At 29.2% G+C, this 821,885-nt stretch overlaps 49 protein-coding genes, 5 long non-coding RNA genes and 16 pseudogenes across 69 annotated transcripts; 28 read left to right on the forward strand and 42 right to left on the reverse strand.

The window, feature by feature from the left end:
• Window positions 1–6,444: 6,444 nt before the first annotated feature.
• On the reverse strand, window positions 6,445–7,970 carry LOC149062592 (uncharacterized). Its single transcript, XM_089216166.1, has 2 exons — window positions 6,920–7,970; window positions 6,445–6,813 (listed from the first exon to the last, which is right to left on the reverse strand). Exons 1-2 carry the CDS (start codon window positions 7,802–7,804, stop codon window positions 6,544–6,546), a joined length of 1,155 nt encoding a protein of 384 aa, XP_089072292.1. The 5' UTR covers window positions 7,805–7,970; the 3' UTR covers window positions 6,445–6,543.
• A 4,431-nt stretch (window positions 7,971–12,401) lies between these two features.
• LOC107169457 (cullin-3-like) lies at window positions 12,402–25,667 on the forward strand. 2 transcript variants are annotated; one of them, XM_089216045.1, is made up of 15 exons: window positions 12,402–13,387; window positions 13,457–13,674; window positions 17,007–17,204; window positions 17,302–17,487; window positions 17,867–18,070; window positions 18,132–18,311; window positions 18,392–18,586; window positions 19,252–19,428; window positions 20,181–20,351; window positions 20,413–20,523; window positions 21,178–21,299; window positions 22,596–22,830; window positions 22,927–23,096; window positions 23,155–23,293; window positions 23,370–25,667. In XM_089216045.1, exons 2-15 carry the CDS (start codon window positions 13,621–13,623, stop codon window positions 23,520–23,522), a joined length of 2,295 nt encoding a protein of 764 aa, XP_089072171.1. In that variant the 5' UTR covers window positions 12,402–13,387; window positions 13,457–13,620; the 3' UTR covers window positions 23,523–25,667. The 2 variants fall into 2 exon arrangements, with proteins under 2 accessions (XP_089072171.1, XP_089072172.1); XM_089216046.1 differs by lacking the exon at window positions 13,457–13,674 and having other exon boundaries at window positions 12,402–13,065.
• A 5,460-nt stretch (window positions 25,668–31,127) lies between these two features.
• On the forward strand, window positions 31,128–38,612 carry LOC107169458 (protein argonaute-2-like). Its single transcript, XM_089215332.1, has 17 exons — window positions 31,128–31,251; window positions 31,365–31,645; window positions 31,705–31,836; window positions 31,906–32,080; window positions 32,136–32,358; window positions 32,419–32,566; window positions 33,036–33,293; window positions 33,415–33,569; window positions 33,705–33,775; window positions 33,836–33,949; window positions 34,039–34,205; window positions 34,264–34,448; window positions 34,512–34,608; window positions 35,389–35,495; window positions 35,557–35,686; window positions 35,756–35,955; window positions 38,381–38,612. The coding sequence occupies exons 1-17, from the start codon at window positions 31,194–31,196 to the stop codon at window positions 38,487–38,489; spliced, it is 2,610 nt and encodes an 869-aa protein (XP_089071458.1). The 5' UTR covers window positions 31,128–31,193; the 3' UTR covers window positions 38,490–38,612.
• A 1,740-nt stretch (window positions 38,613–40,352) lies between these two features.
• On the reverse strand, window positions 40,353–42,838 carry LOC149062593 (uncharacterized). Its single transcript, XM_089215366.1, has 5 exons — window positions 42,143–42,838; window positions 41,918–42,046; window positions 40,873–40,957; window positions 40,584–40,809; window positions 40,353–40,518 (listed from the first exon to the last, which is right to left on the reverse strand). Exons 3-5 carry the CDS (start codon window positions 40,937–40,939, stop codon window positions 40,353–40,355), a joined length of 459 nt encoding a protein of 152 aa, XP_089071492.1. The 5' UTR covers window positions 40,940–40,957; window positions 41,918–42,046; window positions 42,143–42,838.
• Window positions 42,839–44,975: 2,137 nt separating this feature from the next.
• Window positions 44,976–47,703, reverse strand: LOC149062594 (immunomodulatory peroxidase-like). The gene is made up of 5 exons (XM_089217655.1): window positions 47,141–47,703; window positions 45,862–46,015; window positions 45,535–45,711; window positions 45,274–45,463; window positions 44,976–45,204 (listed from the first exon to the last, which is right to left on the reverse strand). Exons 1-5 carry the CDS (start codon window positions 47,701–47,703, stop codon window positions 45,020–45,022), a joined length of 1,269 nt encoding a protein of 422 aa, XP_089073781.1. The 3' UTR covers window positions 44,976–45,019.
• A 320-nt stretch (window positions 47,704–48,023) lies between these two features.
• LOC149062595 (chorion peroxidase-like) lies at window positions 48,024–50,888 on the reverse strand. The gene is made up of 7 exons (XM_089215367.1): window positions 50,379–50,888; window positions 50,154–50,282; window positions 49,109–49,193; window positions 48,820–49,045; window positions 48,516–48,754; window positions 48,266–48,430; window positions 48,024–48,193 (listed from the first exon to the last, which is right to left on the reverse strand). Exons 3-7 carry the CDS (start codon window positions 49,173–49,175, stop codon window positions 48,024–48,026), a joined length of 867 nt encoding a protein of 288 aa, XP_089071493.1. The 5' UTR covers window positions 49,176–49,193; window positions 50,154–50,282; window positions 50,379–50,888.
• Window positions 50,889–53,213: 2,325 nt separating this feature from the next.
• On the reverse strand, window positions 53,214–59,448 carry LOC149062596 (immunomodulatory peroxidase-like). Of its 2 annotated transcripts, XM_089215725.1 has the most exons (12): window positions 58,617–59,448; window positions 58,392–58,520; window positions 57,347–57,431; window positions 57,058–57,283; window positions 56,754–56,992; window positions 56,504–56,668; window positions 56,217–56,431; window positions 55,379–55,941; window positions 54,100–54,253; window positions 53,773–53,949; window positions 53,512–53,701; window positions 53,214–53,442 (listed from the first exon to the last, which is right to left on the reverse strand). In XM_089215725.1, exons 3-12 carry the CDS (start codon window positions 57,411–57,413, stop codon window positions 53,258–53,260), a joined length of 2,181 nt encoding a protein of 726 aa, XP_089071851.1. In that variant the 5' UTR covers window positions 57,414–57,431; window positions 58,392–58,520; window positions 58,617–59,448; the 3' UTR covers window positions 53,214–53,257. The 2 variants fall into 2 exon arrangements, with proteins under 2 accessions (XP_089071851.1, XP_089071850.1); XM_089215724.1 differs by having other exon boundaries at window positions 58,392–59,448.
• A 1,986-nt stretch (window positions 59,449–61,434) lies between these two features.
• On the reverse strand, window positions 61,435–67,669 carry LOC149062597 (immunomodulatory peroxidase-like). Of its 2 annotated transcripts, XM_089215727.1 has the most exons (12): window positions 66,838–67,669; window positions 66,613–66,741; window positions 65,568–65,652; window positions 65,279–65,504; window positions 64,975–65,213; window positions 64,725–64,889; window positions 64,438–64,652; window positions 63,600–64,162; window positions 62,321–62,474; window positions 61,994–62,170; window positions 61,733–61,922; window positions 61,435–61,663 (listed from the first exon to the last, which is right to left on the reverse strand). In XM_089215727.1, exons 3-12 carry the CDS (start codon window positions 65,632–65,634, stop codon window positions 61,479–61,481), a joined length of 2,181 nt encoding a protein of 726 aa, XP_089071853.1. In that variant the 5' UTR covers window positions 65,635–65,652; window positions 66,613–66,741; window positions 66,838–67,669; the 3' UTR covers window positions 61,435–61,478. The 2 variants fall into 2 exon arrangements, with proteins under 2 accessions (XP_089071853.1, XP_089071852.1); XM_089215726.1 differs by having other exon boundaries at window positions 66,613–67,669.
• A 1,988-nt stretch (window positions 67,670–69,657) lies between these two features.
• On the reverse strand, window positions 69,658–75,504 carry LOC149062598 (immunomodulatory peroxidase-like). 2 transcript variants are annotated; one of them, XM_089215737.1, is made up of 12 exons: window positions 75,061–75,504; window positions 74,836–74,964; window positions 73,791–73,875; window positions 73,502–73,727; window positions 73,198–73,436; window positions 72,948–73,112; window positions 72,661–72,875; window positions 71,823–72,385; window positions 70,544–70,697; window positions 70,217–70,393; window positions 69,956–70,145; window positions 69,658–69,886 (listed from the first exon to the last, which is right to left on the reverse strand). In XM_089215737.1, the coding sequence occupies exons 3-12, from the start codon at window positions 73,855–73,857 to the stop codon at window positions 69,702–69,704; spliced, it is 2,181 nt and encodes a 726-aa protein (XP_089071863.1). In that variant the 5' UTR covers window positions 73,858–73,875; window positions 74,836–74,964; window positions 75,061–75,504; the 3' UTR covers window positions 69,658–69,701. The 2 variants fall into 2 exon arrangements, with proteins under 2 accessions (XP_089071863.1, XP_089071862.1); XM_089215736.1 differs by having other exon boundaries at window positions 74,836–75,504.
• Window positions 75,505–77,896: 2,392 nt separating this feature from the next.
• On the reverse strand, window positions 77,897–83,602 carry LOC149062599 (immunomodulatory peroxidase-like). Its single transcript, XM_089215743.1, has 12 exons — window positions 83,300–83,602; window positions 83,075–83,203; window positions 82,030–82,114; window positions 81,741–81,966; window positions 81,437–81,675; window positions 81,187–81,351; window positions 80,900–81,114; window positions 80,062–80,624; window positions 78,783–78,936; window positions 78,456–78,632; window positions 78,195–78,384; window positions 77,897–78,125 (listed from the first exon to the last, which is right to left on the reverse strand). The coding sequence occupies exons 3-12, from the start codon at window positions 82,094–82,096 to the stop codon at window positions 77,941–77,943; spliced, it is 2,181 nt and encodes a 726-aa protein (XP_089071869.1). The 5' UTR covers window positions 82,097–82,114; window positions 83,075–83,203; window positions 83,300–83,602; the 3' UTR covers window positions 77,897–77,940.
• Window positions 83,603–86,135: 2,533 nt separating this feature from the next.
• On the reverse strand, window positions 86,136–91,960 carry LOC149062600 (immunomodulatory peroxidase-like). 2 transcript variants are annotated; one of them, XM_089215753.1, is made up of 12 exons: window positions 91,539–91,960; window positions 91,314–91,442; window positions 90,269–90,353; window positions 89,980–90,205; window positions 89,676–89,914; window positions 89,426–89,590; window positions 89,139–89,353; window positions 88,301–88,863; window positions 87,022–87,175; window positions 86,695–86,871; window positions 86,434–86,623; window positions 86,136–86,364 (listed from the first exon to the last, which is right to left on the reverse strand). In XM_089215753.1, the coding sequence occupies exons 3-12, from the start codon at window positions 90,333–90,335 to the stop codon at window positions 86,180–86,182; spliced, it is 2,181 nt and encodes a 726-aa protein (XP_089071879.1). In that variant the 5' UTR covers window positions 90,336–90,353; window positions 91,314–91,442; window positions 91,539–91,960; the 3' UTR covers window positions 86,136–86,179. The 2 variants fall into 2 exon arrangements, with proteins under 2 accessions (XP_089071879.1, XP_089071878.1); XM_089215752.1 differs by having other exon boundaries at window positions 91,314–91,960.
• Window positions 91,961–94,372: 2,412 nt separating this feature from the next.
• On the reverse strand, window positions 94,373–99,794 carry LOC149062601 (immunomodulatory peroxidase-like). Its single transcript, XM_089215780.1, has 11 exons — window positions 99,552–99,794; window positions 98,507–98,591; window positions 98,218–98,443; window positions 97,914–98,152; window positions 97,664–97,828; window positions 97,377–97,591; window positions 96,539–97,101; window positions 95,259–95,412; window positions 94,932–95,108; window positions 94,671–94,860; window positions 94,373–94,601 (listed from the first exon to the last, which is right to left on the reverse strand). Exons 2-11 carry the CDS (start codon window positions 98,571–98,573, stop codon window positions 94,417–94,419), a joined length of 2,181 nt encoding a protein of 726 aa, XP_089071906.1. The 5' UTR covers window positions 98,574–98,591; window positions 99,552–99,794; the 3' UTR covers window positions 94,373–94,416.
• A 2,817-nt stretch (window positions 99,795–102,611) lies between these two features.
• Window positions 102,612–108,476, reverse strand: LOC149062602 (immunomodulatory peroxidase-like). 2 transcript variants are annotated; one of them, XM_089215756.1, is made up of 12 exons: window positions 108,014–108,476; window positions 107,789–107,917; window positions 106,744–106,828; window positions 106,455–106,680; window positions 106,151–106,389; window positions 105,901–106,065; window positions 105,614–105,828; window positions 104,776–105,338; window positions 103,498–103,651; window positions 103,171–103,347; window positions 102,910–103,099; window positions 102,612–102,840 (listed from the first exon to the last, which is right to left on the reverse strand). In XM_089215756.1, the coding sequence occupies exons 3-12, from the start codon at window positions 106,808–106,810 to the stop codon at window positions 102,656–102,658; spliced, it is 2,181 nt and encodes a 726-aa protein (XP_089071882.1). In that variant the 5' UTR covers window positions 106,811–106,828; window positions 107,789–107,917; window positions 108,014–108,476; the 3' UTR covers window positions 102,612–102,655. The 2 variants fall into 2 exon arrangements, with proteins under 2 accessions (XP_089071882.1, XP_089071881.1); XM_089215755.1 differs by having other exon boundaries at window positions 107,789–108,476.
• Window positions 108,477–124,765: 16,289 nt separating this feature from the next.
• On the reverse strand, window positions 124,766–127,075 carry LOC149062603 (uncharacterized). The gene is made up of 8 exons (XM_089215368.1): window positions 126,991–127,075; window positions 126,489–126,707; window positions 126,366–126,422; window positions 126,185–126,286; window positions 125,868–126,089; window positions 125,516–125,665; window positions 125,204–125,451; window positions 124,766–125,118 (listed from the first exon to the last, which is right to left on the reverse strand). The coding sequence occupies exons 1-8, from the start codon at window positions 127,073–127,075 to the stop codon at window positions 124,936–124,938; spliced, it is 1,266 nt and encodes a 421-aa protein (XP_089071494.1). The 3' UTR covers window positions 124,766–124,935.
• LOC149062604 (uncharacterized) lies at window positions 126,989–127,821 on the forward strand. The gene is made up of 2 exons (XM_089216123.1): window positions 126,989–127,491; window positions 127,561–127,821. The coding sequence occupies exons 1-2, from the start codon at window positions 127,374–127,376 to the stop codon at window positions 127,755–127,757; spliced, it is 315 nt and encodes a 104-aa protein (XP_089072249.1). The 5' UTR covers window positions 126,989–127,373; the 3' UTR covers window positions 127,758–127,821.
• A 188-nt stretch (window positions 127,822–128,009) lies between these two features.
• Window positions 128,010–130,100, forward strand: LOC149062605 (zinc finger MYM-type protein 1-like). Its single transcript, XM_089215369.1, has 3 exons — window positions 128,010–128,059; window positions 128,850–130,035; window positions 130,083–130,100. Exons 1-3 carry the CDS (start codon window positions 128,010–128,012, stop codon window positions 130,098–130,100), a joined length of 1,254 nt encoding a protein of 417 aa, XP_089071495.1.
• An 8-nt stretch (window positions 130,101–130,108) lies between these two features.
• On the forward strand, window positions 130,109–131,219 carry LOC149062606 (52 kDa repressor of the inhibitor of the protein kinase-like). Its single transcript, XM_089216124.1, has 2 exons — window positions 130,109–130,883; window positions 130,958–131,219. Exons 1-2 carry the CDS (start codon window positions 130,156–130,158, stop codon window positions 131,142–131,144), a joined length of 915 nt encoding a protein of 304 aa, XP_089072250.1. The 5' UTR covers window positions 130,109–130,155; the 3' UTR covers window positions 131,145–131,219.
• Window positions 131,220–136,600: 5,381 nt separating this feature from the next.
• Window positions 136,601–139,583, forward strand: LOC149062607 (uncharacterized). The gene is made up of 4 exons (XM_089215370.1): window positions 136,601–136,636; window positions 138,510–138,642; window positions 138,731–138,903; window positions 139,569–139,583. The coding sequence occupies exons 1-4, from the start codon at window positions 136,601–136,603 to the stop codon at window positions 139,581–139,583; spliced, it is 357 nt and encodes a 118-aa protein (XP_089071496.1).
• A 6,623-nt stretch (window positions 139,584–146,206) lies between these two features.
• LOC149062608 (uncharacterized) lies at window positions 146,207–149,322 on the forward strand (annotated as a pseudogene). The gene is made up of 4 exons (XR_016189891.1): window positions 146,207–146,321; window positions 148,360–148,791; window positions 148,869–148,952; window positions 149,051–149,322. The product of XR_016189891.1 is annotated as an uncharacterized LOC149062608 (transcript).
• An 11,068-nt stretch (window positions 149,323–160,390) lies between these two features.
• LOC149062609 (uncharacterized) lies at window positions 160,391–160,987 on the forward strand. The gene is made up of 2 exons (XM_089219656.1): window positions 160,391–160,673; window positions 160,761–160,987. Exons 1-2 carry the CDS (start codon window positions 160,391–160,393, stop codon window positions 160,985–160,987), a joined length of 510 nt encoding a protein of 169 aa, XP_089075782.1.
• A 588-nt stretch (window positions 160,988–161,575) lies between these two features.
• LOC149062610 (uncharacterized) lies at window positions 161,576–163,977 on the forward strand. Its single transcript, XM_089215371.1, has 2 exons — window positions 161,576–162,755; window positions 163,685–163,977. Exons 1-2 carry the CDS (start codon window positions 161,576–161,578, stop codon window positions 163,975–163,977), a joined length of 1,473 nt encoding a protein of 490 aa, XP_089071497.1.
• A 4,458-nt stretch (window positions 163,978–168,435) lies between these two features.
• Window positions 168,436–171,317, forward strand: LOC149062611 (uncharacterized). Its single transcript, XM_089215372.1, has 6 exons — window positions 168,436–168,664; window positions 168,743–168,892; window positions 169,147–169,269; window positions 169,727–169,977; window positions 170,097–170,259; window positions 171,190–171,317. The coding sequence occupies exons 1-6, from the start codon at window positions 168,436–168,438 to the stop codon at window positions 171,315–171,317; spliced, it is 1,044 nt and encodes a 347-aa protein (XP_089071498.1).
• A 199-nt stretch (window positions 171,318–171,516) lies between these two features.
• On the reverse strand, window positions 171,517–172,711 carry LOC149062612 (uncharacterized; annotated as a pseudogene).
• A 1,072-nt stretch (window positions 172,712–173,783) lies between these two features.
• LOC149062613 (uncharacterized) lies at window positions 173,784–178,438 on the reverse strand. Of its 2 annotated transcripts, none has more exons than XM_089217873.1 (9): window positions 178,270–178,438; window positions 176,893–177,235; window positions 176,631–176,822; window positions 175,985–176,187; window positions 175,760–175,905; window positions 174,804–175,040; window positions 174,525–174,707; window positions 174,355–174,423; window positions 173,784–174,290 (listed from the first exon to the last, which is right to left on the reverse strand). In XM_089217873.1, exons 1-9 carry the CDS (start codon window positions 178,428–178,430, stop codon window positions 173,986–173,988), a joined length of 1,839 nt encoding a protein of 612 aa, XP_089073999.1. In that variant the 5' UTR covers window positions 178,431–178,438; the 3' UTR covers window positions 173,784–173,985. The 2 variants fall into 2 exon arrangements, with proteins under 2 accessions (XP_089073999.1, XP_089073998.1); XM_089217872.1 differs by having other exon boundaries at window positions 173,786–174,290; window positions 176,625–176,822.
• Window positions 178,439–183,605: 5,167 nt separating this feature from the next.
• LOC149062614 (uncharacterized) lies at window positions 183,606–186,978 on the forward strand. The gene is made up of 7 exons (XM_089217583.1): window positions 183,606–183,738; window positions 184,049–184,129; window positions 184,217–184,375; window positions 184,926–184,997; window positions 185,105–185,373; window positions 186,206–186,374; window positions 186,448–186,978. Exons 3-7 carry the CDS (start codon window positions 184,303–184,305, stop codon window positions 186,552–186,554), a joined length of 690 nt encoding a protein of 229 aa, XP_089073709.1. The 5' UTR covers window positions 183,606–183,738; window positions 184,049–184,129; window positions 184,217–184,302; the 3' UTR covers window positions 186,555–186,978.
• Window positions 186,979–203,779: 16,801 nt separating this feature from the next.
• LOC149062615 (uncharacterized) lies at window positions 203,780–206,837 on the reverse strand. Its single transcript, XM_089216349.1, has 3 exons — window positions 206,069–206,837; window positions 205,291–205,531; window positions 203,780–205,215 (listed from the first exon to the last, which is right to left on the reverse strand). Exons 1-3 carry the CDS (start codon window positions 206,243–206,245, stop codon window positions 203,786–203,788), a joined length of 1,848 nt encoding a protein of 615 aa, XP_089072475.1. The 5' UTR covers window positions 206,246–206,837; the 3' UTR covers window positions 203,780–203,785.
• A 1,873-nt stretch (window positions 206,838–208,710) lies between these two features.
• Window positions 208,711–214,557, forward strand: LOC149062616 (uncharacterized). The gene is made up of 4 exons (XM_089215373.1): window positions 208,711–209,565; window positions 210,373–210,468; window positions 212,664–213,222; window positions 213,962–214,557. The coding sequence occupies exons 1-4, from the start codon at window positions 208,711–208,713 to the stop codon at window positions 214,555–214,557; spliced, it is 2,106 nt and encodes a 701-aa protein (XP_089071499.1).
• Window positions 214,558–216,500: 1,943 nt separating this feature from the next.
• On the forward strand, window positions 216,501–217,451 carry LOC149062617 (uncharacterized). The gene has a single exon (XM_089215374.1). It carries the CDS (start codon window positions 216,501–216,503, stop codon window positions 217,449–217,451), a length of 951 nt encoding a protein of 316 aa, XP_089071500.1.
• A 10,453-nt stretch (window positions 217,452–227,904) lies between these two features.
• Window positions 227,905–229,243, forward strand: LOC107171302 (zinc finger MYM-type protein 1-like). The gene is made up of 2 exons (XM_015521539.2): window positions 227,905–227,908; window positions 228,360–229,243. Exons 1-2 carry the CDS (start codon window positions 227,905–227,907, stop codon window positions 229,241–229,243), a joined length of 888 nt encoding a protein of 295 aa, XP_015377025.1.
• Window positions 229,244–239,549: 10,306 nt separating this feature from the next.
• On the forward strand, window positions 239,550–242,111 carry LOC149062618 (uncharacterized). Its single transcript, XM_089215375.1, has one exon. It carries the CDS (start codon window positions 239,550–239,552, stop codon window positions 242,109–242,111), a length of 2,562 nt encoding a protein of 853 aa, XP_089071501.1.
• A 4,784-nt stretch (window positions 242,112–246,895) lies between these two features.
• On the forward strand, window positions 246,896–248,722 carry LOC149062619 (uncharacterized). Its single transcript, XM_089215376.1, has one exon. The coding sequence runs from the start codon at window positions 246,896–246,898 to the stop codon at window positions 248,720–248,722; it is 1,827 nt and encodes a 608-aa protein (XP_089071502.1).
• Window positions 248,723–248,842: 120 nt separating this feature from the next.
• Window positions 248,843–252,088, forward strand: LOC149062620 (uncharacterized). Its single transcript, XM_089215377.1, has one exon. It carries the CDS (start codon window positions 248,843–248,845, stop codon window positions 252,086–252,088), a length of 3,246 nt encoding a protein of 1,081 aa, XP_089071503.1.
• Window positions 252,089–269,429: 17,341 nt separating this feature from the next.
• Window positions 269,430–275,127, reverse strand: LOC149062621 (uncharacterized). The gene is made up of 12 exons (XM_089217300.1): window positions 274,227–275,127; window positions 273,877–274,087; window positions 273,172–273,315; window positions 272,664–272,711; window positions 272,443–272,583; window positions 272,244–272,351; window positions 272,069–272,143; window positions 271,875–271,979; window positions 271,741–271,800; window positions 271,304–271,554; window positions 270,856–271,018; window positions 269,430–270,263 (listed from the first exon to the last, which is right to left on the reverse strand). Exons 2-12 carry the CDS (start codon window positions 274,073–274,075, stop codon window positions 270,103–270,105), a joined length of 1,455 nt encoding a protein of 484 aa, XP_089073426.1. The 5' UTR covers window positions 274,076–274,087; window positions 274,227–275,127; the 3' UTR covers window positions 269,430–270,102.
• Window positions 275,128–275,153: 26 nt separating this feature from the next.
• LOC149062622 (uncharacterized) lies at window positions 275,154–278,639 on the forward strand. The gene is made up of 2 exons (XM_089215378.1): window positions 275,154–275,370; window positions 276,736–278,639. The coding sequence occupies exons 1-2, from the start codon at window positions 275,154–275,156 to the stop codon at window positions 278,637–278,639; spliced, it is 2,121 nt and encodes a 706-aa protein (XP_089071504.1).
• Window positions 278,640–295,832: 17,193 nt separating this feature from the next.
• LOC149062623 (uncharacterized) lies at window positions 295,833–808,091 on the reverse strand (annotated as a pseudogene).
• LOC149062624 (uncharacterized) lies at window positions 303,489–305,146 on the forward strand (annotated as a pseudogene).
• Window positions 310,589–311,545, reverse strand: LOC149062625 (uncharacterized). Its single transcript, XM_089221947.1, has 2 exons — window positions 311,016–311,545; window positions 310,589–310,622 (listed from the first exon to the last, which is right to left on the reverse strand). The coding sequence occupies exons 1-2, from the start codon at window positions 311,543–311,545 to the stop codon at window positions 310,589–310,591; spliced, it is 564 nt and encodes a 187-aa protein (XP_089078073.1).
• On the forward strand, window positions 313,786–315,943 carry LOC107171394 (uncharacterized). Of its 2 annotated transcripts, XR_016189430.1 has the most exons (4): window positions 313,786–313,859; window positions 315,227–315,304; window positions 315,370–315,581; window positions 315,645–315,943. It is a non-coding gene; the product is annotated as an uncharacterized LOC107171394 (long non-coding RNA). The 2 variants fall into 2 exon arrangements; XR_001506320.2 differs by lacking the exon at window positions 315,227–315,304.
• LOC149062626 (uncharacterized) lies at window positions 365,451–389,523 on the reverse strand. Its single transcript, XM_089221956.1, has 5 exons — window positions 389,358–389,523; window positions 389,224–389,280; window positions 367,582–367,785; window positions 367,024–367,178; window positions 365,451–365,705 (listed from the first exon to the last, which is right to left on the reverse strand). Exons 1-5 carry the CDS (start codon window positions 389,521–389,523, stop codon window positions 365,451–365,453), a joined length of 837 nt encoding a protein of 278 aa, XP_089078082.1.
• On the reverse strand, window positions 394,892–397,896 carry LOC149062627 (uncharacterized). The gene is made up of 4 exons (XM_089221961.1): window positions 397,776–397,896; window positions 397,026–397,229; window positions 396,468–396,622; window positions 394,892–395,146 (listed from the first exon to the last, which is right to left on the reverse strand). The coding sequence occupies exons 1-4, from the start codon at window positions 397,894–397,896 to the stop codon at window positions 394,892–394,894; spliced, it is 735 nt and encodes a 244-aa protein (XP_089078087.1).
• On the forward strand, window positions 426,667–430,609 carry LOC149062628 (uncharacterized). Its single transcript, XR_016189431.1, has 4 exons — window positions 426,667–426,878; window positions 428,561–428,679; window positions 430,177–430,304; window positions 430,372–430,609. It is a non-coding gene; the product is annotated as an uncharacterized LOC149062628 (long non-coding RNA).
• Window positions 490,992–520,121, reverse strand: LOC149062629 (uncharacterized). Its single transcript, XM_089221967.1, has 5 exons — window positions 519,956–520,121; window positions 519,822–519,878; window positions 511,487–511,690; window positions 510,929–511,083; window positions 490,992–491,246 (listed from the first exon to the last, which is right to left on the reverse strand). Exons 1-5 carry the CDS (start codon window positions 520,119–520,121, stop codon window positions 490,992–490,994), a joined length of 837 nt encoding a protein of 278 aa, XP_089078093.1.
• On the reverse strand, window positions 541,852–544,859 carry LOC149062630 (uncharacterized). Its single transcript, XM_089221977.1, has 4 exons — window positions 544,739–544,859; window positions 543,989–544,192; window positions 543,431–543,585; window positions 541,852–542,106 (listed from the first exon to the last, which is right to left on the reverse strand). The coding sequence occupies exons 1-4, from the start codon at window positions 544,857–544,859 to the stop codon at window positions 541,852–541,854; spliced, it is 735 nt and encodes a 244-aa protein (XP_089078103.1).
• LOC149062631 (uncharacterized) lies at window positions 631,897–633,833 on the reverse strand. The gene is made up of 3 exons (XM_089216086.1): window positions 632,899–633,833; window positions 632,616–632,836; window positions 631,897–632,532 (listed from the first exon to the last, which is right to left on the reverse strand). The coding sequence occupies exons 1-3, from the start codon at window positions 633,452–633,454 to the stop codon at window positions 632,200–632,202; spliced, it is 1,110 nt and encodes a 369-aa protein (XP_089072212.1). The 5' UTR covers window positions 633,455–633,833; the 3' UTR covers window positions 631,897–632,199.
• On the reverse strand, window positions 634,206–637,218 carry LOC149062632 (uncharacterized). Its single transcript, XM_089221981.1, has 4 exons — window positions 637,098–637,218; window positions 636,349–636,552; window positions 635,791–635,945; window positions 634,206–634,460 (listed from the first exon to the last, which is right to left on the reverse strand). The coding sequence occupies exons 1-4, from the start codon at window positions 637,216–637,218 to the stop codon at window positions 634,206–634,208; spliced, it is 735 nt and encodes a 244-aa protein (XP_089078107.1).
• LOC149062633 (uncharacterized) lies at window positions 641,403–644,154 on the forward strand. The gene is made up of 3 exons (XR_016189432.1): window positions 641,403–642,216; window positions 643,722–643,849; window positions 643,917–644,154. It is a non-coding gene; the product is annotated as an uncharacterized LOC149062633 (long non-coding RNA).
• On the forward strand, window positions 646,487–653,099 carry LOC149062634 (uncharacterized). Of its 3 annotated transcripts, none has more exons than XR_016189428.1 (6): window positions 646,487–646,729; window positions 646,793–646,872; window positions 648,619–648,696; window positions 648,774–648,814; window positions 651,747–651,843; window positions 652,740–653,099. It is a non-coding gene; the product is annotated as an uncharacterized LOC149062634 (long non-coding RNA). The 3 variants fall into 3 exon arrangements; XR_016189426.1 differs by having other exon boundaries at window positions 646,793–646,924; window positions 652,740–653,098; XR_016189427.1 differs by lacking the exon at window positions 646,793–646,872 and having other exon boundaries at window positions 652,740–653,097.
• LOC149062635 (uncharacterized) lies at window positions 647,441–648,370 on the reverse strand (annotated as a pseudogene).
• Window positions 653,248–655,391, reverse strand: LOC149062636 (uncharacterized; annotated as a pseudogene). The gene is made up of 8 exons (XR_016189425.1): window positions 655,194–655,391; window positions 654,884–655,017; window positions 654,705–654,806; window positions 654,454–654,591; window positions 654,139–654,255; window positions 653,958–654,066; window positions 653,465–653,744; window positions 653,248–653,345 (listed from the first exon to the last, which is right to left on the reverse strand). The product of XR_016189425.1 is annotated as an uncharacterized LOC149062636 (transcript).
• Window positions 660,275–662,247, reverse strand: LOC149062637 (uncharacterized; annotated as a pseudogene).
• LOC149062638 (uncharacterized) lies at window positions 669,589–674,776 on the reverse strand (annotated as a pseudogene).
• Window positions 687,959–690,218, reverse strand: LOC149062639 (uncharacterized). Its single transcript, XM_089216087.1, has 8 exons — window positions 690,010–690,218; window positions 689,752–689,940; window positions 689,549–689,689; window positions 689,339–689,476; window positions 689,198–689,245; window positions 688,918–689,141; window positions 688,186–688,345; window positions 687,959–688,081 (listed from the first exon to the last, which is right to left on the reverse strand). Exons 3-6 carry the CDS (start codon window positions 689,655–689,657, stop codon window positions 689,119–689,121), a joined length of 318 nt encoding a protein of 105 aa, XP_089072213.1. The 5' UTR covers window positions 689,658–689,689; window positions 689,752–689,940; window positions 690,010–690,218; the 3' UTR covers window positions 687,959–688,081; window positions 688,186–688,345; window positions 688,918–689,118.
• Window positions 690,844–693,220, reverse strand: LOC149062640 (uncharacterized; annotated as a pseudogene).
• On the forward strand, window positions 700,516–703,225 carry LOC149062641 (uncharacterized). The gene is made up of 3 exons (XR_016189429.1): window positions 700,516–700,736; window positions 701,570–701,721; window positions 701,807–703,225. It is a non-coding gene; the product is annotated as an uncharacterized LOC149062641 (long non-coding RNA).
• On the forward strand, window positions 713,366–721,063 carry LOC149062642 (uncharacterized). The gene is made up of 7 exons (XM_089216085.1): window positions 713,366–714,031; window positions 718,988–719,169; window positions 719,260–719,430; window positions 719,699–719,977; window positions 720,092–720,339; window positions 720,418–720,577; window positions 720,663–721,063. Exons 2-7 carry the CDS (start codon window positions 718,992–718,994, stop codon window positions 720,797–720,799), a joined length of 1,173 nt encoding a protein of 390 aa, XP_089072211.1. The 5' UTR covers window positions 713,366–714,031; window positions 718,988–718,991; the 3' UTR covers window positions 720,800–721,063.
• LOC149062643 (uncharacterized) lies at window positions 735,115–735,696 on the reverse strand (annotated as a pseudogene).
• Window positions 735,471–736,617, reverse strand: LOC149062644 (uncharacterized). The gene is made up of 3 exons (XM_089217152.1): window positions 736,066–736,617; window positions 735,877–735,985; window positions 735,471–735,807 (listed from the first exon to the last, which is right to left on the reverse strand). The coding sequence occupies exons 1-3, from the start codon at window positions 736,198–736,200 to the stop codon at window positions 735,719–735,721; spliced, it is 333 nt and encodes a 110-aa protein (XP_089073278.1). The 5' UTR covers window positions 736,201–736,617; the 3' UTR covers window positions 735,471–735,718.
• On the reverse strand, window positions 748,272–755,667 carry LOC149062645 (uncharacterized). 2 transcript variants are annotated; one of them, XM_089215200.1, is made up of 9 exons: window positions 755,299–755,667; window positions 751,359–751,563; window positions 751,085–751,270; window positions 750,878–751,006; window positions 750,061–750,315; window positions 749,934–749,981; window positions 749,154–749,389; window positions 748,906–749,068; window positions 748,272–748,656 (listed from the first exon to the last, which is right to left on the reverse strand). In XM_089215200.1, exons 2-9 carry the CDS (start codon window positions 751,561–751,563, stop codon window positions 748,508–748,510), a joined length of 1,371 nt encoding a protein of 456 aa, XP_089071326.1. In that variant the 5' UTR covers window positions 755,299–755,667; the 3' UTR covers window positions 748,272–748,507. The 2 variants fall into 2 exon arrangements, with proteins under 2 accessions (XP_089071326.1, XP_089071329.1); XM_089215203.1 differs by lacking the exon at window positions 749,934–749,981 and having other exon boundaries at window positions 755,299–755,655.
• On the reverse strand, window positions 758,323–759,181 carry LOC149062646 (uncharacterized; annotated as a pseudogene).
• Window positions 762,511–764,276, forward strand: LOC149062647 (uncharacterized; annotated as a pseudogene).
• LOC149062648 (uncharacterized) lies at window positions 767,942–776,476 on the forward strand (annotated as a pseudogene). Its single transcript, XR_016190710.1, has 4 exons — window positions 767,942–767,953; window positions 768,528–768,733; window positions 775,821–776,114; window positions 776,200–776,476. The product of XR_016190710.1 is annotated as an uncharacterized LOC149062648 (transcript).
• On the reverse strand, window positions 770,781–771,757 carry LOC149062649 (uncharacterized; annotated as a pseudogene).
• On the reverse strand, window positions 780,724–781,446 carry LOC149062650 (uncharacterized). Its single transcript, XM_089216818.1, has 3 exons — window positions 781,230–781,446; window positions 781,038–781,170; window positions 780,724–780,979 (listed from the first exon to the last, which is right to left on the reverse strand). The coding sequence occupies exons 1-3, from the start codon at window positions 781,314–781,316 to the stop codon at window positions 780,780–780,782; spliced, it is 420 nt and encodes a 139-aa protein (XP_089072944.1). The 5' UTR covers window positions 781,317–781,446; the 3' UTR covers window positions 780,724–780,779.
• On the reverse strand, window positions 781,952–782,645 carry LOC149062651 (uncharacterized). The gene is made up of 2 exons (XM_089216816.1): window positions 782,128–782,645; window positions 781,952–782,058 (listed from the first exon to the last, which is right to left on the reverse strand). Exon 1 carries the CDS (start codon window positions 782,615–782,617, stop codon window positions 782,165–782,167), a length of 453 nt encoding a protein of 150 aa, XP_089072942.1. The 5' UTR covers window positions 782,618–782,645; the 3' UTR covers window positions 781,952–782,058; window positions 782,128–782,164.
• LOC149062652 (uncharacterized) lies at window positions 782,695–784,031 on the reverse strand. Its single transcript, XM_089216815.1, has 3 exons — window positions 783,886–784,031; window positions 783,328–783,823; window positions 782,695–783,265 (listed from the first exon to the last, which is right to left on the reverse strand). The coding sequence occupies exons 1-3, from the start codon at window positions 783,950–783,952 to the stop codon at window positions 783,151–783,153; spliced, it is 678 nt and encodes a 225-aa protein (XP_089072941.1). The 5' UTR covers window positions 783,953–784,031; the 3' UTR covers window positions 782,695–783,150.
• On the reverse strand, window positions 784,170–784,593 carry LOC149062653 (uncharacterized; annotated as a pseudogene).
• LOC149062654 (uncharacterized) lies at window positions 796,068–798,259 on the reverse strand (annotated as a pseudogene). The gene is made up of 4 exons (XR_016189605.1): window positions 798,126–798,259; window positions 796,926–798,063; window positions 796,746–796,856; window positions 796,068–796,324 (listed from the first exon to the last, which is right to left on the reverse strand). The product of XR_016189605.1 is annotated as an uncharacterized LOC149062654 (transcript).
• LOC149062655 (uncharacterized) lies at window positions 798,122–798,569 on the reverse strand. Its single transcript, XM_089216817.1, has one exon. It carries the CDS (start codon window positions 798,545–798,547, stop codon window positions 798,122–798,124), a length of 426 nt encoding a protein of 141 aa, XP_089072943.1. The 5' UTR covers window positions 798,548–798,569.
• LOC149062656 (uncharacterized) lies at window positions 802,874–803,466 on the forward strand. Its single transcript, XM_089217177.1, has 4 exons — window positions 802,874–803,013; window positions 803,073–803,144; window positions 803,202–803,259; window positions 803,324–803,466. The coding sequence occupies exons 1-4, from the start codon at window positions 802,921–802,923 to the stop codon at window positions 803,464–803,466; spliced, it is 366 nt and encodes a 121-aa protein (XP_089073303.1). The 5' UTR covers window positions 802,874–802,920.
• On the reverse strand, window positions 803,775–805,126 carry LOC149062657 (uncharacterized). The gene has a single exon (XM_089222042.1). It carries the CDS (start codon window positions 804,870–804,872, stop codon window positions 803,775–803,777), a length of 1,098 nt encoding a protein of 365 aa, XP_089078168.1. The 5' UTR covers window positions 804,873–805,126.
• Window positions 808,092–821,885: the final 13,794 nt, after the last annotated feature.

Here is an 821,885-nt window from a genome sequence, read left to right on the forward strand (position 1 = left end):
TTAACAATCATTTGATGATGAAACAAATTACTCAAAACACATTTTTACTGTACAGCTATACAATATTTTTACATCAACCAAAGTCTATATTACCTATGCCACATCTTTTTTTTTTCCCCCGTTTAAACCGACAGCAGAGGAGGATCTGTATGAACACTACTACTCCTCTGTTGCCAACTTAACACATAACTAATTATGGTTGCTTCACCTTACAAATCAAAATATTAATACAATACTACACATCTATGTGTAATTATAATATAGACATGATGTGGAAAAATGTATAGCGTATTAAATAAAAAAGAAAAAATATCAGAACGGTAATCCACTTGATTCACGATCATTTTAAACTATAATATAATAATAATTAGAACTATTTCAATACATACTATATGGTACCGTTTTAACAGCAAAAAATTCCATTATTATTATTATTATTATTGTTATATAATAATATAATACTGGAGTATTCCAGTGGCTTCCTCGTATTGAAAATAAATTAAATTCTTCTCAATGCAGCCTGAGAGTGTTAAAATCAATTAGACATTGCGACGTAACTAATGGAACATTTCGTTTTTATATTCCGACAAGATAAACACCAATCCAACATAATATAAAACTAGGTGCCAATCTATAGGTATTATATTATTCTTTCACCAAAAAGTATAAATTTTTAGTCAAGTCATTATGTAACCATTATATATTTAAATATATTATCTATGTCACTATAATTATTAATTTACGATAGTAAAAATTCGCCGAAATCGATGTATATTATTGTATGATAATTTATTATTTTATACGTGTGATGACCACGCATGTTTCTAAGTGTCCATTATTTATCTTTAAAAATTTGGAAAAGAAACTTTTCTCTCCTGAAAATTACCAAAGTCGTGTGTATTTATTTTAAGCTCGATCCGTAAACGTAGGAATTAAGGAATTTAGGAAAGTTAATTTATCATTAGTTCGCCCCCCAACTACAACACTGTTACACATTTCAATGCTTCCCAATTACAAACACAATTCTAGTTTTTTGCTACCTACCTACCATATAAAACTAAAAACGGTTCAAATTGTTTGTTGATTTTGTTTGAAAAAAAATCTATGATAATTTATTGAATTGTTCTCGAGAACCTCGAGTACCATGACTTATCATTACCTCACCTTATCTTTACCTTATACCTTTATAACATATACTTATAAATGTATATTTAGTTTTAAAATATAAATATGTATAAAAATCTACACCCCACCCCCTTACACACACACACACATAAACGAAACATGCATATTATAATATATTGACATAAATATATTTATATTAATCATTTTTTATAGCCTATTATATTATGTAAAGTAGTCTTACTAAACATATACGAATATAATCCAAGTAACACTCGAAATATTTTAAGTACCTATTTTAAGTCATTATCATTATCCTAATATTTTAAGTACATTATACTCATTGTAAGAGTATTTTATTTGGCATCATTACAAAATATTATATCTAATACCAATCTATATGTTTATTCAGGCTCATCACCGAAATTCATCGAAACCCTTGAACATCGAAATATAAAGATAGGTACCTACATAAAATATATTTCCATAAACATTTGTTACAAATACATACTTAAACTCAACGTTTGAATATAGGCTTATGAATTCGCTATAAGTTACTCGATATTGTTATTGAACGTTTTCATTGCGATGGCGCAACATCTTTTCAGACATTAACAACTTTTAATAAAAAAAATTCGACAAACGATATTTTTATAAGATTTCCATAGAAGCTGTGTTAGAATTTTCAAACAATTGGAGTTCATAATAAATAATATTGTCGGTTGTTCTATAATTCTCATAACACGTCATAACACATAGGTATATTGTGTAAAAATAAAAATAAAAATAAATTATACATTTCTCGGGAAGTCATACGATTTGAAAATTTGCGACTTTTTAGCCATCCTGTAGAAATTTAAATTTTAAACTTTTAGCACCAAACTAAGTTGCATATTATATACATTTTTACCAGTATGTAATTGTATAGTTACTTTTAATTAGTTAACCTTTTTAACATACATAATAGGATTTATTTTATTTAAAAATGTTTTAAGTTTCTATTTTTGTTCCTCTTTTTATTTATTTGTGTTTTTTTTTTTTTGTTAATGTTTTATTATTATTATTATTATTATTATTATTATATCTAATATTACGAATGCAAGTCTATCATGAGTACAGTGAGACGTGATGTTTGTCCTCATTTGGATATAGTTAACAAAATAACAAGTTGTGCCAAAATAATTATTTTTTCACTCTATATTTTCAATGTTACATATTAACCGAACTTCATTATTTGTAAAATCAATTATAGTTCACATGATAATTTATCATAAAATAAATAAATACAATTTAAAATGTCAAACAAGAAGATTTATAATTGATTATATTTTTATTTTCTCCACATTTACATATACTTAACTTTTACGTTTTCGCTATTGCCGCAATACACATATAATATTATTTTATAACACATTACTATTTTCGTCACCTATCTCTAATGACGGACAGGCATTTCTAATAACGTCTTAATTTTTATTATTATTATTATTATTATTATATAAACTCCCTGTATACATAATAATATTGTTATTTTTAACTACCAATATTTAACTTATAATTATTACAATATATTTTTTGTAACATAAAATAAAAATGTGAGAAAATGTTGTATTAAGCTTCTACGTCAACTCTTTGGATATTATTATGAATTATATATAATTATTTTTCATTTTAAACATATAAGCAACAACATAAAAACAGACAATCAGAATTATATTGACATTTTAATTTGATCTTGACTCACACACGATTATTTAATAATTCTTTTTTTTTTTTTAATTAAGGCATTCCTAGCTAAAATATAGCTATCTAAGCCTACTGATATATACAAAATTTTACAGTTATTTTTTTTTTTATTCAAAATGGACTTAATAATTATTATTTCGTATTACGTTGATTTGTTTCTTTTTTTTCATTTAGTTCATAATTTAATTATATTATCATATTATAGAACAGCTAATTAATTCATCATAAAATATTAACTTAGTATAATATGTTATATATTAGTTTAACCTTTACCTTACTTAAAATTATAAAATTAAATATTTATCAGTAACATATTTGTAACATAATATGCACAACACTTCACACATACACACACACATATTTATAATGTATGTATAATATAGGTACATACATTATTTATATGAATAAAATAAACATATATATTTGTATATGTATAATATTGTAAGCTTATATTTATACGTATATTTTTAAGGATAGTTTTTATTTTAAACTTCATTATGATTTTCGTGATATTTTTTTACTATAGTTAGATAAGAAATGTTTGTTATTGATGTGCCTATTTATTTTTAGTGATGATTATTATTATATTATACGTTTTTTTTTTTGATTTTCAAAAATTCTCAAGTTCAATGATAATTTTTAAAAGATCATAACATTTATTATTGGTGTATATTTAAGACAAAATAAAAACATATTTACATTCTAAAAAAAAAATACAATTAATATGCTTTTTATTTCGATAGGTTCCTATAATACCTTTGTGCACAATTTTATTGAAGTCCTTTATATGAATAAAATATAATATATAATCTGTAGGCCATAGTAGGATGAGGTATAACCTACTCGCCCGCGTATTATATGTGCAGACCACTTGTTCATACGTAGTTAAGTGAAAATACAAAATATACAGTTAAAATTGTGGAAAATAATTAAATAATTATACATACTATCCCATATTGGATTTTAAATGCACTTGTTAAGTACTGCATTACTTTATATTAGATATATCATATTTTGGCTTTATATGTGAATAACACCTAATTGTTTTTGATTTTTATATTATATACCTATAGGCACTGGTATTATTAGTTGCTATTCGTGACTTCAAAGAAATATAACTATGTAAGTACGATTTAATACTCAACTATAAACTATGATCTAAGCGATATGATAACTAAATAATAAATTTAGACCAAACAGTAAAACGGCATATTCACATAGGTATGTACCAAGTGTATTATGTGCTAAGTAATTTAAAACTATAAACATGTTTATCATCTACCTATTTAAAAATGATGTTTTTTTTGGTGTGTGTGACACATGACAATGCAGAAGACGTACGTATGAGAAAATAGAGAATTTTACTATAACTTTACTACTATACTATCATTTATAATTATTAGGGCTCGGATTTTAAAGCATAATAAATAACAAAAAAGCACAAATTTGTTTTAAAATATAAAAAATTAAAGATGATCAAAAATTAACATGAATTAGTTGTAAAACTGAATAAAAAAAATTGAAAAAGAATTCACTACCGTGTATTTGTCATGATTTTCAGTAGTGAAATTGACTCTATTATCTGACAGAATGTTTACATACATTTATAGAGAAAACCATGCAATATATAAGATATAACTATTACGTCAACTATATACTGCTATTATTAAAAAAAAATGTAGGTAGGTAAGGTAGGTAACAATAAAATAAATTCCAACTTAATCAAATCAGATTCATTATATGTATTCGACTCACTCAGTCATTTATAGTATATACAATATATATTATTAAATATTAGTATTATTACACATCATTAACGACATTAACTATTACAATTAGAATATAAATTATACTCTAGCAATTTCAACTAGGTACATGGTACTCACGAATAATTTTTAAATTTTTACAATATAACTTAAGCCGTTATTCTTGGTTATTTAATTTCGTAAAGAAATTTATAAAATAAACGTTTGGTGTAAATTCGATATTCAATCGTTCATAAAAATTTAATATGACTTTCTGGTAGGTATACTTACATTTTATTTGATAAGAGTATAGCGAGAAACTTATGAAGAATCTTGTATAGAATTTTATTTATTTATTTTGTTAATTGTGACTATCTATTTTTAATATTTTTAACTAACTGCCATTGTCACAATTGTATTAGGATCCTTCTACTAAATGTTAAATCTTTTTTTACCTATTTTAAGATTGTATTGATTTTACAATGATATGTGTGTTTTTTTTGTGTCTGTGTACACGATAAGTTGTCGAAATAATACTTCGATTTTCAACTTCAGTAGCGTTTCTGGTTGGAAAGTAATTCTAGTTGGTGTATTGAGGAGGTAAAATTTTGATATTCATAATAATTTTCAAAAACACTGGAAAAAACAAAAAAAAAAAAATAAGGAAAAATGGGAATAATTACGTAAAATCAATTTTAGATATTGGTGTACCTCTAAAACAAATTACCGTAGTGAAACACACCTCCTTCGTTTATTAAAATTAAGTGGTTGTCGATATGTATACCAAATCCTATCCAGTAACCAGTTAAGGGAGTAGTAGTCGGTTAGCTATTCCTACTACACCAACCGGTCTTGAGAACCGGGTTGTTGGATCGATACAAATAAAGTTTCCTAAGTTATATTTTACAGGTCCTAGGAACAGTAGGAACTTATGACCTGCGTTTATAGACTAACACAATCGAACACGATATAGTAACGTAATAAAAGATTAATTAAATGATTGAATAATATTTATATTATATATAGTACACTATCACCTGAGTAACCCTGTTCTTGAGGGTAGTATATTGAAGATTACAGGAGTAGCGTAGTACGAGCTGAACAATTTAAAAGTGATTTTTAAAGGCTGAAACACGATTGAGCATAAAACACCTTTTTTGCGACACGATTGAGCAAAATTGTCGGCGTATCAAAGGAAATTAAAATACAAAAGAAAACTTACACGATTGAGCATAAAAAACTCTGCAACGTTGCCATTTTCAATTTAAAAAAAGTAAAAATAAATAATTTAAATTTAAAAATATTTATTCAAATAATTATAATAATTTAAAATATAATATGCCAAAAAAATAACACAATTTTATAGTCAAAATTTAATATACCTAGTCACATTAAAATAGTATTTAGATCCAATTGATAATAACAATAATAATAGATATGGCATGAAAAAAATAAAATCAAAATATTTATAATAATAATAGTTATGACGTGAAAATAATAAAATTAAAATGTTTATAAATCAATAATAAATAATAGTCGCATTTTATAATAATATATAGATTTGTTTGAAAATAATAAAATTGTAATAAATTAAATTGAAATACCTTGGTATCTATTTCCAAGTTGGCTTAAATATATTAATAAATTTTCTGTATTCTTACAATTTAAATATTGGCGGAAAGCTTTCATATTAAATTCTATTTTCTGAATTTCGTTTGCGGGATGTAATTTTATGGATTTATTTTTAATAGATATGATCTTAGTCAACGTTTCGGCTTGTGTTTCGATTAATACCCTAACGACTGCATGAGGATGAGGATGAGGTGAATAAAACTGTGCATTATATGTGCGATGAAAGCTTTCGGCTGCATTGGTTGTTCTAAAAAATTTAATAAAATAGAAATTAGTAAAAAAGTTTTTATATTAATTTTTAAAAATATTGTAAAGACCTTGGGTTTGGCGAAGGAATTTCAGCCCAAATATTTGGCGGAAATTGGCAGTGATTTTCAATATAATTGTGTAGAACGTAGTCAGAAAATATAAAACCGTCATCATTTGGACATATTGATATTAATTCATGAAATGCATCAACTACTTCTTCTGGGGAAATAAATGGCAAACCAAAAAACATTTTCAACCATTTCCCTAGTTCATTACTGTGGTCCATGTATGCTATTCTAAGAGAAGGTTCGCTAAGAATCTACAAACAAATTATTATATTTTATTAAAAAAGTACTATATTATAATATACAATACAGATAATTTATAAATACTATAAAAATATAGTAATAATTATTATGTCTTACTTTTCTCCACCATGATTGTCCCAAATGAAATCTACATCCAATTATTTTAATATTTCCAAACACGTCTATGATTGCTTGATGAGCTCCAATTTCAAAATCAACATGAAATGTGTTGATTTGCAATTTTTTTCCGCATAACAGCAAACATAAATTATTTAAAAATTGCCACATTTTAACATAAGTAGACCTAGTTTTATTTTGTAAAAAAAAGTAAACAAGTGGTAAGTAGTATCCATTTTTATATCCATGTATTGTATACAATTGAATAAAATATTTTGGAGCATAATTAAATGTGCCATCGCCAAAATACTCAGTACAATAATTTGTCATAAATTGTATATTTTCTTCCGTAGTTAAACATACAAAATTATCATCGTCCGGCATGTAAATGAGTTGTTGACCCTTATATTTAAAACAATCTTCATTTTGCAAGTTTTTTAATTGATAAATTGCTTCATCCATAGAAGTTGGTAATTTAGGATAGGTCTGCTTCCGTTTATCATACATTGCTTTCCGTACATTTCTTACATTTTGACTATTTAAATTTGATGTTGAAGATGAATTTAAAAGTTCGGTACGAATAATTTTAATTGGCCGTGTGGAAATTGATTCTTCAGCTTTTCTTTTGCAATTTTCTCTTAATATTTGTTGTTCAATTTTTTCAATTGAATTTTGCTCGTGATTATGTTGTCCAGAAGTTTCAATTATTTTACGTTTATCTAAACCGGAAAAAATTGTTGCTGAACATTTATTATTTGTACACCTCCATCTTAAGAGATGATCTTTTTTTCTTTCTCCAATGAATTTATACTTGTATAAATTTACAAGGGCCAATTCTTTGCCTCTTTCTGATAAAATTAAAGTTATATTGTTGTTTAAATCCATATTTAAAAAAATAGAAACTATACGCACTTATATGAAATTTACTTTATGTGACGCGACTATAGATGATCGAACACTGATATTATTTCTATAATAATTTTGGAATCGTATCTTAATTATCTTATATTTTCCCCAATACTATAAATGTTTAAAACGCCGTAGAAATTTATTGCTCCGGACCTAATTTATTAATCGATAATATTGTTGATAAAGTTGGACTCGGCTCATTGCTCGCATCTGATATCATAATAATCGTGTTTAATAATAATACGTCAAAATAATAAATTACAAAATTTTGGCAACATGAATGTGGCAACATCGCATAAAATATTCTATGCTCAATCGTGTTGCTAAAAAGGTATATGCTCAATCGTTTTATGCTCAATCGTGCTTTACCGTTTTTAAAGTTAAGCTTTTTTGTATCTGTCATCACGTTTTGGGGCATTCAATAACCAGCTACGTATGTGACGGAGAAAGGACCTATATTGAGGTTTTGGTTCCGGGCAGTAAAAGTGCTTCGATTTTTTACTTCAGTACCTCGTTTGATCAGAAAGTGAACCTAGTTGGTACTTTGGGTCAAAAGTAAAATATTCTTAACATTTTTCTAAATAATCGGGATAAACAAACTAAAAATTAAGGAAAAAACAGGAATTTTTACGCACAATCAGTTTTCGATAAAATCAATTTTGGTTTTTAATGTAAATTTAAAACAAATGACCATCGATACATGAAATTTTCACCGAATGTTTATATAAGTATATTCTATACACCATGCAATTTTCAAAAAATGATGACTTGAGTTGAACTATTTATAGGCATATGAAATTTTCGATCATTATTAGTTTTGGATTCTGAACGAAGTGATGAATGTAATTGATTTTACAATGATGTGTGTTTTTTTTTTTTTTGTGTATGTGTACAGCATAACTAGTCGAAATAATGCTTCAATTTCAAACTTTGGGGGTGGTTTCCGATGTAAAAGTCAATATCCTTGGTGCATTATAAAGATCAAAAGTTAACATTTTCCAACAGTTTTCAAAAAAATCGATTTTTTTATATGGTTGTAATTCAAAAACTAATCACTGTAAATACTTGAAATTTTCACCAAATGTTTATGTTAGTGTTATCTATATACAGTTTAATTTTCAAAATGTGTTGACTTTTTTTGAAATATTAATAGACCACTGAAATTTTCGATTTTTATGAGAATTTTTTTTTTAAGTGTCGGTAAAAAAATTTTGGATGACCAAAAAAACTTGAAAATTAAATACAAGGTTTTTTATGAGTTGTTCTTATTGTAGCTAAAAAAATTCAAAATCGTTAGTCACAATTTTTTTTATAAGCGTTTATAGTTCAAATTTTTACGAAATCTGTCAAAAACGCGAAAATTTGCAAGTAAATTTAAAGATGTAAAATCATAAAAATGTTTGTGTTTATAACTTAGGATTAAAAATACAACACTAAGTTTTCCATAAGTATTCCTTCAAGTAGCTATAGAGAAAACTCGAAGCATCATTATACGAAAAATGTTAGGTGCAATATATGACAATATTTAAGTATAATATATCCTAGACTGACAAATCATCTCCGTTCAGAATAGTTTTTCGTATACAATGATACCTATCATTCAGTGCCGGTGGGAGATTTTGCGGGGCCCAGGGCATATTTTTTTCATGGGCCCTATACAAATTAAAGAAGAAAAATACATTTTTTTTCTATTTTACATAACCCCTAAAAAATATTTTATTTTTTATGTACACAATTAAACAAAGTATATTAAACGTACAATTTTCAATTTGGATTTATTTTTTAAAACTCTAAAATGAAAAAAAAAATGAAATGACAACAGAAAGTGCACTCCGATTGTGTCTTCGTGGTCATGCGGACACCCATCACATACAAGATAAGGAGTACACAATCATTCTTCAACTATAAATGAATAATAATACGATAAACTATACGTATTTTCGGAAAGAAAAACACGCAACTCGGGTTATAATTGAATTATTGGAATTGATGTACACATAATAAATTACATTGTTTTCAGCGAATATTATTTTAGACGTTCCCGTTGCCGTTGTTAGTCAGTCTTATCATTTATTTTTACTCTCACGCGTATTATTATATAAGCTGATAATATTCATCAATCATCATCGTAAATTTAAAACAACAATCGCATTTCTGATTTCTATCGAAATTATAATTAAATATTCATAAAATTATTCGTAATATAATATATTGGTTACATTTTTTTTTTTGATATGCACTTCATTAAAAACCCACGAGGCACCACTACAGATGGGACTTGTATTTTTAATATTAAAAACAAATGTATAGTATTACAAATTATTACATGCCATTTTAGGTGCGGGGCCCCTAAAATGGCGGGGCCCTGTGCAGCTGCCCCTTCTGCCCTGCCCTTCCGCCGGCGCTGCAGTATCATTGCATTCAAATCTAACCTACCCTAGTCAGAGGTCCACACCACCACCTAATGTACAGCAGAGCGACATCCACTTACCTGCTTTTTTTTTAAAATTAATATCTATAAAAATTTATTTGTTGGGGAGAAAAAGCTTCTAACATCTAACACATTGTTACATTAGCAGTTGAAAAATATTAAAATTACATAAGCATGATTTTTTTTATAAGCATTTAAAGTTCAAATTTTGACTTAATACGTAAATGTTACGGCAATGTTCAAATTATCTGAGATAGAAATTCATAAAAGTACTCGGACTCGAGTATATTTTTTACATCTGTTGTACCTTTGCAATTAGTCAGTGGAGATATAGATGGCCCCAATAAGATAATACTATGGCAAAATCCCCGTCCTTCATCACCCAGATATTGTCGACCAATTAAAATTCAATTTATACACGAGACCGTGGTGTGTATAGAAAATCAAATTTAAAAACTTCAACCATCTATTGTTCATTTTAACGATACTGAAATCATGGTGAAACATATTTTGATGTTTACTATGATTGATGGTAAAGTGTGTAACTCAGTCACTTCAACTAAGTCTGCAACGAGGTGTTATATATATATATATATATATATATGTGTGTGTGTGTGGAAGTACATCTAAAGATTTTAATAAAATTGAAAAAATTATAGATATAAAAACAAATGATTTAAATTTAAAGTTTGGGCTTTCAATTTTGCATGCGTGGATACGATTTTTTGAGTGTTTGTTATATTTGTCATACAAAATCGGCATCAAAAAGTGGCAAGGGCATGGAGATGAGGAGATAAGAAAAGTTTTGGAAAATAAGAAAAGGATTCAAGAAGATATCAAATCTAAATTAGGACTACTGGTTGATATTCCTAAATGTGGTTATGGAACTTCAAATAACGGAAACACAGCGAGGCGATCTTTCGAAAATACAGAATTGTCATCTATTACTGGAGTAGATATTGAAATAATTAATCGTTTTAAAATAGTATTACTAACAATATCTAGTGGATACAAAATAGATTTGAAAAAGTTTAATAATTACTGTATATTAACTGCACAAAAATTTGTCGACAAGTATCTTTGGTATAACATGCCAACATCTGTTCACAAAATATTAATTCATGGAACTCAAATAATTGAGGCACTGTCAATATTACCAATTGGTCAATTTTCTGAAGAGTCACAAGAAGCTAGAAATAAATATATAAAAAAATATAGAGAAGGATTTTCAAGAAAATGTTCTAGAATTAAAAATTTAGAGGATGTTTTTAATAGACTTTTAGTAAGTTCTGATCCATTTATTTCCAGTTTAAGGCAACTACCTCAAAAAAATATTAAACATATTCACCCAGAAGTATTGGAAATGATTTTGCCTCCAGACATCAACATAAAAACCATAAAAACAATAGAAACAGAGTCAGATATTAGTAGTGAAAATGAAGTTTCCACGTCGTCGAGTGAATAAATTCAACAGAAATGTGACTTATAATTTAATTTTTATGATATCTGTAAAATAATATTATTCTACTAAAATAACATGATATAAATAATTAAATGAAGTTAAGTAAATTGATTTTTAATTAGGTAGTATTTATATTTTGACCAGGTTTTTATGAAAATATCCCACTGTGCGCCGGTAGTATTAATTTTACTTGGATTTGGATTTAAATAGTATTTGGGTGGTACCTGATCTTTATTTTAAAATCATATGAGTAATAATTATAACTTGATACTTTTTTTAAAAACGTTTTTCATATTATCGAGTCTATATAACCAGCCGCCGGCACGAAGACAGTATTTGAGTCACTGCGGGACACCAGTCAGTGGGTGTATGAGGCTGGTTATTGGGGGGTATCGATTTTAAGAAATTTAGATTTACAGCAGCTGAATACGTGATTTTTTTAAACTTAAACCGTTCAATTTGTTGGGCAGTCGTCAGAGACGTCCAGTTATTATTATTATATTTTTGGCTGCGCGTAAGCCCGACCGGGCTGCAGCAGCCGGTGCGCAACGTTGCGTCATCTCATCATCTCGCGGACCACCCGATAGGCGATAACAGCTGATAACGCGCACACAAATGTGAAATTTCGCGCATACCAGCCGAGGTCTAGGTAAGTCCGCACGCGCACCGCGTACCGCTAACGCTCGGAGACGCACAGTAGCGCTGTAGCGGTTCGTCGTCGTAGTCGACGCGTAGACAATAATAATAATAATAATAACATTTTATTATACTCGAATAAAATACATCATTAAAACGGGTCCGCCGCCTCCGACGACGGTGAGAAGAACTATTGTGTGACTGGGTCTTTCCCTACTCGTTTACGCAACTGGCGACGGCGACTACCAACCAACTCGACTCGGATTTACAATTGTTTTTTTTCTTTCTTTATTACCAAGCTTATTTTTTATAATATTGATAAGCTACTCGTCTGCAGTAAGTTGTAGTTACCCACAATCTAGTATCTATATTCTACGTGCTATAGGTACCGTTGTCGTTCGTTTATACCCGAATGTAATTAATAATAATAATAATAATAATAATCATTATTATTATTATTATTAATCAGTGGTACTAGTGGTAGTCTACACTGGACGCTTGTGAATAAATTGTTGATAGTGTCGCCAACGCCGCACAAGCGCCAACGACCAGCGTTTTCGCCGGCATAGACGGCCGATTCGTGGCAAACGAGCTTTGCGCAAAACCCGACCACCACCGCCACTGCGAGACGGGCAGAATGACGATTACCTCTACTCGCTAATCACCGCGATTCTCGGCAATACTACGATAACGTTTAACTGTAATTTGGTAATAATAATAAATATTTACTCTACACTGTCTAGTAGAGCTTATAAGTTATAATACGTAGCCACTGTCTAGCCGCGAGTGTCAGTTTTTCAGTTTTCCACCTCCACCTACACCGTCGCTGGTGAGCGTGTGTGTGTGTGCGATTGTGATTGTGATTTGCGAGAAACAGTGTTTGTGTGCGTGCGTGCACTTTAGCGAGCCTCGACGTCCTAGTTCCGATATCGTTTCGTATTGTTTTTCGTTTGTGCCTCAAACCGGACTTCCGCCTTCACATTGCCGCAGTTAAAGTATAGCATCGCCAACTCTGAGAGTTCAGTGCGAGGTGCGAACTGATATTTTTACTTCGCTTTTGCCCGCCACCACTTCTCTATTGTGCTTAATTCAATCTTAGGGTTTAACATCTATCTGTCCGTTGATATGACCACCACTGCTGTGATCGCGTGGAAGTGAGCGTGAGCTCGATCAGCTCTCTATCAGCCGCCTGACAAACCATATCAACAGTCTTATTGCAGACTCTCACTGCTCCACTTCAATGCCCACCACGTCAAACACAGAATGATGAACGGTGTACCAAAGAAACGCACCAACTTGCGCATCAAAGCTTTCCCGGTGAGTCCATCAACTCATCAAAATTCCTCTGTTACTATGATAGTATTGTTGTCATACCACACATAGGCATGTCAGTTGTCACATTTTTAATCTTTTTACTATCCACCCATCGACCTAATAGTTATATCCTCGTAGTTGAATTTATTTTGAATATTCTCATCTCGATTCTCACTTTGATTCTCACTATTCATTTTTATGTTAGTTGGTATACATATTTACATAGGTATAGCTGTACAGGATCTCCTTTTCTGCTTTGAAATACTCGAAAAAAATACCTCTAGTTTATTAGATGCATAGTATTTTATGTCTGAAAAACCGAATGTTATTTTAATGCATTGGGATAGTCACAGTTAGGTAAATTTTCATAAAAATAGTAATAATCTACCTTATTATTTATAATTTGTAACGCTTGGAAGATAATGACCTTAAAACAATTTAAAAAATGCGAATATGACATAACAATAACAATGATAAAAAATGACCTTAAAAACTAGCAAATAATGGTTTAAAATTAATAAAAATTAAAATTAAATAAATGCTTAAAAATTAATTTAAAATTATTGCATTAAATTATTAGAGTATATTTTATGTTGTAAAAATCAAATGAATAACAGCTAGTTATTGTATAAGAAATAATAATTATTATCCATTTAAGTGATTAGGACAAATTTGACATGAGCCAAATCTTGAGCAATGATGATATCAGCAAAATACTTGGTTACTATTGAAGTTAAGCTTCTTTAAACTAGTGGAAATAAGTATAAATGACCACAAAAATATGGTAAATTACCTAGGTACATAGTAAAAAAAGCTAGATAATCCAAAAAAAAATTGTTAGGTATCTAGCCTTGCATGCTATTAAAACACATTTACACATTTACAGCTATGAAAACATTGTCTAAGAAGTTCCAGAAAAAAAACTATATGTAAGATACATAAACTTAAGAGCCTTAATAATAGATAGACTTTCTATAATAGAATTATTAAATCAAAAATATTGCCAACTTTTTCTAAAAAAAAAACAGTCTATATTAAATTATTGGTCAAATAAAAATATTTTGAATATTATATTAATTGTGCTGTTTCTTATGTGGAAAACTAGAAAGATATCAATTAATGATTATTTTATTTTATTTTCATCCCTATTTTCATTTTGGGCATTAAAAATAGAGATACAATTTAAGCTCAAATTTAAGTAATGTAGTCTTATACATTTACTCAACCTTCACTTCTAAACTGCCTAAAGCAGCTCTTATGCTACATATATTTAGATAAACTTTACAATAACTATATGAATACTTAAATAGCCGCCCTCAATATAGTAACAGATATATAAACAACAAACCTCAACATAAACTTAGCAATTAAACAAATTATATGGATAATGTATCACCATTTATACTATTTTGATTAATGTTTCAAAATGGTGCATAACAAGCATACTTATATTCAATAGATTTGTTTAAAAAATGTACCTGTAGATATTAGTTGTCATCAAATCATAAGTGATTCCAATTACAAATTACTTTATTAACAGCACCCATGTAAAAATATTTTTATTTATATTATGTACTACCCCCAGTACTACCTAATTAGAACACGAGTTAGAACATGAATAGAAACATAACAACTGAATTTTTTTTCTTTTTGTTAGGTAATTGAAACCATAATACAATTAATATTGTAATTTATAAATAAAATACCAACCACGAATTTTATTTAAATTAAGGTAAATAATAAAATACAAATGTACAGTTTTTTCTTCAAAAATAAAATCTTTAATTGTCTTATAATAATTATGTAGGTAAATACCTTTTTACAGATATAATTATTTGACTTTTTCTCGGAATTTTAAGTATAAGCAATTTAGATGTACCTATATTGGCAATATCACCCTCCCAATTGCCTAATACAAGTAAAATTAAATAGACCAACAAACCAAGTCTTGAATTAAATCAACATGATATACTAAAGTTGAGTTCTTTGTTGACTTAAGAATTTATTTAGAAGGGTTACATATTTTATTTTATTTGTTTTTAAAAATCACGCTAAACTGGTTTTTTATGGAATACAGTTGATTAGTGCCTGTTACTTGTTAGGATAGTCTTGATGGCCATACAGATTATCACAACATTTTTATTTGTTACTTGTGTTAAGTTATAATTGTATATTATAATTAGGTACCAACTACTAGTCTATAATTTTTAATTTATGGTTTAACTTTTAAAAATAAGTAAATACTATTGAATTTTAATTTTGGATACAACTTAGTGTTGAATGTCAACACATAATATTCTGCATAACAGGGGCATATTTAGATTTTTTTTGGGGAGGGGGGGCTGTGGTATTTTCTCCAACTGAAATTCTCAATTCAGCCTATTAAAAACGTGAGTTAGAAAATTAGTACACAATTTTTAATTTTTGTTATGATTAATTAATAATAAAATAATAATAATAATAATATAACAAATCATTTAAATTTCTTTCTTTGCCGCTGTTGGCAAATTTGTCTAATAAAATGTCATCTGGTATGTCAATAGCTAAAAGTGCAAGTCCCACTACTCTGGATTCTGAAATTGTATTTCTTAAATATGTAAAGTCTTCTCAATGTCGAAAAGCAGCGTTCAGCTGAAGCGGTGGATACTGGTGTTATAGCTAGTATTTTTAGTAATTCCTACATGTTTGGGTACATTAAGTTATCACAGATACTCAAAGTTTCTATAACAGTTTTGGGCCTTAAGTTGTCTTCAATATTTTTCCACTTAGCTTGCCAAATTTCGTACTCTGCTTTTATAACGTAATTTAGCCCCGGTAAATAATTTTCATAAAATTTAACAGCTTTTATATAAATTATACCTGATTATACCGTATAATCGTTACAAACAAAATCGTCAGACACATTACATGAATAACTTGTTCGTTGTTATCTACTAATAATTCTTTATACAATTTTATAAAACTTTTACGATTTATATCTGATAGGACATAATAAGCAGACTTCATAAATAGTTCCTGGATTTCGGGGGGGGGGGGGGGTTGGAGCCCCCTCAGCTCCCCCCATAAATACACCCCTGCTGCATAATATACATGGTGTAACAGTACTATTTGACAAATATAGTAATTTTTGTAATGGAAATTTGTATTTTTTGTATTTTGTGTAAGACAGAAATAACATATTATGCATGTGTGGTGTCGTTTTAATTACTTTTTAAAAGTATAATACTTGATTCTGAAATAAATTGTATGTTGTAAAATTTTAATAATTGTATACTTATTAATTGTGAAGGTTTTCATTTATTTATGGCATAATATTTAATATTAATATATTTCAGATGTCAATGGATGATAAATTGATTGATAATATTTGGGTGTTATTGAAAAATGCTATTCAAGAAATTCAAAAGAAAAACAATTCTGGTCTAAGTTTTGAAGAACTGTACCGAAATGCTTATACCATGGTATTGTTGAAACATGGTGAGAAATTGTATACTGGCATGAAAGAAGCTGTAATAAGCCATTTAGAAAATAAGGTATAGTCATTAATAATTATTTAAAAAATAGCATAATATTACATAATAATTATAAGAAGGTAATATTATCAAATTTAAAATACATAAATATTTTTAGGTTAGAGAAGATGTTCTAAAGGCATTAAATAACAATTTTTTACAAGTTTTAAATGTTGCTTGGAATGACCATCAAACTTCTATGGTGATGATACGTGATATTTTGATGTACATGGACCGAGTTTATGTTAAACATAATGAAGTTGATAATGTTTATAATTTGGGTCTTGTTTTGTTTCGCGATCTAGTAAGTTGTACAAATTTAAATTAGTATTGATATCAACTAACTAATAATTTTTGAAAAAAATGTACAATACATTATTTATAATTTGAATAGTTTTCTTTTCTATATTCACGTTAAGAAGGTACCTCAGCGATGACCAGTTTTAATCTAACTGTCAACATTATGACACCTAACCATTTTCCTTTTTCTTCTCCACTGTTGTTGTGCATAAAAAATTACAAGCTAAGATTCCTTCTTAACTTGAATGGAATTTAGTATCTAAATATTCTTCTTATTTTTCTTACTATAGACTATTAAATTATGTATTCAAAGATTTATGAAAATATCTTTTAATGCATAATGTATATTTTTATATTTCTAACTATATTATTTGTTCTTATAGATTGTTCGCTATGGGTATATCCGTGATCATCTTCGAATGACTCTGTTGAATTTGATAAAACTTGAAAGAAAAGGTGAAGTAATTGATAGAATAGCCATTAAAAATGCATGTCAAATGTTAATGATTCTTGGAATTACTGGACGTATGGTTTATGAAGAAGATTTTGAAAAACCGTTTTTGGAACAATCTGCTGAATTTTATAAAGTATTTATGCACTTAAGTGATAATAAATTTATAATTAATCTGAAACTTTGCATATTTCTAGATGGAAAGTCAAAAGTTTTTAGATGAGAACAGTGCGTGTATTTATATTAGAAAAGTTGAATCTAGAATTATAGAAGAATCAGAACGAGCAAAACATTACCTAGATGATTCAACTGAGAGTCGAATTGTTGAAGTTATTGAAATAGAACTAATTAAAAGGAATATGAAAACCATTGTTGAAGTAGTTATTCAATTATTTTAATCTGGAATTTAATTAGTTGATATTTTAAGTTGTTTTAATAATTGTATATTATTTTTAAGATGGAAAATTCTGGTGTTGTATACATGTTAAAGAACAACAAAATTGATGATTTAGCATGCATGTACAAGTTATTATCACGGGTTTCTGAAGGTTTAAAAACTATGTCTGATTGTGTTAGTCAGTATTTACGGGAATTAGGAAAATCACTCGTACAAGAACAAGATATTAATACTAATGCAGTCAACTATATTCAGGTCATTAAAATTTAAATGCATTAATATATCTCAAATTGTAATAATATAAATAGTTCTTTAATTTTAATGTATGGAATATTTTGGAAATCGATTGTTGTGACTTTATAAACCAAAAAAAATTGTCATGAAAGAAACTAGCTTTGAAAAAATATTATAGACTAACATTTTAGATATATCAATATTTATTTTATTTGAAATTATACGTTTACGTATCATATGAATATTAAGATGTAATAAAAAAAGTTTGAAATTTAGACATTTTTTTCACATTATTTAAATTAAATAAGTACTATGTTTTTTCTTCAGAACTAAATGCTTTCCCTGGGACTTTCCCTTACTTAATTTAACTTTCACAAATTGATTAACTTAAACTTAGAAAAAAAAGGAAGTATTACTTCAATTGTATTGTTTTAATTAAAACAATACAAATACAGATGTTATTCAATATGTGCTATAAGTAAACAATAAAAGTTGAATTATTGTTCCATTATACTATAGCGTAATTCCTATAATAATATGTTTTCACATTAAAATATTAAGATAACATTAAGGGCTGACATGTTTTTGTTGCTTTATCAGTGCTTACATAATAGCCAATGTTGTTATATATGAATTCCACTTTATTTAATAGTATAATTAATATTACTACAATTTTTTTTTTTCAGAGTTTGCTGGATCTGAAAGATAGATTTAATTTCTTTTTGGTTCATTCTTTTAACAATGATAAGATGTTTAAACAAATGATTGCTGCTGATTTTGAATATTTTTTTAACATCAATTCCAAGTCACCAGAATATCTATCATTGTTTGTTGATGAAAAATTGAAAAAGGGTGTGCGTGGGGTAATAATAATAACAAATTATATTTATTTACTTATTAACAGTTTTTTTTTTTTTTTTTTAGAAATAAATGTATTACAATTTTTATTAGCTATAGGAATACTTAAAAAAAAAAAATCAAATTGTTTTGATTTAGGCGAGTTTTCCCATAGTTTTAAGTTGTTGTACAATGTAATTGTACTGTACAACAATGGAAAAAAAATATTTTTTCTATTCCTTATAAATTATTATTATAGATTTTAAGTTTTTACATTTTATAATGCCAGTATATATTTTTAATATATGTAAAACTTACAAAACAACAACTTGAAATAATATAAAAAACATTACAATTACATTTTAATTTTGTTTATCTTAAATGAATCACTTGGCTAGACTAAGTATTAAAGATTTTCTAAAAAAATGATAACATATTTTTATTTTTTAAAATTAGGAAGTATTACAATTATTTTTCTTATAAACAAAGAACATATATTATAAATATTATGTATTAATAGATATCATAGTAATTAATAGTTCTATATAATCATTCAAATTTAATAAAAAACGTTTGTGAATCTTGAAAGTTATTCGCTCATTTTATGAATTGAGACATTTCATGTCTATGAAGTTATTTATATTTTTGTTACTCATTTTATAGTTCATCCATATGTTGTTATTAATTATAAATTGATGACATTAAATTGTCTGAACATTTATAATTACATTTTTAATTCATAAATTAAAAATTGTTAATATGTTATTACAATTTACAGTTAACTGAAAATGATGTAGAATTAGTCTTGGACAAAGCTATGGTTATTTTTCGCTTTCTTCAAGAAAAAGATGTATTTGAAAGGTATTATAAACAGCATTTAGCAAAGAGATTACTTTTAAATAAGTCTGTCAGCAATGACAATGAAAAAAATATGATCTCAAAACTCAAGGTAATTTTTATTTTATTTAGTGGAGATATTTAAATCAAATGATTTTATAATTTCTATATAGACTGAGTGTGGCTGTCAATTCACATCAAAACTGGAAGGTATGTTTAAAGATATGTCCATATCTAATACTATCATGGAAGAATTTAAAGAATATGCTGCTAAGTCTAATAATGTAAGTATTATAAGTATAAAAATATCATATAATACTGTACAAGTTGAAGGGCATTTTTAAATAATTTTCATTTGTCCTTTTAAACGCCCAATTAAAAAAATAAAGACCCAATTCATTTCAAACCTTCAGTTTGTTGATAGGAAATAACAAAAAAATATTTAAATTATGTATCAGAAAGAAATTGTACTAACGGTTTCGGACTGAAAAGTTGATTATCCATTTAACATTTCGATAATCATTGCCCATCGCTATAAAAATAGTATATAAATCATCCCAAATTGCTTATAATTTTTTTTATGAAATATAATATTTATAAACAATAAAATGAAAAACTAAGTAGATTAATAGAGTAAATTAAATAATAAACATGTGGTTAGTTAAATACCGTAATACACAATTTTCAACTATTTTATTCAAATTATTAATTTTTTATCACCAAAAAACAAACTTGCTAAATTGAAGACCTCCAAAAATTACATTTTTAGCTCTGTTCACCGAATTTCAAATTATTGAGTTTCTACTGTATAATATTTAGATATTATATATTATAAATATAACTTTGATTATATTAGTTTATATCAATTATTTAATTATTTAATTAAATGTAATATTGTATACAACTAACCAACTTTTTGTTTTAAAATCTTATTTTAGCGGTACTTACATGCTGTGGATCTTACTGTGAGAGTATTAACTACAGGGTTCTGGCCTACCCATGCATTATCGAAGTGTAATGTACCATTAGTTCCTAGGAGTGCTTTTGCAGAATACCGACTGTGAGTTTACTATAAGAATAACAATAGTTATGATATGAGTACCTAATTTATCTGAGTAACATTTGAAGAATTAAACAAATTAGTTGTACTTGTGGGTTGTTGTTGAGTGACACAAACGCAACGTGTGGTCATGTGGTGTATAAAGTTTATTAATGTTATAAATGGATAAATGGGTTATTACTTATATTCCAATGTTTTATGTTCTCGCACATTTCGTTATCATAATATTAAGTTTATATTATGATTAAATATAATATATTGTACTATTGTAGTGTTTACAATAATAATAATACAATTTTTATTAAAAAAATGATGCATAGTGCATATTGCATTTTTACATTAGCTACTCACTGTTAAAAACTCAAAATGTATGGCATTCTAATTAATATATTTTATCGCTTTATTTTTATATAATGATTTACATAATAGAACAAATTATATTATAAGGAAAACAGAAAACAGTTATATAAATTTAGTTAGTTTTATCCAAGTATTAAATAAAATTTGACGGTGTTACACAAAATAAAATTAGGTGTAATAATGTAATCAATATATAGTATAACCTTGATTATTTGGTTAGGTTGGGGATGAAAAAATGTATGAGTTATTGAAAATTCCACTTAGAGAGGTTCTAGTTTCCTAGGTTCCACTGTACATTATTTTGTATGTTAGGTTTATATTACATTGTAAAATAATTTCTATGTGGTACAGTAATATATTTATATTGTTTGCAAAATGGTTTTATCTTATATTTGATTTTTAATTTTTGGGCTAAAATATTTTCCCTTTAGAACTATTTAGTTTCTTCTTGATTAACTATTGATACAAATGATACAATAGAACTTTAAATTTGATAATTTATTAACTGAGAAATATTAAAAAACATTTAAATTAGCTTTTCTAAAATAATACAAATTTGTAAATTGTACCTTTTGAATCTAAACATTTGCAATATACAATAGCTTAGAATATAAAAATTGTCAAATATAATAGACAACATAAATTATTGATGTAAAAAAAAACTTCTATCTGTAAATACATTTCAATTCTATAGTCCTATGCTATCAGGAGTTTTTACTAAATAACATTATTAATAAAGTTTGACTAAAAATTTTTAAATACAATTAAGAGCAATAAGTAAATGAGTGGAATATAATATAAGGCGGTGAAAATAACAAATATTAAGTTGGAGTTTCACATTAGAAATGCCAGGACATGAGTAGAACCTTAAACATTAAAGGTTTATTATTTAATAATTTATTTACTTTTAGTATTTTAAAATATATTTCATAACAGATTTTATTTGGGGAAACATAACGGACGACAACTAACATTGCAACCACAACTTGGATCAGCTGATTTGAATGCTGTATTCTATGGTCCAAAACGATCAGATAATGAATTATCGACAAGTATATCTTCAGCTAATTCCCTCAACCCAACTACTGTGCGAAAACACATAATTCAAGTGTCGACATATCAGATGTGTATTCTTTTAATGTTCAATACTCATGAAAAATTATCTTTTGAAGTAAATTATTATCATTATTTAACATTTATTCAAATTATATTTTATTTGTATAAAATTATTTTGTATGTTAACATGATAAAAATATTAAAATTTTAGGATATACAAAGTGAAACTGATATTCCTGACAAAGATTTAATAAGAGCATTACAATCATTAGCATTAGGGAAACCTTCACAGCGTATACTTTTGAAAACTCCTAAATGTAAAGAAATAGAATTAAATCATGAATTCTGTGTTAATGAATCATTTACTTCAAAATTGCATAGGTAAACAATATATATTTTTATTTGAATTTGTGTTACTAAATTATTCTGTTCATCGTAGAGTGAAAATTCAAACAGTTGCAGCTAAAGGTGAAACTGAACCAGAAAGAAAAGAAACTAGAAGCAAGGTAGATGAAGACCGTAAGCATGAAATTGAAGCTGCTATTGTACGCGTTATGAAATCTCGGAAAAAAATGATTGTAATTATTAGAATACAATTTTTATCATTGATTTGATGTGAAATATTTATTTTAACAATTTTGTCTAAATTTTTAGCATAATGCCCTTGTGTTAGAAGTTGTAGAACAACTCAAAGTCAGATTCTTACCTTCTCCTGTTATTATCAAAAAAAGAATCGAAGGACTGATTGAAAGAGAATACCTTGCAAGATCAGCTGAAGATAGACGAACTTATCTTTATGTTGCATAAAATGTGTATTTTAAATTGTATATTAAGTCTTCCTATGTAAAAATTGACAACTAAATATTTGTACAGTATCTTCTAGCTAAAATGTACCGCTAATTATTTCAGATGGATGACCTTTGATTAAAATGTGGTTATGGTAAGTGAAATTAGGTACCTGTAATACACATTTTGAGAAAATTTCAATAGTTTCAAGCGGATTTAGGTAAACCATTTTTGTTTAAAGTTTTTTTTTAAATTGAATAATGGACCAAGTTGATATGTAATTTGAATAATCCATTCATCTTTTGTTAACAAATCTTTGTTTTTCTTTGCTAATTTTATTTGATTCCTTTCAATTGACATAAATTTACATACTTTTTGTATAAAAAATGTAATAATTAGTAACATAATTTTGTTATCAACAGGAATTATTTTTAGATTCCAATTCTAATATTGTCAGCTTAGTAATTATAACAATATAATCAACCAATTTTTTGAATAAAAATCAGTCCAACTTATCTGTTTAAATAAATTGATTTTGTTAAAGAAAATGGTTAGGTTATGTAAGAAATTGTCTCAAAATGTATATTTAATGCTCCTGAAAATCTAATTTCTGTCTAATTTTATCCATTTGTAATAGTGGTACCTCTATCCATGATAACACATTTACATATTAAATTAGGGACTCGTTCCTATTAAAAAAAAAAATCATTGGAGTAAATGAACAAAATATACTCTATAGATTCCTTAATATTTTTCATACATATGAAATATATATTGAGCAATGTTATAATTATGGAACAAATTTACAGGTGCTACATGGTATCTTAAATTGATCCAGTGATAATTTCCAATCACTATTTACAAAAACCAAAAAAAAAAAAAAAATATATTAATCATAAGTTTAATGTGATAATGATCATTTTCATCCATGGTCTTCTTGTATTATAAACATTATATGTGTTTATTTCATTTTAAATATATTATCAAATGAACTCGAATTGTTGTTTATTTCAGGACAATCTTTATTGCACATTAATAATAACATAATACAATTTTTTTTTCATACTGAAATATAACAAATAATAATATACTAGATAATTATTATTATCGACACAGTTAAAATTTATATATTATTTATATAAAATAATTCTTTTATACATTTTTTTTGATTATGTCTAAATTAATTTTTATGTTTGTGTGTTTCTAATAAGCTATTTTGGTATTTATATGCAAAAAATTTTCTACATTCCATTTTTGGAGTATTTTAGTTTAGTAAAACATGCACTTTGTGTTTTACTAAACCATGACATTTTTGTTTTCCATGAATATTAATTGTGTGCTTTCATTTTAATCAGTATATCATGTCTTAGAGAAATTTTTACCTTTTTGTTTGTTTTCTATTAACTAGTTTATATTATTTAAACACCGGATTGTATACAAAATTGCTAAATAGTGAGCTAATAGTCATTAACATAGTTCAGTAGACCATGATTGGTCATTAAATTTTAATAAATACATTTTCTATGCAATCCAGTTTAAATGTTTCAAATTATTAAATTATTTTTCAACATAAACAGTATCATAATATCTTTAATAACCTAATATACCTTTCAATGCTTACAATATTTAAATATTTTATTTTTATTTTTAGTGTTATATTTGTTTCATGATAGTAATTGATATAAAATACATACCTACAGTATTGTTATAATAATATTAAGTAATCCTAAGTTTAGTGTTGTTTTTTTTTTTATTATTATTATTATTTAAAATGCAATTGTACAAAATTTAAAAATTGAATGTATAATGACCCAATCATTATATATAAAAAAAAAATACTCATTCTGTTCTATGATCTGTAAAATGATATTTGATACCTCAACATATTTCTGGACATGTTCATTCTAATAACATGTAATACCATTGCTGTATTATAATATCATACAATATTTATTTAGTATTAATTGTTTAAAAATTGGTTTATGTCATTAATAATTATGAAGTTCTGGAAATAAAACTGTACATCCAAAACAAAAAGTAAATTATGCTAAAATAGACATGCTAATGACTTAACTTCTTATGGTTTTAAGTGCTTATGACCAGAGTCCTGATATATTATAACTCAATTAAATAAATACTAAATATAAAATTACAAGTACATAATAATCTGTATTTTTATTTATTGAGCTCCCAATACAACTTCTAATTAGCATCTCATATCTGTGTAATTTCTCTGCTAGTATTAATGGTATAGAAATGTTATAACATCTGAAGGGTTATGGGGAAACTAATCAATAATCAAAAGGTACTATAATTATTTAGATTTTTTTTTTTTACTGATCGTTTTTCCCCGTAACCTTTCATCTGTATTCGTATTTGTAGCTAGGGGGAGGTCTGTGTTTAACCCATCATCCTCAATTGACATTTGTTCCCCTTATAAATGTTGTAAATTTAGCTTAGTTTATACTCACCCTCCTCCCTAATTCATAATCCTCGGCCATATCTACACCATTGTTAATATCTTGATACCAGTATACTGTAATATCAGTATATTGTTATATACTACATAGCTATAACAGCTGGATGATGTTCATATTTTCTTTTTAATTTATTAACAATTCATGCATTATACTAATTAAAACTGTATAACAATTATTTTTATAAATGCATCTTAATTAATCTCACAATACATAAGCAGCAATTGCATTCAACTATTCTTAATAGTTAATTTTATATAGATAGTTAACTAAACTTTAAGCCAAATTTAGATTTGAAGTCTTACATACTGATTTATTTGATGACTTAACTTTCTATAATTTTACCTCAACTTAAAAATCATTAATTATTTAATGAGAACAATGAAAGTATAACCATTTGAAATAAGACTATTTTATTATAAATGATAATGTTGTGTATACAACTAATAACAAAATTCACAACCACAAAGTTTACATCAAGTTATAGCCTATAGGAAATTTAAAATTTAGTACAATATATTTTCAAAACTTTTTGAACATTGTATATTTTATTATAATTTGAAATTTAATATTATTGGTATTAATTATATTAACAATTTTTTTGTGTCGTCATATTTTTTTTTTTAAATTAAACTAATTATTATTATGCTATATTTGTTGCAAGCGGTATTTGATCTGTATATTATAATACAAACATATTATACTATCATATTGTTTTATTATTTTATAAATTTAACTGACGTCTGATTATGTCTGATCTAAAGTTAATTTTTTAAGTTTTGTTCTTGTTTTAATAAATAGATTTCAACAATTAGGTTTTATCATAAGTTTAGTAATATATCATTTATGGTTAGGATAGGTTTGTTATGTTAAATGTGAAAACATCCAACTATTATTTGTTAAAAGTTTATATCTATATTTTACCACTCTCATTGAAATCTGGCAATAACATTAGTTAAAAAAAAGTTAGGTATACTGTATACACATTCGAATACTTAAATATAGTATATGAATATGAATCATATAATATATTATAAGATCTTTAATACTTATTTTATAGTTGCTCACTCCACACAATGTGTTCATCTGGTAGTCTTGTAAAAGATATTTTTTATAACTATAAACTACAAATAAAGTACACAAAGGTTCTTATTTTATTTGAAAACACATTCCAATCTTAAATATACTACAGCTATTATATTGCTATGTAAGCTTCTGAACGTAAAATCGAGTACCTACGATATTAGTATGATCAATAAAAAATTATGAACACTACGGGACCTAGGTAATGTGATTATATGAAAAAAAAAATATTAATTTAATTAAATATTTTCTAAATGTGTCTTAATAGTTTATAGAACAAGACTTCACATCTTAATAAAATAAAAGTGATTTAAAGTTTAAAACTAAGATGTTTTAAAGAATTCTTTACCTATGCAGTTGAAGCTAAAAATAAATAAATACTTGCTAGTTCCTAACATGCTTTACTACATGACTTTTTCAAATAAATATTATGAAATGCTCTCTTAAACCCTAAAAGTTAAGGTTGTGGTCTTCTACAATTTTTTAAGTAAAGACAAAACTGTCATACTTTAAGATGTAGCTGTATTGCATAAAAATTGATTTAAACTGTAACCAAAGTTATAACCATTATTTTGTATAATTTATATGCATTTAAGTAACAAAAATCAAAGTTTTGTCGATAATGATTAGTTATAATAATATAAATAAAGGTTAAAATTATTGTAATTTTCAGACAAATTTTGTACATCCATTCCTACACCTGCCAATAGCAATAATAGCATATTAAAACCATGACATGTACCTATATCTTAATTCTCTATTTGTAGTTTCTGGTGGACAAGTGTTTCTTACCATTTCTAATTATATTGAACATATAACACATACAGTTAAATCAAGATACTAAACAACATGTTTAATATAAGTCAAATATAGGTATTTAAAAAAATTATTTTATTTTACTTTACTTTTTCTGCCAGTTTAAGATTATTTACCAAGAATTATACTATAAGTTTTATAATTTTATCCTTGCCAACACGGCACACTAAAATATCGTTTTATCCTATTGGGCATTAGCACATACACTGTGCCATATCGCCCATATGGCATATGCCCATTGTACAAGGTAGGTACCTACTTATAAGTTGTACTAGTACCTGCCAATTATTTTAATATTTTATTACAACTTTTTTTTATGATATAATAAGAATACCTTAAAGAATATATTATTCATAATATAATATCACTAAATTATGATTATCTAGTTTTTTATATCTCTATAGATATATTTTTTGATTTTTAATATTTTGCATTTTTCCTAATAAAATAAGATTATCAATCGTGTAAATTAATATACAGTGCCCACTATAATTTAAAATATGTTTCTTGGTTTAAATAACCAAACCATATGTTTACCCAAATAAAATAAATGAAAATAATTTGAATAACTATGTTTGAAATTTAGTCAAATAACTTTTTATTCAAATAATCATATAGTTTAAAATTATTCGAATACATATATTTTTATTCGAATGATTGTTAAAAAATCACCCGAATAAAATATTACCTAATAAAAACACCACCATTTATATCTCATCATTAGGTGATTCGTGGACATTACTGACATAGTCTGCAATAACCAGAAGTTGCAAAAAAAAAAAACATGCTCTTGCATACAAATCCTAGCCCTGGTTATCACAATTTCGCCTGCAGTAGATAAACATAGTTATAGGTGTACTATTGCCAATATTATGTAGTATATTTATTTATTGTTAGAAGTAACTATAAATAATGTTGTACCTTGTGCACTGTTAGTAATTTTATTTTAAATTGATTCTATTCAAAATGAATTCCTGCTTGACAGTATTAAACAATACAACAAATATGGGTTGGTATTTAAAATAAATATGTTATCCAATATAAATAAATAAATACATTTATATACATATATACATATTAATAGGTAGGTATAAATATTTTATAGTTTACAAAATTATTTTTAAATTAAGTTCACTGCATTTTAATAAAATACGTTTAGAAACCAGGAATTTATTACGGTTGTAGGTACAATATGATTTAAATACACAATATGTTGCATAATATGTATGTTTCCGCTGGACTATTCGAAAAAATAAATAACCCATTAATTATAATACCATAAATATACCTATAATAAAATGACATGTAATAACTAATAAAATGTAAAAATATTACCACACTTAGATACAAAACAATAAATCACATAACTGAAATAATAATGCTAAATAATACACAACGGGTATATTAGAATAATTCCCTTGGAGAAATTAGTGATCGCTACTTTTTCCTCCAAGTACAGTAGGTAACTGGTTTTCTGTGTTTATGTTGGCTATATTATACTAATCTTAGAGGGGAAGGGTAGAAGGTACCAAAACAATATTGTGGCCCGGCTCCCCGTCACTTTCCCACCAAATCGTTATCAATCCACTCTTTCTCAGTCTGTAATCATGAGTAAGCAGTTTTCTTTCTACCGTGACGCAGTAGTCGCCCCCAAGGATTGAGGTTATAGTTTCCACCGCGCCCACATACTGCGTTAGTGGTGACAACCCACACGCCAGCCATTATGTTTCATTTCCACTGAGTTGACGATGGCCGAGCCGACGCAGCAAAACGAATACCAATTGGGAAACACTGGTCGTCATGCTTGGATCATCTACGTGCGTGTCATAACACGGTCAGTCATGGTTTTTTTAATTTAATTATTCTCCGCCATTATCTTTTTAGCGTCAATTTTTTTTTAAAAAACATAATGTATTCAGTATCAGATTGTTACGATTTTCCGTATTTCAAATTTTTATTACATAATAAATACATATAAATATACTGTTCAGTTTATACTCGTCACTAATGATGTCTGACGCGAACGATAAGCGTTCAAGATTGCTGCCGTTGTAATAACCAGAACAAACCATGTATCCTGTCGGCCAACGTGAGTACAAACGCTATATGCTTACAAACACTGACACACAAACATACGCTCATTTCACATATGTGACGGACGATCCAAGTTTCGATATCAGTTTCCTCGGGGACGTGAGTTCGAATCCCGCCACTGCCACAAAAAATGTTATGGACCATCCAAAGATGTCCACGCACAAATATAATAACTTACACTTTCGAACTAATTACTTTATATATTTGAAATTAAATAAATAACTTACAACTCAATTAATGAAAAAGGCTTTATAGGTTCTAAACAATTTGAATACTCTGTGTCTAGCACTAGACTGTCGCGCTTACCCGTTATGTGCGTGAGATATCTAGGCCGGTGTTCTGATCTCGAAGGCTTACAGCAAATTTTTAGAGACCGGTGACTGCTTACACGTATAAATATAAACAATATTACTTAACTGTCTATTACAGTAATATTTAAAACAGTGGTTCTTATTTCTTAACACATACCTTTATGTGAGGATTGATCAACAAAGCAATAAAGATAATGAGTTTTATTCCTAGAATAATATCGCGTTAACGAGATTACTGTGGTGTCTTAAGCTGTTTGTAATTTTAGGGGTAAAAAAAAATGTGGCATAAATCAATCATTTTTAAAATTCACTAGCTGAAAGTTAGAAAAGCTTCCGTCGACGCTTACGATCTTCGACCCTTTGATGTCGTTTTGTTTCACTCAATTTCGTTATTTAAATAGGTTTGTAGTTTGCATTAAAGGATTGAAAAAATTCGCTGAAAAATAAAAATTTTATAAGATTTTTTCTTGGGTGGTAATTACTCTAATCAGAGTAGTGGTTCTATCAAAAAAAAATTTTATTGAACAATTTTATTTTAGAATGGATATTAATAATTTCCCGAATTCTGAGAAATATTACTTGTCACTTAACCCCTTATTTCATCTTGATAAAATTATGTATTTAATGTATTGCATTATTATTAACAATGATATACAATTAATATTTTAACTATCTATAATGGATATTAAGATAGGGTAAACACACGAGAATTTGTCACGGGAAGTTTTGATTATGACTAGCCGGGTAGGTATAAACGATGAATTAACCAAACATTTTTAATCATATAGAGTGGGTATTTTTAACAGGCAACGGGAATCTGCTATAGTTATCTATAAAACCATAATTGTCTGAATGTTCTAGTTCCTGAGCCACCTGTTGTAGCCCCAGTGTCAATTAATACACCTGAAGCAATGAGCGTTCTTCAACCTCAGGATTCTGCACTGGAAACACAACCAGTTGATGTACCAGGTAAAATTGAATTATAATAATCTAAATTTTTTAATGTTTATTTTTAATAACATAGGGTTTTTGCTTATTTATGAACTATTTACCATTACAAATTATTTGTTATTAATTCACAGTATTCAACTGTCCTTGCCGACCAAATTTAGGACGAGAAGGCCGATCAATTGTACTTCGTTCTAATCATTTTAAAATATCAATGCGACGTGGTTTTTTACATCATTATGACATCAATATTCAACCAAATAATTGTCCTCGAAAAATCAACCGTGAAATTATTGAAATTATGGTTCATACGTACAGTGAACTATTTGGTAATCTTCGTCCTGTATTTGATGGTCGTAAAAACTTATACACAAAAGATCCATTACCTATTGGAAACGATCAAGTTGAATTAGAAGTATATATATTTTTAAATTGTATTGTGATAACATTTAATTTTATTAATTTGGATTTTAGGTTACATTGCCCGGTGACGCTAGAGATAAAGCATTCCATGTTAATATCAAATGGTTAGCTCAAGTATCATTATTTGCTTTGGATGAAGCATTAAAATGCCGCACTAAACAAATACCATATGATGCTGTTATGGTTAGTTCATCTTATTCTAATAACTTTTATTTGATAATTAATGATTTATCATTTATTTGTTTTGTGTAGGCCTTAGACGTAGTCATGCGACAATTTCCATCAATGACCTATACACCTATAGGCCGGTCATTTTTTTCTCCACCAAAAGAATATTATCACCCATTAGGTGATGGTAGAGAAGTCTGGTTTGGTTTTCACCAGTCATTCCAGCCATCTAAATGGAAAATGATGCTTAATGTTGACGGTAATTATTTAAATAAAATGAACTTATCTTCATTTACGTATTTTTTTTTTTTTAGTGTCAGCAACAGCTTTTTATAAAAGTCAGCTTGTGATAGAATTCATGTGTGAAGTGTTGGATATTAAAGATATCGATCAACAAAAAAAGCCATTATTAGATTCACAAAGAGTTAAATTTGCAAAAGAAATTAAAGGTCTTAAAGTAGAAGTTACACATTGCGGAGAAAAGCGAAGGAAATATAGAGTTTGTAATGTTACAAAAAGACCAGCTCAAATACAATCGTAAGTAAATAGTCTTGAAACTACTTTACATTGCAATACATTCTTCGAATCCATTTTTAGTTTTCCAATGCTATTGGAAAATGGTTGTAAAGTAGAATGCACAGTAGCTAAATATTTCTTAGACAAATACAAGTTGAAACTACGTTATTCACATTTACCATGTCTTCAAGTTGGAGAGGAACATCTACAAGTATATCTTCCTTTAGAGGTTTGTTTATTATGTTTATTTGGCGGATAAATATATTTTGAATAAACCGTAAAAGTATAGTATTTAATTACTTTTGAATTATAATTCAGCTACTAATCAATATATACTAATATGCTTTATAATATATTATGATCTATCTAACTTTAATAAAATTATAGGGTTTCGCATGCACCTGTTATTTTAATTGTTCTACATAAAAATTAATCAGAAACAAGTATACAAATGCACAATTAATTAAGATTATTACTTAATTCTACATAAAACGATACATTTTATTTAAATCTTATTTAATTTGTTCTATGTGTATCGGGTAAAACAGTTGTTGTAACTTAAATAACATATTTATTATAAAGTTTACATATAAGATCACACTAATCACAGTATATGATATGTGATGTTAAACAAGAATATAATGTTGATCTGTGTTTGGCAGTAGCATGTAGTAACCACTGTAAACTTCTTTTTAAAGGTTTGTAATATTGTAGCGGGTCAACGGTGTGTTAAAAAATTAACCGACTTGCAAACATCAACTATGATTAAGGAAACTGCAAGAAATGCTCCTAATCGTGAACAAGATATTAATTCCTTAGTTCATAGAGCTGATTTTAATAATGACTCATATTTACAAGAATTTGGTCTTGGCATATCAAATAGCATGACAAAAGTGCATGGTCGTGTTTTACCACCACCAAAATTACAATATGGAGGACCAACTCTGCCTATTCTGGTAAATATATCCAGATTTTTGTACAATGAGTACACTTTATTAAATTTTAATAAGAATCCATTACTAAAAAAATATTTTTTAAATAGTGCTTGTTTAATTATATAAATTATATCGGTTTTAGGGAGAATTAAATGTCCAAGAGACTAAACAACAAGCAACACCAAATAATGGTGTTTGGGATATGAGAGGCAAACAATTCTTTGCAGGTGTTGAAATTCATAATTGGGCAATATCTTGTTTTGTACCACAAAGAATTGTGCGTGAAGAATCGTTAAGGTAACTATAAATAATTTTATAATTATTATAATTAATGAAAGAACTAAATAATTTAACAATGTATTGTGTCTAGAAGTCTAAAAATTCATAGTAATTTTTCTTATTAGTATGTACTGTATATTATTTATTGCATAGATTTTTTATAACAAAACTACAAAGTATAAGCAGCGATGCTGGCATGCCAATAATTGGTCATCCATGTTTTTGTGAGTATAAAATATGTAACAAATATAATTTTATTTGACTAAGTATTTTTTTTCTAATAGGTAAATATGCCTCAGGGATTGACCAAGTAGAACCTATGTTCCGTTTTTTAAAATCAACATTCACTAAATTACAACTTGTAATCGTTGTTTTACCAGGGAAAACTCCAGTATATGGTACTGTAGTTTTATTTTTTAAGAATTTGTTTCCTGCTTAATTTATTCAAATATAAAAATATAAAATGTTTATTAATTATTATAATTAGGTGAAGTCAAAAGAGTTGGAGACACTGTTTTAGGAATGGCTACACAATGTGTTCAAGCAAAAAATGTTAATAAACCGTCACCTCAAACACTGTCCAATTTATGTTTGAAGATCAATGTGAAATTAGGTGGTATCAATAACATTCTTGTACCAAGCATCAGACCTAAAGTACATAAGCTTATAAAAATCACTGGTTTCCTATTAATAGTTAATTTATATCATTTAGGTATTTAGTGAACCATTGATATTTTTGGGTGCAAATGTAATTTATCAACCTTTAGGTGATCATAAAAAACCATCCATTGCAGCAGTAGTAGGATCTATGGATGCACATCCCAGTCGTTATGCCGCCACTGTACGTCTTCAAGAACACAGACTAGAATTCATTCAAGACCTTAGTTCTATGGTCTGGTATGTAGCACATAAAATTTTCTTTGTTATGATTGTAATATTGATTATAATATTTAATTTTAGGGAACTCCTGATCATGTTTTACAAGAGTACAGGAGGTTATAAACCTCATAGAATTATATTATACCGGGATGGAGTATCAGAAAGACAGTATTCTCATGTATGTTTAGATATATTAGATACTAGGGTAGCATTTTTATTTATCTTTTTAATAAGGACTTGTCTCTAGTATTGTACTGTAGTTTTATGTTTTAAAGCTAACAGTATCTTGAGTAATGAAGTATATTCAAGTACTCAATATGTTTAGTATACATAATTACATATACATATCAAAGTAAAAGCAACCTTATTTATAGCTATATTATAGGTAAATTAAATATAAAAGGATGTCATCGCAATTTAATGTTTTTATCAGACCTACGGTCATCATAAATAAAATACATACGTAAAATAGCTTTTATGATTTTGAGCGAACTTGGAGTAGATCACCCATTACAAAAATTATAGAAGATATTTTTGAGGGCTTGTCATGCCAGTTTTATATTTTAAAATGATTTGATTTTGTATACAACTTTCAAAATAAAATAAAAAAATTGTAAATTAAAATGAATTTTTAAATTTCGTTAATATATTTTATACAAATCGATAAGTCGTACCCTAAAATGATTATTTTCTATAGTTTTTTTGAAAGACAAGTTTACTCTTAGAATAACTCAAAAACTGAAAAACCTAAAAAAAAACAATTATGCGTGAATGCGTATTTCTATGTTGCGCAAGGGCCTGAGAGAGAAAGCTAACAGTGTCTTAACGTTGATGTTTCATCATCACATTTTTTTAAATATAATTAATTTTTGTATTATTATTGATTTTCAAATATCACATAAATTATCATTTATTTTTTGATGTGTTTTCTTAAAGTGATTATTTTCTATTGACATAGGTCTTACAACATGAATTGACAGCTATTCGAGAGGCATGCATAAAGTTAGCAGGTGATTATAAACCAGGAATAACTTTTATAATGGTTCAAAAACGTCATCACACCAGGTTTGATTTTTTTAGTATTTCAAGTCTTATATATTTAATATATTATTGTATTTTATTTTAGATTGTTCTGTGCTGATAGAAAGGAACAATTGGGAAAATCTGGAAATGTTCCAGCTGGTACAATAGTTGATGTTGGAATAACACATCCAACAGAATTTGATTTTTACTTATGTAGTCATCAGGGAATTCAGGTAATAATATTTTGTAATAATAGTTTTTTACTTGCATATATTTTGTTTAAATATAAAAAATGTTAACAGGGAACCAGTCGGCCCAGTCATTACCATGTTCTATGGGATGACAACCATTTTAAATCCGATGAATTGCAATGCTTAACATACCAATTATGTCACACTTATGTCAGATGTACACGTTCTGTATCTATTCCTGCACCAACTTATTATGCTCACTTAGTTGCATTTAGAGCTAGATATCACATAGTCGAAAAAGAACATGACAGGTAACATTATTGAATTTACCTATTTGAATATTATTTTTGTAGAGTTCATTAGGGTTATTATTATTATTATTATAATTTTTTTTTGAGAGAGAGAGTTTACTTGACCCAAAATTATTTTAATTCAAATTGGAATTAATAGGATTAAGGATGTTATTGAAAAATTGTTATTTATTAGTTTTTGATTCCAAGAATGTATTCTGATTAATTATTTTAAAACAAAATAGGCTATCAGTGTAGCTTTTCGTGGTATAAATAAAAATCCAAAAATATTTAAAACTTTAATTTTGGACCTTACACAAAATTATTTAATGAGTTTGCACCTATGATGCATATTATCATTTTTTGGTAGAGAAAACTAAAATGTTAGGGATCACTCAACACCTACTGTACCTATAGTGCCGCAACTACCGCTTGATGGGCCTTCAAAATTAATGCATCGGGACCTAAGATTTATTTGAACTTTTTTTTCGTATATTATAATAAATATGAGCAAAATTTTAAAATATAATATTAAAAAAAAAAAAATTATTAATCCTTATCAGCCTGAAATGTATATGTATATGTCAATTTCGTCTGAATTAAAAGGCTATTTTTATACATACTGGAAACACCATGCGAGCCAACTCACCAATCCCAACAAATTATATGATTATATAATGTAGTAATATTAATAAGTATACTTATTATAGCGTTTATTTATAGTGTTTATAAACATTCATCAGGCAATTATTATCAGAACCGTCAACCGTAACTTTCTCACATTCATCACTCGTCAGTAGATTAATTATAATTATAGGAGGCTTGATGTAAATGAAGAAAATCTCCGTGTTACAGTATTATTACCACTCATAGATACAGCGATCATCCAACTTATAGAAAGACTTACAGGTTTATACGAAGTCACTAACAAATTTAATTTTCTGGTGCCTCGAAATATTTTGAAGTCTAGTGAACATGATATTGTAAAAGCAACTTACGACTTTCAACTATTTTATAAAAATGACATCAGTTCAGATATAACTAGGCAAATGTTATGTATTAAAAATGTATATAAAGATTCTCTTAAAACAATCCACAGCATAAAAAATCTTTTGCAGTATCTATTGGAGAATGATGTGGCCTCTATTTACAAAGATATTTTCAGTGCATATATTATTTTCTTAACATTGCCGGTCACTGTAGCAAATGCAGACCGTTCATTTTCCAAAATAAAAATTATTAAAAATTACTTAAGAAACTCCTTGCTACAAGTTCGCCTTACAAATATAAGTATTTTGAACATTGAGCGAAACTGTACAAATGAATTGGATAAAAATAAAATAATGTATGATTTTGTTAACAACAAAGCAAGAAAAAAAATGTTCTTAAATAATTTGTTGTTTAAATATATTTTATCTAATATATTATTAATTATTACTTATAAGTATTTGTAATTTTTTTATTCAATAAATCAATAAATAAATGTATTACTCACATATTATTATTATAAAAACAGCAGCAATTTTTTAATTTAAAAAATAATCTTATATACATTATACACACAAACACAGACATATATTATATACTTAATATACCTTTTTAAATATAATAACCAAAATGAGAAATTATTGTTACATAGTTAGCATATTAAAACATAAAAATATATTATTTTCAATTATTGTATGTACTATGTAGGTATATAAAAACATTATAAATTAAAAAAATTGGAAAACAAAGTATTTAAGTTGCTTAGTTATAACTTATAAGGTAGGTACAAAATGCCTATATTGATTTATTTTTGATAATTGTGCTGGTTAGTCTTGACAAAATTTATTATAGGTACTGTAAAGATGCACTGTTTCCAACTAAGTTGTTCTATGGGTTTCAAAACTTTTGAAGTAGAGTAGATGTTGAAATTATAAGAGAAAGTAGCAAAAACATTTTTTTGTGATGTATGATATTTGAATACTTTGTATACCCTCCTCCCATCAAATCATAGCTCATTAATTCATCAATGACTCAAAATTTAGACACCACTGTCAACTGACAATAAGGGGCCACTAAAATTAGCTTGCACCTGGGTCTTTAAAATTATAGTTGCGGCACTGCTACTGTATAGTAGTTGTTCTCCCTGTATTATTTGTTATTCATGTGAATTTTATGTATATGAATTAACTTACTAATTAACACAACAGTTAAAAAAAAAATTCTGATACTGAGAGAGGATTACAGCGTGTTATCCTCCCTGCGAATGCCACTGGTCTTAGTTAAAAACTGATTCTGAGTATTAATATTGGACTTTTTGGAAGTATTAAGTGCAATCGAAATAATACGATTATTTTTCTATATAAAATCCTAATTATTTAATTTAAAAATTCATACTGACATTGCTTATAATTACGTTTATTTATGAATTATTTATACTAGCAAACTTATTGTTTTTTAGTGGTGAAGAATCACATATATCTGGCTGTAATGAAGATAAAAAACTGGTCGCAATGATGCCAGCTATCACAGTACATGCCGATACAAAGAAAGTTATGTATTTTGCTTGAAATACCGAAATTGAAAAAAAAAATATTATTGCACAATACATAAACTTATTGTGATAAAAATTTTGTAAAAAACTTTAATTTTAATTAATGATTAATACCTATTATATTATATTTTTATATTATACATATTCAGTGGTAAATAAATTTATGGGTACACGTACCTAAAAGTAGTTTGAATATACTTATATATTTATATACCTACCTTAAAAAATTTTCTCAATCCAATCGAAAAATTATTACACTTAGAGTTTAATAATCTTTTATGACTTAATTACAAACGCTTACCCTTCATGTGTAATGTATAAAATGCCGTTGCGTATATAGGGGAGTCACCCTTTATTTACCCTCCCCCCAAAAATTAATTCCTATAAACGCCACTGTGTGTATTATGTATCAAATATCAGTATCTAATAATGTATTATTTTTTTTTTAATTAATAAAGTTCATAAATAATACAACTTTTTACTATCAAATTTAAAAAAAAAATGTATAATAAAATAATAGACTACATTAAAAAAATAATAAACAACTTTAGATAATATACAGTATTTATATTAGTCTATATTATCTATTTATACATGTTAATAACGTATCAAAATTAAAATATTATTATGAATCATTTTTAAGAATTAAAAAACTGTCCATAAACTTTTATAGGCTTCTGTATCTTCTTTTTTTTTTTGATTGCGACTGCTCAAAAGTTCGATCTTGTGACCAATGAGTTACCTGAAATTATTTCGAAGTCTTATAAAGTTATAAGAAAAAAATAATATATATTGTTAAATATTTTACCAAATTTTCATTAATGGTTTTAAAAGCATAATCTAATATATAGACATCATTATTGACCATAACTTCCTGTAAATATAATAAAATGGTTTCTTACTATAAACTTGAATTTTTTTTTAAATAAAACTAGTTAAGTTAGCTAAATTAATATATAAATGATAATAGGATAAATAAACAATTTAATAACTTATTTTTTTACTATCTGACAAATTATTAGTAATTGCTACTTCATAATCTGTTGGTTTATGTTTTTTGGTCTAGAAAAAAAAGGTACATAAAAATAATTAGTTATTTTTTGTTAAGTAGCAGTACGTTTATTACTATCTATTATCGATCATATATTAATATAGGTATTTAAATATAAAATATTAATTTATATTACCTATATAAAAATAATAATTAATAAAAATATAATAAGAAACTAATAGTTTGATTTGATAATTTGGTGGATAATAAGTAATAACACGATGAATCAACAATTATTATCATGTATTAATTTTACAATGGCGTGTATGAGTTTTTTTTTGTGTCTGTCATCACGTTTTAGGGCATTCAATAACCAGCTATGTGACGGAGAGAGGACCTATATTGGGGTTTTGGTTTTGGGCAGTAAAAATGCTTCGATTTTTAACTTCAGTACCTCATTCGATCAGAAAGTGAACCTAGTTGGTGCTTTGGAAGGTCAAAAGTATAAAATTCTTAAAATTTTTCTAAATAATCGGGATAAACAAACTAAAAATTAAGGAAAAAACTGGAATTTTTACGCACAATCAGTTTTCGACAAAATCGATTTTGTTTTTGATGTAACTTTAAAACAAATTACCATAGATACATGAAATTTACCCTGAACGTTTATATAAGTATATTCTATCGACCATGCAATTAAAAAAAATTTCGACTGAAGTTTAACTATTTATAGGCATATGCAATTTTCGATCATTATTAGTTTTTTTTAAATTAATATCGATAAAAATTTATTTAATAGGTAAAAAGCTTGAAAATTTAATACAAGGTTCCTAATATATTGCTACAATAGCAGTGGAAAAATTAAAGAAATTCAGTCACAATTTTTTTTCATAAGCATTCAAAGTTTGAATTTCGACAAAATACGAAAAAATCACGCAGTATACACGCAGTTTCATTGTAATACATGGCCAAACACTTGTGACCCAAGGAAGTCTTGTCTAGTTTCACTTTCGATATGTCTTTGGCACATTGTTCTTGACTACCAACATAGTAACTGAAATGATATTTTAATTTATTCATATAAAAATTATTATTTATATATGTATTGTGTGATTATACTTAGGGCAGTAGCTTCTAATTATGTAGTCCGAAGCTTTAGCAATAATTTCGGCATTCCAATAAACTGAATATCCGTTTTCGGAAAGCTGAGAATTGATCAGTTGTCCATGAGGCGGGCTTCCTATATCCATACCAATATATTGACCAAGATCATGATTTCCGAAACTGTTGGCATGATCAATATATTTTTCTAATTCACCGATTTTGATATTTTGGTACCAGTTTCCTAAGGTTATCAAATTCAAATTACGTACATGTACAAAACAACAAATAAAATTATTATTCATACCTTTACAAAATGATGATGAGAATGCCAACAAACAGATTAACAGATTTATAGATGTCAAGGAATTCATTCTGCTAATAATTATCAGCTGTAATCATCAAAGCAATATGTATTATTATTATTGATCATTACTATAATTTTGAATATTTAACATAAATTATTGTATTATTACGTTAAATAAATAATATTGATTGCGTTAAAATACATTTACTAATTATCATATACTTCTCATAAACTAATCACTAACATATCAGCTTGTTAAATTTGTTAGAAGTTTTTTTTTTTAAATAATCTTAATATAATAGACACTACTCACTATTATTTATGTGTCGTATTCAGAATTAATTACTTTCGTGTATTTAATTAAATTAAATTTAGTGAATATTTTCATCTGATAAAATGTATTAATAGATTAATCGATACTATTAACTATTATAATATGATTCTATGTTTTGAATAATGAGATTGCTATGAATATTTTAATACACAATATAACTAAAATACTGATATAAATTAGCATAAATATACTATAGTAAAAAATTAAAATTGAAAGTTAATAAAAATAATATTATTTTCTGTTTTTATATACTTTATTCATCGATTTTAGTTGCAGACTGCAGTTAAACAACGTAAATATCCTTCGCGTATACCTACAATTAGCTTTTTACCATTTCAGCTGTTTACAAAAATTAAATTAAAAATTGTTTTGTTTTAATTATGTAATAACATGACATGATATTCATAACAATTTACATGTTTAATTAATAATGTTGGGTATGTTTAATTTTTGGGTTTTGTAAAAAATTTCAAATCTATCAACTGCTTTATTGTTCGCTATTATTTTATATACTATACTATAAACGACTTATGTCTGGCATAAATCTGAAAACTATTAACAAATTATTTATTTTAATGTGGGATATTTGATTTTAAATTTAATAGATATATTTAAGGCCTCATCAGCTGTTTGTCCTACCATACCTGATATTATAAAATTCTCGATAGCCGATATTACTTATTATTCTATAAATTAACGTTTGGTACTTACCGTGAATAAAATTGTTTTCTTTAATATATTATGAATTTTATTCTGCTCTATTCTTTCCGTTGACTGCTGTCGTGTGATTGAATTTGTATTGATTGTATCGTTAAGGCACTAAAAGTCCTCGGCTAATAACTGAAATATTTTTAATACCTCGGGTTTTCGATTCGTTATCGAGGTGGTATGACGGAGAGTTCTGAGTGCGTTTTAATAACTGGCCGTGTTTCTTACCGACTATGGCCCAGTGGTAGGGGCGGCGCGACGATCCGACGTCGATAATCTGATGCTTGTGGTCATACGAGTGGTTCCCCATGCCTGGGCGCGTATTTGCGAATCATCAGTGAAATATTGTAGTGTACAGACACGCTACATATGCCAACCAGTTTCGGACACTATCAGTTAGTATCCTGAAATACGCTGCCGGGCCATCGGCGAACAATGAGCATATTGTGTTGAAACCTACCCTACTACAAATAACCGATCCTACCTCTACATTTCCCATACAAACATAATATAAATGAATCACATATTTTATATTTTAAATAAGAATTTCGTTCGTTCGGTTCACGAATCTGACACGGTACGCATAGGGTTGCCAACCGTCCAGGTTTCGACTGGACAGTTTAGATTTTCTGGTTCCTGTTCAGTGTATAACCACTGTATCGTAACAAAGATTATCGCTTAATTAATATACAATAACTTTATTTATTATATTAATTATTCAAATAATTTACAAGTTTTATATACTTTAACTTATATATCGTATTATCAGAAATATAGTAAAATCCAATAAAAAAAATATATTTATAAGGTTATGTTTTCAGTAGGTGTCCAGTTTTTGAAATTACAAAGGTTGGCAACCCTAGGTACCGCAGCGACCTGTCTACTATAAACCACCACCACGAATGACAACGATGCGACACCGCCAACCCTTCCCCCCATCCCCAAGTCCAAGTGCCTAGGCGGGACGGGAAGAAAAGTCGCGACGGACGAGTACCGGTCGCCGGCGATCTGGCATCTTTTGTACGGCTCGTGTATATGTATATGTGTACAAGTGCACTTGTACTACCTACCCGAACTCAAGAAACATTGAAAAACGAAATCATAATAATACAATTAAGTGCCTGTAGTGTTATTAAGATTATTTTTCAAAATATGAAAATATAAATTCAGAATATTATGAAAATAATATAATATTTGGATTGGGGTTTTTTTTTTGAAGGCCAAACAATTGGGCAGTTGTCCGCGACGGGACGGTATCGCCGTGTATTATGGTGGTTGCAGTAGTGCACACAATCGCTGTGCACATTTGTACAGTATAAAAATTAAAATAAGTCGAAACACGCATCCCAAGTTATAATCGAATTGATTTGCACATTCGTTTTATGAATATAACCAAATAATTTGTTTTCGGCGAATTACATTAGTCGTCAACGCGCCCGTTGGCCGTTATGCGTCGGCATCGAAATTATTATTTATTTTTACTCTCGTTCGTTTAATATTTCCGATCATCAACTGATGATATATAACTCGATCATTATCAGAAATTTAAAACAACAATCGTGTTAAACAAAATAAAAAGTACTTAATTGGTAAATAATCGAAATTTGTAAACAATTATTTAATACAATTTATAAATATATATATATATATAATATTGATTATAGTTCAGAATTCAAAAAGCTCTAATGTGAGTAAACGGGACATACAAAAGACATAACCGAAGAATTCACTCTGCTGTATAGTGTATCGAGTACCAGAACTTTAGAATGTGAATTCAATAATAAAACATCGTCTATAGTCTGTATTATAGGCTCTATAAACTGCAAAATATTACATCTTGATCCATATCCCTTAAGAAACACGCAAAACACATGTAAAATTAATATATACGAGAATCAACGACAATATAACCTATATAGAATGAAAATGAGTTTTCAGATGCAGTGGCGCGTATAAAAAAAATATAGTCTGCAGACTACGATGCACCTCACGTAAAAACAAGAATACAGCCAATCAATTAAACCACTTGATCATTTTAATAACCGTATCTAATATACTAACACAGCAGTAGGTAATATGTAATAATAATATAAATTTGTTGTAATAATATATAGCAATACTATAAATGTGTGTATCTAATAATATATTATACTAGGTAGTCTTTGATGTAGTAGGTACTTAATATACTTCAACAATAATAATTATTAATAAAAAATGCCGTACTTTTACTAACAATGATCGATTATCTTAAGATTTACCAAATTACATTTGTAAAAATCAAAACTATACAAATTATTTGTGGTTGGACCAAATAATTTTGTGTTTCCTAGGTTTTACCGAAATCAATGGATTTCGGACATTAATTAACAGTAGTCGGTGAAACCTGGGATTTACCGTTAAATCATAGGTTAACCGATATTCGTACGTTTAACGTAGGTACACATATATATTTAGTTAATAATTTGTAACTTAAGGTATATGTGTTGAAATCACATCAAAATCTATTTAAACAAAAATCATTATCTTCTGTTTAATGAATTCATAAATGAAATCAATAAATATGAAATTTAGGTAGCAGTTATAACTACACCACAGGCGACAATAAATATAAAATTTCAATAAATTGGTAACTACACATTATCATACAATCGACTATTGATGATTCGAAGTTGACGGGACTGTTGAAAAACTTCATATTACCGTACCGAGAGTTCGAATTAATGAGTAGTTCAAAGTAACGAGAGAAGTAAAAAAAAAAAAATCCTAATTAATGAGAGTTTTGTAAATAATAATTATTAACTATTTCTGCAAATCAGGCGGTACATATTATATATATATATATTGTTTTTAAATTGTAAATTAAATTATATACCTAATATAATTAATATATTGTGTAAATTAAATTATTATCGCTCAGTGTCTAAAAAATTGATTTGTAAACATTGTACCTATAGATCTGTATAGGTAAAATGCAAAAAGGTTCAACTAATTTTGAAATTATGCTGATTGATTATTAAATTAAAGAAACTTTTAATTATTATAAACTATTACTGTTGTTTTATTGACATTAAACACTTAAAATAAATATTTTGTTTGATATAATTTTCAAAATGTATCGACTGTTTCTGACCAGTGATTGATGTTGATCTTCGGAATTAATTGGGAATCACAATGTATAAAATCATCCATTGTGGGTACTAAAAATACCTGTTTCTGCATTGTTGTGACATTATTGCTGTTATCGCAAAAGACTCTGGCAAGCGTCACTTTTCTGATTTCTGTCAGTTGATCTTGAATTAAAAAAAAAAAATTGTTTAGATAAAAATCATTCATTCAAAATGTTTCAAATGTGTACTAACATTCGTTGAATACTTTTGGTAAATCGTAAAAATGTCTATCTGCAGTTCTAGTCCGTACGAACTGTTCTCTGATGATACACCTCATCGTTGGACCAACCATTGCGTCGTCTTCGTGTTTCTCGAATAATGCACCGACCAATAGCTCTATTTTTGTCCAATGTTTGTATTGTTTCAATAACTTTTCAGATGCCTATACATAATATACAGGAATAAAGTAAGAGGTATATGACGATTACATATTTCAAATACGGTTGAACTTACACCGTCCACCATGATCTTGGCTAAATCTTGTGCATCTCTTATTGCTTTTAGTCCACAATATTCTCTATAGTTCGTATAACTTGGAATACCGTGATCGCGGTTTCGTTGCAAATCTAAGCTGACAATATCCATCCCAAACAAATTTTCTGGATGAACAGTGTATAAGTAATTCGTAAGCTAAAAAAAATATTTAAACATAATATTATACATAAGGTAGGTAAATATTTTGAATACAATCTATTATAATATGTACATCTCCATCATTTGTGTGTAAAAACAAAAACAAAAACGAAATTACATTATTTTGATCGTATTTTAAATACCGACCGTTTTTGTAAATAGCATATCGACTTTTTGTGTCTTCTGTGTAGATAGCCCTCTGACAAGTTGATCTATATAATTCAATACTAAATCAGTCGGTCGGTTGTAATGTTCCTTTAGCGAAATACTTCCGTTGAACTCTCGATCTTCCGTATACAAACTAAACAACAATATCAATCAAAATTAATAAATTTGATGATTATTTTTTCGCACAAATGTCAAATACACATCAATCGAAATCTCAGTATATTGTTATATTATTTATAATCAAATTTCAGGTTTGTGCAATCTTAGTGTCATAGGCATTTGCCAATAAAATTTAAATCAATATTGTTTATGAAGTACCTATGATTGGGAATATATTTAAACAACTTCTTAAATGGTAAGAGAAATGGTTTGAGTTTACCTATCTCAAATATATCTAATTCACCTATATGGCATCTTGAGTCATTTTATAATATTTAGAAAGAACGAACTGATAAATTTTCAAGCATTTGCAAATCGTACCTCTGCATACATTACAACGATAAGTTAATATATTGTATAACGGCCTAGTTTTCAAGATAATAATCTATTGTTATAAAATTATTTTAAAAACACGCATTGAAATATGATTACACTGTATGGAGTTCATATGAATTCATTATGTAGATTAATAAATATTTACGCGAAACTAACACTACGAATATGCATTGGTAAAAAAAAAAAATTATAGTTCAGAATCTATAACATTTTATATATTATATTAGATTTGTATTTAATGACTAGGGTATTCAAAATTTCTAGTTTGCTACCAATTTTTAATAACAGCGTTAACCGTATATGAATTATATATGTAACAACGTATAATACAAAAGCTATAGGTAGGTTTGAATGTATAATTCTTTTTTTTATACGATTAAAATAGGTATACAAATTGAAATGATCACAATTCACGACAGCATAAATACAATCTTTGGATACTATACATTTTAAAAATTAATTTATCAACAAAATGGGAATATTCCAAATAGTATAAGTCGATTTTTTGTTAACAATGAACTACAAATTTAAGTTAAAATGACTAAACTTTGAACATATTAACTCGTTAATCCCCTGCCTTTCAAAAATGAACAAATTATATGGTTCTTTATAATGGCTTTATAAGTGAGCCGATAAAGTGCAAAAAAACTCAGTATGGCACATTTGTCCAATCCAGCATTAACTAAATTTGTTCATATTTATTTTTTAAATCATGACCACGAAAACATTGATAATAATATTATAAAATACTGTTTACACAAACCTAATGGATTCGCTAATCATGGAATTAGCGAACGGTAATATAGCGGTCGCGAAGCTGTTGCTAACGCTTGGGTCAGTGCTCTCGTTGTACGCTTTACTGTACCCATTCGTTGACAGTTCAAGTCCGGATCGCCTGATAAAGTTTTGACCTAGCAGCGCTGGCAACCATTCGGCGTACGTGATGTGCTGTATGGACGCTATCACAATTTTCCTAGCCTCTTGAAAAATACGTTCGTCGTCCCAATGCGGGTTGACATGGGACAGAAGTTTGGCCATCCGGTTATGTTCCCTCATCCACAAAGTGTACATCACCGCCATTTGGGGCAGCTCGTTTGCCCGAGTATCGCCAGTCTTATAGCACGTGCCACTGCCAAACTGGCACGCGTTCGAATCGACGACCTCCAGTGGCAAATACTGCGGCTGTAACGTGTCACATTGGTTTTTGTTATAGCACCCCATGTTCGTCAACAATTGCCCATCCGATTTGGTCCTCAGCGACCACGTCCGTTTCGCCGACGAACCGTATACCATCGACCCATCTAAATAATGAGTAGCTTGATTCATCTGCGAAAAATTGGTTACAAATATAATTTGTATGATTTATTTTAAATCCAGAAAGTCTGTTGTGAATATTTAATAATGTTATAAAATTGTGCACCACTCCATATACCTACCGCACATTTATTTTTGTAGATTTTTAAATTTATTATTTTAATTAAAAATGTAAAAACAAGTAATGTATTAATCAAACGAGTTATTATTTGCCTAATTTTAGTTATTGAAATAAACATAATATAATATACATTCATCGTTATAGGATTATCTTATACGATTCTTACTTGTTCCCTGGGACCAAAAGTACAATCGGACCGCACTGCAGGCACCTAGCGCACGTAGTTCATACACCGAATTATAGTGTTTGGCGTAAGATTCATCATGTTATAAAATGGATCACCATCCTCTACCACTACTTGCATGCACAATTCGTTAGTGTCTCGAGGAGATAGATTCAGTCCGTTACGATCACAACAGTTCACTGATTTGTTCCTTTTCACTATACATTTAATATACGTAAGCATGCATTAATTACAACTAATCAATATATATGGTTATATAGTAATCTTACTCATTCCAGAAATTGCTGTGTGTGACAGATCGTGGCCTATAAAAATCGTCCAGTACGCCATCGTTATCGTTTTTAAGTCGTCTGGTGAGTTCTCGTCGTTGACCAGTGCTACACTAAGCTTTCTTGCATTGGGTGGAGAATGAATAGAATAATGATCCAAAACACCTGTGTAGACGATTAATAAAATCTTAGAATTAAATCATCATAATATGTAAATCTTAATAAGTAAAACAATATTAATGAATATTACTATATAAGCTATTAGCATAGGCGGGAAACAGCAAACGTTTATAAGGCGTAGTTGCCTTTCCTAAAGAGGAATGTTTTAAATTGTTACAAGAACCGTCAGGACTACGGTAGTTCATGTTCATTCGTATACACGCAGTTTCATTGTAATACATGGCCAAACACTTGTGACCCAAGGAAGTCTTGTCTAGTTTCACTTTCGATATGTCTTTGGCACATTGTTCTTGACTACCAACATAGTAACTGAAATGATATTTTAATTTATTCATATAAAAATTATTATTTATATATGTATTGTGTGATTATACTTAGGGCAGTAGCTTCTAATTATGTAGTCCGAAGCTTTAGCAATAATTTCGGCATTCCAATAAACTGAATATCCGTTTTCGGAAAGCTGAGAATTGATCAGTTGTCCATGAGGCGGGCTTCCTATATCCATACCAATATATTGACCAAGATCATGATTTCCGAAACTGTTGGCATGATCAATATATTTTTCTAATTCACCGATTTTGATATTTTGGTACCAGTTTCCTAAGGTTATCAAATTCAAATTACGTACATGTACAAAACAACAAATAAAATTATTATTCATACCTTTACAAAATGATGATGAGAATGCCAACAAACAGATTAACAGATTTATAGATGTCAAGGAATTCATTCTGCTAATAATTATCAGCTGTAATCATCAAAGCAATATGTATTATTATTATTGATCATTACTATAATTTTGAATATTTAACATAAATTATTGTATTATTACGTTAAATAAATAATATTGATTGCGTTAAAATACATTTACTAATTATCATATACTTCTCATAAACTAATCACTAACATATCAGCTTGTTAAATTTGTTAGAAGTTTTTTTTTTTAAATAATCTTAATATAATAGACACTACTCACTATTATTTATGTGTCGTATTCAGAATTAATTACTTTCGTGTATTTAATTAAATTAAATTTAGTGAATATTTTCATCTGATAAAATGTATTAATAGATTAATCGATACTATTAACTATTATAATATGATTCTATGTTTTGAATAATGAGATTGCTATGAATATTTTAATACACAATATAACTAAAATACTGATATAAATTAGCATAAATATACTATAGTAAAAAATTAAAATTGAAAGTTAATAAAAATAATATTATTTTCTGTTTTTATATAGTTTATTCATCGATTTTAGTTGCAGACTGCAGTTAAACAACGTAAATATCCTTCGCGTATACCTACAATTAGCTTTTTACCATTTCAGCTGTTTACAAAAATTAAATTAAAAATTGTTTTGTTTTAATTATGTAATAACATGACATGATATTCATAACAATTTACATGTTTAATTAATAATGTTGGGTATGTTTAATTTTTGGGTTTTGTAAAAAATTTCAAATCTATCAACTGCTTTATTGTTCGCTATTATTTTATATACTATACTATAAACGACTTATGTCTGGCATAAATCTGAAAACTATTAACAAATTATTTATTTTAATGTGGGATATTTGATTTTAAATTTAATAGATATATTTAAGGCCTCATCAGCTGTTTGTCCTACCATACCTGATATTATAAAATTCTCGATAGCCGATATTACTTATTATTCTATAAATTAACGTTTGGTACTTACCGTGAATAAAATTGTTTTCTTTAATATATTATGAATTTTATTCTGCTCTATTCTTTCCGTTGACTGCTGTCGTGTGATTGAATTTGTATTGATTGTATCGTTAAGGCACTAAAAGTCCTCGGCTAATAACTGAAATATTTTTAATACCTCGGGTTTTCGATTCGTTATCGAGGTGGTATGACGGAGAGTTCTGAGTGCGTTTTAATAACTGGCCGTGTTTCTTACCGACTATGGCCCAGTGGTAGGGGCGGCGCGACGATCCGACGTCGATAATCTGATGCTTGTGGTCATACGAGTGGTTCCCCATGCCTGGGCGCGTATTTGCGAATCATCAGTGAAATATTGTAGTGTACAGACACGCTACATATGCCAACCAGTTTCGGACACTATCAGTTAGTATCCTGAAATACGCTGCCGGGCCATCGGCGAACAATGAGCATATTGTGTTGAAACCTACCCTACTACAAATAACCGATCCTACCTCTACATTTCCCATACAAACATAATATAAATGAATCACATATTTTATATTTTAAATAAGAATTTCGTTCGTTCGGTTCACGAATCTGACACGGTACGCATAGGGTTGCCAACCGTCCAGGTTTCGACTGGACAGTTTAGATTTTCTGGTTCCTGTTCAGTGTATAACCACTGTATCGTAACAAAGATTATCGCTTAATTAATATACAATAACTTTATTTATTATATTAATTATTCAAATAATTTACAAGTTTTATATACTTTAACTTATATATCGTATTATCAGAAATATAGTAAAATCCAATAAAAAAAATATATTTATAAGGTTATGTTTTCAGTAGGTGTCCAGTTTTTGAAATTACAAAGGTTGGCAACCCTAGGTACCGCAGCGACCTGTCTACTATAAACCACCACCACGAATGACAACGATGCGACACCGCCAACCCTTCCCCCCATCCCCAAGACCAAGTGCCTAGGCGGGACGGGAAGAAAAGTCGCGACGGACGAGTACCGGTCGCCGGCGATCTGGCATCTTTTGTACGGCTCGTGTATATGTATATGTGTACAAGTGCACTTGCACTACCTACCCGAACTCAAGAAACATTGAAAAACGAAATCATAATAATACAATTAAGTGCCTGTAGTGTTATTAAGATTATTTTTCAAAATATGAAAATATAAATTCAGAATATTATGAAAATAATATAATATTTGGATTGGGTTTTTTTTTTCGAAGGCCAAACAATTGGGCAGTTGTCCGCGACGGGACGGTATCGCCGTGTATTATGGTGGTTGCAGTAGTGCACACAATCGCTGTGCACATTTGTACAGTATAAAAATTAAAATAAGTCGAAACACGCATCCCAAGTTATAATCGAATTGATTTGCACATTCGTTTTATGAATATAACCAAATAATTTGTTTTCGGCGAATTACATTAGTCGTCAACGCGCCCGTTGGCCGTTATGCGTCGGCATCGAAATTATTATTTATTTTTACTCTCGTTCGTTTAATATTTCCGATCATCAACTGATGATATATAACTCGATCATTATCAGAAATTTAAAACAACAATCGTGTTAAACAAAATAAAAAGTACTTAATTGGTAAATAATCGAAATTTGTAAACAATTATTTAATACAATTTATAAATATATATATATATATAATATTGATTATAGTTCAGAATTCAAAAAGCTCTAATGTGAGTAAACGGGACATACAAAAGACATAACCGAAGAATTCACTCTGCTGTATAGTGTATCGAGTACCAGAACTTTAGAATGTGAATTCAATAATAAAACATCGTCTATAGTCTGTATTATAGGCTCTATAAACTGCAAAATATTACATCTTGATCCATATCCCTTAAGAAACACGCAAAACACATGTAAAATTAATATATACGAGAATCAACGACAATATAACCTATATAGAATGAAAATGAGTTTTCAGATGCAGTGGCGCGTATAAAAAAAAATATAGTCTGCAGACTACGATGCACCTCACGTAAAAACAAGAATACAGCCAATCAATTAAACCACTTGATCATTTTAATAACCGTATCTAATATACTAACACAGCAGTAGGTAATATGTAATAATAATATAAATTTGTTGTAATAATATATAGCAATACTATAAATGTGTGTATCTAATAATATATTATACTAGGTAGTCTTTGATGTAGTAGGTACTTAATATACTTCAACAATAATAATTATTAATAAAAAATGCCGTACTTTTACTAACAATGATCGATTATCTTAAGATTTACCAAATTACATTTGTAAAAATCAAAACTATACAAATTATTTGTGGTTGGACCAAATAATTTTGTGTTTCCTAGGTTTTACCGAAATCAATGGATTTCGGACATTAATTAACAGTAGTCGGTGAAACCTGGGATTTACCGTTAAATCATAGGTTAACCGATATTCGTACGTTTAACGTAGGTAACACATATATATTTAGTTAATAATTTGTAACTTGTGGTATATGTGTTGAAATCACATCAAAATCTATTTAAACAAAAATCATTATCTTCTGTTTAATGAATTCATAAATGAAATCAATAAATATGAAATTTAGGTAGCAGTTATAACTACACCACAGGCGACAATAAATATAAAATTTCAATAAATTGGTAACTACACATTATCATACAATCGACTATTGATGATTCGAAGTTGACGGGACTGTTGAAAAACTTCATATTACCGTACCGAGAGTTCGAATTAATGAGTAGTTCAAAGTAACGAGAGAAGTAAAAAAAAAAAAATCCTAATTAATGAGAGTTTTGTAAATAATAATTATTAACTATTTCTGCAAATCAGGCGGTACATATTATATATATATATATTGTTTTTAAATTGTAAATTAAATTATATACCTAATATAATTAATATATTGTGTAAATTAAATTATTATCGCTCAGTGTCTAAAAAATTGATTTGTAAACATTGTACCTATAGATCTGTATAGGTAAAATGCAAAAAGGTTCAACTAATTTTGAAATTATGCTGATTGATTATTAAATTAAAGAAACTTTTAATTATTATAAACTATTACTGTTGTTTTATTGACATTAAACACTTAAAATAAATATTTTGTTTGATATAATTTTCAAAATGTATCGACTGTTTCTGACCAGTGATTGATGTTGATCTTCGGAATTAATTGGGAATCACAATGTATAAAATCATCCATTGTGGGTACTAAAAATACCTGTTTCTGCATTGTTGTGACATTATTGCTGTTATCGCAAAAGACTCTGGCAAGCGTCACTTTTCTGATTTCTGTCAGTTGATCTTGAATTAAAAAAAAAAAATTGTTTAGATAAAAATCATTCATTCAAAATGTTTCAAATGTGTACTAACATTCGTTGAATACTTTTGGTAAATCGTAAAAATGTCTATCTGCAGTTCTAGTCCGTACGAACTGTTCTCTGATGATACACCTCATCGTTGGACCAACCATTGCGTCGTCTTCGTGTTTCTCGAATAATGCACCGACCAATAGCTCTATTTTTGTCCAATGTTTGTATTGTTTCAATAACTTTTCAGATGCCTATACATAATATACAGGAATAAAGTAAGAGGTATATGACGATTACATATTTCAAATACGGTTGAACTTACACCGTCCACCATGATCTTGGCTAAATCTTGTGCATCTCTTATTGCTTTTAGTCCACAATATTCTCTATAGTTCGTATAACTTGGAATACCGTGATCGCGGTTTCGTTGCAAATCTAAGCTGACAATATCCATCCCAAACAAATTTTCTGGATGAACAGTGTATAAGTAATTCGTAAGCTAAAAAAAATATTTAAACATAATATTATACATAAGGTAGGTAAATATTTTGAATACAATCTATTATAATATGTACATCTCCATCATTTGTGTGTAAAAACAAAAACAAAAACGAAATTACATTATTTTGATCGTATTTTAAATACCGACCGTTTTTGTAAATAGCATATCGACTTTTTGTGTCTTCTGTGTAGATAGCCCTCTGACAAGTTGATCTATATAATTCAATACTAAATCAGTCGGTCGGTTGTAATGTTCCTTTAGCGAAATACTTCCGTTGAACTCTCGATCTTCCGTATACAAACTAAACAACAATATCAATCAAAATTAATAAATTTGATGATTATTTTTTCGCACAAATGTCAAATACACATCAATCGAAATCTCAGTATATTGTTATATTATTTATAATCAAATTTCAGGTTTGTGCAATCTTAGTGTCATAGGCATTTGCCAATAAAATTTAAATCAATATTGTTTATGAAGTACCTATGATTGGGAATATATTTAAACAACTTCTTAAATGGTAAGAGAAATGGTTTGAGTTTACCTATCTCAAATATATCTAATTCACCTATATGGCATCTTGAGTCATTTTATAATATTTAGAAAGAACGAACTGATAAATTTTCAAGCATTTGCAAATCGTACCTCTGCATACATTACAACGATAAGTTAATATATTGTATAACGGCCTAGTTTTCAAGATAATAATCTATTGTTATAAAATTATTTTAAAAACACGCATTGAAATATGATTACACTGTATGGAGTTCATATGAATTCATTATGTAGATTAATAAATATTTACGCGAAACTAACACTACGAATATGCATTGGTAAAAAAAAAAAATTATAGTTCAGAATCTATAACATTTTATATATTATATTAGATTTGTATTTAATGACTAGGGTATTCAAAATTTCTAGTTTGCTACCAATTTTTAATAACAGCGTTAACCGTATATGAATTATATATGTAACAACGTATAATACAAAAGCTATAGGTAGGTTTGAATGTATAATTCTTTTTTTTATACGATTAAAATAGGTATACAAATTGAAATGATCACAATTCACGACAGCATAAATACAATCTTTGGATACTATACATTTTAAAAATTAATTTATCAACAAAATGGGAATATTCCAAATAGTATAAGTCGATTTTTTGTTAACAATGAACTACAAATTTAAGTTAAAATGACTAAACTTTGAACATATTAACTCGTTAATCCCCTGCCTTTCAAAAATGAACAAATTATATGGTTCTTTATAATGGCTTTATAAGTGAGCCGATAAAGTGCAAAAAAACTCAGTATGGCACATTTGTCCAATCCAGCATTAACTAAATTTGTTCATATTTATTTTTTAAATCATGACCACGAAAACATTGATAATAATATTATAAAATACTGTTTACACAAACCTAATGGATTCGCTAATCATGGAATTAGCGAACGGTAATATAGCGGTCGCGAAGCTGTTGCTAACGCTTGGGTCAGTGCTCTCGTTGTACGCTTTACTGTACCCATTCGTTGACAGTTCAAGTCCGGATCGCCTGATAAAGTTTTGACCTAGCAGCGCTGGCAACCATTCGGCGTACGTGATGTGCTGTATGGACGCTATCACAATTTTCCTAGCCTCTTGAAAAATACGTTCGTCGTCCCAATGCGGGTTGACATGGGACAGAAGTTTGGCCATCCGGTTATGTTCCCTCATCCACAAAGTGTACATCACCGCCATTTGGGGCAGCTCGTTTGCCCGAGTATCGCCAGTCTTATAGCACGTGCCACTGCCAAACTGGCACGCGTTCGAATCGACGACCTCCAGTGGCAAATACTGCGGCTGTAACGTGTCACATTGGTTTTTGTTATAGCACCCCATGTTCGTCAACAATTGCCCATCCGATTTGGTCCTCAGCGACCACGTCCGTTTCGCCGACGAACCGTATACCATCGACCCATCTAAATAATGAGTAGCTTGATTCATCTGCGAAAAATTGGTTACAAATATAATTTGTATGATTTATTTTAAATCCGGAAAGTCTGTTGTGAATATTTAATAATGTTATAAAATTGTGCACCACTCCATATACCTACCGCACATTTATTTTTGTAGATTTTTAAATTTATTATTTTAATTAAAAATGTAAAAACAAGTAATGTATTAATCAAACGAGTTATTATTTGCCTAATTTTAGTTATTGAAATAAACATAATATAATATACATTCATCGTTATAGGATTATCTTATACGATTCTTACTTGTTCCCTGGGACCAAAAGTACAATCGGACCGCACTGCAGGCACCGAGCGCACGTAGTTCATACACCGAATTATAGTGTTTGGCGTAAGATTCATCATGTTATAAAATGGATCACCATCCTCTACCACTACTTGCATGCACAATTCGTTAGTGTCTCGAGGAGATAGATTCAGTCCGTTACGATCACAACAGTTCACTGATTTGTTCCTTTTCACTATACATTTAATATACGTAAGCATGCATTAATTACAACTAATCAATATATATGGTTATATAGTAATCTTACTCATTCCAGAAATTGCTGTGTGTGACAGATCGTGGCCTATAAAAATCGTCCAGTACGCCATCGTTATCGTTTTTAAGTCGTCTGGTGAGTTCTCGTCGTTGACCAGTGCTACACTAAGCTTTCTTGCATTGGGTGGAGAATGAATAGAATAATGATCCAAAACACCTGTGTAGACGATTAATAAAATCTTAGAATTAAATCATCATAATATGTAAATCTTAATAAGTAAAACAATATTAATGAATATTACTATATAAGCTATTAGCATAGGCGGGAAACAGCAAACGTTTATAAGGCGTAGTTGCCTTTCCTAAAGAGGAATGTTTTAAATTGTTACAAGAACCGTCAGGACTACGGTAGTTCATGTTCATTCGTATACACGCAGTTTCATTGTAATACATGGCCAAACACTTGTGACCCAAGGAAGTCTTGTCTAGTTTCACTTTCGATATGTCTTTGGCACATTGTTCTTGACTACCAACATAGTAACTGAAATGATATTTTAATTTATTCATATAAAAATTATTATTTATATATGTATTGTGTGATTATACTTAGGGCAGTAGCTTCTAATTATGTAGTCCGAAGCTTTAGCAATAATTTCGGCATTCCAATAAACTGAATATCCGTTTTCGGAAAGCTGAGAATTGATCAGTTGTCCATGAGGCGGGCTTCCTATATCCATACCAATATATTGACCAAGATCATGATTTCCGAAACTGTTGGCATGATCAATATATTTTTCTAATTCACCGATTTTGATATTTTGGTACCAGTTTCCTAAGGTTATCAAATTCAAATTACGTACATGTACAAAACAACAAATAAAATTATTATTCATACCTTTACAAAATGATGATGAGAATGCCAACAAACAGATTAACAGATTTATAGATGTCAAGGAATTCATTCTGCTAATAATTATCAGCTGTAATCATCAAAGCAATATGTATTATTATTATTGATCATTACTATAATTTTGAATATTTAACATAAATTATTGTATTATTACGTTAAATAAATAATATTGATTGCGTTAAAATACATTTACTAATTATCATATACTTCTCATAAACTAATCACTAACATATCAGCTTGTTAAATTTGTTAGAAGTTTTTTTTTTTAAATAATCTTAATATAATAGACACTACTCACTATTATTTATGTGTCGTATTCAGAATTAATTACTTTCGTGTATTTAATTAAATTAAATTTAGTGAATATTTTCATCTGATAAAATGTATTAATAGATTAATCGATACTATTAACTATTATAATATGATTCTATGTTTTGAATAATGAGATTGCTATGAATATTTTAATACACAATATAACTAAAATACTGATATAAATTAGCATAAATATACTATAGTAAAAAATTAAAATTGAAAGTTAATAAAAATAATATTATTTTCTGTTTTTATATACTTTATTCATCGATTTTAGTTGCAGACTGCAGTTAAACAACGTAAATATCCTTCGCGTATACCTACAATTAGCTTTTTACCATTTCAGCTGTTTACAAAAATTAAATTAAAAATTGTTTTGTTTTAATTATGTAATAACATGACATGATATTCATAACAATTTACATGTTTAATTAATAATGTTGGGTATGTTTAATTTTTGGGTTTTGTAAAAAATTTCAAATCTATCAACTGCTTTATTGTTCGCTATTATTTTATATACTATACTATAAACGACTTATGTCTGGCATAAATCTGAAAACTATTAACAAATTATTTATTTTAATGTGGGATATTTGATTTTAAATTTAATAGATATATTTAAGGCCTCATCAGCTGTTTGTCCTACCATACCTGATATTATAAAATTCTCGATAGCCGATATTACTTATTATTCTATAAATTAACGTTTGGTACTTACCGTGAATAAAATTGTTTTCTTTAATATATTATGAATTTTATTCTGCTCTATTCTTTCCGTTGACTGCTGTCGTGTGATTGAATTTGTATTGATTGTATCGTTAAGGCACTAAAAGTCCTCGGCTAATAACTGAAATATTTTTAATACCTCGGGTTTTCGATTCGTTATCGAGGTGGTATGACGGAGAGTTCTGAGTGCGTTTTAATAACTGGCCGTGTTTCTTACCGACTATGGCCCAGTGGTAGGGGCGGCGCGACGATCCGACGTCGATAATCTGATGCTTGTGGTCATACGAGTGGTTCCCCATGCCTGGGCGCGTATTTGCGAATCATCAGTGAAATATTGTAGTGTACAGACACGCTACATATGCCAACCAGTTTCGGACACTATCAGTTAGTATCCTGAAATACGCTGCCGGGCCATCGGCGAACAATGAGCATATTGTGTTGAAACCTACCCTACTACAAATAACCGATCCTACCTCTACATTTCCCATACAAACATAATATAAATGAATCACATATTTTATATTTTAAATAAGAATTTCGTTCGTTCGGTTCACGAATCTGACACGGTACGCATAGGGTTGCCAACCGTCCAGGTTTCGACTGGACAGTTTAGATTTTCTGGTTCCTGTTCAGTGTATAACCACTGTATCGTAACAAAGATTATCGCTTAATTAATATACAATAACTTTATTTATTATATTAATTATTCAAATAATTTACAAGTTTTATATACTTTAACTTATATATCGTATTATCAGAAATATAGTAAAATCCAATAAAAAAAATATATTTATAAGGTTATGTTTTCAGTAGGTGTCCAGTTTTTGAAATTACAAAGGTTGGCAACCCTAGGTACCGCAGCGACCTGTCTACTATAAACCACCACCACGAATGACAACGATGCGACACCGCCAACCCTTCCCCCCATCCCCAAGTCCAAGTGCCTAGGCGGGACGGGAAGAAAAGTCGCGACGGACGAGTACCGGTCGCCGGCGATCTGGCATCTTTTGTACGGCTCGTGTATATGTATATGTGTACAAGTGCACTTGCACTACCTACCCGAACTCAAGAAACATTGAAAAACGAAATCATAATAATACAATTAAGTGCCTGTAGTGTTATTAAGATTATTTTTCAAAATATGAAAATATAAATTCAGAATATTATGAAAATAATATAATATTTGGATTGGGTTTTTTTTTTCGAAGGCCAAACAATTGGGCAGTTGTCCGCGACGGGACGGTATCGCCGTGTATTATGGTGGTTGCAGTAGTGCACACAATCGCTGTGCACATTTGTACAGTATAAAAATTAAAATAAGTCGAAACACGCATCCCAAGTTATAATCGAATTGATTTGCACATTCGTTTTATGAATATAACCAAATAATTTGTTTTCGGCGAATTACATTAGTCGTCAACGCGCCCGTTGGCCGTTATGCGTCGGCATCGAAATTATTATTTATTTTTACTCTCGTTCGTTTAATATTTCCGATCATCAACTGATGATATATAACTCGATCATTATCAGAAATTTAAAACAACAATCGTGTTAAACAAAATAAAAAGTACTTAATTGGTAAATAATTATTTAATACAATTTATAAATATATATATATATATAATATTGATTATAGTTCAGAATTCAAAAAGCTCTAATGTGAGTAAACGGGACATACAAAAGACATAACCGAAGAATTCACTCTGCTGTATAGTGTATCGAGTACCAGAACTTTAGAATGTGAATTCAATAATAAAACATCGTCTATAGTCTGTATTATAGGCTCTATAAACTGCAAAATATTACATCTTGATCCATATCCCTTAAGAAACACGCAAAACACATGTAAAATTAATATATACGAGAATCAACGACAATATAACCTATATAGAATGAAAATGAGTTTTCAGATGCAGTGGCGCGTATAAAAAAAAATATAGTCTGCAGACTACGATGCACCTCACGTAAAAACAAGAATACAGCCAATCAATTAAACCACTTGATCATTTTAATAACCGTATCTAATATACTAACACAGCAGTAGGTAATATGTAATAATAATATAAATTTGTTGTAATAATATATAGCAATACTATAAATGTGTGTATCTAATAATATATTATACTAGGTAGTCTTTGATGTAGTAGGTACTTAATATACTTCAACAATAATAATTATTAATAAAAAATGCCGTACTTTTACTAACAATGATCGATTATCTTAAGATTTACCAAATTACATTTGTAAAAATCAAAACTATACAAATTATTTGTGGTTGGACCAAATAATTTTGTGTTTCCTAGGTTTTACCGAAATCAATGGATTTCGGACATTAATTAACAGTAGTCGGTGAAACCTGGGATTTACCGTTAAATCATAGGTTAACCGATATTCGTACGTTTAACGTAGGTAACACATATATATTTAGTTAATAATTTGTAACTTGTGGTATATGTGTTGAAATCACATCAAAATCTATTTAAACAAAAATCATTATCTTCTGTTTAATGAATTCATAAATGAAATCAATAAATATGAAATTTAGGTAGCAGTTATAACTACACCACAGGCGACAATAAATATAAAATTTCAATAAATTGGTAACTACACATTATCATACAATCGACTATTGATGATTCGAAGTTGACGGGACTGTTGAAAAACTTCATATTACCGTACCGAGAGTTCGAATTAATGAGTAGTTCAAAGTAACGAGAGAAGTAAAAAAAAAAAAATCCTAATTAATGAGAGTTTTGTAAATAATAATTATTAACTATTTCTGCAAATCAGGCGGTACATATTATATATATATATATTGTTTTTAAATTGTAAATTAAATTATATACCTAATATAATTAATATATTGTGTAAATTAAATTATTATCGCTCAGTGTCTAAAAAATTGATTTGTAAACATTGTACCTATAGATCTGTATAGGTAAAATGCAAAAAGGTTCAACTAATTTTGAAATTATGCTGATTGATTATTAAATTAAAGAAACTTTTAATTATTATTAACTATTACTGTTGTTTTATTGACATTAAACACTTAAAATAAATATTTTGTTTGATATAATTTTCAAAATGTATCGACTGTTTCTGACCAGTGATTGATGTTGATCTTCGGAATTAATTGGGAATCACAATGTATAAAATCATCCATTGTGGGTACTAAAAATACCTGTTTCTGCATTGTTGTGACATTATTGCTGTTATCGCAAAAGACTCTGGCAAGCGTCACTTTTCTGATTTCTGTCAGTTGATCTTGAATTAAAAAAAAAAAATTGTTTAGATAAAAATCATTCATTCAAAATGTTTCAAATGTGTACTAACATTCGTTGAATACTTTTGGTAAATCGTAAAAATGTCTATCTGCAGTTCTAGTCCGTACGAACTGTTCTCTGATGATACACCTCATCGTTGGACCAACCATTGCGTCGTCTTCGTGTTTCTCGAATAATGCACCGACCAATAGCTCTATTTTTGTCCAATGTTTGTATTGTTTCAATAACTTTTCAGATGCCTATACATAATATACAGGAATAAAGTAAGAGGTATATGACGATTACATATTTCAAATACGGTTGAACTTACACCGTCCACCATGATCTTGGCTAAATCTTGTGCATCTCTTATTGCTTTTAGTCCACAATATTCTCTATAGTTCGTATAACTTGGAATACCGTGATCGCGGTTTCGTTGCAAATCTAAGCTGACAATATCCATCCCAAACAAATTTTCTGGATGAACAGTGTATAAGTAATTCGTAAGCTAAAAAAAATATTTAAACATAATATTATACATAAGGTAGGTAAATATTTTGAATACAATCTATTATAATATGTACATCTCCATCATTTGTGTGTAAAAACAAAAACAAAAACGAAATTACATTATTTTGATCGTATTTTAAATACCGACCGTTTTTGTAAATAGCATATCGACTTTTTGTGTCTTCTGTGTAGATAGCCCTCTGACAAGTTGATCTATATAATTCAATACTAAATCAGTCGGTCGGTTGTAATGTTCCTTTAGCGAAATACTTCCGTTGAACTCTCGATCTTCCGTATACAAACTAAACAACAATATCAATCAAAATTAATAAATTTGATGATTATTTTTTCGCACAAATGTCAAATACACATCAATCGAAATCTCAGTATATTGTTATATTATTTATAATCAAATTTCAGGTTTGTGCAATCTTAGTGTCATAGGCATTTGCCAATAAAATTTAAATCAATATTGTTTATGAAGTACCTATGATTGGGAATATATTTAAACAACTTCTTAAATGGTAAGAGAAATGGTTTGAGTTTACCTATCTCAAATATATCTAATTCACCTATATGGCATCTTGAGTCATTTTATAATATTTAGAAAGAACGAACTGATAAATTTTCAAGCATTTGCAAATCGTACCTCTGCATACATTACAACGATAAGTTAATATATTGTATAACGGCCTAGTTTTCAAGATAATAATCTATTGTTATAAAATTATTTTAAAAACACGCATTGAAATATGATTACACTGTATGGAGTTCATATGAATTCATTATGTAGATTAATAAATATTTACGCGAAACTAACACTACGAATATGCATTGGTAAAAAAAAAAAATTATAGTTCAGAATCTATAACATTTTATATATTATATTAGATTTGTATTTAATGACTAGGGTATTCAAAATTTCTAGTTTGCTACCAATTTTTAATAACAGCGTTAACCGTATATGAATTATATATGTAACAACGTATAATACAAAAGCTATAGGTAGGTTTGAATGTATAATTCTTTTTTTTATACGATTAAAATAGGTATACAAATTGAAATGATCACAATTCACGACAGCATAAATACAATCTTTGGATACTATACATTTTAAAAATTAATTTATCAACAAAATGGGAATATTCCAAATAGTATAAGTCGATTTTTTGTTAACAATGAACTACAAATTTAAGTTAAAATGACTAAACTTTGAACATATTAACTCGTTAATCCCCTGCCTTTCAAAAATGAACAAATTATATGGTTCTTTATAATGGCTTTATAAGTGAGCCGATAAAGTGCAAAAAAACTCAGTATGGCACATTTGTCCAATCCAGCATTAACTAAATTTGTTCATATTTATTTTTTAAATCATGACCACGAAAACATTGATAATAATATTATAAAATACTGTTTACACAAACCTAATGGATTCGCTAATCATGGAATTAGCGAACGGTAATATAGCGGTCGCGAAGCTGTTGCTAACGCTTGGGTCAGTGCTCTCGTTGTACGCTTTACTGTACCCATTCGTTGACAGTTCAAGTCCGGATCGCCTGATAAAGTTTTGACCTAGCAGCGCTGGCAACCATTCGGCGTACGTGATGTGCTGTATGGACGCTATCACAATTTTCCTAGCCTCTTGAAAAATACGTTCGTCGTCCCAATGCGGGTTGACATGGGACAGAAGTTTGGCCATCCGGTTATGTTCCCTCATCCACAAAGTGTACATCACCGCCATTTGGGGCAGCTCGTTTGCCCGAGTATCGCCAGTCTTATAGCACGTGCCACTGCCAAACTGGCACGCGTTCGAATCGACGACCTCCAGTGGCAAATACTGCGGCTGTAACGTGTCACATTGGTTTTTGTTATAGCACCCCATGTTCGTCAACAATTGCCCATCCGATTTGGTCCTCAGCGACCACGTCCGTTTCGCCGACGAACCGTATACCATCGACCCATCTAAATAATGAGTAGCTTGATTCATCTGCGAAAAATTGGTTACAAATATAATTTGTATGATTTATTTTAAATCCGGAAAGTCTGTTGTGAATATTTAATAATGTTATAAAATTGTGCACCACTCCATATACCTACCGCACATTTATTTTTGTAGATTTTTAAATTTATTATTTTAATTAAAAATGTAAAAACAAGTAATGTATTAATCAAACGAGTTATTATTTGCCTAATTTTAGTTATTGAAATAAACATAATATAATATACATTCATCGTTATAGGATTATCTTATACGATTCTTACTTGTTCCCTGGGACCAAAAGTACAATCGGACCGCACTGCAGGCACCGAGCGCACGTAGTTCATACACCGAATTATAGTGTTTGGCGTAAGATTCATCATGTTATAAAATGGATCACCATCCTCTACCACTACTTGCATGCACAATTCGTTAGTGTCTCGAGGAGATAGATTCAGTCCGTTACGATCACAACAGTTCACTGATTTGTTCCTTTTCACTATACATTTAATATACGTAAGCATGCATTAATTACAACTAATCAATATATATGATTATATAGTAATCTTACTCATTCCAGAAATTGCTGTGTGTGACAGATCGTGGCCTATAAAAATCGTCCAGTACGCCATCGTTATCGTTTTTAAGTCGTCTGGTGAGTTCTCGTCGTTGACCAGTGCTACACTAAGCTTTCTTGCATTGGGTGGAGAATGAATAGAATAATGATCCAAAACACCTGTGTAGACGATTAATAAAATCTTAGAATTAAATCATCATAATATGTAAATCTTAATAAGTAAAACAATATTAATGAATATTACTATATAAGCTATTAGCATAGGCGGGAAACAGCAAACGTTTATAAGGCGTAGTTGCCTTTCCTAAAGAGGAATGTTTTAAATTGTTACAAGAACCGTCAGGACTACGGTAGTTCATGTTCATTCGTATACACGCAGTTTCATTGTAATACATGGCCAAACACTTGTGACCCAAGGAAGTCTTGTCTAGTTTCACTTTCGATATGTCTTTGGCACATTGTTCTTGACTACCAACATAGTAACTGAAATGATATTTTAATTTATTCATATAAAAATTATTATTTATATATGTATTGTGTGATTATACTTAGGGCAGTAGCTTCTAATTATGTAGTCCGAAGCTTTAGCAATAATTTCGGCATTCCAATAAACTGAATATCCGTTTTCGGAAAGCTGAGAATTGATCAGTTGTCCATGAGGCGGGCTTCCTATATCCATACCAATATATTGACCAAGATCATGATTTCCGAAACTGTTGGCATGATCAATATATTTTTCTAATTCACCGATTTTGATATTTTGGTACCAGTTTCCTAAGGTTATCAAATTCAAATTACGTACATGTACAAAACAACAAATAAAATTATTATTCATACCTTTACAAAATGATGATGAGAATGCCAACAAACAGATTAACAGATTTATAGATGTCAAGGAATTCATTCTGCTAATAATTATCAGCTGTAATCATCAAAGCAATATGTATTATTATTATTGATCATTACTATAATTTTGAATATTTAACATAAATTATTGTATTATTACGTTAAATAAATAATATTGATTGCGTTAAAATACATTTACTAATTATCATATACTTCTCATAAACTAATCACTAACATATCAGCTTGTTAAATTTGTTAGAAGTTTTTTTTTTTAAATAATCTTAATATAATAGACACTACTCACTATTATTTATGTGTCGTATTCAGAATTAATTACTTTCGTGTATTTAATTAAATTAAATTTAGTGAATATTTTCATCTGATAAAATGTATTAATAGATTAATCGATACTATTAACTATTATAATATGATTCTATGTTTTGAATAATGAGATTGCTATGAATATTTTAATACACAATATAACTAAAATACTGATATAAATTAGCATAAATATACTATAGTAAAAAATTAAAATTGAAAGTTAATAAAAATAATATTATTTTCTGTTTTTATATAGTTTATTCATCGATTTTAGTTGCAGACTGCAGTTAAACAACGTAAATATCCTTCGCGTATACCTACAATTAGCTTTTTACCATTTCAGCTGTTTACAAAAATTAAATTAAAAATTGTTTTGTTTTAATTATGTAATAACATGACATGATATTCATAACAATTTACATGTTTAATTAATAATGTTGGGTATGTTTAATTTTTGGGTTTTGTAAAAAATTTCAAATCTATCAACTGCTTTATTGTTCGCTATTATTTTATATACTATACTATAAACGACTTATGTCTGGCATAAATCTGAAAACTATTAACAAATTATTTATTTTAATGTGGGATATTTGATTTTAAATTTAATAGATATATTTAAGGCCTCATCAGCTGTTTGTCCTACCATACCTGATATTATAAAATTCTCGATAGCCGATATTACTTATTATTCTATAAATTAACGTTTGGTACTTACCGTGAATAAAATTGTTTTCTTTAATATATTATGAATTTTATTCTGCTCTATTCTTTCCGTTGACTGCTGTCGTGTGATTGAATTTGTATTGATTGTATCGTTAAGGCACTAAAAGTCCTCGGCTAATAACTGAAATATTTTTAATACCTCGGGTTTTCGATTCGTTATCGAGGTGGTATGACGGAGAGTTCTGAGTGCGTTTTAATAACTGGCCGTGTTTCTTACCGACTATGGCCCAGTGGTAGGGGCGGCGCGACGATCCGACGTCGATAATCTGATGCTTGTGGTCATACGAGTGGTTCCCCATGCCTGGGCGCGTATTTGCGAATCATCAGTGAAATATTGTAGTGTACAGACACGCTACATATGCCAACCAGTTTCGGACACTATCAGTTAGTATCCTGAAATACGCTGCCGGGCCATCGGCGAACAATGAGCATATTGTGTTGAAACCTACCCTACTACAAATAACCGATCCTACCTCTACATTTCCCATACAAACATAATATAAATGAATCACATATTTTATATTTTAAATAAGAATTTCGTTCGTTCGGTTCACGAATCTGACACGGTACGCATAGGGTTGCCAACCGTCCAGGTTTCGACTGGACAGTTTAGATTTTCTGGTTCCTGTTCAGTGTATAACCACTGTATCGTAACAAAGATTATCGCTTAATTAATATACAATAACTTTATTTATTATATTAATTATTCAAATAATTTACAAGTTTTATATACTTTAACTTATATATCGTATTATCAGAAATATAGTAAAATCCAATAAAAAAAATATATTTATAAGGTTATGTTTTCAGTAGGTGTCCAGTTTTTGAAATTACAAAGGTTGGCAACCCTAGGTACCGCAGCGACCTGTCTACTATAAACCACCACCACGAATGACAACGATGCGACACCGCCAACCCTTCCCCCCATCCCCAAGTCCAAGTGCCTAGGCGGGACGGGAAGAAAAGTCGCGACGGACGAGTACCGGTCGCCGGCGATCTGGCATCTTTTGTACGGCTCGTGTATATGTATATGTGTACAAGTGCACTTGCACTACCTACCCGAACTCAAGAAACATTGAAAAACGAAATCATAATAATACAATTAAGTGCCTGTAGTGTTATTAAGATTATTTTTCAAAATATGAAAATATAAATTCAGAATATTATGAAAATAATATAATATTTGGATTGGGTTTTTTTTTTCGAAGGCCAAACAATTGGGCAGTTGTCCGCGACGGGACGGTATCGCCGTGTATTATGGTGGTTGCAGTAGTGCACACAATCGCTGTGCACATTTGTACAGTATAAAAATTAAAATAAGTCGAAACACGCATCCCAAGTTATAATCGAATTGATTTGCACATTCGTTTTATGAATATAACCAAATAATTTGTTTTCGGCGAATTACATTAGTCGTCAACGCGCCCGTTGGCCGTTATGCGTCGGCATCGAAATTATTATTTATTTTTACTCTCGTTCGTTTAATATTTCCGATCATCAACTGATGATATATAACTCGATCATTATCAGAAATTTAAAACAACAATCGTGTTAAACAAAATAAAAAGTACTTAATTGGTAAATAATTATTTAATACAATTTATAAATATATATATATATATATAATATTGATTATAGTTCAGAATTCAAAAAGCTCTAATGTGAGTAAACGGGACATACAAAAGACATAACCGAAGAATTCACTCTGCTGTATAGTGTATCGAGTACCAGAACTTTAGAATGTGAATTCAATAATAAAACATCGTCTATAGTCTGTATTATAGGCTCTATAAACTGCAAAATATTACATCTTGATCCATATCCCTTAAGAAACACGCAAAACACATGTAAAATTAATATATACGAGAATCAACGACAATATAACCTATATAGAATGAAAATGAGTTTTCAGATGCAGTGGCGCGTATAAAAAAAAATATAGTCTGCAGACTACGATGCACCTCACGTAAAAACAAGAATACAGCCAATCAATTAAACCACTTGATCATTTTAATAACCGTATCTAATATACTAACACAGCAGTAGGTAATATGTAATAATAATATAAATTTGTTGTAATAATATATAGCAATACTATAAATGTGTGTATCTAATAATATATTATACTAGGTAGTCTTTGATGTAGTAGGTACTTAATATACTTCAACAATAATAATTATTAATAAAAAATGCCGTACTTTTACTAACAATGATCGATTATCTTAAGATTTACCAAATTACATTTGTAAAAATCAAAACTATACAAATTATTTGTGGTTGGACCAAATAATTTTGTGTTTCCTAGGTTTTACCGAAATCAATGGATTTCGGACATTAATTAACAGTAGTCGGTGAAACCTGGGATTTACCGTTAAATCATAGGTTAACCGATATTCGTACGTTTAACGTAGGTAACACATATATATTTAGTTAATAATTTGTAACTTGTGGTATATGTGTTGAAATCACATCAAAATCTATTTAAACAAAAATCATTATCTTCTGTTTAATGAATTCATAAATGAAATCAATAAATATGAAATTTAGGTAGCAGTTATAACTACACCACAGGCGACAATAAATATAAAATTTCAATAAATTGGTAACTACACATTATCATACAATCGACTATTGATGATTCGAAGTTGACGGGACTGTTGAAAAACTTCATATTACCGTACCGAGAGTTCGAATTAATGAGTAGTTCAAAGTAACGAGAGAAGTAAAAAAAAAAAAATCCTAATTAATGAGAGTTTTGTAAATAATAATTATTAACTATTTCTGCAAATCAGGCGGTACATATTATATATATATATATTGTTTTTAAATTGTAAATTAAATTATATACCTAATATAATTAATATATTGTGTAAATTAAATTATTATCGCTCAGTGTCTAAAAAATTGATTTGTAAACATTGTACCTATAGATCTGTATAGGTAAAATGCAAAAAGGTTCAACTAATTTTGAAATTATGCTGATTGATTATTAAATTAAAGAAACTTTTAATTATTATAAACTATTACTGTTGTTTTATTGACATTAAACACTTAAAATAAATATTTTGTTTGATATAATTTTCAAAATGTATCGACTGTTTCTGACCAGTGATTGATGTTGATCTTCGGAATTAATTGGGAATCACAATGTATAAAATCATCCATTGTGGGTACTAAAAATACCTGTTTCTGCATTGTTGTGACATTATTGCTGTTATCGCAAAAGACTCTGGCAAGCGTCACTTTTCTGATTTCTGTCAGTTGATCTTGAATTAAAAAAAAAAAATTGTTTAGATAAAAATCATTCATTCAAAATGTTTCAAATGTGTACTAACATTCGTTGAATACTTTTGGTAAATCGTAAAAATGTCTATCTGCAGTTCTAGTCCGTACGAACTGTTCTCTGATGATACACCTCATCGTTGGACCAACCATTGCGTCGTCTTCGTGTTTCTCGAATAATGCACCGACCAATAGCTCTATTTTTGTCCAATGTTTGTATTGTTTCAATAACTTTTCAGATGCCTATACATAATATACAGGAATAAAGTAAGAGGTATATGACGATTACATATTTCAAATACGGTTGAACTTACACCGTCCACCATGATCTTGGCTAAATCTTGTGCATCTCTTATTGCTTTTAGTCCACAATATTCTCTATAGTTCGTATAACTTGGAATACCGTGATCGCGGTTTCGTTGCAAATCTAAGCTGACAATATCCATCCCAAACAAATTTTCTGGATGAACAGTGTATAAGTAATTCGTAAGCTAAAAAAAATATTTAAACATAATATTATACATAAGGTAGGTAAATATTTTGAATACAATCTATTATAATATGTACATCTCCATCATTTGTGTGTAAAAACAAAAACAAAAACGAAATTACATTATTTTGATCGTATTTTAAATACCGACCGTTTTTGTAAATAGCATATCGACTTTTTGTGTCTTCTGTGTAGATAGCCCTCTGACAAGTTGATCTATATAATTCAATACTAAATCAGTCGGTCGGTTGTAATGTTCCTTTAGCGAAATACTTCCGTTGAACTCTCGATCTTCCGTATACAAACTAAACAACAATATCAATCAAAATTAATAAATTTGATGACTATTTTTTCGCACAAATGTCAAATACACATCAATCGAAATCTCAGTATATTGTTATATTATTTATAATCAAATTTCAGGTTTGTGCAATCTTAGTGTCACAGGCATTTGCCAATAAAATTTAAATCAATATTGTTTATGAAGTACCTATGATTGGGAATATATTTAAACAACTTCTTAAATGGTAAGAGAAATGGTTTGAGTTTACCTATCTCAAATATATCTAATTCACCTATATGGCATCTTGAGTCATTTTATAATATTTAGAAAGAACGAACTGATAAATTTTCAAGCATTTGCAAATCGTACCTCTGCATACATTACAACGATAAGTTAATATATTGTATAACGGCCTAGTTTTCAAGATAATAATCTATTGTTATAAAATTATTTTAAAAACACGCATTGAAATATGATTACACTGTATGGAGTTCATATGAATTCATTATGTAGATTAATAAATATTTACGCGAAACTAACACTACGAATATGCATTGGTAAAAAAAAAAAATTATAGTTCAGAATCTATAACATTTTATATATTATATTAGATTTGTATTTAATGACTAGGGTATTCAAAATTTCTAGTTTGCTACCAATTTTTAATAACAGCGTTAACCGTATATGAATTATATATGTAACAACGTATAATACAAAAGCTATAGGTAGGTTTGAATGTATAATTCTTTTTTTTATACGATTAAAATAGGTATACAAATTGAAATGATCACAATTCACGACAGCATAAATACAATCTTTGGATACTATACATTTTAAAAATTAATTTATCAACAAAATGGGAATATTCCAAATAGTATAAGTCGATTTTTTGTTAACAATGAACTACAAATTTAAGTTAAAATGACTAAACTTTGAACATATTAACTCGTTAATCCCCTGCCTTTCAAAAATGAACAAATTATATGGTTCTTTATAATGGCTTTATAAGTGAGCCGATAAAGTGCAAAAAAACTCAGTATGGCACATTTGTCCAATCCAGCATTAACTAAATTTGTTCATATTTATTTTTTAAATCATGACCACGAAAACATTGATAATAATATTATAAAATACTGTTTACACAAACCTAATGGATTCGCTAATCATGGAATTAGCGAACGGTAATATAGCGGTCGCGAAGCTGTTGCTAACGCTTGGGTCAGTGCTCTCGTTGTACGCTTTACTGTACCCATTCGTTGACAGTTCAAGTCCGGATCGCCTGATAAAGTTTTGACCTAGCAGCGCTGGCAACCATTCGGCGTACGTGATGTGCTGTATGGACGCTATCACAATTTTCCTAGCCTCTTGAAAAATACGTTCGTCGTCCCAATGCGGGTTGACATGGGACAGAAGTTTGGCCATCCGGTTATGTTCCCTCATCCACAAAGTGTACATCACCGCCATTTGGGGCAGCTCGTTTGCCCGAGTATCGCCAGTCTTATAGCACGTGCCACTGCCAAACTGGCACGCGTTCGAATCGACGACCTCCAGTGGCAAATACTGCGGCTGTAACGTGTCACATTGGTTTTTGTTATAGCACCCCATGTTCGTCAACAATTGCCCATCCGATTTGGTCCTCAGCGACCACGTCCGTTTCGCCGACGAACCGTATACCATCGACCCATCTAAATAATGAGTAGCTTGATTCATCTGCGAAAAATTGGTTACAAATATAATTTGTATGATTTATTTTAAATCCGGAAAGTCTGTTGTGAATATTTAATAATGTTATAAAATTGTGCACCACTCCATATACCTACCGCACATTTATTTTTGTAGATTTTTAAATTTATTATTTTAATTAAAAATGTAAAAACAAGTAATGTATTAATCAAACGAGTTATTATTTGCCTAATTTTAGTTATTGAAATAAACATAATATAATATACATTCATCGTTATAGGATTATCTTATACGATTCTTACTTGTTCCCTGGGACCAAAAGTACAATCGGACCGCACTGCAGGCACCGAGCGCACGTAGTTCATACACCGAATTATAGTGTTTGGCGTAAGATTCATCATGTTATAAAATGGATCACCATCCTCTACCACTACTTGCATGCACAATTCGTTAGTGTCTCGAGGAGATAGATTCAGTCCGTTACGATCACAACAGTTCACTGATTTGTTCCTTTTCACTATACATTTAATATACGTAAGCATGCATTAATTACAACTAATCAATATATATGGTTATATAGTAATCTTACTCATTCCAGAAATTGCTGTGTGTGACAGATCGTGGCCTATAAAAATCGTCCAGTACGCCATCGTTATCGTTTTTAAGTCGTCTGGTGAGTTCTCGTCGTTGACCAGTGCTACACTAAGCTTTCTTGCATTGGGTGGAGAATGAATAGAATAATGATCCAAAACACCTGTGTAGACGATTAATAAAATCTTAGAATTAAATCATCATAATATGTAAATCTTAATAAGTAAAACAATATTAATGAATATTACTATATAAGCTATTAGCATAGGCGGGAAACAGCAAACGTTTATAAGGCGTAGTTGCCTTTCCTAAAGAGGAATGTTTTAAATTGTTACAAGAACCGTCAGGACTACGGTAGTTCATGTTCATTCGTATACACGCAGTTTCATTGTAATACATGGCCAAACACTTGTGACCCAAGGAAGTCTTGTCTAGTTTCACTTTCGATATGTCTTTGGCACATTGTTCTTGACTACCAACATAGTAACTGAAATGATATTTTAATTTATTCATATAAAAATTATTATTTATATATGTATTGTGTGATTATACTTAGGGCAGTAGCTTCTAATTATGTAGTCCGAAGCTTTAGCAATAATTTCGGCATTCCAATAAACTGAATATCCGTTTTCGGAAAGCTGAGAATTGATCAGTTGTCCATGAGGCGGGCTTCCTATATCCATACCAATATATTGACCAAGATCATGATTTCCGAAACTGTTGGCATGATCAATATATTTTTCTAATTCACCGATTTTGATATTTTGGTACCAGTTTCCTAAGGTTATCAAATTCAAATTACGTACATGTACAAAACAACAAATAAAATTATTATTCATACCTTTACAAAATGATGATGAGAATGCCAACAAACAGATTAACAGATTTATAGATGTCAAGGAATTCATTCTGCTAATAATTATCAGCTGTAATCATCAAAGCAATATGTATTATTATTATTGATCATTACTATAATTTTGAATATTTAACATAAATTATTGTATTATTACGTTAAATAAATAATATTGATTGCGTTAAAATACATTTACTAATTATCATATACTTCTCATAAACTAATCACTAACATATCAGCTTGTTAAATTTGTTAGAAGTTTTTTTTTTTAAATAATCTTAATATAATAGACACTACTCACTATTATTTATGTGTCGTATTCAGAATTAATTACTTTCGTGTATTTAATTAAATTAAATTTAGTGAATATTTTCATCTGATAAAATGTATTAATAGATTAATCGATACTATTAACTATTATAATATGATTCTATGTTTTGAATAATGAGATTGCTATGAATATTTTAATACACAATATAACTAAAATACTGATATAAATTAGCATAAATATACTATAGTAAAAAATTAAAATTGAAAGTTAATAAAAATAATATTATTTTCTGTTTTTATATACTTTATTCATCGATTTTAGTTGCAGACTGCAGTTAAACAACGTAAATATCCTTCGCGTATACCTACAATTAGCTTTTTACCATTTCAGCTGTTTACAAAAATTAAATTAAAAATTGTTTTGTTTTAATTATGTAATAACATGACATGATATTCATAACAATTTACATGTTTAATTAATAATGTTGGGTATGTTTAATTTTTGGGTTTTGTAAAAAATTTCAAATCTATCAACTGCTTTATTGTTCGCTATTATTTTATATACTATACTATAAACGACTTATGTCTGGCATAAATCTGAAAACTATTAACAAATTATTTATTTTAATGTGGGATATTTGATTTTAAATTTAATAGATATATTTAAGGCCTCATCAGCTGTTTGTCCTACCATACCTGATATTATAAAATTCTCGATAGCCGATATTACTTATTATTCTATAAATTAACGTTTGGTACTTACCGTGAATAAAATTGTTTTCTTTAATATATTATGAATTTTATTCTGCTCTATTCTTTCCGTTGACTGCTGTCGTGTGATTGAATTTGTATTGATTGTATCGTTAAGGCACTAAAAGTCCTCGGCTAATAACTGAAATATTTTTAATACCTCGGGTTTTCGATTCGTTATCGAGGTGGTATGACGGAGAGTTCTGAGTGCGTTTTAATAACTGGCCGTGTTTCTTACCGACTATGGCCCAGTGGTAGGGGCGGCGCGACGATCCGACGTCGATAATCTGATGCTTGTGGTCATACGAGTGGTTCCCCATGCCTGGGCGCGTATTTGCGAATCATCAGTGAAATATTGTAGTGTACAGACACGCTACATATGCCAACCAGTTTCGGACACTATCAGTTAGTATCCTGAAATACGCTGCCGGGCCATCGGCGAACAATGAGCATATTGTGTTGAAACCTACCCTACTACAAATAACCGATCCTACCTCTACATTTCCCATACAAACATAATATAAATGAATCACATATTTTATATTTTAAATAAGAATTTCGTTCGTTCGGTTCACGAATCTGACACGGTACGCATAGGGTTGCCAACCGTCCAGGTTTCGACTGGACAGTTTAGATTTTCTGGTTCCTGTTCAGTGTATAACCACTGTATCGTAACAAAGATTATCGCTTAATTAATATACAATAACTTTATTTATTATATTAATTATTCAAATAATTTACAAGTTTTATATACTTTAACTCATATATCGTATTATCAGAAATAAAGTAAAATCCAATAAAAAAAATATATTTATAAGGTTATGTTTTCAGTAGGTGTCCAGTTTTTGAAATTACAAAGGTTGGCAACCCTAGGTACCGCAGCGACCTGTCTACTATAAACCACCACCACGAATGACAACGATGCGACACCGCCAACCCTTCCCCCCATCCCCAAGTCCAAGTGCCTAGGCGGGACGGGAAGAAAAGTCGCGACGGACGAGTACCGGTCGCCGGCGATCTGGCATCTTTTGTACGGCTCGTGTATATGTATATGTGTACAAGTGCACTTGCACTACCTACCCGAACACAAGAAACATTGAAAAACGAAATCATAATAATACAATTAAGTGCCTGTAGTGTTATTAAGATTATTTTTCAAAATATGAAAATATAAATTCAGAATATTATGAAAATAATATAATATTTGGATTGGGTTTTTTTTTTCGAAGGCCAAACAATTGGGCAGTTGTCCGCGACGGGACGGTATCGCCGTGTATTATGGTGGTTGCAGTAGTGCACACAATCGCTGTGCACATTTGTACAGTATAAAAATTAAAATAAGTCGAAACACGCATCCCAAGTTATAATCGAATTGATTTGCACATTCGTTTTATGAATATAACCAAATAATTTGTTTTCGGCGAATTACATTAGTCGTCAACGCGCCCGTTGGCCGTTATGCGTCGGCATCGAAATTATTATTTATTTTTACTCTCGTTCGTTTAATATTTCCGATCATCAACTGATGATATATAACTCGATCATTATCAGAAATTTAAAACAACAATCGTGTTAAACAAAATAAAAAGTACTTAATTGGTAAATAATCGAAATTTGTAAACAATTATTTAATACAATTTATAAATATATATATATATATATAATATTGATTATAGTTCAGAATTCAGAAAGCTCTAATGTGAGTAAACGGGACATACAAAAGACATAACCGAAGAATTCACTCTGCTGTATAGTGTATCGAGTACCAGAACTTTAGAATGTGAATTCAATAATAAAACATCGTCTATAGTCTGTATTATAGGCTCTATAAACTGCAAAATATTACATATTGATCCATATCCCTTAAGAAACACGCAAAACACATGTAAAATTAATATATACGAGAATCAACGACAATATAACCTATATAGAATGAAAATGAGTTTTCAGATGCAGTGGCGCGTATAAAAAAAAATATAGTCTGCAGACTACGATGCACCTCACGTAAAAACAAGAATACAGCCAATCAATTAAACCACTTGATCATTTTAATAACCGTATCTAATATACTAACACAGCAGTAGGTAATATGTAATAATAATATAAATTTGTTGTAATAATATATAGCAATACTATAAATGTGTGTATCTAATAATATATTATACTAGGTAGTCTTTGATGTAGTAGGTACTTAATATACTTCAACAATAATAATTATTAATAAAAAATGCCGTACTTTTACTAACAATGATCGATTATCTTAAGATTTACCAAATTACATTTGTAAAAATCAAAACTATACAAATTATTTGTGGTTGGACCAAATAATTTTGTGTTTCCTAGGTTTTACCGAAATCAATGGATTTCGGACATTAATTAACAGTAGTCGGTGAAACCTGGGATTTACCGTTAAATCATAGGTTAACCGATATTCGTACGTTTAACGTAGGTACACATATATATTTAGTTAATAATTTGTAACTTAAGGTATATGTGTTGAAATCACATCAAAATCTATTTAAACAAAAATCATTATCTTCTGTTTAATGAATTCATAAATGAAATCAATAAATATGAAATTTAGGTAGCAGTTATAACTACACCACAGGCGACAATAAATATAAAATTTCAATAAATTGGTAACTACACATTATCATACAATCGACTATTGATGATTCGAAGTTGACGGGACTGTTGAAAAACTTCATATTACCGTACCGAGAGTTCGAATTAATGAGTAGTTCAAAGTAACGAGAGAAGTAAAAAAAAAAAAATCCTAATTAATGAGAGTTTTGTAAATAATAATTATTAACTATTTCTGCAAATCAGGCGGTACATATTATATATATATATATTGTTTTTAAATTGTAAATTAAATTATATACCTAATATAATTAATATATTGTGTAAATTAAATTATTATCGCTCAGTGTCTAAAAAATTGATTTGTAAACATTGTACCTATAGATCTGTATAGGTAAAATGCAAAAAGGTTCAACTAATTTTGAAATTATGCTGATTGATTATTAAATTAAAGAAACTTTTAATTATTATAAACTATTACTGTTGTTTTATTGACATTAAACACTTAAAATAAATATTTTGTTTGATATAATTTTCAAAATGTATCGACTGTTTCTGACCAGTGATTGATGTTGATCTTCGGAATTAATTGGGAATCACAATGTATAAAATCATCCATTGTGGGTACTAAAAATACCTGTTTCTGCATTGTTGTGACATTATTGCTGTTATCGCAAAAGACTCTGGCAAGCGTCACTTTTCTGATTTCTGTCAGTTGATCTTGAATTAAAAAAAAAAAATTGTTTAGATAAAAATCATTCATTCAAAATGTTTCAAATGTGTACTAACATTCGTTGAATACTTTTGGTAAATCGTAAAAATGTCTATCTGCAGTTCTAGTCCGTACGAACTGTTCTCTGATGATACACCTCATCGTTGGACCAACCATTGCGTCGTCTTCGTGTTTCTCGAATAATGCACCGACCAATAGCTCTATTTTTGTCCAATGTTTGTATTGTTTCAATAACTTTTCAGATGCCTATACATAATATACAGGAATAAAGTAAGAGGTATATGACGATTACATATTTCAAATACGGTTGAACTTACACCGTCCACCATGATCTTGGCTAAATCTTGTGCATCTCTTATTGCTTTTAGTCCACAATATTCTCTATAGTTCGTATAACTTGGAATACCGTGATCGCGGTTTCGTTGCAAATCTAAGCTGACAATATCCATCCCAAACAAATTTTCTGGATGAACAGTGTATAAGTAATTCGTAAGCTAAAAAAAATATTTAAACATAATATTATACATAAGGTAGGTAAATATTTTGAATACAATCTATTATAATATGTACATCTCCATCATTTGTGTGTAAAAACAAAAACAAAAACGAAATTACATTATTTTGATCGTATTTTAAATACCGACCGTTTTTGTAAATAGCATATCGACTTTTTGTGTCTTCTGTGTAGATAGCCCTCTGACAAGTTGATCTATATAATTCAATACTAAATCAGTCGGTCGGTTGTAATGTTCCTTTAGCGAAATACTTCCGTTGAACTCTCGATCTTCCGTATACAAACTAAACAACAATATCAATCAAAATTAATAAATTTGATGATTATTTTTTCGCACAAATGTCAAATACACATCAATCGAAATCTCAGTATATTGTTATATTATTTATAATCAAATTTCAGGTTTGTGCAATCTTAGTGTCACAGGCATTTGCCAATAAAATTTAAATCAATATTGTTTATGAAGTACCTATGATTGGGAATATATTTAAACAACTTCTTAAATGGTAAGAGAAATGGTTTGAGTTTACCTATCTCAAATATATCTAATTCACCTATATGGCATCTTGAGTCATTTTATAATATTTAGAAAGAACGAACTGATAAATTTTCAAGCATTTGCAAATCGTACCTCTGCATACATTACAACGATAAGTTAATATATTGTATAACGGCCTAGTTTTCAAGATAATAATCTATTGTTATAAAATTATTTTAAAAACACGCATTGAAATATGATTACACTGTATGGAGTTCATATGAATTCATTATGTAGATTAATAAATATTTACGCGAAACTAACACTACGAATATGCATTGGTAAAAAAAAAAAATTATAGTTCAGAATCTATAACATTTTATATATTATATTAGATTTGTATTTAATGACTAGGGTATTCAAAATTTCTAGTTTGCTACCAATTTTTAATAACAGCGTTAACCGTATATGAATTATATATGTAACAACGTATAATACAAAAGCTATAGGTAGGTTTGAATGTATAATTCTTTTTTTTATACGATTAAAATAGGTATACAAATTGAAATGATCACAATTCACGACAGCATAAATACAATCTTTGGATACTATACATTTTAAAAATTAATTTATCAACAAAATGGGAATATTCCAAATAGTATAAGTCGATTTTTTGTTAACAATGAACTACAAATTTAAGTTAAAATGACTAAACTTTGAACATATTAACTCGTTAATCCCCTGCCTTTCAAAAATGAACAAATTATATGGTTCTTTATAATGGCTTTATAAGTGAGCCGATAAAGTGCAAAAAAACTCAGTATGGCACATTTGTCCAATCCAGCATTAACTAAATTTGTTCATATTTATTTTTTAAATCATGACCACGAAAACATTGATAATAATATTATAAAATACTGTTTACACAAACCTAATGGATTCGCTAATCATGGAATTAGCGAACGGTAATATAGCGGTCGCGAAGCTGTTGCTAACGCTTGGGTCAGTGCTCTCGTTGTACGCTTTACTGTACCCATTCGTTGACAGTTCAAGTCCGGATCGCCTGATAAAGTTTTGACCTAGCAGCGCTGGCAACCATTCGGCGTACGTGATGTGCTGTATGGACGCTATCACAATTTTCCTAGCCTCTTGAAAAATACGTTCGTCGTCCCAATGCGGGTTGACATGGGACAGAAGTTTGGCCATCCGGTTATGTTCCCTCATCCACAAAGTGTACATCACCGCCATTTGGGGCAGCTCGTTTGCCCGAGTATCGCCAGTCTTATAGCACGTGCCACTGCCAAACTGGCACGCGTTCGAATCGACGACCTCCAGTGGCAAATACTGCGGCTGTAACGTGTCACATTGGTTTTTGTTATAGCACCCCATGTTCGTCAACAATTGCCCATCCGATTTGGTCCTCAGCGACCACGTCCGTTTCGCCGACGAACCGTATACCATCGACCCATCTAAATAATGAGTAGCTTGATTCATCTGCGAAAAATTGGTTACAAATATAATTTGTATGATTTATTTTAAATCCGGAAAGTCTGTTGTGAATATTTAATAATGTTATAAAATTGTGCACCACTCCATATACCTACCGCACATTTATTTTTGTAGATTTTTAAATTTATTATTTTAATTAAAAATGTAAAAACAAGTAATGTATTAATCAAACGAGTTATTATTTGCCTAATTTTAGTTATTGAAATAAACATAATATAATATACATTCATCGTTATAGGATTATCTTATACGATTCTTACTTGTTCCCTGGGACCAAAAGTACAATCGGACCGCACTGCAGGCACCGAGCGCACGTAGTTCATACACCGAATTATAGTGTTTGGCGTAAGATTCATCATGTTATAAAATGGATCACCATCCTCTACCACTACTTGCATGCACAATTCGTTAGTGTCTCGAGGAGATAGATTCAGTCCGTTACGATCACAACAGTTCACTGATTTGTTCCTTTTCACTATACATTTAATATACGTAAGCATGCATTAATTACAACTAATCAATATATATGATTATATAGTAATCTTACTCATTCCAGAAATTGCTGTGTGTGACAGATCGTGGCCTATAAAAATCGTCCAGTACGCCATCGTTATCGTTTTTAAGTCGTCTGGTGAGTTCTCGTCGTTGACCAGTGCTACACTAAGCTTTCTTGCATTGGGTGGAGAATGAATAGAATAATGATCCAAAACACCTGTGTAGACGATTAATAAAATCTTAGAATTAAATCATCATAATATGTAAATCTTAATAAGTAAAACAATATTAATGAATATTACTATATAAGCTATTAGCATAGGCGGGAAACAGCAAACGTTTATAAGGCGTAGTTGCCTTTCCTAAAGAGGAATGTTTTAAATTGTTACAAGAACCGTCAGGACTACGGTAGTTCATGTTCATTCGTATACACGCAGTTTCATTGTAATACATGGCCAAACACTTGTGACCCAAGGAAGTCTTGTCTAGTTTCACTTTCGATATGTCTTTGGCACATTGTTCTTGACTACCAACATAGTAACTGAAATGATATTTTAATTTATTCATATAAAAATTATTATTTATATATGTATTGTGTGATTATACTTAGGGCAGTAGCTTCTAATTATGTAGTCCGAAGCTTTAGCAATAATTTCGGCATTCCAATAAACTGAATATCCGTTTTCGGAAAGCTGAGAATTGATCAGTTGTCCATGAGGCGGGCTTCCTATATCCATACCAATATATTGACCAAGATCATGATTTCCGAAACTGTTGGCATGATCAATATATTTTTCTAATTCACCGATTTTGATATTTTGGTACCAGTTTCCTAAGGTTATCAAATTCAAATTACGTACATGTACAAAACAACAAATAAAATTATTATTCATACCTTTACAAAATGATGATGAGAATGCCAACAAACAGATTAACAGATTTATAGATGTCAAGGAATTCATTCTGCTAATAATTATCAGCTGTAATCATCAAAGCAATATGTATTATTATTATTGATCATTACTATAATTTTGAATATTTAACATAAATTATTGTATTATTACGTTAAATAAATAATATTGATTGCGTTAAAATACATTTACTAATTATCATATACTTCTCATAAACTAATCACTAACATATCAGCTTGTTAAATTTGTTAGAAGTTTTTTTTTTTAAATAATCTTAATATAATAGACACTACTCACTATTATTTATGTGTCGTATTCAGAATTAATTACTTTCGTGTATTTAATTAAATTAAATTTAGTGAATATTTTCATCTGATAAAATGTATTAATAGATTAATCGATACTATTAACTATTATAATATGATTCTATGTTTTGAATAATGAGATTGCTATGAATATTTTAATACACAATATAACTAAAATACTGATATAAATTAGCATAAATATACTATAGTAAAAAATTAAAATTGAAAGTTAATAAAAATAATATTATTTTCTGTTTTTATATACTTTATTCATCGATTTTAGTTGCAGACTGCAGTTAAACAACGTAAATATCCTTCGCGTATACCTACAATTAGCTTTTTACCATTTCAGCTGTTTACAAAAATTAAATTAAAAATTGTTTTGTTTTAATTATGTAATAACATGACATGATATTCATAACAATTTACATGTTTAATTAATAATGTTGGGTATGTTTAATTTTTGGGTTTTGTAAAAAATTTCAAATCTATCAACTGCTTTATTGTTCGCTATTATTTTATATACTATACTATAAACGACTTATGTCTGGCATAAATCTGAAAACTATTAACAAATTATTTATTTTAATGTGGGATATTTGATTTTAAATTTAATAGATATATTTAAGGCCTCATCAGCTGTTTGTCCTACCATACCTGATATTATAAAATTCTCGATAGCCGATATTACTTATTATTCTATAAATTAACGTTTGGTACTTACCGTGAATAAAATTGTTTTCTTTAATATATTATGAATTTTATTCTGCTCTATTCTTTCCGTTGACTGCTGTCGTGTGATTGAATTTGTATTGATTGTATCGTTAAGGCACTAAAAGTCCTCGGCTAATAACTGAAATATTTTTAATACCTCGGGTTTTCGATTCGTTATCGAGGTGGTATGACGGAGAGTTCTGAGTGCGTTTTAATAACTGGCCGTGTTTCTTACCGACTATGGCCCAGTGGTAGGGGCGGCGCGACGATCCGACGTCGATAATCTGATGCTTGTGGTCATACGAGTGGTTCCCCATGCCTGGGCGCGTATTTGCGAATCATCAGTGAAATATTGTAGTGTACAGACACGCTACATATGCCAACCAGTTTCGGACACTATCAGTTAGTATCCTGAAATACGCTGCCGGGCCATCGGCGAACAATGAGCATATTGTGTTGAAACCTACCCTACTACAAATAACCGATCCTACCTCTACATTTCCCATACAAACATAATATAAATGAATCACATATTTTATATTTTAAATAAGAATTTCGTTCGTTCGGTTCACGAATCTGACACGGTACGCATAGGGTTGCCAACCGTCCAGGTTTCGACTGGACAGTTTATATTTTCTGGTTCCTGTTCAGTGTATAACCACTGTATCGTAACAAAGATTATCGCTTAATTAATATACAATAACTTTATTTATTATATTAATTATTCAAATAATTTACAAGTTTTATATACTTTAACTTATATATCGTATTATCAGAAATATAGTAAAATCCAATAAAAAAAATATATTTATAAGGTTATGTTTTCAGTAGGTGTCCAGTTTTTGAAATTACAAAGGTTGGCAACCCTAGGTACCGCAGCGACCTGTCTACTATAAACCACCACCACGAAAGACAACGATGCGACACCGCCAACCCTTCCCCCCATCCCCAAGTCCAAGTGCTTAGGCGGGAGGGGAAGAAAAGTCGCGACGGACGAGTACCGGTCGCCGGCGATCTGGCATCTTTTGTACGGCTCGTGTATATGTATATGTGTACAAGTGCACTTGCACTACCTACCCGAACTCAAGAAACATTGAAAAACGAAATCATAATAATACAATTAAGTGCCTGTAGTGTTATTAAGATTATTTTTCAAAATATGAAAATATAAATTCAGAATATTATGAAAATAATATAATATTTGGATTGGGTTTTTTTTTTCGAAGGCCAAACAATTGGGCAGTTGTCCGCGACGGGACGGTATCGCCGTGTATTATGGTGGTTGCAGTAGTGCACACAATCGCTGTGCACATTTGTACAGTATAAAAATTAAAATAAGTCGAAACACGCATCCCAAGTTATAATCGAATTGATTTGCACATTCGTTTTATGAATATAACCAAATAATTTGTTTTCGGCGAATTACATTAGTCGTCAACGCGCCCGTTGGCCGTTATGCGTCGGCATAGAAATTATTATTTATTTTTACTCTCGTTCGTTTAATATTTCCGATCATCAACTGATGATATATAACTCGATCATTATCAGAAATTTAAAACAACAATCGTGTTAAACAAAATAAAAAGTACTTAATTGGTAAATAATCGAAATTTGTAAACAATTATTTAATACAATTTATAAATATATATATATATATAATATTGATTATAGTTCAGAATTCAAAAAGCTCTAATGTGAGTAAACGGGACATACAAAAGACATAACCGAAGAATTCACTCTGCTGTATAGTGTATCGAGTACCAGAATTTTAGAATGTGAATTCAATAATAAAACATCGTCTATAGTCTGTATTATAGGCTCTATAAACTGCAAAATATTACATCTTGATCCATATCCCTTAAGAAACACGCAAAACACATGTAAAATTAATATATACGAGAATCAACGACAATATAACCTATATAGAATGAAAATGAGTTTTCAGATGCAGTGGCGCGTATAAAAAAAAATATAGTCTGCAGACTACGATGCACCTCACGTAAAAACAAGAATACAGCCAATCAATTAAACCACTTGATCATTTTAATAACCGTATCTAATATACTAACACAGCAGTAGGTAATATGTAATAATAATATAAATTTGTTGTAATAATATATAGCAATACTATAAATGTGTGTATCTAATAATATATTATACTAGGTAGTCTTTGATGTAGTAGGTACTTAATATACTTCAACAATAATAATTATTAATAAAAAATGCCGTACTTTTACTAACAATGATCGATTATCTTAAGATTTACCAAATTACATTTGTAAAAATCAAAACTATACAAATTATTTGTGGTTGGACCAAATAATTTTGTGTTTCCTAGGTTTTACCGAAATCAATGGATTTCGGACATTAATTAACAGTAGTCGGTGAAACCTGGGATTTACCGTTAAATCATAGGTTAACCGATATTCGTACGTTTAACGTAGGTAACACATATATATTTAGTTAATAATTTGTAACTTGTGGTATATGTGTTGAAATCACATCAAAATCTATTTAAACAAAAATCATTATCTTCTGTTTAATGAATTCATAAATGAAATCAATAAATATGAAATTTAGGTAGCAGTTATAACTACACCACAGGCGACAATAAATATAAAATTTCAATAAATTGGTAACTACACATTATCATACAATCGACTATTGATGATTCGAAGTTGACGGGACTGTTGAAAAACTTCATATTACCGTACCGAGAGTTCGAATTAATGAGTAGTTCAAAGTAACGAGAGAAGTAAAAAAAAAAAATTCTAATTAATGAGAGTTTTGTAAATAATAATTATTAACTATTTCTGCAAATCAGGCGGTACATATTATATATATATATATATTGTTTTTAAATTGTAAATTAAATTATATACCTAATATAATTAATATATTGTGTAAATTAAATTATTATCGCTCAGTGTCTAAAAAATTGATTTGTAAACATTGTACCTATAGATCTGTATAGGTAAAATGCAAAAAGGTTCAACTAATTTTGAAATTATGCTGATTGATTATTAAATTAAAGAAACTTTTAATTATTATAAACTATTACTGTTGTTTTATTGACATTAAACACTTAAAATAAATATTTTGTTTGATATAATTTTCAAAATGTATCGACTGTTTCTGACCAGTGATTGATGTTGATCTTCGGAATTAATTGGGAATCACAATGTATAAAATCATCCATTGTGGGTACTAAAAATACCTGTTTCTGCATTGTTGTGACATTATTGCTGTTATCGCAAAAGACTCTGGCAAGCGTCACTTTTCTGATTTCTGTCAGTTGATCTTGAATTAAAAAAAAAAAATTGTTTAGATAAAAATCATTCATTCAAAATGTTTCAAATGTGTACTAACATTCGTTGAATACTTTTGGTAAATCGTAAAAATGTCTATCTGCAGTTCTAGTCCGTACGAACTGTTCTCTGATGATACACCTCATCGTTGGACCAACCATTGCGTCGTCTTCGTGTTTCTCGAATAATGCACCGACCAATAGCTCTATTTTTGTCCAATGTTTGTATTGTTTCAATAACTTTTCAGATGCCTATACATAATATACAGGAATAAAGTAAGAGGTATATGACGATTACATATTTCAAATACGGTTGAACTTACACCGTCCACCATGATCTTGGCTAAATCTTGTGCATCTCTTATTGCTTTTAGTCCACAATATTCTCTATAGTTCGTATAACTTGGAATACCGTGATCGCGGTTTCGTTGCAAATCTAAGCTGACAATATCCATCCCAAACAAATTTTCTGGATGAACAGTGTATAAGTAATTCGTAAGCTAAAAAAAATATTTAAACATAATATTATACATAAGGTAGGTAAATATTTTGAATACAATCTATTATAATATGTACATCTCCATCATTTGTGTGTAAAAACAAAAACAAAAACGAAATTACATTATTTTGATCGTATTTTAAATACCGACCGTTTTTGTAAATAGCATATCGACTTTTTGTGTCTTCTGTGTAGATAGCCCTCTGACAAGTTGATCTATATAATTCAATACTAAATCAGTCGGTCGGTTGTAATGTTCCTTTAGCGAAATACTTCCGTTGAACTCTCGATCTTCCGTATACAAACTAAACAACAATATCAATCAAAATTAATAAATTTGATGATTATTTTTTCGCACAAATGTCAAATACACATCAATCGAAATCTCAGTATATTGTTATATTATTTATAATCAAATTTCAGGTTTGTGCAATCTTAGTGTCACAGGCATTTGCCAATAAAATTTAAATCAATATTGTTTATGAAGTACCTATGATTGGGAATATATTTAAACAACTTCTTAAATGGTAAGAGAAATGGTTTGAGTTTACCTATCTCAAATATATCTAATTCACCTATATGGCATCTTGAGTCATTTTATAATATTTAGAAAGAACGAACTGATAAATTTTCAAGCATTTGCAAATCGTACCTCTGCATACATTACAACGATAAGTTAATATATTGTATAACGGCCTAGTTTTCAAGATAATAATCTATTGTTATAAAATTATTTTAAAAACACGCATTGAAATATGATTACACTGTATGGAGTTCATATGAATTCATTATGTAGATTAATAAATATTTACGCGAAACTAACACTACGAATATGCATTGGTAAAAAAAAAAAATTATAGTTCAGAATCTATAACATTTTATATATTATATTAGATTTGTATTTAATGACTAGGGTATTCAAAATTTCTAGTTTGCTACCAATTTTTAATAACAGCGTTAACCGTATATGAATTATATATGTAACAACGTATAATACAAAAGCTATAGGTAGGTTTGAATGTATAATTCTTTTTTTTATACGATTAAAATAGGTATACAAATTGAAATGATCACAATTCACGACAGCATAAATACAATCTTTGGATACTATACATTTTAAAAATTAATTTATCAACAAAATGGGAATATTCCAAATAGTATAAGTCGATTTTTTGTTAACAATGAACTACAAATTTAAGTTAAAATGACTAAACTTTGAACATATTAACTCGTTAATCCCCTGCCTTTCAAAAATGAACAAATTATATGGTTCTTTATAATGGCTTTATAAGTGAGCCGATAAAGTGCAAAAAAACTCAGTATGGCACATTTGTCCAATCCAGCATTAACTAAATTTGTTCATATTTATTTTTTAAATCATGACCACGAAAACATTGATAATAATATTATAAAATACTGTTTACACAAACCTAATGGATTCGCTAATCATGGAATTAGCGAACGGTAATATAGCGGTCGCGAAGCTGTTGCTAACGCTTGGGTCAGTGCTCTCGTTGTACGCTTTACTGTACCCATTCGTTGACAGTTCAAGTCCGGATCGCCTGATAAAGTTTTGACCTAGCAGCGCTGGCAACCATTCGGCGTACGTGATGTGCTGTATGGACGCTATCACAATTTTCCTAGCCTCTTGAAAAATACGTTCGTCGTCCCAATGCGGGTTGACATGGGACAGAAGTTTGGCCATCCGGTTATGTTCCCTCATCCACAAAGTGTACATCACCGCCATTTGGGGCAGCTCGTTTGCCCGAGTATCGCCAGTCTTATAGCACGTGCCACTGCCAAACTGGCACGCGTTCGAATCGACGACCTCCAGTGGCAAATACTGCGGCTGTAACGTGTCACATTGGTTTTTGTTATAGCACCCCATGTTCGTCAACAATTGCCCATCCGATTTGGTCCTCAGCGACCACGTCCGTTTCGCCGACGAACCGTATACCATCGACCCATCTAAATAATGAGTAGCTTGATTCATCTGCGAAAAATTGGTTACAAATATAATTTGTATGATTTATTTTAAATCCGGAAAGTCTGTTGTGAATATTTAATAATGTTATAAAATTGTGCACCACTCCATATACCTACCGCACATTTATTTTTGTAGATTTTTAAATTTATTATTTTAATTAAAAATGTAAAAACAAGTAATGTATTAATCAAACGAGTTATTATTTGCCTAATTTTAGTTATTGAAATAAACATAATATAATATACATTCATCGTTATAGGATTATCTTATACGATTCTTACTTGTTCCCTGGGACCAAAAGTACAATCGGACCGCACTGCAGGCACCGAGCGCACGTAGTTCATACACCGAATTATAGTGTTTGGCGTAAGATTCATCATGTTATAAAATGGATCACCATCCTCTACCACTACTTGCATGCACAATTCGTTAGTGTCTCGAGGAGATAGATTCAGTCCGTTACGATCACAACAGTTCACTGATTTGTTCCTTTTCACTATACATTTAATATACGTAAGCATGCATTAATTACAACTAATCAATATATATGATTATATAGTAATCTTACTCATTCCAGAAATTGCTGTGTGTGACAGATCGTGGCCTATAAAAATCGTCCAGTACGCCATCGTTATCGTTTTTAAGTCGTCTGGTGAGTTCTCGTCGTTGACCAGTGCTACACTAAGCTTTCTTGCATTGGGTGGAGAATGAATAGAATAATGATCCAAAACACCTGTGTAGACGATTAATAAAATCTTAGAATTAAATCATCATAATATGTAAATCTTAATAAGTAAAACAATATTAATGAATATTACTATATAAGCTATTAGCATAGGCGGGAAACAGCAAACGTTTATAAGGCGTAGTTGCCTTTCCTAAAGAGGAATGTTTTAAATTGTTACAAGAACCGTCAGGACTACGGTAGTTCATGTTCATTCGTATACACGCAGTTTCATTGTAATACATGGCCAAACACTTGTGACCCAAGGAAGTCTTGTCTAGTTTCACTTTCGATATGTCTTTGGCACATTGTTCTTGACTACCAACATAGTAACTGAAATGATATTTTAATTTATTCATATAAAAATTATTATTTATATATGTATTGTGTGATTATACTTAGGGCAGTAGCTTCTAATTATGTAGTCCGAAGCTTTAGCAATAATTTCGGCATTCCAATAAACTGAATATCCGTTTTCGGAAAGCTGAGAATTGATCAGTTGTCCATGAGGCGGGCTTCCTATATCCATACCAATATATTGACCAAGATCATGATTTCCGAAACTGTTGGCATGATCAATATATTTTTCTAATTCACCGATTTTGATATTTTGGTACCAGTTTCCTAAGGTTATCAAATTCAAATTACGTACATGTACAAAACAACAAATAAAATTATTATTCATACCTTTACAAAATGATGATGAGAATGCCAACAAACAGATTAACAGATTTATAGATGTCAAGGAATTCATTCTGCTAATAATTATCAGCTGTAATCATCAAAGCAATATGTATTATTATTATTGATCATTACTATAATTTTGAATATTTAACATAAATTATTGTATTATTACGTTAAATAAATAATATTGATTGCGTTAAAATACATTTACTAATTATCATATACTTCTCATAAACTAATCACTAACATATCAGCTTGTTAAATTTGTTAGAAGTTTTTTTTTTTAAATAATCTTAATATAATAGACACTACTCACTATTATTTATGTGTCGTATTCAGAATTAATTACTTTCGTGTATTTAATTAAATTAAATTTAGTGAATATTTTCATCTGATAAAATGTATTAATAGATTAATCGATACTATTAACTATTATAATATGATTCTATGTTTTGAATAATGAGATTGCTATGAATATTTTAATACACAATATAACTAAAATACTGATATAAATTAGCATAAATATACTATAGTAAAAAATTAAAATTGAAAGTTAATAAAAATAATATTATTTTCTGTTTTTATATACTTTATTCATCGATTTTAGTTGCAGACTGCAGTTAAACAACGTAAATATCCTTCGCGTATACCTACAATTAGCTTTTTACCATTTCAGCTGTTTACAAAAATTAAATTAAAAATTGTTTTGTTTTAATTATGTAATAACATGACATGATATTCATAACAATTTACATGTTTAATTAATAATGTTGGGTATGTTTAATTTTTGGGTTTTGTAAAAAATTTCAAATCTATCAACTGCTTTATTGTTCGCTATTATTTTATATACTATACTATAAACGACTTATGTCTGGCATAAATCTGAAAACTATTAACAAATTATTTATTTTAATGTGGGATATTTGATTTTAAATTTAATAGATATATTTAAGGCCTCATCAGCTGTTTGTCCTACCATACCTGATATTATAAAATTCTCGATAGCCGATATTACTTATTATTCTATAAATTAACGTTTGGTACTTACCGTGAATAAAATTGTTTTCTTTAATATATTATGAATTTTATTCTGCTCTATTCTTTCCGTTGACTGCTGTCGTGTGATTGAATTTGTATTGATTGTATCGTTAAGGCACTAAAAGTCCTCGGCTAATAACTGAAATATTTTTAATACCTCGGGTTTTCGATTCGTTATCGAGGTGGTATGACGGAGAGTTCTGAGTGCGTTTTAATAACTGGCCGTGTTTCTTACCGACTATGGCCCAGTGGTAGGGGCGGCGCGACGATCCGACGTCGATAATCTGATGCTTGTGGTCATACGAGTGGTTCCCCATGCCTGGGCGCGTATTTGCGAATCATCAGTGAAATATTGTAGTGTACAGACACGCTACATATGCCAACCAGTTTCGGACACTATCAGTTAGTATCCTGAAATACGCTGCCGGGCCATCGGCGAACAATGAGCATATTGTGTTGAAACCTACCCTACTACAAATAACCGATCCTACCTCTACATTTCCCATACAAACATAATATAAATGAATCACATATTTTATATTTTAAATAAGAATTTCGTTCGTTCGGTTCACGAATCTGACACGGTACGCATAGGGTTGCCAACCGTCCAGGTTTCGACTGGACAGTTTAGATTTTCTGGTTCCTGTTCAGTGTATAACCACTGTATCGTAACAAAGATTATCGCTTAATTAATATACAATAACTTTATTTATTATATTAATTATTCAAGTAATTTACAAGTTTTATATACTTTAACTTATATATCGTATTATCAGAAATATAGTAAAATCCAATAAAAAAAATATATTTATAAGGTTATGTTTTCAGTAGGTGTCCAGTTTTTGAAATTACAAAGGTTGGCAACCCTAGGTACCGCAGCGACCTGTCTACTATAAACCACCACCACGAATGACAACGATGCGACACCGCCAACCCTTCCCCCCATCCCCAAGTCCAAGTGCCTAGGCGGGACGGGAAGAAAAGTCGCGACGGACGAGTACCGGTCGCCGGCGATCTGGCATCTTTTGTACGGCTCGTGTATATGTATATGTGTACAAGTGCACTTGCACTACCTACCCGAACACAAGAAACATTGAAAAACGAAATCATAATAATACAATTAAGTGCCTGTAGTGTTATTAAGATTATTTTTCAAAATATGAAAATATAAATTCAGAATATTATGAAAATAATATAATATTTGGATTGGGTTTTTTTTTTCGAAGGCCAAACAATTGGGCAGTTGTCCGCGACGGGACGGTATCGCCGTGTATTATGGTGGTTGCAGTAGTGCACACAATCGCTGTGCACATTTGTACAGTATAAAAATTAAAATAAGTCGAAACACGCATCCCAAGTTATAATCGAATTGATTTGCACATTCGTTTTATGAATATAACCAAATAATTTGTTTTCGGCGAATTACATTAGTCGTCAACGCGCCCGTTGGCCGTTATGCGTCGGCATCGAAATTATTATTTATTTTTACTCTCGTTCGTTTAATATTTCCGATCATCAACTGATGATATATAACTCGATCATTATCAGAAATTTAAAACAACAATCGTGTTAAACAAAATAAAAAGTACTTAATTGGTAAATAATCGAAATTTGTAAACAATTATTTAATACAATTTATAAATATATATATATATATAATATTGATTATAGTTCAGAATTCAGAAAGCTCTAATGTGAGTAAACGGGACATACAAAAGACATAACCGAAGAATTCACTCTGCTGTATAGTGTATCGAGTACCAGAACTTTAGAATGTGAATTCAATAATAAAACATCGTCTATAGTCTGTATTATAGGCTCTATAAACTGCAAAATATTACATATTGATCCATATCCCTTAAGAAACACGCAAAACACATGTAAAATTAATATATACGAGAATCAACGACAATATAACCTATATAGAATGAAAATGAGTTTTCAGATGCAGTGGCGCGTATAAAAAAAAATATAGTCTGCAGACTACGATGCACCTCACGTAAAAACAAGAATACAGCCAATCAATTAAACCACTTGATCATTTTAATAACCGTATCTAATATACTAACACAGCAGTAGGTAATATGTAATAATAATATAAATTTGTTGTAATAATATATAGCAATACTATAAATGTGTGTATCTAATAATATATTATACTAGGTAGTCTTTGATGTAGTAGGTACTTAATATACTTCAACAATAATAATTATTAATAAAAAATGCCGTACTTTTACTAACAATGATCGATTATCTTAAGATTTACCAAATTACATTTGTAAAAATCAAAACTATACAAATTATTTGTGGTTGGACCAAATAATTTTGTGTTTCCTAGGTTTTACCGAAATCAATGGATTTCGGACATTAATTAACAGTAGTCGGTGAAACCTGGGATTTACCGTTAAATCATAGGTTAACCGATATTCGTACGTTTAACGTAGGTAACACATATATATTTAGTTAATAATTTGTAACTTGTGGTATATGTGTTGAAATCACATCAAAATCTATTTAAACAAAAATCATTATCTTCTGTTTAATGAATTCATATATGAAATCAATAAATATGAAATTTAGGTAGCAGTTATAACTACACCACAGGCGACAATAAATATAAAATTTCAATAAATTGGTAACTACACATTATCATACAATCGACTATTGATGATTCGAAGTTGACGGGACTGTTGAAAAACTTCATATTACCGTACCGAGAGTTCGAATTAATGAGTAGTTCAAAGTAACGAGAGAAGTAAAAAAAAAAAATCCTAATTAATGAGAGTTTTGTAAATAATAATTATTAACTATTTCTGCAAATCAGGCGGTACATATTATATATATATATATTGTTTTTAAATTGTAAATTAAATTATATACCTAATATAATTAATATATTGTGTAAATTAAATTATTATCGCTCAGTGTCTAAAAAATTGATTTGTAAACATTGTACCTATAGATCTGTATAGGTAAAATGCAAAAAGGTTCAACTAATTTTGAAATTATGCTGATTGATTATTAAATTAAAGAAACTTTTAATTATTATAAACTATTACTGTTGTTTTATTGACATTAAACACTTAAAATAAATATTTTGTTTGATATAATTTTCAAAATGTATCGACTGTTTCTGACCAGTGATTGATGTTGATCTTCGGAATTAATTGGGAATCACAATGTATAAAATCATCCATTGTGGGTACTAAAAATACCTGTTTCTGCATTGTTGTGACATTATTGCTGTTATCGCAAAAGACTCTGGCAAGCGTCACTTTTCTGATTTCTGTCAGTTGATCTTGAATTAAAAAAAAAAAATTGTTTAGATAAAAATCATTCATTCAAAATGTTTCAAATGTGTACTAACATTCGTTGAATACTTTTGGTAAATCGTAAAAATGTCTATCTGCAGTTCTAGTCCGTACGAACTGTTCTCTGATGATACACCTCATCGTTGGACCAACCATTGCGTCGTCTTCGTGTTTCTCGAATAATGCACCGACCAATAGCTCTATTTTTGTCCAATGTTTGTATTGTTTCAATAACTTTTCAGATGCCTATACATAATATACAGGAATAAAGTAAGAGGTATATGACGATTACATATTTCAAATACGGTTGAACTTACACCGTCCACCATGATCTTGGCTAAATCTTGTGCATCTCTTATTGCTTTTAGTCCACAATATTCTCTATAGTTCGTATAACTTGGAATACCGTGATCGCGGTTTCGTTGCAAATCTAAGCTGACAATATCCATCCCAAACAAATTTTCTGGATGAACAGTGTATAAGTAATTCGTAAGCTAAAAAAAATATTTAAACATAATATTATACATAAGGTAGGTAAATATTTTGAATACAATCTATTATAATATGTACATCTCCATCATTTGTGTGTAAAAACAAAAACAAAAACGAAATTACATTATTTTGATCGTATTTTAAATACCGACCGTTTTTGTAAATAGCATATCGACTTTTTGTGTCTTCTGTGTAGATAGCCCTCTGACAAGTTGATCTATATAATTCAATACTAAATCAGTCGGTCGGTTGTAATGTTCCTTTAGCGAAATACTTCCGTTGAACTCTCGATCTTCCGTATACAAACTAAACAACAATATCAATCAAAATTAATAAATTTGATGATTATTTTTTCGCACAAATGTCAAATACACATCAATCGAAATCTCAGTATATTGTTATATTATTTATAATCAAATTTCAGGTTTGTGCAATCTTAGTGTCACAGGCATTTGCCAATAAAATTTAAATCAATATTGTTTATGAAGTACCTATGATTGGGAATATATTTAAACAACTTCTTAAATGGTAAGAGAAATGGTTTGAGTTTACCTATCTCAAATATATCTAATTCACCTATATGGCATCTTGAGTCATTTTATAATATTTAGAAAGAACGAACTGATAAATTTTCAAGCATTTGCAAATCGTACCTCTGCATACATTACAACGATAAGTTAATATATTGTATAACGGCCTAGTTTTCAAGATAATAATCTATTGTTATAAAATTATTTTAAAAACACGCATTGAAATATGATTACACTGTATGGAGTTCATATGAATTCATTATGTAGATTAATAAATATTTACGCGAAACTAACACTACGAATATGCATTGGTAAAAAAAAAAAAATTATAGTTCAGAATCTATAACATTTTATATATTATATTAGATTTGTATTTAATGACTAGGGTATTCAAAATTTCAAGTTTGCTACCAATTTTTAATAACAGCGTTAACCGTATATGAATTATATATGTAACAACGTATAATACAAAAGCTATAGGTAGGTTTGAATGTATAATTCTTTTTTTTATACGATTAAAATAGGTATACAAATTGAAATGATCACAATTCACGACAGCATAAATACAATCTTTGGATACTATACATTTTAAAAATTAATTTATCAACAAAATGGGAATATTCCAAATAGTATAAGTCGATTTTTTGTTAACAATGAACTACAAATTTAAGTTAAAATGACTAAACTTTGAACATATTAACTCGTTAATCCCCTGCCTTTCAAAAATGAACAAATTATATGGTTCTTTATAATGGCTTTATAAGTGAGCCGATAAAGTGCAAAAAAACTCAGTATGGCACATTTGTCCAATCCAGCATTAACTAAATTTGTTCATATTTATTTTTTAAATCATGACCACGAAAACATTGATAATAATATTATAAAATACTGTTTACACAAACCTAATGGATTCGCTAATCATGGAATTAGCGAACGGTAATATAGCGGTCGCGAAGCTGTTGCTAACGCTTGGGTCAGTGCTCTCGTTGTACGCTTTACTGTACCCATTCGTTGACAGTTCAAGTCCGGATCGCCTGATAAAGTTTTGACCTAGCAGCGCTGGCAACCATTCGGCGTACGTGATGTGCTGTATGGACGCTATCACAATTTTCCTAGCCTCTTGAAAAATACGTTCGTCGTCCCAATGCGGGTTGACATGGGACAGAAGTTTGGCCATCCGGTTATGTTCCCTCATCCACAAAGTGTACATCACCGCCATTTGGGGCAGCTCGTTTGCCCGAGTATCGCCAGTCTTATAGCACGTGCCACTGCCAAACTGGCACGCGTTCGAATCGACGACCTCCAGTGGCAAATACTGCGGCTGTAACGTGTCACATTGGTTTTTGTTATAGCACCCCATGTTCGTCAACAATTGCCCATCCGATTTGGTCCTCAGCGACCACGTCCGTTTCGCCGACGAACCGTATACCATCGACCCATCTAAATAATGAGTAGCTTGATTCATCTGCGAAAAATTGGTTACAAATATAATTTGTATGATTTATTTTAAATCCGGAAAGTCTGTTGTGAATATTTAATAATGTTATAAAATTGTGCACCACTCCATATACCTACCGCACATTTATTTTTGTAGATTGTTAAATTTATTATTTTAATTAAAAATGTAAAAACAAGTAATGTATTAATCAAACGAGTTATTATTTGCCTAATTTTAGTTATTGAAATAAACATAATATAATATACATTCATCGTTATAGGATTATCTTATACGATTCTTACTTGTTCCCTGGGACCAAAAGTACAATCGGACCGCACTGCAGGCACCGAGCGCACGTAGTTCATACACCGAATTATAGTGTTTGGCGTAAGATTCATCATGTTATAAAATGGATCACCATCCTCTACCACTACTTGCATGCACAATTCGTTAGTGTCTCGAGGAGATAGATTCAGTCCGTTACGATCACAACAGTTCACTGATTTGTTCCTTTTCACTATACATTTAATATACGTAAGCATGCATTAATTACAACTAATCAATATATATGGTTATATAGTAATCTTACTCATTCCAGAAATTGCTGTGTGTGACAGATCGTGGCCTATAAAAATCGTCCAGTACGCCATCGTTATCGTTTTTAAGTCGTCTGGTGAGTTCTCGTCGTTGACCAGTGCTACACTAAGCTTTCTTGCATTGGGTGGAGAATGAATAGAATAATGATCCAAAACACCTGTGTAGACGATTAATAAAATCTTAGAATTAAATCATCATAATATGTAAATCTTAATAAGTAAAACAATATTAATGAATATTACTATATAAGCTATTAGCATAGGCGGGAAACAGCAAACGTTTATAAGGCGTAGTTGCCTTTCCTAAAGAGGAATGTTTTAAATTGTTACAAGAACCGTCAGGACTACGGTAGTTCATGTTCATTCGTATACACGCAGTTTCATTGTAATACATGGCCAAACACTTGTGACCCAAGGAAGTCTTGTCTAGTTTCACTTTCGATATGTCTTTGGCACATTGTTCTTGACTACCAACATAGTAACTGAAATGATATTTTAATTTATTCATATAAAAATTATTATTTATATATGTATTGTGTGATTATACTTAGGGCAGTAGCTTCTAATTATGTAGTCCGAAGCTTTAGCAATAATTTCGGCATTCCAATAAACTGAATATCCGTTTTCGGAAAGCTGAGAATTGATCAGTTGTCCATGAGGCGGGCTTCCTATATCCATACCAATATATTGACCAAGATCATGATTTCCGAAACTGTTGGCATGATCAATATATTTTTCTAATTCACCGATTTTGATATTTTGGTACCAGTTTCCTAAGGTTATCAAATTCAAATTACGTACATGTACAAAACAACAAATAAAATTATTATTCATACCTTTACAAAATGATGATGAGAATGCCAACAAACAGATTAACAGATTTATAGATGTCAAGGAATTCATTCTGCTAATAATTATCAGCTGTAATCATCAAAGCAATATGTATTATTATTATTGATCATTACTATAATTTTGAATATTTAACATAAATTATTGTATTATTACGTTAAATAAATAATATTGATTGCGTTAAAATACATTTACTAATTATCATATACTTCTCATAAACTAATCACTAACATATCAGCTTGTTAAATTTGTTAGAAGTTTTTTTTTTTAAATAATCTTAATATAATAGACACTACTCACTATTATTTATGTGTCGTATTCAGAATTAATTACTTTCGTGTATTTAATTAAATTAAATTTAGTGAATATTTTCATCTGATAAAATGTATTAATAGATTAATCGATACTATTAACTATTATAATATGATTCTATGTTTTGAATAATGAGATTGCTATGAATATTTTAATACACAATATAACTAAAATACTGATATAAATTAGCATAAATATACTATAGTAAAAAATTAAAATTGAAAGTTAATAAAAATAATATTATTTTCTGTTTTTATATACTTTATTCATCGATTTTAGTTGCAGACTGCAGTTAAACAACGTAAATATCCTTCGCGTATACCTACAATTAGCTTTTTACCATTTCAGCTGTTTACAAAAATTAAATTAAAAATTGTTTTGTTTTAATTATGTAATAACATGACATGATATTCATAACAATTTACATGTTTAATTAATAATGTTGGGTATGTTTAATTTTTGGGTTTTGTAAAAAATTTCAAATCTATCAACTGCTTTATTGTTCGCTATTATTTTATATACTATACTATAAACGACTTATGTCTGGCATAAATCTGAAAACTATTAACAAATTATTTATTTTAATGTGGGATATTTGATTTTAAATTTAATAGATATATTTAAGGCCTCATCAGCTGTTTGTCCTACCATACCTGATATTATAAAATTCTCGATAGCCGATATTACTTATTATTCTATAAATTAACGTTTGGTACTTACCGTGAATAAAATTGTTTTCTTTAATATATTATGAATTTTATTCTGCTCTATTCTTTCCGTTGACTGCTGTCGTGTGATTGAATTTGTATTGATTGTATCGTTAAGGCACTAAAAGTCCTCGGCTAATAACTGAAATATTTTTAATACCTCGGGTTTTCGATTCGTTATCGAGGTGGTATGACGGAGAGTTCTGAGTGCGTTTTAATAACTGGCCGTGTTTCTTACCGACTATGGCCCAGTGGTAGGGGCGGCGCGACGATCCGACGTCGATAATCTGATTCTTGTGGTCATACGAGTGGTTCCCCATGCCTGGGCGCGTATTTGCGAATCATCAGTGAAATATTGTAGTGTACAGACACGCTACATATGCCAACCAGTTTCGGACACTATCAGTTAGTATCCTGAAATACGCTGCCGGGCCATCGGCGAACAATGAGCATATTGTGTTGAAACCTACCCTACTACAAATAACCGATCCTACCTCTACATTTCCCATACAAACATAATATAAATGAATCACATATTTTATATTTTAAATAAGAATTTCGTTCGTTCGGTTCACGAATCTGACACGGTACGCATAGGGTTGCCAACCGTCCAGGTTTCGACTGGACAGTTTAGATTTTCTGGTTCCTGTTCAGTGTATAACCACTGTATCGTAACAAAGATTATCGCTTAATTAATATACAATAACTTTATTTATTATATTAATTATTCAAGTAATTTACAAGTTTTATATACTTTAACTTATATATCGTATTATCAGAAATATAGTAAAATCCAATAAAAAAAATATATTTATAAGGTTATGTTTTCAGTAGGTGTCCAGTTTTTGAAATTACAAAGGTTGGCAACCCTAGGTACCGCAGCGACCTGTCTACTATAAACCACCACCACGAATGACAACGATGCGACACCGCCAACCCTTCCCCCCATCCCCAAGTCCAAGTGCCTAGGCGGGACGGGAAGAAAAGTCGCGACGGACGAGTACCGGTCGCCGGCGATCTGGCATCTTTTGTACGGCTCGTGTATATGTATATGTGTACAAGTGCACTTGCACTACCTACCCGAACACAAGAAACATTGAAAAACGAAATCATAATAATACAATTAAGTGCCTGTAGTGTTATTAAGATTATTTTTCAAAATATGAAAATATAAATTCAGAATATTATGAAAATAATATAATATTTGGATTGGGTTTTTTTTTTCGAAGGCCAAACAATTGGGCAGTTGTCCGCGACGGGACGGTATCGCCGTGTATTATGGTGGTTGCAGTAGTGCACACAATCGCTGTGCACATTTGTACAGTATAAAAATTAAAATAAGTCGAAACACGCATCCCAAGTTATAATCGAATTGATTTGCACATTCGTTTTATGAATATAACCAAATAATTTGTTTTCGGCGAATTACATTAGTCGTCAACGCGCCCGTTGGCCGTTATGCGTCGGCATCGAAATTATTATTTATTTTTACTCTCGTTCGTTTAATATTTCCGATCATCAACTGATGATATATAACTCGATCATTATCAGAAATTTAAAACAACAATCGTGTTAAACAAAATAAAAAGTACTTAATTGGTAAATAATCGAAATTTGTAAACAATTATTTAATACAATTTATAAATATATATATATATATAATATTGATTATAGTTCAGAATTCAGAAAGCTCTAATGTGAGTAAACGGGACATACAAAAGACATAACCGAAGAATTCACTCTGCTGTATAGTGTATCGAGTACCAGAACTTTAGAATGTGAATTCAATAATAAAACATCGTCTATAGTCTGTATTATAGGCTCTATAAACTGCAAAATATTACATATTGATCCATATCCCTTAAGAAACACGCAAAACACATGTAAAATTAATATATACGAGAATCAACGACAATATAACCTATATAGAATGAAAATGAGTTTTCAGATGCAGTGGCGCGTATAAAAAAAAATATAGTCTGCAGACTACGATGCACCTCACGTAAAAACAAGAATACAGCCAATCAATTAAACCACTTGATCATTTTAATAACCGTATCTAATATACTAACACAGCAGTAGGTAATATGTAATAATAATATAAATTTGTTGTAATAATATATAGCAATACTATAAATGTGTGTATCTAATAATATATTATACTAGGTAGTCTTTGATGTAGTAGGTACTTAATATACTTCAACAATAATAATTATTAATAAAAAATGCCGTACTTTTACTAACAATGATCGATTATCTTAAGATTTACCAAATTACATTTGTAAAAATCAAAACTATACAAATTATTTGTGGTTGGACCAAATAATTTTGTGTTTCCTAGGTTTTACCGAAATCAATGGATTTCGGACATTAATTAACAGTAGTCGGTGAAACCTGGGATTTACCGTTAAATCATAGGTTAACCGATATTCGTACGTTTAACGTAGGTAACACATATATATTTAGTTAATAATTTGTAACTTGTGGTATATGTGTTGAAATCACATCAAAATCTATTTAAACAAAAATCATTATCTTCTGTTTAATGAATTCATATATGAAATCAATAAATATGAAATTTAGGTAGCAGTTATAACTACACCACAGGCGACAATAAATATAAAATTTCAATAAATTGGTAACTACACATTATCATACAATCGACTATTGATGATTCGAAGTTGACGGGACTGTTGAAAAACTTCATATTACCGTACCGAGAGTTCGAATTAATGAGTAGTTCAAAGTAACGAGAGAAGTAAAAAAAAAAAAATCCTAATTAATGAGAGTTTTGTAAATAATAATTATTAACTATTTCTGCAAATCAGGCGGTACATATTATATATATATATATTGTTTTTAAATTGTAAATTAAATTATATACCTAATATAATTAATATATTGTGTAAATTAAATTATTATCGCTCAGTGTCTAAAAAATTGATTTGTAAACATTGTACCTATAGATCTGTATAGGTAAAATGCAAAAAGGTTCAACTAATTTTGAAATTATGCTGATTGATTATTAAATTAAAGAAACTTTTAATTATTATAAACTATTACTGTTGTTTTATTGACATTAAACACTTAAAATAAATATTTTGTTTGATATAATTTTCAAAATGTATCGACTGTTTCTGACCAGTGATTGATGTTGATCTTCGGAATTAATTGGGAATCACAATGTATAAAATCATCCATTGTGGGTACTAAAAATACCTGTTTCTGCATTGTTGTGACATTATTGCTGTTATCGCAAAAGACTCTGGCAAGCGTCACTTTTCTGATTTCTGTCAGTTGATCTTGAATTAAAAAAAAAAAATTGTTTAGATAAAAATCATTCATTCAAAATGTTTCAAATGTGTACTAACATTCGTTGAATACTTTTGGTAAATCGTAAAAATGTCTATCTGCAGTTCTAGTCCGTACGAACTGTTCTCTGATGATACACCTCATCGTTGGACCAACCATTGCGTCGTCTTCGTGTTTCTCGAATAATGCACCGACCAATAGCTCTATTTTTGTCCAATGTTTGTATTGTTTCAATAACTTTTCAGATGCCTATACATAATATACAGGAATAAAGTAAGAGGTATATGACGATTACATATTTCAAATACGGTTGAACTTACACCGTCCACCATGATCTTGGCTAAATCTTGTGCATCTCTTATTGCTTTTAGTCCACAATATTCTCTATAGTTCGTATAACTTGGAATACCGTGATCGCGGTTTCGTTGCAAATCTAAGCTGACAATATCCATCCCAAACAAATTTTCTGGATGAACAGTGTATAAGTAATTCGTAAGCTAAAAAAAATATTTAAACATAATATTATACATAAGGTAGGTAAATATTTTGAATACAATCTATTATAATATGTACATCTCCATCATTTGTGTGTAAAAACAAAAACAAAAACGAAATTACATTATTTTGATCGTATTTTAAATACCGACCGTTTTTGTAAATAGCATATCGACTTTTTGTGTCTTCTGTGTAGATAGCCCTCTGACAAGTTGATCTATATAATTCAATACTAAATCAGTCGGTCGGTTGTAATGTTCCTTTAGCGAAATACTTCCGTTGAACTCTCGATCTTCCGTATACAAACTAAACAACAATATCAATCAAAATTAATAAATTTGATGATTATTTTTTCGCACAAATGTCAAATACACATCAATCGAAATCTCAGTATATTGTTATATTATTTATAATCAAATTTCAGGTTTGTGCAATCTTAGTGTCATAGGCATTTGCCAATAAAATTTAAATCAATATTGTTTATGAAGTACCTATGATTGGGAATATATTTAAACAACTTCTTAAATGGTAAGAGAAATGGTTTGAGTTTACCTATCTCAAATATATCTAATTCACCTATATGGCATCTTGAGTCATTTTATAATATTTAGAAAGAACGAACTGATAATTTTTCAAGCATTTGCAAATCGTACCTCTGCATACATTACAACGATAAGTTAATATATTGTATAACGGCCTAGTTTTCAAGATAATAATCTATTGTTATAAAATTATTTTAAAAACACGCATTGAAATATGATTACACTGTATGGAGTTCATATGAATTCATTATGTAGATTAATAAATATTTACGCGAAACTAACACTACGAATATGCATTGGTAAAAAAAAAAATTATAGTTCAGAATCTATAACATTTTATATATTATATTAGATTTGTATTTAATGACTAGGGTATTCAAAATTTCTAGTTTGCTACCAATTTTTAATAACAGCGTTAACCGTATATGAATTATATATGTAACAACGTATAATACAAAAGCTATAGGTAGGTTTGAATGTATAATTCTTTTTTTTATACGATTAAAATAGGTATACAAATTGAAATGATCACAATTCACGACAGCATAAATACAATCTTTGGATACTATACATTTTAAAAATTAATTTATCAACAAAATGGGAATATTCCAAATAGTATAAGTCGATTTTTTGTTAACAATGAACTACAAATTTAAGTTAAAATGACTAAACTTTGAACATATTAACTCGTTAATCCCCTGCCTTTCAAAAATGAACAAATTATATGGTTCTTTATAATGGCTTTATAAGTGAGCCGATAAAGTGCAAAAAAACTCAGTATGGCACATTTGTCCAATCCAGCATTAACTAAATTTGTTCATATTTATTTTTTAAATCATGACCACGAAAACATTGATAATAATATTATAAAATACTGTTTACACAAACCTAATGGATTCGCTAATCATGGAATTAGCGAACGGTAATATAGCGGTCGCGAAGCTGTTGCTAACGCTTGGGTCAGTGCTCTCGTTGTACGCTTTACTGTACCCATTCGTTGACAGTTCAAGTCCGGATCGCCTGATAAAGTTTTGACCTAGCAGCGCTGGCAACCATTCGGCGTACGTGATGTGCTGTATGGACGCTATCACAATTTTCCTAGCCTCTTGAAAAATACGTTCGTCGTCCCAATGCGGGTTGACATGGGACAGAAGTTTGGCCATCCGGTTATGTTCCCTCATCCACAAAGTGTACATCACCGCCATTTGGGGCAGCTCGTTTGCCCGAGTATCGCCAGTCTTATAGCACGTGCCACTGCCAAACTGGCACGCGTTCGAATCGACGACCTCCAGTGGCAAATACTGCGGCTGTAACGTGTCACATTGGTTTTTGTTATAGCACCCCATGTTCGTCAACAATTGCCCATCCGATTTGGTCCTCAGCGACCACGTCCGTTTCGCCGACGAACCGTATACCATCGACCCATCTAAATAATGAGTAGCTTGATTCATCTGCGAAAAATTGGTTACAAATATAATTTGTATGATTTATTTTAAATCCGGAAAGTCTGTTGTGAATATTTAATAATGTTATAAAATTGTGCACCACTCCATATACCTACCGCACATTTATTTTTGTAGATTGTTAAATTTATTATTTTAATTAAAAATGTAAAAACAAGTAATGTATTAATCAAACGAGTTATTATTTGCCTAATTTTAGTTATTGAAATAAACATAATATAATATACATTCATCGTTATAGGATTATCTTATACGATTCTTACTTGTTCCCTGGGACCAAAAGTACAATCGGACCGCACTGCAGGCACCGAGCGCACGTAGTTCATACACCGAATTATAGTGTTTGGCGTAAGATTCATCATGTTATAAAATGGATCACCATCCTCTACCACTACTTGCATGCACAATTCGTTAGTGTCTCGAGGAGATAGATTCAGTCCGTTACGATCACAACAGTTCACTGATTTGTTCCTTTTCACTATACATTTAATATACGTAAGCATGCATTAATTACAACTAATCAATATATATGGTTATATAGTAATCTTACTCATTCCAGAAATTGCTGTGTGTGACAGATCGTGGCCTATAAAAATCGTCCAGTACGCCATCGTTATCGTTTTTAAGTCGTCTGGTGAGTTCTCGTCGTTGACCAGTGCTACACTAAGCTTTCTTGCATTGGGTGGAGAATGAATAGAATAATGATCCAAAACACCTGTGTAGACGATTAATAAAATCTTAGAATTAAATCATCATAATATGTAAATCTTAATAAGTAAAACAATATTAATGAATATTACTATATAAGCTATTAGCATAGGCGGGAAACAGCAAACGTTTATAAGGCGTAGTTGCCTTTCCTAAAGAGGAATGTTTTAAATTGTTACAAGAACCGTCAGGACTACGGTAGTTCATGTTCATTCGTATACACGCAGTTTCATTGTAATACATGGCCAAACACTTGTGACCCAAGGAAGTCTTGTCTAGTTTCACTTTCGATATGTCTTTGGCACATTGTTCTTGACTACCAACATAGTAACTGAAATGATATTTTAATTTATTCATATAAAAATTATTATTTATATATGTATTGTGTGATTATACTTAGGGCAGTAGCTTCTAATTATGTAGTCCGAAGCTTTAGCAATAATTTCGGCATTCCAATAAACTGAATATCCGTTTTCGGAAAGCTGAGAATTGATCAGTTGTCCATGAGGCGGGCTTCCTATATCCATACCAATATATTGACCAAGATCATGATTTCCGAAACTGTTGGCATGATCAATATATTTTTCTAATTCACCGATTTTGATATTTTGGTACCAGTTTCCTAAGGTTATCAAATTCAAATTACGTACATGTACAAAACAACAAATAAAATTATTATTCATACCTTTACAAAATGATGATGAGAATGCCAACAAACAGATTAACAGATTTATAGATGTCAAGGAATTCATTCTGCTAATAATTATCAGCTGTAATCATCAAAGCAATATGTATTATTATTATTGATCATTACTATAATTTTGAATATTTAACATAAATTATTGTATTATTACGTTAAATAAATAATATTGATTGCGTTAAAATACATTTACTAATTATCATATACTTCTCATAAACTAATCATTAACATATCAGCTTGTTAAATTTGTTAGAAGTTTTTTTTTTTAAATAATCTTAATATAATAGACACTACTCACTATTATTTATGTGTCGTATTCAGAATTAATTACTTTCGTGTATTTAATTAAATTAAATTTAGTGAATATTTTCATCTGATAAAATGTATTAATAGATTAATCGATACTATTAACTATTATAATATGATTCTATGTTTTGAATAATGAGATTGCTATGAATATTTTAATACACAATATAACTAAAATACTGATATAAATTAGCATAAATATACTATAGTAAAAAATTAAAATTGAAAGTTAATAAAAATAATATTATTTTCTGTTTTTATATACTTTATTCATCGATTTTAGTTGCAGACTGCAGTTAAACAACGTAAATATCCTTCGCGTATACCTACAATTAGCTTTTTACCATTTCAGCTGTTTACAAAAATTAAATTAAAAATTGTTTTGTTTTAATTATGTAATAACATGACATGATATTCATAACAATTTACATGTTTAATTAATAATGTTGGGTATGTTTAATTTTTGGGTTTTGTAAAAAATTTCAAATCTATCAACTGCTTTATTGTTCGCTATTATTTTATATACTATACTATAAACGACTTATGTCTGGCATAAATCTGAAAACTATTAACAAATTATTTATTTTAATGTGGGATATTTGATTTTAAATTTAATAGATATATTTAAGGCCTCATCAGCTGTTTGTCCTACCATACCTGATATTATAAAATTCTCGATAGCCGATATTACTTATTATTCTATAAATTAACGTTTGGTACTTACCGTGAATAAAATTGTTTTCTTTAATATATTATGAATTTTATTCTGCTCTATTCTTTCCGTTGACTGCTGTCGTGTGATTGAATTTGTATTGATTGTATCGTTAAGGCACTAAAAGTCCTCGGCTAATAACTGAAATATTTTTAATACCTCGGGTTTTCGATTCGTTATCGAGGTGGTATGACGGAGAGTTCTGAGTGCGTTTTAATAACTGGCCGTGTTTCTTACCGACTATGGCCCAGTGGTAGGGGCGGCGCGACGATCCGACGTCGATAATCTGATGCTTGTGGTCATACGAGTGGTTCCCCATGCCTGGGCGCGTATTTGCGAATCATCAGTGAAATATTGTAGTGTACAGACACGCTACATATGCCAACCAGTTTCGGACACTATCAGTTAGTATCCTGAAATACGCTGCCGGGCCATCGGCGAACAATGAGCATATTGTGTTGAAACCTACCCTACTACAAATAACCGATCCTACCTCTACATTTCCCATACAAACATAATATAAATGAATCACATATTTTATATTTTAAATAAGAATTTCGTTCGTTCGGTTCACGAATCTGACACGGTACGCATAGGGTTGCCAACCGTCCAGGTTTCGACTGGACAGTTTAGATTTTCTGGTTCCTGTTCAGTGTATAACCACTGTATCGTAACAAAGATTATCGCTTAATTAATATACAATAACTTTATTTATTATATTAATTATTCAAATAATTTACAAGTTTTATATACTTTAACTCATATATCGTATTATCAGAAATATAGTAAAATCCAATAAAAAAAATATATTTATAAGGTTATGTTTTCAGTAGGTGTCCAGTTTTTGAAATTACAAAGGTTGGCAACCCTAGGTACCGCAGCGACCTGTCTACTATAAACCACCACCACGAATGACAACGATGCGACACCGCCAACCCTTCCCCCCATCCCCAAGTCCAAGTGCCTAGGCGGGACGGGAAGAAAAGTCGCGACGGACGAGTACCGGTCGCCGGCGATCTGGCATCTTTTGTACGGCTCGTGTATATGTATATGTGTACAAGTGCACTTGCACTACCTACCCGAACTCAAGAAACATTGAAAAACGAAATCATAATAATACAATTAAGTGCCTGTAGTGGGTACTTGTTTGTTATCGCCCCGCCAGTACACCGTATAAAATTTATCGCCCCGCCACTCTTGTTTGTTATCGCCCCTCCATAAATAAAAAAAAATATTTCAATGTATAATATTATGTTATTTTATTTTAATAGTGTTAAATATATAAATGTATAGTATAAAATTTAAATTCAAAAATGTATAAAATATAAAATATGTAGAAAAATGTAGAAAATATATTATGAATATATAGTTATAATGGAGGCCAGAATTCGGAAATATCTTTGAGGATAATTTCAAATGCGTATTGTTTTCCGAGACGTGTTCTCCACATAAACTCTGCCAAATATGATTCTAGAAAATTTCTGTTAGTCCCACGACGATTTTTATTGCCCCATTTAGCAAAACCCCTCAACCTCTCAATATGTTGGGTGTGAGCCCCTGTGTCCGGATCGACAAAATTATACGTGTGGTTTACAGTATTATGTTTGAATCCCACTTGTTGCAAATTATTGTAACGAACTAATCGAAAATTATCATAAAAATGATAAAATTTAGTTTTCTCATTTTCTAAAATATATCACAAACGATTAGCAATAGCGATAAATTGTATGCGATGTACTGGAGGGGCGATAACAAACAAGAGTGGCGGGGCTATAAATTTTATTCGGTGTATTGGCGGGGCGATAACAAACAAGTACCCTGTAGTGTTATTAAGATTATTTTTCAAAATATGAAAATATAAATTCAGAATATTATGAAAATAATATAATATTTGGATTGGGTTTTTTTTTTCGAAGGCCAAACAATTGGGCAGTTGTCCGCGACGGGACGGTATCGCCGTGTATTATGGTGGTTGCAGTAGTGCACACAATCGCTGTGCACATTTGTACAGTATAAAAATTAAAATAAGTCGAAACACGCATCCCAAGTTATAATAGAATTGATTTGCACATTCGTTTTATGAATATAACCAAATAATTTGTTTTCGGCGAATTACATTAGTCGTCAACGCGCCCGTTGGCCGTTATGCGTCGGCATCGAAATTATTATTTATTTTTACTCTCGTTCGTTTAATATTTCCGATCATTAACTGATGATATATAACTCGATCATTATCAGAAATTTAAAACAACAATCGTGTTAAACAAAATAAAAAGTACCTAATTGGTAAATAATCGAAATTTGTAAACAATTATTTAATACAATTTATAAATATATATACATACGTATTTATTATATATATATATAAATACAGGGTGATTCAAAATTTTTGTTACAGCCATTTATCATATAAATATTCAAAATAGTGAATAATGTATGATACAAAAGTTTTTTTATTTAAAAACATCTATTATGATTTCACAATTTAATAAATGTTCAAAAAATTTTAGTGGGGTTTTGAGAGGTCAAATTTAAAAATTCAAACGGAAGCCTATATTTTTTTTTGCAATCATAATGTAAAGGATTTTTTTAAATACATTTTAGTGAATGAACAACACTAATTAATGCAAAACTCTATGCTTGAGAGCTATTCAAAATTTTTAGAAATTTAATTTTTAATTTTTAACCACACGACGCTTGCCTACAGGACGTAACTAAGCTAAAGCTAATGGTTCGCTTATCAGTTATCACGTCATACAGTGGCTAACTCACTTTTTGAAGGCTTGCGCCGCTGGCGGCCTATATCAGGACTAAAAGCGGCTCGCTAATTGTAAGGGGGGGGGCAAATGCCCACCCTGCCCCCCCACAAATGACGCCACTGACGTCATAATGTTTCCGTCATAATGCTTCCACATACCAGTTGTAGGTACAAGAGATTATAATATACCTGTTGTATGTTATCCCCAATTCTAATAATACATTTTTATGTTGGTAGTGTGTTTACCGTTTTACCTTCATAAAGATACTAATACTATCATAGTCTTATACCTTTTTCCATATCACTATCATATTCAAACCCATAGATAATAGCATTGAGTTATTGAGTATAGTATATATAGTATATTATAGTATTATAGTATAGTATATTCTATACTCAATGATAATAGGTATATTAATTAATCTATTTACTAATAAGTAATAATAATAATAATATCATCATGCACAAATGCTGAAATGCACAACTGTCGAATTATTCAAGCTCAAGAGACAAGACAAATTTGTCAGAAATTCAATTTTGGAAGTTTGGAGTTAGATGTTGCATGATTTGAATGTATGTAATGCGTGTTAAACTGTTTTTATTGTGCTAAAATTATTACTGTGCGTCTGAATTTATGTCATATATTATTTAGGTTAAAACTAGGGCTCTGATTTGTATGTAAGTAGAGAATAAGAAATTATCTGAATGACAGGTGTTGAACACGTTTCAAAAGGTTCTAAAATATATGCAATTACTAATTATTTGCCAAGGTTTATACTACATTTTTGCAAAAATGTTCTTTATACTAATTTATAAATATTTACCCGATTGATTTTCATGTGTATACATTAATATAAACATGGCTGTTTAATTTTTAGTGAATATATGTTATAGGTAGATACTTCACTTCAACCTAAAGATGTACATTATATTATACATATAGCCCATTGCATTATTATAATAAATATAGTACCATAATTGTTATCATTGTACCTATTATTGATAGTATTATTGTTCTATAAACTTTACAATTTTGTATTTTTGAATTCAGAAACTATTGTAATACTTTTACATATATTTTACTATTTAAATTTTATATACATATGTATAGTTATATAATTTAGGAATATTAAATAGGTACCTACATAAAATCAATTATCCGAGTCATAGTTACGATAATTTATTGATAACATATGGAAATATATTTGATTATTTTTTGTTTCTTATTATTTTATAACATAGGTATTATATTTTAATTTAATATTAGGTATATCCATAGTCAATCAGTTATTTAAACATAATTTTCATGTTTTTGTGCATTTTATTTGCAATTCATTAAGATACACATTTGTATTATCATTCCAAAAATACTTGTATTTTATTCATATTTTTCAATAATTTATCAATGGATGAAGTACCTATTGTTAATCTCAAGTAAAAATATTTTAAAGGTAATCTAAAATTTATAACTTTGCGTAAAAAACCACTATGTACTGAAAATTGTAGTCATTTTAAATATAATTATTACTTTTTAATTTAATGAAATCACTTAAAAATCATCTTTTAATTGTGTTACTTAATGCACTTTCAATTCATTTAATTTTTAATTGATGTAAAAAAGAGTCATACTTCTCTGTGATTCTAATTTCTATGAGTACTATTATATTTCTTTCTATATAGTATACACACATGAATGTATTGTATACAATTTGTTAATACATCATTCATTACATATTCATACAATTTTTAAACTTGGTTAATTTGATGTGGTAGGTAAATGGTAATAATGTGATTCATTTTATGATATATTATTATAAATTAATTAACATTGAACCTCTACCATGGCATAGTGTTCTGCAAATTCAAAATAATTAATTATAATATAATAATGAATAAATTTAATGTTGAACAAATTAGCATTAACAACCTTCAAGTTAATAAGTCCAAGTAGGTACTTTAATTGGCTGCTGGAAAAATTGAGACTTAAAATTAACATTAGTGTTTGTTTAAGTATACAATACATAATGTTGTGTAGAAAAATGTATAGTAATTTATTTAAAAAATGCAATGACTTTAAGTTGTGAAGAAATTTATATTTTAAGATTATTTAATTATAATTATATTATAATTTTGGGTACTGATCAAGAATTTTTCAATTTTATTTTGTAGTGCCATCAATAATTGAAACAATTTAATGCATGTAGTTACTTAAAATGTCTTTATATACCTACATTTAAAGTTAGAATACCCACTGATATAAATACTAATTACTAAGCCTATCTAGTGAATTTCACTTTGCATTGAAAAAACTTTCAAAATTTAATATTATTCTTAAATTTCAATTTGAACTACTTAACTAATTCCTTTTAGAAAATACAAAACTATGTGTAATCTTATTGTCTAACTAATATTTAAGTATTTTCAGTAATATTAGCAAGCATACATTTTTAATTTTTAACTGTCAAAACTACATATACTATTATAAATTAAAATATATCCTAGTTTTCACAATAGTTATCAACTTAGCAATATTAGATGTAAAATATCAGGTGTATAAATTAATTTTTATTGAAATATTGTAGCTTATATACATACTTATTTAAATCTTATAATTATAAAGGTTTCTGAATATTTTTAAGTACATGCTATTATATTATATTTTTAGTCAGTGGTATAAATTTAATTATGATAAAATAATATTTGACTGTAGTCCAAATCACAATTCAGTAAAGTTCATTAGGGGATAAAATAAAATAAAGTGTATGAAATGTTTAAAATCGAATGTAGATGTACCAGATTATTTATATTGTTTCATTTTTATTTCTTGGGGCTTGGATTATACAAAATTTTACTAAGTATACTTTTTATTCATATTATAATTTGTTACAGTATCTGATAAGATTATGTATATACATACTAATAGTAAGTGCAGCACTTGTGAACACTTTTATTTTTTTATCAACATTTAGAATAACCAAAAACATAAACATTAAAAAAAAACCGACCTTATATTTTTATGTTAAAAATTACAAAAAATCTAGACATCTGTTAAAATTACAAAAAATATAAACTATTTTTAAATGAATCTAAATTTATATTTTACCTATTAAACAATACAAAAAACATTATACATACAGTTATAATAATGATAACAGTAATTCTTCTTCATAAAATGTACCTTCTATATCATAAATTTTATAATAACCAATATTTGATATAAAAACTTTTTCAATTGTAAATATTTCCTTTGACCAATTTGTTTTTAATTTATTTCTATATACATCAATCATTGATGATAATCTAACTCTATCATTTATCTCAAATTTAGGTATAGAATTACAAATATCATAGCTATAAACACTATTAAGTAAATCATACTCATTATTCTTATTAACTTCAACAGGTTTCATTTTTATTGTTCTATGGTATGTATTGTTATATGTCTTAATAATCTTCGGCAATTCAGAGATCCATACATTATTTAAATAAAGTACCTACTTTCTTTAATTTATCACCTAATGTACGGTTAAAACGTTCGATCATAGAACTCTTTTTATCAGTACCAGTGCTATACATTGTTATGTTATATTTGTTTAGTAATTGTTTTAAATCTTTATTATAAAATTCTTTTCCTTTATCAACATGTAATTTTTTGGTACAATATGTTTAAATATTTGTGAAAATGCTTCAGATACTTCCAATCCAGACTTTGTCTTCAAAGGTATTGAATAAACATATTTAGAAAATGTATCAATAACATTAGGAATATATTTAAAACCATTATTAGCCTTATACAATGTCTTATGATCATCATTAACTTTAATTTCATTATATTTATTTCTTAAATTATAATTGGGATCAATGTTTTTTGATTTTGGTCTATAAAAACAGTATAAATCAGCTTGCCAAGTATCATTTATACCTCTTTGTATAAAATGTCTTGTATCAAAATGTTTTCTAGCTGTTTTAAATAACTCATAAACTTCTATAAGTTCGGGTGGTTTTGATATATTGTTCTTTTTTGTATTACATTTTCTACATACTGATAATCTCCTATATTTTTTATTTTTTTCAATAAATTCTGGAATTCCATTGTTTTTTATTTTTATTTTACATTTTTTACAATAATCCATTTAATTAAGATATTATCATATATATATTTTCTCTAATTGTATTATTTGGAAGATCATAAAAAAATTCTGAACCAGATACTAAACAAATATAACAAATGGTATTAACAGTCACATATTCATTAAAGTCTGCATGTAAGACAATAATTGTTTTAGATCCAGAAATCTGTGATGGCTGCCTACTCATATTAATTACAAAAAATGGTCTGGCATCTTTAAATTGTTGTGGAGTTGTATACATTAAAGACAAATCTCGGTGTAATCTATTATAAACGTGTTTATAATCCATTGTTACGTACCCTATCAATATTCAAAACATAGTTTAAGTTTCCACTATGAGTAGTGATATAACTAAATAGGCAATTAATATAAAATAACATGCTGGGGTCATCGTAAAAAAGGCATAGATAATTAAACTACAAAAGCATTGTCACACGTCTCTTCTCGGAAAGTCACTGTTATTAAGAAAGGATGTGAATCGACTAGAATAACCAATTACACCAGGAGACTCAAATTCTGCCTTGTGCCAGATTTCACCACCTACTCCTACGGATACGAGCATATATAAGAGAGACCACGACAAGAGCTCGTCAGACGGTTTTTAAAATGTGAGCCAGACGGGTTTTTCTAAAATGTGAGCCAAACGGTTCTTAAATTTGAATCAGACGGTTAGGGACATTTAAGACACTTAGAGGCAGGTCGTAAAACCACTCATTGTCATTTTAAACAATATTTCAGAGTAAGGTCGTAACACCGCTCACCAACACATTTATAGCATATAAACTGTATTTTTGTATCAATACCCACCTTCTTTATCTTTATTTCCAAATTGAGATTTTGTAATTTTTAATGTAATTTTGTTTGAATGGGTTTGTGTTAAAAAACATGGTAAAGAAATAGATAGAATTGATAATGTTGGAAGATGTAATTTAATTAAAGGTACAGTTAGTTATTCTGCAGATCTTAGTGGTCCCACAATAAATAGTGGATTTCAATCAAAATTTAATAAAGGTGGTTATTTTAGTGCTGTTGGCAAATTGTCTAATTTATGTTTAGGATTTTTTAAAGATATAGAATATCCAGTATATAAAGGGGGTTTTGAAATAAGTTTTTTGAGACGTTCTGATATTGATGCTTTATTTAGAGATAAAAATGAAAAAGGTGATCTAGCTGGTGTTGGAAAAATTGTTATTGATGAATTTAATATTAGGATTCCAATTGTGACTTATGATGATTTGAATTAAACTAAGTTGATAAATGAATTAACTTTATTGTCTAAAAGAAACGAATATATGTTTAGATTCAAATCATGGCAATGTATTGAAGAATGAAATATTAGTGGTAAAACACTAACCAAAGACATAACAAATATGTATAAAAATATTAATAATCCTTTGTTTGCTATCATAGCTTTCCAAACAGATAAGCTAGATAATCAATTAAGAGATCCAATACAGTTTAATAATTGTAATTTAAAAAATATTTGGCTTGATATTGATAATTATAGATATCCGGAAGAACTATTGAATTTAGATTTTAATAAAGAAAAATGTAATATTACTTATGATATGTTGATGGTGTTACGTCCCGACTGAACGTCGATTCATACATCAACGTAGAGATGAAATACTGATGTTTACAATGTAATAATGTCTTTATTTTCACAAGTTATTAACAATTGATACAAAAATACAGTTTATATGCTATAAATGTGTTGGTGAGCGGTGTTACGACCTTACTCTGAAATATTGTTTAAAATGACAATGGGTGGTTTTACGACCTGCCTCTAAGTGTCTTAAATGTCCCTAACCGTCTGATTCAAATTTAAGAACCGTTTGGCTCACATTTTAGAAAAACCCGTCTGGCTCACATTTTAAAAACCGTCTGACGAGCTCTTGTCGTGGTCTCTCTTATATATGCTCGTATCCGTAGGAGTAGGTGGTGAAATCTGGCACAAGGCAGAAAAAGACGTTCTGATATTGATGCTTTATTTAGAGATAAAAATGAAAAAGGTGATCTAGCTGGTGTTGGAAAAATTGTTATTGATGAATTTAATATTAGGATTCCAATTGTGACTTATGATGATTTGAATTAAACTAAGTTGATAAATGAATTAACTTTACTGTCTAAAAGAAACAAATATATGTTTAGATTCAAATCATGGCTATGTATTGAAGAAAGAAATATTAGTGGTAAAACACTAACCAAAGACATAACAAATATGTATAGAAATATTAATAATCCTTTGTTTGCTATCATAGCTTTCCAAACAGATAAGCTAGATAATCAATTAAGAGATCCAAATGATCCAATACAGTTTGATAATTGTAATTTAAAAAATATTTGGCTTGATATTAGTAGTATTAGATATCCGGAAGAATTATTGAATTTAGATTTTAAAAAAGAAAAATTGAATATTGCTTATGATATGTTGATGGATTATAAAATTGGTCTAAGGAAATATTTACAATTGAAAAAGTTTTTATGTCAAATATTGGTTATTATAAAATTTATGATATAGAAGGTACATTTTATGAAGAAGAATTACTGTTATCATTATTATAACTGTATGTATAATGTTTTTTGTATTGTTTAATAGGTAAAATATAAATTTAGATTCATTTAAAAATAGTTTATATTTTTTGTAATTTTAACAGATGTCTAGATTTTTTGTAATTTTTAACATAAAAATATAAGGTCGGTTTTTTTTAATGTTTATGTTTTTTATGGTTATTTTTAATGTTGATAAAAAAATAACCGCACTTACTATACTCATACTTTTATTGTATAAAAACAATTTTAAGTTTAAAATGTATGTATCAAATAAAATTAACAATGGGTAATTAAATCAATTTTTCCAATTTCCCTTCAAAATTATACATACATTTTAAGTTGAAAAACAAAACTATTTATATTGAGTAAATTTGAAAAGTAAAAATAATGTCATATAAATACAACCTAACAACTTCAGTTATTATACAACTAAAATATTTATGGAATAAGTACAATGTAAATATTGTTAACTGACAATAAATAAAAGTAAATTTTACAGGATCCAAGCGCTATCTATTATTATTATTGTGATTTTAAAATTTGGTAATATCAAATCTTTATGCTGTGAAATGGTTATGTTTTTAAAAACAAAGTCTGATTTTATAGCATCATTTAACGTTAGCTTTTACGCAAAGTTTAATCATTCAATTTTTTGTAAAAATGTGATCTTCCGCAGTCTTTAGAAATGAATTACCATTTTTTTATTTTGTTGATACCACAGAAGTAAAGGAATGAAATTATGCAAGTACAAAAACAAATTTTACAGGAGAGATAAAACAAATAGTATATGATTTTTATTTTTTGGCCAAATATTTCTGTTTATTTTGAAAATTGTTTTGTAAACAAAATTGGGTTAGCGAATTAATTTATAGTAACTACCAAATAATAAATAATATGACAAATAAAGTTAATTTGATAGGTGTTTTTTTTTAATAGTCATTAGTCTATCATGAGTTCATTGTCATATGGAAAAACACATACTGTTGATAGTGTTTTTAGTAAAGATATAATACATCGACTTACAATTAAATACTTCAATAATATTATTTTGTATGATTATATCCTGATCCAGAAGAAAGCAGGAAATGTTATACATTTGTCTTGTGTTACTTTACTACTGTGGTATAATAATAATAGTAATACAATTCTTACATGAATTATTAACAGTTTAATCAGTTAAAAAAGGACTTCTAAATTTTTTATGAAATATACATTTTTTGTAAATGACTATAATCACATTCATTTTAGATTGAAAGCAGATTTCTGTAAATAATAATAAACTTTTGGTGTTTACATAATTAAAGGTAAAAGTACTTAAGAATTTTTTCTATTAGAGAAAATAAATTATAAATATAAGCTATTAATATTTGTTGTACACTATATTATTACGTATATAAGTTACTATGTATTTATAATATATTTACATTAAGTGTTAAAATTGTCTTCCACTTTGATTAAAACATATATTTAATCTTTTTTGTAAGTTATTTATACTAGCTTCTTTTATTACTTCTGGTGGAATATTCTTGCATTCAGTTATTTCAATCAATTATTAACAGCAACATAAAATATTGATTAAAATATTTTTTATTTTATACATTTGGATCCATTGGGATTTTCAATTTTCAAATGATGAGGAAAACTATTATTAGTTTATTTATTACTGTCATTTAATTCTAAAGAAGACGTATTAAAGACTAGAGGTTTTTTTTTAAGGAAAACATAATTTGCAATACATAATATGGATTTAAGATTTTTTTTTTTAAACAGAGATCCGAAACATTATTATGGCTGGGTTTACTGAGTACCCCACGTCAACCCTGCGACTTCTGCATAAATATTTAATATTTGGGGATAAACAGCGACAAACAAGTTATAATTAATTTTATTCTGATACGGGTTCGAGGAAGACACGATGCGAATCGTATAATAACGATAAGTGATAACACCATTATATGCTACCAGCTGTCGGCGCGCGTCTTCCAAAATTGAATTTCTGACAAATTTGTCTTGTCTCTTGAGCTTGAATAATTCGGCAGTTGTGCATTTCAGCATTTGTGCATGATGATATTATTATTATTATTATTACTTATTAGTAAATAGATTAATTAATATACCTATTATCATTGAGTATAGAATATACTATACTATAATACTATAATATACTATATATACTATACTCAATAACTCAATGCTATTATCTATGGGTTTGAATATGATAGTGATATGGAAAAAGGTATAAGACTATGATAGTATTAGTATCATTATGAAGGTAAAACGGTAAACACACTACCAACATACAAATGTATTATTAGAATTGGGGATAACATACAACAGGTATATTATAATCTCTTGTACCTACAACTGGTATGTGGAAGCATTATGACGGAAACATTATGACGTCAGTGGCGTCATTTGTGGGGGGGGCAGGGTGGGCATTTGCCCCCCCCTTACAATTAGCGAGCCGCTTTTAGTCCTGATATAGGCCGCCAGCGGCGCAAGCCTTCAAAAAGTGAGTTATTTATTATTTATACTTTATCTCAGGTAACCGTGATAGTAACTAATATTTATAAAATTATGTAAGAAGGCTATTTGTATTGAGACAAAAATGTTTTTGTAATGTAAGTGTTAGCGAGTGTTTTTTTTTTTTTATATATTATGGGCTGGTAAAAAATTTTGCCCCCCCTCTCAAAAACTGAAATGACGCCACTGTATGACGTGATAACTGATAAGCGAACCATTAGCTTTAGCTTAGTTACGTCCTGTATGTAGGCGAGCGTCGTGTGGTTAAAAATTAAAAATGCAATTTCTAAAAATTTTGAATAGCTCTCAAGCATAAAGTTTTGCATTAATTAGTGTTGTTCATTCACTAAAATGTATTAAAAAAAATCCTTTACATTATAATTGCAAAAAAAATATAGGCTTCCGTTTGAATTTTTAAATTTGACCTCTCAAAACCCCACTCAAACTTTGAATGCTTCTAAAAAAAAATCGTGCTTACGAATTTTTAATATTTTTTAACTTCTATTGTTACAATGTGTTAGAAGCCTTGTATTAAATTTTCAAGCTTTTCTACCGATTAAATAAATTTTTATCGATATTTATAGAAAAAAAAACTAAAAAAGTTGAAAAATTAAAATGTCAGTAAACAGCTCAAAACAAATCTAAATATTTTGAAAATTTTATCAAATATATAAAACGCCTATATAAACATTCAGTCAAAATTTCAAGTAACTGCGGTAATTTGTTTTAGAGTTACACCAAAATAAGGAAATCGCTAAAAGTGAAAATCCAATGTTGTAAAAATTTCAATTTCAAATGCTCATAAAAATTTAATTTGAATTTCAGGTAGAATTTTTATTTGTGATAAAGATTGAAAAACTTGTAAGGAATCTTGTATTAAATTTTTAAATCTTAGATTTAAAAAGAAAATTTTTTATGAATTTCTAGCTTAAAATAATTTGTGAATTTTTGTGATTTTTACGTATTTTGTCAAAATTCAAACTTTGAATTCTTATAAAAAAAAATTGTGACTATGAATTTATTTTATTTTTCAACTGCTATTGTAACAATATGTTAAGAGCCTTGTATTAAATTTTCAAGCTTTTCTGCCTAACAAATAAATTTTTATCGATATTAATTTAAAAAAAACTAATAATGATCGAAAATTTGAAATGCCTATGAATAGTTCAACTTAAGTCGAAATTTTTTGAAAATTGCATGGTGGATAGAATATACTTTTATAAACATTAGGTGAAAATTTCATGTATCTATACATATTATATATTATGTATATATATATATTATATATATATATAATATTAGATATAAATAATGTATAGGCATCCTTAAAAAATTTAGATTATTTTGTTAGTCATGAACTTTGTCAAAAGTGTGATTTTGTTAGAAAACAGGAGAATTAAACATTTTATTCATTAAAATACACCAAATCGATTTTGTCAAATAAAAATATACTGTTTTCTTTTTATATTGTATAATCATATTATTTAAACGGGTATTATACGTATGTATTATGCGCTAAGCGCCTAGGTAAATATATTGTTCATTATTATGAAATTATATACATAAAGGTCACCCTTCCCGATGTCGACACGAGTTTGAGTAATCAACTGCTAATAAATTTGTAAGAACTATTCCGGCGCAAACACCATTGGTCCACCCAAAGAATATCTGCAATGGGTACTCGCCACCACTTTCGCCATTTTCTCTAATCATATCCACTTTATACTGTTAAAACACGCAAAACACATGTAAAATTAATATATACGAGAATCAACGACAATATAACCCATTTAGAATGAAAATGAGTTTTCAGATGCAGTGGTGCGTATAAAAAAAAATATAGTCTGCAGACTACGATGCACCTCACGTAAAAACAAGAATACAGCCAATCAATTAAACCACTTGATCATTTTAATAACCGTATCTAATATACTAACACAGCAGTAGGTAATATGTAATAATAATATAAATTTGTTGTAATAATATATAGCAATACTATAAATGTGTGTATCTAATAATATATTATACTAGGTAGTCTTTGATGTAGTAGGTACCTACTTAATATACCTACTTCAACAATAATAATTATTAATAAAAAATGCCGTACTTTTACTAACAATGATCGATTATCTTAAGATTTACCAAATTCCATTTGTAAAAATCAAAACTATACAAATCATTTGTGGTTGGACCAAATAATTTTGTGTTTCCTAGGTTTTACCGAAATCAAAGGATTTCGGACATTAATTAACTGCAGTATACCTATATGTATTGGTATGTTTTTTTTGCAACTTCTGATTACTTATTTTGTAAGTAATGTCCACGAATTAGCCCATGCTGAGGTAAATGGTGATATTTTTATTTGTCATATTTTAGATAAAATGCATATTTTTGCATATTTGAATAAAATGATCCACAAAAAATTTAAAAATGTGTTAGAAAAAAATACCGGACTAAAAGCTATGTCTACGATACGTAATATTTTAAATGGAAACGATGTAGATGAAGATTTTCCAAATCTAACTCCTGGGAAAGTTACAAAATTTAAATAAGCAAAAATTATGTCATATGATGTCGAACGGAGTTTTAGCAAATATAAAAACATATCTACTAAGGTCAAACAGAAGATCGATCATTTTTGAAAATTTAAAACATTGCTATGGACTAGCGTCCCGCCGTGATCACTACAACATCATGTGATTGTTTCATGTAATTCATTTGAGTAGCTTTATCAATTTTATATCAATTAATATTTTAGAGATTTTAAGATCTTAGAATTTTTTAAATGTTTTATGTTTTAAGTGTTTAACATATTTATTTTTATTAATTGGTATTTAAAAAAATGTATAGAAAATATTTTTTTTAAATAATATTTGTTTGGTTTATTTAAGCATATTTTTGCATATTTTTAATAAACCAAATGCATATTTAATCATTTTTTATTGCATATAAATCCTAGCCCTACTAATTATCTAACAATTTATTTAATTTGTTTTAATTATTGAAATAATATGTACCTACCTCTTATTTAGAATCAACATTATCTTTTTGAACAGTAGAGTCCAATTTATCTTTAGATAGTTTTTCATCATTATTATTAATGACTGATGGGTAGGGTGCGGATTTGTAGGTATGTATTTACATATTTGTCGTGAATGATACCTAATATTCGAATGATTCCTTTACAGAAATATGTCACAGGACTATCTAATTATTTTAAGCTATGGTTGATATTACCTACATATTTTTACATATTTAATCTAAATTATATATTTTTACATATTTTACTGATATTACATATTATAGTTAAATATTGAGCTATTTACTGAATTAGTAATGTATCGCCGTTTTATATTAAGGGCGGGCCAGTTGTACCGTCTACGGTTAAATTTCGATTACGCTTAATCAGAGACTGTACAACTGGCCCTTAGAGTTGTTATCTTCTCCAGTCCGTGCATGGTGCATGTGCAAATTATAATCACGAGTTGCGACTATTAGTCCATAATCACACATTATCGACTCAGTTATCGCTATTATACACGTTTCGATAAATTAAGTAAATTTCATTTCGTTATTTCTTATTTGTTGTTTAGTCGTTGGTGAAGTGTCCGCGTGTCCTCGTGTTTTTCGTATTTGTTGAGTCTTATATTATTGGTCTTATTTTAAATCATTGTTGTGTTTAATTGAAAATGCCGAAAGTTGCTCTTAAAAAAATAGATCTCATAATGAGGTACGTGCGAGATTTTCGTTGGTTGTTTGGTTGATTTTCGTTCGTTGGTTTCGAAGTTGGTGTTGTGTACAAGGATGAAGATGGTTATACATACTGGAAGAAACGAGAATGTAAATTGCACTTTACTGTTTGGTGTGCATCATAGAAATCTGGGTATAAGTTAATTTGTATATATTTATTTCAGCACAATTCAATAACATAAAGTAAATTATAGTAATAGGATCTTATACTTAAAGCAATATTTATAGTTCAATGCTTAAGAATAAGACGTATTGCTTAAGCCAATTTCGATAATTTAAAAAATAAAAATTTGCGATGATAATTAAAAGCAACGCTTAAGGTAAGTCTCGACCAACCTTAATTTAAGAAATAATTTATATTTTTTGAAGCCAAAGTCTCGTTTATGAATGTTATTTGAATTATAAAATATAGCTTAAGCAATACTTATTTTGCCCTAATACTAATTACTAATTACTAATTAGTTAAATTATTTGCTTTACAATGAAATTCTTATACAACTGAAATGATGTAATATTCTATAGGTTTCATTAGAATTTGTTTAACATAATTAATTAAGTATATTATGTTTGCTAAAATAATACATCTGTTTGGTATGTTATTATGAGAGCCCACATAACAAAAATTGATTTTAAAATCATTTTAGAAATATTTTTCAGAAAACAATGAATATTTATAAAACATCGTTTAATGATCAACATATATTTTAAAAATAATTAGAAAATATTTTTTGGCCGAAAAAAATAGTCTTCAAAATATTTTTGTTTCGTTTTCAAAATATCTTTTGAAATATTTGCATAATTAAATTTTTAAAATATATTGTTAACGATATTTTCAAAATATATGATAATATTTTGTATTCATTTTAAAGATGACTTCTAAAAATGCAATTATTAATTTCACCTTTATTTTACCAATTTTACCTAAAAAAAGGATTTGGGCTGTTTTTGAAACCTTGAAGGCGTCAGGGGCAGATTTAGGGGGGGGGCAAACCGGGGTACTTGCCCCAAAGTTTTGGATGGGGAGCACCAAATTGTGGGCATAACTAAGGGAGAGGGCTCTATAATTTATTACTTTGTCCCGGGTAAAAAATATACAAGATCCGGCACTAGAAGGCGTCAATGTAAAACCATAACAGGAGTTAATTTTTTGCTGTAATTTACATAACAATAACAATTTTGAATACAAATAAGTTAGGAATAATAATTAACAGTTAGAACTATAATAAAAACTTTAAATTTTATTATAGCAAGTAATTTGCAATTTTACTTTTATAATTTATATACTATAGTACCTATATAGTTTATATCAGCTTAGCTGATGACAATATCCTCTTATTAAATAAACCAAAACTTAAATATATAATATAATAAAATATTAATAATAATAATAATATAATAATAACATAGTATAGGCAGTTTATATAACCTAATATTATAAACAGTATTTAGTATACTAAAAATATCTTACCAAATATGATGGAACAGGAATGTAGAGTAGCAAACACCATTTTATGCTTCTGTCCTGCATAAGAAAACTTTGATAGCAAATTATTGTGAAACATCTTTGACATTATTTGGGGTGTCATATCTGAGACACTATCACGTGATAGTCTACTTAAGTAATGTACCTGCAAAATAAATTATTAAATTTATGTAATAAATATTGAAGATATAATATATTGATAGGTTTATTTTTAACTGAATTATAATTACTATTTTTTGTCGAAAATCATTGTCCACTATTTTTTCTTCAAAAATGTTTAGTTCTTCAAGATTTATTAAAGGAAATTTGTAAATACTTTCATCAACAGGACAATAATTATTTTTTGTAGATGAACTATTTTGGTTTTTTTGCAGGTCACCTAAAACATTATCTAGCCGGTCAATTTTAGTTGTAATATTTTTTACATCATATTTAATATTTACAGAACGAGTCAAACTTTTTAAAATATTAAGCATTTCTGAAAAAAAGAAAATGCTTTTATTACAAATTTAATAGATATGGTTTATTCAATATATTATTACCAGCTTGGACTTTTGAGCTATTTGAAATTGATACAGATGATGACGGTGTACTAAAATGAGTTGGTGTATTGTCCAAATGTTTATCTTCAACATTAAACTTTTCTAGGCAATCACTTTTAAAATCAACATTTATATTATCCATGCCATCTGCTATTAAAATAATATATATATATATATTAAAAAATATATATATTAAAATTGTAACTATAACACTAAGCAAATACCTACAATACGTATTGATGTTATAGTTAATCAATTTAAATTAAATCATGTATACTGATTATTTAGATAGTAAATATTAATAAATAATAAAATCTACCTAGTTATCATAATAATAAAAATAATATTTTACTGTAATGGATTGAATTATTATCAATATTAATGTTGTCATGATAAATGTCTGTATTGATTTGTGTAGATTTGGAAGGAATTAAAGTTGACCCAAAATCCAACTTTCTTTTTATAATTTTATTGGAATTTGGTATGTCAATATCGTCCACATCCCATTTTCCAGATGGCGAGATTAAGATAGCACTTGTAGATACTAAAGGCTTATTTTTTGAAATTGATGAACCTATTAAAATAAAATATATACATAATAAGAAATAGGTATATTTTAAAAATTTAAATAGCTACGTTATCTTTATTATTAGTTTATACAATATTTACTTCTAAGTGGTAAATAAGATTCAGTAGATAATCTTTTGTTATCTTCAGATATATTTATACTGGTTTTGTTTTGGAAATATTTTAATGGAGACTTTTTTTTGCCTGTTAACAAAATATTAGAATGATTGTATATTTTAAAATATAATTATATTAAATTAACAAAATCTAATTTATTGCTTACTTTTAATGTTTGAAATTAACATAGTATCAGAATCTGAACCAGTATCTTCATCAATATCTGAAATGATTATTAATATAATATCATTAAAAAAAAAAAATGCAGCCATTTTATTTACTATGTTACCTGTTTCAATAAACTTGGGTGGGCTTAGAATTTTATCTTGAATTGTTTTAAAATGTTTTTTAGGTTTTTTTTTTAAAGAAAAAGAATCACCATCGTTTATATAATCATCATCAATTTTTTTACATCGAATATTCCTTGTTTCTTTATCTTCTTCAATTGAAGATAAGTCTGATGTAAAAGTTGCTACTTCAGCTTTAGCTTTGGCTTCTTTTAAACTCGCTAAAAGTTTTTTTAATAAAACAAAAAATATTTTTTATGTTACAATTTTTGGTAATACTTATTATAGTAGATATTAAAATAACTAACAATAATATGAATAGTTTATTAGTAATAATTGTATAGGTAATAATTGTTATTAATGAAATATGTGTACTTACAAATAGATTTAGCTAAGATACGAATTTGAAACCAGGTGTATTCAAGAGTATTAGCATTGAGTATAGATTAAAAAAATAAAGATATATTAAAAAATATAGATTAAAATATAGATTAAAAAAAAAACCATTGAGTATAGATAGTATAGAGAAACCATCTATAGCTGAAATATGTGATACGCGCAAAGGGATAGCAGCCGATAGATGTCGCATTCCTTAATTTGTCGCGGATAGCAAATGCAGTATGACCATATTAATGATACATATTTATTGTATATATTTAAAATACCATAAAATAAATTTTACATAGAGCGCCAAAAATGTTATTTGAAAAGGACACGGATATTATATGTTACAAGAAAAGACGAATTAAATACCTATCTATGTAGGTATTTAAAAAATAATTTAACGAACTTTACTACCTTCTAAGTTATTAGTTTTAATTTTTTAATTTGTGCTGTAATTGTGAAATTTTTAAATTGTTGGTTTTTTGTAATTACAAATTCTAAATATGCCTGGCGGAAGCTGTAATTATTCTAACTGTAAGAATAATAGATCTAATTGTAAAAAAAAAATGTACAGATTTCCTACAGATACAGAGACATGTAGAAAATGGATTCTTAATTCTGGTAAGTTAAATACATTTTAATTGAAATGACTAAGATTAATGCAGAGTAAATAAGATATTATTTTTATAGGAAACATGGCATTAGATGAATTGTCACCGAAAAAAATTAAAAATAGGTATCTGTGTGAAGATCATTTTAATGCACATGATTTCACCAGACCAGATCATAACAGGCTTATGTCTGGAGCCATTCCTAAAAAGTTTAATGCGCATAGTAAGCAGGGGCGCCCGCAGAGAGGGGCCAGTGGGTGCCATTGCACCCACTGACATTTTTTAATAAACAAAACAATTATTATATTATATTATAATATATTCAATTTTTTTTTCTGATTTTTTTTCTATAATCCAATAATTATCTAAGGTAAACTTTCACAGAATAATATTATGACCTTATGTCTCATGACGATATTTAGTATATTCTTATACACTGTGTCACTGTGTATGGTATAATAATTATTATTATATCTACTATCTAGACTATCTATTTATATTTAGATGTCTGAACAAAATATACGGGAAATGGGAATTACCACGCTCGATAATCGAGAATATTCGATAACAACTAACAAGTATCACTCTCCTCAGTCCTACTTCTCCCAGTGCATTACGATTAACGATACGTCGATACGTATTTATAGCTACTAGCTAGCGTCCAGTTCATTACTCATTGTTCATTACTAGTTATTGCGATTCACCTTGAATGTTAACTTATGACAATTTGACAATAAAGTAGGTTTTCAAGTTTAAATTACCGAGTTAAAGAGGTATTATAGTTGTTATAGTTATTAGTTCGTTATTCGGCTACAAAAATTATTATCATTATGAGTAATAAAAGAAAAGACTCAATATTGAGTTTTTTTCAAAAAAAAATTAAACCATTACCTGAGTCAGATGTTCCTTTGCTACAAAGAGATACAGACGAGATAGTAGAGTCACAAAACCTAATTTTGGTAAGTACTTACTCGAATACATATTTTATCATACCTATTATTATTAATTTTTAATTAAAAATATGCAAAAAATATATTATAATATGTAATTTTTTCTATAAATAAAAAACATATTTACAATAAATTAATATAAATAATATTTCATTAAATTTTATTCTATTAAAATATAAATAATTTTTAACTGAGTGATAAAAAATTAATACTAGCTATAAATATAAGATGATAAATGATTGGTAGGTGTCTGGTGTATTGATTATATATTGATAGTCAGGTGATTTAATTAAAAAAAAATTAAAATACAATTTTATAAGTTTTGTTACTAATCCTAATTCCTACATTTACTTTTGTATACTATTAAATATGTTTTTTTTTTTTATTGTCAAATAAAGCAATCTAATGCATTAACCAGTGAAACAAAAGAAGTAGTTGATGAAGTTTTGACAAATGATTTTGCTGTTGAAAATGATTGTGATCAGTATGATATTGGACATTATATAAAACATGATTTAAATATTACTGAAGATTTTAAGTATAAACTGTTGAAGAATCCTTGGGTTCCAAGTATCCATTATAATTTTAAGAAAGATATTGTTGTTGGAAATCGGGCATTTGTATTTAAGTGGTTTTCAATTTATCCTTGGCTGGCTTATTCAAAAATATTTAAGGGCACATTTTGTCTATACTGTGTTTTATTTCAAACTCATGTATCTCATGGAGGTTTTCAAGGACAGTTTATAAATAAGCCTTTCCAACGTTATCAAAAGTTTTTAGAAAAAGCAAACAACCATTCAAAAACTCAATGGCATATTGAATCTTCTATACGTTTCAATGATTTTATAAATATGACGAGTAAAAATTCTAGTGTACATCAGATGATTAATACAAACTACAAAAATAAAATTGATGCAAATAGAAAGAAATTAATACCTATATTATCATCACTATATTTTTGTGCATTACATAATTTACCAATAAGGGGAAAGACGGATGATTCAGCTGTTTTTAATAAGTTATTACAATTCAGAATTGATGCTGGGGATAATATTTTAAAAGATCATTTGGAAAATGCCCCTAAAAATTTAACTTATATTTCTCACCGTACACAAAATGAGATGTTAGAATCAATGTCTGCAACATTAAAATCTGTTATATCACAAGAAATTAATGAAGCTTCTTGTTTTTCTATTATTGCTGATGAAACAGCAGATATAAGTGGTATTGAACAGTTATCCATTTGTATACGATTTTTAAAAGATAACAATTTGCATGAAGAATTTATTGGGTTTTATCCTTTAAAAGAATTTGATGCCGAGTTCATTTCTAAAACAATATTAGAAGCATGTAATCATATGAAATTAGATTTAAACAAATGTGTGGGTCAAGGCTATGATGGGTGTGCCACTATGGCTGGATGTATATCTGGAGTACAAAAGAGAATCAAGGATATGTATCCTAGAGCCCATTTTTTTCATTGCGCTAGTCATCGCCTTAATTTAGTCATCAATGATTTAAATGTCTTGCCTGAAGTTAGAAATTGTATTACCAAAATAAAGGACACTATAACATTTTTTAAAGAAAGTGCAGTTCGCATGAATGTAATTAATTCTAGTAATTGTAAATTAACCAAACTGTGTGAAACTAGATTTGTAGAGAAGCATAAGAGTGTAAGACAATTCAATGAAAAGTATATTGTTATTGTAGAAGGTTTAGAAGAAATGTCAACATCAAAACATTTTAACAGTAAAACTAAGCAACGAAGCCTTGAAATTCTAAATGCAATTACTACTCCAAGTTTTGTTATTTTACTATCAATTATAGCAAAGTATTCCGCCAAATTTGAATTTATATCTACTATTCTTCAGGGTGTGAATATTGATTTACAAGAAGCCACAAAACGCATTCAAGAGCTTTTACAGATTGTAAAAAATGACAGATGTAACAGTGAGTGTCAATTTAACTTAATATTCAAAAAAGCAGAAGAAACTGCAATTAAAATTGGTCTAGAGTTAAAAATACCACGAAGAGCTATCAGACAAACACAACGAGATAATTATCCAAGTAATAATATTAATGACTTTTTTAGACAATCTTTATTTATTCCCTACTTAGATTCCATAATAATGTCAATTAGTGATAGATTCTCTGATGAAAATTTAAAATCATTTTCATTATTTAATTTACACCCAAAAAAAATGATAAAAATGAATATTGAAGAGTTCAGTGAAGTAGTTAAATCTATCAATAACTTATATGGACCTCTTCTTGATAATTTTGAAGAAGAAGCAATAACTTGGTATGAAATATGGCTAAAAAAACCATGCGATCCAAATACACAAATAATTGATTTACTAGAAGAATCTAAATACTATCCTGCTGTAAATACAGCTTTACAAATAGCTATTACATTACCAGCAACTTCCTGTTCAGTTGAAAGAACCTTTAGGTACCTAACATATTATTATAAACCATATTTTGTATTGATTATTTAATATTGATTATAATTATTATCTATTTTAGTGCTTTGCGTCGTATCAAGACATGGGTAAGATCTACAATGTCCAATATGAGATTAAGCAGTTTGGCACTAATTCACATTCACAAAAATAGATTTGACGATACATTATTTTTTGAAAATCACAAAACCGATGTTATGAATCATTTTGGACTAAATGTCAGACGTTTATCATTATTATTTGATTCATAATTCATATAATATTATTAATAATTTTATAATTTTTTTCTATGTATTGTATTAGTTATGATTTATATTATTATACATTTGGAGTTATGTTTAGATAATAATATAAATATATGTAAAATATAGAACATGCATTTCAATTTGCACCCACTGAGCTGATTTCCTGTGGGCGCCCCTGCCATTTTCCAATAATTCTTTTGCTTCTATAACAAATTGTTCTAAGTATAAATTAGAATTTGTAGGCTTTTCATTGCCCCAGTAAATTCCAATTGGGAAAACAGAGTTCTTAAATGGCCGTATATAGGCTAAAATTGGCCATAGCTGACTAGAACTGCTCTTAGAGATTGGCAAGCCATCAATTCCGATTACTATTTTTATCACCTCAATATTATTAGTTGAATAAAATTTAAAATGATCTTGAATGGATGAACTTAAACCAAAATGATAGTATAAACCAGGACTTATTATTGATAAAGCATGTGTCACATTAGTTTTTTTAGTTTTTAATATAGTACGAGAATCTTTAGGGAGTTTTGATAATGTTGGAACTTTTTTCAAAATTATCAATAATCCATCAAATGCATTATGAGGTATATTAAATTGTGTTGCCCAAATAACTAAATCATTTTGAAACTCATCACATATACTAATTGGTTCATGAGTAGGTAGATCATATTCATTGCTCTCAGAAAACTAAAAAAAAATTTGTAAGAAAATTAAAAACGAAGAATTATTAATATAATTAAGAATGTAGTAGAACTATTACTTTTGGAAATATAAATTCAGAATTGAAACAATTATCATCAGTCAAGTAATTTGCAGAAGTCAACTCTGGACTATAAAAATATTCTTTTTTGGGTTTATTACTACAAATATTATCAGATACTTCTTTTAATTTACACTGGTTATTCTTTTGCAAATTAAAATCATTAACCTCAATGTTGAATACAGAGTCTAATTCTTCTCTAACTCTCCTCCTCTTTGTTCTTTCACTCGTCATTGTAATAATTTCAATATTATTATCAATTTTCTAGAAAAATCAGAATAAAACAACTATGTACCTAATAAACTAATATATAAATATATTTTAATCATATTAAATACCTATATGTAGTATTTATTATATACATTTTAATTTGATGGTATTAAAAATATATCTAAATAGGTAGATATAAGTACCAAATACTAATTCTATATTATAATATAATACCTACCTATATAGGTAATGAATATATATATATGTGGATTATATATTAAAATAAAACATCATCTATAGTAAATAGTAAAAGCTATTGTTATTAATGTTATTAATGTTATTTACCAATTTATATTTTTATACCAAGACTAATACAGATAGGTACCTTCAAAATGGTTGAATTTCATATTCAAATATATTATTTTAAGATTGTATAAAATAGCAAATATTTATAGTAGGTATAATTATTAAAAAAAAAAAAAAAAAAATTATAAAAGTATCAGAAAATAATGTATCAAAAATATTTTGTTGAATAATATAATATCATTATAGGTACAGGTGATTCTTTTACCAAACAACACTCATTAGGTACTTCAGAAAGTATTGCATTTTTTCAAAATATTTCTATTACATAGTTTTCATAATTTTCAGTTGATATAGAACAACCTTTTTCTAAAAAAAAAAATATATATTTTATATTTTTGGAGTTCATCATAGCATGAAAATCATTTTTTGAATAAGTAGTTTTTGAGTTGTAGGCATTTAAAGTTTCAATAAGCGGTGTGGTGGTACGGGATACCCTGCAAAATGTTAGTCCACTACAACCCTGCTATAATATTTACTATTTTAATCGTGTAAACAATTTAGAAAATAATCTATTATATATTCGTTAATATATTTATTCTATGTACCTAGTAGATTTAAAACTAATTGGTCGTTATAATTTTATTGTGTAAAATATTATACCTATACCTACCTAATGTAACACTATACAATATAATATGTAATAACAGTGTAAATAGTATTTTTATTTTTATTTTATCACAATTATGAATTATTTACAAAAAATAAAATTTTATTTAGTTACAGTAGATCAAAGCAGACTAGTTAAAACAGACCTGACGTTTGGTAATTACTAATTATTACTTAGTAAAACATCAGGAGGTTCTCATGCACACGCCTATATTGAATGATAATAATAATAGCAAAAATACTAAACTAAAAAAGAACGTTTACATACCTTTTATAGTGCAGTTGCGTATTCCGATTCGCAATTAACTCAACTGATTTGCAACTTAGGCAGCTGGTGACACACCAGAGTACCAGACGGCAGACACACGGACGTATAAAACTATGTACAAAATGAATCGATACTTTATATTGTTTATATAGTCGAAGGTATAGGAATTATGAGCGTACTTTTTTACTCATGTGGTGCGTTATAGACGACGTATGACATCGGAGTCATCGGACTATCGGAGTCATCGGACTATCGGAGTCATCGGACTATCGGAGTATCGGACAGTGAAATGACTATTATAAATTATAATATATATTATAGTATTATATCACAATATTGTCAATTTTGTCCAAAAAGTCCGCCGTCCAGATTAGATTACTGGTGATTGAGATAGGCGGCGGGTGCCGGGCAGCATATAAGCATTCTGGGGTCTGTTTCAGCACCCGTGTTCATCCACGCACTCCCATTGGTCGATTTCAAATTCCCGCCAAGTTTAGTTACATACAAAATATGTATAAAGATAGTTTATTAGATATGAGTGATAAGACAAATTATTACACATGATAATAGTACCTAATTTAGATACCCACACATTGACATTGTATTGTATTTGTTTTATATAATAATGTATAAGATAGTAAAATGTTTGTAATTAGTAGGTATTAATTGCATAGATAGATTTGAACATAACTAATTTTATAATTTTTTTGTTTGGTATATGTTCTTTGTTATTAAGTAATACATTAATATCTACTATTTATTTATTCTACAACGCAAGATTTTATGAATAATTGTATTATTCTTATTTTATATTGCTTCAACTCCTAGTGGTGTGGAATTACTATTTTATTTGGTACCTACCTATCTGCAATAAATTATGTAGTATGATCATTTTATAGACTATAGGCACCTTTTAAATGAATTGATCATTGAATAAATTAGTTTTATTATAAACAAGTAACAACTACCTATAATATATTGTATTTTCTATCGTTTTGTTTCCCTTGTTTTTTTTTTTTTTTTTTACATATGTTTGATCTATTTTGTGAGTAAGTTATTTACATAATTGGAATAAACACATATTATGCTGTTTGATCCACAGATAAGCTAACAACAGTTAGTTACCTATCAAAATAAAATAAATGACGATAAATAAAATAAATAATAAATTAATGCCTATGTCAATTTTTAATAATAATTTATAGTATACATATAATAATATTTTAATAATTAATAATACAGCTTAATGACCTACCCCGTGTGATTTAGCATTTGGTATATTTTTTTCTACATTTTCTGCTAAATTTCTTCTTCTTTTTTTCTTGGGGGGATCATTATTTTTTGGACGTCCCAAAGTTGTTGGCTGTACATGAATTGTAGCACGAGATAGATGTCTCAGAAATATTTTGCTTTGTGTTATATAAGAAAGTCGAAAGTACAATATAAAACATTAAAATTATTTAAATGTTTATGATATAAGGAAAATATTCCTATAGAAATGTATGCATAATATAATATAAATATGCCTTTCTTTGTTCAGAGTATATGTGGTCAGTGTTGAGTAACTTTTAAAAAGTAATTATTCGCTACTTCAAATATTTTTATTTAAATTACATTTGAGTTACCTAAAATTATTTTTATCACGTTACATTCCTTTTTTAGGTATAAACAAAGAAACAAAGTAGTAGGTTACTTAAATAACATATTTTTTTTATCTTTGTTAGTTTACTCATAAGTCGTAAATCATAATTAATTTTAATTAAGTTTCATTTTTAAGCCAAACTCTTTTCCCTCTGATAATGAAGTAATAATATTTATCCCTGAAATGTTTAATAATATTGTTAACTATTATCGGAATCAAAAATAATTAATAATTTAAATCTTAACGGCTTGTTTTAGTAATATACATTCAAAACTATTATTTTAATAAATAACGTTGAAAATAACGCGATCGTGCGTTACTTCATAGAAATTAATTTTAAAAAGTAATTGCGTTACTTTAAGTAAAATGTAATGAAATTACTACTGCATTACTGAAAAAGTTAATGCTTTGTAGTAATTTCTAATTTGCACTTTTAGTTACTGTAAGTACTGCAACACTGTAAGTGATGTTATGAATAATTTGAAAATCCCACCAAGTTTAGTAACGCACGCATCAACTTAAATTAAAAATACTCATATGGTTTGTGTAATTGTAATATACTATATTTATGTATTAAGTAATAAAATTGGTAGTTTTAATTGACCAACAATTATTAATTTAATTTACACCATGCAGGCTAATATGATTATTAGGTGCAAACCTAAAATTAATTTATGCATGTACCTATAGCATGCATATTTATTATCAAATGGGTTTCTTGTCTAGGTTTACATGAAGTATAATATATGGTAATATTTTTCTATAAATAACATGATTTTTATAGTATTGATAATGATGATTATAAAATTTAAATAATCATTAAGTACAGTGAAAATATAATATAACACCTTATATGGATTATTATTTTAAATAACTTATTATAAAATATATCAGTCCATTGTTAAAATGTTCAAATCGATTGAATGTGAAAATAATATTTATCGCTCAAATTTGTTCTCTGAGCAAGACATTTTAAAATGGATTAGTGAGTACAGCAATAACACTAATACAAGTTGGTGTATGGATAATAAATCAACATTTAATCAATGTTCAAAATTTGTGTGTAGGTAAGTAAACTTCATATCTACTAATAAATAGTAAATTAAAAGTTTTACCAATGATCTGCTCTATTATTATGTAGGTACATGTACATCTAAGCTAGTATTTATGTAACTATAACCTAATGTTTAAAACAAAAATAAATATTTATAACAACTGTTGTTGAATAATTTTTGTAGATTATTTTTAAAACTTAACTCAAATGGTTTACTTAAATATCGGTGTACCTTTATATCAAATATATTATTCTATTATACGGCATAACATGTTGGGATTGCACCAACAGAAATGATATCAATACATTGTACATTACACAAAAAATGATTATAAAAGTAGCATACACCCTACCATTAAAATACCCATCAGATGAACTATTCAACCATGCTAATATATTATCTGTTAATAAATTATACATTAGGCAAATTTTAGTTAAATCCATATAGAGTCATACACTCAATGCTACAGAAATAATAGACAAAAGAACAGGAAAATACAATAAACCGTCATATACTTTATTAACTAGTTCTAGAAATTCTCCCAATTACATGGGGAAAACTATTTTCAACAATTTAAGCAACAAAGTAAAGAGTCTAATAAAAAGTTTATGTGAAAGTCAATCCAATAATACCAATGTTATAATTAATAAAAATCAAATAAAAAATGCAATAAATAAAATAGTTAATGACCTTGATGATAATGTGTGTATCAATAAAATTATAAAAAGTTTATATGTATAAACATAATATTGTATAATCTATATGTAATGCTGATGTTAATTTTTGTTTCTTAAGTTTACATTTATTTTATTTAATTATATCATATTTTTATTTGTATAAGTATCTTACGAATTATGATATCGTTGAACTCCGTATACCAGATACGAGCTTTTAGCTCAGTTGGTATTGGTATCAGCTATTATTAATGTATTTTATTTTTTCTGTAATTATTTAATTGTAATTGTTTTGGCTGAATAAATAAATAAATAAATTATTAGGTTTATTATATAAATTATTTTTATGGAACTTTTTTTTAAATACAATAATATATAGGTACTTGTCAGTTGTTATTATCACACATTCTATAAAATATTATATTTCATATATATCCTATATAGTTAGTTTTTTAATTAATTAGGTACTATGTTATATTTTAACTGGTTCAAATACTATTGAAAAAGTGCAATAAATTCTTATAATCTATTATTATTATTTTATCATTTTAAATTCTAAGCAAAACGATGAATTAATTATACAAGCATGTGTTTTTTGTTCTAATTAATATATATATATATATATTATATTCATGGGGGATTTAACATTTACATATTATACTATAAATTGTACCTCAATTACATTTTCAAAATATTACAATAATTTTAAGTTTTACCTAACTTATTTATATCATGAACCTATTTACACATTTAATTAAGACAATAATTTAGGTAATATATTTTATTTTACACTATTATAATAAGTAATCAAAAACTAAATATCAACCTTTAATAGGTAATACTTGTAAAATAAATTACTTATTATTATTGCAATTATTATCTTATATAAATTTATATGTGTTTTTTATATTCATTGTTTAAATTGTAAATTAAATTGTTTTAAATTGTTGTACAGTGCTTTGCCGTTTTTAAAGATAAATAAATAAATAAATATCAAAAAATATTTCATGAAATATACTTGATATAGGCTGATACCTAACAGATCGTTCCAGCTTAGACTTGTTTTTGTTTAAGTACAATGATAAATCATTGAATTCAAATTTAATGCATCCGTTACAGTGACCCACTCCATATCTATAGTACAATAGAAAAGTACCCAGTTGCCACCATTTTGATTTTATTATGTACACAATATTAAATACTAGTTACCCGTTGATAACCATAATAGTACAATACCTTGAGTATATTGTAAAATTTTATTTTATTATTTAAATCATTGGCTCCGAACCTATAATATATAAGATGTGGTGGTTGCCACACCTCATTTAAGGGGTGAGTACCCCCTAGCATAGGTAGTTTCCATGGTAGCTTAATTTTCATATCCTTTAGAGGTAGGTGGGTGTATATAAAGGAAAAATTAATTTCGGCACCACTGATAGAAATAATCTATTTTCAAAATAGATTTCTAATAATTGTTGTTTAATATTTACTAGAAAAGTCTATGTATGCCATCATAGTGGTTTCAATAAAATAAGCAAAACGGACAATAAAAGAGGAAGATCAAAAAATACCCAGTGTAATGCTAAAATTGATATTAAAATAAAATTAACAACTAAGGATACAAAAAAAAAAGATAAGTTTGTAAAAGTAAGTAAGATAATGATTTATAATTAATAATTAGGTACTTAGGTTAGGTTTAAAATTTTGGAAGTATAAAGTTGATTTAATTTAGAAAGTACCTATAATATTTAAGAGTTATTAAAATTAAAAACTTTCTATTTTAGGATGGATTGCCAGCTATAATAAAGATCAATAATGATCATAATCACAATATTAGATCTGCAGAAGCTCTATCATTTTTAAAGCCTTCTAAAGAATGTAGATTACAGTTTGAAAATTATTTTGATGATGGTTTAGGTAAGATAAAATGATCCATTGAATTATTAATTTTAATATTTTATCTACTGTTTATTAATTTATTTACTCACAATAATATTATGTTCAGGTATATCAGAATCTATTAAAATGCACGAATCAAAAATTGAGTTAGAGCATGGTATTAACTTTGATGAATTGGCTAATTCCACTATCAATCCAAAATACAGGACAGTTCGCCATTGGTATGATGTTTGGAAAGAAAACAATCTGGGATCTTCTAATGATATAAGTGTTTTACAGGTAATTACACAAAATTCAAAAGTGTTTTTGCTGTGAACTCTAATATTTCCTTTTTATATAAAAATTATGATTATAAAAGAAAAAAAGATCAGTATATCATAAACTATTATAATTAGGTATTTAATTATCAAATGTGTCCTTACCTAAGTGTCTATATACAAGTTAGTATTAAATAGTTATTATAGAAAATAAAATAAATAAATAAATATTATATCATTGGTAAGTACCTACCTAGAGAAATAAATAAAACATAGAATCTATTTTCATAAATTTGAATATTTTAAAATATAAGAAGATGAAAAGTGAACACATTAAGTAACAGACATATATTTATATAAGTATTATATTTAAAAATTATAATATATATAGTATGTGTAGTTTTTGTTTTTACCTATGATTAAAAATAAACATTTACTTTATTCAAAATTTGACTGCATAGATATTTGTGCAATAATTATATTAAATAAATAAATAAACTATTTGCTCATCATCTTATACAATGTATATGAATATGATAGTTTTATGTTATTAATTTATACGCACCTCTGAAGTTTTCAAATTTTAAAATAAGTAATTTTTATTTTAGAAACTTGAAGAGAAGAAAAAATATTATGAAGGTAACGGAATTATTGTTAAGTACTCTGAAAATCCATTTGCTGTTTTAGTCATCACCTCTATAATGAAAAGAGCTCACCAACTACCATTTGCAAAAGATATCGCTTTTGTAGATAGCACTTCATCCTGTGACATTCAAAGTCATTCAGTAACATTCATGTTAGCACCATGTGGTGTTGGAGCAGTTCCTTTAGGCATATTTATAACAAAAGGACAGTCAACTGAAGACTATAAAGCAGCTTTTGCTCTTTTAAAGCAGTCAATGCCTAATGGTTTTAAAGATCAAGGGTTTCCCAAACAATTTGTTATTGATGATAGTGAAGCAGAGAAGCAAGCACTTCAATCAATTTGGCCTGAATCTAAAATTAATTTATGTAGATTTCACATACTACAATCTGTCTGGAGATGGTTGTGGGATACAAATCATGATGTACTTAAAGATGATAGGAAGATTTTGTTTAAACTATTTCATAGGATTTTGATTGCTACAAGCTTACATAGTGCTGAAGAAGCTTATATGACAGCAATCGGTCAAATTTCTACAGAATACAGTTGTATTAATAACACTGTAATACCTTTAAAATATGAAAAATGGATTAAATATGTTAATAATTATTGGAAAAGAAAAGAATTGTGGTGTTTGGTATTTCGAGATGCTTCTGTTCATGGGCATCAAACTAATAATTTTTCAGAAGTAAATGTTCGTATCTTTAAGGATATTGTACTTTCTAGGAACAAAGCATACAATGCAGTTGCACTGGTAGATTTTATTTGTACTGCATTAGAAGAATATTATCTGAGGCGTTTAAGGACTTTTGTCAATGGGAGAAACGATACAGCTCGACATATATTTGAAGATCAACTTAAACGAGCAACAAATATTCAAAAAGAATCTATACACAAATTATCTGAACATATGTATAGAGTGCAGTCTGAAACAGAAAATACTTTTTATGAAGTTGATGTAACAAATGGATTTTGCTCTTGCCCTAAAGGGAAACTAGGAGCATTCTGCAAACATCAAGCTGCTATTTACCATCACCATGAAATGAATATGCCAAGTTTACCAGCTATTAATACAGAATCACGTTACTTATTAGCAAAATTAGCATTCGGTGAAAATGTGCGTGACAAATCATTTTACATGCCACTTACATCAGAATCAAACATTAAAAATAATGATACAACATTGGAAGAAGGAAAAGATTTACATCATCATAATAATGATCAACCTCATTGCTCAATAAGTCAAACTGATACAAATAACTGTAACAATGATCTTGAAAATACCTCTGCTCATGATTATAGTAAAGAAATTCAAAGTTTATTGACAACAAATTTAAATAAATATAAAAATACAGTTTCAACTTCAGTACTCAGCAAATGTTTGGATAGATTAAAAAAAGTTAAGTCTCCTGCAATGTGGGAATCATTTTTAAGTACTGCTGGAAGCAAAATATCTCTGAGACATCGATCTCGTGCAACAATTCATGTACAGCCAACAACTTTGGCACGAAGAAGATCTGGAGTTACGAGAGGTAGTAAACGACTGTCTGTGGGACGTCCAAAAAATAATGATCCCCCCAAGAAAAAAAGAAGAAGAAATTTAGCAGAAAATGTAGAAAAAAATATACCAAATGCTAAATCACACGGGGTAGGTCATTAAGCTGTATTATTAATTATTAAAATATTATTATATGTATACTATAAATTATTATTAAAAATTGACATAGGCATTAATTTATTATTTATTTTATTTGTCGTCATTTATTTTATTTTGATAGGTAACTAACTGTTGTTAGCTTATCTGTGGATCAAACAGCATAATATGTGTTTATTCCAATTATGTAAATAACTTACTCACAAAATAGATCAAACATATGTAAAAAAAAAAAAAAAAAACAAGGGAAACAAAACGATAGAAAATACAATATATTATAGGTAGTTGTTACTTGTTTATAATAAAACTAATTTATTCAATGATCAATTCATTTAAAAGGTGCCTATAGTCTATAAAATGATCATACTACATAATTTATTGCAGATAGGTAGGTACCAAATAAAATAGTAATACCACACCACTAGGAGTTGAAGCAATATAAAATAAGAATAATACAATTATTCATAAAATCTTGCGTTGTAGAATAAATAAATAGTAGATATTAATGTATTACTTAATAACAAAGAACATATACCAAACAAAAAAATTATAAAATTAGTTATGTTCAAATCTATCTATGCAATTAATACCTACTAATTACAAACATTTTACTTTCTTATACATTATTATATAAAACAAATACAATACAATGTCAATGTGTGGGTATCTAAATTAGGTACTATTATCATGTGTAATAATTTGTCTTATCACTCATATCTAATAAACTATCTTTATACATATTTTGTATGTAACTAAACTTGGCGGGAATTTGAAATCGACCAATGGGAGTGCGTGGATGAACACGGGTGCTGAAACAGACCCCAGAATGCTTATATGCTGCCGGGCAGCCGTCAGTCGGCAGCCCGCAGCCCGCAATACCGGGATTCCCATCTATATTGGCGTTGCCGGCTAGGTTATTATTATCACAGAACGATATAACAACAATAATAATATATCTTAAATCATATTAATATATTATACAATCAAACATGAACTCTATATAGTTGATGTAAATAACTATAAAATATTATTTCATAATGAAAATAATAATTTTTAGTTTTTACTATTTAATATTATTATTTTTTTTTGTTAACAATTAAATAATCATATATTATATTTATACTGATCTCTCATATATTATTACGCGATTCATATACACTATATGTTTTCATAAATCCCAGCAGGCCAGCACCTTGTCGGCGGGCGGCGCGCGGCGACTGTTTTATATACAATATAATAAAATAATAAAATATTATTATTTATATTGATGATTGATTAATTATATATAATTACTGTAGATTATAGAATATTATACTTATTTATTATGTATAATTATTATTTATTATCATGTCGTTGCCAATCGGCCGTGGCGGTAAATATGATGTTAATAATATTATCCTATAAGAACTATATTAACCAGCTAATATTGTTTAATATCGCATCTATATTTCGTGTCTGAATTGTCTGATAGGTACCTACGTTTCGTAAAATAGATAGAAATTAATTCCATTAATTCAAAAAAACAATACATTTTTCAAAATTACGCAGCTGATTATAGAGGCTTATTATAATATATAAATATTATATTTGGAGTATTATATAATATTATATATATACCGAAAAGTACCATAATATATACATATTATGTATTGTTAAATTAATTTATTAATTATTATCACATAACTCAGTTATTTTTAAAATATTTTAAAAATAAACGGTAGCAAATATTTTCAAAAAATATTAAAAGGTTATGTTTAAAATATATATTGTATGATAATCATAAAATATTTCAAAGAAAATGTTTTTAAAACCTTTAAGAAATAATCGTCCTGAAATATTATACGATATATATTTTTATAATATTTTTAAAATATTTACTGAGAAATATTATTGTCATGACCTTTAAAAAATATTTTGTAGACATTATCATCACCCAAAATGCTATGTGGGAGAGTATCTCAATCCGAGGGAGAAGGTGGTTTGGGGTTATACCGCTAAATATTTTTGATTTTTTATAAACTTTACTTAATGCGTAGTTATATAGGTATAAACTGGTTTAATTAGTATAGATATTTCACTATATTTTAAACATACTTGTTACATATTATTAAGTGCCTATATTTAATATTCTTAACCCCCATTACCAAATATTGATCCTGGTTTTGACATGGACAGTAAGAAACTATTATAAAAGTAGTAATGAAAATATACACTGCACAAAATCAATGTCGGTTCAATTAGTGTCTTCTCAGCATGTTGTACCATATTATAGTATATAATATACAACATATATACTATACAATTTAATTTACATGTTACATGATCTATACATCAAGTTTCTAAAATTATATTAGCATTTCTATGAGTAGATAATGTTATGTGACTTATGAGTTATGGATAGGTTAATGAATAGGTAAAAACCTTAACCTTCAACCTAACTTCAAACCAATTTTAAAATAATTAATAAATTTTACGAGTTTAATGTTCAATTTTAAATTTTTTATTCTGTATTTAAAAAAAATAAATTATATACTGTTTCCCTTGTTATTTTGTTTCCCAGACAGCCACAAAGAAGTAATAGAACAGCTAAAAAAAAAAAAATTATTATATTTCAGATGCAGCATTTTTTTTTTGTTTACTCCTAATCAACCTCAAATCTACATACATACTATTGAGTTTTTTTAATAAGTTAAAAAAAAAAAAAATAAGAAAATTGTAAAACAAGTACAAAATTCTCGAGAAAATTCTTGTGATAATATACTATTTAATTATTCATTAGTTTATTACAATTTTATTGAATGTTAAATTTTTAGATGTAAGTCCAAGGGAAAAATAATGAACAATGACCACTCAAAAGCTATTATTTTAGTCGGCCATGAAACACATCCAGCTAATGAGTTGATGATTCATAATTTTAAAAATATATGTCATCACTGATGACTCATCAGCATTCACAGAATGAACGAACTTCACTTCGCGTTAAATATAATGAAGTAACTATATCTAAATATATAATTATTGTTATAAATTATATAAATTGTTTTCGCCACAACCGCTCCTGCCATGAGGTTGGCGTCTGCGACTTGCACCTAAATTGGAAAGCTGCTAAGGGATAGTGAACATAATATATGGTATACGATTGAAAAATAGAACAATATCTTTTATAAGACCTCTGAATATATATATATATATTAATTATGCTAATATGAAACATTTACCCACCAGTGATGGCCAATCTACTGGGAGATAATACATAAAAATATAGCAAATGCTGAGTTAATACAAATAATATAATAAAAAGGGGAAGACAACTGATCGTACAATAAATAATACATAAAAGGGGAAGGATAATCTCCGGACCGAACTGGACTGGATGCCGAGCTGCCACACACGCTGCGAGCTGCACTTGATGTAGTAACAGGAAGATTACCACGTACCGAACTGGATTAAATAACGAACTGCCAAACAAGAAGCGAGCGGCCTTTGTCGTAATAAGAATAGAATCTTCTGATGTATAACAATATCACACGATATAAAAGGTGAATATAATATAATATTATATAATAAAAATGCTGAACTGCCATGCGCTTTTTACGAACGGTAAAACAAGAAGAATAATACAAAAACTCGACGCGCCATGTGTCCACACACACACACACACACCAATACAGCGGGACCCGGCCGCTGTCCGAACTGGAACGGGGGAGAGTGGAAGTAGCGTTCTCACCCAGTATGACCAACTTCACATATGCTGAGCTAGCAGGGCGGTCTTACTTCGTGCACAAACAAAATAATATATCTTTTAAAAACTTATATTATAATTTCACTTTTAATCCAATTTAGACTTGTGCCATGGCAAAGTTTATTATAGTGTTCATTTTGGATCATTTGTATCACATAAAAGAACAATGCAAAGGTATAGAAGGCGAAACCAGCCTACCAACCCTATTACCATGTTAGAATTTCACGAGCAATTAATTGGTGAATACTCACATCTGGTAACAATTGATGATGAACCATTATATTCAGGCTTGGTTAATAATACTGAAGAAGAAGGAGTTACTCTTCTCTTTGTTTTTTCAGGAGTAAAAGAGTAAATATACCTAAAAAAAATATACAATGTTATACTTTTTTTATACTAGTACATAAGACAAAGTTTAATACAAATTTATTTTTAGTATACTAAAAAATAGTAAAATATTTTTAAAGGACGGCACTTTTTCTGCAGCCCCATCTCTCAATAATGAATGTAGACTGTTATATGTCATAATGGGAGTTACATTCAATACTGTGAGTTATATACATTTTTCTTTAAATATGTATATGCATTTTTTAACTGTTGTTTTTGTATAATATTTTTTCATAAATCAATATTAATTTAATAACATTTAATTTATTACCTGTTTCCGGTTGCTCTTGCCCTTATGTCAAGAAAGACAACCAGGGCATATGCAGCTGTATTTGAAAAACTTTAAAGTATTGAACCACAGTGGCAGCCCGAAACAGTTATCATAGATTTTGAACTAGCCGCTATGGCAGGAATTGAATTTATATTCCCAGGCATAAGCGTCCGAGGTTGTTAGTTTCACAGCAGCCAAGCTATTTGGAGGAAAATTGGGAAAATTGGGAATCTTGGTAATTTTATATTGTGTATAACACATATTAAAACAATATTTTCAAATGTTTCTATAAAATAACTATTTCATTAATTTTACAGGAATTACTGAGTTGTGCACTAGAGACCGTGGAGCATATGATACTGACCATATGATAATGGCATTACCATTAATACTAGGAAATAAAATAATTGAAGGGTTTACGTCCATACAAATACATTATAATGCAAATAACAAATAAACATTATCAATTGAGAATCAAGAACGATTTGAAAGATTTTTTCAGTATTATAAAATGACATGGATAACAGGTGAGTAAAATATGTTTTGTATTTCCTAATTTTTATATTATTTTTTATTGAATTATTAAAATTTAAGAATTATTAATTCTTTATTAGGTGTTTATGCAAATATGTTATCTGTGAGTGGCGCAGTCTGGAGAACAAATAATGTTCTAGAAGTAAGTCATTAACACTTAAAGATGCACATTTGAAGCAATCATAAACCCGAGCCATGGGTATTTCTAAGTAATATACTAAATTCACTAATATTAAAATTATAAAAAAATAAATTAAAGGAGCACACAATACAAAAAAAATGTCTACATTTTTTTTAAATGTTAAATTATAGTAGCTATCGCTGAATGGAATGATTTGGTGAAAATCCGATGTAAAAAATTATTACTTTATGAGATACAATATTAAGAAATGTAGAATAACCGCATGGCGTCATTGACCTCGGCTCATTGTATTATTGTATTAACCGCCTGATTCGGACATCTTTGTTTGACAGCATTTTTAGGGGATGTTACAGTGACATTTGTTGTCTCCGTCTCACAAGTGCGTAATATAGGTACCAAATTGTACGCTCAGCAGAACACGTGTATCTCTGTTAGTTTAAAAATTTGAGTGAATTGACCTCTAATAAAATTTAAAAGTTAGATTATTATCTTGACAATGACATAATATGCTTTTTTAATTTAATTTTTAATTTTTAATAGCATATAATGTCATGCATTGTCTAAATAATAATCTTACCTTTAAATTTTATTAAAAGTTAGGTTAATTAATTGACTCAAATTTTTAAACTGTCTGAGATAAACGTGTTCTGCTGAATGTACAATTTGTTATGTTACACACTTGTAAGACGGAGACAACAAATGTCACTGTAACGTCTCCTTAAGTTCTAGCCACCTTAGTACCTTTCATTAATAACTAACCAAACCTATTTGAGCGGAACAATGAACATATTGGTTTTATAATTTTATATTTGTGTCTATTATCATCTTGTTGGGCAGTAAAGATCTACCACAAGATAGGGCATCTATACTGATAGGACAATGAATCTAGTCGGTACATTCCTCAAAAGTAAAAATTTCTAGTAGTTTTCAAAAACATTAGAAAAAACCAAAATAATTAAGGTTTTTGAACAGGAATTTGTACGCAATGCCTATTTTCAACAAAATCAATTTTAGTTTTTGGTTTAACTCAAGGATTAATGTGAATAACTAAAATAATATACTATATATAATATAATATTTATTTTAAGCAAACAAAGAAAAACAATATAAAAGTTATAAATAAAACATTAAATCAAGTTTGCAAGTTGAATAAGCATAGATATGCATGTAAACGGATGAGCTGGGTTCATGTTATGATTAGGTGTTATAAAGTATACAAGAAAAGTTAAACATTAAGAGTACGTAAATTATCTTTAAAAGTGGACATTATGACCAGGATAAAAATGCTAAAATAGTGTTAATATGTTTCTTATACTTATTAAAATTATTCAAGTTTAACTTATATTTACGAAGTAACATTCCTTTAATCATTAGACTCTGTGTACCAAAATTAGTATGATTAAGTGGCACAATTATATTACAGTTGTTTTTTATTCTAGTATTATAACAATGCAAAGGTTGAAATGGACCTATTATTTACTTTATATATGTACATACAATAAAATCGCTCGTTCATAAACTTGAATAATAGTTCTGACTCTTAATTCTGAGTAAATTAATTAAGTTGGATACAATTTGGGTTTTCCAAGTATAGTTTTAATCATTAAATTGATAGTAGTAGATAAAACATTAATATGTGCGGAGGTATTATACTTACATTGTACATCCCCATATTGAAATACCGTAATAAAAAAAAGTAACTAAAAAAAAATTAAAAAACAAAAAAACTAAAAGCTGTAGGTACTTTAATTATTCTGATATTCAATAATTCACTTCTAATTAACTGCTTGAATAGAAACTGTCTTCCAGGTTTTCAGGTCACTCATGAGATATGTCATGGCCTGTTTGCAACTAAAATATGTCCATTTGCCTCTTATGTTCCAACTTCTACTTTTTGGCCACTCCACAATTATCTCAAACCGTTTCACAATTTCCCATGGTGCGCGGCCTATTCCAGGACTTGCTAATCTAATCTACCTACCTACATTAAACAATTTATTAATGGGAATAATCCAATTATATATTGTTAAAAATAGGTTGACTTTTGAATAACTACTATTATTAAATAAGTTTAGTATTGTTAACAAATATAACATATATTTCAGATGCTTTAAAAGCCTATTGCACTGGTGCAAGGAATGACTATAATGTGGCAATAGATGGTGGTTTTATTAGAGAACCACAACGTCGAATTTGGATTGAAAACCAGAGAAAGTTGGATTTGGCCATGAGGTTGTTTAATGAAAGTTGGTACACCATATTGGAGTTTCTGACTTGTACTCGTCATGTAACACCAACATTTGGTGTGATCCGACCACAGGTGTCTCATAATTCGACAGCCAACGCTGAGCCACCATCATTAGCATCAATATCGTATACAGAACTTCAACCACAACAATCCATCAATTTACCACCACGTCAAACGAACCACTCACCTCAGCCTGTTGACGACCATCAAAACAATAATCTTGTTCTTCAAGCAAGAGCTAGGGAATTATTGATGATTCAGAGAAGAGTTAATGAAGCAGAAATAACCAGTTAATAATAATTCGTTCATTAACTTATAAATTATAACCAATTTTTCTTTGTATTCTGAAGTATTGCTTGTTTTTAGTCTTGGATTTGATACACAGAATGGATGATGATGAAGTGGCGACACCATCAGAACGGTTTTATGTAACCTGACAAGACCTAAACTGTAATTACCAATAAAAAAAAACAAATATTTAAATATCAAGATAATAATATGATAATACAAATTGTAAAATTTAAATATTATATTTTCTTACATTTCAGTTTTACCATTGATAGAGCCAAAATGTTGCATTTGTTTGTACTCGCCATCGACAGTTATCGCCTCTCCATGTAACCACCAAGGATTGTGCCAGCCATGTTTCGAGAGTTATATAGCAATGCCACCACACTCAAATATTCCATATTACCGTTGTGCTTTATGTAGAGCTGGAGTAGAGTTGTACATGATTCTGGACTAAATACAATATAATTATTAGTGATTATGATACTTATACATTACATATAATATGTATATTAATATATTATGAATACCTAAAATTCACTTACCACAAAATAAATTACATGTGTTTATTATTGAAACAGATACCTAATAATCAAACCTATCACCTAACCAAATAAAAAATTGTTATACATTTTTGTCTCCATTTTTATATATATAGAGATTTGTATGTCATAATCAATACACCGGATTGCATGAACAATCACTCAACAATTAATGAATCAATAGTGAGTTAATGATTTAGTGGCCAATGATTGGTCGATTAAATTGTAGATATTAAACCATTAATCAATTTTTTATATAACCTGACAAATAATATGAATATTAGAAAATGTTACCCTAATTTAATAAATGGCCCATGATTTCACTACCTTCTACCTAGCAAAGATAATAAAATATGGATAGAAAATAATATAAGGATAGGACTTATAATATAATATTAAAAATGATTAAAACAAAAACTTAATTATTTACATTTATAATTTAAAGTACCTACATAGGTTTTGTTCAAGATTTCCTTTACCAAAAAAATAAAATAAAAATATATTTGTTGTTGCAACATTTGTTACAAAAATAGATTCAAAATATTTACATAAATTATTTACAATGTATAGGCACACGTTCTAGAATAAAATAGTTTAAATAAGTTCATATAATCTGCAGGATTATTGTATAAAAACTAAGTAGGTATATAATAATGAGTATGTAAGTATGTAATATGTATATTAGATATAACAAGGTATATAGATTTTAGGTACAAATAGTTCTATTAAATACGAATAAAATAAATTTTTCTATAAACAATAATAATTAATAAAGTATACAAACGCCATATTATTAGCTTAGATACATACAACCATGTGGTCATGTGGATGGTAGATCCAACATCCAACTATAATACCAAATGGCAAATACTAATCTAAGATTCTAAGTTTTTAACGTCTTATGTAGTTATGTCGATTAATATAACTAATATGGACTTATAGTAAGCAGTGGCGTATATAGGAATTTATTTCGGGGGGGGGGGGGGTATAAAAAAATGTATTTAAGTATTATTATAAATTAACTTTAATTTAATAAAGAATTATAGAAACTAGAATATTACCTATATAAATCAAATCAAATCAAAAAATCCAATTTTCGAGGTTGGTTTGCAAAATTATTAATAATTTCTTCAGTGTCTATTGAAATACTGCGATGAATTGACATGAGGGCTAATCCTGTTAGTCGATTTTCACTTGTACTATTTTTTAAGTACGACTTCAATCTTTTTAGCGTTGAAAATGGTCTTTCCAATGATGCTGTTGATACCGGTAAAGTAACTAATATTGACATCAAGCACCACATATTTGGAAAAAAATCAGGGGATATCTTACTGAATTTGATATACGAGTATAAATGTAAAATTATGAATAATAAATCCTTTACTAATTACTAGGGCTAGGATTTATATGTATTGGTATGTTTTTTTTGCAACTTCTGATTACTTATTTTGTAAGTAATGTCCACGAATTAGCCCTTGCTGAGGTAAATGGTGATATTTTTATTTGTCATATTTTAGATAAAATGCATATTTTTGCATATTTGAATAAAATGATCCACAAAAAATTTAAAAATGTGTTAGAAAAAAATACCGGACTAAAAGCTATGTCTACGATACGTAATATTTTAAATGGAAACGATGTAGATGAAGATTTTCCAAATCTAACTCCTGGGAAAGTTACAAAATTTAAATAAGCAAAAATTATGTCATATGATGTCGAACGGAGTTTTAGCAAATATAAAAACATTAAAAATTTAAAACATCATGTGATTGTTTCATGTAATTCATTTGAGTAGCTTTATCAATTTTATATCAATTAATATTTTACATTAAATATATAATAATGAGTAATATGTTAATCCAGGCCTGCCCATTGCAATGTTAAGTATGTTCTCATTGAAAATTTCTTTAAAGTTTTTAAAACTGATACTAATAGATGAAAATGACTCAATTTCATATTAGGTATATTAGAATAATAAAATATTTATGTTTTTTATATTATATTTAGGTAATAGTGATTTGGCAGATCTCACCCAAGATGAATTATACAAAACGGCACATTTGTGATCATCATTTTCTTGACGAAAGCTTTACTAGCTATAACAAATGCAGATTAAAAAAAAGTTCATTTCCTCAACCATTTGTAGAAATAGATAGCAGTGACATACGTGTTAATATACCTATAAAAACATATTCTGCAGCATCAAAATTTCCATCAAGTCCTCATCAAGTTTTTGAAATTGAAAGAATACAGTCTACATCAACAACCTCATTTTGTGAGTCAACTAAAAGAATTCGATTCATAACACCAGTAAAATCTACAAAGTATAGTACATCACAATCTAATGTTTCTACTCCAGAAATATCACCAAACACTACTTCTTTTTTTAAAAGTGTTAGTAATTTGCCATTAACTACTGTTCTAAAACCAAAACAACTTTTTTAAAAATCAACTTCAGACGCAGATCTAATACTAAAATTGAAACAAACAGTAGCTCCCTAGAAAAAAAAAAACAATAGCCCTTAAAAGAGTAACAATTTCAAAATTGAAAAAAAAATTAATAATTTCAAGATTACAACACCGTCAAAATAAATCTGTACATTTTATGAACTTAATAACATTTCCATCAGAAAACTCTGGTTAATATGCAAGTATTACACAGTAAATTTAAACTATGGTCTCTGAAAGAAAAGCAATTTGCCTTAAGTTTGTTTTATAAGTCTTCCTCTGCTTATAAATTTGTACATGTCGGAAGTTTCAGTTAAGAACAAACTTTCTGAAATCAAATTTCAAGTGGTACCGTCATCGTTCCCTATTGATGGAGATGGAATTTTGGGCAAACCTTTTCTGAAGGAGAACAAAATTATCATCGACGTAGAGCGCGAGGTAATCACTTACCCGGAGGATACTACAACAACCATACCGTCACGAAGCGAAGTGATAATTCCAATACGAGTATCAGCCGAACTTGAAGCCAAATCGTGTAATATTTTAATACACGCTCAAAACATTAACGAACATATAATTTGTGGAAATATTTTAAACACAATAAAACAAGGACAATTATTAATAACAATAATAAATCCAACAGAAACTACACAAATAATTAATGTACCGAAATTAAATAAACTATCGCATGATATTTTTGAAACAGTTGACATTAGATATATACAGAGTCATGGGACTCCAAATAATGCGAACAATCGTATTCAATTATTAAAATAAAATCTGAGATGCGACCATATGAATCAAGAGGAAAAAGAATCCATCGTAAGATTATGTACTGAATTTTCGGAAATTTTCTTTTTGGAAGGTGATAAATTATCATGCACAGAATCAATTCAACATGAAATAAAAACACCAAAATCAAACCGACCAATATTTCAGAAATCGCATTGTCTCCCTTGTTCACAAAAAAAAAGAAATCGATAAACAAATTGAACAACTTGAGCAAGATAAAATAATTAGTCCAAATGAAAGTAAAGTCCATGGAATGCACAACTTTTAATAGTTCCAAAAAAGTCGGATGCATCAGGAATACAGAAATATAGAGTTGTGGTTGACTTAGGAAAACTCAATAAGATAACCATTGGAGACGCTTTCCCGATGCCAGATGTATCAACAATACTAGAACAATTAGGAAAAGCTAAATATTTTACATGTTTAGATATGGCCAGTGGATATCATCAAATTCCTTTAAAACCAGAAGATAAGCAAAAAACAGATTTTAGCACCGAGAAAAGATATTTCGAATTTAATAGAATGTGCTTTCGTTTGAAAGGCGCGCCGGCAACTTTCCGGCGTCTTATGAACAGAGTGTTGGCGGGTTTAAATAAAGTGAAATCGTTTGTATACCTAGATGATATAATTGTAATATGAACAACATTAATGGACCACGAACAAAATTTTCGTCAAATATTTGAAAGATTCAAAAAACAAGGACTTCAACTTCAACCAGCAAAATGTGAATTTCTTCGACGATAAATAACCTATTTGAGACATGTTATTACATAAGATGGCGTGAAACATGACCCGAAGGAAATACAATGCATAGTAGATTATCCTACACCAAAAAACGTAAAAGAGCTAAAGTCATTCTTAGGACTTGTAGGATATTACCGAAAATTTATTCAAGATTTTAGTAAAAAAGCAAAACCACTTACTACATTACTAAAACAAAACCAAGAATTTAATTGGTCAGACATCTGTCAAGATTCATTCAATTATTTGAAAAACATATTAACCAATGAACCATTACTGCAGTATCCCAATTTTAATAAACCATTTAACATCACTACAGATGCCAGTAATGTCGCAATAGGAGCCATAATTTCACAAGGCAAAATCAGTGCAGATCTACCAATTGCATATGCGCCCCGCACACTTAATAAAGAGGAAACTAACTATAGCACAACTTAAAAAGAACTGTTAGCTATAATATGGGCAGTGAAACAATTTAGACATTACATATACGGCTCTAAATTCAATATAATAACAGATCACAAGCCACTATCATGGTTGTTCGGAGTCAAAGACCCAGGTCCCGACTAACAAAAGGTGGAGATTGCAATTGGAAGAATATGAGTACAGCATAATTTATAAACCAGGAATTCAAAATACAAATTCAGATGCTCTTAGTAGGATTAACATCACCAAAACAGCACAAGAAAATGAATCTCCTAATGAATACCAAATTTATACCAAAGAAAAAAAAGGGCGCCCGGTACTTAACTTATTATTCATTGCAAAATATACGTGTTTCCGACCCAAAACTGTGATCGTATTATACACGTTGCGTAACCTGTTCCCGCTCCAGCTTTCAACACTTAACGCGAGTCGTTGCCGACAACCGCACAATTCGTAGGATCGGTATCGGCGCATACAGTGGGACCAGTAGTTCAAAAATTTTGCAAAGTTGAACCACATAAAATACTGAGACCATCTCAAACAAGATGGCTATCGTTGGAAATGGTAGTAAACAGATTAATAGAACAGTGGGAGCCACTTAAATTGTTTTTCACTCTCTACAAGTTAGTAAATAATAATCTTGTTTATTAAAATATTCAGAAATTAAATTTTAAATTTTAAATAATTATTTTAAAATGTAAGAAATGAACAACGTTTAATAATGGCCGAGAAAATATTCGACTCATTGCATGACCCTTTGGTTTTACTCAATTTTAAATTTTTGGAATGGGTCCTACCCAAATTCACAACGGTGAATAAATTATTCCAATCAGAAAAATCTGAAATAGCCATACTTCATTCAAAAATGGAAGAAATTTACACAAGTTTTGTTTTATAATTATTTATTGAATGATTGTGTATACAATCATATCTATGAAATATTAATATTAATTAATAATTGTATATAATTTATTATTTTAGAATTATTATACTCGTACATGAAAAGAGTTGATGGCCCGTTTCAAATCTATCCAAATAATCAAAAGTTTTTTTTGTTACCACATTCTCAATACTTGGGATTGGGAGTCTTAAAAATTATAAGCAATCCTTCTTTCAACCTTAGTAAAGAGACTCTTGATTACTTTTATGTAACTTGTAGACAGTTTTTGATTATTTCTTGTCAGCAGATAAAAAAAAAGGTTAAACTATTTAAGTAGAATGTAGATACATTTATGTAATTTTGTATATATTTGTAGGTGATTATATTTAATAAATTATATTTCAGGTATGATTTTAATAATTCTATTTAAAAAAACTTAACATATGTACAACCACATAAAACATTACATTCAGAAAGATTGGTATCTCTAATATCAATATTTAATGATGTCCCTAGAATTATATCTTTTTATAATTCAGAAGAATTGCAAAATATCGATAATCAGTGGAGAAAGTTAGAAAACTTTGAACTTAGTGATACTGTGAAAGCATTAGATGACACAGAAGACTTTTGGGTTTCTTTGTATCAATTACAGTTTGATGGTGAATATCCTTTCAAATGTGTTTCTGAATTTGTTCTAAGAACTCTTAGTTTACCACATTCATCTGCGGACTGTGAACGAGTTATTTCAAAGGTGAATTTAATAAAAACTAAAATGAGAAATAAACTTGGAGTGGAGTCCATGAATGGTCTTCTGCTGTCCAGTCAGTGTATGAAAGAAACATCATGCATTGATTTTAAACCAAGTAAAAAGATGATTGATTCCATGAATATATCCATGTATGAAAAGGAGGATGTTGTTGGCGTTTAGCCTTCTATAATTTTAATAGGGAAGACTATCACGGCTCAGGAGATAGGCAATTTAATATGGCCTATTGATGCTGTTGAGTTACTTAAATGTTATTACTAATAAAAAACTTGTGTTGATTAACTATGAAATTTTATTGTACAATATAATTAAAGAACATAGATTTATAACATAATATAAAAAATGTATCACCTATGTGGCAGAAAAATACAAATAATAATATACACAATATGCCTAGCGGTTAATGCAAAATATATGCCAACTGGCAGAATACTTATAACAATACAATGCAGCCTATATGGCTGAATAATACAAATAATAAATATACAGTATGCCAATTACAATTATAAAGAATAATAATACTAATAATAATATAGTTAATAAATTAACCTTTTAAGGCCCGTCGGCCATTATAATAAATATACAAACTCACTGGTGATAGGTCAAGTAGCTGATTTCATCCACGCGACCGTGCCAGGGACGTAAAATAATAAATATAAGGTAATACAAGAGCGCCGCAATTAGCGGGGGTGCTAGGGGTGCATGGCACCCCCAAAAGAGCCCTATCATCGTATTTAGGGGCCCTTTTCAGACATAAAAGTTTTTAGATTAAAAACTCATATTAACTTTTATTCCAATTTATAACACATGATGAAAATTGAAATTTTTCGATATCATTGTGTAGTTACGTCCAGCATCTAATATTATGTTTTTATAGTATTGATTATACTTATGAAGATAATATTTTATACTATGAATTTTTAACTACCTATGACTTGTACTTAATATTTTAATATTAATATTTAATATTTTTGTATCGTTAGTTTCAATATTGTGTTAAATAATAGTTTTCGACTCCATGCTATTATCAATGATGTTATCTGATAAACAATTGGGGAAAATAATTGGATTAGTGCTATTTTTAGACTAGTTCAGTGTGTGATGACTAATAACTGATAAATGACAATATTTTAGTTAGTGAATACATATTTTGTCTTTCATTTTTGATTTCACTTAAACAATAAACATATAAAATGTCTCTAAAATATGTTCGTCCTAGTGGTGCTCCATTTCTAAAATGATAATTTGTATTTGTATAAATATATATTTTAGATTCTGAGCGGAGCGATGAATGTATTAATTTTACCAATTGTTTTTTTTTTGTGTGTCTGTCATTACGTTTTGGGGCAGTAAAAGTGCTTCAATTTTTGACTTCAGTACCTCGTTCGATCAGAAAGTGAATCTAATTGGTACTTGGGGGGGGGGGGGGGGGTCAAAAGTAAAAATTCAAATTCTGTTTTGGTTTTGATGTAACTCTAAAAAAAATTACCATAGACAATGAAATTTTCACCGAATGTTTATATAAGTATATTCTATCCACCATGGAATTTTAAAAAATGTTCGACTTAAGTTGAACTATTCATAGGCACATGCAATTTTCGATCATTATTAGATTTTTTTCAAATTAATACTGATAAAAATGTATTTTTTGGGTAGAAGATCTTGAAAATTTAAAACAAGGTTTTAAATATATTGTTACAATAGCAGTTGAAAAATAAAAGAAATTCGTATCACAATTTCTTTTTATAAGCATTCAAAGTTTGAATTTTGACAAAATACGTAAAAATCACGAAAATTCGCAAATTATTTTAAGATAGAAATTCATAAAAAAAATTCTTTTTAAATCTAAGATTTAAAAATTTAACAAGATTCTTTACAAGTTTTCAATCTTTATCACCAAAAAATTTTCCACCGGAACTTCAAATTAAATTTTTATGAGCATTTAAAATTCAAATTTTTACAACATTTGATTTTCACTGAATTTAGCCATTTTCTTATTTTGGTATAACTCTAAAGCAAATGACTAGATACTTGAAATTTTCACTGAATGTTTATATAGGCATTTTATATATTTTATATAATTTTCAAAATATTTAGATTTGTTTTGAGCTGTTTACTGACATTTTAATTTTTCAACTTTTTTGGTTTTTTTTTTCTATAAATATCGATAAAAATGTATTTGTTGGATAGAAAAGCTTGAAAATTTAATACAAGGCGCCTTTCATATTTTTACAATAGCAAGTGAAAAATAAAAGAAATATATATTGGCACCATTTTTTTTTACAAGGATTCAAAGTTTGAATTTTGTCAGCATACGTAAAAATCACGAAAATTCGCAAATTATTTTAAGCTAGAAATTCATGAAAAATTTTCTTTTTAAATCTAAGATTTGAAAATTTTTAATAATCTATAATACATATATCCTAGACAGATAAAGCGTCTTCGCTCAGAATCGTTTTTCGTATACAATGTTATAATATCATTAGATTCAAATTTAATTCCATTCATTACAGTAACCCACTCGGCACTCGTAACCCCTACTATACAGCAGAGCGACATCCACGACTTACCGGCTTTTTTTATATTTAATTTAATTAATTTATTATAATATATTTGTACCCATTTCTATTTCCTATTGCAGTTAGTGAATAATATAATTAACATTTTATTCATTCAAATTTGTAGTAGAATACTATAATAGGAATGCTATTTTAATAAACAGTATTAAGGTACATACCTAATGTAATGTTTTATTTGTACTTACAAATTAAAAAATATCAATCGAGATGAAAACACATATGATTTTAGGTTTACATTTCGACTGGAGGCCTATGCATAAATTATTTGATCTGTTTTTGTAAGCAAAATTATTTAAAATCAAGTGATAAAAATTGTTTTGCTTTTTTGTACTTGGTAGTTGGTATGCACTATGAATAGGCATTATCAGGAAAGCCAAAATAAAAATGTTTAGCCCCCTAAGATGGGAAACGAAGTGTCTTTATTATTTTTGGGTTTTTTTTGTTACCAGAGGGTTTAAACCTACCCTTAATTGCGCTTTTGGTGCTGTTACTGCTATTCAATTTTTTAAGACAAAAGTTTGAAATAGGGGGCCCCAAAATTTGATTCGCACCTGGGCCCTTTTATCTCTAGTTGCAGCACTGAATACAACCCGCACACGTGCGACTACTTGATCCTATCACAACGCAGACAACTTAGAACCAAACATACACATGACGCCTGCAGTAGCATAAAATGTGACAACGGGAAAATTGAGAAGATGCCAATAACAAATACGAATGAGCGATACAACCTATTAAGAGGAAATAATTAAATACGAGAAACTAAATTGTCTTTTGAACGATACTCACTAGAGATATGATGATGGGTAAAACAAAAACGTGGTTCATAGCAGGAACAAGACAAGAAGATGACCATTTGACACCTTGGACTTTATATAATACGACAAATACGAGAACGGAGAACATGACAATGCAAAGTCAGAAAAGGAAAAAAACGACAAAAAACGGCGATTTATACGAATGAGACTTAAAATACGAAGAATGCCAGTGTCGTCAACACTGGGAACACAACAATATTAGGTGACAAAACCATTGAATGATAAAATTTATCACACATACACTGGGTGGTCAGCACACGACACCAGACACCATCGTCGACCGCGCTGCAGCGATGTGTGATAAGAACAAATATAATAATATAAACGATAAAATTATAGAATTGCCATTTCGGCGCTAACAGATGTTAATATAGAGAATGGACCGGACAGAGATGAAAATAATGAAGAAAATAATATGAGTTTGTTTTTAGTGTAAGTCATATACAATTTAAAAAATAAATAAGCTAATGATATTGTAAAAAAGGTAAAAGTATATCCTATTGTTTTATTTTTATAACAATGTTCACATAATATAAGTGTTTTTAAGTTGTTAAGTGTTTTTATAATTAAATAACATATTTAGTTTATTAGTTATAGGTCTTAACTATTGAATATTTCGTTAATAAAAATAATAATGTATTTTAAAGAAATTACCAAAGATGAGAATCATCAAAGATTTAGATGAGGAGTTTCCTACATTAAAAAAAAATGATTTTGCATTAGGGTATATGGACCATAATCAACAACATAGTTTGAAGCGTTACGGGTACAAAACAATCTGTTTTGATGGTACACATGGTACAAATCCTAATGACTTCATTTTACACACAATTCTGGTAACAGATGTTGACTGTGAAGGCTATCCAGTTGCTTTCTTGTTGTCTAATAGAAATGATGAAGTAGTTGTTAGTGTTTTACTTGAAAAAATAAAAGTTCGAATTGGTATTGTGTCGCCCAAAACCATAATGTCGGATATGCAGATGACATATTTTAATAGCTGGGTAAAAATTATGGGTCCTGTGAAACAAAAGCTCTTTTGTACATGGCACGTACATGAAGCATGGCGGAAAAATTTTTCGAAAATAAATAATAAAGAAAAACGTGTAACTGTTCGTAAAATACTTTATGACTTATCAACAGAATTGGATGAAGAGGAATTTAAGAACAAACTATATACTTTCCTTTCAAATAATGATGAAGACTTACAAAATTTCTTGGACTATTTTCTTAAATATTATGGCCAAAATCCTCAATATTGGGCTTACTGTTACAGGCAATATGCTGGATGTAATACCAACATGAATTTAGAAAGTTTTCATTGAGTATTGAAAGAAAAGATTATTTGCAGATTGAAAGTTAAAAAGTGTCTACAACTGTTTGTGTTATTTGGAAAAATATTTAACCATGAAGGATAATGATATACAAAAGAAACAAATATGAACTAAACGTACAAATAAATTGAAAGTTCTTCGAATAAACCATAAAAAGATCGAAATTGAACCAAAATGTTCTATTAAACCTCTCAGCTTCAATTCCTGGCATATAAAATCATTTACAGATGAAAAAATATACACTGTACTTAAAACTGAACTTAAAGAGTGTTCTATGTATGCAGATGAGTTTACTTGTTCACTTCCTTGTACAATATGTAAAACATGTTTTCATAATTACATTTGTAGCTGCCCTGATCACAGTATAAGAAATAACATGTGTAAACATATTCATGCGGTTTATATGTACAATCTCAATAATGAACAAAACATACATATAGATGAGGATAAAGGTAAAAATAATACTGAGATCGCAGAAGACCAACAGCCAATAGAAAATATGTACCAAAATCAAGTAGAACACTTGGAGAGTGCTCGCCAAACACACCAGGATGATGGTAAGAGTAAATGTGTAAAAAAATAATATTAAACATGCTTAAAGTTCCATATAAAAAATATCCATAAACATTTATTTTTATTTGCAGATATTTTATTGGACCATTTGAGGAACAAGATATTAAAAGAAATTGAACAGTCTTTGCAAAATGTAAAAACAAAAGACCAACCCCAGCAGATCAATAGAAAATTAATTGCACCAATACACGCATTTGTTTCTGCTTCCAATGTTGAAACTGTTCCTCTTACAAAAAACAGATCGGAAAGAGGAAAAATGGCATTACAAAAAAGGATTTTTGATAAAAACAATTTTTGACTTACTACCTATTACATTTAGATTTTTTTATTTTAATATTGAATATGATGCAGTACAGTAAATTTATTTTACTTACTTTTAATTTCATTTGATTAATTTTTACAATTTTACATTTACATTTTTTAAATATGGGGTGTAATGATAGATCGCTTCCACGTAGTACACCCTGGGCAACGTCAATGACCTATGACTAGTTAATTTGACGGCAAAAGATCTATCAAACGACAAACTGTGTATTAATATAATATGTTATATTATGTATTAATAATTTACAACTATATTGTGTTTAAATAAAATATATTATGTTATATGTATTCATAATTTAGAACTAGAATATTGTGTTTCTATAAAATCCAAAATACCTATCTTATCAAATAATCTTATCAAAATATACTGATAATAAATAGTACGTGATAACTCAGATGGATAAAATAATTTGGCTCCACACAAATTTTCCGCCACCGGAATTGAGGCATTAGTTGGCACGTAGATAGTACCGGCTCCGTGCAAACAATTCGTGCGTTAGTAGACAGCGTGTCGCAGATCAGCGCAGTTACCGCCGCGTGCGTAAAACGCTTGGGTCTAAAAATGTCGCGGTGGACTGCACCGATAAACGGGTTGTCGGGGACAACAGTCGCTGAAGTTCAAGGTCAGGTTGAGAGCATAGTGCAGCCGCGTTTTGCGTCGGATCCAATTCTGCCGGTGAAGGCATGGGTGTTGCCAACCATTACAACCGATTTACCTCAAAAGTCATTATCAGTAGATATCAAAAATCGATATTCTAATCTCGCGCTTGCGGATCCGTCTTTTCATTTGACGTCGCCGATCGACCTGCTGTTAGGAGGGGACGTGTACGGTTCTATCATGGACGGGCGGAAAGTGTCAATCGACAGCACATTACCTACTGCTTTTAGTTCGGTGTTCGACTGGATCCTTATCGGCCCGGTCCCCGATCGCGCAAATTGTAACTATCAGTCGTTGCTGGTGTCAATGACTGCGTCGATAGAGGGAATAATGGAGCGCTTTTGGCATGTCGAAGAGCCCGAGGACGCGCCCGTTACGTTTACCGAGGAGGGGTGTTGCGAACAGATATTTCGCGATGAAGCTATGCGTTTGACATCAGGTCGTTTCGCGGTTCCGTTACCGTTCCGCTCGCCAACAGAGACATTTGTTGGGTCTCGAGAAGTAGCTACGCGGCGTTTTGACGCTATCGAGCGTAAACTGTCCGCAAATCCAGTAGTAAGATCGTTATATGTTAAATTTATGTCTGAATATATCGCATTAGGACACATGTCAGTGGCGACCTCTCCCGGACGATATATAATCCATATAATCCCTCACCATGCTGTTTACCGTCCGGAAGTCGACCCGAATAAAATTCGAGTAGTATTCGATGCGTCCGCGCGGTGCTCTCGCGGACCGTCATTGAATGAGTGTTTGTGGCCCGGGCCAAAATTACAACTAGATATTGTGGATGTCCTAACTCGTTTCCGCGTTCACAAATATACATTTACGACGGACATCTGTAAGATATACCGTCAAATTTTAGTTTTGCCGGAATATCGGAAGTTCCAACATATGTTGTGGCGCGCGTCGCCGCATGACGAATTACGTGAATATGAATTGCACACCGTAACGTACGGTGTGAATTGTGCCCCGTATCTCGCCTTACGCGTTCTGCATGCCATCGCGTCGACGGATTGCGAAGGTTTCGATTCTGTACGTCACGCGCTCGAGTATCAGGCATATGTCGACGATGTTTGTGACGGTAGTCAGAAAAAAAAGCCACGCGAAAAATAATCCACAGAATAAAAAGCCATGGGAAAAATAAACCACGGAAAAAAAAGTCAAATTAAAATAATTAAATAATATATTAAAATTAAAGTACTAAATTAGGTATTATTTAAAACTTTTTTACACATTATTGGTCATATTGTATACATAATATATATATATATGTATAAAATTATTAATACACAGGTTATAATATGTTAATTTATTTAAAAATTTTAACACAGTTGGTCATACTGTGATGAAAGAAAATGCTATATATTGAATAAAAATAACTTGATATTTTGTGGATATTATCTTGAAATCAATTGATTTATGTCTTTTACCCTAGATAATGTATGTACTTGGTACAGGGTGATTCTTTTTTAAATGTACATTGCAGTATGATTGTATGAACTTCATTCATTGCTGTTTAGACTCTAATTGTGAATGTAACAGCTCCTTTTGCCATTCAACAGATGTTAGATGAACTAAAATCCGTTAAATTTTTAACAATTATGGTGGACACATCAAACCATAAAAATTTAAAACTGGTTCCAATTCTGATTCGGTATTTTAACCCCCAAGAAGGGGTAAAAATTAAAGTGTTAGAATTTATGAATTTAAAAGGAGAAACATCAAATATTTTATCAGATTACATACTGAATGTTTAAAAAAAATATAATTTATTAAATAATGTTGTTGCATTTTCGGGTGACAACTGCAATACAAATTTTGGTGGCGTCTCGAGAAAAGGCACAAATAACGTTTTTGCAATTCTAAATGAAAAATTAAAAAGAAATATTTCCGGTATTGGCTGTGCTGCTCATATTCTGCACAATGCTATGCATAGTAGTGCTGATATTTTGCCAACTGACATTGAACTCATAATTAATAAAATATTTCAGTATTTTCATATTTATACAGTTCGTATAGAAAAATTGAAGGATTTTTGCAATTTTGTTAGTATTGAGTACAAAAATATTTTAGGATCTGTAAAAACGCGTTGGTTATCTCTACAGCCAGCTGTTTCTAGAATAATAGATTTATATCCTGCATTGAAATCATATTTTATGTCACAAGAAAAGTGTCCTACTACAGTTTTAAGAACTTTTTTTAATGATCCTATATCCATGGCATGGTTATATTTTGTACAAAGTCAGTTGAAGGCGGTATGTGATACAATAAAAAGGATAGAAGGTGATCAGGCTGTCATATAGTATCCCAAGTAACACCGAATATTCATCTAATAGTAGATCATCCTTATTTTTCGTATATTATTGTAATATTACATTTTAACTGGATATAATTATTCATTGAATAATCTATATAAGCATCTTTCTATTCATAATAATTTATTCATAATAAATGAATATTTTATAAAGAATATTGATTCTATAATATTATATACATAATTATGTTTTCATAATTTAATTTAGAACATTCAATGAATAACCTCGAATGAACATTTATAAGAAATGTCCTGTCATGAATGTTCTAAGCATAAAGAGATACGGTGGATATTATGAATATTCATTCTATAATATTATATACATAATTATATTTTCATAATTTTATTTAGAACATTCAATGAATAACCTAAAATGAACATTTCTAAGGAATGATATGTCCTGTTATATGAATGTTATGCAGAAAATATATTATATATAATATATATAAATATAAAGATATAAAGTTGATATCATGAATATTCATTTTATAAGACGATAATATTATATACGTTTAAGTTATAATGATTTTTTCAAAATTTGATTATGAACATCCTATGAATAATCTGAAATGAAGATAGAAACAACTTACTGATAAAATAAACGTCCTGGAATTCCCCATGCGTTAATATCTATAATAATATGTATAATTATATGTGCACTATTGCGTAATGCGTATACATGGTGGTGTGTGTGTGTATCAATGTCATAACCACTCATCACTTTTAACTTTTTAAGTTTTATTAGCACTATTTATTATTATATATGCATGGTGCGCGACGTTTAGCGATTTTGTTATTTTCAAGTTGTATACAACATTTTGTATTAAATATACTTGTCATGTGTTAATTTCAATTGGCATTCGAAAGTTGTTTAATTTGTTGTTTATTTGAATCTATTGGTATCATAACCACTCATCACTTAACTTTTTAAATTTTATTTGCACAATTTATAATTATTATATGATGGTGCGCGACGTTTAGCGATTTTGTTATTTCCATATTTTCAAGTTGTATACAATATTTTGTATTTTAATATATAGTAAGTCATGCTCGAAGTCATGTGTTAATTTCAATTGGCATTCAAAAGTCGTTTAATTAATTGTTTATTTGAATCTATTGATATTCGTCAACGTGAAATACCTAGGTATAGGTATTCCTAATACTGGTAAGTTTTTATTTTTAATATTTTAGATCTATGCGACTATACCTATTTATTATACTGCAGTAATCATAAAAATATAAAATAGTATTTTGCTTTGGTTTACAACTATATTTATTAATTGACTTACTAAAAAAAAAATATCATGTTATGTTTTGTATAATCTCTACTAGGTATGTTATTGTTTTAGTCAAAATTACATAGTGAACATTAATAACAATATATTAACTTTATATTTTAATATGTTGTCTGTAAAAATTAATTATAAGTATATAATAGGTATAGTCCCATTATAAGTTACATTTAATAGTAGATACGGTTTGCACCTTATACACTTAACATATTTTATCTGACTCATAATCCATGGTTTTAATAAGTTTTTATTAAAATACTAAATAGTTATATACTCGTATCAATAAGTGACTTCAAATTATATTTATATTTAAATTTTGGTTAGTAACTACTTTATAAGATCAGAAACATGCACATGTGATATAAAATTAGATGTCTAACACAAATTGTGTAATTTTATAATTTATCATAGATTTGTATTTCTAACTTCTTTTTATCTCATTATATAGATATACAGTATAAAGTCTTTCTATCTTATCTACATAGACTTTATCCTCGTAGACTGGCCCTAAGAATTCAAATTCAGTAACATAGGTAGGTATTTTATTAGCATTTTTTTGGTAGCATTAAAATGGATTACAATAAAAAGATACGTTTGACATCAAAATCTCAATTTAATAAAAATGTGAGGCATGAACTTCAAAATTTGGATAATTTGAGAAAGAATAATGCAACATCAACAGTTACTTTCAAGAATCCTAGTTCAGTTGTCCAGTGTGAGCCTAATTCTGCTACTGAAATATCAAATGCGTTATGCAATAATAATGTCACAAGTATACCTTGTCCACAATTATATGAAACAGAAAATGATTCTTTAATATTACCAACAATTTCATCTGTTCAAACCTCCAGTTTACTCTCAAGTTTACCTGACAATGTTGTAAATAAGGACAGCAGTGAGTTAGAGAACTCAACAATTATTTCTATTCCTGATCAATTACGAGCATGGGCAATTAAGAATAAAATTACTCATGTTGCTTTGGGTGAACTTCTATTAATTCAAAGACAAATACCTAGCTTACAAAATTTACCCAAATGCCCAAGGTCATTTTTAAATACACAAAGAAAAACTGTTTTGAGAGACATAAATCCAGGAAAATACTACCATTTTGGTTTAGAAAATGGTATTATCAGTATGCTTGAAAAAATTGATTTGTCCAATATGAGTGTTATTAACGTTGGAATTAATATTGATGGTTTACCCCTAAGTGACTCATCATTAAGTCAAGTTTATCCAATTTTATGTTTGATAACTAATACCAATAACTTATTATTTTCTTCAAATATTTTTTGTGTAGGCATCTACCATGGCTACGATAAACCATCTGATTTTAATAACTTTTTAGAAGAGTTTGTTAATGAAGCTGTTAATTTAACATTAAATGGTATACATATAGGCACTAGACATTTTAATTTTAAAATTGTCATGTTATTGTTTGATGCTGTTGCTAAAGCAAGTGTTTTAAAAATCAAAGGACATAGTGGGTACTCGTCATGTTCCAAATGTACTCAAGAAGGAGAATACCTGGATCATGTTATTTTCCCTGATATTGATTTTATTAAAAGAACTGATGAAGATTTTTTAAATCAATCAGATCCAGAACACCATACTGGTCATACTATCCTTCAGCGAATTCCTAATTTAGGTTTAGTTACTGAAGTCCCACTAGATTATATGCACTTAATATGTCTAGGAGTGGTTAAGAAATTGCTAGTTAACACTTGGTGTTTTGGGCGCCCCCCTCATAAATTACCATCAAGGATTGTGGGGATCATATCTGATTCGTTGTTACAATTAGTTAAATATATTCCTCTCGAATTCGCAAGAAAACCAAGACCAATTAAAGAGGCTAAACGGTATAAAGCCACAGAATTTAGACAATTCCTGTTGTATACTGGTATAATTGTTTTAAAAAACAATTTAAATGAACAGAAATATGATCATTTCTTAACATTACATGCTGCAATCCGTATATTGTTGTCTGATACCTTATTGCCAACTATGACTGACTATGCTGAAGAGTTACTAAGGCATTTTGTTGTTTCTTCTAAATTAATTTATGGTCCTCAAATTTTATCTCACAATTTTCATAATTTACTACATTTGACTGACGATGCCAGAAAGTACGGAAATTTAAACTTATTTAGTAATTTTTCTTCTGAAAATTACCTACAGAAAATAAAAAAACTTTTAAGAGCACACAACAATGTTTTATCACAAATAGTACGACGGTTTTCAGAAGAAAGATCTTTACTACAGATATCACCTACAGTTAAAATTCAGCCTAATAGTTTTAAATTAGAAAAAATATATAATAATGGCATTTTAATTAATGATACTACTGACCCTCAGTACAAACAAGTAACTTTTTCTAACTTTAAACTTTGTTTAAAATTGCAAGATTCGTGTTGCAAACTAAAATGTGGCACTATTATTGAAATTAAAAACTTTGCCTATTGCCGGACATCGAATGAAGTGGTTATTATTGGTTTGAAATATAATAATATATCTGACTTTTACACAAAACCTTGTTCTTCATCAATATTTGGAATTCATGTTGTTAATGAGTTAAGCAAAAGTTATTCACAATGGCCATTATCAGATGTCTATCAAAAATTAATACGTTTGCCCTATGACAGAAGTTTTGTAGTTATACCATTACTACATATTGAAAATTGATATTATTTAAAATCTTATTTAATTTTCTCTTTCACATTTTTAGTTTTTACTTAACAATTTTATTTGTAAATATACCTATTGAACTGTTCAATATCTGTTCGATAATTATCATACTATATTTTATTTATTTTCATTACTATATTATTATGCAAGCTGTCTACAAATATGTGTTTAGTTATTTAATACATTATAAAAGCATTCACTTTATATATATATATATATATATATATATATATTATATAATATAAATTTTATATTGATTATAGATCATGTCTGCAGTTTGTGGGTGGTATGTCGTTAAATTTATTCATGAAAAAAATACTATCGAAGTTATTCCAAATAATTGGATGATAAATTTTGATACATGTCTATGGCCTTCACATATTGGCTTAATAAAGACGCAAGCAGCAATTAAAAATAGATTAACTCCAAATAATGATTGGTCTTCATATGCCATTAAAGTGATTTGTACAAGAATGTTTTCAAATTATAATGAAGTCTCTAAATTTGCTAACAAAACTCTTGCAGAAACTTCTTCAGAATCTGACACACCAAAATTCTCAACTATTTTCAAAAATCGTAAACGTACAAATGCAAACAATAACAATGTATTGAATAAAAAACATACACTGCAGGGTAATGATGAAAGTAGTGATGAAGAACAGCCTACATCTTATGATGTACCACCATATCCAAAATGTCCAAGTATGTTTTATATTGATATCTGAATGTAATGTTCTCCTAAACAATGTTTTTATTCTATTATCTGTTTATTTCATTTAGGTTTAGAAACAATCGTAGAAGAAAAAAACAACACAGATGAAATTAATTATTGTGATGAAGATGAAATTACTAATAATATATTACTAATTGATGATGACTATAATGTTTTTGAAGAAGGATTAAATAAGTCTGATTTACAACAATCCTTAGGTAAGTTTTGTGCTTTATATAATAATTTATACATTAAAATTCATTTTAAAATACACCTATTAATTATTATACATATTATATACCTATAATGGTTTGAAAGTAAATTAATTATTACATATTTTGGTTAAATCATATCAAAGGACACTGAATATTTTAAACTTTAAATTAACTACCTATGTATAAATTATTATACTTTTATTTAATTCATAACTAATTAAATAATTAAATGATATTCATTTATTTATGGTTTACAGAAAACAACTCTGCAGATTTGGAAAAATCTTCTAACTTACTTCTCGAATTACCGGCTGAAGTAAACAAAGAAGCTGCTCTAATCAATTCATCATTATCAACTACAAATAACTGTAGTGATTCAGGTACAAACAAAACATATAATTTATTTAAAAAAATTTAATACAAAGTTTTTGGACTTACGTATGAGAAATGTATATTTAGTTTAATTTCAATATAGGTAAAATACCTTTATTATCATATTATCAAGCTGATTAATAGTTTACTATTAATAAATAATGCTCATTTTATACAATTCTAGTTTTTAACAATCACTTGGATTTTTAATATTTTTCATTGTTCTATAGAATATTTATACATGTCTTACTTTTTCATTTCAAAATATGTTTATATTTCATAGTTTATTTTCCTAAGAAAATAACCACTATAATTGTCCTAATAATAAATTGTTCAGGAGACATTTGTTGATATTAATATATATTTATTATATAATTTATTAAATAGGTATAATAATACCTAACTTATATTTAACTATATATTATTGATATTAAAAAATTTTTTAATAATATTAAATCCTAACAGAATTCCAAAGGCAAGTCATGAGACAGCTTGTTACTCTGAATGCCAGATCTGAGGAACATACAAAGTATCTCAATGTCATAATGGTTATGGTTAACGACCTCAAAGATAAGTTGAAACCTCTAGATGAAACATCAATAAATGGCCGCCCTGAAGTAGAAAATGTTTTTTCTAAATTTCCTGTATCTGATGAGAATTCACTAAATGAAATAACTAACGACTTGAATAATAATTCTTCACTCTATGATCAAATTGTAAGTTATGTTAATACATGACATATATATATATTTGTTATACTTGTAAATCTTAATATTACAATATATTAAGTATCATATCAAATATGTCTTTAAAATATGATTCATTAAATGTTTAGGTTAAAACTTTAGCATTGATTGGAGGATCATCTTTCAAAGAGTCGGTCAGGCGCATCTTAAGAAAATTGATAACTGATAATTATGCTAAATCATTTAGTTATACTGGGCATAAGAACAATAAACTACCATTTAACAAAACTATTTTGGCATCATTACTCACAAGTAAATATGATCTTTTTAAATATAAATAACAAATTTATTATTTATTTACTTATTTTCAAAATACATAATTCAATTTAATCTGTCATTTTATTGATTGCTACTCAGCCCTTAAAATATCCAAATGTTCATTCCACACAAATAGTCTTATTAAAATCAAATTAATCTAAATAAGAAATCAATGCTATAAAAACTAGCACCAATTATATTTCTTCAGCCAATAACACATAATATAAATTAAATAATAATATGTATAAATATATTATTTCATTACTGTGAACAAAATTAAATTATTATTAATTAATTTATATATTAATTTACTCAAATTAATAGTACAACATTAATAACTACAATTTCAATAATATGTTTATAAGAATTAGTTGAAGTTACTATAAAAAACCATATATAGCATGAATTATTAATTAAAATATAAATTTACAGTCAATTTCTTTAATGTTAATACCATACATCAATAAATGATTTTTAGATTGAATCCAAATTGCATTTTTTTTTAAATTAAAAAAAAATAGAACCTATTTAACAAACTTGAAGGTTCAATAAAATAAAATTGTGATATAGTAATTTAAACACACTAATAAAAAAAATATAAAAATATATGTATATATATTATATATCTCTATATAATCTAAAATCAATTAATATATTCACAACCAATGGATATGAGTTTTATTATTAATAGAATATGATATTCATCATCAAGTAGTATTTTGGTAATCATGTATAGGAATAATTATGAGTTATTCATATATTATTTAATTTTAAATACCCAAAGAATATTCTATAAATAATTCAAATTACTATATGAATATTCCTATAAGACTATTTATAGTTGATTCAATGAGACCGAATATTCATGGACTATCTATAGTAGACTCATTTTGCAATTTTTTCCTAATATATGCATATTCATAGAAGATCTTTATGTGAATGAAGAATATTCTTTACATATTGCATATATTCTTAGTGAATATTCTATTAATATTTTATTAACATCCACGTGTTACTTGGGATGCGGTCTACCGGTGAATTTACGAGTATAGTATGCGGTCTACCGGCGATTTACGAGTATAGTATGCGGTCTACCGCGAATAAATAAATTAAAAATATCATAATATTATAGTATAATTATTGTAGTAGTAATGTCTAGTAAAAAATTAATAATTAAAAATTTGTTGGTCAAAAAAATTGTTGTCAATGAATAAATATATTATAATATATAAATAAATATAATATAATACGTTATACAAAAACTTCCGCCATATCTCTTAAAAATGCATTAAATAAATCTGATTTATTTATTCCTCGCCACCATGTTTCCATGAGATACCTGCAATAATATGTATAATATAATATTGCATTAAATTTATTAAACATAACTTATAATAATTTTACCTTGGAAAGAGATCAGGACTTGTACCACACATATTTTTAACTACTTTTAAGCGTAATGGTCTCCATAAACTTTCGATCCTCTGAGTGTGAACTTGTGTTAGTGGATCAACAAAATTTTCGCTGTGGTTAACTGTATTATGCGTAAAACCATATTGGGCGATCCCATTATACGCTGGCCATCCATCAGAGTGTATAATAGAACCCAATACACCTCTCTTTTAATAATATCCTGCAGAGTTTGCTTGTCTCGCTTTTCGACAACAAAATATCGTGCCTCACTATCGTCGCATAATCCAAACACCCAAGGACCATCCATTCGTCTACCATAATTTCTTTTTCCATTTTCAAGAGGGTCGTCATTTTCGTCTTCGATGTTTTCACTCGGCAAATCTGCAAGTCGATATCGACCTGTAACAACATAATGATGATTTATAATATTTTATAATATTAATATTCAATCTAAAATTGTATTTTATTATGTATTCAATTATATAATTATAAAATACCTTTATGATTTTTTCTGGATCCTCTTAACAAACATTCGTCGACTTGTATGATGACATCAGGTCCTCCAAATTTATTACGTTTTTCGAACATTTTTAGTGGTATATCCCGACACAAATTCATCCAATCACATACGGTGTTGGACGATCTTCCAGTTAAGGACATGATTGTTTTATTGGATAAACCTTGAGTCCAGTAGAACACTAGTTCTAACTGTTGACTGAGGCTTAGTCCACTATTTAGACGACCATTGTTGTCAATATAAGTCCAAAAAGCATTATCTTTCCTATATAATAGTATAATTATTATTAATAAAATAATTTTCTCACCTTAAGCTTTGTGTTGTTTGACATCCCTTTCTCTTACAACGTAAAACTCTCCTTTCCTTACCTCTCTCCTTACGTAGGTATAAATTCATAGCACTTCCACACTTAATACATTCGGCATTTTCATTATTTGCCACAAGTTTTTTGCTAATTAAAATATTTGTGGTTGATTCGTCACTACTAATTATTGAATAAAAATCTTTTGCCAACATATTGGGTGTATAAAATATAATATGGTGTCGCGCAATAATTGACATACTGAGCTATTGAGCCAATACTTTTACAAAATATTGAAGTATTGTTATCTGTGTATAATGTAATTAAGATAAAGTATATCTAAAAGATAGAAAAAGATTAAAGTGTATCTATTAAAAATAAAACCGGTAAAAACCGCAGGTAGACCGCATCCTACAGCGGCTGGTAGAACGCATTTGCCGGTAGACCGCATACTATATGACAGCCAGGTGATCATATATCAGCAGGCGAGGTGTATGAAGAAATTGATGTGTTATGTGGTAAATTTAAAAATCGGAAAAATCAACATTTTTTTACATCAGAGCTAGCTCAACTTATTTCAGATCTTGAAAAAAAGTTTATTGAGATAACTGATGAGTTTTATGACACGTTTTTATTGTACGTGGAAAAATGGAGATATCACTTTGAACCACTAAAAGTTTTTCGTTGGATTCAAGTACTAGATTTTCCAATTTGGAGTGACATTCAAGAAAGTTTTAAATATATTATTAAGAAGGACGCATGTAAAAGCCCGGAAAATAATTGTACGTACCGTAGGATTCCGGAATGTAAATATTCGGACCGTAATATCACGGACCGTAAGAATCCGGAAAGTGGTAAACCGTATATTTCCGGACCGTAAAAATCCGGAAAATAAAAATGTACGGACTGTTTTATCACGGACCGTAAAAATCCGGAAAGTATAAATGTACGAACCGTTATATCACGGACCGTAAAGATCCGGAAAATATAAATACGCGGGGGCCCGCGTAAAAATCAGGATAATAATTACTGGGACCCGTACTATTCTGGACAGAATTTATATAGGAATAACTTTGATGAATGAATGATAAGTCGTGGGAAGTATCATTTAAATGAATTATATAAATTGGGATACAAAATTGTTGGGATTAATATTGGGAAGGAACTGTACTTTCCAGGACAGATTTTCTCAGGAAATTACTATTACAGAATGGTATTAATCGGGAAAATATAATCAAAAAACAGCTGCTGTACATTATCAGTATATTAAATACTGATAGCACATAATATAAATCATATTTACTAAAAACTAATAAACAATAATAGTTATTAATTGTTAAATAATAATTATTAACTAAGTGGCAAATATGCAACAAATATAAATATGTTTACCACTTTACATTGAAAATCTCATCATAATACAAATTGTACTATAATTTGTCACTGTAATACAAAAAAAAATCCTACCAACTTAATTTAATTAACTTAATTAATCATATACTTTCATAATTAGAGTGAGAGGAACTGCACAAATTGGACAGTTATTTTGGATTCCAGCCAAACATTCTTCACTTCCACATACAACTTTATGTCCGCAAGGCACTATAACATGTGTACTTGCTTGGTTACAAATTATGCAAGTTTGGTGGTTTGGTTGCAATGGTTCATTATGATTGTATTGTGCATAATATGATAAATGCTGTCTGTCTTCCTCCCTTTCTGCAGCTATTATTTCCACATATTCTGTTTCAATTGGGTCCATATCTTCTGGAATCGCATAGTCATTTTCATTGTCTATAATACAATACATTTCTTGAATATAAGTTTTATGTTTTAAAATAGTATATTAAAACTATACCTAACAAAACAAGTGGTTCTTGTTTCTGCTGGCCTGATACGTGACTCAACCTTTCTGAACCATCTGAATCTAAAAAAATTAAAGTTTAATAAAATTATGTTATGTAATATTACATATTTACTAAATTCAGTTATATAAATAAAATAAGACTATTTAATTTTGTATTGTACCATTGCTATAAATTGAAATATTATTAAAATCAACTACAAAAATCTCATCTCCCGTTGCATCACTGTCCACCATGTTATTAGGGATATGTTCATTTGTCACATTATTATCCATGCTTGTTGAATTATTCAATTGATGAATGGGTATAGCATCATGGTCATTGTCATCATTTTCCGATGTAACTTCTATACATATTTTATAATATATTATTTACAATACCAATAAGTAATAAACAAGGTTAGTTTCCTTCATTGTTCTCAAATTTGTTGAATTAAATATACCTCCTAACACATTTATCTGCCAATTAAGCTCTTCTCTTAAGTATCTTTCAGTTGTGTGACAGCACTGGAAAAGGAACTCATTCACTTTTAAAATACCTAGGTATAATTGAGATGAAGCAATTCTAATACGTTGTGAATTCGCTATGTATTTAACTTTTATTGGCCGAGTTACTGAACGCCCTTGTTCCAATTGATCAATTATAATGTGTGATTTTTTACTTAATTCATTTAAATGTGCTATAAACAAAACAGAAATTACTTAATAAATATTAGGTAACATATTTCATAAAAGTATGCAAACTTAGATTCTTATTAGTAAAGTAGTAAATATTTTAATGTTAAAATCAGGGGCGTCGTTTCAGTTTTTTTTCTGGGTGTGCAAACTTTTAGGCAGGCCAATTTTGACATTTCACCAGGCCATCAAAAAAAAATAAACTTATTTATATAAATGTAGGAAACCTATGCAAACCTATGTAAATATTCTTTCCTTCCCTTTTATAATTCTAATTGAAACTCATAACGACTAATGCAACTTTTAAATAGCTATCAATTCAAAGAATTAAAAGCTTATAAGCAATTAAAGCAACCAGCTAATTTCACTATTATTTGGGAAAAAAAGGCAAATAAGGTACCTATAATGAATATAAAAACTTAAAAAATATATATATTTTATTTATATTACCTATATATGAAAACATAATGTATCAGTTAATTATGACGGCGCTTGGAGTATTAATGGTGGGCAAATTGTTAAAATTTTTTAAGTTAGTGGTGCCATTGCACACCTTGGCCCCCTCAAATGATGCCCCTGGTTAAAATAGACGAATAAAACAATTAATAGAGGTATTATTAATATAATTCAGGTTGCACTAATTAAATTCTAAACATTTCATGGAGTAAATTATATTATTTTACAAAAACTTCATAATTAAAAATTGGAATTTAGTCATGCTTACTCAAAAATGTCCAAAGGTTTGGATGCATCACTTGAAATTTATCTTTTAGACGTCCATGAAACGATTCAATATTATTATTGGTACGCCTTGCTATTCCGTGTACTGAAAACAAATACTCACCTCCATTTTGATTATTTAACCAATACCTAAAACAAAACAACATCAATTTAATTTAAGATATAAAATTTATCTATTAACATATTATTATACACATAGGTGGCACACCTTGAAAAATAACTAAAAAATGGTGCCATATCCATGAATATGTTCTTATCCCTGGCATATTGGCGAATTACTGTATACCCTTCATCAATTTTATTTGTAGGCAATAATGCCAATGCACAAAACATCTGCACACAAAATTGTGCATTCAAATTAGATTTAACAAAGTGCGTTAATCCTCTTGTTCTGATATTTTTGACTAGTGCCTGAAATAACAAGTGAAAATAAACAATATTGTTTAAGATATACCATACAAACAAAATAAAAATAATCTAATTAAGAAGTTTAACATTTGGCAATGAATTATTTATAGATTATTTATTCAATTTTTTTTTTCCATTTATCCATTAAATGCCAGTAATAAATATGGAAAAAAAAATTGTAATTATGAATATACAAGGTGATTTTTTTATCATTGTCACTTATTGTTTCAAAAAGTATTAATGTTTAAGAAATTATTTTTTTACATAGTTTCAAGTTGTTAAAAAACAACATTTTTATTAAAAAATTATATTTTTAAGTTTTTTACTTTTTTGAATGACAACATGTAATTTTAATTTAATTTTCAAAAACAAAATATTTTTCTGAGCATTTCAATAAATAAATAAATTATGACTACATGTTTAAATTATCATTAAAATACCTGTACATAATGGAAAAAACAAGAATGCTGATCTGCATCTGGATAAACAGATTTAAAAGCATTCAGCAACCCAGATTCAAAATCAGTCATTATATTTGCTGGCATTATAAACGGAAATAACTCTTTGCATTTGCTTAATAATATAGTATATGCCTCTTCAGTTTTTGATTCCATCAAAGCATAAACAATCGGTATGGACTAATAAAATATTAGAAATTATTAATGTATACTTACTAAAAAATGGTTAGCTTTAATTAACAAAACTCACGTGGTTTTGGTATATTAAATGCATAATAAAAAGTTGACGGCTTGGTGGAGTTGAAGGCACAACTTTAAAAGTTGCATCAGCATGCAACTCATTACTACCAAGAATAACAATTTTTCTAATGAGTGTACTACATGCAAAAATGATTGAACATTTCCCTTGTGTATCTGTAACCTTATCTTGAAAGAAGGGCTGTTGACAGCACATATAACGTTGCACATTGAAATCTAGGAAGTTTGCTAATTCACTCAATGATGACGGTAAAACTGGCATAGTTGTTCTCCTAGCTTTTCTCATCGAGATCTCAGCCACTGGCCAGGGGTATAGGGTTGCAGCAGCTGCATTTCTAATAAAATTTATTTTAAATATGTATTATTATTTAAAAGTTTAATCTTAATTTATATAATTTTACAATTTTAGATCAATATTTTAATTTGTTTATTTTATGTCTTTTCTTTATATAAGGGGTGCAAATAAATATAAATAGTATGAGAACAAATGCAATTTAGCTCCCAATCAAAAAAAGCCGGTCAAACTTTTATTTTGGAAGTTATAGTAAAAAAAATCGCGTTTTTGAATTTAAAATACCAAAAATTTAAGTTTTTAGAATTTTTTTTTTTTAGAAATGTTTGTACCTATTTATATGTTCGACATTTTAGTGAAATCAGAATTTGCCTATCGTACTTACTTTTTATGTTATTGTTAATAAACCACATAAAACTGAATTATAAAGTTATTTCAAACATTTGCATATTCGTCGCCGCGCCAAAATTACGTATGGTTGACAAGGGCGACCCGAGGTACGTTACAAAGTAATATAAAAAAAACCCTGATGTGGGGGCATGGGTAAATTAATAGAACGATTACAATGTCTCCATACATATCCGTTCAAACAATATGCTCTCAAACATAATTTAAGAATTTAAGATAATGCCCGTGATCACATTTTAATATATTGTTTTTGGCAATTAATGTCCAAGACTGCAATTTTTCAATCACTACTATAGAAACATCCCCTTGACGTTTTGACGTTTTCGCCCAAAAAGCTCGTAAATTTCAATAAAATCGAGAGGCATGTTATTATAGGCATAGTACACAAGACACAAGTTCGCAACTATTAGGAAAATTCTGATTCCACAAAAATTTTGAACATGTAAATACAAACATTTAATTTTAAATTCAAAAACACGATTTTTGAATAAGTTTTTTTACCATAACTCCAAAAATAAGTTTGACCGGCTTTTTTTGAAAGTACCATCAAATTAGGCATGAAATAACACACACTTTGAAAAAAAAAAATTCCAAAAAACGCTTGCAGGGAGCTTAATTGCATTTATGCCAAAAATATAACTAATAAATAATATTTAAATTCATGTTTACCTAATCATTTCTTCATCATATATGGTCCGGAGTCTTGTTGTCTCGTTTTTAGAACGGTCTTTCAGTATTTGCCTGAATGCTTTTTTCAAAATTTCGTGATTGTGGTCATCAGGGTCATGCGTATGTTTCTCCAACTCAACAATTGTCCCATTCGCTAACATTTTAGCAGAGCCTTTGTTATATTTGGTTTTGCAGATCAAATATCTGATTAATATTAAAATATAAAATCATAAAAATTGAATACAATAATAAGATGATTTTATTTAAACTTACCGAACACTCTTGTTTTTATGGATGCCTCCATTATTTTTATATACAAAACCGTTTTTATTCATATTTTATTAATTTCAAACAAAATTAATCGAAAAGCTTGATCTAAAAGTCTTCATACGTTGAATAAAATATAAATACTAAACTCATATAATATATTAGCAGTTACAGTTACGGTTAGGTTAGTACTTATTTAGACATATTAGGACTGAATAATATTCTTTATTGAATAGTTTATTGATCCATTATCGATATCGTCTATTCAGCAGCAATTATTGGAAAACACAATTTAAAAATATAACCTATAGTTGATTTTTCGCGATCAGGCACACGGTCTTTTGGACCGTATATTAAGAGAACGCTATACCCGCATGTGTTGTCTCCGTCTTACAAATGTAAAACATTGCAAAAACTTATTTGCGCGAGAGAAAAATAATAATTTCTGGTAATGAACTTTGAACACTTAAATATTACTATTTACTGACATCAGATCGTATGACTTCCAATATAAAATTCCCAAAAATTGAGCGTATTGTTCGGTGTTCTCAACTTTATTAACAATACCTACATTAAAACACAATATTAATAATATTTTGTCTGTGGCTTTGACTCCCTAATTGCACCTATGTTCAAACTAAAATTAGAACACAAATTAATTTAAACCGGTAAATTTAACACTAATTGATAAGTGATAACAGTATAATGGTTATAACCTATTTACTACGACCATGGTTTGTTGGTATATTGTTTTTAATATCATCCCGATTCGTACGATTCTGTAAAATACTTTATTTTTTAATTAATAAATTGTAATTACAAATCGTTGAAAATAATTTTTTGTTTTTACCGTACTATAAAAAACTGTCCCGATTCGTACGATTCTGTGTAGTATAATACTATTATATACCATTCCTTTGTAAACGGTTTTCGAGAAAATAATTTCCTGATAAATATATTCCATGGTATTATTGTTCCAAAAAAATAACATTCTGATAAAAAATAATTCCATTAAATAAAAGTCTTGTTGAATAGTGTTCATGAAAAATATCGTTCATACAAAATAGCGTTCTGATATTAATTTTCCTGAAAAATAATTTCCTGTTTTTACGGCCCTCCATACGCGGAGTGTAATGCCCCGGACCGTAAGAATCCGGAAAATAAAAAAACGTTACTAGCGCTCTCAAGTGGAGTATAATAAATTGCCTTAACAATAAATAGTAAATATTTAAACTGTTAAAAGCGCGATTATTATTGATCTGTGATTATATTGTTCCGTGCTATAGACGCCGTGCAGGAGTACAGCTAGCGCTCCGGGTTGACTATTTATGAAGTACTTACAGGATATTACTACGCACGTTTCAATGGTATTAAGAAAAAATATTTGTTATTTGATATTCGTATTTGAAATTGTAACACAATTAATGTAATAAGTTCAATCAATATTTTGAAAACAATGCTTAAACCCAAGTAACACCAATTGTTCTAGTATTAATCCTTAAATGTTCCATTCCTTCTTTAATTATTCTGGATACTCAAAAGGTAATATATTCTGAAGAGTTTTTATTATTTCATGAATATTCTTAATAATTTATTATAATCACAATCAATTAAAAAATAATATCAATCCATTCTTATTCTATTCTTACGAAATATCATATTAATACATTATATTATATTAAGAATATACAATTCATAATATCAACGATTATTCCATATGAATAATCTTTTATTAACACATTCACACATTATTATGATTATTTATATTTACTAGTTTTTATTATTTTATGAATATTCATAATAATTTACTATATTCACAATCAATTAAAAAATAATATCAATCCATTCGTATTCTATTCTCACGAATTATCATATTAATACATTATATTATATTAAGAATATTCAATTCATAATATCAACGATTATTCCATATGAATAATCTTTTATTGACATATTATTGTGATTACCTACTTAATATTATCAACAACTATTTATAAACTAATAATAATTTATATGCCACCGCGCGCGCCTATTATAGATGACCACGGTAATTCCATTTTCCAGTCATAACCAAACGGCTATTGAGTATTGACTTTAACCTTAAAATTAAGTGATTTGCAATTTACAATTATTTTGAAATCAAAGTATCAAACTATCAAACGTGTTTCAATAATTAGTGAATGAATATAATAATATATATAATACTGCAGTGAACCGATTTTGAACTTCGATACCATAATATAGTAAGTACCTATTTAATATGTTAAATGTATACACATGAATATACCTATATAAGTGAATAAAATGAGTACCTATGTAAAAATTATATAAGTATATAATAGGTATATGTAACCTGTAACAACAATTAATACAATATGAATAAGAAACTAGGAACTAAATGGAAACTCAATAGGGCCATTCAAAATGAATTGAATAATTTAACAATATCAAGAACTAGTAATAATAATGCTACTAATTCTAATTCTAATTTAGCAAATAATAATAATAATATAGTTGTTAATAACATTACACAGCCAGTTAATCTTGAACTAGAAAACTTAAACCATACTGTAGAACTTCCATGTGAACCGACTGAATTAAACACTATATATTATGATAATTTTATTAATACAACTACAATAGAGCATCAAAATACATATACTAACTTTATTAATACAGAAAATAATGATGAGCCTAGAAATAAATTATTTGACAATTTGTCATTAACTGAACAAGTTATACAGCACCTTAAACTTTGGGCTGTAAAAAACAGAATCACCCATTTAGCACTTAAAGAATTGCTACAAATTATATCTTTGGTGCCTGAATTAAAAAATATTCCCAAGGATCCTAGAACATTTTTAAACACACCGCGAACAACGATTACACGTCATGTTAGTCCTGGGTCATATTTCCATTTGGGGATAATGAATGGTTTGAATAGTATGTTTAAACATATTGATTTAATAAATATTCCTAATATTATTGAAGTAAGTATAAACATTGATGGTTTACCACTTTTCAAATCTTCCTCTAGCCAGTTTTACCCTATTTTGTGTATAGTTAATAATGTGAAAATTCAACCCAACATTTTTCCAATTGGTATTTATCATGGTTCAGAAAAACCTAACGATTTCAATGATATGTTAAGTGATTTTGTCAATGAATCTTTAAAATTAACCACTGATGGTTTAATTATTAAAAATAAACATACAAAGTTTAAAATTACTATGTTTTTATTTGATGCTGTGGCAAAGGCTAGTATTCTTTTTATCAAAGGACATTCTGGATACTCCTCATGTACTAAATGTTCCCAAGAAGGGGAATATTTTTGTGGCAGAGTATGTTTTCCTGATCTAAATTTTACTAAAAGAACTGACCTTGATTTTCTAGCAAAAACTGACTCTGATCATCACACAGGTACATCCATTTTAGAAAAAATTCCTGGTTTTCGTCCAGTTACTGATGTACCTTTGGACTACATGCATTTAATATGTCTTGGAGTAGTAAAGAAATTTGTAGTTAACACTTGGTGTTTTGGTCGGCCCCCTCATAAGCTTGCTGCAAGAGAAATTAACATAATGAGTGATACATTAATTTCATTTACTAAGTTTGTACCTGTAGAATTTGCAAGGGTTCCAAGATCGTTAAAAGAAAGCAAACGCTGGAAAGCAACTGAATTTCGACAATTCCTTCTCTATACCGGGCCAATTGTGCTAAAAAGAGTTCTGCATAACACTAAATATGATCACTTTATAAGTTTGCATATAGCTTCTATTATATTACTATCTGAAAAATACCAACTTTACACTGATTATGCAGAAGAATTATTAACCCACTTTGTATTATCTACCAAGCATTTATATGGTCCAGAATTTCTAACACATAATATTCATAACTTGTTGCATATAGCTTCGGATGTAAAAGAATTTGGAAATATGAATTTGTTTAGTAATTTCCCTGCAGAAAACTACCTACAAAAGTTAAAAAAGTTGGTTAGAAATTCACATCATGTTTTACCGCAAGTCGTAAGGAGGTTATCAGAAGAAAACGCTCAACAAACATATTTAATTAATGATAATGAGCAGACATTAAATAGTTATAAGTTAGAAAGAGAAAATATAAACAATGATGGTATACTAATCTCTGGTACAAATAACCCTCAATTTAAGAGGGTAATATTTTCAAATTTTAAGTTAACACTAAACAAAAAAAATTCTTGTTGCAAGTTATTTTGTAATTCAATCGTAGAAATTTACAATTTTGCATTCAGTCCTTCTCTAAATAAAAATGTAATAATTGGAAAAAAATATAATACTGCAGTTGACTTTTATGAAAAGCCATGTAAATCATCATTGTTTGATATTTATTATGTAGATAATTTAAATAATGAATTTACTTATTGGCCTATTACTGATATTTGTTGCAAGTTGGCTAGATTTCCTTATAAATCTGGATTTGTAGTTTTTCCACTTTTACATACAATATAATATAGTGTGTATTTAAATCAGTAATAATAATTTATGTAAATAAATGTATATTTCATTATATTTAAATATAAGATTTTGACTTTTAATAATATACATTAATAATTTTTTAGTACCTCTTTCATTTTAAAGTTGAAGATCATAATAACATAGGTGTTTTTTTAATATTTAAGAAAATATAAATAATAATAATAGTATATATATTTTACAAACAAACAATTAATCTAATATTTTTGTTTAATTTAACATATTACAATATGTTAAAATTTTATATTATAGTAATATTATCATGTCTGGATGGTATGTGGCACAATTTGTCGAGGAGAACACTGTAGAAGTAATACCCAGCAATTGGATAATTAATTTTAGTGAATGTTTTTGGCCTAACAAATGTGGCCCATTAAAAATATCTGGAGCAATTCGAAACCACTTAAAACCTTCAGAAGATTGGATAAAATGTCCTATTAAAATCCTCAGCAAATCTCTAATTACCAATTTCCACAATGCTACAACAATTGCTAATAAAGCACAGTTTACGTCAGACTGCGAAACTCTAAAAACAAAAGAGTCAACCGATGATATATTGAAGAGAAAAAGAAAAAAAAAAGAAATGTATCATCATCATCGTCGGATGAAGAACTCCAAACAACAAACAAAGCTAGTAAAATAAGCACTGTAATTCTTCCAGATTTTCCACAAATAAAAAAAAACAATGGTAAATAAATATTCTATACCTACATAAATATTATAAAATATAATTATACATGCATATTTTCATTTACTCATACAATATTAATAGTTAATACTGTATTTGTCACATTAATATTAACTTAGGTTTTTTAATAATATTTTAAAGTCTTCCAAGTACAATTATTGTAATTGTCCGCTTGCAGGTTTAATTGTGACATTACAAATAAGCTAATAAAATTGTATAATTTAACATAATGATGTTAATCAAATAAACTCTTAAAATTATTTAAATCTGTATAAATGGGTAATTGTTTTAATTTTAAAATTCAATTTAGTTTTGCCAAAAGAACATAATTATGAATTAACTGGTAATATAATATCATATGCAACTGAAAACAATGAGAATACTAATAATGGTATGTTTATATTTATTATCAAGCTTATTAAGTATAAATTACTGTAATAAATATCATGTTAACTAATACAATTAACATACATTTTAGTTATATCTATTGAAAATTGTAGTGAGGTCATAACTACTGCTGCAGGTCATACAAGTAATCATAATTCTATAGAGGTGGAATGGGACATGAATAATGTACTATTTAATTCTCTAGATAAAAGTATGGATGTAAATGAAGAAGCATTATCTATGCTTAATGGTAATTTTTATGTTCATAACTCATAAATATAATATACAGTTATAATTGTTAATTTTTTTTAATATATATATATATATATATAGGTAATAGGTAATTATATATATAAAAAGATTAAACAAAAAACAATTACATATTTCTATGCTATTATATATATAGGCATATAACAAATATAAATATACATTTTACTAGCTAGTATAATAATAATAGCAAAATTAGTTTTGGACAAATAAAATATATCAATTTTTAATATTATTAATATTAATTTAATTATAATATAGGCTGCAGTATTACGATTCATATAACACAGCTTATTAATTATATAGATATATTAAGAAATTTGAATGATAATATTATAAATTAATTTATATTTTGTCAGAAACTAATTTTTGCTAGTATTATTATTATACTAGTAAAACATCATAACTATTATGATCATTAAAAATTAATAATTGTATGTGCACTAATGTATGGTGTGCATTTAATTATTCTTTAATATAATAAATTATTTATAATTTTTCTCCTATATTTTAATAATTAATATTTTTTATAGAAGAAACTCTAGAAGAAAGAAACACTTCAATAATTTCTATGCAAAAAGTAAATCCAAATGAAAATTTGAAGGGTAATATTCAGTCTCTTCTTTATTCCTTTTAATATATGAATAAATTATATAATAAAATATAAACTACAATATAAATCAACTAATATTATTATATTGCCAAAATCTAGAGTTTCAAAATCAAGTATTAAGACAACTTGTGACATTGAATGCTCGATGTAAAGAAAATGCTGAGTACTTGCACGTCTTAATGTTGAATATAAATGATATTAAAGAAAAAATGGATGGAATTATTGATAAATCTTCAACACCAGCTGATTTTAATAGCACTAATAAGGCAGTATCTGATATTTTTTCAACATTTCCAATTTCTAATAATGACGGATTAGAAATAATTACTAATGCAATTAAGGAGAAAGAAGATAGTCAAAATAAATTGGTAGGTATATATTTTACTTTAATTGGTATAACTGTATATATTTTTATAATATATATAATTACATGTATATATAACTCTTATTATCTAAATTTACTTATTATTTAAGTACATTTATTTTTTTTTTGCCTTCTTCAGACTAGCTAACATATATAATTTGAATTTTAAGTCAAATATATAGTTTTCAAAATTAAATGGAAAAATTGAAATTAACCAGACATATTTCCGTCCAGAATTGGTGATTACTCCTTGGTATCAAGTTGCATAAGAAATAAAATATGCTTACCAATTTTTAGTGAAAACCCTAATTTATTTTAGAATAAAACTGGATATTATGTTTATAACTAAAATCACTTATTAATAAATTACCTTACTAAAACATTTCTGTGAATGACAATCACAATCAACTTGCTGCTGACATATTATAATAATTAATAACACTTAGTAAGATCTTAAAACCCAATAAATTTGAAATTAATCATTGATGATAGTAATCAATAGTAACTAAGGTAAAATTAAATTAAATAATATGTGAACTGTTATCTTTTCCATACAAAAAAATTAATTTATAATATAAAATTAACCAACATTTGTTCTTTAAATTAAAATTAGTTAAAAAATAATTTAATTTAGTTTATGAATGTCTTTTATATATTCATTTATTATATAAAATAATATGTTATAATGATTGAAAATTGAAATATAATTATATTTATTCTTCTTTAACATTATATCTGTTGTGATATATGCATTTTATTTTGACAATGTATATATATTGTACACATATTTATATATTATAAGTAAATAGAATTTTATAATTTTTGATAATATATAGGTGAATATGTTGGCTTTAATGGGTGGATCTGACTACAAAGAACTGACCAGGAGGATTCTAAGGAAAATGATTTCTGATCAAATGGCCACTAACTACAGTTTCACTGGACATAAAGGCAAAGGATTAAAGTCAGCATTCAATCAAACAATATTGTCAACATTACTATGCAGTAAGCAAAATGTATATTTTGTATGGATATTTTATCAATAACTTATACACAGTTATATTTTTGTTTAATATAGAAGCTGTTCAAAGTAAATTTACAACAGCTACAGTCAAGGAAGTGGAAAATGCTGCCAGCATATGGTTGACAAAAGCATCTGATCGATTAAAAAATAAATTATCCTAGTATTTTTTATATCCGTGTAATATCTAACTTAAATTAATTACACTAATAACTGTATATACTCACATATTATAAAGAAAATAATGTGTGTTACTTTTTAAACTTAAATTAAAAGTTTTTCATAAACTATATTATTTTAATTGTTTTAATTTATATAATTATAAGGTACCTAGGATACATAATATTATTATAATATGACTACCTATTAATTATAGGTATAAATAAATTATCTATTGTGGTATGAAAGTATTATTATTATTACTTAAAGTATGAATTAGTGGTTTAAAAATTAAAAATTTGATATGGAGATCAAATTATTTTCATGTATTCCAATGTAGTAAAAATCTTCAGCTTTTTTAAAGGGGAGATGAGCATAGTCCCTCAGTTCCACCGATAATAGATAAAAAAATTCCTTAGGTTTTATGTCAGTGGACTTATATATATATATATATATAAAACATGCTCTGCAGACATATTTATTAAAATGTCTTCAATGAATGTAAAACAATTATTGATACCTTTATATTAATTATCAGTAGGTATGTTAAAACTGATTTAAATATTGATCACATATATAGAATAGTTTTATCTATTGATCTAGGTTTGTATTCTTTGATTATTCATAGAACAATAATAAAATCCAAACAATAATTCATTTGTTCTCTTAAAATAGTCTATGATTCTGAATGGAATAATTTTAAAACATGCATTGATTATTCATATAACATTACTGGAAGGTAATATTCTATGGTTCTGAATGGAATACATTTCAAGCATATTCATAGATTATTAAGTTAATATTATAGATTAATAATAAGTTATTCTCAAGATTATTCACATCTTATTTAAAATGGGTGCACGGGAATGATTATTTCATGAGTTATGGAGGAAATCGGATGATTATCAATTGAATAATGAATATTACAAATATTCTTAAGTATTATTCTATCAATATTCTATTATCCATTTTGTGTTACTTGGGAAGTTGTTATCAGCTATATTGCCTATACAGTATAGGTACTGACGTACTGCATGTCTGCACTCTGCTTCTGCATAATATACTAACTGAAAGTATCAAACAACTAATATTTTTAAATAGTTATTATTTGGTACTTATTAGTGAAAACTGAAATAAACAATGAGTGATTTAATATTACATTATGGTTTTCAAACTATTTTCTCTAATAAAAAATATAATAAAGATAAGTCATTAAATTTATTAAAAGTGGACATGTCATAAATGTCCAAGAACTCAAAACTGTTATGGGTCCATGTTTTATAAGTGGTCAAGTTATAAGACAAGCTTCTGTTACTTCTCCACCTTACAGAGTAAAGATTGAAGTAAGTTCAACAATAATTGTTTTTTTATTAATAATGTTCTGCGTGTTACTTATGAAATAAGTACCTAATACTATATATTTAAAAAATGTTAGTATATAAATATATTATTAATTTTAATTTTTTTTTACTTTATAATAAACTCATAATATGAAAGATAAACAAAATAAACATACCTACCAATTTTAAATACATTAGTTAAAAATATTCAAAAACGATTTCATTACAATTATAATTAAGACAAATACCTAGGTTGATACTAAATACTAATACTTGTATTTTGAACTGTTGTCAATAAATGTTTACTTTGCCTATTTTATTAGCTTGATGGTTCAAGGGTAATCAAGTCTGCAAACTGTGAATGTGCTGCTGGGGCTGGTGAAAAATGTAAACACATTGGTGCTGTTTACTACTATATTAACAATGAAGAATCGTCATCAAAAACTGATTTACCTCAAACATGGGGTAAGCCGTCTAAAGCTGGTGAAGAAAAATATAAAAAAGGCAAACAAATTGCAGAGTTATTTAATCCAAAAAAACCTCGTTTAGATGTAGCTCCTGTTGATAAAAATTATTTCATCGAAAATTCCAATCTGTTGTCATTGTCTTGTCCATTGAGTTATAATTTGAAAATTGAAACACAAACAAGTAGAAAGAGTGTGTGAAGATACAATACAATTTATCATTAACCGCATTGAAGAATCAATTAATTTTGATTTTTATAATTCATACTTAAATTTTATCATATGCAAGCAAAAATTATTCCAAAATAATTGTTTTTTAAAACTTGAAGAGTGTAACTTTCCTTTAGACTTCAAATCATCAGAATTTTTTTTTAATTACATTCATGTTTCTGAAGAAGATATAAAATATATTTTTAATAAGACTCTAGACCAATCTGGTCATGTTTGGTTAGAAAATAGAAAATTTAGGATTTCAGCAAGTAATAAAGCTCATAAAATCAAGACTTCAAAAACCTCAACAGATGAAAAAAAACTGGCTCTAGCAAAAAGTTTATATAATAACAAACAATTAACAGGAAAGGCTGCAGTAAATGTAACTACAAACTGAAGATATAGCTTTTGAAGTCTATTCCAAGATGGTTAATTTATGTTAATGTTCTTTTCCTATAATTTACTGTACATATCAGTGGACTAGTATGTGAATTATAATATATTGTAATATATTTTTAGCTGTGATGTAGTCCTTTAAGATAAGCCAGAGTCACATGGTACACATGAAACGCAGCGTTATCAAAGGGCTCTTGTTATAATTATTAGACGTAGCGCGGCGGCGGCTGTGTTGTTTTCCTATTTTTGGGTAATACCCTAATTCTCCGTATGCTTGGTTTATAACAACCCGTATATCCATTTATAATATATATATATACAAACACACACACATATATATATATATATATTATATACATTATTATCGCGATCATATCATACACAATAATAATTGATCAACATAATTAATAATGATATTGGTCTGCAATAATATAAATATTAAATAGTATAATATTCATAATGTTTTTATGTCCTGTACTGCTGACTCGACTGTTTGTCTATTGCTGGCTGCTGCTTACGACAATACGCGTTTTACGGCTCTTATGCGCAAAGTTTGAGTGTTCTAGTGTTCTGGTGTTTTAAACATATGCGTAGGGTGGTCAAATATATCTGGGGGGGGGGGGGCTGCAAAAATAATAATACTTAATAAGAAAAAAAAAACACTAAACTAAATGAAAATAAGACATTTATTTGTTTTCAACTATAATTCCAAGCGTCTATTGGTTTTTGAATAGATATTTAATATATCATTAGAATCAATATTATTTGAAATATCTCTTTCAATATTTAGTATTGCCAGTGAGGAAAAACGGTCTTGAGTCATAGTTGACCGTATATATGTATTGATACGTCTCATTGTCGAAAATAACCTCTCACATGATGCTGAAGAAATTGGTAAGGTCAGAGCTAAATTTAAAAGTTTATGTACATTAGGAAAAGTTGAAATAGTTATATTTTTTTTGAATAAATTTATTTGATTTTTTTGTTCAGGTCCCGGTTCAGGTTTATTATTATAGTTTTGAATACAGTTTTTGGCAACCATCATTTCAGCTTGAAGTGAATTCAAATCAACTTTCAGTAAATCCTATATTAATTAGAACACATTATTAATACAACTGTATGTTTTTCTTAATAATATTTTTCATATTTTATTTATTAAGTATATAAACGTTCACGTCCACGTTCTATTTGAAAAAAACGAATGACGTTCGCATATCGTTCACTAACTATAAACGTGAACGTGCGTTTATAAACGACGTTCTTTCCAAACACTGCCAAAATGTACCATATTTGTAGTTAGCATCAGCGCAATATTACTCATGAGCGACTTGGATAAAACGTTCTCACTTACAACCGTTTTTCATGATTTTTGAGTAATTATAAAATAAAATCATCTACTTAAAAAAATGATAGTGGATGGCATTTTCGAGTGTTTCACATATCGGTTTTATATTTTGTTATATTATTTGACTTTGTACTCGACAGTTACCCGACGCGGCATTACATAGCGATTTTCGTAAACACACACTAATTTTCATTTACTACAGCTATAGATATAGCTCAAAAGTTTCTGTTACGTGAATTGCCTAAATATTACTCCTTAACTCTTAAGACATGATGATATTATGCTGGAGCTCCTTATTGTAAATTCAAAAAGTATTATCATCACATGTTGTTAATAAATCATGGAGTTCCGTCGATGATGACAATACAGTGAAACAAAGTTTAAGTAAAGGAAAGCCATTAATAATTGTTCATGCTGGAGGAGAAGAAGGTTTTGTTCCTAATGCTTTACTAACATGGGAAGCTCAAAGCTCTAGTGGTGATTACCACGATAATATGAATAAAGATAATTATTATAAATGGGTCACAGAAAAATTACTACCAAATTTAAGTAAAAATTCTGTTGTGGTATTGGATAATACGACTTATCATTGTCATCAATCTAACCGTGCTCCAAACTCAAATAGCTTAAAAAAAGACATGGTAAATTGGTTGACTGAAAATAATATAAGTTTTAATTCAACTATGTTTAAACCACAACTTCACGATATAATACGTAAACACAAACAAGTGTTTGTTAAATATTCTTTAGATGGTATATTAAGTAAAGAAGGCCATGATATTATTAGACTACCGCCGTATCATCCGGTCACAAGTAAAACAGTACATTGCAAAACAAAATCATAATGGTAGCATAAAAAAAATCGCAGAACTGTGTAAACAAAAAATGGAATCTATGTGTGATTCTGGGAGCAGTTTGTGCAAACGTGAAAAAATTAGAAGAAGAAATGTGGAAAAATGAAAGTTTTATGGACATCGAAATGGATAAATTAATAGTAACGTACTGAGAAGATACAACTGACGACAGTGATACAAGTACTGAAGATGAAGACGATGATTTAGGTGTAGCACCACTCAGGCGCGGCTCCAAGGAGGGGGCCACTGGGGCCATGGCCCCTCCCCAGACTTTCCAAACATTTTGATTTCTACATACTATTGCATATTTGTTTTTGTGAAATGCCTGCCTAACAATTATATTTTGTCTAAAAAAACCATATTATGATAATATGATATTAATATGAGGCGTGTATCATATAATATAGGAACGTAGTCAAACTGTACTAATTTGGGGAAACGACTATTATCAGTGAATACTCAATTACAGTCATAACATTTTAACATATTATTATTGTTGACGGACGGTTTATGTACCTATAACCTATATATATTTAAGATAATAGTCCTTAGATACATAATTATACAAAATAATTTATTAAATAAAACCATGTATAATGTATAAATACAAGACATTATTTATTGACAATCTTACGTTCCAGGTTCGGGTACTCTCTAAGTCCCATTTGCTATTTAGTGATAGCAAAAAAAAAATGGCCCCTCCCCTTGTAAGTCTCTGAAGCCGCGCCTGGCACCACTACAGCCATAACAAACTATTGTTGTATAGTTATGTATGCTATGTATTATTATTATTATTATTATTATTATATTCATTATATTATTTTACAATTTCTACTTTTTGTATTTTATTTACTTTTTTATATTTGATTTTAAATTAATATCGTAAAATATTTTTTGTAACAATAGTTGGTTTATTGATGTATTTTCGGTAATAATATTGATCTATCTGGCATTTATCTGGCAACGACTGTACCTATCCTTAGTCAGTGACCAATATATATTTTTGTTCCACTTGATGGCGTTAGCGTCGTATGTTATACTTTTCCGGAATTTTACGTTCCGTGAGATTACGGTCCGTGTCATTTAGCTTTCCGTACAATTACAGTCCAGGAGATTAAGGTTTTTGATTTTCCGGGATATTACGGTCCGTGGTATTACGGTTCACTATTTTTTAATTCCGGATAAGTACAGTCCGGACAATTACGGTTCGTAGTAATTTTTTTTTCCGGATTTTTACGGTCCGCGATATTACGGAAAAATTCCGGATTTTTACAGTCCGCCTTATTATTTTCCGGGCATTTACGGCGCCCCATTAAGAATAATCCAACATTGAAATTCGATGAAGATGAACTTTTTGACGAATTTAATCATGTGATTAATGTAATGAAGGTTAAAATGCAAAACTGGAAAAATGGTTCAAAAACCGAAGATAGGTGGTGTGAAATATTTAAAATTCTAGAAAAAAATAACATTTCAATTAAATATTTTACGGTTATTTTAGAGTATTCGATGGCTATTCCAGGTACTAACGCGTCGGTAGAAAGAATATTTTCAATTACAAATGTTTTATGGACAGATGAGAAAAATCGATATCTTGTGGACACAAGTAGATCGATAATAATCGTAAAACAACATTTTAAAAATGTTTCATGTACAGAATTTCATACATTTCTTTTAGAACATCCACAATTATTAAAACTAATTACTTCTTCAGAAAAATATGAAAAATCATATAGTGAAGACATATCTGAATTATCAAAATGAATTAATACGTTTTTTTAAAAATTTAATCTTATACAATATACAGTGTTATTAAAAATTATGTTTAAATTATAAAATATATATAGATATTATATATATATATATATATTAATTATTAATAAAAAAAATTAAATTATTATTAATTTTGTCCTGTATTTTTTTTTTTTAAATATGGTCACCCTAGTTTAGAGTCTAAAATATATTTATTACTATGGAATAATAAATAATAACATATAACATATAACCTGTGTATTAATAATTATATAATATATATGTAAAGAATATATTATAATTCTTTAAATATTGTATTTAACCGCGCTCTGCACGGTTAGTGTGGTTATAAGGTGATTAGTGATAACAATAATAATGATAAGCAAGATATGATAAAATAAATTAATTGTAATTTGTAATAAGATATTAATATGTAATAATATTATGAAATATGTAATATCTAGTTGGTTGTGCGACGGCTGCACATCAAGCCGGATGACGCGTGTAGGCGTGTGTGTGCGCTGGAGGCTGCCTACAAGTGTCGGATCGTGTGAAACTTACTTCGTCGTCGATGGCCTGTCGATAACCCTGTAGGAAGGGAGAGAGAGGACTGTATATTTAGGTTAGGTTCGAGAAGGTGAGAATTTAGGAAGATGAGTGAAAAGCTGATTAACAATAACAATATTTACGGTATGAAAAGGTAAGGAACAATTTATTATAATGTGCTGCAAAATAAGATAGCTTACAAACTAGTGATAGTAGTCACGCGATCACAAACCGATCGGTGAAATAATACAAATATAATATGATACAACTACGCGTCGAAGACAACGGCGAATAATAAAACAATGGAATTGATAATGATACAAAACACGTCGGATGTGCCGACAAATAATAATAAATGATATTGGTTGGAGGTCTCGTTTTTGTGAGTAATCACGACTACCTCCAACGTTTGATACCAATATTTACAATAAATGATAACCGTGTGTACGACCTGTGGTGATTACGACGTGTTATCACCACTTACGCTAGCGCGTCCGTTTATTATTGTCGTTACCATGTTGTTCCTAACATTGAATTATTTGTACTTGTATTTTTTGTCTATGTTCCTTGTATTTTTCACTGCGTGAATTATTTTAACTTATTGTATTTGTATATTTATTCTCTTTGTTACGTCGCCCGCGACGACTTTTCGTACACTTTTTCTCCCGCCGCGCGCGATAGGTTTTTCGCCGTTACGGGCTCGAAGCCATCATCGCTCGCCGTGTTGAGTTACTTTTTTCGTGACCGTCGTTCCCTCAAGTCCGTACTCTCACCGACCCGCGGCTATCGTTACGACTCACGTCGTCAAATCATATTTTTGGTAGTACTATTTTTATTGCCGTGTAATAAAATTTAACTATTTAAACTCGTCTTAATAATTATCTTAACCTACTGATTTTGTCAGACACGTTGGTCGTTAGAGTTGAGACGGTATTCCTCCTCTAACGCCACATTGGTGACCTCGAATCAAACGACGCACGTGTCGAAACCCGCCGCCGAGTACACACGCCTTGTGTCCCATCGTTTTTTGGCTCTCGCCCGCGTTTCGACGTCGTGTCACGTGTTTCGTCCTCACGAGTCTCACGCGCCATTCCGCACATTGGTGGCCTCGAGTTCCGAACGCAAGTTTTTTTTTTCCGTTTCCGCTCGCCGTCGAACGTAGTGTAAGTCCGCGCGTTCGCAAGTCCGTCGCCGATATTTCGTTTCGACCACGTGCGTCGTTGTCCCGTTTAGTGTCCCGGCCTGAGCTATACCCGCGTTTATCCACGCAATCACACGGTATGTTGTCGGACGCACCGGTTGTTACCGCGCCGCTCACCGCATCGCTTCGACGCCCGGCATCACGTCGCTTACCACCACGATGACATCGCCCGTTGTTTCGACCGCGACTTCGGAGGTCTCGGCGGTCGCGCATGTCAGGTTACCAGGGTTCTGGCGCAGCTCCGCGACCCAGTGGTTCACGCACGCGGACGCCATGTTCGCGAACAAGTGAATACGCTCAGATTTGTCGCGCGTGAATCACGTGCTTGAGGCGCTCGATGAAGAGGGCGTGCGAACTATCACGGATCTTTTGGGGCCCGAGGCATCGTACGACGCGATTCGTCAACGCCTCGTCACAACATACAGCATCCCGCAGGCCACGCGTTTCCAAAGTATGATCCAGCCAGGCGGCATGGGTGACCGCACCCCGTCGAGACTGCTGCGCGACATGAGAGACGTCTACCCCGACGGGATGTCAGATCAAGCTTTGGTGGCGTTCTGGATGAGCAAGCTCCCACCACCCGTCCGCACCGTCGTCGCCGGTCTCGCAGGCTCCACCGAATTCCTAGCCGAACGCGCTGATCGCGTGTGGGAAGCGTGCAAGTTCGCGGAGATGTCTGTCGTCGATCAGAACCCTCCCAGTTACGACTCGCGTGAGCCAAATCCAGTCACCCGCAGAAACGCTGCGACGGCTTCAAGCGCTCAAGACACGCGTTTCCTCGCCCTCGAGGAAGCTATTCACGCGCTTACCGCTCAAGTCGCGTCCCTTGCGACGTCGCAAGCCGCTGCGCTAACGCGCACGACAAACGATCGTGACACACATCAGCAACGCGACCGTTCCCGCTCGCATTCTCATCATCGAGCTACCAGTGCGACATCAGGTTGGTGTTACTACCATGCCAGGTATGGCGCAGACGCGCGGAAATGTCGCGATCCGTGCGCGTACTCTTCGCCTGTGATGCGGAAAAATCCGTGAGGCGGCGGTGTTGCATCAACCTAACCTAACCGACTCTTCGTCAATGACACCCGCACCGGACGCCGATTTTTAATTGACTCTGGTGCGGAAATTTCGGTGTTGCCGCGACCCCACAATCTTACGAAAAACATCGGAACAAATCTAGTTTAGCGCCCACCCGAATTTTTCACTTTTTTTTTTTGAAACCTAGGTAAATCAACATTTTAAAAACGATGGTTCAAAAAAAAATTGGCGGAAATCAATATTTTTTGAGTTACAACTTTTTCAAATTTGAGTTTTTCGGCAATTTACTTAAATAAGTAATTTATAGACGCCTTAGATCACTGCCGTGTGGCGCAGTGGTCTGAAAATACTGTATGACGCGTACTATCATGGGTTCGGACCCCGGCCAATGGAAACAAATTTTTGTCTTTTTTTTTCAATTATTTTTAATTTGGCCCGCGTTGCGCAATCCATATCACTAATTTTTAGATCGATAATAAGACTTATCAGTTATCAGTTATACGCGTGTGGTCGACTGTCGTCGATATAATAAATAATTATAACTGTTACTAATAATACTGTTAATACTTCTGCACAATCAAAAAAATAACGATTTTCATTCAATATATTTTTCATAAGTTTATAATTTATATTTTATATTTAAGTTTTACAAATATCCAAAATCTATTTCTGATTCCATATCTTCTTCAGATTCTGATGACTCGGTCAAAACTTCATCACTAACATCACTATTGACTGTTTCCGGTGTAGTAGGGTTGTACAACAATGAACATAAACGAAAAAACTCATCTAGTGGGTTCAAATTTGAATTTCGGCAACATTTCAAAAACATGTGTTTAGCCAGATACCCTGCGTAAAAACGTTTTTTCCGAGAGTACTGACTAATAGATGCCTTAGCATGACGCCACATCCCCTCTACATTATTCGTGTGCGCACCGGTATCAGGATTTTTAAATTCTATGGAATGGTTAACTGTTAAATGTTCATAACCCTCGTCTTTTAAACAGTCATAACTCTAAAATTGATTATTCATGATTAATATTGATGAATAAAATAAAAATAAAACAGGACAACATACTTTCCAACAATCACTAATGATTAATGTACCGGGCAAAATCCACTGTTTAATCAATTCCAGCAATGTGTTTTTGTCACGACGTTCTACGGGTACTAAAAAACATTTGCCTGTTATCCACTCTACTCCACCAAAAACCCATTGCCCCTCAACTCGATGGCCTCTATAATATTTTCGTCTACCGAATTTCGACTCATCGATTTCAACAACTTTTCCAACACCGCCTTCGTAATAAATATAATCAATAATAAAAAAAATACTGTCGCTTTATATAACATAAAATAAAAAATTACCAATTTTTTCGTGCCTCAATATCATTCCATCAAAGACTACTTCCCGGTGGAAAGATGCCCAATCGACAGCTGATTGTTGCGCTATGTTAATTTGGTTTTTAATAAAGGAAAGAGACACATTCTCCGTCCACAAGTATGCGAACATTACGATTCGATAAATCGACAAATGCGATTTCTCGAAGAACGTACCTTTCCTTATTGACTGTTTAAAGTCACACCTCACTTTTTTTTTATTAACTGTAGACCACTGTCTGCACCGCCAAACAAACCCATCAGCGTAGTCCCCGTGCTGGCACAATTTTGCAAAATGGCCATTTTTACATTTGAGGCTATTATTTTTGGCAATAAGACCCCATAATTGAAGTTGTTCAATAACTGGCGTTGACAACGGGCCGTCTTCATTATACTCAAATAATTTAAACAATTTAACAACGGACCACGACATGATAAAATAAAAACATCAAAAGTATGTAACTCACGTGTTGCGAATACTGCTTTAGAAACAGTTATGAACCAAAGATAAGTCGTATTACATTTTATTTACGGTCAAAAACTTAATGTATCTTTATCTTAAATCATATAAAATCCGCGTACGAACATGAGCGCGTCCGATAACGAACATCGAATTAATGTATTATTATTGAATTTTTATAGCACCGAGTCACCTATATTAAATCGGACAATCAAAAACGAAAATATCCCTCGATTTGCTATGCAACACCACCCCAAGTAGGTCACAAGGTTAAAAAAAATGCATTTTTATTGCACTAAGTCACCGGGCCGGGTCACTCGCTCACTGCGCTCGCTCGGACAATTAAAAACGAAAATATCCCTCGATTTGCTATGCAACACCACCCCAAGTAGGTCACAAGGTTAAAAAAAAATGCATTTTTATTGCACTAAGTCACCGGGCCGGGTCACTCGCTCGCTGCGCTCGCTCGGACAATTGAAAACGAAAATATCCCTCGATTTGCTATGCAACACCACCCCAAGTAGGTCACAAGGTTAAAAAAAAAATGCATTTTTATTGCACTAAGTAACCGGGCCGGGTCACTCGCTCGCTGCGCTCGCTCGGACAATTAAAAACGAAAATATCCCTCGATTTGCTATGTAACGCCACCCCAAGTAGGTTACAACGTTAAAAAATGCAATTTGACGGAACGAATTTTTTTAAAAAAAAAGACAAAAATTTAACTCCATTTTTTACGCTAGGTATCTGGCTAAACACATGTTTTTCAAATGTTGCCGAAATTCAAATTTGAACCCACTAGATGAGTTTTTTCGTTTATGTTCATTGTTGTACAACCCTACTACACCGGAAACAGTCAATAGTGATGTTAGTGATGAAGTTTTGACCAAGTCATCAGAATCTGAGGAAGATATAGAATTAGAAATAGATTTTGGATATTTGTAAAACTTAAATATAAAATATAAATTATAAACTTATGAAAAATATATTAATATTTATTACTTTTTTTAAATTTAAATTTTACTTAATTTTAAAGTATTATATTCCTTGTATTAAGTATAATAGAGAGTTTAACGAATGTGTAAAATACCGAAAATCGTTATTTTTTTGATTGTGCAGAAGTATTAACAGTATTATTAGTAACAGTTATAATTATGTTCGACGTATCGACGACAGTCGACCACACGCGTATAACTGATAAGTCTTATTATCGATCTAAAAATTAGTGATATGGATTGCGCAACGCGGGCCAAATTAAAAATAATTGAAAAAAAAGACAAAAATTTGTTTCCATTGACCGAGGTCCGAACCCATGATAGTACGCGTCACACAGTATTTTCAGACCACTGCGCCACACAGCAATGATCAGAGGTGCGTTTAAATTACTTATTTAAGTAAATTGCCGAAAAACTCAAATTTGAAAATGTTATATCTCAAAAACCATGGATTTCCGCTAAATTATTATTGCACCATCGTTTTTAAAACGTTGATTTACCTAGGTTTCGTAAAAAAAAATCGAAAAATTCGGGTGGGCGCTAAACTAGATTTATACCAAAACATCAATCAAACAACGAGCGCCGATATAAGACTCGTCGCCGCAAACGGCTCACAAATCAAAACATACGGGCCAAAGCAACTACATCTCGATCTTGGGTTCAAAAGACTGTTTTCGTGGACTTTCGAAATGGCCGACGTTTCGCGACCGATTATCGGAGCCGATTTCCTACACTACTACGGGTTGCTCATCGATATACGCCGAAACCGCCTCGTCGATCTCGCGGTAAACAGTTCAGTGAAAATTACGCCCGCTACCGTATCGTCCTCGGCCGCGATTTGCGCCATCGCCAGACCGTCGAAATGGACCGCCATACTTCTAGACTACCCCGAAGTCACGCGTGAATCGCCTGTGCCGACAGATTTTTTACACGGAGTGGTACACGAACTGCATACCACGGGACCAGCTCTTTTCGCCCGACCACGCCGACTTCCGCCCGATTGACTACGGATCACACGTCAAGAATTCGATTTCATGCTGCAAAAAGGCATTTGCAGGCCGTCATCGAGTTCATGGGCCAGTCCACTACTTTTGGTGCCCAAAAAAGATGGTACGTTCCGACCGTGCGGCGACTACCGTCGTCTTAACGCTGTAACAGTCGCCGATCGATACCCATTGCCGCATCTACACGATTTCACGGCAAATCTCGCCGGTAAGACTGTTTTCACAAAACTCGATCTGGTACGTGCCTATCATCAAGTGCCTATCGCCCCGAACGACGTACACAAAACCGCGGTCACGACGCCGTTCGGTTTGTTCGAGTTTCCCGTCATGTGTTTCGGACTGCGCAACGCCGCGCAAACGTTTCAACGATTTATCAACGATGTACTACGCGGACTGGATTTCGTGTTTGCGTACATCGACGACGTGTTAATCGCTTCACACGACGAAGCCGAACACATCAAACACGTTCGTACCGTTCTCGAGCGTTTTCAAAGGTACGGCGTCGCAATCAGTCCGGCGAAGTGCGTTTTCGCGGCTGACTCAATGCTATTTCTCGGGCACGTTATCGACAAAGACGCGTGCCGACCGAACGCCGAACGCGTTGTCGCTATACACGAATGGGCGCTGCCCAACACCAAGAAGGAGCTCCAGCGATTTTTGGGTTCAATAAATTTTTATCATCGATTTATTCCGAACGCCGCCGAGATGCAAGCGCCCCTTTACAGCCTTGCGTCGCAAATCAAAAATCGCGATGGACCGCTACAATGGACCGACGACACTCGGACCACCTTCAATGCGTGTCGCCAGGCTCTCGCCGACACCGCCAAGCTCGCTCATCTTGATCAGAACGCCCCCCTTCGCCTCAACACCGACGCATCTAACGTGGCAGTGGGCGCCGTTCTCGAGCAACGCGTCAACGATCAGTGGCAACCTCTCGGTTTCTTTTCAAAAAAGCTCTCGCCGGCCGAACAGAGGTACAGTACGTACGACCGAGAGCTTCTCGCTGCCTTTTTGGGCACACGGCATTTTATTCACATGATCGAGGGGCGCAGAACAACGTTGCGTACGGATCACAAGCCGCTGACGTACATGTTCACGCTCAAATCAGAAAAAACAATCGATCGACAGGTGCGTCAAATTTCGTTTCTATCGCAACACATACACGACGTCGTGCACATTCAAGGCACTGATAACGTCGTACCAGACGCGTTATCACGAATCGAAATCGCCGAAACAGCTGTACTGCCGACGATGCAACAGTGGGCTGCCGACCAGGCCGCCGACCCACAGCTACAGCAGTTTATCACAGGTACCAATACGAGTTCCCTCCGCCTTCAACCGCGCGTATCACCCGACGGTGTTATCTACGCGGATTACTCGACCGGCAACGCTCGTTTGTTTGTACCGTCCGTACTTCGACGTCGAGTGTTTAACGCGCTGCATGGATTAGCGCACGGCGGAAACCGCGCCACACTACGTCTCATCAAGTCTCGTTATTGCTGGCCGGACGCATATTAACATACTGTACATTGCTACACGACCGCTGTTCTCTGATTGGCCGATTCAAATTTACCGCGGTTTTATTTAATAATTATTATCAAAGAATAATATGATATCAGATGCCGCGGTTTTACATAAAATATATTTAAAATTATAATATTTATTATCATTAATAGTAAAGTATATAAAGTTTATAATATTTGTTTTTTGCAAATATAGGTACAACAATATGCAACACTAGAGTGAAGTTCAGTTTATAAATTAGGTATACATGTTATTATGTCTCTATATATAAGAGTCAAGAGAATTAATAAATAAAAATAAAAATAATTGCTGTATTATAATGCCATAGTCTAGATTATACAAAAACATTTTAATTCCCTAACATTTTTGAAGTTTAATAAACTAATGTTTAGTTTTTTACAGAAAATTGATCCTATGTTTGAGATTTTAAATAATAGTTAGCTATAATAAAACAAGTACCTATTATAATAATAATTGTAATGTTATCACAATGCGTCAATGGGTTATTGTTTTCACCATTAAAATTTACAAAATGAATCTCCATTTGCCTAATTCATTCATTAACAAAGTAGTAACTGAACTACAATGTTATGAATATGTTATTCGATCAAACATTAAAACTAAAGAGGACTGTAATTTGTGGGTTTGTGAATTTGGAAAATTAAATAATATTAAATGGAATGCTAGATCTTCTCGATCATGTGGGAAAAAAATTAATTGTTCGTAAGTATAATATTATAGGTGCATTATACCAATCAGAGAATATATTACATTTATGTAAAAGTGGCAAATACTCACAAATGTTCATAAAATATAATTCTGGGACATTAGGTATTGTATAATTTACAATTAATATAAAAACATTTTAATATATACTATATTATTATAGTATAAGTCAGTTTTTGAATTTAACACTAAATTTGTATGATTTAATAATAATTAATTATTAATATGGTTGAGTTTAAATTATTAAGAAAATATAAATATAAATGTAATACATTTTTAGTAAGGTAATATTATGAGGTGATCTATCCACTACTATCCTGTCATTATGCCTGTCAAACTAAAATGTTTCAATATAAAAGTGCATATACTATACATATTATATACCTACTTAAATTTTTTATTTAATTATTAACAAGTGTTTAATTACAATAAATTATAATACAATATATTATTATTGTTGTTGTTATGGTTGACTGTTGTTGTCATAGTTATAATAATTATTAATTATATTTTAAGTTGGGTGAGTCTTAAATTAAATGATTTAATAAAGTAGAAAATATTTTACACTAACGGTTAGGTAAATTCAATAGATATTGTAATATTTGTATTAATTCAGTAAAATCTATTTTTTGGTACCTAACACTAATCAATGATTAGTATTATATTATGTAATAAATTATAATATGATATATATTGCTTACAAGTAGATGATATCAGGTATGTTTTTTATATAATGTAGGTTAGGTATATAGGCTATTATTTATATAATATATAATATATTTTAATTTGTGGCTATAATAAAACAAGTACCTATAATAATTATTTTAATCAAAACCATATCATATTTTTCAATTTTATACTCTTACATGTATTTAGAGATATTATTAACTATATTTTTAATTTAGCAAAGTTGAAATTTGTAAGTCTCGTATTAAATTATTTTGTTTATATCTGCCTATGTAGTATGTACACATATTGTAGACTTTTATAATTTTGTATTTATATATAATTAACCCCAATTGGCTTTTATTGCAGTATTGACAAAAGTTTTTTAACAAAACAAAATATTAAGGATACAATAAATGTATGTGTTAAAATAGGAATAAAATATATATACTTATACTTATATATATAATATATACCTTTATATATTGTATACTTATTTATATAGTTACTTACATTTTGGAATAATTATTATTTAAAATAACTTGACCAATTTTTTTACTTTGTTAAGTTAATATAGGAAAATAAAAGTTAAGTTTCAAGTCAAAAAAAAATTAATTTGAACTTGAAGAAGTTGCAAGATAAATAGAAAAAAAAGTTACAAATAGTTAAAAATCAGATAAATTTATTTTAAACCTAAGTACCTAACATAGATCTTAAATTTTGTTTTATATACCTATTTATTAAGTAATTAATAAACTACCGTACATTATATTACTGTATTTGTAATAAACTATTATTTTACCTACAACCTATTCAGATGTGATGGTAAAACAAATATTTTGAATCAATATTTAAATAACATGATTTACAGGTTTCATTAAGAAAAATGCAACTTAAAACATGCCTAAAACATTTAGTAATTGAAAAATAACTTAACTCATGCTTTGTTTTGTGAACCACTTTAGATTTTAGGTACACTAGTAAATACATTTGTATTTATTTAATCATAGTTCATTCTACGCATTCTTTAGAAATGTCTTCCATCTCAATTTAAACCATAAAATAGTCTTGTTATTATAACTTTTTTTAAATTCTTATAACAATTATTTACTGTCAAGATAACATAAATTAAATTAAATTACAAATTAACAAAGAATTTATTAATTTTTACATATTTGGAGATAAAAATGTATAGTAACTGTTTTAAATTACATAAACAATTTATTTTTAATAAAGAATAATTTAAAAGATATACCTAATATATTAAGTATTATATGATTATATAATATTTCATTGATAATTCTTATAGTTTGAAAAAATAACAAACTCATTATATATTTAATGATTGTGCCCATGTGATTTTGCATTAGGCACATTAAATTGAACATTAGCACCAAGATTTCTTTTTCTTTTTTTGGTGTTAATTTCACCATTTGCTGGACGGCCTGATGGTAGTCGTTTACTTCCTTTTGTAACTCTAGGTAATCTCCTTGCAATAGATGTTGGCTGGACTCTAATTTTTGCACCAGGTCTTTTTCGCAAAGCAACAGCTGAATTTCCAGCAGTATGTAAAAACGATTGCCACTGTCCTTCTGTTGTTATCTTCTTCAAACGAGACTCTAAAATATTCAACCCTGCAGTGGATGAGCCAAACATTGAGTCTTTAGATTTGATTAAATCGATAATACAATGTATTGATTTATTTTTTGTCTCTTTATTTTCTATAATTTCAGAATCATTTGGTACATTATTATCTTTATGATGTGAATAATCTGGCTCATTAGTATTAGAATAATTTAGAAAATCAGTATTATTTTCTTTTGGTGCATCAATTTGAGAACAATTATTTACCGATAAAAATGACTGGAAGAAATCTGGTGAGATGGATACATTCCCCTGGGCTAAAATAGCAATTTCATATCTATCTTTTGGGGTAACTGGAGGGAAACTTTTTGAAATTACATCAAAATGAATATAAACAGCGCACTGATGTTTACAGAATTTACCAAATTTACCAGAAAGGCATGAACAACAACCTCCCATAATGTTTACTTCATAAGTACATGATGAATCTTTTTCACTCTGTACACAATACTCATATTCTGATTTAGATACTATATGAGCTTTTTGTATTGTACTTGCTTTTTTTATTAATGAATCTAAAAAGATTCTAGCAGTTCTATTTTTAGTGTGTCTACAATTAGCAAACGCCATTAAGCGCCTACAATAATGATCTTCTAATACTGTGCATGTGAAATCTAATAAAGCTACAACGTTGTATGCTTTTACTCTTGAAAGAACAGTGTCTTTAAAAATTCGAACAGTAATTTCAGAGTAGTTATTTGTGTGATGACCTTTAGTTGATTCATCACGCCACGCCAAACACCATTTGTGTCTTGTTTGCCAATGTTCATTTAAATATCTTGACCATTTTGGAAACTCAGAGTTTTTAATACTATCATTAAAACATTTCTCTGAAGAATCAACTGTATCAGCATATAAAATAGATTGAAAACTCTTCATAATTATTGGTCGCTTATCTTTCGGTATGTTATTCTTTGAGTCCCAGACCCAACGCCAAACAGCCTGACAAACATGGAAAATGCATAGTAAATGGATACTATTTGGCCAGTTGTTTTCAATTGCATTTATTTCAGCTGCAGCATTATCAGTTATAAAGATTTTTGGCCAACCAACACCACCAAAGCAATTTATACCACATTCTTTTAGTAACTGAAATCCAGTGTTATATGCTGAATATGTCTGACCTATTAATTTATTAAATAAGGATATAAGTTAACTGAAATTAATTTATAGATTGATAAAATTAATTTTAAATACACCTTTTGTAATAATTATTGCTAATGGAACTGCACCTGCAGCACACGGAGTAAGCATAAATGTTATAGAATAATTGTCTGCATCACAGGCAGATGTACTGTCAACAAATACAATGTTACTAGATGACTTTAATGAATGGGCTCGTTGCATAAGTGGGGTAATAATAACTAATGCAAATGGATCTTCCTTGAACTTAACTATTACATTTCTCTCTTTGTATACATCAATCTTTTGTATTATTTTCTAGAAAAAAGAACATTATGAGTTATTATATCTTTAGATGCCTAATTAAGTAGGAATTGTATACATTTCAAATCAGAAAATGAAATAACTTTTTAGCTTTTTTTAATATAGGTCTATTAGCTTATAATTTCTAACTACAGAAAGAGAAGAAGTCAGCTTTTTTAATTTTTCAAGAAAAACAAAATCAAAAATTGTATGAAGTTTAATGATATAAGTTTGGAAATTTGCCATTCATTATTAATATACTGTATAGATCCATTAGAAAACCCCATAGGTTTGTATTAATTTATTATTTAATTGATATATGTCTTTCTTTTTTTAGTAACTATAAAGCTAACCTAACCTTTTTGTAATATAAACTTAATTTTTTTCAATAAAATATTTATATTCACAATATTCAGACATACTCTGAAGATGGAGCATGGATAAATCCAAAATATATTGTTATAACTAATAATAAATTGTCTATGAAATCTTCAACTACTTTCTTTAATTGTTAAATACTAATGAAATGTGTATAAAATTACAAAAATTTACCTCAATCAAACCTGTTCCAGACCGTGGACCTAAATTTTCCAACCTCCATTCATTATGCCAATTTTGGACAGTTCTATAAGTTGGATTAATAGATCCATTAGCCAAGACTTCCAGTGAAAAATTTTCTTTTAATTCTAAAATGCGCTCATGACAATTAATTGCATCAGTTATACCCATATTATCATTAAAATACTCGAAAAAGGTATTTTTAAGTATCTTATCTGCTGGTAAAAAGCGTAAAGTTTCAGCAGTGTCAATACTATGGTTATGTTTATTTTTAATTGTTATTACACCATATAACCCATCCTGAAAAATAATTTTACTAAATGTATTTAATTAAATGATATGTAAGTAAAATTTTCAAACAAGAGAATTATAATTATAAGTAGGTACTTATCAAGGCGGTGAGTATCTTAATAATGTATTTAAATAAGTAATAAGAAAAATAAACAAATAACCAAACCTTAATATAGGGGTCTACTTTTCGTGTAGAATGAGTATCTAATTTTACCATACATGTTACAGAAGCTAAACAGTTAGCATTTTTTGAATTCCCTTTTTTATTTTCTTCTCTGGAAACTTTACGAAAGGAGCTATGCAGACATACAAACTTTTTCCTGGAAACAAATAATAAAAACCTTCTAAAGATCTAAACTATTAAAAAAATATAACTCATTTAAAATCAGCATGGTACTGATAAATATTAAATTTATATTCTTGAGTTTTACTGCTTTGTAATTTTGAATTCAAAAAAAAAAATACAAATTTGTTTAAGTATTTTACAGATTTATAATCATACACAAATAATCAAAAAATACTTATCAGTTACCTATCTACCACAATAAAAAAAAGTATTGTCAAAAAAAGTATGTACAGAAAACTTATGTTAATTAGGTATTTTTAGATTTTTTTTTTTTTATCAGAAATTGTAAAATCTTTATAAAGTTATAAAGATAAAACTAAATAAAACTATTTTCAAAATGTTTTTACCTAATCTAATAGGTGTACAAACTTGTAATCAATAAATATATTCAAACTAAAAAAAATTATCTTTTTTATTTAAAAGCAAATACCTAGGTAACTATACTTATTTTAAAATATTGATACATATCATTTTTAAAAACCAAAAGTGCAAGAAACATAATAATATCAAATAAGTTATTGATTAAAATCTATAGCTTAAAATTATTAAATTAAAATTTCAAACTTACCTACTAATCAAATTGTATGTGGGTAGTGGGTACCAAACTGTTTAAATTGGTAGTTATTAACGCAAATAGTTTTTAAATAAATATAAGCTAAGCATGATTATTATTTTTACATATTTTGTAATAGAAAATATATTTAAGTATTTTATAAGAAAAAAGTATACCATTAGTTTATTTAAAAAAAAAAATAAGCTATTGAGAATTGATAAATTAAATTAAAAACTCAATTAAAAAGGTGCCGGATATTTAGACTAATTATTATTGACTTTGTTTACTGTACAAAATTATTATTCTAAAAACAATGATAAAGAATAATTTATTTTAACTTCCAAAATGTAATAATCATATTAATATGGTTAATGGTTATCCTAAATGTACAATATTATTACTGAATTACTGGCCTATATAATTTATCCTTCATTTACTTGTAGACAATATTATATCATATTACAATAATAATCATTGATAAGTGTTACCTACTGAAAAATAGATTTTACTGAAGTCATGCCAATATCACAATATCAAAAAATCCAATATTAAAAATGTTAATAACATTTAAATAAAAAATGTAAATATATATAATATATATTGTATGCACTTTTATATTGATACATTTTAGTTTGACAGGCATAATGACAGGATAGTAGTGGATAGATCACCTCATAATATTACCTTACTAAAAATGTATTACATTTATATTTATATTTTCTTAATAATTTAAACTCAACCATATTAATAATTAATTATTATTAAATCATACAAATTTAGTGTTAAATTCAAAAACTGACTTATACTATAATAATATAGTATATATTAAAATGTTTTTATATTAATTGTAAATTATACAATACCTAATGTCCCAGAATTATATTTTATGAACATTTGTGAGTATTTGCCACTTTTACATAAATGTAATATATTCTCTGATTGGTATAATGCACCTATAATATTATACTTACGAACAATTAATTTTTTTCCCACATGGTCGAGAAGATCTAGCATTCCATTTAATATTATTTAACTTTCCAAATTCACAAACCCACAAATTACAGTCCTCTTTAGTTTTAATGTTTGATCGAATAACATATTCATAACATTGTAGTTCAGTTACTACTTTGTTAATGAATGAATTAGGCAAATGGAGATTCATTTTGTAAATTATAATGGTAATTTTTTTAATTAAAAACCGTACAAGCAACAACCCATTGACGCATTGTGATAACATAACAATCATTATTATAATAGTTAGTTGTTTTATTATAGCTAGGACTTAGGAGACTATTAATACTATAATACTATTATTATTATTATAATTTTAAATATATTTTATGTAAAACCGCGGCATCTGATATCATATTATTCTTTGATAATAATTATTAAATAAAACCGCGGTAAATTTGAATCGGCCAATCAGAGAACAGCGGTCGTGTAGCAATGTACAGTATGTTAATATGCTGGCCGGACATGCACAAAGACATCACGCGATGGACACGGTGCTGCGAACCATGCCAACGCGCCAAGGTAAACAAACACGTCGTTTCTCCGATCACACCTTTCGCGCCGCCCGAACGACGATTTGGTCACATTCATGTCGATCTTGTCGGACCGTTGCCGCCGTCCAACAACTGTAAGTACCTGCTTACCGTCATCGATCGATTCACTCGCTGGCCGGAAGCCTGGCCACTCGAGAACATGTCAGCTCACGCTGTCGCACAGACGCTAACCACGAACTGGATCGCTCGATTCGGCGTTCCCGACATCATCAGGACCGATCAGGGAAGACAGTTCGAGTCCGAGTTGTTACGCTCACTTTTTTCGTCATTCGGCATTCAGCACGCGAGAACGTCGCCTTATCATCCTCAGTCAAACGGTATGGTCGAACGTTTTCATCGAACGCTCAAGTCCGCGCTCACCGCCCACGAATCGGCACAGTGGTCAACGAAGTTGCCAATCGTTCTGCTCGCTCTACGCAACACCGTAAAGGCTGGTTTCGAATACGCTCCAGCCGAGTTGGTCTACGGCACGACACTTCGACTTCCCGGTGAGATGTTTCATGCCGCGCCCGCGGAACCTACTCCGCCCGGACTGGTAGCAGCTCTCCGCGACTACATGGCTCAGGTACGTTTCACTCCCGGTACCAACCACAACACACGACGAGCTACGTTCGTACCAGACGACTTGAGCCAAGTTAGTCATGTTTTTCTTCGAATCGACTCCGTCCAGCCGCCGCTCCAGCCACGATACGAGGGACCTTTCGCAGTTTTGGAACGCCGCGACAAAACGTTCAAGGTACAACGCCACCGATCAACGACGTGGGTTTCCATCGACCGGCTCAAACCAGCGTTTGTTGCGCGTGAAGACCCAGTCGCCGACCACTCATACGCCGCGCAATCGATCGAATTTCCCCAAAAAAAACGAGTCCGTTTTTTTTCTCGCCGAGGGGGAGTAATGTGGTGATTACGACGTGTTATCACCACTTACGCTAGCGCGTCCGTTTATTATTGTCGTTACCATGTTGTTCCTAACATTGAATTATTTGTACTTGTATTTTTTGTCTATGTTCCTTGTATTTTTCACTGCGTGAATTATTTTAACTTATTGTATTTGTATATTTATTCTCTTTGTTACGTCGCCCGCGACGACTTTTCGTACACTTTTTCTCCCGCCGCGCGCGATAGGTTTTTCGCCGTTACGGGCTCGAAGCCATCATCGCTCGCCGTGTTGAGTTACTTTTTTCGTGACCGTCGTTCCCTCAAGTCCGTACTCTCACCGACCCGCGGCTATCGTTACGACTCACGTCGTCAAATCATATTTTTTGTAGTACTATTTTTATTGCCGTGTAATAAAATTTAACTATTTAAACTCGTCTTAATAATTATCTTAACCTACTGATTTTGTCAGACACGTTGGTCGTTAGAGTTGAGACGGTATTCCTCCTCTAACGCCACAACCTGATACGGCGATGTTGATAGCAGGTGTTCGCGCCGCCACACCGATCGACACACACACACACAAACACAGTCACATATTATAATTGTTATTTTTGTATTGGTTTATTTTTGTTAATTCTATTGTGAATTATTATATAACATGCAGATAAGAGCGCTATCGCACGCCGCCGGATCGGCTGCTGATTATCATTTAATACGGCCGCCCGGCCGTCAGTCTATTCCAGTGTGCAACACGAAGCACGTATTGTTGTGTGCGTGCAGAAATCATTATTTTTGCGTATTAGTTGTGCGGGCGCTAAGCGCCAAATTTATTATATTCTTCGGCGCAAATCGCCGGCTTATTTGTATTTGTGCGGACGCGAATCGCCGCATTATTTTTGTATACTTTACGAGCGCGAATTGCCATTTTTATTATATATATATTATTGTTACGGCTCAAATAGCCAAAAATTTGTATTTTATTTGTGTGCACTAATTGCCACTCTTTTTATTATATTATAGTGTGTGTGTCAATTATTGTTTATTCCAGGCATAGGTAGCAGCTGGCCAGCCGAGCACCGCCAACTATGTGAGTTTTTCTTTATATATTATTATTTTGCATACCGCTCTAATAGCGGCCTATATTATTATTTTGTATACCGCTCTAATAGCGGCTCTATATTATTATTTTGTTTTCATATAGGGGCTCGCATAGCAGCACCCTATATTTATTACATTTTTACCTGTTGGGCCAAGAGGGCCATATTATTATATCTTTTTATACCTTTTTTGTTGCTGTGATTTTTATATTATTTTGTGTATTTTAAATTATTTGTATATTACAGCAACTTAGTTACCAAAAACCGTGTTACCTTTTATTTTAGTTTTAAGTCCACACACCACATATATACACACCTACACACCCACCACAGACTAGCGTTCAATAGTCTTGCTCGGCGATCCCGTCCACCTCTATTGAACTGCTATACACGTATACACACATACACAGGTCGATCGGTGTGTGAGTGTAGCGCGCGAAGTATTTGGTGACCGGGCGTCACGGCCTATTATTGTGTCGTTCCCGGCCCGTACAGCAGGTGATACAAACAACGACGTCCAGCAAGGAGATGGACAAGAACCAAAATCAATACGACGATGGAATCTTCGGCGGCAGGGGCCAAAACTCGGTACACGTACAACGCACGTACGTGACGAGTAGGTGAGCAGCAAGACTCGGAATTACAACAAATACCACGGTTCGCACTGCGATACACGGACGGGCGGAACACGTGGTTCGTGGACGAGCAGTGCTCAAGTCATACGGGATGATCGGACGAGCGACAAGGTCGCTAAAACCTGTCGTATGACGACACGAACGGGTTGAGACGATGCAACCGGGTGCACAGCGCGTGATATCAAACCATAACACGGCGGTTACGACACGGTTCGCACAGCGTTAGAAACGGATGGGCGGAACGCGTGGTTTGTGGACGAGCAGTGCTCAAGTTACACACGATGATCGGACGGACGACAAAGTGAGCCGTCGATTGGCACAGGCGGCCAAAATGCAAGTCGCGGATAGACACTCGCGAAAGCGTTAAATGAGCGCGAGGGCTCGGGTGCATGAAGCAAAAAAAAATAGAAATAATGGCGGATAGCGGCAACGGACGCACCGGGTCGTAGAACGATATACGACAATTTGCCAAGACGGCTGGTAAACGACAAAGGCGGCGGTGGCGGGTGTCGGCGACCAACGGCTAGACCGCGACAGTACCCGTCCCCTCCTCATAGTACAAAGTTCGGTTTGCGTAGACTCCGTCGGCGGAGCAGCAGGGTGACAACATTGCAACAAATTCGAAACGCATGCAGCGCGCCGAATTTAAAATTTGATTGTGTATCCAACATTAGTAGTTATAATATAGTAGTTTAGGAATTGACATTTAATTGAATAACAAACATTTATTGTCGTTTCTTTATATTTAGGTAAGTTCTGTATATAATATAAATAATATGTAAAATAATAATAAATAAAAACTTTATATTTAGAGCAACACATTATTGGTTTGATTTGTTTGTGGTCAATTCCTGAGTAAATAAAATAGAAGTCTTATAAAACGACAATTTCGTTTAAGCAATATGAAGAAGCTACAATTTGAATTTATGATAAAACCATCAAGCGATGGAAAATCAAATTTGATGACCATCACCTCGATTACCACTGAAGCTAAAGAAACATATTGCCATACCGGAAGAATTACAACAAATAAGTTTCCATAAAGAGGTGAGTACAACTACTATGTATAATATGGTGAAAAGTGCATTAAAAAAAAAGACACCAATTCAGAAAAGTTTAACAATATTAAGGAAATATAAACTTACAGAATTTGCTGTTAACTATATTGATGATATTCTTATATTTCTAAAAATTTTTATGACCACATTAGTCACTTAACACAGTTATTAAAGGCAATACAAACTGAAGGTTTCAGATTGAAATTCACAAAATGCACATTTGCAACAGACTCGGTGAAATATCTTGGTCATGTTATACAGAATAACTCTATCAGGCCTGTAAAAGATAATCTAGTTTCAATAAATAATTTTCCGGTTCCAAAAACTCAAAAGAATATAAGGCAACTTCTGGGGAAAATAAATTTTTATCATGAATACAAACCAAATAGTGCAATTATCCTAGATCCATTGCATAATTTACTTAGAAAAAACCAAAGATTTATCTGGTCGATACAGTGTCAAACAGCATTTGAAAATATAAAAAAACTACTGTGCTCACAACCAATTTTAGAAATTTTTAATAAAGATTTACCAATCAAGATTTACACAGATGAATCTTTGGAAGGTGTAGGAGCCATTCTCAAACAAACACAGCTTAATGGAAAAGAAAAACCAGTGGCATACTTCTCAAAAAAACTGAATGCAGCCCAAAGAAAGAAAGCAATATATTTGGAATGTTTAGCTATCAAAGAAGCAGTAAGATACTGGCAATACTGGCTTATAGGTAAATCATTTACAGTATATTCTGATCACAAACCGTTAGAGAACATGAACATTAAATCTAGGACTGATGAGGAGCTAGGGGATTTCACCTACTATCTGTCACAATATGACTTTCAAATTAAATATGCTCCAGGGAAAGACAATTTGGAGGCAGATTGCCTAAGCAGAAACCCGGTATTGGAGACAAATGAGAATAAAGAAGAGCAATTGAAAATAATAAATCTAATAAAACTGGATGATATTCTAACAGATCAAAAAAATAATGAAGAGATAAGAAAAAAAAACAATCTGATAAAAAAAAAACAATGTATATTTTAAGAAATATAGAAATAGAAAAAAAATTATGTTATCAGAGGAGTTCAGCATTAAACTCATAAAGAACATACATGAAAACCTATGCCATATTGGTATTAAACAAATGCAAAAGAAGATTGGTACAGTATACACAGCGAAAAACTTGACAAAAAACATAATACAATTTTGTAAAAACTATGGGATATGTATGAAAAACAAATCAAGAGGAAATAAAAAATTTGGTTTAATGTCTCATCTGGGTCCAGCCACAAAGCCTTTTGAGATAATCTCAATAGACACGATTGGTGGATTTGGAGGTTCGAAATCCGAAAAAAAATATCTACATCTTCTAGTGGATCATTTCACAAGATACGCATTCATTTTAACATCAAACACACAGAGTGCGAATGATTTTGTAAAATTAGTCAACAATATAACAAACACAGATGAAATAGGTATCCTTCTCACCGATCAATATCTGGTAATTAATTCAAAAGAATTTAAACGTTTTTTGAGTGAAAAGTCGATACAGATGGTTTTTACTGCCATAAATACCCCTTTCTCAAATGGAATAAATGAAAGACTTAATCAAACACTGGTAAACAAAATTCGATGTAAAATCAATGAAAAAAATAAAAAATTAGCTTGGACAACAATAGCACAAGAATGTGTAAATAGGTATAATGATACTGATCATTCAGTTACGGGGTTTGCGCCAAGATATTTGCTATATGGTACAGATGTTTCAATATTGCCACAGGAATTAAAAGAAGGAAACATAACAGAAATAGATTGGAAATGTGATAGAAAAATAGCATATGAGAATACAATAAAATCACATGATTATAACAAAAAGCTATTTGATAAAAATCGGAAAGACATGGAATTCAACGTAGGAGATATGGTGTATGTGGAAAATGGAAACAAACTAAACAGGAGAAAACTGGATAAACTGAAGATTGGACCGTACAAGATTATAGAGAGGATTTCAAATTCAATCTACAGGATTAACACAGGTCACAAAAAAAACGGAATCAAATAATTTCCATATAACGAAACTTATTCCGGCTTCCGCATTGGATGGAGTAGAACCTAGCTGGTTAGGGACTTGCCTTCAAGATGAAAATTTTTATGGAAAATTGTCTGCCCCAGTGGGGGAGATGTAAAGAATATATTATAATTCTTTAAATTGTATTTAACCGCGCTCTGCACGGTTAGTGTGGTTATAAGGTGATTGGTGATAACAATAATAATGATAAGCAAGATATGATAAAATAAATTAATTGTAATTTGTAATAAGATATTAAGATGTAATAATATTATGAAATATGTAATATGAAATATTATGAAATATGTAATATCTAGTTAGTAGTTATAATATAGTAGTTTAGGAATTGACATTTAATTGAATAACAAACATTTATTGTCGTTTCTTTATATTTAGGTAAGTTCTGTATATAATATAAATAATATGTAAAATAATAATAAATAAAAACTTTATATTTAGAGCAACACATTATTGGTTTGATTTGTTTGTGGTCAATTCCTGAGTAAATAAAATAGAAGTCTTATATATATATATATATATATATATATATATATATATGTATGTATACAATATGACCAATAATGTGTAAACAATTTTAAATAATACCTAATTTAATACTTTAATTTTAATTTTAATATATTATATTTATATAAATATAATATATATAATTTATTATAATTAATATATATATATATAATTATTTAATTATCTTAATTTGACTTTTTTTATTGGCTTTTTTTTCCTACGTTCGTTTGTGACGGTGCTGACACGATTTCCGACGTGTTAAAACTCCAGTCAGATTTGGTTTCGGTCTTGAGTAAGTCAGGATTAGAGTTAAAAAAATGGGCTTCGAATACGCCGGCTGTGTTGCAAGCTGTTCCGGCAGCCGATCGCGCGTGCGATAACGTTTGCGCGTTAAATCTCAATACGTCGCCCGTCTTCACGAAGCGTGGTATTTTATCGCTTGTTGCTCGCATCTTCGACCCGTTAGGTTTGTTTGGTCCCGTAGTGTTCCTAGCGAAAGCTATCATGCAGTGGACGTGGCGACACGGTGTCGCATGTGACGACCCGCTGCCGGACGATATTCACGCGGACTGGTCCGCATTTGTTTCTGAATTGCCGTCGTTATTAGATGTCCGTGTACCGCGACATATTAACGGCCGCCAAGACGCCCCCTGTTATTTATTAGGGTTTTGCGATGCGTCCCAGGTCAGTTATGCTGCTGTTGTCAAATGTCAAGTTGAATAAGTCTGTGTTCTTAATTGGTACTAAGACCAAGCTAGCTCCGACGAAAGCGTTAACGGTCCCTAGACTAGAACTGAATGCCGCGGTATTGTTAGCCCGCTGGTTAGGTCGCATTCAACAAATATTATCGCCACAACTCGATGTTGTCGGTTTACGGGCTTGGTTAGATTCAACGATCGTGTTGTCGTAGTTGACGGCGCCCCACGAATCGTTTAAAGTTCACGTGTCCAATCGAGTACACCAAATTCGTTCGTTGTTACCGAATTGTTATTGGCAGCATATCGTGTCGGCCGATAATCCCGCCCACTGCGCGTCGTGGGGTGTCATGCCGGCAGCTTTAGCGCGGCTGGTATTTATTGGCATGGTCCACAGATAGCGACGCTATCATAGCGTACGGCGAGCCATCGGTATGGGACGAATCCCGCCCGTCGCTACCTCTGTGTGAGCTGCCCGAGTTGGGCGAGTTGCGCGTAGTATCGTGTGCCGCGCGTATCAACGACGAGGAGAAGGAGTGGTTCGTACGTTTTTTCCAGTTTTGACCGTATGTTGCGTGTAGTCGCGTATATGAGACGTTTTGTGGAGGCTTGTCATAGAAATTTCGCGCTCTGGCGGAGTGGGGCCGTTTACGGCACTCACTATTAAATTATGATTGTAAACACCCGGTTCTGTTAGCCAAACGATCGCATTTCGCGATGTTGCTGTGCCGCCGATGGCATTTCTTATCGGGTCACGCAGGTCCACGGGTTTTGACTGCGTTAATTGCATACCAGTATTGGGTGATCTCGCTGCGTTCCGTGTTGCATAATATCTTAGTTAATTGTACGACGTGTGTTAGGCTAGATGCGAAACCATCGTATCCATTTATGGCGGATTTACCGGGTCCGCGCGTACAGCCGCGTCGACAGTTTGAGCAGATAGGGGATGCGGGCCCTCTACAACTGAAAGAGTTACGGTTGCGAAAATCGCGTACTTATAAAGTTTATATCGCTGTGTTTGTGTGTTTTACGACAAAAGCCGTCCAGCTAGAAGTAGTAACGGAGTTGTCTACTGACGCTTTTTTGGCCGCGTTCGACCGATTCTTCGCGTGCCGTGGGTTACCTAACGATGTGTATTCGGATTGCGGCACTAATTTTGTCGGCGCAGATAAGCAGTTGCGCGCATTAATACAGAGTACTGAGCGGCAGACCGCCGTTGCAAATTGTCGCGCGATGTGTACGTGGCATTTTAACCCGCCGAGCGCACCTCACTTTGGGGGCTTGTGGGAGGCAGCTGTCCGATCTACTAAGCGGTTATTAATCCGGGTGATAGGCACACATGTGTTCACTTATGAGGAGTTCACCACCGTGTTAACCCGCATAGAAGCTGTGTTAAACTCGCGCCCGCTGACGCCCGCCTCGACCGATCCACATGACCTGGAATGTCTGACTCCCGGGCATTTTTTAATTGGGCAACCGTTACTCGCCGTCCCGCCGAGGTCGGGACCTGAACCCGTCCGTAATCTTTCCGATCGTTGGAAATTGATGGACCAATATCACCGAGCGCTTTGGCGTCGTTGGTCATCCGAGTACCAACCACTTTGCAAAACAGACCGAAGTGGACCGAGGGAGTTCCCAACCTTAGTATCGACGATATGGTCGTCGTGATCGACAGCCAGAGTCCACCGTTATTGTGGCGCCTCGGTCGTGTGACAGAGTTGTTGCCAGGTTCCGACGGTCACGTTCGTGTAGCTCGAGTTCTCACGCGCGCCGGTGTCATGACGCGCCCTGTAGTCAAACTGGTAAAGTTACCGACCAATGTTTTATCGTAACACATTTCAGTAAACACTGTGCCCCCACCGTGATTCCCTGTTGTGCCTGGGGCTTTCGACACACCACACCACTATCTCGTGAGTTATGTTTCCGTATGCGTGTTGTGGGCTGGCGGTGGTCGAGGGTACACAATATGTTCCTCAAATTATTAATTTTTTGTACTACATTTAGTAGTTTTTTTTGTGTGTTATTAATTAATTATTATGTTATGTATTATAATTACGATCCTTATGTTCATTTGAATTTTTTCTTATGTTAATTTATTCTACCCCGATATGGAGTTAGAATGCTACTTATAGCTGGTATATTATTTAAAAAAAAAAATGTGTACCACTGACTCGGCCTATGGGTCCTAACGTAATGGCTCATGATCGGCACGGCTTCAGAGGACATCACTGGCGTCCAGTTCCGGTTCTCAGGATTTATGTGAGATGGCTCTCACGGCGGGGAGGATGTTCGAATGCGGAACGGGTTCGCCGCCAAAACCATGGACGTTCCAAGTCGCGACAAATGTCGAAGCTCCGCGCGCCGAGTTTCCCCCTCCGTAGTCTCGCGCCGCCGTCAACGGCCGGCGAGCTGGCCATCAGTCGTCGCGAACTTGTGTCACTACTTTTTTCTTTTTTTTTCTTTTCCAACGGCTGAACGAAGCGCAACGTCAGCGCTGTCGTTCCCGTGAGTGTCGCGAAAACCTTGTGTGAACCCGAGGTGTCCGTGAGCCCTACCTGTGATCAGTGGCCACGTTCGGTACCGGTAATAGGTAATAATAGGTACTATTACCGAAGTACGGTTTTCGCGTTTGTAATAGTCGTCGCGATACGTTTTCGTTGTTACATCGAGTGACATAGTAAAAGTCGAGTGTGAACACGTCAGTTTTGTCCGTCGTGATCGACGTGTGACGTTAAGCTCCCATCGAGCCCTGTTTTGGTGTATTTACGCCGTCCCGTTATTCTAGTCTATCCTCCGCGTGATCGCGAGTGTTTTGCCACGGAAAGACGTAAATACTAGGTATTCTAATTCGCGTTCGCGCTACTCACATCGACAAATTCGTCATTATCGTCGAGCGACGAGCCGAAGATTTGTCCGCCGTCGCCGTTCCGGCGAGGGACCGATATTGGTTGTACCAAGGATTGCCGCAGTCGCAGAGCCACGCAGTCGCCGCAGTCAGGTCCATTTGTTTAGTCTCACGTGTCAGTGAGTTATTTTTAAAATAATTATTGTTCACCAGCTATGGTATTTTTAGTTTTATGTTACCTATTATTGTTATTCAGGGCGCCCGGTACTTAACTTATTATTCATTGCAAAATATACGTGTTTCCGACCCAAAACTGTGATCGTATTATACACGTTGCGTAACCTGTTCCCGATCCAGCTTTCAACACTTAACGCTAGTCGTTGCCGACAACCGCACAATTTGTAGGATCGGTATCGGCGCATACAGTGGGACCAGTAGAACTTTCATGTAAAGGTAATTCATATATCCTAACTATACAAGATGATCTCTAAAAATATTCGACGGCAGTACCTTTACCAGATCATACAGCCGGTACAGTTTCACAAGCATTTACAGAACACTTTGTTTGTTTACATGAAATACCGAACTCAATCGTCATCAACCAAGGCCGGGAGTTCATGGGTAAAGTATTCTCAGCTTGTTGTAAATTACTCAAAATAAAAAAAAGTAATTCTACTGCTTATCATCCTTCAATCAAATGGTGCGTTAGAAAGGGCACACAGAACCTTAATAGAGTATCTTAGACACTTTTCACAAGATAAAAAAACAAGACTGGGATCAGTACGTCGCTTATGCTATGTTCGTTTATAACAGTTCAGTCCATACGGCTGCAGGTTTCCAACCATATGTACTTGTATATGGGTATCCTATTGAAGTACGTACCCCATACATTAAGTAAAATTCCACAAAATTCCTACAATTACGAAGATAACACAAATGAACTACGTCAAAAGATTCAAGAATCGTTTAAATTAGCAAGAGATCGTCTTATAGACAAGAAACAGAAAACTAAAGAACAATATGATAAGAAATTACATGAGATTACAGTAAAAATAGGAGACATGGTTCTATTAAAAGACCATACCCATAAAGGGAAATTCAACCCAAAATGGCTGGATCCCTTCGCTATAACAAATATACATGATAATGAAAATGTTTCGATTAAAAAAGGACAGAAGGAAATAAAAGTCCACAAAAATGAATTAAAAGTATATAATTCTTAACAGATTTAAAAACAAATATTTTTCTCCTTATTAATTTCTTCTCATTGTGAATAATTCAACTAAGATATATATAAATATCAAACAAAAAATAATACCATTATAATGTTTGTTTCAGACAATTCTTATCGCTCATACCAAAAGGTCTTACCCAATATGAAGTTAAAAATATTCAACATCCGGCAGGAATTTATTATCAAGCTATAACAAGTGTAGAATTATCTAACACTCATTGTCATTTACTTACCTATTTGAATATAACGAACTTTAACGAAAATTTCGAAAAAATAAAAGATGTTATAAATAAAGTTGAAACGGCATGTACATAAGAAAAACAATTAAAAATTCAGGACTTGAAACATATATGTAATCAATATCAATATCAAATAAAACAATTTTTAACAGAAATAAAAAACAATAAAGAACAAATAATTAAAATTATTAGTCGTCCAACTACTGATAGATCACGTTCCAGAAGGGGAGCAATTAACTTAATAGGAAGGGTTGCAAATGTCTTATTTGGCATTTGTGATGATAGAGATGCTAGTTATTTTTATGATAAAATTTGAGATTTCGAAGAATCAAAACTCAAAACATCTCAAATATTAGATTCGCAGACACAAATTTTAAAATCTATGTTATCTAATGTAAATTCTTCCCTTATAGAGTTAGCAGAAAATCAAGAAAGTTTAACCAAAACATATAATTACTTGATTGATGAGATTGTAACAGAAAAGGTTTTTTTTCTGGCTTAATATAGACCGTTCAGGTCCTTCGCCGCAACCACCACTTCCCTCCATCTATATCTATCCGTGGCTAGCTCTTCACCGTTCAAGATTCCCAGCATATCCAAGTCTTTATGGACCCTATCTACCCATCTTTGTCTTGGGTGGCCGAGTGGTCTTTTGCTCTTCGGCTCCCAGTAGGTGACTTGACCAATTGTCTGCTCTCGGCCTCGCCATACATGCCCTGCCCAGCTTATCCTTTTGCTTTTCATAGTGGCTATTATGTCCGGATCCTCTAACATGTTTATCACCTCTTCATTCTTTCTTCGCTCATATTCTCCCGTGTTTTGGTTTCTTCTGGGGCCAAAATTTTGCCGTAACACCTTACTTTCAAATCTTGCTAGGTTTTGCTCGTCTGTTTTGCTCGTGGCCCAGGTTTCACACGCATATAGCGCTATCGGGCGTATCATTACTTTGTACAGAGTTATTTTAGATTTGATTGAAACTAGTTTAGATTTTAATATTGTCTTTAATCCGAAGAAGCATTTGTTAGCTGAGTTTATTCTGTTTTGTATTTCCTTGTGGTTATTGCCCGACACGTTCTATTCCACCCCTAGATACTTGAAATTTCCGACCAACTTGAACTCTATATTTCTTAGTATCAAATTATTATGTAAATTATTTTTCCGTGACAGTATCATGTACTTTGTTTTTTTTTCCATTTATAGTTAAGCCCATTAGTTTGCTTTCATCCACGAGAGATTCTGCCATACTCTGTAGGTCGCTCTCAGATTGGGACAGTAAAACTATGTCATCGGCATATGCTATTAGTTTGATAGTCTTAGATTCTTGCAATTTGACTCCTATACCTGTGTTTAATGCATTTCTAACCACCTTCTCCAACGCAATGTTGAAGAGCATTGGTGAAAGTGCATCTCCCTGTTTCAGCCTTGTGTTGATCATGAATGCCTTCGACAGTTGGCCGTTAAATTTGACCATACCTTTAGAGTTTTGAACACATGCTCTTATCATTCTTGTGATTTTTGCTGATACTCCAAGCTCTTCCATGGCTTTCCATAAACTTTCCCGTTTAATAGAGTCATATACCTGTTTATAATTTACAAATAGCATGAATAGATCCTGGTTATATTCGTAACATTTCCATAGCATACATTTTCGTAGCAGAAAAGGTAGGAGTAGGAATCCTAAACTTTGAAGTTGCTTTAGAAGAACAGATTGCTTTAATCTTATACAATATTCGTTTGAAACAAAAAGCCTAGAAAGCGTAGTAAACGCCGCTATTCACGGATCAATCCATTCTATCCTGTTAGATTCTTCTACTCTGAAAGTAAAACTAAAAGAAATTGAATTGCAACTACCAGTAGAAGCAACGATCCCAATTGATTTAGATAGGTCAGGGTTAGCAGAACTACTAGGACTAGCATCAGTTAGTATGGGCCATTAGTTAATAGGCCATAGCTGACTAGAGGCGTTGTCTGTTAATGGTAAACCATTAATACCAGCCACTAACAATAGTTCAGAAGGAAGATTAGGCTCTGTTTCTATGAGAGTTTTTACTTCATTTTCAATTCCAAAATGGTGATAAATTCACCCTATGATATTTTTTACTTCGGTGGAAGTAGGTGTTTTTAACAAAGTACGAGCATCTTTTGGAAGATCTTTCATACCAGGGTACACCCTTAAACTTTTAAGTAAGTCACTCAATGATTTATGTGTTATCTTATGACGTAGGGCCATTCAGCTATAACAACATTTATATTGAGTACTTCTTCTCCAATAAAACTATTAGAATTATTAGATCCAGCATCACTAACTTCATTATAAGATGTAGTATCAAATTCATTTTGGTCACATTTAGTTACAAAAGTATTATCAGAGGTAATAAAATTTGTTTCAATGTTATTAGATTGTTTTATTTCAATTGAGTCATTTTCTTCTTCGGAATTAGAATAACTATCTAAAATTTTAGAAGCCGTTTCATTTGCTTTTTTACGTAGTCTATAACGTGTACTTTTACTGATTATCGCTTTTTTTTACAAAATTATGTTTATTATTCAAGTGGTCCATACTTAATATAACATAATCTAGCCAACCAAGGTTACTCAGAATCTTGTAATATAAAATGGAATGCAATAGTGCAATACAATATGATCAATTCAAAGAAATAATGAATATGAGTAGGTAGGTATATATATATTAATATATTTTGTTTGTTAAGATTTTAATAAATTGATTAAATTAATAAATTGTAATATAATTTATTATAAATTTCAATTTACAAGCATAATTTAAAAACAATATCTATTCAATGGTATTATATAAATATGACCATCATCTATCACAATAATTATTAAAAGAAGGAAAATACAAAATTGTTTATATTAAACTGCATCATTAGTTAATATTATCATTAATTAAGGATTTATTTATGATTTAATTTCATACACACATTTTCTTCAACAGAAACTTTTTAAAATTACACTACAAAGTGTACATCAATTTGATAAATTATGATATATATATATATAATTTATTTGAAAAAAATCTTATTTTGACAGTAAAATAAAATTCTGCTTAAAACCATACAATAATTATAATATAAACGTACCCTAGAATGGAGTTAAACCTACTATAATGCTATAATGATACATTAATAATTTTGTTCACGGTACACCAGCTGAATTTGACCAGGGTAATTTTATTTTATTCATAAAATAGAGTACCGGCTAGTGTAGGTACCACATTAATTAGAAATGTAAGTATCAAAGTTGACTCAACCACTATGAAACTTTAATTTAAAAATTAAAACAATAAAACACTGGGAATAGACAATAGTAGTAATTAGTAATTAGTTATAATTTAGACATAGGTGATTGATTTGAGATTTTTATCAATTATACTTCAGAATTACTGAATAGTTTTAATATAAGTAAATAGTAATATTGTTTAACTATATACATATACATATATATATATATATATATATATATATATATGTATATTGTATATATAATGAAACAAATACTTACGGAGACTGCATGGACATTGCAGCCGACATCATAGGTATTAAATAAATTACAATAATTGTAGGTATTTTTCAATATATTATAATAGTTGTAGGTATTCTATAATATATTATCTGGAAGAGCCGAATACGGAATAAGTACGTCACTATATAAGTTGTTAGTTGTTACAACAAAAAATACTAGAAATCATGATGGTTATGCTAAATATTTTATCATTAATCATTATCAACATAATATTATATCGTTTCAGATCTATTTATATAATTGCTACATTTTACACCGCTAAACGCTATCTGAACTGTCGATCAATGGCCGTGAATACCGTTGGTTCAATTAATCGACAACGGTTCAAATTTTAAATGTTTTAAACTTGGTTAAATGTTTAACCAGTACATGATTATTTAACTTAGATAACAATGGTAAAGGTTGGTAGGTAGTATAATTGTACGCACCGATTATGCACCGTATAGTTGAATTGTAACCTATGAACTAAATTTGAACAGTATGGTTTTTATTTTAACCATATAACGTTAAAAGTACTATACGGTCAATAAGACCGACCTTAAACCTACATAAACAAATCCAGGAAAAATCAGTTGGTTCAATTGATCGGCAACAGTTCAAATTTTAAATACTTTAAACTTGGTTAAATGTTTAACCAGTACACGTTTATTGAACTTGGTTAACAATAGTAAAGGTTAGTAGTATAATTTAATTTACACACCGATTTGGCACCATATAGTTAAATCAATAACCGAAGAACACAATTTGAACGGTATCGTCCTAATTTTAACCACATAACGTTGAAATGACTATACGGTCAAGAACACCGACCCTAAACCTACATAATGTTACCCGGGCATATATTATTACAACAAATTTATATTATTATTACTGTTAGCGCCCGCACTCGCAATCGCCAGCTTCCGACCGATACATATACACGCACACAACATATTATTTGTTTTACCAGTATTAGGTATATCATTATTAATTATTTTTACTTTGTATAATTGTCAGCGGCGAATTATTATATAATATATAAAAATAATGTAGATTAAAGCTGGTTATCGCGCGCCGCCGGATCGGTTGCGTGAAATTAATTAACACGGCCGCCGTGAAACTATTGTCTTCCTCCGTCCGTAGTCGAGAGAAGGCCGTCGCGTATTTTGCGTAAAGGCAAATATTATATTGTAAGGCACAAATTGTCACATTTTTATTATTATTGTAAGGCACAAATTGTCACATTTTTATTATTATTGTAAGGCACAAATTGCCCACGTTTTTTATTATTATTGCAAGGCACAAGTTGCCCACGTTCTTATTATAATACGTATCAATATAGTGTGTGTAGTGTGTTATTATTATTATCCATACCTATATAGGACAGGTAGCAGCTGGCCAGCCGAGCACCGTCATAACTGTGAGTTGTTTTTTATACTATTATTTATTTATTATTATTATTATTATATTTTGTTATGCCATAAGGGCTGTATAGTTATTATTTATTCTGTTTGGTCATAAGGACCACATACTATTTTTATATTTACAGTTAATTATTGCAACTTGCACAATATTATATTTTTCTTATATTTGGCGGTCATAAGCGCCAAGCTGGCAAGTTAATTAATTATATATTTAGTTGTCAGGCCAAAAGGGCCGTATACTTATTATTAATAATTTGTTGAGCCAAAGGGGCCTTGATTTATTAATACCACTGTTGCTGTGATTTTTTATATACTTGTGCCATTATTATTATTTTTGTATTATTACAGCTCAAATAGCTAATTATTATCGTATTATCTGGCCATATTAATACAATTCTTAGCGGCTCAAATAGTTTGTTATAAAGTATCATTATATTATTTGCCTATTGGCCATATTATTATTTATTGTGTGTCATTTTATACATATTATTATATCGTATTATTATCATTAAATTTGTGTTCACATTATTTTAATATTTAACACACCCTCACATACACACCCACTCACCGCACACTAACTAGCACTCAGAGTATTTGCTCGGCGATCCCGTCCACTATTCTTGAGCTGCTATACACATATCATACACAATACATATCGGTCGGTGTGTGAGTGTTCTTGCGTACGAAGTATTTCGGTACCGGGCACACGAACTATTAATGTTTCGTTCTCGGCCAAAACAATTACATATTACCTACTGCTGTGTTAGTATATTAGATACGGTTATTAAAATGATCAAGTGGTTTAATTGATTGGCTGTATTCTTGTTTTTACGTGAGGTGCATCATAGTCTGCAGACTACAGTGGCGTATCCATGGGGGGGGGTCAGAACCCCCCCCCCCCCATGAACCTAAGATGATAAATTAACTTTTACATGAAACACGGTTATTTCTTTTACATTTTTAGATTTTAGAATTTCGACTTGAAAATTATATTAATAGTTTGTATAAACACTATAAACGTATTATATACACGTTGCACACACACACACACAAGTCATAATATTATTATGATCATATTTACTACTTTCATCATTTTTGCTTGGGAACACATTAATCGGTTCGCTGAAACGGTCGTCTGGTCCCGATAACAGCGATAAAAGCAATATCATTGTGTGTATTCAAAGTTTATTTTAGGTATACCTAATGCATTCGTGGCTCGCCGATCATCAACACAAGCATATCATTGTGTAAAACTAATAGTTATTAGTTGGTCGTTGCCTGTTAGTGTCTCACTGTTTAAATCTTTTATTCGTTTATATTTGACATTTGTATTCAATTTTATTTGTTTCATTTTAATTTGACATAATTTCTAGACGTCTAAACATTCCATTATGGTAAGATATTTTTAAAATTTAATTTTTAGTATATAAGTGATTGGACAGAAAATATTTTAATATCGAATATTTGTGCTCCTAGTTTATTTCCTAGTTTCCTAACTTTAATAGTTAGGTGTACGAGGTGTGACAATAAAATAACGAGACTTTTTGAATAAAAGTTGTTTATTTAAAAAATGTTATAATTTAATGATTATCACCTTCAAAGTACCTTCCCTCAGCATCAATACATTGTTGCATACGTCGCTGCCATTCTTGAAAACAGTATTGCCAATCGCTTTCATTCAGCCCTTTTAGAAGTTCGGCCGTTTTCATTTTTACGTCATCAACTGTTTGAAAATGGGTTCCTTTTAATAAACTTTTAATTTTTGGGAATAAGAAGAAGTCACAAGGAGCAAGGTCTGGCGAGTACGGGGGATGTTGAAGTACAGAAATTTTTTTTTCAGTTAAAAAACATTGAATTGAAAATGCACTGTGAGCTGGAGCATTGTCTTGGTGAAGAACCCAACCATTTTTCCATAAATCTGGTCGCTTCTTTCTGACACGTTCTCTTAATTTAATTAATACCTCTTTATAATAATATAATAAATATTGATTGACTGTTTACCCACTAGGAACCCATTCAACAAAAATTATTCCCTTAATGTCAAAGAAAACAATGAGCATTGCTTTGAATTTCGACTTGCTCATTCGTGCTTTCTTCATTCTTGGGGAAGTTGGTGTCTTCCAATGCATGGATTGCCTTTTAGTTTCAGGATCATATGTAAAAATCCATGTTTCATCACACGTAATTATATTATTTATAAAAGATGGATCGTCTTTGATGATTTTTAAGGTGTCTGAACAAATTTCTTTTCGATTGAATTTTTGATCAATCGTTAAATTTTTAGGGACCATTTTAGCACACACTTTTTTCATATTTAAATTTTCAACTAAAATTTTACGAACACTTTCTCTATCAATATTTACCATCTCTGCTACAGCTCTAACACTTAATCGACGATCTTGCCGAATAATGTTATCGATTTTTTCAACGTTTTCGTTTGTTGAAGACGTGGTAGGACGTCCAGAACGATCATCGTCTTCGACGTCCTCCCTTCCACTACAAAACCGTTTGTGCCATTCAAAAACACGAGCTCTTGATAAACATTCTTCACCATAAACTTCACATAACATACGAAACGATTCCGTGGCAGTTTTTTTTAATTTAACAAGAAATTTAATGTTAACACGTTGTTCGATTTTTATATCTAACATTTTTCGGCAGTATGGTCGAACTCGCACTAATAACAAGGCTACTAACGTATAAGAAAATGAATCGATGTCATCAGTGTTCATAGTACTTTTAGATAACTGTTTTCTAATCATATTTTAATAATCGTTTTATAGATAACGTTAATAGTTTAAGTTATATTTAGAAAGTCTCGTTATTTTATTGTCACACCTCGTAAGGGCCGTTTCACATGTGTGAACTTAATTAATGTAAACTAAAAACGATGAGTCGCGTATGATACACGCCCATGTGAAACGCACCAAACTCATAAACTAATTGTCTGAAATTTGATTTTTATTTATCGAAATACTCCGAAAAATAATCTGCTTCGGAATTTGAAATTAAATTATATAATATAAGTAATATTATTTTATTGATTTCCTAAATTGTTATTATTATTATTATTTATTATTATAGGCAAATTCTCTAACAAATAAGCAGACTAGAAAAATTAATTCTTTTTTTTACCTGAGTCAAAAAAACTAAAGTCAACCAGACTTGAAAATACCGAGCTCAATACAAATAATAGTCAAAATGTTAGTGATAAGATTCCCGTTCAAATAATTCAAAAGGAAATAATTTGTAGATCGACCGATATAGGAGAGATTATCAATAAAAAAAGTCATTGTGTAAATACGGTTTCAGATATTTGGGTACCTGACGATAGTTATGTCTTTCCTAGTAGTGGTAAGAGAAATTTAAAATTTCAACGGTGTTGTTTTAAACGATGGAATTGGTTGGCATATTCTGAAAAAGATGACGGAGCGTACTGTAAATATTGTGTTTTGTTTGCTGGAGAGGGTGGAGGTGTTGGTAAACAAACTTTTGGCAATTTGGTAAAGAAACCATTTAAAAACTGGAAAGATGTTATAGAAGTATTTAATAATCATACAAATTGTGAATATCACAAAACTTGTATTCTAAAAGGAACATGTGCCAAACAAATTTTAGAAAAAAAAGTCGAACCTATAGATATCCAAATAGATTCAGGAATAAAACTTATAATAATTGAAAATAGAAAAAATCTTATTCCTATCATTGAAACTATCATTTTTTGTGGCAGACAAAATCTTTCTTTAAGAGGTCATAGAGATAGTGGCCCCTTGAATTTAACAGAGCCTAATGAAAATGATGGAAATTTTCGTTCATTGTTGAGATTTCGTGCTAATAGTGGTGATGTAGCATTAAAAACGCACTTAGAAACCTGTTCTAAAAATGCTTCCTATACAAGTCCAATGATTGCTAATGAAATAATTTCAACGTGTGGGGACATTATTTTAAAAAAAATAGTCAATAAAATTAATGAAGCAAAATGTTTTTCGATATTAGCAGATGAAACATCTGATATTTCTGGTATCGAACAATTTTCTTTGTGTGCGAGGTATTATAATAATGGTCAAATTAATGAAGATTTCCTACTGTTTGTTCCGGTAACTGATGTCTCGGGTAAAGGCCTTGCTAGTACACTGTTAACTTCGCTTGATTTGATTGGGATAGATTACAATTACATGATTGGCCAATGGCCATGATGGTGCTGCCGCAATGAGTGGTGTATTTCATGGTGCCCACGTTTATGTCCAAGAAAAATGTCCACTAGCAATATACGTACATTGTGCATCTCATAGTCTGAATCTTGCTATTTCTGATGCATGTAATATTACTTCAATAAGAAACTGTTTAGGAAGTGTTGAGTCAATTTATAATTTTTTTAACTCGCCAAAAAGACAAAATATTTTAACTACATCTATTCAAAATATTGTACCTATTTCATCTCATAAAAAATTAAAACAATATGTCCAACACGTTGGGTGCAGCACCATGACTCGGTAATTTACCTAGAGTTACAAAATGTTGTGATTGATGCTCTAGAAAAAATAAGCAGTTGGTCCGATAAAAATACATCTTCATCAGCAAATCAATTGAATTTTGTGATTAATAACTTTGAATTCCAGATTACTATACGCATAATATCAACAGTATTTGCTGTTAGTTTACCACTAAGTAAACTTTTACAAACACCTGGATTTGATTTATCTCATGTTATTAATATGGCTGATAATTCTATAAATGTTTTAAAAGAAATGAGATAAAATGTTGAAAAAGATTTTAAATTAATATTTGAAAGAGCAGAAATATTTTGTAAGAATTCCAATATCAACATTTCTTTGCCTCGTCGTGTTGGTAAACAAGTACATCGAGATAATACAGCTGTTACTACGCTTAAGGAATATTACAGAATGACAATATTTATTCGATATTTAGATAATTTTATAACAATGATAAGTGATCGTTTATTAAAACATAAATCTTTGTTGAAGAGCTTTAATAGTTTGTTTCCGATTAAAGAGAAAGACAATTCAGATACTTTTGAAAATGACGTAACAGATTTAGTAAAAAAATATTCAAAATTATTACCATCTTTTTCTCCTTTAGTAGTTATTGCAGAACTTAAATTATGGCGGACTTCTCTACAAAATTTGTCTAAAATTCCATCTAATTTATCAGAGTTACTTAATAATTGTAATGAAAATGACTATCCAAATGTCTATAAACTGTTAAAAATCGTGGCAACTTTACCCATTACAACAGCTACTGCAGAAAGGTCATTTTCGACAATGCGACGATTGAAAACTTATCTCAGAAATACCATGGCAGAGAACCGTTTAAATGGATTAGCTCAACTGAATATTCACAGGACAATTGAAGTTAATCCAGAAGTAGTGTTGGATGAATTGGCAAAAAGAAAAAGAAAAATTGATTTAGTATTGTAAATTGTAGTTACATTGTATTGTAGGTGATAACTATTTTAACCCTGACATTCGGACATTAAGTATATTATTATGCATTTTATTACCAATGTTTAATAAGTTGTATTTGTTTAAAATTAATAAATTGATGAATTTGATTTTTACGATATATGTTATATTTTTACAATAAAATAAATATCCGATACCATGAAGTAAAGTATGGTAAGTTTAAATTTGCTGAACCCCCCCATAAAAAGTTCCTGGCTACGCCACTGGCAGACTATATTTTTTTTTATACGCGCCACTGCATCTGAAAACTCATTTTCATTCTAAATAGGTTATATTGTCGTTGATTCTCGTATATATTAATTTTACATGTGTTTTGCGTGTTTTAACAGTATAAAGTGGATATGATTAGAGAAAATGGCGAAAGTGGTGGCGAATACCCATTGCATATATTCTTTGGGTGGACCAATAGTGTTTGCGCCGGGATAGTTCTTACAAATTTATTAGCAGTTGACATATAATACCCGTTTAAATAATATGATTATACAATATAAAAAGAAAAAAGTATATTTTTTTTTGACAAAAACGATTTGGTGTATTTTAATGAATAAAATGTTTAATTCTCCAGTTTTCTAACAAAATCACACTTTTGATAAAATTCATGACTAACAAAATAATCTAAATTTTTTTAAGGATGCCTATACATTATTTGGATCTATATAGCTATTTATAAAAACCTCTTCTGAGTATGCTGTATTCTTAAGGGATATGGATCAAGATGTAATTTTTTTCAGTTTATAGAGCCTTTAATACAGACTATAGACGATGTTTTATTATTGAATTCACATTCTAAAGTCCTGGGACTCGATACACTATACAGTTTATACAGCAGAGTGAATTCTTCGGTTATGTCTTTTGTATGTCCCGTTTACTCACATTAGAGCTTTCTGAATTCTGAACTTATTTATTGATGAAGTAGTGCACATCCCAAAAAAAATATAATCAATATAATATATACATAGTCATATATTATATAAAGGTTGATTCAAAATTTATTTTACAGCCATTTTATCATATAAATATTCAAAATAATGAAAAATGTATGTTACAAAAGTTTTTTTATTTAAAAACAATTTAATAAATGTTTAAAAAAATTTTAGAGGGGTTTTGAGAGGTCAACTTTAAAAATTCAAATGGAAGCCTATACTTTTTTTGCAAGCATAATGTAAAGGATTTTTTTAAATATATTTTAGTGAATGAACAACATTAATTAATGCAAAACTCTATGCTTGAGAGCTATTCAAAATTTTTAGAAATTGCATTTTCAATTTTTAATCACGCAACGCGCGCTGACAGGTAGCTAAAATCACAGAACAAACAGAAGGGAATCATATTTCATTTAACATAGGCTCTTATGGCCCCCATAAGTTATGGGAGATGATAAAACTACGTCCGACAGGGTCGTTATAAATACAGTCGATTACAGCACCAAAGTGTTATCATTTTTATTTTATCAGTGTTATCACAATAATATGATAGTGTCACCAACATTAATATAATACTATAATTATAATTATAATCTTAGTTCTCAGTGGTTCTAATTCGTTAATTAACTCAATTAAGTATAATAAAAAATATAAAATAAAAAATCACAATAATAAATACAAATTAGGTTAGGTTTAATTAGTCTTTTGATTTAGGTCTTAGGTTTTTTATGTGTTTTCGGTAAATCTAATAATACTGTTGAACTACGTTTTTTAGGTAGCAGTGTTAAACCATTATGCTTTATAACCATTTCACTCATTTTATTATGGACATTATTTAAAGTATCTAGTTCTTTTGACAATTCTGGATGTTGTTTTTCGTCTATGATGTAAGTTAAATCAATCATTTTCTTAAGTAATTCTCGACATTGAGCTGGTATATTTGAAATATTTTCATTGGTTCTATTAATCATTGGATTAATTGAGGTAATGGCATTTTCATTATTTTCATTTAAAACTGTGACACTGTTTTGAATTTTGATTTCATGATCTGTATTATTAGTAATTGAATACCGAGGATCAGATGATATGAAAACATTATTTTGAAATTGTTGTGGTAAATCTTCAAACGAACATCCTGGTACATAAATAAATAATGCAATCACATGTTTACATGGCCAATGATATTTTTTAAAATCTAAACATGTACAACTGGGTAATTGAAAATTTACTATATATGAGGAAGAGTCACTTTCACTCTTTACTTCGAACAATAATTTATCCATCTCTAATTTTTTAATTTTTTTTTCATTATAGATATTCTGAGCTGTAGCATATCGTGAATATACATAAAAGTTGCCACAAATAATGGAGTAGAATCTCAAAATAAACTTTTAAAGAGTTTTTATTTAAAAATGCAGACTGACAAGTCTTTAAATAGTATATTAGAAAATATAATTGAACAGTTTTTACCACAAAGTTTAAGTAAATATCAGACAAAAAATTACAAACTTTCATCATATTATAAACAAATATCAAATAAAATACCTTCATTTTTACACGGACGACCAGAAACGTTTGTTAAACATGTATATTCACGATATGCTATAGCTCAGAATATCTATAATGAAAAAAAAATTAAAAAATTAGAGATGGATAAATTATTGTTCGAAGTAAAGAGTAAAAGTGACTTCCTCATATATAGTAAATTTTCAATTACCCAGTTGTACATGTTTAGATTTTAAAAAACATCATTGGCCATGTAAACATGTATGTGCATTATTTATTTATGTACCAGGATGTTCGTTTGAAGATTTACTACAAACATTTTTGAAACAGTGTTACAGTTTTAAATGAAAATAATGAAAATGCCATTACCTCTATTAATCCAAATTCGAGTACCAATGAAAATATTTCAAATATACCAGCCCAATGTCGAGAATTGAAAATAATCGATTTAACTTACATCATAGACGAAACACGAAAAACAACATCTGTATTTATTTATATTATTATTGTTAGGGCCGGAAGCATATAAAAATAATATGCGCATCCCGGACACCTTTGTTGTTCACCACTACCACCTAGATCTTAAATGTGCGAGGACTAGCTGGGTGTGTATTGGTGTAATAGCTCGAACAGCAGTGGTCGGGAATGCCGGGCAAATACTGTCGAGCTATGTAGTGCGTGTTGTGTTTTACGTGTATTATTTGTGTTATGTGTGTATATATGTGGGTGTGTAGAATAAAACAAATAATAATAAATGGTAACAAAGTTTCTAGTAATAAGTTGCTGTTGCTGTATAATACACAATAATAATAATTGCACAAATATATAATAAAATCACAGCAACACAAATGTATACAACATACTATATAATAAATAACAGCCCTTATAGCTGGACAAAACAAAAGTAATATTTGTGGCCCTTCTGGCCCAACAGAATAAATTATAATATTATACTGTACAAGCTTGCAGCAATTACTGTAAATATAAAGAATAGTATGCGCTGTAAAAGTAATCAATACAAATATAAATAATGCACGGCCCTTGTGGCACGACAGAATATAATAAATATGTATAGCCCTTATGGCACAATAAAAATAATATAATAATAATAAATCAAGCCCTTATGGCTAAACAAGATAAATATACAATTATAAATGTGCAGCCCTTATGGTTGACAAATAAATATATAATATTTTGACCCTTCTGGCCCAACAGAGTAAAAATAAGTATAATAATTAAATAAATAATAAATAGTAGTAATAAGAAAAACACACAATTTGTGGAGCGCAGACTGGCCAGCTGGTCCTGTGCTAAATAATATAAAATAATACACGACGGCAATAACAACAAATTAACAATAATATAATAATATTTGGCCTTTATGGCTTACAATAGTAAATAATATAAATATCCAGTTCGTGTTCAGCGCCCGACCGTGCAACACGTCTGTGTCGCTCATTACCGCATTTATAGCTATCGATAGCAGTAACACGCATCATTCGATTCAACGTGCAGGTAATATGATTATCGTTTTTACGTTATCTATACCAATTAAATAATATCTCAAACCCAATGGGCGATAAGCCTATTTCAACAACCGATATGAATAATGCCTACAGTTCTTCACAACCCACACATAGTAATAAGACATTCGCCGAAATAACTTCAAATACTAGTTTACCGAAAATGAATCAAGCTATTGTTTTTAACTCCATAAATAATATCAAACAAATCGATTATGTCACCGCAATCAGCAAAACTATTCCCGCTAAGAATATACAATTTGTTTCGCGTATTTCCAATAACAGATTTTGCGTCTTCTTCAATAGCCAAACCGTTATGGAAAATTTACTTAAGAATCAGTCATCAATTCAAGTTAATGGAATAGAAATCCAAATTCGCAGACTTATAAACACCTCTAAGAGAATTATTTTATCAAATGTCTACCCGACTATCCCAAATCAACTCATAATAGATGCTCTTCATGAGCTAGGAATCAAAACTGTCTCGAAAATTTCTCACATGAGAGTCGGATTCACCACTGAACAATTTTCTCACATATTAAGCTTTAGAAGACAAATTTATATTAGTCAAGATAGCATGTCCAAACTACCTAGCTCCATCACTGTTACAATAGAGAACACAACGTTCAGAATATTTATCAGTGATGACACTGTAACCTGTTTTCAATGTCACCAAACTGGTCACTTCTCAAGCCAATGTACAAATAAACCCAATTCAATTAATGTTACCGAACAGACAGAAACTGAAATGGAAACCATTATAGACCTATCATCAACAGCAAACAATATAATAAATGAATCTTTACCTATCGCCAAGGCTCAAAATGCGAATACCTCCCAGGATAGAGATACTTCATTCATAAACCTATCCGTTGAAAGTACCAATGTCACTTCTTTGGAGCAGTCTATAAAATCTACGCTAGCTGATAAACTAATAGCGTCAGCTAACTCTAATACTAAAGTAAAGCCTCTTCAGACAGGAAAACGCCCAGCTCCGTCCACTGTTACTAATTCTCAGCCGCCTTCACCTACATCATCAAGCTCGTCTCTCCCATCCAGCCCACCTCCAATCGTGAGGCCCCCTAATACACAATACGGCCAAACTCAATCAGCAAAAATAACCAAAGGAATTACAAGCAAAAAACTAAAAACCGGACCTAGTTCCAGCTCTAATGACGAAGTTCATACTAACATCGATGAATGGTTAGAATCCACTCAAGAACTTTTTAACTCACACCCGGATTTTTCCTTAACCTATAACCAATTCAAAGATTTTCTTGAATGTTCAAAAGGTTGCTCCGAACTCGGGAATTTATGTATCAAATACTTAAGTAGTCCAGATAATATTATAGAAATCATTTCTACAATTTACCCCAATGTAACAGACATAACCAACTTTGTGACGGGGAGAAACGAGGCTCTGACCCCGGTGGCTGTGTTTCAAGCCCTTATCCGTCTTACACGGGCGAACTCTCTCCTCGCCTTCGTGACACGGTCTCATCCCTCCGGCGAGTTTTATGCGCGGGCGCCCGGACGCCAGTCACGCCTCTCGCCCGCCGGCGGCTCTCTTTCTGAGATCGATCGTTGGGTCTCGAGTCCCGTGTCGGCGACCGCCGGTATCTTACCTCCGGACAAGTTTCTCCCCTCCTACTAATACGTTACTCCCACAGTCTCCACGAGGCCGTCCACATAGGCGCGGGTGTGCGACGTGCCGGGCGCGGGCGCGGGGATTGGCCGGCGCACGCGTGCGGCCCGCCGGGCACTCGCACCACTGCTAACCAGAACACCGCTTTCCTTCCGGGCCGTGAGGCATTGTCGGTCTTCGCGGCGGGGCGTATTTCTGGTTCCCGTGGAATGGGATTTCGGAAGCCATTCTTCCCGGTACCCACAACGACCGTTTTCCCGCTGGCATTATCGTCGGGGACGGAGTTTTAGTCCGCCGCGGCGCAACCCTTGTTGGAGCGGTACGGTTTTTGTCGCGGATTTCCGTTCCCGCACCGATTTCTCGGCGGTGCTTACTAGCGGCGATGACCCCGAGCCGGTCTTCTCCGTGCACTAGGCGTCCTGAACGGTCTGGGTTCAATTGGTCGGACTCTCGATCGGAGTCGGACGAGTGATAGCCGGCATGTGATCGGAGTTCCACGGATAGGCTGGCGTGAGGTACCTACGCGTGGTTACTTTCTCCCGATCCTTCCGTCTCCACTCGCCCAATTTCCCCATCGGTATGTCGCAGATCTGCGGGCATTTCCTTTCAGTTGTGCCCCTATTCCTACTCGGGTCTGGTTTTCCTCGTGCGGATTAGGAAGGGGTTATCCCTCTTTACCCTCGATCCTGGCTTCCCCAGGATTCCGTGTCGGAATCTTACATTAACGCCGAAACACGCCTAACGAGCCAGCCCTTCATCAGTGCGCTTCTCAAGCGATTCATGTGCGAATCTTTGAAGCGCCCGGAACATGACCTCAGATTCGGTCATGTGCTCTAAGCTGCACGGCCAGTCCGCACCGGTCGCTTGCGCCGCAGCTATGAGTTGTTCTCTTTCTCGGTCAGCAAGTGGGCATTCAAACAGCAGATGCTCGGCGGTTCCTGCCGGGAACCCGCAACGGCAAGCTGCATCGCCAGTAAGGTTGAAACGGTGGAGTGAATGATTGAAGTCCCCGTGCCCCGACATTAGCTGAGACGTGGAGTGGTCTGGGATACACCACCCACGGTCCAGCCGCGTCCGGACGTCCGGGAACCACCTCTCAGTCCACCTTCCCTTACTAGAGGCGACCCACTGTTGCTGCCAAAGGAGGATGGTTTCAGCGGTATATCTTTCCTCCCTATTCGCTGCCTCGAGGGCCGTCATCGCGCCTCGCCTTACCGCGGCTCTGTCCCTTTCAATTCTGGCCAGTTTCTTTAGCTCGAGGTCCAGCGGGGGCACTCCCGCTAGGACCTGCAACGCCACCGTGGACGTCGTCTTATAGGCCCCCGTTATCGCTAACAACGGTTGTCTCTGTGCCATATTTGCCCTCGCTCTCCTGTGTCCCGAAGCCATGCACTTCTCCGCCCAAATCGATGCCGCGTACCCCATCTGAGGTACGAACACCGATTTGTAGATCCGTAGTGCCACGTTGCTCTTAAGTCCCCATCGGGTCTTGGCGACTCCATGCAGTCTGCTGAACAGGCTTTTCGTCGCTTCCGCCTTCTCCGCTAGGTGAAGGCTGAAGTCCTGTTTTTGGTCAAATGTGACCCCAAGGTATTTCGCCTTGGCGGTCGATCTTATCTTTACTCCGCCCAGTCGGAGTTCCAGCGGCTTCGAGAGCGAGTTTTTAAGCCATAGCGTTTGAAACTTGGCCGCGGAAAAGGTGAGTTTTCGCTGCTCCGCCCATTGCGACGCTCTCTCGAGTAACGCATTTGTTCTGCTAGTGACTTCCGGTCGGTGTTTACCGGAGACTAGAATCGCGATGTCGTCTGCATACGCGACAATTTCTGTTCCCTCAGGCAGTTCCTGCGTTAGCAACGGATTCATCGCGTATCGCCACAAGTCCGGGCCGTAGCTCGATCCTTGCGGCGTGCCCTTAGTTAGGGTCCTCGTTATGTCGACGCCGCCGATCCTCATACCGGCCCGACGGCCGTCGAGATAACTCTTTGTCAGTTCGATGAGCCCGCTGCTGCAGCCTGCCTGTTGCATATCGAGTATGAGCTGGGGCCACCAGAGGCAGTCGAACGCGCCCGATATGTCCAGGAATACCCAAATGTAACAGTGAAAAGCGCCAAAAATCGTCTAACCAGGTTATCCAATGCATTAAAAAAAATTCAAAACTTCACTGACAGTCAAACTTCCATGATCGACTGTGAAGATTACGAAACCTTTTAGTTAAAATCCAAACCTCTACATAAACAAATATACGTAAACAACACTAACACACCATGATCAATAACACCTTTCAAATCCTCCAATGGAATCCAAATGGACTCTATTCAAAAATTGATGAAATAAAATTATTAATTAACAAGTTCTCGCCAGTAGCTCTTAGCATACAAGAAACCAACTTCACTATCAATAAAACTGGGTCTTTAAAAAATTATTTAACCTATTTTAAAAACAGAGACAATCATAATAGGGCTAGCGGTGGAGTGGCTACCTTTGTTAGTTCACAGTACCCTTCGGAAGAAATCCCTCTATCCACAAATCTAGAAGCAGTTGCCGTAAGAATCTCTCTCAAATACAAACTAACTATTTGTAATATTTATATACCCAACTCACAAATCCTCAATTACTTAGATATTCAAAACATTATCGACCAACTACCAACTCCTTTTATACTTCTGGGTGATTTCAATAGCCATAATATCTTGTGGGGTTGCAATGACACAGATCAAAGAGGCACAATCGTACAACAAATTCTTGATAATAACAATAACATAAATATTCTCAACAATGGTCAAGCAACTAGAATAAGTGCTAGCACCGGCAATCTCTCAGCAATTGATCTCTCTCTTTCGTCGTCAACTATTTCACCCCATATTGAATGGGGCACTATGCCAGAGCTCTCGAGTAGCGACCATTTTCCAATTAAATTAACACTTAAATATACCGACTCTGGTGACAAACACACTCGCAGTCTCAAATGGAAACTGACCAATACCAACTGGGATACCTATCAAACTGAAATAGAAAAAAATATATTAAATTATGATTTTTCCTTCTCAAATAACAATAATGTGGAAGACAATACGGAGAAACTTAGTAATTTAATTTATAATACGGCTTCAAACATTTTCGAGCAAAATAGTTATTCTGGCAAACGACCTCCAGTACCATGGTGGAATAAAACTATCAAACATGCAATAAGGAATAAAAAAACAACCTTCAATAAATTTAAACGTACACACGATTTCCACGACTTCATTGAATTTAAAAAGAACAAAGCATTAGTCAGATATTTAATAAAAAACGAAAAAAAAAAGCTTGGGAAAAATTCACGACAGACCTCAATAGCAAAGAGTCAACAACCAATATTTGGAAAAAAATTAAAATCATTAAAGGTATTCCTATGACCCAAATTAAAACTATTCTATCTGAAAATGTCATACTTACTGAACCTCAGTCAATCAATAGGCCAATACTTCTACTCCAACAGTAGTGACGCTTCATTAACCAACGACTTCCTTAAGTACAAACAAGAAAAAGAAAAATATATAAATACCTCAACAAACTTCCAACCCAACCATGGCCAGGGCAGCATCTTGAATGAACCGATTACCTTGCCTGAAATAGAACTATGTCTTCGTGGTAAAAAAAGTAAAAGCTGTGGGTCCGATAAAATTCCTTTTATATTCTTACAAAACCTACCATCAAGTGGCAAAATGTTATTACTTCATCTCTACAACCAAATTTGGGAAACGGGCATAATCCCAATCAAATGGAAAAATGCCATCATCACCCCTATTCCAAAAAAGAATCAAAATAGATTTGAACCTACAGGTTATCGACCAATATCAGTACTCTGCTGTATGAGCAAACTATTAGAAAAAATAATCTACAACCGACTTAATTGGTATGCAACTCAACATAAATTCCTTTCACCAAGTCAACATGGTTTTAGAAAACACCACTCTACCACTGATTGTCATGTAAAAATTGAAACTGAAGTCATAGAAACTCTAGCAAACAAACAATCAATGATCTTAATAAGCCTCGATTTGCAAAAGGCATACGACACTGTTTGGCGATACAGAGTTATCAATCTACTTAAAAATTGGAACATACATGGAAACATGATAATATTTCTAACTAACTTCTTAAACCAACGATCCTTCCAAGTAAAAATTGGAGATCTTACTTCTAATACTTTTGTGTTAGAAAATGGAGTACCGCAGGGCTCCCCTCTCGGCATTTTTTTATTTCAGACGGCAATCAATAACCTTCCCAATACTATTTCCAATCCTGTAAAATCAATTATTTTTGCTGATGATACCCACTTATACATTCGAGGTACACAAATTTCTGATATGACTAGATTACTCCAAAAATGCCTAAATGACCTTTCCGAATGGTGCTTCAAAGCTGGCTTTATTTTCTCGCCTCTAAAAACCAAATGCATTCTTTTTTCTAACAAAAGGAAATTAACCAAACCGAAACTGTTTCTTGGTACTACTCGTTTAACATTTGTAGATGACATTTCAATTCTAGGTCTAAATTTTGACACAAAGCTTACTTGGAAATCTCATATTATGGCACTAAAAAAAAATGCATACAAAAGCCTCAATGTCATTAAAACCTTAAGTCATTATGAATGGGGTGCCGAAGGCACTATACTATTAAATGTATATAGATCGCTGGTAAGATCCAAACTAGATTATGGTTCAATTTGTTATGGTAATTCAGACTCAAAAATCTTAAAAATAGTTGACACAATCCACAACGCAGGACTGAGATTGTCAATTGGAGCTTTTAAAAGCAGCCCGATATTAAGTTTGCTCTCCCTGACTGGAGAACCTCCACTTCATTTCCGTAGACTCAAATTATCTCTTAATTATATAGCTCGTATCTTATCTACACCAAATAATTCAACCATTCATTTTTTAAATAAAAATCGTTTTTCCAAAATATACGAACTCAATCCTAAACTAAGAAAACCATTAGGACTAAGACTTCAGCTAGAGATGATGGAAATTAATATCGTAGCCAGTGAAATTTGCCAACGTGAAAACTGCCTGATACCTACTTGGAAACAACCAAATTATCGTGTTGATACAAGCCTAACAGTTCACTCGAAAAAAGAAACCTCAAATATTATCTACAATAATTTATTCAACGAACTTATACATAGTTCCAGTACCAGTACTCAGATCTACACCGATGCTTCTAAAACTGAAATGGGAATAGGACTTGCAATAGTCCACCTCAACGAAACCAAGCAGTTCAAACTTAACATGTACAACAGCATTTATACAGCAGAATATCTGGCCTTATATAAAGGAGTCCAATTAGCTCTACAGATTCAAGATACCAAAATTGATATATGTTCCGACTCACTTAGTGCCTTAGCTAATCTGCAATCAATAATACTTTCAGAGCCATTGGCTATACTAATTAGCAACCTTCTTTCAAAATCAAGCAAAGATATTCAATTCGTATGGATCCCTGGTCATTGCGACATAAAGGGAAATGAAAAGGCAGATGAAGCAGCTAGAAATGCAATTATGAGTCCAAACAGTGAATTAATCCCCTTTTCCTCACTTGTTGACATAAAGAGGAATATAAATAAATACTGCGTTGAATGGTGGAACACAAAACGGCACAACACCACGGAAAACAAACTTAGAGAAATTAAACACTCTGTCGAACTCTGGCCAAAATACACCGACCTAAATAGGAAAAATGAGGTAATTCTTAATCGCTTAAGAATCGGCCATACCAAATTCACACACGGACATCTCATGGCTAAAACAGATCCACCCCTATGCCCTACATGCAACATCAACTACTCTATCAAACACATCATTGTCCACTGCCCAAACTTTAATACAACCAGAAGAGACTTCAACATCCCTGACAACCTGTATGATGCTATTGGTCCTTTTTCTAACTGGCGAAACACAATTTTATACCTTAAAGAAATTGAATTGTATAACAGCATATAATAAGTTTGTTTATTTGTAATACTTGTTTTTAATTGTATATAATCGAATTGTCCAATAACTTATAATACCGTAAAATGTAGAACCTAAAATGTAAAATGTAAAAATGTAATAATAGTGAAGCTAATAACCTTGCAGTTGATGCTTAAACAATAAAAAAAAAAAAAAAAAAAAAAATATAAATATCAGATGCCTTTAGCAATTAGCACCAAGAAAAAAACAATAATTGTAGTGTAAGGCCCTTCTGGCGCGACAATTATATATATAAAAAAAATGATGGTAAAACCTTTGAATAAAAACTTTATAAAATAATATTATTAAGTACGCGATGATATGGAGTCGGAACAACGTACGGTACGAGACAAAAGTCACGGCGGCCGTGCTAATAATATTTGCGCAGCCGATCCGGCGGCGTGCAATAGCGGCGGTTATCTATATATTATATAATTCACACGGAATACAATTTAAAACATACAAAAATAAAACAATAATTATGTGTGTGTGTGTGTGTGACCAGCTGTCCTCCGCGACCGGTAATATTTATAATTTTATTGTTATTCAGCGTTAACAATTATAATAATTTATTTAACATGACAAAATAAATTTTGTAATAATTTAAAAATAATTATTAATAATAATTTATTTTGTCAAGTAAGATTTAGGTATTTAGATATAGGTGACACTATTATATTATTATGTGATAACAATGATAAATAAAAATGATAACACTTTGGTGCTGTAATCGACTGTATTTATAACGACTCCGTCCGCGAAATTTTAAATCGTGCCATCGCGGCTCCTAATATACCTCCCACCACTCCACCAATTTAACATGTAATCTTTATCAGAGTTCATGTTTGATATGTCGATATGTTCTGTGATAAGTGCCGTGAATCATGATAACGACGATAATTTAATTTTAATGATTTTATATTAGGTACAAATGTACAATATGTTCTTTTAATTTTTATTAAAAAATATAAATATTAAATATTAGTATATTACCATAGTATATTACTCAAGAATTAATAAAGCTTATGATTAACTAATAACAATATAGTATAATACAATATTTGACGGCAAAATTGGAAAAATGGAAAATGGAAATAGGTAAATAAATGAGTAGTAAGTATATATATTGTTATTTTTTTTTATATATATTCTATTTTTGTAAGAGTACTACAATTGATTTATTGTTTAATTTTTCAATTTTCAATTTTTAATATATTATATTATAGGAACTCAAAATAAAAATAAAAATTAAAAATCGTATAATAAATTAATATATAATAATAAGTATAATAAGTATAATAATAATTTTGCTTAATGATTAATTGATCCTAATGATTTATTTTGTTCGACACAATGAGATAGTTTATGAGGGGCTTTTGATATTTTTGATGGCAACTCTGATCGATTGAATGATTTTATATTAAGTTTTGTCCTAGGTAGCTTACTCGAAGATGGTTTTTGTGTGTACCCATGTTCAGTAACACGTTTCCATTTAGGGACTCTCCCTGCTGCCAAGTCTTTTCTTCCACCGATTTGTGTAGAACGTCTTGAACAAGCTGTGGGTTGTATTCCAATATGTTTGTTACCAATAAGTTTCATACGTTTAGAATTTGGTTCAACACCAGAATACTTCCCAAATGTCATCATAGCTGACAGTAAAGAAGAATGTGTCCGTATTGTTTTATCAAATGATTTAACCATGTTATTCATTCCAGGTAAAAAATATTCAACATCAGATAAACATGTTGTTTTAATTTTTTCAATCATCTCATTAAATTAAGTGACATTATAATCGTATGAAGCATTTTCTGTAATTAAATTACTTTGTAAGATTTGATCATTTTCTTTCTCAATTTCAGCGTGATCATGTTGTACATTAATACACTTGTCAGTTGTAATTTTCTCAGAAGTGGAGCAGGATGTTCAGAGATTCAAGATGGATGGTATATCCATCTTGAATCTCTGAACATCCTGTTGCTATTACATGGAGTTTGTTCCTAATTTCTTCTGTTACAGGTAAACAAAGACCAAGTTCTCTCTTTAAATCTTTCACTACAAATATTTGATGTTTACAGGGTTTACCAGTATTTCCTTGTGGGCATGAACATAAGCCAGTATCTAGATCAATATTGTATGTGGTATTTTTCAGTGTATTATGGACTAAGTAAAGTGAGTCACTTGATTGTATAGCTTCATATTTTAATGATTTTTGTTGTATTTTTGTAATTAAAAATCTTTTTTTTAGATATTGAGGTGGGCGGTTTGCTGCTACATCTAGAATTTTCATTTTATAAAATGTGTCCAAGTCCTGAACAACAAAAAAGAACAATTGAACTGGAGAGTATGCTTTTGTTCGATCTAGTACAACATCTTTCATGATTTTTACGCCAGCTTCACTAATGTTATTAGTATTTTGCCCCCTTGTTATTAAATTAACTCTTAAACAAATTTCCCATTCACTTTTCCTCTCAAATAATCTTTCAACATATGTTCTAAATCGCGGGAATTCGTTTGTCAAAGGGTCTTGCAATATTGTATTAAAACTAATATTTAATTCATCATTATTTTCTGCATACACCATTTTCTTTATTCCAGAATAAAGAATTGAACGGAATTTTAAAGGAATACCATGATTGGAATCCCATAAATATCTCCAGGTGGCTTGAAGTACATGAAAAATACAAAGAAGAAGTATTGCTTTTGGAAATACTTCATGTAAAGCAGTTCTTTCAGCGGTAGAGTCATCAGACATAAATGGCCCAAAAGTATTTATGTCTACAGCGCATCGCGCGGTCATTGACCTCGGCAAAGTCGTCGCCGTCAACACCAGTCGTTCCTACGCTCTCCTTTGAGCGGTCCGTGCGTCAGGCCGTTCACTTTGTCGCCCTGTCTTCGCGATCATCTCGTGGGGTGAATGCGTGATATTTATACTTATTCATAGTTATACTGTGCCCTTTTCTTTTGTTCGTGCTGTCATTCGGCCCGCAATTATTGAATACTGTCGATGTGCCGTATTTCGCACCGCGACCGGCGAATTCGTCGTTTCGTGCTGGTGGCGTAACGCCGCCTTCGATAACGTGATTACGTAAAGTTACGCCTTACGTAATCCGATCATCCGCTGTGTTCGAGTGCCGCCGCTTCGTTCTGTATCAACACTGCCGTATCAGCTGCTGCCACCACTAACGCCGCCGATACTGACCGTCCCGACCGTGGCGTATGTGCCGATCGGTATTTATGATATCTCTATTTGCGTATTATCAATGTTATTATTATTTGTTATTATTATGTACTGTTATTATTATTGTTGTTGTTTGAGCCGCAATTTCGTGCCCGACGATTTGCACCGACGGCAATACAGAGTCCAGAGTCCAGCCAGATTACTACAGGTTTTGACGATCTTTATCAACTATCGTCGTCGTAATCGCAGCTTGGACGGTCGCGGCGCGTAATAATATACGCACCAGCCAGTCTACGAGAAACTTCTCGTCTCGCCTCTCGCGACCGGTGCGTGCTGTGTTGTATTGTGGTGCACGAGTGCCTACGCCGGTCTGTTTTACGCGTCGTCCTGTTCGGACGGATTTTGGCGTCTTCGATCGTCGTAGGCGATTGCGCCATTACGGGTTCGTTGTCGTTGTGTCGGTGACTTGTCCGTTACCTCCATTGTTTTGGGCCCTCTTGTGACGGGCGTAAGTGTCGGCGCTGATCGCGCGGCCGTTCGGTGTTCGCGTAACCACATTAATTGTGCAAATTGACGACACCGTCGTGTGTCATTACGTCGTGTGTCGGTTTTGGCGGCGTGAACGCCCGTTCCGTACCACATTGTTTGTGGGGAACCCACTACCGCAACCGAACTATTGTTTCGATTGTCAGGTGCGGGTTGCCATGTTGTTTTGCTGACGCGGACGAGCGTCGGGTGGTTAACGCGGGATTCCCCGTTGAAGTTTGGAGGGCCCGTCGTTTCACGTCGCCGTCGTGGGAACATTGCAGTATTCGTGTCAAACGGTTCCAGGAGGCAGCACTGCAGTCCATGCCAGTGACCGTCCAGTCCACTTCATCGTCTTACCGGGTGATCGACTATTATCATTTCCATTATCATTTCTACTATCAATTTATATTATCGTATTTTAATTATTGTTTTGTTTACATATTGATCGATTGATCATATTATTTATTATAATATTATTTATTTGTGTTATATATTATTACCAATTTTGGGCGCCCGTATTTATCATTGTATTTTATAGGTATTTATATATTGTCCAATAGACTCACATTATTATACTATACATTTGCGTTATATTATGTTCCGTATTTTGGTCACCCACCTCGAGACTAGTGATGCGAGTCAGAGTAGTTGACTACATAATTCGTATGAATTATTCTGGCGCAACATTTGGTAGCAGAGCGTGGTTTCTTTATTTATTTAATTAGCGTTCTGGTTTCGAGTATTCAATCAACGAGTGACCCTTTCTGTTATTCACAATTCAGCGATTACTGCTAACTATAATTTCGATTTCAAATAATTTATTCAAGTCGACATTAGTGTCGCATTCGTCATTTCAAATTATTGTTTGTCTAATTAATATTTATTATTATTCTCTGGGTTTATTATTATTATTTTTGTGTATTTATATATAACAGCGCGCATTTCAATAGGTTATACCTGGATCGTGATAGGTACCTAATTTGTCCCGTTAGTTATTGTCTCCTTGTCTTCGGTCGATTGTTGCCAATTTTCTCCGTTGATTTCGCGTCATATTCAGACAACAGTCAACATGGTCGAGACAGCAGAAGATAAAGAAATAAAACGCGTCAGACGTCTTGCCACTAGAGCTGACACAAAGCGCACTATCGCCGTAAAAAAAATCCGATCAATTGACAGTCTCGCTAAACGCGCGAAAAATGATCCTAGTCTTATGGATGAACTGCATATAGCGGCTGCGACGTTGGATGATTTATGGGCACAATTCGAAGCGGCGGACAATGATGTGTTAGACAGTTTATTGGAAATAAATGCCGAAAGCGAATATTCAGCCGAGTTGCCAGCCGAAGTGCTTTCTATTATCAATACAATTACGGCAGTCGCCATGCAGGGCAATTACGATAATATTAAGATTGCTAAGCGCGGCCTGGGTGGACAAAATCATGCCAGCGATGCAGCAGTTAAACCAACATCTAGACTACCTGAAATCCCGTTACCGTCGTTCCATGGTGATTTTAATTATTGGCCCACGTTCCGCGATCGGTTCTCCGCGCTTGTTGGCGATAGGACCGACATACCGAAAATCGATAAAATGCAACATTTGATCGGATGTTTGCAGGGTGCTGCAGCGGACGCCATACGCAATATAACCGTGTCCAATGACAATTACGACCTCGCGTGGTCCACGTTATCGTCGCGTTTTCATCGCCCGCGATTAGTCGCGCATGCATTGATCGACAAGTTACTCAACGCACCGGTGTCTTCGCAAGAAACGTTGTTCGATCTCAATAATTTTGTATCGCTCTTTTCCGAGAATATTGCGTTATTAAATGCATTGAACATCAGGGACCTCGGATCATTCATAGTGTTCTCCATGGCTTTTCGGTGTCTCCCGGCATCCACACGAAAATTATTCGAGTCGTCCGCCCCTCCGGAGTTTCCGACTGTGACTGACTTGCTGAATTTTGTACAGTCCCGTGTAGCGATTTTGGAGATTGCCGGAGATCATCAGAAAAGGCCCAATAATCGACTACAGTCTACATCACATAGCAACGCGTTCGTCAAGAAGGTTCCGTTCAAACCAACCACTACATCGTTAGTCGTTTCGAAGCCATCGAGCTCCAAGAGTGACTCCTGTCCGAACTGCCGTGAAAGGCATACTATTACTGATTGTCGAAAATTCGCGTCGTTGTCGGTCGAGGACCGCAACAAATGGGCTCGTGATAACCGCGTGTGCTACGCGTGTTTATCGACCAATCATTGGGCCAACAAGTGTCATTCAAAACTTCGCTGTGCAACATGTTCAAAGAAACACCATACGCTGCTTCATGGGTTTTCAACACGACGCCAGTCAGAGAGCGCTCCGTCTAGCGACGATGCGCCCTTCTGTGCTGCATCAACGACATACAGGAAGGACGATTCATCAGCCGTGCTATTGGGCACCGCTCTCATTCATATTCGTGACCATTGTGGCACCTGGCAGACGGTCCGTGCCATCGTCGATTCAGCATCCCAAATAAGTGCCATAACTGTGTCCTGTGTTACTCGTTTAGGACTACGGCTGACAAACTGGACAGCACCGATCACTGGCCTATCCGGTGCAACAGTTGCTGATGTCCGAGGTATGGTCGATTGTGTCGTCCAACCAAGATTTGCTACGGAGCCACAATTGCAAACAAAGGCGTGGGTAATGCCGTCGATCACGTCCAACATGCCACGTCGATCTCTAGACACCAGCGTCAAGGATCGATTCGCGAACCTGGCCCTTGCAGATCCGACGTTTAATATTGCTTCTCCCGTTGACATGTTATTGGGTGCCGACTTGTTCGCGCAAATAATGGACGGCCGGAAAGTGATTGTAGCTGCCGATCTACCCACAGCGTTCAGCTCTATTTTCTGATGGATTCTGATCGGGCCGGTGCTCCAAACTTATGTCGAGTGTCACGCATCGCTCCCTGTGTCATTAACCGTCTCAATTCAAGATTTAATCGAGAATTTTTGGCGTGCTGAGGAACCCGCGATGCCGCCGCCTTCGTTCACGGATGATGGCCGTTGTGAAGAAGTATTTGTAGCGGAACACAAGCGACTGCCGTCTGGACGATTCGCCGTGCCATTACCGACGCGCACAGCCTTGTCTTCGCTAAGTTTTCCAGGTTCCCGTGAACACGCGATCAAACGCTTTGAAAATCTCGAGAAACGACTGTCGAAGGACTCCAAACTACGAGAGTTATATTCCAATTTCATGTCCGAATACTTATCACTAGGTCATATGTCGGTGGCAAAAACACCCGGGACATACTTCATACCGCACCACGCCGTATATCGACCTGCAGATGGCGACAACAAGATCCGCGTCGTATTTGACGCGTCTGCGAAGGGATCTCGAAGTTTGTCATTAAACGAATGTCTATTGCAGGGCCCCAAATTACAACAAGACATCGTCGATGTACTGACCCGTTTTCGTGTACCAAAGATAGTTTTTACGGCAGATATATGTAAAATGTACCGCCAAATATTGGTCCTACCGGAGTACCGTACACTCCAGCACGTGTTTTGGCGGTCGTCTCCGTTCGAAAAACTCGTTGAGTATGAACTTGATACAGTGACATACGGGACAAACTGTGCCCCATTTCTAGCACTTCGCGTCCTTAAGGCAATCGCCGTTAATGATTGCACTGATTATGACGACGTTCGTGACGCGTTGCTAAACCAGACATACGTCGATGATGTGTGTGCTGGCGCTGATTCCACTACCGATGTTTTAAAATTCCAATCCAGCCTAATTTCAATTCTGAATCGCGCGGGGCTAGAATTAAAAAAATGGTCCAGTAACGAACCCGACGTGTTAACCGCCGTGCCTGCCGACCATTGTGTAAATTATCCACATTCGTTTGACGCCGCAGATAACAGCGGTATAAAAGTACTCGGCCTTCAGTGGCATCCGACCAACGATTCGTTTTCGTGTGCCCTTCGTCCTAATTTGTTGCCGATCATTTGCACGAAAAGAGGATTGCTGTCCATGATCGCGAGGATTTACGATCCTTTAGGACTGTTTGCACCCGCAATCTTTCACGGGAAATGCATTATGCAGCGCACATGGTCGGCGAAGGCATCATGGGATGACCCCCTTCCGGATGACATCTCGCGGGATTGGGAATCGTTTGTATCAGACCTGCCATCCCTTAACGACCTGAAGGTACCTCGTCATTTCAATTCCCGTCGTGGATCGCCGTGTCAACTATTGGGATTTTGCGATGCCTCACAGCACGGTTACGCTGCAGTTTTATACATAAAGATGTTAGACCATGATTCTGATTCTAGCAACATTTTTCTCGTCGGGACAAAAACGAAGCTGGCGCCGATAAAACCCTTGTCGATTCCGCGGTTGGAGCTGAACGCCGCGTTATTGCTATCTCGATGGATGAGTCGAATACGGGCAACCCTTAAATCGTATTTAAACATCGTCGATTTGTACGCATGGAGTGATTCAGCCATCGTATTGTCTTGGTTGAAAAATCCACATACGTCATTTAAGGTATACGTTTCCAATCGCGTCCATCAAATCATTTCTCTAATGCCTGACTGTCGATGGCTCCACATAAAGTCGGAAGAAAACCCCGCAGATTGTGCCTCGCGCGGCGTCTTACCTTCGGTGTTATCTAGTCTATCGCTATATTGGCAAGGTCCTCGGTTCCTCCACGATGACGCGGCGAGCTGGGACGTGACTGTACCGTCGATCCCGATACCCGAACTACCTGAGACGCGGCCTGTAGCTCTAGTGCTCAGCACTGAACAGCCATCAGAATGGTATGACAGTTTCTCATCATATGACCGGCTGGTCCGCGTAGTTGCCTACATTTATCGTTTTCTTCAAGCATGTAAGAAACACCCTCGGCCTGCCATTGGGGCACTACAGCGCACCGAACTCGATGACTCCATCAGCAAGCTGGTCATCATGTCTCAACGATGTTTCTATAAAACTTTAGCACACGAACTATTGACGTCAGCACGTGTGTCATCGAAACACCTATCACGACTACGTCCGTTCCTAGACCCATCTGGGGTGATTCGCGTTGGTGGGCGATTGCGCCATTCACATTTAAATTATGGTAGTAAACACCCCATGTTATTAGCGAAACAATCGCATTTGTCGTTGTTAATATGCCGCCGATGGCATAAAATTACGTGTCATGCTGGTCCGCGAATAATGACGGCCCTTATATCGCGTGATTTCTGGATTGTGTCAATCAAATCTGTGTTACACACCGTCACACGCGCATGTCCGGTCTGCGTGCGTTTTGATGCGAAACCGCCGCAACCTATAATGGCAGATTTGCCAGCCGCACGAGTTCAGCAAAGTAGGCCGTTCGCGAGGGTAGGGGTTGATTACGCCGGCCCACTTCAAATGCGTGAAGTGCAACTTCGAAAATCTCGAGTATATAAAGTGTGGATCGCCGTCTTTGTATGTTTGTCGGTTAAAGCTGTCCATTTAGAAGTGGTTACAGGGCTGTCCACTGAAGCATTCCTTGCCGCCTTTGACCGGTTTGTTGCGCGACGAGGCTTACCGTCAGAAATATTTTCGGACTGCGGCACGAACTTTGTTGGCGCGGACAAGCAACTTCAGTTACTGATCAACAGTCCAGACGGTCAACGCACCATTTCTCAAGCGCGCACATCGTGTCAATGGCATTTTAACCCCCCAAGTGCACCGCATTTCGGTGGCCTATGGGAGGCAGCGGTCCGGTCAACGAAACGATTGTTGATCCGTACCATGGGTACCCATGTACTCACGTACGAAGAATTCACTACCTTACTTACGCGTGTTGAGGCAGTACTCAATTCGAGACCATTGACCCCATTAACCACGGACCCCGCTGACCTTGAATATTTGTCTCCTGGACATTTCCTAATCGGGCAACCGTTGTTGGCTGTACCTCCCCGAGTATCGTTTGAGTCACGCGTCAGTTTAACTCAACGTTGGAAGCTTCTTGACCAATGCCATCAGGCATTCTGGCGACGTTGGTCAACGGAATATCTGACGTCGCTTCAAGGGAGATCGAAATGGACTACTGAAGCACCCAACGTCAAGGTCAACGACATGGTAGTTATAATCGATAACCAATCTCCACCACTGGAATGGCGTCTCGGACGTATCCTTGAACTGTTACCTGGCAACGACGGTGTTGTACGTGTCGTACGGGTGTTGACGTGCAACGGCCATATCACTCGACCGGTGGCTAAAGTAGTGGTATTACCCACCCACTAGCGTTTCGAATTCTTAACAACCTCACAAAATTGATCGTTGATTGAATGCTTATCCCCAAAACATAGCTTCCAGTTCTAATTTTTATATATTCTCAAATAAACTACCACTTATCAATTATTCAATCACTAGCTACTCTGACTTCATATCTAATGTGTGGGCACCATATGTGTCATTGGTTTTAACATTTATGTATCTTCATTCGATTATTGTGTATTATTTGTAATTTTATATTCAACATGTTCCTTTTCCTTATGTAAAATGAAATGATAATTAGTATCACTCCGGTCATGCATCATCTCAAGACGTCGCTGCAGCCCATTCAATCCAATCCGTTCGATTTCTATGGGAGCCTGAGCCTCCCATGGGGGGGAGGATGTTTGAGCCGCAATTTCGTGCCCGACGATTTGCACCGACGGCAATACAGAGTCCAGAGTCCAGCCAGATTACTACAGGTTTTGACGATCTTTATCAACTATCGTCGTCGTAATCGCAGCTTGGACGGTCGCGGCGCGTAATAATATACGCACCAGCCAGTCTACGAGAAACTTCTCGTCTCGCCTCTCGCGACCGGTGCGTGCTGTGTTGTATTGTGGTGCACGAGTGCCTACGCCGGTCTGTTTTACGCGTCGTCCTGTTCGGACGGATTTTGGCGTCTTCGATCGTCGTAGGCGATTGCGCCATTACGGGTTCGTTGTCGTTGTGTCGGTGACTTGTCCGTTACCTCCATTGTTTTGGGCCCTCTTGTGACGGGCGTAAGTGTCGGCGCTGATCGCGCGGCCGTTCGGTGTTCGCGTAACCACATTAATTGTGCAAATTGACGACACCGTCGTGTGTCATTACGTCGTGTGTCGGTTTTGGCGGCGTGAACGCCCGTTCCGTACCACATTGTTTGTGGGGAACCCACTACCGCAACCGAACTATTGTTTCGATTGTCAGGTGCGGGTTGCCATGTTGTTTTGCTGACGCGGACGAGCGTCGGGTGGTTAACGCGGGATTCCCCGTTGAAGTTTGGAGGGCCCGTCGTTTCACGTCGCCGTCGTGGGAACATTGCAGTATTCGTGTCAAACGGTTCCAGGAGGCAGCACTGCAGTCCATGCCAGTGACCGTCCAGTCCACTTCATCGTCTTACCGGGTGATCGACTATTATCATTTCCATTATCATTTCTACTATCAATTTATATTATCGTATTTTAATTATTGTTTTGTTTACATATTGATCGATTGATCATATTATTTATTATAATATTATTTATTTGTGTTATATATTATTACCAATTTTGGGCGCCCGTATTTATCATTGTATTTTATAGGTATTTATATATTGTCCAATAGACTCACATTATTATACTATACATTTGCGTTATATTATGTTCCGTATTTTGGTCACCCACCTCGAGACTAGTGATGCGAGTCAGAGTAGTTGACTACATAATTCGTATGAATTATTCTGGCGCAACAGTTGTCATTCTGCGTGTCGTGGTCCCGTGGAGACGTCCGCGTAAGCGCCACTTTGTTGACGGCATCAATATAATATTATTTATCTTTATACAACCTCTTGTCATTGTTACGAACTCATCTCAATCCTTTGAACAACACATTTTATTATTATAGTTGTCCGGCCAAATGCTCGATAATAGCCGGTAACGAACAACTATATTATTGGAGTAATGAGTTTGTTTAACTGGAATGGATTCCACAAAATGGTGGATTAGAGCACACGTTTCTGGTGGCACAACGTTACTTCTAGACCCTACAGATTTTCCGCGCATACCGTGGGGACTTTTACCGGACACTTTGAGAAGTTGTAGTCTCTTGATTCTTTTATTAGTTACGCCATGCAAACTTAAAAATGCTTTTTTACATACTTGGTTTTTGCTTCCATCAATTTCGATGAAATACTTAAAAGAATACATCTTAGGTTTTGGATTCTCGACATTTTGCCGTTTTGACGTATCCCTTACAGAACTCGAATCAATAAGAGCTTGCAGATACGTGTCTTGTTCGTCTTTGGTGTTAAAATTATTTATTCGATTAAGAATAACAACCTTAGTTCCATCAGATATGTCAAAACATTTTCGAATGCACCTTTATAAAATAAAAATAGTAGGTAGATTACTAAACTTGTTTTGAAATAAAATAAAATATTTAACTAAATTTATTAGGTATTTAATATTATTTTCAATAGCATTGTAGGTAATACGCTCTACACATGCTTATGTACTATTTTAGAAGTCTTATTGCATTATGGGTTATCCAGTATTAAAATATTAAATATTGGGAGAAATCTACAACAGTGGTACCTTTAATAGGTATTGAGTTTATTACTATCTATATTAATTTTAATTAATTAAGTCAATAAAGATAATGAAAATATAGGTCTCACGGGAAAAAATATCTAAAATTAAAAATAAATTACAGTTGTTCGATTACGAACACATAAATATACATATTCATTCGTCAAATGCTTAGTAAGAATCATACATAATACCTGTGTGTATTATAGCAATATTTCTTATTATAATAAAATCATATTAATGACAAATTATATATATATATTATACACAAAATATACTCATGAAACTATAAAGAAAAAAAATATTAAAATTAAAAACCTAATTGCAGCTGTCTCCGGTTTTCCTGGCCATGATGATTTTGCCAGCATGGTTTTCATGAAGAAGCCCTTTTACCTTTGCTTTTTTAATAACTACGTGTTTATAAAGTTCAGTGTTTTTAACACCTTTTCTCTTTTTTTTGTCTTGATAATTGTCACTATCTGAACTGCTAGATTCACTCATATTTAATAATATACGAATATGTGAAATGACAAATTATTTTATACGTGAAAGAATAATTTCACTGTGTAAACTGAAGTTAACTGAACAAATGTCTGAGAAGTAGTAATATTGTTTTCGTTTATGTCACAATCACGACGATAACAATTATCGATTAGAAACGAAGGCAGCAGTCAATAATAAAAATAAAAATATCATATTATATCAAACAATTTCGAAAAGGACTCATATCACCGAGATGAGTCTTTTTCGAAATTTTTCTAAAAATAGGATGTTTATTTCATCACAATAGAAAACGGATATGGTCCCTTTTCGCTCATAAAATATCGGTCTATATGTGTAAATGAAAAATCTATTTTGGTAAAATTTCGAGATGGGTCCTTTTCGAAATTCCCAATTCAATTATTTGTTTTACAATATATTATTACGTATAAGTTACTATGTATTTATAATATACATTAAGTGTTAAAATTGTCTGTTTTTTTAATTTTGCAATCATATATCGCTAAATTTTATAAAAATAATATTTCAAGAAAATCTAATAAAAAAATAGTGGATGCGGTAAATATTTTTGTGCAAGGGGCAAATAGACGAACAATTTTGTGTAATCACTGTATTGAACATTTTTTTTTACTACGTAAAAGCTGGCTGTGAACATACATACTACTAAGGGCTAGTTCACATGAGAGGCGTTAAACGCGCGCCGACATTGTTACCACTGTTCACATTACTGAATTTACGCGCGAATTAAATGTGCGCTTATACCGTAGTCAATCGAGTATTGTATTCTGTCGAAGATGGATGTTGCAGATGCGATTTGTTTATGGATACTGTATCGAAGAAGACTGCGTCGTAGACAAAAAGCATGAAAATATTGGGTTCATCCTATTTTACAAAATAGACTTACCTCAAGCTTATACATTACGCTTTATCCGAGTCTTAGGAATTATGAACCTAAATTTTTCAACTACTTCAGAATGTCAATTCAATCTTTTGATGACTTGTTGGAACTAATAAAGGGAGAACTTACTGCTGATGAAAGTGCAATTAGGTATTGCATTTCACCTGAAGAAAAACTTATAATAACTCTGAGGTATGTACTTTAATTTTTATTTTACAAACATAACAAATTACTTTAACTTGAAATATACTTTGAAACTAAAACATTTTTAAAAATGAAAACTTATTTATTAATGATTTTTACATAATTAATATTAAAAATTGTATTTAATACTTTTTATACTATAAACTTGTTAATAATTTTCTTCAAATAAATCCATAATTGATTCTTGAGAAACTTCACTGACATTTGATGGTGTTGGAGAAGGTGAAGATAATGAAGTCAATTGATGTTGATAATTGTTTTTCTCTACAGTAGTATAATCTTGATGATGTCTGCGTGCGGGTGTGTCATATTATGTAGTAGTATCATAGTTTGGGTATACAATGTTACTTGGCATGTATTGGTGATTATACATTGGAGAGTGATATCTACTAGGTGGTGATATTGTTTGATTTTGTAGTATTAAATTATATATATATATCAATTTTGAGTTTCAGACGTTTGGTTTCTGGTACTTTTTTGATATCTTTCAATAAGGACAAACAAAATAGTTTGTCTTCTTCATCTTCTTGTTTTTCTGGAACTTGCTTTTGAGCTATACTTCTTTCTAGTAAATTAGCAAAATGCTCGTCAGCTGGGCTAAGTTTTAATTTTTTTGTGCTTCTATATTGGATGTTGTTGGGAGATTTGAAAGTTTCATTTTCATCATTTGTATCGGCAGATCTTTTTGAATTTTCGTCGTTTGCACAGAAACTACTTTCAGTAATATTTTTTTCAATCGATTTTTGCAAAAATCTTAATCTCTCAAAATGTATATATGTAGATTTTTTGCTCCCGATCCTGATTTAACAATTTTACATTTCTTTGATTTCCTTACATAATTATCACGAAGACTTTTCCATTTTTTTTGTAATGTTGCCCCTATAATATATAAAAATATCATAAATTTAAAAATTAATATTATGGATTTTACAGATACTTAGCAAGTGGGTGTTCTATTAGTGAGTTACACTATGAATATAAGATTGGAAAGTCTACTGCGTCTGGTATTATTCATCGTGTTTGTGAAGTGATTTGGAGAAAATTGAAAAATATGGTCATGCCGGAACCCACTAAGGATAAGTGGATAGAAATTTCTAAAGGATTTGAAATACATGCAAAATTTCCAAACTGCATTGGAGCACTAGACGGGAAACACATACGTATGATACAACCACAAAATTCTGGTTCGCTTTATTATAATTATAAACATTTTTTTTTCGCTTGTTTTATTGGCATTATGCGATGCTAATTATTGTTTTACTTGGGTGGACATTGGTGCTTATGGTAAAAATAGTGACTCAGGAATTTTCAAAGAATCCACTTTATATTCAAAACTAACTGAAAAAACGTTGAATATTCCTGATCCAAGTCCTATTAACAATTCAGATGAAACCATATTGCCATATGTCATAGTAGCTGATGAAGCTTTCGGTATGTTGGAGAACTTAATGAGTCCATACGGTGGAAAGTTATTATCGTACGAAAAAAAAAGTTTTTAATTATCGCTTAACGTTAGCACGAAGATACATTGAGTGTACTTTTGGTATTATTAGTAATAAATGGCGGATATTACATCGTCCACTAGACGTGGACATCGATTTTGCAGAATATATTGTGAAATCAATTTGCGTACTCCACAATTATGTAAGAACACGAGATGGCTGCAGTTATGTAGATACATTTTTTACAGCACCTCTATCAAGTTTAACTGGAAATATGTACAACTGGACGCGCTAACGAGTAGGAGATAATGTTCGAGCCAAATTTATGGATTATTTCACCAATGAAGGAAGCGTCGAATGGCAAAACCGTATGATATAAATTTATACATAGGTACAAAATATTTTAATAGTTATATTAATTTTTAGTAGTAAATAGATGTACAACAATGTATATAAAACTTTATTTTAAAAACAAACAATATGTATTTTTTTTAATAATAGTTTTAAATAATTAATTTATGTATAGAATTTTTTTCCAAAAAAAAACATGAAACAAAATAAATTATGTCTATATTATATATTTAATTGAATTTAAATGTTATATCAAATTATAAAATACAAAATAGTTAATAATACTTACCATGGAATTTTTTTCTTTCTTCGGTGTCACTTGGGTCACTAAAAATTAGAACAATTTCTTCCCAAGCCTTTCTTTTACTGATTTTATTTGAATATTCACTACTTGTCATATCCCAAATTGGGGGTCTTTTTTCAATTTCGTCGATGAATAAATCAGTATCAAATTCCTCACTATCCATTTTTGATTTTTTAGAAAACTTTTTCGAAAAGACAAACGAAAATATCGAAAAACAAGAACCTATCGCTTCAAAACGCGCGTTGCAAATGAACACGTCAATGCAAAACTGTACAATGTTCAAACGCGCGTCAACTTGGGCTGACGCGCGTTGACAGGTTTTTTGCGTTATCACTGCGTTGAACGCGCGTCGCCATCCAACGCGCGTTACCATGTGTACAGTTAACAGCTATTAGGCAGGGCGCAAATTGAGACGTAGGCGATGCAGCGCAGCGCAGCACAAGTCAGCGTAGGACCCAACTGCGTGACCCGTGTGAGCGAATATTACTACACAATATTTTAACGCAGTTTCGTGTAGTCATTCGATGAAAACATTTGAGATCGACATGATGGCTCACGAATTATTGAAGTTAGACTTAAGTTCGGAATCCGATTCTGACGAGGAATTGAATGAATTGATTTTATATTCTTTAATTAAACGAAAAAAGTCGCGAAATAGTGATTTTATGAAAAAAAGAAAGAGTCACGGAGAATTTGTTTTGACAACGGAATTATCTGAAAAACAATTTACTAATTACTTCCGCTTAAATAAATGTCAATTTCATGAAGTTCTCCATATTATAAAGGATACTATTTTTTCTGAAGGGGGTAATGCTCAAAGACCTATTGATCCTGAAGAAAAACTCGCTGTGTTCTTAAGGTAAGATTTTAAATATTTATTTAAAAATTCAAATAAAAAAAAAAATATACATATATCATAAAGTTAATTCGCATTAATTATAAAAAAAAAATTTTTATATATTGTGTGTTTTAAATAATATACACAATATTAAAGTAGACTTATACTTTACTTTAAATTATTGAAAAATAGACCGTTTTTAATAAAATATACAATACTAAAGTAGACTTATACTTTATTTTAAATTATTAAAAAATAGACCGTTTTTAATAAAATATACAATACCAAAGTAGACTTATACTTTATTTTAAATTATTAAAAAGTACACAAAATATGATTGATATAACTAAAAAATAAAAATGAAGTAACTCAAACTAATTCATTCAGAAAAATTGCTAATATAATTTATCATGTCATTACTGTTTTCACAAGTTTGTGTATTCACGTAATAAGTGTCAGACGAAGAAGTTTCGTGGGAACTTAAAGATGAGTTCTGTTCATAACTCCACGCAGCAGTAGACCGAGGTTGCTCATGGATTGTTTGTTGAAATGTTGTTGGAATATTCAAGAGATTAGCCTCGGCTTTTGAAACTGCTTTATATAATTCATTTTTTATGAAATATTGAGATGCTGGTGACAATTTTTGTGTAGTGTGGTGCATTGACATGAAAAAATGGTACAATGGATTATTTGGGGTTTTCGAATCCTCTAACTTCTTACGTTCCAGCGCTCTCTCTTTTGCCCTTTGTTCTCGACTTGCTATTGATTGCTGGAGTAAGTTACTTATGTCATCTTTTTTTTTTTGAACGGTTGTTTAAAACCCGATTTCTGGAACGACAATGATTGTGTAATATTTGTCATACCTTCAACAGAATCTTCAGTTTCGTCTACGTTTATATCATGTTCACTATTTTTGTTTACGTGTATTTCATTATCAATTTCTGATGTTGGTGCTTCTAGATCATTATTATTTTGCGTATTATAATTCGCGTTTTTCCGTCACTTTTTTTTGTTTTTCTCGATTTTTTTGAAAACTGTGAGAAAATGTTTAATTTTGACCTCTATAATGCATCAAGGATATTCACTTTGTCATCGGAAACCACCCCCGAAGTTTGAAATTGAAGCATTATTTCGACTAGTTATGCTGTACACAGACACACAAAAAAAAAAAAAAAACAAAAAAAACACATCATTGTAAAATCAATATATTCATCACTTCGTTCAGAATCTAAAATTCATAAAATTTTTAATATAAAGTTTGAAATTTCAATACAAGGTCCTACATAAGTTGTGATTAAATTAATTATAAAAAAAAGTTAAAACATATTCCATAAATATTTTTAATGAACGTTTGAAGTTATGTTACATTTGTATAAAACTATAGTATCTATTGTAATTTGCAAAATTTATTTATTTACAGATATTTAGCATCAGGAGATAGCTATTATAGCTATTAATATTTGTATTAGTTATATGTTTATAGCATGTGGGGGTGCGGGGGCGAAGCCCCTGCGGTCCACTTTACATTGGATTATTATAGCCCCCCTAAAAATTGAACCAAATGTCCGCCTATGTAGCTATAAAAGTATTGCGTACAGTTACAGAATGAGTGATCGAACGGTTTCAAACATAGTAAATGAAGTATCAATCGCTATATGGAATACAATGCAAACATTGTATTTGCCTCAACCCACAATGGAAATGTGGAAATTGATACCTAAAGATTTCGAACAGATATGGCAATTTCCACACTGCTTTGGTGCATTGGATGGCAAGCATATCTTAATTAAGAAACCACCCAACAGTGGTTCGTCGTTTTACAATTATAAACATACCTTTTCTGTGGTTTTAATGGCTCTTGTCGACGCTCACTACAAATTCATAAGTGTTGATATCGGATCTATGGGAAGACATAGCGATTCGAATATCTTTTCTAGCGGTGCTTTGGCAAGAAAAATGAATAAACAAACTTTACAACTTCCACAACCTGCATCTTTACCCGATTATAATCAAACGTTACCATTCGTATTTGTAGCAGATGAAGCATTTCCGTTATGTGATAATATCATGCGACCTTATCCAAAGAGAAACATAACGGTAAATTTTGAAAATAAAATTTTCAACTATAGACTTTCGCGAGCGCGACAAACTGTCGAATGCACTTTTGGCATATTAGCTTCACGATTTCGAGTTTTTAGAAAACCATTCGAAATTAAAATTGAAAGTGTGGATAATGTAATTAAGGCAGCTTGTGTATTACATAATTATTTAAGAAACGAAATAACAATTTCAAATTATGTGCAAGGCGAATATGATATAATGCCAGACAATCAATTACTGCCATTAAGTAACAATAACAGTAGAAGTGGGTCAAGTGCTTTTTTGGTGAGAAAAAAGTTTACAGATTATTTCAATACTGTAGGAAGCGTACCTTGGCAAAAAGATAGTGTTTTTAGCGGTAAATACTAACTAATTTTGGACATAACATGTAAAATAAATATAAATTTTGTGAAAAATGTTTATTTGTGTTATATTTAATTCGTATATCCATCTATTTATATATTGTCTTGAATCGTTATAATAATATTTCTAGTTGGTGTAATAAAATTAAATTTACGATAAGAAAATATGTAAAAAGTAGTCATCAATTCAGTTATTTAAATAACTAGTGAGTGTTAAGTATACGATATAATATTATTGTAATGTATAACAGTGTATTATTATCAAATACAGGGCCGGCGATACTTTGATAGTATTTATAGATTATGCCTTATTAACCTTTATTAAATCTTATTATACCTAACCTATAACAGTAAAATAAATATAATATAATATAATATAATATAATAAATTTATATTTATTTATTTAATTTATTTATATTTATATATTCTTACCATTTTTAAATTTCAATTCATTAGCAATATTTTCCCATATATTATTTTTCAATTTTGCCTTCATGTAGTCAGGATGGCTAGTGTCATATAAGACACTGTATTGTCGAACTGCTTCAATCAGTTTTTCTTCCATAATATAAAGCTTACCTAATACAAAAAATTTGAATTCAAAGTCGAAAAAGTTCAAAAACTGCGCTACACATTCGCAGGAAACTGTGTCATAAACACTGTGCAACGCAGACTGACGTAGGAGCAGTTCTGCGCTGCCCTACCCTGCAACTTAATTAAAGGCTAGGTTCACATGAGAGGCGTTTACAATTACTATTAATAGCTGTTAACTGTACACATGGTAACGCGCGTTGGATGGCGACGCGCGTTCAACGCAGCGATAACGCAAAAACCCTGTCAACGCGCGTCAGCCCAAGTTGACGCGCGTTTGAACATTGTACAGGTTTGCATTGACGTGTTCAGTTGCAACGCGTTTTTCAAGGCGTTACGTCGTTTTTCGTCTACTCGTACAATGGAAGAATTCAATACTGAATTTTTCATCGATGAAATCGAAAAAAGGACCTCGATCTGGGACATGACCAGTCGTGATTATTCAAATAAAATAATAAAAAGAAATGCCTGGGAAGAAATAGTACTAATTTTTTCTGAAGAAGGTTGTACAGAGGAAAAAAAGAAAGTTCTTGGTATGTATTACTTTATTTTTATTACTTATTTTTTATTACTTTATTACTTTAACTCATAAACAAATGCATATTTTAATAATGAATACAATATAATGTAAATTATAATATTATGTTCTTATTAATATTTTACAATAAAAACTAAAAATATTACATTATTTTTTAATACTACATTTTTACAATTTATATCATGCGGTTTTGCCATTCTATACTTCCTTCGTTATTAAAATAATTCATAAATTTAACTCTAACATTTTCTGCTACTCGTATAGCACGTCCAGTAGTAGAACTTGTTAAATTTGATAGGGGTGCTGTAAATAACGTTTCTTCATAACTATTTCCATCTCTTATTCTGACGTAGTTGTGAAGTACACAAATAGCTTTAACAATATCTTGTGCAAATTCAATATTCACATCTAATGGTCTATGCAATATACGCCATTTATTGCTCATAATGCCAAAGGTACATTCTATATATCGTCGTGCTAAAGTATGTCGGTAATTATAAATTTTTTTTTCGTGCGATAATAAATTTCCACCAAATGGTCTCATCAAGTTTTCTAGCATACCAAACGCTTCATCAGCAACTATGACGTATGGCAATTTGATTTCATCGTTGTCTATAATAGGTCTTGGTTCAGGAATATTCAAAGTTTTTTCAATGAGCTTAGTATACAAAGATGATTCTTTAAAAATCCCAGAATCGCTATTCTTTCCGTATGCCCCAATATCCACCCAAATAAAACAATAATTAGAGTCACACAATGCCATTAATACTAGCGAAAAAAAATGTTTATAGTTATAATAAAGTGACCCTGAATTTGGAGGGTGTATCAAACGTATATGTTTGCCATCAAGTGCCCCAATGCAATTAGGGAACTTGGCATTTTGTTCAAATCCTTTGGAAATTTCTAACCATTTTTCCTTTGTGGGTTGAGAAATCACAATATTTTTTAATTTTCTCCAAATTACTTTACATACTTGGTAGATTATAGCAGCAGCAGTACTTTTCCCCATCAAATACTCATAATGTAATTCACTAATGGAACATCCACTTGCTAGGTATCTGTAAAAACCATATTATTTTTATATTTTTATAACCTATTTTTTAATTATAAAATAATTAGGAACAAATGCAGTTTAGTTCCTTCCTCACCATTTTTAATTTTTTTCTTCAAAACTTATGCCTAATTATATAATTATAACTATATTATTTTATTTAGGATTAACTTTACAAAAAAAGTGGAAAAGCTTACGAGACAATTATGTAAGAGAAGCCAAAAAATGTAAAATGGTGAAATCAGGTTCAGGAAGATCGAACAAATCTACTTACTTACATTTTGAAAGATTACGGTTTCTGCAAGGGTCAGTAGAAAATAACGTAACTGAAAGCAGTTTTTCAACTGATGATGAAAATGTAAAAATAACTAAAAATTCTAACAACGTAAATGATGTAGATGACAATTTTAAAAGTCCTAAAGAAGATTGTCGTAAAAACAAAAAAAAAATAAAATTACATCCAGCAGATGAACATTTCGCAAACATATTGGAAAAAAGTATGGCTCAACGATATGTTCCCGAAAAAAAAGATGAGGATGATGAAGATAAACTATTTTGTTTATCACTAGTTAAAGAAATTAAAAAAGTTCCTGAAGACAAACGTCTCAAACTTAAAATTGATATGTACAATTTAATTTTACAAAATCAGACATCATCATCTGATGGATATCAACATGCTATGTATGGACAACAATATCGGCCAAGTAACTTTGGATATCCAAATTATGGTTATAATTCTACGCCACACAACACCACAACACAAGGGTATCATTATGATCACAATTTTGCTGATAAAAGTAAACAACTAAATACTTCTGCACCTGCACCATCACCAACGCCAACAAATGTTAGTGAAACAGACAGTGCACAGTCTATACTTGATTTATTTGACTAAAATTTACTTATCAATAATTGTATTATATAATGTATGCAAAGGGTTCTTTAAAATATTATGTATTAAGATATAAATATAATAATAAATATTATTTATTATAATAAATATTCGTTAGTAAAAATGTTACACTTGTTATCTTATATTATGCTGTAATGTTATGTTCTTGTTATTAAAATAAATAAATTAACATACCTCAAAGTAATTATGAGCTTTTCTCCTGGTGAAATACAATATCTAATTGCATTTTCGTCAGCCACAATTTCTTGTTTGATTTGCTCCAACAAGTCATCAAAAGATTTAATCGACATCCGAAAATAGTTAAAAAAATTTAGTTCATGATTTCTCAAACTTGGATACAGCGTGATGTACAAGCTTGTACTTAGTCTGTTTTTTAAAATAGGATGAACCCAGTATTTCCTATTTCTCTGCCTACGACGCTGCATTCGTCTATATAAGGTCCATAAACATACAGCTTCTGCTACGTCCATCTTCGCCGGAATGAAAAACACGACTGACTACAGTTATATAGTATAACTATATACTATATACGACTATACTATACGCGCGCTTAACGCGTAAAATCTGTAATTCATGTGAACACTGACTAAAAACGCGCGTTTAACGCCTCTCATGTGAACTAGCCCCAATGGTTGCTTTAGTGACGGTTATTATAAGCGGTTATTAATTGTTCTGTGTTATTAGTGATAGTTATATATATTTTTCTGTTAGTCCTATATACATTCTTAAACTTTAAACAGCTGGACCGATTGCGACAAAATTTGGTACAGAATTTTATTAGACATATGGGCAGAAGATATGCTAAGTTAGAAAGTGTTATGCCTAAATATCATTGAATTGAATATTTAAATTGTCAACATTATATTGAAAAAACGAAGAAAATTACATAATGATATACGAAATTGAATATCGTTGTAAGATTATAATATATTTTAACCACTATCTATCATTATGTATAAAAATATACTGCTAGCATCATCACATGAAATGAATTTACCACACACAATGTGAACTATGGACCATAAAAGAGATAGGATTTTTAACGGGCTACGAAGTGCACGGGTTCAGCTAGTAAAGTTATAATAATTTAATACATTTTTCAGAGCCCATACTATACCAACAAAACCAGTTTTTCTCAGTGAATCAACAACTCTGGTCCCATCTACATGCTTTGAGCCATACTCCTCAAACTGTTTTATGAAATTTGCATAATTATCATATGTTTCTAAGCTTAAAGCCCTATTGTAAGGAGATTTTGAATATTTTGAACGGCAATTAAGTATGTCAAATGCATCATTCATAAATTGGCAAAATTCTGCGGTTGGCTCAGAGTTATTAAATTTTGAATCTAATGACTGACAAAATAATAAACCTTTACTAACACTATTACTTAATAACTGAGTAGCTAGCCTAACATTCATTTTCTCATTAAAGTAATAAATATGTTTATGAGATAATTTAGTTGCAGCTTTTAGACCTTCTTCTTTTTCTTTATAATACAATTCTTTAATAAAATTCCATTCAATTTTTTCTCTTTTGCTATTAAATAGAATTTTTTTATCTCCTAAGGTATTACGTATCAATTTTATCATGTGACAGGGGTCATAAAATATAAAAACTGGTTCTTCAGAGTTTTTTTGATGTGTTTTGATGGATTACTCAATTTAAAATTTGCTCCCAATTTAGTACACATGCTAAGATTTGTATGTGATCCATCAAATGTAATAGAGTTCATTTTATAGACCTATTATACTAGTTTAGTACCTACTAACTTAGTTAATAGGTCTATGGTATAGAATACATAGTATTTTATCGTACTTTACGTCGGGTACGGTTTTAAAAATATTATACTCATTAAAGCGCATGTGCGCAGTACACGGTGTACCGCCAGCAGCGCCCTTTCGTCCTATCGTTCGAACTGCTACTATTGCCCGTCTATTAGTATAAGCATTGATTATAGAATAGACAGATATACCATGCTATAGGGATTTTCGGCGACTACAATTTTAATTATGTTAGCTGCCGGTAGGTAGCGTTGTATGAATTAATTTTATATTATTACTACTGACGGCGAATAACATATTCCTAGACCGGTTTGAGGTAGTGACAGAAAAAGCGATAAGCCTATTAATAACTTTATCATGGATAAACCTATATTTATTATTTTCTGAGCATTGCGCTGTGATTGCCACTATCGCTAAATAGTATATTCACAAAATTGTTAATTTTTATGCCGAATTCTACTACAGAAAGCAATAATTAATTAATTTCATTACGTAAGATCAATTTTGTTTGGATGTTTGGAATGTTACGATTCAGTAAAATCTGCTTTGGGTGGAAATATTTAATTGAACATTACATACTATACTAGATTTACCAAGTTTTAAAAATAAAGCAAATCTTTAACCATATTGTAATTTTTAATTTTATTGTATTTTCATACTTTATAAAATACATTGTTTTGTATTTTTATGTTCAAATTTTAAAATGAATAAAAACTGAATAACAACATAAATAATATACATAATTAAATTATTAATGTAATTTATAAATAAAATAATAGTTGTGTTTTGTTATTATAAGTACATACTGAATGTGTTAAGTTTAGAAACCAACTATAAGTCTATATAATATGATGAAAAACGATTCTGAGTGAAGATATACCAAGATTGCTAAACTGGATCAGAAATAAAATACTAGGTTTAAAGAATAAAAAAATTGTCTTTATTATTAAAAAAACACAACATAAGGGTAAAATACATTTATACATTTATATTGAAGCATAATTATTAGAATAAAAGTAAATTGTGATGTTTGTTGGTTCTGAAAAGAACCGTTTAATAAAATTGAAACAAATAGTCTTAAAAAAGACTATTTAAAAATTTAATGCTAAGTCCTGAAAAGAACTGTTTAATATAATAAAAATCAACGCTTAATCCTGAAAAGAACTGTTTAATGTGGTTGATGTGAATTGTCCTAAAAAAGACAGTTTAATGTAATTGATGCAAATAGTCCTGAAAAGAACTATTTAAAAATCAAAGCAAAGTCCTGAAAAGAACTATTTAATGTAGTTGATGTGAATTGTCCTAAAAAGGACAGTTAAGACTGCTTCTATATTGTTTTATGCAAATAGGTATAAGGTCAGAACAAGAAAAAATGTATTTAATTTATTTAAATATGGTTTAATATTTTTAATTTAGAAAGTTTTGCGGGTAGTATTTTGAGGTAGTTGAAGATAATTTTGTTTTATTAAATATTTTACAAATTAAAAGTTGTTCAATTATGTACATTTTATGATCTATGCAGTTTGTCAATGATTCATCAAGCCATTTTTTAATTGTATTATTATTTTTTAAGCGCTCAGTTAGTTGAAATTTTATTTACTACATTATTTAAGCTATTTGATGGTGCTTTAAGTCCACTTTCATTATCAACTGAAGTATAATTTTTATTAAGAAGATGCAACTGCTTTTTATCATTTAAGTTTTTATCAACAAATAGTTCAAGTTGACATTGGTTACAATTAAATTTTTTCATACATTTATAGCCCAAATATCCTGCGAAATATGTTACAGAACAGTCTTCTAAAGTGACATCATTATTACTATCAGTATTATTTGAGTCCTCGTCAGATGAAAAAAAAACAGAGAGATAAATTAGAATTACATTCTGTGTCGGAATCAGATGATAATTTCGAACTGTTAAAATTTATTTTATTTAGTGAACTAACTGGGTCAATTATAATTGGATTATCATCTTCTTGGGTTTCCTCACAATTTGTCGCTTTTGATGTACATAAAGAAAAAATACAATTACTTCTTATGGAAGTTCTGATTGTTCTAGCTGTTGGGTTTTTGTTATAACCACCATTTTGTCGAAAAATACTAAAGAGGTTTTCTAAAACATCCTGATTTAAACGATTAGTCATTAAAAATACAATATCATTAGATTTCTCTGCTTCAAAAAATTGCAATACACCTTTAATGGTCTGTGTAAGCCCTTTAAAACAGGGAGATTGAGATAATTTTCCTTTTTTTAATTTTTGTAAATTTGTGAAGTATTGTGAAGCTTCTATTAAAAAATTTTTTACAGTACCTAGATCAGTTAATGCACAGAGGTACGGATTATGACTATATAAAGATTTACTATTTAGACAATCAAAATTTCAGTTGGCTATCAGTAGCCGTAGTGTAAAGTCGTCCGCAGTACTCCGTTACTCCGTAATCGCGCGTGTTTTTAATTAATTTCAATGCATTCCAATAATAAAAATACTTCACCTCAAGACCTCAACCTTCCTGACACTTCAAAGAAAAGAACTAGCAGTGCCGCTCTTACACCTCCTCACACTAGTAAAAATAGATTCTCTCCACTATTAACTCTACAAGACACCGGCGAAACGAACATTAACACAGAAAACGACAGTACTCAGCAACCACAGGTCAGACCTTAAATCCCATCTATATATGTTTATAATATTTCCGACTATGAAAACTTTCATACTTCTTTAGATAATATAACTTTTGACAATTTCTCCATTGTTCCCACATAACATACTAACTTTAAATAAATGTTAATTTAATATCACAAAAATAATGTTAATCATTAAATAAACATTGAATTTTGATTGAGAAATGTTCATTTAAACATTAAAATAACCTTACGTTAACATTGATTGGTCAAAAATTCTAAATTGATTAAACATCATAATCTAAACGTGTAATCAATGTTGTTAAATTAAGCGTTATCAAACATTATTATACCACATAAACAAGATTTAATAAATTTCAAATAAATCATTATTTAACCAAAAATTAGACATTTATGTAACATTCATTACCAATCTACATAGTAGATTACGCAAAATTCGTTAATGGATGGAGGGGAGGGGGAATTATTTGTTTAACAAATTATTAATATATACATACATATTATACATTATATATTGTATATTAATCATTATTTAATTATAAAAACATTTTTATTATATTTAATAATATGATAGAAAATGATAGAATATAATATAAAAAAAAAAATTTACATATGTTATAAATGTATTGCAGATTACAAATAAAATTGAAATGTACCTTATTTAACAAAATATAAAAAAAAGTGAAGACCATCCCCCACATCAAGTACACCACTGAATGTATACTGTATATATAATAGTTGTTATTAGCTCATAATTAAATAAAATTATAACATAAAATATTATGAATATAAAAAAATCAATTTTACATAATATTAATATTACATAATATATTTATAATATTATAAATGTATTGCTGAATACAAATAAAATTGAAAATTTACCTTATTTAAATATAAAAAAAAGTGAAGACCGTCTCCAGACATCAATACACCACGGAATGTATACAGTATATATATATATATATATATAATTGTTATTAGCTCATAATGAAATAAAATTATAATATAAAATTAAAACAATAAAATTGTTTCTTATTATATTTGATAATGTGATAGAAAATTATTTTACATATGTTATAAATGTATGGCAGAATATAAATAAAATTGAAAATGTACTTAATTTAATTATAAAAAAGTGAAGATCATCTGATAAATGAAAAAAAATAGGCAATCCAGTAACTTCCTGGAATTCCCAATATTATACATTATTAATTATTTGCTGACTTGCTGTAGTAGTCATCGTATCAGATTTTTTTTTAATTTTGAAGGGAGATTGAATAAGCACATATTTAATAACTTCTTCTATGTCATTAGTGCAAGTTTCTAACATAGAAAACTTTTTAATTTGTTGAACAGACTCTAAAAAAAAAAAATTTTAACAACACACATAAAGCATTACAAAACCAATAAGTATTTAAATGTGGAAAAATTAATATATTATATTTTTTTTACTAAAAAAAACTAACATTCAAAAGTTTACTTTACATTATATTATACACATTATACAATGAAAATAAATGCACAAAACTGAAATCTGACAGGTTATTTAAATTAAAGTTTAACTCATTTAATATTGTAACTATGGAGGCATAGACAATTCTAATATTCTATATAGGAAATGTATTATTTTTATATATAAATTTATTAGGTTAAAATAAGAATGTGTTTATAAACACATATAAATGACTGTTTGATGTATAATATTTCTAAGATGACATAGGTGCGAGGGTTAAGATATTTAAATATAGTGTTACTGAAGTTTAAACTCTATTTAAAATTAGTAAATACAAGGAATCTATTATTTTTGTCAAAAGTACAAAAGAAAATATCACTTATTATCAAACTAATTATATAATACAAGAGCAACCTTGTAAAATTCTAAGCCATAAAAATAATTTATAATTGCATGCATAAAAATAGTTGTATTATATATATACATAAAATTACTTACCAAAAATTAATTTATTTGTCATTAGTTTGGAAAAACTTTGCTTTTTATTGCCACGGCCATTATATGAAAAAGCACACAAAACTTCTTGAATAAATAACATTGACATTATTCGTTTAACCATAATTTTAATGGTTTTTCCTCCAATTGCAGAGAGTCGTTTTACCTAAAAATTAAAGACTTATAGTATAAGTATATACATAGGCGAAACTAGAAAATTGTATTAGGACAGGCCAAATGAAAAATATGAAAAAAATTCTAATTTTAAAATAAATTTTTTTATTTAAATTTAAAATTTTATTATGTCAGTATATTATACAGTTAGTATTAGGTCAGGCCATGGCCTTAGTGGCCTGACCCGTAGTTTCGCCTATGAGTATATAGTATACTTATATAGTATATCTTATCAATATAAAATTAAACTACATTTAATTTGAATAGGAATAATTACCAAATAAGCACGATAAGTTTTATCACTGATTAATTTTATTTCCAATTCGTCTAACTGGTCAAGTGAATTTATAGGCAAGTCCAAATCAAACTGATAATTATCTGTAATATCTGTTTCATAATTCTTGGGTTTCAAGTTATTATTACTTTCTTCTATGAGTTTAGTGAGATTATTGAGTTTTTCATCAAGTGTACGAATTTCAAATTTCATTGTAAGTAGCTGGTGAAGGACAGACTTTTGAAAAACAATATCTGTTTACAAAAAACATATAAAATATCATATAAATTATTATTATTAGTATATATAAATATATATTTATTTTAAAGTAATACAAATATATTAAAACTTTGCTATAAACATTAAATTGAACAAGTCAGAAATTAAAATAAGGTTATGACAATGAAAACTTTTGGTTAAAATAGTAATAAGTAACTTACCATTTTTAGTCGTAATTGAATTTGCATTTACTTTTTGTTTACTGGTTAAAATACTTTTTCCTATCAACAAAAACCATAAAAATATTAAAACAATTATTATAAATTTAAAAAAAAATTGACTATTGATTACTAACCATATGATTCAGATATCAAAGAGTTGTCATAATTTGTCGTAGAAGCAGAATTTTCAGAACTTTTACAATGTTCAGATAAATCAAGAAATAAACTTCGTTTTGCACCTTTGGGAATAGATATTGGATAATATGATAATATAGTAAAAATAAAAAAGATAAATAGTATGCTTTTACTGTAGGTACTATTATATTACCATTTGATAAAGATGAAATTGATTCATTATTACTAATGTTTTTTGATTTTTCATATAAAGGTGATTTTTTTTTTGCTGAGTTTAATAACAAAAAAAAAAAAAAAACAATGTATATTTAAATTAGTGAAATAATAATATAGATAATAAATTTATAATAATGAAACATTAAAATCACCTGTAGAAGAAGATTGTGAATGTTCATTGGCAACTTTCAATGGAGTTGAAGAGTTTTCAATAATTTCAACTAAAGTTTCTTTTTCTGGACAAATATTAAGATTGTCATCTGTAAAAATGTATTAACTAATTGTAGTTTCATATGATCTTTTAAAGCATTGAAAAAAAATTTTTAGGTATTTTAAAACTATGTCTTATACCTAACAAATCTTCTCCGACATCATTATTAGTATACATTTTTAATGGTGACCAACCATTAAAACATTTCATCTGGTTGTTATTTTCAGAGCAAGTTTTCTTTTTCTTAAACAGATTTGGTTGATTAGAAATATGTTCTGTATCTAATAGAATAAAAAGGATATAAGCTACACATATATATTATTATAAATTAATTCAAATCATTATATTTTATTGATTTTACCAGAAATAAAACATGGCATATCATCATCATCATTAGATTGTTCTCGGTCTATCGTGTAAAAATAAAAATCAATTAAAACTATATTTTATCATTATTTATTTATTATGATATGTAAAGTACTGATTCACTACTTCAATAAATTTTGCCCAAGAACCTACATATTTGTACTTCTTACCAATTCATAAATATACTTTGAAGTCTACACCTATACACATAGGTATATAGATAACAGATATAATAATACAATTTTAGTTTAATAAGTAAATTATATGTACAATAAACTCTTATTGTGTTACATCTTAAGGGGACAATAAACAGTTAGAGAGATCAAAAAATGTTAAACATCAAAAATATGATATTGAGTATAAATGGTTTTGTTTTAAGAAATTTACTTATGTCAATTTAGCATAATATTATATATTATATCTCTACATATAGTTTTCAACATAACAGTTTAAAAAATCTTACTTAAATGTCTACTATTATTGCCAAATATTTCAAATCTTACCCGATTCTGAGCTTGAATCTATTAAAGTTTGCTTTTTCTTTTTTAACTTTCTAGATGTTTTATTTTTATTTTCATCAGCACCAGAAGAAATATCCGATCTGCATTTGGCCAATTCACATTTTTTTTGGGCATTTGCAAAATTATCTGAAGGTTAAAATTCATGAAAATATTAATGTATGCACTATGCAATCAGTTCTTATTCAAAGTTTTTAGCTTAAACAATAGTTAGGTGTAACATTTTAAAATCAAATATAACAACTGAACCTCAAAAAATTCTAAAAATAAAGTAATATATTGAACAAATAAACAATTGTGAGAATAAAGTCCAGAGCTTGCACTAACGGGTAGTTCTAAAAACCAATTTCATATTAATAACAGAAAAATAATAAAGTATTGTGTGTTATTTATACTGTGTAATTAAATAATTAACGGCAATTTTTTAACCTACATGTGTAAAAATATTAAGATGTTGAGCAGATCTAAAAATTCCTTAGCACAAGCTTTGGAATAAACTACTTAGATAAAAATAAAATATACTTATATCATACTGATATAAGAACACTTATTGGTACCTACATAATAAATTATTAATATATTAAACATAATATTATTGAAATTAATAAACAATATTATACCAATAGCTATACTGGCTATACCTAAATTATTATAAAAAGTAATAAAATTGCAATATTCTAAATTTCTTACCGATATATCTAGCCAGACACCGCGCATCAAAATAATTGAAATCTGTTTTATTAGGTTTAATTTTATTGATAATTGCTTTAAGTAAAAAACTTTTTCTGGTTGTTTTCGGCCAGGCACATTGCAGGCCATCCTTCTTCATCCAATGTGAAGGGACTACCTCCACAGTATTATCTGTTGAGAAATGTACGATGGACCACATTTTTTATATATTCTGCAAAAATAAAATTTAATTGTATATAGGTACTGTAGGTGCATAAAAATGATGAATATTGAATATGTATAATTTTATAATAAATTTTATTTACTGAAAATATATATAATAAATAGATAGTATTATAATGATTACTAACCTGTAGTAGTGAGGCTTAATGTTGAACATAAGTATAGAAAGAAGCATACAAACGCACAGTCACCATAAAAATACTGTTATTATAACGGATGATTATTATAAATTATAAATTTAACTATTTAAGGGAGAAAAAATCGCGAACGAAACCTCCTGACGCGCAGACGAGTTTTTACTCGGCATTCGGCAAAGTGGCAAATGGTAAATGTTTATTATTATTACTGTCTACTGAATACTGTTATCGTTTTAATCACGTCATACTCACATAATACTCACATAGAACGATAGAACCGAGTAACCGACGCGGCGACGCGCGACGTTCAGTAATCAGTATTCTTGCGATATCATTTGGGATTGGGAATTACCCATAATTACATAATTAAGATATCATAAATAAGGATATAATAATCGCGAATCGTCCATCAATAAAACGATAACAATAATGTTATTTATTACATAACACAATACACAGATTAAACTAGCCCGGTTTTACGTCCCGCCTGTTATTATTGCGTATTTCACGAACAATGTAAATATTAAATTGTCATGCATTGAATATCGAAGTAAAATTTTACTTCAAAATTTACTACGCATTCTGTAGTATGCATAAATATTTATTTAATTTTTAAATATTTTTAGAACTCTAATTAGAAAGTAAGAAAACTGATAATAGCATATAATATGCTGAAACATTTAAAAATGTAATAAACAAAAAAAAAGTATAGAAGTCTGCGGCCATTTTGGACATATTAAACGTGTAGATTCTTATAATAGGGGGAGTAGCTGACTAATATTAGTGAAATGGTTAATTTATAACGTTATTTTCACTCAATTCGTTTATTACAAGCACAAAAGTTGTGAATACCCATATTTTATTTATTTTTTGAAACTGACTACTATTTTTAATTACTGTTAAGCAAGTAATTTAAAAATGAGTAATTTAAGTAGAACTACTAAAAGGAGACGTGTTGACGAGGAACTAAATTGCATTATATCCAATTTACAAGGAGAAGATGCTGAAGATGATGTCCAATGTAGTCATGGAGAAGTTGTAGAACAAACTACAGTTTTATTCGAAATGTCTACTAATAATAATATTAATATTGCCAATAGTCCACTTCCTACAGAACCATGTCGATTAAATGAAGGTAGGTACTTTTAAAAAATTAGAAAAATTATACTGAATATAATAGTGATTTATTTTAATTAAAATATTTATCGGCAAAATAACATATAATAAAAATATCATGTATTAATAACCCCAATTTTATTATGAATTTACGCGTTAACATAAATAACAATTAATTAAAGATTGCCATTGTACTTTGAACCCTTATTATTTATTAACTTATCGAAATATCGACTAATTGGACATACTGAATTACCCAAGAATAATAAATGATAAACTGGAAATACATGATGACATATTTATTTTAATCAAAATTTCACAGATAACGATTTAAAAATTAAAATGGTATCACCACATAATTATATTTGATTACCACTAAAGACCAAGGTATACCTTGAAAGTCCGTGACTGGTAATATGATTATAGTATCATGCATAAAGTAAATAATAAAATACATATATTAATTAGGAACAGAACATTAATTTAATCAATAAATAATGATAAAGGTATCGCCAAATATTGATAATATTATTATTATTGTATGGTAATAATAAATAGGTATATGCGTCTATGCGTCGTAAATCGTAATGATATCATAATATTGTCATGTAATGAAGACAATGGAGGGGATCCAATACGATAGCCAAGGTCATTAAAACGTAGCTTTTATGGTAAAATTAGCATATTATAGGTGTAATAAGACTTTCAACTAATCATGTACAAAGTACAACAGTTATCGATATTGTTACCTATTAGTTCGTACGGTATCGAATTTATCAGTTATAGCTCCTGGACTTCACAAATGAAGAAATAGTATAAACATGCTGCATATTTTTACCGACTATAACACCAGCTGTCCTCCTTCAAACACCAATACTTTGAGGAGCTGTAACTCGCAAACCAATCAACGAAATATAAAAATGTTAACGCGTAAATTTATAATAAAAATGGTTTTATTAATTCATGATATTTTTATTATATGTTACCATTTGAAAATCAAAAGTTGATAGTGATTTCACCAATAAATATAAGGGTGAAAAAAATTTAAATATCATACAGTTTTAGAAAAAAATAAACCTAGAAGTTTAGAAAAAAAAACTAAAAAAAGTTAATACTTTTCGAGATAATTAGTGGTCCCACTTAAAAGTATCACCCTGTTTATAATAGCATAATGAATGATAGAATAATAGATATTATAATAAGTGCATACTGCATATAGGATATAGATTTAGGTATTTTAGAATGATAATGACTCTTATAGTTTAGGTATAGAGTTCTCATTTTATTTTCTACATTTATAAAATTTAAAAATTATAATTTATAATGATAGGTGCCCATATGGCATATTGTAATAAATTATTTTTGTTTATTATATATATAATAGTTCAAGAATCTATTGAGGCTTTATCAAATAGTAGTGATGAAGATAATACGAGTTCTGACGACGACGAACCTACAAATTGTAAAACGTCTCCACGATTTACAATTGACGAACACGTACCAGTACCTGCAAATATTCAACTTGCAGAGTGGGTTGTTAAACATGGAATACCAAATACAGCTACTTCTGACCTATTAAAAATTTTAAAATCTTGTTATGACCCTACACTTCCTACCGATGCGAGGACTCTAATGAAAACTGATTTGTCTAGTAGTATTATACCTCTTAAAGACGTTTTCCCGGGAAAATATTTTCATTTTGGTATTGCCAACAGTATAAAAAATTATTACTTATTTAATGATGAAAATTATATTTTAAAATTGGTAATCGGAATTGACGGGCTGCCACTAACTAAAAGTTCCAATAGTACATTTTGGCCTATTTTATGCTATATACGACCCAATTCTGAATTCGTATTTCCAATTGGTTTGTATTGGGGCAATGCGAAGCCTTCAGACAGTAATGAATTTTTGTTTGATTTTTATACTGAAATTCGTGATCTACTATTAAATGGTTTGGAACTTATAAACACGTCAGGTAAAATCTGTAAAATTAAAATTATATTGGATGTATTTTGTTGTGATGTCCCAGCAAAATCATTTGTACTAAAGAATAAGGGGCATAGTGGCTATTTTTCATGTTCACGATGTCAAATAGAAGGAGAATATCTTAACCGCGGAGTATGTTTTCCTGATTTAAATTGTCCAAAAAGAACACACGAACAGTTCGTAAATAGGGAACAAGAAGAACATCACATTGGATCATCGATGTCTATACTTATTAATATTCCTAATATAAATATAATCAATTGTTTTTCACTTGATTATATGCATTTAATTTGTTTAGGTATAGTGAAAAAATTGATTAAGTTGTGGCTAAAGGGACCTTTAAATGTTCGAATACAAAGTTCCAAAACTAAAATACTCAGTTCGTTATTAGTTTCCTTAAAATCATCAATGACAAATGATTTCCAACGAAAACCTCGTGGTGTTGATGAAGTCAACCGTTGGAAAGCCACCGAATTTAGAACATTTCTAATTTATTTAGGGCCCATTGTATTAAAAAACGTAATAAGTGAGCAATGTTACTTAAATTTTATGTGTTTACATACAAGTATTTCATTATTATTAACACCCAATTTAAGTGATGGCCTTTTGAATTATTGCAATGAACTACTTGTGTATTTTGTCAGAAAGTTTGGTGTTCTTTATGGTAAAGAATGGATTTCACATAACGTGCATTCAGTTATTCATATATGTGATGATTATAAAATGTTTGGAAAATTAGACGAATGTAGTTCATTCCCCTTTGAAAATCATATGAAAACACTAAAAAAATATGTAAGGAAAAGCCATCAGCCTTTACAACAAGCTGTAAAACGGTATTCAGAACGCGTAACATTTAAACCACAAATCATCATTGATAATTCAAATCCAAATAATATATTCGCGTATAAAAATAAACATATTAATGGACCTATAATCATGTTACACGATTTAAAGATAACAAGTCAGTTTAAAATTTTAAGTTTTAAAAATACAGAAGTAAAAATTAACGACTCCAACTGTTATGTCCAAACAAAAAGAGGAGATATTGTAAAAGTAGTTAATATATGTCATACTGCAAATAATGAAGAAATTATAATTGGATTTCGTTTTAAGAAAGTAACAAGTTATTATAAAAAGCCATTGCTCAGCTCAAAGTTAAATATTTTTTCAGTTAGTGATTTAAATAATAGTTTAGAATATTGGAAAGTAGATTGTATAAAATGTAAATGTATGGTTTTAAAATATAATGAAGCTAATGCTGTTTCTTTTGCTCTGATTCATACATATACCACTGTATAATGGTTTATAATAATATATACTATTTTAATTTTATATTTATATCGTATTAAGAATATTAAAATAAATTTGTGATTAAATACAACTAGGTATAGGTACAAGTATATAGGTACTTGTTTTATTTTTTATTTTTATATTCAGGTATTTATTTTATATTATACTTTTGTATTTATAATAGATACTATACCTACATTAACATTCGTAGAGTTTTAAATATTAAGTGTATACCAATTACTAATTTGTCTTGTATATAATATGTATATTATTATCTTTATAAAACTGTTAATTTTATAAGTATATTTGAAAATTGAGTTATTATTTTTAAAGATATCGCTATTCTGCCACTCGACCGTCGGAGTATATTAATATTGTATTATAAACTTCAATTACTGAAACATGCACTAGCTAGGGAAACCCGTGCTACGTTTTTAAATACCGATTCACTATTTATATTTATGTTTTGTTAATGTGTTGCGAATGTGTCTAGGTATTCGTATTTACTGCGATTTTTATTTTGTATAAATTGTTATTAAATGTTAAGATTAGATGCAAATAGTATTATATAATATAAATTAATTAATTCGACGTTAGTTATTAATATACATTTTAAACTATGTAGAATTATTTTATAAACCTATATGTATATTATTTTATTTTATTTGTAATGAGTTAATTAACAACCTATCGTACATGTATCACATATGTATTAACTTTTATAAATTATAAATATATATATATTACGTTTAATAATTACCTATAATAGTGTAGAATCTACAGTACCTACACATATGTATATTTTTTTTAAATTAATCATTCTATTATATAGGTATAGTAATAATGAATTACAGTAGTTTAATATTAAATATAAATATTATAATTAGGAATGTTAAAAGTCTATACTATACTATATTATAAATGCAACATTTTAGGCATATAATAGTATTTATTATCTATAATGGATATTTAAATATAAACTTAAAATTAATTGAATATTCATAAAACAATACTTGTGTAATATTAAATATTGTATATTTAATTAAAATTAAATTTTTGAAGTAAACTAAATATTAGGTTGTTATGATTCTTAAAAGATTTATTGAACATCAAATTATTAATATTTGTTTAAATATTTAAATTAAATGTTTATTCAGCGTTATTATATGTACGATAATTTAATAATTAAAAATTATCGTTAATATAATGTATATTAAAACTTGATAATTAAATATTTAGGATTCAATTAAATCTAAATGTTAATCGAAGGTTTAACATTGGAAAATGCTATGTGGGTTAATACAAAATCTGCCCTAAAAATTAATTTAAACTCGATTGATGACTATAGATCTGTAACTAAATATCTCGACGAGACCGAAATTGAATACCACACATACCAACTTCCTGAAAATAAACAACTTTCTGTAGTCATTAGAAATCTACCTGTTAACATATCGGAAGCTTGTATTTACAATGAACTTCAAGATCTTAACTTTGAAGTTGCTTCAGTCACACGCCTTCAAAACCAGTTCAAATCGCCAATTCCAATCGTAGCAGTTTTATTATCAAAATCATCTACTGAAATATTTTCCTTAAACAGACTTCTTCATTGTATAATTATAGCTGAACCACGTAAGCCCTCCAAGGATATCCCACAATGTACAAATTTTCAAAGATTTTCCCACACCAAAAAGTTCTGTCACCTACCATCAAGGTGTGTCAAATGTGCGGGTGACCATCACTACAGTCAATGTCAGAAACCAACAGACGCCCCTCCAAAATGTGTTAACTGTAATAGTGATCACCCAGCTAATTATAGAGGGTGCACTTTTTACAAAGAAATATCAAGAACCAAAAATAAAAATAAAACTAGTAAAAATCCGTCCAATAGCAAAAATCACATAAACACAATACCCAACGCAAATACTCAAAATATACATTCAAACCAAGATAACACTAATATGCATTATACATACGCCTCTGCGTGCAATAGTAATAGCAATAATAATAATTATAGAGGCAAATCAGCCAAATCCACAGATAACGATAGTGATTTTATGAAAACTCTTTTACCACTAATTAACACATTTGTTACCCAATTAATGCAGAAAATAATACAAAACCTGCCAGTCATCATTAACAGCTTAAACTTAAACACCAATGGAGCCCCATAATACCCTATTATTAAATTGGAACGCTAACGGTCTTAAAAATCAAAGAAATACTTTACTAGCTTTTCTTAATCATCACAACATTCATATCGCATGCATTACTGAAACGCATTTGTCGCATTCAGATAAAATTAAATTCCCTGGCTACAAAATTTATCGCACTGATCGTATTACACAATCTCGTGCCATGGGCGGAGTGGCTATTCTAGTACGGAACAAAATCAAACAACAACAATTGCCTACACTTGCCCTTACGTACCTAGAAGCCGTAGCAGTTTCCATTAACATAAACAATAAGTATATAACGTTCGTCAGTGCGTATCAACCTCCTAGTCGCCAAATGCTTATCGCAGATTACGAATAAATCATGAACCTAGATAACTCGGTTATAATTGCCGGTGATTTAAATTCAAAACACATTAACTGGGGATGCCGTGTTACAAATCCAAATGGCTCTAAATTACAAGCATTCATAACAAACACACCTTTTTCAATATCAGCTCCAAATACTCCTACTTACTTCCCAACAGATATAAACCGTCTGCCCGATATATTAGATATTTTAATAATTAAATCTGTCCCATTTGTATGCGTACATGAACCTCTTATCGAACTCGACTCGGATCACATACCTGTTAAAATAACGATTAACTCACCCTCTCTTTTCCGCCGTACAAACAACTCATTATTCAAAGGCAAACCAGACTGGAATAGATTCTCTAACCATGTACAATCTAATCTGAAAATACCTACAAGCATACTTACCACTCAAATAGCAGAACAAACAGCTGATCATCTGACGGACGTCATAACAGAAGCCGCTCAGTCCTGTTCTAATTCAGTACCGCAAAATATACACAGTCTTGGCATTTTACCACACTCCATATCTTCACTTATTCGTCACAAACATTTAGCCAGACGTATCTGGCAAAACCATAGGAACCCTACAGATAAAAAAATACTAAACCGACTCACCAAAGAAGTTCAAGTAGCTTTACAAAATTACCGTGTATCCTCATACAATAGTTACCTGTCAAACATGCGACCGGGTGAATCAAATTTGTGGAAAGCAACAAAACGACTATTAAACCAAGATATCAACACCATTCCCCCTCTTCGCACTGATGATAAACTTGTCATATCCGATCAAGAAAAATGTGTTGTTTTTTCAAACATGCTGCAAAATACCTTTTATCCCAACCATATCTGTAATCCAAGCAATGACCTAAGAGTAAAACACACCTTAGAACTACCAAATTATGAAGTCCAAAATTCTATTAATTACGTAACGCCAAATGAAATCAAACAAATTATTAAAAATCTCCCGAACAAAAAATCACCGGGCCATGACAAAATTACAAATCTTATGTTAAAAAAATTACCACCGAAAGGACTAGAGTTTATTACCACTTTATTTAACTTTTTATTGCGTCTTGGTTACTTTCCACCCAAATGGAAAGTTGCAAACATAATACTAATAAGCAAACCAGGGAAGGACAAATCAAATCCTGACAGCTACAGGCCAATCAGCCTTTTATCTTCAATTTCAAAATTGTTTGAAAAAATCATTCACACTAGACTTCTCTTCTATTTAAATGCCATAGATATTATACCTAAATTCCAATTCGGGTTTAGATCAAATCATTCTACGGTTCAACAATTACTTAGAATAACTGAACATATTAATACTGCATTCGAAAAACATTGTCATACTGGAGCGGTATTTATAGATATTTCAAAAGCTTTCGATAAAGTCTGGCACGAGGGCCTACTGTTTAAACTAAAATCCATTAATACTCCAACTTACTTGTTCAATATTATTAATTCATTTCTACTTAACAGGCAGTTCGCTGTTAAAATAAATGATAACACCTCAGACCTTATGCCTATATCTGCTGGTGTACCTCAGGGCTCTAAGCTTGGTCCCATACTATTTAATATCTATGTTTATGATATTCCCCAGTCACCTCGCACGAATATTGCCCTATTCGCAGATGATACTACAATATTCACAGAATCTCGTAACATTGAAGCAGTAACCACAAATCTACAAGCACATCTTCATGAAATATCTTACTGGTGTAAAAAATGGCGTATTCAAATAAATGCGTCAAAAAGCACAGGTGTTATCTTCAGTCTTCGTCCTTACCGCTCCCTTGAACAACTAACATTTAACAATGTAAATATACCTTGGAGCTCGTCAGTAAAATACCTCGGATTGATATTGGATAAACGGCTAACATGGCTGCCTCATATCTCATCCAAACTTCAACAGGCATATCAGCGCCTCTCTATGTTATACCCTATTCTCAATAAAAAATCGCCAATACAGAAAAAATGCTCTCTTCTAATATATAAACAAATTCTACGACCACTACTCACTTATGCGTGTCCGGTCTGGGGGAAATGCGCGTCCACTCACATCAATAAAATTCAAATTTTTCAAAATAAAGTGTTACGTATTATTGCCAACGCACCTTGGTTTATAAGGAACGCAAACTTACACAAAGACCTTCTGATCCAGGAAATCACAAACCATATTAAAACCGCATCAAAAAACTTCCATACCTCACTGCTCAACTCCTCTGGCTCACTTCACTATCAACTTCACATACATCCGCCTCAACGTAGATTAAAACGTGGACGTCCGCATGACCTTCTGGTTTAATAACTCCACACAATATACAGCAGCTATTTGTTACTCGTAGCATCTAATATTAAGTTTTATAACTTGTTATGTATTATATTACATCTGTTTACACCTTTTTATTGTTAACATTATTATATCAGTTCACTGTTACTTAATTATAGTCAATTACGTCTCGGCGTAACTATCACTAATGTACATATTATACTAGATAGCAAATTCATCATACTATTTAAATTTTATATAAATTAATAATCATGTTAAAATTGTTAAAAATGTACCATCCATTGTAATATCAATAGATGTAGATAGCCAAGGCTAGGAACATCTTATTGTATCTATTAAAAAAAAAAAAAAAAAGACAATCAAATAAATGATTAATAAACTCAATAAAATCTGCAGTATTTGATGAAGTGTTACTTTGAAGTTGTCCTGTTTGTATACAAGTTCGGATTGCTGCGGCCATGGAATTGCTTAATAATTGTACTGCTAATTTAACACGCATTTTTTGAAAAGAATTAGGGTAAATATGTGCATCTGTTATTTTGATGAGAGACTTACTTTTATGTTTTTGTTTGTTCAACTCATATGTTTTTTTATATCATCAAATGAGATTATTTTATTATCTTTTATATAACAAGCATTAATTAAATTATTTCTAATACTTTTAAGTAAATGAGGAACATCAAACAAAGAAAAAATTTTATTGTTGTTGATAAAAAAAAATGGATTATATTCTGAAATATTTAATGATTTTAAAGTGCTTTGGTTGTTTGTGCCTTGATCGCAAACTATAATTTTGGGACACAACCCAACCTCAAATAACTTTTGTAAAACATAAATTATTAAATTTTTTAAAATTGTTTTGTTAACTCCAGAATGAACAAGAAAATATGCAATTGGAAATTTCCATGTAGAGTAAATACCTCGAGCCATAAATACTAAAACACAGTTAGCACTTTTATTGGTCCTCCCATAATGACCTAAATCTTCAAAACCTTCAATAAAATCAAATTCTTTGGAATATTCTATAAATTCTTTTATATACATTTCATCAAAACAAACAGTGCAAGCTTTTTCTTTATAATCAGATGACTCAATTTTTTTTGTATATGACTGAAAAATAATTTACTAAAATCTGGTAAGAATTTTGATTTACCAATCCAACGACGAATAGTTGATGGCCCAGGTAAATTAACTTTTTGTGAACGTAAAAATTTATATGCTGTTGGTGATTTATAATATAAGTTTAAAGCTAAATTTTTTTCATTTAATTTCCACGGATGACTCCTATCTTTTAATTGCATCGTTACCATTGCCTTAGAATTAATTGATGGAAAGTTATGCATATTTATTGAATTCTTAGCATTATTATGTGTTTTAAAAGTTTTAACTCTTTTTTTTTAATTTTGAAATTTGAGTTATTTTATTATAAATTAATTTGTTTTTTAGTTTTAATTTTAGTTTTAAATTGATTTTTCTAGGTGTATCTATTTCTATCAAATCATATTTCCTTTTTAAATTTGGGCTAGGCATGTCAATTATATTTGTTATTTTAATTTTTTGAGGTGTAGAAAAAATTGAAGGGCTCGGAAAAACTAACTCTACCATGTCTGGTTTTGAGTGTGTATATGTTTTAGTTGGGGTTGACATTATATTATACTCCTGCTGAGATTCATCATTTTTGTTAATGCCTGATGATGTAGATGGCTGTGTTTTAGATTGATAATTATAGGGAATAGCAGTATCTATCAAACGATTTTGAGTAAAATTTTGTACAAAGCTTTCGGGTGGGAAATGTTCTTGACAAATTTACCTATTATGGAGTTTATCTGGATCAACAGAAAACAAACTTGTGTTTCCTGTGTAGATATAAAAAAATATGTGTAAAAAAAATTATAAATATTCGCAATGGTACAGAAAAATTTAAATTTAAAATTAATTACTCACCTGAATATATTATCCATACTTCTTTTCTATCATATTTTGGAAAACGATACATTTTTAAATTTGGAAACATTTTCTTTGATTTTCCACAATTTAAATATTGGCACTTGTTTCCAGACATGTTTAAGAATTTTTAATTGTAAATGCAAATGCAACTTAAAACTCAAAAAACAAGAAAATTCGGAAGGCAGTTGCTCCACAATGAACAAGATAGTAATAAATGATAATATAATAAAATTATTATTTCCAATCATTTCAGTATATCTTCAGTTTCTTATTATTACTCTATTTTTAGATCGGCACTTCGCGATAAGCCACCTCTTCCCTTCCCCGCATATCCATGGCAAACATCTATGATGGAGGTACCACCTCCTTGCATCCCAACTACACTAGCGCTCCATAGTGGTTGCATCCTACGCATGGTCACTAAATATTAACATTGCATGGGCTATCTGTCTATTCTATAATCAATGGTATAAGGTCTATGATGCTATCTGTCGGCGCGCGTGGTGTGGTTAAAAATTAAAAATGCAATTTCTAAAAATTTTGAATAGCTCTCAAGCATAGAGTTTAATTAATGTTGTTCATTCACTAAAATGTATTTAAAAAAATCCTTTACATTAAGATTGCAAAAAAAGTATAGGCTTCCGTTTGAATTTTTAAAGTTGACCTCTCAAAACCACCCTAAAATTTTATGAAATTTTAAAAATACATTTGGATATAATATACTCATTATATTCACCAACATACTCGTGTTAAAATTATACTAAAGTAGACGTTGTGAGATCCAGTGTGTATTAAGCTTAGTCACTATATCTACACCACATTACGAGATCCTTAAATGTATATTATTTTAAAGTATCAACTTTATGAGATCCATGCGATGTTGCCGTCTTCTCAATTCATATACTTGTACACTTGTATACAAAAATAAGATAAGATAAAATAATGTGATATTAGGGACTTACATATTAATTAATATTGCAATTTATACTTTTACATAAAAATTCATAAAATAAGTTGATTGATATTAGTTAGATAAATGAGTGTAATTGATTTTTTATCTGAGGAGTGAACTGCTGGCTAAAATTGCAATTGACAGATTTTTATGTTTATTTTTGTATCATGATAATTTAACAATTAATTATGTATTAATATTATTAATAGTATAATGTATCAACTAATTATGTAATAATTAATGAATATCGTTTTATTAACAATATATTCAGTAAAACAGAAAACAAAAATAGCTTTAAACATAAAAACACTTTTCATAATATTTTTGTCTTTCCTTAAAATAATTAGTAAAAAATTAAAAACAATACAAGTATAGGTATATATTTTTTATAAATCTTTGTAAATATTGTATACAAATGTTTTTACTTTTTAATAAAGTTTTAAATAGTTTATTACCTGACATTAGAATTTTATTTTCAAGTAGGAAATTTTCAAACTCTCCCTTTTTGGTGGTTTTCTCAATAAAATATGTTTTTGAAAGTATTTATTCGTAGTCTCTTTTTGTTCCTCAGTCAAATTTTGATTTTTTTTCCGACTTTGGAAAGACGTTTATGGATGACAAGAGTTTTTATATTGTAGTAATTTGTTTTTCTTTTATTAATTTACTTGAATTTAATATTTTAGATGAAGACTGTTCATGCTCGTGTGCTGTTTCAGTTGAGTTGTTAATGTGTTCTTGAATTTGTGTTTCATTACCCTCAGGACGTTCTTGGTATTTTGGTTCATCTGAATAGCTAATGTCACTGTATTCACCATAACTTTCATCAGACACTAATCCGTCGACATTAATGTCGTCTAAATTTTTTCCCCTAAAATTCTCATCATCTCCTTTCTCCATCATGAGTAGAAACTTATACTCACTTTTGCCACTTGAAAAACATTTTCTGGCAACCGATAAAACGTTAATAAATGTACAATTATACTGGTGTAATCTCACCGGCCCGGACGACGCGGTTACCTCACTACCGAAAATACCATAATCAATAATTAAACCGACACTCAACAGATATAAAATGAAATCAAAAATCAAACCATCATCTTTGCTAGGGGTGCCGAAAATAGCACCCCGACCAGCGCAAAAACTTTTTATTTTATCTTTTCTACATAAATTATGATCGTCGTACGGACTCCATATAGGGGCAAAATGTACACGTTCGTGAACTTAGCGGCGCTCATGTAACAAATTTCAATAAAACCTATCCAACAATTTTGTTGGTCGTTTGTTGGACATTGTTGGAAAGGTTTTACAATTTGTTGGACCGTCATTAAGAAGTTATAAACATTTTTCCAAAACCGCCGCTAAGTTCACACTAACAGCCAACATTAAATCAAACACATAACAAACTGTACAAAACTGTACAAAACTGTTAACACGGTTTGTTGGACGTTGTTGGAAAGGCCCCGCCATTTGTTGGAACTCTGTTTATTTAATACAAATTTTTGAAAAATGCCCCTCAGCCAACTTTTTTTAAAAGTTCAAAAAACTATCCAAAACTGTTGTAAACGGTTTGTTGGACGTTGTTGGAATGGTCCCACCATTTGTTGGAACTCTATTTAATTTATACGAATTTTTGAAAAAGTGCCCCCGGCCAACTTTTTTTAAAAGTTCCAAAAGCTATCCAAAACGGTTCTATATGGTTGGTTGGACGTTGTTGGAAAGGTCCCGCCATTTGTTGGAACTCTGTTTATATTATACAAATTTTTGAAAAATGCCCCTCAGCCAACTTTTTTTTAAAGTTCCAAAAACAATATAAAACGGTTCTATATGGTACCACTCGGCCAACCATAAATAAATATAGAACGTTCAATTGGTTTTTTAGAAATCGCATTTTATCTGTTATCTTTAAAATACCATGAGATACTCTCCAATATATACTCCTCTACACGCCTTCTGACAAATTTTAATCTTACAACATAACTATATTATAAAGGTTAAATTGGTATTACTACTTAAAAATGATAACATACAAATAATTTTTACAGAAAATCAGCTTCTTTTCAGTTGACTATCCAACGAATTAACAAACAAAAAGTTTGATATTGATTTTAAGTGAATTTAAAAGCATGGCTGGACATTAACGAGTTAAGTTAATATTAACTAAGACCAAAGTTAAATAACTAGTTAATTTTTTTAAACTAAATTTTAACTTAATAAGTTAATTTGTTTACATATTCAATGTGTTAACTTCGAGTTAAGTATACACAGATTTCTTAAAATTAAGTTACACGAAAATCGTTATTCTTGGTTTAAATATGTAATTTTGTCCAAATTAAAAATTAAAATATCTGTAAAAAATAAATTTATTTATATATTTTTAAGATTTTTGGTTACAGTATGAATTATTTATGAGAATCTTTGTTTGAAATTTTCAACCCTTAATTATAAGAACTGAACATTTTATAATTTTTTAATTACAATGGTTGATAATTTTCAAAATTTTGATAAATTTTGGTCAAAATTTGAACTTTAATTTCTTATGAAAAAAATTCGTGTCTATGTATTTTCAATATTTTTCAGCTGCTATTCTATCAATATATCAGGAACCTTGTATTACATTTTCAGACTTTTTGACCACCAAATAAAATGTAATTGACAATTATAAAAATAAAAATAAAAAACGTTTAGGAATTAATTTTAAACTCATACCTTATTTAATTGTATAATAAATAACTATATTAAATTTTATTTGTTGAAATTTTTTAAACATGAGAATTATCAAAAAAATTCAACAAACGGCGGGACCTTTCCAACAACGTTCAAAAAACCGTTTACAACAGTTTTGGATTGTTTTTGGAACTTTAAAAAAAAGTTGGCTGAGGGGCTTTTTTCAAAAATTCGTATAAAACAAACAGAGTTCCAACAAATGGCGGGACCTTTCCAACAACGTCCAACAAACCGTGGAGAACAGTTTTGTACAGTTTGAAATTTTATGAATTTCTATTGTCAAAATTCAAAATTTGAACTTTTTAAAAAAAAATGTAACCATGTATTTATTTTATTTTTCAACTGCTATTGTAAAAATATGTTAGGAGCCTTGTATTAAATTTTCAAATCTTAAATTAAAAAAAAAAATCTTTGATAATTTTGAACATTGCCTAATTTTTATACGTATTTAATCAAAATTTGAAATTTTAATGTTTATAAAAAAAATCATGGCTATGTATTTTTAATATTTTTCAACTGCAATTGAAACAATATGTTGGAAGCATTATATTAAATTTTGAAGTTTTTTGACCCAACCACTAAAATTTTATTGACATTAATAGAAAAAAAAAACTAAAAAAGTTGAAAAATTAAGATATCAGTAAACAGCTCAAAACTAATCAAAATATTTTGAAAATTTTATCAAATTTAGAAATGCCTATATAAACATTCACTTAAAATTTCAAGTATCTGCGGACAATTGTTTTAAAGTTAAGTTACACCAAAATAAGAATATCACTAAATAAGAAATTTAGTGAAAATCCAATGTTGTAAAAATTTAAATTTCAAACGCTCGTAAAAACTTAATTTGAATTTCTGGTGGACTTTTTATTTGTGATAAAGATTGACAAACTTGTAAGAAATCTTGTATTCAATTTTCAAATCTTAGATTTAAAAAAGAATTTTTTTATGAATTTCTAGCTTAAAATAATTTTCGAATTTTTGTGATTTTTACGTATTTTGTCAAAATTCAAACTTTGAATGCTTATAAAAAAAAATTGTGACTATGTATTTCTTTTATTTTTCAACTGCTATTGTAACAATATGTTAAGAGCCTTGTATTAAATTTTCAAGCTTTTCTGCCTAACAAATAAATTTTTATCGATATTAATTAAAAAAAACTAATAATGATCGAAAATTTGAAATGCCTATGAATAGTTCAACTTAAGTTGAAATTTTTTGAAAATTGCATGGTGGATAGAATATACTTATATAAACATTAGGTGAAAAGTTCACGTATCTATGGTCATTATTTTTAAAGTTACATCAAAAACTAAAATCGATTTTGTCGAAAAATGAGTGTGCGTAAAATTTCCCGTTTTTCCCTTAATTTTTAGTTTGTTTTTCTCAATTATTTAGAAAAGTATTAAGAATTTTTTAGTTTTGACCCCCCAAAGTACCAACTAGATTCACTTTCTGATCGAACGAGGTACTGAAGTCAAAAATCGAAGCATTTTTACTGCCCCAAAACGTGATGACAGACACAAAAAAAAAACACATCATGGTAAAATCAATACATTCATCGCTCCGCTCAGAATCTAATAGTGTGTTTTAATTTATAACGGTTTTTTTTTTTTAATTTGACTAAATATATATGTAAATTTTATTGTAAACATCATTAAAAAAAGCTTAAAAGCTTTTATCACAACAATTTAATTTTTACTTAACATGTTTAATCATAATATTATTTACATATTATTTATTTTATTTTATGGGAGTGCACGCTTTTCCAATTATTAATTATTATTTATTTATACTTATTAAAATAAATTAATTTTGTGTAGGTATTCAATTTTGTTTGTGAATATATGTACATTTACCTCTAATTGTATAATAGTAAATAAGTGGACTTATTAGTCAATAATGGTTAACATAAAGATTATAGTTTAAGAAGATTAAAGATTATATTAAATTAAATTATATTAATTAGTCATCATGTATCATATCCTATACAAATAATAGATATTTTATATACGTAATCTAAAATGCTAGTTTGTATACCAATAAAAGACAGTCTTAAATACGTATATTAACAATATTCACTTAGACTTTAAATAGTTGTCTCATTTAGACTTATTTTGGAACATAAAAAGGACATCTATTATATATCAAAAATAGATATTTTGATCTCATAAATAGAATATAATAGACATTGACATGTTTACTGGGTTGCTTTGATTAACCGCTCTTGACAATTACAACCTCTTATTATATCCAAACATTAACTCATCAGCCCGTATTGTTAATAATAAATAAATAAATAACTAGGTACTGATAAATGCATAATACAAATTATTTCAAATTACAAGCACAATAATGTATAGCTATTATGCCCACTTATCATATTATTGTTAGTTTATTTATTATTCTAAAATAATTCCAGAAAAATCATAACAAGTAATGATTATTATTATGTTGCTATTTGTATATTATACTCGTAACGTAAATAGACACAGGCCGTCACGCGTCGCAAGTTATCGAATGTGCAGTGACAAACATTGCACTCTGACACTGCTGCTCGCAGATCGTACATAAAATAATTATCTAAACTATACAAATTATAAAATATATTAAATTGGATCTCGTAAAGTGCATATACTACACTATGGACACACAGTGCAATGTTGCCGTTCTCATTAAACGTTACGGAGCTCACAACATCTACTACATGAAACGCGAACATAGACAAAATACAATTGTACATAATAAAATATACACGGGAGAACACACAACATTTATAAAAATATGTCTTTGCGAGATCCTGTTGTTTTTCGCTGGAAATCGTTCAAGGGCACATATAATACCAATATATGGTATAAACGTTGCGAGATCCACCCACATGTTCGGATCTCACAACGAAAACGGATCTCGTAACGCTGCTCGTTTTCCATACGTCGGATCTCCTAACGTACTATAAGTACGGCCACACACACACACAAACACATACATACAGACTTGTAGTACTCTGCGAGATCCACTTGTAAATAGTGACGTTGTGAGATCCACGATTTTAAATAGGAATTATTTTATGGGACTAAAACCTACAATTTTTAATCTATATTTTTATGTACCCTACCTATTATATACACCAACATACTCGTGTTAAAAATTATATTGTAGTAGACTTTGTGAGATCCAGTGTATGTTTAGTTAAACATCATATCTACTTGACTATCAGAGATCCTTTTCTGTATATTATTTTAAAGTATTGACTCTACGAGATCCATGCGACGTTGCCATCAACTTGTATTATTCTTAACTATGGTCAATAAAATTGTGTGTTATCCTGTAATCAGATTTGATTCTAATAATAATTTGCAGACTGTATCGGTGTGCAATTAAGTTTCTAGAAATTAAACATAACCTTATGAAAACATTTAATAATCATTAATTCAATTAATTTATTTATGTAATTAAAAACAAATTAAAATTATATAATTTTTATTTTTGAGTAGTAATAAAAGTATTTAATAAACAATATTGTAAAATATTAATGTTTGAGTCATTGCAGCTTCTTATGAAGTATTAAAATTATAACAAAATTAAATAAACTTAAAATAATATTATTACATAAAATGATATAATATTATTTAGATATTACTTATTATTTGTAGATGTTGTACACAAAAGTTTTTACTTTACGCCAATCTTTACCTGAAAAAAATAATAAACAAAATACTGATATTAAATATTAAAATCATTTTGTACAATTAAATAATTTATCTGTCATAATTTTACTATTTTTTTTAATAAATTCTTCGCATTCTGCTTTTTTTGGAGGCTCTTTTAGCATTTTATGTTTTTAAAAATGTGATGTAGTTAACTTCTTTTGGTTTTCTGTCCAAGGTACTCGTTCAAATTTTTTTCTTTTTTATCTTGTGACTTTTTTTCAGGACTCGTAAATTTGGTTTTCTTGGATTGATTTGTTTTTATTTTTTTTTCACCTACTACATATCTTTTAGTTTTAGGCTGGGTTGAATCAAGTATAACAGTCGGTTGGATTGTTTCCGAGTTTGAAACTTGTAGACTTTCTTTGGTATTTTCCGAGTAACTGATATCTGTGTCTTCATTCTCACTATTTTCCGAGACGAGCCCATTAACATTGACGTCAATTTCGTCAAAATTTTTCCCTCTATATTGGTCAGCTTCACCTTTTTCCATCATCAATAAAAATTTGCTTACTTTTGCAATTTGGAATACAGCACTGTCAGGCAATCTGTAAAATGATTTGTGTATTTGTGATTTCTTTGGAGTGCCCCATAAAATTTGATAATTGTTCCACATCACCTTCATTAAAATTTAAAAGTTGTGCTACTGTTACAACTTGTTTACATAATTTTGTGGACGTCAATGCTGATGGATTTTTGGCTCCGCTTGCAATTGCCAATTTTCACATCACTTCTGAAGCCCGAATACAACTATTTTCAGTATTTAGAACAAAAAACAAATACTCATTGTTTTTTCCACAGAAATGTGATCGAACATAAATTAATATTGATAAAGATTTTTGAATTTTTGGCGTGAATAAAATAGACACACCTCTTCCTCGTTTACCACGTATTACTAATCTTTTAATTTTTTTTTGTAAGTTCCCGTTCCTCAGGTGACAGGGATGACTTTACTTCTTCTTGAGGTGTTTCAATTGAACAATTTAAATACGTGCTTAAAAATATTCTTTGTACTTCTCCCGCTCGTTTGCGATTTAATAAAATGAATTGTGCAAGTACAGTATCTTGTAACTCTTTAAATGCAATTATATTTAGTGGATCTTTTTTTAATTTGCTTAAAAGTATAATCTGCATATTTAACAAATAATCTTTAAAAAATGTTATGTCCGAAGTCAATGGTAATAAAGCTGGTTTATTCCACTTTCGCTGGTACAGTTCTTTTGAAGCATTAGTCGATCACTCATATGACCACTGTTTTTCTATTAAATTATTCACAATTTTAATATTTGAAATTATTGTATCGGTATTTTCAGAAATGCAGAGATTTTTGATTTTTTTTAGTAATTAATATTCGGTTATTTCACAGCATTGCTTCAATGTACTTAGTTCCTATTTTCAACACCAAGGAAGATGATTTAAATGTATCGTTGGTAGCGTCATATCCTGAAGTAAATTTTGTACTACTAATAATATTGTCAAACAGTTCAGGTTTCAAGCAATCTATCAGTGATTGGCACGTTTTTACAGATTTTCGCATCTCAATTAAAAAACGTCCAAGTTCCCGCATTTTGTTTGAAACAACGGATATTAATGGCCGGTTTCACCATCTAGAGTTAAAGTGGGAGTAACTGGTAACTCGGAGTTAGCGAGAAAAACGTATTTTACGACCTCGGGTTAGGTGATAACTCCAAGTTAATGAAAATATTAACTCCCAGATTTTAACCCCCAATATTTCTGAGTGTTAAGAGGTAACTCTAGTTACAATCACGGTTTACCGTGATATAAACAACCATTGATAGTGGGCACTGAACAGTATACAGTTCAGTGATAGTGGGTGTTGTATAATATTATAATTCAAAAACGTAATCAAAATTGAAAAGTGTCTGTTCGTTTTTGTTTAATTCCATCTATTGTGTATTTTTTTTGTTTTTCGTTTTAATACGAATGATGTACCGTAGAATAATATTTGATGACGACAACAGGAATGATGACGAAGTTATTGCGATGCAACGACTTGGAGTCAGTGAATCATCAGCCTGTCGTTACGTTCACCAAGTTTGCAGAGCCATAGCGAGGCAAAGGCCAAATTTAATTTCATTCCCAACTAATGAAATTGATGAAAAGAGGGTAGTCAATGGATTTTACAGACTCAGTAGATTTCCAAGGGTAGTAGGAGCTGTTGATTACACCCACATAAAAATTCAGTCACCAGGTAGGCATTACATATAAATACTATTGCCATCAGCTACCTATGTTCTGTTTTATTTAACCACGGTTTGTCATAATTTTTTAAGGTGGAGATAATGCAGAAATTTTTAGAAACCGGAAATGTTGGTTTTCTATAAATACCCAATGCATTTGTAACCCATGGCTCAAAATTATGGACATAGTGGCGCGATGGCCAGGATCATGCCATGATCAAATAATTTTTGATAACTCGAATATTAAACATAAATTTGAAACAGGAGTCATAAAAGGTTACCTGTTAAGTGACGTTGGCTATGAAGTTAAGCCCTACCTTATGACTCCTCTTCTCAACCCTACCACGCGAAGCCAGCAATTTTATAATGAGAGCCACATCAGGACAAGAAATGTAATTGAAAGGTAAATATTGCTTAGATAGGGATGACTGGGTAAAATCTGTGGCTTGGGTCAATAAAAGTCATTTTCCAGAAAATGTTTGGCCTTTTTAAAATTGTTATGAAAATGTAACATTTTAAATGTTTATTGTTTTATATTTTCTTTTTGACCCCATTATAAGTAACCATTATATTAGTCATGTTGAATTTTAGGGTTTAAATTGTAACTAATAGTTAACAAGTCCTAAAATATAAATAATAGGAAAACTATACACAAAAGTACATGAGTTGTATCACAAAATTTAAAATTTAACACACTTACTCTAAATGTATAACTATACCTTATTTTCATTTGTCACATATAAATTGAAATACCTTTTTATAAAATGTAACTTATATAAGTATATAACTATATTACTATACCTTCATATTTTTGTTTATTATTAATTAACAAGTTCTATAGCATAATTCAGTGGTGTGTTGAACTAATTTTTGGTGAGGAGCAAAAATGTATACTATGTAGGTAAAATAATAAATGGAAGTTTCACTGATGTGAAAATAAGCACTATACACCATACAATTTTCAAAATATTTCGACTCGTTTTCAGCTATTTATAGGTAGGTAAAAGACATTTTTGAATTTAATTAGTTTTTAAATTAATGTTTTAATAAATTTAATTGTGTAAAAATAAATTGTGATAAATAAAAAGGATAACTTCTATATTAAATTATTCTCTTAAATTAAGTTTATTCATTGCAATGTTGTAGATGTTTTGGTGTTATGTAAAGGAGATTCCCTGTTCTCAGTAAAGGATTAACAGTAGACTTGAAAAATACACAAGCAATAATAGTTGCATGTGCTGATCTACATAATGTTTGTATTGAAATGCATGACGAACTTCCAGATGATGAGCCGATGGAAGAAAACCATAGAAATAATGATGCTAACCATAGAGAAGATCACATTGTTAATTTGACAGGAACAAGGGGTAGACAAGAAAGAGATAGGCTGGTGAATGATCACTTTGACAATTTACAGTGAGAATAAACTAGAATAGTACTTTATTTTAATTTAATAAACATTTATAATTAACAAAATTTATGAATAACAAAAATTACATTTGCAATTGTTTTTGGAGAAGTTGTATCTCCAGCTTCAATTTTTTCTCTTCCAAAAGTATGTTCCTCTTCTTCACTTCGTTTATTACAACCTCCTGCTCTAAGCATTTCTTATGTAATGCCACTAGCTGGTCTTTATGCTGCAATAAATTTGTTGACTCGGCAGTACGATTCTTCTTTTTTCCTGAAAACATATGTGTAAAATTTCATTAATTTCATATAAGAATGATAACAGAATTTAACCTCGCAAAATAAGGATGTCGATGACCTAAAAACATACCAAAAAAATGCTTAAATGACCTAAAAAGTAAAAATTGAAAAAATAAGTTAAAAATGAATACCTATGTATATAGTTATGGTTTGATGAATTATTGTCTTTCATTTATGCAGTAAATCATATCATAACAATAGCTCTTCAACAATAGTACAGTATTATTTTAAAAAATTCCAAAATTATATAGAATATGAAAAAATGTAGTAAAACTAACTGAAAATGCAAAACTAAATTCAGATATTCTGAATCAGGGATGTTTGAAATGAGTTTTTGGCTAAGCTAGCATTGTATAGAACTAAAGGAAGAAAAATGCTGAAGTCATCAGCGTCTTATTTCTAGTTATCAATATTAATTAACAATACCTAAATAAAAAATATGTTAATGTATAAGCAAAAGGAAGTTCGATCACTGGATGGTTTCTTCCATCACCCTATTCATGTTTCTAAATGTATTGTAGATTTGTAGCACATATTCTTATTATGCTTTTATGTATAGATTGTATATTCTCTAATAAAAAAAGTTACCTAACAATATTATGGAAATTATGTGTAATATTAACTCACTGAAAGGGGTTCTGAGAGGTGTACTAATTTTTGATTTAAGTTATTGAGGAGTCACCATATTCCGTTGACTGACAGTTGTATCTGAAATAAATACATCTTACTATTAGACTGTGCAGCTGTAACGATATTGCTCTTGCTATTTATTCATATTAGGATATTAACATTAAGGTTAATTTCATTTTCAATGCTAGACTTATTGTTTAGTTATTACTTCCTATATAAGTTGAATTTGTGTTTACTATAATAAGTAATAAATTAACCCTTTAATAAGAGAAAAGTCAGGGAAATTTAAAAATAAGCTTTGCCACCACTTAAAAGTATGAAGTATATAATACCTAATAATACCTAGAAGTATGAACTTTCTGTATTATGATATTGTAAAAATATACAATCTTAAAAAAAAAAAATGGCTATTAAACATGCATATAATGTTTTGTTGAAGCCAAGTTTACTTTAACATACCAAAGTGGTTGCTGCTACTTCCTGCCTCATTTGTTTCACAAGTAGCAATACCTTATATAGCAATGTTTTCTTTCCTTATAGCTGGTTCTGGAAAAAATGATAGCATATCTGCATAGCCATGACAACATAAAAATTAAATTTCAATTGTTTTACACATTAGGTATATTCGGTATTAATATTTAAATTAAATCATACATTTTGCTAGATTTAACTAGAAGATTATTTTATAATTTGTTTGTTTTTGTGGCCCAAATATTTAGTTAAAAGATAATATATAAGAAAATTAAAAATTATTGGATGAATAATTGAAATTTCAATATTGAAAATTAAGAAAATAATTGCAATTAAATAGAAAATTGCGAGTAAGGTGGAGTCGCCACTTATGGCCAGTACTTTTTTATTTATTTATTCTTAAGACTTTAAAATTTAAACCAAGTAATAGCCTACTTTTAAAAACGTTATCTATGGGTTAGGGTACTGTAGTAACTGTAGTAAACATACCTGGTTGAGTTGGTCAGTAGACTTGACTATTTCAACTTCATCGGGCAAAACTGAAAAAAAAAAAATATTTACATTTTATTAAACAAAATTCTACCTAATTAAATTCTTACGATTAGGGCCAGTATTACAATAGTCGATTCCACTTAACCAACTAATAGCAGATTATATTACAGACCGAATTTGGTGGGTTTGGAGTCTGTTACATTTAACCACAGATTGTAATTTTAGAGCCTTAAATGCAATTTAAATGTAATTTGATCTTACCAGTCACAATCCATGAATACCATCGTTATTGTCCACCATTGCAAAATCGTCTGAAAAATCAGTGTAGGTATTATTTGAGCCTTAGGAAAATACAGGAAATGATTAATATGATCATACCATCTACTTCATTGTCATAATAATTATAACCTGAAGAAGGCATGGCATCAATTTCACCGTCACAATCAAAAATTGAAGGCATGCCGTCAACAGAGAGTGGCATCATGTCCTTTACCTTTTGTTCAATATCATTGAGACCTATTGATTCATTATTCCCACCGCCTGTCTTTAGACGTTCCAGTCTTGAATTAAACAAAATAAAATTATCAATAATGAAGAAAGATATAAATTGTCAGAACTGAAATACTGATCACACTTACCTTATCGAAGCACTTTTTTTCCGCACAAGTTTTTTAATATTTTTGTACCTAACCTAACCAATCTTTTTGTCTAAATGAACTGTATATGGATTTATTTTTCAGGACAAAGTCCCAAAAACACCGAGGATTGGTTTTTAGCTTACACTCAGTTTGAGCTATGAAGGATTTATAGCACCTTTTGTATTCATATTTATAGCGTGCCCGGAGATTAGAAAACTCGTTATAATCTCTGGGACAACGGGAAACTTTATACTTGGCATGCGCCCGTTTTTTAGAAATAACTATAGATTGAGGTCTTTAGAAAACCACAATGAAAATTTAGAAGGACTATAACAGACCTCAGGAACAAAATTCAAAACGCAGAAATGCAGAGCATCATACAATGCATTGGTTGCTTGATCCACATCGAGATACACAATAGTTTCAAGCCAGTTGAAGGACAAAAGGAAAGAACATATGTCCGGATAGCATGCACGACGGAAATTAAAGTATTTATGGGAGTTGTCAAGAAATGGATGGTCCCGGCCAAAGGGAAATTTGATTACAAGCGCAGGGTGATATGGATCACGAGGAACCGATACAACTTCTGAATTTTCTACTAAAACGCTGCAGTTGTTGGAAAACACCAGATCAAGGATTCCCCCACAATGATCTGAAACCCCATTGAGCTGGACAACATTATTGAAAGCAAATATTTCGGGAACACATTGCACTCTAGGGCCTGAAGATGAACAATAGATTAGACCATAATCGTCGTTTGACCATTGTCAAGATTATGAATATACAACCTGGATTGAGAGATAGTAGCTTGGACAGCTGACATAAATGACTCATAGACGAGAATTGGGCTATTAGGAGGGATATAGACGGAACAGACAACAAAGGTGACATTTTGTACGTGGAATCTAACAAATAAATGCTCAACATTATAGGCTGTGGTAGGTAATAACTCACAAACAACATCGTTACGAAGTGCAATGAGAGCACCACCACCTCTATAACAATTGCTAGTATCACTATTACGATCACATCTGAATACAGCATAATTAATTAAACCTAATTCATTATCAAAAAAACTGTCAGTTAACCAAGTTTCAGATGAACAAATAAAAATATAATTAAACAAAGACACATTACATTTAAAACACGGTAATTTGGTTCTAAGACCACGGACGCCATGGTGGCTTAGTTTTTTGAGTTTTTAGAATTTGATATCATACCTGGCTGAAGACGACCCCAGAATCTCTTGACAATAACTCCGTCGGGCCAAAATGAAGGTTCAAGAACATCTTGGAGTTTATCTAGCGGCAGGTGAATATTGAACGACGCATATGTTGGATGCTTAGTAACCATCTGAGTCACTGTGATGTCTTTAAATTCGGAGAAAAATTTAGATTTAAGCAGATCAGCAGTGGCCGTAGGGTTTAACCGAGAGACGAACAGGTTTGAGAATTTCTGAGTTGGAGCAGCAGATAAGGCAGAGGAGGTAATTAGACCAGAACCAACAATAAACTTAGGCCGGTCAGACGCCTGTACCGGTGGAGAACGATTCCGCAATATTTGCGGAATCGTGTTGAATTTAATAGCCACTGATATACATACACGATTCTGCAAATTTAATATATATATACACGATTCCGTATAATTTTAAATGCAACGTTGCCATTCCGAAAACAAAATCTATATTATTTTAAGGGCCGAGCCACACTTGAGTGATTTTGGCGCGCGGTACGCATACGACGGTGGCACCCGGTGGCGCGTTAAAATGACGTTTTTTTGATCAGTTTCCGCAACATAAGGAATTAAACGTATATGAGTTTGTTTCAGCTATATTATTATACGATAAGATAATGTTTATGTCATTGTCGTTTATAAGATTAGATTATAATACGTTTCTTATATAAATATAATATGAATAAGAAATTTGGACTACACTTATGACAGCATAAGCGCTATAATCGATTATAAAAAAAAAATATTTTATTATGTACATTCAGAAAACATGATTTTAGTTTAAATTTAATTTACAACTTTTATTTTCTGATTATGTTTTAAACAATTATATTGACAAATACTGTCCTTTTCCACCACTAATTTGGGCTGAAGAACCATAAAAAAATCCAAGGTAGGTTCTATAATTATTATTTAAACTGTATAATTTTTTATAATTTTTATAATATTATTATAATGTTATCTGTGATAACTTATCACAGAACAACAAATGCAGCAGAAAGTTTTCATCGAACATACAATGGCCAATTTTACTACTCACATCCACCCATTTATTCAGTGCTGACAGTCTTATTAGAAACACAGTCCGTAAACAGATGTAAAAATATATTCAATTATTTCTAAAAATGAAAAAAATAAAATGACTCTTAGAGAAACAGAACGCATTGAAACTATTATTAGGGCATATGATAAGTATAAATCTTGTAAATCCCAAGATCATTTATCATATTATTTATCACTAACTGGCCATACTTATCAAGGTAAATCATTATAATTTATATTATAAGTAGTTGGAAGCATAATAAACGTAGTACCTATTGCTAATAATAAGCGGTAGAACAAGCAAACGCCGTAACGATGTGGGTAGGCAAATTATTATGCACCCGGTACAGATAGCTTTAACCAAATTAGACGATCCGTCGACATTGACACGTGCCGTAATAAGAACCGAGATAACTGGCAGACACACACCAGCACGAAAACTCAAAGTTCAAACCGTAATTGGTAGATAAGATAAAAATAACTGGAACTGTACCTTAAGTATCGAAGGAAAACTGCCCAAAAGGGAAGAGATTGAAGGCAGACAGCATCAACAACAACACAAGACTATAAGCGCACTTTTATAGTTATACTGGAATAAAAATCACAAAAAAACGGATAACTATTACATAAGGAAATAATTAAATAATACGAAGCAATATTAATCACGACGTGCACGTGAATTGAATTGCACATTGTTGATGACTATAAAAAGTTTGGTTCCCTCGATAGTTGCTCATGTTTTCCATTTGAAAACTTTATGAAAACTCTAAAACAATGATATGAAAACATGAGAAACCATTGGAGCAGGTTGTAAAACGATACCATGAATTTCAAATGTTTGGAGAGTATGAATTGAATGCAAGGTCTAGGTCTAGTATCAATATAAAATATTTAAAGATATATAGTGGTGGACCATTGCCCGAAGACTGCAAAAAACTGGAATTTAAAATTGCTATAAAAGATAATGTAACGTGGTCGGGGGAACGACCAGTTAAATATAAGATATCCAGTGAGAGTCGTAGGACTCTATAGATATAATTACTGTAGCCAGGGGTAGATATATATATATATATATATAACAGGATCTTAAATATATTTAAATAACTAGGATTCCGTTTCAGTTATCATTAAGTTTTATTATAGATTAAACACTTACAAATAATAATACTCACAAGCTATATAAATTATATTCTATCCAACTATCTGACTGTATCGTAGTTATACGGAGTTCGATGTTTGTTGAGTGTTGAGGTCTAAGGTACACCGTGAACTAACTTACTTCATACATGGTGTGTATTGACCATAGGTCTTACAGTTATGAGTGTGTGTTAATATTATTGTATTGGTCAGCAGTTCATCGTACATAATGTTAAGTGTGTAGACGTGTAGTACATATATATATTTTTAGGTATCATGTAACATATTATAATTGTTACAATAATATAAAAATTAATGTAAAATCATTTTCTGATGGTTACACAGGTTATACTTTTGGAGGCAAACTTAACATTTTTAAAGTTGTTAATATATGTGTTCATAAAAGTAGTAAGAAAAAAGTATTTGTAGCTCAATCATTCAACACAATTCATCCGTTTTATGAAAAACCAATTAATATTATGAAAATAGGTATGTCTAATCACCTTTATACAATTGATATAGAAACATGTAATTTTTCAAAATATGTTATTCTAAACAATAGTCTTGGTAAAGTTGCTTTTCCTATTTTACATTCATCAAATAATTAGTACTTTAATTAAGACATTGTAGTTATTAATTGTCTGTATTATATAATTTAGTCTTTTTGTAAATATGTTCTTAATTTAAAATATTGTAATTAAATTATTTTCAATACCAATAATTATAATATGATGAAATACTTTATTACTCTATAAGTGATTGAACTTGAATAGGTGTTATAAATTATGTTTTGATATTTTAAGCATTTAATTTTTTAAAAGGATATTAGTATTTTTAATTTGTTCCTGCTATTTATATTTTAAAATTCTAAATTTTCTTGAAAGTTGATATAATTAATTTTCCATACCTGCTACTATTTTTTTAAATTTAAATAACTTAAGTAGTTTTTAGTTTTCCCAAACATTGAAAAAATGTCAACATTTTCTGTTGTCCATTTTTTTGGAGATAATAATGTAGCAGCTGTTCTAAGATTTTAGTATTCAGATAAAAATAGTACTTGCGCGTGGCCAAAAAAACCTCACAATACCAAAAGATTGATTGAGCAGTGTAGCATACCAAATACAATTGAATATGAGTATTTAGAAGCAAGAGTAATGAGCTCAGGAATAGGTAATAATTGTGTAATTACAAATATAATGTACATAAGTTATAATATCTTATGTGTGAATATATGATTTTTAATTTTGTTTAGAATCTTTAGCAATTGCAAAACAAAAGGCTAAAAAGGCAATGTTCATTTCCGATCTTGATGAAGATGAAATTAAACCTAAGACAAAAAAACTTAGATCGTCAATTGAATGACCTGTTTTTTTCAGGTAAATATAATAGTAAATAATAAACTAATATTATTTATTAAGATAATAATATATAATCCATTTTTACAAGGTTACCTATATACTATCTATTGAAATAGCTATACAGGGTGATTCTTTTATCAAACAACACTTATATGGTGTTTGTGTGTAAATACCACCTAACATACACCTATAACACACAAACACCATCCAAAACCACCCAACTTTGGGAGACTATATCTTGTAAACGGATTAACGAAAAATTAAAATTTAAACGTGAAAATTCATTGAAAAAATAGCCTTTTTAGTTTATGAAATTTTAAGTATAGGTTTTCATTTTAAAATCAAAAGTTGATAATGGTTAACCTGATAAATATAAGGGTAAAAATATTTAAAAAAATATAGTTCTAAAATTAAAAAAAAAAAAATTTGATTAAGTCAATAGTTTTTGAAATAATGAGTGTTGTTTGATAAAAGAATCACCCTGTATAGTGTTCTAATGTATATCAATATAATATACCTAATATGATTTATACTATCTGCATTTTAATTACTAAAATAAATTATAGTACTATATATATGATTAATGATTTATAGAAAATTATATTGCCCCTGATAATCTGCCCGAAAAGTCTCTACATTTCCCTGGAAATAATAAAAAGAAATGCGAGACTGAAGTCCATAAACATTTTGCAGCTTCTAAGCAGCCTTCAGTAGATAAGTCACCTGTTTCAATTAGTGGTTGGTCACCATCCCCTCTAAAAGCTGCTGCTAAAGGTAACTTATTATAAAATGATAAATAGATACTTAACTTTGACTTTGATTAATATAGACCACATAAGAAGTGCATCTATTGATAAAATATCATTAAAAACAATTGATTCATGAACTAAAAAAGTTATCTCCAGTACAGGTATGTTCCAAAATATCAATATTAAACAATAAACAATTTATAGCTACCAAAGTGTGCAAATAGTTTAAATATTTCAATTGATTTTCTTTTTAGTTTCAAGAAAACTTGAATTTTGTGATGATAAAAACAAATCATGTAAATATATTTACTTATATTAGTGTGATATATTTTTATAAGTTATTATAAGCTTTAGATGTCTGCTGTATACATTTTTCTTTTAATTTACAGACAACAACAAAATAAATTTTGACATGCTGTCAGATGAAGAATCTTTTGAAACATCAATTATTGAAAATAAAGTTTCTCCTTGTAGGTGTATGCAAATTATTTGAAATCAATCATTGGATATATAATAATATTATTATTTATTTATTTGTTCTTTCTAGTTATAAGCAAGGTTACACATAATTATGAACAAATTGAACAAACATCTACAAAGTCCAATACCAATGACAGGAAAAAAAGTAAAAACAAGAATATTATAATAAGTTATATTCACGACCTTATAAGATCTACTAAGCCCATGGTTATATATATTAGCTAATTTTTTTACATACAAAAATATTGATATACCTATTACGCTATAAACTAACCATTATCTACTGCTGCATTACTACAGTTTCGAGAACCACTGTCAATTGTTTGTAATAGTGTACAATCTATAATAATACAATTGAAAAATCACTAAATATCACTATAGAAAATCAGATAATTTTGTATGTAAAAAAGTTAACTAATATATATAAACGGCTGCATCCGAGTTGCGGGCGGAAAAAAAGAACTATGTTTGACAACAACCGAATTGCGTGCGCGGTTTTTTCGAGACACAGCTGAATTGCGTGCGTGGTTTCTTCATGACAGAGCTGAATTGCGTGCGCATATTTTATTTAAAGACAACCGGTATCGTAATATCTGTATCTGATATAATAGCTATATATGGATATTATCATATGGTAATATGTACTATGCAGGGAATGGGATTTTTCGGCAATTATATATAAGCTGATAATTTGATAAATAATATTAAACGATCTATATTCTATATCTATATGCATCAATTTCAAAATAAAATGTTAACTCGTTTGGAATTTATTGAAAAGTTGGCATACAAAAATTTGCCAGTTGGGTTTTAGTTTGAATACAAAACTCAAAATATATAATATATAAACAAACCTATTTTTTTTATTTTTTATTATTTTTATAATATTTTGACAGTAATTTTAAATTACATTTTTTGCTACTCATATAAAATATTTAAATATAATCGTTTTTACGAGATACCTAATAATTTTATTGTATTATCACTTGAATTAATATTGTTTTAATAATTTGTATTCGAAGAATAAATGTATTCTTTAATTATTTAGTGTAAATAAATCTGGCACACCGTGCGGCATACACTGTATCTCGCACGCAACTCGGCTCTGTCACAGAAAAACCGCGCACGCAACTCAACCCTGTTATGAAAAAACCACGCACGCAATTCGACCCAGAAAACGATTTTCGCACGCAACTCGGAACCGCCGATCAATACCTACTGTTAACTTTCCCTACGTGGAGAAATAACATAAGACGAATAACGGCTTAGAGAAACAGTTTATTAAAACAATGTAAGAGTAAAAAAAAACAAAATGAATAAACTCGGGTCAACCTCGCGACGGCGCAGGTCACCAGTCGCTACTCAACGCGCGTCACAACACAACTAATTATCAAAACCACGTCTCTTCCAGATAGTGCCAAGCACATACGCCACGCTATCTAGAGGAGTTTACACTCGGCCTTCCTGCTTAGGACTGTTGTCCTCAACAGTTACATTTATTTTTTATTTTTTTTATAATAATATGAAATAACAATTCCACAACAAAATTCCGATTAAATAAAAATAGTATAACTAATTAACAATTTAACATATCATCTTTCATAACAATACAATGTAACAGTTCAAAGGTTTTAACAGTTTAACAATAACATTAACAGTCTATACGTTTCAGTAGCATTACCTTAGGAACTGCCAATAAAACTTAACACAGATTTTAATTCCATCACAGCAAGGTTATCAATTAAATATATATATAAAAAAAAAGATTTCTATAACTTGTCTTCTGAGAATATGCATAACAACACTTTATAGGAGTAATATTAATAATAATTATACAGGAACAATTTTAATCATAATTATACAAGGACGAATATTAATCAAATAGATGAGGTAAAAAAAAAATGAAAAATTTATACATAGTCTCGAGCCCAGCAGGGAGGGCGCCTTTCCCTAATAGGTCTACCATTTAATACTTCCATAGCTCCCTCTCTGGGTTCCACCTCAGCTTCTTCTACTCGATCGTCTGCTGTCTCTTCTTCTCGGTCGTCTTCTGTCTGGTGGTGCATCTTCTACGACTTAAGTTGTATAACATGCGCAGTGGTGGCGAACCGACTTTTTTATCTTGGTTCAACTCAACCACTCGGTAGACATCACCAGGTAACTTCTCAGTCACAACCAGGGGACCTCGATAACGGTCTTGTAGTTTAGTGGATTCTCCCGTGGCAGTAGGGCATCGCTTCATGACCACTACCTCTCCCACAGAGTAGCTAGTGTTGTCATGACGGTGTTTGTCAAATGCAGTCTTAACCTTCTGCTTGGATCTCTCCATCTGCACCCGTGCTTCTCGCCACAACTCTTCTGGCATCGTCCACCCATCCGCTGCCTTAGAAACAGATCTAAGTGTTCCAAGACGGAACCTGTGTCTATATCCGTGCAACAATTCGAAGGGCGTCCTAGACGTCACCTTGCTCTCACTGTTATTAAGGTAACGCTGTATCCTCGGCAGGTCCTGGTCCCAACCATCAGGTTCACTGCCCTCGGTCCTTAACTCAGCCATAACAACGCTATTCACCCTTTTCACTTGGCCATTTGCCCGCGGGTGCCGCGACGAGGCCAACACTAACTGGACGCCCTGGTCTCGACAATACTCTTCGAACAGCTTGGAAGTGTAACACGATCCGCGATCCGTGATAAACTTCTTAGGCAAGCCATAAGCTTCCACAAACTGGCCCACACAGGTTAGCAATGCTTCAGCTGTAGTGCCCTTAACTGCAAATAAGACCACAAATTTTGTAAAATTGTCCACCAAAACAAGAATATACTTATTTCCGGTAGGGGTCGTCACAAAGGGCCCTACATGGTCCATGTGCACAACCTCAAATGGTCGTTGTCCCACTGGTATTGGGTTCAACAACCTTGGTCTTTTGCCCCTCGGGTTCTTCGACAGCAGGCACTCGAAACACATGTGGATGTGCTGTCTCACATAACGCCTCATCTTTGGGAACCAGAAGTCCTGGAGGAGGTTACTCACCGTCTGATCGATAGCTGGGTGGCCGCTTAGGTCATGCGCCGTCACCAACAAGCTCTTCCGCATTGCCTTGGGCATGACGAAAAGGAGCCGGTCCCCATGCTTCCTGTAAAGCAGACCATGCTCAACCTTATAGTTGTCGTTTTCAGCTTCTGGAGTAGACTTGACAATTTCCAACTCTCTAGCCACTTCAGGATCCGCGGTCTGGCACATCAGCACCCTATCTTCTTCCGTCATTAATGTACACACCTCGTATCTCCCAGCCAACTCCTCATCATGGTCCCGTTCATTCATCGCTACAGGCGCACGTGACAGCGCGTCCACATGACTCATTTGAGTACCTGGTCGGTACTTGACTTCGTAGTCATACTCTTGTAATGAGTCATGCCAACGTGCGATTTGTGAGTTGGTACTTCGGAAGTTGTTCAAGTACATCAACGCTTGGCAGTCGGTGTACCCAACAAACTTCACCCCCAACAGGAACTGTCTTAATTTGTTCATGGACCACACTAAACACAAAAGTTCAAGCTTGCTAGAATGATACCTACCTTGTTTCTGCATCACTTGTTTTCCGGCTTGCATAGTAGACAACGTGTAGTGGGTCACCCAGCCTCACCGATTGCAACAACATGGCGCCCAATCCAATCGTACTGGCGTCCGTGTGCAGTTCTGTTGTAGTAGCGTCAGGTCTAAATAAAGTCAAAACAGTATCGCTCACCAAAGCCGTCTGTAACTCACGGAAAGCTGCTTCATGCTCTTCGCCCCAACAGAACTTTTCTCCTTTCTTGTTTTACAAGCAGTACCGGGCTCGCATATGGAGAGACCGTATCGACGACCACTCCGCTCGATTTCCACTCTCGCACGATCTTGGCGATCTCTTCACGATCGGCGCGCGTCGTCTTATATGGCCTGCAAACTACTGGCCGACTATTGGGCACCTCATGAATTCCCACGGTCATAAGTGGCGTGCACCCAAGTTGATCCAAACTTGTTGCGAAACAATCGCGATATTCGTTGACCAGCCCTAACAACGCTGCTTCGTCGTCGACGGACAATTCAGAGTTAACGTACCCAAAATCCGTTGTACGCAAATGCTCCTTTACCGGCAGGACGTCCACCTCGACGGCATGCAGGTAGTCCGCTTCGTTCCCCAACGTATCAACTGCGACTTCAGTTCCACCCTCACACGGTTCCGCTTTATATATGTATAATCTTCCGCCGGACTTATGATAAGCGACTTCTGGTAGGTCTAGCCATGCGCGTCCAATGATGATATCAGGCACCTGTACCGTGTCGCTTACAACCAATAATGTCACTAAACCTGGACATACGTCGTCAACGGCGACGGACGCTCGCGTCATGCCAACAGCTCGCACTGACGGCACCGTCGTACTGCCGAGCCCGTAAAGCGGCTTATCCACAGGCTTGATGGAAAGCCCACAGCTCACGGTGACACTCGCCTTGATCAATACCGGATGACAGCTTGTGTCGAGCAATACGTCAACTTCGCGCCCGTTTATCCGTCCAACGCGGCGGTACGGATGCGTGGCGACCTCCCGACATACCACGGCAACACTAGCTTGGTCGTCTCGCAAAGGACAATTCGGCCGTATATGCCCTTCAGCTCCGCAACCGTAACACGTATTCTTACGCTTACTGGGGCAATCTCTCGACAGATGTCCTGCTTTTCTACAAATCCAGCAGCAGTTTGAAGTATCCTTGACCGAAACACCTTCCGTCATTTTCCCATCGAACGGCTTGATTCGGGTCTAAGCATGCGTACTAGGCTGCTTCGACGCTTTATAGTCAACTTTCTTCGTGGTCTGTTTCGCGTCTTTGAATTTATGTTCAGGAGAATGTATAGCAGCCATCCTAGGCCACTCAAGTAAATCTCCGAGCAGATCTTCTTCTGTTAGATGCGGTCGTCCTAACGCGTACAACGCCATCTCGCGCGAGTACAGCCCTTTTAGAACATGATCCCGGACTTCTACAAACGGTAGAGTTAGATCTCGGCACAACCTCACCTTAGGTTGAAAATAGTCCATTACGTGTTCATCCTTCCCTTGAACTCGTGCTTTAAGGAGATCATAGCGATCAGACGTATTCAGAGAACGAATGAAAGTCGATCTGAAACGTGACTCAAAGCTAGACCAGTCATCAAAACGTCTACCAACGAACCAGTCCCGAGCGGCTCCTTGTACATTCGACCGAACGAACTGTAACCGGTACCTAATTGGCCAACCGTTTGCCGAAGCTATACCATTTACATCGTCAAGCCAATTCTCGGCCTCATGAGACGACTGTCGTCCCGAAAATTGACATATTGTCTTATTCAAATCAGGAACCACACGAAATTCAGCAACTTCCAACCTCGCAACCGACAACGAGTTCGGCGACGCAACACGCTCAACCGGCGGCGTGACACTTCGAGCGCTCATCTGCTCGACTTGTTCACGAAGTCGCGAAACGACATTAATTAATTCGTTATAAGTCGGGGCCGCAATCGGCGGAGATGGTTCATCGTTGTTGTTCATTATGATAACGATAACGACCCGATTTAAAAACAGCCCTATGCAACTCGATGAGATTTACATATAATAATCCGTGCTCTTATTGACGGGACAGGGAACTCATAAATACTAGTACTGCCATCTATCAACGACATATGGTGATCTATAAATTTAATGTCAATGATATCTCATGTTATGATAAATCATAAATATTAAAATATAATACAACTTATGGGAATTATTTTTTTTCTTAAAATTAGGCCTTTCAGCCTTTGTATGATTATAGGACGTGGACTAAAGTAGTAAATTCTATAACAACAAACAACTTTTGAATTTTTATTTTATATATAATATAATAATGAACACAATGACTTACATAATACATTTTGTTAAACATTTTGAATACTTAGTACTGGTAAGTGTAATATTAATTATATCTAATAATAGATATAATGTACGAATGTTTTGTGAAACTTAATGAAATTATTATGATTTACAAAATGTTGATAGTTTTTTCTTTTTTGCGTTTTCTTTTAGCTGTTCCTGGTTTGTTTGCCTAGTCCATTGACGCATTCTCATATTTATATAATATTTTATTATATACGCTATAATAAAATCTTTATGTTCCCCACATGGAAATGTGAACGTCTTACACCTGGTTATCAAGGCTTCTACCGTGTCTTCAAAAACACTTGTTTTACCTAAATGGTTCATCAATTCATCTTCAACCACACTCAATAATTCATACAAATATTTATTTGGATGTTTTAGCCATCCTCTGGATTTTATATTTGTCAAATCAGCCTCGGATGTGAAACATTCATTACTCATAATACTAGTTTTACATTTTTGACAAGAACTTCTTTTAGTTATTTGGTGAGTTAAATAACCAGCAATATAATACTTTAAGCAGTCCACAATTGGAGCCAAAGAATAATCATGTTCCACTATATCAGTAAATTCCCATTCACCTTCATTTATAAGACCATTTAATTTGGTTTTTAATTTATCTTTTGCTGATAAATCTGTATTGTTTTCATAACAATTCTTTATATCAGAAATTGTTATTAAATTTGTGTGTGGCATATTCTCATAAACGGTACAGTTTCCATATTTTGGAGGTTTTAATATAGCGTAAACTGAAAGTAGTTTATATACCTGTAAAAAAGTTGGTGTAGATGGATGGTCGTTTGCACCTGAAGCCATTCTCGCTGTACCAAAGAAACGCTAAAAAAAATTTTTATTTAATTTATACTATTCAACAAATTCAAACAATTTTTTTTTTATGTATAGATATATTTTGTTATGTTTGATACATTACCTCCAGTGAATCTTGGTTAACTTTTCCTGTGAGAAGATAACTGAAATTATACTTATCTATCAAATAATCTGATAAGTCTTTAGCCGATGTAAGGGTAACTCTCAGTCCTTCCGCTTCACTCTTGGTTAAAAAATCTTGAGAATCAATTTTCCCAGCTTCCAAATTAGATTCCCAAGAGTTCAACCAGTCCAGAGAACGTTGAAGTATCTATTAAACAATAAGGTTGACAATTATAATTTATGGTTTACATTAAATACCTAATTAAACACTTACACAAACACTGAATACAATTTGCACACATCTAAACTGTAAATTATATTATACTGTAGGTATTGACTATATTAACTAGAGAAAATTAGTATAACACAAATACATTTAACATAAACATTATTATTCTTGTTATAAGAATAAGACATTCAACAGGTTGAATGCTTATGTACCTACCCCACGTTCAGAGTTAATAATATTGTACGTAATCTCCTTATGAATAATATTACATTTACAATGCAATATTAAATAATATAAATATATAATAAACAAATAAAGTCACAAAAGCATAAAAGCTAATAAATACTCTCTCAATTTAAATGCAACAAACTTGATAATTTTTTGATCCAGGTTTAATACCTTGCACAGGAATTTTTGCATTTAATGCATCAAATAGATCATTAGGCATCAAACAAAAATCTATTGTTGTATTACAATTACTCAAACCTTCGATATTGTGTTTTTTATAAAACGTTAAACCATCTGCAACAGATTTACTAAAAACCTATAATGAAAAAAAACACAAAATTATGTACACAATTATATTATTACCTAATAACCTATAGGTACCTGTGTTGCAAGACGTACACGCATCTTTAAACATGTATTCAATAATTTTACATGATTTTCAGTCAACTTTGGACATACTTTTAATTGGCTGCTACAATTCATCTTATCTTGGGCATGCAATTTTTCAAAATATTCCCACTTTATTGGATTTTCATTTGGATCTATCTGCAAGTAATGTATGAATATTATTATTATTAATTATTATTATTTAATATTGTATTATTATTAGCTCAAGAAAGAACTGAATATTTACCCAAAGTTGCCTGTTGTTATATAACCGGTTCCTGACACATTTAATTAGATGAGGAGTATCAGAAAATGCAAAAAATTTCCTACTACTATCAGCAAAATGTTCAATATGAGTTTTTGAACTACCTAATTTTCCACTTATTCCAAACTCAGACCACACTCGTCGGTTAGTTTGAGCTCCATCTGAAACAAACCCATGGACCCGAGCACCTGCTTTTTTAAGAAGCAACTCAGCTTTAATAATTAATTTGGCCAGTGTTTGTCCATTAACTGGTCCTTTAGAAGCAAACACTCCAATAGGCTGTGTATAGTTATCAGCTATGGGTTGGAACATAAAAACTAACCCGTGTGTCGCTTTAGAATTTATGTCTGTTGCTTTCGGTAAATTTTTCATTTCATCATCTTCTTCTCCAAAATCTATTAAGCCCGTATAAGTAAGAGATTTAGAATTTACTGCAACACTTTCTCTAAGCGAAATTTCGTCAAATATCAAAACACCATGCTTTTGAAGGTCCGTTTTAGTTTCTAAATGTTTTTTTAAAATATCAAAAAATTGTTTATCAAATCCACATGTGGTGTTAATCATTGACAGATACTCTCTAATTCTTCTAACTGAAGGTAGTGGTAGTAATTTATTATTTTGCATAAAAGAATAACCAGCAGGTGATCTAATATGCAAAAGCATACAAAGCATTATCCAGTCTTCTGTGTATCTATTACCTTTTAGACTTTTTCGTTTGGAGGTAGCTATTATTTCTTTTATTACTAATTGATAATTTTTTGGAATATTATTTGATGTTAAATTTTGTAATATAGTTGATTCATCTAATTTACTACATTTTGTTTCACAAATTTTTAATTGACTTTTTAATTTATTTAATTGTTTTCCAGCCCTTCGATTTAATTCTTTTACATTTTTATTACGTCGACGAAGTAACTTAAGCTTTGTAAGTTTACTTGGTGTACATAGTAAATGAACACGTTTTACAACAGGTGTGTGTTTCATACGCAATTTTTTTCTTTGGCACCTAATCAATGCTATCTTACAAAATTTACATTGTTGAGTTTTTCACTATCATTTAATCTGTTAATAGTTAATTCTTCATTAACTATTAATGAACATCTCATGTGTCGAAATTGACCATTACTATCAGTACATAGTGTATTTTTTTTTATTTTTTATTTTTATTTTTTTATTTTAAATAAAAGATTAATTGTACAATTATAATATATACAATAATACAATAATTCTTAAATTTATACCTACCTTCTTTAAGCATAGCTTGTGATGAAGGTAGGGAGTTAATATTACTTACTAATAATAATATACAAATTGCTTATGATAACAGGATAAACAAGTTTAGTAATTATATACAAAATATACAAGTTAATTGAAATAAATGAAGTAAAGATTAGAACAAAATATAAAATATAATATAATATAATATAATATATAATGGTTAATATTAAGATATTGGTACATTTTATTCAATATTTAATATCAACCAATTTTTAATAATATTTTTTGCATATTATTTAGGATTTTCAATTATTTTCTTTTTTAAATCTAAATCTAGGGAGTTATAAAATTTCGGACCAAGATAATCCACAAACCTTTGACCAAATGAAGTTAACGTATAATTAATTTTAGTATCATATGCCCTAATTTCCCTAGTTTGTTTGGATTTATCTATATTAAACCAATTTTCCCTATTTTTTATTACCCACATAATTGCAATTTTTTTATACAGTGAATTAATAGGCAAAACTTTAAATTCTTTATAGTTTTGAGACGTAGATCCTTCTAAACAGTATTTATTTAGACATATTCTAATAATTTTATTTTGTTGCAGTTGTAGTGGTTTAATAGCTTTTTGAGTAAGACCTCCCCATACTCTAATGCCATATTGAAAGACCGCTTGATATAATGATAAATATATATTACGTACAATGTTAATAGGAAAAATATCTTTAAGTTTACAGAATTTATACACTGATATTCTTAAACCATTAACTATGTTATCTATATGTACATTCCACCTTAGGTTTTCATCAAAGGTAATACCCAGGTATCGTGTAAATGGTACTTTTGAAATTGATTTGCAAATATTATTATTACATTGATCCTTATCTCTACAATAATGGACAGTGATTTTATCGGAAGGCATATTTTCTTTGTTTATAGTAAAAGTCATAAAAAATGTTTTTTTTATATTTAATAATAGTTTCCTTGTATTTGTTTTATATTTTAATGCTTCTGTTGGCATATTAACTCCTTCACACATTATAGCACTGTCCACCTTACAAATTATATCCTCTAGTTCCTGCATATTTTGTATAAAATTGGTTTTCAATTTTAGATGACTTATTTGAATTGTATCATTCATATATGAACATTTTATTGTTGCTTTTTCATCTATGCTTACTGATCGCTCAAAGTATGGTTTTAAATCAATATCTCTTAATAAAATTTTACTATATATTACACTTTTACTATTTCCAGGAATGAGTCTGCACCATTTTGAAGGAAACCGCACAGAGTCCATGTTCAAGTATATTTGTTCAAAAACATTTTTTACAGAGCTGTTTATTTTACTATGATCAAGATAGGGCTCTCTTATTAAATTTGTATGAACTGGAATACTACACATTTGAGTTCTATTATTCCCATATTGTTTCTAAGAAAAAGCAAAATTATGAATATCAGAATATTATGTGAGTAAAAAACTAAAAAATAATATAGAAATATAAAATTAATATTATTGTTTACCATTCCAGAAACATTATTTGGGGAGATTGACAATAAAGGCAGAGCTAATTCATTACAATCATCATAGGAATTTTCATGAGTAATATCTAGTTTTTTGACAATGCTGTTTGATTTGGAAGATAAATGATTTGTATGTATATTGCCTTCATCGACAATTGCACCAGAAGTATCATGAATATTATTACTTAATCCTTCAAAATCAAATACAGGATATGCATCTGCTTTTAAAAGTACCTTAATTCAAAAATATACGTTAAAAAAATAATTATGTAAATAATATAATGCAATATATTATATTATTATAAAACACTTATTATTATACAGTTATCATACCTATCTAATAAATAAAAACTATATTATACATTTAGTTTGTTAAACTTACTCTTGAACGTTTCGCATGTTCCGGACCGTCTTTTATATTTTCTTTTATTAAAAAAGATTTGGGAAAATGTGTTTGACATATTCGATCACCAACAAATAATGGAATCGGAACTACAAATTCCCAATTCTCTTTCCGCTTAAGAGTAACTATAAAAGTTGGAACTCCTTCTGTTCCTTTATGACATATAGCACACTTTTTTGGCATGATGAGATACAAAGTTTAAAACTACTAAAAGTGTTTTCAATTAAAAACGCTCGTCGTTCGAGTTAAATTACATAACAATATACTTTTGTTTTTATACATTTTGGCGCAATTTTTGTTTATGTATTAGATTTAGGCGGGGAGATCAATGTATTGGATTTACAATGTTTTTCTTTCTGTGTTTGTATACACGTTTTATAGATGAAAAAATGCTTCAATCTTTAAATTTAATGAGTATTTCTGGTAGCTTTGTACTTTTATTTGTAGGTATTCGGAAAATTTACAGTACCTAGGTACTTCACTAAATCGGGAAAACGGTAATTTTTACGAAAAACAAGATTTCAACAAAATCAACTATTTTGTTTTCGTAATTCCTTATTCTAGTAATTAGTATATACTATATAATCATAATTATAGACGTACATTTTTCTTAAAATATTTATATTAGCATTTTATAGACATAAGTCCAAAACACTAACACATAGGCCCCCTCCCATGCCCATATTTCTAAAAAAATGTATACATATTTTAAAAATGATTACAAAAAAAAACATATTATAACATCAAATGTTTTCCAAAAATTATGAACCCCCACCCTCACCAACCATGTCTCTGGAGCCACCCTTGACGCAGGCACGTATAGGTGTAATTACACTCGAAAGTCGAAATGTAGTACATGCTATTTATTAATCAGTAAAACAAATGCACCTGAGACCGTGGTTTCCGTTATTAAATAATAATGAAAAACATTAATCCGCTAGATAGTGACACATGTGCATGACTATTCCCTGTCCGGTCATTAGGAGCACGGATTCCATTATCAAGTTGCCAGACCTAATAATCTAAGACCGTGTTTAAAAACAAACAATCACAACAGTGATAACGACGATTAATAATCGGAACGATACCGCATTCGATTCAATGTAACCACGGTAACCGGATCGGACAACTACAGCAACAACAACCACGTCCACATACAACAACAACAACGGTAGAGGTTATGTCCAAACTCAACGACGAAACCACGTTTTTTTTTTTCAATAGAATTTCGCCAGATTTTCGTGACGCACCACGAAATACTAAATACCACGAACGGCGCGAACTGTTCGGAACTCGTTTCCGAACGTGCGATTTCAAATTAACGGTTTTCGAACGTCAACGGACGACGTGTGATCTAGCGCACCACGTTCCACTAAATACTTCCGATATCCCACTTCTGATAATTTATGTTAACTTTCCCTACGTGGATAAATAACATAAGACGAATAACGGCTTAGAGAAACAGTTTATTAAAACAATGTAAGAGTAAAAAAAAAACAAAATGAATAAACTCAGGTCAACCTCGCGACGGCGCAGGTCACCAGTCGCTACTCAACGCGCATCACAACACAACTAATTATCAAAACCACGTCTCTTCCAGATAGTGTCAAGCACATACGCCACGCTATCTAGAGGAGTTTACACTACTAGCAATTAAAACTGTATTAGTTTAAACTTCAAACTTGTTATAGGTACTCAAAAAATATTAAAGTGTATATTAAGAAATATGGTATATATTCAAACTGACATTAAACATCTAAGGATGCAAGTCTATATGACATAACTTACCCTGTGACCTACTTGAGGTGGTGTTGCATAGCAAGTCGAGGGATGGGATATTTTCGATTTGCGGGGCGGAGCGACGAGTGCCGCTAACAAAACATATAGTAAGTCTATAACTTCAAAACTAATGGTTACCGCAAATTTATTTTTACACCATCGTTTAATACTCGTTAAATACATAGGTTTCCGAAAAAAAAAATCGAAAAATTCGAGTGGCCGCTAAACTAGACTTATGCCGATATTATTAATAGGTATATTAACATATCGTGGAAATAGTTCATTAATTCAATTATTTTAGAAATTCGAAGTAACAAACGTGGAATGTGATTTTTCGAAGCAGCCGATATTCGTATTTCGTAATAACTGTATGATAACACAAATTCGGTGTAGTAGAACGTCGTAACTTTTAATGTTCGAAGTAAACACTGAAACGTCTGAAACCCAATGCAAGCCTTGTGATTAATTATTTAGTATAACTTACTCCTTAAAACTTATATAGGTAATTATAAATAAATTAAAAATTGTTGTGTTGGCTATTACTCATTATTTATTACTGTGGCGTACCTATCTATTTATAAAAAAAAAATAGTGTATCTGTTTCACTGTGTTCATTCCAGATTGTTATCACCTTCAATCATGGAAGCAAATTGCATAGACATAATATAGATGGACTACGCATTTAGCCCTTATCATGTCAGCAATAATAAACTTAGTTAGAAAAAATGATTATCTCAACATTTTTCATCCATGATACGGAATTAATAGTTATCACGGAGAGTTGCCGCGTTTTTTTGTTTTACATTTTTCGATTTTTTGATTCCAGTTATAATAGCGTAATATTATCATTGGCATAATATATATCATAATCTATGAATATTATTATCTGTTATAATATTATATCATAGAATACATAAAACATAGCATTAAGCATAATATTTTATATTATTAATTCAAGATTTATTAGTTTATTAGTTTTGGTTGTTGGTATTTTGTAATACAGTGGTAAAATGGTATATACATATATGTTCTATTAAAAGCTGTAGAAACATAGGTAAGGATGGTGTTCATATGCATAAGTAAGTTAAAAAATTATAGAATTTCAATAACTTTTATATTTTTAATACATTTAACTATTTGACATATTATGTTTTTAAGATTTCCGAGTAATAAACAAATTGCAGTGATATGGACTAACACAATTAAAAAAATACAACCATCGTACATGCCTTTAAAAACATCAATGGTTTGTAGTGCTAATTTTCAATCTTCTGATTACAACTTGAACTGTAAAAAAATAAAGGTACATTTCTCCAGCCCCCCCAATTTCGAATTTTGAATTTTTTTTGCACCACACGTTTGTAGCCGGTTTGTATTGGTTTGTAATCACATTTTTTTCGTTTGTAGGGGTTTAGTTTTTTTTTAAAACCAACATTTTGGTGGCGGGGCTGGGGAAATGCCCTAATTTCGAGTTTAGAAATTTTTTTTGCACCACACGTTTGTAGCCGGTTTGTATTGGTTTGTAATCACATTTTTTTCGTTTGTAGAGGTTCAGTTTTTTTTTAAAACCAACATTTTGGTGGGGGGGCTGGGAAATGCCCCAATTTCCAATTTCAAATTTCAAATTTCAAATTTTGAATAATTGTTATTTAGTTGTAGCCAATTACTAGACACTATTGTTTCACTTATTTAACTTTCCTGCTATCTCATGTGATATTATATAATTAATTTTTTTTTTAAATAAAATATTAGTCAAATTAAATCATAAAAACTTACTATTACTTTGACTTTACCCTTATCAATGATAGAAAGTCACCATAGGCTTAACTTATATGAGAATTGATAGCTTTTAATGAATATTATTATTAATGTATATGCAAATTAACGTAATATTATTATAATTTCTACTATACTTTTGTTTCACACAAACAAGAAGTAAATTTTTTTTCCAAAATGAATGTTCATAGTTTGTATCAAATATGGCTATAAAAACAATATATATATATATAATCCTACAGTTTAATATTTTTAAAATTCATATTTCTTTTTAAATACAAATTCCAAATTTTATATTAATTACATTTTTTTCAATAAAATAATAAGTACCTACCTAGAACTGTTACATAAAAAAAAAAAAAAAAATAGAAAAAAATGAGTTTTCATTTTAATTAGAACTTTTGAAATAGTAATTTGTCTTCATATTATTTATATAGTATAGTAGATATATTCACACTGTACAGTTGTTTCAGCCTTAATTGGAATTGATTTTACTGCCAAATCATCATATATTTCCCAATTATTATTTAACCTTCTACAATATGCTTTATAGTGCCTAATACCACTTATGTTACCATGAACAAATTCCTCTGAGCTCATAGTTCATATTTTGAACACTTATTACAGGGGGTATATCTGATAGTTTTATAAGTACAGTAGTCCTCGGATTTTGGCTGGTAAGTCCTGAAATTATGTAAATTATTAATTATTTCATTATTAAGACTTATAATATTATTTTAAACAATATTATGATTATGCATACTCACCTTCGTCATTTGGAATTATTTCTATAAATAAATGCTGGTTTGATAGAAATGGTGTTAAAATTTTAATATTTGTACATGTCTTACTGCCATTCTTATGTTTACAAATACTGGTGATGATACAAGTACGTTCATAAATACATTTTTCAAGTTCATTGAAGTTTCCATCATACATATAGGTTATATGGGAATATTGGTAACTCATTTTATTACATTTTGAATCAGCACATTCTGTTTTATCATATAATTGTCGGGAGGTCTGGCATAATACATGTAAGTAAATTGTTGAAAGTTGTTTCACATTTGAGTAGTGTCTGATTGTACTTTAAGGGAGTTTGAATTGGTTTCTGTAAATCAATTAAAATTTTTGCTCTTTCTCTATATGTGTCACCTGTGATTCCTTTTGATAGAATTTTTTTGATAAATTGGATAAATATAGAACAGATATGTGTTTCTCCGTTTGATTTTAAATATTTTCCACTGTCACACATAGCAACCATGATCAAGAAGACTGCACTGTCAAAGGCACATGTATTAGTGAGAACAATTTTACCATAACCTTTTATTTGTAGAGCTTTCAGATCTTCAGCTCTTGACCCATTTTTTATTGTTGGTAAAGATCTGTTAATCTAACCAAACAGTTGAGTATTTTATAGTTTGTTGTTAATGGTCATATTTTTTATTTAATTTTCCATACATTTATTCTCAAATAATATGACCAGATAACCATTGAAGGATGACAAAATTAAATATATTAAAATAAATGTAGCGATTCACCTGGTTCCATTAAACGTAATGCTTCTTCTTCTCTAAGGAGTTCAGAAGATTTCCCTTGATCCAACATCTTAATTAATTAATCCATAATTACAAAAAATTTAAAATTAAATTTTGGTGCATCAGTATCTTCAATTATGGATTATAAATTATCACATTAAATAAGTATACAATCTGTTCAATTTAATATTTTTATATGACATTTAAGTAAATACAATGTTTCAAAATTCAGATATTTCACAAATAAATTATTATAGGGTAAAATGAGGATGAGCCCTTTTCTTTTTAAAACAGCCCTTACTATAATATGGATAATATAATATTGATCGTCTCCATGGCAATGTAATCACTGATCAAGAATATCATCTATGGTGGTCGATTATTTGTCAATATGTTGTAAGTGTTGTTTTTCTTGGATTTTCTGTTACCTACTCTACCGAGTTTGCTTTTGTCAACTGATACACGAATTAAATTTGTATATCGTGTTTTGTGCAGAGTGTTAAGTTACCTATGATCACTAATTATTGCACGTGACACAATAATTTAATTTTGATATGCCTCCTATATGACGAAGCAATTTAGGTAGAAAAACCCAAAATGCTACAAACCAAGGTAATTACCGATCTAACCAAAGTGCACAAGAACGTGACGACCGAAATGAACGTGAAAGAATTCGGATATCACAAACGCGTGAAGCGCGAGCGCGACATTCAACTAATAATCACGCAAGTTTGAATCGAGCTGAATATAAATATAAATATAAATACCCAGATGTATATTCCACCGATGCGATTGTTCGAATTTATTCAGTACATCCAAGCAATGATGAATGTTTTTATTTACGGCTGCTATTAGTCAATGTATGTGCAGGCCCAACATCATTCCAACATTTACGAACTGTTTATGGTGATTTGTGTGGATCCTATAGAGAAGCCTGTCAACGTTTGCAATTGCTAGAAAATGACGATCATTGGGATCAAACTCTCAATGATGCTGTAATATCATCACATGCTCATCAAATACGAACATTGTTTTCTATAATCATATGTACATGCTTCCCATCAAACCCAATTTATTTGTGGATCAAGTACAAAGATTAAATGTGTGATGATATTTTGTATCAAATACGGAATAGAATGGGAAATCCAAATATACAAATCAGTGAAGAAATTTACAACGAAGTATTGATTTCAATTGAGGACATGCGCTTGATGATGTCAAACTATTAATTCAATTAGGCTTGACCGCGCCCAATCGTCCAATACATGATGCTTTTAAACAAGAGGTGCACTGAGAAAAACTGTATGATTTCAACACTTTGAAAGAATTAATTCAAACAATTCTTCCACTGTTGAATGAACAACAGAAGTATGTATTTGATACTCCTATGAAAGTAACAAATTATGAAACTGGAGGGATATCGTACTTCTTAGATGCACCTGGTGGTACAGGAAAAACTTTTTTGATTTCATTAATATTAGCAACAATACGCTCACAAAATAAAATTTCATTTGCACTCGCTTCGTCGGGAATCGCAGCAACCTTGCTTGAAGGTGGTCGAACAGCCCATTGAATTAGATTTGTTTGTCCATGCGTCAGGTAATCAAACAAAAAACATGAACATCATATATCACAAAGCACTACAATGAAAATAAAACTGATTTTTGTTAATAATTATGATTGACATGATTAACAATAAAGCGATTACTTACTGTTAAATGCTTATATATGTTTTATTTAATTATTTTTTATTCACACCGCCCTATCACCAGGGTGGCGGTTCTGTTCAGGAGAATTTTTCGCTCCAATAGGACGAGTACGGTGACAGGGAGGTGATACAAATTAAATTAAATAACAAATAACAAATAAAATTGAATAAAGTTTGAGTCATATGGAGATGGTACATATTTTAACGGGCCACGAAGTGCACGGGATCAGCTAGTTAATAATATATATTCATAATACAAAAACATGCTAAATAAAAAATAGATTTTATTTCTATATTATAGATATTTTCATAATTTTAGATTTTTCATTCAATATGGTTTGTCATAAAATCTAGATTTTTCTTCATATTAATTTTTTTTTTAATAAAATTAGATTTTTTTAATCATATGAGATTCATTTTTTTCTTCAAGACGAATGTTATCAATTTAGTTTTTTTATTCTACTAAGTTTTTTTTATAAATTCATTGATATATTATATTAAAGTTTATATTTAAAAAATATAAATTTTTAATTATAGTTTTGTTTTTAAATTCTGATTTTTTATTCAACATGTTTTTGTATTATAAAAATATGTGTTTTAATTTTTGATGTTTTTAATTTTAGATTTTTTCTTATCAATTTAGTTTTTTAGATTCTGAACGAAGTGATGAATATATTGATTTTACAATGTTGTGTGTTATTTTTTTAAATTTTATTTTTTTTTTCGTGTGTGTACATGATAAGTTGTCAAAATAATACTTCAATTTTCAACTTCAGTAGTTTTTCCGGTCCAAAAGTGAATCTTTTTGGTGCATGGGGAGGTCATTTTTTGAAATTCCTAATAGTTTTCAAAAGAACTGGGAAAAACCAAAAAGAAAATTAAGGAAAAATGGGAATTTTAAATAAATTAAAGTTTAAATCTATAAGTATTGAATTATGGTCCATGTAAGTCTACCACTGATAATTCATTAAAACGATCTAATAATCAATTATTCAAACTACGATTTAAACACATAATGCAACATAGCATGTATTGTACGACATATAAAATAATAATTCCATTGCTATGGCCGAAAACGCTGGTGAGACGCGTGAAATAGTTGATCAGGATTTGCTCGCGAAAAAGATATTTGCGAATTTTGGAAATAGTTGTGCAAGTTCATGCCAATCAGGTGTTAAAATTGTGTGTGTATCAAGTTTTTTTATCATTAATAATTTTCCATGTTTGGTGGTGCTGTTGAAAACTCTCCATCACAGCTCATTATTTTTTCTGATACGGGTGTAAATTTTGTCAATAGTCGTGAAAATTCATGCTAATCACATGTTAATTTTCAGTAATAGAAAAATGAAAAATGTTTTGAGGACGGTGAGACGGTCGTTGATAATATTATCATTATTATTTATTATATACTTCTCATAAACATATATGGATACATATTCAGTACTTACCTATTTATAGCTCTTCACCAAAATACATTATGTCAAAGAAAATGTTTGGGTATTGGTCAGCACTAGCAACAGTAGGTGCATGAGGTTAGGTAAAATAACAATTTACAACTTACAATTTTATGAGTATTTAATAACTAATAGTAAACACTTAATATGATGAGCGTATCAAAATATTATACCATTTTTAAAATTTAATTCTCCTTCGTTTTATATTGGACCACTGTGTTGCTAACTAATAGTTACTTACATCAACTGTATCCAAAATAGTGTAGTTTCAGCTGCACTTTCAAATGGATTTTTGGGTGCACCAACATGTTTAATATTTACCAGTTTACCATGGTGTAATATTTCGTCATGGTTTTTTTTAAAAATCATCATTGAATTGATTGCCACATTCCAAGCATCCCATTTTTACAAGTTTTCTGTTATTCACTTCACTCATTTTTGTTTTACTTATAAATGTTTAATATAACGAAAACAAGAAGTAGAATAAAATTAAATATAAATAATAAAAAGCGGATAAGTGGATGTCGCTCTGCTGTACATTAGGTGATGGGCTGGATCTCTGACTAGGGTAGGTTAGATTTGAATGCAATGATAGGTATCATTGAATACGAAAAACGATTCTGAACAGAGATGATTTGTCAGTCTAGAATATAATATAATATTTAAATATTTGTCATATTTTCTATTTTGAAACAAATATTTTATTTTTCAATTAGGAAGCATTTTGCATAAGGCATGGTTAATCAATTTTTCCAAAAACATTGCATGTAGTTATCATAATTCATAATACCTTAAATTATCATAGATTCATAGATATACATATACCTGGTTAGAGGATAAATCGTTATCAATACGCGATTTCATAAAAATTAAACGCTCAAAACATTTTTTTTATAATGACACTTCAAATTGCTCTATAGTTATTTGAAGCAAAACTTATGGGAAACTTGGTGTTGAATTTTATAACCTTAGATATAAATACAAACAATTTTATGAATTTTGAACTACAAAATTATTTGCAAATATTCATGGTTTTGACGATTTTTTGTCGATATTTGAACTTCAAATGCTAATAAAAAAAAAACTGTGCCTATTTATTCATATAACTTTTTAATCAATATAAGAATAACTTATGAGGAACTTTGTATTAAATTTTCAAGTATTTTGATCAGTTGTCTATAAACATCTTAAAAAAAGTCAAAATATTTTGAAAATTAAATAATGTAAATAAAATGCCAATCTAAATAACTTATAAAATTTTCAAGTACCTACAACTTATACTTTTTGAATAATAACAAATATTTAAAATCGTTTGAGGATAAATCGTTATCGTTACGCTATTTCGTAAAAATTTAAAATTCAAACGCACTTAAAATTGTTCCTATAATGATGCTTCGAGTTTTCTCTATAGCTACTTGAAGGAAAACTTAATGTTGTATTTTTAATCCTTAGTTATAAACAAAAAAAATTTTATGATTTTTCAACTTCAAAATTACTTGCAAATTTTCGCGTTAGTCAAAAATGTCAAAAATGTTTTAAAATTAAACTGTATATAGATAACATTATCATAAACATTTGGTGAAAATTTCAAGTATTTACAGTGATTAGTTTTTGAATTACAACCATATAAAAAAATCGATTTGGTCGAAAACTGGTTTTGCGTAAAAATTCCCGTTTTTCTGTAATTTTTTTTTGTTTTTCTCGATTTTTTTGAAAACTGTTGGAAAATGTTAACTTTTTTGACCTCTATAATGCACCAAGGATATTCAGTTTTCCATAGGGAACTATCCCCAAAGTTTAAAATTGAAGCATTATTTCAAGTAGTTATGCTGTACACAGTGTACACAGACACATAAAAAACACACATCATTGTAGAATCAATACATTCATCACTCCGTTCAGAATCTAAAATCTAGTTTAATGTAATTGATGGAACATATACTTTGAACTGACGTTTTTTCCTCTGTAAGTATATTAGGTATATACTAAATCTGTTGAAAAAAAATATGGTAATAAGATTTAAAAAAATTTTTAACGTATACAGTTCAGTAGATTAGTTAATAGTGATGATAGTGGGGACTGGGGGGAGTTATTTATACTTATACTTACTTACCTGAAACATGACATATTTTTTAAAATTAACTTAACACACTTATTCACTGAGTTATACGTTCACGAGATATTAGATTCAAAACTAACACATATAAGTTGTTTATAATATTTTTTTTATTTATTACAACATACAATGAAAGAACATGATTTAGTAAACGGTTTCGTATGACCTAGTTTCACAATTATAAATATTATATTCATTGCTACATATAAGTTAAATATAATAATATAGAATGATAAAACTATAACTACCTATAAAGTATTGTACTAATCAAATACAGTAGACGCCGCTTATAAGACTCACGGATATAAGGTTCAGTCGCTTATTAGACTCAAAATCGTCTGGAACGGTCCGGACGTGTCCAAATACATTAAAAAAAAATCGGTTATAAGACTCAACACTTCGGTTATAAGACTCAAATTTCGTAAAATAAATAGTAGAAAACAAACTTTTTTGGTTATAATTTAGAAATAAATTGGTATTGAAAAATTAAATAATATTCGTGTTGATTATTTCTAGTTTCTGTTGGTACCTAATAACGTATAATAATTTTTATCGCAGATAAATACGATCAATACGAATACGAACAGTATATTTTCGGAATATTAGAAGAAAATAAAAAACAAACTAAAATTACAAATTTTTTTCAAAAATAATTTTTATATGTAATATGTATTTACGTTTAATTATTTAAATTTAATTTTTTTCAAAAATAATTTTTATATGTAATATAAATTTACGTTTAATTATTTAAATTTAATTTTTTTCAAAAATAATTTTTATATGTAATATGTATTAACGTTTAATTATTTTAATATATGTATTAATAAAATCAAAGCAAAATATGTAATAAAATAAAATTTATAAATACGTAATTAATTTTTTTTTTCCACTTCGCCTATAAGGTTCATTCGGTTATAAGACTCACTTTGTGCTGGTCCCAAAGTGAGTCTTATAAGCGGCGTCTACTGTATCATAAATACAATGTTTTCGCCAAAATTAATTCAACCTACCATATTACTAATAGTACAATAAATAAGTATAATTGAAAATTAAATATGAGTATATATTATATTATATGCTTTGTAATATAGAGTGATATATAGAGTGATCAATTGCTCAGAATTGTTTTTCGTATGCATATTTGAAGCCAATTTTAACTTGTAGACGATACTTACTCATTGACCTATTTTCCAATTTTTCCCCTAACTTATATTCGATAAATAATTCTATTTTAGAACTGTAATTTTATGTAACTTTTTATATAATTCAGATGTTAATGTATTAACTGTATTTGTTCAATATATTTCAATAATTTTGAGATACAAATTGTATTCCGGAAATTCACCACAGCGAGATCATTACTGATCATTATAATTTAAATATAAAATTATTATTGTCTATAACCATATTCAAGTTGTTACCCATGTAAAAATAAGTGAATATTATAATAATACAATAATATATAATCGGCTATGCAGCATTTAGGTGTAGAAAATGGATGTCACAGTCCACAGAGCACTAAGGGTTTAAGAATGTTTTTATATTATGTTGGCGATTTATTTGGGATGATATGGGATGACATACGACCGCACATGGAGATTTCACTGCCATCAGAATGAATAGTGTCCACCCCCATTGATTTATTACATTTGTATAGGGCATCACAAATAAGGCGCCTGACGCCTGTACGCATTCCGTCTGGGAATTCTATTCAATTGTATCGGCTACAATATAATATAAAGCAGTATAGTAAAGATAACTAATAAATTCTTGAAATATATTTTTTTCGGTGGTGTAGCGGATGGGCTTCTACGAATCAGTGGAAAAATCATGTATAAACAGGGGTCAGACGAAGGAGCATTTTATTATATAGATGTTTCAAGAATAATTTATCTCATTAACAGATGAGGTGTTAAGGTCTTTACTCTTCTCCACTTGGCTTTTCGTAATCAAAAATGGTCATTCCCTAAATTAATAAAATAATAAAATACATTAATAAAATTGTTATTTACAAAATGTGTACATGTATTTCTGAAGAGTACACATCAAGACATTACATGCTAAAAATCATCAGAAAAAGAAAATTTAAATTTAAAAAAGATAATGTTTGAACTTTTAATTATTTTTTGGAACAGTTAATTCCTTTTTACTTCTCCTCTTATATTTTATAAATTACACGCGATCAATACTTAAATCCTGTACTAATGGTAAACTTACCCTGTAGGTACCATAGATATATCATGCATTTACGAGTACCATCATAATATAAAATATTATTAATTATTACTATGATACCAAATGTTTTTTTACTATATTATGCTTATACTACATAATACGCATTTAAGTTGTCGCAAATTAAATGAGATTTGTTGTGGTTGCAGTGAAGACCAACATATTTATTATTAAAGGTATGTACCTACAGTGTATCGCAAGGCTGGGCAAGTTAATATAGAATGATATAAGTTAAGTTTAATGTTAAATGTTATTTTTCGTACAACTTATAAAAGTTACAAACTATCTAGAAAGTTGAAGCTTAAAATAACTTAACCTCATTAAAAATTCAGTTATTTTTTTAAGACATGGTCGTGAAATACTGGTTTGTAAAGCGACAAATAGGCACATGGAGATATCTATATCATTTGGAATGATATTACTATATTAGTACAATAGTACTGTACTATCTGAGTTCAAGATATTGCTTGAAAGATCTCCGATGAATAACTGCATAGGCAAGTATATTGTGAAAAATATTATTAGTTATTTCTAGGGCTGGAATTTTGATGCAAAGGCATCTTCTTTCTGGTGTCGAAACACTTAAAACGTCGATCCTTAACCGTAAGTATAAAATGTGTTTTGGGTGATATTGATTATTTTAAAGTAGTTTTTTTTTATTGCACTTTTGACAATTTTAGCGCATTGTTTTAGCTTTTAGAATATTTTTTACAATTTGTTCATAAAATAAACCAAAATTGTTCCAATTAACAATTAGACACTATGGACAATAACAGCTGATGGTACGAATAATAAAATGTTTAGCACAACTAATTATTATCGATTACAATTTTACTTGGCTAGGCTTCCCGCTCAAATTATCGTCGTATCTATTATTTCTTATTAATTTTATAATTCCTTACATACATAAAAAAAGCGGGTAAGTGGGTATCGCTCTACTGTACATTGGGGGTGGGGTGGACCTCTGACTAAGGTAGGTTAAATTTGAATGCAATGATAGGTATCATTGTATACGAAAAACGATTCTGAACGGAGACGGTTTATCTGTCTAGGATATATTATAGATTATTAAAAATTTAAAAAGAAAGTTTTTTATGAATTTCTAGCTTAAAATAATTTGCGAATTTTCGTGATTTTTACGTGTATTGTCAACATTTAAATTTAAATGCTTGTAAAAAATAAATGTGACTATTCATTTCTTTTATTTTTCAACTGCTATTGTAAAAATATTTTAGGAACCTTGTATTAAATTCTCAAATCTTAGAATTAAAAAGAAAAACTTTTATGAATTTCTATCTAAGATAATTTGAACTTTTAAACATTGCCGTAATTTTAACGTATTTAGTCAATATTTGAACTGTAAATGCTTATAAAAAAAAATAAAAATGTGTGACTATATATTTCTCTTATTTTTCAACTGCTATTGTAAAAATATGTTAGGAGCCTTGTATCAAATTTTAAAATCTTAGATCTAAAAAGAAAAACTTTTATGAAATTCTATCTAAGGTAATTTGAAAATTGCCGTAATTTTTACGTATTAAGTCAATATTTGAACTTCAAATGCTAATAAAAAAAAAACTGTGCCTATTTATTCATATAACTTTTTAATCAATATAAGAATAACTTATGAGGAACTTTGTATTAAATTTTCAAGTATTTTGATTGAGCCAAAAAAAATTTATCGACAATTCAAAAAAAAACTTTCAGAAAAATTGAAAATTTCAGTCGTCTATAAATATCTCAAAAAAAGTCAAAATATTTTGAAAATTAAATCATGTAAAGAAAATGCCAATCTAAATAACTGATCAAATTTTCAAGTATCTACGACTTATAATTTTTGAATAATAAAAAATGTTTAAATCGTTTGAGGATAAATCGTTATTGTTTACACTATTTCGTAAAAATTTAAAATTCAAACGCACTTAACATTTTTCCTATAATGATGCTTCGAGTTTTCTCTATAGCTACTTGAAGGAAAACTTATGGTTAACTTAGTGTTGTATTTTTAATCCTTAGTTATAAACGCAAAAAAATTTATGATTTTTCAACTTCAAAATTACTTGCAAATTTTCGCGTTTTCGACAGATTTTGTAAAATTTTGAACTGTAAACGCTTATTAAAAAAAAATGTGACTTACGAGTTTTAATTTTTTTTAGCTACAATAAGAACAACTCATAAGGAACCGTGTATTAAATTTTCAAGTTTTTTTGGTTGTCCAACATTTTTTTACCGACACTTCAAAAAAAAATTCTCAAAAAAATCGTAAATTTCAGTGGTCTATTAATAACTCAAAAAAAGTAGAAAATTTTTGAAAATTAAACTGTATATAGATATTACTAACATTAACATTTGGTGAAAATTTCAAGTATTTACAGTTATTAGTTTTTGAATTACAACCATATAAAAATATCGAATTGGTCGAAAACTGGTTTTGAGTAAAAATTCCCGTTTTCTGTCATTTCTTTTTGTTTTTCTCGATTTTTTTGAAAATTGTTGGAAAGTGTTTACTTTTGACCTATAATGCACCAATGATATTCACTTTTACATCGAAAACCACCCCCAAAGTTTGAAATTGAAGCATTATTTTAACTAGTTATGCTGTACACAGACACACAAAAAAAAAACACACATCATTCTAAAATCAATACATTCATCACTTCGTTCAGAATCTAAAATAAATTACTGTAGTATCATTTATAAATATATTTCCATTGTTTAACCTATAATAATTTAAATTAATTTATATAGCCTAGTGCATTTTTTTGAGTTTTTAAGTCATTTTTGCATTTTTGAGATTTTTTAAGGACATCAAAATTCCAGCCATAGTTATTACATTATTATATTTTTTAAATCCTAACGTAACCTTTGTAAATTAGTTAAGAATTTATAATTTATATTTTATTTTATTCATACTTCTTGTTTTCGTTGGGTACCTATATTATAATATATCTGTACCTAAAACAAAAACGAGTGAAGCGAATAAAAGAAAAAAGGCGGGTAAGTCGTGGATGTCGCTCTGCTGTACAGTAGGTTACAAGTGGGTTACTGTAATGGATGGAATTAAATTTGAATCCAATGATATTATATCATTGTATACGAAAAACGATTCTGAGCGAAGACGGTTTATCTGTCTAGGATATATTATAGATTATTAAAAATTTTTAAATCTTAGATTTAAAAAGAAGATTTTTTATGAATTTCTAGTTTGAAATAATTTGCGAATTTTCGTGATTTTTACATATGTTATCAAAATTCAAACTTTGAATGCTTGTAAAAAAAAATTGTGACTACGCATTTCTTTTATTTTTCAATTGATATTGTAAAAATACGATAAGAGCTATGTATTAAATTTTCAAATCTTAGATATAAAAGGAACATTTTTTATGAATTTCTAGCTTAAAATAATATATGAATTTTTGTAATTTTTACGTATGTTGTCAAAATTCAAACTTTGAATCCTTGTAAAAAAAAATTGTGACTATGAATTTATTTCATTTTTCAACTGCTATTGTTAAAATGTGTTAGAAGCCTTGTACTAAATTTTAAAGTTTTTCTACCGAACAAATAAATTTTTATCGATATTTATAGAAAAAAAAACTAAAAAAGTTGAAAAATTAAAATGTCAGTAAACAGCTCAAAACAAATCTAAATATTTTGAAAATGTTATCAAATATAGAAAATGTCTATATAAATATTCAGAGAAAATTTCAAGCATCTGCGGTCATTTGTTTTAGACTTTTAGAGTTACACCAAAATAAGAAAATCACTAAATGTGAAATCCAGTGGATATCCAATGTTGTAAAAATTTAAATTTCAAATGCTCATAAAAATTTAATTTGAATTTCCGGTGGAATTTTTATTGGTGATAAAGATTCAAAAACTTGTAAGGAAACTTTTATTAAATTTTCAAATCTTAGATTTAAAAGGAACATTTTTTATGAATTTCTAGCTTAAAATAATTTGTGAATTTTTGTGATTTTTACATAATATGTTGTCAAAACTCAAACTTTGAATGCTTAAAAAAAAATTATGAGTATGTATTCCTTTTATTTTTCAAACTGCTATTGTAACAATATGTTAAGAGCCTTGTATTAAATTTTCAAGCTTTTCTGCCTTACAAATACATTTTTATCGTTATTAATTTTAAAAAAACTAAAAATGATCGAAAATTTCAAATGCCTATGAATAGTTCAACTTAAGTCGAAATATTTTGAAAATTGCATGGTGGATAGAATTTACTTATATAAACATTCGATGAATATTTCATGTATCTACGGTCATTCGTTTTAACGTTACATCAAAAACCAAAATCGATTTTGTCGAAAAATGAGTGTGCGTAAAATTTCCCGTTTTTCCCTTAATTTTTAGTTTGTTTTTCTCGATTATTTAGAAAAGTATTGAGAATTTTTTACTTTTGACTCCCCAAAGTACCAACTAGATTCACTTTCTGATCGAACGAGGTACTGAAGTCAAAAATTGAAGCATTTTTACTGCCCCAAAACGTGATGACAGACACAAAAAAAAACACACACATCATGGTAAAATCAATACATTCATCGCTCCGCTCAGAATCTAAAATACAACGAGTAAAAATGAAATGCTTCGAATCTGGTAGTCAATTCAATGATGATTTTTAAAAAAATCACGACGAAAAATTGCATCATGGTAAAAAAGTAAATATATATTAAATATAATATTGTCTCGCCCAATAGTCCGTTTGAAAGTGCAACTGCAACTGCAATATTTTGGAAACGGTTGATCAGGCGCGGACAAAACAGAGCGATGCCCTCCCCCCCAGTGGCGTATTTACGAGGGGGGATCAAGGGGATCAACCCCCCCCCCCCATAGACTGTATACACACAATTAATTATAGTCGTTACTCGTTATAATTCGATGATTACTATTTAAAAAATTATGATTTTTTTTTTTCAATTCCTAATTGATTAAATTTGCAAGAATAAAACCGCTGAGCGCTGTTGTTCAGACGGGCAAGATTTTTATTATTTCCAATAGAAAGTAACGTTTTATGCTTGCAGACTGCAGTTCAGTCTTGTAAAATTGTTAAGTATTCGAATAAATGTAATAATATGAATATGTATTCAAATACTTTTTTTTTAGATTCTGAGCGAAGCGATGAATGTATTGATTTTACAATGATGTGTGCTTTTTTATTTTTTAACTTTTTTGTGTCTGTCATCACGTTTTAGGAGAGTAAAAATGCTTAGATATTCTTTAACAGCATCTTTTCTGATAGGAAAGTGAACCTATATGGAACTTTGGGGGTCAAAAGTAAAAATTTCCCAGTAGTTTTCAAAAGCGCCGTGAAAAACAAATGAAAAATTAAGGAAAAAACGGGAATTTTTACGCAAACTCTATTTTGGTCAAAATCGATTACGGTTTTTGGTGTAATTCTAAAAAAAATGTCTGTAGATACATGAAATTTTCACTGGTTGTTTATATTAACACTTTCTATATTTGATACAATTTTTAAAATATTTTGACTTGTTTTAAGCTGTTTACGGATATACTTATAGTTTCCAACTTTTTAGGTTTTTTTTTTGAATGTCAATAAATCTTTATTTGTGGGGTAAAAAAGCTTGAAAATTTAATACGATGCTTCTTATATATTGACACAATAGTGGTTGAAAAATATTAAAAACGGTTTTCTTTTTATAACCATTTAAAGTTCAAATTTTGACAAAATACTGAAAAAACACGAAAATTAGCAAATTATTTTGAGTTAGAAATTCATAAAAATTTGTCTTTTTGAATCTAACAATTGAAAATTTAATATAAGATTCTTCATAAGTACGCCTAATTTTATCAAAAAAAATCTCTACCGAAAAGTCAAATTAAATTTTTATGAGAATTTGAAGTTCATATTTTGTATCTTGTATTGTAATAACATGATTTTGATAATAAAACATTGAACCTCAAGTAATGTGTGTGTATTATAATTTTGGCAAACGTAGAATATATATTTAATATTAATAAGCTTTTATAATTCCTGGAAACTTGGGGGGGGGGGGGCGTAGCCACTCTCAAGTTTGTAATTATCATAAAAAGTCATACCCCCCTCCCCATGACAAAAACCTAAATACACCAGTGCTCTCCCCCAATATCACGAAACGAAAAAAATAAACATATTTAATATGTCAATCAATATTTAAAATTATATTTTTTATAGAAAATATGAAAAAACTGTTTAGGCTGTTATTTTTTAGTTTTAATGTACATCATAAATATTAAATAATAATAAATTACTACATTTTTCTGTGGATCGTTGAATAGTTCTATTTATAATTCGGTAATATCTAATCACGCCGACTGATTTTACTATATTCCTTAGTGGAACCTGAGTTATCCAGGACATTTGGAATGGCCCATTCCCTGCATCAGTTGTTATTTTTAAATTGAATGGGCACAAAATAACATTTATAATCAATAGTATTTAGTATATTTTAGTATTAATTATAGTAGTTAATATAATATACTATATAAATAGGTAAATTAAATATATTTGAATCAAATTATTGGATCGAAATAATGATAATCATTTTAATATCTATCATTATTGAATTTTTCACAGACACAATCATCAAATGAAAAAAGAAATATAATATTGATGTACCTAGACGTGAATAAAGCCATTATGTTTTCAAAAATCAACAGAAAATTAGATTTTGTTCTATAATTTTTATTTTTATTTCATTTTTAATATTTTTTGATTTGTTTTTTTTTATATTTAATAAAGAGTTTTCTTTTCAATGTACCTACCAACGATTTTTTATATTTTTAGTTTTTAGTCGCCGCTTAGTGTTCACTGGTTATAAGAATCAGCCACTCATATATAGCGATCAAAAATGCCATGAACGGAACAAACAGTCGTTATAAGAGAATTTTTCGTCGAATACAGTGTTCAGGTTTTCGGTTATTGTGATCAGAAATATAAAATATAAATAAAATTTAAAATAATACCTATCACCTTTTTGTTTACAGGGAAACTATTACGAATGACAATTATCTTAATCATGAACTTTAATCAAGCTTATGTTTTCTAATGTAACCCACGTAATAAGCGATACTTCATAATAACATAACATTTCGTACCGGGGTTGGTAAATTGAGAGGGGAAAAATCACAAATAAAAATTTTATAGTGCAAATTTTTAAATATTTAATGCATATAAATCGTTTTTTCCTGGGACTCAAATTACCTACTACCTTATTTTTTCCGGGACTCAACTTACCTACTACTTATTTATCCCCGGGACTCAATTTAACACTTTCAAAATGTACCAAACTTATCTCGGACTCAATTAACCTAGCCCCATTCGTACATGTTTGAAACCGTTTTTGTTCTGACAAGCACCAATATTTTACACTTTATACGCAGTTTGTTTTCGTTCGTTGTTCAGTATACCGTAGGTATGTATAGTATAAAAAATAAAAATATTTAGATTATTAAAAATTTATGAATTTCTATCTAAGATAATTTGAACATTGCCGTAATTTTTACGTATTTAGTCAAAATTTGAACTTTAAATGCTTATAAAAAAAAATTGTGCCTACGAATTTTTAATATTTTTTAACTTCTATTGTTACAATGTGTTAAAAGCCTTGTATTAAATTTTCAAGCTTTTCTACCGAACAAATAAATTTTTATCGATATTTATAGAAAAAAAAACTAATAAAATTGAAAAATTAAAATGTCAGTAAACAGCTCAAAACAAATCTAAATATTTTGAAAATTTTATCAAATATATAACACGCCTATATAAACATACAGTCAATATTTCAAGTATCTGTGGTAATTTGTTTTAGAGTTACACCAAAATAAGGAAATCGCTAAAAGTGAAAATCCAATGTTGTAAAAATTTAAATTTCAAATGCTCATAAAAATTTAATTTGAATTTCAGGTGGAATTTTGATTTGTGATAAAGATTGAAAAACTTGTAAGGTATCTTGTATTACATTTTTAAATCTTAGATTTGAAAAGAAAATTTTTTATGAAATTCTAGCTTTAAATAATTTGTGAATTCTCGTGATTTTTACGTATTTTGTCAAAATTCAAACTTTGAATGCTTATAAAAAAAAATTGTGACTATTAATTTATTTTATTTTTCATCTACTATTGTAACAATATGTTAAGAGCCTTGTATTAAATTTTCAAGCTTTTCTGCCTAACAAATAAATTTTTATCGATATTAATTTAAAAAAAACTAATAATGATCGAAAATTTGAAATGCCTATGAATAGTTCAACTTAAGTAGAAATTTTTTGAAAATTGCATGGTGGATAGAATATACTTATATAAACATTAGGTGAAAATTTCATGTATCTATGGTCATTTGTTTTAAAGTGAATCTTCTGATCGAACGAGGTACTGAAGTCAAAAATCGAAGCATTTTTACTGCCTCAAAACGTGATGACAGACACAAAAAAAAAAAAAAAAAAAAAAAAAAAAAAAACACACATCATGGTAAAATCAATACATTCATCGCTCCGCTCAGAATCTAAAATTTATAATCTCATCTATAAATAGACCCGCTGGCAATACTTCTAATCCCAACTTCAGCTCAAAATCTTTTTTGGCCATGGGCTCATATTGTATTCCATACCTAATATATAAACAAAAATGTTGTATAATATTATATAATTGAATATATAATTGAATTTGACTAAATAAATATTTTGTAATCGTACCTCAATGCCGAAGTTGATGGTGTGAACACTTCGCCATACAAAATGTATTTTACGGTATTTGTTCTGGGGGTGTTGGCTCTAAGCTTACATACACGTCCAAAATTTGAGGCAGTTAGTCGAAATTTCCGCTCTTTATGCCAAATGTCGCTTTTGACCTATAACAACAAGCATAAACATTTTTTTAATTAAAAAGGAATGAAAAATACAAAATAATTTTTTTTATGTAATTTTTATAGTGTTAAAGTTAAATAGAATAAAATAAAATTTGTATTTGTTTTAACCTGGTCTACTGTAGCTCGTTCGACTTCGTGAATTTCTTCAACACTTTTTATCAAAGAAGTTAGGAACTCTAATTTTTTCTCTTCCACTTCCTCGGCTGAAAGCGAAAGCTCTTCACAACCCAGCTCATTACACAAATCGCCGTAATCAGTGTCGGGCCCCACAAATTTTTTGCTCTGTAACCTAAACCAAATAATACAAATGACCGAGAATATTCATAAAATAAGAATTAAAAATATAGTGTTTATTAATTAAAATAACAATATAGTATATTATATAAATTTATAAATCATTATTATTATTATTTTATATTGTAATAATATACTGTCTTTGCTCAAAGCTGAGTCTGATTTTTGGAGTACTCCTTGCGTAAGTCTTTTTTTTTGATAGTTTGCAAATGAACCGTTTGGTAAACTTTCCCGGACTTTCTTTAGTTGCCTGTTTAAACAACCTTCGCATGTACTCTGGACCAAAGTTAAACGATGATACTGCTGTCATACACCGAGTGTTATACGAACCTAAAAAACGCTTATTATGTATATACCTTACCTATGCTGTATGAATATATTAAAATTATCAACGTTTAATTTTTAAATCATATTTTATTTACCTCGCAGGGAATAGTTCACTCTTTTCCCCCCTACAAATTTTGCTACTACACTGTTGTAAGACTCCACAAAATTATTATTCAAGTTATAAATAAGGCTGTCTGCGTGAAAAGCTACTAAATTTTTTACAGCAATTATGTCTTGCCACAAACCATGCTCGCAGCGCTGCAGGTCGTCAAATTATCTTGAACGCGTTTTCTAAACGATGTTTAAATTTATTATATACCTACCAACCACCTGATGACCATACATTTTTACTTAGAAGTCGAAGTATAACTTACGTGATTTTATTTCCACCTTTCTTCTTCCTATAAGCCGCTACAGTTTTTTTTTTAACTCTGTACTTACTGCCCATAATAAACACTATTTACACTATATAATAAACACAAAAGAAGAGTGCGAAAATTGCAATAAAAATGAAAATACCAACCTTCGTCTTTCACTTCCTTCACTATCTGAATGAAATTGAATTGTAAATAAGAGTAGAATTGAATACGTAGTAAAAATAATATTTTAATAAGGATTCAATCGTTCCGAATGAACGATTACGGATAATATTATAATATATAGTAATCCCGCTATAAATAACTTTGCGATAACGATGTCTGTCTAAATAGTTGGGTGGTTGGCGGTGGTACGCACGTCTGTCTACACTCACACTAATAATCATTTACGACTAACACATAGGTACCGGGCGGCGGCGACGAGCTTTCAAATTGCCTAAATGTTGCCCCTTATTAAATAGTCACGAGCAGGCCCCTTAACAAAATTATAGTATTATAAAATATTGATGTACATATATAATAGAAATCACGGTAAAAAAGTCCGGGATAAAATAAGTCCGTTAAATATATAACAATAAACATAATATACTATAGGTACTAATTTCTCATTTTGATGAACTATCGTTATAGAAATTATATATATTTTTAAAAAGTCATGAATTATAATAACTACCTATATAAAATTGAAATTATTATTTATATAAAAACAATATATACAATATAATATGTATTTTAAAGATGTATTTCGTCATACAGAAATTAACTTTATTATTTTTTTTTTATAATATATACGTTAAGTAGTATGTTAAGTGACTGCAGCTTTTTGAATTTCGAATTAATCGACTTCACCCGTTAATTTACCTTTTTGTTTAAATGTGTATTGTGTAAGTAATGTTATAAATTTGTATAGTTATATGTACTTATAATTACTTTTGGTATGATTATACGTAAATATTTTAAAGACAAATTACGTCGTTATGATTTATAGATCATAATAAATAATTCGTTTAAACGATACCACAACAAACGATAGATCGCCGTTAATACTTTTTAGTGAAGAATAATATATTTTAATACAAGTACTAGCCGGCGAACTCTTAAGTAATATAAATTTATATTATGTTTAATATTTTTTCTCTATTCCTAAGTATTATAAAAATTATGAACAAGCTTAACTATGGTAACTTTACTGATGATGTTTAAAAGTATATGAAAATTGTTCTCATTCAAATACCCATCAATATAAAAAAAAAAAAAAAACAAATACAATACAAATGGAATTATTGATGAACTTTTTATTGTATATTTTAAAATATATGTAGGTAAGTACTAAGTATACATAAATGTGTTTTAATTATAAATTAAATTACATGTATGTTTTCATAATGTAATGATGTAAAGGTACCTATACACATATTTATGGACGATAGGTGGTAGTAGTTGGATTAGTGTAAAAGATTTTTGCCTTTCTTCCTAATAAATATAGGTACATCGATCCGTCAGGCCAATATCGAGATCCCTCGTGGACGAATGGCAGCTCATCCCGATCTAAAAGCTCTGAGAGCCCTTTGCACAGGGTTGTGTTGAATGTACCTGCTGCTACCACTGGCTTGCTAATCACTATTCGGATTATTCTGAGCATCTTGTCGTCCACGTCCCTCACATCGTACAACTGTGGACAGAAAGGAAAAATACAGATAGAGAGAAATAAATTAAATCAACTATAAATTATGTGTATGTAAATATAGGTACACTGAATCCCCCCTCCCCAATCTACAACCACAAATTTTGAGGTCACTGTTTTTTAGACCTTCAGATTTTACAATAAGATTAAAGTTAATACACGACACAGGAGTGATATTAGTGTAAATACGGCAGCACGAAGGACAACAATTAGAAACACTGCTGATGAATATTGTAATTATAATGGGGCTTTCCCCGGAATAGTTGGTGATGGTGAATGTTTATTAGATACTATGGTTACTATGGTTAACACAATGTATTATATTTACTCGGTGTAAAAAAAATTGGCGTAATTCCATTAAATTTCAGCAGGTGTAAAATTGTTATCAATAATTATAAATTAGGTAAGTCATATTACTACTCATATTTAAAGCTAATTGCATTGCTCGCATGTACTAAATAGGTATCTTTTTATATTTGATAACAATATAACATAAACAAAGATAAAAATCTGTAGGTACCTATATTTTAAATACTATATGAGCTGTATCTGTACTATGATACATTATGCATATAAAAATATAATATGTATATAATAAATATTTTATAAATTAATATTTATAAAATTAATTAAAGTGATAACAGCATTCTTAAATAAGTTTAAAAAAAATTCAACAAATCAATGAAATATAGATGATATTGTATTTAAAGAGGTATAAAGTTCAGTATATGCTGGCACAAAAGTATATCTTTTAATCTTCAACATAATACCAGGGGGTCCAAGTGTATTATAGTACATTAATATTCAATATAATATTAAAATACATTTATATTATACTCTCCAATAAAGTAGGTACTTAATATCCTTATAAAATAAAGAAATATGTGTGCAAAGCGCAAGTCAATCTGATAATGTTATTATATAAACATACAATATGCTGTAGAATAACGAAAATTAATACTATTGTAATTAATTTTATTTGAGTTTTATGCAGAGTTTGGTGACCGCAAATTTTAAAAAGCATGGGTCCAATACCCACCCACGCAACCCACCTTACCAACCCCCGACCACCATTATAATGTTACAGTTGTAGTAGTTCGTTATACGTACTAGTCATGTTTTTGCAATGGCCATGTATTTTTTTTGGTTCGGAACGCTCCAACCACAAATGTAACAACGGAACAGCGCTTTGTTGAGTTTTTTTTGCCATATAGGCACATCCGTACATCGGCGACTTCGTTTGTATAGTCTCTACCTCGAATTTCGCCTTTTTTCCAAATGGAGGACATACACGACCATTGAGACTATCCATTACTAAAAAAACACAAGAAGACAATTAGTACCTTATTTCACTATTAGGTGAATTATACTGTTTGGTGTTTGTAATATTAAAAATAATAAATATTCTATTCTAAATGTTATCATGAGGACCACCAAAATTCTGTGCATTCATTTGTGTGACGGTCTGCCACCGATACCGATTCTACTATTATCAGTCCCATGTGAGGATGCTTAGAAGGGGAATCCGATAATTACCTCACAATATTAACCTTTTTTTCCAAAAGGTAACGGTAATTGGGTCACTTAATTTTTATGTTTATAACAGGTAGACCCGGTGATTTTATCACTTTTTCAACGATTTATTTATATTGTATGACTAATCTATAGAATGATTAAAAACTTGAAAATAAAAAATTAAACTTAAATTCGAAGTATATAACACATATCAAATATTTAGAGACGTAAAACAATAAATATACATTTTAAACATAATACAGATTTCTCAAACATCTGAATGATAGTAATTATTCATAATTAACATGTGTGTTTTAAAAATAATACATAATGCTATTTACTCACTATTTTTGTGGTTTTCAATATCTTCTGTCGACCACGGCCGTTCTTCGTAACCATTATTTGTCAATGCCACAATCGATGAGATGATGGCAAGCGTGACGATTGTAAATGCCGTATATTTCATCGTGTAATGTAGATTTAATGAGATATGAATATTATGTTAAAATTATGGAAAAAAATACAGCCTATCTCGACCAAGTCTGCTAGTGCCGAGAACAATTTTAAATTAAATAGCACTGTTAGCATACGAATGACGATCTGAATTCTGCGTCCCTTTTTATGTTACACGACGGTGGTGGCAACAGTAATGGTGTTGGTTCCTACCACCAGTTGAGCATCGAAATGTTATTGTATTATACATATATATACGAACACTTGACGCTACCTATACGCTGGTCAAGGTACCTACCTACCTACCCTCACTGTAGTGCAAGAAACACAATAAGTACAATGGGCAAATGTACGTACCTACAAACGACATAGCAGGTAAAATATATATACATATTTATATATATCATTTCCTACTCAATAGAAAAAGGTACATTTGGAAGTTTCTAGACTGTAAAAAAAAGTGTGTATATAAGGTCCTATACTGCAGAAAAATATATTTTTAAACATCATTATAATTTTAAATTTTTAATGTTGTATTTTTAATCCTTAGTTATAAACAAAAAAAATTTTATGATTTTTCAACTTCAAAATTACTTGCAAATTTTCGCGTTAGTCAAAAATGTCAAAAATGTTTTAAAATTAAACTGTATATAGATAACATTAACATAAACATTTGGTGAAAATTTCAAGTATTTACAGTGATTAGTTTTTGAATTACAACCATATAAAAAAATCGATTTGGTCGAAAACTGGTTTTGCGTAAAAATTCCCGTTTTTCTGTAATTTTTTTTTTGTTTTTCTCGATTTTTTTGAAAACTGTTGGAAAATGTTAACTTTTTTGACCTCTATAATGCACCAAGGATATTCAGTTTTCCATAGGGAACTATCCCCAAAGTTTAAAATTGAAGCATTATTTCAAGTAGTTATGCTGTACACAGTGTACACGGACACATAAAAAACACACATCATTGTAGAATCAATACATTCATCACTCCGTTCAGAATCTAAAATCTAGTTTAATGTAATTGATGGAACATATACTTTGAACTGACGTTTTTTCCTCTGTAAGTATATTAGGTATATACTAAATCTGTTGAAAAAAAATATGGTAATAAGATTTAAAAAAATTTTTAACGTATACAGTTCAGTAGATTAGTTAATAGTGATGATAGTGGGGACTGGGGGGAGTTATTTATACTTATACTTACTTACCTGAAACATGACATTATTTTTAAAATTAACTTAACACACTTATTCACTGAGTTATACGTTCACGAGATATTAGATTCAAAACTAACACATATAAGTTGTTTATAATATTTTTTTTATTTATTACAACATACAATGAAAGAACATGATTTAGTAAACGGTTTCGTATGACCTAGTTTCACAATTACAAATATTATATTCATTGCTACATATAAGTTAAATATAATAATATAGAATGATAAAACTATAACTACCTATAAAGTATTGTACTAATCAAATACAGTAGACGCCGATAGTGGGGACTGGGGGGAGTTATTTATCAAAATGATTTATATAAAAATCATCAGAAAAAGAAAATTTAAATTTAAAAAAGATAATGTTTGAACTTTTAATTATTTTTTGGAACAGTTAATTCCTTTTTACTTCTCCTCTTATATTTTATAAATTACACGCGATCAATACTTAAATCCTGTACTAATGGTAAACTTACCCTGTAGGTACCATAGATATATCATGCATTTACGAGTACCATCATAATATAAAATATTATTAATTATTACTATGATACCAAATGTTTTTTTACTATATTATGCTTATACTACATAATACGCATTTAAGTTGTCGCAAATTAAATGAGATTTGTTGTGGTTGCAGTGAAGACCAACATATTTATTATTAAAGGTATGTACCTACAGTGTATCGCAAGGCTGGGCAAGTTAATATAGAATGATATAAGTTAAGTTTAATGTTAAATGTTATTTTTCGTACAACTTATAAAAGTTACAAACTATCTAGAAAGTTGAAGCTTAAAATAACTTAACCTCATTAAAAATTCAGTTATTTTTTTAAGACATGGTCGTGAAATACTGGTTTGTAAAGCGACAAATAGGCACATGGAGATATCTATATCATTTGGAATGATATTACTATATTAGTACAATAGTACTGTACTATCTGAGTTCAAGATATTGCTTGAAAGATCTCCGATGAATAACTGCATAGGCAAGTATATTGTGAAAAATATTATTAGTTATTTCTAGGGCTGGAATTTTGATGCAAAGGCATCTTCTTTCTGGTGTCGAAACACTTAAAACGTCGATCCTTAACCGTAAGTATAAAATGTGTTTTGGGTGATATTGATTATTTTAAAGTAGTTTTTTTTTATTGCACTTTTGACAATTTTAGCGCATTGTTTTAGCTTTTAGAATATTTTTTACAATTTGTTCATAAAATAAACCAAAATTGTTCCAATTAACAATTAGACACTATGGACAATAACAGCTGATGGTACGAATAATAAAATGTTTAGCACAACTAATTATTATCGATTACAATTTTACTTGGCTAGGCTTCCCGCTCAAATTATCGTCGTATCTATTATTTCTTATTAATTTTATAATTCCTTACATACATAAAAAAAGCGGGTAAGTGGGTATCGCTCTACTGTACATTGGGGGTGGGGTGGACCTCTGACTAAGGTAGGTTAAATTTGAATGCAATGATAGGTATCATTGTATACGAAAAACGATTCTGAACGGAGACGGTTTATCTGTCTAGGATATATTATAGATTATTAAAAATTTAAAAAGAAAGTTTTTTATGAATTTCTAGCTTAAAATAATTTGCGAATTTTCGTGATTTTTACGTGTATTGTCAAAATTTAAATTTAAATGCTTGTAAAAAATAAATGTGACTATTCATTTCTTTTATTTTTCAACTGCTATTGTAAAAATATTTTAGGAACCTTGTATTAAATTCTCAAATCTTAGAATTAAAAAGAAAAACTTTTATGAATTTCTATCTAAGATAATTTGAACTTTTAAACATTGCCGTAATTTTAACGTATTTAGTCAATATTTGAACTGTAAATGCTTATAAAAAAAAATAAAAATGTGTGACTATATATTTCTCTTATTTTTCAACTGCTATTGTAAAAATATGTTAGGAGCCTTGTATCAAATTTTAAAATCTTAGATCTAAAAAGAAAAACTTTTATGAAATTCTATCTAAGGTAATTTGAAAATTGCCGTAATTTTTACGTATTAAGTCAATATTTGAACTTCAAATGCTAATAAAAAAAAAACTGTGCCTATTTATTCATATAACTTTTTAATCAATATAAGAATAACTTATGAGGAACTTTGTATTAAATTTTCAAGTATTTTGATCAGTTGTCTATAAACATCTTAAAAAAAGTCAAAATATTTTGAAAATTAAATAATGTAAATAAAATGCCAATCTAAATAACTTATAAAATTTTCAAGTACCTACAACTTATACTTTTTGAATAATAACAAATATTTAAAATCGTTTGAGGATAAATCGTTATCGTTACGCTATTTCGTAAAAATTTAAAATTCAAACGCACTTAAAATTTTTCCTATAATGATGCTTCGAGTTTTCTCTATAGCTACTTGAAGGAAAACTTAATGTTGTATTTTTAATCCTTAGTTATAAACAAAAAAAATTTTATGATTTTTCAACTTCAAAATTACTTGCAAATTTTCGCGTTAGTCAAAAATGTCAAAAATGTTTTAAAATTAAACTGTATATAGATAACATTATCATAAACATTTGGTGAAAATTTCAAGTATTTACAGTGATTAGTTTTTGAATTACAACCATATAAAAAAATCGATTTGGTCGAAAACTGGTTTTGCGTAAAAATTCCCGTTTTTCTGTAATTTTTTTTTGTTTTTCTCGATTTTTTTGAAAACTGTTGGAAAATGTTAACTTTTTTGACCTCTATAATGCACCAAGGATATTCAGTTTTCCATAGGGAACTATCCCCAAAGTTTAAAATTGAAGCATTATTTCAAGTAGTTATGCTGTACACTGTGTACACAGACACATAAAAAACACACATCATTGTAGAATCAATACATTCATCACTCCGTTCAGAATCTAAAATCTAGTTTAATGTAATTGATGGAACATATACTTTGAACTGACGTTTTTTCCTCTGTAAGTATATTAGGTATATACTAAATCTGTTGAAAAAAAATATGGTAATAAGATTTAAAAAAATTTTTAACGTATACAGTTCAGTAGATTAGTTAATAGTGATGATAGTGGGGACTGGGGGGAGTTATTTATACTTATACTTACTTACCTGAAACATGACATTATTTTTAAAATTAACTTAACACACTTATTCACTGAGTTATACGTTCACGAGATATTAGATTCAAAACTAACACATATAAGTTGTTTATAATATTTTTTTTATTTATTACAACATACAATGAAAGAACATGATTTAGTAAACGGTTTCGTATGACCTAGTTTCACAATTACAAATATTATATTCATTGCTACATATAAGTTAAATATAATAATATAGAATGATAAAACTATAACTACCTATAAAGTATTGTACTAATCAAATACAGTAGACGCCGCTTATAAGACTCACGGATATAAGGTTCAGTCGCTTATTAGACTCAAAATCGTCTGGAACGGTCCGGACGTGTCCAAATACATTAAAAAAAAATCGGTTATAAGACTCAACACTTCGGTTATAAGACTCAAATTTCGTAAAATAAATAGTAGAAAACAAACTTTTTTGGTTATAATTTAGAAATAAATTGGTATTGAAAAATTAAATAATATTCGTGTTGATTATTTCTAGTTTCTGTTGGTACCTAATAACGTATAATAATTTTTATCGCAGATAAATACGATCAATACGAATACGAACAGTATATTTTCGGAATATTAGAAGAAAATAAAAAACAAACTAAAATTACAAATTTTTTTCAAAAATAATTTTTATATGTAATATGTATTTACGTTTAATTATTTAAATTTAATTTTTTTCAAAAATAATTTTTATATGTAATATAAATTTACGTTTAATTATTTAAATTTAATTTTTTTCAAAAATAATTTTTATATGTAATATGTATTAACGTTTAATTATTTTAATGTATGTGTCGTAGGCATATAGTCAAATCAGGCATTTTATTAAATGCCTAGGCATATAGTCAAAGAATTTAATGTTTATGCAATTTCACTATCCGCCTAGACATTTAGTAAAATGCCTAGTCATTTAATTAAGTGACTAGGCATTTGACTAAATGCCTATTTCATGCCAGGCAAATAATAAAAGAACATTTTGTATTATTTTAAAAATTTAAATATATTTTCTATCAGTTATTTATTGCTATTTTATACATAAAAAAAGCTGTGTATTATTTATTAATATGAAAAACACGTATAGATACTCGTATATGAAATAATATGTTTAATTTTGTGTCATTATGTCAACTATTACTATTGTTTTAAAAATGAAATAATAAAAAATAAATATATTCAGGTAATAACTAATTAGGTGTGATAGACATAAATGATGGTACGAGTATATTGTATAGCATATATGTATAGTCAGTAAAGTCTATAGTACGAGTAGTGAGTACTATATATTCTTATTAAATAAAAATAAAAGTTCCATTGGTTTTTACCTTGGAAAATTAACGTTGGTACTAGGTTGTATGAGAACCTTATCTATAGATATTGAGTACTGTGGGACAAATTATAATCTTATCGATTATAACGATAAAAATATGACGTTACGGAAAAAGATACAGAACATGCGATTGAATTGTACAATAATTTAGTTTAGTACGTCTATTACGTTTACGTAAATCGTATGTAGTGTGATCGCGATTGCATGTAATATTGTAACATAGGTATACCTATTGACATTTTTTGTATATTTAAAATTTTGATTGTTTTTATTTGTATTTTAAAATATAATATAATGTCACACAGTGTATTGTTTTATGAAAAATTAAAATCAATTTACGACAACCAAGATAAAAAAAAGGCATGGAGTCAGGAAGACTACGACAAAGCACTAAATGAAATCAATGATGCGAAATTGAATCCAGGTAAAACTAAAACTCAAAACCAATATTATTTATGTCGTAAATATGATCTGATTGAAGTAGGAAATGTTAAACATATTATTTTAAAACCAAAAACTAAAACCGAAAATATTATTTATGTTGTACCATATGAAAACTATTTTGAAAAAATCGAAGAAAGTCATAAAGCGACTGGTCATGGTGGAAGGGATAAAGTTGAGCAGAGTTTAAAAAATAAATACAATATTCCTCGAATAGCAATCCAAATATTTATAAATTTGTGTACAACTTGTAACAAAAAAAAATCAAAACCTTGTAAAGGCGTCGTTATAAAACCAATATTATCGGCAGATTTTAATTCAAGAGGGCAAATTGACCTTATTGATTTCCAATCAACACCCGATGGAAATTTTAAATGGGTTATGAACTATCAGGATCACGCAACCAAATATTTATATCTTCGACCACTTACTTCAAAACGAGCCACCGAAGTTGCACACGAACTTTTAAAAATTTTTTTGGAACAAGGAGCACCTCAAATACTTCAATCTGATAATGGGCGAGAATTTACAGCGAAAATAATTGAAGAATTAGCAGAATTGTGGCCTGAGTGTAAAATAGTACACGGGCGGCCGCGGCACCCTCAGAGTCAGGGATCTGTAGAAAGATCAAATCAAGATGTTGAAAACATGTTACGAGCTTGGGTCGTAGACAATAAAAGTACCAAGTGGTCAATCGGAGTTTATTTTGTACAATGGCAAAAAAACATTTCACATCATCGAATTTTAGGTCGTTCGCCATATCGAGCCTTGTTTGGCACTGAACCGAAGGTAGGTCTTAGTTCTACAAACTTACCTGCCGAAATTATTCAAAAATTATCAAGTGAAGAAGATTTTGAAAATATTTTACAATATTGTGACATAAATAATATCTGCAGTGTTTGTGAAAAATCAGGTAGTGAACTCCAATGTACTATATGTAAAAGAAATATTCATTATGATAATTGCAGCTATTCTATAAATAATAGTAACGATATTGAAAATATTTGTCTGCTATGTAATAATGAAAAACAGATAAAAGTTAACCGCATTGAATCTTACAAACGACAAACTATAGCAGCTAAAAAAATGGCAGAAAATAGTGAAAAACTATTTAAAGAACTAGAGGTTGGTGATCAAATAGTATTAAGTGTTCCAAAAGTAGACCGAGGACCTCTCGATAGTCAAAATATAAATGGGTTAGTGATAGACATTCGGAACGGCGTTTACCAAATTGGCACAGAAGTTGGTATAATAAAAAATTGGTGTTCAAGAGAAGAACTTCAACTAGTGTCAAATAATGGTTTAGAAGACAGCAAAATACAAAAAGACAAATACGTGTCCATACGTGAAGCAGTAGCAAACTTATCAATTTTCAACGGTCAAGGTTTTGTTAAATGTCAATGTCAATCAGGAAAGCGGCAATGTCAAACCAATAGGTGCTTGTGTTTTAAGAAAAATCTTAAATGTTCCAGCAAATGCCACCAAATTACAACATGTGACAACAAGTAATAGGTAACAAAAACTTGTAATTATAATATAACTTTTTATTTATTTTTTATTATTTCATTTTTAAAACAATAGTAATAGTTGACATAATGACACAAAATTAAACATATTATTTCATATACGAGTATCTATACGTGTTTTTCATATTAATAAATAATACACAGCTTTTTTTATGTATAAAATAGCAATAAATAACTGATAGAAAATATATTTAAATTTTTAAAATAATACAAAATGTTCTTTTATTATTTGCCTGGCATGAAATAGGCATTTAGTCAAATGCCTAGTCACTTAATTAAATGACTAGGCATTTTACTAAATGTCTAGGCGGATAGTGAAATTGCATAAACATTAAATTCTTTGACTATATGCCTAGGCATTTAATAAAATGCCTGATTTGACTATATGCCTACGACATATGTATTAATAAAATCAAAGCAAAATATGTAATAAAATAAAATTTATAAATACGTAATTAATTTTTTTTTTCCACTTCGCCTATAAGGTTCATTCGGTTATAAGACTCACTTTGTGCTGGTCCCAAAGTGAGTCTTATAAGCGGCGTCTACTGTATCATAAATACAATGTTTTCGCCAAAATTAATTCAACCTACCATATTACTAATAGTACAATAAATAAGTATAATTGAAAATTAAATATGAGTATATATTATATTATATGCTTTGTAATATAGAGTGATATATAGAGTGATCAATTGCTCAGAATTGTTTTTCGTATGCATATTTGAAGCCAATTTTAACTTGTAGACGATACTTACTCATTGACCTATTTTCCAATTTTTCCCCTAACTTATATTCGATAAATAATTCTATTTTAGAACTGTAATTTTATGTAACTTTTTATATAATTCAGATGTTAATGTATTAACTGTATTTGTTCAATATATTTCAATAATTTTGAGATACAAATTGTATTCCGGAAATTCACCACAGCGAGATCATTACTGATCATTATAATTTAAATATAAAATTATTATTGTCTATAACCATATTCAAGTTGTTACCCATGTAAAAATAAGTGAATATTATAATAATACAATAATATATAATCGGCTATGCAGCATTTAGGTGTAGAAAATGGATGTCACAGTCCACAGAGCACTAAGGGTTTAAGAATGTTTTTATATTATGTTGGCGATTTATTTGGGATGATATGGGATGACATACGACCGCACATGGAGATTTCACTGCCATCAGAATGAATAGTGTCCACCCCCATTGATTTATTACATTTGTATAGGGCATCACAAATAAGGCGCCTGACGCCTGTACGCATTCCGTCTGGGAATGTAATTGTATCGGCTACAATATAATATAAAGCAGTATAGTAAAGATAACTAATAAATTCTTGAAATATATTTTTTTCGGTGGTGTAGCGGATGGGCTTCTACGAATCAGTGGAAAAATCATGTATAAACAGGGGTCAGACGAAGGAGCATTTTATTATATAGATGTTTCAAGAATAATTTATCTCATTAACAGATGAGGTGTTAAGGTCTTTACTCTTCTCCACTTGGCTTTTCGTAATCAAAAATGGTCATTCCCTAAATTAATAAAATAATAAAATACATTAATAAAATTGTTATTTACAAAATGTGTACATGTATTTCTGAAGAGTACACATCAAGACATTACATGCTAAAAATCATCAGAAAAAGAAAATTTAAATTTAAAAAAGATAATGTTTGAACTTTTAATTATTTTTTGGAACAGTTAATTCCTTTTTACTTCTCCTCTTATATTTTATAAATTACACGCGATCAATACTTAAATCCTGTACTAATGGTAAACTTACCCTGTAGGTACCATAGATATATCATGCATTTACGAGTACCATCATAATATAAAATATTATTAATTATTACTATGATACCAAATGTTTTTTTACTATATTATGCTTATACTACATAATACGCATTTAAGTTGTCGCAAATTAAATGAGATTTGTTGTGGTTGCAGTGAAGACCAACATATTTATTATTAAAGGTATGTACCTACAGTGTATCGCAAGGCTGGGCAAGTTAATATAGAATGATATAAGTTAAGTTTAATGTTAAATGTTATTTTTCGTACAACTTATAAAAGTTACAAACTATCTAGAAAGTTGAAGCTTAAAATAACTTAACCTCATTAAAAATTCAGTTATTTTTTTAAGACATGGTCGTGAAATACTGGTTTGTAAAGCGACAAATAGGCACATGGAGATATCTATATCATTTGGAATGATATTACTATATTAGTACAATAGTACTGTACTATCTGAGTTCAAGATATTGCTTGAAAGATCTCCGATGAATAACTGCATAGGCAAGTATATTGTGAAAAATATTATTAGTTATTTCTAGGGCTGGAATTTTGATGCAAAGGCATCTTCTTTCTGGTGTCGAAACACTTAAAACGTCGATCCTTAACCGTAAGTATAAAATGTGTTTTGGGTGATATTGATTATTTTAAAGTAGTTTTTTTTTATTGCACTTTTGACAATTTTAGCGCATTGTTTTAGCTTTTAGAATATTTTTTACAATTTGTTCATAAAATAAACCAAAATTGTTCCAATTAACAATTAGACACTATGGACAATAACAGCTGATGGTACGAATAATAAAATGTTTAGCACAACTAATTATTATCGATTACAATTTTACTTGGCTAGGCTTCCCGCTCAAATTATCGTCGTATCTATTATTTCTTATTAATTTTATAATTCCTTACATACATAAAAAAAGCGGGTAAGTGGGTATCGCTCTACTGTACATTGGGGGTGGGGTGGACCTCTGACTAAGGTAGGTTAAATTTGAATGCAATGATAGGTATCATTGTATACGAAAAACGATTCTGAACGGAGACGGTTTATCTGTCTAGGATATATTATAGATTATTAAAAATTTAAAAAGAAAGTTTTTTATGAATTTCTAGCTTAAAATAATTTGCGAATTTTCGTGATTTTTACGTGTATTGTCAACATTTAAATTTAAATGCTTGTAAAAAATAAATGTGACTATTCATTTCTTTTATTTTTCAACTGCTATTGTAAAAATATTTTAGGAACCTTGTATTAAATTCTCAAATCTTAGAATTAAAAAGAAAAACTTTTATGAATTTCTATCTAAGATAATTTGAACTTTTAAACATTGCCGTAATTTTAACGTATTTAGTCAATATTTGAACTGTAAATGCTTATAAAAAAAAATAAAAATGTGTGACTATATATTTCTCTTATTTTTCAACTGCTATTGTAAAAATATGTTAGGAGCCTTGTATCAAATTTTAAAATCTTAGATCTAAAAAGAAAAACTTTTATGAAATTCTATCTAAGGTAATTTGAAAATTGCCGTAATTTTTACGTATTAAGTCAATATTTGAACTTCAAATGCTAATAAAAAAAAAACTGTGCCTATTTATTCATATAACTTTTTAATCAATATAAGAATAACTTATGAGGAACTTTGTATTAAATTTTCAAGTATTTTGATTGAGCCAAAAAAAATTTATCGACAATTCAAAAAAAAACTTTCAGAAAAATTGAAAATTTCAGTCGTCTATAAATATCTCAAAAAAAGTCAAAATATTTTGAAAATTAAATCATGTAAAGAAAATGCCAATCTAAATAACTGATCAAATTTTCAAGTATCTACGACTTATAATTTTTGAATAATAAAAAATGTTTAAATCGTTTGAGGATAAATCGTTATTGTTTACACTATTTCGTAAAAATTTAAAATTCAAACGCACTTAACATTTTTCCTATAATGATGCTTCGAGTTTTCTCTATAGCTACTTGAAGGAAAACTTATGGTTAACTTAGTGTTGTATTTTTAATCCTTAGTTATAAACGCAAAAAAATTTATGATTTTTCAACTTCAAAATTACTTGCAAATTTTCGCGTTTTCGACAGATTTTGTAAAATTTTGAACTGTAAACGCTTATTAAAAAAAAATGTGACTTACGAGTTTTAATTTTTTTTAGCTACAATAAGAACAACTCATAAGGAACCGTGTATTAAATTTTCAAGTTTTTTTGGTTGTCCAACATTTTTTTACCGACACTTCAAAAAAAAATTCTCAAAAAAATCGTAAATTTCAGTGGTCTATTAATAACTCAAAAAAAGTAGAAAATTTTTGAAAATTAAACTGTATATAGATATTACTAACATTAACATTTGGTGAAAATTTCAAGTATTTACAGTTATTAGTTTTTGAATTACAACCATATAAAAATATCGAATTGGTCGAAAACTGGTTTTGAGTAAAAATTCCCGTTTTCTGTCATTTCTTTTTGTTTTTCTCGATTTTTTTGAAAATTGTTGGAAAGTGTTTACTTTTGACCTATAATGCACCAATGATATTCACTTTTACATCGAAAACCACCCCCAAAGTTTGAAATTGAAGCATTATTTTAACTAGTTATGCTGTACACAGACACACAAAAAAAAAACACACATCATTCTAAAATCAATACATTCATCACTTCGTTCAGAATCTAAAATAAATTACTGTAGTATCATTTATAAATATATTTCCATTGTTTAACCTATAATAATTTAAATTAATTTATATAGCCTAGTGCATTTTTTTGAGTTTTTAAGTCATTTTTGCATTTTTGAGATTTTTTAAGGACATCAAAATTCCAGCCATAGTTATTACATTATTATATTTTTTAAATCCTAACGTAACCTTTGTAAATTAGTTAAGAATTTATAATTTATATTTTATTTTATTCATACTTCTTGTTTTCGTTGGGTACCTATATTATAATATATCTGTACCTAAAACAAAAACGAGTGAAGCGAATAAAAGAAAAAAGGCGGGTAAGTCGTGGATGTCGCTCTGCTGTACAGTAGGTTACAAGTGGGTTACTGTAATGGATGGAATTAAATTTGAATCCAATGATATTATATCATTGTATACGAAAAACGATTCTGAGCGAAGACGGTTTATCTGTCTAGGATATATTATAGATTATTAAAAATTTTTAAATCTTAGATTTAAAAAGAAGATTTTTTATGAATTTCTAGTTTGAAATAATTTGCGAATTTTCGTGATTTTTACATATGTTATCAAAATTCAAACTTTGAATGCTTGTAAAAAAAAATTGTGACTACGCATTTCTTTTATTTTTCAATTGATATTGTAAAAATACGATAAGAGCTATGTATTAAATTTTCAAATCTTAGATATAAAAGGAACATTTTTTATGAATTTCTAGCTTAAAATAATATATGAATTTTTGTAATTTTTACGTATGTTGTCAAAATTCAAACTTTGAATCCTTGTAAAAAAAAATTGTGACTATGAATTTATTTCATTTTTCAACTGCTATTGTTAAAATGTGTTAGAAGCCTTGTACTAAATTTTAAAGTTTTTCTACCGAACAAATAAATTTTTATCGATATTTATAGAAAAAAAAACTAAAAAAGTTGAAAAATTAAAATGTCAGTAAACAGCTCAAAACAAATCTAAATATTTTGAAAATGTTATCAAATATAGAAAATGTCTATATAAATATTCAGAGAAAATTTCAAGCATCTGCGGTCATTTGTTTTAGACTTTTAGAGTTACACCAAAATAAGAAAATCACTAAATGTGAAATCCAGTGGATATCCAATGTTGTAAAAATTTAAATTTCAAATGCTCATAAAAATTTAATTTGAATTTCCGGTGGAATTTTTATTGGTGATAAAGATTCAAAAACTTGTAAGGAAACTTTTATTAAATTTTCAAATCTTAGATTTAAAAGGAACATTTTTTATGAATTTCTAGCTTAAAATAATTTGTGAATTTTTGTGATTTTTACATAATATGTTGTCAAAACTCAAACTTTGAATGCTTAAAAAAAAATTATGAGTATGTATTCCTTTTATTTTTCAAACTGCTATTGTAACAATATGTTAAGAGCCTTGTATTAAATTTTCAAGCTTTTCTGCCTTACAAATACATTTTTATCGTTATTAATTTTAAAAAAACTAAAAATGATCGAAAATTTCAAATGCCTATGAATAGTTCAACTTAAGTCGAAATATTTTGAAAATTGCATGGTGGATAGAATTTACTTATATAAACATTCGATGAATATTTCATGTATCTACGGTCATTCGTTTTAACGTTACATCAAAAACCAAAATCGATTTTGTCGAAAAATGAGTGTGCGTAAAATTTCCCGTTTTTCCCTTAATTTTTAGTTTGTTTTTCTCGATTATTTAGAAAAGTATTGAGAATTTTTTACTTTTGACTCCCCAAAGTACCAACTAGATTCACTTTCTGATCGAACGAGGTACTGAAGTCAAAAATTGAAGCATTTTTACTGCCCCAAAACGTGATGACAGACACAAAAAAAAACACACACATCATGGTAAAATCAATACATTCATCGCTCCGCTCAGAATCTAAAATACAACGAGTAAAAATGAAATGCTTCGAATCTGGTAGTCAATTCAATGATGATTTTTAAAAAAATCACGACGAAAAATTGCATCATGGTAAAAAAGTAAATATATATTAAATATAATATTGTCTCGCCCAATAGTCCGTTTGAAAGTGCAACTGCAACTGCAATATTTTGGAAACGGTTGATCAGGCGCGGACAAAACAGAGCGATGCCCTCCCCCCCAGTGGCGTATTTACGAGGGGGGATCAAGGGGATCAACCCCCCCCCCCATAGACTGTATACACACAATTAATTATAGTCGTTACTCGTTATAATTCGATGATTACTATTTAAAAAATTATGATTTTTTTTTTTCAATTCCTAATTGATTAAATTTGCAAGAATAAAACCGCTGAGCGCTGTTGTTCAGACGGGCAAGATTTTTATTATTTCCAATAGAAAGTAACGTTTTATGCTTGCAGACTGCAGTTCAGTCTTGTAAAATTGTTAAGTATTCGAATAAATGTAATAATATGAATATGTATTCAAATACTTTTTTTTTAGATTCTGAGCGAAGCGATGAATGTATTGATTTTACAATGATGTGTGCTTTTTTATTTTTTAACTTTTTTGTGTCTGTCATCACGTTTTAGGAGAGTAAAAATGCTTAGATATTCTTTAACAGCATCTTTTCTGATAGGAAAGTGAACCTATATGGAACTTTGGGGGTCAAAAGTAAAAATTTCCCAGTAGTTTTCAAAAGCGCCGTGAAAAACAAATGAAAAATTAAGGAAAAAACGGGAATTTTTACGCAAACTCTATTTTGGTCAAAATCGATTACGGTTTTTGGTGTAATTCTAAAAAAAATGTCTGTAGATACATGAAATTTTCACTGGTTGTTTATATTAACACTTTCTATATTTGATACAATTTTTAAAATATTTTGACTTGTTTTAAGCTGTTTACGGATATACTTATAGTTTCCAACTTTTTAGGTTTTTTTTTTGAATGTCAATAAATCTTTATTTGTGGGGTAAAAAAGCTTGAAAATTTAATACGATGCTTCTTATATATTGACACAATAGTGGTTGAAAAATATTAAAAACGGTTTTCTTTTTATAACCATTTAAAGTTCAAATTTTGACAAAATACTGAAAAAACACGAAAATTAGCAAATTATTTTGAGTTAGAAATTCATAAAAATTTGTCTTTTTGAATCTAACAATTGAAAATTTAATATAAGATTCTTCATAAGTACGCCTAATTTTATCAAAAAAAATCTCTACCGAAAAGTCAAATTAAATTTTTATGAGAATTTGAAGTTCATATTTTGTATCTTGTATTGTAATAACATGATTTTGATAATAAAACATTGAACCTCAAGTAATGTGTGTGTATTATAATTTTGGCAAACGTAGAATATATATTTAATATTAATAAGCTTTTATAATTCCTGGAAACTTGGGGGGGGGGGGCGTAGCCACTCTCAAGTTTGTAATTATCATAAAAAGTCATACCCCCCTCCCCATGACAAAAACCTAAATACACCAGTGCTCTCCCCCAATATCACGAAACGAAAAAAATAAACATATTTAATATGTCAATCAATATTTAAAATTATATTTTTTATAGAAAATATGAAAAAACTGTTTAGGCTGTTATTTTTTAGTTTTAATGTACATCATAAATATTAAATAATAATAAATTACTACATTTTTCTGTGGATCGTTGAATAGTTCTATTTATAATTCGGTAATATCTAATCACGCCGACTGATTTTACTATATTCCTTAGTGGAACCTGAGTTATCCAGGACATTTGGAATGGCCCATTCCCTGCATCAGTTGTTATTTTTAAATTGAATGGGCACAAAATAACATTTATAATCAATAGTATTTAGTATATTTTAGTATTAATTATAGTAGTTAATATAATATACTATATAAATAGGTAAATTAAATATATTTGAATCAAATTATTGGATCGAAATAATGATAATCATTTTAATATCTATCATTATTGAATTTTTCACAGACACAATCATCAAATGAAAAAAGAAATATAATATTGATGTACCTAGACGTGAATAAAGCCATTATGTTTTCAAAAATCAACAGAAAATTAGATTTTGTTCTATAATTTTTATTTTTATTTCATTTTTAATATTTTTTGATTTGTTTTTTTTTATATTTAATAAAGAGTTTTCTTTTCAATGTACCTACCAACGATTTTTTATATTTTTAGTTTTTAGTCGCCGCTTAGTGTTCACTGGTTATAAGAATCAGCCACTCATATATAGCGATCAAAAATGCCATGAACGGAACAAACAGTCGTTATAAGAGAATTTTTCGTCGAATACAGTGTTCAGGTTTTCGGTTATTGTGATCAGAAATATAAAATATAAATAAAATTTAAAATAATACCTATCACCTTTTTGTTTACAGGGAAACTATTACGAATGACAATTATCTTAATCATGAACTTTAATCAAGCTTATGTTTTCTAATGTAACCCACGTAATAAGCGATACTTCATAATAACATAACATTTCGTACCGGGGTTGGTAAATTGAGAGGGGAAAAATCACAAATAAAAATTTTATAGTGCAAATTTTTAAATATTTAATGCATATAAATCGTTTTTTCCTGGGACTCAAATTACCTACTACCTTATTTTTTCCGGGACTCAACTTACCTACTACTTATTTATCCCCGGGACTCAATTTAACACTTTCAAAATGTACCAAACTTATCTCGGACTCAATTAACCTAGCCCCATTCGTACATGTTTGAAACCGTTTTTGTTCTGACAAGCACCAATATTTTACACTTTATACGCAGTTTGTTTTCGTTCGTTGTTCAGTATACCGTAGGTATGTATAGTATAAAAAATAAAAATATTTAGATTATTAAAAATAAAAAATGATAATACTAAATAAATATAATTTTAATATTTAAATATTTTTACATTATTTTATACATGTTTCTCCAGTCGCCGCTTTTAGTGATTTCCGGTTATAGTGATCAAGTAGGTACTTTTGAACGAAGGTAATCACTATAAGTGGCGAAAACTGTACCTAATATATAATAATGATAATAATTCGAGTGGAGTAATACATTTTTATTATTGAAAAAAGCTCTCCCACCATGACTTATTGTCTAGGGACAACTCCGGATTTAAGGGGCCTGCACGCGACCTGTTTTTTTGCTCAAAAACATGCCTTACAGGAAAAACTCTCACGCTTCGTAGATTGGTCCGATTTCCGTAATTTTTTTTTTGTTAGATAGAGGAAGACTCCTTACAGGGCGCATTGGACTTGGATTTTCAAAATTATTTTTCTAGATCTTATATTACAAGTTTGAATTTAATCCATTTTTACAACTTTTTAGTTTTTGTATTATTTTTTGTTTTTAGCAACGTAATCAAAAATCGAAGTCCAATGCGCCCTGTAAAAAATATTCCTCTATCTAACAAAAAAAAAATTTCGAAAATCGGACCAATCTACGAGGTGTGAGAGTTTTTCCCGTAAAGTGTGTTTTGAGAAAAAAATCACACTAGTAATTTTTCTGTCTGGCGATTGCGTTGACATGTGCATGCGCGTACGTATATATCTCCCGCGACCCGCAGACTACCGCTCTTTGCTACTGGGCACTATGCTGTTCTAGCGGTCTACAATTACGTTATCTTATCTACTAATCAACTAATGTCCAATACTAATAACTAATAAGTATTAAATACCTAATATTATACGACACTCGTTTCCGTTCGTAATATTTATACTAACCGCTTATTTACATTTCTTATTAGTTAGAATACCTAAAAATAATATAATGTACGTTGTACACTTGAACGAATAAATAAAAAAGGAAAACATAGATCACAAGAACGAATAATATAAATTATTAATAATGAGTAACACACAGTTAAAAAAATTAATATTACAATATATTTATTTACATTCATATACATTTTATACTACTATTTTTGGCTGCACTATTGCAGCCAGTAAATAGTTTTTATAAAATTGTATCAACTGACTTTCCATTTTAGTTTTCCAAAAGTCGTCATCTCGCTCAATTTTGACGATAAAAATATCTAAATAGAAATATAACATGTTATTTTATGTAAGAACTTTATTAGGTTTGGATATTATATAGTATTATTATACTTACCTTTTGGTGTCCAAACTACAAAATAACAGGTTTGTTTATTAGCCACGTGCAATTGACCCTGCACTTGGTAGCAATAGATATCAGTTTTTTTCAATTGCAACTCGCCTGAGTTGTTGACCGACAAAAAATTGATTTTTTTTTGTTCAACACCTTCGATGACTGTCATGTCTTTAGCGCTATAAGGACACTTTACTTCCAACAAATCCTTATGTCCTATCAACCCTTCAGGAGAACAAGCCAAAAAAGGCGGGTAAGTCGTGTATGTCGCTCTGCTGTACAGTAGGTTACAAGTGGGTTACTGTAATGGATGGAATTAAATTTGAATCCAATGATATTATATCATTGTATACGAAAAACGATTCTGAGCGAAGACGGTTTATCTGTCTAGGATATATTATAGATTATTAAACATTTTCAAATCTTAGTTTTAAAAAGAAAAATTTTTATGAATTTCTAGTTTGAAATAATTTGCGAATTTTCGTAATTTTTACATATGTTGTCAAAATTCAAACTTTGAATGCTTGTAAAAAAAAAATTGTGGCTACGCATTTCTTTTATTTTTCAATTTTTATTGTAAAAATATATTATGAGCCTTGTATTAAATTTTCAAATCTTAGATATAAAAAGAAAATTTTTTATGAATTTCTAGCTTAAAATAATTTCTGTATTTTCGTGATTTTTACATAATATGTTGTCAAAACTCAAACTTTGAATGCATAAAAAAAAAATTGTGACTATGTATTCCTTTTATTTTGCAACTGCTATTGTAAAAATATGTTAGGAGCCTTGTATTAAATTTTCAAATCTTAGAATTAAAAAGGAAAACTTTTATGAATTTCTATCTAAGATAATTTGAATATTGCCGTAAATTTTACGTATTTAGTCAAAATTTGAGCTTTAAATGCTTATAAAAAAAATTGTGACTATATATTTCTTTTATTTTTCAATTGCTATTGTAAAAATATATAATGAGCCTTGTATTAAATTTTCAAATCTTAAATATAAAAGGAAAATTTTTTATGAATTTCTAGCATAAAATAATTTACGATTTTTCGTAATATTTTGTAAAAATTCAAACTTTGAATGCTTATAAAAAAAAAATGGGACTATATATTTCTTTTATTTTTCAATTGCTATTGTAAAAATATATAATGAGCCTTGTATTAAATTTTCAAATCTTAAATATAAAAGGAAAATTTTTTATGAATTTCTAGCATAAAATAATTTACGAATTTTCGTAATATTTTGTAATATTTTGTAAAAATTCAAACTTTGTATGCTTATAAAAAAAAATTGTGACTATGTATTTCTTTTATTTTTCAACTTCTATTGTAAAAATATGTTAGGAGACTTGTATTAAATTTTCAAATCTTAGAATTAAAAAGAAAAACTTTTGTGAATTTCTATCTAAGATAATTTGAACATTGCCGTAATTTTTACGTATTTAGTCAAAATTTGAACTTTAAATGCTTATAAAAAAAAATTGTGCCTACGAATTTTTAATATTTTTTAACTTCTATTGTTACAATGTGTTAAAAGCCTTGTATTAAATTTTCAAGCTTTTCTACCGAACAAATAAATTTTTATCGATATTTATAGAAAAAAAAACTAATAAAATTGAAAAATTAAAATGTCAGTAAACAGCTCAAAACAAATCTAAATATTTTGAAAATTTTATCAAATATATAACACGCCTATATAAACATACAGTCAATATTTCAAGTATCTGTGGTAATTTGTTTTAGAGTTACACCAAAATAAGGAAATCGCTAAAAGTGAAAATCCAATGTTGTAAAAATTTAAATTTCAAATGCTCATAAAAATTTAATTTGAATTTCAGGTGGAATTTTGATTTGTGATAAAGATTGAAAAACTTGTAAGGAAACTTTTATTAAATTTTCAAATCTTAGATTTAAAAGGAACATTTTTTATGAATTTCTAGCTTAAAATAATTTGTGAATTTTTGTGATTTTTACATAATATGTAACAAATATAACAAATAAATTTTTATCGATATTAATTTAAAAAAAACTAATAATGATCGAAAATTTGAAATGCCTATGAATAGTTCAACTTAAGTCGAAATTTTTTGAAAATTGCATGGTGGATAGAATATACTTATATAAACATTAGGTGAAAATTTCATGTATCTATGGTCATTTGTTTTAAAGTGAATCTTCTGATCGAACGAGGTACTGAAGTCAAAAATCGAAGCATTTTTACTGCCTCAAAACGTGATGACAGACACAAAAAAAAAAAAAAAAAAAAAAAAAAAAAAACACACATCATGGTAAAATCAATACATTCATCGCTCCGCTCAGAATCTAAAATTTATAATCTCATCTATAAATAGACCCGCTGGCAATACTTCTAATCCCAACTTCAGCTCAAAATCTTTTTTGGCCATGGGCTCATATTGTATTCCATACCTAATATATAAACAAAAATGTTGTATAATATTATATAATTGAATATATAATTGAATTTGACTAAATAAATATTTTGTAATCGTACCTCAATGCCGAAGTTGATGGTGTGAACACTTCGCCATACAAAATGTATTTTACGGTATTTGTTCTGGGGGTGTTGGCTCTAAGCTTACATACACGTCCAAAATTTGAGGCAGTTAGTCGAAATTTCCGCTCTTTATGCCAAATGTCGCTTTTGACCTATAACAACAAGCATAAACATTTTTTTAATTAAAAAGGAATGAAAAATACAAAATAATTTTTTTTATGTAATTTTTATAGTGTTAAAGTTAAATAGAATAAAATAAAATTTGTATTTGTTTTAACCTGGTCTACTGTAGCTCGTTCGACTTCGTGAATTTCTTCAACACTTTTTATCAAAGAAGTTAGGAACTCTAATTTTTTCTCTTCCACTTCCTCGGCTGAAAGCGAAAGCTCTTCACAACCCAGCTCATTACACAAATCGCCGTAATCAGTGTCGGGCCCCACAAATTTTTTGCTCTGTAACCTAAACCAAATAATACAAATGACCGAGAATATTCATAAAATAAGAATTAAAAATATAGTGTTTATTAATTAAAATAACAATATAGTATATTATATAAATTTATAAATCATTATTATTATTATTTTATATTGTAATAATATACTGTCTTTGCTCAAAGCTGAGTCTGATTTTTGGAGTACTCCTTGCGTAAGTCTTTTTTTTTGATAGTTTGCAAATGAACCGTTTGGTAAACTTTCCCGGACTTTCTTTAGTTGCCTGTTTAAACAACCTTCGCATGTACTCTGGACCAAAGTTAAACGATGATACTGCTGTCATACACCGAGTGTTATACGAACCTAAAAAACGCTTATTATGTATATACCTTACCTATGCTGTATGAATATATTAAAATTATCAACGTTTAATTTTTAAATCATATTTTATTTACCTCGCAGGGAATAGTTCACTCTTTTCCCCCCTACAAATTTTGCTACTACACTGTTGTAAGACTCCACAAAATTATTATTCAAGTTATAAATAAGGCTGTCTGCGTGAAAAGCTACTAAATTTTTTACAGCAATTATGTCTTGCCACAAACCATGCTCGCAGCGCTGCAGGTCGTCAAATTATCTTGAACGCGTTTTCTAAACGATGTTTAAATTTATTATATACCTACCAACCACCTGATGACCATACATTTTTACTTAGAAGTCGAAGTATAACTTACGTGATTTTATTTCCACCTTTCTTCTTCCTATAAGCCGCTACAGTTTTTTTTTAACTCTGTACTTACTGCCCATAATAAACACTATTTACACTATATAATAAACACAAAAGAAGAGTGCGAAAATTGCAATAAAAATGAAAATACCAACCTTCGTCTTTCACTTCCTTCACTATCTGAATGAAATTGAATTGTAAATAAGAGTAGAATTGAATACGTAGTAAAAATAATATTTTAATAAGGATTCAATCGTTCCGAATGAACGATTACGGATAATATTATAATATATAGTAATCCCGCTATAAATAACTTTGCGATAACGATGTCTGTCTAAATAGTTGGGTGGTTGGCGGTGGTACGCACGTCTGTCTACACTCACACTAATAATCATTTACGACTAACACATAGGTACCGGGCGGCGGCGACGAGCTTTCAAATTGCCTAAATGTTGCCCCTTATTAAATAGTCACGAGCAGGCCCCTTAACAAAATTATAGTATTATAAAATATTGATGTACATATATAATAGAAATCACGGTAAAAAAGTCCGGGATAAAATAAGTCCGTTAAATATATAACAATAAACATAATATACTATAGGTACTAATTTCTCATTTTGATGAACTATCGTTATAGAAATTATATATATTTTTAAAAAGTCATGAATTATAATAACTACCTATATAAAATTGAAATTATTATTTATATAAAAACAATATATACAATATAATATGTATTTTAAAGATGTATTTCGTCATACAGAAATTAACTTTATTATTTTTTTTTTATAATATATACGTTAAGTAGTATGTTAAGTGACTGCAGCTTTTTGAATTTCGAATTAATCGACTTCACCCGTTAATTTACCTTTTTGTTTAAATGTGTATTGTGTAAGTAATGTTATAAATTTGTATAGTTATATGTACTTATAATTACTTTTGGTATGATTATACGTAAATATTTTAAAGACAAATTACGTCGTTATGATTTATAGATCATAATAAATAATTCGTTTAAACGATACCACAACAAACGATAGATCGCCGTTAATACTTTTTAGTGAAGAATAATATATTTTAATACAAGTACTAGCCGGCGAACTCTTAAGTAATATAAATTTATATTATGTTTAATATTTTTTCTCTATTCCTAAGTATTATAAAAATTATGAACAAGCTTAACTATGGTAACTTTACTGATGATGTTTAAAAGTATATGAAAATTGTTCTCATTCAAATACCCATCAATATAAAAAAAAAAAAAAAACAAATACAATACAAATGGAATTATTGATGAACTTTTTATTGTATATTTTAAAATATATGTAGGTAAGTACTAAGTATACATAAATGTGTTTTAATTATAAATTAAATTACATGTATGTTTTCATAATGTAATGATGTAAAGGTACCTATACACATATTTATGGACGATAGGTGGTAGTAGTTGGATTAGTGTAAAAGATTTTTGCCTTTCTTCCTAATAAATATAGGTACATCGATCCGTCAGGCCAATATCGAGATCCCTCGTGGACGAATGGCAGCTCATCCCGATCTAAAAGCTCTGAGAGCCCTTTGCACAGGGTTGTGTTGAATGTACCTGCTGCTACCACTGGCTTGCTAATCACTATTCGGATTATTCTGAGCATCTTGTCGTCCACGTCCCTCACATCGTACAACTGTGGACAGAAAGGAAAAATACAGATAGAGAGAAATAAATTAAATCAACTATAAATTATGTGTATGTAAATATAGGTACACTGAATCCCCCCTCCCCAATCTACAACCACAAATTTTGAGGTCACTGTTTTTTAGACCTTCAGATTTTACAATAAGATTAAAGTTAATACACGACACAGGAGTGATATTAGTGTAAATACGGCAGCACGAAGGACAACAATTAGAAACACTGCTGATGAATATTGTAATTATAATGGGGCTTTCCCCGGAATAGTTGGTGATGGTGAATGTTTATTAGATACTATGGTTACTATGGTTAACACAATGTATTATATTTACTCGGTGTAAAAAAAATTGGCGTAATTCCATTAAATTTCAGCAGGTGTAAAATTGTTATCAATAATTATAAATTAGGTAAGTCATATTACTACTCATATTTAAAGCTAATTGCATTGCTCGCATGTACTAAATAGGTATCTTTTTATATTTGATAACAATATAACATAAACAAAGATAAAAATCTGTAGGTACCTATATTTTAAATACTATATGAGCTGTATCTGTACTATGATACATTATGCATATAAAAATATAATATGTATATAATAAATATTTTATAAATTAATATTTATAAAATTAATTAAAGTGATAACAGCATTCTTAAATAAGTTTAAAAAAAATTCAACAAATCAATGAAATATAGATGATATTGTATTTAAAGAGGTATAAAGTTCAGTATATGCTGGCACAAAAGTATATCTTTTAATCTTCAACATAATACCAGGGGGTCCAAGTGCACTGTCGTGCACCTCCGTAATTATGCCACTGATAATAAATATATATGAAATATAAATCGTCAAACCGTTTAAAAACATTTGGGATTGTATACATATACAATACGAGGGCTTTAAATCTCAAATGGTTTTACTAGGTATGGAAAATAAGAAGTTCAATTATTTAAAGAGAGGTATGTGGTGGTTTAGTTATCGCATATAATAATTACAAGTAAGAACTTTTATTAGTTTTGAATTATTAAAATAAAATTTTCCCTGAAAATAGAATTAGTATACAATGATCAAATACACAAATAATAAGTATTATTCTACCAACCACCCACTTAAAAATTTTAAATCCATAATAGTTAATATTTCATGCGTGTACATAAGAATCTTCTTCAACCACATACTCACTACAACCCCCCCCCCACACACACAAATTACCATTCAAATAATCAGATTGATTGCATGAATTCGTCTACATTATAAAGAATATATAGAATAATATAATATAATATAAAATAACGTGTAATATACTCACGGCACATCTGTGGGATCGTGGTTTGGATGGTTGACTCTGCATATTTTCTGCATTAGTATGTTCCAGTAGTGATATGTACTTAAAACCCAATTTAACTTCGTCTATGTTGGGTTGTTTAATGTTTGCCAAGCACTCAAAAGTAAAGTGGTCCATATCTGATAGAAACAATTAGATGAAATATTCATGAGTATGATTAAAGATATTGCTTGGCAAAAAATACTAGGTATAGCATTAATTATAGTACATTAATATTCAATATAATATTAAAATACATTTATATTATACTCTCCAATAAAGTAGGTACTTAATATCCTTATAAAATAAAGAAATATGTGTGCAAAGCGCAAGTCAATCTGATAATGTTATTATATAAACATACAATATGCTGTAGAATAACGAAAATTAATACTATTGTAATTAATTTTATTTGAGTTTTATGCAGAGTTTGGTGACCGCAAATTTTAAAAAGCATGGGTCCAATACCCACCCACGCAACCCACCTTACCAACCCCCGACCACCATTATAATGTTACAGTTGTAGTAGTTCGTTATACGTACTAGTCATGTTTTTGCAATGGCCATGTATTTTTTTTGGTTCGGAACGCTCCAACCACAAATGTAACAACGGAACAGCGCTTTGTTGAGTTTTTTTTGCCATATAGGCACATCCGTACATCGGCGACTTCGTTTGTATAGTCTCTACCTCGAATTTCGCCTTTTTTCCAAATGGAGGACATACACGACCATTGAGACTATCCATTACTAAAAAAACACAAGAAGACAATTAGTACCTTATTTCACTATTAGGTGAATTATACTGTTTGGTGTTTGTAATATTAAAAATAATAAATATTCTATTCTAAATGTTATCATGAGGACCACCAAAATTCTGTGCATTCCTTTGTGTGACGGTCTGCCACCGATACCGATTCTACTATTATCAGTCCCATGTGAGGATGCTTAGAAGGGGAATCCGATAATTACCTCACAATATTAACCTTTTTTTCCAAAAGGTAACGGTAATTGGGTCACTTAATTTTTATGTTTATAACAGGTAGACCCGGTGATTTTATCACTTTTTCAACGATTTATTTATATTGTATGACTAATCTATAGAATGATTAAAAACTTGAAAATAAAAAATTAAACTTAAATTCGAAGTATATAACACATATCAAATATTTAGAGACGTAAAACAATAAATATACATTTTAAACATAATACAGATTTCTCAAACATCTGAATGATAGTAATTATTCATAATTAACATGTGTGTTTTAAAAATAATACATAATGCTATTTACTCACTATTTTTGTGGTTTTCAATATCTTCTGTCGACCACGGCCGTTCTTCGTAACCATTATTTGTCAATGCCACAATCGATGAGATGATGGCAAGCGTGACGATTGTAAATGCCGTATATTTCATCGTGTAATGTAGATTTAATGAGATATGAATATTATGTTAAAATTATGGAAAAAAATACAGCCTATCTCGACCAAGTCTGCTAGTGCCGAGAACAATTTTAAATTAAATAGCACTGTTAGCATACGAATGACGATCTGAATTCTGCGTCCCTTTTTATGTTACACGACGGTGGTGGCAACAGTAATGGTGTTGGTTCCTACCACCAGTTGAGCATCGAAATGTTATTGTATTATACATATATATACGAACACTTGACGCTACCTATACGCTGGTCAAGGTACCTACCTACCTACCCTCACTGTAGTGCAAGAAACACAATAAGTACAATGGGCAAATGTACGTACCTACAAACGACATAGCAGGTAATATATATATACATATTTATATATATCATTTCCTACTCAATAGAAAAAGGTACATTTGGAAGTTTCTAGACTGTAAAAAAAAGTGTGTATATAAGGTCCTATACTGCAGAAAAATATATTTTTAAACATCATTATAATTTTAAATTTTTAATGTTGTATTTTTAATCCTTAGTTATAAACAAAAAAAATTTTATGATTTTTCAACTTCAAAATTACTTGCAAATTTTCGCGTTAGTCAAAAATGTCAAAAATGTTTTAAAATTAAACTGTATATAGATAACATTAACATAAACATTTGGTGAAAATTTCAAGTATTTACAGTGATTAGTTTTTGAATTACAACCATATAAAAAAATCGATTTGGTCGAAAACTGGTTTTGCGTAAAAATTCCCGTTTTTCTGTAATTTTTTTTTTGTTTTTCTCGATTTTTTTGAAAACTGTTGGAAAATGTTAACTTTTTTGACCTCTATAATGCACCAAGGATATTCAGTTTTCCATAGGGAACTATCCCCAAAGTTTAAAATTGAAGCATTATTTCAAGTAGTTATGCTGTACACAGTGTACACGGACACATAAAAAACACACATCATTGTAGAATCAATACATTCATCACTCCGTTCAGAATCTAAAATCTAGTTTAATGTAATTGATGGAACATATACTTTGAACTGACGTTTTTTCCTCTGTAAGTATATTAGGTATATACTAAATCTGTTGAAAAAAAATATGGTAATAAGATTTAAAAAAATTTTTAACGTATACAGTTCAGTAGATTAGTTAATAGTGATGATAGTGGGGACTGGGGGGAGTTATTTATACTTATACTTACTTACCTGAAACATGACATTATTTTTAAAATTAACTTAACACACTTATTCACTGAGTTATACGTTCACGAGATATTAGATTCAAAACTAACACATATAAGTTGTTTATAATATTTTTTTTATTTATTACAACATACAATGAAAGAACATGATTTAGTAAACGGTTTCGTATGACCTAGTTTCACAATTACAAATATTATATTCATTGCTACATATAAGTTAAATATAATAATATAGAATGATAAAACTATAACTACCTATAAAGTATTGTACTAATCAAATACAGTAGACGCCGCTTATAAGACTCACGGATATAAGGTTCAGTCGCTTATTAGACTCAAAATCGTCTGGAACGGTCCGGACGTGTCCAAATACATTAAAAAAAAATCGGTTATAAGACTCAACACTTCGATTATAAGACTCAAATTTCGTAAAATAAATAGTAGAAAACAAACTTTTTTGGTTATAATTTAGAAATAAATTGGTATTGAAAAATTAAATAATATTCGTGTTGATTATTTCTAGTTTCTGTTGGTACCTAATAACGTATAATAATTTTTATCGCAGATAAATACGATCAATACGAATACGAACAGTATATTTTCGGAATATTAGAAGAAAATAAAAAACAAACTAAAATTACAAATTTTTTTCAAAAATAATTTTTATATGTAATATGTATTTACGTTTAATTATTTAAATTTAATTTTTTTCAAAAATAATTTTTATATGTAATATAAATTTACGTTTAATTATTTAAATTTAATTTTTTTCAAAAATAATTTTTATATGTAATATGTATTAACGTTTAATTATTTTAATGTATGTATTAATAAAATCAAAGCAAAATATGTAATAAAATAAAATTTATAAATACGTAATTAATTTTTTTTTTCCACTTCGCCTATAAGGTTCATTCGGTTATAAGACTCACTTTGTGCTGGTCCCAAAGTGAGTCTTATAAGCGGCGTCTACTGTATCATAAATACAATGTTTTCGCCAAAATTAATTCAACCTACCATATTACTAATAGTACAATAAATAAGTATAATTGAAAATTAAATATGAGTATATATTATATTATATGCTTTGTAATATAGAGTGATATATAGAGTGATCAATTGCTCAGAATTGTTTTTCGTATGCATATTTGAAGCCAATTTTAACTTGTAGACGATACTTACTCATTGACCTATTTTCCAATTTTTCCCCTAACTTATATTCGATAAATAATTCTATTTTAGAACTGTAATTTTATGTAACTTTTTATATAATTCAGATGTTAATGTATTAACTGTATTTGTTCAATATATTTCAATAATTTTGAGATACAAATTGTATTCCGGAAATTCACCACAGCGAGATCATTACTGATCATTATAATTTAAATATAAAATTATTATTGTCTATAACCATATTCAAGTTGTTACCCATGTAAAAATAAGTGAATATTATAATAATACAATAATATATAATCGGCTATGCAGCATTTAGGTGTAGAAAATGGATGTCACAGTCCACAGAGCACTAAGGGTTTAAGAATGTTTTTATATTATGTTGGCGATTTATTTGGGATGATATGGGATGACATACGACCGCACATGGAGATTTCACTGCCATCAGAATGAATAGTGTCCACCCCCATTGATTTATTACATTTGTATAGGGCATCACAAATAAGGCGCCTGACGCCTGTACGCATTCCGTCTGGGAATTCTATTCAATTGTATCGGCTACAATATAATATAAAGCAGTATAGTAAAGATAACTAATAAATTCTTGAAATATATTTTTTTCGGTGGTGTAGCGGATGGGCTTCTACGAATCAGTGGAAAAATCATGTATAGACGAAGGAGCATTTTATTATATAGATGTTTCAAGAATAATTTATCTCATTAACAGATGAGGTGTTAAGGTCTTTACTCTTCTCCACTTGGCTTTTCGTAATCAAAAATGGTCATTCCCTAAATTAATAAAATAATAAAATACATTAATAAAATTGTTATTTACAAAATGTGTACATGTATTTCTGAAGAGTACACATCAAGACATTACATGCTAAAAATCATCAGAAAAAGAAAATTTAAATTTAAAAAAGATAATGTTTGAACTTTTAATTATTTTTTGGAACAGTTAATTCCTTTTTACTTCTCCTCTTATATTTTATAAATTACACGCGATCAATACTTAAATCCTGTACTAATGGTAAACTTACCCTGTAGGTACCATAGATATATCATGCATTTACGAGTACCATCATAATATAAAATATTATTAATTATTACTATGATACCAAATGTTTTTTTACTATATTATGCTTATACTACATAATACGCATTTAAGTTGTCGCAAATTAAATGAGATTTGTTGTGGTTGCAGTGAAGACCAACATATTTATTATTAAAGGTATGTACCTACAGTGTATCGCAAGGCTGGGCAAGTTAATATAGAATGATATAAGTTAAGTTTAATGTTAAATGTTATTTTTCGTACAACTTATAAAAGTTACAAACTATCTAGAAAGTTGAAGCTTAAAATAACTTAACCTCATTAAAAATTCAGTTATTTTTTTAAGACATGGTCGTGAAATACTGGTTTGTAAAGCGACAAATAGGCACATGGAGATATCTATATCATTTGGAATGATATTACTATATTAGTACAATAGTACTGTACTATCTGAGTTCAAGATATTGCTTGAAAGATCTCCGATGAATAACTGCATAGGCAAGTATATTGTGAAAAATATTATTAGTTATTTCTAGGGCTGGAATTTTGATGCAAAGGCATCTTCTTTCTGGTGTCGAAACACTTAAAACGTCGATCCTTAACCGTAAGTATAAAATGTGTTTTGGGTGATATTGATTATTTTAAAGTAGTTTTTTTTTATTGCACTTTTGACAATTTTAGCGCATTGTTTTAGCTTTTAGAATATTTTTTACAATTTGTTCATAAAATAAACCAAAATTGTTCCAATTAACAATTAGACACTATGGACAATAACAGCTGATGGTACGAATAATAAAATGTTTAGCACAACTAATTATTATCGATTACAATTTTACTTGGCTAGGCTTCCCGCTCAAATTATCGTCGTATCTATTATTTCTTATTAATTTTATAATTCCTTACATACATAAAAAAAGCGGGTAAGTGGGTATCGCTCTACTGTACATTGGGGGTGGGGTGGACCTCTGACTAAGGTAGGTTAAATTTGAATGCAATGATAGGTATCATTGTATACGAAAAACGATTCTGAACGGAGACGGTTTATCTGTCTAGGATATATTATAGATTATTAAAAATTTAAAAAGAAAGTTTTTTATGAATTTCTAGCTTAAAATAATTTGCGAATTTTCGTGATTTTTACGTGTATTGTCAACATTTAAATTTAAATGCTTGTAAAAAATAAATGTGACTATTCATTTCTTTTATTTTTCAACTGCTATTGTAAAAATATTTTAGGAACCTTGTATTAAATTCTCAAATCTTAGAATTAAAAAGAAAAACTTTTATGAATTTCTATCTAAGATAATTTGAACTTTTAAACATTGCCGTAATTTTAACGTATTTAGTCAATATTTGAACTGTAAATGCTTATAAAAAAAAATAAAAATGTGTGACTATATATTTCTCTTATTTTTCAACTGCTATTGTAAAAATATGTTAGGAGCTTTGTATCAAATTTTAAAATCTTAGATCTAAAAAGAAAAACTTTTATGAAATTCTATCTAAGGTAATTTGAAAATTGCCGTAATTTTTACGTATTAAGTCAATATTTGAACTTCAAATGCTAATAAAAAAAAAACTGTGCCTATTTATTCATATAACTTTTTAATCAATATAAGAATAACTTATGAGGAACTTTGTATTAAATTTTCAAGTATTTTGATTGAGCCAAAAAAAATTTATCGACAATTCAAAAAAAAACTTTCAGAAAAATTGAAAATTTCAGTCGTCTATAAATATCTCAAAAAAAGTCAAAATATTTTGAAAATTAAATCATGTAAAGAAAATGCCAATCTAAATAACTGATCAAATTTTCAAGTATCTACGACTTATAATTTTTGAATAATAAAAAATGTTTAAATCGTTTGAGGATAAATCGTTATTGTTTACACTATTTCGTAAAAATTTAAAATTCAAACGCACTTAACATTTTTCCTATAATGATGCTTCGAGTTTTCTCTATAGCTACTTGAAGGAAAACTTATGGTTAACTTAGTGTTGTATTTTTAATCCTTAGTTATAAACGCAAAAAAATTTATGATTTTTCAACTTCAAAATTACTTGCAAATTTTCGCGTTTTCGACAGATTTTGTAAAATTTTGAACTGTAAACGCTTATTAAAAAAAATTGTGACTTACGAGTTTTAATTTTTTTTAGCTACAATAAGAACAACTCATAAGGAACCGTGTATTAAATTTTCAAGTTTTTTTGGTAGTCCAACATTTTTTTACCGACACTTCAAAAAAAAAATTCTCAAAAAAATCGTAAATTTCAGTGGTCTATTAATAACTCAAAAAAAGTAGAAAATTTTTGAAAATTAAACTGTATATAGATATTACTAACATTAACATTTGGTGAAAATTTCAAGTATTTACAGTTATTAGTTTTTGAATTACAACCATATAAAAATATCGAATTGGTCGAAAACTGGTTTTGAGTAAAAATTCCCGTTTTCTGTCATTTCTTTTTGTTTTTCTCGATTTTTTTGAAAATTGTTGGAAAGTGTTTACTTTTGACCTATAATGCACCAATGATATTCACTTTTACATCGAAAACCACCCCCAAAGTTTGAAATTGAAGCATTATTTTAACTAGTTATGCTGTACACAGACACACAAAAAAAAACACACATCATTCTAAAATCAATACATTCATCACTTCGTTCAGAATCTAAAATAAATTACTGTAGTATCATTTATAAATATATTTCCATTGTTTAACCTATAATAATTTAAATTAATTTATATAGCCTAGTGCATTTTTTTGAGTTTTTAAGTCATTTTTGCATTTTTGAGATTTTTTAAGGACATCAAAATTCCAGCCATAGTTATTACATTATTATATTTTTTAAATCCTAACGTAACCTTTGTAAATTAGTTAAGAATTTATAATTTATATTTTATTTTATTCATACTTCTTGTTTTCGTTGGGTACCTATATTATAATATATCTGTACCTAAAACAAAAACGAGTGAAGCGAATAAAAGAAAAAAGGCGGGTAAGTCGTGGATGTCGCTCTGCTGTACAGTAGGTTACAAGTGGGTTACTGTAATGGATGGAATTAAATTTGAATCCAATGATATTATATCATTGTATACGAAAAACGATTCTGAGCGAAGACGGTTTATCTGTCTAGGATATATTATAGATTATTAAAAATTTTTAAATCTTAGATTTAAAAAGAAGATTTTTTATGAATTTCTAGTTTGAAATAATTTGCGAATTTTCGTGATTTTTACATATGTTATCAAAATTCAAACTTTGAATGCTTGTAAAAAAAAATTGTGACTACGCATTTCTTTTATTTTTCAATTGATATTGTAAAAATACGATAAGAGCTATGTATTAAATTTTCAAATCTTAGATATAAAAGGAACATTTTTTATGAATTTCTAGCTTAAAATAATATATGAATTTTTGTAATTTTTACGTATGTTGTCAAAATTCAAACTTTGAATCCTTGTAAAAAAAAATTGTGACTATGAATTTATTTCATTTTTCAACTGCTATTGTTAAAATGTGTTAGAAGCCTTGTACTAAATTTTAAAGTTTTTCTACCGAACAAATAAATTTTTATCGATATTTATAGAAAAAAAAACTAAAAAAGTTGAAAAATTAAAATGTCAGTAAACAGCTCAAAACAAATCTAAATATTTTGAAAATGTTATCAAATATAGAAAATGTCTATATAAATATTCAGAGAAAATTTCAAGCATCTGCGGTCATTTGTTTTAGACTTTTAGAGTTACACCAAAATAAGAAAATCACTAAATGTGAAATCCAGTGGATATCCAATGTTGTAAAAATTTAAATTTCAAATGCTCATAAAAATTTAATTTGAATTTCCGGTGGAATTTTTATTGGTGATAAAGATTCAAAAACTTGTAAGGAAACTTTTATTAAATTTTCAAATCTTAGATTTAAAAGGAACATTTTTTATGAATTTCTAGCTTAAAATAATTTGTGAATTTTTGTGATTTTTACATAATATGTTGTCAAAACTCAAACTTTGAATGCTTAAAAAAAAATTATGAGTATGTATTCCTTTTATTTTTCAAACTGCTATTGTAACAATATGTTAAGAGCCTTGTATTAAATTTTCAAGCTTTTCTGCCTTACAAATACATTTTTATCGTTATTAATTTTAAAAAAACTAAAAATGATCGAAAATTTCAAATGCCTATGAATAGTTCAACTTAAGTCGAAATATTTTGAAAATTGCATGGTGGATAGAATTTACTTATATAAACATTCGATGAATATTTCATGTATCTACGGTCATTCGTTTTAACGTTACATCAAAAACCAAAATCGATTTTGTCGAAAAATGAGTGTGCGTAAAATTTCCCGTTTTTCCCTTAATTTTTAGTTTGTTTTTCTCGATTATTCTCTAACCTTGATCAGGCGCGGACAAAACAGAGCGATGCCCTCCCCCCCAGTGGCGTATTTACGAGGGGGGATCAAGGTGATCAACCCCCCCCCATAGACTGTATACACACAATTAATTATAGTCGTTACTCGTTATAATTCGATGATTACTATTTAAAAAATTATGATTTTTTTTTTTCAATTCCTAATTGATTAAATTTGCAAGAATAAAACCGCTGAGCGCTGTTGTTCAGACGGGCAAGATTTTTATTATTCCCAATAGAAAGTAACGTTTTATGCTTGCAGACTGCAGTTCAGTCTTGTAAAATTGTTAAGTATTCGATTAAATGTAATAATATGAATATGTATTCAAATACTTTTTTTTTAGATTCTGAGCGAAGCGATGAATGTATTGATTTTACAATGATGTGTGCTTTTTTATTTTTTAACTTTTTTGTGTCTGTCATCACGTTTTAGGAGAGTAAAAATGCTTAGAAATTCTTTAACAGCATGTTTTCTGATAGGAAAGTGAACCTATATGGAACTTTGGGGGTCAAAAGTAAAAATTTCCCAGTAGTTTTCAAAAGCGCCGTGAAAAACAAATGAAAAATTAAGGAAAAAACGGGAATTTTTACGCAAACTCTATTTTGGTCAAAATCGATTACGGTTTTTGGTGTAATTCTAAAAAAAATGTCTGTAGATACATGAAATTTTCACTGGTTGTTTATATTAACACTTTCTATATTTGATACAATTTTTAAAATATTTTGACTTGTTTTAAGCTGTTTACGGATATACTTATAGTTTCCAACTTTTTAGGTTTTTTTTTTGAATGTCAATAAATCTTTATTTGTGGGGTAAAAAAGCTTGAAAATTTAATACGATGCTTCTTATATATTGACACAATAGTGGTTGAAAAATATTAAAAACGGTTTTCTTTTTATAACCATTTAAAGTTCAAATTTTGACAAAATACTGAAAAAACACGAAAGTTAGCAAATTATTTTGAGTTAGAAATTCATAAAAATTTGTCTTTTTGAATCTAACAATTGAAAATTTAATATAAGATTCTTCATAAGTACGCCTAATTTTATCAAAAAAAATCTCTACCGAAAAGTCAAATTAAATTTTTATGAGAATTTGAAGTTCATATTTTGTATCTTGTATTGTAATAACATGATTTTGATAATAAAACATTGAACCTCAAGTAATGTGTTGTGTATTATAATTTTGGCAAACGTAGAATATATATTTAATATTAATAAGCTTAATAAATTATAATAATAAATTACTACATTTTTCTGTGGATCGTTGAATAGTTCTATTTATAATTCGGTAATATCTAATCGCGCCGACTGATTTTATTATATTCCTTAGTGGAACCTGAGTTATCCAGGACATTTGGAATGGCCCATTCCCTGCATCAGTTGTTATTTTTAAATTGAATGGGCACAAAATAACATTTATAATCAATAGTATTTAGTATATTTTAGTATTAATTATAGTAGTTAATATAATATACTATATAAATAGGTAAATTAAATATATTTGAATCAAATTATTGGATCGAAATAATGATAATCATTTTAATATCTATCATTATTGAATTTTTCACAGACACAATCATCAAATGAAAAAAGAAATATAATATTGATGTACCTAGACGTGAATAAAGCCATTATGTTTTCAAAAATCAACAGAAAATTAGATTTTGTTCTATAATTTTTATTTTTATTTCATTTTTAATATTTTTTGATTTGTTTTTTTTTATATTTAATAAAGAGTTTTCTTTTCAATGTACCTACCAACGATTTTTTATATTTTTAGTTTTTAGTCGCCGCTTAGTGTTCACTGGTTATAAGAATCAGCCACTCATATATAGCGATCAAAAATGCCATGAACGGAACAAACAGTCGTTATAAGAGAATTTTTCGTCGAATACAGTGTTCAGGTTTTCGGTTATTGTGATCAGAAATATAAAATATAAATAAAATTTAAAATAATACCTATCACCTTTTTGTTTACAGGGAAACTATTACGAATGACAATTATCTTAATCATGAACTTTAATCAAGCTTATGTTTTCTAATGTAACCCACGTAATAAGCGATACTTCATAATAACTGATTTTTCAACTTCAAAATTACTTGCAAATTTTCGCGTTAGTCAAAAATGTCAAAAATGTTTTAAAATTAAACTGTATATAGATAACATTAACATAAACATTTGGTGAAAATTTCAAGTATTTACAGTGATTAGTTTTTGAATTACAACCATATAAAAAAATCGATTTGGTCGAAAACTGGTTTTGCGTAAAAATTCCCGTTTTTCTGTAATTTTTTTTTTGTTTTTCTCGATTTTTTTGAAAACTGTTGGAAAATGTTAACTTTTTTGACCTCTATAATGCACCAAGGATATTCAGTTTTCCATAGGGAACTATCCCCAAAGTTTAAAATTGAAGCATTATTTCAAGTAGTTATGCTGTACACAGTGTACACGGACACATAAAAAACACACATCATTGTAGAATCAATACATTCATCACTCCGTTCAGAATCTAAAATCTAGTTTAATGTAATTGATGGAACATATACTTTGAACTGACGTTTTTTCCTCTGTAAGTATATTAGGTATATACTAAATCTGTTGAAAAAAAATATGGTAATAAGATTTAAAAAAATTTTTAACGTATACAGTTCAGTAGATTAGTTAATAGTGATGATAGTGGGGACTGGGGGGAGTTATTTATACTTATACTTACTTACCTGAAACATGACATTATTTTTAAAATTAACTTAACACACTTATTCACTGAGTTATACGTTCACGAGATATTAGATTCAAAACTAACACATATAAGTTGTTTATAATATTTTTTTTATTTATTACAACATACAATGAAAGAACATGATTTAGTAAACGGTTTCGTATGACCTAGTTTCACAATTACAAATATTATATTCATTGCTACATATAAGTTAAATATAATAATATAGAATGATAAAACTATAACTACCTATAAAGTATTGTACTAATCAAATACAGTAGACGCCGCTTATAAGACTCACGGATATAAGGTTCAGTCGCTTATTAGACTCAAAATCGTCTGGAACGGTCCGGACGTGTCCAAATACATTAAAAAAAAATCGGTTATAAGACTCAACACTTCGATTATAAGACTCAAATTTCGTAAAATAAATAGTAGAAAACAAACTTTTTTGGTTATAATTTAGAAATAAATTGGTATTGAAAAATTAAATAATATTCGTGTTGATTATTTCTAGTTTCTGTTGGTACCTAATAACGTATAATAATTTTTATCGCAGATAAATACGATCAATACGAATACGAACAGTATATTTTCGGAATATTAGAAGAAAATAAAAAACAAACTAAAATTACAAATTTTTTTCAAAAATAATTTTTATATGTAATATGTATTTACGTTTAATTATTTAAATTTAATTTTTTTCAAAAATAATTTTTATATGTAATATAAATTTACGTTTAATTATTTAAATTTAATTTTTTTCAAAAATAATTTTTATATGTAATATGTATTAACGTTTAATTATTTTAATGTATGTATTAATAAAATCAAAGCAAAATATGTAATAAAATAAAATTTATAAATACGTAATTAATTTTTTTTTTCCACTTCGCCTATAAGGTTCATTCGGTTATAAGACTCACTTTGTGCTGGTCCCAAAGTGAGTCTTATAAGCGGCGTCTACTGTATCATAAATACAATGTTTTCGCCAAAATTAATTCAACCTACCATATTACTAATAGTACAATAAATAAGTATAATTGAAAATTAAATATGAGTATATATTATATTATATGCTTTGTAATATAGAGTGATATATAGAGTGATCAATTGCTCAGAATTGTTTTTCGTATGCATATTTGAAGCCAATTTTAACTTGTAGACGATACTTACTCATTGACCTATTTTCCAATTTTTCCCCTAACTTATATTCGATAAATAATTCTATTTTAGAACTGTAATTTTATGTAACTTTTTATATAATTCAGATGTTAATGTATTAACTGTATTTGTTCAATATATTTCAATAATTTTGAGATACAAATTGTATTCCGGAAATTCACCACAGCGAGATCATTACTGATCATTATAATTTAAATATAAAATTATTATTGTCTATAACCATATTCAAGTTGTTACCCATGTAAAAATAAGTGAATATTATAATAATACAATAATATATAATCGGCTATGCAGCATTTAGGTGTAGAAAATGGATGTCACAGTCCACAGAGCACTAAGGGTTTAAGAATGTTTTTATATTATGTTGGCGATTTATTTGGGATGATATGGGATGACATACGACCGCACATGGAGATTTCACTGCCATCAGAATGAATAGTGTCCACCCCCATTGATTTATTACATTTGTATAGGGCATCACAAATAAGGCGCCTGACGCCTGTACGCATTCCGTCTGGGAATTCTATTCAATTGTATCGGCTACAATATAATATAAAGCAGTATAGTAAAGATAACTAATAAATTCTTGAAATATATTTTTTTCGGTGGTGTAGCGGATGGGCTTCTACGAATCAGTGGAAAAATCATGTATAGACGAAGGAGCATTTTATTATATAGATGTTTCAAGAATAATTTATCTCATTAACAGATGAGGTGTTAAGGTCTTTACTCTTCTCCACTTGGCTTTTCGTAATCAAAAATGGTCATTCCCTAAATTAATAAAATAATAAAATACATTAATAAAATTGTTATTTACAAAATGTGTACATGTATTTCTGAAGAGTACACATCAAGACATTACATGCTAAAAATCATCAGAAAAAGAAAATTTAAATTTAAAAAAGATAATGTTTGAACTTTTAATTATTTTTTGGAACAGTTAATTCCTTTTTACTTCTCCTCTTATATTTTATAAATTACACGCGATCAATACTTAAATCCTGTACTAATGGTAAACTTACCCTGTAGGTACCATAGATATATCATGCATTTACGAGTACCATCATAATATAAAATATTATTAATTATTACTATGATACCAAATGTTTTTTTACTATATTATGCTTATACTACATAATACGCATTTAAGTTGTCGCAAATTAAATGAGATTTGTTGTGGTTGCAGTGAAGACCAACATATTTATTATTAAAGGTATGTACCTACAGTGTATCGCAAGGCTGGGCAAGTTAATATAGAATGATATAAGTTAAGTTTAATGTTAAATGTTATTTTTCGTACAACTTATAAAAGTTACAAACTATCTAGAAAGTTGAAGCTTAAAATAACTTAACCTCATTAAAAATTCAGTTATTTTTTTAAGACATGGTCGTGAAATACTGGTTTGTAAAGCGACAAATAGGCACATGGAGATATCTATATCATTTGGAATGATATTACTATATTAGTACAATAGTACTGTACTATCTGAGTTCAAGATATTGCTTGAAAGATCTCCGATGAATAACTGCATAGGCAAGTATATTGTGAAAAATATTATTAGTTATTTCTAGGGCTGGAATTTTGATGCAAAGGCATCTTCTTTCTGGTGTCGAAACACTTAAAACGTCGATCCTTAACCGTAAGTATAAAATGTGTTTTGGGTGATATTGATTATTTTAAAGTAGTTTTTTTTTATTGCACTTTTGACAATTTTAGCGCATTGTTTTAGCTTTTAGAATATTTTTTACAATTTGTTCATAAAATAAACCAAAATTGTTCCAATTAACAATTAGACACTATGGACAATAACAGCTGATGGTACGAATAATAAAATGTTTAGCACAACTAATTATTATCGATTACAATTTTACTTGGCTAGGCTTCCCGCTCAAATTATCGTCGTATCTATTATTTCTTATTAATTTTATAATTCCTTACATACATAAAAAAAGCGGGTAAGTGGGTATCGCTCTACTGTACATTGGGGGTGGGGTGGACCTCTGACTAAGGTAGGTTAAATTTGAATGCAATGATAGGTATCATTGTATACGAAAAACGATTCTGAACGGAGACGGTTTATCTGTCTAGGATATATTATAGATTATTAAAAATTTAAAAAGAAAGTTTTTTATGAATTTCTAGCTTAAAATAATTTGCGAATTTTCGTGATTTTTACGTGTATTGTCAACATTTAAATTTAAATGCTTGTAAAAAATAAATGTGACTATTCATTTCTTTTATTTTTCAACTGCTATTGTAAAAATATTTTAGGAACCTTGTATTAAATTCTCAAATCTTAGAATTAAAAAGAAAAACTTTTATGAATTTCTATCTAAGATAATTTGAACTTTTAAACATTGCCGTAATTTTAACGTATTTAGTCAATATTTGAACTGTAAATGCTTATAAAAAAAAATAAAAATGTGTGACTATATATTTCTCTTATTTTTCAACTGCTATTGTAAAAATATGTTAGGAGCTTTGTATCAAATTTTAAAATCTTAGATCTAAAAAGAAAAACTTTTATGAAATTCTATCTAAGGTAATTTGAAAATTGCCGTAATTTTTACGTATTAAGTCAATATTTGAACTTCAAATGCTAATAAAAAAAAAACTGTGCCTATTTATTCATATAACTTTTTAATCAATATAAGAATAACTTATGAGGAACTTTGTATTAAATTTTCAAGTATTTTGATTGAGCCAAAAAAAATTTATCGACAATTCAAAAAAAAACTTTCAGAAAAATTGAAAATTTCAGTCGTCTATAAATATCTCAAAAAAAGTCAAAATATTTTGAAAATTAAATCATGTAAAGAAAATGCCAATCTAAATAACTGATCAAATTTTCAAGTATCTACGACTTATAATTTTTGAATAATAAAAAATGTTTAAATCGTTTGAGGATAAATCGTTATTGTTTACACTATTTCGTAAAAATTTAAAATTCAAACGCACTTAACATTTTTCCTATAATGATGCTTCGAGTTTTCTCTATAGCTACTTGAAGGAAAACTTATGGTTAACTTAGTGTTGTATTTTTAATCCTTAGTTATAAACGCAAAAAAATTTATGATTTTTCAACTTCAAAATTACTTGCAAATTTTCGCGTTTTCGACAGATTTTGTAAAATTTTGAACTGTAAACGCTTATTAAAAAAAATTGTGACTTACGAGTTTTAATTTTTTTTAGCTACAATAAGAACAACTCATAAGGAACCGTGTATTAAATTTTCAAGTTTTTTTGGTAGTCCAACATTTTTTTACCGACACTTCAAAAAAAAAATTCTCAAAAAAATCGTAAATTTCAGTGGTCTATTAATAACTCAAAAAAAGTAGAAAATTTTTGAAAATTAAACTGTATATAGATATTACTAACATTAACATTTGGTGAAAATTTCAAGTATTTACAGTTATTAGTTTTTGAATTACAACCATATAAAAATATCGAATTGGTCGAAAACTGGTTTTGAGTAAAAATTCCCGTTTTCTGTCATTTCTTTTTGTTTTTCTCGATTTTTTTGAAAATTGTTGGAAAGTGTTTACTTTTGACCTATAATGCACCAATGATATTCACTTTTACATCGAAAACCACCCCCAAAGTTTGAAATTGAAGCATTATTTTAACTAGTTATGCTGTACACAGACACACAAAAAAAAACACACATCATTCTAAAATCAATACATTCATCACTTCGTTCAGAATCTAAAATAAATTACTGTAGTATCATTTATAAATATATTTCCATTGTTTAACCTATAATAATTTAAATTAATTTATATAGCCTAGTGCATTTTTTTGAGTTTTTAAGTCATTTTTGCATTTTTGAGATTTTTTAAGGACATCAAAATTCCAGCCATAGTTATTACATTATTATATTTTTTAAATCCTAACGTAACCTTTGTAAATTAGTTAAGAATTTATAATTTATATTTTATTTTATTCATACTTCTTGTTTTCGTTGGGTACCTATATTATAATATATCTGTACCTAAAACAAAAACGAGTGAAGCGAATAAAAGAAAAAAGGCGGGTAAGTCGTGGATGTCGCTCTGCTGTACAGTAGGTTACAAGTGGGTTACTGTAATGGATGGAATTAAATTTGAATCCAATGATATTATATCATTGTATACGAAAAACGATTCTGAGCGAAGACGGTTTATCTGTCTAGGATATATTATAGATTATTAAAAATTTTTAAATCTTAGATTTAAAAAGAAGATTTTTTATGAATTTCTAGTTTGAAATAATTTGCGAATTTTCGTGATTTTTACATATGTTATCAAAATTCAAACTTTGAATGCTTGTAAAAAAAAATTGTGACTACGCATTTCTTTTATTTTTCAATTGATATTGTAAAAATACGATAAGAGCTATGTATTAAATTTTCAAATCTTAGATATAAAAGGAACATTTTTTATGAATTTCTAGCTTAAAATAATATATGAATTTTTGTAATTTTTACGTATGTTGTCAAAATTCAAACTTTGAATCCTTGTAAAAAAAAATTGTGACTATGAATTTATTTCATTTTTCAACTGCTATTGTTAAAATGTGTTAGAAGCCTTGTACTAAATTTTAAAGTTTTTCTACCGAACAAATAAATTTTTATCGATATTTATAGAAAAAAAAACTAAAAAAGTTGAAAAATTAAAATGTCAGTAAACAGCTCAAAACAAATCTAAATATTTTGAAAATGTTATCAAATATAGAAAATGTCTATATAAATATTCAGAGAAAATTTCAAGCATCTGCGGTCATTTGTTTTAGACTTTTAGAGTTACACCAAAATAAGAAAATCACTAAATGTGAAATCCAGTGGATATCCAATGTTGTAAAAATTTAAATTTCAAATGCTCATAAAAATTTAATTTGAATTTCCGGTGGAATTTTTATTGGTGATAAAGATTCAAAAACTTGTAAGGAAACTTTTATTAAATTTTCAAATCTTAGATTTAAAAGGAACATTTTTTATGAATTTCTAGCTTAAAATAATTTGTGAATTTTTGTGATTTTTACATAATATGTTGTCAAAACTCAAACTTTGAATGCTTAAAAAAAAATTATGAGTATGTATTCCTTTTATTTTTCAAACTGCTATTGTAACAATATGTTAAGAGCCTTGTATTAAATTTTCAAGCTTTTCTGCCTTACAAATACATTTTTATCGTTATTAATTTTAAAAAAACTAAAAATGATCGAAAATTTCAAATGCCTATGAATAGTTCAACTTAAGTCGAAATATTTTGAAAATTGCATGGTGGATAGAATTTACTTATATAAACATTCGATGAATATTTCATGTATCTACGGTCATTCGTTTTAACGTTACATCAAAAACCAAAATCGATTTTGTCGAAAAATGAGTGTGCGTAAAATTTCCCGTTTTTCCCTTAATTTTTAGTTTGTTTTTCTCGATTATTCTCTAACCTTGATCAGGCGCGGACAAAACAGAGCGATGCCCTCCCCCCCAGTGGCGTATTTACGAGGGGGGATCAAGGTGATCAACCCCCCCCCCCCCATAGACTGTATACACACAATTAATTATAGTCGTTACTCGTTATAATTCGATGATTACTATTTAAAAAATTATGATTTTTTTTTTTCAATTCCTAATTGATTAAATTTGCAAGAATAAAACCGCTGAGCGCTGTTGTTCAGACGGGCAAGATTTTTATTATTCCCAATAGAAAGTAACGTTTTATGCTTGCAGACTGCAGTTCAGTCTTGTAAAATTGTTAAGTATTCGAATAAATGTAATAATATGAATATGTATTCAAATACTTTTTTTTTAGATTCTGAGCGAAGCGATGAATGTATTGATTTTACAATGATGTGTGCTTTTTTATTTTTTAACTTTTTTGTGTCTGTCATCACGTTTTAGGAGAGTAAAAATGCTTAGAAATTCTTTAACAGCATGTTTTCTGATAGGAAAGTGAACCTATATGGAACTTTGGGGGTCAAAAGTAAAAATTTCCCAGTAGTTTTCAAAAGCGCCGTGAAAAACAAATGAAAAATTAAGGAAAAAACGGGAATTTTTACGCAAACTCTATTTTGGTCAAAATCGATTACGGTTTTTGGTGTAATTCTAAAAAAAATGTCTGTAGATACATGAAATTTTCACTGGTTGTTTATATTAACACTTTCTATATTTGATACAATTTTTAAAATATTTTGACTTGTTTTAAGCTGTTTACGGATATACTTATAGTTTCCAACTTTTTAGGTTTTTTTTTTGAATGTCAATAAATCTTTATTTGTGGGGTAAAAAAGCTTGAAAATTTAATACGATGCTTCTTATATATTGACACAATAGTGGTTGAAAAATATTAAAAACGGTTTTCTTTTTATAACCATTTAAAGTTCAAATTTTGACAAAATACTGAAAAAACACGAAAGTTAGCAAATTATTTTGAGTTAGAAATTCATAAAAATTTGTCTTTTTGAATCTAACAATTGAAAATTTAATATAAGATTCTTCATAAGTACGCCTAATTTTATCAAAAAAAATCTCTACCGAAAAGTCAAATTAAATTTTTATGAGAATTTGAAGTTCATATTTTGTATCTTGTATTGTAATAACATGATTTTGATAATAAAACATTGAACCTCAAGTAATGTGTTGTGTATTATAATTTTGGCAAACGTAGAATATATATTTAATATTAATAAGCTTAATAAATTATAATAATAAATTACTACATTTTTCTGTGGATCGTTGAATAGTTCTATTTATAATTCGGTAATATCTAATCGCGCCGACTGATTTTATTATATTCCTTAGTGGAACCTGAGTTATCCAGGACATTTGGAATGGCCCATTCCCTGCATCAGTTGTTATTTTTAAATTGAATGGGCACAAAATAACATTTATAATCAATAGTATTTAGTATATTTTAGTATTAATTATAGTAGTTAATATAATATACTATATAAATAGGTAAATTAAATATATTTGAATCAAATTATTGGATCGAAATAATGATAATCATTTTAATATCTATCATTATTGAATTTTTCACAGACACAATCATCAAATGAAAAAAGAAATATAATATTGATGTACCTAGACGTGAATAAAGCCATTATGTTTTCAAAAATCAACAGAAAATTAGATTTTGTTCTATAATTTTTATTTTTATTTCATTTTTAATATTTTTTGATTTGTTTTTTTTTATATTTAATAAAGAGTTTTCTTTTCAATGTACCTACCAACGATTTTTTATATTTTTAGTTTTTAGTCGCCGCTTAGTGTTCACTGGTTATAAGAATCAGCCACTCATATATAGCGATCAAAAATGCCATGAACGGAACAAACAGTCGTTATAAGAGAATTTTTCGTCGAATACAGTGTTCAGGTTTTCGGTTATTGTGATCAGAAATATAAAATATAAATAAAATTTAAAATAATACCTATCACCTTTTTGTTTACAGGGAAACTATTACGAATGACAATTATCTTAATCATGAACTTTAATCAAGCTTATGTTTTCTAATGTAACCCACGTAATAAGCGATACTTCATAATAACATAACATTTCGTACCGGGGTTGGTAAATTGAGAGGGGAAAAATCACAAATAAAAATTTTATAGTGCAAATTTTTAAATATTTAATGCATATAAATCGTTTTTCCTGGGACTCAAATTACCTACTACCTTATTTTTTCCGGGACTCAACTTACCTACTACTTATTTATCCCCGGGACTCAATTTAACACTTTCAAAATGTACCAAACTTATCTCGGACTCAATTTACCTAGCCCCATTCGTACATGTTTGAAACCGTTTTTGTTCTGACAAGCACCAATATTTTACACTTTATACGCAGTTTGTTTTCGTTCGTTGTTCAGTATACCGTAGGTATGTATAGTATAAAAAATAAAAATATTTAGATTATTAAAAATAAAAAATGATAATACTAAATAAATATAATTTTAATATTTAAATATTTTTACATTATTTTATACATGTTTCTCCAGTCGCCGCTTTTAGTGATTTCCGGTTATAGTGATCAAGTAGGTACTTTTGAACGAAGGTAATCACTATAAGTGGCGAAAACTGTACCTAATATATAATAATGATAATAATTCGAGTGGAGTAATACATTTTTATTATTGAAAAAAGCTCTCCCACCATGACTTATTGTCTAGGGACAACTCCGGATTTAAGGGGCCTGCACGCGACCTGTTTTTTTGCTCAAAAACATGCCTTACAGGAAAAACTCTCACGCTTCGTAGATTGGTCCGATTTCCGTAATTTTTTTTTTTGTTAGATAGAGGAAGACTCCTTACAGGGCGCATTGGACTTGGATTTTCAAAATTATTTTTCTAGATCTTATATTACAAGTTTGAATTTAATCCATTTTTACAACTTTTTAGTTTTTGTATTATTTTTTGTTTTTAGCAACGTAATCAAAAATCGAAGTCCAATGCGCCCTGTAAAAAATATTCCTCTATCTAACAAAAAAAAAATTTCGAAAATCGGACCAATCTACGAGGTGTGAGAGTTTTTCCCGTAAAGTGTGTTTTGAGAAAAAAATCACACTAGTAATTTTTCTGTCTGGCGATTGCGTTGACATGTGCATGCGCGTACGTATATATCTCCCGCGACCCGCAGACTACCGCTCTTTGCTACTGGGCACTATGCTGTTCTAGCGGTCTACAATTACGTTATCTTATCTACTAATCAACTAATGTCCAATACTAATAACTAATAAGTATTAAATACCTAATATTATACGACACTCGTTTCCGTTCGTAATATTTATACTAACCGCTTATTTACATTTCTTATTAGTTAGAATACCTAAAAATAATATAATGTACGTTGTACACTTGAACAAATAAATAAAAAAGGAAAACATAGATCACAAGAACGAATAATATAAATTATTAATAATGAGTAACACACAGTTAAAAAAATTAATATTACAATATATTTATTTACATTCATATACATTTTATACTACTATTTTTGGCTGCACTATTTCAGCCAGTAAATAGTTTTTATAAAATTGTATCAACTGACTTTCCATTTTAGTTTTCCAAAAGTCGTCATCTCGCTCAATTTTTTCGATAAAAATATCTAAATAGAAATATAACATGTTATTTTATGTAAGAACTTTATTAGGTTTGGATATTATATAGTATTATTATACTTACCTTTTGGTGTCCAAACTACAAAATAACAGGTTTGTTTATTAGCCACGTGCAATTGACCCTGCACTTGGTAGTAATAGATATCAGTTTTTTTCAATTGCAACTCGCCTGAGTTGTTGACCGACAAAAAATTGATTTTTTTTTGTTCAACACCTTCGATGACTGTCATGTCTTTATATCATTCTATTGTAAAAATATGTTAGGAGACTTGTATTAAATTTTCAAATCTTAGAATTAAAAAGAAAAACTTTTATGAATTTCTATCTAAGATAATTTGAATATTGCCGTAATTTTTACGTATTTAGTCAAAATTTGAGCTTTAAATGCTTATAAAAAAAAATTGTGACTATATATTTCTTTTATTTTTCAATTGCTATTGTAAAAATATATAATGAGCCTTGTATTAAATTTTCAAATCTTAAATATAAAAGGAAAATTTTTTATGAATTTCTAGCATAAAATAATTTACGAATTTTCGTAATATTTTGTAATATTTTGTAAAAATTCAAACTTTGTATGCTTATAAAAAAAAATTGTGACTATGTATTTCTTTTATTTTTCAACTTCTATTGTAAAAATATGTTAGGAGACTTGTATTAAATTTTCAAATCTTAGAATTAAAAAGAAAAACTTTTATGAATTTCTATCTAAGATAATTTGAACATTGCCGTAATTCTTACGTATTTAGTCAAAATTTGAACTTTAAATGCTTATAAAAAAAAATTGTGCCTACGAATTTTTAATATTTTTTAACTTCTATTGTTACAATGTGTTAAAAGCCTTGTATTAAATTTTCAAGCTTTTCTACCGAACAAATAAATTTTTATCGATATTTATAGAAAAAAAAACTAATAAAGTTGAAAAATTAAAATGTCAGTAAACAGCTCAAAACCAATCTAAATATTTTGAAAATTTTATCAAATATATAACACGCCTATATAAACATACAGTCAAAATTTCAAGTTTCTGTGGTAATTTGTTTTAGAGTTACACCAAAATAAGGAAATCGCTAAAAGTGAAAATCCAATGTTGTAAAAATTTAAATTTCAAATGCTCATAAAAATTTAATTTGAATTTCAGGTGGAATTTTTATTTGTGATAAAGATTGAAAAACTTGTAAGGTATCTTGTATTACATTTTTAAATCTTAGATTTGAAAAGAAAATTTTTTATGAATTTCTAGCTTTAAATAATTTGTGAATTCTCGTGATTTTTACGTATTTTGTCAAAATTCAAACTTTGAATGCTTATAAAAAAAAATTGTGACTATGAATTTCTTTTATTTTTCATCTACTATTGTAACAATATGTTAAGAGCCTTGTATTAAATTTTCAAGCTTTTCTGCCTAACAAATAAATTTTTATCGATATTAATTTAAAAAAAACTAATAATGATCGAAAATTTGAAATGCCTATGAATAGTTCAACTTAAGTCGAAATTTTTTGAAAATTGCATGGTGGATAGAATATACTTATATAAACATTAGGTGAAAATTTCATGTATCTACGGTCATTCGTTTTAACGTTACATCAAAAACCAAAATCGATTTTGTCGAAAAATGAGTGTGCGTAAAATTTCCCGTTTTTCCCTTAATTTTTTGTTTGTTTTTCTCAATTATTTAGAAAAGTATTAAGAATTTTTTACTTTTGACCCCCCCCCCCCCCCCCAAAGCACCAACTAGATTCACTTTCTGATCGAACGAGGTACTGAAGTCAAAAATCGAAGCATTTTTACTGCCTCAAAACGTGATGACAGACACAAAAAAAAAAAAAAAAAAAAAAAAACACACATCATGGTAAAATCAATACATTCATCGCTCCGCTCAGAATCAAAAATTTATAATCTCATCTATAAGTAGACCCGCTGGCAATACTTCTAATCCCAACTTCAGCTCAAAATCTTTTTTGGCCATGGGCTCATATTGTATTCCATACCTAATATATAAACAAAAATGTTGTATAATATTATATAATTGAATATATAATTGAATTTGACTAAATAAATATTTTGTAATCGTACCTCAATGCCGAAGTTGATGGTGTGAACACTTCGCCATACAAAATGTATTTTACGGTATTTGTTCTGGGGGTGTTGGCTCTAAGCTTACATACACGTCCAAAATTTGAGGCAGTTAGTCGAAATTTCCGCTCTTTATGCCAAATGTCGCTTTTGACCTATAACAACAAGCATAAACATTTTTTTAATTAAAAAGGAATGAAAAATACAAAATAATTTTTTTTATGTAATTTTTATAGTGTTAAAGTTAAATAGAATAAAATAAAATTTGTATTTGTTTTAACCTGGTCTACTGTAGCTCGTTCGACTTCGTGAATTTCTTCAACACTTTTTATCAAAGAAGTTAGGAACTCTAATTTTTTCTCTTCCACTTCCTCGGCTGAAAGCGAAAGCTCTTCACAACCCAGCTCATTACACAAATCGCCGTAATCAGTGTCGGGCCCCACAAATTTTTTGCTCTGTAACCTAAACCAAATAATACAAATGACCGAGAATATTCATAAAATAAGAATTAAAAATATAGTGTTTATTAATTAAAATAACAATATAGTATATTATATAAATTTATAAATCATTATTATTATTATTTTATATTGTAATAATATACTGTCTTTGCTCAAAGCTGAGTCTGATTTTTGGAGTACTCCTTGCGTAAGTCTTTTTTTTTGATAGTTTGCAAATGAACCGTTTGGTAAACTTTCCCGGACTTTCTTTAGTTGCCTGTTTAAACAACCTTCGCATGTACTCTGGACCAAAGTTAAACGATGATACTGCTGTCATACACCGAGTGTTATACGAACCTAAAAAACGCTTATTATGTATATACCTTACCTATGCTGTATGAATATATTAAAATTATCAACGTTTAATTTTTAAATCATATTTTATTTACCTCGCAGGGAATAGTTCACTCTTTTCCCCCCTACAAATTTTGCTACTACACTGTTGTAAGACTCCACAAAATTATTATTCAAGTTATAAATAAGGCTGTCTGCGTGAAAAGCTACTAAATTTTTTACAGCAATTATGTCTTGCCACAAACCATGCTCGCAGCGCTGCAGGTCGTCAAATTATCTTGAACGCGTTTTCTAAACGATGTTTAAATTTATTATATACCTACCAACCACCTGATGACCATACATTTTTACTTAGAAGTCGAAGTTTAACTTACGTGATTTTATTTCCACCTTTCTTCTTCCTATAAGCCGCTACAGTTTTTTTTTTAACTCTGTACTTACTGCCCATAATAAACACTATTTACACTATATAATAAACACAAAAGAAGAGTGCGAAAATTGCAATAAAAATGAAAATACCAACCTTCGTCTTTCACTTCCTTCACTATCTGAATGAAATTGAATTGTAAATAAGAGTAGAATTGAATACGTAGTAAAAATAATATTTTAATAAGGATTCAATCGTTCCGAATGAACGATTACGGATAATATTATAATATATAGTAATCCCGCTATAAATAACTTTGCGATAACGATGTCTGTCTAAATAGTTGGGTGGTTGGCGGTGGTACGCACGTCTGTCTACACTCACACTAATAATCATTTACGACTAACACATAGGTACCGGGCGGCGGCGACGAGCTTTCAAATTGCCTAAATGTTGCCCCTTATTAAATAGTCACGAGCAGGCCCCTTAACAAAATTATAGTATTATAAAATATTGATGTACATATATAATAGAAATCACGGTAAAAAAGTCCGGGATAAAATAAGTCCGTTAAATATATAACAATAAACATAATATACTATAGGTACTAATTTCTCATTTTGATGAACTATCGTTATAGAAATTATATATATTTTTAAAAAGTCATGAATTATAATAACTACCTATATAAAATTGAAATTATTATTTATATAAAAACAATATATACAATATAATATGTATTTTAAAGATGTATTTCGTCATACAGAAATTAACTTTATTATTTTTTTTTTATAATATATACGTTAAGTAGTATGTTAAGTGACTGCAGCTTTTTGAATTTCGAATTAATCGACTTCACCCGTTAATTTACCTTTTTGTTTAAATGTGTATTGTATAAGTAATGTTATAAATTTGTATAGTTATATGTACTTATAATTACTTTTGGTATGATTATACGTAAATATTTTAAAGACAAATTACGTCGTTATGATTTTGTTTGAACTTCCCGCCGCTTCCAGCGCAACATTCGGCAACCGGTCCGCGAGACAGCGCGTCGCGCGGCCCGCGGACACCGGGCTTCGGCCAAGTCGCCGCCGGCGACTAAAACTTGTCTTTTTCGTACGCTCGACTTGAGCGGACCGTGCGTGTTTCGCGTCCGGCCGTTATTCGGTGCCGTTTTGCGACAACCTCGTGGGTGCGACTTATCCGCACTTGGTCGTAATTATATTGTTCCGCGATTTGTGTTATTTCGCTGTCGCGCCGTTGTCGTCGTTCTCGACGTCGTACCGATTTTCGTCGACCGGTTGTCCGTTGCGCGACCGTTACTCGCCGTCGCGTGGGTGCCGCCGATATTCGCGCACATATTATTATTTATTTATTCGTGCCGGTACATCACAGTCGTCTGATTCCGACGGGCTATAATTCGTACCCGGTACATCGTTCCCCGGCATTATTATTATTGTGTGTGTATCCGTCGTGCGACGCTATTTCAGTGCCGTGATTACGTAAGTTGCACATCACGTAATCGGTCATTCGCCGCCGCCAACAGCCACCGCTCCCCGTTCACCTGCGTGTCACCGCACCATCGCAACAGCTGTTCCAGTCGCCGCCGCCGATACACCACTCCACCGCGGCGCATGTGCCGACCGGTAATCAAATCATCATTATTATTGTAAATTGTCGTTATTGCCCTATCATTATTTGATATTTATTGTTTATTATTATTTTGAGTTGCGCCCGGGAAAAGACGTTTTCCTGGCCAACATATGCATATTTTTCGTGCCTTATAATATATTATTGTCATTTATATACGACGTGCTATTATTTATATTTATTGGTCACCTATCCCGTCCAAAGTCGAACACCATTTTCCTTTATTCTAGTGGCTGCCCAGCCAAATGCTGAGTGAATAGCTGGCAGTCCAAACAGATTTATAGATCATAATAAATAATTCGTTTAAACGATACCACAACAAACGATAGATCGCCGTTAATACTTTTTAGTGAAGAATAATATATTTTAATACAAGTACTAGCCGGCGAACTCTTAAGTAATATAAATTTATATTATGTTTAATATTTTTTCTCTATTCCTAAGTATTATAAAAATTATGAACAAGCTTAACTATGGTAACTTTACTGATGATGTTTAAAAGTATATGAAAATTGTTCTCATTCAAATACCCATCAATATAAAAAAAAAAAAAAACAAATACAATACAAATGGAATTATTGATGAACTTTTTATTGTATATTTTAAAATATATGTAGGTAAGTATACATAAATGTGTTTTAATTATAAATTAAATTACATGTATGTTTTCATAATGTAATGATGTAAAGGTACCTATACACATATTTATGGACGATAGGTGGTAGTAGTTGGATTAGTGTAAAAGATTTTTGCCTTTCTTCCTAATAAATATAGGTACATCGATCCGTCAGGCCAATATCGAGATCCCTCGTGGACGAATGGCAGCTCATCCCGATCTAAAAGCTCTGAGAGCCCTTTGCACAGGGTTGTGTTGAATGTACCTGCTGCTACCACTGGCTTGCTAATCACTATTCGGATTATTCTGAGCATCTTGTCGTCCACGTCCCTCACATCGTACAACTGTGGACAGAAAGGAAAAATACAGATAGAGAGAAATAAATTAAATCAACTATAAATTATGTGTATGTAAATATAGGTACACTGAATCCCCCCTCCCCAATCTACAACCACAAATGTCGAGGTCACTGTTTTTTAGACCTTCAGATTTTACAATAAGATTAAAGTTAATACACGACACAGGAGTGATATTAGTGTAAATACGGCAGCACGAAGGACAACAATTAGAAACACTGCTGATGAATATTGTAATTATAATGGGGCTTTCCCCGGAATAGTTGGTGATGGTGAATGTTTATTAGATACTATGGTTACTATGGTTAACACAATGTATTATATTTACTCGGTGTAAAAAAAATTGGCGTAATTCCATTAAATTTCAGCAGGTGTAAAATTGTTATCAATAATTATAAATTAGGTAAGTCATATTACTCATATTTAAAGCTAATTGCATTGCTCGCATGTACTAAATAGGTATCTTTTTATATTTGATAACAATATAACATAAACAAAGATAAAAATCTGTAGGTACCTATATTTTAAATACTATATGAGCTGTATCTGTACTATGATACATTATGCATATAAAAATATAATATGTATATAATAAATATTTTATAAATAAATATTTATAAAATTAATTAAAGTGATAACAGCATTCTTAAATAAGTTTAAAAAAAATTCAACAAATCAATGAAATATAGATGATATTGTATTTAAAGAGGTATAAAGTTCAGTATATGCTGGCACAAAAGTATATCTTTTAATCTTCAACATAATACCAGGGGGTCCAAGTGCACTGTCGTGCACCTCCGTAATTATGCCACTGATAATAAATATATATGAAATATAAATCGTCAAACCGTTTAAAAACATTTGGGATTGTATACATATACAATACGAGGGCTTTAAATCTCAAATGGTTTGACTAGGTATGGAAAATAAGAAGTTCAATTATTTAAAGAGAGGTATGTGGTGGTTTAGTTATCGCATATAATAATTACAAGTAAGAACTTTTATTAGTTTTGAATTATTAAAATAAAATTTTCCCTGAAAATAGAATTAGTATACAATGATCAAATACACAAATAATAAGTATTATTCTACCAACCACCCACTTAAAAATTTTAAATCCATAATAGTTAATATTTCATGCGTGTACATAAGAATGTTCTTCAACCACATACTCACTACAACCCCCCCCCCCCACACACACACACAAATTACCATTCAAATAATCAGATTGATTGCATGAATTCGTCTACATTATAAAGAATATATAGAATAATATAATATAATATAAAATAACGTGTAATATACTCACGGCACATCTGTGGGATCGTGGTTTGGATGGTTGACTCTGCATATTTTCTGCATTAGTATGTTCCAGTAGTGATATGTACTTAAAACCCAATTTAACTTCGTCTATGTTGGGTTGTTTAATGTTTGCCAAGCACTCAAAAGTAAAGTGGTCCATATCTGATAGAAACAATTAGATGAAATATTCATGAGTATGATTAAAGATATTGCTTGGCAAAAAATACTAGGTATAGCATTAATTATAGTACATTAATATTCAATATAATATTAAAATACATTTATATTATACTCTCCAATAAAGTAGGTACTTAATATCCTTATAAAATAAAGAAATATGTGTGCAAAGCGCAAGTCAATCTGATAATGTTATTATATAAACATACAATATGCTGTAGAATAACGAAAATTAATACTATTGTAATTAATTTTATTTGAGTTTTATGCAGAGTTTGGTGACCGCAAATTTTAAAAAGCATGGGTCCAATACCCACCCACGCAACCCACCTTACCAACCCCCGACCACCATTATTATGTTACAGTTGTAGTAGTTCGTTATACGTACTAGTCATGTTTTTGCAATGGCCATGTATTTTTTTTGGTTCGGAACGCTCCAACCACAAATGTAACAACGGAACAGCGCTTTGTTGAGTTTTTTTTGCCATATAGGCACATCCGTACATCGGCGACTTCGTTTGTATAGTCTCTACCTCGAATTTCGCCTTTTTTCCAAATGGAGGACATACACGACCATTGAGACTATCCATTACTAAAAAAACACAAGAAGACAATTAGTACCTTATTTCACTATTAGGTGAATTATACTGTTTGGTGTTTGTAATATTAAAAATAATAAATATTCTATTCTAAATGTTATCATGAGGACCACCAAAATTCTGTGCATTCCTTTGTGTGACGGTCTGCCACCGATACCGATTCTACTATTATCAGTCCCATGTGAGGATGCTTAGAAGGGGAATCCGATAATTACCTCACAATATTAACCTTTTTTTCCAAAAGGTAACGGTAATTGGGTCACTTAATTTTTATGTTTATAACAGGTAGACCCGGTGATTTTATCACTTTTTCAACGATTTATTTATATTGTATGACTAATCTATAGAATGATTAAAAACTTGAAAATAAAAAATTAAACTTAAATTCGAAGTATATAACACATATCAAATATTTAGAGACGTAAAACAATAAATATACATTTTAAACATAATACAGATTTCTCAAACATCTGAATGATAGTAATTATTCATAATTAACATGTGTGTTTTAAAAATAATACATAATGCTATTTACTCACTATTTTTGTGGTTTTCAATATCTTCTGTCGACCACGGCCGTTCTTCGTAACCATTATTTGTCAATGCCACAATCGATGAGATGATGGCAAGCGTGACGATTGTAAATGCCGTATATTTCATCGTGTAATGTAGATTTAATGAGATATGAATATTATGTTAAAATTATGGAAAAAAATACAGTCTATCTCGACCAAGTCTGCTAGTGCCGAGAACAATTTTAAATTAAATAGCACTGTTAGCATACGAATGACGATCTGAATTCTGCGTCCCTTTTTATGTTACACGACGGTGGTGGCAACAGTAATGGTGTTGGTTCCTACCACCAGTTGAGCATCGAAATGTTATTGTATTATACATATATATACGAACACTTGACGCTACCTATACGCTGGTCAAGGTACCTACCTACCTACCCTCACTGTAGTGCAAGAAACACAATAAGTACAATGGGCAAATGTACGTACCTACAAACGACATAGCAGGTAAAATATATATACATATTTATATATATCATTTCCTACTCAATAGAAAAAGGTACATTTGGAAGTTTCTAGACTGTAAAAAAAAGTGTGTATATAAGGTCCTATACTGCAGAAAAATATATTTTTAAACATCATTATAATTTTAAATTTTTTATTTTATGAAATATACTATAATATACTAAATTTCTTGGTGCAATAATATAAAAATAGGTGGGTAATTGGATTCCCCGCTCTGCTCTATATAGCAGTTTTTGAGCATGTAATTTTTACCTACTTGTTATATTTGAATTCAATGATAAATCATTGCATATGACTGAGAGTGAAGAAGTTAATATTGTACGTTTATACGAGGGAAACGACAGATTTGATGAGCATATTTTGGTCATCCTCTTATTAGGTAGATCTTCTATAATATATATAATATATTATCTATTTTACTAAACGTGGACACCCTTTTTTTTAAGCTTAGGTTCCACCTATAGATCCGAGGAGACTCTAAAATACATACTAGTTACCGGGCAAATCGATATTTTCAGGCCACTTTTAAATAAGACCGTTAATAAATTACTTCTAATACCGTGAAAGTTTAAAACATTTGCTTGTAAGTTGTTTTTTAATGTTTTTACCGATTCAACTTATAAAGACATAGAATGATACAAATCTTATACCCTAACTTCCAATTATAATATAGCTATTGGTTAGAGTCTTATTTATATTTATATTTCCCGTCTTTATTCATATTAATTTCCCACCTTTTTGTTTAAACAGTTTTGCGTAATTACACATTTTTAATGTTATATTCATTTGGTAATTAATAAGGTCCGTCTGAATTACCTATAGCCTTATAGATATTTATTATTTTATAATATAATATAATAGATTCTGAGTGGAGCGATGAATGTAGTGATTCTACGATGATGAGCGTTATTATTTTTTATCTGTGTACACGATAAGTTATCGATATTATGCTTCGATTTTCAACTTCAGTAGCTCTTCCGATTGGAAATGAATCTTGTTGGTGTGATGGGGAGGTAAAATTTTGAAATTCTCAATAATTTTTATAAGCACCGGAAAAACAAAAAAAAATAAAGAATAAACGGGCATTTTTATGCAAAATAAAGTTTTGAGAAAATCGATTTTAGATATTGGTGTTACTCTTAAACAAATACTTGAAACTTTCACTGAATGCTTATATTGTCAACTTCTATCTTTGATAAAATTTTTAAAATATCCCAAATCTATTAAAATTATTTTATTGACATTTGAAATTTTCAATCTTTTTAGATTATTTTTTTATAAATGACAATAAATTTTTATTCGTTTGGTAAAAAATCTTCAAAATTTAATACAAGGCTCCTAATATTACAATGTTCATTTAAAAATATTGAAAATACATAGTCAACATTTTTTTTTAATGAGCATTTTAATTTCAAATTTTGAAAAAATATGTAAAAATCATGAAAATTTGCAATTTTTTTTAGTTAAAAATTCTTACAATTTTATCTTTTAAAATCTAAGATTTTAAAATTCAACAGATGGATTGTTCATGAATTTTTCAAATTTTATCAAATAAATAATTTCTAGTTTTTTATTCTAGTGCCATTACAATAATTTTATTCGTTAGGTCAAAAAGCTTGGAAATTTAATACAAAGTTCCCCATTATGTTGATATTATATCTGCAGTTGGAAAATATTAAAAATAACATAGCCATGATTTTTGTAATAACCAATTAAATTTCAAATTTTTACAAAATTAACAATTAACAAATTTTTTAGTTGTCATTAATGTATAAAGATTCAACTATAGCTAAGGATTGAAAATTTAAAACAAGGTTCCACACAAGTAGTTATAATTCTGCTGCAAGAAAAATTTAAAAACTATTCAAACACAATTTTTTTGTTTTTAGTTATTTGAACTTCAAATTTTTATGAAATTACATATTAAATAATCAATAATAACAATTTTAATTAAAGTTGTAATTTAAAAATATTATTTTTGTTTACTTAAATTTTTAAAGTATACTTTATATTCTAATATTAGCAGTTAATATTGGTAATGACTCATATTAATACTTAATAATAAATTGTATATACCTACTATGAATGACTGAGTGAGTCGGGTTCATAATGAATCTGATTTGATTAATTTGGAATTTATTTTATAGGGATCTTCATTTTTTTTTTTTTTTTTATAAATAATAACAATATAATTAAGTAATATAATATAAAATATCCTGTATCGACAAATCGTCTTCACTCAAAATCGTTTTTCGTATACAATGATATTATATCATTAAATTCAAATTTAATACCATCCATTATAGTAACCCACTTGTATCCTTCTGCCAGGGCCGGATAGACTTCGGCCCACCGAGATTTTATACTTCTACCGGCCCTCAACAAAGTATCGGCCCATTCGAAAAAACATTTTTTATGATCCCTCTTGTATGCTTTAAGTAATAATTGTTTCTCTAAAGCACATTCACAAATTACCTATTCAATAAGTACCTACATTACATTAGGTTACTCAGTATACTTCAGTTATATTATTAAAAAAACGCAAAATATAAGATAGATAATATAAAATATAATATAGATCGCATGGATTTATGCAATTTGTAAACATTTCATTTTATATTCATCAGTCATTACTCACGAGTCATGGCCTAAGTATGAGTAGTATGACGATTTTTAAACAATTTTTTATAACTACCTATAAGTTTAAAATTTGATTTTCTTTTATATATATATAATATATTTATATACGACGTATATTCTATATAGATAAAATACATTATATTATTATTTTAAATTATTCTAGTTTATATCAGTGTTTGATATAATTATACTGATCTTGAATTTTTACGCGGCCCACCGAGATTTTCTCGGTAGCTCGCCGGTTCAATCCGGGCTTGCCTTCTGTACAGCAGAGCAACATCCACTTACCAGATTTATTGCCAACACATTTTATTGGATCACGATTAACTTACAACCACCAACATAGTGGTAAGTAGCCGAACTATCGTGGCTGTGCGCCAGTGCCATAATACAACAAACCGGTGCCAGTCCGGTTCTATATAATCACAGATTACAAACCTACCTAATCTGTGGTATAATCATGATATATAAATATTCTATAAATATTATAGAAGTCAGTGTATATAGTTTATCATTCATAACTGATAACGTATAATATAATATATTATGTGATAGTCAGTAGTCACACCTCACACATGAACATTGAACATTATTATTTATTCGTTTCTCTGATCAGTTTAATATATTTCTCAAATTTTAATTAAATTGCTACGTTGGCACTTTGGCTACATCAAACTATCAACATTCGAAAGGAAAGTCTATATCACTTAAAAATACCAGCTTGTACTCGTTTGAAGTCCACGTATCGGTAGAGAAGAACCATGGCCTGGAAGTGATCAGATAATCAACATACCTAACTGTACGTATTGAGTGAATGAATAACCTAGGGCACGGACCGGACACTTTTTCTAGTAAATAAGCTGTTTAAAAAAAAAAAAATCATGATTTTTGAAGAGCAACAATGGTTGATAAAAATACATACCATAGTACATAAAACGATTAATATATTTTACTAAGCAATTTCATTAGAAATTGGTAGGTATTAAAAACATTTAATACCGTTAAATTTATAAAAACTTAGTTTCATTTATACATCATTATTATTATTAAATCTGTAGAATAATGTATAGTTTTCATCTTCAAACATGTGTCTAAGCTGATATCAGTTTATCCCTGAGCTTATCATTCAGTTGGCTAATATTTGCTTCTTAATTTATTTTTAATAAAGTTCATATTAGAAAATGTTTGAAAATAAAAATAAAGCATCAAAAAGAAATTATACCTGTAATATAAAAAAATTGCCAAATTTCAATTTGTATTTTATGAGTTAAAGATATTGATGCATTTTCCAAAGAGCAACAGATGAGCCAGCCGCAGGTATCTGACCTCCTGCCTAGGGTGACAGCACTTTTTTAAATATAAATTCCATTGGCATAATTTTTTGAACTGTAAAACAACCACACACTCCACCAATATTATCTTTCGGCCAATTTCATTTAAAAATTTGGTTTTGATTATCCTTATAAACATTTCATTTTCCAATTTAAGGCCAACATTATTATTAACACAACGAGTTCTGTCTTATTGTTTAAATGTTTGATTCTTGATTATTATCGTATAAAACTGTAAGTATATATTATTATGATAGTAATAGACCAATACATTTTCAATAACATTGTATGGTTGACGCTCTGTGCCCATAAATTGTGTGAAGTGTAATACTCTAAATACTAAATTTTCCCAACTGTATCTAGCCTTGTGAAATTTAGTTTTTATATTTTATTCTTTTCTTTTTATTGTAAGTATATATGTATATTATTATTATTATATTTATATTTTGTCATGTAAGTGCATTCAGATTTGAATTTGATCTTTTGAAATATTATTGAACTTTGTTTTTTTTATAGGTTAAAAAATGAATTTGTGGTATTTACATGTCATAAATTCAACCCAAACTCGACTGATGTGGCTTAATTAAACTACCAGTTCTGGGATATGAAACACTGAAACAGGTTTACGAAATCAGGTAATTTGTGGTTTGTAGCCGGTTTGTATTGGTTTGTAATCACATTTTTTTCGTTTGTAGAGGTTCAGTTTTTTTTTAAAACCAACATTTTGGTGGGGGGGCTGGGAAATGCCCCAATTTCCAATTTCAAATTTTGAATAGTTGTTATTTAGTTGTAGCCAATTACTAGACACTATTGTTTCACTTATTTAACTTTCCTGCTATCTCATGTGATATTATATAATTAATTTTTTTTTTAAATAAAATATTAGTCAAATTAAATCATAAAAACTTACTATTACTTTGACTTTACCCTTATCAATGATAGAAAGTCACCATAGGCTTAACTTATATGAGAATTGATAGCTTTTAATGAATATTATTATTAATGTATATGCAAATTAACGTAATATTATTATAATTTCTACTATACTTTTGTTTCACACAAACAAGAAGTAAATTTTTTTTCCAAAATGAATGTTCATAGTTTGTATCAAATATGGCTATAAAAACAATATATATATATATATATATATATAATCCTACAGTTTTTTTTTTTTAAAATTCATATTTCTTTTTAAATACAAATTCCAAATTTTATATTAATTACATTTTTTTCAATAAAATAATAAGTACCTACCTAGAACTGTTACATAAAAAAAAAAAAAAAAAAAATAGAAAAAAATGAGTTTTCATTTTAATTAGAACTTTTGAAATAGTAATTTGTCTTCATATTATTTATATAGTATAGTAGATATATTCACACTGTACAGTTGTTTCAGCCTTAATTGGAATTGATTTTACTGCCAAATCATCATATATTTCCCAATTATTATTTAACCTTCTACAATATGCTTTATAGTGCCTAATACCACTTATGTTACCATGAACAAATTCCTCTGAGCTCATAGTTCATATTTTGAACACTTATTACAGGGGGTATATCTGATAGTTTTATAAGTACAGTAGTCCTCGGATTTTGGCTGGTAAGTTCTGAAATTATGTAAATTATTAATTATTTCATTATTAAGACTTATAATATTATTTTAAACAATATTATGATTATGCATACTCACCTTCGTCATTTGGAATTATTTCTATAAATAAATGCTGGTTTGATAGAAATGGTGTTAAAATTTTAATATTTGTACATGTCTTACTGCCATTCTTATGTTTACAAATACTGGTGATGATACAAGTACGTTCATAAATACATTTTTCAAGTTCATTGAAGTTTCCATCATACATATAGGTTATATGGGAATATTGGTAACTCATTTTATTACATTTTGAATCAGCACATTCTGTTTTATCATATAATTGTCGGGAGGTCTGGCATAACACATGTAAGTAAATTGTTGAAAGTTGTTTCACATTTGAGTAGTGTCTGATTGTACTTTAAGGGAGTTTGAATTGGTTTCTGTAAATCAATTAAAATTTTTGCTCTTTCTCTATATGTGTCACCTGTGATTCCTTTTGATAGAATTTTTTTGATAAATTGGATAAATATAGAACAGATATGTGTTTCTCCGTTTGATTTTAAATATTTTCCACTGTCACACATAGCAACCATGATCAAGAAAACTGCACTGTCAAAGGCACATGTATTAGTGAGAACAATTTTACCATAACCTTTTATTTGTAGAGCTTTCAGATCTTCAGCTCTTGACCCATTTTTTATTGTTGGTAAAGATCTGTTAATCTAACCAAACAGTTGAGTATTTTATAGTTTGTTGTTAATGGTCATATTTTTTATTTAATTTTCCATACATTTATTCTCAAATAATATGACCAGATAACCATTGAAGGATGACAAAATTAAATATATTAAAATAAATGTAGCGATTCACCTGGTTCCATTAAACGTAATGCTTCTTCTTCTCTAAGGAGTTCAGAAGATTTCCCTTGATCCAACATCTTAATTAATTAATCCATAATTACAAAAAATTTAAAATTAAATTTTGGTGCATCAGTATCTTCAATTATGGATTATAAATTATCACATTAAATAAGTATACAATCTGTTCAATTTAATATTTTTATATGACATTTAAGTAAATACAATGTTTCAAAATTCAGATATTTCACAAATAAATTATTATAGGGTAAAATGAGGATGAGCCCTTTTCTTTTTAAAACAGCCCTTACTATAATATGGATAATATAATATTGATCGTCTCCATGGCAATGTAATCACTGATCAAGAATATCATCTATGGTGGTCGATTATTTGTCAATATGTTGTAAGTGTTGTTTTTCTTGGATTTTCTGTTACCTACTCTACCGAGTTTGCTTTTGTCAACTGATACACGAATTAAATTTGTATATCGTGTTTTGTGCAGAGTGTTAAGTTACCTATGATCACTAATTATTGCACGTGACACAATAATTTAATTTTGATATGCCTCCTATATGACGAAGCAATTTAGGTAGAAAAACCCAAAATGCTACAAACCAAGGTAATTACCGATCTAACCAAAGTGCACAAGAACGTGACGACCGAAATGAACGTGAAAGAATTCGGATATCACAAACGCGTGAAGCGCGAGCGCGACATTCAACTAATAATCACGCAAGTTTGAATCGAGCTGAATATAAATATAAATATAAATACCCAGATGTATATTCCACCGATGCGATTGTTCGAATTTATTCAGTACATCCAAGCAATGATGAATGTTTTTATTTACGGCTGCTATTAGTCAATGTATGTGCAGGCCCAACATCATTCCAACATTTACGAACTGTTTATGGTGATTTGTGTGGATCCTATAGAGAAGCCTGTCAACGTTTGCAATTGCTAGAAAATGACGATCATTGGGATCAAACTCTCAATGATGCTGTAATATCATCACATGCTCATCAAATACGAACATTGTTTTCTATAATCATATGTACATGCTTCCCATCAAACCCAATTTATTTGTGGATCAAGTACAAAGATTAAATGTGTGATGATATTTTGTATCAAATACGGAATAGAATGGGAAATCCAAATATACAAATCAGTGAAGAAATTTACAACGAAGTATTGATTTCAATTGAGGACATGCGCTTGATGATGTCAAACTATTAATTCAATTAGGCTTGACCGCGCCCAATCGTCCAATACATGATGCTTTTAAACAAGAGGTGCACTGAGAAAAACTGTATGATTTCAACACTTTGAAAGAATTAATTCAAACAATTCTTCCACTGTTGAATGAACAACAGAAGTATGTATTTGATACTCCTATGAAAGTAACAAATTATGAAACTGGAGGGATATCGTACTTCTTAGATGCACCTGGTGGTACAGGAAAAACTTTTTTGATTTCATTAATATTAGCAACAATACGCTCACAAAATAAAATTTCATTTGCACTCGCTTCGTCGGGAATCGCAGCAACCTTGCTTGAAGGTGGTCGAACAGCCCATTGAATTAGATTTGTTTGTCCATGCGTCAGGTAATCAAACAAAAAACATGAACATCATATATCACAAAGCACTACAATGAAAATAAAACTGATTTTTGTTAATAATTATGATTGACATGATTAACAATAAAGCGATTACTTACTGTTAAATGCTTATATATGTTTTATTTAATTATTTTTTATTCACACCGCCCTATCACCAGGGTGGCGGTTCTGTTCAGGAGAATTTTTCGCTCCAATAGGACGAGTACGGTGACAGGGAGGTGATACAAATTAAATTAAATAACAAATAACAAATAAAATTGAATAAAGTTTGAGTCATATGGAGATGGTACATATTTTAACGGGCCACGAAGTGCACGGGATCAGCTAGTTAATAATATATATTCATAATACAAAAACATGCTAAATAAAAAATAGATTTTATTTCTATATTATAGATATTTTCATAATTTTAGATTTTTCATTCAATATGGTTTGTCATAAAATCTAGATTTTTCTTCATATTAATTTTTTTTTTAATAAAATTAGATTTTTTTAATCATATGAGATTCATTTTTTTCTTCAAGACGAATGTTATCAATTTAGTTTTTTTATTCTACTAAGTTTTTTTTATAAATTCATTGATATATTATATTAAAGTTTATATTTAAAAAATATAAATTTTTAATTATAGTTTTGTTTTTAAATTCTGATTTTTTATTCAACATGTTTTTGTATTATAAAAATATGTGTTTTAATTTTTGATGTTTTTAATTTTAGATTTTTTCTTATCAATTTAGTTTTTTAGATTCTGAACGAAGTGATGAATATATTGATTTTACAATGTTGTGTGTTATTTTTTTAAATTTTATTTTTTTTTTCGTGTGTGTACATGATAAGTTGTCAAAATAATACTTCAATTTTCAACTTCAGTAGCTTTTCCGGTCCAAAAGTGAATCTTTTTGGTGCATGGGGAGGTCATTTTTTGAAATTCCTAATAGTTTTCAAAAGAACTGGGAAAAACCAAAAAGAAAATTAAGGAAAAATGGGAATTTTAAATAAATTAAAGTTTAAATCTATAAGTATTGAATTATGGTCCATGTAAGTCTACCACTGATAATTCATTAAAACGATCTAATAATCAATTATTCAAACTACGATTTAAACACATAATGCAACATAGCATGTATTGTACGACATATAAAATAATAATTCCATTGCTATGGCCGAAAACGCTGGTGAGACGCGTGAAATAGTTGATCAGGATTTGCTCGCGAAAAAGATATTTGCGAATTTTGGAAATAGTTGTGCAAGTTCATGCCAATCAGGTGTTAAAATTGTGTGTGTATCAAGTTTTTTTATCATTAATAATTTTCCATGTTTGGTGGTGCTGTTGAAAACTCTCCATCACAGCTCATTATTTTTTCTGATACGGGTGTAAATTTTGTCAATAGTCGTGAAAATTCATGCTAATCACATGTTAATTTTCAGTAATAGAAAAATGAAAAATGTTTTGAGGACGGTGAGACGGTCGTTGATAATATTATCATTATTATTTATTATATACTTCTCATAAACATATATGGATACATATTCAGTACTTACCTATTTATTGCTCTTCACCAAAATACATTATGTCAAAGAAAATGTTTGGGTATTGGTCAGCACTAGCAACAGTAGGTGCATGAGGTTAGGTAAAATAACAATTTACAACTTACAATTTTATGAGTATTTAATAACTAATAGTAAACACTTAATATGATGAGCGTATCAAAATATTATACCATTTTTAAAATTTAATTCTCCTTCGTTTTATATTGGACCACTGTGTTGCTAACTAATAGTTACTTACATCAACTGTATCCAAAATAGTGTAGTTTCAGCTGCACTTTCAAATGGATTTTTGGGTGCACCAACATGTTTAATATTTACCAGTTTACCATGGTGTAATATTTCGTCATGGTTTTTTTTAAAAATCATCATTGAATTGATTGCCACATTCCAAGCATCCCATTTTTACAAGTTTTCTGTTATTCACTTCACTCATTTTTGTTTTACGTATAAATGTTTAATATAACGAAAACAAGAAGTAGAATAAAATTAAATATAAATAATAAAAAGCGGATAAGTGGATGTCGCTCTGCTGTACATTAGGTGATGGGCTGGATCTCTGACTAGGGTAGGTTAGATTTGAATGCAATGATAGGTATCATTGAATACGAAAAACGATTCTGAACAGAGATGATTTGTCAGTCTAGAATATAATATAATATTTAAATATTTGTCATATTTTCTATTTTGAAACAAATATTTTATTTTTCAATTAGGAAGCATTTTGCATAAGGCATGGTTAATCAATTTTTCCAAAAACATTGCATGTAGTTATCATAATTCATAATACTTTAAATTATCATAGATTCATAGATATACATATACCTGGTTAGAGGATAAATCGTTATCAATACGCGATTTCATAAAAATTAAACGCTCAAAACATTTTTTTTATAATGACACTTCAAATTGCTCTATAGTTATTTGAAGCAAAACTTATGGGAAACTTGGTGTTGAATTTTATAACCTTAGATATAAATACAAACAATTTTATGAATTTTGAACTACAAAATTATTTGCAAATATTCATGGTTTTGACGATTTTTTGTCGATATTTGAACTTCAAATGCTAATAAAAAAAAAACTGTGCCTATTTATTCTTATAACTTTTTGATCAATATAAGAATAACTATTATGAGGAACTTTGTAATAAATTTTCAAGTATTTTGATCAGTTGTCTATAAACATCTTAAAAAAAGTCAAAATATTTTGAAAATTAAATAATGTAAATAAAATGCCAATCTAAATAACTTATAAAATTTTCAAGTACCTACAACTTATACTTTTTGAATAATAACAAATATTTAAAATCGTTTGAGGATAAATCGTTATCGTTACGCTATTTCGTAAAAATTTAAAATTCAAACGCACTTAAAATTTTTCCTATAATGATGCTTCGAGTTTTCTCTATAGCTACTTGAAGGAAAACTTAATGTTGTATTTTTAATCCTTAGTTATAAACAAAAAAAATTTTATGATTTTTCAACTTCAAAATTACTTGCAAATTTTCGCGTTAGTCAAAAATGTCAAAAATGTTTTAAAATTAAACTGTATATAGATAACATTATCATAAACATTTGGTGAAAATTTCAAGTATTTACAGTGATTAGTTTTTGAATTACAACCATATAAAAAAATCGATTTGGTCGAAAACTGGTTTTGCGTAAAAATTCCCGTTTTTCTGTAATTTTTTTTTTGTTTATCTCGATTTTTTTGAAAACTGTTGGAAAATGTTAACTTTTTTGACCTCTATAATGCACCAAGGATATTCAGTTTTCCATAGGGAACTATCCCCAAAGTTTAAAATTGAAGCATTATTTCAAGTAGTTATGCTGTACACAGTGTACACAGACACATAAAAAACACACATCATTGTAGAATCAATACATTCATCACTCCGTTCAGAATCTAAAATCTAGTTTAATGTAATTGATGGAACATATACTTTGAACTGACGTTTTTTCCTCTGTAAGTATATTAGGTATATACTAAATCTGTTGAAAAAAAATATGGTAATAAGATTTAAAAAAATTTTTAACGTATACAGTTCAGTAGATTAGTTAATAGTGATGATAGTGGGGACTGGGGGGAGTTATTTATACTTATACTTACTTACCTGAAACATGACATTATTTTTAAAATTAACTTAACACACTTATTCACTGAGTTATACGTTCACGAGATATTAGATTCAAAACTAACACATATAAGTTGTTTATAATATTTTTTTTATTTATTACAACATACAATGAAAGAACATGATTTAGTAAACGGTTTCGTATGACCTAGTTTCACAATTACAAATATTATATTCATTGCTACATATAAGTTAAATATAATAATATAGAATGATAAAACTATAACTACCTATAAAGTATTGTACTAATCAAATACAGTAGACGCCGCTTATAAGACTCACGGATATAAGGTTCAGTCGCTTATTAGACTCAAAATCGTCTGGAACGGTCCGGACGTGTCCAAATACATTAAAAAAAAATCGGTTATAAGACTCAACACTTCGGTTATAAGACTCAAATTTCGTAAAATAAATAGTAGAAAACAAACTTTTTTGGTTATAATTTAGAAATAAATTGGTATTGAAAAATTAAATAATATTCGTGTTGATTATTTCTAGTTTCTGTTGGTACCTAATAACGTATAATAATTTTTATCGCAGATAAATACGATCAATACGAATACGAACAGTATATTTTCGGAATATTAGAAGAAAATAAAAAACAAACTAAAATTACAAATTTTTTTCAAAAATAATTTTTATATGTAATATGTATTTACGTTTAATTATTTAAATTTAATTTTTTTCAAAAATAATTTTTATATGTAATATAAATTTACGTTTAATTATTTAAATTTAATTTTTTTCAAAAATAATTTTTATATGTAATATGTATTAACGTTTAATTATTTTAATGTATGTATTAATAAAATCAAAGCAAAATATGTAATAAAATAAAATTTATAAATACGTAATTAATTTTTTTTTTCCACTTCGCCTATAAGGTTCATTCGGTTATAAGACTCACTTTGTGCTGGTCCCAAAGTGAGTCTTATAAGCGGCGTCTACTGTATCATAAATACAATGTTTTCGCCAAAATTAATTCAACCTACCATATTACTAATAGTACAATAAATAAGTATAATTGAAAATTAAATATGAGTATATATTATATTATATGCTTTGTAATATAGAGTGATATATAGAGTGATCAATTGCTCAGAATTGTTTTTCGTATGCATATTTGAAGCCAATTTTAACTTGTAGACGATACTTACTCATTGACCTATTTTCCAATTTTTCCCCTAACTTATATTCGATAAATAATTCTATTTTAGAACTGTAATTTTATGTAACTTTTTATATAATTCAGATGTTAATGTATTAACTGTATTTGTTCAATATATTTCAATAATTTTGAGATACAAATTGTATTCCGGAAATTCACCACAGCGAGATCATTACTGATCATTATAATTTAAATATAAAATTATTATTGTCTATAACCATATTCAAGTTGTTACCCATGTAAAAATAAGTGAATATTATAATAATACAATAATATATAATCGGCTATGCAGCATTTAGGTGTAGAAAATGGATGTCACAGTCCACAGAGCACTAAGGGTTTAAGAATGTTTTTATATTATGTTGGCGATTTATTTGGGATGATATGGGATGACATACGACCGCACATGGAGATTTCACTGCCATCAGAATGAATAGTGTCCACCCCCATTGATTTATTACATTTGTATAGGGCATCACAAATAAGGCGCCTGACGCCTGTACGCATTCCGTCTGGGAATTCTATTCAATTGTATCGGCTACAATATAATATAAAGCAGTATAGTAAAGATAACTAATAAATTCTTGAAATATATTTTTTTCGGTGGTGTAGCGGATGGGCTTCTACGAATCAGTGGAAAAATCATGTATAGACGAAGGAGCATTTTATTATATAGATGTTTCAAGAATAATTTATCTCATTAACAGATGAGGTGTTAAGGTCTTTACTCTTCTCCACTTGGCTTTTCGTAATCAAAAATGGTCATTCCCTAAATTAATAAAATAATAAAATACATTAATAAAATTGTTATTTACAAAATGTGTACATGTATTTCTGAAGAGTACACATCAAGACATTACATGCTAAAAATCATCAGAAAAAGAAAATTTAAATTTAAAAAAGATAATGTTTGAACTTTTAATTATTTTTTGGAACAGTTAATTCCTTTTTACTTCTCCTCTTATATTTTATAAATTACACGCGATCAATACTTAAATCCTGTACTAATGGTAAACTTACCCTGTAGGTACCATAGATATATCATGCATTTACGAGTACCATCATAATATAAAATATTATTAATTATTACTATGATACCAAATGTTTTTTTACTATATTATGCTTATACTACATAATACGCATTTAAGTTGTCGCAAATTAAATGAGATTTGTTGTGGTTGCAGTGAAGACCAACATATTTATTATTAAAGGTATGTACCTACAGTGTATCGCAAGGCTGGGCAAGTTAATATAGAATGATATAAGTTAAGTTTAATGTTAAATGTTATTTTTCGTACAACTTATAAAAGTTACAAACTATCTAGAAAGTTGAAGCTTAAAATAACTTAACCTCATTAAAAATTCAGTTATTTTTTTAAGACATGGTCGTGAAATACTGGTTTGTAAAGCGACAAATAGGCACATGGAGATATCTATATCATTTGGAATGATATTACTATATTAGTACAATAGTACTGTACTATCTGAGTTCAAGATATTGCTTGAAAGATCTCCGATGAATAACTGCATAGGCAAGTATATTGTGAAAAATATTATTAGTTATTTCTAGGGCTGGAATTTTGATGCAAAGGCATCTTCTTTCTGGTGTCGAAACACTTAAAACGTCGATCCTTAACCGTAAGTATAAAATGTGTTTTGGGTGATATTGATTATTTTAAAGTAGTTTTTTTTTATTGCACTTTTGACAATTTTAGCGCATTGTTTTAGCTTTTAGAATATTTTTTACAATTTGTTCATAAAATAAACCAAAATTGTTCCAATTAACAATTAGACACTATGGACAATAACAGCTGATGGTACGAATAATAAAATGTTTAGCACAACTAATTATTATCGATTACAATTTTACTTGGCTAGGCTTCCCGCTCAAATTATCGTCGTATCTATTATTTCTTATTAATTTTATAATTCCTTACATACATAAAAAAAGCGGGTAAGTGGGTATCGCTCTACTGTACATTGGGGGTGGGGTGGACCTCTGACTAAGGTAGGTTAAATTTGAATGCAATGATAGGTATCATTGTATACGAAAAACGATTCTGAACGGAGACGGTTTATCTGTCTAGGATATATTATAGATTATTAAAAATTTAAAAAGAAAGTTTTTTATGAATTTCTAGCTTAAAATAATTTGCGAATTTTCGTGATTTTTACGTGTATTGTCAACATTTAAATTTAAATGCTTGTAAAAAATAAATGTGACTATTCATTTCTTTTATTTTTCAACTGCTATTGTAAAAATATTTTAGGAACCTTGTATTAAATTCTCAAATCTTAGAATTAAAAAGAAAAACTTTTATGAATTTCTATCTAAGATAATTTGAACTTTTAAACATTGCCGTAATTTTAACGTATTTAGTCAATATTTGAACTGTAAATGCTTATAAAAAAAAATAAAAATGTGTGACTATATATTTCTCTTATTTTTCAACTGCTATTGTAAAAATATGTTAGGAGCCTTGTATCAAATTTTAAAATCTTAGATCTAAAAAGAAAAACTTTTATGAAATTCTATCTAAGGTAATTTGAAAATTGCCGTAATTTTTACGTATTAAGTCAATATTTGAACTTCAAATGCTAATAAAAAAAAAACTGTGCCTATTTATTCATATAACTTTTTAATCAATATAAGAATAACTTATGAGGAACTTTGTATTAAATTTTCAAGTATTTTGATTGAGCCAAAAAAAATTTATCGACAATTCAAAAAAAAACTTTCAGAAAAATTGAAAATTTCAGTCGTCTATAAATATCTCAAAAAAAGTCAAAATATTTTGAAAATTAAATCATGTAAAGAAAATGCCAATCTAAATAACTGATCAAATTTTCAAGTATCTACGACTTATAATTTTTGAATAATAAAAAATGTTTAAATCGTTTGAGGATAAATCGTTATTGTTTACACTATTTCGTAAAAATTTAAAATTCAAACGCACTTAACATTTTTCCTATAATGATGCTTCGAGTTTTCTCTATAGCTACTTGAAGGAAAACTTATGGTTAACTTAGTGTTGTATTTTTAATCCTTAGTTATAAACGCAAAAAAATTTATGATTTTTCAACTTCAAAATTACTTGCAAATTTTCGCGTTTTCGACAGATTTTGTAAAATTTTGAACTGTAAACGCTTATTAAAAAAAATTGTGACTTACGAGTTTTAATTTTTTTTAGCTACAATAAGAACAACTCATAAGGAACCGTGTATTAAATTTTCAAGTTTTTTTGGTAGTCCAACATTTTTTTACCGACACTTCAAAAAAAAAATTCTCAAAAAAATCGTAAATTTCAGTGGTCTATTAATAACTCAAAAAAAGTAGAAAATTTTTGAAAATTAAACTGTATATAGATATTACTAACATTAACATTTGGTGAAAATTTCAAGTATTTACAGTTATTAGTTTTTGAATTACAACCATATAAAAATATCGAATTGGTCGAAAACTGGTTTTGAGTAAAAATTCCCGTTTTCTGTCATTTCTTTTTGTTTTTCTCGATTTTTTTGAAAATTGTTGGAAAGTGTTTACTTTTGACCTATAATGCACCAATGATATTCACTTTTACATCGAAAACCACCCCCAAAGTTTGAAATTGAAGCATTATTTTAACTAGTTATGCTGTACACAGACACACAAAAAAAAAACACACATCATTCTAAAATCAATACATTCATCACTTCGTTCAGAATCTAAAATAAATTACTGTAGTATCATTTATAAATATATTTCCATTGTTTAACCTATAATAATTTAAATTAATTTATATAGCCTAGTGCATTTTTTTGAGTTTTTAAGTCATTTTTGCATTTTTGAGATTTTTTAAGGACATCAAAATTCCAGCCATAGTTATTACATTATTATATTTTTTAAATCCTAACGTAACCTTTGTAAATTAGTTAAGAATTTTTAATTTATATTTTATTTTATTCATACTTCTTGTTTTCGTTGGGTACCTATATTATAATATATCTGTACCTAAAACAAAAACGAGTGAAGCGAATAAAAGAAAAAAGGCGGGTAAGTCGTGGATGTCGCTCTGCTGTACAGTAGGTTACAAGTGGGTTACTGTAATGGATGGAATTAAATTTGAATCCAATGATATTATATCATTGTATACGAAAAACGATTCTGAGCGAAGACGGTTTATCTGTCTAGGATATATTATAGATTATTAAAAATTTTCAAATCTTAGTTTTAAAAAGAAAAATTTTTATGAATTTCTAGTTTGAAATAATTTGCGAATTTTCGTGATTTTTACATATGTTGTCAAAATTCAAACTTTGAATGCTTGTAAAAATAAAATTGTGGCTACGCATTTCTTTTATTTTTCAATTTTTATTGTAAAAATATATTATGAGCCTTGTATTAAATTTTCAAATCTTAGATATAAAAAGAAAATTTTTTATGAATTTCTAGCATAAAATAATTTACGATTTTTCGTAATATTTTGTAAAAATTCAAACTTTGAATGCTTATAAAAAAAAATTGTGACTATGTATTTCTTTTATTTTTCAATTTCTATTGTAAAAATATGTTAGGAGACTTGTATTAAATTTTCAAATCTTAGAATTAAAAAGAAAAACTTTTATGAATTTCTATCTAAGATAATTTGAATATTGCCGTAATTTTTACGTATTTAGTCAAAATTTGAGCTTTAAATGCTTATAAAAAAAAATTGTCACTATATATTTCTTTTATTTTTCAATTGCTATTGTAAAAATATATAATGAGCCTTGTATTAAATTTTCAAATCTTAAATATAAAAGGAAAATTTTTTATGAATTTCTAGCATAAAATAATTTACGAATTTTCGTAATATTTTGTAATATTTTGTAAAAATTCAAACTTTGTATGCTTATAAAAAAAAATTGTGACTATGTATTTCTTTTATTTTTCAACTTCTATTGTAAAAATATGTTAGGAGACTTGTATTAAATTTTCAAATCTTAGAATTAAAAAGAAAAACTTTTGTGAATTTCTATCTAAGATAATTTGAACATTGCCGTAATTTTTACGTATTTAGTCAAAATTTGAACTTTAAATGCTTATAAAAAAAAATTGTGCCTACGAATTTTTAATATTTTTTAACTTCTATTGTTACAATGTGTTAAAAGCCTTGTATTAAATTTTCAAGCTTTTCTACCGAACAAATAAATTTTTATCGATATTTATAGAAAAAAAAACTAATAAAGTTGAAAAATTAAAATGTCAGTAAACAGCTCAAAACAAATCTAAATATTTTGAAAATTTTATCAAATATATAACACGCCTATATAAACATACAGTCAAAATTTCAAGTATCTGTGGTAATTTGTTTTAGAGTTACACCAAAATAAGGAAATCGCTAAAAGTGAAAATCCAATGTTGTAAAAATTTAAATTTCAAATGCTCATAAAAATTTAATTTGAATTTCAGGTGGAATTTTGATTTGTGATAAAGATCTAGCTTTAAATAATTTGTGAATTCTCGTGATTTTTACGTATTTTGTCAAAATTCAAACTTTGAATGCTTATAAAAAAAAATTGTGACTATGAATTTCTTTTATTTTTCATCTACTATTGTAACAATATGTTAAGAGCCTTGTATTAAATTTCAAGCTTTTCTGCCTAACAAATAAATTTTTATCGATATTAATTTAAAAAAAACTAATAATGATCGAAAATTTGAAATGCCTATGAATAGTTCAACTTAAGTCGAAATTTTTTGAAAATTGCATGGCGGATAGAATATACTTATATAAACATTAGGTGAAAATTTCATGTATCTATGGTCATTTGTTTTAAAGTTACATCAAAAACCAAAATCGATTTTGTCGAAAAATGAGTGTGCGTAAAATTTCCCGTTTTTCCCTTAATTTTTTGTTTGTTTTTCTCAATTATTTAGAAAAGTATTAAGAATTTTTTACTTTTGACCCCCCCCCCCCCCCAAAGTACCAACTAGATTCACTTTCTGATCGAACGAGGTACTGAAGTCAAAAATCGAAGCATTTTTACTGCCTCAAAACGTGATGACAGACACAAAAAAAAAAAAAAAAAAAAAAAAACACACATCATGGTAAAATCAATACATTCATCGCTCCGCTCAGAATCAAAAATTTATAATCTCATCTATAAGTAGACCCGCTGGCAATACTTCTAATCCCAACTTCAGCTCAAAATCTTTTTTGGCCATGGGCTCATATTGTATTCCATACCTAATATATAAACAAAAATGTTGTATAATATTATATAATTGAATATATAATTGAATTTGACTAAATAAATATTTTGTAATCGTACCTCAATGCCGAAGTTGATGGTGTGAACACTTCGCCATACAAAATGTATTTTACGGTATTTGTTCTGGGGGTGTTGGCTCTAAGCTTACATACACGTCCAAAATTTGAGGCAGTTAGTCGAAATTTCCGCTCTTTATGCCAAATGTCGCTTTTGACCTATAACAACAAGCATAAACATTTTTTTAATTAAAAAGGAATGAAAAATACAAAATAATTTTTTTTATGTAATTTTTATAGTGTTAAAGTTAAATAGAATAAAATAAAATTTGTATTTGTTTTAACCTGGTCTACTGTAGCTCGTTCGACTTCGTGAATTTCTTCAACACTTTTTATCAAAGAAGTTAGGAACTCTAATTTTTTCTCTTCCACTTCCTCGGCTGAAAGCGAAAGCTCTTCACAACCCAGCTCATTACACAAATCGCCGTAATCAGTGTCGGGCCCCACAAATTTTTTGCTCTGTAACCTAAACCAAATAATACAAATGACCGAGAATATTCATAAAATAAGAATTAAAAATATAGTGTTAATTAATTAAAATAACAATATAGTATATTATATAAATTTATAAATCATTATTATTATTATTTTATATTGTAATAATATACTGTCTTTGCTCAAAGCTGAGTCTGATTTTTGGAGTACTCCTTGCGTAAGTCTTTTTTTTTGATAGTTTGCAAATGAACCGTTTGGTAAACTTTCCCGGACTTTCTTTAGTTGCCTGTTTAAACAACCTTCGCATGTACTCTGGACCAAAGTTAAACGATGATACTGCTGTCATACACCGAGTGTTATACGAACCTAAAAAACGCTTATTATGTATATACCTTACCTATGCTGTATGAATATATTAAAATTATCAACGTTTAATTTTTAAATCATATTTTATTTACCTCGCAGGGAATAGTTCACTCTTTTCCCCCCTACAAATTTTGCTACTACACTGTTGTAAGACTCCACAAAATTATTATTCAAGTTATAAATAAGGCTGTCTGCGTGAAAAGCTACTAAATTTTTTACAGCAATTATGTCTTGCCACAAACCATGCTCGCAGCGCTGCAGGTCGTCAAATTATCTTGAACGCATTTTCTAAACGATGTTTAAATTTATTATATACCTACCAACCACCTGATGACCATACATTTTTACTTAGAAGTCGAAGTTTAACTTACGTGATTTTATTTCCACCTTTCTTCTTCCTATAAGCCGCTACAGTTTTTTTTTTAACTCTGTACTTACTGCCCATAATAAACACTATTTACACTATATAATAAACACAAAAGAAGAGTGCGAAAATTGCAATAAAAATGAAAATACCAACCTTCGTCTTTCACTTCCTTCACTATCTGAATGAAATTGAATTGTAAATAAGAGTAGAATTGAATACGTAGTAAAAATAATATTTTAATAAGGATTCAATCGTTCCGAATGAACGATTACGGATAATATTATAATATATAGTAATCCCGCTATAAATAACTTTGCGATAACGATGTCTGTCTAAATAGTTGGGTGGTTGGCGGTGGTACGCACGTCTGTCTACACTCACACTAATAATCATTTACGACTAACACATAGGTACCGGGCGGCGGCGACGAGCTTTCAAATTGCCTAAATGTTGCCCCTTATTAAATAGTCACGAGCAGGCCCCTTAACAAAATTATAGTATTATAAAATATTGATGTACATATATAATAGAAATCACGGTAAAAAAGTCCGGGATAAAATAAGTCCGTTAAATATATAACAATAAACATAATATACTATAGGTACTAATTTCTCATTTTGATGAACTATCGTTATAGAAATTATATATATTTTTAAAAAGTCATGAATTATAATAACTACCTATATAAAATTGAAATTATTATTTATATAAAAACAATATATACAATATAATATGTATTTTAAAGATGTATTTCGTCATACAGAAATTAACTTTATTATTTTTTTTTTATAATATATACGTTAAGTAGTATGTTAAGTGACTGCAGCTTTTTGAATTTCGAATTAATCGACTTCACCCGTTAATTTACCTTTTTGTTTAAATGTGTATTGTGTAAGTAATGTTATAAATTTGTATAGTTATATGTACTTATAATTACTTTTGGTATGATTATACGTAAATATTTTAAAGACAAATTACGTCGTTATGATTTATAGATCATAATAAATAATTCGTTTAAACGATACCACAACAAACGATAGATCGCCGTTAATACTTTTTAGTGAAGAATAATATATTTTAATACAAGTACTAGCCAGCGAACTCTTAAGTAATATAAATTTATATTATGTTTAATATTTTTTCTCTATTCTTAAGTATTATAAAAATTATGAACAAGCTTAACTATGGTAACTTTACTGATGATGTTTAAAAGTATATGAAAATTGTTCTCATTCAAATACCCATCAATATAAAAAAAAAAAAAAAACAAATACAATACAAATGGAATTATTGATGAACTTTTTATTGTATATTTTAAAATATATGTAGGTAAGTATACATAAATGTGTTTTAATTATAAATTAAATTACATGTATGTTTTCATAATGTAATGATGTAAAGGTACCTATACACATATTTATGGACGATAGGTGGTAGTAGTTGGATTAGTGTAAAAGATTTTTGCCTTTCTTCCTAATAAATATAGGTACATCGATCCGTCAGGCCAATATCGAGATCCCTCGTGGACGAATGGCAGCTCATCCCGATCTAAAAGCTCTGAGAGCCCTTTGCACAGGGTTGTGTTGAATGTACCTGCTGCTACCACTGGCTTGCTAATCACTATTCGGATTATTCTGAGCATCTTGTCGTCCACGTCCCTCACATCGTACAACTGTGGACAGAAAGGAAAAATACAGATAGAGAGAAATAAATTAAATCAACTATAAATTATGTGTATGTAAATATAGGTACACTGAATCCCCCCTCCCCAATCTACAACCACAAATGTCGAGGTCACTGTTTTTTAGACCTTCAGATTTTACAATAAGATTAAAGTTAATACACGACACAGGAGTGATATTAGTGTAAATACGGCAGCACGAAGGACAACAATTAGAAACACTGCTGATGAATATTGTAATTATAATGGGGCTTTCCCCGGAATAGTTGGTGATGGTGAATGTTTATTAGATACTATGGTTACTATGGTTAACACAATGTATTATATTTACTCGGTGTAAAAAAAATTGGCGTAATTCCATTAAATTTCAGCAGGTGTAAAATTGTTATCAATAATTATAAATTAGGTAAGTCATATTACTACTCATATTTAAAGCTAATTGCATTGCTCGCATGTACTAAATAGGTATCTTTTTATATTTGATAACAATATAACATAAACAAAGATAAAAATCTGTAGGTACCTATATTTTAAATACTATATGAGCTGTATCTGTACTATGATACATTATGCATATAAAAATATAATATGTATATAATAAATATTTTATAAATTAATATTTATAAAATTAATTAAAGTGATAACAGCATTCTTAAATAAGTTTAAAAAAAATTCAACAAATCAATGAAATATAGATGATATTGTATTTAAAGAGGTATAAAGTTCAGTATATGCTGGCACAAAAGTATATCTTTTAATCTTCAACATAATACCAGGGGGTCCAAGTGCACTGTCGTGCACCTCCGTAATTATGCCACTGATAATAAATATATATGAAATATAAATCGTCAAACCGTTTAAAAACATTTGGGATTGTATACATATAGAATACGAGGGCTTTAAATCTCAAATGGTTTGACTAGGTATGGAAACTAAGAAGTTCAATTATTTAAAGAGAGGTATGTGGTGGTTTAGTTATCGCATATAATAATTACAAGTAAGAACTTTTATTAGTTTTGAATTATTAAAATAAAATTTTCCCTGAAAATAGAATTAGTATACAATGATCAAATACACAAATAATAAGTATTATTCTACCAACCACCCACTTAAAAATTTTAAATCCATAATAGTTAATATTTCATGCGTGTACATAAGAATGTTCTTCAACCACATACTCACTACAACCCCCCCCCCCCCACACACACAAATTACCATTCAAATAATCAGATTGATTGCATGAATTCGTCTACATTATAAAGAATATATAGAATAATATAATATAATATAAAATAACGTGTAATATACTCACGGCACATCTGTGGGATCGTGGTTTGGATGGTTGACTCTGCATATTTTCTGCATTAGTATGTTCCAGTAGTGATATGTACTTAAAACCCAATTTAACTTCGTCTATGTTGGGTTGTTTAATGTTTGCCAAGCACTCAAAAGTAAAGTGGTCCATATCTGATAGAAACAATTAGATGAAATATTCATGAGTATGATTAAAGATATTGCTTGGCAAAAAATACTAGGTATAGCATTAATTATAGTACATTAATATTCAATATAATATTAAAATACATTTATATTATACTCTCCAATAAAGTAGGTACTTAATATCCTTATAAAATAAAGAAATATGTGTGCAAAGCGCAAGTCAATCTGATAATGTTATTATATAAACATACAATATGCTGTAGAATAACGAAAATTAATACTATTGTAATTAATTTTATTTGAGTTTTATGCAGAGTTTGGTGACCGCAAATTTTAAAAAGCATGGGTCCAATACCCACCCACGCAACCCACCTTACCAACCCCCGACCACCATTATAATGTTACAGTTGTAGTAGTTCGTTATACGTACTAGTCATGTTTTTGCAATGGCCATGTATTTTTTTTGGTTCGGAACGCTCCAACCACAAATGTAACAACGGAACAGCGCTTTGTTGAGTTTTTTTTGCCATATAGGCACATCCGTACATCGGCGACTTCGTTTGTATAGTCTCTACCTCGAATTTCGCCTTTTTTCCAAATGGAGGACATACACGACCATTGAGACTATCCATTACTAAAAAAACACAAGAAGACAATTAGTACCTTATTTCACTATTAGGTGAATTATACTGTTTGGTGTTTGTAATATTAAAAATAATAAATATTCTATTCTAAATGTTATCATGAGGACCACCAAAATTCTGTGCATTCCTTTGTGTGACGGTCTGCCACCGATACCGATTCTACTATTATCAGTCCCATGTGAGGATGCTTAGAAGGGGAATCCGATAATTACCTCACAATATTAACCTTTTTTTCCAAAAGGTAACGGTAATTGGGTCACTTAATTTTTATGTTTATAACAGGTAGACCCGGTGATTTTATCACTTTTTCAACGATTTATTTATATTGTATGACTAATCTATAGAATGATTAAAAACTTGAAAATAAAAAATAAAACTTAAATTCGAAGTATATAACACATATCAAATATTTAGAGACGTAAAACAATAAATATACATTTTAAACATAATACAGATTTCTCAAACATCTGAATGATAGTAATTATTCATAATTAACATGTGTGTTTTAAAAATAATACATAATGCTATTTACTCACTATTTTTGTGGTTTTCAATATCTTCTGTCGACCACGGCCGTTCTTCGTAACCATTATTTGTCAATGCCACAATCGATGAGATGATGGCAAGCGTGACGATTGTAAATGCCGTATATTTCATCGTGTAATGTAGATTTAATGAGATATGAATATTATGTTAAAATTATGGAAAAAAATACAGCCTATCTCGACCAAGTCTGCTAGTGCCGAGAACAATTTTAAATTAAATAGCACTGTTAGCATACGAATGACGATCTGAATTCTGCGTCCCTTTTTATGTTACACGACGGTGGTGGCAACAGTAATGGTGTTGGTTCCTACCACCAGTTGAGCATCGAAATGTTATTGTATTATACATATATATACGAACACTTGACGCTACCTATACGCTGGTCAAGGTACCTACCTACCTACCCTCACTGTAGTGCAAGAAACACAATAAGTACAATGGGCAAATGTACGTACCTACAAACGACATAGCAGGTAAAATATATATACATATTTATATATATCATTTCCTACTCAATAGAAAAAGGTACATTTGGAAGTTTCTAGACTGTAAAAAAAAGTGTGTATATAAGGTCCTATACTGCAGAAAAATATATTTTTAAACATCATTATAATTTTAAATTTTTTATTTTATGAAATATACTATAATATACTAAATTTCTTGGTGCAATAATATAAAAATAGGTGGGTAATTGGATTCCCCGCTCTGCTCTATATAGCAGTTTTTGAGCATGTAATTTTTACCTACTTGTTATATTTGAATTCAATGATAAATCATTGCATATGACTGAGAGTGAAGAAGTTAATATTGTACGTTTATACGAGGGAAACGACAGATTTGATGAGCATATTTTGGTCATCCTCTTATTAGGTAGATCTTCTATAATATATATAATATATTATCTATTTTACTAAACGTGGACACCCTTTTTTTTAAGCTTAGGTTCCACTTATAGATCCGAGGAGACTCTAAAATACATACTAGTTACCGGGCAAATCGATATTTTCAGGCCACTTTTAAATAAGACCGTTAATAAATTACTTCTAATACCGTGAAAGTTTAAAACATTTGCTTGTAAGTTGTTTTTTAATGTTTTTACCGATTCAACTTATAAAGACATAGAATGATACAAATCTTATACCCTAACTTCCAATTATAATATAGCTATTGGTTAGAGTCTTATTTATATTTATATTTCCCGTCTTTATTCATATTAATTTCCCACCTTTTTGTTTAAACAGTTTTGCGTAATTACACATTTTTAATGTTATATTCATTTGGTAATTAATAAGGTCCGTCTGAATTACCTATAGCCTTATAGATATTTATTATTTTATAATATAATATAATAGATTCTGAGTGGAGCGATGAATGTAGTGATTCTACGATGATGAGCGTTATTATTTTTTATCTGTGTACACGATAAGTTATCGATATTATGCTTCGATTTTCAACTTCAGTAGCTCTTCCGATTGGAAATGAATCTTGTTGGTGTGATGGGGAGGTAAAATTTTGAAATTCTCAATAATTTTTATAAGCACCGGAAAAACAAAAAAAAATAAAGAATAAACGGGCATTTTTATGCAAAATAAAGTTTTGAGAAAATCGATTTTAGATATTGGTGTTACTCTTAAACAAATACTTGAAACTTTCACTGAATGCTTATATTGTCAACTTCTATCTTTGATAAAATTTTTAAAATATCCCAAATCTATTAAAATTATTTTATTGACATTTGAAATTTTCAATCTTTTTAGATTATTTTTTTATAAATGACAATAAATTTTTATTCGTTTGGTAAAAAATCTTCAAAATTTAATACAAGGCTCCTAATATTACAATGTTCATTTAAAAATATTGAAAATACATAGTCAACATTTTTTTTTAATGAGCATTTTAATTTCAAATTTTGAAAAATATGTAAAAATCATGAAAATTTGCAATTTTTTTTAGTTAAAAATTCTTACAATTTTATCTTTTAAAATCTAAGATTTTAAAATTCAACAGATGGATTGTTCATGAATTTTTCAAATTTTATCAAATAAATAATTTCTAGTTTTTTATTCTAGTGCCATTACAATAATTTTATTCGTTAGGTCAAAAAGCTTGGAAATTTAACACAAAGTTCCCCATTATGTTGATATTATATCTGCAGTTGGAAAATATTAAAAATAACATAGCCATGATTTTTGTAATAACCAATTAAATTTCAAATTTTTACAAAATTAACAATTAACAAATTTTTTAGTTGTCATTGATGTATAAAGATTCAACTATAGCTAAGGATTGAAAATTTAAAACAAGGTTCCACACAAGTAGTTATAATTCTGCTGCAAGAAAAATTTAAAAACTATTCAAACACAATTTTTTTGTTTTTAGTTATTTGAACTTCAAATTTTTATGAAATTACATATTAAATAATCAAGAATAACAATTTTAATTAAAGTTGTAATTTAAAAATATTATTTTTGTTTACTTAAATTTTTAAAGTATACTTTATATTCTAATATTAGCAGTTAATATTGGTAATGACTCATATTAATACTTAATAATAAATTGTATATACCTACTATGAATGACTGAGTGAGTCGGGTTCATAATGAATCTGATTTGATTAATTTGGAATTTATTTTATAGGGATCTTCATTTTTTTTTTTTTTTTTTATAAATAATAACAATATAATAAATTAAGTAATATAATATAAAATATCCTGTATCGACAAATCGTCTTCACTCAAAATCGTTTTTCGTATACAATGATATTATATCATTAAATTCAAATTTAATACCATCCATTATAGTAACCCACTTGTATCCTTCTGCCAGGGCCGGATAGACTTCGGCCCACCGAGATTTTATACTTCTACCGGCCCTCAACAAAGTATCGGCCCATTCGAAAAAACATTTTTTATGATCCCTCTTGTATGCTTTAAGTAATAATTGTTTCTCTAAAGCACATTCACAAATTACCTATTCAATAAGTACCTACATTACATTAGGTTACTCAGTATACTTCAGTTATATTATTAAAAAAACGCAAAATATAAGATAGATAATATAAAATATAATATAGATCGCATGGATTTATGCAATTTGTAAACATTTCATTTTATATTCATCAGTCATTACTCACGAGTCATGGCCTAAGTATGAGTAGTATGACGATTTTTAAACAATTTTTTATAACTACCTATAAGTTTAAAATTTGATTTTCTTTTATATATATATAATATATTTATATACGACGTATATTCTATATAGATAAAATACATTATATTATTATTTTAAATTATTCTAGTTTATATCAGTGTTTGATATAATTATACTGATCTTGAATTTTTACGCGGCCCACCGAGATTTTCTCGGTAGCTCGCCGGTTCAATCCGGGCTTGCCTTCTGTACAGCAGAGCAACATCCACTTACCAGATTTATTGCCAACACATTTTATTGGATCACGATTAACTTACAACCACCAACATAGTGGTAAGTAGCCGAACTATCGTGGCTGTGCGCCAGTGCCATAATACAACAAACCGGTGCCAGTCCGGTTCTATATAATCACAGATTACAAACCTACCTAATCTGTGGTATAATCATGATATATAAATATTCTATAAATATTATAGAAGTCAGTGTATATAGTTTATCATTCATAACTGATAACGTATAATATAATATATTATGTGATAGTCAGTAGTCGCACCTCACACATGAACATTGAACATTATTATTTATTCGTTTCTCTGATCAGTTTAATATATTTCTCAAATTTTAATTAAATTGCTACGTTGGCACTTTGGCTACATCAAACTATCAACATTCGAAAGGAAAGTCTATATCACTTAAAAATACCAGCTTGTACTCGTTTGAAGTCCACGTATCGGTAGAGAAGAACCATGGCCTGGAAGTGATCAGATAATCAACATACCTAACTGTACGTATTGAGTGAATGAATAACCTAGGGCACGGACCGGACGCTTTTTCTAGTAAATAAGCTGTTTAACCCGTCGTTGGTCGCGTGGTGAGAGATTCTCTCATTACGATATTATTTTGGTCACCACTGTCTGTTATATCGGTTTATTGCCTATTAGTTGTGCTATACCTTATCAGATACAGATAATCTAAAAATAGATGGGCATTAAACGACTTTGTAATTGATTACATACTTTCAGTATCCGTTTAACGTGACTCGTATACACACAGTGAGAGAAATTCTCTATACGCGACCAAACAAGTACTTTTTTTGTGTGCATTATTTTATTATGGATAATAACATATATGCTTGGCTTGAGAAAGCTGACGATGATATGTTAGATGATTTTGACCTCGATGAAGATGACAGTGATGGAGACGTATTAGATAATCCAGAAAATAGTTATCAATCTATTGGAAATGAAAGTGATTCCGACAATATGTATTAATGCTCGATTATTCAAATTGTAATGTGTAATGTATTTTGTAAAACAGAAAAAATATATAAATACTGAAATATATATAGTTTATAAGTGCTCATTTATATAAAATAAATGTGTTTGGTAGTTTATTACATATTATAAGACTTATTGAAGAAAGTGAGAGAATCTCTCACCACGCGACCAAAGTAGTACAAAAAAAAGACGCGACCAACGACGGGTTAAAAAAAAAAAAATCATGATTTTTGAAGAGCAACAATGGTTGATAAAAATACATACCATAGTACATAAAACGATTAATATATTTTACTAAGCAATTTCATTAGAAATTGGTAGGTATTAAAAACATTTAATACCGTTAAATTTATAAAAACTTAGTTTCATTTATACATTATTATTATTATTAAATCTGTAGAATAATGTATAGTTTTCAACTTCAAACATGTGTCTAAGCTGATATCAGTTTATCCCTGAGCTTATCATTCAGTTGGCTAATATTTGCTTCTTAATTTATTTTTAATAAAGTTCATATTAGAAAATGTTTGAAAATAAAAATAAAGCATCAAAAAGAAATTATACCTGTAATATAAAAAAATTGCCAAATTTCAATTTGTATTTTATGAGTTAAAGATATTGATGCATTTTCCAAAGAGCAACAGATGAGCCAGCCGCAGGTATCTGACCTCCTGCCTAGGGTGACAGCACTTTTTTAAATATAAATTCCATTGGCATAATTTTTTGAACTGTAAAACAACCACACACTCCACCAATATTATCTTTCGGCCAATTTCATTTAAAAATTTGGTTTTGATTATCCTTATAAACATTTCATTTTCCAATTTAAGGCCAACATTATTATTAACACAACGAGTTCTGTCTTATTGTTTAAATGTTTGATTCTTGATTATTATCGTATAAAACTGTAAGTATATATTATTATGATAGTAATAGACCAATACATTTTCAATAACATTGTATGGTTGACGCTCTGTGCCCATAAATTGTGTGAAGTGTAATACTCTAAATACTAAATTTTCCCAACTGTATCTAGCCTTGTGAAATTTAGTTTTTATATTTTATTCTTTTCTTTTTATTGTAAGTATATATGTATATTATTATTATTATATTTATATTTTGTCATGTAAGTGCATTCAGATTTGAATTTGATCTTTTGAAATATTATTGAACTTTGTTTTTTTTATAGGTTAAAAAATGAATTTGTGGTATTTACATGTCATAAATTCAACCCAAACTCGACTGATGTGGCTTAATTAAACTACCAGTTCTGGGATATGAAACACTGAAACAGGTTTACGAAATCAGGTAACTTTTCTGATCTTTAGTAACTTGCCTGCGGCGTCTGTACCAGTGATGGCAACAATGCCAGTAGCTTGTTCACAGCATACACTGGTAACATAATCTAATTATTTGCATTTTTATAGTTTTTTTTAACAATTCTTAAATTAACCAATTTAGCAAGGTTATTAGAAACTAATTTATAAGGGAACTTTTATTTATTTTTGTCTATTGCCCTTATATCAACATAAAAAAACTGTATGATTTATTGTTTGAAAATTGTTAAAATTCATGTTGTATATGTGGAGTTGAGTTGTCTACCAGTGAGAGGGCCGGTTTCTGATACAGCTAGGGTGGTGGGTGGAAGCTAAGCGTTAGTGTTGTTTTGACGTGCGAGTGTTCCATTAGTCGTTTGTTGTTGTTGATTGTTTAAGTTTGTATTTTGTTATTTGTGCATCAATAAATAGTTGATTCGTTACTAGTGTACTGTTGGTTATTCAAGTGTATATTTTGGTGCCCAATCCTACATATATATATTTTCTTTTTCATTTTAATATTTCATAGAAGTTAACTGATTGAAGTAAAAATAAAATATGTAATAAATTGAAAACTAGTAAGTAATAGCGTATTATGGCTACTATGAAGTGATTTATGTCTAAAATGTTTTTAAGACTAGATTAAATTTCATTTAAAACACAAAAATTATGTAAATTAAAAAACTGTATTCTACGTCATTATTGTTACATCTTATTATATAACAATTCAGTACTGTAGGCACTAGGCAGATGTTATAACTAAAATAAAATTTTACATACCTTAAGAGGACGTTACACAACCATTTGTTGGCTCCGTCTTACAAGTGCATAATATTTTAGCAAATTTAGCTTAGCATATCACGTTTAGCTCCATTAGTTTAAAAATTAGAGTAAATTGACCTATTATGAAACTTGATGTTAAGAAAATTATATGTGGTTATTTTTACAATAGTTCAATTTTGTAGCAAGTTATGCATATAATATACAAAATGTAAATTAAAAATGCTCATAACTCACTTAAAAACTAAGTTATCTTAATAAACCCATATACAAACACAGATAATGTTCTTCCCATCAAGTTTCATAATAGGTAAATTTACTCTAATTTTTAAACTAACGGAATTAAATTGATCTGCTAAGTGTAAATTTGTTATATTACACAGTTGAAAGACGGAGACAACAATTATGTGTGTAGTGTTCTCTAAAGAGTTTTAATATTTTTATGCATTTATTTTTTTACATTTGACTTGATATTTTTTACATACTCAATATTTTTTTTTACATATTATTACTTTCTATAGTAGTTAATTTTTCAATCCAAGTTTGTAAGATTCAAAAATTTAATTCATCATTCTTCTTTAAATTCTAAATCTAAAATCAATCTATTTCTACTAAATACTTAAATGTATTATGTAATAACAACAATTATAACATCAAAAAAGAATTTTTACTAAACTTATGAAACAAATTATATTCCTTTATATTTCAGGTATTTAATTGTCGTTCATTACAATCCACGAAAGAGAGGTATTTAAAATATATTAGAAATGATTTAAGCTCAGAAAACCGTAATTTTTCATTTCTCAATCCAAAGAAATTTAAAATATTATGAAAAGGGTAAGTACCTATTTAATTTTTATACATAATATACATGTAAATTTATTTTTATCGATTTATATTTTAGTTTAAATAATGGAAAAAAGAAAAATTTCAATAAAGAACTAAGAAGCATTCAAATTCAGATTCAATTATGCACAATTGTAGAATTGGTCAATTACAACAGCAGTTCCAAATTAAATTCATTAGCAACAAAATACATATGCATAATATCATATGGTATAATTGTATAAGTCAGAATTTTTATTGTTAAACATTAAGAAAATTTAATAATGATTGTTTTTAATTAGTAAATAAGGCAATGTTCTGAGTGTGTTTATGTTGATATATTTTTTTTTGTCAAAAGGATCAATATTTTTTCAGTTATATTATTTATAACCTATTTATTCCATGCAATTTTTTGAAAACAATTTTTGCATTTTTAAATTAATATTTTACCTTAACATTTTAAATTCTTAATATTTAACATTTATAAATCTAATCTTAAAGAGTTAGGTCTCAGAAATTCAATTTATAAAAAAGTGAAAAATTTGTTTTCAAGTTAACTTTGTGTTGAATTCAAGTATATTACCAGAAGTTTTATTTGATGATAACAAAAGTCAGGACCATTTTCAATTTTTCATAAGATATTTTAGGTATATTTTGGTAAAAAAGAGGATTGAATCTTATATATATTAATTATTAACATTATTTACGCTTTATTTTGGTTATTATATTTGTTAGTTGTTATGCTTATCATATTTTAAATATTCGATGTGTTATAATTGAGTATAAATAGTACTACTATGATACTATAGTTCTGTCTATATTCTATACTAAATGGTATTATAAATATATTTTAGGAAGTTGTAGGAGTTGCATATTTAATATTCTTGCTCTCGTATTTTAAGTTTTAACTCCTATCATTTCTGAGCCCTAGTCGTGAATTTCTAAAAAGCTATATAATAAAATACATTATATATGTACAATAATTTAGTATCTTAATAGTTTATGAATTATGATTAGTGTGTTGACATTATGGTTTTTGAGTATGGCAGAACAGTGGCATATAAGCGCAATTTTAGAGTGCAATTTTTTTAAATGTATATGTACCAACTCATGTGAAATAAATAAATAATTTAAAATCTAATTTTCACTAGAACAAAAAAAAATAAAGATAAATCAATTAATATACACAATATATTGAGAATAATAGAGTCTTTTATATTATTATGTTAAATAACAAATCAACCATGATCTATATGAGAATTTCCTTAATAGTTGATTAATGACTAAATTGAAAATATTTGGGCGTATCTGCTACAAAATTTACATTGGAAATTTAGAGTCTCCTGTAGGAATTACAATTGAGTACTTATTATATTACTTAGAATTTAAAGGGTTTAATATACTTATGTAATTATTTAAATTTGTTTCATGTAAATTAATATATAGTGGTCCTTGCCTCACATAACCCATGTACCATACTAACTAACCTTAACCCTCAAAAAATGCTAATGGCCATAGTTGATTGGTGCTTAAAGTAAAAAAATATTATAGCTTATATTTTGTTTTTATAATTACTATGGAATTTAGAACTAATTATAAAACTTTATGGCTCTAACATTATCAGTATTTGAACATTGGTTTTTTAGAATATTTTAATTTCCAAAGAAGTTATGTAAAATATTACGATTTAAAAGTTCTTATAACTCAATAACTCACAGATTAATATATGCTCAACATACATTTACGTGTGTGAGGGTGTGTTAATTTACTTTTTGTGTATTTGGGTAGTATTGTGAAAACTTGTTCATTTTTGAAATTTATATTTTTAATTTAATTACATACACCTTAACCTGTGTGTACTATATTGTATGATGTATATACTTGTATATACATATATATATATATATATATATTATTTTTATTAATTTATTATAAACTAAATTGGATTATCATAAAAGAGACCATACAATTTTAAACAAGACTTGTGGTGAATGATTAAAACATTGCAACATTGCATGTAGTTATCATAATTCATAATACCTTAAATTATCATAGATTCATAGATATACATATACCTGGTTAGAGGATAAATCGTTATCAATACGCGATTTCATAAAAATTAAACGCTCAAAACATTTTTTTTATAATGACACTTCAAATTGCTCTATAGTTATTTGAAGCAAAACTTATGGGAAACTTGGTGTTGAATTTTATAACCTTAGATATAAATACAAACAATTTTATGAATTTTGAACTACAAAATTATTTGCAAATATTCATGTTTTTGACGATTTTTTGTCGATATTTGAACTTCAAATGCTAATAAAAAAAAAACTGTGCCTATTTATTCTTATAACTTTTTAATCAATATAAGAATAACTATTATGAGGAACTTTGTATTAAATAAATTTTCAAGTATTTTGATCAGTTGTCTATAAACATCTTAAAAAAAGTCAAAATATTTTGAAAATTAAATAATGTAAATAAAATGCCAATCTAAATAACTTATAAAATTTTCAAGTACCTACAACTTATACTTTTTGAATAATAACAAATATTTAAAATCGTTTGAGGATAAATCGTTATCGTTACGCTATTTCGTAAAAATTTAAAATTCAAACGCACTTAAAATTTTTCCTATAATGATGCTTCGAGTTTTCTCTATAGCTACTTGAAGGAAAACTTAATGTTGTATTTTTAATCCTTAGTTATAAACAAAAAAAATTTTATGATTTTTCAACTTCAAAATTACTTGCAAATTTTCGCGTTAGTCAAAAATGTCAAAAATGTTTTAAAATTAAACTGTATATAGATAACATTAACATAAACATTTGGTGAAAATTTCAAGTATTTACAGTGATTAGTTTTTGAATTACAACCATATAAAAAAATCGATTTGGTCGAAAACTGGTTTTGCGTAAAAATTCCCGTTTTTCTGTAATTTTTTTTTTGTTTTTCTCGATTTTTTTGAAAACTGTTGGAAAATGTTAACTTTTTTGACCTCTATAATGCACCAAGGATATTCAGTTTTCCATAGGGAACTATCCCCAAAGTTTAAAATTGAAGCATTATTTCAAGTAGTTATGCTGTACACAGTGTACACAGACACATAAAAAACACACATCATTGTAGAATCAATACATTCATCACTCCGTTCAGAATCTAAAATCTAGTTTAATGTAATTGATGGAACATATACTTTGAACTGACGTTTTTTCCTCTGTAAGTATATTAGGTATATACTAAATCTGTTGAAAAAAAATATGGTAATAAGATTTAAAAAAATTTTTAACGTATACAGTTCAGTAGATTAGTTAATAGTGATGATAGTGGGGACTGGGGGGAGTTATTTATACTTATACTTACTTACCTGAAACATGACATTATTTTTAAAATTAACTTAACACACTTATTCACTGAGTTATACGTTCACGAGATATTAGATTCAAAACTAACACATATAAGTTGTTTATAATATTTTTTTTATTTATTACAACATACAATGAAAGAACATGATTTAGTAAACGGTTTCGTATGACCTAGTTTCACAATTACAAATATTATATTCATTGCTACATATAAGTTAAATATAATAATATAGAATGATAAAACTATAACTACCTATAAAGTATTGTACTAATCAAATACAGTAGACGCCGCTTATAAGACTCACGGATATAAGGTTCAGTCGCTTATTAGACTCAAAATCGTCTGGAACGGTCCGGACGTGTCCAAATACATTAAAAAAAAATCGGTTATAAGACTCAACACTTCGGTTATAAGACTCAAATTTCGTAAAATAAATAGTAGAAAACAAACTTTTTTGGTTATAATTTAGAAATAAATTGGTATTGAAAAATTAAATAATATTCGTGTTGATTATTTCTAGTTTCTGTTGGTACCTAATAACGTATAATAATTTTTATCGCAGATAAATACGATCAATACGAATACGAACAGTATATTTTCGGAATATTAGAAGAAAATAAAAAACAAACTAAAATTACAAATTTTTTTCAAAAATAATTTTTATATGTAATATGTATTTACGTTTAATTATTTAAATTTAATTTTTTTCAAAAATAATTTTTATAAGTAATATAAATTTACGTTTAATTATTTAAATTTAATTTTTTTCAAAAATAATTTTTATATGTAATATGTATTAACGTTTAATTATTTTAATGTATGTATTAATAAAATCAAAGCAAAATATGGAATAAAATAAAATTTATAAATACGTAATTAATTTTTTTTTTCCACTTCGCCTATAAGGTTCATTCGGTTATAAGACTCACTTTGTGCTGGTCCCAAAGTGAGTCTTATAAGCGGCGTCTACTGTATCATAAATACAATGTTTTCGCCAAAATTAATTCAACCTACCATATTACTAATAGTACAATAAATAAGTATAATTGAAAATTAAATATGAGTATATATTATATTATATGCTTTGTAATATAGAGTGATATATAGAGTGATCAATTGCTCAGAATTGTTTTTCGTATGCATATTTGAAGCCAATTTTAACTTGTAGACGATACTTACTCATTGACCTATTTTCCAATTTTTCCCCTAACTTATATTCGATAAATAATTCTATTTTAGAACTGTAATTTTATGTAACTTTTTATATAATTCAGATGTTAATGTATTAACTGTATTTGTTCAATATATTTCAATAATTTTGAGATACAAATTGTATTCCGGAAATTCACCACAGCGAGATCATTACTGATCATTATAATTTAAATATAAAATTATTATTGTCTATAACCATATTCAAGTTGTTACCCATGTAAAAATAAGTGAATATTATAATAATACAATAATATATAATCGGCTATGCAGCATTTAGGTGTAGAAAATGGATGTCACAGTCCACAGAGCACTAAGGGTTTAAGAATGTTTTTATATTATGTTGGCGATTTATTTGGGATGATATGGGATGACATACGACCGCACATGGAGATTTCACTGCCATCAGAATGAATAGTGTCCACCCCCATTGATTTATTACATTTGTATAGGGCATCACAAATAAGGCGCCTGACGCCTGTACGCATTCCGTCTGGGAATTCTATTCAATTGTATCGGCTACAATATAATATAAAGCAGTATAGTAAAGATAACTAATAAATTCTTGAAATATATTTTTTTCGGTGGTGTAGCGGATGGGCTTCTACGAATCAGTGGAAAAATCATGTATAAACAGGGGTCAGACGAAGGAGCATTTTATTATATAGTTGTTTCAAGAATAATTTATCTCATTAACAGATGAGGTGTTAAGGTCTTTACTCTTCTCCACTTGGCTTTTCGTAATCAAAAATGGTCATTCCCTAAATTAATAAAATAATAAAATACATTAATAAAATTGTTATTTACAAGATGTGTACATGTATTTCTTCTGAAGAGTACACATCAAGACATTACATGCTAAAAATCATCAGAAAAAGAAAATTTAAATTTAAAAAAGATAATGTTTGAACTTTTAATTATTTTTTGGAACAGTTAATTCCTTTTTACTTCTCCTCTTATATTTTATAAATTACACGCGATCAATACTTAAATCCTGTACTAATGGTAAACTTACCCTGTAGGTACCATAGATATATCATGCATTTACGAGTACCATCATAATATAAAATATTATTAATTATTACTATGATACCAAATGTTTTTTTACTATATTATGCTTATACTACATAATACGCATTTAAGTTGTCGCAAATTAAATGAGATTTGTTGTGGTTGCAGTGAAGACCAACATATTTATTATTAAAGGTATGTACCTACAGTGTATCGCAAGGCTGGGCAAGTTAATATAGAATGATATAAGTTAAGTTTAATGTTAAATGTTATTTTTCGTACAACTTATAAAAGTTACAAACTATCTAGAAAGTTTAAGCTTAAAATAACTTAACCTCATTAAAAATTCAGTTATTTTTTTAAGACATGGTCGTGAAATACTGGTTTGTAAAGCGACAAATAGGCACATGGAGATATCTATATCATTTGGAATGATATTACTATATTAGTACAATAGTACTGTACTATCTGAGTTCAAGATATTGCTTGAAAGATCTCCGATGAATAACTGCATAGGCAAGTATATTGTGAAAAATATTATTAGTTATTTCTAGGGCTGGAATTTTGATGCAAAGGCATCTTCTTTCTGGTGTCGAAACACTTAAAACGTCGATCCTTAACCGTAAGTATAAAATGTGTTTTGGGTGATATTGATTATTTTAAAGTAGTTTTTTTTTATTGCACTTTTGACAATTTTAGCGCATTGTTTTAGCTTTTAGAATATTTTTTACAATTTGTTCATAAAATAAACCAAAATTGTTCCAATTAACAATTAGACACTATGGACAATAACAGCTGATGGTACGAATAATAAAATGTTTAGCACAACTAATTATTATCGATTACAATTTTACTTGGCTAGGCTTCCCGCTCAAATTATCGTCGTATCTATTATTTCTTATTAATTTTATAATTCCTTACATACATAAAAAAAGCGGGTAAGTGGGTATCGCTCTACTGTACATTGGGGGTGGGGTGGACCTCTGACTAAGGTAGGTTAAATTTGAATGCAATGATAGGTATCATTGTATACGAAAAACGATTCTGAACGGAGACGGTTTATCTGTCTAGGATATATTATAGATTATTAAAAATTTAAAAAGAAAGTTTTTTATGAATTTCTAGCTTAAAATAATTTGCGAATTTTCGTGATTTTTACGTGTATTGTCAAAATTTAAATTTAAATGCTTGTAAAAAATAAATGTGACTATTCATTCCTTTTATTTTTCAACTGCTATTGTAAAAATATTTTAGGAACCTTGTATTAAATTCTCAAATCTTAGAATTAAAAAGAAAAACTTTTATGAATTTCTATCTAAGATAATTTGAACTTTTAAACATTGCCGTAATTTTAACGTATTTAGTCAATATTTGAACTGTAAATGCTTATAAAAAAAAATAAAAATGTGCGACTATATATTTCTCTTATTTTTCAACTGCTATTGTAAAAATATGTTAGGAGCCTTGTATCAAATTTTAAAATCTTAGATCTAAAAAGAAAAACTTTTATGAAATTCTATCTAAGGTAATTTGAAAATTTCCGTAATTTTTACGTATTAAGTCAATATTTGAACTTCAAATGCTAATAAAAAAAAAACTGCGCCTATTTATTCATATAACTTTTTAATCAATATAAGAATAACTTATGAGGAACTTTGTATTAAATTTTCAAGTATTTTGATTGAGCCAAAAAAAATTTATCGACAATTCAAAAAAAAAACTTTCAGAAAAATTGAAAATTTCAGTCGTCTATAAATATCTCAAAAAAAGTCAAAATATTTTGAAAATTAAATCATGTAAAGAAAATGCCAATCTAAATAACTGATCAAATTTTCAAGTATCTACGACTTATAATTTTTGAATAATAAAAAATGTTTAAATCGTTTGAGGATAAATCGTTATTGTTTACACTATTTCGTAAAAATTTAAAATTCAAACGCACTTAACATTTTTCCTATAATGATGCTTCGAGTTTTCTCTATAGCTACTTGAAGGAAAACTTATGGTTAACTTAGTGTTGTATTTTTAATCCTTAGTTATAAACGCAAAAAAATTTATGATTTTTCAACTTCAAAATTACTTGCAAATTTTCGCGTTTTCGACAGATTTTGTAAAATTTTGAACTGTAAACGCTTATTAAAAAAAAATGTGACTTACGAGTTTTAATTTTTTTTAGCTACAATAAGAACAACTCATAAGGAACCGTGTATTAAATTTTCAAGTTTTTTTGGTTGTCCAACATTTTTTTACCGACACTTCAAAAAAAAAATTCTCAAAAAAATTTCAGTGGTCTATTAATAACTCAAAAAAAGTAGAAAATTTTTGAAAATTAAACTGTATATAGATATTACTAACATTAACATTTGGTGAAAATTTCAAGTATTTACAGTTATTAGTTTTTGAATTACAACCATATAAAAATATCGAATTGGTCGAAAACTGGTTTTGAGTAAAAATTCCCGTTTTCTGTCATTTCTTTTTGTTTTTCTCGATTTTTTTGAAAATTGTTGGAAAGTGTTTACTTTTGACCTATAATGCACCAATGATATTCACTTTTACATCGAAAACCACCCCCAAAGTTTGAAATTGAAGCATTATTTTAACTAGTTATGCTGTACACAGACACACAAAAAAAAAACACACATCATTCTAAAATCAATACATTCATCACTTCGTTCAGAATCTAAAATAAATTACTGTAGTATCATTTATAAATATATTTCCATTGTTTAACCTATAATAATTTAAATTAATTTATATAGCCTAGTGCATTTTTTTGAGTTTTTAAGTCATTTTTGCATTTTTGAGATTTTTTAAGGACATCAAAATTCCAGCCATAGTTATTACATTATTATATTTTTTAAATCCTAACGTAACCTTTGTAAATTAGTTAAGAATTTATAATTTATATTTTATTTTATTCATACTTCTTGTTTTCGTTGGGTACCTATATTATAATATATCTGTACCTAAAACAAAAACGAGTGAAGCGAATAAAAGAAAAAAGGCGGGTAAGTCGTGGATGTCGCTCTGCTGTACAGTAGGTTACAAGTGGGTTACTGTAATGGATGGAATTAAATTTGAATCCAATGATATTATATAATTGTATACGAAAAACGATTCTGAGCGAAGACGGTTTATCTGTCTAGGATATATTATAGATTATTAAAAATTTTTAAATCTTAGATTTAAAAAGAAGATTTTTTATGAATTTCTAGTTTGAAATAATTTGCGAATTTTCGTGATTTTTACATATGTTATCAAAATTCAAACTTTGAATGCTTGTAAAAAAAAATTGTGACTACGCATTTCTTTTATTTTTCAATTGATATTGTAAAAATACGATAAGAGCTATGTATTAAATTTTCAAATCTTAGATATAAAAGGAACATTTTTTATGAATTTCTAGCTTAAAATAATATATGAATTTTTGTAATTTTTACGTATGTTGTCAAAATTCAAACTTTGAATCCTTGTAAAAAAAAAATTGTGACTATGAATTTATTTCATTTTTCAACTGCTATTGTTAAAATGTGTTAGAAGCCTTGTACTAAATTTTAAAGTTTTTCTACCGAACAAATAAATTTTTATCGATATTTATAGAAAAAAAAACTAAAAAAGTTGAAAAATTAAAATGTCAGTAAACAGCTCAAAACAAATCTAAATATTTTGAAAATGTTATCAAATATAGAAAATGTCTATATAAATATTCAGAGAAAATTTCAAGCATCTGCGGTCATTTGTTTTAGACTTTTAGAGTTACACCAAAATAAGAAAATCACTAAATGTGAAATCCAGTGGATATCCAATGTCGTTACTCGTTATAATTCGATGATTACTATTTAAAAAATTATGATTTTTTTTTTTCAATTCCTAATTGATTAAATTTGCAAGAATAAAACCGCTGAGCGCTGTTGTTCAGACGGGCAAGATTTTTATTATTCCCAATAGAAAGTAACGTTTTATGCTTGCAGACTGCAGTTCAGTCTTGTAAAATTGTTAAGTATTCGAATAAATGTAATAATATGAATATGTATTCAAATACTTTTTTTTTAGATTCTGAGCGAAGCGATGAATGTATTGATTTTACAATGATGTGTGCTTTTTTATTTTTTAACTTTTTTGTGTCTGTCATCACGTTTTAGGAGAGTAAAAATGCTTAGATATTCTTTAACAGCATCTTTTCTGATAGGAAAGTGAACCTATATGGAACTTTGGGGGTCAAATGTAAAAATTTCCCAGTAGTTTTCAAAAGCGCCGTGAAAAACAAATGAAAAATTAAGGAAAAAACGGGAATTTTTACGCAAACTCTATTTTGGTCAAAATCGATTACGGTTTTTGGTGTAATTCTAAAAAAAATGTCTGTAGATACATGAAATTTTCACTGGTTGTTTATATTAACACTTTCTATATTTGATACAATTTTTAAAATATTTTGACTTGTTTTAAGCTGTTTACGGATATACTTATAGTTTCCAACTTTTTAGGTTTTTTTTTTGAATGTCAATAAATCTTTATTTGTGGGGTAAAAAAGCTTGAAAATTTAATACGATGATTCTTATATATTGACACAATAGTGGTTGAAAAATATTAAAAATCCTTAGTCACGGTTTTCTTTTTATAACCATTTAAAGTTCAAATTTTGACAAAATACTGAAAAAACACGAAAATTAGCAAATTATTTTGAGTTAGAAATTCATAAAAATTTGTCTTTTTGAATCTAACAATTGAAAATTTAATATAAGATTCTTCATAAGTACGCCTAATTTTATCAAAAAAAATCTCTACCGAAAAGTCAAATTAAATTTTTATGAGAATTTGAAGTTCATATTTTGTATCTTGTATTGTAATAACATGATTTTGATAATAAAACATTGAACCTCAAGTAATGTGTTGTGTATTATAATTTTGGCAAACGTAGAATATATATTTAATATTAATAAGCTTTTATAATTCCTGGAAACTTGGGGGGGGGGGGCGTAGCCACTCTCAAGTTTGTAATTATCATAATAAGTCATACCCCCCCCCCCCCATGACAAAAACCTAAATACACCAGTGCTCTCCCCCAATATCACGAAACGAAAAAAATAAACATATTTAATATGTCAATCAATATTTAAAATTATATTTTTTATAGAAAATGTGAAAAAACTGTTTAGGCTGTTATTTTTTAGTTTTAATGCACATCATAAATATTAAATAATAATAAATTACTACATTTTTCTGTGGATCGTTGAATAGTTCTATTTATAATTCGGTAATATCTAATCGCGCCGACTGATTTTATTATATTCCTTAGTGGAACCTGAGTTATCCAGGACATTTGGAATGGCCCATTCCCTGCATCAGTTGTTATTTTTAAATTGAATGGGCACAAAATAACATTTATAATCAATAGTATTTAGTATATTTTAGTATTAATTATAGTAGTTAATATAATATACTATATAAATAGGTAAATTAAATATATTTGAATCAAATTATTGGATCGAAATAATGATAATCATTTTAATATCTATCATTATTGAATTTTTCACAGACACAATCATCAAATGAAAAAAGAAATATAATATTGATGTACCTAGACGTGAATAAAGCCATTATGTTTTCAAAAATCAACAGAAAATTAGATTTTGTTCTATAATTTTTATTTTTATTTCATTTTTAATATTTTTTGATTTGTTTTTTTTTATATTTAATAAAGAGTTTTCTTTTCAATGTACCTACCAACGATTTTTTATATTTTTAGTTTTTAGTCGCCGCTTAGTGTTCACTGGTTATAAGAATCAGCCACTCATATATAGCGATCAAAAATGCCATGAACGGAACAAACAGTCGTTATAAGAGAATTTTTCGTCGAATACAGTGTTCAGGTTTTCGGTTATTGTGATCAGAAATATAAAATATAAATAAAATTTAAAATAATACCTATCACCTTTTTGTTTACAGGGAAACTATTACGAATGACAATTATCTTAATCATGAACTTTAATCAAGCTTATGTTTTCTAATGTAACCCACGTAATAAGCGATACTTCATAATAACATAACATTTCGTACCGGGGTTGGTAAATTGAGAGGGGAAAAATCACAAATAAAAATTTTATAGTGCAAATTTTTAAATATTTAATGCATATAAATCGTTTTTTCCTGGGACTCAAATTACCTACTACCTTATTTTTTCCGGGACTCAACTTACCTACTACTTATTTATCCCCGGGACTCAATTTAACACTTTCAAAATGTACCAAACTTATCTCGGACTCAATTTACCTAGCCCCATTCGTACATGTTTGAAACCGTTTTTGTTCTGACAAGCACCAATATTTTACACTTTATACGCAGTTTGTTTTCGTTCGTTGTTCAGTATACCGTAGGTATGTATAGTATAAAAAATAAAAATATTTAGATTATTAAAAATAAAAAATGATAATACTAAATAAATATAATTTTAATATTTAAATATTTTTACATTATTTTATACATGTTTCTCCAGTCGCCGCTTTTAGTGATTTCCGGTTATAGTGATCAAGTAGGTACTTTTGAACGAAGGTAATCACTATAAGTGGCGAAAACTGTACCTAATATATAATAATGATAATAATTCGAGTGGAGTAATACATTTTTATTATTGAAAAAAGCTCACCCACCATGACTTATTGTCTAGGGACAACTCCGGATTTAAGGGGCCTGCACGCGACCTGTTTTTTTGCTCAAAAACATGCCTTACAGGAAAAACTCTCACGCTTCGTAGATTGGTCCGATTTCCGTAATTTTTTTTTTGTTAGATAGAGGAAGACTCCTTACAGGGCGCATTGGACTTGGATTTTCAAAATTATTTTTCTAGATCTTATATTACAAGTTTGAATTTAATCCATTTTTACAACTTTTTAGTTTTTGTATTATTTTTTGTTTTTAGCAACGTAATCAAAAATCGAAGTCCAATGCGCCCTGTAAAAAATATTCCTCTATCTAACAAAAAAAAAATTTCGAAAATCGGACCAATCTACGAGGTGTGAGAGTTTTTCCCGTAAAGTGTGTTTTGAGAAAAAAATCACACTAGTAATTTTTCTGTCTGGCGATTGCGTTGACATGTGCATGCGCGTACGTATATATCTCCCGCGACCCGCAGACTACCGCTCTTTGCTACTGGGCACTATGCTGTTCTAGCGGTCTACAATTACGTTATCTTATCTACTAATCAACTAATGTCCAATAGTAATAACTAATAAGTATTAAATACCTAATATTATACGACACTCGTTTCCGTTCGTAATATTTATACTAACCGCTTATTTACATTTCTTATTAGTTAGAATACCTAAAAATAATATAATGTACGTTGTACACTTGAACGAATAAATAAAAAAGGAAAACATAGATCACAAGAACGAATAATATAAATTATTAATAATGAGTAACACACAGTTAAAAAAATTCATATTACAATATATTTATTTACATTCATATACATTTTATACTACTATTTTTGGCTGCACTATTTCAGCCAGTAAATAGTTTTTATAAAATTGTATCAACTGACTTTCCATTTTAGTTTTCCAAAAGTCGTCATCTCGCTCAATTTTTTCGATAAAAATATCTAAATAGAAATATAACATGTTATTTTATGTAAGAACTTTATTAGGTTTGGATATTATATAGTATTATTATACTTACCTTTTGGTGTCCAAACTACAAAATAACAGGTTTGTTTATTAGCCACGTGCAATTGACCCTGCACTTGGTAGTAATAGATATCAGTTTTTTTCAATTGCAACTCGCCTGAGTTGTTGACCGACTTTAGCGCTATAAGGACACTTTACTTCCAACAAATCCTTATGTCCTATCAACCCTTCAGGAGAACAAGCCAAAAAAGGCGGGTAAGTCGTGTATGTCGCTCTGCTGTACAGTAGGTTACAAGTGGGTTACTGTAATGGATGGAATTAAATTTGAATCCAATGATATTATATCATTGTATACGAAAAACGATTCTGAGCGAAGACGGTTTATCTGTCTAGGATATATTATAGATTATTAAAAATTTTCAAATCTTAGTTTTAAAAAGAAAAATTTTTATGAATTTCTAGTTTGAAATAATTTGCGAATTTTCGTAATTTTTACATATGTTGTCAAAATTCAAACTTTGAATGCTTGTAAAAAAAAAAATTGTGGCTACGCATTTCTTTTATTTTTCAATTTTTATTGTAAAAATATATTATGAGCCTTGTATTAAATTTTCAAATCTTAGATATAAAAAGAAAATTTTTTATGAATTTCTAGCTTAAAATAATTTCTGTATTTTCGTGATTTTTACATAATATGTTGTCAAAACTCAAACTTTGAATGCATAAAAAAAAAATTGTGACTATGTATTCCTTTTATTTTGCAACTGCTATTGTAAAAATATGTTAGGAGCCTTGTATTAAATTTTCAAATCTTAGAATTAAAAAGGAAAACTTTTATGAATTTCTATCTAAGATAATTTGAATATTGCCGTAATTTTTACGTATTTAGTCAAAATTTGAGCTTTAAATGCTTATAAAAAAAAATTGTGACTATATATTTCTTTTATTTTTCAATTGCTATTGTAAAAATATATAATGAGCCTTGTATTAAATTTTCAAATCTTAAATATAAAAGGAAAATTTTTTATGAATTTCTAGCATAAAATAATTTACGATTTTTCGTAATATTTTGTAAAAATTCAAACTTTGAATGCTTATAAAAAAAAATTGTGACTATATATTTCTTTTATTTTTCAATTGCTATTGTAAAAATATATAATGAGCCTTGTATTAAATTTTCAAATCTTAAATATAAAAGGAAAATTTTTTATGAATTTCTAGCATAAAATAATTTACGAATTTTCGTAATATTTTGTAATATTTTGTAAAAATTCAAACTTTGTATGCTTATAAAAAAAAATTGTGACTATGTATTTCTTTTATTTTTCAACTTCTATTGTAAAAATATGTTAGGAGACTTGTATTAAATTTTCAAATCTTAAATATAAAAAGAAAAACTTTTATGAATTTCTATCTAAGATAATTTGAACATTGCCGTAATATTTACGTATTTAGTCAAAATTTGAACTTTAAATGCTTATAAAAAAAAATTGTGCCTACGAATTTTTAATATTTTTTAACTTCTATTGTTACAATGTGTTAAAAGCCTTGTATTAAATTTTCAAGCTTTTCTACCGAACAAATAAATTTTTATCGATATTTATAGAAAAAAAAACTAATAAAGTTGAAAAATTAAAATGTCAGTAAACAGCTCAAAACAAATCTAAATATTTTGAAAATTTTATCAAATATATAACACGCCTATATAAACATACAGTCAAAATTTCAAGTTTCTGTGGTAATTTGTTTTAGAGTTACACCAAAATAAGGAAATCGCTAAAAGTGAAAATCCAATGTTGTAAAAATTTAAATTTCAAATGCTCATAAAAATTTAATTTGAATTTCAGGTGGAATTTTTATTTGTGATAAAGATTGAAAAACTTGTAAGGTATCTTGTATTACATTTTTAAATCTTAGATTTGAAAAGAAAATTTTTTATGAATTTCTAGCTTTAAATAATTTCTGTATTTTCGTGATTTTTACATAATATGTTGTCAAAACTCAAACTTTGAATGCATAAAAAAAAAATTGTGACTATGTATTCCTTTTATTTTGCAACTGCTATTGTAAAAATATGTTAGGAGCCTTGTATTAAATTTTCAAATCTTAGAATTAAAAAGGAAAACTTTTATGAATTTCTATCTAAGATAATTTGAATATTGCCGTAATTTTTACGTATTTAGTCAAAATTTGAGCTTTAAATGCTTATAAAAAAAAATTGTGACTATATATTTCTTTTATTTTTCAATTGCTATTGTAAAAATATATAATGAGCCTTGTATTAAATTTTCAAATCTTAAATATAAAAGGAAAATTTTTTATGAATTTCTAGCATAAAATAATTTACGATTTTTCGTAATATTTTGTAAAAATTCAAACTTTGAATGCTTATAAAAAAAAATTGTGACTATGTATTTCTTTTATTTTTCAACTTCTATTGTAAAAATATGTTAGGAGACTTGTATTAAATTTTCAAATCTTAGAATTAAAAAGAAAAACTTTTATGAATTTCTATCTAAGATAATTTGAATATTGCCGTAATTTTTACGTATTTAGTCAAAATTTGAGCTTTAAATGCTTATAAAAAAAAATTGTGACTATATATTTCTTTTATTTTTCAATTGCTATTGTAAAAATATATAATGAGCCTTGTATTAAATTTTCAAATCTTAAATATAAAAGGAAAATTTTTTATGAATTTCTAGCATAAAATAATTTACGATTTTTCGTAATATTTTGTAAAAATTCAAACTTTGTATGCTTATAAAAAAAAATTGTGACTATGTATTTCTTTTATTTTTCAACTTCTATTGTAAAAATATGTTAGGAGACTTGTATTAAATTTTCAAATCTTAGAATTAAAAAGAAAAACTTTTATGAATTTCTATCTAAGATAATTTGAACATTGCCGTAATTTTTACGTATTTAGTCAAAATTTGAACTTTAAATGCTTATAAAAAAAAATTGTGCCTACGAATTTTTAATATTTTTTAACTTCTATTGTTACAATGTGTTAAAAGCCTTGTATTAAATTTTCAAGCTTTTCTACCGAACAAATAAATTTTTATCGATATTTATAGAAAAAAAAACTAATAAAATTGAAAAATTAAAATGTCAGTAAACAGCTCAAAACAAATCTAAATATTTTGAAAATTTTATCAAATATATAACACGCCTATATAAACAGACAGTCAATATTTCAAGTATCTGTGGTAATTTGTTTTAGAGTTACACCAAAATAAGGAAATCGCTAAAAGTAAAAATCCAATGTTGTAAAAATTTAAATTTCAAATGCTCATAAAAATTTAATTTGAATTTCAGGTGGAATTTTTATTTGTGATAAAGATTGAAAAACTTGTAAGGTATCTTGTATTACATTTTTAAATCTTAGATTTGAAAAGAAAATTTTTTATGAATTTCTAGCTTTAAATAATTTGTGAATTCTCGTGATTTTTACGTATTTTGTCAAAATTCAAACTTTGAATGCTTATAAAAAAAAATTGTGACTATGAATTTCTTTTATTTTTCATCTACTATTGTAAAAATATGTTAAGAGCCTTATAATATAATAAATTTATAATCTCATCTATAAATAGACCCGCTGGCAATACTTCTAATCCCAACTTCAGCTCAAAATCTTTTTTGGCCATGGGCTCATATTGTATTCCATACCTAATATATAAACAAAAATGTTGTATAATATTATATAATTGAATATATAATTGAATTTGACTAAATAAATATTTTGTAATCGTACCTCAATGCCGAAGTTGATGGTGTGAACACTTCGCCATACAAAATGTATTTTACGGTATTTGTTCTGGGGGTGTTGGCTCTAAGCTTACATACACGTCCAAAATTTGAGGCAGTTAGTCGAAATTTCCGCTCTTTATGCCAAATGTCGCTTTTGACCTATAACAACAAGCATAAACATTTTTTTAATTAAAAAGGAATGAAAAATACAAAATAATTTTTTTTATGTAATTTTTATAGTGTTAAAGTTAAATAGAATAAAATAAAATTTGTATTTGTTTTAACCTGGTCTACTGTAGCTCGTTCGACTTCGTGAATTTCTTCAACACTTTTTATCAAAGAAGTTAGGAACTCTAATTTTTTCTCTTCCACTTCCTCGGCTGAAAGCGAAAGCTCTTCACAACCCAGCTCATTACACAAATCGCCGTAATCAGTGTCGGGCCCCACAAATTTTTTGCTCTGTAACCTAAACCAAATAATACAAATGACCGAGAATATTCATAAAATAAGAATTAAAAATATAGTGTTTATTAATTAAAATAACAATATAGTATATTATATAAATTTATAAATCATTATTATTATTATTTTATATTGTAATAATATACTGTCTTTGCTCAAAGCTGAGTCTGATTTTTGGAGTACTCCTTGCGTAAGTCTTTTTTTTTGATAGTTTGCAAATGAACCGTTTGGTAAACTTTCCCGGACTTTCTTTAGTTGCCTGTTTAAACAACCTTCGCATGTACTCTGGACCAAAGTTAAACGATGATACTGCTGTCATACACCGAGTGTTATACGAACCTAAAAAACGCTTATTATGTATATACCTTACCTATGCTGTATGAATATATTAAAATTATCAACGTTTAATTTTTAAATCATATTTTATTTACCTCGCAGGGAATAGTTCACTCTTTTCCCCCCTACAAATTTTGCTACTACACTGTTGTAAGACTCCACAAAATTATTATTCAAGTTATAAATAAGGCTGTCTGCGTGAAAAGCTACTAAATTTTTTACAGCAATTATGTCTTGCCACAAACCATGCTCGCAGCGCTGCAGGTCGTCAAATTATCTTGAACGCGTTTTCTAAACGATGTTTAAATTTATTATATACCTACCAACCACCTGATGACCATACATTTTTACTTAGAAGTCGAAGTATAACTTACGTGATTTTATTTCCACCTTTCTTCTTCCTATAAGCCGCTACAGTTTTTTTTTTAACTCTGTACTTACTGCCCATAATAAACACTATTTACACTATATAATAAACACAAAAGAAGAGTGCGAAAATTGCAATACAAATGAAAATACCAACCTTCGTCTTTCACTTCCTTCACTATCTGAATGAAATTGAATTGTAAATAAGAGTAGAATTGAATACGTAGTAAAAATAATATTTTAATAAGGATTCAATCGTTCCGAATGAACGATTACGGATAATATTATAATATATAGTAATCCCGCTATAAATAACTTTGCGATAACGATGTCTGTCTAAATAGTTGGGTGGTTGGCGGTGGTACGCACGTCTGTCTACACTCACACTAATAATCATTTACGACTAACACATAGGTACCGGGCGGCGGCGACGAGCTTTCAAATTGCCTAAATGTTGCCCCTTATTAAATAGTCACGAGCAGGCCCCTTAACAAAATTATAGTATTATAAAATATTGATGTACATATATAATAGAAATCACGGTAAAAAAAGTCCGGGATAAAATAAGTCCGTTAAATATATATATTTATAACAATAAACATAATATACTATAGGAACTAATTTCTCATTTTGATGAACTATCGTTATAGAAATTATATATATTTTTAAAAAGTCATGAATTATAATAACTACCTATATAAAATTGAAATTATTATTTATATAAAAACAATATATACAATATAATATGTATTTTAAAGATGTATTTCGTCATACAGAAATTAACTTTATTATTTTTTTTTTATAATATATACGTTAAGTAGTATGTTAAGTGACTGCAGCTTTTTGAATTTCGAATTAATCGACTTCACCCGTTAATTTACCTTTTTGTTTAAATGTGTATTGTGTAAGTAATGTTATAAATTTGTATAGTTATATGTACTTATAATTACTTTTGGTATGATTATACGTAAATATTTTAAAGACAAATTACGTCGTTATGATTTATAGATCATAATAAATAATTCGTTTAAACGATACCACAACAAACGATAGATCGCCGTTAATACTTTTTAGTGAAGAATAATATATTTTAATACAAGTACTAGCCGGCGAACTCTTAAGTAATATAAATTTATATTATGTTTAATATTTTTTCTCTATTTCTAAGTATTATAAAAATTATGAACAAGCTTAACTATGGTAACTTTACTGATGATGTTTAAAAGTATATGAAAATTGTTCTCATTCAAATACCCATCAATATATAAAAAAAAAAAAACAAATACAATACAAATGGAATTATTGATGAACTTTTTATTGTATATTTTAAAATATATGTAGGTAAGTATACATAAATGTGTTTTAATTATAAATTAAATTACATGTATGTTTTCATAATGTAATGATGTAAAGGTACCTATACACATATTTATGGACGATAGGTGGTAGTAGTTGGATTAGTGTAAAAGATTTTTGACTTTCTTCCTAATAAATATAGGTACATCGATCCGTCAGGCCAATATCGAGATCCCTCGTGGACGAATGGCAGCTCATCCCGATCTAAAAGCTCTGAGAGCCCTTTGCACAGGGTTGTGTTGAATGTACCTGCTGCTACCACTGGCTTGCTAATCACTATTCGGATTATTCTGAGCATCTTGTCGTCCACGTCCCTCACATCGTACAACTGTGGACAGAAAGGAAAAATACAGATAGAGAGAAATAAATTAAATCAACTATAAATTATGTGTATGTAAATATAGGTACACTGAATCCCCCCTCCCCAATCTACAACCACAAATGTCGAGGTCACTGTTTTTTAGACCTTCAGATTTTACAATAAGATTAAAGTTAATACACGACACAGGAGTGATATTAGTGTAAATACGGCAGCACGAAGGACAACAATTAGAAACACTGCTGATGAATATTGTAATTATAATGGGGCTTTCCCCGGAATAGTTGGTGATGGTGAATGTTTATTAGATACTATGGTTACTATGGTTAACACAATGTATTATATTTACTCGGTGTAAAAAAAATTGGCGTAATTCCATTAAATTTCAGCAGGTGTAAAATTGTTATCAATAATTATAAATTAGGTAAGTCATATTACTACTCATATTTAAAGCTAATTGCATTGCTCGCATGTACTAAATAGGTATCTTTTTATATTTGATAACAATATAACATAAACAAAGATAAAAATCTGTAGGTACCTATATTTTAAATACTATATGAGCTGTATCTGTACTATGATACATTATGCATATAAAAATATAATATGTATATAATAAATATTTTATAAATTAATATTTATAAAATTAATTAAAGTGATAACAGCATTCTTAAATAAGTTTAAAAAAAATTCAACAAATCAATGAAATATAGATGATATTGTATTTAAAGAGGTATAAAGTTCAGTATATGCTGGCACAAAAGTATATCTTTTAATCTTCAACATAATACCAGGGGGTCCAAGTGCACTGTCGTGCACCTCCGTAATTATGCCACTGATAATAAATATATATGAAATATAAATCGTCAAACCGTTTAAAAACATTTGGGATTGTATACATATACAATACGAGGGCTTTAAATCTCAAATGGTTTGACTAGGTATGGAAAATAAGAAGTTCAATTATTTAAAGAGAGGTATGTGGTGGTTTAGTTATCGCATATAATAATTACAAGTAAGAACTTTTATTAGTTTTGAATTATTAAAATAAAATTTTCCCTGAAAATAGAATTAGTATACAATGATCAAATACACAAATAATAAGTATTATTCTACCAACCACCCACTTAAAAATTTTAAATCCATAATAGTTAATATTTCATGCGTGTACATAAGAATGTTCTTCAACCACATACTCACTACAACCCCCCCCCCCCCCCACACACACACACACAAATTACCATTCAAATAATCAGATTGATTGCATGAATTCGTCTACATTATAAAGAATATATAGAATAATATAATATAATATAAAATAACGTGTAATATACTCACGGCACATCTGTGGGATCGTGGTTTGGATGGTTGACTCTGCATATTTTCTGCATTAGTATGTTCCAGTAGTGATATGTACTTAAAACCCAATTTAACTTCGTCTATGTTGGGTTGTTTAATGTTTGCCAAGCACTCAAAAGTAAAGTGGTCCATATCTGATAGAAACAATTAGATGAAATATTCATGAGTATGATTAAAGATATTGCTTGGCAAAAAATACTAGGTATAGCATTAATTATAGTACATTAATATTCAATATAATATTAAAATACATTTATATTATACTCTCCAATAAAGTAGGTACTTAATATCCTTATAAAATAAAGAAATATGTGTGCAAAGCGCAAGTCAATCTGATAATGTTATTATATAAACATACAATATGCTGTAGAATAACGAAAATTAATACTATTGTAATTAATTTTATTTGAGTTTTATGCAGAGTTTGGTGACCGCAAATTTTAAAAAGCATGGGTCCAATACCCACCCACGCAACCCACCTTACCAACCCCCGACCACCATTATTATGTTACAGTTGTAGTAGTTCGTTATACGTACTAGTCATGTTTTTGCAATGGCCATGTATTTTTTTTGGTTCGGAACGCTCCAACCACAAATGTAACAACGGAACAGCGCTTTGTCGAGTTTTTTTTGCCATATAGGCACATCCGTACATCGGCGACTTCGTTTGTATAGTCTCTACCTCGAATTTCGCCTTTTTTCCAAATGGAGGACATACACGACCATTGAGACTATCCATTACTAAAAAAACACAAGAAGACAATTAGTACCTTATTTCACTATTAGGTGAATTATACTGTTTGGTGTTTGTAATATTAAAAATAATAAATATTCTATTCTAAATGTTATCATGAGGACCACCAAAATTCTGTGCATTCCTTTGTGTGACGGTATGCCACCGATACCGATTCTACTATTATCAGTCCCATGTGAGGATGCTTAGAAGGGGAATCCGATAATTACCTCACAATATTAACCTTTTTTTCCAAAAGGTAACGGTAATTGGGTCACTTAATTTTTATGTTTATAACAGGTAGACCCGGTGATTTTATCACTTTTTCAACGATTTATTTATATTGTATGACTAATCTATAGAATGATTAAAAACTTGAAAATAAAAAATAAAACTTAAATTCGAAGTATATAACACATATCAAATATTTAGAGACGTAAAACAATAAATATACATTTTAAACATAATACAGATTTCTCAAACATCTGAATGATAGTAATTATTCATAATTAACATGTGTGTTTTAAAAATAATACATAATGCTATTTACTCACTATTTTTGTGGTTTTCAATATCTTCTGTCGACCACGGCCGTTCTTCGTAACCATTATTTGTCAATGCCACAATCGATGAGATGATGGCAAGCGTGACGATTGTAAATGCCGTATATTTCATCGTGTAATGTAGATTTAATGAGATATGAATATTATGTTAAAATTATGGAAAAAAATACAGCCTATCTCGACCAAGTCTGCTAGTGCCGAGAACAATTTTAAATTAAATAGCACTGTTAGCATACGAATGACGATCTGAATTCTGCGTCCCTTTTTATGTTACACGACGGTGGTGGCAACAGTAATGGTGTTGGTTCCTACCACCAGTTGAGCATCGAAATGTTATTGTATTATACATATATATACGAACACTTGACGCTACCTATACGCTGGTCAAGGTACCTACCTACCTACCCTCACTGTAGTGCAAGAAACACAATAAGTACAATGGGCAAATGTACGTACCTACAAACGACATAGCAGGTAAAATATATATACATATTTATATATATCATTTCCTACTCAATAGAAAAAGGTACATTTGGAAGTTTCTAGACTGTAAAAAAAAGTGTGTATATAAGGTCCTATACTGCAGAAAAATATATTTTTAAACATCATTATAATTTTAAATTTTTAATGTTGTATTTTTAATCCTTAGTTATAAACAAAAAAAATTTTATGATTTTTCAACTTCAAAATTACTTGCAAATTTTCGCGTTAGTCAAAAATGTCAAAAATGTTTTAAAATTAAACTGTATATAGATAACATTAACATAAACATTTGGTGAAAATTTCAAGTATTTACAGTGATTAGTTTTTGAATTACAACCATATAAAAAAATCGATTTGGTCGAAAACTGGTTTTGCGTAAAAATTCCCGTTTTTCTGTAATTTTTTTTTTGTTTTTCTCGATTTTTTTGAAAACTGTTGGAAAATGTTAACTTTTTTGACCTCTATAATGCACCAAGGATATTCAGTTTTCCATAGGGAACTATCCCCAAAGTTTAAAATTGAAGCATTATTTCAAGTAGTTATGCTGTACACAGTGTACACAGACACATAAAAATCACACATCATTGTAGAATCAATACATTAAATTAAATTAACTTAACACACTTATTCACTGAGTTATACGTTCACGAGATATTAGATTCAAAACTAACACATATAAGTTGTATATAATATTTTTTTTATTTATTACAACATACAATGAAAGAACATGATTTAGTAAACGGTTTCGTATGACCTAGTTTCACAATTACAAATATTATATTCATTGCTACATATAAGTTAAATATAATAATATAGAATGATAAAACTATAACTACCTATAAAGTATTGTACTAATCAAATACAGTAGACGCCGCTTATAAGACTCACGGATATAAGGTTCAGTCGCTTATTAGACTCAAAATCGTCTGGAACGGTCCGGACGTGTCCAAATACATTAAAAAAAAATCGGTTATAAGACTCAACACTTCGGTTATAAGACTCAAATTTCGTAAAATAAATAGTAGAAAACAAACTTTTTTGGTTATAATTTAGAAATAAATTGGTATTGAAAAATTAAATAATATTCGTGTTGATTATTTCTAGTTTCTGTTGGTACCTAATAACGTATAATAATTTTTATCGCAGATAAATACGATCAATACGAATACGAACAGTATATTTTCGGAATATTAGAAGAAAATAAAAAACAAACTAAAATTACAAATTTTTTTCAAAAATAATTTTTATATGTAATATGTATTTACGTTTAATTATTTAAATTTAATTTTTTTCAAAAATAATTTTTATATGTAATATAAATTTACGTTTAATTATTTAAATTTAATTTTTTTCAAAAATAATTTTTATATGTAATATGTATTAACGTTTAATTATTTTAATGTATGTATTAATAAAATCAAAGCAAAATATGTAATAAAATAAAATTTATAAATACGTAATTAATTTTTTTTTTCCACTTCGCCTATAAGGTTCATTCGGTTATAAGACTCACTTTGTGCTGGTCCCAAAGTGAGTCTTGTAAGCGGCGTCTACTGTATCATAAATACAATGTTTTCGCCAAAATTAATTCAACCTACCATATTACTAATAGTACAATAAATAAGTATAATTGAAAATTAAATATGAGTATATATTATATTATATGCTTTGTAATATAGAGTGATATATAGAGTGATCAATTGCTCAGAATTGTTTTTCGTATGCATATTTGAAGCCAATTTTAACTTGTAGACGATACTTACTCATTGACCTATTTTCCAATTTTTCCCCTAACTTATATTCGATAAATAATTCTATTTTAGAACTGTAATTTTATGTAACTTTTTATATAATTCAGATGTTAATGTATTAACTGTATTTGTTCAATATATTTCAATAATTTTGAGATACAAATTGTATTCCGGAAATTCACCACAGCGAGATCATTACTGATCATTATAATTTAAATATAAAATTATTATTGTCTATAACCATATTCAAGTTGTTACCCATGTAAAAATAAGTGAATATTATAATAATACAATAATATATAATCGGCTATGCAGCATTTAGGTGTAGAAAATGGATGTCACAGTCCACAGAGCACTAAGGGTTTAAGAATGTTTTTATATTATGTTGGCGATTTATTTGGGATGATATGGGATGACATACGACCGCACATGGAGATTTCACTGCCATCAGAATGAATAGTGTCCACCCCCATTGATTTATTACATTTGTATAGGGCATCACAAATAAGGCGCCTGACGCCTGTACGCATTCCGTCTGGGAATTCTATTCAATTGTATCGGCTACAATATAATATAAAGCAGTATAGTAAAGATAACTAATAAATTCTTGAAATATATTTTTTTCGGTGGTGTAGCGGATGGGCTTCTACGAATCAGTGGAAAAATCATGTATAAACAGGGGTCAGACGAAGGAGCATTTTATTATATAGATGTTTCAAGAATAATTTATCTCATTAACAGATGAGGTGTTAAGGTCTTTACTCTTCTCCACTTGGCTTTTCGTAATCAAAAATGGTCATTCCCTAAATTAATAAAATAATAAAATTCATTAATAAAATTGTTATTTACAAAATGTGTACACTGTACATGTATTTCTGAAGAGTACACATCAAGACATTACATGCTAAAAATCATCAGAAAAAGAAAATTTAAATTTAAAAAAGATAATGTTTGAACTTTTAATTATTTTTTGGAACAGTTAATTCCTTTTTACTTCTCCTCTTATATTTTATAAATTACACGCGATCAATACTTAAATCCTGTACTAATGGTAAACTTACCCTGTAGGTACCATAGATATATCATGCATTTACGAGTACCATCATAATATAAAATATTATTAATTATTACTATGATACCAAATGTTTTTTTACTATATTATGCTTATACTACATAATACGCATTTAAGTTGTCGCAAATTAAATGAGATTTGTTGTGGTTGCAGTGAAGACCAACATATTTATTATTAAAGGTATGTACCTACAGTGTATCGCAAGGCTGGGCAAGTTAATATAGAATGATATAAGTTAAGTTTAATGTTAAATGTTATTTTTCGTACAACTTATAAAAGTTACAAACTATCTAGAAAGTTGAAGCTTAAAATAACTTAACCTCATTAAAAATTCAGTTATTTTTTTAAGACATGGTCGTGAAATACTGGTTTGTAAAGCGACAAATAGGCACATGGAGATATCTATATCATTTGGAATGATATTACTATATTAGTACAATAGTACTGTACCATCTGAGTTCAAGATATTGCTTGAAAGATCTCCGATGAATAACTGCATAGGCAAGTATATTGTGAAAAATATTATTAGTTATTTCTAGGGCTGGAATTTTGATGCAAAGGCATCTTCTTTCTGGTGTCGAAACACTTAAAACGTCGATCCTTAACCGTAAGTATAATATGTGTTTTGGGTGATATTGATTATTTTAAAGTAGATTTTTTTTATTTTTTTTATTTATATATATTAAACTTATGGTTAACTTAGTGTTGTATTTTTAATCCTTAGTTATAAACGCAAAAAAATTTATGATTTTTCAACTTCAAAATTACTTGCAAATTTTCGCGTTTTCGACAGATTTTGTAAAATTTTGAACTGTAAACGCTTATTAAAAAAAATTGTGACTTACGAGTTTTAATTTTTTTTAGCTACAATAAGAACAACTCATAAGGAACCGTGTATTAAATTTTCAAGTTTTTTTGGTAGTCCAACATTTTTTTACCGACACTTCAAAAAAAAAATTCTCAAAAAAATCGTAAATTTCAGTGGTCTATTAATAACTCAAAAAAAGTAGAAAATTTTTGAAAATTAAACTGTATATAGATATTACTAACATTAACATTTGGTGAAAATTTCAAGTATTTACAGTTATTAGTTTTTGAATTACAACCATATAAAAATATCGAATTGGTCGAAAACTGGTTTTGAGTAAAAATTCCCGTTTTCTGTCATTTCTTTTTGTTTTTCTCGATTTTTTTGAAAATTGTTGGAAAGTGTTTACTTTTGACCTATAATGCACCAATGATATTCACTTTTACATCGAAAACCACCCCCAAAGTTTGAAATTGAAGCATTATTTTAACTAGTTATGCTGTACACAGACACACAAAAAAAAAACACACATCATTCTAAAATCAATACATTCATCACTTCGTTCAGAATCTAAAATAAATTACTGTAGTATCATTTATAAATATATTTCCATTGTTTAACCTATAATAATTTAAATTAATTTATATAGCCTAGTGCATTTTTTTGAGTTTTTAAGTCATTTTTGCATTTTTGAGATTTTTTAAGGACATCAAAATTCCAGCCATAGTTATTACATTATTATATTTTTTAAATCCTAACGTAACCTTTGTAAATTAGTTAAGAATTTATAATTTATATTTTATTTTATTCATACTTCTTGTTTTCGTTGGGTACCTATATTATAATATATCTGTACCTAAAACAAAAACGAGTGAAGCGAATAAAAGAAAAAAGGCGGGTAAGTCGTGGATGTCGCTCTGCTGTACAGTAGGTTACAAGTGGGTTACTGTAATGGATGTAATTAAATTTGAATCCAATGATATTATATCATTGTATACGAAAAACGATTCTGAGCGAAGACGGTTTATCTGTCTAGGATATATTATAGATTATTAAAAATTTTTAAATCTTAGATTTAAAAAGAAGATTTTTTATGAATTTCTAGTTTGAAATAATTTGCGAATTTTCGTGATTTTTACATATGTTATCAAAATTCAAACTTTGAATGCTTGTAAAAAAAAATTGTGACTACGCATTTCTTTTATTTTTCAATTGATATTGTAAAAATACGATAAGAGCTATGTATTAAATTTTCAAATCTTAGATATAAAAGGAACATTTTTTATGAATTTCTAGCTTAAAATAATATATGAATTTTTGTAATTTTTACGTATGTTGTCAAAATTCAAACTTTGAATCCTTGTAAAAAAAAAATTGTGACTATGAATTTATTTCATTTTTCAACTGCTATTGTTAAAATGTGTTAGAAGCCTTGTACTAAATTTTAAAGTTTTTCTACCGAACAAATAAATTTTTATCGATATTTATAGAAAAAAAAACTAAAAAAGTTGAAAAATTAAAATGTCAGTAAACAGCTCAAAACAAATCTAAATATTTTGAAAATGTTATCAAATATAGAAAATGTCTATATAAATATTCAGTGAAAATTTCAAGCATCTGCGGTCATTTGTTTTAGACTTTTAGAGTTACACCAAAATAAGAAAATCACTAAATGTGAAATCCAGTGGATATCCAATGTTGTAAAAATTTAAATTTCAAATGCTCATAAAAATTTAATTTGAATTTCCGGTGGAATTTTTATTGGTGATAAAGATTCAAAAACTTGTAAGGAAACTTTTATTAAATTTTCAAATCTTAGATTTAAAAGGAACATTTTTTATGAATTTCTAGCTTAAAATAATTTTTTGAATTTTTGTGATTTTTACATAATATGTTGTCAAAACTCAAACTTTGAATGCTTAAAAAAAAATTATGAGTATGTATTGCTTTTATTTTTCAAACTGCTATTGTAACAATATGTTAAGAGCCTTGTATTAAATTTTCAAGCTTTTCTGCCTTACAAATACATTTTTATCGTTATTAATTTTAAAAAAACTAAAAATGATCGAAAATTTCAAATGCCTATGAATAGTTCAACTTAAGTCGAAATATTTTGTAAATTGCATGGTGGATAGAATTTACTTATTTAAACATTCGATGAATATTTCATGTATCTACGGTCATTCGTTTTAACGTTACATCAAAAACCAAAATCGATTTTGTCGAAAAATGAGTGTGCGTAAAATTTCCCGTTTTTCCCTTAATTTTTAGTTTGTTTTTCTCGATTATTTAGAAAAGTATTGAGAATTTTTTACTTTTGACTCCCCAAAGTACCAACTAGATTCACTTTCTGATCGAACGAGGTACTGAAGTCAAAAATTGAAGCATTTTTACTGCCCCAAAACGTGATGACAGACACAAAAAAAAACACACACATCATGGTAAAATCAATACATTCATCGCTCCGCTCAGAATCTAAAATACAACGAGTAAAAATGAAATGCTTGGAATCTGGTAGTCAATTCAATGATGATTTTTAAAAAAATCACGACGAAAAATTGCATCATGGTAAAAAAGTAAATATATATTAAATGTAATATTGTCTCGCCCAATAGTCCGTTTGAAAGTGCAACTGCAACTGCAATATTTTGGAAACGGTTGATCAGGCGCGGACAAAACAGAGCGATGCCCTCCCCCCCAGTGGCGTATTTACGAGGGGTGATCAAGGGGATCAACCCCCCCCCCCCCCCATAGACTGTATACACACAATTAATTATAGTCGTTACTCGTTATAATTCGATGATAACTATTTAAAAAATTATGATTTTTTTTTTTCAATTCCTAATTGATTAAATTTGCAAGAATAAAACCGCTGAGCGCTGTTGTTCAGACGGGCAAGATTTTTATTATTCCCAATAGAAAGTAACGTTTTATGCTTGCAGACTGCAGTTCAGTCTTGTAAAATTGTTAAGTATTCGAATAAATGTAATAATATGAATATGTATTCAAATACTTTTTTTTTAGATTCTGAGCGAAGCGATGAATGTATTGATTTTACAATGATGTGTGCTTTTTTATTTTTTAACTTTTTTGTGTCTGTCATCACGTTTTAGGAGAGTAAAAATGCTTAGATATTCTTTAACAGCATCTTTTCTGATAGGAAAGTGAACCTATATGGAACTTTGGGGGTCAAAAGTAAAAATTTCCCAGTAGTTTTCAAAAGCGCCGTGAAAAACAAATGAAAAATTAAGGAAAAAACGGGAATTTTTACGCAAACTCTATTTTGGTCAAAATCGATTACGGTTTTTGGTGTAATTCTAAAAAAAATGTCTGTAGATACATGAAATTTTCACTGGTTGTTTATATTAACACTTTCTATATTTGATACAATTTTTAAAATATTTTGACTTGTTTTAAGCTGTTTACGGATATACTTATAGTTTCCAACTTTTTTTTGGTTTTTTTTTTGAATGTCAATAAATCTTTATTTGTGGGGTAAAAAAGCTTGAAAATTTAATACGATGCTTCTTATATATTGACACAATAGTGGTTGAAAAATATTAAAAATCCTTAGTCACGGTTTTCTTTTTATAACCATTTAAAGTTCAAATTTTGACAAAATACTGAAAAAACACGAAAATTAGCAAATTATTTTGAGTTAGAAATTCATAAAAATTTGTCTTTTTGAATCTAACAATTGAAAATTTAATATAAGATTCTTCATAAGTACGCCTAATTTTATCAAAAAAAATCTCTACCGAAAAGTCAAATTAAATTTTTATGAGAATTTGAAGTTCATATTTTGTATCTTGTATTGTAATAACATGATTTTGATAATAAAACATTGAACCTCAAGTAATGTGTTGTGTATTATAATTTTGGCAAACGTAGAATATATATTTAATATTAATAAGCTTTTATAATTCCTGGAAACTTGGGGGGGGGGGGGCGTAGCCACTCTCAAGTTTGTAATTATCATAAAAAGTCATACCCCCCCCCCCATGACAAAAACCTAAATACACCAGTGCTCTCCCCCAATATCACGAAACGGAAAAAATAAACATATTTAATATGTCAATCAATATTTAAAATTATATTTTTTATAGAAAATATGAAAAAACTGTTTAGGCTGTTATTTTTTAGTTTTAATGTACATCATAAATATTAAATAATAATAAATTACTACATTTTTCTGTGGATCGTTGAATAGTTCTATTTATAATTCGGTAATATCTAATCGCGCCGACTGATTTTATTATATTCCTTAGTGGAACCTGAGTTATCCAGGACATTTGGAATGGCCCATTCCCTGCATCAGTTGTTATTTTTAAATTGAATGGGCACAAAATAACATTTATAATCAATAGTATTTAGTATATTTTAGTATTAATTATAGTAGTTAATATAATATACTATATAAATAGGTAAATTAAATATATTTGAATCAAATTATTGGATCGAAATAATGATTATCATTTTAATCTCTATCATTATTGAATTTTTCACAGACACAATCATCAAATGAAAAAAGAAATATAATATTGATGTACCTAGACGTGAATAAAGCCATTATGTTTTCAAAAATCAACAGAAAATTAGATTTTGTTCTATAATTTTTATTTTTATTTCATTTTTAATATTTTTTGATTTGTTTTTTTTTATATTTAATAAAGAGTTTTCTTTTCAATGTACCTACCAACGATTTTTTATATTTTTAGTTTTTAGTCGCCGCTTAGTGTTCACTGGTTATAAGAATCAGCCACTCATATATAGCGATCAAAAATGCCATGAACGGAACAAACAGTCGTTATAAGAGAATTTTTCGTCGAATACAGTGTTCAGGTTTTCGGTAATTGTGATCAGAAATATAAAATATAAATAAAATTTAAAATAATACCTATCACCTTTTTGTTTACAGGGAAACTATTACGAATGACAATTATCTTAATCATGAACTTTAATCAAGCTTATGTTTTCTAATGTAACCCACGTAATAAGCGATACTTCATAATAACATAACATTTCGTACCGGGGTTGGTAAATTGAGAGGGGAAAAATCACAAATAAAAATTTTATAGTGCAAATTTTTAAATATTTAATGCATATAAATCGTTTTTTCCTGGGACTCAAATTACCTAATACCTTATTTTTTCCGGGACTCAACTTACCTACTACTTATTTATCCCCGGGACTCAATTTAACACTTTCAAAATGTACCAAACTTATCTCGGACTCAATTAACCTAGCCCCATTCGTACATGTTTGAAACCGTTTTTGTTCTGACAAGCACCAATATTTTACACTTTATACGCAGTTTGTTTTCGTTCGTTGTTCAGTATACCGTAGGTATGTATAGTATAAAAAATAAAAATATTTAGATTATTAAAAATAAAAAATGATAATACTAAATAAATATAATTTTAATATTTAAATATTTTTACATTATTTTATACATGTTTCTCCAGTCGCCGCTTTTAGTGATTTCCGGTTATAGTGATCAAGTAGGTACTTTTGAACGAAGGTAATCACTATAAGTGGCGAAAACTGTACCTAATATATAATAATGATAATAATTCGAGTGGAGTAATACATTTTTATTATTGAAAAAAGCTCTCCCACCATGACTTATTGTCTAGGGACAACTCCGGATTTAAGGGGCCTGCACGCGACCTGTTTTTTTGCTCAAAAACATGCGTTACAGGAAAAACTCTCACGCTTCGTAGATTGGTCCGATTTCCGTAATTTTTTTTTTGTTAGATAGAGGAAGACTCCTTACAGGGCGCATTGGACTTGGATTTTCAAAATTATTTTTCTAGATCTTATATTACAAGTTTGAATTTAATCCATTTTTACAACTTTTTAGTTTTTGTATTATTTTTTGTTTTTAGCAACGTAATCAAAAATCGAAGTCCAATGCGCCCTGTAAAAAATATTCCTCTATCTAACAAAAAAAAAATTTCGAAAATCGGACCAATCTACGAGGTGTGAGAGTTTTTCCCGTAAAGTGTGTTTTGAGAAAAAAATCACACTTGTAATTTTTCTGTCTGGCGATTGCGTTGACATGTGCATGCGCGTACGTATATATCTCCCGCGACCCGCAGACTACCGCTCTTTACTACTGGGCACTATGCTGTTCTAGCGGTCTACAATTACGTTATCTTATCTACTAATCAACTAATGTCCAATACTAATAACTAATAAGTATTAAATACCTAATATTATACGACACTCGTTTCCGTTCGTAATATTTATACTAACCGCTTATTTACATTTCTTATTAGTTAGAATACCTAAAAATAATATAATGTACGTTGTACACTTGAACGAATAAATAAAAAAGGAAAACATAGATCACAAGAACGAATAATATAAATTATTAATAATGAGTAACACACAGTTAAAAAAATTAATATTACAATATATTTATTTACATTCATATACATTTTATACTACAATTTTTGGCTGCACTATTTCAGCCAGTAAATAGTTTTTATAAAATTGTATCAACTGACTTTCCATTTTAGTTTTCCAAAAGTCGTCATCTCGCTCAATTTTTACGATAAAAATATCTAAATAGAAATATAACATGTTATTTTATGTAAGAACTTTATTAGGTTTAGATATTATATAGTATTATTATACTTACCTTTTGGTGTCCAAACTACAAAATAACAGGTTTGTTTATTAGCCACGTGCAATTGACCCTGCACTTGGTAGTAATAGATATCAGTTTTTTTCAATTGCAACTCGCCTGAGTTGTTGACCGACAAAAAATTGATTTTTTTTTGTTCAACACCTTCGATGACTGTCATGTCTTTAGCGCTATAAGGACACTTTACTTCCAACAAATCCTTATGTCCTATCAACCCTTCAGGAGAACAAGCCAAAAAAGGCGGGTAAGTCGTGTATGTCGCTCTGCTGTACAGTAGGTTACAAGTGGGTTACTGTAATGGATGGAATTAAATTTGAATCCAATGATATTATATCATTGTATACGAAAAACGATTCTGAGCGAAGACGGTTTATCTGTCTAGGATATATTATAGATTATTAAAAATTTTCAAATCTTAGTTTTAAAAAGAAAAATTTTTATGAATTTCTAGTTTGAAATAATTTGCGAATTTTCGTAATTTTTACATATGTTGTCAAAATTCAAACTTTGAATGCTTGTAAAAAAAAAATTGTGGCTACGCATTTCTTTTATTTTTCAATTTTTATTGTAAAAATATATTATGAGCCTTGTATTAAATTTTCAAATCTTAGATATAAAAAGAAAATTTTTTATGAATTTCTAGCTTAAAATAATTTCTGTATTTTCGTGATTTTTACATAATATGTTGTCAAAACTCAAACTTTGAATGCATAAAAAAAAAATTGTGACTATGTATTCCTTTTATTTTGCAACTGCTATTGTAAAAATATGTTAGGAGCCTTGTATTAAATTTTCAAATCTTAGAATTAAAAAGGAAAACTTTTATGAATTTCTATCTAAGATAATTTGAATATTGCCGTAAATTTTACGTATTTAGTCAAAATTTGAGCTTTAAATGCTTATAAAAAAAAATTGTGACTATATATTTCTTTTATTTTTCAATTGCTATTGTAAAAATATATAATGAGCCTTGTATTAAATTTTCAAATCTTAAATATAAAAGGAAAATTTTTTATGAATTTCTAGCATAAAATAATTTACGATTTTTCGTAATATTTTGTAAAAATTCAAACTTTGAATGCTTATAAAAAAAAATTGTGACTATGTATTTCTTTTATTTTTCAATTTCTATTGTAAAAATATGTTAGGAGACTTGTATTAAATTTTCAAATCTTAGAATTAAAAAGAAAAACTTTTATGAATTTCTATCTAAGATAATTTGAATATTGCCGTAATTTTTACGTATTTAGTCAAAATTTGAGCTTTAAATGCTTATAAAAAAAAATTGTGACTATATATTTCTTTTATTTTTCAATTGCTATTGTAAAAATATATAATGAGCCTTGTATTAAATTTTCAAATCTTAAATATAAAAGGAAAATTTTTTATGAATTTCTAGCATAAAATAATTTACGAATTTTCGTAATATTTTGTAATATTTTGTAAAAATTCAAACTTTGTATGCTTATAAAAAAAAATTGTGACTATGTATTTCTTTTATTTTTCAACTTCTATTGTAAAAATATGTTAGGAGACTTGTATTAAATTTTCAAATCTTAGAATTAAAAAGAAAAACTTTTGTGAATTTCTATCTAAGATAATTTGAACATTGCCGTAATTTTTACGTATTTAGTCAAAATTTGAACTTTAAATGCTTATAAAAAAAAATTGTGCCTACGAATTTTTAATATTTTTTAACTTCTATTGTTACAATGTGTTAAAAGCCTTGTATTAAATTTTCAAGCTTTTCTACCGAACAAATAAATTTTTATCGATATTTATAGAAAAAAAAACTAATAAAGTTGAAAAATTAAAATGTCAGTAAACAGCTCAAAACAAATCTAAATATTTTGAAAATTTTATCAAATATATAACACGCCTATATAAACATACAGTCAAAATTTCAAGTATCTGTGGTAATTTGTTTTAGAGTTACACCAAAATAAGGAAATCGCTAAAAGTGAAAATCCAATGTTGTAAAAATTTAAATTTCAAATGCTCATAAAAATTTAATTTGAATTTCAGGTGGAATTTTGATTTGTGATAAAGATTGAAAAACTTGTAAGGTATCTTGTATTACATTTTTAAATCTTAGATTTGAAAAAAAAATTTTTTTTGAATTTCTAGCTTTAAATAATTTGTGAATTCTCGTGATTTTTACGTATTTTGTCAAAATTCAAACTTTGAATGCTTATAAAAAAAAATTGTGACTATGAATTTCTTTTATTTTTCATCTACTATTGTAACAATATGTTAAGAGCCTTGTATTAAATTTCAAGCTTTTCTGCCTAACAAATAAATTTTTATCGATATTAATTTAAAAAAAACTAATAATGATCGAAAATTTGAAATGCCTATGAATAGTTCAACTTAAGTCGAAATTTTTTGAAAATTGCATGGCGGATAGAATATACTTATATAAACATTAGGTGAAAATTTCATGTATCTATGGTCATTTGTTTTAAAGTTACATCAAAAACCAAAATCGATTTTGTCGAAAAATGAGTGTGCGTAAAATTTCCCGTTTTTCCCTTAATTTTTAGTTTGTTTTTCTCGATTATTTAGAAAAGTATTAAGAATTTTTTACTTTTGACCCCCCCCCCCCCCCCCAAAGCACCAACTAGATTCACTTTCTGATCGAACGAGGTACTGAAGTCAAAAATCGAAGCATTTTTACTGCCTCAAAACGTGATGACAGACACAAAAAAAAAAAAAAAAAAAAAAAACACACATCATGGTAAAATCAATACATTCATCGCTCCGCTCAGAATCTAAAATTTATAATCTCATCTATAAATAGACCCGCTGGCAATACTTCTAATCCCAACTTCAGCTCAAAATCTTTTTTGGCCATGGGCTCATATTGTATTCCATACCTAATATATAAACAAAAATGTTGTATAATATTATATAATTGAATATATAATTGAATTTGACTAAATAAATATTTTGTAATCGTACCTCAATGCCGAAGTTAATGGTGTGAACACTTCGCCATACAAAATTTATTTTACGGTATTTGTTCTGGGGGTGTTGGCTCTAAGCTTACATACACGTCCAAAATTTGAGGCAGTTAGTCGAAATTTCCGCTCTTTATGCCAAATGTCGCTTTTGACCTATAACAACAAGCATAAACATTTTTTTAATTAAAAAGGAATGAAAAATACAAAATAATTTTTTTTATGTAATTTTTATAGTGTTAAAGTTAAATAGAATAAAATAAAATTTGTATTTGTTTTAACCTGGTCTACTGTAGCTCGTTCGACTTCGTGAATTTCTTCAACACTTTTTATCAAAGAAGTTAGGAACTCTAATTTTTTCTCTTCCACTTCCTCGGCTGAAAGCGAAAGCTCTTCACAACCCAGCTCATTACACAAATCGCCGTAATCAGTGTCGGGCCCCACAAAGTTTTTGCTCTGTAACCTAAACCAAATAATACAAATGACCGAGAATATTCATAAAATAAGAATTAAAAATATAGTGTTTATTAATTAAAATAACAATATAGTATATTATATAAATTTATAAATCATTATTATTATTATTTTATATTGTAATAATATACTGTCTTTGCTCAAAGCTGAGTCTGATTTTTGGAGTACTCCTTGCGTAAGTCTTTTTTTTTGATAGTTTGCAAATGAACCGTTTGGTAAACTTTCCCGGACTTTCTTTAGTTGCCTGTTTAAACAACCTTCGCATGTACTCTGGACCAAAGTTAAACGATGATACTGCTGTCATACACCGAGTGTTATACGAACCTAAAAAACGCTTATTATGTATATATCTTACCTATGCTGTATGAATATATTAAAATTATCAACGTTTAATTTTTAAATCATATTTTATTTACCTCGCAGGGAATAGTTCACTCTTTTCCCCCCTACAAATTTTGCTACTACACTGTTGTAAGACTCCACAAAATTATTATTCAAGTTATAAATAAGGCTGTCTGCGTGAAAAGCTACTAAATTTTTTACAGCAATTATGTCTTGCCACAAACCATGCTCGCAGAGCTGCAGGTCGTCAAATTATCTTGAACGCGTTTTCTAAACGATGTTTAAATTTATTATATACCTACCAACCACCTGATGACCATACATTTTTACTTAGAAGTCGAAGTATAACTTACGTGATTTTATTTCCACCTTTCTTCTTCCTATAAGCCGCTACAGTTTTTTTTTTAACTCTGTACTTACTGCCCATAATAAACACTATTTACACTATATAATAAACACAAAAGAAGAGTGCGAAAATTGCAATAAAAATGAAAATACCAACCTTCGTCTTTCACTTCCTTCACTATCTGAATGAAATTGAATTGTAAATAAGAGTAGAATTGAATACGTAGTAAAAATAATATTTTAATAAGGATTCAATCGTTCCGAATGAACGATTACGGATAATATTATAATATATAGTAATCCCGCTATAAATAACTTTGCGATAACGATGTCTGTCTAAATAGTTGGGTGGTTGGCGGTGGTACGCACGTCTGTCTACACTCACACTAATAATCATTTACGACTAACACATAGGTACCGGGCGGCGGCGACGAGCTTTCAAATTGCCTAAATGTTGCCCCTTATTAAATAGTCACGAGCAGGCCCCTTAACAAAATTATAGTATTATAAAATATTGATGTACATATATAATAGAAATCACGGTAAAAAAGTCCGGGATAAAATAAGTCCGTTAAATATATAACAATAAACATAATATACTATAGGTACTAATTTCTCATTTTGATGAACTATCGTTATAGAAATTATATATATTTTTAAAAAGTCATGAATTATAATAACTACCTATATAAAATTGAAATTATTATTTATATAAAAACAATATATACAATATAATATGTATTTTAAAGATGTATTTCGTCATACAGAAATTAACTTTATTATTTTTTTTTTTATAATATATACGTTAAGTAGTATGTTAAGTGACTGCAGCTTTTTGAATTTCGAATTAATCGACTTCACCCGTTAATTTACCTTTTTGTTTAAATGTGTATTGTGTAAGTAATGTTATAAATTTGTATAGTTATATGTACTTATAATTACTTTTGGTATGATTATACGTAAATATTTTAAAGACAAATTACGTCGTTATGATTTATAGATCATAATAAATAATTCGTTTAAACGATACCACAACAAACGATAGATCGCCGTTAATACTTTTTAGTGAAGAATAATATATTTTAATACAAGTACTAGCCAGCGAACTCTTAAGTAATATAAATTTATATTATGTTTAATATTTTTTCTCTATTCTTAAGTATTATAAAAATTATGAACAAGCTTAACTATGGTAACTTTACTGATGATGTTTAAAAGTATATGAAAATTGTTCTCATTCAAATACCCATCAATATAAAAAAAAAAAAAAAACAAATACAATACAAATGGAATTATTGATGAACTTTTTATTGTATATTTTAAAATATATGTAGGTAAGTATACATAAATGTGTTTTAATTATAAATTAAATTACATGTATGTTTTCATAATGTAATGATGTAAAGGTACCTATACACATATTTATGGACGATAGGTGGTAGTAGTTGGATTAGTGTAAAAGATTTTTGCCTTTCTTCCTAATAAATATAGGTACATCGATCCGTCAGGCCAATATCGAGATCCCTCGTGGACGAATGGCAGCTCATCCCGATCTAAAAGCTCTGAGAGCCCGTTGCACAGGGTTGTGTTGAATGTACCTGCTGCTACCACTGGCTTGCTAATCACTATTCGGATTATTCTGAGCATCTTGTCGTCCACGTCCCTCACATCGTACAACTGTGGACAGAAAGGAAAAATACAGATAGAGAGAAATAAATTAAATCAACTATAAATTATGTGTATGTAAATATATGTACACTGAATCCCCCCTCCCCAATCTACAACCACAAATGTCGAGGTCACTGTTTTTTAGACCTTCAGATTTTACAATAAGATTAAAGTTAATACACGACACAGGAGTGATATTAGTGTAAATACGGCAGCACGAAGGACAACAATTAGAAACACTGCTGATGAATATTGTAATTATAATGGGGCTTTCCCCGGAATAGTTGGTGATGGTGAATGTTTATTAGATACTATGGTTACTATGGTTAACACAATGTATTATATTTACTCGGTGTAAAAAAAATTGGCGTAATTCCATTAAATTTCAGCAGGTGTAAAATTGTTATCAATAATTATAAATTAGGTAAGTCATATTACTACTCATATTTAAAGCTAATTGCATTGCTCGCATGTACTAAATAGGTATCTTTTTATATTTGATAACAATATAACATAAACAAAGATAAAAATCTGTAGGTACCTATATTTTAAATACTATATGAGCTGTATCTGTACTATGATACATTATGCATATAAAAATATAATATGTATATAATAAATATTTTATAAATTAATATTTATAAAATTAATTAAAGTGATAACAGCATTCTTAAATAAGTTTAAAAAAAATTCAACAAATCAATGAAATATAGATAATATTGTATTTAAAGAGGTATAAAGTTCAGTATATGCTGGCACAAAAGTATATCTTTTAATCTTCAACATAATACCAGGGGGTCCAAGTGCACTGTCGTGCACCTCCGTAATTATGCCACTGATAATAAATATATATGAAATATAAATCGTCAAACCGTTTAAAAACATTTGGGATTGTATACATATACAATACGAGGGCTTTAAATCTCAAATGGTTTGACTAGGTATGGAAAATAAGAAGTTCAATTATTTAAAGAGAGGTATGTGGTGGTTTAGTTATCGCATATAATAATTACAAGTAAGAACTTTTATTAGTTTTGAATTATTAAAATAAAATTTTCCCTGAAAATAGAATTAGTATACAATGATCAAATACACAAATAATAAGTATTATTCTACCAACCACCCACTTAAAAATTTTAAATCCATAATAGTTAATATTTCATGCGTGTACATAAGAATGTTCTTCAACCACATACTCACTACAACCCCCCCCCCCCACCCCCACACACACACAAATTACCATTCAAATAATCAGATTGATTGCATGAATTCGTCTACATTATAAAGAATATATAGAATAATATAATATAATATAAAATAACGTGTAATATACTCACGGCACATCTGTGGGATCGTGGTTTGGATGGTTGACTCTGCATATTTTCTGCATTAGTATGTTCCAGTAGTGATATGTACTTAAAACCCAATTTAACTTCGTCTATGTTGGGTTGTTTAATGTTTGCCAAGCACTCAAAAGTAAAGTGGTCCATATCTGATAGAAACAATTAGATGAAATATTCATGAGTATGATTAAAGATATTGCTTGGCAAAAAATACTAGGTATAGCATTAATTATAGTACATTAATATTCAATATAATATTAAAATACATTTATATTATACTCTCCAATAAAGTAGGTACTTAATATCCTTATAAAATAAAGAAATATGTGTGCAAAGCGCAAGTCAATCTGATAATGTTATTATATAAACATACAATATGCTGTAGAATAACGAAAATTAATACTATTGTAATTAATTTTATTTGAGTTTTATGCAGAGTTTGGTGACCGCAAATTTTAAAAAGCATGGGTCCAATACCCACCCACGCAACCCACCTTACCAACCCCCGACCACCATTATAATGTTACAGTTGTAGTAGTTCGTTATACGTACTAGTCATGTTTTTGCAATGGCCATGTATTTTTTTTGGTTCGGAACGCTCCAACCACAAATGTAACAACGGAACAGCGCTTTGTTGAGTTTTTTTTGCCATATAGGCACATCCGTACATCGGCGACTTCGTTTGTATAGTCTCTACCTCGAATTTCGCCTTTTTTCCAAATGGAGGACATACACGACCATTGAGACTATCCATTACTAAAAAAACACAAGAAGACAATTAGTACCTTATTTCACTATTAGGTGAATTATACTGTTTGGTGTTTGTAATATTAAAAATAATAAATATTCTATTCTAAATGTTATCATGAGGACCACCAAAATTCTGTGCATTCCTTTGTGTGACGGTCTGCCACCGATACCGATTCTACTATTATCAGTCCCATGTGAGGATGCTTAGAAGGGGAATCCGATAATTACCTCACAATATTAACCTTTTTTTCCAAAAGGTAACGGTAATTGGGTCACTTAATTTTTATGTTTATAACAGGTAGACCCGGTGATTTTATCACTTTTTCAACGATTTATTTATATTGTATGACTAATCTATAGAATGATTAAAAACTTGAAAATAAAAAATAAAACTTAAATTCGAAGTATATAACACATATCAAATATTTAGAGACGTAAAACAATAAATATACATTTTAAACATAATACAGATTTCTCAAACATCTGAATGATAGTAATTATTCATAATTAACATGTGTGTTTTAAAAATAATACATAATGCTATTTACTCACTATTTTTGTGGTTTTCAATATCTTCTGTCGAACACGGCCGTTCTTCGTAACCATTATTTGTCAATGCCACAATCGATGAGATGATGGCAAGCGTGACGATTGTAAATGCCGTATATTTCATCGTGTAATGTAGATTTAATGAGATATGAATATTATGTTAAAATTATGGAAAAAAATACAGCCTATCTCGACCAAGTCTGCTAGTGCCGAGAACAATTTTAAATTAAATAGCACTGTTAGCATACGAATGACGATCTGAATTCTGCGTCCCTTTTTATGTTACACGACGGTGGTGGCAACAGTAATGGTGTTGGTTCCTACCACCAGTTGAGCATCGAAATGTTATTGTATTATACATATATATACGAACACTTGACGCTACCTATACGCTGGTCAAGGTACCTACCTACCTACCTACCCTCACTGTAGTGCAAGAAACACAATAAGTACAATGGGCAAATGTACGTACCTACAAACGACATAGCAGGTAAAATATATATACATATTTATATATATCATTTCCTACTCAATAGAAAAAGGTACATTTGGAAGTTTCTAGACTGTAAAAAAAAGTGTGTATATAAGGTCCTATACTGCAGAAAAATATATTTTTAAACATCATTATAATTTTAAATTTTTAATGTTGTATTTTTAATCCTTAGTTATAAACAAAAAAAATTTTATGATTTTTCAACTTCAAAATTACTTGCAAATTTTCGCGTTAGTCAAAAATTTCAAAAATGTTTTAAAATTAAACTGTATATAGATAACATTAACATAAACATTTGGTGAAAATTTCAAGTATTTACAGTGATTAGTTTTTGAATTACAACCATATAAAAAAATCGATTTGGTCGAAAACTGGTTTTGCGTAAAAATTCCCGTTTTTCTGTAATTTTTTTTTTGTTTTTCTCGATTTTTTTGAAAACTGTTGGAAAATGTTAACTTTTTTGACCTCTATAATGCACCAAGGATATTCAGTTTTCCATAGGGAACTATCCCCAAAGTTTAAAATTGAAGCATTATTTCAAGTAGTTATGCTGTACACAGTGTACACAGACACATAAAAAACACACATCATTGTAGAATCAATACATTCATCACTCCGTTCAGAATCTAAAATCTAGTTTAATGTAATTGATGGAACATATACTTTGAACTGACGTTTTTTCCTCTGTAAGTATATTAGGTATATACTAAATCTGTTGAAAAAAAATATGGTAATAAGATTTAAAAAAATTTTTAACGTATACAGTTCAGTAGATTAGTTAATAGTGATGATAGTGGGGACTGGGGGGAGTTATTTATACTTATACTTACTTACCTGAAACATGACATTATTTTTAAAATTAACTTAACACACTTATTCACTGAGTTATACGTTCACGAGATATTAGATTCAAAACTAACACATATAAGTTGTTTATAATATTTTTTTTATTTATTACAACATACAATGAAAGAACATGATTTAGTAAACGGTTTCGTATGACCTAGTTTCACAATTACAAATATTATATTCATTGCTACATATAAGTTAAATATAATAATATAGAATGATAAAACTATAACTACCTATAAAGTATTGTACTAATCAAATACAGTAGACGCCGCTTATAAGACTCACGGATATAAGGTTCAGTCGCTTATTAGACTCAAAATCGTCTGGAACGGTCCGGACGTGTCCAAATACATTAAAAAAAAAATCGGTTATAAGACTCAACACTTCGGTTATAAGACTCAAATTTCGTAAAATAAATAGTAGAAAACAAACTTTTTTGGTTATAATTTAGAAATAAATTGGTATTGAAAAATTAAATAATATTCGTGTTGATTATTTCTAGTTTCTGTTGGTACCTAATAACGTATAATAATTTTTATCGCAGATAAATACGATCAATACGAATACGAACAGTATATTTTCGGAATATTAGAAGAAAATAAAAAACAAACTAAAATTACAAATTTTTTTCAAAAATAATTATTATATGTAATATAAATTTACGTTTAATTATTTAAATTTAATTTTTTTCAAAAATAATTTTTATATGTAATATGTATTAACGTTTAATTATTTTAATGTATGTATTAATAAAATCAAAGCAAAATATGTAATAATATAAAATTTATAAATACGTAATTAATTTTTTTTTTCCACTTCGCCTATAAGGTTCATTCGGTTATAAGACTCACTTTGTGCTGGTCCCAAAGTGAGTCTTATAAGCGGCGTCTACTGTATCATAAATACAATGTTTTCGCCAAAATTAATTCAACCTACCATATTACTAATAGTACAATAAATAAGTATAATTGAAAATTAAATATGAGTATATATTATATTATATGCTTTGTAATATAGAGTGATATATAGAGTGATCAATTGCTCAGAATTGTTTTTCGTATGCATATTAGTTAAAAATTCTTACAATTTTATCTTTTAAAATCTAAGATTTTAAAATTCAACAGATGGATTGTTCATGAATTTTTCAAATTTTATCAAATAAATAATTTCTAGTTTTTTATTCTAGTGCCATTACAATAATTTTATTCGTTAGGTCAAAAAGCTTGGAAATTTAACACAAAGTTCCCCATTATGTTGATATTATATCTGCAGTTGGAAAATATTAAAAATAACATAGCCATGATTTTTGTAATAACCAATTAAATTTCAAATTTTTACAAAATTAACAATTAACAAATTTTTTAGTTGTCATTGATGTATAAAGATTCAACTATAGCTAAGGATTGAAAATTTAAAACAAGGTTCCACACAAGTAGTTATAATTCTGCTGCAAGAAAAATTTAAAAACTATTCAAACACAATTTTTTTGTTTTTAGTTATTTGAACTTCAAATTTTTATGAAATTACATATTAAATAATCAAGAATAACAATTTTAATTAAAGTTGTAATTTAAAAATATTATTTTTGTTTACTTAAATTTTTAAAGTATACTTTATATTCTAATATTAGCAGTTAATATTGGTAATGACTCATATTAATACTTAATAATAAATTGTATATACCTACTATGAATGACTGAGTGAGTCGGGTTCATAATGAATCTGATTTGATTAATTTGGAATTTATTTTATAGGGATCTTCATTTTTTTTTTTTTTTTATAAATAATAACAATATAATTAAGTAATATAATATAAAATATCCTGTATCGACAAATCGTCTTCACTCAAAATCGTTTTTCGTATACAATGATATTATATCATTAAATTCAAATTTAATACCATCCATTATAGTAACCCACTTGTATCCTTCTGCCAGGGCCGGATAGACTTCGGCCCACCGAGATTTTATACTTCTACCGGCCCTCAACTAAGTATCGGCCCATTCGAAAAAACATTTTATTGAAACCTAAAACCTAACCTAGGAACCTTGTATTAAATTCTCAAATCTTAGAATTAAAAAGAAAAACTTTTATGAATTTCTATCTAAGATAATTTGAACTTTTAAACATTGCCGTAATTTTAACGTATTTAGTCAATATTAAAAAAATCGGTTATAAGACTCAAATTTCGTAAAATAAATAGTAGAAAACAAACTTTTTTGGTTATAATTTAGAAATAAATTGGTATTGAAAAATTAAATAATATTCGTGTTGATTATTTCTAGTTTCTGTTGGTACCTAATAACGTATAATAATTTTTATCGCAGATAAATACGATCAATACGAATACGAACAGTATATTTTCGGAATATTAGAAGAAAATAAAAAACAAACTAAAATTACAAATTTTTTTCAAAAATAATTTTTATATGTAATATGTATTTACGTTTAATTATTTAAATTTAATTTTTTTCAAAAATAATTTTTATATGTTATATGTATTAACGTTTAATTATTTTAATGTATGTATTAATAAAATCAAAGCAAAATATGTAATAAAATAAAATTTATAAATACGTAATTAATTTTTTTTTTCCACTTCGCCTATAAGGTTCATTCGGTTATAAGACTCACTTTGTGCTGGTCCCAAAGTGAGTCTTATAAGCGGCGTCTACTGTATCATAAATACAATGTTTTCGCCAAAATTAATTCAACCTACCATATTACTAATAGTACAATAAATAAGTATAATTGAAAATTAAATATGAGTATATATTATATTATATGCTTTGTAATATAGAGTGATATATAGAGTGATCAATTGCTCAGAATTGTTTTTCGTATGCATATTTGAAGCCAATTTTAACTTGTAGACGATACTTACTCATTGACCTATTTTCCAATTTTTCCCCTAACTTATATTCGATAAATAATTCTATTTTAGAACTGTAATTTTATGTAACTTTTTATATAATTCAGATGTTAATGTATTAACTGTATTTGTTCAATATATTTCAATAATTTTGAGATACAAATTGTATTCCGGAAATTCACCACAGCGAGATCATTACTGATCATTATAATTTAAATATAAAATTATTATTGTCTATAACCATATTCAAGTTGTTACCCATGTAAAAATAAGTGAATATTATAATAATACAATAATATATAATCGGCTATGCAGCATTTAGGTGTAGAAAATGGATGTCACAGTCCACAGAGCACTAAGGGTTTAAGAATGTTTTTATATTATGTTGGCGATTTATTTGGGATGATATGGGATGACATACGACCGCACATGGAGATTTCACTGCCATCAGAATGAATAGTGTCCACCCCCATTGATTTATTACATTTGTATAGGGCATCACAAATAAGGCGCCTGACGCCTGTACGCATTCCGTCTGGGAATTCTATTCAATTGTATCGGCTACAATATAATATAAAGCAGTATAGTAAAGATAACTAATAAATTCTTGAAATATATTTTTTTCGGTGGTGTAGCGGATGGGCTTCTACGAATCAGTGGAAAAATCATGTATAAACAGGGGTCAGACGAAGGAGCATTTTATTATATAGATGTTTCAAGAATAATTTATCTCATTAACAGATGAGGTGTTAAGGTCTTTACTCTTCTCCACTTGGCTTTTCGTAATCAAAAATGGTCATTCCCTAAATTAATAAAATAATAAAATACATTAATAAAATTGTTATTTACAAAATGTGTACATGTATTTCTGAAGAGTACACATCAAGACATTACATGCTAAAAATCATCAGAAAAAGAAAATTTAAATTTAAAAAAGATAATGTTTGAACTTTTAATTATTTTTTGGAACAGTTAATTCCTTTTTACTTCTCCTCTTATATTTTATAAATTACACGCGATCAATACTTAAATCCTGTACTAATGGTAAACTTACCCTGTAGGTACCATAGATATATCATGCATTTACGAGTACCATCATAATATAAAATATTATTAATTATTACTATGATACCAAATGTTTTTTTACTATATTATGCTTATACTACATAATACGCATTTAAGTTGTCGCAAATTAAATGAGATTTGTTGTGGTTGCAGTGAAGACCAACATATTTATTATTAAAGGTATGTACCTACAGTGTATCGCAAGGCTGGGCAAGTTAATATAGAATGATATAAGTTAAGTTTAATGTTAAATGTTATTTTTCGTACAACTTATAAAAGTTACAAACTATCTAGAAAGTTGAAGCTTAAAATAACTTAACCTCATTAAAAATTCAGTTATTTTTTTAAGACATGGTCGTGAAATACTGGTTTGTAAAGCGACAAATAGGCACATGGAGATATCTATATCATTTGGAATGATATTACTATATTAGTACAATAGTACTGTACTATCTGAGTTCAAGATATTGCTTGAAAGATCTCCGATGAATAACTGCATAGGCAAGTATATTGTGAAAAATATTATTAGTTATTTCTAGGGCTGGAATTTTGATGCAAAGGCATCTTCTTTCTGGTGTCGAAACACTTAAAACGTCGATCCTTAACCGTAAGTATAAAATGTGTTTTGGGTGATATTGATTATTTTAAAGTAGTTTTTTTTTATTGCACTTTTGACAATTTTAGCGCATTGTTTTAGCTTTTAGAATATTTTTTACAATTTGTTCATAAAATAAACCAAAATTGTTCCAATTAACAATTAGACACTATGGACAATAACAGCTGATGGTACGAATAATAAAATGTTTAGCACAACTAATTATTATCGATTACAATTTTACTTGGCTAGGCTTCCCGCTCAAATTATCGTCGTATCTATTATTTCTTATTAATTTTATAATTCCTTACATACATAAAAAAAGCGGGTAAGTGGGTATCGCTCTACTGTACATTGGGGGTGGGGTGGACCTCTGACTAAGGTAGGTTAAATTTGAATGCAATGATAGGTATCATTGTATACGAAAAACGATTCTGAACGGAGACGGTTTATCTGTCTAGGATATATTATAGATTATTAAAAATTTAAAAAGAAAGTTTTTTATGAATTTCTAGCTTAAAATAATTTGCGAATTTTCGTGATTTTTACGTGTATTGTCAACATTTAAATTTAAATGCTTGTAAAAAATAAATGTGACTATTCATTTCTTTTATTTTTCAACTGCTATTGTAAAAATATTTTAGGAACCTTGTATTAAATTCTCAAATCTTAGAATTAAAAAGAAAAACTTTTATGAATTTCTATCTAAGATAATTTGAATTTTTAAACATTGCCGTAATTTTAACGTATTTAGTCAATATTTGAACTGTAAATGCTTATAAAAAAAAATAAAAATGTGTGACTATATATTTCTCTTATTTTTCAACTGCTATTGTAAAAATATGTTAGGAGCCTTGTATCAAATTTTAAAATCTTAGATCTAAAAAGAAAAACTTTTATGAAATTCTATCTAAGGTAATTTGAAAATTGCCGTAATTTTTACGTATTAAGTCAATATTTGAACTTCAAATGCTAATAAAAAAAAAACTGTGCCTATTTATTCATATAACTTTTTAATCAATATAAGAATAACTTATGAGGAACTTTGTATTAAATTTTCAAGTATTTTGATTGAGCCAAAAAAAATTTATCGACAATTCAAAAAAAAACTTTCAGAAAAATTGAAAATTTCAGTCGTCTATAAATATCTCAAAAAAAGTCAAAATATTTTGAAAATTAAATCATGTAAAGAAAATGCCAATCTAAATAACTGATCAAATTTTCAAGTATCTACGACTTATAATTTTTGAATAATAAAAAATGTTTAAATCGTTTGAGGATAAATCGTTATTGTTTACACTATTTCGTAAAAATTTAAAATTCAAACGCACTTAACATTTTTCCTATAATGATGCTTCGAGTTTTCTCTATAGCTACTTGAAGGAAAACTTATGGTTAACTTAGTGTTGTATTTTTAATCCTTAGTTATAAACGCAAAAAAATTTATGATTTTTCAACTTCAAAATTACTTGCAAATTTTCGCGTTTTCGACAGATTTTGTAAAATTTTGAACTGTAAACGCTTATTAAAAAAAAATGTGACTTACGAGTTTTAATTTTTTTTAGCTACAATAAGAACAACTCATAAGGAACCGTGTATTAAATTTTCAAGTTTTTTTGGTAGTCCAACATTTTTTTACCGACACTTCAAAAAAAAAATTCTCAAAAAAATCGTAAATTTCAGTGGTCTATTAATAACTCAAAAAAAGTAGAAAATTTTTGAAAATTAAACTGTATATAGATATTACTAACATTAAAATTTGGTGAAAATTTCAAGTATTTACAGTTATTAGTTTTTGAATTACAACCATATAAAAATATCGAATTGGTCGAAAACTGGTTTTGAGTAAAAATTCCCGTTTTCTGTCATTTCTTTTTGTTTTTCTCGATTTTTTTGAAAATTGTTGGAAAGTGTTTACTTTTGACCTATAATGCACCAATGATATTCACTTTTACATCGAAAACCACCCCCAAAGTTTGAAATTGAAGCATTATTTTAACTAGTTATGCTGTACACAGACACACAAAAAAAAAAACACACATCATTCTAAAATCAATACATTCATCACTTCGTTCAGAATCTAAAATAAATTACTGTAGTATCATTTATAAATATATTTCCATTGTTTAACCTATAATAATTTAAATTAATTTATATAGCCTAGTGCATTTTTTTGAGTTTTTAAGTCATTTTTGCATTTTTGAGATTTTTTAAGGACATCAAAATTCCAGCCATAGTTATTACATTATTATATTTTTTAAATCCTAACGTAACCTTTGTAAATTAGTTAAGAATTTTTAATTTATATTTTATTTTATTCATACTTCTTGTTTTCGTTGGGTACCTATATTATAATATATCTGTACCTAAAACAAAAACGAGTGAAGCGAATAAAAGAAAAAAGGCGGGTAAGTCGTGGATGTCGCTCTGCTGTACAGTAGGTTACAAGTGGGTTACTGTAATGGATGGAATTAAATTTGAATCCAATGATATTATATCATTGTATACGAAAAACGATTCTGAGCGAAGACGGTTTATCTGTCTAGGATATATTATAGATTATTAAAAATTTTTAAATCTTAGATTTAAAAAGAAGATTTTTTATGAATTTCTAGTTTGAAATAATTTGCGAATTTTCGTGATTTTTACATATGTTATCAAAATTCAAACTTTGAATGCTTGTAAAAAAAAATTGTGACTACGCATTTCTTTTATTTTTCAATTGATATTGTAAAAATACGATAAGAGCTATGTATTAAATTTTCAAATCTTAGATATAAAAGGAACATTTTTTATGAATTTCTAGCTTAAAATAATATATGAATTTTTGTAATTTTTACGTATGTTGTCAAAATTCAAACTTTGAATCCTTGTAAAAAAAAAATTGTGACTATGAATTTATTTCATTTTTCAACTGCTATTGTTAAAATGTGTTAGAAGCCTTGTACTAAATTTTAAAGTTTTTCTACCGAACAAATAAATTTTTATCGATATTTATAGAAAAAAAAACTAAAAAAGTTGAAAAATTAAAATGTCAGTAAACAGCTCAAAACAAATCTAAATATTTTGAAAATGTTATCAAATATAGAAAATGTCTATATAAATATTCAGAGAAAATTTCAAGCATCTGCGGTCATTTGTTTTAGACTTTTAGAGTTACACCAAAATAAGAAAATCACTAAATGTAAAATCCAGTGGATATCCAATGTTGTAAAAATTTAAATTTCAAATGCTCATAAAAATTTAATTTGAATTTCCGGTGGAATTTTTATTGGTGATAAAGATTCAAAAACTTGTAAGGAAACTTTTATTAAATTTTCAAATCTTAGATTTAAAAGGAACATTTTTTATGAATTTCTAGCTTAAAATAATTTTTTGAATTTTTGTGATTTTTACATAATATGTTGTCAAAACTCAAACATTGAATGCTTAAAAAAAAATTATGAGTATGTATTCCTTTTATTTTTCAAACTGCTATTGTAACAATATGTTAAGAGCCTTGTATTAAATTTTCAAGCTTTTCTGCCTTACAAATACATTTTTATCGTTATTAATTTTAAAAAAACTAAAAATGATCGAAAATTTCAAATGCCTATGAATAGTTCAACTTAAGTCGAAATATTTTGAAAATTGCATGGTGGATAGAATTTACTTATATAAACATTCGATGAATATTTCATGTATCTACGGTCATTCGTTTTAACGTTACATCAAAAACCAAAATCGATTTTGTCGAAAAATGAGTGTGCGTAAAATTTCCCGTTTTTCCCTTAATTTTTAGTTTGTTTTTCTCGATTATTTAGAAAAGTATTGAGAATTTTTTACTTTTGACTCCCCAAAGTACCAACTAGATTCACTTTCTGCTCGAACGAGGTACTGAAGTCAAAAATTGAAGCATTTTTACTGCGCCAAAACGTGATGACAGACACAAAAAAAAACACACACATCATGGTAAAATCAATACATTCATCGCTCCGCTCAGAATCTAAAATACAACGAGTAAAAATGAAATGCTTGGAATCTGGTAGTCAATTCAATGATGATTTTTAAAAAAATCACGACGAAAAATTGCATCATGGTAAAAAAGTAAATATATATTAAATATAATATTGTCTCGCCCAATAGTCCGTTTGAAAGTGCAACTGCAACTGCAATATTTTGGAAACGGTTGATCAGGCGCGGACAAAACAGAGCGATGCCCTCCCCCCCAGTGGCGTATTTACGAGGGGGGATCAAGGGGATCAACCCCCCCCCCCATAGACTGTATACACACAATTAATTATAGTCGTTACTCGTTATAATTCGATGATTACTATTTAAAAAATTATGATTTTTTTTTTTCAATTCCTAATTGATTAAATTTGCAAGAATAAAACCGCTGAGCGCTGTTGTTCAGACGGGCAAGATTTTTATTATTCCCAATAGAAAGTAACGTTTTATGCTTGCAGACTGCAGTTCAGTCTTGTAAAATTGTTAAGTATTCGAATAAATGTAATAATATGAATATGTATTCAAATACTTTTTTTTTAGATTCTGAGCGAAGCGATGAATGTATTGATTTTACAATGATGTGTGCTTTTTTATTTTTTAACTTTTTTGTGTCTGTCATCACGTTTTAGGAGAGTAAAAATGCTTAGATATTCTTTAACAGCATCTTTTCTGATAGGAAAGTGAACCTATATGGAACTTTGGGGGTCAAAAGTAAAAATTTCCCAGTAGTTTTCAAAAGCGCCGTGAAAAACAAATGAAAAATTAAGGAAAAAACGGGAATTTTTACGCAAACTCTATTTTGGTCAAAATCGATTACGGTTTTTGGTGTAATTCTAAAAAAAATGTCTGTAGATACATGAAATTTTCACTGGTTGTTTATATTAACACTTTCTATATTTGATACAATTTTTAAAATATTTTGACTTGTTTTAAGCTGTTTACGGATATACTTATAGTTTCCAACTTTTTAGGTTTTTTTTTTGAATGTCAATAAATCTTTATTTGTGGGGTAAAAAAGCTTGAAAATTTAATACGATGCTTCTTATATATTGACACAATAGTGGTTGAAAAATATTAAAAATCCTTAGTCACGGTTTTCTTTTTATAACCATTTAAAGTTCAAATTTTGACAAAATACTGAAAAAACACGAAAATTAGCAAATTATTTTGAGTTAGAAATTCATAAAAATTTGTCTTTTTGAATCTAACAATTGAAAATTTAATATAAGATTCTTCATAAGTACGCCTAATTTTATCAAAAAAAATCTCTACCGAAAAGTCAAATTAAATTTTTATGATAATTTGAAGTTCATATTTTGTATCTTGTATTGTAATAACATGATTTTGATAATAAAACATTGAACCTCAAGTAATGTGTTGTGTATTATAATTTTGGCAAACGTAGAATATATATTTAATATTAATAAGCTTTTATAATTCCTGGAAACTTGGGGGGGGGGGGGCGTAGCCACTCTCAAGTTTGTAATTATCATAAAAAGTCATACCCCCCCCCCCCATGACAAAAACCTAAATACACCAGTGCTCTCCCACAATATCACGAAACGAAAAAAATAAACATATTTAATATGTCAATCAATATTTAAAATTATATTTTTTATAGAAAATGTGAAAAAACTGTTTAGGCTGTTATTTTTTAGTTTTAATGTACATCATAAATATTAAATAATAATAAATTACTACATTTTTCTGTGGATCGTTGAATAGTTCTATTTATAATTCGGTAATATCTAATCGCGCCGACTGATTTTATTATATTCCTTAGTGGAACCTGAGTTATCCAGGACATTTGGAATGGCCCATTCCCTGCATCAGTTGTTATTTTTAAATTGAATGGGCACAAAATAACATTTATAATCAATAGTATTTAGTATATTTTAGTATTAATTATAGTAGTTAATATAATATACTATATAAATAGGTAAATTAAATATATTTGAATCAAATTATTGGATCGAAATAATGATAATCATTTTAATATCTATCATTATTGAATTTTTCACAGACACAATCATCAAATGAAAAAAGAAATATAATATTGATGTACCTAGACGTGAATAAAGCCATTATGTTTTCAAAAATCAACAGAAAATTAGATTTTGTTCTATAATTTTTATTTTTATTTCATTTTTAATATTTTTTGATTTGTTTTTTTTTATATTTAATAAAGAGTTTTCTTTTCAATGTACCTACCAACGATTTTTTATATTTTTAGTTTTTAGTCGCCGCTTAGTGTTCACTGGTTATAAGAATCAGCCACTCATATATAGCGATCAAAAATGCCATGAACGGAACAAACAGTCGTTATAAGAGAATTTTTCGTCGAATACAGTGTTCAGGTTTTCGGTTATTGTGATCAGAAATATAAAATATAAATAAAATTTAAAATAATACCTATCACCTTTTTGTTTACAGGGAAACTATTACGAATGACAATTATCTTAATCATGAACTTTAATCAAGCTTATGTTTTCTAATGTAACCCACGTAATAAGCGATACTTCATAATAACATAACATTTCGTACCGGGGTTGGTAAATTGAGAGGGGAAAAATCACAAATAAAAATTTTATAGTGCAAATTTTTAAATATTTAATGCATATAAATCGTTTTTTCCTGGGACTCAAATTACCTACTACCTTATTTTTTCCGGGACTCAACTTACCTACTACTTATTTATCCCCGGGACTCAATTTAACACTTTCAAAATGTACCAAACTTATCTCGGACTCAATTAACCTAGCCCCATTCGTACATGTTTGAAACCGTTTTTGTTCTGACAAGCACCAATATTTTACACTTTATACGCAGTTTGTTTTCGTTCGTTGTTCAGTATACCGTAGGTATGTATAGTATAAAAAATAAAAATATTTAGATTATTAAAAATAAAAAATGATAATACTAAATAAATATAATTTTAATATTTAAATATTTTTACATTATTTTATACATGTTTCTCCAGTCGCCGCTTTTAGTGATTTCCGGTTATAGTGATCAAGTAGGTACTTTTGAACGAAGGTAATCACTATAAGTGGCGAAAACTGTACCTAATATATAATAATGATAATAATTCGAGTGGAGTAATACATTTTTATTATTGAAAAAAGCTCTCCCACCATGACTTATTGTCTAGGGACAACTCCGGATTTAAGGGGCCTGCACGCGACCTGTTTTTTTGCTCAAAAACATGCGTTACAGGAAAAACTCTCACGCTTCGTAGATTGGTCCGATTTCCGTAATTTTTTTTTTGTTAGATAGAGGAAGACTCCTTACAGGGCGCATTGGACTTGGATTTTCAAAATTATTTTTCTAGATCTTATATTACAAGTTTGAATTTAATCCATTTTTACAACTTTTTAGTTTTTGTATTATTTTTTGTTTTTAGCAACGTAATCAAAAATCGAAGTCCAATGCGCCCTGTAAAAAATATTCCTCTATCTAACAAAAAAAAAATTTCGAAAATCGGACCAATCTACGAGGTGTGAGAGTTTTTCCCGTAAAGTGTGTTTTGAGAAAAAAATCACACTAGTAATTTTTCTGTCTGGCGATTGCGTTGACATGTGCATGCGCGTACGTATATATCTCCCGCGACCCGCAGACTACCGCTCTTTACTACTGGGCACTATGCTGTTCTAGCGGTCTACAATTACGTTATCTTATCTACTAATCAACTAATGTCCAATACTAATAACTAATAAGTATTAAATACCTAATATTATACGACACTCGTTTCCGTTCGTAATATTTATACTAACCGCTTATTTACATTTCTTATTAGTTAGAATACCTAAAAATAATATAATGTACGTTGTACACTTGAACGAATAAATAAAAAAGGAAAACATAGATCACAAGAACGAATAATATAAATTATTAATAATGAGTAACACACAGTTAAAAAAATTAATATTACAATATATTTATTTACATTCATATACATTTTATACTACAATTTTTGGCTGCACTATTTCAGCCAGTAAATAGTTTTTATAAAATTGTATCAACTGACTTTCCATTTTAGTTTTCCAAAAGTCGTCATCTCGCTCAATTTTTACGATAAAAATATCTAAATAGAAATATAACATGTTATTTTATGTAAGAACTTTATTAGGTTTAGATATTATATAGTATTATTATACTTACCTTTTGGTGTCCAAACTACAAAATAACAGGTTTGTTTATTAGCCACGTGCAATTGACCCTGCACTTGGTAGTAATAGATATCAGTTTTTTTCAATTGCAACTCGCCTGAGTTGTTGACCGACAAAAAATTGATTTTTTTTTGTTCAACACCTTCGATGACTGTCATGTCTTTAGCGCTATAAGGACACTTTACTTCCAACAAATCCTTATGTCCTATCAACCCTTCAGGAGAACAAGCCAAAAAAGGCGGGTAAGTCGTGTATGTCGCTCTGCTGTACAGTAGGTTACAAGTGGGTTACTGTAATGGATGGAATTAAATTTGAATCCAATGATATTATATCATTGTATACGAAAAACGATTCTGAGCGAAGACGGTTTATCTGTCTAGGATATATTATAGATTATTAAAAATTTTCAAATCTTAGTTTTAAAAAGAAAAATTTTTATGAATTTCTAGTTTGAAATAATTTGCGAATTTTCGTAATTTTTACATATGTTGTCAAAATTCAAACTTTGAATGCTTGTAAAAAAAAAATTGTGGCTACGCATTTCTTTTATTTTTCAATTTTTATTGTAAAAATATATTATGAGCCTTGTATTAAATTTTCAAATCTTAGATATAAAAAGAAAATTTTTTATGAATTTCTAGCTTAAAATAATTTCTGTATTTTCGTGATTTTTACATAATATGTTGTCAAAACTCAAACTTTGAATGCATAAAAAAAAAATTGTGACTATGTATTCCTTTTATTTTGCAACTGCTATTGTAAAAATATGTTAGGAGCCTTGTATTAAATTTTCAAATCTTAGAATTAAAAAGGAAAACTTTTATGAATTTCTATCTAAGATAATTTGAATATTGCCGTAATTTTTACGTATTTAGTCAAAATTTGAGCTTTAAATGCTTATAAAAAAAAATTGTGACTATATATTTCTTTTATTTTTCAATTGCTATTGTAAAAATATATAATGAGCCTTGTATTAAATTTTCAAATCTTAAATATAAAAGGAAAATTTTTTATGAATTTCTAGCATAAAATAATTTACGATTTTTCGTAATATTTTGTAAAAATTCAAACTTTGAATGCTTATAAAAAAAAATTGTGACTATGTATTTCTTTTATTTTTCAACTTCTATTGTAAAAATTTGTTAGGAGACTTGTATTAAATTTTCAAATCTTAGAATTAAAAAGAAAAACTTTTATGAATTTCTATCTAAGATAATTTGAATATTGCCGTAATTTTTACGTATTTAGTCAAAATTTGAGCTTTAAATGCTTATAAAAAAAAATTGTGACTAAATATTTCTTTTATTTTTCAACTTCTATTGTAAAAATATGTTAGGAGCCTTGTATTAAATTTTCAAATCTTAAATATAAAAGGAAAATTTTTTATGAATTTCTAGCATAAAATAATTTACGAATTTTCGTAATATTTTGTAATATTTTGTAAAAATTCAAACTTTGTATGCTTATAAAAAAAAATTGTCACTATGTATTTCTTTTATTTTTCAACTTCTATTGTAAAAATATGTTAGGAGACTTGTATTAAATTTTCAAATCTTAGAATTAAAAAGAAAAACTTTTATGAATTTCTATCTAAGATAATTTGAACATTGCCGTAATTTTTACGTATTTAGTCAAAATTTGAAATTTAAATGCTTATAAAAAAAAATTGTGCCTACGAATTTTTAATATTTTTTAACTTCTATTGTTACAATGTGTTAAAAGCCTTGTATTAAATTTTCAAGCTTTTCTGCCTAACAAATAAATTTTTAACGATATTAATTTTAAAAAAACTAATAATGATCGAAAATTTGAAATGCCTATGAATAGTTCAACTTAAGTCGAAATTTTTTGAAAATTGCATGGTGGATAGAATATACTTATATAAACATTAGGTGAAAATTTCATGTATCTATGGTCATTTGTTTTAAAGTTACATCAAAAACCAAAATCGATTTTGTCGAAAAATGAGTGTGCGTAAAATTTCCCGTTTTTCCCTTAATTTTTTGTTTGTTTTTCTCAATTATTTAGAAAAGTATTAAGAATTTTTTACTTTTGACCCCCCCCCCCCCCCCCCCAAAGTACCAACTAGATTCACTTTCTGATCGAACGAGGTACTGAAGTCAAAAATCGAAGCATTTTTACTGCCTCAAAACGTGATGACAGACACAAAAAAAAAAAAAAAAAAAAAAACACACATCATGGTAAAATCAATACATTCATCGCTCCGCTCAGAATCTAAAATTTATAATCTCATCTATAAATAGACCCGCTGGCAATACTTCTAATCCCAACTTCAGCTCAAAATCTTTTTTGGCCATGGGCTCATATTGAATTCCATACCTAATATATAAACAAAAATGTTGTATAATATTATATAACTGAATATATAATTGAATTTGACTAAATAAATATTTTGTAATCGTACCTCAATGCCGAAGTTGATGGTGTGAACACTTCGCCATACAAAATGTATTTTACGGTATTTGTTCTGGGGGTGTTGGCTCTAAGCTTACATACACGTCCAAAATTTGAGGCAGTTAGTCGAAATTTCCGCTCTTTATGCCAAATGTCGCTTTTGACTTATAACAACAAGCATAAACATTTTTTTAATTAAAAAGGAATGAAAAATACAAAATAATTTTTTTTATGTAATTTTTATAGTGTTAAAGTTAAATAGAATAAAATAAAATTTGTATTTGTTTTAACCTGGTCTACTGTAGCTCGTTCGACTTCGTGAATTTCTTCAACACTTTTTATCAAAGAAGTTAGGAACTCTAATTTTTTCTCTTCCACTTCCTCGGCTGAAAGCGAAAGCTCTTCACAACCCAGCTCATTACACAAATCGCCGTAATCAGTGTCGGGCCCCACAAATTTTTTGCTCTGTAACCTAAACCAAATAATACAAATGACCGAGAATATTCATAAAATAAGAATTAAAAATATAGTGTTTATTAATTAAAATAACAATATAGTATATTATATAAATTTATAAATCATTATTATTATTATTTTATATTGTAATAATATACTGTCTTTGCTCAAAGCTGAGTCTGATTTTTGGAGTACTCCTTGCGTAAGTCTTTTTTTTTGATAGTTTGCAAATGAACCGTTTGGTAAACTTTCCCGGACTTTCTTTAGTTGCCTGTTTAAACAACCTTCGCATGTACTCTGGACCAAAGTTAAACGATGATACTGCTGTCATACACCGAGTGTTATACGAACCTAAAAAACGCTTATTATGTATATATCTTACCTATGCTGTATGAATATATTAAAATTATCAACGTTTAATTTTTAAATCATATTTTATTTACCTCGCAGGGAATAGTTCACTCTTTTCCCCCCTACAAATTTTGCTACTACACTGTTGTAAGACTCCACAAAATTATTATTCAAGTTATAAATAAGGCTGTCTGCGTGAAAAGCTACTAAATTTTTTACAGCAATTATGTCTTGCCACAAACCATGCTCGCAGCGCTGCAGGTCGTCAAATTATCTTGAACGCGTTTTCTAAACGATGTTTAAATTTATTATATACCTACCAACCACCTGATGACGATACATTTTTACTTAGAAGTCGAAGTATAACTTACGTGATTTTATTTCCACCTTTCTTCTTCCTATAAGCCGCTACAGTTTTTTTTTTAACTCTGTACTTACTGCCCATAATAAACACTATTTACACTATATAATAAACACAAAAGAAGAGTGCGAAAATTGCAATAAAAATGAAAATACCAACCTTCGTCTTTCACTTCCTTCACTATCTGAATGAAATTGAATTGTAAATAAGAGTAGAATTGAATACGTAGTAAAAATAATATTTTAATAAGGATTCAATCGTTCCGAATGAACGATTACGGATAATATTATAATATATAGTAATCCCGCTATAAATAACTTTGCGATAACGATGTCTGTCTAAATAGTTGGGTGGTTGGCGGTGGTACGCACGTCTGTCTACACTCACACTAATAATCATTTACGACTAACACATAGGTACCGGGCGGCGGCGACGAGCTTTCAAATTGCCTAAATGTTGCCCCTTATTAAATAGTCACGAGCGGGCCCCTTAACAAAATTATAGTATTATAAAATATTGATGTACATATATAATAGAAATCACGGTAAAAAAGTCCGGGATAAAATAAGTCCGTTAAATATATAACAATAAACATAATATACTATAGGTACTAATTTCTCATTTTGATGAACTATCGTTATAGAAATTATATATATTTTTAAAAAGTCATGAATTATAATAACTACCTATATAAAATTGAAATTATTATTTATATAAAAACAATATATACAATATAATATGTATTTTAAAGATGTATTTCGTCATACAGAAATTAACTTTATTATTTTTTTTTTATAATATATACGTTAAGTAGTATGTTAAGTGACTGCAGCTTTTTGAATTTCGAATTAATCGACTTCACCCGTTAATTTACCTTTTTGTTTAAATGTGTATTGTGTAAGTAATGTTATAAATTTGTATAGTTATATGTACTTATAATTACTTTTGGTATGATTATACGTAAATATTTTAAAGACAAATTACGTCGTTATGATTTATAGATCATAATAAATAATTCGTTTAAACGATACCACAACAAACGATAGATCGCCGTTAATACTTTTTAGTGAAGAATAATATATTTTAATACAAGTACTAGCCGGCGAACTCTTAAGTAATATAAATTTATATTATGTTTAATATTTTTTCTCTATTCCTAAGTATTATAAAAATTATGAACAAGCTTAACTATGGTAACTTTACTGATGATGTTTAAAAGTATATGAAAATTGTTCTCATTCAAATACCCATCAATATAAAAAAAAAAAAAAACAAATACAATACAAATGGAATTATTGATGAACTTTTTATTGTATATTTTAAAATATATGTAGGTAAGTATACATAAATGTGTTTTAATTATAAATTAAATTACATGTATGTTTTCATAATGTAATGATGTAAAGGTACCTATACACATATTTATGGACGATAGGTGGTAGTAGTTGGATTAGTGTAAAAGATTTTTGCCTTTCTTCCTAATAAATATAGGTACATCGATCCGTCAGGCCAATATCGAGATCCCTCGTGGACGAATGGCAGCTCATCCCGATCTAAAAGCTCTGAGAGCCCTTTGCACAGGGTTGTGTTGAATGTACCTGCTGCTACCACTGGCTTGCTAATCACTATTCGGATTATTCTGAGCATCTTGTCGTCCACGTCCCTCACATCGTACAACTGTGGACAGAAAGGAAAAATACAGATAGAGAGAAATAAATTAAATCAACTATAAATTATGTGTATGTAAATATAGGTACACTGAATCCCCCCTCCCCAATCTACAACCACAAATGTCGAGGTCACTGTTTTTTAGACCTTCAGATTTTACAATAAGATTAAAGTTAATACACGACACAGGAGTGATATTAGTGTAAATACGGCAGCACGAAGGACAACAATTAGAAACACTGCTGATGAATATTGTAATTATAATGGGGCTTTCCCCGGAATAGTTGGTGATGGTGAATGTTTATTAGATACTATGGTTACTATGGTTAACACAATGTATTATATTTACTCGGTGTAAAAAAAATTGGCGTAATTCCATTAAATTTCAGCAGGTGTAAAATTGTTATCAATAATTATAAATTAGGTAAGTCATATTACTACTCATATTTAAAGCTAATTGCATTGCTCGCATGTACTAAATAGGTATCTTTTTATATTTGATAACAATATAACATAAACAAAGATAAAAATCTGTAGGTACCTATATTTTAAATACTATATGAGCTGTATCTGTACTATGATACATTATGCATATAAAAATATAATATGTATATAATAAATATTTTATAAATTAATATTTATAAAATTAATTAAAGTGATAACAGCATTCTTAAATAAGTTTAAAAAAAATTCAACAAATCAATGAAATATAGATGATATTGTATTTAAAGAGGTATAAAGTTCAGTATATGCTGGCACAAAAGTATATCTTTTAATCTTCAACATAATACCAGGGGGTCCAAGTGCACTGTCGTGCACCTCCGTAATTATGCCACTGATAATAAATATATATGAAATATAAATCGTCAAACCGTTTAAAAACATTTGGGATTGTATACATATACAATACGAGGGCTTTAAATCTCAAATGGTTTGACTAGGTATGGAAAATAAGAAGTTCAATTATTTAAAGAGAGGTATGTGGTGGTTTAGTTATCGCATATAATAATTACAAGTAAGAACTTTTATTAGTTTTGAATTATTAAAATAAAATTTTCCCTGAAAATAGAATTAGTATACAATGATCAAATACACAAATAATAAGTATTATTCTACCAACCACCCACTTAAAAATTTTAAATCCATAATAGTTAATATTTCATGCGTGTACATAAGAATGTTCTTCAACCACATACTCACTACAACCCCCCCCCCCCCCCACACACACACACACACACAAATTACCATTCAAATAATCAGATTGATTGCATGAATTCGTCTACATTATAAAGAATATATAGAATAATATAATATAATATAAAATAACGTGTAATATACTCACGGCACATCTGTGGGATCGTGGTTTGGATGGTTGACTCTGCATATTTTCTGCATTAGTATGTTCCAGTAGTGATATGTACTTAAAACCCAATTTAACTTCGTCTATGTTGGGTTGTTTAATGTTTGCCAAGCACTCAAAAGTAAAGTGGTCCATATCTGATAGAAACAATTAGATGAAATATTCATGAGTATGATTAAAGATATTGCTTGGCAAAAAATACTAGGTATAGCATTAATTATAGTACATTAATATTCAATATAATATTAAAATACATTTATATTATACTCTCCAATAAAGTAGGTACTTAATATCCTTATAAAATAAAGAAATATGTGTGCAAAGCGCAAGTCAATCTGATAATGTTATTATATAAACATACAATATGCTGTAGAATAACGAAAATTAATACTATTGTAATTAATTTTATTTGAGTTTTATGCAGAGTTTGGTGACCGCAAATTTTAAAAAGCATGGGTCCAATACCCACCCACGCAACCCACCTTACCAACCCCCGACCACCATTATTATGTTACAGTTGTAGTAGTTCGTTATACGTACTAGTCATGTTTTTGCAATGGCCATGTATTTTTTTTTGGTTCGGAACGCTCCAACCACAAATGTAACAACGGAACAGCGCTTTGTTGAGTTTTTTTTGCCATATAGGCACATCCGTACATCGGCGACTTCGTTTGTATAGTCTCTACCTCGAATTTCGCCTTTTTTCCAAATGGAGGACATACACGACCATTGAGACTATCCATTACTAAAAAAACACAAGAAGACAATTAGTACCTTATTTCACTATTAGGTGAATTATACTGTTTGGTGTTTGTAATATTAAAAATAATAAATATTCTATTCTAAATGTTATCATGAGGACCACCAAAATTCTGTGCATTCCTTTGTGTGACGGTATGCCACCGATACCGATTCTACTATTATCAGTCCCATGTGAGGATGCTTAGAAGGGGAATCCGATAATTACCTCACAATATTAACCTTTTTTTCCAAAAGGTAACGGTAATTGGGTCACTTAATTTTTATGTTTATAACAGGTAGACCCGGTGATTTTATCACTTTTTCAACGATTTATTTATATTGTATGACTAATCTATAGAATGATTAAAAACTTGAAAATAAAAAATAAAACTTAAATTCGAAGTATATAACACATATCAAATATTTAGAGACGTAAAACAATAAATATACATTTTAAACATAATACAGATTTCTCAAACATCTGAATGATAGTAATTATTCATAATTAACATGTGTGTTTTAAAAATAATACATAATGCTATTTACTCACTATTTTTGTGGTTTTCAATATCTTCTGTCGACCACGGCCGTTCTTCGTAACCATTATTTGTCAATGCCACAATCGATGAGATGATGGCAAGCGTGACGATTGTAAATGCCGTATATTTCATCGTGTAATGTAGATTTAATGAGATATGAATATTATGTTAAAATTATGGAAAAAAATACAGCCTATCTCGACCAAGTCTGCTAGTGCCGAGAACAATTTTAAATTAAATAGCACTGTTAGCATACGAATGACGATCTGAATTCTGCGTCCCTTTTTATGTTACACGACGGTGGTGGCAACAGTAATGGTGTTGGTTCCTACCACCAGTTGAGCATCGAAATGTTATTGTATTATACATATATATACGAACACTTGACGCTACCTATACGCTGGTCAAGGTACCTACCTACCTACCTACCCTCACTGTAGTGCAAGAAACACAATAAGTACAATGGGCAAATGTACGTACCTACAAACGACATAGCAGGTAAAATATATATACATATTTATATATATCATTTCCTACTCAATAGAAAAAGGTACATTTGGAAGTTTCTAGACTGTAAAAAAAAGTGTGTATATAAGGTCCTATACTGCAGAAAAATATATTTTTAAACATCATTATAATTTTAAATTTTTAATGTTGTATTTTTAATCCTTAGTTATAAACAAAAAAAATTTTATGATTTTTCAACTTCAAAATTACTTGCAAATTTTCGCGTTAGTCAAAAATTTCAAAAATGTTTTAAAATTAAACTGTATATAGATAACATTAACATAAACATTTGGTGAAAATTTCAAGTATTTACAGTGATTAGTTTTTGAATTACAACCATATAAAAAAATCGATTTGGTCGAAAACTGGTTTTGCGTAAAAATTCCCGTTTTTCTGTAATTTTTTTTTTGTTTTTCTCGATTTTTTTGAAAACTGTTGGAAAATGTTAACTTTTTTGACCTCTATAATGCACCAAGGATATTCAGTTTTCCATAGGGAACTATCCCCAAAGTTTAAAATTGAAGCATTATTTCAAGTAGTTATGCTGTACACAGTGTACACAGACACATAAAAAACACACATCATTGTAGAATCAATACATTCATCACTCCGTTCAGAATCTAAAATCTAGTTTAATGTAATTGATGGAACATATACTTTGAACTGACGTTTTTTCCTCTGTAAGTATATTAGGTATATACTAAATCTGTTGAAAAAAAATATGGTAATAAGATTTAAAAAAATTTTTAACGTATACAGTTCAGTAGATTAGTTAATAGTGATGATAGTGGGGACTGGGGGGAGTTATTTATACTTATACTTACTTACCTGAAACATGACATTATTTTTAAAATTAACTTAACACACTTATTCACTGAGTTATACGTTCACGAGATATTAGATTCAAAACTAACACATATAAGTTGTTTATAATATTTTTTTTATTTATTACAACATACAATGAAAGAACATGATTTAGTAAACGGTTTCGTATGACCTAGTTTCACAATTACAAATATTATATTCATTGCTACATATAAGTTAAATATAATAATATAGAATGATAAAACTATAACTACCTATAAAGTATTGTACTAATCAAATACAGTAGACGCCGCTTATAAGACTCACGGATATAAGGTTCAGTCGCTTATTAGACTCAAAATCGTCTGGAACGGTCCGGACGTGTCCAAATACATTAAAAAAAAAATCGGTTATAAGACTCAACACTTCGGTTATAAGACTCAAATTTCGTAAAATAAATAGTAGAAAACAAACTTTTTTGGTTATAATTTAGAAATAAATTGGTATTGAAAAATTAAATAATATTCGTGTTGATTATTTCTAGTTTCTGTTGGTACCTAATAACGTATAATAATTTTTATCGCAGATAAATACGATCAATACGAATACGAACAGTATATTTTCGGAATATTAGAAGAAAATAAAAAACAAACAAAAAAATTACAAATTTTTTTCAAAAATAATTTTTATATGTAATATGTATTTACGTTTAATTATTTAAATTTAATTTTTTTCAAAAATAATTTTTATATGTAATATAAATTTACGTTTAATTATTTAAATTTAATTTTTTTCAAAAATAATTTTTATATGTAATATGTATTAACGTTTAATTATTTTAATGTATGTATTAATAAAATCAAAGCAAAATATGTAATAAAATAAAATTTATAAATACGTAATTAATTTTTTTTTTCCACTTCGCCTATAAGGTTCATTCGGTTATAAGACTCACTTTGTGCTGGTCCCAAAGTGAGTCTTATAAGCGGCGTCTACTGTATCATAAATACAATGTTTTCGCCAAAATTAATTCAACCTACCATATTACTAATAGTACAATAAATAAGTATAATTGAAAATTAAATATGAGTATATATTATATTATATGCTTTGTAATATAGAGTGATATATAGAGTGATCAATTGCTCAGAATTGTTTTTCGTATGCATATTTGAAGCCAATTTTAACTTGTAGACGATACTTACTCATTGACCTATTTTCCAATTTTTCCCCTAACTTATATTCGATAAATAATTCTATTTTAGAACTGTAATTTTATGTAACTTTTTATATAATTCAGATGTTAATGTATTAACTGTATTTGTTCAATATATTTCAATAATTTTGAGATACAAATTGTATTCCGGAAATTCACCACAGCGAGATCATTACTGATCATTATAATTTAAATATAAAATTATTATTGTCTATAACCATATTCAAGTTGTTACCCATGTAAAAATAAGTGAATATTATAATAATACAATAATATATAATCGGCTATGCAGCATTTAGGTGTAGAAAATGGATGTCACAGTCCACAGAGCACTAAGGGTTTAAGAATGTTTTTATATTATGTTGGCGATTTATTTGGGATGATATGGGATGACATACGACCGCACATGGAGATTTCACTGCCATCAGAATGAATAGTGTCCACCCCCATTGATTTATTACATTTGTATAGGGCATCACAAATAAGGCACCTGACGCCTGTACGCATTCCGTCTGGGAATTCTATTCAATTGTATCGGCTACAATATAATATAAAGCAGTATAGTAAAGATAACTAATAAATTCTTGAAATATATTTTTTTCGGTGGTGTAGCGGATGGGCTTCTACGAATCAGTGGAAAAATCATGTATAAACAGGGGTCAGACGAAGGAGCATTTTATTATATAGATGTTTCAAGAATAATTTATCTCATTAACAGATGAGGTGTTAAGGTCTTTACTCTTCTCCACTTGGCTTTTCGTAATCAAAAATGGTCATTCCCTAAATTAATAAAATAATAAAATACATTAATAAAATTGTTATTTACAAAATGTGTACATGTATTTCTGAAGAGTACACATCAAGACATTACATGCTAAAAATCATCAGAAAAAGAAAATTTAAATTTAAAAAAGATAATGTTTGAACTTTTAATTATTTTTTGGAACAGTTAATTCCTTTTTACTTCTCCTCTTATATTTTATAAATTACACGCGATCAATACTTAAATCCTGTACTAATGGTAAACTTACCCTGTAGGTACCATAGATATATCATGCATTTACGAGTACCATCATAATATAAAATATTATTAATTATTACTATGATACCAAATGTTTTTTTACTATATTATGCTTATACTACATAATACGCATTTAAGTTGTCGCAAATTAAATGAGATTTGTTGTGGTTGCAGTGAAGACCAACATATTTATTATTAAAGGTATGTACCTACAGTGTATCGCAAGGCTGGGCAAGTTAATATAGAATGATATAAGTTAAGTTTAATGTTAAATGTTATTTTTCGTACAACTTATAAAAGTTACAAACTATCTAGAAAGTTGAAGCTTAAAATAACTTAACCTCATTAAAAATTCAGTTATTTTTTTAAGACATGGTCGTGAAATACTGGTTTGTAAAGCGACAAATAGGCACATGGAGATATCTATATCATTTGGAATGATATTACTATATTAGTACAATAGTACTGTATTATCAAGAGTTCAAGATATTGCTTGAAAGATCTCCGATGAATAACTGCATAGGCAAGTATATTGTGAAAAATATTATTAGTTATTTCTAGGGCTGGAATTTTGATGCAAAGGCATCTTCTTTCTGGTGTCGAAACACTTAAAACGTCGATCCTTAACCGTAAGTATAATATGTGTTTTGGGTGATATTGATTATTTTAAAGTAGTTTTTTTTTATTGCACTTTTGACAATTTTAGCGCATTGTTTTAGCTTTTAGAATATTTTTTACAATTTGTTCATAAAATAAACCAAAATTGTTCCAATTAACAATTAGACACTATGGACAATAACAGCTGATGGTACGAATAATAAAATGTTTAGCACAACTAATTATTATCGATTACAATTTTACTTGGCTAGGCTTCCCGCTCAAATTATCGTCGTATCTATTATTTCTTATTAATTTTATAATTCCTTACATACATAAAAAAAGCGGGTAAGTGGGTATCGCTCTACTGTACATTGGAGGTGGGGTGGACCTCTGACTAAGGTAGGTTAAATTTGAATGCAATGATAGGTATCATTGTATACGAAAAACGATTCTGAACGGAGACGGTTCATCTGTCTAGGATATATTATAGATTATTAAAAATTTAAAAAGAAAGTTTTTTATGAATTTCTAGCTTAAAATAATTTGCGAATTTTCGTGATTTTTACGTGTATTGTCAAAATTTAAATTTAAATGCTTGTAAAAAATAAATGTGACTATTCATTTCTTTTATTTTTCAACTGCTATTGTAAAAATATTTTAGGAACCTTGTATTAAATTCTCAAATCTTAGAATTAAAAAGAAAAACTTTTATGAATTTCTATCTAAGATAATTTGAACTTTTAAACATTGCCGTAATTTTAACGTATTTAGTCAATATTTGAACTGTAAATGCTTATAAAAAAAAATAAAAATGTGTGACTATATATTTCTCTTATTTTTCAACTGCTATTGTAAAAATATGTTAGGAGCCTTGTATCAAATTTTAAAATCTTAGATCTAAAAAGAAAAACTTTTATGAAATTCTATCTAAAATAAATTACTGTAGTATCATTTATAAATATATTTCCATTGTTTAACCTATAATAATTTAAATTAATTTATATAGCCTAGTGCATTTTTTTGAGTTTTTAAGTCATTTTTGCATTTTTGAGATTTTTTAAGGACATCAAAATTCCAGCCATAGTTATTACATTATTATATTTTTTAAATCCTAACGTAACCTTTGTAAATTAGTTAAGAATTTATAATTTATATTTTATTTTATTCATACTTCTTGTTTTCGTTGGGTACCTATATTATAATATATCTGTACCTAAAACAAAAACGAGTGAAGCGAATAAAAGAAAAAAGGCGGGTAAGTCGTGGATGTCGCTCTGCTGTACAGTAGGTTACAAGTGGGTTACTGTAATGGATGGAATTAAATTTGAATCCAATGATATTATATCATTGTATACGAAAAACGATTCTGAGCGAAGACGGTTTATCTGTCTAGGATATATTATAGATTATTAAAAATTTTTAAATCTTAGATTTAAAAAGAAGATTTTTTATGAATTTCTAGTTTGAAATAATTTGCGAATTTTCTTGATTTTTACATATGTTATCAAAATTCAAACTTTGAATGCTTGTAAAAAAAAATTGTGACTACGTATTTCTTTTATTTTTCAATTGATATTGTAAAAATACGATAAGAGCTATGTATTAAATTTTCAAATCTTAGATATAAAAGGAACATTTTTTATGAATTTCTAGCTTAAAATAATATATGAATTTTTGTAATTTTTACGTATGTTGTCAAAATTCAAACTTTGAATCCTTGTAAAAAAAAAATTGTGACTATGAATTTATTTCATTTTTCAACTGCTATTGTTAAAATGTGTTAGAAGCCTTGTACTAAATTTTAAAGTTTTTCTACCGAACAAATAAATTTTTATCGATATTTATAGAAAAAAAAACTAAAAAAGTTGAAAAATTAAAATGTCAGTAAACAGCTCAAAACAAATCTAAATATTTTGAAAATGTTATCAAATATAGAAAATGTCTATATAAATATTCAGAGAAAATTTCAAGCATCTGCGGTCATTTGTTTTAGACTTTTAGAGTTACACCAAAATAAGAAAATCACTAAATGTGAAATCCAGTGGATATCCAATGTTGTAAAAATTTAAATTTCAAATGCTCATAAAAATTTAATTTGAATTTCCGGTGGAATTTTTATTGGTGATAAAGATTCAAAAACTTGTAAGGAAACTTTTATTAAATTTTCAAATCTTAGATTTAAAAGGAACATTTTTTATGAATTTCTAGCTTAAAATAATTTGTGAATTTTTGTGATTTTTACATAATATGTTGTCAAAACTCAAACTTTGAATGCTTAAAAAAAAATTATGAGTATGTATTCCTTTTATTTTTCAAACTGCTATTGTAACAATATGTTAAGAGCCTTGTATTAAATTTTCAAGCTTTTCTGCCTTACAAATACATTTTTATCGTTATTAATTTTAAAAAAACTAAAAATGATCGAAAATTTCAAATGCCTATGAATAGTTCAACTTAAGTCGAAATATTTTGAAAATTGCATGGTGGATAGAATTTACTTATATAAACATTCGATGAATATTTCATGTATATACGGTCATTCGTTTTAACGTTACATCAAAAACCAAAATCGATTTTGTCGAAAAATGAATGTGCGTAAAATTTCCCGTTTTTCCCTTAATTTTTAGTTTGTTTTTCTCGATTATTTAGAAAAGTATTGAGAATTTTTTACTTTTGACTCCCCAAAGTACCAACTAGATTCACTTTCTGATCGAACGAGGTACTGAAGTCAAAAATTGAAGCATTTTTACTGCCCCAAAACGTGATGACAGACACAAAAAAAACACACACACATCATGGTAAAATCAATACATTCATCGCTCCGCTCAGAATCTAAAATACAACGAGTAAAAATGAAATGCTTGGAATCTGGTAGTCAATTCAATGATGATTTTTAAAAAAATCACGACGAAAAATTGCATCATGGTAAAAAAGTAAATATATATTAAATATAATATTGTCTCGCCCAATAGTCCGTTTGAAAGTGCAACTGCAACTGCAATATTTTGGAAACGGTTGATCAGGCGCGGACAAAACAGAGCGATGCCCTCCCCCCCAGTGGCGTATTTACGAGGGGGGATCAAGGGGATCAACCCCCCCCCCCCATAGACTGTATACACACAATTAATTATAGTCGTTACTCGTTATAATTCGATGATTACTATTTAAAAAATTATGATTTTTTTTTTTCAATTCCTAATTGATTAAATTTGCAAGAATAAAACCGCTGAGCGCTGTTGTTCAGACGGGCAAGATTTTTATTATTCCCAATAGAAAGTAACGTTTTATGCTTGCAGACTGCAGTTCAGTCTTGTAAAATTGTTAAGTATTCGAATAAATGTAATAATATGAATATGTATTCAAATACTTTTTTTTTAGATTCTGAGCGAAGCGATGAATGTATTGATTTTACAATGATGTGTGCTTTTTTAATTTTTAACTTTTTTGTGTCTGTCATCACGTTTTAGGAGAGTAAAAATGCTTAGATATTCTTTAACAGCATCTTTTCTGATAGGAAAGTGAACCTATATGGAACTTTGGGGGTCAAAAGTAAAAATTTCCCAGTAGTTTTCAAAAGCGCCGTGAAAAACAAATGAAAAATTAAGGAAAAAACGGGAATTTTTACGCAAACTCTATTTTGGTCAAAATCGATTACGGTTTTTGGTGTAATTCTAAAAAAAATGTCTGTAGATACATGAAATTTTCACTGGTTGTTTATATTAACACTTTCTATATTTGATACAATTTTTAAAATATTTTGACTTGTTTTAAGCTGTTTACGGATATACTTATAGTTTCCAACTTTTTAGGTTTTTTTTTTGAATGTCAATAAATCTTTATTTGTGGGGTAAAAAAGCTTGAAAATTTAATACGATGCTTCTTATATATTGACACAATAGTGGTTGAAAAATATTAAAAATCCTTAGTCACGGTTTTCTTTTTATAACCATTTAAAGTTCAAATTTTGACAAAATACTGAAAAAACACGAAAATTAGCAAATTATTTTGAGTTAGAAATTCATAAAAATTTGTCTTTTTGAATCTAACAATTGAAAATTTAATATAAGATTCTTCATAAGTACGCCTAATTTTATCAAAAAAAATCTCTACCGAAAAGTCAAATTAAATTTTTATGAGAATTTGAAGTTCATATTTTGTATCTTGTATTGTAATAACATGATTTTGATAATAAAACATTGAACCTCAAGTAATGTGTTGTGTATTATAATTTTGGCAAACGTAGAATATATATTTAATATTAATAAGCTTTTATAATTCCTGGAAACTTGGGGGGGGGGGGGCGTAGCCACTCTCAAGTTTGTAATTATCATAAAAAGTCATACCCCCCCCCCCCCCCCCATGACAAAAACCTAAATACACCAGTGCTCTCCCCCAATATCACGAAACGAAAAAAATAAACATATTTAATATGTCAATCAATATTTAAAATTATATTTTTTATAGAAAATATGAAAAAACTGTTTAGGCTGTTATTTTTTAGTTTTAATGTACATCATAAATATTAAATAATAATAAATTACTACATTTTTCTGTGGATCGTTGAATAGTTCTATTTATAATTCGGTAATATCTAATCGCGCCGACTGATTTTATTATATTCCTTAGTGGAACCTGAGTTATCCAGGACATTTGGAATGGCCCATTCCCTGCATCAGTTGTTATTTTTAAATTGAATGGGCACAAAATAACATTTATAATCAATAGTATTTAGTATATTTTAGTATTAATTATAGTAGTTAATATAATATACTATATAAATAGGTAAATTAAATATATTTGAATCAAATTATTGGATCGAAATAATGATAATCATTTTAATATCTATCATTATTGAATTTTTCACAGACACAATCATCAAATGAAAAAAGAAATATAATATTGATGTACCTAGACGTGAATAAAGCCATTATGTTTTCAAAAATCAACAGAAAATTAGATTTTGTTCTATAATTTTTATTTTTATTTCATTTTTAATATTTTTTGATTTCTTTTTTTTTATATTTAATAAAGAGTTTTCTTTTCAATGTACCTACCAACGATTTTTTATATTTTTAGTTTTTAGTCGCCGCTTAGTGTTCACTGGTTATAAGAATCAGCCACTCATATATAGCGATCAAAAATGCCATGAACGGAACAAACAGTCGTTATAAGAGAATTTTTCGTCGAATACAGTGTTCAGGTTTTCGGTTATTGTGATCAGAAATATAAAATATAAATAAAATTTAAAATAATACCTATCACCTTTTTGTTTACAGGGAAACTATTACGAATGACAATTATCTTAATCATGAACTTTAATCAAGCTTATGTTTTCTAATGTAACCCACGTAATAAGCGATACTTCATAATAACATAACATTTCGTACCGGGGTTGGTAAATTGAGAGGGGAAAAATCACAAATAAAAATTTAATAGTGCAAATTTTTAAATATTTAATGCATATAAATCGTTTTTTCCTGGGACTCAAATTACCTACTACCTTATTTTTTCCGGGACTCAACTTACCTACTACTTATTTATCTCCGGGACTCAATTTAACACTTTCAAAATGTACCAAACTTATCTCGGACTCAATTTACCTAGCCCCATTCGTACATGTTTAAAACCGTTTTTGTTCTGACAAGCACCAATATTTTACACTTTATACGCAGTTTGTTTTCGTTCGTTGTTCAGTATACCGTAGGTATGTATAGTATAAAAAATAAAAATATTTAGATTATTAAAAATAAAAAATGATAATACTAAATAAATATAATTTTAATATTTAAATATTTTTACATTATTTTATACATGTTTCTCCAGTCGCCGCTTTTAGTGATTTCCGGTTATAGTGATCAAGTAGGTACTTTTGAACGAAGGTAATCACTATAAGTGGCGAAAACTGTACCTAATATATAATAATGATAATAATTCGAGTGGAGTAATACATTTTTATTATTGAAAAAAGCTCTCCCACCATGACTTATTGTCTAGGGACAACTCCGGATTTAAGGGGCCTGCACGCGACCTGTTTTTTTGCTCAAAAACATGCGTTACAGGAAAAACTCTCACGCTTCGTAGATTGGTCCGATTTCCGTAATTTTTTTTTTGTTAGATAGAGGAAGACTCCTTACAGGGCGCATTGGACTTGGATTTTCAAAATTATTTTTCTAGATCTTATATTACAAGTTTGAATTTAATCCATTTTTACAACTTTTTAGTTTTTGTATTATTTTTTGTTTTTAGCAACGTAATCAAAAATCGAAGTCCAATGCGCCCTGTAAAAAATATTCCTCTATCTAACAAAAAAAAAATTTCGAAAATCGGACCAATCTACGAGGTGTGAGAGTTTTTCCCGTAAAGTGTGTTTTGAGAAAAAAATCACACTAGTAATTTTTCTGTCTGGCGATTGCGTTGACATGTGCATGCGCGTACGTATATATCTCCCGCGACCCGCAGACTACCGCTCTTTGCTACTGGGCACTATGCTGTTCTAGCGGTCTACAATTACGTTATCTTATCTACTAATCAACTAATGTCCAATACTAATAACTAATAAGTATTAAATACCTAATATTATACGACACTCGTTTCCGTTCGTAATATTTATACTAACCGCTTATTTACATTTCTTATTAGTTAGAATACCTAAAAATAATATAATGTACGTTGTACACTTGAACGAATAAATAAAAAAGGAAAACATAGATCACAAGAACGAATAATATAAATTATTAATAATGAGTAACACACAGTTAAAAAAATTCATATTACAATATATTTATTTACATTCATATACATTTTATACTACTATTTTTGGCTGCACTATTTCAGCCAGTAAATAGTTTTTATAAAATTGTATCAACTGACTTTCCATTTTAGTTTTCCAAAAGTCGTCATCTCGCTCAATTTTTTCGATAAAAATATCTAAATAGAAATATAACATGTTATTTTATGTAAGAACTTTATTAGGTTTGGATATTATATAGTATTATTATACTTACCTTTTGGTGTCCAAACTACAAAATAACAGGTTTGTTTATTAGCCACGTGCAATTGACCCTGCAATTGGTAGTAATAGATATCAGTTTTTTTCAATTGCAACTCGCCTGAGTTGTTGACCGACAAAAAATTGATTTTTTTTTGTTCAACACCTTCGATGACTGTCATGTCTTTAGCGCTATAAGGACACTTTACTTCCAACAAATCCTTATGTCCTATCAACCCTTCAGGAGAACAAGCCAAAAAAGGCGGGTAAGTCGTGTATGTCGCTCTGCTGTACAGTAGGTTACAAGTGGGTTACTGTAATGGATGGAATTAAATTTGAATCCAATGATATTATATCATTGTATACGAAAAACGATTCTGAGCGAAGACGGTTTATCTGTCTAGGATATATTATAGATTATTAAAAATTTTCAAATCTTAGTTTTAAAAAGAAAAATTTTTATGAATTTCTAGTTTGAAATAATTTGCGAATTTTCGTAATTTTTACATAATATGTTGTCAAAATTCAAACTTTGAATGCTTGTAAAAAAAAAATTGTGGCTACGCATTTCTTTTATTTTTCAATTTTTATTGTAAAAATATATTATGAGCCTTGTATTAAATTTTCAAATCTTAAATATAAAAGGAAAATTTTTTATGAATTTCTAGCATAAAATAATTTACGAATTTTCGTAATATTTTGTAATATTTTGTAAAAATTCAAACTTTGTATGCTTATAAAAAAAAATTGTGACTATGTATTTCTTTTATTTTTCAACTTCTATTGTAAAAATATGTTAGGAGACTTGTATTAAATTTTCAAATCTTAGAATTAAAAAGAAAAACTTTTATGAATTTCTATCTAAGATAATTTGAACATTGCCGTAATTTTTACGTATTTAGTCAAAATTTGAACTTTAAATGCTTATAAAAAAAAATTGTGCCTACGAATTTTTAATATTTTTTAACTTCTATTGTTACAATGTGTTAAAAGCCTTGTATTAAATTTTCAAATCTTAAATATAAAAGGAAAATTTTTTATGAATTTCTAGCATAAAATAATTTACGATTTTTCGTAATATTTTGTAAAAATTCAAACTTTGTATGCTTATAAAAAAAAATTGTCACTATGTATTTCTTTTATTTTTCAACTTCTATTGTAAAAATATGTTAGGAGACTTGTATTAAATTTTCAAATCTTAGAATTAAAAAGAAAAACTTTTATGAATTTCTATCTAAGATAATTTGAACATTGCCGTAATTTTTACGTATTTAGTCAAAATTTGAACTTTAAATGCTTATAAAAAAAAATTGTGCCTACGAATTTTTAATATTTTTTAACTTCTATTGTTACAATGTGTTAAAAGCCTTGTATTAAATTTTCAAGCTTTTCTACCGAACAAATACATTTTTATCGATATTTATAGAAAAAAAAACTAATAAAGTTGAAAAATTAAAATGTCAGTAAACAGCTCAAAACAAATCTAAATATTTTGAAAATTTTATCAAATATATAACACGCCTATATAAACATACAGTCAAAATTTCAAGTTTCTGTGGTAATTTGTTTTAGAGTTACACCAAAATAAGGAAATCGCTAAAAGTGAAAATCCAATGTTGTAAAAATTTAAATTTCAAATGCTCATAAAAATTTAATTTGAATTTCAGGTGGAATTTTTATTTGTGATAAAGATTGAAAAACTTGTAAAGTATCTTGTATTACATTTTTAAATCTTAGATTTGAAAAGAAAATTTTTTATGAAATTCTAGCTTTAAATAATTTGTGAATTCTCGTGATTTTTACATATTTTGTCAAAATTCAAACTTTGAATGCTTATAAAAAAAAATTGTGACTATGAATTTCTTTTATTTTTCATCTACTATTGTAACAATATGTTAAGAGCCTTGTATTAAATTTTCAAGCTTTTCTGCCTAACAAATAAATTTTTATCGATATTAATTTAAAAAAAACTAATAATGATCGAAAATTTGAAATGCCTATGAATAGTTCAACTTAAGTCGAAATATTTTGAAAATTGCATGGTGGATAGAATTTACTTATATAAACATTCGATGAATATTTCATGTATCTACGGTCATTCGTTTTAACGTTACATCAAAAACCAAAATCGATTTTGTCGAAAAATGAGTGTGCGTAAAATTTCCCGTTTTTCCCTTAATTTTTAGTTTGTTTTTCTCGATTATTTAGAAAAGTATTGAGAATTTTTTACTTTTGACTCCCCAAAGTACCAACTAGATTCACTTTCTGATCGAACGAGGTACTGAAGTCAAAAATCGAAGCATTTTTACTGCCTCAAAACGTGATGACAGACACAAAAAAAAAAAAAAAAAAAAAAACACACATCATGGTAAAATCAATACATTCATCGCTCCGCTCAGAATCTAAAATTTATAATCTCATCTATAAATAGACCCGCTGGCAATACTTCTAATCCCAACTTCAGCTCAAAATCTTTTTTGGCCATGGGCTCATATTGTATTCCATACCTAATATATAAACAAAAATGTTGTATAATATTATATAACTGAATATATAATTGAATTTGACTAAATAAATATTTTGTAATCGTACCTCAATGCCGAAGTTGATGGTGTGAACACTTCGCCATACAAAATGTATTTTACGGTATTTGTTCTGGGGGTGTTGGCTCTAAGCTTACATACACGTCCAAAATTTGAGGCAGTTAGTCGAAATTTCCGCTCTTTATGCCAAACGTCGCTTTTGACCTATAACAACAAGCATAAACATTTTTTTAATTAAAAAGGAATGAAAAATACAAAATAATTTTTTTTATGTAATTTTTATAGTGTTAAAGTTAAATAGAATAAAATAAAATTTGTATTTGTTTTAACCTGGTCTACTGTAGCTCGTTCGACTTCGTGAATTTCTTCAACACTTTTTATCAAAGAAGTTAGGAACTCTAATTTTTTCTCTTCCACTTCCTCGGCTGAAAGCGAAAGCTCTTCACAACCCAGCTCATTACACAAATCGCCGTAATCAGTGTCGGGCCCCACAAATTTTTTGCTCTGTAACCTAAACCAAATAATACAAATGACCGAGAATATTCATAAAATAAGAATTAAAAATATAGTGTTTATTAATTAAAATAACAATATAGTATATTAAATAAATGTATAAATCATTATTATTATTATTTTATATTGTAATAATATACTGTCTTTGCTCAAAGCTGAGTCTGATTTTTGGAGTACTCCTTGCGTAAGTCTTTTTTTTTGATAGTTTGCAAATGAACCGTTTGGTAAACTTTCCCGGACTTTCTTTAGTTGCCTGTTTAAACAACCTTCGCATGTACTCTGGACCAAAGTTAAACGATGATACTGCTGTCATACACCGAGTGTTATACGAACCTAAAAAACGCTTATTATGTATATACCTTACCTATGCTGTATGAATATATTAAAATTATCAACGTTTAATTTTTAAATCATATTTTATTTACCTCGCAGGGAATAGTTCACTCTTTTCCCCCCTACAAATTTTGCTACTACACTGTTGTAAGACTCCACAAAATTATTATTCAAGTTATAAATAAGGCTGTCTGCGTGAAAAGCTACTAAATTTTTTACAGCAATTATGTCTTGCCACAAACCATGCTCGCAGCGCTGCAGGTCGTCAAATTATCTTGAACGCGTTTTCTAAACGATGTTTAAATTTATTATATACCTACCAACCACCTGATGACCATACATTTTTACTTAGAAGTCGAAGTATAACTTACGTGATTTTATTTCCACCTTTCTTCTTCCTATAAGCCGCTACAGTTTTTTTTTTAACTCTGTACTTACTGCCCATAATAAACACTATTTACACTATATAATAAACACAAAAGAAGAGTGCGAAAATTGCAATAAAAATGAAAATACCAACCTTCGTCTTTCACTTCCTTCACTATCTGAATGAAATTGAATTGTAAATAAGAGTAGAATTGAATACGTAGTAAAAATAATATTTTAATAAGGATTCAATCGTTCCGAATGAACGATTACGGATAATATTATAATATATAGTAATCCCGCTATAAATAACTTTGCGATAACGATGTCTGTCTAAATAGTTGGGTGGTTGGCGGTGGTACGCACGTCTGTCTACACTCACACTAATAATCATTTACGACTAACACATAGGTACCGGGCGGCGGCGACGAGCTTTCAAATTGCCTAAATGTTGCCCCTTATTAAATAGTCACGAGCAGGCCCCTTAACAAAATTATAGTATTATAAAATATTGATGTACATATATAATAGAAATCACGGTAAAAAAAGTCCGGGATAAAATAAGTCCGTTAAATATATAACAATAAACATAATATACTATAGGTACTAATTTCTCATTTTGATGAACTATCGTTATAGAAATTATATATATTTTTAAAAAGTCATGAATTATAATAACTACCTATATAAAATTGAAATTATTATTTATATAAAAACAATATATACAATATAATATGTATTTTAAAGATGTATTTCGTCATACAGAAATTAACTTTATTATTTTTTTTTTATAATATATACGTTAAGTAGTATGTTAAGTGACTGCAGCTTTTTGAATTTCGAATTAATCGACTTCACCCGTTAATTTACCTTTTTGTTTAAATGTGTATTGTGTAAGTAATGTTATAAATTTGTATAGTTATATGTACTTATAATTACTTTTGGTATGATTATACGTAAATATTTTAAAGACAAATTACGTCGTTATGATTTATAGATCATAATAAATAATTCGTTTAAACGATACCACAACAAACGATAGATCGCCGTTAATACTTTTTAGTGAAGAATAATATATTTTAATACAAGTACTAGCCGGCGAACTCTTAAGTAATATAAATTTATATTATGTTTAATATTTTTTCTCTATTCCTAAGTATTATAAAAATTATGAACAATCTTAACTATGGTAACTATGGTACTGGTGAATGTTTATTAGATACTATGGTTACTATGGTTAACACAATGTATTATATTTACTCGGTGTAAAAAAAATTGGCGTAATTCCATTAAATTTCAGCAGGTGTAAAATTGTTATCAATAATTATAAATTAGGTAAGTCATATTACTCATATTTAAAGCTAATTGCATTGCTCGCATGTACTAAATAGGTATCTTTTTATATTTGATAACAATATAACATAAACAAAGATAAAAATCTGTAGGTACCTATATTTTAAATACTATATGAGCTGTATCTGTACTATGATACATTATGCATATAAAAATATAATATGTATATAATAAATATTTTATAAATTAATATTTATAAAATTAATTAAAGTGATAACAGCATTCTTAAATAAGTTTAAAAAAAATTCAACAAATCAATGAAATATAGATGATATTGTATTGTCGTGCACCTCCGTAATTATGCCACTGATAATAAATATATATGAAATATAAATCATCAAACCGTTTAAAAACATTTGGGATTGTATACATATACAATACGAGGGCTTTAAATCTCAAATGGTTTGACTAGGTATGGAAAATAAGAAGTTCAATTATTTAAAGAGAGGTATGTGGTGGTTTAGTTATCGCATATAATAATTACAAGTAAGAACTTTTATTAGTTTTGAATTATTAAAATAAAATTTTCCCTGAAAATAGAATTAGTATACAATGATCAAATACACAAATAATAAGTATTATTCTACCAACCACCCACTTAAAAATTTTAAATCCATAATAGTTAATATTTCATGCGTGTACATAAGAATGTTCTTCAACCACATACTCACTACACCCCCCCCCCCCACACACACACACACACAAATTACCATTCAAATAATCAGATTGATTGCATGAATTCGTCTACATTATAAAGAATATATAGAATAATATAATATAATATAAAATAACGTGTAATATACTCACGGCACATCTGTGGGATCGTGGTTTGGATGGTTGACTCTGCATATTTTCTGCATTAGTATGTTCCAGTAGTGATATGTACTTAAAACCCAATTTAACTTCGTCTATGTTGGGTTGTTTAATGTTTGCCAAGCACTCAAAAGTAAAGTGGTCCATATCTGATAGAAACAATTAGATGAAATATTCATGAGTATGATTAAAGATATTGCTTGGCAAAAAATACTAGGTATAGCATTAATTATAGTACATTAATATTCAATATAATATTAAAATACATTTATATTATACTCTCCAATAAAGTAGGTACTTAATATCCTTATAAAATAAAGAAATATGTGTGCAAAGCGCAAGTCAATCTGATAATGTTATTATATAAACATACAATATGCTGTAGAATAACGAAAATTAATACCATTGTAATTAATTTTATTTGAGTTTTATGCAGAGTTTGGTGACCGCAAATTTTAAAAAGCATGGGTCCAATACCCACCCACGCAACCCACCTTACCAACCCCCGACCACCATTATTATGTTACAGTTGTAGTAGTTCGTTATACGTACTAGTCATGTTTTTGCAATGGCCATGTATTTTTTTTGGTTCGGAACGCTCCAACCACAAATGTAACAACGGAACAGCGCTTTGTTGAGTTTTTTTTGCCATATAGGCACATCCGTACATCGGCGACTTCGTTTGTATAGTCTCTACCTCGAATTTCGCCTTTTTTCCAAATGGAGGACATACACGACCATTGAGACTATCCATTACTAAAAAAACACAAGAAGACAATTAGTACCTTATTTCACTATTAGGTGAATTATACTGTTTGGTGTTTGTAATATTAAAAATAATAAATATTCTATTCTAAATGTTATCATGAGGACCACCAAAATTCTGTGCATTCCTTTGTGTGACGGTCTGCCACCGATACCGATTCTACTATTATCAGTCCCATGTGAGGATGCTTAGAAGGGGAATCCGATAATTACCTCACAATATTAACCTTTTTTTCCAAAAGGTAACGGTAATTGGGTCACTTAATTTTTATGTTTATAACAGGTAGACCCGGTGATTTTATCACTTTTTCAACGATTTATTTATATTGTATGACTAATCTATAGAATGATTAAAAACTTGAAAATAAAAAATAAAACTTAAATTCGAAGTATATAACACATATCAAATATTTAGAGACGTAAAACAATAAATATACATTTTAAACATAATACAGATTTCTCAAACATCTGAATGATAGTAATTATTCATAATTAACATGTGTGTTTTAAAAATAATACATAATGCTATTTACTCACTATTTTTGTGGTTTTCAATATCTTCTGTCGACCACGGCCGTTCTTCGTAACCATTATTTGTCAATGCCACAATCGATGAGATGATGGCAAGCGTGACGATTGTAAATGCCGTATATTTCATCGTGTAATGTAGATTTAATGAGATATGAATATTATGTTAAAATTATGGAAAAAAATACAGCCTATCTCGACCAAGTCTGCTAGTGCCGAGAACAATTTTAAATTAAATAGCACTGTTAGCATACGAATGACGATCTGAATTCTGCGTCCCTTTTTATGTTACACGACGGTGGTGGCAACAGTAATGGTGTTGGTTCCTACCACCAGTTGAGCATCGAAATGTTATTGTATTATACATATATATACGAACACTTGACGCTACCTATACGCTGGTCAAGGTACCTACCTACCTACCCTCACTGTAGTGCAAGAAACACAATAAGTACAATGGGCAAATGTACGTACCTACAAACGACATAGCAGGTAAAATATATATACATATTTATATATATCATTTCCTACTCAATAGAAAAAGGTACATTTGGAAGTTTCTAGACTGTAAAAAAAAGTGTGTATATAAGGTCCTATACTGCAGAAAAATATATTTTTAAACATCATTATAATTTTAAATTTTTAATGTTGTATTTTTAATCCTTAGTTATAAACAAAAAAAATTTTATGATTTTTCAACTTCAAAATTACTTGCAAATTTTCGCGTTAGTCAAAAATGTCAAAAATGTTTTAAAATTAAACTGTATATAGATAACATTAACATAAACATTTGGTGAAAATTTCAAGTATTTACAGTGATTAGTTTTTGAATTACAACCATATAAAAAAATCGATTTGGTCGAAAACTGGTTTTGCGTAAAAATTCCCGTTTTTCTGTAATTTTTTTTTTTGTTTTTCTCGATTTTTTTGAAAACTGTTGGAAAATGTTAACTTTTTTGACCTCTATAATGCACCAAGGATATTCAGTTTTCCATAGGGAACTATCCCCAAAGTTTAAAATTGAAGCATTATTTCAAGTAGTTATGCTGTACACAGTGTACACAGACACATAAAAAACACACATCATTGTAGAATCAATACATTCATCACTCCGTTCAGAATCTAAAATCTAGTTTAATGTAATTGATGGAACATATACTTTGAACTGACGTTTTTTCCTCTGTAAGTATATTAGGTATATACTAAATCTGTTGAAAAAAAATATGGTAATAAGATTTAAAAAAATTTTTAACGTATACAGTTCAGTAGATTAGTTAATAGTGATGATAGTGGGGACTGGGGGGAGTTATTTATACTTATACTTACCTACCTGAAACATGACATTATTTTTAAAATTAACTTAACACACTTATTCACTGAGTTATACGTTCACGAGATATTAGATTCAAAACTAACACATATAAGTTGTTTATAATATTTTTTTTATTTATTACAACATACAATGAAAGAACATGATTTAGTAAACGGTTTCGTATGACCTAGTTTCACAATTACAAATATTATATTCATTGCTACATATAAGTTAAATATAATAATATAGAATGATAAAACTATAACTACCTATAAAGTATTGTACTAATCAAATACAGTAGACGCCGCTTATAAGACTCACGGATATAAGGTTCAGTCGCTTATTAGACTCAAAATCGTCTGGAACGGTCCGGACGTGTCCAAATACATTAAAAAAAAATCGGTTATAAGACTCAACACTTCGGTTATAAGACTCAAATTTCGTAAAATAAATAGTAGAAAACAAACTTTTTTGGTTATAATTTAGAAATAAATTGGTATTGAAAAATTAAATAATATTCGTGTTGATTATTTCTAGTTTCTGTTGGTACCTAATAACGTATAATAATTTTTATCGCAGATAAATACGATCAATACGAATACGAACAGTATATTTTCGGAATATTAGAAGAAAATAAAAAACAAACAAAAAAATTACAAATTTTTTTCAAAAATAATTTTTATATGTAATATGTATTTACGTTTAATTATTTAAATTTAATTTTTTTCAAAAATAATTTTTATATGTAATATAAATTTACGTTTAATTATTTAAATTTAATTTTTTTCAAAAATAATTTTTATATGTAATATGTATTAACGTTTAATTATTTTAATGTATGTATTAATAAAATCAAAGCAAAATATGTAATAAAATAAAATTTATAAATACGTAATTAATTTTTTTTTTCCACTTCGCCTATAAGGTTCATTCGGTTATAAGACTCACTTTGTGCTGGTCCCAAAGTGAGTCTTATAAGCGGCGTCTACTGTATCATAAATACAATGTTTTCGCCAAAATTAATTCAACCTACCATATTACTAATAGTACAATAAATAAGTATAATTGAAAATTAAATATGAGTATATATTATATTATATGCTTTGTAATATAGAGTGATATATAGAGTGATCAATTGCTCAGAATTGTTTTTCGTATGCATATTTGAAGCCAATTTTAACTTGTAGACGATACTTACTCATTGACCTATTTTCCAATTTTTCCCCTAACTTATATTCGATAAATAATTCTATTTTAGAACTGTAATTTTATGTAACTTTTTATATAATTCAGATGTTAATGTATTAACTGTATTTGTTCAATATATTTCAATAATTTTGAGATACAAATTGTATTCCGGAAATTCACCACAGCGAGATCATTACTGATCATTATAATTTAAATATAAAATTATTATTGTCTATAACCATATTCAAGTTGTTACCCATGTAAAAATAAGTGAATATTATAATAATACAATAATATATAATCGGCTATGCAGCATTTAGGTGTAGAAAATGGATGTCACAGTCCACAGAGCACTAAGGGTTTAAGAATGTTTTTATATTATGTTGGCGATTTATTTGGGATGATATGGGATGACATACGACCGCACATGGAGATTTCACTGCCATCAGAATGAATAGTGTCCACCCCCATTGATTTATTACATTTGTATAGGGCATCACAAATAAGGCACCTGACGCCTGTACGCATTCCGTCTGGGAATTCTATTCAATTGTATCGGCTACAATATAATATAAAGCAGTATAGTAAAGATAACTAATAAATTCTTGAAATATATTTTTTTCGGTGGTGTAGCGGATGGGCTTCTACGAATCAGTGGAAAAATCATGTATAAACAGGGGTCAGACGAAGGAGCATTTTATTATATAGATGTTTCAAGAATAATTTATCTCATTAACAGATGAGGTGTTAAGGTCTTTACTCTTCTCCACTTGGCTTTTCGTAATCAAAAATGGTCATTCCCTAAATTAATAAAATAATAAAATACATTAATAAAATTGTTATTTACAAAATGTGTACATGTATTTCTGAAGAGTACACATCAAGACATTACATGCTAAAAATCATCAGAAAAAGAAAATTTAAATTTAAAAAAGATAATGTTTGAACTTTTAATTATTTTTTGGAACAGTTAATTCCTTTTTACTTCTCCTCTTATATTTTATAAATTACACGCGATCAATACTTAAATCCTGTACTAATGGTAAACTTACCCTGTAGGTACCATAGATATATCATGCATTTACGAGTACCATCATAATATAAAATATTATTAATTATTACTATGATACCAAATGTTTTTTTACTATATTATGCTTATACTACATAATACGCATTTAAGTTGTCGCAAATTAAATGAGATTTGTTGTGGTTGCAGTGAAGACCAACATATTTATTATTAAAGGTATGTACCTACAGTGTATCGCAAGGCTGGGCAAGTTAATATAGAATGATATAAGTTAAGTTTAATGTTAAATGTTATTTTTCGTACAACTTATAAAAGTTACAAACTATCTAGAAAGTTGAAGCTTAAAATAACTTAACCTCATTAAAAATTCAGTTATTTTTTTAAGACATGGTCGTGAAATACTGGTTTGTAAAGCGACAAATAGGCACATGGAGATATCTATATCATTTGGAATGATATTACTATATTAGTACAATAGTACTGTACTATCTGAGTTCAAGATATTGCTTGAAAGATCTCCGATGAATAACTGCATAGGCAAGTATATTGTGAAAAATATTATTAGTTATTTCTAGGGCTGGAATTTTGATGCAAAGGCATCTTCTTTCTGGTGTCGAAACACTTAAAACGTCGATCCTTAACCGTAAGTATAAAATGTGTTTTGGGTGATATTGATTATTTTAAAGTAGTTTTTTTTTATTGCACTTTTGACAATTTTAGCGCATTGTTTTAGCTTTTAGAATATTTTTTACAATTTGTTCATAAAATAAACCAAAATTGTTCCAATTAACAATTAGACACTATGGACAATAACAGCTGATGGTACGAATAATAAAATGTTTAGCACAACTAATTATTATCGATTACAATTTTACTTGGCTAGGCTTCCCGCTCAAATTATCGTCGTATCTATTATTTCTTATTAATTTTATAATTCCTTACATACATAAAAAAAGCGGGTAAGTGGGTATCGCTCTACTGTACATTGGGGGTGGGGTGGACCTCTGACTAAGGTAGGTTAAATTTGAATGCAATGATAGGTATCATTGTATACGAAAAACGATTCTGAACGGAGACGGTTTATCTGTCTAGGATATATTATAGATTATTAAAAATTTAAAAAGAAAGTTTTTTATGAATTTCTAGCTTAAAATAATTTGCGAATTTTCGTGATTTTTACGTGTATTGTCAAAATTTAAATTTAAATGCTTGTAAAAAATAAATGTGACTATTCATTTCTTTTATTTTTCAACTGCTATTGTAAAAATATTTTAGGAACCTTGTATTAAATTCTCAAATCTTAGAATTAAAAAGAAAAACTTTTATGAATTTCTATCTAAGATAATTTGAACTTTTAAACATTGCCGTAATTTTAACGTATTTAGTCAATATTTGAACTGTAAATGCTTATAAAAAAAAATAAAAATGTGTGACTATATATTTCTCTTATTTTTCAACTGCTATTGTAAAAATATGTTAGGAGCCTTGTATCAAATTTTAAAATCTTAGATCTAAAAAGAAAAACTTTTATGAAATTCTATCTAAGGTAATTTGAAAATTGCCGTAATTTTTACGTATTAAGTCAATATTTGAACTTCAAATGCTAATAAAAAAAAAACTGTGCCTATTTATTTATATAACTTTTTAATCAATATAAGAATAACTTATGAGGAACATTGTATTAAATTTTCAAGTATTTTGATTGAGCCAAAAAAAATTTATCGACAATTCAAAAAAAAACTTTCAGAAAAATTGAAAATTTCAGTCGTCTATAAATATCTCAAAAAAAGTCAAAATATTTTGAAAATTAAATCATGTAAAGAAAATGCCAATCTAAATAACTGATCAAATTTTCAAGTATCTACGACTTATAATTTTTGAATAATAAAAAATGTTTAAATCGTTTGAGGATAAATCGTTATTGTTTACACTATTTCGTAAAAATTTAAAATTCAAACGCACTTAACATTTTTCCTATAATGATGCTTCGAGTTTTCTCTATAGCTACTTGAAGGAAAACTTATGGTTAACTTAGTGTTGTATTTTTAATCCTTAGTTATAAACGCAAAAAATTTATGATTTTTCAACTTCAAAATTACTTGCAAATTTTCGCGTTTTCGACAGATTTTGTAAAATTTTGAACTGTAAACGCTTATTAAAAAAAAATGTGACTTACGAGTTTTAATTTTTTTTAGCTACAATAAGAACAACTCATAAGGAACCGTGTATTAAATTTTCAAGTTTTTTTGGTTGTCCAACATTTTTTTACCGACACTTCAAAAAAAAAATTCTCAAAAAAATCGTAAATTTCAGTGGTCTATTAATAACTCAAAAAAAGAAGAAAATTTTTGAAAATTAAACTGTATATAGATATTACTAACATTAACATTTGGTGAAAATTTCAAGTATTTACAGTTATTAGTTTTTGAATTACAACCATATAAAAATATCGAATTGGTCGAAAACTGGTTTTGAGTAAAAATTCCCGTTTTCTGTCATTTCTTTTTGTTTTTCTCGATTTTTTTGAAAATTGTTGGAAAGTGTTTACTTTTGACCTATAATGCACCAATGATATTCACTTTTACATCGAAAACCACCCCCAAAGTTTGAAATTGAAGCATTATTTTAACTAGTTATGCTGTACACAGACACACAAAAAAAAAACACATCATTCTAAAATCAATACATTCATCACTTCGTTCAGAATCTAAAATAAATTACTGTAGTATCATTTATAAATATATTTCCATTGTTTAACCTATAATAATTTAAATTAATTTATATAGCCTAGTGCATTTTTTTGAGTTTTTAAGTCATTTTTGCATTTTTGAGATTTTTTAAGGACATCAAAATTCCAGCCATTGTTATTACATTATTATATTTTTTAAATCCTAACGTAACCTTTGTAAATTAGATAAGAATTTATAATTTATATTTTATTTTATTCATACTTCTTGTTTTCGTTGGGTACCTATATTATAATATATCTGTACCTAAAACAAAAACGAGTGAAGCGAATAAAAGAAAAAAGGCGGGTTATTCGTGGATGTCGCTCTGCTGTACAGTAGGTTACAAGTGGGTTACTGTAATGGATGGAATTAAATTTGAATCCAATGATATTATATCATTGTATACGAAAAACGATTCTGAGCGAAGACAGTTTGTCTCTCCCACCATGACTTATTGTCTAGGGACAACTCCGGATTTAAGGGGCCTGCACGCGACCTGTTTTTTTGCTCAAAAACATGCGTTACAGGAAAAACTCTCACGCTTCGTAGATTGGTCCGATTTCCGTAATTTTTTTTTTGTTAGATAGAGGAAGACTCCTTACAGGGCGCATTGGACTTGGATTTTCAAAATTATTTTTCTAGATCTTATATTACAAGTTTGAATTTAATCCATTTTTACAACTTTTTAGTTTTTGTATTATTTTTTGTTTTTAGCAACGTAATCAAAAATCGAAGTCCAATGCGCCCTGTAAAAAATATTCCTCTATCTAACAAAAAAAAAATTTCGAAAATCGGACCAATCTACGAGGTGTGAGAGTTTTTCCCGTAAAGTGTGTTTTGAGAAAAAAATCACACTTGTAATTTTTCTGTCTGGCGATTGCGTTGACATGTGCATGCGCGTACGTATATATCTCCCGCGACCCGCAGACTACCGCTCTTTGCTACTGGGCACTATGCTGTTCTAGCGGTCTACAATTACGTTATCTTATCTACTAATCAACTAATGTCCAATACTAATAACTAATAAGTATTAAATACCTAATATTATACGACACTCGTTTCCGTTCGTAATATTTATACTAACCGCTTATTTACATTTCTTATTAGTTAGAATACCTAAAAATAATATAATGTACGTTGTACACTTGAACGAATAAATAAAAAAGGAAAACATAGATCACAAGAACGAATAATATAAATTATTAATAATGAGTAACACACAGTTAAAAAAATTCATATTACAATATATTTATTTACATTCATATACATTTTATACTACTATTTTTGGCTGCACTATTTCAGCCAGTAAATAGTTTTTATAAAATTGTATCAACTGACTTTCCATTTTAGTTTTCCAAAAGTCGTCATCTCGCTCAATTTTTTCGATAAAAATATCTAAATAGAAATATAACATGTTATTTTATGTAAGAACTTTATTAGGTTTGGATATTATATAGTATTATTATACTTACCTTTTGGTGTCCAAACTACAAAATAACAGGTTTGTTTATTAGCCACGTGCAATTGACCCTGCACTTGGTAGTAATAGATATCAGTTTTTTTCAATTGCAACTCGCCTGAGTTGTTGACCGACAAAAAATTGATTTTTTTTTGTTCAACACCTTCGATGACTGTCATGTCTTTAGCGCTATAAGGACACTTTACTTCCAACAAATCCTTATGTCCTATCAACCCTTCAGGAGAACAAGCCAAAAAAGGCGGGTAAGTCGTGTATGTCGCTCTGCTGTACAGTAGATTACAAGTGGGTTACTGTAATGGATGGAATTAAATTTGAATCCAATGATATTATATCATTGTATACGAAAAACGATTCTGAGCGAAGACGGTTTATCTGTCTAGGATATATTATAGATTATTAAAAATTTTCAAATCTTAGTTTTAAAAAGAAAAATTTTTATGAATTTCTAGTTTGAAATAATTTGCGAATTTTCGTAATTTTTACATAATATGTTGTCAAAATTCAAACTTTGAATGCTTGTAAAAAAAAAATTGTGGCTACGCATTTCTTTTATTTTTCAATTTTTATTGTAAAAATATATTATGAGCCTTGTATTAAATTTTCAAATCTTAAATATAAAAGAAAAATTTTTTATGAATTTCTAGCATAAAATAATTTACGCATTTTCGTAATATTTTGTAATATTTTGTAAAAATTCAAACTTTGTATGCTTATAAAAAAAAATTGTGACTATGTATTTCTTTTATTTTTCAACTTCTATTGTAAAAATATGTTAGGAGACTTGTATTAAATTTTCAAATCTTAGAATTAAAAAGAAAAACTTTTATGAATTTCTATCTAAGATAATTTGAACATTGCCGTAATTTTTACGTATTTAGTCAAAATTTGAACTTTAAATGCTTATAAAAAAAAATTGTGCCTACGAATTTTTAATATTTTTTAACTTCTATTGTTACAATGTGTTAAAAGCCTTGTATTAAATTTTCAAGCTTTTCTACCGAACAAATAAATTTTTATCGATATTTATAGAAAAAAAAAACTAATAAAATTGAAAAATTAAAATGTCAGTAAACAGCTCAAAACAAATCTAAATATTTTGAAAATTTTATCAAATATATAACACGCCTATATAAACATACAGTCAATATTTCAAGTATCTGTGGTAATTTGTTTTAGAGTTACACCAAAATAAGGAAATCGCTAAAAGTGAAAATCCAATGTTGTAAAAAACTAATAATGATCGAAAATTTGAAATGCCTATGAATAGTTCAACTTAAGTCGAAATTTTTTGAAAATTGCATGGTGGATAGAATATACTTATATAAACATTAGGTGAAAATTTCATGTATCTATGGTCATTTGTTTTAAAGTTACATCAAAAACCAAAATCGATTTTGTCGAAAAATGAGTGTGCGTAAAATTTCCCGTTTTTCTCTTAATTTTTTGTTTGTTTTTCTCAATTATTTAGAAAAGTATTAAGAATTTTTTACTTTTGACCCCCCCCCCCCCCCCCCAAAGTACCAACTAGATTCACTTTCTGATCGAACGAGGTACTGAAGTCAAAAATCGAAGCATTTTTACTGCCTCAAAACGTGATGACAGACACAAAAAAAAAAAAAAAAAATAAAAACACACATCATGGTAAAATCAATACATTCATCGCTCCGCTCAGAATCTAAAATTTATAATCTCATCTATAAATAGACCCGCTGGCAATACTTCTAATCCCAACTTCAGCTCAAAATCTTTTTTGGCCATGGGCTCATATTGTATTCCATACCTAATATATAAACAAAAATGTTGTATAATATTATATAATTGAATATATAATTGAATTTGACTAAATAAATATTTTGTAATCGTACCTCAATGCCGAAGTTGATGGTGTGAACACTTCGCCATACAAAATGTATTTTACGGTATTTGTTCTGGGGGTGTTGGCTCTAAGCTTACATACACGTCCAAAATTTGAGGCAGTTAGTCGAAATTTCCGCTCTTTATGCCAAACGTCGCTTTTGACCTATAACAACAAGCATAAACATTTTTTTAATTAAAAAGGAATGAAAAATACAAAATAATTTTTTTTATGTAATTTTTATAGTGTTAAAGTTAAATAGAATAAAATAAAATTTGTATTTGTTTTAACCTGGTCTACTGTAGCTCGTTCGACTTCGTGAATTTCTTCAACACTTTTTATCAAAGAAGTTAGGAACTCTAATTTTTTCTCTTCCACTTCCTCGGCTGAAAGCGAAAGCTCTTCACAACCCAGCTCATTACACAAATCGCCGTAATCAGTGTCGGGCCCCACAAATTTTTTGCTCTGTAACCTAAACCAAATAATACAAATGACCGAGAATATTCATAAAATAAGAATTAAAAATATAGTGTTTATTAATTAAAATAACAATATAGTATATTAAATAAATGTATAAATCATTATTATTATTATTTTATATTGTAATAATATACTGTCTTTGCTCAAAGCTGAGTCTGATTTTTGGAGTACTCCTTGCGTAAGTCTTTTTTTTTGATAGTTTGCAAATGAACCGTTTGGTAAACTTTCCCGGACTTTCTTTAGTTGCCTGTTTAAACAACCTTCGCATGTACTCTGGACCAAAGTTAAACGATGATACTGCTGTCATACACCGAGTGTTATACGAACCTAAAAAACGCTTATTATGTATATACCTTACCTATGCTGTATGAATATATTAAAATTATCAACGTTTAATTTTTAAATCATATTTTATTTACCTCGCAGGGAATAGTTCACTCTTTTCCCCCCTACAAATTTTGCTACTACACTGTTGTAAGACTCCACAAAATTATTATTCAAGTTATAAATAAGGCTGTCTGCGTGAAAAGCTACTAAATTTTTTACAGCAATTATGTCTTGCCACAAACCATGCTCGCAGCGCTGCAGGTCGTCAAATTATCTTGAACGCGTTTTCTAAACGATGTTTAAATTTATTATATACCTACCAACCACCTGATGACCATACATTTTTACTTAGAAGTCGAAGTATAACTTACGTGATTTTATTTCCACCTTTCTTCTTCCTATAAGCCGCTACAGTTTTTTTTTTAACTCTGTACTTACTGCCCATAATAAACACTATTTACACTATATAATAAACACAAAAGAAGAGTGCGAAAATTGCAATAAAAATGAAAATACCAACCTTCGTCTTTCACTTCCTTCACTATCTGAATGAAATTGAATTGTAAATAAGAGTAGAATTGAATACGTAGTAAAAATAATATTTTAATAAGGATTCAATCGTTCCGAATGAACGATTACGGATAATATTATAATATATAGTAATCCCGCTATAAATAACTTTGCGATAACGATGTCTGTCTAAATAGTTGGGTGGTTGGCGGTGGTACGCACGTCTGTCTACACTCACACTAATAATCATTTACGACTAACACATAGGTACCGGGCGGCGGCGACGAGCTTTCAAATTGCCTAAATGTTGCCCCTTATTAAATAGTCACGAGCAGGCCCCTTAACAAAATTATAGTATTATAAAATATTGATGTACATATATAATAGAAATCACGGTAAAAAAAGTCCGGGATAAAATAAGTCCGTTAAATATATAACAATAAACATAATATACTATAGGTACTAATTTCTCATTTTGATGAACTATCGTTATAGAAATTATATATATTTTTAAAAAGTCATGAATTATAATAACTACCTATATAAAATTGAAATTATTATTTATATAAAAACAATATATACAATATAATATGTATTTTAAAGATGTATTTCGTCATACAGAAATTAACTTTATTATTTTTTTTTTATAATATATACGTTAAGTAGTATGTTAAGTGACTGCAGCTTTTTGAATTTCGAATTAATCGACTTCACCCGTTAATTTACCTTTTTGTTTAAATGTGTATTGTGTAAGTAATGTTATAAATTTGTATAGTTATATGTACTTATAATTACTTTTGGTATGATTATACGTAAATATTTTAAAGACAAATTACGTCGTTATGATTTATAGATCATAATAAATAATTCGTTTAAACGATACCACAACAAACGATAGATCGCCGTTAATACTTTTTAGTGAAGAATAATATATTTTAATACAAGTACTAGCCGGCGAACTCTTAAGTAATATAAATTTATATTATGTTTAATATTTTTTCTCTATTCTTAAGTATTATAAAAATTATGAACAATCTTAACTATGGTAACTATGGTACTGGTGAATGTTTATTAGATACTATGGTTACTATGGTTAACACAATGTATTATATTTACTCGGTGTAAAAAAAATTGGCATAATTCCATTAAATTTCAGCAGGTGTAAAATTGTTATCAATAATTATAAATTAGGTAAGTCATATTACTCATATTTAAAGCTAATTGCATTGCTCGCATGTACTAAATAGGTATCTTTTTATATTTGATAACAATATAACATAAACAAAGATAAAAATCTGTAGGTACCTATATTTTAAATACTATATGAGCTGTATCTGTACTATGATACATTATGCATATAAAAATATAATATGTATATAATAAATATTTTATAAATTAATATTTATAAAATTAATTAAAGTGATAACAGCATTCTTAAATAAGTTTAAAAAAAATTCAACAAATCAATGAAATATAGATGATATTGTATTGTCGTGCACCTCCGTAATTATGCCACTGATAATAAATATATATGAAATATAAATCATCAAACCGTTTAAAAACATTTGGGATTGTATACATATACAATACGAGGGCTTTAAATCTCAAATGGTTTGACTAGGTATGGAAAATAAGAAGTTCAATTATTTAAAGAGAGGTATGTGGTGGTTTAGTTATCGCATATAATAATTACAAGTAAGAACTTTTATTAGTTTTGAATTATTAAAATAAAATTTTCCCTGAAAATAGAATTAGTATACAATGATCAAATACACAAATAATAAGTATTATTCTACCAACCACCCACTTAAAAATTTTAAATCCATAATAGTTAATATTTCATGCGTGTACATAAGAATGTTCTTCAACCACATACTCACTACACCCCCCCCCCCCCCCCCCACACACACACACACACAAATTACCATTCAAATAATCAGATTGATTGCATGAATTCGTCTACATTATAAAGAATATATAGAATAATATAATATAATATAAAATAACGTGTAATATACTCACGGCACATCTGTGGGATCGTGGTTTGGATGGTTGACTCTGCATATTTTCTGCATTAGTATGTTCCAGTAGTGATATGTACTTAAAACCCAATTTAACTTCGTCTATGTTGGGTTGTTTAATGTTTGCCAAGCACTCAAAAGTAAAGTGGTCCATATCTGATAGAAACAATTAGATGAAATATTCATGAGTATGATTAAAGATATTGCTTGGCAAAAAATACTAGGTATAGCATTAATTATAGTACATTAATATTCAATATAATATTAAAATACATTTATATTATACTCTCCAATAAAGTAGGTACTTAATATCCTTATAAAATAAAGAAATATGTGTGCAAAGCGCAAGTCAATCTGATAATGTTATTATATAAACATACAATATGCTGTAGAATAACGAAAATTAATACCATTGTAATTAATTTTATTTGAGTTTTATGCAGAGTTTGGTGACCGCAAATTTTAAAAAGCATGGGTCCAATACCCACCCACGCAACCCACCTTACCAACCCCCGACCACCATTATTATGTTACAGTTGTAGTAGTTCGTTATACGTACTAGTCATGTTTTTGCAATGGCCATGTATTTTTTTTGGTTCGGAACGCTCCAACCACAAATGTAACAACGGAACAGCGCTTTGTTGAGTTTTTTTTGCCATATAGGCACATCCGTACATCGGCGACTTCGTTTGTATAGTCTCTACCTCGAATTTCGCCTTTTTTCCAAATGGAGGACATACACGACCATTGAGACTATCCATTACTAAAAAAACACAAGAAGACAATTAGTACCTTATTTCACTATTAGGTGAATTATACTGTTTGGTGTTTGTAATATTAAAAATAATAAATATTCTATTCTAAATGTTATCATGAGGACCACCAAAATTCTGTGCATTCCTTTGTGTGACGGTCTGCCACCGATACCGATTCTACTATTATCAGTCCCATGTGAGGATGCTTAGAAGGGGAATCCGATAATTACCTCACAATATTAACCTTTTTTTCCAAAAGGTAACGGTAATTGGGTCACTTAATTTTTATGTTTATAACAGGTAGACCCGGTGATTTTATCACTTTTTCAACGATTTATTTATATTGTATGACTAATCTATAGAATGATTAAAAACTTGAAAATAAAAAATAAAACTTAAATTCGAAGTATATAACACATATCAAATATTTAGAGACGTAAAACAATAAATATACATTTTAAACATAATACAGATTTCTCAAACATCTGAATGATAGTAATTATTCATAATTAACATGTGTGTTTTAAAAATAATACATAATGCTATTTACTCACTATTTTTGTGGTTTTCAATATCTTCTGTCGACCACGGCCGTTCTTCGTAACCATTATTTGTCAATGCCACAATCGATGAGATGATGGCAAGCGTGACGATTGTAAATGCCGTATATTTCATCGTGTAATGTAGATTTAATGAGATATGAATATTATGTTAAAATTATGGAAAAAAATACAGCCTATCTCGACCAAGTCTGCTAGTGCCGAGAACAATTTTAAATTAAATAGCACTGTTAGCATACGAATGACGATCTGAATTCTGCGTCCCTTTTTATGTTACACGACGGTGGTGGCAACAGTAATGGTGTTGGTTCCTACCACCAGTTGAGCATCGAAATGTTATTGTATTATACATATATATACGAACACTTGACGCTACCTATACGCTGGTCAAGGTACCTACCTACCTACCCTCACTGTAGTGCAAGAAACACAATAAGTACAATGGGCAAATGTACGTACCTACAAACGACATAGCAGGTAAAATATATATACATATTTATATATATCATTTCCTACTCAATAGAAAAAGGTACATTTGGAAGTTTCTAGACTGTAAAAAAAAGTGTGTATATAAGGTCCTATACTGCAGAAAAATATATTTTTAAACATCATTATAATTTTAAATTTTTAATGTTGTATTTTTAATCCTTAGTTATAAACAAAAAAAATTTTATGATTTTTCAACTTCAAAATTACTTGCAAATTTTCGCGTTAGTCAAAAATGTCAAAAATGTTTTAAAATTAAACTGTATATAGATAACATTAACATAAACATTTGGTGAAAATTTCAAGTATTTACAGTGATTAGTTTTTGAATTACAACCATATAAAAAAATCGATTTGGTCGAAAACTGGTTTTGCGTAAAAATTCCCGTTTTTCTGTAATTTTTTTTTTGTTTTTCTCGATTTTTTTGAAAACTGTTGGAAAATGTTAACTTTTTTGACCTCTATAATGCACCAAGGATATTCAGTTTTCCATAGGGAACTATCCCCAAAGTTTAAAATTGAAGCATTATTTCAAGTAGTTATGCTGTACACAGTGTACACAGACACATAAAAAACACACATCATTGTAGAATCAATACATTCATCACTCCGTTCAGAATCTAAAATCTAGTTTAATGTAATTGATGGAACATATACTTTGAACTGACGTTTTTTCCTCTGTAAGTATATTAGGTATATACTAAATCTGTTGAAAAAAAATATGGTAATAAGATTTAAAAAAATTTTTAACGTATACAGTTCAGTAGATTAGTTAATAGTGATGATAGTGGGGACTGGGGGGAGTTATTTATACTTATACTTACTTACCTGAAACATGACATTATTTTTAAAATTAACTTAACACACTTATTCACTGAGTTATACGTTCACGAGATATTAGATTCAAAACTAACACATATAAGTTGTTTATAATATTTTTTTTATTTATTACAACATACAATGAAAGAACATGATTTAGTAAACGGTTTCGTATGACCTAGTTTCACAATTACAAATATTATATTCATTGCTACATATAAGTTAAATATAATAATATAGAATGATAAAACTATAACTACCTATAAAGTATTGTACTAATCAAATACAGTAGACGCCGCTTATAAGACTCACGGATATAAGGTTCAGTCGCTTATTAGACTCAAAATCGTCTGGAACGGTCCGGACGTGTCCAAATACATTAAAAAAAAAATCGGTTATAAGACTCAACACTTCGGTTATAAGACTCAAATTTCGTAAAATAAATAGTAGAAAACAAACTTTTTTGGTTATAATTTAGAAATAAATTGGTATTGAAAAATTAAATAATATTCGTGTTGATTATTTCTAGTTTCTGTTGGTACCTAATAACGTATAATAATTTTTATCGCAGATAAATACGATCAATACGAATACGAACAGTATATTTTCGGAATATTAGAAGAAAATAAAAAACAAACTAAAATTACAAATTTTTTTCAAAAATAATTATTATATGTAATATGTATTTACGTTTAATTATTTAAATTTAATTTTTTTCAAAAATAATTTTTATATGTAATATGTATTAACGTTTAATTATTTTAATGTATGTATTAATAAAATCAAAGCAAAATATGTAATAAAATAAAATTTATAAATACGTAATTAATTTTTTTTTTCCACTTCGCCTATAAGGTTCATTCGGTTATAAGACTCACTTTGTGCTGGTCCCAAAGTGAGTCTTATAAGCGGCGTCTACTGTATCATAAATACAATGTTTTCGCCAAAATTAATTCAACCTACCATATTACTAATAGTACAATAAATAAGTATAATTGAAAATTAAATATGAGTATATATTATATTATATGCTTTGTAATATAGAGTGATATATAGAGTGATCAATTGCTCAGAATTGTTTTTCGTATGCATATTTGAAGCCAATTTTAACTTGTAGACGATACTTACTCATTGACCTATTTTCCAATTTTTCCCCTAACTTATATTCGATAAATAATTCTATTTTAGAACTGTAATTTTATGTAACTTTTTATATAATTCAGATGTTAATGTATTAACTGTATTTGTTCAATATATTTCAATAATTTTGAGATACAAATTGTATTCCGGAAATTCACCACAGCGAGATCATTACTGATCATTATAATTTAAATATAAAATTATTATTGTCTATAACCATATTCAAGTTGTTACCCATGTAAAAATAAGTGAATATTATAATAATACAATAATATATAATCGGCTATGCAGCATTTAGGTGTAGAAAATGGATGTCACAGTCCACAGAGCACTAAGGGTTTAAGAATGTTTTTATATTATGTTGGCGATTTATTTGGGATGATATGGGATGACATACGACCGCACATGGAGATTTCACTGCCATCAGAATGAATAGTGTCCACCCCCATTGATTTATTACATTTGTATAGGGCATCACAAATAAGGCGCCTGACGCCTGTACGCATTCCGTCTGGGAATTCTATTCAATTGTATCGGCTACAATATAATATAAAGCAGTATAGTAAAGATAACTAATAAATTCTTGAAATATATTTTTTTCGGTGGTGTAGCGGATGGGCTTCTACGAATCAGTGGAAAAATCATGTATAGACGAAGGAGCATTTTATTATATAGATGTTTCAAGAATAATTTATCTCATTAACAGATGAGGTGTTAAGGTCTTTACTCTTCTCCACTTGGCTTTTCGTAATCAAAAATGGTCATTCCCTAAATTAATAAAATAATAAAATACATTAATAAAATTGTTATTTACAAAATGTGTACATGTATTTCTGAAGAGTACACATCAAGACATTACATGCTAAAAATCATCAGAAAAAGAAAATTTAAATTTAAAAAAGATAATGTTTGAACTTTTAATTATTTTTTGGAACAGTTAATTCCTTTTTACTTCTCCTCTTATATTTTATAAATTACACGCGATCAATACTTAAATCCTGTACTAATGGTAAACTTACCCTGTAGGTACCATAGATATATCATGCATTTACGAGTACCATCATAATATAAAATATTATTAATTATTACTATGATACCAAATGTTTTTTTACTATATTATGCTTATACTACATAATACGCATTTAAGTTGTCGCAAATTAAATGAGATTTGTTGTGGTTGCAGTGAAGACCAACATATTTATTATTAAAGGTATGTACCTACAGTGTATCGCAAGGCTGGGCAAGTTAATATAGAATGATATAAGTTAAGTTTAATGTTAAATGTTATTTTTCGTACAACTTATAAAAGTTACAAACTATCTAGAAAGTTGAAGCTTAAAATAACTTAACCTCATTAAAAATTCAGTTATTTTTTTAAGACATGGTCGTGAAATACTGGTTTGTAAAGCGACAAATAGGCACATGGAGATATCTATATCATTTGGAATGATATTACTATATTAGTACAATAGTACTGTACTATCTGAGTTCAAGATATTGCTTGAAAGATCTCCGATGAATAACTGCATAGGCAAGTATATTGTGAAAAATATTATTAGTTATTTCTAGGGCTGGAATTTTGATGCAAAGGCATCTTCTTTCTGGTGTCGAAACACTTAAAACGTCGATCCTTAACCGTAAGTATAAAATGTGTTTTGGGTGATATTGATTATTTTAAAGTAGTTTTTTTTTATTGCACTTTTGACAATTTTAGCGCATTGTTTTAGCTTTTAGAATATTTTTTACAATTTGTTCATAAAATAAACCAAAATTGTTCCAATTAACAATTAGACACTATGGACAATAACAGCTGATGGTACGAATAATAAAATGTTTAGCACAACTAATTATTATCGATTACAATTTTACTTGGCTAGGCTTCCCGCTCAAATTATCGTCGTATCTATTATTTCTTATTAATTTTATAATTCCTTACATACATAAAAAAAGCGGGTAAGTGGGTATCGCTCTACTGTACATTGGGGGTGGGGTGGACCTCTGACTAAGGTAGGTTAAATTTGAATGCAATGATAGGTATCATTGTATACGAAAAACGATTCTGAACGGAGACGGTTTATCTGTCTAGGATATATTATAGATTATTAAAAATTTAAAAAGAAAGTTTTTTATGAATTTCTAGCTTAAAATAATTTGCGAATTTTCGTGATTTTTACGTGTATTGTCAAAATTTAAATTTAAATGCTTGTAAAAAATAAATGTGACTATTCATTTCTTTTATTTTTCAACTGCTATTGTAAAAATATTTTAGGAACCTTGTATTAAATTCTCAAATCTTAGAATTAAAAAGAAAAACTTTTATGAATTTCTATCTAAGATAATTTGAACTTTTAAACATTGCCGTAATTTTAACGTATTTAGTCAATATTTGAACTGTAAATGCTTATAAAAAAAAATAAAAATGTGTGACTATATATTTCTCTTATTTTTCAACTGCTATTGTAAAAATATGTTAGGAGCCTTGTATCAAATTTTAAAATCTTAGATCTAAAAAGAAAAACTTTTATGAAATTCTATCTAAAATAAATTACTGTAGTATCATTTATAAATATATTTCCATTGTTTAACCTATAATAATTTAAATTAATTTATATAGCCTAGTGCATTTTTTTGAGTTTTTAAGTCATTTTTGCATTTTTGAGATTTTTTAAGGACATCAAAATTTCAGCCATAGTTATTACATTATTATATTTTTTAAATCCTAACGTAACCTTTGTAAATTAGTTAAGAATTTATAATTTATATTTTATTTTATTCATACTTCTTGTTTTCGTTGGGTACCTATATTATAATATATCTGTACCTAAAACAAAAACGAGTGAAGCGAATAAAAGAAAAAAGGCGGGTAAGTCGTGGATGTCGCTCTGCTGTACAGTAGGTTACAAGTGGGTTACTGTAATGGATGGAATTAAATTTGAATCCAATGATATTATATCATTGTATACGAAAAACGATTCTGAGCAAAGACGGTTTATCTGTCTAGGATATATTATAGATTATTAAAAATTTTTAAATCTTAGATTTAAAAAGAAGATTTTTTATGAATTTCTAGTTTGAAATAATTTGCGAATTTTCTTGATTTTTACATATGTTATCAAAATTCAAACTTTGAATGCTTGTAAAAAAAAATTGTGACTACGTATTTCTTTTATTTTTCAATTGATATTGTAAAAATACGATAAGAGCTATGTATTAAATTTTCAAATCTTAGATATAAAAGGAACATTTTTTATGAATTTCTAGCTTAAAATAATATATGAATTTTTGTAATTTTTACGTATGTTGTCAAAATTCAAACTTTGAATCCTTGTAAAAAAAAAATTGTGACTATGAATTTATTTCATTTTTCAACTGCTATTGTTAAAATGTGTTAGAAGCCTTGTACTAAATTTTAAAGTTTTTCTACCGAACAAATAAATTTTTATCGATATTTATAGAAAAAAAAACTAAAAAAGTTGAAAAATTAAAATTTCAGTAAACAGCTCAAAACAAATCTAAATATTTTGAAAATGTTATCAAATATAGAAAATGTCTATATAAATATTCAGAGAAAATTTCAAGCATCTGCGGTCATTTGTTTTAGACTTTTAGAGTTACACCAAAATAAGAAAATCACTAAATGTGAAATCCAGTGGATATCCAATGTTGTAAAAATTTAAATTTCAAATGCTCATAAAAATTTAATTTGAATTTCCGGTGGAATTTTTATTGGTGATAAAGATTCAAAAACTTGTAAGGAAACTTTTATTAAATTTTCAAATCTTAGATTTAAAAGGAACATTTTTTATGAATTTCTAGCTTAAAATAATTTGTGAATTTTTGTGATTTTTACATAATATGTTGTCAAAACTCAAACTTTGAATGCTTAAAAAAAAATTATGAGTATGTATTCCTTTTATTTTTCAAACTGCTATTGTAACAATATGTTAAGAGCCTTGTATTAAATTTTCAAGCTTTTCTGCCTTACAAATACATTTTTATCGTTATTAATTTAAAAAAAACTAAAAATGATCGAAAATTTCAAATTCCTATGAATAGTTCAACTTAAGTCGAAATATTTTGAAAATTGCATGGTGGATAGAATTTACTTATATAAACATTCGATGAATATTTCATGTATCTACGGTCATTCGTTTTAACGTTACATCAAAAACCAAAATCGATTTTGTCGAAAAATGAATGTGCGTAAAATTTCCCGTTTTTCCCTTAATTTTTAGTTTGTTTTTCTCGATTATTTAGAAAAGTATTGAGAATTTTTTACTTTTGACTCCCCAAAGTACCAACTAGATTCACTTTCTGATCGAACGAGGTACTGAAGTCAAAAATTGAAGCATTTTTACTGCCCCAAAACGTGATGACAGACACAAAAAAAACACACACACATCATGGTAAAATCAATACATTCATCGCTCCGCTCAGAATCTAAAATACAACGAGTAAAAATGAAATGCTTGGAATCTGGTAGTCAATTCAATGATGATTTTTAAAAAAATCACGACGAAAAATTGCATCATGGTAAAAAAGTAAATATATATTAAATATAATATTGTCTCGCCCAATAGTCCGTTTGAAAGTGCAACTGCAACTGCAATATTTTGGAAACGGTTGATCAGGCGCGGACAAAACAGAGCGATGCCCTCCCCCCCAGTGGCGTATTTACGAGGGGGGATCAAGGGGATCAACCCCCCCCCCCCCCATAGACTGTATACACACAATTAATTATAGTCGTTACTCGTTATAATTCGATGATTACTATTTAAAAAATTATGATTTTTTTTTTTCAATTCCTAATTGATTAAATTTGCAAGAATAAAACCGCTGAGCGCTGTTGTTCAGACGGGCAAGATTTTTATTATTCCCAATAGAAAGTAACGTTTTATGCTTGCAGACTGCAGTTCAGTCTTGTAAAATTGTTAAGTATTCGAATAAATGTAATAATATGAATATGTATTCAAATACTTTTTTTTTAGATTCTGAGCGAAGCGATGAATGTATTGATTTTACAATGATGTGTGCTTTTTTATTTTTTAACTTTTTTGTGTCTGTCATCACGTTTTAGGAGAGTAAAAATGCTTAGATATTCTTTAACAGCATCTTTTCTGATAGGAAAGTGAACCTATATGGAACTTTGGGGGTCAAAAGTAAAAATTTCCCAGTAGTTTTCAAAAGCGCCGTGAAAAACAAATGAAAAATTAAGGAAAAAACGGGAATTTTTACGCAAACTCTATTTTGGTCAAAATCGATTACGGTTTTTGGTGTAATTCTAAAAAAAATGTCTGTAGATACATGAAATTTTCACTGGTTGTTTATATTAACACTTTCTATATTTGATACAATTTTTAAAATATTTTGACTTGTTTTAAGCTGTTTACGGATATACTTATAGTTTCCAACTTTTTAGGTTTTTTTTTTGAATGTCAATAAATCTTTATTTGTGGGGTAAAAAAGCTTGAAAATTTAATACGATGCTTCTTACATATTGACACAATAGTGGTTGAAAAATATTAAAAATCCTTAGTCACGGTTTTCTTTTTATAACCATTTAAAGTTCAAATTTTGACAAAATACTGAAAAAACACGAAAATTAGCAAATTATTTTGAGTTAGAAATTCATAAAAATTTGTCTTTTTGAATCTAACAATTGAAAATTTAATATAAGATTCTTCATAAGTACGCCTAATTTTATCAAAAAAAATCTCTACCGAAAAGTCAAATTAAATTTTTATGAGAATTTGAAGTTCATATTTTGTATCTTGTATTGTAATAACATGATTTTGATAATAAAACATTGAACCTCAAGTAATGTGTTGTGTATTATAATTTTGGCAAACGTAGAATATATATTTAATATTAATAAGCTTTTATAATTCCTGGAAACTTGGGGGGGGGGGGGGCGTAGCCACTCTCAAGTTTGTAATTATCATAAAAAGTCATACCCCCCCCCCATGACAAAAACCTAAATACACCAGTGCTCTCCCACAATATCACGAAACGAAAAAAATAAACATATTTAATATGTCAATCAATATTTAAAATTATATTTTTTATAGAAAATGTGAAAAAACTGTTTAGGCTGTTATTTTTTAGTTTTAATGTACATCATAAATATTAAATAATAATAAATTACTACATTTTTCTGTGGATCGTTGAATAGTTCTATTTATAATTCGGTAATATCTAATCGCGCCGACTGATTTTATTATATTCCTTAGTGGAACCTGAGGACCCCTATCCAGGACATTTGGAATGGCCCATTCCCTGCATCAGTTGTTATTTTTAAATTGAATAGGCACAAAATAACATTTATAATCAATAGTATATAACCAATATTTTAATATCTATCATTATTGAATTTTTCACAGACACAATCATCAAATGAAAAAAGAAATATTATATTGATGTACCTAGACGTGAATAAAGCCATTATGTTTTCAAAAATCAACAGAAAATTAGATTTTGTTCTATAATTTTTATTTTTATTTCATTTTTAATATTTTTTGATTTGTTTTTTTTTATATTTAATAAAGAGTTTTCTTTTCAATGTACCTACCAACGATTTTTTATATTTTTAGTTTTTAGTCGCCGCTTAGTGTTCACTGGTTATAAGAATCAGCCACTCATATATAGCGATCAAAAATGCCATGAACGGAACAAACAGTCGTTATAAGAGAATTTTTCGTCGAATACAGTGTTCAGGTTTTCGGTTATTGTGATCAGAAATATAAAATATAAATAAAATTTAAAATAATACCTATCACCTTTTTGTTTACAGGGAAACTATTACGAATGACAATTATCTTAATCATGAACTTTAATCAAGCTTATGTTTTCTAATGTAACCCACGTAATAAGCGATACTTCATAATAACATAACATTTCGTACCGGGGTTGGTAAATTGAGAGGGGAAAAATCACAAATAAAAATTTAATAGTGCAAATTTTTAAATATTTAATGCATATAAATCGTTTTTTCCGGGACTCAACTTACCTACTACTTATTTATCCCCGGGACTCAATTTAACACTTTCAAAATGTACCAAACTTATCTCGGACTCAATTTACCTAGCCCCATTCGTACATGTTTGAAACCGTTTTTGTTCTGACAAGCACCAATATTTTACACTTTATACGCAGTTTGTTTTCGTTCGTTGTTCAGTATACCGTAGGTATGTATAGTATAAAAAATAAAAATATTTAGATTATTAAAAATAAAAAATGATAATACTAAATAAATATAATTTTAATATTTAAATATTTTTACATTATTTTATACATGTTTCTCCAGTCGCCGCTTTTAGTGATTTCCGGTTATAGTGATCAAGTAGGTACTTTTGAACGAAGGTAATCACTATAAGTGGCGAAAACTGTACCTAATATATAATAATGATAATAATTCGAGTGGAGTAATACATTTTTATTATTGAAAAAAGCTCTCCCACCATGACTTATTGTCTAGGGACAACTCCGGATTTAAGGGGCCTGCACGCGACCTGTTTTTTTGCTCAAAAACATGCGTTACAGGAAAAACTCTCACGCTTCGTAGATTGGTCCGATTTCCGTAATTTTTTTTTTGTTAGATAGAGGAAGACTCCTTACAGGGCGCATTGGACTTGGATTTTCAAAATTATTTTTCTAGATCTTATATTACAAGTTTGAATTTAATCCATTTTTACAACTTTTTAGTTTTTGTATTATTTTTTGTTTTTAGCAACGTAATCAAAAATCGAAGTCCAATGCGCCCTGTAAAAAATATTCCTCTATCTAACAAAAAAAAAATTTCGAAAATCGGACCAATCTACGAGGTGTGAGAGTTTTTCCCGTAAAGTGTGTTTTGAGAAAAAAATCACACTTGTAATTTTTCTGTCTGGCGATTGCGTTGACATGTGCATGCGCGTACGTATATATCTCCCGCGACCCGCAGACTACCGCTCTTTGCTACTGGGCACTATGCTGTTCTAGCGGTCTACAATTACGTTATCTTATCTACTAATCAACTAATGTCCAATACTAATAACTAATAAGTATTAAATACCTAATATTATACGACACTCGTTTCCGTTCGTAATATTTATACTAACCGCTTATTTACATTTCTTATTAGTTAGAATACCTAAAAATAATATAATGTACGTTGTACACTTGAACGAATAAATAAAAAAGGAAAACATAGATCACAAGAACGAATAATATAAATTATTAATAATGAGTAACACACAGTTAAAAAAATTCATATTACAATATATTTATTTACATTCATATACATTTTATACTACTATTTTTGGCTGCACTATTTCAGCCAGTAAATAGTTTTTATAAAATTGTATCAACTGACTTTCCATTTTAGTTTTCCAAAAGTCGTCATCTCGCTCAATTTTTTCGATAAAAATATCTAAATAGAAATATAACATGTTATTTTATGTAAGAACTTTATTAGGTTTGGATATTATATAGTATTATTATACTTACCTTTTGGTGTCCAAACTACAAAATAACAGGTTTGTTTATTAGCCACGTGCAATTGACCCTGCACTTGGTAGTAATAGATATCAGTTTTTTTCAATTGCAACTCGCCTGAGTTGTTGACCGACAAAAAATTGATTTTTTTTTGTTCAACACCTTCGATGACTGTCATGTCTTTAGCGCTATAAGGACACTTTACTTCCAACAAATCCTTATGTCCTATCAACCCTTCAGGAGAACAAGCCAAAAAAGGCGGGTAAGTCGTGTATGTCGCTCTGCTGTACAGTAGATTACAAGTGGGTTACTGTAATGGATGGAATTAAATTTGAATCCAATGATATTATATCATTGTATACGAAAAACGATTCTGAGCGAAGACGGTTTATCTGTCTAGGATATATTATAGATTATTAAAAATTTTCAAATCTTAGTTTTAAAAAGAAAAATTTTTATGAATTTCTAGTTTGAAATAATTTGCGAATTTTCGTAATTTTTACATAATATGTTGTCAAAATTCAAACTTTGAATGCTTGTAAAAAAAAAATTGTGGCTACGCATTTCTTTTATTTTTCAATTTTTATTGTAAAAATATATTATGAGCCTTGTATTAAATTTTCAAATCTTAAATATAAAAGAAAAATTTTTTATGAATTTCTAGCATAAAATAATTTACGCATTTTCGTAATATTTTGTAATATTTTGTAAAAATTCAAACTTTGTATGCTTATAAAAAAAAATTGTGACTATGTATTTCTTTTATTTTTCAACTTCTATTGTAAAAATATGTTAGGAGACTTGTATTAAATTTTCAAATCTTAGAATTAAAAAGAAAAACTTTTATGAATTTCTATCTAAGATAATTTGAACATTGCCGTAATTTTTACGTATTTAGTCAAAATTTGAACTTTAAATGCTTATAAAAAAAAATTGTGCCTACGAATTTTTAATATTTTTTAACTTCTATTGTTACAATGTGTTAAAAGCCTTGTATTAAATTTTCAAGCTTTTCTACCGAACAAATAAATTTTTATCGATATTTATAGAAAAAAAAAACTAATAAAATTGAAAAATTAAAATGTCAGTAAACAGCTCAAAACAAATCTAAATATTTTGAAAATTTTATCAAATATATAACACGCCTATATAAACATACAGTCAATATTTCAAGTATCTGTGGTAATTTGTTTTAGAGTTACACCAAAATAAGGAAATCGCTAAAAGTGAAAATCCAATGTTGTAAAAAACTAATAATGATCGAAAATTTGAAATGCCTATGAATAGTTCAACTTAAGTCGAAATTTTTTGAAAATTGCATGGTGGATAGAATATACTTATATAAACATTAGGTGAAAATTTCATGTATCTATGGTCATTTGTTTTAAAGTTACATCAAAAACCAAAATCGATTTTGTCGAAAAATGAGTGTGCGTAAAATTTCCCGTTTTTCTCTTAATTTTTTGTTTGTTTTTCTCAATTATTTAGAAAAGTATTAAGAATTTTTTACTTTTGACCCCCCCCCCCCCCAAAGTACCAACTAGATTCACTTTCTGATCGAACGAGGTACTGAAGTCAAAAATCGAAGCATTTTTACTGCCTCAAAACGTGATGACAGACACAAAAAAAAAAAAAAAAAATAAAAACACACATCATGGTAAAATCAATACATTCATCGCTCCGCTCAGAATCTAAAATTTATAATCTCATCTATAAATAGACCCGCTGGCAATACTTCTAATCCCAACTTCAGCTCAAAATCTTTTTTGGCCATGGGCTCATATTGTATTCCATACCTAATATATAAACAAAAATGTTGTATAATATTATATAATTGAATATATAATTGAATTTGACTAAATAAATATTTTGTAATCGTACCTCAATGCCGAAGTTGATGGTGTGAACACTTCGCCATACAAAATGTATTTTACGGTATTTGTTCTGGGGGTGTTGGCTCTAAGCTTACATACACGTCCAAAATTTGAGGCAGTTAGTCGAAATTTCCGCTCTTTATGCCAAACGTCGCTTTTGACCTATAACAACAAGCATAAACATTTTTTTAATTAAAAAGGAATGAAAAATACAAAATAATTTTTTTTATGTAATTTTTATAGTGTTAAAGTTAAATAGAATAAAATAAAATTTGTATTTGTTTTAACCTGGTCTACTGTAGCTCGTTCGACTTCGTGAATTTCTTCAACACTTTTTATCAAAGAAGTTAGGAACTCTAATTTTTTCTCTTCCACTTCCTCGGCTGAAAGCGAAAGCTCTTCACAACCCAGCTCATTACACAAATCGCCGTAATCAGTGTCGGGCCCCACAAATTTTTTGCTCTGTAACCTAAACCAAATAATACAAATGACCGAGAATATTCATAAAATAAGAATTAAAAATATAGTGTTTATTAATTAAAATAACAATATAGTATATTAAATAAATGTATAAATCATTATTATTATTATTTTATATTGTAATAATATACTGTCTTTGCTCAAAGCTGAGTCTGATTTTTGGAGTACTCCTTGCGTAAGTCTTTTTTTTTGATAGTTTGCAAATGAACCGTTTGGTAAACTTTCCCGGACTTTCTTTAGTTGCCTGTTTAAACAACCTTCGCATGTACTCTGGACCAAAGTTAAACGATGATACTGCTGTCATACACCGAGTGTTATACGAACCTAAAAAACGCTTATTATGTATATACCTTACCTATGCTGTATGAATATATTAAAATTATCAACGTTTAATTTTTAAATCATATTTTATTTACCTCGCAGGGAATAGTTCACTCTTTTCCCCCCTACAAATTTTGCTACTACACTGTTGTAAGACTCCACAAAATTATTATTCAAGTTATAAATAAGGCTGTCTGCGTGAAAAGCTACTAAATTTTTTACAGCAATTATGTCTTGCCACAAACCATGCTCGCAGCGCTGCAGGTCGTCAAATTATCTTGAACGCGTTTTCTAAACGATGTTTAAATTTATTATATACCTACCAACCACCTGATGACCATACATTTTTACTTAGAAGTCGAAGTATAACTTACGTGATTTTATTTCCACCTTTCTTCTTCCTATAAGCCGCTACAGTTTTTTTTTTAACTCTGTACTTACTGCCCATAATAAACACTATTTACACTATATAATAAACACAAAAGAAGAGTGCGAAAATTGCAATAAAAATGAAAATACCAACCTTCGTCTTTCACTTCCTTCACTATCTGAATGAAATTGAATTGTAAATAAGAGTAGAATTGAATACGTAGTAAAAATAATATTTTAATAAGGATTCAATCGTTCCGAATGAACGATTACGGATAATATTATAATATATAGTAATCCCGCTATAAATAACTTTGCGATAACGATGTCTGTCTAAATAGTTGGGTGGTTGGCGGTGGTACGCACGTCTGTCTACACTCACACTAATAATCATTTACGACTAACACATAGGTACCGGGCGGCGGCGACGAGCTTTCAAATTGCCTAAATGTTGCCCCTTATTAAATAGTCACGAGCAGGCCCCTTAACAAAATTATAGTATTATAAAATATTGATGTACATATATAATAGAAATCACGGTAAAAAAAGTCCGGGATAAAATAAGTCCGTTAAATATATAACAATAAACATAATATACTATAGGTACTAATTTCTCATTTTGATGAACTATCGTTATAGAAATTATATATATTTTTAAAAAGTCATGAATTATAATAACTACCTATATAAAATTGAAATTATTATTTATATAAAAACAATATATACAATATAATATGTATTTTAAAGATGTATTTCGTCATACAGAAATTAACTTTATTATTTTTTTTTTATAATATATACGTTAAGTAGTATGTTAAGTGACTGCAGCTTTTTGAATTTCGAATTAATCGACTTCACCCGTTAATTTACCTTTTTGTTTAAATGTGTATTGTGTAAGTAATGTTATAAATTTGTATAGTTATATGTACTTATAATTACTTTTGGTATGATTATACGTAAATATTTTAAAGACAAATTACGTCGTTATGATTTATAGATCATAATAAATAATTCGTTTAAACGATACCACAACAAACGATAGATCGCCGTTAATACTTTTTAGTGAAGAATAATATATTTTAATACAAGTACTAGCCGGCGAACTCTTAAGTAATATAAATTTATATTATGTTTAATATTTTTTCTCTATTCCTAAGTATTATAAAAATTATGAACAAGCTTAACTATGGTAACTTTACTGATGATGTTTAAAAGTATATGAAAATTGTTCTCATTCAAATACCCATCAATATATAAAAAACAAAAAAACAAATACAATACAAATGGAATTATTGATGAACTTTTTATTGTATATTTTAAAATATATGTAGGTAAGTATACATAAATGTGTTTTAATTATAAATTAAATTACATGTATGTTTTCATAATGTAATGATGTAAAGGTACCTATACACATATTTATGGACGATAGGTGGTAGTAGTTGGATTAGTGTAAAAGATTTTTGCCTTTCTTCCTAATAAATATAGGTACATCGATCCGTCAGGCCAATATCGAGATCCCTCGTGGACGAATGGCAGCTCATCCCGATCTAAAAGCTCTGAGAGCCCTTTGCACAGGGTTGTGTTGAATGTACTTGCTGCTACCACTGGCTTGCTAATCACTATTCGGATTATTCTGAGCATCTTGTCGTCCACGTCCCTCACATCGTACAACTGTGGACAGAAAGGAAAAATACAGATAGAGAGAAATAAATTAAATCAACTATAAATTATGTGTATGTAAATATAGGTACACTGAATCCCCCCTCCCCAATCTACAACCACAAATGTCGAGGTCACTGTTTTTTAGACCTTCAGATTTTACAATAAGATTAAAGTTAATACACGACACAGGAGTGATATTAGTGTAAATACGGCAGCACGAAGGACAACAATTAGAAACACTGCTGATGAATATTGTAATTATAATGGGGCTTTCCCCGGAATAGTTGGTGATGGTGAATGTTTATTAGATACTATGGTTACTATGGTTAACACAATGTATTATATTTACTCGGTGTAAAAAAAATTGGCGTAATTCCATTAAATTTCAGCAGGTGTAAAATTGTTATCAATAATTATAAATTAGGTAAGTCATATTACTACTCATATTTAAAGCTAATTGCATTGCTCGCATGTACTAAATAGGTATCTTTTTATATTTGATAACAATATAACATAAACAAAGATAAAAATCTGTAGGTACCTATATTTTAAATACTATATGAGCTGTATCTGTACTATGATACATTATGCATATAAAAATATAATATGTATATAATAAATATTTTATAAATTAATATTTATAAAATTAATTAAAGTGATAACAGCATTCTTAAATAAGTTTAAAAAAAATTCAACAAATCAATGAAATATAGATGATATTGTATTTAAAGAGGTATAAAGTTCAGTATATGCTGGCACAAAAGTATATCTTTTAATCTTCAACATAATACCAGGGGGTCCAAGTGCACTGTCGTGCACCTCCGTAATTATGCCACTGATAATAAATATATATGAAATATAAATCGTCAAACCGTTTAAAAACATTTGGGATTGTATACATATACAATACGAGGGCTTTAAATCTCAAATGGTTTGACTAGGTATGGAAAATAAGAAGTTCAATTATTTAAAGAGAGGTATGTGGTGGTTTAGTTATCGCATATAATAATTACAAGTAAGAACTTTTATTAGTTTTGAATTATTAAAATAAAATTTTCCCTGAAAATAGAATTAGTATACAATGATCAAATACACAAATAATAAGTATTATTCTACCAACCACCCACTTAAAAATTTTAAATCCATAATAGTTAATATTTCATGCGTGTACATAAGAATGTTCTTCAACCACATACTCACTACAACCCCCCCCCCCCCCACACACACACAAATTACCATTCAAATAATCAGATTGATTGCATGAATTCGTCTACATTATAAAGAATATATAGAATAATATAATATAATATAAAATAACGTGTAATATACTCACGGCACATCTGTGGGATCGTGGTTTGGATGGTTGACTCTGCATATTTTCTGCATTAGTATGTTCCAGTAGTGATATGTACTTAAAACCCAATTTAACTTCGTCTATGTTGGGTTGTTTAATGTTTGCCAAGCACTCAAAAGTAAAGTGGTCCATATCTGATAGAAACAATTAGATGAAATATTCATGAGTATGATTAAAGATATTGCTTGGCAAAAAATACTAGGTATAGCATTAATTATAGTACATTAATATTCAATATAATATTAAAATACATTTATATTATACTCTCCAATAAAGTAGGTACTTAATATCCTTATAAAATAAAGAAATATGTGTGCAAAGCGCAAGTCAATCTGATAATGTTATTATATAAACATACAATATGCTGTAGAATAACGAAAATTAATACTATTGTAATTAATTTTATTTGAGTTTTATGCAGAGTTTGGTGACCGCAAATTTTAAAAAGCATGGGTCCAATACCCACCCACGCAACCCACCTTACCAACCCCCGACCACCATTATTATGTTACAGTTGTAGTAGTTCGTTATACGTACTAGTCATGTTTTTGCAATGGCCATGTATTTTTTTTGGTTCGGAACGCTCCAACCACAAATGTAACAACGGAACAGCGCTTTGTTGAGTTTTTTTTGCCATATAGGCACATCCGTACATCGGCGACTTCGTTTGTATAGTCTCTACCTCGAATTTCGCCTTTTTTCCAAATGGAGGACATACACGACCATTGAGACTATCCATTACTAAAAAAACACAAGAAGACAATTAGTACCTTATTTCACTATTAGGTGAATTATACTGTTTGGTGTTTGTAATATTAAAAATAATAAATATTCTATTCTAAATGTTATCATGAGGACCACCAAAATTCTGTGCATTCCTTTGTGTGACGGTATGCCACCGATACCGATTCTACTATTATCAGTCCCATGTGAGGATGCTTAGAAGGGGAATCCGATAATTACCTCACAATATTAACCTTTTTTTCCAAAAGGTAACGGTAATTGGGTCACTTAATTTTTATGTTTATAACAGGTAGACCCGGTGATTTTATCACTTTTTCAACGATTTATTTATATTGTATGACTAATCTATAGAATGATTAAAAACTTGAAAATAAAAAATAAAACTTAAATTCGAAGTATATAACACATATCAAATATTTAGAGACGTAAAACAATAAATATACATTTTAAACATAATACAGATTTCTCAAACATCTGAATGATAGTAATTATTCATAATTAACATGTGTGTTTTAAAAATAATACATAATGCTATTTACTCACTATTTTTGTGGTTTTCAATATCTTCTGTCGACCACGGCCGTTCTTCGTAACCATTATTTGTCAATGCCACAATCGATGAGATGATGGCAAGCGTGACGATTGTAAATGCCGTATATTTCATCGTGTAATGTAGATTTAATGAGATATGAATATTATGTTAAAATTATGGAAAAAAATACAGCCTATCTCGACCAAGTCTGCTAGTGCCGAGAACAATTTTAAATTAAATAGCACTGTTAGCATACGAATGACGATCTGAATTCTGCGTCCCTTTTTATGTTACACGACGGTGGTGGCAACAGTAATGGTGTTGGTTCCTACCACCAGTTGAGCATCGAAATGTTATTGTATTATACATATATATACGAACACTTGACGCTACCTATACGCTGGTCAAGGTACCTACCTACCTACCCTCACTGTAGTGCAAGAAACACAATAAGTACAATGGGCAAATGTACGTACCTACAAACGACATAGCAGGTAAAATATATATACATATTTATATATATCATTTCCTAATCAATAGAAAAAGGTACATTTGGAAGTTTCTAGACTGTAAAAAAAAGTGTGTATATAAGGTCCTATACTGCAGAAAAATATATTTTTAAACATCATTATAATTTTAAATTTTTAATGTTGTATTTTTAATCCTTAGTTATAAACAAAAAAAATTTTATGATTTTTCAACTTCAAAATTACTTGCAAATTTTCGCGTTAGTCAAAAATGTCAAAAATGTTTTAAAATTAAACTGTATATAGATAACATTAACATAAACATTTGGTGAAAATTTCAAGTATTTACAGTGATTAGTTTTTGAATTACAACCATATAAAAAAATCGATTTGGTCGAAAACTGGTTTTGCGTAAAAATTCCCGTTTTTCTGTAATTTTTTTTTTGTTTTTCTCGATTTTTTTGAAAACTGTTGGAAAATGTTAACTTTTTTGACCTCTATAATGCACCAAGGATATTCAGTTTTCCATAGGGAACTATCCCCAAAGTTTAAAATTGAAGCATTATTTCAAGTAGTTATGCTGTACACAGTGTACACAGACACATAAAAAACACACATCATTGTAGAATCAATACATTCATCACTCCGTTCAGAATCTAAAATCTAGTTTAATGTAATTGATGGAACATATACTTTGAACTGACGTTTTTTCCTCTGTAAGTATATTAGGTATATACTAAATCTGTTGAAAAAAAATATGGTAATAAGATTTAAAAAAATTTTTAACGTATACAGTTCAGTAGATTAGTTAATAGTGATGATAGTGGGGACTGGGGGGAGTTATTTATACTTATACTTACTTACCTGAAACATGACATTATTTTTAAAATTAACTTAACACACTTATTCACTGAGTTATACGTTCACGAGATATTAGATTCAAAACTAACACATATAAGTTGTTTATAATATTTTTTTTATTTATTACAACATACAATGAAAGAACATGATTTAGTAAACGGTTTCGTATGACCTAGTTTCACAATTACAAATATTATATTCATTGCTACATATAAGTTAAATATAATAATATAGAATGATAAAACTATAACTACCTATAAAGTATTGTACTAATCAAATACAGTAGACGCCGCTTATAAGACTCACGGATATAAGGTTCAGTCGCTTATTAGACTCAAAATCGTCTGGAACGGTCCGGACGTGTCCAAATACATTAAAAAAAAAATCGGTTATAAGACTCAACACTTCGGTTATAAGACTCAAATTTCGTAAAATAAATAGTAGAAAACAAACTTTTTTGGTTATAATTTAGAAATAAATTGGTATTGAAAAATTAAATAATATTCGTGTTGATTATTTCTAGTTTCTGTTGGTACCTAATAACGTATAATAATTTTTATCGCAGATAAATACGATCAATACGAATACGAACAGTATATTTTCGGAATATTAGAAGAAAATAAAAAACAAACTAAAATTACAAATTTTTTTCAAAAATAATTATTATATGTAATATGTATTTACGTTTAATTATTTAAATTTAATTTTTTTCAAAAATAATTTTTATATGTAATATGTATTAACGTTTAATTATTTTAATGTATGTATTAATAAAATCAAAGCAAAATATGTAATAAAATAAAATTTATAAATACGTAATTAATTTTTTTTTTCCACTTCGCCTATAAGGTTCATTCGGTTATAAGACTCACTTTGTGCTGGTCCCAAAGTGAGTCTTATAAGCGGCGTCTACTGTATCATAAATACAATGTTTTCGCCAAAATTAATTCAACCTACCATATTACTAATAGTACAATAAATAAGTATAATTGAAAATTAAATATGAGTATATATTATATTATATGCTTTGTAATATAGAGTGATATATAGAGTGATCAATTGCTCAGAATTGTTTTTCGTATGCATATTTGAAGCCAATTTTAACTTGTAGACGATACTTACTCATTGACCTATTTTCCAATTTTTCCCCTAACTTATATTCGATAAATAATTCTATTTTAGAACTGTAATTTTATGTAACTTTTTATATAATTCAGATGTTAATGTATTAACTGTATTTGTTCAATATATTTCAATAATTTTGAGATACAAATTGTATTCCGGAAATTCACCACAGCGAGATCATTACTGATCATTATAATTTAAATATAAAATTATTATTGTCTATAACCATATTCAAGTTGTTACCCATGTAAAAATAAGTGAATATTATAATAATACAATAATATATAATCGGCTATGCAGCATTTAGGTGTAGAAAATGGATGTCACAGTCCACAGAGCACTAAGGGTTTAAGAATGTTTTTATATTATGTTGGCGATTTATTTGGGATGATATGGGATGACATACGACCGCACATGGAGATTTCACTGCCATCAGAATGAATAGTGTCCACCCCCATTGATTTATTACATTTGTATAGGGCATCACAAATAAGGCGCCTGACGCCTGTACGCATTCCGTCTGGGAATTCTATTCAATTGTATCGGCTACAATATAATATAAAGCAGTATAGTAAAGATAACTAATAAATTCTTGAAATATATTTTTTTCGGTGGTGTAGCGGATGGGCTTCTACGAATCAGTGGAAAAATCATGTATAGACGAAGGAGCATTTTATTATATAGATGTTTCAAGAATAATTTATCTCATTAACAGATGAGGTGTTAAGGTCTTTACTCTTCTCCACTTGGCTTTTCGTAATCAAAAATGGTCATTCCCTAAATTAATAAAATAATAAAATACATTAATAAAATTGTTATTTACAAAATGTGTACATGTATTTCTGAAGAGTACACATCAAGACATTACATGCTAAAAATCATCAGAAAAAGAAAATTTAAATTTAAAAAAGATAATGTTTGAACTTTTAATTATTTTTTGGAACAGTTAATTCCTTTTTACTTCTCCTCTTATATTTTATAAATTACACGCGATCAATACTTAAATCCTGTACTAATGGTAAACTTACCCTGTAGGTACCATAGATATATCATGCATTTACGAGTACCATCATAATATAAAATATTATTAATTATTACTATGATACCAAATGTTTTTTTACTATATTATGCTTATACTACATAATACGCATTTAAGTTGTCGCAAATTAAATGAGATTTGTTGTGGTTGCAGTGAAGACCAACATATTTATTATTAAAGGTATGTACCTACAGTGTATCGCAAGGCTGGGCAAGTTAATATAGAATGATATAAGTTAAGTTTAATGTTAAATGTTATTTTTCGTACAACTTATAAAAGTTACAAACTATCTAGAAAGTTGAAGCTTAAAATAACTTAACCTCATTAAAAATTCAGTTATTTTTTTAAGACATGGTCGTGAAATACTGGTTTGTAAAGCGACAAATAGGCACATGGAGATATCTATATCATTTGGAATGATATTACTATATTAGTACAATAGTACTGTACTATCTGAGTTCAAGATATTGCTTGAAAGATCTCCGATGAATAACTGCATAGGCAAGTATATTGTGAAAAATATTATTAGTTATTTCTAGGGCTGGAATTTTGATGCAAAGGCATCTTCTTTCTGGTGTCGAAACACTTAAAACGTCGATCCTTAACCGTAAGTATAAAATGTGTTTTGGGTGATATTGATTATTTTAAAGTAGTTTTTTTTTATTGCACTTTTGACAATTTTAGCGCATTGTTTTAGCTTTTAGAATATTTTTTACAATTTGTTCATAAAATAAACCAAAATTGTTCCAATTAACAATTAGACACTATGGACAATAACAGCTGATGGTACGAATAATAAAATGTTTAGCACAACTAATTATTATCGATTACAATTTTACTTGGCTAGGCTTCCCGCTCAAATTATCGTCGTATCTATTATTTCTTATTAATTTTATAATTCCTTACATACATAAAAAAAGCGGGTAAGTGGGTATCGCTCTACTGTACATTGGGGGTGGGGTGGACCTCTGACTAAGGTAGGTTAAATTTGAATGCAATGATAGGTATCATTGTATACGAAAAACGATTCTGAACGGAGACGGTTTATCTGTCTAGGATATATTATAGATTATTAAAAATTTAAAAAGAAAGTTTTTTATGAATTTCTAGCTTAAAATAATTTGCGAATTTTCGTGATTTTTACGTGTATTGTCAAAATTTAAATTTAAATGCTTGTAAAAAATAAATGTGACTATTCATTTCTTTTATTTTTCAACTGCTATTGTAAAAATATTTTAGGAACCTTGTATTAAATTCTCAAATCTTAGAATTAAAAAGAAAAACTTTTATGAATTTCTATCTAAGATAATTTGAACTTTTAAACATTGCCGTAATTTTAACGTATTTAGTCAATATTTGAACTGTAAATGCTTATAAAAAAAAATAAAAATGTGTGACTATATATTTCTCTTATTTTTCAACTGCTATTGTAAAAATATGTTAGGAGCCTTGTATCAAATTTTAAAATCTTAGATCTAAAAAGAAAAACTTTTATGAAATTCTATCTAAGGTAATTTGAAAATTGCCGTAATTTTTACGTATTAAGTCAATATTTGAACTTCAAATGCTAATAAAAAAAAAACTGTGCCTATTTATTTATATAACTTTTTAATCAATATAAGAATAACTTATGAGGAACATTGTATTAAATTTTCAAGTATTTTGATTGAGCCAAAAAAAATTTATCGACAATTCAAAAAAAAACTTTCAGAAAAATTGAAAATTTCAGTCGTCTATAAATATCTCAAAAAAAGTCAAAATATTTTGAAAATTAAATCATGTAAAGAAAATGCCAATCTAAATAACTGATCAAATTTTCAAGTATCTACGACTTATAATTTTTGAATAATAAAAAATGTTTAAATCGTTTGAGGATAAATCGTTATTGTTTACACTATTTCGTAAAAATTTAAAATTCAAACGCACTTAACATTTTTCCTATAATGATGCTTCGAGTTTTCTCTATAGCTACTTGAAGGAAAACTTATGGTTAACTTAGTGTTGTATTTTTAATCCTTAGTTATAAACGCAAAAAATTTATGATTTTTCAACTTCAAAATTACTTGCAAATTTTCGCGTTTTCGACAGATTTTGTAAAATTTTGAACTGTAAACGCTTATTAAAAAAAAATGTGACTTACGAGTTTTAATTTTTTTTAGCTACAATAAGAACAACTCATAAGGAACCGTGTATTAAATTTTCAAGTTTTTTTGGTTGTCCAACATTTTTTTACCGACACTTCAAAAAAAAAATTCTCAAAAAAATCGTAAATTTCAGTGGTCTATTAATAACTCAAAAAAAGAAGAAAATTTTTGAAAATTAAACTGTATATAGATATTACTAACATTAACATTTGGTGAAAATTTCAAGTATTTACAGTTATTAGTTTTTGAATTACAACCATATAAAAATATCGAATTGGTCGAAAACTGGTTTTGAGTAAAAATTCCCGTTTTCTGTCATTTCTTTTTGTTTTTCTCGATTTTTTTGAAAATTGTTGGAAAGTGTTTACTTTTGACCTATAATGCACCAATGATATTCACTTTTACATCGAAAACCACCCCCAAAGTTTGAAATTGAAGCATTATTTTAACTAGTTATGCTGTACACAGACACACAAAAAAAAAAACACATCATTCTAAAATCAATACATTCATCACTTCGTTCAGAATCTAAAATAAATTACTGTAGTATCATTTATAAATATATTTCCATTGTTTAACCTATAATAATTTAAATTAATTTATATAGCCTAGTGCATTTTTTTGAGTTTTTAAGTCATTTTTGCATTTTTGAGATTTTTTAAGGACATCAAAATTCCAGCCATTGTTATTACATTATTATATTTTTTAAATCCTAACGTAACCTTTGTAAATTAGATAAGAATTTATAATTTATATTTTATTTTATTCATACTTCTTGTTTTCGTTGGGTACCTATATTATAATATATCTGTACCTAAAACAAAAACGAGTGAAGCGAATAAAAGAAAAAAGGCGGGTTATTCGTGGATGTCGCTCTGCTGTACAGTAGGTTACAAGTGGGTTACTGTAATGGATGGAATTAAATTTGAATCCAATGATATTATATCATTGTATACGAAAAACGATTCTGAGCGAAGACAGTTTATCTGTCTATGATATATTATAGATTATTAAAAATTTTCAAATCTTAGTTTTAAAAAGAAAAATTTTTATGAATTTCTAGTTTGAAATAATTTGCGAATTTTCGTAATTTTTACATATGTTGTCAAAATTCAAACTTTGAATGCTTGTAAAAAAAAAATTGTGGCTACGCATTTCTTTTATTTTTCAATTTTTATTGTAAAAATATATTATGAGCCTTGTATTAAATTTTCAAATCTTAGATATAAAAAGAAAATTTTTTATGAATTTCTAGCTTAAAATAATTTCTGTATTTTCGTGATTTTTACATAATATATTGTCAAAACTCAAACTTTGAATGCATAAAAAAAAAATTGTGACTATGTATTCCTTTTATTTTGCAACTGCTATTGTAAAAATTTGTTAGGAGCCTTGTATTAAATTTTCAAATCTTAGAATTAAAAAGGAAAACTTTTATGAATTTCTATCTAAGATAATTTGAATATTGCCGTAATTTTTACGTATTTAGTCAAAATTTGAGCTTTAAATGCTTATAAAAAAAAATTGTGACTATATATTTCTTTTATTTTTCATTTGCTATTGTAAAAATATATATTGAGCCTTGTATTAAATTGTCGAATCTTAAATATAAAAGGAAAATTTTTTATGAATTTCTAGCATAAAATAATTTACGATTTTTCGTAATATTTTGTAAAAATTCAAACTTTGTATGCTTATAAAAAAAAATTGTGACTATGTATTTCTTTTATTTTTCAACTTCTATTGTAAAAATATGTTAGGAGACTTGTATTAAATTTTCAAATCTTAGAATTAAAAAGAAAAACTTTTATGAATTTCTATCTAAGATAATTTGAACATTGCCGTAATTTTTACGTATTTAGTCAAAATTTGAACTTTAAATGCTTATAAAAAAAAATTGTGCCTACGAATTTTTAATATTTTTTAACTTCTATTGTTACAATGTGTTAAAAGCCTTGTATTAAATTTTCAAGCTTTTCTACCGAACAAATACATTTTTATCGATATTTATAGAAAATAAAACTAATAAAGTTGAAAAATTAAAATGTCAGTAAACAGCTCAAAACAAATCTAAATATTTTGAAAATTTTATCAAATATATAACACGCCTATATAAACATACAGTCAAAATTTCAAGTTTCTGTGGTAATTTGTTTTAGAGTTACACCAAAATAAGGAAATCGCTAAAAGTGAAAATCCAATGTTGTAAAAATTTAAATTTCAAATGCTCATAAAAATTTAATTTGAATTTCAGGTGGAATTTTTATTTGTGATAAAGATTGAAAAACTTGTAAAGTATCTTGTATTACATTTTTAAATCTTAGATTTGAAAAGAAAATTTTTTATGAAATTCTAGCTTTAAATAATTTGTGAATTCTCGTGATTTTTACATATTTTGTCAAAATTCAAACTTTGAATGCTTATAAAAAAAAATTGTGACTATGAATTTCTTTTATTTTTCATCTACTATTGTAACAATATGTTAAGAGCCTTGTATTAAATTTTCAAGCTTTTCTGCCTAACAAATAAATTTTTATCGATATTAATTTAAAAAAAACTAATAATGATCGAAAATTTGAAATGCCTATGAATAGTTCAACTTAAGTCGAAATTTTTTGAAAATTGCATGGTGGATAGAATATACTTATATAAACATTAGGTGAAAATTTCATGTATCTATGGTCATTTGTTTTAAAGTTACATCAAAAACCAAAATCGATTTTGTCGAAAAATGAGTGTGCGTAAAATTTCCCGTTTTTCCCTTAATTTTTTGTTTGTTTTTCTCAATTATTTAGAAAAGTATTAAGAATTTTTTACTTTTGACCCCCCCCCCCCCCCCCAAAGTACCAACTAGATTCACTTTCTGATCGAACGAGGTACTGAAGTCAAAAATCGAAGCATTTTTACTGCCTCAAAACGTGATGACAGACACAAAAAAAAAAAAAAAAAAAAAAAAAAAACACACATCATGGTAAAATCAATACATTCATCGCTCCGCTCAGAATCTAAAATTTATAATCTCATCTATAAATAGACCCGCTGGCAATACTTCTAATCCCAACTTCAGCTCAAAATCTTTTTTGGCCATGGGCTCATATTGTATTCCATACCTAATATATAAACAAAAATGTTGTATAATATTATATAATTGAATATATAATTGAATTTGACTAAATAAATATTTTGTAATCGTACCTCAATGCCGAAGTTGATGGTGTGAACACTTCGCCATACAAAATGTATTTTACGGTATTTGTTCTGGGGGTGTTGGCTCTAAGCTTACATACACGTCCAAAATTTGAGGCAGTTAGTCGAAATTTCCGCTCTTTATGCCAAACGTCGCTTTTGACCTATAACAACAAGCATAAACATTTTTTTAATTAAAAAGGAATGAAAAATACAAAATAATTTTTTTTATGTAATTTTTATAGTGTTAAAGTTAAATAGAATAAAATAAAATTTGTATTTGTTTTAACCTGGTCTACTGTAGCTCGTTCGACTTCGTGAATTTCTTCAACACTTTTTATCAAAGAAGTTAGGAACTCTAATTTTTTCTCTTCCACTTCCTCGGCTGAAAGCGAAAGCTCTTCACAACCCAGCTCATTACACAAATCGCCGTAATCAGTGTCGGGCCCCACAAATTTTTTGCTCTGTAACCTAAACCAAATAATACAAATGACCGAGAATATTCATAAAATAAGAATTAAAAATATAGTGTTTATTAATTAAAATAACAATATAGTATATTATATAAATTTATAAATCATTATTATTATTATTTTATATTGTAATAATATACTGTCTTTGCTCAAAGCTGAGTCTGATTTTTGGAGTACTCCTTGCGTAAGTCTTTTTTTTTGATAGTTTGCAAATGAACCGTTTGGTAAACTTTCCCGGACTTTCTTTAGTTGCCTGTTTAAACAACCTTCGCATGTACTCTGGACCAAAGTTAAACGATGATACTGCTGTCATACACCGAGTGTTATACGAACCTAAAAAACGCTTATTATGTATATACCTTACCTATGCTGTATGAATATATTAAAATTATCAACGTTTAATTTTTAAATCATATTTTATTTACCTCGCAGGGAATAGTTCACTCTTTTCCCCCCTACAAATTTTGCTACTACACTGTTGTAAGACTCCACAAAATTATTATTCAAGTTATAAATAAGGCTGTCTGCGTGAAAAGCTACTAAATTTTTTACAGCAATTATGTCTTGCCACAAACCATGCTCGCAGCGCTGCAGGTCGTCAAATTATCTTGAACGCGTTTTCTAAACGATGTTTAAATTTATTATATACCTACCAACCACCTGATGACCATACATTTTTACTTAGAAGTCGAAGTATAACTTACGTGATTTTATTTCCACCTTTCTTCTTCCTATAAGCCGCTACAGTTTTTTTTTTAACTCTGTACTTACTGCCCATAATAAACACTATTTACACTATATAATAAACACAAAAGAAGAGTGCGAAAATTGCAATAAAAATGAAAATACCAACCTTCGTCTTTCACTTCCTTCACTATCTGAATGAAATTGAATTGTAAATAAGAGTAGAATTGAATACGTAGTAAAAATAATATTTTAATAAGGATTCAATCGTTCCGAATGAACGATTACGGATAATATTATAATATATAGTAATCCCGCTATAAATAACTTTGCGATAACGATGTCTGTCTAAATAGTTGGGTGGTTGGCGGTGGTACGCACGTCTGTCTACACTCACACTAATAATCATTTACGACTAACACATAGGTACCGGGCGGCGGCGACGAGCTTTCAAATTGCCTAAATGTTGCCCCTTATTAAATAGTCACGAGCAGGCCCCTTAACAAAATTATAGTATTATAAAATATTGATGTACATATATAATAGAAATCACGGTAAAAAAAGTCCGGGATAAAATAAGTCCGTTAAATATATAACAATAAACATAATATACTATAGGTACTAATTTCTCATTTTGATGAACTATCGTTATAGAAATTATATATATTTTTAAAAAGTCATGAATTATAATAACTACCTATATAAAATTGAAATTATTATTTATATAAAAACAATATATACAATATAATATGTATTTTAAAGATGTATTTCGTCATACAGAAATTAACTTTATTATTTTTTTTTTATAATATATACGTTAAGTAGTATGTTAAGTGACTGCAGCTTTTTGAATTTCGAATTAATCGACTTCACCCGTTAATTTACCTTTTTGTTTAAATGTGTATTGTGTAAGTAATGTTATAAATTTGTATAGTTATATGTACTTATAATTACTTTTGGTATGATTATACGTAAATATTTTAAAGACAAATTACGTCGTTATGATTTATAGATCATAATAAATAATTCGTTTAAACGATACCACAACAAACGATAGATCGCCGTTAATACTTTTTAGTGAAGAATAATATATTTTAATACAAGTACTAGCCGGCGAACTCTTAAGTAATATAAATTTATATTATGTTTAATATTTTTTCTCTATTCCTAAGTATTATAAAAATTATGAACAAGCTTAACTATGGTAACTTTACTGATGATGTTTAAAAGTATATGAAAATTGTTCTCATTCAAATACCCATCAATATATAAAAAACAAAAAAACAAATACAATACAAATGGAATTATTGATGAACTTTTTATTGTATATTTTAAAATATATGTAGGTAAGTATACATAAATGTGTTTTAATTATAAATTAAATTACATGTATGTTTTCATAATGTAATGATGTAAAGGTACCTATACACATATTTATGGACGATAGGTGGTAGTAGTTGGATTAGTGTAAAAGATTTTTGCCTTTCTTCCTAATAAATATAGGTACATCGATCCGTCAGGCCAATATCGAGATCCCTCGTGGACGAATGGCAGCTCATCCCGATCTAAAAGCTCTGAGAGCCCTTTGCACAGGGTTGTGTTGAATGTACCTGCTGCTACCACTGGCTTGCTAATCACTATTCGGATTATTCTGAGCATCTTGTCGTCCACGTCCCTCACATCGTACAACTGTGGACAGAAAGGAAAAATACAGATAGAGAGAAATAAATTAAATCAACTATAAATTATGTGTATGTAAATATAGGTACACTGAATCCCCCCTCCCCAATCTACAACCACAAATGTCGAGGTCACTGTTTTTTAGACCTTCAGATTTTACAATAAGATTAAAGTTAATACACGACACAGGAGTGATATTAGTGTAAATACGGCAGCACGAAGGACAACAATTAGAAACACTGCTGATGAATATTGTAATTATAATGGGGCTTTCCCCGGAATAGTTGGTGATGGTGAATGTTTATTAGATACTATGGTTACTATGGTTAACACAATGTATTATATTTACTCGGTGTAAAAAAAATTGGCGTAATTCCATTAAATTTCAGCAGGTGTAAAATTGTTATCAATAATTATAAATTAGGTAAGTCATATTACTACTCATATTTAAAGCTAATTGCATTGCTCGCATGTACTAAATAGGTATCTTTTTATATTTGATAACAATATAACATAAACAAAGATAAAAATCTGTAGGTACCTATATTTTAAATACTATATGAGCTGTATCTGTACTATGATACATTATGCATATAAAAATATAATATGTATATAATAAATATTTTATAAATTAATTAAAGTGATAACAGCATTCTTAAATAAGTTTAAAAAAAATTCAACAAATCAATGAAATATAGATGATATTGTATTTAAAGAGGTATAAAGTTCAGTATATGCTGGCACAAAAGTATATCTTTTAATCTTCAACATAATACCAGGGGGTCCAAGTGCACTGTCGTGCACCTCCGTAATTATGCCACTGATAATAAATATATATGAAATATAAATCGTCAAACCGTTTAAAAACATTTGGGATTGTATACATATACAATACGAGGGCTTTAAATCTCAAATGGTTTGACTAGGTATGGAAAATAAGAAGTTCAATTATTTAAAGAGAGGTATGTGGTGGTTTAGTTATCGCATATAATAATTACAAGTAAGAACTTTTATTAGTTTTGAATTATTAAAATAAAATTTTCCCTGAAAATAGAATTAGTATACAATGATCAAATACACAAATAATAAGTATTATTCTACCAACCACCCACTTAAAAATTTTAAATCCATAATAGTTAATATTTCATGCGTGTACATAAGAATGTTCTTCAACCACATACTCACTACAACCCCTCCCCCCCCCACACACACACACACAAATTACCATTCAAATAATCAGATTGATTGCATGAATTCGTCTACATTATAAAGAATATATAGAATAATATAATATAATATAAAATAACGTGTAATATACTCACGGCACATCTGTGGGATGGTGGATTGGATGGTTGACTCTGCATATTTTCTGCATTAGTATGTTCCAGTAGTGATATGTACTTAAAACCCAATTTAACTTCGTCTATGTTGGGTTGTTTAATGTTTGCCAAGCACTCAAAAGTAAAGTGGTCCATATCTGATAGAAACAATTAGATGAAATATTCATGAGTATGATTAAAGATATTGCTTGGCAAAAAATACTAGGTATAGCATTAATTATAGTACATTAATATTCAATATAATATTAAAATACATTTATATTATACTCTCCAATAAAGTAGGTACTTAATATCCTTATAAAATAAAGAAATATGTGTGCAAAGCGCAAGTCAATCTGATAATGTTATTATATAAACATACAATATGCTGTAGAATAACGAAAATTAATACTATTGTAATTAATTTTATTTGAGTTTTATGCAGAGTTTGGTGACCGCAAATTTTAAAAAGCATGGGTCCAATACCCACCCACGCAACCCACCTTACCAACCCCCGACCACCATTATAATGTTACAGTTGTAGTAGTTCGTTATACGTACTAGTCATGTTTTTGCAATGGCCATGTATTTTTTTTGGTTCGGAACGCTCCAACCACAAATGTAACAACGGAACAGCGCTTTGTTGAGTTTTTTTTTGCCATATAGGCACATCCGTACATCGGCGACTTCGTTTGTATAGTCTCTACCTCGAATTTCGCCTTTTTTCCAAATGGAGGACATACACGACCATTGAGACTATCCATTACTAAAAAAACACAAGAAGACAATTAGTACCTTATTTCACTATTAGGTGAATTATACTGTTTGGTGTTTGTAATATTAAAAATAATAAATATTCTATTCTAAATGTTATCATGAGGACCACCAAAATTCTGTGCATTCCTTTGTGTGACGGTCTGCCACCGATACCGATTCTACTATTATCAGTCCCATGTGAGGATGCTTAGAAGGGGAATCCGATAATTACCTCACAATATTAACCTTTTTTTCCAAAAGGTAACGGTAATTGGGTCACTTAATTTTTATGTTTATAACAGGTAGACCCGGTGATTTTATCACTTTTTCAACGATTTATTTATATTGTATGACTAATCTATAGAATGATTAAAAACTTGAAAATAAAAAATAAAACTTAAATTCGAAGTATATAACACATATCAAATATTTAGAGACGTAAAACAATAAATATACATTTTAAACATAATACAGATTTCTCAAACATCTGAATGATAGTAATTATTCATAATTAACATGTGTGTTTTAAAAATAATACATAATGCTATTTACTCACTATTTTTGTGGTTTTCAATATCTTCTGTCGACCACGGCCGTTCTTCGTAACCATTATTTGTCAATGCCACAATCGATGAGATGATGGCAAGCGTGACGATTGTAAATGCCGTATATTTCATCGTGTAATGTAGATTTAATGAGATATGAATATTATGTTAAAATTATGGAAAAAAATACAGCCTATCTCGACCAAGTCTGCTAGTGCCGAGAACAATTTTAAATTAAATAGCACTGTTAGCATACGAATGACGATCTGAATTCTGCGTCCCTTTTTATGTTACACGACGGTGGTGGCAACAGTAATGGTGTTGGTTCCTACCACCAGTTGAGCATCGAAATGTTATTGTATTATACATATATATACGAACACTTGACGCTACCTATACGCTGGTCAAGGTACCTACCTACCTACCTACCCTCACTGTAGTGCAAGAAACACAATAAGTACAATGGGCAAATGTACGTACCTACAAACGACATAGCAGGTAAAATATATATACATATTTATATATATCATTTCCTACTCAATAGAAAAAGGTACATTTGGAAGTTTCTAGACTGTAAAAAAAAGTGTGTATATAAGGTCCTATACTGCAGAAAAATATATTTTTAAACATCATTATAATTTTAAATTTTTAATGTTGTATTTTTAATCCTTAGTTATAAACAAAAAAAATTTTATGATTTTTCAACTTCAAAATTACTTGCAAATTTTCGCGTTAGTCAAAAATTTCAAAAATGTTTTAAAATTAAACTGTATATAGATAACATTAACATAAACATTTGGTGAAAATTTCAAGTATTTACAGTGATTAGTTTTTGAATTACAACCATATAAAAAAATCGATTTGGTCGAAAACTGGTTTTGCGTAAAAATTCCCGTTTTTCTGTAATTTTTTTTTTGTTTTTCTCGATTTTTTTGAAAACTGTTGGAAAATGTTAACTTTTTTGACCTCTATAATGCACCAAGGATATTCAGTTTTCCATAGGGAACTATCCCCAAAGTTTAAAATTGAAGCATTATTTCAAGTAGTTATGCTGTACACAGTGTACACAGACACATAAAAAACACACATCATTGTAGAATCAATACATTCATCACTCCGTTCAGAATCTAAAATCTAGTTTAATGTAATTGATGGAACATATACTTTGAACTGACGTTTTTTCCTCTGTAAGTATATTAGGTATATACTAAATCTGTTGAAAAAAAATATGGTAATAAGATTTAAAAAAATTTTTAACGTATACAGTTCAGTAGATTAGTTAATAGTGATGATAGTGGGGACTGGGGGGAGTTATTTATACTTATACTTACTTACCTGAAACATGACATTATTTTTAAAATTAACTTAACACACTTATTCACTGAGTTATACGTTCACGAGATATTAGATTCAAAACTAACACATATAAGTTGTTTATAATATTTTTTTTATTTATTACAACATACAATGAAAGAACATGATTTAGTAAACGGTTTCGTATGACCTAGTTTCACAATTACAAATATTATATTCATTGCTACATATAAGTTAAATATAATAATATAGAATGATAAAACTATAACTACCTATAAATTATTGTACTAATCAAATACAGTAGACGCCGCTTATAAGACTCACGGATATAAGGTTCAGTCGCTTATTAGACTCAAAATCGTCTGGAACGGTCCGGACGTGTCCAAATACATTAAAAAAAAATCGGTTATAAGACTCAACACTTCGGTTATAAGACTCAAATTTCGTAAAATAAATAGTAGAAAACAAACTTTTTTGGTTATAATTTAGAAATAAATTGGTATTGAAAAATTAAATAATATTCGTGTTGATTATTTCTAGTTTCTGTTGGTACCTAATAACGTATAATAATTTTTATCGCAGATAAATACGATCAATACGAATACGAACAGTATATTTTCGGAATATTAGAAGAAAATAAAAAACAAACAAAAAAATTACAAATTTTTTTCAAAAATAATTTTTATATGTAATATGTATTTACGTTTAATTATTTAAATTTAATTTTTTTCAAAAATAATTTTTATATGTAATATAAATTTACGTTTAATTATTTAAATTTAATTTTTTTCAAAAATAATTTTTATATGTAATATGTATTAACGTTTAATTATTTTAATGTATGTATTAATAAAATCAAAGCAAAATATGTAATAAAATAAAATTTATAAATACGTAATTAATTTTTTTTTTCCACTTCGCCTATAAGGTTCATTCGGTTATAAGACTCACTTTGTGCTGGTCCCAAAGTGAGTCTTATAAGCGGCGTCTACTGTATCATAAATACAATGTTTTCGCCAAAATTAATTCAACCTACCATATTACTAATAGTACAATAAATAAGTATAATTGAAAATTAAATATGAGTATATATTATATTATATGCTTTGTAATATAGAGTGATATATAGAGTGATCAATTGCTCAGAATTGTTTTTCGTATGCATATTTGAAGCCAATTTTAACTTGTAGACGATACTTACTCATTGACCTATTTTCCAATTTTTCCCCTAACTTATATTCGATAAATAATTCTATTTTAGAACTGTAATTTTATGTAACTTTTTATATAATTCAGATGTTAATGTATTAACTGTATTTGTTCAATATATTTCAATAATTTTGAGATACAAATTGTATTCCGGAAATTCACCACAGCGAGATCATTACTGATCATTATAATTTAAATATAAAATTATTATTGTCTATAACCATATTCAAGTTGTTACCCATGTAAAAATAAGTGAATATTATAATAATACAATAATATATAATCGGCTATGCAGCATTTAGGTGTAGAAAATGGATGTCACAGTCCACAGAGCACTAAGGGTTTAAGAATGTTTTTATATTATGTTGGCGATTTATTTGGGATGATATGGGATGACATACGACCGCACATGGAGATTTCACTGCCATCAGAATGAATAGTGTCCACCCCCATTGATTTATTACATTTGTATAGGGCATCACAAATAAGGCGCCTGACGCCTGTACGCATTCCGTCTGGGAATTCTATTCAATTGTATCGGCTACAATATAATATAAAGCAGTATAGTAAAGATAACTAATAAATTCTTGAAATATATTTTTTTCGGTGGTGTAGCGGATGGGCTTCTACGAATCAGTGGAAAAATCATGTATAAACAGGGGTCAGACGAAGGAGCATTTTATTATATAGATGTTTCAAGAATAATTTATCTCATTAACAGATGAGGTGTTAAGGTCTTTACTCTTCTCCACTTGGCTTTTCGTAATCAAAAATGGTCATTCCCTAAATTAATAAAATAATAAAATACATTAATAAAATTGTTATTTACAAAATGTGTACATGTATTTCTGAAGAGTACACATCAAGACATTACATGCTAAAAATCATCAGAAAAAGAAAATTTAAATTTAAAAAAGATAATGTTTGAACTTTTAATTATTTTTTGGAACAGTTAATTCCTTTTTACTTCTCCTCTTATATTTTATAAATTACACGCGATCAATACTTAAATCCTGTACTAATGGTAAACTTACCCTGTAGGTACCATAGATATATCATGCATTTACGAGTACCATCATAATATAAAATATTATTAATTATTACTATGATACCAAATGTTTTTTTACTATATTATGCTTATACTACATAATACGCATTTAAGTTGTCGCAAATTAAATGAGATTTGTTGTGGTTGCAGTGAAGACCAACATATTTATTATTAAAGGTATGTACCTACAGTGTATCGCAAGGCTGGGCAAGTTAATATAGAATGATATAAGTTAAGTTTAATGTTAAATGTTATTTTTCGTACAACTTATAAAAGTTACAAACTATCTAGAAAGTTGAAGCTTAAAATAACTTAACCTCATTAAAAATTCAGTTATTTTTTTAAGACATGGTCGTGAAATACTGGTTTGTAAAGCGACAAATAGGCACATGGAGATATCTATATCATTTGGAATGATATTACTATATTAGTACAATAGTACTGTACTATCTGAGTTCAAGATATTGCTTGAAAGATCTCCGATGAATAACTGCATAGGCAAGTATATTGTGAAAAATATTATTAGTTATTTCTAGGGCTGGAATTTTGATGCAAAGGCATCTTCTTTCTGGTGTCGAAACACTTAAAACGTCGATCCTTAACCGTAAGTATAAAATGTGTTTTGGGTGATATTGATTATTTTAAAGTAGTTTTTTTTATTGCACTTTTGACAATTTTAGCGCATTGTTTTAGCTTTTAGAATATTTTTTACAATTTGTTCATAAAATAAACCAAAATTGTTCCAATTAACAATTAGACACTATGGACAATAACAGCTGATGGTACGAATAATAAAATGTTTAGCACAACTAATTATTATCGATTACAATTTTACTTGGCTAGGCTTCCCGCTCAAATTATCGTCGTATCTATTATTTCTTATTAATTTTATAATTCCTTACATACATAAAAAAAGCGGGTAAGTGGGTATCGCTCTACTGTACATTGGGGGTGGGGTGGACCTCTGACTAAGGTAGGTTAAATTTGAATGCAATGATAGGTATCATTGTATACGAAAAACGATTCTGAACGGAGACGGTTTATCTGTCTAGGATATATTATAGATTATTAAAAATTTAAAAAGAAAGTTTTTTATGAATTTCTAGCTTAAAATAATTTGCGAATTTTCGTGATTTTTACGTGTATTGTCAACATTTAAATTTAAATGCTTGTAAAAAATAAATGTGACTATTCATTTCTTTTATTTTTCAACTGCTATTGTAAAAATATTTTAGGAACCTTGTATTAAATTCTCAAATCTTAGAATTAAAAAGAAAAACTTTTATGAATTTCTATCTAAGATAATTTGAACTTTTAAACATTGCCGTAATTTTAACGTATTTAGTCAATATTTGAACTGTAAATGCTTATAAAAAAAAATAAAAATGTGTGACTATATATTTCTCTTATTTTTCAACTGCTATTGTAAAAATATGTTAGGAGCCTTGTATCAAATTTTAAAATCTTAGATCTAAAAAGAAAAACTTTTATGAAATTCTATCTAAGGTAATTTGAAAATTGCCGTAATTTTTACGTATTAAGTCAATATTTGAACTTCAAATGCTAATAAAAAAAAAACTGTGCCTATTTATTCATATAACTTTTTAATCAATATAAGAATAACTTATGAGGAACTTTGTATTAAATTTTCAAGTATTTTGATTGAGCCAAAAAAAATTTATCGACAATTCAAAAAAAAACTTTCAGAAAAATTGAAAATTTCAGTCGTCTATAAATATCTCAAAAAAAGTCAAAATATTTTGAAAATTAAATCATGTAAAGAAAATGCCAATCTAAATAACTGATCAAATTTTCAAGTATCTACGACTTATAATTTTTGAATAATAAAAAATGTTTAAATCGTTTGAGGATTAATCGTTATTGTTTACACTATTTCGTAAAAATTTAAAATTCAAACGCACTTAACATTTTTCCTATAATGATGCTTCGAGTTTTCTCTATAGCTACTTGAAGGAAAACTTATGGTTAACTTAGTGTTGTATTTTTAATCCTTAGTTATAAACGCAAAAAAATTTATGATTTTTCAACTTCAAAATTACTTGCAAATTTTCGCGTTTTCGACAGATTTTGTAAAATTTTGAACTGTAAACGCTTATTAAAAAAAATTGTGACTTACGAGTTTTAATTTTTTTTAGCTACAATAAGAACAACTCATAAGGAACCGTGTATTAAATTTTCAAGTTTTTTTGGTAGTCCAACATTTTTTTACCGACACTTCAAAAAAAAAATTCTCAAAAAAATCGTAAATTTCAGTGGTCTATTAATAACTCAAAAAAAGTAGAAAATTTTTGAAAATTAAACTGTATATAGATATTACTAACATTAACATTTGGTGAAAATTTCAAGTATTTACAGTTATTAGTTTTTGAATTACAACCATATAAAAATATCGAATTGGTCGAAAACTGGTTTTGAGTAAAAATTCCCGTTTTCTGTCATTTCTTTTTGTTTTTCTCGATTTTTTTGAAAATTGTTGGAAAGTGTTTACTTTTGACCTATAATGCACCAATGATATTCACTTTTACATCGAAAACCACCCCCAAAGTTTGAAATTGAAGCATTATTTTAACTAGTTATGCTGTACACAGACACACAAAAAAAAAAACACACATCATTCTAAAATCAATACATTCATCACTTCGTTCAGAATCTAAAATAAATTACTGTAGTATCATTTATAAATATATTTCCATTGTTTAACCTATAATAATTTAAATTAATTTATATAGCCTAGTGCATTTTTTTGAGTTTTTAAGTCATTTTTGCATTTTTGAGATTTTTTAAGGACATTAAAATTCCAGCCATAGTTATTACATTATTATATTTTTTAAATCCTAACGTAACCTTTGTAAATTAGTTAAGAATTTATAATTTATATTTTATTTTATTCATACTTCTTGTTTTCGTTGGGTACCTATATTATAATATATCTGTACCTAAAACAAAAACGAGTGAAGCGAATAAAAGAAAAAAGGCGGGTAAGTCGTGGATGTCGCTCTGCTGTACAGTAGGTTACAAGTGGGTTACTGTAATGGATGGAATTAAATTTGAATCCAATGATATTATATCATTGTATACGAAAAACGATTCTGAGCGAAGACGGTTTATCTGTCTAGGATATATTATAGATTATTAAAAATTTTTAAATCTTAGATTTAAAAAGAAGATTTTTTATGAATTTCTAGTTTGAAATAATTTGCGAATTTTCGTGATTTTTACATATGTTATCAAAATTCAAACTTTGAATGCTTGTAAAAAAAAATTGTGACTACGCATTTCTTTTATTTTTCAATTGATATTGTAAAAATATATTATGAGCCTTGTATTAAATTTTCAAATCTTAGATATAAAAAGAAAATTTTTTATGAATTTCTAGCTTAAAATAATTTCCGTATTTTCGTGATTTTTACATAATATGTTGTCAAAACTCAAACTTTGAATGCATAAAAAAAAAATTGTGACTATGTATTCCTTTTATTTTGCAACTGCTATTGTAAAAATATGTTAGGAGCCTTGTATTAAATTTTCAAATCTTAGAATTAAAAAGGAAAACTTTTATGAATTTCTATCTAAGATAATTTGAATATTGCAGTAATTTTTACGTATTTAGTCAAAATTTGAGCTTTAAATGCTTATAAAAAAAAATTGTGACTATATATTTCTTTTATTTTTCAATTGCTATTGTAAAAATATATATTGAGCCTTGTATTAAATTTTCAAATCTTAGATATAAAAGGAACATTTTTTATGAATTTCTAGCTTAAAATAATATATGAATTTTTGTAATTTTTACGTATGTTGTCAAAATTCAAACTTTGAATCCTTGTAAAAAAAAAATTGTGACTATGAATTTATTTCATTTTTCAACTGCTATTGTTAAAATGTGTTAGAAGCCTTGTACTAAATTTTAAAGTTTTTCTACCGAACAAATAAATTTTTATCGATATTTATAAAAAAAAAACTAAAAAAGTTGAAAAATTAAAATGTCAGTAAACAGCTCAAAACAAATCTAAATATTTTGAAAATGTTATCAAATATAGAAAATGTCTATATAAATATTCAGAGAAAATTTCAAGCATCTGCGGTCATTTGTTTTAGACTTTTAGAGTTACACCAAAATAAGAAAATCACTAAATGTGAAATCCAGTGGATATCCAATGTTGTAAAAATTTAAATTTCAAATGCTCATAAAAATTTAATTTGAATTTCCGGTGGAATTTTTATTGGTGATAAAGATTCAAAAACTTGTAAGGAAACTTTTATTAAATTTTCAAATCTTAGATTTAAAAGGAACATTTTTTATGAATTTCTAGCTTAAAATAATTTGTGAATTTTTGTGATTTTTACATAATATGTTGTCAAAACTCAAACTTTGAATGCTTAAAAAAAAATTATGAGTATGTATTCCTTTTATTTTTCAAACTGCTATTGTAACAATATGTTAAGAGCCTTGTATTAAATTTTCAAGCTTTTCTGCCTTACAAATACATTTTTATCGTTATTAATTTTAAAAAAACTAAAAATGATCGAAAATTTCAAATGCCTATGAATAGTTCAACTTAAGTCGAAATATTTTGAAAATTGCATGGTGGATAGAATTTACTTATATAAACATTCGATGAATATTTCATGTATCTACGGTCATTCGTTTTAACGTTACATCAAAAACCAAAATCGATTTTGTCGAAAAATGAGTGTGCGTAAAATTTCCCGTTTTTCCCTTAATTTTTAGTTTGTTTTTCTCGATTATTTAGAAAAGTATTGAGAATTTTTTACTTTTGACTCCCCAAAGTACCAACTAGATTCACTTTCTGATCGAACGAGGTACTGAAGTCAAAAATTGAAGCATTTTTACTGCCCCAAAACGTGATGACAGACACAAAAAAAAACACACACATCATGGTAAAATCAATACATTCATCGCTCCGCTCAGAATCTAAAATACAACGAGTAAAAATGAAATGCTTGGAATCTGGTAGTCAATTCAATGATGATTTTTAAAAAAATCACGACGAAAAATTGCATCATGGTAAAAAAGTAAATATATATTAAATATAATATTGTCTCGCCCAATAGTCCGTTTGAAAGTGCAACTGCAACTGCAATATTTTGGAAACGGTTGATCAGGCGCGGACAAAACAGAGCGATGCCCTCCCCCCCAGTGGCGTATTTACGAGGGGGGATCAAGGGGATCAACCCCCCCCCCCATAGACTGTATACACACAATTAATTATAGTCGTTACTCGTTATAATTCGATGATTACTATTTAAAAAATTATGATTTTTTTTTTTCAATTCCTAATTGATTAAATTTGCAAGAATAAAACCGCTGAGCGCTGTTGTTCAGACGGGCAAGATTTTTATTATTCCCAATAGAAAGTAACGTTTTATGCTTGCAGACTGCAGTTCAGTCTTGTAAAATTGTTAAGTATTCGAATAAATGTAATAATATGAATATGTATTCAAATACTTTTTTTTTAGATTCTGAGCGAAGCGATGAATGTATTGATTTTACAATGATGTGTGCTTTTTTATTTTTTAACTTTTTTGTGTCTGTCATCACGTTTTAGGAGAGTAAAAATGCTTAGAAATTCTTTAACAGCATCTTTTCTGATAGGAAAGTGAACCTATATGGAACTTTGGGGGTCAAAAGTAAAAATTTCCCAGTAGTTTTCAAAAGCGCCGTGAAAAACAAATGAAAAATTAAGGAAAAAACGGGAATTTTTACGCAAACTCTATTTTGGTCAAAATCGATTACGGTTTTTGGTGTAATTCTAAAAAAAATGTCTGTAGATACATGAAATGTTCACTGGTTGTTTATATTAACACTTTCTATATTTGATACAATTTTTAAAATATTTTGACTTGTTTTAAGCTGTTTACGGATATACTTATAGTTTCCAACTTTTTAGGTTTTTTTTTTGAATGTCAATAAATCTTTATTTGTGGGGTAAAAAAGCTTGAAAATTTAATACGATGCTTCTTATATATTGACACAATAGTGGTTGAAAAATATTAAAAATCCTTAGTCACGGTTTTCTTTTTATAACCATTTAAAGTTCAAATTTTGACAAAATACTGAAAAAACACGAAAATTAGCAAATTATTTTGAGTTAGAAATTCATAAAAATTTGTCTTTTTGAATCTAACAATTGAAAATTTAATATAAGATTCTTCATAAGTACGCCTAATTTTATCAAAAAAAATCTCTACCGAAAAGTCAAATTAAATTTTTATGAGAATTTGAAGTTCATATTTTGTATCTTGTATTGTAATAACATGATTTTGATAATAAAACATTGAACCTCAAGTAATGTGTTGTGTATTATAATTTTGGCAAACGTAGAATATATATTTAATATTAATAAGCTTTTATAATTCCTGGAAACTTGGGGGGGGGGGGGGGCGTAGCCACTCTCAAGTTTGTAATTATCATAAAAAGTCATACCCCCCCCCCCCCATGACAAAAACCTAAATACACCAGTGCTCTCCCCCAATATCACGAAACGAAAAAAATAAACATATTTAATATGTCAATCAATATTTAAAATTATATTTTTTATAGAAAATATGAAAAAACTGTTTAGGCTGTTATTTTTTAGTTTTAATGTACATCATAAATATTAAATAATAATAAATTACTACATTTTTCTGTGGATCGTTGAATAGTTCTATTTATAATTCGGTAATATCTAATCGCGCCGACTGATTTTATTATATTCCTTAGTGGAACCTGAGTTATCCAGGACATTTGGAATGGCCCATTCCCTGCATCAGTTGTTATTTTTAAATTGAATGGGCACAAAATAACATTTATAATCAATAGTATTTAGTATATTTTAGTATTAATTATAGTAGTTAATATAATATACTATATAAATAGGTAAATTAAATATATTTGAATCAAATTATTGGATCGAAATAATGATAATCATTTTAATATCTATCATTATTGAATTTTTCACTGCAGACACAATCATCAAATGAAAAAAGAAATATAATATTGATGTACCTAGACGTGAATAAAGCCATTATGTTTTCAAAAATCAACAGAAAATTAGATTTTGTTCTATAATTTTTATTTTTATTTCATTTTTAATATTTTTTGATTTGTTTTTTTTTATATTTAATAAAGAGTTTTCTTTTCAATGTACCTACCAACGATTTTTTATATTTTTAGTTTTTAGTCGCCGCTTAGTGTTCACTGGTTATAAGAATCAGCCACTCATATATAGCGATCAAAAATGCCATGAACGGAACAAACAGTCGTTATAAGAGAATTTTTCGTCGAATACAGTGTTCAGGTTTTCGGTTATTGTGATCAGAAATATAAAATATAAATAAAATTTAAAATAATACCTATCACCTTTTTGTTTACAGGGAAACTATTACGAATGACAATTATCTTAATCATGAACTTTAATCAAGCTTATGTTTTCTAATGTAACCCACGTAATAAGCGATACTTCATAATAACATAACATTTCGTACCGGGGTTGGTAAATTGAGAGGGGAAAAATCACAAATAAAAATTTAATAGTGCAAATTTTTAAATATTTAATGCATATAAATCGTTTTTTCCTGGGACTCAAATTACCTACTACCTTATTTTTTCCGGGACTCAACTTACCTACTACTTATTTATCTCCGGGACTCAATTTAACACTTTCAAAATGTACCAAACTTATCTCGGACTCAATTTACCTAGCCCCATTCGTACATGTTTGAAACCGTTTTTGTTCTGACAAGCACCAATATTTTACACTTTATACGCAGTTTGTTTTCGTTCGTTGTTCAGTATACCGTAGGTATGTATAGTATAAAAAATAAAAATATTTAGATTATTAAAAATAAAAAATGATAATACTAAATAAATATAATTTTAATATTTAAATATTTTTACATTATTTTATACATGTTTCTCCAGTCGCCGCTTTTAGTGATTTCCGGTTATAGTGATCAAGTAGGTACTTTTGAACGAAGGTAATCACTATAAGTGGCGAAAACTGTACCTAATATATAATAATGATAATAATTCGAGTGGAGTAATACATTTTTATTATTGAAAAAAGCTCTCCCACCATGACTTATTGTCTAGGGACAACTCCGGATTTAAGGGGCCTGCACGCGACCTGTTTTTTTGCTCAAAAACATGCCTTACAGGAAAAACTCTCACGCTTCGTAGATTGGTCCGATTTCCGTAATTTTTTTTTTGTTAGATAGAGGAAGACTCCTTACAGGGCGCATTGGACTTGGATTTTCAAAATTATTTTTCTAGATCTTATATTACAAGTTTGAATTTAATCCATTTTTACAACTTTTTAGTTTTTGTATTATTTTTTGTTTTTAGCAACGTAATCAAAAATCGAAGTCCAATGCGCCCTGTAAAAAATATTCCTCTATCTAACAAAAAAAAAATTTCGAAAATCGGACCAATCTACGAGGTGTGAGAGTTTTTCCCGTAAAGTGTGTTTTGAGAAAAAAATCACACTAGTAATTTTTCTGTCTGGCGATTGCGTTGACATGTGCATGCGCGTACGTATATATCTCCCGCGACCCGCAGACTACCGCTCTTTGCTACTGGGCACTATGCTGTTCTAGCGGTCTACAATTACGTTATCTTATCTACTAATCAACTAATGTCCAATACTAATAACTAATAAGTATTAAATACCTAATATTATACGACACTCGTTTCCGTTCGTAATATTTATACTAACCGCTTATTTACATTTCTTATTAGTTAGAATACCTAAAAATAATATAATGTACGTTGTACACTTGAACGAATAAATAAAAAAGGAAAACATAGATCACAAGAACGAATAATATAAATTATTAATAATGAGTAACACACAGTTAAAAAAATTAATATTACAATATATTTATTTACATTCATATACATTTTATACTACTATTTTTGGCTGCACTATTTCAGCCAGTAAATAGTTTTTATAAAATTGTATCAACTGACTTTCCATTTTAGTTTTCCAAAAGTCGTCATCTCGCTCAATTTTTTCGATAAAAATATCTAAATAGAAATATAACATGTTATTTTATGTAAGAACTTTATTAGGTTTGGATATTATATAGTATTATTATACTTACCTTTTGGTGTCCAAACTACAAAATAACAGGTTTGTTTATTAGCCACGTGCAATTGACCCTGCACTTGGTAGTAATAGATATCAGTTTTTTTCAATTGCAACTCGCCTGAGTTGTTGACCGACAAAAAATTGATTTTTTTTTGTTCAACACCTTCGATGACTGTCATGTCTTTAGCGCTATAAGGACACTTTACTTCCAACAAATCCTTATGTCCTATCAACCCTTCAGGAGAACAAGCCAAAAAAGGCGGGTAAGTCGTGTATGTCGCTCTGCTGTACAGTAGGTTACAAGTGGGTTACTGTAATGGATGGAATTAAATTTGAATCCAATGATATTATATCATTGTATACGAAAAACGATTCTGAGCGAAGACGGTTTATCTGTCTAGGATATATTATAGATTATTAAAAATTTTCAAATCTTAGTTTTAAAAAGAAAAATTTTTATGAATTTCTAGTTTGAAATAATTTGCGAATTTTCGTAATTTTTACATATGTTGTCAAAATTCAAACTTTGAATGCTTGTAAAAAAAAAATTGTGGCTACGCATTTCTTTTATTTTTCAATTTTTATTGTAAAAATATATTATGAGCCTTGTATTAAATTTTCAAATCTTAGATATAAAAAGAAAATTTTTTATGAATTTCTAGCTTAAAATAATTTCTGTATTTTCGTGATTTTTACATAATATGTTGTCAAAACTCAAACTTTGAATGCATAAAAAAAAAATTGTGACTATGTATTCCTTTTATTTTGCAACTGCTATTGTAAAAATATGTTAGGAGCCTTGTATTAAATTTTCAAATCTTAGAATTAAAAAGGAAAACTTTTATGAATTTCTATCTAAGATAATTTGAATATTGCCGTAAATTTTACGTATTTAGTCAAAATTTGAGCTTTAAATGCTTATAAAAAAAAATTGTGACTATATATTTCTTTTATTTTTCAATTGCTATTGTAAAAATATATAATGAGCCTTGTATTAAATTTTCAAATCTTAAATGTAAAAGGAAAATTTTTTATGAATTTCTAGCATAAAATAATTTACGATTTTTCGTAATATTTTGTAAAAATTCAAACTTTGAATGCTTATAAAAAAAAATTGTGACTATGTATTTCTTTTATTTTTCTTTTTCTATTGTAAAAATATGTTAGGAGACTTGTATTAAATTTTCAAATCTTAGAATTAAAAAGAAAAACTTTTATGAATTTCTATCTAAGATAATTTGAATATTGCCGTAATTTTTACGTATTTAGTCAAAATTTGAGCTTTAAATGCTTATAAAAAAAAATTGTGACTATATATTTCTTTTATTTTTCAATTGCTATTGTAAAAATATATAATGAGCCTTGTATTAAATTTTCAAATCTTAAATATAAAAGGAAAATTTTTTATGAATTTCTAGCATAAAATAATTTACGAATTTTCGTAATATTTTGTAATATTTTGTAAAAATTCAAACTTTGTATGCTTATAAAAAAAAATTGTGACTATGTATTTCTTTTATTTTTCAACTTCTATTGTAAAAATATGTTAGGAGACTTGTATTAAATTTTCAAATCCTAGAATTAAAAAGAAAAACTTTTGTGAATTTCTATCTAAGATAATTTGAACATTGCCGTAATTTTTACGTATTTAGTCAAAATTTGAACTTTAAATGCTTATAAAAAAAAATTGTGCCTACGAATTTTTAATATTTTTTAACTTCTATTGTTACAATGTGTTAAAAGCCTTGTATTAAATTTTCAAGCTTTTCTACCGAACAAATAAATTTTTATCGATATTTATAGAAAAAAAAACTAATAAAGTTGAAAAATTAAAATGTCAGTAAACAGCTCAAAACAAATCTAAATATTTTGAAAATTTTATCAAATATATAACACGCCTATATAAACATACAGTCAAAATTTCAAGTATCTGTGGTAATTTGTTTTAGAGTTACACCAAAATAAGGAAATCGCTAAAAGTGAAAATCCAATGTTGTAAAAATTTAAATTTCAAATGCTCATAAAAATTTAATTTGAATTTCAGGTGGAATTTTGATTTGTGATAAAGATTGAAAAACTTGTAAGGTATCTTGTATTACATTTTTAAATCTTAGATTTGAAAAGAAAATTTTTTATGAATTTCTAGCTTTAAATAATTTGTGAATTCTCGTGATTTTTACGTATTTTGTCAAAATTCAAACTTTGAATGCTTATAAAAAAAAATTGTGACTATGAATTTCTTTTATTTTTCATCTACTATTGTAACAATATGTTAAGAGCCTTGTATTAAATTTTCAAGCTTTTCTGCCTAACAAATAAATTTTTATCGATATTAATTTAAAAAAAACTAATAATGATCGAAAATCCCCCCCCCCCCCAAAGTACCAACTAGATTCACTTTCTGATCGAACGAGGTACTGAAGTCAAAAATCGAAGCATTTTTACTGCCTCAAAACGTGATGACAGACACAAAAAAAAAAAAAAAAAAAAAAAAAACACACATCATGGTAAAATCAATACATTCATCGCTCCGCTCAGAATCTAAAATTTATAATCTCATCTATAAATAGACCCGCTGGCAATACTTCTAATCCCAACTTCAGCTCAAAATCTTTTTTGGCCATGGGCTCATATTGTATTCCATACCTAATATATAAACAAAAATGTTGTATAATATTATATAATTGAATTTGACTAAATAAATATTTTGTAATCGTACCTCAATGCCGAAGTTGATGGTGTGAACACTTCGCCATACAAAATGTATTTTACGGTATTTGTTCTGGGGGTGTTGGCTCTAAGCTTACATACACGTCCAAAATTTGAGGCAGTTAGTCGAAATTTCCGCTCTTTATGCCAAATGTCGCTTTTGACCTATAACAACAAGCATAAACATTTTTTTAATTAAAAAGGAATGAAAAATACAAAATAATTTTTTTTATGTAATTTTTATAGTGTTAAAGTTAAATAGAATAAAATAAAATTTGTATTTGTTTTAACCTGGTCTACTGTAGCTCGTTCGACTTCGTGAATTTCTTCAACACTTTTTATCAAAGAAGTTAGGAACTCTAATTTTTTCTCTTCCACTTCCTCGGCTGAAAGCGAAAGCTCTTCACAACCCAGCTCATTACACAAATCGCCGTAATCAGTGTCGGGCCCCACAAATTTTTTGCTCTGTAACCTAAACCAAATAATACAAATGACCGAGAATATTCATAAAATAAGAATTAAAAATATAGTGTTTATTAATTAAAATAACAATATAGTATATTATATAAATTTATAAATCATTATTATTATTATTTTATATTGTAATAATATACTGTCTTTGCTCAAAGCTGAGTCTGATTTTTGGAGTACTCCTTGCGTAAGTCTTTTTTTTTGATAGTTTGCAAATGAACCGTTTGGTAAACTTTCCCGGACTTTCTTTAGTTGCCTGTTTAAACAACCTTCGCATGTACTCTGGACCAAAGTTAAACGATGATACTGCTGTCATACACCGAGTGTTATACGAACCTAAAAAACGCTTATTATGTATATACCTTACCTATGCTGTATGAATATATTAAAATTATCAACGTTTAATTTTTAAATCATATTTTATTTACCTCGCAGGGAATAGTTCACTCTTTTCCCCCCTACAAATTTTGCTACTACACTGTTGTAAGACTCCACAAAATTATTATTCAAGTTATAAATAAGGCTGTCTGCGTGAAAAGCTACTAAATTTTTTACAGCAATTATGTCTTGCCACAAACCATGCTCGCAGCGCTGCAGGTCGTCAAATTATCTTGAACGCGTTTTCTAAACGATGTTTAAATTTATTATATACCTACCAACCACCTGATGACCATACATTTTTACTTAGAAGTCGAAGTATAACTTACGTGATTTTATTTCCACCTTTCTTCTTCCTATAAGCCGCTACAGTTTTTTTTTTAACTCTGTACTTACTGCCCATAATAAACACTATTTACACTATATAATAAACACAAAAGAAGAGTGCGAAAATTGCAATAAAAATGAAAATACCAACCTTCGTCTTTCACTTCCTTCACTATCTGAATGAAATTGAATTGTAAATAAGAGTAGAATTGAATACGTAGTAAAAATAATATTTTAATAAGGATTCAATCGTTCCGAATGAACGATTACGGATAATATTATAATATATAGTAATCCCGCTATAAATAACTTTGCGATAACGATGTCTGTCTAAATAGTTGGGTGGTTGGCGGTGGTACGCACGTCTGTCTACACTCACACTAATAATCATTTACGACTAACACATAGGTACCGGGCGGCGGCGACGAGCTTTCAAATTGCCTAAATGTTGCCCCTTATTAAATAGTCACGAGCAGGCCCCTTAACAAAATTATAGTATTATAAAATATTGATGTACATATATAATAGAAATCACGGTAAAAAAGTCCGGGATAAAATAAGTCCGTTAAATATATAACAATAAACATAATATACTATAGGTACTAATTTCTCATTTTGATGAACTATCGTTATAGAAATTATATATATTTTTAAAAAGTCATGAATTATAATAACTACCTATATAAAATTGAAATTATTATTTATATAAAAACAATATATACAATATAATATGTATTTTAAAGATGTATTTCGTCATACAGAAATTAACTTTATTATTTTTTTTTTATAATATATACGTTAAGTAGTATGTTAAGTGACTGCAGCTTTTTGAATTTCGAATTAATCGACTTCACCCGTTAATTTACCTTTTTGTTTAAATGTGTATTGTGTAAGTAATGTTATAAATTTGTATAGTTATATGTACTTATAATTACTTTTGGTATGATTATACGTAAATATTTTAAAGACAAATTACGTCGTTATGATTTATAGATCATAATAAATAATTCGTTTAAACGATACCACAACAAACGATAGATCGCCGTTAATACTTTTTAGTGAAGAATAATATATTTTAATACAAGTACTAGCCGGCGAACTCTTAAGTAATATAAATTTATATTATGTTTAATATTTTTTCTCTATTCCTAAGTATTATAAAAATTATGAACAAGCTTAACTATGGTAACTTTACTGATGATGTTTAAAAGTATATGAAAATTGTTCTCATTCAAATACCCATCAATATAAAAAAAAAAAAAAACAAATACAATACAAATGGAATTATTGATGAACTTTTTATTGTATATTTTAAAATATATGTAGGTAAGTATACATAAATGTGTTTTAATTATAAATTAAATTACATGTATGTTTTCATAATGTAATGATGTAAAGGTACCTATACACATATTTATGGACGATAGGTGGTAGTAGTTGGATTAGTGTAAAAGATTTTTGCCTTTCTTCCTAATAAATATAGGTACATCGATCCGTCAGGCCAATATCGAGATCCCTCGTGGACGAATGGCAGCTCATCCCGATCTAAAAGCTCTGAGAGCCCTTTGCACAGGGTTGTGTTGAATGTACCTGCTGCTACCACTGGCTTGCTAATCACTATTCGGATTATTCTGAGCATCTTGTCGTCCACGTCCCTCACATCGTACAACTGTGGACAGAAAGGAAAAATACAGATAGAGAGAAATAAATTAAATCAACTATAAATTATGTGTATGTAAATATAGGTACACTGAATCCCCCCTCCCCAATCTACAACCACAAATGTCGAGGTCACTGTTTTTTAGACCTTCAGATTTTACAATAAGATTAAAGTTAATACACGACACAGGAGTGATATTAGTGTAAATACGGCAGCACGAAGGACAACAATTAGAAACACTGCTGATGAATATTGTAATTATAATGGGGCTTTCCCCGGAATAGTTGGTGATGGTGAATGTTTATTAGATACTATGGTTACTATGGTTAACACAATGTATTATATTTACTCGGTGTAAAAAAAATTGGCGTAATTCCATTAAATTTCAGCAGGTGTAAAATTGTTATCAATAATTATAAATTAGGTAAGTCATATTACTACTCATATTTAAAGCTAATTGCATTGCTCGCATGTACTAAATAGGTATCTTTTTATATTTGATAACAATATAACATAAACAAAGATAAAAATCTGTAGGTACCTATATTTTAAATACTATATGAGCTGTATCTGTACTATGATACATTATGCATATAAAAATATAATATGTATATAATAAATATTTTATAAATTAATATTTATAAAATTAATTAAAGTGATAACAGCATTCTTAAATAAGTTTAAAAAAAATTCAACAAATCAATGAAATATAGATGATATTGTATTTAAAGAGGTATAAAGTTCAGTATATGCTGGCACAAAAGTATATCTTTTAATCTTCAACATAATACCAGGGGGTCCAAGTGCACTGTCGTGCACCTCCGTAATTATGCCACTGATAATAAATATATATGAAATATAAATCGTCAAACCGTTTAAAAACATTTGGGATTGTATACATATACAATACGAGGGCTTTAAATCTCAAATGGTTTGACTAGGTATGGAAAATAAGAAGTTCAATTATTTAAAGAGAGGTATGTGGTGGTTTAGTTATCGCATATAATAATTACAAGTAAGAACTTTTATTAGTTTTGAATTATTAAAATAAAATTTTCCCTGAAAATAGAATTAGCATACAATGATCAAATACACAAATAATAAGTATTATTCTACCAACCACCCACTTAAAAATTTTAAATCCATAATAGTTAATATTTCATGCGTGTACATAAGAATGTTCTTCAACCACATACTCACTACAACCCCCCCCCCCCCCCACACACACACACACACAAATTACCATTCAAATAATCAGATTGATTGCATGAATTCGTCCACATTATAAAGAATATATAGAATAATATAATATAATATAAAATAACGTGTAATATACTCACGGCACATCTGTGGGATCGTGGTTTGGATGGTTGACTCTGCATATTTTCTGCATTAGTATGTTCCAGTAGTGATATGTACTTAAAACCCAATTTAACTTCGTCTATGTTGGGTTGTTTAATGTTTGCCAAGCACTCAAAAGTAAAGTGGTCCATATCTGATAGAAACAATTAGATGAAATATTCATGAGTATGATTAAAGATATTGCTTGGCAAAAAATACTAGGTATAGCATTAATTATAGTACATTAATATTCAATATAATATTAAAATACATTTATATTATACTCTCCAATAAAGTAGGTACTTAATATCCTTATAAAATAAAGAAATATGTGTGCAAAGCGCAAGTCAATCTGATAATGTTATTATATAAACATACAATATGCTGTAGAATAACGAAAATTAATACTATTGTAATTAATTTTATTTGAGTTTTATGCAGAGTTTGGTGACCGCAAATTTTAAAAAGCATGGGTCCAATACCCACCCACGCAACCCACCTTACCAACCCCCGACCACCATTATTATGTTACAGTTGTAGTAGTTCGTTATACGTACTAGTCATGTTTTTGCAATGGCCATGTATTTTTTTTGGTTCGGAACGCTCCAACCACAAATGTAACAACGGAACAGCGCTTTGTTGAGTTTTTTTTGCCATATAGGCACATCCGTACATCGGCGACTTCGTTTGTATAGTCTCTACCTCGAATTTCGCCTTTTTTCCAAATGGAGGACATACACGACCATTGAGACTATCCATTACTAAAAAAACACAAGAAGACAATTAGTACCTTATTTCACTATTAGGTGAATTATACTGTTTGGTGTTTGTAATATTAAAAATAATAAATATTCTATTCTAAATGTTATCATGAGGACCACCAAAATTCTGTGCATTCCTTTGTGTGACGGTCTGCCACCGATACCGATTCTACTATTATCAGTCCCATGTGAGGATGCTTAGAAGGGGAATCCGATAATTACCTCACAATATTAACCTTTTTTCCAAAAGGTAACGGTAATTGGGTCACTTAATTTTTATGTTTATAACAGGTAGACCCGGTGATTTTATCACTTTTTCAACGATTTATTTATATTGTATGACTAATCTATAGAATGATTAAAAACTTGAAAATAAAAAATAAAACTTAAATTCGAAGTATATAACACATATCAAATATTTAGAGACGTAAAACAATAAATATACATTTTAAACATAATACAGATTTCTCAAACATCTGAATGATAGTAATTATTCATAATTAACATGTGTGTTTTAAAAATAATACATAATGCTATTTACTCACTATTTTTGTGGTTTTCAATATCTTCTGTCGACCACGGCCGTTCTTCGTAACCATTATTTGTCAATGCCACAATCGATGAGATGATGGCAAGCGTGACGATTGTAAATGCCGTATATTTCATCGTGTAATGTAGATTTAATGAGATATGAATATTATGTTAAAATTATGGAAAAAAATACAGCCTATCTCGACCAAGTCTGCTAGTGCCGAGAACAATTTTAAATTAAATAGCACTGTTAGCATACGAATGACGATCTGAATTCTGCGTCCCTTTTTATGTTACACGACGGTGGTGGCAACAGTAATGGTGTTGGTTCCTACCACCAGTTGAGCATCGAAATGTTATTGTATTATACATATATATACGAACACATGACGCTACCTATACGCTGGTCAAGGTACCTACCTACCTACCTACCCTCACTGTAGTGCAAGAAACACAATAAGTACAATGGGCAAATGTACGTACCTACAAACGACATAGCAGGTAAAATATATATACATATTTATATATATCATTTCCTACTCAATAGAAAAAGGTACATTTGGAAGTTTCTAGACTGTAAAAAAAAGTGTGTATATAAGGTCCTATACTGCAGAAAAATATATTTTTAAACATCATTATAATTTTAAATTTTTAATGTTGTATTTTTAATCCTTAGTTATAAACAAAAAAAATTTTATGATTTTTCAACTTCAAAATTACTTGCAAATTTTCGCGTTAGTCAAAAATTTCAAAAATGTTTTAAAATTAAACTGTATATAGATAACATTAACATAAACATTTGGTGAAAATTTCAAGTATTTACAGTGATTAGTTTTTGAATTACAACCATATAAAAAAATCGATTTGGTCGAAAACTGGTTTTGCGTAAAAATTCCCGTTTTTCTGTAATTTTTTTTTTGTTTTTCTCGATTTTTTTGAAAACTGTTGGAAAATGTTAACTTTTTTGACCTCTATAATGCACCAAGGATATTCAGTTTTCCATAGGGAACTATCCCCAAAGTTTAAAATTGAAGCATTATTTCAAGTAGTTATGCTGTACACAGTGTACACAGACACATAAAAAACACACATCATTGTAGAATCAATACATTCATCACTCCGTTCGGAATCTAAAATCTAGTTTAATGTAATTGATGGAACATATACTTTGAACTGACGTTTTTTCCTCTGTAAGTATATTAGGTATATACTAAATCTGTTGAAAAAAAATATGGTAATAAGATTTAAAAAAATTTTTAACGTATACAGTTCAGTAGATTAGTTAATAGTGATGATAGTGGGGACTGGGGGGAGTTATTTATATTATACTTACTTACCTGAAACATGACATTATTTTTAAAATTAACTTAACACACTTATTCACTGAGTTATACGTTCACGAGATATTAGATTCAAAACTAACACATATAAGTTGTTTATAATATTTTTTTTATTTATTACAACATACAATGAAAGAACATGATTTAGTAAACGGTTTCGTATGACCTAGTTTCACAATTACAAATATTATATTCATTGCTACATATAAGTTAAATATAATAATATAGAATGATAAAACTATAACTACCTATAAAGTATTGTACTAATCAAATACAGTAGACGCCGCTTATAAGACTCACGGATATAAGGTTCAGTCGCTTATTAGACTCAAAATCGTCTGGAACGGTCCGGACGTGTCCAAATACATTAAAAAAAAATCGGTTATAAGACTCAACACTTCGGTTATAAGACTCAAATTTCGTAAAATAAATAGTAGAAAACAAACTTTTTTGGTTATAATTTAGAAATAAATTGGTATTGAAAAATTAAATAATATTCGTGTTGATTATTTCTAGTTTCTGTTGGTACCTAATAACGTATAATAATTTTTATCGCAGATAAATACGATCAATACGAATACGAACAGTATATTTTCGGAATATTAGAAGAAAATAAAAAACAAACAAAAAAATTACAAATTTTTTTCAAAAATAATTTTTATATGTAATATGTATTTACGTTTAATTATTTAAATTTAATTTTTTTCAAAAATAATTTTTATATGTAATATAAATTTACGTTTAATTATTTAAATTTAATTTTTTTCAAAAATAATTTTTATATGTAATATGTATTAACGTTTAATTATTTTAATGTATGTATTAATAAAATCAAAGCAAAATATGTAATAAAATAAAATTTATAAATACGTAATTAATTTTTTTTTTCCACTTCGCCTATAAGGTTCATTCGGTTATAAGACTCACTTTGTGCTGGTCCCAAAGTGAGTCTTATAAGCGGCGTCTACTGTATCATAAATACAATGTTTTCGCCAAAATTAATTCAACCTACCATATTACTAATAGTACAATAAATAAGTATAATTGAAAATTAAATATGAGTATATATTATATTATATGCTTTGTAATATAGAGTGATATATAGAGTGATCAATTGCTCAGAATTGTTTTTCGTATGCATATTTGAAGCCAATTTTAACTTGTAGACGATACTTACTCATTGACCTATTTTCCAATTTTTCCCCTAACTTATATTCGATAAATAATTCTATTTTAGAACTGTAATTTTATGTAACTTTTTATATAATTCAGATGTTAATGTATTAACTGTATTTGTTCAATATATTTCAATAATTTTGAGATACAAATTGTATTCCGGAAATTCACCACAGCGAGATCATTACTGATCATTATAATTTAAATATAAAATTATTATTGTCTATAACCATATTCAAGTTGTTACCCATGTAAAAATAAGTGAATATTATAATAATACAATAATATATAATCGGCTATGCAGCATTTAGGTGTAGAAAATGGATGTCACAGTCCACAGAGCACTAAGGGTTTAAGAATGTTTTTATATTATGTTGGCGATTTATTTGGGATGATATGGGATGACATACGACCGCACATGGAGATTTCACTGCCATCAGAATGAATAGTGTCCACCCCCATTGATTTATTACATTTGTATAGGGCATCACAAATAAGGCGCCTGACGCCTGTACGCATTCCGTCTGGGAATTCTATTCAATTGTATCGGCTACAATATAATATAAAGCAGTATAGTAAAGATAACTAATAAATTCTTGAAATATATTTTTTTCGGTGGTGTAGCGGATGGGCTTCTACGAATCAGTGGAAAAATCATGTATAGACGAAGGAGCATTTTATTATATAGATGTTTCAAGAATAATTTATCTCATTAACAGATGAGGTGTTAAGGTCTTTACTCTTCTCCACTTGGCTTTTCGTAATCAAAAATGGTCATTCCCTAAATTAATAAAATAATAAAATACATTAATAAAATTGTTATTTACAAAATGTGTACATGTATTTCTGAAGAGTACACATCAAGACATTACATGCTAAAAATCATCAGAAAAAGAAAATTTAAATTTAAAAAAGATAATGTTTGAACTTTTAATTATTTTTTGGAACAGTTAATTCCTTTTTACTTCTCCTCTTATATTTTATAAATTACACGCGATCAATACTTAAATCCTGTACTAATGGTAAACTTACCCTGTAGGTACCATAGATATATCATGCATTTACGAGTACCATCATAATATAAAATATTATTAATTATTACTATGATACCAAATGTTTTTTTACTATATTATGCTTATACTACATAATACGCATTTAAGTTGTCGCAAATTAAATGAGATTTGTTGTGGTTGCAGTGAAGACCAACATATTTATTATTAAAGGTATGTACCTACAGTGTATCGCAAGGCTGGGCAAGTTAATATAGAATGATATAAGTTAAGTTTAATGTTAAATGTTATTTTTCGTACAACTTATAAAAGTTACAAACTATCTAGAAAGTTGAAGCTTAAAATAACTTAACCTCATTAAAAATTCAGTTATTTTTTTAAGACATGGTCGTGAAATACTGGTTTGTAAAGCGACAAATAGGCACATGGAGATATCTATATCATTTGGAATGATATTACTACATTAGTACAATAGTACTGTACTATCTGAGTTCAAGATATTGCTTGAAAGATCTCCGATGAATAACTGCATAGGCAAGTATATTGTGAAAAATATTATTAGTTATTTCTAGGGCTGGAATTTTGATGCAAAGGCATCTTCTTTCTGGTGTCGAAACACTTAAAACGTCGATCCTTAACCGTAAGTATAAAATGTGTTTTGGGTGATATTGATTATTTTAAAGTAGTTTTTTTTTATTGCACTTTTGACAATTTTAGCGCATTGTTTTAGCTTTTAGAATATTTTTTACAATTTGTTCATAAAATAAACCAAAATTGTTCCAATTAACAATTAGACACTATGGACAATAACAGCTGATGGTACGAATAATAAAATGTTTAGCACAACTAATTATTATCGATTACAATTTTACTTGGCTAGGCTTCCCGCTCAAATTATCGTCGTATCTATTATTTCTTATTAATTTTATAATTCCTTACATACATAAAAAAAGCGGGTAAGTGGGTATCGCTCTACTGTACATTGGGGGTGGGGTGGACCTCTGACTAAGGTAGGTTAAATTTGAATGCAATGATAGGTATCATTGTATACGAAAAACGATTCTGAACGGAGACGGTTTATCTGTCTAGGATATATTATAGATTATTAAAAATTTAAAAAGAAAGTTTTTTATGAATTTCTAGCTTAAAATAATTTGCGAATTTTCGTGATTTTTACGTGTATTGTCAAAATTTAAATTTAAATGCTTGTAAAAAATAAATGTGACTATTCATTTCTTTTATTTTTCAACTGCTATTGTAAAAATATTTTAGGAACCTTGTATTAAATTCTCAAATCTTAGAATTAAAAAGAAAAACTTTTATGAATTTCTATCTAAGATAATTTGAATTTTTAAACATTGCCGTAATTTTAACGTATTTAGTCAATATTTGAACTGTAAATGCTTATAAAAAAAAATAAAAATGTGTGACTATATATTTCTCTTATTTTTCAACTGCTATTGTAAAAATATGTTAGGAGCCTTGTATCAAATTTTAAAATCTTAGATCTAAAAAGAAAAACTTTTATGAAATTCTATCTAAGGTAATTTGAAAATTGCCGTAATTTTTACGTATTAAGTCAATATTTGAACTTCAAATGCTAATAAAAAAAAAACTGTGCCTATTTATTCATATAACTTTTTAATCAATATAAGAATAACTTATGAGGAACTTTGTATTAAATTTTCAAGTATTTTGATTGAGCCAAAAAAAATTTATCGACAATTCAAAAAAAAACTTTCAGAAAAATTGAAAATTTCAGTCGTCTATAAATATCTCAAAAAAAGTCAAAATATTTTGAAAATTAAATCATGTAAAGAAAATGCCAATCTAAATAACTGATCAAATTTTCAAGTATCTACGACTTATAATTTTTGAATAATAAAAAATGTTTAAATCGTTTGAGGATAAATCGTTATTGTTTACACTATTTCGTAAAAATTTAAAATTCAAACGCACTTAACATTTTTCCTATAATGATGCTTCGAGTTTTCTCTATAGCTACTTGAAGGAAAACTTATGGTTAACTTAGTGTTGTATTTTTAATCCTTAGTTATAAACGCAAAAAAATTTATGATTTTTCAACTTCAAAATTACTTGCAAATTTTCGCGTTTTCGACAGATTTTGTAAAATTTTGAACTGTAAACGCTTATTAAAAAAAATTGTGACTTACGAGTTTTAATTTTTTTTAGCTACAATAAGAACAACTCATAAGGAACCGTGTATTAAATTTTCAAGTTTTTTTGGTAGTCCAACATTTTTTTACCGACACTTCAAAAAAAAAATTCTCAAAAAAATCGTAAATTTCAGTGGTCTATTAATAACTCAAAAAAAGTAGAAAATTTTTGAAAATTAAACTGTATATAGATATTACTAACATTAACATTTGGTGAAAATTTCAAGTATTTACAGTTATTAGTTTTTGAATTACAACCATATAAAAATATCGAATTGGTCGAAAACTGGTTTTGAGTAAAAATTCCCGTTTTCTGTCATTTCTTTTTGTTTTTCTCGATTTTTTTGAAAATTGTTGGAAAGTGTTTACTTTTGACCTATAATGCACCAATGATATTCACTTTTACATCGAAAACCACCCCCAAAGTTTGAAATTGAAGCATTATTTTAACTAGTTATGCTGTACACAGACACACAAAAAAAAAAACACACATCATTCTAAAATCAATACATTCATCACTTCGTTCAGAATCTAAAATAAATTACTGTAGTATCATTTATAAATATATTTCCATTGTTTAACCTATAATAATTTAAATTAATTTATATAGCCTAGTGCATTTTTTAGAGTTTTTAAGTCATTTTTGCATTTTTGAGATTTTTTAAGGACATCAAAATTCCAGCCATAGTTATTACATTATTATATTTTTTAAATCCTAACGTAACCTTTGTAAATTAGTTAAGAATTTATAATTTATATTTTATTTTATTCATACTTCTTGTTTTCGTTGGGTACCTATATTATAATATATCTGTACCTAAAACAAAAACGAGTGAAGCGAATAAAAGAAAAAAGGCGGGTAAGTCGTGGATGTCGCTCTGCTGTACAGTAGGTTACAAGTGGGTTACTGTAATGGATGGAATTAAATTTGAATCCAATGATATTATATCATTGTATACGAAAAACGATTCTGAGCGAAGACGGTTTATCTGTCTAGGATATATTATAGATTATTAAAAATTTTTAAATCTTAGATTTAAAAAGAAGATTTTTTATGAATTTCTAGTTTGAAATAATTTGCGAATTTTCGTGATTTTTACATATGTTATCAAAATTCAAACTTTGAATGCTTGTAAAAAAAAATTGTGACTACGCATTTCTTTTATTTTTCAATTGATATTGTAAAAATACGATAAGAGCTATGTATTAAATTTTCAAATCTTAGATATAAAAGGAACATTTTTTATGAATTTCTAGCTTAAAATAATATATGAATTTTTGTAATTTTTACGTATGTTGTCAAAATTCAAACTTTGAATCCTTGTAAAAAAAAAATTGTGACTATGAATTTATTTCATTTTTCAACTGCTATTGTTAAAATGTGTTAGAAGCCTTGTACTAAATTTTAAAGTTTTTCTACCGAACAAATAAATTTTTATCGATATTTATAGAAAAAAAAACTAAAAAAGTTGAAAAATTAAAATGTCAGTAAACAGCTCAAAACAAATCTAAATATTTTGAAAATGTTATCAAATATAGAAAATGTCTATATAAATATTCAGAGAAAATTTCAAGCATCTGCGGTCATTTGTTTTAGACTTTTAGAGTTACACCAAAATAAGAAAATCACTAAATGTGAAATCCAGTGGATATCCAATGTTGTAAAAATTTAAATTTCAAATGCTCATAAAAATTTAATTTGAATTTCCGGTGGAATTTTTATTGGTGATAAAGATTCAAAAACTTGTAAGGAAACTTTTATTAAATTTTCAAATCTTAGATTTAAAAGGAACATTTTTTATGAATTTCTAGCTTAAAATAATTTGTGAATTTTTGTGATTTTTACATAATATGTTGTCAAAACTCAAACTTTGAATGCTTAAAAAAAAATTATGAGTATGTATTCCTTTTATTTTTCAAACTGCTATTGTAACAATATGTTAAGAGCCTTGTATTAAATTTTCAAGCTTTTCTGCCTTACAAATACATTTTTATCGTTATTAATTTTAAAAAAACTAAAAATGATCGAAAATTTCAAATGCCTATGAATAGTTCAACTTAAGTCGAAATATTTTGAAAATTGCATGGTGGATAGAATTTACTTATATAAACATTCGATGAATATTTCATGCATCTACGGTCATTCGTTTTAACGTTACATCAAAAACCAAAATCGATTTTGTCGAAAAATGAGTGTGCGTAAAATTTCCCGTTTTTCCCTTAATTTTTAGTTTGTTTTTCTCGATTATTTAGAAAAGTATTGAGAATTTTTTACTTTTGACTCCCCAAAGTACCAACTAGATTCACTTTCTGATCGAACGAGGTACTGAAGTCAAAAATTGAAGCATTTTTACTGCCCCAAAACGTGATGACAGACACAAAAAAAAACACACACATCATGGTAAAATCAATACATTCATCGCTCCGCTCAGAATCTAAAATACAACGAGTAAAAATGAAATGCTTGGAATCTGGTAGTCAATTCAATGATGATTTTTAAAAAAATCACGACGAAAAATTGCATCATGGTAAAAAAGTAAATATATATTAAATATAATATTGTCTCGCCCAATAGTCCGTTTGAAAGTGCAACTGCAACTGCAATATTTTGGAAACGGTTGATCAGGCGCGGACAAAACAGAGCGATGCCCTCCCCCCCAGTGGCGTATTTACGAGGGGGGATCAAGGGGATCAACCCCCCCCCCCCATAGACTGTATACACACAATTAATTATAGTCGTTACTCGTTATAATTCGATGATTACTATTTAAAAAATTATGATTTTTTTTTTTCAATTCCTAATTGATTAAATTTGCAAGAATAAAACCGCTGAGCGCTGTTGTTCAGACGGGCAAGATTTTTATTATTCCCAATAGAAAGTAACGTTTTATGCTTGCAGACTGCAGTTCAGTCTTGTAAAATTGTTAAGTATTCGAATAAATGTAATAATATGAATATGTATTCAAATACTTTTTTTTTAGATTCTGAGCGAAGCGATGAATGTATTGATTTTACAATGATGTGTGCTTTTTTATTTTTTAACTTTTTTGTGTCTGTCATCACGTTTTAGGAGAGTAAAAATGCTTAGATATTCTTTAACAGCATCTTTTCTGATAGGAAAGTGAACCTATATGGAACTTTGGGGGTCAAAAGTAAAAATTTCCCAGTAGTTTTCAAAAGCGCCGTGAAAAACAAATGAAAAATTAAGGAAAAAACGGGAATTTTTACGCAAACTCTATTTTGGTCAAAATCGATTACGGTTTTTGGTGTAATTCTAAAAAAAATGTCTGTAGATACATGAAATGTTCACTGGTTGTTTATATTAACACTTTCTATATTTGATACAATTTTTAAAATATTTTGACTTGTTTTAAGCTGTTTACGGATATACTTATAGTTTCCAACTTTTTAGGTTTTTTTTTTGAATGTCAATAAATCTTTATATGTGGGGTAAAAAAGCTTGAAAATTTAATACGATGCTTCTTATATATTGCTATATAACTCTCAAGTTTGTAATTATCATAAAAAGTCATACCCCCCCCCCCCCTCATGACAACAACCTAAATACACCAGTGCTCTCCCCCAATATCACGAAACGAAAAAAATAAACATATTTAATATGTCAATCAATATTTAAAATTATATTTTTTATAGAAAATATGAAAAAACTGTTTAGGCTGTTATTTTTTAGTTTTAATGTACATCATAAATATTAAATAATAATAAATTACTACATTTTTCTGTGGATCGTTGAATAGTTCTATTTATAATTCGGTAATATCTAATCGCGCCGACTGATTTTATTATATTCCTTAGTGGAACCTGAGTTATCCAGGACATTTGGAATGGCCCATTCCCTGCATCAGTTGTTATTTTTAAATTGAATGGGCACAAAATAACATTTATAATCAATAGTATTTAGTATATTTTAGTATTAATTATAGTAGTTAATATAATATACTATATAAATAGGTAAATTAAATATATTTGAATCAAATTATTGGATCGAAATAATGATAATCATTTTAATATCTATCATTATTGAATTTTTCACAGACACAATCATCAAATGAAAAAAGAAATATAATATTGATGTACCTAGACGTGAATAAAGCCATTATGTTTTCAAAAATCAACAGAAAATTAGATTTTGTTCTATAATTTTTATTTTTATTTCATTTTTAATATTTTTTGATTTGTTTTTTTTTATATTTAATAAAGAGTTTTCTTTTCAATGTACCTACCAACGATTTTTTATATTTTTAGTTTTTAGTCGCCGCTTAGTGTTCACTGGTTATAAGAATCAGCCACTCATATATAGCGATCAAAAATGCCATGAACGGAACAAACAGTCGTTATAAGAGAATTTTTCGTCGAATACAGTGTTCAGGTTTTCGGTTATTGTGATCAGAAATATAAAATATAAATAAAATTTAAAATAATACCTATCACCTTTTTGTTTACAGGGAAACTATTACGAATGACAATTATCTTAATCATGAACTTTAATCAAGCTTATGTTTTCTAATGTAACCCACGTAATAAGCGATACTTCATAATAACATAACATTTCGTACCGGGGTTGGTAAATTGAGAGGGGAAAAATCACAAATAAAAATTTTATAGTGCAAATTTTTAAATATTTAATGCATATAAATCGTTTTTTCCTGGGACTCAAATTACCTACTACCTTATTTTTTCCGGGACTCAACTTACCTACTACTTATTTATCCCCGGGACTCAATTTAACACTTTCAAAATGTACCAAACTTATCTCGGACTCAATTTACCTAGCCCCATTCGTACATGTTTGAAACCGTTTTTGTTCTGACAAGCACCAATATTTTACACTTTATACGCAGTTTGTTTTCGTTCGTTGTTCAGTATACCGTAGGTATGTATAGTATAAAAAATAAAAATATTTAGATTATTAAAAATAAAAAATGATAATACTAAATAAATATAATTTTAATATTTAAATATTTTTACATTATTTTATACATGTTTCTCCAGTCGCCGCTTTTAGTGATTTCCGGTTATAGTGATCAAGTAGGTACTTTTGAACGAAGGTAATCACTATAAGTGGCGAAAACTGTACCTAATATATAATAATGATAATAATTCGAGTGGAGTAATACATTTTTATTATTGAAAAAAGCTCTCCCACCATGACTTATTGTCTAGGGACAACTCCGGATTTAAGGGGCCTGCACGCGACCTGTTTTTTTGCTCAAAAACATGCCTTACAGGAAAAACTCTCACGCTTCGTAGATTGGTCCGATTTCCGTAATTTTTTTTTTGTTAGATAGAGGAAGACTCCTTACAGGGCGCATTGGACTTGGATTTTCAAAATTATTTTTCTAGATCTTATATTACAAGTTTGAATTTAATCCATTTTTACAACTTTTTAGTTTTTGTATTATTTTTTGTTTTTAGCAACGTAATCAAAAATCGAAGTCCAATGCGCCCTGTAAAAAATATTCCTCTATCTAACAAAAAAAAAATTTCGAAAATCGGACCAATCTACGAGGTGTGAGAGTTTTTCCCGTAAAGTGTGTTTTGAGAAAAAAATCACACTAGTAATTTTTCTGTCTGGCGATTGCGTTGACATGTGCATGCGCGTACGTATATATCTCCCGCGACCCGCAGACTACCGCTCTTTATTACTGGGCACTATGCTGTTCTAGCGGTCTACAATTACGTTATCTTATCTACTAATCAACTAATGTCCAATACTAATAACTAATAAGTATTAAATACCTAATATTATACGACACTCGTTTCCGTTCGTAATATTTATACAAACCGCTTATTTACATTTCTTATTAGTTAGAATACCTAAAAATAATATAATGTACGTTGTACACTTGAACGAATAAATAAAAAAGGAAAACATAGATCACAAGAACGAATAATATAAATTATTAATAATGAGTAAAAGTTAAAACAGTTAAAAAAATTAATATTACAATATATTTATTTACATTCATATACATTTTATACTACTATTTTTGGCTGCACTATTTCAGCCAGTAAATAGTTTTTATAAAATTGTATCAACTGACTTTCCATTTTAGTTTTCCAAAAGTCGTCATCTCGCTCAATTTTTTCGATAAAAATATCTAAATAGAAATATAACATGTTATTTTATGTAAGAACTTTATTAGGTTTGGATATTATATAGTATTATTATACTTACCTTTTGGTGTCCAAACTACAAAATAACAGGTTTGTTTATTAGCCACGTGCAATTGACCCTGCACTTGGTAGTAATAGATATCAGTTTTTTTCAATTGCAACTCGCCTGAGTTGTTGACCGACAAAAAATTGATTTTTTTTTGTTCAACACCTTCGATGACTGTCATGTCTTTAGCGCTATAAGGACACTTTACTTCCAACAAATCCTTATGTCCTATCAACCCTTCAGGAGAACAAGCCAAAAAAGGAGGGTAAGTCGTGTATGTCGCTCTGCTGTACAGTAGGTTACAAGTGGGTTACTGTAATGGATGGAATTAAATTTGAATCCAATGATATTATATCATTGTATACGAACAACGATTCTGAGCGAAGACGGTTTATCTGTCTAGGATATATTATAGATTATTAAAATTTTTCAAATCTTAGTTTTAAAAAGAAAAATTTTTATGAATTTCTAGTTTGAAATAATTTGCGAATTTTCGTAATTTTTACATATGTTGTCAAAATTCAAACTTTGAATGCTTGTAAAAAAAAAATTGTGGCTACGCATTTCTTTTATTTTTCAATTTTTATTGTAAAAATATATTATGAGCCTTGTATTAAATTTTCAAATCTTAGATATAAAAAGAAAATTTTTTATGAATTTCTAGCTTAAAATAATTTCTGTATTTTCGTGATTTTTACATAATATGTTGTCAAAACTCAAACTTTGAATGCATAAAAAAAAAATTGTGACTATGTATTCCTTTTATTTTGCAACTGCTATTGTAAAAATATGTTAGGAGCCTTGTATTAAATTTTCAAGCTTTTCTGCCTTACAAATACATTTTTATCGTTATTAATTTTAAAAAAACTAAAAATGATCGAAAATTTCAAATGCCTATGAATAGTTCAACTTAAGTCGAAATATTTTGAAAATTGCATGGTGGATAGAATTTACTTATATAAACATTCGATGAATATTTCATGCATCTACGGTCATTCGTTTTAACGTTACATCAAAAACCAAAATCGATTTTGTCGAAAAATGAGTGTGCGTAAAATTTCCCGTTTTTCCCTTAATTTTTAGTTTGTTTTTCTCGATTATTTAGAAAAGTATTGAGAATTTTTTACTTTTGACTCCCCAAAGTACCAACTAGATTCACTTTCTGATCGAACGAGGTACTGAATTCAAAAATCGAAGCATTTTTACTGCCTCAAAACGTGATGACAGACACAAAAAAAAAAAAAAAAAAAAAAAAACACACATCATGGTAAAATCAATACATTCATCGCTCCGCTCAGAATCTAAAATTTATAATCTCATCTATAAATAGACCCGCTGGCAATACTTCTAATCCCAACTTCAGCTCAAAATCTTTTTTTGGCCATGGGCTCATATTGTATTCCATACCTAATATATAAACAAAAATGTTGTATAATATTATATAATTGAATATATAATTGAATTTGACTAAATAAATATTTTGTAATCGTACCTCAATGCCGAAGTTGATGGTGTGAACACTTCGCCATACAAAATGTATTTTACGGTATTTGTTCTGGGGGTGTTGGCTCTAAGCTTACATACACGTCCAAAATTTGAGGCAGTTAGTCGAAATTTCCGCTCTTTATGCCAAATGTCGCTTTTGACCTATAACAACAAGCATAAACATTTTTTTAATTAAAAAGGAATGAAAAATACATAATAATTTTTTTTATGTAATTTTTATAGTGTTAAAGTTAAATAGAATAAAATAAAATTTGTATTTGTTTTAACCTGGTCTACTGTAGCTCGTTCGACTTCGTGAATTTCTTCAACACTTTTTATCAAAGAAGTTAGGAACTCTAATTTTTTCTCTTCCACTTCCTCGGCTGAAAGCGAAAGCTCTTCACAACCCAGCTCATTACACAAATCGCCGTAATCAGTGTCGGGCCCCACAAATTTTTTGCTCTGTAACCTAAACCAAATAATACAAATGACCGAGAATATTCATAAAATAAGAATTAAAAATATAGTGTTTATTAATTAAAATAACAATATAGTATATTATATAAATTTATAAATCATTATTATTATTATTTTATATTGTAATAATATACTGTCTTTGCTCAAAGCTGAGTCTGATTTTTGGAGTACTCCTTGCGTAAGTCTTTTTTTTTGATAGTTTGCAAATGAACCGTTTGGTAAACTTTCCCGGACTTTCTTTAGTTGCCTGTTTAAACAACCTTCGCATGTACTCTGGACCAAAGTTAAACGATGATACTGCTGTCATACACCGAGTGTTATACGAACCTAAAAAACGCTTATTATGTATATACCTTACCTATGCTGTATGAATATATTAAAATTATCAACGTTTAATTTTTAAATCATATTTTATTTACCTCGCAGGGAATAGTTCACTCTTTTCCCCCCTACAAATTTTGCTACTACACTGTTGTAAGACTCCACAAAATTATTATTCAAGTTATAAATAAGGCTGTCTGCGTGAAAAGCTACTAAATTTTTTACAGCAATTATGTCTTACCACAAACCATGCTCGCAGCGCTGCAGGTCGTCAAATTATCTTGAACGCGTTTTCTAAACGATGTTTAAATTTATTATATACCTACCAACCACCTGATGACCATACATTTTTACTTAGAAGTCGAAGTATAACTTACGTGATTTTATTTCCACCTTTCTTCTTCCTATAAGCCGCTACAGTTTTTTTTTTAACTCTGTACTTACTGCCCATAATAAACACTATTTACACTATATAATAAACACAAAAGAAGAGTGCGAAAATTGCAATAAAAATGAAAATACCAACCTTCGTCTTTCACTTCCTTCACTATCTGAATGAAATTGAATTGTAAATAAGAGTAGAATTGAATACGTAGTAAAAATAATATTTTAATAAGGATTCAATCGTTCCGAATGAACGATTACGGATAATATTATAATATATAGTAATCCCGCTATAAATAACTTTGCGATAACGATGTCTGTCTAAATAGTTGGGTGGTTGGCGGTGGTACGCACGTCTGTCTACACTCACACTAATAATCATTTACGACTAACACATAGGTACCGGGCGGCGGCGACGAGCTTTCAAATTGCCTAAATGTTGCCCCTTATTAAATAGTCACGAGCAGGCCCCTTAACAAAATTATAGTATTATAAAATATTGATGTACATATATAATAGAAATCACGGTAAAAAAGTCCGGGTTAAAATAAGTCCGTTAAATATATAACAATAAACATAATATACTATAGGTACTAATTTCTCATTTTGATGAACTATCGTTATAGAAATTATATATATTTTTAAAAAGTCATGAATTATAATAACTACCTATATAAAATTGAAATTATTATTTATATAAAAACAATATATACAATATAATATGTATTTTAAAGATGTATTTCGTCATACAGAAATTAACTTTATTATTTTTTTTTTATAATATATACGTTAAGTAGTATGTTAAGTGACTGCAGCTTTTTGAATTTCGAATTAATCGACTTCACCCGTTAATTTACCTTTTTGTTTAAATGTGTATTGTGTAAGTAATGTTATAAATTTGTATAGTTATATGTACTTATAATTACTTTTGGTATGATTATACGTAAATATTTTAAAGACAAATTACGTCGTTATGATTTATAGATCATAATAAATAATTCGTTTAAACGATACCACAACAAATGATAGATCGCCGTTAATACTTTTTAGTGAAGAATAATATATTTTAATACAAGTACTAGCCGGCGAACTCTTAAGTAATATAAATTTATATTATGTTTAATATTTTTTCTCTATTCTTAAGTATTATAAAAATTATGAACAAGCTTAACTATGGTAACTTTACTGATGATGTTTAAAAGTATATGAAAATTGTTCTCATTCAAATACCCATCAATATAAAAAAAAAAAAAAAACAAATACAATACAAATGGAATTATTGATGAACTTTTTATTGTATATTTTAAAATATATGTAGGTAAGTATACATAAATGTGTTTTAATTATAAATTAAATTACATGTATGTTTTCATAATGTAATGATGTAAAGGTACCTATACACATATTTATGGACGATAGGTGGTAGTAGTTGGATTAGTGTAAAAGATTTTTGCCTTTCTTCCTAATAAATATAGGTACATCGATCCGTCAGGCCAATATCGAGATCCCTCGTGGACGAATGGCAGCTCATCCCGATCTAAAAGCTCTGAGAGCCCTTTGCACAGGGTTGTGTTGAATGTACCTGCTGCTACCACTGGCTTGCTAATCACTATTCGGATTATTCTGAGCATCTTGTCGTCCACGTCCCTCACATCGTACAACTGTGGACAGAAAGGAAAAATACAGATAGAGAGAAATAAATTAAATCAACTATAAATTATGTGTATGTAAATATAGGTACACTGAATCCCCCCTCCCCAATCTACAACCACAAATGTCGAGGTCACTGTTTTTTAGACCTTCAGATTTTACAATAAGATTAAAGTTAATACACGACACAGGAGTGATATTAGTGTAAATACGGCAGCACGAAGGACAACAATTAGAAACACTGCTGATGAATATTGTAATTATAATGGGGCTTTCCCCGGAATAGTTGGTGATGGTGAATGTTTATTAGATACTATGGTTACTATGGTTAACACAATGTATTATATTTACTCGGTGTAAAAAAAATTGGCGTAATTCCATTAAATTTCAGCAGGTGTAAAATTGTTATCAATAATTATAAATTAGGTAAGTCATATTACTCATATTTAAAGCTAATTGCATTGCTCGCATGTACTAAATAGGTATCTTTTTATATTTGATAACAATATAACATAAACAAAGATAAAAATCTGTAGGTACCTATATTTTAAATACTATATGAGCTGTATCTGTACTATGATACATTATGCATATAAAAATATAATATGTATATAATAAATATTTTATAAATTAATTAAAGTGATAACAGCATTCTTAAATAAGTTTAAAAAAAATTCAACAAATCAATGAAATATAGATGATATTGTATTTAAAGAGGTATAAAGTTCAGTATATGCTGGCACAAAAGTATATCTTTTAATCTTCAACATAATACCAGGGGGTCCAAGTGCACTGTCGTGCACCTCCGTAATTATGCCACTGATAATAAATATATATGAAATATAAATCGTCAAACCGTTTAAAAACATTTGGGATTGTATACATATACAATACGAGGGCTTTAAATCTCAAATGGTTTGACTAGGTATGGAAAATAAGAAGTTCAATTATTTAAAGAGAGGTATGTGGTGGTTTAGTTATCGCATATAATAATTACAAGTAAGAACTTTTATTAGTTTTGAATTATTAAAATAAAATTTTCCCTGAAAATAGAATTAGTATACAATGATCAAATACACAAATAATAAGTATTATTCTACCAACCACCCACTTAAAAATTTTAAATCCATAATAGTTAATATTTCATGCGTGTACATAAGAATGTTCTTCAACCACATACTCACTACAACCCCCCCCCCCCCCCCCCACACACACACACACACAAATTACCATTCAAATAATCAGATTGATTGCATGAATTCGTCTACATTATAAAGAATATATAGAATAATATAATATAATATAAAATAACGTGTAATATACTCACGGCACATCTGTGGGATGGTGGTTTGGATGGTTGACTCTGCATATTTTCTGCATTAGTATGTTCCAGTAGTGATATGTACTTAAAACCCAATTTAACTTCGTCTATGTTGGGTTGTTTAATGTTTGCCAAGCACTCAAAAGTAAAGTGGTCCATATCTGATAGAAACAATTAGATGAAATATTCATGAGTATGATTAAAGATATTGCTTGGCAAAAAATACTAGGTATAGCATTAATTATAGTACATTAATATTCAATATAATATTAAAATACATTTATATTATACTCTCCAATAAAGTAGGTACTTAATATCCTTATAAAATAAAGAAATATGTGTGCAAAGCGCAAGTCAATCTGATAATGTTATTATATAAACATACAATATGCTGTAGAATAACGAAAATTAATACTATTGTAATTAATTTTATTTGAGTTTTATGCAGAGTTTGGTGACCGCAAATTTTAAAAAGCATGGGTCCAATACCCACCCACGCAACCCACCTTACCAACCCCCGACCACCATTATTATGTTACAGTTGTAGTAGTTCGTTATACGTACTAGTCATGTTTTTGCAATGGCCATGTATTTTTTTTGGTTCGGAACGCTCCAACCACAAATGTAACAACGGAACAGCGCTTTGTTGAGTTTTTTTTGCCATATAGGCACATCCGTACATCGGCGACTTCGTTTGTATAGTCTCTACCTCGAATTTCGCCTTTTTTCCAAATGGAGGACATACACGACCATTGAGACTATCCATTACTAAAAAAACACAAGAAGACAATTAGTACCTTATTTCACTATTAGGTGAATTATACTGTTTGGTGTTTGTAATATTAAAAATAATAAATATTCTATTCTAAATGTTATCATGAGGACCACCAAAATTCTGTGCATTCCTTTGTGTGACGGTCTGCCACCGATACCGATTCTACTATTATCAGTCCCATGTGAGGATGCTTAGAAGGGGAATCCGATAATTACCTCACAATATTAACCTTTTTTTCCAAAAGGTAACGGTAATTGGGTCACTTAATTTTTATGTTTATAACAGGTAGACCCGGTGATTTTATCACTTTTTCAACGATTTATTTATATTGTATGACTAATCTATAGAATGATTAAAAACTTGAAAATAAAAAATAAAACTTAAATTCGAAGTATATAACACATATCAAATATTTAGAGACGTAAAACAATAAATATACATTTTAAACATAATACAGATTTCTCAAACATCTGAATGATAGTAATTATTCATAATTAACATGTGTGTTTTAAAAATAATACATAATGCTATTTACTCACTATTTTTGTGGTTTTCAATATCTTCTGTCGACCACGGCCGTTCTTCGTAACCATTATTTGTCAATGCCACAATCGATGAGATGATGGCAAGCGTGACGATTGTAAATGCCGTATATTTCATCGTGTAATGTAGATTTAATGAGATATGAATATTATGTTAAAATTATGGAAAAAAATACAGCCTATCTCGACCAAGTCTGCTAGTGCCGAGAACAATTTTAAATTAAATAGCACTGTTAGCATACGAATGACGATCTGAATTCTGCGTCCCTTTTTATGTTACACGACGGTGGTGGCAACAGTAATGGTGTTGGTTCCTACCACCAGTTGAGCATCGAAATGTTATTGTATTATACATATATATACGAACACTTGACGCTACCTATACGCTGGTCAAGGTACCTACCTACCTACCTACCCTCACTGTAGTGCAAGAAACACAATAAGTACAATGGGCAAATGTACGTACCTACAAACGACATAGCAGGTAAAATATATATACATATTTATATATATCATTTCCTACTCAATAGAAAAAGGTACATTTGGAAGTTTCTAGACTGTAAAAAAAAGTGTGTATATAAGGTCCTATACTGCAGAAAAATATATTTTTAAACATCATTATAATTTTAAATTTTTAATGTTGTATTTTTAATCCTTAGTTATAAACAAAAAAAATTTTATGATTTTTCAACTTCAAAATTACTTGCAAATTTTCGCGTTAGTCAAAAATTTCAAAAATGTTTTAAAATTAAACTGTATATAGATAACATTAACATAAACATTTGGTGAAAATTTCAAGTATTTACAGTGATTAGTTTTTGAATTACAACCATATAAAAAAATCGATTTGGTCGAAAACTGGTTTTGCGTAAAAATTCCCGTTTTTCTGTAATTTTTTTTTTGTTTTTCTCGATTTTTTTGAAAACTGTTGGAAAATGTTAACTTTTTTGACCTCTATAATGCACCAAGGATATTCAGTTTTCCATAGGGAACTATCCCCAAAGTTTAAAATTGAAGCATTATTTCAAGTAGTTATGCTGTACACAGTGTACACAGACACATAAAAAACACACATCATTGTAGAATCAATACATTCATCACTCCGTTCGGAATCTAAAATCTAGTTTAATGTAATTGATGGAACATATACTTTGAACTGACGTTTTTTCCTCTGTAAGTATATTAGGTATATACTAAATCTGTTGAAAAAAAATATGGTAATAAGATTTAAAAAAATTTTTAACGTATACAGTTCAGTAGATTAGTTAATAGTGATGATAGTGGGGACTGGGGGGAGTTATTTATACTTATACTTACTTACCTGAAACATGACATTATTTTTAAAATTAACTTAACACACTTATTCACTGAGTTATACGTTCACGAGATATTAGATTCAAAACTAACACATATAAGTTGTTTATAATATTTTTTTTATTTATTACAACATACAATGAAAGAACATGATTTAGTAAACGGTTTCGTATGACCTAGTTTCACAATTACAAATATTATATTCATTGCTACATATAAGTTAAATATAATAATATAGAATGATAAAACTATAACTACCTATAAATTATTGTACTAATCAAATACAGTAGACGCCGCTTATAAGACTCACGGATATAAGGTTCAGTCGCTTATTAGACTCAAAATCGTCTGGAACGGTCCGGACGTGTCCAAATACATTAAAAAAAAATCGGTTATAAGACTCAACACTTCGGTTATAAGACTCAAATTTCGTAAAATAAATAGTAGAAAACAAACTTTTTTGGTTATAATTTAGAAATAAATTGGTATTGAAAAATTAAATAATATTCGTGTTGATTATTTCTAGTTTCTGTTGGTACCTAATAACGTATAATAATTTTTATCGCAGATAAATACGATCAATACGAATACGAACAGTATATTTTCGGAATATTAGAAGAAAATAAAAAACAAACAAAAAAATTACAAATTTTTTTCAAAAATAATTTTTATATGTAATATGTATTTACGTTTAATTATTTAAATTTAATTTTTTTCAAAAATAATTTTTATATGTAATATAAATTTACGTTTAATTATTTAAATTTAATTTTTTTAAAAAATAATTTTTATATGTAATATGTATTAACGTTTAATTATTTTAATGTATGTATTAATAAAATCAAAGCAAAATATGTAATAAAATAAAATTTATAAATACGTAATTAATTTTTTTTTTCCACTTCGCCTATAAGGTTCATTCGGTTATAAGACTCACTTTGTGCTGGTCCCAAAGTGAGTCTTATAAGCGGCGTCTACTGTATCATAAATACAATGTTTTCGCCAAAATTAATTCAACCTACCATATTACTAATAGTACAATAAATAAGTATAATTGAAAATTAAATATGAGTATATATTATATTATATGCTTTGTAATATAGAGTGATATATAGAGTGATCAATTGCTCAGAATTGTTTTTCGTATGCATATTTGAAGCCAATTTTAACTTGTAGACGATACTTACTCATTGACCTATTTTCCAATTTTTCCCCAACTTATATTCGATAAATAATTCTATTTTAGAACTGTAATTTTATGTAACTTTTTATATAATTCAGATGTTAATGTATTAACTGTATTTGTTCAATATATTTCAATAATTTTGAGATACAAATTGTATTCCGGAAATTCACCACAGCGAGATCATTACTGATCATTATAATTTAAATATAAAATTATTATTGTCTATAACCATATTCAAGTTGTTACCCATGTAAAAATAAGTGAATATTATAATAATACAATAATATATAATCGGCTATGCAGCATTTAGGTGTAGAAAATGGATGTCACAGTCCACAGAGCACTAAGGGTTTAAGAATGTTTTTATATTATGTTGGCGATTTATTTGGGATGATATGGGATGACATACGACCGCACATGGAGATTTCACTGCCATCAGAATGAATAGTGTCCACCCCCATTGATTTATTACATTTGTATAGGGCATCACAAATAAGGCGCCTGACGCCTGTACGCATTCCGTCTGGGAATTCTATTCAATTGTATCGGCTACAATATAATATAAAGCAGTATAGTAAAGATAACTAATAAATTCTTGAAATATATTTTTTTCGGTGGTGTAGCGGATGGGCTTCTACGAATCAGTGGAAAAATCATGTATAGACGAAGGAGCATTTTATTATATAGATGTTTCAAGAATAATTTATCTCATTAACAGATGAGGTGTTAAGGTCTTTACTCTTCTCCACTTGGCTTTTCGTAATCAAAAATGGTCATTCCCTAAATTAATAAAATAATAAAATACATTAATAAAATTGTTATTTACAAAATGTGTACATGTATTTCTGAAGAGTACACATCAAGACATTACATGCTAAAAATCATCAGAAAAAGAAAATTTAAATTTAAAAAAGATAATGTTTGAACTTTTAATTATTTTTTGGAACAGTTAATTCCTTTTTACTTCTCCTCTTATATTTTATAAATTACACGCGATCAATACTTAAATCCTGTACTAATGGTAAACTTACCCTGTAGGTACCATAGATATATCATGCATTTACGAGTACCATCATAATATAAAATATTATTAATTATTACTATGATACCAAATGTTTTTTTACTATATTATGCTTATACTACATAATACGCATTTAAGTTGTCGCAAATTAAATGAGATTTGTTGTGGTTGCAGTGAAGACCAACATATTTATTATTAAAGGTATGTACCTACAGTGTATCGCAAGGCTGGGCAAGTTAATATAGAATGATATAAGTTAAGTTTAATGTTAAATGTTATTTTTCGTACAACTTATAAAAGTTACAAACTATCTAGAAAGTTGAAGCTTAAAATAACTTAACCTCATTAAAAATTCAGTTATTTTTTTAAGACATGGTCGTGAAATACTGGTTTGTAAAGCGACAAATAGGCACATGGAGATATCTATATCATTTGGAATGATATTACTACATTAGTACAATAGTACTGTACTATCTGAGTTCAAGATATTGCTTGAAAGATCTCCGATGAATAACTGCATAGGCAAGTATATTGTGAAAAATATTATTAGTTATTTCTAGGGCTGGAATTTTGATGCAAAGGCATCTTCTTTCTGGTGTCGAAACACTTAAAACGTCGATCCTTAACCGTAAGTATAAAATGTGTTTTGGGTGATATTGATTATTTTAAAGTAGTTTTTTTTTATTGCACTTTTGACAATTTTAGCGCATTGTTTTAGCTTTTAGAATATTTTTTACAATTTGTTCATAAAATAAACCAAAATTGTTCCAATTAACAATTAGACACTATGGACAATAACAGCTGATGGTACGAATAATAAAATGTTTAGCACAACTAATTATTATCGATTACAATTTTACTTGGCTAGGCTTCCCGCTCAAATTATCGTCGTATCTATTATTTCTTATTAATTTTATAATTCCTTACATACATAAAAAAAGCGGGTAAGTGGGTATCGCTCTACTGTACATTGGGGGTGGGGTGGACCTCTGACTAAGGTAGGTTAAATTTGAATGCAATGATAGGTATCATTGTATACGAAAAACGATTCTGAACGGAGACGGTTTATCTGTCTAGGATATATTATAGATTATTAAAAATTTAAAAAGAAAGTTTTTTATGAATTTCTAGCTTAAAATAATTTGCGAATTTTCGTGATTTTTACGTGTATTGTCAAAATTTAAATTTAAATGCTTGTAAAAAATAAATGTGACTATTCATTTCTTTTATTTTTCAACTGCTATTGTAAAAATATTTTAGGAACCTTGTATTAAATTCTCAAATCTTAGAATTAAAAAGAAAAACTTTTATGAATTTCTATCTAAGATAATTTGAACTTTTAAACATTGCCGTAATTTTAACGTATTTAGTCAATATTTGAACTGTAAATGCTTATAAAAAAAAATAAAAATGTGTGACTATATATTTCTCTTATTTTTCAACTGCTATTGTAAAAATATGTTAGGAGCCTTGTATCAAATTTTAAAATCTTAGATCTAAAAAGAAAAACTTTTATGAAATTCTATCTAAGGTAATTTGAAAATTGCCGTAATTTTTACGTATTAAGTCAATATTTGAACTTCAAATGCTAATAAAAAAAAAACTGTGCCTATTTATTCATATAACTTTTTAATCAATATAAGAATAACTTATGAGGAACTTTGTATTAAATTTTCAAGTATTTTGATTGAGCCAAAAAAAATTTATCGACAATTCAAAAAAAAACTTTCAGAAAAATTGAAAATTTCAGTCGTCTATAAATATCTCAAAAAAAGTCAAAATATTTTGAAAATTAAATCATGTAAAGAAAATGCCAATCTAAATAACTGATCAAATTTTCAAGTATCTACGACTTATAATTTTTGAATAATAAAAAATGTTTAAATCGTTTGAGGATAAATCGTTATTGTTTACACTATTTCGTAAAAATTTAAAATTCAAACGCACTTAACATTTTTCCTATAATGATGCTTCGAGTTTTCTCTATAGCTACTTGAAGGAAAACTTATGGTTAACTTAGTGTTGTATTTTTAATCCTTAGTTATAAACGCAAAAAAATTTATGATTTTTCAACTTCAAAATTACTTGCAAATTTTCGCGTTTTCGACAGATTTTGTAAAATTTTGAACTGTAAACGCTTATTAAAAAAAATTGTGACTTACGAGTTTTAATTTTTTTTAGCTACAATAAGAACAACTCATAAGGAACCGTGTATTAAATTTTCAAGTTTTTTTGGTAGTCCAACATTTTTTTACCGACACTTCAAAAAAAAAATTCTCAAAAAAATCGTAAATTTCAGTGGTCTATTAATAACTCAAAAAAAGTAGAAAATTTTTGAAAATTAAACTGTATATAGATATTACTAACATTAACATTTGGTGAAAATTTCAAGTATTTACAGTTATTAGTTTTTGAATTACAACCATATAAAAATATCGAATTGGTCGAAAACTGGTTTTGAGTAAAAATTCCCGTTTTCTGTCATTTCTTTTTGTTTTTCTCGATTTTTTTGAAAATTGTTGGAAAGTGTTTACTTTTGACCTATAATGCACCAATGATATTCACTTTTACATCGAAAACCACCCCCAAAGTTTGAAATTGAAGCATTATTTTAACTAGTTATGCTGTACACAGACACACAAAAAAAAAACACACATCATTCTAAAATCAATACATTCATCACTTCGTTCAGAATCTAAAATAAATTACTGTAGTATCATTTATAAATATATTTCCATTGTTTAACCTATAATAATTTAAATTAATTTATATAGCCTAGTGCATTTTTTTGAGTTTTTAAGTCATTTTTGCATTTTTGAGATTTTTTAAGGACATCAAAATTCCAGCCATAGTTATTACATTATTATATTTTTTAAATCCTAACGTAACCTTTGTAAATTAGTTAAGAATTTATAATTTATATTTTATTTTATTCATACTTCTTGTTTTCGTTGGGTACCTATATTATAATATATCTGTACCTAAAACAAAAACGAGTGAAGCGAATAAAAGAAAAAAGGCGGGTAAGTCGTGGATGTCGCTCTGCTGTACAGTAGGTTACAAGTGGGTTACTGTAATGGATGGAATTAAATTTGAATCCAATGATATTATATCATTGTATACGAAAAACGATTCTGAGCGAAGACGGTTTATCTGTCTAGGATATATTATAGATTATTAAAAATTTTTAAATCTTAGATTTAAAAAGAAGATTTTTTATGAATTTCTAGTTTGAAATAATTTGCGAATTTTCGTGATTTTTACATATGTTATCAAAATTCAAACTTTGAATGCTTGTAAAAAAAAATTGTGACTACGCATTTCTTTTATTTTTCAATTGATATTGTAAAAATACGATAAGAGCTATGTATTAAATTTTCAAATCTTAGATATAAAAGGAACATTTTTTATGAATTTCTAGCTTAAAATAATATATGAATTTTTGTAATTTTTACGTATGTTGTCAAAATTCAAACTTTGAATCCTTGTAAAAAAAAAATTGTGACTATGAATTTATTTCATTTTTCAACTGCTATTGTTAAAATGTGTTAGAAGCCTTGTACTAAATTTTAAAGTTTTTCTACCGAACAAATAAATTTTTATCGATATTTATAGAAAAAAAAACTAAAAAAGTTGAAAAATTAAAATGTCAGTAAACAGCTCAAAACAAATCTAAATATTTTGAAAATGTTATCAAATATAGAAAATGTCTATATAAATATTCAGAGAAAATTTCAAGCATCTGCGGTCATTTGTTTTAGACTTTTAGAGTTACACCAAAATAAGAAAATCACTAAATGTGAAATCCAGTGGATATCCAATGTTGTAAAAATTTAAATTTCAAATGCTCATAAAAATTTAATTTGAATTTCCGGTGGAATTTTTATTGGTGATAAAGATTCAAAAACTTGTAAGGAAACTTTTATTAAATTTTCAAATCTTAGATTTAAAAGGAACATTTTTTATGAATTTCTAGCTTAAAATAATTTGTGAATTTTTGTGATTTTTACATAATATGTTGTCAAAACTCAAACTTTGAATGCTTAAAAAAAAATTATGAGTATGTATTCCTTTTATTTTTCAAACTGCTATTGTAACAATATGTTAAGAGCCTTGTATTAAATTTTCAAGCTTTTCTGCCTTACAAATACATTTTTATCGTTATTAATTTTAAAAAAACTAAAAATGATCGAAAATTTCAAATGCCTATGAATAGTTCAACTTAAGTCGAAATATTTTGAAAATTGCATGGTGGATAGAATTTACTTATATAAACATTCGATGAATATTTCATGCATCTACGGTCATTCGTTTTAACGTTACATCAAAAACCAAAATCGATTTTGTCGAAAAATGAGTGTGCGTAAAATTTCCCGTTTTTCCCTTAATTTTTAGTTTGTTTTTCTCGATTATTTAGAAAAGTATTGAGAATTTTTTACTTTTGACTCCCCAAAGTACCAACTAGATTCACTTTCTGATCGAACGAGGTACTGAAGTCAAAAATTGAAGCATTTTTACTGCCCCAAAACGTGATGACAGACACAAAAAAAAACACACACATCATGGTAAAATCAATACATTCATCGCTCCGCTCAGAATCTAAAATACAACGAGTAAAAATGAAATGCTTGGAATCTGGTAGTCAATTCAATGATGATTTTTAAAAAAATCACGACGAAAAATTGCATCATGGTAAAAAAGTAAATATATATTAAATATAATATTGTCTCGCCCAATAGTCCGTTTGAAAGTGCAACTGCAACTGCAATATTTTGGAAACGGTTGATCAGGCGCGGACAAAACAGAGCGATGCCCTCCCCCCCAGTGGCGTATTTACGAGGGGAGATCAAGGGGATCAACCCCCCCCCCCCCCATAGACTGTATACACACAATTAATTATAGTCGTTACTCGTTATAATTCGATGATTACTATTTAAAAAATTATGATTTTTTTTTTTCAATTCCTAATTGATTAAATTTGCAAGAATAAAACCGCTGAGCGCTGTTGTTCAGACGGGCAAGATTTTTATTATTCCCAATAGAAAGTAACGTTTTATGCTTGCAGACTGCAGTTCAGTCTTGTAAAATTGTTAAGTATTCGAATAAATGTAATAATATGAATATGTATTCAAATACTTTTTTTTTAGATTCTGAGCGAAGCGATGAATGTATTGATTTTACAATGATGTGTGCTTTTTTATTTTTTAACTTTTTTGTGTCTGTCATCACGTTTTAGGAGAGTAAAAATGCTTAGAAATTCTTTAACAGCATCTTTTCTGATAGGAAAGTGAACCTATATGGAACTTTGGGGGTCAAAAGTAAAAATTTCCCAGTAGTTTTCAAAAGCGCCGTGAAAAACAAATGAAAAATTAAGGAAAAAACGGGAATTTTTACGCAAACTCTATTTTGGTCAAAATCGATTACGGTTTTTGGTGTAATTCTAAAAAAAATGTCTGTAGATACATGAAATGTTCACTGGTTGTTTATATTAACACTTTCTATATTTGATACAATTTTTAAAATATTTTGACTTGTTTTAAGCTGTTTACGGATATACTTATAGTTTCCAACTTTTTAGGTTTTTTTTTTGAATGTCAATAAATCTTTATTTGTGGGGTAAAAAAGCTTGAAAATTTAATACGATGCTTCTTATATATTGACACAATAGTGGTTGAAAAATATTAAAAATCCTTAGTCACGGTTTTCTTTTTATAACCATTTAAAGTTCAAATTTTGACAAAATACTGAAAAAACACGAAAATTAGCAAATTATTTTGAGTTAGAAATTCATAAAAATTTGTCTTTTTGAATCTAACAATTGAAAATTTAATATAAGATTCTTCATAAGTACGCCTAATTTTATCAAAAAAAATCTCTACCGAAAAGTCAAATTAAATTTTTATGAGAATTTGAAGTTCATATTTTGTATCTTGTATTGTAATAACATGATTTTGATAATAAAACATTGAACCTCAAGTAATGTGTTGTGTATTATAATTTTGGCAAACGTAGAATATATATTTAATATTAATAAGCTTTTATAATTCCTGGAAACTTGGGGGGGGGGGCGTAGCCACTCTCAAGTTTGTAATTATCATAAAAAGTCATACCCCCCCCCCCCCCCCATGACAAAAACCTAAATACACCAGTGCTCTCCCCCAATATCACGAAACGAAAAAAATAAACATATTTAATATGTCAATCAATATTTAAAATTATATTTTTTATAGAAAATATGAAAAAACTGTTTAGGCTGTTATTTTTTAGTTTTAATGTACATCATAAATATTAAATAATAATAAATTACTACATTTTTCTGTGGATCGTTGAATAGTTCTATTTATAATTCGGTAATATCTAATCGCGCCGACTGATTTTATTATATTCCTTAGTGGAACCTGAGTTATCCAGGACATTTGGAATGGCCCATTCCCTGCATCAGTTGTTATTTTTAAATTGAATGGGCACAAAATAACATTTATAATCAATAGTATTTAGTATATTTTAGTATTAATTATAGTAGTTAATATAATATACTATATAAATAGGTAAATTAAATATATTTGAATCAAATTATTGGATCGAAATAATGATAATCATTTTAATATCTATCATTATTGAATTTTTCACAGACACAATCATCAAATGAAAAAAGAAATATAATATTGATGTACCTAGACGTGAATAAAGCCATTATGTTTTCAAAAATCAACAGAAAATTAGATTTTGTTCTATAATTTTTATTTTTATTTCATTTTTAATATTTTTTGATTTGTTTTTTTTTATATTTAATAAAGAGTTTTCTTTTCAATGTACCTACCAACGATTTTTTATATTTTTAGTTTTTAGTCGCCGCTTAGTGTTCACTGGTTATAAGAATCAGCCACTCATATATAGCGATCAAAAATGCCATGAACGGAACAAACAGTCGTTATAAGAGAATTTTTCGTCGAATACAGTGTTCAGGTTTTCGGTTATTGTGATCAGAAATATAAAATATAAATAAAATTTAAAATAATACCTATCACCTTTTTGTTTACAGGGAAACTATTACGAATGACAATTATCTTAATCATGAACTTTAATCAAGCTTATGTTTTCTAATGTAACCCACGTAATAAGCGATACTTCATAATAACATAACATTTCGTACCGGGGTTGGTAAATTGAGAGGGGAAAAATCACAAATAAAAATTTAATAGTGCAAATTTTTAAATATTTAATGCATATAAATCGTTTTTTCCTGGGACTCAAATTACCTACTACCTTATTTTTTCCGGGACTCAACTTACCTACTACTTATTTATCCCCGGGACTCAATTTAACACTTTCAAAATGTACCAAACTTATCTCGGACTCAATTTACCTAGCCCCATTCGTACATGTTTGAAACCGTTTTTGTTCTGACAAGCACCAATATTTTACACTTTATACGCAGTTTGTTTTCGTTCGTTGTTCAGTATACCGTAGGTATGTATAGTATAAAAAATAAAAATATTTAGATTATTAAAAATAAAAAATGATAATACTAAATAAATATAATTTTAATATTTAAATATTTTTACATTATTTTATACATGTTTCTCCAGTCGCCGCTTTTAGTGATTTCCGGTTATAGTGATCAAGTAGGTACTTTTGAACGAAGGTAATCACTATAAGTGGCGAAAACTGTACCTAATATATAATAATGATAATAATTCGAGTGGAGTAATACATTTTTATTATTGAAAAAAGCTCTCCCACCATGACTTATTGTCTAGGGACAACTCCGGATTTAAGGGGCCTGCACGCGACCTGTTTTTTTGCTCAAAAACATGCCTTACAGGAAAAACTCTCACGCTTCGTAGATTGGTCCGATTTCCGTAATTTTTTTTTTGTTAGATAGAGGAAGACTCCTTACAGGGCGCATTGGACTTGGATTTTCAAAATTATTTTTCTAGATCTTATATTACAAGTTTGAATTTAATCCATTTTTACAACTTTTTAGTTTTTGTATTATTTTTTGTTTTTAGCAACGTAATCAAAAATCAAAGTCCAATGCGCCCTGTAAAAAATATTCCTCTATCTAACAAAAAAAAAATTTCGAAAATCGGACCAATCTACGAGGTGTGAGAGTTTTTCCCGTAAAGTGTGTTTTGAGAAAAAAATCACACTAGTAATTTTTCTGTCTGGCGATTGCGTTGACATGTGCATGCGCGTACGTATATATCTCCCGCGACCCGCAGACTACCGCTCTTTACTACTGGGCACTATGCTGTTCTAGCGGACTACAATTACGTTATCTTATCTACTAATCAACTAATGTCCAATACTAATAACTAATAAGTATTAAATACCTAATATTATACGACACTCGTTTCCGTTCGTAATATTTATACAAAACGCTTATTTACATTTCTTATTAGTTAGAATACCTAAAAATAATATAATGTACGTTGTACACTTGAACGAATAAATAAAAAAGGAAAACATAGATCACAAGAACGAATAATATAAATTATTAATAATGAGTAACACACAGTTAAAAAAATTAATATTACAATATATTTATTTACATTCATATACATTTTATACTACTATTTTTGGCTGCACTATTTCAGCCAGTAAATAGTTTTTATAAAATTGTATCAACTGACTTTCCATTTTAGTTTTCCAAAAGTCGTCATCTCGCTCAATTTTTTCGATAAAAATATCTAAATAGAAATATAACATGTTATTTTATGTAAGAACTTTATTAGGTTTGGATATTATATAGTATTATTATACTTACCTTTTGGTGTCCAAACTACAAAATAACAGGTTTGTTTATTAGCCACGTGCAATTGACCCTGCACTTGTTAGTAATAGATATCAGTTTTTTTCAATTGCAACTCGCCTGAGTTGTTGACCGACAAAAAATTGATTTTTTTTTGTTCAACACCTTCGATGACTGTCATGTCTTTAGCGCTATAAGGACACTTTACTTCCAACAAATCCTTATGTCCTATCAACCTGTTTAGTCAAGAAGCTCCTACGAATTTAGTGGTCGGCTTCATTGACTACATCAACGAAAGTCAACAGTTTAAAGGAATACCAGGACCAGTGTGATATTAGGATTTTCAGACTAAGACCTCATCAACTATACTCTGAGATATATAACGTGCACGTATGGCAAGGCACCTACAATAATTTATTGATGAAATATACAAGAAATAATAATAATATAATCATTCGCTAGTGACTCGGTACCGGCGCCTCAGTACCAATCAATAGGAATACAAGGTATAAGTAATAACATAAAATAATCAATAAGTAAATAATAAATAGTACTATCAACACATATGATAGTAATAATAGGTAATCATAATAATAATCAACACCGGATTATGATAAAGAATAATACAACACAAGATATTATGACAATAATTACGCGCGTCTCCTGCGACCGTTGGTGATCACTTGGTGGTTGCCAACTATGAATTGATAACAGGTACGGCGACACTATGACCACTGACGATTGAGTCCACACGTAGCACTCATCATCGGGTGCGGCGGCTAAGATGACGTATATCAGAGACTACCGGTGTGGGTTCGGTTTAATCATAACCGAACGCACGCGTATTACCGGCGATTCACAGCTGCTTGCCAAACAGCGACCGTATAACAATATCACCACAGGTCGCACGAACAACACGTGAATATAATCTATGTCGGACGACCGGGCACCGTATCAAAGACAATAATACGATTAACGGAGCGGCGAAACACAGCCTATGGAGGTTACGGCAACGGATATTTATAATACGATTATTACGGCGCTGATATGGCGGCACGCGTCGCGTGAACGGCAAATCAAGTCGCGATCACAAAAGCACAGGCAACGCTTAACCGTAAGCCGGCCAGCGCAACGACAGAACGACAGACCGTACGTTGACAAAGGTCGTTGGGTAACTAACTAGGTCAACGTTTCACAGAGTCTACGGCGGACGTGCGTTTTCACTTATCGGTGACAGCATGCTAGACGGGCGGGGAAACGGCACGACCGGTTCACAGACGCATCGGCCATACATCGACTGAGGCGCTCGAACATCCTACCCCAATGAAAAGCCCTGGTTTTCATGAGACGTGGCAGGCGCTGGAGCATTGAAGATTGAGAACGAGCAACGGTCGCGGAGCCTGACATTGGTACGAAAAAAAATAATAAGATAATAGTACAATAGCTCAAAATCTTGAGATTATAAATACAAGTGATGACATCATAAATAACACATGAGTAATAACATAAATAAAATTCAAAGTTTAACAATTAACCTGGTTTGCCAGGGTGTGCCCCGAGTATAATTGATGTGGTCAACCTGACAATCCAGAATGGTTGGTGAGCAGCAGGCAGACACTAAGGAATAGAATAACTCAATTACCCCGACACAGCAAGCACAAATAAATAACATGGGACACGAAATTACTCAAATTCAAAAAAAAAGGCAACTACTCTGTGGGCAGCAGCACCAATTTTACAACTGGCCTGGTAAGCTCACCCTGGGCCGTCAACACTCTAGCTACACGCACAACGCCATCAGCTCCAGGCATGACACTCAAGACCCGACCTAGCCGCCAAGCTGTAGGAGGGCTCTGGTTGTCTTTAATCACGACCATGTCTCCGTCTTTGACGTTAGGAACATTGTTTGTCCATTTTGTTCGTGTCTGTAATGAGCACAGGTATTCACTGGACCATCGACGCCAAAACGACTGGTGAAACTGATGAAGTAACTTCCAACGGTTGACAATTTTCCGGCTGTCCTCGGGTATATGATGTTCAGGAACAGCGAGCAGAGGTTGTCCAATTAAAAAGTGTCCCGGAGACAAGTAGCCGAGATCAAGAGGCGACGATGACATCGGAGTGAGTGGCCGCGAGTTTAAGATCGCCTCGATGCGGCATAGAATGGTAGACAGTTCCTCGAGTGACGGAGTATGACTACCCATGACACGGGTTAACAAAGTCTTGAACGAGCGTACGGCAGCTTCCCACAATCCACCGAAGTGCGGAGCACTTGGTGGGTTGAAAATCCACGTACACGCAGAGTGGGAAGACAGTCTGTGATGATTTTCAGGATTGTTCACTAATTGACGCAATTGTTTTGACGCTCCAACAAAATTGGTCCCGCAGTCTGAAAATATTTCGTGAGGAAGACCACGTCGCGCAACGAAACGATCGAAAGCGGCCAAGAACGCATCAGTAGTCAAGTCCAATACTATTTCTAAATGCACCGCCTTCACGGCCATGCATACGAATACAGCGACATACACTTTATATTGTCTTGCCTTCCGCAAGCGGCATTCGCGCATTGGCAAGGGACCAGCGTAGTCAATCCCAACACGGGAGAACGGTCGGCAAGCTTGAACACGTACCGCGGGCAAATCAGCCATGAGGGGAGTTTGAGTTTGAGCAATTGCTCTGACACATATGGTACATGAGCCAATGACTTTCCTGATCACGCACCGCACAGACGCAATCCAAAATTGACGAGCGATTAAAGCTGTTATAACTCTAGGTCCCGAATGGCACGTCACAAGGTGCCAATGCCGGACAATAAGTAACGAAAGATAAGATGTCTTCGACAGTAATATTGGCTGCCTTTGAGCTTCTGTTAAATCAGCATGTGCCAAACGACCACCGACACGAATCAAACCACATGGATCAATGAATGGGCGGAGCACTGCAAATGTTCGAGGTGGCGCTTGATCATGCTGCACATTGTGTAGCAATTTCCCCAGTGTCTGTAATTGAGACGCTTTGACAAGAACTGTTAGGGAATCAGTCAATTCCGATTGACATAGAAAGGCATTGGAGTACGTCTTACCTTGACATAATCCGATAAAACGACGCATCCATGTGACGACTCTGAGCATGTTGGTGTATGAAGAAAAACGTGAGAACCATTCGCCCTCGGTGTCGAGTTGCACAGCTAAGGAAACGCCTTTTGTTTCAGGCAGTTCTTCTAAGGACATTATACAAGGTGAAAGGTCCCAGGTATCTTCAGAATGACGTAAAAATTTAGGCCCATACCAATACAGGGGGAACTGCATAAGGGCTGAGGGCTGCATTCCGCGCGAAGCACAGTCAGCCGGGTTATCGTCAGTTCGTACATATCCCCATTTACACGATGGTAACAATTGATGCACCTGGTGCACTCGATTAGAGACAAATATTTTGAACAAGGAGTGTGGATTGATCAACCAAGACAAAACTATTTGTGAGTCAGACCAGGCAAAAACATTAGTGATAACGAGTTGAAGTTCAAGTGTCGCTTTGACGCGACCCATCCATCGTGCCAATAGAACAGAAGCAGACAATTCAAGTCGAGGTACAGTGATCTTCTTCATGGGCGCCATTTTTGTCTTGGACCCTAGAAGGGAAATGGAGACCGATCCATCTGGCTGAATCAAACGAAGATAGACGATTGCTGCGTAGCCTTGCTCTGAAGCATCACAAAAGCCGCAGAGCTGGACATGGGAACCATTTTTTGTAGCCAGAAAACGCGGAATCTTGACTTTAGTCAATGTATGGAGATCTTGGACAAAGATTTTCCAATCCTCAGTCAAGTCGGACGGAAGTGGCGCATCCCAACCTAAACCTGCCTTCCAGATTTTCTGCAATATATGCTTGGCATAGAAGATTACTGGAGCAATAAGGCCAATTGGATCAAAGATTCTGGCAATGGTTGACAGAACGGCGCGTTTGGTTATGACATCACACGAAGAAGAGACTTCAAAGCCAAAAGTGTCTTCGGAAGAGTCCCAATTTAAACCGAGAACCTTGACCACTCCTGCCTCAGGGTCGTCGAACTGTAAAATTCCTTGGACACGATCATCTTGTGGAATAGTAGCTAGAATCTGAGGATCATTACTAGACCATTTTTTCAGCTCAAAACCAGCGGTACTCAGAACAGATTTCAAGTCAGATTTCAATGTCAACAGTTGGCTTGTGCTGTCGGCGCCAACACAAATATCGTCAACGTAAGTTTGGTGAGTTAATGCCTGTTTTACACCAGGAAACTCTGCACAACCATTGTCGGCAAGGTCCTTCAGAACTCGCAACGCTAGGTAAGGAGCACAGTTCACTCCGTAAGTAACCGTGTTCAGTTGGTACTCCTTAAGTTCATCCAACGGTGACACACGCCATAAGATGTGTTGGTATTTCCGATATTGTGGAAGTACCAGTATTTGTCGATACATTTTACACACGTCTGCTGTGAAGGTGAATTGATGTATACGAAATCGGAGCATGATATCAACAATATCCTGCTGAAGCTTTGGACCAGTAAAAAGACACTGATTCAAGGAACGGTTGGATGAAGTAGTGGCCGAAGCATCAAATACCACTCGAATTTTACTGGTTGCAACATCACCTTTAAAGACAGGATGGTGAGGTATGAAGTAGTCACCAGGACTGGAAGCGATAGACATATGCCCTAGTGATTCATAATCACTCATAAAAGCTGAGTATGCCTGATTCAAAGCTGGATTAGCTTGAAGTTTCCGCTCTAGGTTTTGGAATCGACGCAAAGCCATTTGTCGAGATCCAAAAAAACGTTCTTCCTTGCCGGATTCCATGAAGGGCAACGGAACCACGAATCGACCGTTATCATCACGCACACGTTCGGTCAAGTAGATGGTTTCACACTTGCCTTCCTCAGTGAATGTAACTGGAGCAGAGTCAGGTTCTTCAACACGCCAGAAGCGTTCGACCAGATTCTCAAGTGATACCGTGAGTGACACAACATTTGAGCAGACTCGATCGGGCTCTTGTTCAGGGACAGGGCCGATTAGAATCCACCCGAATAAAGATCCGAATGCAGTGGGTAATGAATTGTCTATGACAACACGTTTTCCGTCTAATATCTGGGCAAACACATCGGCTCCCAACAACAAGTCAACAGGTGCCGGAAGATCAAAACTAGGATCAGCTAGAGCCAAATGCGAAAAATGAAGTTTGCACTGCTTGGGCAGATGACGAGATGGCATGTTAGTAGTTATCGTGGGCAGGACCCAAGCTGTCACCTGGATTTTCGTATTCTCATCATACCGCGGTGCGATGGTACAATGGACCACACCATTCAACTTGGGAACTTGAACACCAGAAAGACCCGTTAAAGGCACTGTCCATTTGGAACGTTTTAAACCCAGACGATCCGCACACGCCAAAGTCATGACACTGACCTGTGAGGCCGAATCGATCAATGCACGGACTGGTTGGGCGCGACCACAGTAATCACGAACATGTATGAGGGCGGTCCCGAGTAAAACAGTTGGCCGATCCAGTGACCCAACGTGGACGGCTGGAGGATCAGTGGAAGATGATGGCTTTCGGGAAGCTTCAAAATCGCGATGGAGTAAAACATGATGACGACCATTACATTTGGGACATGTCTTCGCTAAACAGCGAGTCGACCAATGAGTAGAATTCAAACATCGGAAACAAATTTTACGGTCCTTCGCCGCTTGATATCTATCATCCATAGACATGTCAGAAAAGGTTACACACTTAACTGTAGAATGTTCGCCAGAGCAAAAAAGACATTTGGAAATAGATGCGACCGGGGCGTGTGAAGACAACAAGGCAACTTTAGACCTTTTATTGTCAAGTCGATGAATTGGTTTGGTCCTATCCTGAGGTTGGTTGTAACTGCGCGCGTTACTCGATTGTGTGACAGTTTCTAAGACTGCAACACGTGACTTGACGTAGGTGACCAAGTCCGAAACTAGTGGGAATTCACATGAATTAGCAGCCTCAAAACCTTTACGCGTTGACAACGATAGGCCACGAACAGACAAGGCGAATAGGATGAACTCCCCCAAGTCAGGAATATTCAACGATTTTAACATGGCAACTTGATCGGAAAACAGGATCAGAAATTGCTTCAGTCCATCCAATGATTCTTGAGACTGAGACTGGACTGAAATAAGTTTGTCCACAATAAGTGACGCTAATTGTCTAGGTTTATCATACCGTTCAAATAATGTGGACCAAGCTAGGTTATAAGTATTCTCCGTAACCGCAATATTTTTAATAGTATAAAGAGCATCGCCCTTAAGACAACCAAGGAGATAATAAAACCGATCAATATTTGGCAGGTTAGGAATGTGACCCACCCTTGCAAGAAACCTGTCGCGGAAAACAGGCCATTCGATCAAATCACCACTGAAAGAGGGTAATGGTATTTCTGGTAGACGGGATACTGAGGTGCTGCCAGGCACATGATGTATGGACCCATTGGCACTACCGTCCAATGACACAGTTTCATTTTTAGGTGTGTGTTGTTCAACTACAGTTACAACACTAATGTACAGAGAACGAATCTCGGTCTCTAAATGTGTAGAGAACTCAGATGTAAGATCCAAATCCAATAATGCATCCAAAACAGCTTGATTATGTGACATAAAAGAAGTCCATAATGAATCCAGATCACCAGCAGCAATTAAAAAATTAGGTAACAGCTCTAAATTATCATTGACACGAGCCGCTGTCGTAGCTAATGCTTTAATTCGGTTAATAGTACCTTCACGGTTAAGCACTGAAATAGTCTTAGCCCTAACTGCTAGTCTTTGCTCACGAGCAGCCTTTTCTTCGCTTGTCTCTACCATATTAATTCAATATATATAAATTAAAAAATATTTAAATATAAAACTCACTTTACTATAATAATGTAACACCAATAAGCAATAAGGTGTTATATAATGTGCATAAACAATAGTACCTATACACAATAAATGTGTGAGCTGAGAAAGGAAGCAATCCCAATTGGTGCGTACTACAACACAGAATAATTACCCAGAAGAACGCGTAACTAACAACCCAAAATCACAAACATGTACTCACACTAATCAAGTAACCAAATTTATTCACTGGTGTCAATCGCTGATGTGACTATACTATTAATTAAACCACGCTCTGCTACCAATGTTTAGTCAAGAAGCTCCTACGAATTTAGTGGTCGGCTTCATTGACTACATCAACGAAAGTCAACAGTTTAAAGGAATACCAGGACCAGTGTGATATTAGGATTTTCAGACTAAGACCTCATCAACTATACTCTGAGATATATAACGTGCACGTATGGCAAGGCACCTACAATAATTTATTGATGAAATATACAAGAAATAATAATAATATAATCATTCGCTAGTGACTCGGTACCGGCGCCTCAGTACCAATCAATAGGAATACAAGGTATAAGTAATAACATAAAATAATCAATAAGTAAATAATAAATAGTACTATCAACACATATGATAGTAATAATAGGTAATCATAATAATAATCAACACCGGATTATGATAAAGAATAATACAACACAAGATATTATGACAATAATTACGCGCGTCTCCTGCGACCGTTGGTGATCACTTGGTGGTTGCCAACTATGAATTGATAACAGGTACGGCGACACTATGACCACTGACGATTGAGTCCACACGTAGCACTCATCATCGGGTGCGGCGGCTAAGATGACGTATATCAGAGACTACCGGTGTGGGTTCGGTTTAATCATAACCGAACGCACGCGTATTACCGGCGATTCACAGCTGCTTGCCAAACAGCGACCGTATAACAATATCACCGCAGGTCGCACGAACAACACGTGAATATAATCTATGTCGGACGACCGGGCACCGTATCAAAGACAATAATACGATTAACGGAGCGGCGAAACACAGCCTATGGAGGTTACGGCAACGGATATTTATAATACGATTATTACGGCGCTGATATGGCGGCACGCGTCGCGTGAACGGCAAATCAAGTCGCGATCACAAAAGCACAGGCAACGCTTAACCGTAAGCCGGCCAGCGCAACGACAGAACGACGGACCGTACGTTGACAAAGGTCGTTGGGTAACTAACTAGGTCAACGTTTCACAGAGTCTACGGCGGACGTGCGTTTTCACTTATCGGTGACAGCATGCTAGACGGGCGGGGAAACGGCACGACCGGTTCACAGACGCATCGGCCATACATCGACTGAGGCGCTCGAACACAACCCTTCAGGAGAACAAGCCAAAAAAGGAGGGTAAGTCGTGTATGTCGCTCTGCTGTACAGTAGGTTACAAGTGGGTTACTGTAATGGATGGAATTAAATTTGAATCCAATGATATTATATCATTGTATACGAACAACGATTCTGAGCGAAGACGGTTTATCTGTCTAGGATATATTATAGATTATTAAAATTTTTCAAATCTTAGTTTTAAAAAGAAAAATTTTTATGAATTTCTAGTTTGAAATAATTTGCGAATTTTCGTAATTTTTACATATGTTGTCAAAATTCAAACTTTGAATGCTTGTAAAAAAAAAATTGTGGCTACGCATTTCTTTTATTTTTCAATTTTTATTGTAAAAATATATTATGAGCCTTGTATTAAATTTTCAAATCTTAGATATAAAAAGAAAATTTTTTATGAATTTCTAGCTTAAAATAATTTCTGTATTTTCGTGATTTTTACATAATATGTTGTCAAAACTCAAACTTTGAATGCATAAAAAAAAAATTGTGACTATGTATTCCTTTTATTTTGCAACTGCTATTGTAAAAATATGTTAGGAGCCTTGTATTAAATTTTCAAGCTTTTCTGCCTTACAAATACATTTTTATCGTTATTAATTTTAAAAAAACTAAAAATGATCGAAAATTTCAAATGCCTATGAATAGTTCAACTTAAGTCGAAATATTTTGAAAATTGCATGGTGGATAGAATTTACTTATATAAACATTCGATGAATATTTCATGCATCTACGGTCATTCGTTTTAACGTTACATCAAAAACCAAAATCGATTTTGTCGAAAAATGAGTGTGCGTAAAATTTCCCGTTTTTCCCTTAATTTTTAGTTTGTTTTTCTCGATTATTTAGAAAAGTATTGAGAATTTTTTACTTTTGACCCCCCCCCCCCCCAAAGTACCAACTAGATTCACTTTCTGATCGAACGAGGTACTGAATTCAAAAATCGATTATTCATAAAATAAGAATTAAAAATATAGTGTTTATTAATTAAAATAACAATATAGTATATTATATAAATTTATAAATCATTATTATTATTATTTTATATTGTAATAATATACTGTCTTTGCTCAAAGCTGAGTCTGATTTTTGGAGTACTCCTTGCGTAAGTCTTTTTTTTTGATAGTTTGCAAATGAACCGTTTGGTAAACTTTCCCGGACTTTCTTTAGTTGCCTGTTTAAACAACCTTCGCATGTACTCTGGACCAAAGTTAAACGATGATACTGCTGTCATACACCGAGTGTTATACGAACCTAAAAAACGCTTATTATGTATATACCTTACCTATGCTGTATGAATATATTAAAATTATCAACGTTTAATTTTTAAATCATATTTTATTTACCTCGCAGGGAATAGTTCACTCTTTTCCCCCCTACAAATTTTGCTACTACACTGTTGTAAGACTCCACAAAATTATTATTCAAGTTATAAATAAGGCTGTCTGCGTGAAAAGCTACTAAATTTTTTACAGCAATTATGTCTTGCCACAAACCATGCTCGCAGCGCTGCAGGTCGTCAAATTATCTTGAACGCGTTTTCTAAACGATGTTTAAATTTATTATATACCTACCAACCACCTGATGACGATACATTTTTACTTAGAAGTCGAAGTATAACTTATGTGATTTTATTTCCACCTTTCTTCTTCCTATAAGCCGCTACAGTTTTGTTTTTAACTCTGTACTTACTGCCCATAATAAACACTATTTACACTATATAATAAACACAAAAGAAGAGTGCGAAAATTGCAATAAAAATGAAAATACCAACCTTCGTCTTTCACTTCCTTCACTATCTGAATGAAATTGAATTGTAAATAAGAGTAGAATTGAATACGTAGTAAAAATAATATTTTAATAAGGATTCAATCGTTCCGAATGAACGATTACGGATAATATTATAATATATAGTAATCCCGCTATAAATAACTTTGCGATAACGATGTCTGTCTAAATAGTTGGGTGGTTGGCGGTGGTACGCACGTCTGTCTACACTCACACTAATAATCATTTACGACTAACACATAGGTACCGGGCGGCGGCGACGAGCTTTCAAATTGCCTAAATGTTGCCCCTTATTAAATAGTCACGAGCAGGCCCCTTAACAAAATTATAGTATTATAAAATATTGATGTACATATATAATAGAAATCACGGTAAAAAAGTCCGGGATAAAATAAGTCCGTTAAATATATAACAATAAACATAATATACTATAGGTACTAATTTCTCATTTTGATGAACTATCGTTATAGAAATTATATATATTTTTAAAAAGTCATGAATTATAATAACTACCTATATAAAATTGAAATTATTATTTATATAAAAACAATATATACAATATAATATGTATTTTAAAGATGTATTTCGTCATACAGAAATTAACTTTATTATTTTTTTTTTATAATATATACGTTAAGTAGTATGTTAAGTGACTGCAGCTTTTTGAATTTCGAATTAATCGACTTCACCCGTTAATTTACCTTTTTGTTTAAATGTGTATTGTGTAAGTAATGTTATAAATTTGTATAGTTATATGTACTTATAATTACTTTTGGTATGATTATACGTAAATATTTTAAAGACAAATTACGTCGTTATGATTTTGTTTGAACTTCCCGCCGCTTCCAGCGCAACATTCGGCAACCGGTCCGCGAGACAGCGCGTCGCGCGGCCCGCGGACACCGGGCGGGACGGGTACAGTTTTCCCGATTTTGATAACAACTGATAACATCGAACCTGATAAGAACGAAAAAAAAAGGCTCTTGCCAACCTATAAAAGTTAGCACAAATCCGAATTCCCGCATCGTTAACCAGCAATTATATAAAAAATAAAAATATCAGTTTAATACCAATAGTGATTTTTCGAAAAATTCATACCAAGAAATTTAGTCTTCTATAAAATAAAACCCTGTTTAGTTATATTTTAATCAGTGAAGTTATAGGCTTTAATCATTATACATTTAAATTTTATTTTAATTCATTGATCAATGTCCAATTATCTTAATAAATTATTTTAAACTTTATATTATGATTTAGATTCATTTTATAAGCAATTTGGCTTTTAAAATCGTACTAAAGGTTACCATTGTATTATAATATATTATATTATTATAATATTGTAATCTTTTGATTGAAGTGCAGCTAATATTAGAGAATGTATTTAAACTTACTGAGCTATAATAATTAAATTGTGTATGCAAATTTGAATATGCCAAACAAAACTAATTACTATTTAGTCATATTTATTAGAAATGTATATAATTTATTTTTATTTTTAAAAACATAATTAACTATGGTAGTGTAAAAATATTATTAAATTCTTCATAGGCTTAAATTATGGATTATATATTTTGTTAATCAGTGGTTGAATTGGAAAAATAAATAAAGGTGGGATCTAAATGAAGTTTAACAATTAAGCTAATCAATTTAATAGTAACCCTATTCCTTGATGAATATAATAATGGGGTACGCTTTAATTTGAAGAAAAGATGAAGAGTAGCTCAGTCCCTCCCGCGTCCTCCCCCAATTCAACCACAGTTGTTAATTAAATAAAGGTAGCATAGCCAATTAGAAAAAATTTAGTAAAACAATATATTATAGTATTCATACATCCAGTAATTGAATTTTCATGAAATACATTTTATTTGTTTATTTGTAACTTTATAATAACATACATTTTTGTGTGATAAACTATTCTATTTATTTATTTATTTAATAGATATCAAACGTTAAAATAATTTTTGCTATATTGATAAGTAACAATAAAATTGTTAGTAATTTCTTATATGTTAATAGTTTTTAAAATATTTTATAAACAAAATTATTTTTTGAGACAAGTATTTTTGTAGATAATAGGTATAATAACTATAATATAAATATAATTTAAATTATAAACTAAACTTGTAATAGGTGTTGTTTATATTATAACAAAATGGTAAATTGCTATGTGCTACAAGCAGTTTTTTTTACTTATTTATCAAATTTATAATAACTATAATATTTATGTACATATTCTTATTGTGTAAAATTGTTAACATAATAATATGAATTATAGGTAACATGCTTTTTTTAGTTGGTAAAAAAATGAAAAAAATGATATTTATTTTCTTTAAATTTTATATACTGAGTTATATTTTTGATTGTTATATAAATTATATAGGTATTATATTTTCTTTATAATATTACCACAGTAATAATATTATTACATTGTAAGTAATTATTTTTATTGTTTTACGTAAAATCATATTTTGTTTTAAATACGAGTATTTAATATTTTCAAAGTGTTACATTTAATTACTTTTCTAATTGTTATCTAATGTTATATATTTTATTTTCCTTGTACTATTCCCTAAAGCGATATTAGATATTAAGTATTTATTTTGATTTTTTGTAATAAATCATATTTGGGTTTTTTAACATTTTTAAATTATTACATTTAATTAATTATTATGTTGTGTTCCTGGTAATTTGTTTGCCTATACACTGTTACATAGGTGGTAACTATAATATAATACTGCATGTACAAAATCTATTAGCTTATACATTTTTCTAGTTTTTCAATATAACTAATTATCTTAACATTAATTATGAATGTTCAAATACCTACTTGTGTTAAGACTAGGTTAAACTGTCCAATGACTGATGTTTTAAAACTGAACTTTGTGTTATTTTTAATGTGTATGATTCAGTATCCTTTCAAATGTGTTTATTATTATGTATTAACCATATATTTTGGAAAATAAATTAATAATACTGAATTTTTGAACAAAATATTAAGTTCAACTAGTCCTTAATTGTTAAATAACTGGAATAGTTATCCTAACTTGTTGTCTAACATGAATTTATAATAAATAAGTACTTATAAAATAAGCATCTAATTATCTTAACATCAACAATTGTGTTTAAGAATCCCATTATAAAAATGTAACTATTTTAGATACTTAAAAAAAAAAAATGTAATCTGCAATGTAACGTTTACGACTCATGGCCATTGTAACCGATGTCTTTTGATCGATAAAAAAAAAATGTAACTATAATGGATTGAAGAACACAACAGAAATAGAAGATATTCTAAACTAATATTTAGTATAATAAAATAATATACTACCTATACAGAGTGATTTTTTAAACATGCTCACCTAATTTGTATGCATTTATTCAAATTTTGATTTTTGAATTTTTAAATATGCTTGAAAACCATATCTCAAATTTGAGATTTTTGTACCACTTAAGAATGATCCTGTAACAGACAACAGTACAAACTTCTGTTTTTTCAAAACTTTATTTGCTACTTATTATTCAGCAGACATTTATTGATGCACTTATCTAAATAAAAATTTAGTTGTTCTTAAGTACCTACTATGTATTAATTGGATTAAGTAGCTACTAGTTATCAGTGTTAGATTAAATTAAGTTAACCAATAAGTAATAACCCTGTGTGGCTGTGTCCTGTGATCTATAATAAGTATATTATTATTGCTTTACAAATTAGAATTAAACACTAATTATATATTCTAATTACCATAATTCAACATTTCAATACCTAGTATAGCAGTATGTGCATAAATAATAATTAATAATAATTGTATTGTGGAATAATTTAATTACTATTCAGTATTCATTCTTTTTTCGTGGTTATATTTGGAACGCAAGTACGCAACTAGAATGCAACAAATATTTTACTTTTGAGTTTTTGATACCTACTCAGTTTATGTATTTTATTAGGTACATATTAAACATTAAAATAAATTAATGTACCTATCGTACGTATAATAAAAAATAAAAATTCGTTATTAGAATTAAATTAGTAGGTACCTAGGTGGCTAGGTAGTAAGGTATGTAAAATAGACCTCAAACATAGACACTGAGAATAGAATGATCGAGAATCAACAAAACAAACTACAGTTACGTTGTTGGATTAAGATTAACATAGGTGCCTATCTACTGTTAAATACGTTTTATAATATTCAGGGAAGGTAATAGTTTTGTGATGTAATCGTGTAATAAACTAATAAATATAATAATATGTGAATATTAAAATGCAATTTCCACTAACTTTCAAAAATTATCATAGTGTGCAGTGGCACCGAACTAATTTTTTTTAGGTGTGGCAATGGACATTAATTTATATCCACCCACCTACCTCTATGCAGTATGAAACCTAAGCCATGGGGGGCAAAGCCACCACCACCCCAAAGACACTACAGATTTTTTAACTTGGAAAATATAATTTTCATAAATAAATACCTATATATTATTTACTGCATTTTTGCATTATTTCAGTAGGCTACCCCTTTATAAATGTACACACAAAAAGTGGGGGTAAAGTCTATGTACAGCATAACTAGTCGAAATAATCCTTCAATTTCAAACTTTGGGGGTGGTTTCCAATGTAAAAGTGAACATCCTTGGTGCATTATAATGGTCAAAAGTTAACATTTTCCAACAATTTTCAAAAAAATGGAGAAAAACAAAAAAAAAATGAGCAAAACCAGTTTTCGACCAAATCGGTTTACTTATATGGTTGCAATTCAAAAACTAACCACTTTAAATACTTGAAATTTTCACCAAATGTTTATGTTAGTATTATCTATATACAGTTTAATTTTCAAAATGCTTTGACTTTTTTTTGAGTTATTTATAGACCACTGAAATTTTCGATTTTTATGATAATTTTTTTTTTGAAGGGTCAGTAAAAAAATTTTGGATGACCAAAAAAACTTGAAAATTTAAAACAAGGTTCCTCATGAGTTATTCTTATTGTAGCTAAAAAAAATTAAAAATCATTAGAGACAATTTTTTTTTATAAGCGTTTATAGTTGAAATTTTTACGAAATCTGCGAAAATGCGAAAATTTGCAAGTAATTTTGAAGTTGAAAAATTATAAATTTTTTTGCGTTTATAACTAAGGATTAAAAATACAACACTAAGTTTTCTATAAGTTTTTCTTCAAGTAGCTATAGAGAAAACTCGAAGCATCATTAAAGGAAAAATTTTAAGTGCTTTTGAATTTTAAATTTTTACGAAATAGCGTAACGATAACGATTTATCCTCAAACGATTTTAAATATTTGTTATTATTCAAAAAGTATAAGTCGTAGATACTTGAAAATTTCACCAGTTATTTAAATTGGCATTTTCTTTACATGATTTAATTTTCAAAATATTTTGAAGTTTTTTGAGATATTGATAGACGACTGAAATTTTCAATTTTTCTGAAAATTTTATTTTTGAAGTGTCGATAAAATTTTTTTGGCCCTATCAAAATATTTGAAAATTCAATACAAAGTTTCTCATAAGTTATTCTTATAGTGATTAAAAAATTATAAGAATACATAGGCACAATTTTTTTTTTAATAGCATTTGAAGTTCAAATATTGACAAAAATTCGTCAACCCATGAATATTTGCAAATTATTTTGTAGTTCAAAATTCATAAAATTGTTTGTATTTATATCTAAGGTTAAAAAATTCAACACTAAATTTTCCATAAGTTTTGCTTCAAATAGCTATAGAGAGAATTTGAAGTGCCGTTATAAGAAAAATGTTTTGAGCGTTTGAGTTTTAAATTTTTATGAAATCGCGTAACGATAACGATTTATCCTCAAACCAGGTATATGTTATATGTATATGTATGATATAAGGTATTATAAATTATGATAACTACATGCAATGTTTTTGGAAAAATTGATTAACCATGCCTTATGCAAAATGCGTCCTAAAATATTTGTTTCAAAATAGAATATATGACAATATGTAAATATAATATATCATAGATTGACAAATCATCTCCGTTCAGAATCGTTTTTCGTATACAATGATACCTATTATTGCATTCAAATTTAACCTACCCTAGTCAGAGGTCCACCCCACCCCCTAATGTACAGCAGAGCGACATCCACTTACCCGCTATTTTCTAGTTACTAAAATATATTAATTTATAATTTTTTGGAGATGAGTGTTCAGTTTATGTGAATAATTTGGCCATTGGCTGAACGAGGGGGGTGTAGAAGTCCCCTGTCCAAGTTTAAAATGTGCACTCCCAAAAAGGGGGAAAGTGACTGGCCATCGTCATATGAAAGTATACCAAAAATGATGAAAAAATACCCTTTAAATAGTTGGTCTAACTTTTTTATTTTTAAATTATAGGCAATTAACTTTTTTTATCAAAACTAACCTATCGCTCATTTGTTTATATATCTTAAAAACTTTTCAACATTTTGACTTAATTTTGGTATTACAATAATGTTTTCTTTTTATCCTGTTAGAAAAATGTCTACCAGAAGTAGTGCTTCGATTTCCACATATTATATAGGTAGTATCTTTTTTTTAGCAAATTGAATCCAGGTGGTACTTAAAGAAAGTAATTTTTTGATTCTCTCTTATTTAACGCCACAGTAAAAAACCACTGAAAAATTACAAAAGATCTGGATTTCAATTTTGCTTTGCAAAAAATCTTTATTTATCACCATAGAAACGAATAATATTTAAATATCAAATAAAATAAAATATTCTTTCGTCCGCTCAGAATCGTTTTTTTATCGAATGTAATCATTGCATTCAAATCGAATACTGTAAGACTACACTATCCTGTCCGAGGACCGAAGGGACGATGGACAAACTTTCTACACCGCAATGCTGACCTACTCTTTTTAATTTTAAATCTATTTCAGTGTTATATAAACTACAATACTACATAGAACATACACGCAATTAAACAAGCAATGTGAAAATGATTATTATTAAATGGAAAAAAGTTATCATTTACTAATTAACTCGTAGTAAATATTAAATTATTTGGAGTACCTACCTAATCCTTTTAAAAATTCAAATGTTTGATAAAAAAAATGTTTACTTTTTCAAATTAATAAATCGGCAGGACCTAGGATCGACTGGAAGTTTTTTGAGGACATGGTGAAATGTGCGGATATATTTTATTATAATGGTTAATTTATTCGTGGATAAGTTATTCGTGGAGATCATGAAATTTTTATTTGAATTAAATTAAAAATAATTATATATACCAATTTTATTCATCTAATAAAAACATTGTCTACAATATTAACTGTAGACATAGCTACACAGTTTAACACATCCATGTAGTCTTGTGTAAACTACTTTTGAAAAGTGTTTGGAATAAATACTCGAATACTTATGAAAGATATATTTTATATTTTGATTTGTGTCACTCTATTCTTTCAAGGGCTACAACAAAGATTGTTACCAATTCATAAATATTAAATATTGAGCGATATATAACAAATAGTTTGAAAAGTGAACAAATTTCAAATAAATATAATTTTCATTCAAGCAAAATCATGTTAAAATATTTAGTTCTCATTTTGATCATTTAATTTTGTTAACCTATAAATTGTATTAGGTACCACTATAAAAACAAAGTATGTATGTTGTATATATTTTACATTAGCAGTTATTTTTTTTTTATAAATGTAATATGAAAACTAATGGGATGAATGGTGTGGTGGTGTGGGGGCTTTGCCCCTACGGGTCAGTGAGCTTTTCACTATTTGTGCACCCCAAAAAATATTGGTCTAGTTGCGCCAATGAATTTGGCATTAGACGTTCTTTTCATCACACATTATGGTAAAAATTAATTTAACATGATAAATGTTTATTCTAAAATGTTGTTGTGTGTTGAGGTATATGTTTCATTACTCATAAACTTAATGTTTATTTTAATCAAACTTAATTTTCAATAGCTTATGATTACATTCTATAATTCTCAAACACTGTACTAAGGGGTGGCGAGGGAAGGCTTTAGTCCTCTCTAAAAATGGTCCAACCCAAATAAACCAAATATAAAAAATATAACATAGCCCCACATGCTATTTTTATAATAGATAAATTATTATTTTTAAATACTTATAAAATATATTTTTTAATTTTTAAAAATTAACAAGTATTTTATTTATTTATTAGTTAGTTTATTAAGTAATTACTAAAAACAATAATTTAATTTATATTGATCAAACAAAAGTAAAAAGTACCTAGTTCAATAATTCAATCATAAAGGATCATCATGTTATAAAACTAAAATTAAATATACTTTAATTTGTGCATCATTTTTAAAGTTGTTATTTGAAGTCTGTATTTAAATATTTCCTTATTTACATAAAACAAAACAGCCTTTTAGCCATATAGGTAACATTATCAAAACATTGTACCTACAATGCATATATTATCTATTGAGAACTTAGAATTTAAAAAATTTGGTATAGTGTTATAAAATTTAAATGTGTAGTATATGTTAAAATAAATTAAATTATATAATTAAGTAATCTCTTTTGTTTTTGAAAAAAATAATGCATAAAATGTATCTGCTCAGCTCAGAATCCCTTGAAAAAAAAGGTTTAGTGCCAATGTGTCATTATACTATTATAGTTAAGTACAGTATAGTGTAGGAATATTGCAAGAATTTGGATTTGTTTTTTAAATTACTGTATTATTTTGATTATTCTGTTTATTAAACACAAAAGAAATTCACTATATCAATTAATTATTTTATTATCATTGTAGCAAAAGAAAGGTAATGTGTTTAGTGCTGTATATTAAGTATGTTTTCTAGCAAACTGTATAATATAATAAATAAATAAATATATTTATTGTAGAAACAGTAAAAAATATAAAGGAGAGAATACATTTGATATTTCCAATTTGTTCAGCACTTGGACCATTAGAACTCGATATTTTTCAGATATTAAATCCCTTAAAGTACCATCTGCTAAAGAAAGTAATGTAGCATGTGATAATAATCAATGTATACAAACAAATCTAACAAATTTTATATACTTATACAATTAAAGCAATTATAATATTTAATATGCCTTATAATACCATTTATTTTGTAATTTGTAGTTAGTATATTGATAACCATTAGTTATAATTGATAAGCGGTAGTTAGGTTTTTAGATATTTTAAAGGCGAATAAAAAGGATTTTAGTATTTTTATGTTGGCAAAGTTGGTCGGGTAAAAAAAAACAATATCTTATGCGGGAATTTTATTTTTTCAATGTTGGCTAAACTGATCTCCCGAATTTTGATTTTGATGATATCTGCTGTTATCAAAATCGGGAAATCTGTACCAGCCCCGACACCGGGCTTCGGCCAAGTCGCCGCCGGCGACTAAAACTTGTCTTTTTCGTACGCTCGACTTGAGCGGACCGTGCGTGTATCGCGTCCGGCCGTTATTCGGTGCCGTTTTGCGACAACCTCGTGGGTGCGACTTATCCGCACTTGGTCGTAATTATATTGTTCCGCGATTTGTGTTATTTCGCTGTCGCGCCGTTGTCGTCGTTCTCGACGTCGTACCGATTTTCGTCGACCGGTTGTCCGTTGCGCGACCGTTACTCGCCGTCGCGTGGGTGCCGCCGATATTCGCGCACATATTATTATTTATTTATTCGTGCCGGTACATCACAGTCGTCTGATTCCGACGGGCTATAATTCGTACCCGGTACATCGTTCCCCGGCATTATTATTATTGTGTGTGTATCCGTCGTGCGACGCTATTTCAGTGCCGTGATTACGTAAGTTGCACATCACGTAATCGGTCATTCGCCGCCGCTCCCCGTTCACCTGCGTGTCACCGCACCATCGCAACAGCTGTTCCAGTCGCCGCCGCCGATACACCACTCCACCGCGGCGCATGTGCCGACCGGTAATCAAATCATCATTATTATTGTAAATTGTCGTTATTGCCCTATCATTATTTGATATTTATTGTTTATTATTATTTTGAGTTGCGCCCGGGAAAAGACGTTTTCCTGGCCAACATATGCACATTTTTCGTGCCTTATGATATATTATTGTTGTTTATATACGACGTGCTATTATTTATATTTATTGGTCACCTATCCCGTCCAAAGTCGAACACCATTTTCCTTTATTCTAGTGGCTGCCCAGCCAAATGCTGAGTGAATAGCTGGCAGTCCAAACAGATTTATAGATCATAATAAATAATTCGTTTAAACGATACCACAACAAACGATAGATCGCCGTTAATACTTTTTAGTGAAGAATAATATATTTTGGAACAAATGCAGTTTGGTTCCCACGCGAATTTTTCGATTTTTTTTTTACCAAAATGTGTGTTTCACGACACTGAATACAAAAGTCTAATTCCAAAATTCTCGCAAATCATTATTTTGGAAGTTATAGCCATCCAAAGTTTGCGATTTTATGTTTATACGCATATACGCGCAACACTACTTTAATGCCGTGCACATCGCCAATATATACGCACGTTCGCTGTAGGTAAGTGACCTAGCAAGTAAACTGAACCTTAAGTAACACAAATGACTCATGTCTTAAAGTCAATAAACTTCACGGCTCCCGGAGCCTATCGGCTCCGGTCACCGGACTCGATGGCCAGATAAAATAAAATAAGTATAAGTGGCTCCCTTCGCCTGTCGGCTCCGGTCGCCAAACTCGAGGTCCTCTGGACCTCTCGTTGGATGGGGGCTCGGCCCCCAAACCCCCCGGGGCTTAAATAGCAAACCTGGGGGGAGGGGGAGGGGGGGGGGGGGGGGGGGGGGGGCGACCCCTCCGGGGTCGCGGGGGGGAGAGCGTCCCTGCCCTGCGGGCAGCCTGATGACCTAACAAGTAATCTGAAACTAATTTAACACAAATGACTCATGTCTTTAAATTCAAGGGACCCCCGGTTCCCGGAGCCTATCGGCTCCGGTCGCCGGACTTGATGGCCAGATAAAGTAAAATAAGTATAAGTAGCTCCCTCCGCCTGCCAGCTCCAGTCACCAAACTCGAGGTCCTACGGACCTCTCGTTGAATGTGGGCTCGGCCCTCAAACCCCCCGGGCTAAAAAATCAAACTTGAATGGGGAGGGTTATTGAAAACAAACATTTTTTGCAATTTTAATTTTATTTAAATTTTTCAATATTTTATTAATCGTCATCCGTTCCTGTAGAAGAAGAGTCTTTATCATCATCACTTATCAAAACATCGTTTTCTTTTGAGTTATACAGCTCACCAGCAAGTTTAAAAAATTCCGTTAGAGGTTCAATGTTTAATATACGACACCTTTTCAAAAACATGTACTTTGCTAAATATCCACCATAAAACCGTTTTTTACGACAATATTGGGAAAGCGAAGCCTTGGCGTGACGCCACATTCCCTCAACATTATTAGTGTGTGCTCCGGTTTCTGGGTTTTTGAATTGAATGGAATGATTCACTGTTAAATGAACATACCCTTCATCCTCCAAACATTGATAACTCTAGTAAAACAAATTAACACAATATCACAACTCAGTACCACAATATCCCTCGGCACAGCCCACATAGTAAAAACTAAATCTACCTTCCAACAATCGCTGATAATTGTAGTCCCTGGCAAGATCCAATCATTGATTGCTCTTAATAGGGTATCTTTATCTCGCTTTTCTACGGGTATTAAAAAACAAGCCCCAGTTTCTCGCTGAACACCACCAAAAATCCACTGCCCCTCTACACGATGCCCGCGGTTATATTTTCTTCGACCAAATTTGGACTCATCAATTTCAACAACTTGTCCGACTCCACCTATTATATGAATTAATTATTTTAATACTATAAAAAAATGATTTATTTAAGTTTAAACTAACCTATCTTATTATGATTCGTAATCATAGCCTCGAAGACGACTTCTCTATGAAATGATGACCAATCTACAGCAGTATGTTGAGAAATTCGAATTTGTTTAACAATAAATGACAGTGACACGTTTTCTAACCACAAATATGCAAACGATACTATTTGGTATAACGACAAATGCGATTTATGAAAAAATGTATCTATGCGAATCGATCGATAATAGTCACATTTGTTTTTTTGTTTATTTATAGGTGCCCTACATCTCCAACTAAACCCGTCTAAAGAACGTATATCGCTGTATAATTGTAAATAATGACCATTTTTACATTTTAATACACCATCACGGGCTAACAAATTCCACGATTGCAATTTTTGTATAACACTCATTGAGACGGGGCCATTGGTTTTATGCTCAAATATATCATACAACTCAATAAAATTAATAGATGTCATTTTAAAATGATATGTTGTCGTAACTGTAACAAAAACTGTAGTGATCTGGAGTACGCTTGTAGGTACTAACATAGCAATCTTCAAAAAGTAATATTTAAAACGAAAATAAAACATTATCAGTTCTATTGCCTTTTGAAACTCGTTAATTAAAATTATAATGAGGTAGATATCTACATAAAACTAATAAGTTAAATATAACTTTTACAAAAATATAATTATAGGGTATAATCTAACATTTTTCATCAAACTACTTTAGATAATATTGTAATAAAATAAAATAACATATAAATGAGAGGCGAGAATACGAAAACGTAAGAAAGTGGGTATCTAAAGCCGGTTTGCGCGCATGCATGCGTAAATACTAAATACGTGAAATCGCAAACTTTGGATGGCTATAACTTCCAAAATAATGATTTGCGAGAATTTTGGAATTAGACTTTTGTATTCAGTGTCGTGAAACACACATTTTGGAAAAAAAAAAATCGAAAAATTCGCGTGGGAACCAAACTGCATTTATGCCTATATTTTAATACAAGTACTAGCCGGCGAACTCTTAAGTAATATAAATTTATATTATGTTTAATATTTTTTCTCTATTCCTAAGTATTATAAAAATTATGAACAAGCTTAACTATGGTAACTTTACTGATGATGTTTAAAAGTATATGAAAATTGTTCTCATTCAAATACCCATCAATATAAAAAAAAAAAAAAACAAATACAATACAAATGGAATTATTGATGAACTTTTTATTGTATATTTTAAAATATATGTAGGTAAGTATACATAAATGTGTTTTAATTATAAATTAAATTACATGTATGTTTTCATAATGTAATGATGTAAAGGTACCTATACACATATTTATGGACGATAGGTGGTAGTAGTTGGATTAGTGTAAAAGATTTTTGCCTTTCTTCCTAATAAATATAGGTACATCGATCCGTCAGGCCAATATCGAGATCCCTCGTGGACGAATGGCAGCTCATCCCGATCTAAAAGCTCTGAGAGCCCTTTGCACAGGGTTGTGTTGAATGTACCTGCTGCTACCACTGGCTTGCTAATCACTATTCGGATTATTCTGAGCATCTTGTCGTCCACGTCCCTCACATCGTACAACTGTGGACAGAAAGGAAAAATACAGATAGAGAGAAATAAATTAAATCAACTATAAATTATGTGTATGTAAATATAGGTACACTGAATCCCCCCTCCCCAATCTACAACCACAAATGTCGAGGTCACTGTTTTTTAGACCTTCAGATTTTACAATAAGATTAAAGTTAATACACGACACAGGAGTGATATTAGTGTAAATACGGCAGCACGAAGGACAACAATTAGAAACACTGCTGATGAATATTGTAATTATAATGGGGCTTTCCCCGGAATAGTTGGTGATGGTGAATGTTTATTAGATACTATGGTTACTATGGTTAACACAATGTATTATATTTACTCGGTGTAAAAAAAATTGGCGTAATTCCATTAAATTTCAGCAGGTGTAAAATTGTTATCAATAATTATAAATTAGGTAAGTCATATTACTACTCATATTTAAAGCTAATTGCATTGCTCGCATGTACTAAATAGGTATCTTTTTATATTTGATAACAATATAACATAAACAAAGATAAAAATCTGTAGGTACCTATATTTTAAATACTATATGAGCTGTATCTGTACTATGATACATTATGCATATAAAAATATAATATGTATATAATAAATATTTTATAAATTAATATTTATAAAATTAATTAAAGTGATAACAGCATTCTTAAATAAGTTTAAAAAAAATTCAACAAATCAATGAAATATAGATGATATTGTATTTAAAGAGGTATAAAGTTCAGTATATGCTGGCACAAAAGTATATCTTTTAATCTTCAACATAATACCAGGGGGTCCAAGTGCACTGTCGTGCACCTCCGTAATTATGCCACTGATAATAAATATATATGAAATATAAATCGTCAAACCGTTTAAAAACATTTGGGATTGTATACATATACAATACGAGGGCTTTAAATCTCAAATGGTTTGACTAGGTATGGAAAATAAGAAGTTCAATTATTTAAAGAGAGGTATGTGGTGGTTTAGTTATCGCATATAATAATTACAAGTAAGAACTTTTATTAGTTTTGAATTATTAAAATAAAATTTTCCCTGAAAATAGAATTAGCATACAATGATCAAATACACAAATAATAAGTATTATTCTACCAACCACCCACTTAAAAATTTTAAATCCATAATAGTTAATATTTCATGCGTGTACATAAGAATGTTCTTCAACCACATACTCACTACAACCCCCCCCCCCCCCACACACACACACACACAAATTACCATTCAAATAATCAGATTGATTGCATGAATTCGTCCACATTATAAAGAATATATAGAATAATATAATATAATATAAAATAACGTGTAATATACTCACGGCACATCTGTGGGATCGTGGTTTGGATGGTTGACTCTGCATATTTTCTGCATTAGTATGTTCCAGTAGTGATATGTACTTAAAACCCAATTTAACTTCGTCTATGTTGGGTTGTTTAATGTTTGCCAAGCACTCAAAAGTAAAGTGGTCCATATCTGATAGAAACAATTAGATGAAATATTCATGAGTATGATTAAAGATATTGCTTGGCAAAAAATACTAGGTATAGCATTAATTATAGTACATTAATATTCAATATAATATTAAAATACATTTATATTATACTCTCCAATAAAGTAGGTACTTAATATCCTTATAAAATAAAGAAATATGTGTGCAAAGCGCAAGTCAATCTGATAATGTTATTATATAAACATACAATATGCTGTAGAATAACGAAAATTAATACTATTGTAATTAATTTTATTTGAGTTTTATGCAGAGTTTGGTGACCGCAAATTTTAAAAAGCATGGGTCCAATACCCACCCACGCAACCCACCTTACCAACCCCCGACCACCATTATTATGTTACAGTTGTAGTAGTTCGTTATACGTACTAGTCATGTTTTTGCAATGGCCATGTATTTTTTTTGGTTCGGAACGCTCCAACCACAAATGTAACAACGGAACAGCGCTTTGTTGAGTTTTTTTTGCCATATAGGCACATCCGTACATCGGCGACTTCGTTTGTATAGTCTCTACCTCGAATTTCGCCTTTTTTCCAAATGGAGGACATACACGACCATTGAGACTATCCATTACTAAAAAAACACAAGAAGACAATTAGTACCTTATTTCACTATTAGGTGAATTATACTGTTTGGTGTTTGTAATATTAAAAATAATAAATATTCTATTCTAAATGTTATCATGAGGACCACCAAAATTCTGTGCATTCCTTTGTGTGACGGTCTGCCACCGATACCGATTCTACTATTATCAGTCCCATGTGAGGATGCTTAGAAGGGGAATCCGATAATTACCTCACAATATTAACCTTTTTTCCAAAAGGTAACGGTAATTGGGTCACTTAATTTTTATGTTTATAACAGGTAGACCCGGTGATTTTATCACTTTTTCAACGATTTATTTATATTGTATGACTAATCTATAGAATGATTAAAAACTTGAAAATAAAAAATAAAACTTAAATTCGAAGTATATAACACATATCAAATATTTAGAGACGTAAAACAATAAATATACATTTTAAACATAATACAGATTTCTCAAACATCTGAATGATAGTAATTATTCATAATTAACATGTGTGTTTTAAAAATAATACATAATGCTATTTACTCACTATTTTTGTGGTTTTCAATATCTTCTGTCGACCACGGCCGTTCTTCGTAACCATTATTTGTCAATGCCACAATCGATGAGATGATGGCAAGCGTGACGATTGTAAATGCCGTATATTTCATCGTGTAATGTAGATTTAATGAGATATGAATATTATGTTAAAATTATGGAAAAAAATACAGCCTATCTCGACCAAGTCTGCTAGTGCCGAGAACAATTTTAAATTAAATAGCACTGTTAGCATACGAATGACGATCTGAATTCTGCGTCCCTTTTTATGTTACACGACGGTGGTGGCAACAGTAATGGTGTTGGTTCCTACCACCAGTTGAGCATCGAAATGTTATTGTATTATACATATATATACGAACACTTGACGCTACCTATACGCTGGTCAAGGTACCTACCTACCTACCCTCACTGTAGTGCAAGAAACACAATAAGTACAATGGGCAAATGTACGTACCTACAAACGACATAGCAGGTAAAATATATATACATATTTATATATATCATTTCCTACTCAATAGAAAAAGGTACATTTGGAAGTTTCTAGACTGTAAAAAAAAGTGTGTATATAAGGCCTATACTGCAGAAAAATATATTTTTAAACATCATTATAATTTTAAATTTTTTTATTTTATGAAATATACTATAATATACTAAATTTCTTGGTGCAATAATATAAAAATAGGTGGGTAATTGGATTCCCCGCTCTGCTCTATATAGCAGTTTTTGAGCATGTAATTTTTACCTACTTGTTATATTTGAATTCAATGATAAATCATTGCATATGACTGAGAGTGAAGAAGTTAATATTGTACGTTTATACGAGGGAAACGACAGATTTGATGAGCATATTTTGGTCATCCTCTTATTAGGTAGATCTTCTATAATATATATAATACATATATTATCTATTTTACTAAACGTGGACACCCTTTTTTTTAAGCTTAGGTTCCACCTATAGATCCGAGGAGACTCTAAAATACATACTAGTTACCGGGCAAATCGATATTTTCAGGCCACTTTTAAATAAGACCGTTAATAAATTACTTCTAATACCGTGAAAGTTTAAAACATTTGCTTGTAAGTTGTTTTTTAATGTTTTTACCGATTCAACTTATAAAGACATAGAATGATACAAATCTTATACCCTAACTTCCAATTATAATATAGCTATTGGTTAGAGTCTTATTTATATTTATATTTCCCGTCTTTATTCATATTAATTTCCCACCTTTTTGTTTAAACAGTTTTGCGTAATTACACATTTTTAATGTTATATTCATTTGGTAATTAATAAGGTCCGTCTGAATTACCTATAGCCTTATAGATATTTATTATTTTATAATATAATATAATAGATTCTGAGTGGAGCGATGAATGTAATGATTCTACGATGATGAGCGTTATTATTTTTTATCTGTGTACACGATAAGTTATCGATATTATGCTTCGATTTTCAACTTCAGTAGCTCTTCCGATTGGAAATGAATCTTGTTGGTGTGATGGGGAGGTAAAATTTTGAAATTCTCAATAATTTTTATAAGCACCGGAAAAACAAAAAAAAATTAAGAATAAACGGGCATTTTTATGCAAAATAAAGTTTTGAGAAAATCGATTTTAGATATTGGTGTTACTCTTAAACAAATACTTGAAACTTTCACTGAATGCTTATATTGTCAACTTCTATCTTTGATAAAATTTTTAAAATATCCCAAATCTATTAAAATTATTTTATTGACATTTGAAATTTTCAATCTTTTTAGATTATTTTTTTATAAATGACAATAAATTTTTATTCGTTTGGTAAAAAATCTTCAAAATTTAATACAAGGCTCCTAATATTACAATGTTCATTTAAAAATATTGAAAATACATAGTCAACATTTTTTTTTAATGAGCATTTTAATTTCAAATTTTGAAAAAATATGTAAAAATCATGAAAATTTGCAATTTTTTTTAGTTAAAAATTCTTACAATTTTATCTTTTAAAATCTAAGATTTTAAAATTCAACAGATGGATTGTTCATGAATTTTTCAAATTTTATCAAATAAATAATTTCTAGTTTTTTATTCTAGTGCCATTACAATAATTTTATTCGTTAGGTCAAAAAGCTTGGAAATTTAATACAAAGTTCCCCATTATGTTGATATTATATCTGCAGTTGGAAAATATTAAAAATAACATAGCCATGATTTTTGTAATAACCAATTAAATTTCAAATTTTTACAAAATTAACAATTAACAAATTTTTTAGTTGTCATTAATGTATAAAGATTCAACTATAGCTAAGGATTGAAAATTTAAAACAAGGTTCCACACAAGTAGTTATAATTCTGCTGCAAGAAAAATTTAAAAACTATTCAAACACAATTTTTTTGTTTTTAGTTATTTGAACTTCAAATTTTTATGAAATTACATATTAAATAATCAAGAATAACAATTTTAATTAAAGTTGTAATTTAAAAATATTATTTTTGTTTACTTAAATTTTTAAAGTATACTTTATATTCTAATATTAGCAGTTAATATTGGTAATGACTCATATTAATACTTAATAATAAATTGTATATACCTACTATGAATGACTGAGTGAGTCGGGTTCATAATGAATCTGATTTGATTAATTTGGAATTTATTTTATAGGGATCTTCATTTTTTTTTTTTTTTTATAAATAATAACAATATAATTAAGTAATATAATATAAAATATCCTGTATCGACAAATCGTCTTCACTCAAAATCGTTTTTCGTATACAATGATATTATATCATTAAATTCAAATTTAATACCATCCATTATAGTAACCCACTTGTATCCTTCTGCCAGGGCCGGATAGACTTCGGCCCACCGAGATTTTATACTTCTACCGGCCCTCAACAAAGTATCGGCCCATTCGAAAAATCATTTTTTATGATCCCTCTTGTATGCTTTAAGTAATAATTGTTTCTCTAAAGCACATTCACAAATTACCTATTCAATAAGTACCTACATTACATTAGGTTACTCAGTATACTTCAGTTATATTATTAAAAAAACGCAAAATATAAGATAGATAATATAGATAATATAAAATATAATATAGATCGCATGGATTTATGCAATTTGTAAACATTTCATTTTATATTCATCAGTCATTACTCACGAGTCATGGCCTAAGTATGAGTAGTATGACGATTTTTAAACAATTTTTTATAACTACCTATAAGTTTAAAATTTGATTTTCTTTTATATATATATAATATATTTATATACGACGTATATTCTATATAGATAAAATACATTATATTATTATTTTAAATTATTCTAGTTTATATCAGTGTTTGATATAATTATACTGATCTTGAATTTTTACGCGGCCCACCGAGATTTTCTCGGTAGCTCGCCGGTTCAATCCGGGCTTGCCTTCTGTACAGCAGAGCAACATCCACTTACCAGATTTATTGCCAACACATTTTATTGGATCACGATTAACTTACAACCACCAACATAGTGGTAAGTAGCCGAACTATCGTGGCTGTGCGCCAGTGCCATAATACAACAAACCGGTGCCAGTCCGGTTCTATATAATCACAGATTACAAACCTACCTAATCTGTGGTATAATCATGATATATAAATATTCTATAAATATTATAGAAGTCAGTGTATATAATTTATCATTCATAACTGATAACGTATAATATAATATATTATGTGATAGTCAGTAGTCACACCTCACACATGAACATTGAACATTATTATTTATTCGTTTCTCTGATCAGTTTAATATATTTCTCAAATTTTAATTAAATTGCTACGTTGGCACTTTGGCTACATCAAACTATCAACATTCGAAAGGAAAGTCTATATCACTTAAAAATACCAGCTTGTACTCGTTTGAAGTCCACGTATCGATAGAGAAGAACCATGGCCTGGAAGTGATCAGATAATCAACATACCTAACTGTACGTATTGAGTGAATGAATAACCTAGGGCACGGACCGGACACTTTTTCTAGTAAATAAGCTGTTTAAAAAAAAAAAAATCATGATTTTTGAAGAGCAACAATGGTTGATAAAAATACATACCATAGTACATAAAACGATTAATATATTTTACTAAGCAATTTCATTAGAAATTGGTAGGTATTAAAAACATTTAATACCGTTAAATTTATAAAAACTTAGTTTCATTTATACATCATTATTATTATTAAATCTGTAGAATAATGTATAGTTTTCATCTTCAAACATGTGTCTAAGCTGATATCAGTTTATCCCTGAGCTTATCATTCAGTTGGCTAATATTTGCTTCTTAATTTATTTTTAATAAAGTTCATATTAGAAAATGTTTGAAAATAAAAATAAAGCATCAAAAAGAAATTATACCTGTAATATAAAAAAATTGCCAAATTTCAATTTGTATTTTATGAGTTAAAGATATTGATGCATTTTCCAAAGAGCAACAGATGAGCCAGCCGCAGGTATCTGACCTCCTGCCTAGGGTGACAGCACTTTTTTAAATATAAATTCCATTGGCATAATTTTTTGAACTGTAAAACAACCACACACTCCACCAATATTATCTTTCGGCCAATTTCATTTAAAAATTTGGTTTTGATTATCCTTATAAACATTTCATTTTCCAATTTAAGGCCAACATTATTATTAACACAACGAGTTCTGTCTTATTGTTTAAATGTTTGATTCTTGATTATTATCGTATAAAACTGTAAGTATATATTATTATGATAGTAATAGACCAATACATTTTCAATAACATTGTATGGTTGACGCTCTGTGCCCATAAATTGTGTGAAGTGTAATACTCTAAATACTAAATTTTCCCAACTGTATCTAGCCTTGTGAAATTTAGTTTTTATATTTTATTCTTTTCTTTTTATTGTAAGTATATATGTATATTATTATTATTATATTTATATTTTGTCATGTAAGTGCATTCAGATTTGAATTTGATCTTTTGAAATATTATTGAACTTTGTTTTTTTTATAGGTTAAAAAATGAATTTGTGGTATTTACATGTCATAAATTCAACCCAAACTCGACTGATGTGGCTTAATTAAACTACCAGTTCTGGGATATGAAACACTGAAACAGGTTTACGAAATCAGGTAACTTTTCTGATCTTTAGTAACTTGCCTGCGGCGTCTGTACCAGTGATGGCAACAATGCCAGTAGCTTGTTCACAGCATACACTGGTAACATAATCTAATTATTTGCATTTTTATAGTTTTTTTTAACAATTCTTAAATTAACCAATTTAGCAAGGTTATTAGAAACTAATTTATAAGGGAACTTTTATTTATTTTTGTCTATTGCCCTTATATCAACATAAAAAAACTGTATGATTTATTGTTTGAAAATTGTTAAAATTCATGTTGTATATGTGGAGTTGAGTTGTCTACCAGTGAGAGGGCCGGTTTCTGATACAGCTAGGGTGGTGGGTGGAAGCTAAGCGTTAGTGTTGTTTTGACGTGCGAGTGTTCCATTAGTCGTTTGTTGTTGTTGATTGTTTAAGTTTGTATTTTGTTATTTGTGCATCAATAAATAGTTGATTCGTTACTAGTGTACTGTTGGTTATTCAAGTGTATATTTTGGTGCCCAATCCTACATATATATATTTTCTTTTTCATTTTAATATTTCATAGAAGTTAACTGATTGAAGTAAAAATAAAATATGTAATAAATTGAAAACTAGTAAGTAATAGCGTATTATGGCTACTATGAAGTGATTTATGTCTAAAATGTTTTTAAGACTAGATTAAATTTCATTTAAAACACAAAAATTATGTAAATATGTAAATTAAAAAACTGTATTCTACGTCATTATTGTTACATCTTATTATATAACAATTCAGTACTGTAGGCACTAGGCAGATGTTATAACTAAAATAAAATTTTACATACCTTAAGAGGACGTTACACAACCATTTGTTGGCTCCGTCTTACAAGTGCATAATATTTTAGCAAATTTAGCTTAGCATATCACGTTTAGCTCCATTAGTTTAAAAATTAGAGTAAATCGACCTATTATGAAACTTGATGTTAAGAAAATTATATGTGGTTATTTTTACAATAGTTCAATTTTGTAGCAAGTTATGCATATAATATACAAAATGTAAATTAAAAATGCTCATAACTCACTTAAAAACTAAGTTATCTTAATAAACCCATATACAAACACAGATAATGTTCTTCCCATCAAGTTTCATAATAGGTAAATTTACTCTAATTTTTAAACTAACGGAATTAAATTGATCTGCTAAGTGTAAATTTGTTATATTACACAGTTGAAAGACGGAGACAACAATTATGTGTGTAGTGTTCTCTAAAGAGTTTTAATATTTTTATGCATTTATTTTTTTACATTTGACTTGATATTTTTTACATACTCAATATTTTTTTTTACATATTATTACTTTCTATAGTAGTTAATTTTTCAATCCAAGTTTGTAAGATTCAAAAATTTAATTCATCATTCTTCTTTAAATTCTAAATCTAAAATCAATCTATTTCTACTAAATACTTAAATGTATTATGTAATAACAACAATTATAACATCAAAAAAGAATTTTTACTAAACTTATGAAACAAATTATATTCCTTTATATTTCAGGTATTTAATTGTCGTTCATTACAATCCACGAAAGAGAGGTATTTAAAATATATTAGAAATGATTTAAGCTCAGAAAACCGTAATTTTTCATTTCTCAATCCAAAGAAATTTAAAATATTATGAAAAGGGTAAGTACCTATTTAATTTTTATACATAATATACATGTAAATTTATTTTTATCGATTTATATTTTAGTTTAAATAATGGAAAAAAGAAAAATTTCAATAAAGAACTAAGAAGCATTCAAATTCAGATTCAATTATGCACAATTGTAGAATTGGTCAATTACAACAGCAGTTCCAAATTAAATTCATTAGCAACAAAATACATATGCATAATATCATATGGTATAATTGTATAAGTCAGAATTTTTATTGTTAAACATTAAGAAAATTTAATAATGATTGTTTTTAATTAGTAAATAAGGCAATGTTCTGAGTGTGTTTATGTTGATATATTTTTTTTTGTCAAAAGGATCAATATTTTTTCAGTTATATTATTTATAACCTATTTATTCCATGCAATTTTTTGAAAACAATTTTTGCATTTTTAAATTAATATTTTACCTTAACATTTTAAATTCTTAATATTTAACATTTATAAATCTAATCTTAAAGAGTTAGGTCTCAGAAATTCAATTTATAAAAAAGTGAAAAATTTGTTTTCAAGTTAACTTTGTGTTGAATTCAAGTATATTACCAGAAGTTTTATTTGATGATAACAAAAGTCAGGACCATTTTCAATTTTTCATAAGATATTTTAGGTATATTTTGGTAAAAAAGAGGATTGAATCTTATATATATTAATTATTAACATTATTTACGCTTTATTTTGGTTATTATATTTGTTAGTTGTTATGCTTATCATATTTTAAATATTCGATGTGTTATAATTGAGTATAAATAGTACTACTATGATACTATAGTTCTGTCTATATTCTATACTAAATGGTATTATAAATATATTTTAGGAAGTTGTAGGAGTTGCATATTTAATATTCTTGCTCTCGTATTTTAAGTTTTAACTCCTATCATTTCTGAGCCCTAGTCGTGAATTTCTAAAAAGCTATATAATAAAATACATTATATATGTACAATAATTTAGTATCTTAATAGTTTATTTAAGATTAAGATTAATCTATTTAGTTTTTACCTGTTAACTTTTGCAACGTTGCCACATTATTAAAAATACAAAATATACAATATATTTAATAGATATCAATTACTATATTTCTTTGAGTTTTTGGTTACAGAATAATAAACTTATGTGAAATTAAATTTGATAAATAAAAATAAACACACACATCATTGTAAAATCAATACATTTATCACTTATTTGTAAGCTTAAGGCATTTTTTAAATATTAAAATCAAAATATATATATATTTATTTATAACATATTTTTATTTTTATTTGTCAGTTTAAGATTAAAAATATTGAAAAAAATCAATTCATACCAAAATCATAAATCAAAACAATTATTATAAACAAAAAAAATCAGTAACAGTTCAATACACCAAAAAAAGATGCATCAAAATCCCAGCCCTAAAAATGTTTTCTAAAATTTAAGATAAATGACAATGTCGCTCGAAAAATCATTCTCAATCGTACAACACCGTAACAACAGTCAACATTGAACGGAAAAAGGTTCTTTCGTTCCTCGGATAGTCCTGTGAGTTGTGCTTTTTTCCCATAAACTATCTTGATGACTGATATAGTGATATGTACGTTCCGCTAGAAATATTTGATTACAGTATTCAAGGGTTCCCAAAAATCTATTGTTAATCGTCAATTTGTACTCAAGTTGTCAGTTGTCTATCTCAACCCTGAAAATCTATTGCTAACGTCCAATTGTGTGTTAATTAAATTATATTGCTTATCCGATTATCAAATATATATTGTTGTTTGATTAATGTATTTTGTACTTTTCTGACCTATGAAAATATCTATTGCCACTGTTCAATTTCTTTATTTATTACTTATTCAAATTTAAAAAAATCTATTGCTACAGTTAAATTTCTTTTTTTTATAACTAATTCAATTTTCATAAAATCCATTGCTAAAAATCAAAATTAATTCAATATTAATTTACTCATTTAGTTGGTCTGTCATACAGCTCAAGTCTCACGTTTTTCTACCGGTGTGTGTGCGTGACATATTTCGAACTTTTGTAGAACACACTAGTGATGTATGTCGATGATTGAAAAGGGCGCTGTTGCAGTTTAGGGTATACGTCGTCCTACCAAGTTTCAGTTCCGGTCTTATTTTTATTATTGTTTAATGTTTCTAAAAATCACAAGTTTTGATTTATTATTATTATTATTATTTGTGTCATAATGTCCAGGATGCTTATTGCTTACTATTATTATTGTTATTATTATACATCTTTTTTGTGTATAATATACCCTTGTCGCACTGCGTCCGTAAGATTAGTTATAATATTATGTTGTATATTAAAGTTTACACTGTGGGTAACCCCTCCCGCTCCCATCCACCACACAAATGCTGTTGCTGACAATCGCAATAATCACAGGATCGGTAACGGCGCAAACAAACCTTTTAATAAATGTTTTTTTTTTTTTTTTAATTTCCATCCTGGTGGGTAGAATGGATTAATTTTGAATGATATTTTGAATAAAACTAGGTTTCAATCAATTCTGCGGCTACACTGTTCAATAGTTGTTTAATCATTATATTTTGATAACGGAATTATTGTAATCTATACTCAGTATATTAATCACGAACTAAAATACTATGATAGTATGATCTACATTTTGGTAGGTATTTACTATTTAGCACAGACTTCTATACTAAGTATAGTTATACTATAAGTGGTATTTACTATTTAGTCTTAGTATCTTGGTCCGTGACATTTTAGTGTTTTACAGTCAATTTAACATAAAATTGTTTTTGTAATGATTAGCCGTGATCCGTGCAATTACCTCATTATGGAAGTTCAATCAAGAAAACACACTAGAAATGTAATAAGAATAACACTTAAGAGTTAAGGTAATCTTAAAATCGTAATGGTATTAGTTAACTAGGTAATTGCAATTAATATTTTTTTTATAGAATTATTCAAGAAAGAAAAATTATGTTTTTATTAAATCTCCAAAATTCATATAATTGTGCAAGTTTAATGAATATAATATGTAAGAGGAAAATTAATCTTTTGATTTTTATGTATACTCATAAGGACATAAGGTATATAATATATATGATATTAATGAATATTTCTTAAATTTTTATGTATTTTATAAAATCTATAATATCCTTAAGTGGATGTTACCGCACTGTTTGTTTTATCTCTAGCCCAGTCACAACATACATAAAACATGTTTATCCAGAATCAATTTTTTGTATATTTTTGAGAATATGACCTATTAATTTTTAGATATAATGTCTCAAAATAATTGAAACATAATTTGTTTGTTGAAGGATCATGTCAATGTGTATTAGTTGGACCACAAAAATTTTATTATCCAAATAGTTGGCCATCATATTGGGTATTAAACAGTGAATTAGAAAAAGTAACTGATGCAGTGTCATAATTCTATGTAGTAATGGAAATAACAATAACTAGTTGGTGATAACCAAAAGAATATAATTTTTATGTCTATATTATGTACATAATATATTATATATATATATTTAGATTGGATGACAAGTGAAATCTGGTTTTCAGAACTTACACATACAGTATCTAGACAGTTATCTAAGTTAAATATATACCAGTATATTTAAACATTTTAACAGATTTCCACACCACCTTAGCATTGTATTCAACAAAACTGGAGGTACTGCATTTTGGCGCGGTTTTTTATTGTGGTTTCCTAACCCACAATACAAACAAATATCTCTCATGAAATCAGATTTTTCCAACAATAGATCTTTTAACACCTTTCTAAATACCATTTCCTGGGCTGAATTCTTTATTGAATTTTACGTTGTTAATCTTATTTTTCATCATACACTCTGCATAGTACAACACATAAACTCCACAGTTATAAGTTATAACCATCAGTTAGTTTAGAATAATCAGAAAATAGTTGAAAATTCATCTCAGGCCACGCATTTCCTACCTCCCCGTACACATGATTTTTTTTCAGTTCACTTAGTATGGACACAAAATTATGTCTACATTTATTATATTCCATAGTTTCGAATGGGTCAAAGAAATAGAATTGATTATCAAAGTCTGCAAACATAATTACCCAATGATTTCCATTTACATGTAATGGCATTACAAGTAAACTCTCTTTTGGAACAACTATAGTATCCAAATTTTAAATCTTTTTTGAAGGATCATTATTTAAATGACCCGTTACATCACAGCTCAATATTTTTTTATTTTATTTATAAACTCGCAATATGTTTCTCTCATTAATTACACCCAGTGCTATATTAATCACAAAATTACTCAACCACATTTTTTAATATTTTCACGTGTATATATTGATAGTGTGTCAAAGTCACTGAACAATAACTCATGGCACTGAGTTATGTCTTTAACACCATTATAAATGCCAAAAACATTATCCAATTGTCTTCCGTTTACTAAATATACATTAACATTATTATAATAAAATAAATGAGACAAATAAGTAAAACAACAAATTCTTAATAATAATAATAATAATTACATAACATTACATTACAAAACATAACATTAATAATAATTAATATATACATTACACTTAATACCTAGGTGTTATATTTAATGATTTTGATTTTATTAATTAAAATAAGCATATTATTAAACATAAGTACTACTTAGCAAACATATATTTTTATATTTTATACTTGTTGTCCGTCAATCTAAACAATAATAAAGGTATTATCATTATGTTAAACTACTAAAAAGGTACTTTTAATTCATTGATTAATCTATGTTTCAGAGCAACAACGATCACTGTTAAGGATAAGGCCTCCCAGGCCAAAAAACAGGAGATTGGGCTGCTTTAGGACCTCATGTTGTAAGTTTCAAATAGATTTTAGTACACAAATACACAACACTGTTGAAAACAGAAATTAATAGTATTTTCTGTTTTAGATGAACCAGAAACAACTGAAAAAAAAAGTGTCAAAAAATAGGTAATTATTTAAAAAAAAAATGTTACCTATTTGTAACAAAAACTTGACTTTTTATTATACCTATATGAAACCTAATTTCAAAGAAAATAGGAACAACAATTTAGTTTGGTAAATTACTTGCAAGTGTACCTACACTTATATATTCATTATTAATTTTTATGTAAAAGGTAAATGATTTAACTCTCTAATTGGTTACAATTTTTTTTTAATGAAACATGAATAAATAATTTATTTATAAAGGTAACTGAAATAAATATAATATTATAATATGTTTACAATAAATTATAAAATAATCAAACGATCAAATAATAATTAGCTCCATAAGTAATATATAATGCATATCTTAATTGCACTGATTGAATTCTATTTCCTAAAGTCTTAATGATGGTAGGCGTAAGATTGGATAAATCTGTTATGTAACACCAAATTGTGATTTAGAACTTAGTTTTACTCCATATAAACAAACAATTAAAATATTAACTTTAACTATGTACAAATAAAATAAACTAAATGATTACACCAATACATTATAAGATATAAATTTAGAATTGATATTTTTGTTTTTTTTTCTTCTCAAAACTTGGCATCAGCCATATAAAATTTCATATACCTTGATCAATATAATTTTTTGTGATTTCTTAAAATTCTTATGGTTTCTGAAATACATGTGTAAAATGTAAATAATTATTAATTATGTATTATATTAAATGAATACAGCAAGGATACTGTAGGGGAGTCTGGGTACAATTACAACATTTTTGATAATATTATTTATTTCTAAGAAAATACAAACTTTTATGCTCAAATTCTGCACTCATTTGATTAAATAACTTATAAATTATAATCTTTATAAATATGTATATATTATATAACATTTTCTATCAGTCGATAATAAATACTGCTTCAAATCATGACACAATAAAGACAGCCAGGTGAATCAAGAAGTTGGTCAGTGTTTGCATTACAAACACATGGAAGCTAATGCATTTGTTATCGTCACAAACAAAAACACAACAGACCATTACAATACTTTGATTTTTCATATTAAAACTTGGAAAAAGGACTTAGAAAAATGAAAACAATGATAAAGCAGGATCATTGTCAAACTTCCATAACTTACAACATAAAAAATCATTAATATGAAAATCTTGTGAATCAAAAAATTGTATCCCTAATTTGTTCTTTATTTTTAGACTTTACACCATGTGTCATTTTTGAAATTAATAACTAATAACCGTTTTAAATTAACAAAATATATTTATGTTGTGGTCAAAATTTTATGTTGCGGTCAAAATTCACGAGCTTACTTAAATATATGTCAATTTACAATTATTAATATTTTACTTACACTTAGTTTGACTGGATGAAGCTCCATACATAACCTTACCTTGGACTAGGATATAAGGTCGCATTTGAAATAGACACAGTGATCATGATACACACAGGAAAAAAAACCTTGGTATTATTGATAAAAATATAGATTTGATCAACACAATATTTGTCACTGTTCAGTTAACAAACAGATTTGTCCAACTAACAACATTAAAGTGTCAATTTATGATCATCTTGAAAAATAACAAATATTTTATCATATTGATTAAATTTACATTATTAATTTGATCACATAATATTGTCATGGCTAACACTATTTAAAAAAAATATCTGATCAATACAATAAAATATATTATTAATAAGATACATTATTTGATAAACAAATCAAAAGAAAATTATTGTCAAGATTAATAATTTTATCATTTCAATAAAATATATTTGTTACTGATAAAAAAATAATCTGTTCATATCCAACAAATAGGTTTATTTTATAATTTCAATAAAATTTTCTGATCATATAATAACTGAAATTATTATTGCTGCATCAAAAAGTGGTAAGCAAATTTCAAATAATTTATAGGTTTTTAGGTAATGAAAAAAAAAAACTATCGTTCATTTAAATATTTAATACATTTTATTTTATTTAGTATATGTTTTTAAATTGTATTAAACATAAAGAAATATAAATTATATAGGTAAAACAATGTAGGTATAAAAATATATAATAAAATAATGAAGTTTATATAAAATATACAATATAAAGATTCATAAGTATATAATCACAAATAAATAATAGATTTAATATTCAATCATATATACGTATACAGTTATTAAATTAAATTCATATTTTATCAATCCTTCTAAATTAAAAATTGATTTAAACTGAGGTGGGATTTATCAAATATAGTTTTAATATTGTATAAATTGCCATACAGCACATGATTCAATTGGGTACTCTAAATTAAATAAATGTAATATGTATAATCTTAAAACACACATCATAGCTCTTAGTATAGTGAACACTTTACATTTACTTGTACCAAAATATATAATTATCTCTTTTGGTTGAAGGGGAGTATTGGCGTGCGCACGGGTGCAGCAGAAGGTTCATATGCTGCATCTGCCACATTTTTTAGGCTGATTGATTAGTCTATGGGCCGGTTGGGGCAATTCATTATTTAATAATTTAATATAAATTATAATAATTAATAAAGTAAATAAAATTGATGTGAACCATAAATAATATAATTATTTTATATTATAAATAATTAAGTCTGATAGTAATTGTAACTTGGTGTTTTCAAAAGTAGTGAACAAATGTTTCCTTAAATTTTGTATGTAAAGATTTGTTAATTGTTAAAAAAAAAATGATATTATTATAACCACTTGGGTAACAATAACACTGCCTGTGTATAATATGATCAATAATTATTATTTTGACTATTCAACATTTATTTGGCCGATTGTTAAAAAATGGGCTGCTTAATTTTATATGCTGCATCTGCAATGAAAATCTGTGCACGCCTATGGGATCACCACAGTATTAATTATAATTTACCCTCATGTGTGTTAACAAAATAATAAAACAATTATTTTTTAGTGCAATCGCTTATGTCAATCACAAATCTGATATTCAACTAAGAACATGAATGGAAATGCTGGATCAACAACAATTATGTAAAGCGGATGAATTCATGGTATTAATGATAATGAGTGTTATTCAATAATAAATAATTTCTCAAATTTATTTGCAATCATTTAATGCTTTCAATCTAATAACAACGTTTTGACGAAACTTTTGGATTTATTGTTACTTCCATCACTTTAACTCAATATTGATCATTATTTTTATATATGTTTGATGGCACATAAAATGTGATTCAATTCTTGTACAATTACAATCAAAATAAACAGGTTGATTTTTGAAATAATATTATTATGAGCTTTGTTAGAATTTCTGTAAATTTCTCTTCAAATTCATTCACATTTACCCTGAATAATAATTGTCCATATCAAAATTTATTTTATTTTTAATCATATTTTTTTATTAATAGTTGTAAGGTATTGTAAAGAAAACCGGAGTTTTTATTCAATATTGTTTTTCTCAATTTAACTGTAATTTCAATGTTTATCTTGTACTTTTAAAAGTATTTTAACTTCCCAGATCATGTGATGAGTAATATATACATATTTAGTTGAACTCTTACATAGACTATTTTATTTTGATAAAAATTTGTTTAAATGCATCATTTCCATTGTATAATTTTGGACTTTGATATTTTGACTATTTTTTTTATTTTATCACATATTGCTTAGAGTCCATAGGATTTCACTGATGGTTGTTCTATAGAATTCAGTAAAAAAGACTAAATGTATGTTTTACTTTTTGCATATGACTGAATATGTGAATTTTATTGTATCACATTCTTAATATATTTGATGTTTAAAATTGGTTTATTTTAAATTAACAGTAAAGCATAATTTGATTGTAATATGTACCCTTCGCCGTGTTATGAATATTGGATCACCACAGTATTAATTATAATTTACTCTCATGTGTGTTACCAAAATAATAAAACAATTATTTTTCTAGTGCAATCGCTTATGTCAATCACAAATCTGATATTTAACTAAGAACATGAATGGAAATGCTGGATCAACAACAATTATGTAAAGCGGATGAATTCATGGTATTAATGATAATGAGTGTTATTCAATAATAAATAATTTCTCAAATTTATTTGCAATCATTTAATGCTTTCGATCTAATAACAACGTTTTGATGAAACTTTTGGATTTATTGTTACTTCCATCACTTTAACTCAATATTGATCATTATTTTTATATATGTTTAATGGCACATAAAATGTGATTCAATTCTTTTACAATTACAATCAAAATAAACAGGTTGATTTTTGAAATAATATTATTATGAGCTTTGTTAGAATTTCTGTAAATTACTCTTCAAATTCATTCACATTTACCCTGAATATTATTGTCCATATCAAAATTTATTTTATTTTTAATCATATTTTTTTATTAATAGTTGTAAGGTATTGTAAAGAAAACCGGAGTTTTTATTCAATATTGTTTTTCTCAATTTAACTGTAATTTCAATGTTTATCTTATATTTATATTATACTACCCGTTTGACCATTGCTTTAACATGCTTACCGCCTATGTATGAAAGTTCATTTACCTAAAAAATTATTATACATAAAAATAAAATAAACACATTTTTTTTACTTTATAAGAAAAATTATAATGTATAAAAAACAATGATACCCAGCAATTAATATTTAATATATATATAATTACCAATTTATTACGGAATTCTTTATTGTCAGAAATTTTGTCTTCAAATATTTCAAGATCGATTATATTGTCAAGAGGAATATTGAAATCTTTATCAATTAAAGATGATTGATCACCATTATTGTTATTGTCAAAAGTGGATACGTCATGTGATGGAATATTTTCAAGTCTACCTTCTATCATTTCCAATCTTTGGACCATCTCCCTTTGATTATTAACAGCTCGCTTTAATTCAAATTTTAAAAATGTTAGCCTATGGAGCACTTCTTTTTCGAATTAGTACCTGAATATAAAAAAAATATTGTTTATTTATAATTTAAATTAAAATTTTTAGTTTATACAAACATTCTGTATTAAGCACAATAACTGCATATATCTGAAAAACGGGAGTCCAAAATATTTAAATGTTTTAAATAGATTATGTGTGCAGTCAACATCTTAAGTAACAATGTATTGTTGAAATGGATATTTAACAATTTATATTAATTTAACATACTAACTTTTTGGAGTTGATACAACATTTTCTGGGGTTTTGGTCGATGGCAATGGATCAATGGTATATTGAGGTGTCCCTGATATTACAATAACATCTGAGTTTTCTTTATCTATAATTAAATGAGAAATATTAAGTTTTTTGATTGTTTAAAAGGTAAAATATAATGTAATGCAATAATTACCGAGTTCAAGATCAGTTGATTTAATAACATTATATCTCAGATTCTCGGGAGTTTCAAAAACATAATTATCCACAGAGTTTATATTAATAAGGTCACAAGCAAGATTTGTTTGATCAACTATAAAAAAAGAAATGTATAAAATTAGATACTATATTATTGTTTTACAATTCTTAAACAACTATATAATTATAAATGACATTAGATAAAAAAACTATATAACCAATAAAATATATTATTTGATTTCCCTGTACCTACCATTTAAACCACACATATTAATAAATTCTATACATAAATGTATTATTTTAAAACATTTACCTATATTTTTGTACTTCAAAGTACCATTCAAAGATGTATTATTATCATCACTAAAAGATAATTTTTTCACAGTTGATGACTTAGAAGCATTAATATATCTATCTTTTGTAAGGCTATTAGTTGGTGGATTTTTCAGTCCTTCATAAACTAAAATATATAAATAATTAACCAATAATAAAAGTAATTAAACATAATATTAACTGTGAAAGTATTGAAATATTTAATTTTATTAGCTAATGAAGAGGACATACGTTTAACTTTTTTAGGAGATGGCGACCATCCATTTAATAATGTCCTGCTAGTACCGTTGTTCTTAATATTCTCATCACTGCTGCAGTTATCATCTTCAGATGCTAAATTGGATATTAATAGTTATGAATAGCATGAAGATTAGATTATATAACATTTTTATAATTTTATTAAATGTAACACCTGAAAATGTTGGACATGATGACGAAAACTGCAGCTGTTCTTTGTTTGGGTTTTAAAAAAATATCATCAGTAGATGATATATCAATGTTTATTAATCCTTTTTTACCATTTTTCTTGCTTTAAATAATGAATCTGTAAAATATATGCATATAGTTTATAGTGTTTATACTAACAATAACTAGCTTCAATAATAAATCTGAAAAATAACCTATATCTTATGATATAAGACAGTATACAATACACAATAATATATATTATACAACTAGATTAACTAAATTATGTTACAGAAATAACCTATATTTTTTTACAAGATATTTTCAAAACTTTAGCTGCATGGTAACTGTATTCAACATCATTCGGAATACTTTTGAACTCAACACATTTTCTTATAAAGTTAGTATTTTTAGTGGTTGGCCACGCACATGTGCCTTCTTTTTTTTAAACCAGCCAGCCGGAACAGCTTCTATTGAATTATCCTCAAATTCAACAACCAAATATTGGGACATCTTTATATTACAGTATAGGTATATACAAAAATAATACAAACTATTAAATACAATAAATTACAATAGAATACAATTAATATTAATTTAAAAAAAACTTAATAACCCTAAGAAAACATATACATTACTAATAATTTATTATTATTATATTTATACTAATAATAGCAACATAATTAAAATTGTAATTATTTCAAATAATAAATGTATGCTGTAATATTTGTAGGATGATGATGGTTAATATTAAAACATTCTGATACTTGAACCATGAGGTCATTTATATTACAGTTAACATAATACAAAGAAAAAAAGTACATTATATAAGTAACATGACAAGAGAGTAACAAATCGTAATAATTCCTTTTTAGATTATGAAGACTGTCATGGAACAAACACTACAGATCCTCCAAACTTAATTACAAAAATACTATTCATATAACATATTAGTATAAATACATATTAATATAAATATATTCATTTAACAATCACAAAATAAGTAAATAAAATAATATAATAAAATATAGATATTTATAATAGCGACAATTAAAAAAAATATTTATAACAATAACCTATTATTTTACAAATTCAGTTTATTAGGTGGACGCTTTACTCGCTTAGGTCTTTCAATACTAACACAATTATCCTTATCCTGAGTTGACACCCTACCCTCTTGAGAATCTAAAACATTCTTTTCTAACTCTTCAACTACCTCCAATTTTTCCTCATTTACCTCTTCTTTCTCCAAATTAATGTTTTGATCTGTACTCACCTCTTTCCCAACAACTAACCCACAATCTATAATCTGATTCACATGTCTCTTCCAAATTCTACCATCACCTAATCCCAAGTCATAAGTAACCGGAGATAATTTCTGTAATATAACTGCTTGTACCCATTCATCACCTCCAGTATAATTCCTACACATTACTAAATCACCAACGATATACTCTTTATTCCTATTACCTCTATACCAATTTTTATTTTTATCTAAACTTTTTTCATTATTAACTTTAGCAAAAGGTGTTAACCTATCATAGGATGTAAATAAAGAACGCCCAATATGCAATTGAGCAGGACTAAAACCAGTAGAACAGTGTTTTGTGCTATTATAAGACAAAATAAATTTTAACACACTAGTATCAATACAATCTTTGTTATTAGTACTAGAAATTACTTTCTTTAGGTAATTTTTGAATGTCCTTACTAAATTCTCTGCTGCACCGTTTGATGACGGGTTATATGGAGCAGTTTTAATGTGAAAAACACCATTGTTTTTAAGAAATTTTTCAAACTCAACAGAACACAAAGAAGGACCATTATCAGATACTAATTTTGCAGGTAGTATACCCCAAGTTGCAAAATACTCTCTCAAAACCATAATAGTAGAATTAGATGTTATATTTAACATTCTTTTCACAAAAACCCACTTTGAATATGCATCTATAACAACTATGAATGTCATACCCTTAACAGGTCCTAAAAAATCTAAATGGATTCTTTGTGCAGGACCTTCAGGCCAAGGCCAATTATGTAACACACTCTTAGGTGGACTATTACTAAGAATTAAACATTCTTTACACTCTTTAGTAATACATTCAATTTCAGAATCCATACCTGGCCACCATATATACGATCTAGCCAACGCTTTCATCTTGACAGTACCCATATGTGTACTATGCAATTTCTGCAACAATTGTTCCCTATACTTTGGAGGAATAATCAATCTATGTCCCCACATCAAACAACCCTGCTCGATAGACAATTCCAGTCTCCTACTATAAAATGGTTTAAGATCTAGTGTAACATCCTTACTGTCATCAGGCCAATTCCCAGTAAACACTTTAATAAACACATCACGCAAAACAACATCTTTTTTTATTTCGTTACAAATATCTAAATCCCCAATAGACTTAATATTAGTAGTTACCATATTAATGAAAAAATTATCACACTCTACATCATTACTACCAGTTACACTTAAAGGCAATCTTGATAGAGCATCAGCATTACCGTTCTCTAGACCTTTAATAAATTATATTTTATAAGTATAACCGGATAAAAATATAGCATAACGCTGTAGTCTATGTGCTGACATAAGAGGGATTCCTTTCTTTTCACCAAAAATAGTGACTAAAGGTTTGTGGTCAGTCCTCAAAATAAATTTCCTTCCATACACAAACTGATGGAAATATTTAATAGCAAAAACCAAGGCAAGGGCCTCCTTATCAATTTACGCATAATTCTTTTCAGATACATTCAACGTTCTAGAAGCAAAAGCAATAGGCTTCTCTGATCCATCTGGCATTATATGTGATAGTACAGCACCCACACCAAAAGGACTAGCATCGCTAGCTACAATTAATTCCAAATTTGGGTTATAATGTACCAAAACCTTATTTGATAAAATAGACTCCTTAATTTTAGAAAATGCTTTACTTTGATTTGCATTCCACACAAATTGTGTATTATTCTTTAACAATGCATATAACGGACCAGCAATAGTAGACATATTTTCTACAAATTTACCGTAGTAATTAACTAAACCTAAAAAAGCTTTAACATCATGTGTACTTTTAGGTATTGCCACATTATTAATTGCTTTAATCCTTTCATCAGGTATATGAAGACCATTTTTATCTACCTTATAGCCTAAAAATGTAACATGGTCGCTAAAAAAATTACATTTTTCTTTCTTTACCGTTAACCCTGCCGAAGAAAGTTTATCTAAAACTCTATACAATCTTTCACTTAACTCCTTGTCATCTTTCCCAGCTATTACAATATCATCGTAAAAACACACAGTGCCTGGTATGCCACTTAATAATTTTTCCATTTCTCTCTGTAATAACCCAGGAGCTGAGGATATACCATATGGTAATCGATTAAACATAAACAATCCTTTATGAGTAGATATAGTTGTTAGTTTTTTACTCTCTTCACTAAGTACCAACTGCTGATACGCTTGGCACAAATCTAACGAACAAAATTTTACAGCCCCCTGAAACATATTCATTAGATCAGCTACTCTTGGAATAGGATATCTATCTATTTCTAAATACTTGTTAAGTGTAACCTTATAATCGCCACATAATCTTATATTCCCATCACTTTTTATTACAGGAACTATAGGCGTTCCCCAATCTGAAGTTCCTACAGGCATTAACAAATTTGTATTCACTAGTCTATCAATCTCATCGCTAACTTTACCTTTTAAGGCAAATGGTAATACTCTATAGGTTTAAGGAAAACAGGTTTAAAATCTTTCTTAAGAATTAAATCAAACATTTTGTGCTTATAACAACCCAAAATATCATTAAACACAGACGGAAAAGTTTGTACTACATTCTGGTATGATGTTAACTTACATAATGAGTAAGTACCAGAAAACATTGGAATACTTAACTCAGTCAACCATTCTCGACCAAGAATTGGAGGACCACCCTCTTTAACAACAACCATTTCCAATTCATTTACAAACATTGTTATATTGAACTCTAACTTTTAATACACCTAAAGGCACAATAACAGTATTGTTATAAGTTTTCAACCGTACATTAGATTGTTCCAATCTGTTCAAATATTCAATCTCATAATTTTTTAAATCATAAACATTTATAACCGTCATACTCAACCCAGTATCTATTTGAAACTCCACAATTTTATCCTGAACACTCAATTTCACACAATAAGGTTGAACATAATTTACATTTACAGTTTCTAAATTGTATAAATTGTCCAGGTTTAAATCGACATCACATTGTTCTAAATTATTAACTTTTTTTACCTTAGCCTTACACACTTTTTTTAAATGACCTAACTTAGAACAATTTGAGCATGAATATGATTTATACTTACAAAATGGCTTTGTGTGACCCTTTGTCCCACAACAATAACAAACCATATCCATTTTACCATTGACATTTGATGTAGTAACCTTCCCATTATCTTTGGTTGGTGGTATCCTGTTCCCGACGTTGTTTTGATACTTCTTACTCTTGAGCTGCTTATGATAATTAACTGCATGATGTTGATCCAATTTTGTGACGTCATTACTTGCTGATTCCATTGCAAGTCCCAATTCCACACACTTTTTAAAAGTTATCGTTCCTTCTGATAATAGTTTTTTCTTAATATTATTGTCCTTAACACCCCAAATGAATTGATCACGCAAAGATTCATTCAAACTGGTAGCAAATTCACAAAACTCAGACATCTTCTTGAGTGCTGTGGCAAACTGAATAATAGACTCATCAGCTGCCTGTTTACGCTCTTTGAATTTATAACGTTCTGTTATTAAATTCGGTTTAGGATTAATATAATCCGACAACGACTGTTTAAGATCATCATAACTAAGATCCAAAGGTTTTTTAGGCGTACATAAGTCACGAACTAAGGAATATCCATCATTCCCTAATAACGTTAGAAACATTAACTTTTGCTTATGCTTATTAATTTAATTAAGGTTAACATATAACCTGAACCTTTCAACCCACGCATTAAAATCATCATCCTTTAAACGTAATTCCTACATTTGCCCTATGCAAAAACGGCTATTACCAACACCAAGAACATTAATTCCGACTTGAGAAGAATCGTGTTCACTTGACATTTTGACTTAACTATTATTGATCACGTGTTCCAAATTTCCAATACTGGCAATACTTCACAATTCGACACCCGCGAATACGTCAATACTTCGTCGCCATTGTAATATTTGTAGGATGATGATGGTTAATATTAAAACATTCTGATACTTGAACCATGAGGTCATTTATATTACAGTTAACATAATACAAAGAAAAAAAGTACATTATATAAGTAACATGACAAGAGAGTAACAAATCGTAATAATTCCTTTTTAGGTTATGAAGACTGTCATGGAACAAACACTACATATGCAAAATAGGGTATGCAATATTTACATTACTATTACTAGACAATATCATATATTTTACGAATTCAGTATTCTCTATGTCTATAATGGAATAAAATTCTGATAAATTTTTAACGACAGCAATACCTAATTTAAGACTACTGATGGGCTTATCAGGAACAGTTAAGTGCTCGAATGCTGAAGGTCCATTACTGTGAGGTTTTCTATAATTTATTTCTTTAGGAGATTTCAAAATTACCGGTTGGTTAAATAATAAAGATTCTTGGTAGCGTTTAATAACTTGTTCGAGTGGTTTTTCATGCTTCCTAACCATCTTTTTTAAAACCTTCATATAATTCTCGAAAGGAAGACATGAACACTCTTCAAGCGATTTAAATTTTCTGTAATCGTCAATTATGTGCAATAGTCCATGGACATTATGAGAAACAAACTGAGGGTCATATAATTCACTAAAGTTTTTAACAAAAAATTTAATTAAATTTTCACTGAAATTCACTAACTTTTCAGAACTACCAAGACATAAGAGAACTCTAAACTGATGTAAACACAAAAAATGAAAATAACAATCATCATTTAAAATATCTTTTAAGACGGCAGGTCCTGTATATAATAAGAATAACCTATATTCAGTTGCTTTAAACCTGCAAATTTCATTTAACCCTCTGCATTTTCTTGAAAAATCACTAGGTATAAACGTGTTCAATAACAATAAATTATTTGAAATACAGTAAACACTTCGATTTGGAATACGAACATTGACAGGAGCATGTTTTAATACAACTAACCAGAGTAATAACATTTTTTTCATAACTCCTAAACATACCAAATGCATATAGTCAAGAGTGAAATCTTCAACTATATTTATACCTGGTATTTCAGTAACTATAGAAATAGTAGATGTGATATGGTGATCTACGATTTAAGAAATCTAAATGAGTTCTTTTAGAAAATTCGGTTTCTAAAAAACACGTTGTATTGTTTATACGTTCTCCTTCAATTTTACATCTTATACAAGAAATATGAATATCCAGCATGCACTTTTACAGATAAAATGAAACTCTTAGCCAGACAGTCACAACAAAAAGCATCAACTATCACAATTTTTTTACCAAACTTTGTTTGCATGCCATTTTTATACAAATCTTTTAGTTCACAAACCAAATACTTTAAATAATCATTAGAAGATTTAGGTTTTTCTCTTCCCCAGTACAACCCTATAATAAATATATGTTGACTATAGGGAGTAATAGGGTCTCGAGTATATCCTAAAATTGGCCAAAATGAACTTGAGAAACTTTTTGTAAGAGACAATCCATCAATTCCTATTACAATTTTGATTACATAATTAAAATTTAGTAGCATATCACCAAAAGAATTTAAGTCATTAGCGACCCCAGAATGATAATACAAACCCGGTGCCACAATTTGAATATCATTAACTTGCTTAGTTTTGTTAGTTTTTAATACAGTTCTAGCATCAACTGGGATATCTTTAAAACATTTGTGACTTTTTAATACTTTCAGTAAAGAAGAAAAAGAAGCAAGTGTAATATTGTTAGTCACTGCCCATTTTACTAATGGTTTTAAAATACAATCATTGCCCTCATATACATCAAATGTACCACTAATTTTAAGGTGGTTAATAATGTCAATATCAGAATCTGAATCTGAATCTGAAGAAAACAACATATTTTCAAATTCATTATCAGCTAAATTTATAGAACCAATTGAAAGCCTATTACCTAAGATTGGGTTACATGGCAAATTTATGTCAGTAAATGGATTGTTGAAATTTGAAACTGATAAATATATATTTTCATTTGCTAAATTAGAATTGTATGATGTACATGGTTGTAATTCACATTCTACATTTGTATCATTGTCATACAAATAATCTACCATTTCTAAATCTTCCAAAAACCTTCTACGTTTAGTAGACCTACTGACAGTATTTTTATTGAGTGACATAATGATAGGTACTTATTTAGATTAGGTACTGACAAAAACTTAACAAAATTAATATAGTAATAATTAGGTATATATAGTCTGTAGCAAAATTTAATTTCCATAACTAAAAAAAATTTAAAAAATGATCAAACAAAAACCAATTATCTAATATAAAAACAAAAATGAGTTTCAAGTTTATAACATTAAAATAGGTAAAAATAGAAGGTTCATAAAACTGTATAATTGCATTACTGGTTTACCTGGAAAAAAAATATAAAAATATAATAAGTACCTATTATTCATTAGGTATTATATTTTATTATACAATAACAAATATACCTAAATTATGTATTACGAATGAAATTGTATACTTACCTGGTGTAGCTTACACAGTACGTAAAATGCTATGAACTATGAAGCGAACTGCAAATGTCGCAAAATGCAAACGGAAAATGCCAGATGGATAACGATCATTTACGATAAAGAGTAAATACCAAAACACAACTGAAATGTCTGAAACTCTGAAACGAATGTCTGTACTGCAGAAGACAAAATCACGAAATAATAAAATAAAATAAATCTAATCAAATCAAATCTATATGTATATTATGTAATAATCGTAAACACCAGACCGTTGTCGCGCGCCCCGCACTTCGCTCATTGCCATCGATTTCCATGTCTTAACACTCTAAACATAGAATTCGTTTTACACACAGATAACAGTTATAATATTTATCGGTAGACGGTGGTTTTACCCGGCTTTTTTTTTAATATTAGACGGATGACGGAGCATATTATAATGGGTATGCGAAGTAGGGCGGTGCGGTAACGACAAATTACGTATAATATATTATTAATATTTAATAATAGTCAACAACGAAAACGTTGAAATCAAGACAAATAAAATTGCTATATATTGTATACTGTATAGTACATTGTACGATCTATAAGTACAGGCGTACAGCTACAGATTGTACACCGGTTGTGACTTGTGACTTATTGCGTAAGACTCAATAATATTTTATACATAATTCTTTTTTAACTTATAAATGAATATTTTTGACTTACGAGGTATTACGTCTTAGCCGACGATATAATACGATAATTATTAATTAGGTATTGTAGTATAGGTATTAATTATACTGTTTTTGTCATGCTCTGCAGTAGAGTAGATTGACAGACTGTAATACGACTACAATGTGATCAGGGGCGTAGCTAGGATTTGTTTTGGGTAGGCACACTATAAAACTTTTACTCACCGACGGTAATGGGGACTTTTCCTGATTTTTTTTATTAGCCTACTAATTTCAGTTATCAAGTTATCTAAGTTTTCAATGATTATTCATATAAATAAATGCATACCTAATTAATTACTTAAAAATTAAAACAAATTGAACCAAAAAAATAAGCATATAGTTTCAAAAGATGCAATTTTTCCAACATTTTTTCAAATAATAATCGATGAATGAATTGATTGTGTGACCCAAGTAAAAGTCGTAGATACTTGAAAATTTTATTTGTTATTTAGATTGGCATTTTCTTGACATGATTTAATTTTCAATATATTTTGACTTTTTTGAGATATTTATAGACGACTGAAATTTTCAATTTGTCTGAGAATTTTTTTTTGAAGTGTCGATAAAATTTTTTGGCCCTATCAAAATACTTGAAAATTTAATACAGAGTTCCTCATAAGTTATTCTTATAGTGAATAAAAAATTATAAGAATACATGGGCACAATTTTTTTTATTAGCATTTGAAGTTCAAATATTGATAAAAATTCGTCAAAACCATGAATATTTTTTTTTGTGTTTATCATTACGTTTTGAAACTTTGGGGGATCAAAAGTAAAAAATTCTTAATATTTTTCTAAATAATCGGGATAAACAAACTAAAAATTAACGGAAAAACAGAAAATTGTACGTACAATCAGCTAGTTTTCGACAAAATCAATTTTGATTTTTTATGTAACTTTAAAACGATGGACCATTGTTACATGAAATTTTCACCGAATGTTTATATAAGTACCTATGTTCTATTCACCATGAAATTTTTGAAAAAATTTGACCTTAATTGAACTATTCATAGGTATATGCAATTTTCAATCATTATTAGTTTTTGTTATTAAATTAAAATCGATAAAAATTTATTTTTTAGGTAGAAAATCTTTAAAATTTTATACAAGGCTCTTAACATATTATTACAATAGCAGTTGAAAAATAAAATATTTGTTTCAAAATAGAATATATGACAATATTTAAATATAATATATCCTAGACTGACAAATCATCTCCGTTCAGAATCGTTTTTCGTATACAATGATACCTATCATTGCATTCAAATTTAATCCCATACATTACAGTAACCTACTGTACAGCAGAGCGACATTCACGACATACCCGCTTTTTTTAACCTATCATCTTTATCTAAATTATTACGAAAAGCGCCTGCTCTATAATTTAAAATTTTGATTGATGCACTTGAGTTGCTCATCTGTAGAGCATTAATAAAAAGCCAAATGTTTTCATAATCAATTCACACTAGTGTTGTAAATTTATTATTTTACCCTTCCGAAATATTGTTTGTTCAACGGTTCTACCTATACCAATTTTAGTCAACTCAAATACGTTCCATATACGGAACGTGGAAATAACGGAGGTGTTCTGGTAAGAATATAGGTACTTTAATTCTACGTTTTTTTTTTTATTTCTATAACAACCGTTAACACAAGTTGTATCAAAATACCATAGGAGGTCCCAAAAATTTACATCAGGTGCGGCACATTAAATTATAGTATACCCATAGGTATGTACTTATGTCCCAAATTCCCAATATCATTACCATACATATAAATACATATACATACACACATACAAATAAACATTTTATTACATTTTTCTACTTGGAATTTTATATCTTATTTAATTTTAAACAGTTATGAATAATATTATAATTAATATTATTATGTCAACTGATAAAAAAAAAAACGTGGAGGGCGGTTAAAATGTCTGTTTGAACTTGAGCCGTTTTCGCGCTTGTGATCAGCAGTGTGACCGTTGGACACCTGTCTTGTCACTTCGTTGGTTGTCCGACGTCGAAATGCGCTTGCGCGGAGCTTTTGGCGACCGGTGTGACAGGAAAACTATACCTCCAAATAATAATACCCCCCGGGGGTATAATTTTCCTAGGTTAATAGTACCCCCGGTACAAAAATCCTAGGATATTTTTACCCCCCACAATTATATACCGGGGGGTACAAATATCCTAGTATAATAATACCTCCATCGGGGTATGAAAACCCTAGGAAATTTGTACCACGGGTATAATATTCCTAGGATATCTATACCTCCTTAAATTTCATACCGGGGGGTACGAATATCCTAGCAATTTTGTACCCCCGGTATAATATTCCTAGGATATCTATACCTCCTTAAATTTCATACCGGGGGGTCAAATATCCTAGCAATTTTGTACCCCCTGTATAATATTCCTAGGATATCTATACCTCCTTAAATTTCATACCGGGGGGGTACGAATATCCTAGCAATTTTGTACCCCCTGTATAATATTCCTAGGATATTTCTATACCTTAAACTTCTTACCGGGGGGTACTAATATCCTAGCAATTTTGTACCCCCTGAACAATATTCCTAGGATATCTATACCTCCTTAAACTTCTTACCGGGGGGTACGAATATTCTAGCAATTCTAGTGCTCTTTATGTGCATCGCTGCATCTTTCTGCTAGCAGAAGTTTACGCGTACATGTTACATTTATGCTATTTTTTTTTTTTACTAAATCAAGACATAAAAGTGAAAAAAATGTAGTATACCTAAAAAAAATAACAGAAGTGGTACATCAATGGAATGGCAATTACACAATAATAAAAAACAAATTTTTGATTATGTCGATTATAATATAATAGCTTATAATGCCCAATCTATTGAATAATAGAACGAATACTATTGGACACAAAATAGACAGCGAGCTTCTATTTAGCTCGAACAATATGTATATTATCTTATAATAATGTATAATTTTTTTGTGATAATAAGATTGACAATAGTGTAAACACATTTTTTTGTGGACCGTTATGTCTTGCACTGTATTACATACTTTAGGTGTTATTGAATTATAATAAATTATTTCAATAAACATTAAATATAATATTTTGTATTTTTACAATTGTTTTGAATAATAATTATTCTAATTAATCTTACGATTATTGTAAGATTCGTAAATTGAAAGATGTTTATATACTATTACTATATATAGACATATAATTTATAATATATATGTAATATATACATTATTGTATGGCCGCAATTCGTACGTACCTTTCATAAATCCGGGCCGCAACTCGTACGTTATTTAGGGTTTGTGCCACAACTCACCAACACTGTTTAAATTATAATAATAAAAATAATAATATTATCTTATATTATATCTTTATACTTATATTATTAATTAATATATTTATATATATCATTGAAATATGCAACAAATATGAAGTAAAAATCATTAATATATGCAACAAATATGCATTTACAAAATTTATATTTAAAAATTCAAAGTTGTACTAAGTATGAAAAAAATATAAAATAATAAAATATAAATGTATAAATAAGAACACGTATAAATAAATATATAAATATGACTGTTACCGACCAAAATACATTTACAAAATTTATATTTAAAATTGCCTAACAATATGTATACGAAAACGAACTGACTGAACCGAATCTGACTATAATTTTACTATACCTAATTATATATCTATTTTTTTTTTTTATTGATTAACTAACTAATATTATATTATTATTATTATTTATTATTTTTTTTTTTTTACCAACTAATATACATACTCTTATAGTCTAATATACTAATTAGGTATATTATTATAATTATGTAATTTTTTTAATAGTTGCTTTGGGGATTATTTTTCCAGGGATTTTTTTTCCGATTACCAATTATTATATATTCTGTATACCATATTTCTTTCTAGTATTATTTATTGTCATTTGCTCCCACACATTTCGCGAGTCGCTCAGCAAACTGCTCAAACAAGTGCTGGCGGCGCAAACAATGTCACTAATGTCCGGTGCAGCACAGGCTGGTTGGTGTTCATCTGATTGGGTTTGCTGATGATCTGGCTGTTGTTGGTGTGGCAAGAACGAGATCTTTACTAGAAGGCTTAATCAACCCTGTTCTGGAGCAGGTTGATGGATGGATGTCAAGTAGAGGCCTTCAGCTCGCTCATCAAAAGAGCGAGGCCGTAATGCTGACTAGGAGATGGGCATATCCCCCAAACCTGACGATAGGTGGACACCCAATAGTGATAAATAAGCAGCTGCGGTACCTCGGGGTTATTCTGGACCAAAGGCTGACGTTTGCAAAACATGTGGATACGGTTGCCAAGAAAACCTCACGCTCAGCACTCGCTTTGGCTAGGCTTGTGCCCAACATAAGCGGTCCAAGCCAATGGAAGAGGAGGCTTCTCTGTTCGGTGGTAGAAAGCCAGCTGTTGTACGCCGCTCCTGTGTGGATTAACCCTGTATCAGCCTCCGCTAGGACCAGGGCTAATCTCATTCGACCGCAGAGGTCTGCTGCTCTAAGGGTTATCCAGGCTTACCGGACGGTGTCAGACGAGGCTTCGCTGTTGTTAGCCGCCATGCCTCCAGCTGATCTCTTAGCGAAAGAGAGACTAAGAATTAGGGTCCGGACGCACGCTCTAGCACTTCCTGGGAATCCACCCCCCCTTTCCAAGGACGCTATCAAGAGGGAAGAAAGGAGGATAACGGTCGCTCAGTGGCAAGTTAGATGGTCTTCCACGACTAAGGCATCGTGGACATGGCTAGCGATCCCGGACATCGGTAGGTGGCTGGGGAGAACGGTCCCGGAGGTGCCTTTGTCGTATCACATGATCCAGGCACTGACGGACCATGGTTGCTTCCAGTATTAGCTACACCGGATGGGTAGGGCTGACAGCGCGTGCTGTCATCATTGCAACAGTGACGCAGACACCGTTAACCACACCCTTTTTGAGTGCCAGTATTGGAGCGGTCTAAGGGAGGAGCTTGGCGGGCGCCTAGGCCACCCACCAGCTGCTGAGGACATGCCGGCCATTCTCTGCGGCCCTGCTTTCGAGGACTTGCCGTTGAATCACTCAGTTAAGGCCGATATTCTTTACAACGCGGAGGAGACGTTCAGGATCTTTTACAAGATGGTTGAACAGATCCTGACTCTCAAAGAAGAGGAAGAGAGGACCAGACAGGCAGAAGAAGCCTAGCAGACAAGCTATGAAGTGACGGAAGGAGGACCGCGGACAGAGGGGCAATCTGGAACGGGATGGCAAGGGTAGCGGACTCCGGTCGGCCCGATAAGTCGGCTCAGCGGCTCATCAAAGGAGGATAGTATTTGTTAATATTGTATGCATGTTTGTAATTATTCATTATCATTTTTAGTGTATAATAAACGATGGCGGCGCTGTTGACGTAATGCGCAAGCAGTTCCGGCAGCGTCGTCGATAATAAGAAAAAAAAAAAAAAAGCACAGGCTGCAGTGGCTGCACTCGTAGGACCGCCTATGCAAAATACGTAAGAATATGATAATCGATAGATATAATATAATATTATGATGATCGTATATTTCGGGTAAAACCAAACAACCTATTATTATGTCTAAATATATTTATATATATATTGAGTCGGGGGGAAACGTCCAGTACCGTTAAGATTTCTGGGGGGAAAACGTCCATGTACCACATAACTACTATAAGTCAGTAAAGTATTGTGATACTCTAAACTCTTAGATGGCCTAAACGACAAAAAAAAATGTAAATTTAGAAAAAGAAATATAAAGTGCATTCTCATTTCTCATTATCTTCTTTATTATTTTTAAAATAATCGTCCGTACGCTGTGTGTGAAGATACGGATAACTACAAATTACAATAATGCAGACGGCGCCACGGCGGATAATATAATATTATACAAAAGAAAATAACATTAATAGTGGTCGACCGGGTCGAGTCACTCCGCGGGCACTTACAATATAGTCACAGGTCACAGTATAGAAGATAACAAGTAGGGAACGCAAGCGTTATCCAAGGCTCGGAACTTTATGAGCTAAAAAGTACTCAAATATGCGCATACATATGCGTTAAAAAACATCATAATATGCGGTAAAATATGCAGTAATAATTTGGAAAATATGTAAAAACATGCAATTTATTGAATAAAAAATAATAAAAAAAAATTTTTAATTATGTAAGTACATGAGAAAATAAAATTAAAAAATAAATAAATAAAGTTTTTGCACACTGCTATGTATTGCTGTCTTCCTGTATGTATATTGTATACCTTCAATCTTCTTGATTTCCTACTAAAAAAAATAGAATCAATAAATATTTAAACAATTAGATAGGTTATTTTTTTTTACCCGTGTTGCACTGAAGTAAGAGGTGTTTCCTTATGTCCTCGAGTTTAAATGATCTTCGGTTGTCGGTCAAGAGATTCTTATAAATCGATAAAGATCTCTTCACATCAACTGATGTAATTGGAGCAAACTTGTAAAAACTTAAATCATTTGTGGTAAGATCTTCAGGTAGAGCATCCATGTTGTCACTTTCTCCGCCAATTATTTTTGATATCTGTTTTAGTATTTTAAGTTCACTGTTTTTGTTTAAGACAGTTTCGAATTTCTTGTATACTTTTTGCCCATCATTACCCTGAGCCATTTGTAACTGAACTTGAACTTTTTCTAGAATATCCAAAGATTCAGCTAAAGGCAAATTTTTTTTTTGTAATTTTAAAATTGAATCTGAAATTACTTTAAAATTTGATTTTATGTATACCAGATTACTTTTGACACATGTTTTTACCAAATTTTTTTTTGCTATTTTTATACTTGAAGCGTCTTCCGAGTCTAACATTTCCACAATTTCACAAATTTGTTTGTAATATTCGCAGTAATGAATGCTAGCATTTAGTCACGTACCCCAGTGTGTGATTACTGGCTCTGGTGGTAAGGGGATATTCGGGGCATGTGTTTTGAATATCTGAACACGCGATGGCGCTTTTTTAAAAAAATTTTTGACATTCGATATAATTTTATCGATCGTGCCAAATTAGATGTCCACGTACCTCTTCAGCAGTCCTATGGAGACCATGCGCAACGCACGTCACATGCACCATTTTTGAGTATAATGCATTAAGTGATTTTCCAAACTTAACCATATAGGAGGCCGCATCCGATAGAAATAATAACACATCATCGTGTTTGATTCCGTCGGGCCACAAAATACTGAGCGATTTATCAAAAAATTTGCATACAGTTGAGTGATTTGTTTTTTCTAATGCGTCGGTATTTAATAAAAATATATCAGTTGCTCTTTCTTCTTCTAGAGTTCCTATTATGGCATTTGCAATTTGTCTCCCCTCAGCGTCGGTCGTTTCATCGATCGATATCCAAATTTTTTTTAAAAACACACGTTGTCTTATATTTACCATCATTTCCTCGTAACAATCATCAATATAGAACTTTCTAATTGTAGATTCAGTGGGTACATCTTTTTGTGTGTATAATTGTAAGAATTTACAAAACTCTGTATTTTGTAATTTGTTCAGCGGAATATTAGCTGATATAAAAGCTCTGCATAAATCCATATTGAAAGTCGATTTTTTCGACGTTAGATTGGTAAGTAGTTGTTGGCTGTTTTTTGTTTTCTGATTTATTTGACGTTCTATAGCTCGACGATTTTTTTCTGTTTTGATGTGCTATTGTGCTGTATAATACTAGATCGTCTTTCGGGATCCACTTTAACTTCACAAAGTTTGCAAAATAGAACTACATTATAAATAGAGAACACGTCTTCGCCGAACTTGGAACTTAAAGTTTTAAGGCGTCGAGATAATGGTTGCTTATCTTTAGGAATGGTTAAATCAGAAATATTAAATAAAAATATGATCACTGCGACACGCGACAGGCGAAATACTAACAACTGACTAATGTGCACTGTTTAGTCAAGAAGCTCCTACGAATTTAGTGGTCGGCTTCATTGACTACATCAACGAAAGTCAACAGTTTAAAGGAATACCAGGACCAGTGTGATATTAGGATTTTCAGACTAAGACCTCATCAACTATACTCTGAGATATATAACGTGCACGTATGGCAAGGCACATACAATAATTTATTGATGAAATATACAAGAAATAATAATAATATAATCATTCGCTAGTGACTCGGTACCGGCGCCTCAGTACCAATCAATAGGAATACAAGGTATAAGTAATAACATAAAATAATCAATAAGTAAATAATAAATAGTACTATCAACACATATGATAGTAATAATAGGTAATCATAATAATAATCAACACCGGATTATGATAAAGAATAATACAACACAAGATATCATGACAATAATTACGCGCGTCTCCTGCGACCGTTGGTGATCACTTGGTGGTTGCCAACTCTGACTTGATAACAGGTACGGCGACACTATGACCACTGACGATTGAGTCCACACGTAGCACTCATCATTGGGTGCGGCGGCTAAGATGAGTAGATGACGTATATCAGAGACTACCGGTGTGGGTTCGGCCCAATCACAACCGAACGCACGCGCATTACCGGCGATTCACAGCTGCTTGCCAAACAGCGACCGTATAACAATATCACCACAGGTCGCACGAACAACACGTGAATATAATCTATGTCGGACGACCGGGCACCGTATCAAAGACAATAATACGATTAACGGAGCGGCGAAACACAGCCTATGGAGGTTACGGCAACGGATATTTATAATACGATTATTACGGCGCTGATATGGCGGCACGCGTCGCGTGAACGGCAAATCAAGTCGCGATCACAAAAGCACAGGCAACGCTTAACCGTAAGCCGGCCAGCGCAACGACAGAACGACGGACCGTACGTTGACAAAGGTCGTTGGGTAACTAACTAGGTCAACGTTTCACAGAGTCTACGGCGGACGTGCGTTTTCACTTATCGGTGACAGCATGCTAGACGGGCGGGGAAACGGCACGACCGGTTCACAGACGCATCGGCCATACATCGACTGAGGCGCTCGAACATGCACTGTACTGAAATCACTCGTAAGCTGACACACGTAGACCGTAATATTTACAATGAACAGAATTAATATTGTGTATAAAATATAAATGCTGATAACGACATAGTGGTTAAACACAATTGTTTACAAATTACCTAGGATTATACTATTTATAATGATAAAACATATATGAATGCCGTGGTAAACTGGTAAATTTGGATAAAAATTAATACGGGCCGGCCGGTCGATACTCGGCAATCACTATTACGAGTTCTCATTTCTCAGTACTAGATATTATATCAATATTAATGTTAAATACATTGGGAGCTATACAAAATTAGACGTTGACGTATTTTTTGATGAATTTATTATGTAAAATATCTAATATATTTTTGTTTAGGTAACTATAGATTTGTAAAAAAAAAAATTGTTTTCGTTAAATCTATGAAATATGCATAAAAATGTTCTAAAACCTAAAATATGCTAATTCGTACAAAAGATGACAAAATATGCAAAATTATGCAACAAAAATTTTTGTATTTGAAATATACGTGCTATGGATCAAATTTTTTATCGAACCAGAAGTTCAATATGCACTTTCTAAACAAATATGCAAATGCCTAAAGTTCCGAGCCTTGTTTATAACTGATTACAACTATTTTATCAGCAAACAGAGCTGACAGACCGTAGTTTTAATAATTTCAAAAAAAATAATTGGCGGTAAATTAAAAAATGTGGAGCATTACATTATTTAGTACATAATGTTATATTATTTAATATTTAACATATTATACATGGCCATGGTATAGAAAATAACTTATCTTCCATTCCCTTTAGTAAGATTTTGAGCACTATAGAATACTTATAGTGCCTTAGTAAGATCTAAATTAAAAATTATATTTATAAATAATGTAGGTACCTAATGTTGTGAGGGAATGATGATAATGTATATTGTATACAATACATTAATAACAAAACAAAATAATTGTATAAAAACAGTATGCATATTAGTAGTAAGTGGGCACGTTGAGGACACTTTTATTTTTTATCAACATTAAAAATCATAAAAAATCATTTTAAAAAAAACCGACCTTATATTTTTATGTTAAAAATTACAAAAAATCTAGACTTATCTGTTAAAATTACAAAAAATGTAAACTATTTTTAAACTATATTTGAACAAATTTATTTTTAATAATTTTTCTTTAATTTTTTTAATCTTACGTTCCCCTGAAATTTTTATACACTTTTTATTTGACCTCGCTCCTACGAGGAGCGCGTGGTGGCATTTATTGTATTAGAACGGTTGAAAACGCAAACAATTTCAGATTGATTTGAACTCGGTACCAGCAGGAAATACCGCTGCTGCCTTAACCATTAGGCCACGGGTATTGGAAGGTAATGGAAAAAGGTATATTTAAGAATACATATTATATTTAAGTATAATTTTTATATTTGTTCATTATTTTTATTTTATGTTTATAAATAAACATAAATTACATAATTTTATAGAATTTTTTAAAAAAATAATGAAATTCAATTTGAACAAATCAAATTTGATCAAAGTTGATAACTGAGAATTAGGCCACGGGTATTTGTTGGTAAAGTAATGGAAAAGGGTATATTTAAGAATACATATTATATTGTATAATATTATATATATTACAATATTACAATATTACAGTATTACAATATAATACTGTAATATAATATATAAATAGGTATCACATTATAGCCATTCTTTAGCAAGCTTAGGATTTATAAAAATAGTCTCTAATTGTTTCCTAAAACTATATAATTTTATGAATGAAATACATAAATTTCCTATCTTACTATATTTTGACCACAATACTCCTAGCCAACGTAGTTTTCTAACATATGGTACAGATAAATTAAATTCTTTTTTTAAAATAACATTAATTTTTAAACTTGTTCTTCCTCTGTATATATTACACATATGTTCTATATAAAAATTTTCTAAGAAAAACCATTAAATACATACATTTTTTAAGATTTTTTGTTCATCATCAGAAATTGTTGATTTACAACTTTTTAGAAATGTAATCAATTCATCATAAGTAACATTGTCTTCTAGACTCGGATGATCAGTAACAATATTATTATTATTAACTTTTAAAAATTTTTTTAAATAATCACTAAATTCTTTGCCTACAAGCTTACATTCTTTCTTTTTAGTTTTAGACAATTTAAAATATTTTATTAAAAGATGCTTACAAGATGTTGGATAAAGTAAATTTCCATTATATAATTTTGAACGTACATCATTAAACAATTCAATACTATTTATACCAGCCATAATTTCTTGTAATATTGTTAAATCAGTAAAAAATATTCTTAAATCTTCTAATGATTCATTAGCATCTAATTCTTCATCCACTTCTGAACTTGATGTAGATTGCATATTTAAGTCTGATAAATCTTCATTAATGACGTCTAAATCATTGTTATTCATTCCTAAGCTGATGCAGTTGGAATTATTAAAAATACTAAGATACTTTTATAGATAGGTACTTAACTTTAAACACGCTCAATAAATTATCAAACAAAAAGTATAATATTAAAATATAACTCAACTAAAACAATATTCTAGAAGAAATATAGATCATTATAATAAATAATAATAGTAATAAAAATATCTACTAGAATATTCGGTAGTAATAAAACATCAATTAACTAGAGGGCGGTATATATTTCATTTTGATACGGCACAAACAACAACACATAAAACGGCCGTTCTCACGGCCACCAATTTAATGCACATATCAAGACAAAATCATACGAGCAACCGTACATACGGATAAGAACTAGGTGATTCTTCACAAGTATGCTCAACGATTATGGTGTGCTAAAATGACATCAACGGAGCAGAATAGATCATAGGATCGAGGTCATATTCACTCGTCATAACAGAACTCTCCGCCAATGAAAACAGCCACAACAGCAAAAACTGGTATATATACGGGTGCATTTTACTGATCGTCACCCAGTACTCCTTCAACCTTCAAGACATCAAGAACTTATCAAACAAGATTCATTGCTGTCTACAAGAAGGAAAAGGAGAACGACCGACGACGAAGCCGAATACGAAACACGTTGCAGGTCATTCAGAAGCGAATCGGACACGACTAGCCTGAGTCCAGACCCTCGAACGGCGACGATCTTTGAAGCATTATTAAAATAGCCCGTTTCCGGGCTGATAACACCGACGCAGCTTACGAGCCGAGACGAGCAAGAAACTTGCGGAAACCACGCGGCTCATCGAGCATTACAGTCAGCGCCGTCAACAACACCAATAAAACGAGCAACGTAACGGCTCACCAACAGATCATCACCCGTAACTCAATCCGTAAAGATGCCGGATACCTAAAATGGCCCTTTTAAGGGCCGATAACAAACGTGTACTGTCCCCCCAAGCGCGCCTGCCTAGGCCACGCTTCCCATCCGGAACTATAGATCGACGCCACTTATTCGAGCGGGCTGATCATAGTCAACCGGGTCGCCCCTTCATTGTTCAATTAAACCTATACCCAACTTTGTAAGGACCGCTGCGCATCCATACACAACCTTGTCGGTGTGGGAGCGCGAGCCGTCCACTCCCCTTATATTGTATATAAATATTTCCTTATCATAGAAATAAACCAGCAGATGATACCATAAAGGCATTTGTATACTTTATTTGAAGTAACGGATGTTCGCTTCCGGTGACTCCGTTACAATTTTTTTAAATTCCCGTTTTTAAAAGGATAATTTTATAGAATTTTTAAATTAGAAATTAGATAATATTATATTTTAATAAAACAACTTTTTAAAGAATTACATTTTTTACATTTTGCAGACATTCTTTTCAAATTATTTTTAGTCATAATTATATGTGGATTAATATTAACTGTTTTTTGTTTACATTTAATACAATATATATTCCCCATTTATAAGAAATTAAATTAATATAATTTTTAATTATGCTGTATACTTGTACCCGTTAAGTTGTGTCTGTTTTAAGTATTTTTCTCTAAGGAAAAAGTTAATAGTTTCTTTAAAATCTGCTTCTTTTAAACATAATATACTATCCTCGATTATTTTATTAGACTTATACAAAAATGTCAATTGATTATAAAATTTATAACAAATTCTGTATTCTATAATTCTTTCATTAAGCTTATAAGATTTTTCGAAAATTTCTACAATTCCATTTAATAACGAAAACATTGTTAATAAAGGTAATAAAAAATAACCAATTGTACTTAGAAACAATTTTAAAGCTAGTAGACAAAAACTGACTTTTGAATAATAATTGTAACTTTTTCTATAAACTAACCTATTTTTTTCTAAATACTAAAAAAAATCTAGATTATAGTAACATGGGGATTCAATTTTAACCTTTTTATCAACAAAAGATATAACCAAGGGACTGATTAATTTAATTAGTTGCTCTTTAGTATATAGACCTTTATTGATATTAATTATGTTATTGTTAATTGTAACTTGGCAATCTTTTTCAATTTTAATTAAATTATTAGAATCGGTAAATGAGAAAGCATAAAATCCAATAGACATTTTTTGTTTTTCATTATGTATATAATGTTCTAGATAGATAGAGCCATTAACGATTTTAATTTATTTAATTTATTTAAAAAAATTTGTTAATAAGTTATTGCTTGCTATTTTGCAAGCTGGTCTTGCGACTATTCAAATTCTATCAAATGGATTGCTTTCCCATTGTCAAGAACTTTTTTACCTTTATATATGATATATATTTCACCATTATATCTATCTATATCTTGTTCAGAGATACTGTTAACAAAACTGTAAGGTAATAAAAGTATATGTTTATTATTAAATAAAACGGAAACTCTTTCTCCATATTTAGTAATTATTTTTTTAAATGATGTTATTCTATTTTTTTCATTGATATTTAGATCAGATAATTGTATATATTTGTATGTGAAATATTCTGTATTTAAATCTTTTAGTAAATTATCTGTAACAGTATTTGGAATATCAGCTTCAAACTCTAAATTATGGTATGTATCTCCATTATCAAATATTTTTCATATCTGTAATAAATGTAAAATGTATTCCACTGAAAATCATTCATTTCATATAGATTTTTAGAGATAATTCTTAAATATCTATTTGGTAAAAAGATTTTATATTTATTATCCAGTATTACAGAGATTTTTTTCATTTTGATTAGTGTTAATAATTTCAAAAGCAGTAAATTCATACTTTTTGTTAATTTCCAATTCTGATAATTTAATATATTTATACTTGTAACCCTGTTTATTTAAACGTATTTTTAAAGGAACTGCGTCAGACATTTTTAATTCAGATATTTTTATTTTTTACATTTATATATATATTTAATAAGAAAAAAATTAATAGGAAATTTAATTTTTAAGCTTATATTATTTTTCTATATTAAATGGATAAAAAATATTAAATTAAAGTATTTTATTTAGATAAAGATAAGGATAATACATCAGAATCAATTTTTCCAACACCTATGAGGTGTTTAATTATAGGTTCTTCTGGATCAGGAAAAACTAATTTATTATCCAATATTATTTTTAATTATTGGGTTCCTTTTGATAATCTTTATATTTTTACAAAAAACATAGAACAGCCTGTCTATGAAAAAATGAAAGAAGTATTTGCTGGTTTGGATAGTGTTGAAGTAAATATTACTAATGAAGATATTATAGTATCTGTTGATGAATGTAAATTAAATAGTTTAGTTGTTTTTGATGATTATATTTTAGATAAACAAGATAGAATGAAAGAATATTTTATAAGATCCAGATCTAAAATTATTTCATGTATTTATATAATTCAGAATTATAGTTTATTGGATTTAAAAGCAATTAGAACAAATTGTAAGTTTTTTATTATATTTAAGCAGTCAGATTTTTATATTGGGAGAATATGGAAAGATTTTTTGAGTAATGATATAGCTTTTGATAAGTTTAAATCTTTATGTTCAACATGCTGGAAAAATAAGTTTGGGTTTATATCAATTGATTTAACAGGTATACACATTTATAACAAATACAACAACATAGATCTAGACAAACGCAAACGCAAACCCAACGTAGATATTAACGCAAAAGCAAACCCAAACGTAGATATTAACACAAACATTAACGCAAATGCAAACGGTTATAAAAAATTTTTCATATTAAATGGATATAAAGGATATGAGAAATATTTTTTACAAGAAAAAGGGTAGAAAAAGATAGAAAAAGAGGAGGTTCTGTAATGAAAAAAGTTTCAATTAGGGAAATAGACAGAATAATTGAACTTAAAAATAAGCTAAAGAAAGATTATAAAAATGCGGCTTTAAGAAATATATATGCTGAAGAAGAAAAGGAAAAATTCTTTTGGACCAGTAACAAATGAATTAAAAAATATAGTAAATGCAGTTAATGAAGTTAAATAAATAAATATTAAAACGGACGAAGATATGAAAAAAATGATAGTTCCATATAGACGAACAGAAATATTAAGGCTTACAGATGGTGCAAATACTCCAATCAAGCCAACTTTAGGTACTATATCACCTCTGGAAATAAGATCACCAATTAGAAAAAAATATGTCCCCAAAAATAACGACAACACCAAAAAATGTAATAACTTTAGGTCCAAATACAACCAAATATTTACCTCGAATTAATGATTCAGATTTTGGATTATATTATAATACTCATAATAAACAATATATGATTGGAAAAGATGTAGTAAATTTAATGATGATAATTTAATTATAAATGGAAAAACATATGAAGGAACAACAGGATTATTTAATTTATTATGTTATTCTGTGTATGCAACCCCTAATTATTATACAGAGATAGATTTTGACAATTATAAAGATATATTAATTCAGACTGATTCAATGTATCAAAATAATGATAAAAAAACTGGGCTTGTTAAATCAAGTAAAGGAGAAAAATATTTGAAAATGATTAAACCTATTTGGCATAGTTTACCTGAAAATGTAGCCAAAAAGAAAAAAAAAAGAGATTACCAAAATAAGATGAAGAAAAAGAAGGAGATGGTTTAAAAAGTATTCAGAAGATCGTATTGAGTATAAATATATACATAATTTAAACTAATTATTAAAGATATTATATTTTATTGCTAGTGAAGAAAAAGCAGGGCATAATAGTTTTCATAATGAAAAAATTAGTATTGTGCATTTTTTTACTTCTGAATTAGAAAGAATAGTTAATACCCCACAAGGAATTGAGTATTTAATATCTTATGTAACAAGTATGCCTGAAAAAATTGTAGAAGGATCAGGTCTTATTAATAATCTTTTAAACAGTAAATTTATGCTAGAAATACATTGGCCTGGTTATAATTATCTTGGTCCTTTTACTGATTTAGAAAAAAATAAAAAACCAGTAAATAAACTAGATATGGCAGCAATGGAACATGATTATTTTTATAAAAAACATAAAGATATTAAAACAAGACATATTGGAGATAAAATCTTGGAAAATAAAGCATGGGATAGATTTTTAGATTCAAATGCATCTATAGGTGAAAAAACAGCTGCTTTTGTCACCACAAATGCAATGAAAGCAAAGAGATATTTTGTCATGGGATTTATTTAATTTTATAATTTTAATTCTTATTAAATTAATTTAGATTTGAATGATTCTCAAGTAAAAAAGCTTGTAAAAGCTTAAGAAAATAAGATCGATGTAGTTATTCAATTAAAACATACACCGATTGGAAATGGTAAAAATATATTTAATTTAACTGATAGACAAAAAAAATAAACTAATTAATGCTAAAAATAATAAAAAAGGGGTGAGATTAAAAATTACAAAATCTCAATTTGGAAATAAGGATAAAGTAGGTGGATTTTTACCTCTTATTATAGCAGGTATAGGAGCCCTTAGTGCATTAGCCGGAGGTGCTAGTGCTATTGCAAATACCGTTATCGATGCAAAGGATAAGAAATTAAAACGAGATGAAGCAGAAAGACATAATAAAGCAATGGAAGAGAATGTTAAAAATATTAAGACTTTAAAAATTGGTTCAGGACTAAAAAAAAATAAAAAATAAAACCATTAACTAATTATCATATTATTGAAGCAGGAAAAAATATAAAAAATTTTAGAGGTTGTTTTATGAAAGATGAGTTACCTGCAGTGCCTAGGAAAAATTAATGTGGAATATTAAATTTAAATAATTCTAATCAATCTGGTTCACATTGGGTGGCGTGGTTAAAAAATGATAAGAAAAAGGTATATTTTGACTCTTATGGAGATTCAATTCCAATTAAAGAAATTGTAAATTATTTAGGAAAAGATAATTTATATTACAACACTGAACAATTGCACAATTATAATGATCCACCTATATGTGGTCATTTATGCTTAGATTTTATTCAGAATTATAAACTTTAATAAATTTTTTTCTTATAAATGGAAGATATATTTGCTAATTATGACCATGCTATTATCCGAGAACAAGATAAGGTGTATTGGCCTATATCTATATCTAATCTGAATTCTGCAAATCAGATAACAACTTTTAATATAAAGGAAGAAAATAGATTTTTAAATATTAAAAAAGCAAAATATCAGATTTTTGGCAGTGTTTTACAAGAAGATGGTAGTAATTATCCATCAGGTTCAAAAATATTGTTAGTTGATAATTTTGTTCCATTTTTGTTTGAATGGATTTGTGTTAAAAAAACATGGTAAAGAAATAAATAGAATTGATAATGTTGGAAGATGTAGTTTAATTAAAGGTACAGTTAGTTATTCTGCAGATCTTAGTGGTCCCACAATAAATAGTGGATTTCAATCAAAATTTAATAAAGGTGGTTATTTTAGTGCTGTTGGCAAATTGTCTAATTTATGTTTAGGATTTTTTAAAGATATAGAATATCCAGTATATAAAGGGGGTTTTGAAATAAGTTTTTTGAGACGTTCTGATATTGATGCTTTATTTAGAGATAAAAATGAAAAAGGTGATCTAGCTGGTGTTGGAAAAATTGTTATTGATGAATTTAATATTAGGATTCCAATTGTGACTTATGATGATTTGAATTAAACTAAGTTGATAAATGAATTAACTTTACTGTCTAAAAGAAACAAATATATGTTTAGATTCAAATCATGGCTATGTATTGAAGAAAGAAATATTAGTGGTAAAACACTAACCAAAGACATAACAAATATGTATAGAAATATTAATAATCCTTTGTTTGCTATCATAGCTTTCCAAACAGATAAGCTAGATAATCAATTAAGAGATCCAATACAGTTTGATAATTGTAATTTAAAAAATATTTGGCTTGATATTGATAGTATTAGATATCCGGAAGAACTATTGAATTTAGATTTTAAAAAAGAAAAATTTAATATTGCTTATGATATGTTGATGGATTATAAACACATTTATAATAGATTACATCAAGATTTGTCTTTAATGTTTATAACTCCACAACAATTTAAAGATACTAGACCATTTTTTGTAATTAATATGAGTAGACAGCCATCAGAGGTTTCTGGATCTAAAACAAGTATTGTCTTACATGTAGATTTTAATGAAGGTGTGCCTGTTAATACCATTTGTTTAGTATCTGGTTCAGAGTTTTTTTATGATCTTCCAAATAATACAATTAGAGAAAATATATAATGATAATATCTTAATTAAATGGATTATTGTAAGAAATGTAAAACAAAAACAAAAAATAATGGAATACCTGAATTTATTGAAAAAAATAAAAAATATAGGAGATTATCAATATGTAGAAAATGTAATACAAAAAAGAACAATATATCAAAACCACCAGAATTTATAGAAGTTTGTGAGTTATTTAAACCAGCTAGAAAACATTTTGATACAAGACATTTTATACAAAGAGGTATAAATGATACTTGGCAAGCTGATTTGTATTGCTTTTATCGACCAAAATCCAAAAACATTGATCCTAATTATAATTTAAGAAATTAATATAATGAAATTAAAGTTAATGATAATCATAAGACATTGTATAAGGCTAATAATGGTTTTAAATAGGTATGTATATTCAGATATTCTTAATGTTATCGATATATTTTCTAAAAAAGTTTATTCTGTGGCTTTGAAAACAAAAAGTGGATTGGAAGTATCTGAGGCGTTTTCACAAATATTTAAACATAATGTACCTAAAAAATTACATATAGATAAGGGTAAGGAATTCTATAATAAAGATTTAAAACAAATACTAAATAAATATAACACAACAATGTATAGTACAGGTACCGATAAAAAGGCGTCTATAATAGAACGTTTTAACAGAACATTAGGCGATAAGTTAAAAAAAGTACTTTATTTAAGCAATGTATGGATTACTGAATTACCAAAGATTATTAAGACATATAATAATACATACCATAGAACAATAAAAATGAAACCTGCTGATGTAAGTAAGAAAAATGAAAATTATCTACTGTCTACTGTTTATAACTATGATATTAGTAATTCTAAGCCTAAATTTGAAATAAATGATAGGGTTAGATTATCCTCAATAATTGATGTATATAGAAATAAATTCAAAACAAATTGGTCTGAGGAAATATTTACAGTTGAAAATGTTATTAAATCAAATGTTGTTTATTATAAAATTTATGATATAGAAGGTACAGTTTATGAAGAAGAATTACAATTATCATTATTATAAATGTGAATTACATACTATTACTATTATAATTACATATTATATAATAATATATAATATAAAAATTATTTATATATTTAATTATAATATTAATCTTACGTTCCCCTAAAATTAGGGGTACGTCAGGTTTTGTATAAAAACCCATAAATTCCAATAAATTCTCAGTTATTAATTTATAGAATGTTTAGAATTAAAATTTGAATGATTATAATTTGTATCCGTATGGTATTGTATCATAATCTGGTAGTATTATTCTTTTATCATAATCAAATGAGAATTTTTTTGTAACTGCTTTATTAACTAAAGTTTTATTAAGTGGATCACGTGTTATTTGATTGTATTCTAGTTCTATATTATTATTATTATTTTCTTCAATTAATTTTATCATTGCTTCCCCATTAAGTTTTAATAAATTTTGATAATTTAAAGTAAAACCCTTTATAACCGTTTTAAATTTATTATCATTTGTTTTATAATAATAACTTATAGGGCCTGTAGATGCCCTGCAATCTGTTATATATACATTTTCACCTAATTCATCAGTCCATTCTCCCAACATTGTTCCTGTTTTAATTTTATTAACACCATTATCTATATAGAAAATAGAATCTGTATCAAAACAAACTACAGCTCTACCTAATTTATCTAACATTTTATATAATCTTAATCTCGCACTAGATGTTGTAAATAAAGCTATTAAAATATTTGTATTATGAACATTTTCAACGTAATAATCTTTATAATTATAACACATTTGTATCATATTATCGTTTAATAATTTTATATTTATATTTTCTAATCTATCATCTAATAATATCTTGTAGAATTTTTGTGGGTCTGTAACAAACTCAGTTTTTTCATTTTTTGTCATTGTCCAAATTTCCCCCATAAACTAACTAAACACATTTTAGCTACAGCTCTTCTACCAGGATTATCACTTATTTGTTTTATATCCAATAAAATACCCATTTTATAAAAACTTCTTTTACATATTCTTCATTAGAACTATAATTATGTTTTGAACTTTCTAATTTTATTTTCATAAAATTCTTAATATACTCTTTAAATAAATCTGTTGTTTTTTCTTTAAAATGCCATACCTCGTATGTTTTTTTTACTATGTATCCTTTTTCTAAAGCTTTATTAACTTCATCTGTTGTCCATGTTCCTATAAATTGTCTTTCATTTGGAGAATGATTAGATATTTTATTTTGATCTACAGCACATTTATAACACAAAGGGAATAATAAATTTTCACTTTTTTTCATTTTTATTTTAACTGGAAGTACAGGATGATAAAGATCTCTTGGAGGTAAAATTTTACATTTAATTAATCCAAACCAGTTTTTATCATACACTCTTGGATTAAATATTTTTTCAGGATACCCAACAGGATAATAATCATAATAATTCACAGTTGGATATAAACTACATACGTCAATATAACGCATTTTTGTATTTTTTACTCTTAATTTGGTAGCATTTGTTCTTCCTCCAAAGAAAGCATCTCTTGAATTAATAGGTTCAACTATATCAGCTTTTTCCATTTTTTTGTATGTTTTACTATTTATCCAATCACATTCCCATTTTTCAACAAGATTAATGCATTTTACTGAATTTTTTATTTTCATACTTCTGTCAATTGTTTTTTCAAACAAATACTTCATTGTTTTATGATTTATATTATTTATAGTTTCTCTATCTTTATAGCATTTAGTATACATCCATGCCAAAAACATCCATGATATTGATAAACTGTTAATGATTTTTCATCATAACCATCTACTTTAGATCTTGCTATTATTTTTTCACTACCATTTAAAGCGTGGCAGATATTTTTGTTATTAAAATGTTGTAACCATGATATAGATTGTTTTGAATAATTTTCATTCTTTTCGTTATCTAAAATAACTATAGTATCGTTTATCAAATATTTTGACCTATAGATAGCCATACAAACGCCTGCTATGGTTATATATTGAAAAGGGTCAATATTAGCTATTTCTAAAAATTGCTTTCTTAATTCTAAACATCCTCTTCGTTCAATATCTCCATCTGAACTACAGTACGCCTCTAATTCTTCTTTTAAATTAAATATATAATTTTCTTTAATTTTAGTTTCATACCATTTTTCAAATTCTTGTTTATTCTCTGGTTTCAAACCCATAATATTTTTTATCAGGTAATATACCTATATAATTTTGATTTTCTACTATATTAAAGAAATGCGGAAAGTAACCTTTTTTCAGTTCTTTGAGACCAAACGTTTTGGGAAAACTACTGAGAGGACCTTGAATAAAATTAGAACTATCTATTATTTTTATATTTAAATTTTTAATTTCTAATAACATTAGCTTTGTACCATTATAAATTGTAAATGGCTTTAAAGTATTATTAACCAAGTATTTTAATATAAATTGTGAATCATATCCTTTTGCGTAATGTGCTATAAATGTATAACCTTTATATTTTCTGGATATTATATGATTACAAAATTTTTCATTTGTATCAAACATAATTTTATTTCCATCAAAATCATATGCAATTATTTTATTTGCAATATGAATTCCTGTTTCTTGTTGAGCCTCATAATCAAAATACATATAATTTTCTGTATAATAACAAAATTTATTCTTAATATTACCTTTTTTACATTTAGTACAATCAATCATATTACAAATACCACCTTTCTGGTTTATAGGCTGCATATAACATTTATGTTCATTTATTTTTACATATTTATTACAATTTCTACATTCACTATACCCACATTTATGTTGTATAGTATTTACTATATTGTTTCTGAGTACTATTCATTTACAATCAGTACATTTAAATATCTTAATACATACCTTAGAATGATTATCTAAGCATTCTTGATTATAACAATACCTGTTACATTTTTCACAATATATTATTCTTTTTGTATCACTTAAATGTTCAGGTTGCATACACAAATTACATACATTTTTAACACATTTATGATTATCTTTATTATTATATGCCGTATCACACTTTTTACAATAATAAGAAGACCCATAAAAGCCTTGCATTGAACTAATAACATATATTATGTGTTATTCAACTTATCTAACTTAACAACTTCACAAATAGGTATAGCATATAAAAATATTTCGAATGATCGATACGTCAAATAATACAGTTAAAAACATAATTTACAAAAAACAATATCATTTTATATTTATTTATTTATTTATATAAAAATCAACAGGCCAAAGCCCTTTAACAAAGAAAGAAAAACAATACGATATAAGAATTGACACAATATGAAAACCACGGTTTAAGATAGAATAAGATCTTAAACCGTGATGAAAACTGATAGACATGTGATAATACAAAATACAATTTTACAATACGATAAGAAATACAAAGATAACATTAAGTATATAAAACAAAACAAAGAAATAATAATTAGGCGCTAGGTATGTTTTAAAAATAACAAAGTTTTAGATTTAAATACTTGACGAGATGATAAAAAAAATCCAAGACTGTGGAGATTCTATTGGCATTAAAAATAGCTCTTGAGAAAAAAGAATTTTTTCCACTCTTTGTTTTAAAATTAGGTATATGGAACAAATCAGAATTTCGCGTATATCTATTAGGTATTTTAAATCCAATTAAACTTAAAATAGCTGGGCAGTTTACATTATTATTTAAAATATCATAAACAAACATTATATCTATAAGATCACGTCTAATGTTGAGAGGATCAATACCTATATATTCCCACACAGCAAAATTATATTTTTAAATAATTTTTAAAATATTATTTAGGAAATATATTATGTTTTTAAATGTTGTTAAATGATCATATTTTTTTTAAATGTTTTGGAAATATTTTTTGTCGCCTAATTTGCATCATCAAAATATAACTGGGATATTTTAAAAATATCATATTTATATTTTTAAAATATGTATACAATTATTTTGAAAATATTTTCATTTAAGTATTTTTTAAATATTTTCATTTAAAATATTTTAAAAATATAATTTATATATATATTAATATAATTTTGATTTTCAAAATTTTTTTAATTTTTTAGTAAATTAAATATTTCAGTGGTAGATAGTATATTATTATACAATATGAATAAGAAAACAGAAATTTCTTCACCCCTTAAAATGGTATATACATAATATCTCCTTCGCTTTTATATATCTCTACAGAGAGCATACACACATACATGCAAATTATAATACCCCCCCCCCCACAAATAAATTTAAAACTCAAATTGCATCTATGATGTTATGCCAGTCTACATATAATAGGATTATGTACTGCTTTAATACAAGAAACTTATGAAACATTCAATCGAGATATGTATATGAGAAATCCAACAATATATTATTATATAATATTATAATTGTGGGATCCGGACATCCGGCCGAATCCAAACGGCCGACGGCTATATAGGCCGACAGTCAGATAGCTGAAACTATTTTAGTACTACGCACAAAACCTGAACTAGACGATCGTGATTTAAATCCATTTTGTACGGATGTCGGATAGTTAATATTTTAAAACGTTAAACATCCTTTCGTGTTGAAGACACTCAGACGACTAAGTTTTAAAATATTTTAATAACTTTTCATTTACCAAATATTTTTGCCTTTTGGTATAACCGCGCGCGGTTCGGCCGCACGTGTGTACGGTATCCGGGCGGTTGAACCATTCGCGGTCCAACCGCTGCGGCTCGACCGCTATGTGTGGCACGGCACTAACAGGAATCTATTCCAGTGTCAAAATAAAAGCAAAAAAATATAAATTTAAAAATATAATAACCAAACTTAGTATTATTGATTTATTAATAAGGAAAACGTAACATAATTTTTACAAATAGTAACTACTAATCATAAATTGTTCAAACAAACAAAAAAAAAAATTATAAAAATACTGATTTGATTACTCGTTAATATTAGTATTAACACTTCTTGAATCATTTAGTTGTTGCTTTTTTTGTTCGCGAAATTTAGCATTCGCTAAAAATGTTTTTAAAGGTCCAACAATTTCCATATCTGTACAACTTCTATGTTTTGGAATGTTCCTTATAGTATCTGAAAAATATTAAAAATGTATTCGAAAATATTAATTAGATGTAATATAATATTGGTATTTCAAGGCAATATAAATTGAATGATGTTAGAAATTAAAAAATTACCAAATATCAATAAACATGAACGAAGTACAGAAAATATCAGTTTTTTTTTCTGGCCAACATAAGAATACTTTGAGAGTAAATTATTATGAAAAAGTTTTGCCATAATGTGTCTTGTCATATCAGATATTTTAGGCTGTTCTAATCTGGAAAGATAATTCATCTGAAAATTAAAAAAAAAAATAATAATAAGATACTTTTAAATTAGCAACATTTATAAAAAATATTATTAATCGATTATTTCTTCAATAATAAATGATACACTCTATGTTGGTAAAAATAAAAGAATAATGCTAGCCAATAAAGTTTATAATTAATAAAATGTATGTACAATTTAGATTAAAGAACACATACTATTAGTGTATACTGTATAAACAAATTAAATTATAACCTACACAGATCAAAATATTGAATGTCAGTAGATTATATAATTAGACTCATTATTGTAATGTTTAGTAATAATAACTACCTACTTAAAGTTTAATGCTAGGAATTATAGTTAAAAGAAGCTATACTTGTCCCTAAGTAAAAGCAGATCTAGACCAGGGTAAATATTGTAAATACTTTCTATAGGTGATATTATAGCAGTAACGGTTTTTTTTTAAAGTAAGGGGTTATTTTCGTTAAATTAAAAATGCCACTACAGTTATGACAACTATTACTTTATGATTATAGATAGGAATTCTAGAATTAATTACAAATATATCAGTAATTATAATTAATTTATCTACCCACCATTTTGAGCCTAAAAGTATTTTCCAATAATTTGTCTTAAAAAATATTCAAATCTTCTATTGTTTTCATTGGAAAGTCATATAAATGTTCACTTGTCACAGAATAGTTGTTTTCCTCATTAATTTTATTCATTATGGAATTTTCTATTCTGTCAATTTTAACCCCGTAGTCTCTTAATTCATACTTTAAATTTGTAACTGCTCAAAGAAATACAGTTAATTTTTCTAAAAAAAAAAATCAATGAGTAAATAATAATAGATAAAGTATTAAAATTATTTACCATCTGTTGATTTTTCTAAATATTTTTTTTTAGAAGCATTAGCAGAACCTATATTAATTAAAATATATACATTATAATATTTTTAAAGACATTTTTTGTTTACCATATAAATATTATAAATTATTTACTGAAAATTATTACCCGGTGAACTTCCTAACGAGTTAAAATCCATACTTCTTTTGCTGTTATTTATCAAATATGAGTTATCATCAATAACTTTCCAACTATTAGCAGATGGAGAATTCACAATTGAGTTAGAATCAATGATTTTAGAAGTGCCTATAATTCAAATATAAAAGTTTATTGAAATATAAAAATAGTAATCATTATTAAGTTAATTTTCAAATTTACCAGGCGTCAAATTTACTGCAGAGTCAAAGTCTAAACGCCTTTTACTGGTATTTGTTGAATATGTGTTAGCATCAATAACTTTCCAATTCCCTGCAGATGGGGAATTCATTATTGAGTTAGAATCAATGAGTTTAGAAGTACCTATAATTCAAATATAAAAAATGATGTTGAAGTATACAAAATAGTAATTATTTTTTAATTACCAGGTGAGGAATTTATTATAGAGTTGAAGTCTAAACGCTTTTTACTGATATTTGTTAGATATCTATTTTCCTGAACTTTCCTATTCGTTGACGATGAACTTGAACTAGCTACTTCTGAGTTTATATCAATAGACTGTTTTGGAATATATGTAATATCTTTATCATAATCTTCTACTTCACTACTACTTTCTAAAATTAAAATTAAATTAATTACTATTACATTGTATTACAAATTGTAATCAAAACTTTAAAAGTTACCTTTTACAGTATTATTTATATAAACAGGAGGGTTTGGAAGTATCGACGTTTTGAATTTAGTTTACTGGCTTAAATGCTTGCTTTTATTTTGAAACTTCATTGTTTTTTCAGAACATGATAAAATTTTTCGATGCCTTGTTTTTCTGGTTTCAATGTCATCATTGGCAGAAGACAGTTCAGATGTTACTTCTGCACGTCTAGCCTTAATTCGAGCTTCATGTAAAGTACCTAATTTATTTTTTTATTAATTAGTGTTATTTATAATGCAATAAATTATATTTAATTTTAAAATTATTTTATAACTAATAAAGGTACCGATGTCAGTGGATAATAATCTTGCTTTAAAATAGTCATATTCAAAATTATTTGGGTTGTAACGATGTTCAACAGCTTTCTTATAATTTTTTAAGTTTTTGTTTGGCCAAGCACAAGCATTATTTTTGAACCAAAAACTTAGTACGCATTCTACCGTATTTTCATCATCAAAGCTCACAACAGACCACATATTATACTATAAAATAATCTATATAAAAAAAAAAATGTTGTTATTGAAATTATCAATTCAATATCAGATATAAAAAATAAATATCTTAAATATAATATAATATTTTTAATTACCTAATACTAATGAATTGTATCTTAAATAAATTTAGAACTAATATTTATATTTGATGAGTGTAAGTAGCTTTGCATTTTAAAACTATTTCATTAAAAAACAGTTGAATTTTTATTTACATTTATGTACATATATTTGTTTTTGAATTACAAATCAACAATTATGTGAATGTATTAAAGGTACAGCTATTTTTGTGCCATCCTTCAATTCGGCTAGCATTACTTTTTTTTTAATTTCTTCAAGAAAAATAACTGTAATTGGCTTGGCAGACAATTCACTTTATATATATTAAATATAGATGAATCAATAGGCTGTTCATAATAATAATTTTTAGATAAAAACTCATGTCCAACCAGGGCTATTTTATTTGTGTTATTAACTTTAACTATATTTTTTACTTGAAATATTTTATGATTTTTACATAACAAAAAACTGTCAGCAATATTGTTTGTTTTTATAGTAAAATCTTTCAAATATAAAGTTTTATATTGAGATCCTGTTAAATTTTCTAAAATTGGTCCTTCTGCATGTTCGTTTTTACATAAAGGAAAATTAGTATCAGTTTTCTTATCTATGACAGAATTAATCTTTTCATGATAGCGTTTAATAATCTGCTGAAGTGGTAACTCATGTTTTCTTAGCATTTTCTTTAAAATCTTCATGTAATTTTCGAAAGGAAATGCACTTATATTGTCAAGGGGCCATAATTTTTATAATCATCAGTTATGTGAATAAGAGCCTGGACATTGTGGGACACAAAGTGCTTACCATATATAAGTTCAAAATTTTGTACAAAATATTTTAGTAGTTCCTGTGCATAATCTACGTACATACCCATGTCATTACTTAGTAATATCGTCATGGCAATATTTAACACCATAAAATGTTTATAACAGTCATCGCTTAGATAATTTTTAAAAATTATTTGACCTGTATAAACTAATATCTGTCGGAATTCAGTGGCTTTAAATCTAGATAGTTCATTTAAACTTCTGGGTTTTCGAGAAAACTCACAAGGTATATATTGTGTTAATGAGGAAAGTGATATTGAAAGTTGTTTAGTAACCAAACTTGGCAATCTTACATTTAAAGGTCCTTTATCAATCCACAAATGAATCAATTTTTTCATCACACCTAAGCATGTTAAATGCATATAGTCTAATGAAAAATTGGCTACTATGTCAATATTGGGTAAAATAGATAAATTTGAAATGGCACTGCCTACATGATGTTCATCGTGTTCTCTAGTTACATAATCATTATGAGTAAGCTTTAGTAAATTATTTTGTGTAAATGGGAAACAAGTTCGATTTTGGAGGTATTCACCTTCTTCTCTACAACGAGTACACGAGTCAAAACCTGTATGACCTTTTATTTTTAAAATAAATGATTTAGCAGGTGCATCTAAACAAAAACCATCAATTTCAACTTTTATAACAGTCCCATCAACATTAACACCATTTAATAACAAATTTTTAGCTTCCAATATAAACTGTTCAAGATAATCATTAGAATTTTTAGGCTTTTCATGACCCCAATATATACCAATAGGAAATACTGCATTATCTAATGGACGAATGTATCCAAGAATAGGCCATAATTGACTTGAGCTACTTTTTGAAATAGGTAGACCATCAATGCCAATGACTATTTTAACCACATCGGTGTTATTGATTGGATTTAAAGTAAAATGTCTTTTAATGGCAGGAATCAACCCAAAATGATGGTAAACACCAGGATCGATTATGGTAAGGCATGCAGTTTCATTAATATTTCTAGTTTTCAACACACTTCTAGAATCTTTAGGAAGCTCAGTTAATCCTGGAAATTGTCTTAAAATGAGCAATAATGCATTAAGAGCATTGCTTGGAATATTAAATTCAACAGCCCAACAAGCTAATTTCTTTTTAATTTCATCACATAAATCCGATGGATGATTTGTAACACTAGAAAAATTACTTGCAAGAAAAGTAGGAATATCTTTCACCATTGTACATTGATCTACAACCTATTAATTTAATCAATAATACAAAATTATGTTTATATTGAAAAATAAATTATTTATAAATAACCTGTATTTAAAATAAACTGGAGAAAAAAAATTTTAATACATACATAATCCACCTATAAGATTGTCAATAGGTACATACAGAAGCATATTGGGAAATAAATTCATATTAAACCTTAATTTCTTTGTTTTTTAATTATGAATTGAATTAGGTATGCATAAAATTAAATTTAAAAAATATCATTGAAGACAAATAGCTGTAAAATATAAAAATAATATTTACCCAACTATATATACTATAAATATATTCTACATAAAGTAGATAATATATAAAAATAAATTTATTTTAAAAACAGGTTAAATATTTAGATTATAAATATGTACTTTTTGATGAACTAACCATATAGGTAGCTTAAAGACTCTTTATAACTCCTAGAGTCATAAGAACTAATATCAGGAATACTATCTAAAGGTAACTGATTTGAGTGAATTTTGAATTCTTCATTAACTTTAGTGGGTAAGTTATCAAAATTGTAAGAATCAAGTTCTTCCATTATTTTTCTTTGTTTAGTTCTAGTGCTCGTCATTATGTAAAATAAAATAGATAAGAAATAATTCCTAACAATAATTGACTATTTAGTATTTATTTTTATTTTTTGTTACACCTGTAAGCCAAAACACATACTTTATTATGGAATTATATGAATTACCTACCTAATATATATTATGATTATTATTATTAATATTGAGTGTGTAAGTCTATAATATGAAAACTAAAGAAAAAGCTAAGAAAACATAAGTTGGGTATCAGAAGTTCTTTATATACCTATATAAAAATATCTGATATCTAATATTATAATGATATAGACATCTCATTATTAATAATAGTATATATTTTTACAGAATTATATAAGACATAATTATTACAACTATTAAATATTAATCTGTAAATTGTTTAAAAAATTTAAATTACATTATTGGTAGGTAATTTTTTTTTTAAATACCTAAAATATATTAGAGGTACATACCTAATACCTATATTAGATTTATAACTAGAATAAAAGATTGTATTTTTATTAAAGAGCTTAATCAGGTATAGGTATATTGTTTATTTTCCGAGACAGCTCCTACAAATTAGGCTGTGAGTTGTGACTCGCAGTGTGAGGACAGGGTTATCTAGCTGAAGTGAATGATTTTTACAACAATAATTAATGCGCTAGGAGTGCAACAAATATATTGAAAAATAATAATATTGATAAATACCGAACGGCCGTAAATACTTATGTATTTATAAATAGGTATTAAGGCTAATAAATCATAAAAATAGTGACATAATTATGTCGCGTTAACAAAGAACAAAGATGGCAAATGGCAATCACGTGCGTTAAGCACGCGGGTATAACGTCGTGTGTCCAACGTAATAATCCAGCGAATGCGGCGAAAAGCATAACAGCTTATTCTTTGCCATCGAAACAGCATGGTCAGAATATAATTCGCACGCACTCGCCGGATTTTCGTAGGACACAGCTTGAATACATACAATAATATTAAAATAATAGTTATTAAACAAAAACAAAACCTTATTTCTGCACTAACGGCCGGGACGTAGTAGGCTATCACTCCACAATTATTAATCCACGATGGCAATACGTAATACGTTTGGTATCCGGCTCTCCACAATGGCAACAATTTTTCTCTTCACTTTTCCAGTGTTTAAAGTTTAAACGAATATAATATATAGGTAATATAACGAATAACGATGCAGCAATAAACATAATTAAACATACTCGCGTGTACCGTGTACTAAGTAAAAAGTAAATCGAGAATCGCAGGCCGCGGCAGTGCAGACGTGCAGTACAAAGAATCCGTGGTTCCGTCATACTAACGACCAAAACAGAATTACCAACTCATTTTCATAAATTTCCCACATTTTATATTATAATATTTATATTAATATTTTGGTAATAATTTTTAACGCATTTATGATTTTATTTGAGAAAAAATTCTTCTTTATTTCACTTTAATCATGATTCATAATATACCTATTAAATTGTATGGTCATATTATTACTTAGTTTTTTATATGATAAATTATTATTTATTATATTATTGTATTTCATTCCGTGTTTATTACCAAAAATATCGATAAACCGATAAGAAATCTACGAAATAAGTATTACGTAAACGAAAACCGATAGCACGAATAAATGAGTTTACACTTGTCTTGTGCGCAAAATTACACACACAGTACACTACACATATGCATGATGCATATTACGTGACTGTAAAATTAGGGGCATGCGCAATGGCTAATGATCATCATCACGAGGCTTGTTTTCCATCGCCTCTGTATATTAAAAATAGATGTTGTATTTACTATTTGGTATAATCTGCCCACAGCTAGGCCACAGCCACGGCCCACGGCTGTGCCACGTAGTTCAACAATAAAACAAATAAGAATTAGATTGTTTTAATATTGTCATGTCATATATACTGCCCTGCTACCAAGAATTGCAGTAACTCCAAAATTGTGAAAAGTGAGGTTATATAATATTCTTATTAATTGAACGATCCCGCGTCTTTTTTACTAAGGTAAAATGCAGTAAAAATCACTATAAACTCCTTGAAAATCGATTATTATTTCAAAGATATTCTGGAATTCAGGTAAAATACTAAGCAAAAGTGCAGTAACGCCATATACTAAGGACAAAAGCAGCAAGTCCATGGATTTACTGCATAATTTCTTAGGAATCGGATTTCTAGAAGTTTTACATGCTCTTACTGCATATTGCCTTAGTTATATTGTGTGTTTAAATGGCTTCTTTGCCGTAACTCCATAAAATAACTTTTTGACATAACATAGGCTTCAGGATCTTTGAATTTAGATAATTCTAAGTTCTAACCATGGTTATACTTCATAATAATATTGTATTTGATTAGATAAGATTGATTACTCCTAATCTAACAAGTAACAACTGACAAATATGATACTATCTGACTGTTTAGGCGGTTGATAACAAAACAACACGAGTTGTCGTTACACGAGTTCCACACTTCCTGAACATCTTTTAATGAAGTTGGTTTTAAACAATATATTGACTGATTTATTGTTTACATTTTAATTAATAAAATGACTTCTAGACAACGCGTTTTAAAAATGTTAAATAAAGTCGTGCCTAGAAGAAAATTAAAGTATGATGCTATACAAATTCTTACAACAGTTGATGAACCAGGGGATGAACCAAAACCAATATCAAAAAAAAGTGTACAGTTAGAAAAACTAGGTAATTGTTTTATTGTATTACTTAATTAAAACTATTTTACCAACACAAAATAATTTGTTTCTAGAACTTTTAAATACTGATATAAGGTCAATTAACTTTGATATTAGTGATGTTAAAACTACACCAGAGAATAATAATTTAACAAGCGCACTAGTAGTTGAAGCATCAGTTAAAGGTAAAAATTAATTACTTATGATCTATCTAATTCTATCTATCAAAGTTTTTAATTATATGTAACAATTTAGGTATATCTAGAACGTTTTAAATTTGACAATAAGCCCATTGAAATAATTTGCACAAATGATGATAATATTGAAGTTGTAAGAGAAGATGTATTATCATCAGACCAAGGTAATAATTTATCTAAACATTATTATATTTCTTAATTATACCAGTATAATTTATTTCTAGAACTTTTGAATTTTGATAATATGCCCATTGAAATAATTTGTTCGAATGATGATAATACTGAAGTTGTAAGAGAAGATGAATTAACTACAGATGAAAGTAATAATTTATCTAAACATTATTATATTTCTTAATTATACCAATATAATTTATTTCTAGAACTTTTGAATTTTGATAATATGCCCATTGAAATAATTTGTTCGAATGATGATAATACTGAAGTTGTAAAAGAAGATGAATTAACTACAGATGAAAGTAATAATTTATCTAAACATTATTATATTTCTTAATTATACCAATATAATTTATTTCTAGAACTTTTTAATTTTGACAATATGCCCATTGAAATAATTTGTTCGAATGATGATAATATTGAAGTTGTAAGAGAAGAAATGTTAGCATCAGATACAGGTAATGACTATCTAAATAAAGTTTATAATAAGTTTTAGTAAATAATTTATATTTTATAGTTTTTACATTTTACAAAATGTTTAATCGAATAATTGACTAAAATTAAAATAAGAATTACCTATTTTGCTATAATTTGTTAAGTAAACAGTATTTTTTTATGTATTGATAATATTTTTATTTTTATGTATATTAGTTGGAGTAACTACAACTTCTGAAGAAAGTGAGCAATTTGAATTATTTACAAAAGATGGAAACCCTAGAAAAAGGAAAAAATTTTGTACAAGTCTTAAACAAAGAAAAGAAAAGAAACTGGAAAAACTTAAATGTAAACACCAAGTACTTCCACCATGCAAAGAAACTTGTAGGCATAAATGTATTAAAAAAATACCAGAAGAAAGACGGATTGAAATAAATACTATGTTCTGGAAGCTCGGTTGGACAGACAGAAGAACTACTGTTTGCAATTTATGTGAACGCTTAGAAGTAAAGAGAAGACGTGGAAAGGGACAACGTAAAAATAAACAATGTAGTTTTGAATATCATCTGGTCAATGAGTCTTCAATCAATGTTAAAGTTTGTAAACAATTTTTTCTTACTACTCTTGGTTTCAGCAAAACAAATGATAGAGTTGTTTTTGATGTTTTGAGTAAAACTGTTGGTGAGTTGACTCCTCCTTCTAACAAATGGCACAATAAAAAATGTATTAATGTTGAGTTGCATGATTTAGTTAGTAAACACATTGAAAGCTTCAACCCAACTATTTCTCACTACCGCAGAGAGCATGCTCCCAATGTAAGGTATCTGCCTAGTGATGTAAACATAACATCAATGCATAGAGATTTCAATGAAAAAAATCCAGATAGTCATGTTTCATATGATTTCTACAGATTGAAAATTAAAGAAAAACACATTTCATTTGCTATTCTTGGTCACAAAGAGTGTGAGTCTTGTGAGTCTTTCAAGTTGCATGACCATAATGAAGAAAATATTAACTCTGAATGTGACATTTGTATTACAAAAATTGAGCACAGTTATCGTTATAAAAACGCAAGAGAATTGTATAAAGAACACAGCGATAAATCATCAAAACAAAAAACTGAATGCTCTACAACTGCTACAACCGCATATTATTCAGCAGATTTGCAAAAGGTAATAATGTTACCAAGAGTAGACTCATTCAAAAAAGTGATTTTTGTTCGAAGATTAACTGCATACCATGAAAGTTTTGTTCCACTGGGTGACAAATCTATAAATGACACATTTTCTTGCATTTGGCATGAGGCAATAAGTGGCAGAAACAAAGAAGACATTATTAGTACTTACTATGCGTTTTTGATAAGCTTAAGAGATATTCCACATGTAGTGATTTGGCTTGACAATTGTTCAAGCCAAAACAAAAATTGAACATTGTTAAGCTTTTTAATTTTTTTTATTAACAGCAATCAAACGGCAACAAATATTATTGACCTATTCTTTTTTGAACCCGGTCACACGTTTATGAGTGCTGATAACTTTCACCATCAAGTAGAATCATCATTAAAGAAACGAAAAAAAATATACGACTTTAATGACTTTTCAGATGCAATTCAATATGCCAAAAAAGACAAAATCATTGTGAAACAAATGCAAATTGAGGACTTTTATTTATGGAATGATAACAAATCTCAATTAAAAACATCAAAGAGCGCCAATAGAGTTTTACTAAGAGACATCGTAGCGATTAGAGCTGAAAGAAGTAATTTTAATTTACTCTATAAAACAGACCTAAAAAAAAATGATTACCAAACATTAGATTTTCTTAATAAAAGACATTTAAAAAAGACTGCCATGCCAGGACACAAAAATGAACCATGTGGTATTCCAATCACTAAGAAAACAGATATCCTTGATCAATTAAAACAGGTTTTGCCAGAAAATCGAAAACCATTTTGGAAAAACTTACCATCAACAAATAGCAATTGATCAGTTTTTAATAATTGTAAAAATATGTGATTATAATATTATTATTAACTAACTTATGGATCTCGATACAAGTCAGTATCTAGTCACTATCCTGTTAAAACAATATTTTATTAATCTATCTATGTTGTAACAATATTTTATATTAATCTACCTATCTTTCTATATTGATACAAGTCAGTATCTAGTCACTATTTAGTATTTTTATTGTTATTAACTTTTTTATTATATCCACTAACCTATGTTATAACAATATTTTGTTAATCTACCTTTATCCCTTGATACAAGTCAGTATCTAGTCACTATTTAATATTTTTATTGTTATTAACTTTTTTATTATATCCACTAACCTATGTTATAACAATATTTTGTTAATCTACCTTTATCCCTTGATACAAGTCAGTATCTAGTCACTATTTAATATTTTTATTGTTATTAACTTTTTTATTATATCCACTAACCTATGATATAACAATATTTTGTTAATCTACCTTTATCCCTTGATACAAGTCAGTATCTAATCACTACTTTTGTTGTTATTAATGTTAATATTATTATTATTAACATAAATCAGAAAATAAAGAAATTATGTTTTAAAATGTTTTATTACTAATTAGTGTTTTTATCTAATAAATTTACAAATCAATCAATAATATACTTTTGTTAGGTATAATTATGGTGTTTTAGTCTTTATATTTCTTGTACTTGGGTAATTAATTAATTTTATAAATATAATTAATAGGCTTTTTTTTATTGGGAAAAGATTATTAACTTAATCAACTTTATATTTTAGTTTAACTTAATGTTTCAGTAGAAGGCTGCTGCAGAGTGCACATAATATAATAATTAAGAATCATAGGAATGGATTTACTGCATTTTGTAAATTTAATGTGGGTTATTTCCTAAGTAAAAATGCAGTAACTCCTATAATATGTTTAAAAGTGGTAAAAAACATACAAAAAATGAATAAAGTACAAAAAAAATATATCAACAAATAACTTGAACATCTATTAAAAATGATTTATAGAAAAAATAATAAAAAAATAATAACTTCTGGGTCAAAAATTAAAAAAACCTTTAAACACGATTTCCCAACATTTCACTTTTTGGAGTTACTGCAATTCTTGGTAGCAGGGCAGTATATATATAATGTATATGGTATTATTTATAATAATATATATAATTTTAATTATTTTTATGTTTTTAAATTCCATAATTCATTTGTACCTACTCATAGTATAAGGAATATTCCTTATACTATATGTACCTACTGTTTACTGGCGAGCCACAATCACAATCTAGCTTCACGGGCAACGCGCCTGGCAGGATGGCTATAAATTAAAATATAATAAAATTTCTTAGATTTAACTAATAATTCTAACATATTTGCAGACCTCGATTTATGTAGGTTTCTCGTGGACACGGTTTTATCCATTGAACAAAATATTTATATGAATTATGAAAAACAATTACTATTAATTAGGTAGGTAACGGACTCGGCGGAACGCTCGAAAACTTATCACTCGTGGATTGTACCCCTTTATATATACAGGGTGATTTTTTTATCGAAGAATACTCATTATTTAAAAAGTATGAGTGTATGAGTATGAGTGTTCTTCGATAAAAAAATCACTCTGTATAACCTATATTAAACATATTATGCGTCTACATATTATCAAATACTATAGATTAGAATACGGGAAGCTCGTAGATTTTCACTGTAAGATTACACTGTAGCGCTCCATATTATAGGAGGTTGCCTATATAAGCCCCTTAATTTTTCTTTTCTAGACACTGATAACAAATACAATAGATAGTGAATTTAGTTTCAATTTGTTTTACTTTAGTTCACCATAAATTCAACTACTTAAGTTTTTTTCTAATTTTTAAATTAAGTCCATTTGCCTATAGGTACTTAATCGTATAGTGTTATTAGTGTTAAAATATATAAATATACACATAGTTTATTAAGTACGTTCAATACATACCTGTATCGGACTGTATGACTTTATGGATTATGGACACTGGATTACTAAAACAAGGTTTGTTTCATAGAGTAATACTTGATTGTTTATTGTTTTTACAATAACTTAATAGAGTTCTACGTGGTTATACAGCCATATAGGCCTTAAGTTTTAAACATTTAACGATATCAATAGTTGTGGGAAAATAATTATATAATTAGGTGTCACAAAATATTGATTATACTCACTAAAAAATATCTGCACAAAAGTTTGACATAAAGATTAATACAAAATATTATTAAAACAATAAAAAAAAATGTAGGTACTTACTATACTTACCATCATTACAAGTCATAATATTATGTACAATGTACAAATACAAAATAATTAAAGAAATAAAACTTAGGTATAAGAACATTATAAAATATTTGTTAAAAATATTTTCACAATTATGATATAATATGTTAAATGAATAATTAGGTGTATAATATAATACAATATAGGTAAAATTAAAGAATATAAATTATACATTTTGATTAATATACATAAATATACATATTGTCATATTGATTTACAAATGGACAATTTTTTTTAATTTTTAATTTTTTGAATGCAATTTTGAAGACATCAATGTTGTTATTGCTATTTTTTATGAAACTATTTATTAATACATTTAAAAATTATTTTAAGAATTCGGTTTTACATGCATCACATATATTCAATGGTTTACAAGCAAGATCAACAATTTTTATAATTTCTGTTCGAACACCGGTTTTATTTCTTAACAAAAGTGACTCTATATTTAAATTAAATAAACATGTAACTTTTTTTGCAAATTCCAGTGTGTCTTTAAATGGATATAATAAATTGGCATTTTGATACGATTTCATTTCTATGTGTGTATTTTCCAGGTTGACTTGAGGATTATCCTGACTTTTGGCAGCTAGCTTATCTACACATTCTTGATGAATCAGTTTGCTACACACCCATCCAGCTACATAGCCTATCGCACAAGCCTCATGATTTTCCATTAGTATATTTTCAATATTCATTGAAGATAAATGTAAATTAAGACAATCTTTTTTATCAGAATATTCATCATCATTTGGATCACCTATTATTTTTAACTGTATTTTAATTTTTTTTAGCTCACTGAATTTCGTCAAGAACTGAACTGCATCACATTCAGATTCACAATTTCCACTTTGTGACGGTTCCAATAAAGTATTGCACATACACATACGGATTGCTGAATGAAATTTTGTAGCGTCAGGTGTGACATTATTACCTCCTTTTGACCTTACTACTGAGAACACATTTTCTACACAGTCGTGTGTTAGTCTTCTTGTTAGTAAAAAATCTATTTTATATTTTTCATTTAATTCTGTAAATAACAATTTCAAAACAATAATATTTTCTTTCCAACCTACTATACACGGTGGTAATTTACCAGTTCTATTGTGAACTTTAAGTTTTCTTAATACCTGTTCTGCTTCATTCAAAAAATTCCAATGATCAGAAGTTTTAGTTAGTGGCTTTCTTAATGTTTTTGCTTCACTGTGTGTTATACTATTAAAAACATCAAATAAATTATCAAAGAATTCTATAAATCTTGCTGTATGTATAACTGAACTTTTCATTTCATTCATTGAAATTAAAGTCATCATACCAGAACTAACAGAATGGCTTAATGTTTGGGTTGCCATGTGAATTTTATTTAATCGAGGAGCTAACCTTGGCTTTTTGTTTTTGTCCAAATTATAAAAATCTGCTAAATCTGACCAACTACAAATATCATTGTCATAACTGAAATTGTATTTTTTAAAATTATTTCTTACTGATTTAATTAAATGAGGACTATCATGAAAGAAATAAATATTTTCATTATTTAAGTTGATGAATGGTTGAGTTTGTGTGGCTCCAAATAAATTTCTCATACCAATATTATTGGTACCTTGGTCACATATAATAACTTTTGGAATAAAACCAGCATCTCTAACTTTATTGATAACATCAGTAATAATGTTTTTAAGTCTAAAGCCAGATACTGGTCCTTTAGAAAAAAAATATCCTACTATTTGTTTCCAAGGTTTAACTATACCTTTAATCATAACAACTAATGCTTGGTCACAGATGCGATTCATTTTCGTATCAACAAACTCATGATCTATACCAAAGTCTTCATAACCACTGAATTGATCATTTTGAGAGTTATAAGAAATCAATTTTTTTAGTGACATCTCATCCATTATAATTGATATCAGCTTTTCACTTGGTGGAACATCCTTAAACTTTATTTTTAAAACATCAAGAATATTTGAGTTTACCCCACAAGAAACATTTATCGATTGTAGCCAATTTCTAAGTGATCTCACTGTTGGAAGACATAAATACCTGCGCATGAAATTGTATGCCTTAGGGGAATTATAATATAATGCAAGTGCAAATGATTTTTGATTTTCCTTATATCTGCGACCATATTTGTTTATATTAGCTAGTTTTAATTGGTTTTTTAAAATAAAATTATTGTGCAATGTAGTTTGAAATAAATTCTTATTCATTTTTAATTTGTTAAGATTCTTTTTTTTTAACAACTGTATTCTAGCTTTATTTTTATTTATTAACTTTTGCATTGTTCTAATTTTTAATCTTAATCTCTTATTTTCCTGGTCACATAATTGAGGATTATGATGGACACGTAAGCGATAATCTAAACATTGTCAAATAAAATATTCTGTTAGTATGCTTCATAATTTATTAATAGTAACAATATAAATATGAGGATAAAATTATGTTTAGTAAAAAAGGTTAACCGCGCCAGCTATAATATTATATTTTCTATGCCTTGTACATATTGGGTATTTCCGTTCAAAGGATTATATAAATTAAGAATTAAATAAATATATAAATCAAACAAGTATTGTACTTTATTAAAATATCATTAAAACTTTTACAGCCATTATACAATGTATTCATAGTAATTGTAGTCTTCAATTTAATTTGTTATGTCATAAAAAATGCAGTGTTTATATACATTTTGATTCCATTTATCCGCTTGTGTTAAGTTCACTTCATGACTCATTGATATGTAAATGATTTTGATGTACAATTTTCAAACACATACAAAATAAAATAAACAAGTTAGTTATTTTTAATTGATATGGAATCGTTGTTACTTACCTTAATTACTAATTGAATGAATATCAATGTGTACAAGTAGTACTTTAGAGACGTTGTAGGCATTTTGTCAGTGTTATATGAAATGAGAATTGAATAGAATATGTAAAAATAAATTAAATATAATAATTAATAAAGCTTAAAGAATTCACTTAAAATCCAGTAGTAAATAAGTGATAAGTATTCAAACAATATTACTGAAATATAACAAAGGTCTTGTTTACAGAATATTTAATATATAATATTGTAAGATTATTTTTTCCATAACATTATCATAATGTTATAACACTAAGATTATTATAATATAATTGCAAAATATTATTATAATATTATTGTATAATATTCTCAGAATGTGAAAATTGTTGACAAAAAACTTTCTGAGAATATTTAAAGAATATTTAAAAAGATTCAAGAAACTTTATGTTCATCTTTTAAGAATATTTTGATTTTCTAAGTAACATTGCTAGAATATTATTATTTATTATAACATAATTTTGGTATCTGGGATGGTACAGAACGAAACCTGAGTAATGAACGATTGGCAAGTTCCAACTTTCCAAGGCGTGCGTGGTGAAAACATTTTTCCTGCGCGTTTGAAAACTGCGAACGTACGCTAGCTACGGTGTGTAAAATATAAATTCAGCGTTTTGAACGCTGCGTCGAAAACGTTAGGTGTGAACGGCTTTATAGTTGAAATACTCTGCCCCCCTGCTGTAACCATCATCAATAAGTCGAACACTCTATAACTATATCAGTATAAATGTATAATGCATATTGCATATTATTCACAAATTATATCATTCGGAATTAGAAACCCTTCCACCCCAAAAAAATTGAAAATAAATTATATATAATAATATGATATCATTGGCATACTTGCAGGAATTTTCAAGTGTGGGGTGGATAATAATTTCTAGGGACACATTATATTATAGGAGGGCTATAATGGCGCACTTAAGAAACGGGAACGTAAAAAAACGGCAATGCTGCAATTATTAAAAAAAAATAAAAATAACATCAGAATGATGAAAAAATATTTCTAAAATAATTTACTTAAATATTTTAGTTGTGAACTATAAGAAAATCTTTCTAAAATAAATTACTAAAAATATTTCAGAGGAAACTATCAGAAAATATTTCTAAGATAAACTATTTAAAATATTTCCATTGAAGCGTTTAGAAAATATTTTTAAAATAAATTTGTCATAATATTTTCGTGTTTATGATGAGTGAATATTTTTTAAAATATAATCATCACCTAAATGCTGCGTGGGTTACTATATTTAAATGCACATTTTATGTGGTAATCGAAAAAAAATAATCCCCGACCCTAGGAAAAAAAATCCCCAGTACAATATTACTCAAAACAGTCAAAACCTCATGAAAATGGTTGAACAAATATTTTTTAAATCTTAATTAATATAATATATTATATTAATAATAATTACCACATTATTAATATTTAATTACAAATACGTATACCTACGACCTACGTATATTGCCGGAGTGGAAATTAACAATAGTATTTTATATCACAATATTATAATTCGATAAGCCATAATATTAGATTATTAGAAAACAATGCAATAATGAACTGTGAGTAGTGAGTACCTATTCATTTCTTAATTTTTCCATGCAACATTTTTAACTAATCAAACTAATTAAATATTTCTAACTATTATCTGATAATTATTATATTATTATTATTATTATTATTATTATTATTATTACCTATATTTTGTATAATTAACGTAATTCGACGTATATTATTCGAAATAATTTTATATTCTGTTTTTACTGTGAGTAGGCAAGGTTGGGCAGTATCTTCGATACAAGTATCGTAGATACGTATCTTAGATACAATTGTATCTTGTATCCTGTATCTTAATACAATTATATGAAGTATCGAATATCTTGTATCGTGATACCTTTTTAGTACAATGTATCTAGTATTTCTTAAAATAATTTATGATGCGATACAAGATACAATAGAGCTTGCGCTAAAGAAATATTAGAACTGCACAATTTACTGTTTGTATTACAGAAGTAAAAAAATTTGATGATCGCTTCGCGTGAACATAAAAAATAATAATAATAATATTATATTATACGTCATAATGTATACATTATTTTATGGCCGTAGTTTTAATCTTTTGATAATCATAGATAAATATTTATTATTATAATATGCATTAAAAAAAAAAAATATGTAACAAATATGCAAGAACATTTTTTTTATTTACATAAAATTTACAAATTAAACAACTTACAATAATTAATTACTTAATTAAGCTGAGTACTTAAATAAAAAATTTTCATTTTAATATGCAATATATTTCGATTTTTGTAAAAATATATAGAAATATACAAATAAAATTTCACCATAAGATTCAAATTATTACGCTTTGTGACAAAGATACAAAACATTAAAAAGGAAAAAAATATGATATTATGTGATATATCTTATGTCTATGACCAAACGCTTGATGGTCGGTGATTGATTGTCGTACAATTAGACCGCAGGATATTAATAATGATATTAAATAATAAAAATACTCCATGCGCTGTCTTAATACGTTGACTGCAGCATGGGTATACAATTCAGTGATACCCATGTGCGGAAATTTTTGTATAAATATTCAACACATGACAGTCCAAGAAAAACAACATAATATTATAACTAAATAATATTATAATATTAATAATTCGTTGGCTAAAAGAAAATAATCATTGAAGCTCCACATGGAGCTATTTTCGAATAATAATTTGTAATAATAGTTTAATAATGATATATTTATAATATAATGAATTGGATATCTTACTTGGAAAATCGAGTAGAAATAATATAAAAATAGCTGGAATTTAAAAGGTCTACCCTATGCATTTAACATATTATTACAATCCGTCAATCCACATTAGTTCATGGTTATATCCTAATGTCTCGATAATATAATTTGATTATTATGAATTATTATAACATTAATACAAATCGTTTTGGTCTATATTATACTATTATCTATAGTATATTAGTTATTGTTTTACAATGCTAAAATAGGTAGGTAGGTAGCAGTAAGTACTGCACAATTAGCGTTTTAGAACTGCACATTTTATTTTAGAACTGCACAATTTGTGTTGTACTGCACATTAGCGCAAACCCTGAGATACAATACAATTCTGATTTTATTATCAAAATAAGAAGAAATAAGAAATAATTATAATAATAATAATTAATGATCCAGAAATTAATATTTTTATTTAATATTGTAGGTTGTAAGAAATAATTTTTCAGCCCAGTACCGATAAATCATAAAATATAGTTATACATGTGTGTGTCGTGTGGTGTATATTGTATATAATATATATATATATATATATTATATATACACTGTGACACACGCACATTGAATTGGACTTTACGTCTGTTCCTTATTAGGTACCTATCCATAATTTTGTATAATGGTGTACCTAATAGTTACAACGTTATAGTGTAGGTACCTTTCATGATAAAGTAGCTAATGAACACGGTTAATTTGTTTTATTTTGTTTTATTACTAATTTATAATTATTTCTGAATAAGTGTCAGTTTTTATTATTTTATTTGTCATTCTAATTACTTAATGAAGTGCCCATCCCTATATTTTTTAAAAATCCAGTGACTAGTTTTATTAAAATGTATCGAGTATTGAGTATCGAGTATCTAGTATCGCGATATTTCAAAGCCAAGTATCGAGTATCTAGTATTGCGATACTCCAAAGCAAAGTATCTATTGTATCACGATACTCCAAAGCAAAGTATCTTATATCTAGTATCTCAATACTCCTTTTTGAGTATCTTGCCCAACCTTGTGAGTAGGTGCCTATGTTCAATGATTCGTTTAATTATAGATAATAATTAACGTTTAAAAAGTATTTGTTCAACAATTTTCATGAGGCTGTGAGTAATATTGTAGTCTGCAGGGGATTTTTTTCCTAGGGTCAGGGATTTTTTTCCGCAATTCATTTTTTATACACACTAAACCGCACACAACAATCATAAGTATCATTTGAAGTTCCTATACCTTATGAATTATTGTCAAAATGTCACAGAAAACGTTATATTTTATTTCATGGATTCAATTTTAACCTACTAACATAAAATATGTATATAGGTAATAGGTATATATATATATATATGTTATTGTTTTTTGTAAATTATAATTTAATATACGCATTTGTAATTAGTTATTAATTATTGATACTAATTAACGTTAAAAAAAAAAGCGGGTAAGTGGGTATCGCTCTGCTGTGGGTGGGGTGGACCTCTGACTAGGGTAGGTTAAATTTTAATGCAATGATGTGTATCATTGTATACGAAAAACGATTCTGAACGGAGACGGTTTATCTGTCTAGGATATATTATAGATTGTTAAACATTTTCAAATCTTAGATTTAAAAAGAAATTTTTTTATGAATTTCTTGCTTAAAATAATTTGCGAATTTTCGTGATTTTTACGTATGTTGTCAAAATTAAAATTTAAATGCTTGTAAAAAAAAAATGTGACTATGCATTTCTTTTATTTTCCAACTGTTTTTTTTTTTTGTGTCTGTGTACAGCATAACTAGTCGAAATAATGCTTCGATTTCAAACTTTGGGGGTGGTTTCCGATGTAAAATTGAAGATCCTTGGTGCATTATAGAGGTCAAAAGTAAACATTTTCCAACAGTTTTCAAAAAAATCGAGAAAAACAAAAAAAAAATGACAGAAAAACGGGAATTTTTACGCAAAATGGACTTTGTTGTGCCAGCTGTTTGTGTACAGGACAATGAGATGCTTTCAGCACGTGTAACAGATTCTGAACATGATGAATTATAATTAAAATCAACTTGTTTTAATTCATTGAATTTGTGTCAACTGTTTTTGGGGTATTTAATATAAAAATGTATTTGTTCATTATTATTTAAAATCAATGTACTTTTATTTTGTACAATTTTTTCTTTAAATATAAGATTGTAAAAGTAATTTAAAATTTGTTTCTATTAAAATAAAATAAAATTGTGATTGATAGTTTAAGCCCAAGTAGTCATGATATGAACATCAAACTTGTTAAGTTCTTTACGGTTTTTAATTTATGATGTATCCTATATAATATTGTGTTTTGTTGCAAAATATTTTACAAATTATTAAACTATAAATTAAATTACTTAACTTCAAGTTATTTCTTTATGATTTGTAATAATGTTGATTATACTGATTTGATCATTAAAATTAAGTACTAACTAGTAGCTATTCTCTACTACCTAACTCTATTTAATTATTTAGATCCATTCATCTATTAGATTACCATGTAAAGAAATTTAGAACTGAATATGTGACAAGGCAGCTTATTCATATTAATAGTTTACTAAAACTATCAGTTTTTTTTATTTAAACCTCTCCTTGGTCACAAAGTAGTTAACTAAGTTCACATTTTTTTTTTTTGACAATACCATTAAAATACTTAAATTACTTAAAATATACATAACTAGATCTAAAGTAAGATAAATTTGTTTAGATTAAGATTTTTTAAAGGCAAATAAGCAAGATTAGTGATAGTATAACTAACATTAAATAAGTTTGAGAAAATATAATTATGTATAAATAAAATAGGTTACAATTTATACTATTTATCTTAGTCTACATTCGAAACGTGGAAGGAAAATAAATTTATTTTACTTTTAGATTCTGAACGAAGTGATGAATGTATTGATTTTACAATGATGTGTGTTTTTTTTTTTTTTTTTTTGTGTCTGTAGAGCATAACTAGTCAAAATAATGCTTCGATTTCAAACTTTGTGGGTGGTTTCCGATGTAAAATTGAAGATCCTTGGTGCATTATAGAGGTCAAAAGTAAACATTTTCCAACAGTTTTCAAAAAAATCGAGAAAAACAAAAAAAAAATGACAGAAAAACGGGAATTTTTACGCAAAATCAGTTTTCGACCAAATCGATTTTTTTATATGGTTGTAATTCAAAAAATAATCACTTGAAATACTTGAAATTTTCACCAAATGTTTATGTTAGTGTTCTCTAAACACAGTTTAATTTTCAAAAATTTTGACTTTTTTTGAGTTATTTATAGACCACTGAAATTGACACTTTTTTTGAGAATTTTTTTTTGAAGTGTCGGTAAAAAAATGTTGGACGACCAAAAAAACTTGAAAATTTAATACAAGGTTCCTTATGAGGTTTTCTTATTGTAGCTAAAAAAAATTAAAAATCGTAAGTCACAATTTTTTTTAATAAGCTTTTATAGTTCAAAATTTAACGAAATCTGTCGAAAACGCGAAAATTTGCAAGTAATTTTGAAGTTGAAAAATCATAAAATTTTTTGCGTTTATAACTAAGGATTGAAAATACAACACTAAGTTCTCCATAAGTTTTCCTTCAAGTAGCTATAGAGAAAACTCGAAGTATCATAATAGAAAAGATTTTAAGTGCGTTTGAATTTTAAATTTTTTACGAAATAGCGTAACGATAACGATTTATCCTGAAACGATTTTAAATATTTGTTATTATTCAAAAAGTATAAGTCGTAGATACTTGAAAATTTTACCAGTTATTAGGATTGGTATTTTCTTTACATGATTAAATTTTCAAAATATTTTGACTTTTTTTGAGATATTTATAGACGACTGAAATTTTCAATTTGTCTGAAAATTTTTTTTTGAAATGTCGATAAAATTTTTTTGGCCCTATCAAAATACTTGAAAATTTAATACAAAGTTCCTCATAAGTTATTCTTAAAGTGATTAAAAAATTATAAGAATACATAGGCACAATTTTTTTTTATAAGCGTTTATAGTTCAAATTTTTACGAAATCTGTCGAAAATGTGAAAATTTGCAAGTAATTTTGAAGCTGAAAAATCATAAAATTTTTTGTGTTTATAACTAAAGATTAAGAATACATCACTAAGTTTTCCATAAGTTTTACTTCAAGTATCTATAGAGAAAACTCGAAGCGTCATTATAGGAAAAATTTTAATTGCGTTTGAATTTTAAATTTTTACGAAATAGCGTAACGATAACGATTTATCCTGAAACGATTTTAAATATTTGTTATTATTCAAAAAGTATGAGTCCTAGATACTTGAAAATTTTACCAGTTATTAAGATTGGCATTTTCTTTACATGATTCTTACCGGTTCTTTTGGTTATAGCAGTAATAAATAAAAATAAGTATTAACTTATACCCACACAGCAATTTTAAAATATATAAATTTTCACAATATTTGAAAAAGGTTTTACTGCCAATATTTGTTTCAAAATATTGTGCAAATATTTTGTAAATATTTGATCCACAAATATTTTCATCCAAATATGATGAACGTATTTTGAAAACGTTATACACCAAATATTTTAAAATAGTATTTCATTCAATCTTTTGAAAATATGTGATTTACAAATATTTTCACCCAAATATGATGAACGTATTTTGAAAACATTATACACCAAATATTTTAAAACAGTGTTCCATTCAATGTTTTGTAAATATTTGATCGACAATTATTTTTACCCAAATATGATGAACGTATTTTGAAAACGTTATATACCAAATATTTTAAAACAGTGTTCCATCGAATGTTTTGATAATGTTTAATTTACTAATATTTTTACCCAAATACGATGAACGTATTTTGAAAACGTTATACACCAAATATTTTAAAATAGTATTCCATTGAATCTTTTGAAAATATGTGATTTAAAAATATTTTTACCCCAATATGATAAACGTATTTTGAAAACGTTATACACCAAATATTTTAAAACAGTATTCCATCGAATGTTTTAAAATTGTTTGATTTACAAATATTTTTACCCAAATACGATGAACGTATTTTGAAAACGTTATACACCAAATATTTTAAAATAGTATTTCATTCAATCTTTTGAAAATATGTGATTTACAAATATTTTTTCCTCAAATACGATGAACGTATTTTGAAAATATTATACACTAAATATTTTAAAATATTATTCCATTCGATGTTTTTAAAAATGCTTAAAATTGTTGGTAGTGATATCGCACGCGTGACCTAGCAGAAATTTTTAAAAAAACGTACCTAATACCTATGAACCTATAGGTTCATTTATAGAACATATAGGTATATATAATATATATTATATACCTATGTTCTACTTTTACCCAATCGATAAATCATAAACATGTACGATACATTATTGAGACTGTCCAATTCGTACGATAAGATAAAATGAATAACCTGTATATATAATAAAATATAATAACCTATATATAGAGATACTGTATATTTATACCTAAAGGTATAGTATATAATATTAATATAATATACTATACCTTTAGGTATATAATTATATGTATTATATATAATATTATATACTGTATAAGGTACTACGTATTTTAATGTTTTACGATTTTTTTATATGCACGTTATTTTATTCATTAAAACTTATATTAATAGTGTATATAATTGTAATCATATTATAATTGTGTACCCATTATATATTATCTAATATATATATATACCTATAAATTATATAATTTATTATTTCAACTAATAATGAGCGAGTTGCGAATATTATTCAATTTGATCAGACAAGAGAGACATCATAATATTAGTATTATACCTAGTATAATACCTATACCTATACCTATAGGTAAACATATTATAAAGTAGTTACCGCTATTGAATTTTATTTTGTATTTGGCAGTATTAATTCTAAAATTATATATTTCTCTGTGAGCATGGTATTTATGCTTTATTTATAAAATCTATTATATTATTATATAAATGCAGAAAAGTAGCGTGTCGACGAGGCGTATTTTTTAACCCTAAGGCCAAAACTCAAAAGTTACTGCAGGCTACAGTGGTGGAAAAATTTGGTAATAGAACTTGTTTAAGTCATGTATCTTAATCTTACAAAAAGACTAGCACCACGTTTTTAATTTTTGGTTCATTTCCCAATTTTATAGATAGTTTTTTGTGTTTCTTGAACATTATGAAAAATGGACGTATATCTGGTTTTTGCACCGGGGCCTTCAATTGAATTTACATATATTGTACCTACATTTGTACACATATAAAATAAACATAATATATAGTGTACCTATATAGGCATAATAAATAATAATAATGTATAGTTTAGGTTTAAATATAATTATGTGGCTACATAATTCATAATTATTATTTATTTGATATATTGTTTTTCTGAGTGGTAAGAATCTATATGCCTATAATAACATAATATAGTAGCTATATTATATTATATTGAATTTTATAAATCAATGATTTAAATTTTGTGTAAAGTAAAAAAAAACTATGATGTATATATAAGTATATATTACATAGGTACCTCCTTAACATAATATTTGTATATTTTAAACGATTTTAACTTTTAACCTAACTGCTTTTATTTATTAGATTTTAAGAACACACCATAACTGCAGTACCTATACATAGGTAAAGAATACTGGTATACTGAATTAGGTACCTACAATAATGTGGTGTTTATAATATTATGTTATGTACTATGTAGGTTTCTGGTATGTAAAGTATGCAAACAGCACCTAATTCAAGCGTTTCCAAATTTTTTTAACACCTAGCTATTGTATATTTGTATAGGTAGTAAATAGTCGTTGTATAATAGTCACAGAAGTATTAAAGCTGCGAATAGCGACGTTCATAGACGGTTGACGCTAGACGTTATCATGATCGACCACACTCCCCCCCCCCCGCATACAGTGGATGACCGAGACGTTTTGTTTTTATTTTTCTGTACTATAATAATAATAAGTATCATGGTTTTTCCAATCTTTTACGATTTGACGGCCGCTGCCGCCGCCGCCGCCGACCCAGCCACTCGTAGCCGTCGTAGAGCGAGAGGCAAGAGTATGCGATTGTCGGAAAGATCTATAACTATCTCACTCCCGCCCATGACTAAACTTGTTTGTAACAGCCGTAATACTCTTATTGTCGTAATATTACTTATTTTAATTTTTCGTTGACTGTAACATAGGTACGATTTACGATTTATTTCATACCGCTTTATTATTTATGCCATGTTATTTAGCCACGTTTTATCATAAACTCCTAACCGATTAATCGAAGTTGTCTATCGACTGCCGTCAAGCTGGAAGTTGAAGATTCAATAATATATTTTATATATTATTAATATTGAAGCTCCGTCAAATTAAAACACGTAAGTCATATTATCATTTACATACGTAACACTTAAGGTACTATATTTTAAATTACACGTCTTAATAATAAAATTAATATATTCATTTCCCACACTTTATCCGGCCAAAATTAAAAATATATAGGAAGTGGTCTATTATACTATAATATTCTATCGGTAATTTGAACTGCAGTTTTTAAATTAATATGAAAACTCATGGCCCAAATCCAAATGCTTGTAAACTCTATACACTGACATGGTGTTTTTTTCACTGTCAAAATTAAAAGTCTTGAATTGGCTAATTAATATTGTTCCGTGGCTCGTTGAATTTGGATTTTTCCTACCACATGACACACCCCTAGAACGGTGGTCCAAACCTGCTAATAAACTTCCCACCACTGTGTGGACTTCTTCGTTGATTAGGTAACAACTCGAGTTGTTTTATATTTAGATCTATATACTCATATAATAAAAAATATGTACAAAAATATATATACAAAGGTGTATAATTATGTACAAAAAAATCAACTGTCAAAATGTGATTATTTTTACTCATAAAATTGTACCTACTTGTACTTTACTATTTTACTCATTATCAGGGCTAGGATTTATATGCAACAGCATGTTTTTTTTGCGCCTTCTGATTATTGATTTTGTCAGTAATGTCCATGAATCACCTCATGATGAGATAAATGGTGGTATTTTTATTTTGCATGTTTTTGCATATTTTGGATGAAAATCATATCATTGCATAATAGGTATATTGAATAAAATGAATATTATTGCATATTTTGATTTTAAGAATGCGAAAAATGCATGTCTTATAGTATATATTTCATAAAACTTGGTTTTTTTGTCAAACATAAATTTTATTTTTATAAAATATAAATACAATCCTATGGTACAATAGGTATGAGATAAATAATTGAAAAGTTTGACATTCATTTTTGAAAATTTAAAAAAAATTATGGTCGTAGCATGTAACACACGTAGTGAATATGAATTATAAATCTTATTTCTAAATTTTTTTTTTTCTCAATTATATTATATTAAGACAAACAGACAATCTCTGATGTATTTCAACAAATAAATATTTTTTTTGTAACTATATTTTTGTGTTTATCTTATAAAAATTGAAATGCATATTTTTGCATATTTCGATAAATAAAATGCATACTTTACCATTTTTTATTGCATACAAATCCTAGCCCTGCTCATTATAGTAGGCAGTACAAATAAATACATTTATTTCTTACCTATTGTATATAAACAAATTTACTAATTTATGATTTTTTTTAATAAAATAATTGAATACAAAATTAAAAATATCAAGTTACCAAATAATACGAATATTACCAACTATAATATATAGGTAGGTAGGTATAGGTAGGTACTATGCATAATGTTTTATGTTATAACATAAACGGTCATGGTTACTTATATAGGTAGTTTAAGTTGAAATTTTTAAACCCAAAAGTCCCGTTGTGTTTCACCATTAGTTCTTTACATTATTATATATATTCACCAAATAAATACATACACTAATTACAGGCATAAATGCTAAATAATTAACAGTTTTTCTAATTAGTGAAATATTTTAATCTTGTTTGTATAAATGATGTCATAATTCTTTTAGATAAACTGGGGTAAATGTAAACGGTTTTGACAATGTTTACTTACATTAACACTCACACATATATAATGTGTTCTACACATATCTTGCAATGTAATTATATGTAAAAGTTTTAAGCAACCATATTTTGGGGTTATATTTAGTATAAAAACATTATCCAGTTTACAATTTTAAATTTACATATGCCCATTACAATTTAGAAAATAAAAGAATGGGGAAAAGTAAATGAATCATCAGTATATATTAATTATTTCTTCAAACTGTTCTTATGTGAGTTTTTACATTTTCCCTAAAATGTATAGTAATATATAGTAGAATTATTGGGGCAAATGTAAAAAACACAATCCATACGACAATAAATTGATAGGGAAAATGAAAATAAAGCAGAATAACAATTAATTAAGGTAAAATCGATGTATTCTTAATTAATTGTTATTCTGCCTATAGGTATATTATTATACACAGGTATAAAAAAAACATTTTGTGTTATTAAAAATATTAATAAGAATTTGAATCTTGTATTAAAATTGTATTATCTATTCCTAGGTTATTTATATATAATTATTAAATTTGTATTATATTTATTTTATTTGTTTAATAAGACTATAGTTTATTATATTTTAATTATATATGTACTTATCTCTCTCTTTTTCATATATATTTTTGTTTCATCTCTATTGATCATAAAGTATTCCATTTCTTTGGCATTATAAAACATTATACTTGAATATTCATACTACCAGTAACATAATTTATATTTCTTAAATTACAAAATTAAATATATTATGTATGAATAGTAATTATATATTATATAGTATAATTATATATTATATACCTAGTATAATTATATATTATATAGTATAATATATTATAGGCTTTCAAATATTTAACTAGGTACATAAAATGAAAGCAGCTAGCAGTTATCGAACAAAGCGGAGAAAAATACAACAAGAGATGGAAATATTAGAAAATTTACTTGATGTAAATTTGTCAAATAGTTTAGAACCTCAATTTAATATTTCTCCAATTCAAGAAACGACCCAAGAAATTATTACTTTCAATGAAAGTGAAATTGATAATTTTGCTTCCAATAATTTGTATTCCTCAAAAAAGGTCCCTCCAGAAGATCCAAGAGAAGACGGTGCATTGTTTTATAAGGATTTGCCTTCAAATAGTTCAATAAATTATATTATTCCTAATGAAATGAATTATAGCAATGCAGTTTTAAATGTTAATAAAGATGACATCAAAAAATCTCTTGGTGAGTGGGCTGTTGATTGTAATGTTCCTCAAAGCACAGTAAACAGGCTTTTGAGTGTCTTAAAATATAAAGCACAACTTACATACCTACCAAAAGATTGTCGAACATTATTAAAATCAACATCTACAAAGGTTTTAAATATAAGAGAAGTAAAACCAGGAATATACTACCACTTTGGCATAAAAAAAGGTATCCAAAGATATTCATCGATTTTGTCTACTAATGAACAAATAAAGATTGCTATTGGTATAGATGGGCTTCCAATATCAAAGAGTAGTTCAGGTCAGTTATGGCCAATTTTGGGATATATTATTCCTTACCGAAAATATATTTTTCCAGTAGGAATATACTATGGAAATGAAAAACCACAAGACAGTAACGATTTCCTTTTAGACTTCATTACAGAAATCATAGATTTATCAATAAATGGGATCGTTATTAACAATGAAGTAAAAAAAGTTAAAATTGAACTAATGTGCTGTGATGCACCAGCGAAATCGTTTGTACTACGTGTAAAGGGTCATTCTGGTTTTTTTTCTTGTACACGCTGTGTACAAGAAGGTGATTACATAAACAACCGTGTTTGTTTTCCTTACGACAAAAATGGAAGTATGAAAAGATTACATCAAGACTATGTACAAATGAAGTATGAAGAGCACCACATATCATCTACCATATCATGTGTTGCATTAATACCAGATACTGATATTGTACATTTATTTCCTCTTGACTATATGCATTTAGTTTGTTTAGGGGTCACAAAAAAATTAATAAGTCTCTGGTTAAATACAGGGCCAACTAATGTTCGTTTACCAAGCTGGAAAATAAAAAACATAACATCTTCACTTAATAAGATAAAAAAATGTATAACAAATGATTTTGCACGAAAGCCAAGAGCAATTGAAGAATTTAAACGATATAAGGCAACAGAATTTCGTCAGTTTCTTCTGTATACTGGTCCTATAGTATTAAAAAATATTCTCCCTGATGACTGCTATCAACATTTCATGGTATTTAGTGTAGCTTTAAGAATTCTTTTGATTTCCGAACAAAGTTCTAAATATTTATGTTATGCCCAAAAACTTTTGGAGTACTTTGTAGAGCGATTTCAACAAATATATGGATGTCACTTTATATCCCATAATATCCATGGTTTACTTCACTTAGTTGATGACTATCATCTGCATGGACCACTTGATAATTGTAGCGCCTTCACCTTTGAAAACTATATGAAGGAATTAAAAGGAATGCTTCGGAAGCATGAAACACCATTGCAGCAAATTGTTAGACGATACGAAGAGCGTTGCAATAATGAAAATATTGAAGTTACTGAACCCTCGCAATTCACATTTAGAGTTAATGAACCCGATTGTTTTTTCCTTTCAAATAGTGAAGATATTGTTCGTATTACTAAAATTAGTTCAAAAACTGACACCATAGTTGGTCAGAAATTTGAAAATAAAATAGATTTTTTTTTAAAGCCTATATGTTCTTCAAAACTTAATATATACAAAATTAAAAATTTAAGTGAAAATAATAAATTATGGAAAATAGCGGATATTAAAACTAAAATGGTTGTTTTTGAAATAGAAAATGAACTTATAGCCATACCATTATTAAGATAAATATTATTTTTGTTTAGCAAAAATTAAGTTTGTAAAAAATGTTCACTCTTAAATTTGACAAAATATTTTTATTTTAATATGTTTTATAGTTTCATAGTTTTATAGTTTTATATTCAATCAAATAAATTGTTTATTCATTTGATTCTTAATTTTTAGATTTTAAGATTTTAGAATTACCTGTATTTGAAAAAATGTAAGATACTTAAGTACATAATAAGTAAATAATTATATATGTAAGAAATTAATACAAGCTATTAGCTATTGGCTTCAATTAGGTATAGCTGGTATACAGTATTGAACTGTTGTTGCTAATGTTGGCTGTAATTGTAACTTAAAGAAAACATTTAAAACCATAAATGGTAAATAATAGGACGTTTTTAATATATGTTGCTATACACTATGTATGAATAAATTATTTGATTGTATTTTCAAAATTAATTTTAGAATGGTTGTTTTAGTAAAATGTGGACTGTTGTTTGCTTCGAAGACAACAGCATAGCAGCTGTACCTCAATTTTGGTTTGAGAGAGGAGTATGCGCATGGCCCAAAAAATCACCGAGAAAATGTATAGAGCGACGCCTAAAACCAAACGAAGTGGATTTTCAATACTTAAAAGCAACAATTATTAAAAATAACATAAGTATGAAATAAAATACTTATTTATTTTATTGAAATTTGTTGATTTAAATAATTTTATTAACTATATGATTATGATTTGAACTTTTTTTAGGCAGTCTTATTGATGCCCGTTCATTTGCTAAAGATAATTCCGAGGTTTCTTCAAATGAAATTTATGTGTTTGAAGAAAATAAAAAAAATCGAAACAAAAGTATTCAACGGTCAAGTGCTGGTTCATCTAAGGAATTCATTGCTCCTAAACTTCCAACGGTTTCTTCTGATGGTAACTATAATAGCTATTTAATAATATAATATATTATCATAGGTTCCTTTAATAATATTAAATTTCATAAAACCGGTTTTTTAAGTTAAAATCAGTTAATTCATTCAATGATGAATATATTATATATCTAATTTAATTATAGCATTTTAATGTATTAATTACAGTGATATTATGTGTTATTAAAAAATGTAGTATTCCTATTATTGTAATTTTATATATTCTCGTATTCAATATAAAGTCACTAAAACGTAAAATGTATGCATTTCAGAATCTGAAGATGAAGAAAATCCAGGCAATTCATGCTATCCAGATGCATCATTATCCCAAACTGATGAACTATTTGCCAATAATAGTCCATCAAACTCTGTTGAATCTAACACTAGTAAAAAAAATATTTCAAGATCAAATTCAGATATTGATGAAGTACAGGAGTTTGTTAGTAACAAGAAATTAAAAGTTACTCGTGACACAATTTCTGAAACGCCTAGGCGCCTATCTTATGGCTTCACTCCAAATAATAATAACTGTGAAAATGAAAGTGATCAAGGTATTATAATATATATGTTTTTGTTACAGTAAAATAACTAAAAACCTAATACTACCAAAAGTATTAATGCATAGGCATTTTCTTTATACTTATAAATGTTTATTTACTTTCCAGCTTTTAAAAAAATTGTAACCAGAAGCTTAACTTGCATGAAATATGAAATTGAGGTAGTTCAAAAACGATTAGATTCTATGGTTACTTTAATAGAGAAAATTCATGATAAAATTGAAAATCCATCTATATCTTCATTAAACCTTCATAATGTAATAAGTGATATGGAAATAATTAGTATTGACAACAACGAGTCTTTAGATGTTATAGAAGAACGATTGACTAACGATAAACCATTCAGAACTCAAATGGTAAATATTGAATGATTTTTTTAAGTTTATTGACATTTATTAGTTCCAGAAATATTTATATTAATTTAAATGTTAAAGGTACTAGCATTAACACGTCTTATGGGAGATACCATATCAGAAACTGTGCGTAGAATAATGCAAAAGATTTTCACAGACAAATTTCTCTCCAATTATTCATACATTGGTCATAAGGGAAAATTAAAATTATCTAATCTACAAAGCTGTTCTATAATATTTGGTAAATATTTAAAAAAAAATTATTTAAGACTACATATTTTATTTATTTACTTTAAATATTTTTATATGTATTGTTTGTTATTTAGAGGCAGTTCATAAAATGAAAAAATATCATGATATACCTTTTAAAGATATTGAAAAACCTATAAAATTGTGGATGGCTCAAGCATCAGAACGCATAAAAAAAAGAAATGAAAAGAATACAACGGACAAAAGTGGATAATAATGTGACTTAACAAATAATTTTGCATTTAAGTAAATTAAATTATAATTTCAACTAAATATATTTTGTTTTTTTAAATGTTTTTTTATGAGCTGATTATTATATAGCTAGGAAAGCCATACGTATACCTAATATACTTATATATTTTTTTTAAACAATTTATTATTAACTGATTATATAGCTAAGAAAGCCACATTTCTATTTTTAATATTATATACATTTATTATTATATAGCTAGGAAAGCCATATATACCTATACCTAATATAATTTTATACTTATATATATTTTTTTTAAACAATTTGTTCTTATAGCTAGGAAAGCCATACGTATACCTAATATACTAGCTTATATATATTTTTTTTAAACAATTTGTTATTAACTGATTATATAGCTAAGAAAGCCACATTTCTATTTTTAATATTATATACATTTATTATTATATAGCTAGGAAAGCCATACGTATACCTAATATAATTTTATACTTTTTTATCTATGTTGAAGAAAACATTGTAATAAACTATTATAAATAACTATAGATACATATAATATTAGTATATATTATATAGTATTTGCAAATTATGTATTTACACTCAGTATTTAATTGGATTTTAATATACATTTTATTAGAACTATAACACAATTTTTTGAAATCTAATTCCTGTTTTGTACTAAAAAATTATATAGAAAATTGTAAGACGTGTAAAAATTTTAAATATTATAATATTATAACATCTTCACAATATTGGAGTTGATTGTTTTTACAATATAGAAGGAAAATATTATCATATACCTCCATATAATGTTATTACAACATTAAACTGAATATTTTTACAATCACCACCAATAACATATTAAAAACATTTAAATACAATATTCTGAAAATTACTAACATGTAATGTTCTTGCAACAATTATGAACAATATTCTGAAAATTACTAACATGTAATGTTCTTGCAACAATTATAAACAATATTCTCACAAGAAACACATAAAATATTTTATATATATTTTAAGAGATCATTGTGAAAACATTTGATCCTCTGCCAAATAGTGATCTAATAATATTGTGACAATAATCAAAAATATTCCTCGAATATACATCAAATGTTTAAATTTAAGAATGAATATTGTTAAAAAATTGTAAAAATATAATTTTGCTGTGTGGGTAGGACTATATATGCGTATATGCCACCAGTCCCTAAAGTATTCAAATTTTCGTACTACACACATAGTTCCAAATCAGTCAAATCTAAATTATACATAGTACGTATCAAAATAATAATATGTATTTACAAAAAATTTTTTTTATATAAAACTCATTTTAAGGCTTCTAACACATTTTTACAATAGCAGGTGAAAAATAAAATAAAAATATAGTCACAATTTTTATTTACGAGCTTTCAAATTTTGAATTTTGACAAAATACGTAAAAATCATGAAAATTCGTAAATTATTTTATGCTAGAAATTCATAAAAAAATTTCCTTTTATATCTAAGATTTGAAAATTTAATATAAGGCTCCTAACACATTTTTACAATAGCAGGTGAAAAATAAAATAAAAATATAGTCACAATTTTTATTTACGAGCTTTCAAATTTTGAATTTTGACAACATAAGTAAAAATCACGAAAATTCACAAATTATTTTAAACTAGAAATTCATAAAAATTTTTCTTTTTAAATCTAAGATTTGAAAATTTTTAATAATCTATAATATATCCTAGACAGATAAACTGTCTTCGTTCAGAATCGTTTTTCGTATACAATGATATAATAATATCATTGGATTCAAATTTAATTCCATCCATTACAGTAACCCACTTGTAACCTAGCTACTATACAGCAGAGCGACATCCACGACTTACCCGCTTTTTATGTATTATTTAGTCAAAATTTGAACTGTAAATGCTTATAAAAAAAATTTGTGACAATATATATTTCTTTTATTTTTCAACTGCTATTGTTACAATGTGTTAGGAGCCTTGTATTTAATTTTCAAATCTTAGATTTAAAAAGAAAACTTTTATGAATTTCTATCTAAGATAATTTGCCGTAATTTTTACGTATTACGTCAATATTTGAACTTCAAATGATAATAAAAAAAATCGTGCCTATGTATTTTTATAATTTTTTAATCACTATTAGAATAATTTATGAGGAACTTTGTATTAAATTTTCAAGTATTTTGATAAGGAACAAAAATTTTATCGACACTTCACAAGAAAATTTTCAGAAAAATTGAAAATTTCAGTTGTCTATAAATATCTCAAAAAAGTCAAAATATTTTGAAAATTAAATAATGTAAAGAAAATGCCAATCTAAATAACTTGTGAAATTTTCAAGAATCTACGACTTATACTTTTTGAATAATTATAAATATTTAAAATCTTTTGAGGATAAATCGTTATCGTTACGCTATTTCGTAAAAATTTAAAATTCAAACGCGCTTAAATTTTTTCCTATAATGTTTCGAGTTTTCTCTAGAGCTATACTTGAAGGAAAACTAATAGAAAACTTAGTGTTGCATTTTTAATCCTTAGTTATAAAAACAAAAAATGTTATGATTTTTCAACTTCAAAATTACTTGCAAATTTATAAACGCTTATAAAAAAAAATTGTGAGTTACGATTTTTAATTTTTTTTAGCTACAATAAGAACAACTCATAAGGAACCTCGTATTAATTTTTCAAGTTTTTTTGGTCGTCCAAAATTTTTTTGTCGGCACTTCAAAAAAAAATTCTCAAAAAAATTGAAAATTTCAGTGGTCAATAAATAACTCAAAAAAGTCAAAAAAAATGTATATAGACAACACTAACATAAACACAAAAATTTCAAGTATTTACAGTGATTAGTTTTTGAATTACAACCATATAAAAAAATGGATTTGGTCGAAAACTGGGTTTCCCGTTTTTCTCGTTTTTTTTTTTTTTAAACTGTTGGAAAATGTTTACTTTTGACCTTTATAATGCATCAAGGATATTCACTTTTACATCGGAAACCACCCCCAAAGTTTGAAATTGAAGCATTCTTTCGAATAGTTATGCTGTACACAGACACAAAAACAAATTTAAAAAAAACACACATCATTGTAAAATCAATACATTCATTACTCTGTTCAGAATCTAAAATATTTGTAAGTTATATTGTAGTAAGGGGATTTTTTTTTCCAGGATTCATATAATTATAACCTATTGGGCCGGTGGTCAGAAAAAAAAGCCAGGGTAAAAAAAGCATTATTACAATAATTAATTATACCTATAACCATTAAAATTAAAGTATTAAATTAGGTATTATTTAAAAATTGTTTACACATTATTGGTCAAATATATAAAAAATAATTTTAATTGAATATACAAAAAATAAAATTTAAAGTATTCTTCAAAATTTTTAAACATTGGTCATATTGTATACATAACATATATTATATATTTTATAGTTTCGACGGATTTCGGGTTTTAACTGTAACATATATATATAAACATATTAATACACAGGTTATATATGTTAATTAATTTAAAATTTTTAACACGTGCAGTTGATCATACTGTATGGTCCGTATTCATATATAAAATTGTTAATATTATAATATACATTGAATAAAAATAATATAATATTTTGTGGATATTATGTTGAAACTTGAAATCAATTGATTTATGTCTTACACCTTAGATATGTATAAGTATTATGTATATACTTTGTACAGGGTGATTTTTTTTTTAATGAACATGTTGCAGATCGCAGTATGAAATACATCCTATCTTGAAATAAATTAATTTATATACATTTTTAATTTAAACTTTTTGTTTAATAAAATCAATACATTCATTGCTGTTTAGAATCTAAAATATATTTATTACTATGAATAATAAATAATAACATATAACCTGTGTTTTAATAATTATATATATATGTATACAATATGGCCAATAATGTGTAAACATTTTATTAAATAATACCTTATTTAATACTTTAATTTTAATTGTTATATACATATTTAACTATTGTAATTTGGCTTTTTTTTCTGTGGATTATTTTTCCCGTGGCTTTTTTTTCCTGGATTTTTTTTCCTACATTCTATTGGGCCATTGGAGATGTGGGACATGAGCCGATAACCCAAATAATTGTTTCTTTTTACTTTATAGTTATCTTCACTACCTATTCATTAGTTATTTTAAAGTAGTTATTAAAATAATTATACCGTCTATACCCAAACACTTATACTGAAATGTCCGATGTATTAGTTCCAGAACGTTTAGTTCATTAGCTGTCTTTTTAATCGCACTAATTGTTTTAGGAACTATATTTTTATCTGGTTAAGTTGGATGATATTTATGTGTAACTACTTAACTTAATAGTGTTGGATTTGTTTTGAAAACTGTAGTGTGTGGAGAATAGCTGTATACTTACAAAAACTTTTTTCATTACATTTCCGTGTAAAATAATTTGTTCACGCATGTTTTAAAATATTCTTTTAATTATGATGATACCATTTATATGATAAAGATAACGATGAAATTAATGATGTAATTTATATAATATTGTGATAATCAAATTAATGTTAGAATTTATGTGATTTAATTAAATATAATTATAAATTATATTTACTGTATTTATTTGATATAATTATTTCCATACTATTATATCTATGAAATATGAATATTATATACAATAAAATAAAACACATTAAACTAACGACTTTTTGTTTACTTACAATTAGGCTGCTATCTTTTGGTCATTATTTATTTAAGTAATACGATTTCTTAAATTCGGTATTAAATTATTAAAGGTCTATTTACACTACGATGGAACAGAGATGGACCGGACCACGCCCGTACTCGTAAATATGATAATAAATTAAGTAAACATATTTAAATACAGTATTAATCTAGAATATAAGGAAAATTAAATCCTCTGTATTTTTGTTTATGCCACTTCTAGACGCTTACAAATTACAATAAACGCTTGTTGTTTCGTATATAACAATGATTACCGGACGAAAAGTAAGGGGACAAAAATTCCGAAAATACAAAATTGTCTATTTAATTTTCATTTATAATTATAATGTACATTGTATTACATAATATTATTATGTAGGTATACACATGTAATATTATATATATAGTCAGTTCATGTATAATTATTATTTATTTAAAAATGTAATTTAAGTACTTTTATTGCATTATTATATTATTGTACTTTTTATTATATTTTCTTATTTCTTATTATTTCTTATACCTAACAAAAATATTACGGAAATCCACAATAGTTTGGTAGGTACGTACCTATATGGATCTAATGTTTATCGCAGCCGTACGTCTACAGTTTATCTACCATAATATTATTATACCTACATGCTACAATAGCGTTAATCAATATTATTACCACGATTATAATATAATATTATATAGGTACCTATAATATCATTTACCTACTTTTATCTCATCGATATACATATTATATAATCGATTTCATGGGGACGTAGCAGACGTGAATTATAAATTTAATTTGTCACTTAGTGTATCCCTAGACGTTATTTAGTCGAGGTGGAGGATGGAGGTTGAAATAATAGTTTTTGTAATAAAATAAAATAAAAAAAATTTTTTAACGGATATGCATATATGGTTCATCATAATCTGGTTTCTAGTATTCGGTGGAAATGTTCCATACATAATTATGACAAATAAAACAATTTTGTATTTTCAGACTTGTTGTCCAACTTTTTCTGTACCGGACTTTTTGACGGATTACCATAACAATTATAGCTACCGCGGTTACAACGAGAAAAACTCTATCCCTACAATGTCTACAATATATTATAATTAATGATAAAAATGACAAATACACGTATATGTTACGCTAATATACTCTTTTAGTACACCGTATTATGCATTTATATTAAATTTATACTACACGCCACATGTTGTAGAATATATAGGAACAATAACGTAGTACCACAATATTACGTGACAATGGGACGATACGTATACAATATTAAATGTGTAATTTGTTTTTTTCTTTAACCTGCAAAAAATACTAATATAATAATATATAACACTTAATATAAGACAATGGCTGTTTTTTATAGTAATGGCATAATATTTTATCGCAGCGTCGACGGAAAAATACGTGATCAGACGAAAAGTGAGACAGCGTCTATGTGCAGTTGGCGCCGCAGTATCACATAATATTATAATAATAAAATTGTATACAGTATTATACTATTACACAAAACTTATTATAATATAGTATAATGAATAGGAATAGGAACCTCTGATAAATACTCGGAATCGAACACAAAGGAAATAGTAATGTTATATCGGTGGGTTTCTTTTTTTTATCTACAGGAAGAATATATTTTATTGTATACATGTGTTTCCCAAGAAGATGCGGAATGCGAGTTCGAGACCCTTGACTTGTATGTCACCATTGTCAGCACGCATAATATGCTGTACAGGCATTTATTATACTTAAACTCGAACCGTTTCGTTTTAGATTGCAATATCGCAGCTCCCCTCCCGGAATCCTTCTAGACTGCTTCTTTGTCTCGCCGTCGTCATGCATTCCGAATATTCCGATAATAATTTTATTTCATTATTTGGTTGTAACTTGTTGACTTCGTATCTATACCTCTATTCGCCATAAGTTGGACCCACTTACGCGCATGCATACTGAGCCGCCCTACGTTCAGACCCCCCCCCCCCCATTTCGGAGACATATGGTTTGTGCAGTGTTCGTCGTAGTAGTCAGCTGCCGCCGTGCATACAGAATGTTATACAAAATAATTGATACGAATTATATCAATATAATAGCGCGCGTTCACGATACGTCGTGAAGATAATCAAATCACTACGTATACGCCAGGTGCGGTGGCAACGATCAGCACTAGCGCTCCGAAGACGTGGTGGCCTGCGCAGCTACGACCGGTTTTCGTAGAGCTAGTGGGTCAACTTACAGCGAATAGTCAATAGAGTATAGTGCGGTATCTCGTAACAGTGGAACTACGATGCTCTCAATCGTTGTGAATCACTGGCACTAACCATTCGATAGTGCATTAGTGCAATAATTTACTGTCAAATAACCGTTCACAATATTATACTTGCACGTCAGACGATTTCCCGAACTCTGTTCATATTTCGCAGCAAGGTCGTGGTTGTTTGGAATTTGGATGTCTATCGAACTCAACTCGGACGATGGTACTGCAAGTATCTGTTGTCGTACACGAGGATTGGTAATATAGGTAAGCACGATTTTAATTATAATATTTCGCAAGAAGAGTGTAGATTTCCAAGTTAATATATATACCTATATATACCGATAGGAATTTCAACACCTAGTATTTTTATAACATTATTTAACTAAATAAATACAAATATCTATTAAAATTTAATGTTTGATAAGTGATGGCATACCTATGAATCTGCTTTAAAAATATATATTACATCAGAATTTGTATCAAACTGTAAAGTCTTACATACATTTTTAGTCTTAATTTTCTTTCACTGTACCTACCAGGGCTTGCATTTGAAAAAAAATATTTTGTTTTACGTTATTTACAATCAAAACGTTATACAAATTTTGAGTTTATCGTTATTCAACTTTTGTGGTTATCATTACTCATAATTAAAACATTGTACAATTTTTTGCATTTATCGTTATTTAAAATTTAAAAGCATTTAGATACCTGTTTTAAAAGTACACAGGTTGCTATTTAAAAGTATATGACTATGACCTTTTTTTGGGGACATAATTTCCCTATTCTGAGTTTTAAGTAGGTATTATATAATTATATATATTTAATTAAATGGGTTAGATAACCCAATTACATATTATTTACAAAATATAGAGTACAGTGATACAGATTAAATTACAATACATAGTTCGTAAAGAAATGGAAACAAAATAAATGATAAAACAGTATGATAATAATTAATCTTAAGAGTAATAAACAATAATGTATTATTGAATTTAATAAATTGCCTAGGCTCTAAAATCATGATTATTATTTTGAAATTTAGAATGTATTATTCATTAGGTTTATAAATGTTAAAATTATTTAATAAGTTTTACAGTATTGTGCATGAGAATATCATTTAAGCAGGAATTTATGTTTCAAACATATTCTACTCTGATTGTTTTGACATTCTTTGTCAACATTTATTTTATACCTTCCTACAATTGACAAAATAATCAGCATCTATAATTTATATTGTTAAACAGTGGCGAACCCAGGGTTTTAGTACTGTGGGTCTGCCTCACTTACAAGAGGCCACTGTGTTAGATTACATTTATTATAACTAAAAGAGATAAAGCACAAGTCTTAACTATTTTTTTAACACAATTTAAAACTTCTTACAAACTTTGATATTATTAATTAATTCAAATTTAATGTTTTTTTTTATTTGTTACATCAAAATTGAAATTCATTTAACAAACTTACCTGGAATATTTAAATAATTTTGAGTACCTATCTTAGATTTTGAGAAGAGATGTATATATTTATTATTATATTTGTAGGGATATTTGTATACATATAGTTGCAGTATATTTATTTTATCTTAATGTCCAATAACTGCATAACTACTTTCATTTTCACAGTAAAATGTAGTTAAAATCCAATACAAAAATAATTCATATACAAAATTGTATTTTTATTATAACATATAAAAAATAAGTATAATATTACAATAATTTTTATATTAACAATTCCTCTTTTACGAAAGAAGCTGGAGATAGAATGTCATGTTCTGTTATAATATCTATAAAATATAGATTGTATAATCAAGACTTATTTTATTAAATATAATTATATAATAATTAGAGAAAAGTGAAACTAACAATTTTATAACGACACACAAAACTTTTGTATTTCAATTCATTTTTTTGAAATAGTAAATATAAATTTTAATAATGCATTTATAAATATAATATTATATTGCATTTTAAAATTCGTAGTTTATCTTATTACCCACCTATAAGATATTTTTTCTTTTTAATAATTGATAAATCTTTCTTTTATACTTTAATTATAATTTAATATGAATTAGGTATTTAATATTAAAAAAAAAAAAAAATCAAACAGGAGAATTTTAATTATTATTAATAAATATTTATTCTTTGGATATAAATTTTATAATAAATCTTGATTCTTATACTTCGAAATTAGAATAAAAGTATTGCCTATCAGCCCATATCTAATAAGACAAGTACATTCGTAACAAGTAATAACTATTAAGGGCCAGTTGCACCGTCTACGGTTAAACAATGATTAAGAGTTAATCTATGATTAACGATGTTGGGTCGTTGTACAGTGCCGTTTAACCTTCTAATCATTGATTATTTATCCGTTAAGTTAATCAACCAATTAAGGTCGTTTAAACGTTGATTAGTTAATTTTCGGGGTGTGGCATTAAATTCGTTATCATTTATCATTGTTATCAGCTATCATAATTCATAATATTATGTTTTTATTGTTTTTAATAATTAACTTTTTTTTGGAAATTCATTCTCGTAGACCGTATTTTTCAGAGTCAAGAATCTTGTCTATAGTAGTTTAATATTTTGTACATTATAGTCATAGGGGTTGTTTTCCGTTATAAGGTTAGATTAGATTTAGGTCTAGTTACTAAATATGTATTTCGAAGATGTCGAAGATTCAGATTTCGAAGATGAAGAATTTGAAAACTTGGCCATATTACTTGCTTTTCCTATGCGACAAAGAATATTTAGACCACAAACAGATCATTTTACATGGTGGAGAGATGATGAATTTTTTGATAGATTTCGAGTATCAAAAAGTACAGTGCGTTACATAGTTGATATGATAAGTGACCGAATTTGTTCTCGTACTGATTGGTATGCATTATTTTAAATCTCATATTAGAGCAGAAAAAAAATTAAATATACCCAATACCCAGTCTTGTAAAAAATACTTTTGAAAAGTATTAAAATACGAATACTAATATTCAAATAAAAAAGTATTAAAATACTATTATAAAAATGTATTTTATGAATACTCAGTAAGTATTTGAATACAAATACAAGTATTTTTTTTTTAATTTTATAAACTACCTATATTATGTTACTACTTACCATAGATTTTAACAATTTGAAAAATACTTAAACATGTCTGACTAGTGACTATTTAGAGGTAATTTATACATGTTCACATATTTCATTCATATTGATACAATTAAAATATTAAATGACAAAAAAAAAAAAAAAAAAAATTGGTATTGATTATTAATATGGAACTATTTAAACAAATTCCAATACAGAACCCATATAAAATTATATGTAGCATTTTTTAAATTTTGAACATTGTTATTACCTACCTACTTTTTCTATAAAAAATGTTTTCTGTTTTTATAAATTCAATCTCATTAATATAATTTTTTATATATATTTATATAGCCTTGACAATAAGATAAAAAATTACCTAACCAACTATAAGGATAGAGAATTATTATGATTATAATATTATTTCAACAAAAACAATATTATTTTTATTGATGTCAAATTGTTGTGAAAAGCAATTATTAAAACGGACTTTGTGGTATTTAAATTTTGTTAAAAATACTTTTTAAAAGTATTCAGAATGCTTAAAAAATACTTCAAAAAAATTGTATTTAGAATATTAAAAAATAGTACTAAAATAAACAATTCATTCAGTTTAGGTACCAATAATTCAATTTATCTATAAGGTCATTAAGCCAAGGTAAAAGGGTACAACACATAAAAAAAAAAGTATTTGTAAGTATCTGTAAATACTTTTTAAAAGTATTTTTGTATTTGTACTTAAATACTTTTTTCCAAGTATTCAAATACTTTTTTTAAATACTTTTGAAAATAAGTATCGGTATCTATACTTGAATACTTTATAAATGTATCTTTTACAAGACTAGAGTAGACCACATACTAGAGCAGCACCATAATATTAATTACTATAGATTGAAATTTGTAGGAATCGTGCTGTTACTCCAGAACATAAAGTTCTCCTTGCATTACGATACTATGCAACGGGATCAATGTTGGTTGTGTGTGGTGACTTCATTGGAGTTCACAAATCGACTGCTAGCCGAATAGTCAAACTTGTATCTCACGTCATTGCTACACTTCGTCCACAATTTATTAAGTTTCCAGACATTGAAAATGACATCAAGAAGTTAAAGCAAGATTTCTATAATATTGCCAAGTTTCCAATGGTTATTGGTGCCATGGATTGTACACATATCAAGATAAAGTCACCAGGAGGAAACAATGCTGAAGCATATAGAAATAGAAAAGGTTTTTTTTCAATAAACGTGCAAACCATTTGTGATGCCAATTTAAAAATTCAGGACATCGTTGCTAGGTGGCCTGGATCTTCACATGATTCGACTATTTTTAAAAACTCTGAAATAAGAAGAAAATTTGAAATGGGAGAAATGAGTAATAACCTCATAGTAGCAGACAGTGGTAATGCTCAAAGAAATTATGTGATGACGCTTGTTGGAAATCCTCAAACTATAATAGATCCAACATCAGGTATTACTGCAGAAGCCATAGACAAATACAATGAATCGTTAATCCGGACAAGGAATACTGTAGAGAGGAGTTATGGAGTCTGGAAACGTCGATTTCCAGTATTAGCTACTTGTATCAATGTTAAAGTGTCATCATCTCAAAGCATAATTGTTGCTACAGCAGTACTACACAATATAGCTTGTAATTTTGGGGAAAGATTGCCTAGAGTCACTACAGAACAGGAGTCATCCATTAAAATTACAGACTTCAATAATGTTGGTGATAATATTAGTAGGAATGCAGTTAATAGCACCAGAAAACAGATAATTAGATACTTTAAAAATAAGTAATTAAATAAAGTATAGTTTCATACATGATTAGCCTTATAGCGTTTTTATCGAAGTCATCAATTTTTTCGTTGATTTTTGCACGAATTTTTGTTTTATTTGGTGACTTCAGTAGGTTGTCCTTTTTGTAATCCCGTATGGTATTAACAATAGTATCACGTCCAATTCCGGATGCTTTCGATAGATACGCAATCAAAGGTTTGTACTTGATATCCGGTTGCTCTTCAAGTTTGGTTTTATACAGATTAATAATCATAACCTTCTGCCTGCTTCCAACAAACTGAAAAAAATAAACAATATAAATATAAATATTTTTTTTATTTGTATATATTGAAAATTTTTTAAAACAGACTTAATTTAAATGATTATTATTATTAACAATAAAAAAACAAAAAATTCATTAACAATATCGGAAAATGAACTGAAAAATCAGAATAAAAATGTATAATATCATGTTATATTGTAATTCAATTATATATTAAAAATGTAATACAATATTTTGTGTTTTCAAACGTTGTATATAATAAAAAATTAATCCGGACTTTTTTGTTATTAATATTTAATTTCACAGATCCATGATTAATTAAAAAAAATTGAAAATTAAACCATAAATACTTAACGAAGTTACCAATACTTGATATGAATTTCAAAGTCTTAAGAACGTTTAGTATCTAAAATATTAAATTATTAAAAAAATTCTTACCCGTCCATTTGGATTTCTTTTAACAGGCGAACGTAATAATTGCGGATTCTCATTTTGAACAGCTTGTCTGGCAGGTTCATTCACATTAATGGATTCTTCGGCATTCATTTTTTTAAAAATTACCACAGCACAAAAAATATAAAAAAGTAAGCGTTCGCGTAAATGTACAACTGTTTCTCACTACAACAGGCTGTAGACAGTATACATTACGCCTCACAGTGTATAGTGTAAACAGTTAAGCGTTGCCGACCGTCACCGACAGTCGCCGAAACGCTGTCAGTTAGTTGAGTGGGAGATGCGCGAAATTGGACATGTTTTGGTCGAATAGCGGTACTGATCTCTCGTGGGCCGGAGTATATACAGCCAACGAGAGATTCATATCGAATTAACAACTTTTGTTGTGACAGCGTAAATGGATTATATTTTATCATATCTACACAAAATATTGTTAATATGACAAGACACTTTGTTGGTATAAAAATATTGTTGCTATTCAGCCGACAAGACATTCATATCAAATTAACAACTTCAACTTGTTATCACAATGTATAATATTTTATCTTTTTTACACAAAATATTGTCAATATGACAAGATACTTTATTGGTATAAAAACAAAGTTTATTATACCTACATCTAATTTTATTAGGCCAACAATTAATATAGTTTAAGTAATACAATTATAAGATTGTTATAGCATACTATCATACCATTAAGTTTAATTACCAAATTAGTACAATATTATTTTTTTTGGTTGTTGCTAATCATTTAAAATTGTTAGTTGATAGGTAGGTTGGTAGGTATTTAATAAAAAAATAATAATAATAAGACTGATAATTTGTTATTACTTAATTATTAATTTATTTTGTATAAACAATTGTATAATAAGTATGAAATATACAAACATAAATTATTTTAATTCATACATTATTTTTTAAACATTATTTAAATCGCTTAAAATTTGTCCTAAACTATGGAATGATTTGTCATATGTAGTAGTTAAAGCATAAAAAAATTTTTGAATAAAAAGCCAGACAATTGAAGATTGCATAGGATATTCTAAATTGAATAAATGAAAAATTTTAAAACATGTATCAACAGCAGATGTTATAGAAAATAGTTTGTATTTAATACAATCGAAAAATATGAAAATTTCTTTGGGCTTAACAGGAGCTCCTATAACAATAATAAAAGGTTGAATAGGCTGATTTTCATTTTTACGATACAATATATAATCTTCAACTTCACTAATAGAATTTTTAAAAATTAGAAAACTATTCACTGAATCTCTGATTGAGTATTCGATTTGGCTTTTTTTCCCATTTTCATCTCGGGTAACTTTTTTACTTGTTGGCACAAATACAGCGTGAAACAAGCAAAATATTATGCTATTTTTTCCATCTAGAAAACAACAGTATATAGTTAATACAATACAAATATAATTGCATAATGTTTTTATGGTAGGTATTTAGTTAGTATCCATTCATAATTTGTTATGTCGACATAGTTACATTTACAATAGTTAAAATTGTTACATTATATGGCAAGGATCATCACCATTGTTTATATCAAAGGCTACAAAAGTATGATTTTTTTTCATAGGTATAATATATTGTAATATATGTATATAGTTTATAAATTATATATTCACTATGCAATCCACATAAAAATGCATTAAAATTTGAGAGTAACTTTTTAACTATTTTGATGTCATAAAAAAAACTGTTTATTTGAATGATTTTATTTATTAGCCAAATATCAACTACTAATTATCAACTACTAAACCACTAGTTTTAAGGAGCCTCATCGAGTTGTAAAATTTTTCGTAGAACTTTCCTTTAGGACTTTTATGAGAACCTCCTCTCATGAAATATGTATCCTAAAATATAATTTTGCATCAATATTATATTAAAATTTAGGCGATAGCTTAAGGGAATATATATACATACAAGTATAATACCTTTAACAATTTTATTTTTTATAAAAGAATTCTATATTTTTTAACTATACAAATTTTATTTTTATTTACTTTAACTTCTGTAGAAAACAAAGCTTCTATCTGATTAGCAATACTTTCTGCAAGACCAACTGATATTGATATTTTCATAGTTATCACATGATTAATTATTACATCAACTAGCATTATACGGATTGAATCATTTAATTTATTATTTGATTTAAAGTAGTTTATAATCATAATGCCTTGAGTTGAAGAATTTAAAAACTAAATCAATGTTTATAAATGGTTTCTGTATAACAGGTTCATTTGGTTTTATGCTAGCCAGTTCCTTCTGATACTTTGCACTATCCAAATCCAACGGCAAGGCTTGGCTTTTTTTGTTGCCATTTTTCTAATTCATGAGTTAATATTACTTTTGTTCTAACTGGATAAGACTTAACAATTCGTTGGCATGCTCAAATCTCATAATTTTTAAAACTTCGATATTCACTGACTGATCTAAATATACCAAATTATATAAATAACAACATTACAGATTAAACATAATTATTAATAATTTATATTTACCTATACATGTTTTGTACAAGATTTCTAAATCCCACTCTTTTAATAATTGTTTTAAGGGTTCATCATCATTTAAATTATTATGTTGTATACTGGAAATTGACAGTAAATTCTGTAAACATAATACTAAATATATTATATGAATATAAAAGTTATTTAATTAATAAATTATTCAAACAAAATTATACTTACAGTACTTAAATGTTCACTATAATTCTCTGGATTTCCACTGTAACCATTTTCTTGACAAGCATTCAAAGGATTTATACAAAATAATTCGCTATTCAATGATGAAAGTTCGACTAAACTACTTTCATTACGCTCCATATTTAAAAAAAAATACTACATCTGCCAGTACCCAGCATTAAATATTTATAAGAATCTGTAAAATACTTAATTAACAAAGATTTACAATTGATATTTACATATTATTAAGTTATGCTTTTACATAAATAAAACATTTTAATTATAAATGAGTATATAATATATACATGTATGAAGTTTTATAGGATTGGTTTATATTAATGACTATAGTTTTTATTTCAAATATCATCAGGTAGTACTAAATATAAATATAAATCAAGACATCAGGCTTTATGTATTTGCCGCCTTAGGTATATATTTTGATATTGTGCTACAAAATGATGATGGTTTTTCAGATGAAACCGGGCGATAATCCTTTATACTTTATGCTATATATTTATATTAAAAAATGTTCTGTTTATTTATTTATACAATTATACATATTAGATCATTTTTAATCATTTTTAATTAAATAATAACTTTAATTTATTTTTATTATTATAAGAATAATATATTAACAGTTTAGTTTTTTTGTAATTTAAGAAATTTAATTATTTAAAAAAAACTTTTAATCGGACCATTAATTTTCCAGAAGAAATTTCCGTAATACTAATCGGTGGTCCATTGAATTCATTAATATTGTAAATACAATTATTAAATATTATTGTTTTTTTATCATCTACCTCAAAAGCTTCAAAGTGATAATGGAAATGTAATAGTTTAATTTGTTTAGCTAGAACATAAATATTTTCATTTGTTTCATTTACTATTAGTTCAACAATTTCAAATAAACACATTTAATTTACGAATTTTGTTAAAAAGTATCCTGTTTTGTATATAGTTCCATTATATTCAATTTTATTATAACAATTAAATTGTGTTGCCACAATAGAAAGTTTTTCACTTATATATTCAATGCTTAAGCTACATATTTTATGTTTTTGTTCTAGCAAACATTTTTTAACTTCTTCTTGCATTAGAAAATCAGCAAATTTAATTTGAGATTTTTTAGCAAGAGTTAAAGTTATATTTTTCCTTGAAGAAGTAGTACGAGCATATATTTTTAATTCCTTATGTTTGGCTTCAAATCGAATGCACCAAAAATGTCTTGGAGGGCCAGAATATTGAATAACTGTAGGGTAATGTACTAAAAAATGGTGCTTTGGTTTTAATGTATCATTAAATAGAGAAATATATAAAGAATGATGTTGCTTAATTAATTGTTTTAGGAGTGTTATTGTACTTTGATTAAATGTATAAGATAAAAGAATATCAATTAATTTAATTAATGTTAAAACAAATTGCCAAACTTCATCACCTTCTACTATCAAATCACCAATTATTAAGGGAAAGAAATGTATAAAGGTCATTACTTCCCTAGCTGACATTTTTAAGTGACATTTATCTAAATGATTTTCAGTTATGGGTGGGGAGGTGTTTCCCACTTCAAATTTTCCATAGTTAAAATTGTTTTCCCTGTTATTTAAAGCATCCAATGAAAATAACTTTAGAGTGTAAATATAATATTTAATAACATGACAAATATCGTAGTGACATATTCCCTCGAAAACATCATGCATAATATCAACGCAAAAAATTATTTGTAACATGAAATCCAGCTATATTGTTTAAAATAGATTCTTTATATATTCCAGTTTTACTAAACTCATTTGTTATTATATCTTCTTTGTAATTATCAATGTTGCGCATTCTAGTACTATCTTCTTCACAAAGTTCTCGCATTAAAGATTTTTCAACTTTACAGAAACGGCAATAAAAATTTGATGAAAAGGACCGACTAAATTCTTGAATACTATTTAACCCTAAATTATCCCCAAGAACTAGCCCAAGTAAAAAATGTACTTTAAAATCACCATTTTTTGTGGATATAACTATTCATTCTTTTTCCAAAATATTTATGTCATTAATTAAATTAGATAAACGTAAATCATTTCCAAATTTTTTAAAATCTGTCGATTTTATTAATGCAGCTACAAGTATATTAATTAGTTTTGAATTATTTTCATGAAGTGGAAAACTGTAGTATATTGCAGAAATAGTCTGAACATTAGCATGCGATCCTAATGGATTATTTATCTCTACATCATCAATGTATATAAAAAAAGGAAATACTATTTTTCCTTCATACATTGAAGTTTTTTTTCTCCAAAGATCTCCTTGAACAAAATTTGAAATATTTTCATTATTACTTTTCAAGTGTATTAATCTATTATAATTAGTTTCAAAGTTATCACCATGTTCAAAAAATTTTTTAAATTGAAATTTTAAATCTAATAATGCGCCTTTATTAATTTTTTCATTATAAATTACTAAATTGTCATGTTGAAGAGCAGATAATTCATTATTTATAGTAAATTGTCGAATATTTGATTTATAATTATTATTTTTTAACCAATTATTTAAACCATAATCAGTTGCACAATATTTAAAAGGATCTATAATATTAAGGATTTAAAATGAAGCATGTTATTTAATAATAAAGGTTCTTTAGTTTTTTTTTTCAATTAATTGTTCAAATATGGATATAATAGGATTTAAAATATTATTTTTTACACCAGATTGAATGATTGCTATGTCAGAGTTGTTAAAATTATTATTGCTGTAAAGACTTTAAATAAATTTTGCAGTTGACTTGTACAAATTGTTTACTACATCATCAAAATTAAAAGGAGTTTCTGCAGATTGTAATGTTGTGCCTAGTTCATCGTCATTCATAATTTCAATAAAACTACCACTAGCAATAGAATTTGAAGTAATTTGTGCTACCAAGTTTATATTTAATGTTTCTGAAGGTTGGTCATAATCTTGAGAGTTACATGTTACATGTTTTCTTTCTACATGTCTTTTAAAAAAAGCTAACGATTGAAAAGATTGAAAACACGAGTCTTCACAACATTCATAGGTGCTATTGGGTTTTAGCATGTGAATAATTTTAAAATGAATTACCAATGATTGATAATCCTTCACGGACAACTTACAAATATAACAAATCATGTTACTCACTTACCTGAGAAGATGGAAGTATTTACGAAGTCCTTATTATAGGCCACTTATAAAACACACAACTACATAAAAAAAACACATTTACCATTGACAAATGAGAATTAAATACAGCGGGTAGGCGGCAGCTAAACAATTATTTTAATTTTTTAATATAAAATGGCACTATGACAGTTTTGCTTCTATGAGGCATGATAACACTGATAATAAATATTGTTAATTTAACGATGCCATCGTAATGCGGGGGAAACCCATGATCCATTTTATAAAAATATCTAAATTATTTTTCAGACATATTTCGAGCGTATAAAATATTTATCAAGCCTACAATATTATATTATTAAAATTTCTATATTAAATAAAATTGAGTTAACAATATTATCATCATGTTGACAAAAATAATTTATTGTACAGATCACATATTCTCATTGTTTTGATAAATGTTCTTATTAAATAAATCATTTTTATCATGATACATGAATAATGTTCAATTAATCGAATTAACAATATCACTATAGTGAATACAATATTCTATTGTTAGGTATGCATTTATTATTATTGGGCATATAAAACCACCATTATTAATAGTTAACAATTATGTCTTGTCTATACTACACAGAACTTTTCTTTGAGTGTATAATAAATGGTTAAAATAAAAAAAATCTTACTTGTCACATTGCATAGCCCTGCATCTTCAGTATTGTCCAGAATCTTAACGCACATATCATCATACCCATCGTTAAAATCTCCCTTTGACTCATCAGACCTATTCGGAGTGATCTCGATATTATCTTGAACGCGAGCAACAGCTTGTAAAATAAATATTAAATTGAATTAAAAAAAATATATATATATATTAAAATAAACATACCGTGAATGTTTTTCATATGTCTGCTCAGATTAGACTTGGTACTTAACGTAGCATTGCAAAAAGAGCACGAAAAGCGAATTCCTTGGTGTATGATTTTGTGTCTGAGCAAACTATCTTTACGCGTAAACGTAGATGCACACTGATCGCACTTAAAAATTTTTAATAAAAACACTAAGTGTTAGGTGCAAATAATGCTTAAAAATTAAAACGCAAAGAAATAAACACTGAAAAAAAAATATTTTTAAATTCACAAAAATGTTTAAAAACGAAGCGACTACGTGAGCAACGGTTTTAAGACTGAAATGTTAATTATTTTCATTGAATGAGTTGAGGAAGTCGCTGTCCGGAGAATAGACTTCTGACATTTCTCTATTGCCACTCTCTATTCTACACTGCCAATCCGTCATTCATCATATTCCTTATATCTTAATTTAACAAGGACCATTCATTCTTATATTTAAAATGCGTATTTGCAGTTCCAGGATTTTCCAATGTTTATTTTAACTTAAAATAACTATTGTAATGTTATTTTTTTTATAAATACCATTACATTTGTATTTATTGTTAATGTTTGTTATTGTTTATTCATAACAAAATTTATGTTACATAGGTACCTACGTAATTCTGAATATTTCAGTCATCTAGTAATAATTGTTTTTTGGCCTTATTATTAAAAACAAGCCTTACTAATATACAACATGGAACATGATTAAAGTGCAGTTATCTATTACAAAACACAATGGTAATAATATCTCAAAAATTTCATAGGCTTTTATTGATATTTAAACTGAAGAGTTATGAGAAATTTCAAAAGATATATTTTGCAAATTTATATCGTTAACCTTAGTATTTCATATTGATAAAAGTAGGTATCTCGCTTAACATAAAATAAAATATAAAAATATAGGAAGATTCACTATTACTTTCTTCATAATTAATTGAATTGAAAACATTTTCAGTGTTTTATTTTTAAATATTATCAGTGACTATAATAGGTAAGTAATTTATTTGTCAAAAACATATGTTAAAAATTAATGTAAAAATATTTATTATTACTTGATATTTTTTTGTATTATTCGATGCTCGGTTGCATAACAATTTGTCATTGTAGTGAATGTAATTAGTAGTTATAATTTTTAGATTAAATTTAATTAAGTAAATTCAAATTAGTACCCAGATATAAATAGAGATCACAAAAACTATTTTATTTAATTATAATGTTAGAAATAAAATAGTCTATGATAAATTAGGTGCATATTTGAGATTTAATGATGCACATAGTGTCATAGACCAAAGTGTAAAAATAAATAATTACTAGGCTTCCTTTCTTCATAATGTTTGATTTTTCTTCAGTCTTTTTTTTTTTTGTCATCCTAACAATAAATTTAACATATTTAACAGCTGAAACTAAACATTGGCCAAGGAAATCTAATTACATTTGTTGATTGTTTATTTATATATCATTCAAAATTATTTATAACTTTATAAGAATACTTAATTTCATTAGAAAATAATAATTTCTATAAATTTATCGAAATTTATGTATACCCTGTTAGTAATTTGTGTATCGGTACTTTTTATTCACATCCCATTTAAAAATGTATGCCAATTTTAAGCACCTCTATAATAGGAATAAAAATAATTGCATTAAATAACCGGGATTATTAATAGTTGAAAATTGTATTGTTAGTTTCAGGTTTACGATATTAAACCTTGGACATTGATAATAGTTATAACAAATCATATTTGGCATTTTGATTAAAAAGTTGCGTCTTAAAATATTTTCTTTGTTTGATTTTTAAATTAATATAAAAAATAACTGTTAAATTTATTACCTACCAAGAGATGTTTATATTAACACATGGATAAATTTAAAACGGGCTAGTTTATTTTAATGTAATAATGCCTGCATAAAAGTAGTTAGTTATAGAGAAACCATTATAATGATTACAAGTAAAATTAATAAAACTTTATAATGAAAATATGTAAACTGAATGATCTGTTAAACCTATATGTCATACTGAAGCTTAAAATGTGTATCGAGAGTTTCATAAATAACATTATTTAGATAATTTAAAATTATTTGTCATACACTTAGAATCAGTTTGAATTAATAATATGTCATATTATCATCATGTATCTACTTAATATTAAATAAATAATTTTTTTATACAAATCATTTGCAACCCAAAATATTAATTTTTATTTAATTTGTGTTGAATGTTCACTTTAAAGTATGGTGTAGGTATCTACTATTGTATTTAAATATATGAGTCGCTACTAAAACTATGTATTTACTTAAACAATAATACATGGAGATACAACAGATCTTATTTTTATGTATTTTTTTGTGATTTATGATTTGATGGTATGTTTTTGATCCTATAGTTCAAAATTGACAAGTCTGTACACTTTAAGAACCACTGGCAAGACATTGCGTTCTGTAAGTTCTTGGTGTTTTCATATGTGTGTTTAAGTGAAACTGCTGTTATGGCGATACATTTTGTAAGTTCCATGTTGTGTGGTAAATAACGATCATGAACATAAGTCATAAATAAACATTGTCGCAAATTTTGAATTTGCTACAAACACTATTTGCTTGCATACAAGTAGTACCTATATAATGCAGTAAAGTGGACAATTTTTAATAATTAAGTTGAATCATTAATTTTATTAATTTTATTATACTTCATATAAAATATAGATATATACGTAGATGTATATAAAATATGCAGGTACCATACGATTTGTATTTAGATAAAAATGCAATTAAATATTTGATGATGATGATTTTATATAATATTATATAATTTAAAATGAAATAGGTACTAAAAGTGTATGTAAAATTAATTTGTATTAAAATTTTCAATAACACTATTAATTGTTGTTAAATTGTGATTTTATTGGTATCACATATATTTAAATAGAACTGTAAACAATTTTCTAAAGTTAACAAAAAAAAATTATTATTTTTTTAAATTTAATGAACGTTTGCTTTAGCGACTTAAGAGAGTTAAGTTATGAGTTGAAAGTCAACATAGCATTCATTTCTTCTGTTGGAATGGAGAAAAATACTAATATGATAAAATGGCAATTTTCATTTAACAAAAACTAAATCAAATTATTTCTCTATAACTATATATTTACAATTTATTGTTCATAACACAATATAGTTAAATTTAAACCTTGGTAGACATATTTATGTATTTTACTATAAATTTGAATTCCTGTAGGAAAAAAATATTAATACTACAATACTTATGATCCCATTTACAAATTAAAAAAAATAAATGGGTTTATATTCGCATTCACAGATTTGTTGTATTTTTCTTGTTGCATGAGAAAAATATTTTTAGATAGGTCTATTAGATTATAGAAACATTAATGACCATTTTTTTTGTTAAGAATAAAAGTACCGATATTACAAATAGTAAATTTAACAAATAATATGAATCAAATATTTTTTTTCGAGTAATTTCATCTACCTATATTTCCACATTTATTTTGACATTTCATTGTTTTACAAGTATTTGGCTGCATCAATTATGGCCAACAATGGACCTACAAGCTATTAAAAGTGCTTCTAAGTTAGATGTACTTTTTTTGGCATCGACTATTGCTAATTGCAATGAGTGTGCTACGCATCTTAAATGTTGCCAGGTATATCCATCAGGAACTTTTTTTAATGCTGCTACAAGGTTGGGCGCATTGGCAGTTATAAAATACATAGGTATATCTTTACAAAATTACCATTTTTCAATTAATCTTACTATAAGATTGTTTAGATTAGTTGCAGTATGTTGATCTTTGGAATGTTCGAGATATAGTGTAATGTGACGAAGTTTCCATTCTTCTGTGACATAATGGACTGTTCTTTATGTGTAACTTTCATTGGAACGAGAAGTCCATCCATCTGTTGTAAATGACAGAGATCTAACACTTTTACATTCATTAGTAATGATACTTCTAACATGATTTACAGCTTTTTCAAAAGCGTTTGGAATATGATTCTGAGAAAAATATTGCCTTGATGGAACAGTATACCTTGGTTCAGCTTTTCTCATAAGTTCTAAAAATGCAGGCTCTTGGACAATAGAATAAGCATGGCAACCTTGAATGATAAACCTTGATACATTATCATTAAGTGCCTTTACATTTGGATTTGTTTTTGCCCATGCTTGAGTTAGGTTTATAATTTGTGGCATTGTCGGTTGAGACATTTTAATTTTTTTAGAAGCATTTTCAGTTTTTATTAAGTCGCTCATATCATTAAACTTTTCAAATATTTTTTTATGTATTTTTAGATGATTTATCATAGATTTAGTTTGACTATATTTCCTTTTTATTTGCACTCCACACTCTAAACATTTACCTCTTTCAACACCAGACTCATCTTTGTCACCAAGTGTGAAAAACTTCCAAATTAAACCTTTTTGTCGTTTATTTACAAGAAGTATAGATGCATTTTCTGTTGACTGATTAAATACTGGATGCATATTATTAGTCGATGTTGATGCAACTGATGTATCTAATTCCTCATCAGACATATCAAAAGACACACTTTGAGGCGATATAGTGAACTAAAAATATTAAATAACAAATATTCAGTTATTCACAAAAATTGGTATGTCATATTGACATTTTTTAGAATATTACTGACAGAACTGTCGTTTTTATGAATCATTTATGTTGATTCATTTTTTATTATCTTAATATTTATTATTTTTTATTTACATTATATTTGGTATGTACTTCAGTTAAATATTCTTAGACATATTATTAATTTAATATTTTTAATAATTATAAAATACCTACTAAATTGAGTAAATAGTATATTCAAAACTATTAAGTTAATATTAGTTAATACTGTTAATAGTTATTACTTATTATACTCATTTAACAAAAGATTTTTTTTATAAGAGTTTGATAAAGGTAATTATTTAATATTTATTAATAATTATTAATAATATTATGTTTTTAATCAGATTTGAAATTCATAATTTTATTAAAATCCAGACAAATGCATAATACGTCTATAGGTACCTACTATTTATTGTTTATTATTTATTTAATTCTACAATGTAGGTACTTAAATAGTTAATAATATACCTAATCATATTTAATAAAATAGTATTTATACTTTAAATATTTATTTAGTATTTACCTTATAATCGAATTATTTTGACAACATACAAACTATTTGTTAACACAAAAAACTATATAAATATAAAATGGTAGACCACAAACAAATCAAATGCAACACCACAATCGAGGTACGTAATCGAATGACAAGCATTAAAAATAATTATTACAACTAACGGCTGGTGGTTAGTGTGTGTATTTGGGTGGTAGTGGTAATCAATCGGTATAAACACTATAAAAGTATAAACTATAAAATGTCGTTTTCATAATAATAAATATGTATAAAATATAGCAATAACAATCCTAGAATTCTTATCGCGAATACTCGTATTTGGGTTTTCTCAGTTATTTATAGTTTCAACATTTAATAATTATTTTTACATAATATAGTGAAACACTGAAACAAGTACTCGATTCAATTCGAGTATTTGGTTCAAGTCGAGTACTCGTATTTACGAGTACAAAATTTTTCCAAAGTCGAGTACTGGAACAACACTAGGCTTTACCAATAGTTCTAAGGTTGACGGCTGTACCGGCATAAAAATTCCAGAATATATTGATCAGCCTGAAATAATAAATTATATTATTTTTATTTTAGTTGTATAAAAAAATATACATATTATATATAAAAAGTTTAATTTACCATTAGCCCAGTCAAATTAGACCAAAAATCGACAAAGTTCGGAACTAATTCCACGAAAGCAGGATTTTGATTTTTTTTTTTAGTTTATACCTCACTGATGAACATACTAAAAGTCCTGACACCTACACCTTGTGCGTAGCTCTCCACCCCTCTTCAAAGGGTGGCGCACCCCTTTCACTGTTTTCGCTTATAACTCGTCAGCTTTTCAATTTACAATAAAAATACTTATGACCAAAATTAAATACCATAAAATTTACCATAGACTTAATTTACTTTTTGTATATACAGGGCGATTTTTTTATCATGAACCACTCATTATTTCAAAAAGTATCAATGTTTTTGAAAATATTTTTTTACAAAGTTTCATGTTGTTAAAAAAACAACGTTTTTATGAAAAAATTATATTTTTTAATATTTTTTATCCTTATAATTTTTTAAGTTTTTTACTTTTTTGAATGGCAACCTAGAGTTTTAATTTCATATCCCAAAGCAGAATATTTTTCTAAGTATTTTTATACGTAAAAGTCGAATTTTGGAAGAGTAGTTTATGAGTTATAAGTATTTAAAGTTTAGATTGGCGGAGTGGAGTGGTACGGGGTTACCCCGCAAAATGTTTGTCCACTACTCCGCTTGTCTAAACTTTAAATACTTATAACTCATGAACTACTCGTCCAAAATTCGATTTTTACATATCAAAATACTTAGAAAAATATTCTGCTTTGGAATATGAAATTAAAACTGTAGATTGCCATTCAAAAAAGTAAAAAACTTAAAAAAATATAAGGATAAAAAATATTTAAAAATATAATTTTTTCATAAAAACGTTGTGTTTTTAACAATATGAAACATTGTAAAAAAATATTTTAAAAAACATTGATACTTTTTGAAATAATGAGTGGTTCATGATAAAAAAATCACCCTGTATATGTTGCGATAAGCGTTATATTTTTAAAAAATAAAATTTTTTTATTGTGTTTGAGTAAAAACCGCCAATGATACGCTAAAATGACCTATGACAAGAGTTAAAGAGCAAATAATTTTACATAATATAACGTTAAATTATTTTAAAAATTTCAATTACCGTAAGTAATAGTGTTTTTTATATCAGTTGTGACGATATAATTGAACAATTACAAAATACAAGAATAAGAAATTTAATTACAATCTACTAAAAAAAATTTCCGAAAGCTGAATTTTAGTATGTGAGTAGTTTATACCTTACTTATAAACATACCAAAAGTCCTGACACCTACACCTTGTGCGTAGCTCTCCACCCCTTTTCAAAGGGTGGGGCGCCCCTTTCACTGTTTTCGCTTATAACTCGTCAGCTTTTCAATTTACAATAAAAATACTTATGACCAAAATTAAAGACCATACAATTTTCAATAAGAATACATTATTTTATTTTACATACATATTTATAAAAGTGAAATATAAAGAAAAATTGAATTATGAAATAACAATCAATTACAATAATTTTTAAAATAAATACAAAAATTGAAAATTATACATTTATTTTTATTTTTTCAGATTATAAGTTATGAAATTAAATTTAAAAAATGGTGTAGGTCCTGGAATGGTGTAATGGGGTCGTACGTCCTGAAACAAAATTAATTAATATACTTCATATTTTCATATTTTCATATTTATATTATATTATGGATTGAATTATTAAAATCATACTGTACCCTATTAATTAAATTATGTGGGTCGAATTTTTTTTATTGTCGGTGTGTTGGTTTCTTCTTTTTGATTTTAAATTAGATTTATTTCGTCAATATAGTCCTCAAAATCGTCCTCTTCTTCATCATCTATGATCGGTTGCTGATTTAAACACGAACCTCCTTGACAATGCTTGCATATAACTGAACATAACAATCCTGCTTTTCGACATATGTTTATAAGAAAATTATTAAATGTTCCTATAACATTCTCTTATGATTTTTTGGCCACAGAAATAATATTATTTCTAAATTACTTTTATAATAGTACAAAATTATTACTTGATTGTTACTATAATTTTACTTCAATATTATAATAGTCTTTATAATTTTCTAAAAACATTTTGTTGAAAATTGCAATAATATTTCATGCCTAAGTAGAATTAACTTTACCAAAATATTCCTAACATAAATTGTAAATCATCAGCATAAAGTAATTCAATTTGCTTAGGATATCTAATTTCTTTCAGCTTATGTTGGTACTTAACACATAGAATAAATTTCACATTTAATAGTAAATTGAAAAGCTTAGGATATCTGGATATAATATATTATTGGTTGATACCAAGTATTACCTCTAGTATTATACTATAATTCCACTAACATTTGGTTGTAGATTTTCATTTTTGTAAATATAATAATACTATTATAAGTATAGTTATATGTAGCAGGTACAAGCAGTATGTAGTTATACAAATTAAAATCAAAATCCTTTTTTTTATTACATAAAAATTTGTGTTATAATGTTACAAATACTTAGGTAATAATAGCTAAATTATAACATTAAAATTGTTAACATATTACATAGCGTTATATAAAAAAAATATTAAGTTTCTTTTATTTTGTATTAGCAGCCTTGCTATTAAAAATTATACTTAATAGCTATAATCTCAGCTACAGTATAAATACTAATAATATTTTAATTAAATTATATTAAGCAATTCTATAATTATATTGTTCCTCTTCCTCGGATTGTTTTTTTGCTTTTAACCTGAATGGGGCATGAGCAAGCCATGTTCCTAAAGGAATATCAATTTCCTTCTCTGTGTTAAACTTGTATTTGAGATGTTTTCTCAATGCATCTGAAATATATTATTAAAATAAGTATATATTTATAAATTTTCATCAAATAATAACATTTTTAAATAATATATTATCAAACATAGGTTAAAAGGAACTATTTATCAAAGTTAGTTACATAATAAACATGAAATAATTTTAAAACAAGTTTATTAATTTAATTAATTATCCTGAATTATTATATTTGTGGTCAATAATTGTAATAAAATAGTATATATTATATATATATCTAAATGTAATATATTTCTTACCTATAATTATACGATAACTTGACAAGCTTGTAAAAGATTTTTTCTTTTTGAAACCATACAATGAATATTCTGATAAGAATTGGTCATCAAACATGCGGGCCATAATTCTTCTGATACTATTGCCCAGGTCTTTATTACCTACTAGTAATGAAATTTTGCCCACCTAAAAATAATAAAATATAATAATTAATTTATCAAGTTGCTACATATTAATAAACAGTATATTATATAATAATATATATAGTTACCAAGGATGTTCTGAAATCAAAATCTTTTGATTTTACTTCAAACGCATGCAATTCATCATGATCTTTTATTGGAAACAACACATCCATGTTTACATGATCATCATCTGCATGAGTAACTGTCATTTTTTCTTTAATTAGTTTTTCAATATTCTCACTGGTAGTGTGGCACAGGAACGTTAAACATTGTAATTCGTGTTTTATATATGCGTTAGAAGTTAAAAAGACTCTTTGGAAATCTAAAAATTAAGTTGTAGCGCATTAATTATTTGTAAAACAATGATTATAAATATGGAGAAATGTATTTCAATATTATTTCAGTGGCAGAATAGAGAATATTTTATGGATAGCACATGGAAATAATTATTTAAGGAAACCAGTTACCCTAAAAATATATTAAGTCAAAATTCATACACTTTTAAATATTAAGAATTAGTTATACTAAAAAAAATATAACATAAAAATAAGTTACACAAAATTATAAAAAAGGTATGAATAAAGTCTTAAAAATGTATACCTTGCTATGTATACCTTCCTAGTATGATAAATTTATATTCTTTGAATTTATGTAATTATTCTATATTAGTTTAATTTAAAATTATTAGTTAATAACAAATGCATAATGCATAACATTGGAAAGGTGAAGAATTTATACGCATATTAATTATTATGTATGTATAACAGATTCCTATTATATCCAAGCATCATAATTGTACTATATAGCCTTGTATAAGGCTTTAAATTAATATAATAATATTCAATAATTATTACATATATATATACCTTTTAGAGATGTTGCTATATTATCGATTGTTGACTGATTACCGTGATCTTTCAAATAAAATACAATAATAAAAAATTTAAAAATTTAAATATCTGGTGAAAAGTAAACAACATAGATGATAGGTACCTGAATTTTCTACACTGTTTTCCTTAAAATTTAATTGTCTTTTTACGGCACCACTATTATTTGTATTCGAGGATGAAATATTATTATTTGACTCAACTTCTTCTTGGAATATATCTGTAAATATTGATTTGTCAATAACTTGTTTTCCTGTGTCATCTGGTGTTACAGTCCATTTCCCACTAGGTGAATTTAAAACCCAGTATGGTTCTTTCAATGATTTCAATGGTGTAATTTGAATAATACTATCATTATCACCTAAAAAAAATATAGTTATCCATATCATAATAATTTAATAACTTATTTAAGAACCCAACGCAAAATATATATTTGAAAAAAAAAATAAACCTATTATTATAGTATTAGGACATTAATGTATATCGTCGTTGACGGGAATAAACCTCCCATGTGAAAAAGTGTAGTTTTCAGGAAGCACAAAAAACGTTTTAAATAAAACAAACCTCATAAACGATTTATAGATGGTAACACATAGGAGGATTTTTCTACGGTGGAGATAGCACATAGGAGATTTGTAATAAACAATTTATAAAGATTAATATTGTAGTTACCACATAGAAGGTTTTATTTATTATTTTTCATTAATTCTACGAGGCAGATAGCACATAGGAGATTTATCAATAAATAGCTAATTTTTTTCTAAATCCAGGGATACCGAAACCTCAAAATTATAAATTTGGCACTAGGAGGTTTATTCCCGTCAATGACGATATATTATACATGATACACGTCTAAATATCAATTATTAAGTAGGGAAATAACATAGGTACATAAAGTTCTTTTATAATAATATTTAATTTACCTATACGTTGAAAGTCGGTTTTTTTTTTATCTTTTAACGATGTCAGGTTAATATCAGAGGATGCATCATCGTGATTTGAATCTGAGTCACTAATCACACATTTTTTAGAAATCTTTTTGCCTTTAGAATCTTAAATAAATAAATAAATACCATGTATAAATTAAAAGTTAATTATTAGATAACAAAAGCCAACACCAACTACCATACCTTCAGGTATAAAACGAGGAGGGCAACTACTTTTATTTATTGAAATATTCGATTTTAAATTGCCTTTATTGGGGGATAAACTACGGCGTTTCTTCGTTAATCTATTATAATATTCATCTTCAGTGCTAGATATGTCTGACTTATGCATTGCTTTGGGTAGCTTAGATCTAGCTTCAGCCAAAGAACCTGAAATATATTTCAAAACGTTTTAATAAATAATCATTATAAAAATTATAAATTTAAAATGACATTTTTAATAGAGAATACTACTCACTGTATACTTTGTTTCCCAATTTTCTAGCATTGAAAAAAGTAAAATCATTATTATTAGGCTTTATACGTCTTTCAATATATTTTTTAGTATGTTTGGATTTAGCTGGCCATGCACAGTTATTTTTTTTTAACCATATATCTGGAACTGCTTCTACGCTATTGTCGTTGTTAAATATAACTATAATCCAGCCAATTTGTTGGTCCATCTAAAAGAATATTACAATTTAATAAAACAATTTATATATTTATTAGTATAGTAGTTATTATTACCTAGAACCAAAATGTATATCTTGTTAACTATCTACAAGCTTAAGTACCTATATATAATATGCTCTACTCATAATATTTAGACTAAAATATGTATTTTTTGATATTATTATATTTACATAATATTTACAGGATAAAATTTAATAGCACAGATTTAAAATTCAGAATGAATAATAGGCATTGCTATATATTTATCAAAATGATTAAATACAATCATTTTTTTTTTCAAATCTATTATTTTCCAACAGTGAATAGTTTTGGAAAGATTTTTAACTTCATATATATACAGTATTCTTGAGTCTATAGGGTCTTCATATAATGGTTTTGTATTTTTAAATATACAACCTAATATTAAAACTTCTTCACCTATTAGACAAAAGTTTAAACATTTAATAACTTCATTATTTTTAGTGAGAATAAAAGAATCTTTTTTTTTTTTTATTTGTATTTTTATATTTTTATACAATAAAGTGAAATATTGTGGACCAGTTATATTCTCAAGTAATGGGCCGTTACTGTGCATATGTTGTAAAATAGGTTTCAGAATAAATTGTTCATTATTTGTACTTGAATTTGTGATACTAACAGAGCATTTTTCATTGTATCTATTTATAACCTGTTGTAATGGCTTATCGTGTTTCCTTACAAACGATTTCAGTTCTTTCATATAATTTTCAAACATAAATGTTGAACAGTTATGAAGTGGGCCATAGTGTTCATAATCATCACAAAGATGTAGTAATGCATGGACATTATGGGATACAAAATGTGTACCATAAATATTTTGAAAACTCATTACGAAGTATTCTAATAGTTGACGCGCATAATCGATGAGATAACTGCAATCTGGACTTAAGAGAATTATCATTGCAATATTCAACGTCATAAAATTAGTATAACACTCTTTTCTTATAATTTTCTTTAATACAATTGGTCCAGTATATAACAAAAAAAAACGGAGTTCTGTCGCTTTCCATCGACTTAACTCTTGTAAAGTTCGGCTTTTTCTAACAAAATCTGAAGTAACGCACACATTAAGATTTAATAAATGTAAAGATAACTCATTAATTTTTGCTGCCCGTATTCGAACACTAACTGGACCTTTGCTTACCCACAGCATTAATAATTTTTTCATTACACCCAAACAAACTAGATGCATATAATCAAGTGAGAACGAAAAAACAGAATCAAAATTAGGTAATTCAACAAGATTTGAAGTTACACCGCCAACATGATATTCTTCATCTGTAATATTAATGTAATTCTGGTGATTTCTCATAGTTGATTGAATTTCAGTGTACGGAAAACAAACTCTATTGTGCAAATATTCACCTTCGATGGTACATCTTGTGCATGATGAAAACCCACTATGGCCTTTCACTTTTAAAATGAAAGACTTGGCGGGAACATCACAGCAAAAAACCCGAATTGAAACATTAATTTTAGTATTATTAATTATGATCCCATTTAAGGTAAGATCTTTAGTTTCTTTCACAAAATCTGATAGATAGTCATTACTATCAAGTGGTTTCTCTTTTCCATAGTATAGACCAACAAGAAAAACAACTTTAGTTAATGATGTAGCTTCTTCTATAATATATGCTAGTATAGGCCAAAACTGAGAGTTATTACTTTTAGTCAGTGGTAATCCGTCAATACCTATGACAACCTGAATGTTGTTAATATTTGGTGAAGCATGTTTTCGAATTCCGTTGGCCAAACCAAAATGGTGATATATTCCAGGATTAACAGTACGAATTTCTTTAGAAATATTAGATGGAATTTTTAATAATGTACGTGCATCAGATGGAAGATTATTAAGACTATTAGTACTGTATTGGTGGTTTTTTAAACCATTCAATAACCCATTTACAGCATTGTGAGAAATGTTAAACTTGACTGCCCAATTAGCTAAAAATGCATTAATATTTGATATTTGTGGTGACAGAGTTGGTAAATCTGATATCGAGCAAGGCTCAGCTACTGAAGTAATGTTTTCCAATAAATCATCAGGAGCTTGAGATATTGATGGAGAAACTATGGCAGTATTAACTACAGCATCATTATTTCCGGGTACAACATTACAATTTGAAATTGGTATATTTTGTTTTTTAAATATGTTTATATTTTGTCCTTCAAATAGTTCAATATTTTGTCTTTCGGATAAGTTGGAAGCATATTCATCTAACTCACGGTTTGAATATATTTCCTCAAACAAATTTATTTCTTGTCTAGTTTTTCTTCTTTTGGTTCTACTACTTTTAATCATTGTTTTTAATTTGGATTTAGTTTATGACTATTAAAATTAATTAATAAATACTAATTCAACTTGAATATCTGTAACCAAAGAAAACAAATACCTAATTTAACTCTTATTTATTAATTAAACTTTGATTATTGTTTTTAGAAATGGAATTTGCATAAACATTTAATCCTTTAAATAATAATTTAAATAATTTAATCCATTTAATCCTTTGTCTATACATAATATATAGGTTATGATGTTATGTCATTGATTATATATTATATATTATGTAAATATACTATATAATATATAGTATAGGTAATAAATACTGTAATAAAAATATAAATTAATAAGAGGCTTGTTACTATTTTTTTAATTTGTCCCTATAATATTTATTCTATAAAATTTGAACATTATATTTTATATTTTACTTACCAATATAAATATGTACCTATTAGGTACCTATTATTTTATGATAAACATTTAACAGGAAATGTTACTTACTTCATAACAAATCCAATTTCAGTACTTATATTATCAGCACTACCTATGCTATTACCTATAGGTACCTACCTATTTTGTACATAGTTTTAAGTTGTTATATGAAAGTTGTCACATTATTGTTAAGTTTCTACTGGTTTTGGAAACCACATTTTCTGTATACCTACATATTTAGTTATTTCTATTTTTCTTTAAACTTCCTTTAAAGGGAACTGTTTTATTTTTTTTATAGTTATATGGCCTTATGGGCAATTTAATAAATCATAATCAAAAGGTAGGTACACTGTATATTGCAATGTGGCTGATGTAACTTTATAACTATTCAACATTTATTTAAGTTTATTTATGTATTTTTTTTATTTTGAGGCTAATTTATTGGTTATTATTTATCAATAATTATAACATATAAGTACCTACACAAGAATTTCACAATCACCTAATTTTAATTAAATAAAGGAATAGGTAGGTAGGTAGGTAGGTACAATTTTTTATTTAATCTCATCTTTAAAAATCTCATTAAATTTGTTTATTAATTTTGGTTCAAAATAAATGTACCTACCTAGGTATCTATATGTTGTTTGATAGCACAATAAATATAAGCTTCAAAATAAAAATAAATAGGTACATAAGAAAGTTGAATAGTTTTGAATATACATCAGCATCATATTGTGTGGTAGGTTATGATTTATATATGTCCATAACTAGATTTTTTTTCATAATTACCCAACTTTTATTGGACTTTCATAATATGACACAAGCCGTTCCTCCTCCCGGAACACATTGGATAATGAATATAAGATATTATAATAATATAGTAATAATTGGACGGATCGAGCATGCGATGATTGTAAACGACAAATATTATGTATAGGTACTTATAATAGGTAGTAAACTAGTATATTAAATAATAATTATATTAAATACTTACGTTATATAGTATACACTGGAAAGTGGTAAGTAGGTACTAAGTTCAAACTGGAAAACAACCACGGACGAGTAAGTATAGAACCAGCGATTCGGCGTTCACGTGTACACGAGGACACGAGGAGTGAGGACACGATAAACGGATAAAATGTCGAGAAATCAAACACTAATATCAACTATTTCACATTATTGTACCTAGCTACTTGCCGCCAACCATCATACGATTCGCAAGTATGGTGTGTACATTTACAACACGATTACATGAACATCCACTAATAATGGCGGACACCGAAAATTCAAACACCACACCACAATAAAAAAAAAACGATTATTTCAATGACAATAGATTATGATTATACCGCTTTCGTGACCGGTTTACGTTCAGCAGTGCGCACCCCCCACCAAGAACCGCTGCCGCCGGTTCGCAACGAACGCGCGACCGCTGCGCCGTCCGCAAGCTCGTTGTGCACACTATACAATCATTACAATCTGCTGTTTCCAATATTATCACGCAAGCACAACTGTTAATAATAACCACGGACGTACATATACGTCCGTACTACGTTTACATGCACAATTAAAGGCGGTTTAAAAATTAAAATGGTTTATGTAAAAATATAATATAATATAATATAATCATGTATTATGTAAACGCTTTAAAGTGACCTTAATAACTTAAACCGCTTTTATTTTAAGGACGCTCGAATAATGTGGTTTAACCAAATTAAATCGGTTTAATAAATAAAATCGGCTGTATTTTTGTACATGTTAACAGAACAACCACTTTTATTTTGATAAGTGATAAGCAATACCATAATACACATTACCCAGATTTTATTTTTATAAATAAATAAATTATACGTAGTCACATGTAAACAAGTCAGGAAATTTATGTCGATTCATAATAAAATCGGTTTAAATTAAGAACGACTTAACTTGTATCATGTAAACGTAATAACGATGATAAACATGATAATAACAGAACAATAAAAATAATAATACGTGTTTGCTCTCGTGAGTCGTGGCCTAGCGCTAACCGTTGTACATAATTTGAAATCGGTGTTATCAAAAAGCTATTAAACAGTATTAAATCGTGTATGATCGAGAGTGAGAGTGGGAGAAATGAGGCTTGGCCCGTCCCGCGATGTGAGAAAACAGTATAATATTCTATTTTGAAAAGTGTCAAAACTCAGAGTTTACTGTTTCGTCAGCTGGCATGAAACTGTAGCAGCTGTATAATACGTAGCGAGCTGTATTATCTCACTGTCACTGCGTCCACTCGCGCGAACACGTTAATGATTCTGGATAGTGTATACACGGCGGCGATAGGTCAGGCAGTAGTAGGCGGCTCAGTCGTCGTGCGCCATACCGGTTTATTCTTAACATGAACGCAGTATAGTATAAAGACGTCTATGCATCAAACTAACATAAGGCGTTTTAATTGCTGATACGCAATATTATAATACATATAATATTAATATTATTAGAAACGACTGTTGATTATAAATTATAAAACACAAATATAATACAACGCGCAGAGTTAAAAATATCTTAGATATAGATATAGATATCTTAGATACCTAGTTAGATACTATGAGCGCAAATGCGCAATGCGCAAATTACTATAATATATAATATACTAGGTACCCAAAATAGAGATTGAAAAATGCTATTTAGTATAATCTTACTACCTTTTAACAGTGGATAGCAGTGCTCGAAAAGTCGAAAATCAAAATGGACAATTTTACGAACCAGAACGCTCATAAAAAATATGCGGATATTATTAATTTTAAAATTTTTAATTATTTTATTGTTTACTTGGTAGTATTGTAGTAAATTGGGTATTTTTACATTTTATTGCCTTTTATTGTGGTCATGGTTTTAATTGCAAAGGGACAAGGGTTTACTTGCATTTTCGATCATATAACGTTGTTCTTGCGATAAGACGAAGACATGACACGCTATTAGTGATATCTGGCGTCTGCATAAAGCAGTTGAAGCCTCTATAGGACTTCTATAAAAATATAACTTCTATATTAGGTATATTATTTTTTGTCGAAAGGATACTGTCAAAAGTGTCTTACCAAATGGAAATTTGTTCAATATTTTTTATGAACCAGAATAACGGACGCGAAACCTAGTATTATATATGAACACTTTTCGAGTCTATTTAATTTGAGCACAGCTGTAGTTGTGGAGTGTGAGTGCAAATTATTATCGACCAAATATATTTATAAATTAAATAAACTGCAGTCTTATTGCAATTATTATTATAACTCCCTACTAAAAATTTGTATTATTAATAAACAGCAAAGTATAAATAGTATTTTAGAAATAGTACGTATTATACAATTAAAAATTCAATGTTATTTAATATTTTCGGAAAATTACAATTAAAATAATATAAATTTAACTAACTGGAAACATATAGAAAGTATTCTCAAAATAATGTTACTTTACGTTGATAATTAAATTGCATTATAATATTAAGGCATACTTCCAAATTGAATATTACAAAAAAAACAAAATCGTGATAGTATGAAAATGTTTAAAAAATAATATAACTATTTTAAACTTTATAAAACATTTTAATACGATTAAAATGATAATATTTGAAATGTAGTCTAGTTTCAATGTTATTGAAACTTCAATGTTGAGAAATTGCTATCTGGGACCATCCCCACACTTTTTGAATAATTTATTTTCTACCATTTGTCCTATTGAATTTTCGTCAATTAGGCTTTGTTATCTTAGACCTTGATCTATATAGTCATATCCTAAGGAGGATTGCCTAGCGATGTTTTTTTTGGGCAGCTTGTGTGTTTGTAAGACGTTCACTATTTCATGACTATAAATTCCTTCACCCATTCAATTTTCTGGACTTTTATAGGAGTAGTATGAAAAAGACTGTTCAGAAGGTGTATCCCCTTATCCGCTGATTTTAGCTGATCCTCGTCCCCTGAGCCGCTGATCCTTGCTGATCATTGCCGAGCCCACCAACCGATCGAGTACGTGCGTGATGTAAATTTTACCCCTCCCTTCCCGATGCTGGCTGCTTAAATTTATTGGTTGTAGAGTCGCCATCGTCGCCAGGCGAATAGCTGGCCGACAACAATGAACCATTCGGCGACGTTGGTGACTAAAATTAAAAAAAAAAAATATTAAATATTTTTTACATATGTTTTAATATAATTATGTTTTACCTCATATATGTTTTGAGTCTGTCGATTTAATATAGATTCAGCTAACTGTACATCTGTATCTGATTGGTAAAGTTTGGAACGGACTTGACGACTTGATTGTCTTGTATATTTTTAATGAAAATTACCAACTGATCCAAATTTTTCGATAATTTATGTCGATTACATTTATTATCTACGTACGTAGCGATCTCTTTATACTGTTTTATAACTGACGGCGCGGTGAGTACTTCTTTCCGAACTAAGGTCTCGACGATGGAACACTCGAGGTATTGCAATTGAATAAGGTCCACCCGATTCAATCATATTCTACATCCTTCTCGGTATTTTGTTTCTATCACTAACACATTTTCTCCGCTGTATACCATACTCGATAGTTTTAATATTTCTTCTTCATAAAATATTACTCGTTTATACTTTTGTGGTGTGTCTAATATAAAGGACATGATATGACCCATATACGAGAATATTATATTCAAATAATCAGGAGTAACTTGTATGTAACGTAAATATTATTGCAATTATGAAATTCGAAGATGGATCAATACCGATATGTATAAACTTACGGGCCGCAAAGTCCAGTGTGAAGCTTGTGGATTCAATGAGTTCAGTCGGAGGTGCTGGTGGCACATAAGTGTAGACCTTCTTCTTGCATAATGCTACGTTGGCTTCAGTTGAACCATCCATGTTTTTAAATTCGTATAGTATTAAAATAATAAGCACTTGAAAAGACTTGTAAAAATAAGTAAATATATTTAAAGACTTAGATAATCGTGGAGGAGAACTATAAGTGTGTAAGACTGAAGACAGACTGATTGAATGTCGACTCATACAGTACCAAATGTGTACCAATTTTAGACAATATCTGGTGGGTGAAACGATATTAGGGAGGATGCATTCCTCAATGACATAGGATGAGATATGCAATAACAACATATTATGCTCTTGTGAGTCATAATTTAAGGTTTAAATGTATACAATGGGCTTTGTCCATATCAGTTTCTATAAAAGTCATACTATAGAACGTGTTGATGACAAGCATTTGGGGATTAAAATTTACAAAGAGTTTACAACATGGCACTCGGTTATCAAAAAGGGAGGGGTAAAATGTACATCGCGCACGTACGCGATCGGGCGGCAAGCTCAGGTGACGAGGATCAGCGGGTCAGGGGATACGCCTTCTGAACTTCGCATAAGCGAATTTTGATAGGCTAAGATAGTTTTTGTATTAGCATTTTTCTTTCCAGCTCACATTGTTTTGTGAGAAGGTTAGCATATAGTGTTTTCATTGTTGTTTTTAGAAAGTTTTCAATATTAACAAATTTTCTCTTAGAAAAATCCTCCTTCTACTACTTGTGGATCGTCAAATGCTGAGCATCTGGTAATAAGATAATCTACAGATATAAGACAAGATCTGTAAAATATTGTTCTGATTTCGGCCCTTTGTAATAGTTTAATTCTTGGTAATTGTTTAGAATGTGATAGGGGTGGTTGTTCGCAATAGTCCATTTGTAGACTATTAAATGATGTGATGTTGAGCTTTGGTCCTGAGCAATTATATGCTAAAACCTATTAGTGTTTGTAGTAGCCATGAAATTGATCAGGATTATTGACAAGTATGTTGCTTTGTTCATTCTTGGTTATTAGATTATTACATATAGAAATTAATAATTTTTTGTAAATTGGTGTTGTGTTTTTTTTTTGTTTGGTTTTGTATGTTTTTTTTACAAGTAGGGATTTGAGTACTATGATTCTCCATTTGTGTAAAAATGTTCCCCTGAAGTCTCAGATTTGATTGTAAACAATAATGGATAGTTGATTTTTGTTCTAAAAAGTTATATTTTTGGATACTTAATGTTTTATATTGTTTTTTTTTTGTTTTTTAAGTCTTTGCTCATTTTTATTTCAAAATGATTTAAATCTTCATCTAGATTCTAGACTATCGGCCGTTTTGTGTGCCTCTAATAATTCATTTAATAAATAAAGTTCGGTAGAGCCCATTTTATCTGTTAGTAATTTTTTGTATTTATTAGTATTTAAATATTTTTGTTATTCAGTTAAGAAATTTTTGTGTGTGGCATTTGTGATATATATATATATTTTAAATGGTTTATTAATGGGTTAGTTGATAAGCTATATGATGTTAGTAGTGTGTGTGTGCTGTGTGTATTTTTTTGTTATTTTTTAATATGTTATTGTTTATTTCGAATCTTCGGTCTATGAATTTGTTCTCAATCCTTTTTTTTGTATTATTTATCATTCTTATTCTTCCTTTAGTCACGCTTAATTCATGTTCTACTATTACGTTGTGTCTCTGTATATATTTGATCTGATGTATTTTTTTTATGTGTTCTCTTGTTTTCTTCAATCCTTTACTCATTATTCGTTGGTGGTAGTTATATTCATTTGCTAAATTGTCTTTACAATCTATTGTTAAAGAATAATTTTTAATAGAATTTTTGTATAATTTGTTATTTTGTTATATTATAGCAATTATGTAATATTAGGTTGCCTGGTAGGTATCTAGTTAAACAGCAAACACGCCTTGTTAGTGAAATATTAAAATCATACAGAACATACAGAACATAAAAAAAAACCATTCCCAAAACATTTTGTTGAATTTCAGCAACATGATTTTTGCATTGTGTTTATTATCTCTTTTTTTTCGATAAAATAGCTCCACCAACACCAAATACAAGCTGAAAAGTATTTGATTTTCAAATACAAATACGTCCAAGACAGTATTTAAAATATTTTCCAAATACTTATACCAAAAAGGACGCTCGATGTTTCATAGTGATAAAAACAAGTTGTGTGTGAGATATATACTTAATTTTAATTTTATTTTAAAGAATGTTATATGGCAATTATTTATGGAATATAACATCGTTCAAATGCTCGCCTCGGCTTTGCTTGGTGGCACGTATTCGGGTGGTCCAATTTTCTATCACTTTGTTGCATAAATCTGGTTGAATTTGCTTGATGGTGTTGATTATGTTGACTTTGAGGGCATCAATTGTTTGTGGTTTATTTGCATAGACCTGCGATTTAAGATAGCCCCAAAGAAAAAAAGTCTAATGGCGTTAAATCGCACGATCTCGGAGGTCAGTTTATGTCACCGTTGCGTGATATCACCATGCCCTCAAATCGTTCACACAGAATGTCCATCGTTGCACGCGCTGTGTGACACGTTGCACCATCCTGCTGGAACCACATGTCCTCAGTATCCATATCATCGAGCTTAGGCCAAAAAAAGTTGTTGATCATTGATCTGTAGCGCTCATCGTTGATGGTTATGGCAATGCCTGTTTTGTTTTGGAAGAAGTACGGACCAATGATTCCGCCAGACCAAAATCCGCACCAAACAGTGACCTTTTCGGGATGCATTTTGTTTTGGTGTGTCTTGTGTGGATTGGTATCATCCCAAATCCAACAATTTTGTTTGTTAACGTATCCATTCATCCAAAAATGGGCCTCGTCACTAAAGATTATTTTTTTTAGCGAAGTTTGGATCAACTGCTAACTGCCCCAGAACCCAATCAGCGAATACACGACGTTGTGGATGGTCGTTTACCTTGAGTGCTTGTGTTGGATTTTATACGGGTGCAGACCCAAGTCTCGACGCAAAATTCGCCAAGTTGAAGTCACAGAAAGACCAAGTTCTTGTGAACGACGAGGAATTGACTGTCTTAGGTTTTTCCGTACACTATCACGCACAGCAGCGATGTTCTCAATGGATCTTGAATTTCGTTGATGTATGGGTGTTGGCTGATAATCAGGGTTCGGGACTTATAGCATTTGCATATCCATCATAGGTGATGTAAAACATAGCAGAGTGATCTACAAATACGTTTTGTAGTACAGAGAATTAAAATATGAAATTTTATTTTGCATATTTTTGCATATTTTGGGGTTTTTTTTGCATATTTTAAAGGTTTTTGCATATTTTTTGCTTATTCGACGATTTGTAATGATTGGTGGTTAATATAATTGTTCAAAATGTATTAATTAAAATGTTGAACGATTAATTGCGAAAATTTGTTTTGTAGTAATACTATTTGTGTAGCTATCTGTCACAAAAATGTAGTACGTGCACTTGATTTATAAATACCTACTCAACAAATCGAAAACCATGTAGTTATCTGAGTTATGGTTAATTGAAAAACGTCTGATATGTGTACTTATCTACAGGCTACATTCGTATCGCTCGGCAAGTGATTAAAATAATCTAATTTATTGAGAGATCGATAAACTGCACCGGTACACCAGTACAATTACCTATTAGTTCGTTGTTTGTCATCGTGAGTTCGAGTTCGATTTATTGTGTGTCTGTGCGTTTCATAGCTTTAGTAAAATAATGCCAAAAGAAAAACAATCAGTATGTGGTCGTTTAAGAAGCTATGTAACAGAATTTGGTTCTGAAACTTTTTCGATAGTCGTGAACAGTTTATTTTGTAAAGTGTGTGAAATTCGAATAAGTTCAGAGAAAAAATTTAATGTTAGCCAACATATTAGTACTGTTAAACACCAAAAAGCTCTCAAACGACAAAAAGCCCAGGAACAGAAAAAAAAACAAACACTATTGACCAGTTTGCCAACAAAGTCAGAATTCAATAGCGATTTATGCGAAGCTTTAATGGCGGCAAATATTCCTTTGAATAAACTTTCAAACAGTAAATTTCGAGAAGTTTTAGAAAAATATACAGTTAAAAATATACCATTTGAATCCACTCTGCGTAAGGGATATATTGATGATGTGTACAATAAAACTGTTGAGAATATTAAAACTGAGATAGGTGAAAATAAAATTTGGGTCTCTATTGATGAGACGTGTGATGTCGAAGGACGTTTCATAGCAAACGTCGTGTAGGAGAGAACTAATCATACAACAATTTGCAAACTATTTGATAAGGCAATGGGAATCTTATGGTCTGGAAGTATCAATTACGACAATGTTTTGTTATTTTTAACAGACGCCGCACCATACATGGTAAAAGCTGGATCTGTTTTAAAAAGTTTTTATACAAGAATGGTTCATACTACATGTGTTGCTCACGGGATTCATCGTGTAGCCGAGGAAATTCGAGGACAATTTGATGAGGTAGATAACTTAATATCAAATGTAAAAAGTTTTTTAGAAAAGCCCCTTCTAGAATTTTATTATTTAAAACTGAAGCACCTGGAATTAAATTGCCACCAGAACCCATAATAACTCGTTGGGGAACATGGTTAGATGCCGCAATTTACTATTGCGAAAATTTTGAAACGATTGTTCGCATTATACATTTATTAGACGAAAATGATGCAGTTAGTATTCAAAAGACAAAACTATGGATATAACTTGGCTTTTATCAAATCCAATTTTGAAGTGTTAACTGTAGCTATAAAACAACTACAGACACAATATGTTCCATTAACAGATTTGCTAAAACTTATAGAGGATATTGAATCGAAGTTATGTAATTTACACGGACCATAATATGGAATTGAGGTGTCAAAAAAACTTGATCAAGTATTAATAAAAAACAAGGGTTTGAATAGTTTAAAACAAATATGTAAAATTATCACCGGAGGAGAGTCTATGGATCTTCGTTCAATAGCAGAAGATCTAACATGTAATAATCTGTCATTTTTCAAGTATGCTCCCATTACTTCCGTCGACGCGGAACGTTCATTTTCGGCATATAAGTGTATTCTAGCCGATAATAGAAGAGCCTTCCAGTTCGAAAATGTTCGAAAACATCTAATAGTTCAATGCAATCACAAAGGCACTAAGATTTAAATTACAAATTTTTTTATTTTTTTATTTTTTTAAATATAAAAAAATTAATATATTATATATACCTATTTATATATATAACATATTATATCAAATAAATCTTTTTTGTTAATGATTTTTAATTTTTTTTTTAAATTTTTTAGTGCATATTTTTAAGTTTATTGGGTCATATATAAGCGCATATTTTAGTGCTTTTTAGAGCTATAAGTCCCGAACCCTGTTGATAATTTATTGAACCAGTTGACTCGAATTTGGCTACCAAACGTCGAATAGTCGACTCAGCAGGACGGTTGTGTCGAGGATAAAAATCGCGTAATGCTCGGAAAGTTTCTCTAACAGAGCACTGATTTTGGTAATAAAATTTAATTATACGCACACGTTGTTCTACGCCATAACCGTTCATGGTGATTTGCCATACGGTACTGAACAATTCACAATAATTATGCAGATAAGGCTTTAACCCTTTCGATCACGCTTTTATAGTTTTTATGGTAAAATTATGAAAACAGGTATGCATGCTATTTTAAATTTTTGAAAATTTTTGGTACTATTCCTGTGGTGATATCATTATTATTTTAGAAAGTAGAAAGTGTCCCAAATATAGGACATTGTGATTCAACGTTGAATTAAAAAAAGATAAAATTATATTTCTAAAACAATCTTTTTATTCCTTCAATAAATGACAAATATTAATTAGATATAACAAAATAAAAAAAATGGCTGTTATAAAATTATAAATGAAAAAATCAACACAAATACAAAATAATTATCACATTTTTGTATGAAAATCTAAAATAATAAAATTAATGAAACAATTTTCATAGTTGATAAAAATAAAATTAAAATTCTTCAAAACAAAATAAAAAAATTAGCTTATTTATAATTATAAAATTATAAATGAAAAAATCATATAAAATATAATATTTAACAATTTTCATAGGTAGTTGATAAAAACAAAATTAAAATTCTTCAAAACAAAATAAAAAAATAGCTTATTTATAATTATAAAATTATAAATGAAAAAATCATATAAAAGTATAATATATTATAATAATTATCATATTTTTGAATGAAAGTCTATAAAACAATTGCGACCTCTCATAAAACATAAATGAACATTACATTTAGAACATAAGACACTACTTTTTTGTTTGCAAAATAAATATTTACACCTAGATGTGTTAGGTTTCTCGTCAAAAACTGGAAAATGATCAATTTTATCCCAACGCATTTCTTCAACAGGTACTGACTCAGGTCTATATAAACGTTTTGGTTGAAGCTGATTTGGTGCCTGTTTAGATGGCCTGCCCCTCTTTTTTTGAGATGAATAAGTTTTATTGGATAGTATTAAAGCTTCTCCAACATGTTGTCTAAAATGTAAAAGATCTAATATTTTTGTTTTTTTTACCTGTAGTATTTCACAATCTTTTTTATACTCCAGCCAACTGTTTGCAAGTGCCATATCAATACAGTGTGTCATTATTCTTAGGGTCCACTTTTTACTTTTTATAAAAGTCCTATAAATTTTCAAAAGAAAATCCAGCTTATCAACACCTCCCATATTTTTGTTATACTTTTGAATTATTTCTGGGCGTTTGACATCAATATATAATTTATTTTTTTTATCCCATCTACGGCATATATCTTGGTTTCCTATACTGACATAATTTGATCCAAGTGTTACTGGCTTATTGTCATACCATTTTGTAATAATAAGATTACCATTATCACTTAGCACCTCTTGAGAAAAACCTCTAGGTTTTTTTTTCATATCCTTGTCAGATAATAATGGTGGATTCCCAAACCTATTAATTCTTATGGTACCTACTGCATATATTTGTCTGTTTTTTAACCATTGAAACAATGCATAAGTACTAAAAAAGTTATCAAAGTATAGTTGATGATTGGGTTCAGTAATTCGTTCAGATAACTGCATCACTGTACCTGCACAGATACCAAATGCTTTATACTCTTCTCTATACTCGGTTGTTACTCCTTGGTACACAATAAAATCATATAAGATTCCACTACTGCCACAAAGGCAATATACTTTTATACCCCAAGATTCTGGTTTATCTTTCATGTATTGTTTTATACTTATAGTTCCTTTAAATGGTATAATTTGCTCATCGACACACAATGATAGTTCTAAAGGTAATTCCCTACATCGTTCTCTTATAGCATTTAGTAAAGGTCGAACTTTCCAACAACGGTCATTTGAATTTCTTGGTGCATTGTTATCCACCACATGAAAATTTTGACGCAGCTTGAAAAACCTATTGACATTCATATTGTTTTTGATGAGTGAAATTCCTAATGTTGAGTCCCAGTACATTCTCACACGAGGAAATTGAAGATTACCCATGACAATTAAAATTCCAAAAAAAGTTTTCATTTCATCTACATTTGTTTCAGGAAAATTGTGAACACCGTTATCATATACATACTGCATTGTCATTTCAACCATTAGTTCAAACATTTCATTTTTTATATATTTAAAAAAATATTCAGAAGGAAGTGGCAAACTTTCAATATCATTTAGAGGTGGTATATACCAGTCAATATTAGGTGTAATGTATGTAGCATTTCTTTTCCATTTTAAATTTTTTACTGGTTCATATACTTCAGCTTCATCTTGATTAGAATTATCATTTTCTTCAATAATATCTGTTTGCTGCACATCAATATTTTCACCAAACAAATATTCATTGACTGTACAATTAAATATATAAAATAATTAGGTAGGTAAATATAATTATGAACATGTTATTTTTTATAATATTTTATTGTATAACTTACATTGATTATCTGTGAAGTTCATTAATTCATCCAACTGATCTATATCAATTTCATTATTTGGATTTACACTTTCTAAATCATTTTTATCTTCTTGAAAAGTATTACCATAAACTATTTATAATGCAAAGCATTAAAACATAAAATATTTATTTATTTATATTGTTACATTTCTTTACATACCTTTGGATATTAAATCTTGAACATTTTCGTCTTCATCATCACTTGAAATTCCATCAAAGTCTGATAAATCGCAGTCTAGTATATCAAGAATTGATTGGGTATTTAATTTATTTGCCATTTTAAATAGGCACAATTAGTTATTTTAATTTGTAAAAAGTATATTATTTATTATTCATAAAATTAGAAAAAAAAAATTATCATCATGACAACACATTTTAAAATAAGTAATGTAGGATATAATGTGGTAGACCACTGCCACAGTAATAACGAAATGATAACACCTTCTATAAATATAACATGTCGCGCCGTCGCGTCACAGTGTCCTGGATACGGTACACATATTTGTGTGCATACTACACACTAACGGAAAATAATTTGGCCATGTTTAAGCATAATAACAGCTGATCACACGTTTTTATATTGGAAAATATTTTTTCTGCCATGATAAATATGAATTATCAATAATAAATACCGCGAAACAGTTGCCATGTCAAGTAATAATTGTTATCACCAAATGTCGATATTAATTTCGTGTATAAAGTAACTTATCAACTGTTATATGAGTAATTGTTTAATAGTAGTAGAAACTAGAAACACAAAGCAATCAAATTAATGTTGGTACGTTATCATACGAAAAAAATTAATATGGTTTTTAACTGGCTAAACATGTGTCCTACGTACAGGACACTATGACCGAAAGGGTTAATGACATTCCCGATATATCCGATCAAAGTTCGAGCGCCTCTATTGAAAACCCGTTATTTACTTAAATACTATAAGAGTATTATAAAAATATTTATTGTATAACACTGTTTGTAGCATTCAGTAAATATGGAGTTTCTGTGGTAGAAGCTATCAAAAAATCAATATCAGAGTAAATATCTGGATTATAAGGGACAATACCAGCTTTTGTAAATTCTAAAACAGCATTATTAATCGTTGCTGATTTATTATAAGCTAAACCAAAAATCTTTCTAATTTCATAAATAGTTATAACATATTCTAGGTTATTAGCTAACTATGAATTAATCTCCTGGCTGTAGTATGTACTATGGGGTTGCATGAAGCCAATATCAAGAGGTTGAAATGTAACAGTTGTGTGAGGTGGAAAACATAAAATTGTAATATTGTTTGTCTTTGCAGTATCAATTACCACTATATCTTTTACTATATTTTCTAAATGTAAATGTGCATACATTAGTTAATAGTTCACAGTTATTTCCATACATCAATTTTTTATATTTATTTAATTTTCTATGGTTACACAACAAACAGATTACTTTATGTTTGTTTCATATTATAAATACTGTTTTGTACATAAACTTAATTAAAGCAACCATTTTAATTAAAGATGGTTAAAATACAGTTGTGTCCACTAGTTCCATGTAACTTTGCAGTTTTTTGTGGAATAATATACATAATTGTCATTATGTTAGGCACGTTTTATTTTTCGAACATCATGTCATCTCAGCAACAATTACGTGAGTGGTCTTGTAATAAAATATATAAAATATACTACGTAATATATAATTCATTTGCAGAAAATATGTCATAGTTTCTACAATATTGACAATAAGGTCTATCAGTGGTTTGAGAGTCATGGGTCTTGGAAATTGTGAGGCAGACATTTACATAATTAATCTCTTAAATTATATAAAATAATAACTGATAACATTATTACATTATGTTAAAAGTAACTATAGGAAATAAATGCTTACAAAAATTATAAATTATGTACTACCACAAGTATACCATAAAAAAAAAAAATACAGTTTATATATTTAGGTAGGTATATACATTAACATAAGCACATCACAACAAATTATAAGTATTAAAACTTTATATTTATAATTTAACTCCTTTTTATTACTTATATGAAGTAAAATAAAATAATCATATTGTATTGGCATCAATATAAAAATATAATAAATTTGTTTTAATAAAAATTTAGTACTTAAAGAATACTATACAATACAATGTGTCAATATTATAGTCATACTTATATTATATTATAATATTATAAATTAATAAAATTCGAGTAAGGGAGTAACGCTCTGGTGTACATTAGGTGTCTAGAGAGTCACTGTAATAGATGTGTTAAATTTGAATTCAATTATATACAACTAGGGTTGCCACCTTTGAAAGAAAGCAGCCCGGGAGAGACAGGCCGATAAGCAAAAAAAAAAATAAAGGACATCAGCTAGAGTCTGAGCCACATGTGGCCCGCGAAGGTATTCTGTGCGCCCCGTCACAAATTTTTAAATAAAACAAATATTCTAAAAACAGTAAAATTATATTTATTTATTTTATAAAAGTAATAATAATAATAATAAAATCAAAATTAATGTTTAAATGTTTTAAACAAAATATTTACCAGAGACATTATTTAAAGCCATAGTGGTGTAAGTCACATTTTTCTTAATTAGAGAAACAAAAGGCTTAATTACAAACTCTAAAATTAAATTATAACACGGAGGCGCAAACCAAACAGTTGTTATGTGTATGAGTCTTGTTTAGAGACAAAAAAAATTGGGGTAGTTTCCCTCTAGTAGGACTGTTGAGTGTTGAAAGCGACTTACACCACTATGCATTTCAACAATTATAATATTTCATGACTAATATTGATACTTAATCAATGACTTACCACTTAAATTATACTATTATAGTTTAATAATCATAATATTATTTTAATGACGACTTGAGAATATTTAATGATAAGAAAATATTTCAAAATAATTTTTTCTTATTTTAATTTTAATTTTATTAATCTTCGGGTTCAGGTTCAATGTATGGTAAAGGGCCAATGTCTTCATCGTTTGAGTTGCTTACAGAAAGATTTTGAAAAAAATCATGGTAAATTGGTGGAATGTAGGGAAGGAGATCAAACATATCTTTTTTTTAGCATGAGTAACTGGCCTAGGTCGTTGGTACAGATTGGGTGTAGAAACAAGTCAGGTCAGAAGTGGTCAGAAAATTAAACATAATATTATGATTAACATATTAATTGGTAGTCCACTACAATTTTTAGGATTTAATACAGTTTTTAAAATGATATATTTATCATTATTTACTTAATATGATTTTAAATAAGGACAATAGTACTCAATTTCTATTTGATTAACTTTGAATATAACAGTTAAATTATTTTTGTCAATGGTTATTTCTAAAATTTTATAAAGACAAACTTCATCTATAAAGTTTTAAAAAGTACCAAATTTTATATGTTGTGTCTTTATATTCAATTTGAGGATAACTTAACACTTAACAAACATTCAGAAGGAAAATCAAGAATTCTCTGTAATAATACTATGTTATTACTTATTATTTTATATTTTTCTTTAAGTTCAATATTTTTATTATTAGTACTGTCCATTATGTTAAATGCAAACTTATATTGATATTTTTTAGCTAATGACATTGTAATATTTTTTCTAGAACTTATATTTCGAGCATATGTTTTAAGGTTTTTGTGCTTAGCTTCATATCTGAAACACCAAAAATGTTTAGGTGGTCCAGATTGTTTAATGATTAGTGGATAATGTAAAAGAATATGATAGTTTTAACATATCTTGAAAAAGTAATATGTAGATAGGTAGTTGTATCATTCTCCTTACATGTATGAATAACAGATAAAGACACATGGCTTGATAAGTTGTCTCCAATAAGGACCCTTGGACTAGGTTTTTTTTTAAAAAAGGTAGAGCTAAAGAATGAAACCAATCATCGAAAATTTGTTGGTCAAACCAACCACTTTTACTTCTATTATATCTGCAACCTTGTGGCCCATTTTCAGTCCAACTTGGGTATAAGTTTTCTGCTTTATACACTATATAGGGTGGCAATAATTCTCCATCTGCATTTCCTGCCATCATAACTGATACACTTGTTTTAGTTGAGTCTAAAACATTTTCTGGATGTTTAGAACCTCTTTTTGCAATGATTTTTTGTTTTTTAGGGTCATCAGTAAAATTTGTTTCATCATAGTTAACTATACTAGATGGTGAAACATGTTCAAGAGACTTCATCAAATTATCAAAATAATCATTTACAATATCTTGTGTGACACTAGCTCTAGCTCTTTTGATATTTTCTCCAAAACGTTCACTAAGTTGTGGATTATTTTTCAAAAATCTAATAACAAACTCTGTACCAGGTAAATTATTTTTAAATCTTTTTTCAGTACGCCCCAACTTATCAAGATAACTTTTCACCACTAACCTCAAGTCTTTTCTTGACATAGGAAATCCCCATTGTGCACATAACAAAAGACAATCACATAACAAAGATTCTTCGTGGTCATTTAAAACTTTTTGACCACCGTAATTTAATGTATGAGTTCCCTTTATTTTTCGACTTAATGTTGTACTTGGAATACTAAACTTTTCTGACGCTTTTCTTAATGAAAGTTGTTTCATTTTAATAGCCTTGATTGCCAAGGCTAAATTTTGTTTTGTGTATTTTAAATTATACCGACCGGTATAATTTTTCTTGTGATTTCTGGCCATTTTGTCGTGGTCCACTTCGCACTACGTTTCTGAAATTTTTGATATTATTATTTCTAAGTATGAAAATTATAACAAATTTCTTATTATTAGTTTGTTAAATGGTTAACAGGAACTTAATAAACTCATTTTAAAGTATGAAAAATATACTTAGTATTACTTACTTTTGAGTTGCAGACGACGTTTGAATGTAAAAAAAAATCGATATTTTAAGCAAAACAAAATGATAAGAATTGATAAGGATTGTCCTGTACAATTGTTATCACTGGTATCAAAAATTGTTCTTTGTCATACTGCTATGGAGGTAAAATTCAGTAAATTAATTTTGATCCAACCGTGTTAAAGTTATACTGATGGACATTCAAAAAAATGAGAATGGTCTAGTGATGGGCGATTCACGTCGGTGAATCGATTTTTTGAATCGATTTAAATCGAAATTAAAAAATCGACTGATTAAAAAATCGGCCAAAATGAATCGATTTTTCGATTTAAATCGATGTTTTTTCTTAAATGTTTTCAATGAAACTGGGTAAAAAGAATTAAGGCGTATCCTTTATTCCTTTCAAATTCATATTATCAAATACTATTTTATTTATTAATATAAAATATACATACATTTTTTATACAAATATTTTTAAGAATTCATTGTTATTAACAATACATAATTATTATTGATACATTTGAAAATATACAATTTTTAAAATGCTAATTTAAATTAATAACAAATATATTTACAAATAATATACAGATAATTATTAATTACATTATACATATTTACAAATAATAAACAGATAATTACATTATAAACATTTACAAAAAGCTGTACAGATAATTATATTATACATATTAACAAAAGGCTGTACAGATAATTACATTATAAACATTTACAAAAAGCTGTACAGATAATTACATTATACTAATCTAAATTCCAATCACTTTCTGAAAGAGATCCTAGGAACAGAAGCTTGTTTAGATGTTCACCCGTCAAACGATTACGACTATCAGTCATTACCTGCCCAGCTTTTGAAAATAAGCGTTCCGAAGGAACTGATGTCGCTACCATTGATAAATAGGGGTTAACAATTTTTTTTTAATAAGGGTAAATAGGCCCATGAGTGTCCCAAAATTTTAAAACATTTTCACCTAATGGCAGAGTCGGCTGATTTAAATAATGCCTTAAATCAGTTGGCATGTTATTTCTTATACTTGTTTCGTTTAATGTTTTTTTATTAACGAGCTCTTTATGGATAGACCATAAATTATCAGTGTCTTCATCATTAGAAGAATTGCCTGTATTAGAACTGGATTCATTACAATCAATTCTAAGATCTACAATTTTATTTTTAATGGTATTAATGGCTTTAGAACAAGCGATAGCATCATTACAATGGAGGGTTTTAAATCGTGGGTCAAGAATGGTAGCTATAGAGAGTATTTCTAAAAATTCGACTCTACCAAACCGTGATTTTAAATTTTGTAATAAATTATTTTTTAACTCGGAAGAAAGATCACTACCAACTTCTACCACCTCGATTTTTTTTAAAAGACAATGCATTAAGGGAATTATTTTACTGCCAGTGATGTAATTTTGGCCACATAATTCCTTTGTAGCAGCTTCAAACGGTTTAAGTAAACTTATCATTTTATTTACACTAAATAACTCGGAACCAGATAACATTGGTGGACCATTAGGAAACTTAACGATGGTAGATGCTATGCTATCCGAACAGCTTTTAAATCTATCCAACATATAAAATACAGAATTCCACCGGGTTGGGACAGATTGTTTTAATTTGTATTTACATATTTTATGTAGTTCATCTGATGCTGATACCGACTGTTTAAAAAATGTAACTAAATATTTTACTTTAGTTATTATATTGGCAATATTTTTTGTGTCATCTAAAGCATTTTGAACTACGAGATTTAAAGTGTGCGCAAAACAAGGCAAGTGCTTTTCCTTACCAAAGTAATTGTATACAGCACTTTTAATATTACAACCACTGTCGGTTACTACTAAAAAAACTTGATCTTTTTCAATCCCCCATCTATTTAACAAATCTTTAATCCACCCAACAATGTTATCCGATGTATGGCGCTCATCAAGCTCTAGAACGCCAAGTGTTGCACTTTCTAATTCTAATTTGGACATACTTAAATAGTGAGCTGTCATACCAAGAAAACTTTTTGTATTTAAAGTATCAGTCCATATGTCTGTTGTTAATGTAACACTTTCAATGAGAGATAATTTATTTTTGATTTGAGTAGATAATATGTCATACTTGGAATTTATAAGCTGGGTAATTGTTTTCCTTGATGGTACTTTATACAAAGGCATTACCTTCTTCATAAAATGTTTGAAACCATCCTTTTCTGTAGATGACAATGGCATATTGTCCTTAACTAACATATAGACTAATGCATTTGTAACTGACATTGACTTGACACCACCTCCTAAAAATTAAATTTTTTTAATATTTTAATAATTAGAATGAATGAAAAATAATTATGTTTTTTAAAATGGTTAACATCAACACTAGCAAATGAAAGTCTATATTTTGATAATAAAGAGTTTTTAAATTTTAAATTAATTTTTGTAAAATTATTTTAAACTTTTTCAACATTTGTAAAAAAAAATATTAACCTAATAAAATAAATCATATAGGTACCTAGCTAAAAAATTAATTTATTTATTTTTTAAATATTTAAATATTACTAACTTCCAAAAGATCTGAATTCGTTGATTGCTTGATCAATTGTAGGTTGTGTAAATCTTGTACTTGAGGATGCTCCACTAATCGATGTGAAATTTGATATCGAGGAAACGGATTCACTGCTCTTCGATATCACAGAGTCAGATTCTGAACATTGAGAGTGAGACATTTGAGACGATGGTCGTGTTCGTGATGTGATTATTGTATCATCCAACGTTGATTGTGTGCCAAACTGAGTCTATAATAAAAAATTAAATCATAAACATGTGTATACGTTTATTTAAATATTGACATGTCAATAATTAAATTATAAAAATTACCATGGATTGATGAACAATTTGACTAATTTGAGGATCATCTTCATTTTCTTCCACTTCCAACTCACGACCGTGAGTGTTTAACGACTTTGAAGATTTCCCAGATTTTGCTGGCAAATTAAAACTTGGGACACTTGGGTGTTTTCGTTTGAGATGCTGTTTAAGGTTTGTAGTATTGCCACATGTTTTTACTACAGCATTACACAATTTACATGAACCCGAAGCACCGTTTTCTAATTTATCAAAAAACTTCCACATTACAGACATTGTAATTGTAGAGATAAAATAAAGATTTTAAACAATTTAAACACGGTGAGTCGGTGACCACGAGGTTTTCACACTTACGGTTACGGACGGAGTCACGCCGTCACGGAGTAAAAACGCGATACACAATAAAATTAACGAAGTACTAAGATCACAAACGACGCAAACGCAAAGGCGGTTAGAACTGTGAGTCTGTGTCGTCTGTGATAGTGTGATGTGATGTGATGCAACATGCAAGTAAACAAAACAGAAAATTGGTAGGATAATTGGTAGGTGTTGGTCGGGGGGAACATGTGTCCAACAGTGTTTACCCCAAGAGGGAAAAATTCCCTGGAAAATAAAAAAATCGGACAAAAAAAATCGATTCAGTAATAAAATCGCCCTAGTGAATCGATTCAAAAAATCGAAAAATCGACTACAAAAAATCGATTTTTTAAAACATCGATTTAAATCGCCCATCACTAGAATGGTCCACTTCACACGACCAGGTCCACTACACCCCGTCCTACGGTACTGCCTACTCTAATATCTAGGTGATATCACAGATAAACAACATTAACTATGCTTACCTTACCAGAGTTTAATGTTTAAGACGTGCTTATAATATAATATAGCATAATAATATAATATAATATAGCATAAATACAATAAACGTTCATGTACGAACGGTCCAGTGAAAATCCACCTTAAAGGTAAATTGGACCATTTGAATAGATTAAAATGGTAAAATAAATTTAGTAGGTATAACATTAAGAGTTATTCGTTTACCAGATACGCATCGACAGCAGAACAACGCATTAGGGTATTTTGTGAAGAATCGATGCGGTTCCATTGATATTATCGATGAAGCAAAGGAAAAACATCGTTATGTTGCAGTAGTTCAACCTCAGACTAGGAAGGTAACACGCTCCTCATGGTTTGTGCCCTTATGTCATTTACAATGGCTATTGCCATTATTGACGTTCTGTGATAAACATCGAGAACAGAATCATACATTAATAGTATCGAACAAGTCGAATGCAATTCGATCGAAAAACTATGCAGCGACTGGGACTTTCCGTGAAGGTACTTACTTACTCTTTGAGGACAATCACATTTTTCTGCATTGCATATGTTATAACAAATTGTATAGTAAAAAATAATAATTCAGGTATGGTGACAAATGATAATGAGTATCTTGAAAGAAATAAGAGAAAATACAACATCATAGATTTACCATTTTCAAGACTGGTGCCTTTGGTCTACGTGAGCACTGCGTTTATCTTTGGAGCTGGACTGATAGTTATATTTATCTTTTCAGTATGTATTTGTATCCGATCAAGGGGTGCTGATTGTAATAATCTGTGACCATAGCATTTCATTGTGTTGTAATTTAAAATACATCAATTAATGACATATCAATATTAAAATTAAAATATTACATAATCGTATAATTTTTATTTTTATTTTATGGTATAATATTATGAAATTAAAATAACATAGTTCAACAGTTGATCAAGATTCTAAATTATATTTAAATTAAATTAGGTAGCAATAAAATAAATCTTAAATTAAAAACTACAAAAAATAAATATTATAATAATAATATTAAATAAAATCCGTGACTTTCATATTCATAACTTTGAGGAATTAAATATTCTTTACTTTTTAGAAAACAGCAGCCACTTTCTTAGAAAAATTAATCTAATCAAACCTATTTCCCGTTATTTTAGAAGTAAAGGTCAACTGAATAATATTTTCATCCCTAATGTTCATAAATCCACCAAATCTTCTTTTTATAATTAACCTGCATATTTATAACAGCCATCCTTATGAAATATGTGACTATAATATATGTTTGAAATTGTTACTTTTATATACTTACTGTGCCTAAATTAAATATATTGGACTTAACAGTATTTACCAATTTAGTCGGAATAACTTATAAATAGTTTATGCCGTGTGCCCATGTGGTGTAGAACAATTTTTGAAGTACCTATATTAGTTTGTCTTAAATGATTTATTTCCTGGATTTTTTATGGTATATATTTATATTATCTTTTGATAAGAATGAAATTAATATTCCTCTGTTGACTGTAATGTTATTTCAAGTGCACTTAGGTGTTCTTTGAGATTTTTAATAAAAATCAATTGTCTAAATAGTAAAAATTAATTCTATAGATACTAAGAAAATTGGTGAAAAATATTCATTATAATGAATGTTAAATATTATCATTGAGTATAGATACTAACTCAATGATATTATGCACGCTTTTAAATTTTGAATAATTTTTTTTTAAATTTCTTTTATTTTGGAATGGCCCAATTTGAAATTTCATAAATTTACTGGGGTATCGTCTGATAATAATTATCTATCGGGCTCCACTTCTACTTCACCTAGATCTCACTTAGATTTCGAAAAAATATTTATTTAATAATTTTATTAATTTGCCTTCATGCTGAGTTTTTAAGTAGATTAATATCAAATTTTTCACACATTATATCTGGAGATATGTTGTCATGTTTTTTAGAGTTCACTATCGGTCGGTAATAATTATGTACAGTGAAAACTGTCTAAAGCGGAATCGCATGGGACCAACAAAAAATTCCGCTTTAAGCAGTTTTCCGCTTTATTCAATAAAACGGAAAAATTCCGGATTATTCAATTCAAATAAATAAGAAATACATCCCAAAGAATAGTTTTCAATTTATTGTTTTAAATACATAATATAATTCTTTAAAATTCATTAAATTTAAACTAAAATCATGTATAGGTTTTTTATTACATATTACATACTACATATAAGACGACAATTAAATATTACATATAAACATTTAGCATTTCCAAAAATGATGAATCGTTTAAGATGCGATAATATGCATTGTATGTACATATGAACAATTTTATCTTCTTTATCTATCACCATTTAACGATGTACATTGTATTAAATACCTACTTTATTTAATAATCATCTCTTTACCCGGGTAATTGTATCGGTTTCATCTATGGATTGTAACATATAGACTCTTTTTCAAGTTACTTCTTGTTCGAGATTATTCGATATTGTTTTAAAATTATCACACGTGGTTTTGAACATACCTTCGTATACTATCGTTAAATCGCTACATAATTGTACAGCTTTAGTGTAAAAACTCATTGTATTATTCGTACGTTGGTTAAAATTATCTAATTTAACATAAATTAATAACTTCCAATCGAAATTGGCTAATCGAATAGGTCCCTGATTTTCGAAATACATTCTTGGGATAGCTTTGAAATCTGATACGGCTTTGTCTGTGCCGATGCAACTTGGAACATGAAATACGTCAACATGAACCTAAAAGTTTATTACTTTGTTATTAAAATTTTTTTTTTTTTTAGGTTAAATATTTTCTTATCATTATCTTATTTTAGGATTATATTGCAACACACCTCCTTCGTCTATCAAAACTAAGTGGTTGTCGATATTTATACCAAATCCTATCCAGTTAAGGTAGTAGTTGGTTAGCTATTCCCACTACACGAACCGGTCTTGAGAACCGGGTTGTTGGATCGATACAAATAAAGTTTCCTAAGTTATATTTTACAGGTCCTAGGAACTTATGACCTGCGTTCATAGACTAACACAATGGAACACGATATGTAACGCATAACAAGATTTATTAAATGACTGAATAATATCTATAGTATATAGTACACTATCACCTGAGTAACCCTGTTCTTGAGGGTGGTATATTGAAGATCACAGGAATAGCGGAGCACGAGCTGAACAATTATTAAGTGATTTTTAAAAGGTAGGCTTCAATGTGTTTTGGACACGACCGTGGTTTAGACTCGACTGTCTGGTTATTTTATAATATACATACTCGTACTCTACGTTCCTGTGTTCTGTTAACCTAAGCTAAATTCGCGAGCGTGATATAAATGATGAGTCAGTAATCTGTAAATTGTTACACTACCTATAGATTTGCTAGATTAAACTAACAGGATAATGTTTGATTTGACAAAAATTAAATTGTGATATCAATAAATAGTTTGTAGAACGTATGTTAACAAAGTATTTGTTAGTTTAACTTAACTTATTATCAATTTTACCTATATATTTCGTTGAGTGCGATCATATGTTTTAATATAGATTTTACGATCGTCTATTTCATATAGATCATTATCTAAACCGACTCGATTAACGTGCTATAAAAGTTCCTTTTACTCGGTTGTCTATCTTCATCTAACCTGCTCCAGCTATCTGTGTATTCATACGGATATACACCTTTCCGTGTCACTAACGGCATATCGTATTCAGTAAAAACTTTGGCAGTCTCACGAAAAAATTCAAGTTTAGGCGTGATTAAATTTTTAGCAAGTGAAGATAGACTTGAGGCCATGAATCTAAACGTGTCTATGAAGCGGATTGTAAATTTATTTGATACATATTTAGTGAACGATATGTATTTTTCTTCACTGTTGGGTATTACTCTTATAGCTTGGGTGTCATAGGCTATGACTCATAGCCAAGTTCTGTGACTATCAGGTGCACATCGTAGTTCGATAAGTTATGAAAGTAGCACGGTACAAAAACAGGTGTTTTAAAAAACAAATTACATAGAGCTTTGCGATATTTCCCTGAGAGATGGAAATGGTCAGCTGATGGGAACTTGATTTGACAAAGATTGCACTGTGTAGCTGCTTCATGGATCTGAACGTCACCCACGGTCATGTTTATCGGAACATTCGTCTTCAATAATTTTTCAATCTTTAATGCTATATCAGTAACCGTTTCGACACCATGCCTCGTCACGTTCTGTCGATTCTCGCTTCCTCGGTATAATATTGGTTTTGTTGGTATGTCATATCTCGCTAACAGCTCTGCCGGTACGTCATTGCCAGCCTTCACAATAAGTCCATAGCTCATCGCCTCATGTCTATGTAATATCTTTATATTTTTTCCCTTCTCTTTGGTCCACGTGTTATACTATTTTGTGGTAGGAAAGGCAGGTCGTTATGCTCATAGAGAAGGTGCCGTGGGTACGTTACGTCCACCTAATACACTCGTCCGATGGGCAAGGTCTCATTTAAATCATTAAGTCCGTTTAATGTAGGTTCAACCCAGTTGAACCCACCGTACGGCATGTATTGGGACATAGCCCATCCATGCAAGTTGTTATCTATACAAATTTTAAAAAATAATAAGTTTTGAAAAATAATATATATACTCACAGTCCTGATATATAATCCATGATATATCTTTAGTCTCGTCATAGCCCGGGGTCTTCGTGTTATTTGCCTTCGCGTATCTCTTGCTCGCTTGTACCAAGCCACCGCGTATACCTAAAAAAATTAATAAGATTATTATCATATGTAAGTTTTTAAAAATAATATACTAACCATTCTCAAACATCAATAACATGTCGTACTCGTGCAGCAACTGTAGCTTTTGCCCCGTGAACTTTAGCATCGCATCGAAAATAAGTCCAGGAGCGGTGAAAAAATGTGCGGCGTCCAGGTAGTACGCCCTCATACACAGGTGGCGGAAGTTTTCTAAAACGTCCGCCAGCAGCAACACATCAATTTTCAAGTAAAAGTCGCTATATTCACCCAACGTCGTACAACCGAAGTGGCCCCAGACCGCCTTCGCGTGTTAAAAACCGCTCTCTGTCACTCCGGTCTCCGTCAACGTGCTATAAAAATCTCTCTTACTCGGTAGTCTCCTGTGCTCCAGCCGCTCCCAGTATCATAACCAATATCAGTGACTATGAGGTGCGAGTCGTATAACCAATATATATAGGTTTGTCAAATTTAATAATTTTGTTCTCCAGGGCGACAGCGTTCAGGTCCTCATTGTAATTAGTACAGTGTTTAAATGTACTCTTATTAATTAATTTCTGCAGCCTCCTTTCACATGACACCAACTCCATCTTCATCTCTTTACGTTTAGACTGCATAGTTTTCCCTGTAAAAATTAAACATATCAGTAAAAATGTTTATATATAATAAATAAAGTAACATACCGAATACAGCGTTGTTCATAAGCTTAAAAAAGTCTTTCTCAAAGTCATTTTTTGCCCTCTTCCTCATCCCGGTGTTCAGATCTATGTATTTAGCCAGCCAATCTGACTGGTTAAATTGTATCACTCTATGTACCTGTAAAAATTAAAAAAATTGTTAAAATCTTGTAAAATTGACAAAATATAAATATTTACTTTTTCTACTATTAAACCGTTCTTAATCGCTTGCTGCAAGTTCCTATAATGGATTATGTAATTTTCTTTCTTCTCAAACGTCGCCATCAACTTCTGTACCTTTGATCATCGCGGCACACTATTTCGAGGTAGGAAGGGGAGATCGTTATGTAGGTCATGCAGCTCTTTCGGATATGTCACATCCACCTCATACACTCGCCCTATGGGGGAGGTCTCATACAAATCATTAAGTCCGTTCAACGTGGGTTCAACTGTACGGCATGTACTGGGACATTGCCCACCCGTACAAATTGTTACCTATAAAAAAAAAAAATATTAATTAGTTTTGAAAAATAATATATATATATATACAGGGTGATTCTTTTATCAAACAACACTTATATGGTGTTTGTTTGTAAATCCCACCTAACATACACCTATAACACACAAACACCACCCAACTTTGGGAGGCTATATCTTGTAAACGAATTGACGAAAAATGAAAATTTAAACGTGAAAATTCATTGAAAAAATAGCCTTTTTAGTTTATCAAATTTTAAGTATAGGTTGTCATTTGAAAATCAAAAGTTGATAATGGTTAACCTGATAAATATAAGGGTGAGAATATTTAAAAAATATTTAGTTCTAGAACAAGATGGTTCCAAAATTTTGAAAAAATTCAATAGTTTTTGAAATAATGAGTGTTGTTTGATAAAAGAATCACCCTGTATATACTCACAGTCCTGATATACTATCCACGATTTCTCCTTCGTTTCGTCATATCCCGGGGTCTTGTCATTATTCGCCTTTCCATACCGTTTGCTCGCTTGTACTAGTCCACCACGTATACCTATAAAAATTAATAAGTTTATTATCATACTCGTATGTACATTTTTTAAAATAAAAATAATATACTGACCATTCTCAAACATCAATAACATGTCGTACTCGTGCAGCTACTGTAGCTTTTGCCCCGTGAACTTCAGCATCGCATCGAAACTAAGTCCAGGGGCGGTAAAATAATGTGCGGCGTCCAGGTGGTACGCCCTCATACACACGTCGCGGAAGTTCTCAAAAACGTCCGCCAGCAGTAACACATCAATTTTTAAGTATAAATCCGAATAATCTCCGAGCGTCTCACCACAGTCGAATTGGTCCCAGACCGCCTTCGCGTGTTCGTAATCTTCCTCATTTATCACAGTCTCCGTCAATGTACAATAAAAATCCCTCTTGCGCGGCAATCTCGTCTCTTCCAACCGCTCCCAACTATCCGTGTACCCGTACGGGTATATACCCTTACGAGTCACGAGCGGCATATCTTCGGCGACAAAATGTTTAGCTGTCTCACGGAAGTTCTCAAGTTCAGGTGTAACCAAATTTTCAGCCAGGGACGACAAACTCGACGCCATAAACCTGAACGTGTCGATTAACCGAATAGTGAAGGTACTACTTATATATTTCGAGAAAGATATAAATTTCTCTTCACTGTTCGGAATAACGTTGATAGTCTTAGTATCATAACCAAGTTCAGTGACTATGAGGTGCGAGTCGTAGTTTGAGAGATTATGAAAAAATACGGGTACAAATTTAGGCTGTTGTAACTCCAAGTTACACCTCGAACACAAGGTCTGCCTAAATTTGTCCGTCAGATGGTCATGATCCCTAACCTTATCGCCCCCGGTTAAACTGCATTTGCATAAATTACACTCCTTACACTCTTGGTGTGTTTTTTCTTCGCCCTCAGTCATGATTCTAGGTATATTTGTCTTCATCAGACCTTCGATTTTCCTGGCCACCTCAACTATCGTCTCCACAAAATGTCTCGCCACGTCCGTCTTGTTTTCATTACCTCTATAGATTACTGGCCCCGTCGGTATCTCGTACTCCGCCAACAGTTCCGTTAATAAAATATATACAAAGTATTTACAATTTATTTATAAAATTATTTAGATATATGACAAAGAAGCTCTCTCATCAATTCTTTTTCCTCATCGTTCCATTTCTGTCCTCCATCATCTACCTCATCTTCAAGCTCCGACCATTCAAGTTCATCTCCCCTGTAAAATTAAAAATATTAGTAAAATAATTTAAATATATATATATATTTGTAATAACTTACTCTATACTATAATGTCCATGTGCTAATGTATGTATTTTGTCATCCAGCACCACTCGTTTGTCATCATAGCTATTATATGTTAACTTTTTAGTTTTTATTGTCATTAGTTGGTGGTTGAATGACCGTATTGACACATTATCTCTATATAACTCCAGTCCAACTTCTCCAAACAAACACTTCTTGTGGTCCTCCAATGTCATGTGGTTTTTAACCACATGTTGTCGTATCCCCTTTGCTTCGATTTTTTCCACTCCAACTCTGTCCTCCGGTCCGCCATACACGTTAAACGCATACGATTTTGCCCTCAAAGCACAAAATTCTGTCACCAAATTGCCATCGACTTCATCAGAAAAGAATCCCGGACTCTTCTTCCTATCTGCCACATCACACGGATGGTCACTGGGCAGGTTAGCAGTGTCCATCCTATCCAACAAGTTGCTGTTAGCCGCCAAGTCTACATAAAAATCATCCGTCTGAATATGATATACCAATGAATCTAAAAAAAAAAAATGTTAAATTAATATATTATATACATGTGATTATTTTAATTATATTTACCTGTGTACATAAGTTTAATTCTATCTCTATAGTGTTTCTTCATAACGTCGTAATGGTACTCGTACATTTTCGTCTTGGATATGTCCAGCACTGCAAATCCTGTAAAAAATAAATGTGTTAGTAAATGTATGATAAAAGTAGGTAGTAAAAAGTATATTTACCAATATATATATAATATATATATATATATATAGGTTTGTCAAATTTAATAATTTTGTTCTCCAGGGCGACAGCGTTCAGGTCCTCAATGTAATTAGTACAGTGTTTAAATGTACTCTTATTAATTAATTTCTGCAGCCTCCTTTCACATGACACCAACTCCATCTTCATCTCTTTACGTTTAGACTGCATAGTTTTCCCTGTAAAAATTAAACATATCAGTAAAAATGTTTATATATAATAAATAAAATAACATACCGAATACAGCGTTGTTCATAAGCTTAAAAAAGTCTTTCTCAAAGTCATTTTTTGCCCTCTTCCTCATCCCGGTGTTCAGATCTATGTATTTAGCCAGCCAATCTGACTGGTTAAATTGTATGAGTGATACATAGAGTGTATGTACCTGTAAAAATTAAAAAAATTGTTAAAATCTTGTAAAATTGATAGAATATAAATATTTACTTTTTCTACTATTAAACCGTTCTTAATCGCTTGCTGCAAGTTCCTATAATGGATTATGTAATTTTCTTTCTTCTCAAACGTCGCCATCAACTTCTGTACCTTTGATCATCGCGGCACACTTTTTCGAGTGCTATGTACTGACGTCCCGCTGAGACATCTAAACACACATATACACGTAGATATGTATAAGTGACCCTGGGGCGTATGATTTCGCCAACCAATTCTATTGTGTAGGACATCAATAGTTATATCGAACGCCAAACTTCTAGCCTTTCCAAAATATTACTATAGTAATTAGATATACGAAATATTAAATATGAAATCGTAGTATTGACAGGCATAACTAGAGATATGATGAATGTCGTCGGGTTATTGAGATTACGTACCGCGAATAACCAGGATGTGGACCGACCGGTCGCATGGGCGTGGGAAGCTGCGATATTAAAATAATACACGCGTACGCTTTTGCACGACTCGGCCATGGACACATACGTATCTTATCGATAGGAGAGGAAATGCAGAGAGTAGGACTATCTGGACTATATAGGAGAGCCCCGACTAGACCCAATTCAGACGTGAGCCACCAGAGTCAGAACAAGCACCTTCACGCCAGACACCAGTCCAATTTAATTATTCGGACTTAGAATATTTTGCAACCAAATCATTTTGTGCAGTAAAAGTGTTTTATTTACATAGTAATCAAATAAATATCTAATAAATTAATTACAAATTAAGTTGTTATACTTATTACACCCAATCCATCTACCTCAACACCAGTCGTTTGTCCTCCTGTATGCTGGGACGCTACAAATTTGGCGCAGTCGGTAGGATTTTCCATCAACGGAAAGCTGAAAATTTTTTGTTTTCAACTTCACGGAGGCAACGCACCCAAGAGTCACGTTTGGAGGACTGATCACCTTCCAGCAACTCCGGGAGAAAGAGAATCTACGTAGCAAGCAGCTAGAGCAGTCAGGACAACAACAAGAGCAACAATGGAAGCAACTCAAGCAGTGACAGTATTGTGAGTTGTAATTTAAGTTTTGGGGTACTTATTTATGTAGGAATTTTAATTATAAGGCTCTGTCACGTCTCCTTTGGATCTGTTAGGACCATCGTATAAAATTTATTGTGAAGGTGTATATATATATATTATCTACTTAAAGAAATAATATGGTAAGTAATGTATAAAAGTGTAGGAAAATTTTGAGAAATATATATATGTTATCTACTTAAAGAAATAATATGGTAGGTAATGTATAAAAGTGTAGGATAATTTTGAGTATATAAAGGGTATATGTACCGATAAAAGTGTTATAAAGAGAATAAATGAGTATAAAGTGAATTTAAATAAATGTTATATGAGAATAATTTTGTGGTATAAATTAATATGAAATGAATATAAGTGAAAATAAATGAGAATAATTTTGAGATATAAAAGTGAATATAGTATAATTGAGAAAATAATAAAGAGGATATATATAATTGGAATTACGCGCGTAATGTCATATAATGCAATGTCATATAATAGATTGAATTAAAATAAAGAGATATTGAGTTAAAAAAATAATTGAGAGTTTATTAAATGGTAGTTAAACCATAATTTTTGTGATTTTGAGAAATATTGATATAAATGGATAATTGAGTTTTAAAAAGAAGAAATAAATAAGTGAATAAATATTTGAAATAAATGTGCGCACATACATATATAAGTTGAATTAAAAGAGAAATACCAAAGAGTGAAATTGAATAAAGTGTAATTGAGAAAAGATATATAATAGAGTAGCTTAGGGGCCCTAGAATAAGCATTATATTAAATAAACTAGTGAGAAATAAATCGTAGTGAATATTGGAGTATTGGGTAATAAATATTATAGTTACTATTAGTAGGTAATTAATTTAAGAATTTCAAAATAAATATTTTGAACAATTATAAAATTAATAATCAATAGTGGTTATTAAATAAATAGTGATAGAATAGTTAGCGAAATTAGAATACAATTTAGGTATTTAAATTTTAGGCACATAAATTAAATAAATAATTTTATTTAAATAATTTTACTAAATGAATAAAATATAAATTGATGAATAAAAATTTGGGAGATACGTCAGAGAATCCGACAGGGAATTTAACGGAAATAAATAGCGATAGTACTGCGGACATAGGCGTACAGGTAGGAGAGGCAAGCGGTGCTAGCGTAGTAGCTGCCGAAACAAATATAGTAAAAATCGAGGAGTTAATCGATTTGAATAAAACAATTGAATATCCAAGTCCACAATATTCTGACCAAGATAGGTATTTAAGAACAGCTAAGGGAATAGCTTGGGTAGATTTAATTGAAACACCGAGTAGTTTACCTAGAAGAGGAGGAACTCGATCTGACCCGGGGGTAGTACACACGGAATTAGTCGCAGAAAAACGAACCAGAAAAGTTAGTAACGCTACACTAGAAATGGAATTCGATAAAGCTACGTCCCTTATACCGATATGTACGGGCGCGAATAATGTCGCGGAATTTATTAATACGTGTGATATTGTTGTAAAAGCAGTAGATAAGGATAAATTAGACTTGTTAGTTAAAGTAATAAATTCGAAGTTAGCCGGAAATGCTTTAGAAGCATGTAAATACCGCGAGACTAGTACATGGAATAGTATAAAGTCAATTTTAAAGGGAGCTTTTGAACATAAGTCATCTGAGATGACACTGACTTTAGGGTTACACTTTGCGCGTATGAAAGAAAACGAATGCGTCGCGGAGTACGCGAGTCGAATCGAAGAAATCTATTATAAATTATGTACAATTGCAACAGAGAAATTAAATGAAGCCGAAACCAAAATCTATAAAAGTCAACTTAAAAATCAGGCATTAATAATTTTTGTTAACGGGTTACCAAAACATTTAAATCTTGCACTAAAAGCTAGGGATCCAAAAACTTTAGAGGATGCTATGCAGGTAGCGAAAGACGAAGAAACCGAATATAACGCTAATTTAGATGTAGAAAAATTACGGAAAAACTTGGAAAGACAAGATTTAAACGGGGGAAATGTACTTGAAAATAACTTTAGGAAACAAGGAAATGACAATAATAGTAACAAACAAAATTTTAATCGCGGAAATAATAGATACAATAATTATAACAACGGGTATAACGATTATAATAGGCGAACTAATAATAACGTATATAATAATACATTCGATAAAAATTTTAATCGGAACGGATATAATAACGGAAGACAAAACCAGAGCAATTTTAATCAGCGTAATAATAATCAAATCAGGATATCGCCAAATAACGCAGGATGTTATATCTGTGGCGGCACAAATCATTTCGCACGAGATTGTAGGCAGGCAGGTCAAAATCTGAGACAAAACATTAATATGAATAGACAACAAATTCCAAATTTCAATCCGCGTAGAAGCAACAATAGTAATAATAACGTGGAACCTCTGAGTTGCACATATTGCAATAAAAGAGGACACGAAATTTAAACAAAACACAAAACAGCGAAATGATTGGAATAACGCAAATTCGTCGGGAAACGCTCGGATGCCAACCTCGATTGGGGTGAGATTGGTACATCAAATAATCGATTCAGAACCCTCACAGAGCGATGCTTACGCATTTCAATAGCTATAATTCAAAATCATATAATGTTACAATCACCTAGTTTTAATACAGAAAATGTTCAATTACTATTAGACACGGGTAGCGATTTAAATTTAATAAAAATAAATAAGTTAGCTGGTAACACGATAAATGATAATAAATGAAAATGAAAAAATTTATCTAAAAGGCATAAACGAAAAAATAGTTCCTACAATTGGACGTACAATAATTACATTAATAATAGATAAAAACGAATTTAAAACCGACTTTTTTGTAGTAGATAAACAGTTTCCGGTCGATAAGGACGGAATACTAGGATAGAAATTTCTGATAGAAAATAACGCTGTAATCGATATCGCAAATAGTACATTAACAATAAAAGATAAAAATGACTTTAACGAAAATAAAATATGTTTCACATTAGAACCGCGAACGGAAACGGTGGTTTGCATACCGATTGCAGATCCCGATATGGAAAATAAAAATATTTTAATAAATAAACAACAATTATCAGAGGATGTGTATTGCGCAAATATATATAATACGGTTAAAAATGGCAAGATTACAGTTAGTGTATTAAACATATCAGAAGTAGCACAGGAAGTGAAAGTAGCGCAGATTAATAAAATATCATATGAATACGACGTGGATACAGATAATCACGAAATAAAAAATATAGTTCATGATAATGCACGCGTAGATAAAATAAAAAGTCTTATTAGGAGTGACCATTTAAATACAGAAGAACGCGAAACGATAGTAAAAATTTGTGAGCAATATGCCGACATATTCTATTTAGAGAACGATTATTTAACTATGACAACACTGGCAGAACACGTAATCAAATTACCTGTTGACCAAGCCCCAGTTCATCGAAAACCATATAGGCTACCGCATGCGCAGTTACCTATAATTGAGGCAGAACTTGCGAAAATGGAAGAAAACGATATCATAGAACGGAGTATGAGTCCGTTTAACGCACCACTCTTATTAGTGAAAAAGAAGGCAGACGCGTCAGGGAAGGAAAAGTTTCGAGTAGTTATAGATTTCAGGGCATTAAATAATGTTACCTTAAACGAATTTCACCCTTTACCGAATATCACAGAGATTCTAGACCAACTAGGTCAATGTCAGCTTTTCACTCTACTCGACCTTCGAGCGGGATACCATCAGGTACCTTTAGCAAAAGATTCTAGAGAGCTTACGGCCTTTTCAACAGGTCAAGGTCATTACGATTTTAAGCGATTAGTGATGGGATTGGCGTCAGCACCCAGTACGTTCGCACGTATGATGGCAAACGTTTTATCGGGACTAATTGGAGTAAAGTGTTTAGTTTATTTAGATGACATAATAATATACGCGAAAAACTTAAGTGACCATAACAGTAATTAATTAGCGTATTCGAAAGATTACGTATACATAATCTAAAAATAGAACCAGACAAATGTGAATTTCTAAAACGAGAATGCCTGTTCCTAGGACATATAATCTCGGAACATGGAATTAAACCAGACCCAAAAAAAGTTACTGCAGTTCTAGATTTTCCAATACCAAAGAATGTAAAACAAATAAAAAGTTTTCTAGGACTTAGTGGATATTACCGGAAGTTTATAGAAAATTATAGTTCGATAGCTAGACCGATGACTAGGTTGTTAAAGAAAGATGTAAAGTTCGATTGGGACGATGATTGTCAACAAGCGTTTGATAAATTAAAAACATTACTTTGTTCAGAACCAATTTTGCAATACCCAGATTTTACGAAAGAATTTATACTTACGACCGACGCAAGTGGGAAAGCGCTAGGAGCAATATTATCACAGGGAAAGATAGGGAGCGATCTACCTATATCATACGCGTCTAGGACGTTGAGTCAGTCGGAAGCGAATTATTCAACAACGGAATAAGAATGTTTGGCAATTATATTTGGGGTTAAACATTTCAGACCATATCTCTACGGTAGAAAGTTCACGATTCTTACAGATCATCGACCATTATCTTAGTTGTTTAACTTAAAAGATCCTTTATCCAAATTAGCACGGTGGAGAATCGAATTGGAACAATATACATATGAAATTAGGTATAAACCAGGTGTACAAAACGCGAATGTAGACGCGTTAAGTCGGATGTATAATATTAAAGAAATAAAAGATGAAAGTTACGCAAACTTTCTTGAAAAATCGGAAACTATGATAATAACCAATAGAAACGTGAAAGAGGTACACGGTGAACTAATAGAGTCACCAAATGAATACAATATAGTGTCAGAAATAGAAAAGTATTATAATTTTAGGTCAGGAATAAATTACGAACTAAAACAAAGATTCGGAAAGGATAAAACGCTAAAATCGAATAAGGATATCGGGGGCGTTGTAAAATTTAAAACGGACGATAGATATATAATATTTTTGATAACAAAAAGTAAACAAAAGCAATTAGCGACGTATGAAAATATGCATCTCGCATTATTGAATTTAAAATATTTCTGCGAAAAACATTCATTAACTAAGTTAGCTATGAACCAGTTAGGGCGGAAAGACGGTTTAGATTGGGCAAAAATTCGATCTATGATACGACATGTATTTCGTAACACAAACATCGAGATAATAATCTGTACTAAATTAGAATACAGTAAGGAAGAAAAATTAGTTATTTTTAAACAATTTCGCGATTCTTTACTAGGAGGTCACGCAGGAATACATAGAACATATAAAAAAATTAAACGGCAATTTAACTGGCCAAATTTAAAGCAGGAAGTAAAAGATTACATAAAAGGTTGTGCTTCATGTCAGGCGAATAAAACTACTAACAAACATCATAGAAGTCCCATGGTAATCACTACGACAAGTTCTAAACCATTCGAAAAATTATTTATGGACATTGTAGGACCATTAATAGAAACTGAGTCAGGTTTCAAGTACATACTTACTTTTCAAGACGATTTGACAAAATATTCGTTGGGAGTCCCGTTACATGACCACACGGCGAATACGGTAGCGAAAGAATTTGTTACTAAGTTCGTATGCGTGCATGGAATACCTCAAACGATTTTAACAGATCAGGGCACTGATTTTCTTAGCAAAATCTTTTCCGAAGTATGTAAATTACTAAAGATTAAAAAAATAAATACAAGTCCTTATCATCCACAAACCAACGGTAGTTTAGAAAGGTCACATAGAACTTTAGCCGAATATCTAAGACATTACGTAGATAAAGATTTAAATAATTGGGATCAGTTACTGCCTTACGCACTATTCGTATATAACTCGACAGAACACACCGCAACTAATTACCAACCGTATGCGTTGTTATATGGAAGAGATGTAGATATACCAGTAAAATTAAAATGTAATCCAGAACCTAGGTATAATTATGACGATTATGTATTCGATCTAAAACAGAAAATGCAAGAGTCGCATAAAATCGCGAGAGAAAGGTTAATACAAAAGAAGATAAAATCTAAAAATCATTATGATAAAAAGGTTCACAGTGAGGACTTAAGGATAAAAGATCTAATATTACTTAAAGATAAAACCCAAAAGAATAAATTAAGCGCGTTATGGAAAGGACCATATGAAATTCTAGAAGTACTAGATAGTGAAAACGTGGTAATAGCGCGAGGTAGACAGCAGTTCACCGTGCATAAGAACGATGTAAAGAAATACTATGAGACCATGGTATAAAGTAAATATAAAAAAAAAATAGATAGTTAAATATTGTATAAAGGGAAAAATGGTAGACATAAGTAATAATAGAGTAGTACGCAATTAGTGAAATTAGGTATAGATATAAGTATTAAATAAGTGAAGAAATGGAATAATAATAAAAAGAAGATATTTGCATAAATAAATAGGTATAAACCCAAAATAGTAAGAAGAGAAATTAAACGTATTTTTAGATGTAAGGAAGTGTTGAGAGATACTTGTTTAGGACAGTTAGAGTGAAGTTTAAACACCGAATTAAATAATTTAGATAAGGAATATATAGAGGAATATTTAGCACATGGGGATAAAATTAATATAATCGTACTATGGAACGGACATTCGGATGTAAGAGTATTACATAAATTAAAAATAGACCAGGTTCCGGTTCTTAACATTACTTGTTACGACACGAGGTTCGACCAAAATTTCAGTATAAGGTTAGAAAAACTAGCAAATAAAGAGATAATATTCGAAACCGATATCGGAAAGTTCGATAAAATAGGGAGATTACTGAACCTCCAAGAAACGCATGATGTAGTTTGTAAAAAGACACATAATATAACACATGCCCATGATCCTTGGACTGATGTACAATTTACAAAATGTATATTTGACCACGTGATAAGAAAAATGGGGTATGATAATCTAATTAAACATTTTAGATAACTATAGGTAGATAATAGAAAACTATGGATGGACCGCTACGACTTGAGACCTATGCAAAAGAGTCGTAACGGATGTGTCCATAGGTTAGAATAGATAAAGAACACCGGAAACACCGGATAGTACCTATAAACTAGAATATATATATACACTTAAAACAAATAGAATGTATGGTTAAGGGAATTAAATTAAAGGGATAAGTTAGTAAGAGGAACTTTATTAATATTGTTATAAAGGAAAAAAAAAATAATGTAAACTATGGTTATGGGAAAATATTATTATTAGTATTATAGGCGTCGTGCAGATAATAGTCAATCGACACTAGCGCGCATAGTGGACAAAAATATAAGTTTTGGAGGGCTATTATTTGTTGTTGTTAAGTGCCTACAATGCTATTTTTATTACTATTTTTTGTATTTGGATGCAATTATTTTTAACAAAATATCGAAAAATAATAACTTTTAATTATGACCGGTGATATAATAATTTATTCGGGATTTAAAAATATTAATATTGGTGAATTTTCGGAAAACGTCAAATTCAAAGTGAAAAAATTGGTTGAAAGTAATCACGTTTTCAATGTTAAAGAAATCGCTTCAAAATACATTTGCTTAATTAGTAGCTATGTTATAAGACAAACGTCTGTTACACTAGATCCATATCTGGTTAAATTAGAGGTAAGTTAACTATTATAATACTTATAAATAATATTATAGCAATATTGCAATACAATGACAACATATTATATTTTAAAACTATACTCATAATAGGTAAATGCTACTAACAGAAATGTTGTAAGTGCATCTTGTCAATGCCCTGCTGGTCTAGGAGAAAAGTGTAAACATATTTTTGCATTGACACACTATATTAATATTGAAGATGGTCATTCAAAAACAAGTCAACATTGTGAGTGGAGTGCACCCAAAATATCAAAAGCTGGAAAAGATTTGTATTGCAAAGGAAAAAGAATTGAAGAATTATTTCCTCCAAAAAATCCTTCTGCCACTTTTATTGTGACAAATAATATTCCTGACTTTCAAGTACCTTCTTTATTTAGTGTGATGTATAATGAAGAAAAAAAAACTGAATGTGAAAGAACAGTTATAACTGTTGTTAATGAACTTTTAGAAAATGTATTTAAATCATTAGAATTTGAAAAATGTGCTTTCCTAGTTAATAGTATTTTAGATAATCAGAAAAAAGAAAATTTAACATTCAATTTTATTTTTGAAAACCAATTACAAATAACTTTTTATGAAAATAATATTAACATTACTAACATTCAATTTTCTTATATTTTTCAATCTACAATTCAACAATCAAATTCTACAATATGGTTTATTGAAAGATCATTAAGATTAACAGCTAGTAAAGCACATTTGATTAAAATAAGATTAAAAAATTTTGAAAAATTGGTAGATGATTTAATAATACAAAAACCTATGTACGGAAGGGGTCTTACAAATGTTAAATATGGTACTAAAAATGAAAAAATAGCTTTACAAAAGTATATACATTTATACAAATATGAAGTAATTGGCAGTGGTTTGGTTATTCATATTTTAACTCCTTGGCTATGTGCAAGTCCTGACGGAATTATACTGTCTAATAAAAAAGCATTTAAAGTATTAGAAATAAAATGCCCAATATCATGTCAAAATAAACCAATTGTTGATGAAACAGGAAACTTAAATTTAAGTTATTTAATTAGAGGCAGTAATAATATTATTGAATTAAAAAAGAGCCACATTTATTTTACTCAATGTCAAATATTAATGTATTGCTGTGGTCTTAACTTTTGTGATTTCTTTATTTATTCTGAAAATTTTAATTCATTATTGATAGTAGTTAACGGGGATGATATTTTTTTAAAAAATACTATACAGAAATTAGGAGATTTTTATTTCAAATTCTATTTAAAAAAATGTATTTTGAATTTTGGTTTATAACTTTATTCTATGCATTAATTAAGAGTTATTATTATTTTATTTTACATTACCTTATGATTATTATTTCTTAGTTTTAAAAAAATATTATTTTATTGTAATTGTTAGTTGTTACCTACAGTATCGTAAGAAACTAAAGAAAGTTGTTATTGTTTTTCAAAATGTCATTCAACAAGGTATGATTTTAATGTTTCTATTTATATTATTACATTATTTTTATAAAGTACCTATGTTAATTAATCACTTAGATTATTATGATCTATTAAATATATAACATGGTGTTTACACATAGTAGTATTTATTTAAACATAATATCTTATATATATAAAATAAAAATAAAATTATTATAACAAGAACATATCACTTAAGTAAAAGTGTTTACAAAATATAAAGGATTAAAGTGGTGCCTTAATTGTAGGTGGTTGCAGATTTGTCATAACACAACATAAAAATATGATCTTATCAATACACTCTAATAACTCTGTAGGTATTTTTTGTAATATATTATAAATTAGTAACTACGATTCATATTTCGTATTTTACTACGCTAGTACGCTACTACAACCATTGAGCCATAGTGATTGCAATGATAAATAATAGTATTACCCTCCAAAACTTATAGAATAGTCCACGGGGCGCGCTGCATTACAACTTGCACGATGCCTATAGGACAATTATGTTAATCAAATAAATAAACAATTAATGGAATATACATGTACTACTAACACAATCTTTATTATTATATAAGTACAAACAAAAAAAAAATATATTATTAAGATAACTATTAACCAAAACTATATCATATTATATAAAACATTATTATTATTGTAATCTAATTATTGTAAATGCGATAAGCATATAGCTATATTCATACATTATAATCAGTGCATGTAAAACTATGAAATTGTAAGAACTTGTAAAACATATAACATTTGAATTTGTACACAAGCTAAAGCTTGTAAATGTAAAAATGTAAAGTAACTGTTACAGATACTATTTAAAGATTTCTGTCTTGAGGAGAGAAACCTTTTTTTTAGGGGGGAGGTGCTATGTACTGACGTCCCGCTGAGACATCTAAACACGCATATACACGTAGATATGTATAAGTGACCCTGGGGCGTATGATTTCGCCAACCAATTCTATTGTGTAGGACATCAATAGTTATATCGAACGCCAAACTTCTAGCCTTTCCAAAATATTACTATAGTAATTAGATATACGAAATATTAAATATGAAATCGTAGTATTGACAGGCATAACTAGAGATATGATGAATGTCGTCGGGTTATTGAGATTACGTACCGCGAATAACCAGGATGTGGACCGACCGGTCGCATGGGCGTGGGAAGCTGCGATATTAAAATAATACACGCGTACGCTTTTGCACGACTCGGCCATGGACACATACGTATCTTATCGATAGGAGAGGAAATGCAGAGAGTAGGACTATCTGGACTATATAGGAGAGCCCCGACTAGACCCAATTCAGACGTGAGCCACCAGAGTCAGAACAAGCACCTTCACGCCAGACACCAGTCCAATTTAATTATTCGGACTTAGAATATTTTGCAACCAAATCATTTTGTGCAGTAAAAGTGTTTTATTTACATAGTAATCAAATAAATATCTAATAAATATCTAATTACAAATTAAGTTGTTATACTTTTTACACCCAATCCATCTACCTCAACACCAGTCGTTTGTCCTCATGTATGCTGGGACGCTACACGAGGTAGGAAGGGGAGATCGTTATGTAGGTCATGCAGCTCTTTCGGATATGTCACATCCACCTCATACACTCGCCCTATGGGGGAGGTCTCATACAAATCATTAAGTCCGTTCAACGTGGGTTCAACTGTACGGCATGTACTGGGACATTGCCCACCCGTACAAGTTGTTACCTATAAAAAAAAAAAAAATATTAATTAGTTTTGAAAAATAATATATATATATACAGGGTGATTCTTTTATCAAACAACACTTATATGGTGTTTGTTTGTAAATCCCACCTAACATACACCTATAACACACAAACACCACCCAACTTTGGGAGGCTATATCTTGTAAACGAATTGACGAAAAATGAAAATTTAAACGTGAAAATTCATTGAAAAAATAGCCTTTTTAGTTTATCAAGTTTTAAGTATAGGTTGTCATTTGAAAATCAAAAGTTGATAATGGTTAACCTGATAAATATAAGGGTGAGAATATTTAAAAAATATTTAGTTCTAGAACAAGATGGTTCCAAAATTTTGAAAAAATTCAATAGTTTTTGAAATAATGAGTCTTGTTTGATAAAAGAATCACCCTGTATATACTCACAGTCCTGATATACTATCCACGATTTCTCCTTCGTTTCGTCATATCCCGGGGTCTTGTCATTATTCGCCTTTCCATACCGTTTGCTCGCTTGTACTAGTCCACCACGTATACCTATAAAAATTAATAAGATTATTATCATACTCGTATGTACATTTTTTAAAATAAAAATAATATACTGACCATTCTCAAACATCAATAACATGTCGTACTCGTGCAGCTACTGTAGCTTTTGCCCCGTGAACTTCAGCATCGCATCGAAACTAAGTCCAGGGGCGGTAAAATAATGTGCGGCGTCCAGGTGGTACGCCCTCATACACACGTCGCGGAAGTTCTCAAAAACGTCCGCCAGCAGTAACACATCAATTTTTAAGTATAAATCCAAATAATCTCCGAGCGTCTCACCACAGTCGAATTGGTCCCAGACCGCCTTCGCGTGTTCGTAATCTTCCTCATTTATCACAGTCTCCGTCAATGTACTATAAAAATCCCTCTTGCGCGGCAATCTCGTCTCTTCCAACCGCTCCCAACTATCCGTGTACCCGTACGGGTATATACCCTTACGAGTCACGAGCGGCATATCTTCGGTGACAAAATGTTTAGCTGTCTCACGGAAGTTCTCAAGTTCAGGTGTAACCAAATTTTCAGCCAGGGACGACAAACTCGACGCCATAAACCTGAACGTGTCGATAAACCGAATAGTGAAGGTACTACTTATATATTTCGAGAAAGATATAAATTTCTCTTCACTGTTCGGAATAACGTTGATAGTCTTAGTATCATAACCAAGTTCAGTGACTATGAGGTGCGAGTCGTAGTTTGAGAGATTATGAAAAAATACGGGTACAAATTTAGGCTGTTGTAACTCCAAGTTACACCTCGAACACAAGGTCTGCCTAAATTTGTCCGTCAGATGGTCATGATCCCTAACCTTATCGCCCCCGGTTAAACTGCATTTGCATAAATTACACTCCTTACACTCTTGGTGTGTTTTTTCTTCGCCCTCAGTCATGATTCTAGGTATATTTGTCTTCATCAGACCTTCGATTTTCCTGGCCACCTCAACTATCGTCTCCACAAAATGTCTCGCCACGTCCGTCTTGTTTTCATTACCTCTATAGATTACTGGCCCCGTCGGTATCTCGTACTCCGCCAACAGTTCCGTTAATAAAATATATACAAAGTATTTACAATTTATTTATAAAATTATTTAGATATATGACAAAGAAGCTCTCTCATCAATTCTTTTTCCTCATCGTTCCATTTCTGTCCTCCATCATCTACCTCATCTTCAAGCTCCGACCATTCAAGTTCATCTCCCCTGTAAAATTAAAAATATTAGTAAAATAATTTAAATATATATATATATTTGTAATAACTTACTCTATACTATAATGTCCATGTGCTAATGTATGTATTTTGTCATCCAGCACCACTCGTTTGTCATCATAGCTATTATATGTTAACTTTTTAGTTTTTATTGTCATTAGTTGGTGGTTGAATGACCGTATTGACACATTATCTCTATATAACTCCAGTCCAACTTCTCCAAACAAACACTTCTTGTGGTCCTCCAATGTCATGTGGTTTTTAACCACATGTTGTCGTATCCCCTTTGCTTCGATTTTTTCCACTCCAACTCTGTCCTCCGGTCCGCCATACACGTTAAACGCATACGATTTTGCCCTCAAAGCACAAAATTCTGTCACCAAATTGCCATCGACTTCATCAGAAAAGAATCCCGGACTCTTCTTCCTATCTGCCACATCACACGGATGGTCACTGGGCAGGTTAGCAGTGTCCATCCTATCCAACAAGTTGCTGTTAGCCGCCAAGTCTACATAAAAATCATCCGTCTGAATATGATATACCAATGAATCTAAAAAAAAAAAAATGTTAAATTAATATATTATATACATGTGATTATTTTAATTATATTTACTTGTGTACATAAGTTTAATTCTCTATAGTGTTTCTTCATAACGTCGTAATGGTACTCGTACATTTTCGTCTTGGATATGTCCAGCACTGCAAATCCTGTAAAAAATAAATGTGTTAGTAAATGTATGATAAAAGTAGGTAGTAAAAAGTATATTTAGCAATATATATATATATAGGTTTGTCAAATTTAATAATTTTGTTCCCCAGGGCGACAGCGTTCAGGTCCTCATTGTAATTAGTACAGTGTTTAAATGTACTCTTATTAATTAATTTCTGCAGCCTCCTTTCACATGACACCAACTCCATCTTCATCTCTTTACGTTTAGACTGCATAGTTTTCCCTGTAAAAATTAAACATATCAGTAAAAATGTTTATATATAATAAATAAAGTAACATACCGAATACACATATAAATTGTTTAATACATATACGTAGTATCCTATTATCAACATTAATTCCATCTTTTACCAATTCTATTGCTTCATTGATAAAAAAATTTAAAAAGTCATCTATAGACTGGTTTTGTAAGTGTACTAAAATATAAACCAATAGCAAAATCCAATTTAGATAAAAAAGGAACATTTATAATTGATTCTCCCGCCAAAGCATTTTTACTTAACGTAAAATGCCATAATTCCCGTGTAGGATGTAATACGTGCACAATAGAGGGTGAGCATAGAGATCATAGAATGTCATTATTGGGAAGTCATTATATTCCCCTTTAGAACGTTTGCCAAATGATATGATAAAAGCAGTACCTATTGACTAAATGCATGCTGTTTGTCTTGGAACTATGAAACGCTTATTAAAATTTTGGGTGCGGGGTAAGCAATCAGTGAGGATCCCCAAAGAAAAATGTGACGATGCAGATAAAGAATTAAACAATTTAAAATAATACATAATGCCCCATGGTGTTGGGGTGGTCCCGCGCCTGTCGTCGTAGTAGTAGTAGTAGTCGGAAATATAAATGTACATTTATATTTCGGGCAAGCACCAAGCTCGATTTTTTATCGACACATGTATATAGATATAATCATTATTACTACACACTACTATAATAGGTTGTATAAGTTCTGTATTATGTCAGTATGTTTCCTAACGGCGGTATTACTTGGTTCGGTAGTGATTTCACTGGTCCTGGTAATCGTGTAGTTGATACCAATAACAAATTTAATGCAATTAATTTACCCTACGACAAATCAAGACTGGATTACACTTGAACACGACGTGGAATATAATAATTTGTCTACGCAAAAAGATATAGATATAAATGATGTACGTAAATCTGATTTAAAGGCTATTATTAAAAGTGAGAACGTATGGGCGCATGTCAACTTCTTAGGCGACGTAGCAACTCAAGTTGGATTAATATTAAAGCGAACATTTGAAGATAGCATTCATTACAATATATATCCACGTTATAACGAAAACGCAAAATATATTGATTGTTCTCGCGTAACCATTAAAATACGGTTTTACGCCACTACTATGATAATATGTATTAAAATCAAATATGTTCCAACCACGTAAAATTAGACACCAATTTCTTAACGCTACACGGACACGCCTATCATTTTCTTCGAGTTTATTTAGCACGGGGTTATAAACAAATTCATCGATATTTACAAAAGCATCGGGTGGACATGTTGGATAATATTTTAATAAATCTTCAATATTCATTGGAAGCTGCTGTTCGCTGTCGACTCCGTTTCGCGATTTGGTTGTTTCGACACGTCGTCCAATATGCCCCCTGCTAACCTCATTGCCTCTGCGTAATGCGGACTTTGTTCCGAAAACGTCCCAAGGGCCCGTGTCGAGGCATGTTTCCACCAGTCCTTTTGAATATATTGAATTTTGTGTTGACTGTTGAAAAATAATAAAATTAAATAAAAATTGATAACACTAATTTAATTTTTATACTTACGGAAAGATTTCTAACTTGATTATATAGTCCTTCATCGGCACTTGGGAAACACATTTTTTTTGGGATGCGCCCGTTTGTACAAAAATATCGCACAACGGACGTCCAGTCGTTACTTCCGAGGTTGTACGCATAAACCCGTCTTCGAATGTGTTTACGTCTATATTTTCGGTAATCTGGACAGCGTTGGAGCCATGAACACCGGCAAGCTTGGTTTGCCTGATGACAGGCGTGGGCGACGTGGACGTGGTCATCATGTTCTGCGACAATAACGAATGGGAGGACGCGATAGAACTCGATGTATCTAAATAAAAATAATATATTTAACAAAATAAATTTTTAATACTTATTTACTATTTTACCTGCATATGTCATCAACGAATCGTATAACTCCACAGCGTCCAGGTGGCACAACAACATCGGAGACGTAGCATACATTTCGGTGCCAAGGGTAATTAACCTAAAATGATTCATCATCAGATTCGCAATGATGGCAAATATAACTATCCACACCGGTTGTACAGTCTTTATGGGACCATTTTTTACATTTAACACATGATACCCACTGTTCATTGGCCCGACTAGATGAATAAGATTCACAGCAAACTAGACAAATTGCATCTTCATCGTCACTTGAGCTTGATATACCTTTTCTTTTCTTAGAATTCTTATTTTTTGTTCGTTTCTTCTTTTTTGTTTTAAACAATTTTTTTTTAACATTTTTATTATTGCATGTTTTTTGTACTTGACACTTTTTTTTTTGCTTCAAGCATGTCCTTTTCTGGAGTATCAGTCAAAATTGCCGTACACCTTTTTCTTGGATGTGGTCTTCCTTGTTTTCTAGCACCAGCTTTAGGCAGTGGTCTTATATCTTCAGAGGATTTTTGTATTAATATTTCATTTTGAGTATTTGAAATAGAAGCTTCTGCTGGTATTGACACTACAATATTTTCAACACTTCTATCCAAGGGCTTTAATTTGTGAGAACAATGAGGGGGAAATGATAGAATTGTAATTCCATTATCTTTAGAGTAATTTAGGCCTTCAATAGATAAATGTGAGTCGTGATTGTCGTGAATACGGGGTAAAGTATTACTACAGGCATGTGAAATTTGTGGAGCTCTCGGAACTTTAATGCCAATACCCAAGAATACCAAATTAGATGTATTGACAGACTATTTGCTGCACATCGATCCGGCGACAATCAGTGACGCTATACCAACAAGAAAGCCGTGTTTTGTAGCCCAACTGACACTTAATGCAACTGAACAGCTGGCAAGGGGATGGTTAAGAGCATCAGCTTTACCGGAGTAGTTTTATCCTGATGTCTACAGACCAAAGGCAATCATATCAAAAGAGAAATATAAATCAAGCCGTAGATTAAGTTTTTTTTTAACTTGTATTATATAATATTTGAAAAAATAAAAAAAATTCATTAAAATATCATTTATTATTACAAATCTTCATCCGATGATATGTTTGGAGAAAACACTTCTGACATTTCTTCGTCGTCACTACTATAAATAATTTAGATGTTAGAAAAAAAAAAATATTATAATAATATAAAACTCACGAAATAAAAAAATGTTGTTGTTGTGTATTTTCTGTTTGGGCATTAGCGTCGGCTATAATCTGCTCTATCATCCAGAAAACATGGTCTAAATCGATTGGTGGTGGCGGTATGATTGGTTCAATACTAAACATCAAATATGGTTAATGAAATAATAGTAATAATAATAACAATGATAATATTAAACTTACGGCTGAAATAAGAAAGGAATATTGAATTCATTTTGAGGACGATTGCGACGATCGAATCTTAGTGTATTTATGAAAAAATTTAAAAATATCACTTTGAAATTAAACATCTTTTAATAACACAAAACCTTTTTAGTACAAATTACGACTTATACTGATTTAATAAGATAATGTTTCATTATTTTTAATTCATATTGAAATGGGAGGGATTTTAAGTGTTGGATATTAAAAAAAAAAAAAATGATAGCAGCTTCTTTGTCTACCTGGTGCACGTGTCGAATTGCAATTTTGAGTGTGCCAAAATATCTCGGTGGCATACTGTCACCCACACAAAGTCACAAATGCCTGCACACAATGCCGGCATGGACTTTGTGTCACCCACACACACACCCCGTGTAATAAAATAATGTAGACAAACATGGTCACTACAGTCATGTTAATCGAATCCACGGTACTGAGTATATGCATCATTTGCGTTCATCGTGAATACTTTTCATGTGCCTAATAATTTTTTATACACATTAAAAAATTTCAACGTTTCCAAGATTTTTTTTAAAATGTCGTACAACAGTCAAGCATCTGATATAAACACACCTAACGTTTCAGTGGGCTTCATTGACTTTTTAGCGAATGGAGAGTTTGATGAAATGGCAAGTTTATTTATACATACGATATTATATATCTATATAAATCTATGTATATTTTTTAGCTATCAAATACACCGAGACGTGTGTTTTATGAACATTTATTAAGCCAGGAAGACAATATTTCTGTTGCCGAAGTTAGTATGACAAAATATTATTGTAGTACTTACCAACTTTATATTATGCTGTTTTAGGTTAGAAACGACGCTAGGCATAAATCTGACGATTGTGTTGGCCAACAACAAACAAACGGTATTATGTTCATTTTATTATTGTTTTATGCATTGAGTATACAAAATATGTACTATTATCATAGATAAACAAAATGATATCGACTTTTGGGGCTGTGAAGAGGCTGATGATATTTGTCTTGAAGCACTGGAAAGATTTGTCTGGGGTGAAGAATACGCAAATGATGAAAAATTACTACTAAAAGCTTGTATTGAATCTAATACCTAACACCTATTATATATTAATTGTTAAATAAAAAATTCATTATAATAAAAAAACTATACATATATATAACATGATTTATTAATCTATCAATTTTACATTAGAAAAATATATATTATATATTTGGTAACGGTCCAATATGCGACCTACACACTGATTTACGGTCCAATATGCGACCTACACACTGATTTACGGTCCAATATGCGACCTACGCACTGATGGTTCAATACGTGTAAAATACAAATAATTTTAATTTTTAACTAACCTTTTTTTCATTCCACTTCTCAGTGTCGTCAATAACTATATGTATTGTTTCAGTCTGTATTGTTATGAAACGTATTTTTCATATCAGTCAAAAATGCATCAAAAATGGTTTTTGGATTTTGACACGATCTCCACCACTCTTCTTGGAGTTGTCGATCTAGTAAAGGAGACGCCCCATTTTTTTTTATATTATATTTGGATTTCATAATTCTCCATAAGCCTTCAATTTGTTGAGTGTGTGCTCCTGTTTCCGGGTCAATAAAAAATTCTGAATGGTTAACTGTTTGATGAATATATCCATGATGATTTAATGTTGAGTACGCTCTCCATTGGTCACTATAAATTGTCGTTCCAGTTTTTATTTCATTTTTAATAATTTGTAAAAGAGTTTCTCGGTCCCGTTTTTCTACTATAAAAAATCGCCGTTCTAATAATAAGTCTGGCCGTTTCCAACAAATTCCAAATACCCATGGGCCTACTATACGATTCCCATAATTTTTATTTGTACGTACTATTTCATTTTCATCAGAATCTTCGTTGCTGGAATTACTTATTTCTCTTAATGGCTGATGGTCCCCACGCTGTAATCGACCACGGTTATACTTCCTTTTACCCTGAAAAAGGGATTCGTCAATTTGGACAGTACAACCAGGACCACCCATTTTCTCTCTTTTTGAAAAACAATATACTGGTATATCTCTGCATAAATTATACCAATCAATTATGGTGTTTTTGCTTCTTCCAGTCCAATTTACAGCTTGATTTATTGGAACTAAATTAACCCAGAACCAAATTATTTCCATTATTTCACATAATGATAGCTGACTATTACAACGGCCGTTAAGATCCGTGTATGTAAAAAAGTCACTATCTTTACGAATCGATTGGTAAGTTTGGCAACCCCGTTTTGTACATCGTAATGTTACAACTCTTTTCATAGTGCCATCAGAATTTCGTTTTTTACTACTTCTTAAATATTCCACAAGTTGGCCATTACATACGACACCGTCTTTCACCTTTATACATGTCATCGGATTATCAGCCAGTAATAGCCCTCGGTCTTTTAAATATTGAACACATACCACTTCATCTCTAATAATGTTCCTATATAGGTGACCAATAGTAGATGTCATGTTGAGTTTGAACATAAAAATTCACACGCACAAAATAAAACTCAAATAAAAAATCACAAAACGAGCGCTCGACACATACGAATGAAATCGGAACTGTACTAACTGAGGACAGTAAAGTATTATAAAAGATTGTAAGTAGGTATACCTATCGGAGAACAAAAATAAAATAAAATAGAATAAAATGCCCATAATGACAATTATCGCGATAAAGAAACCTGTAGATCAACTCAATCTTATCGGTAGGTCGAGGAACATTTGTAGGTCGCATATTGGACCGTTACCATATATTTTTGTAACCTTTTGCCTTAAACAAATATTGTACCTTTTCTTTCTCAAAAAAAAAAAAATAAATAAATAAAAAATAAAAAATAAAAACAAAAAATATATACGTATTTATAAATCTTCGTCGGATGACGGCGGCACCTATGGTGGGGCAGGGAGCGGTGGGATGTGGTGGCGGTGGGATGTAGTGGCGGTGTGATGTGGTGGCGGGGCGGGGAGCGGTGTACCGACGGCGGCACCTATGGCTGGGCAAGGAGCGGTGGGATGTGGTGGCGGTGGCGGTGGCGGTGGTTCCAGTAGTGGCTTTTTTACCCTACTTATTCAGATTTATAGTCGACTTTTCCTGGTAATAGTATGTCTCTAGTCGCGTAGCCTTTGCAAGTTTCGTTCGCAAATCTTTAAAAAAATACAATTTATTTAGGTAAAAACAACATTTTTAAACCGTTTAAAAAAAAAAAACGACAGTTGATTATAATATTTTATTGATTACACAATTAAGGAATAATCATATGATCACTACGATTCGTACAGTGATAAACAACGATGGACATAATACAATGCTATTGATGCAGTGTGTCCAACTTAAAACCTCGATTTTAAAAATTGACTTGGTCAACTTACCCCGGTACCCAACTAGCCCCTGTCTCCCCTACTAAGTATTGAGCGTTGTGAAAAAATTGTTTTGAGATACATTTATGGCCGGTTTCACCACCTAGAGTTAAAGTGCGAGTAATCGGTAACTCGGAGTTAGCGAGAAAAACGTATTTCACGACCTCGAGTTAGATGGTAACTCCAAGTTAATGAAAATCTTGACTCCCGGAATTTAACTCCTGATATTTCTAGGTAATAACGAGCTAAACTCTAGATTATCAATGTTATAGGTTAGGTTTTTTTTTCGTCAATGTTGTTGTTTTTGTCATGGTTTTTATAAACTTGATATTTTCTTTAAGCCTTTAATTTTTAACCGGCCTAATGAAAAAAAAATATGAATCACAGAGTATTATTTGATTATTATGAGGATGACGAGATCGACGAAGCGGTTATTGCATTGCAACGACGACCACGAATTTTTTATGAGCGAGTAAACTACTTGGAATTGTATGACAACCATGACTTTGTATGTAGATTTCGAATTTCTAAAGAAACGTTCCGAACTCTTTTGAGATTAATAGAAGCAGATATATCTCCGCCTTCTCAAAGGTTAGTAACTTTTAATTACAGTTAAAAATAGTGGCTATCAAAAAAAAACATTATCTCTATTCTGAATTTTTTTTCTTCCGTCTAAGATATTATGTTTTGTTTCAGGAACAGAGCTATATTAGCACCATGTAAATTATACATGATGCTGAGATACCTTGCAACAGGATCATTTTTATTAACTGTCGCAGACTTTACTGGTGTCAGTGAATCGTCAGCTTGTCGATACATTCATCAAGTTTGTAGAGCCATAGCAATTCATAGATCAAAATTCATTTATTTTCCAAAAAATGTTGTTGATATGAGAAAAGTTTTTAGTGGATTTTACAGCCTTAGTAATTTCCCTAAAGTGGTCGGAGCTGTGGATTGCACTCACATCAAAATTCAATCGCCAGGTAGACAAATAACTTATAAAATATATATGTTGTTATAAATTATATTGGCATTAATGTGTCCTGTCTCCTGTATGATTAAACAATGGTTTGTCATGAATAGTGAATATTGTAGGTGGAGATAATGCAGAAACATTTCGAAACAGGAAAGGTTATTTTTCCATCAATACACAATGTATTTGTAATCCGTGGCTTAAGATTATGGATATAGTGGCGCGATGGCCAGGGTCTTGCCATGATCAGATTATTTTTGACAACTCTTTAATCAAAAGTAAATTTGAAAATGATATTATAAAAGGATACCTATTAGGAGACGGCGGTTACGAAGTTAAGCCTTACCAATGACTCCTTTGCTGAATCCTACCACACGAAGCCAGCAGCTATACAATGAAAGCCAAATCAGGACAAGAAATGTTATTGAAAGGTAAATATTCCGTTGTATATTCATCATAAAAGTATTTTGGTAAAATTAATATAATAATATAATAGTATTATAATATATAATAAAATAAAATTGTTTATATTAAATTAAAAATATATTTTTATTGGGTACATATTAATAATACATATTCTTTATAAATACATTATACTTATAAATAAGTATACTTGCATATTATCATATAGTTCAGCAAACAATTTTATATTTTACCACACATCAAAGTTATTGTAGGTTTCAGTTTTTTGTTAACTGTTTTAATCACTGATTGTTTTCTTTCTTTTTTTTTTTGTCAGTATGTATTTGAGTATTTCTATTGGACTCTTTCTTTATTTTTTTTTTTATCCTGTACCGTTATTTATTAATGTATTTTTAGTTGTAATTGTCAAGCTGTAATTATTTTATATTGGTAGCTTTAAAATAATAAAAAAAAACCACACATCAAAAAAATCAATGTTTGAAAATAATTCCTAATTTTTGTTGAATTTATATTAATTTAAGACTACTTTTTCAAATTCAAATGATAAGTAAAATTATCACTAAATTTTCTCATTAACATACAAGCTTCTTTGAACAGAAAATAGAAAGTATTAAAATTCTAATTTAAAGTTATTTTGTTATACTTTTGCAGATGTTTTGGTGTTCTTAAACGAAGATTTCGTGAAGATTTATTGTCGCACTTTTCTTACGTACAACTTTTTTTAAATTCTTATACTTCAGCTGTAATTGTACAACAGTCCTTGGCACTCATAAACCGACGCTGTTGAACTCTGCAGCAAGTTGAGCCCAACAGGACTCTTTTTCCTTCCACATTATTGAGTCAGTCTTTTTATTTTCAATTACTTGTTCATATTTCTTAACTAGATCGACAAGTAATTCTTCTTCTGTTTTACAAAAATTAACATTTCTTTTGCGTTTTGTTTCCATATTAAAATTGGCTGTAGCGGAAAAAACAAGGCACAATACAGCACGAAAAAGACACAAATTACAAGCTTGAAACGAATAATTAACAAAAGTAGAAAACGCAAATAAATTTGAAAAAAGAACGGTAATCTAACAACTTTATCAGGTTTATTATCAATGTTATCAGTGAAAAATAAATGTTATCATTAAAGGCCTCCAGAACAGGCCAATTTATTGGCCAATCGTAAGCTAACCTCAAGTTAACTAACTCTCACTCATAAACGCGTGGTGAAACCGAAAAAATTATAACTCTGGGTTACTGGATAACTCGGAGTTAACTAATCTAAACTTTAACTCCTACATGGTGAAACCGACCATTAAAAAATATGGCGTATATTCAAGACATTATTTACCAAAACATCCCTGCCTATATTAGTATATAATATTAAACTTAAGTGTATTACCTTTGTTTGATTGTTAATTTGATCCATTATCGTGTGAAATGATGTGACACAATATACCAGCTAATTGATTGCAAAAATGCCGGATAATGGTGTAGGTATTACTCCTCAGTCTTGAGTCTTGAGTCTTCACAAATCACAAAATATAATATCGGCAGTATCCGTAGAGACGCCGTTTTACACGAGACAGATTATGAAGAATTAAAACGTAATGCACAGAACACGCGTGTTAAGGTGTAATTGGTGTATATCACTATACGATATGATATACCATTATAATGTTATAATGCGTAGCTCATCCAATATCCAAATCCAATCAAAAATATGAAAGTCAGAAAGTTGAGTTTTATAGTTGCTGGTTACAAGACGGACCACAGAGGCACAGACGGGACGGCACACGGACACGAGTCACGAGTATTTAGAGTATTATCAGCGACATGGAGAACATGATGATAAAAACGGTCGAACTATTTTACACGTGTAAAATGTGAACGCGTCAGAGTGATATAAATAATATTATCGGAGCCGCGGTTCTACGCTCGTTGCGGGTTTATCCTGAAGTGTAGTCCACCGTCGAATGACGTTCAAAGTTTGGGTATTGGTGTACAATGTAGAAACACGAGGATTGAATAGATGTATACTTATTGATTTATTGAATTAAACACGGTATAGAATATAAATGAATAAAATATTAACACTGATATATTAATACTATGAGAGGCTCTGATTAAGATATACGTGACGCTCTGTAATAAAACTTAAAAGATGCTTTGCAGAGTAACGCTGGTGTCGTTCACTCTTCTCATCAGACTTCACTCGACTGACTGTCGGGCACCGCCCGGGCCCGTCGCAACGGTCTGTCCCGGGGACTTTGGTATGTGCTGACCCAGCCGAAATGGTCACGTAGGCCATCGTGAGAACCAAAATGGTCACACACTCATTTTCCCCTGAGTCAACACAACTGAGCGTTTATATGCAAGCCTCCATACACACTACGTACATACATGTATACATAATATATATATGTACACACATACATACTTGCCTACATACACACTCACCCATATACAACATACCCCCAGCGTTAAACTGGAGCAGTCCCTGCGACCTAATTCATTACTTTTACAAATCTCTTAAACTACGGGTACACCTAGTTACAATACCGCCACATGGTGTCTGTAATGCTTAAATTAACTTAACTTACTTTTATCTTAAGGCAATACAAAATATATATATTTTTTTTTTTTTTATATAAACTTAAAGGTTATCTTGGTCATTATTTGAAAGATTGTCTGCTACCTCTGGACTATACATTTTTACAACCTTATTTCTAAACTTTATAACTATTGTACCTATAAATATTAATAAAAAGGTTATTGTTACATAAAGAATGGTTATGTGGAATTCTACTTTAAATATAAACAATGGTGCTATAGTTTTGGGCTCGAGTTTACTCGATTCTATCGCTTTATGGGCTAGGGAGTTCAAATCCTTAAAAATTTTTACATTAGTGAGGTTCTGCGGTAATACAGAGCAAAGAGTTTCTGTCAACATTGATTCTATATTAAACTTCCGATTTTCTGGTATTATATCTATCTGTATATCTCTATTGGTCTTAGAAAATGGTACGAGTACACAGCTGTCCGTATAAACTTCGCAAGACGGCGAGGCGGTCAACCTACCCACACCCGAGATCTCAACTCTAAAGGTCTGCGGAGGATCTGTGCACGTAATTGTACATAGGTCTGGTTTAGTATAATACAGCCAAGAGTTTGCCTTTGATAACCGATGCCAAATAGGTGTCTCTAATGTTACCAGTTTGAATCTACAGTCTTTCAGGGGGTTAAGAAAGTTAGTTAGATGTGACAACTCACACAAGTCGGATCCCGTTCGGTAGTGGATCGGTTGATCACCCTTACAAAGTGTATATACCCCCACCTTGACACATGATTCCCATTGACTAACCTCTAATGAAATAAAATGTTCGTTATCATTACTTAATGCCAGGTAGTCGACCTCAGGGGCAATTAGGGCTATGGTATTTTTATCATATTGGATGGGTAGTGAAATAGGGTGGTACATTGTATACTCCTCAACAGATATTAAAGGTATTCCTATATAGAAAACTAAGTATTGCTCTTGATGAAAGATTGTTAGGTCCGAAATTTGGAGGAATTCTGTTAGAGATTCTGTTTTAATGTCTAATGGTAATGCTGTTCCAGCTGGTAGATTCATCTTAATTTCTCTCAATTCTGTAAGGAACCTCTCCGATGAAAACACGCTAGTATGTATTTTTCCATTCATCGCTGAATTGATTATGGACATTAAATTTTGGGTTTGGTATGAGTATTGGTTAAGTAGAATTTCGAAAAGAAGTGCCTGTTCTAGTAACCTTGTCTTGAATTCTATACGGTCGAGTTTTTGTACTATTACTTTCGTTTGCTCCTGTAAATATTGAAGATTTTCTTCGAGTTTTTCCTGATGCTGTGAAATCTTTGCTATCTGATTATCTGTTTCCACCTGCATGATCCTCATTCTTTCTGAATTTAGGGTGATGTTCTGACTTTTGCTTTGGCTTAGGGCTAGTATTTTGTTAAATATGAATTCCATATCGATATTGGAGCACATGCCATACAAAACGTTTACCATCCGTTGAACTGTGTGGACCAAACTTCGTCGTAACCTAACTTCCCTCGAAACATGAGGGCCGTGCCCTGACTCATTTTTACGTCTTGCGATATGCAATGCGCGAGGCTGTAATCCGATGGTGCGTCGAATAAGTCTCCCGGTTCCTCTTTTACCATACTGTTGATTATAGACTTGCCCTTTATCAGTTCCAAGTAGGTATCAAAACTAACGCGGGTGACTGGGATAGATGTTTTGTTTAACATAACTCGCCCCATGCGACTGAGTGCATCCGCATTCGTGTTTGCGACACCTGGTTTATAGATAACTTCGTATTGATATTCTGATAATTTGATTCTCCATCGCATGAGCCTTGATCCAGGGTCCTTAACATTGAATAGCCACGTAAGTGGCTGATGATCCGTATAAATCTTAAACTGCCTGCCCAGTAGATAAGGCCTAAAGTGCTTGACTGACCACACAATGCTCAGCAGTTCCTTTTCCGTGGTACTGTAATTTTGCTCCGCCTTGTTTAGCGTACGCGATGCGTAAGCAATGGGAAGATCTTGCCCTATTTCCCGGCCTTGTGAAATCACGCTCCCAATTGCGTACTGACTCGCATCGGTTGTTAGGATAAATGGTTCCTCGAAGTTGGGATACTGAAGTATAGGAGCTTGAATGAGCTTCTGAATGAGTGCCTCAAATGCTGCTTGACACTCCACAGTCCACTCGAAAGGTTGTCCCTTCTTTAGTAGATTTGTCATTGGCTTGGCTATTTGGCTATAGTTTTCAATGAATCTTCGATAATAACCCGATAGTCCGAGAAATTGCTTAATTTCCGTCGGATTTTTGGGTACTGGATGATCTCGAACGCAACTAATTTTTGCCGGGTCTGGTTTCACACCAGCATCTGTAATAAGATGTCCAAGGTAGATAACCTCGCGTCTGAGGAATTGACATTTGCTTGGCTGAAGTTGTAAGTTGAATTTTCGTAAACGTTGGAATACTTCTTCCAATCTTTCCTCGTGTTCAGTCAGATCGACTGCGTATATGATTATGTCATCCAAGTATACAAACGCCTTGGTGCCATTTAACCCTGTCAACACGTTGTTCATTAGACGCTGAAAAGTGCTAGGGGCCCCACATAGTCCGAAGGGCATTCGAACAAACTCAAAGTGACCTTTGTCCGTTGAAAATCCCGTTTTCTCAGAATCTTGCGGACGAATTGCGACTTGATGATATCCACTGGCGAGGTCTAGTGTGGTGTAATATCTGGAACGTCCTAGTTGGTCCAGAATCTCATCGATTCTTGGGATTGGGAAAGCATCCCCGATAGTTAACTGATTAAGACGACGGAAGTCTACGCAGACTCTGAATTGCGGTTTTCCATTCGCATCTGGCTTCTTAGGTACTACTACAAGAGGTGCATTCCACGGTGATTCTGATGGTTGAATAATGTTATCCTCTTCCAACTTTTCCATTTGTTCGACTATCACCTGCCGATGAGCGTAAGGAAGCCTATATGGCCTGATGTTTACTGGAGCTGTTCCCTCCGGAATTTTAATCTCATGTTGAATTGCTGTGGTGAACGATAGTGGCTCCCCCTCGAGATGGAACAGATCCTGATACTTTTTACAAATTCGCCACAGGCTGGCCTGTTCTTCAGGATTTAGATGCTCCGTCTGGATATATTTTGCTAATTCTGTCATTCGGTTAGCCTTGCTTTCCTGCTCTTCTATTTGATTACAGAGATAGACGCTTGATTCCTTGAAGACTTCATGTTGTACACCTCGTAGCTGGGGTGGGGAGAATTTTATGGAGTCCTCTGATGGGTTTATTATTGAAACCACAACTTGTCCATCCCTTACACAATTGATAATGTTTCCCAATAAAATTCCCTCTTCTCCGATGCTCTGTGCATGTATTATTAGGGTTGTTCCCTCTTTTTCGTCTGTCAAAACAGGTACGAGAGTTTCTGAACGTGGTTGGATGATTAATGTTGGTGAAAACTTCTGAGGTTCTGGAGGTTCTGGAGGTTCCGGCTGATTTATAGGTTCTATCGACAGCGTAGAGGTTCTGAAGTTAATATTTATTTCCTTGTCCCGAAGGAATGGGGTGCCCAAGATTCCTGCTTCTGATATCGGAAAGTTGTCATGTATGACCTGGAACGTGGCAGTCGTAACATTCGTTCCAAGTTGGACACTTAGGGAGACTGAACCTAAGGTGAACACTGGTTGTGAATTGATTCCTGTTAGCTTGTAGATGGTGGTTTCATCGACCAGAATATTTTTTTTTAACTCTGAAAGCTTTATCATGTTGACTTCACTACCGGTATCCACCAGCAACTTTACTTTTTCCTTTATACATTGAGCAATCCTGAGCGAGATCGAATTATTTATTAATGTGGCTGAGAAGTGGAGGGCCGTTGCAGGCTTAAGACAGCGCTTTGAATCTGCTGAACCGAACGCGCGCTGATTGTGCTCGGCTCGTGCCCGTTTTCCGCTTCCTGATTCTCTGTTGCCTTCTCTTGTTGATTCTCCTTTTTGCTGTTAACATATTTCCTTTTCCGGCACTCTTCCAATTCATGTCCTACTTTCTTACAATACCGGCATATTAATACTGTTTTAACGGCATTTTTTGAATTTTGGTTTCCGCTCTGCTGGCTGGCTTTATACTTTTCTTGGTCCCATTGTGAGGCTCTGCAATCCTTAGCGAAATGGTTAGTTCTGCCACACTTGAAACAACCTTTATTGGCGCTGACGTTCTTTCTGTTCTCATTTTGTTTAGACGTTCCGGGGTTGGGTTTGGGCGAATGTTGCTGCTGATTTTTGGCATTAAGTTGCAGGCTAAATAATTGTGTTTCCTTTGCCAGGTTCTGTTCCGTTTCCTCCTCTAAAGCGAATATCAGTGCGTCGCTCAGTTTTTTTAGGGCTTCGCGCTTTTAATAATATTCGATAAGACTCGGGTAGACCACTTATAAAAGCGTTGAGCACTTGATTGTGTAACAGCCTGTCAATGTCCGTTTCGTTCGTATAACCTCCCCCTTCCATTGTTGCGCCGATTAAATCGTGTAACAGTTGCTCCATTTTGTTGTAATACTCCTGTACCCCTTCGTCAGGACTCATTCTACATGTTAGTAATTTCATGTGTAACTGTGGAAGCAGCTTCTTCGTTTCCGACATTTCCACAATATTTTTCCGGAACTCCTTATAGGTCGTTATGTCCTTGTACCTCAATGATCGCAATGCTCTTCCTGATAGCTTTATTATCAATCCCTGTACTAGCATCTCTATCTGTTCTGGATTGACCATCCTGACTGCAAAATCGCATGCCCTTAAGAAGTGGTATGCCTGGTCGGGGCTCGCCCCATCAAAGTTCGGTACTACGCGCATTGCTGCTTCGACACTTACTCCAACCTTGGGTGCTTCCGTCATAGAATCTGAAGCTACAGATTTGTGCTGGTCATCCATCTTTCTTATTTGTTGCTCTGGGTTGTTCTGATGTTCTGTCTTATGTGAATATTGTTGCTTTTCACGATTTGGTCGAGGTTCTGGATGCTCTGTTATTTGTTGATGCTCTGGAGTTTCTGTGTGTGGCTTGGTCTTTCGACTCCTTAATAAATACCTAGTTGACCCTAGCAGTTCGTCCGTTCGGTCTATTGTATCCCTTGCCCTTTGTAAGACCCCACTACTTGGTTCATAAAATTCACCACTAGACGGCTCACTACTAGAGCTATCCAAATCTATTAAATTTAAATCAATGCCATCATTTGACCCTGAGTTCGACATGCACTAGCAAAAAGGCCTGATTATTAGATAAATTAAATATACTGAAGCCAATTATTATTATATTTTTTTTTTTTTTTAAAAAGAAAATCCCACTGAATTAGATTAGATTTGATTTTTTTTTTTTTTAATTAAATTAGCAAAACAATACGAGCAATACTAGATAAGGAAAAAAAATAATAATAATAACAATAATTATTATACTAAAGAAATAAGTACTAGATAATTTAACTGCCCCAAGTAATTACAAATAAAACTTACGAAACGACGTATAGTAAATACTGTTGCATCCTGATTGTGTTGACACTTGATTGTTGTTGTCTACCGCGTGATAAGATTGTGCGCTGTATAATTGAATTGTTCCACTGACCTACTGCTTGGTGTCGTTGACCCACTGCTGGCGACGTTGACCTTGCCCCTTCTCGTGCTGCGACGGTGCGTACCGAAACGAAGACTCCTCCCTGACGGTGACACTGTGTAACACGGCGGCGGCAACGACGACGACGGCGGCGACGACGACGACGGCGGCGACGACGACGACGACGACGACGACCGAACTCTCCCGTAGATGTGCTCGGAGCGCTGTCTAGTATCGTAACGTAGTAACGGGTTGTCCCGGCGGCGGCGGCGGCTGCGGCGGCGACGACGACGACAACGACGAAGCCGACCGAACTCTTTTCGCCCGTGCGTACGGTGCGCTGTTTCGCAGCTACTATGTATTAGCGACGCCGCGTATTAAAATTTAAATATTATATACGGCACGCGACAACGAATGTAATGACGGCGCGTATGGTACGAGTACCACTATTTTTTTTCTTTAAAAAAAAGAAAAATCTTACGAACTCTGCGAACGGGTAGCCTTGACGACGGCGCGGGACGATAATGTCGGCGCGATCGTCCGGTGATATAGTGACACTGAATATACGTATAATGTATATACCCGAGTGTATATATATATATATCTTTAATATCGTATACTCCGCTGGTCAGATGTAACGACAAGTAGCTACGACCCTACCGGCAGTAGCGCGTATGTTATCGATAAACACTAATACACTATATTACTTATATTATATGTATATTGTATACCTTATGTCACTCGTGTCTCTGATTACTGAACGATTTTCTGTAGGTTTTCTGACGATTTTCTGTAGATTTTCTGTAGATTTTCTGACGATTTTCTGTAGATTTTCCGTCGATTTTCTGTAGATTTTCTGTCGATTTTCTGAAGATTTTCTGTCGATTTTCTGTAGATTTTCTGACGATTTTCTGAAGATTTTCTGTCGATTTTCTGTAGATTTTCTGACGATTTTCTGAAGATTTTCTGACGATTTTCTGTAGATTTTCTGACACCAAAACCGATTGAATTCAGACGGCGGTAGCTTACGTAGGTTCTTTAGAGATCTCCAAAATTGTACTATCGCAAAATAAATTACGACAATTTTTCCCTTTTAGAGATCCCACCGCTGCCACCAATGAAGTGTAGTCCACCGTCGAATGACGTTCAAAGTTTGGGTATTGGTGTACAATGTAGAAACACGAGGATTGAATAGATGTATACTTATTGATTTATTGAATTAAACACGGTATAGAATATAAATGAATAAAATATTAACACTGATATATTAATACTATGAGAGGCTCTGATTAAGATATACGTGACGCTCTGTAATAAAACTTAAAAGATGCTTTGCAGAGTAACGCTGGTGTCGTTCACTCTTCTCATCAGACTTCACTCGACTGACTGTCGGGCACCGCCCGGGCCCGTCGCAACGGTCTGTCCCGGGGACTTTGGTATGTGCTGACCCAGCCGAAATGGTCACGTAGGCCATCGTGAGAACCAAAATGGTCACACACTCATTTTCCCCTGAGTCAACACAACTGAGCGTTTATATGCAAGCCTCCATACACACTACGTACATACATGTATACATAATATATATATGTACACACATACATACTTGCCTACATACACACTCACCCATATACAACAATCCCAATAACTATATATAACTATATACACATTAAACAAACATAAATACATACATAAACACACACACATATATACATATATATAATATAAATGTATATTTATAATTTATCTATTTATCAATTATCGCAACCGACTAGAATAAATAAATATATATATATTTTAAATTGATATATATATATATATATTAGGGTGCCCGTTATTTATAGATGAACGATTTTTTTTCTTAAAAATACGAGGAGTGCTGCCCGGGTAATTTTTCCTATTGGTCTAAAAATAAGATCTGCACAATTTGAACTTTATATGACATCATTAACAGGGCGCGCTCTAAGCTCAAAGTTTAGAGAAAATGTACAATTTTTTAGTTTTTTAAATATTATCGCACAATTTTTGTTTTTTCCTGAAAAGTCATTAAGAACTTTTTTGTAGAACTCGTTATTTACTAAAAAAAAGTGTTCTTATAATTTTTTCCTACACTCAATATTTTTTTGTAAAAATTAAAAAAACTAGATGAAATTAACATTTTGTGAAAAACACACGTTTTAATGTTTTTTGTAATTATCTCTCTAAATATTAAAGATACACAAAAATCATATACTACTAAAATTGACCTAATTTATTTTTACTAAAATATATGTGACCAAACAATTTTGTGTTAAACTAACTCATTTTGATTAAATTGAGAAAACATACAAAAATAACTAATTTTTCTGAAAAACAAATTTTATAAAAAATACTTTTGTTTTCTTGTATTTAAATATTCAAAGGAGTGGCCAAAGCATTTTTTGTTGTTTCAGGATACGTAGATCTATAGTCCTTGACTGTCTGAAATAATATAAGAAAAATCTAAGTTTATTTTGAGTACAATATATTTTAAGAATGTTAAAATTACTCACTTGTAACAAAAATTGTTTTTGAGTTTCGTCTCTCGTAATACTGTTATTATAATCTTCTACAAGTTTTACGCCCCTTTCAGCTGAATCGTTGACAATTCTTAGTTGTTCAATGATAGTTTTTCCTTTTTGGTAAGCACTTGAGTTAAACCATTCAGACGGATGAATATGCAAAAAGTTTTCAATTTTAAAACGCTGAAATATATTTGCCGATTTTTGACTTAACAGTGATACTAAAATTTCTTTATCTGGTTTGCTTAAAAATGTTGTTATTTCACTCATTTTTAAGTTCAATTTTTTCGCATGTACTTCAGGTTCATCGATATTGATTTGCTCGTTTATATTCTTTGCCATCATTACTTTTGTGTTAACATCTATACTTTCATCAAATAATGCAAATGCAGCACACTCTTCGGTTAAATAGTAAAGGTGGTTAATAAATTTACTAATTGCTACTTCTGATACATTTTTGTCTATTTCTTCGTATTTTTTTAATTCTCTAAGAAACTTTATGTCGTTTAATGGAGCAGATGCGGCCTCCACGGCATAAATCCAATATATTACATAACATTTTACAATAAATGACGTAATTTGAAACAACGAATTTTCTTCTAATTTTGATAACTTAAATTCTGTTCGAAATAGATATAATTTTAAAGTATATATGGCTTTTGCCATCCACCTTGCCATGTGATATGCACCAGGTTTCCTAAATTTGATTCCACCTGGAGGTACACCACCAAGATAAATAATTGACAAATCCAAAAGCTCGCGGTAATCTTCACGGGGTAGTTTTTTTGAAATGGCAATTTTAAGTGACATTAAAATGTCATCTAAATTGTTTTTGAAGACTTCTCGTACTCCCGTACTATTTATGCCCGGAACAAAATTTTGAGTATTTATTTTGGACCAACTAGCTTGAAATCTTTTGAATAATGGTATGTCTGGTCCAGATACGGTAAACTTACATTTTGTAAAAACTGCTGCTAGTATAATTTCGAACACGTGATATCGACATCCAAAGTATAATACGTCCCTTTCTAACTTCTGCTCTAGTATAGTACAAGCTCCTTTCAATCTGCCAGTGTTTGACGCTGTTGTGTCAAAACTAAAAGCTTGAACATTTTCTATTAAATTCCAGTCTTCTAATGTGTCGTATATGGCTGACGCGACTTCATTTCCAGTTGCAGCTGGTATTTCTGGAACTCCTAGCAATTGTTCAATATTTGTACTTGTTCCAATTATTGACAGTCTTTCTACTGGTCTGCCCGTTATATCATGTAGTAATTTAGTATCCCATGTACAGTGATTACTTGGGCATTCAGCTTACTGAAATTTTCTTTAATTTTTTCAGTATATTTTTTTCGAAAAATATTACGTTGGTTTCTTATAGACGTTCTATTTATAACATAATTCGACGGATCTAAAGAAACAGCTTCCATGAATGCCATAATTAAGTGTAAACAATCTCGTTCGCTAATTTTACATTTATCTAATGCTGCAGCTAAACGTGAAGTCAACAATTGTTTACGAGCTCTTTTTTGGGGGTTTGAAATATTAGTTTCTTGCTCTTGAATGTACTCATTTTCACTGTTATCTTCTTGAGAATCAGAATTTGTTATCTCGAAGTTCACTTAAATAAAAAGAAAAATATATTATAATCAAATTAACAGTTATTTTTTATTTTAGTTATGTTAAAAACTTACTGTCAGTAGCTGAAGTGGTCGGATTGTCTGAATGCTTACGTTTTCTCTCTTCTTCTCTATCTAATCGTTGTAGTCGTCTTTTTTCCAAATTGTCTCTTTTTTTATCAATACCAATCATGCAACCCGTACGTCCTTTCTCACGCTGTTTGATTAAAAATTGTTTATCTTCTTCAACGGTCATTATTATTAAGGAATTTTGATGTGATATATCAAATAAATCATTCATAGAGTTTGAAAACTCTAATCGCTTATTAATTAAAACTTCACTTGTTTTATTAATACTCTTAGATAAATTTTGCCATAATTCGTACAACTTTTTAAGTCTTAACTTACATTTATGGGGCTCTTGTGTTGGAATCCGAGCTTTTTTCCAAAAAATATTACACTCTTCAATGACTAAATTTGCACTAGTGTCTAAGTTAAAACCAACAATTCGCATGTTATAAAACAAAACCTGTAAACAAACTCCATTTGATGGTAGTTTACTACCAGTTATTTGGTGCTTATGATGCCCTACGAAATAAATTTCTTGTCGGGATGATGACATTATGAATAATTTAATATAACTAATAGGTAACTATTTAAAACTACTTGTGAAGAAAAAATCAAACATTGACGTACTCAACGGTGCTCGGTTAAAACGAAACTATTACAGATAGCATTAAATGATATCTATTTAATTAACGCGATTACATTGCCGATATAAAAAAGGTTTTTCTAATCTAAAAATAAACATAATAGCGTCTTATCCTAGGTATATCATTCTTATTTCAATTATCATGTTAAAATTAAAATAAAACCATCTGTTGAAATATACAATTAATATAATATGTAGTTAGGCGTCAGCCTTGATACGTGTGTAAAATTTAGTAACTAGTTATAATATACGAACGGGATTTTTTCACAAAATGTTAATTTCATCTAGTTTTTTTAATTTTTACAAAAAAATATTGAGTGTAGGAAAAAATTATAAGAATACTTTTTTTTTAGTAAATAACGAGTTCTACAAAAAAGTTCCTAATGACTTTTCAGGAAAAACCAAAACTTGTGCGATAATATTTAAAAAACTAAAAAATTGTACATTTTCTCTAAACTTTGAGATTAGAGCGCGCCCTGTTAATCATGTCATATAAAGCTCAAACTGTGCAGATCTTATTTTTAGACCCATAGAAAAAGTTTCCCGGTCGGCACTACCCGAATTTTAAGACTTCAAAAATAACGGGCACCCTAATATATATATATTATATATATAATTATTGAATATTAAATTTTGTTTACCTATTAAAACATCTGTAGTACTTCTTAAAAAGACGTTTATAGGATATGATCAAATGAAATTATAATCAATAATACAAGTATTGACTTCCATATGATATCTACGTACAACATCCCAAATACAGTCTCTAATAAACTTCTAACGGTTGTTAATTTTAAGATCACTTGAAAATGATTGTGGTGAACGTTCATTGTATATTAATTAGATGTTCCTTTTTAAATGTTAAATTTAATATTTCTTTAACATCCCCTTTATATCTAATAGTTGTTTTAGAAAGATGTACTATTTAAGGACATCAATATGATGTTTTGGTTAATGTATGGTACAGTGGGATATGCTCTGCTATTTGAATTTATTGAATCATATAGTGGTTGATTAGGAACTGGAGTTTCTAATTTAATGATTGTATCTTCAGTATCCTCTAGAGGATGAATACCAGTTAGGTTATCATTAAATAAAAATTCCTTTAAATTGTCCAATGCTCCATCGCAGTCATCATTTTCACAATTGGATCCAATTGAACGACTTGACGTAAGGTTATTAATAACTAATGACTTGAAGGAAGAGATCAAATTTGCGCAAGTTGGTTTTATATTGCGCACACCATGACTTCTGATAGAACCAAAAAAGTTTTCTATTGGATCCTGGTTGAAGTTCCGCAAAAGTATAAGTTTGAAACCATCTTTAAGGAGGCGTTTACAAAGTATTTGTAATCCTTCTATAGTTCTTATCCAATTTATAACAGATGGCACTTGTTTTTTGGTTTTGGTTTCATATTTTATATTTTCTAGTACAATTAATGCTTTTTTCCAAAATTCCCAATGTGGAGAATTGGCGGTCACTGCACTACGTAAGTATTTTCCAACAGATGGTTTGATAGTGTTTCCATTAGCACTATCAAACAGATTATCAATGAACAAACATAGATATCCGGTATCTTCTGGTGATTTGAAATCGCTTAGAGTTGATTGGCTCGATATAGATGTCAATCTTTTCATAATAGCACCAACTCGTTGACTGAATACATGAGCAGCACATGAAACTTTCATCTTCTTCATTTTATCAGGATATATATGGTTGTC

The sequence above is a fragment of the Diuraphis noxia genome, unplaced genomic scaffold (assembly GCF_037042655.1).
Source record: "Diuraphis noxia isolate RWA-SAM2 unplaced genomic scaffold, SU_Dnox_SAM2 contig0001, whole genome shotgun sequence".
NCBI lineage: Eukaryota > Metazoa > Arthropoda > Insecta > Hemiptera > Aphididae > Diuraphis > Diuraphis noxia.

Coding starts and splice junctions, on each gene's coding strand:
- LOC149062592 (XM_089216166.1), bottom strand. CDS start 7,804: ATGGATTTAAACAACAATATAACTTTAATTTTATCAGAAAGAGGCAAA. Junction 6,814..6,919: donor GACAATCATGGTGGAGAAAA/GTAAGACATAAT, acceptor ATTTGTTTGTAG/ATTCTTAGCGAACCTTCTCT.
- LOC107169457 (XM_089216045.1), top strand. CDS start 13,621: ATGATGAACGGTGTACCAAAGAAACGCACCAACTTGCGCATCAAAGCT. Junction 18,071..18,131: donor AATCTGCTGAATTTTATAAA/GTATTTATGCAC, acceptor GCATATTTCTAG/ATGGAAAGTCAAAAGTTTTT. Junction 23,097..23,154: donor TTTACTTCAAAATTGCATAG/GTAAACAATATA, acceptor TGTTCATCGTAG/AGTGAAAATTCAAACAGTTG.
- LOC107169458 (XM_089215332.1), top strand. CDS start 31,194: ATGAGCGTTCTTCAACCTCAGGATTCTGCACTGGAAACACAACCAGTT. Junction 32,567..33,035: donor AAGTATATCTTCCTTTAGAG/GTTTGTTTATTA, acceptor TTCTTTTTAAAG/GTTTGTAATATTGTAGCGGG. Junction 34,206..34,263: donor TACCAAGCATCAGACCTAAA/GTACATAAGCTT, acceptor TATATCATTTAG/GTATTTAGTGAACCATTGAT.
- LOC149062593 (XM_089215366.1), bottom strand. CDS start 40,939: ATGAATTCCTTGACATCTATAAATCTGTTAATCTGTTTGTTGGCATTC. Junction 40,810..40,872: donor CTCATCATCATTTTGTAAAG/GTATGAATAATA, acceptor TGATAACCTTAG/GAAACTGGTACCAAAATATC. Junction 40,519..40,583: donor ATTAGAAGCTACTGCCCTAA/GTATAATCACAC, acceptor ATATCATTTCAG/TTACTATGTTGGTAGTCAAG.
- LOC149062594 (XM_089217655.1), bottom strand. CDS start 47,703: ATGAATCAAGCTACTCATTATTTAGATGGGTCGATGGTATACGGTTCG. Junction 46,016..47,140: donor ATGATTAGCGAATCCATTAG/GTTTGTGTAAAC, acceptor ATTGTTGTTTAG/TTTGTATACGGAAGATCGAG. Junction 45,712..45,861: donor ATATGCTATTTACAAAAACG/GTCGGTATTTAA, acceptor TATTTTTTTTAG/CTTACGAATTACTTATACAC.
- LOC149062595 (XM_089215367.1), bottom strand. CDS start 49,175: ATGAATTCCTTGACATCTATAAATCTGTTAATCTGTTTGTTGGCATTC. Junction 49,046..49,108: donor CTCATCATCATTTTGTAAAG/GTATGAATAATA, acceptor TGATAACCTTAG/GAAACTGGTACCAAAATATC. Junction 48,755..48,819: donor ATTAGAAGCTACTGCCCTAA/GTATAATCACAC, acceptor ATATCATTTCAG/TTACTATGTTGGTAGTCAAG.
- LOC149062596 (XM_089215725.1), bottom strand. CDS start 57,413: ATGAATTCCTTGACATCTATAAATCTGTTAATCTGTTTGTTGGCATTC. Junction 56,669..56,753: donor CTATGCTAATAGCTTATATA/GTAATATTCATT, acceptor TCGTCTACACAG/GTGTTTTGGATCATTATTCT. Junction 56,432..56,503: donor CACAGCAATTTCTGGAATGA/GTAAGATTACTA, acceptor TTAAATGTATAG/TGAAAAGGAACAAATCAGTG.
- LOC149062597 (XM_089215727.1), bottom strand. CDS start 65,634: ATGAATTCCTTGACATCTATAAATCTGTTAATCTGTTTGTTGGCATTC. Junction 62,171..62,320: donor ATATGCTATTTACAAAAACG/GTCGGTATTTAA, acceptor TATTTTTTTTAG/CTTACGAATTACTTATACAC. Junction 61,664..61,732: donor ACCAAAAGTATTCAACGAAT/GTTAGTACACAT, acceptor TTTTAATTCAAG/ATCAACTGACAGAAATCAGA.
- LOC149062598 (XM_089215737.1), bottom strand. CDS start 73,857: ATGAATTCCTTGACATCTATAAATCTGTTAATCTGTTTGTTGGCATTC. Junction 73,728..73,790: donor CTCATCATCATTTTGTAAAG/GTATGAATAATA, acceptor TGATAACCTTAG/GAAACTGGTACCAAAATATC. Junction 69,887..69,955: donor ACCAAAAGTATTCAACGAAT/GTTAGTACACAT, acceptor TTTTAATTCAAG/ATCAACTGACAGAAATCAGA.
- LOC149062599 (XM_089215743.1), bottom strand. CDS start 82,096: ATGAATTCCTTGACATCTATAAATCTGTTAATCTGTTTGTTGGCATTC. Junction 78,937..80,061: donor ATGATTAGCGAATCCATTAG/GTTTGTGTAAAC, acceptor ATTGTTGTTTAG/TTTGTATACGGAAGATCGAG. Junction 78,126..78,194: donor ACCAAAAGTATTCAACGAAT/GTTAGTACACAT, acceptor TTTTAATTCAAG/ATCAACTGACAGAAATCAGA.
- LOC149062600 (XM_089215753.1), bottom strand. CDS start 90,335: ATGAATTCCTTGACATCTATAAATCTGTTAATCTGTTTGTTGGCATTC. Junction 88,864..89,138: donor CTTTTGGTCCCAGGGAACAA/GTAAGAATCGTA, acceptor AATTTTTCGCAG/ATGAATCAAGCTACTCATTA. Junction 87,176..88,300: donor ATGATTAGCGAATCCATTAG/GTTTGTGTAAAC, acceptor ATTGTTGTTTAG/TTTGTATACGGAAGATCGAG.
- LOC149062601 (XM_089215780.1), bottom strand. CDS start 98,573: ATGAATTCCTTGACATCTATAAATCTGTTAATCTGTTTGTTGGCATTC. Junction 97,592..97,663: donor CACAGCAATTTCTGGAATGA/GTAAGATTACTA, acceptor TTAAATGTATAG/TGAAAAGGAACAAATCAGTG. Junction 94,861..94,931: donor CCAAGATCATGGTGGACGGT/GTAAGTTCAACC, acceptor TATTATGTATAG/GCATCTGAAAAGTTATTGAA.
- LOC149062602 (XM_089215756.1), bottom strand. CDS start 106,810: ATGAATTCCTTGACATCTATAAATCTGTTAATCTGTTTGTTGGCATTC. Junction 105,829..105,900: donor CACAGCAATTTCTGGAATGA/GTAAGATTACTA, acceptor TTAAATGTATAG/TGAAAAGGAACAAATCAGTG. Junction 103,348..103,497: donor ATATGCTATTTACAAAAACG/GTCGGTATTTAA, acceptor TATTTTTTTTAG/CTTACGAATTACTTATACAC.
- LOC149062603 (XM_089215368.1), bottom strand. CDS start 127,075: ATGCGACATCTATCGGCTGCTATCCCTTTGCGCGTATCACATATTTCA. Junction 126,708..126,990: donor TATACTATCTATACTCAATG/GTTTTTTTTTTA, acceptor AAAAACTTTTAG/CGAGTTTAAAAGAAGCCAAA. Junction 126,287..126,365: donor GTTAATTTCAAACATTAAAA/GTAAGCAATAAA, acceptor TTTTGTTAACAG/GCAAAAAAAAGTCTCCATTA.
- LOC149062604 (XM_089216123.1), top strand. CDS start 127,374: ATGCCTGGCGGAAGCTGTAATTATTCTAACTGTAAGAATAATAGATCT. Junction 127,492..127,560: donor AAAATGGATTCTTAATTCTG/GTAAGTTAAATA, acceptor TTATTTTTATAG/GAAACATGGCATTAGATGAA.
- LOC149062605 (XM_089215369.1), top strand. CDS start 128,010: ATGGGAATTACCACGCTCGATAATCGAGAATATTCGATAACAACTAAC. Junction 128,060..128,849: donor TATTCGATAACAACTAACAA/GTATCACTCTCC, acceptor TGCATTAACCAG/TGAAACAAAAGAAGTAGTTG.
- LOC149062606 (XM_089216124.1), top strand. CDS start 130,156: ATGTCAACATCAAAACATTTTAACAGTAAAACTAAGCAACGAAGCCTT. Junction 130,884..130,957: donor TCAGTTGAAAGAACCTTTAG/GTACCTAACATA, acceptor TATCTATTTTAG/TGCTTTGCGTCGTATCAAGA.
- LOC149062607 (XM_089215370.1), top strand. CDS start 136,601: ATGGGGAAAACTATTTTCAACAATTTAAGCAACAAA. Junction 136,637..138,509: donor TCAACAATTTAAGCAACAAA/GTAAAGAGTCTA, acceptor TTTCTATTTTAG/GATGGATTGCCAGCTATAAT. Junction 138,643..138,730: donor TTATTTTGATGATGGTTTAG/GTAAGATAAAAT, acceptor TATTATGTTCAG/GTATATCAGAATCTATTAAA.
- LOC149062609 (XM_089219656.1), top strand. CDS start 160,391: ATGTATGCAGATGAGTTTACTTGTTCACTTCCTTGTACAATATGTAAA. Junction 160,674..160,760: donor CCAAACACACCAGGATGATG/GTAAGAGTAAAT, acceptor TTTTATTTGCAG/ATATTTTATTGGACCATTTG.
- LOC149062610 (XM_089215371.1), top strand. CDS start 161,576: ATGTCGCGGTGGACTGCACCGATAAACGGGTTGTCGGGGACAACAGTC. Junction 162,756..163,684: donor TGTCGACGATGTTTGTGACG/GTAGTCAGAAAA, acceptor ATATTTATACAG/TTCGTATAGAAAAATTGAAG.
- LOC149062611 (XM_089215372.1), top strand. CDS start 168,436: ATGTTTTCAAATTATAATGAAGTCTCTAAATTTGCTAACAAAACTCTT. Junction 169,270..169,726: donor AAATAACTGTAGTGATTCAG/GTACAAACAAAA, acceptor AAATCCTAACAG/AATTCCAAAGGCAAGTCATG. Junction 169,978..170,096: donor CTTCACTCTATGATCAAATT/GTAAGTTATGTT, acceptor TTAAATGTTTAG/GTTAAAACTTTAGCATTGAT.
- LOC149062613 (XM_089217872.1), bottom strand. CDS start 178,430: ATGTTAGCGAATGGGACAATTGTTGAGTTGGAGAAACATACGCATGAC. Junction 175,906..175,984: donor TTTTTTAGTTATTTTTCAAG/GTGTGCCACCTA, acceptor GTTTTGTTTTAG/GTATTGGTTAAATAATCAAA. Junction 174,708..174,803: donor GCAGATAAATGTGTTAGGAG/GTATATTTAATT, acceptor AAATATGTATAG/AAGTTACATCGGAAAATGAT.
- LOC149062614 (XM_089217583.1), top strand. CDS start 184,303: ATGAATAATGTACTATTTAATTCTCTAGATAAAAGTATGGATGTAAAT. Junction 184,998..185,104: donor TCCAAATGAAAATTTGAAGG/GTAATATTCAGT, acceptor GCCAAAATCTAG/AGTTTCAAAATCAAGTATTA. Junction 186,375..186,447: donor ATTGTCAACATTACTATGCA/GTAAGCAAAATG, acceptor TGTTTAATATAG/AAGCTGTTCAAAGTAAATTT.
- LOC149062615 (XM_089216349.1), bottom strand. CDS start 206,245: ATGGGTATAACTGATGCAATTAATTGTCATGAGCGCATTTTAGAATTA. Junction 205,532..206,068: donor CTGGAACAGGTTTGATTGAG/GTAAATTTTTGT, acceptor TCTTTTTTCTAG/AAAATAATACAAAAGATTGA. Junction 205,216..205,290: donor AGCAATAATTATTACAAAAG/GTGTATTTAAAA, acceptor ATAAATTAATAG/GTCAGACATATTCAGCATAT.
- LOC149062616 (XM_089215373.1), top strand. CDS start 208,711: ATGTACAGTATGTTAATATGCTGGCCGGACATGCACAAAGACATCACG. Junction 209,566..210,372: donor GCCGCGACAAAACGTTCAAG/GTACAACGCCAC, acceptor TATAACATGCAG/ATAAGAGCGCTATCGCACGC. Junction 210,469..212,663: donor CAGTGTGCAACACGAAGCAC/GTATTGTTGTGT, acceptor CACTTAACACAG/TTATTAAAGGCAATACAAAC.
- LOC149062617 (XM_089215374.1), top strand. CDS start 216,501: ATGTTGCTGTGCCGCCGATGGCATTTCTTATCGGGTCACGCAGGTCCA.
- LOC149062618 (XM_089215375.1), top strand. CDS start 239,550: ATGTCATACTTACTGAACCTCAGTCAATCAATAGGCCAATACTTCTAC.
- LOC149062619 (XM_089215376.1), top strand. CDS start 246,896: ATGGTCGAGACAGCAGAAGATAAAGAAATAAAACGCGTCAGACGTCTT.
- LOC149062620 (XM_089215377.1), top strand. CDS start 248,843: ATGCCGCCGCCTTCGTTCACGGATGATGGCCGTTGTGAAGAAGTATTT.
- LOC149062621 (XM_089217300.1), bottom strand. CDS start 274,075: ATGTGGTCCATCGTACATTTCTCAACAGATAATACTGTGGAGGTAGTC. Junction 271,801..271,874: donor TTTGATATCTGAATCATATG/GTTAGTAATCAA, acceptor TTTTGTTGATAG/GAAAAAGTATTTTAACCAGT. Junction 270,264..270,855: donor GACAAATAAATTAATTTTTG/GTAAGTAATTTT, acceptor TTTTTTTTTTAG/AGTCTGTTCAACAAATTAAA.
- LOC149062622 (XM_089215378.1), top strand. CDS start 275,154: ATGAGTAATTTAAGTAGAACTACTAAAAGGAGACGTGTTGACGAGGAA. Junction 275,371..276,735: donor ACCATGTCGATTAAATGAAG/GTAGGTACTTTT, acceptor TATATATAATAG/TTCAAGAATCTATTGAGGCT.
- LOC149062625 (XM_089221947.1), bottom strand. CDS start 311,545: ATGCCACACACAAATTTAATAACAATTTCTGATATAAAGAATTGTTAT. Junction 310,623..311,015: donor AGAATGCGTCAATGGACTAG/GCAAACAAACCA, acceptor TTAAATTTATAG/ATCACCATATGTCGTTGATA.
- LOC149062626 (XM_089221956.1), bottom strand. CDS start 389,523: ATGACAGTCATCGAAGGTGTTGAACAAAAAAAAATCAATTTTTTGTCG. Junction 389,281..389,357: donor TGTAGTTTGGACACCAAAAG/GTAAGTATAATA, acceptor ATTTCTATTTAG/ATATTTTTATCGAAAAAATT. Junction 365,706..367,023: donor CACGATCCCACAGATGTGCC/GTGAGTATATTA, acceptor TTCTGTCCACAG/TTGTACGATGTGAGGGACGT.
- LOC149062627 (XM_089221961.1), bottom strand. CDS start 397,896: ATGAAATATACGGCATTTACAATCGTCACGCTTGCCATCATCTCATCG. Junction 397,230..397,775: donor TATTGAAAACCACAAAAATA/GTGAGTAAATAG, acceptor GTGTTTTTTTAG/TAATGGATAGTCTCAATGGT. Junction 395,147..396,467: donor CACGATCCCACAGATGTGCC/GTGAGTATATTA, acceptor TTCTGTCCACAG/TTGTACGATGTGAGGGACGT.
- LOC149062629 (XM_089221967.1), bottom strand. CDS start 520,121: ATGACAGTCATCGAAGGTGTTGAACAAAAAAAAATCAATTTTTTGTCG. Junction 519,879..519,955: donor TGTAGTTTGGACACCAAAAG/GTAAGTATAATA, acceptor ATTTCTATTTAG/ATATTTTTATCGAAAAAATT. Junction 491,247..510,928: donor CACGATCCCACAGATGTGCC/GTGAGTATATTA, acceptor TTCTGTCCACAG/TTGTACGATGTGAGGGACGT.
- LOC149062630 (XM_089221977.1), bottom strand. CDS start 544,859: ATGAAATATACGGCATTTACAATCGTCACGCTTGCCATCATCTCATCG. Junction 544,193..544,738: donor TATTGAAAACCACAAAAATA/GTGAGTAAATAG, acceptor GTGTTTTTTTAG/TAATGGATAGTCTCAATGGT. Junction 542,107..543,430: donor CACGATCCCACAGATGTGCC/GTGAGTATATTA, acceptor TTCTGTCCACAG/TTGTACGATGTGAGGGACGT.
- LOC149062631 (XM_089216086.1), bottom strand. CDS start 633,454: ATGTTTTATTTTCGTTTTAAATATTACTTTTTGAAGATTGCTATGTTA. Junction 632,837..632,898: donor TACGAATCATAATAAGATAG/GTTAGTTTAAAC, acceptor TTCATATAATAG/GTGGAGTCGGACAAGTTGTT. Junction 632,533..632,615: donor TTATCAGCGATTGTTGGAAG/GTAGATTTAGTT, acceptor TTGTTTTACTAG/AGTTATCAATGTTTGGAGGA.
- LOC149062632 (XM_089221981.1), bottom strand. CDS start 637,218: ATGAAATATACGGCATTTACAATCGTCACGCTTGCCATCATCTCATCG. Junction 636,553..637,097: donor TATTGAAAACCACAAAAATA/GTGAGTAAATAG, acceptor GTGTTTTTTTAG/TAATGGATAGTCTCAATGGT. Junction 635,946..636,348: donor CCATTGCAAAAACATGACTA/GTACGTATAACG, acceptor TGTTTCTATCAG/ATATGGACCACTTTACTTTT.
- LOC149062639 (XM_089216087.1), bottom strand. CDS start 689,657: ATGAATTCCCCATCTGCAGGGAATTGGAAAGTTATTGATGCTAACACA. Junction 689,477..689,548: donor TGCAGTAAATTTGACGCCTG/GTAAATTTGAAA, acceptor TTTGAATTATAG/GCACTTCTAAAATCATTGAT. Junction 689,246..689,338: donor CTCGTTAGGAAGTTCACCGG/GTAATAATTTTC, acceptor TAATTAATATAG/GTTCTGCTAATGCTTCTAAA.
- LOC149062642 (XM_089216085.1), top strand. CDS start 718,992: ATGTGGACTGTTGTTTGCTTCGAAGACAACAGCATAGCAGCTGTACCT. Junction 719,431..719,698: donor TCCAACGGTTTCTTCTGATG/GTAACTATAATA, acceptor TATGCATTTCAG/AATCTGAAGATGAAGAAAAT. Junction 719,978..720,091: donor TGAAAATGAAAGTGATCAAG/GTATTATAATAT, acceptor TTTACTTTCCAG/CTTTTAAAAAAATTGTAACC.
- LOC149062644 (XM_089217152.1), bottom strand. CDS start 736,200: ATGGAGCGTAATGAAAGTAGTTTAGTCGAACTTTCATCATTGAATAGC. Junction 735,986..736,065: donor ATAGTGAACATTTAAGTACT/GTAAGTATAATT, acceptor TTATGTTTACAG/AATTTACTGTCAATTTCCAG. Junction 735,808..735,876: donor CTTGTACAAAACATGTATAG/GTAAATATAAAT, acceptor TGGTATATTTAG/ATCAGTCAGTGAATATCGAA.
- LOC149062645 (XM_089215200.1), bottom strand. CDS start 751,563: ATGGACCAACAAATTGGCTGGATTATAGTTATATTTAACAACGACAAT. Junction 751,271..751,358: donor ATTGGGAAACAAAGTATACA/GTGAGTAGTATT, acceptor AATATATTTCAG/GTTCTTTGGCTGAAGCTAGA. Junction 750,316..750,877: donor AACCGACTTTCAACGTATAG/GTAAATTAAATA, acceptor TATTTTTTTTAG/GTGATAATGATAGTATTATT.
- LOC149062650 (XM_089216818.1), bottom strand. CDS start 781,316: ATGGCGACGTTTGAGAAGAAAGAAAATTACATAATCCATTATAGGAAC. Junction 781,171..781,229: donor ACGGTTTAATAGTAGAAAAA/GTAAATATTTAT, acceptor TAATTTTTACAG/GTACATAGAGTGATACAATT. Junction 780,980..781,037: donor TATGAACAACGCTGTATTCG/GTATGTTACTTT, acceptor TAATTTTTACAG/GGAAAACTATGCAGTCTAAA.
- LOC149062651 (XM_089216816.1), bottom strand. CDS start 782,617: ATGGCGTCGAGTTTGTCGTCCCTGGCTGAAAATTTGGTTACACCTGAA.
- LOC149062652 (XM_089216815.1), bottom strand. CDS start 783,952: ATGTACGAGTACCATTACGACGTTATGAAGAAACACTATAGAGATAGA. Junction 783,824..783,885: donor AATTAAACTTATGTACACAG/GTAAATATAATT, acceptor TTTTTTTTTTAG/ATTCATTGGTATATCATATT. Junction 783,266..783,327: donor CATGGACATTATAGTATAGA/GTAAGTTATTAC, acceptor TTAATTTTACAG/GGGAGATGAACTTGAATGGT.
- LOC149062655 (XM_089216817.1), bottom strand. CDS start 798,547: ATGGACACTGCTAACCTGCCCAGTGACCATCCGTGTGATGTGGCAGAT.
- LOC149062656 (XM_089217177.1), top strand. CDS start 802,921: ATGTCGTACAACAGTCAAGCATCTGATATAAACACACCTAACGTTTCA. Junction 803,145..803,201: donor ACAATATTTCTGTTGCCGAA/GTTAGTATGACA, acceptor ATGCTGTTTTAG/GTTAGAAACGACGCTAGGCA. Junction 803,260..803,323: donor TGGCCAACAACAAACAAACG/GTATTATGTTCA, acceptor CTATTATCATAG/ATAAACAAAATGATATCGAC.
- LOC149062657 (XM_089222042.1), bottom strand. CDS start 804,872: ATGTTCAAACTCAACATGACATCTACTATTGGTCACCTATATAGGAAC.